Consider the following 1,084,830-nt stretch of genomic DNA (forward strand, 5'->3'; position numbering starts at 1 on the left):
TGATATCTAAGAAACTGCTGCCTAATCCAAGGTTATAGAGACTTACATCTATGTTTTCTTCCAGGTGCTTTATGGTTTTTTGTTTGTTTGTTTTTACCTCTTATATTTAACTCTTTGATTTATTTTGAGTGAATTTTTGTATAAGGTGTAAAGTAAGAATCCAAATTCATTCTTTTGCATATGGTTACCTAGTTGTCCCAGGACCATTTCTAGAAAAGGTTATTATTGTCTGTATTGAGTAGTCTCGGCATTCTCGGCAAAAATCAGTTGATTGTAGACATATAGGTTTCTGGACTCTCCGTTCTATGCCTTTGATCTATAAGTCAATCCTTCTGCCAGTACCACAGTAATTTTATTTACTACAGTTTTGCAGTAAGTTTTGAAATCTGAAATTCTGATTCTTTCAACTTTAGTTTTCTTTTTAAAGATTATTATGCTATTCAGAGTTAATAAGTTTTTAAAACATCGAGTTAAAAATAGAGCTACAACTCCCTAAAGGAAGATAATTTCAGAAAGCCACTGTGACTGTGCTTGGTATGTAGTATGTACTTTTGAAAATGTTCATTACATAGAATGGATTGATTTCATCTCTGTTGTAAGTCTTTGTCATCCTGGCTTACACTTCGTCACTTCTTTGGATCCTTTTATCAACCCCTTTTTTTTTCTAAGAAAACAAATAACTTTTTCACTAATACACTGTACATTTATCTGTCAGAGGGCTTGGAATACTCCATTATAGGATTTACTTGTGTATATGGCTTTTTTCCCCATTAGACTATAACCCCACAAAGGACTAGAATAACATCTAATTTATCCCAGGGTTCCCAAAGCTATGTCCTGAGCAGATAGCCAATACATATTTGTTGAAAGGAGAGAAGACAATAATGAAGAAAAGGAGGATAGCTAAGAAGAAAAAGGGAAGGTAAAGTAAAAGGGAAGGTAAAGTAAAAGGGAAGGAGAAAAGAGCTAATATTTACTTAATGCTTAAAATATTCCAGGCATTATTTTAAGAGGCATTATCTCATGTATTCTCGCAGCAACCTTATGAGATAAGTACTCTTATAATCCCCATGTTTACAGATGAAGACAGTGAGATACAGAGTTAAATAATTTGTCCAGAGTCATACAACTAGCAAGTAGCCTGAGCAGTCCGGCTCCTTGGTCATGTTATTAAATACTACACCACACTGTTTTTCAAAAAAAAGACTAAAACGAAGATCTCTTGGCTCTACCCTTAGAGAGTGGTTCAGTAGGTTTGAGGTGGTACCCAGGTATCTATATTTTAAACCAATTTCCAAATGATTTGATGGACAGCTCAGTTGGAAAGACACACTATAAGGGCTGGACAAACAAAACATTATGGTGGAGGAGGAAGTCAAAGCAGGGAAAAGCTTGGTAAGATTTCATACTTGGGAGGAAAAGCTAGGAAAAGTAAGAGAGAATTGGTACTAATAAAGATGAGGGGAAAGGAAAACCAAGCTCTTCAAACTTGGTAGTCTAACCAAGAAGAACTAACCAAACAATGAACACCACTTCAGCTGGCCCTTGCTGTGACTGTTGCATACCCTGCAATAACATGTGCCTTCTACCAAGTCCACGTCATACCTGAAGTCTACTTCAGAGTACCCTATGAGCAAGTGAATGAATCATAAGAGCAAATAAAAATAAATAATAAGAAAAACCACTAACGTTTATTTATTGCTTATACATGCCAGGCTATGTTCTACATGCTTTATACATAAGAATTCCACTTAATTCTTATAACAGTACTAAGGGACAGGTACTGTTGTCCTCCCTCATTTTTCAGGTAAAGAATCTGAGGCACATAGAGGTTAAAAAGCATACCAAAGTCGCCCAGGTAACAAGTGGCAGAGCCAGATTCAAACCCAGGCAGGTTTGCCCCAGAGCTCAAATACTCTCAACCATTATGCTGCTTCTAGAAGAGAGTTTCGGGGGTAGGGGACAGAGAAGTAGGAATGAAAGATGAGACCCATTAACATTGCAGAAAAGCTACATGGAGCAAAGTCTCATTTGAGAAAAATGAGCACGCAAACTCTCCTGAGCCCCTCTGCTGTTGGCCGAGCCCCGGCAGGAGTGTTGGCAAGACCATGAGAATCCAAGGGCACTCATGCCCCCAGTGACTGCAGGAGCAGACCTTGGACGGCCAGTCATTTGTATCCCCGTGGCACTGGAGACAAGCCAAGACAATTGCGAGTTTCTGTGCTCTTCAAAAAGAGACTCCCTAATTAGGGCTAATTGAGTCTCTTTTAGGTGAATATCATTAAAAACACTATCTAAAAAGGATGTCTGTCTTGAGTTATTCATGGAAGGGAAAATGATTTCTTATTTTAATTCCACTACTTTGGTAGCAAGAAAAATTTGAATGATGCTACCAGGGACTCTAAAGGACCTTTGTTTTCAGAGGAGATGTTAAAATGTAAAGTGGGCAAAGGATACACTTTTGCAGCAGAACTTGGGATCTTTAGGAGCATTGCTCTACGGTGTTTCCTGGTGATTATTGAAAGCAAGCACTGTGTGGGTTACATCTAGGGCAAGGTTTGTCAACCTCGGCACTGCTGACATTTTGGGTTGGGTAATTCTTTGTTGTGGGAGGCTGTCCTGTGCATTGTAGGGGGGCGAGCACCATTCCTGGCCTCTACCCACTGGATGCCAACAGACTCCTCACTTTCATCTATGACAGCTGAAAATGTTTCCAGGTATTTCCAAATGTCACCTGGGGCAAAAATCACCCCCCAGTTGAGAACTACTAATCTAGGGGAGACTATTATAATTAATGGCATCTCGATGATCTCGTCCAGGTATTTTATAGAATGCCCATTTTATTTTATCATAAAATACTTTAAATACTTGGGTGTTATCATTAAAATATTTATAAACCTAATATATTTAATAGAAGGCTATGAATATACTATGTTCTTGGAAGAGAGAGAGGAGACAAAGGAACAGGTATAATAACATATTGTTGGTGATAGTAAATTGGAACTGCTACTACTATTATTACTAGTAACTACTACTGCTACTATTTGTGTCAATTATAATGCTAAAATTATCCTACATAATCTCACTGAATCTTCACAACAGCCCTAAGAGGGAAGCCAATCATTATTCCTATTAATAGACAAGGAAACTGAGGTACCTAGGTCAAGAACACACATTAGAGCCTGTGTTCTTTGTGATTCTTCCCTAGCCTAGACCAGTTCTGTCAACACTGTTCTTCCTTTCGGCTCGATCATCCCTCAGGCCTCAGACTGTATCTGCCCATCCCCACCAACCCTTGCTCATCCTTGAAGCCTCGACCTGGCTCCTCCAGAACTTTCCAGATCCACGCCTTCACCCCTGACCTCCTGTGCTCCTGTCATGCCCCATGCACCACTTTTTTTTTTTTTATTGCACTTACTGTATCACGTCATCTGTGTTCTTATCCCCGTTCACTGGGAGAGCCTTAAGGGCAAGAGCCTACCTAATTTATCTCTGTCTCCAGTGCCTTTTGTATAGGCATACAGTAGAAGCCCAATAAATATGGGCTGTCTAATAAAAGCTCTGCAGGGAGAGGTAATGAGAGGAACATAATTACTTCTGCATGGGTTAAAGGGAGATGAGGAGTGAAAGTCCAGAGACCTAGGCAGAGAAAGAAAGTCAAAAAGAGGAAATCGAAATTACTCAAGATCTCTTAGTTGGGGGTGGGGTGGGGAGGAAAGGGTCCTAAAGCCAAAGCTAAAAACCCGTCTCCTGTCTCCTCACTCAGTGCTTTATCACTGTGTTGTACAAACTTTGTTGGTGAAGTGAAAGGGTTTTTGATGGCAGTGATATAAGTAAACAAATGAATTTGTGGGTTAACACGTGGCCAGCAATAAATTCATAAAAGGTAAATATTGACGTCTGAAGATTATATATGACTCTATTTAGTGTGTGAGGAGAGCTCGTATGTTCATTTTGATTTCCTTGGCAAATAAGTGAGACGCCAAACGAATCATTCCATTTCTCTTGGCTTTTATTTCTTTGGGGTATAGAATTTTGCTGTTTAGAGAGCAAGCGATCAATTTGCATGTTTTTAAATATCTTTATTTGAGCACACTTAGCTGGATGTTGAAAATATATGGTTCTCTTAGGTTTCACAAGGATCAAATCCCACAATGGTATGTAACTTGTGTGGTTTATAGAATTATAGGACCCCAAAGCTTTGAGGAGCCTGCTATATCATATAGTGAAAATTCCTGGCTAGCAGCTCAGTTTCTTTTACAGTATTTCTAGCAGGTGTTCACTGAACCTCACTTCACAATCCATGATAAAAGGAGGAAAGTGGTTTAGTTTAAAGGAAGCTAGTATAATGTTTGGGGTGGGGGGATGGTAAAGAAAGGGGAGGAAGGAGGGCGGGGAGGCAGGCGAGTAAGAAGGAAAGAGAAAAAAAGAGACAGACCTTTCTGACTGGGGTGTGACTACATGTCCATCTCACTTTCCGCGGGGATAATGATCATTTGTTAATTTGTTTACATTGCCGGTCCCTAGCACAGGACTTAGTGACAACAATAACCATGTATCATAATAGCACTAATGAATTGTCAGAGACTGTGCTAAAGCCTTTTTATAGAATAGGTTATTTAATCTTTATAAAAATCTTATGAAGCAAACACCATTATTACATTTATTTTTCCATTAAGTAAATTAAGAATCAGAGAGGTTAAGTAACTTGCCTAAAGACACGTGTCTACTAGAAGTAGAATCTCAAGTCTATTTCAGGGTGAGCTGGACCGAACTATTAATAACTAAATACATGTTTACTGAATCCAACTAATGATATCCCTAACTCCCACCACATCTTATTCCCCTGCTACAAATGAGAGAAAAGTATAAAGTATACATATGTAAAACAGTAACAATATTTGTATAAGAACTATGAATTTAGTTCAGCTGATTGGTTTTTCACATTGAAGTTTTCCCTTCAGCTATCAGGTTTGGGTTTCAAAAACACAAATAATAAAATATTAAAATATTTTAATACTTCACTAAGCACTGTTTTTCAGTTAATATATTATCAAGCCTACTATAAAATATAAGGTTGGATCGATAAGGAAAGCAGAGTAATAATTTAGGCTGCCCTAAAGAGAAACTAGGTAAGATATTTCTTTGGAAGGATAACCAGAGTCTTGGGGTTTTTTTGTTTTTGTTTTGTTTTGTTTTTCTTTTACAGCATGCCATAAAATATAGATGCAATTTCTATATTAACAAAGATGAAAATCTGAGGCAGATGTAGCTGGAATAAATGAACTAACTAAAGGTAGATATTCTCATTTATGTAGGTGTATTTTAAATAGAGGAGTTTGACCATCTCACCTACTTAATCATTAACAGGAAACTTTAGCCAAACTCATAAAGCAGGTAAAGTTTATTTTTTAGGCATTCAACCGGCTTCTCTTTCTGCCTTACCCTTTTCTTTTGGGGTCACCCTAGATGCCTAGTAATCTTAGCCAGCCTCTCTCTCCTAGAAGGAGCAGCACCCCATGTTTTAGGCCATTACTTATGTCAGGGTCTTTTCAGATGCAAGTGTTAAAGAGCTCACTCAAACTGACTGAAAACAAAGTTTATTGGAATGTGTAATAATAGTCAAATCTAGGGGTGGCCCTAGCCCCAAGAGGTAGACATTCATGTTATAAATTGGGAATCTATCTCCAGATCTATTCTCTTTCTTAATTTTTTTGTCAGTCTCATTCTCATGGAGGCCCTAAATGGTAGAATACAGCTGCTCCAAACTTGCATCTTATCAGTTTAGCTGCTCCTGCAGAAAACGGCAAGTTTCTGATAGTCCCAGAAATCCTAGAATGAAGTGAGATGTGACCATCTCTGAACTAAGACTCTACTAGGCCAGGCCTGGCACGTCCATAGATTTCAGGAAAGGGTTAATCCCACCACCACACATGGACTGAAGCTGGGGAAAGGATATTTTTCCAAAGAAAGATTGAGGTCTTAGTACCATATGTGGAGAGTAGATGCATGACAGACAAAAACAGTATCTCTCATTCATATGGTTATGATCAAGGATATACCTGGTACCCTCATAGAATGGAGGTTGGTCATCAAAAGCATTGTGGTATCCCTAAATAATCCCTTGCAGGCGACACTTCCCAGTTCACATGTAAACCAATCCTCTTAAATTTATAATATAGTGAACATAAAGATGGATTCAGCGAAACTGGGTCCATAAGCAAGGCACAGCGATCTTCAGGTAGTAGCCTGTTCTGCAGAGCTGTCCATGACTCCTTCTCTAATTAAACTTTTCTAGACTGCCTAAAGGAAGATGGAAGTGGAAAATGAGCTGGTAATGGAAAAGCATTTTTTAATAAGCCCATTAATGTGGCAAATCTGGTACTTAACGATTGTTATGAATTACATTTGCCTGAGTATTTCTATACCACAGAAATACTTTCACAATGGTATAAAGATATACATACAAGAATATTCATTGCAGCATAGCTATTCCTGTTGAATAGTGAAAAATTAGAAACAAATATTTATCAACAAAAGAAAAGTTAAATAAATTAAAATATAGTTAAACAATAGAAATACTGTGCTGGTATTACCTGAAAATATTGGCATGAAAAGATGTCAAAAAACATGTAAAGAATAAAGTTGAACAATATGCATAGTAAAATCCCATTTTTCAAAAAACTTTAAGTATGCGTATGCATGCCTGCACATATGGATTCATAGACAAAAAGAGTCTAGAAGAACACATACTAACTCTTAAAAATAGTGACATCTGCAAAATGGGATTGTGTGAGGGAGTTTTTACTTTTTACTTTTTGTATTTCTGCCTTCTATATGTTTGGATTTTTTAAAAATAAGTATGCATTTTTTATCATGTATTATTTAAAAGAATTTTTAAGACAGAGGTGATATCAAAAATTATGTTTTGTTCTGCTAAGGCCATCCACACAAAGATAACCATTTTTCTTGGGAGCCTCCAATCTTCCTTCTGTAAAATCTTTTCCCATTTGTCATATTTATAACTCATACCCTCCCTCCCTCCTCACTGCTCTCCATTTGCTCTATAGAGTGACCAAGTCAGGACTCACAGCCTTATTAAGCATTATTTCTAATAAAAAAGATTGACTCGTAAAGCATATGTGGAATGTAAGAACAGAATAGCCATTCGATAACCCATTTCTTTTCTCTTTTTTCCCCCGCAATTTATCCTTTCACTAATTCCCGACAAGTCCCGAACTATTCATAATAAAAATAAATTTAGGAAGAGATAGATAGATAGATAGATAGATAGATAGATAGATAGATAGATAGATAGATATAGGTATCACATAGGTGGAATAAAATTGAGCAGTTAGAAACTGATCAAAGAGGCTCTGGTAGTTGATGAACAGAAACATATGTGATGATATCACTGAGAGATAAAATAGAAAATGAAAATCAAGAACAAGAAAGAGAAATAAAAATATGCTGGACATCATTCAATAACTATTTGCTGATGGTAATTATAGGAATGGAAAACCCATCAGGCCTATGGAGCTAAAATTAATCAGCAAATATTCATGGAGTGCCTCCTGCTTCTATTACTGGTTCTGGCTTCTTGCCTGCCCAGTGCCCAGGCTGGAGACATTTGCATGACATTCAGCTAGTCAAGACAGAAGGAGCAGAATAAGCAAGCGAGACAAATTCCTCGTGTGAAAGACTATAGAACTGGCCTATACATTGTAAACATCGCTACATCACCTGAAAAGTAGAAGTACTAATTCTGCAAAGCAGCAGTCAATTCATTTGTGTACTATTTGAGAATTTTTAAGTACAAATCCACACTCTTATTATTAAAGTAAGGAAAAGAATCATTAGGACTTGGGACAACTATACTTAATTTCCAGGATTCTTTTTCTTTCTGACAAACATTTTAGGTCATGACTAATTTCATTAAAATGCAAAATATGATGTTTATGTCACTGTTAATATTTTGATAAATAGCTATTATAGTGGACATCTGTTGTTTTTGGCATGGCCAGAATCCTTTTTCTCCTACTTTAGTTTAAAAGCCTAATTATTTGTGGGAGCATCTTCTCTCTCTCTTACTCTCTCTCTCCCTCTCCCTTTCCATCTCCATCTTCCTCCCCCTTTCCTTTCTCCCTTTCTCCTTTTCTCCCTCCCTCCCTCCTTCCCTTCCTCCCTCTTTCTTTTTTTCTCTGAATTGTATCCCACTCTTAGTTGTCAGTGGTGGGCACTTGACCTAGGCTTTGCCAACCAGAGTACAAATTCCTTAGATCCCTTGTTCATGAGATGAGTATGTGGCCCAACTAGATCAATGAAGTCCCTCCTAGGGACACCCATCAAAATTACTGGGAAATAAAAACTCTCTTTCACTGAAGTTACTAAGCTGGTAGGATGTTTTAAATCCAAGTGCTGCAGGCCACCAAGTGGATGTAGCCTTCCCAGGAATAAAGCAAAAACAGGAAAATAAAGCTGAGAGATAGAGTCCAAGCCCTTTGGATACCCTTTGAGCCCCTGGATCGAGCCTGCCTAAGACTAAACTTCTCTGGACATTTCAGTAATTCAAAGTATTTTCTCTTTGTTTTAATAACTGTATTTCTTTTAAATGCTCAAAAAAAAAAGTTTTGATAGAATACTAATTACAAGCTTTCTTTATGAGCATTATTTCCATGAAAAATAAATAAATAACCTGAAGGGAGACCCTTCATAATTCAAATCAGTCGTGCTCACCTAGGAACCCTCCCCGACCACCATGCCCGCACCTGCACCTGCCTCCCTGTCTTTCAACAACTCAGTGATGTCGTGAGGCATATGTAGTGCCCTGTGCATCTACTACCATATTTCCACAAGCCTGGGTGGTTCAGTAATGACTTGCTATTGTATCTGCCTCCATTTCCTCAACAGTAGAGATTGTATATGACCATTTTATATCCCTGCAGCCTTACAGTGGGGCCTAACATGTAATACTTGCTATTTTGTTGAAGAAATTACATTTTGCTGAAGGAATAAATAAATGGGAGAGGAAATTAGTTGGGAAAGTCCTTTCTATTAATAAAGATTGCATGGTTAATTAAAAGCATCAGTAAAATAACTAATTATCAGAAGGCCAAAGGGAACCAAATTGGTATATCCATACTGAGTCCTGAAAGTGTCTGTCATTGGTAGCTATTTAGTTGAGAACTTGTCTTTTCTCTGGTTATTGGAGTTGAAGGGGCAGGGGGTGTAAATGGAGAGCGGTAATTCTTTCTTTTATAAAACATTAACTACTTTTAAAGTTCCATGAAATTTAATAATCTCTCTTGCAAAGTGTTAAAACCCAAACATAGAACCTGCAATGTGGAGTATAGGTTGTAGATTGTAAGGGAGGAAGTAGGGAGAGCACTGGTAGCCAGAGCTTTCTGATAACCAGTAGGGTGGCTTATGGTAGGGTCTTCTTTATGACTTAGCAAAGAAAACTGGGAACGAGGTCATGGGAAATGTAAAAAGAGGCAGCACTATTGAGGGAGAGAGTTTCACAATTAACATGAGTGATGCTAGAAAAAAGAATCTCTAATTTGGGATAGGATCAAGGCATTGCGATGAACGAATAATCCTTCTATATGGGCAAAAATCTTAGTAAGATTTTTAGATGAGTAAGAAAACTTCTGGGTATGTGAGTTCCAGTTATGACATGTTGCCGGTATTTGGAGTTTCCCCTCCCCACCACCACAGCCAGGCAATGAAGCCTAACTTTCTCCATGTACTTCAAAGATATTTACTTAAACTCTAGAACAGCTTATATTTTCTGGCCTCCTCCTTACATGCTGCTCCTGACTCCTTTTCTCAGGTGCAGCTTCTGTGCACTCACTTCCTTCAATCGTTGAGCCCTCTTAGTATTTGTGAGGCTTAGCGTAGGCAGTTCCGGAAAGTCCACCTCTCCTGTAGAACTGCCGAATGACTGGTTTGCTTTCCTTCAGCCTCCAAAATGCTTCCGCTGTTCAACCATAGCTTCCCACCTCTGCTGCCACCACCCCAGGACAAATCTCAGTCTTTCCCAGGATAAAAGCACCTGCCACCTCAATGCTCTCTGCTTCCTCTCTTGGCCTCTACAACAGACTCCACGTTATTAAGGGCAACGATCTTTTCAAACAGCAAATTAGATTATGTCCATGAGTGTGCCAGTAAATGTTTAACAACTCCTGGGAGGGGCACTATCTATTTTTCTATTATAAATGTTACTGATATAAAGGCCATATAACATACAATTTATTTTTAAAAATAAAACGCAACATCCTTTACAGTAAATTCTATATAGATCATTGATTTTCACAGAATGGTCTCTGATTTTTGCCGAACTCTTGTATCTATAGTAAACCTGCAGTTGCGATTCATCCAAGTTTGGCAGATAAGTATTTGATTAATATTCATTTCAGCAAAGGAGTCGCTCATGCCACTGAAGTTCAAACATGAATGTTGGCTGATTTTTTTCTTTACATTCACAAGCAAGATAAAAGTGAAACAACAAAGAGTATGATGGACTACACTCATTCGTCAATGACAGGAGTGGCTTCTCTGCTGATCAGATAATAGTTTCCAAGTACTGGAAAAATATTTCCTCACTTCTTTTGTGTTATTCATAAACTAACACTTTTAAATTTAATCTTCATTACTAAGTATTCTTCCGTCACTTTCTTAAGTTTGGGAAATCAACAAAATAAATCAAGCCTGGTTTGTAGGGTTTTCCAATTTCTGTAGTGTAAATTCTCCACCAGGGTTGATTTCAAACTACCAAAATAACATTTCTAAATGCAGAGTTAGAAAGAGATATGCTGTATCGCACATTTATATGGTAAGTCCAATATACAGAACAGAAATAACTTTATAAAGCATAGGTAGTAGTAAAATAGTAAAAAATAGTAAAATAATTAAGAAGCGAAGTTCTGAGCATTTATTACCTTTGTTTTTAAAAATATTTAATTGTAAGTTTATAAATGATTTAGTTTTTTAAGTTTTTTGATTAATAGCTGACTTAAAAAATTCCTGAAAATATAACAATCAGCTCTCAAAAGCTGGTACAGCTGGCTCCAACACGCTACTAAATCACTCCTCTGCTTAAACTTTTAGGCTCCCCATTGCACTGATTACCTGGGGAATGAGAGAAGAAAGGCAGTGACTATTTTCAATAAAATTAGTTGTTGTGAATTGAGGATGCAAAAATTCGACAAGTCTCTTCCTGTTTTCCAAACCAGGCTAGATGTTTAAAAACTCCTTTAAAATCACCTCCCCACCCGATTTGAGCCTTCAAGATTTCCTGCGAGATAGGTGGGGTAGATGTAATTATCTTTCTTTTACACATAGAACAACAAGGCTGAGAAGAAGTAAATGATGAGCCCCAGCACATTCAGTAAAGTAAATGGCAAAATAGGATTTCGAACCCAGGTCTTATATTGAAAATGAAACGTGAGGCTAGAGAAAATTTAATTGACTAATACATCAAAATTTTTAAATTATAACAAATGTCCTTTGTAACTTTTCAGAGTCTGGTATAAAGTACATTCATATCTTGTTGAGGAATCCCTATTCCAAGGATGTTTTGATCTTTTAAACTCCAGTATTTCTAACTTAGCTTTTAAAAAAACCAAACGACAACGACAAAATATTGTGACCTAATAAATAAGTAGGGTATAAGCTCAAAAATGAAAATGTAGGTGCTTGAAAATGAAAATGTACATTCTCAAAAATGAGCTAAGAGTTTCCACCTAGAAATTGAGCAGATTGAAACAATCTCTACCAAAGAACATGGGACAAAAAAGGAGATTAAATCAGAAAAGGAAGAAAGCTAATGACATAATGGCCAGCCACAAATGCCACAAATGAAAAACAAAGTACATAATTCTAGTTGCAATTATTCAGTGTGCTTGCTCTAATGTTTCCAGACACTAAAAACATTAGGTTCCTTCTTATTGCAAAACTTATCTCTTTTATCTGCTGATATTTACCTCATCCTTGAATCAAACATTGCTTAAACTAAGTTCTGCCAACATAAAGAATATAAACTTCACAAGACACCCATAGAGCATTTCATACATATGAGCACAAATATCATATGTGCATACGATATTTTAGGTTGTTATGATGAAATCAGTGAACATATCATGAGAAGCAGCAAGACACCAGAGATGCTGGTAACAATTTAGCATTTCTCAGTTCATGTGGGAATGATAATTCTAATTACAAAGAGAAATACCAAAGTAGAATTCATTATGATTAAGAACTTGCTGTACTACATCTGTATTGTTTATAATGGGCATGTCTAGTATAAAATACACATATCAAAGCAGAGAGAGATGAGGCATTCAAAGCTCAGCTGGGTTCCCTTGAACCGTTATCTTACAAAGTCAAACAAGAATAGAAGTGTTTCCCAAAGTCAAGATATTATTTTAAAAAGGCATCTAATAGCTATGACAGCTACAGGAATAATTCTTTTAAAATGAGTTCTGACAACCAGCAAAAGCTTCTTCTGTTGGTTTAATACAAAGTTAACATAGTCAATGAACTATCATATTCAAAATTATTAATATGTACAAATGATAAAAATTTATTTGATTCTAACATCCATTTAACACCATAGATTTGAAGTGTGTGTGTGTGTGGGAGTTAGATAAATTAAATGACACTAGAGCAGTGATAAGGAATTATGAGCTATAGGAAAATAAGTCACAAGGGGATGTCTTTATGTAAAAAGAAATAAATGTATGTGATAAACAACAGTAGAAGTGGAATGGATGTGGTATAAGCTTTGATCTCTCTTCACCAGCATTACTCAATCCATTTATCTCAACTAAACTAAGTTCTCCATTCTCCCTGGAAAACATACTGGTTGATTGATGCCCAGGGCATGCTGAGCACTGGAGCCAAAGTTAGTTCCTCTACTCCATACATTTCTTCTCCCACTTATTAAGCTGTATGCTTACCAATAGTTCTTTGTGTTTTTTTCCCCAAACATGTTTATTTGGTTTGTGCTTGTTATTGTAACTACTTAATTAAATATTAAGTACAATAATAAAATATGAGTAAAAAATAGTTCTATAAAATCTAAATAGAAAGATGTCATATAAACAATTGCTGTCAAATTAAGTGGCTACAAGAAAACTAAAAGATCACGGTGATGGCAGGGGGGGAGAATCATAAAAATTTAGAAATCTATATCATGTTATTTTGTAAGTACTTTTAACTTCTTGTTCTACTTTCTTAAATTGGGGAAAATAGTAATACTAAATATTAGTAATAATTGCTAATGATAATTAAACACTTAATGCTCCAGGAATTAGTCTAAGCATTTCACATATATCGAACTTGTTTAATCTTTATAATAACTAGAGTTAATACTACTATAATCTCCATTTTACAGGTGATGGAAACTGAAGCACAGATGGTTAGGTTGCCCAACATTACATTCCTCATAGTGGTGGAGACAACCCAGCCAGTCTGGCCCTTACCTGCAATGCTGTAGTGATGCATTGTAGGTCTATTTTATATGTGAACAAAAAGACATGCAACTCCAGTCAGTAGCTCACAAAAGTTTTAGACCTTCATCAAAGGTTAGGAAATAAATGTTCAATTCCAAGTTTTAGCTTTTAAAGCTGAAATTTGCAAGTATAATTTTTTTAAATGATTCCCTTGCTTTAACTTACTTTTAATTTAATTAAATACTAATCAAATTGCATCAGCTAGGCTCGCTTGCCCTAGAAAGGGGCAGGTAAAAGATTATGACCTTAAATACCAGAATGGGAGTTGAGGATCTATATATACTGGAACAGGGCATTACTGTAGATACTTGAGCAGGAGCATGGCATGATTTCATTGATGTTTTGGAGGAGTAATCTGACAATGAGACTTGGACTGTTTTAATGGGGATGGAAATGATAAAACAGATGAACAGAATGAGAGAACTTGGAAAATATTACTGTATAAATGTAAAAGGTGGTTTGGTTATTATTTAGATTTTAAAGTTTTTTGGCCTTAGGATATAGTCTCAGACCTTTCCATTCATTCATTCATTCATTTACCAAACATGCACTGAGCACCAACTAACTGTGCACTAGTGGTACAGTGGTGAAAAAGAACTACAGGCCCTGCCTTTACAGAACTTATGTTCTAGGGGAGGAGACAGAAGTTTAACAAATGAGCCCACAAATAAGAATTATCATTGTAATGTGCTACCAAGGTACAGGACACTATGAGAACACATAATAATGGGTCTTAGCTGTTTTTGTTTTGTTTTGTTGTAGAAGGGAAACACTCTGGTGTTTAAACACCAGACAATAAAAATGAGGATCTCAAGTAACACTTATACACTTTTCATTAACTCATTTGACCTCCACTACAACCCAGTAAAAGTGATTGCTTTATTGTTTTATTTTAATTCTGTTGATTCATTGTTTTATTTTAACTTTGTAAAACATTTGTTGAGTGTCCACTATTCACTGAGCTGTTCTAGGAGTAGTACTTACAGCAGTAAACGAGACATATCCTTGATGGACTTTGGATACATCACCTTCATTCTCACCTCCACTTCTCAGACAATCAATTATATTCTCTTTCAGATGAAGATTAATCCTATTCTCTTGCAGTAATTGTAACTTTCCAGAGTTAAGATTAGAAATTGTCATAGCTCAAGTGTTAAGATAGTATGTATAAAACACTTTCAGTAGTGCCCAGCAGACACTAGAAGCTCAGTAAATGTTAACTGTTGTTAGAATTGCTGATACTATTACAATGCTTAACTCACATCCTTTCTAGTACACTGGGCTTCATTTCTTGAACTAAATTCCATACACACTTATTGTGGGCATATCATGGGATTTACATACTCTTTCATGGGAATTATGAGATCAGTGAAGAAAAACCTCTTTAATAGGTCTATTTCTACTTTCCGCACATAGTTGCTGTGTGACCTTGGATAAGCATCCACCTCTGTAAGCCTCGGATTCCTCATGTTGAAAAATTAGAATAATACCTATCTATTCAGTTGTTGTTAGCAAAAGTGGGTAGCATAGTTGAGGTGGGGTGTTTATAAATATTAGCAATACAGCATAACAATTCTAACTCTGAAAAACAGAGTCTCTAAAGTTTATGCTTTCAAATGAAAATGAAAGACTGAAGAATAAGAATTTTTTTTCTACCAAAATCAAAAATTAATATTTAGACTACTGAAAAGAAAACTTCGGAAGATTTCACACTTTCATTCAATTGAAAATGTTTTCAACAGCAATTTTTAAAATGATGTGACTCTCCTTCCATTTTAAGATGGTCTGCTTGGCCCTGCAGAAAAAAATGAGTAGGGAAAGTTAATTGGCAACTTTTGTAAAATTGGGTATTATTTAAAAGTAGAGTACCCACCACCTAGGATTTGAACAGGTAAGAGATGATGAGTATTTTTTTAGAGCAGAGATTCAACTATGAAGTGGGTTTATGGTAGAGGGAGAAGTACTCTATTAATAGATAACTGTGGTCCCTTCACATGTATAATACATAACTTATGGTCCCTTCACATATCTAATATGTATACAAATTATTACATATTTATATATGAAGTATTTATATATAATTCATAGTATAACTATTTACAAGGAAAATCATATTACTTAAGTCACAAGTTTAACATTAAGTTTGGATCTTGATTTTTTCCCCCCATGATATTATTGGTCGTTTTGGGACCTAATTCGCAGAAGACATCTGATTCTAGGAGACTTGGAAGGTGGCAAAACTGGCAAATAGGCAAAGTAGTGTTCTTGGAGTGACTTCTCACTTGAACTAAATTCCATACACACTTATTGCAAGTCTATCATGGGATTTACATACTCTTTCATGGGTAATTATGAGATCAGTGAAGAAAAACCGCTTTAATATGTCTACTTCTACTTTTCACACATAGTAGCACTTAGTTGTCCTCTATGAGCACCCAAAGCAAAGGCCTCTCTCTAGTAGATTTGCACCAAGTGAAAAGAGGAGTCATCTCCTCTGTATTCAGAAAGGGGTTCTCTTAACAACTAGACTGTTCAGCACCTTTAATAAAATTCTGGTTGAAGGTTCTACGTTGGCAAAGGTTTTGGTTCCCTTTTCTAGGGCAGCGAACGTCTCTTCCTTTGCCAATATGGCGGCCCTAGAATCGTCTGGAGGCGGCCGTTGCAGATCGTCTCCGGACAGCAGCTTGCTAGAAGCCTAGTTCTCTCCTTTGTTTTTCGACAACACGTAGAGCGGCGACTACCCTCAGAACCGAGGAAGGGCTACTTTAGGTGCCCAGATCGAGAACCTTTGCAAAGATGGTGGCCGCGCGTCCGGCCGCCGTCACGTCCTTTACCAAGATGGCGGCGGGCGGCTTCCGGCACGCGCTTCCTCCAATCCTCTTCAAGATGTCAGAGCAGAGGCGGCCGCCGCGGGAGTCGGAGTGCGGCCTGATGAGAGAGTGGCTACAGCTGAGCGCCCAGGCAGGGGCTAGGTGGAGCTGCGACAGCCTCCGCCTCCGTCTGGAGCTGGCAAGCACTGCCACCTGTGGGGGCGCAAAAGTTACCTCCTGAAACCCCAAAGCAACACAGCACCACCTTTCCCCGAGTCACAAAAATTATGTGTGCCGCGCAAGGTAGGAGGAGGCTCGGTCCCGGCGTCGTCCAAGCCCCCTGGACGCGGTGCGCCAGAGCTGGGGGCCTGGGCTGGGGCCTCCCGCGCGGACACCCCTCGCCCCACGCCCCTCTCCTTAGGGATTAGCCACGTGTTTCCCTCGGACTGAGGGAGAGGCGCGTAACGGGAACAGCTGAAGGGAGCTATATGCTGATATTTTAAAGCTGCGTGTATTTTGTTTTATTTGGAGGGGCTGGGGTCCCATGAACACGAAAGGGTGGGCGTTGCATTGAGTCGAGTACAGCAAAAGTCAAGAATCGGGAAGGGGCCTCCACGGGACGCTTGGACGCGGGCCCTGGAGGGGGTGGAAAGAGAGGTCAGGAGTTTTTTTTTTCCTGAGGGGGGAGGAATACTTTGTAGGCAACTTACTATTATGCCTGCAACTTGCTTTTAGGCCTGCCACCCCCTGCTTTCCTTAAAAATATGATTTTTAAAAAGTGCAAAGAAATCCAGCTCGCCGGAGGTTTTGCATTTGGCGTGCAACTTCCTTCAAGTGTGAGCGCGCTGGGAGGGAGGGAGCGGTGGGGGTTGAACTTGGCAGGCGGCGCCTCCTTCTGCCGCCGCCGCCGCCGCCGCCTCACAGACTCGGGGAAGAGGGTGGGGGACCGCCGAGGCGCGGGGGAGGGTGGGTTCTGCTTTGCAACTTCTCCCGGTGCAGAGCGCGGCGGCGGCAGCGGCTGCAGATAGGGCCACCCAGACGATGCGGGGGTGGGGGACCTGCTGGCACGCGACTGCCCCCCAGCCCAGAGTACGTATGCACTGACCCCTCTGCCCTGTTCCCCCTGAAGCCTCCCCGGAGGGCGTGTCTGGACGGTGGACCCCAAGTGCAGCCGCGACGCTGCGGCCCCGTTTCCGTGCAACCCTGTAGCCTCGTGCGAAGTGACACTTCGCGCAACTCGGCCCGCGAGGTTGGGAGGTGGGGGGCGGGGAAGGGGGATGGGGTGGCGGCGCAGATCACCCCCGCCGTTCTGCTGCGGGCCGCGCCCGCGCTTCCCTAGCCAGCCCGCTGTCACCCGCAGGGGCGCTGGGGGCGATTGCAGCCGAGGGACTGGGCGAGCTCCCGAGTGGGTCGGGAGTTGCGGAGCTGGGCGGGGGCGGGAAGGAGGCAGAAGAGAAACTAGGAAAACTCGGTTTTTTTCTTAATCTCGCTCGAGAGATACCAGGTCGCCCCCCGCCGACGCCGCCTCCCCTTAAGGCCTGGGGGTGGGGGTGTGCGGGCGAACAGAAGCCCAGCGCACCCCGGGGGTGGCGGCGGGCTGCCTGGGCCACGTCCTGGCCGCGGGTGTGCAGGCGCCGTCGGGGCCAGGGTGGCGGGGCCCGTGCGGAGGGCTTGGGGGCAGGGGCTGCGGTCGCCCGTGCAGTTGCGGAGCGTCGCCAACAGGTTGCACCGTTCGCCGCCGCCGCCGCCGCGGCGCGGCCCCTCGGGCGGGGAGCGGCCGGGGGTGGAGTGGGAGCGCGTGTGTGCGAGAGTGTGCGCGCAGTGGCGCCGCCTCCGCCCGCCCCCCTCTCGGTCCCGCTCGCTCGCCGCGGCCGGGCGGCCCTTCGCGTGTCCGCACTCCCTCCCCTCCTCCTCCTCCTCCACCACCATTTTGCGAGCTCGAGTCTGTGACGGGAGCAGGAGTCGCCGCCCGCCCGTCGGGGACGGATTCTAGTGGGTGGGAGAAGACGCCGCCGCTGGAGAGCGGCCGAAGCGGCGGAGCGCCTGGACGGAGGACGCGCGCCCGGGAGCCCGGCCCGCGGAGACGGGCGCGGGGTTGGGGGGCTGGCTTGTCAGCCGGGAAATGGGAGACTCTCTTAAATAGGGGCTCTCCCCTCCCCCCACGGAGAAGGGGGCGGCTGTTTACTTCCTTTTTTTAGAAAAAAAAATCTCTCTCTCCTGCTCCTCCTGCTTTCACACGCTAAGTTGTTTATCTCGGCTGCGGTGGGAGCCGCGGTCGGTGGCGCGTGAGCGGCACCGCGACCAGAGGTAAGAGGCTGCGGGCCGCGACCCGCGCAGGCGCTCGGTCCCCCGCGGTGCGGTTCGGGGGCCGCCACGGGAGCCCGCAAACTTTTATTAGCCTCCAGGAGTGGGGGCGGGGGCTGGCGAGGGCTGGGTGACGGTGACGAAAGGGCAGTGCGCGGGTGACAGCGCTGGCCTCTTCCTCTCCCGCGGCCGCCGTCCCCCGGCCTGGCCGAGGGGGAGGAACCCGAGCTCTGACTCTGCTCGTGGAGCCTCGTCGAGCCGCCCCAGGTCTCCAGCCTCTTGTTCCCTGGCGTGGAATTCTGGCCTCTTTCGTTTTCTTTCAAGTCCCCTTCCTTTTCCCTCCCAGGGGGCCGCCCTGACACCCATTTTTATGGTGAACGCTGAGCCGTGTCTCAATTCTGCTCGCCCGAATATTTCCACTCCGCCCTGGTGCGCCGAGCGCGATCAGGGTTTCTGTCAAGGCTCCAGCGCGTCTCAGTTCTGGCGGGCGCGCAGGGTGTGAGTGCGTGTGCGTGCGTGCAGTGTGAGTGTCATCGCACACGCAGGGGGCTGACAGCCTGCAACTTGGAGACTTCGGTCAGGGCTGGCGTTATCGGGTAGGAGTGGGCGTGTCGGAGGGAGAACTCAACAGGTCTGTACACATTTCTCTCTTAACCTCGCACTTTTTTCTCCCCTCACCCTCAGGAGGGTTTGTTATTTGGCGCTTGGCAGCTTTGCGCGCCTGACGTTTTTTAAGTGGCTCCTTTTCGAAAAAGACCCTGACCGTAATCCTTTTTCTGGTGCGGTTTTTGACAAGCGCGCGTTTGAGGATTGAGGTTGCGGACTTGATCGGGGCAGCCTTGCCATACCACGTAAGACCCCTTGGCGTGGTGCATTAAGGCCGATTAACGTGCCAGCGTTATTTGCTGTTTAAACTGGAGGATAAAGTCATCGGAAGGATCGTTTCGTTTTATAAGGTATTGTTTTGGTTTCGAGTTTGAAGGCAGCTGTCAAAGCGGTGTAGAAATTCATTAGGTTCCATTTGATACCTTGTGTTTAGAGGTCTTTATCAGATAAACACGGCGGAGAGGCGGGGAGGTAAGCAGTCTACCCTCAAGATTTGTAGGGGCAGATCCCCCACCCCTCAATCTACCTTCATCATACTCCATTTTCAGTGAAGGCCAGTGAAGTTTATGTTTTCTGAAAGTCTCCATACAGGAAGTTTTCTTTCATTGGATGGGACTTGACTAAAATATCGCAAATGTGTTTATCTCTCTTCTTAAAACATCCCAGTGATTAACAATATATTAGCAACCTAATCCTTGTGAGAATAAGCCCAGAATTGGGATAGGTGAAGATTGAGAATGCAGAGAAAATTTTTCTGAGCATTTTATTGGATTTTTTAAAACCTGGTGGATTGATATGAATGTGATTTTACAGTTCTGGGTTTTTCTGTTTTTCAGTACTTCAATATTTAGAAAGGAAAAATCTTAATTTAGAGATGTAATATTTCGTACTGAGAATCTCAAGCAGTTCTAAAAAACAAATGTAGCTTTGTATATATATTATTGGGTTGTAAGGTTTGAGTGGCACTGAATTTGCTATAATTAAACTAAAATTGTAATGAAAATCTGCTACACTATTCTCCTTTAAAAAAATCTAAATTTTACTTGGCCTATATACAATGTATTTCATTTTGTATGCCCAAAATTTGAAGGCAGGCACTATTCAACAGGTATGCTTAGAAAGTAATGTGGGTTAAAAATAAGAGCCTTTTTCTATCGGAAGATGATCAGATTATTATTGTTTATTTTTCAAATAAAATGTGCATAGTTCACCAGTAGTTTGTACTAAAAGGTTTAAATATGTGACAAGCTGGTAGGGGAATTTGGGAATAATTAGAGAATTTGAGCGTAGTATTTATCAAATCTTATGTGTTTTGATCCTCAAAAGCAAACAGCCTTGATTTAAAAGAGAGAGGGAATTTTAATGATCATACTTTAAAAACAATAAGTACTTTGACATCAACTTGAACCTTTAGAATAATCAAATGTAATGAATTATGTCTATGATTAACAAAGTTACAGTTCTGTGAATGGCAGGATGAATAGGCTACCTTAATTTGATGCAATTTTGTCCTAAGCTGTGCAAATGGACTGCATTGTACTTTTAAATGTGGCACACTGACTGGGAGCAGAGGACATGGCATTTTTATTCTGGATGACAGAATCTGCTCTTGTGATAACAAGGAATTAGATTCGGAGTTAACTAAAAGGTTCATTTAACAGGCTCTTACTAATCGGATCACAGAGATAATGTGACTTTATAGCTTATTATGTTTTCCCCCACTCTCTCTTTTTTTGTAGCAGATATTCATTGATGGACCCCAAGGAATCATTAAACCCCCCCAGTAGAGAAGAAATCCCCAGCAGCGTGCTTGGTCGGGAAAGGGGAAATGTGATGGACTTCTATAAAACCCTAAGGGGAGGAGCTACTGTGAAGGTTTCTGCATCTTCATCCTCACTGGCTGCTGCTTCTCAATCAGACTCTAAGCAGCAACAACTTTTGGTTGATTTTCCAAAAGGCTCAGGAAGCAATGCGCAGCAGCAGCCAGATCTGTCCAAGGCAGTTTCACTCTCAATGGGACTGTATATGGGGGAGACAGAAACAAAAGTAATGGGAAATGACCTGGGATTCCCACAGCAGGGCCAAATCAGCCTTTCCTCTGGGGAAACAGACTTTCGGCTTCTGGAAGAAAGTATCGCAAACCTCAATAAGTCGACCAGTGTTCCAGAGAACCCCAGGAGTTCAGCATCAGCTGCTGTTTCTGCTGCCCCCACAGAGGAGTTTCCAAAAACACACTCCGATGTGTCTTCAGTACAGCAGAATTTGAAGAGCCAGACTGGCACCAACGGGGGCAATGTGAAGCTGTATAACACAGACCAAAGAACCTTTGACATTTTGCAAGATTTGGAGTTTTCTTCTGGGTCCCCAGGAAAAGAGACGATTGAGAGTCCTTGGAGATCAGACCTCTTCATAGATGAAAATTGTTTGCTTTCTCCTTTGACAGGAGAGGATGATCCATTCCTTTTGGAAGGAAACTCGAATGAAGACTGTAAGCCTCCTGTTTTACCGGACACTACACCTAAAATTAAGGATGATGGAGATCGGATCTTATCAAGCCCCAGCAGTGTAACACTGCCCCAAGTGAAAATGGAAAAAGAAGATTTCATTGAACTCTGCACCCCTGGAGTAATTAAGCAAGAGAAACTGGGCTCAGGTTACTGTCAGGCAGGCTTTCCTGGGGCAAATATAATTGGTAATAAAATATCTGCCATTTCTGTTCACGGCGTGAGTACCTCTGGGGGACAGATGTACCACTATGACATGAATACAGCATCCCTTTCTCAGCAGCAGGATCAGAAGCCTGTTTTTAATGTCATTCCACCTATCCCTGCTGGTTCAGAAAATTGGAATCGGTGCCAAGGATCTGGAGATGACAACTTGACTTCCTTGGGGACTTTGAACTTCCCGGGTCGATCTGTCTTTTCTAATGGCTATTCAAGGTAAGATTAATGTTTTTCTATTTCTTATATTTAAGGCAGATTGAAAGATTTAAATATTTATATATTTCCATGTGTTCTTCAGTGATTCATGTGCTTCTCCATGTGAATAAGTTTAAGTGGTCTTTAGAAAGTAGGCATGGTGGACAACCTAAGTGATTTATTTATACAAGCAAACCACTTCCAAGTTTCTTTCTGGAACTTGGTAATCGGTATCCCATTGGCCCGTGGTTGAATATTTTATTTAAAAATTTAAAATCATATTGCTTATTAACAGGTATCTTAAGTAAAAATTGTGTAAGTTTAAGGACATGTAATGTCTAATAATATATTTATTGTACAAGTTTATTTAAGCTTCATAATCAAAAGTCGTGCTGCTGTATTTATATTCGAGAAGTGTTAGCTTGAGGAGGTTAAAGAGTTAAAAATTAGAAGTGTCAACAATAAAGCAATGCAGTGAACAGTGTATCTGACCATAGAACAAGAGATGGGCTTGCCAACAGGGTTCCTGACCTAAAGTTGACAAGTTGTGCCTGCTGATCAATCTCTTTAAGAAAGTATTGGTGGCAACATGGCGTAAAACAGAATTTTATGTTCAGATGTTCGCACAAGTTCTTAAATAGATAACTGATGGCCAACATTGTTAAGCTTTAACTCTCAGCTATCGTTTGATGTGTTTCCCTGTCTTCTTTTCTCAGTCATATATACGTATACTCACATTCCTGTTTGACCTCAAAAAGGTCTGTTAAAATGGAATTACCAGGAAAAAAGTTCCAAATTTAGATGTATCTCTTGGTTAAGTTCTCTTCCATACCCTCATCTCCAATTCAGATAAATCTGGGTTGTGTATCACACTTTAGGTGTGAAAGAAAATATAAAAATGTGATTGTAGAGACACAAGATCGATTAATCAATGGTTTTTTTTTTTTTAAGGTCTATAGACATGGCGGTTTATTTATATATATGCATTTCAAGTTTTTTCTTAAATGTTGCTCATTGTTCCTATTAACTAGTCACTGAAAATTTTATTCAAAAATCTTTAAAATACTCTTTATTAAAGGGCTATCCTAACACAGAGATATCTCATTCGTTTCCTCTTTAAATAGGAAGTTTTTTTTTTGTTGGAGAAAAAGTTTTACACTTAGATTTAGACTGTGTTCTATTCCTTTAAAAGGCTTAGTTGTTTCTCATCGAAAGAAAAAACATTGGTTCTTGTGTGTCTTAAACAACCTACTAATCTAATATTTAAATAATTACCTTTATTTAGATGAGCACTACTTCAGCTTTTTATTGCTATCATTCTGAACTGAAAGTTTAAAATATTTTCAGTAAGGAGATTTGAGATGTCTCTTATTCATTAACTGTTGTATTTAAATGTTACAAGACATGCCATGTTTTAAATTTTTCAATCTCAAATTTTTGGCAGTGGATTTCATGATAGAATATGCTTGGTTGATTAAGCTGTCCACAGGAAACTATTACATTGATTTATATAAAACATGTAATTATACAAAGAAAAATAATATATCTTAGGAAACTCCAGGAGATTGTTAATGCATTTTGTTTTGATAATCACTGTAATATTGTTTTCATTTTCCTTACTATAACAAAGGTGTGGAACAGGAGTTATTTTCTATTCCAAATGAACTTTTATTAAGCCCCATAAAATCTGGGATCTGGAACCATAAGTCTTAGATGTACATAGTTGCCCATAGATCATTAAAGATAATTTTAATACCTCTGATCGTAACTTATGACATATGATGTGTCCTAACATTATATTTTTAGTTTGAGCCTCATGGCAACCTTAACGGCAATAGGAAAGCCGTGATGATGTGGCTCTGTTCTTTAAGATCCAGTGAAATGATTTTTTCTGTGCTGATGTGTGATTTGGAATTCTAATCGGTAGTTTGTGTCCTAATAAAAGTGCAATGTCTTATACAGGATCTTTTGGTAATGTTTGAAATTTTTATACCTTTTGGCATTAACTTAACATTGGGAACTATAATTACCCAGAACAAAGCCTCTTCGAAATAAATCGAAACAATGTTTCCTTTCTAACCACCATTGAATTAGTCTATTGTTTTCAAACAACAGCCCTGATAGAACTAAAACTGGTTGCTTTCTCTTCTCTGTATGTTACATGGTTCTAGCCAAACATTAGGTATGACCAGTAACCCTGAGCGATAAGCAGATAAATCAACAGGTTGAGACCACAACTGTATTGAATACTGACTTTTGATATAAAATTATGAAATGCCACTAATAACTTCACTTGTATTCCTTTTAAGTTAAAAAAAGCATAAATCGTAATTTGACTTTTTAAGAGGATATCTAAAATTGCTTTTTTTCAGGACACTTAAAAAAAACAAAAAACTTTCCACTCTGTTTTGAAGGGAAGGTAGTTTTTTCTGATGAGTCAACGTAGCACAACATATGCAGTTATCACATAAAATTGTGAAATTATGAGTGTCCTGATTGAGCATAGTATTTTCTTTTTAAGGTTTAAGTTCATCAATATTGATGGTAAAACAAGAGAAACCTTACTGATGCTGAATACATTTTTAAGTAAAACTAAGTAGCCATTCTAACTTCGTATGCTTTTTAAAAACTGAAATTTGATAAATTTAGCATAAATTTGTGACGCCGATGAAGGCACATTTCTGCATAATTAGATTTTCAACATTGCTTCATTTCAGCATTAGTGGTAAAACTGCTGAAAAGAGGCAGAGAAATAAATGGCTTCAAGTGGAATTAGAGCCTTTATTGGGGTTACATTGAGACTTCAGTGTTAAAAAGTTGACTATTCTAAAGGGTAAGATTGGAGAGAGAGGATGATGCAAGATGAATTTGTAAACTCAGTTTTAGGTGGAGTTTAGGGCTCTGATGATTGGCAGTTAATGAAGCTACAACAATTTATATAGATTTTAACTTCTCATTATTTATTGTATCTGTGTCTAATTTTATTAATGAAATTGAAGACCTGTACAAACACAGGGAGTGGAGCAAATTCTGTCCTTGTTAGCATTGTGTTGAATGTTTTCTTAGAAAGAGAGGAACTAATAGAAGATTTTGTTTTGATTTGATTTACCTGTGCCTTTTTAATGGCTACTTCTTACCTTTTGTCTTTCCTCCCAAAGGTTCTGGCAGTGTTTCAGTGTCTTTTTAAAACTTACTCTTTCTGATATTCACTCATATGAAATGATTTCTCAATGTTCAAGGAGATTTGGTTTTGGTTATTTATTTCAGTTTTATGATAATCTTTAAACCCTGTACTTTATTAAACCCTGTACTTTTGTTATGGCTGTATTATTTGTAAAAGATAGAACTCTCTCTCTCTCTCTCTCTCTCTCTCTCTCTCTCTCTCTCTCTCTCTCTCTCTCTCTCTCTCTTCCCCCCCCCTCCCTCCCTCTCCTGTAATCAGGTGCGTCCATTTAGTGGAATGACTCTGATACAGAAATATGTGAATAGTGTGTGGTCGGATTTTATTGAAATTACCTCTTGTGATCTTTCTTTGGCTATTCCATTGTATTTTTGTAATTGATAACATGTTTTGTGTCACAATGGTGTTTTGGTTTTGTCTACTGGTGTTATAGATATTTTAGTCGTGACACTTTCAATGTATTATGGAATGTCTATACATTTTATAAAAGACTTATTCTGGAATACTTGCATAAATGTAGGTTAAATGCAAATTGCATTAATGGTGAAATTCATAATGTGAGTAGAGATCGCTTTAGAGGCATTTGGTGAAGGAGAGATGGGATCCAAAAGGGTTTATTATAGTATGAGTGCTGAATGTGAAAGAGCATCTGTATTAATTGGTTGATTATATAAGTCTTATCCACTCTGGCCTGCAGGTGATTGAAATAGCCTAAAATAGCCTAGTTGTTAGGAAATCTTAATTTACATTATGTTTAAAATGAGTCTGGGGCATATTTCTTAAAACATTTTTTTCTTAAAGATCACATCTAATTTTAATTAGCAGTGAGTTCTCATTATGTAGTACTACTTATGTGAGCAAATTAAATAGGCAAAATAGGCTTGTGTCGAATAGCATTTACCCTTCTAAGGACATTCTGATAATTGTGTAATGCAGTATTTACAGGTATTTGTCAAATTAATGGGCACTTGCTTTCATATTTCTGAATCATAGCAAATATGTACGTTGGTGAATTGTGTTGCAAAAGAATTTTCAAGAAATATTTTGTTGAATTAAGCTATAAGTGGGAAAAAAAAAACTTGATTACTTACTGACCTTTACAGAAAGGTTTTGAAAGCCCATGCTCCCCTTATTTCTGTAGTTTCGGATTGCCAAGTACTCTCATTTTCTTCTGGCTTATTCTACTTGGGTTTTGTATTTTTTCAAGTAAATAAAAATGTTCCTATGGAGCACTTCCATTTTAAAAAAGAAAAGATCCATTAAGTGTTCTTTTTCCTTTGAATTTTGTCATCATTTCTATGCTGAGCTGGATTAGACTGTGACTCTAATGGTGATTTTTGTATTTATTTTACACATTCAGGTATATTTTAGAAAAATGTACAATTTTATAACAGTTCAAAATTAGTTGTAGAGAGTGATCTCAACCCCCAAACACCTAATCTCGACAGGTTGTCTTCTTTGTTTCTCACTACCATCACAAATGTCCCTGAAGTGCAGGATGCCCAGTGGAGTGTGTGGATTGATGGGTGTTGTGAGGAAGGGGGTGCGGGAGAGGAAAGGAGCGTTAGAGGTTTGGAATAGTGGAAGATAAGTTTAGAAATATCAAGAACCATTTTGAAAACGATTTGAATCAACTGCCATGAATTCAGAGGACTAAAGAGAGAAATTTGGGGCTATAATTATGTACAAGGGAGTGCACTAACCAGGATTACAATTTAGTTTCATTTAAGATAGAAATCTAAAGGTAATTGTGGCAATATAGTCCTGTTTATAGAGTTATGTTGTTGGCTTTTGCTATACTTTATACCAAAAAGATGGAATGAACATTTTAATTTCTTTTAGATTATTTCAGCTATGACCAAGTTCATGTTTGTCACATTTTTGTTTAGGATGCTATTTAATCAATGCAGTTCTACTTACTGGAGTGTAGTTGAAGTTATGATGGTGTCGTATGTTGATCGAACCACCTTATATTTTGTAGTACGTTTTTATATACATTGTCACCTGACTGTGGATGCAGCCCTTTTCTTATATATTTCTATGGGTTGTGTGTTTTTCTGCTGGAATATTGAGGAAATTAAATTCTTATTTAATGATACATTTATAGAATAAATTACAGGGTTCTGCAATTGCTAGACAGTCATTTAAACTAATTATATTGCAATATAGTCCTTAAAGCCCATTATTTTAGATGGAAGCATGTCACCACCTAATTTTATTTCTTGGTGAGTATAAGTATTAATAACTTGGTAGAGCTGCATGCTTAAAAATAATTTTATATAGTAACTCATATTAATTTTGAGTGCTTTAAACTATTTTTTCTTTTGATTATGTTTCAACAAGATTAATAATGTCTACAAAACTGTTAGATACAAAAATAAGATACTGTGATAAATTTCTAAAACTAATCATATCATTAAATTTTTCCCTCCCTTTATATATATATGTATTTGGTGCCCTATAAGATGGACGAAAAAAATTCTAAAATAAGTATGCTTTACTTTTCTTGTAGTTTAGTGAACATCTCTTATTTTAGAATTTTTTTCATCCTACAGTGCACCAGACATACATATATATATATATATATATATATATATATATATATAAATAAAGGGATGGAAAGGTTTAATGATATGATTAGTTGTAGAAATTTATCACAGTATCTTATTTTTGTATCTAACAATTTGACAGATCAACCCAAGTATGCAGTGTTTAAGACATATAGTTTGTTGCCATAAATGTTAACTTTCATTTCTTTTTATATTAAAATTAGCCTTTATTTTAGTCGATTTCATAATTTTTCATAATATTTAACTGCGGCTGTTATGAAAGTATATTTGATAGCCAGCTGTTGTGAAATTACAAATAATTTAGTACATGATTTTATTCTTGCTGGTTGAGGCAATGCTGTGACTTATGACCTTATGATTAGCACATGTCGAACATTAAAACTCTACTGGTTTGTTATGAACATTATTTTACTTTGTTGTTGTTTTAATGTTTTGCTGTTTTGTTTTGTAATTATGGGGGATAAAGGCTTTCTTAATTTAACGATGATTTAAATCGCAAATTTGATGCATTTTTTTTTAAACCCTAAAATCTTTGCCAAACAATTCGATTTCATTATTCAGTAATAGGAATAGTAGAAAGGAACTAGACTAAAAATTAGAAAACTTGAGTTCTAAGACTGAGCTGAGCCAATCTATGACCTCGAGTAATTGGTGTTTTGGAGTCAAAATACTTTCTTTACAATTACATATGAATTATTTCCAAAACGTGTGTGAAGGAGGCAGTTGTGGTAGGGAATGGTATTAAAGTTGATTCGTTGACATATTTTTTTTGTACGTTATAAAGTACAAGAGAGGAAATGAACCTAGATTTTGTATTTTTATGAGATAATTTAAAATAATATAGTTGGTGGTACATTGAAAATAATTTGTAAACACCGTTGTTGGTGGACCGAAAGAGGTGAGGGGCCCTTGAGTTCTCAGAGCTTGCTTTATATGCTGGGTACAATGATTTTAGATGAGAGCTAAAAGGGACTTGAGAACTCATCTACCCCCCACCTCTTATTCTTTCAGATGAGGAAATGAGACCCAAGGAGAGTGTCTAGAGAAAGATCACAGATTAGTTAGTGGTGTTGCTGGGTTGAATATTCTAATTTCAGTTGTCCAAGCTCTACATTTGGTCTCTAGTTCTAGGGACCTGAAAAACATATTAGCCAGGTATTTTATAAAAGTTACATGAAATCAACCAGTTTAGATTTTAAAAAATACACAGTATCCACATTCTTATATACTGTTGAATTGTTTGGGTTTTTTTTTTTTTTTTTTCCTAACAATGTTGAACACTATGTGGCAATACTATGCTAATGATTCTGTATCCATACAGCCTTATGAAGGTTTTAAATTGTAGTTTGTATATTAAGTTATTGATTCTGTCAATATTTATATAGTACAGAGGCAGCTGTTATTTACCTTAATTTACAGGTGGAAAAACTCAAGACATTTAAAGAGAAAAAGGAGTCAGGAAAACTTAATACTAGTCTGTAGGGAAATAATTTAATATTTTGTTAGAAATTCCTAGTAGGTCTTTAAAATTTTTTATTCGTCATTCGTGAATCTTTAAACAATATATAAAGGAGAAATGGGATCAAGCCTTTGTTCTCCTGGATGTATTTGTGTAGCCACTTAAGTGATTTCTGTCAAGTTTCTGTAAAATAGTAAGAACACCCAGCATTTTTGCCTGACAGCATGGGTGTTTACTTTGAAAATTAAAGTGTACTATAAAAATTCAAGGTGGAATTTTTAAAGCTCTGCCAAGTCTACTGAGCACAAACCAGCCTCACTCTCACTGCTGAGCACGTTAGGGCAGCTGTGCCTGTGTAGGTATTTTCTATTCCCTCAGGCACTTAGGCTTTTTTAGTGTCTACTGTGGGCGACCCATGGACCCTAGTTTCATAAGGACCAGTATACTTAAAGCCTTCAGGGGCCAGTATCATTATACTTACATTAATTTTTTTTCAATGTTTTTGTTAGCTTTTCAGTAGCTTTAGTTAAATATTAGGTAAGCCATCTAAATTTCAGTCATATTGATAACTTGGACCACATTATCTTTTTATTAAGTGCTAGAATATCATCCCCTTTCTGTTTTGTCTGGTATTCCTATAAAATCAAGTCTGCAGAGAAAATTTAGTTTGCCTGAGAATGAAGTTATCAGCTTTAAAATTTTTGTATGTTTATTATATTTAGCAAAGCTGTGTGAAAAAGAGCTTCTGACTATATTGAACACCCAGATTATCCTAAATGCATAAATTTGGAAGGATTATAAAACTTGCTTGGCTACATTTACTGGCTTTTTTCTCTATTGATCAGGTAGTTGAACTTGAGTAGGACAAATATGATGGATTAAACCAAAGTTATAAATCTTTTTTCTATATAACATACAATCAAGTACAGAAATACTTTAAATTGGTAAACAGACCAATGGAAAATATAACTTATTAACTTTGTAGGCACCTTTCTTAAAGGGAGACTTTAAAAATTTTAATTAGAACTCTATGTGAAATTTGTCATCTGGAATCCAGCTGAGTTTATTAAGGACAAAGTGTGACCGTAAAATAGATTTTTTTTTTTTTAAACAGAAAACCTCAAATGAAAGTTCTATTTCTCAGCCTCCACCTTGGGAGGCTATATCTATATTATTCCTCTCTTAAAATTGCCTTCACAACCACCTTGTAATCTAGAAAAGAAAACTGGACTCATTACACTATAGTAACACCTAAATATTCCTGCTTGATCAGAAAATGTATTTATTCCTTAGCTCACCTTATTTATCTTATTTATGTAATTCATATGATGTGAGTACTTCCAGAAATTTAGAAATTTAGTCCTCTCCCAAATTATAACATTTGTTTTCACTGAGGTTATCTAAAGAACCCAAGCAGGCATTTCTATAGATGTCTAAAACTGTGTTGACTGTCCCTGCAGTAAGGGCCTAGCTTCCAAGGTGGCTATCTGAAGTGGATGATGCTCAAGCGGTTGAGTTCTGACCTGTTTCCTTGAGCTATCAAGGAGCCTCATGCTAACAGCATATATATTCCCTTTTCTTGATATAGTACAGAAAAATAGAGATCGTCCACCCCTTAGCCTGATTTTTTTCATAAGTATTCATTTTATGTTCAAGAAACGTAGGCCTGTCTTCGACTTGGCCTTGAAGTGAATGTGATGATAGTAGATGCAAAGTAAACAAATTCCTGCGACGATCTCCAAAACAGTCTAATTTCTCATTCCTGTTTTCTGTGTGTCAGGGATTTAACTATCTGACCATAACTGTGACAAGTACAACTGAAGTACACTAAAATTATTAACACTATAAAAGTTATATAAAATTCACATATTTTTCTACTTTTATTCTTCATAATCTGAGAAGATATTTTCTGCTCTTCTTGAAAGTACTTTAAAAAATTAACTGAATTTTGGTTGTCATTACTGTTTTTTTTTTTTAAATTTACCCTTGTTTATTATTTATAAAATGCTAGGATTGGGATGGACCCTAGCCTTTGAAATCATGAAGATACATGCAGTGGCACTAAAAATAGGATATATCTTTTGTAACCATTCTTTTAGTGCTGAAATTCATTGCGAGGCTCAAGAACTTTAGGCTGCTTGTGTTTGTACTGAAAATAACCTGTTTTCTCAAATATTTATTTATTTTTTCTCCCCCAAAATGACTTAAGTTTTCAGTGGATAAGGAAAGGGAATAAAGAGCCATCACAACATAGCAGATTTGCTATTGCTAACTGTGGCTTCTTTTTTATTCATATATTAGCTTTGAATCTCCTACTTTGTTCTGTTAGCTTGGAGGATGGTAGTTTTCTTTTTTCTCTAATTAGGTAGAAAATGCCTCTTTCTGATAACTAAGCAATCAGTGGGTGACATACTTTAAATACAATCGAAGAAGAAATATTCTTAAAGGGAAGGTAAGAGAAAGTTCAAGGTAAGTAGGTATTAGCTAAAGCAAGAAAATATGATGAGGTTATTTAAGAATGAACTGCTCTAGTGTTCAGGGAAAAAAAAAGAGGGGAGGACCAAGGACAGGGTTCTGGAAAGCATCCAAAGAGAGCAGCTACAAAAGACACTGGATGACCAGCTGGAGAATTAGGAGACAATAATATTAAATTGGGGTGGGCAGAGAATAGTTTGTGCTGTCATGTCTACTAGGGTAGAAAGAGAACAGAATATCATACTTATGAGATATTGTTGTTGAACTCATTCCTCAAAATATGTAAACATTCTTAAAAGTCAAAGCCAGAGAAATCGGTGAAATCTGAAATAAAACAACAACATAACTAGTGATTAGTGTATAATTTTTTAAAAAGGGGAACCCTAAGTTCGAGAGCTTAAACAGTTTTTGAAATTTAGATTAAAATATTAAAGTGGATAATAAGAAACATGCTTCTGAGGCCACAAAGACCCCGATACTAGGTTAGGAGTAAGAGGCAAAAGCTAGAAACCAGAAGGACATTAAGTTTCTGTTCCCCGAATAGCTAGCATAACAGGAAAAAAACTAGCCATACCCTAGTTCAAACTCTGACACTTAGTAGTTTCTCAAATGCCTTCTTTCTTTTTTTCTCTCTCTCTCAATCCATTCTGCACTCAACTGACTGTCACATTACTCTTCCTACAATACTGCTTTCAGTATTATTCCCCTAATCAAAAAATGTCTGCGGTTCTGTTGCTCGTAGCATAGTGGTTCTCCATCTTTTTTCTACCACAACCCATATATCAAATGGCACATGGCAAAGAGCCACACGAATACCCCAGAACCCTTGAAGGATTTGAGTTGTACGCAGTTTCATGCAACTCCATCTGGTCTATCTTATCCAAGAAAGCACATCTGAATATAAGCAAGATTATAGGGATAATCTGTGAATTGGCTCTTTTCGTAATTGTTTTTATTCCTTATTTTTACAAACACGTTTTCAGAATTTACAAAAATAATGTGTTCATTCACGTCAGTGAAATTATACCAAGAAAAGTTAATAAACCAATTCCCATCACCTCTCATTTCCTCTTCCTTCCCTTCCTGCCTCCCCGTACCCTCCACATTTCTTTGTAATCCTGCGAGTCCAAATATGCACGTATAAGGCATCCAAGTCACTTGTTTTTAAATAAGAATAGAATCATCATATGCCTGTTTCTCTGCAGCTTGATTTTCTCACCTAACAGTACACACTGAACATCCTTTCAGATCAACAGATGTGGATTCCATTCTAACACTTGTGCAATATATTTCATTCAGTGTTTACAATGACAATAACATTGTTATTACTAACAGATTTTTTGCCACAAATATTAAAATTGATCAGAGCATACTGTTGTGCCATATAATGTAGCTGAGGACTTTTGCAGTCCAAACTCAAGCTCTCTGCTTTTAACATCGTGTAACCTTCTAGACCAGTTTAATGCCCACTGTGTACGCTCTTCTTTACGTAGCCCAGCCCGTGGCACCATCTCCTTTATCTGATGGCATCCAGTGGCAGGTTTTTATACCCAACCCAGTGATTAGCACGAGGTAGGTCCCCAACAAATAGTCATTGAATTAATACTGTTTTCTGATTTATCTCTTCAGCTATTTTTTAAAAGACAAGGAATGTTTTCACTGTAGCACCTAGTACTTAAGATACTGCAATTTAAGTTGCCTATTTGAACCAAAAAACATGGAGAAGAGGAAGCAAATAGCATGGCCTTGCCTTTAATCATATATTTTACCCGCTTTGAGGCAAATCGAAACTGTAAGAATCCAGTAACTGCAATAAGACCAGCACGTGTGTTGAGCAGTTACTGTATGTGAGGCACTATTCAAGTTGCAAAGGCTGCAGCAGGGAGCGATGCCGGTGTTTTCTGTCTTTGTGCAGCTAACGGTCTATGGAAGTTACATTTAAAAGATTCGTAGGAAACATTAAAATAACTTCAGGCTCTTTCCACCAGAGGCTGTGGAATATTTATCCATTTATTCAACATTTACTTGATGCCTACTCTGCCAGCCACTGAAGAAAAAGCCCAAGGCAGCCACACCTTTACTGGAAGGTGGCAAACTGACCAGGGTGACTGCTTTGCGGGTAGTAGACTTGTTTCCCAAACTGGCGTAACCACTGTGCGTAAAAGCAAAGGACTTGATGGAGTGGTTAACATTAGCATAGACTCCCAGGGTATTCCTTTTAAGGGAAAGGTGCCAATCCCCATCACTACCCAAAACACAAACCACTAAGGAGTGTGCACCCGTTATTGTCATAGAACCACAGAAATCTAACTGGAGCCAATCTTGATATTTGGTCCTTTTCATATGAGGAAACGAAGGCCTTTTGTACAATTCATGCAGTAGTGTGGGTAAGAATTAGGACTCTGCAGTCAGATTCTCTGGGTATGAATCTGTTCTAACAGTCATGTGACCTTGAGCAAGTTCATAACCCTATAAACCCTCCGTTCCCTCACCTTTCAAATGGGCACACTGAGATAATGCGTGCAAATCTCATAGCACAGTGTCTGGCTGTTATAAATCACTCATTAAATACTAGCCGTGTTAGTGACATGGCTAAGATTAGACAGCTCCCTCATGCCAGAGGGTACCACTTGATGACTCTGTCAACCGTGCCATTCTACCCTGTTCATAAGCCTTTTCCATTAATTGAATGTTCTTTAACCAGCTTCATTATGATCTTAACTCAAACTGAGTACAGGCATACCTCATTTCATTGTGCTTCACAGATGCTATGTTTTTTACAAATTGAAGGCAAGACCCTCCACCAGCAAAAAGATTGCATCTCACGTTATTGTCGTGGCCAGGAACGGAACTAGCAACATCTTGGAGGTGTGCCTGTAGTTGCAGTTATGTAATGGAGACTTTAACCTCTGGTACCATTACCAGATTTTTTTTGGCCCTAAGTTGGTAGAGGAACTGAAAAATGCATATGTGACAGATATTTTGTTAAAATGAGTGCTGAGTGCTTCCCATCTGGCTGTCTTCCACTCCCCCCACCCCGCCACGTTCCTCTGCTCCATGACATTCTTCCACTACTTGAACCTCTTAGAACTTGATTAAGGTAAATTAGAATAAGTCTAAAGAAGAGCAGTCCTTTTATGTCTTCACAGATTCTTGGGGCTTTATAAATAAGTTCATTGCTTCTGTTATCTGATCTCTTTATATATCTTTGGCTTTCTCTTAAAGAGAATATTAATTCCCTGAAAGTCATATTATAATCCAGAAGTTCTATCTGTTCAAAGAAGGACTTTAAAAATAGATTTTTATGATTCAGTATGTATTAAATCTCACAATTAAAAGGACTTATTTCTGGGTGTAGATTATCAAATATGTAATTCTTCATACCTAAACTTACTGCATACTCTGAAGCACCTTGCAAATTATTGAGTGGATCAAGTCACATGTTTCAGCCTTATTTTGCAAGTTCGAGTCAAGTAATTAAAGATTCGTTCAATAACTCTTGTTATACATTTTTCCATGTTGGGGCCTGGGGCCCACCGTTTAGATGCAACATTTTGTTTTACTTTCTCTGCTTGCTCAGAGTGGATTTGGCTGATAGTTGTATCAGGTAGTATTTGCTCTATAACAAACCACCCCCAAATTTAGTAACTTTAAAATAACCGTTTATTAATCCTCATGAGTCTGTAGGTCAGCTGGGCAGTTCTCCTGATCCGGACAGGCTCAACAGATTTCCACTGAGCTCCCTCAGTGTGTCTGGCACCTGACTGGTTGACTGTGGCAGTGAAGGCTGACAGCCTCGTCTCATTACCTACCAGGCTCTCTAGAGCTTGCTCACGGGACAGCAGCAGACTCTAAAGAACCAGGAGATGCTGCAATAGCTTCTTAAGGTCTAGGCTTGAACAGCTCTTGTTTCTGCCACGTTCTATTTATTGGTTAAAGCTAATTACAAGGCCAGTCGATTTGGGAGGAGGAAGAGTTGCAGTTAAACTGCAAAAGTCATAACCATAGGGAGGGGCCTTATTTATTTATTTATTTATTTATTTATTTATTTTCAATCTGTCACAATAGTAATAAGAATTGGGTGCATTTGAAATTCCGATCCCTCAGTTGGTGATATTCTGATTCCTTATGAAACTTGCCCAGTGTGCAAAGGCAGTCATTGTAATCAAAAGGATAAAAGCTTGGACTTTAGAGACTGAGGTTCAAATTCTAGCTGTCACTTATTTCTGCTTTCTTGGTGGGTACTCGGTAATGGTTAATTCAGCTGAACTTCCAATTCTTCATGGGTAATCTATTATTTAAAAAGGGCTAGGTATCTGCTACATACTTAAATAATTGCTTTTATGCATATAAAATTAAAAAATGCTTTCATTCCTGTCTCCCATACTTCAGTTGAGGGAACAGGAACCAGTCTTTTTTTTTTTTTTTTTTTTTTTGGAATAAAAAGGAAGGGGGAAAGTGTGTTAGGGAAGGGGGACTGTTTGACTAATTGTGGCCTCAGAATGAAGTGACCACTCCTGTAAGAAAAAAAATGGCTGAGGCCCATAGTTAAGAGAGAAAAATCCATAGGTCTCCTTGGGTAGGACTGAGTGTGATGCATGGGGAAGGGTTATGACATTAGACACAACCCCAATCTAGATTTTTTTAAAAAGAATTCTTGCCACTCTTAGACAAAATGGATGCCTTCATGCTGGATTTAGGGATTGTCACACGTATAAATCAGGTATTACACAAAATAAGAGAAAAACACTATCATCTCACACGAACAGTTGTAAGTTGCCTGCTTTTAAAAAATTATAAGGGACCACCTAGAATAAAATCACATGAATTTCTTTTTCTTGTGTTGAAAACAGTTGTCATATTGACACTTACATCTCTTCATTCTACCAGTAGGAAACAGAAAAGGGCACATGCGCGCGCGTGCGCGCACACACACCCACACACAATGTAAAACTTAAATCACACACAGAGCTACATATTTCAGAATCCAGAAAATTAGAAGCGTTAACTGGAGTTTTTATTGCCTGGGAGAGGCATCAGGTAAGAATTCTCAAAGAAGTGAAAACAGATTGAACCACCTCCAGCATTAGCTGATCATGTGAACACAAGCAAGTCAATTGGCTTGTCTGCATCTTAGCTACCTTTCATAAGTAAAAATTACACACCGTTCTAAGAAAAAAATTAGAGAATAGTTTTTTGATTAATGATAAAATAGTGTGGACAATAAAAGTGTTTGGCTTAGAAATGTTTAGTTTTTTTTTTTAAGGCAAAACTGGTATTTATGGATTTCAGTCTTTGCTCGTTTTTTTTTTTTTTTTTTTGATCAACATTTCCCAATTTTATTCTTTATAAAGACCACTTTCAGCCATAAACTGAGAGAAGCTTCAGCTTCCCCAAACATATTTGGGATCTAGGAATATTTTCCCAAAACATTTAAAACTAATTTCATGCCAGCACATGTTTGCAGAACAAACAAAAATAGACTGTGCTGATGAAAGAATCTTAGTTTGGAAGGACAGTTAATTGGAAAGAAGAAAATTTTGACAGGCAAGTGAAGTTCAGTGCTCAGAAGTGGAGAGTCATAAAGTGATGGTAATAGAAGAGAGTTTCTCCCCACTATTACCTGCTGGTCAGGTGGGTCAATAACTGTATTTCCGAGGACCCTCCACCTGTTTAGTACTGCAGTTTGCACTCGGAGGGGATGAGGGTCAGAGTTCAGTCATATATTCTTGCTGATCTCAAAGCGTCTTGGATCTGGCTGGGTAGACGTGCAGGTACATGAAATAATTAGGAAGCAATTAACTGGAGCAGATACTGAAGAGTATTCCAGGAGGACAGAGAATGATGAAGCGAGTGTGGGAGAAGAGACAGCCCAGTGCATCATCAGATGGTTCTTCCTTACCCAGATGAACACTTCCTGTGGGTTTGGTCTGTCCTGGGCACACAGCAACACTGTAGATACTGCCCTAAGGCTAACCAGTTGCAAAATACACCATACCGAGTCATGGCCTTTTGGGGATACCTCATCCTTCTCCTCCAGGACTAAGAATACAGTGCCTTCTGTTAACTTCTGTTAGTGGCCTATGAAAAAGGAGCAAATGAATTTTAGCTGCATCAGTGAAAGACAACAGTTGAATGCGGAGGAGTATTTCTATTTTAAAAAGTGACACAAGTTTAAGGAAGGAATGAAATCATAATAGTGGAATTTCAGGCATTTTACTTTTTTTAGTAAAAAGTTATTGAGCTAATTTGAGGCAAAAGAGCCTTCCAAGTACACTTCCCTCAGTAACAGCACCTGCCTCATGTGCACACGAAGCCAGTGCTGCATCCCTTTCTCGGAGCAGTATCTGCCTTGTTTTCTCCCTCTCCCATCATTCTTCATCTCTAGTCCTCCCACTGTACCTTTTCTAAAGCCCTGTATCCTTTTTTTTTTTTTTCATGCCTTTTTTCATGCCTACAGCACCTGGTCTTCCTAGGTGGCCTCCCATCCAAGTACTAACCAGGCCCGATCCTGCTTAGCTTCTGAGATCAGACATTGGGTTTGTTCAGGGTGGCATGGCTGTAGACCGTAAACCATGGGTCCATAGGGGCGTGAAGCCAGGACCTTCTGCGTGTAAAGCAGACGTGCTAACCGCTACACTATGGAACCACGTCCTAAACCCTCGTATCCTTAAAAGTCACAGACAGCAGATCAGTGAAGACCATTGTTAAGAGCTAGTGGTACCAAGCTCTTCCTGGGATGCTTTAAGAATTCTTTTCATTGCCTCTCCTTCCCACCCTCACCGCTATTTGAGTTCTACGAGTAGAGTCCAAGAGTCTAAATATTTTCAAAAACTCTAGAAAATGTGGATGATCATCCATGTTTGGAACCACTACTCTAAGGAGGACAATAAAGATGCCAATAAACCTTGTTGCCAGTAAGGAAGCGATCATGGGACTTGGGACCCTGCTAATATGAGGAGACACCCACGGTAGTCAAATCGTCCCTGTCCTCAGTTTATGTAAAAATCCTAAAGCACCTGGGCAGCTGAGTTCTGGCTGTTCATGCCCACTGTGTCTGGCCTGACTGTCTCCTGAGAGGTCCTTGGGGGAATATGGGCAGAGAGAGAGGTAGCTCTGGATGGAGAGAGCCAAGAGGTGTGATGGAAAGACCTCTGTGCAAAAAATAAAGAGGCCCCTTTAATGTCCTTGGGCCTCCATGAACTTTCCTAAGGGTCCTTCCTATGCCTAACAATATAGTTTTTGCTGTATTTGTAAGACAGAAAAAGGCTGTGCTCTTACCCTCTTCTATTTAAAATTTTTAAAATTTATTTCTTCCACTGCCTTTGTGTGGCAAATGTGAGAACTTTCCCAGCACTCTGTAATCCTCCAAGTTTGCTCTATTTTGCCTTAGAAAAATTCTAATTGGCACAGACCTAATTTTAGGGAGCTGCACCTCCCTTAAAAGCTAACTAACATTGAGGATTTATGAAAGTACAGTAGAGCATTCATTGTGCCCACTTTAACAGAGGAGAAATAGCGAAAGTTGCAAAATACCAAACCCAGCCTTGTGTTTTGCATTCTCTCTAATATTTATACAAAGACTTAAGAAATTGACTATTTTGAAATGAGGATTTTTTTCTTAGTTTTCAAAAGAAGCACTTTATATTTAAATCTTTCCTCCCTCTTTCATTAATCAGTTTAGCAAATGATGCAAACTGATACAGTCAGTTCTCAGAGAAGTAGAGTCTCAACAGAAAATTTTAAGTGGCAGTGTGTCATATAAGTGCGAATCTTTTGATTACTTTTGATATATTTTAAACTTTCTAGAAGTTGACAATTTATAGTTGACCCTTGAACAATGTGAGGGTTTAGGGATATCTAACCCCAGTGCAGTAGAAATCTGCATATAGCTTTTGATTCCCAAAAACTTAACTACTAATAACCTACTGTTGACCAGAAGCCTTACCTGTATTACATACTTTATTCTTACAATAAAGTAAACCAAAGAAAATAAAATGTTAAGAAAATCATAAGAAAGAGAAGATACATTTACAGTACTGTATATATTTATTGAAAAAAAAAAAACCCTGCATATATGTGGATTTGTCAAGGGTCCGCAGTGCTTGTAAATAAGTAATCTTTAATTCTTTAAGTCTTTAAAATGTTTGAGTAACATCCTAATTTGTAAGTGTGTGTGTGTGTGTGTGTGTGTGTGTGTGAGAGAGAGAGAATTATATCACTTAAAAATGGGTCACGGACATCCTTCCACTGCTTCATTGTGACAGCTACATCCGTGTGCCATAATGTGTCTAACAAGACCTCCCATGAGGAATGGAGATAAACTCCTTTTTGGCTACTCTTGTGTTGCAGTGTACATCAGTTTGTGTGTATACATATATTTTCTCCCTTTTTCAAGTATTTCTGTAGGTTTAAGTCTTAAGAAAACTTTTTGAAATTGCCTTAGGTAGCATCAGAAGCATTAAATAGATTCCTTGTATTTTCCTTTAAAATTTATGTTATCTATATGACTGTCAGTAATTTGTTCTGTATAAAACGCCTGAAAAAATCTTCAATTTAAGAATAAGTAAGATGACTAGACTTCCTTTGCTGAAAGTGAAGGCCTGTGAAGGATTTTGGAGAGGTGTCTTCAAATGCAGCTGCTGAGCTAACATCAGCCTGGAGCCTGGCAAGGTGATATGTCGAATCTAGCATCTGCCTGCATGCCAACAGCCCATTACTGAAATTTGTGGTTTTCATCACTTCAAGGTAACCATCCCAGGTTCATGAGATGGAGCCTCTGAAAATAGGTAGAATATGAAGGCCTAAGAAGCTTGGGGAAAGCATAATCCAGATATGAAATAAAATATGACCTAAGAATTCAAGTCTCAGGCTCTACATTCAGCTCCCTTCTCCTGTCCTTTCTGATTCACCATACGTTTTTAATCTTTTGGTTTTATTTACTCCTCTGTAATATACTCCCTATGCTGATATGAGGCTGAGGCAAATTATTAATGATTTAGAATATAGGAAAGTTAAACAATAAAAATATTGAATAGCAAACATCCTGAAAAGGCAAAAAGACAGCAGCATATTTTATATATTAATAGAGTGGCAAAATAAGACAGTTGTGGAAGCTGAAAAACAGGAAAGAGAAACTGAATTTATAAACTATCTTGAGAATATATTTTTCTGTTTTAGCACAGGCACCATTTTTTATTAATTACTTCATACATAAAGAAAAAAGTATATGTAACTTATACCTATGACTTACAGAATAAAACAAGCACATCTTCGTATTCTCTGCCTAATTTAAAAAAAAAGATCATTAATATTACCTTTGAAACTCACTGTATGTCTGTCTCCTCCCTCCTGATCTGTGGTAGCTATAGCTCTGAATTTTGTGTTTTTGCATTCTTTTGCTTTGTTTTATGATTTTACTACCAATTTGTGTATCCCCAAACAATACAGGTATACCTTAGAGATAGTATGGGTTGAGTTCCAGACCACCACGATAAAGTGAATATTGCAATAGAGCGAGTCACATCAGTTTTTTGGTTTCCCAGTGCATTTAAACATTACGTTTATACTGTCCTGTAGTCTATTAAGTGTGCAATAGCATTATGTCTAACAAAAAATACTTTATCCCTAAAAATGCTAACCAGTATCTCAGCCTTCAGTGAGTGATAATCTTTTTTGCTAGTGGAGAGTCTTGCCTTCAATTTATTAAAAATGCAATGTCTGCAAAGCATAAGGCAAAGTGCACTAAAATGAGGTATGCATTTAGTTTTATGTGTTTTTTAATTTCATATAATGGGCTTATGTCGACTATAGTCTCTTATAACTTTTTTTTTTTAACATTTTAAGATTTTTCCATGTAAACTGAAGTTTATTCATACAGATATGTGTTATGCCTTCCAATGAATATAGTACATACATTTATTGGTTCTCCTGTTAATGGACATTTGCTATTTTGAACAACGCTGCTGTAAAAATGTCACTTGGCCCATATTGTAAGAGGATTTTCTTAAGGAGTTATATCTGGAAGCGGAATAACTACGTCACCTGCAACTTCTAGATAGTGCCTAATTGTTTCCAAGCAACGTTTAAGCGTTCCCTTTGCCCCACATCCTCACCAGCGTGTGGTAATGCTAGTCTTTTACTTTTGTGCCAATATGGTGGGTGTGAAATATTTTGCTTTTCCATGGGACCATTTAAGTAAATGAAATAATATTTAGAAATCAAGGCAGTGTTTTTTTGGTTTGTGTTAATGCAGAAATTGAGATTAGGCTTTGGAATAAACATTGGTTACAAAAGTGACTAAAAGGAAATCTTTGTTATTCTGGAGCTGCTTTGTCTCATTGAAAAAAACTAGTATGTTAAACTATGCAGGTGTGGTTTGGAAGTCAGAGAAGTAATCCTGCTTGTTGAACAGAATGATAGTAAGCTGTTTCTGAATGATTGTACAAGGGACTCCTGTTGTTGGTCAGTTTCAGTTGCCCAACCTTTTTATATGCTAAAAGTTGCATCAGGGTTTAAAGACTCATATTAGCTGAGCAAGATGGTGACTTGCTGTGAAAACATGCAAGAAATTTTGAAATTTACTATTAAGTGTTACATGAAGGCTGAGGATCAGGTGGGAAAAAGGTTGGAGAGGATCAGTTCAGCAGTCTGAGGGGTAGGCCAGAACCCTTACTGGGGAGAGAAGAAAATGCAACTAGTAAAACACATTTAGCAACAGTGGCTTAGATAATGGTCAGTTATAGTTACACAGAACTCTGACCATTTACAAAACATTAACATTTGTGATGTCATTTAATGATAATGCTGATGGAAAAGTATCACTTACCACTACTTTATTGATAAAGAGTCAGAAGGTAAGAGAGATGGAACAAGTGGACCCAAGACGCCCATCCGTGACAGGGGGGCGTGTCCTCAGGGCTCTTCTTGCCACGCCCACGGTTCTTTTGCGTCATTCTCTTCTCTTTCCCCAGCACCACATCTGCAGATTCTCCTGTGGGTAAGGTCTGTCCATAAGCATTGACCCTCTGCCTTCTGAGCACTTCCCTGTCCTGGTAAAGACAAACGAAAAAGCCAGATTCCTACCCGGGAGCTTACAGTCCTACAAAACAACAAAAAGAAAAACTCAAGAAACAAGAAGAGATCAAAATCGTTTCTAATGAAATGCTAGACTGTGTAGGAAAAACCTGATTTAGTTATAGATCAAAAGCAAGGGCACTTTTCAGAATTGAATAAAAATGTGAGAACTGAAATTAAAAGTAATTTTCAAAATTTGAAATGAAGTTTTTCCCTAAGAAAAACACATTTCATTCTGGTATTTAAGGTATTACTAAGTTGTCTGGTAAATTCAGGTAGCCACCTATTGTAATGGAGGATGTATATATAATGAAAGAAAAACATTTATTTTTAAAGACTACTGAAGCTAAAATAAAGTTTTTCCCTCCAGTGGTCTTTGGTCAATTAAGAACTCAGTTATCAGAGTAAGAGTCACAGAAAAAATTTAGTTCCCTATATTTATTAATAGCCCTCTATGCCTTATACCTGATTTTTCATTTGACTGTGGTCTAAAGTATCCATAGACATTCAAAGGAAAAATTTTTACCAGCTTTCATCTGAATTGATGCATCTCCAGCATCTGATTATCTCCTTTACTATCAGATATTAAGTTTCATACCATTTTTATAGAGGTTCCTGATAATTTGCTTTTATGTAGACCTAATTTCACTGTTTAAACTTTAGCTTTTCTTTTCTTCAATTGCTATTTTATTAAATTCTTGAACGTCAGTAAAAACATAACAAGTGGGAATTTTTCGGCTTTTGCATCTATCACAAAGCTGCTCAGATGAGTAGGTGTTTGAGTCGGGGCAGAACCAGTAATGGCCTAAAGCCAGCCTAGCACAACCTCAGCTAAATGCCAGTCATTGCTAAAGCCAGGGAAGACTAGCATGTTGTAATACACAGATCTGTAGCCAGTGTCCTTAATATATTGGCTACATGTCTCATTCCCTAAAAATAACTCTTAAGAAATTCAAGTTACCATTCTGCACTAGAAGAGAGACTCTCAAAATTAATTTATCCCCTCATCTTAAGTTGGTTAAATAATAATGAAATATTTATAATTAGCAGAATTTTGAGAAGGATGATAATAATGCACATTACTCCTCAGAAATAATATGTTGCAGATCTTTAAATGCAAATCTTTAAAAAACAAAAAGTCAGTAGGCTCCCTCTGCCTGGAGGCTGTACAAGGGGCCCCATCTTGTCAGTGGCTCCCAACTGTCAGGCCAAAAGGATATAAAGAGAGTAAGCTTAGTGAATTGATAACATTCTCAACATTTCCGAACTCTTTGGGAATCTTATTGTTGAGTAGATTCCAGAAACCATCTTTTTTGAGGGGGTTAAGTGAGGAGAATTTGGAGGGACTATTATGATGAAGACCCATTGAGTTGCTTTAGTATTGTTACATCTTAAATCAGAGAGCCGATTTCCATTTTAACTGCCTCTTCCATGAATCTTTAACTTTGTTCATTAAAAAAATTTAAAAAAACCTCCATTGAAATGCATTTTTTATTAGGCAAGTGATTACTTACAAATATTGTTGCAAAATTGTATTATTGTTTGATCCTTATAATCTGGTGAGATACTTAGGACAAACTTAAATTGTGTCCCTATTGTTTCAAATGAGGAAACAGGTTCAGAGAGATTAAGTGATTTGGATGTTGATTCAGTGGAGTCAGGATTGGAAACTAGGTCATAACTTAACAATTCTGTGGCTTTTCCCACTGTACATACTTAGGTGCTTTCTGTTTCACAGAACTATACATATGAATGTTTATTTCCCATATTTTCAGAAGTCCATGTAGTTTGTAAATTAAGCTATTTCTTCTGCCTGTGTTCCTGGTTTTAAACACCTTCATCCATGAGGAACTCTCTTTGAAAGGTTTCATGAACACCTTTTTTATTCTAATCTTTCAAAGAAACATAAAAAGACTATGGGTGGTCAGCTTCCAGCTTTAGGGGAAAGATTAGAAAATCGTTCAGGTACTAGTGTGCTCACAGCTTTTGTACAGTTACACACAGTATTGTGTAGAGCTTCTATCAGCAGACTGCACACATGACCTTGTATTGTCAGTTTTGAAGTCCCGAATCTGAATCTCAAAAGCCATAATCTCACCTTCTCCAGTGACTGGAGGTAAGTGTAAAATAGGTAGGCAATGTCTATTAAAAAAAAAAAAAAAATCCTTGAAGTTGTAAAAACACCATGATGGCATTCAGATTTCCTGAAATTCTTATACCCAATATGGTCAAACTTGTCTCAGAAAAAGAAATTTATTTGAATTGTAAGATCTTAAAGATGTCTTAAGATAGGCAACCTTTAAGATACATTCTAAACTTGAGATGGATACTTAAATACTGCTTTTGCCATTTGATTTGATATTGTCAAAATGAAGTTTTCGAGCACTAAGAGTACTTTGTCCCCAAATGATACTAATATATTACATAATTGGTTATTTTTTCCTACTTAATGGATTAAATTTAGAGCAGGATTTTTCAGCCTTAGTACTGCTGATATTTTGAACTGAGTCGTTTTTTGTTGTAGGGATGTACTGTTCAGTATAGGATGGTTAGTAACATCCTTGGCAATCATCACCGTTACTTTGTCTCTATGGATCTGCCCATTCTGGACATTTCATATAAATGGCGTCCAATATGTGTCCTTTTGTGTCTGGCTTTTTTCAATTAGTGTGTTTTCAGGGTTCACCAGTGTTGTCTCATTTAACAGGATTTCATTCCTTTTTATGACTGACTATATCATATTCTGTTTATCCACCCATCAGCTGATGGACATTTAGGTTGTTTCCATTCTCTGGCTAATCTGAATAATGCTGTTATGAACACTCATGTACAGCAGTTCCCCCTTATCCACAGGGGATATATTCCAAGACCCCCAGTGGATGCCTAAAACTGCAGATAGTACCAAACCGTTTATACATACTGCCTTTCCTATACATACATACCTATGCTAAAGTTTAATTTATAAATTAGGCACAGTAGGAGATTGATGATAACATAATAAAATAGAATAATTATAGCAAAGTCATGCACATATGATGTCTTTCTCACTCACTCAAAATATCTTATTGTGCTGTATTCACCTTTTCATTTAAAGAAAGCACTTTATGGCTTCTCGTTGGCATATCCAAATTGCCAGCAGCTCTACTCTTGTTTTTTGGGTCATTATGAAGTAAAATAAAGGTTACTTGAACACAAGCCTGTGATATCATGATAGTTGATCTGATACCTAAGACAGCTACTAATGACTAATGGACAAGCAGCATGTACAGCATGGACAGACTGGTAAAGGGGTGACTCACGTCCTCGGTAGGACAGAGTGGGACAGTACATGATTTCATCACACTACTCAGAACCGTGTGCAGTGTAAAACTTATGAATGGCTTATTTCTGGGATTTTCCTTTTAATATTTTTGCAGTGTCGACTGCAGGTAACCAAAACTGTGGAAAGCAAAACCAAATAAGGTTGCAATTACAATACAAGTTTTTGTGTAGGCATGTTTTTTATTTTTTTTGTAGATATCTAGGAGAGTAATTACTGGCTTATATGGTAACCCTATTGTTTAACCTTTTGAGGAACTGCCAAACCGTTTTTGCAAAGTGCCTCTACCATTTTCCAGTCCTCCCAGCAATGTATGAGAATTCCAGTTTCTCCACATGCTTGCAAATACTTGTTATTGTCTGTCACTTTCATAATAGCCATCTGAATGGGTGTATCTCATTGTAGTTTTGAATTGTATTTCCCAGAGGACTAATAATGATATTGAGCATCTTTGTATTTCTTAGCCACCTGTATATGTTTGGAGAAATGTCTATTCAAATACTTTACTTCTTTTTAAATTAGGTTGTCTTTATCTTGTCGTTTGCAAGAGTTCTTTATATACTCCGGATACTAGACTCATCAGATATATGATTTGCAGATATTTTCTTCCTTTCTGAAGGTTGTGTTTTCACTTTTGTGATAGTGTCATTTGACTTACAAAAGTGTTTAACTTTAATGAACTCCAATTTATTTGTTTTTTTGGACTGCTAATCCCTTCGTTGTCATAGCTTTAAAAAGGTTGCCTCATCCGAGGTCAAAGATGTTCACCTACATTTCCTTCCAAGAATTTTATAGTGTTAGCTCTTACATTTCAGTCTTTGATCCATTTTGAGTTAATTTTTGTATTTGTGTGAGGTAGGAGTCATACTTTTTATTCTTTTGTATGTGGACCCCTACTTGTCCCAGCACCATTTGTTGAGGGGAAAAAAAAAGTTGATCCTTGAACAATGGAGGAGTTAGGAGTGCTGGCCCCCTGTGCAGTCAAAAATCCACATATAACTTTGACTCCTCCAAAACTTAATTTCTAACAGCTTACTGTTGACCAGGAGCCTTACCGATAACATAATTGATTAACATATTTTGTATGTTATATATATATACACTGTGTTCTTACAATATAATAAGCTAGACAAAAGAAAATGTTAAGAAAATCATAAGGAAGAGAAAATACATTTACAGTACTATACGTATTTACTGAAAAACTCCACATATAAGTGGACACTCGCAGTTCAAACCATATTGTTCAAGGGTCAACCGTATTTCAAATGTAAGCACAAAATAGTATTGTAGACACAAATCTATATATTTAGTCTTCATTATACATGTAAATGAACTAACTCCATTTAAGAGATAAAAACTGTCAGGCTCTACAAAAAGATAAAACTTCTCTTTGTCAGAAGGACACCCGAATGTAAGGATATAGGAAAGTGGAAAGACTAGAAGAAGATCCACAGTCAAACGATAAAGCAGTGAAGCAAGTTGGCGATGTGCAGGGACCGTCACTCAGGCTCGGCCCCTCAGTGGCACTCAGGTCAGACTTGCGCTCTGCAGCTAGCGACAGAAGGCTGCAGGGCCGTGGTGTTGGTGACGGAAGTGGCTGCAGGGCCACCAGGTTCAGGAGCAGCACGTGTGCTGCTTTTTGGTCACAGCAGTAACTTCCTCATCAGACCACTTCTTCAGTGTGATTCCGGATGATTTTCCTGGAGGATTACCCGGAGACAGGGAGGGCCGACTGCTTATTTGTTGGAAAAGATCTACTATCAGTGGACCTGCAGAGTTCAAAATCATGTGTTCAAAAGTCAGCTGTATTCTCCTTTCAGTGAATGATTTCAGTACCCTTGCTGAAATCAATTGACCATATGTGTATGGGTTTATTTCTGGATTCTCAGTTCTGTTCCATTGGTCTGCATGTCTCATCTTATGCCCGCAGCATCCTGATTTGATTACTGTATCTTTATACTAAATTTTGAAAATGAGAAATTTAAGTCCTCCAAGTTTGTTCTTTTTTTCAAGATTATTTTGTTTCTTCTTGTAAATCTTATTAATTTTAGCATCAGCCTATCCATTTCTGAAAAATAGCAGTAGGAATTTTGATGGGGGTTGCTTTGAACCTCTAGGTACCTTTGGGGAGTACTGCCATCTTAACACTATTAAGTCTGCCAGTCCATGAACACAGCGTGTCTTTGTGTTTGTGTAGATCTTTTAATTTCTCTCAACAGTGTTTTGTAGTTTTCAGTATACAAGTCTTGTACTTTTTTGGTTAAATTTATTCCTATGAATTTTAATCGTCCTGAAGCTATTGCAAATTTGTTTCCTTAAATTTCATTTTCAGATTGTTTCTTGCTACTGTATAGTAATTCAACTGATCTTTATGTGTTGATTTTGTATCCTGCAACTGCTAAACTCATTCATTAGCTCTAGTGGGTTTTTTAGTTAGGTTCTTCATGATTTTCTATATCTAAGCTCTTATCATCTGTAAATAGTTTTACTTCTTCTTTTCCAATCTGTATGATTTTTCACTTCTGTTTCCTTCCTAATTTTCCTAGCTAGAACCTCTGTATTGCTGAATAGCAGTGGTTAGAGTAGGCATGTTTGTACTGGTCCTGATCTTAGGGGAAAACGTACACTTTACGTGTGTTGTTAGCCGTGGGTTTTTCCTAGGTGTCTTTTATCAGATTGAAAAAGTTCTCCTTTTTCCTAGTTTGTTTTTATCATGAAAGGGTGTTAGATTTTTGTCAGATGTTTTTTCCTGCACCTACTGAGATGATCATTTGCTTTTGTCTTTTTTTTTTTTCATGTAGTTTATTACATTAATGGATTTTCATATATTGAACTGCCTTGTGTTCCTGGGATTACACTCACTTTGTCATGGCTTATAATTGTTTTTGTATGCTTCTAGATTCACTTCGCCAGTATGTTGCTGAAGATTTTTACATTTACCTTCATAAGGGATATTGGTCTGTAGTTTTATTCTGGTATCTTTATCTGGCTTAGATATCAGAGTCATACTGACCTCAGACTGAGTTATGAAGTTATCCCCTTCTATTTTTTGGAAGAGTTTGAGAATGATTATTGTTAGTCTTTACACATTTGGTCGGAGAACATACTTACTATGATTTCAGCTTTTGAAATGTATTTGGCTTGTTTTATGGTCTAATGTAATGCCTATCCTAGAAAATCTCTCATGTGCACTTGAAAAAAATGAGGATTCTTTGATTGGGTGAAGCATTTAATATCTGTCTCCTAGATTTAGTTGATATATGTAATATTCAAGTCTTCTATTTCTTTGCTGATTTTGTCAAATTGTTCTATTACTGAAAGTGGGGTATTAAAGTCTCCAGCTAATATTATTGAATTGTTTATTTCTCTCTTTAATTCTGTTAGTTTTTTCTTCATGTATTTTGGGGCTCTGTTGCTGGGTGCATATATGTTTATATCTGTTATTCCCTCTTTTATCATTATACAGTGTCTCTGGGAACAGTTTTTGTGGTGCCTATTTTGTGTGATATTAGTATACCACTAATACTCTTATATATTCTGTGTGTGGAATCTTTTTCTGTGTTTTTACTTTCAATCTATGTGTGTCTTTAAATCTAAGGTGAGTCTATTAGTGTATAGTTGGGTCATGTTTTTTAATCCATTCTGCAAATCTCTGTTTTTTAATTAGAGTTTAATCTATTGATATTTAACGTAATCGATAAGCAGGACTTGTGACATTTCATGCTTTGTTTTCTTTGTCATGTCCTTTTTGTTCCTTACTTCCTCCATTACTATCTTCTTTTGTCCTAGATTTTTTCTAGTATCACAATTTTAATTCCACTGTCATTTCTTTTACTTTTTTTTTTTTTTTTTGAGAATTTTCATACTGGTTGCCCTGGAGATTACATTAACATCTTAATTTGTAGTGATGCTCTAGTTGGGTTAATATCAGCTTGATTTTATTAGTATACACAAATGTCCTCCCTATATATCTCTCCTCCCTCCCTTTAATGCTATTATTGTTACAGATTTCCTCTTTATACATTGTGTGCCTATCCACCTTGATTTATAATTATTGCTAATACAGTTGTTTCAAATCAGATAGGAAAAGGAAGCTATAGAAAAAGATACTTTTATATTGTCTTGTGTGTTTACTTGCAGTTACTTATGCAGTTACCTTTCCCTGTGTTCTTTATTTCTTCATGTAGAGTTACTGTCTAGTGTCCTTTCATTTCAGCCTGAAGGACTATCAGCAGCATTTATTGGAGGGCAGGTCTACTAGTGATGAACTGCCTCAGTTTTTGTTATCTGAAAAAATCTGGTCATTTCTCCTTCATTACTGAAGGATTGTTGCTAGATACAGACTTCTTAGTTGACATTTAATTCTTACAGCACTCTGAATATGTCATCTTAATGTCTTTTGGTCTGCCCCTGCATGGTTTCTGATGAGGAATCAACTGTTAACCTTATTAAGAATCACTTGTTCACAATGAGTTGCTTCTTTCTTTCAAGATACTCTTTATAGCTTTTGATAGCTTATGATGTGTCTAGGTGTAGATCTTTTTGAATCTATCCTGTCGATTGTTAGGCTTCTTGGATGTTTTCCATCAAATTTGGTGTTTTTTTTTTTTTTTTTTTTTTTTTTTTTTTGCTGTTACTCGTTTAAGTATTCTTGCCGCTCCCACTCGCTCTCCTCCTCTGTGACTCCCATCATGCAGATGTTTGCACATTTGATGCTGTCCCACAGGTCTCTGAGACTCAGTTTGGCTTTTTCTTTTCTTTTCTATTTTTTTTGATTCTGCAGACTGGATAATCTCAATTGACCTATCAAGTTTACTGATTCTTCTGCCTAATCGTATCTGCTGTCAAGCCCCTCTAGTGAATTTTTCATTTACGTTATTTTACTTTCCCACGCTAAAATTTTTATTTGGTTCAGTTTCACAATTTCTCTCGTTAGTAAAAAAAAATCTCAATTTAATGACTTTTTTTCTTTTACTTTCTTTAGACATAGTTTATGTCACTGAACACATTAAAAATAGCAGATTTTAAGTCTTCATCCAGAAAGTTCAACACCTGGGCTCTCTTGGGCAGTTTTTATTCTTTTTTTTTCCTGTGGATGTACCATACTTTCTTATTTCTTTGCACACTTTGTAATTTTTTTATGAAAACATACCTTTTTGACTATTATAGTGTGGTCTTCTGGAAATCATATTCCATCCTCCTTCTGCGGTGGTGTTGCTGCTGTGTGCTGTAGATGTTTGATTGTTCAGTAACTTTCATGAACTAATTCTGTAAAGTTTGTGTTCTTTGTCCATTGTGGACCCCGAAAGTCTCTTTTCTGTTAGCTTACTGGTCAGCTAGTGATTGAATAGAGATTTTATTAAATGTCTGAAAGCAAAAAATATCTTCCAATCTTTGCCTAAGGGCTGTGTGTGTGTGTTTTAGAGTAGGCCTTTAACTCTCACCCCTAGAGCTGACAATTCTGCCTTAACCGTTACTTCCAGCTTCCATAGAGCATCAAATCAACAGGAGAAGAAAGCCAAGGGCCTTCTTAAGTCCTTTCTGAGTATATGCACAGCCCTACTCATCCTTGATAGTATAAGAAGTTGCAGAGAAAGAACTTAAATATCCTTAAAAATTGAATCATATATAAGCCACTAGAAGTAGTTTTACTAAGTCTACAAATAGTGGTAGATATTAGAATTCATGCTGCATTTAACATATTTCAAAATTTGATCAAATATTGTGCTATGAAAAACTCTTTGAATTATTCTTTAATCATGTGTGTGAAAATGTGGCTTTTCTTTTGCAACCTAGTAGCTTCTTTGTGTGCCAAACTGTGGCTTTAAGTATTTTATTCACTCCACAGGGTAAGTTGAAACCATAAATACCACTTAAGTCAAACTGTATGCATTCATATAAGCGTTTTCTATAACATACATGAGACTCAAATCTTCATTTCTGAAATTCAGATATGGTTTTTATTTTCTCCAACAGAAATAAAAGCTTGATTTTTAAAAATCCAGACCAAAGAAACAATTGTGTACATTTTTCTATTAGTGATCTTGACTATGTACCATGTAGCTCATCCATTACTCCTGGATTCATGAATGGTGGAAATAATTGAATATTTGAGGAAATAAGAGGAAAAGCTTTGTCGATGATAGTTGGGGAAGATTCTAAGGAATAATGGGCAGAATAAGCAAAAATCTTATAGGCACTCAACGTATTTGTTAAATAAACAAACAAGCAAACAAATTTGGCTTGCCGAGGGACACTGAGAAAACATACTGACTGGAAGACAGTTCTCGCGAGAAAACTGGGGGGAGAGATTATTCCAGTGTTTTGTGGGCCTCGTTAAAGTTTGGGCTTCATATTTACAAGGAGATTTGAATCAGGTTTGGAAATGAGAGTTGGAGCCCAGAATAGGGACAAAGTGAGGTTTTAAGACAGTGGTTTCCGAATTCTCTTTAAATACGAAGTTTGATGGTAAACCTGACATTCCAATTTCAGTTTTACTGGTTTTAAAACAGCCTCACCAGTCTCACTGATTGCTTCTTGTACAGATTAATGTTATAAATATGAATGTACAAAATATGTTTTATCAGTGTAACAAACATCACTTTTACCTGTTTCATGTATTGGGGGTTCTACATGAAGTTTAATTTTTTTTAAAGAGAAGGATTTTTCTGCTAGGGTTGTGAAAACTTGTTTGAGGAGAAATGGATCAGAGCAAGTTCAAACTACAGGCCTGGAGAACAGACACGAGACTTGTGTGTTTAGAATTCTTTGCTGACATTTACACGATAGAATTCCATATTTAGTAGTATCAGATATTAGATGATCGTAATGGCTGAAGTGTTCAAAGGATGCTGTCATATTCATGACTTATGATCAAAGTGACATTAAGGCCATCCCTGTCCAGCACTGACGGACTTGTGGCATACTTGCTGTTAATGTGGATGTCCGAGGGCCTTTCTTCCTCTGGTGTCCTCTTGTGACCTGTTCACTGCTGAGCTGACGTAGGCCTCACTGAATGTGATTAAGAAAAACATCTTCGGTGGGGCATCCTCTACATACTCAGTGTTAAATAATGTCTTCTGGAAAATGACAGCACAACATTTTAAACGATGAATGAAAGACAAAATTAAGAGTTATACAAATGTTTTGTTTATTGGGGTGGGGAACGAGAAAGGCTCCAAATAAGAAAGGATGTAGAGAAGCTATATCTGCCTTCATTTCCTTGTAGCCTATTCAGCCAAATCCTAATAGACTTTACTGAAAATAAGTTTCCTATTTAGTGGCACTAAGTGACCTAAAGATTGAGACATCTTAGCTTAGCTGTTTTCAGATGAAAGAACTGTTCATTTGGCTTGAAGAGATGTTTGTTTGTTCAAGAAAATATCTGCTTACGTTTTTTCTTGTTTACCTCAGGTTTTTCAGCTGTTAACCAAAATTTTAGAATTCGTTTTAGTTCTGGAAGTCTAACAACTTGTAAGGGAAGGTTAGGAGTGGGGGGAAGTGTAGGAATAGATGTAGATGGACTACATTAAAATAGACAAGTCCATTACAATGAACTAAAAGAGATATGTGTTTTTCGCTGAGGACAGCTAGCATATTACCACAGGATTTTCTTTTTTATTGAGTGTTAGAAATGTTATTTTGTAGGTATTTCTCTAAAAAACATTTTATTTATTTTTGTGGGATATGAAAAACTTTTTAAAACTAGTGAGGAAGGCGAAGGAGAAAAAAGGCATCATCGCATCCCCCAGTTTGTAGTTAATGGTATCAGCCTAAATTGTCCTTCCTTAATTCAGCTACAAGCTGAAAATTATAAAATTCTTTAAAAATTTTTTAATGAGAATGGTTTTTCACTTAATAGGTAACATGTGCATCTTTTGATTTTCTTCAATGTCTTGGTTTCTCATGCTATGATGCTCAATTTTGCATAGAATAAAATAGGGAGAGTTGTTTTGTTAAACTAGTATTTTTGTTTGCTTTTCCATTGGTTGAAATTGAAAGGGAAAGTGAACGTTAGAAATTTATCTTAGAAATGTAGCTATTCCTATAATAATTATATTTATCAACCTATTAAATATGAATGTGCTTTGTCAGTACTGTGTATAACCTAAACATCAAGCTGTTTATCACTGTGTTGACAAACCGTTTTGATCTCCTGTAGCAAATACACTAGGAATACATTACATATATGAAATATAACTTGCAACCTATTTAATGAATGGTTGCTAATTTTTAGCCCTTTGGATTTAGAAATGACTGAGGAAGTATCATTGCTGCCTCAGCATTATTTTGAAATCCTGTTTATAAACGATGTAATTTCCAAGGCCAAGAATCTGGCATCTTTCCAGGTATTAACTATAAGAACAAAGATTTAATATGATTTTATTTACCTACCTACTGATTGAAGTCTAATTTATTTTTGTTGTTGTATTATACAAATTTGGAGGGTAATTTCTTAAGTAGCATTAGATAATTGGATAAAAATGTAGGTGCAAAGATGAAGATTAGAAATCTAATAAAACAACATATAGACAAATTATGGCCGGGATATTAAATGTAAATGGAAAATTTTTCTTTAAATTGTTTTCATAGATGAGTGACACTTTAGAGGGTGTGTGGTGGCTCGCAGGAGCAGGACCAACGTGCATGACTGGATGGTCCTGAGGTCACAAAGGGGTCCGAGTCAGGAAATAAGCAAATGCGTGACTTGCATTTATGTCGCCTTCTTGTTCTGTAATTCTTTGGATGTGAGTGATATTTTCTAGGCCAGGTCATAAACACTTCAATTCATGCATCTCACATCTATGAAGATAAATTCTAAGAATAAATATTATATGATTATGAGACTGATGAGCTGCCTGTTGTGCTAAGAGGGCAGCTTTATTACATGGTTAAATAAACTAGATAAAAACAATAATATCAAGTTTCATCATCTTTTCTATGAAAGTAATACATGGCAGGATTGATATTTCACTTGAAAATTAAAACTATTGCTTTTTTTTTTTTTCTGGTCATGATTAAAGTCTAATTTAAACCTCACATCCTAGTGGGATCTCAGAAGTAACATATGCACTCCGATCTATAACTGGTCTCAGTCCTCCATCTATTCCTTCTTGCTTGTACTCCTCACAAAGTACCTAAGTGTGGTATCATTAACACTAAATCTCCCACCCACTGCTGGAAAAAAAAAAAAAAGGGTTTTTTTTTTTTTAGTATAGGAAAATTTAGTAAGCTATTTGATAGAATTTGCATATTTTTGAAGAAATGGAAATTATGAGAAACACAAAAATGTAGAAGAAATAGGACCAAAGGTTGCAGTAACTAAAACTCCAAAAATATTGACATAAAGGACTTAAAACCAAACCAAATAAAACAACCCAGGCTAGTTCTGAGGGTGTAAATAACCCTATATTGTTAATAAAATGACTTGGGAATTATGTAAAATTGCTGATACTAGAAAATGGCTGTCATAAAATGATTTATTTAAGGTACCGTGATATCGAAAACATAGGTAGGCCTCTAGAACCTACTGAAAAAGTGGCTAAAGAAGTATGTAAGGAAGAAGCCTAAGAAGCCAAGACCCACACAATAGTGCTTTCTGCCTGTTTTATAGTAGCTAGCTTTGGGTATTTCTACGGTGTTATAAGCCGCTTCCTCTTTCCACAGAGGATGTTGAAAGCATCTATAATTTCTGTGGTTGGTCATCTTTTTGCCATAGATGTGCGGCTTAAAAAGTACTTCTGATTCCTAGTGCCCTTTGAGCTGGGGTTTGTTCAAAATGCTTGTTGACATGATCCGACAGAGATGGCCTGAGACATTTCCTTCTTATGTCTGTCACTCATTTTAACATTCATTGAGCACACTGAGCAGAAGATAAATTATGAACTTGTCAGTGGCAACTGATACCAGTGATAGCATGTAACTTTGGGAAGACATTTAGAGAAAACCGTTCTTATTACCCAGTTCTCCCTGAACTTCCTGGTAGGGGTGGGAAGAGGCTCTCCAAGGGCCCAGCAGCCAACATGACTTCTGAAGGCAGACCAGGAATCACTTATTTTTCTTATCCACTTCTCTCACAAAAATCAGAGTTCATTTTTTCTGTTTCTACTCCCATTTCTTTTGTTATTCTCAGTCTTTAAATATTGCTTATTTGAAAGTTTCAGTCTAATGGATTAAGTTCAAATCCATTTTAAGTTGTATATTATGTCCTTTAAAAGTTACATTAAAGGGTCTTAAAATGATTAAAGGAGACCACCCATTCCACTGATAAGCTATTATGACATTGTCTCTTGAGGGGCATTTATTTGACTTAAAAATACTGAGATTATGGAAACTGGATTGAAACATTTTAGAACAGCATTAAAAATAATACCTCTAAGAATTTAATCAAGCTTATATGCCCCTCCCTCTGTTGCTCTTTCTCAAAGTCTGACTATGTCTGTAGGCAATCCTTCTCTGGCGGGATTGGTGGACAGGGAGTAAACAACTTACTGTAAACGGGCACCCTGCCAGCTGGCCTCAGGCCGCATCAAGCTTGTGATTTGCAGTAGGGTTAGGAAAATGCCTTTTAACTTGTTCATTTCCGCTTCTTTTAAACGTGGGGAAAAGGCACAATCATACTAATTTATTAAGCATCTCATAAGATCTTTTAGGGCTTACAAAATCTTTTAGGAATCACCCGGAAATTATTAGTACTGTTCCACTGGATCTGAATATACCTCTCATGTAATAATGACAAGTTTTTAAAAGGCAATTTTAATTATTAAAAGAAAGTTTTTCAAGTCCGTTTGCTCTCACCTTGCCTGATTTACTTGGGATTATATTTGGGAGCTTCTCTGACCTACTTTCAAAGTATTTAATTTAGTGTCCAACACTATTTTGGGGAAGAAAAGTCATATGATATAAAAAACTGAGTTTATTTTAATTTTTTTATTTAGATAAGACAACCCCCCACACACACACACACAAAAAAAATAATCTTGGAAAAGAAGAAAAGACCTTAGCTTTTTTTCTAAAGATGTATTATGCCCAAAGCATTTGTTCAGAGCCCGTAAATCATTTAACCTCCTAAGCCAGCTGGGTATCATCCCTGGATGAAAAGTAAAGGCTGCTGAATTCGACAATTATTTTAACTGGAAAACTAGTTAAGATCTAATGGTACTATTGAATATTCTGTTATATTGTATCCACAACTCAAGAAATGCTTGTGCTAAGTTTTTTTAGTTAAGATTAGAACAGTTTTATTAAATCAAATTACTAATTTAAATTAGAATTTACTAATTTACTAAATTATCAACTTAAATTAGAATTTACTAATTTAAAATTATTAACTTACTAAATTACTAATTTAAAAATTAGAATAGTTGATGATGTGAACAATACTAAGGCTTCTAAAAGATTTTTTGTAGATTTTTATTTATTTATAAATTTTATGAAGGACGAGATTCTGTCCAAATGAAAATTTATTTTAAAAATTAAAACATTAAAATCTATGAAGAACGTTTTTAACAATAAAACCTTATAACAAAACTATCACTTAAGAATAAGGTAATATAGTAGTTTATATCATTCACCTTTAAACATATCTGAAAGTTTTTCAGAATAGAATTTAACTGCATGATATAAAATCGTATTATTAAAACATATTAGTAAGTTTTCTTTGGGTGAAAAAGACATTTATTGAGTTCGCATGTTTCCCTTTATAAGATTTCTTAAAACCCTGCCTTTTCAATGAATTTAAAACTAATATAACTGCAAGCTGGAAACAGGACATTTGATTTTAGATAGCCTGTCTTTGTTTCATTGTTAAAATATGAAAGTAATTTTTTTGCATATAAAGTGTATTTCAGTGAACTTGAATCAGTATTTTTAAGTTTTCTTAAAAGGCGCATAAACCCCTTTGAGAATATGATGAAAACAGTTGAACTTCTCCCCAAGAAAAAATGCGTGAAACACACCTACTTAGAGTATTTAAATATTCTAATTAAGGAACATCTTGGACCTAGCTAAAACTTATTCATGAAACTCAATTTAATAAGTCCTCTGGCTCTGTCTACATTGCAGACAGAATAAAACCTAGGAAGTTTAGGTTTGATGTTACCAGTGTTACAGGAACTCAAATAATGTAAGCTTCTTTCTCCTGGAAAACTAGAAAAGCAAGTCAAAACTGGGATTAGTAGTTTCCGTTTTGTACAATGATGCTTTATTTTAAATTACAGCGATGAGCTTAAAAATTTGAATAGCTGATGATGTAAACATTACTAAGAAATTGGCTGTTAGCTCTGAAAAGTATCCATGGCAGTTTACCACAGAAACAATTAAGTCAAAACATTCATCTTGATTTGAATTAACTAAACAATCAGCAAAAACAGAGGCACCAAATAGGAATTATTTTGGTTGTGTGCCCCAAGTATGTCCTGTTACCTCTCATTTCTACAAAGACCATGATGAGTAAAAAGTGGATCCTTTAGCTACTCACCAAATCATAATCATAATGATCTGGGAAATTCTCAGGCTGCATACCAGATTTACCAAATCAGAATTTGGGGGTTTGGGACTGGTTCCTTAATTTGACGAAGCCCTCCAAATGCTTCTGATATTTCTTTTGAGAGCCACTGGTAACATAATAGCTGTGGCCATTATATGAGTACTCGATCATATTTAGATATTAATAATAATTTGTGGCTTTAAAATAAACCTAGCATGCAAAAAAGATAAGTACATATTATAGAAGATGTTGAGATTTTAGTAATATGAAATAAAATGTTCTTTTCTAATTGAAAATATAGTAAATTATAATTACAGAAGGAGAACAGACTTCATGGCATTCCTCTATAAACCATGATGTCCAGGATAATCAATTTATGAAATTAATCAAAATTTTTAAGTTCACAATGATAAATTTTCACTGTACCAATCTTAGTAAGATTTTTTATAACTATTTGGAATATAGGGTTTATAAAGTAATATTCTGGTGACTGATCCCAGGACCATTTCATTTACATATCATCTTTATATATAAACATATATTTGTGTACGAATATTTCATTCACCATGTATTATTACATATTACCAAGGCAAGCAGAGTGACTTATAAGGGGGAAACATCTTTGTTAAGCATGTTTTAGTATCACTGCACTTTATTAAGTGTGCGTGTGTCCACGTGTGTGATTGTACAAAACCTTAAAAAGCCTCAAAGAAAAAGCTAAGAGAATGGGATTATTGCGAGGGATTCAGCTATGCCTAACATTACAGAACAAAACCCTCTTGATCTGTTAGGTCATCTAACACATCTCTTAGATGTGTCACAGGCCACTCTGATCTGTTTGGATTAAAACTGGTCTGAAAGTCTTCAGTGGCTTGTGACCCACATAATTGTTTCCTAATAAGCTTGTGGTATGACTGGAAAGTGACAACACTTGCTTGTTTAGTGCAGTATGTACAAACTACCATTTTTCCAACTGGAAACTATTGGATAGCTTCTGCCGAAATTGGTAGGCGGGAACCTTTTAAAAGAAAGCCATTATCTTTTTTCTCTCCTTGTCATTTTACTCAGCTAGGAATGTGGTAGAATGAACAAGCTGGTAATATGGTGGAAATATTTTCTATAACAGATTAATATTTAAATGCATTATTAATATTTATAAAATGCTAGAAACACAAATTTTGCCCCTTAAGCCATGTGTTTCATGACATAACACATCTGTGTGATATGACGATTCTCTCAGATGTTGTTTGTTCATTGTGGTGGAATAAATAGAGCCCTGGACGCATCCTTTTTTTTTTTTAATAAAAGAAAAATTGTTGTCATCTACAAGCCTATAGTAAAATCTTGACTTTTTAAACGTTAAAATTTTTTTTAATGTCAACATTTTTTCAGAGTCAGGTGTGTGGACTGTGGGCAAAATGGCTAGACACATATATTGAGACCAGATAATGGAAGTCTTTGCATGTCATGCTAAAGAGTTTAGATTTTTATTCTGAAAGCAGTCAAGAACCGTTCTGTGTTTGAGCCAGGATTGATTTGCTCTAAACTGTACCTTAGAAAAGTTGCTCCGGCAGTCATATATCGGTTACCTTATAGATCGCTTTGCTTTAGTTGAAAAAGGAGTTGTAGCAGAGAGACTACATGGGAAGGTAGTTACACGAGCCATTCACAAAGGTCAAGCAAGTAAAGGCGTGAACTGGAGCAAGTGGTGGCAGTGGGAAAGGATGGATGGATGCCGAGGGCCACTTGGAAGCCATGAGGAGGCAACTGACCTTGGAGAATCAGTGGTTTTTCTGTCTGCACTCCACTGACATCTTTCCAAGGTTACCAGTTACTTTCATGTTAAATTCAGTGGACACTTTTCAGTGACCGACTGTGCAGCAGCCCTGTGCTAGATGATACCAGGATCCTGTTTATAAAGTTTTCTTCCTATGGTTTTTGTAGCAGCACTCTTCAGCTTCCCTCCTTCTACCTCTCTGGCTTCTTTACAAGTTAACGCTTCTTTTCATTGTGTCTCAGAGCTCTCCCCTAGGCCCTCTTCTCACTTTCTTCCTCTCCCTGAGTAATCTTATGCTGCTGTTGCCTCAGTTACCGTCTGTCCGTATGCAGGGGGCACCTATGTATTCTGTACCTCCAGCTCCAACACATTCTCTTGATCTGACCCTTACCGCAGTCCCTCTTATCTTCAGTTTCGCTTTCTGGGGTTTCAGTTACCTGTGGTCAACCATGGTTCAAAAATATGAAATAGAAAATTCCTGAAATAAACAAAAGTTGTTAACTTGTGTGCCGTTCTGAGTAGCGTGATGTAATCTGTGCCATCCACCTGGGACCTGAATCATGCCTTTTTCCAGTGAATCCATGTTGTATAAACTCCGTGCCCGTTAGTCACTTCACATCCATCTCAGGGAACGGATGGACTGTCTCGGCACCACAGTGATGTGTTTACTGCATAATGGCCCCGAAACACGTGAGTAGTGATGCTGGCAGTTTGGATATGCCAAAGACAAGCCATAGTGCTTCTTTTAAGTGAAAAGGTGTGCATGTATAGTGGAAAACATAATATATACAGGGTTTGGAACTACATGATTTCAGGCATCCAGTGGAGGTCTTGGAATGTATCCCCTGAGGATAAGGGAACTACTGTATTCCCAGCTGCCTGCTGAGTATCTTCTCTTGGTTGAGTTACAGACCTCTCAGACTCAACTTGTCCAACATAATTCATCAACTTATTCCGAGCCATATTGCTTCTTGCTTCTGTATTCCCCATCTCAGCAGATGTACAGTACTTTGTTAATCCCATTCCCCAATGTAGAAATATGGACATAATCCTCAATTACCTTTTTTCCTTCTCTTGCCATGTTTCAGTCATCAAGCCTCACAGATTTGACAAACTGAATACCTCACAAAACCAACTACTTATTAACTGCACTTAAATTAAATGACTAATTTAAATTTAAGCTGGATTACTGCCACATCATCTTGGCCGGCTCTCTTGTCATCTTCAGTCTATATACTGCAACTAGAGCTTTCAAACATTCAGATAATGATCACATCATTTCCCCATTTATAACACCTTAGGGTCCTCACTGCCTCTGGACAGTTGACCGGTTTACCATGGCTTATAAGGACTTTTATGATCCAATAAGCCTTTTATGATGTAACTTTTCCAAACTGCTTTTATTTCCCCTTGTCTTGCCTCATAATGCAAAGGCTGTTCCCTTTGCTTCACCCCACCTCTGACCCCCGTATCCTTTCTACTTGGGTAGCCAACTCCTCCCAGGTAGCCAAAACCCAACTAAAACACTGCATCCTCAAGTGAGCCCTTGTCCCCCACATGTGGGTTAGCAACCCTCCTCAGTACCATGACAACACCAAGCCTTTCCCCATCCTAGCCCTTCATAGAAAAAAATTTGCTGACCTTGATTTATGGCATCCTGTTGAATGGATATATAATATTCAACATATATAGAGTCAGCTCTCATTATTCACTCTAGTTGTGTTCTAAAATAGTCTCAATGAACACCAAATTAGTAAATACAGAGCCGTTGCTCTTAGGGGAAATACAGGGTTAGGTTCCTACAAGCCTCTGGTCATATTTTTGCCAACCTATCAATATATAACCTTGTTTTATGTGTGTTTCTGTTTAAAGACACCTCATTTAATAAATATTGATTCATTAGTATTGAATTCATGGCCTCCTTGTGCTTGGGAACACTAAGAACTTTAGCACTATGCTCAGGGACTATTTTAAACATGAAAATGACCAAAAAGACACAAAAAATGCAAAAACCTGGTACTAAATAGCCTATGAAAAGTACACGTGTTTACAGTTTGAGAGCTGAAACAAGAAAGCAGTGTCCCTCTGATTGATCTCAGCTGAGAATGTGCATATCAAGCAACTCAAATTTTTCACCACTCGGCCATATCTGCAAATGGCCAGGAAAGCACTGCAAGTATTGATTTTGGAGTTCCAAATAAATTTCAGCAAGTAGGTGAACTTGCAAATATGCAGTATGCCAACACTGAGGATCAAATAAGCTGTTTATTTGATCAGTTTATTTGATCATTAAATTATTATTTTTTAAATAGTATTGCAGTACCTTATAACCTGCCGTGATTTCCAGTCACTCACTGAATGTACTAGTTGGGAGTTTCAGTGGGCATTTTCAGTAGTTTTATCAGAAGTGGCACTGCAAATCTTATAATTGAAACTCCCGAGTATGCTGCCAGAAAGGTGGGTTGACGCTGTGTAGCAAAACCAACAGATAATCCGCCATCATATCTTTGTGCTGAACAAATTTTAAACGTTCATGGAAGCCCTGAGATGTGGGCTGAATACTGAAGAATTGTGTGCAGGGTAACTCTGTCAGACTGGCTGCCTGTTATTTTGAGGGTCTAGACCCTGATCAGACCAAAAAGACATAAGTGAACTGAAATTTCAGAAAAACTGGTTGGAGGACGGAGATTGAAAGCGGACACCGAGTGGGTACTTACAGGAGCAAGAGCTCAACCTGGAAAGGCCAACTGGGCATAGACTGTGGAGAACTATTTGCTAACTGAAGAAATTTGGACTTTATCCTCTACAAAATAAAACTATTGGTTTTTGAGGGGGTGCATAAAAGCTGCATTTTAGTAGCATAGATTTGATAGAACTATTACCTGCCTGAAAGTGTCAATGTCATTTCACCCAACGATATTTCTGTATCTAGTTTGGCCTAAGTTTCTAGGTGGGAATGTGACTCCATATTCTTGATTAAGGTGGGGAATATGGCCTTTTAAGGCTGAACTTCCTAGGTAGCAAAAGTTCATACCTAATTAAGCTCTTGGCAATCTCCAGCTCTGTGTGTGGTGAAGTGGGTTTCCCAAAAAGCCCGTGTCCACGCCTTCTGATGTCTATAGCAGATGTTCTAAATGCCTTGTAATCTAAGCGGGATTTACCAGTGAAGAGAAGAAGGCCTTTAATTCTTTAATGAGACCGATCCTGTAAAAATAATTAGCATAAGAGTTGGAAGTAGTGACTCTGGCTTAAAGGTTAAGTTTTCAGGTGCAGGCTTTTTCTCTTGTTTGTTTTAATAGACGTAAGGGGGAAATGCCAGTATTAGTTCTAGTTTCAGTTCTTACAAATGGTAATAATAGCAGTTTATTAAATCAGAAAAATTTGAACTTTAGCCTTTATTTTCTTACCACTTTAATAAAAGATTAGAATAAATTGCAATAAAGATAATTGCAAAAGATTTTTGTGTATTTATGGATGCTTGGATATTTGGCATTTTCTCTCAAGTATACATTTTATATAGTTACATTTAAGCATCAGAAAAAGAAAGATGGGAGAACTTGTCATTAATAAGAGCACGTCCTTCTCTCTAAAGGGACCTCCTTTCCAGTCCTGCTTCTTAAAGCCTCTGTTGTAAATCATAAGTCACTGGGCACACATAAGGTCCCCTCTTGTGGCCACTTTGGTAGTATCAGAAATCAGTTTTCAATAACACTGTAGCATTTATTGTTTCTGCCAGGCAGTCCTTAATTATGAAAGACTCTTATTTGATTTTCTCATTCTCCTAATTTTTGTTTTCTGCCCAAATTGAAAAACTGCTTACTACATTTAAATAAAATTTTACTAATCATCCTTTTATAAATTGACCTCAAAAAGTCAAGGGAAAACATTTGCAATTTCTCTCTCTCTGGCATTGGCTTTTTATATCTATGTAATTAGCTGTGTTTGGAGGGGCACAGAAGTGGAGAGCGTGAAACGTGGATTCTGGCCCCCACGCTTCCCCAAATCCCTACCAGACCTTCAAGCATTTCAGTTACCGCCTCTCTAAGTGGAGACAATAACACTCTGTCTACCTTCCAAGAATATTAGGAAGCTAAGATAAATCACAAATGTGAAAATTCTCTGAAAAGGCTAAGTACTATCAGTGCACACAGGCCAACAGCACGTGGACTGTTGCTACTAACGGTGTGTAAGGGGCGCCATAGAGTGCTCGCTGCTGCCCAGGGGCGGGACTCTGGAGCTGGGATGCCCGGAAGAGAAATCTGGTTCCACTGGTAGCTAATTATACCACCTTGAGCAGGTGTAAACTTGTAATTTGCATTTTCCTTGTCTGTTTGGGGATAATAACAGTACCTACCTCATATGCTTGTGGTGAAAGTTGAGTAAGGTAAGGAATGTCAAGTGCTAGCACACTGCTTGGTCCTTAGTACACAATATTAGCTACTGTTACTGGTTGTCATTAAAATAGTGTTGTTGTTCTCCTCTGATAGTTCACCATCATGGGTCTGAGTTAGACAGTCACAGATGTTAGAGCTGGAAGAATACTGAGAAAATTATAAGGACCAGCATAACCGCCCCCTGCGAGATAAGTGGCTATATTTGTGAGTCACAGAAGGAGGAACTTAGGAAGCTTAGAGTTTTTTAAGGTCACTTAGTGAGGTGGTGGTAGAACATCGGACATAGGACACTCTCTGGTTGCCCACTTCCGGTGGGACCGTCTGCCTTGCTCTAGAATGCTGTGCCATTCTGAATATGAAAACGCACCGTGACCATTGTGTTAAGATTTCTATCTTACCACCTTCCTTAGTTGCTGTTGTACATTTACACTTTATGAAATTTACAGATCACTTCGGATCATTGGTTGAATAGTATTTTAAAATGTTCTTAGTATTTTTGTTGGAACTGTTCTGTTGCCTTTGAGTTTTCCAAAAGAGCTGTACTCCGTACCAAGAGGCCTCTGCACGTCTTCTCTCCCTTGACGTTCCCCTCCTACTTACCTTTCTAGCTCTTAGCTTTGATTCCATGTCCTCCAGGAGGGTGTCCCTGACACCTCTCCCTACCCAAAGGCCCTTCCATACTCTCCCATGGAAGCACAAATCACAGTGTATTATAATTGTGCATTTCCTTATGTATCTCCTACAATGTGCTGTAGAAGCTTCATGGAAATGGGATCTGTGTCTGTCTTTTTATAATCTCAAGTACACAGTATATTTTCTAGCTCCCGGTTAAGAGCCCAGCCATCCTTCCATCCTTCCTTGCTAAGGATTTTGCGATTCCATCTCAAAATATTTGGGGGCATCTCATTCCCTTGGTTTTGCTGATAACATTTGCTCTTACTGCCATGAAGCCTTTTTATAACTTTTCTAACTTCTAAAGTTGATTCTTCAAATGTGTATCCATAGCAGATACTATCCATATGTCATCGAAATGAGAGAAGCAAGAGAATGCAGTGAAGAAACTTCAGCAATAGGTATGAGAACCTAGATTTTAGTTATCTCACCTTGGTGGCCTCACAGACTTGACCCCAAGTTTGTGTCCGTATCCTTAATGTGGGGATACTAATAGAACCAATTCTCAAAGATGTCGCCAAGGTGAAAATAACTAAGTAATTCCTGTACAACCTTTGGCATAATGCCTGATACAGACTAAGTGCAATTATTTGGTAGATTAAATTCGGTAAATTAAAAAATTAAGTGAGACAACCAAAAGGAAAGAAATTCTGTTATTCTTGAAACATAGTATGTCCAGAACTTTTTTTTTTTCTGTGAAACACCTGCATGGCACCTTGTTATTTATACCAGTTTGACTATGGCTGTCCTGGCGAAGGTCTGAGAGACCAGTTCGTCATTCTGAACATGGCGTCAGTGGAACAGTTTGTGACTCAACAATCACATCACCTTGAACAAGCATCATATAGGGGTGAGCCATGACATAATACGAAGAAAAACATTTTTCTTCTTTCTTTTGTTTGTTTGTTTGTTTTTTAAGCACAAAACTCTGCACGTCAAGCCTGTAGTAGTAACATTTAAGTCAAATTCTTAATAAAAATGGAGGGCATTTTGTGTATATTATGTGTTATAAATGCAATAATTCTATATTCAGTCACAATTTATTTGAAATAGGTTTTTCTCCTTCCCAATGGGTCTACTTTAATAATAAAAGAATAGTAATTCTCTAAGAATATTTAATATCAGTTTTATATTATTTAATGTCATTTCACTTTCTCCTCTCTGGTTGTAAAACAAAATATAGTAATACTAAAGGATACGATGCCCGTGCTCCATTAAGAGTTTGGCAGGTGGTAGAGTTGTCTCCTGTGTAAGAAAGGCACGCTCTTTAGGGCAGTCGTGAGCAGCGTGTACAGATGTCTCTGGACAGACCAATGGTGGGTGTAGTTCTTTCTACTTCAGGCATTTTTTATTAGGATTCTGGTTGCTGAGTGATTGACTTCTGTTTTTAACTCTTCTTCTCAAACTCACTGTTGTTCTAATGACTTCGCTTAAGTAGAGCATCTTCTTGTGCTGTAAGCCATCAGAGCATTTAATTTTTAAAAGTACTCAAATGAGAACCTCATAAATTAAAGAATACCTGCAATTCTCAGTTAACACATCCAGCCAAACCTTTGGCAAAAAGAAAGCTTCTTTAAGTTGATTTGCTGTTCCTTTAACATTCCATTACCCGATGGCTGATCCTTCGGAGCAGTGACTTGTTTAATATAGCTCAGGCTTTTGACTAAACCAAATGATATAGCTTATTGCTATTTTGAAACTACAACAGCGTATAAAACATCTAAAAGATGGGTTTTGTACATGCTCACAGACTGAAGAGTTGTTTCAGTCTCAGTGCAGGGGCTGCCTTCATCATACATATTTAAGGCATGGTACTCAAAAGTATTCATTAGATGAAAGCTGCCATCTTCGAAGAAGTTTAGTCTTACCCAAAAGACAAGGTATAAGGTCTTCTGGGTCTTTGCATTTCCATGTAAATTATAGAGTCAGCTTGTTAGTCTCTACACACACACACACACACACACACACACACACACACACACAGAGGGATGACGATTGATATTGCATTGAATTTATAGATCAATTTAGGGAGACCAGACATAACTAACATTGTTCAGTGAGGTCTTCTTTAGTCTCTTTAAGCAATGTTTCCTAGTTTTCCCTTAGAGTTCTCCCACACCTTTTTACCTCCATCTACTCCTCTGTTTTATATGTGTAATGTTTTGCTGCAATTATAAATAACATTAATTTTAAATTTTATTTTTTGTTGCAATATGTAGAAAGAGGGTTGATTTTTTTATGAATGGTGCCATGACCATGATAAATTCAGCGATTTTAATTTCTTTTATAAGCCATTATTTCTTCGAATATCTTTCTGCTCCATTCTGTCTTCTTCTGGAATCTCATTTACATTAGGCCAAAGGTTACAATATTGTCTCTTAGGTCCAAGAGGCATTGTTAACTTTTCTTCAGTGTTTTTTTTCCTCTCTGTTCTTCCTGTATGAACGCCATCAATATTGGATACGTAACAGCTCACTTAATCCTCCTGTTTTTTTGGTAACGTACCTCTACACTCAAACATGACTAGAATCCTCCAGTCTAGAGCCCTTCTGCTTTGCTCTTCACAGTAGTGGTCCCCATTCTTTTTGACACCAGGGACCAGTGCTCCTATGAGAATCTAATGCCTGAAGATCTGAGGTGGAGCTGAGCTGGTGATGCTAGAGCTGGGGAGTGGCTGCAAATACAGATGAAGCTTTGCTCACTCACCTCCTGCTGTGTGGCCCAGTTCCTAACAGGCCATAGACCAGTACTGGTCTGTGGCCCGGGGGGTTGCGGACTTCTGCTTTACAGAGAAAGGCCTCCAATCTTCTCCCTTGATGGTTAGGGAGAAAGAAAGGATAGCTTCTAGTTTCAACAACAGAGATCAAAACAATAGAAATAGAAAATATATCAAAGGAAGGAACTTCCTAAAACCTATCATTTATATGCTCAGAGAAAAAGGAAAATGCTGCATTCATCAGATAAGAGTAAAAGAGGGAACACTCAGAATAAAACTGAACTCCGAGAAATTAAAACGATTACAGCATAAATGAAAAGCTCAGAAGGACTGGGAGATAAAGGTTAAGGAAATAACTCAGAAATAAGAGCAAAAAGACAAAAAGATGGAAAATAGGAAAGAAGATAAGCACACTAGAGGACCAGTCTGAGAATTCCAGAAAGAGGAAATATAGACAAAAGGAAAGAAATCATCCATGATTGGAGGAAGGGAGGTAATATAGGGATTAAGTTATCTGCTGTTTTTCCTACTTATTTTGTTTAAAATGTTTTTTAAAAATTTAACTGAAACAAAGCATGCATAAGAATAAACAAAACACATGTATCTACAATTTAATGAACAATTTTAAAGCTAGCATTTGTGTCACTACCAACCAGGGTAAGAAAAGGGACATTGCCAGCACCTGGAGGCCTCCAGCGTGACCTTCCGAGATTATAGTCCCATTTTGCTCCCCGTCCCCAGAGGTAACCACTGTCCTGACACCACCATAATTATTTTCTTGTTTTTCTAACTCCCTGTACATACATCCTTAGATAATAAATATAGCTTAGTATGCATGCTTTCCAACTTTAATGAGCAGAATATTGTTTCTTTCACTCTACATTGTACAATTCATTTGTTATAAATAACTGTAGTTCCTTGCTATATAGAATTATCCCACTGTTTATATATCCATTCCATTACCAGGAACATTTGAGTAGTTTCTATTCTATTTTAAGTTTACTACAAAAAAATGCTGTTCTCAGCATTCTTATACATTTTACTACACACACTAATTTCTTTGAGTATATATTGAATGGTGGAATTGCTGGATCATAGGATATTCTTGTATTCAAGTTTACCAGATAATGCCAGACTGTCTTCCATAATGATGTACCATTTAAACTCAGAACCTTATTATCAAATGTTTAATTTTTGGATCTGATGGGTAGATAATGGTATTTCATAGTGGTTTTAATTTGCATTTCCCTGATTACTAATGAGACTGAATAACTTTTCATATACTTATTGGCCATTTAGCAATCCTATTTTGTAAACTATCTGTATAAGTTTTTTGTCTCTGTCTAGTGCATCTTCTGACCCTTTATAGAAACCCCAAGTTGTCTGAAGTTGTAAATATTCTCAAAGTATGAGTCACTAGGTTTGCTTTCCCTTAGATTTTAGTCTAAGTCCTTATCATTTTGTCAGTTCACTGGTGTTTTTAAGGAGCTGTTTTCAAAAATATTTTTTATGCAACATTTTTTTACAGGCAAGTTGGCCCCTATAACCCAGCCTGCCATTTCTATGTAGAGAACCCTGAAAATGTTCTTAAACAGACTTTCAGCTAATTTTGACCCTTACCTTTATTGTCCCCAGTTTCTGAACCTTTTGGAAGTTGTCACATTAAGTAGGTTGCTTCTTAGCTTTCCCTACTGGGTGACCCAACACCCCAGAATGCCCAGTCCAATATTAAATGTTGCTGATATTACTTTGTGATATAATCAACAAAATATCACTTGTCTTCATTCTTAGAGGTTTATGCCTTTGAAAACAAATGTCATTACTCTCACTTTACTGGGTTCCGGAAGGACCTGAAATAAAAGCATGTGTTAACAATTATCATCTTCAACCAGAACTACATTTGGCTGGCCATTTTATTTCAAGCTCACATACACTTCAGACAGTAATATGACTGAAAAAACTATCATGTGAGCAATAATAATGGCTCTGAACAGCGTGGGCTGTCCCATCAGACTTGAAATGTTTTAAAATTTGACTTAAAATTAAGGCTTTACAGGTATGTCCTCAGTAGACTTAAGTGTTTAAATATTTTATACCTAAACATTACAAACTGAGAAGACAAACACCCCAATAGAGAAATAATGCTATGTTCATCATATCTGTTTTCTGTTAGGAGTGAATGTGGGGAAATGCATGGGCCTGCTTTCCTGGACCAAGGGAGGGGAGGCAGTTTAATAGCATGTGTGAAAAGCCCTAAAACTGTTGACTTTCCTTGAGCTTCTAGGAATTTAAGTTGAGTATGTAATCAAAGATGCTTGCAAAGGTTTATGCAGTTCTATTATAATAGTGAAAAAAAAAAGAATGAACAATAATGAGAGCTAAGTTACAGCCAAATATTTTGCAACCTTCAAAGAATGATGTAATAAAAGATGATCTATTAACATAGGAATTTTTCTCAATGTTAAGTAATGAAGAACAAATGAACAGTGCCTCTCATATGAAAGGCTGGATACAAAGCAGTCATCTACAGTGTTATTCCCAAAATAAATATATACAAAAAAATTTTTTTGGAAGATTGAGGATATGTATAGAAAAGTGTTTGCTGGTTTTCTCTAACAAAAGTATGATGGCTTTATTTTCCAGTTTAAACTTTTTGGTGTTTTTCAAATTTTATATCTAAATATTATTTTTAGAATTCAAAAAGTATCTTCCACCTTAGCTTTATTTGGAAATCACTTTAAATTTAGTGGTATATATTTCTAAATGAATGTAAAACAATAACCTTGGAGTAGATTATGGATTAGATATGAAGAAATGAACTATGAAAAAACAGTTTGGGCTTTATGGACATAGTAACAAGTTTTCCTTAGTATGGGGATCATGGTTATATTGCATTTTCAGTTTAACTTTCCCACAAGAGTAAAAAATGGGGCAAGCCCACACGTAGACCTGCCTTAGCATGTTAACACTCTACCGTCTGTGATGTTTATTTGTTGATGCTAGCCTAGAGGGAAGCAAATCGCTTCCTATTCCAAATGAAACACTCAGGGCCACAAACGGGTCAACCAGTTATTTCACCTCCCCACTAAAGTGGCAAGAGAGTGTGAGCCTCTTTTGTGTGTTCCCCTTAGTTGCTGTTTCTCATTCTTTTCAGGTTTAGGGTTTATGATACATTTCCGAAATCACAGAAAATTCTCCTTTGTTATTTTATTCTTTTGGGGCACTGTAAGAAAAAAAATTTTTTTTTTTCGTATTCTTGTATGATCCTTTGTAGTATGGTGGTATCTGTTGTAACTTCTCTTTCATTTCTGATTTTATCTGTCTTTTCTCTTTTTTCCTTAGTCTAGTTAGGGATTTGTCAATTTTATTGATCTTTTTAAAGAATCAGCTCTTTGTTGCATTATTTTTTTCTCACAGGAATATTCTCAGATACTATTGTACACCCTTTTTGGGGAGGGTGAAAATTTCCTCCTCAGGCTAAACTAGGCAGACTTTTGCTAACCACCTCCATTGTAATTTGGAAAGATTCTCTCTTCTTGCTACTCTTAATTCTTACGGCTCAGGTTTTAAGGTCCAGTCTATGGTTCTTATAGAAAGTGATGGATAAGTAAAAAACCAAATGAACACTCAGGGTATCCAAACTGTCTTAAAATAAGCCTGGAATAGGTAACCTAGCATGTAACAGTCTACATTTTGATGTATTGTTTTACTGTTCTAAAACTTGACAGCTTTCAGTATTAATGTGGGAGAATCATTTATCAACAATGAAACATTTAGTCCAGAGTTGTCATTTAGTCTAGATATTTATGCTACAAATTAATGACTTATCCTTAAAACATCAATTTTGTGATTCATGTTTTGGCAGATGGTAGATATTTGTGTTCTGTTTTAAACAATGGATGAAAATTTTATCAGTTACAATTTCGTTTTATTGGTTCCCTTTCTCCCCGCCCCTCCCACCAAAACCCTGCATTTCTTTGTTGCTGTATTTAACTATGTTGAATGGTGAAGTTTTTTGAAGTGATAGGTTTATTGACAATAACAAGTTTAAAAAAAGTTTTCATATTTTAAATTGAGGATTTTATTTTCACAAGTTTCATTTCTCTCAGACTTTGGAGCTGTGGTTTGCCGGGAATATCAGCTCTGCACCGGTAGTCAGCTGGTTCTGTTTCCTACATGCAGAACTTACTGCTTACATAAGAACTCAATTTTAAAATGCTTTCTAATGGCTGATTATTCACATTCTTATTCTTTTAAGGAAATTTGGTATAGTTCAGTAACAATTTTTGTAATACTTTTGTGAAGATAAACTTTGACAGAGCTTTTAAAACAAATTTGAGAGATACATATTGGATTTATTTGTAAATCTACAAATTACTTTAGAAATAGAATTACTATTGATCGTAAATGAATTACTATTGATCGTAAATGCTTATCAATTTCAAAGTTACCAGATTTCCCACTGCAACAGCAGTCACTATTCTCAAAAAAAGTGCTGCCTGTGCCCTTGAAATTTTGACATTCTGAAGAATATCCCCAAAACTTTAAAACAAAAATCACATCATCACTTGCTTTTAAAGTTTATTTTCCTCTCCCCTATGATTTCTAAAATGTTAGCAGATAACAAATAGAAGAAACAGAAGTTACTTTTTTAATGAATGTTCTAAAATGAACTGCAGTAATCAACACTTATATGGACTATGAAAAATAAACCAAAGATTTTTTTTATTGCTAAATTTAGCAAAAGTGAAACTACATGATAGTTTATGTTGCTTATCACTGTTATTTATGAAATTTTTTGAGAAAATAGTTATGTTACTGTTGTAGTTGAGATAGGAGTGTTTTTGTTTTTGTTTTTATCATATTCAAGTATTTCACAGCAGTTATATTAAAAATTATAGTAAATATTCAAAACTGCAGGATTCAAAACTTTTACTTCAAGCGAAAGTAAAATGAAGTCAATTACAAACCATCAATCTTACACAATTCTAAAACTACAAACCAAAACTAGACCATAGGTGATGAAGTCTACTTAATCTATAAAGTAGACATATGTGACTTAAACCAAAGAGGACTCCAAAAGTCTTAACTGAATGTAAAACATAGAAAAGAGGCAGCTACAAGCCCAGTTTCAAGCTTATAATGTGATTACAAAGAATTATGACAACGGCATTGAACTCGGGTATTGCCATTGACACTGCAGTTCCTATGGAAGAGCATCATAACTGAACCCAAAGGGAAGATAACATAGTCTCACCCCACTCCCTAAAAATAAAATCCAGTAAAACTACAGATACATTAGAATATTAGCAAAATCAAGTCATGAAAGGACATTTTAAAAAAGTTAATCACATATGAGATTCAGGCTTTAAAACACAACTCCATAGCCACCAGTTTCAACCCTAGAGATAGATAGATAGATAGATAGATAGATAGATAGATAGATAGATAGATAGATAGATAGATAGATATATAGTGAGATACATATCTTACAAGAAGCACTACATGTGCCATTGTCTCAAACCCGTTCTTGCCTTCTTTGAAGAAGTCACGTTCATAATTCTGTATGTGCCAAACCGTAATTATCCTTGTGTGTTCTTAAGCAGTGAGGAAGCATCAGGGAGACCGAGTTCAAGTCTTCATTCTAGAAGTAACCGTATAATGAAAAAGGTTCTCCTCATTGTTCTTGCTGCTGACTCTTGGTCTTAGTCTTCACATCATTGTTACGTTACTCGTCAAAACTCATGTCCCCTAACATAGGCCTGAGCAATTAGAACAGAAACCACAGTAGCCTGAGAAAATGGTGCTATAAGAGTCATCTGTCAGAAACTAAGTAACCTAACATAAACACCAGACTGAGGACAGATCCTTCCAAAGAGAAAGACATTGTTTCTTCTGTGAAACATGTTAGATTAGACATGAAGCATAGGTAAGGTGCTCATGTCCTCTCTTCATATAAATAAACAGACTGGTTCAAAGAAGCTTTTTACAGATCCAAATGCATTCTTCCCTACCTCCTACCCCTACTTCCACTCCCAGCCCACACTTTGGAAATATGGACAGCTTCTTAGAATTTATCGATTCAAGAACTTAATTTTACAAGTTGAGAAATTAAGCAGAGATGTTAAGTGGCAGGCGTTGGGGTCTCAGATCTGAAAAAGACCTTTCCTTCACTTATCCTTTACTGAAAATGCCCCTTACCTATCACAGTACGGATTTTGTTGCTCTAACCTCCACCTTAAGATGAGTGAGTATGAATGATGCGTAGTTTGGGAGAAATGTGATATTCACCTAAAATTAAAACCAATAGAAACCTCTCTCAGCAAATGCAAAGCAAAAAGAATAATCAATCTTTCTTTGGTTCGCTAAATAAGATCGAATGTGTTCTGCTAAAACCATTCAATGGAAATACTGTAAAAGCCTTCCCCCAGAGTATTTTTCTGTTTGCTTTGGAAACTATTCCGTAGCTTATTATCAAACACATTAGTAATCCTTTAGCTAATTCAGGGATAAATGGGCAGTCAGAAGATATCAGCTGGTGTATGCAGCTGAGTATTTACATTTTTCCTAATGAACAAAGATAAGAGAAGTGCAGGTGACTTTAATTTGTAAAAACCACCTTTTAGGGCTAGCACTAGAGGGGAAAATAAAAGTTACTAACAGGCTAATTACCAGTCCTGTATAAGCAGTCCCTGGTATTAGCCCTGTTTTGAATCTCTTTTAGGACTTATCTTGAATCAGAAAATACATAGGGCTGCATCAGTAGGGTGGTTTTAAAATGTTTCTGGTCCTTGTTGAATTTTTTTTCTCTATTTTGTTGCTTTTTTCCTCTACTTTGTTGCAAAGGTTTCTTGACCTCAGCACTACTAACAATAAAGCTGGGTAAGTCTTTGTCGAGGGGGACTGTCCTGTGCATTGTGGGGTGTTTAGCAGCACCCTAGACTCTTCTCACAAAGTGCCAGTAGTGTTTCCCCAGTCGTGACAACCACAAATGTCTCCAGTCAATGCCAGTTGTCCCCTGAGGAGCAAAACTGCTCCCAGTTGAGAATCGTCGTTCTATGGTATTAGAACAAAAACTGGAAGCCAATGAGAATATACCTAATTACATTTGTAGTTGGTAAAAATTAATCCAATTGTAGCAACTTTATTTCCAGAATTTCCCCCCATGTTAATTAATCCTTGCTCTCTGAGGTGATAATATCCTTTTTGTTTTTGGGTTTTTTTTTTTTTTTTTTCCAAATAGATTTCTTATATTTCATCGAAAAAGTGTTGATTTAAATTCACTTAAATTGAAGGCTAAGCCAGCCACGCCAATGGGGTTTGTAATCGTTTATCATCTCTGTTCCTTTCTCTTGGGGGAAAGCCTCTACTTTAGTAAGCAATACTGTATATTTACCATTGCAGGTACATTACAGTCCCCATTTAGCAATAGGGCAGTTGAGATTTAGAGAGATTAAAAGGTCACTAGGCTACTGCGTTGCAGTTAGGTAATAAATTCTAGCCTGTCTTGGACTCCTTACTATTCTCTGCAACAGCATTTGCCATTATCAAAATGTGGTCTCTGGACCCCAGAGTCCCCAGGGTCCTTTCAGAACTATTTTCATGATAATACATAGTAGTCTTTATTTGCCTTTTTCACTGCGTTGATATTAACACTGATTGTACAAAAACAATGATGAGTAAAATTGCTGGCACCTTAGGATACAGTAGTCACTGTATTGACTGTCATGCACTCATGGTTAAAAAAGAAAGTCAGTTCCTCTTAAAAATATCCTTCAGGAAGCAAAATATTATTAATTCTGTTAAATCTCTGCCCTCAAATATATGTGACTTTTTAATATCTATCCATGTAACAGAATGGGGAGATGCATAAAGCACTTAGTGCTGCGGACAGCATTTGATGGCTGTCCGAAAGAAAAGCATGTGGAAGTTGTGTGCTGAACAAGCCCCTTTTTTCATGAAATACCATGAATAAACTATGATTTTCAGCCATGGGTATTAGACCTGTTCTCAAAAATGAGTGAAATGAGTTTATCATCTCAAGGAAGACAACTGACACAGTTCTTTTTGCCACTTGATGAAAACTGGAGATTTCAAACAAAATGTAGACCCTGGCGAAACATAACTGCTACTGTGAGCTTAACTAATATGACTCCTTTATATTGTATAATGAAGTGTGTCAACACGTGGAAAGTCTGCATAACTCAGGCAACCAATATTTTCCAAGTGACTAATGCATAAGAGTACAGAATCATGTTTTACAAAACTGAATTGTTGAATTTTGGCATATCAAAAAAGAGTAGCTACAGTTACCTGGAGGTGAGCTTCTGGGGGGCCATCACCCTTCCCCTGGCTCACAGGCAAGGCTATTTACAGCACTTTTCTTCCCCTGAGATATTCCAAAAAGGAAAGAGGAATTGAGGGAAGGAGAAAAAAGTTTTGTGGGCGTGGGGATGGGGAAAAAAGTACTGTTTGATGATCACCATGTGTGTCAATACTTTATATAAACCTGATATCATCCACACAGAAATTCCTAAAATGGTACTAGTAAGGAAACAGACTCGGGCTAAGTCAGCTGGCCACTCAGTTGTTAGAGCTCAGGAGCAGGGATTTGAAACCAGATTTGTATGTGTATATAGAGTTGATTCTCCTCCTAGTAGTACTATGTCATAACAGGCAGCTAAAAACTACTCTGCTACTCCTACTTAGATCAAAGTTTCCAGGCTCATTACCATTTCAGTCATGCACTTCATGCATGACATGACTTCCTTATAAGATATGACCTGCATCCTCACAGCGCCTGGCAGTATGTGCTGAATTAAAGGGTGTAATCTGCCTGCACGTTTTACATGCTTCTCAAGGCATGCGATTAAATTTTATAATCCATGACTGTCCATCTACGAGCCGTCTTTCATCAGTTGCTTTTTTTGCAAGAGAATTCAACAGAAAAACTTAACTTTATACATGTTTCTTTTCTCTCATAAATTCAGTAGCCTCAGGAATAACTTGGTGTCCCGCACTCTCCATTCTCAGTGGGAAACAATGTTCAGGTATTCACCTGGAACAAGGCATTTTGTTCCATGACTCTTCACTTAAAGCGCCCTGGAGTAGTCGTTTCATAACAGAACCTCAGCATCTTCAGAATGTTTGGCACAGCCACAAACACACTGAACAGAGACTAGGACATTTTAGCTTTTTCATGTAAAGGGGGTGTAACACACACTCATCTCATGGTGTGCTTTCTAGTTCTTTCTGCCATGTATCCTTGTTAAAAGATGGTGATTGCATATGGTTTTCCTTTGCATTCTAACCATTTTTGTTGTAGCCCAGCCCTTTGAGCAATATCATAGTGTCACATTTGCAATTGAATACCATTTTGCATTCATCTATTTCTCCCAATGGTGTTCATTATAGACCATCATAGTCCTCATATTTGTGTGACAAAAACTGATTTTTTCCACTGATGTCTGTGGTACACTTGGCAGCTTTCCATGTACTCAGTTCTTATCTGATGTAGCCCAGAATGACTGCCTGAAGGGATGCCAAGGTCCTGGCCTAAGCTCCAGATTCTTAGCTGCAGTTCTATCAGTCCATTTGTTCATTTAGTTTTTTTTCAATTAATTTATTTTTTATGGTGACGTTAGTTACTGAAATCCAATAAGTTTCAGCTGTACACTTTAACAGTAAGGCATATATATATTTACACTGTGTTTTTACCTCCCATAGTTAGATTTCTGTCACCACATATTTGACCCCCTTCACCCCGTCTACTTTCCTCTTCCTTCCTCTTCCCTTCCCTCTGGTAACCACTCGTCTATTGTCCATGTCCATGAGTCTCTGCCCTGTTTATTTGTTGCTTTTAGGTTTAAACAGCACATATAAGTGACATCATGTGATTTTCAACTTTTTCTTTTCTGGCTTATTTTGCTTAGCATGACTATCTCAGGGTCCATCTATGTTGTCACAAATGGCAGTATTTCATCTCTTCTTATGATTAAGTAATATTCCATTCTTCACAGGAACACTACTAGAAGGAAAGAAGCAAATACAGTAAAGTTTCTGGATACAAAATCAATGTTCAAAAATCCATAGCGTTCCTATACTCTAATAATGAAGTATCAGAAAAAGTGGAAAAAATAATTCCTTTTGCAATTGCAACAAGAAGAATAAAATACCTAGGAATAAATCTAACGAAACATGTGAAGAACCTATATAATGAAAACTATGAGACTCTGTTGAAAGAAATTGTTCAGTTAGCTTTAACTTTCCTTTTTATCATCTTCAGCTCATGGCTGAGTGGCCTGAGCATGTTTTACAGCTACTCCATAAGTTTGAATTTGGGAATACTCTTCTAGATATTAGACTTAATACTACTTTCTACTTCTATAATGCTTTTTAAAAATAAAATCTTTACTTTTCCTGACAGAGAAGAGAATGAACATTTATCAAGTACGAGCTAGATGCAGGAACTATGTGCTTGACTTCCTTTGTGTTCGTTTTCACAAAACACACAGAGATGATGTCCTTCCCGGTTTACTCATGAGGAAACTGAGGCTCAAAGTAGTGGATACCCACCCAAGTCACACAGCCTTTAAGTGGTAGAGCTGAGATCTGAAACACATCAGTTTGACCACACTCCTATTACTGTGTGACCTCATCCAGAGGAGATGACATCCTTTTCACAGGGTTGTTGAAGATGGATGAGATTCTGTTCATGAAAGTGTTTTAAAACTATCAAGTAATACAAAGTACTTTTTAGTTTTTTAAATACATGTATGTATATATAATGACGTGTATATAATTTTATTTTTATCTAAAATGGTTGCGAATTAATATCTCAAATCTTTAAATACTGCGCTTATTTTCCACAAACTAAATACCCAAACAACTGGTTGGTCCCTAAAAATAGATGTCAGATGACAGAGGTTGGCTGAGCAGGAATAGGAGCATCTTCAGAACAGAAGCCAAGGAAGTGTTTGCTTCCCTAACACACTGCTCTGTTCACTCACTCCAAGACCTTCCTACTTCTCTGTAAAACTCTGGCCCAGAGCAGCTTCTCTACATTCGTCACAAGTTTCCATTAATCAAGGGTGGCTTGTGCCAGACCGACAGCAAAGTCATTTCAGGTCATCCTCTTTCATTGTAGGCTTTCCATAAGTGCTTGGTCCACTCTGCCAAATCTAGCAGAGAATCAATGCCTTGTGATAGGGAAGCTTCCAGAAATTCTTGACAGCATTCAGAGAACAATGTGAAACCCCGGGGCCTATTCCCAGAATTGGGGTGGTGGGGACACTGTCCTGGTTGACTAGGTCTCTTAGACAAACAAGGGTTGGCCACGTGCAGTCAGCCTCATTTGAGGATAGAATTTAGGGGGAGCTTTTGGATTAATTGGCCTAATTACCTAAAGTGACTTTTATAAAACAAATTGTCATTCTTCAATTACCTTTTAACTTTTATTTCTAAAAGAGAACAACAACAAAGATATTAATTTCTAACCATGTTGCTAACTAAAACGATTTTTTAAGTTAGTTCGCTCTGTGAATTAGTTTGAGCATTCTCGTGATTGAGATTTAGGACAGTAAGTTTTAATATTATCGATGGGTTCTCGATGGGTTTCGCAACTAAGTGAAATGATGTATAACATTGAACAAAACAGTATTTGAGCTGCTGGACTGTTGTTATTGGCCGTAAATATAAAGGACAAGGACAACTAAAACCCTATCTAAGTTTATTCCTAAACGCCATCACTTTTAGAGAATAGGCAAATTAAGAAAATTTTAGAGAAAAGTAATGGTATGTTTATGAGCTTTCTTACCATCCATATTTTTGAAGAACATATAACAAGAGAAGGAATGGGTAGTCTCTAGAAACTCTTTATAGGGACTTTTTAGTTACTCAGAAATTCTTTGGAGTTATACAGTGCAGTTTTGGTTCTAAAGTTAACATGTAAGATGAAAATTCCTTAAGAAGATAAAACATTGGAGAACACTGTCTCACCTCTAATGAAGTATTTCATAGTTAATTTTTCCTCATGCATTAAAAGGATCACTATTTTGTTAGTTTACAAAAATATATCTATTTATAAGCAAATGTGGTAAAATGTTAAGAACTGGTTGAGTATAGGTAAAGGTTATCTATATATCCATTGTTCAATTTTTTCAACTTTTCTGAGAATTTGAAAATTTTCAAAACAAATTAGGAAAAGAATGTTTACCTTTAAACACTAGAAAACACTATACCTGTGCTCCTAGTGGTGAAAAGTCTGCAAAACAAAAAACAAGGCCTAGTAAGAGAAGCTGTTCCTATTTTCCATTATTTTCTCCAGGGCATATTTCTTCATTGAGTGCGTGAGGAAAGCAGAAGGAGCCTTACCATTAAAAAACCTAGTGCTTTTTTCTAGTCTTACCACAAGCCAAACAAGGTTATAGAAAGGAATGTTTCTGCATCAGTCTTTTCTAAGTCATAAGAAACGGTGGTTTCAGTTGACAACACTGGGAATGAGAGATCTAGACCAAACTAATATTGTAAAAGTTGACTGTAGTAGAGGACATGAGAATTAAGACTGAACTTGAAAGATGCCTGTGCAGGATCTTAAAATTAGGGGAAAATATTGGTATCTTAAGTTTAAAGGGGTAGGAAGGATCTTTTGGGGGTGATAGGGATATACTATCTCTCGATCATGGTGATAGGTATACAACTATTAATAAAACTCATCAGTTGTACACTTATAAATGGTGAATGTTATTATATGTAAATGATACCTTAATAAAGGTGATTATAACTATGAACAAATCCTAAGCAACTAAAATTTTTAATTTCTGAGTGAAACACAATTTCACCATTCATTTTAGGGGATGATTAGAAATAACCTCACTCCTATTTTTTTTTTTTTTTTAAAAAAAGAAGAAAACATCATTCGAACATATCTGGGTAGATAGGATATTTTAATGCTTGCTAATGCTTGAAGCCAGAGCATGGGAACGTGCTCACTGTGGAGTGAGAAGGTGAGAGAACTGTATTTTGATGTTCCTTTGATGGTAGAGACAGTCAAGTCATAACACTGCTTTCTTCCTCCTCTAGCCCCGGAATGAGACCAGATGTAAGCTCTCCTCCATCCAGCTCCTCAGCAGCAGTGGGACCACCTCCCAAACTCTGCCTTGTGTGCTCTGATGAAGCTTCAGGATGTCATTATGGGGTCTTGACTTGTGGAAGCTGTAAAGTCTTCTTCAAAAGAGCAGTGGAAGGTAGTGTGTGTTTTGAAGAGTTTTATTTTTTCTCTATTCAGTTCTTATTTCTCAAAGTGGGCTTTGAAATTTCTATTATAGACAAAACCCAATAGGCTAGAAGTAGTAACGTGGGGGGGAGGAGGGTGGCTCCTAGGTCCTCCAGGGGGAAAGATACTTTTAAAAGCCACATAAGCAGAACTAGAATAAAATATGAGAAGTATAAACTGAAGGGAGGGAGCTTGGTCGAAGAACAGAAGGTAATTGTAAAAAAGTTGTATCGTGTGACATGATGGTGTTAGACTTAGGCAGTAAAATAAACATAATGCTCATTGTATTAGCATCATAGGCTTTAATTCCCATAAATTAGTTCATTTTAAAACCACCAACTATTCCAGTCTGTCAAAAGTGTGTGACAGTGAGAACTGGGGGTGGGGGAAGGGGCTCATATTGTATTTTCTTCCTGCTGAGCCAGGGCACTGTGCTAAGTGATATAAATACAGCATAAGACCTGATCCCTGCCCTGTGGGAGGTCACAGGCTACTTGAAGTAAAAAGTGAGTTAATTATAAGGTACAGAGATTATAATACAGAGGAGCACGTGATTAACTGCCTGAGGTCAGGAAAGTAGGTATTTTAGAAAGGGTGATTTCACTGTATGACTATTATATTAATATAAATTTTACCCTTGTTATGGATTCAGCTGGCTGACAAGGACAAATAGCATCAACTCTTTAAAAAAGGAGATTCCTAACATAGCAAATTATTATTAGAAGTCACTAAAATTTTCTAATATTACCAGTTAATCCTCTTGGTAAAGCTGTTTGAAGGCAGTGTGGCCTGACTAGATTACCTAAAAATTACTCTAATTATATTAATTTTAAAAGAAATATAGTCATTTACTCAGTCATAGTATGATATTGTTATTTGGCTAGAGTTGTATTTACATATCCTTAAGAGTTAGATGAGTCACCTTCTTTTGTTTGGATTACTGCTTTAACACATTAGCAAACTGTAAGATTACTCATGTCACCCCACATAGAGCACAGGGATGTAGGTTTTGACCAGTTCAGGAACTCCCAACTATGGAGTCCACTTATGAGTAAGCCCACCCCTGCTTAGTGCAGTGCCTCTGTTATTATCGCAGACCCAAGAGAAGGAAACCTTTTCAGTCTACTTCACTTTCTTAACTCGTCATTTCTATGATATAAATGCAGTGGTAAAAGTAATACAATATTGCTGTACCTAACAAATAATATTGACAAATTGACTTCTTGCAAGTGAAATTCAGAATGACAGTGGAGCCTTAAAAGAAATGAGTATTTAAAAATATTTTTTCATTCTTCCTCCATTTTAACTAAAATTATTCTTTAAAACAGGGTTACAAATTCAAATGCTACAGAGACCAAGTATATCGTTCTAGCCACATATAATACAGCTGGGGGAGGGAGGGCAAGTATTGATGTCAGGGAATGCAAGCATGCTCTATCTAAAAGCATCCAAATACAACTTGCTAAGTGAAACATACTTCCCGAATAAAAAACCAGTGCGGGCTATATGACCTCTGATCTTAATCTCTGCTTTAGAATTAAATTCTATTATTGTTTTTAGGTAAAATTTCACTGAATATTAGCTAGGCTATTTCAAAATATTTGTCATTTAAGTATTTTCTTAAGTATGATGGCTAAATAACAGGATTAACAAGGAAAGCTTGATATGTGGACCATGTTAAGTAAATCCTTTACTTGGATTTTAATGTTCTCCAAGGTCCCTTCTAGCTTTAAAATTCCGTAATCCTTTGATAACCAATCTAGACATGATGGAAATATGTTTTAAAGCCCAGATACATATTTTGGAACACTTTTAAAACAATAACAAAGATGTAATTTATATAATTTACGTTACTCTTAGCAGCCATTTTTAACACTTGCTTGAAATTATAGGTTATCTCAAACTTGGCTTAGTATAATAAATACCCAAACATTTTTTTAGGAAATTTGCACAAGTTTTATTTATTATCCATTCAACCTAGAACAAGGATAGATATTTTGGATTTTTTCATTTGCTGTTCTAGGAGTCGCTTTTCTGAGTACAGAAAAAATAGCTCCATTTCTTTCAATGTATAGTAAGTGGTTCAGTGATTCCCCCCCCCCCCCCGAGTCCCTTTTACTTCTGTTCCCTTTGCACAAAAGTACATCTCACCTTTGTTGGTGGGTCATGGTGGAGACAGGCATTAGCTACCCTTAATTTACCATGTACCAAGTACTGTGTTTTGTATATGTCACACCATTTAACAGCTCTGTGAGCCCTGGGATGCTATTATGATCCTTATTTGATAGACTAGGAAACTGAGGCTCAGAGAAATTAAGAAGGAGAACTAGCATTGAAACACACCTGTCTCCAAACAGGCTGTTAACCCCATTGTCACACTGACTGTGAGAGGTGTATGAAAAAATTCTGTCACCCGGCAATTTATAATCTAGTTAGATACAGAGGAAAGTTATCGCAAGGGAATTGTTTAATACCTAGCATTTATTGAGTGCTTACAATGTGCTAGGCACTATGGTAAGAATCTTCTACACAATCACCTTTAACCCCTGCGGAAGTCCAGACAGATAGATGCTAACTTTCCAGCTTTACAAATGGGGAAGCAGAGGCTCAGAAAAAAGTTAATAAACATTACTGAGATCATACAGCTAGGAAATAAAGCTGTGATTCAGATCAAGGGCTTCCTGGCACCTGACCAGTGCACTTTCCACTACCCCACACAGTTTCTGAGAGCAGATAAGCTCAAGCTGACAGCCACCGTTCACATTTAAAAGTTGGATACATCAAATAGAGTTACAAACTGCACAAAAGTCTAGAACATGCCCTTTGCTGTGTCACTCGTTTCCTGTACCACTTTCATGATCAAGTAGGTCTGGATCACTGTCCTCTTGCTTAATTAATATTTTTCTTTGATCATTCTCTTTTAAAGCTTAATTTAAAAAAAAAAAACTTTATTGCCTTACTGTATTAATTATCTATTGAATGGATTAAATGAATAGATTAAACCAAGAGGCAATTATTAAGTCATGCATTTTCTGAGAGTCAGGAATTTGGGAGCAGCTTCTTAGCTGCGTGGTCCCAGGACTCCCATGAGGTTACCCTCGGACTGTCAGTGGAGACTGCAGTCATCTCAAAGTTCACTCCCACCCTATTCACACTGCTTTCAGCAGGAAGCTTCATTTCCTCACTACATGGGCCTCTAGGGCTGCTGTCAGTTGGCATCCCCCAAAACAAATGATCCACAAGCGAGAGTGTGTCCAATATGCAAACTTTATAACTTAATCTCAGACGTGACAGACGGTCACTTTTGTTATTTCACAGTCCACACAGACCAGTCCTGGTATAGTATGGGAGGGACTATACAGAGACCCTTGGGGGCCATCGTGGAGTCTGGCTACCACATCTACCATAAATAGAAACCAAAATCATTTGCCAAAAATGGATTTTTAACCACAAAAATAAATACAATGCAAACAAAATAATGATAAATTCCAGCTAGCTTGAAGGCTTTTCTTTTGATATCTACTCTCTATGAGTTAGGGAATTTACCAAGTGATTTGAGACAGAAACTCTAATCAAAAAGTTTGACAGGGAATGACTATTAGTGGTTCGTGTCCATGCCTTGTAAAATAGTGACTAGTTGAAACTCCTCGTTTTGTAGACAAGACACAGACAGACTTGCGCAACTTCATACTAATAACCAGATAGGAATAATTTTAACTTAAAGATACAATGCTCCCTGATCCTATAGTTCACATTCTTAGATGTGCTTGAGACATATCTGGGATAAAGAAATCATTATTAACATAATATGCACATTCTGATTTTGGTTGGATGTAATTAAACATTTTCTTCTGTTTTTACCCAGTGAGTAATTTTTTCAGTTGTCTCTTCCAGTAACTGCAGGACAGTGGTTTGGCAATATTGTTATGAAGTAGAACTTCTTTATAACTGCTTCAACTATTGATACAGCTATTGTTGCTTTAAAAGCGGATAGAATTATTGATTTGGTGCTTGCATTTCATGTTCAAGTACAGCAGCTAGGAAACCTATACAACACAGAAAGGAACTGAAACAGCTGGTACAAACATTTGAACTGGAGAGCAGCTCTGGAACAAAGCTGAAGTATAGGCCCCTAGTCAACTCTGTGGCCTATTTCTCACAAAGAATCAAACCTGATACAGTTAATTACCTACCCGAAACTAACGCTTAAAGAATGTTGTCATTTATCATATTAGGACAAAGTAAATACAGTATGTTTTCATCCAAGGCAAGTCTTAGCTTGTCCTAAGTATAAAGGATCTGGCCCCCAAAATCAGAACTAGGTATATTCAACCTAGGGAATTTTTTTCTTTCGAGTATGATTTATTTTTGAGAAGAGAAATAGCTTGCTGTCTGATGAAGACTGTCCCCTGCAGTGTAAGGTGCATGGGCTCTTAGTTATAGTTATCTAGAGAAGCGGTGCCCAATCTTTTTGGCACCAGGGACCGGTGCTCCTATGAGAATCTAATGCCTGATGATCTAAAGAGGCTGTGATGCTAAGTGCTGGGGAACGGAGCGGATGTAAATACATATAAAGCTTTGCTCACTCACCTGCCACTCACCTCCTGCTGTACTACGCTGTCCCTAACAGGTTAGGGACCACTAATCTAGTGTATTTAGGTGTGCTGGTCTCACGTAGGAGAGTCCTTTCAGTTTTTGCCAGACCAGCATATCCTCCAGTAGTTTCCTTCAACACTCAATAACATTAAAAGAAAACGACAAAAACATGCATATGGGAGTGGTGGGAGACTTTTAGTCTTGTCCTTTTAAATTCTCTTTGAAATTTTTTGCTAGGTGAAAAACTGTACTTCTGCCTCTAACACATTATTTAATAACTGCGTACCAGAAGACTTCAGACAGTAGTGTTCTTTAGTATTTGGGGGTCAATGGTGAATTCAAACATTCTTACATTCTAAAAGTATATGAAATAATTAACAAACTTCTGTAAGGTCTATATACAGTACTTTAGTGTGCCGTATCTATGGTTCACCTACGTTGATGGTAACTTTAACTTTCAAGAATAAGTGTTTACCTATCACTTCATTTAAAATTGGGAAGGGAGCATATTTTATTGCATGTGGTGGCATAACGTTGAATGAAAGTCATTTTCCCTTTGGGACTTTCAGTATTTTTAAGCCAGTTTCCTTAGTCCTCCTTAGCATTAGGTCAGAAGTCATAATAAAATGGTGATTACAGACATCTTCTGTAACTGTTAAAAGAAACTTTTAAAGCACAGTTTGCCAAGGAAGAGGTTACTCTCCGTGGGTAGTAAGTGGAAAGGAGCAAAAAGAGGGCTTTTAAGGTCCTGTTCTGCTTCTTGATCTGAGAGCTGTTACGTAGAAGTGCTCGTGAAAATTTATTAGGTGGTACACTTATGATTTCTGCACTTTTCTATATGCTTCCATAAAGATTTTTTTAAATGAATTATGTTTTAATTTGTTGAACAGAGTAAGAGACTTTGATTAGTTGACCTTTCAACTTTGTAATGGCAATGTTAGCATGTACACTGTACCTTCCTCAATCAATGCTTTGGCTATGTTCCACCTAAAACAAAAACAAAGAATCGTGCCAGAAAAATATCCTTTAAAAGACAGGTGAAATTTTAACAGTGCCTTTATTTTCCGTACAGGACAGCACAATTATCTTTGTGCTGGAAGAAATGATTGTATCATTGACAAAATTAGAAGAAAAAACTGCCCAGCATGCCGTTATCGAAAATGTCTTCAAGCTGGAATGAACCTGGAAGGTAATGTAACCACTTGAATTGTCTCTGCATCGTATAAGAATTTATCATTTTATTTTTGAAATAGGTGATATAATACTTTATTATAGTATATACATGCTTGAGTACCATAACTTTTATTGAGCAATATAAAGTAGGAATTTTTAATAAATATTTCATTATTCACCAGCTCTTATTACAGAATTCAGTACAGCCAGACTGTATACTAAAAAGGAAATTATATAATAATGAAACTTACAGAACTTGAAGCAGTGTTACTTTTATAGATCTGCGGGGCGGGCAGGGGAACTCTTCAGGGTGGCACTGGATGGGTTTTATGTTTTTCAAGTAAAAAAGAAACCTGAAACTAGCAAGGAGGCTATGACATTATCAGATTTCATACCTAATATTTTAAAGCTGACTTTTATAAGATCTTTACTTATTATTAAGAAAGAAGTGGAGCTGCCGCAGACTCCTGAACACTTCTATAGAGATCACATATTGACCGCTCGTACTATATGTGCCAAGGAGTAAGGAACTATATAGAGTAAAGATCTCATTAACTAAATTGTTTAAAACAGAGATTGCTTAACTAATTCAGTTAAAAATCCTTGCCAAAGTTATGTAAAAAAACATTAGTACACTTTCTTGCTTTAGTTAGCGTGACACAATTAGGCATTCTTTTTGAGCTTTATTCGAAAGCATCAGTTCTCTCATTTAGGATTATGGATAGTTTTAAGAAATTAATTACTGAGTCACAGAAGATTTTTTAAAGTCCTTTACCTTGTTATTATCCTTCTCTGTTCTAATGTGGAATATAGGAACACATTTTATACAATCTAAAGTTACAGTTATTTGAGATTTTTACAGTACTCCTTCAGTATACTGATTTGGGCCATGCATGTTCTTTTACTGTGTTAATAAGCACATTCCATGATTTTGAGACTTGGGTGTCAGTGAGACACCTTTGTTGACTGAAGGGTTTATGGGAGTTCTTCCTTTTTTAAAAATGTATTGCTCCTTATAGACTGAGGCTGTCTAAACTGAAAATATTCTAAAACTCTGTCCACTACCAGTGAGGTACTGACAGCTCTTATAATAGCACTTAATGTGTGCCAGAAACTTTTCTAAGCATTTTACATATTTTACCAGATTCAGTTCTCAACTTCCCTGGGAGGTAGGTACTAATATTATCCTCATTTTACAGAAGAAGAAACTAAGGCCCAGGGAATAACTTGCACAGATAGATACCTGAAATCCAGCCATGTTGGTTTCATATTCACGTTCTTTACACCATACCTTGTCTCCAGCTGACCATGGTGAAATAAATTAGATCTATCATGACCCTGTTTCTGTTTTGAAATGTTAACTAAAAATTCTTAAAACTTCTTAGGACCACATTCAGCACAGTAAGAAATGGGACCATTCTACTTAATGTAAACAATAGGCTTTTTTCCCCCCTTTCTAACACGATACAGTTCCTGCCCATAATACCTATCATCCACAAACTATTTATTTTGTCATTTTAGGAACAGAGAATCTAATAATTATTTTAAAATATGATCACCTTTCCCTTTAGCAAAATGGCTTTTATCTTTGATAACTGAGCCAGGCGCATTTCTTGCCCTTCCTTGGAGCTCTGAGTACATTCTCTTTAAGAATACTGTGCAGCACACATACTAAAAAAGTATAATTCTTATTTGTCACTAAAACAGATAGAGTATGTCTACGTTTACTAAAAGTCTACAGCATCCATTTTGTAATTTGATTACATTGTTCCACACTAAGTCAAAGAATGGCTTTAGTTTATTATTGATACAGATATATAGGAAAATGGATTTATAAAATTTAGGTTTATAGAATCATCAATGTAAATTACTTATAAAAGGGAAATTACTCACAGATAATTCATGTGGATAAATGTAAAGTTTTTTTATTTTTCCAAGTGTTTTTAGTCCCAAGTAATACCCATCGTTACAGGTTTAAAAAAAAAAAAAAAAGGTGGTAAAAAAAAGGCGGATTTTTCTGTGGTTAGAACTATCTTTAGCATGTGATCTGCTATATCATCTTCCTATCTGGATGTGAAGGGCAGGCACTTGGTGCAGTGTATAAATAGTATAGCTCTATTTCACTATATATATTACTGTACTTTTAGATTAACCCTGAGCCACAGTTTCTAGTCTGGTATCACAAGCTTAGATTCTTTCTTTCAATTGATAGTAAAAGTAATTTGCCTTATATAACCAATGAAAATTTTGACTTTGGAGTAAAAGATTAATTTATGGAAAACGCTACAGAAGTGATTTATTTATATTGCTTTACCATAATGTAATAAGACATTCAATTTTTTACAAAGAATAACTAAAGAAAAAGTAGCATATTTTTAGAGGAAATTCATATATGCACGGGTTTCTCTTTGTCCTTTGCCTTCAGGGGAAAAAAATGCTTTTCTTACTCCATGTCACTTTATCATAAATAAAACATTTCTCTTTTAATCTAAATAGTTTTAGAAACTAAGATACCTGTTGAATAAACTGTTCCACCTAACCTTCTGATCGCAACTCATTTCTGTGTATTTTTTTCATACCCATAGCTCGAAAAACAAAGAAAAAGATAAAAGGAATTCAGCAGGCCGCTACAGGACTCTCACAAGAAACCTCAGAAAATCCCGCCAACAAAACAATAGTTCCTACAACATTGCCGCAACTCACCCCCACCCTGGTGTCACTGTTGGAGGTCATCGAACCTGAGGTGTTATATGCAGGCTACGACAACTCTACTCCAGATTCGACATGGCGGCTCATGAGCACACTTAACATGTTAGGTGGGCGGCAAGTTATTGCAGCAGTGAAATGGGCCAAGGCGATACCAGGTAAGATGCAAAAAATGACACCGCTAAGGTACAAACCTACGTATTTTCCTTTTTAAAACTTAGTTTTGTCTATGGCCCATGCCACCCTGAACAAGCCCAATCCCATCTGATCTTGGAAGCTAAGCAGGATTAGGCCTGGTTAGTACTAGGTTGGGAGACCACCTAGGAAGACCTGGTGCTGTAGGCATGAAAAATGAAAATAGTAAGGGATTCTAAGCTGACAAGGTCCTTGCAATCTGTGAGGTCAACTAAGGGTTGCCTTGTCTTAAAAAAAAGAAAAGAAAAGAAACTTGGTTTCAGGTGTACAACATGGTGATTCTACATTTGTACCTTATGATGTGATAGCTACAATATTATCTAATAACCATCTGTCACCATACAAAGGTGTTACTGACTTTATTCCCCGTGCTGAACCAGTACAAAGTTTGTACCTCTTACTCACCTTTGGCATCCATCCTTCTCCCATCTGGCAACCTCCAGTTTGCTCTTTTAGCTATAAGTCTGTTTCTTAAAAACACTCTAGCTCTTTGTCACCCTGGTCCCCTTGTTAGTTCTGGGGACTAACAAGGGGAAAGCCAGGTAAATATGGGAGAATGGAGAGTCTAAAATAAAAGTGTTACACTGCTCCTACTTTCCAGATAATTATTCAGAGGATAGTAACAAACATAGGACAACATAAGTGTTGAACTAGAGTTAAAGGACTTAATCAGACTGCTTTTTACACTTAAGTAGGGGAAGAAAATGTATGGTATTTTTAACAATTGAAGCTTGTTTTCCTTCAATGTATCATTTTTAAAAATCAAGCATGGTGACATTATGTGCTAAAGCAGAACGATTTTAACTCTACTACATAAAATGGTACACATTGAATGTAAATTCTAGTTAATCTAATTTGTAATAAGATAGTTCGAAATGAAAGTTCTCCTATTAGAACTTGATGTGGAATAGCAGAGGTCATCATTAGTGTCCACCCTGACTTTACATTTAGAGGGGACTTATCACACACGGTTAGGACAAGAACAAAGTGGCCTGATCTCCTGTTATTCCTACTCTGTCAAGGGGGGAAGAGTAATGTCTCAAGTCAGGACTCTTGGCTTTCTGTTTAGTTCATGTTTACTTAAATAGGCAAAAGATGCCAAAAACTGGCTACTCAAGTTTTCATACATGGAATGGTATTAAAAAGTCTTGAGGTCTTGTCACATGATAAAACATGATAAAGAAAGACTGAGCCCACTTTGTTGGAGGTCCTGCAAAACAAGACTAATTTGTATCTGGACTTTGGCACCTAGTTTTTCTCACACCTTTCTTTCAATTTAGGATTCAGGAATTTACACCTCGATGACCAAATGATCCTACTACAATATTCATGGATGTTCCTCATGTCATTTGCCCTGGGATGGAGATCATACAAACAGTCAAGTGGAAACATGCTGTGTTTTGCTCCTGACTTGATTCTTAATGAGTAAGTCATTTGTGAGTCATTTTCCTTATGTTCATAGGGTAGCTTTAACCAGCTATTTTCCTGATGGACTTGTGATCATTCAGGACTGACTCAATGCTACCAAGGATCTTGGAACTGGGCAAATTTGAAATAGAGTAGCTTATCAATGTTTTAGGTAAGCCAAATATAATATGGAGCAAATGTACATGTGGCATTTTTACTGCTCCAGGACGTATTAATGATACTATTTAAATCATGAGCATCTCCGGAGTCAGTACTAAGTCTATAGCAAATTTACGGTGGCATTGTTTTAATTACATAACCTTATTCCAGAAAGGAAAAGGAACATGATATAATTCTTGTTCATCTCACTTTCAGTAGGGAAAGTTATAGATGAGGGAGTAGTGGGTATGGACCTAGAGACAAGAGGTATCTCTTTGCTCACTCAATGTTGATGACTTCGAAAGAATTGGGAATGAGAATTTTTAATTAGTTTTAAGATTTCATAAGTCAGCTGTCCTCTGGCCATCTAGGCCCATGCTTTTATCTGAAATGTTTCAGATGTCCATTCCCACTTACCTCATATTACAGTGGTTTCTGAACTCATTTTCTGCCTCCAGTGTATCCTATCATACTGACCAACTGTTTCTTCCTAAAGCACCTTTGCTCACGTATCTCCCCAACACACAGATGTCTTCAGTGTCCCCTCGCTAAACACCCAGTACACTCGGCATGGTTTCTGGCCTCCCAGAACCTGGCCTCCCTTTCTCTCTTTGTTCTTTTTCACCTGTTCATCATTCCCACTCAGATGATCCACTCCTTCAACATACCCTCACAGTTTGTGATGTGCATATCACCATAAAAGACCTCTCTGCTATATATCCCAAGCTCATATCACTTTCTACCTTCTATTGCTACTTTCTGTGCCCATGGCTAATCTCCTTTATTAGAATACATACAGGGATACACACTATCACATACCTACCCGTGACCTGAGCAGAGTGAAAAATGAAGGGGATTTTTGTTGGTGGGTGGGGGGACAGATACATATTTATTTTTGATTTCTGGGTACTTACTGCTGGCAGGGGTTCAAATAGTTAATGAAATCTTGAACCACATTATTAGAATAGTCCCATTGTCCTCCACCTGAGTCAAGCATCATTAGTAGTTTGTGTTCATAACTGGATGCCATATTAAAAGTACCAGTGACAACTTTAAATTGATGAACAGGGGACATTTGGAAGGAATCGAAAAGGACACTTGCATGTAATGAAGACAGCCGAAACATTCTGTGAAGATCAGGCAAACACTGTTTTATCTCTTGGGTATGCCTGGCACAAAAACAATGGGCAGAAGTTATAGAATAGCATCTATTTGAGCCGAACGTTAATGGGGAGGGCCTGCCTTATGATGTAGTAAGCTCGCATTTTCAGTGCTTTAGTAGACTGGATGATATACTAGCTCCAAAAGTATTAAAGGAAATTCCTAGGTATTATGTAAGAAGCTTTAAGTAGTGGGGCACATCTTTATTCTACCTGGCAATTCCAAGACCATATATGTGGCATGACAAATGGGAACTACCTAAAGCAGAGATTTCAGGTGTTCTGTTAGGTTGGCTGCATAAAAAACTAGTCTAAAAATCCTGGCTGAGCTACTGAGTTAAAGACGCTTACTTTTCAGCACGGTATGCACTCAGGGTTATGTGAGTACTCACCCACGTGCCTGACACTGTGGCAGGAGCTTCAGCTGGAACAGTTCTGTTGGGGAAATTCAAATAAATGACCAAATTATTTCAGGTATAATAGGGACTGAGGGGAGAGGGCTCTGTTAGATTTGGGGACCATGGAAAGGCCTTTCTAAACAGAACAAGCTGTGTGGAAGGTAGGGCATCCTGGGCAGAAGAAACGAGTGTACAAAGACTGGAAACAACCTTAGCATGCGTGAGGAACTGAAAGACAGCGTGGAGGATACAGTATGAGTTTAGAGAAATGGACAGCGGCCACTTCAAGCAGAATCTTGTAGGCCATGATACAGAGTTTAGATTTTATCCTGGAAGAAACCAGTGGAAGGTTTTAAAAAAGAGAATAACATGATGGAGAATGGATCAGAGGGGAACAACTACCATTAATCATACCCCTAATATGTTACCTGGTACATATTAGCAAAGGACTATAACAGAACGAGACAAACAAGGTTCCTTATCTTCACTGCTTACATTCTAGCTAGAGAAACAGATAACCCACCAAAAAAAAATCATCTCAGATTGTGACAGTTTTTACCAGAGAGCAGCCTATTTCAGATAGGGTGGTTATGGCTTTCTTAGAGGAGGTGTCATTTGAACTGAGTAAGACCTAGAGAAGGACCAAGATGACAAGAGACATGGGAAATATATGTGCTGCAATCTTCATATTCCAAGAAAGTGCAGTGTCTCTGCTCTTAGCTAATAGGCACTGTGTGTGCTTGGCCAGACCAGACCTCCACACAGACACACTCTTAAGGCATCTGTGTCAGAAAGTCACTTTGTTGCCAAAAAGAGGACTGTTCGAACCACCCATCACAATTGAACAAGATTTAAGTTCTTTGATAAATATGTGTAGCTTATATGGTAAACTCAAAGACATTTAAAATTTCTAAGTACTTGTTGACTCCAACCATGCGTAGTCCCTTTCTCAAAGGCAATTTGAAGTCACTTCATGTCGATTATATGAAACAACAATTTATCCTTTTATAAAATTAACTCAGGGTTTTTATTTTGGCAACACTCAAATTTAAACAGTTACAGCAAAACCACATACATTCCTTAAACATAGTAGGAATTACAGAAAAATTTTCTGTGTTCAGCTCTTTTAGAAGATAAAGGGTTTATATGAACAGCAGTCTTGAAGAGGCTGTTCTGACTTCACATTCTTTTTTGTGTATGAGACGGGCAGGCCTTCTGCTCTTTTAGGTCACTGTGCTTTCCACAGTGCCCTGGTGTCTACAACAGGCCGATTCTGGATGTCAGAAAGAATACATTCGAGTTCTGACTATCCAGGTAGGTAGCTGTAAAATGGTCTTTCATCATCGTCCTTAGGTCGGGATATTGGAAAAATACTTTTTTACTCTACTACATTATAACTTTGTTGAAATTACTGTGTATTAGAAACCAAAGGAAAAAAAGATACCTCTCAGAAAAGGAGTGCATAATTCCTGTTAAGAGATTGGGAAGGTACCTCTGTAAAAAAACAATCTTTTAGTTTTTAAATGGGTAGGACCTAATACTGTTATCTAATTGGCCATGTTCAAATGCTACCATAAAAACCTTGAGTTAAATGAGCAAGCAGTAATAAATTCTAAACATGTAAGTAAACAATACATGGCATCATGATAGAAAAATAATTTCTCCAATGTAAAATTATGTTACTGAGTAGTATCTTAGATGCTCTAAACCCAAGTTTAAGGGAAGTTTTCAAAATTCTCATCTATGGGGAATTAGCATTAATAGTAACAGATTTTCCTTTATGTGCTCAGTTTTGCGAAATAAAACACACATTTTTGGAAGAAGCACTGTTTTTCTAATTCGAACACTGATATTTGTCTTTCTCAGGCAGATGATGGGTCTACCCTGCATGTATGACCAATGCAAACACATGCTGTTTGTTTCCTCTGAGTTACGAAGGCTTCAGGTATCTTATGAAGAGTATCTCTGTATGAAAACCTTACTGCTTCTCTCTTCAGGTTTGTAGACCACCTTCCACTTCTAAATATGTCAAACACATGAAATGTTGATGTTTTATTTGTATGCATAGCACTATTATTATTTCCTGTTAGCCAGATAGGTTTTCCTAAATGTTAAAATTTTAGAAACGCACAGCCAATGATACCAAGATTAATAAGACAAATAGGTGTCATGGAGAAACAGAGGTATATGAGCTGCCCAGGAGTCTCTGTTGAATGTGTATAGACGTCCTCCACCCTGCCTGTGAGCAGTGATAACACACCTCTATAGGAGACATGGAGAAAGAAAACTAACGAGTGATATTTGTTTCTACTACATTAATCAAAAATTTTGCTTAGTGTTACTAGGTATAAGACATTACAGCACTGAAAGTTGAGATAAACTTTCAAGATTGTTTTATAAAGTTACTGATATATATAATAGTGAGACTACTGACAGCTAGCCAAAGGCATTACTTAGTTAAGACTAGACAGCTTTTGGAAAATACAAAGTATCTTGTCTATAGTAGTACAGATATAAATATAAAAGAATGTTGGCTGTTCCAGTAAAAATTATGTGTGGAGTTAGTGTTTATAAAAGACTGAGTTGATGGCTGAATACCTTTTTTCCACATATTTGCAATTTTTCTTAAAGCCTTCATTCCATAGTAACTGGTTTCAAAGTTGTCAAATAACTTTGAGCTGTCGATATTGCACATGACTATTTAAGCTTTTATAATGCTTTCATATTACCTTTGTTCTACAAAATTGTTTTATGTTCATGCATTTAAAACATACTAATGATACTTAATCAAGGCAAGGGCGTTTTCCACAACCCATTAAAAAACCTAAAGGTAAAGACCATTGCTAGAGACTTTTAACATTACCCACAGCAGTAGACTTGTTAAAGGAGTGAGCTTGGTGTCATTTGAGTAAACAAAAGCTCTCTTGTGATTGATAACATGCAATTATAAGTCAGGGCCAAGATATTAACCAATCTTATTTGTTTTAAAAAAAAGTTATTAAAGGTTTATATATGCTGGACTGAGCTATATGTATTTTTTAAATTGTAGATAAGAAAAAATTGAACTAGTATGTATGTATCACTGGTATTTTTTTTTAAATGGCATGACAAGGTAATTAGACTTCTACTCTGATAGATTACTGAAATAGTATCCTACCTAACCTCTCACTAAAAATGCTAGACTAAAACTACGTGTAGGCAGGAACCCAAAGAGGTAAGCTAGCTATCTCTTAGTATTTTCAGAGCCTGGAAGTTGGTATATTCAGTAAGTTTAAAGATAGGGTTGGAAGTATAATAAATAAAAACAATGGATGGATCTAAAAGTATATTAAACACATACAAAGAGACATTTAAATTAAGTAGTTTAAAAAATCTGAAGAAATAAGCCATAATTTTTAAATGCATGTGTGTGTGATGTATGTAAACAAATAAGAGAATAAGAGATATGATTGAAGGAGGTCTAAAACAATGCTTTACAACTCAAAATTTCCATGTCGTAATGAATGTAAAAAATAGCATTTGTACAGCATAGCAAATTATCTTAACAAACACTTTGGTAACTCATTTACAGTATACCAGCTGAAAAAAGCTCTGGTATAACAATCATGAGATCCAAAATGACAAGTGACTGAGAATAGGAAAAGGCATATGAAGAGATAATGGCTGAAAACTTTCCAGAGCTTTTAAAAAACCCAAAACCCTATATCCAGGCAGTATAGTGAATTCCACCTAACATGTTAGTAAAATCTGGCTGAATGAACAGCAAGGTTAACAAGAAAATCACTGAACAGGCAGAGGAAAAAAGCTCTTCAAAGGAGGCACTTTAACAGAACGGCAGCAACTGAAGAAAACGGAATGATGGTTTTCAAAATGCTAAGGAAAAATTGAAAAATGAAGGTGGACTTCCAGTTTCAGCTCTGGCAGATAAACAGCTTGGATGTTTTCACACTCATCCTCACAACAAAGAAAAGCTGAGCAAACTGAAAAGCAGTGACTTTTCTTAGCTCAGTCAGCAAACTGAGATCACAAGGCAAACCCCACCTCAATCTGGAGAAATGGGCAGGTAGAGAGAAGCACGGCCAGATCAGCGTACTGGGAACAGAAGCTGCTGGAGCAAGGAACTGGCAGGAACACTGGAGGAAATTTTGTTGAACTCTGGAGACTGAATGAGGAGCTGGAGAGTTCGAAATTCCTGGGGACCCAGTCTCGGGGAGGGGGAACGGTTGTCTCCCCTTACTGTCTTGAGGTTTACCTCCAAAACTCCTACCAGATTCTCACTGTGACAGTAAGAAAAAGAGCCCCTCATGTTTCTGTCCCTACGGAAACCTGCTGTAACAAAGTTTGATCTGGGGAAAAGGAAGAAAGAAAAAAAAGGATTCAGAAACACTTCTGAAGGACACAGCCCAGGGACCAACCCTCCTAAAAAAACTGAGGTTTAATCGAAGGTATAAAACACTACACATACCAACAGGGCTCCAGCATGATAACTGGATTACAATAGAGAGAACAAAAGAACACAGCTATTTAAGAAGGGGTTATGAGGAACACAAAGACAAACTAAAGGAAAGTGGAACCTCTTCCCACCTACAGCGAACATTTAACAGTCTTGGCCCTAGCGCCAGCCTGACATCAATTCTCACACTGAAAACCTAAATACTTTCAGCTCTGACACATCGTTTCCAGTTTTCAGCAAAATACTACAAGGTATGCTAAAAGAAAACAAACAGTCTGAAGAAAACAAGCGTTAAAGCAAAACAGATATGGCATGGATGTAATTATCAGAGAGGGAATTTGAAATAGCTGATTAATATGTTAAGGACTATAATGGAAAAAGTAAATAGCATGCAGGAACACATGGGTAATGTAACCAGAGAGGTGGAAATTTTAAGAAATAATCAAAAGGAAATAATATGTAATGGAATTGAAGAATGCTGTTGTTGGGCTTGTCAGTAAACTGGACATGATGGAGGAAACAATCAGTGAGCTTGAAGACAGTCAATAAAAACTTACCAAACTCAAATGCAAAAAGAAAAATGAAAAACAAAATGGAACAATATTTAAATATAGGCGGGACCATTACAAAAGATGTAACACATAAGTAATGGGAAAATCAGAGTAAAAAAAGAACAGAAGAAATATTTGAAGTAATAATGGCTGAATCTTCCAAAATTAGTGACAGACTCCAAAAGATAGCTCCAGGAAGCTCAGAAAACATGAAAAAAAAGATAAATACCAAAAAACCTAAACCTAGGCTATTTTATTCAAGCTGCAGAAAAGCAAAGATGAAGAAAACTTGAAAGAAGCCAGAAGGGGTGGGGAAAGCAGCACAGCTTTGAAAGAACAACGATAAGAATTACATCAGAATTCTCTCATCAGAAACCATGCAAACAAGAGACTGGTGTGAAATAGTTAATGCTAAAGGGGGAAAAAAAATGCCAATTTAGAATTCTGTGTTCAATGAAACTATCCCGCAAAATTGAAGGCAAAATAAAGACTTTGCAGACAAAACCTGAAAGAATTAGTCACTAATAGACCTGTCTTTCATAAAATGTTAAAAGTTCTTCAGAGAAAAGAAAAATGATATAGGTAAGAGACATGAATCTAAATTTAAAAAGGAAGAATGTCAAAGAAAGAATAGTTGAAGATACAATTTCATTTTTTTTAACTGATCTATTAAAAGTAACGCATCAATGTATTGGATTATAACATATGGGTAAGTGAAATGAATGACAGCAGTGTAAACAGGATGGGAGGGAGGAGCTGAGAATACTGTTTTAAGGTACCTGTACCACCTGAAGTAGAACAGTGAAAGATGTAGATTACAGTTGACCCTTGAACACAGATTTGAACTGCCGAGGTCCACCTATATGCAGATTTTTTAAATAAATACAGTTGGCCCTTTGTATCTATACATTTCATGTCATTAGATTCCTACCGTCAAATTCAACCACTTCAGATCAAAAACATTATTTTCATATTTCCAACTGCAGTTGGTTGAATCCAGATACAAAAAGCTGACTGTGGAGTCCAAAGTTACATGGATTTTTGACTGTGCAGGAGGGTCAGCACCCCAATCCCCATGTTGTAAAGGGTTAATTTTGTTGTAAATGTATATTGCATACTCTATGGCAACCACTAAAAACAATTTTAAAAAGAAATAATTGGTATACTGAAAAGAGAGAAAATATAATCATGAAATGCTCAATGAAAACTAGGAAAGGTAGAAAAAGGGGAAGATTAAAAAGAACAAGTGCAACAAGCAGGAAAATTACCAACATGCTAGATATTAATCCAGATGTATCACACAATTGCTTTAAATTTGAGTGGTCTAAATAGATCGTCTTTTTTTTTTTTTTTTTTAGTGAAGGTGAAAAGAAAGTTAGCCATCACAAATCCTTAATAAAATAATATTAAAAGGTATTAGGCTAAGGGAAAGTAATCCCATCTTTAAGAAGGAAAAAAGAACAAAGAAAGGGGTCAATATGTAGATACATGTTTCAGCTAACATTTACTGTATAAAACTGTAATGATGTCTGGTGATTTAAAAAAGTAGAACTTAAAAGGCCACAATAATTACATGTAAGCAAAAGTGAGAGATTAGTAAATTAAGAATGAGTGTTAAAATTTTTAAGGATGACAACTAGAAATAGAGAGTACAACACACCAAACCATTGTTGGGTGGGCACGGGGGTGAAGGTGCAGGGAGTAGGAAATAAGATTAAGAAAAAAAACAATCCAAAAGAATGAAAGAAATGAGAGGAGGGTAAAAAAAAGAAAGAAAACAAAAAGCATAAGAGCAAGTAACATAGGTAGTACAAGTAAATTAAATTAAAATAAAATATATCAGCACTTTCTCAAGAGATGTATCTAAATAAATGGATGCATGGTACAACCCAGTAAGTACAAACTTTTTCTGTAAAAGGCCAGATGGTAAATGTTTTCGGCTTACCGTGGTGTTAAAGCTACTTTTCCCCTTGTGGCATGAACACGGTAGTCAACAATACTTACAGAGAACAGGCATGGCTCTCTTCCAGTAAAACATTTACACACAGGTAGGATTAGGCCATGAACCACAGTTTGCTGGCCGCTACTTTAAGGCCAAAAAAAGTTTTATATTTAAAGATATTCATTACATAAAGCATTCTGCTTATAAGGAAAATAATTTTAAATATATGGCCTTCAACTACATAAAGCAAAAACCCATAGAACTACAAGGATAATTTGGGATGGATGAAATTCTTTTAAAAATAAGTATTGAATAGGGCTGCTCACAATTATTTTTAGTTAGGATAACAAACAAGAAAAAATTATAAATAAGCAATCACTATTTTTAAAATATGCAATAATTAGAATATCTATAATATAAGTAACACATGAAATCGATTCATCGCTAACATAGTAGGCTTCATTATACGCTCTTATTACTCCTTATCAGGGGCCTTCATTTACACATTGATACTGACATCTAAGAAGTGCCAAGTATAGCTTTTTGGAATCAAAACATTTTTGAATGTGTCCCTCAGTCCTATCCTAATCAAAGTCCACTGTGATACACCACATTTAAAAAATGAAAGATAAAAATCTGACAAAAACTCTCAACCAAGTGGAGTATAGAGGGAATGTACCTCAACAGGCCCTATATGACAAGCCTACAGCCAAAATTAAACTCATGGTGAAAAGCTGAAAGCTTTTCCTCTAGATCAGGACCAAGACAAGGATGCCCACCTTTGCCACTTTTACTCAGCACAGTATTGGAAGTCCTAACCAAAGCAACTAAGAAATTAAAGGCATCTAAGTCGAAGAGGAGGAAGTAAAACTCTCACAATCCTAAAATTTGTATTGAACCATAAAAGACCATGAATAGCTAAAACAATCTTGAAAAGGAACAAAGCTGAAGGCAGCATGCTTCCTGGTTTCAAAGTTATAGTAATCAAAACAGTATGGTTTCAGCATAAAAACAGGCACAGATTAATAGAATGGAATAGAGAGTCCAGAAATAAACCCACATATTTATGGTCAGGTAATTTATGATGGAGGAGCCAAGAATATAAAATGGGGCAAGGGGACAGTTGCTACTACATACAAATATTAACTTAAAATGGATCAAAGACTTGAATGTAACACCTGAAATGATAAAACTCCTAGAAAACACAGATAAGCTCCTTGACATTGATCTCGGCAATGAATTTTTTGAACCCGACACCAAAAGCAAAATCAAGTCAGACTATAGCAAACTAAGGAAACCACTTGCAAGATAAAAGACAGCCTACCAAATGGGAGATATTACAAATCGTCTATCTGATAAAGGGTTAATTTCCAAAATGTATAAAGAACTCATACAACTCAATAACCAAAAAACAAACAATCCAATTAAAAAATGGGAAGATCCAAAAGGACATTTTTCCAAAGACTACATACAAATGGCCAAAAAGTACACAAAAAGGTGTTCAACATCACTGATCATCAGGGAAATACAAATTAAAATCACAATGAGATACTACCTCACACACCTCTTAGAATTGCTATCATCAAAAAGACAAGAAATAAGTGTTGGCAAGGATGTGGAGAAAATGGAACCCATATACTATTGGTGGGAATGTACACTGGTGCAGCCACCATGGAAACTGGTCTGGAGGTTCCTCAGCAAATAATTAAAAATAGAACTACCATATATGATTCAGCAATTCCACTTTTGGGTATGCTAACTTGAAAAGATGTATGTACTCTCATGTTCATTGAAAAATTATTTACCAAAGCGAAGATACGGAAACAACCTAATGGTTAAAAATATGAGCTACACACACATATGTACATGTGTTGTAATGAAATATAATTCAGCCATAAAAAAAGAATTAAATCTTGCCATTTGTGACAATGTGGATGGACCTAGAGGGCATTATGCTAAATGAAATGTAAGTCAGAGAAAGACAAATACCATATGATCTCACTTACATGTGGAATCTAAAAACAAACAAAAAAATATTCTCATGGATCTAGACTTATGATGTAAGGGGTGGGAGAAATAGATGAAGTGGGTCAAAAAGTACAAACTTCTAGCTATAAAGTAAATAAATCATGGGGATATGATATACAGCATGGTGACTGTATGGTGTACCTGAAAGTTGTGAATACAGTAAATCTTCAGTTTTCATCACAAGAAAAAAAATTTTGGGTAACAATGCAAGGTTACAAAATGCACTAGACATTGTGGTGGTCATTCTGCAGTATATACTAATATTTAATCATGTGCACACCTGAAACTAATGTCGTGTGTCTAAATATCTAAATTAAAAAATAAAAGTTTAATGAGATAGAACAGGAAACAAATCCACAGGGCAAGTACAAATTAAGACCATGCTCCTACACCACTGCTTCTCCTAGATGCCAGCATTTCCTAAGATGCCAACAGAGGTGATGTTAAAGTTGGGAAACAATGTCTCCCCCTCTGGAGACTGCGTAATTATAGCTCACAAAGCCCTAAGGCCAGAAACCCCCACCTCACTTTGTAGGAAACGCTTAACTGTGCTTAAATTTTGACCATCAAACCCTTTTTTCCCTAACCATTAACGCAGAACCAGAGTTCCTAGGAATACACTTTAAGAAATGTAACACAGAGATTATGACTTCCGCAGAGTAAGATTAAGTGAAATTGTAATTATCAGTTCGCAATTCTTACTACTATCATTTTTGAAGAGTAATATTTAAAAATTGATTTTATACCAATTTTATGATCCAGAATCCATGAGGTATTTTATTTCTAAGTACACAAGGGAAGGCAGATATTTGCTCCCCAGTAAGGCATGTATATAGGCCACATAAAAAAGTCAAGTTTCTTTTTAGATTGGCATAATTCACTATGTTAATACATTAATAAAATGTATTACATGTTGATTTTAAGGTTCTAATGGACTGTGATATCACAGATATTCCAAACTGGAATAAGTACTGTTGTTGAAGCTTTCTCTACATCCGCACTAGAATTAAACTGAAAGGCAAAATGACAGTCACTATCATTTATTTGGTCTTCAAACCACTTTTGTGAACTAGAATGGAAGGTGTCATCACCAGCTTCATTTTACAAATGATAAAGTGATTTACCCAAGGTTAAGTCCTCCAGTTTCCTATTATTCCGTATTCTCTTAGCTTTAGTTTCATGATCCTTTGAAAATGCTTATATTGTAACCGAGTGCATTATGGGCATTTAGACAATAAAGTCATGAAGTGTGTTATTAATAATACTTGCATATGTGAAAACTTATTACAAGAAAACTCTTTAACTGACTACATCTTAATCTTTTAGTTCCTAAGGAAGGTTTGAAGAGCCAAGAACTATTTGATGAAATCAGAATGACATACATCAAAGAGCTAGGGAAAGCCATTGTAAAGAGGGAAGGAAACTCCAGTCAGAACTGGCAGCGGTTTTATCAGCTGACTAAACTCTTGGACTCCATGCATGAGGTAAGCATCAAACACAAATCCAAATACCAGAATTTCCTGGGATATAAAGTATGTTCTAATTAGTGTATATAATTATATACCAAGAGGTCCCCCACCCCGCCCCGTTTGTGGATGTTGATGATGGTTTGTGTTCAAGCTGTGAACTGCAGTTGGGCACACATTTTTCCTGAGGCCAGTTATGAAATTTCATTTCATCTAGTCACATGCATGTAACATCATGATGCTAGTACAGAATTTAACAGCATTATTTAAAAAAATGTGTAGTTCCCTGTTTTTGCATGAATAACCCATTAAATTAAAATGTTCTTCATATATTATGGTACTGAAGTTCATCATAAAACACTTATTTTAATTCCACAGAATTCTATATATAATTCGAGATGTCTTTGGTACCTGAGTGCTCATTTAAATAAACTTTTTTATCTTTACTTGGGGAATTCCAGCAGAGATCAGTGTATCTAGGTCAGATGTTTAAAAAAAAAAAAATGAGGCCAGCAAGCATGAGATATCCCTACTGAGAAGTTTTTAAGACTAATTATCACTGTATCTTCTCTTTCAGGTGGTCGAAAATCTCCTTCACTATTGCTTCCAAACATTTTTGGATAAGTCTATGAGTATTGAATTCCCAGAGATGTTAGCCGAAATCATCACCAATCAGTTACCAAGATATTCAAGTGGAAATATCAAAAAACTTCTGTTTCATCAAAAGTGACTGCCTTAATAAGAAAGGTTGCCTTAAAGAAAGTTGACTTTATAGCTTTTATTGTACAAACTATCAATTTGTCCTATAGCAGTTTTGTTGGAGTTTGTTTATGTCTGGTTTTTGTTTTGTTTTGTTTTAAATACGCACTACATGTGGTTTAAAGAGGGCCAAGACTTGGCAACAAAAGCAGTTGAGCCATCACTTTTCAGTGATGGGAAAAGTAGGAATTGATAGTTGGTGGATCCCAGAAATTAGAAACAATGACGTGGGGATAATCTCCACTGTTGGAGAAGGACGGCACCCAAACCACCAGTGCCCCGGTCTGCGTAATGAACTTTCTGCTCATACTTTTTCACAGTTGGCTGGACAAAATTTTCTTGACTTTTTGTTGGTGTATTTTCCCCTGTATAGTTAGGATAGCATTTTTTTGATTTATGCATGGAAACCTGAAAAAAGTTTACAAGTGTATATCAGAAAAGGGAAGTTGTGCCTTTTATAGTTATTACTGTCTGGTTTTAACAATTTCCTTTATATTCAGTGAACTACACTTGCTCATTTTTTCTTACATAATTTTTGTATTCAAGTTATTGTACAGCTGTTTAAGATGGGCAGCTAGTTCCTAGCTTTCCTTAATAAACTCTAACCATTAATCTTCGGTGTGAAAATGGGTTGGTGCTTCTAACCTGATAGCACTTAGCTATCAGAAGACCACAAAAATTGACTCAAATCTCCAGTATTCTTGTCAAAAAAGCTCATATTTTGTATATATCTGCTTCAGTGGAGAATTATATAGGTTGTACAAATTAACTGTCCTAACTGATGTAGAGCACCTAGTCCAGTGACCTGCTGGGTAAACTGTGGATGAAGGTTGCAAAAGACTAAATTTAAAATAAACAAAAAACTACCAAGAGGCCCTGTTTATAGCTGGCAAACTATCTTTCAGGACCTTTTGTTGTAGTCTGTATAACTTTTTAAAAGTTATGATTCCAGATAACCAGCTGAAACACAGCTAAGAGATTTTAATCTGATCAATTCCTCTCACTAAACTTCCCCCGGAGAACTCTCTAATATGGCGAAAGTGGCTAGACACCCATTTTCACATTCCCACCTGTCACCAATTGGTCTATCTTTCCTGGTGTTACAGGAAAGCTCAGCTACTGATTTCTGTGATTTAGAACTGTATGTCAGACTTTCATGTTTGTAAAACTACACATCCCTCACATCCCTATGTGTGCCATAGAGTTTAACAAGTCTTGTGAATTTCTCCTGTCGAGAATTATCATTTTAAACAAAATAGAAGCTGTAGTAGCCCTTTCTGTGTGCACCTTACCAACTTTCTGTAAACTCGAAACTTATATTTACTAAGCCACAAGAAATCTGATTTCTGTTCAAGGTGGCCAAATTATTTGTGTAATAGAAAACTGAAAATTAATATTAAAAGTATGAAACTTCTAATATATTTTTATATTTAGTTATAGTTTCAGATATATATCATATTGGTATTCACTAATCTGGGAAGGGAAGGGCTACTGCAGCTTTACATGCAATTTATTAAAATGATTGTAAAATAGCTTGTATAGTGTAAAATAAGAATGATTTTTAGATGAGATTGTTTTATCACGACATGTTATATTTTTTGTAGGGGTCAAAGAAATGTCGATGGATAACCTATATGATTTATAGTGTGTGCAAGCATTCATACAGGCAGCAATGATCTCAAAAACCAAACAGTTTTGCTCTAGGGAAAGAGGGAGATGGAGACTGGCCCTGTGTACAGTGACGGTTGCTGAGGCTCCATCCCACTCAGATCACAGAGGAAGTAATCCTCTGCCTCCCAGAATGACCATCTTTCTTATTCCAACAGTGAGACTGTCCGCATGGGTTTAGTTTACTAAAGTGTGTGAACAGGAGACAGAAAGGTGGTACTTACAACACTTACAGGCACCGTTTAACAGCAGGGTTACTTTCACATACAGCCTCTCCAACAGTCTAATAAAAACAGAGGCTTTAGAAGTTGGGCAATAATACGCATAGAGGTACCAGCAATATGTAAATAGTGCAGAATCTCATAGGTTGCCAATAATACACTAATTCCTTTCTATCCTACAAGAGTTCATTTCCATACAAAATGAGGACATGTTTATGTTTTCTTTGAATGCTTTTTGAATGTTATTTGTTATACTTCAGTATTGTGGAGAAATTATTTAATAAAAATGTAATAATTTGCTTTTTGAATGTTCTCTAAAAGGGAATGTTCCTTTTGTAATGGTTTAAATTACTCTCAAAGTATTTTAAGATGGTTTGTAACCCAGCTGGATGTGAACTTTTTGGTGCCTAGGAAATACGGCTCGAATATGATTATCAATGACAGTGTTAAGTTTCAAAATGAAGTCCTGAAAGGTAAATTACTGTTCACTAGAAAGCACGTCACACGTTAATCTTTTAATCCCAACAACCTTGGCTCTTAAAAAGTATAGCTCATTGAAAAAAGATATGTGCACTTTGTTGTTAAAAAGAAATCAACTGACATAAAACTAGGGGAGGCTGCACATCAAATGGAAAGGAAAAAGAAGCTGTGCCCTTTTTGAATGTGTGGAAAAGGAGGTTATCTTAATTACATTGTTCTTTGGAGAATAATTATGGATTTAAGTGAAAAAGGACGGTGCTATTTGAAAGCAGCTTCATTTTCTATGTATGTGGTATCCTACTATCCCATACTATTTAAATTTGTAGTAACTTTAGTGAGAACTGGTGACATGCCTAAGTGACTCACAACAGATCCTGAAAAGTATTTTTAAGCACTGATGGAAAAAAGTGACCTTCTCGGTGTTTTTAGGCCTTGCTGTGGGATACTATACAAGCACTTTTGGGGTATATGTACCCAATTATCTAAAACTACAGGAGGGGAACCTAAAAGAGCACCTGCCTTCTGCCTTCTCCTGAAAAAAAAAATAGCACCCCAAAAGGAAAACTAAGATAACTCTATAAAGAGCTGATAATTAGCCTAGGATTAGATTAGCTCTGGATATGCATAGAAAGGAAAGCCAACCTCTCTTCAGAGTGGGCAGTGGGGGGAGATAAGCAATTCCATTTTACTTATCTATACAACCTGTTATCAAGTTATATCATTTTAGTTCTCTGTTAAATACCCTAAAACTACATCATACAGTGATCAATATTATACTTTGATCTGTCGAAATTCAAGAACCATAGCATCTTTCAGTGAGATTTCATGATCGTGGTTGGTCATTCAAAAGACTGTAGCTATAGATGAATGTGTTTTTATGTGCCTGGTTTGAGAGTGGGAAGGGGAAATCAGTGTAAGGAGGACACTTTAACCACTCTAGTGGAAGTTTGCATCATTTTCCAGACTATTATCAGCCTGGTCCACCAAGGATGTGACCAGGTTTTTGGGAAAGGATTAGCTTCGCTCTAGAAAATGCCTGAAAGAAGGATTTTATTTTCTGATGAAAAGCTGTATGAAAATACCCTCCTCAAATAACTTGCTTAACTACATATAGATTCAAGTGTGTCAATATTCTATTTTGTATATTAAACAAATGCTATATAATGGGGACAAATCTATATTATACTGTGTATGGCATTATTAAGAAGCTTTTTCATTATTTTTTATCACAGTAATTTTAAAATGTGTAAAAATTAAAACCAGTGACTCCTGTTTAAAAATAAAAGTTGTAGTTTTTTATTCATGCTGAATAATAATCTCTAGTAAAAAAACGAAATGTCTTTTTACCTACGCAGTGAAATGTCGGACTGTAAAATCTTGTGTGGAAATGTTTAACTTTTATTTTTCATTTAAATTTGCTGTTCTGGTATTACCAAACCACACATTTGTACTGAATTGGCAGTAAATGTTAGTTAGCCATTTACAGCAATGCCAAATATGGAGAAACATCATAATAAAAAATCTGCTTTTTCATTATGTGACTCCAACATGCTTTTGTAGAACTTGTGCAGTTCCAATTCTCCTAGTTTTTTTTACCTTTTTCTACTGAAGGTAGAGTCATCATTTCAGATACCTTAAGATGATAAAGTGGACATTTAAATGCCAGTGTCAAGAAAGAACTCACTCTAGAGGCTTCTCCCAATGTAACACTCTATCATGAAAAATGACATTTTACGTAAACTAATGTTATCTAGTCAATATTCTTATTTTAAATTCAACTTTTTCTCCCAGAAAAGGGCATATTTAGTAAATATAGCAATGCTGCACAATATAGACCATGAAGACAGAAAGAGGGAAAATGGTAAACCAGCTATTCTATCAATCTATTCGGTATTTTTCAAAACATTATGTTCAGGTCATATCCATGAATTGGATGATCTAACAAACTTTCCTATAAATACTCTTTTCTCCACAAGTGACCTCCTCACCAAGAAAAAAAAAACATCATGATTTAAAAACCAAGTTTGCCTTATTCATTATATATGCACCAAGTACATATTTGCTATACACCTACTATATGATAAATATTGAAAATAGAACATGAATAAGAAAAATACTGTCATTACCCTCAGACACTTACCGTGTGTGACTGGAAAAGTGTGTATAACAACCTTCCTTTCCCAACGTCTTGAGGTACAATGCAGAATTAACAGATATGGAACCAGTATGCGTATACATTATTACTTTACTATTCACCTCAAGTATTAACCTTATTTGTAGAACACCTTCACATATGTTATAGCAGTTAATCCTTACCCAGAAAATGAATGAAACAAAAACAAATGCTGAGAAAGACACTAACTCCCTTTTTATAAAAAAGAAAGAAAGAAATAGGTTCAAGGGTTTAAGCAACTGGTTCCTAAATGCTAACTCCCATTTAAAGTTTGATTGGAAAGTAATGAGGCCATTTACCACGTATCAGAGAACAGGTCTCTGGTCTACAGGTCTCCCAGGGCACCTAACCGGTTTTGTTTTTAAATGTAATGTTTCACATTTGCTGAGCACTTACTATGTGCCAGGCATTTTTCAATGTACTATCTTAGTTAAGCCTAGCGACCCTTTAAACTGCAACTGTAGCAGCATTAACCTCTTCATGCAGCTACATGAAGAAAACTGGCTTAAAAAACTGAGTAATTTGCCAGGGTCACAAAGTTTGGAAGTGGTTAAATCGAACTTTTTCTTTTTAAACACTAGGCATCTGATTCTAAAGTCAATCCTATTAAGCACTATTAACAAATTATTAATATGAAACTCCTTCTAGATTAAATGAACCGATACTGGGCATAATGTGCCAGGCCTTTCTGGATTATCTCATTTAATCTAATCCCTTTTGCTACCATTTTAGTTTTGATTTAGACCCTTAGCAATGACATTCCCTTCTCTTAAAAACCTGTGTCCTACCCCCTGGATGTTGATGGTGAAAAACAACAGCTGCCCACAGATGACAATATCTTTTGGTTTGTCAAACAACAAGGAACAGGTCCCACCAACACCCACAGGAAAATCAATTAACGTTTCAAGTGATGCGGGGCATAATAGGCTACATTCAAACTGAGGAAGAAAGTTGTTTACGAATGCAAACTGATACAAGGCAAAATTTATTTTTAGTTTGGCAGGTAAGGTAAGAACTAGACTTTGGGTATAGAAAAGAAGCTAAAAATATAGAGGCATTTATACTAATTGAGTATTTTTTAAACTCTAGTCAACTAATCTCGCTTACTTAGCAGTTAGTGGCTCTTAACAGCATTAATAACTTTATAGCATTCTTTGGTGAAAGAACCCAATTCCTCTTCTTATATCAGGCTCTGTCTCCTAGTTAAAATGAAATATTACCTTTTGGTAGGGAGACTTTTTCACTTTATTGAGGTACAAACATGTTAATCTCAGGACATAAGAGTTCATATAGGTCACATCAGACACCCAAAAGCTTCCTTCACTCTATCCAGTCCACTTTTATGAGATAATTTATACTCTGTTCATTCTCCATACCTCACCAGAAACAGTCAATAGAGTAATAATATGTATGCGATGTAAAAAAGCCATAAACTTTTCTTTTATCAGTAGTGTGGCATTGTATAAAGTACTATCTTTGAATATACATGAGGCTATGCTGGAAAGAAGAATCTAGGTCATGCAAAACCATTAGGATTGCAAAGAATTGAGATGATAAAACTTCTTCCAACTGGAGGAAATGGAGGAGTGTGTACATAAAAATCAAAGGTTCACAGAACATGAGACTATCTCATAAATAAGTCCTGATCAGTTTTGCTACCCACTGTGTGGCAGGCATGCTAGATGAGCCACTTCGAAGAACACTAAGGCAATACTAAAACTTCAAGGCGCGGCTCCTGCGCTCAAGGAATCAAAGATGAGAGACGCATGGCTCTAATGTAGTCATTCAAATGGAATAAAAACATGTACACACACGGTGTACTTGCAACAAATGTTCACAGTAGCCAAGAAGTGGGAACAACCCAAATGTCCATCAACTGATAAATACATAAACAGTATACAATAGAATACCACACAGCAATAAAAAAGTGAGAAAATAATGCATGGTATAATATGGATGAACCTCAAAAACAATGCTAAGTAAAAGAGGTCAGACACAAGAGACTATTTATTATTTGATTTCACTTAGATGAGATATCCAGAAAAGGCAAATCTATAGAGACAGAAAGCAGATCAATGGTTGCCTGTGTTCTGGGATGATATCAAGGCTTAAGTGTAAATAGACATGAGGGAACTTCATGAGGAGACAAATGTCCTAAAGCTGGATATTTATGATGGTTGCACAACTTAGTAAACTTAATAAAAATCATTAAATTCTATACTTAGAGTGAATAAACTTCATGGTCTAAATTACATCAATAAATATACATTTAAAATATTTATTTTAAAAATATACATAAAAGGCTGACAACTAAATGTGCCATTGCTTTTCACTTGTATCAGAGACCAGTATGAAGTATTTTAAGTACATAAAGGCAACTTAATAAAACAAACAAACAAATAAATAAAATACATAAAGGCAGGTACAGCTGTTTTTCAGGAAAGCTTATATGAAGATGTTTTCATTGTGCTGGGTGTTAAAGGATGAGCTGAAGTTTAGCAGCTTAAAGGTTTACTCACTTAATATTAAGATTCCCCCCAAAGCTTAATTAGATACACGTTGTACTTGCTGAGATAGCAACCATGTGCAAAGAGGCTGCCAATATGACAAGTAAAATTCATATCACACACGACTGCTCATTTTAAATATACAAGAACGTGTGGCACAAATATTTTTTTAATAACTGTTAAAACCTTAGTAGTTACAACCTTATAATGAGGCAATTCTAGGTTCAAGTCTTGCTTCTGTCATTAACTAAGTCTGATTTCAGGCAAGTTCTATAGCCACTTTAGGACTGTTTCAACATCTGAAAAAATGGAATACCAACGACTTGAATGAGAGAATAAGATACAATATGTTTAAACTGTTTAGCTCACTCCCTACCACCAGCAAGTGCTCAAAACATGTTAGCTGTTTTTTAAATCCTCAATGAAGCTGAAGAGAAAAGGGGAATTTTTTAATGTTCTTCCCAAAAATGCACAGAAAAAGTCAAGGTAAATGATTAAGACTGATGAGAACACAAGGACTGTATACAAATCTCCAACCTCACATATCCTAATTAATGAAGGTCATGCATAGGGCTGGGGAGGCAGTTATGTTACTGGCCTACATTTTCATTGCATTGCAAATTATCAGACCTCGGTAGGGATCACCCAGATGCACTGAACATCCATTCAGAAAGGGTCTTCCATTTCCATCTAGTATCTCAAAGCATGAGAACAGCCAAGGCAAATCAGGTCAAAGAAGAAGAGGGAAAGTTATGGATTTGATCTAGTCTTTTACACAGAATTTTTCCTGGTCAATAAGAACACTAACAAAGAAACAGAACCAGCCTGTTAATCTTTTACACCACATTGAGAGTGCTCCCAGGCCACCACTATAACCGATGCATATATAAACACGAACAAAATTTCGTTAACTGGCATTAATGAGAGGGAGAACAATCTGAGCTGAAAGTCAAAATGATAAATATCTTTTTGTGTATATACCAAAAGAACTGAAAACATGTTCATACAAAAACTTAGGCACAAATAATCATATTAGTATTTATAATACCCCAAAAGTGAAAACAATATAAATGTCCATCAACTAATTAATGAATAAAATGTGGTGTATCCACATAATGAAATGTTATTTGGCAATTAAAAAAAAATGAAGTACTGACACATGCTACAACATGGATAAAATTTGAAAACATTACACTAAATGAAAGAAGCTAGTCACAAAAGACCACGAATTTTATAAACCTATTTATATTAAATGTCCAGAAGGGGCAAATCTATAGAAATAGAAAGTAGATTTGTGGTTTCCGGAGGCTAGGAGAGGAGGAAGGATGAAAATATTCTAAAATTAAACTGTACTGATGGTTGCACAACTCAATGAGTATATGAAAAAACTTTGTATATTTTAAATGGGTAAATTTTACAGTATTTGAATTATAGCTCAAAAAGGATGTTCAAAAAATAAGAAACAGATCACAAAAATAACTATATATCTATTTGTTTAACAAAATTTGTAGTTGAAAACCATTTCATAAAGAAAACGCCAGGCCCAGATCGTTTCACTGATGAATTCCGCCAAACATTTAAGGAAGAAATAATACCAATTCAACAGAAATTCTTCCCCCCCAAAACTGAAGAGGACGGAAGACTTCTCAATTCATTTGATGAGGCCATCATTACCCTGATATCAAAATTAGACAAAAATTACAAGAAAACTAGACCAATATCTCTCATGATCATACATGTAAAAATTCTAAACAAAACTTTAGCAAATTGAATATAACAATATATTAAAAGGATGACATACCATGACCAAGGCATTACCCGAGGAATACAGGGTTGGGTTCACATTTCAAAACCAACCAGTGAATTCACAATAATGAAAATTTAAAAAGGTTACCAGACTTTAAAAAGTTAAACATAATTGCCATATGACCCTGCAATTCCACTTCTAGGTATAAAACCAAAACTGAAACAGGTACTCAAGCGAATGTAGCAGCACTATCCACAACAGCCAAAAGATGGGAAAAGCCCACATGTCCATTAATGAATGGGTAAATTGTGACATATATAAAGAAATATTATTCAGCCACAAGAATGAAATACTAATTCATGTCATGTTACAACATGGAGGAAACTCCAACACATCATGCTATGTGAAAGCCAGACATAAAGAGTAACATAATATATGATTCTATTTACATAAAATACCTAGAATAGATAAATCTATAGATACAGACAGCAGACTGATGGAAGAGTTCCTGTAAAGATGGCGGCCTAGGTAAAAGCAGGGTTTGCCTCCTCCCAGGACTGCATTAAAATTACTACCAAATTATAAAACAAACAATTTGGAGAACCACCTGAAGTCTAGCTGATCATAACATCTGAAGATATAAAGAAAGGGCTACATCAAGATCGGTAGGAGGAGCAGAGACACGAAGTGGGCTTGTACCACACCTGCATGTAGTAGCAGAGGAGCAGGAAGGAGAGAGCAGCTGCAGAGGCGCCCCTGAGGGAACAAGGAGTCCTAGCCCCATACGGCATCTCCCAGATTAGGGTTCCAATCCCGGGAAAAGGAGTTCTCACAAAATCTGACCATAAAAACCAGGAGAGACTCTGGCTGACTGGGTGAAAGGGAAGGATCCTGAAAACCCAGATGTCCTCTTTAAAGGGCCCGCACACAGACTCACACTCAACCTGGGCTTCGGCAGATGGACAGCAGCTAAGAAGGTGCAAGAGACAGATGGGGAGGAACTGAGTTATGAGATGCCGTAGCAAAGGCTAGAGGGACAGCCGCCATTGTTCCTTTATTGGACCCCCACTCAGGAGCAGCCTACAGACTGGCAACATCTTGCCTGGGTTGAATCACCAGACCCCGCCCCACCACCCCCCCTCCACGCGGCCAATTCTGAAGCTGCACTGGCCCAGTGAGATCTGCCTGTTCCACCTCCCATCTTCCTGGTGCCCAGACCCACTTAACCCATTGCCAGGCAGCCAGCCACACCCTGAGTCATCCTGGGAGGTGCATTCCTAGGCAGGCAGCAGCTCTTAGCTTGCACTGTCTGCGTGCAGCTCTTACACTGCAGGGGAGACTTCTGATGGCAAGCCACTAGTGCCAACCTGAACTGTAGTGTCTCTTGGGTGGATCACTGTGGTCTGTGGGCCCAAGGCAAGTATCAGCTGCCCTCACTGTGATCTGTGACTTTTGTGGGAACCTGAAGGCTCAGCTCTGGCAGCAATCTACATTGGCTTGACAGAATTAGCTTATTCTCCCCTTTGTCACCCTGAGACCCACTTCAGATCAAATGACACACAAAGCCTGAAAGTAAAGAGATAGAAAAAGATAGTTCATGCAAATGAAAATGAAAAACAACCTGGAGTAACAATACTTGATCGGACAAAATAAACTTTAAAACAAAGGCTATAATCAGAGATAAAGACATTACGTAATGATAAAGAGATCAATACAATAGGACATAACCCTAGTAAACATATAATGCGCCCAACAAAGGAGCACCTACATATATAAAGCAATTATTGACCTACAAAAAATAAGAGATTGACAGTAATACTCATAGTAGAAGACTTTAACACCCCATTGACACCAAAGGACAAATCACCCAGACAGAAAATCAACAAGGAAACAGCAGCCTTAAATGATACACTAGACCAGGTGGATTTAATTGATATATTTTCAGAGTATTTCAACCCAAAGCAGCAGAATATACATTCTTCTCAAGTGTACATGAAACATTTTTCAGGACAGATGACATGTGAGGCCACAAAACAAGTCACAATTAATTGAAGAAGACTGAAATCACATCAAGTGTCTTCCCTGACCACAATAGTATAAAACTAGAAATCAACCGCAAGAAAAAAAACTGGAAAATATACGAACACGTGAAGGCTAAACAACGTGCTACTAAACAATGAATGGTTTAACAATGAGCTCAAGGAAGAAATCAAAAGATACCTAGAAACGAATGAAAATGAAAACATGACTCAAAATCTATGAGACACAGAGGAAGCAGTACTAAGAAGGAAATTCACAGCATTATAGGCCTACCTCGGAAACAAAATCTCGAATTAACAATCTAACCTCAAAAGAACTAGAAAAAGAACAGCAAACAAAATTCAACAAGAGTAGAAGGAAATAATAAAGATCAGAACAGAAATAAATGAAATAGTCTATCAAAACAATACAAAAGATAAATGAAACTAAGAGTTGGTTCTTTGAAAGGATAAAGAAAATTGATAAACATTTAATCACTCAGAGAGAGACAGAGAAAGAGGGGAATGAATATCCAAATAAATAAAATCAGAAATGAAAGAGTGACATCAGAAACATGGCAGAGTGAGAGATAGCCCCAGATCTCTCTCCTGGAAACAACAATAAGCTGAACAACTAAAACTCAACAAAAAACAGCCAACTTGCACAAAAGTACGTCTGAGTGTGGGATCTGCGCATAAGAGCTACCATAGGAATAACTGGAGCTTGGAATTCAAGAAGTCAACAGAACTCCCAATTACCTCAACCCAAAAAAGGCCTCTCAACACAAACCCTACAATCAAGAAAGGAGTGGAATCAAATATTTACACTATTAAATGAAAGGAACTATCAGTTAAGAATAATGTATCCAGCAAAGCTCTCCTTTAGATATGAAAGAGAAATAAAGACCTTTCCAGACATACAAAAATTGAGGAAATTCTCCACTATGAGGCTTGCATTACAGGAAATACTGAAAGAGGTCAGCTCGCCTAAAACGAAATGACAAAAACAAAAACATAACTATGAGTGAGGTGACTAGCAGGCAGAAGCAGAGGAGTGCAACCCTTATTAATAACAGGGCATCATAAGCTTAAACAATAAGAAGAGATTGGCTAGTGCAAGATACTAATGAATGTTCAGCATACATAGGGACAAATTGAGACAATAATAACAGAAAAAGAGAGGATTCAAAGATCCATATTTGCAAAGGGGAATATTTCTTCCATATTCACAGAAGAAAACGGATATATATATATATCCATTATGAATATGTAGAAGATAGTTATATATATATATATAATGGTAACCACCTGCCAAAGATTCAAAACTGAAGTATGTAACATAAAACAAGAAGAACCAGGGGAAAAACCAACCAAAAAACAAACAAACAAACCAGACACACAAGGAAAAGGAAGAAATGAAGAAATGGAAACATCAAGCTACCAGAAAGCAAAATATAAAATGGCTACAGGAAAATCTCATATTTCATTAATCACCCTAAATGCAAATGGACTGAACTCACCAATAAAAAGGCACAGAGCTGCAGATTGGATCAAAAAACAAAACCCAACCAGATGCTACCACCAGGAGACACATCTCAGTTCCAAAAACGGACTCAAAGTGAAAAGGTGGAAAATGCTATTTCAAGCAAATGGCATTCAGAGAAACTAGGGAGTAGTGGTACTAATATCAGATGAAACAGACTTCAAAATAAAAAAAAAGTAAAGAAAGATACTGTGGGACACTTCATGATAAAGAGAATCATGCACCAAGAAGACATATCACACTTATTAATATCTATGCTCCCAATCTGGAAGCCCCAAAATATATAAAGCAATTACTAGCAACTAAAGGGAGAAACAGACCAAAACACTATCGTAGTAGGGAACCTAAATACCATACTATCAGATATGGACAGATTGTCCAAACAGAAAATCAATAAATATCATCTTTAAATGACACATCGGATCAAATGGACATAACTGAAATTTACAGAGCCTTTCATCCCAAAACAGCTGCACATGAAACATTCTCTAGGATTGACCACATACTGAGACAAAGAGATAGACTCAACAAATATAAGAGGGTTGAAATCAGATCAACGATATTCCCTGATAATACTTTGAAGCTGGAGATCTACTGTAAAAAGAGGAAAGAACCACAAATACATGGAGATTAAACAACATGCTACTGAGAGAAGAAATAAAAAGTGAGATAAAGAGATACATAGAAATAAATGATAATGATAGTACAATATATCAAAACTTTTGGGACATGGAAAAAGCAGTAATAAGAAGAAAAGTCATATCATTACAGGCCTATCTCAAAAAACAAGAATGAGTCCAAATAAACAACCTAACCCTTTATCTTAAAAAACTAGAAAAGGAAGAACAAATGAAGCCTCAAATCTGAAGGGAAGAACAAAATTAGAGTAGATTAAATAAAATTCAAAACAACAAAAAAAAACAATAGGAAAAATAAAGAGCTGGTTCTTTGAGAAAGTTAATAAAATTGACAAATCGCTGGCTAGACTCACTAAAGAAAAAAGAGGGCACAAATAAACAAAATCACGCATAAAAGAGGAGAAATTATGACACACAATGGAAATACAAGAATATGATGAAAAATTTAATAACCTAGAAAAAATGTGCAAGTACTTAAAAAGATAAAACCTTTCTAGACTGAATCAAGAAGAACTAGAAAATCTAAAGAGACCGATCGGCAGTATGGAAGTTGAAACGATCATCAAAAACTTACCAAAAAGTAAAAGCCCAGGACTTGACGGTTTTACCAGTAAATTCTAACAAACATTCAAAGAAGATTTAATACTTATTCTCCTCAAACTCTTTCAAGTTCATACTTTATAGTTCATTTTATAAGGACAATATTACCCTGATACCAAAAACTGGTAAAGATAACACAAAAAAAGAAAACTATAGACCAATCAATCTCTCTCATGAACACATGCGAACAAAAATCCTAAATAAGATACTAGTGAACCAAATATAGCAACATATTAAAAAGATTATACACCATGACAAGTGGGCTTCATCCTAGGGGCACAGGGATGGTTCAATATATGCAAATTGGTTAATGTGATACACCACATAAATTAAAAAATAAGAATCATATGATCGTATCAATAGATGCAGAAAAATCCTTTGACAAGATACATCATCCCTTTATAATCAAAACACTTAACAAAATTGGTATAGAAGGAAAGTACTTTGACATGATAAAGGCCATATATGACAAACCCTCAGCCAACACTATCCTTGATGGTGAAAAATTAGAAACTTTCCCTTTAAGATCAGGAACAAGGCGAGGCTGTCCACTATTGCCACTGTTATTCAATGTAATATTGAGGTCCTAGCGAGTGCAATCAGACAAGAGAAAGATATAAAAGGCATCCAAATAGGAAACAAAGAAGTCAAACTGTCACTATTTGCAGATGACATGATTCTCTATACAGACAACCCTAAAGACTCCACAAGAACACTACTAGAAACAATAAGCAAATAAAGTTTTTGGATACAAAATCAATGTTCAAAAATCCATAGCATTCCTATACTCTAATCATGAATTGTCAGAAAAAGTGGAAAAAATAATTCCTTTTGCAAGTGCAACAAAAAGAATAAAATACACAGAAATAAATTTAATGAAACATGTGAAGGACCTATATAATGAAAACCATAAGATCCTATTAAAAGAAATCGAAGAAGATACAAAGAAATGGAAAGATATTCCATGTTCTTGGATTGGAAGAATCAACATAGTTAAAACATTATACATATTTAATGAAATCCCCATCAAAATTCCATTGGCTCTTTTTTTAAAGCAGGAAAAAAAATCATCAGATTTGACTGAAAGTACAAAAGACCCCGAATCACCAAAGCCATTCTGAGAAAAAAGAACAAGGCTGGAGGCATTACTCTGCCTGACTTCAAATTATAATACCAAGCGACAATAACCAAAACGGCATGGTATTGGCAGAAAAACAGACACACAGACAAGTAGAACGGAATCAAGGGTCCAGAAGTATATATGGGAAATAATTTTCGACAAAAAAAGCCAAAAATATATAGTAGAGAAAAGAAAGCCTCTTCAATAAATGGTACTCGGAAAACTGGAAAGCCATCTGCAAAAGAATGAAACTAGACTATTTATCACCATACACCAAAATTAACTGAAAATGGATTTGAGGACCTAAATATAAGACCTAAAAAAATAAATTGCATAGAAGAACTAAACTCATGGACCTTGGACTTAAAGAAGATTTTATGAATTTGACCTCGAAAGCAAGGGAAGTAAAAGCAAAAGTAAATGACGGGGACTACATCAAACTAAAAAGCTTCTGCACAGCAAAAGAAAGCATCAATAAGGTACAGACACAACCTTCTGAATGGGAGAAGATATTCGCAAGCAAATATCTGATAAGTGCCTAATATCCAAAATACACAAAGAATTCGTACAACTCAGTAACAACAAAAAAATAAACAATCCAATTAAAAAATGGGCAGAGGACCTGAACACTTCTCCCAAGAAGACATAGAAATGGCCAACAAACTTATGAAAAGATGCTCAATCTCAATAGTTATTAGGGTAGTGCAAATCAAAACCACAATGATATACCATCTCACACCTGTTAGAATAGCTGTTATCAACAGGACAAGTAATAACAAATGTTGGAGAGGATGTGGAGGATATACACAGTGTATAAGGGTTCCTATTTCTCCACATTCAAATTGGTACCGCCGCTATGGAAAACAGTATGGAGGCTCCTCAAAAAACTAAGAATTCATCTACCACATGATCCAGCAATCCCTCTACCGGGTATCTATCCCAAAGACCTGAAAACCCATGTCTGAAAAAACATTTGCACACCGATGTTCATAGCGGCCTTATCCACGGTAGCCAGGACATGGAAGCAACTGAAGTGTCCTATGATAGATGACTGGCTAAAGAATCTGTGGTACATATATACAATAGAATATTACTCAGCCGTAAGAAGAGATGAAATACTGCCCTTTGTGACAACATGAATGGACCGCGAGATAATCATGCTAAGCGAAATAAGCCAGACAGAAAAAGTTGAAAATCACATGATATCATGTATACGTGGGATATAAACCTAAAAGCAACAAACAAACATGACAAACAGAGACTCATGGACATGAACAATTGACTAGTGGTTACCAGAGAGTAGGGGAGCAGAAGAGATGTAGATGGGGTAAAAGGAGTCAAATATGTGTTGACAGAAAGAAATCTATGTGTGGTGAACACATAATGCAATATACATATGCCTTATTGCTAAATCGTACACCTGAAACTATTGGATTTCATTAACCAACATCGCCATAATGAAAAATTTTTTTAATTTAAATAAACAAATAAAAGAACTACAGACCCCAGGAAATACAAAGGATGAGAAAGTACTATAAGCAATTATATGCCAACAAATTGAACAATCTGGATGAAGTGGATACATTCCTAGAAACATACAATCTCCCAAGACTGAGTCAAGAAGAAACAAACAATTGGAAACGTTAAATTATCACCAATGAAATCAAATCAGTAATTGGAAAACTTCTAGAAAACAAAAGTCTTGGACCAGACAGCTTCAGAGAATTTTACCAAAAAGTCAAAAAATTAACACCTATTTTTCTCAAACTATTCAAAAAAAATTCAAGAGTAAAAAAGACTCCCAACTCTTCACAAGGCCACCATTACACTGATTCCAAAATCAAACACAGTACAATAAAAGAAAACTATAGGCTGATATTCCCCAATGAACAGTGATGCAAAAATCCTCAACAAAATATTAGCAAATCAAATTCAGCAATATATTAAAAATATCATACACCATGATCAAGTTGGATTTCTCCCTGGGATGCAAGGTAGGTTTAATAGCCGCAAAACAATTAATGTGATCCACCACATCACAAATTGAAAGATAAAAATCATATGACTATATCAACAGATACAGAAAAAGCATTCAACAAAATCCAGTATTCATTTATGTTTTAAAAACGCTCAGCAAAGTGATAATAGAAGGAATATATCTCAACATAATAAAGGCCATATATGACAAACCTACAGCTAACATCATACTCAATGAGGAAAAGCTAAAAGCATTTTCCTAAGATCAGGAACAAGACAGGAATGCCCACTTTCACCACTTATCTTCAACACAGTATTGAAAGTACTAGCTGCAACAATCAGACAAGTAAGAGAAACAAAAGCCATCCAAATTAGAAAGGAAGAAATAAAACTTATTATTTGCAGATGATATTACACATGAGAATCCTAAAGATTACACACACACACACACACACACACACACCCGTTAGAACTGATCAATTAATTCAGTAACGTAGGATACAAAATTAATACTCAGAAGTCGGTTGCATTTTTATACACCAATGATGTACTACAAGAAAGAGAAAACAATCTCATTTACAATTGCATAAAAAAACAATAAAAAACCAAGGAATCAAAGTAACCAAGAAGGTAAAAGACCTGTTCTCAGAAAATTGTCATTCACAAAAGAAATTGAAGAAGATACAAATAAATGGGAAAATATACAGTGCTCATGGGTAGAAAGAATCAACACATTAAAATGGCCATACTCAAAGCAATTTTTGGATTCAATACAATCTCTATCAAAATACCAATGGCATTTTTTGGAGAACTGGGGCAAATAATCCTAAAATTTATATGGAAACATAAAGGTTCCAAATAGCAATCTTGAGAAAAAGAATAAAGTTGAAGGAATCACAATACCTGATATCAAACTGTACTACAAGGCTACAGTAATAAAAACTGCATGGTACTGGCATAAAAACAGACACATAGATCAATGGAACAGAACAGAGTCCAAACATAAATCCTTACCCATATGGTTATTTAATCTACGACAACGGAGAATTTATAACATGAAAGAATATACAATGTGGTAAAGACAGTCTTTTCAATAAATGGTGTTGGAAAAACTGGATACATGCAAAAAAAAAAAAAAATGAAACGGCACCACCTTCTTATACCATATACAAGAATAAACTCAAAATGGATTGAAGACTTAAATGTAAGACCCCAACCCATAAAACTTCCAAAAGAAAACACAGGCAGTAAACTCTGATATTGCTATTAGTAATTTTTCTGATATATCTCCTAGTACAAGTGAAACAAAAGAGAAAAACACATGGGAGTACAGCATAGTAAAAAGCTTTTGCACAGCAAAGGAAACCAACAAAATGAAAGACATCCCACTGAATGGGAGAAGATATTTACCTATGATACATCTGACAAGGAGTTAATATACAAAATTTAATAGAACTCTTACAACTCAATAACGATGACAACAAACAATCCAATAGAAACAAGGGCAGAAGACCTGAATAGGTATTTTTCCAAAGAGGACATACAGATGGCCAGCAGACATGAAAAGATGCCAAGGTCACTAATCATAAGAGAAATGAATATTAATACCACAGTGAGATATCTCCTCACACCTGTCAGAAGGGCTATCATCAAGAAATCAAAAAACGACATGTATCGGTAAGGATGTGGAGTAAAGGGAACCCTCATAACTATTGGTGGGATTGCAAATTGGTACAGTCACTGTGGAAAAGAGTTTGGGGGTTCCTCAAAAAATTAAAAACAAAACTACCTTTCGACTCAGCAACTGCACTTCTGGGTATTTATCCAAAGAAAACCAAAACACTAGTTCATAAAGATCTATGCACCCCTACGTTCATGGCAGTGCTATTCACTATAGCCAAGATATGGAAGCAACCTAAGAGCCCATCAATAGATGACTGGATTAAAAAGTTACGGTATATATACACACACACACACACACATACATACATACACAATGGAGTATTACTCAGCCATTAAAAAAATAAAAGAAATCTTACCATTTGCAACAACATGGTATTATACTGAGTGAAATAAGTCAGATAAAGATAAATTCATAATTTCTCTTTTATGTGGACTCTAAGGAACAAAAGAAATGAATAAACTGAAGGAAAACAAACTCACGGATACAGAGGACAATCTAGTGATTGCCAAAGGGAAGAGGGGTTGGGAGCCTGGGTGAAAAGGAAAAGGGATAAAGAAGTACAAATCAGGAGCTAAAAAGCAGTCATGGGGATGTAGGGTATACAGCATAGGGAATATAGTCAGCATTAGTGTAATGGTTGCCTATAGTGCCAGATGGATACTAAAGTAGTTGGGGGAACCACTTTATAAATTATATAAATGTCTAAGCATTGTACTGTATACCTGAAACTAATATAAAATAATTTTAAAAAATAGATTTTAAAAAAAAGGATTTAAAAAAATCCCATCAATACAATCACGATACTGCACTCTTAAAGTTTCCTGGTGCCCCTTCCTAATTTCTTCCTCCTGCTCCTCCTTCCCCTTTCTCCATCCTAGGAAACAATTGATTTGTTTTCAGTCACTATAAATTAGTAAAAGAAGTCATGCAGTTTGTACTCTTTTTGTCTGTTTTCTTTCGCTAAGCATAATTATGTTGAAATTTATCTACTTCGGTTCATGCAGCAATGGTTAATTTTCTTTTAATTGATATACCACAATTTATTTATTTTTTGGTGAATATCTGGTTTGCTTTTAGTTCGTGGCTGTTACAAATAAATCTGTTATGAACGTTTATGTACAAAAAAAAGGGAAAGTAAATTGGTGGTTGTCAGGGACTGGGAGAAAGGGATAATGGGAGAAATTACTTTACGGGTAAAGGTTTTTCTTTGGATTTATGAAATGTTTTAGAACTAGACAGAGATGGTGATTGCGCAACATTGTGAATATACTAAATGCCACTGAGTTACTTTTAAATGGTTAATTTTATGTTATATTCATTTCATATCAATAAATTACCATTTTTTCAAAGCTACTGAATCTAATAAATGACTTTAGCAAGACTGCATAATACATCGGGAGTCAGAAAACTATTACTTATGGCCAAATCTAGCCCACTGCCTGTTTTTGTAAATAAAATGTTTTAGAAACACATTCATTTTACATGTTGTCTAAATTGCTTCCATACTGCAATGGCAATACTGAGCCGTTCTGATATGGCCTGCAATGCCTAAAATATTGACTATCTGGCCTTTTACCAAAAAAGTTTGCTTCTGCCTGGGATACCAGATCAATATACAAAAATTAATTTTATTTCTATGCACTAGCAACAATTAGAAATTGATATATTTTTTAAAATACCATTTACAATAGCTTCAAAAGTTTGAAATTCTTAGAGACAAACCTAACAAAATATGTGAATAACCTGTGCACTGAAAACTACAAAATATTGCTGAGAAAAGTTAAAGGCGGCTTAAATACATAGGGATATCTGTTCATGTGAAAAAAGACTTAATATCATTAAAGTGCCAATTCTTCTCAAGTTGATCTATAGCTTCAATGTAATCACAATCAGCATCCTAGCAGGTTTTGGCAGAAATTTACAATCACGTTCTAAAATTCATATGTAAATGAAAAGGACCTTAAATAACCAGAACATCTATAAAAGAATAAAGTTAGTGGGCTAATTTAAACTGATTTCAAAAATCATAAAACTATGGTAATTATGCATGGTATTGGCACAAAAATGTCCATGTTTATAAGGACAGATTTTTTTACAAAAGGACAAAGGCAATGCAGGGGAGAAAGAGCCTTTGAGACAAATGTGCTAGCACAACTGGCTGTGCATGTTTTAAAAAATGAACCTGGATCCATACCTTGCAATATATACATTAACTCAAAACGGAACACAGACATAAACGTAAAGTCTAAAACTACAAAATTTACAGAATAAAACAAAGGAGAACATTTTTGCAACCTTGGGATTGTCAAAGATTTCTTAGATGTACAGTAAAAACACAATCCATAAAAACAATTGATAAATTGAACTCCATTAAAATTTAAAACATCAGCTCTTCAAAAGACACTTTTAAGAAAATGAAAATACAAAATACAAATTGGGAGAAACCTCTTTGTAAAGCATAAATCTAACAAAGAACTTGTGCCAGGAACATGTAAAGAACTCTCCAGGCTCAACAGGAAGAAACCAAAAGGTGTATGTGGTAGGAGGAAGGGGGGCAAATATTTGAAAAGATGCTTCGTCGAAGAAGAAACACATAAAAAAATGATCATCATTAGAGGTCAGGGAAATGCAAAATAAAACCACAATAACACTACACACCGATTAGAATGCTAAAAATTAAACCACTGACTGTCCCGATGGCTGGGCATGTGAAGGAACTGGAACTCTGATCATCTCACTGCTGATGGGAATATATAATAGCACAACCACTATGGAAAGGAGTATGGCGGTTTCTTAAAAAGTTAAATACAAACCTACCATTTGATCTAAACATTGAACTTCTAGGTATTTACCCCAAAGAAAAGGAAGTATATGTTATACAAAGATTTGTCCATATGTAGCTTTTATAGCGGTTTTACTTATAAAAGTCAAAAACTGGACACAATAAAAAATGTCTGTCAATGAATAGAGAGATAAACTGTGGTATATTCACACAATTGAATACTACTCAGCAATAAAAATGAACTGATACACGCACTAACATGGATGAATCTCGAAAGTACTGTGCTAAGTGAAAGAAGTCAGACACAAAAGGCTTTATATTGAATGAATCTATTTATATGACATTCTGTAAAGGCAACTCCACAGGAACAGAAATCAGATCACTGGTTGCCAGGAATGTGGATAAGGAAGGAATGAAATGACCACAAAGGCTGAGGGAAATTTATAGGGTGATACCCTGATTGTGACGGTGGCTATAGACATTTACGTGACTGAATATGTCTGCCAAAACTGAGCTGTATAGTAAATAAAGTAAATATTACTGTATATAAAATATGTCTCAATAAATTGAAGTTGTAAAACAAAAAAACCTTCAAATTACAGAATCAGGTATAACTGCTCTTAGAAATAACAAGACATAAACTTAAATGTCCCTATTTCTTAAAGAACATTAGGCACTAGAAGAGTCCAAATAAAGGTTCTCTGATTAGAAATTATAACCATAACACATGAAAATTTATTTTCCAACAACAACGAAAACTGGTTTAAAGTCTCTTTTAAAAAGTACTTTTTTAAAGTCCTACTGACCCTGCTATAAGGCTCTCATGCTTCACTTGAACTACAGCAAAAATATGCTAATAGATATCCCTGACTTGTCTCACTACACCGCAAACCATCCTCCACACTGCTTTCCACATATTCTTTCTAAACCAAATGTGACCATGTAGGCTCCGCATTCAAAAGCCTTCCCACGGAAAAAAATGAAAAACCCAAAGCAGGCAAGGCAACTTCTCAAATTAGTCTTAACTTACTTCTTTAGGCCTCCTTTCTCTTCTGCCTTCCCTGACACAAACTTTAATTTAATCTACACAAGTACACTCTAAGAGGGCATCATCCAGACCACTTGAAATTTCCACTTCATATCTCCTCTGGTCCTCTGTATCATCTGGCTCATAAAATTTCCTCTACCTGAACTGCCCTCCTCTGCTTGGGTTTTTCTATACACGTGCCATCCTGGGGAGACTTTCCTGGGCCTGTCCCCTCCCCTATGTAACAGAGGACACACCTCCTTTACAGTATTCAGCATCGGCACACAATGTTAAACTGTTGACTTGTCTGTACTACCTAAAATGAGATCTCCTCAAGGACAGGTACCATGTCTTGAGTTAGCTCTGCTTCTCTAGGGTCCAGCTCTATTCTAAGTGAATGAGTGCTTTGGTGGGCTAGAGATTTGTAAATGAAGCTGTTTCTGAGAATTGCTTACTTGATAAAATGGTTTGGGTTTTTTTTCATATTACTAAAGCAGTATGGAAAGAACAACTGTTTAGAACTTTATAAGTATTTTTTGTTTGTTAAAACAGCATTCTACATTTAGAAGAGAGTTCTGTGAAAAAAAAAAATCTAGAAGTATAATCAGAAAGCCCACATGAGCTACTTAGCTGTGTGACCTTGGGCAATTGTTAATCTTTTTGTGATACATCCCAGATATATAAAATGAGAATATCAACATTTCTGTCTTCATAGTGAGACAAGACATTATGAAAGTGCTTTTGTGAACTGTAAGGGCTACATAAATCTTAGTAGTAATAAAAAATTGCTATTTTTTAGTAGTATTTTAGGAAGAAATATTTTTTTTAGCAAATTACAGAAGAGAAAAAGCCCTGGACCCTCCTTCCTCACTCCAATGAACACACTAATTCAACACCATGGACAAATTCCCTAGTGATAAATCCAGAAACTAGTTTTTAAAAGATAAATTAAACCGACAAACCTTTATTTAGACTAAATGAATTTGGAATGAAAAAGAGAAGAATCAAATGTAATAAAATCAGATATGAAAGAGGAGACATCACTGATGCCACAGAATTTAAAAAGATAAAAGAGCAATATGAACAATTATATGCCAACGAATTGAACAAGCTACAATAAATGGATAAATTCCTAGAAACACAGGCTACCAAAACTAAATCATGAATAGTCTGACCAGCCCTTTAGTATGGAGATTGAATCAGAAAGCAAAAATCCCCCAATAAAGAAAAACCTAGGAGCAGATGGTGTCAAAGGTGAATTCTATCAAACATTTAAGGGAGAATTAATGCCAATCCTTTTCAAGGCATCGCACGCACAAAAAATACAGCCCAGTATCCTTGATGAATACAGATGCAAAAATCCTCAACAAATATTAGCAAACCACATTCAACAGCACACTACAAGGATAATACAGCATGACCAAGTGAATGTATCCCTGGGATGCAAGTATGGTTCAACATATGAAAACCAATTAATGTGATATTAACAGAATAAAGGATAAAAATCACATAGATCACATAAAAATCAACAGATCCAGAAAAAGCACTTGACAAAAATCAATACCTTTTCATGATAAAAATTCTTAACACACTAGAAATAGAAAAAAAATTACTTCAGCATAATAAAGGCCATATATCAAAAGTCCACAGCTAACATCATACTCAATTATTAAAAATTGAAAGCTTTTTCTCTAAGACCAGGAACGAGGCAAGGATGTCCACTCTAGACACTTTCAGTCAACATAGTACTGGAAGTCCTGGCCAGAGCAATTATGCAAAAACGGAAAAAAGAAAAAGAAGAAACAAAAGGCATCCAAATTGAACAAGAAGTAAAACTATTTGCAAATGACATGATCTTATAGAAAACCCTAAAGACTCCACCAAAATACTGTTTAAACTAATAAATTCAATGAAGCTGCAGGATATAAAATCAACATAAAAACCAGCTGTATTCTACACACTAACAAACTATCTAAGAAGGAAATTATAAGAACAATCTTATTTACAATAGTACCAAAAAGAATTAAAATACTTAAGAACAAACTAAACTAAGGAGATGAAAAACCTGTACACTGAAAACTACAAAATACAGATGAAAGAAATTAAAGACAAACAAATGGAAAGGTATCTATGCATATATGATCAACTGACTCTCAACAAGGATGCCAAGAAAACACACTGGGTAAAGCAGTTTCTTCGGCAAATACAGTTGGAAAAAACAGATAGCCATGAGCAAAAGAATAAAATTGGATCCTTATCTCACAACATATACAAAAATCAACTCAAAATGGGTTAAAGACAAACATAAACCTGACACTATACAACTCCCAGAAGAAAACACGGGGAGAAATCTTCACCATGTTCATCTTGGCAATGATTTCACGGATCCGACATCAAAAGCATAGGCGACAAAAGCAAAAATAGACAAGTGAGACTACATCGAACTAAAGTTTCTGCACAGCAAAGGAAAAAACAGTTTCCACAGAAAAGGCAACTTAAAGAATAACAGAAAATATTTATAAATCATATACCTGATGAGTTAATTTCTAAAATATATAAAGACCTATAACTCAGTACAAAAAAAAAATAATAACCTGAATATATAATAGGCTGAAGACTTAAATAAACACTTCTCCAAAGATATACAAATGACCAATAAGATTATAAAAAGATGCTCAGCTTCACTGATCATTGGGGAAATACAAATAAAAGCCATAAATTATTACTTTACAACTGTTAGAATAACTACTATTAAAAAAAAAAAGACAAGTGTTGACAAGGATGTGGAGAAATTGTTAACTCTTGTATACTATTAGTAAGAATGCAAAATGGTGCAACTGGTATGCAAAATAGTATGAGGATTCCTCAAAAAATTAGAAATATAAGTACAATATGATCCGGCCATCTCAGTCCTGGGTACATATCCAAAAGAACCGGAATCGGGATCTTAAAGAGATATGTGCATTCTCAAGTTTGCTGCAGCACTGTTTGCATTCATCAAGATGCGAAAACAACCTAAATGTCCATCGGGGGATGAATGGATGAAGAAAATGTGATATACACATACAACAGAATATCATTCAGGCTTAAAAAAGAAGGGACATTCTGCAATATACAACAATATAGGTGAACCTGGAGGACATAATACTAAGAGAAATAAGCCAATCACAGGATAATACAGCATGATTCCAGTTATGTGAGATACCTAAAATGGTCACACTCACAGAATCAGAGAGAGTGGAATGGTGGTTGCCAGGGGCTGGGAGAAGGGGGAAATGGAGAATTTCACTATCAGTGAGCATAAAGTATCCGTTACACAAGACCAGTAAGCTCTAGAGATCTGAACAGCATTGTCTTGTTAACAGCACTCTTCTATACACTTAAAAAATGGTTGAGATAGTAGAAAACAATCACTATTTTTCTGGCATAATGTCAATAATTTAGAAATACCTTCGAAGTGAGTGACAGGGTGACATAAAACAAAGAGTTTTGCTACTTCATGTGTTTAGTAATGCCTTTGAAAATCTGTGTTTAGCAGTTGTTTCAATAACACTATTAACAGTCTGGGACATTAAAAACAGCGTCGGGCAGGGGAATATATTCATGGGATTAAAAATAATTTCAAAAATTTTATCTAACACTAATGAGTTTTTTTTAGACATAGCTGAAACTTTCAATAAAATCCACCTGAGAACTGGCAAAAGCTCAAGCTATAATTAAGAATTTTCAAAAATCAACCTATAAATTTAAGTAAATAACACAAAATAGAATTATTTTAATTATTGCCTTCAGGAAGTCAAAGATAAAACAAGAGTAAAATGTTATTCTGTATTGAAATGGGCTCCTAATTCTGAATACGTGAAAATACAATGTCTATCCTTATCTACCAGAGAAACAGTGTGTCAGCATCCATTAGCATTGTTATATTTTAAAAACCAGACAATAAAGAATGATAGCAATGATGTGGAGAAACTGGTACCCCCATGCACTGCTGTTGGGAATGTAAAACAGTGCAGCCACTGTATAAAAAGTTTGGCAGTTCCTCACAAACTTAGAATTACTTATGTCCCAGCAATTTCGCTTTTGGCTATATATCCAAGAGAATTGAAAAAATATGGTTACACAAAAATTTGTACACAAATGCTCATAGCAGCATTATTCACAATAGGTAAAAGGTGAAAACAACCCAAATGTCCATCAACTGATGAATAAAAGGTGGTATATCTATACAGTAGAATATTATTCAGCCATAAAAAGGAATAAAGTACTATTACATACTACAGCATGGATGAACCTTGAAAACATATGCTGGGTGAAAGAAACCAGTCACAAAAGACCACATATGGTACGATTCCATTTAAAAGAGATGTCTAGAGCAGGCAAACCGAGAGACAGCAAGAAATTAGTGGTTACTAAGAGAAGGACGCAGAGGGGAGTGACTGACTGTTAATGGGTACAAAGATTCTTTTTCAGGTGATGAAAATGTTCTGGAATTAGTGGTAACGGTTGCACAACTTTGTGAATATATTGAAAACTACTGAATTGTACACACTGAAAAGGTAAATTATATCTCAATTAAAAAAATAAACTGTGTCAGAGTAGGGTGATGCATATGATTAAATAAGGCATAATCTTTGTGACCTGGTGGCCATGAACAGTTTAGCTGTTTCCTACTTGAATATATTAGACCACAAATCACACAACTGCTTATGGCCAAGAGTCAAAGATAGGCAGTCAAATCACAAACTGGAAAGCTGATATGACACCATCTCTCACATATAAAGTTGCCACGGATTCAGATGAAAGATTGGATCTGCTGAAATCTTATGGTTGATGTGTCTCAAGAATTCATCAAAAAATATATTTATGTACGGAGCTAAGAAAACTTTTTTCTCAAGCACTCCTTGCTCTAGCCAGATGCACCTTTTGGTTTTCATTACCACAGAAAGTCTCAGCATTACTGTCACCTTGAACACAAATGTTTCCAGAATATAATAAATTTCCTAACAAAGTGAGGAATTTTGTAAGTTTTTGTTCTATGTCTACAACATGGGAATAAGGCACTGCGATAAATGTGATCCTAAAGGGACTCCTGCCAGTTATGGGTAGTTGAGAAGAAATCTGTCCCAAGGATAGTAATTAATATCACCAATGATTTATACCAATTAATATCATCAATGATGTCTGGGAAAGAGCTGTTGACCTCAGCGGAGAGGTTAAAAATCTCAATTATGAGGGCCAATAAAGGGCCAACTAACCAGAACACTAAAATTCACTGAGAATAGTTTTCAGCACTCCATCTTTAAAGAAAAAATATGCCTTTACTGTTTACATTCCAAATCTCAAATTTTAAGATGCTAGCAGGGGCTCTAACAGTCAGCACACACTCAAACCAAGCTTGTAGCGCCATAGATGACTCATACTTTAGAGCCAAGGCCTCATTGGTGTTAATTGCCTAGCCCCAGGGCTTAGCGCAGTGATTAATTAGCATTTTATCAGTAATATTTCTCACACTGTTTGATGGAAACCACAATCTAAAATATGGTGCTAAGCTACCGTAAAATGGGAATTCAAGAAAATGCTACCTGCCTACCTTATATGTACACTTAATAAAAGGAAAGAACTTTTAGAGAAAATTTTAAAGCTCTATTCTTAAACATTCCCTGACTACAGTCACTTTCAAAAGCAAATTAAATATGTATGAAGAAACATAGTAGAAGTCTACCATCATTTTGGATGAGCTAGGATAAATTAAATACTTATTAGCCAGGCTGCCCACTGGAAGGGACTGATTATTCTCCTGAACCCATGATAAAGAGGAAAAGAAAAAAAGATAAAGTCGTTTGTCCTCCGGTTCTACAGACGAGATGGCCAAATGTGTTTTCAGTGTACCATCCGTGAGAACAAAACACAGTACCGTACAAAAACAAAAAGAGAGAGCAGAGGACAAATTCTAATGGTTCAGTTAACAGAGTATATACCTCCAGTGGAAAGGTATTCCTCTGGTTTGGGGCCACTACCCAGTTCCTGATCATGAAAGCACCCTTCAGGCAGCACTGTAGGACCCAGTAATAATTGTGCAGTGTCAACGGCGTGTGCTTCCAGCTCCAACACTTAGAAGTTGCGTAAGCTTAGATAATTCGCCTAGGATTCGGGCTTTGTATCCCTAAAACACGGAATAGTCATTGTGGCCGGCTTTGGGGATTGGTGCAAGGAAATAACTTATGTATGTGTAAAACGCCTAGCAGAGAGAGCAAATGCTCGAAAATGTAAATCCCCTTCCCGAACCCGTCACGGCAATCCGAGGAACACGCACACACATACACCCCACTCCATCAAAGTTCCCTTCATCTATTGCAGTTTTCCTGCACGTGTGTACTGCAAGGCTGGCCGAAAGGGTCTCAGAACTAATTAGAGAGTGCCCCTGCCTTTGGAGAGCCTACAGTCAAGCATAGGAGATGAGCAGTGAGTGGCTGTTAAGAGCTACAACTGGGCAGGCCCAGGTGCTGCTGAACACCTGCCTTCGCCGGCGTGAGACACGCCCTAGGATGCAAGGGCTAACAACTCGACTCAAACCAGCTTAAGCAACACATAAAAGAAAAGCTGTACCTTGGAGAGTTAGGTGTTGAGGCTCGAAAACAGGTTCCCGCGGGGCTGTCTCCTGCAAACGCCAAGGTGGGCGCTCCCTCGGGCTCCAACATGGCACAACCCACGAGCTTAGCAACGGCGGAGAGGCGCGGCCACTACCCAGAAGGCCCTAAGAGCTCTGTACTCGCCTCTTATTGGCCCAAACTGGCTTGGACCTTCCCACCCCTCAGCCAGTCAGTGCCGGGAAAGAGCCGACTAATCATGATTGACTGAACGCCTCATTTACAGGTGAAAGGGATCTTTGCTAGTTAGCCATAGTGTCTACTACAAAGCACCCAAGTAAATATTTGCTGAGGGAATGGATGGAGTAACGAATGATGGAATCTACGGTATAATGGAATATGTGCTCTTTTTGAATGATTTTATTTTCTTTGGGGGCTGCTACTGATTTTGGTTCAATATAATTAAATAAAGATAGAGTCATCAGAGTATACCCTAAATGACTATTAGAAACCTATCGGCAATTAAGCATAAACTACCATTGATATTACTAAGCAAGTAGTATAAGTCAGGCACTATGTGGAGTGTAACTGGGGTTTAAGAACATAGGATTTGGAGTGAAACAGGCCTTGGTTTAACTCCTGACTCTACCATTTACTATGCATATAAACTTGGACAAGTTGCTTAGCCTCCGTTGGCCTCAGTTTCCTTATCTGCCAAATGGAGAAACGATGGTTCCTACCTCACAATGTTGTGAGGATTCAATAATAAAACGTATGTGAAATGGTCAGCATATTGAATTTTTAATAAATGCTAGCCATTATTATTATTAATACATCGCGAATCAGCTTCAGTCTCGTGTAAACTGTACATGAAACAAGAAAAGACACCTATTCTTTGGCTGATAGTGTACAGTTCAACAGATAGAATGACAACCATTAAATAATCCTCTTATTAGCTAGTAGGACTGGGGTGGGCAGGCTGCTCACATCTAAGGTAGAGGCTGCCCACTTTGGGACCCAGTCCTTTTCTGGGACAATACCACACTGGATGCCCTGAACTTCCCCCTTAAATGAAAATATATGTCCCTGCAAAGGCTTGTACATGAATGTTCATAGTAGCTTTATTCAGAGTAGTCAAAAAGTGGAAGCAATCAAATGAAGAAATAATAACAATTATTTTTCAAAAAGTTTATACACTCTATTTGAAAATAATAAAATTGCATGGAAGGACTTGTTCTCCCAGATGTTTATCCTTATTAGAAAAGCTGTAATTGTTAAGACAACATGGTACTGACAGGATGAATTGGCCAATAGAGATTCCAGAAATAGACACAGACAATAAGAAAATTTACTTGATTAATGTTAAAGGTGGCAACTACAGGTGTGGAAAGGATGGTCCTTTGAATAAACATCTCACTGGAACAATTGTATATTCTTGTGATGGTCAATTTTATGTGTCCACTTGGCTACACTTTAGTCCCCAGTCAATCAAAAAATAATCTATGTGTTGCTATGAAAGCATTTTGTACATGTGATTAAAGTCTGTAATCAGTTAGCTTTAACTAGAGAAAATTAGCCTCGATAATCTTAGTGGGCCTGATTCAATCATTTGAAAAACCTGAAGAGCAGAACGAAAGTTTCTTCAAATTTTTGAGGACTGCAGTTTAAGCTCCTGCCTGAGATTTCTAACCTGCCTTTCCTGATGGCCTGCTCTGCAGATTTCAGATTTGGGGAGTCAGCAGGAAAAGCTTGGTCCACAGAATATTACTTTGCAGCAAGAGGGGAATGATTAAGTAAACTACAGTATCTCCTTGATACAGGATTACACAGCTATTGAAAGTATGTTTACAAAATGCTAAACGAAATAGAAATGCGTATGCTATAATTTTAAATAACAACGATCACACTATGTGTTTTAAAAGTACCTATGATTTATAGAAAGTTCAAAAACAGGTAAAACTAATATATGATGTTAGAAATCAAATGGTTACCCTTGAGGAGGAGCAGTAATTGGGACGAGCAAAGTGGAGCTTTCTGGAATGTTGATAATGTTCTATTTCTTAACTCTTGGTGCAATGGGTGTGTTTAATTTGTGAAAATTTATTGAGTGATTTGTGTATCTACGTATGTGTGTACATATATATTATATAAAAATGTTATACTTTAATTACAAAATTATGGATAGAAGAAAATATAATTGGTGGTTGTTATTACCTGGTGGGACCATGGATGATATTTTTGTTTCTTCTTTTTACTTCTCTATTTTTCTAAATTAAATATGTATTACCTTTACAATGGACAACAAATATTAGTTGATCTTAGCTAATTATCAGAATGACAGGCATGCGCAATAATTCTTTGGATTTGATTGGAAGAAGTACTCAAGATGGGCTGCTGTGATCTGGAAGACTTCTTGGGAGTAGGAGGTGAAATCTTCACCTGCAGTAGGAAGAAAGGAAGGAAAGTGGGTGGGGTGGGGTGGGGTGGGGTGGGGGTGAGCCCATCTTTGGAGGCAGGGATATGATGGACAGTTATTGCTTTGGTGGCTGAGCATCCAATCCCCCTTCTTCTAGGAATATCCCTTCAATATTCCTTGGGAGAAAGGAATTCTCAGTACAAATGCTGCTATTGCCCCTGAGCTCTGAGTAGGCAAGATGGTTAGTCAGCATATTCCTCCCCCTCCCCCAGTAGATCAGAGGTCGTTATGTAACCCAAGTTGGTCCATGGTAAAAAAAAAAAAAAAAAAAAAAAAAAAAACAGGAGTTTTCTGAAAATTTTGGGACAGAGACTCTCTGAGGTACTTTAGCTGATATAATGTCTGCCTGGAGCTACTGGTGGCCATGTTATTACAGTGAGGGGAAAGCAGTCTTGAAAAGGAAACAAAGGCAGGTAAGAGATGGAGGGGGCAGTGCTCATAGAGCATCACAGAGCACCTGGGTACAACGATTCTGAACACGATTGCATTTCCTGGTCTTTTTATTCATGTGGGCCAATAAAATCCCTTTTTTATTTAGGCCATTCTGAGCTGGGTTTCTATCACTAGCAACCAAGAGTCTTAGATCAGGGTGGCATGAACAGAACACTCCTGAGGGAGTATTTTGTCATGATCTTGTTTAGAATTACCACCTCATAATAACAAGCACAGCAAATTTTAGTTGTTTTATTCTTGCTTAAATTCTCTATGGACAAGGCCAGTCCTTATTGCTGGCCCACAGCACACTGCTCCCACTATCTCCTCTCCAGTTCTGCCTTGGTCTGACAAACACAGTAGATGAAGAACCGTAGATTTTGAACTGCACATGACCTCAGAGAGACTCCATCTATCAATAAGGAACTGAGACTGAAAGAAGGGAATAAATTTGGCGGAGGTCTGACTTGCATTGGCCCAGAGAAACAATAAGAAAGAGAAGCAGAGTGCCTGGTGACCCATGAAACAGATGATCAACACAAAATAAAACTCTCAGTGATCCTGGGGCATTTCTGCTCCCATGTCCTCTGCAATCCAATGGATGTGGGTAGAGGTGGGGAATTTTTTTTCAGTCTATTGCTTTCAAGTTCAGGATTCAGCCACATTAATCAGTCTCGAAGAACCGGTCTATTTTTATACAGACAGATACCGGCATTTGGACGGGGTCCTTCTCTCAAATGACTGATCAGCTGGGCTGGGAAAGCAGAAACCTCACCGAATATCTAGTGCCTCCTCACACTGGCACACACCATCTTAAGATCAGGGTTTCCCAGAAGGGCTTTGTGGTTGAAAAGCGACAAGGCAGTTTACAAACTTCTCTGGGTTAGGGGCCCAGCGGCAGTTATGGTTTCACATATGTGAATGAGGGATAAGATCTAGACTAGACTCGCCCCTCCCTGGTCACAAAGTTAGCTGCCTGTTTTGGAAACAAAATCCCCACTGCATTTCCCATCCCCCCAAAACATCTTTCCCCTTAGTCACTCTTGTCCTTGGTTAATTGTAAAACAAACAGAAGGGCTGCTCTCTCCACTTCTGCCCACACCCACGATTCGTCTTGCTGGGGTAACGAACAAGTTACTTTGAACAAGAGAAGGAAGGAGCAGAGAGGAAAGGAAGTTCTAGATCTATTTTCTGTTGGGCCATTTGGCCCTGGATGGGTGTTTATAAGCAAGGTCCAGTGCCTGAAAGATCTGGGTTCGAATCCCAGCTTCATCAATCATGCTTCGTGAGCTTGGGCAAATAACTCTCTGGGCCTCGGTTTTCTCTCTGTGAAGTGGAAATCATATCAACCTCATATGGTGCTGAAGTGAAGACAGCTTCTCTCCTTAGTGCTTGTGGACTACAGTTGTCGAAAGGTCGGATTATTCTTCACAAAGTTCCTTTCTCACCTTTCCACACTCACGCGATCCAGCAATGGAGGTCTGACAGGCGCTTGCCAAATCACTGATCTGGTGAGCAGCCATGCTCCCCCGCAACTCCAGACATCCTAGGCCCCAGACCTGCACTAATGTCTTTCATGGCTCCGAGCTACTCTCAAATTTACCAGAAATACATAAATTAAGTAATTACAGCTGGCACAAAACAGGGCCTGAGAAAGGTCAGGCTGAAGAGCTCAATAGGCAAGCTCCCCTCCAAAGCTGCTCTGCCCTGCCCGAGGCAGAGGCCGGGCAGGCCGCTCATCTGCCAGGTTGGAAGCCTTAATTAGGCCTGAAGAGTTAGCAGTGGGTTTGCTGGGCTGTTGCTCACGCCCCCGCCCCCACCCGCAAAGAAACCTAGTTGCTTTCTTCTTTAACAATGAATTAGAGGCCAGGTATTTTATTCTCTCTCCCCAGACAGAGAAGAGGCAGGAGAGCCAGATCCTGCGGCAAAAAATCCTTTCTTCACCTTGAATGAATTTTCCAAACTATTCCTGGCCCAGCAAATTCCCTACATTATTAGGCTTCTGCAGCGGGAGGCAGCCAACTACTTGTCTTCAGAGGAAATTTTCTCCTTCATGGTTTAAGTGTGGAGTGGCCAGTGAGAGGAACAGTTTCTGTCCTACTTTGCTGGTCCCAACAGGATGACCAAGGACAAGGCCACCTCAGCAGCTCTGTTCTTCACAGGTGGAGCTTGGGGTTTCGGCTTAAATGTTAGCTCTTCCCTGGAGCCGTCTCTGAACCCTCACACCCTCCCAGCACTGTGAATGTCTCCTTCACAGCTCTCATGGCTTTCAGTGTTGTTAATTTCTTCATTCGCGCACATTTTACTAATGCAAATTATTCATTTCACGTCTGTCTTCTCTACAGGATTGTGAGGTTTAGGAGAGCAGGGATAGGGTCTGTCCGAATCACAACTTTAAGCCCAGGATTTTGCATAGCGCCTGCTGGGTGTGCATCAGTGCCGAATGAGTTGTGTGCGTGCACAGCTGGATGGATACGTGAATAACCCAGGCTCTCCTGCTCCTGGTTAGAGAAGCTTGGGTGGGTCACTTCACTTCTTTGGGCTTCAGCTTCTTCAGTGACAAAGGACATGTTTCTAGATCCCCTTACAAAGCTAAAACCCTGAATCCGGAAGCAGAGGGCTAGAAAAGGCCTGGAGCAAGCTAACCTTCACAAGTCAGCCTCCTCTACATAACCAAAACCTGAGGGAGGGCTTCCAAGTTTCCAGCAAGCAGTTGTTACAAAGCTGTGTCATGCCTTCGTCTGAGTGACTTCAGGTGCTCTCACGCCCTCAGCAAGGTTACAGTCCTTCACCTGGGATGTGGTTCCTGGCCGAAGCCCAGCTGTAGGCTTAGCATTCCATTACAGCTGGACAGATATTCCCCAGGAAGGGGACAATGGAGAATAATGGCAATTGCGTCCACACTAGGCCTGGTCTCCAGCCAAAGCATCTCGTTTTGTGTTTGGGGTCCCACCTTCTACCCTTTCCTCTCCCACTACTCTCTTCTCCCCCCAAAGCTGGTGCTGCTCTGAACCCTGTGCTCAAGGTTCAGGCAGGTCAGAAATCCTTGGACCTAGCCCCCAGTCCATGGGCTTGGAGTGAGGAGATAGTCTTACAGCAGACTCAGACAAGTGCCTTTTTTTTTTTTTTTTTTTTTAGCACAGGCTAAAGGTGTCATTTCAAATTAGGGGTTCATAAGTGCCAGTTTTAGGAAGGTTCTCCTCCTTCCTTCTGTGGGCTCTTTCTAGTCCTGTATTTTAACCTGAAAGGGACCCAGGGTGGTAATTAGCTAATCTGATAAGCCTGTCTCCTCTGCCCTTTCTCCCAGCAATTAAGTGCAGTTTACATGGGTACCAAGATCAACATGTGCCTCCCCTATTAATAAGCAATTCCATGTTTAAGAATCTATACTACAGCTATGCTTGCACTTAAAGTGCAAAACGGTATGCTCAAGGTCAGTGAAAATTTGCTATAATAGCAAAAGATTGAGAGGAGCTTCAATGTCCACCACCAGAGGACAAGTTAAATGAATAACTGTGGTCCCATATGATGTAGCTTTATGTAGCCATTAAAAAGACCGAGACAGGCCAACCTCTATGGACCAATATAGGAAAATCCCCAAGAATATGAGTTGAGAAAGCAAGATGCAAAATTGTGTTTAGAGCATGCTACCATTTGTTTAAAAATTAGCAGTTGGTTAAATGTCTGTGTTACATGGGTTGAATTGTGTTGTCCCAAATTTTGTATGTTGAAGTCCTAAGCCGAAGTACCTCAGAATATGACCTTACTTTCTGATAAGGTCTTTACAGAGGTGATCAAGTTAAAATAAGGTTATTAGGCTGAGCCCTAATTAAATATGACTGGTGTCTTTGCCAACAGGGGAAATTTAGACGTAGACATGCACACTGGGAAAATGTCACAAAGGCAATAATTGGAGTGAAGATTCTAAAAGCCAAGCAATGCCAAAGATTGCCAACAAACCATCAGAAGCTAGGAGCAAGGCATAGAATAGATTCTCCCTCACAGCTTTCAGAAGAAACCTACCTTGCCAATACCTTGATTTCAGACTTGTAGCCTTCAATAGCCCTAGTAAACTAATACAGGCTGTGCGTGTGTAAAATTACACACACACACCTGAAAATAAATAAATAAAAACTGATGGCACGGGTTGTCCCTGGAGGGGGAAACTAGGGAACTGAGGAGGAAAAAAAAATTTCCACTTTTCTTTTATACTTATGAATTTTGTACTCAATGTGGGTATTACCTTCCCACTTCCTCCATACTTCCCCAAAATAAATAACTACATATACAAGCAAATAAAAGTAGACTTCTGGAAACTATACTTCTCACCCAGAACACAGCCACATCTTCCCAGTCTATTCTTAGGATATCAGTATGCTTTAACCTCTGGCGCCAAGTCTGACCAGTTGTTGCCGGGAGACCATCTTCGCAATGATGCTGAGAGGCTTCTACTGGGCTCAAGGAGGACAGTTCATCAACCAGTGATTGCAAGGTGCTGGAGGGAATCCAGGGGATCCTGACCGACTCCACTATCGGCACAGGGTGGGAACTTCAGGTCAGTTTGGGGGTATAGATGGTAAGTATGTAAGTAATATTCCTCTTCATGTAATAGGGAGCCCCATTATTATGGAACTCTGCTATAGTTTATGGTTCAGGCAGGTGGCTTTCGAATCATGTGACATGGTGACTCAGCTCATGACTGAATCTGGGCCAACTGTCTGTGAAGAAATCCTTTTTCCTTTCTGGAGTAAATGGGCAGATGGATAGTCACTGTGTGAGCCACGAAGCCTGAGGCCCCAAATGGCTATGCAGATGGAAGAAAATGAGATTCCTGTGCAGGAGGCTCCCATCTCCTTAGACTGTGGGGTCTGACCCCTGCATGTCCTGCACCTGTCAGAATGCACACATTCCCAGAGGCGGTCTAAGCCCCCACAGCAGAGGGGGCACAAGGGCTTGGTGTGACCATGGTTACTGCCAGGACCTTGGCCACCTTCCAAAGTAGAAATGATCAGAAACTTGGAATGAAACTCAACGTGGAAGAAATTAGAACAAAAGCTGTTGAGTGCAGGTCAGTCTAAGCCTGCTTCTAAATATCACATGAAAACATGACCACGTGTGGAAACAGACACCTTTTATGCTGTTTACCGTATTTTCCTACCCAGTAGATCCTCTGTCTGAGGGATAATAGCTAAAACCTTTTAACAAGATCAGCTCTTTCTCTGATCCCATAGGAAAGTCAATTCCCTAAGCCAGCAAATCCAGAATATAATTTTTTTCTTTTCTTTTCTTTTCTTTTCTTTTTTTTTTTATGGCAGAGAGACATCCCCTCAGAGATCTGCTGAGAAGATAGCAGATCAGAAAGACAGGTAAAGAAAGAATACAAGTTCAATTGAAAGGAGTTTGAGATGCAGGTGAATTTGGAGACTTGAACTCCACCTGTCATAGAATGAACATTCTAGTACTTAGGCAAGATTATGAAGCTATAGCAAAGAGCAATGTGTCTTGTGCACGATGATGATCCATGGTACACAGGTGCATTATAAATGTCCTTTGCTGAAGACGGCCATGTCCACTGCTGAGGGTACGGAAGTCAACCGTGCAAAATCCTTATCTTGAAGAGTATATAGCATATACCTAGAAACGACAGACTTGTAAGTTATAACAACAAAGGTATGGCAAATATGCTCCAAGACCATCGAAGAGAAAGAGAGACTTCCTTTCCAGAGACGGTGACTTTCAAGCTGAGTCTGAAGGGTAAATAGGAATCTTTCAGGTAGGAAAAGAAGAAAAGAGAGTCTGGTTGGAAGGATGGCCTTGTTCCAAGGCCCAGGAGTGAAGGAGCAAGGAGCAGTCAGGGCCCCGGGGAGCAGTTTGGCGTGCTAGAGGGCAGGGTGGTCAGGGCAAGAGGAAGCTGGAGAGCTGGGCTGGGCCTTGCATGGCAACTCAAGAGTCCACCCTCCATCCCTGAGTCACTGGGGCGGGGGAAGCCAACACGTGCTTCAGCATGGTGGGAAGATAATCACATTTCCTGATTTGGAGGTAACTTTGCCCTTAATGTGAAGACTGAACCAGAGAGGAGGGAGGTGGTGAGAGACTACTTAGGAAGCTGTTGAAACAGTCAGGGTGAGAGATCATAAAGCCCCAACTGTCAACGTGTGAAGGCATGAAGAGGAAGAATCAGATCTGAGCAATTTCGGATCTGGAATGGATAGGACTTCCTAAAGGCAGGGCTGGAGAGAGGATGATTTTGAGGTTTCTGACTTGGCTCGTGATATCATCCAAAATAGGACATTGGAGGAAGAGGAGGTCGGGTATTGTTTTGGACATGCAGAGCCTGAGGTGCCTGTGGGTCATCTGGCTGGAGATGTCCAACAGGCAGGCAGAAATATGGGTGTGGAGCTTGGGAGAGAGTTCTCCGATGGAATAGTTTTCTTATGACACATTCCGGTTAAGTTTCCATTCTCGGGTTTGGCTAAGGCCACTGTGGACAGATTGGTGGGGGAAGTGCTGTTCTGAGATCCTGGGTGTAGTCTCACAGTCCTAACAGCAAGACGGCTTTCTTCCCCTACCTCTGTGTGGGGACCAGAATTGGCAGAGGCTCGTGTGCCTGGCAGAAGGTGAAAGTGAAAACATATTCCACAGTTCCGAGCCTAGCATCGGAGTTGCGTCTCCAGCCGCATGTTTTCCAGGTGCGTTTCTCATGCAGGATGAATCCCTGCAGAATCACAGGAGTGTCAAGAGCCCCAGGGTTCAGCTAGCAAACCGGAACCCTAGGGGAGGGGAGATGAGGCAGTTCCACTCCTGGAAGACCAGAAGAAACTGGCATCAGGAGAAAATCAACATTAAAAGCAATGGCTGATGTTATCAGAAGATACGCTGGCCAGGACAGGTAAAGGAGAATGAGAGAATTTCCAGCATATTTAAATAGAATTGTTCTGATTACACATAATTTCGGGATCACAGCATAACATTATTTTACAACTAAAGACATTTTAGGATGCTTGAGCATAAACCCTCTGTTGCTTACATTATTCGATTTACTGAACACTACCCCTATGAGTTGGGTCCCATATTACAGTTATTATCCCCATTTTGTAGATGAGGAAAATTAGAGCAGAGAGATTAAATGACCTGCCCTAGATCACTTATCTGGTAAGTGGTTTATTTGGGATTTTGAAGCAGTCTGTCTGACTCCAAAGGCTGCCTCTTAACCACAAAGCCACAGCTCCCCAGCACATGTATACAATTAATGAATTTCGTGGTGCTTGTACTGCTAAAAGCACTCTCTTGTATTTATGTCCTCCAAATTGACAGTGACAGGACCAAAACTAAACCTTTAACCTGAAATGGCTTTCCACGGAGTTCTCTGGGGCTGGAAGGTAGACATAGTATTTGGTACACTGCAGTCCGTTGCAGGCGTATGAGCCTAAGAAACAGTGTCAGACTGAACCCAACTGTCTCCATCTTATGCAGGATGCACTTCATAAAGCCTATATTTCCTATAACACCACACATGGACCCCAATCCTTGCACTACAGCTCCCAAGAGGGACTGAGAGGAAGTGAGTCACAGAAGGCAGGTGGAGAGTTACATTTTGTACAGCAAATCTAAAATGTGCAAATCCTCATGTTGGTTTTGTATTTTTTCTTTTTCTTTCTTTTTTTTTTTGGCTTTAAACTCTTTATAATGGACTCATAGTTCTATTATTATTGTTAATTTATATAACCACAGTAACAGCTATCAGTTACTTAGTATGTGCTGTATACTTTTTAAAAAACATGATTTCAGACTTATAGAAAAGTTGCTGAAATAGCGAAGCATTCCTGGACCCCCTTTCCTCCACATCTCAAATGTTCATATTGACTATATTTACTCTACCTATCAATTTTTTTCTTTTACCATTTAAGACGTTATAGATCTGACACCCTTTTCCTAAATACTTGTATGTATTTCCTAAAAGCCTGCCTAAAAATCCTGCCTCTCAAAACCACAATGTGATGATCTAAATCATATTACCATTGATGTGACACAGTTATCTAATCTATTAACCTTAATTGGATTTTATCAATTGTCCCTATAATGTCCTTTCCAGCCAAAGAAAATCCATGATTATGTGTTGCATTCACTTGCTGTGTCTCTGCACATCTGGACCGGTTCCTGAATCTTTCTGTTTCATGGCACTGACACTTTTAAAACAAACAGCTCAGTTTATTTCGTAGAACACCCTTTGGCTTGGTTTGTCTTTCTCATGGTGAGATTCAGGTTATATACTTTTTAGGAACAGCACAGAAGACATGCTGAGTTCTTCTCAATGCCTCATAGAAGAAACATGCTGGGAAGGACTAATATGGTTAAAATGGCCATACTACCAAAGAGATATACAGATTCAATGCAATTCCCATCAAAATACCAACGACATCCTTCTCAGAACTAGAAATAATAATCCTAAAATTTATATGGAACCACAAAAGACCACAAATAGCCAAAGCAATCTTGAGAAAGAAAAACAATGTTGGAGGTATCAGGCTCCCTGATTTCAAACTTTACTATAAAGTTATAAAAATCAAAACAAAATGGTACTGGCATAAAAACAGACACATAAATCAATGGAACAGAATAGAGAGCACAGAAGTAAACCCTTGCCTATGTTGTCAACTAATCTGTGACAAAGGAAGCCAGAATATACAATGGAGAAACAACGGTCCTTTCAACAAGTGGTGCTGGGAAAATGGGATGGACAGAAACATACAAAAAAAAAAAAGAAAGAAACTGGAACTGAATCTCTCTCTTACACCGTATACAAAATTAAATTCCAAATAAATTAAAGACTTAAATATAAGGCCTGAAACTATAAAAATCCTAGGGAAATAAAACATAGGTAGTAGATCATTTGACATCTGAGTAATATCTTTTTGGGTATGTCCCCTCGAGCAAGGGGGAAAAGAAAAAAGCAAAAATAAACTAATCGGACTTCATCAAACTAAAAAGCTTCTGCACAGAGAAGGAAAACATCAACAAAACAAAAAGACAACCTACTGAATGGGATAAAATATTTGCAAATGATATATCCAATAATGGGTTGATATCCAAAACATAAGGAACTCATACAACTCGATAACAAAAATTAACATTGCAATCAAAAAATGGGCAGATGATATGAAAAGACATTTCTCCAAAGAAGACATACAGATGGCCAACAGGTATATGCAAAGATGCTCAACATCACTAATTATCAGAGAAATGCAAATCAAAACCACAGTGAGATACTATCCCAAACTGGTCAGAAGAGCTATGATCAAAATGTCAACAAGTAACATGTGTTGGCGAGGCTGTGGAGAAAAGGAAACCATTGTGTACTGTTGGTGGGACTGAAAATTGGTGCAGCCGCTGTGAAAAACAGTATGGAGTTTCCTCAAAACACTAACGATAAATCTCCTATATGACCCAGTAATTCCACTTCTGGGTATCTGAAGAAATCCAAAAAACTAATTCAAAAAGACATATGTGCCCCTATGTTCATTGCAGTACTACTTACAATTGCCAAGATATGGAAGCAACCTAGGGGTCCATCAGTAGATGAAAGGATAAAGAAGACGTGGTATATATACAATAAAATATTGTGGAGAAAGAAAAAATAACATCTTGCCATTTGCAACAACATGGATGGGCCTAGAGTGTATTATGCTAAACGAATTAAGTCAGAGAAATACAAATACCATATGATCTCGCTCACATGTGAAATCTAAGAAAGCAAAACAAGTGAACAACAAACAAAACAAAAACAAACTCCTAGAAACAGACCAAAGGGATGGTTGCTAGAGAGGAGGATGGTGGGAGGGGGGTGAGAAAGGTGAAGGAGAGTACAGCAACATTGTGGAGGTAAGTTCGCACGGCGATACGACGATGAGAATTAGTGGGGAGATCACATTTTAAGGCACAAAAATGCCAAATCACTATATTGTCACCTGAAATCAATATGTCATATACTATTGTATACCAACTATATTATATAAAAGATTGCTAAGTGCCTAATAAGCACAAAATAAAAATCTTTAAAAAAATTTTTTTAAAAAGACACTACCAGTAAAAGGAAGTGTCTGCTGGGTTTCTCCATTGTACAGCTACCCTTTTATCCTTTGTGATTAATAAGTGTTTTGTGAGGAGATACTCTGAGACTATGCGAGCATTCTATGATGAAGCGTCTATCGATGGTTCTCGACTGACTCAAATATTATTATTACAGTTGCCAAATGGTAATATGCTTATTCAGTCATTCCTTCTACAATTACAAGCTGGCTTCCAATTATAAGGAAGAACTTCCTTGTCTGTCTTACTTATTTATATCGATATGGACTCATGAATTCTTACTTTATTCAGTTTGTTAAAAGTCTTTACTATCATTATCTTGATAATCAAATTGTCCCAGGTGGTTGCCAGGTACTTTACATAAATTATTTCACTTAAATCTCCAAACGACTCTGTTCAGTGGACACTATGATTACCCCTATGTTGCAGACAAAGAAGCTGGAGCTCAGGGATTAACTCTCACAATATTTAATTGGTGGAGTCTCCAAAATGCTTAACATGTATGTGTATATACATGTATGTGTACATTCCATCCCCCAATCCTCCTGATATCCCTGCCATATAGAAATTATCCCTTCCCCTCCTATTCCAAGAGGAGGAAATAGGCTCAGAGAGGTTAAATAACCTATCACAAAAGCTGTACTGAGAATTCAAAGGTCTTTTTGAAATTCCATGTTGTTTTCAGCAAACCGCATTCCCCCTTTAAGGTGTTTTTCCTCAGGCAGGTGGGATACTTTTCACTATTTATTCAATTCAATTCTATTTAGGACAGAGGAGGTGAAAAGAGAAAGCTTTTTTTTTTTTTTTTTTTTTTTTTTTAACTGACAGCCTGTATTCGTAATGGTTTTTGCTCCTGATTCTAATCAGCACCAAAGCTAGGAAGTGGTAGCAATATGATCTTGCTAGAATCCCTGGTGTTCTTGGAATAGTTTATAGCAATTGAGTTACTAAAAATTTAAACTCTTAAAGTGAATGCATTCGTTTCAGTATTTAAATGAAAACTTTGGTGAGGTCTTTCATTTACAGTCACTCTCTAATGTATCATCTATGTAAATATGGATTTCTCTATTACTATGCCTGTGTTAATCACGGTAGTGAAGAAGCTTCTCATTCCTAAGTTTGTGAGCCAAAAAACGTTGCAAATAACTGAATAAAAAGAACCCAGAAATTATCAATGTTTAATTAAAAAAGGAATGTGTGTATTAAAGCACTAATCTTGTCCAGCTTTGACCCAGGTGACCTCAAAATAAGATTTGAGGACCACTGGCCCTATGATCACCCAAGGTGATCATGGTAAAACACAGAGTCTGGGGCCTTGTCCCAGACCCACCAAACCCGAATCCTTTGGTTTTAATAAACTTCCCAGAGGCTCCCGATGCCCACTAAGGTGGAATGGATGCACTAGGGCCTCTGACCAAGCTTAGTTCTTGTGGGCGCACAACAATGTTGGCTTTATGCCAGTAGCATCAGCCTCTGGACCACTTGCCTCTTGCCCACAGCAATCTTCAAGGGCAGGGAAGGTCATTTGCCAGTTCCACTGCCCCTGGGGAATGAGCCTGGGGCAGACTCTCATCTTCTCCCTCTGGCAGGAAGTGAGCAGCTGGGGGAATGCCTCATCCCCCAAGTATTTGGATGCACAAAATCGATACATAGTTTTCGGAAGTCCTGAGCAGAGTTCTGAGACGCTTCTTTGAAGGGGTGTGTGTAGAGCTAAACCCCTTCTAAGGCTCTGGTTAAAACTAGTGCAAATAAACAAAACCCAGGTGTTGATTCACAAAGCTTAGCGAAGATTCCTTCACCCCCAAACCAAGATCACTGCGAAGTGACTAACCAAATTGGGTGTTTGTAGTTTCTCTCTAGCTCTATGCCTCCCAGGCCTCACTTGGGCTGAAACCAGCCTAGGCTGTAAATGGAGCCAAGTGCAGATGTCACCTATCTTGTTAGCTCCCAAGTAGACTAAGCAGTGGTGTGCTGGTAAAGGTTAACAACCAGCTCTTTGGGGGTAAGGCTGATTTGTAGCATTTGTTGATTTCAGTGGTGTAAATACTCCCACCACAGCTAATTCCAAGCTACCAGCAGTTTAACAACCAATTAAAAATTCCACTATATTTAACAATTGGCTCTTGTGAGCTGAGATGAGCCGGCTCCAGCACATAACAATCTTAAAAATGAGATTCACCAGCTTTAGCTGGGGATTGAGTAGGGAGGAGTAGGAGAGGGACCCAATTTACTTCGTAGTACCATGCACCACCAGACGTACCAGGCACTGCTGCGTGGGCACCTCCGGATGGTCCAGCCAGGCCTCCAAGGAGAGGAAATCCCAGTCTCTGCCTCTCAAGATTTCTACCTTTCTCCCTAGCATCTGAGCACAGCATCATGGTGGAAGGCTTGAGAATTCTCATAGACCTCAGGCCGCTCAAGTTTGCCTCTAGAGAAAACCATCCCAGGTAACAACAATGGGAAGAACTTCAAGTGGGCAGAGGAAGTAGAAAGTAATCATTTCTCCCTGCAGCACTACTGCTATGGTCTTGTTTCGAGAGCAACAGGTTAACAATAAAACAAGTTAAAAAAAAAGAAAACAGAAACAAATCCATAGATATAGGGAACATTCTGAGGGTTACCAGATGGGAGGGGGATTAAAGGGGTTGGTGAAAAGGGGAGAAGGGATTAAGAAGTACAGACTGGTACTTATAAAACAGTCATGGAGCTATAAAGATAGCCAATAATATTGTAATAACTATGTACAGTGTCAGACAGGCACTAGATTTATTGGGGAGATCACTTTGTAAATTATATAGTCGTCTATATAATTCCAACCATATATGCCAACCATAACTGAAAAAAAAAAATAGAGGGAAAATTTTTTAAAAAACAACAAAGAAAACAAGATTAAGTTAGTCCGTGGAATCAGTGGCCAGCCCAAATCATGCCAGTTTCTAAAACAATCCTTCCTAACTTTGGTTGGAAAAGGAGGTAGGTATGAAATGCACACACTGCCCTCTTTACTGGTATAAAAAACCTTGAGCGTGGGTTCCCTAGTCCAAGAACTGAAGACTGAGTAAAAGCCCAGAGGCTGCAAACTCTATATCACTATGTGATCTTGGGCCACTCAGCTGCCAGAATCTCTGGGTTTTCCCATTTCTAGTGGAGACCCATCATGGTTCTAAGGAGGGGTCTTCTGGTTGCAAGGAACAGAAGCTATTCAAACTGGCCCAACTACAGTGGGGTGTTAATTGTTAGGACGTAGGAATCATTTGGGATTCTAGAACAGGGGATAAAGTACATCCAGGTGCTCCACGAAAATAAGCGGCTGTTCAGGATCGAGGTAGCTTTCTTCCTTTTCTCTGTTTCCATTTGTTCTTTTCTTTTTGCATCAATCTTCTTCTGAAGACAGGCTTCCTTTTGTCTTTAGACTTGTACCCAGCACAATATGGCCACCAGTCATAGCTCGATACGAAGAGCTATCATCTCGTGCATTTATCTCTAAGGCAAACTTTCCTTGGAGGTCACATTTATAGTAGTAAACATCTGATTGGTCTACATCAAGTGTTTGAGCCAAACCACGTGAGTCTCAGGACACTGCATTCTGACCTGTGTTCTGCCTAGGTGTAGTCCTTTTGGCCATGACCAGAGAAGCCAGTAGAGAGAAATGTGATATAGGGTTGTCCTTTACAGGATGATGAGTAGAGCCCAACCAGCCCCAGATACCTCCCAGGACTGGCAGGCCGAACACAGTAATGACTATAAAACAATGTAGCAAACACCTAGGGATTGCCAAGCCTTTGCAAGGTGTTGAAGAAATCCGTATTGTAATACTATATCATTAATTTTTGAGGAGAGCAAATTGTATAAAGTCTTATCATTTCATTTAATCAAAACAACCTTCACAGGTAACCATCCTTAGCTCGAGGGTCTGTTCCATCCATGAGGAAACTGATACTCTGAGAAGATAAGTGATGATTGCCTCAAGGCCCCACAGTTGGGAAAAGGCAGAACCAGACTTAATGTTAGGTTTTCTGACTTCAAGTCCTGTGGTCTTTTATCCTGGCAAAGGATAAAACATTCAAGTTGGGGAGAGGACTGTGCAGAAATCACTCTGAGGTTTTATCTAGAGCTCAAGACTTCCACTGCACATGAAGGAATTCAGCTCAAACTGTTTTGAGCAAAATGAGAATTTATTGACTTATTTAACAGAAAAGCTCAGGTGACGGGCCATGGCACGCTGCTACTCTTTGTCTCTCTCAGCACCACTGTTAGGTTTTCCAGGTCTGAGGCAGGCTTCCCCTTCAAGGAGACAAGAGAGCCACCAGCAGTCTTCATGGCTTAAAACCCAGAAAGCCTCTCTTCTCAACAGTCCAAGAAATCCAGAAATTGGTTCTCCTTGTGCTTAATCAGGTGCTGGACCCATTCCTGAATGAACCGATTATGGGCTGGGTGGACTTAATGACCTTGTAGGCCCAGCCAGTGTCACAGGTTCACCACTGGATCCAGGGTTGGTGTCAGTCCACCTAAACCCATGGAACCTGAGAGTAGGGGAGGGGTGGCTCCCCAGAGAAAAGGTGGAAGAAGGGGTAATGGCTGCCAGACAGGTAAAAACAACAGCTACTCCCCTGGGGGTGGGAAAAGTGAAGGACATTTGAGCCTGAGTTAACATCAGGGTCCCAAGAGGTAGGCAGTTCCTAGCACTCGGGTGTGAATATCATAGGTGCCCAATACATACTGATGAATGGAGGAATGACTGCTGGTTCATACTGCTGTAGAATGATGAAGAGTTGGTACTTCTGGGGCATGGGATGCATAAAGGAACATAGGAAAAAAGGTGTTGGGGCCACACTGGAAAGCAACCAGAATGCTGTGGTGCTTTTTTTGGAGGCCATGGGAGCTTCTGAAGGCTTTTTTTGATCAGGGTTGTTCCATCCACGGTCAAATCTGGAAGGGGAAAAACTCGAAAGTTTTAAAGTGCTAAACTTAAAATGAAAAGATTATCTTTTGTGGGCCAGGAGTGCCTCCTTGCCTGTGAAGTTTTTCTTGTAATATTTGGAATCCTTTTATCTGGAAGTCCTTGAGACAAGAAAACTGTGAACGCATCATGAGGAAGAACGGCAGCAGAGTCTCTGAGTCTGATTAGAATCACCCATCCCTTTCAGGGCCTCCAACTATGTAGCCCCACCCAAACGAAGGCGAAGGTCTGAACTTGGTGACACTGGAGTTTCTCAGACTCACATTCGTGGGATGGTTGAACAGGTCTGGGTGTGGCCCCCAGGGTGTGTGAACATCTTTCTGAACTGAGGATCGCTTTATGCTATCCAATTCCACATCATGATTAAGTATGATTTATTGCCATTCTTTATTACAACTGACTGGGGGGTCCTTCATGAGAATTCCAGGCTGAAATGTCTTAACACTAATGCAACATTGGGATGGGCCAAATCATCAAGTGATGACTTGAAATCACCTGGGGTAGGAAAATATTCACAGAGGGCTATGAATGACACAGTTCCTCCCTCTTATGAGATCCAGTTGCGGCTTCTTCTGACCCCAAATGGAGAACAAATGTCGGAATTTTAGAAATAAGCTGTGCTTGCTAAGTAGGCATCAAGGCTTCTCTCTGGTGAACTCATTCTAGGATTGATCAAGCTGGAGTGGTGTTTGTCCATTTCACGCCGCAATTAATAGTTTAAATCTTCTGCTTGCTCTCTGAAGCGACTTGTCCAAGAGGTGTACTGTTAAAATCTCAATAAACAAATATTCAACATAGGCATGAGAGCCCTCAGATAAATTCAGGTGGCAGACAGAGTTCATGCTAATAAGTCCTCTAAGGGCAGGGTGGCGGCGGGGAGGATGGTACCTAACATGCTTCCCTTGTACTCTGAATTCCCCTGCTGTGCCCTGTACACTTTGCCCCAGGACAAAGCCCTGGTACTGTGGATTTAACTAGGTCCTGTGCCCGTTCCTAAACCAGCCAATCACTTTGGCTGGGTGCGTTTGATGATCTCACAGGCCAGAGCAAGGCCACAGGTTCATCGCTGGCTCAAGGGTTGATGTCAGCCTACCCAAACCCATGGAATATGAGGGTACGGAAGTGGGGATCTCCCCAAAGAAGACCAAGTTGCTGTTACCAGATGACAAGGTACTGGGTGCTAAAAAGGCAAAAACAACAAATATTCCCTTGAGGTGACGGAAGTGATAGGCCTTTGAGGGCTGGAGCTTCTGAGACCTTTCCCCAGTGGGGACAGGATGGGAGTTAAGAGTGTAAGCTCTGAGGGCAGCCTGCTGGGGTTGAATTTCTCTGCTCTGCTACTTAATAGCTCACTGGCTTTGAACAAGCCTAATACTTGGTTTCCTCATCTGCAGAATAGGCTAACCACAGTACCTATTGCATAGGGTTGATTTGAGGATTAAATGAGACAATGCATATAAAGCAATTAGTACAATGCAAGTGCTCCATAAAGGAGGCTTAATTCATCACCGTCATCTTGACATGCAACAGTTCAGTCTATCTCACTGTAGGCTGCCTGGCGAGTCTCACTCTGTAAGCAGACCTGAGTGGAAGTCAGATGCTTTCTGTCTCCTACAAATACTCACCCATCGTCTGCTGTTAGTTCTCATGCTTTCTCCTCTTGTTCCAACTTTTTAAAATCTCATTAAGCTCAAGAGGGGGTTAATATGCCAAGAAATTCTCTATTTTTGAGTATTAGCAGATTAGGTTTAAAACACTGACTCTCCCATAAGAAGACACATGCTCATGGGATTACCCTGGCATTCCCGTAAAGAGCCTTCAGGTCTGTTGTCGGCAGCTGGATTAGGGTGGGGAGAGGGACCATTTTCAAATTGTTAAATTTTTAAAAATTTGCGCATTACATATTTCCTGCCAGCAAAAGATGGCTGGGCCCTCTGCAGGGGCTGCTTCTTTGCCGTGTCCTCAAAGATAATGTTACTGGCCAAAGATTGCAGCTGGAGTCCCTGGGGCTGCCTGGAGAACCAGGAGTGTCTGCACAGAGCTCCAGAAATGGGTTAACTATCCACCCAAAATGAGTGAGCAAAGGGCTCTTAGGAGGAAACAAAGTTTTTAATCAAAACATATCCTGCCCCTACTCTAGCCACTGCAAAATTAAAGCTGAGTGTCTGCCAGAGATTGTGCTTTCTGAAGGGCTCGCTGCTGAAAAGTGCATAATAAGGCTGTTGACATGGGTTACGAGGAGGGAGGAGGCTGATGTGGGAGACGGAAGAACCTAGTCAAAAACGGAAGGAAAAACGACCCAATTAAAACATGTTTATGCATTCATGTAAAATCATGTGTGTATATCTATAAATAATTTTTTTTTTTAAATTTATGAGCATATGGGATCTAGAAGACAGACCTAGGCTGGAATTTTAGTCTCGCCACTTCCTAGCTTGTGTGACTTCCCTGTTTCTTAGTTTCCTCATCTATAAGATGGGAGTAATTATAGTACTTCATTCATATGTTGAGAATTTAGTGAGTTAATGCATGTGTAGTAGTGTCTGGTACCTAGTAAGGCAGCAATGGTAGCTGATATTATTGGTCACAGAGAAAACAGAAGCCTAAAGGCTCAGGTGGGGGGTGGGTGAGGGTGAATAGTTTGCAATTCTCCAAGAGCCCTTATCTCCTCTTGCCCCAACCATACTGAACTCACCTCTCTCTCCTCTTCATGCCTTGGTTCTTGCTCTCCTTGTGCTTGGGACCCTTTTCCATTTGCCTAAGTGGCGAAATCCTCTCCATCTTTCAAGAACCGTCTCAGATGTCACTTCTGTGAAGCTTTCTCTGGTACCTCTCTTCCAATAGAAAGGACCACTCCTCCTCGGAGTCTGAGGCTACCTGCTACGCACTGTAAGTGCAGCCGTACCACCTGGCACTGCTTCTTGATACTTGCCTATCACCAAAGCCAACTGTGAGTTCCTTGAGGACAGAGATCATGTTTGACACTACTTGGTTAGCAGCTCCCAGCCCACAAAAGGTGGTCAGGAAGTGCTGGCTGAATAGAAGCATAAAAATGGAGAGTGATTGCTCTAAAAAGATGGCTAGTTATTCTCCACTCTAGGGAGAAACAGAAAGGAAATGGACTTAGACTGTGTCATGGGAAACTTTGGTTAGACACCAAGAATTCCCTCAGCGAAGTGTTAGACACCGCACCAAGTTCCCAGGGGAGAGCGCAGAATTTCCTTTAAGGGTCTTTCAATAAAGGGTTACTTTTATTTGGGCAGGGGGTGGTTCTGATGTGGGTTTGCTTGGATGCATGCCCCCAGCCTGGTATGAAGTCCATAAAATAACCCGTAAGTAATGACAGCAAAGGGTCTTTTGGCTCCTCGACAGCCAACTGTACAGATGGTTTCTTGCGCCAGGCACCAGCGAGGAGGCTGGGAAAGAATGTGGCTGTGAGTGCCTGAATGGAGGACAGGAAGTCTGTCCAACAAGCCCAAAGCCCAGGATGTGAGTGAGTGGAAAAGCTTGCCAAGGGTAACGAACTCACCTTACAGTCAAGTACCTAAGTCTAATGACACCCAATTTCTTTCTTTCAACCAGAATTTTGAGTAAAACAGGAAGGAGGGACTCTAGTCTGCAGCAGCCCTTTACCCCATTTCTCCCACTTGGTCAGCTGACCCAGGTGTTATTTACTGGGCATGAGCCGTGTGCCAGGCCCTGGGCTGGGTGCTGGGCACTGGGCAGAGACTGGTCAATAAGAATTGGTCTCTGTCCTGGCTGAGCTGTTTGTTAAGAGAAAAACAGGCCCCAAACATTTTATGACAAAGAATGAATTAATTATAGGTAGGAAGTACTACAAAGGGGCAAAATGATATGACGAGGAGAAAAGGCGGGAAAAGCAAGAGCTGCGCTTCACTGGCGTTCCTTCATCTCAGCGAGCACAGGAGAGGCTAGTTTTACTATCCCGTTTCTTTTTCACAGATAAAAAGGATCAGAAAAGGCAAAAAAGCAGTAAATAATCTTTAAAATGTCTTTGTAATCATCCACCAAAAAAAAAAAAATGCAAAAAGGACACAACTAGTGACAAAACAAAACAAAGATTTTAATTTTAGGCTGAGCACAAGGTCTGGAGGGTGAAATGCGCTTTGGTATCTAGAGAAAGGACCCGTAAATTCAAGTCTAGACTAATTTGCTGGTTGGCCTTGGGAAAGTATATCAGCTACCTGGGTGTTAGCAAAGAAAGGCTGGGGCTGGCCTTGTGGGGTCAGTTATACAAGAGACTTTCTGTAAAGTCTCTGACAGAAAGTCTCTTATATACACTGTGAAGGAGTTGCTAAGCACTGTGGGATACAGTAGGTTGTTTTGATCATTTCAACCTAAAACCTTGCTGGTTTGGTCCCCACTGCCCAGCGCTGGCTGGGGAATGCAGGTGGCATTCTGAAGGGTATAGGCCTGGTTGGGCACCCTCCTCCGTCTCCCATGCCACGAGCCTTACCCACCCTGAGCAGTTACTGCATGGGTTAGAGGCTCCCTTGGCAGCTGTGCAGGCTGAACTCAGGCGATCTTAACTAACCCAGCAAAGTTCATCAGTTGCCGCTTAGCTCAGCGCTATTACAAGCAAGGCAAGCTGATGATGTTGACACGTTTGGGGAGGAGAGACATGTATCTGAGTAGAGGTTGAGAAAGAATGGAGAAAAGAAGGAATTAACATCCCTGATTTCATTCCCAAGAGAGCAAATGTGTTTGAGGTCTGAGAACATCTTTCATTTACCTAATTTCAAGTGTCAATCAAGTCCATTTCTAACCGAGGTGCTCTTATGACCAGTCATAAAGCCAGAACAAACAAGTAAAGACAAGCAAACCACAAGATGTGGCATAAATCGAACTCTGCTCTGAGTGGCTGCTGAAAGCAAAATGAAAATAAAAACCCTTTCTATTAAAAAGACATAAACATTGAAGTGATTGGAAAGTCTGTTGGAAAGGCTAAGACATAAAAAACATACATACCATGTGTTTCATTCTCCCTCATGATGGACATCAAATATATGGGCCATGCAGAAGGTCTCACCTAGGTACCTTGTGACCTCAGATATGTGTGAGGCTTCAGATGCGAGAATTTTCCAGGGCAGGGTGTAAGCTCGGTGAAGGCAGCAGGTGCTGAATCAGTGCTGTTCATAGGGGTAAACCAATGCCTTATTAAGTGACATATGAGGACAGTTTAAACAGCTCACGCATGACCCACACATTCAAATAGCCATCCGCTCAGAACCAGGCACCAGGGAAGACTCACTCTTGCTCCCCTAGGACAAGATTCTGGAACCGGAAGCCTCACCCTCAATCCTGGGAGCCCTGGCTCCCCGTCTTCTCCTTCTGGGTCCTCTGCTCTCACTGCAGGAGCCAGGAGCTAACTGTAAACCTGGGTTCCAGGCTGAATCAGAATGTACCTGGAAGGGATATGATGAATGGAAGAAGACTCAATCATATGAATCGGCCTGGAACAACGTTGTAAGTAACTGATTTACAAACCTGCAGGACATGCCTAGCTGTGTGGTGAGACTGCCTGTGGTCTGGCTCTTGGATTATTCCATACCATGTTAATGAAGTTCCAGAAAATGATCAATTAGGAAATCAAGTTTAGGAAGAATAAAACAATATGTATCCATTTTAGGACATAAAGTCAGAAATATTAACTGGGCTTAATTGTTTAACATGCCTGATGCTAGCTAGCTTCACCTCAAGTTCATGAGCATTCGACCTCTTCCTAAAGGAAACCAAAGCTGCTCAGAATGCATCAGAAATCGGTGATGTAGTCGCCCCCGTAACCACAGGAGCCCAAACCTGTGACCTTTGCTAATGGTCTTTGCAGATTTGAAGATATGTTAAATTATGTGTCATGTCAAAACTTTATCAGAAACCTTAAGAAACAAACATACCACCAATGGAAAAGTCATTTAATTCAAAAATCATACTTCCACTCGTTTTATGGGGATTGTCACGTACACCAACCAAACGTAAGAAAGCCAAGTTTCAGAGGCCACTCAACAGAAATTATATTTTCCTTATAGATATGCTAGTGACGCAAAAGCACATTTTTTTAAAGCTCGAACACGTCAAAACTATTTCACTAATCACAGGGAGTTCTGTTCTAGTCACAAATTGCTTTTTAATTACAGAATTGGATCTACACACTAGTCAATATTCAATACCGAACTGAAGTTTAAAACAGTGCATTATGATTTAAAAAAACATGAAAGTGCCATTTTTAAGTACTTTATTGATATTATATCACACAGCACTTTATAATATACTCGAAGTTAGCCTAAATTATGAATTAAACATGCAAATATTTTCTTCTCCAAAATATGAACAAAATGTCTTTTAGAGTGCTTTTGAACACTTAGCCTAGTATTTATATTAGCTACTAAGTAAACACTTATGAGTTTGATCTTTTTTCAACATGACTTTTAATAAGTTAATATGGAATACAGCTGTAGATAGTAACCATTTGATAAATATGAACAAAGTTTTAAAATGGCACTTAATTTACATCTTTGATCACTTTGATGGTCAATCAACAGCCTCTCTTGTTTCTCAAATTTTCAATCTTCAAATCTTAAAGGCTGTGAAGGCTCAGCTACTGCCAGCTTATGTGGGTTTCTATACAAGTCTGTCTCTTCACATACGAAAATGTGCGCTGCACACACACACACAAACACATACTAGGACATGTACAGTTTAGAATCATCGGAAGAACCTCTTTTCACAGGTACAAGGTTGACCCTGACACTTGGATACCCAAGAAAGCTGCTCATAGGTGTCTATTTGGACAACTTTGTAGAAATGGTTGATGATGAATAGTGTAGAATGTCTTGGCCTCCCCAGGACTGCTCCAGGTAATTTTGACATTTTGATTATCAATACTCTGCTTCTCAGTGACTAGAGAGAATTCTGACATACTAGTCACTGCTCCCGTTACCTGGGTCTAGTCCTGTGCCAAGCCTTTGCTCTCTAAAGCATTCCATTTTTAAAAAATGTTTCCATCTCGTAGTATCCTATAAAACTTTTATAAAAACATTAGTTGTCGACTTTTTTGTGATAAATTTCCCACCCCTCCCATTAAGAACTATATTTATTCCTTTAAAAAAATCCAAAGTTCTTCAGTATAGGTCACCATTTTCTTTCTGTTTCTAGTATTACTTTATATCCTTTTTCTGCCCAAGAATGCAATTGCTTCACAGGGGTCCCCAACCCCTGGGACATGGACCGGTACTGGTCTGTGGCCTGTTAGGAACTGGGCCACATAGCAGGTGAGCATGGGGTAGGTGAGCAAGTGAAGCTTCATCTGTATTCACGGCTGCTCCCTGGCATTTGCATCACTGCCTCAGCTCCACCTCAGATCATCAGGCATTAGATGCTCATGGAAGCACTGGTCCCTGGTGCCAAAAAGGTTGGGGACTGCTGCATTGGAATGCCACATTTCAGCAAGGGCTGGCTCTGAATGACATCTGGATTCGCTATGCAGTTTCTCCCTCTGCTTTGGGAAGCTCTTTAGTTAGACAAGCACTGTAGGCGGCGAAAGGAAAAAAGCTAATTATTACTTGTTGGAGTGTTGTCTTGGGCATGCTGGAGAATTGTGCAAGGTTCACTGCTCTGCCGCTGTTGTCATTCTGATGCTACAATTACAGAGAAGTGGTTCAGCACCGGCAGATCGGCACGGCTGCCAAGCACAATTGAGCGTGACAAGATGCATTTTTTAAACACCAGCACAGGGTGTGTGAGAGGACATCCAGTTTGGCTTAAAAGAGGTGTGGGGTAGGGTGGTCTAGGTAATTGAATACTGTCAAGTTTGCCAGAGATGATGGATAACTCCCGAGATGAAATACCTAGGACACTCCTTTTAAAGTCGGGTAGCTAAGAGGCTGTTTGGTTTCTTCAGTGTTAGCTCCTTACTTGGGTAAGATGGTTGCTCGTAAAACATTCAATACGAGGGCAAACTGTGGGTACCATGGTGGCCACTGTTGTACCTGGGAGTCCTGTGTCCATAAGTCTGAGTAGTCCAGACTTGCTTTTGGAAACAGAAGCCAGAGGATAAAAGGTGCCAACAGACTATCAGAAACAGGTGATCAAGTGACTGTTAAGTATTTCTGTCTCTGTATCCCTCAGTCATGGATGCTTTGGGAGTCACTGCAGTCAAGTCAGAACTTTTGGTGTGACAGGTGGCTGTTAACAGGAGACACAAATGCACTTAGTGGAAGGACTTTCAAGCTAGACATAGTACACACAACTGTGGAGTCCTGGCAGATGCCTGAAAATGACCTCGTCACGAGCATGGCTCTGTTCTGCTAAAGAGCCAGTCTATCAATACTTGATTGCTCATCTTCCCTCTTTCTCTTTGCCTCTGTCCAAAAAGCACTCAGCAAGGGGGACAAACAGGAATTACGTTGAAGAAGAGTTTGGTCTGACAGAAGAAAACACACATTGGCTGTTAAAATACTAAAATACTAAGCTAAAAACTGGCTCCAATTATAGGATACTGAGGAATGCGGTGCTATACAAGGTGCCCTATATGTTCATTTTTGAAAACAGAAGAGAATATCATTCATCTTGAGAAAATCAGGAATTTACTTGCCTGGGGGCAGGGATTTGAAACTAGTTATCTTCCTATGATTTGGCATTCTGTAGCTATAGAATTCTGCGAGTGCCTGAAGGAAGAGTAAAAGGCTAACATTAATACCCAAAAAAGATTCAGGATGCCGAACGGATCCCAGGGCCTTACAAAAGAAACAAGGCTCCTGGGACGGCTCAGCGATACCGGTCAATAACTTTCCACTCTAATACCTGGTTCGCTCCCCTAATCTGTCCTAAAGTTCCCTGTTCAAGCAGAGGGAGTAAGGGATGGGGGGCATAGATGGTGGAGAGGATGAAATCTATTTACGTCTCCAAATTTGTTTGTTTGTTGGCTCGTATTCTAAACAGTTTCTGCAGTTCTGCAGCAAATGGGGAGGAAGTAAGCCTGGCTGGGGAAAGGAAACAGAGCAGCCATCTGTCACAGGCCCAGCATGGCCACGGGGAAGCTGGGAAGGGGTCTACCTAAAAATTCCCATTGGCAGCAGTTCCATTTCCCGCTGGCTTCAAATCAGGGCCAACTGAGGGAGGGAGGAACATGCTTCCAAGTGGTCAAGCTGAAGCCAGGTGTCAACAGGCATCTTCGGCAGGGGACTCCCCAGACCAGGGCCTGCGCCGTCTGCTCGTCCATGCTAGCTTTATAGAAGGTTCCAATGGAGCCAATGGCCATTTAAAACGTCAAACGTGTTTAAAGTATTATGTTGCACTCTTCTTATTTGTGCTTGTCACCTCACACCCCTTGGAACAGGTCTCCAAGATGTTCAAAGTCCATGGGGAGTAGGTGTAGCCCGCCCGTATATTCCGTTTCTTCTTGGATTGTCAATGTTAGCATTCCTGAGTCCTTTCTTGGTCTTGTCCAGTCTTAATCCTTGTTCCCTGATTCAGTGGCAGTGTCTGATTGCTGCTGGATAAAAGCCGTGTAATCCTCGAGCTGATGAACTGAGTCACAATGACAAACTCCTACTAACTTTAAAACCATCTATAAAGCTATCGCAGGGTAATCTCCATTCCACTTTGGGGTTATAGAAAAACTGACATAAACGGGAAGGGCAAAAACATGTTTAGGGAAAAGAGAAGCAGTAGCATATTAAGAACTAAAGATCTTAAGGAGCCAGCTTTTCTCAGAACTGACACAGATTTGCAAACTAGCTTGGCCTCATTTATAAAGTCTTAGAAGATGTGCAGAAGACTTAGATATAAAGAGCACAGAATTATCCTATCTCCTTCTGTCCTGATATCTTGGGGTACCAAGAAATACACCTGAGAAGAAAAAAAAAATCTAAGCCCTGTCCCTACCTATTTAAATCCTGAGCTTCATCTCCCTACTGAGTAGGAGTTCTTTGAAAAATTCTTTGCCTGAAGATGCTCTTTCCATCTCCAAATCCAAAACCCACGGAATGCTCAAAACACATATATCGGATAAGGAAGACTGAACACCGCCAGTGTGCCACGCTCCCCAACCAGAGCCGGCAGAGAGTGCAGAGGTATCTTCTTCCTCAAGGCCAGGGAGAGATGACCCGGACTCTCGTCAGCCTCGCCTCCTCTCTCTCCCTCTTGTACACAATTGTTCAGCAATCAAAGCTTAAATGTGTGGAGCACTAGCTTTAAGGATATCAAATATAAAACTTTGCCATATAGTATTATTTCAAATCACTCTATTTACAAGTTTATCTTTTCAAAAAAAAAAAAAAAATGTAAAAGATACAGTAATTCAACACAATTCAAGTTTTTCTTTTCTTGTTTAAACTTCCCTAAAGAGGAATTCCAGAAGCGCACTCTGGAGCAAGGCTACTGTCCCAAGGGGCTCCTGGGGAGCTCAACGGTCCATCAGTTTGGAGTTGGTCTGTCCAGAGTCACTCTTGCAAGGACATTCAAATGTAGAAGATCCTGGGGACTTTGTTCTTTGGAGGCCAAATGAATTTGAAATGTCCGGGCCGAACTTCCCCACCTAAGGCAGTCTTCCACAAGACCCAGTCCCTTCCGGACCAGGAAATTGTCTTCCTCAGAAGTTACCCATCCCACCTTCCATGCCCCAAGCGTTTGCTGTCCTCCTGAATGATAATGGCTTATCATATTAGTCTCATGCCTCAAAAGCCTCAGAAATAATTCCCTTTTTCTAAGTGGCAGTGAACATAGACATATACGTCCTTTTAAAGCACAGGACATAGAGCTAGCCTAGGAATCAGCCCTGAAAACTGTCAGGGCTCCAGTGCTCAACTGCCCAGGGGGTGGTCAGTGATGGGCTAGAGGCAGGCAAGGGCAGGGGAAGAGACAGGTAAAGGGGTGAACATTAGGGAACGAGTCATAAAAAGGGAGGTGTCACCCATTTGGAGGCAGCATACTGGCCTCTAGAAAGCAAACACTGTTTGCATGGAAGGACAGAAATATTAAGCCTGTACGTAACTTAATCTCAAGAGGTTACTAGAGTTTGCTCCAAATATATCCCGATGCTGCTGAAATAAATCAGAAAAGAAACAGTTCCCAGCTGCTGTTTTGTCTGCCCCAAGCAGACCACTCTAATTTCTTGAGCTTCTGCTTCAGGTTGTTGGAAAACCATTCAAAAAACTGCCCAAAAGGGGTAGAAAAAAATGTCACAGAAAGAAAGGGTGTTATTTTTTGGTTTGGTTTAAGAGTAGGTTGGGTTGCTGTGGTTACGAGGTGATGGCAGCCCTCAGTGGCAGAGAAGTTCTTAGCTTGGGAGGGGGGAATGTGGGGTGTGTATGTTCCCTTGCATGAGAGGACTGGACTGAATTCTGCTGATGTTGGGCCAACGGCTGCTTTAGAGATGGTGAGAGATTGGATCTTATGTAAACAGTGCTATAACCCCTCTCCATCCTGCATGCAAATAGCCCCAGCTGCCTGGAGCACTGTGGGTCTCAAGCATCGTGAGGTGGGTTAGAGAGTGTCTACTGCAAACGCAAGCAAGGGACCAGCCTGGATCTGAGCTGTTACCCAGCCCTGTCAACCTTAGCTACCTGCATGTTCCTGGGGACTACTCAGATCTTACTCACTTCCTTTTTCAGAAGGTTAGGAGTTTGGCTGACTAATGAAACAAAATGAGTACTCCCCATTTAGACTGCTGAGTGAGACGAATGGCTTTACAAGCCTTTCCCTTGGTTATCGAAATCAAATGGCCCCAGCTGCTGATTTACTTCTGTTTCCTGCAGTATCACCACATGTCAGCTGAGATGATCATGGGGATGGGTGACACCAAAGTTCACAGAAACATTTGTGTTGACAGGTAGCAGCAGAGTCAGTCACCCTGCATTTCTCAGTGGCAAAGAGAAATGATCTACACCACTGGACTCAGCGGTTGTCATGGATACCATGGAAAGCTCAGCAGTTCTGCTGGGGCCCACGGTTAGAGGAACTCCACGTAGTTCTCAGGGATGAGGCCGGTCTTTCCGTTCAGAGTCCCTTCCAACCAGCCAGGCTCCTGAGACGGGTGAACTGTACAGGAAGAGGAGAGAGAGTGAGAAGAGAAGACATTATCGATAGGGTAGGAGGTGGACATATGCTGTGTGTGCGCAAATGCGTACGTGTGAAGTGCGCTCATTAAGTTACATAACTCTAGGACTTGTTTAAACTGGAGCTTCTTAACCTTTTGTGGGACATAGAGAAACCTTCTAATAAAGGCTATTCTGAACTTTCTCCACAAGTGGAAACAGACACAGGCATTTAAAATTCTGCATACAATTTTAGGAGTTTCACAGACTTTCTGAAGTTCCTGGTTTAAACTATAAAGAAGTGACAGATTTCTACTTTTTAGGTTAGAGATGAGTTATGGTGCGCCATCTGTATATTTATCTATGTATCCATCCAACCATCCGTCTGTCTGTCCATCCATCCATCCATCCATCCATCCATCCATCCATCCATCCATGCATCCACCTACCTACCCAGTACTGACTTATATACTAAGGGGAATACCAATGGTAGACTGCTAAGAACTAGTCTTTAAAGAAATTTAGCTCTTAATCATGCATTTTACTTGCCTTCAAAAGCTTACCCTCTGCTTCTACTTTCCTTGCAAATTCCCTCTATGGGTTTTTTCTTTTGTTTTTGTACTTTATAGTCTTTGAATAGTCCTCTCCTGTTCTATCCACATCCATTCATAGCTTTCTTTCCTGTTCTCTAGAATTTTCCTCCCTCCTGTATAAAAGTCTGAAAGCTGTTCTCTTCCTCTCTCTATTGCAACTTTCAAAATTTCTGCCCCTTTCATTTTCCAATGTCAAAAGAATATATACCCATTTCTGTGATACCACAATCCATCACCATGGAAACTACTGTGATATTGCAAAGATCACATAAAAATCCAGCTGAGCCTGCAAAGCAGTCAAAAAGCAAGAATGGAGAGAGGGAAACGTGGGACTTGGGGATGGGCAGTGTTTATGTTTGTGAGTTGGAATACAAATCATTCTTGGGTGAGGCAGGGCATTGCTCTTAATGGATTAGGGAAACTCCAATTTTTTAAATTGTTTGGAGAGAATGAATTTTCCACTAGTCTTTCCTAGGCTAATTAAGTGACTTCCTGAGCTTGTTTTAGAAAAGCATTTCCGTCCCCAAAACTACTGTATGAATCTAGTTTCCATTTGTAGAGAAAGAAGCAAGAATGGGAGCAAATGAGAAAGCAGCAGGAGGATACACACTGAGACTTACAGAAGATCACCGGCGACCTTGACCAGACTGTGAACGCTTCTGTAGGGAAAGGCGAGGCGAGGTCGAACATCTGTTAGTTTGCCTCCAAAATGCATGTATAATTTCATATCACTAGGGTTCAGGAATAAGCCAAAAGCAGCAAGGGTACTTTGCATTCATGACACTCACAAAAGGAGGAGTCCAGAATTTGAATCCAGCTCGTTTGACTCCAGAGCCCACACTCTTTTCCACTACATTATGCCTCTTATCCAGCCAGAGAACATGATCCGTGAGGATAAATATGATACATATACCGAGCACAAACTAAGTGAGTCTTTTGCTAAGTGCTTTGCCTGCATCACCACCTTTCATTTTCAGAATGACTATAGAGTTGGTCCTATTATTTTCATTTTACTGATGAGCAAACTGAGGCTCAGAGACGTTAAGCATCTGTCTCCAAATTACACAGCTGGTAGATGACAGACAGAGATGGATCTAAGCTCAGAATGCCTGACCCCAGAGTCTCTGGTCTTAACCATGACCACTATTGCCTAGCCCAATGCTTTGGACCTCGAAATGCTTATAAGTATTTGTTGGTCTGAATTGCACCAATGTCCAACCTTCTGAATTGTACCAGTGTCCAATGTGCCACATAAACACAGAAGGTGCTGCAGTGAGCCGGCTGGGCAGCGCTCCAGCCCAGAAAGTATATAATAAATATAAGCTGCTGCTGACACGGGTGTGTTTGCTGCCAACCACTTTCTCTCGGTTCTATCCATGTATATAGCACACACGCCCGCGTGCACAACTCATGCCCTCTCCCCTCCTTTGCTCAATGTGGACAAGGAGCAAGTGTGTGACTAAGATCCCTAATGGCTGGCTGCTCCAAAAGGAAGAAGCACTGGCTGGAAGAGACATAGACTCCTGTGTAGTTTGAATGCACTTGTTTAATGTTTAAGCACCTACCATGTGCCAGACACTGTACTAGGTCCTTGCGCATAGTACAGAGCAAGCAGACAAAATTTCACTCTCAGGGAGGAACAATCTATAATAGATACGCATATAATTTTAGGTAAAGATGTGGGGGAGTGAAAGAGACTGGGATAGGGATGTGGGTGGGTGGGGAGGAGCTCAACAAGTGAAAAGCTAAATGATCCAAAGGAGCCGGCCAGGCAGGGGTAATGTAAGTGTAAAGGCTTTAAAATGAAGAAAATCTTGGTGTGATTTTATACTGGTAGTCTGCAATTTTTTCTTAAAGAGCCAGATAGTAAATGTGTATCTCTACTCAACTCTGTCACTGTTGAGCCATAGGTAATATGTAAACAAAAAGGTGTGGGTGGGTGTGTTCTGGTAAAGCTTTATTTACAAAAACGGGCAGGGGCTGCATTTGCCTGGCAGGTCACTGTTTGCCCACCCCGTTTGAAGACATAAAGAAGGCCTGTGAGGCTACAGTGTATGGAGGGAGGGTGAGAAGGCACCAGAGGGGCCGGAGCCAGACCGTGGGGGTCCTCATCAATAATTCCAAAAGCAACGAGAGGCCACTAGAGAGGCCACTAGGATATCTTACGTAGGAGAATAACATGATGTGATCTCCATTTTTTGAAGGTCACTCTGGCTGCGCTGTAGAGAACAGATTATGGAAGCGAGGGATACATAGCAAGGCCAGTTAGGCAGCTGGTGGAAATGTCCAGGTGAGAGGCAGAAGCTTGGGTTTGGAAGCAGAGCGGGCTGGGAAGGCAGAAAGACTCCACTGAGACACTCTCCGTAACCCCACTGCCTAAGCAGCTTGGTGGCCCCCTGGTGAGGACGCTCTCTACCAATCAAGGAAACCTGGGGCAGCCCTGCCCTGAATGCATGCTGCACCCTGTACTTGGGGGATGAATGGATCCAGCCCATCTCAAATCTTAATAAAAGTATCCCAAGAACTCAATTTTAGTAAATGCCATGTGAATTTTCCAGGTATCACTAATCATGTAGCTTTAAGATGACTAATGTTCCTGAGAATAAGAGTTATTTCCCTTTCCAGTTACTATCTGAGGTGTTCACTCTTGGTGAAGTGAACTGCTTCCTAGAAGATTGGAAAAGACTGACACTAGATTTATTTCTGAGTATTGCGGGTCCATTCCTCACTGCACAAAGTCCAAAAGCTGACTGAGCAGCCACTCTAGATTTGCAGCGCGGGCCCCTGGGATCCAAGGGCCTGGAGGTTAATCATTATGAAGCAACAGACTTTCACCTCGCGGTGCCCCTCCCTCTTCTTCCTCATTATTCATTCTTCCTGATCCTGAAAAGAGGATACGCGGTAAACATACTGAACTCACTCTAATTCCATCATTAGGAAACCTTCTTCTGGTTGGTCTGATGATTTAATCTGACAGCTAAAGAGCATTCAATTTAAACAGCTCTTACCTAATATATCTATCAATAAACTAACGAGAGATAGAACAAGGAAAAAGATCTCCCTGCCTAATACGCTAATAATTTTTCTCCTCTAATGCCTGATTTCTCCTAGAGGTGAAGAGAAGGGGAAATAGGAGATATGTAGCATTTTCTAACAATTGAACATAATAAAATATTACCAGCCAAACCTTTCTATATAGTGGATTAACATTTTGTCAGATGCTTCTTCGACTGCAGCTCAGTCAATATTGAGAGGTGTTTTTGTTTTTTTTTTTCTAGGCTTAATTTGGCCCTTAGCTCTTTAGGGAATTTGAAAGGTCATTGACATTGCTAATTAAAAACAAACTAGTGTCAATGAACTCTGCCATGACTCCCAGAGACCAAAGGAAGGCTTGAGTGATGCCTCTGACTCATCAAACCAAGCCTCTCTCCTGCTCTCATTTGCCAGCATAGGACCTGTGGTCCACAGAAGCTGTGGGTGGGAGCTGTCACAGAGCCTGCCAAACAGAGCACCCCACTGGGAAGGAAAGGACTTGGCAGTTAAAAATTACGTAGGTGCCTTTTCTTTTTGTGGTCAGCTACTTAAACTATTTCAAAAAGGAGACAAAAACAGAAGATGGGATGTAAAATGGTCCAACCCCTTTGTAAGACACTTTGGTGGTTCCTTTAACGGTTAAACAGAGTCATCGTATGATCCAGCTATCCCATACCTAGGTATATCACCAAAACTGAAAATATATGTCCTCACAGAAATCTTGTGCATGAATGTTTATAGCAGTGCTACTCATAACAGCCCCAAAATGAAAATACTCAAAATGTCTGTTCATGATGAAGGAATAAATAAAATGTGGTATAGTCATAAAATGGTATATTATTCAGCAGTGAAAAGGGATGGAATTCTGATACATGATATAACATGGACAAACCTTGAAAAGATGCTATGTGAAAGAAGCCAATTAAAAAGACCACATAACTATATAGTTTCATTTATATGCATTATCCAGAACAGGTAATTTCCTAGTGAGAGAAGTGCCTTAGCTGGATGGGGTAGAGCTGGGGGGTAAATGAGGCATGACTGCTAAAGTGTACAGGGTTTCTGTTGGGGGTGATAAAGATATTCTGAAATTAGACAGCGGTCATGTTTGCACTACTGTGAATATATTAAAAACCACTGAGTTGTACATTTTAAATAGGTAAATCGTATGGTATGTGGATATTTCAACAAAGCAGTTTTAAAAAATGGGAGAAGGCTATACTCAAGAAAAGAGGTCACAAACAAGACACACATCCATACACAGACCTTGTGAGAGCTTAAACTAATTCTGTCCCTGGGATCAGAGGTCCTTTGTGCTGTCAGATGAATAGCTGATAGGGAGAGGGCAGTCCCTTGCTCATGGGAGCAGTGAATCGGAGTTTAGAGAACAGACCTTTAAACAGGACCCACCTATAAAGGTGGCGCTCTCTCAAATCCTGCTCATCTATTGGCAGCAGCCCCTCCTCTGCTGACAGAGCAGGACACAGAAGTTCGTGCATGCAGTCCACACTGGTTTGCCTGCCGCAGAAGCTCTATCATGTTGTGGCTGAGCTGTGACTCCCCACATGGGCTTATCTGGGGTACACTCACCAATGACATGGCTTTGGGCAGCCGTCAGTGGGCCCACTTCACCTGCAGGTCTGTTGGGGTCTGAAAGCTCCAGATGCTCACAGGAGAGGCAGCTGGGCTTGGCTGTTGTGTGCTTTGACTTGTAAAAGGCCCAAACCCAAGTTAATGGAGCAAAGGTTTAAGGACAGTGCTTTTGGGGCTTTGAGAACCATAAAAGAGGACACAGACCTGGCAGGCCACATGTAGTTATGAACTCTGCCTCACCTCTGCTGGCTCAGGAGGTCCAGGGCTGAGTGTGACCTGGGGATCCCCCGGGTGTTCGGTGACCAGTTTCCCATTCTGTCTCCCTGATTAGCATTTCTCCCACGCTGAATGCAGGAGCTGGCCACACCAGGGACAGACCCTTGGTACGTGGATGCAGTCAAGGTCCCCAGAAGGCCACATCTGCTTTGGCTTAGACCTTGAGGCCCTTACAGATAGACAGGGCCCAGGGGGTCAAGATGCAGCACATACTGTGCAGGTGAGAGCCAGGCCTGGGTCCTATTAGCTGAAAAGGAAAGACTGTCACTGTGAACCAGGACAGCAACAGGGTCTTTGTGAGCATGGACATAACAATGATGATGATAACAACATTAACATATGGAAGGAATGTCTAAAATGTGCTGAGAACTATTTAAACACGTGATGTATACTACCTTAATTTTTTCTCACAACCCTGTTATCTGTACATGACAGAGGAAAGAACTGAGGCACAGAGAGGTTAAGTTACTGCTTTAGAGCACACAGGAGCAAATGACTAATTCAGGACTTGTGCTTTGGCTGCCCGGGTTTCTGGGTCTCAGGCAGATGGCGAGTGGCTGCCTGGCCATGATGGGGAGTGCGTGAGCAATGCGCATGCACCCCCACCTGGGAACTTTGCCCCCATCCCACCTGAGGTCAAGAAGAAAGCCCCAGAAAACGTCCAGTTCTTGAAACCAGGCACCTGCTTTTGCTTCCTCTTTTGAGCAAAGCAAACAGATGCTGTCACCCAGAGATCTGGAAAGATTAACCCCAAAAGAGAACTTCATCTGGGGGAAAAAAATCTCAGCTTTAATAGAAACTTGGGCTTTTCCCTAAAGTCCTGACTTTCCTGTTAGGTAAATGGTAAGTTATAACAAATTATGATATCAATTCTCACTTTAAAAATATTTTTTTTAAGGGAGGAAAACAAAAGTAAAAAAGAAAATGGTGTATCAAATAAGTACTAGTTCTCAGCGCTTCGGGGCAGATGCCACAAATCATTCTACAGTTAGGATGACGAGCAGGGACGAGCGAGGCTCACTGCCTAGAGCTCGCCCAATGCTCTGCCGTCTCGGAAACTGGCTTCTCCTGCTGTGGACAGTGAATGCCGCTGAACCCCAAAGGAAAGGGGCTCAGAAGCTGAGCTTCTGACCACTTGCAAGACCCTCGTTCTCCACTCCTTGGTCTCCCACCCGCTCTTCAGCCCCCAGACTCTCAAAGCCACTGCCAGGTGCTGGGCTAGTCCTATACAGGCACGATGGCAGTTAGTGTCCACATCGCCCCAGAGAGAGTGCCACCGTCAGTACGAAGAGCTAACGGCATCTGTCCACTCTTGCCAGCACCTCCCAACGGCCTGCTGCTGCTCTCTCATTTAGGGAAAAGACACAAGCAAACATTCTTTTTCAGTCTTACTCATTCTACTGAGGTTTTTCTTAGGTAGGAACGTTGAAAACTCCAGTTATTTATTTGCTTCCCCACCCTGTCTTTGCCAGGGGTTGAGAAAACTCACCATTTTCGAAGACTGTGCCTGCGGTGAATGAGAGTTCTGAGTCGTGCTCAGCTTTGCAGGCGTACAAAGCTTTTGCCTTCCGGAATGGCGTGCTGTGTGAAAACAGGAGTTTGTTTAGTAGTTTTTAAAAACCCTCTGCAAGCCCCAGATAGTCAGTCTCTCTTTTCCCTTTTCCTGCAAGCTACCTAGCCCTCTGTTGTGAGAAGAAACTGACAAGGTGGCCAGATGGCAAAGTATGAGGTGGAAAAGTTGCAAAGGTCATTAGAGAAAAATGAGAAATATTCAGAGAAAAGCCATAAGCCCTGAGAATCCACACTTTGGGTGGGGTTGCCTTGTGCCATGTTAAAATCTGACCTAGGAGATATAACAGCTAAACAGTGGGAGGGCAGGCTGGCCCCATTTTTGGAGCAAGAGTAGCTTGGGAGGAGGGAGGTAGGTCAGGAAAGAACTTCCAAGTTGCTCTGGAGAATGCTTTCGACAGACCCTGTCGAAAGTTGGCAACGCTCAGTGAGTCAAAAAGGAGAAATTCTAGCAAAGCCAGGTTCCGGCTCTAGGCCACGGGCTGACGTCAGCTCTCCCAGATGTTGCTTATTTCTCATTAGGCTGGTGGAGCAGGATTCCAGAGCTACAACTCCCAGAACCCCAGGGTTGGGCAGGGAATAGACAAGGTGTGTGTGAGCAGTTATACATGTATGTGCATAAGCACACATGTAAACATGTATGAGAGTGTGGGGAGAAAGATAGGAGAGGAGACATGATGCATTTTTTTCCTTCTTGTGTCCAATGGATACTGACAACCACCCTTACTGCATCAGAATCACTTGAAAGCTTTTAAAAAATTCAGATATCAGATGTGGTTCCATAGTGTAGCTGTTAGCATGTCTGCTTTACATGCAGAAGTTCCTGGGTTTGTGCCCCAGTGTACCATGGTCCATGGTCTCTGGCCATGCCACCCTGAACAAGCCCGATGTCTGATCTCGGAAACTAAGCAGGATTGGGCCTCGTTAGTATTTGGATGGGAGATCACCTAGGAAGACCAGGTGCTGTAGGCATAAATAATAATAAATAATAAAAAAGTTGCAGATATCTGGGCTCTACATTATCTTACAGATATAAATAAAGGCATGAGGATTTTTAAAAAGCTCTTCCAAGTGACTCTAGTGTGCAACCAGGGCAGAGAACCATTGTTCTAGAGCAGGGGTTGGCAAACTCTTTCTGTAAAAGGACAGGCAGTAAATCTTTCAGGCTTTGTGGGCCAATACGGTCTTTGCAATTACTCATCTTTGCATTGTAGCATAAAAGCAGCAATAGACAATATGTAAACAAATTAGTGTGTCTGTGTTCCATTAAAACTCTACTACAAAAAGCAGGTAGGTAGTGGGCTGGATTTGACCCAAGGGCCACAGACAGCAAACCCATGTTCTAGAGAGTTAATTTTAAGAACCGGTAAATCCTATTATCTTCTATTAGTTTTTGCTTTGATATGCAACTAATTCCAAATGATCTATGAGCTTTTCAAGGATCATAAGAAAAATAACATTTAATAGTTGAAAGTGGGCTCTTATGTCCTCTACTTCCAAGCCATCTGAGGAAGCATATGTAGGGGCTCCAGGAAAGGGTAAACAAAAGAGCAAGTAGGTCTCCTGGGCCGGACAATTGTTCAAGGGATGTATAATGTTATTTTGTTTTCATGTGGCTAACAGACAGCCTCAACGAGCCAGTGGTGCTATACCACCCAGGGCGCCCTGATTTCTATTGGCCAAATGAGATTTTGCTGAGGAATGACTGGTCTCAGGGAAATCCAGACAGAATCAGAAGGGCCAGGGTATTGTGGGTCATGCTGGAACTGTTATTACTTGGAGTAACCAAGTCCGGCTTCCCTTGGGGCAAGAGGAGCCCATGGATGGAGGGCAACCTATACCAGGGCCAAGCATCTAGAACTTCTAGTCTTGGATCCATGAAAACTGAAGAGAAGAAGGCTTAAATGGTCTACCACACAGAGTGATCAGAGTACATAATTATCCAGAATTTGTTGCCAGGGTGCAGTTTAAATGACATTCTCTGTTCTTCTAGTAGCCAAGAGATGATGGCCGGGTGGGAGAAAACTGGGAAAATGGGAGAAAATGAAGTGGGTCTGCTGGGAATAAAAGAAAGAAGAGCCTTTAGAACTCATCAGCTCCAACAGAAAACAGCTCTTCCTGTGTATTTATCCTCAAAGTCAGAATAAAGCTCAGAACAAGGAACACATTTTGTGATCTGGCTAAGCCAAGTCTGTGTATTGGTCAGCAAAGGTCAAATACCCAACATGCAACTTTCTGAGGAGGAAAGTAAAACAAAAAATTTTTACTTATTTATTTTTTTAAAACAGCCCAAACCCCACACTGACAGGTAAACAGAACCTGCCATAACATGGAAGGTAAAAGGAGAATCCAGTTGACATTAGCCAGGGTCATTGTCCCTTGAGGACAGGGCAGAGCAGGTGAGGAGAGAGCAGAGAGATTGAGGATTGCGAAAAATAAGGTGAGGGTAAGATCATCTTAGGCAAGGATCCTGTAGCTGGATTTTCATAAAGGTTATTTATTAACCTCATTAAATAAAAGGAATGAGATAAAATAGGGGCAAGCCAGAAAAACCAAACGGGGCCTCTGGAAGGAAGAAAGCAGAGGGAATGGTCTCAGGTACCCAAGATTATTATTTAAGGGGAGTAATTTTACACTAACACCAGGCTTTTAGAAGTGAATAATGAAGTGACAATAAAACAGTATATCAATAATGATGATGATAATAATAATAATAACTAAGGTCAGGAAAGGGCCTTGCTTTTCTCTCAAATTAACACAGGTGACTGACAGCCTCTGAGAGGGTCTTTTCTCTTGAGACCTCCTTCTACACCCTTAGGATGTGCACAAAAAATGGAAGGGATGACAGAAGGGGGGCCTTTTTAAAGGGATCATTTCTGTTCCCCAGGACTGGGACTGCCAACTAAAATACAAGATACCTAGTTAAATTTGAATTTCAGATCAACAAGGAATACTTTTTTTTTTTTTAGTATAAGTATGTCCCAAATACTACACGGGACATATTTAAACTAAAAAAAATAAAATAAAATATAATAAAATAAATCACTTGTTTACCTACAATTCGAATATACTGGGTACTTTGTATTTTAATTTTATTTGCTAAATCTGGCACCCTACCCAGGAGAAAATCTTATATTTTAAAAAGTCCGTCAGCCCAAAAAGTTCAGTGTCCCATGCCATACTCCTTCTCAAAAGCCTTGAGCAGTTTGCTTTAGGTAAGGTTCCTACCTAAACAGCTCCTCTTGGCACAGAGGCTGTGTTTGTAGGCTTTGGCTCTGACTAAAAATAAAAAAAATCTCCATCAAGCATCTTTGGTTCTTAGGCTCCCTAGCTGCCTTTTCTCCACAGTGCCTCTCAACACTGGGCACAGAGAGCCTCAGGTGCCTTCGGCTGCTCCTGTGACAGGCCCGTTCAGACCTCAGCTGGGCCTTCAAGGGCAAGAACAAGTTTGGAACCTTTTGCTAGTTCATTTTTAATTTTCGCCTCTGAGCATGGCATGAGGCCAGGAAAGTACTCAGAAGAGTTTCCCTCAAATGTCCTTGCCAGCCTTGCAAAATGACAACCCACTCTTCATTGCATGACACTACAAGAAAGTGGGGCCAGCTAGACTGGCAGACTGCAGTGACTTGATCATTTAAGCACAACTTCTAGGGGTTTCTGTGCAAATGCAAGTTATAGGTTTGGACTGGGAGCTATAGCGAAAGGGAAGTGTGAAGGGAATGTTCACCTAGTACCCTTTATCTGCTGTGCTGTGAAAGGCATCTTCATTCCTGAGCTTGAACTAACAAGCACTGAAGATGCTTTGAAGAGGGAACGTTATATAGAAGAGGAGACATTATGTGAAAATTCATGAGACCATTCATTAGGTCTAATTAAGTACTTATATTAAACTTCTCTGGCCACCGAAGGAAATCTGAAGTTCATGTTCCAGAAGCGGATTTGGGAGAAGGCCCTACTGGACTTGAATAATAATGGGTATATGCCCTCACCTCTTGGCTGTATACTACAACAGGAGTTTGGGGATTTTAGCCCTGTTGGCTAGCTCTGATGGGCTACCTCCCCAGTACTGTCCCTACCCTTTCTCACCTTCGCATATGTATTTAGCTCAGTGAAAGCCAACTGCAAGCTCTACTTGGCCTTTCCTATTTCAAAATGGCAGCTTCTCGAAGGCTGTCGAACAGCATTGTTCAAATGGTATTATTCCACTAATGGCCAAAGTGGGCAGTACTGAGTAGCCATGACTCCAAACATACCAGGTGAGCAGATTCTATTGCCATTGCCCTCTGCCAACCTGGAAATTTAAGGGAGATGGAAAAAAGTAGCTAGAGAGAGAAAAAAAAAAAAAAAAGAACCTGGATATATCTTGGGAGGTGGAAAGGAGTGGAGAAGTAGAGATACTGGACAGGCAACAGGGCCTCAAACCTCAGAGAGGCAAAAAAGCAAATATACTTAAAGCAGAGTACATTTCAGGTTTGTAGTTGAATGACTCTACTATCCTGAGTCCCCTAACGCATTCTGTCCAAGGGGCCAATGTTTTGAAGATTTTACTCCCTTTTGATCAAAATGAAGGAGCCACATTCTTCTAATGACCAAATCTCTGTTATGAGGAAGTGAGGCATTTTGGAAGGTGACACTCTCTCATAACTATAGTTTGCTCAGGTTCAGGTACTCATGGGACAATCAGTGATCTAACCAGAACAACCCATGCCATAAAGTTCTAGAAAGTTAATGTCTCCCAAAGCACACAAAATATGTCTGAGAAAAATTGGGAAATAATTTGAGTGTCACTCCCAGGGTGAAGGTAAAAGAATACAGCGAAAAACCCTCTTTCTCATATTCCAGGACAAAGATAGAAAGAAAACCTAGAAGAGCAAGGCCAGGCTTTGGGGCTAAGAGTTGCATGGAAACTCGAATTTGAGGCCACCCATATGTTTGGAGGAAAGAGTGCTGGGTTGAGGAAAAGAAGTCCTGAATTCTGACTTGGCTCTCATTTAGTCATGTGACTGTGTTCAAGTCACATCTCTGTGCCTTAGTTTTCTCTCTATAATAAGGGTCAGGCCATTTCTCCTCTCACTCTCATATGAGGATAGAATGAAATAATAGATATAAAAGTGCCTGGAGCAGACTAAAGTTATGTATGTGTATGTGTGTGTGTGTGTGTGTGTGTGTGTGCGCGCGTGCGCACGCACACACACACACACACGCACACATATATATAAGTGGCATAGGGTTTTCTTTTTTTAAAAGTGAGACTCAGCTTCATAAATTATTTAAGTCTCTCTGCTGGATCCACCCCTTAGGAAAAAACCAGTTATGAGAAAAAGATGGACAGGAAAATACTTCCAAGACCCAAAATGCTAATGATGTTTACAATTGGGCTCTACATTTCGATTTTCTGAAAGCAGAGACTAAGTTCGAGAAATACACATGCTCAGGACCTAACAGCAGAGGGATTCTGCAGGGTCTTTATTAATTCTTTCCCTGGATTTAAACAGCTTCTTTTCTCAAAGAACTCAAGTGCAAAGAATTAAGTCTGCACTTCATCAAAGCAGGGAAAACTATAGCATAGCCCTTAGGGAGTGGAGATAGGTCAACCCTCAGAAAGAGGTGCTGCCTGTTCCCATGAGAGCTAGGGAGACATGGAGACAGAAGCAGCACTGAGGGTTCCTGGGAGTACATGAGTTGCTATGAACTATTTCAAGAGAAAGCGCTTCGTATCTTGATCCCTTATTCTGTGTTATATTTGCCTTTCTCTCAGTGGTCTGGTGTCAGCAACTAGGTGTCAGTGCTCATGGCCGATAGCCCAATCCCACAAGTAAACGTTGCCTGATGCTACCTGATAAAAACAAGGGAAGAAAAGGCCAGTATGTGTCTCGGCACTGTTCCTCTGATATTATCTTATACCAAAGCACAGGGAGCTCCATGATTCAGAGAGTGAGCCAAATAGGAGCCTGCTCAGGAACTGCTCTTTCCCCAAACTCTTGGCATCACAGATTATTAATTCAGAAACTGAAGCAAGGGTTCAGAAGGCCGTGGAAAATGCCATGGTTCATGCAGATGGCCCCTCCCAGCTTTGACTCTTATTCTGGAGTGACAGGAGGGCAGGGGCTTGTCCCCCATTGTCCCTGAACAGCTTTGGATAAACAGGACCAGATTGGTCATTATCCGTGATTTTACCTGGTGTCTTCACGAACCGCTTCTTCTTGCCTGTCAAAAAGCAAGTGCAGGTTTGGATGGCAAGGAATAAAGTTGACGAGGAGGCTGAACACTGCATGAAGAGAGGACCAAGCCAATGAGAGAACAAAGGCAGCAACATAAAACCAAACAAACCCTGCAACAGACCTGATGGGGGATGAGTCGCTGGACGTGGATGAGGTGGGCATAGGGCTGGATGGCGCCGAGAACATGGGCCAAGATGGCGAGAGGGGTGAAGTTGGGCTTGGATTCGGGGGGCTGCAAGACATAACAATCAGAAAACTCATCAGCACACAGGGAAACCACAACGGGAGCACAGGAGGTTCATGGAAGGCCACATGATGGAGAGCTGGAGCAGACTAGAGCAGCACTGAAACCCAGGGTGTGTCGTCAGCGCCAAGTCACATTTCTCCAGGTCAAACCTCCGTGTCCTCCAAGTAACGCCTGTTCTGTAATTCGTCGGAGCATTAATGTGTCTCTTTGCCCTGCAAAACAACTGCTTTCTAGGTAAAAGGAGCTTCTTCAGTTGTGTCCATTGTTCTTTGGCCGTTGGTGAAAATGCCCATTCCTCATGTATATGAGTTCCCACACCAACAGCCTATCACCGGCCTCTGTTTGGGGCAGGGCTAGTTTATAGCCAGCCTTCAGCTTCCAGTGCTGTGTGAGGGTTTTAAAGTTGTGTCTCAGCAAAAATGACCATTTTTCTGGGCCGCACAGGCCATTCAGCCAGAAAACAATTTCCTGTTTACATTTTTAACTAAATGGGCTGTGTGCCCATTGGAGACTTGGAGAAGTACTACATTAGAAAAATGACAATGGGTGGAGGATGGGTCTGGACACACACCTCTTGGGAGAGGGCTTGCAATTATGGGGAGTGTGCAATTCCTCTGAGGTTTGCTTTCCAGGCCCGCTCTCTCGTTTCTCATGGATTCTGGGCATTTTGATGCTCAAGGAAAAACCCCCAAATGGGAGGCAGTAGAAAAAAGGAGAAATGGGAACCTTAAATCTGTCATTTTGTTTTTTTGATCAGTGGCTGATCAAAAGTTTGGAGAGGAAAAGTTGAAATTACTCATGAAAATACGATTTGATTTTAATTGCTCATGCTAGCTCTTTGACTAACTTTCAAAAATTACACAAACATCTTAACAGCTCTGTAAAATTCTATCAAGTCACAGAGAGCGCAAACACAAATGACTGAGAAAACCATGTGGGAACAACCTGGCCACATACCACCTGCAGGCCCTGAACCTCAGCCTATGGCTGGATCGTTTGGTCTAAGGACATTACAGAAGTGAAATGACAGCAATCCAATCCAGGGGACAGATTTTCTAAATATAGCAGGATTTAGCAAGAATGAGTAAATGTTCTACTTAATGGACATTCTCCATTCAGACATGAGACCCAACTATGGCCTCAATTACCTATGATTATAACACAAATTCCTATGGCAATATACAGTAAAAACCCATTCTGAGTTCATCAGATATCCTCAGACTAACTGAATGAAACATTTATTAAATGCCATTAAATGTATTATATTTCTATAATATAAATTCCATGAGGCAGGGAGTTTTGTCTGTTTTGTTTATGACTGTATCTCTAATGCCTAAAATAACGCCTATAGGTTATTCAGTGAATAATTACAAGTAAGCGATTAATAAATTTCATTTAGCCCACCCAATTCCCATTTCAGAGATATGAGGCTTGCCTGTAGGTATCCAGCCTGTAAGTGACAGGGCCAAGGTTCAGGCTCCTAACCCCCTGGCTCTAAGCCCAAGGCTCTTGCTGCTGCAGTGCACTGCCCCTGGGGTAGCAGGACTCGCTCTGTTCCTCAGTGCTGTGCCAAGCTTCTTCTCAGACCCAGCCATAGCACTAGAAGCCCTCTTAACCACTGATTTATGATTTCCCTTTAGATGCCCACCACATTTGCAAGGGAAGACGGGAATGCAGCATTAGACAGAGCCAATAAGACTCAACGCATTATAAATTGCAATAAAATCCCCAATCCTGTCTCCAGTCTTCTGTCTGGCAGATTCATCCCACGGATGGAATCCATATAATAGAAGAGATTAAATTAAAAGAGCATGACTGTCTTTTTTTTTTCCCATTAGGCCAGCAAAGACTAGTTATAGAGCATCTAGTATGATCAAGACGATAAGTGGAATACAACTTAGCATTTGCCAGTTCCTAACATTAAGAGCTTACAATGTATTTGGTAAGATAGGACAGATTAAAAAACAACTGTAACATAAGCTAGTAAGAGTCATCAGCTGAGGGATAAGTTACTCTTATTGGTTTAGAATCTGCTCCTACTTGACTTTGTCCCTGAGTAGTTGCTGCCTCATTACTACCATGCAGTTCTCCGTTTCTTCCATAGTTGCAGCTGGTAAGAAAGGCCCCACTTTGTCAGTCTTCCCACCACAATGCACCCCACTATGTAATGACCTAGCAGGCGGATGACTTCCCAACTGTAGCCCAGGCCAGGAACCTGAGTTCTGACCAGGGACAACTTGGAGGTTCAAAAGAGCAGCCCAGGCCCAGGGTCCTGGAATAATGTTTCTCTGGTCCGTGGTTAGCACAGGACAATTCACAAGTCCTTAAAACTTTTTTTTTTTTTTGAGCATTTTTTTTTTTTGGTCTTTTTAGTGGTTTTATAAGTAGAGACCACCTCAAGTTTCCTATTTCATCTGTACCAAGAATTATGCCTTTGGCTCAAGGCATAGCTGGGAACATAGTCTATGAACACAGTGTAGGTTCTGAATGTTTTCTCATGCCCTTGGATGGCTAAGTGGTTTCTGGCCACTAGTACAAGGCTGAAATGATCTGGGGGTGCGGTTAGAATGCAGGGCAGTCATAACGGTGATAGGAATTTATCCTTCAACCCCCACGTTAACTGCCACAGTGTTAACTGTAATTTTTAACTAATAGAATTTCATTTGTTTCCTTATATTATAGCCATAGCAATAACATATATTTGCTATAAAATGAATACAATTTAAAATTCATGGTATAATAAAAAAATACTCCAGGGTACTTTTATGATTTTTTAAAAACTACTGATGAAATTATACCTTTTATTTTTGCTTCAGAGTCATATCAAGAAAACTCAATATCAACAATGCCAGTGGATATTTTTATATACCATAATGACTGAGGCCTGCAGCAGCAGAATGACTAAACATAAATATGTTCCTCCAAGGAACAGAGAGCACGTTTTAAATTTTGATGCAACTCAGAGAATACACAGGTGAGAAATAAGGTGTACAGGGATGATAATGACCCAAGACTTTATATAATCTTATATGATCCTTTCCCTCCAGAAGTGTCTGATTAGAGGTTACTTAAAAATAACAGCAGTACCCCTAAAAAATCCAAAACAAAACAGACAGACAAAAAAAAAAATGGCCAGCTTTCCTATTGGCTCTGAAACCTCCAATATTGAATTCTGAAACTCTTTTCCCACTAATGAGGCCAAAGACAACAGGATAGGAGAAAATAATTTTATAACTACGATCTTAGCAGATGACCCCTGAAGGTCTCTCTGCAGCCTTCAGAGTCCAGCTGGGAGTTTCTGAGCTGAACATTCCAACACATTTTTTACCCTAAATATTCATGGGGTCCTACCAGGCCCCCACATCAATGCCCAACTATAGCAGCAGCTTAAACTTTAGCATGGAAGGAACATCTACTTGTCTGAATCGGATTCGAGTGGAAGGCTTACATCAGCTTTAGTTTGCTGGTCCATAGTGTCCTCAAAAGGAGTCGAATAGTCCCACTTAGTCTCTCTGACATTCACTGGACAGTGAAGAAATAACGGTTTAGGAAGATAAGGCTCGAAGGCCTGGAAGCATGCTGGGTTGTGGCTGACAGTTCAAGTACAGTATGTCGCAATATCGTAAGTCTGACACCCTTCTGCGGTGACTCACTTGAATGATGGAACATCTGCTGTACCAGCCAGGGCAAGCCTGCTTTACTGTGGACGGGGCTGCCCCACGGGCTCTCAGTTTGATCATGGATGTGGCAGACACTCTCTGGTCTGCACACCACAGTAGTTAAAACCTGAGCTGCTACAAGATGAGCAGCAAGCTGACTTTTAAGAATTAATCTAATTTTTTAAAAATTCTGGTACTCAAAATTTCAGATGGCCTTGTAGAAAACTGGAAAATACCAAAAAGCAAGAAAAGTAATAAAATCACACATGATTTATACCACTGATAATCACTTAATATCATGGCATATTTCCTCACTGTTTTGGGGGGGGGGGATAATACTACATACATAGCTAGTAGCCTTTTTTACTTAATAAAGCATTTTATGTCATAATAGCCTTTGACATCATATTTTTAAAGTAGCTACAGGGCGTTCTATTGTAGGGTATACCCAGATTTATGTGACGATTCTCTTATTATGTACGCATACATTATTATCCCCCTTTAGCAATTATAAATAGTGCTATAACTCATATCCTCGCTAAGGATCATTGCCTGTGTCTCCAATTGTTTCCTTAGCACAAATTCCTGGAAGTTAAATTAGTGGGTCAAAGGCTAGGAGTTTTTTTTTTTTTTTTTTTAAAGGGTCTTGATCTATCCCAGCAAATAGCTTTCAGAAAGGTTCTACTGAACTTGGTTCCCAATCACAGTGTAATGGTTGTCCCTCATCACTCACCGTGGCCCCACCAGATTGGACCATTATCACTAAAAAATCAGATGGACTCCCCCCTCCCCCCAGTTTACAAAGGTTACCTCAGATTCTTCTCTTTCCTAGCGTTTCCAACAATATAAAAAAAATGAATATAATTCCCTTCCCGTGTTCTGTTTCCATCTGGAAGCAATGTTAATTTTCCAAAGGGCATTCTGCCAAGAAGTTAGTGTGGGGAAGGAGACAAGCAGATGGATAGAGAGACAAACACATCCTGGGGATGTGAGACCCCTGGTCAAATGATGTGGCTGCTCTGAGAGAACCTGGGAGTGTCAGAAGGTTAGCTTAGTCTAGGGCTCTCAGAGATTGGCCTCAGTAAGAGGCATGAGGTGTATAAGTGAAGCCAAAGAGTCCTGAGCCAACAGTAAACTGTGGAGAAGTCACAAAACTGGTGTTTCCTCCTCTCTGCCCGGCAGTGGACTGTGACCTGCAGCCCAGGTTCCCTGTCGCAGATCTCAGGCCTGGGCTGGGTTGACTTTAATAATTCTCCCTTAGTTCCCCCACCTCCCTTCCTGATCAGACCTGGAACAGGGATGCTGCTATAAAATCTGAGGGGGGCTGCCTGCATATTTTTTTCTTTCCCTCTATAATGAGAGAGAAGAATCCATGAAAACCTGTAAAATTCAATCTAATCTAATCTCAAATTAGTGAATCCTTCTTCCTTGGAAAATATCCTTAAAGTACCACAAAAAGAGAAGGGACATCAAATTTCAGCTAGGAAAACAGGGCCAAAAGAAATACTGGTAAACTGGATAGTGGTGTGACATAAAAACTGATTTTTATTTGTTGAAAATGTGAACACATTTTCTTTACATGTGGCCTTTGAAGTTTTACAACATAAATCATATACAGGTTCCAACCTCCTGAGTTTTCGGTTTGTGTCCCACAACTTTAAACAGGAAAACCCCACATGCCCCCAAGTTGTACTGTTCTGTGTTCTTTTTGGACCCTTACTGTTGTACATTAGTATTTACAGATTCTTTCCCCTCATCTAATGTAATTTAATATGCATTTATATTTAGCCAATGACAGAGTCCTGATTCTTATTTTAAAGAGAGTAGCTGGTGAAACCCCCTGATGCTCTAATAATCATACATAGTTGCTTTTAAAATAACTTTTAAATAATTTGCGTTTAAAATAGTTCAACTAATCTAAGTACAATGACACTGTTTTCCAGCTTTAAAAATTTTCCTGAAGTATAAGTTACAAATAAATTTTAAATTCAGATGAACTTGGGTAAAAATGGCAAATAATTCCATGATTTAAATAAAATCCAAAATCTTAGAATAGTGCACGCACCTGTCATTGTTAAGTCTCCCCCAGTCAATCATCTGGCCATTCGCATGTAGAATAAAACAGAAATATGAGGTAGAGGGGAAACCTCTGGATTGGAAATAAAGATGCCTGGACATGAGTTACATTTCAACTGCTCACTGTACAGGGAAAAACCTCAAGGGAAAGGACTGCTAAGGTTAAATTGGGACAAATGCCTTTATGGTGCTTCACGGCACACAACGGTTACCGAGTGTAGTATTCTTTTTCTGTTAAACCTGAGTGTAGCCCTTGATCTTTTTCAATACCACGTATCAGGCACATCAGACCTGGTTCTTAAAATAAAATGTGTTTACTCTTCTTCAATTAAAAACATCCACCATATATTTGTAAGGAAACGCTGAGGCATTTTGAGGGCACCACAACGAGTCTACGTGGTAAAACTTGCTATTTCAAAAGATTCGAATGACTGCTGAGAAATCCCAGTACATCCTTACTATCTTAAACTGAGTGCAGTACAACTGTCATTTTCTATATAATGAAGATATCACGAAAACAAATTAATTCATCATAATTTAAAAAGAAAAGGAAAATAATAGTCTTACTAGATTCAATTTTCTACTGTCCTGAGGCATAACAGCCACTCTGACGCTAGGATATTTAAAAACTATTCTTAAAATAAAATCTGCAAGCAGGGAACTGTAACTGCCTCATGGGATTGAGAATGGGGAACTGGGTGCACAAGCATGGATTGGTCATTCGCTTTTTAATTTTATATTTGTTTATACTGTTTTAATTTTTTACATCATGAGCCAATATTATTTTATAACAGTGGAAAACTCTCCTATAAATGGTGCTAGGATAATCGGATACCTGCATGGAAAAAGTGACACTTGATCCCTTTTATCTGATATCATACCTAACAAATGATTTCCAGGTGGATTATAGATTTAAATGCGAAAGGCAAACAATAAAGGTTTTAGAAGAGAATAACTCTGGGAACTTGGGGTTAGGATTTACCCAACAGGGCATAAAAAGCAGTAATCATAAAAGAAAACACTGATATCCCTGTCTACATTAAAATTAAGAACTTTTATTCATCAAAAGACAAAATTAAAAGAGAATAAAAGACAGCCTACAACATATAAATAAACAAAGGGCTACACAAAGAACTCTCCTCCAGATAAGTAACAAAAAGATCAATGACCAAGTGGGAAATGGGCAAGAACTTGAACGGGGACTTTAGAAGAGAAAATGCCAAAGAAAAGGTGCTCAACCTTTCTCTAAGTCAGAAAACGTAGATTAAAACCACAGTGAGATGATCCTGCACACCTACCAGAATGACTAAATAGCTAACATCATAATGCTGAAAATACCAACTGTTTACAAGTGTTTACATCTGGAACTCGTATAGTTTGCTGGAGGAGGGATATAAATTGCTACTTCCACTGTGGACAATGGCTTGGCATTATCTAGCAAAGGTGAACATGTTATTCATTCTCTATGACTCAGCAATCCTATTTCTAGACATATACCCTAGAGCATAGTGTGTATGTGCATCATAAGACCTGTATGAGAATAAGTAAATTATCTGTAAAAGCAAAAACTGGAAACGACCCAGAAGTTCGGCAAAAGTAGAATGGAATTAGAATTTTAGTACTTTAACACAATGGTACACTCTACTATAGTGAAAATAAAGGCACTACAGCTACATTAATGGCTCCTGAAACCACTGGGCAAAGGAAGACAGACTTGAAATAACAGAACAAAATCATGTCTTTTGAGGATGCATACAGTTGATCCTTATTATTTGAATATTCCATGTTTGTGAATTCGCCTACTTGTTAAAATTTATTTGTAACTCTGGAATCAATACTCATGGTGTTTTCATAGTCATTTGCAGACACATGCAGAGGGATGAAAAATCTGAGTCACTCCGAGTCACCTGATACGCACATTCCCATCTGAGGGCAAATAAAGAGATGCTCTGCCTTCCTGTTTCAGCCCTCTAGCGTTCCCATGTGCAAGAAGGCTCTGAGGTGCCTTATGGAGAAAACACGTGTTTAATGAGCTTCATTCAGGCACGGACTATAGTGCTGTTGGTCATGAGTTCAATGTTAAGAAGTTGACAATGGTATTAAATAAGATGTCTTTAAACAGAAACACACATAAAAAAAGGTTATGTATTGACCAGTGGACAAAAATGTTGTGACTAGAGGCTCACAGGAACCTAACCCTATATTTCCCCTAGAAGCAATGATTTGGTATTCACTAATTCAGTGTTTGTGGTGACTTCACTGAACATAACTACTGCACCCAACAAATACCTGTATTTAAGGAGTAAAAATATATATAAGAAATTGATTACTGTAAATGTCAGATTAGTGGTTACCTTTGTGGGTGGAAGAAGATTATGAGAGGGAAAGAGATGGAGACACTTCTGGGTCCTGACAAGGTTGCACTTCTTAACTTTGCAGTGGTTACGTGGGTGCTTGCTAAATAACAATTTGTTAAGCTGTATATTTACATTACCTTTTATATAACAAAAAATATCTGCAGACCTATCTTAAAACATACTTATGGACAGTAAGTATATTAACATATTAACAGCATCCTCTGATGAGATTAAAGGTACTTTTTATTCTTTGTGATTTAAAGACATTTTCCACATTTTCTCGGTAATATATTACATTTATAACAAAAAATTAATAAATATTAATAGAAAAAATAACCTTTTTAATCACAAAAATGGCTACTTTTATTCTCTAGAGGCAGGATGTTTAATGGGGGCAAAATGACAGTTCAGTCTTTGTTGCACTAATCTGTGGTTTAGGTTGCATAATACAGTTGGCAGCTCTTAACTGTTTGGACTGTTTCTCTTCTTTTTCAGTCAAACAATCAACAAATATTTATTGAGCACCTTCCATGTGCAAGAAGTAAATTTTCCATCTTGCTCTCCTCGCTGAGAAATTAGGTTGGCTCTTTTTAGAGACTTTTTAATTTTGGTAAACTTATTACAGAAATCAACAGCATCTTCCTTTCACCTGGGCATGGGGAAGTTGAGGGATACATCTCCAATATCACACTCTTGAGTAAGCTGGACAACATGCTAACAACACTGGTTCAAAGTCATTGGCCATCTGGCAAACTTTTCTATATGGTCTGCTTTCAGGGACTATTTCCCATTCGGACTAGGAGGAGGAAAAAGAGAGAAAAGGATTTAATAAGAATCTAAATGTCCACTGCTAAAAACAAAGGAGTATCTAAAATTAGCAGTGGTGGCCCAAGGCATTTCAGCTTAAAAGTAACCCTGGGGAAAGGAGATTCCTTGAATAAGAACCCTAAAATATTTCGGTATGTTCAGAGCTTTCGACAACAGAAAAAGTGCTTCTGATAAAGATAATATCCAGGATGAAGATGTTTAAACTCTCACAATCGTACAAATCTTGGTCCGGATACCATGAAAGGCTATGAAGCAGAGAGGTAAGGAGAGGTGAACTTTGATGAAAAGGCCAACAGTTTCTGATTCTCTTTCCCTCCCTTGGACTAAGCAAATAGCTGACTTCCCTTTAATTCTAGTGTTTATTGGATAGTATAAATATATAGAAGATTGTTTCCGATCTGATTTCAACCAACTCAAAAATCTTCTCTACTCCATTTGTATCTTCCATGGCCAGGCTTGCTTCATCATGTCGCCATGGACAAAATCCACATTCACCCTATGACCATGCTACCTTCTACAATGGCTGGCTCAGCCTGCAGCAAAGAAATGCAATCTCACTAGACTTCATGGTGATTTTCTCCCCTTGTTCATTTGATTCTGAGGAGCTTATTGACTATTGGAAAAAACTCTAAATGATTTTCCAGCAAAGTCACCCTTTCCAGTGGGAAAAAAAGAGATTTTACATCTATGAATAGAAAATACACTGAAGAAAAATGATTTTTATATTCACCTCTAGTTCTTGTACTCTAAAAACAAACGCCCACTGAGAAGTCAATGAAAACAGACATGGGCAAATACCATTAGTTTTGATTCCACAAAATTAAAATTTCTGTTGTTTTCCAAATATGAGGTAGATACAAATTACTCTGGAAATCCTCACATTACTAGGCAAATTTACAGTGTAAATATGGTTTTCTACATAGATGCCTAACTAAAGAGGACCATTCTTCATGATCACTTCAAATGAGCATGCATTTCAAATGCGAATCTGTTCCTGTCATTTCACTGCTTTAAGCACTTTACTATCCCACCTTTGGTGCTAGGATGAAGACCAAGGCCTTCTTACTAATATAAGAACCTTCAGCCTGGCTTCTTTGCCTTTTACTGTTCTAATCCATCCCATTGCACATGGCTACATGAACCTTCTAAACACATAGCTTAATAAATACCTGTTGAATGAACAGCAATTCCCTGCTCATAAATTCCCTATTACCTACTGCATGTAGAATAAATTTCCTACTGTGGTACAGCGGTTCATTACCGCCACCTGTTTCCCCACTCTCCTACTTCTGGTTCATTTGCAGTAGTTTTTCTCCATCCCAAGTGATAAAGGTGGGTCCAAAGTCCTACCAATTTCATTGCAGGGACAGACATGTGATCCAGGCTGGCTACTCAAGTACGCCTTTCCCCTGGCCACAGTGATTGGATCAAGGATGAACATTTAACTGATCACAATTCATCCACTGAGCCTAGTACGTGAATGCTCTTCTTTTTGGATTCAAAACCTAAATGTACTGGCTTCAGGAGACAAGAGCTCCTTTTCCCATTATATGGCAAACATCTGTTTGCAAGTGAAGTTTTAAAAAATAAATAAAGAAGGGAAGAAGAGCCAAGTAAAATAATAATTTGGGCTCCTGGATCCAATTGCGTTGGAGGTTAGATCCACCCTGAGATTTCCCAAAATTATAAGTTTATAACTTCCACTTTTTCCTCAAGCTAGTTGGGTTTCTGTCATTTGAAAGTCTTTCACAATATGGTCCCAATGCTCTTCTTGTTCACATTATTTGTCTTCATGTCCTCGGTGCCCTCCAAGTCAGCAACATTTTTCTTAAAGGGCCGATATTAAATATTTTAAACTTTGTGAACCAAGAGAAAAAACTGAGGCTGTTTATGAGCAAAGTTCCTAAAAAAGCTTCAGAAGCTGGTCCACTTGTGCCATCTGTTATAAGGGAAACTAGAAACCACCTGTCTGTCTGCCTGAGCTCTGCTCTTATCAAGGAAGTTGTAATTACCTCTTTGGTGCAGGATTTGAATCATTACAGTAAATCCCTTATTCAGCACATACTGTTTTAGGAAGGCGTTCTGACCCCGAAAACCCAGGTTTTTCTCCCCTTGCTCCATAAAGATGCAGTAAAACCTCAGCTATTCAGAGCCTGGCAGAGTGAGTTGTGCTTTAAGCCTTGTTTGTGACTCAATAATAAATATTTACTGAACGAATATTTGCTGCGCACCTACTACGTGGCAGGTGCTGCTGCAGACACTGCGAACAGAACAGGAAAAAGCGAAACGAAGCTTCTGCTCTCGTGCAGGTTATTCAAGTATAGTGAACTGCAAGGGAAGATGTGAGAACACAGACTGTGTAGAGGAAAAAATATCGGAGCTTTTATTCGCATATTTTATTTGATCCTTGCAAGATTTGTATTTTATATATGTTTTCTGATGTGCATAATATAACCATTAGTAAGGTACCTATTTATACTTTATAAAAAAGTAAATAAAAACAACAAATACATTAAAAATTAAAAAGGGATATATCTTTTGACCCAGTAATTGCATTTCTGGGTATTGATCCAAAGAAAATCGAAACAATAATTTGTAAAGATCTATGCACCCTTATGTTCATGGCAGCACAATTTATAATAGCCAAGATATGGAAGCAACCTAAATGCGCATCAACAGATGACTGGATCAAGAAGTTATGGTTCATATATACAATGGAATATTACTCAGCCATTAAAAAAAATGAAATCCTACCATTCACAACGACATGGATGGACCTAGAGGTTATTATGCTGCGTGAAATAGTCAGATAGAGAAAGATAAATACCATATGATTTCACTTATACGTGGAATCTAAGGAACAAAAAGAACGAACTAATCAAAAACAGACTTACAAATACAGAGGGGAATCTGGTGATGACTAGAGGGGAGGGAGGCTGAGGGCTGGGAGAATGGGGTGAAGGGTTAAAGAAGTACAAATTAGTAGTTGATAGATGGGCACGGGGATGGGGAGCGCGGCATAGGGAACGCAGTTAGCGTTAATGTAAAGGCTACGTGGAGAGCCAGAGGAGAGAAAGAGCAATCAGGGGGATAGTTTATAAACTATATAAATGTCTAACAAATCTACTGTATACTTGAAACTAATAATGAAATAAAATTTAAAATGAAAAATAAATTTATCTTTTAAATCAATTGTCTCCAAAGTAGAGGTACACACATCTCGAGAGAGAATGCAAGATGATCCCCTGGGATCGGGAAAGAAATAATAGTGTATTTTATAGGTGAAAAGAAAAAAAAAAATTTTTTTTTTTTTACATAGAAACAATAAAAAAGTAATTAAGCTTGGAAAAAACAAACAAACAAACACATATTAGAGGTACATGCTCCAAATATTTTTCTGATAATACTTTAGTGATCAAAAACTGTTCTCCTTCTCTCTCATGCTCTCTGCCCCTCTGTGTGTGTGTAACAGACAAATGACAAGTAAATAACCAAATAAGATCACTGTAGGTGGTATTAAGAGCTGTGGAACAGGGTGATGTGAAAGCAAATGCCTGAGTGGGAAAGGGAGGGTGGGGGTGGTCTAGGGTCTGTGGATGGGCTCGCTTTTTTCAGGAGTAATATCTGAGGTGAGCCCTCAACAAAGTAGAGTGCTCAGAGCTCATTTTCTTAAATGCCAGTGCATCTTTTTATTTTTATTTTAAATATCTGGGACTAAAACAAAAATTAAGGCCCATTTCCTCCTAAGCTCCCTCACAGTCTTTTTACTTAATCATAGTGCTTTTTCCCAGAATGGAGTGTGGACTTAATGGAAAGGGTTCTATTTTGAAGGGAAAAAATGATTGGAAGATCAGTAATAAATGCTGTCCTGGTTGTAGCACAATTCCCAGTAGTGGCTGGTGACGGCAAAACGTACTTTTCTTACAAGAAATTGTTTCCTGGTAAAGCTAAAAAGTCATCCTGCTCGGAGAAACAGATGTTCGCCTTTTTGGTGACAACTCTATGAGCCCTTAAAAAAGTGTCTTGCTTGTTCCTTTCAGAAGAAAGGAATTAGATAAGCCACAAACAAACAAACAAACAAACAACATGGAGGCTGCTCTTCTTCGTGCCGGCTGCCACATCTCCAGGTCTCTACAGACCAAATCTGGGGTCAAATAACCCCGTTATCACACTTTCATTTTCTAGGTCACTCTGACTTTCACTATCCGAAGTATAACATCTCTGAAGTTTTACGCACTCTTTGTCAGTATATTTGTGTCAATTCACTTACAAAGACATTCAGTATTATAAGCCCATTCAGTTCCATTCAGAAATTACCAGTCTATATTTTCAAATACACCCATCTAAAATGTGAGGACAAGCCTTCTACAATGTCATCCCCCGATGCCCACACCATGTCTCTGTCAGCTTTTCCTTCTTATTGTCACCCAAGTTCTGCATCTACTTAACCTTCTGTCATTCTCCCAGGAAACTATGGAAAGGAAAATCCTCCTGAGGGAAGAATACTGCAAATTACAATTTAGCAAATTACAAAAAGCGAAAGGAAATAAAATCTGGTGTACAGCTGGGCTGAGGCCTAAAAAACTATTTTTAAAATGCTGTCCCCACACCCCTCCTCCCCCAATCCTGGTAACCCTAAAAAGCAAGCAGAAATGGGAACCCCTGAGCCCGGTTTCTGGAGGGCTCCAAATCAGCTCTAGAAATTACTGGATAATGTGAACACACCAAGTGCTTAGCAGCAAAACACCTTTGTGATTATTCTGTTCCTTTAAAGTTTTGGATTTATTTGCATGGATTTTCTTATTATTTTTGGCTCAGCAAATACATGTAAACTTATCCACTGAATTAACAAACTCTCAGTGCTAATCTGTGATTTGGTCAAAAGAACTGAAGGAGTTCTGAGAAGGATCAGTTTAAGCTGGAACACTCTGAAGAAGTTTCCCTTGAGTTGGAGTGTTCCCATTTCCCATTTCAGGTTTAAAATTAAGGGTGCTGTGGTCATCCTTGCAGCTGGGACAGGAGAGTCAATGTCAAGGGCAAAATGATCCCCCAATCTGCTGAGATAATATGTAGCAATGGCACAAAACCGCGCCTCTAAAAGAACAGCTTCCACTGGTAGAGAGTGATTATGACATGTCAGGCTCTGGGCCGAGCATTTTTTGCCACTGACTCGTCCCAATAACCCTGTGAGGGCTGGCTGCTGATTCTGGAGAGGAGTAAGCAGAAAGTTGGAAAAGGTGAGTAATTTTCTAAGAGTCAGAAAGTGGTGGTGCCGGGACTGAGCGGAGGCAGCTGATTCCGTAACTTGGGACTCTCGTGAACGCCTGCGCCCAGTGCTGTTCTCTGGCCTTGCCTCCGAGGCTCCCTAACGAGTGTCTAGCATGCATACATCAGAGGCCTGGTGGACAGGCCGGGCAAACAAAGCGAGCCAACTTAAAGGGGATTTGCCTGAAGTGCCCTAGAACTTTGTGAAATAGGTAAAAATCCAGTTCCAAGATCTCATAAATACACTTTAAGAGAAAACTTAAAAAATGGTTTGGAAGCTTCTCATTACTTTCATGGGCTGTCTATTTTCAGAGAATACCTGTCATAGTAAATAAACTGACTTCTAAATTAAAACAATATCCTTAAGGATAGTGACTTAACAGTTAATTGCAGGAGTCTGGGGTCAGACAGCCTTCCAATACTGGTTGGAATAGCGGTTCTGCCACTTACTGGCTAGCTGTATGACCTTGGGCAACTTCTGTGTCCTTTATTGTCCTCCCCTGCTTAAAATGGGGATGATTAATAATACTTGTGAGAATTAAAGATCATACATGTAATATACTAAGTATATTAAAGCTAATAGACAGTAAGTGTTCACTAAGTGGTAGCTGTTATGAGTAGTATATGCTTGATTTGTCTTTAAAAAACGGTTCTTCTATTTTAAAATGAAAAGTGGCCTTAAGGACATGGTACTTACACCATCTTTAAGTCCTAAGGCACTGATCGAAACAGAAGTGAAAATGAAGAGAAAAGAGCACCATCACCTTACCAAAAAAAGAAAGAGAAAAAGTAATAGGCCTCGAGGGCTTTCGTCCAGGATAATTCCCCCCGCTTAGCACGGCCCTGTTACTTGTGTCTGCACAGCAAAGCCCCCAATGGAAAACACAAAGAGGCAAGTTCATAGGTGCTCAGGTTGTATTACCAGTGGCAGATAGGTACTCAGGTATCAAATAACCTGTTCCTGCAGCCCAGAATTTCATGTTCAAGTGGAGGTGTCAATACTGAGCTCTGGATCTTAATTAAGCCCCGGTCTCTTTTTTCAGGGCAGGCCATGAGGAGTTGTCTGATTTTCCATTGGCTGTCAGAGAAAACTGGTGGTGTCACGGGAATGCTGGATGTTGCAGAAAATGGGCCTGGGAAGATGGGAGAACAGGCACTGCCTAGGAGCCCACGCTCATTCTGGGTGTGTCAGTGGAGGGGCTCTGAATTCCAGGGTGCTCCTGTGGACAGCTTCCTGAGAAGCCCACCTGGAGAGGGCAGGTTGGGGGACAGAGTCGCGGGGTAATACTTCTTCCTTGGGGTGGGTCTTCTTCCAAGGAAGACTCCACGCTCTTAAAAGCAGCACTGCACAGGTTTTATACAGATGCTACAGGAATGACGTTGCTCATTCTTAAAATATCCTGTAAGGTGAGCAGCAAAGACCTGCCAGAACTAAGTGGACTAGGAAGGCTGGGCTGGATCCTTGGACATTAGGATTCAATAAGTTGCTGAATTTCTTGGGGTGACAGGTGGGCTATTGCAACAGCTTCCTTCCTGTCTTTTGCTTCTAAGCCATGGGCCTGTCAACATCTAACTTCCCCTCTCCCTGTCCTCACTTCTGCCAATAGACTACGTACTGGTTCTTTAAACAGTGGGGGCTCTTTTAGGAAGGCAGGCCTAGAGAAGACATTGAGAAACTTCCCACAGGAAATGCAAAGTCAGGTGGGAAGAGCAAGGGCCATAGCAGGTAAAATGACGGTGGGAATCCTTATGATTCCACCTCACTTTCCTCATCTGAAAACCAGAGAAAATATTACCCCAAAGGGCCTTTGTGAGGACAGTATGAGTTGGCATATCTGAAGGGCTGGACACCATTTCTGGCAGGCACACAGAAAGTGTGCCAGATAGCAAGTGTTGATACTTATTGAATTTGATAAACTAGTAAAGGAAAGGAATCAATAACAATGCAAAACTAATCAGGAAGAAAAATGCCAGGCACCTGTTTAATTCAAATATTCAAAGCCAGCTTACTTTTTCTCCCCCTCTCCCCCACCTCATTTTTGATATAAAATAAAACAAGAACAACAAAAAAACAAAGGGAGGGATGTCCCATAATATATATTTTATGCATATTTATTTTCTAAAATATATAAATAAAATTTATTGTTTCTCTTTGTAGCCATTTGTTCCAATTTGTATTAATGTAGAAAACAAACAATAATAGGCAAAAATGCAAACTAAACAACCCTCCTTCCCAAAATTAAAAACAGAACTACCATATGATCCAGCAACTCTACTTCCGGGTATTTTTCCACAGAAAACGAAAACATTATTTCAAAAAGACAGTTAGCTGCACCTCCATGTTCATTGCAGCATTATTTATAATAACCAAGACATGGAAACAACCTAAGTGTCCATCAACAGATGGATGGATAAAGGAGAGATGGTATATTTATACATTGGAATATTAATTGGCCATAAAAAAGAATGAAACCTTGCCATTTATAACAACATGGATGGACCTTGAGGGCTTTATGCTAAATGAAAGAAGTCAGACAGAGAAAGACAAATATTCTATGCTCTCACTTATATGTGAAATAGTAAAAGAAAAGAAAAGAAAAGGAAAGAAAAGAAAAGAAAAGAAAAGAAAAGAAAAGAAAAGAAAAGAAAAGAAAAAAAAAAAGCTGAGTTCATAAATACAGAGAACGATTGGTGGTTGCCAGAGGTGGGAGCTGGGGGGTGGGTTGGCGAAATGGGTGAAGGGAGTCAAAAGGTACAAACTTCCAGCTATAAAATAAAGAAGTTACAGAGATGTAATATACACCATGGTGACTGTAGTTAATATTACCGTATGCGTATTTAAAAATTACTAAGAGAATAGATCTCCCAAAAAATATTCTCACAAGAAAAAAAAATTGTAACTATGTATAGTGACAGATGTTAACTAGAGTTATTGTGATCATTTCACAATATATACAAAATTGAACCATTATGTTGTATGCCTGAAACTAACATGCGTCCAATTATACCTCAATTAAAAAAAAAAAAAACTAAACAAACCATCGATATTCCCACCTTAAACTACCACTGTTAACATGTTGATGATTGTTTCAAGGATACATATACATGTCCTATGTGTACATATACATCCATATGCATTTTGTTTGGTGCATTAAAATGGCACTATAATTAATATAATTTTTATTCTGCTTTTTTCAACAAAGTAGTTAATTATGAATATATTCCTATGCCAATAAAATTTATCAACAACATAATTTTTAATAGTTGCATTGCAGTTTGTGGCTGTGTGATAATTACCAAATCATCACCAATGGTGGACATTTCTTTCTTTCTTTTTTTTTTTTTTGCTATTATGAATAATACTGGGATAAAAGTCCATCTACCTTTGCATATATCTGTAATTATTTCCTCATGATGAATACTAGAAATGCAATTGTTGAGTCAAAGGGTAAGCCCATTTTAAGGCTTCTGACCCAAATTTCCACACTGCTCCCAAGAAAGGTCACGCTGTTTTATAACCCCAACCACTGTGGGGCAATTTGGCCTCACACATGTTCCTTCTACCCCGCCCTCTTCAGTCCCTTGGGTATATGGACTTTTTTGCTTCTGTTGAATTGGCCAACCCAGACTGCTAAGACAAAAGTGGGGCTGACTTAATCCAGGTTCAAACCACTCCCCCAAAATAAATGGGAGCTCCCAGGGGAGGCTGCTCTGAACCACTGCAGTGTCTCGGAACAAGGGGCTTGGTGAGAGAAAGGAGGGTGAGGTTTGTTCTTCCTCAACCTCTTCCCTTGATTTGAGAATCACTGGCTTCCTCTAGTCCATCAATCAGCAAGCCAACTCTGCACCCTGAATTACAGCAAGAGGATGAATGAGCTTAAAGTAGGGACACACATACCGAGCACAAACACACGCACAGACACCGCCTTCACACCTCCAGCTACGACGCTGAAGACACTCGTGGCAGGTAGAATGTCCTTCCATAACCCTCATGGAATCAAGGGGGGAATGTTCCTTACCCGTTCCTCTTTTAGAAGAGAGAAAAGAGTATGCGATAATAAATTAATGTGGATTGGAGACTCGAATATTTGTAATGACTTTTTCCATTTCGGCTAAATAAAGAAAGGCATTCTTTACCCCACAGTGAGCAGGAAGGGACAGCTGGCATTTTGGAGGTGGCAAATTCCTCCTGAAAGATCAATGTTGGCTCTGTATTTGATAGGCTGATCTGGTCTAAGGTTTACTTGTTGAAACAGATAATGTAATATTCAGACCATGAGCATGTACACACATGCACCTTTTCCCTTAACCCTTTTCCTCTGTGAAACTTTCAGAATATGAATGCCTTATGCCTTTATTCCAGAATTGGAGTTTCTGACCAGGGCAAAGGGACTTCAAACAATGTGGCTACCATAGGGAAAGGAAGAGAAGCAGAACAATCGTTAAGAATTATAGATTATCCATAATTCTACTGAAACTAAGAAAATGGAATCCTCCCTAAGTCCCTTCTACCATTCCCCCATCGGGATCTATGGCTGCTTAAAAGGACAACAGGGAGAAGTTCGTTTTGACATCTGCAGGGAGCAGGGTCACTCTGGGAAGCCTCGAGGCTTGCCCTGGCATCTGCAGACCTCTGAGGGAAACCTGGGAGTGGGTGAAGGAAGCCGTCTCCCTGGTTTGCCTTGGCCCATAGCCAGAGGTGGTGAGCAGCGGGGGAGTTTCCACTGTGGATGCTGCTGCTGCTTTCTGGGTAACGCACAGAATGTGTGGGCAGGGAAGAGCTCGAGAAATGAGTTGTCTGGGGCCTACTCATTCTGCAAGTTGCTCCCCAGCGGATGACAGATGGAGGTGAGTTTTGCAACTGCTCAGGATGGGGTAAACTCCCGGTGTGTTAGCACCAAAGCCCAGGGCCTTGTGCCCGAGAATAGTAGCTGAGATGAATTAACAGTAGTAATAGTTAACGCTGACTGTGGGCTCATTAAAAAAGCAGACCCCAGAGTGCTTTGCTCTCATCATCTCCTCAGCCCCCACAACAAGCCCAGCAGATGAGACCTTATATATCTGGTGTTCTGGAAAAACAGAAACCCTGGGCCTACACCAACCGACCTGCTGGCCCTCATCTCCGCAAGTCCTCGGCCAAGCACTATGTTTACACAAGTTCTGCGAGGTTATGTTGCCGCCAGGAATAGTCCAAATCCCCCTACAGGCCTTATCTGGGAAAAGGAATTGGCTTATTTGCCACTTTAAAATGACATGAGGCATAAGGAGAATAACTTTAAAATCAAAGTAGCCAACCTGCTGCCAAGGCGTGGAGTTTAGGTGGAGTCAACAAAACTAGATGACCATGGGCCTCCTGTCAGGGTGCTTAGCAACTGGTAGCATCAGTTTACCACAGAACCTGTGTTATAAAGGATCAGATGGACTATGATTAAGCGAGGACTATATCTTTAAAAAAAATAGTTTTCTTGACATGATTTATGGAAATTACTATTAACCTAGGCTCCGTTTGAGAATGAAGTGGCTAAAGATAGAGGGAATATTTACCTAAGAACTGGCACAGCCAGGCCACCATACAGAGAGTGCAAATGATTTGTCTCTATTTCCAGGAAACTTTGGGACATTGTGGCCTGATACATTTGGTGATGAGTATATAAAATTCAAATGTGAATTATATCCTAGGCCAATCACCTAAGGTGGATGAGAACTTATCTTGTACATCTTCTGTGTTAATGACAGGTTTTAGATAAAAGAATTCTTAGCTCATTAATGAACCAAGTTTAATTTAATTTAATTTTTAAAAAATTGAAATGGATTCATTCAATGAACATTTATGAAGCATCTACTCTGAGCCAGGCCTTGTCCTAGGTGCTGGGGACCCTGTGATAGGCAAGACAGGACAGGCCTTACTCGCATGGGGCTTGCCGTGTTTTGAGGAGAGACAGGAAACAAGCTGGCGAGACAAGATTTCAGAGAGAAAGTGCTATGGGGAAAAAAAAACAGGGTGATGTGGTAGACAGTGAGGAGCGGGGTCAGAAGGATCAGAGCAGGGTGGGGCTTTGAGGATCAGGGCAGAATCTTCTCATGCAGCAGGAACAGGCCCTGTGGCAAGAATGAACTTGGTTTGTATAAGGAACAGAATAAGCACAGGAGCATGGCAAGCATGCGGGACGCCTCTGTGATGTGAGATCGGGGAGGTGAGGTAAGGAAGGCCCAGACCATGGACCCAGGATAAACAGGTTAGATTTTATTCTATGTGCAACGCACTGGAGAGTTTAAACAATTTCCTGAATCTGAGGGACTACTAAATGTGTGATATGCTTATAGAATTAAAAAAACGAAACTAAAACTAAAAACGAAACCCCCTGAAAATCTTAAAGATAGCATCATATCCTAAATGGGGGCTCAAATTCCACTTTTTCTAAAACTGAATGTCCAGAAATCCTTTTCAATGTATTCTGTGTGCTTACTTCACTCATGTAAAAACTGTGCTGGGTGCTGAGGAGATGCAATTGAGAGAACATCATTGACCCACAGAGAATGAGACAGACAAACACAGCTTACAATGAGTAAGTGCTTCCCCAACGTGCTGGGGTTACCCCACCCAGTCTAGGATGAAGAATCAGTAAAGACACTGTGAAAGAAGTGATGTTTAATAATAGCACATCATCTCCCTGGAGGTAAGAAGACATAGGGCAAGGTTAGGAAGTGAAACAGGTTTAGTAGGGCCCAAGTGGAGAGTTTCAACACAGTCTGCGGTATCAAACCCAGTGGACTGTCCATGGCCTTTAGAAGAACTCTGCAGTTTACGGTATCCATGGGGCCCATCAGAGACTTTGGAGTGGGCAGGGGGAGTGTGGTGTTCAAGTATGCACATTAGAACAACCCCAAGGGTTGTAGTATAGAGAGTGAGCTGGAGGGACCAATCAAGGGTCAAGAGGACCAGATGGGCAAGGCTTGGGTGAGGGTGGGGGCAGCAGCAATTGAGACAAGTGGTTGATGTAAGAGAGAATTGACAGATCTTGATCACTGAAGAGAAGTCAGTGATTAAAAAAACAAACAAAGGAGAGTAAAGGAAGCTAGCCAGGTTTCCAGGCACCAGCCAGGAAGTGGTGGAATTCATGGAAACAGAAAGTACAGGGTAAGGAACAGGTGTGGGGGCCGGGCAGGGAGAGGAAGCATGCCTGTTACCTGGCGTTGGGGCGTGGCAGACAGTGGATACGAAGAGGCAGAAGATGATCAGGGATGTGGACAGTCTTTGGCACGTTGCTGGTGATTGGAACCATAGGAAGGAATGCGATCAAATTTAAAGAGTTAAGAAAGATTTAAAAACAGACTCTGAGAGAAAACAACTTTTAAGGGGAATGAAGCCTTTGAAAGAGACAGAGAAAACAAAATCAGAGTGTGGCGTCTCCAAAAAATGAGCAAAGAGAGGGCTTTAAACAAAGGGGGTCATAGACCTGATGTTGCCAGAAATCAGGTAAGATGAGGCTGAGCGGGGTCTGTGAGGGCTGACGGGGAGGTCACTGGTGACCTTGGTGAGAGCAGTGCCAGCAGTTGGGTGGGGATAAAAACCCAGGCCGAGTGGGAAGGGAGGAAGGATGGAGGCCTGTATTTAGTCTCAAGAGTAATGATGACAAAAATTAGTTTAGGATTTTCCCCATATTACAAATCAAATGTGATTTTCCCCCCAAACACTGGGTATAACCCTATATTTTAAAAATGGGAAATAAAAGGGCCATTTTGGAGAAAAGTACCTCAGGCAAGTAAGTGTCAAAGAAACCTTCCCAAGATTCATCTTGTCAAATGTCTTCTGAGGTAGGCTGGAGCTAAAGACTCTAACTCACTCACAGTGAGCCACGCTCCAGCTACAAGGAAGATGATTCTGGGGTGCCAGACTTCAACCACAGCTCACTATGTCTATCCTGAGCAGCAAGGGCAGCATTCAAGAGAGGCGATCACAGCCAGCAGGCCAGAAAGCCACAGTCATGTGGCTTTGCCTCATAGGCACTCATGGTCTGGTCCAAGAAGACAGTTAGTGTTTACACTCAGGGCCCCAGAGCTCTCTCCTCCTTGCCTCCCTTGCTCTTCTACCCAACAACTATTTGGTAAAAGCCACCTTGATGATAGGAAAGGTACCGGATAGTGAAGAGAAATAAAATCTAGTCCTAGCCCTTGAAGAGCTCGCAGTCTAGTGGGGAGACTTGGTATCTAAACAGAAGGGAATCCTGCCTTTAGTTCCGTGGGTGTGGTGGGCTTAGTAGCCTAGCCATGTGATAGATTTTTCAGTCTGTCACAAACCAGCTGTGACCTTGTGCAAGGCAGATTATCTTTCTGAGCCTCAGTTTCCCCACCTAAAAAATGAGGTCATTAACAACCTCTCTCCTGGGTAATTGTGAGTGAATGTGAAGCCCTTAGCTCAGTGTCTGGCACCAAGAGGGCCCTTGATGGGTGTCAACAGCTGTTGTTAAGCATAATGACAGAAATAAGCACTGGCTGTGGAGATAGCACTGAAAAGTGGCAGCTAGTGCAGTCAAGGGCGAGGGGGTCAGGGAAGGCTCCCTGGAGGAGCTCAAGCGCATCTTCAAAGGGACAACCGATGTCAGCAAGTGCAGAAAGGGGGAGGAAACACCGGGCAGAGGGAACTACAATCTCCCATTTTCTATGTTTCTTCCAAAGTTGTTAACCCTACACATTGAACGCCATGTTGTCTTTTCTGGGTTTTGATTCAATAGGAGGAACCCAGGACTTGCAATCGGAAGGTCCAGGCTTGACCAGCAGCCTCCCAGCAGCTTGAGACTGCCACACACCGAACAGGCTACTCAGTACCTCCCAGCCTGTTTCTCTCATTCACAAAATGTAGGCACTATCTGCCCTCACCCTTTATTCAGTCCGTCCATATTTATCAAATCCCTATAAATAGCACTGTAAGTGCCAAGGAAACAACAGTGAGCAGGAAATGGGCCTGGGTCTGAGGATAGTCACAGCTCAGTGCAGAAATCACAGAAGTTAATGAGCAAATGTAATACAGTATGCAAAATGCTGATTGGGGTTAATGCAAAAATCAAATAAAATATCTGTATGAAATGGCTCTGAAAACTGGGAAGTACTATTAACATATTTTGTAATATTACTCTTTTCGACAATAGTGCCAGCCAGATTCTAAACCTCTCAGGAATTTTTTCAAATTTCTGTTCTCGTGATGGCACCTTTTTTCCAAGGCAACTATGGGTCAGTGTGTATATTAAATACATGTATATGTCTGCTATATAGACCCTGTCACTGCCTGGTTCTCTGTGCTCTGGTAATCAACTATGACAGAGTGTCCACCTTGGTATTCTACAAGGTCTGCTCACACTGGGGAGCATTATGGTTGGTGACTTCACATACATTTCATAGATCCAAACCCTACAGGCTTGTGATGTGGCCTGAGATGCTGGTTCTTTTGTTCAACATGCACTTTGTGCCAAACAGCAGCCAAGCACTGTTCTAGGAAGCACGGGGTACAGAGAAAAATAAGATGGATCCTGGTCCAAAGATGATCAGTTTAGTGAAAAAGACACCTGGACACCGATATGCTGAGGTGTTGTGATGAACGCTATACTGTACATAATTAGAGTGATCGCCGAAACCAGGACAGAGAAGGAACGGAGATGCTATTAAATTTATACCTGGGCTACAGACATAACGGGCAAACTGAGATATATAGTCCCTAGATAGACTACAGAGGTCGGTTTTTTGTTCAAAATAGTTAACGGATGAGTGCCAGAACTAAAGCATATTACACTGTGGCTTAATTTGATATAAATCACATTTTGGTTTTCCATGAAACCAGTTATCTCCTTTTCATATAGAATTTTCCTTGCATATTAGACTCTAAAGGCATTTGTGGATTCTGAGATTATGAGTTGAAGATTGCATAAGGATGATAATCAAATATCTAAACCTTCTTTCATGGCAGAAATTTACATTATGCTATTGAAATTTAAGTTTCCACACCATCGCTACACTTCTGGCTAATGGTTTCCACTTAAGGTTTATGTTAAACAGCCAGTTCCTCAGGCTCCAAATGAACCATCTTTCCCAGTGCTTTTTAACATAAAGGCCTAAAAGCATTCTCCAAGATACCACAGGGCTAATCCAAATCAATTTCTCATTTTTAGACTGGCTCTTTATATCCAGTGGTAAAAGGACATCTACTCTAATGTGCACGAGCATGGAGGTAATTAATATTCCTGGTAAGATAAACTGGATGAAGGACGAAAAAAACCTTGGAGACATCCTTGTTAGTATTTGGAAGTCACTATCCTGCCTAAAGGGGTCCCCTGCCAAGCCTGTGGGCAATTCCTCACATTAAATTTACTTTCAGAGTACAGTCCCATTGGATGAACTCCCACCATCTACAGAGTAAGCATCTGTTCACAAATAAGAAACTAGACTTGGTGAGTCTCTTATCCATAGTCTCATTACCCAGATAACATGACTTTTCATCTTTCTTAAGAGACAAATGCTTGGCCAATCCTTGCCTTAGAGGAGAAGATATACATCTCATAAAGATGATTCCATCTCATTTCACATGCTACATTTCAGATGTAGAAACTTACAAAATGAAGGGAAAAGGTCAAAGTTGTTTTAAAAAAATGTCTCATGCTAGCTCTCTCCCAAACCTAAAATAATAATAATAATAATAAAGAATCAGAAAGAAACCCCAACCTATCTTTACAAACACACACACACACACACACACACACACACACACACACACACACACACAAATTCCTTCTTCCCCCTCCTAAGTATATTAAACAGTATAAAAATTTCTGAACATTTCTGAAAATAGATACTTGCAAAAGGAAAACATCATGCTCAGTTGAGCCATGCCAGACATCTTTGCCTTCACGATAAGATATCAAACATTTCCTTCAGTGTCACCAGAGTACCTCGGTCCTCCATCTTCAGGCACCCCCTAAGAAGTCTGCTTATTCTTCCTGAGTTACCTTTCATGGTGTTTACCAATCCTTTTGATCATTAACTGTAAGTCCTACCAGCTCCGAGCCTGACTCTAGAATCCTATGTTTTTACTGGTTTAAAATAACACTACCACTTAGTCACTTGTGAAGCACAAAAAGTAAGAGTTTGCCCTTATGTCACCTAAACAGCCTTAAACAGGTGACAGAACTTTTGGCTACCTTTAACACAGGAAAGGAAAACCTTTTAAAGAGTTAGCCCAACAGATATATTCTGAGCACATAGGTTCCCTGGCATCCTTCCTGGAGCTCCATATTATATTTAAAATATAGTTAAATCACAGGTTTACACTTAAGCTTGCTTATCTCTGATAATGGGCTTGCACACATATCAAAGAACCTGCCCAAAGTGTACTTATCAGCCTCTGACAGGTATGAGGCTTAGGAGTCCAACATAGGACTTTGTTGCTCACTTGGTTAGAAATTCTGATATAGGATATCAGCAAGTATTTGGATGAGGGCTCCAATTACTTATGATCCTAGGTAATCCTATATTGCTACAGAGTTGCCTGGTTATAAACTACAGTTTAAATTACTCCTATGGTGGATAATTCACAACTATGGGATAGAGGTATATGATTCTGTCTATAAATAAAATATGTGAAAATCCTTCAACTTGTTTGGAAAATAGGGAGTTTTTCTCTTTAAATTTTTTTATATTAATCTATTGCTTCGAATGGATATTACATTGGTAGATAAAATTTTCAAACATTATAAAAGGACATCAGTATAGAAGGGTAGATAGGAAAAAAATAATAAATCTCCCTTTTCACTGACCCCCTCTTCAGAAGTAACCATTTTTATGAGTTTTTTTTATTTTTTCTTCTAAAGATATTACATAAACATACAGGCTTGTGTTTGTGTCTGTGTGTATGTGTGTGTGTTGGGAGAGAGTGGGAGAGAGGGAGGGAGGGAGAGAGGGAGGGAAGGAAGGGGGGAGAGAGAGAGAGAGAGAGAGAGAGAGAGAGAGGGAGGGAGGGAGGGAGAGTGAGATTGATTCTCCTCTTTTTAAACACTAATAGTGAAAGTTATTCACATTATTCCAAACACTGCCTGTTTTCCTTAACACTGTATCCTGGAGCTTGCCCCCTCAGTACCTGTCTCCTTACTCCCTTTAATAGTTACGTAGCATCCCACTGCAGAGATGTGCAACAATGTACTCAGCCAGATTCTTACCAACCAACATGTAGGTTGTTTCCTACATTTTGCTTCTGAATAGCACAAAATCTCAGAACTGGAATAAGACAGAGAAGAAGTGTTATATAAATACAAGACCTTTGTCCTACCAACCGCCATCTTTCTTTAAAAAAAAATACAGATATCTAAACAACATGGAGAGCCTATTCAGAAGAAATGGATGTTAGCATTCCTGCTGCTGTACACACCAGAAGATGAAACCTCTCTCTCTCCTAGAGCTGAGGGGACTGGTTTCTGAACCAAATGAGGTTGAGGTGTGGCCCATACGCAGCTGCTGAATCCTGGGAAGAGGAGCTACTTAGCTTTGCCAAAACCCAATTCATCGTCTTGGCGGACTGGCCTCAGTATCCAGGCAGCCTCCGCCAAACAAAAATTCTCCGCAGTATAAATGTCTTAGGTTAGGGAAACCTAGTGTGGAATCTAGGTCAAGGTCATCCCTCTCTTCCATGCAGAACTCTAATTCTCTTGGGGCTCTAATTTAGGACTTACCGCCACAGCCTTGGACAAAAACATTCTCAAACAGTAAGGTGGTGAAAAATGTGTGGAGCTGAACTGCTAGGACTTTGGGCAAGTTTCTTAACCTTTCAATGCCTCAGTTTCCTCTCTGTAAAATGGGGAAAGTACTTCCTACCTCAGAGGGTGGTTGCGAGGTAACTAAAATAATGCACATATAAATTTCGAAGCAAAGTGCCTGAACTTAGAAAATGTTAACTATTATTAATAAAATGATCCAAAGCCACATTGCTTTTCTTTTGAGAAACATCTTGGCCCCACCTAAAAATATATCTGTTGTGAACTCTGGCCTTGAGTGAGCATCTGGTCCCCTGACTCTTTCCATGCCTGTCCCCCACCGCGCCGACCCTCCCCTGCACTGTTTCCAGCACACGCCGCAGAGCAGTTTGTCATTTCTTGAGCACACACTATTTGTTTCCTTGTTGTGCTTGTGCAGTTCCATTTATCTACAGTGCCCCCCATCTTCGCAAGGGTAACTTTTACTCACTTCCCAAGACGTAGCTCAGAGGGCAAGGCTAAGTGTTCTTCCTCTGGATCGCACTGTGCCCTGAGCCCGTCTCCCTGGCAGGACTGTCAAACCACTCGGAAGGGATCTGGGAGCAGCTTTTCATAGGTGCTGAACACAAAACTCCCAGCACCGTGTTAGCACACCATAGGCACTTGGTAAGTGCTTGCTGAATTCAAAAGAGCCCCCTGGAGACAAGGATTCTGGTCAGCGTATTTAATTTCATCAACAAAACAATCTATGCCTCCGATATCTTCTTTTACACACGAGTATCTGCACTTTAGGTGTCTATACTCAAAAAACCTCAGTTTAGAATTACCTGTCATGTAGCACCTGTCAAAAGTATGGCTGAGGCAATTGACGGGGATGCTGCCTTACACCCATCATCCCTGTAACCGGGCAGATCACCCAGAAAACCACATGCTTTGTCTATGTTTCTTTTACTCCTTGCACCATAGTAAAAAGAACCTTCCAATTCTTCAGCTTAGCATTATACTCTACATTTAATCAGAACCAATAGGAGAAACAGCTGCAGATAGAGAGCCCGATTTATTTTTTGGATAAAACTGTTATGGAAAATGTAGTCTATTGTGCTATTTGAAATCTTTAATACAGAACTCATATGACAAATTAATATTAAAATTTGCAACTCTTGAAGAATTGGTATGCTTCCCTTGAGTAAACAATTGAACTATACATTCCATCGTATTTTTTCTCTTCTTTGCCATGACTGCTAGGTAGCTCAGGGAAGTTTGATGCAGAATAGTTTCTATTCTCTGCCTTTGTTATGCTGCTGTTATCGTTTATTCCAATTTTACTCTGTGTGTATGTATTATGAAAAAGAGTAATGAGCCTCGCATGTTTGTTTGGTTATCAACAATGCTCAGAGAACAGTTGTCACCAGATACCTGGCACAGGTAACAGAATTGCTTGCCCGGTCACCTAACTGTGCTTTAAACACACACACACACACCCATATAGAACTTGTCAGCACATAAAGACTTGAAATAAAAAGCAAATGCCTGCACTTAGTAAAGGCTTGCAAGTCTTGAAAATGCTGGCCTAGTTTTAGCTGGCAACAAGTGTGTATGCGACAGTTGCCTGCACAGATTCTGAGATGGATACAATGCCCAAGTTGTAAAGCTACCCTTTAATAAGTACACTGAAATTGGTTCGGTCCTTAGGGGAGCAATATATCAGGATGCCAAGCAATAAAAGGAAGGAAAGGGAAAAAAATAAAAAGGAAGTTAAATTCCTAAATCGCAATCCTAATAGCAATCGGAACTGCTATGAGTCTATATTAGGATTTTGCCTATGCCAGAGATAAAGGCTGGACTTGCACACATCCTGCTGCCACATCTTCAATTTGAAGGGAAGTGTAGTGACGACCAGATGGTCAGCTCTGGAGGGACAATTTTTAGTTTTGTTTTTATGGCAAAAATGAGCAAATGTAAGGAAATCTCACAAGTGTGGAAAAACACTGTTTACCTGAGCGTAGAGGGTTATGGAATGCCTAAGAAGAGATTAGCACCTCTGCTAACATACTTGAATTCTGAAGAGCTGGCTCTATGAAGTCTGAAACTTTGGAAGAAAGGAGGAGTGCTAGAAAGCTGTCCTTCCCACACCCCCCCCCCCCGACTCCGCCCCGCTTTGACACAGGAGAAAACAGTAACTGCCTTCCAGCAAAGGAAGGGCTGTATCAATATTATCTCTTAAGAGCTGTCAAATCTCAAGATCTCAAGTGTGCCTCCCATCCAGAGCTGCAAGCCATGGCTAAGAGTGAAGGACTAACTAGTCCTCAAGACAATGACAAAAGACTCGATGGGGCTTAGATGGGCGTTGGTTCAAATTTAATTTCTGCCTCCCAGCTCTGTGATCTTGAGGAAGTCACTCCCCAGTTTCCCCATCTGTAAAATGGGAATATTGATAGTGGCGGTTTATCTCACTGGGTTGTAGGGAGACTGGATAATGTATCCCTACTGTTTGACTAGAGCCTGGCCACAGCAGGTGGTCGCCAAGCCGTCATCCAATTTTTCTCCCTCTCATTTTCGTCCTTGATATTCTCTGTCCTTTGCTATAGCTTATTCCAACTATTTCCTGCTCTCCTCTCTCCCATTTCTTCTCTTACACTCTGGACTCCCTGACCTCTTTTTTTCTGGGCACTCATTCACTGCTCCCTTTTTTCCCATGCTCTTCTGATCTCCTCAAATTCCTCCAGCATCGGAATTTGAGTGATACCAGACGACGGAGGTTTGGAAACAGAGAACGTGATGGGGCTGCTTCAGTCTCTTCCTTCTACACCCATCTTCAGTAGCTTGTCACTATACAACCAGTGCTGGAGGAGCAATGGAGCATGGCACTGGTGAGTCGGGGAGCAGCGAATTCCGATGGCCTGGGTTCGAGTGCCACCACTACCCTCAGGTAAGTTAGGTGACCTTTCCGTGCTGCTTCCCCATCTGTGAAATGGAGGTTATAACAGATTACCTCAGGCATTATGATGATTAAGTAAGTAAATACTTCCAAAGGGCTTGGCATGCCAGTGCTTAATGAATGTTAGCTACCATCATCACCGCTACCATTGTCCTATATTTTATGGAGACTTGGCGTGTCATGAATATCTTTTCAACCTTTGAGATCAAACTTTGTTCTCGGGAATATGAATCAGGCAGTGGAGGATCAAACTAAGGTGGAATTTTCCAGCAGCTTGATGTTTTTCTGGCAGAAGAATCCTTTCTATCCACACTCACAGCTTTTAGACAATGTCACCACCAGTTGGAGACTCGCACTTAGTTGGCTGTTGGCTGCCCCGCCGTTTCTGGCAGACCACCAGAAGATGCCACCACCCAGCAGGCTGCGCCTGGGGAGCTTCCAGAGCCGCTGAGCCAGAAGGTGCCACTGCACGCCTCCATGGCTCTCACAGAAGAAAAGAGGCCAGTCCTTTACGATTCCCTTTCCTCTGGTTAATCACATTCTAAGATGCCCTCCATACAACGTGTTATTAAAACTAATGGAGGCCAAGCCCTGGAGTACCACTGTTTACTATATGTCCTCTAATGATCTGTGATGGGCACTGATAATAAAAACCTTTTCCCAGAAATTTGTTTCTTAAAGGAATCAACTGTGTCCAGAAGTATGTAAGAAGATGACATTTTCTTCATGTTTTAAAACTATAAAACGTTATTCTTGAAGGAGTCAGTCAGTTAACTAGGAATAAAATGAGAAATACTCCAGTAACCATTTGGATTCAAAAGAGGCATTTTCAGAGAACATGTAAGGAACTAGTGAGAATAACGACGACAACAAGCACAGATTTGCCTCCTGGAGTTTAGTTAAAGCCACAGAATCCTTCACTAAATCCATGTAAGAAAGGCCCACTGCAGCAGACATCTGTGGTCTGGGGCTGTCTCTCCTCTGGGGACCCTCCTTCTCCATCCTCACAGTCTGTGTGCTCTGAATGCCGCGCCTCCCCCTTCCACCTGGCCGACTGGGAACAGGTAGCCCAGGCCTCGGTGGCAGAGCATCGCATACTCCTGGCCAGCATGGACCAAGAGGGATTAGGCCCAGACTTCTGTTCAAACTTTTGGGGAAGAGAGGAATTTTAAGAAAGTAAGTCCAGCTGTTAGCAACCACCTCTCAATCAAGAGGAAAGTGCTTGTCTGAGAGATGAATCAACATAGAGGAAAACAGCTGAGAGATGGCAAGAGCCAGCTCCCGACAGCAACATCTCAGTGCCTGGATCCATCCATGCCTGAAGCCAGGAGTCCCTGATTCTCAAGTACATAAGTGAACCAATAAGTTTTATTTTAGCCTAAATTAGTTGAGCTGAGTTTTCTGTTATCTGTAACCGAGAAACTTGATTGGTAAATTTGTTCAAACTGACAACATAGGGTCTCAAATATAACAACTGCCTGTATATTTAAAAGATGGCATGCTAGTGCCCAGTTTCCAGAAACATGTGAGAAGGACATTAATAGCCAGATCTTATTAGAGTCCAGAAAGGCCCTAGATTGGAGAAAGGCAAATATTCCAAAAGCAAACGTCCTACAGTAATTTCAACAGTGCGTGGTGCCTGGCGACAATGTGTCAGCTAAAGTCGAATGGATGGGATGCAGTTTCTATAATTCATTTATAATTTGAGAAAGAGAATGGATGTTACTGATCCAAATGAAAATAAATACCGGGCTCACTTTACCAGGTTTAGCACAGTAACTTAAGGCTAAACATAGCAACCCTGTCTAAGGAGTAAAAATAAGCAGGAATTTTCTGTAAGGCTATGTGATCACTATTTATACTCTCTCCTTACTAAGCCCACTATGAATCTGGCCTGTCCCAATTGTGTCTGAGCTGCTCTATCCATTCTTAGCTCAGAAGTAGTCTCCTAGAGGCACAGCCTGACTCCAAGGTAAACAGCCCTTCCTTGCTGAAAGCTGAAAGTGTCAGACTTATCGGATGTGCTAGGTCTTAAGTTGTAACATAGACGGGAGGAATACAGCTCCTTTTCACATCTATTCTGCTGACTCTTTACAGTATAAAACTCAAAGCAAAGAGGATGAAATAGAATGTTGCAGGGCCTTGTGTGATGCTTAGAAATAAAAACAGGCCCTTTGTGGAGGAAAATTTGAACTAAAACAATAGAGGAGTTCCAGATGGTGAGGCCTATTTGACTGTGAAGCAAAACTGCGATGAAAGTAGAGAACATCCCGGGCAAGTCAATTACACAAGATAAATTGATAGAAGATGTTCCATTGGGATCCAGCTAGCATGGAATTCTGGAATGGGAAGACAACATTGCTATGCTTTCCCAGCTTAAGCGCCTAAAGAAGTAAAAACCGTATCGACATAAGAAACAAAACAATTGTAATATTAAAGATTAAAAGCATATGTTCAAAAAAAGCCAATTACGAGCAGCTCCCTGTACATGCCCTGTACATTCCTGCCTCTGAGTCTCTCCTGACTGTTCCTCTTGCCCTAAATAACCCCTGATTCCTTCTGTCTAAATCCAACCCACTTTTCTAGACCAAAGTTCAAGTACCAATTTGATTACAACCCTTCCTTGACCATCCCAGCTCAAAGTCATCTCTCCTGTTGGAAATTCCAGCAGCACTTTATCCTGTAGCATCTAGACCTTTCAGTCTTGTTTTATGTTATATATTTTATATTTCTGTTATTGCTCATTATTAAGGGCATTCTCTCACTTAAATCATTAACGTGATGTGCTTATTTTTGAGGACATTCATTAATTCCTGTTGAATGAATGAGGAATACTTTGGTTGCAGAAGACTGAAACACCTTGAGTTCAATTAAGGAAAAGGGTACAGGATGCCACCTCCCTAGTGTTGCTCCTGCTATCTCCTGTCTGCTTCTCTTTGCTCGTTGTAATGACAGCAACTGGGCTTTCTCCTTGTAGTGGGAAATATGGCTGCTCACCGTTCTGGAAGGCAAGATAGATTAAACAAACAAACAAAACAAAACTTGAAAATGTTATGGTCAGCCTGGCTTGGTCTCATGCTCTCCTCATTTCCTCCTACTATTACCAGAACTGTGGTACAAAATCTACACTAGTCAAGGTTTTCTACCTGGTAACTCTACAAACAAATCACATTTAATTATTTAAGCACCTATGTTTTTCTTTTAGCTGATGGAAATCTTTTTTAAGATACAGCATACATTTTTTTCTACTTTCAAAAGTAGACCATGTCAAACAGAATTAACTTTACCGAGGGATGAGGGCTATAAACATGAATTACTATCTTGTGCCTTCATATAATTGTGACCCAAGGGGCTATTGGGTCTGAAGGGTGGCTTGCTCTTTATCCAGACTGTCTATTATTAGTCTTTACCTCTCTTTCTTTTTCTTTTTTGAAAGTACTTCTGTACCATGTCTCATTAGCAATTATAGTTGATACTTGAACAACATAGTAGTTAGGGATGTTGACCTCTGTGCAGTCAAAACCTTCTGACTCGCCTCAACACTTTACTACAGTCCCTCAGTATCTGCAAGGGATTGGTTCCAGGACTCCTTGCAGATGTCAAAATCAGTGGCGGATGCTCAAGTCCCTTACATAAAATGAGGTAGAACAATGCATACGGTTGGCCCTCAGCATCCACAGACTCCCAAACCAGGATCTAAAATATTGTTTTTGATGCGTGGTTGGTTGAATCTGTGGGTGCAAAATCCAAGAATATGGAGGGCTAACTGCATATTTATTAAAAAAAATTCACACGTAAGTGGACCAGCGCAGTTCGCACATGTGTTCTTCAAGGCTCACCTGTATTAACTTTCTGTTCTGTGAGTGAACAGAGTGTAGTGTTACTTCCAAAATACTGGCTGACAGGAAATCTAGGAACCAAGGTTGTTATAATTATGTGCAAAATAAGGTATACCTTGGGTATGGCAACCCTGGAACCTGTTCTTCCCTCAGTTTCTGCTGAAAAGCTTTGTAATCAGCCCCCTCTGACCATAGATGATTAAACTGTAGAAGCACCTGCCTCAGGGCCACTGGTCAACCACCAGTGAATGATGAGGCCCAGTAGAAAGCTAGCTCGGTCGGTCAGATTCTTGCTCTCTGGAAATAGGGCTGAGATGCTGAGAATTAGGCAGAAGCAAAAGATTAAATTCTGTGGAGAGGGAAGCCATGAGATAGCACTGGGGTCGCAAGGAGTCATGACAATCTAAAGCTATGAATACAAAAGCCTCGGTGGCGGGGAGATAAGGGGCAATGTGCCTGCATAGACTGTGAAAAAGAATAAGCCTGGGAAGGAGCATTGCACAGGAGTATCTGGATGCTGAGAAGGCCAACACACCAAGGAGCTGAGGGGTGGTGGTGTAGAGCAAAAACAGCTGCTCGACTTCATTTTTGTCCTGGCTTGCTCTCAGGTGGCCTCCACCTATCCACATCCAGCCCTTTCCAGACTTTCCTGGGCTCCTGGCATGCATTTCTGCTCAAGAGTCCCTCGATCTCCTGAGGTGATCTCTGGGTGTCCAGCCAGTCTAGAAACCAGAAGGAGTGGGCTCTTCCTGTTGCTCGGAGTGCTCTGGTGCTCACTGCCAGGTGTGTAACTGGAATTGTTCTAGACTACTGGGGGATGGGCTGTGTTATTCTGTAACTTGGATATAACTGGATCCCAGGAGGCAGCCTCCCCTTGCATCCTGTTCCCATTAGTAAGCAGGACTCGCACCTCAACAGAACCTCAAAACACCTTATGTCCTCAATTACTGTTAAAATAATTTTGACAATAATTATGGCAGGTAACTTTTATTAAGCATTTATTATGTGCTAGAAGCCATGCTAAGTGCTTTATATGAACTGCTTCATTTAATCCTTACAACCACCCCATGAAATAGATATTGCTATTATTCCTATTAAACAGATGAGGCTTACGTGCATCAAGTTACGCCATGGCAACATAGCTAATAAGCAGTGAAGTTGGATTATGAACTCAAATAAGCCTGTCCCAGAACCTAATCTCTTAACGTTGTGACAGATTGAATAACGAAAACCTGATTTTTACCAAAGACTTCATGAGGTGACATGGAGAGGATTCCTATCACACGCCACATAGAACAAACTCCATAAAACTCCTTTTAGATAGTTCTGTTGCCCCAAAGTTACCCCACAACCAACAACACCCTCTGTCTTCCTTACCCAGCTTTCGAAAATCTCGACCCGTATGCCCGCCTCAACGCAACCGAAGCATGGCCCTTCGGAGCCCTGATTCCACCCGCAGCTTTGCACGGACATGCCTTCCAGGCTCACAGCTGCCACATGGAGCAAAGGCAGCCCCATGGAGTACAGGAGAGCAGTCCTGAAAGGATCCTGCCCTCTCCAGAGAAAAGAGGACATCTTTATAGGTGGCAAAACACAAATCAGCTCATGGGAGCAGAGATGGTGTTTTCTTTCTCTTCTTTACTACAAATTCTTATATTTCTAGATGAATCTGGAGTAAAGGCTGTTGCAACACACAAATGGGGTTCTGCCTGAAATCACACTGCTCTCCAGTTTTGGAGACCCGATGCACTGATTATATATTCATACTCTAGTGATGGCATCAGGTTTCTGTTGAATATTTTATATAGAGAGACCGAATTCTTCCTGAAGTGTGCCACTTTTCCTGGCTACTCCGATTCAAGTTTAAAGGATGACTAAATCTCGAAAACGTTCCTTTTCTGTATAAGGCCAGAAAGCAATCCTTCAAGGTATGAATTACATTTCAATTTTACAGGATTTTTGGTGTAGGGCTTTATATAAAAAATTGTATAGACTTTTGCTGCAGTATTGTTCGGGAGGAAAAAAGTACTATCCTAATGGAGAACTGTCCTAACGAGAAATTCTGGTGGTGGTAGTGGCAGTGGTGGTGGTGATATGTTTTTTTTTGGGGGGGGGGGGGCTTTCAAAAATGCGACATATTAAAATAACCAAATTCCAACTTTTCATCCCTTTCAATATTTTTTCTCTTTACATCTGTCTTCTGGTCCAAATTTCATTTTATTTTACTCTTTTATTTTTTGGCATCGAAAATGTTAGATCCATAGAGACTTCTGTGGAAAAAACACAGTGATTGGGACACTGCACCATTTTCTCTTTTACTAGCCCAATGCTTGACAACAGGCAGAGTCTGAGACATAGGAAGTCTTCTGGCTAACAGGTTCTAAAAAGTTAGGTCATAAAACTGGAACTCCTCCTCCCCCACTCTCAGTAAACTGGACCAAGACAGACAAGGAAATTACAAACTTCAAAGCAGATCTAGAAGATGAAGTAGTTAGATTACTGGAAATCCTGCCCACATAATGTAAACTGCAGAGACAATTCATTCGGCCATAATATTTTGAGTGAATGACCAGGCCACTCACTTACTACTTAAAATGTGCCTCATGTCAGCAGCTATGCTCCCCCCGTGTATACAGATCCGATTCCCCCCACCTGGGCTATAAGAGATTTGATAGCGGAGTGGTTTTTAGTTCCTTTCCTAGTGCCTGGAACAGTGTCTTTAATAGGAGGATTTAGTGTTTGCTAACTGACTGGGAAGGGACTGTCTGTCAGGTCTGGCTGGTTCTGAATGCTGATATCCGTGACGGTTCCAGGATACAGGTAGGCTACAGCAGCACATATTCAACTGGTGGTGCCATATTCCGAAGAGACACATAAGATGAAGATAAATTCGCATTTAGTGCAATTTAAGAAAGGGTAGAGGGTCAAACAGGAGCAGCTGATGAGTGTTCTGCAAATAATTATTTAATCGAGGTTTTCATTTGGGACGTTTGCTGGTTCTAACTGGGATGCTCACAATGGCCACATTGGTCACTAACGTGGGCCTTGTCCCTACTGGATTGGCGAGTCCAGGATTCCCATGACTCCGCTTCTCGACTCTCGATCTCCTGCCCATTTATTTTCACTGTGACAATAGCACATTGTAGGTGCTGCCAAGGGATGACTAAGGACATATTTCCTCTAATTCCACTTTCATACAAAGGGTCAACAGAAGAATGGGAAAGAGGGTGTACATATGAGGGGGAATAGGGCAACTGTGGTTTTTTTTTTTTTTTTTTTTAAGATATGAAAGCTCTCTTATGCTTCGGCTTTGGATTTTCCAACTTTCAAGCAGTGGTCTTCAAGTCAAAGCACTGAAGTTAGGGAGCTTTAATCATCCCTGTCTGACATGGCATAAAAGTGGTCTTCCCAATTTCTTTCTCCCATTCCATTCCTGGTGCCACTATCCTTAAATTTTAATCTGTAAGTTTTACCTGCTGAAATCTTCTAAGGTTTTGAATATGGTGATGAACAAAATAAACTGAAGAGGGCTTTTAAACTTGCTCAATGCCTAAGATGATTTCTCTCATATGGCACTGCTTTACTTACTAAAAAAGAAAAACCAAAAACCTCTTTTTAGGGTATCTAATCACAAACAGTATCACTTCTCCTAGTCTTACAACAGAAGCTAAAAAAGATTATAAAATTACTAAATTGTTTCTTTTTTCATCAGCAGGAAGCACTTGATCTACTGTCTAGAAGGCAGGGGATAGTGGCAAATGAAGGTGATTTGAGCAGTATGTCTGAGGTTACCAAGGCAACTGCTAATTATTATTGAGTAACTCTAGTATATCTCCATAAAGGTCAGGAGTTAAGGTTTTTCCATTATATATCCTGCTTTAAAATGGGGCTTCTCAAGGAAATTGGGTAGATAGCAGATGGAGAGTGACAGATGAAGATCAGGTGAAAGAAATATACATATAGCTCAAGAAAAACTGAACTACTTAGATTTCACACTGTTAGTTGAGGGGGAGATAGGAGGAGTTCATTAGTAGCTAGCTGCTCAATGTAAAAAAAGTGATTTTCTGATTTTCTAAGTCAGGGCTTCTCCAATTAATAAGAAATCTGAAATCAGTCCAGATGCAGGGGTTGCACTGGATTCACTCTACTTAACTCCCTGAGATGAATTTCCTTTGCTGTTCCAAAAGCTACCAGGTACTAAACTGATCTGGAGCCTGGACAGACCAGCCTGGAGAGGAGGAGTCATCTGGCCATTAAATGAATGATTCAAATAGACTTAATTTTATGTTAAACATATCAAAAGCAACATCTTCTTGGTATAGGCCTATTCTTCAATTAAACAGCATCTTACTAAGATCTCTAGCTGTTGAGAATATAACAAATTTAAAAGGTTAAAAAATATTCCTGTGCTTACTTTGGCATGCTGCATGCCTTAAACATATACAGTGATGTAGGTCGATTAATTCTTAATAAAACCAAAAAAAATAAAAACACATTCATTTAAGAAATTTCTCCTTACAAAGATATATCCCACAACTTTCAGAAGAGAACAAAAGAATGGTGATTTTAAAAGTAAGGAAATCTATTTTTAAGTGAGTTTTCAAACCTGGATGATCCATGGACGCACAAGAGTAGTGTTGGAAGAAAAAATCAGTGTCCCTTCTACCACAAGTTAATATTTCTCTGCCTTCATCACAGATAATTGCACAGATTCATTCTCCTGTATTTTTCCAGAAACATTACAAATATGTACATACATCTGTATGTGTATATACCCTCGGATTCTTATATAAGTAGGATTGCACAATGCACACTAATGGCTTTCCAATCTAGCTGTATATCAAAATCACTTAGGAATTTTAAGAAACATACCCAAACTCAGATCCTGCCCTAGAACAATGAGCTCTGAGGCGCCAGGGAAGTGGCCTAGGTGTTGGTATTGCGTATTTTAGTTTTCCCAGGTAATGCTAAAGCACAGCCAGGGCTGAGAACCACAGTTGCATACTCTCCAGAACCTTGCTTTGCCTTAATGCATCTCTAAATGTTGGTCCACATCAGCAGATACAGAGCTACCTCATCTCTCTGCTGTGGTGAGTAGTATTCCACTCTATCATTCATTTAGGCAGTCATTTATTGATGATTATCCCTTCTGGTTCCACTCTTTGGCTTTAATAAATAGCATAGCAATATACATCTGTGCTAGACGGTACCCACTCTCCTTCTTTGGGAGCTAACCAGCATGGATTCCATCAACAAGGATTACTGCACCCTCTGGCTTCCTGTTGGGTTCATCAATGGGGAGCTCTGGCAGATTAGCAGGAGGAGAGAGCCAAGGTATTTATTCCCTTGTTTCCCTTTCTGAAAGGTCACCTCCATTTGGCTGAGTCCTTGGAATCCTTTCAAGGTACCATCTTTATAGAACTCTCTACCCTTCTGGGTTCTGGTAACCATTTTCTACTCAAGTCTCCCCAACTCCAGTATGGTAATTAGTTGGATGCTCCTAGCCCTGGTTCACTGTACTGTCTCTAGTGATTCTCCTGCCCTCGCTCCTTTGTAAATAAACCCTACTTGAACTATGTTATTTTCTTCATGTGATGTTTCTTCTTAGGATTCTACTATATTATCATTGCATGGACATATTCGCCCTTATTTGTGGACAATATCATCTCGGTTCCCTCTGAAGAGATGGCTTCTTCACATAGGGCAACAAGAATAAACGGGGTGGTCCTTATAGCAGCTATCTTGTTCCTTTTCTGAGCATTTTTGACCACAGCCAGGGGACAGCCCCATTACCTCTTCCATTTGTAAGGAATTCTAGAAGGAACACCACAATGTCTTAGGGACAAACCTACTGCTTCCTTAAGAAGGAAGCTGAAAGGTACTGGAAGGGAACCAGATAGAGCAAATGACTAAGATGCAGAATATCGGAGTAACTTCTTTTCAGAAACTATTTTTCTTTTTGCTATAATGACAGTCAAATCTATACAGAGTCATAGGTTGGAAAGGAATTCCTGAGGCTAAATTATCCCCCAGTGAAACTCAGGATTGCAATTAGGTTCTAGTCTAATTAGTATGGGACCAATTGACTCCACAAAATCGAGAAACAATAGGGCAGATGGCTTGACAAGGCTCCTGAGAGCAAACACCCAAGCCTGCTTACTTTATGCAAACAGCGTGAAGCCTGTCTTGTAAGAGGAGTGCTTCTATTGATTTTGGTGTATTTGTTATTTGTAGTTAATTTAGCTCTAGGTGCTTTAATTTATATTAAAATTTTATCTCGATGTTTTGAATCCAGGTTGCTTTCTGTCACATCAGAATCAAACAGACAAAAGTAACATTGAGTATCTATCTGCTGCCACCACTGAAATAAATCAACGCTAGGGGCCTGTTTATTGGTAGGGGGGCAGTCTAAGAACAAATAATGATAAGGCAATAAAAAATAATAGTAGCAATCAATTTTTATTGACCATTGGTAAACCAGGACATTAACTAACTGTTAAGCAGGCATTATTTCATCCGACCCCTGCAACAACCTTGAGAACAGGTCTTATTATTAGTAGTAGTATTTTTACTATTACTATTACCATTTCACAGAATAGGTTTAGCTCGAGAGGGCAAATAACTTGCCCAAGTTCACATAGCTGGAAAATAGCAGAGCCAAGACTTCATGACCAGGCCATGTGAACCTTTCCCTACCCAAGATCCTAAAACTTCTGTACATGATAGAACCCACTTCAGCTCTCAGATAGCTATCTGTAGCCAGAAATTTATACATAAACTAAATCTCTGTTCTCCTGAAGGATCTCTGCCATAGTAATGCCATCCATTATGAGAAACACATTTCTCCCATCAAAGTAGTGTTGATTTAGAATAGCATTTTCTACATTGTGGAATCCTGTTTTAACAGGCTAAAGAAAAGTGCTATAGAAAGCATGTTCTGTGGTCAAACAGGTTGAGGAAATGCAGCATAACACATGCCCTTTGAGAGATTCGCAATGGACATATAAAAGGCTCAGAGGTCCAGTAGCCAAGAATTTGCTGCGCTTTATCCAACTTAGCCCTTGCCTTTCCACCTGTCCCCACTTCCTACCTCAGTCTGAGGAAAGCTGATTTAGAAGTCTCAAATCTGTACATGGTGATGCTGATATGCCCCTTTCAGTATAACATACCCTGAGAGCTGTTGTCTTGTCAATGTAAGGGTTTGGATCTCCTCATGTTACAAACACAATAGGTATTCAGTAAAAATATCTATTGCTTGATTAACTGATGCACCAATCCTCTATTGATGTGTGACCTAAAGACATGCATTTACAAAGCAGCTGGCTGACTTCTTGGGGAGTTGGAAGGTACAGTACTGGTGAGCTAATGGGGTTCCCCTGAGAAGCAAACCCATCAGTCCTCAGTCTCATAAGTTGTGAGAGATCTCAAAAGCCAGGGGCAGGGTGCTCTTAGCCCCACTACCATCATAATTAGAGTGCCAGGCTTGGTCCTGGGAGCTTGACAGTGGGGTAAATCCTGATTGTATTTTTGTGGAAGTCCCCCAGCCTAATGCACTATGACTATAGTTCTCATACTTTAGCATGTGTCAGAATCACTCACAGGGCTTGTTAAAACAGAGTGCTGGGATCCTCCTCCATAGGTGATCCAGTAAGCCTGGGGAAGGGCCTGATAATGTATATATCTAACAAGCTAAAAGGTGATGCCAGTGATGCTGGTCCCAGGATCACACTCTGAGAAAACACTGCACTGGGCTGAGACGCTGCCCAGAAGACTCGACGAAGCCGCCAGTAGATTCTGCATGGTTTTCTAAATTCATGATGCAGAGGAGGGGTTAAACATGAGATTCTAAGGCCATTTCCAACAAGAAATGTGTTCCTAGATAAGTAAGCATCTGCGTTCCAGGTTGACTAAAAAGGTTTAAAAAGCAGTGCTTTAACTCTAATATGATTTTAATTTGTCAGTTTTAGAGTCTGAATCTATGAGTAGGATTGCCCCAAATTACATACATAGGGAGAGAAACAATTCTACATCTAACCCTAAGTGGGAAAAATGGCATTTTGGAGTTCTTTCGAAGTCCCCTTATAAGCATAACAGTGCTGAAAGCCATGCAAAATCTTAAGCCTCTTTCCTACCCTAAAGATTCTACCAAAAATTCAAGATTTAAAATGCTTAACACCTACTTACACATATACAATGCAGGGCTGTAAGGCATTTAAGGGCAGCTAAATTCAGAATGACGTTCATTCGTTCATTTGTTTAACCCCAAGGTTTTGGCTTCTACTGTATGTCATGGCAAAATTTTGGAACTGTTGTAGAATATTAACAAGATTGATTAGTTTATAGAAACATTAACAGAGCCTTTATGTAATTTTAGCTCACAAAGGGGGAAAGAAAACAATAATGCGTGTGAAGGAAAACATTTTTCCATTTGTGATTTTCACTACGCTGGAAAACAGGGATGCGGCTAAGCTCTGGAACTGTGTCCTGTCCCCGCCTCCTCCCATACCCCCTCTGCTGACAGGCTGTACAGATCCAAGTGCCACTGGCAGCCCTGGTGCTTGGGAATAAAATCTTGCTGGGTCATAAAGTATGAAGACTGCCTCAAGCGATTTTATGTGAAAAAAGGAACTGCTAATAACCAAACACATTTATCCAATAAAAGTCGGATGGGTCACTAGGCAGGAATCTCCACTCTCAAACAAGCGAAGCCAGCTGGGCTCCTGACTGGGCTCCTTGGCTGGGGAATGGGAAAAGCTGACAGGAAGCCACTCAGAAAACAGGACTACGGGCCACATCAGTGACCATCTCTGAGAAGTCAAGGGAACGCGGCTTAGTACTTGAGGAGCTGTGGCCATGGCAGCCCCAGGAGCCAGAAGTGACAAAGGAATTGTTTTGAACCTGTCTAAGAAACGACCATGAACAAGCAGGCTGAAACCATTGTGGGGGTTGTGAAGAACAAGACAGGGCCAATGATTCCTTGTGAAATGATTATGCATTTAACTTTTTTCCCAAGGTGAGGAAAGCCACCAAGTTTTCAGGGGAAATAGTCTGAAGAGACCTTCTCTGATTTGGGGTGGGTGAGAAACAGAATCTTCAATCTAACAGGAAAGATCCACCTCCACAGAAAACTGATTCGACCACAGAGAAAAACTTCCTCTTTCAAATCCCTGCATTCCAAAGGATGACAAATAAAGATCATTGTAGTAAAATCATAGCTGCCTGTTTGGGTGTAACTCTTTTGGCATAAAATAGCACTTAGATGGTAAAACTGCTTTAAAAAATATGCCATTAATTATCACTTGTCTGATGCATATTGTTCATTTTGTGATTCATTTGGTCTCAATAAATAACAGCTACGCATACAGCTTATCAAGTACCCAAGTACCTCCGTGAGAGCTGGAGGTTTCCAAATTTTTCAGGAACAGGAGTGCCTACTCAACACCCCGCCCCCCGGCCCCACCTGCACCCACTTTTTAAGGTGGGGCAGTATCTGCCTCTATAGAAGTTTCTTCTTGTCACCGATAACTCAAAGACTGGACTGAAAGACAGCTCTGGTCTGGGATTCAAGGTAGGAAGGTACTGGGGATAAGTGAGGACAACAGCCTGGGACATTTGTCTGCACACCAAAGATACATGATATATGAGTGATTTACCTCCTCTCTCCACTGGAACATAAAATCAACTGTTGTTGTTGTTATTATTATTTGTTTGTTTGTTTGTTTTAAATCATTGAAACTTCAGCACTCAAATGCCTGGCCAACAGTAGGTGTTCGAACAATATTTGTTCAATGAATGTTGACTGAATAAGTAAAACGTACGTAAAATTTTAGAAATATCTCTCAAGGCAAGTTTTCCCCAGGTTTCATCCGAGAGCATATGAATCAAAGTCAGAAGGAGCCATCAGTGCTTCAGAGGAAACAGCTCTGCCTGGAAGCAGGCCTTGTTTTCCCTCTAAATTCCAGGGACTGTTCTCTCGCTTCTCACTGGCCACTAAGATAGAACAGGACAATTGACTTGCAGAATTTGAAGGTGCTTGGTGTGCACACATCTCTTAGGCCACCAGAAATGACTTGGAAATGCATGTGTGTGTGTCAAGTGGAAAGGATGAGAAAAACTCATTTTCGGGGCTACCGGGCAGTGAGTTATTTCTTAGGGGTAGAGACTGCTTAGGCAGAGAGAAATCCAAGGTGGAAGGCTCCTCCATCGCGGTCACCTTGCCCTGCCCTCCTAGCCTTCTTTCAATCTTAGCGAGCCTCTCTACCCCCACACCAGCAGTCTGAAGGGGAAATTATTGCAGTATCTTATGTCCCTATTGGGATGTCCCCTGACTTCCTTCACAGCATTTGTTTACTTCCTCCTTAAAAATCTCTATCTTCCAGAAGGTGGTGGCAAGATGCTAACTCTATCGGTTATTGTGAGAGGAGAGAATGACTCTATGTCTGCAGTCCTTTGTAAGCACCCATTTAACAACCTCAGTTCTTAGAGACAGGTCGGTCCCCCTTCTTCCACCACAGGGAGAGAGGGAATGGACACATTCAGGGCCAAGGACTGGCACCAGCCAGTCGATGCTGATGCCAAGATTACAGTACGGGGTCTCCTGCTTTCCAAGCCAGTATTTAACTATTTTTCTCATTGCCTCAGCCATTAGTTATGAGTTTTGTTTTGTTTCTTAACTTATTAGAATCTCATTTATGAATCTTTTATTTTTTTCCAAAGAAGATTCTGAAAACTGAGAGGTTAGTCTTCATGCTGGCACTACTCTTCTACAATGAGAAGCTTCCATATCTTTCTGCTTTACCCAGCCCCATCCAAGTAGTCACCCATGACTCCAGTCACAGACTCATAGGCCTTGTGTCAGTTAATTATTGCTGAATAAACTGGTCCAAACTCAGGGGCTTAAAACAATCACAATGTATTATTTCTTATGAATCTGTGGACTGATTGGGCTGCTTTTTTGTTGGTCTTTCCTGGACACACTCATGTGGGTTCTTTCAACTAATTGAGGGCCTGGGCATTGGACTAGGCTGGGACAGCTGGGGTTTTCTCTCTAGGATGCTAGACAGGGTTGTTTTTTACATGGTGGTTGGGTTACAAGAGGATGAAATGGGAAGCTTCAAGACCTTCTGTCCTGGGCTCGAAAATCACATGATGTTACTTCTACCACATTCTATTGATCAAATCAAGTCAGAGAGTGAAGAACAGCCTAGATTCAAGGATTCCACCTCTTAATGGGAGGGGTTACAAAGATTCTTTGGTAATATTTAATTTATCACAGGCCTATAGGCAAGAGATATAAAAGAGTGAAGCAGGCCAGTTGTGAGAAGATAGGGGCTGGAGATCATCATCTGTTACTAAGCAACATATGAGTTGAGTATGGCCAAATTTTATAACTTTTGAAAAGAAGTGGGAAATCTAGATTTTAAAAATATATAGAAATAGTTATTTTGGAGCAGTTTTAGGTTTACAGAAAAATTGTTCGAAATAACAAAGTTCGTCTACGACCATGCTACCCTGAACAAGCCCAATCCTGTCTCATCTTGGAAGCTAACCAGGGTTCACCTAGGAAGACCAGGTGCTGTAGGCGTAAAAATTAAAAATAAAAACATAAATAAATAAGGGATTGTAAGCTGACAAGGTCCTTGCAATCTATGAGGTCAACCAAGGGTTGCCTTGCCTAAAATATAAATAAATAAACAAATAAACAAATGAATAAACAAACAAACAAACAAACAAATAAATAAATAAAAACAAAGTTCTCATATGTCTCCCCACTCCCTAAGTTTCCCCATTATTAACATGTTTCATTAGTGTGGTACATTTGTTACAACTAATGAACCAATATTGGCACTTTATTAATTAAAGTCCACAGTTTACGACATGAGGATTCGCTCTTTGTGTTCAATGGGTTTGGCAAATACATAATGTCTCGCACCTACTATTACAGTAGCATACAAAATAGTATCACTGCCCTAAAAATGATCTGTGTCCCACCTATTCATCCCTCCTGCCTACTAATCTTTTTATGAACTCTGTAGTTTTGCCTTTTTCAGAACGTCATACGGTTGGTATCATACATACCATGTTGCAATCTTTTTAGAGTGGCTAGTTTTACTTACTAGTGTGTATTTAAGGTTCATCTGTATCTTTTCATGACTTGATAGCTCACTTCTTTTTATCTCTGAATGATATTCTATTATCTGGATGTACCACAGTTTGTTTATCCATTTATCTACTGAAGGACATCTTAGTTGCTTCTAAGCTTTGTCAATTATAAATAAAGTTGCTATAAATATTTGTGGGCAGGTTTTTGTATGACCACAAGTTTTCAAATCATTTGGGTAAATGATTGCTAAATTGTGTCATATGATAAATCTCATGTTTAGTTTTATAAGGAACTGCCAAATTATCTTTCGAAGTGGCTGTCTCATTTTACATTCCCACCAACAATACATGAGAGTTCATGTCACTTCACATCCTCACCAGCACTTGGCGTCAGTATTTTGGATTTTAGCCATTCTAACAGGTTAGATATCTCATTGTTTTAATTTGTAATTCTCTAATGACATAAGATGTTGAGCATCTTTTCATATGCTTATTTGCATCTGTATGTCTTCTTTGGTGAGGTGTCTGTCCAGATCTTTTGCCCAATTTTTAATTGAGTTACTTACTTACTGTTGAATTTTAAGAGTGCTTTATATATTTTGGATACTGGTCCTTTACTGGTGGTGCCCAACCCCCAGGCCATGGACCAGTAAGAACCGAGCTGCACAGCAAGAGGTGAGTAGTTGGCGAGTGAGCCAAGCTTCATCTGTGTTTGCAGCCGCTCCCCAGCACTATAGTGCATTGCCACCTCAGCTCTACCTGAGATCGTCAGAGATTACATTCTCATAGGAACACTGGTCCCTGGTGCCAAAAATTTGGGGGGCTGCTGCTTTACAAGACAGTTTTTTTTTTCTTTGCCAAATACTTTCTCCTAGTCTGTGGCTTGGTCTCTTAAGACTGTCTTTTGTAGAGCAGAAGTTTTTAACCTACATGAAGTCCAACTTAACAATTTTTTCTTTCATGAATTATGCTTTTAGTGTTGTATCTAAATATTGCCAAACCCAAGGCCTCCTAGATTTTCTCCTATGTTGTCTTCTAGAAATTTTATAGTTCTACATTTTACATTTAGGTCTATGTTCCATTTTGAATTTATTTTTATGAAAGGTGAAAGGTATATGATATGTGTCTAAATTCATTTTTTGCCGCGTGGACGTTTAGTTGCTCCAGAATAAAATCTGGATTTTTGTGAGGACAGTCCTGATTTTAAAAGTTGGTTCAACATGCTTTTTTTGATAGTAGTGGTAGGGAAGGAACTAAGCTCCCCATCCTGCAACACAGATGTCTGTTGGCTGTTTTCTCCATCTTGGTTAGATCATCTCTGTCTCTCTCATCCCCCTGACCTGGAATGCTCTTTATCCACCCATACGATCTTATCTAATGTCCACCTCACATTTCATCTATTCCACCTCTCCCAATATTTTAACTGGTCCATATAGCAACAGACATTTAGTTAACAGTTGTTGAACTCTAAGCACACTTATGAACTGTAAGTCCCATTTAGCACTACCATAGCGCTGTCTTTCCTCCTTGGCCAGATTGTAAACTCTTGGGAGGCCAGGAATCCTTTTTCTCATTTACCCTCAGTAGTGTAGCATAGATCTGGGCCCAAAATACTTGCTGACCACCTTAGACGGGCTGGACTTTGGTCCCAGCTTACAAATTCCCTTTGATCTTCAGGAGAGATAACTGAGGACATGCGAAAGATTTAAACCCTGCAGCCTTGCCTTGGCATAGCTCGAATGAATGGTGGCAGTCTAACTTTGACCCTGAGTTAGCATTATCCCCAAACAAGACAGCCCTACCTCCTTGGAGAGTTAAAAAAGATTTACCAATGAAACAGCAAAATGTGGTCTCTGAAGTAGCAAAGGGTGTTGAGTCACAAATGTATTTCTTTCATTATGATTGTTACATGGTCATAGTGATCATTCTAGTCATTATGAAAACAGTGAAAAACAAATTAATGAAATAAAAAGAACAGACAGTTTTATGGTGACTGGATCCCAACCTTATGCCTAATTAATAAAAGAATTAATGGTAATCCCCCACCTCTGACTTTGTTTTTTGTGTTCATCTGCTTAACTAAGTGTTCTTATTCAAGGATCTACCTCTATGCACTATGAAGTGAACAGTGATGGAGCGAACGAAAAGGTCCAGAACTGAGGCTGGGACCCAAGTGGTCTCAGTCAGTTGCAACTAAGCCCAAACACTATGACATGGTGTCCTGACAGACTTTTCAGAATTAATTTACTCAGGAAAATTACTGTGGCTTCTGCTTATCAGGACTACCCAGCTTCTATCCATGGCTCATCCAGGCCAAATCTCAAACAAAAACAAACAAACAAACAAACAAACACTAGGGAGGCACAAAGTGGGGAACAACATCTCACTGCCCTGGGTGTCAGAAATGGCCAGCGAACCTACTGCAGAGCCTTCAGGACCTGTGCATGGCTCTCAGGCAGGGGGTGGCAAACCCTGGTGTTGGCTTTGGCACCAGCACTGCTTCTACCTTGAGAACATCCTTCCTCGAGCTCGACACTCACAGGTATCAGTCAGATATTCACTCATCTTGGAAGGACAACAGCCTCGTTAGAAACACACAGCTAGTCCTACCTTTAATCTTCCTCCCAAAGCAGACAAGTAAAACCATTCCTGACATCACTCTCCCTTCCCTGGGAAATCCCCGCTGCCCCCCTTCCCCGTCCAAATCTGCAGAAGGCAGGGAACAGTTCCCCTGGATGGTGAAAAGCTCATGGAGTGACTCCCAGTGTTTAATGGAAAACAAATCACATCTAGACAACTGAAAAATAAAAAGCCCAAGCCCCCTCTTCCAGGACATGTTTAAAAGACGTAACCCTCTTTCTACTCAGCTGCTGGAACAGCCTCTTTGGACATACTGTACTCATTGGTGACCCAGGGTGCTCCCAGCTCCCAGATGCTGCAAATAGAAGTTAAAGACCACTTGTGGGTACTACGATTAAAAGCAGGGGATGTTAAATTAAACAACCTGGGCTAGAATTTCAACCTTGCTCATGTTGAGCAACAAATAACTTCAGCAATTGGTAGGACAGAGAAGGTTTAAATAAAGTGTGTGTGGCGGGGAAGGTACTATAATCTCCTTAATGTCTAGGTAGGTGGGTTTAAGAGCCCCTGAGAAAACCATGCAGTGAGGGAAGGAGGTTCCGCAGGCAAGTCCGGCCACGGGGAACCAGAGAAACTCACTGCCCATAAGCTGAACAAGTTAAATGATTTTGGTCCACTTCTTGTTAAGAAAATACATCATCTACCAAGTAACGCGAGAGTCATTAAACTTCCTGAATATCAAGGTAGGATTTAAAGCCAACAACTGAAAAGAGACCTGATTTTTTCAATGTATGGTTTCATCTTAATGCTGTTGCGTTTTCAGGATAAGTACCTCAAGTCCATTTCAGAGTCATTTTTCCTCTCATATCTTAATATCCTTTACCTTTAATCTCTTCTAAGGCAAAACCTGTTGGACTCATTTTACAGACCTGTAAATATCTTAAAGAGATAATGGCAAGGTGTGATCATGCAACCACACGTGGGGAGGGGGAAGAAAAAGTTCTAACATCCTTGTGTCTTACCCTGTGAAACAATTGCCCTGAAAACAATCTGTGGCTGAACCGCAAGCTACTTTCACTAGAGACAGTCAAAGTCAACTGTTTTTCCTGAGTCTCATACAAACCTAGCCTGAGAGTCCAGCTGTTCTGGTCATGGCCTCACATTCTTTCTGCAAAGGCTGTAGTTGACACGATTTATGGGGTGGCCTGAGGAAGCATGCTAAGCAATGTGAGATGAAACCACAAGGGAAAACCTTCTGGCCTTAACAGAGGAGGTCTCATTTCCGTGGAGGACTGCACAAGCAGCCCTAAAACTGCCCGTCTCGGCGATGGGTGGCTCAATATCCGAGTATGAAACAGCAAACGTTCCTCTCTTTTACAATCTCTGGTATGTGATCATAGTCATGCTAAGGTTTGAGGATCTTAAGACTCAGAAGGGAACTGGGGGGCCCTTCTTTCTGGAAGTGGACACGGAGGTAGCACTGAACATTCTCAATGTAGTCAAGGAGAAGGGAAACCGAGATGACATGAATGAGTGAAACAGACTTGGCTACTGAGCTACTGAGCTACTACAGCGCCTGGATGTTAAAAAACTACATGAATTTGCTTTTCATGCCCAGCAGCCAGCACAGGCAATCGCCATCACCAAAGCCATCTCAGCAGGATGGTAAATCAAAGATCACCAAGGCCAAGAAGCAGTATGTTACAAATAATGGTTAATCCACAACCAACCAGCCAAGCTCCAAGTTTGGGGAGAAGGTTTAAATCATGTTCATAGGACAATGCTCAAAGTCATATGGGGCCAGAGAGCAAATTCTGGGCAGAATGGCTGACCAAGGGCCTACTATGACAGACAGCGGACATCATACTTACAGTGAGTTGGGCCGGGTGGGTTTGAGCACATCCAGGTCCGGGTCACTGGAGTTCATGTTGGGCTGTAAACTGCTGCTGGAATTAAGGATGCTGTTTGCATTTGATGAGACGACAGATTCCAAACTGGAGTTGATGATGCTGTTTCTTTGTTCCTCTGGGGGAGAAAAAAGGCCACAAGCCCCATATTAATTTCATTCCATAGGAATAGCCTATTCCTACACATACAAAAATTGATAAATAATGAGACTGAATTGAGGTCTCTGGTCCCAACTAAGCTAAACAAAGGACATAGTAAAGCATAAGAATTACAAGTGGGAAAGGAAGAGTCAGAGGGGAACAGGTAACTTGAAACTTTCGAGCAAAACCCCCTCTTCCACTTGAGAGGACATACCTGTCCTTTAACACAACTAGCCTTTTTCCCTAAAAGTGGCCCTATCGCTGCACCATAAATTGAGTCTTCTTTTGACTGAAAGATGGTCTGAACACAGAGCAGCCTTTCGGCCCCCTGCATTCAGCCAGGTCCTCTTGGTTATTGTGACAATTTACCTTTTATTCTAAAACTCTTGCCCCCAATGTTGTCTTAATTGCCCAGACCACATTCTATCTAGAATAGCACTTCACCATAAAATATATTCTATTTGGCCATCCACTTCTTCACGACTCTGCAGTTTAAATTCGTGACCACTCTCCAGATGTACCCTTCTGGGCTGCTTTAGTTCTATGTATTTGATGTTTAGATTCAAGTTAGTTCTTTGATAAAGAGACCTGTAAGGGCTTCAGGGTAGTTTGCATATAAAAAAACAAGTCCATAGTCCAAGCAGTCACATTAATGCTTGGAGATATTGCCAAGCCAGGAGGGAGAAAACCTGAATTTGCTTCAAGACCCCATCCCTGACTGGCTGTGTGGCCTCAGGCAATTTTCACTCACAGTCTCTGTTTCTTGGAGAAAGTATCTATACAACAGGGAGAATGAGAAGTGTGCTGCACAGTTCCAGGAGCTGTCATGAGGACAAGTGGGATCGTACGCAAAAATGCGTTTTGCAAACTTTAGAACATTGCTCAAAGAAAAGAACTTTCTGTCTCTTCCCATCTTTAAAAACTTGGAACCATCCACTGAAAAAAACATTCTGGGGATGATTTAGCTAAATGGCACAGGCACCGCTGCTGTAGCAAAATATTAAACTCTTAGAATGTCTTTCTTGTCCCACATTTATTAGAGATACACCATATCAAAATCAACTAACATTTTGAGCAATCAATTCACATATCAAAAAATATCATATCATAATAATCCTTGGTGGACCTTTTTGAAATGAGCCAGAGGTATACGATATCCCTGACATGGTAGTTTAGAGGTTAACATTTGAACTCTGATATCTTTAGGCAATATAAAAAGTGATGTCATGATAAAAAATATTTTTCCCCTTGCACATGACTAGTGCAAGGGGAAATATATAATGCTTATGAAAGGATGTTAGAATAATTTTCACATTAAACACACACACACACACACACACGCTAACTTCTAATATCTTGGCAAATTTTCAAAGCCATATTTAAAGCCCTGTAGAGAGTTAAAACCCCCATGAGACTATTGGAAGATTCCTGAACTCTAAGTAGATTTTGAAAAAAGGAGATTATTACATTGATTTCTGAGATTTAGAAATATTCATATTTCAAGAGCTTAAATTCCAAACAGAAACAACAACAAAGAAAGAGAAACCAAAAGAGTGACATTGAGCCAAGATGTAGGCAGACTAATAGGGCCTACAAATGGGAACTTGCTACTGGGAAGAAAAACAACTCTAAAATTACATAACTAGGGGATCATTGAGGGAATAGCTATGCCACTTATCAGTATGAATCAGTATAAGTAATATTTTCCTTTGCACAAAATATTCCTATTAAGATTCCTGCAAGACTATGAGAAGCCCAAGACCACCATATAAAAAAAGGAAACAAAGATGATACCTCTTTGGGGTTTAACTGAAACATTTTCAACTTTATATGGGAGGAGAGATGAATAGTTTTATTAACTCCAGTTCGAGGCCAAGTTTGCATGACATAATTCCCTGAATGGAGAAATAGAAGAGTAGCTCATATTTCTCTTGTGATTACATTTAGTTGTCCATGAGAGGGTTATGTGTCTATAAATTAAAAACAACATCTTGCTAAAAGTATTATTAGTTTTTCTAAAATATTATCAGGACTTATTTTCTCTGCCTTACTAGCCATTAAAAAAAGAGAGTATCTGAGATGAAACTTTCTTCAACTTCATTTATTCAATGAATATTTATTGAGCACCTACTGAATACCAAACACAGTTCCCAGACAGTTCCCAGACAGTTCTCAGACTTCTACCACTAATTCCTTGGTATTTTATTCAGATACAAAGTACTGTATTTATTAACTTGAATATATTTTTATTCATATGTTTACCTTCCTCAGTAGACTATGAGCAACTTAAGATTGGATACTTGACGGATAAAACTTTGAAATCACAACTGAAAAAATTGTATAACGATGCTTTGCTTTATAAAATATTTTATTGGAATCCTAATGCTCATAGAAAGATTTAATTCTAAAAACTGGACTTAGGTAAAAATTTTAAGAATATAACTACTATTATAATTTTATAGACTGGTATTCTCCATGAGCTAACTAACAAGAAGGCTATAGCATATGGAACATGATATTTGTTGGAAATAAACCTACAAAAGAATAAGGATGGGGTGGAAAATGAGAACTTGATACCCCTGGACTAGAAAAATCAATAGAATAAAACAGGTGTCTACACCCAAATTGAGCTTAAGGTTTCTAGTATTTCATTTACTGGTAGACATTAGAATTCCTTTTTCAAGAAGTAAATTCTTTTTGAGGTTCTGTTTTGACTCGTATTTAGGTATCTAGAACCTTTCACATATGGCACAATCTATAACAAAACAAGACAATAACAAAAGGAAAAGGTCAGGGAAAGGGAAAGGGGTTGATTGTGCAAGAAGATCAAAAAAAATTAATCATAAGATTTCGTAGTTTTATGGCCAAAATAACCAAATATGTGTCCTAAAATGCAGACTATTTACTGGTCTCCCTTGATGGGCCATATGACAAGGAAAACTAGAAACCTGGCACTCATTGACTGCACGATCATTACAGTTTTATTTGACATAAGACCTCAGATAATGAGACTGAGAACTTCTAGCTGTATAGACTTCTGAAATGCTAACAATCCTTACTAAGAGTAAGCAGGTAGGTGAGAATTATTCCAGAGAAGGGGAAAAGAATAAAATCAACAGAAAATCAAATGTTTTAGTGGCTGTGGCAGACTACAGAGATCGATTCTAAAGCATTTGGAATGAATTAAGAAATAAAGAGAAAATGATTCAGCAATGTCACTCAAAACAGGAGGAATTTTGTCAAGTGGGCAAATGAGCCCTTGCTCCCGAAAGAAAAACATAATAAGAACAGGCAGCTTAAGTGACTTTTTTAAAAAATAAAATAAAATAAAATAAATCATTCAAATTTGAGAGAGCTGGCCTTCTTTGAGACACTGATGATTCAAACCAGCTCTGACATCCTGATCAGAAGGTGTAAGAAGGACTGATGGCAATTACACCGCTGAAAAAAAAAATTATAGAGTAGTGGACTGAAAAAGAACTACAACTAGTTATGAGTCAAATCAACAAGATCATAGAGAACCATTTAAATGACCAAAAGAGAAGAATGCCCACAACTGAGTATTCCTAAATTGGTGGAAGTCAGTGAAAATGCTTGCCTTCCTCAAGCATGTTTGTCAACAAGAATCTCTCTTGATATTAGTCACAGAAAACAAGGGCCCAGAAACAAGAAAATGATAAAATCAATTCCTGAGCAATTGTAAACATGTGTGGGTAATGCATTGGATGCTTTCACGAACATATGTTCTACGAGGAGTGACAAACTGGATGTGGACGTGACCCTCAAGGGCTGGGTCATGTCTGCCCACACAGAATACATCAAGCATCCATTACAGCGACCTGTGAGGTCAGCATCAACTCATACATTCCCAGTGCCTTCTCCATGCATAGTGTCTACTAAAGCTCCATGCATGGTTATAAGGTAAATAATAAATATAAGGCAACAATAAACAATCAAAATGTGTTCAGCTAGCACAGAAAGAGGCAGTTTTGTACGACTGAATTTTTCAGGTACTTAAGACAGGGAATACTAATGTCCTTGAAATCAAAGTCTTGGTAACAGTGGGCAGTGTTTTTTGTACAAATCAGGAGCGGAAAAACATGAGCATGCAACCAAATCACTGCAACTAAAAAAAGAAAGCCACAGAATAATTTTGGTGATATTGTACTTGTTCTGGGGGTTGCCATGGAAATCCAGGAGCTAAGCTACTTCATTTTCCATATTTACCAAGTGACTCTCCTGCTCATTCTAGTGACAACCCCACCACATGCAAGAGGCAGGGTCTCTGTTTATCAAAGAACCCTGAGACGAGGCCAGGAATGCACATGCAGGGCCAAGCCAAATTCACACGTCTCGGCAGGCACGAACATGCCTGGCCCACTGAATACACAGAGCTAAAGAATAAATATGAAACCTAGACCTTCGATGTCACTTTGGCGGAGGTTTCCCACCACACTTGGACATCTGTCAGAATACAGGCTAATATTGTCATCTTTCCACAATGTCTGAGACTAGCTGTCAAAAAGAAGAGGGATGATGGCTTTTCTTTAACGGCAACTCATGATGCCTCATAGAGTCCAAAGGAGGGAACTCTCTCTCCACCTGATCGAACAGAGAGAAACGGGAGCTGCCAGACAGACAGAAGTTCTGTAAAGACCCAGAGCTTTATGCAAAAAAAATATTAAGGCAGAAGTAAAACACCCAGAGGCTTTCCTGTGCTGCGGTGGGGGGAGAGAGGTGTACTTTCTCCTGCTTGTTAAGAGTTTTGCAATGAAGTCTGTAATGTATCATCTTGACAAGATAGGATAATAATAGGGTGGCAGCTTAATGAATTTTGCAATAATAAATGATGAGTGCACAGAAATTTCTGAGTTTGCCATCTCTGGGAAACACCCAAATACACGGGAAGCTTGGAATCAGACTTTCTGAAACCATTTTTTCCCCTCTGTAGCTTTTGCTCCTGATAATAGTGGAGTGCCAAGGCACGCTAATTTCTGAGGTAGTCTGATTTCAGGCTGACGCTGACTCAGCCTCAGTCTCTATGATAAAAATAATCTTAAAAAGCAGTTTGGGCAATGTGTTGGAGCATATGAAAAGTTTGGGCAATGTTTTAAAAAATAATCTTAAAAAGCAGTTTGGGCTGTGATGAGCTAAACAGTGAGTTGATAAATGAAAAATCAGGTCAATCCATTGCTTTGACCACAGAACACAATACATGATATTACAACTTGTGGCAGGTTGTCTTCAGCAAAACTACCACTGATTTTGGTCCTGTGTGAACTGACTTATTCTCTTCCCAAGACATTCATAATAACCCTTTTCTTTGCAAAGGGAAAGAATGCCAATAAAACTGGATTTAATGAGAGAATGGGGAAGTTATTGTGGCTGGCCTAGAAATGAACCGATTCACAGGAATGAGACATTGAGGTACAATAGGGATGCCCAGCCTTGAAATAGCATTCTAAAAACCACAGCATACGAGTGAGCCTCGAATTAATGGCTGAACAGGGAGGGAGGTGAATGATGAAAGTTCAATGGACGCTCTACCACTGACAACAGCCCTCCTCTCTACCTGAGAACTTCTGAGTTAAAAACTCTCCCCTTTAATCTATGGTACCCTGATATCTGAGGGGATCCATATATAGACTGCTTATATTATTGTTCATTAGAAAGAAGAAAATTATGTATTTACTTATTTTTATCCCATGACTCATTGCAAAATGGGTTTGATAGAATAACTGAAATGTACAATTAAGGGGCTTTGTTTTTAATAATGTAAAAATTAGTCGATACATAATAAGTATGCATTCTTCTTCAAATTAGAAAGTACAGAAAAGTATACAAATATCATATGTATTTTGGTGTGTAAACATCTGGTCAGTTTTCTATACACAGAAATACATGTGTGTATGTATATTTTATATATACACATATATTTTTTTTTCCTTTTAACAAAGTGGGATAACATTATACCTAATGTTGTTCTATCTGCATTGTTCGTTAGTGATAATATCAGAGATATGAGCCTAAATATGCTTTTTTTTTTCATTTAATGATCTATCTTGAACTTTCTTCCTGCCATTAGCTTTCCACTGCATTGTTTTTTAATGGCCACATCAACTATGCAGTTTCAGTCACACACGGTAACCACACATAATTAAGGCAAGAGCCACGTTATCCCTTACAGTCCGTGTGACAATAGGAATCCATGTGGATAAACATGTCATCTGCCAAGACAAACAGGTGTGTCCAGAGCGCCCAGGATCTGCAGAGGCAACCTGAGAAAAGGCACAAACTGCAGCTCTGCACGCTCAGAGAGAGGCATTATGTAAGCCTTTGAATAGTATGAATTCCCAGTTATTTTTTAACAAGGAAGACACACGTGACAAGTATATGAGCTAAATTCTCAACTTCTCACTGGGCCTGTCTGGGAGAGGGTCCAGGATGAATTAACTGAACTAAAAGAATCAATCAGAGCTATAATCCCAGCAGCTAGTTAACATGATCCCTGTAAAACAAAGCCCAAGAATCCATTCCCACCCCCATCAACGCTGTACAACTTATCCCAGGCTGCTGATGTATTTGCACTCAAGCATCAAATGGGCTCTTGCTGAGGCCACGGAATTCTGCATTACCCTCGCATATGGGCCTCTCCTTGGGAATCTGCAGGCTCCAGAGGGGGAATACTTCCCCAGTCTGATGTAAGGTAAAGCTATAACCTGATGAGAATCATCACTATTGTAGCCAATGTTTATTAGGTGCTTACTATAGACTAGGCCCAGTGTCAAGTACTGTACATGCTCTGGGTCACATAATTATGGTAATTACCCTCCAGGAAAGTTTTTACTAGTGATTGATTTTACAGATGAGAAAAATGGAGGTTCAGAAAAGGAGAGTAATGTACTTCAGGTCTCAGAGCTGGTAGGTAACTGAGACGGTATCAAAACAATGCAGCCAAACTGCAGAGCTCCTGCTTTCAACCACCACGCCAGGCTGTCCCAAATCCCAGTCCTTCTGGCTCTGCCTTCCACAGTTGTCCAGAGAAAGTATAGCGGTGTGTTAGCACCTTTCACCTAGATGTATCAGTCCAGTTTCTGTTGTATGATGTATCTGTGTGGAAACTTAGAGATTAAACAGAAATCTCCTTTGCTGCCATTCATTTGGCAGCACAACTGAAAACCTGCATGGCTGGTGCTGGATCTGCAGGGACAGCTGTGGGGTGTCTGCTTGCCTTCCGTCCGCTACACATACTGAGGAACCCATTCAATAGGGTCCAACTGACCCATGGCAGTGCTGGAGGCTGGGAGCGATGGCGTCTATTGCTTCTGTAACAGCCTAGCAAGGTTTTCACTTTCGTGGCTCAAGAAGTGATAGAGGCACTCTTTTGGAGACAACATGGCATGGGGAAGGGAAACCACCTGGGTACACATTATTCCTCTGCTGTTTTTCAGTTATGTGACTGCCTACCTTCTATAGAGCCTCCATTTATCTTTAGATAAATGTCAACAATGAGAACCTATCTTATTCGGTGATTATCAATTGTGAGGATGAGCTCATAATGGGCATACCAGGCTTCTTGGCATGTTAGCTGAGCTATAATAATTTTACTTTTATTGTTTTTATTAAATGAAGTTCTAATCTAGCTTAGTCTCAAGGTTTTAATCAAACGCATCCATTTATCCTTCCACACCAGCGTTTACAAGCAGATCCCTAGCTTAATGAAATAAAGTTTAAACTTGACGTTTAGAAGTGGAACTGGAAACCGTTTCCCTCCAAAATTGGGTTGGGTTTGCAAGCTAGGTCACAAAGGCACACGGAACCATGGCTCCTCTAGAATAATCCCATAAGTTAAAATTGGAAGGGGAAAAAAATGACTGGTTAATAGTGCAGCTTTGAGGTCAGAATGACTGAGTTCAAATCTACTTCTCTGTTGCTATGTGACTCTGAGCACATTATTTAACATAAATGTTATTTTCCTCCCAGTGTAAAAGAGAGACAGTACCTGTGTCATCTCATTGTAAGGATTAAATGAGATGTTGCCATGCACAGAACCTAGCACAAGAAACTGCTTGATAAAACATGTAGCCATAAATATTAGATGCATATAAACAAACAAGTCAATTTTTAAGGGAAAATGGTTTCCAAGTTCATTTGGAAACATGTTTCCACAGTCCTCTCCTCAGTTCTGGAGATGAGGGCTACCCTCTGCTGCTTACAGAAAGACCTTTGCTATGCTCCTTCTGTTGAGCATCAGTCTACCCTTCTGTCCTTTGAATCAGACTATTACTTTCATTTCCTGTAGCATCATTCTCAAATTTCCCCCTTTCAGAAAATGTTCCTTGACCGGCTACAGACAACTGGGATATCTAGTCTTTTCCTCACTAGAATATTCACTGGTTTTCAAATGATTTGCAGTTGTTACTATGATGTTTCCTAAATCTTACATTTCCCTGTCGTTTCTTTTGTTCTTTTCCAAAAAGTTTTAATTTGAGAGAATACTCCCATTTCATTTCTAGCCCCACTTCTACCACATGCTGACTGTCTATGAGAAGGAGCCACATGCTGCCTTGTAACTAAAGTCTCAGCACAGAGCATGAGAAAGAATCCAGCACTTCATTCTGGGAAGAGACCACTGCCAGCACAAAGTCAGCTTTATTTTTACATAAAAAGCAAAAAGACACTTAGAGAAGACTCCACTGCTACTCATAGATTAAAGTGGAAGAGTCTTAGACAGATGCCTGGGCACATAACTGGTCTACATACACAGAAGGAAAAAAACCTGGAAAATAAGACACACATCTATGAACATCAAGTAACATGTCAGTTACTTCCATGAACCTAAAACGCAGATGCAAAGACAGAGGACCGAGCCCAGAAACTTGCAAGGTGACTCTCAGGAGATTCCTTTCCAGGAAGAGGGAGCTTCCTCTCCAGGCCAACTGGCAATCTGAGGCCAAGAGTATTGTCACAGACTCACCTCTAAGAGAAAAGAATGGGTTCCAACTTCTGTACAGAGCAGGGGCACTGCAGAGACGTGAGAGCAAAGCATGTGGTGACGATGAACAATGGGAACCTCTCAAATGGAAGCACCCAAGTGAGCTACTCTTGGAGTTTTAGGTCCATTAAGTATCTAAACTAGGTATGAAGAGAGCTGACCAATGAAATACAGAGAAAATTAAACTGCAAGTACATCAATGAATAGAAAAAGCACAATTAAACTTAAAAGAGATCAGGCATACAGACGTGAGAGAGAATGAAGTTCTGAAAAATATCATATGCCCCATTTGAAGGTAGAGGAGAGGAATGTGTGAACATACTTTGTGTGTGTGTGTGTGTGTGTGTGTGTGTGTGCGCGCGCGCGCGCACATGCACGTGTACATGCCCATGCAAGCACAATCCCTCTAACAAGATAGTTTCTCTGTGATAAGAACCTGAAGAAAGGTGAGGTCACATTAAACCTGGACAGGTGTCATGATGAGCCAAAAATGGAGAACATGAAATTGACTGATGAACAGTCAGTGTACTCAGCAATATAAACAACTGACAATATGTGAACCCAATTCTAGTCGAGTAGACAAAAGAAACTTGAGTTTGTATATTTATATTAAGAGGAAGAATCTGAGTCAGTCAAAAATTCAGAGCATGGTCTATGGACTTCAAAACTGTGGTACACACTCCATAGGCACGATGCAAGAAGATTCTAAGGTTGGATGTAGATGAATATTCTTTATCTTAATGGTTACATATTTATTTTAATGTATATTAAAGAATATTAGCATGAGACCATCAAACTCATGTTTTTAGAGGTTTTACCTAGTAGGAATAGGCCATGTATAAAAGTAAGTTGCTTTAAAATTGATTTAAAAAATGTATTAAACAAACAACAGTGCATAAGTTATATGGCTGTGGCCCGAAGAGTAAATGAAAGTTTATGCAGATGATTCAAGTTTGGGAAGTACTGAGCTAGGTATAGAAAAAGGCCTCAAACTGAAAAACTGAAAAATCGCTATTACAGAATATACAATTACTATTATACATTATGGAATACACATCATTATTATGGAAATACAATTCCAACTCTCCCCCGCCCCCCCCCCACACACAAATTACCTGCAGTGTCTTTACCTACACTTTAATTCTAAAGAATAAACTCAGCAAGTGCTTAATAATGTAGTCTTTTATCTTTGTCCACAGACTAGAAAAAGGGAAGGATTAGGTGTATGAAAACTTTGCCATGCGCTGTCACCTACTTATCTAACACTGATGGGTGGCTAGATTACAATCTACGGGGGTGGGGGGTGCGCAACCGCCAGCAGAACCTTCCGGCTCCTGACCCAGTCCTCCTCACAGCATCAACACACCCGCTCCTCCCATGCTGCTTTCCAAGGCAGCCCCAGTATTATTCCGGTTTCCCAGAAAAAAAAAGGGCTCCAAAACAGATCATAAAGTACATGTATATACACACATCTATATTCTTTTCAATGAGACTGTTTCTATTGAAATATTGTTCTTTGAGAAAGAGGGGGAAGTTAAGCATCCCACAAATATCTGAGCATGCGGAGGTTTCAGTCCTTTTTCCAGGGAGCCTTTACTAACATTCAGAGGAAAGAGATACTGCTTCTCTCTTCCAGTCTCCCACCCTTCCATCCAGACAGGGACACAGCAGCTTGTTCTGCATCTTAGGCAGGTCTGCTTTCACACATCCTTAACTTTCATCCTCTGCCTGAGTGATAAAATTAATCTCGGGCAAAGATCTAATTGATTTTCTCCTAATCTCCATCTTCTTTCTTACATGCTCCTAGAATATGCTTTTAGACCTGTTCCAAAGCTGCTTCTGCTACAGTCTAATCACAAACTCAGCACTATTTTAAGCTTACAAGAATTTACCAGTACTGTCTGATCTGTCCCCATCTGCACTGTACACACTTAGTACAAAACATTAGGTGACCATGGCTCTCCTGGAAACCTGAGAAGCATATCACCCCGCAGCTCGATGTCTTGTTCATGGCAGGTGTGGGGGAGGCCAGGCCTGTCCCAAGTGTTCCCTGGAACACGCAGAGGGGCCGAGGCCAGGTGGAGACTGTGGTGAGAGTGACTCAAGCCAGATGTTCAAGAGGAAGACAGGTTATCATTTGAAGGGAAGCCAATCCCGGTACAGAGTCAAACCCTAAAATTGTGCATATCCGTTATCTAGAAATCCTTCCAGGAATTTATTTTCAGGAAATGATTATGAATATAAACAGATTTAGCTACAAAGGTCATAACAGTAGCTTTACTCATAAATGCAAAATATCTAAAACACACTAATGGCACTAAAAACATCATTATGAAATACTGCAATATCTTTAAATGTGTAATATTCTGGGGGTGGGCAAGATTTCTTTTCAGGAGTTATGATAAGGAAGGCCATTACTTTTAAAATGCAAGGGGCTAAAAATTATTTTTCTGTAACAGAAAGAAAAAGATGTCAATCCTGATAACGAACTTCTCTTCAAGGCAGAGTGAGCCATTATTCTGCTTTGTGACTGTACATCATGGAGGTCAGCAGTGGTAGTAGTAATGGCAGTAGAAGCAGTAGTAGTAGTAATACTAGTAATAAGAATAATACTATCACCACCCCCAGCATTTACAGAGCACTTACTCAGCTCCAGGTTCCATTTGAAGTGCTTCAATTGCACAAAAACCCTGTGAGGTAATAACTGCTATCCCTGTTCTCCAGAAGAGGAAGCTGAAGCCCTGAGGTTTTTGAGAACCTGCCCCATCGCACAAAGCCAGTGAGCAGCAGAGGCAGAACTCTCACCCAGGACATCGGGTGCCAGTGTGCCTTTCCACCAGTGTGTTCTACCGCCTCTCTGAAGGTACACAGCTCCACTGATTTACCATTACCTGTCTATTCACTTGTCTGCCTCCCTTAATCAGTTGTGAGCTCCTTAAACACACAGTCATATTATGCTCCCATCCCTGGCAGGCATCATGTACATGTCAGCTGCCTAAATGGACCAATCTTGGTATTTGTGTGTGATTAAACAACTAATAATAATAGCAGCAGCTCTCAGCTGTCTGCCCTCGCCATGTCTAGGCTTTGTGCCTGAGGCTTAAGTGCATAACTTTATTTAATCATCACAACTTCCCTATGAGGTATTATCTCTACTTCATAGATGAGCAAATGAGGCCCATGTGCTGCTGCCAGCATAGGAACCCAGGTCTGAAGGACTTGAGGCCGAGCTGGAGTCCTCAACTCCTATCCTATGATACTCAACTCTCATTACAAATGTCAAACAAGACCGGATATTTTAGGATGCAGGAACCTGATCACTGCAAAGAACTCAGATATTCTGAGATGAAAAAAAGATTTAATTACGCTGCTATCTGGAACAAGGACAGTATTATTTTGTAATTAATTTCACATAGTTATGAAGTGTCCACTCCACACCAGACCCTGTGAGAAGGGGAGTAGTAGAAAGACAAGCAAAACAAGGTCCTGCCCTCATAGAGTCACATTCTAGTGGGACATGTGACTCGCATTAATAAGCATCTAATTACAGACTGAGAAAAGTCAAGGAAACTGGTTCTATGGAAGCTACTAACAAAAGAGGGCCGGAAGAAGCATGTCTGAGCTGTGCTCTTACTGTGTGGGAGGGAGAGCGCTCAGCTGTCTGCCCGCAGGAGATGTGGAGAGGGAATCCTGGACAGCGAGTGGCCCCGGCCTTTCATTCTCAGCAATACTGTTTCCTGTCCTATCAGGATTACACAGCCATGGTACCCGGGAGGGCACAATGCTACACTGTCCTTAAGGACACAAAAGGTGGCAACCCACAGAGAGGGGGGACATGTGCCCCCTGAATGACTGGAAGGCTGCACGGATGTCCCTTCAGGGACTGGCTGGCCTGAGCAGTGGGACTCACGTTTCTCTGTTGATTGCATGGCATGGAAGAGCGTCAGGGGCCTCTCACTGCAGGACGGGGGCTTGGAGTCACCACTCTTCTTTCGAGACAGGTGCAGCTGGGCATTGGTGAGAGGCACCTCAGGCACAGTGTTGAATATCTGTAAGAAAAATTCATAAAATGGGTACATGCTGCCATGAATTGGAGAGAAAACACAGGCCGAACCAGTACAACTGCAAGCTTCGTGGTATCTGAGAATCAGTAAGAAAAAGACCTGCAAAGATCATCAGCATTTTTGCTCAGGACTCTATTTTAAAAATCTCTAGGAAGTGGCATTAAACATTCTCCTTCGGAATTGTGTCCCAGAGCCTGCTAACCATTTGCTTCCCTTTCCAACCCTTCCACCATACTTCCCACTGGCTTCTTTTTGTTGCTTTCTCCAGGGGAAATGGAAAGCAGCTGTGCTAAGTATAAGCCATTGTCTGTTAATAGGACTTAAAGTTTTTTGACCACCTTAGTCCAGAACCAATTACTCAAAACCTCTTTTCTTTTTCTCATTGGTTTTATTTCTCAGTTTTTAATGATTGCTTCATAACTTTCTCAGAACGTGAAACACGAATTTTTTAAAAATATTTTTTAAATTTATTTATTTATGGTGACATTGGTTAACGAAATCTGATAAGTCTCAGCTGTACATTTTAACAGTAAGGTAAACATGAATTTAAATAACACACCAAAAAGAAGCCAGGAGTAGGACACCATTTCTTAGTCCTCAATCATCCTCAAAGAGAGCATCCTTTCTAGTTTAGCAGCTATGTGTTACCTTTGATGCCTTAGCCTTCCTTTCTCACTTAAAAGGGAGCTGGAGGGATTCCTTTGATGATAAATATAACATATAAATACTACATGCAATTTGAAAAACGCATCAAGAAGAAAACAGAAAAAGTTTCCCAATTCCAGTATTTAGAGATAACCACTGTTAGCATTTGAGTTTTATTTTCTTGTGAACATTTTTTTCTTTTCAGTTTTTATTTAAAAAAAAAAATTAAAAAACTCCATGGTAAAAAATGGGAAGAAAATGATAGACAAAAATCGGAACAACTGCCATTTTACTACAGCAGAATTGTTATAATAGCTACCGCTTATCTGGCGCTTACCATGATTACAGTAGCCACTGTTCAATGTTGGCTCCCTAGAGATCGGTCGCTGCATGCGTTTTACACATAGTTCACTTAGTTCTCAGCGACCTTGAGCAACAGGTACTGTCCTCACCATTTATGATGAAGCCCTGAGACAGCAAAGTTAAGCTGCCACAATCATAGATATAATTATAGCTGGTGACATAGAAACATATGTCCCTAGATTTTCTAGATTTCTTTTTATTTTTTTATTTTACTTTTTAATTTTTTATTTAGGCGAGGTAACCCTTGGTTGGCCTCACAGATTGCAAAGACTTTGTCAGCTTACAATCCCTTATTTTTTATTTTTTATGCCTACAGCACCTGGTCTTCCTAGGTGGTCTCCCATACAAGTACTAACCAGCCTCAACTCTGCTTAGCTTCTTAGATCAGATGGGATTGGGCTTGTTCAGGGTGGCATAGCTGTAGACCCTACATTTCTTTTTAAATGAATATAACAGCAACAATACTAATTCACTCAATCAAGAAAGATCTTTTGAGTATCACTTTACACCAGGCACTCTGAGCATAACAGAACATGAAGCAAACATGTTCCCTATAGTTTGAGAGTTTGCATTTAATAGCTGTGATTTACTAAGTACTTACCACTCCAGGCACTGCGTTAAGTTCTTTGTATGAGTTATCTCACTTAACGTTAAAACACACTTTTCCATAATTATGATTATATTTTTATACAGTTCTCTATCTATACATTTCATTTAACATGATATTGTAACATTTCTCCCCTTTCATTAAGAAATCTTCAATCATGTATGGGAACCCTCATACATGATTCTTAATGGTTGCAAAACACCCCCACTATATTAAGATATCAACATTTATTGATCCACTCATTATCATCTCTTACTCTTTCCCAACAATCATGAATAACAAGAGCATGGTGGTAGCAGCCCACTCTCTTCAACTATGGGTGGCCCCAGACACAGTTGAGTCTTTCCCATGGCCCTCTCTCCTTTGTATATACATTTAAAAGCAAAACTCAAAACTGATAATGTAGGAAGCAAAGTCATAAAAATGATAAGAATTTTCGCCAGAACAGCTGCTCTCCATGGGTTGGCAGGTCCTTGGGCTCCAATGATGCCAGGCAGCTGGTTAAGTTTGTCTCGCTCCTAAACACAGCTGTCTAAAAACAGCATTATCATATTTTCCCTAGGGGACTGAATTTTCAACAAAACAAACTGAATCACTACATAGCTGAGTTCAATTGGGGCAAGGGGCTAAGGGGAGAAGGGGACTTAAAGCAAAAACAACAAAAACCTCCTGGCATCCAGAGGAGTTGGCACCACTAAAAATAAGTACCATTGCTACACATGCCTCCAGTCTCCTTGTGAGTATCTGCAAGGGAAGAAATGAGAAACTACAGTTGCCATTGTACTCAAGGACCACAGCCTATAAGAAGCTTTCTCCCCACTTACTTTGCTCCCCAAACAACGCTGAGCCATGGCTGCCCATATGATATGGCCTAACTGTGCTCATTATCACTGGCATTTAAGCATTGCTTCTACAGGTGAGTGTGTGCACCTGCCAGGCACTGTGATAGGACTTTACATGACTTATTTCTAAGCCAGTGGTCAACTTAACACACTAAGTAGAGTGACCATTCTACAATCAGAGATTTCCTGACGCCATATAGCTACACATGAGAGAGGCTAGGACAGGAACCCTAGGGCCGAAGTTCCTAATATCTGCAGTTTCCACTTCCTCAACAGTCATCACTCGTTCAGCTCATCTCTTCCAGCCAATCTTCACTATAGAGGCCAGTGCCTCCAAACTCACAAGTGTGGATTTCAATAAATAATAGTGTCTCTTAGCACCCTTCTGCTTCTGGCCTCAAGTACAGCATGTTCAGCAATCCCTACCTTGAAAAAACACTTGAAAATGAATTCAAACTTAGTACCCTCCAGGTTTTGTCTCTCTTTCCCTAATGAGTTACTGAGAATGACATTCTTACCCAGCTACCATAAAAACAAAGATAATGTTTAATTTCAACTGTTACCAAAATATGTTTGCATTTGGGAACCCTCATACATTGTTGGGGGGATTGCAAATTGATACAGTCGCTATGGAAAACCATATAGAGGCTTCTCAAAAAATTAAAAATGGGGAATCCTTTTGACCCAGCAATTGCATTTCTGTGAATTTATCCAAAGAAAACTAAAATAATAATTTGCAAAGATCTATGTATCCTAATATTCATGGCAGCACAATTTATAATAGCCAAGATATGGAAGCAACCTAAATGTCCATAAACAGATGATTAGATAAAGAAATTATGGTTCATATATACAAGGGAATATTACTCAGCCAGTAAAAAAAAAAATGAAATCCTACCATTTGCAATGACATGGATGGGCCTAGAGGTTATTATGCTAAATGAAATAAGTCAAAGAAAGATAAATAGCATATGTTTCACTTATATGCAGAATCTAAGGAACAAAAAGAACTAATCAAAAAAAATTCACAAACATAGTGGACAATTTGATGACGAACAGAGGGGAGGGGAGTTGGGAGGATGGGAGAGTGGGGTGAAGGGTGAAAGAAGTACAAATTAATAGTTAATAGACAGTCACGGGGATGAGGAATGCAGTCAGCATTAATATGTTGGCTAGGTGGAGGGCCAGGGGAGGGAGGGAGCAATTGGGGGGAACTACATAAATGTCTAACCAATGTACAACTTGAAACTAATTAAAATAAGTAAATTAATTTTAAAAAAATGTGAGCATTTACTCTTTCTTAAAAACTGTAGCAAATGCTGGAGAAACAAAGAAAAGTTGTGAGGAAGGACCATGGGTTTACAGATGTGTGAAAAATTGCTTCCAAAACAATGTTTACACATAGCTGAACAGGAAGAGACATAACGCATGACAATTTTATTTCATTGGCTGTTTCCTCTAAAACGAAAGGTATTCAAGCATACTAGAATCAGTTTTAGAAGGAGATTTTTGACACAGGTGAGTGTCACAGTCCCAAAGGCCAGTATTCTGGGTCTCACTGTGAGCCAGCCCCAGGCTTCTGAAGAGCTTTGATAGGGCTGTTCAAGATCAAATGCATTAATGTACAAACAAGTGAGTGTGTTGAAAATTTAAAGTGCCAGACACAGCACAATCATCCCTATTATGACATATTTTTCTGAGGTGCAAAGGCACCTTTGTAAATCAGACCAAACCAGCAGATGACACAAACTTTCATCAAGGACTGTTGTTCATTCAACTCCGAAACTGAGCACATGCAAGTTGTTTAAATGCTGCTGATTTTCTGACCACCTTCTAGTCAGGATGAGAGTCTTGCGCCTGCACTAAAAGTTCCAGTTGGAATTCTGGTGAGAATCTGAATTATTCACAATTTTTTGTTATTCCAATCCTGTGTTATTTGGAAGAGATAGTTTCAATAGAATCAAATGAAGTTTCCTTCATTCTGTTGGGAAGAAGCACTGTACAAATGACCCTGCTGAATGATGGAAGGGAGAGCTCATATAATCTAAGAGAAATGGATTTATGGAGCTCTACCATGTGGCTGGAACAATCTACTCATTTCACAGAGACTTTCCACATTAACACAAAAGGAGGGGAGGATTTGTTCTATGCCCCACGTGTCCTGTTAATTCTGCCCAAACTTACAAACTAGTTCTTAGTCAGGAATGCCCTAGAAATAAAATTTATTAGGAAGACTATAAGCCTTCTAGAAGCTACTGGGGAATAAAACTGTAAAGTAAAAATATAACTCTGAATAACTCTTTCAAGTAGCCCCAATTTCAAGCTTCCTATTCACGGAATTAGGAGACCCATAAATACCAAGCCGCTGTTTCCCAGGAAGCCACGAAGCAGGGTGGTCTTGGCGCTGGGCCTCTGCACCCAGACAGACCTGGGCTGGGCCCTGGTGCTGCTCACTCAGTGGGCAACTACTACAACTACACGGACCCAGCATCACTGCCTCTGGCATCACTGTCATGTCACCACAAAAAATATATATAAGAAATTTAGAGTCATATGAGTCGAAAGCATACAGGCTTTAGAGCTAGACAGACTTGGGTTCAACTGGGGCAAAAGCCTTAACCCCTCTGAGTCTGTTTCCCTTGTGCAAATGGAGATCTAACATCTGCCTTGCAGAGCTACTGAAAAGATAATGCACATAAAATGCTTAGCACAGACCCTGGCAAAGAGCAAGCAGGAGGTAGTGGTGGTATAAATGACAATAAAAACAACCAAAATTTGGTTGAGTGCTTACCATGTTATTTACATAGATTATCTCATAACTTTACTCACATCAACCCTACAAGGGAGGTACTATTACTTTTGTCATCCTGAATCCAGAGTGAGGAAACTAAGACTCATTGAGAGTAACTGAATAGTCCAAGGTCACAAAAATGAATTGACTCTATTATTAATTTGCAAGACAGAGGAAAAGATCATAAACATTAGAATCTGCTGGGTCTGATTTTATCACTTAATAGTTCTTTGAGCAAGTTGCATAACTGACCTTCAGATGCCTCATCTGTAAAAACCCCTAGGACTGTGGTGAGGACTGAAGCACCTAACAGAGTTTGACACTCAGTGTTCAAGAGACATTATTGCATTGAATAAAAAAGTATAAGAAGAGAAATAACTGGAGACTCAACAATGAATTATTTGCAGTCAGGACATGAGGATTTAATTTATAAGTGCAAATTTAATTACTACTCTTTGCAAAACATCAATCCTACTGCTTACAGCAATGTTAAAATTTGCTGTTCTTTTTCCCTTGCATTGTCTAAAAAATTCAAATTTTCATTGCCCCTCCGCTCAGCCCATCTTGACATTGCAGACCACTGACACTTATGGAATTTGTTCTTAGCTATGTCACATACATATTTTTACACCTCTTCCAATCCCATCCATCACATGCGCCTACAATTTACAAGGATTAGGAGCCTCCCTGTAATGTGTGTGGCGTACTCTTTATTATGTGCTGTGATTTTTATGGGAGGAAAATTAGGTCATGATGAAGAGTTCCTGGTCTATAACTGCAAAGTAGCTCTGAGGCAATAAATCAACGACAGAGGCCTGGGGATTCAAAAGCAAAAAAGAAAGACTTCTATGAGAGAAGAGACTGGGCATTTTCTTGCAACACTAATTCATCGGAGTCCCAAGTAATAATGGGTAATAACAAGTATGGGCTTCTTTAACTCGCGGAGTATCAGATTTGGGAGTGGAGGGCTAGAACTACTGAGAAGGGCTCACATGCTTCTCACCCTTTCTGGTGACAGACTGTGGAAGAGGATTGTTCAGGGCTTGAGACGCCACAAACCCTGTGCCTTTCCACTGGAAAGCCAGCAAGTTTTAGCAGGGCTCATTTACTGCAACAGTTAAGAATCCAAATTCAGAGGCTGCAGCTACACAGAGGGTTTTTAAGGACAGTTGGAAGTCCAATGTCCTGTTGATATCAGCATTTTGGCAGAAGGATCAACAATTTGGAAAGTCGTTTGGGGAGTTTTATTAAAAATCCCTCAAAAGGAACCAGTGCCATTTGGTTAATGGCCTGGATAATGTTTAGGATGCTGTGATTGTCCCTATCTCCAGAAAGATTCTATTTCCTGATACCTTTCTTGACAGAAAAGAGTATAAAATATAACAAAACTCTACCCTCATTTGGGGAGCTTCATAATTAAAACAATGATTGGTTTACCTAGGGCTTATTGAGGGGAATATACATGTACAGATGCACAACCTTATCAAATTAATGAAGAGTAACTTGCAAAGACTTGGCACGAACAAAAGAAAATAAGCCTATGACAGAAGCATTCCAACCCAGCATACAAGTAAGTCTAGCTTACTTCTAAACCTAGCATGGATAGGACCAAAAAGAGTATACTCAGGAACCAATGGAAGGAAAAGTAACAAAAAGTAAAAATCAGTGAATGAATGAAAGTAGCCATGGCCATAAGATACAAGATTAGTTTTCCAAGCAGGCAACAGTACCAGGGATTATTTCAAAGTAGTAGCATCCAGGCATTCCTCATTATCATCATCATTGTCATCATCGTCATCATCATCATCATTATATTCATTATTAATATTACTATTGTTAATTTTGCCTATCGATAGCTGCTTGAAATATCAAGGAAATGAAATATAACTGCCAAATACTTATCATTGCCAGAAATTGTTCAACTTAATTGTATTTTATTAATTGATGTACATTTTGTGTACAAACTCCAATACTAGTGCAATGGATTTCAATGTCACCAACATTTTTGTAATAGCAGATCCAGGCAGTTCGGTGAGCCCAAATCAACTGTAATCATGACAACTGGATTGAAAGACACTATCATTTTATTGAGAATGCAAGAACTTGGTGCCTATCCTAGGTGTTAAGTGGGGTCATCCATGATTACTAGCTCTTCCCTTTGACATATAAGATTAAAAGTTAGCATACATTAAAAAGGAGGGGGGCATTGATCTTGGGCATTTCTAAGAATTAACAGCTCAAAGATCAACACTCCTATCTCTTCCAAACAAACTGATGAACTGGGAAAAGAATCATGACAATTTATTTTATAAATATCAATAGACATTTAAAGGGGCAACGCTAATAAAAGCATGTGATACAAAGGCACCCATGGACGCCCAATCCTGCTTCACGTGCAGAAGCCTTTTCAAGGGTCAGAGCCAAAGAAGTATCATGGACTAGTACAGAACAAGTGCATCCAAGCCTACTATTATATATTAGAACTTAACAGGAAGATGTAAGACAGACAGACAGACACACACACACACACACACACACACACACACACACACACATTATTAACCTGAGATTTCATGTTTAACCAAAACTATGAAAAGAAGGAAGTCTTGTTCCTCTCCTAACAAGTTGTTTCTTAAACTCTGCGCTTCAGCCTCACAATTTGTAAAATAGAGACAAAAATATTGACCTTATAGTATTGTTATAAAAATGAAGTGATACGATGGATATAAAACTACTTAGCACAATATCTTGAGAACAATAATCTATAAGCAAAAGTTAGCTATTATATAATTAATATTATTACTTCTAGATTATGTATATTAAAAAGACCTATTACCTTCATCGGAGTAAATAAATCGGTATGTATTATCAACACAGGAAAAGAAAAATCACCATGAGCCCCCAAACATAATGCCATATCTTCTGGCTTTGTCTCTCTGCCACCACTTACTATGTCACTACCACTAATCTGATGCTCCCTGGTTGTGTAAAAAAATAGCAATGCTGAGGAGAAAGAGAGGAGTACTTTCTATAAGAAATACTGAGGAGTTGCTCGTGTTCAGCACAAGTCACTAATAAGGAAGCAAAGCCTTCTCCAACGGGAACTACACGCAAACCTGCCAGCGCCGGGGAGTGAGGGCGGCATGATGGTAGTTCCCCTGCAAAGGCGGCAGTCCACAGTTCTTTCCATCCAGAGATGGGGTCTATTTCTGGCCCCTTCTATCTGGCTGGACTTATAACTTGCTTTGACTGACAGAATGTAGCTGAAGTGATATTTGTCTGTGCTAGGCCTAGGTCTTAAGAGGCCTTGCAGCTTCTTTGCTTTCTTGGAAGTTTGGCCTAGTCTACGGTATGACGAGCGACACAGGGAGGGAGAGAGAGGGAGAAAGAGTAGGAGAGAGGAGGGGAGAGAGGGTGGGGGAGGCATGTAGAGACGTATGGAGTAAAGTCAGTTTGGATGCTCCAGTCATAGTCAAACCACCCCCAGGTGATACCATCTGGGACACATATGAGCCCACCCCAGAACTGTAAACAAAAAAATCACCATGTTTTAAGTCCCTAGACTTGGAGATGATTTGTTATGCAGCAATAGACAACTGAAATAGGCATTTTGATATAGTCTTGCTGCCCCCTGCCCACCCCACCTCCGAAAGCTAGTTGCCTGGGGTTTCTACACCATCTTTCAGTACTTACACCTGGGTCTCTCCCAATTTTATTCCAAAGCACAAAGTAAGTACCTTATATAAAATGTTCTTACCAACGTGAGAGAACATTATGTCAGTCACTGCGGGACATATATTTAAGACCTGTATTAGGACTTGTTTCTATTCTAGCAAGAGGGCATATGCTATCAGATGCCTCTTGTTGGGGGAAAGGATGAAAAGATACTGTCGGGAAGCATTTTTTCAAGGGTGGTTTCAGGATTTTGTCCAACTTCTAACACTAAAATTGGAAAAATAGTTACTCCAAGACATTTGTGTGAGTGTTTCTAGAGAATTATGGCCAAGGCCCAGGGATTGCTCATTAATTATTATTACCTAGGATCTTAATATTACAAATACTAAAGAACGAGTCTCTGACAACATTCATCTGAGGATGTAAAAATGCTCTGGATTTGGTGGCTGAAGTTAAGTTTGATTGATTGGCAGGAAATCCAAAGCATTGTCTCCAGAAAGTCAGAAGCCAGAATATGGCCATGGATGCTTAGGATTCCTGTGAGGTGATCATAGGCTTCCAAAGGCGGCTTAGGTGGCACCTGCTCACTTGATGTCATACCAGGTCTGAAACTACACTTTAAAAAGAGTCAAGCTGCCTTATTTTAATTTGTTTTTACCAATAAGGTAAACCTGATGAATATTAAGGACTTTCTCCCCAGAATAATGTACATATACAGGTCTCGAGTATAATGTTGGGTCATCATGAACTTCAGATTGAAAACCTCTATCTAGGTGGCATTCTAGCTCCCTGAGAACTGGAAACCTACACTCTGGCATGGCCTTCAACCCGGGAATGTTTTCACTCACATTCCTTCACTGGCTCCCACAAGTACATAAATCTCACTGTGATTCATCCCACTCTCTGGCATAGATTAGTGAAGAAACATATAACGAAGCACTGTACAATGTGCATCTCACCAAACACACTGCAGAGAGTAACATAATATACAATTCACCCAACCGGATGAGTATTCTCACCAGTTCTTGCCCATATACTTACAGGCCTGGCCGTGCATTTCATATTTTATTTCTATTTCCATGTGTTGTGCCTAAGGCAGGATGGCTGCTAGTTTACAAAAGGTTCAATGTTATTAGCAACATTTAGTCCTTTTTTTCTGTCATGCTACTTTCAAATATGTTTTCTGGCTTTGAAAGTCGAAAGACACCAAAACCAGTTACAGTTCAAAAGCCATCAGATGCTGCCTGCGATAATCTTAAAAACGCCCTTTAGAGACATGAAACATAATCAAATTGCTTACTCCTCATAAATCTGTCTCAACATTTAATATTACTTTATTTAGGAATAGATTAAGTTATAAAATATACTATTTTGGGAGAGGGCACATGTGACATTCTGTAGAGACTGCTAAAAACAACGGTTGACACTTGTTGAACCTTACTACGTGCCAGATTCTTGGCTAAGTCCTTTACATAAGTCACTTTATTTAATCTTCACAACGAACCAACTGAAGGGATGTGGCAGGCACAGTGGCTTGGTCACCAAACTTGCTTCCCTTTCCTCTGAAGACAGAGCTATGTTGCTTTTTCAGTCTCCCTTGCAGTTAGGTGTGGCCATGTGACTGAGTTTTGGACAACAGAATATGGAAAGAACAAAGAAAGCATCTTCTAGGCTTGGCCCATACAGTCTTACCCAATTCTCATTTCCTCCACCAACTGTCTGACTGCAGAGGTCTGCAGAGCAGAAGGCAGAGCTACAAGATGGGAGGAACCTGAACCACTGTACAAGACGCTGCTCTCAGAACACTCGCAGTGAACTGTTATGTGAGCAAGAGATAAACTTTTATTATCTCGAGTCACTGACATTTTGGGGTTGTTTGTTACAGCAGTTAGATGACACTGAAAGTACTTTTATGAGTATAGAGAACTTAAGCAATCTGCTCAAGGTCACACAGCTAGTAAGTAAGAAGTAGCAGATTTGAGTCCAAGTAGTTTTTAGAAATCATGTTATTAATTGCTACTCCATTATATTCTCTTAAGTTTATTTTTATCATACATAACAAACTTCTATACCTGATTTACTATATTTGAGGGAGGTGGTTAGAAGTTCGAAATTTAAGATAAAAGGAATTTCTTCCAATAATTTGACTTCTATATCTCTTTATTAACCATGTAAGAAGGAGGCTATGCTGCTTATACAACTTTGCAGGATACTTCCGTTACTTTGTGAAAGTTTACATTCTGAGATTCTTCAGGAGTTATTAATGTTCCATGACAAAATATCCCCAAAACTTAGTAGCTTAAAACATATAATTCAAGAGAGGCTTAGCTTGGTGGTTCTGACTCAGTGACTCTTATGAGGCTATACTAAGGATGTCAGTTAGGCCTGCATCATCTGAAGGCTTGACCAGGGCTGGCAAGTTGGTCTGGTTGCTGGCAGAAAGCCTCATTTTCTGCCCCACGGGGCTGTGGGATGGCTCTCACGACATGATAGCTTGTTTCCCCCAGAGTGAGCAAGTCCAGAAACCAAGACAAATGCTACAAGGTCTTTTGACTAGTCTCTTTTGCAATATCTTATTGATTACACTGGGATCAGAATTCCTACTGAGGAATTCCTACTGATCATACTGGGGATCCCTTATTCACAACTGGAATGAATACCAGGAGACAAGGATCACTGAGAGTCATTTTGGAGGCTAGCTACCACAAGAGCCCATTCACTCATCCAGCACCTATCCACTGGGTCCCTACTGAGGATTGGGAATAAAGCAATGAACAAAACAGACAGAAGCACACATTCTTGTGGTGGTCAGAAAGGCGATAGGTCTAATCAGTAAGTAAATTATATAGTATTCTAGAAAGTGGTAAGTGCTACGGAGAGAGGGGCCTCACTTAGAAGGCTTGAAAGAGGTGAGTTGAAACATGCAGTGTAGTTATATGGAGGGAGAGTGTTCCAGGCACAGGGAACAGCAAATACAAAAGCCTTGAGGTGGGAGTGGGTGCCATGTGTGAAAAATAGCAAGGCGGTGAAGGTGGCTGCAGGAGAGGGCCATAGGAAATGAGATGAGGTAAGTCACAGATGGGAGAGCAGGGCCATGAAGGACCTCCTAGGCTCCTGTAAGGGCGCTAACTTTTACTCAGTGAAATGGGAAACTGTTGCATGGTTCTTAGCAAACAGCTGATGCAATTTGACTTAACATTTAAAAAAATCTCACTCTGGTGGCTGATAGAATAGACAGGCCAAGGGTAGGAGCAGGGAAACAAATCAGAAGGCTCTTATAAAAATCCAGACAAGAGATGATGGTAACTCACATTAGTGTTTTCAATGCAGGTGGTGAGATGTAGTTAAGATTTATTTTGCAGGTTATTTAGCACAATTAGTTCACCATTCTAGGTAAAGTTTCATTCAGGAGGAGCGGCCTTTTTAATTGGAACCCAGACCTGTAGCTGCCAAATGGTGCCCTGGAGGACCTGTAGCTTTTGAGAAGCATCATAGAGATTTGCTACTAGGAGCTGTGATGGAACAGATGGGTCAAGCTTCATATCCTCTACCTCAGTTTTGTGAGGTCAGTTCAATGTTGACCTATTTCATTAAGTGTGGTGAGGGGCATTTTCTTAAGAAAGACCAGAAACTCCAATGCCCTAAAGGAAAAGACAGACCACACATACGCACACAGAAAAAAATACACCGTTTATATAAAACTAAAAGACAAACTACAGATTAGGAAAAATATTTGCAACAGAAATGAAAATAGTTTAATATCCCTTACACACACACACACACACACACACACATATGTATATATATCTATATAAACTCTTATGAAGTCATAAGTGGATAGACAAAAAAATGGGCAAAGGGCATTAGGCTTATAACAGTACTTTCTCCACTGAATATTTGTGAGGATAAAAAGACAACATATATTAAGTGCTGAGCATGGTTCCTGGCAAATGCTTGGGAAATGCTGCCCACCACTGTTGCCGCCATAACCATCATTGTTGCCACTGCTGTCTTCATGAAATGATAATCATCACCGCCATCGCTACCATCCGCAACTTCACCCTCATCAGTGTTGGCATTACCAGTGCAAATCTGGCCAATTCCCCCAAGACATAGTTTTAACTCACGGTGACCAATTCTACATATATTACCTTTTCATGATTTTCTATCAGGATCTCAATGACAATGTTCTGAAATTTGATATCCATGATGGCTGCTACTGTTTCTTCCTGAGGCCGCAGTAGAGTAGGTCCAAACACCACGCCAAGATTTGCCACCGTCATCAAATTCTGCTTGTGGTTGTTAGCAACACTGGGAGAAAGGAAAACAAAAGGCACGAATAAGAGCAATCGTGTACAAACAGACAGCTGTCTTCCCTCGACCTTCCCTGTCTTTGAACTCCTCATCTAGTAGGAGCCAGACCTTGGGACACCTTCCTATGGATGCCCTTAGAGTTCAAAGAGAGACTTTTCTTTTCATATTTTTGTCTATCAAAGCTTCAGAAACCATCAGTGTTCAGACTATTTAGCTATTGACACTCCTTATCATTTCCATTTGGCCTAAAATGACCAAACGACCAAAGCAACCGCCTTCCAAAATATGAACCTTTGCACGTCTCAATCTCTATTCTGCAAATCCAGATAACTACTAAACCCGTTCAGTTAGTTACAACTTCTAGGCTACTGCTCAAACCACTGTGATCATTAGCATTTTCTCTAGCTCGAACATAAAAACTCTTGAAGGCTTTAATTCATTTGTAAACAAAAGCACAAAATAGACCTAATTTTTGAAATGGGTATTTCTGGATATTCAAAATGAAGTCAGGAAATTCAGCACTTTAGGCTCAAAGTATTAAAGCCTCATCATATTAAACATGTGGTTCACATTAAGGGAAACATGTGGCATAAATAGAAATAAAAGTGCAGTACTGCAGATCTAGGTATACGGCTGTGTTTATATTGTCATTCAAACTTAAAGTCTAAGGAACATACAGGGTCAGCAGTAGCTGGGTCTGAGTACTCTGCTAAACACGTACGCATATTTTTGGATAAACAGCTACTCAAAACATGTATCTAAACTCCACATCCAGACCACCATAACCTAGCCATAAAACTCAATCATTCATTTGCTGGCTCCGCATATAAAAATATACAAATTATCTACTGATGACAAATAAATTAAAGTTAAGTCCATTCAGTATTGTTAAGAAAATATCAGGGGCTTCCCTAAATCACCTGTTAGAAGAAGGAAATTACTCATTACAAGAAACTAGAAGGAACTTGGGCAGAGATATCAGTTTGTACAGACATAGCTCCCTAGCATTTACTGCTATTTATACTGAATATTTTTTTTCCACGCAATTCTTTAAATGCCTACACTGTTTCCTTGTATACTTCTATTTTGTGGGAGGGAAAGAGCTTCTACTGACTTAAGTGTTGGTTTTGAAACTAACCTTTACTGACATACTATATCAACCAATTTTATCAGCAGATGTGTACTCTACTATAGTTTTGAGGGCCAGAAGTAATTTTACAAAAACTTCCTCCTGTGAAAGGGGCATGTGGTTGTGCCAATGAAACTTGAACTGTGGAACAGTCCAGTTAGGAAGACAATTTGCTTTTTGATTGCTAAGCAACACCTGCAGCAAAGACAGTTGCCACCCCTATCTTGGCCTCTTTCTGGTCCACATAAGAATATTTTACAAACATTTTTTGTGTTCCTTCAGTTTTCCATTCCACCCAAAACACTGTCACATTTCTCGTCTGGAAGCCTTAATGCAGGCAGTGAAGTTCTTACCTGGCAAGGAGGAAACACTTCAGTTCTGTGCCTCAGTCAATCAGCAAGTACACATATTTACAAGCTGCTTGTACCACCACTACTTTCAACATCAATCAGCTCCTGTGTGCAGGAAATGAATTCCATGCCCTTATATTTCCCCTCCCATGAGCTAAGTCAGTAGATTTACCCTGCTTGTCACAAAAGTCCCTTGTGCAAATGAATCAACAAGCTATATAGATATAAAAGCATTTCTAAATTATAGACCAATATTAAAATGCATAGTTTGGATGATTTTTTTTTTTTAATCATCATGCTTCTCAACACTACCTCTGACTCAAGCAATCGCCTCCTGACTAGGCTCCATGACTAGAATCTCTAGATTCAGATTTATCCTTCCTGCCACCACCAGTTACTGTCAAAAACTCAGCTCTGATCACGTTATTCCTCTGCTGAAAGCCACAATGGACTCACTGCTCATTGGGTTGTTGAGAGAGAACACAATGGCACAGTGTATGTAATGTATAAATTGTTTAGCAATGCTTCTATTGTTTGAGTGTTAATGATGATTATAAACCCTTAGTGGGCTCCATTGTTTTAATATAAAGTCCAAACGTAATGAAGTAGTACACCTTTTTCCAACTCACTCCTGCCACCTCCCAGCTCTAGACGTCTGGGCAAGTGACTCAGTATGTCTAAGCTTTGAGTTCCTCATTTTATAAAATGTGGGAGTGGTTGGGTGAATAATATATCTATTTCATGAGGTTGTGTAGATTAAATGGGACAATGCATGGGGAAATAATTATTATAATAATTTACTATCCATTCTCTTTCTACTTTCACAACTATCTGCCTTTGTCATTCCTCTGCCTAGAATGTTCTTACTCTTCTTTCTTGGCTTGGCAAACTGTTGATTTGTAAGGCTCGGCTCTAATGGCTCCCTTCCTTTTGGTAATCTCTGTCTAGTCTCTTCTCAACCCTCCACTCCTCAACGAAGGTAGAAATGTTGGCTTGCCCTGGGATTTATTATATGTTATTATGTCTCTACTGCTGCCTTAGAATATAGACTGTGCTTATTTTAGGTGGTACCACCAGTGCTAAGCATAGTGTCTGGTCCAGGAGAAGCACAACTATGTCCACTGAGGTGTTAAAAGATGATGGAATTTTCTCAGTAGACAGTAAAAAATTATTTTCAATGCAGTTACTAACTCATAAACCTCAAATTATTATTAATGATTTTGGGAGAATGTATTTCAACTATCTCAACTTCCCTTTTCAAAGTCTGGAGCTGTGTTCCATTTCTCAAATTTAATTAATGAATAATAATTATTCAGATTTGCAGGCCCAAGTACCCAAAGGCATTTGGAAAAAAAGGTACAGTAATTCTGGATAAGCAACTCTGAATATAAATAGGCTTGAGGCTACCCGAGATAACTCATTTCCTTTTTAATGATCCATTTTATTTTAGAACTTAAAAAACACATTGATCTCAGTCTTACGAAACTTTTTGGGGAAAAAGCTGCACCTTTCATTACTAACTATCATTATCTTTTGGTACAGTGAAGTAATAAATTGATCTGTCACTTGATTATTACTGCTCACAACTCAGTACAGCTATGTTCATTACTCCAGAATGAATTATTAATGGCTTGAGATCTCTATGTATCCCGGAGAGAAAGGCCTAGACCTCAGCCTCTGCTAGCACCAGCCATCCATTATAGCTTGACGAATGTACAGATGTGTGGGAGGCAAGCTGGCAGAGCACTGAGAAGCCCGGTCCAGCAGAGGCCACGGGACTCATTCATTAGCAAGGTCTATAAAACACTAAGAGCCTGACTTCTGGTTTGGTAATTGAGCTGCCTAAGTACTTTGTCACACAGCCCAGAATATCATGTTGAGTCTTGACTTAAAATCCATACACAAACGTTTCTTGTGCCTTGCACATTCCATTGAAAGAGTCTCTAACATGCCTTTCAGGTTCCTAGGTCCACATGGACTCTCTTGTGGTGCCTTCTGAGAGAAATGCCAATTCTATACACTTCCTTTGCAGGTTGCAGAGAAACAGTTCCCCATGTGATTTTAACCTGGGGGAGACTCAGTTCCCTTTGTGACCGTTTATAGTTTGCTGTATCAGCTGAGAAGCAGTACATCCCCTGAAGGGCATGCCTTCAGGACAGTTGTTGGGGGAATTTGCATCCTATGTTCCCTGCAGTTCCCTCATGAACTGCGATTAAAGAGGAAAGAGTAGGTTCCAAAGAAAACGGCCTTCGCAGAAAGGGCCTCTTGCTACCTTTGTTTCAAGGGAAAATTGATGGCTATTCTGGATGGGTCTGACTTCCTTTGAGAGGCAGAAGGAGGTAAATCACTTCCAGATGAGGATGGTGGTACAGGAGTGTGATGGGGGGAATTGACAGTAGCCGACCCTTTTGGGGCCTGTAATATAGAGACTCCCATGGATGGCATCTGTTTTCCTAGTACTCAAATGAGAGCCAGAGCTCTGTAAGTGCTAAGGACAACTTTATAGCCACAGCCTGGTCCTGATGTACTCCAACAATGCATAAGCCTACTGCTGGGTTTACAGATACAATTCATCCTGAGGCCTGGAGTTCCATGTCGAGGAGTGTCAAAGCTGAGTTCTGGTTCCACTGGACACGACGTGTTGACAGATCAGCACTATCTGAGATGGATGGCATGGGTGGAGGAACAGCATAACAACACTTATCTGCTATCCTTGATCTGTTTGCTTCAGCTTCCAGTGTGAAATAATGATAACTTAGATTTGTAGGGTGTTTTAGAGTTTACAAGGAGCTCTGCAACAATTTTATATGTTTCTTTGACCTTCACAGTAACTCTGGAAGAGCAGCTCTCAAACTTTCTGACAATGACCCATGGTAGGAAATATATTTTCCTATGTAATGTATTTTCCCATATATTTTTCTTCATAAATTATATTTTCCCATATAACATTTCCAATGTAACAAGCATGCATGCACGCACACACGCACACACACACACACCAGAAAAAAAATTTCAGGAAGAGAGTCATGAATTCTGATATTTTCTAGCCTGTTCTTTAAACGTACTAAATTGATTTCACAACCCACTAATGTGCTATAATTTGAAAAGTGCTATTCTAGGTGCATAGAGTACAAATATTATCTCTAACTTATAAATATGGAGGCGGAAAGACCAAGGGAGAGAACAGCACAGTGGTTAAAGTGAGACAGATATTCCTAGATAGGCGACAACAGTAGGCAAATCACTAGGCATCTATAAAACCTATTTCTTTGTCTTTAAACCAGGAGCAATAATAGCTACTTCATAAAGTTTTAAGGCTGATTAAGTAAGATTAGGTGAGTAAATCTCTTGGCATGAGACAATGGCTTAATAAATGACACCTGTTATTGTTCATGGTGGTCGTCAAGGTAGTGGCGATGACAGTGGTAGAAGCAGCAGCAAGTGTCAATTTAAAGCCACACTGTTAGCTGGTGATGTCACTGGTATCCTGTCCAGGAACCTCTAGTGACCTGCTTCTGCCTGGGGCAAGGAGCCCTTCTTCCTCTAACTATATTTCAAGGGCTTCTGTTACCCTATCTGTACTTATTATTCTTTCTTCCTTTTTCAAAATTATGAAATACTCCAAATCTACAAAAAAGTTCAAAACATAATATTACTTATTTTCCATCATTTCCTTATAAGCACCTCTTGCACAACAGGCTGAGAGCCTGACAGGAAGCTACAGCAAACCTACCACACCCACTCTGCTTTCAGGTGCACTGGCTCGCCCCCGCCTGCCTGCAAGTCCTCTTCTAACTTCCAAAGCCCATCTCCCTGAAAAGCCCAGCTCCGAACCCAAGTTTACTGGCAGCCACACAGTGCTCTCTCCTTGTCTAAGTGATTATGCTCACAATCAGTTGCATGGGACATTTCTACCCCGACTGCTCCCCTTCTCATGATCATGGTCCTGTAGAGCATCCCTTTGAGCACATAGGGAGGTACCAGGTAGGCCCCAGGTTACCAATTCTGAAAGTAGCTGAGTGGGTGGGCACCTAACCTCCAGTAAGTATCACCCTGCTCTCTATTACCTTCTTGAAGGTAGAGAAGCTCCAGGCTCTGAGGCTGAGAAGGATTAGCTGGAAATGATGCTGTTGGAACTATACATTTTTGGTGGCTAACCAGGCTGTTAATGTGGTTCCTTTCATCGAATTCAAAATCAACCTCAGTATATCTAGTGGGGATTGGTGAGGGCCTCCTACCCCAATGCTGCGTGTTTTTTACTAAGGCAGACTGTGTGTGTTGCCTGGACACCATCTGGAGTTGGTGACGCGAGAGCAGTCTGGATGGTGCCGAGGAGGCCTCTGCCAAGGAAACCCATCAGAGTCATAAATATAGCTTTGCTGGGCTGCCCCAAGGGCTGGCACCAGAAAGAGAGTTTAAAATAAATTGTTCTGTGTACTGCCTGGGGTCACACTCATCAACCATATTCAAGGACCTTCTGGGAATGGTTATCCACTGAGAAGCCAGACTTGAAGCTCTGAATAATTAAGTGAGTGTTTATGAAGGATATTTCCACAGAGTGGAATCTTTAAGAGAACACTCCAAGGCGGGTAGGTGAGACTATCACTACCATTTTACAGATGAGGAAACTGAAGGGCTGAGAAGTTAAGTAATTTGCCTGAGGTCACACAGCTACTGAAGGAAAGGAACTGAGCGTGGCTATAGATCCTGCACTCACTACCATGGCTCTTTGCTGCTCTCACAACACTATGGGTCATTTCAGCCTAGGCTGAGACAGGCATTCTTTTTCTTCAAAAAAACCCAACCAAAAATGAATATACAAAAACAGTTACATGCTTGAGAATGTGGGTTAAAAACAGTATGTGTGTGTGTGTGTATGTATGTGTGTGTGTGTGTGTGTGTGTGTATATATATATATATATATATATATATATATATATATATATATATAAAAGCTCCCTCATTCACCACCCAAATTGCTAAATTGGAAGAGAAAGCTTTTATGCCTATGAGAGTGACACTGGACTAAACACCATGTCTTCTCCCTTCCTGCTTGTAGCTTGACAAAATCATAAAAATTATGGACTGCCCCTCGAGTATGACAGCATCCCATTTGTAGTTGGCTGGCACAGCCAGAGAGCTGCTTCCTAATAATGAAAGAGTGAACACTACAACTTCAATAGAGAAGAGTGAATTAAAAGAAAAAAAAGGAGGAGGGGCCAAATAGAAACCATGACAAAATGGTTTCTGTAGACCAAGAAAGGACAATCATGGCCATACATGCATGCATCCATCCAGCCTGCGCTGCTTTTACCCAAGGATCTCAGAGCTCTGTGATTAACTACCAAAGTGTTCTCTGTCCCTGGTGAAATGTATCAAATAGATTTCAAATGTGTAAACATCATTACTAAGAAGTATTCACCAGTATCATATATGTCAACTTTAATACCCACTTAGGAAGGCCCATTCGGTGCTGCAAATTCTTCAAAAAAAAAAAGGAAAAAGGATTTGTGTGAATGTAGTAAAGTCGAGGTACCTTTCTACATAAAGTCTGCAGTCTAAAGTGGAGATTGTTCTAAAATCTGAGTGTGCAACCAGCTATATCTCCACCCTGGTCTCCTACAATCCAATACCACTACCTGTTTAAAACTCACCAAAAGCTTCTGATTTTAATTTCAAGTTAAAAACCCTTGGCATGCCCTACGAGATCCTGCATGATCCAGTTGAGCTTTTTCTAGGTCCTTCTTCAGCATGCCCCACTTTGCTCACTGATCTCTGGGTTAAAAGTCTCTTTAAGCCTGGATGCCTGACACTAGGTCAGGTCCCTTGCTGTAGATCTAATTCCTCAATTCTCCTTCCTCGCACTTGGAGAATTATGTTGTTATTTGTGGGATCGTCATTGTCTGTCTCCCTCACTTACTGGAAGTTCCGAGAGGCCAGGGGTGGTGTTGGCCTCCTTCACTGCCACATCTCCAGTGTCTAGCACAGAGTTTATCCATATCAGAACACATGCTTTGTGACATCAGTTTGGGAGGCCACCTTCCTGTAAGGGTATCAAGGCTCAGCTGCACTAAATGCCTGGTTTAAACTTCCACATAACTTACTGGTGTCTTAGATTAGACCCTTGCCAAGCTGGGGACACTGGTTGGGGAGTGGCCAGAGCAGATCATCCTGCCATTGATGGCATATAGCATATAACAAACCAGGCAGCTCTCCTTGGCCACACTGATAATCTGGAAGGCATGAGAGCCACAAAATATTCGCAGGGTATAATTACCATTATTACATGCATTACCTAATATACATTATATAATATAGCCTAAGCTCACAATATTCTGTCTTCTACCAGTACCATTAAACCTTCTAGGATAGTGCCTTCCGTGTCTTTTTCTTTTCTTATCTCTTTTTGAAACCCCTTTATTTCCTGCCTGGCTTTGATTATTATTAAGATTGTCATTGATTAATAACAGCAATTGACATTCACCAAGCATTTACTGTGAGTCAAGCATTAAGCACTCCATTGAATACCTCATTTGATCTTTATAATAACCCTATGATGTAAGTTCCATTACTATGCCACATGAAGAAACTAAGGCTCAGAAAACTCAGAAATTTGTCCAGGGTCACATATTGAATAAGTGGTAGAGCTAGAATATGAAGCCACACAATCTGCAGTCTGATTCCACAGCTGTTGCTCTTAAATGCTCTGGTACAACGCAGTGTGTCTGCACATGCACACGTACTCACACGCACGTCAGATATAAAATATACAGTGTATACCCCACCATTTAATCTCACTTGCCTCTCTTCTTATCTGCATAGCCTAACCTTAAAGAGATCATGAGTAAAAGGAAACCTGATTATTTTTAAAAGGATGTTTTGAAAATAAAACAAGCATATTAGATTCATTTCTGCCCACCAACGGTATGAAGTCCCTAAGTTTCTCTGTTGGTAGAAAACTAATCTGGGTCATGGGAATTATTGGAATCCCTTTGGAATAGGCCAGGTTTTATTAACAAAAAGAATTATACTTTTGCTGCTAAGCCGCCTAGTTTTCCTAAATTAGTCACAGCCATTTAGAGACTAACACCTGGCCAACTGAAATTCTATTTGTCCTACACTGTCTCAGTTACTTGGTATTTGCACATTGCAGGTGCATATCTTCAGTCTAATGGGTTAACTGATTAGCTTTCCCTTCTCTGGTCCTGATCAGTTCAGGCTTTAGTCTGTACTTATATTATTGGACCCAGTCCATAGGCCCAGATGGGGAAGAACAGAACTCACATATAAAAAGACATGCAGAGAGTTTGGCCCGGAGAACCCTTCTTCCTAGAAAACTGCAAACAGTGAAATTCATAGAATGATAGAGAAAGAGAAACACACATGCATGCACATACATGTATACCACTGGTAACCTGTCTCCTTTCAAGGAGATTTTTCAAATAAGAGAAATAATCCATCCAACTGGCATATTTTCGAAAAGTTGTGTACTTTTACCCTAGAAAGGGTACAGAGAGAAAATTGCATTCCTTGCCATGAGTCTGAAACAAATTGAGAGGCTGAGATTGAAAACGCTGGCTTTATTACAAGGGCCAATGTACCAAAATGACTGGAATTTATAAACCTACATGTGCTGTCACAGAAATTCTGAATTATATGTGGACAATTAATAGAGAAAAACAATGGTCTCAAGATGTCCTGAAAAGTTCATGGCTCTTCATATACAAGAGCTGATACTCCATGGAGAAAACTTTTGTAGATCAACCAGTACTTAGAGTATACAATGAAATCCCAGATCTCTAATGTCCATGAAGAATTATTTGAATAGGACATCAACATTCTATGTTTATATGTTTGATGCTAAGGAAAAGAATTCTTTAAAAAAGAATACACATGTCACAGTCCATAAAAATTAGAAAAAACTATGAGTGGATTACATCTTAATACATCTCTCTGCTCCTGAAACTCTGTGCTAATATCTCCTAGTTCCTTGCAGCACTAAATTATCTCCTAAAATTTCAATGTCAGTTCAAGTCCAAGTGAAACAACAGCTCGTTTTATTTGTTTGTACATGTAATGGTACTTATTGCCTTAATCACAAAAATAGATTTATCAGGGAATTATGCCAATAGAGTTCTTACTTTAATGCATGCAAGGCAAAACCTGATTTATCCTCATAGATAGCACAAAACTATAAACTCACTGAATTCTGCTACCTTGGAAGCAAATTATAAAACAAAGCACTGTGTCAACTAATAGGAACTAGAGATCCAATATGAGAAAACCAACATATCACTAGGCAGAGAACAGCAGGTAGTGTCTGGTAAGAGAGACACCAGATGATTCTAAAGTGGAGTTAAGGTCTGAGCCCCTGAACCACTCACCATTCAGGCTCTCAGCGAGGGTCATTTACAAAGCCCAGATTCAATACTTTTCAATGGGGGAAATCAAAGTGTTTCATGATAAATTTCTGGAATGCTTTCAATTGTGTGGTCATCTTGCTTTGCCGGGCTCACCAGGCATGGCAGGTAAAGAATGCCAAACTGATGGCAGTGGAGAAGGGGAAGAGAAATGCACTGCAGGCTAAAGAAGCCCTTTGAGGACACAGCGGTGCCTGGTTCCCAGTAGAAAGCCATCAGTAACCAATGTTAGCAAACCAATCTGGGTAATGTATGAATCTGCAGAGATGAAACAGCTTAATAAAACATCAGATCCTTAAGTAACTCCAAACTCCTCGCGTGGCCCACAGGACTTGACCCTGCCTACCTTCCTACCCTCCTGCCACTCCATCTGCCCTCAACTCATAGCTACAACATCCCTGGCCTTGTGCACATTCCTACCGTGTCTGCTCGTAGCCAACACTGACTGAACACCTACAAGATGCCATGCCCCCTTCTAGATACTAGCGTGCAGCAGTGAAGCAGACTGACAAAATCCCTGCTTTCAATATATTGGCATTATATTCCAACTGGGAAGATACGTAATGCACAAATGTACATCAGTAAGAATGTCAGACTGTGAAAGTGGCAAGAAAAAATAAAACAGAAGCATGTGATAAAAACTGGTTAAGGAGGACCAACTTAGGTAGGCCAGGGAAGACCTCCCTGAGGGGGAGACATGTGAGTTGTGCCTATTCATCCAAGAGTACAAAGAGTAACAATCCACAGATCAGGAGAAGCTTGCAATTCACACATGCAAACATGTAGGCAATAAGAGGTTGTATCTTCAACCAGAAAAATAAGTGACGCCTGCCTGAGACCTCTTTAAAAGTTATATTCCAGAGGAGTTCACTTCCTTTTCCACAGGAATTCTGAAGTCTGTGTCAACAGCTGTTTAGTACAATTGGAAGCACTGAATCCTTGCCACCCCTCTGGTTTCCCACACAATGAGGAGAACGCCCTGTGGCTTCTGGCTGTTTCCCTCATCTCTTCCATCTCTGTGGCCTCGATCCAGTTAGGAAGTGGCTCCTCCGGAAAATGTGTCACCAATAGATCTACTGTTCAGTCTTGCAAACAGGCCACCTTCCAGAAATGTATATAGAAGGAGATAACCATGCCACGATCCTGTTGACATGTGCCAGCATTTGGTTGGGTTATGTAAAAAGCTAAGTAATTATTAAACAAGGGAGGGAAACAAACAAAAGAGTAACTCTTTAAAAGATTTCTTGTGTTTGGAAAACTTGGCAGGAGAAAGAAGCAAGGTTCAGAGAGTCTTGCTACTCTATGAAAGGTCAGATTCAAAAAGTTCACTATAAACATGTCAGAAAAATCACTTATACTTGCATTTCCCAAATGAGTCTTCTCCATGAATTGGGACTGAAAGATAAAAATTGATGCTTAAAAAAAACAAATAAGTGGTTTAAAGAAATAGTTAGTGCACCAATTCTATACTTTACTGTCTCACAAAAGCCCCAGTGCAGCTGAAAGTTCTTCAGATTCCTGACCCACTGAAGACAGGTTGCGTGCAGTCGTACTTAGGGCATCAGATGAGAGAGCATGAGGCCATGAGTCTTGGGAAAGAACCAAACTAGTCAGCCAGGCATGAGCAGCATCTTTGGACATGCAGATCTATGCAGCTCCCACACGGATCAAGACACTGCAAGGGTATGATACTTGGCTGCACACGTACACACACCTGAGTGCACATTCCCTTAAATATATATACACCCACATACAACTCCTCCTCAGCATACACAGAGAGGCACATGCTGAAATAAAATAAAACGCTCTACCCTTCTTAAGACAGAATTAGTAAATGTCATTCGAGTTCAGTTTGGTCCTTAGGATAGTGACAATTTCTAAATAGTTATCCTTTATTTTTCTTTTGGTGCTATCATTAGGAGAAAAAACTATGATATGTGTTTTCTCTCTTTTTGTTTTGTATAAGTGAAGTGCCCACTGTGGAATAATTTAAAAAGATAGAAAAGTATGTAGAAAGTAAAAATCCACCAATGCATTATTCCACCAATCAGAAATAACTAAAATTTATCCAATGTTTTAAGGCATACATGTTATGTCCTATGTTTTCCCAGGCATATACACACATCGACGGACATATTTTAAAATCTGAAATCATAGTGCATGCATGTCGTTTTATAGACTTTTTACTGCTTTACTACGAATTTTTCAAATATCCATTGTCTTGTTGAACATATTTATGGTTATATAGTATTCCATTGTATGAATATACTATAATTTATTTAAGAAATCCTCTATTATTGAACATTTAGGTTATTTTCAATATTTTGTTTCCAATAATATTGCAGCAAAACTGTATGTACAATAAATGCTTTTGTAAATTTTTCTTTCTCTAGAATAACTTCACAGAAATGAAATTTCTGAATGAAAAGGTATAAATACTTTTAATATACACTATCAAACTGTCACCCAGGATACTTGTATCAATTTACACAAATTTAGCAGGACTGTTTCTCTTAGCCCTAAGGCATTATTATTTTAAAAATTTTAATAAGTAGTAAACAATATTGTGCCTCTCTTATTTAAAGTTACATTTCTTTGATTAGTAATGATATTGACATTTTTCCAACAATTTATTGATCCAGTGACTTTATTAAAGGACCAAACATAACAATTAGTCTTCAGCAAAGCAGATCAAAAGTAACAGGTAAATAATGAAACATGCCAGACAAGGATGACATCTCACTTCTATGTTTTTTAAAATAAATACATCTCTACATCTATTTAAGTATATCCATATTTATAATCCATATATTTTTCATAAAATTTAATGAGGAAGAAAAATATGACTGAGATATCAAATCCCTCTCTATAAAGCCAGGCAAGGGTGAATTTCCTTGACTCAGTATTTGCTGCAGCAATATGCTGGTGTCTACTTAGAACCACAAATAAAGACCACTGGGAAGGAAATGATGCTAATCTCCCCCTCACCTAGTCTGTAAGCTCCACAAAGGTAAAGACCACATCTGATTTATTCATCAGGATATGCCTAGTCGCCAGCAGAATAGGTGCTTAATAAATATTTGCTCGGGATATTTTCAGGTGGATGGCCAGGGGACTTGAAGGAATCTGAGCTTCAGAATATCAGCCCACTGATTTCAATATAGCCCACCATTCCAATGCCTGTGGCACCTGGGAGGCATCACATAAATGTTTATAGCCGCCAGAGGCCCAAAAAGGATTGTAGTGGCTTCCTAATCTACTTTACAGGGAGGTTACAAGGACAAAGTGAGGAAGAGAAGTGAAAAAAAACTCTGAAAACTCTTTAGTGCTGTGCAGAGTAGGATGAGGAGGAGGAGGAGGAGGAGCAGGAGGGGGAGGAGGAAACTGAACATAAATCTCAGAGGCAGGACTGGCACATACATGCAGAGAATGGCATCAGGGAAGCAGGCCTTGGTAAGAAACCGAACTTTCTGCTCCGGCGCTCCATGAGCTGTGCACTGAGTCTGTTTCCCTGGAGCCCAAGTAGGTGACACCAGCGGCACAGAGTATAACAGAGCCACCAAGTCCTAAAGACCAACTTCTTCTTGTGGGTCATGGCTGTTGAGCTCTTATTTACAGTTCGAGAGTTCCTCTTTATAGGTATTTCTCTGTCTAGAGTGTTCTTCTCTATGATATGTACTTAGTTTTTACTTTTGAAAGCTGCTGTGATTACTGAATCTGACATTTCAGATCTTCCCATTTAAGGTCCAGCAGGAAGTCGGTGGTGTGCAGAACTAAGTGCTGCTATGCAAGGTTTATTAGGATCAGCATTCTGGGTTGGGAGAGGGGAAAAAAAAATCCTATGATAGAACATATCCTAGAAAATAGTTAAAATAATTTTTTAAACAAATATACATTTTCTGCGTGCTTGGGGCCAATGTTGAGGTCTTCGGTGAAGGTGACCTCTGAAAGTGACTGAGGTGGCATTTCTGAGAAGATCTAACAGGAGAGATTAATACTCTGGCAATTCCCAATGAAGCGGACTGGAGTTTACACCTGGGATGGGGAAGGGGAGAGGAGAGGGTAGACAAAGGCTGGCAAAGGCCGGAAGGGACCGCGCCTGCACCAGCCACAGGGCAGGCTCCCCACCCAGGCGTCTACTAGATGGGTTCTTGGGACAGAGGAACTTAGAGGCCTGTGCCCTTGGCTCCTGGTTCTGCTGTCTCACAGCTCTCTATGCCACTCCGAAGCAAAGCCATCACTGACCAACTCATCTGTATGTGACATCTAGTCTCAATTATGAAAAATGGCAGTGATCACTAAAAGGAAGCCTGCTGGAGACTACTGCTGCTCCTGGTTATTCCAAATACTTTCCAGACTCCAGTACTACCAGTGCTACTGGAGATCCCCCCCACTGCCCAGAAACTAGAACCTGTTGCCATGGTAGCTGCTTTTCCCTCCTCTAAGGAAGGGCACACTCCAAGCCATTCTGAAAATAAAAAAGCTTTCATGTTTCATGACCACCGCCCCTCCAGCTTCTCTTTGTTTTGTCCAGTTAAATTCTAGGTAACGCACACAGAAGAAATTGAAATGTGGGCATTTCAAATTACAGTAGTGAGAAAACATTAATAATCTAGTCTCCAGACAGAGCGGGGGTAGGAAACAAATGTTCAAAGCAACAATGTGTGTGTTCGGGTTAGGGAAAGGAAAAAAAAAAGTAATTAAAGAAAGACATTTTCTGAAGAACATTAGGTCTGACAAACACCAAAGCACTGTCTAGTCAGACGCCGAGAAAAGGAGGAGGAGGAAAATCCGTAATGGTGACAGCTGATGAGAAAGGGACCCCCAAGTAGCTGAGAAAACATCCTCTTTTGTTAACAGAAACCAAAGGAAGCAGTGAGAACAGTCTGAAGGCCCAGCCAAAGACACATTTAAGGACTATTCCCCTGGAGAGAAATCGAGGGTTGTACAGAGGTATAGAAGTCACAACCCTATATCATGGTACTTGCTGATACCCAGCGTGGAACACGAAATGAAAAATCATGAGAAAGAAATGAAGACTGTTATACCAAGATTGGAACAATTTTCTGTATTGTCCTTATCTCTAAAAATGCTTCCCTCCTGCCAGCACTCATTCTCATTTTCCACAACTCTGCTGTGATTGTCCATGAGTGAGGTATCCGGGCATGTGAATCACTCCCAGGGCTGCTTCCAAAGTGAGGCATAGCTTCAGACCTCTATGTAAGTCCAGAAGACGGAGATATATAACATTGATTCACAAGCAGAAAGGAGAAGCAATGGAGCAGCTTAGGAAAGTCAAACCACACCAAAGATGAAGAAAGCTCATCTTCTACCCAAAGAGCCAGTGGAGTCATTAAGGTGACTGCCTATTCTGGTTCTATGCCCAAAACCTAAAACTGGGAAGAAAAAGGCTGACCACTCAAACTCACACCACTGGAGGTGACTGAGCCTAAAATTAGAGGTGATAATAAGTGGAACAAATGATGTTTATATGTTCAGCTAGAAAAAGCCACACCTAATGGATATCAGTCTAAAACTGTGTTTGCGACACAGAAATTTAAAAAAGAAAGAAAGAAAGAAAGAAAGAAAGAAAGAAAGAAAGAAAGAAAGAAAGAAAGAAAGAAAGAAAGAAAGAAAGAGAAAGAAAGTCTGCATCATTCAACTTGCTAGTGTCATATCAGAACTTATAGTGCCAAGGGCAAAGCCAGTAACGAGAAGTTCATTCACTATTGATTAATGCAATGTGGGCCATGGCTGTTTGGTTCTTATTTGCTATTCAAGAGTTCTTCTTTATAGAGTTTCTCTTTGTCTAGAGCGTTCTGCAGCTTCTCTAGGATGTGTATTTGTGTAGACTTAGTTTATTTCTCCCTCCATCTGATGTTTCATATCTCTCAATTTGAAAAAATCCTCGGCTGTTATCTCTTCAAATATTACCTCTTCCCATTCTCTTTAGTCTCACCTAGAACCCCTACAGACATATTTTAGGCCTTCTCATTCTGTCTTCCATATCTCTTTAAATATTTCCCATTTCATTATTTCTCTGCACTGCATTTTGGCAATTTCTAAGGTCTGTCTTCCTGTTCATTAAGTCTCTCATCAGCTTTTAGTCTGATTTATTTCATCAAGTGAGTTTTTCATTTAATGATTATTTTTTATTTCTATAAATTTTATTCGGTTCCTTTGGTTTTAATCCCTTCTTTATGTTTATTATTTAAAACATGTCTTTTATGGTCTCTGTGGGATCTTTCCATTACTGTTTTAATTGAAGTTCATGGGTTTTGATATTCTTGTACATTACTTCTAACGACTCTAGCTGACAGCAGATTGTTTCCTTGTGTTTATAATTTTGAATTTATCTGCCAAGGAGCTTTATTTATTAAAATCCAGGAACCATTGGTTGCGTATATATTCTGAGTGATGTAGGTAGCATATACTTTGATTACAGATTTCCTTACAGGTTCAAAGCTATATCAATAAATTCCCTATTGCATTCCTGTTGTAGAAAGTAGTTTTTTTTTTTTTTTTTTAAGAACATGTTTTAAATGAAGCCTTTTGAGGATCCTGATTAAGGTAAGGGTCCCAGTTCTCACTCCTTCCACCCTCAATGGTCCCCAGAGCTCAACTCCATTCCCACATGATATTAAACCCAAGTTAACTGACACTCATGACTTTCCATTCCTCTACTGCTCCCCCCGATCCCTAGGACAGCTACATTGTCAGCAGGCCCTTGTTATTTAATACTCTATGGAAATGTATTTTCATCTGGTAGAGATGCAAATACTTTCTGTCCAACAGAAAAAATAACTGAAAACTTAATGTTTTATTGCCCTGTAGAACATTAACCAGTTTTGAACATAACTTAGTGACCTTATTTTCAGTGTTCTTTCTTTCATTGATTATATAAATGAGTCTCTCCTATCCTCTTTTGAACAGCTTTATATTTCTGCTGGTAGCCTCACAGATCTTTGTTATGAGCTTACTCTATACTTTTATGAAGGTCATACTTTAAAATTTTTTTGAAAATTATATATTAATTCTATTGAGGGAGAGACTATCAAATTTGAGGCAATGCACGAACTTCTTTATATATGTTATACTATTAAATGCAGTTTCCATGAAGGAGGGGTTATTATTTCAAGTTGATAGATGAGGAAACTAAGACACAGAGAAATTGAGTAATTTGTTCAAGTTACCTAGCTAAGAAGGAACAGAGCCATGAATCAAATCCAATCCTCATGCTCTTTTCATGATATAATGTGCTGAATATTCTTTACCTATAATATCAGCCCATGGGTGTTAATACTGCAAGGATCTGTTACTCTTTCCAGACAAAATGGTCTAACTAATGTAGATTAAAATCACAAGCTTTTGAAGGTATATAATTTTAAAATGTTGTTCTTCACTGACCTTATAGTCAACTAAACCCCCATTGATTATTCCCTTGAACTGCTTTTAAGTAAACTTAAATATACCATTAAAGCAAAATAATTAGTTAACAAATGTAACAATTTAAAAAATAAAAAAATCATTTAATTATATCAGATTAAAATCAGATTGAAAATTGTATGCTTGGAAGAAATCAACATTAAGAAAGTTACAACAGGTATACTATTCAATGCAAAGATCAAGGAAGTCTATATGGTTTGAATGTTAACAATATAAGCTATGGTCAAATATACCAACCACATTTCTAGAAGGAGAGTTTAAAGAGAACTTAAAATAAGAATTCTAAGCTTTAACTCCAAATTATTTAGTTAGTCAAGTCCTCAAATTTAAAAAATTTAAAAAATTTGAGCAAGGGCTATGAAGGAACAGCTCTTTTGAACAGTTTTAAAAAATGTACACAATTCTAAGAAGTTAGAAACACAATTTTGAATTACAATTTTTTAAGAATTGGAATTCTACAAAAATCAGTTTTCAAAAATCTCCAGATATTTATAATCTATAAAATAATATGTCTAAGTGAAGGTGTCACCGAATGAAATATGTTGGATATATCTGAATAGAAAAATCATAGATGTTAATAGGGAACGTAGGGGCAATTTTCAAGTTAGTTCTGCTTTGGTAGAATTTGTTAAATTTTCAGGTACTCCACTTCTATAAAATCAGGTAAATTCGCTTTAATATACCTACAATGAAATTTCTTTGAATTCTTACACTGTAATCAGAGATAGTCCTCTTAAGAGAGGTGGGATGAACACATTTATTAAAAAGCTATTTTGTGATTTTTATTTCAGCTAGGATAGTAGTTCTCAAAGCAAGGTGCATGGACTCTTAGGAGGTCTCCAGGACCTTTTCAGGGTTTCCATGAAATGCAAAAACAAGGGTTGGTAAAATTGCCGATACCTTAGCATTAACCAAGGTGGTGGAACCAAGCTGTACCAATAGTCATTGTATTCTTTATCACCACAGACTCGCAGGTAAAATAACTAACTAACTAACTAAATAATCAATCACAGTTTTACTGTAAAGTAAATAAATACATAATCCCAGTTTTATTTAAAAATGCCCTCGATGAAACAGTAAAAATTATTTATTTAGTTAAATCTTAACCTTTCAGTCCTTTTTAAATATTGTAATGAAGTGGGAAATATGCATAAAGTACTTCCACTGTATACCCGAATTGACTTGTGCAAAAGCAGTTAAACAATTGTTTGAGACACAATTAAATTAACCACTTTTTTCATGGAGAACCATTTTAACTTGAAAAAACAAGTGACAAACTGTGGTTATCCAAATTTTGGTATTTGGCAGCCATTTCTCGAAAATGAACCAAGTGAGTCTGTCACTTCGAAAAATAAAATAAAAAACAGACAGTATTTGTTGCAACAATAAAATCCACTCTTTCAAGCAGAAAAGTATAATTTTAGAAAACTTGAATTTGACTCCGTGAGCTTGACAGCTTTGCAATTCTTAATGACTTTTTAAAATGAGATTAGTAGTGATAACAAAAAATATGATTTTTAAAAACATTGTATGATGAATTATCCACATTGAAAGATCTGTATAATTCCCTAAACCAATATTTTCCAAATGACCAAAGTACATTTTAAACAAATCATGCGTGGGTAAAAGATCCATTTAAAGTGCAAGATAGGCCAATAGGTTTTAACGCAACCGTGCATGAAAAGTTCACTGGTACGATTTCATTTTCCACATGGGAACAAATCTTTAAGAGATTACCACTTGTTGAGTTTTGGTGTATTAACAAAAAAAGAATATCTAAAATTACCTGAAAAGGTTATTAAAAATAGTCTACCTTTTCCATTTACATATATATGTGGCCTGATTTTTTTTTTCATATTCTTCAACGATAAAATATATGGCAATAGATTGAATGAAGATGATATTATCTGATTACTTTCTATTAAGTCAGATATTAAAGCGATTTATAAAAATGTAAAATAATGCCATTTAAATCTCAAAAATTTTTGTTCTGTTTTAATTTCTAATATTGTTGATAGATAGATATAATCCATATTTTTTAAAAAGCTGATAGAGTCCTCAATAATTTTTATGAGGGTAAAGTGGTGCTGAGACCACAGTTTTAGAAATGCTGAGCTAAGAAGATAGTACTTTGGACAGGGTTCCCATTGGGGATGATGAAAACGCTTTGGAAATAGAGTTGATGATCAATGTAGTAAACGCCATGAATTATATGCTTTAAAATTGCTAATTAAGGTTATGTAAATCTTACCTCAATAAAAAAAATGTTTAAAAAAAAGAATTTAGTATTTTGGAAACACAAGTCAAGAAGAGTCCAGCTGATCTGGCATAGTCCCATTTCACAAAATGAAGACCAAGAGCTATGTACTACTATCCACCATGAGATTACTTCAGTCTAAAATTACCTTAGGTTCTTTCTGTTTGACATGAAACTCGAAACATTTCAGGAGGCCCTTTCATTGAAAATAATGATGACCATAACCAGGATTTTATAATTGATCCAAACCTCTGGGTTTTATAATCTCCATGTCTTCTCAGAGCAATAAATTTAACCACTCGGCCAACAGCCAATAAAACTACTGATCTTCCCATCCTAAATATATGCTATCCTATGACAGGGCCTGGGAACAAAAGGATGAGCAAAAATCACAGGTGGTCCCCGCACTCATAGGGCTCACAGTTTACTGGAAAGATAAACATTGATCAGAAAATGGTACATGTTACAGAAACTATACCATTGTGAAGAGGTCTATGAAGGAAAGGCACAATGTCAGAAGCATGTAAACGTGACTCTGACTAATCGAAGCCCAGAGAATCAGTAGCACCAGCTGCACTTGGGAGCTTGTGAGAAATGCCTAATCCCAGACCCCTTCCAGCTCTATTGAAGAATCTCCATTTTAAGCTTCCCAGGTGATTCCTATCTAAGGACTCACTTTTAAAGAATGAGTAGGGGTTAATTAGATGGAAAAGCGTTAATTAGAGGAAGAGATAACAATGGACTAAGGGCCTAATGTCAGAGAGTGAAGGGCATGTTTGAACTCAAAGAAAACTACTGTGGCTGGAGTGGAGAGAGTATGGGGAGCGCAAGGCAGGAGACGTTAGAGACTGGCACATTCCATATCTGGTCATGAGTAAACAGAGGGGTTAGAAGGGGCTGTAGTTTCCAAAACTCTATCAGGCACGCCTTTCTGGCACTAAACTGCCTTCAAAACAAACACAACAGTTAGATACTCATCCTTTTACAGTTGCTGAAGGCAAATTCCTTTAATTCCAATGAAAGAACCAAGTTCTTAAGGCACAAGTGGCAACAGCTCTGGTTCCCCACAGTGAAACAGCCTTACAACAACTTAATTTGAATGTGTGTAAGAAATCATATTAACATTTTGATGCCTCTGAGGGCCCTCATTACGAGGAATTTCTGAACTCTAAAAAGGTAGCACTGCACCCTGGATTCTGCACAATCTTAAGGCACAGTGTATTGGAGCCCCCTGATAACAAATGTGGGTCACAATGCCACTGACCCTGGTGAACGGTTTATCTAGTGCTTCAGGAACTTAATGAAACATGACCCAGCAAGTCTGTAAAGCTCAGCAGACTGCATCATTGGAGCTGAACCAACAAGATGATATCAATAAATATTTGGGGGGCGGGGGTGGGAGAGCGAGAGAAAGGATCCAAAACATTACTCTGGCTCTAGGCACTGATGGATGTTGGGGCATGGGAGGAAACGGTCATGCCCAGCAGCCCCCTCTCTATTCACTAAATGAGGTCTGTGGTAGGAAGACCCCAGTGAGGAAAAGAATCACAATGTGGACTTGGTCTGGAGAAGAGAATCCACACTGGAAGCATCTCAACAGCAGCCTACAGCTCTAGGAGGTGCAGGTAATACTTTGATTAATATAAGGAAGATTGGCTCAACTCCAGCTAATGAACCTGAGGGCAATGTCCAAGGTAAAGAAAGTCCAGGGTTAGGACTTATGGCTGTTTGAAGTAACTTCTTCTTTCTCATCACTTTAGGAATTGGGTGTATTGGCAAAAGTTGCCTGTATGATAAACAAAACATAAAGATGGAGGCCCAAATTCATTTCCTCCACAGTCGAAACTCTACATAAATGACATCGGTTTGTGTCATTTTAGCAATGCCAGAGGAGACTGGAAGTTTTCTGGTTCTTTGAACGCTATATCCAGATTTACAATTCTTCTTCCAGATACTCTAGAGAGAATAACATTCTTCCAACAATGATCAACTACCTGATCTTTTACAGTCAGTAGAAGCTGCTTAGCAGCCACTATATGGAAATGCAAATGGCCAAATCTGACAATCAAAGGCTAGGATAAAAGCAAGAGCTTTGTCTTGTTTCTTTGTGAAAATCACCGATGAGCAACCCATCAGCCTTAAGAGGTTGAAGGCTTCCTTACATAATAAGGACAAGTGCAGCCAAAATTACTTAAATAGTACAAAAAAAACCATTAAAAAAAAAAAAAGTAAAAGACAATCTCAGCAACCAAGATGGTGTCCAGTGAGTATGGATTGCAAGGCTTTTTTTTGGTGAAGGAAGTCTGCTTCTTTTCTTGTACCCATAAGCCGCTTCGGGGCTGCAACTCCTCAACTAACTTTGGGCACTCACTCAAATTCAGCTACAAGGGATAAACACTTCATTTAGCTGAACAATTGCTTTGAAGTACTCTGCGTCTGTCACCACCAACCTCAAAGTCTGAGACCAGGACAGCCTGAACAGGATTTGGCTTTCAGTGTTGCCTGTCTAGTTATGAATCTCAGACTAATTATGTCACTTAGAAATTATTTATTGTATGTAATTATATTATTGCCCCTACAATTTCTCCAAAGCTCATCTTCACCTCTTCCTCTCTGTACTCCAGCTACACTACTCACCTTCATGCATGCCATTTTCTGGGGGCCTTTTCCCTTGTGTCCTTTTTCTTTATCCAACTAACTTCTACTAATCCTTTAGCTCTTAGCTCACACCAACCCCTGTAGTCTGCGGCAGTTTATAAGTACATGTGTACATGGGACTATCTGGTGAAGGCTTCCCCCACTTTCTCCCACCAAAAGATGCTCTGTGAAGCACCTACAGCAGGCCAGGAAGAGTGGGACCAATGATGAGGCAGACACTGGGCCTGTCATCAAGGAGCTTGTCCTAAAACAGAGAGGAAGAAAAACAGGTGAATCAAGCTTTTCGAAGGCTGTGACCACTCGTGTGCACAATGCACAGGGTGGGAACAGAGGACAGCAAATTCCATCTGAAAGCATTTCAGATGGAGATATGGGCATGAGCAAAGATAGGGACATGCACAAGTCTGTGGGTACTGAAAGCAGCTGGTTATTGGTATGGAGTAAAGAGAGGCGAGGCCAGAGGGAAGGCAGTCTCCAGACTGAGCATGCCTTAGTATGCCACGCTGGAAAGTGCAGACTCGGCTTTAAGTAGGGCAGTGAAAGGGCAGGGCTGGCTCCCTTTTGCTTACAAACACGCCACCCTCCAAATAAATCTAGGGAAATTCAGGCCACCATCCTTCCCTTGCTTGACTGCCAAGTTTCCCATAAGCACTCCATGCATTCTGCTCAAGGGAACAAAAAGCAGTGAGCAACTTTTCCATACATTCCAAATTCATCTCTATGAGCCATCACAAATCAATCAGCACAGGGAACTGAGAATCCAGAGCCGACGGCTGGGCGCAGACAGCCAAATCAGTCTCATTCTCATTTTCTTTTCTTTGTTTAAATTTTAATGGTATGTGATGAAGAAATTTATTTTTTAATTTTTAAAAGTGGGATTAAGTGATGGGGAATACTGTGACCATGGTTGTAATCTTGAATCTACTTGGAAGTTAATATATCCCCTAATCAGGTCATTAAAAGTATTGCTTTTTTCAGGCTGTTAAATTTCCATTTAATTTTAGATTTTACTATACTTTGAATGCATTTAGATGGACAGGGTTGGTGGCATGATATAAATGACATGGATAGCTGGATCCTGCCTAGATATCTTCATTAAAACGGACCTGGAAAGAGCTGGAGAGTCTCATCTTGGAGAACATTATTTGCTCTAAAATCATGCTATAATTTTACCACATGTAATGATTTAAAATTGGTCCTCTGCAAATAAAGAATCCAAAGGCCTTCTAGAGAGATAAGTCCCAAGATACAAGACAGGAGAAAAATATACTAAATCTGAGTTAAGAAGTAGGAGAATATAAAGGGGGAGATTCTTCTCCATTCAAAAAATATTTACTGAGTCCCTGCGATACGGCTGACCAACTAGATGCTGGGGATATTCAAAGAAGACTTGATCTCCCACTCCACAAACAACATCAGTAGGGAAAGAGAGAAAGAGAGACAAAGATAAATTTGGCTACAGTAAAACTGATCACCAAAGTGGTTACTGAAGTGTGCACCTGAGGCGAAAATGAAGCAGAATTTTAGAAGTTTTTCTAAATGGTAAACCAACTCTTAGTAAGGTGGCTATTGCCTGAGGATTAGATTACTAATAATGTAAACTAGATCTCATCTAGGAAACAAAGTAGCCTGTGACTAAGGGGAAAAAGAAAAAAGAGAAAAAGGAAAAACACTCTAGCTCTTGTTTCCCCACCATGCATTAAGGTGAATATACTCTATTGAGATTCTTAGTAACTATAACTTATTGGTGTGGTCCAGAAAATTGTATACTCAACTGTAACGACCATTTATTACAAGGAAAGCAAAAAAGTATTTAGCTATGAATAACCAAATAAAAGTAAGCAATTCCAACCTCTTCCCTACATTTTAAAAAAACTAATCAAAACTTGTGAAGTTCTGTAGAAAAAGAAAAATCATTTAAATGGCAACCCTGGGGAAAATAAAATCACTTAGGCTTTTTGAAATTGAAAAGGAATCATCTTGTTTTATGAAATTCAAAAGGAAATGAAGTATATTAAGTAGTAGGAGGGGTTCTGCTTAAAGTGAACTATATACCAACTCCCATCATTTTGGTTTCAGATCTATAATGAAAACTTACGTGGAGGTGGAGTGCGGTGAGAAAAAATAAAAACAGGCTCTGGACTCAGATAGGAACATGAGTACAAGTACCGACTTCGAAACTAGGTGGTAGTGAGATTTGGGGCAAGTCATGTGATCCTTTGAATCTCAGCGTTCTCTGTAACTAAAAATCCCAATATCTGCTTTTTGGGATTTTTGCAATAATAATAGATACGAGATATCGAAAGCATCGGACACATGCAAAGTAACAGTATTATTTAATTCTTTAAGTTCATAAATCCTTGAGCATACATTCTTATTCCCCTAGACTGTTGGGCAGGGACAAATAGCGATGAGAACTTTTCTCCTTGGATGGAAAGAGTTGACAAAGCTCCACAGTCTTGTGACAGTCCAGAGAGGATACTCAGTTCATTCACCCTGAAGGAATTTCTCCAAACACTTCCAGGGTGACATAATTATTGTCTTGGGAGATTGAGACAAGTGTCAAGGCCGAAGCAACTGGGGCATTATCACCAAGCTGAGAGCCAGCAACAGATACCAAATGGCAGTTATAAATAGCAAATGAAAACCAAAAAATAGAAGTAGAAAATGCAGTATTCCACAAAGTATTGAACATTCCCAGCAAAACCCCTAAGGATTAATGAGGTCAAAACGGCCATTCTGAGCCCTTGACTACATGCCCAAAACTGTGACATATACTTTGCATGGACCAACTCCTTTCATCTTCACAACATGACTCTGAAGTAGGTCGCACTGTTCTCCCATTTTATTAATGAGGACACAGAGGCCCAGATGTCAGGTTATTACAAGAGGTCCCCCAGCTGTAAGTGACATAACTGGAATTTGAACTTGAGTCTTTCCAGCTCTATGGCTTCTACTCGTAAACAATGTGCCATTTCCAAACATATCAATGGAAAACAAATCAAATGGTCATTACCTTAACTAAGCCAAGTAATTTATTCTCCAAAAGGCAAGCTTAGTCTTCCAGAGTCTGATTTTGGTTCACTCTCTAGGCCGTGAGTCCTAACTAGGACATACCCAGCGCCTAAATGCTGCAATGCCCAGGACTTAGTGGTAGGACCTCTCCTCCAACCACAGACCTGTCCTCAGTGATTCTCATCAATCCCATGTTGATATACATGAAAGAAAAACCGTCTCTACGCTGAAAGATCTCAATGGAACCCTTGACACACTCAGCCCTGACACCTGCCCATCCCATCACACCAATACAACAAAACTAGACTTGCTTTTCTTCCCTGTAGAAAGCCAAAACCCAGGAGCCATCCTTGATTCTTCTCACATGTCACATGCAGCCCATTAGTTAACCCTTTGGGCCCTATCTTCAAAGTATATCCCAAATTTGACTACTTCTCACCACTTCTACCACTACCACCTTAGTTCAGGCCTCCAGTGTTTTTCGTCTGGGCTACTGGAATAGCCTTCCAGTTGGTCTTCCTGACTTCACTCCTGCCCCCATTCAACTCTTTCTCCAGAGAGCAACAGAGCCAACTTGGAGAAAATAACAAAAACAGATCATGTCACTCAACTCCTCAGAATGGTCCAGTGGCTTCCTATAACAATTGGAAAGAAATTCGAACTTCTTCCCATGGGCCCCCCAAACCACACCTGGTCTGGCCCCTGCTTAGCTCTCCAAATTCAGCCTGTGCCGTACTGCCCACTGTCCCTTGAATAAGCCATGTGTTTACGCCAAGCAGGTTGCTTTCTCAGGGCTTTTGCACTTACTATTCCCTCTGCCTAGAAGAATCTTCCTCTAACTCTTCACATGGCTTTGCTCTCACATTTCAGTCAGGTAGGGACTAAATATGTCACCTTCCTTTACTACCTGCTCTAATAGTTCCCTGTCTACTTCCATCATTCTAACTGCATATCCTTCCCTGAGAGCACTTAACAATTCCCGAAATTATCTTTATGATAGATCAAGTCTGTATTTTACACCATTTTTTTAAAAAAATTCACTACTGTATTCACAAGACATAATAATACTGAGTAGGTGTTCAATGAATATTTGTGAATATCTGCTTCTCTCCTTAATTAAAATGTAAGTTCCAGGAAAGCAGGGACTTTGTTGTGGTCACTGCTATATTCCCATACCTAGAATAGCATTTGGCATATAATAGGCACCACAATATTTAAGGACTGAATAAGCAAAAGGATCCTAGGAGTCCTAAATAGACCAACTCCCATCTTATAAGCACACCCTTACAGGAATGGCTATCTGAATTTATGTTAGAGTAGTTCAAAGTGCCCATTATCAAGAGTTAGGTCACATTCCTAGGGTTCCATCCAGATGTCCTAAAGTTAGGTAACAGCAGGCGTGGTCATTCAAAAGGGAAGAAGGTAACATGAGGCAATATGAGCCTAGGTTTGGAGAAAGAAGAGAATTCTGTATCCCACCTCCCATTTCTAGAGTCCACCCAAGCCCTGCATAGCCTGCATCGAACAAGTTCACTTATCCCATTGTATCAATTTCTATAAACACTATCATGCTAAGGCTATAGCAACATGAGTCCAAAAGCAAAACAGGTCCCTGTGCATCCTAGTTCTACCCCAAAGAGTCACCTAAACGATGTAAGTACTTACTCCGAGGCCTGAAGAAGGCACACATATTTAAAAACACTTTCACTTAATCCAGACTGACAGTGAGCAGGGTTTGTATGGGGCCCACACTACCAGGCTGGCTATACTCTGTCGGGCAGACCCTACAGGTGTTTTCAGTTAAATGTGATAATCAAATTAGCCACACAGCATGGTTAGCCCTGAAACGAGCTTCCTGGGTGATCTCCCCATCTGCCTTTCTCCCACACTAAGTGCGAAGACAGAACAGCCTTAGCCCGGTATCAAAGGCTCAAGTGAAGGCCAGCAAGCAGAGATGCTTACAGGCATGCAGGGATAAACACAGAGATGGGTAAAGTGCGGGTGGGAGGTGGGATTCCGCTCCAGCAGTCTCCAAAGAAGTGAGACTGACCCCAGCTAACTTGTGTTGTCTAACCACTTAGATCCCGTGTGTCCTCTTATCCCTTTACTCCTCCCAAATTGCCTCTGCACGTGAACATGGCTAAGCTTCTTAGTACTCCTAATGGAGCACAAGTTACAGGAGGAAGGGAAAGGTCTTCTACGGAACTGGTTATGAGAAAACAAAGGAAAAGTTCAACTGCGATAAGATAGTTTAATAATTGCAGGACCTTTTCCATGATTAATATTATTCTTGCCCAGTTTGGCTGGAAATAACCTTTGGGGTCCAAATTTGCAGAGCATGGTGAGGAAATAATGTGCATGATTAGAAGGCTGGTTCTTTGAAATAAAATATGCCATGTAAGTTTCATTTATTCTATTACTACTGATTCACTTACATGGCTCCACCACAACCACCTGTTTCACCAGCCAGCCATGGAAAAAGTTCTTAAGCCAAACGCTCACATGCTGCAAAAGCCTCTAAAGTTGCTTTACAAGTTCCTAAGCAAATCAAACCCACCTGTTCCTATTTCGCCACAGTAGTGCAGAGAGCCAACTTTCAATTACTGATGTTAATGGGAGAGGGCCAATTTTCAATTATCCAGGCTATGCTGCAACAGACACATTCCTGAAAAGTTCTTTCTAAACCAAAATTCTGTATCTGAAACCTTTTCCCATTGACTGCCACAAAATTCCATTTGTAGTGAGGTGACAAACTGAAGATGGGCTGAACCAAATTCTGTTCTCTAGCTGTTAATCACTGTCTGTAGCCGAGGGAAACAAGGGGCAGGCCTCAGGTCTGGGCACTGACCAAAAGCTCAGAACAGAAACTTAATCCCAGCCAGGGCCAGGACTACAGGAAAGCAGGAGAGACACCTGAGGTGCAAAGTTTAAGGAGGCTTGTTGCAGCTTGCTGCCCCCTTAGATTCTGTGCCCCAAGTGACTCTCTTAGTTCCAGCCCTGTTAGACAAATCAAACTGCTGTCCTGGCTTACTCACCTACAGGTAAACATTTTTAATTGGGTTACCATAATGTTATTGGCCGGGTAATGCAGGAACCTAGTCTTTGTTATGACTTTTCTGGCTTCATTAGGCTTCCTTACTCCCTTTCCTTCCCCTGCCCTCCCCTCCCCTTCCACTTCCGGTCCATTCACAAGAGGTAGGAAACATAATAGTTATGTGCTGGCTCACTTCATGTGAGAGGGCATACAGACACTAACCGGCCTTTAGAGCCTGGCAGTACAGGTGAAAGGCAATCAGGCGCTTAAGGATATTCCTGGCAACCAGGGTTAGGGAAAGCTATGGTCGGTTTGTACCGCAGAAGGCAAGAGCCCAGGCCCCAACTGCTAGAGTTCCCTCCTCCATTACTAGAAGCTGTAGAGTAGTGAGTATTCCTGTCCCTAGACCCCTCTGAGTGGTCCAGATGACTATGCTGATCCAAAATTGGAAAGACAGACTTCTCTCTGCACGGATTGTTTTTAGAAATTCTTCATACCAGTTAGAACCTTCAGACACATCCTCCAAAGAGACTCCATAAAGAGGTTGGCAGGCAGGGCCTTATTGTCTTTGCAAGCCAGAAAAGCTGGCTCCCCACAGCCATAGCAACCTGTTTAAGCCAGGAGCCCCTGAGGCCCTTCATCTGAGTTGTCTCTGCGGCTGCCTGGCCTCTGAGGTGCTAGGGCTATTTTATGGAGACTGTGGCACAGGTCAGAAGTCTTAATGTTTTAGAATAAACAGGACCTGCCAAGGCCCCACTGACGACAATGAGAAAAAACAGGTGCTGGGGTTTTCTATGTCAGACCTCTCTGGGTGTTTCAACATCAGCAAGTCAGTAAACCATTCTTTTTACTTCCCTGATATTCTGGGCCTCTATTCCACCACCTCCACTCCAACCTCTGCAGCCTAGTTCTGCTTAAATCGTTTACAGTTCACATTAGATGGTACTGTACCAGCTCCCACACACCTAATGCATTGAAAGAACTTAGAGCACTGCCTGGGACACGAGACATGCCACATGAAGTACTCTGTATCTATATCCAAATGAGAAGTGTATCAGGCACGTAGCTGATTCAGTCACTGTGAATAATTTGGCAATATTTACAAAAAAAAAATGAAGCTGCATATATTCCTGCAATTCCACTGAGGTATACATCTCGCCAAAACTCACGCATTTGCAAAAGAATATCCACAAGGATGTTCACTGCAGCATTGTTTATAATGGTAAAAAATCAGAAAGAACTCTGTCTATCAATAGGGGAAAGGGATAAATGATACACGACATGTTTGCACAGCATTTACAGGGGGTAAACTAGCATTTATCTCAAAAAGATAAACAGTGAAAAAATGAGCTGAATAGTAAAAGGATATTTTGATATCATTTGTGGAAATTAGGACACAAGCACACAAATACCAGCCTTCTATATTTGGACACAAAGAATCAATTTTAAAGTGTCAAAATATAGTTCAAAAGGACTAACACTAAAATTCATGTTAACTCTCCGGTGCAGGGCAAAGGGAATGGGACTGGGGAGGAGCCAAAAGAGGATTTCAATGTTGAAGAGAGAGAGAGAATGAACAAACAGGACAAATGTTAACTGTCATATATATACACAGATATATGTAAATATATACATGAAAAGTTGAAACAAAACATAAATATATTACATAATAAATATATAGTTCAAATGACTTTTATAGCTTTTGTGCTAATTTTTTTTTTCAAAAAAAGAGGAGGAGAAGGGGGAGGAGGAAGAAAGAAAGAGGAGAGGAGAGGAGAGGGAGAGGGGAGGGGAGGGGAGGGGAGGGGAGGGGAGGGGAGGGGAGGGGAGAGGAGAGGAGAGGAGAGGAGAGGAGAGGAGAGGAGAGGAGAGGAGAGGAGAGGAGAGGAGAGGAGAGGAGAGGAGAGGAGAGGAGAGAGTGTGTTTGGAGAAATCAGATGGATTCCGTCCCATTGTCCTGTGGGACGTTGAAAAACTCTGTATACTTCAGGGGCTAATAACAGAAGATAGGAAAGAGAAAACAGTTTTAAAATAAAGTTAATGACAACTTTTAGAAATGCATCTTTAATCAATATTATCCTTAGTAGTAGTTTCCAGACTTCAGCATAGATGGAAATCAGTTGAGAGCTTATTAAAACTAGAAGTCCATGCTTTTCACAAAGATGGCACTAAAGGCAAGGAAGGAAGCCCTTGCCTGCTCCAAAGCCCAAGCCAAAGTGAAGTCTTTCAAGGCTAAAAAAAAAAATAGTGTCGAAAGGCGTCTACAGCCACAAAAAAAGAGAAGATATGCACATCTCCTACCTTCTCAAGGCCCAAGACACCGAGGCTCCAAAGGCACCCCCAGGAGAAACGGGCTGGACCACTATGCCATCATGAAGTTCCCCCCAAGCCATGAAGAAGATAGACTACAACAACACACTTGTGTTTATGTGGATGTCAAGGCCAACAAGCACCAGATCGGTCTGTAAAGAAGCTCTGTGACATTGACGAGGCCAAAGACAACACCCTGATCAGGCCTGATGGAGAGAAGACGTATGTTTGACTGGCTCCTGACGCTTTGGATGTTGCCAACAAAATTGGGATCATCGACTCTGAATCCAGCTAATTCTAAATATAAAAATTATTCACTTAAAAAACCAAACAAACAAACAAAGCAAAACTAGAAGTCCCTGTTCTCCTTACCCCAGCCCCTACCAACATTATGATTCAAGAGTTCTTGAATAGAGCCCAGTGACCTCCTTTTTATACAAAACAAACAAACGTCCCCAGTAGAATTAAGCCTTTTTAAATGTACTGAGAAATATTTAGAAAAATAAAATTTACAGCAAATGAAATTTTAATGTAAAAGTCTATTCCCCTTTGCCTAGAAGTAAGTGGATAGCTAATAGTGACTCTTAAAAGATAAATTTATATTCTGATGATGATACACTCAAGTTATACTATACAATGCTTATTTACATAGCTCTGTAGAATATTGATCCTGTAGGCGCGTTCTCTCTCTCTCTCTCTCTCTCTCAGTTTATGTATGTATGTATGTATGTATGTATGCATGCATGCATGTGTGTGTGTGTGTGTATAATGAATTAGCATATCTGAACAAGTCTAAGCTTAAAGATAGCCAATGAAAAAGGAGTCTCTAGCATAGAGTTGGCAAACCTGTTCTCTAAAGAACCAGACAGTAAATATTTCAGGCTTTGAGAGCCAAATGGTTTTGCTTGTAATTTCTCAACCAGCCAACGTAACTCGAAGGCTGCCATAAATAACACATAAGTAAATACATGTGGCTCTGTTCCAGTAAAACTTTTATAAACACTAAAATTTGAATTTCATATAATTTTCGTATGTTGTGAAATATTATTCTCCTTTTGATTCTTTTCCAATTATTTAAAAATGGTAACAACCATTCTGAGCTCGAGGGCCATACAAAAACCAATGGCAAGGTTTTCCAAATCCTGCTCTGAACAGATCTGGGCAGGTAGGTGGAAAAAGCTCAGGATACTAGACAGGCAGAAATAGGCCAAGTAGAAGAGAAGAAAGGGGTCTAAAATGTTGAAAAATCAGTGGATTCTCATAGTACCTGAAAATAGGACAAAGACAACATAGAAACGAAAAACAATGCAGTTTGTTTTATTATTTTTCTTTTATGTTAACCAGTTCTACCATAATAATAAAGCTCACATTTGATTAACTAATGGCTAAGGAAGTGAGAAAAAAAATGGTATCAACTCATTAATAATACTAGTTGGAAAAAAACCCCAAAACCTTTTCCAGTTAAAAGTTTTACCACCATCCCCAGCATTACTGAAATATATTCTCTTTTCTCTCTGCTGCCTATTCTCGAGTAGAAAAGCAAATGAGCAGAGAAGCAGACGAAAGATGGGGAGCAAAAGCAGACAAAAAGGATTCTGCCTCAGAATACCCAAGGACTGAGTATCCTGTCTTGTCCTACCCAGTCCGTGCATAAACTCACAGACGTCTTCAAAGTTAAACGGGGCTCAGAGTCACATATCTGCTCCACTCATTAAAAATAATTACAATTTTTAGATAGTGCACATGGTCACTTTATAAAAAATCAAATATAAAAAACCCAAGCATCTTGAGATAACAACAGTTAAGATATCGGTGTCTATCCTTCTAGACTCTGTTTTCCTTAACTGTATTGTATTGCCCTTATTCTGCAGATGAAGAAACAATAAGTCCTGGTAAACTTGCTCTATATTGTGCATAAAATGAGTTTGTAAAAATTCAGGATTACAACTTCGTTCCTATTGGGCCAATGCTCTCTCCTACCACCTCCTAAGAGAAATAAATAAATAGCATCTTGGATAAGTTAGTGCCTTGGCCACAGCAGGCACTCAATAAACTAACGTGTATCGGCATGAATGATGCCAACTGGGCTGTCATGTTTCTTTATCTCGGTCCAGCTCTGTCCAAGCCAGCTTCATCAGAGATGTTCCTCATTATCAATAACACCAGACTGCATAGTTTTTAACAGGCTGCCAAATCCCAAAGAGCACAGGGATACAGGGACATAACCTCCTTTAATAGTAACTGGTATTTAACTTAGAACTTTGCTACTGAAAGTGCTTTACTTTGGAATGTTTTCTTCTGGTTTATTTTAAAACGAGGCACTATTCTGGGTTCTTTACAGATTAGTTTATTAGGAATTCATTTTTGGAGTCTCCCCATCGCCTAAGGGGAGGATTACAAGGAGCTGAAAGCATCGAGACATTTGTATAAGGTATGCTTAATTTTCAATTAAGACCAAACTTAACAATGACTAAAACAATTTCTGATGAAGCTATTCATGTCAAGAGTCACAATACATTAATAATAGGACAAGGAAAGGATAATTTACGGTTTTGCCAGTGTTCTCTGCTTCATTAACCAGTTGGCTAGGGCCATGGAGAACAACCCTGTGAGACAAGCAACAATTTTGGAAGGGAAATTCATATCTAGGTGGCATGCAAAGTAGTTTAAGTGGCAGTTCTAGTAAGAAGGGAAGTGTAGTTCTTAAAGAAGCAAATGTCAAGGTTATCTTTCAAAAGAGAGACAAGAAAATCCAACTAGCCAGCTAGACTGAGAGACATGCCAGACATGGGAAACCCCCATTTGCCTACTGACTTAAAGAAACATGTCTAACTGTGTCCAGTTCTAGGGGTTGGTGAATCAAGATGACACCTTTGCTCCATCGAACACCACTAGAGATGATTCAGGGCCCAGGGCATACCTGAAGACATGTTCTGAAGGGAGGCCTTGAGTTTTTGTTAAGTGCTAGCTCAAGAAAAAAACAGAATCAAGCATTCAGGGGAATTGAGCTATATAACTAAGTATTACAGAAATATCTAAATGCTATGTTTGTCATTTTGTATTTAGCATTATGATGGTCCCATCTTCTATATAATGATGCATGATAGGGTTATCTAGGCATTTGTAAGATCCACCAGAGAGTTAATATTTATGCTGAGGCATGAGGCTTTCAATATAAAACAGGGAATCTCTAAGGCAAAGAATTGTGTTTCGGCAAACACAACTCTAGTGAATACCTGATAGTTTTACCTGCTTAGCATCCTTTGAATAATGTCATCCAATTTTTCCTTGGACTGCCCCGTCCCATGACATGTGGTCCTTCCAAGAATGTCAGTTGGGTACCCCTCTATTGCCTTACCACAGAAGTGGGTGCACTACCCAAGAAGGGCCATTATAACTCTCTTTACTAGGGATGTTAACCTGCAGTGGAATCACAAGGAGAAAAAGATGGTCAGAGGTGAGACATTCCAAAGGTAGAGCTCCAAAGAGGCTAGTAGGTTCCCTGGATACTATCCGCCCTTTATTTCATTTATTACCTTATTAATATTTACGAAGTGCCTTCTACTATGTGCAAAGCACTGTGCGTAAGGATATAGCAATGTAGACACAGACAGAAACTTCTGACCTTACGGAGCTTATATTCCAGTAAGAAAAAAAACAATACACAAATAAGTCAAATATATAGTAGATGTGCGCTATGGGGAAAAAAACTAAGCAATGCTAGTGGGTAAGGGAGCACAGGGGCTGGAGGATGCAATCTTAGAGCAAGACCTCACTGGGAAGGGAAGAGGGAGGGTAGATCATGTCTAAGGACAAAAGGACTGAGTCCTGGGGCACAGCAAATGAGACTGAAAATGACGGAGAAGAGGAAAACCAGTGTCCTGGAAGCCAAGTGAAGACAGCATTTCAAGGAGAATGGAGTGAGACACTGCATTAAATCCTTCAGAATGATCGGGGAAGGGAAGTCTGAAAATGATTTAGCAACACCAACATGAGGCCTTTCAGTACTTCGGCGGCACAGAGGGTACAAAAGCCTGAATGCAGCAGGTTCGACAGAGGCTTTGGGAACGGCAACACAGGTGACTATTTGAGACATTCTGCTGAGAAGAGCTCAAGGAAATGAGATGGTATCCAGAAGGGGATTCAAGATTGAGAAAAAAAAAAAAAATTGTTGGTTCTATTCTTTATTTGTAAAGGACCACAGATATTACAACCCATGTTGATGGGAAAGATTCGGCAGAGACTGAAAAGTTAGTGATAGAGGAGAGAGGGGGAAAGCGCTGGAGCAGAGTCTGCACAGATGCCGTCGGAGACTGGCTCGAGTGCCCCAGTGAGGGGATTGCCTTGAGGTCAGAGCGCTGACTCTTCCGCGATTACACGTGGAAGGAAGGCAGAAATATGGGCACAGGTGTGGATGTGATGGTGGAATGGATACTGCTTGTGGAAGTTCTCCTGATTGCATGTATTTTCTCAGTGAAATAGGAAGCAAGATCTGAGACAATCATCTAGAAGAGTGAATAGTATAGGGACATGTAGTAGATATCAGGCACAAAAGGGCCCTTGAAGTTGCATTCCAGTGGTTCAAATCTACTTTCAATTATGTGATTGACGCAGAAGATTTCTAATAAATTCCCTTCCTCTTTTTTTTTTAATAGCATGGTTGACTTCTGTTGTTTACAACCAAAGATCTAATGTACCAACTCTTTCTTGAGGGCTAGGGTTACTTCATTTCCTCACTGGAAGTCTGACTTTAATATAATAGTGATCCTATTCTATCAAACCCTATGCACCTCCAAGTGCAGAGGAAGACCTGCCTGTAATATACCAACAAGCCTAACACTTTGGGTTTCTCCACCACCTACTGCACAGAACCAAGAAATAAGGATTTATACTTAGAATACCAAATTGAAAACACTAAATAAGTATGTTAAACTGCTTAAAGAAAAATACTTCTACACATGTGAGAAAGCAGAAAGGACTGATAGCAAAATTCAAATTGTCTGAATATTTCTTCAAACTCTCTTTTGGGTTAAACTACAAAAGTATCTAGTGAGACGGAATAAAGATGAATACACATACAACTCTCCTTAGAGTGTACACTAATACTTCAATACAGATTTCAGTAACTCAGTGAAGTCCCTGTGGAGATCGCTCTGAGGGGGAAACTGAGGGATAGAGGACCATTTTCACAGTGGATGCAAATGTTGTATCTGGGAATGGCATCTGCGAGGGCGGTCAAAACTGAGTAAGAAAAAAGGAAAGCCAGACTCTCCCACGAAGAGAAACATTTTAAACATCACAGAGATGAGTGGAAATTTCCAGACTGTGCAGACTAAGATGAGTCTTCACGATATAACGTGTCGTTCCCCCTCCAGGAAATTAAGAGTTATTAAATTGCAGCAAAGACAGCTGCTTCTGAGATGAAATCAGCTTTGTGACACCAAGAAGCAGGAGGATGAGGGTGAGAAGCTGCTAACTTCCCATGGAGACCAGCCCCACACAGCTTGTGCTTTCAAAAGATGTTCTATACAGGGCATCTGAATCATGAAGAGCCCTGAATACTCACAGGGAAGTGTGAGGCTTGGTGCAAGGTATGACCTGAAAGCCAACACCAGTGCATCTTTCTCCCAGCTGACCCTGTGCTGGCTCATCTTTTGCTAGGAAGGGTGAGAGAGATGCTCAGCTCTTTGGGCCAAACACTCATAAACTGCCAAGAAAAGGAAAGTAAAGTAAAATTAAACACACACACACACGCGCGCGCACATACTCTCTCTCTCTCTCTCTCTCTCTGTCTGTTTCTCTCTCTCTCTCTCATTCTCTCCCTCCCCTCCTCTCTCTTCCCCTCCCCTCCCCTCTCCTCTTCTCTCCTTCTCTATTCCTCTCTCTCCCCCTCCCTTTCTTCCAGAGCTACCTGTGCTATGTTTTCAGCATCCAGCCCTAAGGGTTTTGCTTGCCAATAACAAAACTGTAAAGAAAGCCCCATGGCATCAGTAAGAATGATTGTTTTGGTTTAATCGTTTGAACAACATTCCCATCTTCCCTCACCTTGAGGCACAGCTCCACAATTCTCCCCTCCCCATCTCCTGATTTCTCAAACAGACTGCAGAAGCTTGCATTTATGGAGGGTGCACTACATGCTAGATAAAATTCTAAGATCTTTATGTGGATTAACTAATTTAATCCTCACAACAACTCTAAGAGGGTAGGTGTTGTTTTTGTCTCTAGGTTTTTTAGAAAGAAGAGACTGACGTAAAGATTTCTACGATACTGCTTTACTAGGGGGGTTTCAAGGGAATGAGGCAGAGAAGCTAGCCACTGCCTGGTTCAAGGACTGATACTTTCTCAGTCTCTTGGGACCATCTTCCAACAGACTGTCGAATGACTGCTATTTAAGATGCCTGGCCCCCACCTCCCACTGGTCAAAGGTTTCCCCTTGTTTTTTTTTTTTTTTTAATACCCCCTTGCTTCCAAGTTGTACATGTGTAGACACTACTTTGTGTCTTGAGGGAGGTAGAGGCAGGATGCACATAGTATGGGCACGAGGCTACAAGCTATCAGGATGCACCTACATGAAGGTGTTGGAGGTTACACAAATGGTCACCGAAGTGATGGCTGAAATCCACAGAGGAGAAGGTCGGAAAATCTGAGGTGCTAAATTAAAAGTTCTGGGCACAATTATGGTATCTCCTTTTTTCAAATGAGGAAACTCAGGCAAAGAGAAGTAAAGTAACTCATGCAAGGTTTCAGAAGAGACCAGAACAAAACCAGGTAGTCTGGCTCCAGAATGTTGTCTTTTAACCACTGTGCTCTCAGCCCCTACAGATGAACTGCAACTACCTCGAAGTCTGCCAGCTGCCTCACTGCAGCTGCCACATTTGCGTCACAATAGTTGCGAAGAACTGGTTGGGAAACCAGGCAGTGTAAGAAAATTAGCCTCATAGATAATGTTCACCATGCAATGAAAGGAGGATGCAGCAAGAGAGTGCACAAAACAGTGTGGGTGTTAGAATGAGTTAGAAACTGCTGCTCAGCCAAAAAGAGACATTTAATGAAATCACTTCTGGGTAAAATGCATAAGAAATCTGGCTCATCTGAGCAGAAATTAATGAAATAGAGACTAAAAAGACAGTTAAAAAGATCAATGAAACTGAGAGTTGGTTTTTTGAAAAGATAAAATAGACAAACCTTTAGCTAGACTCACCAAAAACAAAAGAGCTAGAGGACTCAAATAAAATCAGAAATTAAAGAGACTAAAAAAGACAGACAGAGAGACAGAGACAGAGAGAGAGAGAGAGAGAGAGAGAGAGAAATCTTGCCTTGCTAAGGCTCGGCATAGAAGAAACTAAGTCGTGATCACATTTGTTAATACTTTCACTTTTATAATACCCTGAAATAAATGAGAGCATCCACAAAGATGGGAAAAGATAGCGTCCTACTCTTCATTCCTTCTCGAATTTGAGAGGGAATTCTATGGGTGATTCTGTTGGGAAAACAAACAAATGCATACAAAAACAGAGAAGTCATTGAAAAAATTAACCCAAACAGAAGTGGACCCATTAAAAACAAGGGGATCTACGACTGTTGAGCATTAACAGCTTGAAGCCAAGCATTTCCCCTTTCAGAATGGGCGTTTCTTATGGTATAGAACATTTAGTTTCTTGAATTCAGAAATTTTGTTGATTTTTCTTTAAGCAAAAACTTTCAACCAAACTTGTATCTTTCCTTCCCCTAACCCTGAAGATCAGAAGGCCACAGAACAAAGAAATTCCTGGGCTGCAAGTAAGTGAAGATCTGGCAGTTAGGCTAAATAAGGGTCGAGCTGATTTCTTCTGCATTTCCATTAATTTAAAGTGCTAAGTTGCCTGTTTGCTCTGAAATATGTGGCTGTCCTCTTTGCAGTGTCCCTTTAAATAGATTTTCCTTTGGTTCCGCCAAAAATAGCTAGAGAAGATCCTCTGAGGATCCAATTCTTAGTCTTAAGAAAAAAAATACACTCCTCCCCACCCTCTACACATAAAACAGGCCTGGTAGCAGTTTCTCCCACTTCTTTCCGGGACCTCCAATCTATCAGAAATAATAAATCTTTCAGGAGTAAAAGGAGCTGCTCAGAGAAGTAATCTCCCAAGCCTGTTTCTTCTTATTCATTTAGGTAATCATCAAATATCAAGCTCATCTTTTGGAATTGGCAGATAGTCAGGCCAGGGACTGAAAAGCCAAATGTCTAAACAATGGCCTGGCAGGTAGGGGGTATGAAAGAAGTGGGCCAGGCAGGAGAGAAAAAGGGACTGTTTAGGAGCTAGGCAAACTGAAGAAGACATGCCGGTGGCAGGAGGGAGGGGGGTAGGGTGTGGCTTTTATTCCGTTTCAATTGTTAGCAAGGAGATCTGAATTGTTTCAAGTAAAATTACCCTCATTACAAATGTTGGAAACCTGTCCACATTTTTAAAAACCAATGTGTGGGACAACTACCAAATAGAACACGTGTGTGGGCTTTTCTGGCTAGAAGCCCTTGTTGGCAACCTCGATAAAATACAAAGATAAAAGGCAGACTGACTACCTGTGTCATGGGAGCTTATGACCTAGTAGGAGTGAGAGGGTACACATCCAGTAAACTGTCCCATAAGGTGGAATGTGATACGTGCTAAAAGAGAGGAGCAAGCAAAGGCTATGGGAGTTCAGGAAAGTAAGAGGGCACTCGAAGCAGTAAGAATTCTTGTATGCCAGTGGCATTTGAGCTCAGGCTAAAGTATGAGGTCAACTTTGGCAACAGAGGCTGGAGAGGGACCATTCCAGATTGAGGAAAATGAGCTGCAAAGGTAAAAAAAAAAAAAAAAAAAAGAGGAGCAGGGAAAAGGATATTTGAGAAATGGTCAGGAAACTATCATACTTCTACCCAATAAATATCCCTGAGTGCCTACTGTGTGCCGCACAATAGGGATGCAACAGTGATCATGAGGGACACGACATGAGTCTACAAAGTCTGAAGGGGCCCAGTCCAGACCAGGCCTTGGAGGCCACATCCAAAGTTTTAGGTTAAGAGCAATAGGAAAGCTACCTCTGAAGTTTTTTCAAGCAGGGGAATCACATGTTGAGATCTGCACTGTTCCAAGGTCCCTGGCTGCAGAGTATGTATTCCATGGACTGGAAGGGAACCAGAACTCCACCAGCCAGAGCAAGCTGGGAGGGGGCCTTTGTAAGCAGTCTGGGAAAGAGACAATGATGAGCTTGGACTAGGCAGGTAGTGACAGAGATGGAGAAGCAGGTAGATTCAAGAGATAGTTAGGGGTTAAAATCACCAGAACTATCTGTTCAGGGTAGGAACTGGTGAGGCAGAAGCCAAATGGAGCTGAAGAATGTGGTCAGCGTGGCTCCATGGGGGTATGAGGCGACACCACCAGTGGCCCAACAGCCAAGCAATTCTGTACCAGCAGCAGTGGGCGTCCAGTGGTTACTAGAGAGAAGATAGGTTCAGAAGCCAGGGTGTATGGCTGAAGGAAGGCTGCCAGGGAAGCTCACAGAAGCTTTCCATCTTCAGAAGCCATTATCTCAAAAGTACTATTTTCTCTTAAATGTTTTTTTGTAAAATTCCACAGCTATTTAGTTTGGACTAGGCTTGACGGCAAGGAAATAACTAGCTCCTCTCATGTGTTCAACAGCTCTTCACTAAGCTAAATCTTATCCTCTAGACTTGGGATGGAGGAAGAAGAAATATTAGAGTATCTATATGTTAATGCCAAGTATTTGTGCCAACTTCCTTTACTTCGACCCTTTCTTCAGAACTTCAGGGAAGGCTAGTTAATGACCAGGGCCCATCCTCCTTGGTGCCAAGGCCTAGCAATGACTTTCTTTATAACCACAGGCATTTGCACATGAACCTTATTCACTCTGAAGATATATTCATATTTCTTCATTTTCATTAAGGAAATATGAAGACACCCTGCTTTATTTGCCAGAATACCTAGATGTCTTCAGACTCTAGTCACAGGAAAAAGAAAATAGCCAAGCCACTAGATGCTCAACCCTTGATTACTTGTGACAATGGAGTCTACATATTTTGATAAGGCCTCACATGCATGCCAAGCATTTGCCCCACAATATTCTTTCCTAATCCCTATAACCTACAGAAGTCACAACATGTACCACACCATTCAAATAAACATTAGACAATTGGGTAATGAAAAGAATAAGGAATCAGCAAGAGGCAATGAGACTAAAGTTGATTTTGCCCTTTTTATTTCTCTCTCACCCTCTATTCCCCAAGTCTTGGAATTTTAGTGTATGTGTGCCCACCCTGCGGATGTATTCATCTCCCTTTCCAAACTGGCCTTTTGGTCCCATATGTCTTGACTGAATTAGCATGCCGTGCAAAGATCATTCAATAGACTTAACGCTCTCTGTTAAATGTTATTTACCAAGACATGCAGTAGATACTATGGATTGTCTACTCACAGCTCTGTCTTTATATTGGTATCCATGCCTTCCACAAGTGGCCCAGTTAAATCATGTTTGGTGTAAAAAAAATCACTGTGGCCCCATTCCAATTGCTGGCAATTGCTTCAAACAATGCGATGTTGAAAAGAAGTCTGTTGGAGAACTTCTGGGAAAAGCAGCATCACAGGTGTCAGAGAAGAAATAATGCCTTTTCTGCCTCTGAGCAACCACTAATGTGCAAGGATGCAGTGCAACATCTTATGACCCTGTGAGGAGCTAGTCAATGCAGTGAGGCTGGCTGTGAGCAAAACCATGGAATAACCTGAGTAATTCACGAACTGAGACATTAACCTGCCCTCAGGGCTGATTTTATGTAATGTGACAATAGATTTCCTTATTGTTTAAGCCATTTTGAATTGCATTTTCTGTTTCTTGCAGCCCAAAGCATCCTAAATGATACAATACCTCTTCAGAGAAGCAAGAAGAAGGCTCTGCCTCTCCAACAACACCCTAGCAACAAAGGAATAGTTGCTTCAAAAGAGAAAAGAGACTAAGATTTATTTCTCAATACCTGTTTTGGGAAAACCAGCTGTGAAAAAGTACTTTTAATAGCCACTCCTGATGTACAGAGAGTCTTTTGAAATCCTCCTGAGCAGCATAAACACTGTAATAAAGTTACAGTGAGCTACTATGAATGGTATGTGTGTGAATATACAATACACTTAGAGTCATCGTAATACTTGGAGTCATCATAATATACAAACATTAGGGAACTACCATGAAATTAGTTTTTATTACTCATCTACTCCTATTTCCTTCTATAATTTTAAGATCAGGAAGTGTCCCCGCCCCCTCCCCACCTTCCTTCTACCTGATAAAAACACAGAATCACAGGATTGGAAGATAACTAAAAAAACTGAAGCTCAAAAGGTTGAATGATTTCCACACGGTCCCACAACTAGCTGGGGACAATTTTCTCTACTAATAAAAATGCTTTATGCATGATTTTAAAAGAGTCATTTGCTGAACATCCAATTTAAAGCAGTCGAATTATAAAGACACGGGAAATCAAAACCAAGGTTTTTTTAAAGTAATTTAATTGTGAAAATAAAATCTCCTTTTTGAACTCACTGCATTGAGCTTCTTCTTCCTATTTCTAATACTCTCCTAAATCCCAACCCATTTCTCTCTCCTAGAAAATCCCTGTATATGGCCTATTCTCAAAAGACTGCCTGTATCCTAATAACCTGAGAAATAAACCAGAAGTGCAGATTCCCAGGCAGAGTCTGATTTAGTGCACCAGGGGTGGAGCCCAGCAATGTCAATGCAAATGAGCACCCCAGGTGAGTCTAACTGTGCTCTTCTGAGGCACGTGATTCCAGAAAGTATACTAGATTCCAGGATCCAAGTAGAAAACGTCTAATTATCACAGTAGATTTGAGCTGGAACAACAAAAATATATGCATAGTTGCCTATAATTTTCATGTTCCCTCTGAGGTCTGAAACAAATCCAAGAGCTCTGTGATTTGGATGTACCCTGGTAATCACATCTGCTTGGAGGTTTGAAGTTTTTAGGCCTTTCCCTTAATACTTTCTTTCCCTCTGAATACATTTCTACTTGAGATTAAGTTTAAGATGTCTAAACTCTCCTTCCACAGCTAAAGGAAATCAATTTTGGAAAGTGTTTCAAAAGAGTACTTTAAAAAATACACAATACGAAATTTTCTCTTTGAACCAGATGACTGTGATGCATAGGGCAAACGAGGTAGGTAATGAGAGAAGTAAATAAATACTGGGTTTTCCAGAAGTTCTAGCCCTGAAACCAAAACCTAGAAAGGAAGCTGACCATTAAGTAAGTGGACCAGAGGAACAATAGCTTAGGCATATCCTGGGGTAAGTCTGTGCCTGAGAAAACTGGAATGAAACAGACAAACCCCTTGTCCCAGGCTAACTTTCCCTTCCTGCTTGATTTTAAAATAGGACAGTGGTAAAAATGAGAATATAGAGTTTAAGTAAAAATTTTTTTTTTTGGGGGGGGGCAGTGATCTTTTTCTTCTTTAAATATTCCTAATAATCCTCAGGGCATTTTAAAAATAGAAAAATGCAGTAATGGTTCTGCTGGATCACCATTCACTCTGGGTCTCTATCAGTGCAATTAAGTTTTTATCACGACTGCGCAGTGGCAATGCCTGGCTGGAGTATGTATCTGAAACATCCTCTGTTTTGGTGCAGGCCCTTCAAGTGTGCAAAGGTTTGCAAGTAAGATCTAAACCAGTTTTTCTGTTTAACAAATACCTGATTGGGTTGTATGGAACAGGCACCAAACCATCATCTGAGTACCTAGGGTTACTATTTAAATCCAGTTCCCATTATTTTAAACATACTTCGTCAGGATTTTTTGACATTCGGAGGGCACTCTCCTTGTAAATTTCCATGTTCTCTGCTATGCTTTGTTTCTGAATATGCATAAGTTGGGTTCCCAGACATAATACCATGATGAGGGGCAGGGTCCACCACACCACCAAACAATAATCAGGAGACCAGCAGGGTGTTCGAGAATTCTACTCAATTCTGACACTATCTTCTGGGAGACAGCATTAAATTTCACAGGTTAAATGTTTAGTCCTATAAAACTGCCAACACACACACCAGACACCAGATGCAAACCCAGATTACCTGTGCTTTTGACTGACTGGCCACAACCACCAACTCAGAATCCCAATCCCAAATCCAGGCTATCACCTCTACTTCTACATACATATTGGAAGTTCCCAAAATAGCCTTCTCGGGTTCTATTAATTTGCTAGAACAGCTCACAGAATTCAGGGAACCATTTACTTACTGGATCACTGGTTTACTGTAAAAGGATAACGCAGAACAGCCAAATGGAAGAGACACATCTGGGCAAAGTACATGGGAAGGGGTGCTGAGCTTCCATGGTCTTTCCAGGAAGGCCACTCTCCCATCACCTCGACATGTTCACCAACCTGGAAACTCTCTGAAACCCAGCCTCTTGGATTTGTATGAAGGCTTTGTTACATAGCCATGATTGATTAAATCGTTGGCCATTAGCCATTAATTCAACCTCCGGCCTTTCTTCCTTCCCCAGAGGTTATGGGGAACGCATGACTAAAAGTTCCAACCCTCTAATCACATGGTTGCTTCCACTGACCCCCATCCTTAGGGGCTTTAACATAACAAAAGACTCCCCGCCAATATTTAGGAAATTCCAAGAGTTCAGGAAGCTCTGAGCCAGGAATTGTGGATGATGACCAAATAAATATGAGAAATACATTTTGGTCACTTGAATGACCAAATACATATTTCTTATAAATCACAGCATTGCAGTGCAGTTCTGGTATGTCATGGCAGGAAAACAAAAACAAAAACAAAAACTGACCAATGAAGAAGCAACCCTTGACACTGCCTAATTGCAAATCACTCTTGTTTCTTCATAATTAGACCTATGGAAATATTTATGGCAACATATATACTTTCTCTCCAAAAGGTAATATCAAGTGCTTGGTAGAAATATGAAAAGAAGCCATCATAAATGTCCTTAGCAGAGCATCAACTTATCCCAAAGAAAAGACTTAATGGAATGAACAAAGTGTGGGGAAGGGCCAAATTACAACACATCAGTTCAGTAGAATGTAGGACTCGACTATTTAGGTTAATTGTTGTACTTTGTCTTTTTTAATGCTCTAGTCTCCAATCAAAAACATTCATCGAAGTTGACGGAAAGTTAGAACATACACACATGTAGTAACTGATACAGCTAGGGAAGTGGGTAAGGCCATTCCGAAAAGAGCCAAGCAGCAGTAAACACACAAAAATTCAAAACCACTGCAAGGTTATAAACATTCCTAGCAGGAAAATCAGACACCCACTGAATGCTTTGATTTTCTCAGAGGACAAGTGGGCATTTGCCAAAGGTAATTCCTTCTTCTCTATACATCTTCAAAGGCTTTAAGACATGTAACTTTAAAAATCAATGGTACTGTAGATAAAGGGGAGCCTACTATCCATATTTGACAGATGAAGAAACGAAGAAATTGAGGTTGGTGGCTTGTCCAGAGCAGGTTAAGTGGCTTGTTAAGAACTCTAGAATCCAGGCCTCTTTGCTACAAATCCAAGCTCTGTATATCTACAACATACTCCTGTTTGCCCTTGACTGTCACAAGAACATATAACTCCTGAAAACTCTGCTTAGTGACCTGGTATCATGGATGATATATTCCTATTTGCCCTTGATCACCACATGTGCAAAAATCCCCTGAAAACTCTGCCTGGTGGCCTAGTCACATGGCCACTTCCCCAGACTACTGGCATTTGCCACTGTTACCCACTGCAGTTAACATTTCACACATTTCTTTCCTAAGCCTCCAGCATACCAGAGGCAAGAGTGGGAGAGGCAAATATAAGCAAAACAGATCAGCTTTAGTGCTAAGATAAGAACTTTCCAGCGGTGAGAAAAGAGCCAGCAATCAGTTTTAAACCTACTTTGCCAAGTGGTTCATGAGCAGCTGTAACATCTGCCTATTTTTCTCTGGGAGCCGATGAACAAGGCTATGGATTTCAGAGACCCGAGACTCCTGGTTCTCCAGTTCTGCAAAGGTAGAAGGGGGGTTATATTTGGTCAGTATCACAGCCAACTCAGTTTACAAGACAAAAATCAAAGGAAACCAAATGTTGGACACTAACAGACGGAGGATTTCTCAGAGGTTTAAGCTCCTGTTCTGTGTACTCATGACTAGAATGTCTAGACCTAGAAGTGTTTTTTAATGCTGCTTTCTGTAACAGAGGTCATTTTTTAAAAAGAGACTGTCAAAAACTGAAGCCAAAATGATGACATGGTGAAATGGAGCCAGTCGACTGCATGCTCAAAACAGGAACAAACTTGGGAGCAGCTGACTCCCTAGAGTGACAGCTTCATTTCAAGGAAAGAAGGAACTTCATGCACTCATCGAGTGATAAACAAATCGTATGTGAACAACACTGCAAGGGTCTCAAGTATCAAAACAACACCTCAAGACAGTATCAAAGAAATCAAAGGCAATGCCCAGTTATGCTCACACTATGTGTGACAGCCAACCTGGTATAGAAGAAAAGAATGGCACATAAATATGTAAATCTTTCTGCCAACCTGTAACCTAAATCATGGCCTGTCATGTTCTCTTGGGTGAACTTGGGTGAGTGACTACGTTTGTCTGGGAAATAGAATGATGGTACTCACCACACCTATTTATAGGACTGATGTGAGGGTTTAATTAGAGAATGGTTGCTATGGGTTTGGAATTTCTCTGAGAAAGGAATCACATAAACATTTTGCCCCTAGGTTTCTTCCATGTCTTTCTCCTTGTTTTAAGAGGACAACTATAAGTAGAAAAGGCCATCAGAACATTAGTTGTGACTAAATTAGGCTAGTAGTAACTACCAGAGTAAACAAACTCTGAAGGCTTAAAGGGAGCAGGTTGAGGCACAGGCTATTGGCATAATAGCACTGTGAGGTTTCATGCCAGATTTAAATGTGATAAAGAATCTACTGCACCTACAGGAGGCCTGCCCCACGTAGACAGATACTAGTGTACTTAGGGTAGCTTGCACCTAATCCCTATGTATTTTAATACCAGTAATATGATGCTAAGGACCTGTATAGTCAAAGAATGATCGGAGACTGTAAATGAAAGCCATGATAGAAAGCAGACTGGCAAGTTATATAAATGGTGTTGCTTTCAGGAAAACACTTCCAATGCTCAATTTAGGTAATGTGTAAAATTTGATTCATTCCACAAAATGCTACTTAAGGGTGGGGGAAAGCGCAAGGAATTAGAACTGCAATAATCAAATTAAGAAAGGCAAACTTGCTTTTCTCTCCTTTTCCCACCTGCAGAAACACACTTCTGAAGTGTGTCTCCTCTACTGTAAATTCAGCGTAGCAAGGCCCTTAGCAGTCCTGACTTGGTTTCGTTTTTATTCTGTCAGTCTCATGAGCGTGCATATGTAGATAGTTTATATACAGAACATGAAGGATTAAATAATATTTACTTTTATATACTGACTGTTCTTTGAAATAGAAAAATCTATTCTCTCCCCTTAAAACTGTGACAAAAAGAAAATTTACTTGCTGCTTTGATGAAACTTCTTTGAAACTGGTACATCATGAGTGGTCCTGGAAGCATTCTGGAATAAAAGGATGTACACTAGTCAGCTTAATAAAAACAATCATATTCTATCTAAACAGTAGCAGCCTAGAGACTGCCAAACTGTATTACATTTCTCAAAGGCAAAGAGCAGAGGGAAACAATGCAACTCGACTTAGTCCAACTTAGTTTCCCTTTTGAAAGGCCCTGAGATTTCACCTGAAATTTTCGTTCTCCCTCCATTTTAAGAGAATGCATACAAATGTTTCATAGTCACAACTAGAAAAACACTAATACAACAGTCTGGCACAAACCAAGAGGTTCCCTTCTCAGTCAGTGACTCACCCATCAATAAGAGCATTGTAAGATATGTCTGAAAAACAAGCAACTACCTAAGCATTTGCAAACTCTTGTCTTCCCAGCACCTTATTATTAGAATCGGTTCATCTGTAAGTACTATGAGAGACTTTTGTAGGTGTTTTTCTGGCAAATTCACTATGGAGTGCTGCTCAAGAATGCCAAGGGACTAGAACCCCTAACATTAAGCATGATACAACCAAATTTTACCTGCTATTTTTTAAAAATAGGTTTTACAAATTTACATACACAGACAACGGAAGGATGATTATCAGAGGGCAAGGGGACTGGGAGGAGGATGAAAAGGGTAAGGGGACCAAATACACGGTGATGGAGGGAGATCAGACTTGGTCTGATAAGCACACAGTGCAATATGCAGATGATGTACTATGGAACTGTACATTCGAAACTTATGTAATGTTATTAACCAATGTCACCCCAATAAATTTCATAAAAAATGTTTTATACTTGCTATTTATTAGGAAATCCGTATTGACATGTGAAAAGAAGTGCTAAATGCAAACCTCTACAATGTGGTTTTAAAGTTCAATGACAGTATTTGAGTTACAAATATTTAATGAATATGTTAAACTGTAAACTTGAGGTTTTTCTGATAGTCCAAATAATAGGCTTCTCAACAGACTATACATTATTCCTGGCTTAGATTTTATTTTGTTCTCAGGATTCCTTAAGTCAACTCTTAGTCATCCCTTGCATTACATCTTATCCTTGACTTCAAGACTCTTCCATCCCCAACAGCCAATGAAACCATCATCACCAATTCTTTTTCCTCCTTTGCTTTTGAGCCAAGAGAACCTTCACAGAACCTGTACAAAGCTAATTTTCTCATGATGATAGTTCTCCACTTTGTGTAAGACTAGACCTCTCCCACTTTCCTGTGCAAAAACCACAGTGAAGAGCTGTAATGTTCCTACCCTTCAAGTCCAGCATAAATTTCAATCTATTCATGAAACTGAGAGGTGGGCAGTTAGTCAATTGCTACTCCCTTAATGACAGAGGGAGGGGTAGGGAGGCAGCAGTAATATTGCATACATTATTAGAGGAAAATAGTCTCTTTTCCAGTAAAGTGATATTTTCTAATCTAAGCAGAGTCAAAAAGGAGTTCCATTAAGTTCTCATTGTTAAGGACAAATGTCAGCAATGTATGCTATCTGCAATGCATAAAGCTATCCAAATACATAGGGTATGTAATCATGCATTCGTGACAGAATGGGATATCTGATTCCTTGTTTTCTTAATAGAGTATTCAGGGATTTCGGGGAACACTATATTTTAGGTTTTGTTAAAGGCTAATTGTCATAATAGTTTCTTCTAAAGAACAAAGTTGCCTAAATCACTCATGGCACCACCGCACAATGGCAACCCATCAACTATGGATGATTTACAATCTGATTGACCAGCTGAGCTAAGTGCACCCACACATAGCTGTTTCCATATTTCAAACGCCCACCCAACAGCTCTCTGGAGGCTGAAAAGAAAACTGCTTTCTTCCTGACTGCCTGATTATGAGCTGGCACTCCGCCATGCAAATGGAAAGTCCCTACCTTAGGTAGGTCTTCAAAGCACTAGTGATGGTCTTGATCTCCCATTCTGCACAGATATCCGTTTCTGTTTCAGAAGCTGTTTTGGGGTCTAAAAGAAAAGACAATGTGTAAAGCAGAGCAGAAAATATAGATAAAAAACAAGCATACATAAAAGCATTCAGCCTCACTACTAAGCCAAGAAATTTAAATTAAAACAAAAATGACACCTATCTTTTGCCTATTAAATTAGAAAAACGTTTTAAAAATCCACATATCTATTACTGGCAAAAAAAAAATAAAATGCAGTGAAACTGATCCTTCTGTAATCTGCTGGAGGCAAAAGAGATAAACGCAGCAGTTTTGAAAAGCGATTTGGCAGTATGTATCAAGAGTCATAAAGATGTTTATACCCTTTGAACTGATAATCCCACTTCACATAATCTAGCCTCATGAAATAAGATAAAGCATGAGAAAAGCTACATATCCCCAAAATGTTCAACGCATACTATTTTTTTATAACAGTAGGAAAAAAAATTTAAAGAGACAATCTAAATGTCCAATGATAGAAAAATGACTAATTATGGTACATCTACTTGATAAAATATTATGTTGCCTTTACATGATAATGATGGCTATATAGCAATATGTGAAATGCCTGGATTATCATGTAATAAAAAAACCATGTAACAAAAAATAGCCCACAAGATTTAAATGTTTGTGAGAAACTCATATGAACAAAGGCTTAAAAGAAATACTCTAAAATTAATAAAATGGTGGTTATATTAGAATGATAGAATTATGGTTTCCATATTTTCTAAATTATGACTTCATTCCATTACTTTTATATATAATATATATTTTAATTGCCTTAAGCCAAGAAGCACAATGAGAACTACCATACTTATATCAGCTCCTGACCATTTCTTCTTTTGTCTCCTCTTGCACAGATTTTTAAAAAATGTGTGTATTTTAAATAAGTGTGTATTATAAGAAATGAGAAAATTCTTATAGTCTTCCTGAGCATCACACAAACAGGTGAGAATAAGAGGCAGAGTCTGGGGAGTATGACCTGCTTCACAAGCCAGCAGAACCCCATCCTACTGCTGGCAAGACAGTTGAAAATGTAGTCTTTCAGTAAATTGAAGGGAGAATCCAGCTTCCTCATAGTAAATACTAGTTCCCATTCCCTTTTGTTTCTGCTCAGAGACTCATTTTCAGTTGGACTGCTATCTTTTTCTTACACCTACTCCAAGTGCTCAGGTGAGGCTTCCCCCTTTCAGTGGTAGGGAATGAGATTCAAGACAGACCAAAGTGCAGCATCTCTCTGGACCCTGTGGCTAGTTCAGAAATGGCCCAAGAACTAAGCCAGTTAAATCAAAGAGAACTTCATTACTTTTCTAGAAGATAAAGGAAAGGCTACTTGCTATTTCCTGGTTGGTTTGCACCTGGAAGGTTATACAACTGTGCAAGGTGCCATCACATAGAGCCTGAGACTGAGTCCAACAAACAAAGCCAGAGATGGTAGAAGCAGAAAAGTGGGTCTTGATGACATGGTTTGAGCCTTTCTATCTCTCCATGCCTTTTTAATCATGTGAGCCAAAAAATGCCCCTTTTCCATAAACCAGTTGAAATCAGAATTTGTTTTCTATAATCCAAAGAGACCTAAATGATATAGCAGGTAAACAGAGATAGCCACCAGACTGTCTCTTTCTGTATAGTCTCTATGAAGAGTTCTTCCTGCAGAGCTAAAAGTCTTACATTTGGAAAGGAGAATGAGTCACAGGTGCGCACAATACATTTTCAGTACTCTGAGAAAGAACCTACTTTCATTATAGGAGGCCAAAGAGTCATGAGTGGCTTAAGGATTTAGGCTCTATGTGTTTGCAAGTAACTATGGGCAATAATGAAGTCTGTCATGTCACATGAAACCAACAAGGAAGAACCTAAAAAGCATGATTTTATTTCTAGGCCCACACAACAGTAAACTCCACAGAGTTCTATCACAGCAAATTTCTGAAAAGTGAACAAAGTGTGATTTTTCCAAATATCTAAAACTGCTGTAGCTTTACTTCTTTTCTTGCTTTGTCATCTTACACTGTTACTGGTTTTTTCCTGCAGAAGTATATGTACTAAAAAACTTCGCTTAACCTGACCTTTTCCCCTCCCATGACCAAGACACATGGAGCGCTGCCATCTTGCGTGGTTCCTAGATACAAGACAAACGTTACTGTACATTTTTCTGAGGAACAAACCAACTTCTACCCAAGAAGAGTGAACATGACACTAAACAAGCAGCAGTTGGCAGGTCTGGGAGTTATGAACTGTTCCATGAATCACATTTAGCAAACTAATGATTAGCTTCCACTTATTCAGGCTCTGTTACCATAGGAATATTGTGTAACATTACAGAGAGGAGAGTCAAATTACAGCCAGGTTAAAGGGCTTTTTATAGCACTGATGAGGCAAGGCTCATAACTTGAGCATGTCCATTTTAATTCATTTAATATCCAAACTAAATTGAAGACAGCCTCACAGGCTACCTCATTCTCAGAAAGTGCCGCCGATGTCCACACCTCCCTTCTGTTAATGCTCCCCTCACTAATAGAAGCCTCCTGGTAGCATCTGAACAAGATGTGAAGATGTAATGTAAAATTTTCGTCAGAACTCGGTACTTTTCTTCCTACCATGTCATTTGATCATTGCAGTGCTTAGTAAAACTGACATAAACTAGAGGAGCAATCCAACAAACAAAAAAGCATCCTGTGGGTAGAATGAAATGAGTGTATTTCCTCCTCTACCTACTCCAACACAAATTTGGAAAAACAGGAGACAGACTAGAAGCAGTGGTGACAAGGTGAGGTGGTCTTAGAGCTCTCACACTGGGTCAGTCCAAAGATCCATCTAGTACACTGTTGTGCTGCTGACAAAAATACGAAGGACCTTCGGGAGGAAATGATTAGGAAAGTCACTTGCGTATTCTAAATTTCCTCATTATAATTTTTTCTTTAACTGAGAAGGTAATATAAGCACAAAATAAAAAAAAAAAATTCAAGCAAAACAAATAGATATACATTAAAAAGGTTCACCTTTCCTCTGCTAGGGGCAACTGCTGATATTAGTTGTATACCATCTCCAACAGTATATGCATGAACAAGTAAGATACGATTACACACATCTTTGTAAAAACACAAACAGAAGCACTCTATACATGTCATTCTGTGCACTGTTATTTTCATTTAACAATAGCTTAAGAAATTGTTCCATATCAGTACACAAATATATCTACTTCACAGTACTTTACTGTACCATAGTTAAATGTCTCATTTATGGAAATTAAGATTGTTCCCTGCTTTTGCTATAATAAACAATAATATTTTTACATGTCTTACCTGTAGAAAAAATTCCTTGAAGTGGAACTTCTGGGTCAAAAGTATGTGCGTTTTTGATTTTGAAATACATTGCTCAACTGCCCTTCAGAGGTTGTACCCACTATATTTAAGTATGAGAGTGACTCCTTCACTAGATCCTTGACGTCATATGATTGAACACTGATCCTAGCCAATCTGATAGGTTTAAGAAAAGGTTATCTGACTGTTTTAATTTGTACTTCAATAAGAAGGAAGACTGAGAATCACTTCCTATGTTTAGATTCAAGTCTACTGAGGTATAGTCACACTTTAAGTATATATTTCCATAATTTTAAAAAATATTTTTATTTTTCAATTACAGTTGGCATACATTATACAGTTTAAGGTGTACACAGTTCCATAATTGTTGACAAATATAATCATGTAACTAACACCACAATCAAGATATAAATAATTTCCATCAGCTTCAAAAATTAGACTGTGCCCTTTATAGTCAATCCCCCTCCCTTCACCTCCAGCCCCCTGGAATCGCTTTCACATATAGAATACTTTTGAAATCCATTCAAGTTGTTTATGTACCAGTAGTTCAATCTTTTTATTACTGAGTAGTATTCAATTTTATGGATATGCCACAATTTATTTATCCCTTCACTAGCTGATGGGCATTTATGTTGTTTCCAATTTCGAGCTGTTATGAATAAAGTTGCTATAAATATCTGAATACAGGTCTTTATATATGGACTACATTTTCATCTCTTCGGTATATACCTAGCAGTGGAACTGGGTAAAAATAAGTAAGAGTGGGTCATATATTGAGTACAATTAACTTTAGCAGAGACTGCCAAATTATTTTCTAAAACAGCTGAGCCATTTTGCATTCCCACTGGCAACGTGAGAACTGCTTCACATCTTCATCAACACATGATATAGTCATATGTTTAAAATGGAAATTTTAGCTATTCTAGTAGGCATGTAGTGATAATGCATTTTTTAAATTTGCTTTCCCTTAATGACTAATGATGTTGGTCATCATTGCATGTGCTTTTTGGCCATTTGTATATTTTCTCTGGTGAGCTGTTTGTTCAAATCTCTTGTCCATTTTAAAAACTGGGCTGTTGTTTTATTATTACTAAGTTGCGGGAGTTTTTTTTAATATATTCTGGATACAAATCATTTATAAGACATATTTTGCAAATACTTTCTTCTGATCTGTAGTTTTTTTCTTTTCTCGCTATCTTTTAAAGAGAAGAAGTTTTTTATTTGAATAATGTTCAGTTTATCAGATTTTTCTATTATGGTTCCTGCTTTTGTGTTTCATCCAAGAAATCTTTTCTAAACCAAGGTCACAGAGATTTTCTCCTGTTTTCTTCACGAAGTTTTATAGTTTAAGCTCTTAGGTTTAAAACTATAATCCATTCCCAGTTAATCTGTATGGGTCCTATTTCTGGTTTCTCTTGTCTGTTCCAGAGACCTACATGCCATTCCTTATGTCTTGCTTAAAATACTGTATGGTCTTGCTTTCCTGCATTTAAACAGTTGTATTTTGTTTTCTGTCTTTTTCTAAAATCTTCTTGAACCTTTTATATCTCCATTACGTCTTTGAGGAAGAGGTTTATATAAGTATGCTATGCTCTACATAAACAAGACCTCTTTTCACTTATCCTACAGGTAAGGCTTTCGAGATTAGATTTAAAATTTAGCAATCTGAGAAGCAAATTTGTTTACTCTAGCAAATTATTTTCTCATTATGAAAGTCACACATCTTTTAAAAACTTTAATCACTTATTATATCTAGTATCCACAAATCCAGAGTACCTCTAGCCACTCCTGTTCTGACATCTAAAACCTCTTATTCTCTCAAGTCCCTGTCTGAGGAGAACCTACTTGAAACCTCCCAATAAGCAAAAGTGATGGTGGGAATAGCAGAGAGGAAGGTGAGTTTCTGAGGTCTCCATCCTCTGGGAACTCAAGATTGTGGTTAGAAGTGACCTTACTAGCTTCCAGAAGGATCAATCCCCATCCTAACAATCTACTATTTCAAAGTTGTCATCATTTGTCTGCTCCCCTTTACAGATGAATAAAATTAGAAATTCACTTTTTGCATAGCTCTGCTGCTTCTACAAGGCTATGGTCTTCAAAGTCTGGGGCTGTGTCTACCCTTTACTAAATAAACCTTCAAGTCTTGAGAGTTGTCATGAAGAATGTCTATCACTTTAGGATTTCTTCTGAAGGAAGTCCTCACTTGCTTTTATTTATGCTATTTTGTGACAAGGTGTAGGAATGAAGGGCACAGAAAAAGGGAATACAGACATTCAAGGTCCAGGATTTGTAAGGAAGAATAGTTCATGACTAGATCGGAGATCAGTGGGTGAGGCATGTTACTATAATTTGGTGCTTTAAAACACTGCAATTTAATATCTTCCATGTCTTCTCTGTAGCACCAACCTGGCTTTAAACATTAGTTTAAAAAAAGGAAAAAGTTATAGAATAAGATGAGAAAAATAACACCGAATTTGCATTCCTTTACCATCAAGGTAAAATACTAATAAAGACATGCAAAAAAAAAAGGAACACGAAGTTTCAACAGCACGGAAAAATGGGTTCACTGTTAACGTTCTGCCTGTCACCAAAGGAATACCAACTAGGCAAAGCTCAGACGAAGGAATGAGGAAAATCCAATTAGGGGAACAATGATATAGGCCACAGCCCTTCACCCACCCTACAGTATAGCCAAAGCCATGCCAGGAAGGGATGCCACATGTATGGCCTCCATCCCAGCACACTCACTGGGGGAAGCTGCTTTCTGGAGTGGACAGAATCATCCTAAGATTACAATATGGACAGTGAAATTAGACTGGGGACAGAGGTGGAGAGACATCCTCTATGGTAAGGGAAATGAATTCCGATGAGGGAAAGTCTTAGAGGAAACATGAGGGTGACAAGGGAAGAACCTCAGCACACCTCATATTAACCAAGAAAAAACTCCACTTCTCCCAGAATCATAACCAAACAACAGAATCAGGAGAAATCAATTCAGGCATATAGGTCTACACTAAATGAAAGATTAAAGAAAATGTCAGAAAGGTGGATGGAATCACGTATAATAGTCTTCCAATTTCAAATGAGAGGATGATTCCAACAGCTTTCAGGAAAACTGCAGCAGAATAAGATCTATCCACAGTGAATTTAATTGCAAAGATTTATAAACTTCTCTTTGTTCAAGTTTGATTAAACAGAAGATTTTTTAAGCTGATAAAATACTTGTTGGCAGAAAATATGGAGATAAAAGCCTCTACAAAATTTTCAGGAAGTGCCTGTTCAGTATTCTAAATAAAATTTAAAAAAAAAAAATGGATGCTGTGAAATAAGACACCAAATAAAAAGAGAAATAGACTGAAATAATAAAGATGATAGCTGAAAGGTAGGAAACAGCTAAGTAAGTAAAGACATCAAAAATTCAAATCTGCATTATAAACAACAACAAAAAATCAACCCAAATGAAATTTAAATAAATGGCATGGATATGGGTCACAAGTTTGAGAATTTTTACTAAAATGCAAAAAATCAGGAGAAAATAAACATGAAAATAGTGAAGAATGATGATAATGTATTTTTTAAATTGAGGATTGAATAATAATGAAAAAAAGTTTTTTCCCCCCAAAAAAACATATGTTAAAAACTCGTTCATCAGACCTCAATATGTACAAAAGAGTGACTTCTATGGAGATATTTAAAAGTAATGGAAAGGTGGCAATTTTCTCATTATATAGTTATTGGTTAATTGGATAACTACTTGAGGAAAAGAGTAGTTCTCATATTGCATGAATAAGTTACATTTGGATTTTAAGGAAAACAAAAAGGTTTTATAATCCTGGAATGGGGAAGGTCTTTTAAGGCATAATCCATATAGGAAAAAGACTGATTTCATAAAAGATTAGGCTTCATAAAAATTTTAAACATTCATAAGACAAAACAAAAATAAAAGTGCCATAAATTAAGTTCAAGATAAATGATAATCTGGAAAAAAATATTGGTAACATAGCCTCCATATCTAAAAAGGTCTTACAACCCAAAGATTACTACACCAATAGAAAAACAGGCTAAGAATACAAATAGGTACTTCATGAAAAGAGAAACATAAATCAGCAAGAAAACCACGAAAAACATTGAAAACTCACCCGATTTACAGAAATGCAAAGTTAAATAAAAATGAGATACATTTTAAAATATATTTATAATTTATATGCAAAAAAGTAATAGAGATGGCAAGGATGTGATGTATAGGACACTCTCCTAAGACTTTGTTGATAGCAAATTTAGGAATATCAATTAAGGGCCTTGAAAACATGTACATACCTTGACCCAGCAATTCGACATATTAAAATAAAGCTCAAGGAAATAATATAAAAATAAAAAATAACAACAGCTAACATTTATTGACTACCACGTGGAGGCTCTGGACTCAGTAACCCACTCTTTTGATTTAATCCTCACATTGTTATAGTGGCAGGGACATATGAGATAGAAGGCTAGACAGGTTTAAACAACTCGCGCAGAGTCAAACAGATAAGCGATAAGAACTGCAACTTGTCTAACCCTAAAAAATGCATGCTGTTAACCTGCACTTCCTATCCCTAGGGGATGTTCACCCAAGTATTTTCTAGAATTGCAGTCAGTCTTCATATCTGAGCATAGAGGACTGATTAAAGTTATAGTATATCTACCAAATACATGGCCAAAAGAAATCACATTCAAAAAGAACTTGAAAAACATCAGAAAATAGGCACTCTATACTGTTACAAGAAAGAAGTTTTTAAAAAGCAGTATACATGCACAGTGTAATTCCAATTTTATAAACTTTTTATTATATTATAGAATATTATATTTAAAAGGTGAGAGTGATATGATAAAGTGGTCAATTAAGGTTATTTCTTGTCTACTAGATTTATTTTCTCTTTTCTAATTTTTGTATTTCTCAAAATTTGCCATGACCACTTATAACTTCAAATCAGAAAAAAAAAACACGTTATTTAAAATATATACAGGAAGAGAGACAAATGTACTGAACAAGCATATAGCTGATTTATATTTTTAAAATGTTGAGCTAAAACTTGGAAAAGTTTATCTTCACTTAACATTCAGAGGGAGAAAAACACCTAACAGAACATGAAAGACACTCTATTTCCAGGAATCTGCATGTCTTCCTGAGTCCTTTTTCACCTTTCAAAGACTAATGATACCTGTTGCTAGGAAGAAAGGGTCAAGTGTAGCTCTTGATATGACACCAGCACAAGGCTCTACCACATTTGCTATGAGAAATTCTGGCAAGCTTTCATAAGGAATCCTAATCAATAAAAAGAAGATGTTCTCAAAGTACTGGCTCTTATCCTCCTCTTCCCACCTAAAGCCTCCCAATACTTTAGGCATACACGTGGTAAACTCAAAGTGATCAAAAGTGTCTGGTTGAGGCACCTAAAAATGGCGTAGATGACAGAGGCTTTGTTCATCCCTCTTGCAACCACATCAAAGTTGAGACAAACACGGAGCAAACAGCAAGCAGAGTTGCCTGGGATCTCGAAGAACAGAAGCACTACAACTAGGGAGAGAAATAAGAAATCAACCTGCAATGGTAGAAGGCAGGAGGGGGAGAAGACAGGAGGCTGCCCAGTCCCGGGCGCCTGAGTGGGGCATAGGCTCCGGCAGCGGCAGATGTCTCTTAAAGGGGCCATGACTGTGATCGGGCTTTGACGGCGATGGGCTCGCTTGCTCTGAGCACCAGCACCAAGTTGGCTGCTCAGGGGTCACTAGAAACTTACAGGGGGACACTGAGTTGTCAGAGGAAGGGTGGGAGGTGAGGCTTTCTCCCTGGTAGAAGAGCTGATGGTATCCACTGTTCCTCTGTTGAGCCCTTCCTTCTCCCAGTGTGCAGACTCAGCACTACCACAGCTGAGACATCATCAGACTGGATAACAGAAGTTGCTTCGCACAGAAGATTCCTTGAAACTCTGCCACCCCCAACTCGCAGCCCCACCCAAGTCACATCCAGTTGTGTCCTCCATAAGTCTGGTGCTCCTTACTGAGCCAACTCCAACCCGCACTGGTGGCAGCTGGCCTCGGTTTCTGGTGTGGCCTTTTGAGATAACTATAAGCATAGCATCTGTGGATTGCTTACTGAATCTTAACAAGTGGCCCTGGAGAGGAACAAGGCTGGGGCTAAACTTGTCCTGTAGCTGAACCCCTCTCAGGACTGTGCCACTGGACACCTAATACACAAAGCCATACTAATAAGACCGGGAAACACAGGAGCTTTGCTTAATACATAAAAACAGACACAGAAAGGCAGCCAAAATGGGAAGACAAAGAAGCAGAAACCATTTGAGAGAACGGAACAAAGATCCGGGTATAATGGAGTCGAGCCATCTAACAGATGCAGAGCTCAAAACACTGGTTACAAAGATGCTCAATGAACTTAGGAGAAGTGTAGTTGAACTCAGTGACAACTTTAACAAAGAGATAAGAAAACATAAAAATGGAAATGGAAATTATAAAAGGGAACCAGTCAGAAATGAAGAACACATTATCTGAGATGAAGAGTATATTAGAAGGAATCAACATAGTGGATAAAGAAGAGGATCGAATCACTGGTGTAGAGGATGGGGAAGCCAAGGACATTCAATCAAAATGGCAAGAAAAAAAGCCAAAACTATAAGAAAAATTTTAAGGACAAAATTGAATGTAAAAACATCTGCATCACAGGGGTACCTGAAGGAGAACAAGAAGTTGAAGAGCTATTTGAAGAAATAATGATGAAAATTTCCCTCACCTGGTAAAGGAAACAGACATAGAACCCCAGAAGTTCAGAGAGTCCCAAAAAGATGAACCTAAAGAGGCCCACATCAAGACACATCATAATTAAAATGCCAAAGGTTAAATACAAAGAGAGAATCTTAACAGCAGCAAGAGAAAAGCAGTTAGTTACCTACAAGGGAGCACCCATAAGATCAGCAGCTGATTTCTTAAAAGAAATTGCACAGGACAAAGGAGGTTGTGATAAAATGTGATAAAAATCCAGGTTGTGATAAAATGTGATAAAAATCCAGGATCTACAACCAAGAATACTTTATCCAGCAAAGGTATCATTTAGAGTTGAAGGAGAGATAAAGAGATTTCCAGACAAAAATAAACTAAAGGAATTTATCAACACCAAGCCAGGAAATATTGCAGGGACTTTTTCAAGAAGAAAAAACATGTATCAAAAACATAAACAAAGAATGGTAATAACTACATTTCTATCAACAAGTACCTCAAATGGAAAAGAAGTAAATGCTCTAACCAAAAGATAGGGTGGTTGAATAGGTAAGAAAACAAGACTCCTACATATGCTGCCTACAGGAGACTCACTTCAGATTAAAAGACACACAGACTAAAAGGAAAGGGATGGAAAAAGATATTGCCTTGATGGACCTAGAGGGTATTGCACTGAGTTAGATAAGTCAGATAAAGACAAATATTGCATGATTTCACGTACATGTGGCATCTAAAGAACAAAATAAATAACAAAAGTGGCAACAAACTCATAGATACAGAGAATATTTTGAGGGCTACTAGATGAAAAGGGGTTTGGGGGAACAGTGAAAAAGGGCAAAGAGATTAAGAAATACAAATGGATAGTTACAAAATAGATATGGAGACATAAAGTGTAGCATAAAGAAAATAGTTAACAATGTTATAATAAATATATAAGGGGAAGAGGGGGTACTAGATTTAGTGGGGTGATCACCTGGTTGAGTTATATAGATCTCTAATCACTATGCTGTACAACTGAAACTAATATATTATGGTATGCCAATTATAATCGGGGGGAAAAAACTCATTGAATTGTTAAAAAAAAAAGTATCTGGTTTTACTTAATTCTAACCCATAATAAAAACCCACTATTCCACTTTTGAGAGACTGACAAATAATCCACAGTGTCTGGCACATAACAGGGCATCCAATGAGTATAGGAAAAAGAAATAGTGAATGAATGGTTGGTTGACAATCAGCCCACCATGGCAGGGAGGGGTTTAGGGGTATAGGAGCCATGTTAATTTTATACTTTTGGCTAACTCAGTCTAGTACCAGTACCAAGAACTGATGAAGGTAAAGCATGTTCACAAAACAGAAGTGAGGCAGGGCTTTCTGCCTTCAGGTCTGGAGTCCCAGGACTAATGGGTGATTCTTCAATTCCAAGATCTACACTGTTGAACTTAAATGGTAGTGAGAATCACAGATACCATTCTCTACTTTTGATTAGATCTTTCTCTGTGGTCATTTCTCAGCTCTGGTTGAATCTCAGTTTGGATCCTAGTCTATCTGTAATATCTCCATGGCAAAGGCAGTTAGCCTTGTGACTTTCGGCTGCTACTTATTAGTTTTTCATGACATTTCTCAGATGTTCATCATTATTTTGTCTAACCTTAGTAAAAGTGAGGAAGAAAACAGGACAAATATCTTATTTGAGGGCCACTAAGAGAAGCAATAAAAACAAGATCTTTCATACCACTTTGCTTAGCACAACTGAACTAAGGTGCTTCTCTTTCAGATTAGCAAACCCTTGTAAAATGTCATATGCCTTTTCATTAGTGTCATCTTACATAAAAATCTGTCATCTTTGAAATCTCTCTGACCCTTCTACTCCCCCACATCCAACTGGTTACAAAGTCCTGTTGATTCTCTCTCCAATCATTTTGAGCCTGTTCTTTTTTCCTGACCTCAGAGCAGCTATTTGGTTCAACCTTCGATAGGATAATCTGCCTAATCTGTTGCAACTGTCTTCTTCCTCCATGTATTTCCATGATCAAAAGCATGCTCCACATTGCTGCCAGCGTTATCTTCTCAGACTAGCACTTGATTTAGTTACACCTGTGTTGGACATACTTTTGTTATTATTCAGCAGCCATTATTTCAGAAAAACATTCCTCCATCATTCTTTTAATAATCCTATTTAGTCCACAGGGTTCTACGGACTAACCCCTGCCCCCAACCCTATCTCTCCACCACGCTCACAGAGGTGGTACAGGATCACTAGAGACAGGCAGGCACAGGATCCAGGCTGTCTGGATCCATCTGCTGTAGGTCATGTGACTAGCCTGAGATTATGCAATAAACCATACGAATGGCCCTATACAATCAAAGTCCACCCTGAGACTTTCTGCCAAAACTGTCAAGAAAGGTACTCTCTTCTCAGTGATGCATGCTCCAAGGACCACTGAGGCTGGACTATCTGGGACATTCCCACTAAGAATACAGCCAATGCAGAGAAAAGCAGAGGTCACAAATATTGAGGAACCAGAGAAAGGAGTGTGAAAGCCTCCAACGAATGTAAAGATGTTAATGGAGCAACCAGATTCTTCTGCCACCTTGAACTGAACAGTTACATAAACAATGAAATGGCTTTCTTTTTCTTTTAAACTATTTTAAATTGTCTTCTTGACACTTCTGTGTGCAAAGAGTCTTAACACACAACTCCACTACATTGAAACTTTTAACCCAAATTCCTTAGCATGACATTCAAGTTCCTCAAAAAAAGGGGCCATCTCAGCTTTTCAGCTTTAATTCTCCTATCTCAGTCTCAAGTATTTTCAAATATTAAAATAAATAATAATAATATCAATACTCTCTGCTATTGCCACCACAGATCCCAATTTCTTTCCCCATGCTGTTGTTCATAATTCTTCCTGAATCAGAATTATTCTTCTATTCTCTCCTTCACTACTCAATCTTCTAGATTCAACTTATATTATGTAGTAGTATATTTTATATTACAGCTTTCATATGTATGCATATATCTCCACTACTGAACACTCTGCAGACAAGGAATAACTCTTCCTGAAGTTTCATTTCTAGCACCTAACAATCTGTTTCAGAGAGCATATGCTCCACAAATATTTGCTGCTCTCATTGGAAATAAAAGACAGGATGATACCTGTTGGACTCTTAACTGTTACCTACATTAGAATTTTCAAAAAAGTAACCATATCAACATACGACCCAGCAATTGTCTTCTTGGACTTTTATCCCACAGAAACAAATCAATGTTCAGATAAAAAACTTGTGCACAAATGTTTATAAAAGCTTTATTTGTCATTTCCCCAAACTGGAAACAACCCAGATGTCCTTCATCAGGCGAATGGCTAAACTGTGGTGCATTTGTATAATGTGATACTACTCAGCAATAAAACAACAAACTATTGACACACACAACTAGTTGAATAAATCTCAAGAGAATTATGCTAACTGAAAAAAAGCCAATCCAAAAATTGTATAATTCTATTTATATAATACCTTTGAAATTACACAGTTACAGAAATGGAGAACAGATTAGTGGTTGCCAGGGGTTAAGCATGGGGATGAGGTGAGGGGTGAGGAAGATGGGCGTAGCCACGAAACACCATCGCAAGGGATTCTTGCAGTAATGGAACTGTTCTGCATCTTGATTGTATCAATACCTTGTTGCAATATAGTTCTATAGTCTAGCAAGATGTTACTATTGGAGAAAAGCGAGTAAAAGTGCACAGGATTTCTCTATATTATTTCTTATAACTGCATGTGCATCTATAATTATCTCAAAATAAAAAGTTTAATTTTTTAAAGAACTATATCTGAATCTGAATCAAGTCTGAATCAAAGAACAGATACTCAGTGCAAGTGTACCTTATAAATAATCATAGTTTCAAACTAAATATCTCATCATGACTAGCAATACAATAGAATTTTGCCTACAAGAGGCAAGGAGTGCTCTCAAAAAGAGGTAGAGAGTTATTCTCATCAACATGAGAAAGGAGATTTCTTTCCATATGAAAACTATTATAAGAAAGTGGGATGGCAAAATAAATGACAAATACTAACAAGATAAATGTCCCTGCACAGAAAACTAACCAGGGACCCTGAGTAATAGTCCTTCTCTACAAGTACGTGTCTGGGCTTCCATGGGGATGAATAACAGCCACTGATCGGTGAAATCTGATCTGTTTGCCATTTAGATCCATGTGACTCATTGAGACTGGCTGCATTCGTATCTGAAAATACAGGAAATCTGCAGCCTAGGCAAATTTGGCTTATTGGCTCATGGGTTTTTAATTCGAATGCTGCACATTTAGAGATAGTAGTTTTATATTTATATCAGCCAACTGCAAAGATGTTCTGCTGCTCAAATGACAGAAATAAAGAGAATCAGAAGAATTATCTGCTTATATATATTTTGTCTGAGAGTCACGTGACATCTTCTCTGTAATAGGGAACATGAGATCTGAGGTTCCACAGATATCGGGTGTGCCTCACTAAGAAGACAGAGGGAGTCATGAGCTATTAAAGACAGAGTAGGGTGTGGTGGTCACATGAGCAACCAACACCACTGGGATTGGCAGTGGCCGAGTTTACAAACACAGAGGGTGTGGTGACTTGGACCTGTCATTTTTTGTTTTGTCCAGTCTCACTTAGTATCTCTTCCAGTAATTCCTGCAGCCATGACAACGGGTGAGTGAGGCAGCTGATTTCTGGGAGTTACCTCTTGGAATACCCTGATTCCTTCCCAAGGAGCTGTCCATATTTATAGACTTGGTGACTTCAGAGGTGCCCTCCCCATGCCCCCGGGGCCTGCCTCTCAGAGTCACTGCTGCACTCACCCATCAGGACACTCAGCAACTTCTGCACTCTGGAATTGACCCCCACGATTCGGTAGAGCCCTTGCTCATTGATCCCTGAGAAGAGAAACGGTGATGATTTAATTAGAGGCACGTCAAAACACAAGTCAAGCCAACCCAGCCAAAGGCACTATTTTCATTTTCTTGGTCCTTCTAAAAGCTGCTCTAATTAAAGTCCCCTGTCACTCAACTCTGCTCTTAGCGAAGCAGTGGGATTCGGTACAGCTGTCTAGGATTTCACGGATGTGCTGCACACTGCAGCCCTCATGTTAGTTCAGTCATTAGAAGGGAAAGAAATCTTCCTCTTCTCTTGTCAAAGGCAGCATCTGAAGAGTTTTGAAAGAGGCAAAATATATACTTTTAAATAGGTCATATTTAACTAGTTTATTAACTTAAAAAGCCAAAAATGACATGCCAAAAAATTCATACTACAGAAAAGGAAAAATACCTCACAACCTATTTTTACATACAAAATGAAAATAATGAGTGTAAGGACATTTTTAATTTTGGAGAATGTTAGCCAAGACTGAGAAATTAGAAAATCTATTTATTTGTAAGGTAAATATTCATTACAACAAAAAAGAGGGACCATATTCATTCAACCCAAGGAAATGTGCAACTGGACTAGAAGGGGTTTACCTTCAAAAACCCAAAGAACCAAAAACTAATTGGCCTCAGTACTTTGTTTAAGTACAAGAATTAGATCACCACTGTATGATTTACAAAAAGGGATATTTAGACCAAATGACAAGAAATGACTTTTCTCCTTTTAGTCCTAGGCTCATATCTGATACCTCTCAACTAACTGATCTCTTGCTTCCTATCTTATTCTCCTGATGCCCATTCTCTAACCAATAGCCAAAGTGAACTTTTCAAAGAGTAAATCTATTCAAACCATCTCTTTTCTTAATACCTTCCAGTGGTTCCCCAATGCATTTAGATCACATTCAAAACTTACTGTACCGACAAGGCCCTACACAGTTGAGCACCAACCTACCTTTAACCACATCATCAACCACCCTCACTCTGCGCTGCCACACTGGCCTTCCTGCGTCTCCCCCATATCACGCTCAGGCTCCCCAATCACAGCCTCTGCACAAGATTTCCTCCACCTGGAACATATCTCTCCCAGATCTCTTCATGTTCAGGTCTCACCTTAAATGCAGTCTCTTCAGTATAATGCATCGCATGACCAACACTATTGGCTAGTATTCTTTTCTTTATAACAGTTAATAATACCTAAAATTTTCTTATTCGGTTTCCTGTCTTTCTCTCCACAAGTACAATGTAAACTCTAAGTACAGTGATTCTATCTTCCTCACCATTATATCCCTAGCACCAAGTTCAGTATATGATACATGATAGAATGAATAAAACAGGAGTTACCTCCATCAGAACTACTACTTTGGGGTCAAAATAAAATTTCCTGGAAGAAATTTGGGAAAAGGCAGATTCTGCAAAGTCTTTATGCTATATAAAAATGGAACTAATGAATAAAAAGGAAGTGGTTTGGAATGATGGAATTTTATAGCTAGAACTGATCTGTAAAAGCATGTACATCATCCTTCATGGTTCATGAGCTAGGAGACCTTGGTCAAAAACTAAGGGATAGGCCCCAAGTTACTCAGTAGCAGAACCACTATTCAGTAACATGGTGGATTCTAGAGCTCGTCTTTTCTAAAGTGTATCTCATTCTTTTGTCTTTGTGCTTTCCTGGAACTTGACACAATTCCAGTTCCCATTTGACAATGATTAATGAACCCCATAAAGTATGGGAGGTCTGTTCACCTCTGGTCACCACTAATAGGTGTGTACATACATGCACTGCAGTAGAGAAATAGCTACTTCCTTCGTGTAGTTATGTTAAAATGGCATTTAACTCACACTGCCCTTATCTCTTCTTTGTGCTACATGAAAACTTTCCTAGAAGTTAAAACATCATTTTCGGAGGCAGAAGCTAAGAGACCAAACCAGCTGGAGACCCTGTTTTTCCTCACTACTTATCATGTATATTTTCACCTTCACATCAGAAAAAGTTGTGTCCAGAGCTACTGGTTTGCAGTTACCATACAGACTCAAAGAAGGGTTTTAAATGATTGTTTCTCTCCCAGTTTTGGCTGCTGAAAACTGAACAACAATCAGGGGGCCCCCTTCAGGCAAGTGTGTGAACTTCACAGTGGAGGGGAGGGGAGGAGAGTTTTGTTTTGAACTCACTTATGGCTCCATTTTTATTGCCTCTACTCTTGTTAACCCTGTATCTCTTATATCTCTCATGCTTTTCTTTTAAAATGAAAAGCATTTCAAAACGCCTGTGAAAAATTACCTTTGTTACGCCTACTTTAAAAACTTTAGAAATGGTAGTTATAAAAAATAGATAAATTAAAGGAAGACAATAAAAACAGCAGGGAGACCCACTGACAATACAAGGATACCTGTGCAGGTACACATCTCCCCTCTCTCTGCCATCCCCAAAATGGGTTCCTACTCAGCGGGCTGTTTTATAACTTCTGTTTTTCACTTACTGTATATAATAAAAATCTTTAATGTCAATAAATGTATTTCCATTACATTTTTAGTAATTCTGAGTTTTTTGCTGCATGAATATACCACTGCTGATTTAATCAATTTCTGAGACTTTTGGCCAATTTCTGATTTTTTTCACTTTAACACCACCTTTAGGTAAACAACCTTATGACTAAACCTGATCCATGCCCTTATTTCCTCAAGATCAATTCCAGAAACTTCATTTACTTCTACTTTATGTTTTGATTATATTTTACATATCTTTGTAAGCTGTCTTAACTCCTTATTGAAAGAAGACACAGCAGAATAAGCAGACATTTACAAAGAGTTAGCACACATTAAATAACCATCTTAGAAAGAATATTTTTTGACTGAAAACATAGGAATAGAGGCTTATAAGGTTAGGTTTTTTTCCTTCTCTACTTGATGTTTTATAGACTTTAGAAAGATGCTTATATTTCTCAACTAGCAAGAGCTATGGATCTTGCTTTAAAAGACAGAACTTCTTTCAAACAAATCAAAAGACCAGGTGGGTTGAGAGGCTATACAATAAATAAGATTCACATTTTCAACAATGGTTCAAATCAAATCTAGTGGAGAGACAGTTATCAGTGTTTCTCAGGGATACAGACCAGTGTACTCAAAGTTTCAAATTGTCAGAGCTGAGAAATTGCCTTTGTGGCAAACCTGGAGGAGGAGGCAAAACCATCGAGATGAACCAACTTCCCTTTCCTCAAAGTCCTGTTCCTATGGACCATGGAGAAAGGTCAATGTGTGACAGTCAGAGCCTGACTTCAGTGCCACTGCAGAAACTAGGAGCCTAGCCTATTCTTCCTACCAGGATAGGCCTCAGAGACAACCTCCCAGAGCAGGGTCCTTAAACTGGGGCAACAGACACTAAGAGGTCCACCAGAGAACTCAGGATGTCTATGAACTTAGACAGGAAAACAATTACACCTTTATTTTTACTAACCTATAATTGAAAATTAATCATTTCCTTCCATTATGATATAAGCAACAAATCACAGTAGTATTAGCAGTACCTGCAACTTGGTCAGAAGTCACAGGTATTTTCATAAGGTATTATAACTGTTACAGACACTTCAGAATATCACTATTTCCAAACTATGCTAGTTATCAACCCACCACTATAAGTTGTTATTTAAAGTGTCAACAAAGAAACACATATTATTATATTACAACTATGTTTCTTAATATTTTACTAACTGAACTTCAGTAATTGGTTTCCTTATAATCCCTCATATTTGATGTGCATGCATTTGAATACATAAAAGAGGCTGACGACACCAAATGGGTTGAGAGCTCCAACTTCAGAGCAACGTGACTCGTGGAAACACACCAACAATGGCACTTGGAGAGTGAATGAGTCACTTAAAATCGGAAAATAGCAGGTAGCAGGTCTGCCTCCTCCCCAGATGTGTGACCTTCACTGAGAATGATGCCATCTGTTGAACTACTTTACCTCTGGTTTCCACAGCATGGATGCATTTCCTGATTATGCTGAAGCCAACGCTGTCCAACTGTGCAGCTGAAAGAGGAAGAGAAGGAGAGTCAAGTTGCTGGCCACGCAAATCAACCTCGGGACAAGACTTGACCAACCCAGTATGATTCAGTTCCATGGTGTATTCTTTAAATTTTCCCACTAAAGGTATAGGAATGACAAAACAAAATTAGCTGGTATTCACTGAGACCTTACCATATGCCAGGAATAGTTCTAAGTGCTTTGTGTATATTATCTCATTTAATTCTTTCAGTAACTCTGAAAGGTTATCCTCAATTTATAGCTAAAGGAACTACAGCATAAAATGATGAGCACCTACCAGAGTAACTAGGCATCCTTTACATTATTTTGTTATTATCAGGAGTTGTAGGACTAATTGCTTACTGGTTGCCTTCAAAAAGCATAAATCAAGTGCTCAATAAATGTTGGGTAAGTGGTTGACATAGACCATCTTGTTTTATCCTAGCAAGTCTTCTAGGCTTATACTATCATTAGCCCTGTATTACAGATGAATAAACTGAGATTTCACAAAGCCTGATAGATACCTTAGCTAAAGTTGCAGGGCTAATATGTGGGAGGCTGACACCAGAATCTACACCACCTAACTGCTTTAAATGTGACCTGAGTTAAAGAAAGAAGTAAAATCCTGCTTAGGTGGCTAGAAAAAAGGAAACGTGACCTAGAGGAAAATTAAAGCAGCCAGGAACAGAAACGCTACAAGAAGAAGAAGAAAGAACTAAGACAGCATAGTCATCTTCTATGTGGTAATCAGCAGGTGGTGACTGAGTTTTTCATCTGCTCCAAAACCCATTAATGTCACTTGGACAATAAATTATCAACAGCAGCAACCTTTTCCACAGCACTGAACCAATTTCCACCCTAGTGACAATGCTGGAAACCTACCAACATTCATGCCCACACCTCTTTAACCAAAGATAATGATCTGTGTGGCAACGTTTAGGAATGGGTTCATCTTTGATCTCTTTTAGACATCAGGAGGAAACATTCTGCAAACTCAGGTTCAGAATGGACAAGAGAATGGTAGAAAGTAGGAAGGTGAGTATTTATAAGTGATTTGTCTTCATCCCAGGGAAAGCGATAAACTGAGCAGAACGTGAATTCATCTTGGATCTAACCCAAATGGAATCTTTCTCCAATACTTATTTTATATGGGTAAATTTAGATCCAATGAAGATAAAAATCCTTTGGGGCGGGGGGCAGAAACCACTGACAATTCCCCAAATCAATCTAAAAAGGAATGATAATTTCCCAAAACTTCTCTTCCCAAAAGGAAACAGCTCTTGATCTTATATGCACATTTAGTGCTTAGTGGTAATTATTATAAACACACTTGGCCTCTGGGATAGTAAGTAAAGTACTGGAAAAGGAAGAAAACCATCTTTTTCTCCCTGGAGACCAACTGCTATACAAATCATTGTTCTTATTACTTAAAAGCTGTAAGGAGCCCAATAATGCAATCCTTCGTTTTTTCTACTATGAACCAAGTATTTACTTTGCAAATTTTGTTGTATTGAGCTTTCTGAATGAAAGTATAAGCCAGATTAAAACTATTTTTCCAAATGAAACTCAATTAACTCATACCATAGACATTTCTCAACCAATAACAAATTATAATATACAGGTCAAAATCCTATCGAAATCTAAGGGAAAAAATTTGGGGGGGAATCTAAGGGAAGGTTTTTTTAAATAACAGCTTTATTGAGATATAATTCATACATCACAGAGTTCATCCATTTAAAGCTTATAAGCCATTAGTTTATTAACAAAGTTATGAATTGATCACCACTATCTAACTCTATAACATTTTCATTACCCCCCACGAAAAAACCTCATACACATTAGTAGTCATCCTCTATTTCTCCCCATATTCCAGGCCTCAGAAACTACTAATCTACTTTCTGTTCTATAGATTTGACTATTCTCGACATTCTATATAATTGGAATCACACTATCTGCAGTCTTTTGTGTCTAGCTTATTTCATTTAATATGTTTTCAAGATTCATCTCTGTTGTGATGTCAATACTTCATTCTTTTCTATGACAAAATAATATTGCATTATCTGGATATGTCACATTTCACTTATCCATTCGTCAGCTGTTACTTCCACTTTCGGCTATTAGAATAAATGCTGCTAGGAATATCTGTGTACAAGTCTTTGGAAATATATTTTTATTTCTCTTCAGTATATGGTAACTCCACGCTTAACTCTTCAAGGATCTGCCAAACTGCATCGTAAAGTAGTGCCCATTTTACATTCCCACCAACAACAGAGGTGGGTTCCAATTTCTCCACATCCCTGCCAACATTTGTTACTATCTTTTTTATTATAGTCATTCTAGTGGGTGTGATGTGGTATCTCACTGTGGTTTTGATTTGCATTTCCCTGATGATTAAGGATCTTGTGCATCTTTTCGTGTGCCAGGAGGGTTTTCTTTCCTTTATACAGTAGTTAGAATGGAGCCTACTGGAATGTATTTGTCAGAGGGGAAATTACTTATTATAATTAAGGAGATTCCCAAAAATGGTCATAACTGGTTCGCAGTCATTTGAAGCCTTGTAGTTCTTCTTTTGAGAAGTGCTTAAGAGAATCTTTGCATAGGGCTGATAGTCAAAGAAGACTGGGAGAGAAAGAACTGCCATTTTGCACAGTGCTCTTGAAAGCAATTGAAGCTGATTCTGAACTTGAACGTTTTAAGAGGAAGTTTGTGAACATGGCTTTCTTCTGTCCTGAACAAAGACTCTTTTGCTTCCTTACCCCCATGAAGTTTGAGAAGTTTTAGAAATTTAAAGTTTTGGAAAATTGGAAAAAACCTGGCAACTAACAGTTGCAGGAAGATACATGCTTATAAAGCTGTCAGCACAACTAGCAGAAGTAAGGACACAGCTAGACATAACTCTGCAGAGGCAAATCAGTTCTTGAAACTTTTCCTGTGAAACTGTGAAAAGTCAGATCCTTTTCTAGGTAAGTAATGAGTAACGGAAAAGAATATAATAGAATTTGTAAATATATCCAGAAAAACTTAAATTCTATTAACCTACATGAACTATAATTACTTTTTTTGGAAAATGGCAAACAACACTCTTAAGGAAGAAAAAAATCTGAGTAAATGTTCCTCCTTTGATTTCCTCAACATTAGAAGTCCTCTAATTTGTTTTAAACCAGCAAACCCCTTTTCTTTAAATAAATCTTACACGGATTTTATACATAAAGGTCTTACACATGTAACACAGTATGTATTAGTATACATTAGTTGTCTAAGTTTAAATATATATAACACATATTTCAAAATCAAACATTAAGAGGTCAAGATAACTGTTAGCCTCTAATGCGTCCAACTTGCATAGTGATGATAATTATTAGTTTTACAAACAGATGAAACTATTTTAAGGAATGGAATATATATTAAACTACAATGCCCAACAAGAAACTCATGAAATATAATTTAACTATCATTCCTTTAAATCTCTAAGCTGGAACTGGTATAAGTTATATCACTGCCCACTGCCCCAGTCCCTCCCTGTATCTCTTTGTCTCTCTCTCTCTCCATCTCTGTGTTTGTTACACACACACACACACACACACACACACACACACACACGTCTGACTTCTACTCTCATCAACTTGAGTTTCCTGCTGACGTCATAATTAGGTTACTAATGATTAACAACTGCTTTATTATTTAACAAGCACCAAGTACCACTAATGTGATAGGGACTATAATGCATACACAAGCAGATCATTAGTCCTGCTCTCTGCCCGGCAGGTATATAATCTAAGTTAATTGAGATCTCCTACTCTGAAAATCAAGTTCCCACTAAAAGGTTTAGAACACCATCACCACCGAGCAGTTGCTAATGACAGAAAAAGTCTGAGTGGCCTGCCAGATGGAAGTGGCTGTCCTTAATCCTCTCAAGCAGGTGATTCAGCTCTTTCACTGAGCCAAGGCTCAGAAAAGGTCAGGGATTTATTTGCAATTTCTGTATCCTTATAATCTCCAGAAATAATCTCTCATTAAATATCTACTAGGCTTGCATTATTCCCTTAATTTGACTTGCGATGAGTGGTTGCATGACCAGTGGCTCTAGGCCTGACATCCTCTGTCTGGAAGCTATGGCTTATCTTTCTTCCCCAGTCTCAAGTTCAGCTCTGCCCAGGTATACACACAGGGCGGCCTAAACAGTTGTCATATAATGAATATTCACAGAGCTTGCACCAAATACCCAGGTTGACCCGCCAAGGTAGAAATGTGTCATCCTCTTAACTTTCATTTCAACTTCTGAAACCTTGTTTCTCTGTCTCCTTTCAGAGAAAGGAAAGGGCCAAGGTCACACAAACCTATTTTCTCAAAGTTCTGTGGAGAACATGAGAACACTGGCGAGTAGGCAGACACTCAGTCAACTTGGATAGTCTTAGGGCAGAGGCAGGAGGGCCTGGCAGACCAATGGGGTTTGTGCTATCAGGCCCAGGATGTGAATGAACTCTGAGACTAGGGAGGCAGGTTAAATCCAGAAACTGACTGTTTTACTGTTTAAGAAACAAAATACTATAAGGTTCGATTGAATTATTTTATTATGTAGAAGAAGGAGGTTGGTGGGCCAGGTAGACAGACATGGATGTTAGCATAATAGTCACTGCCATGCTCTGCAGCTTCTAGTAGCTCATAGTGCCCTACTTGAGATGCTTTTCCTGGCTTTTTGCGCCTTAAAAAAATAAGGTGTATAGGTGGTGGTAGAGGGTGAGAACTATAATAAAACCATAACACTTAGCACTCCCTCTCTATCTCACCCCCCATATTCAAATTATTACCAAGTCCCTCAATTTTATCTCCTAATATCTCTCAATTTTGTCTGGCTCTCTCCATCTTCACCACTGCCATCCTGATCCTGGCTTCGATCATCTGTTACCTGGACTGCTGCAATGATCTCCTAGCTGGTCTTCTCATACCTACTCTGGCTCCCCTCAGTCTTTCTTCCACATTGTAGCCCTATGATCTTGACAAAATCAAACTATGCCACTTTCCTGTTTAAAATCTCTCAGTAGCACCCCACTGCTCTCAGGAAGGTAACCTGAATCCTTAGCATGCCTGGACCAGACCCTGTGTGGTCTGGTCCCAGCCTACCTCTCCAGCCTCATCTCATGCTACTCCTCTAGATCTCAGCATCCCAACCACACTGGCTTTTTTTCAGAGCACTCAATTGACCACACTTTCTTCCTCAGTCTTTACAGAGGCTGTGGATTTCACCTGGAAGCCCCTTGGCCAAAGCAACTCCGAATCCTCAGGTCTCCCTTCAAGTATTGATTCCTCAAAAAAGCCTTCCTGACCTCTCTGCCTAAGTCAATGCCCCACCCTGCACTAGGATATAGCACCACCAACCTCTCCTTCAAAGTGTGCAGCACATCTGCAAGCTGACACTTGTTTGTGTGATCCTATAAAAAATGTGTCTACCGAACTAGATATGTATCCATGAAGGCAATGGTCTGTGCATATCTTTATTTATTTTGTTCAGTATTATATAACTGTCTTTCACTGTCTATACAGTGTTCGATAGAAAGTAGAAGCACGCAATTTTCCAATTTGTGTAGCTTTTCATTTTGGATGCATGGGTAGCAAATTGGTGCCTGAATGGTGGGAAGAACTGAGGCACAGTGTGGTATAGTCAAAATGACCTTTCAAGTTCCAACTGATAAAAATCCTATGACAGTAGGTGAGTTATTTAAGCTTATGGCCCTCAGCTTTTTCATCTTTTGTGAGGAAACAATGGTTAAATAAAGAAATGAATGGCCTGATCTAACCACTTCCTTCCTTCCTGTATCAATACAAAGAGATATTACCACCTAGCAGTACAGTGCCAAGAATGAGTCCAAGAGAAAGGAAAAACAAAAACTGTACATGCCAATGCATGAAGCAGAGAAGACAAAATCAAGTTTAGGTTTCCATGGACACTTTTAGAAATCCTCTACTTGTTCATTGAGGCATTGTCATCACCTAGCATATGTGGCATGAACCTAGGACTGGCGATGGGAGGGTTGGTTCCTGCACATCATACTAACTGGGTTATCTAAACAGATAAAGGTTGAGGAAGGCCCTAGAAAACAAGCACATTCTCCCCTAGAGCTTAGTGCCTACCCACCAGACCTCACTGTTCTGGCCCAGGAGCCCCCTTTCTGAAAAGCACTGGCTTGCTGTTGTTGTCCTACTCCAATCCTCAGAACACCAAGAAATTGGGCAAGTGGCCAAATCACCAATGTTGAACAGAGGGGACCTTTCCATACCATAGGTTGACTGGCAGACGTTCGTCTGTGAAAACAATGCTATGGGACACACTCTAAAGTTACCCCCCATACACATCCTAGGAATTCTACCAGACCTCCAGGAGACAAATCCTTTTTCAAAGGAGAGGTGCTGATCTACTGGATTAGTCTCAAACACACCGCAGAATGGATTACCACTTTCCTAAAGCTGGTATTCTACAGGTGTTTCCTAGCCTGAAATTCTTTCCCCTCAGAAACTCCATTTCCCTTTGATCAAAAAAACAAAACACGAAAAACAAAAAAACAACTTTCGAATATCTTATGGAAGAAACAGAATTTGCTGGGCGTGCTGGATAAAAACAAAAGAACTGAGGAGTAAAGGAAGTTGCTGCCCCGCTTTTAACATGGATAGATACAGGCGATTGTCTAGAGTTATTGTGAGCAGGCCACCATTTTATGGACGTTTTATGGACAGCTCCAGGGGCATGTTCTCACCACAGAAATTTGCTCAATTTCCCAATGTGATTTGCTCTTTAGAGTCTGGCAAGCCTCGCTCCTTCTGAATTTAATCAATTTCAGCACCATTAAAAGCCATGAAGAAAAACACCCACATTGAATTGAATATGAAATCCACCTGGACAATAGATTTACAATTGACTCACGCACTCGGAGGGGCTCACATCTTTTCTCCTAATTATATGAAGCCCCAGAAGTGCCAAGGCTCTCTGGCCGTGGCCCCTGGGAAACTGTACTCATGGTAGCAGCTCTCACAAGTTGCCAGTGGAGCTCAGGAAAGTTGAACAACTGGTTCTTAATTGTCCAAGTATGAATTTTCTACTTTGGGGATTACCCACAGACAATTTCTAATCCCCGAACAGCTCCCCAAGACCCTGTGCTCCATCCCACACCACTGCCTACTCTGCCCTATACTCTGCTCCCTAGCTGGTATTATTCAGGAGATATGAACTAACTTTAATATTAACTGAAATCACATAGACAGAAGTGGTATGTACCGGAAAGAGAACAATGAGCTTTAAAGGTAGACAGACCTGGATTAGAATCCTGTGTCTGCCATCTCTGGCTGGATACGATCTTAGGCAAGGTTCTTCACTGCTCTGAGACTCACCTGTCTTACCTGTATAGTGGTGATAACCCATTTAGGTGTTGCAAGGATCAAATAAAATATACAGTAACTGTGACTTATTTGGTATTCAATAAATGGTCATTACCAGTATTACCAGTATTAGGATGTAATAACATCTAATATTTGAATAAAAACTTCCAGTTGATGAAATACTTTTTAGACCCAAATTCATGTTATCCTTACAGTAATCCCATGGGGTAAATATTGTTACTGTTCTAATGACTTCTTGCTGTATTTCCACACTAATGTGTATAATAAAGGATAATACATTACTGTTTATAGACTAAATTAATAAATTATACCTTATTTGATTTTCCCAATATATCTGTTAGGTACTGATGATGAGAAAAGCCAGGCCCATGAGGTTAAGTGGTAAAAACAATGATAATAACAGTAGCTAACAGTCACTGCACAGACTGTTGCTCTGGGCTAAGCACTTAAAAGCATCCTATCATCGTCATCATCGTCCTTATTTTGTAGGCAGGAAACCTTGGCTCAGCCCAGGTTAAGGAACTTCTGGAAGACGATGGTGTTAGTGAGCAATGGAACCAGGATTCGAGCTCTTACTCTTCTCCTCCCTACTCTTCTGCTGAAGTTTACGACTAGTCAGTAATGGACCAGGGGCTGGAAATCACATTTTCTGAATTCTGCCCCTTCCACTCCACTAGCAGTCCTCAAATCTAGTGAACCAGAGCAGTCGGAGGCATGCAGATTCTCAGTGCCCTCCCAGATGTTATGCCTCAGGAGGCATGAGAATCACACTTGAAATATGGGATGACATTTTATCACGATCAATTAAAATTATTATCACTAAAGACCAACAGAAATGATTGTTGACTATTAATTACTTATCAATATCTATACCACATTACCCAACTGGTAACGATTCACCAGTGCTTTATGTCCTAATAAGTACTGTTGTCTTGTGCCACTGGTGGTATATGAAATAAATAATTCTAAGTGGTTCACAAAAAAATATTTGTAATAGTTGTATACTTATTTTAATGAATATTGGAAGTTCACTGGTTTATCACACATACCACATCTTTTTAAAATAAATTTAGGTTAAAAAGAGTGAATGGATTTTTTTAAAAGTAAGTAATAATACAAGTGGTATATGTACATGTAAAAAAAAAAATCATAGAGATGATACACAAATAATACGCTTGGGAAATACTGTCCTAACTTGTTCCAGACCAGGCACTACAATCAACCTGGATGAAAAGACAAGATGGAAGGGTATCATATTCTACCAGCAAGATGTCCTATTTTAAAGTCATCCTCGATTCCTTGCTTTCTCAACAGCCCATATCCAACTCATTAACCAATCCCATCAATAACAACTTAAAAATATATCTAGAATCCACTACTTCTCAGCATCTCTATTGCTAATACCTTGATCTAAGCCACAGTCATCTTTTGCATGGACTGCTATAATAGACTTCTACTTTCTACTTTTGGCTCCTACAGTTTATTCTCCACCTAGTAGTAGCCAGAAGCATCTTTTACAAATATACATTGGCTCATGTCACTCGCCTAATCGCCACTCTTTAGGGACTTCTCATGACACGCAGAACATAATCTTACCTCCTGACCGTGGCCTCACGTAGTGTGGTCCCCAGCCAACCTGACCACTTTCTCTTTGGCCTCCTCCAATCCAGTCACATGGCCCTTCCTGATATCCCCAGAACACAGCTAGTTCATTCCCACCACCTCAGGGCTGTTGCAAGGGCTGGTCCCTCTGCCAGCAATGTTCATCTCTGAGCTCTTGACATGTCTTACCCCCAACCCCTTTGTTTGGTATTCTCAAATATTACCTCTTCAGAGAGGCATTCTCTGCTCCAGGCATCTAAAATAAGCTACCCCTCCCTTGTTACTCTCTATCCCTTTGCTCTTATTTCTTCATAGCACTTCTTTCCACCTGAAAGTATGCCTATGTCTACTTACTTACTGTTTGTTGTCAGTTTCGCTCAATAGTATAACTCCACGAGAATAGGGACTTTATCTGACTTATTCATTATTGTAGCTTCAATAAATATTTCCTAAATAAAGAAACAAGTATAATCTACATTTTTGCTAAGAAACAGAAACCAATAGGTAAGGAAGTCTCCACACTCCAGGAGCCTCAAATGGTGAGCAGCTGGCTGGACACAGTGGTACCTTCTAGAGCTCAGGGGCTCTGCGGTGGAAAGCGCAAGACAAACAGGACTGATAGGGATCTCATTCATCCCCTGACCTCTAAGCATGGATACTGCCAATCGGAATTTTCCTCCCTAGCCTACCACAAACACAGGCATCTATCTTCTTTTTCATGGTTTCCAAGGATACACACAGAGACAAATAAGCTGAGAGGGACAAAAAGAAAGTAAAATAGGTAGCAGGAAAAGAGATGAAATCCTTTCCTGGCTAGAAATAAACCTACCAGCTCTCAGCCTGAGTCACGGGAGTCTCTAAGACAGCTGTAAAGTATTCCGATTCTTGGCAAGTCACAGGCAGCCAGAGTGGCAGTGTCTGGGTTCTTGCTCAGTACAGGCTGAGGGCTAAAAATCAGCTTGTGGGGGATTGAGTGTTTTCTTGTGGGTTTTTACATCTGCAGTCTCCCAGTCCACCTTAAAATTCCAAATCAAGACAGCCATGAAAGAGCAATGCTTAATGCACACTACATTAATCAGGACCATTTGTCTCCTACACAGGGATCTGGACATCCTGAGAATGAATTACAGTCCAGTGGCCTCAATTCCTTTCTGCCTTGAGGCCTAGGTGGTTGTGTACTGATTTCTCAACCAAAAGAGATCATCTCTAGCTTTCTGAAAGTGGGAGAGTTTAATGCAGAAAACCAATTGCCTCTGCCCATCTAGATCCCTTTCCTGCTTTTACCTACCTGTCCTCTTACTTTGATCTGCCCTAGGAATGGTTTAGATATTTTTTGGTCACAACAAACTCTGAGGCAGCAAAGAGCAGGAAAAGAGAGGACATTCAGAATCAGAGGCCTATGATCTGCACCGAGCCACTATTAAGTGGTTGTGTACATGGGCACACTTCACCTCTCTGAGCCTTCTCCTCATCTGTAAAATCAGGCCTTGTGAAAATCAAATAAGGCAATATCTGTGAGGCACTCTGAGGAACTCCAAAGAGACTGTCCAGTTCATGTTTTTATATAAATAGCCTCTGGTTTTGGATAAGTTATTGATAATAACAATAGCAGAGAGCAGTATTTAATGATTGCCTAGAATACCAGGCACAATTTAACGAAGGAATTCTATCCTAATCCCATTTAATCCAACAAACAAATAATATAGGTACTAAAGCTTTCCTCATCTTAAGATAAAGAAACTAAGGCCTGGAGAAATGAATTTCCCAAGATCACACAGTAAGTTGTGAGTCTGGGATTCTGGTCCATGTGTGTAATAAGACTCTAGAGCCCATGCTCCCAACCACTGCTCAATACTATCCCCACTGTGGGCAGCAGTGCATGATAGCTCCTGCTAAATCTTACATGCTGAATGCAAGTTGCATGCTCTGAACACTCTGATTAGGGTGGGAAGGAATGATTTTAATTAACTACAAGTTTGCACTGAGAATGAAGCCTCAGTTTTCTCATCTGTAAGTAGGTCAACAACACTATCTACCTTATAGGGTTCTTATAAGGATGAGATGACAAATGCATGTCAAACACCGAGCACACTGCTCTATATAGAGTCTACGCCTGGTAAACATTACCAAGAGCCTTCACTTGGTGGCAGAACGGGAACTCTCAGTCTCTGCCTCAACAACCCCTTGCATTGGGTTTTAGGAGTTAAAGATGCAGCCAAGGATCTTCTCACTGTTGCTGGCCTGATGCCCAAACTGGGATGCCAAGGGGTGGGTCACACCTGCCAGACCATGGCTTGCTGTCACTATAGAGCCCACATTGCCAAGGAAAAGGAGAATATTAGGCCACAGCAAAGTTGCACACTGCATCTGTCAGTCTAAAGTTGGCTGAGAAAGGGAATGGATTTGTTAAGTGTGATTTAGGAGAAGCAAAAAGGCTTCTGATTGTCTAGGTGAGTCTGAGGAGCATCACTGTCCGTCATATTTCTGAGGCGTGGGGTCTCACCAAACAAAATGGCTGGGAACCCCAATAATAAAATCTGTGAACAAACGACTTATTCCTTCTTCTCTTACTGGCCCTAACCACCACCCCAGCCAGGAATATTCTCAAGGTGGGGGTGTTACTGTTCAACTAAATATAATTTGAGCAATTGTACTGCGCACAAATCACAATGAAAAGAGGTACAGAAAGTCAGCACTTAAGTGAGCTAGTATTACACTATCTTGCCTGATTGCAGCTCAAGAAATGAAAGTGGTGGCCACAGAAACCTGCCATGGCACAGGAGATAGGAGGAAGGGGAAAGAAAAAGGGCCAAAGGAGGAGCAGGGGCAGCTGGAAGGGAACACCGGCAAAGGAGCGCACGAGCGAGCGAGCACCTGTCTTCTATCAGCCCAGGCCTGGCAGGCGTGGACGGAAAGCTGGAGGGGAAGGTGTACTCAGCTGACTGCCTCGTGGGCCAGCACATAGGAGGCCAGGTCGCCACACCCATTATTGCCATCCATCCTTCTCAAGTTTAAAAGGGGAAATGTTCTATTTATAAGATACCGACCAGTGGAGACCTGGCAGCCACTGGATGGCTCTGACCCCATAGGGATCCTGGTTATGAGTGGCTGCCTTCTCCTGCCTCTCAACTGTAGGCATTCTAACAGCAAAAGACTGAAGGTGACTAGAAACAAAAGGAAAAGAAATCTCTTTTCTGTTCTCTGGTGCTTTCATGAGACTGTTAGAGTCTTAGTAATGGTTCAAGGCTATAAAACCTTAAAAAAATAAACAAACAACAACAACAATAAAAACAGTGATCCATGCCATTCCATCAAGCCTTTTCCTATAATTTTCAAGACTAAATCTCTTTTATTGTTTTACAGATCAAGGAAAGCTGAGGCACAGAGATAAAGGGAATGTACCAATCGGAGCGAGGGCAATAGGCATACAGAACAAAGGTAATGATGCCCTCCCCATCTCCTCTCCCAGTCCTCGATCCCATCCTCATGAGACAAGAAAAGCCCTGGTGAAATGCTGTCAGGAGGTCTGAGCTGAAAGATGGCCTTAAGAGTGATGCGCACATGCAACAGAACAACATAAAAAGCAGCTTTGCTTGTGCTGCCAAATGCCTGCAGGAGGGTAGCGGGCTGTGTTACGGTTCTGCACCTGGGAAGCTCCAAAGTCACTGAAACGTATTACTCTGGCTCTCCCAGCGTTATACGCAGTATGTGAGGGGCCACTCATTAGAGGAGGCTCCCTAAGAAGAAATATGTAATGGCCCCTCAGCCACAAAGAGCTGGGTGGGTTAGGTGCTGGAAGTTGATAAAACCCCTTTCAGCTCCAGTGAGTTGGCCACATAATGACAGGATGGCAGAACAGAGCAAAGATTTCAAGAATATCAAGAAGAGGTGGTAAGGGCATGACTCTGGCAATCAGGCAGACTCTAGTTTGAATGTTGGCTCCACTACTTCTCAGCTGTGCTACCTGGACCTCTTTAAGCCTGTCTGCTCAACTGTCAATTTGGCCATGAACAGCATTTCTCCAAACGCAACCATTCACATACCACTGTCACGCTCCCTGTCATGATTTCCTGCCATCTTAGACTAATTTTTAAAAATTTATCCTTTTATTAAGCTAAGGGTTAACAAACTATAGTCCATAGGCCAAATTCACCATTGCCTGTTTTGTGAATAAAGTCTTACCAGTTAACACCCACACCCATCCATTTCTCTAACGTCTATGGCTGCTTTCACACTACAACAGTACAATTCAGTGGTACCACAAAACCAAAAACATTTACTATCTGGCCCTTTACTAAAAAAGCCAACCTCTGTGCTAAGCAATAACATTTAGAAAACCAGGAGGTTTATGTGTACTTATGCCCCTCCCCATTTTAAACGGTAATTTAAAATGTTTGTTGAGTACATCTAAAATGATCTTAGATACCACCAGTCATGTCCATACCCCACTCTGAGAAATACACTCATAAGGATTAAATGAACTGACTCTCATGAGGCGCCAAGCCTGAAATCAGCAGGAGTATTGGCTGTCGCTCTTCCTCCTCCTCCCTGCTCCCCTCAGGAGCAGTCCTGCCAATACCATGAGCTCTTCCTTCTCATCTGAGAGAGTAACAGGCATGACCAGATAATGAGAAGGATAAGAACAAACAGTAATTAAGCATTTACAAGCTAATATGCCAGATACTGTGCTGAATCTTAATCCTCCCGGCAACTTTCTGAGGTAGGCGCTATTATTCCTATTTTACAGAAAAAAAAAAATAAAAAAGAAAGGAAGCACAGAGAGGTCCGTCCAGCTCTAATCCACAGTTCCACAGCCAATGTGTCAGCATGCTAATCTATACCATTCCCTTAGTACCCTCCATGGAAATAGCTCTCTCCAATCCACATGGCAGGACCTACCCACAGGAAATATCTGAGGTATGTATAAAAACTGAGGTACAAGGATGCTCAGGCTGATGTTACTCATAATAGCAAAAATCTGGAAACAACATGGAAGTCCAATGTTAGGAAATGGTTCAACAAATTAGGATATAATCCTACGACAGAATATTAAATCACCAATACAAATGGTATTTACAAACAATTTTCATGACATGGGATAATGCTCGTGAATTTTTAAAACAGATTTAACAATTTATTCAGTATAATGTCAATAGAGTCAAAATACATATTGACATTGACAAATACACATAAGAAATCATTAAAAAAAGGCAGTAAGAAAATATCTCTGAGGGTGGTATTATAGGTAATTTTCATTAAATTTTTGAAAATCATTGTTTTATTGCCTTCATATTCTAACAACGAGTTCATATTATTTTTATAATAAGTGAAAATACATATTTTCAACCTGCTTAGAAGTGAAACTCTGAGATTCAATGCTGACACCCTACAGACAACTAAATCCCACTTCCAACTCTGCATTCTTCCTCCGATCACTGCTCTTCCCCCCACATTCCAGCATGAATGACAAGATGGCAAACTACAGCGGGTTCTTGAACATTTCACAAAGGCTTCTTGCAAAAGTACTAGATTAAAAACAAACTGGAAAGAATAAAGGAATTAAGACTTGGAAGCAAAAAAGAAGTGTTACATTTCCTTCTTCTCGGAGGAGGGAAAGTAGGAAGTTTCCATTTTTTAAGTCTTTCTAGCTGAGATGGAAGCCCATTGCTAAGCTTACTCTCAAATGGCTTTGGGCATTCTGTCTTCACACCGGGTACCTCTGTAGATAGCATAAATATTACTCATACACACAGATACACACAAGTGTCCATTGAAAGTCCCCCAGTTGCCTGAATCTCAACAGCAGACCATATACTCCTTAAAGGCAGAGGCACATATTCTACGTGTGGATGTCCTTACCCTTCAGTACTCAGGTCGCCCAGGGCCACAGGCCCTTAAGAACTCTGAGAGTTTTTGATCAAATGAAGAGCTACAGGAAGAACTCTTGTAGTCAAATCTATTAAAGGCTCAGGCAGGAGCAAACAAAGGCATATTAAACAGAAGTGGGAAGAAGAGTAAGTGACTGCAATGTTCTCTTGAAAAGCCACATGGTCAGTGTCAAGCTAGGTTCTGAGGTGCATGAGAAGGTAAGTCTGCAGCAACTCAGCCATATTCTTTTGAATATAATCTGATTAACCCATGGAATTCAAGGGAATACAAACAGTAAGGAAAGTGGTACTAGGAAATCACGATTGGGAGATTGAGCCCTCTCTGTCTCATCTGTCAGCCTTCAGACAGCTGAAGAAGCAATGGGAGAGCAGCGTGTCTATAAACAAGCTAATCTTTTTAGAGCTAACAGGCAGTAACATTATTTAAAATGTCAAACTTGAAAACTACCCACTCACACTAGAAAAGTCTGCCTTTCCCTTAGATTTGCACTAGACTGGTGTATCGATACCTTTCTGACAAGTTCTTGGCATTCTAACTTTCCCTCAGGTGAGACTACAGGACAACAGCAGCTGAGAACAGGCCATTTTCTGACTTCTCCTCCTGCTTCTGATCCAGGCTCATTTCAGAGGAGAATAACAAATTCTCATGGAGCCTTTGGGGAGTAATTCTCACAACTGTAGCCAAAGGTAGGGCAAGCAATAGGACATGGAGACCCGAGAGATATGCATTAAGATGGCGAAGAGGACCAAAGAGGCTGGAATGGGAGGAAGGATCCTTGCCCATGGCAGAGTCCTGTACTTTGTAATAATAAAGTGGGCAAATCAGTGACAGGTGTCAGCTTTCTAGGTTATTGACACTGATGAGATCACCCCCTCAGTAAAGAAGCTCAGGGAGCAACAAACCATACTTCCTTTCTCTCTATTATCCTGACTCCCACATTTTCCCTTCTCTTCTCTACCAGGTAAGAATTTGACCAAGAGAAAACTAGATGTCACTGATGTATATTCCTGACATTCCAGGAACAAACCCAGGGAAGGATCCTGATGGCAGTAGGATCCCAGGGTGAGAAGCCCATAGAATTAGGAAAAAAAAAAAAAAGCAGATTGGTTTTTAAATATAGTATTTAGGAATTAACAACCAAGAATACACAAGCTCTATAGCTAGAAAACTAAAGTTCTATTAAAGGACATAGACAGTTTGAATAAATGGAAAGACATTCAAAGCTCTTAGAGGAGATAGTTTAATGTTATAAAAGTGTTGATTTTCCCTAAACTAATCAATACCATCCGAAGTAATCCCAAATGAAAACTTAAGTTTTAAGGAACTTATCAAAAATATTCTAGAATTTATATAGAAGGATAAAGGTCCATAGCAGCTGACTCAACCTTATACAAGGAAGGTAAAGAAAGGAGACTTAAAGTACCAGGTATTAAGACTTGCCTCAAAGTCATCATATTAAAACCAGAAAGGAGTGAGCACAAGAACAGACCAAGGAGATAAACAGCTGAGAGACAGAGCGCAGATATACAAACCTAATGTACAATAAAGCTGGCACCAGAAGTCAAAGGAAGAGAGAATGGACAGTACAGTAGATGTTGGTAGGAAAACTGACTCTTCCTATTGATAAAAATAAAAATGGATCTTCATGAAACACCATATACAATGGTAGATATTTGCTAGACAAATCACGAAGCCAATAAAAGAAAATGTAGGTGCACATCTCCGTGACATGCGTCAGAAAGGCATTCTTTACAACATTACTTGAAAATCATAAACCAGAATGCAAAAAAGAGAAGATGAATTTAAATATATAAAAAGTAAGGCTTTATAGTCAAAGGAAGGATATCATACATAATATTAACACAGAGATGACAAGATGGAAAGATACATTTTAAAAGTCTACAACTAACAAGGGATTAATATCTAGACTACAAAAGGGACTTTACAAATAAACAAAGAAAATATGGCAACTGCAAGATAAAAATGAGCAAAGGACATGAACTGGCAAAAAAAAAAAAAAAAAAAAAACAAACCAGAAGATAAAACCTAATAAACAGGCATATAAAAATATGCTCGAACTCATTATTACAGAAATATAAATTAAAACAAGAAGCTATCATTTTATAAGACTTACAAAAAAATTAGAAAGCTTGATAACAGCAAGAGCTGGCAGGAATAGAGAGATCTTCACATAGGGCTGGTGGGACTGTGGACAGAACATTCAGGAGAAGGACATGGAGCCCTCCCTCAAACTCAGTACACGCACACCCTATGGTTGACCAGCAAGTTTCCTCGTGGGTAGAACCTTAAGAACTGCTCATTCAGGGGCATGTACAGAGATACTCATTGTGGTGTCGTTAGCAGTGATGAGGAGTTGGAGGACATGAGGCAGTGGAGCGCATCTTTACAAAAACTGAGACACATTGTTCAATACCATGGAGTATGTGGCAGACAGAAACCACAGTCTAGAAGCAGACAGAAGAAAATACATGGCTCCTAACACAATACTGAGGGAGCAAAGTAAGAAACAAAATGAGATAAAAGATTCACATTGTCCAAGAATATAGTTTAAAAGTGCACATTAAAATGGTGGCCTATAGAGGAGGAAAAGGAGTCAGGAAAGAATGAAAATGAATGAATGGAGAGGCCTGAGATGATAACATGCCACCAATGGGGGAGTATGATTAATTCCATCTCTCTATAGCTGAGATCAAAATAGAGAATAGAGGAGGAGAGGAGAAAGTCTCTGCAATGAAATGCGCATGTATTAATCTGCTGCCATCCTCTCCCTGGCAACAGAGCCATTTGGAAAATACCAGCAACTGACAGACCTGAATTATGACCCTGTCTTATACCCCACAGACACTGTGTGCCCTGAGAGAAATTTCAAGATGGAAACAACAAATTCAGAAATGCCTCCAGAGGAACTTCCTTCTGCTACCTGTTCATTCTGGCTCTGATAAAATGCTGGCATTCAGATTCCCACCAAAACATTTTCCAGAAAAAGAATGCTAGACATTTGGTATTTAGATATTAAATGTGAAGAGAGCAGTACCCCATTCTTAAATTCATATCGGATTGATTACTTAACTTTAAAAGAGTTTTGATTGTGGTATAAATAGAGTTGCAGAACAATTCAGAGCCTGGGCAAGAGTGCCACCTGTGGCAGTTAAGCCCTGTAGATGGGTGTGGGGTGAGACTGCAAATTACTGCGACCAAGAGATACTAAAAATACCACCAATTTGGAAGGGAGGGGCAGCTCGGGCACTGTATACAGCATGAAAAATGGTCCTGATGCCAGAGGAGGTAAGGAAGCACCAACCTAGGACACCACCCTGGGTTTGCCAGCTTGGAAATCAATGATCAGGCTATCTTAAAAACCTGGAAACATAATTTCTACCTAAACTCCTCCTGGATCCATGGCCTGTATGCTTTAACCCATCTTTTACTCTCCTGCTTGCTAAACGAAAGTGTAAGCAATTGAAGAATCATTACAGACTCAAGGCAGCCAACTCTCTGTGCTCTGAATAACAGGATGCCAAAGCAGAATGATATAAATGTCTGTTTTCCAAAATGGAACTTTTTGTATTGTTCTTTTCCTAGGGAGGTAGAATATCCTTGTGGTTAACAGTAGAGGCTTTAGAGTTAGAACTCAGATTAAATTGTGTCCCCTGAGTCTACTATTCTCAAATTCCTAGTCTACAAAATAGGTCAAAAACACTTATCTCACAGTGTTGCAAGCATTAAATGAACTAATATGCATAAAACATTCCAAAACAGAGTTAAGTAGTCAATAAATTCCATGTATTTATAACTATTATTGTACAATATATCTTCACTGTGGGCAATGCAAAGGAGAGAGAAGTATTTAAAGTATAAGGTCAGTTCATCCCAATAATCCACGTTCCACCCTGATAAACAGTTTGATAAAAAATGTATTTCCAGACTTTTTTTCTATCAATATATCAAGATGAATTAAGTTATTTTATTAAATGCACTATTCTCTAACCTGATTTTTTAAAACCTCAACAATATACTGTGGGCATCATTTCTAAAAACATATCTAGATCTCTTTTATTCTTTTTAAAGGCTACATAGTATTCTACGACATTTTTAAATCAATTTCCAATTGGGCATTTACATTGTCTCCAATTCTTTACCATTATTATCAATGCTTCAGTGAACTTTGTTGCACAAATATCTTTGTGTTCTAGTCTATTTCTTTAGAACAAATTGTTGGGTTAAATGATATTCACTTTTCACATATTCCCAAAAGGTCTTACAGAATGGTAGAACTAGTTGGCATGCCCAACAATAGAATCAGAGTCCTCTTTCAAATTTATTGGCACTTATCTCAAGCAGAGAGAAGCCGGTTCATAAGATCACAGTTATAAGAAAACTTCAGGTCAGGTCTCCATTCATATGCCTCTCACCCCCCATAGGTCTTGGGTCCTCAGAAGTAGTGTGTCCCAGGTTGGGGCATAGTATGGGCATCTGTTACCTTAGCCTGCTTGGCATCTACCCTCTCTTATCCTGGTGAGTTCTCTGATTTCCCTCTGGCAAACTACTGTGCTCCCATTTTATGCAGTACGCTTAAAACTGTCAATTGAGGTGTCTTGTTTTCCCCTTGGTGGGCCCAAGTTATACCAACTTGATGCTCTTTTCTGGAAATCGGAATTTTCAGAAGACTGAAACAAGGACTAAAAACAGTTTAGAGTTTTATCATCCTGCAAATATCAAGAATACCCTTTCTTATTGGTTCCTGGGTCTCCAGGGCTGGTCTATTTTTGGGCCTGGTTCTTCAGTTCTTCCTGCCTTACTGTGAGTTACCCTGCCGCCTTCCATATTCCTTTGTAATTATTCTTATTGTTTTTGCTATTGTTATTTTAGCCCAAGTTAGCTGGAGTTGATTTCAGATATTCTAAAACTGTACCACTGATACGCAGTGGGAGGAAAATGATTTCTTTGCTTCTTTGAATATTTACTTTAAAAAATTTTCCCTGTTCAATTCTTGAGAAAGGGAAAAAAACCAAAGAAACATTTATTCCCTCTCCTAAAGGACTCTTAACTTATGAAAAGCAACCATTCCAAATTATTCAATATCTCATGTAAAACTCCTGATAAATTTCTATTTCTGAAAGAATGCAAGAAGAAAAATCTATGTCTTATAATAGATTTCACAGACACACAGGCACACACACACACACACACACACACACACACACACACACACACACACGAAATAGCTTATCCTTTTGTCCACACAGAGAAGCACTGTTTAACTAATTTTTCTGACATGACTGGAACTCACAGTAGGGCTATCTTTGCATTTTTTTCCAACCAGATTTTACAAAGCAAATCTAAGTTAAGGGGACAGAATTTCCTTTGTACTCTTGTAGCAACCTAGAAGGAATTTGTTTTTTCTCCTATGCACCAAGGAGATAATCAGCCCAAACGCTCTAGCAGTAGCAGTTTTATTTTAATCCCCTCATCTCTACAAGGGTGAAGGTGCCCTTGGAAATCATGATTAACCAGAGTGCTCAGAGCCAGCAGCAGGGAAAAGGCCCTATATATTCTACAGCGACTGTCCAGGGTCGCTGCCCTCAAAGATTATTACAGAGTTCACCATCTTTACTCAGTGCTCTCTAAAGAGGCAACAGCACACAGAGTTACTAAGTGATCGCTACGATAGTTACTGCCTCTCCAGTCCTTTGAGCAAGACTGTGTAGGAAGCGAAGTCAGTTCTGGCTTTATCATGGAACAGGGCTCTTGGGGAGCTGGGTATTATTGGATTAAGTGACTTTTAAGTGATGATTGGAGCTACATTCTTAAGATGACCTAGGATTAACTGAGATAATGTACATGAAAATGTTTCTTAAAGTGTTAAGAGTTACATAATGCTAAGTGTCATTACAGCCTTGCAGTCAGGCTCACTGAATGTCCTGGAGTCACTGATGTGGTAAGTCAGGGTGGAAGCGTCTCAGGCTGCTGGGGAAAATGGGGGCAGACCCAACATGCCCACAGCACCTCCTGGTGGCTCTTCCCCTGAGTAGCAACTTCTCAAAACCCAATCCCAACAACCCCAGCAGTAGAAAATTATACAAGCACCATACTTACTCCCTTCACTTTGATTGTCTTTGTTCGAGTTGTAGACCTAGAAAACAGAAATAAACATTTACTTGTGTGTACTTTATACCGCCCTACAGGTTCAGTGAAGAAAATTATTATCTTCCCATTTCCCCTAGTTTGCACTATAAGATGAAAGCCAATTTCTAGTCTCCAAATATGAATCCCTTCTGCAATCCCCTACTTCTCAGCTATTCTTAAGTGTATGTACATTAGAATCATATATGGAATTTTATTATAAAAATATCATATTCCTTCTTTTAATAAAAACAAACTATGTGTGTATGTAAAGCTAAAAAGGAGAAAATATTTTAAATTAGTTATAAATCATTAAGTTTAACTGTGTACCAGGCAATGTGCTAAGCAATTCATATGAATTATCTCAAATTATCCACACAACAATTCTGGTGGGTAGGAACTGTTATTATCATTGTTCGACAAATGGAAAGTTTGAGATTTAGAAACGTTAACTAAGGCCTTATAGCTAGTAAGAGGCAAATTCAGAACAAAGATATATTACAAATTGTTAAATGTTAACACTGGGGAATGGGACCAGTCATTCTTTATCTTTCAGACTTTTGAAAATTTTAATTTTATAAGAATATATTACTTTTACAATAGAAACTCCTTAAATGACTTACAGAAATCATAAAAGAAAAAGTGCCCCCATCCAGAAAAAGGGGAAGTGTCCTATATTCAAACAGACAATGACATATTGCAAGAATTGGCAAGCTTTTCCAATAAAGGGCCAGACAATAAATATTTTAAGGATTTGTGGGCCAGGAGGCAAAACCCAATGATATTATGTAGGTACTTGTATAATAAGAGTAAAGAAAACTTTCTACAAATTATTTGTTGATAAAATTCAAAATGCAATAACTTCTCAAAATACAGGTATAATATTCCTAGCAGGAGCAAATCCCTTTTAGGGTTTCATGGCTCTCTTTTCAGAGATGCTTGACTCAGTTTCCCTAGAGGTTAAATAAGTAGTTCTCAACCAAGAGTGGTCATCAGAATCATGTGAAATATCTTTTTTTTTTAAAGCTATAATGATCTGCTTCACCCTATGCCTTTTCATACCTATAGAATCATAATCACCAAAGGAAGATTTAGGCACTAATTTTTTTCTAAAGTAAAGGCTTTATTTTAATAGTGTCAGCATATCAGGAATTGGCAAAGTATGGCCCACAGGCCAAATCCACCTCACTACTTGCTTTTGTATAGCCTTTGAACTAAACCCAGTAATTGTAGATGAATATCTGCAATTGATTTGATGATAGGAAATACAAGCTTTGTACTGTAATTAAGCGAAATGTTACCCTCCCTCTAAAAAAAAATCTATTTCCTCATTAGTAGATCTGTATTTCAAAATCTTATATTCCTTGGAAAAGATATTCTTTCTGTACCAGAGGGAACATAAGTTGCCCATTCTCTCTTGGCAGTACCTCCAACATGGATATAAGTGGAGAATTTTAAGTAGACCATGATTCTCAAATTGAGCCTTATAGCACTAGCACAAGGATGCCAAAGAGGTTGGGAGAGAAGCTAAGATTCTGGGTATCTAAACGTCCTCCTTCCTTTTGCTTGTACCGGCTTTATCCATCTGACAATCAAATAAGGGCATACTAGCTTTGAAAGTTTAAAGACCTCTTGAATGGGTAATTTATGAAGTTACTTGCAATTCATTCATTCATTCATTCATGCATGCATTTAACAAGTATTTATTGTGTGCTTATAATGACCAGGCAATGTTCTAGGTGCTGGGAATAGGGATGAACACAATGGCTATGATCTCTGCTTTCCTGAACCTGCCTAGTATGGAAGAAAACAGAAATAAACAGATACATAAATACGATATCCAAATATTGATAAGTATAGTAGAGAAAATAAAATAGGCTACTGTGGACATAACGTGGGGAAAAGCGTCCCTGAAGAGGTGACATTTGCATGAGACCTGAATGATCTAAGAGGACCTCCTCGGGAAGACTTGGGACCAATGCCGACCACAAGTGCAGGTTTTTGAGATGAAAAAGCCATGGCCTTTCGGAAGGAGGAAGGCCAGTGTGGTTGGCATCAGTGCAAGGCAGGAGATGAGGACGGGGCAGAGGGGCAGTGATGCCATCCTTGTGACCTGTGAGAGAAATGAGTAGCCTCAAATATAATAGCTAAAACCAGTGATCCATGGTGACTAGTACTCACTAACCTTGGAAAGCTGGGTAAGGGAAGTGCAGGGGAAGAGACTGCATTTTGGCAAGTATTTTTTTCAGCCTTCCCTGATCACTTCATTCCTTCCATTAAATTCAAAATCCTAACCCAGAGAAACTTGCTCCTATTTATAAATGGCAAAATCTGGAAGGAACTTTAAAATGCAGGGCTTTCAGCCCTTCTTAATTAGAAAGTGAGTTTGCACCAAATTATTTTCCTTCTAGGCTTCCTGGGTCTCAGGAGGTCCCTGCCTGGAACACCCAAGCATTCTCCAAATTGGAAAGGTGTGATCAATGAGCCAAAGGCACCAGACATATGTGCCGCCCGATCCTCTGAGGCCAGGCCATTAATCTCTGCCTGGTTTGGGTAAATGAGCCAAAGAGAATGAGTTTTGAAATGAAGCTAATAAACCATGCCCAACAGCAGTGTGTGACTACAAGGCCCAAATGGGAAGGCCCAGGGTCTGGGTGCAGCTTCACAAAGACCAGATGGTACATGGGAAGAAGGTGGAATCCTCTTATCATGAATTAGGCGAGGACTAACAGCACTAAGAGGGAATGGCTTTCTTTACTGAACATTTACCAGTACCATGCACGGTATCATCTAATCCTTGGTTTAGATACTAGTGTTATTCTCATTCTACAGATGTGCAACCTGAAGCCCAAAGACATTACACAGAGAACTGGTAGAACTATTCAATCTTGCCTTTACAAGAATGTTACAATCCTCTTTTACATTCCCAGGCAGTGGCAAATGCACACAATACCAAGCCACCCCAGTCATCTGTGGTTCATAAATACCTTCCATACTGGCAGAGGCAAAGAGTAGGCAATACGCCCTTTGGAAATGGTCAGTTTTTCTGGGGAAACCTTCTTCCCCAGAAATCATGGTTTCCTACTTGTGTCAGACTGAAGTTCAGAGGTAAGGGCAACTTCCTGAAATGAAAGGTCTCTGGCCGTGACTTCTGTCTTATGATCAGCAGAGTTATCTCACCTTTACATGGTTTCAAATAAGTGCCTCCAGAGCATTTGTCTTGGAAGGACGGAACACAGCTCTCCAGGATCAATTCAAGGGGACATGAGTCACTAAACAATGCCTGAATAATGGCTCCCAGAAAGACTGAATCAGTTAACATACCTTCTCAATAACCCAACTTAAGCCATAGTTCATCCTGCTTAGCCACTAAAGTTTCTTAGTCCTCTGGCTTTATAAACTAGGTATAATCTAGGTTCTGTTGAACACTATATGTGAAGACTTATTAAATATCCATACCAATAAATGTCTGTTTTCAAGTGTATGCTTCTAGAGATAGGAACTACATGTGTTTATCTTATCAGGGTCTATCTGAGAATCATTACGGAATAATTACAACAGCAATAATAATAAAAACGATGATGACAAAAGCCTAGTTATGCGTCAGAGACCATGCCAAGCACTCCATATGCACCATCTTTTTAGTCTTCACACAAACCTAATTATTCCATCATATAGATGAGAAAACTGAAGCCTTAAGGAAGTCAGGTCACTTGCCCAAGGTCAGGTAACTAGAATTGGTCAGAATCCAGACATGAACTCCTTCCCACAGTCTGTCTCCGGAGCCTAAGCTCTTAACCGCTAACCACATAATAAATAAGACATGATGATGATAAAGGTAATGAGCTATCCTGGGCAGCTAGGGTAGGTCACTGGATTAAAGAATTTGTCATGAGTCAGAGAGAAAATAAAACTGGGAGCAGCCTTCTGATTCCAACCTGAAGCGTTTATCACTAACCTATGCAACAAAATGGCATCTAACAAGTAACATTCTATATTCTCTCTGAATCATAGGGCTTGAACCTGAAGATAAACACCGGGCAGGAAAGTGTGTCTTTGATACAAATCATAGAGCACCGCAAGTCTATGAGTCCTCACCCAGAAGCTACAGTAAGAGTGCAATTTAATAAATCAAAGGAGGGTAAGGAAAGCCTTCATATCCTTCCTCTGCACTAAAATGTGATTTTGCAATAAATTCTGTTCACTGCTGAGCCAACTCAATTTATATGTCCCTAGAGAATTAACAGAGACTACAGAATCATTTAAATTCCTAGAATTTTTCTAACAGTAACCTTTATTACCATTATCCAGGCCTTACTAAGTACAGAGAGGGATTTCTCTTAACTTATAAATTAAAAGCATAAGTAAAGCAATAATTAGACAAAGCAATCTCACTTTCTCTCAGCTGCATTAGTACTTGGCCACACCACACTTTGGATCCAAATATGCACAAAATAAAGGTGTTGGAGAAATAAATTCATAGGCAAATTTATTTAGAACTACTGCTCCTATTTAAACTGCACTTAAACTCACACCTAAGCTCTATATCTCTGAGGTCTTTTCCAAGTAGCCCGGAATATCTAAACCCCTTGCACTTGGCTGCTCTCCTAACATGCCAATGTGGAGACATACAAAACAGAACTACATACCCACGACTTAAATTTCTCTATTTATACTAATCTGTTGCTTACGTTCAAAGTTCAGCTCTACCAGTCCAATCACTTAACATCTCTAAACCTCAGTCTTGCCACCTGTAAAATAGAAATACTAATATTCCCTATCTCTTGGGGCTGTTGTAGAAATTACATGAAAAAGAAAGCATAATAGATAAAATAGATAAAAAAAATTTAACACAAAGCAAAGTCTATGGCCCACAGAGCACTCATAAAGATTAACTCGCGGCACCTCACCCTCACCCTCACCATCACCCTCACCCTCACCCTCACCATCACCCTCACCATCACCCTCACCCTCACCCTCCTCCTTCCTTCTCGTCACGCTTATTCCCTATGGGATAAATGGTTAAGCATGGGAAAGTACCTTGAGGGATTCGGTGACACTAGTCTCATTAGCACTGTAATTTAACCAACTGAAACTAATTAAGGACTAAAGGCAAGGAGAGCGTCTAAAATCAAGTTTTAGAACAGTAGATTCTCAATTTTGTTTTGTTCTCAAACAGAAATCAAACATAAAAGTAACTACCCACCACCAGGCACCATGTTAATCATTTACATGAATTATTTTATTTCATCTGCAAGACTATAGGGCACTACCACTGCTTGTACGTCATAGCATCATGTAGGTGAAATAACTTTCCAAAGGTTACAAATCTAGCAAGTGGCAGAGCCCTTTAGACTAGCGTCTATACTCAATCACTTCATATAACTTTCCTACCCAGCCCTGCTCCCCAGGGAAAAAAACGGCCTTGGTGATTAACAAAGAACTCAAACAAAGCTAAGCAGTAATTAAAATGGCAACAATGCAGTCATTATGTAAGAATAAAATTTCCACCTAATTTCAAAAAAGTTATTCTTCAAACTTTTAATTAATAAATTTAGTAGTTTAAAAATCACCACAACCAGCTTGAGAGACTTTGGGGTGCCTAAAAAACATCATTCCTGAAAACTAAGTACATACAGGGCAAGCTGGCCAATGTTGTCAGGGATTGTATGACAGACAGATTTCTAGGTAGAGCACCACATTCAACTACTCAGCAAACTGAACTCAGGAACTTTTAGTAACGCCCCTGAGAAGTCACTAATGAGACATTCTTGGTCTGTGGAACATCGCCCAGCAATGCACATGAATTTTTAGATCCCAGATATCCTCTCTTCTCATGGTGGGCCACTAGCCACACTTGGAAAAGATTTCAAGAAGGAACTTTTGAATCTTAAGCATGAGGGGCCGGGCCAGCGCTTGGGAACTAGGTATTGGTCCTCCTCCTCCCAAGAGAGACGTGCCTCTCATCACCAAGTGAGTGACAAAACATGCTCGAGAGAATGGAAATGAAATGGCTGCTGCTGCTTTTCCATTTCTCACCTAGCGACACTCCCTTTGGCTGGCCCTTGCTACTGCTACTCGTACTGCATTTGGTGTCTGAGGGAGGAGCTCTGGAAAGAGAAGCCAGTAAAAATATATCTGATGGCTCTTCCCAATGACCTATTGTTTTTGAGTAGAGAAATAAAAGAGAGACTGAAATTTAAAACAAAACAAAACCCATGTTGAAGTTGATGGGGAACAGTGCATTGGTACATTGACCAGACAGAAAAGATAAGCCAGATCTATTATTTCCTAGTGATTATATCTCATTCTTCCAAGCATCAAGCAAATTTTCTTGGAATCTGTACCTTAGAGAAGAATGGAAATATATATTTCAAGCTTAATTATGAGACAATATAAAGCAGATTTATCTTCTTTGGCTTAACTCAAGGCTATCGAAATCCCTCACATAGCCATTTATTTTCTACGGTACGTTGCTGAAAGTTAGCTCTACACCCAACAGGTGACAACAAAAGCTAACAGTTTCAGAGTCCAGATGTCACCAGGGAGTTCTGAAATGAAAGCTAAGGAAGGAGTTATTGGACCTCAAGGTACTGAGTTTCCTCTCTCCTATGTACTATAGGCATCTTAGGGCTCAGAGACTCTCTTGGAAAATGGCCCAGCAAAAAGTGACCAAATGGCTGTTTTACTGAAGCCAACTGGATAGAGTGTCTTTGAGGGCCCCTAACGCCTGACCTCTTGCATATCAACGCACCAACATGCAGGTAAATGACTGCTTGCTGTTCAATATGTTTATGATGATGAGCATGGACAGAAAAGTAAACTTTCTTTTTCATGAGTTCAGGCATTGCCTGCTGCTTTGTACCTAAGGATATAAAGGGCTTACCTCTGGTATAATTCCTCAGGGGTGGGGAGACACAGTGTTCTGGACATGTGCTGCTACTCTGCTCAGCATCCATGTCTCTCCTTTCCTAAGGATACCACCTTCATTTTCCTTGGGGAGCCCTTCTTGCCAAGTCCATGCTGGCTTTTCTTTGTGTGTGTGTGGGGGGGAGGGGGTGGGGGAGTGAAGGGGTAATCGCAATTCCATCTTCAGGTTTGGCCATGTGATTCAGACCTTGTTGCCCCGGGTCAAAAACAGTCAACACTACTTGTTTCTAATACTTTTTATAACAACTACTGGAAATGAGACCTTACTGTGCTGCTGGGAGAATAGGATACACACCTAAAACTTTTGTGGCCAACTCTGCTACCATGTAGGCAAAGCCTGAGTAAAACAGGTCAAAGGAAAGTAGAGCCAGGATAATGGAGACTAGATTTCAATGGCATTGTTTGAGTCCTTTTATCTAAATGTATCTGAAGGTCATCCTTGTTCTTTCCAAGAGTGAACCAACAACATCCTTTTTTTAGGATGTTGCCACACCAAATACAAAAAACCTCATGAGTGAAAAGCCTAGTTAAGCTTCACAGGGAACTCTAAAATGAAAAACAAATAAAAATATGCAACAAAGTAGAATGGGAAAGAAAACAGTATATTCACGTTATCCTTGAGTTCTCCCTTCCGTCTCACATAGCCAGTTGGCTCCAAGATTGATCGATTTTATTATTAAATATCTTGAATTTATTCCTCATCCCCATTTCTTTTTCTACTAAGCTAGGTCGGGTTTTGTCTTCTCATCTGGACCTTGACATTGGTCTTTTCGCTGGTCTTATTGACTCCACTTTCTCTCTCTCTGCTCCAATCTGTCATACACGTGGCTTCTACGGGATGTATTTTCCTAAACCACAGCTCTAGCTAGAGAAGAGACGCCTTCCAGACATCACAATACCAATCTTCAAATGCTCATAGGGCTGTCATGTGAAAGAAAGGGAAGACACTATTCTGAATGGAGATGAAAGTGAAGGTGGAGTCCAAGGAAGGCAATTTCCACTGGATATAAATAACAATTAAGAGCTCTTCACAGCCCACTAAAGCAGGGAGGATGGCTGAAGGTCGTTCTGACACACGGGACTAAGCTCCATTTCATCTAGAAGGCAGCCCTGAGCATTGCTGGGCTGATAAATTCAACTTCATCTGAGGTTTAATTATTATTAGCCCATCCTTTCACTGGCACTAGTAGATTCCAGAAGAGGGGATAATGGATTTGGGTGAGGTGAAGCAGGGTGGCGAACAGATTTGTGCAGTGGCCTCTGAAGACCTGGCAGTCAGGCCTTGGTTCAACCGCCTTTTAGCTATGTGCCTTCACATGGTTATTTAACATTTCTGAATGTATTTTCTCATTGCAAAGTAGAGCTAAGTAACAATATTTTGTAAGGGTATTAGGAGAATTAGAAATAGTCTCACAGTGCCTTAAAGTGCTCAAAAATGTTACTTTCATTCCTTCTACCTCCACAAAAATTTCCTACGTACTTGATGGCTGTAGGCTACCCTAATACTTCCCTTGTTTGACTGCTCAAACCTCTAAAGTCTAACCTATAAAATTTAATACTTCCAAACACAATTTTTCATTTTCTATTATTTCTAATCTCTAAATAAATCCCTGGTGGCTAGTTCTGTCTTATACTTCTATGGGGCACTTAACAGTGCTGGGCATATAGTCAGTGTCCAAGAAATTGTTCCCATTGAGGGACAAGAAGCTTAAGACAAAAGCTACACATTCTTTTGTCTCGGTCTTTCTCAGTGGGTCAGAAACGAGTCATAATGACCCTGATGAGTAAATTATCCTTACAGTGATATGTTCACATTTTGAGTGCTACTGGCATTTACTGTACTTTTCTGTGACAAATCTCAAATTAAGCTGATATAATGTCAAAGGAAAAGGTGAAAACAGCTCTTCCTGGAGCATGCAGGAGGTAGGTCACACACACATCCAGTGACAGGGTAAGGCCATGTATTTTAACTTGTTTTTGGTCCTGTTGAATTTAGCATGAGCATAATGTTTCTGGGGTTGCTAACACTGATAGTGGTGGGTGCTCCTCCTCCCCCATGGGACTTTGATTTGCGTTATATAAACACTGTTGCCATAGCTATAATTCAGGAAGCTTTGTTGTTTGACCTCAAGAAAAATTCAACCTCAAATCAGGATAACATTGACTCTCTAGACCACAATAGACCATCAGAGGGTAGGATCTGCCAAATTCCTGCAAGCTTCTAGAAGGAACTACTGTATTTTGGGTAACAAGCAAGCAACAAGAAGAGGAAATGCTGCAACATTATGCAATTTCCTTGCATTTCATAGTCAGAAATCCTGAAAACCCCTATAAGCAACTTCCCTAGCTTTCAACCCAAGATCAGAATCACAGCCAATGTAAACAAACATTGGATGCAAAAGAGGAGAAAATATCTCTAAGTAATATCCAAGTCAGGAAAGTATTTCAGAAAACTTTTAAAGGCAACAGAAAGGACACAAGCTGGTTTTTTATCAAATGCATGACAGTTAAATAGCATCTGAGCTGATATGTATGTAGGATGTGGCCAGCTCACATTGTGAGCAGCCTGCTGGCTTTCACATTTCCGGCTTCAGACTGATGTAATATTAAAAAGTGGGTGTGAACCCAATAGCACATCAGCATGTGGTTTCCATGGGGAAAAGAGGGACCACCTCCCCATCCCTAGACAAAAACTGAAGTCTTAAATAAACTCACTTTCTCTCTCTCTCTCTCTCTCTCTCTCTCTCTCTCTCTCTCTCTCTCTCTCTCCCCTTCTCTCTCCATCCCTCCCTCCTTCTCTCTCTCTTTCCCTCCCTCCCGCTCTTCCTTCTTCCCTTCCTTCCTCTCTCTCTCTGTCCCTATGTCTTTGGAAATAGTGACCCAGCTCCATTGGCACAAGAGAACGTTGTTCTTTCGTGCTCTAGAAACTGAAAATAAGAAATTCCTCTGTATAGTATACATGACCCCAAAATAGGAGTTGGCAAGGTTCTGCTGCCCAAGCAGGGTCCTGCCTAGGAGAGGACAGCCAGAGGTGAGTCACTGCACAAAACCTATTCCTTTCAACTTCCAGTCCGCACTTCCTCCAGAGGACTCAAAGCGAGTGGCATTTATACAGATCTCATGAATCCCCAAAATGCCCCTTTGAGAGGCAGGAGGTGAATTTAACTAACACAAGTGAGGTCAGAGCACTGCACTTTTAGAGAGATGACACAAAGCTGAGTTTCCTCAGATACGGGTCCTGCCTAAATCTAGGAATAGCCCAATGTCAACCCATGCATATGCAGCAAGGGGTCTGGGAATAGTCCCTCTGACTTCCTTGCTCTGAGCTGGTGGGGAGGGATTCTCCAAGTCTGCAACCTGAGGAACCTCTATTTTCCTACAACCTCCAATGAACAGAATAGGTACAAGTAGAACTACCATACTTCGCTCTCATTCTGCCACCACCTCCCAACCCCCTATAAAGGTATCACATGGAATTGATCTATATAACCTTTAGGGGTCCTCACAATATTAACAAAACTGATATCTGCTCCCTACCCACTCAGCGGACAGGACAAGGGGCTGAGCATGCTGAGCTTTGTAAAGACATATATATGCATGTATAACATATACATGCTCAGGGCTAATTTTCAGGGTACACAGCTAACTACATGGCTACCGATAAGCTACTACCTGCATGAGCGGGAGGCCTGGAAGCTGACATGTATAGTGGTCTTAACCAAACACTGACTTCTTCTGTTACCCTGATCAAGCCTCTCCCTCTCTGGATCTTAATTTCCTAATCCATCTAAAAAGAGGGGCCACCAACTCTGGCGCTAGCAGGAACCAGGCTGTTTGTGGTTTGGCCTTTTGAGGCAGCTCCAAGCCCAGCATGGATGGCAGCCATCAGCAGATGGCTTGATGGCTCATTCTGGGTGGCTCCGGGCAGGGCACGGGCTGCAGCTGAAATTGGTCTGTCTCAGGAGGCCCCGGGGCCAGCTGGCTTCATAATACCACCCAAGGCTGCACATGAGGACAACACACCCAAGGGGCAGATTAGGCAGGCACCAGAGCCCTGATAAAGTGAATCCTGCTCCATAGAGTCAGCCACAACAGCTCCTCCACTCTTGTCACTGGCCAGTCCTCACAACCAAAAGGCCCAAGGGTCAATCCCTCCCATTGATATGCAAACAGCAACCAAGGGTCAACTATACTAGGAGAATACACAACGCATACAAAGGACACACCTGGAGCAGGAGGCTCAGGTGACCAGTGAGACTGTGCCAGTGGGCCCTGTAAGACTCCTACTACATAAGGCCACTCTACTAAGCCTGAGAGATGTAGCTGTCCTACCTAGTACAGAAAAACAAAAACAGGGAGGCAGCCAAAATAGGGAGACAAATAAACATGTCCCAAATGAAAGAACAGCACAGAACTCCAGACAGAGAATTAAACAAAACAGAGACAAGCAATCTACCAGATAGAGTTCAAAACACTGGTTATAAGGATTCTCAGTGAACTCAAGGGAAGAGTAGATGAATGCAGTGAGAACTTTAATGAAGAAAGAGAAAACAAAAATGGAGACAAAACTCATAAAAATTAACCAGTCAGAAATGAAGAATACAATAACTGAAATGAATAATTAGAGGGAATCAACAGTTGATTAGGTAAAGCAGAGGATTTAAAAGATAGGGTAGCAGAAAACACCAATCATAACAGCAACGAGAAAAAAGAATCCACAAAAAATATGGATACTTTAAGGGGCCTCTGGGACATCGAGCATAAGAATATTAATACTATAGTAGTACCAGAAAGAGAAGAGAGAAAGGAATTGAAAACCTATTTGAAAAAATAATAACTGAGAACTTCCCTAACCTGGTGTGGGAAACAGAGACACAAGCCCAAGAGGCATAGTAACTCCCACACAAGATGAACCCAAAGAGGCCCACACCAAGACACATCATAATTAAAATGCCAAAGATTAAAGACAAAGAGAAAACCTTAAAAGCAGCAAGAGAAAAGCAATTACTTATCTACAAGAGAGCTCCCATAAGACTGTCAGCTTATATTTCAATAGAAACTTTGCAAGAAAAAGAGATTAGCATGAGACATTCGAAGTGATGAAAAGCAAGGACCTACAACTAAGAATACTCTACCCAGCAAAACTAGCATTTAGAGTCGAAGGGCAGAACTTCCCAGACAAGAAAAAGCTAAAGAAGTTCATCAACACCAAACTAGTATTACAAGAAATGTTAGAGGGAGGAGGGGGTGGAAAGGGGAAAGAAGGGGGAAGGAAAAAAGAAGAAAAAGAAGATGAAAATGATTAAAAATATAGATCATAAAATGGCATTATTTACTATAGCCAAAATATGGAGACAACCTGGGTGTCTATCAATGGATGAATGGATAATGAAGAGGTGGCGCATAAATATAATGGAATATTACTTAGCCACAAAAAAATAAAGAAATTTTGCATTCTGCAAACATGGATGAACCTAGAGGGTACTGTGCTAAGTGGAGTAAGTCAGAGAAAGACAAATGCAATATGATTTCACTTATATGTGGAATTCAAAGAACAAAACAAACAACACAAACAGATTCATAGAAACATAGAACATTTTGATGGTTGCCAGATGGGAGGAGAGTTAGGTGAGTAGGTGAACAAGGGGAAGGGATTAAGTAGGAGAAATTGGTAGTTACAAAATAGTCATGGGGATGTAAGGTATAGCATAAGAAATATGGCCAATAACACTGTGATAAGTGTGTATGGTGTCAGATGGGTACTAGACTTATCAAGGTGATCATTTTGGAAATTACATAAATGTCTAATCACTATGTTGTACACCTGAAATTAATATAATATTGTATGCCAACTGTAATTTAAAAATTAAAAAAATTACTTTAAAAAAAGAAGGGCCAATATTTTACTTTATTATTTTTGGTTTCTTTGTAAAATTATCTATCTTTAAAAAAAAAAAAAAAAAAAGAGGGGCCCAAAAAAGATCAGCTTTAAAATTCTGGACTCTCTTATTGTCTAACATTTTTAATATTCCACCATCAAAAATTAACTCCGTCAGGTACTAACAGGGTTCTCATATCAAGATTCCATTCACTATAAGGATTTTACATTACATTGGAAGGGTAGTACCTTATATCTTATCAGCAAGCTGTTAAATTAAGATTATCTGACAAGTGGTTAAGAATGACATCCTGTAAATTTAGAACAGGCAGTAAGGGATGGAAAGGAAAGAAAGAAAGAGTTGGAAGGCTACTGACCAGCTCCACTGACTGAACAATGTGGTTTAAAGCTAACCTAAAAGAAAGGGGTTGTTATTCGTATTCTTATCAGCAGCACAAAGCGCCCAACCCAAACTTCTCTTGCTTCTCTAGAGAGAGCCAAAGCACACTGCACATCAAGGTCAGTTATGACAAGAGCCAGCAGCCAAAGGTAATGAGGAGGACTAAGCCTGCTGGGTGGAGGATGGGAGAGATCAGGACATGACTTACTTCTGACCTGAACTTGAGAGCAAGCAGATAAACACACAAATCCAACGGCTGCCTCTAGGCCCCTTTTTACAGCATTTGATATGGTTGATTACCCTGTGTCCTTTAAATGTTCACCTCTCCTGAACCCTACCCAGCCCTGCTTCACAGGCAACTGTGAAGGTTCTTTTGCCCTGCACTAATCTTTATTAACTTTGAAAATATATACATGTGTATATTTATTACATGAATTATATATTAATATAATATTCATTATGTAATATATTAATATAAAGTAATCATAAACATAAAATAATTATAAATATAAAATATACATACATATTCACATCCACAGTTGATTCTCATTATTCACAGTAGTTATGTCCTTTAAAATCACCATGAACACTGAAAGAGCCAATAGTGAACCATTGCTCCCAGGCAAAATACAGAGTTAGATTCCCACAAGCTCCCAGTCACATCGTTCCATCTACTGATGAATACATAACCTTGTTTCACGTGTGCTTCTGTTTAAACACTGTTGATTCATCAACATTGAACTCATGGCCAACAGCCCTGGAACTGACTGATGCCTGAAGGGAGCTTTCTTAGCATGTGTTTTCTCCGAAAGCACATCATCGCCTTCTTGTGCTTAGAAACACTAGACAGATAGAGCACATCAGCACTAAGCTTGGAGATATTTTAAACAGTGAAATGACCAACATAAAGCACAAAAATGGAAAACATGTAGCACTAAGTAACAAAAAGGACACTTATTTACAGTACAAGAGCTGAAACGAAAAGGTGAAGTGTCACCTCATGTGCCTGCTGCTGGGAATATGTATGTTAAACGACTAAAATATTCTCTGCTCCGTGCATATCAGTGAATAACTGCAAAAGTACCACAAGGATAGATCTTGGGGGTTTACAGATAAATTTCATCAAGTAGGTGGATTCACATATATGAAATCCACACAATATATGTACATGTATGTATGTGTCCACACACACACACACAAAATATTTTGAGCATAAATAAAAGTATAAAAATAATTTCACAATCACCCAGGGACTCATGATAAATAATTAATGTATTAGTAGTTTTCTAAATTTGTTTCCAATTGAGATCTCTCCCTAAGGAATTGAACATCATAGTCCCTTAGCTCTATCCCTGTTCCTTTCTTCTCCTTCCCCAAAGATGGTGTGTATCTTTCCCATGCATGTTTTAATACTCCTACTACGTGTGCACACATCCATAAAGAACATATTGTTTTTGTTTTTAAAATGTACATTCATGGTATTATACCATATATGTATCTGATCTTGCAACCTGATTTTTCATTTATAATTATGTTCTTGAGATTTACTCATATTGATAAATGCAGAGCAAGTTTGTTCATTTTATCCACTGTAAAATATTCCATTAAATGAATAAGCCAGAGTTTATCCATTTCTGTTCAGATTATTCCCAATGTTTCACTATTTTAAGCCAATCCGCGGTGAACATTTCATGCGTCTCCTTTTGTACATGTGTGAGTTTCTCTGAGGACACGTGAGCCAACTACCACTCACGGGCCACATGCAGTCTGCCTGTATTTTGTAAGTATTTTTGAAAAAGTTATGCTCAATCATTCACATATTGTCCATAGTTGCTTCTGTGCCTCCACAGCGGAGCTGAGTAGTTTTAATAGAGACCGTTGTAGGATACGTGCATGTTCAACTTTACCAGTGTGGGTGGATTTGCCAATTTACATTCCCACCAGCACTATACTTTGATAGTTCCATAGCTTACTCTTTAAAAATTCCCAAAGCTTCTCCTTGGCTCTTTATTTATTGCACTCTCATTTTCTACACACAAGACTGGGAAATTTTATCCATGCCAACGGCTTCAACAAATGCCTCGATGCAGATGGCACGCCAGCTCTAAACCTGCAACCCCAACGTCCCACCCACGTTCTTAGGAGCACCCCTCCATTTCTAACTACTGGCTGGTGATCTCACTCTGGGAATTCCCCTGAACCTCAAACCCAGTGTCTCTTCTTCCCATCACCACCAAGAAGGGTTTCTTGAAACAATGGGAGGGGTAACACCTTAAAACTTGTGAATAAGCAGCCAAATTAGGAGTTGTTTTTAATAAGTTGATATGAGGCCATTTAACAGGAAAAAAAAAATACTCAAACCCATTGTCACATAGTAACTCTGCTCTCTTCTTGTTGTGACACCTCTCTGTGCCTCACTGCCCCTATCTATAAAATGGTGATTATTCTATCTAAACTAAAGAATGAGACAGCATCAACAAAGGAGCTGGCTCATCGAATGGCACACAGTAAGTGCTCAGTAAATAGTAGTTAATAAACACTATCTTGGTTGATGGCATCACTTTTTCTCAGCAACTTGGGTCTAAAATCTTAAGGTCCTGTCTTTTTACTCCCACATCTAATCAGGTGACAATAACTATATTTTGTTTTCCAAATGATCAGTTCCTTCTTTTTCAGTCCCAAGACTCCTGCGGGCAAGTTCAGCACCTCTTCTTGGAATGCTTTCAAATTGCTTTAACTTCTGCCCTCCCCTTGCTGACACATCCTTTACCTAGCCACAGCTCTGGAATTATGTCGGTTCTAAAATCCTTTATGGTCACATCATCCTTTACAGTATAATGTCCAAAAGTCTATGTTAGGCCTCTGACAAGCTGGCCCCAACATTTCCTATCTCATTTCCCATTTTCTCCTTTCAAACCTCAAGCTACATACAACGACTGGCTGTTTTCTACACCTATCCTATGCTTTCCTGTCTAAGAATTACTGTCTCCATATTTTTTGCCAAGAAAGGCCTTCTACCCACCTCTGTCTATGCATATCCTTCAAAGACCTACTTATATATGCCTCCTCTATGAAGCTGTCTTCAATAGCCTCAGTCTAAAATCATCTCTTATTTCAAAGCACTACGTTTACACCCCACATTCATTGCTTCATAACAGCAAGGTGACAGATTTGTCCCTGCCTACCCCAGAGGGCTTTGTGCACAGACAGGATTCAATAAATACTTGATGAATGACATTATGAACCAAGAAACTTTAAAGTGCTGTCAATGCACATCCTACACTCAGTTTATGTTAACTTTAAAAGTGCCAATCCAATCCCTCAAAGAGATTATGTAATGAAAAATGAATTTAAGACTACGAGAGTCCTTCAAAACTGAGAAGAGCAAATTGCATTCTACTAGCATTTTAAGTATTAAATTGCTCACTTACAGTTCTTCTCACACCAAGAAGGTTAAGCAGATAGCAACAGGGCAAAGCACAGAACTCAAATTTCCTTACTCCCAGAAGTTTATCAGCCATAAAAAAAGAGGATCTCTTAAACCATGGCGCTTATGCAATTTATTCTATGACAACTAATTTTTACATACTCTATGTACTTAAATATAGTTCTTAAATCATCTTGGAGAAATAATAGTGTTAAAATAACAATAATCATTTAGAGGAGAAAAAACCATGGTAGAGCTCCCAACCTTACACAGTTTTGGTGCCAAAACAAATTTCAGATAAATATTTATCATAAAATAGGGTGCAATCAAAGATAAAATACATAAAGTAACTTATAGCCTTAATGTATAAAGAGTTCTTACAATCAATAAAAGAAAGGTAAATATATCAATGGAAAAACAAATGGGCAAAGGATAACTATTTGCAAAAGGAGGACAAATATTCAATAAACATTACTGAATATTATTGAATATTTAAAGTTAAAAGAAAATAAAGAAATTCAAACTATAGCAATTATTACAATATTATTTTTTACCCTTTGAAAAATTAAGGATTTAAAAAAATGGTGACAGTATAGATGTGGGCTCAGGGAAATGGACACTCTCATATATGACTTATAGAAGTATAAGCTGGCAGCATCTGTGGAGTGTAAGCTTCAAAAATGACTGTGTGTCCATCAAGCATAGTACTTCTATGAATTTAAGCTAAGAAAGAATCATAGATAGCGGCCCACAGAGGGATTTCCGCGAATACATAAATCTCCTTAATATTATATATAAAGTGTTATGTATTTATACATTTTCCTGAGAAAACACACAATTTTCTCAATATCATCAAAGAAGTTATTAAGTCACCCAAGCTTCTGGTTGTAGAATAATATTTAGAAACAAGGTGTGACAGACACTGCCCGAAGACTTCACAGCGCTGCCTCATCTGCCCCAGATGGCCTAGCCCATGTTCTGATGCCTAAATAGATCCCATGTCATTTAAGCTACTTATTGTTGGTTTTCCAGTTGTTAACAGCAAACTCATAGCTAAACTAATACATATGAGAAAAATATAATAAAGTAAATGAAAATGCTACTGATAGTACAATATGTATAAAGTGATGCATTGTGGGGGGGGCGGGGAGGAAGGGGGGTGGGCTGAAAATACAAATATCAAAAATTAGCCACTATTCTCTGTGAGTGAGATAAGTGATATTCATTTTCCTCCTTATGCTTTTGGTCATTTTCCATATTTGACCATTTTAAAAACAACAAAACAAAGGATTAGTACCTCTGAGCCTAATTCACCATGGAGTGGCAAGGGGGGGGATCAACTTCAGATAGCAAGGACATACACAATTGTCTCCATGTCAGATGAACTCAAGTAGCAGTTAGTCAGGTAACCTGTCCCTGTTCTACCCCACCAGAAAGGTGCAGCCCTATGGTGGGCAGCGGGGGGAAGGTGGCCCTGCGCAAGCTCTTTGGGGCTGACCTGGGGGTGCATAGCAGTCATAGGCAGCTCTCAGGCCACCTGGACAAAACAGTCAGAAATCCCCTGACATAAGGCCTGTATGTGGTGCCACAGATGGACCGGCACCTTGGGCAACTGCATCCAAGTCACATCAATGCAGTGCACAGGAGGTCAGACCCAGAGATGGCCTCCCTGTGAGCCCACACCTGTACAACCTGGATAGTAGGTCCTAGGGCCTCTTCCAAATTTCTGGTCTATTATCTTCCTAAAAATGGCAGGATCAACAAACTAAGCTTGCAATTTGGAGTCAGTTTAGTTAACTGTCGCCACATTGTGTCTCAAAGCTAAGGAAACCATGTTCTTTCAAAACCTTGCAAGAAGAAAGGTATATAACAAAAGAGTAGGGTCGGAAACTGGGCGCACACTAGCAAGGCTGGGACAGGCACACGCTAGTGATGAGATCCTTTCCTTCCTTTTCAGATTCATTCTGTCCACTCCTCAGCTGACTCCTTGGGGCTGCCAGCCTGTCTCACAGTGTAACTCCTGTCCTGCCATCCTGCTCACTCTTCCTTGTTTAGTAAAGTTTAAACTGTACAGACAGATAGATACCCCTCCTGCCAAAGACCCCTCTCCTGCCCCAGAACAAAGCCAGCAGCCACGTTTAGGGGTCACAGCCCTGATTTTGATCTACTATTCTAATTCATACAGCTGAACAAAATGACTGTTCTCATTAAAAATGAGCCCACATTTCATTGCCAGTGCAGGCATTCCTAAGTGCTCCAATGCTGATTTGCCTGGGCCAGCGGCCAGCCATCTGGACTGCTCCAACAACTTATGTAACTTGCTGGGTTTCCACCTTTGGCTTGGAGGATGGGGAGGCGTGTATAAGGCAGGAAATAGAATTAGATGGAGCTGTCAATCCATCATGTCTGAACAGCCTGCTAAACATTTGGTCACAGGGCTTTTTTAGCCTTCGAAAGCTACATAAGGTGGACCAGACCAGGCTAGCTTACATGCAGCAACAGCAAAAAAGCAGCTTGCGGTCAAATGGATTGGAAAAAAAGACTTGTGATTAGGCTAATGCAGTGAAAGCCTCCAAGAGTCCCTTTTCTATGTCAACAGGGTAGAGTAAAATGCAGACAGGTGCATTATCATGACAGGTTAAAAATGAAGGGGGATGGAGGAAGGTGCTGAATTAGCTTTGAGCCAGGTAGGAGTGTGATGGCACCACAGTGAGTGAAGTGCCTTCTCCCCAAACACTGACAAAACAAGTCTAGTTTGACTTTGGCCGGTAGTTCTGGAGGAGGAAAGTGGGAGGTGAGAAGGAGGAAGCGATTTGTTCTTTTAAGTAGAAAAAATACAAAAAGATCACTGGATTGAAGATAATTCTATGCTATAGAAAAGTAGCCAACCTGCTCCTTGTAATAATAATGATTATCAGGAGCACATTCAGCCCTTCAAAGAGTTTCCACACATTAATGTGTGCCCTACCTAATAAAGCTGGCTTCATAGGTTTAGGAAATCTAATCTCAAGGGTAGCTCACAGCTTCACCAATTCTGGGAGTGTGGAGGAAGGAAAGGTGCATGTATGTCTAGGGAAAGGTGACTAGAACATTTAGACTGTATTTTGGGCTTGGGGGTTGTTAATGCTTTGTTACTTTGGTCCAAGTTGCTTCATGGAGAGATGTTTTAGGAAAGACATAATTGCAATTACAGTGACTATAAAGAGTAACTTTCCTATAGGACCATCTTCTGGGATCGGGCTCACAATGGCAGTTTCCCTTAATCTTCACACAAATGCCCAAACTGCCCTGGACAGTAATAATGTAGTCTGAATACAAATTTGGAGACTCTGCCCTGGATATTTCTTTTCTTTTGGTTGTGTATGGAAGAAATATTAACGTATTTCAAAAGCTGTCGGTCTGCTCCTGCTGTTTTCCTCCACAGGGTTTGATAAGGCAGCCCATTGGTGACATTTCTAGTCCTCAGCAGATACATCTATGTTGGTCAGATCTTAAGTGAAAACAGTAAGTCAACAGGAACACGCCCAGAAGCCTCCGGATCCACCGTGGCTCCCTGAAGGGAAAAATCTGCTTCCTGAGCAGACTCACTCCAGCCAGAGACACAGATCAAGCTCAGGTGGAGCAAAAAACCCAGACACCTGCTGGGACCTCAGAATTTAGCAGACTTGAGAGAGGAGGAGAAAAGAAGAGAAACAACATCTAGTTGAAATTGAGAAGGCAACTAATTTATTAAGGGGGATGCGGGGAGAGGAAACATCAAGAAGAAACATTTCTTATAAATTCCCATCTTTTTTAAAGAAATGTTTTTTCCCCTCCAGAAATACCCACTATGCTATAATGAAAACTAACAAAATAGATGATAATTCCTTAATATCATCTGATAGGCAATCCACACTGAAATTTCCACAACTGCCTCAAAAGGTCCTTGGTAACTGGTTTGTTCAAATAAAGGTCTGGCCTAGGTCCACATATGGCATTTGGATAGGCGTCTGAAGTTATTTTTGCTTTCAACAGTCTCCCCTCCTTTTTCCTTTACCATAGCATGCTTTACTGGAGGACTTTAATCCTCAATGTTTTAATTCTTTTTTAAAAACCCAAAAGAACTGTATAAAGAGTTGAGATGTGATAAAGCTGACTGGTAAGACAAAGTTGGTCATTAGACCATGTATATATGTCTCTTTGTATTTTCTCCCCAATTTCTACCCTTACAAAAGCAGCAAGCTCTCTTCTTGACAAAAGCTCCAGGAATAAAGTACTAATAATATGATAGGGTATTCACTACATGGCAAGCATTGTGCCAGGTGATTTGGATGGATTATCTCATTTAGCTATACCAAAAACTCTATGAAGTCAGTCAGTGTTAAAATTATCTCTATTTAACAGATAAGAATCTGGGGTACAAAATTATTCAAATAATAAGCGATGAAGCCTGGTTGCCTGAAACCATCATTCTAAAAATTTTTCAATTTTTAGTTTAAATAGCTTATATAAACATTGGGAGCGAGGACTGGCTAACCCTGGCCAGTAGACAGGGATACAAGTAATGGACAGTGAGCCTTTCTCCAAAGGGAACCAAGGGTTTCTCAGACATTATCTCATACCTCCTCATCGCTGGAGAGAAAGAGAGGTGGAGAAATGGGAAAACAAATTTAGGGCAGCACAGTTGAGGGAAGAGGCGTCCGCCGATGTACTGTGATGACACGGAGGCCTCAGGTGTGTTGTACAGTGCCTCTGAATACAGCTTAGCCCCCAGAAGACAAAATCTGACCCAACTCCAACTAATGCAGAAAAGAAAAAATTAAGACTAAAAGCCTGCAAGAACCCGGTAATGAACTGGAAAACACTTTCGGATATGTCAGAGTCACTGAAAATAAAGTCAGAGTGGCCAAGAGGAACTGGATGACCTTCCCATGTCTCTGTGGGTGATCTAGAAACCACACCGGCCACGGGCCTGAGGAAACTGTTCGTACTACTACCCATGTTTCTTTGTACTGGCAAATTTACCCTGGAAGGAAAGCAGTACTGGTTAGAATAGAAAAATACAAGATACCAGAGACTCGCTGAACTGTGCTGACGATGGCCACCCTGGTGCATCTCTGACTCACTGAATTCCTCAGTGAATTTTTGTGGTTAAGGGAGGATAACAGATCTGTCTTTGGGGAGACAAAGCGTGAAATGTTTTTGTTTCCTTTCCCTACCACCTTCCACTTTCTTTCCTAACCAGGAGATAGCTAGGGACTCTGGAAGATGGCTGCAACTGACTCTGCCAAGTGGAGAAAGTCCAGCACACAAAAGTGGACTCCTTACCCAGGAAACTGCAGGGTTCAGCACAAAGACCCGAAGCAAATGTCCAAATATCAGCATCATGAGGAGGAGGAGGAGGAGGAGGAGGAGGAGAAATCACACCTGGGCTGACCTGCAGTAGTTCCATGATCTTCAACAAAAATTTGCCAACTTTCTATATGCTTTTGAAACAAATCAAAAAATCACAACAGAAATCAGGTTAATGATTATCTATATACCAATAATAAAGTGTTGAATATCTGTTTGAAGTTCTCTTTATTGGCCTAGCAATGTCACAAAATAAAAGTCACAGATCATGAATCAAGCAAAACCATAATCTCCAGGAAGAACCCAGGGCTGAGGTGTTAATTCTATACAACTCTCTCCACCCATTGCCACCAACAGCCCCCTCTGAAGCTCACTTATATGGCCCCTTTCAATTGCTCATTAGGAGAACATCTATTGCTTTTGCCTTCCCAGAATCCATTCTCTTTTCTTCTCAATTTTCCTCTGTGGAACTATTCCTTAGGCCCTCATCTATCTGTGGTTGGATAGAGCCAATCCCAGGGCTAGCATACGATTTAGGTCTGACCAATCACAATGACCACTTCAGGGATTGACATTAAGACCTGGTCCATCCGATGAAAAAGTCTGCCCCAGGACTTTGCTGGAACTCTTTGGAAAGAGGCATACTCTTCTGTGCTGAGCTTACTAAGAGGATAGGGTATAAACCAAGAGCCACTGGTTTATAGGGACCTATCTGTGACACAAGAAGAAGCATATACCTGAGAACGATGCCAAACAGAGAAGAACAGGAGTAAACAGGTTCACAAAGTAAATTCCCCTTGTTCACATACTATTTAAGTTGGTATGCTTGTTTTAAGAGCTGAAATTCCACCTACAGGAAACCAGATGTCTATAGAGAACTCTCTCTCCAATCTAGTTTAGTAAGGTCTCGATTTATATTTTTGGCATGTAAAAAATATCTTTTCCTGGCAGGATATTTTATGACCCCTGCATTCTTCAATACACAGTCTTACTGGATGCACAGTTATTCCCTGGCTGAATTTATGCTGATCAGATGTATTTATTACACATGGATATTAAAGACTTCATGGAGACAACACATTATTACATGTAGTAATAATGACCAGGTCAAATGTTCTGGCATCACAGAGATCTTATCCTTGGGCTACGCTGAGGTCAATAAAAGCACAGACCAAGAGGATTTATCCTTTCATCAGGCAAAAGCCCCTGCTGCTCTACACGGCCTGCTAGCATGATATCAGTTCACTTATGTACTTTATAACTTCACAATTTCCTTAAAGGAGATGTTTTTAAATGCTTTCCCATTTTTATTTCAAGAGGATTTTCAACTTGCCTTTTAAGGAGTAAAGTAGTATTATAAAATCATCATCAGTAATACAAATCTGCAGAATCCGCCATGGGAAAAGACTTCCAATGAAGTGAAATAGAATATGGTGCTATCACATCTTACTTGGGTGTAAGACTCTAAAGCTATCATTTAAGGGAAAACCCAGGGAGAGTGAGAATTTCTCTTGAAAAGCCATTAAGCCATGCGTACAGCATAATATTCTTTGCTTTGTTTAAACTGTACTGTATTGCTTGCCAGTAACTTCCATGGAAAGATCTTCCTCAATATGGTGGTTCCTTCATCTAAGTACCAAAGCAGTTGCTTGTGTTCAGAGATATATTGTATTTGTGTTGCTTGCAGGATGCTCATAGTTGAATTTATTTAAGATAAATGCACATAACTCAACTAACTTTATTGTGCTTCCTTAATACTGTCCAGGTGACCCATGACACAAAGACTTGAGTTTCCTTTATTTTTTTTAGAATCCTTTTTATAATCCTAAGCAATCTAAATAAATTAATAAAATAAAATTTACATTTTATTAAGCAACCCAGGATGATGAAGTTTATGTGTATACCACAGATACGGAGACTATGCACATAGAAAATATCTAAAGAGCAAAGCCAAGTCAAATCAAAAATATTTCTTGAATAACCACTTGTAAGAGACAGTGATCATATTAGAATCATCTAACCCGATGGTTTACAAACTATTAGTAGAAAATCCTTTTTATCAATAATCAATCAAAATTATCAACCAGTCAAATGCGCAACCTTAGTACATCAAAAAGATGAAAGTAAGGCAGCTCTGGGTGACACGAGGAGAGAGCCTTCTTTTCACCTCAACAACAACAGTATCCCAAAGGTTCCTGAAACATAATTTGAAAACCACTGATCTAGAGGTTATTTTGGTCTCACTCCTTTCATTTTACAACTACATGTTCGCTGGCCTAGGGAGGGTAGGAAACTTCTCCAAGGCCATGTAGTTTAGTGGCATCACTGGACAAGACATCAAATTTCCTGACTCAGTTTGCCACCATTTCCATCACAAAACTACCACCCCGTTCAGAGATGTGATCTTCCAAAACTGTGTGCAAACGGCTAATGGAGGTTATGAATGATTGATGCTGGATGTACTAGGTCAGGCAAGATCTGTGGGAAGAGGGAAGATTGGCTCTGGATGTTAGAGGAAAAGTGTCAGGACTGAATTAATGGAAAAAGCCATTCAGGTGAAATGAAGGGCATGAGAACGGAAACATGTCTAAGGGGAAAGGGTGGCAACCAAAACTGAATGGGAGGTCTTAAAAAAGGACAGGGCCCCAAAGCAGGGAGGGAATGAGGAAGAAAGGAACAAGAGGGAAACACTTTAGGGATGCTCAATAGCTGAGGAAAATCTGTTTCCGAAAAGATGAACTGCCTTCCTGAAGACAAGCCTGCCGAATACTTTCAACAGTACTAATGTGGAGCTGGTGTGAGAACAGAAGAAAAGCACAGGCCTGGGACCCCACAGTCAGAGAGCCCGAATCCCCCGGAGAGGTTCTGCTTCTTCATCCACAACAGATGACTGACTGCTGTCGTAACTATTAACACATTAAATGAGCTAATGTTTAGGAAAAAAATACTTTGTAAAGGTTAAATCAGCAATACAAAGCAATGTAAAAAGGGCTCTTGCTTTGAATTCTCAAACATTAAAAAGGAATTTGTAGGCATCTTCCTGCCAAGATTTAGGCATCTTGGTCACGAGACCAAGACAACATGGAGAACCAGAGCCCTTCCTGTCTGGTTATACAAGTTCAGATATCATAATTAGAGAAGTCAAGAAAAGTTCCATGGCTATTTGGGTCAAAGTCACTTAATTGTACAGATATATTCAAAAAGGCAGTCACTAAAATACAGAGATAAGAGAAGGATGGAATGGGAGAGCCAGGGAATGACCCACACACTACTAAAACCAGAAGCAACCAGGGTGGGAATAACACACTAAATATAAGATTTAATGTAACATCAAATAAATATAAGACAATAAATGGACTCTAAAAACGTACTGTAACCATACAGAAGGTAAAAGCTAAAAAAATTAGAGAATTGCCTCAGCTAAAATAATCTCTTCAAAATGCATACAGAAAAGGGAAGGAAACTATTAGAAACCAACAACACACACACAAAAGCAAAGAAAGATCAAAGAAGCCAGCTTCATATCCTCTGGTAGCGACACCCCCATCGCCACCCCCCCAAAAAACAAATAAGAATCTTTTGTGGTTATGCTGCTTACTTACTTTTGAACATCCATGGAATAAAAAGTATAGTTTCAAAAAGCGTGGAAGAAGGGAGAGAAAAGAAAGGAAATATCCTGTCTTGGTGTATGCAACAGACCCAGCTCCTTAGAAACGCATTAATGGTTTTCATCAAGGAGATCAAAGGGGCTTATTTTATTATTTAAATCTCACTTTTATTCGTTCATAACGAATAGGTGTTACTTTCAGTATTGTTATTTTTAAAATAAAAGTAATACAGGTACATAGGATAAAATCAAACTATACAGAAAAATTAAATGAAAAGTTAAAAGTCCATTAGTCTGTCTCCCAAAAAGTTAAACTTTAAATTTTTGAATATCACCTCTAAAAAAGAAACTATTTATATATTAGAAAGAGCACATGCACATATCTCATAAATATCCTTTTATCTAGTTAAATGAGATCACATTACTCAAAAAGTTTTGGTTGTCACTACTGTCACAATGCCTTCCTCATCGTACATGCAGGGCTGCATCACGTGAAAAAGAGCTGCACAGTATTCCACTGTACGAACACCCCATAGCAGAATGAAGCGGTCCTGCACCAGTAAGGCAGTTTGTGCAATTCCTCTCTCTCTCTCTCTCTTTCTCCCTCTCTCTCCCTCTCTCTCCCTCTCTTTCTCTCCCTCTCTCCCTCCCTCCCTCTTTCTTAGCTTTTCAACTATGCTGCAATGAACATCCTTATCTTCAAGCCTGACTTTCATTCTAATCCCCTCTGAGCTATAAGGTCTGTTTTCATCCTGCAGTTAGCTCTCAGTTAATTGCACTAAAAGGGTTGGGGAAGACTGCTCTAAAAGAACCCCAAGACAATCCTTAACAACAATGAAAATTTACTAAAATATGGTTAAAAATTGAATAAAAATTTACTTGTGGATAACCTTACATCTAATATAAAGAAGCACTACCATTTTTAAAATATCGTAGAAAAAATAAATGTAATACAAAAATTATATATTTGGGATCAAGACAGGAAGGCAGGCAGGCAGGCAGGCCTTTAAAGCAGACCCTTAATGTTTTAAGTATTAAGATGAGTTTTCTTTTCCTCAAATGTTAGAAGGAAGCCTATGGACAGTAGCTTGTCTCTGAGAAACTACTCTCTTAAAATGGTCTGACAACAAAGGTTGAGAGGGAACAAGCCTTCTGATGACCAAGGGTTAGCCAGCCAATCCTCACAGCCTTTGACTTTCTCTCTTATCCATCAAGTGACCTCCCAGCCATTTATCATTACTTAGTATCTTAAACCTCAAGTATCACACAGGAAATGAAATTAACCTCCTTCTTAATGCTAACTCCAGCAAATGCCTACCTTTTTTTTTTTTTTTTTTTTTTTTGGTCTGTCTCAACTGTCACTCATCAAAGGCTGTCAAGCTCACACAGATTAGCTTGGTGTGCATTGAAAGATTTCAGGATATGGCTTCTCTAAGCTTCAGTTTTCTCAAATGCAAAACAGGGATAATAACTGTACTTACTTCATGGGACCATGAGATAATACATGTGACACTCTTAGCAGAAAGAAGGGTATACAGCAAATGCTCTAAAGATGTCAGCAACTATATCATCAAGAGCCTCAGTTAAAACTTGAGCAGGTACAAAAAAAGAGTGTTCTAGCTCTGGCTACCAGAAGAAATGGTAGATTTTTACTTAGAGATATGATTAAGCTTACTCAAGCTTCCTGAAATACAGTGAATTAATTAGTTATACTCCAGGGCCTCCCTAGCCTGGGCGGTAGCAGCTAGTTCAGGGCTGCAATGACTCAAGAACACATCCGATGAGAAAGAGTGCCACTTGTTTCTATACATATATGGTCAATTTTTCTTTCTTTTTTCTTCTGAATTTTCTTTCCAACGGAAAATTTAGCACCAAAAGAGCATTAAGAAGAACTTTTTAAAAATTCACTACCTTCAGAGCAGCTGTTTTATTTTCTTGTGTCTTCTCTGAGTTTTTGTACATGTGTGTAAATTTTCAGTTATCATCATAACACACATATACTCTCGTATATTACTTTTCTATTTATTGAGTAAGGATTTTTCTGCATTTAGTATTTATGGTTTTAATATCAGCATAAACATTCAAAGAGTTATACCGTAGTTTAGTTACTCACTGCCTTATTGGTGAAAACACAGATTATTTCTATTTTACAAGATAACTTACAAGATAAGATTAATAGATGATCATCCTGCATAGGTTCTTTTTCTTCTTTTAAATTATAGACTTGGAATAAATTTTTGCATCAATGAGATTATCAGACCAAAAGCTATGAAAAAACACAAGGCTTTTAATAGCTATATGATTTTTCTAAGGAGTTTTAACAATGAAATGTGTCTACAATCAATACTTATTTATCCGCCTTCATGGAAGGAAGCAGAATTCATAACCTGTTACTTCTGTTTGCAATTGAGAGGCTAAATATTTACACATACTTATACAGAGTATTTATCTTCTTAATTAAGCTTCACAGGCCAACAGAAGGCATGTAGATAAAATGAGATCAGGTGCGTGAAAGAACTCTGAAATATTATTAGACCAATCCAAATGTGAACCCTGCTGAGGAGCAGGAGGATGTCACTATGGAATTCCAAATAGGCCAAGAGTCTTCCACCGGCAGAGACCTGAGAGTTATCTGTGTAGGTGTGTGTGCCCTCGCCTGTGGTATGCTACGAATACAACTGAAACATTTTCCTGTTTGTAACTCCACTCTGTCTTAAGTCCTCGAAAAGAAAAAAGGAAGTGTATGTCAACATTTGACCCTCTCCAGTACGTTTTCCACTAACAAGACGTAGAAAATAATTGCCATTCTGCACACCGCAAAGCAAATCACCAAAAACAAAAACCAAAATGTTCAAAATGCAAGAGAGGCAGGGCTGGGAGAGAGAAAATAAAAGTCTTATACTGGAACTGTCTACCAAAGAGTAAACTAAACTACAAATTTTTACGAGCCTTTTAAATCACCATGCTCCATCTATGTAGCTTACCTCTACTCCCAGAGCACATAAGACCAATGAAATCACCATGGCTGAATCTTAGCAGACTCCTGCAGGGCCGGCATTCCCCAAGTGTGCTACTGTATAGGACCTGACTTCAGGTGACTCACAGATGCATTCTTGAAAAACACTGTGTCACAACGTAAGAAAGATATTCCCTTCCTAGTCTCTTCTAAATTTTGTGATAGCATCAAAAAAAAGATCTCTGCCTACACAGGGTATCTCTACTGGGCATTAGCATGGCTTCAACATTTAACAGTTGCTAACAGTCTTTTATTTTTATTTCTTTTTAACAGAGAGAAAAGCTGGACATAAGCTCAGAGGTTTTAGCACGAGCTTAGCATCATAGTTTATTTCCATTTTATTTATTTTTCCATTATACAGTAAGTAATGCTGGTTTACATAGTCAGAAATATAATTTTTAAGAGGAAATTCTGTAATTAAAGTGAAATGAATTAATGACAGATATTAAAAGAATAACTGTTATGAGACTATGACTAAATCAAGGAGGTTGTAGGGGAAAAGATGAAGTTTGGGAAACCATATTACGCCTCTTTACATTTCATATTTGTCATCTTTTGTATCCCTTGATCTCCTCAGCATAACTGTTATATCCATAAGGGTAAAGGGCTACATTTTAATATTATATGTCTTATTTAATTGCCAGGTATCCTACATAGAAGCAGATAGTTTAGCATTTCCAATTTCTGTCAGTCTAAACAAAAAAATTAAAACCAGACTAGTAAAAATATCAGAAATATAATTTTTGGTTTCATTTTGATTTCTCATTTATCCTAAGTCCATTAAAAAATAACATTTAATTGCTTTATCTTGACTTCTGATTGTTTTTGAATCATTAACAACTTAGAACACTTCAGCTTTCAGTATTCCCTTTTATTAATTACTTGATGATCTATAAAGAAGATTGCAGATATTCTAATAAAAGAGGCAAGAATCTCTTATAACACATGAATATGTGGAATCTTTTTGACATTTAAGGTATTTTGTCCCCTGAGCTATCAGTTTGTAAGTCACATATTCAGGTATTAAAAGGTAAGCATTCTTTGCAATTACATAAAAGTTGAACCCACTCTTTGTTCTACTCCTGGGTCATCTGGCTTGCTTGTTTGGGGGTTCATGTTGCTTTTCTTACCTTAACTCATGTAGAAGTTATTCTTTGCAGATAAATAAATTTATCAACCGAAGATTTGAGGAGGAGAAGAGAGGAGGGGACGGGAGGGGAGGGGAACGAAGGGGAAAGAAGGGGAGGGGAGGGGAGGGAAAAGAAGAGGAGAAGAATAAAGAGATGGAGGGAGGGAAAGGAGGTGAAGAGAGAGGGAGAGGAAGGAAGGAAGGAAGGAAGGAAGGAAGGAAGGAAGGAAGGAAGGAAGGAAGGAAGGAAGGAAGGAAGGAAGGAAGGAAGGGAAAAACTGTCACCTTTCAGTTCTGTTAAACAAGGAACACTCTTATAGATCTTCTGGCTGGCAGCGCATAAACTGGAAAAAGATTAAGACTATAAACATACCCAATGTCAGTCATTATATCTCTGTCCAACAACGCAGATGATCTGAAAACTTGGCATAAAGGGTCTTTCTTAGCTTTTACTCTTCTTTTTTTCCCCTATTCCCCTATTCTTTTAGGTAGGTCAGAGGCAAATACAACCCCACCCATACAGGAGGTTCAGTAGGCCTGCTGACTCAAGAAAATCCCAGAAGGGAGATGTGAGGGGTGTTAAAAGATGCAAAAAGGCAGAACAAAAATCTGAAAGCACAGTTTCACATTTGTCAGAGTAAAATTCACATGGAGCTGCCTAAATGAAAGACGTCTCAGTTAAATTTCAGTAGAGAATGAAGTGTCTGCAATAATCTGTAAAGATAAGCATTGAGAGTTTTATTTTGGAAATTTTTTATTTTGGAAATTTCCGTATACTTTTCCACCACTCGCATCTCTCCTGCTTTGCTTGAATCTTTGAAGTTTCTCATTAATTCAGTCTCAATAACAACCACACAAGTATCTCTGAGGGTAAATGCTATTTCTAATAAAGCCAGGAGTCTTAATGGTTAGGAACATTGGCCAGAGTTCAAAAGATGTGTAATTTCTACCAGGAGATAAATCTGTCATCATTTTTGTTTAATAGATATTAAAAATGAAAACAACAAATTTGGAAGAGAATTAATTTACAAGCAGAAAAAAATACGAAGGCAGTAAGCAGAATGAACTGAAAAATTTCAAATGGGACATCAGTAGATTATCATTTATTTAAATTTTTTTAAAGAAAAGCAAAAACTCTAATAATTTCAACACAGACCAGTCCCTTGTGGATGCTTCATAACTGAAACTATCAAGTGTTAGGGAGGGAAGCTTATCTCTAACTATGATTAACTGTGTGGCCTTGGGCTAGTCATTAAGCCATTCTTACCCTAACTGTCAAATTGGTAATCAGGAATACCAATAGGTCAAGTGACAGGCTGAAATTTCCTAAAATGGAGAGTGCTGTTTCCTGTTATGCTATGATTTCCCTCTGTGACAAGGGAACATTTAACCTCTCTGGATCTCTTTAACATCCAACAGATAGTGACTGAGTCTCTCTACATGATGGGCCCTGATCTAGACACCAGGGAAACAAAGAAGAGTTAGAGGAGGTCAATTCAAAAAGCGCCACTCTAAAGGCAGAAGACAACACATAAACAAACAGAATAGGCCGTACAGAAGATACACTGGATGATGTAGAAGGTACCAGAAGTTAGGAAGAGGCAAGATGGTAATGCTATAAATAGACCAAAATACAAAACTGAGAATATGCAATTTAAGCTGAGATCTGAAGGAAGACTGAGCTATGTAAAAGCAGAAAGAACATTGCTGATAGGCTCTGGGATGGCATGTATAAAGGTTCTGAGGTGGGGAAAAAGCTTGGTGTGCTAGAGAATAGAAAGATGGCCAATGAGGCTGGCCTTTCCAGCCACATCAGAGGTTTGGGTTTTATTTTAAGTGAATGAGAAGCCACTGACGCGGCACTCAAGTGGATTACTTTTCTTGCTAAGTTAAGCTTAGCCTTTTTAGGTGCTAAAATGTTAAACTATTTTTGATAGAAATTGCTTTCACATTATATCAGAGATTTTCTCTTCTTAAACTGAGCATATGGAACTTAACATTTTCTTGTTGACTTGGGCACAGTATTACTATTCAGTGCTGTCATCCATGAAGAGGGCAGAGGTTTAGAAACAAGATTACTGTTTTTATAATACAGTTTCTTCTTCCTCTGCTACCAAAAATCACTCTTGCTCCATCAGGTTGTCCCAGCTGCCTTATTTGGAAACAACTTCCGCTCTGACCATCAGGCCATGCATGACTCTGCCTTTTCTATGCAATCAAATACATGGATTTTGTAACAGCTATGGCTGCCTAGAGGCCATTTCCATCACTAGGCCCTTAAGATACAAAAATAAACCAGGCCTTTAGAATTGCCTTTATTTCAAGGTTCGCAAAAGTGTCACAGATAGTAGGGTCTGTCCACAGTTTGGCCACCAAATAAGTTGGAAGTGGTAGGCAGTATTCTAAAGATGGCTCCTCCAAGATTTCCATCCTGTGGCTTATTCAATCAAACATTAATCTACGGACTACTAGAAAGGGGGTTGGCAGAAATAATTCAAGTCCTAAGTCAGCTGATCTTAAGATACAGAGATTACATGGATGGGTTTAATCTAATTAGACGAATCCTTTAAAAACAGTTTTCTCAGGCTCGTAGCAAAATACAAAGTTAAAGATTTGAAGTATAGGAAAGATTCCACATCCTGCTGATGGCTTGAAAATGGAGCAGACCACATGATGAGGAACGCGGGGCTGCCTCTAGGTGCTGGCGCAGGCCATAACGAATAGCAAGCAAGGAATTATGGACTCAAGCCCAGCAAACACAAGAAACTGAATTCTGCTCATCACGGGAACAAGTTTCTGAGAGGACCATGAATCCAGATGAGAACACAGCCAGCCCACATTTTGATTTCAGCCTGAGCAGAGAACCCAGACACACCATGCTGGATTTCTGGGCTTCAGAACTAGAGCTAATAATGGGGGTTGTTTTAAGCCACTCAGTTTGTGGTGATTTGTTGCAAAGAAATAGAAAATTAATATATTGGGTGAAGTGGGTGTCCAGTTTGCCAAATAAATGACAAAAATAAATGAATAAATGAGCTCTTACTATGCCGTTCTTACAAATGTCTATATAATAGCATGGCATAATGAAAAGAACATACAATTATGAGTCAGCAGCCCTGGGTTCTAGTCTTGGCTCTGCCACTAATGACTTGTGGGATTCTGCAAAGAATTCGTTTTCCTTCTCTGGGCTTTTCTTCTTCTATAAATGAAGAATATGTTCAAGATGACTGTTAAGGTCTCTTCCAGCTCTGACAGTCTGAGATTAATTATTCCTTATTACGATGGAAAAATAAACTGGAAATGAACATGCGCATTTTTCTCTATATATTTAATTTTCAAATGATACTCATCTTTTCCTGCATATTACCACACCTGTACCTCAAGGTCACGATATTTAAGGAAGGTTGCAGAACAACAATCTGCTAATACCACTTATTTTAAATACATTCAATATATGATTGCTACATTTATTTTTAGCCCTGGTTATAATAGCCTCTCAGAAGCTTTTCAATCTTACAGTTAACTAAATATTTAGTTAGGCATTTTACAGAACTTATCTTTGCAAGAAAGCTGAGTCAACACAATCCTAAAAACTTAAAACATAATCTGGGTGCCACATCAGGCATAGAGGAAAAAAGGAGAAGGATATATATCTAAACACGACTTAAAGCCGGAAAAATGTTCCTTGAATAAAAAGTGACCATACATGCTTGGGAGTCTGCGTCCAAATTTTAAAATCTACCCTTTGATTTGTTTTACTACTGATTTTTATCTTCAACTAGAGAGAAGGGCCCTTGCACACGTTCTCCTTTGTCATTTCAAATGTGCTTGTGTTATGTTAAAGTTGCAAGTCATTCTTCCCTGAAACATTATGAAATAAAACTCTCTCTAGAAAAACTACAGGGAGCTTTGCTGCAGTTTAAGTACCTTTCCAGATTTAAAACCTGAGCATGTACAAATGATGTGTGAAACATGGAGGAACTGGGGGGAAATGGGAGGAAGGGAGGGTAGGGGGAGTGGAGAAAGGGAGTGTGGGGGGGAGAGAGAGAGAGAGAGATTGATTTGCAGTGTTTCAGTAAGTGCAAGTTTGCTAAATTCTCTGTACTTAAAAGTTGAATTCTCAGTTGTCGCATTAGAGTGCTAGAGCACTTTCTATAAAAAGCAGGACTCACTGCAATAAAAGAAGATATTTCCCAACACAGAGAAGCAGGGAAAAAGAACAGTGCACCATGGAAATCTAGATCAAACAAGAAAAGAGACTCTTCTTAGTGACGTTCTAGAAATCTGCACCAAAACCTACTGCCTACCACTGTATGCAGGTACTGGAAAGAGCTCTTTGTTATCATAGGATAATTGGTACAAAGACAAAGCCACAAAGTCAGTATTTTCAATAGGAGAAGCAACATTTTATGGGTAAATTGTGGTCTTAGGTATGTATGGAGGGGGTGCTAATTAAGACTTTATCTATAAAAATCAAATAATAATCAAAGTAAGGTTCCTTTAAATAAGACTTAAGTTCTTATTTCACCTGTGCACAAAATCTTAACAGACTATATAAGCATTGATGGGAAATAAAATTTTTCCTACAAGATTTTATGATAATGTATAAGATAATCTTTAAGTCTGACTATAACAGAACAAGAAAAAAGATGGTCATTTTTTGTATTTGAGGGCCTTGCCAATTTTCCAAAAGTCATCTTTAATCTTTTGATTTTAATTATTGTCTATCAAGTTGTCATCCTGAGTCGTGTTCTCTTCATCAACTACTAACTGGTCTAACACCCCTATGTCTAACTTTACCCATAACCATGCATGTGATTCAAGAAGGTCTCTAATACCATTTCCATGGATTTCATAAACTCCTGTAGCTTTTTTTCCCCACAATTTTTCTTTGCTCTGCTTTTGAAGGTTTATCTGTCATTCGCAGGACGATCAGGACACAGACAAGATGTCCTAAAATGAATGAAAGTATTGAGCAAGGAGGAAAACTGGTTAAGCTGTGACTAATTTTATTAGTGGTCTATCATCAGTTAATGTTTTTAATTAATAACAACTTCTGCTTCCCTTAGTAAGCTCATACTTCACGGACTCAGATCATGAAAACACAGATAAACATGGACCCTTCCTCCCAGATTTATGTTTAAAACTATCCATGGCTTCATTATTTAGTATGGGTTTAAGCATTCTCAACTAATCTTCTGTTGTCTTCAAAAGCCCTAAGTGAAAAGAGCCCTCCAGAGATTGTTCTAAAGACATAACTGGGCTAGATGGACTCCACTCACTGCCGCAGCCAGGATTCTGGCATTCCGAGAGAGCAAAGCCAAGTCAGCAGCAAGCTTTAGGTGGATTCACTCTAAGGATGCGGCATGTGACATGGAGGGAGTATGAAACAAGCTCTGGCCAAAGAGAGAGGCTGCAAGATGAACATCTAGAACTGGTCAATATCTGCTTCCATTTTTTCTACTAGTGGCCTACAGAGTCTTTTAGTGTTAATAACCTAAACAAGGTTCCTGATAAAAAAAAAAACGCCACAAGATGTCTTCTTCAGTCATTTCCTAGAAAGCTTTCCTAACCGTGTCAAACAAGGGCACGGCTATCCTGCAATGCTTAATGTCAGAGATTTGTAACCTGGGTGGATTCAAAGGATCTCTAAGTCCTCATAAATGTTACACCAAAATTTATTTTGAGTAAATTCATTTTTTTGGATAATCTATAGTAGTTATTGGATTTTTAGCAAAGTCTCTGATCTCCCTTCCCCCAAAAGCCTCCTGTCTATATAATTCCCTCCAGGCCAATCATAGTACATCACTAGGGATTCTCCCTTGAGCATTTGGAGGATGCACAGCACTGCTGAAACCTTGATATAAAACTTCTGGCTCCAGAACTGACAGAATAAATTTCTATTACTGTAAGTCACCTAATTTGTGCTAATTTGTTTCAGCAGCCCGAGGAAACTATACTTTCAATTCATGCATTCCTCTTGTAAAATGTAAACATCTCTAGTCCAACAGATGTGTGTGTATGTGTGTGTGTGTGTGTGTACATATATATATTTCCTTGATTCTAAAACACCTTTATCCTATTATTTTATAATCCTTATTTATATTTAATAAAATGTTTCTTTTTGCTCCTCAAAAGTGATCAGCAAATTATAAGTGTGCCTTTGAATTGACATTTAAACAATACCAGAATTTCCCTACGTCAAATATATTGGTAAACAGGCAACCTGCATGTTCCTAAACAAACAAGCAAACAAACGAAAAACCTAAGACAGAAATTTCAATGTCCCCAAGAGGACATAGAGTGAGTATCAAATACCTGAAACACATCTGAGTTGATGTTCTATCATCACTGGCTGCTAGTCAAGTTTCATGCACTTTCTCAATATGTCCTCAGTGGATGATGTGCCAGACCCTGTGCTACTGGAAAAAGTTACTAATATAGGCAGGAGGACCTGGCAAGTTCCCGAGAGAGGGTGTAGAGATACCAATGGGAAGCAGGTAGTCTGGACTAATAAGGAAGCTGAGTGTTTTTATGACAGAAAGAAAACAGAGAGTTGGAGAGAAAACTGGACCAACTGAATGACTCCAGAGGGTTGGGGTACAGTTGGGAGGTTAATGCATCAACTCATTAGGAAACATATTTGCAACACAGAGGAGAGGTAACCTTGGGAATTTTCAATTACGAGAACAAAGGGACTCTACCAGAAGCCAAGGGAGTGGATGTAAGCTCAGCCAAGACTCTGACCACAAGAGCAGAGAAAGAAAGCATAGCCTGATTTGGGCTCTAAATTTGGATGAATATTGTAATAAGCCCTCAGACCGAATTCATTTATGGAGCCTAAAATTCTTCTATTACATAGGCAGGATGGGATTAACAGATCTTGACTACAGTCAAGTGGTCTTTAACACATCCCCCACCTGGATGTCCTTTCCCAGAGATGGGCTGCAGGGTTAGAACAGGTAATGTTGACAAATCCCTTGTAAAAAAACAAACAAACAAACAAAAAAACCCTCTTTGCTTAGACAGCCTACATGCTTGCCTTGTACCATATATAAAAGAATAGGGGCCAGAGGGAACATGCCCCTCAGTGGACCAAAGGAGACAAGAGAGTTATTTTCAAATACCATCAGAGACCCAGATCTAAAGAAAGTGATTCTAGCATTGGTACAGCTCATCCTAAATGGACCATCCAACCAAGATGCTGCAGGAAATCATCGCTTGTACCAAACTGAGAGAGCTCTATGGCCCCATAACAAGTGGACAGTTGAAGCCCACCTTCAGGCAGAGGTAATATTTAGTCACTACATCATATAGAAAAAAAAAGGAACTGTAAAACTCTTTTGGCTGGTCTCTTGTCAATCATTATTCAGTAAGTTCCACCTCACTTTAAAAAATATATATATATATATAATAATAATAAAAGAACAGTGTTGTCCACACGAGACAGGCTGCCTTAATTTTGGCAAGTCCCAAAATAGTGAACTAGCATTACACACAGTGTCCTCCAGGGTCGAGACTTGAAGAGACAGCCAGTTAGCGTGGGAGGAGGTGGTGAAACATGCAGCTATTTGACATAGGCTGTTGAAAGCTCCAAACCTATAAGAAATGAGGCTCTGAAGCTATGAAACACCATTATGTATATACTTGGTGCACAGACTCTTGCACAGAGGTTTTAAAACCAAAAAAGTTGCTCAGTTTAAAACAACTAACCACTGCACAAGATTGGGAAAAGATACAAGAGAAAGAAAAAGGAAACTATTTATGCCACAAGGGCAGGTACCTAATCTGTTTGCTTGTTAACTTCTCACCACCCATATAGTGGCTGGTACATAGTTTATATTCAATAATGTTCAATGAATTGAATTCCAGAGGCTCAACATTTTGAGAGAAGCTTATATCCTCTCTTTTATCAATGAAGGAGAATGGCAGTGGGACTCCAGTGAAGGAAATCCTGGGTAGTGTGGGATGTTAACTTGCCAAGCTAGACAACCAAAATGCAGTGGCTAGATGAGGTATTAAAAGCTATATCCTCTCCATGCCATCTTAATAAAAACAAACAAGCAAGTACAGTAATAGCCAGTTGCCCATGAGATTGGGAGTCTAGTAATGACTGAGCTCCCTTAAAGCAAATAGCTGTTTCTGCCTTTGAATAACATGAATCATTTTTTTTTCAATGAACATTTCAAATCAGCCTTTATTTCATGCTATGAAGTGCTTCTATTTTAATTTCAATGTGTAAGGTGGCATACAGGCAATTAGAAATAGCAATACATGATAATGACATATTTATACTTAGAACTTATGCATTATATTTACAGACATACGAATATAGGACAATGGTTTACAAAATCTTTTACTAATTACGTTTACATTTTCAGAAAATAAAATATGCTGTAAACAATCTCACAGCAATACATACATAAAAAGGCTTCCAAATACCCATGTATTCCTTCATTTCTATAACCATTTAAATGCTTAGTTTCAAAAAATTCATCACACTCATCAGCAGAGTCACTCATCATTAAGCACCGCTGAGCTGTAGCAAGGAAGGGAAATCACAGACCGCCCATGAATCATTTTTTGTACATTTTACATATTTATATAGTATATATTTATATATTTTTAAAATATTTATACATTTTTATATATTTATATTTTTATAGATATACAAGTTTTCTCTATTCCCCCACCCCTAACCCCCTCCTCCACCAAAGAACTGAGGCTGGCCTCTGCTTACAGCCATCCTAAAATGTCTATAGGGAACATGAAATGAAAAGGTCACCTCCAGGCAAACACTAAGACAGATTTAAGTACATCTGATTTAGACAACAGAAAAAAGATACAAAATATAAACACACCCATGAGAGAAAGCTCCCCAATCAGAGGACTCTCTCACAGCCAAATGCAGGCAGCGAAGATGGGGTATGCCACCCTAAAACAAAAGAAATTAATCTGCTCTAGGAAGTTGAATAGTGGGCCCATAAAAAATACAGTAGGTCCCCACTTAAAATTGACAAGTTCTGTGACTTTAAGTGAAACAGTGTGTCATGAAACCGATTTTACCTTGGGTTAATTGATATAAACAAGAGTTAAGTCCTAACAGCATCACATCAATGTTCAAAAAACAATGTGGAACCAAAAGGAATTATTTGAGAACCTGCTACATGTTTACATCCTCAGAACCTGTGAATGTGACCTTCTTTGGAAAAAGGGTCTTTGGATATTTAATTAAGAAAACATCATCCTAGATTATACAGTGGATCTTAAATCCAATGGCAAATGTCCTTAAAAGAGACAAAAGAGAAGGCATGAAGGAGAAGGCCATATGAAATAGGCAGAAATTGGAATGCTGTAGCCATAAGCCAATGCCTGGAGCCACCAGAAGCTGCAAGAGGCAAGGAAGGATTCTCCTTCAAGCATTTGGAGGATGCATAGCACTGCTGATACCTTGATATAAAACTTCTGGTTCCAGAACTGTGACAGAATAAATTTCTATTACTGTAAGTCACCTAATTTGTGCTAATTTGTTTCAGCAGCCCGAGGAAACCATACTTTCAATTCATGCATTCCTCTTGTGAAATGTTCATCTCTATCCAACAGATGTAGAGCACCATGAGGACTCCCTAAGGTGGAACACTCAACTACTCCAAGTGGTAAGATCTTGACTGGTTGTTAAGTCAGAATATTTGAATTCACATCTTGCAGCTGGAAGAACCCTCCTAAGACTGATAAAATCCTAAAGAATGACACATCCACCACTCTGACAAGTCCCTTTATTTTTCAGATGAGGTAATCAAGCCCTGAAAGTTACCTAACTTGACCGAAGTCCACCGATTAGGTTAGATACTAGCTCAAACTCCAATTTGGTCCTCCTTCTGCTACTCCAAGTGATACACAGAAGTACTAGGGAGCAAATGTGGGGACAGAGTTGGTGTCTCCCCTATTCTCATTTTGCATTACTAGCCTTCTCCAAAGGTCTTCCAAAGACAATGGCCATTTGAGAGAAAGTCAAGTTTATACTTCCCAAATATCTACCACCCTAGGAATCACTTGGTCTTAGTGCAAGACAGGCTCTCCTAATGACACCATCCTTACACAGCACCCAACCCATATTCCTGAACCAATGTTTCTGATCTTCATGTAACTCATGTGGCCATCTCTATGGCCTATACTTATTTGAGAGAGGGTCTTCTCTAATCTAAATAGGTATCTGGGATGAAGTTAACCAAAACAAGTGCAGATTCATAAACTTTAGAACCATGAATTTACTTTCTTGGTCAATGATTCAGATTGGGTGTCAATGCTGGAAACATAGCATTTTGATAACAATAAGAGAGCCAAACAAAAAATAATATGAAGGGAAAAAAAGATAACATTAAGGATTTCTTGTGTATGCACTGGGAATAGAAACTGAAAAAAAAAGACTAAATTGTTTAGGAAATAAAATGCAATGTTGATTCTACTTTTCTTGCTAGCAAACCTTTTAAAGCTATCCAAAAAAAAAAAAAAAGGAATTAAAAAAAAAAAACACATGACTAGTCTGTATTTAATTGTTAATTGTGGCAGTCACAAAAAGGACAATACAAGCATCAACCAAAATGAAGTAAATATCATTGGTATCAATCCAACATGGAAGCTCAATGGTGAGACTGAACACAACTCCCAAATGCCTGTTCCCTCTCTCCCTTGCCTCTAGTTCTCCGCTTATCACTCACTACTCCCTTCCTCCTCTCCTTCCTTCTCCTCCCCTCCTCTCCTTTCTATATCCAAAGTCTATCTCATCTGTAAAAGAAATTAGGTTGTATTTACCTCCAGGCAAACTCAAAATGCAGGCAGACAGCAGACAAATACACTTAGCAGTGAAGGTTTCCATGGCCCTCTTCAACTCAAAAGTGGGCTCAGAAAAAAACAGTGTGCCAGGACTTCCCTGTGTATTAAGAACAGAGAGCCCTCCCCAAATATTTATTCTCATGAAACAACCAGGTCCACATAAAATGACAGTGGCAGTGAGCCACAGTGCCCTTTGACAAACTAATAAATGCTATGCGCTTTCCTCCTTAGCACAGCCAGATACAAACATCTTGTATGGCAGTTCAAAGGGTTCCGATATTACCACCATGCCCCTCCCCAAGTCCATCCTTGGATTGCAGAGTACGAAGCCCTTGTTCACCAAATCAGTGGAACTCATTCAAGCCCTCCCCCTGCTCCGTGCACCTCAGACTTGCTCTTTGTGTCTAACACCTTCCTCTGCTTGCATCAGTCTTCCTCTGACTGTGATGAGTACACAAACCAAGCCAACTGCATGGTGGTTGTAGTTAGAATAATCTACTGAACAGGGTTAACCCCACTAAGAATACTGATTGATATACCAACCTACTCAAAGAAATAGCCCACATTTCAGGTAAAATTGATCTTAACCTCTAAAAACTGATTCTGATGGGGTAGTTTTGGCTCCAACCACAGAATAGCAGAAGCACAATACAAATTAGTATTATATTTTAGGATAAAGAAATGATAGTGGCAATAATTAAGGCTTATTGGAACTCCTGACAGTGATACAACTCTGGTCCTGAGTCTATTTATAGAAAGGAACACATTAATCACTTGGCCTCTGATCTCTCTGCAACAAAGACTGGAAAGTCGTATACCCTAAAAAGCCCATAATCCTATCTGCCAAGATACTTCAGCTCTCTCTGGAAATTAAACTGTAGGTCATTTCTATGCTTGCTTAATGTAACTATATTGACATAAAGTTAACAAAATTGGCCTGACAATTTCAGAACCTCATTTCCCTCCAATTTTCAGTACTAAGTTTATCTATTTTTTTTTTTTAGTATTCCTATTTTTGCTTTCTTGCTTCCTATTCTCTTCTAAGCTCTGCTACCCCTCAAAATATATTATACTTAGGTTTTTCTGAATTGTTTTAGTTCCACTGACTATAACTAGCACAAAAGGCAGTCAGCATAGAGTCAGGATAGATTTTGCAAGTCTCTAGATAATGATGTAATATGCATGCAAGCATATATAAAATATAAAGTCTCTGGAATTCACTATCAATTGGATAGCTAATCTTTATAGAACTGATGTGAAACAATATGGTGTCTCTTCTAGTCTCCTAAGCACTATTAGTTTCCCCATTTTATAGCTGGGCAAACAGGCTCAGAAAAGGTAGATAAATTACTCAAAGCTGTACAGCAGACTCAGGATTCAAACTTGGATTGTCTGACTCCAAAGCCCTTTTACTATCACTAACAGAGTAAACTAAGACAAAAGGGATCCTCTTATATACACAGTAAAACCTATTTAAAAATATAACTAATGACTATTGCTGACTCCTCTATTGTCATTATGTGTGCACGTGCATACATGTGTGTATATACACACACTTTTTCTTAGGGTATATATTTGTTAATTCTAAAAAATAAAAATAAAATAGGCTAAAATAAAGAAATAGTCTCAGGAACTGAAAGTTTAAGATCAGTCCTTACCTATTAACTCTAGTTCCTTCGGCATGGCCACAAGGTTGCTGCTAGTCACAATTGCTCTCACAACATGGCAACGTGACCACCAGGAACCAGAGCTCTGAGCATAATTATGCATTTTTCATAATTTCAAGGAAGCCAGCAGATGGCAAGAAATTATTATATATATATAACATACACATACAAGTACATTTATATACTATTATATATACATAGACACGTATGCATCCTAAGTTTACTGTTGGCACTACATAGAGTATTCAACAATTGAAAGATGACAAAATTCTCAACCAATTCCAGATCCTTAGTCTCTAGTAAGTCTTCTAAGCTGAGAGTTTCTCTGATGTAGCATACTGGTTTCTGCCCTACACCAGCAATCACCAAGAAAAGAAAAAGGAATCCTGAGTAGCGTGGAACTAAATATAGTAAGTTCAAAGCCTGTAGCTAAAACGAGAAACACACCTCTGGGCATTCTTTTTTTTTTATTCATTCATTCATTCAAAAAATATTTACTGAACATGAATTCTCAATCAATACACTGGGGCTGTACTAGGTGCTAGGAAAGTAGTAAAGAACTGAAAGTCAAGGTCCTTGCCTTCATTAATTCCTATTTAGAGTGCCCCAATATTACTGAACACAAGACATTCAACAAATGAATTCAACTGTAGATTACAAAAAAGAACCCAACTCAAGTCACTGTCTCAAAGTTAATTCAATGAGAGATAAGTGCTTATTATGTTTCACAACACTCTACTAAGCACCTTAGGTAGATACTATTAAAGGTACAAAAGATATGATTAATCCCTGCCCTCAGTAAGTTGGTAAGTTGACATCTTTTTGGAATGACAACACACAGAGGTATGAATTAGGTGGAGAAATTGCCAGAGCAAAGAATCATTATCTATTCAGATGTCTGGCATAGCCAATGACTACCAAGAGAAAGATAGCATTCATTTCCACAAAGTAATTCCAAGGGAGAATGTTAAAAATCACTCCAATATATTTAAACACTATGTACACCTCCCCCCGAAATAAAAAAAAAATTCACGTTGGTCTATCCCAAGCATGCTGATGATTTCCTTTGTCTGGGTGAAGTAAAGCTCTTTTTATATTTATGGGATAAACAAAACGAATTAGTAACGACTTATTATAAGAAGGCATATTTCTATCCTGAGAAATCTTAGTCCAGTTTCTGGTTCCCCTCACCCATTCTCTTTTTCACTTTTAAAAATAAAGAGGTAAAAATGGGGGGAATCTTGCTTTTCTGGGCATTGGGACAAGACCACACAGCACGCAGGACCAATAGCAGCTGGCTAGGGGCTGGCCAGGGCCCCAGCTCCTTTTGCTCAGCCTTTGGCTGTAACTATTACAGTGCATGTCTGCGCTATTTTCCAGATGACCAAAAGGGAAGATTTTGAAAACCATACTAGAATATGGCTTTGCTTTTAGGATGTGTTTACTTGTTCTGTTGTTTTCTTCCAGGGTCATGGGGAGAGTTTTCAGGAACACACCTAAAAAGAATGAGGTCACATTGGCATCATGAGCCATGCTTGAGATCAATTCAGCAAACCCAGAGATAATTTTTCAAAAGTGCTTATCTTGTTCCACACCTCACCACAAAGCAAACAACCTAATTCATAGACTTCCTAATATTCAAAATGCTTCCAGTTCCTTCTGTCAACATATTTTTTTAAATGTCATCCTTGATTTGATCACTAACAAATATGACCACATTCTGGCTTTTATGGTGTAAGAGAAAGCTGCATAAATGAACATATAGGCCAGTTCAATAATTCCATCAAATGAACAAAGTCACTTTAAAAAGATCTTTCTTTTATTAGCTTCTTTCTCACAGGGGGGAAAAAAAAAACTTGAAACTAATCCAACCATAATCTCTGCTCCCATGAATCACTGCCATAATATCTGAGAGAGGGCCAACAGTAATTGGTGCTGCTGCTAGAGATGGAAGGTCATGCTACAGAATGCCTATTAAGATCATATATGGTGACAGAAGGAAATTTAACTTTGGGTGGTGAATACACAGTGCAATACACATATGACATATTACTGAAGTGTATACTTGACACTTATACATAATTTTATTAACTAATGTCATCTTAATTTAATTCAAAAAATCATATTAGGGGGCTTCAAATGTCATTAAGCCAACAACTATAATACCAATAACAAACATAGTAAATTGGGCAAGGAAGAATATATGATGTGCAGAGATAGGGTAGAAGACAAAATGTCCAAAAGAAATAGATGTATTATAAGAAAATCTATAAACATGACTTTGATATATATCAGAGAGCCTCTGAAAGAAGACAAACATATGTGCCGTGATTGTGGGAAGGTATGCATTATTACCCAGGTGGAGAGAGGATATTGACAACAGTCCCTAAATACATCCCAAGATGGGCACCGAGATAGGATGCTGTCCTGATGGCAAATTTGAACTGTCTGGATGTCTCCTGATAGTAATGTTCCTTTAATAAGCCAAGCCTCTAAATTGTACCAGGTTAAATTAAACTAAGGAGATGTGGCAACAAAATGCAATGTGTGATCCTGAATGAGATTCTGGAACAGAAAAAAATATATTGGTGGGACAACAAGCAAAATTTGAGATCTGTAAGGTGGATAACAATACTGTATCAATGTTAATTTCCTGGTTTGATAATTCCATTGTAGTTATACAAGATGTTGATATTTGGGGTATATGCATGAAGGGTATTCTGGAATTCTTATATTTTTACAACATTTTTAAAAGTCTTATATGATTTCAAAATGGAAAGTTAAAAAGTAATACACACACAACAGAGCATTTGATAAATTCTTAATTTATAAAGATGTAATCGTCCAGATGGAGAAAACAAAATAGGGAACTCATAATTTGGCCTTAATGAACAACTGTCTGTCAACAGAACAATCTTCAGAGTTACAGTCTCTCCCATGCCAATTTCTTCAGAGGTTTGGCAGTAGTTAACCTAGGCTACAAAACCAGAAAGAACTTCCAGAAAATATGAAGTTGTGTGCAGATTTAACAAAATAGGGCAGAGGCAGAATAATGACTGCCCTCTAGAATGAGTAGAAAGAGTGGCAGGCACCTTCTATCTCTGCTCTGAGACAGAACCACAGGTAGAAGGCTGAAAGGAGCACACATGTCAGTCAGGCGGAGGGGGATAACCGGCACAGGGGTAAGAGCTCTTGTAGTTGCTGAAACTATAGCTCCTGTGGCTCCATGAGAAGTGGGGGGATATTTTTTATGAGTGTTAGAAGGACCTTAGTAGTACCTAGGAATATCCAACAGGTTGCTGACTGTTGTTATGAGCAGAGAGGCACAGAGGATCCTCAGGTTCTCATTCAGATCATGCAGCCTAGTGAACCAGGATAGCAAGGGCTCAGCCAAGGGAGGAGGGAGGTCCTTTAATTAATCACCACTCTACACCTGAAAGCAGAAGTGGGTGGCTAGAAAATAAGATGCCAGCAAGGATTAAGTGAAAAAGTCATATAAGCTGAAAAAAGAACATTAGAAAATATTATTTCTACCTTGGGCATTAGAAAGCCGAACAGGTGGAATAGGGGTTGGGGGACTGGGTGAAGGGATTCAGAAGTACAGATGGGCAGTTACAAAATAGTCACGGAGATGTAAAGCACAGCATAGGGAATACAGTCAATAATACTGTAATAACTATGTATGGTACCAGGTGGGTACTAGATTTATCAGGGGGAATCACTTCATAAGTAATATAAATGTCTAACCACTATTTTGTACACCTGAAACTAATCTGATATTGAATGCTGTCACTGAAAAATATTTTTAAAAAGAAAGCAGAACTGAGAAAAATGGTGGTGTAATCCCAAGGAGAGAAATTTTAAAAAAGGTAATAATAATAATAATAATGTTATATATAGCATGAATCATATCTGACATTATTCTAAGTACGTACATTACTATATTAAAAGGAGAAATACAGATGGTTGAGAAACATGGGAAAAAATTTTCAGTCTCATTAGTAATTGGAGAAATGCAAATGAAAACAAGATAAAATTTTCCACCATCAGACTGAAACACACACATACACACGTACACAGAGACACACACACAAGCTCATAATATGCAATGTTGGCAAAGGTGTGATGAAAATTGGCACCCTCATAAGTAATTGGAGGAACTATAATTTGGTACCTTTTTGTGGAGAGAGAAATTTGTCAATATCTATTAAAATATTAAATTTGCATACCATTCAACATGCAATTCCAGTTGGTATGTATCCTAAACATATGCTCAAATAAGTAGGTAGTAAAGCCGATACAAAGATTTTCATTACACCACTGTTTGTAATGATATAATGAAGACCTGAAAACAATATAAAAGTCAAAGACTGAAAGTTTAGTAATCTATCGTAAGGCTACACTATGTCAAAAATTCTATAAAACAGAACTTATTTCTGGATATGCATGTATAGGAATAACTACACAGAGAAAATTCTGGAGGGATACAGACTACACATTCAACTCTAGAGAGAGACTTCTCTCTTCCATTATGGTCAGGAATCAAAGGTTCCACAACCAAAATATGACAATACTATTGTAACTAATATCCACGACAAAGAAAGAAGGAGAAATGTCTAAAAGAATAAACATGACTCACGGGAACTCCCTTATGATTTTTTTTAATAACAAAATTAACACACACTCACTGCAAAATACTCAAACAGTTCAAAAGTGAGAGGTTCAAAGTCCCTCTCAAGACCAAGCCTACTCTCAAAGATTAAGCTAAAATAATAAAGACAAAGTAATGATGGAGGATTAAAGGAGGGCAATGTAATCAAAATGAAAACACGAGAGGCTCAAGCCTGTAAGAGTGGTGTTAAGATGAAGTCAACAGTGGTCTGAGAATTGGAGAAAATGCTGAAGACAAACAAAAGGGCTTTTATGTCATAGTTAGACCAAAAAAGTGAACAAAATAGTAAGAATATTAAACATGGATCTGTGAAGACCGGTAAAGGTAGGTGGTGCCAGGAAACAGCCTAAGTAAAAAACAAGTCATGACAAACCAACCATACTTTAATTGTCCTTGGGTCATTTATCTGATTATTTGATAAGTATATATTGAACACCTACTCTATGCTAGACACTGTGCATAAAAGATACAAAAAAGGTGACAATGTTCTTGCCCTCCTGAAAATGATAATCCAGCAGGGGGACACATGTTAATCAAATAATCACACTAATCGATGTACAATTATAGGCTGAAACAAGAGCTTGAAAGTCAAGAAGAAATTCTCTCAAAACATCTTTGCGAAGAAATGGAGAAATGGAGTCCACAGACAGACTACAGGGGTCCATGAACTTGGATGGCAGTCAGAGAAAAACAAATAAAACCTTTCTTTACATTAGTCTCTAACTTAAATGTAGCATTTCCTTCAAATATAAACATGGGCACCAAATCACAGTAGTATCAAGAGTATCTGCGACTTGTCACCAATAGAAATCACAAATATTTCCATAGAACATCACCGCTGCTATAGGTCATGACATTCGCAGGAGTTATTAGATCTGCCTTTATATCATGTTATTGAATGTGATAATAAAGAAGCATATATTTATTATATTATGAAGGACTTTAATATTTTGATAACTGTATTTCTATATAATTTTTTCCCTTTGTAAACTATGTATTTTATTTTATGCATTATTCTGAGAAAGGGTTTAAAGGCTTTACCTGATTGCCTGGCACAAAATATTAAGGATCATTCAGTTAAATACTGGTACAAGTAGGTATATATGTATCTAAACGAACTAAAAAATCAAGAAATTCAAATATGTTCAAATCTACCCACACAGTCTCAGGTCATAGAAGCAACCCAATTCTCTAAGGAAAACAAATTGTTATCCTCCACTCTTCTCTTTAGTTTAGACTCCAGTCATTCAACAAATATTTACTGAGTGCTTACTCTGTGCCAGCTACTGTGCGAGGCAATGGGGAAACAGCAGCAAACAAATGAAATTTCTAGTCATGTGGCCCGTTCTCATCTTGGTATCCTTGATGTCCATCAAAGTGATTAAAAGACAACCTATAAATGTTTGCTAGATGCTGAAAGAACAATATCTAAACCTGTGTGACATCAGCATGTTATTAAATCATAACATTCAAGCAAATATCTTCTGGCTATCAAAATTTCCATTTCTTAGAAAAATTTCACCAACTCTCCAACATAAAACAACAATTTCACCTGACCTCCTTTTCCTTTCTCCCACCTTATAGCTCAGGTTGCTCAATTAAATAGTCTCTGATTTTCATAATAAATTGTTCTTCTGAAGGACATCTAACTAAAGGAAACAAGGACAGAAGTGATTATTATTAAATTTCTTTTAAGACTTGAACATATAGGTGTGATAGAATTTTTTTATGAATTCTACCTATACAAAAACACTCACATGTCTCAAAGATGAAGCTTGCAATAAGTTTTGGACCCAGTAAGAAAGAAAGAAATACAAAACAATAATAGAATTATAATCCAATTTCCAGGCAACTCGGGACAGACTAGGGTGGAATGGGAGTTGGGGAAATGGAAAGCAAATTGGGGGCCTCACTTTCAGACTTTTCATTAGTTCACACTATGTGATATTACAAAGAGAGCTTTCACAAAATGGGCAGAACTATCACTCCAAATCATCACTCCACTCATAAAGGAGGAAGGCCTGTGTTAACACACAAGAGCTTAGCAATTTCACCCTATACCTTCTTAACCATTCATATTCCTTTGATCACTTATTTTACCAAGAAAAGAAAATGAAAGAATGAATGGTAGAGCGCTGAGCTTATCATACAGCTGGGATTATGAATTGTCAGGCCTGGGCTGTGTAGCAGCAAAGGAGGCTGAAGATGATTTCCTGTTCCTCCATTCACAGCCTGGAAATTTGGACTGACTGCTAAATGAAGTTACATTTCCATACTCATGAAAGCAGTCCCTGCATTCTGGTGAGCCTGAGCAAAGTAACTTTAAATAAACTCTGTGTTCAAATGAGCCGAGTAATTTAGAAATTAAACTAAAAAATAAAATCCAAGTATCCCAACATCTGCCTCTCCTCTCGAAAAAAACAAAGAACTAACTTTTAATGATCATTTCCCTATATACAAGCCTTGTGCTAAACACAATACGTGTATGTTGATTCTTACCTAACAATCTTATATGAAGGTACTATTATTTCCATTTTGCAGGGAAATAAACATGCTCTAAGAGACGAGGTCATTCCCCAGTGTTTGAGAGCTATTAGTGTTAAGAAAAGATTTAAACTCAGACTGCCTGAGCCCACATTTTTAACTACCATGACATTCTTTTTCTGATCCCAGAAACTCAACTTAACAGCAACCAATCTCACTTTTTCCTTTAAATAAGAGTTTGCTCTTTCAGACATCAGGTGAAGGGCATAAAATGCAATGCAACTGCCCACTATTCTGAGTTCTTGAAGAACTTGGGGGTTAGAGCTCGGGCATCGTAAAGAAAGGTGAGCAAAGGGCACACTTTGTCCAGTCTCAAAGTCTACAAGGACTAAAATTGAAGATTTCTTTAAAATGGAAGTGGGAAGAGGTTACACTGTCTGTCCTCTTACTACGAGTGGTTTTTTCTTAGACCCCTCCTCTTTTCCCTTCTTCCACTGCAGTAACCACATCAGAGAATCTCCATTTAAAAGTAAGGGGAGGTACCATTCAACTGTGGCTTATTGATAATTCAGCAGTATGTATATTGTAGTAAAAATAGTACAGAGCTAGAAGATAGGAGACCTAGATTATCTACCCCAGATCAATCTGACTTTTTTATTTAGCATTCCCTTTTACATAAATAAGGGTATGTGCTTCTTTCTGCTCCACAGCTAAGAGGTTGAGCCATATGAAATCACCAGTGACTGCCCATTTTTGACCTACAAAGTTAGCATTTCATAGTTTCAAATTAATATATGGATTTTCACACAATCTGTGATGCTACACCACCTGTTTCTTATCTTCCTAATTTAATTCCACATCATTCTGGTATCTGCCAAACTTCTACCCTTCTCGCTGTCAAAAGAGTTTTCAAGAACTGGCCTAAAGTGGAGAATTATTTTACTAAAGAATCCTTGGGAAGTGAAGAAAGATTAATACCTCTAAAATAATGAAGTAATAGCAGCAGTTCTAGACAGATACTATTAAACACAGCTAAGAACTAACTATATGAGAACACAGTTTAAAGAGGCTGATCCAAGTTCTCAGGCTCTAGGTTTACCCTATTAGTATCACTGACTTGGTGAGTCATCTTTCCATAGTGGAGAGAGAATAATAAATACTCCAGGTTGGGTGTGTATGAGTTGGCAATGATGGTGGGTTGATAGCGATTCTAATCTGCTTGCTTTTAGCAAACATGCTGACTAGCAACATGCAAAGAGAAAAGGAAAGATAACTTTAGTTATTAGGAACTAACAAAAGAAAATTTGCTGTCTCTAAAATTCTCTCAGCTACAGTATTGATGCACCTTGAACTAAGATTTCCATGTCACCAGTTTAATATGGAAAGTTGTCTATTCACATGCCTTAGAAAATGGCCACAGAAGATTAAAACAAAAACTTACATGGCTGTGGTGGTGACTTAGCTTGTCAATCCAGATTTAACAGAATGTGAAGAAAATATAGCAGAATTATTTCAAAACTTTATCTGACTAGGTAGCTTGTTGAGTTTTTTGTAAATAGTTACAGACTCACATCTCTATGCCTTTATTTTCTTGCCCTATTGCATTGGCTAGGACTTCCAGAACTATGAGAAATAAAAGTCCTAAAAGCTTCCTTGTCTTGTTCTGAGGGGAAAGCATTCATCTTTCTCCATTAAGTATGACTTTCGTGGTAAACTTGCATAGTTTTCAATCTTGGCCAAGTAACAAAGATCAAGGTCTTTAAATATAAAATTTAATGGAATATCAATATCGGAGCTGAGAGAAACTCTATCATTTTTGCCCACCGAGTGTTTACCACCCCCTTCCTCATATGACAATTTTTGATTTTCCTTCAGGGGAAGACAACCCTTCCCTACCACATTTGCAGTTCTAGTGCAGTGGGTAAGTCAGGTCTGGTCAATTCATCTATCCCATCCTCTACTAGTTCAAGTATTTAATCCAATGGAATTCAAATATGAGATTTCTTTGGAATTATTACATATAGCTCTCTTTCCACTAGACTTATAAATCAGAGGTAACAAACTATAGCCCATGACTAAAATCTGGCTTTCTACCTGTTTTTGTAAATAAAATTTTACTGAACCACAAGCACACCCATTCATTTGCATATTGTCCATGGCTGCTTTTGAGTTACAACAGCAAAGCTAAGTAGCTACAAAAAGCCTAAAATATTTACCATCTGGCCCTTACAGAAAAACTTTCCTGATCCTGTTCTTGATAATAAGATGTAAGTCCTGGAACATTTAGGAAACATATCACCACTACACAAGAAAAAAAAAAAAAAAAAAAAAAAAAAACCTATTGGAAATGAAGCCAACACAAAAGAAGAAACTAATTCCAAATATTATGAAAGTTTGAAGATTTGGATGGGCCAGAACTGTTATACCCCAGTTATATAAGCCAATTAATCCAGCTTTTTTCCAGTCAAGTTTGAATTAGGTTCCATCATTTGAATTCAGAATCAAAACACAGATAAAATCCAGAATGCTTATTGTAGGAACACAGCTCTGATTTCTTTCTTCATTATCTGTCCATCAATACCATCAAGACATTCCACATTTCTTCAGACTAGAATGTCACTGAGTGCTAAAAACTATATTGTAGGTAACAAATAGCTAAAACATCATAAAATCAACTGATGTGGGTTGAAAAAACAAAAAGGATGAAAACCAAAATTACCCCCCATAAAAACCCAACATTGAGTAATCAATCACAGATCAATTGGGGTATAAGTATAAAAATGAAAATAGGTACCACCACTAACATCTCCCTGAAACAAGAGAAATACTCTAAAACCAGCAGAAAAAAGATGTCTTCTCCCTTACCAATGCCAAAACTCCCAAGGGGACAGATTTAACTAATTAGGGAGATGGTAATTAAAACTGGAGCTGCTAATTGTCTACTGGGTATATCTCACCAGTAATGTTCTCTACAGGCTCTCAGCAATGGGAGACAAAATTAAGCCCAATATTTCTGCCAATTACACAACCATCATTTGTCTGTATTTATCTCTCTCTTTAGGAAACTAGAAAGCCCATTGAGGTGTGGTTTTCAATGCAAGCCAGATGCTCCTATGAGAAAATAATTTTATATTATGTTTAGAAACAGAATTATTTGGTATGTAAACTTGTTTTAATATGTATATTCTGAAGCAAGGAGATGTTTCTTTCAACATATGTAGAGGCCAGATGTTAATCTATGGGAAAACTGAAGTGGTTAGTGAAACCAATTATATACAGACAGAGAATATCAAGTGGCGAAAAGGAGGAAGAAAGAGATGCTTAAAATGGAATTGGTGAAGCTATTTTATAACTTCAGTTTATTAGAAAAAAAAACAAAAACAAAAGAAAAAAAAAACAAAAAAAAACAAACAAAAAAAACCCTACCAATTGTAATGGGTTTTTTATCTATACCAAGGAGAGTATGACCAGAGAGAATTTTTCTTCCTGGGTATTTCCTCCATTATGAATTGAAGAATTACTCAACAGAATCAAATAAAGTATTGTAAAAATGAATTGAGGATTCTTAGAAGGGAATTTGACATTTTATCTCTATTAAAGTTGAAAACCAAATGTGTCTAGGGCTAGACATGGGTTCAAATTATATCTTTGCCACTGTGGTGGAGACTGTTAACCACCCCACAGTATTCTTTCTCTTCTTTCCTGAAGCAATAAGATGCTCTGGGTACTGGCTGGGCCAAAAGCTGTCTATACACAACCTAGATTTTCCATCCTCCTTTGCAGACAGATATGGCCATATAATTATGTTTGCACCAGTGGAAATGATGAGTGTATGTTCTAGGTCCTGGGTGTTTTTATCTCCATTATCTGGCTGGAAAATGGCAATGACTGGAACAACCTGGGAAGACACAGGCTGAGGATGGTACCAGGCATGAACTGCTTACTTCTGGGCTCTGAGGGTGAAATAAACTTCTATCTTATTTAAGCCACTATACTTTCAGGTCTCTTTGGTATAGCAATCCAGCCTGTACCTTACTAATATATGCTACTTACTATCTGTGCAACTTGGGGCAAGTTATTTAACCTAAGCCCTCAGTTTCCTCATCTGTGAAACAGAATCGTAACATTTATTTTATAAGGTAGTAAGAGGAATAAATGGTTTAAGAGGTGTAATGTGCCAAATCTGTGCCTTCTACACACAGAAAAAACTGCTCATCTAATGGTAGATAATAACGGCAAAGATGAAGGAGTACTTGGGAAGCTGCTTTCAAAGGCCTCTGACATCAAGCAGCTACTTATACCCACAAAGACCTAAAGGTAGAAATCTATATCTGCTTTTGAGAGAGTTTCTATCAGTAACAACACATTCAGGGAAAATCAAGGGTATCTTATATAGCCCAGGAGAGGAATTCAGATTAAACAGTGTTTAATTAGCGTTTAGGTGCCAAAATCTTTAACTAGTTCTTTAATTTGTCTTCTATATTATTAAATATCATACAAACACTGTTTATGCTTAGTTGAATGAAATGAGTTCCACGTTTGTAAACAAAATAGCTGAGTAGAAAAGTAAATTAATCAATAAGGATCACCTAAACAGGGTAGGCTGACAAAAAAGACACACAAATGAATTGGAATCATCTGCACTGGACACCCAGCTTGACGCAAAGAATTCTACAGTTAATGGAGGCCATGGCCTAATGTCCCTTGTACACATTTCCCCCTCTGATAGTCCCCTTTGCAAGTGATAATTATTGACCCTCTGCCACTGTGGATTCTTTTTATCTCTTACTGGTAAGACGTGGTTAGATTGTTCTCTTAGGATTTCTGTAACCTTGAGATTTGTTAAACACTGGAGTTGATACTCTTGGCACCAAGATAAAACAACTACTCTGACTCTTGGGTCTTCTGCAGGTCAAAGTGGGTTTTACGTGTCACAAGATACAAAACAATCACAAGACTACAGTGGAGCCCAGCATCTCTGAAATGGGAGCCTGGATCACTTTACCAGCTTAACCCCTTCCACTGACCCTGATAATCACACAGCATATAATGGGATGTGGGCTACTATGGCAAGGGGAGGCTGAACCAAAAGACAGTGAGAAAAGATACTACATAATTTGTATATACTTTCATGATCATTTATCCCATTAAAATGGGACTGAGATAATGCTTTGTATCTACTTCATGGACGCATCAATAAATATTCAGTAAACCAGACTGGACTCTGCCTTCTCTAAGAGACTTAGGGGAGCTAAAATTACCTCTGCAAAGGGGAAGTTCTGGTGTAGTATCCTGCAGAACCCATGCTTTAGACCAAGTCCTTGACCTAAAGCTCAAGGACTGCCCACACACAGAAGATCAACATCTACAAATATCAGCCCAGGAATAAAAAACAAAAACAAAAACAAAAACTCCGTCACTACACTGATCTCAAGACCCCAAGCTTTGGAGCACCAGCAACGATCACCGCACTAGGAAAGCAACAAACAACTCAGGCCTTTTATTCTTGCTCTACTTCCCAGAATTGTACTTACAGGTTCCCGGCCATCCATGGCTTCCATCCAGAGCCTCCGGTCCTCTTCTGACAGTGCCTGCATGGTGATAACCCCTGGCCTGCAGAGAAAGGAGGACATGCATATAAACCCAGTGACAAAGGTACAGAGATCCTGAATAAGGTGACCCTTAAAGAAACACTCACGTCATAAAATGAGCATCACTAAGGCTAATGGCATAAAGAGAAGCATAATACCTTTTGGTTTTCCTGAGCCACCTTCCAAGTTCAGAAAAGCCAGCACCCCAAATCCTTTTAAATAAGCCCATGTGCCCCAAGGAAGTAGGAAGAAACAGAATATATGACTCTACTTATAGGTAAAGGATACAGATGAGTAAAGTGATACTTTTAGACTTCGTTTGTTCCTTGAGATCTTATTCATTTCTGTTCTCCAAAATGCTTAACAGAGTGCTTTACTCATAGAAGGATGAGAGCAATAAATATGTGTTGAAGTGAATGAAATTCCCGAGAAGGTGATCATTCCTGTGGAGGCCACATCTGGCCCTGACATCGTAGCATAAACATGACACAGAAGACACAATAACTTCTCTCTACACCAGCACCTGCCTGGGCTCTCCCTCCTCTTCTCAGAAACTCTCAGTATCAGATCCAGGTGACCATTTCCCACCATCAGTTCATTCAGTGTGCCAGACACACTGGTGTCTGCAGAGTGCTGACAGCCACCACTGCATAAAGATGACCCTGTAGTTTAGGGATGTAGTGGATTGTTTCTATCCTTCCACCTTTCAAAGAGTTGAACACAAAGCATTAAGACTTTGAAATTAAAAGTCTACAAAGCTACTGTCCACTGCAGAACTCTGAAGTCTCTGGACATGATCTTTGAGTGTTGCTTAAAGTACTGCACCTGGACCACAGGCTTCAGAATCAGGCATTCCCTTAAAATGGAGATTCCCAGCCCAACCCCACCTTACTCTCTATACTGGGGTCAAGTAGTCAACGTGTTTCCAGGTCATTTCCTGCTAGGTGCTCATCATCAAACTGTGAGACCACACTAGTTGCCTAGCATACCGAGATCGCAGGGACCTCGCAGATGTAGCATCAACTTCATGGCATACAGTACGAAAGTTTTACGCAGGGCCACAGAGAGGAAGTTCACACAAACTCAGAGGTTGTGAAGGGTAAGCAACTTGGCCTTAGTAACCAGGAAAATCAACAGAATTTGTTTTCATTTCAAGAAGAAATATCAAAATGCAAGTTATGTTCCACATGTGGTTTTGTTCCCTTTTTGTTTGGGGAGGAGTAGTGGAGAAATGAACAAAGTGAATTTAACATACTCATTTCTAATCTGATCATCCCAAGTTCAGATAATTTTCTCTCGGACTTGTGTAGGTGTATCTGTATCATAGTGCTCCCTAGGCGGCTAGAAAACAGTCTTCAGGCTCCAAGTTTCTTTTCCTTCATTACAATTCAAATCACTACTATATAAATCTCTTATATATGGATTTCTTAGAACCAAGGAAAATGGGTCAACTTTCTTTATTTTGGAATAAAGTAACAATTTTCTTTCTACATTTACCTTCCCTATGCCCCTACTAGCCACCATCCCTCAAAACAAAATAAAAAGAGCAAAACTCTCAACGACACTACCCGTGACTACAATGATTCTACTACTGGGTAAGAGAGCTCACTTTCATATGGGGCATCGATTTAGTTCACATTTGAAATGGATCTGGCTTTTCATAACAAAAGTGGAAAGAGAGAGAAAGAAAGAGAACCCACAAGGTTGGGGGGTGGAATGAGGAAGGGAAAATACAACACAATGAAAGAGAAATGGAATCAGTGATCACAGCTCTGCGGAATTCTAAAACAAAAACTAGGATCCTTTCAAATACCATAATAAAATAAGAAGTACAGTAGTAACCCTGCACTGTGTGCCAGATGTGATGCTAAGCACTACATATAAATTAATTCACTTAATCTTCACAATGATATCACGAGGTTGATACATTCTCATGAGTCCATTTGGCAGATGAGAAAACTAAGGCTCAAACAGGTTGAGTACATAGTCCACAGGCACAGAGCCAGGATCTGAACCCAGCAATCTAATGCTTCACCCTTGCACATAAAGCCACAGTAAATGTGAAGGTGCCACAGTCCCCAGAGAGCTAATGTTGACTATCGAAGTCCTCTGCCATCAAAATGGACTGGGCCCTGCTGCAAGCACTTCAGTGAGCTGAACAGGGCAAACAAGATCAAATGATAGAGGACTCTATAAAATACGAAGTGCTTCATAAACATTAGGGCTCAGGACAACACTCTAGGTTAATCAAAAATGAGAATCCAATAGTGTCCAGTTTCACTGTGGCTTACTTTAAAAAAAAAAAAAAAAAAAAAAAAAAACAAGAAGCACTGTTCATAAAGAAAAAATATGGCTAAATAGGACTTTGCCAAAATGAAGAACTTCCATTCATCAAAAGATATCAATAAAAGAGTGAAAAGACAAACTACAGAATAAGGGAAAATATTTGCAATTTATATCACCAAAGAGATTTGTATCCAAAATGTGTAAAAGTGTCAACAAATAAGAAAAAAATGAACAGCCAAATTAATAAAATGGATAAAAGGCTTGAATAGGCACTTCATACAAAAGGACAAACAAATGGCCAACAAGCATAAAAAATAGGGCCTGATATTGCATCAGGAAAATGCAATGAAAACTAAAACAAAATATTAGAAACACCCTTCCTAATGGAGCACATTCAAGACCACCAAGGCCTGACAAGAATGTAGAGCCACTGGAACTCTCAGACATTCTGGTAGAAGAATAAATTGATAAAACCACTTAGCAATATCTACTAAAACTAAACCTAGCAATGCTAGGTCACCCTATGATGTAGCAATTCTACCTCTAGATATATACTCAAGAGAAACAAGTACATATGTCCACTAAAAGACACCTTCAAGAATGCTCACAGTTGTATGCATTATAGCCAAAATCTGCAGTAATAAAAACTCAAATATCCATCAATAAAAGAATAAATTATTAAACATTTAAACAATGGAACGTCACACAATGATAAAAAAGAACCAACATGCAACAACACAAATGAATCTCACAGACATAATAAGGGGGAAGAAGATAGACACAAAAGACTACAAATGGTATGTTCATTTATATGATGTTCTAACCCCAGTAAAAGTCATCTATAGAGACAGACATAAGAAGAGTGATTGTCTTGGGTGAGGGGTATGGTCAATGAACGGAGTATGGGCTGAAGGAAACCTTCTGGGTGACGGAAACTTGACCTAGGTTAATTTCACAGGTAGGGATGTGTGTGTGTGTGAAGTCATTAGGATATAGACTTAAGATGACTTGGGCATCTTACTGTGATTATTCCTCAATAAAAAATATATATATATTTTTTTAAATAACTTAGGCTCATTATCCTGATTCTAGGGCTTCTTTGCTGTGTAAGCTTAGTAGACAAGTAACTGAACTATATTATTCTCCTTGAAAATGCGGATAATAACCACCCTCCTGGGGTTATTATGAATGTTAAATAAGAGACATGTACAGCATTTCAAAGTATCAGACATACAGCTGATGTTCCCCAAATTATTTATCACAGAGGCGAATGAGGCAGAAAGAAGGGGGGAAGACAGGATGGCAACTGTGGGGTAGGGTCAAAATTATGGTGGAAAAGGGTGGTATGCATAGTTTACAAAGAAAAAGAAATGAGCACAGGTACTTCTGATGCATGTGACTGCACCCCTAAAAAGTTCACACGGAGCAATGAAAATCACACCCCTACCACAAAGCAAGCCAGGTTAAGGCTGAAGTGACACATAGGCTCTGACATCATAACCATTTCCTTTTACCTCCTGACTGAGCATCAAACTGGCCTACTTCCCCCTTTTGGAATTAATGCCTGATAATAACAAATAAAGGGTCTTCAGCAATTTCTAGAAAATCTAGCAAGGAGCTCCCTCTATCCACCGGATGAGAGATGGAACAAATGACTTACAATCCTTTCTAGAGCTTCATCCTAAGATTCTACTTAAAATAAGCACCTCTTTTTCACTCTGAATAAGTCCTTAGTTAGTGCTATATCTGGATCAGCTTGAGAATCATGAACAAGGATCTGCAATTTTCTCTAAGCTGGCACCCCGCCTCTCACACCAGAGGGTGATGCAAAAAATAGTTATTCATCTATCACAGGCAAACTGCTACCCACCACCACATCTCCTCCAACTCTGGCATCCAGGAAGAGTCCACAGAAAGCCATACATTGTTTAGCAACACATCCAGGATCTGGAGCCACTGATGTCAGCTCAGAGCCTTCTCACTAGCCAAGAGCGAGCAGAATCACAACCAGACCTGATTCTAGGGTTACTTGACAGCTTTCCTCCTCTAATCTTATTCCTGAATCTGAGTCAACAATAGTGATCTCAGTGGCTTGGCAATTTACCCACTTCCTACTGGACAGGGAAATGCTATTGCTAACTCCACCCCACTGAAACAAACACACTCAGAATCTAACAGCACTATTCTTTCTAAATCAACCTCCAAAGATCTAAGGTTTATTCATTCATAAGATTATAAATCTTCTGTTGGCAAGGGTACATTTCTGAGCTTCCATCCACACTACAGCACAGTGAAGGGTCAAGTTCAGAGTAAAAGGAGGACTGTGGCATCCACAGAGACACACGTTCTCACAGCTTGTGTTTGAAACCTGACTCACTATGTTTATATAGGAAGACAGAGGGAAATGATGAAAGCCTGGAGAATGAGCTGCCATCCACAGATGAAAAGAGCTGTGCAAGTGCCAGGGAGAGGAAGTGGTCCTTTGCTTCTAAAGTGCTCCTGGGAAGACTGACTCCTGCCAGGTTCTGGATGGTACAAGCGTTCAAGGTTCAATATATCTTTATATGCACAAAGATAGGGCCAAAGTCAGGCAGAATAACCTTGAAGAATACATCTCTCCTAAGTCCATCTAAGAGATCACATACTCAAATTTCTTTAGAGGCCAGGCAAGCAAGCAAAATGAATGAAAGTGGGTAAGAAGTTCTTCACTGTCCCCAGGAAAATAGGCTTGGTCTCATTTTCCTTAAAACATGCAGTCCCTTGACTTTTTTCATCTGTGCCTTGATTTTTTGATAGAGACATAGGAACAAAGGAATATTTCTCCTCTATGGAAGAAACAACATTCCAAGTGCAAGGCAAAGTGAAAGCTGTCACCTGTGATCATGATGGGGAACAACAGGGCATGGTGGCAACTGAGGCAAAGTGAAAAGGCCATGCCCCACCTAAAGGAGGCATCCACCATTCAGCTCTACAAATTGCTGGCACATGGGAAGGCAACATTAGCATTTATAAATTTTTCCAATTTTCAGATATTGCCTCAAACACTACTTAAGCCAAACCAATCGTGTCTGTGGACCACCCGTTTGCCACTTTTGGTGTTTATGTCTGTCTTCCTCTGCCTCTCTATCTGAGCTCCACTCCAGATTATCAGGGCATGTTATAAAGTCATCTCATATACTAAGACCAACAATGATGCATGTGTGTCTTATTAATTAACCTCAAAGTCAAACACAGCAGAGCACCTCCAGAGACCTGGGCTACTGTCCCATTTTTCTCAATACTCAGGATCCGGTGCCATCACTGGGAGACGACATTAATCTACTACTTGGAAATAGAAAGTTATGAATCTGTATAAACTATGCATGCTCTAAAATAATGAACCATTGAAGGTCTCTGTGCATTACAGATCTTCATGCATGAGGAGAATATAACATAGGCCATGAGAATCTGGGTTGGTTACAGGTAAGAGAGAAAGTGAGAAAGGAAACAGAAGTTGCAAACTCATGGCCCACAAACTGTGGCTAAGATTTACTGAGTGTTTATTATGAGTCAAGCACTTTGCTAAGGATTTTACTTGCATTATCATTTATTCCTCATAATAACTTTATTAAGTAGGTACTGTCATTATACCTCTTTAAAAAACTGATATTCAGAAATTATTTGAACAATGTCACACTGCTAGTCATTGGCAAAGCCTCAACCTGAACTTAGTCGGACTGACTGTAAAGGCAAAGCCCATACCTTAACCACAATGCTGTACTGCCCCCATGTGCATGCAGTATCAGTATATGTCCTGAGATCAGGGACATCAGCTCCTCAGGAGGAAGGAGAAAGGAAGGGGTGAGAGGAGGCACCTCTCCCCATCTCCCTCCTTGTCCTCCTTCTCCCTCCCTTCCCCCTTCCTCCCTGTCCCCCCCTCTTTTACACACACACACACACACACACACACACCCTTAGAATTTTTTAGACACAGGCTTCCAATCAATTATTTAGAAAGGATCTGACCCTAATGAATAAATACGTCATTATGACCTACAGAACTGACCTCTTAGAAGGAAAGGTACTAAAATAATTAGGACTACAGCAATAATAATGATCTATAGAGTAAATATTGTCAATCATATCAGATAATATCCCACATTTTTATTTTAAAGGAGATTGAAGTCACAAGACATCAAGAAGCCCAGACAAAGAAATCTTTGGCACATTAAGTTGCAAGCTTCTTAAATGTAACAGATAGTGAGTGCCTGTTACATGCCAATTATAATGCCACGGGGACACAGGAGTAAGCAAATTTTAACACACTCCACCAGGAGAAAACATTATTAATTGCTGGAATAAGTAAGACTCAGGAAGAATGCAAAACTTATTCCTATTGTTGAAAACACTTTGAAAAAATATTTTAAGTCAAGAAATCTTCTAGTTCATTGATGAAATTTTTTCCACTATTACTATTCTAGCACATGATGAATTGAAGTACGTAGATGGAATTTACTGGTTGAATTGTCTCCTCTCTTCAGATTTATATAATAAAAACATTTTGATTTAGGTTTTTTAAATAATATTTTATATTTAGAAACTGGCAAATAAACTGATATACTCAATCAACAAAACCCCAAATTTCACTATGTAGACTAAAAAAATAGAACGAATTTTGCCTTATCTCTCACAACAGTCCATTTACTACAACCCATTTTTCCTTAAACTAGAATCAAACAGCAAATACTTTCTAATTAAAAAAAAAAAAAACTCAGACATGGACTATAGACTAGTGGTTACCAGAGAATTATAGATTAGTGGTTACTAGTGGGGTGGGGGAGGAGGGGAGGGGTAGATGGGGTTAAGGGGGTCAAATATAGGGGTAAAGGAGATCAAATATATGGTAGCTGAAGGAAACAACTTTGGGTAGTGAACACACAATAGAATATACAGATGGCAAATGATAACGTACACCTGAAAATTATATAATTGTATTAACCGATGTTACCTCATTTGACATATAAAAAAAAAATCTCAATGACAAGTTCAAAATATATGAATTCTAAAGATTTCAAGAACTTCTCAACTAGCTTCTTTTACAGAAAGACCTAAAAGCAATCCAGAAAGTACGCTATTTCCCCCTGCTCTAGCCCCACCCAAGTTATGGAAGTCAGAGCAGTTATAACACCCTCTGAGGAAGGAAAAAGCCATTTCCTCCCCAAAATGTCAAAGGCATTGAGACAAGCGCCCTAATCCCACCAGCAGGAAGGCAAAATCAAATATTATTTCAAACAAGGGGTGAGAAGGGGAGGAAAGGGGAAGTTTGAAACCAGGAAAAATGGATTCATCTGTTGCAAAAGATAAAGGCACATCGTACCAAGAGGACAAGTAGGACAGCCCGGTTCTCAGCACAGAAGCAGGACAGTCAAAATGACCCAGCTGTTTCCTTCACCATCCTCAAATAAGCCATCCCCGAAGCAAAGAGCCTGACACTTCGATTCAGAAAGCAAGGTAAAATATAATGTTTACACGGAGGCTAGATTAACTGTGCATGCTTACTTTTGTAGGAAAGTAGGTATGAAATGATCCATCATAAAAGGGTGGGATGAAGGAATTTCTGAAGAATGGGTCATTTAAAATACTTTTCCCTTGAAGAGTAGTATTCATATGATTATTTCTTCTACAGAAATCTATACACACACACACTCATGCACACACCACTGACTCCTGTCAACATATAAAGGACAGCTTTCAATTAGACCTTCTCTAGTAGCTACCAACACATACACAAAACTGCCATCTAGAGGCTGAACACTGAAACAAAGTCTGTTATATAAGATGACTTTTTTAGAAAACCCACACCATCTTACACTCACACAATCTCACAAAGACACACAAATATGTGCATGCTCACACGCCACATACCAAACTAGAGGAGATAGTATTATTTTAACTTAAAATTAGTATAGTTTCATTTTGTTATCATAAATAGGAAGGAGGAGCATAAAATATTACTTTGTATCAGGTTATAACATACATAGATTTAAAATAGGATCTTCCCTTATCAGTCCTTTATAGGTAACTCGAAAATTCATGACAATATAGGAAAAGGAACATGATCAAGATAGAAAAAACCAGCCCCAAAAAACACCCACCAAAAGCTAAGGTTCCCCATAAGTACAATGAAGTCCCAGATAGAGAAAAGTGTTCAAAGGTACAACCTTTTCTGACAGAAGACTGTATCAAGGAGAAATATTAATGCATTCCATCTTAAAACAATCCTGCCAGGTAGGTATGACAAGTCCCACATTAGAGATCTGGTTAAACCACCTTCCGAGACTCACATAGTAAGGGGCAGATCCCAAATTCAAACTTAGGGCTGCTTCAATCTTTTATCTGTATCATGCAGCCTGCTATAAAAATGTAATTGAAATAAAAGTACTGACATATTGGAGGGTTTGGACAGATTTTTTCAGACCTTCCATTAATCTTTCTAGCTCTACTTTACTCAACCTTCAATTTTCCTGGGGGTAGGGGTATTGTCTTGCCCATACAGAAATGCAGATCATGTATGTACTCGCTGAAGTTTTAGTTTAAATAGAGACTAATATGATTACGCTGCTGTAGCCTCTTAAACAATAGTTCATTCAAGTCCCAAAGAAATAAACAAAATGTAACTCAAAAATTGCATTACCATAAAAAAAAACAAGAATGAACAACCGCACACATGCAATACTGTATTAAAAGCTGTATAAAATGATGTTATTCTATATCCTGAAGCAAATGACCTGAGACGGATATTTAGAATCGAATAGAGGTATATAAAGCATGCCTAATTAAACAATCAGCCAAACAACAAAGGAAAAGCTCATATGCTATACAAATACACAGTACACGGTGGGAACTGATAGTGGGTATGACATGCCAAGCTGGGACTGGTCTAGAGGAAAGCTGTCTCTCTTTACCTATTTGTGGAAAGTTTGCAAAAAGAGGATTTCAAATTTGGTTTGAAAGAGAAATCAGATGATGACTGTTAAGAAGGAAAGTCCAATAGACACATAGTGCTTCTTTGAACTTTATATCTCCACTCTCAATCTCACACAATCTCACAAAGACACACAAATAAATGCATGCTCACGCACCACATACCAAACTAGAGGAAATAGTATTATTTTAACTTAAAATTAGTAATGGTTTCATTTTATTATCATAAATGGAAGGAGGAGAATAATATGTTACCTTGGATAGAAAACATATATATAAACACACCCGTATGTATGCATATATATGTGAATATATACACATGTATATATACATAAAAGTATAGTCTCTGGCATGTAGTTATGCTTAATAAATGAAGGAGGGAGGGAAGAAGAGAGGGGATGAAGTCACGGTATTCCAGTCATACCATCATTCTCTGTAGGAATGGAAGGCTTAAGTCCTTCTATTTGTTACATCTTCCCCCACAGAATTCCAGTCTTCCAAGTTTGCTGGAACACACAACATTACAGTATTTACGCCTTTAACATGTGTTCATGTGTGCATTCTACACTCAAAGGGAAGCTCTGTGAAAGCACTTGTCTCGGTCCCCATTACACCTCTAGCACTAAATATCCTTGTCTTCTCTAATAAGTCGTCCTTTGCTGCCACCTCTGGAGAGTGCCCATCCTGGAGATGGGGCATTTTAACACTCCACAAAATGTCCTCGAATGTATGGACTGATGTTGGAGGCAGTTAGTCCTGGAAAAAAATAATTATAATTGTTTCATTTCTCCAAGTATAAACACTGCCCGTGAGAGGGGCTATATTGATTCAATGCATCAAAAAGAAACCTTTTGTTTCTATTATTTTCCATGTGGCTAAGTGGTCCCTCCTGGAAAACATTTGAGAGAAAATAACCACATGTCACATACACATGTGAGAAATTTCTTAAAAATAAACAAATCCAGGGATGCTGGGAGATGACTTCCATGATTCGTTAGCTTAAACAAATATTTGCCCTACATTTGCTCATTAATTTTCATAAGATGCTGCATGGCGGAGTTAATTATTCAAAGTGACTGAAGACAGACACTGGCAACTACTAGCAATTCACATGTCACTGCCACTAATTCACGTGCCGCTTTCAGATAAAGTCCTTTTACACTCAGGAATTTTACATTAAACTCTCCCAAAAATAGCTGATACACTTTGAAGAAAAAATGGTAAGTCTAGTTTTTATTCAATTAACCAATATAAAATATAAACCTTCAAATGCTCGGTGCTATGGCAATATAATACAAAGGCACCGAAGAACACAACTTTATTTAAGATACAAAAAAAGAATGATTTTTTAAAAAGCTAAGGAAAGCTTAGGCTGCCATAAGAGTATCTAGAACTAGAAAGATAATTTTTGTGAGCAGGCTGCTTTGTGAAGTGGACATCCTTGTCAATGGGATTATTCAAGGAGTGTGTCAGGCCCTCCATTTTAAAGGCTGCCAGGGGCACTTGCTGCTTCAGTGGGAGAAGTCCTCCCTATTCAATGCTGTATTAGTTGGCTAGGGCTGCTGTTGGGTGGCATAAACAACAGAAATTTATCATCTGACAGGTTACAGGCTAGAAGAAGTTCAAGAGCGAGGTGTCACCAAGATGGGTTCCTTCACAGGTATGTGAAAGATAATCTTTTCCATGCCTCTCTCATAGCTTCCAGTGATTTGCTAGCAATATTTGGCATTCTTTGGCTTAAAGATACACCAGTCTCCACCTTTATGTTCATATAGCATTCTCCTTGTATACATACATGTCTGTCTCTTGGTGTCCAAATTACCCCTTTTTATAAGGACACCAGTCACACTGGATTTAGGACCACCCGAATGACTTCATTTTAACTTGATTACCACTGTAAAGTCCTTATCTCCAAATAATTTTCATTTTCAGATACTGGCGATTAGAACTTTAGCACATGAATTTTGGAAGTATACAATTCAACCCATAACAAATATCTTCTAGGAATATAAAAAAAATTCTTCTTTGAAACATGTTGTGACAACAAGTCCATAACTAGTACAAGGTGCAAACATTCACTTACAGTGATATCATATTCTTAGTGCTAGAGTCCTGAAATGGAATTTAAAAACAAAACCAGAGGGAAATTCAAAGAAGTGTCGCATTGATTTGATAGACAAGATACTTTGATCTAAGCAATTTTTCAGTTCAGAATTGAAGAAAGACACAAAAACTTCTACTAATTTTAACTTTTCAATGCTGACAACAATAAAACCCTTTGGGAAAAAAGCCAAAGACATGAAGAGCATATATTATTAGCATGTAAAAAATTTGCAGTTTCTTGGGCGAGAATCACTCCCAAAACTGAATAAAAGGGGGAAAAAAGTCAGGCACTAGAGGAAAAGAGATAGATGAGACATAATTAAGAAATTTTAGGGAAGTCAATACAGAAGAGTATAGGATGCAGAGAAGGGAGTATGAGCCTAGTTTTGAAATATTAAAGGTAAAAGAACTTAGACATAAAAATTAAAAGTAGACTTCTGAAACATGTTCAATATTAAAGAGGATTTTTGATACACGAAGTTCAAGAACTATGGATCTGAATCTAGAGCTCTGAATTAACAATCTGATTTCCAGCTCACTCACTGCTCAAGCTCAGAGTCTACCTGGTCTTCACATACAATGGGAATGCCAGAGATTAACCCCTTTTTATCAGGACTTGAGGATTAACAAATGACAGCAATATGCTGGGATACAATAAAAACAATCAAAGGACAAACAGCACTACGACTCTGACTTCTTACTCATGCTAGTTTCCCTAGATAAATAGATATGAATGGCGTCTTAAAAGGTAGAAACAGAGGTATGGAAAAAACAAACATTGCCTTCATGGAACATCTACTGCGCCATGTACCTGGCCTGTGCGCTACCTGTATCACCTCTTTAAGTTGTTAGTCATAGGAGGGCTTTCTGAATGTCACAGAGTAGGCTATATAAGAAGAGAATAAAAAGAGAAACAAGTTCATGGCTTCAGTTCACCCACCATTGGTTTGTGATGCCAAATGTAAACAATTATAGCGAAAAAGCACTTCTCAGATTTCACCCCCTACAAGTTGAATGCTCAGTGGCATCTCTGAAATGCAAATACCAATAGCACTGGGCTCACCACTGGAAAATGTTTCAAAAATATTCTGAGTTTTCAGGGAGCAAGGTGCCCAGGAATGAGATACGTATGAATAGCATTCAGGTTCCAGCTCCTTCATCTTTAACTAAAAGGTGAGTTTTCTTGTGGCAGTGGTTGCTTTTTCCCTGGCAACTGGTATCAGAGACTGGAAATCACCTGTTCTACTGGCTATAGTCTTTTCCACATGGGTAAGAATTACTTATATTCTTTAGTGAAGGAGTTTGAGTTTTGGGGTTTTTTTTGTTTGTTTTGGTTTATTTGTTTGTTTTTGCTGTTGTTGCTTCTTATAATGTTTTTAATAAGAAAAACATTTTTATGTGCTCTGAGAAAACTGTATGGTGATATGCATTTATTATGAGGATAACTGAAAAGCCTGTTCAAAAAGTGGACGTCAGGGTCTCTCTCCCTAAAAGTTGGACTGTATAGGTCTGGGGCAGGAGAGACCAAGAAGTGGTAGTTCTAACAATCACCCTCGGTGCATGCTGAGTGCAGATGGTTCTCGCCACACAGTAAGAGACCCTGATGGAATCAGTTCACAACATGGGCTTCCTAGACTATCACTTCCTAAAGGCTATCGCTTCTGTTACAAAATAACATGAAATGTCAGCACTGTGCCTACAGGATAAAAGCATTTAGTCTTAAAAACCAATAGCATTGTATATTCTAAATCAAATAAATGAACTTTAGGATGAATTTACATCTTGACAGAATCAACATTAACAGTCACTACATAAACATTTATATACTCTACAGTTAACATACTCTGGGAGCATTTTGAAACCTTACACTGTTAAATATAACCATTCCCTCTTTTACTTCCACATTTCCTAGGTGCTAACTTTGCATTTTGCCCCTCTGTCTCTCTCACCCGGCAGGAAAAGCTGAGAAATCTGTGGAAGGCACAGGTTAGAAAGAGAACAGGACAGCGAGGAGCATTGCTACCTTGCTAAAGTACACTGGTGAAAAAGCAAGGTGTAGGAGTCTTCCAGAGAACAGGACTCTGGGTAGTTCCCAGGGATTCAGCCATTGAGCACATGGAACTAACTGCCTTTTCCTTCTCTCTTAATTCCTTTCTTGGATGTGTGAGGAAGATGCAGAAAGGCACTGGTGTCAAAACAGAAGAAAGATAAGGAAAATACTACCAAACTGTAACCTAATCTTTGCACCAAAGACGATGACCTATACAGAAAACTGGGAAAAGTTGCTTCCTTTATGTTGTGTTCTTTTAGGTTACAGTAAGTCAGGTGCAGACACAAGAAAAGACACGAAAGAGGCTCAGGCAAACAAGGCTTCTAATAGTTACAGGTGCTAAAAACAGGATGCACAGCATACACACAGGGCCATGTGGGAAAGAACCAGCATCAGCCAGGAGGCAGAAGGCGGGGCGGGGCTGGGGGGGCGGGAGTGCCCCACACTGCTTTTGTTAGAGTTTCCGCAGGAAAGGCAAGGCAGGGTGTGGTAAACATTTTTGGATTGGCTAGTTTGAATAATTTCAGGGGCCCTGAGCTATAGGAGTGGTCCCTAAGTGCCTGGTACCTGGCCATGGATGATTAAAGCAGAAGAATATTGCCCCCTGCAGTATTCGGGCCAGATGGAGGAGGTCTGGCTGTAGACTACACATCAATGGCACGCTCCAGGCTTAGCCCTTTGCTATCAATCAGAGCTGGCTAGCCTTGGAAGAGGTAGTCTTTCCCCAGTCAGAAAGGTTTTTAAGGTGTCAAAATACCAAACCATATAGAAAATAAAAAATACAAATAATACAACAGAACTTCTCCTGACCTGCTTATTAAGAGCAGATTTAGCAGCCTCATTCTGCACAGCTGAAATCCCTCTTGTCATGCCAAAGGAAGCAGAGAGAGCAACTTAGAAAAAATCGAATTTCCAAACCCACGTATTATGTTGAATGTGACACTTTTACTCTCAGCTTATAAATAGGCCATGCAAAGCTCTTATGGGCACAGTAAAGGTAGTAGGAAGTGTCAGCAAAGGTGGGAATGAGATGGAGGAACCATGATGAGTTTTAATTGCCTAAAAAGCAACTCTCTACAACTTCTGGGGAAACTTCTAAAGAAGAAAACATAGAAAACAATCCAGCTTCAGAAAGCACCACCGAACTTGCTTCCAGTCTAACGGAGAGCTGCAATGCAAGGCAGGCTCTCTTCCAAACAGCCATGCGAACAGATGATCATCTTTAAGAACTATACATTTGACCAACATTAAAAAACTGGCTCCACTTCCAACAAACACATCTTCTAAACCTCTTCAATGGAGGCCAACAATATGAATTCCCTTAAATTCCATGCCTAGAATAGAGAAGAGAGATGCCTACAAGTGCTTAAAGTGTCCTGATTTAGGATTTATTTAAAATCAAGAATAACTGATTTTAGTTTGAGGCATACACTTTGCAATTCCCATTGGCTAGCCAATTCAGCCCACTCCTCCATACAACCTTTATCCATTACCTTCTCTTCTCACATCCCAAACATGGTGAAAGATTGGAATACTTTCTTTTCTTTACAATTTATATTTATTTCTCTGCATTTAGAATCTAGTTTTATAAAATATCAAGTCTGATAAACATGTAGAACAAGATAATTAACAATACATAATAACAACTAACGCTTGCTGAGCATTTATTTGCCACCCTGTCAGCATTTCGTATGCATTACCTTCTTGAATCCTTACAATTCCAGGGCCTAGGTACTATTACCATCTTCATTTTCCAAGTAAGACAATCAAGGCCTTGAGAGATTAAGTAACTTGCCCAAAGTCACATGGCTATTAGGCAACAAAATCGAAATTTAGATCTAGGTTGCCAAAAGTATAATAACTAGACTGCTAGAGACATGATTGCTTTCCAGGAATTTCTCATTTAGACTAAGAGGGCATGCTTAGTCCATGGGAGCTCTAGCAGCCTCCAACGGCCACAGTGTGGATACATCATGGCCCAAGAAGGCATTCCTAACCTGCCAACACATGGAAGGGGACACCGTAGGTGGCTCTTAGCCTCTGGATCGTCTAGAACTGGGGCTAAGTGGCCATAAGTAAATGTCATAGCAAGGGGAGAAGTACTGGCTTGACAAAATGGTGTGGCTTTTTGTTTAATAAAGTGGAGAAATTAAATGGCATTATATGAGAATCATGCTGAGATTTAAGGATCTTCATGCTACTAGCATCGCTGATCTTGAACAGACAGCTCAAATAAGCTAAGCACGTGGCTTTCGTTGAAAGAATTAACCTGTTGCCAAGTAAACTGTCTCGAAGAATTGGAATGTTGTCAAACTAGCTTAACACCACGAAATGGTACAACTTAATGAGACTCTATAAATCTTGACAAATACAACACAGAGCTTTCTTTCCAAAGACTGTGATTTCGCAAGTGGTTTGCTGTCTTTCCTGGGCGCTCACACAAAATGGTAGGTAAAATGCTGTGACTAAAAGCTGTCTTTTTAAAATTGACTAGAACATCCTCCATCCTTCCCTTTATGCAATTCTTTTTCAATCTTTCTATTCCATTTTAAAAATTAAATTTTTTAAAGTAGAAAAATCTCAAATAGCTGATAACAGTCATGCTAACAAGTCAGTTTTCTTTAAACATCTATGCAACCTCCTGAGACATAACACGTTCCTGAGTAGTCCTCACACTGAAATAAAACCCACCAACCGGTGGCTCAGTGCTGGACCTAAAAGAGGAGGGAGGCTAGACCGATCTTTGCAAACCAGCAAGCCTGATGTCTATTAGCAACTGAATATTAGTAGAGTAATGAAGAAGCCAAAGAGAAGGGAAACCAGAAAGTTTTCACCGAATAGAAAAGATAAGAAATCCAAATTCAGTGAAATTTGTTCCTGAGAAAAGTGTGATAGCTACTTACCTGTCTACTGCTTCTACATCAAAGCAAAACCTCTTCTCGATAGAGTCTGTTTTCCGCCGTGTGCAGGATTTGAGGGTGACTGACTCATCTTCTCCCTGTTGCGGACACACACACTGTCAAGACAAAGCCAGAACAAGGGCTCTGCTCCTCTCCAGGACAAACATGCCACATAAACAGAAGTGATCATTTCATCTTCTCAAACCTGAGTTCACGGCCACGGGAGGTTAAAAGATCAACCATAAACCTTCTCAGGCAAGAGCCTCATGCAGCTAAAATTTGTTAACCATCTTCTACTTGGAGCCAAATGTCTTTAGTACTGATAGATCATGATGGTACAGCATCAACCCACACTAGATTAAACCCTTGATGATAGTGTTTGAAATAGGTTTAATTTATAGGTTTGATATGAGTTGAAACAATATGAAGTCTCCTCTCAAATCTGAGCTTCTATGAAATTGGTTCAGTCATCATGTCTCAGGAAAATCTTCTTGGCCAGATCAAATACCCACAAACATGTTCACATAGCACCATGGACCTCTCTCTCCCTCACAGACAAAATTTTCTGTTGGTATGAGAGATGATTTGAATGTCTCTCTCCTCATTATATCCTAAGCTCCCTGAGGGCAGAGACTGTGTCTGTTTTTGCTTACTCTTGTGTCCCCAGAGCCCAAACAGGCCCTGGAACTGAGTAGGTGCTAACAGATTTATTGAGATAAAACCAATTCCTTTTGTATAATAAACTGCATATGTTTAAAGTATAAAATTTATGAGTTTTCATAGCTATATACATCCATGAAATCATCACCACAATCAAGCTAATGAACACTTCCATCACCCCCAAAAGTTTCCTGCTGTCCTTTTGTAATCCATCCCTCTACCCAGCTCATCTCTAGGCAAACATCGAATCTGCTTTCTGTCACTATACACTAATTTGCATATTCTATAATGTTTTATAAATGGAATGCCCTTTTATATCTGACTTCTTTCACTCAGCATAATTCTTTTGAGATTCATCCATGTGGTTGTGCAAATCAAGAGTTTATTTCTTATCTTTTGTATTATTCCACTGCACAAATGGAATGCAACAGTATTAACACGTAGCACTAATTTACTTCCTAGAAACCTAGAGGTTTCTGTCCCTGATTTCTTCTCTTTCTGTCACGTAAAAATTGGTTAAGGTTCCTGTTTCTCCTGCCTCTCCCAACATTGTTTTTCTAAACTGGGAGGGAAATTAACAAACTTGCCTAGTTTGTTGAAATAGGAAATGTGACTGCGTATGGTAGAACTTAACCACGCGCTAATAAAAGACTAACACACAAAACACAGAAGACCTAGGAAGAGACAGTTTATATTCACAAGCCTTACATCTATTGTCTTTTACTGAATAGTTGAGATTAAGTTCCCAGATTGAGAACAGCTCCTTATGCAATGTGTAAATGATGTGTGTAAACGCCCAAACACACGGGATTCTGACCATGTAATGTCTAACTATATTCAGATTGAATGGCCATGGATCAGCTTCTGCTTTGAAAGTTTACAGGGAGGTGTCCCTGAGAAATGAGAAGAAACACGGAATCCATGTAAGATTGTCAAATATAAGCAGAAAAAGAAGATTCTGTTCCAAGGATGACTACACCATATTCGGAAAAAATCTATAATCTGTTCAATAACCAATGGTTTAAAAAAGTAGTAGGTGCAGATAATAATCAGTTAAACAAATAAATGAAAAGTCATAACTGTAACAAACACTACAGAAAAACAGGTAGGTTGTATTGCAAAAGCCTAAATTAAGGGGATTTGACCTGATTAGGAAGGTCAACAAAGTGTTCTTGGGCTAGAACTTGAAGAATTCACAAGAGTAAGACCAGGAGCACAGGATCGGAGATGGAGAACAGCAGGTGGAGAAGCCCTGTGGTCAGGGCCCATGGAGCCCTGAAGGAACTAAAGGGAAGCCGGCGTGGCTGGAATCTCAGTGGCTGGAATCTCAGAGCAATAGGAAAAGTGGAATGAGAAAGGGTTTGAGGGAGGCAGGGGCTAGATTCTGAAGACTGTGGTCTGTATCCTGAGGGCAGTGGGAAATTAATGAAAAGTTTCAAGCAAGGGCAGGGACAGGGTCAGCTTTGGGTTGCTTTAGACCTCCTGCAGAGACCTGCGTCCTCTCAGACAGTAGAATAAAGGAGAGTCTCTTTCACTACACACATGGTCTGGTCTCTAGGACGAGGAAGCAAATCTGCTCACATCTCCTGGCCGGAAGCGAAGAGAAAAGTGGGTACATTGAAAGGGGCATAATCCAAATGAAAAGAACAGTGAAGGGAGAGAAAGGTTGGAGCAAAAGCATGTTAGGAAGAATAAACACCCTATTATCCACGTTTAGCCTGCCTCTGGCTCCTAAGAGAGTTTTGTACAAATACATCTACAAAGACACTTGATTTTCCTTTATAAATTGAGAAAACATCACCTCTAGACAGTTAATCTTCGTATTTCCTTCACCCTAAAGCTGAGGAAACAGAGTCATCCCATGGAATGCTATTTATTTACATATGTGTCATATGCTATTTTTTTTTTCTTTTTCCCCTCTATAATTCCCCTGCCTCCCACTTTCACCCCTGACCTATGGATGTTGCCATCTCCTTTTTAAGAACTGGATCTCTGAAGGCGGGGCATCTTCTCCCATGCACTCACTGCGTGCACCCAGGGGGCCTGGTGCGCCTGGGTATGGTCCATGGCACACCTGGGGTGTGGTCCGTAGCTCCACCTGGGGCGTGAACCCAGGATCTTCTGCGTGTAAAGTAGACGTACTAACCACTACACTATGGAGCCACCCCCTTATCAATATAAAAATACATACAACTTACAATAAATTATTATATATTATATATTAGTATTTTTATAGGCTTCAGAATCAGGAGCTGCAGACTCCAGAATCAAGGTTTGAGTACTGGCTCTATAACTCATTAGTTGTATGGTCTTAGATATCATGTTCTCTGTCTGAATCTCAATTTCCTCTTTTGTAAAGGAGGATAACTCGATCTAACAAACAAGATAATATAGGACAATAAAAAGACTTAGAAAAATATAAAATGTCATATAAATATAAGGAATTATTATTAGGAAAATTGATTAATATAATATTAAGTGCTCAGGTTCTGTTTCAGGAAGTTTATATACACTAAACCATATAAACTTCTTAACTCGATGAGGTGTTTACTATTAGCTCAGTAAGGCCTAGGAAGCCTCAAACATCCCTCTAACTGGTCTCAATCCTTCACTTTTGATTGCGATAAGAAAGGAATAGAGAAAACACAAGAGAGTTCTTCCTGAAAGATTTAGGAAAGCTCAAGATAAAAAGCCCCAAAATAAAGACTGTGTGAGAGAATAAATCAGTGAAGCTGACTTCTAGGACTAAGGGTTGGAAAAGGACTATGACTCGACCCAAGGAAGACAGGCTGAACTCTATTTTCATTTCATGAATACCAGAGGATACCTATTAACACAGATTTTTAATATTCTTTCTAAATCTGTAATTCCTCTGTTTTGATGTTTTCACATCTGTTTTCCTGGGATTTATGAGTCAACCCCACCCCTAACAAGAAACACTAAAAAGGCTTTGGCTTTTTTTGCTTGATACAGGGAAGGAATAGAGATGCTGATAAACTCCTGTGTTGTGGTATAAGTAAAAGAAACCGATGCAGGAAAATTAAAAGTGGTAGAGTGCAAGGGGGCAGCATGGCGGAGGAGCTAATAGCAATGACAACAGCATTGAACATTACTGACTCGGGCAGTCCAATTTCAAAGCCAGTGTTCCTAGCCTCTACACTGTAATGCACACACATGTGTAAATTCAACAGGTTGCACAAAAATGAGCCACAGAGAAGACCAAGGTTGGAATAGTTATAAAGGACTAATTTGTCAACAGATTAGACACAGCTGAAAAAATTACTTAAACAAAAGCTAGAACTAAAGCTAGAATGGAGTCCATAGATTCAAAGAGATGAAAAATATAAATATTTTCACTGAAAATATTTAAATATCTCCAGCAGGAGATAATAGAGAAAAATGTAGAGGGGCAAAATTCAAAGTGATAATCACTGGGAATTTTCCACAGTTACTGAAAGACACCAACCCTCAAGCCCAGAAAGACTAAAAATTCCCAAGATTGGGAAAAAAAAAAAAAAATCCGCACATAGTACCATCATAATGTAGAACACCAAAAGAAAAACTAAGAAGATATTAAGAGCTGCCAGAGAGAAAATACAGACCACCTAGAAAGGAATGCATTCTGACTGCAGTAAGCACAACCAGAGGAGAACCCCTGGAGCACAGCAAGGAGCTCCCAGCACCAGAGACCCCAGAACCTGATACAGTCTAACTGACTCCTCCAGAGATGGCCGCAAGAATATCTCTATCCCACACACTCTTCATACAATAAGACCCTGATACTACTCCTACCAAGAGACAGGGTCTGCACCATTTCCCATTTAAACTGGGTCGGCTTGGGTGGGCTTTTGTGACTGTTTCAATGAATAGATAGGGCAAAAAATAAGGTAACAAGACTTAAGGCTAGGTCATTTAAAAGGCAATGCAGTGTCTACTTTTGTTGCTGGAATACTCACTCTGGAAACCCAGAGCTGCCCCGAGGCCATCATGCTGTGAGGAAGCCCAAGCTAGCCCGCAGAGGGAGACCAGACAGATGGGCCCTGAGACTAGACAGAGAAAGATGGAAAAGGGAAGAGAAGGGGAGAGGAGGCTATCAGGAAAAAGAGAGCTATGTCTGACCAGTCTTGAGCTGCTGCAGACCCTCACTGTTCCAGCTTTGGTCATCATCTGATTGGAGCCACATGAGAAACCCTGAGCCCAAACTACTCATCCAGATGCTCACCAAATTCCTAACCCACTAAAACTGTGAGAAACACTACAATGACTGGTATTGTTTTACAAATTGCTAAGTTTTTGAGTGATCCATTCCACAGAAATAAATAACTGGAGCACTTACTGTCAACTGGCATCCCGGTAGGTGATAAGTGAGAGTGACTTGAATCAGTTTCACAAGATGAGGACATTCAAGAATTTCTAGCATCTAATCACATTCAACACACTTAATATTGCATATATGTTAAATACAAGAATCTTTCTTAGTTGCAATTCCTAATATAACTTAGAACTAAGAATAATCATCTTGTTTTAGTTACTTTTTAGGGTACTATGCCTCCTGGAACTATTATATAAAAATTAAGACAATTACAGTGAAACACTGAAGGTGTTTTTTTATACATGCATTAGCCAAGCAAATCGAGCATGAAATTTAAAAAATGAACTCACCCCCTTTCCTCCTGACTTTTGGTCAAATGGTACCATGGTGATTTGTTTGGAATCCCGCTGATATGTACAGTAGTGCTTCACCCAAGAAGTTCCAAAGTGACCTGCAAGGTAATATTTCCCATAAAACATCTATACATGTTCACTGCATGCCAGAAAAACACACAACCCATTAACCCACAATGCTCATCTACCCTTAAACTGTTTCTAGGGTCAATATATTCTCCACGCCAGCTAGACCAGAATAGACAGAAATCTGATCCCACAGGCTGGAAATGCAATGGAACCAAAGCTTTCCCCAGGGACCAAGGACTGTTTCCCACTAAATTCTACATCTAACGGGTCTTAAAATATAAGGGAAGTAGAGGTTCCCTGGGGAAATTAATTCACTTTCCCATCATCAATCTCCATCTGAAGTTTTCTTTCTCTCCCCTGACAGGAGTAAGATGATTGAGGAAAGAACACAGAAAGGCTCCTCAAAATGCTTGTCACCATTTCCATCTGGCGCGATGACTTCATGCTTCCAACAGAGCTGCTCTGTGACTATGTGCACAGACATACAGGGACTCTGACCTACTTCTAAGCCCCTGATTTTTATTTTAGCATAACTCAAGAAAATCTGGAAAGCAGACAAGAAAAACTCAGAGACACCAGAGACATAGAATGGAAGTAACTGTAAATGCTCAAATGTAATCTAAGGAGTTTGTGACTCAAAATTATCCCTTAGGAAATAGGGAGATGCCCTATGGTCAAATTCTGATAAAGTCTCTGTTTTTACCCAGCAATTGGCCAATTACTTTATTTCAAACAACAAAGTACTATTAGAGGAAGAAGGTATCATTGGCATTATTAGCCTGCAAGGACCTCGGTCAATATTAGTCTTAGATGCTTACAAAGATCGCATAGCAGAAATGGTAAAAAAAATAATAATAATAACATGAAAAGAGATTTAGCAGACATTTAATAATCATTTTTCAGGGTATGACTGCCCATTGGAAGTGTTGGATGTCAGTTAGTAAACTTAAAGCAATACAGTAAGTGTCTACATTGGAACATCAAAGACAAATGAAAATACCAACCATTCTAATGATGTTTGTGGCTTAGAGAAAAAATTCCAGTGGTAGCACAACTCAAAAATTCCAAAAGTGCTGGATCTTGGACAATTTGAGCATCAAAACAAATAAGGACAGTAATGAATTTACCCTATGAATAAAATGGAATCAGTAAGTCCATACTGATGACAGAAAGATGGTTGGATGGATGGATGGATAGAAAATGAGACAAGAAGGGAGGGTGGAAGGGAGAGAAGAAGAGGAGAAGGGAGGTGGCTTCCTTACATTACACTAAATGGCAACTTGCAAACGTGAAGAGAGTGGCGGAGTTGAGAAATCACCATCTTGCAACCATCATAGTAAAGATCAGTTTAGGCAGGATTGTCAATGAATGTTAAGTCTATGGGTGGCAAAGTTTGATGGGAAGAAGGATATTTATGTGGTCATAATGTGTCTCTGATTACTAATTAGTTATGAGGGGGAAATAGTAACTATACAAGGGAGAAACTAGATAGTACCTTGACTGGGTGATCAAAATTAACATCACCATTGAAGGGCAAATAGCCATCCTATGCCTCCAGATGTGGTAACCAGAGGATAAGACGATGTTACTTACATAGGATTTGACTAAGGATGTATAACTGGAATCTAATCTTGAGGAAATACTAGATGAACCCACACTGAGGAGAATTATATAAAAGAACTGGCATTTAATCTTCAAAAATGTCAAAGTCATGAAAGACAAAAGCTGAGGACATGTTCCATATAAGAGAAACTAAAGTCATGACAACTCAACGCAGCATGAGATCCTGCACCGAAGGAAAACAAAATGCTCTGTAAGGATATTATTGGGACAACTGATACAATTTGGATATGGAATGCCATTTAGACTAAATATTTTATCAATGCTAAATTTCCTGGATATGGTAACTACTGTTACATTTTTTTTTATATCCTCATTTTTTGAAAATATACTTTCACCAGAGAACAATTTTAAGCCCAAGCAAATTTTTGAGTAATCACTAAAAAAAATAAACACTGAAACCAAGTGTTCTAATTCCTTTCCTTTGGGAAGCTTCCAGGAGTGAAGACATCTGCCTAACCAAAATCAATAGAAGGACATGAAAGAGCACAAAACCAGCAAAAATCAGGGAGGAGTAATGTGTGCAGTCAAGAAGCAGGAATGGGAGGCTTGGAGAAGAGCTATTTGCTGTAGAAAAAAAAAAAAAATTCACTTCCTTTTCTCCCTGGCACTGCATGCATGGATTAAGCCTGGAAGTGCTACCCTCATAGCACAGTCCAATACAAAGCCTCTCCCAGACCTAGTGCATGAATTTGAGAACCATCACTGAAAACTCCGGGTAACCAGCACAGGGAATTTCTTTCTTTGACATCATATCAGCAGAGCAATGAATCTTCTTCCTGGCTCTGAGAGTGAGCTTTTGTTTCTACTTTTCATAAAATTTAAGTGTTGGAATGACAGGAATTGAAAAGAAAAAAGAAAGGGCCTAAGTCACGAATGTTTGGGCCTTGCTAAAACAAGTCTCAAATAAAAACGAAATCATTAAATATTAAGTCCACCAAAGGATGTAACTGTTGGTAGACATTAGGTCTAGTAAGTAAGATCTTTCTGAGGCCACTATACCAAGAATATGGTATTTAAAGCTAAACTAAAGGTACAGGTGCCTCCAGAGTAGAGTGACATGAGGAAGAAAAGAACCACCACAGAGGTCAATGCATTCCAGATTCCCAAGGAAATTCCTAGTTACAAAGAAAACAATATGTCCCTCGGTGGTAAATGAGACTTGTGGACATCACCTTTCCTTAGGAAACTGTACTATAAAATTACTCTATTCACCAAAGCCTATATTTACACAACGCAGCTCTGGGCCAGGCACTACTGGCCTAGAAGGTGGTGGATACGCCCTCTACCTTCTGGGTAGAAGGCATGAGCGCAGCCCAAGCTGCTGGTGGTCCTGGCACTCACGTTTCTCCTGAACGTAGAGGTAACCTTCCATGGTGTAGGGACTGATAGTCTTGTGCTCAAGGGGATTCTCCTTCATCTTTTTCATCAGTGATTCCACTTCTGACCTGGTGCCTTCAAAGCGATTTCTTGTCTAGGATGAAAAGAATTTTATTCAAATCAAAGAAATAAAACCCTATTCCCACCTCTAACAATTCAGAACCTCAACCAATAGAATCGTTACATCTAAAATCAGATAATTTAGTTCTACAATCAGCCATCTAAGAATTAGGCAAATATTCAAGAGGTATACTTTGCCCTAATGTCTTATACAAGAGACCATGAAAATCACCTGAGGAACTTGGAGAAAATGCAAATGCCCAGGCCTCATCCCTAAAGATGGACTGAGTACCTTTGGACACAGAAATGTGCATTGAAACAAACATCCCAAGGGATTCTGAGTCAGATGGTCTACAGGAAGGTACATGACCCTGCCCTCCCTCCAGACAGATGGGCTCATTTCTCCAGCAACAGGGAGTATTGCCTGTGACGGCTCAGATGGTGCCCTCCTCCAAAGGCAGCTGCTTCACTGAGAATTACTCCTTCCCTAGGGCAGCCTGTACCCACCCAATAACTAGTCTAGGGACAAAAGTCGAAGGAGTCAAAGCCTGCCCCCCTCGCTTCTATTCTGGCCACTCTGAAGGACATCTATACTTCAGGGAGCCCATGGCAATGACCGAGGCCTCTGTTAAAACTGTATCACAGCTCAACTTCTGCATGGGCCTTATTCTCTCACAGGTGTTTCTTCCAACACTGCTCCCTGTAAACCCGCTATGTTTAAATCTCCACTTCAGAGCTGGCCTTCTAAGGAAGCCGGCAAAACGGGAACATGTTTTGAGAAACATTTTCTGAAACTCTTCAACTTCCTGTTCTCTCAGAAGACATAGAGAACCACGTCAGGGCAAATTGCAGGCTTCTAAAAGCTATGCAAGATCACCTACATGGATGCACTTGGTTTCTTTTCTACACAGGATCATCTAGAGACGAAGACAAGATGTGGACTAACATGGTCCAGTCATACAACGAAGAAGGGGGCTCAAGCCCTACTAACCACTAATCAAAGAGCCCTAGGCAAGATTCTGAGCACCGAAAGGTCATGCTGTTTAAAATTTGGGAAAGGAGATTAGGAGTAAACCACACTGACCTGGATTTCCTGTCAACCTTACTAACAGCTGAACAAGAGCACATCCTTTGAGCTGGAGGCCAGCATGTGTGCCCCACCCCCATCCCCTGAACACATACTCTAAGGTCTCATGTGGCTAGGCAGCTAAGATGCACAGAAGGAGGGCTGGGCGGGGCGGGGCTGGGCTGGGTGGGACTTCCACTGCCAAAGGAAATCCTGACCCTGGTGCTACAGATTTAAAACAAAATCAGCAGCAGCACTTCCGAAAACATAAATAAGTGTTTTAAAATAATGGAGGAGAGGACCTGGGACTACCAGGCATCCTAGAAATGTCTGCCCCCAACTACCCTTCGAACTCAGGCAAGACCCATTCTCCTCACCTGCATTCCGACCCAGATACGTGAGCTCTGCTCGACCAGATCCATATTTTGTTTTTTCCTTTCCTTAACCAGTGAAAGGAAGTCTGTCCTTTTGCCTACTCACGTTCTGTATGCTAATGGTCAGCTGCGTCTTGAAGTCGCCGAAATCCTTGGCCAGTTCATAACCATGGTGATAGAAAGTGAAGAGTCCTTGCAAGAATGCCAGTAGCTATAATGAAGGTAGAAAGGCAGAGTTCACATAAGCAGGTGAAACAGGTAATTTGTAGCTGTACATGAGCACCCAAGTATAGTCTGAAAGTCTACAATAAAGTAATGATAATGGCTATCACTCACTAAGCACTATTTGTATGCCAGGCACTGGAACTTTATATGCCCTATCTCACTGAACACTCATAACGACCTGAGGTAAATAATACTGTTATCATCACTTTGATAATGAGGAAGCAGATTCAGAGTGGTCAAGTAACTTGCTCCAAAACACACAGTAACTAGCAATCACGTTTTGAAACCAGATTTCCTTAACGCCAACACCTAAGCTCTGATCCTGTGAACTTCACTGCCTCCTAAGAAAATCATTTAATCAGAAATTAAAGTCAAGACTCCAACTTAGTCTCCTTCTAGAATTTGTAATATCAGATTGTCATCTAGAATGGTGTGGTTATATTAATAACCAACAAGGAAGAGAGAAAAGGAAGCTGGTGTGTCCTGAGTCTGCAGTCTAACAAGCAAAGTGAAACCAGAGAAAATCATCCAGGTCCGGCTTCAGCTCAAGTGTGTTTCTGTGCTTTCCCTATACTGCAAAAGAAAACGCTACAGATTCCTTTATTAAAATATTCCCATGTTCCCACATTTTCAGTTATGATGGTTTCCCTAAATTCTCATTTAAATTGCCTCAGGCTAAAGGTAAGCCTGTTCATTGTTTAGTCTTGTCTTTAGTGAAGAGTGAAAACATCTGTTCATCAAAATTCTTACAACATGCCTTCATATACTTAAAAACTATTAATGTTCCTGTCCTGGGCCCCTGCCAGCCTTCCATTCTCCAAGCTAAATAAACGTTCCTGCAGTCTTTCCTCTCAGAACCTATATGCAAACCTCACTATTGTTATGCTGCCCTGGCCCCATCCCCAGCTCTACATATCTTGCCTTAGTTCCAAATCTCAATCTGAAAAAGGGCACAGAGAAACACACAGAGGGAGGACAGCCATGTGAAGACGAGGGACAGCTGTGATGCATCTACAAGGCAATGAATGCCAATACTGCCAGCAAACCACCAGAAGCTGGGAAAAAGAAAAGAAGGATAACTTCCCTACAGGTTTCAGAGGGAGCATGGCCCTGCTGACACATTGATCTTGGACTTCCGGCCTCTAAAACTATGAGACAAGAAATTGCTGTTGCTCTAAGATTTTTATGGTACTTTGTTATAACAGCCCTAGCAAACTAACGTAGCTATCAAGAAGTATTCATTCATGCAACAAAAGGAAGGACAAACAGTAGTGATGGAAAGCTGGGCTTGATAAGCCATGTTACTGCCTTTAACTCATCTTTTGCAGGAGGATAATAATGCTACCCACTGCTGTACTGGGTTCTGGTAAAGACTGAGATCATCTATGAAATGGGCCTAGCACAGGAGTGTCAGCAGGAGCTGCTCAGCAACAGAGATATAAGCAGACTAATGTGTTAGAAGTTACACTGTGGTGGCAGAGTCCAGGCCAGGCTGGAGAAGGGGGTGGTGCCCAGCACAGAATGCAGCAGGCCAAAGGGAAAGAACGAAGACCTGCAATGGGGCAGAAGCAATGAGAAAGGACAGGAAGGAACGGCACCAGAGAACACTCAGCAGGTGAAACTCAGAGGATGCAATGCCTGACAAATGTGAGAATGTGTTCTCTGTAGCATTAGGTAACCTTCAATTATGAAAACTCAGAGAACAGACAGAACAGGGCCTCACCTTCATGAAGTCAGTATGTCATTATCTGCAATCCAAATCTCCAGAACATTTAGTACCTCAACAAGAAAATAAAGGTTTCCGGGGCTCAAAAATTATATGGGTTGGACCCAAGAAGTCTGATTTTTCTTCCTTACAACACTAAAATTTTACTTCTTTTTCTGAAGGTCAATAGCATCCTGGTACATGAAGTTATTTTCTATGAAACAACTGAACGTAGTCAGGGGGCATGGAGGTTCCTTGAGTGGCTGGAAGATTTCCTTGACTGCAATCAACTTAATATATGAATACCCACCAATACCCACCCCAGGTAACTCAGCAACTCAGTTCAATATATTTCTTGCTGGTTTCCTTTATATCTGTAAAAATCAAATGCTGTTTGACAGAGGTTAAGAGCCAGACCATTCGAGTTTTGCTATTTACTAGATGTGACCTTGGAGAAGTAAATAAATGTGCTTCCATTTTCTTTAGCTGAAAATAGACATAAAAACAGTACCTTCCTTCTGAGATATAAGGATCGGATGATGTACTATAGGTAAAGTACTTATTAGTAGTACTCTACATACAGGACACACTTTCAGCTAATATTGTTAAGGGTGGAAAATTTTCAAATGGTCAACTTCTGCTTCCCTTGTTTAATGTTAAACAGGGTGTAGTTCTAGGAGATATTCTGTGCAAAAATATGCTAATGTTAAGGGTGTAGTTATCCTGTGTAAAGATATGTTAATGACCACCCTCTGCTTCTGTAAACCTGCTTGCTTGCTAGAGGGGGTTTTGAGGCTTTTTAAGCTATTCCTTCTAGAGGCTAGAGGACGATTCTCTAGTGGGGAGAGTCAGTTGCTGGCTGGCTAATAAAGGCTCATAATTAATCTCAATTGGCTCCGTGGGTCTTAAATTTGAACGCAACCTCAACAATACCAATGATTACTTCACAGTCTTTTTTTGTACAATCTAGGGGCTTACTAAAGTGCAGACTATTGAGCCCCACCCCCAGATTCTGGGTCTGAGATAGAGCCTGAGTATTTGTATTTCTAAGACTTTGACCATTGAGAACCACTGAACCATTGATTCATTCATTGATGAACCTCTTCTCTGTATCCACAGCGCCTGGAGCCACTGACTTGCCTATAGGCTGGTGTGTTAGGAAACAAAAACTTCTGCAGAAAAGGTTAAACATCTAAATCCTACATCCAGCCTCTCAATCAATTCACTTAACTTTGGAAAAGTTCTTGTCACTTTCTCTTTATTCTAAGAAGAGACTAGAAATTTTTTTCATTAGCTTTCTGGTTGCCTTACTTTATGACCTCAAAAACATCTGCAAACCACAATGGTTTTACACTCTTTAAATCCCTCTGGCCCTTGTATACCATCCATCCTGTCCAACCTGGCACCGAACTGCTCGCTACCTTGACTACCTCTCTACTATATACCCCATGCTTCCCCAATGAAGCTGTGAGCTCCTCAGACACAGCAGCTGGATCTTCAGCATTTTCTATGGTATTCAGTAAATAAAAGCTTTTAGATGTACCAAGACTGTTTATATTAAAACAGATGGGCCCTGTTAATATTGGCACTTGACTCCTCTTTAAGGAGACCCTTGGCAGCCAAAGTTATTATATTCCTCCATCTCAGAATAAAAAAATAACTGAGTGCTAATTAGCAGTTGTATAATAAATATATAATAATTGGAAGCTAATTAGGTTAGCTCTGTTCTAAGCATCTTACATGAATAAACTCAGTTAATCTTCATAACATTTATATGGTAGGTAGTATTATTTACCCATTTTGCAGATGAAGAAACTAAGGCTCAGAGAAATAATCAGTTTTCCCAAAAACACACAGCTAGAAAATGGCTGAGCTGCAATTTAAAACTAGGCAGTCTGGCTCTAGAGCCTTAGCAATGATGCTGTACTTCCTCTCAAAAAACTCAAAATACCAATACATTACGATACAATGCCAGGAAATAGGATAAATCCTTATAGATTTCCTTTTTTTTTTTTCAAGAAAGGGGAAGGACAAAAAAGGAAAAGGAGGAGAAAAGCCCACTTAGATCACCAGATTCATCCAGCTGAGCCCAGCCTAGATTGTCTAAACCCCAAAGATGTGTAAGAAATAAATGTCTATTGTTCATATGAGGTTTTTGTGGTTACTTGTTACACAGAAGCAATTAACAGATACAATACCTGATTCATTAGGAACACCTGAGAGAGCAAAACGGTTAACAAAAAAACTCAGCTCAAAAATATAGGGATGGGCTTATTAGAATCACATTGTTCTTTTCCCTAGAAATTCTAGTAGAAACAAGTAAAAATGCTAAAGGCATTATCAGAAACTGAAGGCTGGCTTTTAACACCTCTGTGCCCTAAGCTTGCCTCCTCTGACAGATGGCTTCTCTCACCTTGCAGACCCTACTGTGTCAGAGACTCCTGGCAGACAGAAAGTTGGCTCTAAAGTTTCTAATTTCAGATTAAAAGACTGAGGTGATTAAGAGCTTTTAAAAATTTGCCAGTTAAGGTAGCTGAGAGTAGAATTCTAAGATCATAATTCCAATAGAGTAAAAGATGTAAGTGTCAAATTTCGAAGCCAACTAGACTCTTGATAAAACTACTAGCAAGTCTGCATGCCTAAAAAGCATCCCAAAAATTATAAATTAGAAATAAGGTATAAAACCCACTCTTTACTAAAAAAGGGTGGCCATATTCTTTCAGTTTCTTATAGTTTTATTCTTATTTGCTTAAGAAAATCACTTTCTTAAATCTAGGTAGATAAGAATCTTATTTGTACAGAGACCCTCATCTTGGATCTAAATCAGATGCTGCATTTGGCTGAAAATGCAAGGTCTGTAAGAGTTTTAAACTGAGGCCCGTATGCTCTCTGGTGTTTCCATGAAGTCTTCCTGCTTCAGATTCTGAATCTAGTGCCACAGCAAGGTGGGGTAGTACCACGTCTGCATGAAACCACAACTACCTGGAGGTGGCCTAAGCTTAAGCCAAACTTACTCCCATACTCCAAGCTTTCACACCCCCAGAACACCTCTGCCTATCATGGTCCACTCAGCAAACTCTCCATGCTGCTTTGTTACAACAAACCTATACTGAGAAATCGCTTTATATAGCATCTTTTAAAGCATGAATGGTGTGAGGAAGGGCTTTGAACTCTGGAGGCAAAAAAAGAAAGGTATCATGTCCATCCCCCTATTTCCTTGGGTTACCACTGCATTATTTAAAGGAAGGAAAAAGCTGGAGGAGGAGAGGTAAGTTAGTATAATCACTACTGATTGGCAAGATGAAAAGTCCGCTCCACTTTTACTTCTACCTGCAAGACAAACAGGACAATACAGGATGGCTAAAGGAAGCAACTACTGCTGAATGTACCTGAATGTACCATCTCCCTCACTACAGTCATACAGGAATGGCTACAGAAAAAGATCTAAGGTAGCCAGACTGACAAAGCCCTGTTACTGAGCAGAAGGCACACCATCAGGGCTAGTCAACCTTGTCATTAACAACTCAGAGCATTCTGTCATCTAGGTAGTAGGAAGGAGGGGTGGGGATGAAAGTAAAGACATCATTAAAACATAAATAATAAAAGACAGAGCATCTACTTACAGGTTCCACGAACTCAAACATCTTTCTCTCTTGGACTTCCTGCACCTTGAAGACATACTCCAGGGACACTTCATAGAAATGCTGCCGGACCAGGTCCACTTGGCTGTCTGCCTACAAATAAGACAGAATTTCAGAGAAAAATCAAGTCACTACCCAAAGAGAGCTTTCAGCAAGCAGGCCAGAAAAATCTCTGGAGATGGCTTTTAAAAGCAAATCAAACAACATGAAATAGAAATAAGAGTAATGATAATGGTTGGCCAAACACTTAACTTTGAGCTAGGCACCATGCCCATAGCTATATATACATTACCCTATTCAAACTTCATTAATTTTAAATATTTAGTCCTCATTAAATTCCTAAAAAAAAAGATATTATTATCTTTACCTCTAATTTATAGGAGGAAAATGAAATCTGCTAACATTAAGGAACACGAGGCAGCTGGTACAGGACAGAGCTACAACTTCTATCCTGGTCGCTCGGCCTCCAAGGCCCTTGATCATCCTTAAACCATTAGGCAGTACTGCCTCCATTATAGAAAGTGGGAGGATCTGAGCTCCAGTTAAAAAGAAAACCTGCAGGGCCATCTCCAACCTATCCTCCCTAATGAACAAAACAACTGTTAGAAGACAGGAGACCTCAGAAAAGGACATTTTTATGAGTCCCAAATACTTTCTTTGTGTCATGGACGAACTGTCAGTTTACCACAAGCAGAGTAATTACATTGTTCCTTGTGAACCTCACTTCCTCTGTGCAGGTGTGTGTCCTGGAAAGAACCAACATGGATACAATTAAAACACTGACCTAAGTTCCAGAACCCAGGGGAGAAAATGCGTATGTGCTTGTGTGTGCTCTCAACCTTTCCATAACATAGCCGTGCCAACTCATTCTTTCAAAGCATATTATTACATTGAAAGCATGTTTCAATGACAAAAGTGAATTCTTAATAAAAATTAATATCCCACTGATAGAAAACAAAACACTTTTTTCTTTAGAAATGAAGGGGTGATTCTATAACATACTTTACAAAGACAAACCAAACCCCCAGAGGACTACGTCTTCCAGCGTTCCTTTGTCAAGGTTCCTGCCAAAAACTTGGGACAAATCTTCCCTTCCATCACACCAACCACGGTATTGCTACCAGGGCATCTTGAGGACTTGGCAAATCATTCACTTATTCAAGCATTGTGAGCAAAAAGAAACTTCCTTCATGGAACTCACGGCATAGTCAAGAAAAAAGGATATTAATCAAATAATCATTTAAATAAACAGAAAATCATGCACTGTGGTAAAGCACATGATGCTATGAACACAGCCCAAAAGAATTCATTCAAATCTACTAGCAAGCTCTTCCCAGGGAAACTTACACGTTAATACACAGAAGCTAATGTGCTGAATAACTGCTGAATAAAAGAAAAATGCAGGGCTAAGCCTGGGGATGTACACTAAGCCCGGAGCAGGGGCAGTTGATACCAGCACTGATGGCTGTTTACTGGGAGGCAGGATTTCAGAAAGTGCTGCACTCCCTACGCCCGCCCCTAGGTATGGCTGTTTAGACAACTGGGTGGACACACCTTTTACCTGGGCTCCTGCCAGCTAAGGCCCATGTAGCCTTTCATTGTCTCGTAGTGCAAATCTAGTACACTTACCCTGAGGGATGCATCTACCTCCCTGATCGCCCTCATAGCCTCATATATCTTCCCTGATTGGGTTTGCCCACTGAAACTGAAACTGAAAAAAAGGATCTTTCTGAAAATCTGCAAAGTGCACCTCCTGCAGTCAGGAAGGATGAAGTAGCCAGAAGAAAAGTCCTCTGAGAAAAACAGCAGAACCCTGTCAGTCAGAGAGCTAGCAGAGCAAATGCCTAGGCCGGAGTTACAATTCTATCATTTTCTAACTGGTGAGACTGGTTCAAGTCATTTACCCTCTCTGGGTCTCTTTCCCATACCTGGAGGATGGAGATGATAATATCTGCCCTTGCCCTGAGTAGAGTTGTTTCAAAGAGAAAATGAGCTAAAGGATGAAAGCAATTTCAAAACCACTAAGTATTCCATGCACATTGGTTGCTATTATCATCACCAGGGACATCAGAGCAGATGGGCTTCAACCCCTGCTCCTACCCTAAGCCAACCACGTCATCTCCTGTGGTTGCACTCCTCTCCTAACCAGCCTCCTGCTTTCATTCTCTACCCATCTCCTTCCAATCCAGCGTCCACCCAGCAACCAGAACGCCTTTCCTAAAATCTAAGTCATATGTTCTTACACCCACTTCAACACCTTCCCCGGCCTCTATCACGGTCTGCAAGACCTGGTGTGACCTGCCTACCTGTCCCACCTCACCTCCTCTCACCTCAACCCATTCTCACTGTGCTCCAGCCACCCTGAGCTCCTTGTTGTCCTCAACACTCCAAATCTTCCTTGTAGCCTTTGCACTTCATGTTCATTCTACCTGAAAAACTCTTCCTCTAGATAAACATTCATTTTTTTTTATGTTCAATGCACAGTAAATCTTTTGCATTATGACCTAATAAAATTACATTTATAATTAAGTGCAATACACTTTCATATTTTCCATTCTGTTCTAGTCTACTCTACTCCATTTCATGACCCAGTAATTCAGGTTGTTATGACATACTGACAAGCATGGAACGCTACTCCAGCTTTTCACTTAGCTTCCTCCTCATGCTTGTGGTCTCAGTTCAAATGTTACTACCTTTTCAGAGCAGCCTTCATTAACCACATCATTTAAGACAGGTTACCCCAGGGAGTCTCTACTTATCTCCCTGTTTTTTCCTTACGATTATGTGAAATTCTTACTTGTTCCTCTCTTTTCTGGTGTATTGACTACTGGAATATAAAGTTGATAAGAGCAAAGACTTTGCCAAATATTTTCACTTTTCTACCTCAGTTCCCCAAATGGTACCTGACCCATAGTAAACATTCGCTAGATACTTGTGAAATGAATGCACTGATTTCTACATGGCCATCAGGACTCAGTACCCAGAAAAACATGTAACAGAATGCATTCTGAAGGAAAAGGAAGATGAAATCCCAAAGGGTGTGTGTGTCCTACCAATACCCCTGCCCATTGGGCCATGGAATGCCCCACATCCTTAGCTTCCCCTGAAATGGAATTGTAAGCCAGGATTCCAACCTATCTGGCAAGGCATTCAAGACGGTTTCTCTGCCTGTAACTTGAGAAACTAAATCTACCAGCTCATCTGAGAACTACTAACCATTCTGCGCTTCTCAGAAAAGAAACATTTTCCTAGGCTGCAAGTTCCATGAAGGCAGATTATTCGCTTCGCTCCCCACAATACACTCAAAGCCGGACTCGGCTTTCACATAACTCAACCACTAGATGGCAGTGTCATTCCACATCGCTGCCGTGTCATTGTGCCCTCCAGGATCTAGGGATGGGCTAGAATTTAAGAGTATTCAGTTCAGAACACCGCAATCAGGAAACAATTCTGGATAATCAAAGGAAGTAGATTTCATTAAATGAGTACTAGGTGTTTAATAATGTTCCTAAAAGTTGATTTTTTAAATAAATGTGAAGCAAATCATCACTAAATAGCTGGAAAAACTTTAGCAAATCATTTGACCTCTACAAAGAACTCAGTTTCTTCAAAGGTAATTCCAGGAGGTAAAATCAGAGGATCACCAAGGTCCCTCGATTTAGGTCAGTTCTATTTGCAGGATACTCAAGCTGAATAATAACGGCAAGTAGGCAGCAGAGGACCGTCCCTCCCTCCCAAGAGGGAGGAGAAGTTGAAGAACACGGTGTTAAAAGCAACCCAGAGGCAGGAGCCAGTGTTCAAATTTTCGCTCACCAGCTATGGGCAGACTATTAAACAGCTCTGAGGATCAGTTTCCTTATAAGTAAAATAGAGGGAATATATTTGTACCTCAAAAGGTAGCTATGAGGATTTAATAAGACTCCATGTAAAGTGCCCAACATAGTACCTGGTATATAAGTATGCATTAAATAAATATTTGCTGCTATTATTGTTGTTAGTAAAAGTACTGTCATTATTGTTGTTATCATTAAATATTTATTTTATTTAATTCCATTCGAGTATAACCAAAAACCAATGCTTGTGAGCATACCAGCCCTTGCAAGAAAGACCTTCAGTCTACTCCTTGCCCTTGAAGTACTTAGACAGTTTGAATGAGTAAAAGACAAGAACACAAATGACTGTAACAAAAGAGGATAATGAAAAATGTCCACTAAGATATATACTGTCAGAGTCCATGCTACAGACTGTTTGTGCCCTCATGAATGTTTGTGGCCCTTCCCCTCAATTCATAGGTTGAAACCTAATCACCAATGTGATGACATGTGAAGGTGGGGCCTTCGGGGTGACTAAGTCACGAGGGTGGAGCCCTCATGAATGAGATTAGTATAGTATCTTTGTAAAAGAGACCTGGAGAGCTCCCTCACCCCTTCTGCCATGGGAGGACACAGTAAGAAAATGGCCATCTATGACCCAGGGACCGGGCCTCACCGGATGCCAAAAGTCCCAGCACGTATTTAGGACTTTCCAACCTCCAGAACTGTGAGAAATATATTTGTTGTTTATAAGCCACCCTATATATGTTATTCTAATACAGCAGCCTGAAAAGACGATGCAGTCAGGAAGAGTATCATCAAATTTGGAAACGAAATGGAGAACAGGCCAGTCACAGGGATAATACTCTGTATTTGTGTAGCAGCTATAATTTGTTTCCTCGTACATGAAAAAGGCAGGACAGGTATGAGTATTTTACAAAAGTCCTAAAAGCTCAGAGAGATGAGTACTTGTTCCAGGTCACACAAGAATACATCAGAGCAGGCCTTGAAATAAGGTATCTCTTTGCTACCCAGTGTTCTAGTTCCTACACTGTGCTCCGGGGCACATGACATTGGCATGGCCCTAAAAGAACTAGTTGAACTCACCCCAGACCAAGTCAGCAATATGGACATGGAGAGAACGGACTAGAGAACACTCTCACTCTGGGGAATGCCATGCCTGTAGGATAAGTGTACTGTTGGCCCCTCCCAATATCAGCAGGTGCTAGAACAATCTTACGCTTGCTCAGCTCTTGAATACTTCAACTCATTAAACTGCTTAGAAATTGTAGGGCTGACCAGATCTGGCCATTGTGTTCTGCAGCCAAAAAGACTTTCCTTAAACATAGTTTCGAAACCCTAGAAGAATGATAACTTAAAAAGTGAGGGCATCAGGACAGATCCTAAATGAAATATTTACCATGAACAATTACATAGCCTTGGGTATCTTCTAGTGTCTATATCCTCATATAGAGCTGGGAACAGCCCTTTATATACCACCCAATGAAAATAAGCATTTCTTTTAGCTTCTCAATCACATTTGGCTAGATTTACCTGAGTAGTTCTGCTATTTCAGGAGTCATTTCCTCATGCATCCTACTTCTTTTCCCTACTCAGGCACAAGATCCTCAAGGAAAGGTTAGTGTCCTCTATGTTTTACAGTACACACCAGTTCTCAATTGCTGTTGGTTGGTTGGCCAAGAACTGATCTGCAAAGTCCACTATAAACACTAGCTGCCAGGGTTGTTGATGAATTCTCATCGTCAAACAATTGGTTTGGTCTGAGGACCACACATTCCTAACCAAGGATGTGTAATAAATCCTGACTGGGAGGGGACTGGACTCCATTATCTTCTGACCTGTATTCACCTTTCAACCTTTGACTCTACGATCTTCATATGAGTTTTCATTTGACAGAAATACTGGTCTGGTATTTGCTCAAAAAAAAAGGACATTTAAGAACAAGGGCTGCCTTGGAAGCAACAGCTGTTCTTTAAGTATGCCTGAGAAAAGTCAAGCAAATTGTTGAGTTAAATAAAATGTGTAGCCAAATTTGTAGTTTGACTAGAAAACTGTCCTGTCTCTCAGAAATGTAAACTCCCTTGCCACGCAAATTTCCATGAACTAAAGAAAAATGGTCACCACTCCATGGCTGCAAAGCTGACTTTTCTATTCAAGTGAACTACTCTTAAAAAGACCACACACAAATCCAAAAAGACCAGTGACAGATCAGAGAATTTACTTGTACTTTGTTTATTTTTTAAAAAAAAAAAAAAAAAAAAAAAAAGGTTACCAAAGCATCGACCAATAAAATACTGCTTTAAAAAACAAAAAGACTAATGTCAAGTACTGGTTGAACTAATTCTTTTAAATTAACATGAAGGAAGGATGACCAAAGATTTTCTGGTGCTAACATTTCAAATCACTGACAGAAGGCAGAAAGTCAAAAGGTAAAGTAATAGAGTACAGAATAAATGCCAAGGGTGAGAGAAACAGGAAAACAGATCTCAGTGGCAAAGGAAGAAGCATATTCTAGTAATTAATTCTGCCCAAGAAGGAGGTGGGTGATCTTGACCAGCAGTATGTTCCTTCGCCACTGACAGGCTGGGCACCCACAAAGGATGTGGTTTGGGTGGGGAAATATAAAGGCAACCCGGGCTTCAGGCATCAGATCAAACTTCTGGTTTCCAACATCTCTTTCAAACCTAGGATTTTCTGGCAAAGAGTAACTCGCACATATCCACAGCACCACATAAAAATTAAACCTTTTATTCTGGATACTAGTAGTTTCTTACCTCCTGTAGCTGAGATTCTTTCTTTTTGGAAGACAAATTCAAGTGTTTTTCTAAGATGCCGCAATACTTCTCTGTCTCCTTGTCATACTTCTTTTTGGCTTCCTGGCAAAGAAGAAAGGAGAAGAGAAACTGAGTAAAATGTTGCAGGAATAAAAGCAATTCTGGTCGAGATCTTTCTACTCATCTTCACAGCTTCATCATTCCCTCAGACCACTGAACGACAGCAGGCAACCCAGCTCCTACCCTTCGAGTAATGCCCATTAAATCAAGTAACCATCCATCAACAGCCCGATGGCTTCGAGTGTCCTTCTATCATGGAGGCACCATTACAATGTCAAAAATTAGGTAAACACAAGTATTTCATAGTGGCAAAGCCAGGACTCCACCTTGTGAGAACTGCAATTCCAAAACAGAAATTTCTAGCTTGTAATTCACAAGGATGTTCAAAGCCATACAAGCATTGGCTTGATAATCTCAAAGTAGGAAGATCTACTTACAGCTTAAATGGGACAAGTCCAGCTTTAATAGTGTACAAAAAGTACTTCTTAATACAAAGACCTAAATATCCCTTGAAGCAATAATATCACATACAGGTCAAAACAAAGAAGACATTATCATCACAAATAGCAAAGAAGGGAAGAAAGAAAGCCATCAGCAACATCACAGCCCAAGGATAGGGTTTGGGATAATTAAGTGTGAGATATCCAACAAATAAAACTGGGAAGGCTATGCGGAAGAATGCTCCTGATACAATATAAAGTAATAATAGCATGCTAAAAACTCGGTGTGTCTCACACAGCACGTGTCTACCTACAGACAAGGATTAGATGGGAAAATGCCATTTGGGAAATTTTTATTAGCCCTTATTAATTGCCTTCAAAATGAAAAGTAATATAAATATCATAATACATGTAGTAGTCCCTGTTCTCTCACATCGTGGAGTCATTGAGGTTCTATTTTTATCTCCCACTTATAGATAAGAAAAACTTAGGACTAGGGAGGGTTGACTTGTAAAAAGTCGCAGAGAGTGACAGAGCTGGGATTCGAATCCAGGACAAGCTGCCCCCAAAGCTCACATCTTAGCTAACTTGAGACAGATGGTCACAGGCAACTCTTCCTTCCACATTCCAATAGGGATGGATAAGCATTGGCCATGATAAACAAGAACACATTTACTGAGTTCATCACTCCTGCTTTTAAGGACTCATGTGGAGCTGACGGGATATTTTTCTGCAATTACAAACCCTATACGAGGAGAAAAACATTCATGGCTCGACTAAGGAAGCTTGGAGACATATCTATTCATTTAACAAACATAACGTGCAACCACTATATCCCTACCCTCATGGTGGGGATGTTCCAGTAGAATAAATACAATTAACCACTGTGCAAGTGAGCAGCATAATTAAAGACTGACTCAAATGCTGTGAAGGAAATAAACAGGGTGCAGTCACAGAGATTCTGCAGATAGGGTGCTCAGGAGAGGCCTCGCTGAGAAGAGGTGTGAGCCAAGACCTGCTAATCGTGCAAGGTTCAGAGTTTAGTCTTCTAGAGCAGAGGAGTGGTAACTGCAAATGCTCTGGACAGAACACTCAGAGCAAAAGTAGCACAGGAATCACCAAGAATCTGTCATCTGAAGCCCCAACAAGCTCCATTTATCTGGTGAACAACAGATGAGCCTCACAAAGTGGGCAGAATCATTACCCAATATTGGCTGACATGTATTCATTTCTACAAATCCGAATTTTGCTTAAAAGACTACTTACATACAATAACAATTAAATATGCAGAAGCAAGTGAAGAAAAAGACTGAGGAGGCATTCCTCCTTCAAATTTGAGAGGTACAGGCAAGACAATTGATTCAAGCAACTCTTTTCCTTTATAAAAACCAGCAGCCTATGGCTGAGGCTCCAACTTCCAATTAACGCTCACTTAGCCACTCCACCAGCCCTGCCAGCAACCCCCAAAAAGGAGAACCTTGCACTGGGATAGTCCAGCTGGCCGAAGGTGAGAAAAGGCCAAGGAACATGAGTCACTGACATTCTGTGATTTTCTGGCAACTCGAGCCTCCACATTCCATGTTCAAGAGGACAGCCAAAGCAAGAGAAAGGGAAGCAGTTCTGTCCTGAGAAACAGCAGCGAGACCTCTATGGGAATAACTCATTTACACCATGCTCTTAGGATGGGAGGCTGGTGTCACCCGGTTACTCAGAGACAGGGTGGTGTGCACTCTCCAGGTAGTCACTGGAGGTGGCTAAGTGGAAAAAGAACAGAATCAGGGTGCTGCAAATTATTCTCAACTCTAAACAAATTACTGCACCTCTCCAGGATTTGGTTCCCTCATCTATAAACTGATGACCAGATAATAGCTCAGGTTTCTTCTTTTAGCTCAAAGACTGCCTAATAAAATAAAGATAAAGACACCTACCTCCTCACAGGATTGTTAGGACTAAACGAGATAAACCATATTCAATGCTAAACAGAATGCCCAGCACCTGCTCAGTAAATCTCAGTGAATGATGATGGTGGTGGTGGCAGCGATGGTGCTGAAGATGATGAGGTCCATCATCCCTATCGCCTTATTAAAAATTCTTGCTTTCCATGTCTCATGTCCCAGGAAAGTAACCCTTCACAGCACTACCACAATTTGAGATTGTATGTTTACTTAAACCTTTGTGTCTAATGTTTTTCTCCCCAATCACACCACAAGCACGGCGACCACATCTGCACTTATTCTCCACCATGCACCAGTGTGCGGCAAAGAGCATGCTCTCCTGTATCTTTTTAATGAATGAACTGTGTGTACTGGATAGAACAACTAACATCAAAGGACAATGTGACAAACACTGTTCTCTAGGCATTATATATGAGCCCGCTCATTTCTTCCTCATAGTGACTCTCTGAGGTAAGTACTATCATTATCCCTATTTAATAGCTCAGGAAACAGGCATGGAGAGGTTCAGGAACCTCCCTCAAGTTTACGTGCAAATAGCAGAAGTAAGATTTGGATTCAAGCAGTCTAGCTCAAGCGCCCACTCTTAACCACTGCTCACCAATGTCTATTCTACTTGTAGAGCTTAGGCTGCAGGAAAAATAATCTCCCCCTCAACTCAGAACTCTAAATGTAAGACTATGGTTATGCCACGCTCCAGGGTACTACCCTACTCTTCAGAAGCCATATTAGCACAAGAATGCCAAGAAGTAGGCCTCCTTGGCAGCCTTCACACACCAAACTCTAACTTCTGCTTCCTGCAAGTAGCAACAGGTTGTTATAGCAACGGAAGCAGCACAGAGGGGTGAGGAGGAGGAAGGGTAATTTTAGCATCACACAAGCTGAGTTCAGAAACTAACTTAGCCACTAAGAGCCCTTGCTGCCTCTTAAGTATTCTTGAGTCTGCTCCCTACAATGCCTAGTAGACGGTTTGTTGTAACTTTGTTTTCTCTTAAATGCATGTAATACTATGACATAAATGTATGAGTGTGGGGGGTTGATGGAAAGTAACAGGTATACTGAAAAAGAAAAAAAAAAACACCAACAACAAAAGGGAAGGGATGAACAATCATTCCCAATGTCATCACATCATTCTTCAAGAGGAACGAGAGAACAGAATAAATATGAGAGGAAACATGTTTTGGTGAGCAACCATTTTCCTTAATTTTTTTTATTTTCATGTTTCTCACTGTCCATAGCCCCCTAAAGAGAGCCTGACTCAGACTTCTCCTCCTCCTCTGTGATAACCTCCAAAACAGTACTGAGGGAACAGGCCAGAGTGAGAGGCATGTGGGCTCAGCCGAATAAGTGACTACTAAAAAGACGACTCAAACAGGTCCATTCTCAAAGCTCTGCCTCAAAGCTCTCCAGAACCCCCAGTGCTGTTGCTGTGTGTTTTCAGGAGTAGTAGGCACCGACTCAAGGCCACTAAAGACAAGTTACTCATAGGGGCTGTGTAGGCAAGAATTCAGGGAGAGGCGCTCATGACATTTTCTCACCATTACTGTGTGCTCAGTCTTGGACAAACTCTTAATGGAACAAGGCATCCTTTAAATTATACATTCCTTAATCTTTGATACGAAGCCGGTGAGCTCCAATTTTTTCATAAATATAAACTGTAAAATTGGTAGAAAAGTGCTATAGAACTAGAAGAAAAATCTTTGCCGTGGTCTTTCCTTCAAAGTATGGCCAATCGCCCCCTCTGAACAACCCCAACTATACTCAATATTATCTGTTTCATTTTCAGAAAGCAGATGTGCTTAGTTGGGAGAGGATGGAAGACACCACTTCTTACTTTTTGGCTATCTTTTCCCCACCTATAGGCACCTCTCCAGACCATTTCACAAGAGTAAAATCCATATTATCTAAGTGGGTAAAAGGGTGACATTACCCAAAACCCCTGCAGGTGGCGCAAGGGACTGAAGCTGAAGGACTCACAGTTCCAGAAAAAGAAAATCTTGAAAATCCTTTTGCTTTCATTATTCCAATGAAAACACCTTCCTTGCACGTGGCCTCTAACACTCTAACGAAGGTCAAACTGGCTAAGGCTTCCTAGTGACTTATCACAGGGCAGGGGAACCCCAGAGAAAAATGAATCTCTGCAGTCTTTCAGGAACACATTAGAATCGGCCAAATTTGGGCTACAGTCTCTCCAGGTCATTGATAACAAATGGTGATCTCTGGGCTGAAGTAGTCCTGCTTTTTGACCTGCATAACGTGTAATATATATTTTCAATTATTTGTCAACATTTTTCTAAAACCGGGAGATTTCACATAAAACTCTGACTTTTCAGTTTCCCTTGAAAATTTTAAAGCTCTAGCAAGAGAGGGTTCATTTTCACACACAACAAAAATAGGCTAAGAACAGAGTCCTTATGCCAAGAGGGAACAATTTGCGATCTGTGTTCTAGGCTCCAAGTCCTGGATTTCAAAGTAAATACAATCCTACATTGCCCAAGCACATAGGTACCTACCTAACAACACAAAGGAGGCATAAGTTTCTAACTTCGGATGATTTATGAACTAGCACAAAATGATTAAATAACAAAATACTACAATGACTGCTCTGGGATTGACCACTCAGTCTTACTTCAGACACTTGTGAAGAACAGATACAATAGGTGTGCTCCAGATTCATCCATTTAAGATTTTCTAAAGATATGTTTGTTTTCCATACCTCTCACCCTAAAATCCAAGAACAACGGTTGCAAAATTCTCACCTTGGCAGCCCCGATCTGCTCCTTTCGAAATTTCTCCAAGGGTGTGATGAGCACCTCACTGGCATTCTCAATCTGGTGAGGAAAAACAAAGAAAGGGATGGGGGTGAAAGGGCACAAAAGCAGCATCAGTAGAGAATCATAGCAGTTCTGGCACAGAACGCCTGCCAGTGTCTCAGTATAAAATTTGAGTAAGCAATATTGTACATGTGGCGACCGTTCACAAAACTTGACCTGACAGCATGTCAAATCAAAATCTAGGCCTCAGTTGAAAACAATATTCTTCTTGTGCATAATGAAGATTAATTCTTTAAAAATAAAAATTAAGAACTCTAAAAATGTAAGCGACCATCTTAAAAGCAGAGGGAAACTGGTAACAGGGTAGAGTCTAAATTTCAAGCTTCGGATGACATCTTATAAATGCTCGGTCACCCAAGTTATATTTAAGTAGATATATTTAAAGCAGATCAACACTGAGTCTAGATCACAAATAAACAGAAAGCATTTTTGGACATCTGGTAGCATAAAAACCTTCCGACCGGATTTTGTGTAGACCAATCAGTACTGAACTCGGGTCAGGAGACTTGGCTGCCTCTCGACTTCATCTCACAGCCTCACCCCCTCAAGGTGCTGCACTCCAACTACACCGTCCCCCGAATGCACCTCAAATGTACCAAACCCGCTCCACTTCCAGGTCTTTGAATTTTGCTGTTCCCTTCAGATGCTATGTCCCCAAATCCTTATGTGGACAATTCATTACCCACTGCAGCTCGGGTTTCAGCTTAAAGGTCACCTCTTTAGGGAGGCTTTCCCAATGTAATCCACAGAAACTTCCCACCGGCCCACCAGCTGTTTTCCTCAGAAGACATAAGCCTGCTGAAGTTTCCAGGTTCACCAGTACACACGACGCATACAACACTATCTTGTAAATGCTCACTTGTCCACCACTATCCCCAAAATACAGAAGAGTGCTGAAACAAAGGAGCACTCAAATATTTTTCAAAGACTAAATGAACGACTGAATTATTTCTTGATTGGCTGCCAATGGTGCGACCATGGGCAAAACATTTAACCTCTCTGGGATCCAATTTCCTCATCTAAAAAATGAGTGGGCTGGATTGTTCCAACTCTAACATTCCATGGTCTTTTCTAAAGGAGTACAATATTTTACAATCATTCCTTTTAAGTCATTCACTGCTCATTCGTTGCTTAACTGATTATTTCAGGAATCTCATCGCAACAAAGCATTATTTTTCTAAACCACATGCATATCCATCACAATGAAACAAACAGAGTAAATGCCAGAAGCCAGAGATGGACACAGCAAAGAATTAACTGCACAAAGTGGGGGATAAAAGGTGGCAAATTTCCAAATTTACTGCCATTTGCCTTTTGCTCAATTTTGAGAGCATTTATTTTAGTAGAGAGCAACGCCAGAGTGTTGCAATGTTGTTTCATTTCTTTGATTTTTATTGGTATTTGATGTGGCTTAACTGGCTCCCTTGTTTAAGTCTTTTCCACAAATTAAATATAAGTCTCTGAAGCTCGCGATGGTAAGCTAAGCCCCTAAGTCAGCGTTTCTCAGCTTTAGCTTCATGTTAACCCCACCTGAGGAGCTTTTAAACATCCCTATGACCAGGCCACACGCTAGACCAATGATATCAGAATCTCTGTACTTCATCTCAGGCATCGCTATTTTTAAACTCCCCAAGTTGTTCTAATAGACATCTATTATTGAGAATCCAGTCCTAAGTACATGCTAAATATATAAAAGCACTAACGGCTCACCTTGGAATCAGGATTCCCAATTCCTTGTCCCAGTCCTTCTACTGCTTGATATCAGCCTGAATTCATAAGAACTCAGCTCTCTCATCTATCAAATGAGGAACTGCAGAAGTGAGAATCGGGTCTTTCTGTCTGTCTGGGTCTAAGAGTTTATGACTAAATTTTCCACTCAGTTCTAAGCACTGTGCTAACATTGAAGATACATTGGCTCATTCCCTGCCCTCAAGAACTCATATTTACTGTAGGATACGTGCACTGATTATCAGGACACAATGTAGTAAAATGCAGAATCAGAGGCATGAACTGGATATTAAAAAATTACAAGAATGGCCAAATATTCCAGGGTGTCAGGAAAGGCTTCCCAAAGAAGATGCAGCTTTGCTAAGCTGAGCTGAATTGAGGATAAAAGTATCACAGGTCAAGGAGCTAGGGAAGGGGCTTGTGATAGCCAGATACTCAGATATAGACAGGAGAAACTCGATTCACTGACGTCAAAAATAAAATTGCAAAGGCAAGCCGAAAAGTATAATCCAATCATTGTTCCCTTACCATAGGCCAAAGCAATCTGCAGGGTATTCATTGTTATTTGCTCATCACACCTCTCACCTCCAAATACTGACTTGGCCAAGAATCAGACTCAAAAGAATCATTTTCTTTTCTCAAGCGCTAGGCACATGCACAAACACACAAGCTTTCCCCTGCCTCCTCCACCCACCAGCAACCCTGCTGCTACTGCTGCTACTACCACCTTCTCTATTCTGGTTCACAAACCCAGCAATGAGCAATCATGGAAAACAGTGCAGTGTCTTTCTCTATCTCTCTCTGTCTCTCTCTCGGTCTCTCTCTGTCTCTCTCTGTCTCTCTGTCTCTCTCTGTCTCTCTCTCTCTCTCTCTCTGTCTCTCTCTGTCTGTCTCTCTCTGTCTCTCTGTCTCTCTCTGTCTCTCTCTGTCTGTCTCTCTCTGTCTCTCTCTCTCTCTCTCTGTCTCTCTGTCTCTGTCTCTCTCTCTCTCTGAAGGGCAGAAGGTGAGCGGTTTCTGCTCCGTCTGGAGTTTTAAAAATATTCCCACATTCTCTGGTATAATATACACTTGGGGGGGGGGGTGTGGTTTGAAACCAGGCCATTCCACTTATTAATTGTGTGATCTTGGGCATGTTACCTAACCTCTATAAACCTCAGCACCTTCATCTGGACAATGGGATGATACAGGTACCATCTCACAGAGAAACCGTGAGTGTTAAAATAGAAAATGTGTGGCTAAATAATGTCTTGGTAAATGCTATGGACTTAACTGTGTCCCCCACAAATTCATATGTTGAAGCCTTAAATGGTTAAGTTAATTAAACAAGGAGGCCATTAGACAGAGGTAGCTCTAATGCATTAGTAGCCTACATCAGTAAACCAACACCTAAGCCTGTGAACGCTTCAAGTTTAAAAAATCTAAACCTAAGGACAATCAATCATACATACAACCAGCCTTTCTCAAATAAGGCAACCACTTAAGTGATAGTCAATTAAATAATTTCCTTGCTTGGCTTCCATATTCTCTGTATAAAAGTCTTTCCCCTAACTCCTATCAGTGGAGCACCCCTAACCACTTCCAGGTTGGTACCGCTCAATTCAAATTGATTTTTTACTCAAAAACTCTTAAAAATTTAATATGTCTCCATTTATATTGTAATACGCCCAGTGTAATAGTATTTGGGAATGGGGCCTTTTGGAAGGTGATTGGATCACGAGGGTGAAGTCACATAATAGGATAGCACTCTCATAAGAAGGGACGGGATAGTTTCCCCACCCTTTCCCTGCCATGGGAGGAAATGGTGAGGCGGTGCCATACACCAGCAGGGAAGAGGGCTCTCCCCAAGAAACACCTCAGTAAGACCCTTGATACTGGATACCTCAGTCTCCAGGACTGACAGAAATCAGTGTTTGTTGTTTAAGCCACCCAGTCTATGGTATTTTGGCAGCCCAAGCTAAGACAGAAAACTTAGTCTCAAACCTTAGAAAATAATAAGATGAAAAACGTTCATGAATGGACGAAGCACTACTTAGAGAGAAGGCCTTCTTGGGGCAAATCATGTGTAGCTAGCGGGGGGCTTCAAATCAGGCCTCAATCCTGGTATCTTAGGGATATGGGGGAAGATGCAAAAGAACTTGTGGATGTGGAATCGCTCATCCGTTAATGCTGAACCACATCAGAATAAAATCTAATTCAAAAGATATCTCTTAAGAACTCAAAGATCAGCACTTGATTCCTGAATTTGCTTCTCTTTGAATATCTTCTTAGAGCTACCACTGCTTACTAAGTACCCATTTACTGGGTGCCTCCTACGTGGCAGGTGCTGTGTTAGGTGCTTTGGAATTAAAAATGAAGGAGTGACCTTGCCGTCTAAAAGTTCTGGGATGAGTTTAATAAGGCGAGGGAGGGAGGGTTGTGGAGCGGGCCATTTTCATTCCCATTCTGCCGGTAGAGATTCTAAGGCCCCAAAGAGTTATAGTCCTAAAGATCCACCCAGAAGTACTATATCTTATGTATACATCTTACAGTGAATCTTTAGGAGGACAATGAAGTCATTCTCAAGTTATCCCAGTCTTATATCCTTTATCATTTACAAAAGGCTTTGAACCCTGCAAAGATGAGAAGGCTTGCTTAAGAGCCCGAAGCACTCAAGTGGCTGAGCCTGTTCTTCTGACAACAAATCCCGTGCTTCTTTAATATGATCACACTGTCTGGGATCAAGAGCAGCCCAGCTGTACTCACCATCCGTATCCGCTCATCTTCAAGATTCCTGAGAACAGTGGCAAACTCCTGCAAAGATTTTGCTGGAAAAGAGAAAGAGGCTATGAGATAGAAGCTGAGTAATGAACCTTCAGGAGCCTTTCCAGATACAACTTTCGGGTTATAGATTGAAATCCCTTGGCACACGCAGAAGCCTAAAGTCAATTGCTTCCCAAGGCTCCCCTTATCTTTTAATTATTAACCATTAAGGATGACCCAGAAATGCATGTTAATTCCACCTGGCACTCTAGCTAGGGTAGGATTTCCTTCAAGGAAAAGACCGGCCTGTTCCTGAGAGTACCCAGGACTGATGAGATGCTGGCTGGCTCCCAGGCCCCGGGCTGGAAGGGGCAGAGTTCCGCTTAAGAGTTAAAGGATTTCCTGCCCAGGATTTGACCTCTTCAACCTTTGTTGTGGGGTTGCGTCAGAACCCAACCTTTCTTTGGCACTAGAACTAAACAAACAGTGCTGCTGGCACTGGAAGCCACACCTCTGGCTTCTCCTCAGGTTCTCCTGAGTCCCCACACTACTTATTAATGCAATACAAATTGCAGCATGGCAGTCAGACAGGAATAGTCTCCTTCGCTAGAATTATTCCCAAAAGCACTAGGCATTAAGTGTAATAGTCCTTAGGATATTCGGAATATTTGTGTAACATCAGGAAAAGCATCCATATATTCAGGATGACAGAAATGACATGTTTTCACTGCTCTCAGTGCCTTTCACTGTTCTCCCAACTGCCTTTGCTCATGCCTGGATCCTTGCACTCTGCATGGCAACAGGGACTCATTCAATATAACTTTAATTATTTCAACATAACTTTCTCAATTGCTTGCTCACTTCATGGAGTCAGCCAAGATGCCTAATGTAAGAAGAATAAAGTGCAAGGAGTAGGCCCTGACAAAAAAAAAGGTGTCTTGACATTGCAAATCCTCTGTGCTCAGCAACTGCCCACAAAAGACAAACAGGCGATGGAAAAGAGTGAAGCAGCACAGCGAAGTGGTTAAATGGTAACCCCGCCCCCAGCCTCTTGATAAGGAAATTACGAAGAGCAGTGGGGGCCACCGCGAGCTAGACACTGAGCGCCTCTCCCCATCTGTAAGCAGCTACGGAGCTCAAGCCAACTGTTGCCAGGCCAGAATAATCATATTCTCCAATTTTCAAAGAAGCTGGAAAACTGGAACTTCATATAAATTCAATTTATATGGTAATTCAATTTTAAAAAATGAATGCCAAAGAAAACATGGCGGCATTCTGATCTCATTCCATGAGCAAGCACTTGCAATCTCTTATCTAATTCTGTCCTCATCTACCTGTGTTCTGCTTGTGCTCTAAGTTTTTAGTACTGTGGCTGGAGCACGAAGGGCACAAAAACAGCCAGAAGCAGAACACTGAAGGAAAATGGAGAGGAGAGCCCCACTGCAAACCTCAAGCTTCCTCCTGCAGGTGAGAGGCTGAAAGACAATGCCAGAAACCTGAGACGCCTAGAACAGCCCTGGGCACCTGACCCTCACCTAACTCTGCCCCCTCAACCCTTACTACACACTTCTTAATTTATGACAGATCCTTCCTATCTCTGGAAAAAAGGCACTGAAAATTGTGATAAACAGCACAGTTATGACTTACCTATACACATTTCATCATCTGTTTCTGCATCTCCTATGCATTGAAATTTAAATTCATTTAAGGAATCTGCAAATTTTCTCTTCGCTGAAGATAAATCTAGCAAGAAAAAGAGTAAAAAAAAAAAGTGAATTACTGAAAGAAACTGGCTTTTATATCTGCTGCACTTCTTGGTCCTTCTACTACTAAAGCAGCTAGTAGATTTGTTCTTGAGTCCATTTCAAAGCCCAAAAGAATATAAACTCAAAATAGTAAATTCTTATTTATAACATGAAATACTGATTTGCTTTAGAAGTTAATATGTTTGTTACATCTGCTTTAACAATTCTGGTTCTATCTCTAATTCCTCAAGCTACACAGTGAGGTCTGTCATTGCCGTTTGACACAGGTGGGAATCCACTTGCCTAATGAGGTCAGGGGGAAGGATGGGTCAGAGATAACATTAGCATCTACAGCCCTGAGGGTCAGCTCTGTAACTGACCTTCCATACTACAGTCAGTGAAGCTGCCCCCACAACAAACTCAACAATACCTTCCTCGAGTCCAACTCACCCCACAAACTGGTGTTAGGTAGAGAGCTGGAAGAAAGGAACTGCCCCAACCCCCTGGCACAGGAATACCTGGACTTCCTCTTCCAACTCAAGTTACGGGAGGCCTGAGTTCTCAGAACCTTCCCAGCTACCTCCGCAAACAGATGAGCCGGCCAGCTTGACAAATTTCTACCTGGCCTATTTCCCTGGGTCACCACGTTCTGCCACCGCCACGAAACAAAGCCTTGGCAATGCTTTGGGTTGGGGTAAAAACACACCCCACACATGGTGTCTATAAAGAAAGGTCTCAGAGGCCCTTGTCAAATTTAAAAAATAAGCTTTCATTTAAGACAGTAATAAAAGTCAATGATCTTTCCATGAACCTTCAGCTTCTGTTAAGGGTATAAAACCACCAAGGTACCTTTCAGTGGCCTGACAGTCATGGCTGCTCGGTACAAACGTGCTTAACTTAATTCCACGTGCAGCCTTCCTGCAGATTAGGCTAATCACTCAAATTACCCTCAACCATGTTTCCCTCATTGAAGGGGAAATGGAATTATGTTCGAATTCCCAGCGGAGGGAAATATGAGGCATAACTGGCAACAAAGCCTGGCTTTAATAAGATATTGGGAGGAGGAGTGAATGGGGGATTCTGGCTTCACAGATCAACATAACCTACTGGAATAAAAGCATCCATGATCCTTAGCACTTCTCTTTTTTTAGTTCCCAGATTTGTCCCTTGAGGTAAGGTTATGGTTTTTTCCATCTCTTGGCTTTGTTCGTTTTTCCTCCACATACCTGGCAGTACATCCTGCTCACTGTGCTGTTTAATACATGCGTGTGAAAGGAGGGTACTGACACATATCTGACCCCCAGGGTTCAGCTCACCCATCTGAGTGGTCATTCCAAACAATAGCTGCCAATGAAAGAGCTAGGCTGGCCATTCTCGGGTCTGGGGCTCAAGCTACCATGGATACCAGTGGCTCCTGCTCCAGGACCACCCTCACAGTGGCTCTGATGACACATCCTGAGCTAACTGTTGGCTTGTAAGAAGGCCTCTGCTCTACACTCCTCCACTCTAATAGGAAGGCACCCGTAGTAGAGAAGGAGGAGAACATGGGAGCCAACAGCCAATAGTATCCAGTCTCTCCCTGGTTCAGTCTCTTTAACGGAATGGCCCGTGGCAAAAAGTCCAAAGATGCTGGCAGGGGAATCAGGCATCTCTTAAAATTGGGCAACACAAGCTGAGGATATCCCTGAGAACACAGATCACTCCCCGGCAAGTCGAGAAAGAAACATATGCATCTGAAACTTAGAACTCTGCGAAGGAAGGACAGAAGAGGCCACAGGCAGGCAGGATGAAAAAAAGGAAGAATAATCTTTCAGAGTAGCAGACAATGCCCTCCAAGAAGCCCGAAGTGCAGTGCTTGGAATGTGGGCGTGGTTGTACTCCCTCTCATTTTAGTCAGAATGTTCCCTTGATCACAATTCACAGAGAAAGGCCTGAACGAAGAACAAGAACAGGTTGCTTCTCTATCTACCTAAAAATCCTCCCATGCCTCACCAGTAGAGCAAGAAAGCCTCAAGCTGGACAATCTCCTCAACAAGTGGAAAAAAAGTGAAACATAAGCTCGGCTTGGGAAGGCTCCCAGCACGCACCTGAAAAGCTGCACTGCCAGGGGTGGCTGCCAATGAGGATCAAGGAGTGGCTCGTACTGCACAACGGGGCCTTTGTGGGGCCTTTTCAAGGGAGGACCCACTTAGCCAGGGGCAGGGCCTGTTAACTTATGACCAGAAGGTAACCTGATTTCATCGTCCAGCGGCACACAGCACACCCCACCACAGCACAAACGTGAGAGGCGATGTGGGCCCCACAAAGCTGATAAAGAGGCTGGTCCCCCTGATGGAAGATTAGGTAATGAGAACTTGTATGGAGTCAATACTGGGCTGTAGGCCAGTGAGGACAGCTGGGTAGAGTGAGAATCCCAGTTATTGGAATCTGAAAAGGAACTCACCATGGGCTTGAATGAGTCACGCTTAAGAGAGAAATCTTTCATTAAAAGTACAGTGGACACCTGTTGTTTTGCTTGTTCAACATCCACTCCCCAGTCTTTGAGACAGCATCTCAAACTGCTTTGGAGAACCTTCCTTCATTTAAACTGCATGGAGTTCTGATTATATCCTCATCAGCCCCTTCCCCAGCCCCTGGCCCTCACCCCAACCTACACTGGTTCCTGGGTTCAAGTTCCAACTCCATCATTTGTATGTAACTAACCCTAGATTAGTCATAAAATCTTAATTATTTCATCTGACAGCTATCAGCCCTACCTAACCTATCAGGCTGTCAGGAGAAATAGTGAGACATACTATTTAACCACTGTACTGTAAGCATCAGTTCTAGGCAATGTTGGGCTATTCTTCCCTAATATACAAATCTTCCAATAACAGGACCCAGGAAGAGTAATCATGACTACCTGTAATGACAGCTCAGAGAAATTAAAGGACAGACATAAAAGTGCACAGCCTCTAAGGAAGGGATTTGTGACTTGATCAAGTCCCCTTATTATATATGAGCACACCATACTGCCTCACTCCATTAAGATAAACCCCTCTCTGTCATATGAGACAATTAAGAAGATATCAAAAAAGAATGTCCAAAAGTCATTGCTTCTTCTTTATTTCAACCAAATAGATTGGTGGCATCTTAGGTAGATGATCGCCTTGGATATACAGCTGCACAGAGACATTTCTGGAGCCTTCACTCTGATGTAGACAGGAATCTATCATGCACATTCCAGTAAGAGGAGAGGGGAAGGAGAGGCTGGTATTGGTGCTGGGAGCATGCCAAACTTCATAGCACCCTGCTCACGTAACCCCACTGTTTCATGTTTAGGCAGTGCAAGACACTGCTGAGAGCCAAGCAGAGTCAATAATATTTACTTTGCAGAAACATCTGTTGCTAGAAAGGCAGAATGCTGGCCAGAGCAGAAAGAAGTCATTAACTGGCAGCCTCTGGGGAGGACAAGTATCTGCTTTACAGAATAAGTAGGCTCTGCCTCTGTGTGAGGCAACCAGGTAGGGAAGGGATGTGGAAGCGGCTAGAAGTGTGGCCTTGAGAGACTGCTTCCAAAGCTGTCTGCTCACTAGGGGACGAGAGGAAAGTGTCCTTCTTTTCCTGGAGATGTCCCGCTCTGCCACGGCAGATACTTGTCTGCACTGAGATTGAGAGAATTTAAGTCAAGTATAATCCTTTTTTCAGTACAACAGAAAGTTTATCAAAATTTTTTAAGTTAGAATCTACTTTAATTTACACAAATTTTCCCAGTAAAACCACAAGTCAAGCCATTTCCTTTTCTCGTGCAATATACATATGCACACAGAAAAACACGTGTGTGGACACCCACATAATGACAGACTCAAGGTAGCCTTACTATTATATTCCCAGTACATCGTTTGCCTTTCTCCGACCTCCAACGTTACCAAAATTGAATATAACTACCCTTAAAAGTTTTTGCTACTCTGTCACAGCTCCCTGGACTTAGAAACTGATTACAGTTAATAAAGACCAACTGCCAAGGTAAGTACTTGCAACAGGATTGGTTTATTGGCTACTTATTGCACAAAAATACCCAAATCTCCAAGTCTTACTAATCTCTCCCTCCTCTGAAGGCCAATTACACTTACTCTCTGTGCCTCATCACCTTGAGTGATTCCAGAACTATCCATGAGTGGTTTCATGTCATGATGCCTGGGTGCAGAGGACAGGGCTGGGCAAGAGGACCCTCAGAACCTGCTGTGCTGATATGATCCAGCACGGCAGTACAGGCTGGCTTACGGGGGCAGCGTCCGAGGTTCCCCAGGCCGTGGGACCCATACTGAGAGCGGAGAAGTGGGCACCGGCTCCTGAGGGACTACTGCGTTTCCCCATTCCCAGGTAAAAACCACATGCACAATACCAAATTCTCCTCTTCTACCCTCTCCCATTGGAGCCAACTGAGGGCCTCTTTCAGTGTCCCCAGTTCAGTAAAGGGTACCACCATTCATCCTGCCACACAAGTCAGAGTCGGACACCCACATGTCATCCTTGACAGTGCGGTCCTTCCCAAGTCTGTCCATTTTGCCACCTAAGCATCTCGATTTTGCTCATTCCTCCTCAACACTATCGTTAACCCCTAAACCAAATACCCCACCTGTCTGGATAACTGCGGCTGCCTCCTCTCTGGTCTCCCCACATCCCCTTTTGTCCCTCTAGTCGCTCTCTACCCAGTCATGTCAGCTCCAGCAGTGAATCCTGTGATAGGTTCCCAGAACTCTAAGAACAAGGACCAAAGTCTCTCCCAAGGCCGGAGAGGCCCTTCATGGTCTGGGCCCCCATAGCCCCCTCTATTGGCTCCAGATGCTCTGGTTTCTGCCAGTTCCTGAAATACGCCATGCTCCTACTGGCAGCCCTCAGCCCAAAAGTTCATTCCTCCCTGACTTTTCGAACTAGGCCAAATCTTATCCCATTTTCACTCCCTGAGTCCTATGCACCTCTTCTTCATAGCAATTTTATATCGTTCAGGTAATTCTTCGATTAATATCTCCCTAACTAGTAAGGCCCGTAAGGCTGGGAGTCATGTCCCTTTATGCTCACCACTGGATCCTCAGAACCTAGCACAGTGCCTGGCTGAGAGCAGGTGTCACAGGAAGAATAAAGGGAGAGAGGAAATTGGGCACTCCACTAGTCCATTACATTCATCAAAGATGAAATTCCCAATTCTGTGCTTGAAAGTGAAAATAAATCAGATTAGGTATGTCAGGAGAAATTTTCCAACTTACGGAAGTCTAGTTGGAGGCTGTATATGTAGGAATGTGCTTACTGTTAACATGAAACCACCTCTCCTGATGCTATCTATTGAGGAAGATTCTACAGAGCTTCAGAGAGAGCCACCATCAAGAGCAGAAAGCAAAACCTTCTCTACATTAATGGACCAGGAGAAATGAGTGACAAACATGCCATCTGTTGGCCACAGTCACGTGTCCCCTTTCAGCGCCAGGATGTCCCCAGGCCTAAAGCTAAAACACATGAAAGAAGAGTTCCTAGAGATCCTTCTTTTCTTTTCCCCTATATCTGAAAGCTGAGAACACATCCTATCAGAAACTACAGTTAGAGAGAGGCATTCCCCCTATTCACCATTTCCCCAAGTCTGCACGTGGCAATTTAAACCTAGGTCCACTGATTAACTGTAAGAAAAGCAAGTGAAGTTCCTTTATTTAATGTCATTCTACAGCATGAACCCCTACATCATACAAGCAAAAAGAAACAGACCCTGTTCAAATCTTACAATAGGACAAAATTCTCCCAATAGCATTCATCTAGTTTCTGAGACACACAGTCTTATCTGTGACCACTAGGTGGCGATTAACTATATTGAGAAGGTATGCTAAGCCTTAAAAGAGAAATGACAGGATAGGCAGCCTCAAATGCAGTGCTGGGGACAGATCCTGTTCTCGGGATGAGACACCCACCCAAGAAGAGAAATGTCCAGTAGGCGCTCAATCAGCAATGGAGGGACGGGCCCTGGCCTCCATGGAGGTAGAATTGCGCTAACACATTCAGATGTGTTCATTTTATCCATTCAAGCCTGAGACATGGAGGGGAAGGGCAGGAGGGATGAAGTAACCCTCCAACGTGTCTCTCGCATTCTTTTAAATCTGGCTGGAGCAGACTCAGAAAACCTCTCCTCTAACCAGAGGACAATATGCCCACCGCCCACATCAACCATGGCAATGCTACATAATGTGTGTTCTGATTATACATGTGGCCTTTTCCTGAAGCCATTTCCCTAAAACCATATTTCCTAAATGAGGCCACAACCAGCACTGACTCTGGAGAATTTGTTTTTCCAAGCAGAGCAATAAGGCTAATGAAATTTTCAGAATCGATTTTAAAAATGAAATCAAATAGAACAAAGAAAGGTGTATCACCCTTTTCCATATGAGGCTTCCAAGTCTATTTAGATAGAAGCGCCCTTTAAGAATAATATGAGAGACTCAAACTCACTTTAATATAAATCAAAGTAAACATAAATATATTATGCATTAATTTATTGGGTACCTACTATGTAACATATGCCTACTAAGTATTTTAAAGCATTTCATCCTCATGACCATCCTAAGTACACATTATTATTCCCATTTTGTGGATAGGTAAACAGACTCAGACGTGAAATAACCTGTCATGGTCACATAACTAATGAGTGGTAGTATAAGAAACCTGGTCCCTCTGACTCTGAACACTTAACTACTACATTACATTACCTAAGTTACTCACCTGTTTAGGAACCTGGTAATCAATGTATTCAAAGAAATGAAAAGATTATATACAAACATTGCATATCCTTGAGAAGAATACAATTTCGAGGGGCCTAATCTGTGTATGAGAACTTAAAAATTAAGGTAGAACATGCTACGGCAATTAGAGAGTAGAAAAAAATAGCTACGAAGTGCAAGCTGGATATTATTCCAGCTGGGATCAGTGGAGGAGGCCTCCCGGAAAAACAAAAACAAAAACAAAAACAAAGGAAGAGGAGGAGGAGGAGGAAGAGGAGAAGGAGTGGCATTTGAAAAGTTCAGAACTACTTAGACATGTGTAAATGGGAGGAGGGGCAAGGCAGGGGAGACAGGCGTGGGAAGGTATTCTCGAAGAAAGAACAGGAAGCAAAGACATGTCAAAGCAGAGGACCTATGCAGAAATAGGAGGAAGTTAAGCTTGATGGACAGGAGGAAAAACTGGGAAGAGAGGTTAGAATCAAATCATGATAGGACCTGAATGCCAAGCAAAGGAATTTGGACTTCGTCCCTAAGGAAATGGGAACCAGACTTTTATACAGAAGAGAGACAAGATCAACTTAAGCACTGATTAAGCCTTTCACTAAGAAGCTAGCCCAGGACTCAATTTGGGGACTTCTACCCTGACTTTCCGTCCTGCTTCACTGAAAGAACATGCAACCCACACAGTCAAGGGCTTTCTACCTGTGGGGTGACCAGATGACACCTTTTAACCTAGACACTGGTACACAGAACTAGGTCAGCCAGGAGATAAGGAAAGTATGAGGGATTCAAAGAAACTCTCCTCCCTACTAAAAACTCCAAGTTCAGGTCCGATTATGAGTGATTAGTAGCATCATCATTGTATCTATACATGATTATATACAAATAACATATACAAAGACATTTGTATTTCCAAAGTACAAATGGGAGCTTAAGTGACAGCACTTGATCTTTTATAGATATAGAAAATAAGGACTAGCTTAGTAACAGTGCATAGATGTTTAATAATAAACATTTGCCAATCAATAGCCAATCAATTAAGTGATTTAGGCAGCATCAGATCTACAACAAAAACCCAAGCCCTAAAGAACTCTATCTCAAACTTAAATCACTTAGCCCTGACAGAATGCAGAAGAGAGACACAGAGAATTGAGGTACTGTACTCAGAACATCTACATTCCAATGATACCCCAAGACCTTGTAAGATAGCAGGTCAGTGCAGGAGAAATTCCCCAAGGGAAAACTGTGGTGATTTGCTTAGTTAAAACAAAGAAACCCATTATGAGAGGCCTAATCATGTAAAGGAGCAAAAAGAAAGGGTATTTCCAGGCCAGTTAAGTACAAAGGTACCACATACACACACATACACATACACACTCATGCACACACACACAGGCAGTCAAGAGCAATTCAGAGAAGTATGAAGTGCATGAACTCTGCACACCTGGGTTCCAATCCCAGATATGCTAATTACTAACTGTATACTTTGGGCAAATTATTCAAACTTTCCAAGCATTTATGTAACTATGAGGATAATACTTACCTCATAGGGTTGTCATAGGAATTTAAAATGGGGGAAAAACCCTGTTATGGAAGAGCAGAGCATAGGGTGGCCCTTAGATGCTGATTTTCGTTCCTTCCCACAAGCACAGACAGAGTGGAAGTTTACTTGCAGGTTGGAGAGAAGAGAATCAACCAAAGGAAAATCTTAATTAGCATAAAAATAAGAATTTTTGCCTCATTGATTCACCAAACTACTCAAATAACCCTTTTCTAGTAAACTACTAAAACCACTTTTGAGTCCTTAAGGGTTTTCCTCAGATGCTTAGACATATCTACACATTTAAAATTTCCTTTCGCCCCCTGAAGATAAAAGGAAAGGCAAAAACCCTGAACTAAATAACACCATTTTTTAACTTAATTATAATTCAAAGCAATAGTAGTTTCTTCTTGAGAAGCATATTAAACTCAAGTGGTGTCTTTGCACTGGGGAAAAAGAGTATCATCAAATCCTTTCTGTCAATTGCCTGGACAAGGCAGCCAGCCTCAGATAAAACATAAAAGAATGCGCATGCTAACATGACATCCAAGATAAATGAGATTTACAGGGTTCACAGGCCTAAAGTGCCTAGCTTCCTTAGAAGGTGGTGTTTGTGCTTTGCCCCCAAAAGGGGCACGTTTTAGAAAAAAAGGAGTGGGGGAACATTAAGAGAAGATCACAGAGGTCAGACCAAAGGGTCTTTAGGGAGAGTCTGTGAGACAAGACTGTGAAGACCAGAAGAGGCCATAGTGGGCGGAGCTAGAGAAAGGCGAGTGAGTGCAGGCTGAGAAAGGTAAACATTGCTCTTGGCCAAACCACACAGAATTACTATAATGCCCAACACCAGGCAGACAGGGGCAGGTAGCAGGGTGAGTAGTTGTGGCTGGTGCCTCGAGACTTGGCTTTTGCTTCTAGAATGCCTACCTTCTTAGAGCAGAGCTTCTCAAACTTTACTGTGTGTACTCAATCACCCACAGACCTTGTCAAAATACTGATTCTAATTCAGAAGGCCTGGAAGCCAGGGCTTCTGCATTTCTCTAATAAGGTTTCAAGTGATACCAATGCTGTTGGTTCTGGCGCCACAATCTCTGAGGCAAGGGTTGGGATTCCTATCCAAGATCCTAAGAGCAAAGCCCACGGTGTTTTTCTCCTTCCAGCACAGTGCCTCAAGCATGCAGGACCTGTGTGTATATTCGAAGAATGGATTCCTTGAGAGAATGTCTACTGCTGCAGAAAGAATAGAATAGAACCTAGAATGAGAACCAGAAATGGGCTATGTCCTTGCTCACCTACCAACTATGCATGTGAACCTAAAGTAAGTTACTTAACATTTTTTTTTAACAAGTTCTTAACAAATTTCACAAAGTTCAGCCTTAGAGAACGCATGTAAAAACCAAGAAGCTGAACCACTTGATTTTTCAGGGCTCTTCTAGCTCTAAAATTCCACCCAAAATATCTTTCCTATGCATTTTTTTTTTTTTTAATGGCAAGGGTATATACTAGATATTCCTACAGGGAGACACACCTCTGTCATTCTCAGAGCAGTATCCAAAAATCTAATTGAGAAAACACAGACTCTTAGTCTCAGCAAATAACCATAGCAACTAATACCCCCAAATAAAATGTCTTCACGATGATGTGCTGGCTCAATTGGATTAAGAGGGTGACGTGTACCATCTCAAAATTTATGGTCATAAACTTAGAGCAAAAGCCAGACCTTGTTGGAAGAGGTTTATAAGTAAACGAAAGGCCTTGCCAATAAAGAAGCGACAGGGAGCCAGAAAAACCAAGTAGATGGGGAACAAAAGCAGGATTGCCCTGCCGGTCCCAGGCCCACACAAACGGGGCCCATGCACCAGACAGAAATCCAGAACCTGTTTCAACAGTTACAGATCTGAGGGTCACTACTTCTTCCATGGAGTTATCAAGCAACTGACATTTCTTCCTCTTTCTGTGTCTTCCTTCATTAATAAAATGAATGGAAAGCAAACACTGCTGCTTCAGAAAAGATGTCAGGAAGATTTACCAAAAGAATTGTAAAAATTTTAAATGAAAAAGAGGATAATTGCAAAACAGTATACTTGGGTTGACAATGTTTTTTCGAACCACATTAATTTCTCCACAGGTCACCCTGGGGGCAGATCTTTCTGTTCCAAGGTCTTTAGATGAGAGTTGAAATTGTGAAGAAAAAACACAGCACCCCAAAATTCTCTAACTTATCCTCTTTCTCTACCCTCAGGCCTGCCTCCTCCAGCCTAACAATCATGTTTGCTCTAAAACAACTTTGAGCAAGCAAGGACCTCACCTGAAAAGCAGGAAAAAGGAAGCTAAGGCTTGCCACCTCCCTGTAACCCTGAACTTTTTCTAGCAAAGGTCGAAAAGAAAAAAGCAGCAAACAAACCAAAAACTCAGATCAAAGAACTAGGGCTTAATCTTCATTGAACTGTAATTAACTCAGAAAGTCACGGGCAGCAGAGGTAATACATGAGGCAATACATGAAATCAGATACACCTCTGGTTGCTCTCGTTAACAGCTAAGATGAATGTGAGAGTGTCAGGCAAGACAAGGCAGAGTAAGTAAATCGAGGCCTTCAACCACCCAAACAAGCCTGGAATAATAGGTAAGTGCTAGGGCTCTGGGAACGAACTCACAGGGTTCAAAAATTCCACCTCAGCCACCAACAAGGTCTTTATACTCATCTCCATCTGTATGAAATGGGAAAAAAAAAAAAAAAAAAAAAGGACACCTGCCTTCAGAGATTTCTGACAAAAAGAGCTGATGCTTGGAAACACTTAGCACAGGGCCTGGCCGCGGCAAGCCCTCAATAAACAATAGGTATCAACAATACAAAGTTTTATCCAATAACATAATAAATAAAATGGCATGCTGATTTATTTCTGTGTAAAGATGAGCAGACGACCAAGCCACTCGGCCTCCTCCCACCCACTTTTACACCCCACTACCCTGCTGACCTTCCATCAGCGTTACAATCTAAATAGGAAGCAGCCCAGTCCCTGGGCACAGCTCAGACACTGCTCCTCACTGACACCACGGGCAGCGAGGTGGCCGCTCCTCAGCCCTGGTGTGTGGTGTGCCCTTTGCCCACAGCATTCCCCCAACCTTTCCACCTTTGCTCTTCACATTCTGCTTAAAGCGTCACTCACTTTTCAGGAAAGCGACCTCCCTTTCATCCCCGACCCACTTTCAGTGGTAAGCTCTTGCTGCTCTCTAGAATTTCCCTTCCCCCCCACCCCCTTTACAGTATAGGTAATTTCCTTTGATTTGATTTTGGTAACTGTCTAATGTGTCCTCCCCTGATGACATTATAAATGCCAGGCAGGCAGTAGCCATATATGTTCTGTTCATAAATGGATAGCCATCATAGTTCTGACATTTAGTCGGCCCCCAACAATGTTTTTAAATACATAAGTACATGAATAAGAATGTGACTCATTAAGAGTTGTCAGGAGAGTGACAAACTCTACAATCCTCATTTTACAGAAAGGGAAAGCTGTGTCACAGAAATGAAGATAAAACAGCCATCCCATTATTCATCCCATTACACACACAAAACAATGGGAACCCCATTTCCTGGGCTTATTGAAAGTCATAAAACACACATTCCCCATTCACTTTCTCCCTTACCCAACAGTATGCCTATGTTTTCAAGGTACCACTAATTCTATTTTATCACTTTGCCTACAGGCAAATGATACGAGAAGAATTTGCATTTGTGTTACCTAGACAGCATATCTGTGCCAGAATTTGAAATACATAATCTGGTGCCAAATTATGTCAACTGGCATCATGTAAATGCAGAAGCTAGCGACCCTGTCTAATACATCAGGTATCACTTGAGAGAAAACACACACACATGCATGCACACACTCACACATGCACACCTGTTCATGCACAGATGCATGCTAAAATATACCCTGTAGGGAAGGGTTTCTCGATTTGGCTTTTGAAGTTGACCGGAGCCAGGTCACCACAGACTTACTGAATCAGAAATTCTGGGACTCAAATCTGGAAATCAGATTTGGAAATCAAATTTTCATATTGGAAAGCAAATCTGGAAATCTCAGTAAGTTTAAAAACCACTGCTATAGGAAGACACTGTTGAGTAATTTATATAAAAACAGAGAACTGGAAGAAGCTACTAAATACTGAACCTGAGAAAGTAGAGAAACAAGAAAGAAAAGGAAAGTGATGATGTCCTGTAGACCCGGAAAGTCCCTGGCAACATGCCGCCAAGAAAGCAGCAGGAAACTGTTCCCAGAGAAGAGAAGAACCATGGAAAAACCCGAGGCCATTGTTGGCTAGGGTCATTAATTATTCTGACCATTTTACTCTCATGGACACTTCCTCCTGTCTCAAGGTGCTCCAAGGACGGTCAGCAAGAAACCCTGCAGTCTCCCCTCACCGCGGGAAGAAGAGGTGGACGTAAGCCGGGGATTGCATGAGCAGGGCCGCCTCTTGCAGTCGCACAGCTTCCTTCAGCATCTGAGAAGAATCCTGTTCCCAGAAGTCCTCACCAAGACTGGAATCCCAGCCACCAGTGGCCCACCCTCCCCATGACCAAGTCTCCCTGCTTCCTGTCAACCCAAAACTCAGGAATGAGAAGACCCGGAGGAAGCGTCCCAGCACTGTTCCACCAGCTCCAACATCCCATCCTGCAACGGGCTGAATAATTTTTCCCAAAATTCGCGTTCACCTGGAACCTCAGAATATGACCCTATTTGGAAATAGGGTCTTTGCAGATGGAATTAGTTATCACAAGGTTATATTGGATTAGAATGGCCCTAAATCCAATGACTAGTGTGCATGTGAGAAGAGGAGAGGACACAGACCCACAGAGAAAAAGGAGGCAGAGATTAGAGTGATTTGGCTACAAGCCAAGGAATATCAAAAACTGCCAGGAGCCACAGAAGCTGAGAAGAAGCAAGGAATGATCCCTCCCTAGAGCCCTCGGAGGAAGCATGGCCTTGCTGAAACCCTGATTTCAGATTTCTGGCCTCAAAACTGTGAGAATAAATTTCTGGTTTAAGCCACCCAGTCCATGGTAATTCGTTAAGGCAGCCACAGGAAGCTAATACAGTTCCTTTCTTAGGAAGCCTGAGCCTTTAAGTCACATCGTTACCAAAATCTAGGGGTTCTACAACACGGAAAGGTATGCCTGCTCTTCAGATACTGCAGATGGCCTAGCCCTGGCCTCACAGAAAGCATCTCTCCACACCGAGGCCATGCGGGCTTCCTTACCAGACCAGCGCCTTCACAGGCCCTATTTCACCCTACCCAACACTACTGGCACCTGGCTCCCTCCAGGCAACTCTTCAAGGAGCAACTTCAACATACACTACTGGCCCAGGATGGCCCCCGCTATGTGCCTTATACCTGGATTTCTCCCTCCGAGCACTTTCCACACTTGCTCAGTGTAGGCAGCTCCCACAGGACAGAGATCATGCCAATCCTACGCTGCATCATAGCCTACTGCTCACCACAGCCTTGTACATGGGAGCAGCTCACGAATATCACCGAGTACATGAGTGAATGGACAAAGAGTTAAAAGCATGCACAAACATTCTTCATTCTTCATCACTTGGCCAAGATATGAGATTTGTGTTAGTAATTCTGTCTTCTGTGCAATTTCTCACAGCTGTGATTACACTCCTATCAAAGTGTGACCTACACTATACAGATCACTCATTTATTCTGTTATATACTCAAAATACTACTTATTGATAGGTGCTCAATATGCTAGTCACTAGAGAGGTAAGCGAAAAGCAAGTACAAGTTGTGCTTTCATAGCATTACAAATGGGGGTACGGGAAGGTATAAGTCAGCCATTAACAACCTCACATCAAAGGTGGAAAATCACAAAACAATATTTTATATGAGCCTGTCTCCTCTGCCAAATTATTTCCCACTCTGGATTCCTAGAGCCTAGAACACTGCCTGGCACCTAGGAGGCAATCAATACTCGGGGCTGGAGGATGAACAAATTGTGGATGGGTAGGTGGGTAAAAGGAAAGAAGGGAAGGAGGGAGGGAAGGAAGAAAAAGTGCCTGGTACAAACAGGCAGTCAATAACAATGGACATGGAAGGATGGATGGATATCTGGGGAGCAAAGCACTGGGATGAAACATGCACAAAATACAACTTAAAAGTGCAAAAGCTACCATAGCCCTCTAAGTGGTACCTCTAAAAACACCTCAGTTCATCTCAGACCAACCAACTGCCTCCTAGCATCTGAAAAAATGACTCTAAATGAATCTGCTATTCACCTCTTCTGCAAACATTTAGTAGAAAATTAGCTTCAACACAAATATGCTCTTATTTCCCATCCCTCCCCTTTCCTTCTGGAATGGGGATTTTAAAAGCCTGTTTTGCCTGTTCTTCCCCCACCATGGAGAGTATTTACTGTTCTAAAATGCTGACGCTTGCCAAAATGCACACCACACACTACTACCTGGCTGTGTCATTCTTAATTGCTATTTTGTGATTCTTCCTTTAGTGCTTAAGAGAGACTTTTCTCTGAGGGAATCAACGCTGTCTCTGAAAATTTCACTGTCATTTATGACTGGTGGCGGGGAGGAGGGTAATATCACAAGCTGGAGAAAAACAAAGGGATCGATCTGGGGGTCCTTCTAACAGCATACTCTATTAAAGCCCTATTCTATGGCAGCCTGTATTAGAGAATCAATTTGCAATAATTAAAAAAAAAAAAGAAAAAAGAAAAACCTCAAAGCACCCCAACATAAATGTTTAACCTTCCATAGAACAGCTGGGGCTCAAAACAACAGAGTAAGTCCCCACATACCTCAACTTTGAGTCTGGCTTGTGTTATGTTAGATTGTCTGCGTTTCCAGGGTCTCCTTGGTCTCATCTCAGTAACTCAAACCCCTAGGAGGCCTTTTCCCTTTGATTTCCCTCTGCTGAAGTAAAAATAACTCTGAATGTCTGAGAACAGCTTTCTTTGCTCCCAATTCAGCGGCTTATATCTATTCTGGCAATAGGTTCATTCATTCACCCCTTAACTCTCCACTTAGCACCTTCTATGTATTGGACACTGTGGGAGGCAATGAGAATAAAACACTGAACAAAACCAATATGGTTCTTACTCTCCTCACCTGCAACCTAGTAAAGACAGACGCTTGACAAGACAAACGCTATAATCATCTATAAGTTCAGTGGCAAGAATGTAAAAATGCTAGAAAGGAATGGTGTGAAGAGGAGGAAAGCAGACTCTCCCTCCCACCCTTCCTGATAAGGCCAAGAGAAAAGTGGCTTTTGAGATGTGCATCAAGAATCCCACTAATATTGTGCTGATGGCTTCATGGGTATATACAGATGTCAGAAATGATAAAATTTTACAACTTAATATGTGTAGTCTTTGTATGCCAATTAAGCTGTTTAAAAAATAATTATTTCCCCAATAATTTGCTTCCTACCTATTCTCATGATCCCCAGGATAATGAAGGTTCCTATAGCTACAAACTAACAAAAATGGCAACCTACACCAAACATACCACACTCTGCTATATTCCTGTTCTTGGTCTGGTGACTTTATTCATTCATTCATCAGGGATTTATTAAACACCTACTATGGACCAGCACTGTCTGCTTGTTTTCCCCTCTATACTAAGAACAAAAACAAGTACAACCCAGCCCTCCTGGAGCTTATAGCTTCCTACAGATGCATGCCCAAGTAAAAAGGATAGGTGCAATCTACACACTGAGAAGGACCTGCGGCATTCTCCGAACAAAGTAATGGCTACTCCGAGGATTTTCAACAGCGTGATAGAAAACAATTTATTGAAAGCCTACTATCTATGTGTCCAGTGCTTTAAAGTTACAAGTTTCCCTTGCTATCTGAAAGTAGGGCGTTCCTATGAACCCTTTTGTAAGCCAAAATGGGGTAAAGCGAAGAAACAATTACCTTAGGACGCATTTTGCTAATGGATGCACAAAATAAATCAAGACAAAGCACAGACACTCTCATCAGACACAGCTCAAAGCTCTGATGCTGAGACGCTGAGTGTGTGGTTCCCGGGAAAGAGCCTGGCGGGGCCGCTCTCGCGGCTCAGGGCGCGCACCGCCTCTACGCTAGCTCGCTGCAAAACGAGCACTGAATGCTGTTTTCTCTTTTTCCTTTTTTTCTGTAAAAGTGAAAATCCTCTTCAGATTTCTTTCCATTAGCGAAAACAGGTACTGATGTAGGTCTTGTGTACAAGTGAAGTGGCATAAAGTGAACTTCCACAAAGTGGGGGATACCTGTATTACGTCATTTAATTCTCACAAAATCCCTCTGAAGTAGGTACTACTGTCGTAAAACCATTTTACAAAATGATGAAATTGCCAGTAAGTGATGAAACTAAGATATAAACCCAAAAGACTCGGCAGACCCCACAATTTTAAAATCTAAGTTACACCGCAATAAGGATAAGTTGCCCATCAATCGCCCCAGAAAGCCACAGTTAAGTGATTCCTCCAGTCTAAACTTTGCTGAGCAGATTCTTTAACGATCCCCCTTCAGTACTTCTACCACCTCTGGGGCTTGGCAAAGGCAAGTTTAGGAAATGAGGGAGGTCAAAGGTGTCAGAGCAGCAAACCTCTGCAGAGGAGACTGACTCTTACATCTCTCTATGCTGAAGGAAGGGCTCAATGTCATGGTACTTCGATGAGACAAGGAAAGACAACAGCTAGACTTTCCGACTGCAGGCTTCTGGCTGGTATGTTTTTCTGTTTTGTTGGTTTTTTAAGACACAATTTACTGGGTGAGATCACAGTTGTAATGATGACAGCGTGTCCAGGGTGACACAGAGAACTCCTCTGGATCAAAGAACTTTTCCACCACCCTCCATCCAGGAGACTCAACCAAATCATATAAAATCAGTTCAACTGCTGGCAGTCCACAGGCAAGGAGCCAAAATGCATCAATATGTGAGAATGCATGTGAGAAGCAGATAAAAGCCCTGCAGCTACAAGCCATAGGCATCAGAATTAATAGCACAAATCCTACAGAGTCACTTAAAGAAAAATAAAATAAAATAAATCTGCTCCAAAAAAGCCTCCATAAAGAAACCAAAATCTCTCAATTTTATGAGAGATATAAGAATGGCTTTAAGATTCCGGATTCTGCCACACTGACTTTCTTGCCCAAGGAAAACCTTTTACCGTGGCCAGTAGATACATTGCTAGAGAGAAGTCTAGTGATGCCTGCACAGAGGGCCAGTCTCATTTCCCCAGAGGACAATGGGGTCCCCTCAACAATGCCCACTGACACCTGTAAACACTCCACAATGCCTCAAAGGCTAGATGACTCCCATCTGAGACCCACCTCCTCTAAACTACCCCTGGCTGCTCAGAGCCCCTACCTGGTGGTAAACCAGCCCCTCTCACTTTACCCTACTGCTTTCCTCACTCACAAGGCCCCTTCTTTTCTCATAAACACTTCTCTGTACAGCATTACCTGCCTCGGCATGAAGAAGGACAACTACTGCTAGAGCAGTTTAATTTCTATCTTCTGGCCAAAGTGAACCATCTGTCCAAGGTTGGAAACAGGGCATGCGCCTATGTAGAATGGACACTAGAAATATACGGACTCTAGGAAGAGTCTTCTGTGACTCAATCAAGTCTCCTCACCTCTCTGGACCTCAGTATGATGAAGAACAGGAGAGGGGCTGGAGCTGCTAGAGAGAAGGCTGGCAATCATGTCCATGTGGTAATGGCGGAAGCCAGAGACTGGAGAGATTAGCAGCGGAGGCAGACTCTCTGGTCTGGGAAGTGAAGAGGGGTAGGAACCTCAGGAAAACCCACAGAACAAAAATGAGCCAGAAAGGGATGCTCAGAAGGGCTGACGGAAGCATGGAGAACACACTGTCAAGGAAGGCAAAGGAGCATAGTCTGGAGATAGAAGAGGGCTGCTAAGACCAATCACTGGTTTGATGAACCAAGTGGTCCCAGGGACATTTGAGAAGGCAGGTTCAGAAGACGTCAGGGCTTTTGGTGGTAAAGCAATAGAGATAGTAAATACGGAATACTCTTTCGAGCAGTCCAGATGCGAAGGCAGCAGCAGCACAAGATGGTACATAAGCAAAGGAAGCACAAAGGGAAATTTTGTTGGGATTGGCACTTCCCCCTACCCCTCGCTTTAAAGATAATAAAGACGGAAGCATGTTTGCAGACAGAAAAAATCTGCCGAAAAAGGGAGGAGAGTCTAATGATGCACTGTGGGGCATGCTCTGGAGCAAGTCCAGAGAGGCAGGAGGATTATGATGAAGAGGGCAAGGTTCAAAGTAGGGGACTGCTCTGACACTGATGAGCCCATTCAGGGGAGAGTTCCTTTTTCTCTCCAACCATACAGCCCGTGCTATTCAAATACCATATGGTAGGTAGTATTTGCAAACCAACACACACATCTTCCCAAGAGCTCTTCACCTTTTTAAAAGACAAGTCGAATACAAATATGAGGTCTTTGGGAGGGAACAGACAAAAGGAGCGGCTGCAGTTGCTTGCCTGCTCTGAAATCTTGTGGCTTGTTTGTTCTTATGTATATGTGGGTGGTGTTTTTTTTTTGTTTTTTTTTTTTTGGCGGGGGGGGGGGGGGGGGGGGGGGGGATTGGGGGAGGGGAAGTTGCATGAGACTCTGTCACACCCAACAGTGAGGAAACTAGAAAGAGAACAGAGTCCACACCTACCTCAAGAAAATCTACTGATTAACCTTGGCTAAGATGAAAATTAACCTCTCAGTCTTTCAAAATATTTTGCAGAACTGTAGACCTTCATTCTCATCCCTTTGCCCACTCTGTGGCTCAGAGAAGATAGTGATAAAACCATTTTTTTTAGATCAAGTTGGAATTAGGGATGGAATCACCATGAAACTGAAAAATAGCACGGGAAAGACTCGGTAAATGATGATCTGAATCATTACTTCCAGCGTAAAACTAATTTTACAAAGATAATTACTCCTGGGATCTATAACACTCTGACATTCATCCTCTGGCACCTGTTACTTTGTTGGGTCAAGAAACTAAATGGGAGGGAAGGAAAGACAGTCTGGCCCATAAATCAGAAGCCCATTGGTTAATTCCCACAAGACTCGGCTAGACTACAGATGGTGAGGGTGCAGGTCCCTATTTTAAGAAGTTTCCAATCTTGTAGCCTGTTCTAGGAAAATCTAATGTATGAAAACCGCACAAAGAATCATAAGTTAGCGCATGAGTGTTCAAAACCGAAGTAATTCTTTGCCTTTCAAAGGGCTCACTGTAGGCAGGATTGTTTCACATGTGCTCACCGTGGCAGCACCCACACCATCTACATAACAGCTCTGCACATGACTTTTCTCTAATACAGACGTTAGATGAAGTGAGAGGCTTGAGAACCACCTACAGTGAGACTTTGACCACAGAAAACAAGGTAAAACAGGAGGAGGATAAAGGAGAAAACCTGACTGGTGAAAACCAAAAGGCCACATACAATATTTACTTCAAATAAGCTTTTGCTTAGTTTGAAGTTCTCTGGTCTCAAATTTAAATGACCCCGGGAAGATAGATGTCCTCCTTGTCCTATAATCTCCTATTACCATCAGAATGCTGACCAATAGCTCAGGGAGTATCTGATTCACAGTCTAAGACAAACCCAAATTAGTGTCTAGAGTGACTTACAGTTTAAGTAAGGCAGCTAAGAGTGCTGGCATTTTATAGCAAAAATAGACAATCTCAAGCCTCACTATGGGTAAAAAGCAATTTCTCCGAGTGAAATTCAAAATTCCTTTGTCCCAAGTCACTCCTCTTCACCATCTAAAGCTTTACCACCTCTGGGACACTGTCATTCAGTTGGACTGAACAACTATGTACAGAGCCCCTCCCAGGTAGCAGCATCATTCTAGGTCAGAACAAACCCTGCCCGGGCCTCACCCTCATGGGGCTTACATCGCCCAGCTTCTGCTCTGAATCGGAGAGTTCTTGAGCTCACACTCCACCTGATTCTCATCGCTGAGCATGTGCCATTGCCGTTCCCTCCACTCATGTTCAGCTTCCCCATCTCTCATTCAAATGGGCTGATCCTTCAAATGCCGTCTGCTCCATGCAGTCCTCTCCAATCCCATACCGGCTTGCCTACAACATCTCCCTCCACCCACACGAAGCGGGTGCCACTTTCCTCCTTTGAACCTCTTCCTGACACCCTGTGCCATTTAATGGCAGTTAAATATGTTACTGTCCTGTCCTTAACTGTATTCACTGTGTGAGCTGCACTGGGGCGGCCTTCCCAAGGCTCTGTTTCTATATCTTTAAAACAAGGAGATAAGAAATCCTGTGAAATTTACAAACGTTGTCTCATTTGATCCTCAAAATCTTAGGAGGAAGACACAGTTATACTTTCACAGATGAGAAAACAGAAGATCAGAGAAACTGAGTTAATTTGCCCAACGGCAACAGAGAGCAAGCAACAGAACTAAGATTCTTGCTAGGGCAGTCCTACCCCCCGGGCACTCTCTTAATCACTACTCTCTACTGCTCCCCTTTCTTTAGTTTCCCATTTCCTCACAAAGTTGTCCTGAAATTATACGTGAAAAATCCTTAGCACATTGGCTGGTTCTGGGTCTTTCTGTTTCCATGGCAAACTCCTTTAAGGGAAAGCTACTGATGTATGTCTATGCTTTAATCATATTAATCAATAGATAATGAATGAATGCCTGAATACCTGAATGCACGAAAGCAGGAAGGAAGAAAGGAAGGAAGGAAGGAAGGAAGGAAGGAAGGAAGGAAGGAAGGAAGGAACACCTGTTAAACTAGTAAAATAAGATAAGGAAACATCTTACAAGCGATTACTTAACATCATATATATAGATCCTCACAGGAGAGCATAAAAGTAGTCTCTATTTCTACCCAACGTCTTTCCAATAGATACGGTTCTCGCTCCTGGTATAAAGGCACAGAGGTGGGAGAGGTAATAGCAGTGGAGTGAGCAGGAATGACACAGCACATCCCAGAAGCAGCAGGCCCAGTTCTGCAGCCCTAACTAAGACAAAATCCTCAGTGCAAAGAAATCCCATCCAAATCCTCTTTGCCAGAGCGGAGAAGGTCAAAGAGACTAATCCTCAAGAGGACCTGAAATTCTGGCTCACCTGTGCCACACACCAAAGGACAGCCTCCTGGGAACAAGGCGGGCATCGAGGTGGCACGCCCCACCCTCTCTCCTGCCCTGTGCTGACTCTTCCTCGCCTCACGCATGTACCCCAGCTCCCATGTGAGCACAGGCACTATCCCAGCCACGTGACCTTGGGCAGATCATGGCCCTACCCAAGCCTCAGTCTTCCCATCTGGGAAATCCAGATAATTCCAGAGCCACCCTCACTGTGCCGGTAGGAGGAGTGGACCAATAATCTGCAGAGCCAGTGACTGGCACATAAGGAGCACTTGGTTGTGTTAGGTATAAATGTGAGCAGGTGATGGGGACACAGAGGGACCTAAATTCTGCAGTGTACTGCTCTGGCCTTTCATGTGCAGCTGTTTGGCCCTGTGAACGGTTTCATACATGGATATCTTAGGTAGTCGATTTCAGTGTGGCACAATCTATGCCCCTTTGACAATAACAAGAACTCAAAATGCATACAAATTGCCAGCTATAAAAACAGTCATGGAGATGTAAAGTACAGCATAGGGAATACAGTCAATAATTATTATTATGTATGGTGTTAAGTGGGCACTGGACTTATGGGGGTAATCACTTCGTAAGTTTTATATAAACGTCTAATCACTATGTTATAGATCTGAACCAATATAATACCATGTGTTGACTATAACTGAAAAATAAAAAAAATAAAGAACTCAAAATACACTTGGCTTTAGAGAAGATGAAAGGTGTGGGGACGGTGTGGAGACAAAAATGGGGAAAATGCAACCAGGAAAATGAACTAAAGAAAGAGATGTCCCCTGACCAACTGCAGATAAGCCAAGAGCTATGCTGGTAGCAAGCGTAAAAGATCCCAGTGAGGACTCGGCACTACATCTATCAAGCAAAGAGACCCAAGGATCAGTCCTATCCCTTAAGCCATCGCGACAAATAACCAGTCAGAATACTGGGCCACCAGCAGGTAACATCCACCAGGGCTGACACACAGTTGCATTAGCTGGTTTTAGTCTCTGTACACAATGAACAGTAGACAGAGAAGTCTCTTCCTTTTCTAAAAATACACATGTCTGCAGTTCAGCACTGAGAAGGCCATCTAAAACACATAACAAAGCCAGCATTCGCGGATGTCAGACCACCAAGAGGAAAAGCACTTCCTTTTTCAACAGCAAAGGGCGTGAAGTTATTACCCTTTACCCGGAGGCTGACTCGTCTGGGAAACAGCACAGCATAGAAGAGCTCCATGACTGAGACAGTCTAAACCTGACCCCTACCTCTGTCACTTGCTATCTTACTTAGTTACCTCATCTGCAAAGTGGGAGGGAGAAGAGTATCCACCTGGTAGGGTTCATGTAAGGATTAGAAATGACTGGAAAGCACCGAGGACAGTTCCCGGCCTGGAGCAGGCCATCAATACACAGTAGCTTTGTTATTTCTGGGATCCCAGACTCTCTACTGCTCCCTTCCCTTTCAACCCTGAAATAAACCAGTCGAGGAAGACAGACTGATTTTCCCTGCTCCCCTAGCAGCTCCCTCGAGAGCTGCAGCTCCTGCAGCACATTCCTGGTGCTTGTTCTAGGCAGCAACGCCTTGGCCAAGAAATCAGGAGGCTACTTATTAGTGAATGGTGCAGAGGAAGAAAAGGAAGCGCCAGCCCTCCGGTCCTCAAGGACGGCTCCTCTGCCCGCCCTGCCCTCAGCCATGGGTCAGGAGAGGTCAGAGGGAAAACAAGAAAGGGCATTGGGAAAAGGAGGCTACAATCATCAAAAAGGGTCTCCTTCTGGAGTTCACAGACAAGGAGCTTTAGAAGGTCCTGAACCCTCTGCAATTGATTACGATTTGGGGTGAACATGCATTTTCTTGGGAGAGAGTCCAGAACATACATCAGATTCTCAACAAAGTCTGTGACACTCTTCTCAAAAAAAAGGGGGGGGGGGGGAGGTTTTAAAATCAGCAACTCATTTAGGGAAAACAAGAATGTCTGAGAAAGAAAGAGTAACAAAAGGGTCTCTGATTTTTAGCTTACATGTAATGACACTTACCAGGTGTGTTACCATGTGTTATCTCACTTAGTCTCCACAATAGTGGAAAGGGACAGTTATCATCCCCAGATAAGGAAACTGAGGATCACGGGAGGTCGCCACTTCCCAAGGTCCCTTAAGTGGCAAATGGCAGAAGCAGGACTCAACGTCTGAAGCCGAAGCTCAGGATCCTAATCACCACATCATAGTGTCACCTTCTCCAGGCCAATCCCCAGATCTTATAAATTAGAAGGAAGGGAGGAAGGAAGGGCGACAGGAAAGATGTGAGACAGACTGGTTATAACCTGACTTACATACAGTTCAACACTCTTTCCACTATACCCATCCTGTGCACATTTTTGCACACTGATGAGAAATTTTTTGAAGTCAGAAAAAATACAAGAAGTCACAGGAAATATGTATGTATGTATGTATGTATGTATGTATGTATGTATGTATGTATGTATCAGCACCAAAAGCCTCTATTTCCTTGCTGGAAAAATGGGGATTATAAATTAGTACTCCATGCATATCTGGCATGTAGTAAGCACTTAATGAATGGTAAGCATAATTATTACAATCTGTTGAAACAGCATGTCCTAGGGATCAAAGGTTCCATCTTTATGTTGATGAACCCCACATTATTTGCTCAAAGAGCCCATCTCCCTACATGCCTAAACTCTACTCGGATGCCAGTGAGAGAGAGGCCTCAATTTGGCTCCCAGGAGTGATCACACTCTTCCTCCAGCTGCATGCTCAGGAAGCCAGCAGCAGCCAGCAAGACTTGGGAGCAAGCCTAAGTCCCAGAGCCAACTCTCCAACATCATCCAAGGTACTGCAAGGTCTTGGAAACCTCCAGGCTGATTACAGGAGGTAGGGAATAGTCATGGCCAATCTTCTCCAAACGCAGAAAGAAACCCAGAAAATAAGTGCAGAGGTTATCAAAGGTGGGGAAGGTCCCCCTCTGACCCAGACATGCCAACAGATGAAAAAGCCAGGATTTTGGTGAACTAGAGATTTTGGAGAAAAATGGTTTGAGGAGACTTTTGATTCATAGCCCCTTCGTCTCTACAAGAAATTCATCTAACTGATAATGATTCTTGAAGTGAGATAATTTTCATTGGTTTGTTCCATTCTTCATGGCCAGAATCTAGCACAATCTATGAAATCTATGCGTGCAAAAAAAATATTAACAATAATAGTTTCCATTTACCAAACAGTGATACTATGTGCTAAGCCCTTTACATTTGTTATCTCATCTAATCCTCAAAACAAAATTACGAGGAAATTGTCATCCCCATTTTATAGATGGGAAATTGGCCTCACAAAGGTTAAGTAGCTGATCCAAAGTCACAAGGCTGGTGAATATAACAGATACAGGTTTCTAAACCCCATGCGCTTAGCTACTATGTGTTTTCAGATTAAATATTGGTTTCTACCCATGGGGCCCCTAGACATCATTTTCTCCCAGTCCTTCCAGAAACATAGGAACTAATTTATTCCACTCTATCCTAATCCAAAGCATTTCTTATGGTGGGTGTTAAACCCAGAAAAAACTACAGTAACCCAAGGATCTGTTATGCTCAGAAGCACACAGGACAGCCGCATAAATGACACAAAGTATGTGTGGGGGGGGGGATATTAACAGGTAAGGAAAAGGGGGATGTGACCACAAACTTTCTGCCCCTCAGACTGACACACCCAAACACTGAGCACTCATTCTGTTCAAGAACAATTTCAAGAAAAGATCTCTTCTCTGAAGATGACAAAATTCTTGAAATGATAGTGGCGTATGTGTAGAATAAGGAAAGGTGACCACAGAAGAATGCAGGGGAAATATCCCTTGAAAAAAAAAGCAAACACATAACACCCTGCAAATGTTCTCCATTAGATTTCCCAGAGCAAGTCATTACTTTGGAAGCAACCCATTAACACAAATCAAAATAATCTGAACCAAATGTTCCCATTTAAAAGCGCTTTCCCCCTTGAAGAGCTGTACAATGTTCTACAAGGGTAAATGCACTCTCACACACCAGGCCACCTTGCTCCAATAATTACTACCAGATCTCAAGGTTTGCATGTTTCTGACCAAGTCAGCAAAAGTCTATGAACCCCAAAAACAAGAGCAGAGATCACAGAGAAGTGGGGAGAGGTAGACACAACGAATGTGGGAAATTTTGCAACAAGACCTCCCTCTGGAAATAAAACTCTCTCTCTGAATTTTTGTTCCTAGAAGTCATCCTTCAATAGGATTCAGACACTACTCTACTTTACTTGCCTCCACCCTTTCCAATTGGCCATCTCCTTTGCTCTAGCCAGAGGTATCTGTCACTTAGCAACTACTCTCTAACAAGAAGAGAAAGCCAAGATGAAGTCAGGCTTTTGACATCTCTTGCTCCCTAGCACTCATGAGACAAGCTTCAAGAAAAGCCAAGAAATCTAGTTTCCATCAGACCGGAGCTCAGAGTAGGAGGAGCTCTGTGCCTTCACTCAGTGACACCGAGCAGTCACCCTGGACCACTCCAGCCAGGGCGAAAGTTTCAAGGCTACAAAGACAGACTACAATGCAGAAACCACAGCATTCCCCCAGCTCTCATTCAATCTTTCCTCGATTACAGTGTTAAGCATATCAGGAGTGACAGTCTGGACTTGGCCCAATACCTCTTCCAGTCTAGGCTGCTAGCTTAGCATCACAATAACTGACACCTGTGGTCACCTCCTGAGACCTTCCTCACCTAAAGTCATTCCCTCCCTATCATCCATGATTTGCATTTTTTTCCTGGCTATTTTTATATGACTTGCAGTGATTTTGTATGGTTGTTTGCTTTTTTTTTTTTTTTTTTTGTCTGCCTCCATGAATGCATGCAGGGACTCTGATTACCGTTTTATCCTCAGGCCCAGAGACTGACACAGAGAAGGCATACATTTAATATTTACTGTATGGATGGGATAAGATGATGGAAGGAAAACTACACAGAGACTTTAACAGGTCCTTAAGTGGTGAATGACATATCCTAACATTATTAGCTTCCCTAAATAATGGATTACAGATCCAGTTTTCATAAATTTATAAAATCTCTTCTTGCGTCCTTTCATACTTTCAGTCTCAGAAAAAACATGAATTACATGTGTTTACTAGATGAAACTAATTTTTTTTGTTACTAAATTTCCTCTATTGTATTTTTCTTTGGAGCGAGGAGGGGAGAAATAAAACTGCAGAGTAGATCTTGAAGGTGTGGCTAATCCAAATATTATTCTAAGATTTTGTGAACAAGTCCATGCTTACCCTAGCCATTACTTGATGATTTCGTCTCAGCTTATGAATGGAGTACATACACAGGGACCCCAATAAGACGGCTAAGTGAAACTCCTCAGATATCTTTTCTGAAGACTCTGGTAGCCAACTAACTGAGCTCAAACAACATCATGGCAACTGTCACTTATCCTGGGCTCTCCCCATCTGTTTACCTAGAAATCGTATAACGATCTGAAATTCTTATCCATTTACTCATTTATTATTTGTCTTTTTTGTGTAAATCTAAGTTTCATAAGACTAGAACCTGTCTGTCTTGTTCACAGACCCATGAACATTTCAGGCCCAAATAAACAATTGTCAAAAGAACTTAAGAGTAACTGTGTACTTTGTAAGGTTGCCTAGGCTTCTGGACAAAGCCTGTGGGTTGGTTCTCTGCTAAAAGAAAAAAATAATCTATGGATTATTCCTCCATGATGAGGTAAGGATCTGCCAGCCACTTTCCATCATATATTCACATGGCTCCAAGTAAACTCAGTTCGGGTTTTGTAGCCTATTTAACACTGCAAATTCATAAATCACACTAACTACGAGGATAAAGGGACTCAATAGACTGACTACAGAGGCCCTGAATGAGCCTATTTAGAGTAAACATGTATGTGGCATATTATTTCTTCCATAGATGGCCACACCAATACAGCCCACCTCACATGTTATTCTTACAGTAAATGAGACATAGACACCCTTCCACCAAGCAGTGGGGCCTATGTTCCCTCCCCTTGAACATGGTGTACCCTTGCAATGATCTCAACCAAAAGAACATGACAGAAATGATACCGCACGACTTCTGAGGCTAGGTCATAAGAGGCAACATGATATCTGCCTAGTGTTTGCAAACTCACACTGTCTGTCTGTCTGTCTCTGTCTGTCTCTGTCTCCATCTGTCTCCATCTCTCTCTCCCCTCTCTCTCTCTCTCTCTCTCTCTCTCTCTCTCTCTCTCTCTCTCTCTCACACACACACACACACACACACACACACACACACACACACATAATGGACAAATGACTTTGGAGCCCAGAGCCACCTAGCAAAGGTGAAGCCATCATGCTAGAGACCTTTTGGAGAGACCACATAAAGAGATGACCAGTTGCTCCCACCCCTGGCTGTTCTAGTCCTCCCAGCCCAGACACCAGACACATGAGGATTCAGATGAATCCAGCCCCCAGCCCTCAAGTCACTCTAGCCGATGCCAAGTGGAGCAGAAATAAGCTGTTCCTGATGAGCCCTGTCCACACTGTTTTATGACCACCAAGTTTGAGGGTGGTTTTTCAGTCACAGTAGCTGGAACAACATATAACATCAGTAATAAAAGTCCCTCATCTGTAGGTGTAACCTCCATGTCCTGTGGAAGGGTGGGGATGGGGCGGGGAGTAGAGGGGACTTCAGTCCATGTGCAGCTGGAAAGGCTCTATATACAAAGTTTCCGGGCCAAGGAACGTCATAAAACAAGCAGCAGAAAAAAACACAACATTGCACCGCACACACAGGTTTTCCTCCAGTCTGTACGTCCTTTGGACTTTAAGAAGCTGAGTCTGGCTCTTCAGCTAGCTGCCAGTTCTCCTTCACTGTCCGTTTCACGTGCACAGACTCTAAAGAGGGAGAACATTTCCCTTTGGAACAAATTCTCCTTACCGGCCTGTTCATTCTCAGGAAAGCCTCACTCCAGAGTTTTTTTGTTGTTGTTGTTTTGAATAAGTCAGAATAGAGATTATTTACTTGTGTGAAGTCTCTTTTAAGTCTGTCTCAGCAGACTACATCAACCAAACCTGGAGAAATAGTCTTCTAATGAGACAATCCTTTGAATTTCAATATTTACTGAAAGGATATTTCACATGCATATGGATTTCATAGATTGCAACATCAGGCACAGAGTTCAAATACCAGTTCTGCCACTTGCTAGCTATGTGGCCTTGGACAAGTTATTTGACTTCTCTGTACATCAGTTTATTGTATCTTTAAAAGAGACAATAATAACCTTCAAAGGGGTGTTTTGAGAATTAAGCAAGTTTATTATACTTAACACTTATAAAGTGCTTACCATATACCAGGCACTGTTCTAAGTGCCCAAAGGTGCTCAGACCCTACTGGCACACATTGGGTACTCCATGAGCAATGGCTGCCATGAACATCATGATTTCTAACATCACTACATTAGGATTTGTTCCTATGACTAAGCCAAAATGCTTTGGGGATTAACTCTGTCCATATCAACTCATAACAGCACAAGGTCGATGAGGCTCAAATTCAAGTCAACTCATCTCCAACTCATATAAATTCATAAGATGCATAAGAATCACCTGAAATGTCTGTTAAAATTAAGATCTCTGGCTACATCTCCAGAGATTTTGATTTAATAGAGTGAGATGGAATCCAAGAATTTGCTTTCTTAACACCCTACCCCTCCACAGATGATTCTGTCAAACCCTGCACTAGAGATGCCGGTATAACTGAATTAAATCAATCATGATGCCACAGAAAGAGCTCAGGCTAAGAGTTGGAGGCTCTGGGTTCTAGTCTCAGCTTTGCCCCTAACTACTTCTACAGCTATGAAAGGGTTATTTAACTTCTCTGGGTCTCAGTTTCCTGGTCTGTAAAATAAAGGTTTCAGACTGGATACTCCCAAAGGTGCCCCTTTTTCCAAAATTGATCCTGTAACATAACAACTAGACACGAGCCCCTCAGATCACTTAGTTTTGTGTATTTGTAGCAACTAAACTAACAACAATCATCTAACAAGCCCCCACTATGAGCAAGACACTGTTTAGGATCCTTAATTCATTTAATTATTTCTAATGTCCCTAGCCATTTTGAAGCATATACAGGATGAGAAAAACAACTCAGAAAGGTTCCATCACCTGCCTGAGGTGACCTAGCCATTAAGTGGCAGAGCTTTGATTTTATCCCAGATTTGCCCGACTCAACACCTGTGTTCTTATACTATTAAGTCTCTGGCCATCTCACTACATAATTCATTTTCTTTGCATGTCCTTGTTTTTGTTCAATTGAGAGTCAGAGGTAATGAAAGCTCGTGTCTAAACGCCCAAGCTCCACAAAGTATCAAAACATAAGACCTGAGCAAAAGGGGAGAGGAGTGGGCATGGCGAGGCACTGCAACCTAAAACATTAGTCTTCTCATCAACCCAAATGTGAAGGTCAGGTGACAACTGAAAGGAACAAGATGCCATGTGAGAAAGATGCCTTTAGTAGGAGGAACAGCAAGGTAGGTGGTAGAAGAAGAAAGCAGAGAAATGATTGCAACGCAATGAGGTTGGTCAGCAGGAGAGGGTAAAAAAACAGAATTTCGCCAAGATCTTTTCTCCATTTTTTAATTCCTCTCGTGGGAAGAACAGAACTTTCCGACAGAGTATCCTGTGAGCTGAGAGATATGGGAAAGTTTCTCATGACATCTACTCTTTTATTTTCTCTTGCCAAGTAACTTAAAGGGAGCCTAACCCCAGGCCTTCTCGCCTCCAAACTTCATTACTTCATCTCGGAAACTCAGAGGGAAAATGAAAAGAGGACAAGGAGGAGGAGAAAGAGCATTAACTACAGCAAGATCCAGATAATGGATTTTATACAAAACTGTTTGGGTTTCCAAATTTGTTCTATGAGAGATTTGAAGGGTATCCGAAGAACATGTAGCATGGTATAGTCACACAGGAAAAAAAGCACGGGATTTGAAATGAGAAAATGCCGAGCTCTGAGCCCAGCACCACGTGGGATACTAACTACCTGACCTGGAGCGAGCACTGTCATCTTCCTCCAGTTTCCACATCTGTAAAATGGAGACAGTGACAGAACCATACGCTTGTCTAAAGAATAAATAATGTATAGATGTTTAACATGGTATGCAACCTGTAGATTTTCTTAAGTGGGAAAGAAGCAAAACATGAGTCATAAAGTCTTGTCTTTAAGATGTGTCAAAATACCCACTAATAATTAAGTTATCCAAAAGCTTTAAAGTAAGATAGCATAGGTCAAAAACAAAAATTCTTATGAGTGAGAGAGGCAGAAGGATTAGAGTTAGAAAAAATATAATACCCACCAACACCAAGAAAAACCATGGCAATTACACATTTCATGCCTAAGAGACTCAGTATCATCTGAAGCCCAAAACACATAAAAGAGAAAAGGTGGCCTAATAAACATACCTGGGCCAGGGCATTTAGCTCAGGCCTTACAGATTATATAGAATACCAACACTGAAAGGAAATTTTCTTTAAAGTTGTAAATGATTTATAGGACTGGGTCATCACAAGGAAAAAAGCTATTAGGCTTTAAGGAAGCCAACTCCTCTGTTCAAAGAGGAAGAATAAACCCTAGCTTCAGTGAGAAGCCAAAACCCCAGAGAGATCATTTCACTGAGTGAGGCAGAAAATTGGCACTGCCAATTCAGAGCTCCTATGACTTCACCACTTCAGAGGGTGCCTGACCCTGGACTTAAACAATAGAGGAGGGTGGAGTCTATGGAAGAGGGTCAGATATCCTGCCTTTGCTCTCTAATAATCCAGACATTGTGTCAACAAACACGAAGAGTCCATTGCTGAGGGAAGCAAGAAAGGGTACCAAGGCTCTGGACTCAGACAGCACAGGTTTAAATCCTGGCTCTGCCATTTACTAGCTCTGTGAATTATTTAACTCTCTGTGCCTGATTTCCTGATCTGCAAAATGGGTTTAATAACCGAGCCAAACTGATCGGGTTTTGTGAGGATTATATGAGTTAATACAACTAAAGAACCCTGATCACAGCAAGTACTCAATTAAATGCAAGCTGTTATTACCTGCCTCATAGTGTTTATTGGCTATCCATTTCTGAGCTTTTCTTATGTACCATCTGCTAACCATAGGTTGCCTAATTTAGTCCCCCAAAGCCCTGTGAGTGAATGAATGTAAAGCACTAAGCTCGATGCCCTCCCCAAACAGAAAATGTTCAATAAAGGGAGCCCACTCCTTGCTATTATTATTATTACCAAATCTAAAACATCTTTTCACTCTGTTTGGAAAAAAAAAAAAATTCAAAGAAAATCACCCATTACGCATCTATCTGGTAATATCTAAATTGGGTATTTTTGGTAAGTCAGAGGCTCTTCTTATACCAAACAGTCTTGATATCACCCTGAGTATTCATTTTGACACAGATTCCAGGACCTGATTGCTACATGAACTAGGCCTCCTGAATACTCTCTTCCACTGGGAGTCTACGACCAGAAGAAAAAAAGGAATCTCTATTCCATAAATCTTACCTCTTATGATTCAAGATACAATGTGCTTTGAAGAACACCCCATTAAACTTCAGAGAAAGTTTCATGTTGGTAAAGCATTTTCTTTATATCAATTCATGAAATAAGCATGGGTCACTTCAAAAAATTTATTAAGAAGAAACCAAAGAGAATTTAGAATCTGGTCAAGATCAAACTTGTTTAAAAAAAAAAAAGGCAATCTCTAAAAATACTTCCATTTCTGATCCAATCCTCTTATATCAGATGAAGATAAAATCGATCGCCACCCACCCCAGGCCACTTTGTTCTAACGAACAGTGTTCACAGGTGAAACAGAAGCTACATAGTAGTAATAGCACTCTTCAGATGACCTGGCACATTGTTTAATGGCTACAAATCTTTAATGCAAACTCCTCTGCAATGTGACTTTGCCACTCCTCCTATCCAGAGGTGGAGTCTACCTCTCCACTCCTTTGATCTGGGCTGGCCCTGTGGCTTGCTTCAGCAGAATGTGGCCAAACTGATGCTGTACAAACTCCAAAGCCTAGGCCACAAGAGGGCCTGAAGCTTCTACCTGTGTCCCGGTACGAATGCAGCTTTGCGAGCGAGCCCAGGAGAGGCCAAGGGAAGCACCCGGCCACTCTGCTGAGTTGCAAGAAATAAACACTTATGTCATCTCCAGTCTCAAAGGTTTGAGGTGATTTGTTATACAGCAAAAGATAAGGGATATGGGTAGATTTGCTGGGGTTTATTTAAGGAATGATTTTCCAAACAATTTAAAACTTCTCATACTTAACAATAGGCAAAGTCAAGGTTGCTGGAACTCAGAAATGGTGGTTACTTTGACAGGGATGAAGTGGATATAAGAAGGAAACTTTATGACATGCTGATCATTTTTATTTCTTGGCCTGAGAACACACAATGGTATGTTCACTTTCTGATAATTTATCAAGCTGTGCATTTCTAAGCTGTACATTTTTCTGGATATATGCTAAGCTTACATTTTAAATTGTTTAAAAGAAGCCTCTTGGGGCAAAATCTCTTTGAGAAACAGGAGTATGTGGCTAAAAGGAAATAAATTATCATGCTCACAATTTTTTGTCCATTGATTGAAATTTCCTCAGAGAAGTCTATAACACACACAAGTCCAGTTTTACAAACGGAACATCACTTGTTACCCATGAGCATGTTTCTTCCTTGCCAAAAAGATGACCCATTTGAGCCTACAGATGGCCCCAGAATCCCCCACAAAAAACTCTGTAATGCCTAGGTTATGCTATTTTCAAGCACTGGTTTATAATTTTTATGTCATTTCAGAAAGACGTAAACCACTTACAAAATAAAAGCCCCTCAGCACTTCTGTGGTCACAGGTATGTCTCCCTTGGTAGAACACACAAACTCAATAAGGCCACACCTCATTCTCATCTCACTGTCCCCTGACCCTAGCAACCAAATGCCAAAGCCAAGCAGAGTCACTTGTTCACAGAGAAAACACTCCAGAAATGTCTGTGGTTGGTAGGATATCTCCAAAGCCCTGAGCAATGTTTCTGTCCTATCACTAAGTAATACTTCTTCAAAGAGTCTGTTCAAAGGCAATGGTTTTAAATGGAGAAAAAAGATTTGTATATGGAGTTGTCCAACAATACAGCAGAAAAAAAAATAAGAATGGAAATACTCTAAATGTTTAAAGCTAGAAGATTACATAAGGAAATTATATTATATCCATAAAATAGAAATCATATACATTTAAGATGACATAAACAATAACATTTAAAAAAAAGAATTGAAGTTCTCTCTTTGTGGTGGGATTATGAGTGTCTTTCTTCCTACTTTACAATTTTCTGTACTTCTCAAACTTCTACAAGGTGCAGGTATTTTTCACTTTTTATACTTTTATAAAAATCACAAGAATAAAAGACAAAGTAAAAAAACTGGAAAAATGTGTTGAACAGAAGATGATTAACATTGTAATCTATTTGTCTTTTAGTATGTTCATGACGTTATCCATTACTTATATTCTTTGCCTGAAATCATTACTTCAGCTATTTACATATCTTGAACATTTTACTAGACTTGACTCCCAATGAATCACAATAATCTATCTTTCTTTTCTCTAGGCTATGAGCTCTTCATTATCTTTGTAAATCCAATGCTCGACATAGCATCTTGCTCTTAATGGGTGCTCCATACATTCTGACTAAAAGTTGCTAAATGTCAGGGTAAGGACAAGAAGATTTACCTAATTGCATGGGAGCAGAGGCCATATTTCCCTATATGTCCCATGCATGGCACACAAAAGACCTAAAATAAGTATTTGTTATTTGTGTTAGTCAGCTCGGGCTGTCATAACAAAATACCACAGACTGGGTAGCTTAAACAACAGATATTTATTTCTCATAGTTTCGCAGACTAGAAGTCTGAGATCAGGGTGACAGTATGGTTGGGTTCCAGGGAGGACCTTCTTCTTGGCTTGGAGGCGGCCACCTTCCTGCTGTGTGCTCACATGCAAGGACTGCATATGATATGGCCTCTTTGTGCATACGCGAAGGGAGAGAGGGAGAGATCTCTGGTGTCCCTTCTTATAAGGACACTAATCTAATCCCACACATATAATCTAATTTAACCTTAATTGCCTTTGCTCCTTATAGGCCCCATCATATCTAGTTGCATTGGGAAATAAAGCTTCAACATATAAATGGGAAGAGGGGAGCACATAATTTATTATAATTAAATTATAAACTGACAAAATTTCACCTCTCCAGTGGACCACTGAGGTGATATTAATAATGAACTATTACCTGTGACCATTAGAACAATGGCCTAAAAAATTTCACCCCTTGTGTCAATGGATGGCGTCCACCAAAGGACAGGTGTAAGCTTTTGGTACGTCTTCATAACTGGGTGCATACCAGGGAGTCAAGGAAGAATTTGGGCATGGATGTGATTTGTCCAGACCTACGCCTTAGGAGGATTAATCAGGAAGCAATAAGTCTGGATCCAGATGTAGAAACATAGGAGGTGAGAGCTATTGTTAGAAGCCACTGCTAAAGCCAGCTGGGTGCTATGGGTGCTGACGGTAGGAACGGCTAGTAGTAGAAAGAGAGAGAAAGAGCAGATGCGAGGGCCATTAAGAGGGTCAGACCTAAGGGAAATTGTTACCGAATGGATGAGAGACACTTAGAAGGAAAAAGCAGCAAAGATCATATTCGTGGACAGGTAAAGGGAGGGGGTGGTGAGAGGGGAGCTGCACCATCCAAATACACAGGGATGGGAGGAGGAGGATACGCTTTGCAGAAGGAAGTGGAGAGTGGCTTGTATTGGAGATATGTTGAATTTCAGCTGCCAGGAGATATCCAGACAGAGATGCTAGTCAAGCAGTTGGAAATAGGTATATGGAACCCCAAGAGAGAAGTCAGGCCAGACAGAGGTGGATACCTGAACATCATCCATGTAAGTAAATAAGATAGCTAAGATAACTTAGCACATAAACTCAGAGACTGTCTTCTTTGGACAACATGGAAAGAGGCCAAAGAACAAAGGAAAAGAAATGAGGAGAGGCCAGAGAGGTAGGAGAAGAATCAGAACAACACAGTGCCACAAAAGCCAAAAAGCAAAGTTTCCGGGTCGGATGAAGTGTTCGGTGGCAGCCGGAGCACAAAGACATCAACCGGCTGAGAAAGAGCATTTGGATTCGGTTCCTACATGATCAGAGGGACCCTTGAACGAGTTGTTTCAACAGGGTGGGGAGAGCAAAGCAGGGAGCCACGGAAAGCCACTGAGAGAGAAGCTAACAGGCTGAACACCTATGTGTGTGCTAGACATTGCGATAGGAATGTTGTATAGGTTATAATCTTTACTCCTCACAAATACCCCCTATCAGCTAGGTGTTATAACTTATTTTCAAAGCAATTTGTGTACAACTTAATATTGAAAGGAACACATCCGCAAGGTCACATTCGCCTGTCTGAAAAAACAAACCTCTCATACATATTTTGATGTAGCTATGGAAATTTGAGAGCAGGCATGTAGGTGGAAACAGATATCAACGAAAATGATACAAACCAGGAGGGGTAAAGTATGGAGTGGCCTGGCTGGGTGACTAATCATATGGTCAAAATGTTTGTGATGGCCAACGGATTTAATTGACTCCCAGTGGCTCGTGTGTGTGTGTGTGTGTGTGTGTGTGTGTGTGTGTGTGTGGCTCCCATAGGAACTGCTGCTTGGGAGAAAAACCATACAAACCATGCTGTTCTGGTCAATTAGCCTCAGTGCAAATAGTACAGTACTATTATTAACACTTTTGAAGTGTTTAAAAGTCTGAGTTCACCAGATCATTACAGTAATAGAAAAAAAATCAGGTCTTGACTCACAGGTCATCACAATTACGAAAAAAAAAAAATAGAGTGATTGCTTTAACACTCTCAGAAACGTATCAAACCTGTGGAAATTTAACACAAATAGGAAAATTTGGAGTTTTGGAAATCTTTCACTTCCCCCTTCCTACCCTCTATCACAACTCATCATCACCATAAATAATTTTTCAAAATTGCCATAGCAGCTCTGAATGGCACTAATTAAAAGATACATAAATCATCTTGCTTTTCTCAAACACTTAAACCATACTTGATAGTCATGAACTGTTTTATTAGAATTGTTTTTTAAAAATGCTAGCAATCCTGGGCTTGCAGGAAACCCTAATAATAGCACTTTCTTTGGATTTACAAACCCATAAGTCTGTGGATGCTGTTTGACATTTATTGAGCATGAATAACATCTACACATGCTCTGATCCTGAGGGTTGGCAAGCATTCTAGGGAAATGACTAAACTCACACAGATAGGCTTTAAAAAGTTCACCCTGCGCCGATATACCTTACTACCAATTGCCCCTTCCTCCTATTCACTCAGGCTGAAAACATCCATCATTTATCCTTCTCCAGGGTAACGATGGCATACAGCCCTGAGCTTGAATGTTGCCTCTGTCACTTCCTACCTGCGGATACTGGGGAAAATGGCTCACACTCTCAATCAGTTTCATCCCTGCACGATGGGAATACAACCATATCAGAACCGTGAAATGAACGCCAAGCCAGCAAGGGGCAGTGCAGAAAGCTAGACACATCTGGGCACCCGATCTGGATTCACCATTACCTGCTCGGCTGGGTGACACTGGGTAAGTTTATCACTCTTTTCCTTTAGGTTTTATACTCTCCCTGATTATCACATCCGCTTTTAGCCAAACGGCCTTGAAGTTCTGCTTTTTTAATCTAATGTGGCAAGGAGCCAAAGAAATAGACACTAATTATATCATGTCACACCTCACTCTCTCCCAAAATGGTGATCTAAAGTGCCCTCTCCTCTGCAGATTTGTAGCTTTTTCACGTTAACAAGAGTGTAAATTGTAACAACCATTTACAGAATCATTCTTGCTGATTTGGGTGGAAAAGGAGGTGGCCTTACTGTTACTATGCTCCATTGGGAAAAAACATCACTGGGAGCTGATGTTTATTCCTATAGGCAAAGGTTTCAGAGAAACCTGATGTGATCCATACATAGGGTGACCATAACCAAACTGGAGCAGTTCTGAGAAAAGGGGCATTATTACTAATCATACTGAGATAGCAGATGTGAAGCAGGATACACGGTCATCCTGGTCAGCTCCTTTGCCAGGAAGAAGATGATATACAGCCTTCTCTCTCCCTCCTACCAAGTTGAACCCAGGAAATCTAGAGGACAGAAAGGCTATAGCAATCTCAAAACCTCCTCCCCTCATCATAACCAGCCTTTCCCTTACTCAACAAGAAGCACATCTAACCAGCACTTACTAACCTGTATAATCGAATTGGGCCCTTCTTTTAACACAGTGGCCGACTTCCAATAACACCCCGAAAGTGGGAATCATTAGCATAGAAGCATGTAGGTAAGTGAGGGAGAAATGCAGTCATACTAGCTGGTTTGGGTAGAGGACAAGTCAGGCTGGGAGAGAAATGAGGGGCGCCTGCTGTCTGTTACAATCATAAAGCACAGCAGTCCAAGACTTGGTGGGCAAGGCAGACTAGATTTGGGCAACTGCACCCAAGAGCCAGGTGGCAGCTCTGTCCCTGAGAGTGCCAGAGTGTTGCCAACCCAGGGGATTACAGAAGTTATCCCCCACAAAAGATGGTCTTTTGAATATCAGACCTTCCCCAATCTTAGAGCAACTGTCTATCACCAGCTGCCGACATATGACGGCAAAACTTTTCTTCATAAATTATCCCAAAGACACAGTATTTTAGTTACAACTAATAATCAAGAAAAAGAAAGCAAACTCATGTCAAGACAAAAGGCTTTGGGGAAAAGAAAAATATAAATTTGTAAATTTCCTTCTCATTGCTTTTCCTTTTTATTTTTATTTATACAACCATTTTAGAATTGGCCAGGAAGGACCCTAGTTTACCACCTATGTTTGGGCTTAAAAGAAATAAAAAAGAATAAAATAATATTAATTCACAGTCACTCATTTTATGATGCATGAGCTACAAATCCACTAAGAAAAGATTGTGACAGAAAAGAAAAAATCAAATGGGTAAAAGTAGAATAGTGCATAATGTAGGAATTATCTTTCCCCTAAAATGCACTCAAAATTTCCATAAGAAAAGGTGGAGATGTCGAAGAGGACAAGACTTTCTATTTTTAACAGGTACTTGTCTGCTGAGTATCTTCAGCGTTTCATACAACCTGTCAGGTGCTCCCAGGGAGTTCCAGGCTGAGGACCCTGTAAGGAGTCAATTCTTAACCTGTGAAAAAACTTCCCAAAGTAAAAGGTATCTATTCCCTCAAAACAAGATGTTTAACTATTCCTAGAATAAACCACCTACTAATTCTACTTCAATCCTTGGTAGCCTGGGAAAAGCCAGGGGAACAAAGACCAGGAAGAGTGATCTTGGAATTAATTAAAGTGCTGGGAAAGAGGCTATAGAATAAACTACAACATTTAAGAAATAAAATCAGTATCAGCACTTCTTGGATGCCAGGGAGAGTCAGGAGCTGGCAACAGCTGACATTTACTGAGCACTTACACTTGTTAGGCACTGTTTGAAGCATTTACATATGCATTAAGCTAATCCTCCCAACAATCCTGAGAGGTAGGTCCTACTACCACCTTCATTTTGGAAATGAGAAATATGAAACAGGTTCTAGACTTGGGTAACCCAGAAAGTAAGTGGCAGACCCCCACACACATATTAACTCAGGAGCCCACTCTATTGACCTCTACATAATCCTTCTATTATTGGTCTCCCGGCTGATAAATAGGAAGAAGGACTGAATCCCAGGTCTTTCTGGCTCTAAAGCCCATGCCCTTAACCCACACTCTCCACAGTTACCTGAACACTATCACTGGTCATAATGTCCCCATCTCCACCACCAACACCACCAACTCTACCAATGCCATTAATAATAAAAGGCATCATTTATGGAGGGCTTGCTGTGCCAGGATAAGAAAACTTTGGCTTAGAGATGTTAAGTTGACTCAGATCCCAATATGTGATGGAGCCAGGATTTGAACCAGATCCACTGAACCACAGAGCCCGAGCTCTCAATCCTTCCACCAGAGGCCAGGTTTGTAGCAAAACCACAGGACCATACTGCAACCAACCACAGAGATCAGCTCCAGAGGTGGCTGTCACAAAGCCAGTGACTCCTATTCTTCAGGTCTCACCCACCACCAACTTCCTGCTTTTACAAAAAAAAAAAAAGAATTAAAAACCAAGAAGCTCAAATTAGGAAAAAAAAAAAACCCAAAGAGAGTAAGAGGCAGTTAGTGACAATCTCAGTGACAGCAGATGAGGTGACAACTGACACAGAGGGTAAGAAAATGAAAACCTGAAAGTGTAGACTCAAAATTACATGGCACATCACTGAAGAAGATGACAAGCCCGAGTCATCAAGAAAAAAATGGGCTTCTGCTTAAGCATCCTCTGTTTTTTAGAACAGGGGAATGCCTAACATTTAAGACAGGTTTTTAATCAAGTATTTAAAGTTTTTCTAGTCTTGGCATTTGGAATAGTAAGTGCCAGAGGGGCTGGTTGGAAACAGGCACGGAGGATGATGAACTGCCCTGGGCTTCATGCCGAGGGCTACAGAACACCTAGCTGTGAGGCCAGGTTCCCAGGGAAATCGTCACACCTCAGGGGCCACAGCAAGGGGGTAGGCCTCCCTGTCACTTCCACCACTAGAATTCTGTGAGAAAGAACATGGTGTGGGGACAAGTCATGTGCCTTGGAGCAAGGCAGTCCTGGGGTGAACCCTGACTATCCCACTGACAAGCTCTATTGGGGCCCACTGTGATAACCCTGGGGCCTGGAGTGCAGCAAACACCAATAAATGATTATTCAATGAATGAAGGAAACCACAAGCCTCTGAGTAAATTATTTCACTCTTTTTAACTTTAATTGTCTGCTCTACAAAATGGGTATGACAATTCCTACATTATGGGATTGTGGTGAGAATTAAGTGAGTTAATCATGTAAGGTGCTTCATCCAGGGCTTGGATGAGCCTTACTGTACTGTGATAACTGTATAGCTAACCTTCAGCTACTTGGAAATCTGACCTCCGAAGCAGGCCCCATTCCCCTGTGAAAAAGGACAGAGGAAGCATAAATTCCTCAGCCTGTCTCATACATGGACTGCAATTTGAGCAAATAGCTACCCTCTTCCTCTACAAATAATCCCCAAATTCGATATTGTCTCACTGGTCATTAATAACCTTGTGAGCTAGAAAGGTACTCTAATTTACAAATGAAGATATGGAAAACAGTCATAAATTTCCCTGGTTAACTAGCAAATCAATACCAAAATCTAGGTCTTCTGACTCTGCTTTCCTCCCCCTCGTCACCTCTGCTCGGTCACTGGAAACTGAATATGCACAGGCATCCTGTAGTGTACATAATTCCATATACCCCGGGCCAGCCAACTGCAGGAGGAAAAGCAACACTGTCTGAAGCAGATTTTAAACCTGTGTTCTGAGCACTGATTCCATCAAGGACACCTCTAAGTGATACTTTCTGGCTCAAGAAGTTTCTTCCTGTCTGCTCTGGAATCTCTGCTGGACAGAATGGTTGTTTTTGAATATTGGCTTCTAACTACTTCTTGCTTTATCCTTCAAATAGTGTTGCCAATTTAGCTTTTCAAAAAGAAAAAAAAAATGAAAGAAAAAATTGTCCTGAATGTCCCAGAAGGAATTTATCATCCTTCTAAGAAATTAAAATAGAAAAATAAGAACCTTTGAACTTTTGGTGGCCTATGGGCAGGGGAGAGATTAAGTGAAAGAGGCCTACTCCAGGCTGTCTTCAGGAAGACATTGCTGACCTAGGTCCCCTCCTAGGCTGGGCGATGGAGAAGCAACAACTTTCAGGGTCCTTCCTCTTAGTCTCCATATCCCCATCTCCATGTCCACTTCCAGCAGAAGCTGTGCATGAGGACCCAAGCCCCTCCCACAATGAATGGATTAGTCCCACTTGGCCACCTCTTGAGAGAGCTCTCAGCCATCTTCTTCCTCCAGAATGACCCCTTCTTGCTCAATAATGATGATGGTAGTAGAGGAACAATAAAAACAGTTTACTATTACAAGGTATGCATTATGTGCTAAATATTGTTATAAGCACTTTACTTTCTGCCTGGAGTAGCAGAGGACAGAAGACTCTCAAGGAATATTTGTTTAACTTATGCCAGATTTCCCCCCCACTCCAACTCCTAAAAAATAGTTCCTGTACATTTTGCTGAAAGCCTAGTCCCTACTATGGCGCTCTTGATGCCCTCTTCCATTAATAAGGCCTTCTTATCCTACTGCAGTCGACCCTTGAACAACATGGGTTTGAACTACCTGGATCCATTTATATGTAGATATTTTTCAATAAATACCTGTACTGTTTTCAATCCATGATTGGACATTCGCATATGAAGAAAGCTAACTATATGCATTGATCTACACCATTTTATACAAGGAATTTGAGCACCCTGGATTTTGGTATCCACAGGGGGTCCTGGAAGCAATCCCCCAAGGATATTAAAGAACTAAGGTTTAGGGGAGTCAAAAGATATGTGCAGATTTTTGACTACATGGAGGGGGCGGGGTCAGCACCCCTAACCTCACATTGTTCAAGAATTAACTGTACAGTAAATAAATTGTGCTTGGCTCTCTCATTTCTTATCTGCTCTAAAGTCCCACAGAGACACAGCTGTTGTGACCACCTTCTGTAGGCGTCTGGATAGTTAAGCACAGTGGCAGCCAGCAGTCTCACCTCCCATCTTTGCTGGCTACATAATCAGCCTCCTTTTAATCCTGCTGAGCTCCACTCTGCCTGGCACCAGAGGCCAGAAGCTGCACATGGGTAATAATTTAACAAATCACCTGTCTGATTCTCCTGCCAGGACACCCACCCTGGAGCTTATACAGCAGCTGATGCTAGGGCTGTGGGATGTCAGCTAAACAGCAGGTAACAGAGCATCAGGGCCCACACATTTTTTAGCTCTGTTATGCCAAAGAACCAAGGTGAGGTGTTTGATAAGGGGCGACCCTCAGAAACTGGGCCTCCTACACCATACCTAGCTTCCTGGGGACTTTCAAATATCCTCATTTTGCCAAATCCAAGACCAACAAACAGACAGACCTATGCTGAAGAAGCAATAACACCTATTCTCAGGAATCCGGATCACAGGAACATCCCAGGAGACACTCATAAGACACCTGGAGAGGGGAGCAAAGTGTAGCAAATGTATACCAAAACACTCTGAAATATATATCAAAAAAAAAAAAAAAACCATCAAAAAGTGATGTGAAACTAATTGTAGAGCTTGTCCCAAAATGGTCTGAGTCATACCCAGCCCGAGACCACACGGAAGTAAGTAAAATGGTCTGCAAACGATTTACAATACCCATTCATCATTTTGCTATTTATCTGGAAATCACTGAAAGTAAAGATCTTTTCAGAGTTACAAATAAGATGCCCACTTTTAAAAAATGAAAATTCTGCTGTGACAGGCCTTATAAAAAATAATAATAATAAATCATTTTGCCCAAAGCAGTGGAAGGGAAGTAACCTAAGGAGAGACTATAATCAGAAGTTAAATAACCATCTGCAAGCTATAAGCTGTCACAAGCAATTATCACTGTCAGATACTTGTTAACACGCACACTATGACATCTGCATTAAAGACAGAAGAGCAGGGACTTTTAGGATAATCTAAAAAAAAATGTTTCAAACCAGACTCTCAGTCCCAGGTCATGAGAAGGGAAACAGGATTTATTTTTTTAATCATAATACTTGCTTATCACCAGTGCAACACTAAATAACAGCAGGGTAATACAGTTTAAGGCAAAAACAAAGCAGTGTCTAAGGTCACAGAGCTGTACCACCAGGCTTTATGATAAACAATGGGAGAACTAAGGGAAGACATGCTCAGCAGTCTGCGGCTCTCCTCTTACAGGGAGGAAGAGGAAACGCACGGGGAAGGAGAGCAGCACGCCAAGTGATGACTCCCACCAACCATCAGGGCAGCCAACATTTTAGATCTGCATCTGCTTATCCTTTTAAAGGAAACAAACAGAAGGTATGGCTCCGTATATCCCATCACTTTCTGCAGGTTGATGCCCTTACCTGAAAAGAGTTAAATGCTCATGTGTTTGGCAAAAGCGTCAAAGTCAGGTGACCTGGGGTCCATTCTCTGCTCTATCCTCAGCTGTGAGACAAGAATAGTGATCTCCCTCCTGCCTCATAAGGTTGTAGAGAGAATTAAATGCCAAGGTATTTAAAGGGTTTAGCACAGTGCCTGTCACAGAGAAAACACTCAATGAATGGCAGCTGCTATTATCAACATCATCAGCATTTCAATAAATGAGGACTCTGCTGTGAACCAGAATAGTCAAGGTGGTTAATTCACTCATTCAGCAAATATTTCCTGACTGTTCTCCAATGTGCCAGGCACTGTGCTAGAAGTTAGAGATACAACAATGAACAATGTGGGGCTCAAACTTCAACAGCTACGGTCACATAACCAATACAGCGTAAAGGTTCCAGATGGGGACCAAACACACACACACACACACACACACTTATCATAATTATCATAATTTAGGGTGACTTTTAATTGTGACATGGGTAAAAAATATATATAAAGTAAATATATTATGTTTGTTCCCCACATAGGAATTATACTAAGATTCACCCCCACACTCTTTTCAACAACACAACCACTAAGAGTTACTGTTCGACAGTGGGCTAGAATTCGGCACACACTGGAGGAGCTGCCAAATCGACACACACCGAAATGAGGACAGCCCTCAGAGAAGAGGAGAGTCCAGTGCAGATGTCACCAGAAAACATACACTCACAAAACTGAAGACGCATGGACATCCAGCTGGCTGCATTTATTAGCTGTGAGTATGAGTCATCAGGCAACTCTGAGCAAATATAAAACTAAACTGGCCTATTGTTGACAATTCATCAAGTAAGTGCAACAGAAAGATGAAGAGTGAGACACGTGGGACAAAAGGACCAGCAAAGACCTCTCCAAGACCAGCACGACAAGCTGAGAAGTCAATGCACTCATTTCTTTACAGCCCAGCATATTCTTAAAAGGAATTCCTTTTTAGCAGATCGATCGTTTATCTCCTCCAACTTTTTATTTCCCTCGAACAGCTGAATCATATGCTACTTTATGGCCATCCTAAAAGTTTATGTGAATTAACAAATGTAGGTCAAAAATCCATCTATCTAGATCTGACTCAATTTATAATCAGTTGAGCACCTAATAAGCAAAGTACAAAGATAAGAAAGAAACATTACTCTTTGAGGCACCTTATATCCTAAACAAGGTTATAAGAAAATATGGCTTTTCTTAATAAAAATTCATCCTACCACAGACCTGTTATTAGAAATTGACTTACGAGATGAAGAGGGTTACCCAGTGCTTCCCAAATTTTAATGTTCATAGAAATCATCTGGTTATCTTTTGAAAATGTCACTTCCAATTCTGTAGGTACCAGGTAGGGGCCAAGATTTTGCATTTCTAACAAATTCCCCCACAACGCTGATGCTGCTGGTCTAAGAACCACACTTTGAGAAGCGAGGACCTAGACTAACCAGCCACAGGCCAGACATGAACATGGTTCCTTGAAGTGAGGCATCTGTTCAGGGTTATAGATGGCTCAGAGGGTACAGTGGAAGCCAAGGACTCCACTACCCAGAAAAATGCATGGGTGTCCCCATAGTCATGGGCATATACACGCAGAATTTCAAAGTTCTACTACAGGCCATTGAAGGAGCCTGCCCACCTCTGGGAGACGGTCCATGGGTCTTAAAATTAGAACTTCCGTCTTAGAAGCCTGCCGGTTACTGTTGTCAACACGAAATTAGTTGGGGGTGGGGTGGAAGGTTGTGTCCTCTTGACCACTGAGGTCCACACGTTAGCACTTCATTCTCTCCTCCCTTCATCCAAGGTAATGTAGTTAAGACACCTTAAACATGTGAGATAATAAATAAGACATTTTAAAAGACTATCAGGAAACTCTGTAATCTGGCTCCAAGCTCCTCCACCTTAAGGAGCTCACCTTCCTGGCATCCTGTCCTAAAGAACAGAGGCTGTCTGAATCCCACCACTCTGTGACACTGCCTTCCCAGATTGTTTGACTCCTAGTATAAACTCAGGGGCGGAAGGCTAGCCCTCTCTCCCAGCTTTCCTACCGAGTTTCTTGAAGTCTAGTTTACTGCACCTGCAATTAAAAATAGACGCCACTTCATTGTGTTTTAAGAGAGTGCACACAAGATATGTCTGGTACACTGCACATGCTTTAAAAATGTTTATTATTATGGCCATTAATAACATACAGAGATCAAGATCCATTCAAAAGAGAAGGTTTCTCCCTTTTCTAAATAGGAGAAGATAACTGATATGCTGCATCTCTGGGCAAAGGCCACTCCGACCGTCCCACTGCTGCACTGAGCACCACCCCGAGAACCATGCTGGTGGCTGCCACTGCCACTCACAAACCCTCGTGGTTATCTTTTTTCCCCCCTTTTCTTTTTTTATTTTGATAAAATACATTGTGATTATCTTTCAACAACCACTGTGGCCAGGCATGCCTCTCTCTGCCACTAGGATTTAAGATCATCCAAGTCTTTAGCTCCAGGCTGGCATCGTTCAATATGAGGCTTAGTCTTAATCAGAATCTTGAACGAAGACGGCCGAGACCAAACACAGGATGGCTGTTCAGAGAAAAGAGAGCCACGTTGCTAAGAAACTCTTAATAATTTGTGATACAAATTTACCCAGCAATCTTTTGTCCGCAGACCTCAAAAACTCTTGACAAGTAAGTTTTATCAGTTTGCACAATAGTCCTAAGGATGCTGGGATGGGTCCACCTCTTGAAGCAGCAGTCCTCAATGCACGGTCCATTAGTCACCTTAATGCTTATGAAATGCACATTTTCCAGTATGAAATAAGTTCCATTCCAACTGCTACATTAGAATTTCTGAAAAAGGAAACTGCATTTTTTAATAAAGAACCCCCAGGAAGTTCCAATGTACGCTAAGATTTTAAACCAAGCAAAGACCTATCCCCCTAGGGAAAAAGTCAAAGTAAATACATTTAAAATTTTGCCTGCAACTTCAAGGGATTCACAGTTTTCCCGGAGACTTCCCTGGGCTCTCAGGTAAAAATCCCTGGTCCACCAGTCACTGTATCCCAGCTTCATTCCACATATCCCCTTTATTCTTTTTTTCCCCAAATCCATAATGTTTAAAATTTTTACATAAACTCATTTTTACTTACAGGTAATATAAAAAGAAATTTTATATGTAATAGGTGTGAAATTGTGGGTTTGATCTATAGTTATAAGTTTTCCAAGTGAAATGTATAATTATCAATACAAAAAATTGTTACTGGATCACCTAAAACCATTTCCCATGTCACCCGTTTATAAGAACGACCTCTCTTCAGGAAACACTGATTCATGTAACACAGAGATCTGGAATCAATGGAGGATTTTATGAAGGGCTCATGGCCTGTGATGTGGGGGGTGGCCTATTCTAGCAAACTCCAGATGACCTAAGAGCCTCAACTTGCATACACCTGGCAGAGTTGGCTATGGGAGAAAGAGAGAGGGCTTTCCTTCCTATCAGAAGGCCAGGAGCTATAACATGCTTGGAGGTGACTGACTCTGTCCATACGCTGTTTCTGTGACCTGGCTGCTCCCGTCAGTGAAGTGAACCGTGCCCATCCCACCCCCAGTCCTACCTCCTCACTGCATGGACCAGAGGTGCGCATCTGTGCTAGCTGGGCCAACCTGGTTCTCTCAGGAAATGTGCAGTTAGTGCACAGAGGAGCTTATCCACTGGTGCTGAATATTCAAACTGAGGAGTTTTTCAGAATTAGGCAAGGGTGGCCTCTTTCTCCTGGGTGCACACTGAGGCCGAAAGCTGGTCTGTGGAGGAAAGTGAGAGGAGACCCCAGCAGCCGCAGAAAGTGCATACTACCCAGACCCAGTTCCTGACACCTTGATTCCTAGTTCCGGAACTGCTGTATTTCCTGCCCTTGGGGTCCATGGGACATCACTGCATCCCAGCAATAAATTTCTCCTCTTGGCTTCAGCTAGTTAGAACAGGCAGCTGCTCCTCCCAACCAAATCACCACTAAACTGGGGCTCCTTGTGTTGTACATCTCGGGCTCAGATGACCAGGTAGAGAGTTGAAGAAAGGCCAGGAGTCAGGGGGAGCACCCTTCCAGACACACCCTGCGAGAGGGGGAGGCTGGAACCTTCTCAGAGGAACAGGGAAGAGGGATTCTAATGAGGGTCCATGCCACATCACCCCAGTGAGAGATCCCACAAGGATGAGCAGTCACAAGATTATAAGCGGCTCTTCCCTCCTGCTGATAGTGGGGAAAGGATAAGAATGGCAAACACAGCTCACATTGATTGTGTTTGTGTATGAGCTATGCTCTTTACAACGATGATCTTATTTATCCTTCCTGGGGGCTCAATGAAGGTGGTAATGTCATTATTCCAACTTCGTACAAGAGGAAACGAAGATTCAGAAAAATTAAGTGACTTCCAAAGCTAATAATGAGAGGATACAAACTCCAGCATCTGAGCTCTTACCCATCATGCTACATTGCTTTATGAAATGATATTAAAGGACAGCACAGAGACCCCAAGTACAGCTAGTGTCTGAGTGCAGGTACAGCCACCAAAGGATCCTACCTCTAGCAGTCCTACTTCCTGTGCCAGTCTCTGACCCTAGCAATACCATACCTATGCGCACAGCACCAAGAAAATAAGGGTGTACGAAGGTAAGAAGCTGAGAGAAGGTGTGTCACCTGGCTGGGGCGTGGCTTGGGATGAACAGGGCACAGTGGAGCCTGGCTTTGGCTCAGATCACAAACAGAGAGTTAAAGGAGAGTGATTTAAAACAGTAATTGGTACCTGGCATTCTCCTTTGTAGTCAGTCCCACATGAGATGGAAGGGAAGATACAATCCCAGGCCAGGCAAATTTAAGGAAACCTGATAAGATCCAGGCTATCAGAACTCCTAAAAAATACTGGAAGCAAACCCACATCCCCAGGCTTGGGACAGGATGACAAGCTAAAGGAGAAAAAGAAGACCCCCTAATTACAACCCTAGAGCCCAATCTGATGCCCCTATTATTCATATCTCATTTCTAAAACCTAAAGCCCAAAGCCGACAATTAACTTGAATCAATTACAACTAAAACATTTCCACAAAGCCTAAGTAAACCCAAGTCTGGTCAGGAATTTTAAATAAGGCACCTGAACTTTTCAATGTTCATGAAGCTGATTTTCTTATAAAAAATAATGCTGATGCATCCACTTTCCACCATCTTTGCAGGAGTGGTGAACAGTGCAATTCAATAAGTGTGGGTGAAATGACCATTCTGGGAGAGGCACTGAGCCAAGCACTTGAAGTTGTGATCTATCCACACTATGACAGCGAGGCTCTTATTAGACAGCTGCCAGGGGTGAGGGGTGTGGTCTATGGTCAGGGAACTGGAGCAACAAAGATGGCTGGTGGCCAACCCAAGAGATCAAGCCCCACACACGGGCCACCGAAGGACCTCTTAGCCTTCATCCTGCCTACAGCAGGAAAACCTATCTTACTGAACCAAGGTTTTCCAGGTGCCGTCCTCTCGGTGTCCCTCCCTATGTATCTCTGTTCTTCACTTGGCTCCCTGCTTTCTACTCTCACCCTCAAAGGAAGATGGTCCCCCAAGTTCTACCCAAACCCCTTGCTATAAATGGAATGTCTGTGTTCCCCAAAATTCACCTATTAAAACCCTCCTCCCCAATATGATATTAGAAGGTGGGGCCTTTGGAAGATAGTATCAGCTGTGGTCATGAGGGTGAGGTCCCCATGATGGGATTAGTGCCCTTGTAAGAGTCAGGAGAGAGTTTCTCTGCCATGGAAGGATATAATGAAAAGTTTGCAACCGGAAGAGGGTTCTCACCAGAACTTGATGCCACCCTGGTCGCAGGCTTTCAGCCTCCAGAAGTATGAGAAATAAATGTCTGTTCTTTATAAGACACCCAGTCTGTGGTACTTTGTTACAGCAGCTGGAACAGACTAAGACTCCGCTTCTCTCTCCCATGGCTTCAACAATAATTCTGGGAAGGTGACATTACTTTTCTCCTTTGCCAACTCCACTCCCACTTTTCCAGCCACCTGCTAAGCTTTGCCAACTGAATGCTGTGCTGGCAACTCCATCTTGGCACCTCCCCTCCCACACATTTCTCCACCTGAGTTCCATATTTCTGGCACAGGGAAGAAAACTAACATTTACTGAACTTGCAACACTTGCCAGGGTGCTTCCCATGTTCCTGTATTTAAAAGAATCATTAAAGTCTTGGGTGTCCAAGATGCAAAATCCCATTGTTATCTCTGTCTCCTGCCTCTAGCCAATGATCAGGCCCTGCCAATGTTCTCTCTCTTTTCACTATGTGACCCCCACTTAAGCCCTTTTCCTCCCACTCTGAGTGTCTCCTCTCCTACCTGGCCTCCCTACCCGTCTTTCCTCCATGCACACTGCCCTAGATACTATCTTCTTGGAGCAGAGTGCTGATCAAGTCACCCTCTGCTCAGGGCTTTCTACGGCACATCCACTTTTCCTCCACACCACCCCTCAGCCCCTTGCCCGGCACTGGAGGCCTGCCACAGCCCGGCTCTCACAGATCTTCCAACTTATTGCTCACTGCTTCCCCTCAAGCCTGCTGGTCTCCAGCCAAACCACCTGATTCCCTTCCCTGAAGCCAGGCTATACTTTCCAAGCCTTTACTTACATAGTTCTCTATCCAAGACACCTTTTTCTCTCATTTTGTCAGATCTGACCCCTCTTCCTCCAAGCCCACTGCAGACATGACATCTCCTACAAGATGCCTTAGCTTATTCCCTCAATGGAATATTGCCTCCTCTTGTGAACCCTGGCTTCACTTGCGTACCCTACCTATGACACTATTTAACAGTGTTCTCTATGAGACTTCGGAGCAGAGACTAAATAGGCTTTATCTCTGCAGCCCCCACAGTGCCTAACACAGCTCTTTTCACCAAAACAAAATCCATTCATTCATTCAACACAGAGTTAGCCCAGTGTCTACTATGCACCACAGTGTTACAGCAGCATACTCGGTATACAGTGATGAACAACAACTAAAAGACATAGCTTCTAACCTCATGGGCTTCCCATCTAGTGAAAATAAATAAATAAATAAATAAATAAATAAATAAATAAATAAATAAATAAATAAATAAAGTGACTTCTCCTAGACATGGAAAAGTATACAAGGTTGGAACCTGATAAAAACCATGTAATTCCTTAAGTAGTACAATGCTGTTTTAATCTTAATAAAAGCTGGACGCTGAACAGAAAAACTAGCCTGTCAATCCTCATGCATTGATAATAACAGCAGAGGCTAACAACTGGCTAATAATTGTTGAGCATTAACTATGGGTGTTGCATGCATTATCTCATCTAATCTTTACAACATGAGGCAGATGCTGTTATTCCCATTTTACAAATAAGAAAACTGAAGCTCAGAGAGATTAATAATTGGCCCAAGGTCACACACGTGATGAAAAATAGAGCCATGACCTGAACCAGGACTGTGGGACTCCAGAGCCTGTATCTTTAACAACCATACTATACTGCCTCACAAACTAGTTATACTGTCAGCACTTCTGGAAGCAGATTTATTTTTTTACTTCCCTTTAGTGCACTGCATATTGAAGCTGCTAAACACAGACAATGTAAAAAAGATAAGATAATCTCTGAAGGAATGCGGTGTAACTTCTGGTGTCAGCTCCCTTCCTGTTCTAGGTCTCCCTCAAAATACTCCAACTCTTCCTCCAATTTTAATAAAGAAAAGTTTTCCAGTTCACTGCAATACTTAATATCCTGAGAGAACAGGAATTGGAAACTGATGAATCTTCTCAGGCTACAACTCAGCCAAAGTCAACAGACTCCAAACCCCTCTTGCAGGCAGACGCTGTTTACAGAACATCGAACCGGAAGAAGAGGGGGGGTTTCAGATTACTGGAAAACTCTAGCCGTGGTTTTCCCAACTCCTGACAAAGTTCTAAGTCTTGTCTGAAGGACGATATCACACTTTCCCAGTCAACAAATCCTTCCCCAGACTATTTCTACTGCTCTATTTCAAATTCTGCCTGGAAGTATCCAGGACACAGAGTAAATGATCCAAGTTTGCCCTACATGCTGCAGACAAAACTGTGCACCTACTTGAGGCCTGGCTGACCCTCCTGAGGATCAGCCAACTTGTCTAGGTCACCGCTAAGATCTCATTAAACTAAAAATGGGGGCCAACGCAGAGTCAGCACCCAAGCCTGAAGCTGGCTCACTTTCTAGTCCTCCTACTACCCTCAAAGACCCATCTAAGCAACTCAAGGCCTAAGTGATATGAGTGTATTTTAGAACTGCATTCCTGAACCACACTGGTAGGAGCTGAACTGTGTCTCCCTAAAATGTATATGTTGAAGTCCTAACCCACAGTATGTGGGAATGTGACTGTATCTGGAAATAGGGCCTTTAAAGAATTATGGTACAAGGAGGTCATATGGGTGGGCCCTAATCCAGTATGCCTGGTGTCCTCATGAGAAGAGATTAGGATTCAGAGAACTACAAAGGGAAGACCATGTGAAGACACAGGGAGAAGACAGCCGTCTACAAGCCAAAGAAAGAGGCATCAGAAGAAATCAACCCTGCCGACCCCTTGATCTCAGATGTCTAGATGCTAAAATTGTGAGAAAATAAATGTCTGTTGTTTAAACCACCTAATCTGTGGTACTTTGTACCTAGCAAACAAAAATGCACACTTCTCAAGTTGTTCTAAACTCTAAGTAACTGCCCTGCTACTCCTTGCTGAGCACAGGCAGACTGGTGTCCTTTCTGAAGCAGTCGGCCCGTACAGCATGGCCACTGGGCACAAAAGTCACTATTAGACAAGCTACTGAGTACTTGAGTCAATGGAGATGTTTGCCTGGGGACCCAAGATAAAACTTCATGTTTGTATTGTTAATTACAGAAGTGATAAACAGAATTTTCTTTTTAGAAATGAACAGAATAAAATGCAGTCAAACCTTTCCAAAAACAAATGTCAAGGCCCAGCACCAGTACCTCTGTTTTAGATCAACCAAGACGTCATTGGCTTTTCATATTCACAATAATATAAAATTTGTTAAACAGATCCTTCCAGCACACTGCAGGGCCAGGATTTCTGCCCAAACAACTCTCATACTACAGGAAGAGAGGAGGTGGCACTTGGGGACGGGGGTGGGGTGAGGGGGAGCAAGAGAGAGGGGAGACTTTCTCAGGAGAACAAAAACTTCCTTCCGCAAAGCATCATCTAGGCCATGAGAATGTCAATGCATCATGCAGCTAGGTGATGAGTAAGCTCATTTCAGAGGGTGACCAGGAGTTTTGAGAGTCCTGTGATTAGGGGAGGAGGCTCTAAGCCATGCACGTTTCCTACAGGCTGTGGGGCCTCAAGAATGACTTACAGGCTAAGAAGGAAAGAAAGAATATTTCAATTGGGTGCTGCTGAAACTAAAATAAAAGGGGGCTCAAAGGGCTCAAAGCCTGGTACAAGGCCAGACACCTAAGTATCATAATTAAACAGCTAGCATTTATTAAGCAATCACTGAGCCAGGCACTGTGCTAAGCACTCTTCATCTATGCCAGCTCACTAAAAACTCACAACAACTACAAGAGGTAGGCCTATTAATACTCCCATTTAACAGATGAATAAGGCCAGAATATGAGCTTGGTGAAGGCATGACTTTTCTCCTGTTTTGTTCTCTAATATATATCCCCTGAGCCTAGGGCAGTGACTGGCACATCGTAGGCACACAATGTTTATCTGCTGATTAAATAAAGAGGTTACTTGTCAATGACACAGAAGAAACAGGCCTGGGATTTGAACCCATGCTGTTGGCCTCCAGATCCCACACTTTCAGACTCTGCTCTGCCACATGGGGTGGGAAAAAGTTACTAAAGAGATGGGAAATAAGCTGGCATGTAGACAGTTTGGTCCATGGCACATTTCTGTGTCTGCACCTTCTGCTCCTCAGCACTAGCAATGTTACTCTGCACCCAGAGTACTGAGAAGTTACTCAAGGGATCAGTACCTACAGATGATGAGAAAGGGGCAGCCAAGAATGTTCCCTTCCCTTATACCTGTGACACCCCCTGAGACCTCACACACACCAACTTGTGTTGTATCCAGTAATTCACTTTCATGTGGGAGGGAAAAATGAAGGAAAAGTTAGTGGAAGGTGAGATATTTATTCATCTGACCCTCCAGGAATCTGTTGGGTAGATCTGGCACAATCTACAACAGAACTTCCCAAGTGTGGTAAGTGCACCACTTTGCGGTGTACAAAATCATTTTAGATGGTACATAAGTAAACATTAGAGTTGATAAATTGATTTTTATGGTTACTTTCTTTGCAGGGCAAATTATACTGGTGTTTTATTTATGGCCAAGTTATAAAATACCCCTTTAAAACAAAGAGTGTCCTTTCGAAAAGAACTAGTATTACCATTTTAAAAAAATATTAGGTAAACAACAGAAGAGGTGTTACATCAATGTGACAATTATGATGGAAGTACGTGAGTGACTAAGGTTTTGAAAACACGGTTTCCTGGAACTTTCTAAGTTTTCTGTGTCAAATGTCCCCATCTCCGCAATTCACGCATCCACCCAGATATGCCATAGCTTGAAAGAAAGAGAATTTACAGAGACTAAGTTTTAAATTTTTCATCAAAATCTCTTAATAAATGACTATACCTGAGAGAGAGAAGGAGACAGGCAGAGAGACAGAGATTGACAGAGACAGAGCAGACACACAGACTTAAAAGGCATGTTCATTAAGATGTTATGAAGTTAACAACAGGCCTTGACCTGGGGCTGAAGTCCTGCCCTCTGCCTGGAGAGGACTGTAACACAGAGCTCCCTTTGATACTATCCTAAATTCCACACTGATTCTTTCAGCTATTATTTTACGGCATGGTAGCTTAGCTCAGCCCTGTCCAAAGAACTGCACTGAGGTCTCTGGGACCTGTTCCAACAACAACACACAATGAAGCCTTCTCTCTCTGATAAAGCCAGGAACCCCTCCCTCTGTGATCTGTTCCTCTACTACTCCCAGACAAAAGTAAAGTCCAACTTTGAAAAGAGTTCAGCCAGCCAAATGCTGCCTTCTCCACCTCACCTTCCCCATTGGGGATGATCACGTTTCAGGCTGGCTGTCAGTCTGAGGGTGGGTTGAGCTCCAGGACCGAACCTAGGATCTGGTCAGCTCCATGGGAGAGAATGCCTTCATGGCTATAGATGGAAAAACTGAAGGGGAAGCAATGGTATACAACCTGCACCGATCCAAGGTAAGCTCCATGAGAGCAGGGACTTGTCTTATTCATGCCGTAGTCCCAGAGCCAAATGCAAACAATGGCTGGTGATCAGCAGTTGCACGATAAACGGGAATTGACTAGATGAATGAATGAATGAATGAGTAGCTGGATGGATGGTTGGATGGATGGATGGATGGGTGGATGGATGGATAGGTGAATGGATGGATGGCTCCCAGGGCTAGAAGGAGTAAGTGAAGAAGAGGAATGTTTAAGATTACTTTCTTCCTTTTTGCTTGAAAAATAGCTACCATATAAACAGGCAACCTTAAAGGACTAATTTTCCCTTTTCACAGCCACCCTTAGCAGGTGAGGTGATGCATTAACAGCAGGACTTTTGACCCCTGAACCATCTCGGCACCTAGCAGACTGCGACAAAAGAAATGCTACCTTGCCTTTCTCCAGAGCATGCTTGTTCCCGTACCCCAAACTTGTACCTGTACCTCTAGCAACTGAAACAAGAAAGAGAAGAGCCATTCTGGGAATGATAGTAACTTGCACAGACTGACTCAACCCCTCCTTCTGAGAAGTTTAAAGTCCATCACATCCTGATTTCTCGAGGTACTTTACTTAGAATATTTTTTTCTTTTCTTCTTTTTTTTTTTTAACATTCTTCATTACAAAATTTAACAGTGCCCCTTTATGCAATTGCACTCAACTATGTTTTTTGAAAAGCAAGTTGTAAATTTCTGATAAAAGTCAAAGTTCATGACTTACAATCAGAATACCCAAACATATAGGCACTTATAAAAGGGGCAACTGACTGATAGGCAAGGTGCCAGAGAATTAGACAAGTAAAAAAACACAAGTTTAACAAGTAATGTGCCATATTTGGATAAAACATATGTTCTGAGTTCACCCACGGTAAGAAAAGCTGCTCTACATCTTTCCTCCAGTGGCAGAAACTTCCAGAGCAGCTGATAGGGGCCAGAGTCCCTTCTGCAGTGAAAGAAGAGCTTTCTTTCTCTGTGGGATTGGTTGGTCCATCTTGGTCCCAAACAGATGAACCATGCTCTGAGCAGCTTAACCAGCAGCTTAGTTTGGCCTCCATTTCTGCCCAGTCCTTGGATCTCACTGTCAGTGGCACAACGTGATAACAAAGAAAGCAGCTGGGTTAGCAATCGGAAGACCTGATATCTGGATCCAGTTCTAGCCAAACCTTGCATAAATCAATCACTTCATACCTTGAAGGCTCCATTTTACCAAAAGTTAGTAATACTAGCTGTATTTCACAGGTTGCTGAGGATAAAAACTAAGGCAAACTGCGTAGGGAGGAGGGAAAAAGTATTTAAGTACCACCAAGCAAAATCTGACACTAGTTAGATGAATGGGATTTCACCACCTCTACTATAGCTGAAGTTTAACAAGCAGAAAAGAGATTCAACTGTTTTTCAGCCCAACATTCTCCTAAAATACAATACTCTTAAAAGTAAAAGAGAAACAGAGAGAACCCTCCAACTTCTAATTTTTCCATCCACCTTCCTCACTAGGAAATGGCAAAGCATTTAAAGTACGGCCTATGAGAACTGCATGAAGATAGCAAATAAAAAGCCCCCAGTTCCCATGGACAGACAGCGGGAAGCCACCTGCACATGGCCCAGCAGAACCCTCTGTCCTGGCTGGTGCTCTCAATCCTGTCCTCAGCCCCAGGAGCTGGGGTTGGAACACAGGTGTGAATTTGAACATTCTGGGACTGTATCAACAAAAGGGGTGAGGAGGGCAGCCAGGGCAAAGACTTCCCAAGGCTGAATCAACAGAGCTGTCTATAGACAGAGGGGCAGCAAATAAAGCGTGTTAGACGCACCAGTGCTGTGCAGACTGCCCCAGGGAGAACTTGCTGAACACGGCTCAAGGACTCCATCCCCAGCTCGCTTTTCGCACACAAGGACTCCACAGTAAAGCTGAACAAAAATGCTGGGTCTCTGTGAATGAGATCTGAGGTAGAAACTGCTGAACTGAGAGGCCTGGGTTTTTAAGAGGACAGGTTGGGTTTGAATCCTGGCTTGGCCGCTTACTGACTGCATCCCTCATCCAGTGGCAAGTTAAGAGAACAAGTTACTAAACATTCCTGACCCTAAATTGCTTCACACAACATGAACTAACCATAACTCTCTAATACAATTGTTGCTAGGGTCAAATTACATCATGCCTGAAAGCACTTAGGACAGTATTCAGCTCAATGCATTTCACTCTTACGAATTTCACGCATAGCATCATCACTATTGAAAAAATGGTTATGTGTACTTCAGGATCATGTTACAGAAAAATTCCACTCTCTCCCCGCAAGCTATAGAATAGGCACTCGAGAACAACACTGAGGGCTCCCTTCATCCTTAGGACCAGTGCTGCTGTTCTGTCCTGCTGATCTCACCACAATACTGTTTCTGCAGCTTCCAGTCTCAGCTGACGATCCAAAGGAAACAAGCACTTACCCTAAATAGAGTCAACTGCTGGCTAGCCCCAAACATGCGCAAGAAATCCAACCTGTGCCTGGTTCTGGCTTCCTTACACTAACGAAGCAACTGAAGATGGCATATGCCCATCGACTGTATGCATTTACAGAGTTAAGTATCTAAGTAACAGAGTTACATGCTTGGGATAGTCCTTTCTTAGTTTCACTAATCTTTTGCTCCACAATTATATAAAAAAATTAGAAAAGAGGCAAAACACGAGCTACCAAGGATATCAATAGTCTCCTTTCCAAAAACTTCTCTGGAGCAGTGGTTCCAGATTTGGGGATTTCAACAACCAAGTTAAACTAAATACATACACACACACACACACACACACACACACACACACACACACACGGTTGCTAATATTTTATTATGCCAAGCACATTTAAAATACATATATCATCACTTAATACAAAAATAAATCTTAACAATTCCAAAATAGTAAGAAAGATACACTTGCAGAATAAAACACAAATCTCTGGATTATGTAAATTTAGCTTTATAAAAACTCACCAGATTATATTGTCTACATTTTTCTCAGCAAAAACTATGGGACCTGGCATTTAAGAACTGATGGTCTAGAAAGCGGTATCTTTACTTTCCTGTTAAATACTATCAACGCTGGAAGATTATAAAATATATTTCAATTTCTGTGTCCAGAAACAGCAAAGGAAAGAGAAGACTTCTACCCACACTGCCGAATATGAAAATAAAAGCAGCATTAGCCTTCATGGACATCAGGATCTCTCTGGCTAAGTCCATCTGCCCTTCTTAACTTTCTCAATTTAAAGTCTGTCCGGCCCACCTTTCTGGGTTCTGGTACTTTACTCCAGGTCATTGTTGTCTTTACTGGCTAATCCAAAGCTCATTCCCACTTTTGAGTCATATAACACAATTTTTACACTCTTTCTTCAAAAATATGCTCATGTTAAACATAAATTTACCACATGACCCACCAATTTCACTTTTAGTTACGTATCTAAAGAAATGAAAACACACATCCACACAAGAAACTTGTATAACATGTTCATAGTTGCAATATACATATAAGCCAAAAAGTAGTAATGATCCAAATATCTATGAACTGGTGAATGGAAAAACAAAGTGTAGTACATCTATCTATACAGGGAATACCATTTGGCAATGAAAAAGGATGAACTAGCGATACATGCTACAACATGGGCAAACCTGAAAAATATTATGCTAAGTGAAAGAAGCCAAACACAAAAGATTACATATTATATTTCATTTCTATATAATGTCCAGAAAAGGCCAGCATACAGATCAGTGGTTTCCTAAGGGTGAGAGCAGGATTGACTACAAATGGGCAGGAGTAAAATTTTCATAATAAAAAGCTTTAAAAAATGCTCAGATCTATGCTTACTATGATGCTTGGCAGAATTCAGATAGTTTCTATTCAGTGAGTGAGCCACCAAGTGACTGAGTGAAAGAGTGAATGAATGAAAACTAATTTCCCAGAAGCCTCTCTGGTAAGCCTTATATAGGTCCCCACATCTCATTCACTCCAGTCAGCCTCAGAAGGTTATGTGCAATAGTTATGTAACAATATTACAACTCACTGTTATATAACTATTACACATAACACACACAGACACACACACACACACACAATTCTTTGGGTTAGGCTGAACTATATGCAATTGTCATTTTTGTAGGTCAACACTGGTTGGTAAAATATTGGTGGTAATCTCATGCAATTCAACCTATATATCAACTTTTGATGCAGGAGACAAGACAGAACAAAGGCTTTTAAGTCAGACCAACCTATGTGTGTAGCTCTGGGTTTCAATCCATATTTTAAGTTTTAATTTCCTCATGTGGAAATGGGAATAATCACAGAATCTTGCTCATAGGGTTGCTGTGAGGATTACTGTGACAATGCATAGAAAGCACCTATCAGTGCTGTGGCAAAGTCACAAGGGAAGTACTCAATAAATTATAGCAATTACTGATACCTGCTGATCTTCTCTCTCTATGAAACTACATATTCCTCAGTTATCCAGGACCAAGATTTTTATTTCTTTTGTATTCTTTTGTATTCCTAGACCCGAAGACATGGGATGCTCACTGCTGGAGTCCTGCACAGGTAAGGCTTCCAAATGGCTCCTGAAACCTGAGAACATGGTTCCCCAGATGCCACAGTAGTCCCTGCCTGTGGACCCAACTCCTCCAAGGTGAACTAGGAACATCACTGTAGGACTCTTGTGATTCCATTCCCAACATCCTCCTAACCACAAGCTCAGCAATACCATAAAGTAGAGGAAGTGTCATCAGATTTCTTTCTGCCTTATTTCTCAACAAAGATTTTTGGCTGCTATGCAACCAGTGTTTAGTGGATGATAGGGCTATCTGCGAAAGGCCAGGTTTCTACTAGCAACAACAAAGGATGGAGGCTACCCTGGGAGCTGCAAATAACATCATATCACTATATCCTATTCAGAATTCCTCAACTCATTTGTAGTGACCATAAAGGCAACCAAAGATTCCAAATAGAAAACAATGGGATTAGAGTCATCAGATTTCACTAATAAAAATACATGACAACTAGTTAAAGTAAACAACAAATATTTGGAGACTGACTTACATGTCAAAATTTTCATTGCTTCTCTGAAATTCAAATTTAACTGGGTATCCTATATTTCTTGCTTTTCAGGAAAGAAAGACAAGGTTCTCAAATCTAGTGAGAGTCTGTGTATGAAGATGGATTAATTGGTCTAACCTATTACTAAGGCTATGACAGGACTTGCTAAGCACTTTATATGCATTATTAACTCAATGAATCCTCAAAGGAGCCCTATGAGATTGGCCCCATGTACTATTATTTCTCTCCTACAGGTGAGAAAACTGAGGCTTAGAGAAGGTAGACTGAAACTTGAGTGTGGATCTTACAATCTGAACCAAAACTTAACTCTAGGGCCTGCTTGCTGCAGTCCCAGACTCAGTCTATTGTCTTATCCAGGTATCCCAGAGCTAATTCCAAATTTCCAGTGCCATGGTATATGAATTATACTTCAATAAAGCTGTTTAAAAAACATTTTTCCAATGCCTACTTCTCTGTCAATAAAACTGAGAACCTTCAATCCACAAAATCTCTAGATCCTCTTTAATTGGTGCTTATAATTGCTCTTTGTATCTTCCATTCTACTTACAGACCTCAGCAATTTTACCTCTCCTAAGCCTCTCTACTAAAATTAAAAACAAAAAAGCAAAAGGTCACTGAACTTTAAATCAGTTAAACCCTGATAATGGTATGGCTCATTTAAAAGATGTTTGAAATAAGATTAAAATCAAAATAAAATTTGAAAAATTTCAACTTCAACACAGCTATTTATATCCTTCAACACCAATGGTAATGGAGCTGGGCTACAACTGAGAAAACTGTAGCCAGTACTGTAAAAAATAATATTCCCTAGGCATAAGTTGTAAATAAATGCCTCATTCATATAGAAGGTACCACAGAACAGAGGTTCTCATCTCAATGCTCACAGCCTCAGAAGCTGCCAGGGATTTAAGAGGGAACAGATCCTCTTTGATGTTCTTCTTTGCAGTCCAGTTTTTACCCACTTTCCACAAGGTTACTGAATTTGACCCACACCCACTCTAGTCTCCTCAGACAGAAGGCAACTGTTTATATGGATACTCTAACCAATGGCTGGCATTACAGATAAGCATGAATGGCACGAATTTAATTCATTTTTAAACAATGCAATGTTTCCCTGAGAAGTGTGGGCTACTCTAACCACAAGAGTTCAGGACAAGGCATTTTTATCTTTATTTCTCACAATGAAAACAGTTGGGTATGGTGACTTCTTCAGAAACAAAAGTATCCAAACACGGGAAGAATTCTTTAGCGTATTTGCCTTTGGAAGGCAATATATCTCCTTGGTAACCATTCTAAAAAAAAAAAGGGAGGGAGAGAAGAAAAGATCTCTACTAAATCTCACACATTATCAGGCAGCCTAGAAAATATGTCTGTTATTCACACAGGTACCACCCTTTTTCTCAAAAGGATGCTTAGGTTTTTTTTGTTTTGTTTTGTGTTTATCAAAAAAGGGGCATCTTTCCAAATGGATCTCATGGCTTTCCTCGTCTATAAAACAGAGATGGTGGCAATAGTGATAGTATCACACTACCTTATAAGGTTGTTTTGAGGTTTCAATGGGAGCGTGTACGGGATTTGCAGAAGATCTGACATATAGGGCATCATCAACAGATATTAGCTATGATTGTCACTATTCCCCAGTGCAGCACTAGACACAGATTAACTTGGAAATGGAAGGGAGAGAACTAGATGATGTGTACAACCCAATTCAAAGGCTCCTTCAGTAATTCTACAACTCAAGGCCAAAGAAAAAAAATTAAAGCTATGCCCAGAAAACAATTTTTAAAAGAAAGAAAAATCAGTCAGCCATGTCCCAACCAACCAGACTACACAGCCATCCATCGATCAATTAACAATGGCTCAAGAACAGGAAACAGCACTTGCAGGCTGCTGACTAAATCATACACACAACCACACACTCTGCGCAGAGGCCCAGCAGTGACCTGAGAGGTGTGGGCTACTCTAACCACAAGAGTTCAGGACAAGGTATTGGGAGGTCCAGGACCCATACGATATGGAGTTCTGGACACTTGCCTAGGCTGGAACAAAAAAGTACCTGGCATTATTTCCATCTCTCTTTACCATAGCCCCTGCTTTCCTTTCACCCTGATGCTAAGACCTTCCAGCTCATAGACAGCAGATACATAGCTAGGATGTTCCAAGCACATGTGAGCACGTGAGAACACACTGCTGGGTTTCCAAAGAGTAGTAATAAGTCAAGAAATCACTGAATTAACACCACAAGAAGAACAACTAATGGAACTAGACAAGAAAAAGAGCTCAGCCTTCTGATGGTAGTTTGATGTATGAGGAGCTCAAAATAATGGGGGAGAGGGTCAGGGAGGGAGGAAACTCCAATGAGTCATACAGAGCAGAAGTAAGTTGTTTCCCTATGGTCTGCCCTGCTTAGCACCCCGACATTTAAATTAAGATAAATGTATTCATCTACTTACTCTGAATTTTTTATAGCTATTTATTCTGCAGGCAATGCTTTCTGCATCATGCCAGATAATAAAAAGATAAGCATGGCTCCTCTCACAGCTCACATTCAAGGATAATAGGAAGATAGTAAGGTGCCACCTTTAAATTTGCCCTAATGGAATAAGCCATTTCATTTAACAATGTGAGTCCCACTCCATCAGTCCAATGCATCAAACAGGTGAATAAGCAGCTGTGAAGCCAATTACAACAGTGCTCCTGTGGCTCATGTCACTCTCTAGAGCTCACAGAACAAATCCTGCTGAGGACTATTTGCAGGTACAAATACCCTCATCAGCCCTAGAGCATCGCCGCCAGGACTGCCGAAAGACTGGTGCGCATGCGCAGGGGAGACACTTCCCACCACGTTACAAATTACAAAGTGTCTCCTGACAACCATTTGTGGAGGTGGCTGTTACGTGCCAGTAAGTGCAGATGACAGAAGAAAGCCACAGACCCTGGAGTCATGGAGCTCAGAATCTAAGTGAACCTCACAGTCTAAGTTGTAGTAAGTTATGAGAAGGATCCAAAACGCAGATGACAAAGTTCCAAAGGGGGAGCAAAAAAAGCATTAAGATATGCCTCTATAGAAAACCAACCATTGTTACTCCTGATCATATTCACTGCTGTCAGAACTGTGATCACAGCAGGAAAGCTGACCAAATTTATGAGATTTGTTAGGTTTGCTGCAGAATATATTTAGAGCATCTCTTCAAGGCAGTCCAATTTGGGAAGTAATAGTGTCACCTAAGCAAGACTATCTGCCGCAGACCCAGGAAGTTGCCCAAAGGCTGCTGGGCTTCAGGGAGACTACTCAAATGCAGACCAGCATGGTGTGATGAGTGAAGAGACCCAGGTTGCAATCAGACCTGGATTCTTTCTCAGCTCAGCCATATGTCCTACAGCCCTGAACTAGTCAATTCCTTCCTTTGGGGTATAGTTTCTGCATTTATAAAATTGTAAGACCAACAGAAAAAGGAGAAGTATTGAGATATGGGGAGGGACGGATGACCATTTACCAAAAGTGTACACATAAACAAACAGCAGCCCCAGAAGCCAGCTTTAGATGACATGATTCCGTTTCTAGTGGAAACTCTTTGTTCTTCCTCTTCCTCCTACGCACCATGAAGTACACTTTCGCCATCACCACCCTTCCAGGCAGAGTAGCTTTTGAAAGGCACCTCTTGTGCAATCTAGAGCTTCCTAAAATGACACACAATGCTCCACTTGAGGAGACACTTTCAAGTGCAACATCCAGCAGTGCCCCCCCAAACCCCTGTCTTCCTGCTGCTGACCCCAGCTACATACAAGAGAGCCCTGGCAATGGCAGAAGATCACTAGATGGGGAAGCGTGGGGCAGCTTCCAGAGGAAGCTGAGATGTGAAAGAAGAATGCTTACAGGAAGGGAGGCTGACTGTTACATAGAGGGAACTAAATGAGCCAAAGCCTTGGGAGAGGAGACACATGAGCATCAAAGGGAGCAGAAAAGGAGCCCCCCAGCTGGAAATGCAAAGATGGTGCAAGATAAAACTGCAGAAACAAGTGGGCCAGACCATATTTTGGGGGTGTGATTGCATCAACATCAACTGCGAGCCTGTAAGAAATGCAGAATCTCAAGCCCCACTTGTAATCTGCATTTTAACAAGGTCCCCAGGTGATTTGGATGCACATTCAAATGAGAAGCACAGCTCCAGCATGGAGTGGGTACCAGCCTTTGGAGATCATCAATTAAACTACTGAAGTCATGCATTTTCAAACCTTGCTTTAAACAGTCTGCAATGAAGCTCTAAAACCCAAACATCTGCCTTCAAGCTTAAGTAAAATGGAATCACAGACAAGGCTGGTTATGAAAGAATTCTCCTCCTACACCAGCCAGGAGGAAAATCAGCATCTACCTGCTTCTTGATCTTGCTAAATCTAAATACATAGCAACCACACACAATGACCACAGCTATGATACTAAAAAACATCCTGTATCCATGCCCCAGAACATCTGGTTATATCTGGCAGAATCCAAGTCTCTGCCAAAGCTTCCAGAAGCATCCATGAGACAGGGACAGCCTGTCAACACTCAACACAACTATTCATTTTGCTACCCACTTGAAAAAATGAATAAAGCCACTTGCAGCATTCATCAGTCTTGCAGATGACACTTCTATCTAGTTATAAAAACACTTGTTGGCTTAATCACTGCTTCTCTGTGACGCCTAAACTAAGTCCTTCAATCATTACAAGTCCCAGCTTTTCTCCACATACAAAATAGGAACCCTAGCATTTATGGCCACCAGTATTATTTAGGGATTTGAGAAATAATGTTTTCAATGCTCTTTAAGGCTTATCTATGCTTTTTAGCTTCATTAAGCTTTGATTATGTCACTATGCTACTCAAAAATCTTACAGTGGCTTCCCAGTACCCATTAAATGAAGACCGACTCTTCGTTGTGGTACCCAAGCCTTCTACAATCTAATCCCCAAAATCCTGGCATTCATATCACATAGATGCTCCAACCAACCTAGATTAACCACAGTTCCTGAGCAAAGTCAGCCTTTTTCTGTCTCCACACTTTAGCTAGTGAGATTCCCAGGGAAACTGAAATTGCCAACCCCTCCCTAAGTCCACATGCCCTGTGTGTTGAGACCTAAAGTATGAGTAGGTATAAGCCAAGCAAAGCGAGACGAGGAAGGCACCAAGGACACCAGGTAGAAGGAACAGAAGTATCCAACGGACTGAAGCTGAGATATCCATTGTCCATTGGAGAAACTGAAACAAAATCAGAAGGACTGGAGCACAGATATGCAGGCAACGTGGGGCTGAGCAGGCAGGGGCCAGAGTATGCAGGGCTCCAAAGGCTCTATCGAGACACCTGGACTTTACTATAAAAGAACTAGTGAAAAAGTTCTTGAAGGCTACCATACTATAATACTTGAGAAATGCTTTAGTGAAGGCAGAAGTGCCTCCAGAAACTTTTTCTGAAACTCTCTTTCAATCTACTCCACTCGACCCACCAATGAAATTCAAACTGTGTTCAGGAAATATCTGTGGCAGTTTTAATAGTGGTACATAGTCCCTTTTAACGAGAGATTATAATCACAGAACTATGGACCTAGTAGAAACTTTAGTAATCATTTACTCTAAGCCCTTATTTTAAACATAAGAAAAGTACAGTCCTGAAAGATTAAGTGATTTGCTCAAAGACAGAGACAATTTGTGGCAGAGTCAATATTCAAACCCAAGTCCCATGACTTCTAGACCTGAGATAATAGGATGTAGTAAACATTCTGATATAGAAGTGAAAGCATTCATTCATTCGACAAATATTTTTTTATGCATCAGACGACATTGTAAGCAATGGAAATACAGAAGTGAACGCAGACAAATATTCTCACCCTTGCAGTTTTCGTTCTAGTAGACAAAAAGGAAACCAAAATAAATAAGTTATACAATATGTTAGAATGAGAAAAGTACTACAGAAAAAAGCAGAATGGAGAAGTGGGATGGGAGAGGCTGAGTAGAGCTCACTGAGAAGTGACAACTGAGCAAAGACTTAAAGAAGGTGAGTGCTTGCAGGATACTGAGGAGTTGAAAGGTCATGTGATTTCTATGCATTCCATCATAACATCATAACTGTACAAAGTGTAGGTAATAGGGCTGAGACTCAGGGGAGAAAATCAGCCCTTTTCCTAACTGCTGACATCCATCTACCAAGTCCAACAAATAGAAATTCTCAATTCTGACAATCTCTCTGATAAAACAGGAAAAAAAAAAAAATTCTTCTGGCTTTAATAAGAGGCCTTGATAGGCTGATAAATTGGAATGTAGTGAAAATGTGGATAAGGAGGGAATTTCAGGCTGGAAGCAAAACAAGCACATATTCTACATTTTGATAATAAACCAAGCCAATTTATTTCAGTTACTGCCAAATATGGATTAAAATGTGGGTCACTTCCTGAACACACCAGAAATGAAACTCAGATTGGCACAAGTTCCCAAAACCTGATGAAGAGGTTGCCCAGAACAGAAGAAAAGAAGGCATCGTGAAGAAGAACAACAGAAATTACAAAGACTCTTAGAACTTGGTCCCCTCTCCCTCCCACCACCTCTCCCTCAACATGCTATGCAATAATAAAGGGTCAACACCTTGGTTCCAAAGGGCTGATACTTTCTGAGCAATCCTCACAATAACCCCATGAGATGGGTACATTTACCAAACTCACTTCACAAATGAGAAAAATGGAAGTGAGAATCTGAGAGGTTAAAATGCCCACACAGTTCACAAGCAACACAGACAGGACTGGAACTCAGGTCTACCTGACCCCACACTCATACTGAGGCTCAGCAAACTGTGGCCCTTGGCCTGTTTTTGTATGACCTACAAGCTAAGAATGATTTTTACATTATTAAGGAGTTGTAAAAACAAAGGCAAAAAAGAATATGCAGCAGAAGTCATATGTGGCCCACAGAGTCTAAAGCATTTACGTTTTGGCCATTTACAGAAAGTTTGCTGAGCCTTGTAGTTGAATCCAGTACATTAGCCATCAGCAGATTCTAAACAAGTTCTACTGGATATATTTTGTTTCCCATACCATAACTATCATTAGAAGGGGAAACAATCAGACTCTGGAAAATGGAGAGAACAAGTTCTCATACTGGCCAGGCTATAAGACAGTCAGTCATTGGCTGAGGGTTATGGAACTCTGCATTACTTGATAGTTCTCATATAACATTTTGCTTATTTATTAAATTTGTATCAGCAGGAGCAGTCCCCTCTCTCCCTCCTACCCACTGTGACACCCTACTCCCTACTCACTAGACACTTGGCTCTCAAACACAGTTCTCAGGTTGCCCCCAGTCTACCCAATCCAGGTGGTCCCCAACAGTTCAAAATTGTGTCGTTTCTCCCCCTCCAAATTTGAATTTCCATGGTTACTTTATTAAAATAGAACCTGATAGCTGAAATAAACTTATCCAAGTGTGGAGAAAAACCATGAGATGTTCGAGAGGCACAATCATTTCCCTTCCCTGGATGGCCTTGTTCAATTTACTCAGGCCAGCGTGGAGGAATTTTGTTGCCTTGGCCGCCTGGCAGCTATCCCCCCTTCTTCTGTATTTATAGCACCCTAATATTCCTCTGGGAAACCATCCCTCACTGACTTTCAGAACATTTATTTCATATGCTGTTGACTCCATTCTGGGATCCTGCCAGGCAAACTTCAAGGATTATCTCAAAGATGAGCACATGATTCAACAAAAAGCCAATGAGAACCATGCTCAGAGCTTTGGTTCAAACTCTTGGCCACAAGTCATTTTGCCAATGCAAAGAAAGAGGCCATTTGAGAATGGTGCCAGCCTAAAGAAAAGCAGAGTTGAGAGATGTTAAAGACCAGGTCTGCAGACAGTGTGTGAGCCATGGGACCCAGGCTGGTACAAACTCAGGATGTCCCTGGGCTTTCCAGCTCCAGACCACAACAAATTCCCTTTCTGCTTGAGCATCTTGGACTTGGTCTTCCCTCCTTCGTGAGAGAAAGTGGCCTGTATGGCACAGTCAGAGTAGTAGCACCATGTCTGCAACTGTGCCATATCAAAACCAACTGAAAGGATGCTGATAAAAGCTGCCTTTACTGTCATCAAAGTTCCTCACCTATACTCCATGCTCATGCTGCGAGCAAAGGTAGCTCACTTCTCTTCTCAACTATCCAGGAAGACGGGGCTCTCTGAGAGATGTCATAACACCAAGTTATCTGATTAGAGCTGGGACCAGTGAGACTAAAACAGTAAGATTCTTACAATCAATATTTCATATTAGTACACTTTATCTTCTCCCACCCAAAAGCAGTATCCTTCCATTCTCTAAGGGAAGAGAAAAAAGGCAAAGGGAATATAACAGTCATTGGACAAGTTCTCTTGCTTCTATTATGTCCAGGGTTGCTTGGCAACTGGCCTTAGCCTGGTCATTCCAGTGGACAAGCAGAGGAATGAATGTCAGACCTCCAGGTCATGCATCATGTCCTGTTTATGGCCCCACGACTCAAGGGCAGAGATGGGTTCATACTGTTCCACAAAGCTGGCAGAAGACAGCCGAGACAGCACCTGCTGTCTTTAGGGGCTCTCTCATGGGTTTCTGTCTCTCCCACACTGGCCAAAGTTCCTCTAATTTTTGCCTTCAATGAACATAAGCTGTGGATGTTCCCCCAAAAGAGATTAAAAGTACTTTCAAAAACAGCTTGCTAGAAAAACAGAGGAGAAATTCTGACACAGAGAAAACTTTAATTTTATTATTTATTAAGATAGTAGAAATAAGCAGAGAGTGAAAGCCTAGATGCACAGTCTGGAAAACACAAGCCAGATTGTGTTTTAGGTTCAGGATTTTCTCAAATACTCCATGACCCTGATCACTCCACTGCCACCTCCAAGGATTCCAGCACTGAAAACATAGCGCTCTGTCCCAAGGTCATGAGCTAATTTCCAACAACTAAAACATCAGTGGGGACAGAGATTTCTGCATTTAGCAACACATTTTACAAGAAACTGTGGTAGTAGATCCCTGCACGGTCAGTACATTACAGGAGGAGAAAACGAATGTGGGTCAATGAGTCTCTAGTGCTTAGACGTCACCAAATAGGACATCTCTGTGTGCAAAGATAGAGATATGATGCTGTTCCTTCTCTCTCCCTGCCTGCTCCTAAATTAAATACCTGAGAATGACTGACTTTCCATAGAAAAACAGAGACCACAGCCCGAGAGGGACAGACAAGAGACTGGCTCTCATACTTAAATCCTAGATAGTAAGAATCCAGCCCTAAAAATTAAGAGGTTATATGGGAAACACTGTCTTTCATTGGTTGAAATGCTGCTAAGAACCATTTGTTCACAAGGCACTATCCAAATGAACTGATACTAAATCTTGTAAAGAGTCACTACAGGGTTTCGGAAAAAGTTTGTACAGAAACTGTGCCTTGGTGGTAGCCACTGATAGAACAAGTAACGTGGTTCCAGCATGAAAACACTGTCATGAACAATATATCGAGCCTCCAATATGAACAAAACTGGGAGAAATATTTTTAATCTTTTCAGAGGAAAATAAAAATCAGTCTTTTCTAATTGATTATGAGGCTTACAAAGGATGCCTTCCCATTTCTGCTATAATAATTAAAATGATCGATCATATTTAACACCTTTTGAATGGGAGGGTATGGAGAATATATACTCTAATGTTCAAAATCGCTCTTTTGAAAGAAAAAAGAAATATGAGAGAACAGCCTTGTTGATTTAAGAGTCAGCTGTAAGTCCATTTATTCTCGATGTGAAGATTATTAAAGGAATCAATTCATAGAAAGTTAACTGGCCCAGCCAAGGAGGTCTGGGCCTATTTCTTGGTGCTACTTATGACACAGACTTAGAAATGTTGGATTTCTCTTTCCTTTCCTCAGCCTGCTAAAGAAATGGAGATCTAAGAGAGAAGAGTGAGGAAAGACAAAGGGGTAGAAACCAAGGAGGAGGCTGGTGACAGCATTTCACAACTCTTAGTTCTGATTCTTGCTTTTTTTAACTTAACATTTCTTGTACTATTCCAAAGACAAACTGGATTACCGTCCAATCACAGCAGTCGCAGCTGATCTGTCCAAGGTGGAATCTATAACACAAAGTAAAATCTAAAGAGAGCCAAGGGATGCTTGAGGCCAGGAACATTGAGAGTTGTTTTTAGAACATACAGTCAAGTGGTCAAGTTGGGCTCCTTAAAAGGACATGTAACATCATTCAACATGCACTTGGGAGTTTAGAGGGTGAGAAGTACTATGAAGACTATAAAGCAGACTAATGGTATGGGGGAAGGGAAGTGCAGGGACTTTACTTAGGACTTTAGGTCGGGTGGTCAGGTAGTCAAGGGAAGACTCTTTGAGGGACTTTTGGCTTAGACCTGAACGATGAGAAGAAGTACCCAACCACGTGAAGATCTACAGCAAAAGCATTCCAAAAAAACACAACAACATAAAGTCCTATGGCTAGAAAGTGCTCAGTGTGCTAGAGGAGTTGAGACCAGTGAAACTTAAGCACAGAGGGAAAAGCAGAACAGTCAGGAGACTGAGAGTAGGCAGAGAGAGCCTGGTCACACACAAGGCACGGTAGGGAGTTAAAATTGTTTTCTGAGTAACATGGGAAGCCACTGGGTAATTTTGGATGAAGGGTAAAGTCTATGTTTTTAAAACATCAGTCTGCCTGCATGTGAGGCATGGATTCTATCTCACCAAGATCACTAATAGTTCTGGCTGGTCATAATTATACTGAGTATAAAATGGTTCTGCCTATGAAAACAGAAGGGTAAATACAAAGGGAAAAAATATGACCCAACACACAATCTATCTATCAAGCAATAGCTTATGATTTCCAACAGCCATGGTCACCAAGTGCAGCAGGCCCAGAACACAAGGTCATTCAGCTCCTCAGAGAAGTATTCTCTGACCACAGGCTCAAGCTGCCTCCAACCTTTCACTGTCCATCACTCTCGGTCTTATTTTATTTCCATTATGGTACTTCTCACTATCCAAAAGTATCCTGTTTATTTGTTTATTTGCCTACTTTGTCTGCCCACTAAAATATAAGCTCCATGAGAGTCGGAACCTGTTCTTGTTCAGAGCTATACCCCCAATACCTAGAATAGTGCCTAGTACATATCTGGAGCCCACTAAATATTTGCTGAGTGGACTAATGAAGTAAAGACCTACCTTTACTTTTACACAAAAGAAACAAAATATCCTACAAGTCCCCAAATCTGGATTCTTTTCTGAGGCAATCAGCTTCTCACATGGTTGTTAAGACTAAAATGACTTCAGAAATTTAGCAGATATAAAGAAAAGAGTTCCCTTGTCCTGAATCCCACAAAAACCCAGCCTAGATATGTTTTCAAATTCCTTTTGCTGTTGTTTTTCTCAGAACCACCCAAGTGTTCAAGTCTGCTGAGAGGCAGAAGTGATGGGTTGATATGGGGGCAATAAAACAACCAGAGTTGAGGATGGGGACAGTTTATGACCAGAGGATGGAGATCATCATCCTCCACTTAACACCAACACTTATGTAAAGGACAAATTTTTGGTCAGTACTGCTCTGATACTTATGTTAGACTCAAAGAAGAACTCCCTGTTAGTAGTCAGACGCATGGTGTTCACCTCAGGGTCGTGAGACTGTGGCTGGGATGGAAGGGGCACTCCTGTGATGTGTTAATTTTATCATGGTTTTTGAGAAGTCAGTATCCCAAACAGCTCTGAAGAGGCTGCAGAATCTCGTGACTGGATGTGTTTAAGACCAAGATGTCTGGATTATGTTCAGTATAGTACTGGTCAAAGTATGAGGTCCAGCCTAATTTCTACAGACAATTCCTAATGTAAGGATGCATCTCTAATGAGGAAGCCAGAGACAACACAAAGACAATTTAAAATTTTTTCTCTATTATTTCTAACTGACATAAGGTGAAAATCTGTCATTAGACTGGCACTATCTACTGTGATTTTGTGCCAGGTACTTTTCATAGACTACTCCGTTTAACCCTTCTAGTACTCTCAAGTGAGCACTACTATTCCTGTTTTACAAAAGAGGAAACAATACTTAAGGGACAGGGCTGAGGTTATATAGCCAGCAGCAGAGCACTGGTTAAGAGCAAAAGAGCTGGCAAGTGACCAAGGTTCAAATACTGCCTGCGGCATTTTTTAGTTGTATGAGTTACTTTCACTTTCTATGCCTCGGTTTTCCGGTCCATAAGTGAGTAGTATATGCTACATAGGACTTTGTGAAGTTTCAATAAAATAAAGTTTGTAAAACACTTTAACGAACGGGTCTGACACACAAACAGTTAAATGGTGGTAGATGTTCAATTAACTATTATTATGTTTCAAATAAATTTACCATCATGCTCTTGACATATGGGATTCTGCATTCTATGGCACTCTGAAAAGACATCTACTCTATGTCCCCAAGGTTCTGTCCAACCAGCAGGGAACAAGCAGAGAGGTGGAGGCTGAATCTTAAAGATATGGAAAGAAATTTAAGAGCGGCCAATATAAATTTATCATAAGGAGAGAATAATGGCATGTCTATAAGGTATTCATTATAAGTTAGTTAATGATCATGAAAAGAGAAACAACCTAAATGTCAAAAGTAGGTCATTAAAACAAAAGGTCTCGACCCAGTATGACTGGAATATTATGTAGCCATTAAAAATAATATTAGAGAGCAGTTAATGACATGAAAGATGATCATGACCTTTTGAGTAGAAAATGTTATAAAACCAAAATGAATACAGTAGTCCCCTCCTCCCTTATCTATGGTTTTGCTTTCTATAGTTTCAGTAACCTGCGATCAACCGTGGTTCGAATATACTAACTGGCAAATTCCAGAGATAGACAATTTGTAAGTTTTAAATTGTGCACCATTCTGAATAGCATGGACATGAATTATCCCTTTGTCAAGAGGCTCCCAGCCCATTAGTCACACAGTAGCTTTTTCAGTTATCAGACTGGTTATCAAAGAGACACCACGTTCGTATAACTTTTATTACAGTATATTGTTATAATCATTCTATTTTATTATTGTCGTTGTTCGTCTCTTACTTTGCCTAATCGATAAAACTTTATCACAGGTATGTACATATAGGAAAAACACTATATACAGGATTTAGTACTATCCTTGATTTCAGGCATCACTGGGGGTCTTGGTAATAACCCCCTGAGGATAAGGAAAGACTACTGTATCTCTAATCACTACTATTGATATAATTTGCTTTTTCTTCTTTTATTCATCTATAATTTCTAAATTTTCTCTAATGGACATGGATTACCTGCAAAATCAGAAAAAAAATACAAGTTTGTTTTTTGGTTGCTTCACTTTTTCATAGTGACTAACCAATGTGATGAGAAAGACTGGGGAATACATGCCTCAGATGAAGGTAGGGGGCATCCTGCTATTTTGCTGTTAATGGTTTTAGGACACACAGGGTTGGCAGCTCGGGGAAGGGAAATGTAAGCCATCTTATCCAGGCCTCATTTAAATTTGTCCAAAATATATTATTTCTGGAGATTCTAGATGAACTACCTGCAAAGGCTCAGGTTTCATACCCAGTTCTCTGCCCCATCTCAAATAAGGTTTCTAGGTCCCTAATTGGAATTAAATACATAATTATAACCGGAGATGTTCAACTAACCCAAATAACATGCTCTCATTCCGTGTCCTCGAATTTATCTTCTTGAAAAATAAATCACTGACCTACTTTCTTAAAGACAATTTTGCTAGCACCCCTCACCCCAATGATAAAAATGGGAAACTTAAGGCTTGCATCAGGTTCCAATAGAGAAGCAGAAAATAAGCATCTAAACGTTCTCGCATCAAAACAGCTACCAGTGAGCAGGACATTCTGTACCCGCCTGACTCTGAGCATGTTCTTTTGACTTCTGAAACATAACACAGGATGTGTAACAGGAAAGGGGACCCCATACGGTGTTTTCTTACAAGATGGGACCACTCACAGCCCAGACTTGTTCTTGGTTCAACAGATCCACAATCACCTCAAATCTGAGAGTCTTTTTAGCTATCATTAGACAACTACAGAAATCAGTTTCAGGTCATTCCCATTTACAAAAGGCTTTGTTTTTCCCATAATCAAGAGGTCAGAGATCAGTCACTTCTTTGGCCCTCTGGCAAGGCACGATGGTGGTAGAGGAAGGGCAGATAAGTGAAAGAACAAGAGGGGAAAAAGAGAAAAGAAAGAAAAAAAAGGGAAGGAAGCAAACGAAAGAGAAAACATACAGATGGTAGAGAACATGTTATCTACATTAGTGCTGGAATATTATAGAACACAAGGCCTTCGGTAAGAAAGGAGGAACTTTCATGTTAAGACCTTAGACACTCCCAAACCATCACCATTTCAGCCAGGAGAAATTTACTTCTTTATTAATATTTCCAAGAATGGTTAAAGCTGAAACTCTCCAAATGCAACTACCCAAATTAGAATATTCCTGAAATCTTTTCCTCTGTAAAAACAAAAATTCCTCTCTGTCTGCCTACTGGAAGTGGAGTTCTTCCCACTGTCACCAGGAAACTACTCTCCAAAGGAAGATCAGAACGAAGAGAGAGACATGATAATAGAGGTCCTAAATCACAGAATTAGTCCTGTTGCACTAGCAAATCTGTCAAAAGGTGGCAGAGGAGAGAAAAATTGAGTGCCAAATTCACACATCACGGCATTGAAATTGCAGTTTTCTAGGGAGCTGCAAGTTGTTTGAATCCAGTGAAGGAAAATGATATGTAGCTTAACAAGATCAAGGTACAAAGCAGGCACTTTGGGCCATGAGTTAAAAATCCTGAGGAAGTAGCTGCCTAGAGTTGAGAGGATGGGAAAGATGGGGGATGATGGCTAAAAAGTGCAGGGTTTCTTTTGAGGATGATGAAAATGTTCTAAAATTAATTATAGAGATGGAAGAAAAATTATGTGAAAATACTAAAGTCACGAATTATACGACTATAAATGAGTAAATTATGTGGCATATGAATTCTCTCAGTAAGCTATTTTAAAAGAATCCTAAGGAAGGACCTTCAAACTCTCTGCCCACCATTGCCTAACCCCCTGTTAGCACATTTGGGGAGCTCAGTAATATGACTGCTTGGGGTGTCACACTAAGAGACATGAGTCATTTTTTTCCTGCATGACATTTCACAAGTTTCTCACTGAAGATTGCCATCAAAACACATTTCAATCATTTTTCTTAAAAGACTCAGTTCTCCAAACTGGAGTGAAGGGGGATGATGAGACCCCAGAATTCAGAACCCAGAATTGTGAAAACAAGTACATTTTAAATTATCTTCAGCTGGTGATCATCTTCATGCTTGAACTCTGTGCTGCTCCCTGCACAAAACTCTATGCCCTACTGTGTAGTCTTTTCATTGCAATATGGTGTGAAGTTATGCTGGCCAGAAGAGACAGGAGAGATGAGAAGCAAGCCAAAGTCATATCCCAAAAGAAAAGGAGGCCAAAAGCTCTCAGTTCCACTCCAATTTTCTATGCAACTGAGCAGAGCTTCCCTGCTGGGAAACTGATTAGAAGCCTGCTGGCTACATAAAGAGGAAACAAGATTTCTCTCCAGAAAGAGAACCATCCTGTTGCTCTATACAGAGCTGGCAACATGGTAGCTTACTGACCTTACACACTGGGCTCAGGGAGGCTTCAGGTCAGAGGGCCAGGAGACAGCAACAAGCAAAGCTGTCTGGAGTATTCAAGGCCTGGCCAGCAGACAAGAGGCAGTGGCAGGACATGGCCAGGGCCGGGTGAGGTGCAAATGCACAGGCACCCATCCCCAGGGACTGCCTGGCCTTCCTATTGCCCACAGTAGGAGTCCTGAGGCTGATGATCTGCTGGCTAAGGATTTGTACCACACATCTCAATGCACTGGTCAGATACAAATGCAAGAAACCTCTGTCTTTGAAAAAGCGGCCCACAGAATTTCTAAAGAAGCAAACTGACAGAAGGAAAGCAGTACTCATCTCTGGTAGCCAAACCCCAGGGTCTCAAGTGGCTGTGGTCTGCATTGCCACCCTGCCCCTCCTCAGACAGCTGAGAACCAGCTGAGATCAAAACAGAGATAAGGAGGAGCTGTTGTGAGAAATGAATCGCTCCAGGGCACCTCCAGAGTCTGAGCAGGAGATCGACTCTCTCTGGGTTGGGGCACCTCTCCCTCTAGAGCCCTCAGCCAGTCTCTCTCCTGCTCTCCCCCAGACACCAAGTCCCCTCTAGCTGTGCAACAGCTCAGTCAGCTCATATGCTTCCTGAATGTTTTTAAAGAAAAAAAAATGTACAACATAATTACAGGCTCTGACCCCAAATGACTTTAACCCTGACAAGAGCACCCAAGACTTACTGTGGGAAAACGTTTATCCTGTGATGATTGCCCATGAGCATAAAGTTTCCTTTTAGAAGCTTCCTCCCAACCACCCCCATCCCCTTCCCCCCACTCCCAGTGCTACATAAGGGTCCTAACTCACTGGCTAAGCTTATGGAACAACTGGATCCCACATGTGAAGCCACAGGCTAAGATGTTCGGAAGTAGGTAGAACTTGTACCCTTTGAATCATTCCCCCACCACTCCCTGACCTGCCATAATGGTTCCTTCTAGATACCTGAGATGTCCCAACATAAGGCTAGCTAGCACAGCTGTGCAGGTTAAGGGGGAACAATGGATCTGAGACAAGGTTTATGTATTAGGACTTACTGTGTGGTCTGAGGACCCCTCTATGGAAATCACCTGGGATCCTACAAAGAACTCAAATTTCTAGACCTCATCCCAGAGTGCATGCACCAGAATCTCCTTGGGGGAGCCCATAAATCCAGAGTTAGGGAAATTCTTATGCACATTTACATTTAAAAACCACTTCTTACAACAAGGACAATCTAGAAATGACAATAGTGGTACATTCCAATTATAGGGCACTTAAACATGCACCTGTTTGCCCTGCTAAGCACAATACCTACAATTGTTTATTCCTCACAATAACATCATATGGTAGATATGTATCACTCTTGTACTTAAAGTTGCTTTCTCCAGTTTCACCTGCAAAGGTCAAATCCAAAGGCCTTTGGGCAAGTGCTCATTCATATTGGTCAGAATGAAACACCTCGTCATCAGAGCGAAAGTCTCTCCAACCTTCTTCTTTTTACTGAATGTTATTCCCCAGGATTTCGGCCTCCACTCTCTTCTCTCCATGCCCGTGGTTCTCCACCGTTGCTGTACGTTGGAATCACCTGAGGAGCTTTTAAAATTCTCCATGCCCAGGTTGCAACCCAAATTACATCAGAATCTCTGGGGACAAATCCCAGACTCCACAGGTGATTTCAGTGGGCAGTATGGCTAAGAACCACAGCCTAGACCACTAATAACACCTCTTGAGACCCAAACCTACATTTCTCTCCAGAGTGCCAGAACTGCGTGTATCATGGGAACAACTCAGTAAGGTCAACTTGACTTAGCTCCACAGCCTCCACACACACCGCAGTTCTCATGCGGTACAGTTTAGCAATTTGCCCCAAGACCTAAGGCAAATACTTTGGAGATGCCCCAGACTCCTGCCTTCTCTGTCAGCTATTGACTACGTGTTCCCCTTCTCACCTACACCAGTAGGTCACCTCAAAAATGCCTTGGAAATCTGCATTCTCCTCCATAATTTCTCAACATCTGTTTCAATATTCAAATAATGGTTCCATTGAGTAAGGCGATTTTCAGAAAAGTGTACTCTCTGCCACTCGCTTTACTCCCCAGCACACTGGCACCTACTCCAACACCTATACCCTAAGCTGAGAAGCAGATCCTTCCCCCTGCCACCTCCTGCCCCCAGGCACCATGGCCAGATGGTCCATTCTCTCCCGCACCCTCTACCTTGGGACAGTGTTAGCACAGTGAAGCTCAAATCACTGGGTGAAATACAGGGTTATTTTAGGTGATGCAATGACAACTACTTTTCAACTTAATGATTATAATTTTATGATTATTTGAAGATATTTTAGAAAAAAATATTGCTAACTGCATCACACAAAATTTCAGAATGTTATAAAGTTCCCTTTTGAAATAAATGTAATTTTTAATAAATACACTTTTTCAAAATAAACAAACAGTGGTAACAGGGGGGCAAAAATCACAGAGGAAGTTTTCGGTGACTGATTTCTGGAACGCTGCCTTTCACAAAGTTCTCCGCTCTCTGCCCTTTTAAACTGCTAACAATCATCCCGTTCTACTTATTGCGGACTGTCTGTGCTTCCCCTGCCTGCCAGGACACTGAGCGCCTAGTAGACAGGAACTGCCCCATCTCATAAACCCACCGTCAGGTGTCTTCCACCCCAACATGAGCTGTCACAGGCACTAGAATAGAGACCACACAAGACAAGTGACAGAATCCTGTCCTCCACCGGGGAAGCGCTAAGCTCTGCAGGACAGGCAGCCAGCAGAGAGATGTCAGAGAAAATGCTCTGTTCCCTGGCCACTCCCCAGACATTCTGATGTCCAGAGAAGCTTTATTGACAGAGAAGTTGTGCCTACTGGCCCAGTCATGATCTCCAGTCACTAAAGGTAGGAGACTGCCCTCCTTTACCACCTGCCAAACCTCCTGAATAATGCACAGGTTTCACAAAGATAAAAACTCAACAGCACCTTCACTAGGACCACAAACAAGTCCTCTGGGGCCGTAAGTCAAGCAATTCCTAGCACACTGTGTCTCATTTTAGGGAATGATTTTGTTGTGGCTTTTAATTCTAGAATCAACAGTACATATAGACTGAAGGTAGGAAATGGAGAAAACTCTAAGCATTGTTTTATTAAAGGCCACTCTTTAACTAGTGAGTTTCCTTCCTACTCTGAAATCATGATTTACAAAATTCAGTTCACACAGAACTTTTTCAGAAACACTCCTATGAGATAGTGATCGAAATAAAAAACAAGTACACGCCCAGCAGTTCCATTTCTAGACATTCATCCTACAGACCTACTCACTCATATGCCCATGACAAGTGCCACAAAGATATTCAAAGCCGTATTGCTTGTAATGGTAAAAGGCTGGAAATCAGCTATTGTCTGTTTTTAGGAGACTGGTTAAATAAACTGTTATATCCATATAGTAGAATATAATGCAATGCTAAAACTGAGTTAGCTCCACATGTACTAATGTAGAATATCTAAAATATATTAAAATAGTGCATTATTGTAAATATATGCAAAACAGTACAGATGGCATACTACCAAAAAACATACATAAATACATTTGCTCTCAGATGCATAAATTATATCTGAAAAATACACAGGAACTAGTAAAATGCTGCCTCTAGTATAAGAATTAGGTATCAGGAGACCGAAGGAATTAAAAGAATACTCACTTTCCTTTTTATCCTTTTTGAATTGTCTACCATTTACCTACTTAGATAAAATTTTTAAAAAGAAATATAAGTATGAATTAAAGTAAAAATGTCTTTTTAATTTTATTTGCTCAACTGATAATCATTGTCAACACCTGCCCCACAAGTGTAATAACGAGATATGCAATCAGGAATCTGTCAAGGTTTCAATCTGCTTGACAGTCTCCCTGCCACAGAAACTGCCTCAAATTTAACTCAATCTGCCTGGAAATCCACTTAAAGTCTCTCAATAGGAGGCAGTTGTATTTTCAAAGTGTTCAAATTAGCCTGGAGTAAACTTAAAAGAACAGCTGATAGCAAGATCAGATGAGCTTCGAAATGTACCTGTGGTGTCTTTACAAACTATATAAAAAGGGATTTATTTTGGCTTTTCCTTTGTGGCAGCAAGAGAGACAAAGCATAGCTACTGGCATGACCCAGAGGAGCCAGCTAGTTAACAAAGTTTGGTCCAGAATTCCCAAGACCCTCAGACCTTTATTCATCTGGCAAAGAAAACGCAGACATACACAGACATACACAGACACACAGCCACACACGCGCGCGCGTGTGCAGAGGCACACAGACCTAACCCCAGGAATCTCCTCTTTCTAAATATAGTAGGTGACTGCCCAGTCTCCAAGCTCACCCTCTGCAGCATTCTGTGCCTTCCAACCAAGGTGAAATGAGCCAGATGTAAACACGCCACGACGGCTTCTGGCCCACAGTGCCAAGCTGTTTTCCTTGCTATTTCCTCCTCATTTCTCCACTCTGGGTTTCTACAAAAATGTGTAAACCCCAGTGACTCTAATTTATAAACATTCCTCTGGCCACTAATGTTGTTTCCTTACCCTAACAAACATAATTTCCTTCTTGGTCCCTGAAATTTGTGGTTAGAATAGCCCATGAGATATGGGCAAAGCCCCATCTCATCTCCCATTTTATCTGTAAGCACCAGTAGTTCAAAAAGGTATTGGACAGGTCCAAGGACACAGCTAATTAGGACACAGCCAATAAATTGTTCTCTCTCTCACTCTTTCTCTCTCTCTCTCTCTCTCTCTCTCTCTCTCTCTCTCTCTCTCATACACACACACACACACACACACACACACACACACACAATTTTTTTCTTCTATCCCCTGGTTCTTTTAGAATCCATATCAGTGCCTAACAGAAGGACCTGTTCTGTCAAAGATGCTTCTAATTGAAACAAAAGGTAAATCTTATGAAACATACTCTAACATACTCAAAAGAATACCAGACAAATATCAATTGGCTCTGGGATGCAAAGGACCTAAACAATAGATATCAAAGAGCTTGTAAAAATTGGAGGTTGCCAACAATTCTACTTTGAGAAATCTTTAAGGAATCTTCAAGGATTCTGGGAATCTTCTATCCCATGGGAATACTGGGACCCGCACACAAAGGTGGATTTGCAAGTGATCGCTGTAGCACTTCTAACAGTGAAAAACTGACAATCCAAAAATCTTCCAATAGCAGATTGAGTAAATAAGCTATGGCATATCCACACAATAGAACTCTCTACAGTCATTAAAAAGAATGCACTATGTACGTGTATTGGCAGGGAATATCTCTAAGATACAGAATTAACCAGAAAAGCAAAAAAATGCTCAGGAAAAAAAGAAAAAAAATACAGAACTATTGACTGCAGTTAACGCATAAAAGTAAGGGCTTTACTCTGTACCTTTCCATATTCTTGGATTCTTTTATGAGAATGTATTCAGAAACTGAAATTTTTTTCTTTGTACTAGAATATTAGGTCATTCATTCACACTGCTAATTTTCCCCCTAAAACCTAACCCTCCCCAAGCCTTCTTTTTTCAGAAAATAGCACCATCATTCACATAATTGCTCCAGCCAAAAACATTTGAATCATTCGTGACTTTCTTTTCTCTCATAGCCCAAATCCAACTGAACAGCAAATCCTGTGGGCTCTCCTTCCAGAAATACCCAGATTCTGACCACCACCTCCAATGCTGCCCCTCTATCCCAAGGTGCCACTACTTCCTACTTGACCTTTTATAACAGCCTCCTAACTGGTCTCCTTGCCTCCATTCTTGCCCCACTACACCTATTCTCCACACAGCGGCCTCACGATCTCTTAAAAACACAAGTATGATCATATCACCACTTCCTATGGCTGCCCACTACACTCAGAATGAAACTCAGAGTCCTTTCTGGGACTCGAGAACCCCATGACCTGGTTCCTAGGCTCTTTCCCTGTTCACTTGCCATCACTCTGCTCTAACCAGCCTGGCCTGTCCAAACATCTAGTCCTCAAACATTTCATGCACTCTCCTGCCTCGTGATGTCTGTACCTGTTCCTGCCATCCTAAAAGCCCTTACTCTAGTCTAGGGCTTGGAGAGTACAGTAGGAGCAGAGTGGGCTCCATATTTGTAAATGAAAGCTTTCTTCCAACTGCAAAAAAATATACATAATTGAAAACATAGTGGATTATGATTTTCAAAATTAAAACTAGGGTCAGTCAGAAATTTAAATCTAGAAAAACCACTTTGGCTGTTAGCATTATATTGGCATTCCTCCTTTGGCTAACTTTTAAAAATGCAATGGCCTTGACAGGATAATAAAGCATCTGCATGGGTTTCTTTCTCCAATAGTTCAGTGGTGGTAACAGTTCCTCCCTGACCCATTCTCATTTTATCAGTACATGGGGTTTGTGATCGATCATTAATTAACTCGCATTGGCCAGAACTGAGAAGCCCAGCTCAGGGCCTCTGCCCAGAGGGATGCTGACTGGCCTAACCAGACCAGAAACCTGAACCTCAGCCTGCTAAGAACCACCATTCCGAAGGCCGGGGATCCTGAAGCTGACCAGTCAAATGAATCTGAGGTTGAAGCAAATGGAAGCAAAAAGTCCCCAAATGAGTGCAAGTGGAGAAAATATACTGAGCGCTGCTCAACTTGGCCCACAAAAGTTTTATGGGATAAACTAAAGGGAAAAGAATCCAAGATATTAAATACTGCACAACAAAAAGATCTGAATAGCCATGTCAGCAAAGAAAATGCACCAATGGCCAATAAGCATATGAAAAGATGTTCAATATCATTAGTCATCAGGGAAATGAATATTAAAACCACAATGAGATACCCCTTCACACCCACTAGGATGACTACAATCAAAAAAGGCAGACAAGTGTTAGCAGTGACATGAAGAAATAGGAACTCTAGTACATTACTAGTGGGAGTTTAAAATTATGTCTCTACTGAGGAAAACAGTTTGGCAGGTTTCTTAAAAATTAACTAAACATATGTTAACTATACAACCTAGCAATTCCACTCCTAGGTAAGAAATGAAATGAACAAAAACACACGTCCACACAAAGATATGTATGCAACTGTTCACTGTAGTATTATTCATATGAGCCAAAAACTAGAAACCCAAATGTCCATCAGCTGGTGAATGAATAAACAAAGTAGGAACAATATTAAAAAAGAACAAACCACTGATACATGCTACAACATGGATGAATCTAAAAACATTATGCTAAGTGAAAGCAGCCAGGTGTAAAAGACCACATATAATATGATTCCATATAGCTTAAATTTTCAGAACAGACAAATCTATAAAGTTAGGCTGTCTAACTTTTTGAAATATTTCCTGAGATTAGACTTAATTCACTCTCCCATTCATTCATTCATTCAAACAGTATTTATTGAGCACCAAGTGCCAGGGCCTCTGCCAGGCCTGGGGAGGCTGTGATAGGCAAGACACTCAGAGAAAGAGTCTCATATGGCATACATCAAGGGGAGTGATCAACTACATCAATTACATGCTAGGGGAGGCAGACAAAAATAAGGCAACAAATAAGTCAGCAAAATAACCTGAGCTGTCAGTATGTGCCATGAAGAAAATATGACTGGAGGATATAGCAGACACTGACCAGCAGGGTGGGGTAGGGATTCAGCCAGGCGATCACCGAAGACCTTTCTGAGCACACCTTTGATGGATGCTGAAATGACAAGCAGCAGCCAACTGTGCAAAGGAAGGTCTGGAGCTGAATCTTTCAAGGGGAGGAAAGAGCAAGTGCAAATGGCCTGGGGTAAGGAGTTTGCCCTGCCTGAGGAATAAAAAAGTGACAGTGTTGCTAGAAGTGGTGTGGGGGAACCTGTGAATGTGAAGGGCTATCACGCCTGTGGTTCTGTTACCTTACACAGCAAAAGGAATTTTTCAATTGACTTTAGGTTCCTCAAAAGGGAAATTAACCTGGTGGGCCTATTCTAATCACATGAGTGCTTTAAAACTGGGGAGTTTTCTATGGCTGGTGGCAAAAGAAAAAATCAGAGACTCAAGGGAGCACTCCAAAGGACTCCGTGTGCTGTTGCTGGCTTTGATGAAAGATGAAAGAGCCACAAGAAAAGGAATGTGGCAGTCTCTTAAGAACAGAGAGTAACCCCCGCTGAGGGCCAGCAAGAGAATGGGGACCTCAGACAACGGCTGCAAGGAAATGAACTCTACAACTGAAATGAGCTGGAAGGAAGATGCTTCCCCAGAGTCTCCAGATAAAAGCTGACACCCTAATTTCAGCACCAAGAGACCCAGAGCAGAGAACCCAGTCCCTCCATGCCTGGATTTCTAACCTGTAGAACTGGGAGTAATAAATGCATGTTGTTTCATGCTTCAAAAACGGGAGCGGGGGCAGGGGGGAAAGCTAATTAGTGCTTGTCTGAAACTTGAGGTGAGAATGGATACTTTTTGGGGTGACAAAAATGTTCAAAAGTGGATTGGGGTAATGTTTGCATAACTGTAAAACTACTGAACTCTACACATAAAATGGTGAATGTATAATTAAACGTTGTTAAAAGTCCCTGAAAACGACCTAAAACAAATGGCTACTTTTGAAGGAATAAGTATAAACATAATATTCTTGAGACACCCATGATAAATTGATATGTCAATTCCAAGTATAGTAATCATTCTGAGGAGGAAAAAAATAGATGGAGAGGGAGAAAATGCCTTCGTATAATTTAAAGGAGAAAAAACAGTCTTTCTTAATGACAGTTGTTGGTAATTAAAACTTAACCATAAAAGGAAACGAAATTTTGACACATGCTACAACATGAGTGAACCTTGAAAACATTATGGCTAAAATAAACCAGGCACAAAAGAGCAAATATTAGATTCTTCCATTAATATGAGGTACTTAGAGTAGTCAAATTCATGGAGATAGAAAGTAAAATAGAGGGTACTAGGGGAAGAGAATAATGGGGAGTTACTGTTTAATGGGTACCAAGTTTCAGTTAGGGATGATGAAAAAGTTCTGGAAAGAGATAGCATTATGAATTGTACACTTAAAAATGGTTTTCGTAGTAAATTTTGTTTCATGTATATTTTACCATGGGGGGAAAAACATTCAACAATAAGAAAACAACCCAATTTAAAACATGGGCAAAAGATCTGAACAAACACCTCACCAAAGAAAATATACAGATGGCAAATAAGCATATAAAAATATGTTCAACATCATGTTATCAGGAAATTACAAATTTAAAAAGCGATGAGATGCCACTACATACCTATTAGTATGGCCAAGTCTAAAATACAGACAATACCAAGTTCTGCTGAGGATGAGCAACAATGCAAACTCTCATCTACTGCTGCTGATAATGTAAAATGGTACAGCCACTTTGGAAAACAGTTTGGGAGCCTCTTACAAAACTAAACATACTCTTTACCATACGATCCAGCAATTGGGCTCCTTGGTATCTACCCAAATGAGCTGAAAACTTATGTCCACACATAAACCTGCACACAAGTATTTATATCAGCTTTATTCATAACTGCCAACACTTGGAAGCAACCAAGATGCCTTTCAATAGTTGAATGGATACATCATGTGGTAGATCCAGATAATGGACTATTATTAGTCAGTGATTTTTTAAAAATGAGCTATCAAGTCACAAAAAGAATGGAGGAACCTTAAACACAAATGAAAGTAGCCAATCTGAAAAGCTACATACCATATTATACAATTCCAACTATATGACATCCTAGAAAAGGCAAAACTAGGGAAATAGTAAAAAGATCAGTGGTTGCCAAAGATGGAGCACAGGGATTTTTAGGGCAGTAAAACTATTCTGTATGATATTGTAATGGCCAATACATAATCGTTATACATTTGTCAGAACCCATAGAATGTACTACAACACAAAGAGTGAGCCCTAATGCAATCTATGGACTTTAGTTAATAATGTTATATCACTACCCTAACAAATGTACCACATTAATGCAAGATGTTAATGAGGAATAGGTATAAGGGGCTATATGAGCACTCTCTACACTTTCCATGCAATTGTTACATAAACCTTAAACTACTTTAAAAAATAAAGCCTGTTAATTATTTTAAAAAGAGGGGAGCTTAAGCCTCAGTCAGTGGGTTGAGAACTACAGATGAGATGCAATTTATTCAATCCAAACAAGAGCAGAATAAAGTGAAAAGACTTTTTTTTAAAGCCAATGTTATATAAAAACTACAAAATCTTGTTTGGATTTAATTTGCTGTTGTTTATATTTGTATGAGTAATACTCCAAATGTCAGTATTGCAAATTATCACCATCTACAAATAATTAGAAAATGCCTTTTTTCTTTTATTTGCAAGGTGCTAAAGCAACGCAAAGGAACTGGGGTAAATGTTCTGTAACTCTTTACTTATTTGTTCCATTAGGGTTCTGTGAGTGATGTAATTACTCCTAAACAAAGCAGGTCGGCACTGAACATCTTCTGGGAGCTTATACCATTCAAGAAGGGCTCATCTCACCACTGCAGAAGTCTATATCAAAAGTACAAAAGAATGAGATGCTTTAAAGCATGCAACACTTGATATCCATCTTTTTACTCTTATTTTAATGAGCAAAGAGGATGAACCACTGCTCTTACCAAATCAGACCCAGGAACAGGTTTTTGGCCTTCCTGTTCAATGCTTCATAACCCAGTTAATAATCACTTCCACTTATAAAATAAATAAGGCATAGGGATATAATATACAGCATATGGACTAAAGTTCATAATACTATAGTGTATATTTGAAAGTGGCTAAGAGAGTAAATCTTGAAAGTTCTCCTCAAAACAAAAAGTAAAATTGAAACTGTGTGGTGACAGATATTAACCATACTTACTAGAGTAGCATACAAATACTGAATCATTATATTATACACCTGAAACTAATACATCACTTATATCTCAATAAAAATTTTTCATTAAAAAAAGAAATTAATGCTAGAAAAGTACACAGTTTTTACAAATATAAAAAAGAGAAAGGATCACTGGTAATCACACAGTGCTACCCCAAAGAGAAACTCTATTGCTTTACAAAGCCAAGAGATAATCAGACACCCTCATTTGCCCCCCTAGTCTACAATGGTTCTTTAATCCTATCATAGAAAGAGAAACACAAAACTTCAGAGCACAATACAAAATCTCTGCTATTCTTTGCTACCTGGGACTCAGAGTCGGAAAAACAACTGGAATAGGACAATATTCTTATTCTAGCACCTGCTAACATCTTCCTCCTTTCTAAGGTCTAGATCTATGGATAATTTGCATCTTTACTGCCATCATGTTTAATGAAGGGTAATGTTCAAGAGAAAGCCCTGCAGTCCATTGCCAAGTCCAAAACTTGGTTGCACAACGTGCTTAGCTGTGTGACCTTAGACAAGTTACCGCAACTACTAAATGAAGAAAAATAAGAGTATCCATCTCAGGATGGTGGTAAGGCTAATGACACACTTAGCATAGAGCTGGGCACTTGGTAAGTCCACAATAAACAAGAGCTGTTGGCATTCTTATTAAACTACCTCTTTCTGTTAAAATTCACAATGGTTGCCTTGGGGATGTGATGCAGGTCAGAAACCTCAGAATTAATAACTGTCAAGAATGAAATGAACAAGGTGTGTATTCTCCCAAAAAAGCATCACTCCGAAGAACACCTACCCCAGAGTAAGACTTGATTGAGTACCACAAGCCCCACCCCAACTTGACTATAAGCATATAGTAAGAGAAGGGGCAGAACTCTTAGTCTTGTTTTGGTAATCTCCTCTGCATCCATCAAAGTACCATGAACTAGAATGAAGCCATTCCTCCCTTGTGGGTTGGAAACACAAAGGCACCTGGGTTTCTCTGGGCCCTGCGACACAGTTCAGTCTTTGGGACCTCATGAAGGAGAACAACTTATGGAATTCCAATCAAGAACTCTGTGCCTAAAGTTGATCACCACTATCTAGGAGAAAACTATTTAAATTGCATATCTGATGTCCAGAACAGGCAAATCTAGAAAGACAGAAAATACGTTAGTGGTTGATTGGGGCTTTGGGCCGGGGGGTGGGGAGGTAATTGAGAGAAAATGTGGAATGACTGCTAATGGGAATGGGGTTTCTTTTAGGGGTGATGAAAATGTTCTAAGATTGATTGTGGTGATGGTTGTACAATACTGTGAATGTACTAAAAAACAATGAATTAGATCCTTTAAATGGGGGAACTGTATGGTAAGGTGATTTATATCTCAATAAAGTTGATATTTTAAAATTTGCATTTCTGCCCCACCCCTCCCACCTTAGACTATCAGAAAAAAGGATCCTCACTCTGTCTCAGAAATCAGAAGTCAAATTTAAAGGGGCATATCTCAGACAACAAGTCCATAAACGAAGTATCAAAATGGAAAAAAAGGTCCTGAAAACCCTCACCACTCCACAAAACCAATGGCCTAATTCACTTCCATTTCCATAAAATCATATTTATTTTACCACTGAGTCCATGAGATAGCCAGACATGAAGACCAATGCATTCTGCAAGCTTTTCCTACAAGGTAGAGAGAGGCAGCCAGCCCAGCCACTGAGACAGGAAGTTAATCTAGCAAGAAGATAGAAAATGTAAGTTTCCAGAATGTTATTAGGAACAGCAAAGATGTTAGGAGACTTACTTTTTAACCAGTGGTGTTTTTTTGTTGTTTTTGTTTTTTTGTTTGTTTTTTGGCATAGCATGACTTTATACAAACAGGTTACCAGGATTTTTCTCACCAATTGTTAATATATACACAACTGTGCAAATTACCACCAACCTAAGGGGGCCTAGGCCTAAGTCCTGATGTCCAAACCAAAAATGTCCTTCTGCTTTTAAGTGACCTTTGCTCCAAATCTTGACAACCATGAATGCTGAAAGATGGTAATAACTACCATTAATTGAGCAGCACTATGTGCCAGACTCAAAGCTTAAGTATTTTCTTCATACTACTGTTTAATTTAGTCCTCACAACCACCCTGTGAAGTCAATGTGGCTATTCCTATATTATACAGGAGGACCTCAGGCTTAGTGACTGGCCCAGAGTCAACCAGTATGTGATGTCTTCAAGATTCAAATCCAGGAAATCCTAAAACTCTTAATTCTATAAGTCTGAACTTCATCTCCACTCTCTACTGTTTCTACAAAAAGAAAAAGAGACTTAAACATATAGAATTCTCTTTGATGAAACATTGATTAATCGGGTCAAAGAAAGAGTCACAGGCAAATAAGTACCCACAGAAAATGCCTGGACAAATCGGCACAGAGAAAAAGTGACTGGAAGTTCAAAGGCACTACTTCACATCAAATGAGAACTATCTCTAAAACCAAAATTTTGAAAATGTAGGTCCCACATATTTTATTGCTTATCATCTATGTGTCCAGACCAGAGGTTTAGACTCCAGGAAAAGACTTTAAGGGCTGCATTTTTATGAAGTCCATGGTGTTTATCAGATTTTCAAGGGGATTCAAGAGACAACTGACCTAGGTGACAGTTTTGCTTCAGGATTAAGAGCACAGGCTTTGGAATCAGACCACTTGGGTTCTAAATACACTTAACTGCTGTGTTGTCTTGGACAGGTTACTGACCTCTCTGATCCTGTTTCCTCACTCATAAAGTAGAAGTAACAATGCATAGCTGAACATTGGTAATCCCTAGAGGCCAATTTTATTTCCTCAGATTAACACACAAATGAAACCTAAACCCAAAGATCTGTAAATACTAATTATAAAATAAAGTCATAAAGTTCTGGAGTTGGAAAAGACTATGAATCATATAAAGCAGTGTTACTTATATAATTATGTACTTATTTTTAAAAACACTGGCTTTACATTTATGGTAGTGATAAGTGTCATCTGAAGAAAAATATGCACATAGTGATATAGTAGTATACAATGTAGCATGTACCTAAAGATAATGGAATGCCTGAAGTCTGGGTCATAGTACTTGATCGATTTTGTCCTCTTTATTTTAAGAGGTTACATAACCTATTCAAGTAGCAGTTAATATTAATAGAGTATAATTAGTAGTAGAGATGGATATATAGAGATTAGAAACCTAGTTCTACATAGTCTTTCCCTCAAGTCATAAGGCTGGTCCATTCCATTAGACAACTTCAGTAACTCTTAAACCCTATCACTGCATCGTTTCCTCCAATGCAAAGAATTCTTGCTCAAGCCCCCCGCCACCCAAAAATACAAAAACAGTCACAGGCAAGTAAATTGCCAGTCACACACATGCACTCTCTTCAGATTCAAGGCCGAGATATGAAATGGAAGTACAAATTGCAACAGGCGTGGTCCAGGGGTCCACTCTGGGAAACTGTGATGGGGCAGGATTAAGAGCTCTGCATCAACAGGTACCCCATCGCCAACTCAGACTACATGGGGGTTCAAAACCAAGCCCCACTGCTAGAACTGAATGACTGTAGGTTAGTAATTCCCCCCATGCCTGTTTTGTCATTTGTAAAATGAAAAATAGCACATGAGATAATTCGTGGGTGAAGCAATGACTGGCATGGACTAAGTCTCTGTAGCCACATGGCAGCAGAATATTCACGACTTCATTCTCAGTGCCCAGCACACACCAGGCACTCCAAGCATTCCCTGAATAAAGCAGAGGCCCAATTAAAACTGGCTTGATAGTCAATCAAAATTTGTGGGCCCAATCTATAAATGGGCTTCTAACTTACTCAAAACCAGAGATCAAGTATTTCCTGAACCAAGGATGGCCCTGGTCACTGACAAGGAAAGTCTGTTCGCATGTTTCAGGTCAGTTTCCAGCATCCCAGGAGCCTCATCACACCACATAGTTTATTTCACCCCAAAAGATTGGCACCTGCTGCCCTGTGGTTCCATTGTCTCCTTCATTTTTAGAAACAATAGGCTCACAAAATGACACCTCAGGTACCTGACTTATATAAGTCTCCTTTAAAGAGGCCTGGGTACAATTCTCATAGCTAAGTCCCTACTCTGCCAATACAATCTTTCCTAGCTAAAAGGTATCACCTACTAAAAATTCCATCACAAAGACAGAAAAAATAAAGTCAAAGACGATTCCACACTCTGCCTTTTCAAAACTAAAAGTTGGGCTGAACAATCTTGAAATGGGTATGCTGAAAAGGCACCAAAAAATGATCTTAACAATCCAAGGCACTCATCCCTAGAACACTGGTTTGGCCAGAAGGAGAAACTCTCTGGCTCTGCAAAAGTCAAGGGAAAATCATACGCAGAATGCAAATTTCATTTCTCCCTTACCAAAAGGAAATAAAAATGGTTTTACAAAAGGTTCCAGAATCTTGAAGGATGTATTTAAACTTATCTTTCCTGAGCAAGGACTAAGGACATTCCTTCTCAGACCTTTTCGTTTTCAAAGATAACAGGAGAGGTAAAAAGGAGGGCAAGGAAGCAGAAGAGAGTCAGGATATATTCGTTCTATTTTTAAACCCTAGGCCAGAGTTAGAGTAAAGGAACATTCTGATTCTGTAGTCCCACCCCTATCACATCTGCTAAGCACAAGAATCAGAACCCGCATAAGTACATGGCCCTGATTCTAGATTTAGGGGTTACTGACTGTCAATACTCCAAAGAATTCCTAGCTAGCCAACCTTTCCACGCAACCCTTCTTTGGGTGGCGCCTGTGCCTTTCGGAGAACCTGGTGGCCCTGAGCAGGCTGGAGCTTCGTGCAGGGAGCAAGCAATCACAAGCCGCCTTTCCCCCCAGGGGAGTTAGCGCCCCCTTGGCGGGGCACGCTCCATTCACATGGCTGGGCACCTAGGGGTGAGCAACTCTTTCCCAAGGGAGCCAGAGTCGTGGAAGCGATAGGATTTCCCAACAGGCTGCGGCGCGCCAGAAACTACAGTCCTTACTCCCTGGACACCTGTGTGCCGCGCACATTCATCTGTGGTGGCCCAGATCACCACTTGCCTTGTTCACCTCCCGACCATCTCAGAAAGCAAACAGCAGGGGGACCGATCTCTTTCTTTATCGGATTGTGGCTGGCTCACCCATTTTACGTATCCTTTCCGCCTCATTAAAAGCACCTACGCCCGTCCCTCAGCACCCCGGGGACAGAAAACCAGCCCGGTGTACGGACGCCCAGGGCTGAGCAACGCCCGACAGCCCCTCCCACCCTGGGGCCCCTACCCCGCCGGGCTCGGGGGCACTCACTCTTGAGTGCACTGATGAGGGACTTTCCGTCCTTGATGAGCTCCTTGATGAATTTGTTGGTCTTGTCCAGCTCCGCTTCGTGCGACTTGAGCGTCTCTCGGAAGTGCGGGCTGTCCAGACAGCAGTCGCTGAATTCCAGTGCGGGGAGCCCCATAGTGCCCAAGGCGCCCAGCCGGGGTACACACCTCCCCCGGGGACCGGGCGGCCCGCTGCCCCCAGCACACACGCAGTGGGACCCGGGCTGGCACCCACTACGGCCGTCGGCTCCACAGGTGTGGCGCCGGCTTGCCCCTCGCGCAGCGTCCCCCTGCACTCACGACTCCCAAACCGAACCGGGACCTGGCTGCTGGGCGGCTGCTCCTGCGACGCGCCACGGAGCGGCCGGCGAGCAGGAAGCACAGCGGCGCACTTACAGGGGCGCCGGGAAGCCAGCGAGCTGGAGAGCGAGTGCGGCCGCCGCCTCCCCGCCTCTTTTCGCCTGTTCGCTCTCCAGCAGCCTCGAGCGCCCTCTCACAGCAGCCTCGGCCACCCCGCGGGCGTCTGGGCCGCTCGAACCTGCTAGCGATGACCTAATCCCAGCCGGACCAATCAGTGCGCCCACCTCAAGCCGACCCCCCTCGGCCTCCCTGGGACGCCCGACCCTTCCGCGGCCTTGACCCAATCAGCGGGATCTGGAGGCGGGGCCTCAGGCAGGGGGCGGGGCCCACACCACCGCCTAGGTCCGCAGCACAAGCTCCGCCCCCTCCCGCCTGCGAGGTGTTGCCGATCCTGATCCTTGCCGGTATTGCTGCGGTGCATGGACCCCCGCCACCCCCAATATTCCCTGCCTGCTGCGGCCCGGTTCAGAGCCCAGTACGGGGCGTCTGCAGGTTTGGGGAGCGGAGGAGCCTAGATGTGCTGAACACAAAAATACCAGGAATTAGGGCTACAGTTCCCCTCTGCCCGCCCTGCATTGCTGGGCAGTTTGCATTCAAAATGCAGCCCCTGCCCCAGGAGAACCCCGACTGCACCAAGCAGCCATGTCGACCCTAGGCACACGTTTTTTCTTGCAGTCAGGCAGAAAATATTTGTATCTTAAAATTACCAGCTCTTCTTGACTGCAGTCTTCCCGCCCCCTACAGTCCGCCCGCGTCACAACCACCCCTGCCCAAAACCCGCCCACAGCTGCCCTCCGCCGAAGGATCTAACATCCTTAGAATTTCAACCGCCTCTTGTTTTCCTACTGGGCATCTAACACTATTTTACATATTTTCGTCCACTGCCTGTCGTCCTTCGCTACACGGTGAGCTTCGCAAGGAAAAGGCCACCTCAGTTTTCTTGTGCACTGAGACATCCTCAACACCTAGAACAGAGGCTGGCATTTAATAACATTGAGCGCTTACCATGTGCTAAGTGCGCTACACAGAGACTAATAAGTATTTGTGGAATAAATGAATGGATCCTTTGAGGTTCCCCTCTCCATCTCCCACGCTCAATGTGTTGTTGCCCTGTTGTCCCTGTGTTCCACCAGAGGAATCAATTCAGGCAGCTCACTCACCACCATACTTGTCAGGCTGGATCTCACTCACCACGAGTGAACTGTGGACTCCTAGAGGAAAGGAGCTGTCCTTGAATAAATTATTTGTCCAGGAACTAGCAGCCTTTCTTCAATTATGTGGTTTTTCTGTTTGTTGTTTTGTTTTCTTTCCTTTTTTAAATAACTCTGCTATGTGTAGGCACCAGACTAAATACTATGGATACAAGCAATATAACAGAATGAACTTGACTGATGCTGGTCAGTGAGAGAGAAAGAAGCAACAAGCAATAACAATGCTGTGTGATAAGTTAGAAGAGCAGAAGGCCTGGGCGCTTGGGAAAATGAAGGGGTCAATAACTCAGGGGGCCAGAGAAGGCCTCTGAGAAATTGATTAAATGTAGGCGTGCATGCATGAATTAATGAATGAATGTGATCTATTTGCTGGTTGTATCTACACATTTAGACTTGAGAGCAGGCATGGGTTATAAACTCAGCTCTGCCATGTGGGACCTGTGCGAACTTGAACAGTTAATCTCTCTAAGGCTCAGGGGTTTTTTTAGTGTAAAATGGAGATGATAATATTACCCACCTCACAGGGCTGTTGTGAAGATTAAAATGTTGGGATGCACACAAAATGATTACTTAAACCAGTGTCTGCACTGTAATAACTATTCTCTTCCCTCCCCACCCCCCCAAAAAATGTTACCTATATTAGGTGGTTACTAACCATGTTGTTGGAAGATGAACTTTGATAAATTTCATTTTTTATAATCTTTTGTTTCCTCTGACAGATGTTAGATAAAATTGTTAAAGAACTGATTTTTATAGTAATACTATGAATCAGTAAAGGTAGGTGCTCACATGGAGATAGAATAGGAGGTAGGTTTCCTCTTTTGTTCTTGTAAATAAGAAAGAAATCAAGAGCCTGTGGGGGCAGGGGCTGGAGGGTAGATTTTACAAACTGGAATGCAGGCTCAATTCAGGACTCTAAAAAGAAAAAAAATTGAGGGTTACTTTGGAACCATCAGGATCTAACTTTTCAGAGAAGATTCCCTGCCCTCCCAATTTAAGTAGTTTCCACTCTTAGTCTCCATTGTTATTCAATATCTTAGACTCCTGGTGGTTTTCTTCAGTGCAGGCATAACAATTTGAAGTTATTCTGTTTGTCTGTTGACCCCACACACACATTGTCCCCCTCTCCCCAAACCCTACTTAACTAGATGTAAACTCCCTGCTGGCAAAGACAGTGCTGAGACTATGTGGTTCATGCTGTATCCTCAGTGCCTAGAACAGTGCCTAAACACTGTAAATTCCCAGTAACTATCTCATGGATGGATGGATGGATGGATGGATGGTTGGATGGATGGATGGATGGATAGAAAGCCCTAGAAGACGCTCAGTGCTTCAGGCTTTCCCTAGAAGTGTAAAAAGGAAAGTGAACTGACCTTGCAGCTGCCACAGGAAGAGAAGAGAGCTAGTGAAATTTGTGACCACACAGATCCAGAACTGAAGCCTTCGGACCACATGGACTAAGAATTTCTAAGGGGAGGAACAAAAGGAAGACATGGCAGCTGGGTGACCTCAGACTAAAAAAAAAATGTCCAGAGAGAGAGAAATATACTATTGACTGAAACTTGGGGCAAATTACAATTTGGTAGGTTTTTTTTTCCCTCAGGCACAATAATCTTCCTTTACCTACCCACACACTGCCTCCTAGGTCTCCTTTCTCGTCGTGTCCTCCTTCTCAGTTTCCTTTGCTGATTCTTCCTCATTTTCCCAATCTCTGAACATTGGACCATCCCAGGCTGATTCTCATATCTCTATTCACACACATTTCCTAGATGACCCCAACCTGCCTCATGGCCACCTGCACACAAACAACCTACAAAAATCTATCCTTGTTTTGACCTCTCCTCTAAACTCCAGATAGGTATACACAACTTTACTCCTGAACACTCTGCCTATATATCTAAATAGGCATCTCACCCTTAAAAAGGAACCAGACACGTGACGCAATCAGAGGCAATGAGACAGAATTCTTATACTTGCTAAAGCAACTAGGCCAAAGGTACTCTTTGTTGAACTTGAATCTGGATAGATATACATCGGGAGCTAAAGCAAGTCACTATATCGCTGGGCCTATCTGAGAATGAAGCTAATTCAGAGGAAACAAGAGCTGAGAGATGAAAGAGAGACCAAGCATTGAAGACATTGTTGAGATCCTTGATTTGTCCATACCTGAAGCTAGCACATTGCTACACTTCTCAATTACATAAGTCAATAAATTTCTTTTTTAAGCTTTGGCCACATAACCTTTGACCAAAATATCCAAAGAGGGGAAATAATTCCATCTCTATTTTTTCTACTTTATCCACCAACAGGAAATCAACTGTCTAAAATCACAATCACTTCCTTAGCCCAGCTAGCCTATAATGCAATCTACACTATGCTCAGCATCTTCAGGTCAGCCTCTTGTCACCTTTCATATCAGCTTCACGCTCTGTTTCTACTTCGTATTCTCTTTGTCACAGAGCTCCAGTCCTCACTCGAACTCACCAAACTCACAAACTTTTAACTTCCAAGGTCCACTAGGCTATATCCCTCACTGTTTCCCATGAACATTTCCTGTTCATTATATTTACCTACAGTGGGCTCTTCCTACCCTGCCAATCTGTTTGTTTTAATAACTAGAGGCGGGACTGGATAGAAGCCACTTCTGTCCCTAGGCTTAGAAAGCCCCATGCCAAATTGTTGTGCTCTGGCCACCACCCAACACCACCAGTACACTCTGTCCAAGCTCAAGCCTTCTTGATCCAACTGTTGTACCTGCTGCTGCTTTTGCCTCCCTCCCTTCTAATGACAAGCTCAGCTTGATGTTACTTCTAATTCTGTCATCTCTGTCATTATGGTTCCACCCAGGACCTTTGCCATTTCCCCTCAGAGATCTTGGGAAATTCTGTGAAATCATACCTTAGTGCTCTAGAGTAATCTAGCTTCCAAACACTATTGTACAACCGTCATGAGGATGCTCTCCCTCCTCAACAAAGCTGTTTCCCCTTTCCTGCCTCCAAACAGGCAAGGTAAATTATTTATATCTGCCAAGAGAAGAAAATATCGTCATAGTTATACAAGAAGACTTTTTCCTTCAGCTTTTGCTTGAAACACATGGAAATAATAGAGGGAAGAATGCTCCTCTGAGTGCAGATGATGACTCAATCTCCTCCTCTGCTTTTATTATCTTTCTCTAATTCAAAAACTATAAATTGAGTAGCCTTCTATGTTCTTATCAAGCCCTGAAAAACTGAGTTGTAGCCATTCAACTCAAATTCAACAAATATTTAATTGAGCATCTATCATCTGCCAGGCACTGTGCTAGGTAAGGGCGTACAGAAGAGAATAAGACAGGCAAGATTCCCGATTCATTTAGATTCTATTCTAGTGAGAGTAGAAATGAGGCACCAAATGAACATGTAAACAAATAAGTGGACAGAATTTCAGACAATGAGAGGTGTTATAAAAAAAAAGTAAGGGGATAATGTATTTCAAAGTAGGGGGTACTATTTTGGGTACAGTGATCAGAGAAGGTTGTTCTAAGGAGGTAATATCTGAGTTCAAACCCAATTGAAAAGAAGGTACAAACCATGTGAAAATCTTAGAAAGGAGTATTCCAAGACAGAAGGTCAGCACATGCAAAGGCCTAAGCTTGGAAAACGACTGATGTATTAGAATAAGGATCAGTAAAATATGAACCATGAACCAAAGCCAGTCTGCCTCCTTTTTTGTACAGCCCAAAAGCTAAGAATGGCTTTTGCATATTTCAATGGTTGGAAAAAAAAGAAGAATATTTTGTGATGCATGAAAATTATATGAAATTTAAATTTCAATGACTATAAATAAAGTTTTCATTGGAATACAGACATGCTCATTCATTTATATATTTTCCATGGCTGGTTTTATGCCTCATTGGCAAGGAGTTCAGTAGTTGCAACAGAGACTGTATGGCCTGTAAAACCAAAAATATTTATGACCTGGCCCTTTGGAGAAAAGGTTTACAGACCTTTGTGTTAGCAGAACAAGAAGAAATATCTTCCTAGGTTTGAGATACTTTTGAAGTTCTTTAATTAATTTGGATCCCTTTGCCTACAAATAACAGAAGAGCTGTTTCTAGTTAACTTAAGCAATGTGGAAGATTAAAGATAGCTATAAACTCTTTGGCACTTTTCCTATCGAGAGACAGAATCTGTGTTACCTCCTCTTGAGTATGGGTGGGCTTCGTGCCTGCTTTGACCTATAGAATATGGCGGAAGTGATTCTGTGCCAACACAGACTTAAGCCTGAAGAGAATAGTAGCTTCCACTTCTTGCCGCTTGGAGCACTCTCTCTGGGAGCCCTTTGCTCCCTATGTAAGAAATCTGACTACCTTGAGATAACTATGCTGGAGAGGCCACATGGACATGCTCTCACTGAAGGTCCCAGCTGAGCCTAGACTTCTAGCCATCACCACTAAGATGCCAAATATGTGAAGGAAGTCATCTTGGGGTTTTCAGAATTACCTATGGAACTTGTTAAAAATGGAGGAGCTGGATTTGGCATGGGGTAGGTGCATCTGTATTTTTAATTAGCTTTCATCTGATTCTGTTTACAACCAACTTGGAAGCCTATTATACCAAATTCTCATAGGATAAAGAAAAATAACATTGCGGAACTAAAAATGGATAAAGTGATTTATCCATTAGTCTGCAAAATACCACTGAGTGACCTCAGTTGATGTAACAGAAGAATCACCTCTCTGAGCCCAGCTTAGCTTCCTGGACCACAAAATTGTGAAATATAATAAAATAGATACTGTTTTAAGCCACTCCATTTTGGGGTAATTGTTTAATAGCGATAGACAATCAGAACAAACAACACAGAAATTTTATCTCACATAACATGAAGTTCAGAGGTAGATCAGGGTTCACCCACAATATATCCTGGTGCTGCTTTTCTGCGGTTCCTTTGGCTCTGCTCTTTGGGTTGGTTTCATCATCAAGCTGGCAGCAAGATGGCTGCAGTAGTTCCAGAAGTCTCGTTCAAAACTGACAATATCCAGAGGAAGAAGAGAAGTTATTCCTAGGAGAAAGAATACATAGGTTGATCAGAATCTATTCTGGGATTAGGGATGGGTTCTCCTCAGAGTCACTAGAAAGTGATGAACAACTGATCAAAATTGGTGGAAGGAACATAAGAAGGAAGTAGGGAGGAAGTAAGTGGATATTGGTTCAGCAGTCCACTGTATTCAAGGGATCTTTCTTTCCTCCATCATTCATTTATTCTTCCATTCACCCAGAGTATTTCATGTTAACCCCCTATAAATCTGCTTTTGAAATTAAGTCAAACATTGTCAATAAGAATAATTTCAAATGGTTATACTTAATATTTATCAAGCCTTTACTCTAGTGGCAGGTATGGGGCTAGATGTTAGGGCTATTGCAATTAAACAGTGTTTAAAAGTTTAAGGGAGGAAAACAGGCCCAGCTGTATAATCTGCAAAACTCAGCACAAAATGAAAATGGAGAGTTCCTTGTTCAAAAATTAATAATTTCAAGATGTCAACAGCCTAGCATTAAACCAAGCATGGAGTCCTTCCAAGTACAGGGCCCTGTGTGATTGCATAGGCTGCATGCTCAAGAAACTGGCCCTAAGAAAGAGCAAGTGTTTACAAGAGAACAGCGGGAAACCTAGTTTAGGTTGGGGGGCAAAGGGAATGAGGAAGGCCTCTCTAAAGAGGTGATAATTAAGCAAGGACCTGAAGGATGGATGAGAGTAATCAGGAGAAAAGTGGTGGAATGTGCTTTCCCAACAGAATAGTATTCTTCCTTTTCCCCAATGTTCCAAGTTAATTAAGAGACTTAGGATGGCCTGACACCAGCTGTAATGAGATAAAAAGATAAAGGTAACAGATCTCTTTGCTGTTCGTGCCAGCTCAGGCCTGTTTTCCAGCCCCTTGCCGTGTTCCAGATCTTAGCGCCTGGGTAATCTAACCCTATAATCTGACCCTTCCCCTTTAGTACCATAGACCCCTAGAGAAGCCCCAGCCCTGTTCCTGCAGTTGAGCAGGAAGTTTAGGCTGTTGTCCTAGGAAGCACAGTTGAGCAGTCAACTGCAAGTGCTTCCTAGGACAACAGCCTAAACTTCCTGATCCACTTGGCCCAGGCCTGTCATTAACAGGGAAGATGGTCAACACTAATTGGACCACAAAAGTTTTTATCACCAAACCCAAGTCTTTTCCCTAAAATCTCTTTATCCCATTTTTAGTTCTACAATGTTCTTTTTCTTTATTGGATCCTATGGAAATTATGGAAATTTGGTATAGAGGGCTTCCAAGTTGGCTGTAAAAAGAATCAGATGAAAATTTTATTAAAAATTCAGATATGCCTACCTTGTGCCAAACCCAGCTCCTCCATTTTTAACAAGTTCCACAGGTAATTCTGATGCACTGCCAGTTCTCTAAACCATTGCTTTAGCAAACTAGACAGAATAAAGAGTAAAAATTCCCACTTGGCTGGTACAAGTCAGAAAGTTTTATTTCTATTGTTAAATGTGACCCTTCGGGCAAACTACTTTTATTCAGTGCCTCACTTTTCCCATTAAGTAGTGTGGTGATGATTCTTTCATTATATCTCTCTACACCAGGGCTCTCAGTAGTATAAAACTCTTGTTGCCTTCCCCTTATCTAGTTCCCCTTCTGGTGGCAGCACCTTGATTTCCTCTGGGAACTAACTACCCCTCTCCCATTGCAGGTAGGCTTGGAAGGAATGTCTATCAAGGTTCTGCCTGACTAATGGACCAAGACCCAAGTTTAGGCAACCAGATTTTCTCTCTCTGGAAATTAAATCTTGAGATGAGTGAAGCAGAGACTGAAAAGAAGTAAAGTTGATTCATCTGGTATGGATTACTCAAAAGGTCTTAGTTTCTGCTCCTTTTTCGAGTTCCTATGTTTTCTGAAACCTAGTTTTCAGCTTTTCCTTGGGATCTGTGAGCAAACCTATCACCTTCTAATAAAGTCTTTGTTTTACTTAAGTGAGCTAGAGTTGGTTCTGTTGCTTGTCCCCAAAGAATACTGAATGTTGGAATCTCAGTCTTTGATAGTGTTCTATAGGATAACAATGTTATGATTTCCATTCTTGTAAAAGCCATCATGAGTGATGGTTTTATAATTAAAGTGACCATTCCATGGGAAGTCAAAAGTTTATTTTAATAATGACATCTTGATTCCAGTAGCAACGGTGAAAATGCCTCGATTGGAGATTATTCATTCTCTTGTTGAAATATCTTAAATAGAAACAGACTTTGGGTAAATACTTTTTTCTAAATGAGGTTCATTGTTCAGGACCAGGACAGAAAAAATCAAGAGACAAAGGAAAAGGGAAAAAGAGTTTGAGTTCAGTTTAAACCATCTCCCCTTCAGCTGCATCCCACCCTGTACACACAAATTTCAGAAAAGGCCTATTCTTTAAGAGTTTAAAAGAGCTGAAAATTACATTCAAATATGTATTTTAAGGGGTGACAATCGCAGAGGAAATAGCTGTAGTAACTGAATCCTTTCCTCTCAGCAGTTTCTACTTTATTTCTATTCCCATTTCGTTGTTACAGTTATTACCATCTCTTGTCTTTTATTGATATCGTCATTATTAGGATTCTAGCTAACAGTTACTGAGCACTTCCTGTGACCCCGACATGATGCTTTACAAACATTGCCTCATTTAATCTTTACAATGGCCCTTCAAAGTCAGTATTATTATCCTCACTTTACAGAGGGGAAAACTGGATTCAGTGAAGTTAAGTAATAGGGTCAATGAGCAATGGAATCACTTAATCACTTATTAGCTGTGTGTCCTATCTGTCCCTAAGCCTTCCTTCCACTACGCCTTATTGCCTTAAATGAAAACCACCTGCTTAATCCAAGGCCTCATTGAAAAGAGTATTAAATATGGTGTTGCAATTCAAATAAAATGCCAACTGAACTCACCGCCCAGGTTCTGTTTCCCTAGCTAGACTATAAGCTCCTTGAGGGCAGGAAGTGTGTGTTGTCAACCGCAGTATCACCATGCATGTCTGGCACAGAGAAGGTGCTCAAAAAAATACTTATGGAATCAATGATTACCTTAAAGGATCCTCAGACTTAAGGACCATCACAGAATTAGGTGAAAGAAGTATTAATGTCAAGAAGTTCCCTCCTAGGAAATAAAACTTTCAGGTTACCCCTAGAGAATCCAGCCAACTTTGACATTTGGCCAAGCCTTTAAAAAGCATTGGATTGATTCTGAACTTGGGGTCCTGGGCAACTCTTTCTCTTCCTGAAAAGCTATTTCATTTTTTAAGCACGGTCATGCTTTCATTTGAGTTTATGAGGCGAGGAAGTTTCTAAAACTCTGGTAGGGAATATAAGCTAAAGGCTGAGTACCAATCATACTTTCCCCAGGGCAAGGTAGCTCACAAAATGCTCAAATCCAGCCAGCATGCTCTCCACTGAGGACTGAAAGTGCAATGTTATTTTATTACTTTCAGAACTGGAACTAATCTTTGGTTGATATAAGACCCACTCTATATATTTAGGTGAATTTTTTTTTTTTGTGCCTCAGTTCCTCAAATGAGGAAAACAGCCAAATAAGGATATGCACAACCAATCAAAGTTTCCTGCCAAGTCTATAGGCTTCCCTCAGTGGAGTCTCATTCATTCGCTGCTATTAGTTCAGAGTCTGGCCTTTGGATTCAGGCAAACCTGAAATCAGGCTTTGGCTGTGCCATGTACCAGCCAGATGACCATGGGCACAACACTGTGAGTTCTCAAAGCCTCAGTAGTCTTGCCTGTTGTTGGGAGAATGGCAAAATATAATTATGTGCATAGAAAGCTTATCTCAGTGCCAGTCATGTGATAGGCAGGCAGTAAGTCATGGCTTAGTTATAATGATATCTCTGCTGGCTTCACTTACACATTTAATTCAAAACAGTCAAAAAGTCAAGTGTGTTTTTGGTGTTGTAAGTGGCAAGTGTGACCTGAAGTCATTCTGCAACCGCATAGATTACTTTCTCGACTTCTAAATTATAAACAGAATTAATTGGAAATAAGCCAATAATACTATATAGACTTATTTATCACAACACTTCTGTCCTGAGTTCTCCTTTGGAAAAGGGTCAATAAACTTAATCTACAATTCTTACAAAGATTATCTTGACCATTTGTCAAGGGAAATCACCATTGCTACTGGCACAAACTTTCTATCTCCATGTAAAGGCTCAAATGTAAGGCATGGACCATGTTTCATTTTGAACATCGTGAGCAGATGAAACATGACTGCTTTCTCAAAAGTGACACTTAGCAGGCATTTCAAAATTCCCATCCTGCCTCATTTTAATGAGATCATTGATCAGTCCTCTACAGTTTCAAGTCAGAAGATTTCAAAGGTTCACAACACCCAGCAGATCATACTGACTACAAGTAGGCTCATTTGAATGAGAAGAATCCTGATAGAGTGAAAAGAGAACTCTGCTAAAGTTAAGTGTAGCTATAGGAACTGCATGAGCTACTTGCATAAAGGAAGTAGTCTATAAGAATCAAAATATGATTTAATGATTTAAGGGCAGCAATCTGAATGTGTAGTGTGAACAAAATAAACATTTATTGTTTTAAGCCACTGAGATTTTAGGGCTATCAGTTTCTACAGCATAACCTAGCCTATCCTGACTGATACAGCAAAAATATAAATGCAGATGACATGTAAACAGACCCAATTATGGTGCCATGCCTAAATCCTCTCATTTTGGTTAATAATTAATTTCCAGAAACTTGTGGTTTAGTAGGATAGGGAAATGAAGCTCTGAATTATAGTCAATGTCAGAAGAGTTTTAACAGACTGGTGGGAAGATTCGGATATTCCTTTGTACCATAATTAGAGTGAGAAATATGATTCTTAAATCTGTGTTCCCAGTTGGAATTCTCCTCATCTATTGATAAGCTGATCCACTGACATCTTAGAGAGAACCCAAAGCAAGCTGTCTCTCCCTCATCCTCAGGTACTTCTTAGGTAAGCTGGATAGCTAGGGCTTATCTCAAACTGCAAACGCTTTGGGATATATCATCCATCCCAAGTATCCTTCACTCTAAGGAGCTAATGATCTGTGTCCCTCAAGTCTCCACTGAAGAAGGGCTTAGGGTTGACACCAATCTCCTATATGTCATCTATTGCCAAGCCTGCCTCCCGGAGAAGGAATCAGTGATCTTCCATCTTTTTTCCCCTCAAAGCTGGAATGGAGACTAACATGCGTTATTTTGATTAAAAAAACATACATGATCCAAATCCCACTAGTAGTAAAGATGATCATTTCCTTCGTGCTTTCTATGCGGCGCTATAACAAGCACTTGCCAGCTATCATTTTATTTAATCCTCACGATAACTCAATTAGGTGGGAACTATTACCTCCTTTCCTACCAATGAAAAAAACAAAGCTTAGAGCAGTCGATAACTGGGTGCAGGTCTAGCCTAGAAGTGGGAGAGCTTATGCAAACCGAGAAGCTGTTCTCATGGAGACATCTTTTACTCCCCCTCCAGGGCATCTTGTTATATCTCAATCCCCACACCCAAGATGAAAATCCTGAAGTTTTCCTTTCCTTCGTTTTGTTGCTAGTGACCTGATTACATCATTTCTGGTCTCGAATCAACGTTGCTCCAGTATATTTCCCAGGAGAACCAGGCCCTCAACACCTGCTTAGTTTCTTCCTGCCTTTGCAGAGAAGAGTCTGGGAAATTAACCTAAAGAAAAAACAAAACAAACTGATCCAAGAGAAAAAAAAATCTCACATAGGGAGGAAAGTTATTTTCCACTCTGATAAGTGTGTATGACTAACTTGTAACTGTGGAAGAGAAAAGTGATCTATGGGCTTGTTAGAGAGTCTGAGGCGGAAATAGACACTGTGAGACCAAGAAGTGGGTGGAACCAGAGGCTGCAGCCAGGAAACAAAGGACAGGAAACAGGATTTTTTTTCAAAGTCCAGAACAAAGGTGATCAGGAGTTTGGCAGGAAGGACCACCATTTCATACTTTCAGTGGGAAAAGTACTAAGAGCTCAAACCTGAAAATATTTGGGAAGGGATGAGTCATGGTGGGATGGTGATACAGAATATTCTCTTTCTCAGAACAGTCATTTAATATTCCTGCTCAGCATTCTTTCACTATTTGATTAGTCCTCATGCCTTTCAACGGGAACCCAGGAAAGGGTGGATTACTCTCACCTTGCTCATCAAGGGACGCACATGAAAAAGTTAAGTTCTTTTGTACATCCTCTTCTTTCCCTCTTTCATAGATTGCTGGTCTCTCTTCTGGGAATGCCTCTCCACTGCTGTTAAGCATAGGTAATTCTGTCATTTTTAGGTCTTTGCATAGATGTCATTTCCTCAAAGAAGTGTTGCAGGGCTATCGCCCAAAGACCCTAATATTTCTCAAGGCCTAAACCACATCATGAATTAACTCTTTCTTAAAGGAACTGAAAAGGATTCCAGACTGCCGAGCCCAAGGTGCAGAGTACGAAGACCAAGCTGGTGATGGGGCATTGTGTGCAAAAAGAAGCATGCCCAAAGGGCCAACTGCAACAGAATAACTTCATATGCCTAAGAATTTAATCACTCCGCCACCACAATTTATTAACAAAGAAGACTTCTCCCCAGTCAGGAAGAAGGTGACTTAGAGCATGGGCTCACCCATCTCCATTCCTTGGTTCAAGAGTAAACTTTCTGCCCCGCTTTACTGAACTCAGTCTTGTTCTATTGGCACAAACAGCACTTCACAAAAGGATCTTGGTTTGGGTCCCTGATCCAGAAGGATCAGGAAGAGAAGATTTTTCCTATCTTTATTGTGTGGCAGAGATTTCTAGTTGCCTATCCAGGATCCATTCTCCCTTTTCTTTATTAACAGTATTCTTATTTTGTTGAAGTTCCCAGTAAAACAGTATATTTCCCGGCCTCCCTTACAACTGGGGTGTGAACAGAAGCTTTAGATGAGACTTCTGGAAATTTTCCCTAAAATAAAGGACGATTCAAGCAAGCTAGTCCTGTTTGTTTTTGGCCCTCCTTCCTTGCCTGTGTCTGGACCTCTGCCATGATGAATGGTACTCTAGCAGACTGCTATTAGGCATGAGTCAAGGACCATACTCTAATGATGGCAGATCAGAAAGTTAGAAGGAACCTAAGGCCCTGATGACACTGAAGAGCGGCAATACCAACCCTGGTCTGCTTATTTCTAGACTTCTTATTCCCCTAGGAGAAGAAACAAGTCCTGAATTGTTTAAGCTACTATTCATCAGGTTTCTGTTACCCTACACTTAATACAACCTCCAATTGATAATCCTCATACAAAGAAGTAAGTACTTCCTTGATTTCTCCCTCAAAACATACCATCCTCTTCCTTCAGAGCACTTACACTTTATAATTATCTGTTTGTGTGATTAATGGCTTAACCTTCTCGCTAGACTTTAAGCTCCATGAAGTCTGAAACTTGTTCTCTTTTGCTCACTGCTATATTCCCAGCACCTAGACATATGGACAACTAGATTTCTGTGGTGATCAGTGAATTCCATGGGTAAGCAGCACCACCAATGGCTGAAAAAACAGTCTGAATGTCAGGAAAGCAAGTAGGAGTCTTTCAAAGGAACTATGCTAATGTTGGAATTTCTGAAGTGACAAAATATAAAATAAGTAAGAATCTAGATCAATAAAGCAGAATAAATTAGTCCTTTTAATCCAAGTAGTTTTTTTGTTTTTTGTTTTTTCATTTCCTAAACTGGGTTTTTACCAGAGATAGTGTCATAGCTTTTATAGAGAAGGCTCAATTAAATGAGAGTATGTGTGACAAAATTGTGAGGATTTTGGATTTATTAACCATGGTCACTAATGTGATGATAGTACTACTCGGTGAACATCTACTATTCTCTCAAAGTATTATTTGCATTTATAACCAATTTTTCAGCTTAATAAACCCCAGGCTTTAAGCATATTGACTCTCTTCCACTGGAGGACATACTCAAATAAAATCTTCGTCTCATGTTTACTTGTGTATGTTGGAAAGAACCACTATTATGAACTGTTTAGACTTAGTTTAAAAAAATTTTTTTTTGAGTAAATATTTTCAAATTCTTATTTTGGTAGGAAAATATGATCTGGATAAAATATTTGTCAAGTATGGTTGTACTTGATAAATATTATTTGATCAAATAATTAAAATGCTCATCATTTGATAAATTTGCACAGACAGTGCACAGTTGAGTAGAGCACACATAAAGCAAACCTCAACTGGTAAGTGTCAAAATGACCATCATCTCCTGATTTGCAGGCAGTCCCTGACTTAGTACAGGCTCCCCCAGAAGCAGACCTAGAAACAAGGAATTAAGAGCAATTAGTTCATGTGGGAGGTACAAACCACTGGTAAAGGGTTGGGGAGGTAATAGAGGAAAAGAAGGCAGCCAACAGGGGTGTGTCAGTAAACCAGCAACTACAGCAAGTAACTGGAACTTAACCCAACAGAGAAACTCTGGGAGATCGTATAAAAACATACCTCAGAAGTATCCCACCGTTGGTCATGGCTACTCTCAGGGATGTGAATTACCTGGAAGCCTGTAAAGCAGGGCAGAGGGTCTTTCTATGATCTAGAAAGAGCGCTCCAGTATAGGAGTGCAGCTCTCGGCAGTTAAATGCGTCAAGATCACAAGGAAACAGTAAGGTTTAAAGGGCACCGACAGCCTCTGTTACAGCCCCTTTCAAGTAAAGCTCCAAGATCAATGTCCTATTTCATAGATGATATAGGATGTGTCTTTAGATGGCACATGGAAAATCTTTTAAGAAAATAGTTATAATTACGTTTACAGTTCCTTTCGACTTGATGCATAAGGTGTTGGTTTTCCATTTTTGAAAATGATATAATAAATAGATTATAAAAGAAATCAAGTAAAACAAAGGCGATTAATCGATTTAAAGAATACTGAAAAAAATAATTATACAGACTGTGCACCAATATGCAAAGGTAATGGGGAAATGGCAGAAGTTTGGGAAACACTAACAGGTGTTTTACATATGGTGAAACTGAAACATAAAGTTAGACCACTGAGTATTTAATAAATAACTACTGTGTGCCCAGCACTCTTCAAGAATATGAGAGACCTAGAAGGTGTGAATGCTGCATCAAAAATGTAACCAGTAGTACCAGTAGTAGTAGTAGTAGTAGTAGTAGTAGTAGTAGTAGTAGTAGTAGTAGTATAGTAGTAACAGCTGCAGCAATAGAGGCGACAGTAGTACTAATAGTAGTAGTAATTATTAGTATTAAGTTACAGCTTATGCTTACCATCTCTTTACCCGTCTTGCTCAGGGAAGCTGTACCAGCCTTCATTAAATACATGAAAAATTAAAGGGCTGTGTATGCAGAGAATTAGGGTCTGACTATACTAGAAGAGGTTTTGTTGAGACATCAAAAAATAGAAAAGATATCTTCATGACAGCATGAGCAAAGACAGAGAAGGGTCAGGGCCCGTAGCAGCCATGATCAGAGAAGAAGGCAGATGTAGCCTTAGATTCTTTATCCACTGACCCATCTCCTACTCCACTCAAGCTACAGAGCTAGACTCAGCACCTGGGAGCAGGAAGGATGGAGAGGAAGCAAGCTGCAGGTGACACTGCTAGGTTGTCCCCAAAATATGCCATCTTGAAAGACTATCTTATTGTATAATAAGACAGCAAATATCCAGATGGCAATTTTGGATTTTCAGCTTCCTATACCGAAGCCACATTTTCCAGTACATCCTAATTCTATTGTGTGTGTGTGTAAGAGAGAGAGTGACTGCCAAATGTCATTAACGATGGCCAGGCATGGAAATGAAGAGTCATTAGACTAGGACAGGCTCAGCAGCTGCACCAGCGCTGTATTCTTGGAGTGGAGGCACCGTGGGCAGGAGCCACTGCTGGGCTACATCCAAGTGTCTGCAGCCTCTGGGGATCATCACACATCTGTAAGCATGAATCTGGACTGACAGCAATGTCACATCCAATCAAGGCCTAGTCTTACCCTCAGAACCACAGGCTTGCTGCAGAAAATGCCTGGATGGTTGACTCAGAAAATAAATAGGTGGTTATTTGCATTAGAACTGGAATTTGCATGTTGCTTACTTCACTTAAGAGTAGAGAACAGCACTATCGTCTATGCTCATATAGTTCCACATCGTTCTGATGTCAAGCCAGCCTTAAAAAACCAACTCTGCCACTCACTCTAGCGTGAGACCTGAGGAAATTTGCTTAGTTTTCCAGTGTCTCTTTTTCTATACAATGGGAACAATAGAAATACTCATTTTGTAGGATTGTCGTAAAAATTAAATGAGGCAAATTTTTAGCTATGTGCCTGGCACAGTGAGTTTTTTAAAAATGTATGATTATGACTAAATATGGCAGATTTTTATTGTAGCAATCTTTATTTAGCCTTTGTTATCCTTCCTTGTTGCAAAATAGCAAAGGGTATTGTTAAATTAATTAAACAAGGAGGCCATTAGACCGAAGTGGCTCTGGTGCCGTGGTAGCTTATCTAAGCAAACCAAAATCTAAGCCTGTAAACGCTTCAAAGGTACCAAATTGAAACCTAAGGACAACCAATCACAAAGAGCCAACTAGGTTTTAAGCTATGGCTTATTAAACAACTTCCTTTCTTTTCTTCTGCACTTGCCCTTCACTTCTTCCGGTTTGGTGCTACCTGATTCAAATTAATTTCTGCTCAAATAAACTCTTGAAATTTTTAATATGCTCCAGTTTATCTTTTAAAAGTATGAAGAGGAATTGACACAAAATAATGGGGATGGGATTTAACCAAATCTAAGCCTTATAAGAAGATAAAAGGAGAGAGAGGAGGGGGAAGGATGAGTAAGGTTCTAAAACACCAACCAAGAACAGAAGATGGGACAAGACAAAGAACCTATTATAAGAATATGCTTCTACCAAAATACAAAGTAAATAAAATAAAGGAATGGAAGGAGTAAAGCAGCCAATATGCCTGAGGCTCCTAGCCACAAATCATCTGGGCCTTGAGGTACTTGTACAAACTCCTACGCTGAACAAGAATATTATTTGTGAGACACTAAAATAGATAATTGTTAAAGTCTCTTCTAGTTCTAGCACTTTAAGGAGAATTATTAGATATTTATTTGTCATTTTTATGCTTATTCTAAAGTGAGTATTATATTTTGTATTGTTTAAAGTTGTGGCTCAAAATACGTTTAGCAAAATGCATCATATCAGCAAATCTTAGAGGTATATATTCACTTAACCACCTCTAAGATCCAGATATAAAACATGTACTTTACCGCCCCCCCCCAAAACTTTCCTAATGTGCCTTACCAGTCATAACTACTTGAAAGGTATCTGTTAGTTTTGCCTACTCTTGAAATTTATGTCATAAAATCATATAGTATATACTATTTTGTGTGAGGCATTTGCCTAACATTTTGACTGTGAAATTCATCCATGCAAAGTCATGTATAAGTAATATATTTTTTGATGCTTGATAGTGTACCTTTATAAAAATAAACCACAATTAATTTGTCCATATTCCATTTAAAAATGGGTTATTTCCACATTTGGGTTATTATTAATAAAGCTGGTATGAACATGCTTGTGCATGTTTTGGTAATATATGCACTAATTTCTCTTGGACATATATCTGAAGAGAGAATTGTTAGATCATAGGTAAGGCATATGTTTAACTTTGGTAAATATTGTCAAATAGTTTTTGAAAATGGTTGGATCAATTTACCCCCTCATCAACTGTTTAGAAGTGTTCCCGTTGCTCCACAAATTTGCTATCATTAGATATCGTCTGTCTTATTAACTATAGCCAATTTGGCGGGTATGTTAGTGATATCTCATTATAGTTATAATTTACATTTCTTGGAAGTATAATAATATTGACCATTTATTCAAACATTTTTGTCCAGTTGGATTAAAGTGCCTGTTGAAGTCAAAAAAAAAAAAAAAAAAGAACATGCTTCTACTGATAAACACAAAATAATTTGACTGTGATACATCATAACATTTAAAATAACTTAGTGGGAAACCAAATGTGTTTAATCCTGAATAAAAAGGGACGTAAGAAAGAATATAATTGGAAGGGAGAAGGAGGCCATGCTGCTTTGGTAGTAGAAGTCAGAACACTGGCACTGGCGCTGACGCCGCCTGCTGTGGCGGGACAGGCATGGCTCCCGCTGCCGCTGCCGCGCAGGAGGCATGGTCTCTCCCCTGTGCCGTGGAGACACCCGCTCCGTAGTTTCCTGCTTCCACTGCTGCCCCACACAAACCATTCTCTGCCCAGCAGCCAAAGTTGAATTTTAAAAATATAAATCACACTGTGACTGCTCTGCTTCACATCCTTTCTGTGGGACCTTGCCGTGGCCTGCAAGGTCATGATCTGGCCTCAAACTACTTCTCCGGACCCCTTCTGCACCATCACCTTACTTATGATTCCAGAACAGGTCAGGCTCGTTCCCAGTGCAAGACTGTTCCATCTGCCTGGACCAGTTCTGTCCCCATCTTTCACGGTGGGAGTCTCAATTCAGACATCCCCTCCTCGACTGAGGCCTCCCTCGACCACACAAGCAAATGTGAACTCTCCGTCCCATTCTCTATATCAGGACTTTCTTTTATGCTCTTTCTAGTACTTTAACACCAGGCAAAATCTCCTTCAATGTTTGCTATGCACTTATCTGACACGTCCCACTAGGACATGAGCCTCTGGAAAGAGGGAACTTGTTCACTAATGACTCTCAGGGACTAGAGTGGTACCTGACAAAGATATTTCTTGAATAAGTAAGTAAATAAATGTGCCATTGGCTTGCTTACAGCCCTCCCCTACCCACCCCCCTTCCTGCCAAAGGAAATTCGTAATGTGGAGCTAAAGGCAGAAGCTGACTGAAACCAGCCTGTCCTTCTCCTTTTATGAAGATCTTACCAAGGTGAAGAGCAGAGGGTAGGGGGCTCAGAGGGCCAGGAGAGTGAGGGGCCTGCTTTTGGGAGAGGAGGAGCAGGATTTCCTACAGAAGAGGGAGGTCCACAGGTTGGGGAATGATGAGGTCCTGGAGACACTCCCTTGCAGACTGCCCTGCAGACATGGGAAGCTACTGGATGGAGGAGGGGAGAGGGAGGCAGGCTCCAGGTATGGGAGCCTGGCCTGGGTCTCCTGAGCCCTGGGAGGCATGGAACTACAGAGTCTGAAGGCTTTAGGTGCTCACTCGAGCCTGGACAGGGCCCATGCATTAGTCCCCTTTGTAAACTGTTGGGGTCAGTCTCTTTACTATCTGGGCTCCTTGTGAAACCTGGGTATGGGTGGCCTAGCATAATAACTGAGATTGAGTTTCCTGAAAGCTTGATAGAATTGGGGCCTTAGACTTGAGTTTCACTTGATTTTTTTTTAAGTAATTAAGTAACGGGACATTTCAGGCACATCTGAGTTTGGAAAGCAGAATACACTTGCCATTCCAATGTCTACTGTGGAAACACTCACACTTACAGCAGCTTTCATTTATTAAGATCTTAGAATGCCAGGCATGGCCTAGGTACATTTCATACATTACTCCTCTTAAACTCTAAAATGGGGCTATGAGGGCAGTGCTATTGTTATCTATCTATCTATCTATCTATCTATCTATCTATCTATCTATCTATCCATCCATCCATCCATCCATCCATCCATCCTATCTATCTATCTATCATCTATCATTATCATTATCTGTTATTATCTATTAATCACCTAGTGTTATCATTTATCTATCATTCTGATCTATCACCTACCTATCATCTATCATCATATATCATTAACTCTATCATCTATTTATCATCTACCATTATTAGTTATCTAGCATTATGTATCTATCATTATCTATCTACCTACCTACCTACCTATATGGAAGCAGAGGCTCAGAGATGGACAGATGGCTCCAGGCCCCTCAGAGCAGCTGTAGAGCTTGGGACAGGCATGCTCCTCCAGAGGCAGCTCCACTTTGAGGTCAGTCCCCTTGAGACCCGCATCCCTGCCCTTACCCCTCTGCCTGTGGGCGCGTGAAGAGCTCCTAATCAAAAGTCAGTCCCCAGACTAGGTCTTTCTGCATCAGCAGTTTGACCTACTACTGGATGTGTGCAAGGGCGGCCAGCCTGCCCATGGATGAGAACAACCACAGTTGCCTGTTCTGCAGGAGGAACAAGGTGTTCTGTCCTGTGAGGTTGCAGGGTGACGGAAGGGGGTATCGCTTTCCTCCAGGGGTTTGGGCTGGGATAATTTTCACCCTGGTCTGAGCAGGTTACAACTTGAAGTGCTCACATAGAGTATCTGATGTCCTCCTCTCTCTCCAACACCTGCAGGAGGCACCCGAGGAGACAGAAATATTGCCTGATTCTGTCCTTTCCCCAACCCGCCCATTGCATGACATTATAGGGGGTTTTCTTGCCTCAAAGACATAAAAATCTCTCCCTAGAATACCTGGCAGCAGGTGAAGTGGCGAAATGCCACATAGAAAAGAATGTAACTACTTGCACCTTCCTGGAAAAAAAACAGCAATCTATTATGTAATACTTTTTTTTTTTCTCCTGGATGGGGCTTCCCTTCTGTCCCTGCCCCCCACAACGACCACTTCCCCACACTGGGTCAGCCCTTTCCTGGGCGCCTCCAGTGCAGTCCTACTGCCCAGAGCTATTCCTGGGATTGAGGGAAGGCCCAGGAAAATGAGTTCATAGAGGAGCATTTGAGATGGAATCATTTCATTCTTGGGAAGTGAGGGCAGGGTGAGGATGGGGATGAGGAATATAGTTTAAAAAGAGGAGCCCGGAGAAGAGTATGCTCTACACAAAGGAATGGCTGTAACAGGGGAAGTCCAGCCCAGAGAGGCAGGACGGGAACACGGCTGGGACCCCTTCACATCGCCAGACAAGGCTCTGGCTGGGGCCTCAACCCTGAGCAATGGGTCTGACTATCAAGGGAGCTTCTGCGTTCTAGGTTTTATAAGCCTGACCAGTTAATCCTAGATGAGACTCTCCAAGGATGCCCCGCCTTGTTTCTGCCTGCCTCTCCACAATTCCATGTCCTACCCCTTTTCATTCCTGAGACCAGGCCTGCATCCTGTGAGAGGAGTAGAGGGCAGCCCAGGAGGGGCATCTGGCTGAGGTCCTAGGGCAGAGGGACCTCAAATTCAGACACTTGATGGTTGGTGGCATTTATACGTTCTCAGCAGGCTCAGGGAACTGGAATTCTCAGGAGTCGGGGCACTTGTAGACTGGGGCCCATGAAAAGGCTGCTCAGCAATCCTGAAGCTGCAAGGAGCTGGGGGGTGGTCGGTGGGGGGTGGGTAGAAGGAGATATACAATTGGCTTTCCAGAGCTACTCCCAGCAATGACTGAGAATGGCGGGTCCCCAGTATACGATTTCTCTAACATTGGTTTAAGGACACTCCATTAGCCTGGCTGAAACTTTCTTAAAACCATGTGATAGTCTGAGACTTCCCAACTTCCTTCTTTCTGTCTCCTTTAAAAAAATATCACGCCTGCAGAACAGTCTGTAGACCCCCTGCCTCGTCCTGCTCCCTCCCTTATTCACAAATCTCTTACACTTTATCAATACTTGGCATCTGTTTCTCAGAGAACCTAAACTAAGACAGGAATGATTCCAGAAAGCAGGCAGGAAGATGAGGCTTGGAGACTGCTTTGCTCATCACCAGCAAGGCAAAGAGGACCCCAATCTGAGTAGACTGTGGGGCACAGAGAGTCCCTGGCGCAAGGTGACAGACAAATTGCTGACGTTTCACTGCTAGTGGCCTGGGAAAGTATCCTTATGGAGGGAACAGCTTGACAGGTGAGAGGAATCACATTGGGGTGGGGGGAGGTGCAAGTATCTACAAGGACAGCAGTTTAGCTAAGTTGACTCAAGCCCTGCCAGGGAGGAGAAACTGAGGGTCATAAGCAAACAGTTAAACAGTTAAAGGGTAAGTGTGAGAGCCAGAGGGCTTTTGGGGTAGTTTTAAAAGAGGCCTTTATTTTCTGCAGTAGAAAAGCTAACATAGCTGAGACACAGAAGCAGGACTTAAGTTTCAGAGGTCCGGAGACACTTAAAAGCTTGGCCTAGACTGGCTGCTATGCTAAGGTCAGAGTCCCAGTCGAAACGTGAGACGGGGGTATATCTGGATAGATGCTCTGGGTTTGTTCCTATCCGCGCCCCCATGAGGTGGCTCTGCAGAGGCAACCCACCTCTTTCTGGTAAGAGTTAAAGTTTCCCCATGCTGGATGATACTGTAGGGGCCTCTCCCCTACAAGGCCTCTCAGGAACTGCCCTCACCTTCTGATAACTAGGATTAAATTCCAGGACATGCTGGCCTGATAAGGGAGGAAAGACACTGTACGATAAGAGCTGTAAGAATTAGTTAGCATGTATCAGCAGCAGCCAGAGGACCTCAGGGATTAAATTTGAGGGTTCTTGATCAAGAGGCGAGAACATAAGACTCAGATACTTTGACTTGGAGGCACTTTCTTGGGACAAGGGATTTAACACCCTGTCAAGGACTCCAGGGGTTGAGGCAAACTTGCTGCTGGGGAAGCCATGGGAGGTGGTTCTCCAAAATGGCTCCCAGCAACCCCTGCCTTCTGATAGTCATTCCCTTGTGTACTCCCTTCCCCCTGAGTATGGCTGAACTTGTGGATTTACTTCTATAAAGAAGGATATGGCAGAAGTGATGGGATGTCACTTCCGTGATTAGAAGGCTTCAGTCGTAGGCTCTCTCTTTCTTTCAGGTATGGTCTTTCTCTCTTTCTCTCATAGAGCCCAGCCACCATGTAAAGAAATCCAGACTGTCTTGCTGGAAAAGCCACATGGAGAAGAGAAGTCCTGGAGGATGAGAGGCCACGTGGAGGAGAACGGAGGCATCCCAGCCGGCACCAACTGCCAGCGGGGTGAGCCTTCTTAGAAGCAGACCCTCCGGCCCTAGGCAAGGCTTCAGACAATGCATCCCTGGCTGACACCTTGACTGTAATGAGAGTCCCTCAGCTAAGCTACTTTCGACCTGACCCACAGAAACTGTGAGATAACGTATGTTGTTTTAAGCCACCAGGTTTTCGGGAATTTATTGCACAGCAATTGACAGCAAATCCCATAGCTCTTAGGAGAAGCCTGGAGAAAGTGATGGCCCAGGCTCAACAAAGTGGAAATGGCTGATTTGCTCTGAAAGACAGTAGAGGGAGGAAAAAAGAAGCTGAAGGAAGCGAGAACGCTGGCGTGGATGTGCTATACGAGGCCAGGGGACCGTAGGATCCTGCTCCATGAGAGGGCCTATAAGGCACATCATTAACTAAAGTCATCAGACCTTATCAACAGCATCCATCAGAAGTTCAGTGGTGGGTCTTCTCAACAACAACAACAACAATAACAAAAATTTAAAAACAAAGGCACGAGTGCAAGAGCAGGAAACTGAGGGCAATTGGCCCAGGATAAAGTCATGGTCCAAGCTCAGTTCCTGGATGAAGTCAATGTTTCAGATCCAGAAACTATTAACTGAAGAGGTAGATGGGCCCTTAAAAGAAAGAACCCATTTTAAAAGAAAGGTCCTTGGCCTTTGGCATAAGAACTATCATAGTGAAGAAGGTCACAGGGAAACCTCTGAAGCTGCCCCCTCCTTCTTGGCCAAGATTGTAAATGAAAAATCTTACATCCTGGAGGGATAGAAAAGTATCACCATTAAAAATCTAAATGATTCATGAGTGGCGGTCCTTCTTGTATCTTTGTGTTCCTACAGAGACCAGATGTGTTCAGAGGATGACTGCAGACATCCTCTGATGTCTACAACCAAAGTACTAGCCCTGATCACAGCTGCTGTACCTGATGTGGCATTTTTGCTATAGAAGATTAATAAAGCCTAAGGTACACGGTAGGTGGCTCTTCAGTAAATGTGTTTTCTATTTTTATTAGAAAGAGGATCAGAATCAGTTTACATGATCATGAAACCAATGACATTTATTTTGCTTTCAAGCTCTTTTAACTCTTTCACCTTCTGTCACAACAGTACAAAAAGATCTGGACCACCTGGACATCCCACAGAACATACCGAGCCATTATCATAATGACATCAAGCCAGTCAGACAGGATGAGCAAGAGGTGGCCAAATGCTGGAAGCCTTCATGAGACAAGTGCACCCCACAGAGTGGTACATGAATGTCATGAAAATTTAGGAAACAGCAACTGTGAAGTTTTTAGGAGTCCAGGGGTCAGAAGTGTACCAGAACATCTCCTCTAAAGTAAAAGACAAATTGCTGAGAGACCCAATAGGAGAATGCTTGATGCCGTCCCGGGATCCAGGCCATGCAGTGTGCGGCAGGCCTTTAGAGAAACATCTGATGTGTTACTGGGCCCTGGTAGGAACAGAACACTTGACCTTTAGATAGAAGTGGGCATGTGTCTGCAACTGCCTATTGTGAGCAAGGTTCTGCCGGATGCACTAAGTCACAGTTTGGTGGGCCCAGTAGCAAAACATTGTAAGTTGAAAATGGTATATTTGGGATCTATCCACATGATAGTCCAGACTCCCAGGTCACCTATCACCGTTGCATAAGCATCCCTCCCCAGCTTGCATCTAGGCCATGCTGGGTGTCCTTAAGACCACGTGAAGAAGGAAGAGGAAGCCCTAGCTTCATTTATTGATAGGTTGGCCTAGTTGCCGGGTGCAAGGTAAAAATAATTGGTGGCTGCATTACAGCCACATACGTGGGTGCTCTTAAATGGATGAATGAAGACGGAAAATCTTTCCAACAGGTGGAGCTGCAAGTAATGCATGTGGTCATGCATTTTGTGTGAAAGAGAAAGTAGTCTGAGGTGACACTATCTAGAAAAAAAAATATATGTGTGTGTGTGTGTGTGTGTGTGTGTGTATTTATATATATATATTTATGAGCAGGGACTATCAGGTCACCTGGTTAGGGGCCCACAAGAAAAAGGACTCCTCATTGAAATGGGCAAGGCCCCTGGAGTCTGCATGGCCTTGGAGAGAATTGACACAGAGGACGAGAACTGCATTGCCTAAAAAGAGAGAGAATTTTGAATGTTCTGTTGCCACCGGAATGGGTTGAACACTCTAAAACTAAGGGAAGAGAGAAAGTGGGAGTGGGGTCCTTCTTAGTCTCCTTTGCCGGTATCTTCTCGTGTTTTGGACCTATGAATGATGGGCAACCTTGGGTTCAGGCCTTAGACACTTCCATTCCTTATTAAACTAACTACCTAGTGGAGCTAATGGAGTCTCATGGCTTAAAATATTATCTACACACTGATGGACCTCAAATTTATATGTCAGTTCATCCAAATTAAAAACTTTTGTTCTTCAAAAAACATCATCAAGAAAGGAAAAGACAACCTACAGAATAAAGAAAAATACCTGTGAGCCATATATCATAGAGTAAGTTGTACCCAGAACTTAGAACCCAGCAATAAAAAGTCAAGCGACCCAATTAAAAATAGGCAAATAATTCGAATAAACATTTTTCTAAAAATAACACACAAGTGGCCAATAAGCACATGAAAAGAAAATGCTCAATATAGTTTTCCAAGAAATGCAAGTCAAAACCACAGTGAGATAGACTTCATGCCCATTATGATGGTTATAATTAAAAAGACAATAGCAAGTGTTATTGAGTATCTGGAAAAATTAGACTCCTCATACACTGCTGGTGGGAATGTAAAATGATAGTTACTTTAGAAAACAGTTTTAAAGTTCCTAAAAATGTTAAACATAGAGTTACCCTGTGACTTAGTATTCTACACCTAAGTATGTACTCAAAAGAACTGAAAACATGTTCACGCAAAACTTGTACATGAATGTTCATAGCAGCATCATTCGTAACAACCAAAAAGCAGAAACAACTCAAATACCTATCAATGATGAATAAACAAACAAAATATAGTATATTTGGAATATTGTTCGGCCATTAAAAGGAATAAAGTATTGATACTCATGGATGGACCTCGAAAACATAAGGCTCAGTGAAAGAAGCCAGACGCGAAAGGCCACACATATTGTATGATTCTATTTTTATAAAATGTCCAGAACAGGCGAATCCACAGAGAGAGAAAGATTAGTCATTACAAAGGGTTTGAGGCGAGAAAGGAATGAGAAGTGGCTGCTAATGAGTGTGTGATTTCTTTTTGGGGCGACGAAGATTTCTGAAATTCGATGGTGGTGATGGTTGCACAACCATGTGAATATACCAAACCTCACCAAACTCTACACTTCAGAAGAAACCATAGAACTGAGAAGGGATAACCCTGACCTCTCCCCTATACTCCAGACTGGTATAGCCTGCTGGCCACTTGGATGCCTAATGGGCATCTCAAACTTAACATGTCCTAAACCGAACTCGATTTCGCCACCTCCTCAGCTTTGCTCCTCCCATAGCTTCCCCATTTCAGTAACACCATCCCCATGCTTCTAGCTCCTCAGGCCAAAAAAAATTTGGAGCCATCCTTATCCTTGGCTCCTCTTTTTCACATGCTCCATCCAATCCATCAGTGAATCCTATTCTACCTTGAAGATATTTGAGGAATCTGACCATTTCTCATACTTTCACATCTATCACTCTGGTCCCAGCCCATCATCTCGTGCTAGCCCCTTAAGTGGTCTCCCTGTTTTCCATGGCCCCATTATAGGCTGAACTGTGTTCCCTGCAAATGTTGAAGTTCTAAACCTCAGGACCTCAGAATATGACTGTATTTGGAGACAGGGCCTTGAAAGGAGTGACTAAGTTAAAATGAGGGCATTAGGGAGGGCCCTACTCCAATCTGACTGGTATCCTTACAAGAGGAGGAAATTTGGACACAGAGAGACACAAGGGATTCACGTGCAGAAAGAAAAGACCACTTGTGGACACACGGAGAAGGCAGCCATCTATCCGCAAGCCGAGGAGAGAGGCCTCAGAAGAAACTAAGCCTGCCGACATCATGACTTACAGCCTCCAAGACGGTGAGGAAGTAAACTCCTGCTGTTTAAGCCCCATCTGTGGTATGTCATGGTGGCTTCCCTAGCAAACTAGCACCCCACCCTGCTGCACACAGCCTATTTTCCACGCCGTTGCCAGAGTGACCTTTTGAAAGCATATCGCCTCTCTGCTCAACACTCTCGCATGCTGCCCATTGCACTTAGGGTGTAAGCGTCGAAGTCCTCACTTGGCCCGTAAGGTCCCATTTCCCCCCGACCTCATCTCTTTCCCAGGGCTGCTGCACAACTCCCGAGGGCATCCGCCCGCTTCCCCACTTCCCTCCTCACTCTGCACTGACCCCTTGGACGTTCCTCGGACACGCCAATCACCTTCGGGTTTCGGGGCCTTTGTGTGCGCTGCCCTCTGTGCCTAAAACCCTTCCCCCAACACCCACAGGGCTCACTTCCTCTTTCTTCAGGTTGCTGCTCACACATCACTCCCTAAGAGGACCCTCCCCAATGTCTGTCTATAATAGACAGATCCCTGCACGCTGTTTCATCTTTCTTTTAGCACTTAGCATTACCTGCCGTATCATCATATCTTTCACCATTTACTTGCATACTGATTATCTCCCTCAACTGGACAGTAAGCTCCATGAAACTAGGGACTTCATCCTCAGTGCCTAGGCCAGGGCCTGCCACATAGTAGAAGCTCAACAAATGGTAGACTTTTTTTTTTTAATAAAGGGCGAAGAAATTGATGATATTTGGGTCATCGTTAAGACCGATCACTTCTTTCCTTGGTAAAAAGCTGAGAACCAAGTCTGTGTAGTATCTTTAATAAGTACGCCAAGGAATTTAGGTGAAGACTTCTACCTGCCGTTGTCTGTTTCCTTCCTTTTACTTTCCCTTTGTTTCTAGTCCCCAGATTGACACACCCTGAGTGCGTTTTGGTGAGCTGTCTTACTTTTTGCGATGACATGGAATAAAATGAAAGGAGCTTAACAAAAATTTTTCAAGGCCTACAGTTTCTGGCCTTCTAGGATGGCTGATCTCTGGCTGTTGTGGGGGTGGAGAAGGACATTTCAAGTGTCTACGTCAGTGAGTGGACATAGTTGCCCTTGTCCCAGGAGTTTCTGGGGGAAATTCTTCAGAAAACCTATAAACTCTCCCAGGGAGCATCAGCTGTAGTCAAAGAAAAGAGACTCCCTTGAAGCCCTTGCGGCCAAGAGAATGGACAACTGCTTTGGGGAGGAAAGCGCATCTTCTCAGCTTGTAAGATGTGGGGTCGAAGTTGAAAAAAGAGCTTTTTAGTTTCGCCTGCCCCCAAAGGGCACAAGGGTGGTTTCTGGGTTAACTGCATGGGTGCCTGCGAACACAGGAACACAGCAGCCATTGTCTCGGTTCCTAGAGAACTGGCTCTGCACTGGCTCCCCAGGGACTCACACTGCTCAGGCAGACTGCCAGAGAGGGGACACGGGAGGACGAAGGCTCGGTGGGGCTGGCAGCAGAGCCTGCCCTGAAACACCGCACAGACACGTGGGCTGCTCCCCTCTGCTCCCTGAAGTCCCGCCTTGCAGGCTGAGGCCAGGGCCGGGCGTCAGACCTCTGGGGTCCACGTTACCAACGCCAGGAGGAGTGAAAGAGCCATGGAAGTTTAGAAGCAGCAGCAGCAGCTTCTCCTCCGGAAGGAAGGAGGTTGCGAACTGCAACCAGCCCCCTCACCAAGGAACTACTGAGTGTCAACAGTAAGATTTTCGCGCACTCCCCTGCACCCTCCGAAGTTGTGTCACTGTCAAGGTGAGGAGCCCTGGTATTTTTCCACCAAATTTCTTGGCCTCAGACTCAACGTGGCCTCAGATTACATCCCTTCTTTCTTCGCTTCTTTGTCTTTTGTTGGCCAACACTTTGCTTGGTTGCTGAGGGAAGTCCAGTTGAGTCAGGAGAAAAAATGAGGTTCTGAGAGATGGAAATTCAAGTTTAACTGTTGTAGATCAGAGGCTTTCCAAGTGTCGTGGTGTATGGGAATCACCGACGCAACCGTTCTCAATCATAAATGTGTTCGAGAATCGCCAGGAACCTGTGGTTAAAGCCTCCTGTTAAAGTGAAGTCATCCGCACCCAAAGCTGTCCATTTAGTGAGTCTGGGGTGGGGCAGAGGAACCTGTGTTTTTAAACAAGCACCTCAGGTGACTGGATTGCAGGCAGCCTGCAGGCCACACTGTGAGAAAGAAGTTTTACGGAGCTGGTTAATGATACAGGTATCTAAGTCTGGCCGCACACCTACTGACTCAAACTTGCTGCCTTGTGTGTGTCATAAGCCACAGAGGAATCTGACACGCAGCTAAGTTTGGGACCCACTGCTGCAGAAATTCTCTCATTCAAAAAAATAAACAAGCCAGACACTCATGTTTGAGGTCTCTTCCTCCAGAGGGTCTCGTCACTGCCTGAAAATCAAGGCACAGAACCCTGGAGAAAACCTGCATGTACCCCAGCGGCTGAGATCCTTAAACAAAAATGACTACAGAAATGGAAAGCATGAGTGCAATCATTTTACAGAGCTTTTCTCTCTTTTCCCCGAGGTCACCTGGAACTTACCCACCTGGCTGGGAGACGGTCCTACCCCATGTAATTTTGGAGCAAGGGTGGTAACCGTAAACGCCAACCACCGGGAGCCAGCATGGCTGGCGCACATCCTGAATGCCTGCATCTCGCCACCAGATGGGCTCCTCTTGCCAGGTGCCAGGCTGCTGCAGCTGCCAGAGAGAGCGCGTTCCATGGCAGGGCTGTCTGCACCTGCAGGGAGTGCTATAACCTGCGGGAATGCTAGATGCGCCTGAGTGCAGACAAACCCTCTGGGGAAAATTAGCAGCCTAGCACCAAATTACAGCTGATTTAACTACAGGCTCTGTGATCAGACTTGCCTATCAGTTAGGCTGCTTCTTGGGGGGCCCAGAAGGCTTTGTTTGGAGTTGATGATAAAGCTGAAGTCTCATTCTAGCGAATGGAACCCTTATTTCCCAGTCCTCAAAAGGCAAGTGGAATCATGGGCAAGTCTCTGTAAAATGATTTCACTCATGCTTTCCATTTCTGTAGTCATTTTCGTTTATGGGGTACATGCAGGTTTTCTCCAGTTTCTGCTCACCTCTGGTGGGTCTCACTGGGGTCATTTATGCCATTGTTCTTTCATCTATTTAACAAACATTTACCAAGTGTCCACGATGATGATAACAACTCGATGATAATAACAACTCGCATTGCCACAGTAAACTGAGGATCGAAGAAGCAAAGCAACCTGCCTAAGCTCCTACAGCCAAGGAAAGGTAGAGCCGCCTGCTAGACATCGACCGTTTCCACGTGCCAGCTGAGGCGATGCCCTCTTCCTGCCCTTCAGTTGGTTCATCTCATCCATTTACTCTACATACAAACCTTTGTTGTCCCCATGGGAACTGCTCCTCAGCCCATCAACCCTGCCACCTCTGGGGCTGGCCATTCTTCCTGTCTACTAGGTGTCTTGGGTGGATTCAACTTCGCTGTCCTGGCTCTTCTTAGTACCTGTCACCACGTTCTTAGACCCCGTGGCTCTTCCAGGGGCTGGCCTCTTGAACCTTGATGTTCTCCAGAGTTCTCTGACACTCAGCCCACACGATGCCACTCCCAGAAGTCACCCCTGACCCACCCTTCCCCCTGCTCACAACCTGCTGTGTGATTCCACTGCACACTGAAGATGCCTTTACCCAACATGATACCCCACAGGAGGTTGACATTCTGCATTTTGGTTTGTCAGAATCCCCTATTAAATATTTTGTAAAGCTGGACATCTAGTGCCAAGCACAGTGCCTGGCATATTGTGGATGCTCACTATTTGTCAAACCAGCCAGAACAGACTCACATGCCTTCAGTACTGAGGCACGGGCAGTAAAAGAAAAAGCGAACCTGTTATGTTAAACAAGGTGAACGCAACCTCACAAATGCTGCTTGTGCTTAGAGCAGAGAACGACATGCCTGCGACGTGCGTGACTCGGGAATCTAACCGCCTGGCTTTGAGCGCCGGCTCCTCCACTTCCCGTGTGACCTGTAGCCAGTCATTTTACCTCTCTGAGCCTTAGTTCTCTCATCTGGAAAACAAGAATGACGAATCTTACAGTGTCGTGTGAGAAGTAATGAGATAATCCATGGGAAGTGTTTAAAAGAGTACGTTATCAATGTTGAGGGAATGTTATATTTATTTTTTTTGTTCACAATAAATGGATTTTTCAGTCTACGGCCATGCCACCCTGAACAACCCCGATCTTGTCTGATCTTAGAAGCTAAGTAGGGTCAAGCCTGGTTAGTACTTGGATGGGAGACCACCTAGAAATACCGGGTGCTGTAAGCACTAAAAAATAATAAATACATAAATAAATAAATAAATAAATAAATAAATAAATAAATAAATAAATAAATGGATTTATTAGAAAAGAGTGAGGGAAGAAACTAAGAAGAAACAACAGCAATAGTATATTTTTTTATGGTGACGTTGGTTAATGAAATTCGCTAAGTTTCAGCTGTACGTTCTAACAGTAAGGCATACATATATATTTACACTATGTGTTCACCTCCCATAGTTAGTTTCTTCTTGTCACCATGTATTTGACCCCCTTTACCCCGTCTACCTTCCCCCTCCTCCCCCACCCACTTCCTTCTGGTAACCACTAGTCTGTTGTCCATGTCCATGAGTCTCTGTTTGTTTGCCCTATTTGTTTGTTGCTTTTAGGTTTATAGCCCACATATAAGTGATATCATGTGATTTTCTACTTTTTCAGTTTGGCTTATTTCACTTAGCACGATTATCTCGAGGTCCATCCAGGTCGTCGCAAATGGCAGTATTTCATCTCTTATGGCTGAGTAATATTTCATTGTATATATGTGCCACAGCTTCTTTAGCCAGTCATCTATTGTAGGACACTTCAGTTGCTTCCATGTCCTGGCTACCGTGAATAATGCTGCTGTGAACATTGGTGTGCAAATATCTTTTCGGATATGGGTTTTCAAGTCTTTGAGGTAAATACCCAGTAAAGAGATTGCTGGATCATATGGTAGATGATTTCTTAGTTTTTTGCAGAACCTCCATACCGTTTTCCACAGTGGCTGTACCAATTTTCAGTCCCACCAGCAGTGCATGAGGGTTCCTATTTCTCTGCATCCTTTCTAATACTTGTTATTACTTGTCAGCAACAGTATTTTGAGAGTATGGTACAAACCCCCAGGTCAGAAAAAAAAATGCAGATCAGAATGACCTACCAGAGACCCAGAGTTTAAAGATTTTAATTAGCTGTTATATTTAAAAGTGAAAAAAACTTCACGTTAAGAAAAAGAAATCTAGAGTTCTGACTTCTTTTGAGAAACTGGAAGAGCTGGTGGCTCTGGGGTTCTATGTGCCCATGGAGGCAATGACCTGGACTTGTGTAGTCACCGCCCACCTAAGAGCGGACACACACCCTCCAGCTTGCCCCGGCCACTCCACCCTACTCCCTCTTACCTGGTCCGCCTCACATTGCAGGCGTTTGAGTTTGTGACTCCCGTCATAGATGATGCCTTCTCAATACTAATATAATTTATTCCTACATGCAGTTTTCCTCTGCTCAAGAACCCAGTATATCTCCTTTAGTACTTCCATTATTGAACTCAAACTTTAACTGTCACTTCCTCAATCTGGGGACCCATCCAGTCTCACTTCCTATGACTCCCCTCATACCCTCCATCCCCAACTCCCTCACACCCCAGCTCCTCCCTGCCATGGGGCTGGGATGGCCTCTCCCTCTCCCTCTCTTCTGCTCACTGGAAGGCCCCTCACTGGTCAAGGCTTAGCTCACGAACAATCACCCTCCAGAGCTTCTCCCGCCCTCTGCAGCCCACAGAGTAGTAGTCTGCGTCCCCAGGCTCGCACCACACCGGAGACAGGAGCAACAACTTATTCAAGTGTGGTTTGGTGTTCGGTGTTTCCGCTGAACGCTGAACGGAAATCTGTCCTTTTCCACTGAGTGTCTCCTTTCCTTCTGCTCTCTGGGGTCCCTGTTTTTGCTGCATCTATCCCTGGACTTATGTGATTTAAAACAAAACCAGAATGGGGTGGGGGTTGGGGAGTAGGGGTGGGGAATAGGACAAGAGATGTGGGAGGCTAGGGGAAAAGGAGGGGAAACCTCGGGCAGACCTGGGGAGGAGGAGGTTGAGCAGGAGGGAGAAAGGGAGCGGCTACAGCAGCAGCTGGGTGTGAGAGAAGGACGAGAAAGGACAGGAGGGGAATGAATGTCTCAGTATGGGTGCCTCCATTCTGCTTCCGCATGCCGTCGGGCTTCCGCCGTCTTGGGATCCTGGTGGCAATCCCACCTTCTACAGGAGATTGGAGGCTCGCCAGGGCTGACACCTTAATATTTAGCACTCCTTTATACTCCTCATGGCTCAGGGACTGCACAGGTTCATGTAGAGTGACTGTCCTCAGTGTCCTCAGGTGTCTTCAGGTAAGTGACCTGGAGAAGATGTTGGGCTCGAGATGTAGGCTCTTAGATTTCACCTGTTGGCAGAAGCGTGAGGAGACCAGATAGCAATGTGGCTCTGCGTCTTGGCCAATAACCAGGAAGATGCGCTGGACCAGAAAGCAATGGTTCTCAAGCTTGAGCCTGCAACGTCGCCATTACGTAGAGTGGAGGAGGAAGGAGGAGACGCTTGTTAAAACAGAGGCCGCTGGGCTCCGCCCCCTGGACTTCTGATTCCTATAGTCAAGGATGGGGTCTAAGAATCTGCTTTTCTAACAACTTCCCAAGAGATGGATGAGAGTCACACTTTCAGAAACCCGGGTCTAGAGTCCAGGGCTGAGGTCTAATCCTGAAGCCACATCACTCAGCACTTTACAGAAAAAAAAAAAAAAAAAAAAAGAGTAACAGTCCTCTCCCCTGCCCTTCATTGACAGGTCACTTTACAGAAACCATAGAGGTCCATAGTGGAGGGTGCCCCCTGGTGGCGCAGATGGAAAATTACCTGAACTGTAAAGCAATTGCTCATGTGCTTAACAAGGTTTACAGAACTAATTTAATTTTATCTGCCTGACAAAAGGTCCAGGGAAACCAGAGATGTTCATCATTCACCATATCTGATCCACGTGTAGAGGAGGGGTCAAGAATTCAGTCAGGTGTGTGATGAGTCAAACGCTTCGCTCAAAGCTGCCAGGGACCGCAGAAATGATCTATTCTCGTGGCTCTGGGATCAGAAGTGTTTTAGGAGGATAGTCCAAATCAGATTACTCACTAAATTCTCTGTTAAAGACTATGCCTTTGTAACATAAATTAGAACTGAACAATTTCAAAATGCTGGAAGCGCTATGTGACTAAGAAGGAACCTTGAATAACTTTGAACCATGTCCCCCCCCAACTTTCCTGATATTAGAAAGCTGACGTTAACTGCAGTCCAGTGCACAAACGCTCTAGCACCCAGTTTTGTCACCAGTTGATTTATTTAGCTCAAGGGCGCAACTTCTCTGCTTTTAGCAGACGTCACAGTAATGTTATAGGATTTGCTGCCACCTACTGGTCAGTTCTGGAATGTGCAGGAGTTGGTCGCTAGGAAACACTGTCAGCTAAGCCGGCTTCTCGGATTCGAATTCATTAGAATCTCCTGCGGAACTTGTAAAAGTATAGATTTCTGAGCTCCGCCCCCAGAAGTTCCTATTCACCTGGACTGGGGTGGGGCCTAAGAATTTGCTTTTCTAATGACTTCTTGGGTGATGCTGATGCTGCTGGTTGTGTGTGTGCCACTTGGAATAACACTGTGCTGTCCAAGACACATGGATGGCATTCGTAGGTCTGCTAGTGCCACACATTCCTAGAGCTTGATTATTAATCAGCCAAAGTCCATAAATAACCAAGAGTTTCTAATTCAGGGTTTCTCAGCCTGGGCAGTATCGCTAATCTGACCTGGCAATTCTTGGTGGTGTGGGACGGAGGGGAGGCTGTCCTGTACGCAGCAGGATGTTTGGCAACATCCCTGGTCTCTGCCCACTTAGATGCCCGCAGTAGCCCTCTCCTCTCAGATATGGACAATCAAACATGTCTCAGACACCGGCAGCTGGCCCCGGGAGGCAAAACTGCCCCCAGCTGAGAACCGCAGCTCTGAAAGGTGGGCAGATTTTCCTCTCCTGCTGGGTAGACTGTCAGGGCCACCTCGAGCATTGCCTTAAATACGTATTAATACTGACATATAGTACACTCTTGGCTCTTTGGATTTAAATAATAACAGAAAAAAAATACATTTGCTAGATACCTATTATGTACAAGGTACTCTGCTAACAATTTTTAATTACTTTAATTCTCACAACCATGCTTTTAGTGATGTGGAACTGAAGCTCCAACAGGTTAAATGTGATGATGTTCAAGGTCATGGTTAATATCAGTTGGATCGGGGTGGGGCTGTGGGGCTCTCTAGACCAGTGCAGTCCAATAAAAATAGAAAGCAACTCACAAATATGAGCCATATGTATAATTTTACATTTCCTAGAAGCCACATTAAGAACATTAAAATTAATTTTAGTATTTAACCCAATATTTGTATGCAAACTTTAATTACTTTAACGTGAAATCAGTATATTTTTAAATGTTAATATATTTCACATTCTTTTTTTATGCTTTTCTGAAATCTGTGTGTGTTTTACACTTACAGCGTATCTTAACTTCCACTAGCCACATTTCGAGTCCTCAAGAGCCACACACGCTATAGCCTGAGCCTCTGGATAGCACAGGTCCAGACACTTCGCCTCCACCCAGCCGCCCTCCAGATGTTCTATGCGGAACAGCGTGTACCCATTTTATTTCGATGTCCTTCCATTTCTGCCTGTATTTCGGTCATTTTATTAGACTCACCTACCTTTTCAGGCTCTATGCAATCTGTTCTTGGAATACATCTGGTTATTTGAAAATGAGATCTATAGTTTCATACAATTTATCAAAACAGTAGATACCTCATCTGGTTGTCAGAGTGATGGCTATTATCTCATTTCAGTTCTAATCGTTTTTCCAGTGGCTGTTTTCCCACAGTCCGTACTTGCGGAGATCATTCATTTTATCTGCTGCTAATCATTAGAGGCAAACGATCATACTCTTGGGTCTTTTGGTTTATCTCTAATATTCAGGAGTGTTCATCCTCACTTGAGGATTCTGCCTTTTCACCAGCCCCATACAACGTTCCTCCCCATAATTCCTCACACGGTCCTTATGAAACATTTCTAATCTCTTAGGAAACCAATTGCTCTCTAAAAAATTTTGACATAACCCCCCCCCCCACCACCACCACCAAGTCCTACCACATTTGTTCATACAAGTTTTACAGGTATGAAAATCAAGAAAGACTTAAACACTAAAGTCAAATTATCCCAATAAAAATGTAGAACTGAGAGCTGTTCCTTATGAAATGCCTCCTATGAGCCATGTACTGTGCTCAGCACTTGACATTCATGATCTTATTTATTTCTCTTAATAGTCCTATGGGGTGGGTGCTATTATGTCTGCCATTTTTAGAGATCAGGTGAGGTGAGGTGAAATAACTTTCAACTTGCCCAAGGTCTCCCAGCTAGCAACTGGCAGAGCTAGGAGTGACGTCAACGTCTGATGATAGAGCTGACCAGACCTCTGTGCTCCACTGTCTGGAAGATGATTTGCAAATGTTCTTGTTTCTGAGTTTGTAAGGATGTAGTTCCATAAATCACACACCTTCCCCAGGATACCATATGCCTTCTCTTGATGTGGAAGAAAAATAAATTATATTCTTGGTATTTTAGGGACTGTCTCCGAAGCACGTTGCCTGAGCTTCTCAGGAAGTCGGGCTCTAGCCTTGAACAGGGGGCTGAGATTAGGTCCATTAGGAGCTCCAACCAGGAGGCCAGCAAGGTCACCTCAGAATCCAGAGCCAGGAGAGTATAGGGGTGGAAGCCAGGGCATTGGGTTTAGGAGTGAATGGGAGTGGGGATGTGGAACTGTGGAGTGAAGACAGACTTCCATGGGGAGGAGAGAGAGAGAGAGAGAGAGAGAGAGAGAGAGAGAGAGAGAGAGAGAGAGAGAGAGAGAGAGAGAGAGAGAGAGAGGATGGGAGACAGGGCTCAGGAGAAGCTTTGCTTTTGCTTTGCAATTTTTCTTTTGTTAAAGACTTGAGCATGTTGCAATGCTGCTGGGGGAAAAGTTAAGAGAGCTGAAGATACAGGAGAGCTTGGGGAGGGGATAGATGCGAATCAGCAAGGACCCTAAAGAGTCAGGACAGGAAGGTGTTTGAAGCCCATGCCCAGGAAACACGTTTGCCAGGTTTGATGCCAAAGCCTTGTACCCGCATCACCCTGTCACCTCCTGTCAATGCCTGATAGTCCACCACTGTCAAGTCCCCATGGCCAAGCGAAAGTGATGAGGTTAAGTATTTACAGTTGGAAACATTTTCTCCCCACTGGGCACAACTTCGCACCCCTTCCAGTAAGAAATATAAAACACACGATACCAGAATATGCATCCTGGGGCAGTCCCATATGCACAGGACATGGTTTGATGTGAGGGACTCTAAGTCTGTCTCCACCTAAAACAGCTCCCACAGCCTGCCTCAGTTTCCTGAAATATTGAATCATGTGGATTGCCTTCCTGAAGAGTCCTGTTAAAATATAAACAGGTCGAAACCATCCTGAAAAGACCACCCACCTTCATAGCAGCCTATTCCCACTGGCTAAAGGTGGAAGCGACTCAAGGGCCCACTGAGGATGAATGGATAAACAGAAGGTGGCGTAGTCATACAATGGAACGTTATCAGCCTTAAAAGGGAAAGAGGTTCTGACACATGCCACAACGCAGATGAACCCTGAAGACATGCGCTAAGTGAAATAAGACGGTCGCGAGAACACAAATGCTGTATGATTCCACCCCTGTGAGATACGTAGTCAAATACACAGAGGCACAGAAAACAGAATGGTGGAGGGGGAAATGGGGAGTTACCGTCTGATGGGCACAGGATTTCGGTTTTGCAAAATGAGAAGAGCTCTGGAGATGGGTGGTGATGGTTGCACGACAGTGTGAATGTACGTAAGTCCACTGAACTGGACGCTTAAATGGTTAAGATGGTGAATTTTATGGTATGTGTATCTTACCACAACTTAAAAAACAACAACAACAACAACAAAAAACCCAGGTCATTTAAAAGAAGTTCCCTTAGTCACTTGTTCTCTTTTATTATTAATTTGGCTCAGCTTTGCTTTTCGGCAAAGGAAGCTCGGCAGAGAGTAGGACGTCTGGAAGCTGAGATCTGGGCGAGTGGGCGAGAGAGACAAGAGTCACCAGCACAGTAATTCGCTGGGCTCTGAGACGCGCTTTGAGAAAGGCCAGATATCGGGTTCCCATCTGGCCTGAGGGAGACACCCCGACGGGGTCCTCAGCAGCCGCAGGAAAATGTGAAGGAAGGAAATTCTTCCCAGACATTGGGGAGCAGTTTGAGGGAGGTGGGCAGATGTCAGCCTCTATAGACTCTGCATTTTTACTGAGAGCTGCTCGATTAGAGGCCTCCCTCTGTGCTGTAATGATACTGCACGGTTATTATTACTAATTAGACCCCTGTGACTCAGAGCCACTGGCTTGTTTGGAAAACCTTCTTTCCCCCCAGATCTCCCCTCTCATGAGCTGGTGTAAGAGGGGCCCTACAGCTTGTCTCAAAGTCAAGGGTGAGCGCGAGGATGGCGGAGCCACAACCAGCTATGACCAGCAGGCGGGAAGGGGGTCAGGGTGGTGGGGTTCTCGGCCTTGTGCTGGCACCTCCTCCACTATGAGACCTTGGGAAAGACATCCATTTTGGTCAGAGAAAGCAGCATTTTAAATCTCTCTCCTTAATGAGACAGAATTGTTGTACTAGTATGGAAACACTCAAGGAAGAAATACATTTCATTTCATGAATCCCCAACTTGAGTCCCAAGGCTTAACGGATGCTATTTTTGTCAAATACTTTCTATTCTGTGACATGCTTTTCCAGCTTTCTATTATTAGACAAGTCAGGAAAAGCCCACGTTTGATTTCTCTTCCTTCTGGCTTCTCTCTCCCCATTCGTGAGAGGTGGGAGTGGTTTTGGCGGAAGCGGGGCACCCTGTCCTTTCAATAGAATGTAAGCGGCAGCCATCTGAAAACTCACCTCGGTGCCAAGGCATCGGAAATGGGCCCTGCCTCCTCTGCAAATGACATCTCGTCCTGGCTTCCCTCCATCCCAGATGGCATTAACTGATGGGACAGGAAAAATACAAATTTTAGAGTATTTTTAGCATTATTTCTCCCCATCCCCACTTCCCGTGAAGAAGGATTTGGGTTTGGCCAGCTACGTTCTGGAGCCTTTCTTGTGCAGAACATAGGAAAATGTGGGACGGGATTCTGAATGTGCAGAGTCGTTGGTGGAATGGCTTAGTGAGAAAAAGGGAGGGGATTACCTACTAGAGAAAGCAGAATAGATCGGCAGGTGAGAGGGGGGATAAGAGAGATAAGAGCCAGGGATGGGTTGAACTTGGAGGGAATGCAAGAGATAAATTAAGGGGGATTGGAGTAGCTGCTGAGCTGTCATGAGGAAAATTTGAAAGAAAAATGGAGATTTTCAGAAACGCTGTTGGTGTTATGAATGGAATCCACCCCCCTTGGCATGTTTAAGAGATTTCAATAAAGACATAAATTGGTTTCAATGCTATTTTTTTGTATGAGGATTGGGTTTGTTCAAGACAGTCTGGGCTACTAGAGGCTAAGGATCATGGTGACGGAGAACCACTTCTCACCCTTCTTCTCGCATTGACACAGGCTATAGTCTAGATATTTCAAACTTGTGTTGTAGGGGCTGGGTTTGGACTGAAGATGTGTCTTCTGTGGTTTGTTGAGAGCTAATTTTTTTTTTAAGACACCACTGAAAATCAAGATTTCACATTTTAAAAGCCTGCATTTCCCAATTCTCTTTTAAATATTAGAAAAAATCTGACAACGTTAGATTCTCATTTTCATAAGGCAAAAAACAGGCTCACATTGTCTAGTTAACCCTGCGCTTACCACTCACATGGGATGAGCACGTGCACAGGCACCTGGCCTACTTACTTCCTGCGTTTGTGGGAATAGATCATTGGGGCCAGTTCTCCTGCTAAAGACAATAATAAGAGCTAGACTGGGGGTGGGGGGAACTAAACTAAAATCAACCGAAGCCATCAAAATGTTAAAAAGGTGATGAAGAATTGCTAAACCAAGGTCTGGGAAAAGAGGGCATTCAGAGAGGCCACCCGAACAACTGGGATCTCTTTTCCCTTTGGGACATTTGCTGCTTCTTGAAGGGACAACTAAGAAACTGAGAGGCTAAGCAGCACTTAGATTGCTTTGCATGCCTAGGGGGACAAAAGTTGGAAACTAGTACCCACCAAAAGAGAGGGGGCACTACCACTCCCAATTTTAGGCTAGGACCCTAAAGGACTGCACTTTAAGACTATGTGAATTGGAAATAGGCTAGATTTTGCAGGGCCCCCACCAAGCTTCCAATGAACTAAATTCTTCAAATTGGATTAAGTGATCCCAGATTGTTAGTTTCCCCTGGTGCCCAGCAGAAGCAAATGTTACATCTCACATTACTTCTACCAGCAATTTTTCACATATAAGTTTAGCACACATGAAAACAACCAGATGCATAAGGAAATAAGACATGAATGAGATCCAGCAGAAACAATTACAATAAAAACGATCCCAGAGAACTCTAGTTACTGAAGTTATCAGACACACACTTAAAACTATTTATATTGACTGTGCAAAGAAGATAAAAGACAAGATTGAAAAATCTGGCAGAGAACTGGAAGCTCAAAAGGAAAAAGACAACTGAAAAATAATCAAAAAGAGATTTGGAATTAAAGATATAATAATGAAAGTAAAGAGCTCAATGAATGGGTTTAACAGACGATTAGACATAGTTGAAGAGAGAACTGATGAAGTGGGAAGCAGGTGAGAAGAAAGCATTGGAATGAAAGACTGAAAGACAAAAGGCTGGAAACAACTGCAGAGAGAATGAGAGCGATATGGTAGACAGAGTGAAGAATGAAGTTCTAGGAGGAGAAGAGAGAGACAGCATAGGGTAGAAACAATATTCGAAGAGAAAATAGTTGAGAAATTGCCAAAATTGACTAAAAACAACAAGCTCCGAGAGGTCCAAGCAGGATAAACAAAAAGCCACATCTAAGTCCATCATAATTAAAATAGATGAAAACAAAAGACAAAGAGAAAAAAATGTCAAAAGTGGCTACCATCGTTTGAAAAAAAAAAAAAGTAGCTTACTTCTTGACAGAAACCATGAAAGCTAGAAATTAGTGGAAATTAAATATTTTTTAAGTCTGAAAGGAAATAACCGCCAACCTAGAATCATTTGCCCAGAGAAAACAGCCTCCAATAACAAAGGTGACATTAAGACATATCCAGGGTTCTTTACCAGAAGAAAATACAACAGGGTGTTCTTTAAACAGAAGGAAAATGATTTAACATGAAAGGTTATAAATATAGGAAGAAATGAAGAACAATACAAAGGTTAATCTGTGCAAAACAACATAACAATGTCCACTGGGGGTTAAAAAATTAAAATATACAACAAGTACATATCAGTCAAGAGGGAGGGATATATGGAATTAAAATATTCTAAGGTGTTTGTATTATTATGGAAGAAGATAAAAAAACCAATTAACATTAGACCTTGATAAGCTGAAGATACATATTATGATCTCTAAGATAACCTCTAAAAGAATAATAAAAAAGGATATAACTGTCAAGATTGTAGAGGAAAAAACAGAATATTCAACCACTCCAAAAGCAGGCAAGAAAGCAGAATAAAAAGAACATAGATTGAATGTCTACTTCATTCCAGAAAAATATTTAAAAGTAAAAAATAAAAAGAATGTAAAACATGTGAGATAAATGAAAATACTTAATAAGATGGTAGATTTAAATCCAAATATGTGAATAATTACAATAAATGCAAATCAACAAAATACTCCAATTAAAAGTCAAAGAGAATTGAACTGGATAAAAGAATCGATATACTGTTTGTAAGAAACACTTCTAAAACAGTTTTTTAAATACTGAAAATAAATGGTGGAAAAATTATATTAACATTGATAGTATACATTAATATCAAAGTAGATTTTAAGCATTACTATAGCTAAAAAATATATTATAATGATAAAAAGTTCAATTGTGCACGTCTTGAACACATCTTAAAATGTAGTTTTAGAAATATGAAGCTATGATGGACCAAAAAATAAAAAATAAAAACCCCACAAGCAGAAGTGACCAGTTAAATAAGTAAGGATATGGATTATTTGAACAAGATTAGCAAACTCGACTTAGTAGACTTATATAGAATATTGCAGCCAACAATTATAGAATTCATGTTCCCTAAATATTTATTACTCTCCACTTTCCAAGCAAATAACAGGGCTGAAATTCTCTACCTCATTTAATGTTAGGTGTGGCCACAAAACTTATTTTGGCCAATGAAATGTGAGTAGAAGTAACTTCTAGGTGCTGATGTATTAGTAAAAATATCAATAAAGATATTCCTTTTCTCTCCTGAAAGCAGAAGGCTGCATGCAGCTCCCTCAATCTGGGGGCTTGCTTGAGGATGAGAAGGAGCAGAGGGAGCTCGCCAGCCAACCTGTTAATGGATATGTTGATGTCAGTGAGTGGGAAATACACCTCTGTTATTTTAAGTCACTGTACTTGGGGGATTATTTATAACCATAGTATAACCTAGTCAATTCTGACTAATATAGGCAGAAAAAGAGAAGGGCTTTTTTTTCTAGCCACAGAGGTAAGCCTCTCTGGAAAGAGTAATTAAGTCTTCATGAGTTCGCGGTGGCTTAAGCTCCAGGGAGGTGAGTGAAACAGGGCTGGGGCAGGAAAATAAGCTTCCAGAAGGAGCTTGTAAAGACTGGCTGGAGGCAAGTTTGAAAGAGTCACGGACTTAACGTGCATATTGCCCTGGAAGTTGAAGGATCTCTAGTAGTCAGTGACAGCTGAATATTGGTAGAAATAGAGAAAATGAACAGGGGAGAATCAAATTGGGTGAAAGGAGGAAACAAAGTAGAGAACTATTCTCAATGAACATGTTACAGATTTTTTTTCCCTGCTCTCTAGAGGTAGCCATTATTAAGAATTTGGTAAAAATTTCTGTAGCAATTGCATGTACATGTAAATACACACAATAAACCGATTTTAAAAACACAAATCAGATCAATTATGTTTTATCGACTATTCTGAAATTTTTTCCCAATTAATAATATCTTCATGGTTACTTTCAGTGTCGTCTCAAAGAGATTTGCCTCTTTCCTTTTTATTGGCTGCTTAGTGTGTCACTGTATAGCTATACCATGATCAAGTAACCGTTTCCCTGTTGATAGACCTTCAGGCTGTTTTCACTATTATGAACAATGCTTCAGTGATTATCTTGCAAATAATATTAACATATTTTAATGTCTTCTTTCTACAGACAATAAGACCAGTTTTTCCACCATTTGAATGGTGAAACTTTTAGGCTAGGTAGCAGAAACACAACCAGGTAGGCTATTTGAGGTGACAACTTTAGTTAGAGGGTGCCTACTCTGCCTGGATTATGACCAGAATAGCATCTTGAATATAGTGGGCATTGAGTGAGGATTTGCTAAATAAATGGATGGATGAACAAATGAATGAATCCACATCCACTGTAGATACTTGTTGGGCCTGCCCTGCCCTCAGCTATAATAGGAGTTCTCAGCCTCAGCACTACTGACTTTTAGGGCTGGACACATCTTTGTTGTGGGAGACTGTCCCATACATTGTAGATGGTTTAGCAGCATCCCTAGCCCCTGTCCACTAGAAGCTACCAGTACGATCCCAGTTGCAGTAATCAAAAAACATCTCCTGAAATTGCCAAATGTCCCCTGAGGAAAAATACCTCTGGGTTGAGAACCACTGATTTATAATATGAGTTTTATTTGTATAAGGGCAAAGGCTCTTTCTAAAAACAACTGATTCTGCAAAGGTAGGTCCTATTTTTACCCAATCCTTCCATATGAAAATGGCCCTTTTCCTGGTTTTTCACAGTCCCTTCACTGAGCTTCCTAAATACATTATTCTCGGTCCAGATTTCATTTCTCTAGCATCACCTGATACCTCCTCCCATGAATTAGGTCAATCCCCATCACGCGCCGTCGATCCCCATTAATACATTCTCTCATCACCAAATAGTCCTACTTGGAGGTACTTATCAAAGTTAAATTCTTACATTTATTTGAGTAGTTATTAAATTAATCTGTTTCCCTCACTCAACTTACTGGAGTTAGCCACAAGAATCTAGCATAAACCATGTCAGTTTTTGTTCACCATTTTAAAAGCTAGTGCCCAAAACAATGTCTGACACATACTAAGTGCTCAATAGATGTTGGATAGATGGATGGATGAGTGACAGCCTGTTATGAGCCAACAGCAGCCAGCCCTAGGATACAGTGCTCCTGTGCTTTTCAAAACAATTTTTAAAAAACAATGTTCCTGTACCCACATTTGAAAATAGAAAAGTTAAATTTTCATCATTAAATGCATATGGAATCAAGAATAACTTCCACCATATTGTAAATACTAGAATTTAAAAATTAAGCTATGACATCACTCTTTAAATGTAACTATTGATCTGTAATTATTATTTCCAATATTCTCTATGATTTGCTTTCACAGTACTCTCCCTCAAAATCAAGGGATAAAAAAGATAAAGTTGTTAATGACAAAATTTCTTAATTAATTATTAAGGGAAGCTGAACTGAATTACTAAAGGAAGCTTCCTGTTTGGGGACCTAGAGCTGGAGATTTTTACATTTGGTGCAATGGCACCTCAGTAAGATTTATGAAGAATAAAGGGTATGCTTTCCAGTGCGGGAAGGATTATTATGAACCCAGACATGCTCTCAGGCAGGCTAGTAGTGTGAGGAAAGAGCACCACCAGGAGGAGCTGAGAACCTGGAAACGGATTCTCTAAAACGAAATCTATGGTACGCCTCTTGGAAAAGTCTTGAAGACCACCACCCTGGCGGTAATGCAGCCTAGTGGCCTGCAGAGGGCAGTGTTGGCCAAGCCACTAAACTCCATCTCTGGAGCTGTCTGTCTCTGGGTAGCAGAGAGAAAATGCGATTTACCTCCGACTGGGTGGGTAGCCCAGGCTGGGCAGTGTGTGTATTCCAGTGTGTGTGCTTGCACAGTGAATAATTCATAGCAAACTGGCTCCAAGGGGAAGGTAGGCCAGAGATTCTCCATCCTGTACCTAGAATCACCACCTGGGACTGTAAACAGATGAAAACTTCACTCATTCATTCTCCCCTTCGAGAACTGAGTTTGGGGAAAGAAATTGAAGATTGAAGTCATGGGCCTAAATCAACCAAGAGGTTTTGGGTTTTCCTCTTATGAAACGAAAACGACAGTAAAATCTCAATGTTTATAGCTTCAGGAAGCAGTGAGCAAAGTGGCCAAATACCGCTGCCCTGAAGTCAGTCAGATGGGAGTAAAGATACCTCTCCTTGGCAGGCTCACCTTTCCCAGCCTCTGCCTCCCTGGCTTTTGGACGGAACAAGACTTCCTTCCTCCGTGGGCTGTTGTGAGGATGAGCGAGACAACGCAGGAAAAGTGCTCAGCACATTAACGCATTTAGCAAGAGCTCCATAAGTAACAGTCACGATGGTGAAGACGATGGCCCCGAATTGGCATTTGGTCAGGACGAGTGTCTCAAAACTTTCCATTCAGATCTGAAGAGGAAGAATCAGAGGTGAAAAAAAAAAAATCAAGCTGTTTAAATGTTTTAAGTTCTGCGAGCCCGGGAGTTAGAAGCAGAGACAGCCGGAGGAGGAAAGCAGACTCTGCGTCATCCAACATCAGAGCTGAGCTCCTTGACATTGTGCCTCCCAGGGCTGGGGGCTCCACCCGTGTTGACAAGAGGGTCTGTGTGTCTGAAACAGTGTGTGCGTGATGGGCATCTGTATGTGAACTATACGACGTGTCTACCAGCCTCAGACATAAAAGCGACGACTTTGTGCGTCAGGTTTATCTCTGTGAACCCTTGAAGAGTGGGGATGAACTAGTTGAAATAAAGTTATTAATTTGGACTAATTGTTTGGATATATTAAAGGCCCCAGAGCAAGACCCACACCCTTCTGCCTTACACAAGGAAAGGTAACGGGGACTCGTGCAGAGAGGCATGGAGACAACTTGGTCGAGATAACTGTCCTTTCACCGGGCAGCTCTCCAGCCTCCAAACAGCTTTTGTGTCCAGTCCAATAATAAGATCACATGGGAGGGGGAGAAATAAATACGTGAGTGTTCGTCCTTAGGCCTTCTGCGGGTACACCAGCATCGGCCTCGCCGGCAGGCGCCCCAAGAGCGTGGCCTCCTGACCACTCCGCGGCCTCTTCCCCAGGCTCCCCAAGGACCAAGGTCCAGAAAACAACCTGTATCGTGTGGGTGTGGTGCGTGTTTGGCGCTCAGCCCTTCTCTTGGGGCTCCCTGGGGCTCCATTCACACCAGAGAGAGAGCAGGAGAGAGGGGACAGTCAGACAGACAGCCTGACTCCAGGGGGACAAGGGCATCGCCTCCTCTTGTTGAAGGACACTCCCTCCTGATGGAGAATGGACACTCCCCTCTTGCAGCGGCCTGCCCTCAGCAGTCCTGGTAGGGCAGTGTGGAGGCTGTAGGCTGCTGGAGCTCCCGTCACCCCAGAGAGAAAGTAACCCAGAGCCAAAGCGAAGAGGTGAGTGGGTGCGTCCATTCCTCCAAGGGGCTCAGACTGTGTTGGCCGTTCTGCCTGGCTTCAGAGTTGCGCTCAGCATGAATGCTTCCCCACCCCCACCCCCTTCTTCTCCTTCTCCTCCCGTATTCGAGTCTGTGGCAGGCTTGAGTCTCTGTGATGGATGCTAGAGTAAGATATTCCTGACTTTCTTCTCTCATTTGGAGGCCCATTTGCTCTCAGAAAAAAAAAAAAAATGGGGTAGGTCTAGTTCTTAGCTGGGAGGGGTGGGGGGAGGGGAAGCAGGAAGTGATTTCTACCAAGTGAATTATCTTTGCTGAGATCCAAGAAGACATTTCTCGCAGGAAATCATTAGACAAATCCCATTACAATAGAGTTAGTGCTTAGTTTTTAAAAGCCCTGCATGAAAGAGGAAATAAAAGGATGCCAGCTGATTCTTTGTAATTGGGCAAAAGGGAAAAAACAGAAATGGGATATGCAGAGCTGCTTTTCCCCTCAGCCCCTTCCCTAGCTCTTCCCGACTTCTTACAGCCCTGAAAAATATACTTAACAGACCCAAGAACTCTTTTCTTTGATTGAAAACAAACAAAATCAAGGATTTGGGGAGAATTGTGCTGTATGGAAGCAGAGTCCAGGCACAGAGGACAGAAGCGTGTTTTGCAGAGTCCTGGTTTCTTCTGCTCTCCCAAGCACACGATACACCTGTGCTTATTTGGGGACACGTATAGAGGTGTCCGTTGCTTGTGCCTGCGCACCATTATTCCTTGACAAGAACTTGAATATGTCAGGATTCTTTTAGTAAGAATGGACTGAAACCGAGTTTGAAAAGACTCAGGCAAAAAATAAAAGGAAATTTTTTCCCTCACGTAACCGAAAAGGCCGGGGCTTTGCTGTGGTGGGATCCAGCTGCCCAGATGACGGCGTTTTGAATGTGTCTTTCTCCCATTTCTTGGCTTTGCATCCCGGTGTCATTCCCTTCCCAGGAAGGCTCATCCGTCATGGTGGTGTGATGGCTGCCGGCCGCTCCAGAGTGACCTCCTGCCGGCACAGCCACCTCTCCACAGTCCTCGCTGGAGTCTCAGGGTCATGTCTCCCTGGACCAGTGTGCACACGGTGCCCATCCCTGCCACAGGGTATAGTCTTCCCCGTCCAAAAACCACGTGGACTAAAGGCAACGAAAGGCTGGGTTACCAAAGGGGATCCAGGTGACAGTCCTAGGAGAAGGGGACAGGACAGCCAAGGTCGACAGCCGCCATCGTGCTGTTCTGTCTGCGATGAACGCTCTAGATTGAGTCAAAGCTCCTCCGACATAATTCCTTCTCAGTCCACACAAATTAGTGACGGAAGGTCGCATAGTAGGATAATTATTAGCAGAACAGGTGACGAAAACATCCCATGGTATGTCATTCCTGGAGATCCCTGATACTGGGGAAGACATAGAATGCTTGTCTCCGGCTGTCCCCAGACTACCTACCATGCCCAGGCCCACTGGGCCCCCACCTGCCTGTGCTCACATGGGTGTGCCCTTCCTTCTGCTCTGCCAATGTGAACCCATCTTGCCTTCAAGGGTCATCTTTGAGGCTTTATCTGGCCTGTCCAGGCTTTTCTGCTGCTGGGCCCCTCTCTGAACCTTGGTGACATTAACTCTCAGTGTTGAACTCACTGTTCCCCATTCTTTAAGAACTTCTCATCTCGAATATTACATTCCTGGAGGAAAATCAAGTTTTATCCTTAGCCCTCTCCATGGTGTCTAACGCCAGGTACAGGATGAAGTGCTTCCAATTAATTGAGCCATAGAAAACTACGCTCCCTAAATAGCTTAGAGAGGATGGTGAGATGAAAGTCCTTAATTCTGATTTTAAAAGTAGTATAATAACTATAGCAAACATTGATTGAGCGTTGAATGTATGCCGAAGCGCCTACAGGTACCATCTCAGGTAACGCTCACAATGACCCTACAAGGCTATTATCCCCATTTACCAGATGGGGAAACTAAGTCTCAGAGAACCAACTTTTCCTAGATCACACAGCTAGTAAGTGGCGACATGGGCGTTAGAACCCAGCCACGCCTGCCGTCACACTTTCTATTCCGTTTACCATTTACGTGCGTACCAGTGAAGTGTCTTGCTGCCTGATTTAAAGAGCAAGAGGCGCAGGCGATTGGTGAGGAAGAACAAGAAAGCCCAGATATTTTGGACCTCTCTTCTGCCACCTGGGCTCACGGTGCCTCTGTGGGGGTTCCTTATTAGATTATACACAGGGGTGAGGAGTCACACCCTTACCCCAACAAGAAGGTTAGAGGCACAGGGATTTCACAAAAAGAGATGCCTCAGGGCCTCTGTAGAGAGCAAGGTGCTTTTTAATTACTTGAGGGTAGAGTGTCTTCCAGGAAACCAGGAAACCGTAGCTGGAGGGTGGGCTTTAGAATTTAAGCTTGCCCCCTACCCTCCGCTGCCCATCATTGCCCATGGCCCTGAGCTTTTTCCTATCTTGTGACCAGGGTGACCAAGCAGAGGACCTCCCTCAGAAGGTGGTTTGCAGGATTTAAAAAACAACCAAATTCTGATCTCCAAGGAAGCCAAACTCTTGATAAGATGGTCAATATATTTTATATCACCTGTGCTTCTCCATCCAGCCACTGGCCTCTTGGCCGATATAGTTACCTGTGTGCTGGGGAAGCACTTGGTCTGAGAGGGTCTGGTTTCTGTGATGCACGCAACCCATTCAAATGGCTGAGCATCTTCTCAAGAGCAGATCGTCTTTGATTTATGTCACGCATCCTCACAACACCCCGTGAGAGGGGCAGAGCACTGGTGTTCCCACAGCCGAGGCGCAGCGTGAGCACGTCCCAGGTCACACAGTAGCAGAGAACAGCCCGGACTGGGGAGGGAGAAGCTCCGAGGTCTTTAGGATCCAAGTCTGCTCACTTCTCCATGAGTTGATGATAGGAAAAAAATAAAATAAAATAAAACAAAACAAAAAAAATTAGGCTAGGTGAAATTCTTTGGGTAAATCTTTAAGAAAAAAACAACCACAACTAGACCCAAGAGAAATGACAACATGTCCACATTTGTATGCAAACGTCTATAGCAGTATTATCCATGATAGCCAAACAGAGGAAGCAAACCAAACATCCATTAACTGATGAGCGGAGAAATAAAATGTGGCATACCCATGCAACGAAATATTTTTCAGCAATAACAAGGAATGACATTCAAATGAACTTAAAGGACATTATGTTTTTTAAGGGAAAGAAACCCATACTATATGATTCTGCTTATATTAAAGGGTCAGAACAAACAAATCCATAAAGACAGAAAGCAAATTCGTGGTTGCACAGGACTGAGTCGGGGAGGCGGGGGAGTGGGAAATGATTGATCAGATGTATGTTTCTTTTGGGGACGACAATAATGTTCTAAAAGTAGGCGGTGGTGGTGATTGTACAACATTGTGAATATACTAAAACCACTTAATCGTATACTTTAAATGGGTCAGCTGCATGGTATATGAATTACATCTCAATAAAGTTGTTAAAAAAGGCAAAACAAAACATAGCTAATGAAATAATTAACCCAGTGACAGAACGTCCCTGAAAGATGTGATCTTGCCCTGTCTGCTCTGATGAGCTTATGTCTTGTCTCACTGAGCTTGGCCACAGGCCACCCAGACAATTCAAGTGGAAAGGATAGAGATAGAAAAGACAGGATCCATAGATTTATCCCTAGAATCTAAAGTAGGAGGATTTTTTCTGTCTTTTTTGTACAGATGATTTAAAATTTTATGGGGTTAATCTCACTATTCTATTTTCATTTCTGGGTTTCCAATCATGCTTCCTAAAGCATTCCCCATTCCAGGATTATAAATCTTATTAAACTAATGATTTCCTGTTATGTTTTTCTCTAATGTTTTCCTCTAAGGTTTGTCTTATTATATTTAAAGCTCTGATTCCTCATGAATTTAAGTAACAAACTGGGGATCCAGGTTCTTTTTTGTTTGTTTTGCCAAATAGCTTGTCACTGATTAGATTGGGAGTTTCTAATTTGTGATTGAAATGGACTTGATGTATCTTAAAACTTCTCGAAATTAAATGTAAAAAAAGTGTGTGTGTGTGTGCGCATGTGTGTGTGCATGCGTGTGTGTGTGTGTGCGTGCATGCTCAGGGAACAGAGTTAAACGGCTTGTCAGATTCTTAAGGGTTTTTGTGACTCGCAGAATAACCATTGGGCCCTCTCTACAGTCCATAACCTGGGGTCCAGGTAGGCAGTTGTGTGCATTCTAACACTGAGGCAGAATCTGAGCCAAAGGGCAGTTGGTAAAGAATTACAAGGGAGGCCTGAGTGACGACTCTTGGCGAAAGTCCTCTGTCACATGTCAAGTGAGAGTCACATCATCTTTCAGTTTGACATTTTACTGACACAGAGAACAAGATATGACTCTCACTGGCTCCCCCTGGGACTATAAAACTAGGGTTTTAATTATCTGACAAAACAGTGGAGCTGACAAAATTGGGACCCTCTTCTCACAGAATTTGAGGAAACTTACAGTCCAATAAGTATAAATAAATATAAAAGTGGATATAAAACTGCCATTACAAAGGAGGTTGTAGATCCTTACATGCAGACTTAAGCATTTATGTTATATATATATATGCAATATCCACTGTGTGCCAGGCATTGCCTAGACTGGTTCTCATAGTGTGGGCCCTGGATTAGCAGCCTCAACATCACCTGGGAACGTGTTAGACATGCAGATACCCAAGCTCATCCAAGACCTATTGAATTAGGTGCTCTGGAGTTAGGGCCCAGCAATTTGCATTTTAATAAACCCTCCAGGTAGTTCTGATGTACATTCAAGTTTAAGAAGCACCGGTCTAGTTACTGGGGATATAATGGTGAAAAGGCAGATAAAATCCTGTCTTCTCATAGAGTTTACATTCCCGTGCGTGCGGTAGGGGAGAAAGAAAACGAATAAGCAGATAAATAACTGAATACAATACTGTGCAGATTTTCCCATGGATTGCCCATGAATGTCTGCTTCATTTCCCTTTGCCCTGTTTATCAAATCGCTTCCCCCGCCACACCACCCATCATCTTGGCAGCTGGTTCACCATGAGGCCAGCATGCCCTTCATCTAATTGCATGATTGGGCATAAACAGAAGGAAATTCTTTGCTGGAGGGAGAGAATGGCATGCAGCATCTGATTTCTCCTGTCAGCTGATTAGGATTTGTTGTGTCCGATCAAGGTCAAATGAGATTGGAAAGAAAATGCAGAGTGTCTGGTGTGCGTTTCACATAACTGTGTCATTTATGTAAACAGGGTGAACGAAGGAGAGATTTTAACACGAATACTGAACATCAGTCTTGAAATTCAAGGATACAAAGTTAGGGCTTATGTGTTATACTTGGAAAAAGAGAAAATTTATTTGTTGGGAGCATTTTGAACCCTGCTAATTCTATCAGGCTCTGATTCTTTCATGCTGGTGCAGTTTAAAAAAGTGACAGTTTTATGTCTTGGTTTTCAGAGGCACTAAGCACAGGATAAGTCAAACCATGAAAATGTCACATTTTACCTTTACTGCCCTTCTAAAGCTCTTATAAGACATTTAGAGCCACTTTCTATAGCAGCAACCACCCAAGTGCTGGGGAGTGAGTCAATGTCTTAGGACATGGAAGAAAAAAATCTCACCTCCAGCACCAGCCACAGCGTTTTAGATGTGAATGACTGTGGCCAAGGCCACACCTCTGTGGATAAACCTACCAAGCTTCTACTAGGATTTCTTTCGGTCCTCCATATCTGTCATTTTCTTCCTTTCTCAGACCCACCTCCGGCAGTACCAGTAGGCTCACATATGTTTTCATCACTGCAGAAATAGATTAAAAGTGGTCTAAGAACTTTGAGAGAAGCTATGGTTTGTGTTACAAACTCTGTATAAGAGCTAGCAAACCGTTGATGCTTCAAATGTGGCTTTGACAGTTATTATTTCCACAAACTAGTTCCTGGCCCAGACCTAGAGCTACTGGGAGGCCAGACTTTTTGAATAGGTAGCCAGCCTCCAAGTCGCTTCCCGCACAAAGTCACAGTGAGGCCCCAAAGCAGTAACATTTTCATATTTCATGGCTTAGTACATCTGAATGTGTATCATTTAAAAGACAAATCTAGATACTTGGCATGGGGGGTTTAAATATAGAGCTTGAGAGATGTTAAAGTGAAACAATTTTTAAAATTTCAATATTGAGGTGAACGCCTCATGCAAATTTTATTACAGTAGGTAGTTTAAGGACCTGAGGAGTCATTATGCCCCAGTATTTGGACAGTAACATTTCCAAACATCCAATATGTAGTAAAGAAATTCTTTATATCTGTAGCGAGGGGTTATAATTTGCCTAAAAGCTGGGTGATTTGTTTTTCTGACTGCATTTGACAACTGAATGCGATGGAAAAATAAAACTAAAATAATGGCTCACACTTATATTACCAGGTTTCAAGGTGCTTTCACACACTGTAGTACTTTTGATCGGCACAGTAATCCTGTCACCCGCCTTGCAGGGAGGGTGTGGTTAGGAGCATCTCATCAGTCTCCACCAGGAGGGAAAAAACTGGGAGGCCTGAAGAGCTGCGTCACCCAGGAATGGTCAGCATCACAGTGTGGGCGGGTTCAAAGGTGTTAACCTGAGGCGGGAGACCAGATTGTAGTCACCTGGGTGAGACTGAGCTGCATCTCTGTCCTCAGATCTTTAGGGTGTATTCCAACTTTAATATCTAACACTCCACGTGGTTAAAAAGGGTTAACGTGCACACTGGATGTAGCAGAATAACTTTCCACTATTGAGATGATTGAACTACTTTTATCTTCCTGTGACTTGGAAGGCCCTTTTGAATTGTGCATTTACTCAGGAAGATTACTATTTTTTTTTAAGTAAATTACCAGTACCTGACTATGTGGAAGTAGCACTTCATGGAGCTTCCAGTAAATGAAGTTTGGAGAAACAACTTTTTTCTTTATCTTCAAGGCTCTTTTAGGAGAGCTGCTGCTCATTCGTTATCAGAGCTGTGTGATGGTGTGCCTCGAGTTCATTTACAGGCCGTGAGCTTCTCTCTGGCTTGCGCCTGCAGGAAGCACATGGGTGCTCCGTGCAGAGCGTGGAGATCGGGCCTCCCCCTCCAGCTTCCCAGAGAGCATGTTTCTAGTTCCAACAGGTCAATCTGTACCTGTCTCTGAATCACCAGGTGGGCAGGCTTGTGTGTGCACACACACACACACATTGACACTCACACCTCCCAGGCTCAAATGCCTGCATAGTATATGAGGACGGGACTCTTCATCGGAGCTATTAATCCGGTTTCCATCTGGTCTCTTCAGAGACACCTCCTGATCTGTATCTAACCTTTCAGTCCAGCTTCAGTATCCACTTTCTGGCAAAGAGTTATTTGCACAGGCAGCTTCCTTCCTTCTCTCCCTTGCTCCCTCCCTGTCCTGGCAGTGGCATAAAAATACTGTCCTCTAAAGAAATCCACACCTCTGAAGCTGGGCTCACCTGAGGATCGGTTAGTGTACCAGGGACAGACTTGGCCACTGGCGAGGGATGGCAGAAATATTCTGCCTGTAGCCTCTCCCCAGCCCTAATCTGAATGGTCGCTGCCTTGAGTGACTCTGCAAAACACCCTCTGCAAGGCTTGGCTCTGGGAATGACAGACACACACTCACACACACTCTGCCACACACAGACACCTACACCCTGTGCAGAGATGCCGGATGACAGAACAGAAAAGGACTCCCTTTCGCCTGGCAGCCTTCTGATTCTAGAGCAGTGTTTCTGAGCTGTGACCTGCTGTTTCCCTAGCAACTGGGGCCTCAAAATAAACAGGATTCTGCTCAGACGGGCCGGTAGTCCCTTCAGTCCAGCCATTTGCCCCAAGACCAACCACGCTAAAATAACACCCAGGATACTTGCTGCCACTGTCTGCTGTCTGTCTTCTGTCTCTGCCTCCCTTCCCTGCTGGCCAATAGCTTTGCGTTCCTGGGCTCGCTCCTAACTGTCCAGAGCGGGGGGCACCTTGAGCTCTGTGCATGCCTCTGTGGGTGGGGTAGGTATGGGTAGTTGCCTAAAGGCAGGTCCCCTCTGCTGATAAACGAGGTCAGAGAGAGACCTAGCGGCTGGCATTCTCAGCCCCCACGCCTGCCTCCTCGTCTCCCACACAGCCCTGTGGAACTGGTAGCCGGGCTCTGTGGCACGGTGTCTGGAGGCGGGCCAGCAACCTGATGTGCGTGCCACGGCCCGTCCCCTCTCCCCACACAGAGTCGCAGTCACGGAGAGAGAGCCGGCTCGAGGCTGCCAGGGAAGCAGCTGCAGTGCGGTGACAGTGACAAGCACGGAGCAGACAGACGACACCAAGCGAATTCCCTCTCCTCTCCGGGGGAGAGAGGCACAGCCCTCAGCCTACAAGTTCTTCAGGTAAGAGTCAGGTTTCTGTTCTGGGGAACGAGAGCAGGTTCTATATCCAGATCTGGGGTTGTGCATTTGTGTGTGTGTGTGTGTGTGTGTGTGTGTGTGTGTGTGTGTGTGTCCATGTGCAACTATAACGTCGTATAGAAAGGGAAGAAAAAAGGGAAAAGTTAAAGCAGTAAGATGTTTTAAGCAGCTACCACTGGAATGAGCATTCCTGCAAGTAAACACCCAGAAGCTCCCCTCTGGCTGGGTTTAAATCGTCGTGCAGACTGCTCTGGGAGCCCAGGCACACAAAAATAGCCCTTGGAGCTCAGAGGCAGTGAAAACGATCCTGTACCATGTTGCCCCATTGTCTTCATTCCCCCTGCTGCCAGGCGGGTGAGGACCGGAGGGGGCAGAGCGTCCTCATTTACTTCAAGTGCTGGATATGTCCCTTGCGGTTGGCAGAAGCCAAAGCTTTGGCCTGAGTGAGTCTGGCTGGCGTTATTCTGCTGTGTCACACTCAGCCTTTTGGGGAGCCTGGAAAGTCAGCTGCCTTGCAAAGCCTGTCTACTGGGTGGCCACCTTAGATTTTATCAACCTTTTGATATAAAAGTTGGACTGAAATATAGGATTATCTGCACGTGTTTTGATAGGGTGGTATTCTGATGGCCCCACTGGTCACCTGGATTACTTCTTCCCTGACCTTCCGATTGTCTTTGAAAATCACAGCCTCGTTTCCATGACCCTCCAGATAGGCACTGGTAGAGAAGGAGCAGGAGTGGCTAGCCGCTGGGCACATTCTCCAGCACTTATGCCAAGCCACACCCACGTCACTACTACATGACAAAAGTATGCAAGGCTTCCAGACAGGAGCGCTTGAAAAATTCGGACCTCTGGGTGCTGGGGTGGGAATTTCAGACATTTAACCAAGTGCCCATTTTCCAGAGACCCATGAGGGGAGGCACCCACCTTATTTCACCTCTCAGGCCCAACAGCTCCCTCTGTGCCTCAGCGGAATGCAAACGCTGTGCTTTCTCCAGCTGTGTAAACCTGCCCCCACCTCTCCGCCTTCCTTTCTGCTTTGGAGACCAGCACTCTCTCTTTCATTTGCTACAGGGATTCAACTGTTCATGACTTAGCTCTGCAAGCACCAGTGGGAGGATGTTGAGCATCCGAGCAGAAAGCGAGCCAGGCTCTATGTGGGAACACATCAGCTCAAGGGTGGCAAAGGGGTGAAAAGAAATGGGCCTGGCTTTGCAGAGTGGTGTCCAGCAAAGGGCTGGCCAGCTGCTTACTGGGGCCATTTGTGTGAATGAGTATGGATTTTGGTGGAGACTGTGATTCACAGTCACAAATTCCCTTTCCCTTTGTTTTCTTTGTGTTGGTCACTGAGGGCTTCCGAGGAAAGTCCCTTTTGAGATCGTATATCTGAAGGCGAGAGCGCCAAGCCAAATCGGCTGCTAGGAGCAGCAGGCAGCCACAGAGAGACTTCCTTCTGTCGACCCTGCCTTTCCTAGGAGGAGCAAATAGATTTGCAAATGAAGTACTTCATCAAAGGTGAAGTTAATACGCAAAAACCTAAGGGAAGAAACACTGAGTTTCTTGTAAACTGCCTCCCAAATCTGCTGCGCCCATAAACATGCATGGCTTGCCTGGTTCCAGAAAGGATTTAAGGAATGAATATTCAGTTGATTAAGTGGTTTGACTTTACAGTAGTGTCAACCCATGATGATAATATTTTCAATGGTGACAGTGGATGGACATCTATGTGTTCCATCTACCCCTAATGAAAGGGTCTTATCCCAGGTAAGACTATGTACTTGCTTACTTTGCTGACATGCATTCTGTGGACCCTGGATAAACTATTAAGGATCATGGAGCTGGCAGTCCCGCTGTGCTAGCTTCCAGGAGTGAGGGATGCTGCAAAGTGGAAGACACACCCCATCCCTCTCATCTGGTAGGTGATGCTTGGCTAATACGATACTCCTTGATTTAGGCTACTGGAAAAATAATCTGCTCATTTGGGCCACAGACATACCCTATTTTAAGTAAATCTAATGCCTATACGTGCCATATAAATTGTATGTGAATATTTTTCTTTAAGAAAAGAAAAGTACTTTAAGAAAGGATTTGTTAATCAACGAATGTTCGCTGAGTATTGACAAGGTGTCCCATCTCAAGATGTGACTGAGCTTGGCTTGTACAGATCTCAACCACTGAGGCGGGAGGGGCCCTACCTGAGAGGGCAGGTAACAGATTGTGAACCTGGGCTAGCAGGATGTCCAACTCAGCTGGAAGATAAAAGGAGTCCAAGGTATAGGAGCAAGGATGAGCACCTGGGCCAGTGGCCTACAGGAGGAGGAGGAGGAAAGGAATTGTAATTATTTTGAACCTAAATTTCACTACTTAAAAGAGGCAGCCTAACATAGTGGCTAAGTACATAGACTCTGCAACCAGACTCCCCAGGGCTCAAATTCAGATTCTGCCACTTAGTCCTGTGACCTTGTGCCTCCACTTCCTCATCTGCAAAATGGGGTCATAAAGTACTAGCCTTGCTGTTGAAAGGATCAAATGAGTAATGCTTGTAGCAGCATGCCTCGTTTATAATGACTGCTATATATTTGCTAGAATAAGTTCTGGAAAATCTGCCCACAAGTCCATCTGTGCCAATGTCCAAAGTGACGCTTTATGAGTGACCACTAGTGCTCCCCTTTGGGCGCATGGAGGTGCTTTGGCTTTGCATGGAGTTTTACTTGCACCTCTGAGCATTCAGAGATACAAGAGCTTCTGTGAGGGTCGCCAGTGTTTCTTGAGCTTGGCTCGTATAAATCTCATGCTCGGCTTTGTGTGAATGACCTTGCAGAATTCTCATGACATCTCTATGAAGCAGCGGATGTTATAGTGGCAGGAATTGAGGAATTGAGGCTTGACCATTTGCCTGAGGCCACACAATTACCAAGTGGCAGAGCCAAACTTCACACCCTTAGGCTGTGCTCCTAACCAGGTGGAGTTTGGTGACAGGAATTCAAAAGCAGATAATATCTGAAAATCTAGAAGGTAGGCTAGGGTTTGGAACATCTGCCAAGAGATGTAGGACCCCAACTTGGCCGACAGGCAGAATCTCTACCTTGAGGACCCATGACCTTTGGGATTGGGGTCTCTAGGAACAAGACATGAAGGCAGGTGTGTGGGACAAGGTAGGTCTCAGGTGTTCCTGAACCAGGCAGGAAATTGTGTCTAATAACAGAGACAGAGGCACAGCAAGGGTGCCAGCCTCACGTCCCTCAGGCCTAAGGTCAGAGGTCTCCTTGAGCTAAGCTGAGGTCAGGACTGGGGGACTCCAGTTGTGGAGAGAGGAGGAACACAGACAGTGCACAGCTTGGCGTCTGGGTGTCATGAAGTTTACAGTGATGTAACAGACTCGGCTTGCCAATGCGACCTCTAAATAGAACATTTAACATGTGACTTACAGAGATTTGTTTTATTTGCATTAAGTGCTCAAGACCACCTCTCTGACTTCATCCAAGGAAGACTGGCGATGGGAACAGGTGTGAGGCACAGGCCCACCTTGCACCAGGGCTGTGTGGATGTAGAGCTTACCAATGAACAAACCTCACCTCTGCCCCTCCATGGCCTGTGGTCTGGTTCAGGGTTTTTCAAATCACAAGAGAGCTTGTTAAAAAATCAGGTTTCTGGGTCCTACCCGCAGAACTCCTGATTTAACCTGGTTCCTGAGGGACCCTGGATTCTGCATATCCCAGGTAGGCCTAGCTGATTCTGATGCCTTCGCTCCACAGGCCACCTTTATGGACACCCAGGTCTTACAGTTGCTCTGGTCCTCTTGTCTTCATTACTCTTAGTGAGAATACAGAGTGTGTGGCCTGACTCAGAGGCAATTTGCGTCTTCTTTGTCATCCCCTTCTTCCTGCATTGCCATTTTCCTTGGACTGGGCCTCTGCCTGTGACCATAGCCGTGACAGCATACCTACTGCCTACTGAGTTACTGTGTGCCTGGCACGGACGGCACTAAACCCTTCACGGACGCTCTTCCCTCATTCAGTCTGCACAAGCATTCCATGAGTCAGGCACTATTATTATCCACATGTCACAAATGAGGGAAACAGGCCCACTGCTAGTCTGCCGTATGAGCTCGGGACGAGCAGATTACCAGACACAGACGCACAACCTCCAGGCTAGTCCATGAGAGTAGTTTTGGTTCTCGTCACTTCAGCCCTCCTTCCTCTCTTTGGGGTCTCTTTCTCCAGTTAACATCCCTAACCTGTCGACTCCATTCCCAGACTCCTAAATAATTTCTTCAGAAGATGATGTGTTCCTGAGCTTCCCTACTTTTATCTCACTCGAGAAGTCAAAAAGGGTTGGGGAAACATGCAGGTAGAAGGCAGGTGCTACGGGTTGAATCGTGTTGCCCCTCAAATCCCAACCCCTAGGATTTCAGAATGTGACCTTATTTGCAACAGGGTCTCTGCAGAGGTGATCCAGTCTAAATGAGGTCATTGGGGTAAGCCCTGATCCGGGAGGACTGGTGTCCTTATAGAAGGGGAAATTGGGACACAGAGATTCAGATAGCAGATGATGACGTCAAGAGACATAGGGGGAAGATGGACCTACCAGTCACGGAGAGAGATCTGTAACGGGTCCTTCCCTCGCAGCCCTCAGAAGGGACTAACATAGTCGATATCTTGATTTTGGACTTCTGGCCTCCAGAGCTGTGAGAGAATAAATTTCTGTTGTTTAAGCCACCCAGTCTGTGGTCCTTGTTATGGTAGTCCTGGCAAACTACTCGAGTGGGAACCAGATTCTTGGGTGCCCCCTTTAGGTCCTGACTTTGGGATGATCGAGTTGAAGGCCAACACATTATGCCAAGTTGCAGCAACTTTTCTTTAACTCTGAGTGCTTTTCTGTGTGCTTCAACAGCGTTCTGGGGAGCCACGGGTAGGCCCAAGGCCCAGGATGGAAGAAGGAATGAATAGGAAGGATGAAGAGGGAGGAGGGAAAGGAAAGGAGAGTAAAAAGGGGGCAGGAGGAGAAAGAGGAGAGAGAGTGGGGACCGGGATGGGGCACGCTCGAGGGCCACGAGTGACACTTCAGGCTCGTTCATCTCATTCGTAGGGCACTTCCCGGGTGCCGGGGAGCAAAACGCTGGCTGCAACAGAGCCTGGAACGGCCGGGCCCGACCTTCGCGAAAGGTAGAGGTTAGATGCGGACACCGCATCTAACAGGGGTTCCGTGAAAGCACATGCAGGGGACTGGGCCCAGTCAGGGGACCTGGAAAAACTCTGGAGAGAGGGGTGCCCTTGAGTTGAAATCTGGAGAACCAGGGTGGAGTGCTTCAGGTAGAGAGAAGAGCATGGGAGAAGGTCACATGGTGTGAGGAAGTATGACATCACCAGAGAGCCCAGGGAAGTGGGTGGGGTAAGGTGAAGCTTAAGGGGTTGGGGGCGGGGGCAGACCATGGCAATAGCATTGAGGATTTGGGTTCTTAAGCTGAGAGCCACAGAAAGCCTGGGATGGAAGCGATCCTACAGAGGGCAAGCTCTCATTTCAAGAAAGGAAATGTCGAGATAGAGATGCCAATGGTGTCGGCCAGCGATGGGTCAGGCCTGAACCTGGGGCTGGTTGCCTTTAGGGAGTGAAGTTCTAGGCCACTTTCCAACTCGTGTTCTAGCCGTGGTCCCCCCTCAACAGGGCGTGTTCTAGGTGTTTGTCATGGACCCGCTGGGAAGGATCTAAATAGGGCCAGTTCTCTCCCATCAGCGAGGTTAATCAGCTTGGTGCCAGACCAGGCTCAGGCTGGGGATGGCCAGGCAGCCCCTTCTTTGGCGTCATTTGAAGGACACGGAGAGGCCTCGTGAACGGAAACCTCCCCTTTGCCTGGAGCTGCAGGAGTGGGCATGCGTTCAGGAGGATCATTACGCAGAAGGGCAGTGGAGAAGAGCAGAGGGTCGAGTCATGAAGGGCAAACAGGTGGCCCAGGCAGACCCCTCGAAGGTGCCAGGGGTGGCAGTGGGCAGAGACAGGTCCGAAGCGGGGCAGAGAGTGCCGGAAGGAGGAGAGCAGAGGACCTGAAGTCAATTTTTGCCTTATTTATGATTACACGCAAAACGTCGCAAGATGGCCCTGTGGCTGAGGGGTGGGAGGAGCAGGCCCAGTGTGTCATTAGCAGCTCCCCCCGGTACCTCCGCTCCCAGACACATGCACCATCCCCGCCACTGGGAAACTTCCCATCGACACCAGCCGGCTCTTGTTGGCTTAATCCATCAGCGAGTTCCAAGGTAGAACCGAACACCTTTGCGCTATGCCCTGCCTGGCACAAAAAGAATTCCCTTCCTTTGCCTTCGAACAGAGAGATTGGATTCGGCTAAGCAAGGATGAGTTCTTGGGGCAAGCGCAGCACACTCTGGAGAAAAGAGGTGTCTTTTGGGAAGGTGAGACAGCAGCCCGGAAGCCTCTTGGGGAGCAAGACCTCCCAACCCCCACTCCTCTCGCATCTCCCCACACACTCAAGCCCTGCCGGCCTCTTTTCTATTCCTCTGCCGTTCCATGTCCTCACCTGCCTCTCAGACTCAGCAATGCCCGTTCCATCTGCCTGGAATGCTTTCCCTGGTTCTCTTCATTCTTTAGGCCTCACCTCTCTCATCGACTCCTCGCTGAGGCTTTTCTGTCTGGTTGCTCCCTACCTTACCTGTTTCCTTGGCACCCACCCCAATCTGTACTTGTCAATTTTTTAAAAACATGCTATTGCTCAATTTCTCCACTACGACATGAGCCTCATGAGGGCAGGACCTCATCTGTATTGTTCCTCACTGGATCCCTGGTACCTAAGACAGAGCCCAGCCACATAGTAAGCGGTCAATAAATATTGATCCACTTAATGAATAAGTGAATAATTCAGTCTTGGAGTGAGGAAGCCAAGACCAAGGACCCCAGTGGCACCTTCCTCCCTCTGCTGCTGCTCATGGCTTTGAAAAGGGGTGCGAAGCATCCCAAAGCAAAGCTGACGAGTCTGCTTCAAGGGCCTCTGCCGCCGACCGGGGGCGCTGGGTGGGGAGGCAGGCCCCTGACAGTCCCCAGGACCCCGTGCTACATGTCAGCAGCCCTGGCGTAATCGATTTAGTCTCATTTCTTCAAAAATCCACTCTGGAAGCCTGGAAAACCTCCGACAGATGAATAGCTTGTTCCCTGAGAGACCACCTAGCTGCTTTCTCGCCTTCTCGAAAGCCACCTCTCTCCACCACAGTGGGGCTGGTGGGCATCAGAAGCAAACTGGCGACGTTCGGCACCCGGAAGGGAAACGCTGACCCAGCGTGTTCCAGCCATCGCACCCACGGAGGTGGATGGGACCGCCCGCGCCCCCGCCATCAGTCCGGTGGGGATGGCAGTGGCAGTTGGCGTTGATTAATCCACGTATGCAGAGTGGTGTGCCGATACCTGTGGGGACATAAAGAGCTTCTAGAAAATGAGGCTGTTCTTGTCTCCTCTTAGAATCTTCATCAGAATTTAGAAATGACAACCTAGGAAAAGCTGAAAATGCATGCTCCAGAGTCGCTCCCTGGAGTCCACATGGCAAGCCCCAGCCCAGAGGAGAACGAATGTCCCCCTGGTTCAGAGCCACAGGCTGGGTCAGCCGCGCTTCTCAGCTTTTAGTGACAGGGGCGGCGTATAAGTTAGAGGAGCGAAATGTTCCACCTGAAAGCCTCTGTGGGTTTGATTTTCGTGTTTGAGGTGACGATGCAGATGTTTGAAGTGATAGGGGCTTCAGAATATTCGCTGCCCACCGTTAAAATCTACACTCGGCTGGTCACACAAAACTTGTTGCTGGGCTCCCAGGTCGGTCCTGGATGTCTCTTCTCTGGGCTCAGGAAGCAGAATCGTAAATTCCCTAGAAGGACAGCTGACGTGGAAGACCAAGAATTCTTCTGACGTTTCCAGTTCCGGCCCATCTTTCTCATGGCCTTTTCACAATTTCAGAGTGACAGCCTGTGCTGTGTAATGGTAGGACAGAATAACAGTCGAGAGCGTGGACTCTGGCCTGACTATTTGGGTTTAAATTCTGGCTCTGACATTTAACAGCTGCAGAGCCCTGGTCATGTTACATAATCGCTCCATTTCTGTAAAACAGAGATGCTGTGGCACCTGTGTCCTGGGATATGACAGGAATGTGTGAGATTATATGGGTGAAGCACCCAAAATGTTTTAGTGCACAACACATAGTACATGGTATTCACTCAATAAAATATTCATCATTATCATTACTGACAAGCTCTGCAGTCTGGCTAAGGCTTTTTGGAAGCCTCCATAAGAATGTATTTGAACTAAAAACAAACAAACAAACCAGTTTGGGACATGAAGGTCACCTGCCCCCTGCTGTTCCAGTCAGTATTTTTTGTTCCAAGTGACAATAATCAGCCTGTGCTTTTTCAGCACTTAACATCCTCACGTCAGGAACCTAGAACTAGCCACCAGAGCAAAAGCCCCTTTAAAAAGTCTAAGCCTGGAGCAGGCATGGGTTCCTTGTGCAGCAGTTTTAAATTGCAGGCGTATCCAGGGGACAATTAAAGACGAGTAGACATCAGCAGGCTCCTTTGGCTCAATTCACAAAAAGGTTTTGGGATTCCTGCCCACGCAGGAACACGCAGTTCCTCAGGGCAAGGACGCCTCAGAAAGTCGGTCCCATGGCCCTGGCCCTGGGTTTTGAGTTTAAATCATTTGAAAATTGACTGCGGGGATGAATGGGATAGCCTGCTGTAGGGCCATTTTTGCATTCAGGCCGCCCGTGCTGTGCTCCGCTCCTGTCTCCCTGAGCGACCTTGGGTACGGAACTGGTCCTCTTATGCTCTGCTTTCCTTCTCTAGGAGAGCTCCTCTCTGGAGGCCAGTTGTGGAGGTTCATGCAGGGTGGTGTGGACAGCTCTGGCTGTCCCTGGAGATACTTGCTGATTTCCTTTCCTTTTTCATGCCCCCCCCCCCCACTGACCATCACATAGCTGTGGTTATGGGAGAGACCGGTGGTGACCACTGTCTAAGAGGTTTGTGAGCATTTCCCTAGCACCAGGTGACCATGAGCACAGCCCTTGGCTCCTGGAGCAGCACAGAGAGCTGCATGGGAAGGGGTCCAGGTCATAGTCTCAAAGAGGGGCGCTGGCAGCCCAACACTCAGCTCCGCCCCTCCTTGCACCACTGAGGTCAGGTCCGGAGCATGGATTGCCAGCCTGCTGCTCTTCTGGTTCAAAGGACTTCTCAGTAAGGCCTGAAGATTGATGGTCTCCCATCAAGGAGGTGGACCCCTTCCTGACCCACCCTGACCCTCCACAGATGCCTCCACACCTCCCACTGAGGTCTGAGGGTTTAATAACAGCTGGTTCTGGGTGGATCCAAATGCAGACAGAGCAAGTTGGGGGTGGGGAAGCGTTTCCAAGGCAATGTCCAAGCTGTTTCTCGTGACCCGCCGACCCGGCCCTCCCTGCCTTGCACTGCCCCAGGACTGAGCCAAGCCTTCGGAGGGCGTCTACACCTTGGGATGTCTGGCTGGGGCCCTACCGTGGTGGGAGGTTTGGATCCCACGCTGGGATGGGCCTTGGGGAAGGTCAAGGGCAGGCTGAGCCAACGCAGGCTTTACCGCCTCTGTGTTACCTCCCAACCTTTCCCTCTCCTCTGACAGCATGGCAGGCAGATGTGGGCGGGAGGCCCCTGTTTTAAGAATTGTAAAGAATAGTACCTCTTAAAAAAAAAAAATCTCTAAACACATCTTGCTGTAGGATGGAAGCATATCCTGATTGGTTACTTTAAAGTCTTCTCGTATACCGCAGATCAAGAGAAGGAGCTCTGGTGACTAACTAATAGTCTGGGTCAGACTATTGCAGCCCCAAAGTCGGTATTTTCCCGGAGTCGGGTCCCTTTCCCTTCCTGACCAGTCCCACATCCTGCTGGGCCTGCGTTGGCTGCTCATGTTTCTCATTATCTCTCCCCCATCCTCCTTAAAGGCTTCTCACTCCACCCCAGGGTTTTATTTTTAAACTTGCGCAGTAATGCTAGGGCTGAGCAGGACACACTGCCCACACTCATGGGAAACCGGGCAGCCTGGAAAAGTCTCCCCCTTTTCAGAGACGTCCTTCCTCCCTCCCTCTCTTCCTTTCACATTTATTGGGCACCTTCTCCGTGAGGAGCCCTACCTAGAGGTTATGGCAACGACGGAGCAGATACGGTCCCTTACATTCTAATGGGGCAAGGGAGTGGGGACAGAGAGAGCGTGCATGCACGAACACACACGCACACACACACACACACACACAGTAAGCCAACGAATCAATAAAATAGCAGAAACTGTGATGCGATCTAGTCTGTGAAAGAAACAAGGCCCTGGAACAAGACGGGCGGTTACAAATCCGGTAAAGAGGGAAAGCCTCTCCAAGGTGACATGGAAGCAAAGACCGGAAGGATGAGGGGAACGATGCACACAAAGAGGAGGCCAAAGACTGTTCTTCGTGGGGGGACGAACACGTGACAAGGCCCTGAGGCGGGCGAGCGCTCACGTGTTCTGGAATCCAGCGGAAGGCCAGGATACCTCACGCAGCACGGACAAGAGGGGGAAGTGCCAAGCTGAGGCTGGAGAGGGGCGCGAAGAACAGACGGTGCACAGCCCCAGAGCCACGCGAGAAGTTTGGGCTTCACTCCGAGTGCGGTAGAAAGCCAGTGGGGGATTAGAATCGGGAGGAGACGTGCAGTGATCGACATCGTAAGGCCCTCGTTTAGTCCCGAGAGGAGAACTGGCTCCAAGAGGGGCAGGAAGAAGGCGGCGACAGGAGTTAGCAGGCTTTAAGAAGAGATGTGGTGGCAGAGGCTAGAGGGAGGCGGTGCCACAACTAGAAACACCTGGCTCTCCCAGGCGTTAACCTGCTACTGGACGTCTCCTGCCAAAGAGCTCCAGGACACTATCCCACACTCATGCGATGACACAGAACACCAAGGCCCAAAGTCATAGAGTCGGTCAGTATAAGCAACAGAGTGTAGATGGCCTACTGCCTACAACTAGCCATGTTTACTAGGTTTCCAAACACAATTAAGCGAGATCTTTGTCCAACGCCAGCTCCCAAGACTTTCTGAAAGGCGTGTAAATACTCTCTTTAAACCATGGCGGCTTGCTCTGTCCTTTACAGCAATGCAGCCATTCTCCATCAAGTAATAATAATAACAGGTACGATTTGTCGCGTACTTCAAGGCACTTTACTTGAAGTAACTCATTTAATCCTCCAAAAGGCCGATGAGGTAGGTAGCTCTTAATCCTTTTTACTGAGGATAGAGCTGAGGCCGAGAGGACCGCGGAGTGGTGACCAGTGGTAGAAGTGGCAGAGTCAGGACCCGGGGGCCGGCGGGCCTGTTAGTGGAACACCCACGTCCCAGGGCTTGACCGCTGCTATTCTGGTCACCACGGCGTTTTTAAAACTGCATAGAAAAAGACCTGAAGGAGATTATCTAAAATGTTAGCAGAGCGGGAATCTAAGTACCTTTGTTTTTGAGGGTTTTTTTAAGTTTTATTTTTTTTTAATGTTTTGAATACACAGTGCCTGGTACATAGTAGATATTGAAAAACTATTTGTTTAATGAAATTATTGATTTAATGAGTACAAATTATTTAAAAATTATTTTTATGTAATTAACATATTTCATTATAGAAAAAGTAATAACAACATAAAATCTAAGAACTTTAAAGAAAATAGAAATTTAGCCATCATCTGGAGATAACCACTGTTAAAATAGTGGTCATATTTATTGATGCCTTTCCAGTTTTTTTTTTCTGCATTTATGTCTATCTGTCCATCTATCTACGCATATATGTATATTTCAAACAAAAAAATTGTATTTATAGACTTTTAACTTACATTTCACTTGGCAATATATCATGAGCAGTCTCTATTTTTCTAAAAATTCTTCTATAATAGAAATTTTAATGGGGGCAGTACATCCTTCTATTATTTATTTAATGAGTCTTCCATTAAATAAATATTCAGTTTGTGATCATTATTATTAATGCTGCTGTATCGAACATCCTTCTACAAAAAAATTTATACATAGCTGTATTACTATCAAAGAGGAAAGAGCATCATACGGTGTACTGAAACATAAAAGCAAGAAAGACGCTCACTGTTAGGGCTCTTCGGGATGGGCCAGCTAGCGCATCTCTTGCGTCTGTTCTTCAGAATCACTTAAAGCTGAAGAGATGTCATTTAGAACACTTCCCATCTTCCCATGTTTTGGTCATTACTCACCTCTCAAGGATACTTTTGGCACAATTCTGCCACAATGGAGGTAACTTAAGAAAAATCCTGATTGTGGCTAAAATGTGGGTCCGAAATTAGGTAATTGAGTTTAAATTCCAATCTTCCCCCTAAGCAACTGCATGATCCCAGGTGAGTTCATTTTATCAGCCTCAGTTTCCCTAAGTGTAAATGGCTCATGCCTCAAAGGATGTAACGAAGTAAAACAGTAAAGCCCTGTGAGCCTCCACCTGGCATGAAGCAGATGCTCAGAAAATGGTGATTACTATTATTATGAAGATGAAGGAGGAGTTTCTACACAAGTTCAACACTTTGGAAAACTTCCTCCCCACCTACATACACTCCAGGGTCTGAGAAAAATGAATTTAAAAATCACTCAGCAGAACTTCTGGCTATATCACCCTTTTACCTTTTGTGTATGTGCGTCAAGGCTAATGCGTGAAAAAACAATCAAGTCTTTTTTCCTTTCTTGCCAAGAACCAGGTTTGCTGGAGTAGAGATACTATATTTAAATCCTGTTGTTCACAGCCGCATAAGAAATGTAGCCTTTCTTTCCATTTAGACAGCTGTGTTTCGTAACTGTCTATCCTAAAATAAAAACAAAGCAAGCAAAAAAAGCAGGGCTGTCTACATCGATCCTAAATTGCTCTCAGTTTTATGTAACAAAATAGTAAATATCTTACCACTAAAACACAGACCGCGGAAGGAACTCGGCTGACTCTCGCATCCTACGCCATTTGCTAACACAGACTCGCCATGGGTGCACAGTAGGTGCTCATCGAACCATGTGGACTAGCTTTCTCGAATATACGTTTCCTCACAAGCAGCAAGCTGTTGAGAAATAAATCAGTAAACTCATTTAATCTAAATACTGTCGGAGCCTGTTCAGAGAGTCAGAAGAAGATGAGAGATGATTAAATGAACAGATGCTTTTCGAGTTTGTAAATTGAGTGCTGGGAAACTTTTTCTTCCTAATTTATGGCTCTTAAAATATGTTTATGATCGTGGAGGAATTGCGTAGGGATTTCTCTAAACCTCTGTCTTGGGGAGCACATGTGATAGAATACTTCTGATGAACAAGCCAAGTTTTTCCATTCTTGTCTAACTATGGGAAATGTTCAGGAAAAAAATCTTAATGTATGTGTAATAGTGTATCCAAATGGCTCTAGAAATCACAGGTACACATCTGATTGTAAGGCAACACAACACAGGGCCAAGATATTAATTGCAGGGCAAATGCCCGAAGTCAAATAACCATAAGACACCCCATAATTTCCAAATAAATCACTAGAAGTGACAGAACCACTAGCATCTACTGCTCTCAGGTGTTTTTTATCTTCACATACTTTCTGGTGTTGGTTGAGTGCCTTCTACGTGTAAGAGATCATGCAACAGGAGATTCGATGACAAAATGTGTTCTCTGCTCTCATGTTGTCGTAAGCTAGTGGAGGGGAGAGGCAAGACAACCACTCAATAGACTCTTACAAGGAATGAAATGATTGGTAGGTAGAGCACTGCACTGTGGGTCCCTAGAGGAAGGAAGTACGCTTCTTACTGGAGAGATCAGGGAAGGCTTTGCAGTGCAGGTAGACTTGGGTGCAGGCCTTGAAGGATAAAAGGAGTTTTGATCAGTAAAAATTGGAAGGGAAGGTATCTCGCAGGCTGAGGGAACAGAATGAACAGACTTGTGAGGGCCTGGAGACCTTGGTGTGTAACAGGGAGGGGAGTGCTCCAGGTGGCTGAGAGTGTGAGGTGAGGCTTTTCAGACCAGATTTAGGGTCACTAAAATGATTTGCCAAGGACTTTAGGCCTTAATGTCTGGTGAGTGGGAAGCAATGGAGAAGGTTTCTGGTAATGGAAGGGCTGGCATGTGCAGATCCCCCTTGAATGCTTTGACCCTGCACCTTTAGGGCTCCAGTCTTCTGGGGGTTCTCCTCTGAGATAACTAGCTGTACTGGGGATCTCTGGAACTGGGAGGTGACCCCCAGGGTGGCTGCTTCTGTCTGCCTCTCTCTTCAGATCTCTCCCTTAAAGATCCTACCTCTCCCACATCTGCCTCCAGCCCGGGCTTCTCCCCAGAGTCCGTTTTCACTGCCTGCACAAGTCAGGTCCACGTGGATGGGTGACCCTCAGCTCAGACGCGGCACACTCCACCGTAAGCTCAGCGTTTGCTCTGCCGAATGGGCCTCCCCCGGCTGCATTCATTCTCTCAGTAAACAGCCGCTCCATCCATTCCTCTGTCTTCGCCACCCACACCCCAAGTTATTTCTGATTATCCCTTCGCTGAGTTCCTGTCGTTTGCCAAATCCTTTTTATTCTCTTCCCCAAGTGACTTTAGATCCATCCTTTCCCCTCTACTCTCACGGCTCTAGTTGAGGATTTCTTGTCTATGTCAACCTAACAACTACTTACCGAACACGAGGGACTGTGCAAGGATACGGCAGTGTGGAGGAAGCAGAAGGCCCCGGCCCCAGGCTAACTTGCAGTCTAGTGAAGAAAACAAATGTTAATGAAAGACTTAAGACTGATGACTTTTTCAGAGATGGAAACCAGAGCACCATGCCCCTTGGCCTCTGCTCTTCTTCTGTCCCAAACCCCACCCCCCAAAAAGATTTCCCTATAAAATGTTACCAGAAGCATCTTCCAAATTCCTTTCTCAAAAGTCGCCACTGGCTCCCCACTGCTTGCAGGTAAAGGTCTAAACTCTTTGGAATGGCATTACTCTAGGTCCTCCGTGATCTGACTTCAAACTGGCAAGCATTGACCCTGTACCTCCCCCCGCCCCCCGCCCACCAGTCACGCGTGCTGGGAGAAGACCACCCCCACCTGCCCGTGCCCAGGTCTTGGTTCTCGTTATCTCTTTATTCCATGTGCACATGTGTAAAGCCTGTTTGCCCTTGTGGTTGAGCTGCCACAATTTCCACCTAATCCTCCGGGACCCCTTTTTCCCTAGCCTTTGTCGCCTCCATCACAGCATTTATCACAATGTATCTTATTTACAGTTTCCTCCTCATCCTCGTCAAGGACTGGGAGCTTGTCTTATTCTTCCTGAATAAGCATAACAACAAAAATAATGGCTAAAACCACCGGATGCTTTACGTGTGCCAGGCACCATGCTAAGCGCTTTACCCACGTTCCCCATCGCATCCTTATGACGAACACGTGGGGTAGGCACTGCCACTGGCCTCGCTTTACAGGTGAAGGCGTTGCAGCTTAGAGAGGTGAACCGATTTCTGGACCCAAGTCCAGGAAGACTGACGTCAGAGCCCATGCCTTTGACCGCAACTCCCTCTTTATTCCCTTGTTATGTCTTGTCAGGTCTCTTGTTCTTCAGGGTCTTGACAGGGGTGGTTTATGATGTCGCAGGCAGATCACCCACACATCCATACAGGGGTGACTCAATTAAGTGAATAGGGACAGTGAAGCCCAGAGCAGTCTCCTCAAGGTCATACCGTAATCTCAGTTGCTGCGAGATGGAAAATGCAAGAAGTTTAGTGGCCACATCTCTTACGCATACTAACAAATGGAAGCAGTTTTCAAAGAGAAGCGAACATTTTAGACTGTATCAGTGGCAAAGGGTCAGACAGAGGCTTGTTGAACCCAGATTGATTTAATCTGATTTAATCTGGGCAGTAACGGGCCCCATTCGCACAGCCCTATCGGACCAGGCGTCCAAACAGAAAACCTTCCGTTCACACAGAGCTGCTGCCTCTCTGCCTGAGCCTGCGAGGAGACATTTAAGTCCGCCTCACTGGACTGGACCTGTTCGCTTCCTTAAGGAAGGGGAGTGGTGTGGAGCCCGGGCCCTCCCCGTGGGCCTGTCCTGCTCAGTTGCAGACAGACCTGCTTTTGTGAGCGCGGGCGAGCAGGCAGGCAGGACCTCTGCGACAGGTAGGAGAGGAGCCGGAGGGGAGAGCTGGGATGGGAAGGCTGGCACAGAAAGGGAGCTGGTTTCCCGGAGGGCTGTCCCCAGGCAGCCACCACCACCAGGCTGGCTAGGGCGCCGCCTCCATTCATTTCTGGGCATGAATGAGGCAGGAGATAGCCCCTAGAGAACATGGAGGAGAGGTGCCCCACGTTCCAAAGCCTAATAGCATCTTTGGCTTTTCAGAGCCCCCAAAAGAAAACCTCAGAACCGTAGGACACTGGTAGTGGGAGAACGCCTACTCCTGCCCTCCTGTTGCCTCTCCCTGTGGGCCCGGAATTGACTACAAGGTGGGTGGCCTTTCTTTGCTCTACTTCTTCTCTTGGCTGGAGTTTGGCTCGTCTTGCTGTCATGTAGACGTCTTTATATGCCACTTTGTCCTCCAGATCCTGGCTTAAATGCCACATATAATTCTCTAAACGTGTCAAAGGATATCCAGACAGATGGACAGACTGATAATTAAGTAAATGTGAAGGATCTTATCTAACACACCAGGCTTTCTACCACGTGATTAGACGATGCCACACTGTCGCTGCTTTCCGTGAAAGCTTACACCCATCCTGTCCAGCACATCGCACCATGTCCTTAAGATTTTTAAGTGAGCAGAAACAAGTTTTGAGAAGCTGAGACTTTTTTTGACATGCTTCTTACGCCGTGAGAGTCATTCTGCTCTGTTACAAACTCAGCGACAAGTCCTAATGCCACAGCTTCCCCGAGAGGCAGGGCCCAGACACTGCTCCACATCCAACCCTGTGATAACCAGACCTTGAGGACGAGCCAGTGGCTGTTTCACCGACAAAATCAGATTTTTATCAGATGCCATATTGGAGTGGCTCATGTTACAGCAGAATTCCACCAGCAAAGTTACAGATAAAAGTCTGGGTTTTCCTGACCTGGGTTTGATATGGCAAAGCAGGATAGTTATAAAAGGCAGAACGAGGCTGATCGAAAGAGGGCATCTCACCTCAAAAAAGAAAAGTTTGCTAGAGAGCCAACCTGGAGAAGAGTCAGGAGCTCTCTCTTTAGTGCTCATGAAATTATGAGAACAATTAGGGCTCAAGAAAGAGCTTGGCAAAGCCTATCTACCCATGAGCCTCTGCAGCCTCCCCTGAAGAAAAGCTTGTCTGCCGTGCTTGCAGGGGAAGGCTGGGAGATGCTCTCAGGACCACGGAGAGCTTTGGGTGGGAAAGACCAAGGGGGATCTGATGATATGGAGAGGCTATGGGTGTTTGAGTCATTAATGTGATACGAATAAAGCTTGATTGATTTTGATATGCAGGCTTATTAGACAGAGGTAAGAGTCTGTGAGAAAAAACATCCCATTTGCATTTAGGTCCCTCACTGTGTGTTCAGGGGACCCCAGCAAGGATGGGGCGGAGAGCTGGGTGAAGCAAGCAAGGATGCAAGAGGAATAGGAAGATGAAGGGACAGAGGAGAGCCTTGTTGGAGGAGGTCTTGGGTCATTAACTGCTGTGAAAACCCCAGCCAGGATTGGTGGCGGCTTTTTCCAGGGGGAGCGAGGTAGCCCTCCTTCCAAGGTAAATAGTTCCTGAAGTAATGTGTCTAGAGTCCTGAGATGGGCAGACGGAAAGCTGGCTCGGAAAGGAGGATGGAGGGACAGGGGTGGGGAGGAGGGTGGGGAGGGGACAGGAGGAGGGGTTACAGGCGAGGCAGTGGGAGGCTGCAGCCCTCGGACACCATCGTACCGTATGAGGGCTGTTTGGGTTCTGAGATCTCTTCCCACTGAGAATCCCAGGTGGATATTTTATGGTGGGGCTCCTGAGGTATCTCGAGAATAATAATAACAACAACACACTTTAGAAAATGTTATCTTGTATAAAAGGTACTCTTACTTATTACTTGCATCATCATCATTATTTAATGCTTATACGATGCAGCATTGTGCTGAGTAAGCACTTTATATAAACTTATCTCATTTAATCCTCACAATGACCCTATGAGAATAGGCAGTATTGTTAGTCTCCTTGTAGCGGAGAGGAAACTGAGGGTCAGAGCGGCGGTGTTGCCTCGCCCGGGTCCACGGCAAGGAGGAGCTGAGCCAAGACTTGCCCTCAGCGAGGCTGACTCTGGGGCCTGGGCTTCTGCCTCTCGGGGAAAAGGCTTGACCAGCCTAGAGAGAAGGAGGGAGACCGTGGGTGCGGACGCGGCCACAGACCTAGCTCAGGAAGCACAGCCGCGCAGCACCCTGACTGCCGCTTACTGGATGCCTACTTCCAAATTTTATCAAATCTAAGACACCGTACATTGCAAGATACGCCATCATTATATGCACCATTAAGAAAAAATGCTGCTTATCCTGGTTTTAGAGATGTTAAAATACCGGAAGAAAACTGCCTCCGAGGCTTGGCGAAGTATTTTAAGTGCCGCACTGTGCTAGGAGCTCTGCCTCCGCTATCTCATTTCATCCCAACAATAGCCCTTTTCTTATCGCTCCCACCCTCAGAGAGGAGGACACGGCTTAGGGCAGCAGAGCCTGTGCCCGCGGTCAGTGACACAGAGCCAGGCAGCTGCAGAGCCTGGATCTGTCTTTGGCAACTTCCTGTGCCCAAATCCCTGTCCGTAACCACATTGCCTTTGAAGGAGATGGGACATCTTTGTCATTTGTCCCTTTTGGGAGGCAGCCAGCGGGGCAAACCAAAACACAACGGAAGCACCTGACTTGAAGAAAAAAGAAAACCTCGCCTTGCTGCTCTTCACAGATTCTTCTGTGCCCGGGGTCACTGAGTCCCAAACTCCCTCTAAACTCCAGAGATGCCAGATTTTGTATCATCCTTGACACTGAACTTTATACGCTTCCCACATCTTCCTTGCCCCCTCCCAACTTTCTAAGTGTCTTAACTCTTTGGCCTCACTCTGCCTTGCTTGAGAGCCTTTTTTGTGTCTTAATCACTGAGCCTCCTCGTTAAGGTTTTTCTAAAACTCTTTTGTGTTAAAAGGAATAAACGAGGTGGAACAAGAGGTTGGATGTGTGGGAAAAGTCAGCTGGACAAGTTTTCTCTTGCTTGTATTTTTGCCCCCGAGATCTCCACCGTGGGCTGTGTATCGACACGCCGGCCTCTTGGTTTCCAAGTTATGTCATCATCGTATATCTCCTTGCCCTCCGTCTTGACCTCTTGGCTATCCTTCCCAGAATTTTCCATAGTGAAGAAGGAAGCTGTGTTTTAACAAAATCTTCCTCATCTCTTCGAAACACCCTTGTTCCCTCCGCTCCCAGCCAATGAGTCACTCCTTCCCTTCACATCTATTCTCAAAGACTTCCTGATACAGGAGATGGATGGTGTTTGGTGCTTTCGCCCTTCCTGATACTACTTCTCACTTCAACGAGAAATTAAAATCACAACTTGGAAGTGCCTCCTAACTGGAAAAATCATTCTATTGGAATAGACTCATTTTTTTCCTGATTACCCTTCTTCTCGCTTGTCCTCTAGCCTTCAGAATCTCTTTCTTTTCTTTGCATGACTGTCTCAGTCTAACTTCCCAGACAGCCATGCTAAGGGGAATTTTAACAAAATTCTCACTTTCAGTATACGTAAACCTTTATTGAATGTCAGTTTCTTTTCAGTTTTTGATCAAAGTGCTAAACTTGCTCAGTGCACGTTTCGTTTGCTCTGAGTTCTCCTGAGGAAGAGACATGTTTGCTTCATTCATTTACTCCATGTAATGTGAGGCTACAGTAAATATGTGATCAGTGAATGAACGACTAGCAAGCCTTGCTGGGCTTTTGTGTTCATTTGGGATGTGAGCTCCACGAAGGCATCCATCACTCTCAGTACTTCATTTCTTTTCATAGCTATGTAATATTCCAGTGTATGGATATACCACATTTTGTTTATCCATTTATCCATTGATGGCATTTGAGTTTACCCATTTATCCATTGATAGGCATTTGTTTCTACCTTTTGACTATTATGAATATTGCTGCTATGAAATTTAGTGCACTTTTTTGTGTATGTTTTCATTTCTCTTAGGTATGTCCTTAGGAGTGGGATTGTGGGTCGTAGGGTGACTCTATGGATAACCATGTAAGGAACTCCCAAACTGTTTTCCAAAGTGGCTGCAGCAATTTTACATTACCATCTGCAATGTCCCAGCCCAGGACTCCAATTTCCCCACATCCTTCCCAGCACTTATTATCCATCTTTTGAGTATAGCCATCCTAGTGGATGTGAAATGTTATCTCTCTGCGGTTTTGACCTGCATCTTCCTGATGGCTAATGATGCTGAGCATCTTTTCATGTGCAGACAAGAATATCTGTATTATATTTGTGAGGCAACTATTGACGTGGTTCCCAGCATAGTGCCTGCATGTCACAGGTGCTCAATAACAGATGTTGGATAAACACAACTAAAAATGAAGCAAAGAAAAATGCCTTGAAAGATGTTGGTTCCATTATCTGTTACAGGCCTGGAAGAGGAATGGTTGTATGCAGGAGAATATTTTGCAAATATGAAGCAATGTATTTGGATCCTTCCCACCCCACCCTGTTGCCTGTAAACCATGTTCCATTTGGAGCCTCCCTTCCTAGAGGCTGGATCAGGAGGCCTGTCACTCAGAGCCAGAGAAGAAAAAGGGAACACAGAATAAAGAGAAAGAACAGCTGGCTCAACTGCCAAGATTTGTGGAGAGGTTTGCGAAATTGCTTGAGCTCTCCTTTAACATAGTGAGGGCTAGTCTGGCAGACAGACTGGAGCTTCTGCCACTGTGGAGGGACCTGCAGTGACAGGACAACTGGCCCTGCAGCATGGGGAGGCCCGGGAGTGGAGAGGGTGGACAAGCATGATCCAATGGCAAGTGGGTGTTGTTTGTACCCAGAATCTCCTGTTGTTCCTGCATGGTACAGATGCTGAGAGAGAGCCAGAGGCCATTGTGGGTGACCCTGCAGCATGGTCAGGGGCTGCAGGGTCACCCACAATGGCCTCTAGCTCTCTCTCAGCATCTGTACCATGCAGGGGTGGGGAGGCAGAACCCCAGAGGGGCCTACAGCCAGCAAGAGCTGGTCAGCCAAGGAGCCACTCTGGGCCCTGACTGAGCTAAGGGACCGAGACCTCTACTTGAGCCATAAAGGCTGCAGGTTGGCAGATGTGTGGGTGGGTGGATGCGTAGATGGGCAGGCGAAGGGCTCCATGCCAAGATCGCAGACCCCAGAGGCCCCAGTGAGAGGCTGAGTGACCCTGCTCCTCTTAGAGCAATATGATATTCGTGAGAGGAGCAGGGAGGGCAGCTGGAGACAGAGGGACCTCAGGGACGGAGCAGTACCTAAAAGGACTGTTTGAATTCTTGTACCAGATGAGGCTGCAGCTTTTTTCTCAGCTTCCTAACAAGCGAGGTCTTGTGAGGAAGCCTAGGTTACAGACAAGCGAAGAGAAAGCATAGTCACGCCATGTGAGAAATCGGGTGCCCTGCCACCAGGGCGGGTTGGCTCAGCAGTGAAGTAGCCCAATACAAGGCAGCAGGAACGCGGTCGAGATCTGATAGTGTTGCTGTGTCTGTGGCCCCTTCCATGGGCCCGCAAAGGGGTCGCGGAGCATCTGGGCCAGAGAATTTCTCCCCTTCGACCAGCAAAACGGCTCAGAGTGCATGTCCTTTATCATCTTTGGCTATTATTTTTAAATAAGGCTTTGGAGGTATTTGGGTGGGTCGAGCTAAAGAAACATCACTGCTCTAACAGGGGCACCTCCCAGGATTTGAGCCCTTACTTTGTTTTAGGCACTATAAGAAGCTGTATATGTGTCATTGAATTCTCTCAATGACCCTCCATTATTAGCCATATTTTATAGATAAAAAAAAAAAAAAACAAGTGAGGTTTCCCAGGATCTATTATGGGTAAGCGATTAGACCAATTTTTGAACTCAATGACCTAAGCTGCAGAGGCTGGGCACTTAAGCATTGTTCTGCCCCAAAATTCCTATTTATTGAAGAAAAATTTTAAAATGCTATTGTTTTTAATTTATATAAAAAAAATACTTGCCCATTTCACAATAATGTGGATGGTTAAATAGAAAAATGGCATGTAATCAAAGTGGTAGGGAGCCCGAATGAGAACTTGTTTCAGCTGCTCTTTCCCAAGCACAAGCCAACTCCAGCAAACCTGAGGCCTCAGTTTTGTTGGTTATGTAATTACCCCCAAAGACATCACACCCAGCCCAGCTCAAAGCATACGTGCTTCCATCCACCCACACATCCACCAACCCACCCATCTACCCATCCATCCATCCACCCGTCCAGCCACCCAGCCAGTCACCTATCCATCTCCGTATCCATCCACCCACTTGCCCGTCCATCCATCCATTCAGTTTTTCATCTCACAGTTATCGAGCTTACTGTGTGCTAGGTACTGGACCCAAATGAACAAGGTGCTTCCTCCCTTTGAGAAGTTCACAGTTGGGGCAGAAGCGCCCCCAGAGTACAATGTACACAAAGTGCCGGATGGTGGTTAGACATGCGTGGAGTGCAGAGTAGATAGGGAAAGGGGGTGAAGAAAGACTGGCATGAGGAGATATTTTTGCCTAAAATGAACTACCCCCAGATCTCTGCACCTTTTTTTCCTTAGGTCTCAGCTTGAATATTGTCTCCTCAAGGAGTCTTATCTGACCATGTATTCTAAAATTGGCTTTACTCTTTATTCTCTGTCTTGGTTCCTTGACACTGAGTTTTTCTCCCCTTGTCCTTTAACTCACATGTGTGTGATCTGTAAAGTCCCAGGTACAATGTGGTTCCATAAGGGTAGGGACCACGACTTACTTTTTTCACAAGGCCTGACATAGAGTGGTAGCTTAGTTGGTTGTCTGAATAAATGAAAGTTGGAACCAGATTGTAAGGAGCCTTGAATGCCAAGCTAAGAAGTATGTACTTAGGCCTGCAAGCGGTAGAGAAAAACAGAGGACGTCTGAGCAAGGGTGAAGCAAGACCAGATTTGTGGTTCGGTAGGACAAGGCTGGAGATATGGGGATGGGATAAGAGGAATAAGCTACAGAGAGAAAAATTCAAAGCAACTGCCTTGGATAGGGGTCAAGATTTTGTTGGCCTAACCTAAACCTTGATGGTAGAAAGAAAAAGAATGTAAATGTAAGGAATACTGAGGTCTAATCATTAGGAGATGCCCATGGGTAGCAAGGGAAAGGAAATATGACTAAGGCTGTAGTTTGGGTTCCTGTGTAACCACTGTGCTGTCATTAATAAAGGCACAGGCGGTTTGGGATTTTGGAGAGGTGGGCGGAACCTGAGGCAGACGGGAGCACCCAGTGAGACAAGGAGAGCACATACATTGTAGCGAACACATAGGACAGGTTCCCGATGGATGCTAGATTTCAAAAGGTGGCTGAAGAAGAAGAAGAAGCCGTGACAGGACTCCAAGCAACGACGGTTAAAGAAAAAGAAGACAACTCAGAAGCCAGAGCTACTGTTGAAACCAGACAGAGGAAAAGGGTCCAGAATGGGATTAAAAGCTCTATTGCCCATAGGGCAGGAGAGTCCACAAGAGAGATAGTGGAGACTAGTCCAGGCTGCCCCTCAACTCCAGCCATGAGGAAAGGTGCGTACAATGGGCCAGATCTTCTAGTAGTTGAAGAGAAGCCAGACAGCAGGAGTTCTAGGTGAAATCTCTCAGTTGGTAAATGTCAAAATCAATTGAGAACCACAAGTAACGTGCAGCTCCAGCAAACCATATAGCCTCGGGCTGCATCTGGCTCAGGGATCACAAGTTTGCAACACTAGTTTTGGAAGAGATCATGCACTCGCTTTTCCAAAGGCAGTTTTGGTGGGAGGAGGATACAGAAGGATGACTGACTTCCTTTGGGATGCTGGGCCATTCAGGAAGCTGAGAGTAGGGCAGAAACAAGAGATTCCTAGGGGATAGGGAGATGGGGGAAAGGCTTCTTTGAGTGGAAGGGATTTAGCAAGTTTGGGGCTGAAGGGAAAAACTGAGTGGACTGAATGAACAGCAATCTTGTCCTCTTTTCAGAGGGCTTTAAATGTGTAATTTTTTTCCCTTTAAATTAGAAAAATTCCTGCAATGTATTTTTACCCCTTCCATCCCACTCTCCAGAGGCTATCATTTTTCAGGTTTCTATCTCTGGATACACATGTAATTTTAAAATCATTTGTGGGATAATTCCACATGATTATTCTAAGGCTTCCTTTTTTCCCCACTTATCTACATCGATATGTGCCTAGCTCTTTTTTTTTTTTTAATTTTATCATTCCATTTTTGATACGATGTGATTTCCATATTCTTGCTATTGCAAACAGTGCTGCTGTGACCCTCATACATTGATCTCTGGGCATTGGTGTGAGTGAGTTCTTCCGCTGGACAAATTCTTACCCCTAGACCCACCAGTCACATACCTGCACATAGTGTGATGCGTTTGCGAAGACCTCGTTCAATTTGTCTGCTCTTCCCTTGGGGCCTGGGAAAGAAAAATGATAGGAAGGAGCTGTATTGCCGAGGGAGCTTTAAAGTGTCCCCACGAATATACAGCTTTCTTTTTAATCGAGATGTTGTGGGTAGGACCATGTTTATGAATAGATAACTGGTATTCAACCTGGTGAACGTGGAACAAATCCAAATAATTCTCAGAGAGAAAAAAGTTTCATCTCTGCCCTTCCTGATTTGGTCACCCATCTTCTGGGCTTAGGACCAATATTTGGAGAAGTTACTGATTCTGGAGGGCCTACTAAAACGTATTGAGTCACGATGCAGGAAATTGGTTCACGGATTTCAGGAAGACCAAAGGTTGAAAGCCATTAATTTTTTTTTTTAACATGATTATATTCCTGGGAGTTGGTATTTAATCTGTGAAGTCATCAATTTAATTATATTTTCAAAAGGTCATTCTTTGGCACAGAGTGGGGAAAACTCTTTCTCATTACCATGAAGAACACAAAAACATGCAGGAGAAACAAAGACTGGGTGTTAAACAGCCTCCTTGCAGGGGCGTGGATGTCATCCGTGTGGCTGGCACGCTTGGCTCAGAGCGCCCTCTTCTGGACCCAGGCTCCGCTGCACCAGCCTGGGCCCAGCCCATCAACAGCAGGACAAGCCTGATTTTTTTTTTAATTAATTAAATTTATTAGGGTGACATTGGTTAATAAAATTATATAGGTTTCAAATATTCAGTTCTATAATACATGATCTGTATATTGCATTGTGTGTTCACCACCAAAGTCAAATCTGATTTTTAGAAATCTGTATAGAAAGCTGCTCCAATTCTAACTTCAACACATCTTTGAGTTTCTTCTACTTCAGCCACCGTAATATTTGTGCTACAGTTTCAGGTTACACAGGACCCTGTCTCCTCTTTAAAAATGACCCCTTGGTTACTATTTCTTTAAAAATACCCTCCTTAGATCTGAGTTAAGCCATTGGGACTCCACTTAGGTTTTGTTAACTGTTGGGAATACGTTTATGATTTTGGATAAGTGAGAACAAGATCTAGAAGCCAAAGAAGAATGGCAAACAATTCCAGGTGTCATCACCCATTACATTAGAGCAAAATACATTTAAGATTGAAGTTTTCTGTCCCACTACAGAAAGCTGTCAGAACCTTAATTCTGCCTCATATTTTCTCTACTTATTTAACAAATACTTGCCGAGTACCCATTACGTGCTAGAAAGTATGCTAGGAGCAGGTTCACAGTGAGGGACAAAATGAAGAGAGCGTCATTTTAATTCATCAAGTGTGGTAACAAAGTGGTATTTTTACTGCTAAATGCTTGGAAATCTAAGAGTATCCTAATGGGTTACTGGAGCCTCAGTAATGTTCTTTCGAATTACTTGTTAACCTATCATGTGCTATTACTATTAAATTTAACTAGATTAATCCTCTCAGCTCAGAAATGTTTTCTTTCTAACTTCTTAAAAGGGGCTATTCAATCCTCTAAGAAACACGCTCATAATCTGTTATGATCGGAAGAAGGAGGCAGGATGAAAGAAAACAGCTTTTCCAAATAACTGCCTGTTTTGCTTGGAGCTGGAGTGGGCAGTGCTGAGGCCGGGCCCTGTTTGGATGTGGGAGCCTGCGGTTATCTGGAACTGTCTTCATAAACCTTGCTGGGTGGGCACCAGGCCTATAGCCCATGGCTCGCCCTTTGCCATGCTCATGCTCCAGACAAAAGAGAAGTCTTCTCTCTCTTTCTCTCATCCAGGTGTGAGAACCATTTGCTAGACAGAGGGGCATCAGGTCCCAGAAAGGGCCATTCCCGAAGTAGGGGTGCTCTCTGCAACCAGGACACATTTACAGCATTGAAGACAGCAATGACAGCACCAGGGAATGACCCAGTCAAGGTCATCCAAGAGATAAGGGAATGACGCAAGGCCAAGGGCTGTGAGAAGTCAAACCCCAACACAGCTTCCAATGAGATGCCACTAATTATTTACACTCTGACTTTTCCTAAACTTCAGATGAACCACAGAGAGGCAGACATCCTTTCTTCTTCACCTCTCTTGGATTTATAACTGTAATACAACGCTTCTTTGGGAAAGTCATGGATCCTTCTATTCTGCTATCCAAATTATAAGTGAATTTGGCTTTTTTAAAAAGCTAAACTTCTCTCTAAAATCACTCCAGATTCCAAAGGGATAGTTTTGAACGCTTGTATGTTATGGGTTAGCTCCATCGAAAGTTCTGAACTTTCAGATGCTCTTTCCCCAGTTACACTGTTCAATTAAATTCAGTTCATTCCATTCAACTCAGCAAATATTTATTGAGCTGAGCACTGTGTTAGAAAAAGACCTGGACACTGCCCTCAGGAAATGCACAGACCAAAGGATGAGACAGATGAATAAACAAATCATTTCAGTCCAGCATGGTGAGTGCAATGATAGATTCGTGTACAAGGCAGCACTTCAAGCCTCTGCTCTCATGGAGTTATGGTCTGGAAAAAGAACCAGACGTTAATTGGAAAATTGCACAAACGAAAGGACAAGTTAAGCTCTGTCCAGTGCCATGGAGAAGAGGCAGGGAGCACCATCAGAGCTTTAATGGGGCATCTGGCCAGGGGCTCTGGTTGGGTGTCCTTGAAGAAATCTCAGCTGAGATCTGAAAGATGGGTCAGGGTGAATTCACTGTTGAGTGCAGGGAAGAGTGGTCCAGGCAGGGGAAAGAAAGTGTGCAAAGGAACTACGGCAAAAGGGCACAGACTGTACTCAAGGAACCAAAGCAAAGCTGGGGCCAGAGCACAGGACTGGAGGCGGAGAGTGAGGTGGCTGGGCCGGAGAAGTCAGCAGGGCCAGATCCCACAGAGGGCCTGGTCAGCCACGGCCTTTACTTCTGTGTGGTCATTTCCTGTCTGTGTAAAGGGGATCAGAGCACTGTCTACCTTGTAGGAATAAGTGAATCTTTTTGAGCACTTGGAGGAGTGTGCTGTATGTATCAGCTGCTATTACTGCTGTAATTGTCATCCTCATCATCTCACCATGATGAGCCTCACTGGAGGACTCACTGGCCTAGGTCAGATGTTTCTTTTTAACACTTCACGCTCCCTGTGTGGACACAGTTCCACAGAGGTCTCAGAGGCCACATGAATTAGCATAAAATCCTGTAAGAGTAACCAGTGGGTTTCTGGAGACATTCCGAAATGAATGTCCGGCTGGCCTGTTGACCACAGAGCTCAAAAACAACCACCAAGAGTTTATCCCCAAATACCCAGAAAAAAACCGAGACAGAGGAAAGAGGACAGTGCCTCCCAAGAGAAGGCTGTCTATAAATGGAAAATTACACTGGAAGAAAACAAATCTTATTTGATGCGAACCCATTTTTGACTCTGTCTGGAAATCCAGGGCAGAAGGAAGTGGAGAGGACAGGGAGTGAGCAGATGTGCCCAGGCTGAGGCCGCCTGCCTGGGCACCGGTGTGTTACCACCACCAAGATGACGAGGAAGGGCTGCAGCCTGCTGCCAAGGCACCCACACCTCAGACCGGACACTGGACAGACCCAGCTGCTCCTGGGCTGCTTTCCATGTGGTGTGACGCGTGTCCAGGCTGCAAATGCTAGCCCATGGCTGAGATGAGGAGCGACGAGCTGAAGTGGGGACAGGCAACACGGGAGAAGCTTTAGGGGGGTACGGAGAGCAGGGCTGGTGCTCCTGGGGGCACTTCTGTTTCCTAAAATGGGTTGTCATCGCATTGAATGGATAACCTATCTAGTAAGTGTTCAATGAATGCTAGCTTAAAAAATCAAGCAGTACTCCCTTCCAAGGAGCTTAGAGCCTCCATTACCCATGGCTTTAGTTCCAGTTCTACAACTCATTTGCTGTGTGGCACTAGGTAATTTCTGAACATCTCAGTGCCTAATATTTCTCATTTGAAAAGAATTGTGACCTTGCAATTTAAATGGCTCTACTTCAAAAATATTAACAATAAAAAGAGGTAATATTTGGTGACATATTTTCACTATGAGACAAACACTCTTAAGAACCTTCCTGGGAGGTTATAATCCCGATACTAAGACATAGCTCCTAAGAGACAGAGCTAGGACTCAGATCTTGCTGTGTGTGAACTCGGAGCCAGGGATCTCCTCAGCTATAGTGACAGATTCAGGCTCCTGTGGGCTGAAGCAAATCACAGACAGAAGCAGGCACCTCTGGGTTACCTTTATGTGTTCCTTGGTCTACAGGCAGTCCTTACCCCTTGCAGCAACCTCTCTTCTGCCTCCAGCTCCCCTGCCTCTCTAAGCCATCGGCTCTGCCCGAATGAAAGGTATTCATGGGAAGGAGGTGTGGACCCTGCCGCGCCACCTCCATTAACACACACTCAGCTCCACGGCAGGGATAATTTGGGCTGTGTGCCCACTAGGAATGAGTGCGTGTATGTTAAGCTCTACATTAACACTTGTAGTTTAAAATGTTGGTCCTTCTGACTCAGACCTCCACCCCCAACAACATAGTAAAACCCCGTATGTACCAGCAATTCCACTTCTGGGTATTAATCCAAAGAAATCCAAAACACCAACTCAAAAAGATATATGGACCCCTATATTTGTTGAAGCATTATTTACAATAGCCAAGATATGGAAGCAACCTAAGTGCCCATCAATAGACAACTGAATAAAGAAGATGTGGTACACACACACACACACACACACACACACACACACACACACAATGGAATATTATTCAGCCACTAAAAAGAATAAACTCTTACCATTTGTGAAAACATGGATAGGCCTAGAGGGTATTATGCTAAGTGAAATAAATCAGAAAGAGAAAGAAAAATAACACATGATTTCACTTAGAATGTGAAATCTAAAGAACAAAATAAGTGAACAAACAAAACAGTAACAAACTCATAGATAGAACAAACTGATGGTTGCCGGATGGGAGGGAATTGAGGGGCGGAGTGAAAAACGTGAAGGGGTTCCTCATCACTGACTCAAGCCTTTCCTCCCTCTCTTCGTCCCCCTGCTCACCCACCTCTGGGGACAGAACTCAGCCGGTCACTTCTTGGTCTTTACGTTTCTTGACTTTTCTGCAGAATCTGATACTTTTAATCACGACTTTCTTGACCTTTCTCCTGCTCTGACTTTCATAAGCATCCTTTGTCTGTCTCCTTCTTTTCCTACATTTTCATCTCAGCTCCCCTTCTCTCACACCCATACTGGGCTCCCTCGGGCCTACCACTTCTGTCTTCTTTTCTGCTTTCCATTGATGACTTCACCCAGCCCCCAGATTCCAACCCCAATGAGCATTTCCATGAGGATGCTTCTTTCCTCTTGAGGTCTCTCTCTCTCTGTAGCTTCAGAAACGGACATGCCCACCTCAGTGTCCTACAGACACAGCAAACTCAACCTGCCCATTTCAAAACATTTGGCCCTCAGGAAGTCTGTGTTTCTGCCAGGTCAGTGCTTCTCACGTTTAATATGCATGTGAGTTCTCTGGGGCGCCTTGTTAAGCTGCACGTTCTGCTTCTCTAAGTCTGGGGTGGGGGCCGAGATTCCACGTTTCTAAGTACCTGAGTGATGCCCATGCTGCTGGTCCAAGGTCCCCAATTTAGGCAGCAACACTCTAGAGAGATTTCCATTCTCTAGGTCAGGGGTTCTTAATTTTGTCTACAAATTAGAACCACCTGGGGATCGTACTAGTTATAACATGGTTTAAAAATGTGCATACGGTAAAAACGTCAAATATATTAACTCCTTTTTTGCCTAGTCCCAACCCAGACAAATGAATCAGAATTTCTGAGTGTGTGGTCCAGGTACCTGCATTTTATAAATAATTATTGCTTTCCTTTTAGGCTAGGACTGTACTGAGGACTGATAAGATGGTATTAAATAAATCAAAATCTTATGGAGCTTACATATTAGTGGAAGTAGTGGTGATAAAACAGAAAAATAAACAAATACTGGAGAGCATGTCTGATAAGTGCTATAAAAGGAAAATTGTAGTTCAATTGAGATAGAGAACAACTGAGGCAGATCAATTTTAATTAGAATGGTCAGAGAGCATCCTTTTGCAGAGGTGACATCTGAGCTATGAGTCACGAGGAGGTGGACACACAAAGATCTAAGGAAAGAGGAGCATTTCAGGCTGAATGAACACTGTTTCAGGCAGAGGGAATAAAAATGCAAAGACGCTACGGCAGGTACACGCTTAGTGAGTCCAAGGAAGAGCAGGAAAGCGATAGCATAGAAGGAGTACAATGAGCAAGGAAGGAGAGGCATGGGATGAGGCCAGGGGAAGACTAAAGCCCAATCATAAACCTGTAGGACATAGTTTTTCTGTGGATAGAACAGCAGGAAGTATTTTAAGCAAGCAAGAGGTGTGATCTAACGTAAGCAATCTGCTGTAGGAGGGCAAGAATTGAAACGAGGAGGAATGTAAGAAATGATGGTGGTTTGGAACATAGTGGTAGCAGTGAAGAAGATAGAAGAAGTCAGACTCTGGATATATTTTGGAAATAGAATAGAACTTGCTGGTAAATTGAATGGCGCTAGGTAAAGTAGAGAGAAAGAAAGACTTCTCTGTTTAGGGGCTGGGGCACTGGGAACATTTACTAAGATCTGAAATACTTGAGGGGAAAAAGCTAAGGAATTGGATAGAAGGGATCAAAAGTTCCATCTGGGCCACCTTAAATTTAAGGTAATTATTGGACATCCATGTGGAGATGTTGAACAAGAAGTATGATACAAGATCTGGCCATAAATTATCTTTCCAGCCTTCCCTCCCTCCCCCATGAACTCGTTACATACGAGCCAGTCTTAATTTAAAGTATACTGTTTCCTATTCTGACCTTGTATTTTCCCAACTCTGTTCCTTGCCTATGCCGTGTGCCCTGTCCATTGTACCTGCCAATCCTGCACTTTCAAGACACTAATCTTGCATACAAAGCATGTCAAGTAACCCAAGGTCTCTATCATCATTGATTTGTGCCTCCTGGGAACTCTTATTTGTAACAGTGTCACATCCCTATGCCACCCCCCAGGAGATATTTATGTGTATTTACCTGCCCTGTGGGCTGCAAGTTCCTGGAGGGCAGGGCTTTCATCCTCTCCTTTCACCTTATCTTCCATAATATCTAGAAATGTCCCTAGCACTTAAAAAGCTATTCATTAAATGTGCTAAATAAATAAATGACTAGAACTGGTCCTGAGATGATAGCCTGAGGTTATTCTAGTCATCAGTGATCAAAGGTGGGAGGTTTCCTCAACCCTGGATATACTAACTATTGCTGAGTCTGTGGGTCACTGGTATAGAACTATTCAGTGCAAAGCTGAGAGTCTTGACACATGTATGTCACTGTTTATCTCTAAATAGTAATGCATGTAACCTTCTTTAGCCAAGAGTAAATTCCTTTAAAAAAAAATCTGAATCTAATTTATGAGCTCACTAAAGAAGCCTATTATTAGAAAAGCTGATAGAACGTTCTTTCCTACAAAAAAAAAAAAAAAAAAACCTTACATTTGTAGTCACCACCACTACTGCTCCATGCTCAGCTTTGGTAAGATGACTTTGCTTTCTGTCAGGGCACGTATGTCATGCTGGAGCACTGAAAACTGGTGGGGACCCTGAAAAATGGTGTTGAGCCCTGACCATTTTATGACCTTATGCCAAATCTCTCCTTGAGGCTTCATTAAAACCTGATTCATTTATTCTAGTGCATTTTGCTTTACTGTGTGCCAGGTTATGGATTCTGAAATAGAGAAGAGTCAAGACGAGTCAGATATTGGGGTCTTGGGAAACAAGCTAGCAGACACCTAGAAACTGAGAGAAAGACGAGATGGAAATAGAGAGTAGGGACCTTGGAGGGAGGCTGAGGTGTAGCCTTAGCTCATAAGAGTATGAGAGGTAAGGGATGACTCCTGGAAGAAGGAAGGGTACAGAGGCTGAGTGAGATTAACAGAATAATACAGAAGGTCGCAACCTAATGATGGTTCCACTTACAGCTTTTTGACTATAAGATAGTGCAAAAGCAATACACATTCAGTAGAAACCATACTTCCAATTTTGAATTTTGATTTTTTTCCCAGGCTAGCTATATGCTGTGGTGCTGGGCAGCAGCAGTGAGCCCCAGCTCCCCTCAGCCACGCATTCACGCAGGTAAACAACTGATACTCGACAGTATTAGACGATTTCGCCCAACTATAGGCAAATGTTAAGTGTTCTGAGCACGTTTATAGTAGGTGAGGCTAAGCTAGGATGCTCAGTGGGTCAGGTATATTAAATGAATTTTCAACTTAGGATAATTTTAACTTACAATGTGTTTATTGGAACATAACCTCATCGAGTAATTTGAAGAGCACTCATACAAAATAGATGGTAGAGAAGTAATGGAGGCTATTGGAGAAAGATGGCAAAAGAACATTATCAGTAGCAGTACCCATCATCTATTGAGTGTTGGTTACATGACAGACATTGTGGCAAGATGTTTGCACAGATTATCTGATTCCCTTTTCCCATGACCTGACAGTAGGTACTATTATTTAATGCATTTACATATGAGAAACTTGAGGATCAGAGAGGTTAAGTAACTCACTCGGGGTGATGGAGCTCGAGTGTATAAGAGCTAGGATGCAGATCAAGGTCCATCGGATGTCAAGGCCTATGTTCATAACCACCATTTTATGCTACCTTCTGATATTGATTCAGGACATCTCCTACCACCATGCTTGCTGGAGGGTGAAAAACTCAATGCCTTTCAACACTCCCAAAGAACGAGGCTCTGGGTGATGAGCTAATTCAGAGGTGTAGTTCAAAAGCCCTGCGATGACTGAGCTGTCTGCCAGGGCTGCGAGCACTCAGAGCAGAGATGCTCTCATCATCATTGGGGAATACTCACTCCATTGTGTTGGGCCCCACCTAAATGTTTTTTTTTATTGTCTGCTCTTCACCATGAGTAATGCCACTTTCCATTTTAATCTGGGAGCTTTCAGAAGATGACCTTGTTATAAGCCAGCGCTTAAAGCTAACTGCTGCCTAGGGGATTACTCACCTACTTCAAGACCAACATCACACCCTCCCACTCAAGATGCTGCTGGAATATCCTGTTCTTTGCCAAAGCCTAAAGGAAATCTGGTTTCCCCTGGAATCAGAGTAGGAAGGTGCCAGGTTATCAGAAAGCTGGCAAGTTAACTAGTTCTCCAAGCAGTACTGTGGTGGTTCTGGTCCCCTCTTGTGTAGTAAGATTTTATGGCTTTGTTCATTCGCTTAGCATTTGCAGAGGGCCTACTATGTGCCAGGCTCTTGGCTCCATGATAGACATACTTCAGTTATCTAGATGGCTTTAGGGAACTAACAATCTAGGGAAAGATGAGCAGACAATTATAATAAAATGTTATAACCAATAGAGTGTAATAGATGACATGCCATGGGAAGCTCAGGGAGTCTGAAGGATTTAAATGAAAGTAGGTATGAAGGACACGTAGCAGCTGGCTAGGTTTCTTAATTATAAACGACCAAAATTGACTGTGACTGATACAAGTGGAAAGAGAAGTTAGAGAAGCTGGGGTTGCCCACTGACTCACTGGAAAGGCATAGTGGCTCAGCATCACATTGCAGGAATGATGCAACCAGACCAAGACCTATGTGTGTGGTGGGGAGGTGGAGGGAGTACCCCTCAAATATGGGATGGGGCTTCAGATGCAGCGCAGTCAGAGGGATGACAAATGTCGAGGACAGCAGGTAGAAGTGGGGAAGGTGGGGAAGATTGTCTCAGAATGACCTAAGATATTCTGAGTCAGAGAAACCAAAAGGAACAGCTTAAAGAGAGCAGTTACTGAGGCAAGCAGTGCTGGGGCCAGACAGCCAGGCTCTTGGGGGTGTCCTTAGTGAGTGAGGCTGCTGTTCAACCAAAGACTTCAAGGCCTCTGTGAGGAAACCAGCTGTGTGCCAGCAGGTGAGTAGAAACGATGTTTTAAGCCTTTTCTTTCATTTCAGTGTTCCCAAGGCCTTTCTAGAAGGCTGCAGTTCTCAGTCTGTGCCCTGAGGTTACAGAGCCCAGCTACATCAGAAAAATCTTCTCTGCATAATAGTCGGAAAATGATTGGGATAAGTCAATGGGATAATGATAATAGCCAACCTTTATTGCTGTGCTAACATGTGCTTACATGCATTATTTCATTTAATGCTCATAATGAGCCTGTTAGTTTACAGATGAACAGACAGAGGCACAAGGATTATAAATAACTCGGCCAAGATCCTACGGTTAGCAAATTATGGAGCTGGGATGCGAATGTAGATCTGCTTTACTGTAATTAAGAGCCTGATGGCAAGATATGAGGAGTAAGGGTCAGATGAAAAAACAGTCGTATAGAGAAAACATTTTTTCTGTGCTAAGTACAAAATAAGGGATTGGAAGCCTAACCCCTTTGCTATTATCACTCTCATGGGTACCATTTTGAATCTTAAGGTCAGCTATTGCTCCCTACTGAGAAATTTTTAAATTCTACCTAAGGGAGAAAAGGCCTGTTTTTCTAGATGGAGCCTTAAGTGAGAAGCTTTTAGCATTAACTCAGAGTATTGACCCCTAGACTGCAGCAAGAGGTATATTTAGTATTTTTTAATGGATTTTTAAAATAAAAACTTCTCTGACTATACAAATAATATATGTAAAAAAATATTAGGTAAATATAGAAAAATAAAAATAAGAAAACGAAAATCACCATAACCTTATCACCCAATGATGGCTATTGTTACATTTTGGGGTGTGCGTGTATAATTTGTAGTCTCTTTTTCCAATGCATATGTATAAGTATTGTCTTTTAATCACAGTTCTTAATAGCTTAAATCTTAAATATCTTGATATCTTAAATAATTGTTATTGTCTTGATTTCATCACCCTTCCCAAGGGAGTATTTTATCATAGTATTCAATTTTGCAAAACTACTGAATGAATATTAGTAGTAGAGCATGACATAGAATGCAAAGTGATTTGTTCAAATGAATGGGCAGAAGACATGGGCGCTCACTGCGGCGTACTGAATATAGTGTATGCACCTGGTTCTTAAAGGTGGACCTGGTTTTTTATTACTCATTTATATTTCTAGCTGGTAAGCATCTGAAAAATTCTTAACATCATGATTAACCTAGTCAGGTAACCATTTACTTATTAGGAGAGATTTTTTCCACAATCCACGATATAGATGTTACACAGATAAAAAGTAGAAGAGCAGTTTCTACGACTGAGCGCCAAGTGGAATTCTGGTTCTGATCCCACTCCCCCTGCTTTGGCCGAGGGGACTCCATCCCTTTCCATGTCCCGGTCAAAGGCAGTTCAAAACCACACACAGCGATTTGGCTTTCTTGGGCAGGCATGCAGTTTGGCTCTTCCTTATAGTCCCCTCTAAGCATTTTCTCTCAGAGCCCACGTGGCTCAAGCCAGCACAAAGCTAGGTCTATTGGGTCACTGCTGTTGTCAACTCTTGGCACATCCAGTGCCACCCATCTCCTGTTGTTTTCCCAGCTCGTCAAGACAAAGTCCTACCAGTTCAGGAGCCCTTTGTATTCTTTGTGTTGTCCAGACATCTGTTTTGTGTTGGGAGTCAGGAGCCAGGGGCCGGTCAAGTGCTTGCACAATGCAGCTGGATTTGCTGATGTAAACAAAGTTGCTTATATGTGAGTTATCTGACCCTGAAAAGGCTCCAAAGAACTATCCCCTCAGGCCTCCAGCAGGACTTTTACCCTCAGTCCAAGGGGACAAGGAAAATGAATTGAATTTAGTTAATAAGTTACAGCCAAGAGAAAAGCAAAGCACCTGGTTCCTCTCTTTCCTTCCATGTCTCCACTAACCCTTTTCTTACTGGTCCGTTCCTCATCCTGAACTGAGGGGATGTCACTGTCAGGTACATCCATGTGGTGATCCAGGAAGCCAAGGGGTTAACAGTAGACACTCTCCTTCACCCTGTAGTACAGAGCTCCTTTCTTCCCTTACTTTTTTGCTTTGTTTTTCCACACTTCTTTAGATTTTATCTTTACTTACAAAAGTAAACAGTTAATACATAATTATGCATTTAATTTTTTAATTTTTTTAAGTTTATTGAGGTAACATTGGTTAATACAATTGTATAATTTTCAGGTGTACATTATAATTTGATGTCTATATATTCTATTGTGTGATTGCCATCCAGAGTCCAGTTTCCTTCTGCTACCATATGTTTGCTCCCCTTTACCCAGTTCACCCTCCTCCAACCCCCCTACATTTGACCCCATTTACCTCATCTACTTCCCCCCTCCTCCCCCACCTCCTACCCTCTGGTAACCACTAGTCCATTGTCCATGTCCCTGAGTCTCTGTTTGTTCTCTTCATTTGTTGCTTTTAGATTTATATCCCAATATAAGTGATATCATGTGATTTTCAGCTTTTTCAGTCTGGCTTATTTCGCTTAGCATGATTATCTTGAGATCCATCCAGGTTGTCACAAATGGCAGTATTTCATCTCTTCTTATGGCTGAGTAATATTCCATAGTATATGCATACCAAAGCTTCTTTAGCCAATCACCTATCATAGGACACTTAGGTTGCTTCCATGTCCTGGCCACTGTAAATAGTGCTGCTATGAACATCTTTCGGATATGGGTTTTCAAGTCTTTGGGGTAAGTACCCAGTAGAGGGATTGCTGGAACACATGGTAGATGAATTCTTGGTTTTTTGAGGAACCTATATACTGTTTTCCATAGTGGCTGTACCAATTTGCAGTCCCACCAGCAGTGTATGAGGGATCCTTTTTCTCCATATCCTCTCCAACATTTGTTATTACTTGTTCTATTGATTATAGCTATTCTAACAGAAGTGAGATGGTATCTCATTATGGTTTTGATTTGCATTTCCCTAATAGCTAGCGATGTTGAGCATCTTTTCACATATTTGTTGGCCATTTGTATGTCCTCTAGGGAGAAGTGTCTGTTCAGGTCCTCTGCCCATTTTTGACTATATAGTATGTTTTTTTGTTGTTGTTATTAAGTTGTGTGAGTTCTTTGTGTATTTTGGATATTAGGCTCTTATTAGAGGTGTTGCTTACAAATGTATTTTCCCATTCGGATGATTCTCTCTTTACCTTGTTGATGGGTTCTTTTGCTGAGCAGAAGCTTTTTAGTTTGAAGTAGCCTTATTTATTTATTTTTGCTTTTACTTCCCTTGCCTTTAAGGTCAAATTCATAAAATCCTCTTTAAGTCCAAGGTTCTTGAGTTTTGATCCTATGTTTTCTTCTATGCGTTTTATTGATTCCAGTCTTATATTCAGGTCCTTAATCCATTTTTAGTTAATTTTTGTGTGTAGCGATAGACAATAGTTAATTTCATTCCTTTGCACATGGCCTTCCAATTTTCCCAGCACCATTTATTGAAGAGGCTTTTCTTTCTCCACTATATGTTTTTGGCTTTTTTGTCAAAAATTATTTGCCCATATAAATATGAGTTTATTTCTGGACTCTCAATTCTGTCCCACTAGTCCGTGTGTCTGTTTTGCTGCCAGTATCATGCCGTTTCGATTACTGTCAATTTGTAGTATAATTTGAAGTTGGGCAGAATGATGCCTCCAGCCTCACCCTTTTCTCTCAGGATGGCTTTGGCAATTCAGGGTCTTTCGTGCTTACATACAAATCTGATGTTTTTTTGTTCTATTTCTTTAAAAAATGCTGATGGGATTTTGATGGGGATTGCATTAAATCTGTAGAATGCTTTAAGTAATATGGTCATTTTAACTATGTTGATTCTTCCAATCCAAGAACATGGAATCTCTTTCCATTTCTTTGTGTCCTTTTGATTTCTTTTAATAAGGTCTTATAGTTTTCATTATATAGGTCCTTCAAATGTTTTGTTAAATTTATTCCTAGGTATTTTATTCTTTTTGTTGCAATTGCAAAGGGAATTATTTTTTTCCACTTTTTCTGATGCTTCATTACTAGAGTATAGGAATGCTATGGATTTTCGAATGTTGATTTTGTGTCCAGAGACTTTACTGTATTTACTTATTGTTTCTAGTAGTGTTCTTGTGGAGTCTTTAGGGTTTTCTATATAGAGAATTATGTCACCTGCAAATAGTGACAGTTTGACTTCTTCATTTCCTATTTGGATGCCTTTTATATTTTTCTCTTGGTAATTGTACAGTATAAAGGCTAATAACCTCCGGCTCCACTTTTTAGATCCAAAATCTCATCTGCGAACAAAAAACTAAACAATCGTTCAGATTAAAACATCTAATTCTGGGAGTTACTTAATTTCTCAAAATCTGTTTTCTCTTCCATGAAAATGAGAGTAACAATATTTATGTTGAAGTGCTGCTATAAGAAATCATAAGATGATATCTAAGAAGTACTTAATAAGACAGATAAATTAGAATTAATTAGTTACATACTTTTTGTTTTTAAATTTTCATAACATGGTTTATTTTGATCCTATTTACTTTTACAATTTCCTTCTGCGGCAAATGATATTGGTTTTACATTTTTAGTAGTGATACTCAGCTTTCGTTTGATATGAATTCCAGACTAAAGTTTAATTCAACTTTAAAAATACTAATTAAATAATAACCAAAAAAAGACATTTTACCAGCACACATCTAGATTATTCAGGACAAAACATTCTGTATGTATAAAAAATAAACCCCCTCAAAAAAAGAAATGACAAGAGAAAACACAAGAAAACAAGAAACCCCAACCAAACCCCAAATCAAGCCACTAACAAACCAGATAGCAGAAATCTCAGCGCAAACAGGGACACCCGTGGCATAGTGTTTTAGGGACCGCACACGATGATTTTCAATGGGTTTTAACCACCACTAAGACTGAAATAGCCCAATAGCCAGTTAGTTAGTCCTCTTTGCCCTGTCTCCTTTTTGCACCCCCACAACTTTCTTCTCTTATCCTGTCACTCAACACTGGAAACCCTAGAGGCATTCAATGTTCTCTACTAGAACCATTCAGGTATGGATCTCCTGCAAGGGATCTATGCTCTAAAATTATTATTCCTGTTCCTAAAATCAACACCCTTTTAAACAGATATGTTTCCAAAGTATTAACCATAAATCTTAGTTATTCAATTCAGCAAATATTCATAAGCACCTACTAAGTGCAATGCAAGAATGTGTGTGTCTATGGGGGAAAGGGAGTGTCTAAAATCAAATCCCTGCCCTCAAGATGTTGAAAATCCACTAGGGAAGCCAACCAGAGGATGCAAATAACTGTAATTGCAGGGTAGAATGTAGTAACTGCCACAGACAGCTCCAGCCAATGCGACACAGGAGGAAATAACAAATTCTGGCTTGGTAAGAACAGGACAGGTTCAGGACGGAGGCAACACTGGCTCTCCGAGAAGCCTCTGTCCTTTAATAAATTATATTAATTTTTGTGGCCCCTCAACTGGTGGATTATTTTGAGTCCCTTGCCTATTCTGGGCTAACAACTAGAAGAACATTTAGCATCCTGATGTTTCTTCCCCAAAATGTGCCAGCTTCTCGCTCATTCATGAGGACCATGAAGTTTCTTCCAGTTGGTGAAAAACACCTGATGCACGTGGCCCTGCACACACCCCTGACTCCACCCGCTGCATCCCTGCTCATCCTCAAAAGTCTTGGCTCGATGACACTTCCTCAGAGACATCCCCTGGCCACTCCTCATCTACTGGGTACTTCTCCCTCCAGATACCCACTATCTGATTTCGACAGAGAGATATAGGAATTGGCACTATTTCAGATTTTCTTATTCAACTGTTCACTTTTTAAAAACTTACTATCTCTCTCTATAGGAATAAAAATAGATAGTGAAAGCAGGGACTTTCCTTTTTTGTTTGCCTGTGTGTCCTTGGTGCCTGATAAAGCATGGTATTTAATAAATATTTGTTGAATTAATTAATGGATAATAATAGACTAATTCAATCTCATCTATTCCCCAGTCTCTTTATCCCTCTGATCTGTTTGTTAGTTTTGGGGGGAGGGATATATAGCTTTATAAAATATATAAGATTAATGTCAGATTGATTTAATCAATTGAAAATAGTCATACTTGAGCTCAGTATGGCAATTGGCAAATTAGTATAGTTTCTCAGGCTTTGGTTCATGAGGGGATTTTTAAGTGCAGAGCATGTCTTTTCAGCAAAACCAATACACTACACAGTGTGACACAGATTGTCACCCCCCCACCCCTTTCTTTCTCTCAACAAATAATTATTAAGCACATATTATGTATCAGGCCTGTGCAAGACACTGGAGATAAAAAACACAGGCAAGGGCTCTGTCCTAATGAAGCAAAGTCAAGGGGAAGAAACGGTCCAGTGATAGCTCCAGAGGGGTAAGGGGCACCCGGCTGGGGCACTGGCCTGGAACTGGAGCAGGTGGACAAGGAAGGCTTGTCTGAGTAAATCTGAGATGCAGTCTGAAAGAAAAGTAGGACTATCCTGAGGGTTGGTGGGGGGTAGGTGGCAATATTGTCAAAGAGAGTCCAGGCCAAGGGAAAAACAAGTTCAGAGGCCTGGAGGTGAGAGCAGACTTGGCACATTTGTGGAAATTCAAACCTGCTAGGGAACTCTTGGGCATTCTTACTCAATAGTAAGACCAGGAGAGCTCAGAGGCAGTGCACGTAACTGGCTGCACCTCAGGAAATGGCTGGAATGCAAGCTCCATGGTGGGAGGGCTGTGCAGGCTTTGATCACTGCCATGCTTTGTGCATCTGAGAGTAGGGCCAAGACCATAGTAGATTCTTAATAACATTTGTTGAATGAATGAATGAAGTGCCTTGAACATGGCCCCAGCTATCTCTTCTGCGGTCACCAAGCCCCACAGAATCACAAAACCAAGATGTATCTTGTGAGCCGGCCGGTCCCCTCCCTCTCCTCCAGGATGTCTGACCAGCCCTCAGACCTCCCAGAGATGACACTGTCCTGTAGATATTATAAAGTATAGTCGCATGACTCGAAAATTCAGTTTTAAGGTCAGACACATGCAGCTGAGGGACAGACGATTTGTCCAGTCACCTGATGAGTCAGGGCAGGATGGAGGAGAGCAGGACAACAATCCTAAATGTCCAGCCCAGCAGGTCAGGCAGAGAGGAACTCTGACTCCACAGCATCATTGGTCACCTATTAAGATGCATGATGTCTCATTTCCAAATCTGCTATTAAAAAACAATGAGCCCCACATTCCCAAAGCAGCACTATCTCACCTGGAAATTATATTTCCTGGCATGTTTGGTGGTGGGATTTTTAAATACAAGTTTAGCTCATCTCCTGGTACTGCACACTGACTAAATGCTGTTGTCTCTCTCAGAGAAGGCTACTGGGCCAGTGTGTGCAAGATACCCTGTCCAGAAGCCGCGAAGAGCAGACAAAACATTTGGCCTATACACACATCTACCATTCTATCTAAGGGCCTGCTACCTCTCCACTCAGCAGCCAGACTGACATTTTAAAAATGCACATCCGACCATGTGGCATCCCCAGCCCGCACTGCTCGATGGTTTTTCACAGTTCTTTAGATACAGATGTACAGGGCTCTGTACGGTCTGGCCCTGCCAGCTGCCCCAGGCACAGCCCCCTCCACGCATCCATGGTAGACGATTTTTAGTTTGCCAAATGAAACATGCTCTTTCTGGACTCAGGACCTTTGTATATGCTCTTCCTATCTTCTTCTCCCCTTTTACTAGGAATATAAATGTCCCTTCCTCCTGGAAGTCTTCCTAGTTCCCAGGCTCTGTAGGTCACATTATCTGGTTCCCATGGTGCACTGGACTTCACTAGTATAACACTCAGTTCTCCTTTTATGGTGAGTCCGCCCCATTAGAATGTGAACTTTGAGAGGACCTCATTGAGCCTGCTTTGTTCTCTACTATATTCGTCCTGCCTGGCACATCATAAGTGCTCATTAAATATGTGTCAAGTGAATGAATGAGTGCTCATGTCTTTGAAGAGCTGAGAAGAACTTTACCGATAAGAGACAGAAACAAAAACATAACAGAACGTCACTGAAACCCTGAACCACATGACCTTCCTCACTCTGGAGGCCTGATTTCATCTTGTTATGAGCTTGTATGTTGTGATCAAACATCAGTTAATTCTTTAAAACTAGTTTCTAGCTCCGTTTAGAGAAATTTCGGCCTGTTCACCAGGCGCCACCATAAGTAGCAAACCAGAGCCCTGGAACCATTCAAATTAAGTCGAGCTGTGTTGGTGCACCTGCTGGTGGCCTGTGCCTCTTGGCGCAGAGACAGGAGGCCCTCCCATCCTGGCCTTGCACAGCAGAACAGGGCGAGAAGGACCTGGAGCCTTCACTAGTTTCACCTCAACTTCTGTTTTATTTTCTCTGCACCCCTAGTAGGGACAAACAATAATTCAGTAAAGGAAATATGAGTAATGGAAAGAAAGAGAAAAAAATAAACATATTAAAATGGGCAGTGTCCCCTGGGCCACTGCTTTTAAAGAAAACAAAGAGAGTAGATTTGGAGATATTTTGGTGACTTTGCTAAGAAGAGAAAAATAATCAAGCTGGCCCCTCCCTTCTAGGCTGAATGCCTTTCCTCTATCTTGATGTAGAAAAAAAGGTTACCCCAGACCAAGGGTTCTCACATTCTGATGTGCATCAGAATCTCCCAGGAGGCTCGCTGAGCCTACAGTGCCAGGCCCAACTTAGGCCCAGTGAGACAGAACCCTGGGGGACGGAACCTCACAGGATTCCCACAGAGGCGGGCCTCCCACTTTGAGGAAGAAAGTTCAGGATGAGAGAGCGGTTTTATGCCCCGTGCCTAGTCACATAAGGTATAGTTCAGGTAAGGTCTGCTACTGGGAACTCCAAGGTCAGGTAGAGAGACCGCGTTCAGAGTAAAACCCCACAAACAACAAAGATTGTTGCTGTCACCTTCTGGTGGAAGTGGGGGAGGGAGGAGCATAGAGTCTATTCATCTTATTCGCTTAACTTGACAGTGACTGAGCTGACCCCTTAGGCAAGGACCTGTGCTGGGTATAGTGGAAAAGTGATGCAGTGATGGAATTAAGCAAGATGATGATGGTGGTGGTAGTTATTCACGTTTATTGACACCTTAGTATGTGCTCAGTATTTTATATGCATTGTCGTATTTACTCCTCCCAATCACCTAACAAGGTATTATCCGATGAACAGGAAAACCAAGGCACAGGGAAGTGGAGTAACTTGCCCAAAGCCACCCAGCAAGTAAGGGCAGACCCAGCTAGAGCCCAGGTCTTTCTGACTGCAGGCTCTGGTCTGAACTGTGACAGTACAAGCCACCACGAAGGCACCCAGGCCCTGTCTTCTGATGCTTACAATTAATGGAAAAGGCATAATAAAATCAAAAAAATAGATGTAAATTACATAGATTTATGTACCAATGAGCAATCCACTGGGGACATCTGATGAATCTTATCTTGGTCTGGTTAAGCACTTGGTTGAGACAGTTTGTCCCCTGGATCTCAGCAGTTGGGAAAGGAAAGGTCTATAACCAAAACAACCACTTTTCTCCTCCTGGGAAGGGTGAAGTCGGTGCAGGTTTCAGAGCAAAGCCAAGTAGCCTGATAGCCCATTCCCTGCGGCATGCAGAGAAAGGTGGGAGGCTTTGTTATTTTGCAAATTCCCCAAATATGAAAGACATTAATAACACCATTTGTGGTGAGCTCATCACACACTGGATATTGGACTACTTGCTTTACATGTTCTTATCCAATCTGATATTTACAACAACCCCACAAGCAAATTCCATTCCAGTAAAGAAACAGACTCAGAGAGGCTGAGGAGTGATTTTATAAGAGGCCTAGGAATTGCTGGATTAAACAGAGTCATCTACACATGGAGACTTGTGGAGAAGGTGAGCTTAGAACAGGGTCAGGAGTGGCTTGTCAGAGCTGAGAGATAAGGGTGAGGCAGCGAAGGAGTAAAGGGGCCAAGTGTCAGAGGCAAAAGACAGCTCCAAGGCTGCCATTATCTAATGCTGCCTCGGATATTCTGCTACCCTGTAGCCCAGCCACCCTGGGTCTAGCAAGGATCTGAACCCACCTGGATAGAAAAGCATCCCTGGGGTTGGTCACATGCCCAGAAATGAATGCAATGAAGTCCCACAATGGGCCTGTGCACCCTCAGGGTGGGTTTAAGCAGAGGGAGCAAGGCTTCTGTTTTACAAGGGACTTCTAAGACAAAGTCAGCAGACCTGAAACTTTCGAATTAAATTGTTTTCAACCTGAAAGAGCAGACATACAAATCAAACAGAAGTACAGATATGTCAAGAAGTGAAAATGGAACTTAAGCCCATAACACGTACAAACTTGATGAAAATTTTGAGTTAAAACCTTAACAAAATGCATGTCTATTCCCCCCAGCAATTCCATTTCCATCAATCCTCCCTAAGAAATAATGAGATGGTGTACAAGGATAGCTATAGTAGTTCTGTTTATAATACTGACAAACAACAGTACATAACCTAGAGGTCCAATGATAGGGGATTAGTTAATACCGTTTTGCATGTCCTATAATGGAATCCTATGCAGCCATTACAAATAGAGATGTAGATTTATGTTTGTCTATTAATGAGGAAAATATCCTGATGTATCAAGTAAAGTCAGGTTATAAATAAGCAGATTATCAAACTATATATATATATATATAAATTTTACATATATAAATTTTATTTATATACATAAATTTTACAAAGTAGAAAGATATATATGATTCCACTTTGTAAAATGCTTACATCTTTATAAATAGAAATGTTCACAGTAGTTGTCTAGTTGATAGGATTATAGGCAATCTTTAAAAACTTTTTATTGTCAAACAATAAAAGTTTGTATTTTCTAATTTTTCTTTCACTCTCTTATATTCAAGGGTTTCTAAGGAGAATGGAATTCTCTGTCTATTTGTCGAATTGATATGACAGTAAAGCAACAGACCCAAAATATTAACCCTCTGTTTCACAAAGTGCGGGGCATGTGCCCCTCTTGATTCACGAGCAGTTCCAAGTGGTGCTAAGACATCTCGCCCCCTTCGAAGTCTCCCTCGATCATTTTGATTATTTAAGGAGAAAGCTCTGGTTTGGTACAGTTATGTGTTCAACTCCCCTAAGATAACTGCTGAGCAGGCAGGAAGCAGCCCCTAAGCAGAAGTCAGGGGCTACTGTCCTTTTATTGCCTTTCTCTTCATGACTGCCTTCTACTTATGGGATGTTTCTGAAATTATACTAGGGAGATAAGGCTTCCTTTAAATAAGGAAATTTGGTTTAAGTAAAACCGCTTGTCAATTACTTAAATAAATTTTAAAAGCAAGGCGTTGGGTAAGGAGAATAATTATCAAAATGATGAAGGCAGCACATCTGTACTGAAGTCTGAGGCAAGTGGCGTGAACCTCTGGTGAGAGTAAAACTACCCCTCGTGGAATATCGGTGTGCACTAGGATACCCCCCAGGCTTGATTTCTGTCCATCTCATCATTTTAATGCAAAACAATAATACGGAAAGTGCGTAATCTGTTCAGGTGATGACCCCAGGCAGTGGGGGGGACAATCTCAGAACAAGAGTCCAAGCACAACCAGATAAGTCCTGCTGGGAGGATGACTGAAGAAGGAGGTGCCTAAGAGCAGATAAAATTTCTTTGTGACGTTTGCCCAGAGGAAAGAGGCCCTTCCACAGGAAAAAGGTCAAGTCTGGTCTATTTTTGCAAGTGCATTTCAAGTGGTTAGTGGACTTATTTCCTGTGGTTCCCAAGAATTCTGCAGCAGGCTCTCGGGAGGATGTTGGTGATAGGGAGCAGGGACTTGATGACTGAGAATCAATAATTATCTCTATATTTGCTTCACTTTTTTTCTATAAAAATAATCTAGGGGAAAAACACTTGCTTTAGAAGAGCAAAGTTCATTATGACAGAGAGCAGAATGGGACATGAAAATAAGTCCCTTAGTGTGTGACAGAGACCTTAGGTCACAATTTTACAAGCTGAAGACTGATTTATTCACTCCTTTCCCTCCTTCTCTCATTCACTCAACAGATATGTGGGCAGCTCCTCTGCCAGACATCAGTTAGAGGCTAGGAGAAGATGGTGGGAAAATGGCTTCTGTCCTCCATTAGCTTACAGTTCAGTGAAGAAAAAAAGACATCAAACGAGTAAACACGTGGATGAATTTGTAATTAATCACAAATGATAGGAAGCGCTGAAAAGGAAAAGAGCAGGAGGCAACAAAAGAGAATAATAAATACAGAGTGGTGACAGAACTGAGATCCGTATGCCAGGGCAGAACTCTAGGGAGGTGGGGCTCCTGCTGCCAGCTGAAGGTAAGCAGGAGGGATCCAGTAGAAAGTGTTAGGGAAGGGCGTTGCTGGGAAGTGAACGGTTTGTGTGAACCGCAGTGGGCCAAGGATCCAAGAGAAGACAGGAGTGTCTGGAATGCAGTGGGCAAAGGAGGGAGTGAGAGGAGCTAAGGCCAGGCCATATGGGGTCTTACAGGACACGGTAAAGGTTTATGGACATGAAAAGCCACAGAAGGTTTCATGCAAGGGAGTGACCGATCTCACATAGGTTCTAAAAAATCCCTCTGGCTTCATATATAGAAATGATTGGAGAGGGCTGATGGTCAAGAACAAAGAGGGGGCATTTCAGGAGTTAAGACAGGAGCTGATGGCAGACTGCACTGAGTATTACAGTAGATAATAAGGACATAAATTTGATAACTCTTAACAGGAGTAAAGGGCTCGATTATGAGAAGTTAGAGAAGCAGACTAGTTAAAAGGGCTGGGGCTAAGGTGAGATGAGGGAGGCACTTGTTTTGTGCACAAAATTTACTCAGAAATTAAGATAAAGAATATTTTAGTGCAATGTTTTTTAAATATCAAACCTAATTTTAAAAATTCATGATGAACAAAATATCAAATTTGTCCAAAGACAGGATCAGTACAGGCTAGACCAATCCATTCAAGGAGCATGAGGCAAAAGGAAAAAATCAGTAATACTGATCCTGTGTTTATCTGAAATTTTTATATTTTGTTCATTTTCTTACTCTCGTCCTGGCAAGCTGAATTTCCCCTTCCTCAGCTGTAAAACAAAGAGGCCACCAAATAACCCTCTGCTATGAAAACAGAAATTATGGAAAGAAAGTTGCTGACCTAAATCATCGCAAGCTTTCTGGTGGTTTAGATGGTAGCCTTTCTCTTTATTGTAGAGACCCAGAGAAAGAAGGTGCATAATAGTTGCTCCAAAAATATTTCTGATGATAATGTTAATGATCAGCATCTATCAGGCTGTTAATATATCAGTACTTTTTCCAAGAACTGTTAGATATAACTATCTCATTGAATCCTCACAACAACCCTGTGAGGTAGGCAGGTATTATATTACCCCTAGTTACCATGCCTGACATATACGTGATTAGCATGTAGTAAATATAGGAAGAAAGAAAGGATGGATCAATAGAAGGGGAAATGAGAGGGGGAAAAGTGGCAGGCTTTGCACTATTCCTGAGAAGTCCCACATGGATAGCTAGTGATTCCAACTTCCTTCCGTGGTAGGCACTAATCTCAGACAAACACTACTCACCACACTTAAAAGGATCGGCAGAGAAAAGAAAATTACCTTAAATATCTTTTTTGTAAGTTAGGTTTTTAAAAAACTGAACATCTTTTTTGAGAACAGACTTCTTTAATTCATTCATGCCCACTTATTGAGCAATTACCATGTGCCAGGCACAGATCTAGGTGGTGAAATATAATGTGAGCAAAACAAACCTGATCTGGGTCTTCATGAGGCTTTTACATGTGCGCGTGCATGAGTGTGTGTGGGTGTGTTGGAGTGAGACAGTAACAGATAAATAAACACATATATGAAGTCGTAAATTATCCTAAGTGTTATACAAGAAACACATTTGGGTTGGAGAGAGAGGACAGGGAAGTGATAAGAGCTACCCTAGATAGGGTGGGTCCAACATAATTGAACTCAGGGAGGCTCAGAATAGTCCTGTTGCTAACAATGCTGTGCTAAGAAGAATTTTCAAAATTCAGATCAGTCCAACTCTCTATAGAGTATGAAACTTAATGGCTTACTTAATGCTTTTGAAAAACACCACCCATTCATTTTATTATTTTATATATTTATGAATGAATGGACGTATAGAAAAGTTATTCACACCATTGGGGTTGTCTGCCCCATCTAAATGTCTAGATTTATCAAATTCCAGAGGATCCCCTAGAACCTGACAATGCCAAAGGGGATCTTTGAAAGTTGAGAGGAATTATGTGCAAAAACATGGCAATAAGAAGTAAAGAGAAGTCACTTTGACGACTCTCTCTATTTCTGGTTGCCTAATCTGCTTTCAAAGGCCAATAATGTAGAAATTCTCCATTTTTCAAACAACCTCATCCAGCATAGTGGTGCTTTGATCTCTGAAACATGAGAGAGGAGCAGCAGACAGCGGAGGATATAAACGGCTTTGAAAGGTCAGCAAGAAAAAAGAAATCAACAAGGAGGAAATTTGCGAGGCGTTAAAGGGATAAAAGTGCACCATGCTTTGAGCTACCTGTCAAAATTAAAGGAAACGCCTGTGAGAGGCCATGTTTGACAGATGAGTACCCAGTCATGGTTATCAGGACCTACCTATCCTCGTGATTTTTCTGATAAATGGCAACTTGGCTGCAATGTGCACTGTCCTGGAGATGCTAAATGCCAGGGATAGATTTATTTTTTGTTTAGCTTCTTGGATACAAAATTTCAACTCATTTCCAAGCTCTTTCATCCCTTATCAAACACCAGTCATTTCCCAGGGCCTTCAGCGATATTCTCTTGCTCCATCTCCTTCCCACGAAACCCACCTGATTCCTGCCAGCAGCTGGGCTGTGTGTGGACCTGTGTGTGGAGCACCAGTGACATAGTCACAGGGCCATGCGAGCCACCGGGCATGCTGAAACGGGGCAAACAGTGTGAATGGGAGAATGGGCCCTTTTGGTCTTTTCATGTGGGATCAAAGAGAGTTGGCAAGTGAAAGGAAGCTCTAAAAATAGCCCAAGTCCTTAAAAAGAAATAATGCAAAAGGAAACAAGGTTTATACTGTTCTAATAATGTAAGTCCTGTAAAAACTCGTCACTGGAAGGCTGGCACTGGGGCAGGTGATTATTTTCTTCCTGCCCTTTGGCTGCTACGCCCACTGGGTCCCTTTGCAAATCCTGGGCCCTGCTCCCCCCGCCTGCTTCCTACATAGTGCTGGATGCCTTTGCAGGAATGTAACTCTTGGGGCATAGCTGGGGCCTCTGGGGCCCACTTTCAAGATCCAGAACAGACTCAGACATGTGAAACGAGCTCCGTGGGGCTTACATTTCTTCCTCGTGTCCAAGCATCTTAAAACATAAAGCCACATGCTGAGATTGTTTCCTGTCCTTCCAGAGATGCCTGGATGTCATCCGTCTGGCAGAAAGGTGAGTTTTGTCCTTTTTATGTTGTAATGTTGTAATGTTTTGAGTGAGGATGGGGCCCTTGGACATGAAGCTGCCCAACAGAGGAGCAGCACAATAACCTGATGTCTGGGACTGAGGACCTTATTCTTGGCTAAAACACAGATTTGCTTTGATAAGTCATTCAGCCTCTCTGCATCACAGTTCTCTCAGCTAGAGAAAAAGGGGAAGTGTTCATCTATCTCATATAATAGAAAATACAGCTAATACAAAATGATTATAAGGTATTTTATGCAGTGTCTACACAACTGGGCACAGAGATGCTTGTTTACTCACATAAAATGCTTTGTAAAACCCAAGTGCTAGAAAAATGTAAATAATCAACACACAAAAACATAGGCTCTTATTAACAACAATACCTTCTATTTCCTAGGCACTTACCGCATGCAAGTCCTTTCCCAGGCCTTGCACTATTCCTTCCTCATGGCACCATGATGAGATCGGAACTCTTAACAGCTTCATTTTACAGATGAGGCAGCTGAGGGTCAGAAAGATTAAATGATTTGCCTGGTCACACAAGCAGTTAATGAAACGACATAAACCAAAACGCAGGTCTATGACTTTCAGGTTGTGAGAACCTCCCTTTTTCATGGTGCTTCCAACATAGTCTGAAGTAGGATCATTCACTTAGTTTCCCCGCGGTCTCTGACCTGGCCCCAGCTTTTTCATAAGCAATGGCAAATGACTCTACTGTGACAAAGGCCAAGACAGACTCACGTGATGCTGGGTCATTTTGGGGAAGCATTGGATTGACACTCCGGAAAGCGCTGGTAGCGGTCATTGTCCGGCCGTGGAAGACGACAGTGCTGTGTCGGGAGGAACTTGCGAAGACTCCATTCAGTGCAAACACTGTCAACAGGGCTACATGAGTCATAGAGGCTGGTGGGATAAAAAGAATAGAGATGCTAAGGCTCACTCAGCCCAGAGGGCATTTTCTTCTTTTCCCCACATTTCTTAGGCAATTAAAACCATTGGCAATTACAGTTAGAAAACCCTTCCTTCAGATCTTGGCTCTAACATTTATTTAGCTGTGTGAACTTAGACAACTTATTATATATATAATATATATCTTAGTATTATATATATATACACACATATGTATAAAAGCAATGCCTTTATCAGGGCAGTTTATCAGGGCAGATTCCCTGTCCTGTTAATTAGACTTTGGGACATTGAACCAGCTAAGGTAGATGATTGCCTAGAAAATATTACTCTATTCATTTACCTCTCAGCTTACAAAAATGAAGAAAGAGGATGAAAGATAGCAATGCATATCTAACACAATTTCTTTGAAGATTAACTAAAATGATGTATGTAAAGCACTTAAGACTGTACCTGGTACATAATAAATGTTCACAAAAAGGTCACTATTTTATTATTTACGGACATATTTTATTATTTATGGGCAAGCCCAGAGCAGGCTTTTGGAAAACATCTAATAGGATAAGCCCTCGGCATTTCCAAAGAGATAGCAAACACATACTTCAAAATATTGAGGTTAAATAAGCCAAATATTCTGGATCAGAAAAGAAGGGGGGGGGGGCAAACCCAGCAAATAGATCATCCTCCAATGAGCTGGATGGTCTGCTGACTTCAAGAAAGAAATGTCTCTGCTGGGCTGGTTCTAGAGATTATAACTTGCACAACAGATTCAAAAGATTTTTGAAGACACATCAGTAAGATAAGATTAGTGAGGGGGTAAGGGCTGCCAGAGCCCCTGCAGAATCACTTTGCATTGGGCTGAAAGCCCCAGGGCTTTAAAGCAGCAGTCTGCAGGAAAGATATTTCCATTTAAGATGTGTGTAGGTCTTCGGGATTGCTGAGGGCCTGCAGGATGCTCTGGACTGGGATGTAGCATTAAAGTTCACACAGAACAGAGCACATCACTGCATCAGGGGTTATGCAGTTCTCCCTCTCAGAATGGAAGCTGTTTCCTCCAAGCACTTAAAAGAATTCCTGACCTCCAACTGAATAATGCTCCAGGGGGTCAGGGGGAGTGTTTTGTGGGTAGAGAAGCCAGACTGCAGAGGATTAAAGATCCAGAATCAAGGGAAGAAATAAAGGATATTGGAGGAGATCCTTGGGGATGTATATCTGCTCATATTTTCTACTCTTCATTAAAGAGTGTGAGAGGTAAGGCTGGCATTGAGCTATTGGGTGATCCAGCTGGATTATAACCACCCCCACTTCCTGCCCCTCTTATCAAGCATGGCTTGATGGGTCTAGTATGACCACAGTGTAAGTTTCTTAAAGACAGACACTGTGATTTCTACTACAAGTCCAGAATCCCTTATATGAAAAGATTTGGGGCTCAGTATGTTTCAGAATCCAGAATTCGGGGAATTTATAGAAAGGCAGTGTGATAAATATATTGTATATTATGCAAAACTCCAGTGGGATCTGGAGCAGTACTCTATAATCAAACACGTTACTAATTCTGAACTGATTATATAAATATTAACACAAAGTAGCATAAACAAAGACTTCAGTCTCAGGATAAGTTTGGGTCAGGTTTTGCCACGATTTGGGTTATGAAAGAACGTCTAGTGCTCAGAGTCTTTTGCATTTTAGAATTATGGATTAAGGATTCTAGACTTTCTTTTCCCTTTCCTTTTATTTTTCTTTCTTTCCTTTTCTAAATTACCAGGACATCTGTAGGATTCTACTCATGACAGAGGCTAAACAGAAGCTGTTGGCATTCTGGAGTATGAATCTTGATTTTCTGGGAGCCGCAGGACAGTTTATTCTTAGTGACTTCAGGATTTTTTAGAATTGGAAGGATTCTAAATTAAAGAACAGTAGAGAAAAACTATTGAACCTTAGGTTCTCTATCATTCTGGACAGTAACACACACAAACCCATGAACTATACTGAGAACTGGTCGCTAGTATATCATAGTCAGCACCCAAGGAAATGAGAAAAGAGTACTGCTATGTATCAGTGAAAATGAAAAATTCTAAATTGTATTTTAAAAATGACATTTTTCAAATATTGATAAATATTACTACATATTAAAAATCAAGTTTTTCAATCCCAAAGCAATAGTACAGATGACTGGCAAAACTAAACAATAAGACAAATAGAGGATGATAACCAAGCTAACATCTACTGAATGCTTACAAGTTTTCAGGTGCTGGGCTCAGTACTTTATATGCATTATCATTTAACACTTATAGCAACTCCGTGCAGTAGCTACTGTTATGGAACCCAATTCTGCAAATAAGGAAACAGGTGCTGTGAAACTGAGTAATTTGCTAATGGGTATCCAACTGGGACTCAAACTCAAGTTTAAAAGCATGCGAGTAAACCAACTATCAGAGAGAAAGGGAGAAAGCGAGAAAGGAAGGAAGGAAGGAAGGAAGGAAGGAAGGAAGGAAGGAAGGAAGGAAGGAAGGAAGGAAGGAAGGAAGAGGAAAGGAAGAATATTGGAGGCAAAAGGAAGGATAAATAGAGAAAAAAGCCCTGATTTATAGCACTTGCCAATTTCTGTAGTGTAAATACTCTCACTGATCTCAAGCTACTAATGTTTAAACAACTGGCTCGCAAAATTTTCAGTATTTAAAAACTGGCTTTTACAAACTTGTAGGAGACATCTCCTGCACACCACTGTCAAGGTTATCCCATGGCCACGTCCAGTTTACTGCCAGTGTTGGAAGATGAGATTTCAGCTCACAGGACAGAACTGGCTTGGGAGCAGCACGCCAACATGCTAGCCCAGGCCAGTCAGCCATGGCTACTTTCCTACCTCAGACCCGGTACAGATCACCGAGGGTGGAGCAGGGGAAAAAGAGAAAGAACACACTGTCTCCCTTTCTCAGACAAACTTTTCTTCACCAGAGGGTGTGAAGTGGGTCCTCGCCAACCTGACACTCCCTGGCAGAAATAACAAACTCTGGAATTTTTTTCCAGACCCCACAAACTTTCTCTTCGTCAGATAGGGAGGACAGACTTGAGACCAAAGGGTCTGACACCTTCCTTTAGATCCTTAATTTCCATAATATTTCTTGTGAAGAAGTAAGAAATTATCTTCTACAAGTTAGGAATCAGGTTTGGGCCTGCTTTTAACCAAGGGTAGGAGATTCTAGCCTAATTTTAACCCAATTAAAATACATTTAGGCTCTTGGCTTAGCTTCTCTGTTAATACCTGAGGATTAGGTCTCTTGATAACATGTTTCCACCAGAGGATCCTGAGGAGGGACTGGCCTGGTATTTAATTAAAGAATACCCGCAGGGCACTGATTATGTGCGGGCATTTGCCAACTCCTGGGTCTAGAAAGAAAAGGCATAGTTTCTGTTCCAGGGTCTCAGAGACTAATGAAGGAGGCAGTCAAGTAAACATAGTCAAATTATATTCATTCACTCATTCAACAAATATTTATCAAGTGCTTGTTAAGTGCTAGGCATTTTGCCAGATGCTGGGATACCATGGTGAGCAAGGCAGATTGGTTTGTGCTATCACGGAGCTGACAGTCCAGTCATGAAGAGAGACATTAATTAAATAATCACAAAAATGAATGTGTAATTAAAAACCGGAGTAAGAGTTCTGAGGAAATGTTAAATGGTCCTGTGAGAACTGGAGGAACCTGACCTACTTAAGGGAAATCAGGAAAGGCTTCCTTGAGGACTTGACAATTAAACTAAGACCTGAAGATAAGTAGGAGTTAACCAGGTGATATGGGTAGAGAAAGGACGGAGGGGAATAGCGCTCTAGAGAGAGGGAACAGCCGTGAAGTTGGGTGGGATGAGGGTGGGGGTGGGGGAACCAGTGGTGTCAAGGAAATGAAAGGCCAGTTTGGAGAGAGTGTGGTAGGAGCTCAGGCAGGAGAGGAAGCCAGGGCTGAACCTTGCAGAGCCCTGCAGGCCTTGCTGGGGCCTTAGTCCGTCTCCCAAAGCAATGGGAAACCACTCAAGGCTTTAAACAGGGTACATACACAGCAATTACATCCAGTGCTGCAGCAGAGTAAAGACAGTGCTGCCATGGGAGCATTAGGGAATCGACTAATCTAAACTGGTTAGTGTGGTGTGGGGGAAGAGTAGGGAGGTTAGTGCTGGGGGATGCGTCCAAGCTGGCTTTGTGGAGGAAAAAATACCTGAGATGAATTTTTGAAGGGTGAGTATAACGGGCCATGGTAAAAGGGTGGAGGAAGGAGAGAGAAAGAATGCTGCTGCTGGGCGAGTGAGAGTGTGGGGGGCGGGGGGGGGGGTGGCTGACCACAAGGAGAACAGGCCAATAAGGGAAAGGACGGCAGGGTTGGGCAGGGGCCAGATGATAAAAGCCTCACAGGTCATGGCGGAGTCTGGGTTTCATTTATTCCGATGGCAGCGGGGAACCCACTGACACAGTCAGAGATCTTCAGCAGGAGAGCGATGCTCAGATTCATGTATCAGAAAGGTCACTAGCAGCAGGGTCAAAAGAAGATTAAAAAAGAGCAGTGCTAGAGGAGAGAGACCACCGTTGCCTGCCTCGGCAGCCCAGGTGAGTGAAGGTGTCGCATCTGCACTAAAGCAGCCGCAGTGAAAATGGGGAAGAGAGGATGGTTTTAGGAGGCATTGAAAAGGTACAACTGAAAGGGCTTTGTCACCAGTGGGATAGATGGGATTTGTTTCTACTCTACCCAAAGGATAGTCTGAACAAAATCAGTTCTACTATTTATGTGAAGTCTTGCCTTATGACCTGAAACATGGTCAACTTTTATAAATGCTCCAGATGTCAAGAAGAATGGTGTTCATTAGCTATTGGGTGCAGGGTTCTTTTATATGTTCATTCAATTAAGCCGATTAATTGTGTATTTCAATCTTCTGTATCCTTAATATTTTTGTCTGTTTGCGCCATCATTTATGACAGAAACGTGTTAAAATTTCCCACCACCACTGTGGATTTGTCATCTTCTTCTTATATATGTCAATTTTTGTTTTATATATTTTGAGACCATGTCATGAAGTATTATACAAGTTTAGAATTTTTATACCTTCCTGTTGAATTGTTCCGTCTATCATTATGCAGTAATCTCTTTTAATCTTTGATCATTCTTTTTGCCTTCAATCTATTTTATATGATATTAAAATAGCCATACTAACTTTTAATTTGTTGTTAATATTTGACATCTATTTTTTGTCCTTTTGCTTTAAACCTATGCCCTTATGTTTTAAATGTGTATTTTATAATCAGAGTGTAGAATAATTTTTTTTAAATCCAGTAGCTAGTAAATTTAGCCCATTTACATTTATTGTGATTATAAATATATTTGGATTTATTTCTGCCACCTAATTTTGAGCAATTTCTTTGATTTTATATTTTTTCTCTTTTTTTCTGGATTCTTTTGGGTAAATAGTTTTATTTATTTTTCACCTCATTTCCCTGATCCAACCACTTGCTGACTGGAATTAATGCATTCTATCTTTCTTTCAGTAGTCGCCCCAAATATTTAACATGGATTTTGACTTAATGAGATCTAGGTTTATTAATACCTCTAAGGAAGAGTTATGCTTTTAGGTGATGCCATTCAAAGGGACAGGGAGCAAGGACTTAAGGCACATTTGGAACCAAAAGTGAGGCCTGTTTTACATATGCTTGATTTGAGGACACATATCCAATTATCACCTTAATGGATGCTTATACTTCTACCTTTGGTGGCTTTATACACTTTGCAAAACATCTTTCTTCATAGGAATTCTGGATTGCACAAGCAGTGAGAGGGGTTAAAAACAAACAAACAAAAATAAACACAGATTTGTCTTCCCTTGATTCTTGAACCTTCAAAATTTCTAAGTTTGTGTAATATGTAATGACATAGCCTCAAAATATATAAAACAAAAATTGACATATGTAAGAAGAAGTTGACAAACCCACAGTGATGGTTCAAGATTCTTAAGTCTTGCCTTCGAGCTTAGTCTCCAGGGCCAAAGTGAGCACAAATGTCTCCTACATATAGCAAGCAGGCTTCACAAATGTCTCTTCGATACCCGTGGATAAGCTTAGAATTGAGTCCAAAACAGTGACCTGGATGCTTTCATACATAACCATTACTTACCTTTGCCTCCTTCATGTCTCTGCTACCTTGGTGGCTTAAATGATGAGAGGGAAGGGGCTTAGCTCTGCCAAATGCGAGAGGGAATAAAAAATTCTATTTTCATACCAATTGAAACATTATTTTACATTAAGCATTCAATCGCAGCTGACCGCATCAGGCTTTGACTAGTTCTACATAACCAGTTATTCATGTCTCCCACAAGTCAGGTTACATTTTTATTCTTTCCAAGCGCTATTATAAATATTGTGTCCACTCACCTCTCCAGACAACTCTGAGGTAGGCAGGGTGGGGGTTATTAGAGGAAACATCTTGGAGGGAGTAAATGACTCGCCCGGGTTCCCAGAGCCAGTCTGTGCACAGTGGGGGCTGTATAGTGTTGCTCATTATCTCACATTGAAAGTGACTGTTAAGTTCCTGGGCAAACGTGTACACTTAACATCCCGTTCATGTGTCAGAGTTCACATTCTCTTCCAGAAGCTACAGCTGACAAAATATGTCAGCCTTGACAAGGATGTTCCAAAAGGTGTGCTGTTCCCTTCACTTTGGCGTCACCGATAAGTCAGGAAAATCTTCAGGTTTTCCCCCAAATCTCAGAGGGCTGGGCTTAGCACACAACGATGACATGAAGTCCATTGGTCTTGATCTTTTCCATCTCCAACACACACATGCACGCACACACACACACACCCTCTCGATAGCCAACGAAAAGATAATAGTGACCAGAAGCAGAGCTTATAAATTTCCATTATGCTTAATGCCTGATTACACATAGTAAAGGAATTCACTTATTAGAGTAATTTGTGTAAATCCCCAAAGGCCCGCTAAGGCTGCTGCCTAAGTTTTATCAGGTCACAGGCTTCCTTTATTCTATCCTTTAACAAATACTGGATCAGCAAGGAACTTTGGACCAATCTCTGCTTAAAATATCAGTAAATTATAATAAAGCAAAATAGGGGGGCTTTCATGCCTCTGGGGTTTCCTTTAGCAGCAAAAAAAAAAAAAGGGACTTTTATTTTTTTAAGCTTTATTTGATCCATCAATGCTGCTTCCACAGTCTATCAACTTCACATTGACTCAAGACTTATTTTCAGGAGTCGACATGTCCCCTTCAGGTTTCCAAATATGGATCTGCACTGATGGATGAGAACCATCGGAAGTCAGTACATTCACCCTATCAGTGATGCTCTTACTGGGCGGGGCGGGGCAGCAGGCAGAGAGCAGAGGTGGCACTGTAAGCAGGAGGGAGGGGGTGCCTGCTGGCCTCTCGCAGAGGCTGTTTACTTGGGGAGAGCTCTGCAGTGACAAAGTCCAGCCTGCGTGGCTCATCCTCACAGGCGACTGTGCACATTAGTACAATCCTTGGCCAGAGCTGGTGCCTCCAACTTCGGCTGGCCTTCTGGTGCATCTCTTCCCCTGCGTCCCAATGGGATGGAAGCAAGAATGCAAATGGAAAGAGCCAAATCCATACCTAACACTTAGAAAACGTCGTCATGGAGACTCTCCGCCTGTGCTGGATCTAGAAGGTAGGCCATCCTTAACATGCACAGTCAAGGGCACAGGGGGACCTCCATTTGAGAAAACCCAGAGACAATGAGAAACAAAATTCTCCCCACCTCAGACTGACAATACAAGTGGATAGTTATGCAGTTAAATGGCAGCTACCGGTATATAATTATTATTAACCCCTGTACCAAAAAATTAAGTCCATAACTTAGTAAATGCCTGCAAAAAAATCGATAAAACAAAAAAATACTGATTATCTCTTAGTTGTATCTTAAGGAAGGGGGATCTAGTCATTGTTGTATGCTGATGGACAGTTGACTGGCAAAGAGGTCCATGGTTGGAGAACTCAACTGCTTTATACCTGAAGGGATCCAGAAGTGAGTGGAGTGAGAGGCGGAATAGGGGGCTGGGCAGGAAAAGGGCTGAGTAAAGAGATAGAAGGAGAGAGGAAAACGGAGGTGGGCACAGAGACTTAAAGCCTTGTGGATGAACTGAGAAGCGTTTGGAAGGAGGAGTGAGGTTTCTGGGAAGGAAATGCAACGTGCCGTGCAAGGGAAACTCTGTAGCCTTCCCTGAGAAATAGATGTAAATAAAATCAATTTTCTATCTGTTATGTTACGTGAAAAGAGCTGGACAGAGTTTTACCATACGAGAAAGGAGTGTTTGGGATGGTCTGTCTTTAAATACATTTTACACAGTGTATGCAATATTCTCTTTGAGGGTCCTTGGAGGGACTTCAAACTATAGCAAAATCTGGGGACAGTGACTGGCCCGTGTGGCTGCAGACTAGAGAAATATACCAGAAACATTAAAATGCCTGGAGGCTTCCAACATGAACCCTAATCCCAAAGTCACCAAGACAAATTATCCAAACCGTCGCCTTTATTTGTGGTGGAATTAATTTCTATGGAGCAGCTACATCAGGCTGCTCCAGGAATGGGTGCGTGGGTGGGTGGGTGGTTGGTGTGGGGAGGCAGGAGGCTGGATGGCCTTCGCCGACATTCGCAGGGCTCCTATACACCTGGTGACGTGCGTTCTCTGGAGGAATGAGGAGATGCCTGGAGTCCCACTACCCAGTGGGCGTGGGGGCAGAAGCTGAGGCTGGTGGTGGTAATATCCAATGCGTGGGTTACAAATGACTAACTTAATGAATGACAAGCTCATGGAGGCAGAGGCACGTTCTACGCAATGGGTAAAAACCCCACCTCTGATAATCGAGGACTCCCCCTTATCTGAGGGCGCTGTGTTCCAAGACGCACAGTGGACACCTAAAACCCCCGATAGCACTGAACCGTATGTATACTATGTTTTGCCTATACATACATACCTATGATAAAGTTTAATTTATAAATTAGGCACAGTAAGAGATTAACAATAACTAATAATAAAATAAACCGATTATAATAATATGCTGTAATAAAAGTTTTGTCAATGGCTTTGGGTCTATTATTAAGGAAAACAAGAGTTCCTTGAAGACAAGCACTGTGATACTGTGAGAGTCAATCTGATAACCGAGACGGCTACTAAGTGACTACAGGGTGGGGAGCGAAAATGGCCTAAATACACTGGACAAAGGGATGATTCAGGTCCCAGGCAGGACAGAGTGGGACGGCTCGAGATTTCACCTCACAACTCAGAACGGCACACAACTGATAACTTATTAATTGTTTTTTGGAATTTTCCGTTTAATATATTTGAACTGCAGTTGTCCCCGGGTCACAAGCCAGGCATAACGAGGGACCCCCGTAGCACTGCAGTGTCAGTGGGGTCACTTAACTGCTTCCTGGTGATTAAGGGCAAGTTAGGGCTTTGTTTCAAGAGACCTCTCTTGAGGCTCAGCTCCACCACTCATTAGCTGTTGACCTTGGACAGGCCATGGACTATCTCTAAGATCTGGTTTCATTTTATAAAAAATGGGGAAAATACTGGTGTCTGTCTCAAGGAGTTAATGATAGTGATGCTCATTATTATTATAAGGCCACTTGATAACCGATGTGTGCAGTCAGCACGTACTCACACTTGGGAAGGTCTCCTGTTAGGGTCCTGGTCTCTTCGCCTCTGTCATGTACAGTCCTTGTCATCACCAGCACGCCGTTCTCCTAAACTGTGGGGACAAGCGGGTGTTTTAAAATCCTAAAGTTTACTGGTTTTGTTTTTTATCTTTAGAGATATAATTAACACATTTTTACATTAATATATTATTAATTTGCATATAGTGGGTATATACAACATTAGAGGATTATAATGCACAATATGGTGGTTTCGATGTCATAATAAGTATGTCTCGTTAGAAAATAATTACGACGAATCCGGCTTTTGTACTAGGGACACGTTCTCTGTATAATACGAGGATGTGTGGAGAGCTGTGGAAGCAGGCAATAACTGGCACATCCTTCGTGATGATCTTTCTCAAAAAACTTCTCTTGGTACAGCGCTTGCCCTTTAAAAACCCCACGTAACACCCCCGTGCACCTGGCTTCCCAGCTCTGGTTCTGTTCCCTCTAGCAAGCCCAGAATTTTCCTTTACACATTAACCCTTGGCTGTCTCTATTCATGCCTTTTCCTCCAGGTCTCGAATGCCCGGGCTCTGTGCGCTATCTCTGCACCTGGGCCTGGCAGTACCCCGTCAAAACAGAGGGAGGGCGGAGGGCGAAACCTCAGTGCCGGCCTCTCGGCTTTTGTGGGTTTCAGCCAGACCTGGGGTGTTATTTTAGTGCAACTTCGGTGTTTAATTTGAGGATGTGTGTGGATCAGAAGGAGGGACCGATCCATTTTTTTTTCCTCCCCTTGGCCAAATGATTAAATTTAAAGTTCTAAAAAACTCACAGCTTGATCCAAAGCTGTGTCCAATTGGGAAGTGAGGAGTGCCCTAACAATCCCTCCCAGGCTAGGGCCCATGACTGTGGGCATCACCTGGATAGTCTGTGGTTCCCAGCCGACCAGAGCCCTGTGCCTCAAGGCTGTCCTTCCCTCCCTGAGACGGTGTGTTGCCCCTTTGCTGGAAGAACATTCTACAGATTTGTTTAACCTCTTACAGCCTTGAAAGCACCATAACCAGCCGCTGCTAAGCCATGGCCGAGGGGGAAGTCACAACATTCACGGCCCTGACCGAGAGGTTTAACCTCCCTCCAGGGAATTACAAGAAGCCCAAACTTCTCTACTGCAGCAACGGGGGCCACTTCCTGAGGATCCTCCCAGATGGCACAGTGGATGGGACAAGGGACAAGAGCGACCAGCACAGTAAGCACCATGTCTCTGTAGCCCCTGGTCTTTCTGGTGTCTTCCTTAGTCAAGGAGGGGAGAAGGGATGTTATCTAGGCACTGAGACCCTCTTCTCCAGGGTTCTGTTCAGGCATGACACTCACGGGCAGGACAACATAAACGTGGAACGGGTCTGAGTGTGGAAAATAGGGAGTTGTGAGGGCTAAGCCCTGCCTAAAAGGGTCTCTCAACTTACACAGCTGATTTGAGATCAGATGTGGCTGCCAGTGTTCAGTTGTTCCGGATTTCTGCAGCTCGTGGAAAGTCTGGTCAGGGCCCTGTTTGTTCCACAATGGCAGGGCCATTGGCAGGGACAGTAAACCTTGCACAAAGATGAGGGCTCAGGTTCAAGGTAAATGCCACTTTGGGTTACGTTTCCACTGGGCTTGATTTGTGAAATCCTAGTTCACAATCATAGTCCTACACATCATAAACTATGCAGCTTTCACTCTGCATATCAGGCAGACATGGTCGTGGTAATCTGAGGGGTCAAGTCATTCTCCAGACCCTAGAGAAACTGGAGAGCAGGAACAATTTGAGCCAGAAGCTGAGCATCTCTTCCCGGCTTTCCTGCCAACCCAGCTCTCAGATGGTGTTGATAAATGGAGGTATAACTTTGGAAAAAATAATCTTCTTGGCTATCCAGGAATGAAAACGTCTTCTTTCTGCTTTAGTACTTCCGGTGTTGGTGTATGTTGATATTAGGTGCCTGGGTCCTACCATGGTGTTATCAGGAAACCCTTGAGTTACCATCGAGACATTAGATGTAGAGGAGGCGAGGTCAGATCTGGTCCATACTAAGAGGGTCTAAAGGGTCAAACGTCACAAATCAAGAGAAGGAAAATGTAAGTGAAATCAGGAGATGCAAAAAGCACTGGTAGAAAGTAAAGTTCTGTAAGATGACTTTAAAATGGAATGCAAACCACTGGCCTTGATAAGACGTTTTCTGTATCAGATAGCCTTATATATTCATGGACTGTGGACCACAAGTAGCAGGCTCTCAGTACAAATGGCCACCGCTTGGTGCTCACCTTCTACCCTCAGATGCACAGCTAGTGGCGATAGAAGCCAGTGTTTATGAACCAGGTAGCATTGCCCCTCCTCGCCACCCACCTCACAGACCTTTGAAGTGAGGAGCAGAAAGGCTGAGATTGGGGCTTGCAGGGTTAGATTTTGGGGGCCTTGTTTTGATGGCTTGTGATCAAATAGGATTTCTGGATAACTTATACTGGCAGAAACACAGGCACCAGAGTGAGGCAAAAAGACTCTAGTACGTCCAAAGTACAAAAGCAAAGTTTATTGCACATAAATGGACTTAGATTTCAGTCTGCTGTGTCAGGCAAGCTGTACAATTTGTGCAATCTGCCCCACAAAACACAAGGGGAACATGCTTTAATTTCTCTAAGGTTTTAAATGTTTCTAATAAGTTTTACCAGTTTTCTGAACCAAAGGGAATGCTCTCTGTTCCTCAGAGTCTCAGAGGAAAGGCAACCTCGGTGAGGTGTTCCTTAGGGTTACGCTAGCTCTTGAATTCTGGGATAACAAGAGTCTACAATTACAATTTCCCAGTACCTGAATTTCTTATCAAATGATATATGGCTTCACTGTTGTCATTCCATCATCAATATATAGACTACACTCTGAGTAGGTAACATCGGGACAACTCTTGAGCAGCACTTCTGATTCAGCCACCTAAGAGGCCAGGAACCCTTGGGATATAGCATAAGGTAGCCTTGGGAGGGTGGAGGATGAGAAGGTCTGTGTCCAAGTAATATTGGATTAATTATTAGCCATGTGGACTTCGGCAAGTTACTCAACCTTTCTGGCCTCACTTTTAAAATACTCCTACTTGCCTCACATGTTTCTTGAGAGGATTAAACGAGATAATGTCATGAAACTTCTTAGCATAGTCCCTCGGCCCAGAGTAACATATCAGCACATGCTGGTTAATATTGCTATTGTCATTGTCATCATCAAGATTTCCATATATTCAAACCGGCATGTGGAAATATAGCATAACACTTAAGGACTTTCCCTAGTCTTTTCTCTTCAAAAATACTGCTTTCCAGGAAGGTCAGGGGTCTAGCTTTAGGTTTTGATTCAATGCCTCTCTGACAACATTTAGAGTTGTTGTAATAGTCTATTTACTTACTCTGGAACTAAGAACAAGGGTCAAAGAAGACAGAACCCAGAGTAAGTGGGGCGAGTAAGCGGAAATCCATCTCTGTACCTTCTGGTGCCAGAACTGGATCATCCACAGAACCTCTGCAGAGCCGGGGGCCCGAGATTTAGAAACAAAAAGCTTGAGTTTATATTCCTGCCTGCCACTTTCTAACTGAAACGGCACTAGACAACTGCCATTCTCTCCATTTTGAATAAAAGTATTCTGCAGAAGCAGCCGCAGGCCCCCTCCTATCTTCCTCTTCTATCTGGAACTTTAGATGTCTCCAGTGTCCCCAGATGTCTTGTCTTGGGGAAAATACTGAGCCTCCGTTTCCTCACCTGTAGAATGGGAATCGTAACACTGCCTTGTAGGCTTTTACAAGGCTGAAAACGCATCAGATCCTGCGGCAGAGAGGACTCCCTGGATCAAATGTGCTCACTGAGTGTGGTTCTGTCGCCCTCTTCTGCCCAGTGGCAGTACTGCTACAACCCCTCTGAATTTTAATGATTATTCTACAGAATCAACTTGGATAGGCATGGAGTGGATGATCCTGGCTAGCTGATAGAACAGTCTGACAAGGGGATGGTTGCTATTCCATGATCATTAGTTTGAGCGTGACTTGAGGCTGTGGTCACAGGTAGAGAGCCATACTCTAAGACTTCCTTCAGGAATAATTATGTCTAAAAGCCAATCAAATATTTAAATAAATCTACATAAAGCACATAAGAACTGCATGACTTCTGGCTCTACAAGGTGAAAAAACAAAAAACAAAACAAAACAAAAAAACTCCTTTCACAGTCAGTCTGCCCTAGGCAAAACTGAGAAGTTTTCAAATTTGTCTTCTTCCCACCTCCAGGAGAAAAGTTCCCAAGCATCTAACACAAGGCCTCTCTTGGAGCAGTATAAACCTATGATGAATGCTTGTACATAGGCCACTATAATGCAGGCCTGAGTGACACGTCTCCACTGGTGGGAATTTCTAGTCTGTAGAGAAGATGTTTTGGTTTGCCCCTTTACAATTCCTCATATTATAGTGGCAGGCAGTTCCCGCTACGGGCTGTGAGCATTTGAGCATCGCCATATTACAAATGCCAGGCAAAAGCAGAGAGCAATAGCTGCAGATTATGAGAAGGGGCATGGGCTCTGGTTGTGGGGAGATTCATGTCGACTCCCACAGCTCTACTTTGGGAGACAGGTAAATGGAGGTGTCGTCATGAGAGGGCGGATTCCGGAAGAACAGGCACAGGGAAAGATGGCCAGTTCCATTTCAGACACAACATGTGAGGAGTGTACCAGGCAACTCTCTTTGGGGTTGAAATTCCACATTTATTTGTATGATTATTTAATAGTTTTCTCCCTCATAGGCTCCTTGAGGATGGGGACTTTGTCTCCAGCAATACAATTTTTATAGCTACCATATTGCCTAGCACTTGGTATAATGTCTAATAAACATTAATTTGATAAATGAATAAATTAATTATATTAATAGCAGATAAATCCAAATTCAACAATATATTCAATAAATACCAGCTGAGCACCTGGATGTGCCAGGCATTGCACTACACTCTTTCATTTCTACCTAGCCACAACCCCGTTACAAATTATCACTCTGCGAACGCTGAGCTAATAGGGCCTGTGACCAGCTGGTAACTAGGAAAGCTTGGCACAGACCCCCAGCTTCTTCTTCCAAGACTAAGGCTCTTTCCATATCCCACTACCACCCCCGATATCAGGACTTTGACAGTAGTTTTGCCCCCCCCCAACTGATTAAATAAACGTACTGGATTCACACAGCCTGTCATGTGATGGATGTAGACACAGGTCCCATCACCACTGTTTACTAGTTCCATGTCACCTTGGGAAAGTTACTTCTCCATGTACCTCAGTTTCCTCATTTTAAAAACAAGGATGAAAAACCACAAACAAAATTAAACGACAACCCACTGAAAAGGAAAATATATTCGCCAATGATATATCTGATAGAGAGTTGATAGTCAAAATTTATAAGAAACTCATATAACTCAATAACAACAACAAAAAAATAATAAACGATCTGATCAAAAAATGGGCAGAGGCCATGAAAAGACATTTCTCCAAAGAAGACATATAGATGGCCAACAGACATATGAAAAGATGCTCGACATCACTAATCATCAGGCAAATGCAAATCAAAACCATGAGATACCACCTCACACCAGTCAGAACGGCTATTATCAAAAAGTCAACAAATATCATGTGTTGGCGAGGATGTATAGAAAAGAGAAGCCTTGTACACTGTTGGTGGGGCTGCAATGTAGAGCAGCCACTATGAAAAACAGTATGGAGATTCCTCAAAAAACTGAAAATAGATCTACCATATGACCCAGCAATTCCATTTCTGGGTCTTTATCTGAAGAAAACAAAAACACCAATCCGAACAGACATATACATACGTATAGTCACTGCAGCATTATTTACAACAGCCAAGATATAGCAGGAACTCAGATATCCATCAACAGATGAAAGGATAAAGGAGATGTAGTGTATGTATGTGTGTGTGCACACACAATGGAATATTAGACAGCACTAAAACAATGAAATCTTACCATTTGCAACAACATGGATGAATCTAGAGGGTATCATGCTAAGTGAAATAGGTCAGGCAGGGAGACGAATATTGTATGGTTTCACTTATTTGTGGAATCTAAAAAAATAAAATAAAACAGGACAAAAACAGACTCGTAGAAACAGAGACCAAAAGGGTGGGTACCAGAGGGAAGGGGGTTGGGGGTCTGGGTGAACAGGCGAAGGGGAATACAGCCGATAACTTTGTGATAAGTTTGCATGGTGACAGACGATTACTAGAATTAGTGGAGCGATTACATTGTAAGGTATAAAAATGTCAAATTACTATATTGTACACCTGAAACTAATATAACTAATATCGTATACTAACTATCCTTAAATAGAAAAATTTAAATGAGAAAAAAGCAAGGATGACAATGGTACCCGGCTCATAAGAAAGCAGAAATTTTAAGTGTGATCATGTTTATAAAAGTGTCAACACACTTCTAGGCATATGAAGAGTGGTTAAAAAATGGTTTGCGTCACCTTCATCATCATCCCTAGGCTCCTTGGCCTTCCTCCTCTAACCATCTGATCTTTGGAATCTGTTAGGTGAACTGAGGGTGACTTTTCATCTCAGCATCTTGGGAACTGTCTAGGGTTGGCACTCTCAAGGCCTGGCCTGTCAGTCTGACGTGCCTGGGCACTGGCCAGGCAAGCTCCGCTCCGTCTAACCTCTCCAGCAGAGCGAGCTGTCTCAGGCAGAGCGAGAAGGAGCTTCATGCTGGATTCCGCTCCTGCTGGAGTTTCCTCTCCAGCGACGGAAACCATGACTTATTCCTCGATGGGACTCATAACAGGAACAATAACTGGAGAATAATAATAAGCTCATGAGCGTCTCAAACCTGCAGCCTCCTCCTGCGGCCTCGTACCCCTTGCCTCCCCAGCACATGAGAGGCTGTGTGGGGAGCAGGATTACCGGCACCGCTCACCACACAAATGGAAATGTTCTGAGCAAAGTGTGCCAATCAAATATTTATAAATCCAACCACATCCTAAAGGCACTAGGAGAGTTGGCTGGTCAAAAGAATGCTACTTTGCAGCCCTTTCTAAAGGGCAGGCTGCTTATCTTCGGTGAAATCCCTCCCGCCCCTCGACTTCCAGGCAGTCCCGGCTTCTGTTCTCTGGTTTGCTATGACTCGGCACCTAACGGTCAAGGAACTTTGCTCCCCGCCAGCTTGGGCTGAAAGTCAAAACAGCTCTTCACATGACTGAAGTGGCCAAAGCTGGGCCCTGCTGCTGAAGTTGGAGAGCAGGGCAGGTCTTCAGGCAGGAAAGCCCTCCCCAGTGGGGTGTTCTCACCTGGGTCAGAGGCGATGCCAGAGGACTGCCCTTCCTCCCACACACCCCTTATCTGGTATACAGAAGGGATTTTTCTGGTTAAAGTTACTTTTTTTTTTTTTTTAAATATCGCACAGTCCACGGACTGTATCAAAATTTTCCAGGCACCTTTTTCAGATCTTAAAGGAGAAGCAGACGCCTTTACACATTCTAAGAAAAGTCTTTTTCAGATATATATGTATTCCAAACCACTGGAATTTTTTTTCCCCACAAACTCCTTTTTTTTCTTTGCCGTCTTTCTCTAATGTTTTACGGAGCCTCGCTTGTGGCTACATTTTAATTATAAATGCCACTGACATAAAACAACCTCAGGGAGTTCTGACTGAGGCTGACCTCACTTTAGGTAAACACGGCAAAGGACGGGAAGTCTCAGCCCAGAATAAGCCAGGCACGTAATCTCTTTGGGCCTCTCTTTGGAGAGCAGAGGTGGAAAGCGGGCTTAAAGGCCACCGGCCGCTGCAGAAGCAAAACTTCCCTCTGCGCATTCATCTCACGAAAGGTACCAGTTGTAATCTTATCTTCAAAAGTTCCTAGGGTGGGACAAGAAGATACCAGCGAGGGTGGCTTAGGGCTCAGAAACAGGGAGCAGTGCCCCAAGCTCACTTCTCTTGGCACTGACGGGCTCATAACACGTTTTTCTTCTTTCTCTCCTTGGAAAGTAGGAATCACATATCTTACCGCAAATAAGCTACTGCTAGGAGCTAATGGAGAGCTCCGGGGGACAGAAGAGAAAACCGGAGAACAGACTTACAGTTGCTCAGAAAAAGAGGTGGAACAGCTAGTTGGGGGCCAGCACAGCCACTCAGATATGCTGGGTTCCCCTTTACATAGGTTCCTCTGAGTGAAGACCCATAATGCGTCCAAAGGGTGAGCGGGGGGCAGGGAGGAGCACCATCCACAACGTGACCTTGTACATTTCAGTAATTCGACATTTACTTTTGACCTCTAGGCCCTTCCCAAACCAGCACACTCGAATGCCTTCCTAGTAGAGGAGCACGACTCAGGGTCCCGCCAGGGACACTCAGGGACACAAACCCACCGAGCAAACACTTCCAACCCTCTTGCAGCACGTTTTTACGATGCTTTACAAATTTGATTTCTGTAAGAAATGTATGCCTATCACTAGAGTACCTTTTTAAAAACTGCTTTCTATTTCTTCTCCTAAGTCAAAAGTTGCTGTCTGCAGTTCAGAACTGGGGAACAATAAGGACCCCATGAACCGAATGTCTCATCTCACTTTTCTAAATGTACTCGTCCCTTCAGGCTTGGGGTGCCACTGACCTCCTTGCTCACAAATAGTAAGTCCTCACTTCCCAGCATGGGACAAACAGGAGGTTTTCCTTTGCCCCTTGCTCTGGCGCTAACTGAGTAGAAGATGCTGGAAGAGGAAGCTGAACACAGAGGTGTGACTTTAGTGGCCCCTCACCGCTGTCCTGCCTCATCAGCTTTCCTGGTCCCCTGTCTTCCCCAAGAAGACACCTTTATGGACACCTATGTTGAGGACTACATGGTCCCTGGGGTTGAGCCTGAGCTGGGTCATAGAGCATCACAGGGGGCACCAGGAGCAAGAAACGGAAGTTTTGGCCGGCTCCAAGTGTCTGCCCATTGACTAAGAACCAGGCTTTCCATGTCAGCCGTCCCCTGGAAAGTGAGGAAGGGAATTCCGCCAACACCAGCAGGCCCATCACCCAGGATTAACCAGGGTTACCAGCTGGCCGTTCTCGCCTTAGAATCGTGTTTTTAAAGAAACGAAAAGTGAGAAGAGAAGAGAAGAGAAGAGAAGAGAAGAGAAGAGAAGAGAAGAGAAGAGAAGAGAAGAGAAGAGAAGAGAAGAGAAGAGAAGAGAAGAGAAAGACGAAACTGAGAAGGACAGGCCCTACAAGGAACTTCACCTCAAATTACCTCCCCTGCCCGGCAAAGGAACATTGAACACTGAAAATTACAGAAAATAATAGTTCGTTTGTGCAGAGGAAGTTCCCTCCACTCCCCTCCCCAGTCTTAGTCCTTCATCATCCTCCCCAGAGCGGCCATGGGTATGAATTTGGTCTGTACGTAGAACATATTCTTATATTTTACTCCCTATATATTTATGAACTATGCACATTGTTTTATGTTGTTTTTAAATAAAATTTCCATCGAGGATGTTCTATAAATATTCTTTTGTAATTTTCTCTTTCCACTGTACATTTTCTGCTTTTCTTTGAAAGAATATCTGTATATCTCCATATCTATCGTTGTAGTTGTTGCACACTTTTGGTTGCCTTTAGCTCAAAAACAACTGATTTTTTAATTTTTTAATTTTTTGCTATTGTGTTGCTTTTTCATTCATGGGGTGTTCTGTATCCCTAACTGGGCGTAAGCCCTGAATGCAGGGCCCTTGTCTTGGCGCTCAGTTCCCAGCACACAATAGACAGAAAATGAATCCTTGCCGGCTGCCTGGCGTGCCCCAGGGCTCCAAGAGGGAAGAGCTTCTGCTTCAGCCGGGCTGTGTGGCCAGCTCCTCCCTCTCTTTCTGAGCCCCTTTCTCCTGCTCTCTCCTCCCCACTCTTCCTCCCCACTCTTCCTCCCCACTCTTCCTCAGGAGCAGCTGCAGGAGGATGTAGGTTTGGAAAACTGGAATGAAGTCACACTAGGGAGTTGGACACCTCGCTGGTTACACGAGCAGCTCGGGCTGGGTGTTACTCCTTCCTGCCAGCTCTGCTTGCAGAAGGATATATGTTAGGAAACTTAGCCAGAAAGAAATCCAGTGAAAATGAGCTATGAAACTTGGACATCCTGGAGAAATAATATTTACAGAGGAAACTCTTGAGACGAACTCTCACCAGGGTAACAACCCTGGTGTTGGGGCTCACGGCCGGCCGAGCACCGGATCAGGTGCCAAGCAGCGCTGGCTCGTGTTTACCTCTGCGAGGCCTGTACATGGCCAAGAGGGGACTCCACAGACGGCAAAGTAAACTCTCCTTCTCCCTGCAGCGAGATGAATGGGAACTATTTAAGACATAGAAAAGAAATGAGCTAGGGAGTAAAAAGCTTTATAAAAATCTTCCTTGGTAATAATGATATGTCACTGTAGTTTTATCAGTTATAACAAATGCACCCACTCTGGTGGGGAATGTCGGTGATGGGGGAAGCTAAGCATTTGTGGGGACGAGGAGGGTACACAGGAAATCTCTGTACCTTCCCCCCTATTTTCCTGTGAACCTAAAACTGCTCTAAAAAATACAGTCTATTTTAAGAAAAAATCTTCGATCACCTAAAAGGATTTTCAGTTTGGGATTTCTGCTGCACCTATAATGTCTCTGACTAAATACCTACATCTATGGATGGTAGATGGGAAGAAGTCTCAGGGGACTAACACCACTCCATTCGATGGCTACAAAAGGAGACCTGAACGACCATCCACCATCTTGGACATGTCTGACCTTGGACACAAGGGAGTCGAAGAAGATGAGAGGGTAGGGCTTGATCTGGACCACTGTTTCCCGTCACTGGAGCCCAAGGTGTTCTATGAAAGAGAGGAAAGAGCAGGATGCTTGGAATCTCAAGCCTAGGTTCTGGTCATAGTTTTGCCCCAGATGACAAGTGTAATGATGGGGAAGACGTGCTCTTGCCGAGCTGCAGCCCTCGCTCCTGTAGGACAGAGCTGCTGCCACATTCCTCTAGGGAGTGTCGGGAGGAGTGCTGAGGTCACCTGAGCACGGGGGAAATGACAGTGCTGGGCACTGTCCACGCATGAGATCACTTAATCCTCATTACAACTCCATGAAGCAGGTACCGTCATTACAGATAAGGAAACAGAGGTAAATAACTCACTCAGTGATCGCCCAGCTAACGCGTGGCCAAGCCAGGATTTAAATTCATGCGCTTTGATTCTGGATCCTACGTTCTAATTTTATACAATTCATACCAGGGTAGAAACTAGCATGCTGCCCGGAACATTGAAGTTGATCAGTAAATTATTATGCTTTTCCTTTGGTCTGTCTTAAACAAGCAAGATTATGCCGAAAATTGATAAATGGAAAAAATATATGTGAAAGTTCTCCGAAAACCATAAATGAAGGCACAGAGCCTTCGAAAAAACAGCTTTACTGAGATAAGTTCACATACCATACAATTCACTGATTTAAAGTATACCATTCAGTGGTTTTTCTTACATTCAGTCAAGCATCTCCACAATCAATTTTAGAACGTTTTCATTCCCCCAAAAAGAAATCCTAACCGTAAGTCTCCTCCTCTGCCCCATCTTCCTCCCCCACCCCTGGCGGCCACTCATCTGCTTTCTGTCTCTACGGGTTGGCCTCATCTGGACACATCATGCAAATGAACTCATGAAATATATGTACTTCTGCGACTGGCATGTTTTCAGAGTTCATCCATGCTGTGGCATAGGTCAGAACTTTGTTCCTTGTTATTGCTGAATACTATTCTGTCATACAGCATTGTTATTAAACGTACTTACTTGCTTTATAGATCTATAGAGCTGGAAAAAAACTTTAGAGACTGAATCCAAACCTCTCTCATTTTACCGGGGAGACTGTGGCTTAGAGGTTAAATAGCCTGGCCAAGGTCATGCAGAGGGTTGGTGGCAGGGCCCATCCTTGAGCCTTACAATTCTCTCCAATGGAAACATAACTCAAGGTGCGCAGCTTATTGATGATGGACCAGCAGAATCATCTCTGCAACAACTGGTCATACAACACATATATATGAGTTGTCCCTGGAGGGCAGGGCACTATGAGAGGTGTGGGAGGCCTAAGGCAGAACAGGACAGACAATATCCCTGTCCCTTCTTCCCAGTGCACATTCTCCCAGGGAGGCGGAAGTAAATGAATAAAGCCCTGAATGGAAAAATAATTGCACTTGGTACAATTTGCTATGAAGGAACAGACAAGGAGCCGAGAGAGACGACGCTGTGGTGACCGAAGAGGCACCGGCAGGGGTGGTGAGGAGAGTGGTGGTAAAAGGACCTCAGTACAGAGCATCACACTGGAGGTGCTGGGGTGGAAAAGGCCTCTCGGAGGAGGGGCTGTTTAGGCTGAAGAGAGGAGGAGGAGAAGGACCGGCTTTGTGAGTCTTGGGGAAAGAGGGTGCCAGAGAGGGTAAAGCTTGTGTAAAGACCCCGAGGTGAGAAAGAGCGTGGTGTGTTTGTCAGAGTCGAATGGGCGAAGTAGCGACCGAGTGAGCAATGGTGTGATTTGAGGCTAGAACAGAGGGGTCCCAGACCACAAGCGAGGGCCTTTGTCCTGTTCTCTCAGAGCGAACAGAATTTAGGAGGACCTGTGTCTAAAGGAGATCAGTGACTTCCAATTTCCTTCCGATGGATTAGATAAACTCCATTACACAGGAAGCTAGAGGAGGCCCTGAGCGAGGCAGAGACTTCCAAGGATGAGGGAACTGTATCCTCAGCAAGAGCGATGTAACTATGCACCTCACCTGGGATGAATCCGAAGACAAAGAAAACAGAGGGAAATGAGAAAATATGAGTATATTAATAGGGAAGTGGTTAAGTGATTATGGTATAGCCACGTGATGGTACACAATTCAACTGGCAAAAAGAACAAAGTTAATTCTTTCAGTAAAAAAGTGGAAAGATCTCCAATTAGTTGTTAGGAAAACAAAACAAAACAAAATAAAACAAGGTACAGAACTATACAGATAGTGTCTTACCGTTTGTGTAAAAACAGCCGGGAGGAATAACATGCATTTGCTCATATGTGCATAAAATCTCTCTAGAAGGATACAGCTAAAATATATCTAGGAGGGGCTTGTCTCTGTCTCCCAGGGGAAAGTGCTCTGGGAGGAAGGGCAAGGATCTTGTCTAGCTTGTTTACTGCTGTATCCCCATTGGTTGCAAGTGGGAGGTAGAAAGGATAGAAGGGAGAATGTTCACTGTTTCCTCTTGTATTGTTTCCAAATTTGGAACATGGGAATAGATTTCCTATTCAAAGAAATTAAATAAAAAATGAAAATGGAGAAAAAGCAGTGAGGGGTCCAGATATGTCAACCAACACCAACCAAAGCCCTGTGTTTCTTGCAGCCTCCCTGCCCCTGGGCCCCCGAAAAAGCTGACCCTTACAGAGGTCAGCTCATCCTCCTGTGGAACTACTGAGTGCTCACTAGTCCTGGTCTAGATTTCACTCCTAGTCATAATGATGGTTGTGACAGCCTAGTGGCCAAAGAAACTGTCCAGAAGAGTCCAAAATTAAGTTCAACTCCCAAATGTGAACCATCAAAGCACCTCCCTCCAGAGCATCCCTGGGGAGAATGAGTAAATGAATAATTACAAAATGGGCATCGGACTCTAATTAGGTATCCAGCCATGGGCAAGGCAGCTTGGGAGTACCTGTCAGCATAAATGAGGAGAGTGTAACTCATGGTAACTCATGCTCTTGACCTCGACCTTGAAGTCTTGGCACTAGTGACGTTTGGGCCTGGATAATTCCTTGTTGTGAAGGGCTGCCCTGTGCATTGCAGGATGTGTAGCAGCATCCCTGACCTCCAGCCACTAGGTGCCAATAGTACCATCCCACTACGGCTAGGCCAACAAAAAAGTCTCCATATATGGCTAAACATCTCCTGAAGAACAAAACTGCCCCCAGGTGAGAACAACTGTTCCCATCCCTGCATGTCCAGGTAAGTGCTTCATTTTCCCCATCAGAAGCCAGGGTTTCCCTCTGTCTCTACCCAGTTGGGTTGCCACAGAAGTTGGGGGATGACTGACCTTCCCCGTGAATGAGTTTGCTGAGTTTTAGATGTGCCAAACAATCCAACTTCCTGTGAACCTCTTCTGTCCAGGAAAATAACACTGTCAGGTTTGGGGAAATTAGTCTGTTGACGAGAAGCTCCCAGGTCTAGAAAGTCCAGGCTGTAAAAAGGTGCCCCCCACAAGGCAGGTTGACGACTGAGGCAGAACACACTCAGGCTGCTCAGGTGCCCACTCCACAGCACCCCAGGATCACTGGGACCACGGAGCCACAGGAAGTGAACTCCACTTCCTCCCATGGTTATTTCCCACCAAGTGACAGAGAAAGAGAAAGGAGCGAGGTGCTGTGAAAGTGCACAGGGTCGCTTTATGACAAACGGACGGGGAAGGGTAGGCATGCCTGCTTCATCTCTCCTCTCAAGACCACGATTCCCAATGGACAGCTTTCTTTGGAGGGCAAAGAAAAAGGAACTATATTTCTATGTTTTGATTAATCTGAGGCTCATCCTTGAGGGCTCTGTGAAATGAATGAGCAGAATTTTCCATGGCTAACTGTCCTGGCTGCCAGGCCCTATTGGCAAAAGCCTAGTGTTTATTTACTTTTGCTCATGTTATTTTTATTTCAGTTCAGCTGCAGCTCAGTGCGGAAAGTGTGGGGGAGGTGTATATAAAGAGCACCGAGAGTGGCCAGTACTTGGCCATGGACTCCGACGGGCTTTTGTACGGCTCAGTAAGTATGAGGCTGACAAGCTTCCAGACTCGGCCAAGGTTTGAGGTTTCCAGAAATCTTGTTATGTTGAGTGATACAAACTATAAAGCAACAATTAGTCTCTGTTTGTTATTGTTTCCAGTAGGATTCCCGCCCTCTACCTTATCTTATTTTAGGTACAAACATAAAAGAGTTTCTTGCGGTATTCTCTCAAAATACTCAAACATATTATCACATAGACAAAGAGGAGACCTTGATTGAAATTTTGGTAACTCATCTGTCAGTCATTCCAGAATACCTAGTCCCACTTCATTCAGTCCAAAAACGTTTCTTGAGCATCTACCACATGCTATAGGTTTGTCCTCTGTGCTTTTTACAAAACTTCAGAGCCCAGATTCTAGTAATTGATATGTCATGCGTAAAACTTTTATTCTAGAAGGGTCACATAAAAGGATAAAAAGTTTAATAACTCATTTTAACCAACATTTTGTCAAATGCCTCCTGTATCTCAGTACTTAAGGTACTGACAAGGATGTAAGGACAAATTAGCCACATCCCTGCCCTTGAGAAGCACAAAGAATTTATTCAGTATCTAAAATCCTCCACATCTCCTGCTCCATCCCTCTCATAATTAATTTAGATAGGTTTGACTCTGTACGTGCTAGTCTTTGTGAGAAAGAATAGAAATAGAAGCAATCTGATTTTGTCCCTTCTGGTATCTCTGGTAAAAGATTTGACTAGAAAGAGAGCTGAAGCTGTTGGTCCCAGGTTTTGAAATTATTTCTGGTTTCAATGATCCTTTTGTTGTATCCTAAGGACAAGATAATTAAGGCTTAGCTGTAATTCACAGCCAAATCCAACCCCCTTTTCTTCTCTTTTATGAAGATGTAAGTCTACAAAAAGGCAGCCAGGAGAGTGATTTTAGTCTGGGGATCGCTTTAACCTATATCAAATTGCCAAGTGACAGTGAGCACAGGAAACGCTCTCTTGAAGCCATAGTTCAGGATGTAGGCGCAGTCCAGTGTTTTTCATGCTCCCACTAAGGGTTAAGGAGATGGGATCAGCAGAGTAATAGGTAGCCTCTAGTAGGCTGTTGGCTGAAATATGGATCAAATGGTATAATTTGAAGGGTTTGGAGGTAGACAAGACAGTGGCTGCTTCATAGGGAGCAGAATTTTTTTTAAGGAGGTTCTTCCGGTTGGTAATCAATTGACCAATGGATCATTCAATCTCAGGCTCATAACTGAATTTCATGCCTCTGACACTTTGGCAAGTTACTCACCCACTCTGAGCCTTGTCTAAAATGTGGATAGTAACAGATAGAAACTTTCAGCATAAGGGGCTTAAGGGGAGACAATGAACAGAACCTGCCTGCCAGCATTCCATCAATGGTAGCTATGAAACAGTTTATATCCTGACCCTCATCATTTCTTAGGTTATATGTTACAGTTTTATGGCTTTTCTTTCTTTAAATCATTTTTGATGTTTATTATAACCTTCTTTTACTTGTATAAAAATATTGGGGGAGAACTCCCCCAAATCCAATTTCCTCTAGGCTCCAAACACCCCCTTCTCCCATTATAGTCCTAGCCATCATTGTAATTCACCTGAAATATTCAGAGGGTGATCTTAATACGTTAGGCCTCATAATTTTATATTTACCCATTGACAAAGAGAAGTTCTAAATATCTCAGAGCTCTGCCTTTTGCTCTTCACCGATTTTAGGTATCAATCCATCATGATACGGATTTGTGTGTATGTGTGTGTGGAAAGGACATGTTTATTTTTTTAAAAAAAAGTTTGGAAGTCTATATACAAAAACATTAATCTGTTTGTCTCTGGAGTTGGTAAATGGCTGATTTTATAATATCTGAATGCCTTGCTATATTTTCCAAATTTTCCTCAGTGGGTTTATATCATCTATGTAATTGGGGACAAAACATGCTAAATATAAAAAAAAAAATAATGAAAACAATAGGCATGAATCAGCTGTTAAACCCCAAACCTTTGGCACTGCTCTAAGTACATGACAAGAGCTGACAAATCCTGGTTGGGGGGTGAACGCAAGCACCTCCAAACTGGCCTGCTGACTCGGCCTCTGACTCAGTCACTCACTGTGTGAGTGTCTACTGCTGTAGTGTAATAGAGACATCATTGGGAGGGGAGTGTGGCCATCCTCAGCTCTGTCACAGAACACAGGCCTGATGCCCATTGAGGGGCATCATGGCGTAAGCCCTCCTTACAGGGAGGGGGGCGGGCCACCCACGCAGGTCCAAAACTGCTGACCTCCTCCCACCCCTGACAATGTGCATCAAACACTGATGTCTGGATAAGTTCCTGTAGAGGCAGCAGAGTCACCCAATTAAACATTACATCTATGTCCCATCTTGTTCTAAAATGACCCAGTGTCTCACCAAGTTGTCACCACACTAGACTACACATGAGTAAGTAAGGATACAGAGTTCCTTACTAATCAAAGATAACTTTGTTGCATGCTTTACAGAATATCAAGAATCAAATTCACCACCTCGCTGGCAAGCACCTATTATTTGCATGGTTCTATGTCTGGGGGTAGACAGAAGGCTACCAAGATCTCATTTCTTCCCAGAGCAGAGCTTACAGTCTAACAGACAAACATGTCTACAAATAGAGAACAATGAACTGTAGGATTGGAAATCACCAGAAAGAAACTCACCAACCACTAAGTGTGAAGAGATAATATAGAGACCACATGACTTGGAATTGGAGCAAAGTCAATAAGCAGTATAATATTATATTTGGATATATGTTATATATCCACGTAAATATGTTCTAAGATCTTAACAAATAGAAAGTTCAAATAACTGAGGTTCCTCCTGCTCTCTAACAGAAGAATTCCAAGTAAAAAAAAAAAGGAATTGTTGGTAGATCTTTAAAAATAACTGCCCCATTTAATATGTTGTAGCTATCATTCCAGCTTAATAAACTGACTGCTGCATTGGATCCCACTGTATGGATGTGCCACTATCCACTTAACCATCGTTTCTCTATGGATATTTACGTTGCTTCCAACTAGTAACCAATACGTCCAAAGACCATCCGTGAAAACACAGTTTTACATTTACCCAGCTATCTCCTAAGGGTCAGTTCCTAGAAGCAAAATTGCTTAGTCAAAGGTAATACATACTTAAAATTTTGATATATATTGCCAAACTACCCTCAGAAAGATTCCACCAATTTGTCTGACCAACAGAGTTCATCAAGAGAGCCAATTACCTACACTCTCACTAATACTAAGACCTGTACATCTCTTTGCTCTTTGCAAATAGTATCACCAACATGTTAAATCATGTTTCATTTGCATTTTCTTGCTAGTGAAATTGTATGTTTTCATAGGCTTAGTGCCCATTTTTAAAACAGCAGATATAGCATGCCATTTTGATAGCATCCTAAGTCTATATCCATACGGGCTCATCCACGTCTCTCTGTGTGGACGTACATAAAGACATAAGGAAAGTGAACATCACCCGTCCATGTCTTGGTGGGTGGGCTTTGGGGTGACTTTTTCTTTTTTCTTTCTTTTTTTAATAAGTCCTTATTTTTAAAAAGTAGCATTCTTTCTATAAGTGGCAAAAAGAGCTATTTTCATTTTTTTTTTAAAAAAAACTAAGTTTCAGGATATGTTCTACACTTAAGACACATTTTGTGCAAGCATGTATGTTCATTACAACGCAAAAGTAAAATCCTGATTCTGTGAGTGAAAATCATTAGGATGAAAAGTGATATTAGTGGGTTTTCAGTTATTTTTCTAGTCAAAACTTAAAAGCCCCATAGCCTGCTTTTACCTGTTTTGGACATCTGTCGTGGTCATGCCTGTATGCCAGGCTTTCACAGAGACAAAAGGCCCAGCCCTGCTCTTAGAGGTGCTTGTAGTCATCCAGGATCTTCCCAGTGGGAGACTACGGAGTCCTGGGGACAGCAAATGGAAGGAGAGCTTACGAAAACAGCAAATGTAAACCGAAGGCTCATTATGCACTGGGACCTGTTCTAAGTCCTCATTAACACCCTCAGAGATGGGCTCATTACCTTGTTTTTACTGAAGAAGAAACTAAGGCACAGAGAACCTAGGTAACTTGTCCAAGGTCACCCAGCTAGTAAGCAGAGGAACCCTTTTTAAAACCACTCACTAATAGACCTACTCTCTTTTATCTTTTAGCAGACACCAGATGAGGACTGCTTGTTCTTAGAAAGGCTGGAGGAAAACCATTACAACACCTACACATCCAAGAAGCACGCAGAAAAGAATTGGTTTGTTGGGCTCAAGAAGAATGGGAGCTGCAAGCGGGGTCCTCGGACTCACTACGGCCAGAAAGCAATCCTGTTTCTCCCCCTGCCAGTGTCCTCTGACTAAAGAAATCTGCTCTGGGCACTGACTGCTCCAGAGGAGCCTGAGGGGCCCTCACTGGTTGACCCCAGATTGTTCCCTTGACCATCGGCTATGTTTACCCCTGGCCCCAAGAGCCTGAATCTGTAAGCAATGCGCTTCTAAATACCCAGTTCACTTTCTTGCAGAGCCCTTTTCCCCAACACAGTTTGGAACAGAGGGACCAAATTGCTCCCAGGGGCCAACTGGCTGGCCAGTCTGGGTCTGGTTTAGAGGTCTATTTGCCTGCAGGCACCTGCTGTGGACTGGGCCTCTCAATGCCAAGGTGGGGCCAAAAGAAGTGTGTTCAGGGGGATGCGGAATGAGTTATTAGTAACTGCATATAATTCTTGAGTAAACCCTGTCAGTGATTCTCCCAGACATCCGGCATGACTCCCTTTCGTCCTTTCGATGTCCCATAAATATTAACAGAGAAGCTTATGGCTGGCTAGGTTAGAGGAAGGCAACATTCCATGAGTAGAAACAGGGATTAAGAAATCCTCTCTCAAGAACAGAAGGGATTAAAACAGCAAGGGGAGATTGGGTTCTGGCTTAGAAGGATGCAATCTCAACATGGAATAAATGAAGGATGGGCAGCTCAGCCACAGCAAAGCAATGCTTTGGACTTTCCCAAAGTTACTGGGCAGCAGGAAGCCCCTGGATGGTGTCAGGTGGAAAGCACGAGCCGTGGGGTCTTGATAAAAGCAAGGACATCAGAGGTTGGTAAATTCACTCGGGTCCAGGAGTGATGAGAAAGAAAGGGGAACATGGGCTTGAGTGGTCGTTGTCCTCTAAAGAGGATGATTCTAGTGACGAGAAGGAAAGAGAAAGGGACGCCATGACATGTGCTTGGCCATCAGAAACCAGAGGCTTTGGGGTCCTAGGGAGGAGCTTGCCTGAATGTACACTCTGGTTCAGTGGGTCTGGGGTACAATTTTTACATTTCTAACAAGTTCCCAGGTGCTGTAGATGCTGCTGCCCACACCCCATGCTTTAAGTAGAGGTCCTGAAGAATGTTAGTCAAATGAAGGTGGCTCAGCCCCTACCCCACCCTCTCTCCTCACCCTTAAGATGCCTGTGTTACGAAGCATGGATTTAAGGCGCTTTGGTCCATTGCCTATAAAATACCCATTTAGAAGATAAACAAAAGCATACTTCAAAAACATTAAACCCTCACAAACAGCTTTTCCCAAGAGACCATTTGTGTTACGATTACTTGTATAAATATGCTTCCTGCTTAACGTAAACTTGACCCAAGTGGCTAGCAAATTAGAAACACCATTTATCTTTGACATATGATACTGTTGCCATGTAAGGGCCTTAAATAAGCCATTTAAATTTACTGTGAGACTATGTTTTAATCACATTTAAAAATATATAGCTTAAAGGCAGTTAAACTGATCAGCAGTCAGCCACTGAGAATGATAATAGGATATGATATATAAGCTATTCAGTTATCTACTATTTATACTACATTTACCTGTAAAATGAGATATTGCTTTGTTTTCCACTGTGCTATTAGAAATGTTTCTTTGAAAAAATGGGGACACTTAAACAATGATATGATAATTGTGGATAAAAATTGATGTGTATTTGTCAGCTCATGTTTTATAAGGAATAGAAGTAATTATTAACTGAAAACAATCCCTTAGTAATTGAACCATTATATTGAAAATGGAAGAAAAATGACAATTTGTGAAATTTCAAAATGATAGTGCAGTTGAGGAAATGAACTTAGTTAACACTATGGTGAATAATACCATCCTGCATTTCTACAGCAAAACAATTTGTAACTTTGTTTTGGTTTTTGTAACTTGGATAAGATGGTTCTATTTTATATTAGTAAATTTTTGCAGGCAAGTTGGGGATAGCGCAGTGTGGCTGAACATCTCTTTATTAAGAAGATTTGGCCAGAAAAAGGTACCCAGAGAGGAAATCCAAGATATTTATAATGGTCCATAATTTTTAGTGTATGAAGTAAATTCAAGTATAACATAACTGGCCAAGAAAACAAACACTGTTGCTAACAGATGGGATAGACGTCTGTGGTTTCAGAGACCCAAAGCATTGTAGAAGAAACACTACTGTGACCTCAACACCCTCAGCCCATTAATCATTCGTAATTTGTTCAATGAATATTTATTAAGTGCCTACTGTGTATCAGGCACTCTACTGGGTACTGGGGCCCTTGAGAACCTTGTCTGTCTGATTTGCTGCTGTATTCTCTCCCAGGGCATTAGATTTGTGACAAAAGATACTGTGGATTCATTTCTTTCAGTCAAGTAAAAACAGACTTTGTAGGTTCCTGCTGAATAGACAGTAAGTCCCAGAAACCCAGGTTTTGGAAGAATTAGCAACCCCAACACAAGATAAACCCCTATCAAAGTGTTAGAGTACATGGCAAGGTACACTTAACATTTTCAACCACGTCAGGTCAGAGGGGACCAGTTTCAAATCAGAAAGAGCCTGTCAGGTCTGGTAGGAAGGGGGCGGTTGGCAGTTCCCCACTTCGTTTTGAACATGATCTAGTTTCTTAAACATAGAGCATTCCTGTTGCTCTCTCTCTTCCTTGAGGAAGTCTTGTAGCCATCTGCCTGTCATATGCCTCTCGTGTGGGTTGATTTTCAGGCCAACTATAATGAGTTGCCTGACATTCTGTAAAAGCATCAGGAACATATATGCTTTGAGTTGTTTTCAATGTGCTGGTGGAGGTGGTGGTGATCTGTTTCCTTGGAAGGGATTATAATAAAGCCTCCTACGGCCAACAGTGTGTACTTACAAAAGTTGACTGGGGCGTCATGTGCTACACAAGATCAGGGGTCCTTGCTATGTGTCAGAGGTGATGGAGCCCAAGTCCCCAGCCTGTAGCATATGATGCCTGAACTGAATGAGCTCACGGGCTGCAAAGCAGACCTCTGATGAAGAAGACGCCTGTCATTTTACATCACTGTCTCATTTTTTTTTTTTTGCACCTTAAGAGTATTAATAAACGTTCCACTAATAGGTGATAATGGCTCTGAGTTTCTGAGTATCGTGGTGTTTCACCTTCCTATGGAAGGGCCTCTCCTGGCATCTCTGTGTTGGCAACCTGCTACACTCGTCACCAGATATCAGACTTTAAAGACTGACAGGAAAAGGTGATGTAGCAACATTTTTCATTTTGCTTTGAAACCTCAGTCAATATTGGTGCATTTCTAGGGATTAATTAGGGAAGTACATTCAGGAAATTTGTCCCCTAAAGAGCCAAGCACCATAACTAGCTCAAGTGACACTTTTTCTTTATAGTATAAATCCTGCAAAATTATGATACTGTAGTAGAGCTAACCAGTGTGGGCTTAGACAAAGAAACTGTGACTGAAAAAAAAAAAATTCAAGGACTTATTTACAGTTTCGAGTCAATGTGAAGAGGTGCATCTCTTGCATTTCAAGAGCCTTGACATGGGGCTATAGGTTGCCTCATCAAATTTTCTGAAATTATTATACTAAGCAACAACTCCTTAAATAAACTTCTGGATCTTATGACTTATTATTCTTAGGATAAAGTACACTGTTTCTTAGACATCACAGCGGAATCAGATCACACAAATGCACAAGCACACATGTACTCACATGCACACACATACCCATATTCATGTCAACATCTGAACCAATAGAAAACAGTTGAGCAGTGTTTGCTCACTCTGCTAATTACATACCACAACCAGTCCTGCCATTTTCTTTTAAAGTTGCCTAAAGAAGTATTTTTCTACCTTTTGGAGCTTGATCAGCACTAAGAATGACATATTCCATCACAACCCAGCACATACATACTCTTGTACTACGTACATATAACTGAAACTGAAAATGTTATATATGAAAAAATCATATATATATCAGATGCACTCAGGTTTTTCTATTGTATATCACTAAAAAAAGCTGGTCAAAATCAATTAAATTGGGTTACGACACTAAAGAGTCACAACTAAAGTTTGAAAACACATTCTTCTTGAAGACAACAAGACTCAGTTGGAATCTTGCAGTATGATGTCAGTGTTTTCAAAGACATGGATTGTTCGTGAAGGCGCAGGCGAGGGGGCATTTAGTTACCCAGAAACCATCTGTTCTGAGGGCTTGGTGAATTCTTTTAGTTGGTTTGCTACTAATCATGCAAAATAAATGCAATGATGCAGATCCCACAGGAACCCACTGCTGCTCCCAGTGCTGGTCTTAGCAGATTTCTGCTCTCAGAGCCCTGGGGACTTGGACCCCTGCCCCTCCTTTGAAATTCTCATCGCTTTGAGTCATTCCCTCACTAACTCACACAGCATCCACTTCGTTCCTCTCTCTTGACCCCCAAATTCCTAGTTCACAACCATTTATAAACAAGGCATAAAAAGTAGATTGAGCCAGGAAAAGGCTAGAAACCCAGCCCTCATCACATTCTGGGAATTAGCCTCTCATCTACCTAAAAAAAGAGTTGACCATCCATGACTCGGTCATAAGATAAACACCATTGCTACTAGAATGCATCTTATACAGGAATTTAAAAGTTTTCATCTTTGCAACATCAACTAAAGAAGTAACGATGTGCCCTAAATGTTGGTGGGGGGTGGGGTGGGAAGGGCAGCTGAGAATTGGCATCTTTGGGTTAATTAGACCACAAACAGAAAAGAAAACTATAAATGAAGTCGTCACTTTTCATATTTATCTGAGTGATGTCCTGGCTGCCATGAAGCAGGTAGGAGAGGCGAATGCTAAACCCTTAGCACTTTTGGGTTGCAGTTATACTAACAACTATGGTAATAATGACACGTCAGAGATGTGCCTTCAACTGCAAATTAGCAAAATTTATTTTCAGGAGCAGTAGCACAATGTAAGAATACTTAAGCTCAGCCAAGCAGTGGGGCTCATATGCTCTCTATGTCATAAATTACTAGGGATTTGACAACCGTTAAAATTGAAATGATGACTCATAGAAAGTGGCACACCCCCTCCTTCTTACTTCATACCCTAAACCTGTCCTCCACCCCCAGAAAAAACTTCCTTTGCCATTGTACATAAAATTTACTCTAGAATCCAGAGATCTCAGACTCTGAGAAGTGGAGATCTGACATCCAGCACTCAGGATCCCAGTGATTCATCTAACATTCTCTCAAGTTACAAGGGAAATGTACTAAAAGACTACTAGGATCTTTCTGTAACATTGTACCCACTTTATGGTTGATACACTGACCATGATAAACTATACTGTTAGCTTTCCATCCTAGTTATAAAATTCTTCTCTTTTAGCTTCCCACTGTCACACAGGTTAAATTTACACATTCAGCAGCTAAACATTGGTGTCTGTTTTATTACATCAGCAAGCAAATCTCCCCATGTCCTTGATGTGTGTTTCTATCAGCCTTACTGAACGATTGGACATTCTGTTTTCGGAACTGTGTTCAATCTCAGGATATTTTCTTGGTTGCTGTGCTTGGGGATATAAATGTAGGCAAGCAATTTGTGCAAATTATCATCACAGAAGCACACCTCATTGTGATTTTCCCATTTCATGTTTTCTTGCCTTAGGAAAAATTTTTAGTCTGACCCAAAGTTACATAAGAGCAAGATGTTAGATTATTTCACTGATATGCCTTAGCATATCTTCAAAATAAGTTTTAGGAATGTTGTTATATACCAACTCGTTTTGCGTGGATTGCAAAAATAGGACTATTCATAGCCTGGGAATGTCAGCTCTGTTAAGAGTTCAGTAATTTCCTGTAAAAGTGAACAATAAAATCTCTGGTATGTTCAAAATAGAACACCTGCATTAGAAATTGATTTTGAGCTGGGAAATGGTACAGATTTTAAAACTGGCTGCATTATTTCTAGTAATATAAAATCACAAATCCAGGGTGGTTGTACAGAGAGGACAAATGAGAGAAAAACTTGTTTCTATATTCTTGGTGCTACCAGAATCTATCATATAATATTTAGTGGAAGTGAAGAGGAGTGATGCGTTTTATAGATTGCTTGAAAATGTGTAACTCTCAAGCAATTCGAACATCTGGGAAGAGTCCAATAGGACAGAGGGTACCCTGAATGGTCTCCTCCTCAAGAATCAACAGCAGCAATAAGGTGAAAATGAAGCTTCTTTCCTCACCTATCTAACTCTTCCATTCATTGATCCCTTATTGAGTGTCTACCATTATGTCAGTCAGGGTCCAATCAGGAGATAGAAATGACGCCAAAAATTTGAATGGGGCAACTTTATTAAAAAGAATTATTAACTAGTGAAAGGGGACTAATCACTAAGAGGAGTAAAAGATCTCTAAAGAATATCGGAACAGCAGACATAGGGAGCAGGTCCTATCCCCAGGACTGAGGAAAGCATTCGCGGAAGGAGCAAACTCGAGAGCAGGTCTCCTCTCAAGGATGAGACGCAGACTTCACTGGAAAAGGTGCGGCTGTGGCCCACAGGACATCAGAGGCTCTCACTGCAGTGCCTCAGGGAGCTTCTCACCGGAGTCCCAGCAAAACCCTTTGGAAGCAACTTGCTGGGCTTGGACACTACCAGGTCTCTGGCAGGAAGCTGCCCACTGGCCTCTGTGTCACAGGGGCAAGAAGAAGACACAGGATCTCCAAGGAAAAGTCCCTTCCTCTTGCAGTGCCCCTCCAGTGCCCTCTGCTGATAAATCTTAAGTTACATCGACTGGCAAAGGAGAACTGTTTATAGGGTCCAGATCCTGTATCACAAAACAAGGCAAAGAAAAGTGAATTTGGAGCACAGGCAACAAATTGGTAACTGTCACAACCGTGATTTAGATACTCTGCTAGACACAGTATTAAAAGATGACATACATTATTGGTAGGGTTGCAAATTGGTACAGCCACTATGGAAAACAGTCTGGAGGTTTCTCAAAAAATTAAAAAATGGATAAATCTTTTGATCCAGCAATTGCCCTTCTCAGTATTTATCCAAAGAAAACCAAAATAATAATTCGTAAAGATCTATGCACCCCAATATTCATGGCAACACAATTTACAAGAGCCAAGAAACGGAAGCAACCTAAATGTCCATAACAGACAACTGGATAAAGAAGTTATGATTCATATATACAATGGAATATTACTCAACCATTAAAAAAATTAAATTCTACCATTTGCAACAACATGGATGGACTTAGAGGTTCTTATACTGAGTGAAATAGTCAGACAGAGAAAGATAAATACCATATGATTTCACTTATATGCAGAATCTAAGGAACAAAAAGAATAAACTAATCAAAAACAGACTCACAAATATAGAGGACAATTTGGTGATGGACAGAGGGGACAGGGTGTTGCAGGACTGAGAGAATGAGGTGAAGGGTTAAAGAAGTACAAGTTAGTACTTCTTTGATAGATGGGCACAGGGATGGGGAGCGCGGCATAGGGAACGCAGTTAGCGTTAATGTAAAGGCTATGTGGAGAGCCAGAGGAGAGAAAGAGCAATCAGGCGGATCGTTTTATCAACTGTATAAATGCCTAACCAATGTACTGTATACTTGAAACTAATAAAATAAAATTTTTTTAAAAAGATGAATAAATGTGGCCCTTTTCTTTAAAAAGCTTATTATAGTAGTGGAGAAAGTCCTTACATAAAAGGACCAATTATTTTGGCTTTGTTCCCTTTATTAAAAAAAGCTGCTGTCTTTCTAATCCTCCAAGCTTCCCTGAAAACTACCATGTATGTTCAAGGTGCTTTCTAGAGATACTGTTGAGTCATTCCCTGATTTAAATCAATGTAATATACATATACAGAAGAAGACAGCTTTGTAGACGAACTGGCAGAGTTGGAATCCTGGCTCCTCCCTTACTGACTTTGTAACCTTGGGCAAGTTACTTAGTCTATCTGTCCTCCACTTCCTCCTCTATAAAATGAGAATATAAACAACCTCACATGGTTGTTGTGAGCATCAAACAAAATGGAGACATGCAAGCATTTTTAACACAATATCTGGTACATGATAAGGATTAAATAAATATTTGCTATTATTTTTATAATAAATATAATTATATGTATTATATAATAAGATAGAGCTAAAAATGATCTTTTAGATTTCCCATTTAGGTTCCCAATGATCAATTTCAGAAATCCATATTTGGAGAGCTCTTACTTCACAGCAAATCCTTTAGAAAAGACATAAGAATCTTGGTTGACTCTAAGTTTACCCCTGTAAGGCACTGATTACGGGGTGTAAGTGCCCTATTGTAGTTTGAGTTAATCAGTCCGCATCTGGGCTACTGTATCTCATTCTGGATGCTGCATATTAAAGGAAGTTTTATGAATTAAAAAAAATGTTTTGTAGAGGGTAAAAAATAAATAGTAAAGGGCAAGAAAAAGATACCCCCCCCCAAAAAAAGAAGAAGAAACTAGATATGTTTAGTCAAGAAAAGCTTTAAAATTAGATATTAGAGCTCTCTTCCCATAATTCAAAGATCATTTTGTTTTTCATGTTCTGGTAGTCAAAATGGGTATAGGTATCTGGAACTTGACAAGGCAATAATTATTGTTCAATATAAAAAATTTTTTCTAACAACTATAACCATTCCAACCATGATTGAAGCACATGTACAGGTAAGCACTGATATTTGCCAGTTCTAGAAATTTTCATACACAGCCTTGATGGACATCTGCAGTAGACTCTGTGATTTGTCACCAGCTACCCCTTCAGAAATGACCCCCGCCACCCAGCTGCTGAGAGTACTACATGCAACAGGCCTTAGTCATCAGTATCCTTCATGGATGGCCTTGGTAAGCAGAGCTGCTTTGCCCAAGGGCACATTCCTCTGAGGTGGTCTGCATAGGTGCCTTATTGCCTGGCCCCTTCAACTAAACTTTGGACAGCTCTAAAGGACCTTTCCAGCTTCAGAACTTCTCATAAAGTCAGCTGAGGCCTCTACTGAAATTGCCTCAACTTCTTGTCTGCCTTATCCTGCTCCTTCCATTCCATTGGTGTTAATCTTAAGATTTCTAAAAAACTTCCTGCATGCCAAGCTTCCTCTCAGAGTCTGCTTCCCAGGGAACCTAGCCTATGCCTGTGACAATACCTTCCAGGATGCTAGAGGCAATTCTCTGAGCAGGATAACAGTAAAGGTCACCTACAGCCTTGGGACTCTATAGTCTTTGGGTATCTGAAGCTGAATATTCTAAATCTACAAAGTACCAACCTGTCTCCAATGTGTGTAATCCATAAGGATGATCCTCAAAATAAATCTCAACCTTATTTCTAATCATTTGATCTATGGCTGGCCTGATGTCACTTGGAAGGGGCACTTGTTGAGTCATTAGGTTGTTTATTCAATCACTTGTCCAGTCTTTCAATAAATATTTATTAAGGCCAAATTATGCACCAGGCCTGGTGGGTACATGGTGCATAAAAAAGCTCTTTCCTGGTGCTTATAGTCTAATGAGGAAAAATATATCAACATGTTATTTCCAAAATTTCAGTCATTTGCATGCTGCTTCCAAAATTTTTGCCTTCCAAAAATATGCCCATCACCTGATCATGATACTTCTAAATCATATGTCTTTTGGAAGGTGGAGTCAAAATTTTATCTAATTTAGGCCCACTGTAAGCAAAAATCTTTACAAAAGGATATGTTACTATCTAGACATTTTTTTCTAATACACATTAAAATAAACATAACTTTAAACGTTTTTAAAAGAACACCATCATATTACTTGTGCCATATACATATACTACACTTTAAGGAACAATTTACACAAAAGATCACATAGAAAAACGTGAGTGTGACGAGTACTTAAAAAGAAATATCCATTGCCTTCGAAATATATAATAGTGGTATTAACTCACTCAAGGGCTTCCCTGAGGAAGTAAGCTGATACCTAAAGGAAGAGTAAAAGTTGAGTAGGTAAAGTGTGTGGGTTGTGAAGAACATTCTGGACAGCGGCAGCAGCATGTGCTAAGGCCCGGTGGCAGGAGGGAACACAATGCCAGTGAGGCTCAAGGGTGGACAGCAAGGGGTGGGGGGCAGCGAGTGAACCGAGGCCAGATGGCAAAGTCGAGGCCGGTGATGGGTGGACTCCAGTCTCCAATGTCCGAGATAACCAGGTGGAAATGATACACACATAATCATTCTCATCTTTCCTCTCGCTACGCAACGGAATTATAACATTTTTCTAGACCCGCTGCCAAAGGACACAAATAATCTGTATCAGCACACATGTTTCTGGCTCAGATTCAAATCTGAGACTGTGAAATGTATTCCAGACTTAAAACTTTGGCGGCTGAGGTTATATTTGCTAAATACTTAGATCTTTCACTGGGGGTTTTATTCATTCTATCCAGCAGGTGGAGTACAGGAAAATGCTTTTTCGTTCCCCACAAATCTCATATCTAAAAGGAAAAGCAAAGGGTTGCCAGCACAGTCAAGGGTCAGAGAGCAAGGAAGCAGTGAATGTGTATTTGCATCTCATTCACATGGAAAACATGAACTCATTAGCTTCTTATGTTGGTGCTTCCAGAAATTCTGAATCTTGACATTTCTGTCCAAGTTTGGGTAGCTGTGCTATTAATCAGTCCCCCCAAAAATGTGTGTGTGTGTGTGTGTGTGTATACATACACACACATATATATATAAAAAATGGGTATATACATATATGTGTGTGTATATATGTATACATATATACATATATGTATGTATATATATAAAATGTGTATATACATATATGTATGTGTATATATGTATATATGTGTGTATATATACACACACACACATCTTTAAGAAAACCACATAACCAAAACACACATCCCTCACAAGACAGAAAATCATAAAGGCAACTTGGAAACCTTTAGAGATGGTGCCAGTTTCAGGGTTTTGGAGGTTGGATTTGGCTGGCTGGAGATGTCTTAATCTGGGTATGAAATAGATAACATAAACATGTTTACATAGATCTAATGAGAAAAACTCAATAGCCCATATTACCCTGCAGAAACTGGCTTCTTAAAGACCCATGATCAAAAAATGACCTCCCAGAAAACAAAAACAAAAACAAAAACAAAAAACAAAGAAACCAAAGAGACAAAAAGTGAATAGAGATAGTATGGATTAGTTTCAGTGTTTCATATTCTATAAGTAATATGACTGATGCCATATGATAACCACTCTGAATTGATCTCATTCCTTTTCCTAGAAAACAGGGGGACCTGCCTTCCTGACAACCGAAGGAAGATAGTTCCTGAATCCCTGCTGTGGAGGAGGGATTGTAACCCAACTCCTGGAAATAAAGCAAGGAAAGGGCCCTACTGAAGAGTCCACAATTTAGCTGGAGAAAGTGCTACATAAACGAATCGTTCGAATGCAACATAGGAGAGCACTAAAAGCAATGTGTGCACGTGCTGTTGGAGCTCAGATGGGAGGAATAACATTCCTCCCAGGAGAGTTAGGGAACGCTTCCCCCAGGTGATGTTTGACCTGTGTCAAAAGAGATAAGCAGTTTTCTACAAGGTGAGCAAGTAGGAGAGAAAACAACCACAGGACAGTGGGAGGAATGAAGCAGGACCGTGGAGTCTCACCTTACTCAAGGATTAATCACTGGGGAGTTAGCTTGTGATGGGGAGTTAGTTACATGGTTACATGGTTAAAGTCAGCCTTGAAAAGCCTACGGGGAGAGGGTTAACCATCTCTCAGTAAGTCACTTGCATGCGTTGTGGTGGTGGTGGGGGGGGGATGTCTATGTAGTATGAACATTTTGAATAATTAAGCACTGTAATCACACTCAACCAGGGAGGTGCTCCTGGTACAGCCGGCCCAGAACAAAGAAATAACAGCAGACTTCTGCATCCCCTTCACTTCCTGGGTACACATATGCATGGTGTAGAATCCAGGCAGATTACCCACACTATTTACTGTTCTCTTTCCCCTCGCTCTCTCTCTCTGTCTCTCTCCCTCCCTCTCTCTCCTGAGTAAAGTTGATTCCTTTTAAGTTGGTTATGTGAGTGTGATGTCACTTTTCTGACAAGAATAGGGCATAAGCTTGGAGTTATCCAACTTTCCTATTAAAAATGTGACTTCCTTTAGCCTTGGTTTCCATACCCCTAACACAGGGAGATTATAAAATCTTAAGGTTACTGTGAGCATTTAACGAACTAATCTGTACAGATTGCTTAGGATACTGCTTGGTACAGGGTAAATAGTCAATGAACATTAACTATTACTGCTAGTATTACTCCAGTCAGAGGAAACAGCATGTGTTAAGACACAGAAGTACAAAGAAGAATGGTGTGTTTTAAGGATGGTGAGCCGCATAACTAGATAAGACTGAGGCTGGTAAATAAGCTCTGGGGAATTTGTGAAAGTTCTTTATTGAAGAACTAAGCTTAAAACTCTGCCTTTGGGCGAGAAGAAACCTTTGGAGACTCTAAGCAGGTAAGTCATAACTCCACTTTTATGTTAAACTGAGATAACTCTAGCTGCTGAGGAAAAGATGGAAAAATCAGTCAGGAGGGTACTGTAAGAGCTTCATTCTGAGATACGGAGAACCTGAACTGATTATGGTGGTGGTAGTGGTGGTGGTAGTAATGACAATAATTTTCTTCGTGTGGTTTCTTCCAAAACAGACCCTGAGAGCATAATGGGGGTGCAGGTTGGGAGGAGATCCCAAGAAGCATAAGTGAGAAAGGAAAAATAAAACAGGGATGGGAGAAGGGCCAACGAAGTGTGCATCACTGAGCAGATCATTGCTGTGGACAAGTGCGGCTCTGAGAGGTTACGAAGAACAGTTTACACCTCGGAATCGCCCCAACAAGGGAAGTAGGGTACTTATCCATTGGTGCCATCCTTCTCTGCTTGAGAGCTTCCACTGGAGGAGTAAATCCCAGCACCTCTGGGCTGCTCTACCTCCAAACTGAGCAAACTCCTGTAACACCAAGGAAACCTCAGGCAGAGAAGAAGAGAGAGGAGGCCCTCAAGGTGGAAACTGTCGGTTTATATGGGGACTATCCATTAGAGCTGTATGTGAGCTCAGAAGTAGCCGGAGGAATATACGGGGGAGCATGAGGACAAGGACGATGATAATGCTAGTTGTGGTAGGTAACCTTTACTGCGTGCTTACCAAGAGCCAGGCACGTGCTAAGCATTTCTTTTGAACACATTATCAAGGTCTTTCCTTACAACCCCTAAGGTGATGGTACTATTAATATCCTCTTTTTATAGATGAAGAAACTGAAGCAACAAGAGGTTATGTGATGTCTCCAAAGTCACACATCTAGTGAGTAATGAAGTCCACACTTGAGCTCTGTAGTCTGCCTCAAGCCCACACCATCAATCACTACTGTGTATCGTCTCTGAGAGAATGGTATGAGCTGGGAAGGACTATATCTAGAATGACTTAGGACAGTGCAGTCCAATAAATTGTCCAAAATGATAGAAGTAACACCTGTGCTGTCCAATGTGGTAGCCACTAACCATGTGTGGCTATGGAACACTTCAAAATATAACTAGTGTGGCTAAAAATTAAAGTTTGAATTTTATTTAATTTACATTACCTTAAATTTAAATTTATGTGTAGCTAGTGGCTACTGCATTGGACAGTACAAATTTAGGAGGCAGAATACCCTGCCCTTGAAGAAAGAGAGGATAACTTAGAACTTTAACAACATGGTGATATTATGATGCATCGTGACATGTGTCATAGTTAATTAATTACAAAGAGTATTTAAAGTTCTGAAATTAATTTTTATATTTAATTTAAAACGTTTTTATATCAAGGTAACGCAGGTACATAGTTTAAAAGTCATACAGTACTACAAGGTTTATAACAACGACCAGCAGTCTCCCTTCCCATTGCTTCCCTGTATTGCTCTCCAGAGGCGATTACTTTCATTTCTTCTAGATATTTCTTCTAGATATTCCTCCCTATGCTTAATGTCGTATTTCTAAACAACATGCTGATATTTCATTTATTGACTTTTCTTCAATATTAAACGGTATCTATTGGCTTCATACTGTGGAAGATAAGGATTTAGCTTTTCACGCTAACTACCAGCCTCTACCCCATCCTAGTGCCCTTCTCACTCTCCCTATAAAGTCGTATCAGTGACTCATATCACTGGTTAGTTCAAGATTCAATGTTTACATCAGTAAAATTATGTAACTATTAGTTGATAGAAGCCATGTGGATGATTGCATGTTTTTTTCTCATACAAATATCTGGTTTTCATTTCCTCCATTTTCAACTTACTCACCACTAATTCAGTCTCAAACAACTCTAAAAAGCCTCTCAGTTCAATCAACCACACTATTTATCAGGTTCAATTTTTCATTGAGTTGTCCCTCCTGGTGCCCTCCAATCTGTGAGGCTGCATTCAAGGTCTCCTGCAGAGTTATCACCCTGTGGCTTCCCTCCACTATTTTCCTAAGACTCCTTGTACATGTTTCCTGTTTTAGATCACTGTTCCATGAGCCCATGCAATCCTATTTCTCGATTTAGCCCTCCATTTTTAATATTTCCTACAGTAGCATTTTTACAAATGGTAAATGGAAAGTTAATTTTTAGACAGTCTCTGTGCCTGAAAATGTCTCCATTCTAACCTTATACTTGGTTGACAGTCTAGCTGGGTATAGAAGTCTCCATTGGAAATTGTTCTCCCTCAGAAACATGAAGGTATTGCTCTTTTGTCCCCTAAGCTTACAGTGCTGATGTGAAGATATGTGATGCCATTCTGATTCCTGATTAATTGACTGTTACCTCTTTTCCTCTCTAGAAGCTTTCAATATCTTCTTTGGCTCCAGTATTTAAAATATCAAAATAATGTACTTTGGTGTTGATCATTTTATTCATTGTGTTAGATTTGTGGTTGTCTCTTTTAATCTAGAAATGTATGACCTTTGCTTCTAGGCAATTTTCTAATAAAATTTCTTGGATAATGCTCTCCTTTCCATTTACTTAGTTCTTTTTTTCTCTTCTCCCCCTGAGTGCATGAGTACACACACGCACACATTCTATTGGTTCTATCTCTCTGGAGAACTCTGATTAATACAATTTATTAAGTATGAAAATAGTAATACAACTTTGTAGAGAAAACCCAAAATTTTTTGAAGATGCATGATAAAATATTTAGGGTAAAATGTCATAATGTATATAATTTACTTTATAGTGGTTCAGTAAACAAACATACACAGAAAAAAATATGATAGAATGTTAACAACTAATAAATGTATGTTATGGGTGTATGGGTATGTATTATACTTTTCTTTTTACTTTTATGTTCAGAATTTCCCAGAGTAAAAAATCAAAAAAGAAAATAAAAAATCAGAGCAGTAAGTAGGATTTGGCAGTATTGAAGTTTATCTCATTTCTTATGATAATAAGGTAGATGAGGTCTAAAAATCTCCTGGAGAGAGTAGGGCATACGGGAGACTAGGTTTTGAGTTGGAACTATAATGAAGATGACTATAACTAAGATGACTGCTAACCAGGAGTTTCAGAGAGGCATATTGTCAGTGAAGGGATGGCTCAGGGGAAAAAAATCTACCCACTGGCTATCCTCATGAAAAATCTGTATCATGAAAAAGAAAGGTTTCCCTCTAAGAATTTATAATCATGAGCCTGTCTTCAAGTAGAATTGGACTGCTAATTTATACTACTAGCCTGGGCTAGGAACTCCTATCCTTAGAAATTAATAAAAGACAATGGTCTATGATATTCTTTGGACACCAGGCAAAAGCAAACCAAAAGAACCTCTCTGCAGATTTAAACCCCTAAACTAGGATGTATATTTTTTCCATGTTTAATGCACTCCTGATCAGTGACTCATAATCCAAAAGTTACTTATAAAAATTTGGAAAAAAAAAAAAAAAAAGAGGCAGCAGATACAACAAATGGCACCACTGAACTCCAGATACTGGAATTATTGGATATTTAAAGTAATCAAGTACATTTTTCAAAAAGAGACTTGTAATGTGAGAAATAAAAAGACTATCATGAACACAAGGTAGATTTAATTAAAAAGGAAAGAGCTAGAACTTCAAATGAAAAATAGAGATATTTAAATTAACAATCTAATGGTAGACCACTTCCAGAAATGTCAGAGGAGTAAAGTGATCGTGAAAACCTCCCATAAAAAATAATGACAAAAATAAGGATTTTAAAAAGTTTTTATTTTTTTATTTTATTTTATTTTATTTTATTTTTTAGAACACCTATTTAAAGACCCTGGAGAGAGTCCAAAAGTAGACAGAAGCAGAAGGAAAGTTTACTCTCAAAAAAACTGCCGCAGGAAGGGATAAGAATTAAGTTTATGTCTTCCTGGTCTAAGGGTGATGCCCAACTCTTACAGTTATAGCTATTTTAAAAATTGCAGTGGAAAACCACAGCCTTACCAGCTAAGGTGCCAAATATCAGAGTTCAAGGCTGAAAATGTAACTAGACATCTACAGGAAAAGTACTGGCAGCAGAAAACCCACAGAAGGAGTATAAAACTCTGAGTATGAACTCTACTCAAATCCTTGGCCGAGAGCTAAACTACGCATGTGTGGGAGGAGGCCCTAAGGGACCTGGTGAAAAAGTGGGCAGAAACCAGAAAGAAATATGCCTTTGAATCACAGAGCTTTGTGTGGGCCTATCTGTGAAGTCACTACTTTTTTTTTTTAACTGAGTAAACTTCTCAACCATGTATAAGTCAGGTACCAGAAAGCTGAATCTTATAGGCTTAAAATGTAAGAAACAGAGCCCCCAAATAGCCAAAAAGATAGAAATTAGGGAAAGGGAAACCTCTAGAAGCAATAAAATAAAAAAGAGTAACCTCTATATCTATTGAAATTCTTGAATAACCACCAAATTACAGAGACAGGGAAAAATCCCAGAGGGCCAGGTAAAAAAACTAGCCATGGAAAATCATAATGATAGAGATATTAGTTGCTGCATGTCGTAAGGGTGACAAAGTTTGCAGTTAGAGTCCAGTTTGCAGTTAATTGCCTATTAGAACGAAAAATAACAAACCTCAAAAGAATATAGCAGAATCTAGAATTGCCATATGTATTATCTACATGGCCCAATTTTCAACCAGAAATTACTAGACTTGCAAAGAAACATTAAAGTATGCTCTATACACAGGCAAAAAGGTAGCCAATAGAAACTGACTCTGAGTGGCTCCAGATGTTGAATTTAGCAAAGACTTTAAAGCAGTTATTATAAATATGGTTAAAGAATTAAAGGAAAATATGGTATGTTGAATGAACAGCTAGGAACTCTCAAGAGAGTTAATACACACACAAATGGAAATTCTAGAGCTGAAAAGTACAAAAACTGAAATCTAAAAAGTTCACTAGATGGGCTCAACCACTTTTTGAGTACGGCAAAAGAAAGAATCAGTGAACTTTAGATGGAGCAATTAGAATTGTCCAAGCCAAACAATAGAAAGAATAAAGATTGAGCAAAAACGAGGAGAATCTTGGAGACCTGAGGAAACAGTATCCAAATATTCAACACACACATAATTGGAATGCCAGAGTGAGAGGGGAAAGAGAAGGGACCAGGAAAAATATTTGAAGAAATAATTACTGAAACTTCCCAAAGAGGCACAAGGAAATTCTTAGGGGTAATGGAAATTACCCCTAATTTTTCTGTATTTTGACTGTGGTGGTAGTTTTAAAGGAGTATACATTCATCAAAATTCACCTAATTGTACAATTTAAATAAGTGCGTCTTATTGTATGTAAATTATATCTCAATAAGTTGTCCAAAATGTAAATGATGCAGTTCACTCCTCCTTTCCATTAAAAATGTTTAATAGATGGATTATTATATTGGACATATCTGAAGAGAGAATATGGGTAAACATAAAAATTAATCAACATAAATTAGTCAGAATGTAATATAGTGAGATCAAGGAGACATCAAGAGACACATATAATAGAATGGAAGGAGGAGTTGTAGTATAAGTGGAAATGTGGATAGATGGTAACTGGAAAGATTTTCACTGAGAGTTTTTCAGTTTTGATGAAAGACATAAATCCTAAGGTTCAGGAAGCACATGGAGTCCTTTACAGTATAAATGACATTTCATCCACATCTAGACACACAGTTGTGAGGATGGTGAATGCCATAGAAAAATTTTTTTTAAAACAGCTGGAGGAAAGAGGGAAAAAAACACTAGTTCAAAAAGATATATGTACCCCTATGTTCACTGCAGCATTACAATTATAGCCAAGACATAGAAGCGACTTAGTTGTCCATCAACAGATTGATGGATAAAGAAGATACAACACACACAATGGAATATTATTCAGCAATAAAATAGTATGAAATATTGCCACTTAATGCAACATTGAACCTAGAGGGCATTATGCTAAGTCAGACAGAGAAAGACAAAGGCCATATGATTTTACTTCTATGTAGAATCTAAAAAAACAAAAATAAAAACAAAAACAAATGAATAAGCTAAACAAAATGAAACAAACTCATAGATACAGAGAACAAGTTGATGGTTGCCAAAGGTGAGGGGATGGGAGGTGAGAATTAAAAAAGAAAGAAGAAAGAAAGAAAAGAAAGAAAAGAAAGAAAGAAAGAAGAAGGAAAGGAAAGGAAAGGAAAGGAAAGGAAAGGAAAGGAAAGGAAAGGAAAGAAGGACAGAAGTAAGGAACTAAAGGTCGAATGCACTGCCTTCCCTTCCCGACCTTCCCTTCCCCTTCCCTTCCCTTCCCTTCCCGTCCTTCCCAGTCCCTTCCGTCCCCCTCCCCCCTTCCCTTCCCTCCCCCCCCCCCCCCCAAGAAAAGAAAAGAAAAGAAAAGAAAAGAGCTATGACCTGTAAAATGGCATTTATTTCTGGCAGCAAACTTTTCAACCCAACAATAGCGGCTAAGAAAGAGTAGAATCTGGTCTTCAAAGTGTTGATAGAAAATAAATGTCAACCCCTCTGGGTTGGTATCTCGTAACCAGCTGCAGAGCTTTTTCTGAACAGCACCTTCTATTTTGAGCCTTCTCATTACCTCGTCACTCCTAGTCCATCAAAATATGTCCAGTCTCTTAAACTATTAAGGGATTTTATTTAAAGTAAATAGTGTTAATGTGTTGAAGGTGTTAATGACTTAATACTGTGGGCTGCCAGTGTTGACCTAAGCCATTTTTTATTATATTACGTAAATATGCACAAATATATAAAACTAGATTTAAACTCTTATGCTTATAGTTCTTATACAACTATTAAACCAAATTTATAAACATGATTTAAAAAATTAAAAACAAAATTACAATGCCAATAAAATAAAAAATATTGATATGTGACACACGACGCTATTTTGCTGATATTAAATGATTGAAATTGTATTTAATAGCTGAAAGATATTTTTGTGTCTTCTCTTTGAAGGGAGACTCAAAGCAATGGGTCTGGAGTCAAACTGTCTGGGTTGAAATCCCACTGTGTGATTTGAGCAAGCGACAACCTCTTTAAGTCTCTATCCCCCTCCAGTGTGAAATGAACACAGTAAGTACCTAGTCATAGGGATACTGCAAGGATTAAATTCAACAATGCAAGGAAAGTACTTAGCCTAGTGCTCAACAAACACAAAAAAGGGCTTTATAAATTATTTTTGTTGTTGTAATTCGTCCTTTTTGACAATAAACCTATTTTAACTTCTGTTACATTATTTGAAAGACTGATCAATTTAATGAGGCACTCAGAAATATAATACCAAAAAAAATCCTAGTGAACACAGGGCCTACAAAGCTGGCTCTTTGCTATATCTTTGAGTGCAGTGAACAAGGTACCACTCACACCACGCTTTAAGTCTGAAATGCCTCTGTTAGTGTGAGACCTCTGATGACTCAATTTGCACACCACATTTTATCTTCCATTTACCCTGTGATGGGATGTCACTCCCTTGGTCCCAGTGTGAGCACAGTCTCCCATGCAAACCTGGGAACTGAAAGAATGTGGTCAGACTAAGTCATGGGGTTATCCATAATAGGTTCACAGTCCTTTTTAAAGATCCTTCCTGAAACACACACACACACACACACACACACACACACACATACACACACACACACGCACGCACGCACACCACTCTTAATTTAACAGCTTCCTAGAAATGAAGGGTTTTAAGCCAAAGGAGTTAATCCAGGGGTGAGAATATTAACCTTGATGACAGACTATGGTAGGAGGTTGGAAAAGGGGAGGGTTTTATCATATTTTAGAGGGGAAAAGAATGCTTATAAAAGTAAAAAAATAAACCAAACCTCATTAGATATTTAGATTACAAAAGGGACAAGCCTCTCTGTACAGAAAAAAAAAAACCTTATAAGTTTAGTTTTTATGGGATGGCAATTTATGTTAAGAAAGGATGGGCTGAACTATCTCTACAAGGAAAATTTATCAAGGAAAATTTAATAACCAAACTAGTAACATTAGAGGAGAAACTTTTAACTGTTTAAAAATAAGACAATTTGTTAAATGACTTTAGCCACTTACTGTATACAAATGAAGCTACTTACAAATAAATTAGAGATATCTCTTAATTAAGGAGAGGCTATTAAGCTCTTGGTCTCATAGGTATATCCTTGAAGGTAATCATAATCTATTCCCTAAATGTCTTATAGCTCAGTCTGGCCCTATTGCCAATTACTCTAAATGGGTGAGCAATTAGGTAGGTTATCTGAGTCTGGGTAGGTTCAGATATATTCTACAAATAAAAGCAGATGCACAGAGTGAGGAAGTTTCTTCTCACTCGGTACTTTTTGCCCTTATTCTTTAGTCCTCTCCTGATGGCAAAACAAACTCTGTGGTGAAATGTAGCAAAGGTCAGGTAAAGAAAACCATGTGAAATACTTATCAAAGACCACTTTGACCCAAGCAAGCTATTACAACACAACCTGAGAAAGTTACACATACACAAAGGCTAGCTCCATGAATGGGCTCCAGCTCATGAGGCCACCTTCCCCATATCCAAACTTTCTCCTTCTGCCAGAATACTGAGAAAACTAATGAACAAAAAATTGGTGGAATTCCTCAAATCCTTTAAGAATACCAAATGCAAAGAACAATGACTAGATTGAGACAAAATACCAGATTCTTAGAAAATGCAATTCCCATACATGTGTGCCCCCTCATCAATTTAAATTAAAAAGTAGAGGTATCAAAAGAATCGAAAGCAAGGACTCACACACTTGTACACCCATGTTCCCAGCAATATTATTCACATTAGCCAAAAGGTAGAAACAACCCAAGTGTCCATCAACAGGTGAGTGGATAAACACAATGCAGTACATACATACAATGAGCACTTGTTATTCAAGAACAAAGTGCTAACACATGGTACCACATAGATGAACCTTGAATATATACTAAATGAAATAATCCGGACACAAAAGGATAACCATTGCATAATTCCATTTGCAGGAGATATCAGAGATGGAAAGTAGATCAGAGGTCACCAGGGCTGGAGGGAGTGGAGTTACTGTTTAATAGTTACATGGCTTCCATGTGCAGTGACGAAAATGTTTTGGAAACAGACAGTAGTGATGGTTGCACAACACTGTGAATGTAATTAATACCCTAGAATTTTATACTTAAAGTGGTTAAAATGGCCAACTTTATATTTTTTTAAACCATTTTTTTTTTTTAACGAGGGACTCAAATCACTGGAAACAACCCAAATATCCTGCAACAGGTATATGGATAAACAGATTGTGGTACATCCGTGTGTTGTAATGAAATGGAACACACTATTGATACATATAGCAGCTTGGATCAATCCCAAAGGCATTACGCTAAGTGAAAAAAGCCACCCTCCAAAGGGAAATTTAATTGTACTGTATGATTGCATTTATACGATATTCTCAAAAAGACAAAACTGCATAGATAGAGAACAGACCAGTAGTTGCCAGGTGGTTGGGGGTACAGGTAAGCATGTGCTCATAAAGAAGAAGCATAAGAGAGTTGGGGTGGGGGTGGGGGTGGGGAATGGAACTGTTCTGTATCTCACCTGTGGTAGTGGTTACATTAATTTATAAATAAGTTAAAATTCCGAATTATTCATCAAAAAATTTTTGAATCAAGTTTTGTTTCTTTTTTTTTTAAGTGGGGTAGAAGGAGAAATGGCATTGATGACTATCACTGCTCGTATGTCCACTGGTCACTACTTCCTCTCTCAAGGCCCCTGTATTTCCCATGAATTTCTATATCTCTCAAAATTACCGAAGATCATAGTCTGGAAAATCATGTTTTGTAAAATGATAATGAAGGGTCCATATTTCTATTCCTAGAAGAAATTCTTTTCCCTGACCTCATCCACCCACGTGTAATCACATTGTCTTTAGCCTTGATTCCTTTCCTGGACAAAACTTTCTTCACTTGGGAAAAAGAAATGCGGCCGTGTCCCAGTGATAATGACCACAGGGTCCTGGAAATCATTAGAACACACATCTATCACGATACAATGAAGGGAACACTCACAGTGCTTCCTCTGAGGAACAACCTTGGCAAAATTCGTGTTCTCCCAGGGCAAGTCTCCTAGGCTGTTTAATAGTAATGGCCCCAGAAAACCTTCTGGTTTCATGACTATGTGTACCTGGAAGTAGCCAGTCCCACAAGCGTCCAAATCTAAGGCTTCATCTAATAAACACACGAAAACACTGTGGGAAACTCTGGATCCAAACCAATGGTCTGCGGGAGAAAAATAATAAAAGAAAGTTCCCACCTATCTCATGTTTCCATGGTAATTCACGTCACACTGGCAGCTGTGGCCTTTGGAAGCCTCTGGAAGCCCCCGGGACATTATTTATAGCAGCTTCAGGCCCTGGATGTGAGCTGGACAAACTTGGGAGAAAGCAGAGATGGACGGCCCTGCTTTATCTCATCATGTACTTCCTCACCTCTCACTGCTGGGCGGGGTGTCACCTAGTGAAAGAATATTTTACAAGCAAACCATTCATCAGGACTGCTAATTAAAAAGTTGGAAGGCGTAACACTGGAGCTAGTTTTGCCGTCTTCTGACACCTCGTTAACCTCGTTGCTGTTCTGTCGAGAGCAGGAGTCTCAGGAACGACTACGCAGGTTCTCTCCTGAACCCTCAAGAAGAAAAAGATACAGCAACACTTGGCCTGAAAAATAACCCCCTCATCTAACCACAAGAATTGTGCCAGATCACGAACCAAACAGGAAGGACATGACAAGGAGAGGAAGAGCTAATTAGAGTTTACAAAATTTAGGAATTAGAGTTTACAAAATTTTGTAAATTCACCTTTACCCAGAGGAAAATACAGTAGAAATAATAAGTAACCTATTTTTCATAGGCCTTTCTAGCAAAGGGAAAGATGTTACATAATTTTCCTCTGAAAGGACAGCTAGGGATTTGAACCATACTGTGTACCAAAAGCTGCACATTTTGTGAATTTTGAACTGAGCCCAAGTATTCCTTTTTTTTTTTTTCCACTCAACAGCATGACTAACTTATGTTAAATACATAAAGAAACCCTAGGATGCAGTTCAAACTGCAACCATGTCTACTTATTTTTTGTGACTGGTGAACTGAAATATGAAAATATTCACCCAACCAAACCAGTGTTTCTATGTGTTTGAGTCTGTCTCTGGTATCACGGAAATGGGAGAAAGATACTAGGCTTTATCGGACCAAGGCATCCAACTCGATCTCATTCCTGGTGAGGCTTTAGGAGATGGGCCCAAGTGGTCTCACAAAGCCCAAAGGCAGAATCTAAAACTCTAGGTCTTATCTGAATCTATGACATTCTCACTTGCTCACAAGAACCAGAATACTTTTCCCTTGTTGGTTCCCTGCAAGAAGAAAGTTATAGAGCCCTTTTTTTTTTACCTCAATTGAAATAAAAAATCAAGAGTCCAAAAGATGGATTCTAATGCTTTCCTATTTTATTTTCCCTAGAGCAAGTCACCAGGGCTGAGGCATTGCTGTTCAGACAGTTGGATACCTTCAAAAAGGTTTAGTGGGTATTTTTGTTGATCTGAACAGAACGGAAGGGATGCTAATTATGGCCAACACAGCAAGGCCGGATATTTATCTCATCTAATTAGCAATTAATGGTGCGTGTGGACAGATTGCTAGACAAGCCAGGACACTAATATATCCTGGAAATATTGACAAACTAGACACAAAATTTCAAAAACTGGCGATCGTAGAACAGATAGAGGGCATGTGAGTGAGCCAGAGGCTCACTCGTCTGAGAGTAAAGGACAGTGACACAGGCCTGGCCCACAGCCTTGACCATCTTTCGTAATCTCTGTTGGTTGTTTTTTTCTCCTCTTCTCTTGTATAAATGTCTACTCTTGGCCTCTTCTATTCTCCCTGGGTGACTACAGCTGCTCCCATGCTTTAAAGGATGGCCTGTTCCCTGATGACTCTTAAGCTGCGTCTGTCCTTCTGCGGGGGGTGTGGGTCAGTATGTTCAACTACTCACTGGACACTGCCAGGGGAATTATCGGCAAACACCCTGAAAGTTATCAGCTCTCCCTTCCTTAGTCTCAAATACATTCCTCTTCCTATAGTTATTCATGAAAATTCTGAGCTCTAAATAAAAATTACTACAAAATGATTCCTGTGATGTTTTCTCAGTCTCAAAACGAAGAGATTTTCAGAAAGAAGAAGGTGGTCAGAGGATGAACATGTTGTACAGATATGCCTACTCTCCCTGAGGCTAGATGGATGGGTGTGGGGATGTAAGGGGTAAGGGGGTTAGGGAGCCGTTCCCAGGAGACAGACGTGGTTCCTTGAACGTCAGAGAGGCTGATGAAACAATCTGCTGCAAACTCTAAGAGCTGTCAATATTTATGCTCAGTATAAGTGCTTCTAGGACCTGTCTTACTGGTTATAAGGAAAGTCACAAAATTTATGTGGAGTTTACTTAAGACTTGGGATATCAGGGCTTTTCTGGCTTCCTTCCACAAAGTCACCATATGCTTAAATAAAATATAAAGTCATCTAAAAAAAAGTTAGGAAAATCTTCCAGAAGGAATAAATGCTGAGAAGTTTCTGATTCTTGGCCCCCTCTTTGAGGGTCTTCTGCTGTGTCTGACTCCTGCCTCTAGCTGAAACATAAATAAAATTCCCTTTCTATGTCTCCACTTGTAACATCTCAGACCAGCTAACGAGTTTAAAAAGAGCATTATAAAATAAACAAGCAAACAATAATAAAGAACATATGTCCTCACATGCAGTTTTAGGATTTGAGATCTAGATATAATCTAATCACCAACCTCTTTAACTTTTGTTTTATAAATGAAGAAAGTAAGGCCCAGAGAGGGTAAGTGAAGGGCCCAAGTCCACAAGGCAAAAACGGACCCCGAACTTGGTGACTTACCTTCCTATCTTGTGTGCTTTTCATTTTCTCAAGCTTCTACTCTTAAAAACAAGGTTTGATACCTGCCCTCCATCCTGGGCTCTCTACTACATGGCCTCCCGATACAATCTCGGTTCCCTGGCTGTTGGGAACTGGTTTATCTGAATATCTTGTTATACTCAAGGCCAAATTCCAGCTCCCCTAACAAAGCAACCGATTTTTCTTGTAAACCTTCCACTTAGTTCTGGTTTCTCACTTAAACAATATGCCTGGTTTACAATGGCATTACCTGGTAATGGGGACTGACGATCTTGAGTCTCTCAATGGCCATGGTTCAAATAACTTGTTACAGAGAAACAGACACTCAAAATTCTCAATATGCTAATGCCTTAGTCATATAATAATAACTGCACAAGTGTGTGTGTTCATACACACACAAACTCACACAAGAATATGAACCTGTATATTGAGGATGATTATTCTTGCTATAATATTTAGGCAAAAAAATCAACAAAAATGGTGCTCGAAGATCATGGGATTTTATAGAACCTGATGCAGTAAACTTCATCCTGGGCTGGAAATCATCATAATGTGTTCTTTGTCCTGATTTTCTAGCCAGAACGCTGAGAGCCTGATCTGCATGCCAACTCAGGATATCTGGGGAATCAGCGTAGGTCAGTAAGAATTTTATTTGCCTGGGGCCCTCAAAACCTCATAAAATCATAGTTTTCAAATATCTTTGGCTATCTCTGAGGGATGGAGATGAGGAACAGCCTCAACATTCGTAAAAGATAAGTGGTTGAGGAGGAACATTATATGATGTGTAAGATTCCTTTTCTGGAAGTTTATGTATGGATCTAAATTTTCCTTGGTTTGCCTTACAGAGAGTGTTTAAAGGGAACACCAACATTTTTCTTGCATTTTTGCTTCTGGGTACTTACAATGGAACGTAAATGTCTCCTTTCCCAATTCCACTCTCAGGTAAGGTCTGAATTTGTTTTTCAAAGGCGTGAGCATCCCGCCCCCCTCACCATCCCTTCTCCACCCCTCCTTCGTCCCTTCTCCCTTACCCCTCCTCTTAGAAGTAAACTGCATTTTTTATTCAGAAAGATTATAGTAGGTCACCCTGGAGGAAAGAATGGAGGCCTCTTCTTCGTACCAGAAAAGTTGAAGCAGCCATACTCAAGAGGGTGGGTGAAATTCTTTGGAAAGTCAGGGTTTTGGAGTTTCTGTGTATAGTGCTTGAACACCTGTGCCCTATTGACAAGCCATACTCGAAACAGGAATGAAAAATTGCTGCTAAGCCACAATTTCAGTGCCAGGGGCCTCTGTGCCCTTTCTGGACCTGTAAAAAAGCTCGTTGGAGGACATCTCTGGGCCTCTTGGGGAAGCAGTGCCCAACAGATGGCCAAGAAAAACCACCTAAAAATAGCAATAAATGTCCCACATACTTCCCACCTCAATTTATGAGACCAGTATTACTCTGATATCTAAACAGAGAAGGACATTATAAGAAAACTACAGACCAACGTTTCTCATTAACATAAAGACAAAAATGCATAAGAAATATTAGCAAATTTAATCTAGTGATACAGAAAAAAAGGATAATCCTGGTATATCCATACAATAGAAAACTACTCAGCAATAAAGAGGAATAAACTACTGATATACCTGATAACATGAATGAGTCTCAAAAACATTACACAAAGTTAAAGAAGCCAGAAAAAGTATGTGTGTGTGTGTGTGTGTAGATATAGACACATAGACAGATGTGATTCTACGTATATTAAACCCCAGGAAAAACAATCAATTATAGGTGAAACAAAGCAGATCAATGGTTGTCTGTGGTTGGGAGGCTGAGGGGTAAGGATTGACTGGCATGGGCCCCGAGGAAACTTTTAGAGGTGATGAAAATGTTGTATGCCTTAATTGTGGTGATTGTTACATGGATGTATAACTCTCTTGAAACTTATGAAAATGTACACTTAATATGGGTGCTTTTTATTATATGTAAACTGTAACTCAATAAATTTGATTTTTTAAAAATCTACAAAAGCAAGCTTGTCTAATGGAGGCCCTAATCTTTAAAAGGCCACAATATTTGGTGGAATTGGCCAAAAGAACTATAACTATCAGGGTGAAAACTCACAACACCAAGAATTCCCTGGAAGAAGCGGTAGGATATTTTTGGGAAACATGGTGACAGTAGGAACAGCATAAAACAATCAATCCAAACCCTGAGAATCCTTGAATAATCAATAAATAAGCAAAGACATCATGTCTTAAAGCCCTAGATGCGATGTGCCTTGACAATCCCTGAGAGCTCAGACTTCAAGGCTTATGAGGATTAAGTCTTCTCATTCAAGTCCTAAAAGCCTTTGGTTGTTGTTTTTGTTGTTATTCTTAGCAATAGCATGAGAGGTCTCTAGAAGCCCAGGGCAATGCCCAGAAGACAGCTAGCAAGGAAATGGGGACCTCAGCCCTTCAACCACAAGGAACTGAATTCTGCCAACAACCTGAATGAGCATAGACGGGGATTCTTCCCTTGAGTCTCCAGAAAGTAACTCAGCCCTGCCCACAACTTGATTTCAGTCTGTGAGACCAAGATCAGAGGACTAAGCCCACCCAGATTTCTGACCTACAAAACTGAGGTAATAAATTTGTATTGTTTTGTGGTAATTTGTTACAGCACCAAGAGAAAACTTAATGCATGTTATAACAATAGCAACAGTATATAGGAATTCTATAGAGTTTATTAGCCTAAAAAAAAAAAAAAAAAAAAACAAAGAAAAGAATCAATGTCACTATTCTTTCTTTTCATTCACATTTCATGATGAAAATAATTAAAAATATGCATATCTGTTGGTCAGTGTCATGAACATTAAACTGTCAATTTGCCTATGGTTTTGCCTAAATAATTCTAAGAATTAAAAATTCATATGGAAGAGATGATATCTTTATAGTAGATCTGCTTGAGTAAAAAACTTGAGATTTGCTTGGTTATAGTATGGAATTGAACTTTACTAAGGGACTTCCTTTGATTTCTGAAATAAAATATGTTTAACATTTTATTCTACATATAGCATTCGCTTTGATTTCTAAACTATTTTTTACTTAAAATTCAGACACAGGACTTTCAATACATCAAACCTATACAGAAAAATCCTTAGGTTAAATAAAGTTTTCATTTTTAAAGACAGGATTTTCCAGGTTTAATCAAAACACTTTCTAGTAATTCGTAAAATATTCTCCTTTGACTCTTCACTATAGGATAGCAGCTTATTAAATACCCCCTTTTTCTTTTGTTAAAATTTTCTGAATAAAATATTTTGCTTAGAAATCTGACATTAGAGTAGCATAATATTCAGGCAGAGGTGGGACATGACGCCTTGGGAATCAATGAAGTTTAAAGCAATCTAAAAGCTGCCTTTAAAACTATTTGAACAACACACCAAGATCTAATGAATTACATGATTTTATAATACAATAATCTAAAACATTTTTTTGTTTTTTGTTTTTGTTTTTGTTTTTGAGAAATGATGGATGTGGTGGCAGGATGACCCACTGTTCACTGTGACAGGGGCTTGATAATTCTGGAATTATATTTCCAGATCTTCATCCATTCCTCTGCACCTAGAATTTTCAAAACTCCAAGGTGTTTTTTTTTTTGTTTTTTTTTTTTTTGTTTTTTACGGATTCTTGCACTAGATTATTCATAAGCTAATTATCTATAGAAATTCCGGGCTTTAGTTTTGCTTTTTCCCTCTCTCATTGCCATGTCTAATTGCAATTGTCAACCATGGTTTATTAAAAAGACAGGCTGCTTCTTATAAAACTCTCCTAAGTCCACTATTAAGGAAGCCAGTCTTAGCTACTGGATAATGAGATGATCCTGGAGGATAAAGGAAACACCCAGCCCAAGAGCTTTTACCAACTACGAGACAGGTGGGTAAGGCCCTCTTGGATCTTCCAGCCTAGGTACGAGCAGCCAAGCAGCCACGTGAGTTAACCTACATGAAACTAACAGAGGACCTGCCCAACCAGCACAAAGAATGGTGATAAATAATAAATCATTATTATGTTCAGCCACTGCATTTTGGAGTGGTTTGTCCCAGCAAAGGCTAACTGAAATACTAGTAAAATATTGAAAGCTTTCTGCCTGAAAGATGGAATAAGAACAAGATATCTGCTTTTGACATTGTACTGGAGGTCCTATTCAGAACGATAAGGCATCAAATGTAAATAAAAGAGCTAAGGATTGGAAAGAAAAAAAACTCAATATTTAGAGATGACATGATTGTATATATAGATAATATAGAAGAACCTATTAGGTTTAATAAGCAAGTTTAGCAAGGTCACTGGTTTAAGAATGATATTTTTTTTCTATATACAAGCAACAAACACACAGGAAAATAAACATTATGCCATTTACGATAGGATCAAAAAACATGAAAGAAATAGCTGGCAACAAATTAAATGAAAGATGTGTAAGACCTCTACACTGAAAACTACAAAATATTAACTGAGAAAAACAAGACCTAAATAAATGAACTGATACAGTATATTTACAGACAGGAAAGTTCAATATACAAAGATGTCAAGTCTCCCCACACTGATCTACAGATGCAATGGCAATGCTAACAAAACCTTGGCATGGTTGTTATCTCTTTTTCCTGGAAATTGACTGGCTGACTCTAAAATTCATATAAAAATTCAAAGAACTAGAATAAAATAGATAATGTTTAATTAATAACAAAATCAAGGGACTGAAACTATCAAATATCAAGCCTTATTATTAAACTACATTGGTTAAGGCATTAATTGGCTATACTTATTCATATAAGGATAGAGGAACTGATCACTGAACAGACTAGAGGGTTCAGAAGTAGATCCACGCGTAGGATCACACTGCCATGGGGAAAGATATTCATTTGGAAAAAATTAATCTTGACCCCTACTTCAAACCATACCCCTGAATAAATGTCAGACAGACTGAAAATCTAAATGCGATAAAACAATAAAGCTTTTAGAAGAAAACATTAATATCTTCACCATCTTGGGGAAGGCAACGATTTATTATGCAGGACACAGGCGCTCTACCACAGAAGGGAATATTCACCGACTGGACTATACTGATCTACAAAATTAATACTTCTATTATTAATGCAAAATTCCTTCTGCTCATCCAAAGACGTTATTAGTAATGGGAAAGGGCAATTTTGATATTTTGTTCATCATGGATTTAAATTTATTTTTATTATGGCAAAATATACATAACATAACATTTTCCTTTTTAACCATTTTTAAAGGTGCAATTTGGTGGCCTTAAGTACATTAACACTGTTGTGCGCAAGTTAAAATTCTACACTCCTTAAACAATGATGACATAGGAGGCTCCTGACTTTCCCTCCTCCCATGGATACACTGATACAAAGCTACGCATGGGTCAATTCCTTCTGAGAGAAATCCAGAAACTAGTTGAGTGACTCCTATACATTAGGAAACTGAGAAAATACATTGAAATGGGTAAGAAAAGCTGAGAAGCACTCTCACCATAAACCCCACCCTAGCACAGCACTTTACAATTTGGAAGGAACTCAGCTTCTCTCTAAGGAGCAAAGGATTTGGATTACACATCTAGTGCCTCAGCTCTTAAGACTGACACTCAAGAGATGGGTCCCCAAATCACCTAGCTCTGAAAGCCAATGGGGATTGCATTCACAAGTTCCATAGGACTAAAACAAATAAAGGAGCAGTTGATAAATGAGCACGTGAACACTCCCCACAGCTATTAATCCCCTCAACACCATCTCTCAGCTCAGCACAGAGGGATCAGACAAAAATAACCATCTCCCCATTTATCCCTAGAAGAGATCTGACTGCAGACTTGTCCAACTGCTGTCTGGGGTTCTGGATTCTAATTAGCCTGCATTTGGGAGCTGACTGGCATCCCCCTGGAAACCTGAAAGAGCTAGTGGGCACATCCCCATCTGTCTTCCCATGGCTCCCTCCGACAGTAAAACCAAGTCTCCAGCTTCTCCCTGTAAAGTGCCAAACATCTAGCATGCCAACTGTTATGGCTGTCACACAAGAGACTGGCTCCCAAATCACGTAGCGCTTGGAACCAATGTGGCTCCATATTCACAAGTTCCCCAAGACCACACAAAATAAAGAGATGGTTCTATTTGGGCATGCAAGCACTCCCAGCAACTATTCTCTCTGGTTCAACATAGAATGAATAAACTAGAACACTCAGCTCCGAGTTTCCTTCTGATAGGAGCTGGACTGTGTATTGAACCTCCTGTCTTTCCAAGTTGCTGCCTGAAGGTCAGGGTTTCATTTAGCCTCCACTGGGGAGTTAGGAAGCAATTAGTAGTTCTCTGGGAGCTTGAACAGGCATGTAGGTATTTACCCTGCTTTTGGGAAACTGACAAGTTTTGGCACACCCTCATCTATTAGGAGCCACTAAGGATGAAGATGGTGTCTTGTACAATCACAATGGTTTGAGAGGCAACAGGAAGCCCAGTCTGGACTCATTGACGAGGTTCATCTACACAAGGCTAATCTGTCCAGACTCAGGGATGTGGCTGTTTTATCTAATGTGCACAGAGAGTCAAGGAAAATTAAGAAACAAAGGAATGTATTTCAAACAAAAGAACAAAATAAATCTCTAGAAACCAACCTTAGTGAAATGAAGATAAGTGATTTATCTAACAGTTCAAAACAATGGTCATAAAGATGCTCACTAAGGTCAGGAGAGCAATGCATAAACAAAGTGAATTTCAACAAAGACATAAAAAATTTAAAAATATCAAACAGAAATCATAGAGCTAAAGAATATCATAACTGAATGGAAAAATTTGATAAAGGGGTTCAATAGATAAAGAAGATCAGAGAACCTAAAGATAAAGCTGTGTAAATCATCCAATCATAGAAGAAAAAAGAATGAAAGAAAAGCGAAGATAGCTTAAAGGACTTACGACACCTTCGAGTGGACAAATATATGTAATACAGATATCTCATAAAGAGAAGAGGCAAGAAAACTTACTCAAAGAAACAGTGGCTATTTCTTTTCCCCTAACCTGGGGAAAGAAACGGACAGCTATGTCCACGAAACTCAAAGCTTATCTAAAAAAGAATCCAAAGAGACCCAAAATGAGACACATTATAATTAAATTGTCAAAAGTTAAAGACAGAGAGTCTTCTTAAAAAGCATGGGAAAAGGAAAGTGTCATGTTCAAGAGAATCCTTATAAGATTATCAACATTTTTTCTGAGAAACATTGCAGGCCAAAAGGGAGTGAGATCATATATATTCAAAATGCTGAAAGACTAAAACGGGCAACCAAGAATATTCTACCCAGCAAAGTTATTCTTCAGCATTGAAATTGAGAGAGTTCCCCAAACAAAAGCTGAAGGAATTCACCACTGCTAGATTGGCCTTATAAGAAATGTTAAAGAGAGTTCTCTGAGTTGAACCAAAAGGATGGTAATTTGCAACATAACAACATGTGAAAGTGTAAAACTAACTGGTAAAAGTAAATATATAATTAAATTCAAAATATCCTAAATTGTAATGGTGGTAAGTAAATCACTTATAACTCGGTATAAAAGTTAAAAGACTAAAATATGTAAAATAACTATAACTACAGTAATTTGTTAATGGATACACAATACAAAAAATATTGATTGTGACATCAAAAAAATGTGATGGGGAGTGTAAAAATGTAGAGTTTTTTTTTTATATGAATTTAATGTTATCAGCTTAAAATAGACTGTTATAGCTATATTTTATGTAAACCTCATGGCAACTACAAAATAAAAAACTATAGTAGATACATAAAAGATAAAAAAAGGAAGAACTCAAAGCACACCATGACAGAAAATCATCAAATCACAAAGAGCAAGAGAGGAAGAAAGGAACAAAGGGACTATAAAACAGCCGGAATGTAATAAACTAAATCGTAATAATAAATCCATGCCTAGCAATAATTACTTTAAATGTTAATTGTCCAAATTCTCCAATCAAAAGACAAAAAGCAGCTGAATGGATTTATTTATTATTTGATAACATGTTCAGCAGATCTCCAAGTCTACCTCGATTCACATTCTCTAAGCATAGTCTTCTAGGTTGTCCTTTGAGCTACACCTTATCCTTCTGATAAATTACTTTAGTATGTGTCATTTAATTATCATGATGTAGATGATACTATTGTTGTCACCATTTTTCAGATGAGAAAACAGGCTTAGCAAGGTTAAGTGACATGTCCATGGTCACACAGGTGGGAATCGGACTCAAGCTTGGCTGACTTTAAAGTCCCTGCTCTTAATCATCTTGCTAGTCTGTCTCCTGAAAAGGATTCAAGGGCTCCACATATGTGATCCTGTTTAATTCTCACTGTTGTGCACTTTAGAGTTGGCGAAATACAAGTTCAGAGAGGTTAAATAACTTGTTCAAGGCCACACAGGATATGAGTGGCAGAGCCAGGGCTTGAACTCAGGTTTGCCTGAGTCAAGTCCAGATTCTTACCCACTTCACCACATGAAGACTCTTGATTAATTACCTAAAAATAAGCAGGTTCCTCATCTGAAAAGAAAGTGAGAATAATAATAAGCAGGAAAATTTGGAGCTTGAAGAGGTATATTAGCTCTTTCTGCCTATGGCCATGCTACGCTGAACAAGCCCGATCCTGTCTGATCTTGGAAACTAAGTAGGGCCGGGCCTGGTTAGTAGTTGGATGGGAGACCACCTAGAAAAACCAGGTATTGTAGGTATAAAAAATTAAAAAATAAGGGATTGTAAGCTGACAAGGTCCTTGCAATCTGTGAGGTCAACCAAGGGTTGCCTCGCCTAAAAAAATTTTTTTTTAATTAAAAAATTTTTTAAAAAGAAGTGTATTAGCCCTTTCAAGAGAATTTCAAAAGAACTCCATATTCTCTAAAGTGGAGAAAATGATGACATTGATTATTTGACAATGTTCTTCACTCCTTCAAACTTTCTTGACACTTAAAGACTTGACTAGTCATTAAGAGAGACATAAGAGCACGTATTTAAGGACTGATCAATAGATTACATTTTAAAATAATAATAATTGTTATTGTTTCATTGTTGTTGTTTGTTGTTGTTGTAATTGCATTCACTTGGAAGTCAATGGCTCCAAGACTTAATGTGCCTCCTTCGGGGTTTAGTTTCTTAACTGGCAGTGCCTTAGGCGCTGAGGAAAGAGGAGTGTAAAGTACTGTAAATTTTGTACTATGAATTATCACTGCATGAAAACATTCCCAGGCCTTTTGGTGTAAGTTTGTTCTAATGTGCTACAACCTGAGAAGAAACAGCCAGCCCATGTTCCATGATTTTAAAAAGAGACTGCCCATAAAAACAGTACAAAGTAGACAAGTTTTCATTTATTTTCTTTGGAACATTCCTGTTGGCAGCTGCACGCGTTTGGTTAATGGAATATTCTTGACTCATTAAACAGATTCATTCAGGGAAAGGAGCCACTGGGACCGGGGAGACATGAGGAGCCACCCTTGCTCTCCCTTGGCATATCCTCTAAAAGTGGTGCTTTTTTGATGACTCTCAACAATAGTATGTTGACACGATGGGTATTAGAATCATGATAAAAGACATTAGAGAAAGCAGATTGAAAACAAGGCTGTGAGTCTCAAACAGGAACGAAGTTAAAGGGTGGGGCCTCTTTTCCGTGCTCGCCTGGCACCTTGGGGTGGGGAATGTGGGCAGTGAGGCCCAGCTCCAAGCTGACCATTTTTACACTAGGACTTGGCCTTACCTCCACACACCTCACCTGCCCCAGACTTTATTCCAATAATATCCATGGCTAATCTCTAGGACCCCTGGGTCCTCAGTCCCATGCCTAGTGCTATTTATGAAATGCAGCAGGCTCCAGAGTAGGAAAGAAGCTCAGAACACTGGTTCCCAGAGCTCTGTTAAAGAGGCTGTGGCCTGGAATTGTGCCCATCAACAATTTGCTACATGACTTCATGTCAAGCTAAGCAAAATGTGTCTACCACCTCCAAAATGAGAACTAGACAATTCTTCATAATATTCCAAAAAATAACTTTAAGTGGCAGTTAAAACTTTGATAGATGAGTGAATTTTAACATTGATGTGTTGGCAGGAACTTTTGGTTCCAGGTAGACCAAATCCCATTACAGTAATACAACTGCAACAAATGTAATATCCAGCTCTTCCCAGGACCGACTTATTTCTAGTAATATTTAATACCACAAAACTCTACTACCACCTGAGTCTGATAATTCTTTGGAATTTTTTCATGTTAAATTTGACCTATTAATACTGAGGAAAAAAATTCTCTAGTCAAATATTGACTAATTTTTCCGATAAAGTACTCCCATCAATGACAAATAATTGTATAGTGCTTTGAGATGTTTACTATCAAGACCTGTTTCTCTTTTAAATGCCATTGTGATCATTTGTTGTTTACATGTCATCTCTCTGCTCCTCCAACTCCAATCTCCCCACCTCTCCTAGATCCAGACTTCTAACTTGATGCCTGATCTACCCCAAAGTGGCATCTCTTGGCTCAAAAACTCTTTTAAAAATTTCTGGGTGACAGAGCTTAACTAGACTTATTGTGGTGATCATTTTACAATATATACAAGTATCCAATCTTTACATCATATACCTGAAACTAATATGTCATATGTCAATTGTACCTCAACTTTAAAAAGTTAATTTATTGTATATAAATTATACCTCAACAAAGCTGTTAAAATAAAATAAAAATATCTGAAATTCACTTTGGGAAGGATTGTCTGACTCCAGGGAATATCTCCTTACTTTGGGTTCTTGGTTTGGTTAATTTAAAGGCTCTGCTGGAACCAATCAACCCTGCAGACTATGAAAGAACCCTAAAGAGAAGGGCAATTCAGGCACATGTGCATGCATGCACATGCGTGCACACACACTTGCACAAGAAACAGTTTCAGATAATTCAATTCCATCACTTCTAAGGTCCATCCCAAGACTTTACACATGCATGGGCTATAAATTATGCAAGTTGGAATAGAAAGAATCAAGGTAACTTGAAAAGTGATAAGGAAGGAGTTAGGTTTTCCATAAGTAATCAACTTCCATAAATATGAACACAAACAACTCTGCTCAAGAGAAAACAATCTTTCTTTTTCCTTTCTACATAGGAGTTTCACCCCACAGTATTATAAACTAGCCATTCACCCAGAGAGAGAAAAAAACCTATAGACTTTGCCATTTCCTTGTTTTGTTTATTGTATCCCAGAAAGAGGGGCACTGAAGTCACATAAACTCCTATACTCTAGAAGCAAAAACTTTTTTTAAAGTGTACTTTATGTTAAATAAACTTTCTGAAGCATTGCCATTCGTTGGAGAAGAATGTAAATCTGGACTTAATGGGCCTCAGATGTCCTTCGGGGCTGTCTGAACATGGCCATGAATGGAAAAGTACTAAGCCCCAGAAGGTATTAGTGTTCACAGCTGTGGATCTGCTCAAATGGAGACTTTCTCCTTCTTTTAGAGATGAATTTTGTCTCCTTGAAGGGGCAGCTGTAGGGCTATGCAACATGGGCCACGGAGGAGAGTTCAGGGTGAGTGTTGATAGAATTTCTGATGTCACCCAGGACTCAACAGACATGAGAATCAAGAGTTACCAGTTACCAAGCCTATCACAAATACATCCACGTTTTTCCACCAGGAGACTCCACCCTGCCCTCCTTCGATATATAGAACCCATTTGCAAGTGTAGTCTTCTAAAAGGATCTCCTCCAAAGGCAGACATACACCCTCAGAGGGAAAAAACATGGTTCACTTCCTTTAATCAATGTTTTCTACTTTTGTCCATGGGCTCAGAAGACTCTGAAACAGAAAAATTTGGTCTGGGAAAAGTGGCATGGATTTTTCCACTTCTATATAAAAGTCCAGAACTCGCTCCTGAAGACTGTTGAGATCATGAAAAACAAGGAAAGATTGAGCAACTCTCAGACTGGAGGAGCCTGGGCAGACATGACAACCGAATGTCATGTGGTGCCCAGGATTGGATTCTGGAGTTTTGTTAAGAGTAATGTACCAGCGTCTCCTAGTTTCTTAGTTTTGTCAAAGGTACCATGGTAATGTAAGATGTTAAAAATGGGGGAAACTGGGTAAGGGACATATAAAAACTATCTATACTTCTTTTCAACTTTAAACCTAAAATTACACCAAAACAAAAAGTTAAAAATATATATAAGTCTGAAAAAATAAAATCCATGATAACAGCACAGCATAAAAATCTTAATAGCAACAGGAATGGCGGGCATTTAGTGTTGAAGATATGCTAGCCACTGAGCCGACAAGCCCTTGACTGACAGTAGATAGTGAATCCTCTCAACAACTCTATGCCATGAATCATAATTTCATCCCCATTTCTTAGATGATGAAACTGAAGCTTAGGGAAGTTTGGTAACTTACCCAAGGGCACAAAATTGATAGGGGCAGAGGTAGAATTCAGACCTAGACAGAATACCTCCAAAGACTGTTTCTTACGTGCCATCTCATGGCATCTACCATTCCAGCATTTCTTCCCTTCACAAGATGAGGGAACATTTCCTTGAACAGTAACTTGAAGAGATAAAATTGTATCTAATAATGGAGTAAAAATATAAGGGCTCTCATTTAGAAAGATGGGGAGATAGGTTCTGTTCCCCTCTTTCTAAGTTATCACAATTTGTATTCATGTTTTCATTTATAAAAGTAGTAACTGACCATGGTAAAACTGTAAAGAAGGATCTAAAATGAAAATTAAAATGCTCCCTGAACACCCACCCTCGAGTTCTAATGATCATAGTAAGAAGGGCTATGTTTCAGGTTCATAATAATCAGAGTTCGTGCACAGAGAAAATATAGATTTGTTCATCCAATCCTGGCATATGAGAACCCCAATAAGCCCTCAGAACTTTGTGGGAGTAATTTTTAGAAATAAACAAAAGCAATACTCAACTGAGCAGAAAATGAACTCCTAAAACTCTCTCTCTGGGGAGTTGGCATGAACGGGAAAGGTAAAAGGGCTCAGGAAGTTTAAGATGAATTCTTGGCTGATGAGCCCTAGCTGGCTGCTAAGGGAAGCTGGAGAGATTTAAGCAGCATCCCAATGTTTTAAAATTAACATGAGACAGGACAGCTATGCTTTCCCTGGGAGTCAGTATAGCCCAGTGAAGAAATAATTAAAATTCTATATTAGTTAGGAATGTTTTCTGCAAATAACAGAAAACCTAATAAACAACGGTAGAAGTTGCATAAGGACGATCTCAGGCTTCATTTAGCAACTCAGCAATTTTGTGAAGGTAGCAGGTCTTTCCATCCTTCTGCTTAATCAAACCCAGCATAGAGGATTTTTGTGCATATATTTTTCATTTGCTGATCCCAAGATAGCTGCCACAGCTCAAGGCATCAGCGTTGGAAACTGGAGGCAAGTAGGGGGTTAAAAGACTTTCTCTTCACAAGGGCCTATTGATCTTGGAAAAAAATCCGTCCTAGTAGCACCCAGTTTAAATTTCTCCTCAGGTCTTGATGGCCTGACTAGGTTTGGTTCCAGTTATGAACTGCATGGTGTCGCCAAAATGCATATGTTGAAGCCCTAAACCTCCGTGCCTTAGAATGTGGTTATATTGTGAGACATGGTCTTTAGATAGCTATGATTAAGTTAAAACAAGGCCACTAGGGTGGCCCTGATTCCTCCTGACTGGTGTTCTTTAAGGGGAAATTTGTGCATGTAGAGAGCCATCAGGGATGCACGCACGCAGAGGACATGGTAAGAAGGCAGCCATCTGCAAACCAAGGGAAAGGCGTCTAATGCAGCCAGTCCTGCTCACACCTTGATCTTAGACTTCTAGCCTCTAGACTGTAAGAATTAAATTTGTTGGTTAAGCTACCCAGTCTGTGGTATTTTGTTATGGCAGCCTTAGCAAACTAATACAGTCCTCTAGCTGCAAAAGAGTCTATAAAAAAGGATATTTACAAAAGGAAATGAGATGGCCTATGTTACAGTAATCCGAGTGGCAAACATGATTTCTTGTGTGTGTGTGTGTGTGTGTGTGTGTGTGTGATATAAGAATTTAAAAGTTGTATTTCTCCCTGTTGCTACTGTTGCAGTGGTCTGTGTGTGTGACCCAGATAATGCAACCCTCCCCCCCCGCCGCCCCAAAAATGTCTTAGCTACCCGAAGTGTGTAAGATAAGCAGACACCCGTGCGGCTGGTTGATAAGACACCAAAGACGTCATCATAGAGTATAGAGCAAAAGGGACTCTAATGCAGATTTAGAGAGCGTGGTCCCTATCCTCCTGGGACTATATTCCTCCGTCTCTTGGTTCCTGACTGCTCTGCTTTGAAGAAGAGGCCTCTGCTGATCGACCATTGCAGATCGACAGCATCCGAGCCAGTATCGACCGGTCACTGCTTAATATGTGTCTTGTCTCCACCAGCACCTCTGGGTGGTCTGCTAGGACTGAAATCCATCAGGATCTGGTATGATTAAACTTGTGTGATGCTCTGGCAACTATTCGTGTGTGTGTCGTCCTTGCTTAGTTGGTTTCTTGCTGGGCTCATTATATATACGTATCTTAGACAAAGGGCTCTCCGACCTCGTACTGGCTTGGCCTTGGTGAGTAAGTTGAGCCACCTGTGCACACGTCCACAGAGAAGTTGGACAGCCTGATTGTCTGGGGCTGGGCATTCTAACCCCATACAAACCAATGTTCAGAGCACATAACAGTTTGGGTGAGTAGCTATTGGGTAGCTACTCACCCAATATCACAACTCTTGAGTAGATAGAGCTGGATTGCAGTTCTACCTCTGCTATTTAGTAGTGAGCATGGATAAGACACAGAGCTTTAGTTCAGTAAAATGGGGATAATAATGAATAGTTATTCTCCTTTCTACCCCCCCAACTCTGAAATTCTAAACCTGAGGGGGCATTCTTCTCAGGAAGGACTTTGTTTCTAAGACAAATGAAACCACACAGGAATACAAACAACATACATTTTCCTAAAATGGAGGTACCTTACAATGTTTCCTGATGTCCTTTTCCAACTTTCAATTATGCAATAGCTTATTTCCCAAAAGAATCAATTCAACAAATTTGAATTTCCTTTCCTTACATTTTCAAGGAACCCAGGGCACATTAATGAATTGTTTACGTACATATGCCTACATAAAAGGAAAGACCTGACACCTCTCTATTATATTATAAACTTCCCAAGGGCAAGGATTGTTTATAATCATTGTGAGATCCCATAGGCCACTATACCTATAGGCAATAAGGGCTTCTTGACTAAATGAATGGAAAACACGCCTCTGGTAATCCATCTTATGATTAATTTATTTCCCAAAGTCTTATCAAATACTAGCAATTAACATGCTACTTTTTGGAAGATGGGTCTCAGCATCTTTAAAGTCAGTCAAGATTCAAATTACTTCCTTCTCTGAAGAGCTTCACAGAGTGAGAAAGCCATCATGAAAAAATACGTGTTTTTCTTATATTAAGAAGTTTTTTTTGAAAGCTCCAAGAAAAGATGCATTAGTTAATAAACAGTATGAAAACAACTGATTAGGTGAATGAGAAATAAAATCAATCTTTTTGAATAATTTTTTCTTCCCCCAAATTTTAGTTAAAGATTTAAATGTAAAAAAAATAGAAAAAGTGGGCGATTTAAAAAAAAAAAAATCTTAGTTTGTGGAAGAGTTCCTAAGCATATCCTGAAGCAAAAAAAAAGAATTGATAAATTTGCCATTAAAATAAATTTTCAAAATTTATATGGAAAAAATATCATAAACAAAACCAAATGACAATTGAGAAAGTGGGGAACTACTGAAAATACCTATGGCAGAAAAGGATTGTTTTCCTTTATACATAAAGAGATCTTCAAATCAATAAGACCCAGGTAAATAGTTCAATAGGAAATTTTACATGAGCAGAAAATTCTCAGGAAAAAAGTGGTCATTGTTTAGGAATAAGGTTGGAAGCTTAAGGAAATAGTAATATAAATAATAACGGAAAACACTTATTTTAAGATTGGCGAAATTAACAAGTTTGATGGTACACATATGTGTGATGGTGTGCACAACCACGCATTCTCATACATTCATTCTGGAGTTTAAAATGGCATAAACTTTTTGAAGGACAATTTGATAACATCTGTCAAAATTTTAACTTTCCAGACCCTTTAATCAAAAAAAAAAAAAATGTGACTCTAAGTAAGTTATTTTAAAAATATAAGAGATAGATGTAAATTTAGGATATTTATTGTAACACTGCTTGAAATAAAGCAAAACAACCTATTCATTAATAGGGGGCAGGTAAATACATTAGTATGTTCACACAATTGAATACTACATAGCAATTTTTTAAATGAGTTTATCTAGATTCTTTAACTAGATAACATCCAAAATGTACTAAGTGAAAATAGCAAGTTGTAGAACAAGATGTCCAATATACTTTTATTTGGGTAAAAAAAAAATAATAAGAATAATAATAAGATATATGTTTGTATGTGCCTAGAAGATTTCTGGAAGGATATACAAAATGCTGTTAACTGTGGTTACGTCTGGAAATAATTCTGTTTGAAATTTTTATGATGATTGTGTATTGCTTTAGTAATAAAGAAAAATAGTTAAAATACAAAAAGCCCCACGCTGCTTCCTCTGAAATCTCTCAAATGGGGAAAATTAAGCTAAAAATGTTAGGGCTTTTCACTTCCTCCTAAGATTGGGCTTTTAGAAAAAGGGGGGAAAAGCCTTAAGGAGAGGAATGCCTTGCGCGAATCTTACAGAGCTCAGTTCGGAAGGGAATCTCCTGATTTGGGGTCTGAGTGTGGGAGGGACTAAAGGGCTGAGGCAGTGAGGCGGAACTCCTGCTGTCCGCTTTGGGCCTTGCTGCCACCCTGGATAGGAAAGCAGCAGGACTCAATTCCCTAATTCCTTCCTGACTTTAGAATTAAAGCCAGCTCAGGAGGAAAGGAGAAGGGGGTGGGTGAGGAAAGGCCCCCTGGGAAAGACATCAAACAGAATGGAAGCATCTCTGACCTCTGGGTCACAAGCCACTTAGAACAAACGCTGCCCTCTCCTCCAGCCCACCCTGGGCGCCAGTGCTGGAAGCCAATTCTGAGTGATTTAGGAAATCACCCCAGCCCTGGGGCTAGGGCAGGCAGGAAAGGAGCGATTAAGAGCGAGAGGGAGAAGTGAGGCTTCCTCGGGAATGAGCACATTTGGAAGCAAGTCAGGAAGGGGGCAGGAAGCTTCTCTCATAAAACAATCTGACAATTATGTGTCAGTCTAGGAGAAGGGCTCTGGAAATTATGGGGCTGCCGCCGCACTCCCAGGTCCTGCCCCTGGCGATTTCCTCATGCCTGCAATGAGCTGCAAGAGGAAATTATATTTAGGGCCAGGTGTTTGTTCCTCTATGTTTGGGTTCAATTTGGGACTGAGGATTTTGCACTCGCATGCAGAGGACACAATTCGCAGCTGTGTTGTAAAGCACAGAGGCTACACTGATTCCAGCTGGACGGGCACACTGGCATTACTACTACCATACCTGGCATTTACCAAATGCTCACTCCAGCCAGGTGCTTGACCTGCATAAACTCACAGCACCCCACAGTGGATACTGAGAGCTAGAGAGGTCCAGCGACTTGCTGCAAATAAAGAGCTGGGAGTGGCAGAACAAGAATCTGAACCCAGACATTCTGTCTCCAGATCCCCGAACTCGAAATCCAGCTGAAACAATATTTTATGGATATTTTTCATAAGAGCAACTAGGACTATTATTTTATATACGTATCTGGAAGAAATAAATTCCTAAGCAGACTCCTACCCAACCAAACACGAACTGCCTTTGCCTTGTCTGCCATTCATTCACTCATTTGTTCATTCATTCCTTCATATCTATTAAGTCCCGATGGTACAACCAGCAGAGTTAGAAACTACAAAATCACAAGACCCACTCCTGCTTCTGAAGATGAGAGGTCAAATTGTATAGACTGAGTCCAAATATATTTGCAGTCTTCTCCTAGGCCTTGACATGATTCTTCTGGGCCCATTCTGGGTTTCGCCTGGAGCAGACACATGCCTTCCAACCCTCAGGTCCAGGAAGAGCCTTCCCAGCACCCACGTTTGACAGAATCCTGGCAGATTCCAGCCCTCCTCTTGCCCCCCCCCACCCCCTCTCCATTCAAAGAGGGAACTTCTCAGAGGTGGTGAGACATTTGTTCAGGTGCTCACAGGACACAGTCTGACTTTTCCCACTTGGCCCCAGAGAGTATGGCTCTTAGAAGCCCCCCTGTGGCATCTGAGAGGAGTCCAGGGGAGCAGCAGTAGAGGGCCTTGACTGCCCGCATCCCTAGCTGGGTCACCCTGGGCAAGTCACTTCATCTCTCAGAGCCTCTTCTGTAAGGTGAGGCTGTCGTGAGGATGAAATGAAACAGCAAGGTTTCATTTTGAGCGAGCGCAGTTCTTGGAACACAGTAAGCATTCATTAAGTCTTGGCCATGACCCCGAAGGTCTGTGCCGTGTGCTTTGCTGGAGTAAGCCAATCGTGCTCTCACAGCCTCTTCTATTAACAAAATACTCCCAAGATACCAGAAACACTTTACTTCCTCCCTAGCTCAATTTTGTGATGCCTAAATCACATTAATCTTTTTGAAATAAACTACACTTGATAACATGATCACTTCCTTAGTCGCACATTTATTAATTACTTGCAAATGCTAAGGCAGACAATATGCACAGTGGAGAGGAACAACGTCTCTAAAGCTAGACATCCACGTTCAGATCCCACCTGAGCTACTTGGCAAGTTACTGAACATCTTTGAACCTTAATTTCCTCATCTGTAAAAATAGGGATAATAAAGATAGTTCTTATCCCATCAGGTAATTGTAAGCATCAGATGAAGTAATATAAAATTATTATGTGCCTGGCTTGAGGCTATTATCATTTTTTGTTATTGTTGCACTGAAAATTAAACAAGCAAAACAGACATAATCCTTGACTTATGAGGTAAATGAACAACGCCCATAGTCTTTAGCATGTAGCCAGAGTTAAATATAGCAGAACATATATGCCAATTAAAATAAGAATTTGGATGAAATAGAAACTAGAACACTGAGTATTACTGAGAAGGAACCATTAAAATTTCTCAGTTTTCTGCAATTTTCATTGAGAAACAAGTGACTGGTGAAGACATGAGAAGCCCGTAGAAGTTTGTGGTAGAAGTGTCCTAAAGCCTTCAGATTTGCAGTTTTATGTTAAGTGGTTCTATAAAAGAACACTTCAATACATCTATTTCCAGAGGTTACTTCTTAGAGGTGAGCCGCTACCCCCTCCTCTGGGCAACTCCTGCCCTCGTGTCTGCCATTGCATGAAGAGACTGGCAGGTAACAAACGTCACCTCTCCGCTCTAGGATTTCTGCCATATGGAGAGTCCCTTTAGCGCTTCGATTGTCTTGCAATTGTTTTAAATAGTGGTGCATTTAGTTATTCATTCTTCCTTCACATTCCTTCTCTATACTGACTACAAGTTTTTTTTTTCTTTTCACTCCCACCCCTGCCCTGGTGTCCTGCACCCAGTAGTACTCAAGTAAGTTCTTACTCCCTCGCAAATCTCTTACTTGGAATCTCCAATTTTACTCCTTCGCCTTGGCAAACGGATCAGTGCAGCATTCAAAGGAAAAACAGAAGAGTCCAGGAGGGGGCAGTGGTGGGGCAGAGCTTGCCAGAGAAAGGGAAATGCCAGTTATCATCCCAGATGACTTCAGGACACAGAAAACATTTGGATTTAGCCCAGGAGAGGGTGCTACCTACTTCCAAGACAGCCTCGTCAAGAAGGCTGGGCAGGGCCGGTCCCCTGAAATGAGGCTAAGGTTCAGGCTTCCGAGTAGCCCTTTCATCAGTGCAGAGAAAATGCTCTAACTCCCCATGTCTTCCTTTGATAAGAACTCTTCTAAATTAAACGGATAATAGGCACGAGTCTAGGGAGCATGAACATAGCAGAACAGATACAAAGCTTCTTTTGTTCTAAGCATTTATCCAAGTAGCTCATTGGACACCAGAGGCAATGTGAAAAAATCCTCCATCACCACCCTACTACCGATGCACACTCTAAGGCTGTTTTTTTTTTTTCAAAGATTCTGAGAAAAGAGGGGAAGTGTTAAATATAGGGATGGGGGGTTAGAGATCACAAGATACTGAATAAGCTCTAAATTGGGACCTTTTCCCAGACCTTACATGAGGTATCTCTCCATTTCCAATGATATTCAAAGTCCTTTCTGTCTGTGTGGTGGAATAACTTCTCTGGAGCCTGGGATCTGGAAGACTGGCCTTGATATTCCTAGCTGCATTCCCGATCCTTTCTCCCCAACGCTCTCCAGCCACTTCCTTCATTTCCTGAGCATTTGAAATGCCCACACCTTAAATAGGAACGAGCACTAGCATCCTTTCAGCCATAAGATGTAACTTTTGCTCAGAACGCACTTTAAACAATACGTACTATTATATTGGAGCAGATCACTCACCTGTTTCTCATTTATCTTTTGAAAAGTCAGATACCATGCTTTCTCTGACCAGAAACCCAAATAACCAAAGTCATAAATGAGTAGGAAATGAAGTGGATGTCAAAGTGTGGCTTCTGACGGGAACCTGAGTTTAAAAAGCAGCCTCGAGACAGCGTTGGTGGGAGTGCATTTGCAGAGGACACGACTATGCCCATATTTAACAGCCAGTTTCACCCAGCAAGTCCCATGCTCTGTATCGCCCCCTACAGACCTACTGGTGCATACGCACAAACATACACACGGATGCAAACCTGTCGCAGAGACATTCATAATCGCAAAAATCTGGAAACGAGTACCTATTAACAGAAAACCAGTTAAATTGATTATGGTACCGCAACTGTACGATGGGATACTATGCTGGTTTGGAAAGATGTTGAGAATTATCACTATATTTTTAAAGAAGTATATTACGGTGCAGCATTTATGTTACATATGTACACATTTATATAGTTATGCTTTTTTTTTTTTTTTAAAAAAAAAAAGAGGGTTCTATGCACCTGGAAAAGTTCTAGAAGGACATCACAAAAGCTTTTGACATAGTGACTTTTAGGGAGCGAGACTGGGGATGTGGGACACATTTCCCCCGACATAGTTTAGTACTGTTTGAATGATTTACATGTACAACTTCCGTAATAACAAAACCAGCATCAAGGAGGAGTAGGCGCTCCTCTCATCTGCCTTTACAGACGTTTTTGGATTTAGAGTCCAGGTTCTAGAAATACAGAAGTGGGGGACAATGGCGTGCGCCGGAACCAGCCCCTGCGGCTGAGCTCGAATCACATTAGATGTGAAACCATTATTCTCACTTTGATGCTCAGGTAACAGGTGATGCTCACTACATTAGGCTTTTATGAAGGACCTCGATGACAGAGTGCAATGTCTCGGAGTGACTAAAGACGCCATGACTAGCTGACGGGGACAGGCACATTGTTCTTGGCAGCTGAGACTGATGCTGTGAGACACATCCCTGAGCACTCGAATTAGAGGAAATTTTTGCTAGATGTATTGGTTGGGATTAGCTTCAGCTGTGATGACAAGCGAACTTCGAATAACAGCGCCCTGGATAAAAGTTATCATTTCTCTCAGGGTATGGTATGCTGCACCATCTCTGTAGTTGCTCCCTCAAGCGTGGCTTCAACCTCATGCTCCAGGGTGGTGGTTTCTACATTTTAGGGAGCAGGATAGAGAAAGACATGAAGAAGAACAGACCAAGTGCATACGCATTATGCATCTTAAGGGGAGTTTCTAGGAGTTGCCACTAGACACTTTTACGAAACTACTTGCATTGGTCACAACTCAGTCTGTTGCCTGCCTAGCTGCAAGGAAAGCTAGGAAACGCAGTCTTAATGCCGAGTGGCTGTAGGCACGGCTTAAATTTGGGGTTCTAAGCTATTACCATAGAAGGGAAGGGTGGATACTGGGAGATGACGAGTGATTTCTGCAACACCAATCTAACCTACTTCTCCTCCCCCTGAAACTACTGTCCAAAAATAAGTTGGTTTATCAGCTCAGCAAATAGTAGAGGTAAGGAAAAGTATTGTGCTTGGCGACATATCCACCTTTATGAGCTTAGGGAAACAAATGAAGGAAAGTTTTGCTAATATTTTAACATTGATAAGATGGCGAGATGTCCTAGAACTTCAGTCACCTATGTTTCTCCCATCTCTGCCCCCAGCTTTAGAATCGTGAACATGGATGGCACATACTAGCTACTGGGGACAGGAATCATGTCATTCCTATAATAGTTCCATAATAAACATCAACAGAATATAGTAGAACTGGCCTATGATGTAATTTAGGGACTATTTCCTGTGAATGAAACAATATGCACCGGAATAGAATTCTATTTATGCTATGGGAAAGACCCATGGGTCTTCGGATTTAGGTTCAAGGAAAAAGGAATTCATCAGCTAATTACATTGGATCCCTGAGGACTAAAGATAGTAGCGTTATAAAAGAATTGGAATTTCAGAGACTCTCAAGATTAGGAAGAACTAAATCCTGTTTTGGAGTAGACAGTGGCAGGCTCTCTCATCATTCCTACTGGCTACCTGTCTTTGGAGCCACCAAAGATGGCTGTTCATAAGTCTCTGCAAAGAGGGGACCTGAAGCCCCCCTGTCCCTGCCATAGCTATCACTTACTGAATGTTCCCAGACACAGGATGGCTCTTCACTGGGAGTCACGACAAGGTGACAAGGTGCTTTTATGTGTTCTAGCCTGCGGGCCACCAGGTAGCAGTACAAAGCCAAATGTGTAATCCATGAAGTTAACCTCCACACTGTGGTCTTCTGTCTTGCGAAAAGCAAGTCACTTTACGGTTCTTTGATCAATAAATAGCACGAGGGTATAGAGATAAAGGAACAGAATATTAACATGAAGGTGGCAGACTAAACGAGGCCCCTGCAGATGCCTCAGAGAGGTGGGAGCTCGGAGGCTCCTTAACAGTGGCCCTTGGTAACTACGGAGGAGCACTGCTCCAGGAGTAAGGATTTGTGACCACTCTGTCTCAGCACCGATGGATAGCTTGACACTGAACCCACCTTTAGCCCCATCCTCCTGAACTCTTGGCTAGTGGGGACTCAGTGGTCATCATGTCATTGAAGGTCTCAAGCTAGGAATCTCCCCTGATATGCAACTGCCCACCTGGCCTCTCCCCTACAGGTTCTACCAAGCTGCTTAAATTATGCTACAACCCCAAATTGACTTGAGTTCTCCCCAAACCTGTGTCTCCCAGTCTCCTTCATCTTACTAAATGGCCAGGACATTCTGCCAAGTGTTCTCGAAAGCCTCGGAGCCTTCCCTGTCTCCCTCTCTCACATTCCATCTCCAAAGCATCGGCAACTCCTACTGGTCCTGCCTTCAATGCATATCCAGCATTGACCATTTCTCATCACTTCCACTGGGCCAGGTGACCATCCCCTCCTCTGGGTTTCTACAAAGTCTCCTAAATGCTCTTGCCACTTCCCTCTCACCAACCCATTCTTTCCACCTTTGAAAACCTAAGCCAAGTCTAGGCACTCCTTGGTTCCAGAACTTCTGTGGGCCTCTCCATTCCATGTGGTCACATCCCAAATCCATAGCAAGCCTCCAAGCCCTCTGTGACATGCCCTGCTTCTCCTACCTCACCTTCTGCACCCTCCCCCCGTGCTCTGCTCCAGCCTGCCTGCCACGTCACAAGTGAGGCAAGAGCTTAGTACTTCCCATATTGCCCACATTCTCTTCCTCCAGCTATCTGCTAGGTCTGCTCCTTCACTTCATGCAAGTCACTCTCTAATGCCCCCTGATAAGAAACACTTCCTGACCACCCCGTTGTCCTACTTTAATTTTCTTCATAATACTTAGCCCCACTTGACAGAGTATGTATTTGTTTTTTACTGTATCTGTCCCCACTAAAATGGAACTTCCATGGATGCAGGGTATTTTCTCCTGAGAACAGTGCCTGACACAGAGCAGACAAATATTTTAAAAACTAATGATGTTGCACATTGCCTAGTTAATATACAGCATAAGACAAAACAAATGACCACAAGGATAAGAGAAAACCCAGTCACCTATATAAATATTCATGTCTTTTTTCATAACTAACATATTATTTGTTTTTTTCATAACTAACCTATTAGGAAGCAAAAGAGAGGGAACATTTTTATTTGTTGGATGGATGAGGGGGAAAAGTCATTTACTAAGCACATATTATGTCTCAGACACTATTTTAACTCTAAAGGTAAAGAATGAGAATAGGTAAACTCCCTGTTTCATGGAGCTTATGTTACATAGGGAACATGGGGGTAGAGATGAAAGTGGAAGAAGATGGAAAGAATAAAATAAACACAAAAATAAATGGACAAGAGTTTCAAATAGTTATCAATAACACACATTTTTAAGAAATCTTACTGAGAATTACCAACAAAAATTTACCTGATTTATACATGGTGATTTACTTACGAGTCTCTTTCCTCACCCCTCACCAAAAAAAATCTTGCACTTTAAATAAAATATGTATATTTCACATCTATTAAGTTAATACAAGCTACTTTATAGCTTCTTTTAAATGATGAACTAAACTATGTCAAAGACAGTATCTCTTGTATATGAAGTTAGTGATTGATATTGTGCCTAGAAGGTACCCATTGAAAATTAGTTGGTGACTTCTCACAGGTCCACGAAAGTGAATGTATGCAAATCTCTCTGTCCTGCCCTTAAATCTTTGTGGATATTTCAGTGCACTGCTGAGAAGTTGCATGCTTTTTATTTTAGTAGAGTTGGTGAAAATTCCACATGGGTTCCTCCTTTCACAAAACTGATTGAAAACCCAGAACACCTTAAAATAAAAATAGATGTGTTTGGGAATCACAGGGGAAATGTTACTAACTCTCTGAGCGTTCAGCTCCTGCCATCCCTAGTGGTGGGAATCTACACTGTCATTCCAACTTCCTACAAACTTGGCAGGACTCTGTGTCCATTTGGGATTGTAATACCTGGGATTTCAGTTTGGGGAGGAAGGAAGGAGTCATTGCATTCCACTGAAGAGTCCTCCAGCTGAATCTCAAGAAGCCAACGCTTAAATGTCAGTGTTCTCCCAAAGGAAAGCGACGGCCCCATCTAATGAGTTTACCTGGTTAACGCTCCATAACCGTTACTGGCAGGCTCTTGTACTCATCTTTCTTGGGTAATGTTGCTTGCTGCAGCACATTCTTGTCCCTTTATTAGGAGCTTTTGGGGTTTTTTTTTGCAATTATACACAGATTTTTCATACTAAATACCCTAGACATTTCAGACCAAATGCTTCCCCAGTCCTGCATGCTTCTAGATTTAGAATGTGGGAACTGAGAAGAAGGCCAGCCAAATTGCCCTCCCCACCACCTCCACCTCTAATCTAGTGTCACGGTCAGACAAAGGAGTTGAAACCTATTACGGTGAGGGAAACCCTCAGACAGGGTGGGAGGCAGGACATGCCTGTAATGGGCTTTGAAGTGACCCAAGTTCGTTGTGGGGAGTGGGAAACGCAGAGGCTGGCCAGACACGGATCAAGCCCAGTGTCTGTGGCTCCAACTTCCCTTTCCTCCACTGTGGGTTTCAAATAAGCGATCTGCTTGCAGTTACATTCCACAAACAAGCCATTTCCTCCTCCTTGGGGGAAGGCAACTGAGAGGAGAGGGAGGAAGAAACATGCACCTCTTTAGAAAACTAGAATTGTGATAAAGCCTTCATAGGCTCTTGAGGTCTTCATTTCAGGGCACCTCTCTCTCCCTCCTTGATGTAAAAATCACAAAACACTCATATCCCATGGTGAAGACGCATGTTGCTTTCCCTGGTAAAATTATGAAAGGATTTTTAAATTTTGCTTTTAAAATTATTTGGCTCCAAAGAACTGATATCTAAACAATGCTTGGGAAATGAGAAAATCTAATTTCCAAATTGTTTTCAATAAAAATTTTAATTAACACTAAACTTATGATTGGGTTGACATGCTGTTAGCTACTGCCAGCATTTAACCAGACGTTCACTAATTTAAATTTTGTGGATTTATTTTCATATGTTAAAAAATATATTTTGCTATCTATATTTCACATACATGATTACAAATATACTACATAATTTTTTTTCAGTGTTAAATATTACCTTAAAACCCTGTGAGCTCTGAGTGCCAGGCCTATGGAGACTAACAGATACTGCAAACTGGGAGGTAAAGAGTCCTCTCTAACAGCGAAGAAAAAAATATTAATATAAAAAGGTTAGTGAATGAATTAACATGACCATAAGTTGGTTTTGCTGAAGCTCCTTGCCATCCCAAATGCTCTGCTAGAAGCCCTGAAGTTTTACACCCACTCCCCTCCAGCCTTGCCATAGGAAGCAGTAATCCCACAACAGAGGTTTCTATTTCAGACCTACTCTCTGTCCCTTGGGACTCTCCGTCAGGCTGTCCTTCCTAAACCACTTGAATCTCATTTCTCTTGCAGTTGATTTTTTTTTTCAAGATGTTAATTTCTGTGGAACCATCTGGATGTTATTAAGAAAATGTCCCAGGTCCTCTGAGGCAGCTGGCTACGGCCTCTTGCCTTATTTCCTGTGTCCTGGATGTCTAAGTTGACTTTCATAAGAAATTTGGAATATTAGCTTAAAAAAAGAAACAGTCAATATTTTTTAGGCGTTGAGCTCTTGCAGCTTAATTTCCCCAGCTGGGACTTTGCATTTTGAGTTCCCATCCTTGGCCCCTGTTCTGGGAAGGATGAAGCACGTCTGCTTTAAAAACAGAAGGTACTAGTGGTCAGGGGTGAACCAGAAATCCAGTTTTCCCCATCCTTCCCAGTTAGCCTCACAAGACCTTCCTTATGGTGGGGCTGCTGCTCAGCCATTCCTATGGCCCCAACCCCTGCTCCAAACTGAGACCCCTGATCTTGGTCCAAAATTAGACACTTTAATTCAGCTCTACCAGACTCTCTCCTTGAGGGAAAAACAATGGAACTAAGACCAAAATAAAATAAACAAAACAAAATAAAATAAAATAGGCTGGGCAACGATTCTTTGCTTGAGAGGAATAATGTGAGTAGGTGAGACATCAGAGGACACTAAATAGCCCTTTTCTAACAACAAGCAGGAGCAGCTAGTGCCAGAACAAGAAAGCTCCCAAGGATCAATTTTACTATTCAGAGTCTGCACGTGGGGCTGGGGCATGGGTTCACCCTGTTTGCTCTTTGTTACTCAAATTCAGCAACCACGTTTGGTTGCTGGCCTTAACCATTTGCCTTTTCCACTGAAGGTGTCCATGCCCACCTGCTTCTTCCTTCTTGTTCCTAGGCCTTCTCCCCCAACTGACTTCACCCTTTGGGATTTCACCAATCAAGTTAACACAAACTCTCTGGAATTTTTTTAAGACCTCCCCCCCCGCCCACCACCACCACCACTGCAGCCAAAGCTATCAAGTCAGAAAACACAGCAGGGCACCCACCCTACCGATAAAGCCAAAGTACAGAATGACTTTCCTGGAAGACAGGTGGCCTGATCATCTGTGTCTGATGCTGGTGGGACCAAGAGAAGTTGCGAAGGGAAACATACAATTCACTCTCCAGGGAGGATTCGGGTGGAAAGGTGTTCTTGTCACAATCTGCAGGAATCTATCACCCCCTATCTGGTAAAAGACACTCACTAAACGCAGCCCCTATCATTTTTTTTTTTTTAAATCGAACTACACAAAAAGTTAAAAGAATAATACAATGAACTCCCGTACTTTCTTGACTTAGATAACCAATTGCTACAATATTACATTTGCTTTCTTTCAATACTTTTTTCTCATTCATTTGAAAATAAAGTGCAAGTATAGTGACATTTTATCCCTAAATACTTCATACTTAAATACATCCCTAAATATTTCCTATGAGGCAGAACATACTCCCATCTAGTCTCTAGACCATTATCACATCCAAGAAATTTAACATTGAAAAAATACTATCTGAAAGCTCATATTCAGATTTCCCCACTGTCCCAATGTCTTTATACCTTTTTAAAATTGAGATACAACCTACCTATCATAAATTTCCTCTTTTAAAGTATACAACTCAGATTTTTAACACATTCACAGACTGGTACAATAACCGCTACTAGCTAATTCCAGAGCATCTTCCATCAGCCCAGAAAGAAGCCCAGGAACTAATCGGCAGTCCCTCCCCACTCACGCTTCCCCTGACTCTGGCAACCAGTCGTCTCCTTTCTGTCTCCGTGAACTTGCCTAGTCTGAAAATTTCATAGAAATGAAATTATAAAATATGTGGCCTTTTGCATCTTGCTTCTTTTCCTTAGCATAATGTTTTCAAGGTTCACTTATGTTGTAGGATGTATTCCTTCTTCTGGCTGAATTCTATGGTATGATATGGAAATACCACATTTTGTTTGTACGTCTGTCAGCTGATGGACAGTTGGGTTGTTTTATAGCTTTTTTTTTTAAGCCAGTATCCAAAGACCATACATTGTATTTAATTGTCATGTCTTTAGCTTCCTTTAAGCTAAATTTTACAATTTTAGAACTTTAATCTAGATTCTAGAACATTCTTGCTTTTTTCTTTTTTTCTTTTATAACAGTCAAGTTTTTGAAGAGTACATGTTGGTTGTGTTGGAGAATGTTCTTGTAGATTTATCTGTTTCCTATAATTTGATTCAGGTTAGACAATTTTGGCAATAATACCACATGGATGAGGCTGTATACTTCCTGTTGTAACACATCAGAAGGATATAATGTCAGTTTGTCTCATAATTGGTGATGTTAAATTTGGTCATTTGATTAGATGGTATTTACCAGATCTCCCCCATAGGAAAAACACAACTTTCCATTTCTATAATTTAAAATATGTAATATTAATACAAGTACTCTTTAAGACTGTGTGAATATCTTGTTTCCCAACCACCTCTTTAAAGAAAGGTTTTAGCCTCCAATGATGACTCTTGCCTAAATCTATTATTATAATCATGTTACAAAACAGTAATTTGCTGACTTTTCCAACTCTATAATTCCTTCCACATACAGTTGCTGGCATTTTGTTTAAAAAAAAAAAAAAAAAAAAAGTTCCCTGCTCTATCCTACCTTTCAATTGCAATTGTGACCTCATAGTTTTGGTTTTGTTTTTTTTTTTAACTTGATTTGTTGTCAACATCACTGTCATTATACTTATGCTCAGACTGTCCCAAATTTGATAAGTGGAAGCCAGTTTGGGCCAGCTCATTTGTCTTTTTGACATGTCCCCATCAGTCTCTAAGCACTTCATTGCCTTGTGACACAATAAAATGTTCCAGATTCGCCTCATATTCTCCCTTCTCTGGGTCTTAAATCAGAATTTATCTAGGAAGACCTGGTTTTTCTCAGTGAGAAATGGTATTTAGAAACCAAGATTTGGGTGCTAGATGTGCTCATTAATACTGGGTTGTTTCCATTGTTTTTTTGTTTTGTTTTGTTTTGCCTGAATGACTCATAGCATTTATTTAAACCTTCCACGTGCAACATTTCTTGTGATTTTTATCTGGGGTTCAGTTAGTTGGCAACACTATTGTATATTCAGTGTCCTAAATATTATAGATATAAGAGCTGCCACTTTTTTCTGAAGCTCTGTACTTGGTGTTTTATAGCAGTATTGCACTTAATCTTTATAACAACTCAATGATACAGATGTTACCATTTATCTCCATTTAACAAATGAGATAACTGAGGTACAGAGTGGTTAGATAACCTGTTCAAGGTCACACGGCTAGTACAGTAGCTTCTCTTATTCAAGACATTCCAAGACATCCAGTGGATGCACAAGTATTACTGAACCCTGTATGTACTATGTTTTTGCCTATACATACATACCTACAGTAAAGTTTAATTTACGAATTAAAAGATTAACAACAACAATAATAAAATAGAACAATTATAACAATATACTATAATAAACTTTAGGCAAATGTGCTCTCTCTTTCAAAATATCTAAGCAGTTATGCACTGTGGCCATAACTTTTTTAGTTTAAGGTATGACAAAATAAAAATCTAGCATGAATTTCTTTTTCCTTCTTCACAATTTCAGATAAAAGATTCATTCTTAACATAGATCTTAGCAACCTCAGCATATGATTTTTTTTTTTTTATTATAGTGGACAACTTCTGCCTTTTCACTTAAAGGAAGCACTTTATGGCTTCTCTTTGGCATATCCCAATTGCCAGCATCAATACTCTTGTGCTTTGGAGCTATTATGAGGTAAAGTGAGGGTTACTTGAACACAAGCACTGCGATACTGCAACAGTCGACCTGATGACAGACAAGGCTACTAAGTGACTAACAGGCGGGGTCGGGTATAGAGGCTAGAGAAAGGGAACAAGTGAGATGGAGCAAAATGGGACAAAATTTCACATGCTACTCAGAACAGTGCACAATTTAGAACTGCTGGATTGTTTATTTCTGGAATTTTCTATTTAATATTTTCAGACCATGGTTGACCCTGGGTAATTGAAACCACAAAAAGCAAACCCAAGGATGAGAAAAGACTATACCGTAAGTAGCAGAGCTGGGACTAGACTCCAGGTCTGTCTGACTGCAGACCTGCTGAATTATTAGGTGACATTATGCCAACGATCACTGTGAGGGAAATATAAGTATGCCTTCAAGCCTGCAGTCCACTTCTGGGTATTTTACATCACATTTGTAAAGTAGGTATGGTCATTGTAATTTACTTCTGAGACACAGTGATGAGTGAGTAAATCCCTCACCTTTCTAGGTCTCAGTTATAGAATCTGTAAAAGTGGAATAATGATTCTTAGCTTGTGAACCACATAAGGTTGCAATAGAGATCAAAAGGTATCATAAGCTGAAGCCTTTGAAAGACTTGTAAAGCTCCCTCTACAACAAGAAGTAGGTGTCAAGTCAGACTAGTATGTGTGAGAATCACCTGGCAGGCAGTGCAGAATTTAAAGTGCAGATTGTTGGGTCCTGCTCCTAGAGAGTCCAATTTAGTGGCTTGGTGTGGGACCCAGGAATGTGAATTTTTAACCTGCTTGCAAGTGATTCTGATGCAGGTGGTTCACAGATAACACTTAGAAAAATTCTCATGTAGTTAATGTAAAGCTGATGAGAAAAGAGGTGATAAACCCATGTTTAGAAACCACTTGTACATCTTTCCAGACCCATTACTCTCATCTGATTGTTTTTTCTTCTTCTTTTCTCTCTCTTGTCCCTTTACCTATTCATCCTTAGTTCCAGCTCAAATGTCGCTTCCCCAGGTAAGACTTTCCTAACCCTCTAGACACAGTCTAGCCCTCCTGTTACCTACTCTCATTTCGTTAGAGTACATATCAACCTGACAACTATATAGCTTCAGTTTGTAATTAGCTGTTTAATGTCTGCCTCTCTCGATAGAGTGTATCAAAGAGTAGTAACCAGGGCCGCCTAGGCATGCCCAGTGTCCCAAAATAGGGGGCAATCAATAAACATTTTGGACGGATAAAGGAATAAAAAGTAATACTAACTTTATTACTAAACAAAGATTGGCCAGAATGCAGAATTTGTAAATTATGAACACGAAATAAAGTTCATTACCAATACAAATAATTGGATACCCTACTTCCTATTCTCATCATCTTTCCTGTAGTCCTCAGAAAGACAGTTTTCATAAAGGAAATTACACTTTTAATGACAAATTTGGGGACAATCTGCTCAGAATAGGCAGGAATTCATAATGAAATTATGGCCCTCTGCTCAGGCCTTTCCTCCCACTTCTTTCCCCTCCTGGCTTCATGCACTGAGTTGTATCTTGCACTGAGGTAGCAACAGCCCCTCCTTCCTGCCTCCTGCTAGTTCTCCCGGACCAGGACCTGTGCAAAAGAGCTGTGGGCCTAGGGAAGGAGGGTGTTTCCCCTGGGCCATCATTAATTGTGTGTGTTCCCCAAGTTATGTGTATTTTCATTTGTGCATTTATCTCCATCCTGAATGAGGCCCATGAAACTCTTTTATGATTTAGCCTCAGGCCAAATAAGCATTGAATTTAACAACCAGAGTTTATGCTCATGTATTTATGGCAAGGTGGGAGGCGGGGTTGTTTTGTTTTAAATATTTGTTTCTCCAAAGTGGCTGTTTACTCTGTCTGGAAAGCTGTAGGAATACATGTGAAAGGAACAGGAACTGTTTCTATCAAGTGACAGGACATACTACCCCAAAATATGGTGCCTTGGCATATTGGATATATTAAGCTGAAAGAGTTTGAAAGAACAGCAGGAACCAGGAGACCCCTCTGACCTTCCTCCACCCTTCTCCTCTAAAGCAGGTTACAGGACCTTCATGTGAGAGATGCCCTTTCTATATCTAGAGGAAAGGAGCATCTTCATCTTTGAGACTGAGGGATGTTGGAAGAATCTAAACAGGCCTCGCCAAGCTTTTCCCAGTTTACTACACTTACTTCATACTCTTCGTTCTAGCCTATTTCTACATGACTGTCCAGTCTTCATCCAACCTAGCATAAAACCACTCAGGGTGGGTTGGGTATTCATTTCTTTAAGAAGGTCCCTATGTCAGTCACCTAAAACTTATATTAAATAAATTTGTATGTTTTTCTTTTGTTAATTTGTCTTCGTCAGTTTAATTTTCAGACAGAGCCAGAGAGCCTTTGATTTGCAAGATTAACAAGCAGAATCCATTTCGTGGTAAGGACAGTGGCCTGAGCATCTGGTACTTGGGAGCAGCCATGGCAGAGGCTTAGGCATCCGGGGCCCAGTATCATGGTGTGAGCTGCTGTTTCTGCCTGGCTGTGGTAACCCCAGAGCTTTTCTAAGACAGTTTGTCAGTATGGCTTGGGTCTTGTCCCTGGCCTCGGTTTGACATTCCTTAGCCCTCTGGAGAACCTGTGAACCACCTAATATTCCTTAATAAATTTTCGTTTCTGCTTGAGCTAGCCAGACTGGGTTTTGGGGCTGGCAACTAAGAACCTGCTCTAGGTCCCTGTCACCTGGGCTGGCCAACCGCCAAGACAACAAACTCCAAGAAACCACCAAGGCTCTTTAATTCAAGGGCAATTTCAATGTAATGGTTAGTATTTGGAGGGAAATGGAGTACTAACTGGAACTTGGAAATTTTTTACTAAGATTTTCATCTTTACAGTATTTGTTATAACTTTGTCTTTTACTTTTAATAGAATAAGAGTAGCGAAGCCAGACGGGACTTTAGAAATAGTTCAGGTTGCCCCATCAGCTTCAAATGAGGAAGAAGAGTATCAGAGAGAAATGGTTACTTGTTAAAGGTCACACAGAAACTGCTGGAATAAAGATCACTAGCTCAGAAGTGAGATCCTGACTCTGCTACTAATTGTGTGATCTCAATCTAGCCATGTAGACTGTCTCAGTTTTCTTGGTCTCCTCATTTGCTAAGTGAAGAAAATAAGTTCATATCCTACAGGGTTACTGTGAAGAGTAATGAGATAATGCAGTGTTTAGCCTGTGCTTAAAAAATAGTAACTATTCAATAATTAGCTGATATTACTAACTTATCCTTCAACAAATATTTATCATGATCCATAGGTTCCAGGTACTTGCCTAAAGGTTGTTATTTTAAAGAATGAGGCATTCTTGCCTCTCATCAAATGAAAGTACAGGACCGGACAGATACACTATTGAATTCTACCAAATATTTAAAGAATTATTCCTTCTCAAACTCTTCCAAAAAGTAGACGCAGAGGGAAGATTTCCAAATTCATTTTATGAGGCTAGCATTACCCTGATACCAAAACCAGACAAGGACAAAACAAGAAAAAAAAATTAAAGGCCAATATCCCCGATGAAAATAGGTGCAAAACTCCTCCACAAAAATGTTAGCAAACTGAGTTCAACAATGCATTAAAAAGATCATACACAATGATCAAGTGGTATTTAACTCAGGGATACAAGGATGGTTCAACATCTGCAAATCAATGTGCATACTACATTAAAAAAATGAAGAATAAAAATTATATGATCATCTTAATAGATGCAGAAAAAGCATCTGGCAAAATTTAACATCCAATTATGATTTTTAAAGAACTTTCAAAAATCATATATAGGGGAAATGTACCTCAACCTAATAAAGGCCATATATGACAAGCCCACAGCTAAAATATTCAATGGTGAAAAGCTGAAAGTTCTTCCTCCAAGATCAGGAACAAGACAAGGATGCCCTCTCTCATCACTGTCATTCAACATAGTATTGGAAGTCTTAGCCACAGCAATTAGAAAAAGGAATAAAAGGCATCCAAATCAGAAAGGAGGAAGTAAAACTGTCACTATTTGCAGATGACATGATACTATGTTTCAAAAGTCCTAAGACATCACCAAAAAAAACTGTTAGAACTAATGAATAAATTCAGTAAAGCTGCAGAACACAAAATCATAACATAAAAGTCTGTTTGTTGTATTTTAATACACTAATAGCAAACTATCAGGAAGAAAAATTTTCTTTTAAAAATCTCATTTACAATTGCATCAAAAAGAACAAAATACCTAGGAATAAATTTAAGCAAGAAAGTGAAAGATCTGTATACTAAAAACTATTAGATGTTAATGAAAGAAACTGAAGGTGGCTCAGATATACAGAAGGATATTCTATGTTCATTAATTGGATGAATTATTGTGAAAATGTCCATACTACCCAAAGCCGACTACAGATTGAATACAATCTCTATCAAAATTTCAATGGCATTCTTCACAGAAACAGAACAGTCTTAACATTTCTATGCAACCACGAAAGAACCCAAATATACAAAGTGTTCTTGAGAAAGAAGAAAAGAGCTGGAGGCATCATGTTCTCTAATTTCAAAGAGTATTACTATATCACGAAACTATAGTGATTGAAAGAGTATGATAGTAGTATGAAAACAGACATCTAGATCAATACGACAGAATAGACAGACCCCAAATAAACACACACATACATGGTCAATTAATTTATGACAACAGAGCTAAGAACACACAATGCGGAAAGGACACTCTTCGATAAATTGTGTTGGGAAAACTGGACTGCCACATGCAAAAGAATGAAACTGGACCAAATACCAGAATTACTCAAAATGTAATAAAGACTTCAATGTAATACCTAAAATTATAAAACTACTAGAAAAAAACAAGTGGCCTTCTCTTTGACATTGATCTTGGTGATGATTTTTTTTTTGTATTTGACACCAAAAGCAAAGGCAACAAAACGAAAAATAAACGAATCAAATTAAGCTACATCAAATTAAAAAGCTTTTGCACAATAAAGGAAATTGTAAGCAAAAGAAAAGGCAACACCCCAAATGGAAAATAAATAATTGCAAATTGTATATCTGATAAGGGACTATATCCAAACTATATAAAGAACTCATAGAACTCAATCATAACAAAAATCCGATCAAAAAATGGGCAATCTGAGTAGAATTTTTTCCGAAGGCATATAGATGGCCAATTGGGATATGAAGAGATGCCCAGCATAACTAATTATCAGAAAAATGCAAATCAAAACCGCAATGAGATATCATCTTATATCTGTTAGAATAGCTACTATCAAAAAGAAAAGAAATAACAAGTGTTGGCAAAACTGTGAAGAGAAGGGAACCCTTGTGCGCTGTCAATGGGAATGTAAATTGGTACAGCCACTATGAAAACAGTTTGAATTTTCCTCAAAAAATTAAATAAAGAACTACCATATGATCCAGCAATTCCACTACTGGGTATTTATCCAAAGAAAATGAAACCAGTAACTCAAAAAGATATCTGCACCTCCACGTTCACTGCAGCATTATTTACAACAGTCAAGATACAGAAGCAACCTAGGTGTCCACAGACGAATGAATAAAGAACGTGTGTGTGCATATATACACGCAATGAAATATTATTCAGTCATAAGAAAGATGAAAATCTTTCCATTTGTGATAACATGGATGGATCTTGAGGGCATTAAGTGAAATAAGTCAGAGAAAGACAAATACTAGATTATCTCATTTATCTGTGGAACCTAAAACAAGAAATCCAAGCTCATAGATACAGAGAACAGATTGGTGGTTGTCAGAGGTAGGGATTAGGGGGTTGGCAAAATGGGCGAAGGGGGTCAAAAGGTAACAAACTTCCCGTTATAAAATAAATAAGACATGGAGGTGCAATGTACAGCCTTGTGACAACAGTTAATAATACTGTATTGCATATTTGCTAAGAGTAGATCTTAAAAGTTCTCATCACAGAGTCTAATTCAACAAAGAAACCAAGTAAAAAGAAAGAAAGAAAGAAAGAAAGAAAGAAAGAAAGAAAGAAAGAAAGAAAGAAAGAAAGAAATGAAATGAAATGAAATGAAATTTTCCCTGAATATAGCAATTCAGATGTCACTGGTGATGTGAGAACTTGGTTTTACTGAAGTCAGGACAGTGGAGGTAGTAGAGATGGAGGGAACAGCACTCTGAAGCAGAGCTCACCGATGGATAGCACAAAGCAACATGGCAGTCAGAGGAAACAGAGGGTCTCGAGAGTCTTCTGCTGCTGTGCTCTGACAGGTGAGACACGAACATGTCTCCAGATAGAGGGGAAGAAGCCAGCAGATGGGAGAGGCTAAACCAATACAAGAGACCAGAACTACCTCGGAGGAAGTAGGAGGAAGATAATGAGAGCACCAGGATAATACATTAAAATGTATTAAAAAGTTATAATTAATCAAGATATTATGATGTTTTAATTAATTGTCATCTAGGAGCTGACATACAAATCAAGAGAATAAAGATGAAAGCTCAGAGACACACCCAAAGATGTGTATGCGTTTGTGTGTGTGTGTGTGTGTGTGTGTGTGTGTGTGTGTATCTAAGAATTAAATAAAGGGGGATGCTATTTCAAATCAGTGGGGGGAAGACAGTTTATTCAAGATAGACTAATTATATCTGGTTAATTAAACTGAGATTCTTACTTCATAATGTACAAAATCATATTACAGATAGATTAAAGGTTTAAATCTATGAGACGAAGCCACGCACAAAGATATCAGAAAAATATATAACGAAATAGTAAAATAATCTTGGCTGGGGGTGGTCTTTCTAAATGTATTAGTAGGTCTCAGAACTGGATTCAGAGTTCAGCTCTGTTTGGTAAATGGGTGGGCTAGTGCAGCTAGTGTGGATTGGGAGGCAAGGGCAAACATGCATTTTGTGACTTAATTTGCCTGGGGTCAAAGGACCCCCAAGGAAGAGCTGCTTACACATCACTTGGAGAGGGAGGTGAGGTGTTAGGAAGGACTGGGTAGATATTGACTAAAACAAACAGGGTGTATGGCCTGGTGTCCTGGACCAGATCTGAGCCCCTCATGAAGGTAGGGACACTTCTGTCAGGGACATAGTGTGGCCCTAGCACAGTGAGCCTTGATGGGACTATCTGGGACCAACAAGGCATTCTGGGCCTGAGAATACAAGGATTCATGGCTTTCATGGAAGCCTCCAAGGAAAGGGTAGCAGTGAAGTGACAAAGCCTACCACTCCTGAAGAATATGCATCAGTAGAACTGATGGCCGCCCCACCTGCTTAATGTTTCCTCGTTCGTGTAAGCCTGGTTCATTCCAGCCAAATAATAAGTCGATTAAGAAATGAGTCAGAGGGAAAATAATCTGACAAGACAGTGATGGTAGCATAGTCTTTGAATCTCTCTGAATCCCCACATAAAAAAGACAGAGCCACTAGATAGCAATACCAAAAAAAGCATAGAAGACATTTACAGCTAAACTAGGTGAAACAGATTAAATATGGTAATCAATCCTATGAAGAGTTAGAATCTCTCCTCTACCCTGTGCATCTGGACTGGCCTTGGGACTTGCTTGCAACAATGTGTCAGAAGTGACAGTGTGTAACTCTTGACCCTCAGCCTTGAAGTATTGGAACTCTGCTGCCTGGTGAAAAACCTGGCTCACCTCCGTAAGGATGAGACACCTCCAGGAGTCTATAATTTTTTTAAAGTTACCTTTTCATGATAATAGGGGACCAATTTATTACCTTACAAACTTGATAATGTGAAAGTATTTATTCTGCCTTTCCTATAAGAACTCTGTCATTATGTGAACAAATAATAGATGAGGTAAGCTCCTTGTAATAAAAGTATTCCAGTGAATAAAAAAAAAAAAGCAACTAGAATATCACCAATCTATAACCCCAGTGAATTAAGATCTAGGCAACGAGCGTCAACAACTACTAACTTAACAAGAAAAAGAGACCATAGACATGTGTCTCCTGATGAAAGAACACAGTACTTGCCAAAAGGATCGAACATAAGTCTGATCAAGCTTCTAAACTAGTTGCCAATTTGCAAAAAATACAGAGGACAGGGGAACATCCTGAAATGCACCATGGGATTGCAATCAACCGAATCCAGATTGTGGAAAACTGCACAGGTCATGTACTGTGAATGGCAGGAAATCTGTAAAGAGTCTTAGAAGATACACACACACATGTATATATACATACATATATATACATGTATGTATATATATATATGTAAATTTTTTTTAAATAGGAAGTATTAAGCCATAATATCTAGGGATGCACATTGGCTGGTAAAACTATTTTAAAAATATGAAGAGGTGATCACCATAAAGTCAGGATAGCGGATGCTTTGGGGGGAAAGAGGCATATGATTGAGGTGGAGCACAGGGGGTTTTGTGGAGTGGGCAGCACTGTTTTATGTTTACCTGGGTCATATTTGCCTTAAAATAAATTCATTAAACTATACACTTATTTTGTAAGATTTTCTATTTCTGGTTGTTTGTTTATAACAACAAGGTTTAAAAAAAAAGAATTCAGAAAAATGAGGGGTGAGAGAGTAAAAGAGTTACAGCTAGAGAGATATGCTCTTTTTACGTCTTTTATGGGTGGAGAGAATGAAATATTAAGTTTGAATTTGCCAGACAGACGAACAACATGGGCTGTTTATCTAGTGATTTTGCATAACGGCAATAATATTTTGGGGGTGTTCTAGAAAGCAATTAGGGTCACGAAGCAGGTGAAGCAGAAGCAGGTATGCAGAGAAAACGTCTTGAGATCTACAAGACATCTGCAATGGTGTATTTGGAAAGTATGGGGAATTATTATTTCATGTATGTGTGTATGTAAGTATTTTCCTTAACGAGTTGTTCAACATATATATATATTTTTTAAAACAAATAATTATTTTTTTCATTTTTAAAAGAACACCACCAATAAGTAGAGTGTTCTCTGGGTCTAGGATCTTTCAAGGAAGGAGGGAGGCCTGATGGATACATCCTCTGTAGCAGCTCTGGAAACTAAGCCGATTACACTCCTCCATGCCGAGCCATTAAGATCATCCATGTCACACTCTTTGCTTAAGGAGGAAACCTTTAGGTTATCATTTGGCTTCCCATGTTACTTTCTTTCAGGGAGAGCATTCCTGTGTGCTTGACAGTAATATTTCTTATTATAAATTAATATATCTTGAAATCCTTATGGAGGGATTAGGTTAAATCAAAAAGATGGATACCACTTTCTCTGAAATCCACAAAAATATAAGGAAGAATGCGTTTATCACTTTATAGTTTAAAACCCCCTGGTCTCTTTTTCCTCTGGACAATGGGAGACGAGTCATATGCTGAGGCAGAGGAAGGCTGGAGCAGCCACAAAAGGCAATGAGAAAAGACTGAACCAAAACAGGGTGAAGGGATTCTTTCCCAACCTTCCAGATCTTATGCTGCACCATCTGTGCCAGCCCACAAGGTCACTAACAGGCACCAAGTCCGAATTCCAGTTCAGGTTCTACTAAAACATAGTAAGAAAGGTCACCCCCATCCAAGCTTAAATATTCACTCACATTTTCTCCTAATATCTTTATGTATGGTTTCATGTTTTAATTTTCAATCTTTAATTCCTTTAGAACTTGCTTAGATTTATTATATAAAGTAGGAATTAAATTTTAGTTTATGTTTCCAAATATTAGTCATTAGTGTCAACATAGTTTTTTTGACTAACCTAACCTTTGTCCCTGGTTTAAAATGCTGCCATTATCAGGACTGGCACATGGAAACATGAAACTGGCTTTAACATTGAAAAGATTCTTCTACATTTTAGTTTAAAGTAGGTTGTGGTTTCAAAGCGGAGGACCAGCACCTAGATTCTAAGACTTGACAGAGCGTATGCTGGCTTTCACACAAATGTGCTTGCACAACCACCCGCCTTCCTCTCCCATCGTGAACTGACGAGTGGTTGCTCAGAACAAGTACTCTGGAATCAGAAAACATGGGTTTTTCTGGCTCATTCTTCCCTAGCCAAGTGACATTGCTTACAATACTCAACTTCTTTTTTATCTTAGTCTCTCCCTCTATAAAATGGGGGTAAGAGAAGTACTTATTGCACAGGCAGTTGTGGGGATTAAATGAGAAAAGGCATTTAAAGTGCCTGAGCAATAACAGTAGAATGTTGCTTTTATCACTGTTCTCATCAATCTCATCATCTGGGTGGGCATATGATGGATTGTGGAGGGCTCACACGTACTCTTCTCTCATTCAGCAATTCCTACTGAGCATTTGTGTTTCACCACCGTCCTAACAGCAAACGATAACACAAGACCCACTTAGAATTCACTTTGTAGTGGGGGGAAACAGTTAAACCAATGACTAAACAAAAAAAAATGTGTGGGAATGTGAATAGTGCTATGATGTAAGTAAACCAAAGCCATGTAGTAGGGCTTCTTTGGAGAATTTATTTTAATTTGGAAGTCTCAATGAGGAGATCAATTTATAGGTGAGACCTGAATAATAAGGAGCCAATCAGATGTGTGCTGCTTTTTAAATATTTGGGGTTTTTCTAGATATCTTCCTGTTTTTAATTTCTAATTCAACTCCATTGTAGTCAGAAAATATGCTCCATAAAATTTTAATCCTTGTAAATTTATTGACTTGTTTTATGGCCCCAGATATGGTCTATCTTGATGAATGAACCATATGCATGCAAAAAGAACATGTATTCTACAGCTGTTTCATAATATTGTATAACTATCAATTACATCAAAATGGTTGATACTGCTAATTACAGAGTCTATTATTGTACTTATGTTTTTGTCTAGTTCTATTACTTGCAGAGAGAGTAGTGTTAAATTTATAATCATGATTGTGGATATACCTATTTCTCCTGTGAATGCTGTCGATTTATGTTCATGTATTTTGAAATTGTTATTAGAAGTGTGCATGCTTATGATTGCTCAGTTATGAATTGGCCACTTTATCATTACATGTCTCTTCTGATTTCTTTATCTTAAAGTCTGCTTTATCTGATATCGATATAGTCAGTCCAGCCATTTTATACTACTATTTGCATGTTATATCTTAACCTATACATTTACTTTTAACCTATTTGTATTTTTATACTTAAAATAGGTCACTTATAGATAGCACAGAGTTGGAGTTTATATTTTTGTCCAGTTTGTCGGTCTCTGCTTTTAACTGGAGGGTTTGTTCTATTTACACCTAATGTGATTATTTGTACTTCTGGATTTAGGTCTGACATTTCACCATTTTATTTTCTGCCTGTCCTGTTTTTGTTCCTCTTTGCCTGCCTTTTTTTTTTTTTTTTGGAGGGGGGTTAATCAAACATTTCTTATAATTCTATTTTACCTATTAGCTTTTCAGGTATACCTCTTTGCATTTTTGCCCTGTTTTGTTTTAGTAGTTGTTCTTAGAGATTACAATATACATCCTTAACATTTCACAGTCCACTGGGAGTTAATATTATACCATTTCACATAAATATAAGAACATTGCAACTGTATATATAGATCCTTTTTCTCCATTCCCATTCTTTATACTACAGGTTTTTATAGATGTTAGATATTAATAAACCCCAGAATACAATGCTATTATTTTTCTTTTAAACACTAACATGTGTTTCAAAGAAATTAGAAGGGAAATGATCTTTCCTATTTACATATCCAGTTATCCAGTACTCTTCATCCCTTCCTGGAGATCTAGATTTCCCTCTGGTAACATTTCCTTTTGGCCTGAAGAACATCCTCTAGCATTGCTGTGGTATAGTCACCGGCAATGAATTCTTAGTTTTTGCTTATTTTGAAAATGTCCCCTCCCTGTCTCCATTTCTCAATGGTATTTTTGCTGTATATACAGTTCTGGGTAGATTTTTTTGGGGGGGGGGTGGTTCTTTCAACACTTGAAGTTATCGTTCCACTGTTTTCAGGCTTCTGAAGATTAGTCATTCATATCACATCCCTCTGGCTGCTTTCCAGATTTACTCTTCATCTTTGATTTTCTGCTGATTTATTATACTCTGCCTGGGTGTAGTTTTCTTTATATTTATTCCACTTTGGGCTCACTGGGTTTCATAAATTATTAATTGTATGACTTTAAATATGGCATATTTTCAGCCATTATTTCTTCAAATATTTTTCTGTTCCATTTTCTTTCCTCTACTTCCAGGACTCAAATTAAACCTGTTAGACCTTTAATATTGTTCACAGATCCGCATGACACTGTTCATTTTAAAATACCTTTTTTCCAATCTGTTCTTCAGCTTGGATGATTTCTAGTGATCTTCAAGCGTATTAACTTTTTTGTTGTTATTGTTGTTATCTCCAATCTTCTATTAAGCTTATCTGGTGAATTTTTCTAGATTCTGTATTTTTCAGAATGTCCATTTGGTTCTTTTCATAGTTTCTGTTTTTCTGCTGAGATATCCATTTGTTCATTCATTGGGAGACTATCTTCCTTTGTGTACTTATAAAGTACGTGATGGGTATGCAAAGATTGCATTTGTTTGACTATAAGTCATACTATCCTGTTTTTCATATGTCTGGTAATTTTGTATTATGTCCTGGACAATGAGAAGAAATGTTACAGAGCCTCTGGACTGTAATATTTTTACAAGAAGTTTTTACTATTATTATGCTGTTGTAGTTTTAGCAGGCTAATTGACTTGACTGATTTGAAACTCCAAGTTCTGCAATGATGGCAGCTGATGGCTCTGCCGAGTTTGGTAAGCCTTACTCTGGACTGCTTGGAGTCTATCCTGTGCAAGCACAATTCAGAGATTTGCCAGAACTATGGACACCTCTTCTTTCCTTTATCCCATTTTTCAAGCATAGACCTTCTCCCAGCTGTGTCTGCTTTTGACCACTTGCCAGTCCTTCCAGTAGTTATTTGTCTATTTTTTTCCAGAGTTTACAGTTGTTGTGAGAGGGTTGGTCTGATAGGGGGTAGTTAGATATCACTGAAAGTAGTCCATTAATTTTTTTTTTTTAATGGGGGAATGACAAAAACATATTTAATTCTTAAAGAGATCATTTTGGCTGCTATGTTGAGGAATGAATGGTAGCAAGAATCAATAGTGGAAGCAAGGAAAACAGCTTCGAGGCCACTTTAATGGTCCAGGAAAGAGCTGGGTAGCTTGTACTAGGGTGGGAGCAGAAGAAATGAAGAGAAGCAGACAGATTCATGTGTAAAGGTAAAGTCAATAGGATTTGCTAAAGGATAATATGTGGTGGACGAAAGAAAGAGACAATACTAGGATGTCTCCAAGATTTGTAGCCTTAGCACCTGAGTAGATAATGGCATCTTTTAAAGAGATGGAGAAGATCCAAAAAGAAGCAGGTTGGGGGTGGGATATATTAAGACATATTAAGTTTGAGGTGCCTATTAGATATCGAAGAAGAATCAAGTAGGTGACTGGATATATGGAATGAAGTTCAAGGCATAGGTATAGATTTGGAGTCTTCAGTTTATACAAGGCACGTAACACAATGGGATTAGATAAACTTACTTGAATAAAGTGAGGATGAAGAGAGGTAGTCAGAGAAACATGCCCCACAACTTGCCAAAATTTAGAAGTTGAGCAGAGGAGAAGGGGCCAGAAAAAAGAGAAAGCAAAGAGGTATCCAGTCAGCTAGCAGAAAACTCCTGGAGGGAAAAAAGTGCTTTAAGAAGGAATGATGACACACCTGTTAGAATAGCTATTATCAAAAAGATAAGAAATAAGTGCTGGCGAGGATGTGGAGAAAAAGGAACCCTCATGAACTGTTGGTGGGAATATAAATTGGTAAAGCCACAACGGAAAACAGTAAGGAGGTTGCTCAAAAAGTTAGAAGCAGAACTATCATATGATCTTGCAATTCCACTTCTGGGTATTTATCTGAAAAAAGAAGAAAAAAAACATTAATTCAAAAAGATATCTGCACCCTCTTGGTCACTGCAGCATTATTTACGATAGCCAAATTATGGAAACAACCTAAGTGTCCATCAATGGATGAATAAATAACAAAAATGTGGTGTGTACACACACAATGGAATATTATTTGGGAATAAAAAGAATGAAATGTTACCATTTGTGACAACACAGATGGACCTCAAGAACATTATGCTAAGTGAAATAAGTAAGAAAAGACAAATACTGTAAGATATCATTTATATGTGGAATCTATAAAAAAATATATGAGCTCATAGATACAGAAAATAGATTGGCGTTTGCCAGAAGTTGGCACTGAAGGGTGGGCAAAATGGGTGAAAGGAGTCAAATGGTATAAACTCCCATTTACATAATAAATCACGGAGATGTAATGTACAGCATGGTGACTATAGTTAGTATTATAATACTGCATATTTGAAAGTTACTAAGAGAGCAGATCTTAAAAGTTCCCATCACAAGAAAAGATTTTTGTAGCTATGTATGGTGGCGGATGTTAACTAGACCTATTGTGGTGATCATTTTGCAATATATACAAATATCGAATCATTATGTTGTACACCTAAAGCTAACATAATGTGATATGTCAATTAAACCTCAATTTAAAAAAAAAGATGGAATAATGAGCTTAATGCTACCATGAATTTGAGGAAAATGAAGACAGAGAACATACTTTAGATTTAGCAGTGTGAGAGGGTATCAATAAAAAAAAAAAAAAAATGCCTGAAGCCCACGTGGAGAGGGATGAAGAGAAAACTGAAGGAAAGTGGGATCAAAATGGTGATTATGGAGAATATTAGTATAAGTCACACTGTGAATGGAAAAGAAATAGGGCTGAAGGAGAATGTGGGTCATGGAAAGTTTTTATTTTAATGTAATATTTGAGTTATAAGAATATGTTTGTCTACAGATAAGGAAAATCCACCTGTCTTTATTATGGGAGCATAGCTGTATTCAAATGTAGCCTGCTTATTCTTGGCTTCCCTTTTCCTCCTTTACATGTTCCCAAAGAGAAGGGGAAGACACATTTCACTGTCTTTAATTCACATAAGAACTGGTTAACTATGTAGTATATCAATGGGAACAAAATCCCACTGTTATTTGATTATCAATAGGTATGTTATGGTCATTGATTTAAACAGTTCTACACTGAACAGCCTGTTTAAAATTTTAACCCTTTATATATGTACAAAAACTCCTGTATGATAAGATTATTTTTTCTGAGTGAGATGGTCAGTCAATCCTTTTAATGAGTTGTATATGCCTTCCCTATCATCTCAAGAGGAACAATACAGTACAATGATAAGAGTAGAGACTTTGGCATCACTCAGACTTTGGTATCATTTAAGTTCTGGTTCCTAATGCTGTATCTACTTTTAAAATAATAAATTCGATCACTAGTCAAATATTTGTGTGTCTTCTAGACGTCATTAATTTATCTGGCTTTCCATTCTTGTACTCAGTGATTGCTCTGTACATATAACTGTAAGTAATATATACTGGAACCACTTTAAAATCTACCTCAGCATTGGAAATTGTGCAGGGGATTTGAGCCCTGCATACAACATTTGCATTGCAGATATGAATACAGTCCATACTTCCAAGGGTTTCCTGCCACAAGGGATCACTAAATTGCATAAGCAGGTGTCCGTGCAAAGTCTAAGAGGTTAATAATGAACAACTCTATTTTATCTGTGGCTAGGGAGGTGGACTCAGCGTTGTCAACACCAGGCAAGCACACAGCAAATCATTTCCGAAGAGAGATCCAGAGAGATAAATAAGTCAGAGAGAAATGCACCTGTTAGAAAGATTACCCTTTTCCTGGGATTTCCTACTGATTTCCCAACAATCGATCATATTTGTCTACGTGAGTCACTCTTTTCCTCTCTGTCTTACTTATCTAAGCCAATAACACTCAGGACAAACACAAAAGTTATATTTCCCCATGAAATCTATAAAAAGATAAGGCACCCTTAGTATGAATAGAAAAGATCAGATTTTCCATCTAAAGTCAAAGGAAAAGCTCTGAGTATGATAACGTTGGGTGTCTAGAAATTATATTAAGTCATGTATTCAAAGATTAGATTTTCCATTGTTCTCATTTTGAGGTCTGGAAGTTGCCTGAAAATGAAGCAATGTAGATAATAGATATTACCTAGTGGTTCGCATACATTTGGCATCCTATCCTGACAATCAAAATCATCATAGTATCAAACTAATACTACACTTCAGAGTAAAAAAGAGAAAATAGTGCCTCTCTTACAAGTACAAAATAAACAATGCAGGTAAGGCTTTGAGTGTTCATCTGGTTTTACACTCCGTCCCAGGAAATGGAGCTCCTGTAGTCTGGTATTAAGAAACGTTCCTTTTCTCGCTTCTTTAACATTTGAAACGAGCAGACAAGGCTTTGTTACCACCAGCAACTCATCCACATTACCCTTCACACACATACATGCCAGTATGAGAAACTCAATCTTCCTGCTTCTAAAACATGAAAGGCTGCCTTGGCCCGATGGTGCCGAGGAGTCTAGGTATCCCAAGAAAGGGCTTAGATCATAGGCCACCCAGCCCCTCCCCTGGGAAGGGCCTGCTGACAGCAGCAATGGAAACCACCACCAAGGGTAGATACTTGTGGGTGAATTATTATTTTAAATTGTCTCCCAGATTGTAAAACACCTCCCAGGTCTCTAATGAGAGTGAACAGCATAGATTCTGCAAGAAACAGCAAAATTGCAAAGAGAGGAGTTAATAGCATGAAAAATATGCATGATGGTCAAATTGAGCAGAAAATCAGCATGTGTTATGGATCTCTACCCTCTCTGCCTCTCTGACTCTGAGTCCTAGCAGTTCTCTCTCTCTCTCTCTCTCTCTCTCTCTCTCTCTCTTTCTCCCACCCCCCGCCTCCTCTTTCTTTCTTTCTCTTTCTTTCTTTCTTTCTTTCCTTAACCAGCCTAACAAATATTATCTGGCTACCACAGGAGAATTAAAGTTACTACAACAATTACAGAAGATTGAGGTTTGGAGAGAGTTAGAGCCCTTTAATAGATGACTGTAAGAATGTGTGTACATAAAAGAGAGAAAAGGTAATATTTGACCCCTGGAAAATGTGAAGCATGGAGAAGAGAAAACTAAACTTCCTGGTATTAATGGCAGTTTAATACCTGCATTAAACTCACCTGGGGCATTTGTTTAAAATATAGATTTCTCGACTCCCGCTCTCATAGATTCTAACTTAGTAATCTGAAGTGGGTCCTAGAAATCTACATTTTCCATACATACCCTAATGATTTTTAGTACACTAGAGTTTGAGAGTCACTAGCACAGAATATGGGAAGACCTATGATAGGGCTAAGCCTTCTGCAATAAAACTTCATCCTCACTTTCAAATAGGCAAGGTTATTGCACAGCGCATATTAAGGATACATACATAATATAGGTGAGATTATTCAAAACGTGGGGCCAAGACAACTGACCATCCATATGAAAAAATAAAAACTCAATTCCTACCTCACACCATACACAAAATTAATTCTGGGTGAATGAAAAATCTAAATGTGAAAAATCAGCTATCCTTTATTTTATGGTAGGAAAAGATTTTTTTGAACAAGCTACAAAAAGTACAAACTATAAAAGAATGACATCAATTTGGCTACATAAAAATTTTAAATTCTTTATATAAAAGACCTGAAATATAATTTGCTGCAGAATCTATGCTGTTCACTCTGGCTGAAGATCTGGAAGATGTTTTACAATCCAGAAGATAATTAAAAATAATAATAAAAAATAGGAGAAGATATTTGGAACACTCAGATCTGAAAGAAGATTGTTACCCATTCTTAAGGAAAAACTCCTACAAATTAGTAGGAAATAGATAACCTAATATAGAAATGTACAAAGGATATAGACAGGCAATTTCACTGGAAAGAAAACCAAAATGGCCAATAAACAAATGAAAAGATGCTCAGTGTCACTAACAATCCAGCAAATGCAAGCATTCAGAAAATTAGATATCATTTTCATATATGGCATATTGGAAAAAAATTTAAACTGCGATATATTAAATGTTTATGAGAAAATTAAGAAAGGACAGCTCTTATACCTTGCTAATGGTAATATAAATTCACTTAATCAGTTTGGAAAGCAAATTCTTAATCTCTAGTTAATTTAAAAATATATATAACCTTATGATTCATTGATTCTACTTCTAGACACATAACAAAGAATATATCACCTATGCACAAGGAAATGTATATAAGGATGACCATTTGGGCACTGTTTATAATTACATGTAAAAACTGGAACATAAAGAAAGAAAATATTTCCTTAAAGGCCAAAATATCCATCAAAAGAGTATTGAATAAACAAACTATGTTATATTGATATAGATTATAAGCAGCAGTTAAACTGAAGTGGGTCTTTTGAATTAACAGAGATAAATCTGCATAACATAATGACACAATGAAAGTATATTTCCAAAGGCTATGTACAGAATAATGCCAGTTAAGTAAATTATTAACATACAAAGATTATTACACATTAATACCTGAACGATTAGATATAATGAACAGCATAGAGCATGCACGCGAATGATGCCCATCAACTTTCAGTTAACGGTTTCTTCTGGGCAAAGAGAGGAAGCACTTTAGCTGTAATGTTTCGTGTCTTAAAAAAATAATGATCTGAAGTGAATACAACAAAATGTTAACACGTGTTAATCTGAGTGGCGAGTAAATGGATGTCTGTTATATTCTTTGTGTAGGCTGAAATAGTTCATAATTACAAGAAAAAATAAAAAACAAAACCCAAATCAACCACAATGACGTTACTAGGTTAGGTAAGACCGGCACAGTCCATTACAGTCCTGTGATGCATGGAAAGAGGCCAAGGTCACGGGTCTTGTCAAAGATACATGGTGGGAAACAGAAATAAAAAATATTTTTCACAAGGTCTAATTTCTATAGAATTCGGTTTAAGCAAAATAAGAGAAGTAGTATTTATTCATGGATGGAGGAAAGGAGATGCTCATAACGATACATGTGAAATGCTGTCATGAAACCAAGTGTTTTTAGCAGATAGGAGATAATGTGATCATACTTTCTCTTACTAAGTATCTGTTATGAAAATAGCACCAAAGAAACCAAAGATATCTGGATACCTAGTTAGTGTGAAATCCAGAAAACTATGGGAAACTTTGTGATACCCTGAAAAAAAAACACCACATTTGGTCAGGCCATATACTGTCAGAGATTGGTCTGAGACCAGAGGGCTTCATCTTTTCCTAGGCAGGAAGAGCTGCTAAGTTAATGAGCATGTCTCCTTTTCTGGACATTTTTGAGAATGAGCAATGATCATGATCTAGTGAAACGCTGCTTGGGAAAAAGGAATTCTGGATCAGAACCTAGTATATGGTAGATGCTGGGTGAGCAGTTATTGACCTTACAAAACTACCTTGATGAATAGAGGACAGGCGAGGCACCTGGATGAAGTTATGTGACACAATTCTGGTGAAATTCTATCACGACAGACCATATATAGTTTTACTTTCTCTTTCCTGTTTTACTTCTATTTTTATCCCCAATTTCCTCCACTTTCCTATTACCCTCTACCTTTGTTTTTGTTACCCTGGCCCCAAGAGTTACTGTCTAAGGATGTCCCCAAGTCTGTCACTTGCTGATGGAGGGATTTGTGCTTTGAAAAGCACTGTAGTCAGAAAGGTCTTTCACTTTGTAAACAAACTTGTCAGTATCATCCCAACAGTCCCACTCTGATGCAGGTATCTGGAGGCCGACTCCATCAGGGGAAGCTTATCTCCCACCCCTTGTCCCCAGGAATGAATATTTATTAGTCAAAGCCAAATACGGTAGGATCCCTCTTGCCGGTGACTATTTTAGGAATGAGCATTGTTGCAATTCTGGACAATGAGGCAGGAGGGGAAGTCTGCTGAGAAACTCATTTTGTCCCTAAAAATGAAAAAAGAGACAGCAGTGTTCCTGTTTTTCAAACTGATTACATGAGATGATACCCTTAGCCACTGTAGCCATCCTATGACATGAGGCCAAACGAAGACTGGCAGAATGGAAAGAGACAGAAGGAACTCGAATCTTCGATACTATCATTAACCAATCCTGACACAGCCCTACCCTAGGATTTCCTATTAAATGAGCTACTAAAATGTCCTAGACATTTAAGCTACTTTTAACTGGGTTTTCAGTCTCTTACAGAAGAAACTTTCCTAACAGCTACCTCTAACCCAAAACAATGATTACCAGATTCCATTAGATGAGCTCTTAGCCCAAAACGTCTTCATGGAAACAGTCCATATCTTTTCAAATTGGGGCCACTGAGCCAAGAGAAATTTGTTACTTGAGGATTTCCTCCTCTCCGGGGCAGTATTTTAGAAAGCCCACAATTTTGGTAAGCATTCATTCCCTCAGCAAATATTTGAGTACCAGCTGTAAGTCAGGAACTGTCTTAGAAGGTGGAGATTAGAGTGGGGAACGGGATCGATACAGTCACTGTTCTCATTGTGTTTACCATTGAGGGTGAGGGGGCAACAATGATAAATAAGTAAACAAATAAGAGGACTTCAGATAGTGATAAGTGTCATGTAGGAAAGGATCACAGAAGGCTGGGATCAAGAGTGACTGCTGGGGTGCAGGACCATTTCCGGACAAAGTAGTGGTACAGATCTTTCTGAGAAAGTGACATTTCAGTGCAAATCAGAGAAGGGGCCAGCACGTAGGGATCTGGTGAAAGAATTTCCCAAGCAGAGAGAAGGATCATGTGCAAAGACCCTGGGGAGGAAATGAGCTCTTTAGGAACAGAAAGAGCGTGTGAATGGCTGGAAAGGCATGAAAGATGCAGAGATAGACAAGGTCAGAGAAATCCACAGCAACCAGGTCAGGAAGGGCCTGGAAGACGGGTGGCAAGGAGTCTGAATGTTACTTACTCAAAGTGCACAGAAAAGCCATTGGTGCATTTGCAGGGAGGGCATGACAACCTGTGATCCAACTGCAGTCTGCCTTCTGGTTCAAAAACTCAAAGAGACCATTTGCTCTCTTTCTCAGCAGGGCAGAGCCTTAAACAGGGACTCACAATGCACTGGGATACAGCCTGAACCCCGGGAGCCATAGAAGGGAGCTGGCTACACTGAGACTCTTGCTTTGGTCCTGTCCCCACTCTGCCCATTTGGGAGGCTGGCATGAAGGAGATGTGGAACCTGACATATTAAATAGTTATCCTCCCCCTCCCAAAAATTGCCTGTTCTTCAAGTTCTCTGCCCTGTTGGAAGCCTCATAACAAACAGCAAAACTTTCTTAAAAGGAGAAAAAAAAAAAGTAGGTCAGGACTCTTCTGCCTGGTAGCGCACTGAGCACTGGGCAAACTCCAAAAGCACCCGCTCCACTTGGAGGTCTCTTTTGGGCTACTTGAGTGATGTCAGTACTAAGAGCTTCTGAAAGCAGTATGGTTTCTGAACCTGACCTCACCCGTGGTTTTCCTGGTAACTTTTTAAAACCATTACTTCCTGCCCTGTGCTTTATTTATCCCACATGTTTATTTTCTATACAGTCTATTCCGAAACAGAGCTCTGTGTGAGTTTCCAGGTCACCATGTCCCATCGGGGCAAACTCAACAGATGTGGGATAAGCTGGAAGATAAAACAGGCCAGCGCCACTGCTGCTGAGCACAGGCTGCCACTGCTGTGCCGGGTTCCCGTGCTGGGGCCAGCCAGGGAAAGTCAGCGTCTGTGATGTGTGCAAATCAGTCTTCCTTCTCCGAAGGACATCCTGTGGGTGAGGCCGGTTCCCCTAACCCCCACCCCCAAGAGTGTCCTTGCTAACATGTTCAACATGAGCATGGAGGTCAAAGAGACGTCCACGGATTCCTGAGAAGCCTGCTTTAATTTCTTTTTTCTTCTGAGGGCACCAGCAATTTCCTTCCATTTAATTCGTTCTTTGGGTCTCCTGGCACGGTCCGCTGTTGTCACGGCAACGGGGACCAGCAATGCTGCTCTCTGAGGTTAATACACCCTGTGGCCCACTGCCCACGGCTGAGGCCTCGTCTCCAACAGCCATGCCTGCACCGGGCCAGGACGCTGCCCGCGCCCTGCCCCCAGCAGCCTGGCACCACCGCAAGACCAAGAGCCGACCAGAGTTTCAGACAAGATTGATGCCCCTTGCTTCTCTACCAGATCCCAACAGACTAAAAAAAAAACAAGAACAACAACAAAAAAAAGCTCCCTAGAAAACCAAACCCCAAACCTTTGAACTCAGTTTTGCTAAAACTAAAATTGATCTTTCATGCTTCTGAAACCGCAAGCAGACATTTGGTTTTGGCTGTGGGCTGTTTTCTGTGGTGTTTCCTTTTCTGCCTGGGAAGTTCATTCTTCAGCATCTTGCTCGGGTGGCTCAGTATGAGAAGGCTTGCATCTATGATGGTGGTGGTGATGGAAATCCTATTCATAAAAACTACTGGGATGTCAGCGCAATCAAGGGAAAGGTCTTTCCTGTGCTCTTTATCCTTCAATATTATTTATTACTGCATTCCTGTACCTAGAACAGGGCAGCTGGCACAGCAGGCCATCAACACAGGTTTGTTAAATTAATAAGCAACTGACATTCACTGAGTTCTTACTGTGTGCCAGACACTGTAGCACCTTATATACGCTTGTCTCGACTTTTATCATAGAATTGTTGTGAGGTGAAAAAAAGCACATACTTCATTCTGAGTACATGCAAGGCACTGCTCCAAGCACTTTCCAAATTTGTTGACTCAGTTGACCCTCATGATAATGCTGAAGTGGGTTGAATGGTGGCCCTTAAAAAGACATGGCCATGGCCTAACCCCCAGAACATATGAATGTGACCTTACTTGGAAAAGGGGTCTTTGCAGATTTAAGTGAAGGGTCTTGAGATGAAATCATCTTGAATTATCCAAACAGGTCCTAAATCCAGTGATAAGTGTCTTCACAGAAATCAGAAGGAGAGAAGACACAGAGAAGGGAAGCCATGTGAAGACAAAGGGAGAGCCTGGAATGATGCAGCCACAAACCAAGAAAGGCCTGGAGCCACCAGAAGTTTTAAGAGGCCAGGAAGGATTCTCTCCTGGAGCCTTGGGAAGGGCCACAGACCTCCAACAGCTTGATTTTGGACTTCTGGCCTCCAGAACTGTGAGAGAAGAAATTTCTGTCTTTTTAAGCCACCAAGGTTGTGGTAATTTGTCATGGCAGCCCTAGGAAATGAATACAATGCCTATTTATTTTCTCAGATATAAAAATTTAGCACAGATGATGAAGTGGCTTGCCCAAGTTCACATGGTGAGTAAGCAACAGAACTGGAATTTGACAGTCTGCCATGAAGTGCTTGCTCTTAACCATTACATTCATCTCTGAAATATATTTATTGACTATCTACTATTTCATGTGTGTTAAATGCTGGGGATACAGCTATAAACAAAAGAGACACCATTCCTTATGAAGATTATATAGGAAATGAGATTCAGAGAGGATGAGCAAAGTCCCTAGTCAGTAGGGGTTCCTTCAGGCTGGCCTGTGACTGGGGAGCCAGCTGGTCTACCATGAAGCAGAGGCAGAGACCCTTTTCTCTCTCTGCCATCAGGCTGGTGCAGCCTCTGGGGAAGACACCTTGGGGAGCTGGTTTCCATCAGCATTGCCCCTCCAGATTGCAAGCAGGCTAAGAAATTTTGACTTAACTCTTTCAGCACCAAGGTCAGGTCTGTTCCTAGGTTTGCAACAGAATAATCGGAATTCCACCTGGAGAACAAAATTACTTATTAAGTGAAACCAGACGTCATTCCCCAGGTCCAAGGGTAGAAGCTTTGAGTGGTGCATCTGCACTTTCAATGAAGCAGAGATGTTGTGTCCTGGGGCTTCCGACACCTAAAGACAAACATATTTGAGAGGATAAAGGTGCCAGAAAGGTCGGAAATGTGTTTTTAAAATTTTTTCCTCATTGGAGAAAAAAAAAATGAAAAAAGGAAAGAAAAAGGTAGGCTAGCTTAAATAAAATGTGGTTAAATTTTCTTTTTTGAATTGAATTTAACTAGATCAATTACAAAAGCTAAGAAAACGAAGGAAACAGAATGAGGGGAATAAAAGAAAGAAAAAGGGTAAAATAGAAAAAGCAGAAAGAGATACGAAATGGGAAAATCCATTCATAAAGGAGAAAGAAAAAATATGAAGATGACGTGGCAAGGGGGATGGCAATAGAAGACAAGAGGGAAAATCAAAGAGAGAGACTAAAATCAAGACGGGTAACCAGAGAAAAAGTAGGGAAGAAAAATGATTATTTTCTGTGTCCGTTTTGCAAATGACCCTCCACCTGGGGCTCTGCCCATCCCCTCCCTTACCATTGCTCAGGAGACTCTCTATCAGTCTATTGAAGAGGCAGGAGGCTATCAGTTTACAAGAAGAGAGGAAGCAGAGGAAGAGGAAAGAAAGCAGACAAATTAGTAAATGAGGAAGCCAATTATCCAGTGCACCATACTTCAAGCTGTCAGTAGGCTGCTATTCCTCAGGCACCTTTGAGCAAAGTGGGACTTAGAACTCTAGAGTTTGCTGCCATCTGGCCTTTCCAATAAGATAATCTACAGAGACTTCCCCCAACCACATCCACTTGCCAGCATCCTGAATGATATCGTTCCAAATCAGAGACCACTATTACAGCACCACTGGATCACAGGATCACAAAAGCAGAAGAGGCCTCCAGATAAACCAGCTCAGGAGCCATTTCAGGTTCCTATTTGGACAATCGGCAGGGCTGAATAGGAGCCTTCTGCTGACTTCTCCGATGGTAACAGACATAAATAACCCAAAGCAACAGACTTTCACTTGGGTCAAGAAGTCAAGGACGGTGCAGGGAAAAAAGTTCTTTTGTGACTGCCAAAGGCTAGTAGTACATGGAAGGCAGTTCAGCACACAGCTACCTTAATTGTCAGAGAATTTTTTATTTTCACAGAAAACCCTTACGAATGTCAATGTAGAACAAGGTAAATACCACCTCATCTAGCCTCATCTAGAGGCCCCCATACAATTTGATGTGGGGAAGGGAGAGCAGAGAAATATCAGACAAGGGGATCAAGATGTCTGGACAAGAATCCTGTAAGTCACCCACAGGTTTCACTTTGCAAGAAAGACAAGTTTCGGAGAAGAGCTGGGGCACAGGGCAAACAGCAGCAGACGGTTATATAACATCTCCATCTTAAGCAAGCAGCCAGACATGCTCCAGCAGTGGAGACTTCCACAAAGTGTAAATTTATGATACATTATATTGTCTCGTTCCCTTAATAAAGTTGAGCAACATGGTTAGGATGAAGGAAAGCAAAGAACCTCAAGGGGGAAAAAAAAGTCAGGTGCTCAGTGATAAGGCTGTCAGCGGGATAGAAGATGCTGACCTCTCAGTGATTACTACGCCCTTAAGCTCCTCAGAAAGCAGAAACGGGACATCAGCTCGCCATCGGGCTGCATAATTCTATAAACGACTCTCCTTCTCCACAGAGCGTGATGACTATAACTCTGGAAAACATTTATAGAGACTGATACACCCACTCTCATGCTCTACAAGGTAAGACTATGAGTCACATTCACAGTTTCTATAACAACGTTTCTCAGCGTGAGGCCTGTGGACAACCTGAGTCAAAATCACCAGGGGGACTTGCTGAGTTTATAGATTGCTGAATCAAAATTTCTTGGGGGTGGGGCTCAGGAATCTATATTTTTAAACTAGTCCTGCTGGGGAGTCTTAAGCACTCTCAAGTTTGAAAACCATTGTTCTATCACATGCTATCTATGGAACCCTTCCTTCTTTCCTTCTCTCCCTCCATTTCATTGATCCTTTCCTTCTTTCTTCTCCACCTCCTTCCATCTGCCCATCACAACCTTCACAGGAGACACTGTGTTTAATGCTAAAGGGATATAAAACACAGCTCACACTGGAAATGGCTCCATTAAGGATGCATTCGCAAGGTAAAGGTGTTCCTGGAGCTCTGCTCTAAAAGCTCGTATCGATCCATGGGAAGATCAGTTGGGCTCCCTTGTTTGAAATGTAAGACTTCCAAAATATAAATATTTTTGAGAAAATTAACACACTGACAATCACAAGGAAAATCTAGTCACTTTCATAGGCAATCTATTTAGGGAAGACATATGTTAACACACTTTTATCAGATTTACCAATTTGCTCCATACATTAACTGCTGACAGGAGAGACCTACCATGGAGACCAGGGACTTCTTAAACATGAGCAGGAGTTTCTCCCGTGCCTGCCGTTATTCACTCAAAGACGATGACAAGAAGAGTGTGGCAGAAATGGCTGTAGGGAACCGATTCTGGAGATGGTCGTGAGTCACTTTTGTGCATCCTCAATTCTCACCACCACAGCATATTCCCTGTGAAGAGAAATACAATGGCTCTGAGTTACATTATAGCCCAATCCCTTGCTTCAGGCAATACAGACCAGGTATTCTGCTGCACTTGGAATAGGCCCTGATACACTTTACCAGTGCCTCAGTTAGCTGAGAAGCAATTTCCCTCTGAAGGGGGCTCATTCCTGAGATTTCCCAGTTGATCTCCACCTCTCTATATCATATCAGTCAGCCTCCAGCTGCCCTTTCCCGTTTTCCTCTGACTTTGCATGAGTTCAGGAGTCCACCACTGTCCCTTCCAAGTTCACGGTCTCTGTCTCTCTTTTGTACAACCGTGTCCTTGATCCTTCTCCACCCTCCTTCCCTGTATCTTTTCAACCACCAGAAGCTTTCAAATGGGAATAAAACAAACTCCTTGTCCAAGGTTTGCACATATTTTAATTCTACAAATAAACAGGGAAAAAGATCTCCAAGAATTCCATGCCAACCATAAAACCTGCTTGTGAGGAAAACCAGTTTCCTCTTAGACAAAGAAAAGGAAAAGCCAAGCACATGTGCGCACTGCGGAAGGTTCAGGAGATGGCGGCAGTGTGGTGGGAGCTCCGCCGATCCAACTTAAACAAGGAGGGAATGGACCAGAAGGAAACCCTGTCCGATAACTATTAAAAAATTCCATTGCTTGGTAATAAAAAACAACTTGTTTCCTGTGAGTTAGGAAGCTGTGCTTGCCATCCGTTGAGGTGTATAGCAAATCCACCTTGGGAAAGAATCTGCTGGCTCTACAGTCAAATGCTATCGTGTTTCTGCCCGTTTGGATTTTGGATAAAGCTACCTATCACGCTGGTTTTTGAAGCGTGTTCTATTCTGTGGGCCTGTTCTACTACCTCCTGGCTCTGCCTATAGATTGGGAAGTCAGATCAAGAAAAATCAAAACAAAAATCTCAAAAAGCTTGAAAACCACTAACATAACACAATGGTTTCCATGAGTTTCTTCAGGTGCTAGGGCCAAGACAGAAGACAAAAAATGGAAAAAAGGAAATCATTCAGCCTCAATACTGCTGTCGACCACATCAGGTTGGCTTGAAATCTAGCTACAGATTATGTTGGCTCTGGCAGTCACCAAACATTTGGGCCAGAGAAATGCTTTTTTCAGGGAGACACTTTCACCCTCTTTCCATTCTCTTAATTCATACAAAGTGATTTCTCAGAAAATTCTCAGCAGCGGATACACATAATAAGGAAACCCTCCGAAGAATGAGGCTCTGCATTTTTAACAACTCAGGCTAAATAGAGACCTCACAGGTCTTGAGTTCTGCGATCATTTTTAACTGCCTTCACTTGTCTCTGGTACCTACTGCCAATATAACATCAGCCTTCAGTAAACAGCCACTGTGAGGGTGGATTCTTGAATCGGTTTTATTGCACTGGACCCAGGAAGTTCCCTTAAAACCAGGATGTGCAGTTTTTCAGCAAGAACAAGGAGTCAGGGAGGGGTTTGATGAGTATTCTGCCCAATTTATAAAGGGACTTCTGAGTTTTTAGGAAATCTTGACTGTTATAGGTCTTGGCCTTGAAGCTTTTCAGGAAACAATCTAAAAGCATCAGCAGAAAGACGTGTTTGGGCTCATCACACGCAGGCATGTAAGCAGAGCCTGGCCGTGCATAACTGGCGGAGGAGAAAGTAGCAACTGTTTCACACCCGTACAGCTCCCAGCTCCCAACCTCTTCTTTCGGCTTCCTGTCTGGCCATTTCTCCAAAATTCCTAATATTGTTATCTTCATCATCCTTGTCCTTGTTTTTAAGCTTTTACTGTGTGCCTGGCACTAGGTTTTAATATACTTACAAGACAGATATGCTCACTATCAGCATTTAATAAACCTAGTGCTCAAAATTTTTACATGACAACCCAGGTGATAGCTGGTAAGTGATGTAGCCAGGACTCAAAGTCATGCTTTTAACTCCAAAGCCTGTGCACTTAACCAGCATATAGATAAAGTAGGTGTTAGCTCAATTTACCATGTATAGGTAGTACTGAGAAAAACATATGGAAAGGCTTGAAAACTCAACTTTCATATAAAGCCAAGCCAAACCAGATTCATTGGTTCAGAAATTTTTATTATAATTTTAGGGGATTTCAGTATATAAGGTGAGAAATTTGAGTATATAGAGTCATTGAATTAAAAAGAAAAAAAAAAGGAACCATTGATTTCTTTACGAAATAATACTGGGAAGCCTTCTCTTTGAAAGTTTCCAGGCCTGGAAAGGAATATGAAAGGCAAATTGATTAAAATATAAAAAGAATATTAAAGGAGAGCACTGAAACCCAAAGTTTTGTTCCAGTAAAATGAGTTATCTAAGAGATGTCTATCAAAGACAACTGAAGATGGGGAAACCCATCATAACATGACCTTTTGTGTCATCTTGAGGATTTTAAGAATCTGTAAGCAGTATTGCCAGATGTGATCATAGAAGAGTTTTCATTAATAGTAAAAAAAAAAAAAAAGTAAAATCTGCATTGATCCCACTCTTTCAAAATGCCAGTGAAAGGAAAATATCCTCATTGCCAATAACTGCTCTCCTCTGTCTCTTCAGCACCAAGCCCCCAGATCAGGAGTACAGAGTCTGCTGTACACAGAAATGAGGAGAAATGGCAACACACTCATTTGTTATCTACAGAGCTAAATTACAGAACGCTCTGAAGAATGAGGATGTCAGTGATGGGATTATTAGCTTGGTACACGAATAATTTGCAGACCTAATGCTGGGCAGCAGAGGACACCCAAGAAGTTAAGGCAGTCAGGTGGATGGTAGAAAATGTTGACGGGAGGTCACAATTTATATAGTCGTGTGTGTGTGCATGCGCGTGTGTACATACACATGCCTGTAAAGGCATATCAAGATCTATAAGGCTGCATACCAAATTGAAAACCTCAGGGCCCAGGATTTGGGCTAGCAGTTAAAGGAGACTTCAGTTTTACCTGAAATCTTCTTTGTTTATAAGAACAATGTATTTAAACATCATTTATGTAATTAGAAATAATTTTAAGATGTTTCAATAAATCAGATAGGTGTTTCCTAGCACCGGGATCCCTCCCCTTGAACACACATAAAAGAAACAAAATAGAGTAACTCTCCTCCTCCCCAGGAGCCAGGGGACGCAATGGCATCATGTCTCCAAACACTCACTCAACAAATATTTTCCAAGGGCCTACTATGTGCAAGGCCCAAAGCCTTGTTCTGTAAACTAGTCTCTTCTCTCAACACAGAGCCTCCTACTCTAGAGTTTTCTCATTTCCTAATACTTCTCATAACTTATCTCCTAACTGCAAGTTCTTTTCCACTGGGGTCTCCCAGACTCACGAGTTCTGGTTTCCAAACTCTCACCCTGAGCTTCAGCCCTCTCAGGGAGCCATGTTTCCAGGCATACAGCATTTTCTCAATAAATATTAACATAACCATTAGCCTCTGTCTACTTAATTAAATTTACTCCAACCCTGATCAGACAGGGAACATTCCCAGGTGTACGAAGGTGAGGAATGGAGAGTGGTATTCCCCACACACAGCCCCCAGGTCTCATGATAGAAAAATGCATAGTGAAACACAGGTCCGCATCTGAAAACGGCTTCCCACCACCTGCTATACACAGAAATGGTAGATTATTATTTTGAAGTTCGGGGTCTGCTGACCTCCCACCCAGTCCTCCATAGGTTCTGCCCTGGCTGCAGCTGGAGAGAAAGTAGACATCTGACACTAATAAGATTTAGTTCTCATCTCAGCTCTCTATCATTTCTGCCAATGAACACACTCCCCAGGCCAGGGCTCAGCTTCATTCTTCCTTGATTTTTTTAAAAAAGGCCTATGGACCTTGCACCTGGAGGTCAGTTGCTATTAACTTTTCTTTCTCCCGTCTACTGCCCAAACCAAAAACTGTTAAAAAAAAAAAAAAATCCCAAATGTTGTGGTGGTTTGGCAAGTTGCCGGTTTCTCTGGGAGAGAGAGAGAATTGTGGGTAAAGGGTTAAACATTAACACACTCCCCTGGAAGGTCTCTTCTACTCTGTTAATGGAACCCAAGTGCAAACCTTGGCAGGAACTGCACATTAGCTCATGACAGGTGTAGGTTTCATGCTGGTTGCTGCTGCATTTCCAGCAAAAAACAGAACATGGGGACCACTCCACGACACAGTAGGCTGGAACAGATTGCTTTGCAGAGATCTCTTCTGGCTGAAATAATTCCCTGTAACAACTTCCTTGACATGCTGTCAGGATGGCCTGTTTCCAAGGTAATGGCTGATGCATGGGGATATAATAGACATCATCTGTGGTCTTCCAGAGACCAAGTTGCCAGAACAACCCTGCTGCATTCTTCTAATAGAGTCATTCATCCATTCAGCAATGTTTACTAAATTGGGTTCCCTGTTACACGCTCCCTGCAGCCTCCAGCTCTTTACTCATCATATTGTTCACTTTTTACTATAAATCTGGAGTTGCAAACTCAAACATCTATGGGAGCCAGCTAGATAATATGAAATGACCAAAGCAGGCTAGTGGCAACCAGAGAGTCCCTTCCTGTCTAAAGGGAGAGACCACTTCTCAGTTCCGGTCAATGGTTTTAACTTCAGAATGCTTTTTCTGGAAGAGTTCTTTGCAGCTCTCTCCTGATGAAAAATAAGTTCATAAACAATATCCTTACATACTGTCAGTATGGTTGGTGTCGTGGGCCAAAGAATGTCCCTAAAATTCATGCCTACTTGGAATCTCAGAATGTGATTTTATTAGGAAATAGGCTTTGCAAATGTAACTAGTTAAATAAGGATGAAGTCATACTGGATTAGTGTGGGCCCTAAATCCAATGACTGGTGTCCTTAAAAAGGAGACGTACAACACAGCCATAAGAAGAGATGAAATACTGCCATTCGCAACAACATGGAGGGACCTCGAGACAATCATGCTAAGCGAAATAAGCCAGACAGACAAAGTTGAAAATCACGTGCCATCACTTATATGTGGGATAGAAACCTAAAAGCAACAAATGAACAGGACAGAGACTCATGGACATGGACTATAGACTAGAGGTTTCCATAGAGTAGGGGATGGGGGAAGCGGGGAGGTAAATGGGGTAAAGGGGGTCAAATATGTGGTGACGGAAAGAGATCTAACTATGGGAGGTGAACACACAGTGTAAACATATATATGCCTTACCATTAAAGTGTATAGCTGAAACTTACTAGATTTTGTCAACCAATGCCACCATAAAAAATTAATTAATTAAAATAAATTTTAAAAAAAGAGGAGACAGAGAGAAGAATGCTATGTGTAGATGGAGGCAGAGATTTGAGTAGTAATATATCTGTAGGTCAAGGGATGCCAAGAAATACCAAAGATTGTCGGCAACCACCAAAGGCTAGGAGAAAGGCATGGGACCGCCTGGCTGAAGATGGAAACCTATTAGATTTTTTTTCCCTTTTGCTTATAAAATAGCAAAATCTTTCAATGAAAGAAAACAAAAGCAAACATCTTTGTGGCCCTCTGTGCTACATGATCTCTCATCCTAACTACCATGACTCCAAACCTATCCTGACTCCTTTTAATCTGCTCTTCACATTGTAGCCAGAGGGATCTTTGGAAAATTCAGATTGGATGATAGCACCCATCTCTCCCTGAAATCCCTTAATTATATCCCATTGTTCTTCCAATGATCTAAAGACTAAATCCTTCCCTGCCAGGCTCTGCAGGCTCTGGCCCCTGCTCCCTCTTGCTCTCTGCCTTACAGTTTCACTGGCTTCTAGTGCCTTCTGCTCCCTTTGTCCTCTTTGACCTCAGGACCTTTGCACACACTGGTCTCTCTGCCACAAACATCTTCATCTCCCCACAACATACACAGACAGACGTGTACACACACAGACTCACACAAAGACATACTCCTTTCACCTAAGTAATGCTTACACTTCCTTCGGCTGTCAGGTGGGTCATTACCTCCTCAGGAAAACTTTTCCTGACCCCTCCCCACCATCCAAAGTCAGTAGAATCTCTTCTTCAGATACTCTCCTGATACTATGTCCCTTTCAAATTTAGCATCTCCTACTAAATGTGTGTAATCATCCAATTCATTCTGTCGCCCCCAGTAAACAGTAAGTGCCACCCCTTGTACCTACCACAGTGCCTGCCATACAGTGCAGCCTCACAGGAGGCAGTATACAGTGTTATACTCCCAGGGAATTTAAATGCTTGCTTTCCTCCTACTCCAAGTTAAACACTCTCTACAGCCTCTTTATTCTAGTAGCCCTTGGTTTGTACTCAGTTCTAGGTGTTTTAGACCAGTTAATTCACCTCATTGTATTTTCATTCCTCACTAGGAAAATGAGAATAAGGGTAGTACCCACCACAGAGTGACACTGTAAAGATGAAAAAGATGAAAAAGTTATTAGAGCGAACAGGGCACAGACATGCTCAGTCACATCATCTACAATTAGTATTAGATTTTGTTAACAAAGTACATGAATGTCCTTCTCTACACTAAAAAGTATAATATAATGAGAGCAGCTAATTCTTCCTAAGATGGAGATACTTAAACATGTTTGAAGGTTGAGGGAAAGCTTCACTGAAGAAGCGACAATTCAAGAGGTAAAAAAGAAAAAAATAAATTAAGTATAATTGATGAATCTAGTCCCCAAAAGCCACGGAAGGGAGAGAGAATAAAAGGCACAAGGGAGGTACCGTAGCTTGGGAGAGGAGAACTACTTCTTTGCAATGCCGACTCTGTTTACTAGGAAGCCTTCATTAAAAATGCCAGGTTGTCCACTGCATGGATTCACCTCTCATGTAAATGCCTTGCTCAGATGGGGCCAGACTCAAAAGTTTTACCTGTTGTTCTCAAATGGGGGCTATTCCCCGCCCCCCAAGACATTTGACCATGTCTGGAGACACTTCTGATCGTTATGATTTGGGTGGATGGCGGGGACTGGGAGGGGTGGGAAGCTGCTCGCATAATGAGTAGAGGCCCGAGACACTGCTACACATTCTGCGATGCACAGGACAGCCCCCTGCCCCCAACAAAGAAGTATCCACCCAAAACGTCAACAGTTCTAAGGCTAAGAAACATTTCAACATCCTGGGGTCCTGGACATATATTCACAGACATCATGTTACAGGCTTGGATAATTTAGTTTCTGTGACATTTCAGTTAGCTCTTCTTTCCAAAGAGGAGCCTTCGACAATAATCAATGTGCTTTAAAACTCTCTGTAGACCATAAAGCAGTCTGCCTTGATCCAAACTAAATTTTTCATCTCTTCCATCCTGGCCCTGAAATTCCCCGTTGTGGCCATTGTCCTTCAGAAGGGACCACAGAGCCTCAAGGAACTTTAAGCTATTCAGTGTATGCAGGAAATTTGTGGTTAATCACTTCAACCTGCTTTATTTTAACAGAGATTGTCTGAGACCTGTTTATTGTTCTGCTGCTTGGCTACTCTGGAGTTATCTATGACCAAAGTCTTACATTTATTTGTAGAGTAGAAGAAGGTATATTTTTACTCTCACATCCCTTCCAAGTCCCTGGATCAAATTAGTGTGAACTTTCCAAAATAAATTCACCCTTGAGCCGAAACTAAGCATGGAAAGTTTCAGCCTAAAAGGATACCTTATTGGAAAGTTAGAAGCAAAGGAAAATGAGGATAATAATGGATATTTTAGTGTAACTTCAGCACTCAAAGTTACAAAGGATAGGGTAATTATTATATAAAAGATTCTCTAACTGATTGATGCATGCAATCCAGGATTGATGTTCAGTTCCCTTTTCTTCAGTCTCTAAGAAAAACAACTGGAAATAAATAGAATGGAAAAATCAGCACATGTGGATCTAATTCTGCACCATGTCACTGGTTAAAACCCAAGGAAAGAATATTTTATCAAAATGAGCAAAGAGGAACAATCAGCAATAGGAAGAAACACCTCTGATTCCTTGACTCCACAAATATAATTTGTTGGACCATGATGTGGTCTAGTAGTATTTGTCAACAACTCAGAGTTAACATTTTATATGGGTGGCTACCACAGTTTTTCCTACAGAAAACTATTGTCACAGCTCTGAGCATCTTTTAATATAGATAGGTGTTAGAGAATTTGAAGCTTGTTTTTTCTCTTGGTTCTCAACATGAAAAAATATTTCCCAATCACCTCAAACCCTTGAAAGATTCAAACTCTGAATGATTCTGAGGCATGTACTTTTTCAGAAATCCATTCATAGCCATATCTGTGACTTAGCCCACTTATATAAGGCCTAAATGAAATACAATAGTCAATGAAGAATTAAAACTAGTGCATTTAAAAAATGGCAGAAAAATTAGCTACACTTTAGATAAAACTATTACTTTAAAGTATTTTTCAGCAGTAACAGAATGCTTCCCTTCCACTCACCACCCCCCCGCCCACCAACATAACACAATCTTGGACAGAATATAAAATATATAAAATGAATACAAGAGGAATTACTCTCATAAAGCATAGGTCCTCGAAGCTCAGCCGTATCCCCCTCTCCCTTCCCAGTACTCTTTTTTGTTCCCTACTGTCTGGATAAATAAATACAGTAAATGGAAAAAATAGTTTCAGAATGATTTTTTTCATTTTTCAACAGATTGAGTTGGCATCATTTAGCGCTAGCCCTTATTTAGGCCACAGGAACATGAACTAATGTCTCCTAAATTAATTTTAACAGCTCACATAAATAGTAGTTACTGGGGAGTATAATTTGGGAAAGTTGACTTTTGTTTTTACTTTCTTTGATTCTGTGTTATCTGCATTTTTACTGTTTGCCCCTCAAAATCAGTTTTTACTTTTAAAAAATATATATCATGAAAAAAATTAATATCTTACCAAGTTTCATTTTTGTCTTTTTGGTTAATATTTCTTTTAGATCGTTTGTATATCAGCAAACCGAAAAGAGTGAAGGGGACAAATTCCTTGTTCCTTTTTCTTTACCTATAATTTGATCTAACTATAACATGTTTATGGAGATAGTCAAATTGATAGACACTATAGTTTTAAAAGGGTCCTATGTATTATCTCCTGTGTATTTTCATTTATGTAGTCTTTATGAATGTAAGATGCTTGTACTGTGATGTTTGTCACCCACTAATGGTCGGGGTTCGTTCTGTTTCTCTGGATGGCTAGACAGGATCCTTACCCACCATCACGGCCTTGTGGGCACATCTCCCTCCACCTCTCATCAAGGAAACTACATTCCCAGATGAAAGAAGACAGTTCTTTCTTTATCCAAGGCATATCCTTCTTCCAAGGGCATGTCCTTGACATAAGCTAATAAAATCATAACCTAAAAGATATGTGTAATTCTGTTTTTTTTTTAAATAAAAGCATTTATTAAAATTCAGAAGACCTTTAATTTATAGTTGGAATAGGAAGACATCTTAAAATGTTTTCATCAGAAAATTATCCTACAAAATGCATGTTATCACCAAAACGATAATCACCACCTCAAATCTGTAATCCTGCCAAAGAAGCCTGTACAACAGAAACAGTTATATGACAGGGACTTGCAGCAGCTCATGTTCCCTAAAATATCCTTAGCATGCCTCTCTAAAAAAACATAGGGGAAATCAAAGCAGCTGGAATTGTAGCTTTCTTCTAACCAGTTCTGAAAAACAACATTTCAGAAGCTGCACGTCTTACCTTATGGTCCACGTTGCCAGTGAGGCCGAACACAGAAAGCATTTGGATTGGCACACAGTTTGAATGATTTTACTTTAGAGAAAGAAAAATTGAGCAATCCTGGAAGAACTCCATATTCTTCCTTAAAAAAATTTTTAAGTTCCTCTTGAAAACTAGTTACTACTTTGAGCAGGAAGGAAGGGTTTGGAACAGCTGTCTCTGAGTGAGTTGCGAGAGTGTTAATCACTATCCCTTCTCCTCTTTACTTAAAGATTAGCTCACAGCCCCAGACCCCTGCAGAAGGAAACTGCATATATTTAACTTTTGAGACTATCATGAGGAATATTTCTGTAACAGTAGCGGCATGTCAGCCGGATCTAGAAGACGCTTAAGTCCGGAAATGTATCCCAAGGCAATGAGAGCCCAAAGGGGAAGCAGTGGGCTGACTAGACATTTGAGAAATTCATTTGTGTCTTGACTAATTCTCCCCAAGAAAAAAGTCAAACTTAACACAAAGAGTAAAGATGAAATTGCCATATACCAGGGCACCTGCAACGTTAGAGTCTTTTTAGGCAAAGTAAACCCGTATGGACCATCCTAGGTTAAAAATACTATGATAAATGCAATTTCCTCTGCATATTGTTAAGTAAGGAAAGCAGGGTGTAGGGAAATGGATAATATATAATAGCATTGTAATAAAATAAAAAATCCCCTAATCCAGGATAAAAAAATTTTTCCTTATGATTTTTGGAGCACAGAGCTAGAGTGGAAGGATATACAAGTTGCTAATATTCATAGCAGTGAGAAAAGTAAGAGAAGAATGGAAAAAGGAGTTAAAGAGAGAGAAACTATCAGGTAAGACAATATGCATGGCACAATATGGAAAATCAAGACTAAAATGCTATGGTTTTAGTATATGTGTGCAAAAATTGAACCTGTACATAATGATGAGAAGTTAACACAAACTTATTTGCTTTCAGAATAAAACCATGGATAATTTTCTTAAAGTCATTGCAATGAGGCATTTTAGCAACATGGAATATGATAGATTCTCTATCTACAGCTAATACCTTTTCTAATACACTGCTTAGATACATACATAACATTAGTACAAAACGAGTTGCATTTGAAAAGCGGGTCTGAGACACTGTGAAGACAGGCGGTGGTCTATCAATCAGATATAGCCAAAAGAATTCCGATGGTTTGCACAAATGGGACAAGAAGTGAAACCAGTTGCCTCAATTGATTTCCTTAGGCACCTTATGGTCTGGAGGTCTGTGACCTCACAGAAAGCTGGAGACCACCACACCAGAGCACTGAGGTGAAAGCTATAATTATATTAAAATCGGTCCCTAAGTCTGTGAATATGGCAGCAAGATGCTCGCTTTAGATGGTGGATAGGAAACTGATCAGAAAAAAAAAAATTAAGGAAATAAAATATTAAAAAATGTAAATGTGACGGAAATTATAAACAGCCTAAAGCTCCTCTCCCTTTGGGAACAGCTGTGTCTGCTAATCCCTGGAGGAGTCCTCCCTGTGATCGCCCTTCCTTCCTTCCTCCGTCTCTCTAATAGCTCCCTTGTTCCTGCTGGACAAAACTAGCCCTTTGTGGCTGCTCTCAGAACAACATTAAAAACAGGAATAGGGAAATTGTAAACAGGAGGCTTCTGGTCTACAGGCGAAGACACACACACAGGCCTCTGAGGCCTACTTCATGCTAAGCAAAGAAACAGATCTTTGTTGCTAAAGGGATTAGGGCTGCGGGATTTCGGAGGCACTGCTGAGGCATTCAGCTGGCCTGAAGTAGGGGCTTTGTAAAGAGATACCTCCATTAGAGGTCTGTGAGCGGAAATCATTCATACTCTTTATACAATCTGGGTAATGTGATAGTGTTGGACTGTTAAACGCCTCTGGTGAGGCAGGGTCCTATCTCCTTGAATGGTAAATTCTTCAGCAGCTAAATAGATGGTGGTATAATTACCTTCACTGACTTTTTTTTTTTTTTTGGTGTGGAGGTAGAGTGTGTGTGCGCGGCAGCAGTGGGGGGGTCTTCTACCTTTAACCCTTAGTGGGGTAACATTAAAGGATCACCCGGAGCCAGGGAGGCAAAGTCTTCCCAATTCAGCTCAGAGACAGTCTTTGGTTTTCTGAGGCTGGCATACTACATTAGCAAAAACTGCACTCTCTGTGCATGTAGAGTCAATGAGCACTTTGTCCTCGCATTCTCCATGATGATGAAAATCTCCATAATCGCCTCATTCCATGCCCTTGGCCTTAGATGCCCCCAACCCCCAACCTACCTACCTAATAATGCCTATCTATCCTATGCCCGCTTTCACCAGCCAGCCCTTCCTTGCCATCACCTCCCCAGGCCGGACTGCTGTCCTTCCTCTGAGGTCTGTAGCATCCTACACCCATCTCCCTCGTTGCATTCCCTATGAACTTGGAGTTCCATGTGTGTCTGCTACACCAGCAGACAATGAGCTCCTTGAGGGCAGTGGCTCATTTACCTTTGTATCCTCACTGGCTCTTTCTCTGTGCCCAGATACGTGTCCAGCAGGACAGCGAAGGGCCTGGGCCGCCTTGCCTTTAGAACAGTCCTTATGGTAGCTGGGAAGACTGTGTCCACCTGTATGTTTTCATGACTTATGAAAAATTTTTTTTAATTAATGAATGAACCCTCCTCGTGAATTCAGGGGTCTCAATAGACCAAGCAAAGAAACACTGTGGCTAGTTAGGAGAGAAAAATCCAAGATAGCAAGTAGTTACTTCCCCGCAAATGGTCAGCAGCTTCCTGTGTGACCTGGCTGGTCCTGATCTTACTGCCACGCTCTTTCTGCTTAAGAGTCACCAGCAGGGAAATGTTCTTTGGGTTCATATTTAAGGTCTCTGTATCTAAATACTAATTATGGTATTAGTTGAAAACTGATCAGTTAGAAAACTCCTCAGAGCTAATTTCATAAATAAAATTAGAACTAAGGGAAGAAATGCTGTGTCAGAGCTAAGGTACACCCCACCTCCCACACCCACGCCGGCCTGATCAGACCCATCCTGGATGGCCAACAAATTGGTTCTGGGAGAAAGAATGGCACCCGGTAGATGTGGGGTTCTGCAGTAATTTTACTTAGAAGAAGCCCTGGCTTCTGTTTTCTAAGACAGGCAAACAAATGCAGTGGGGGCTTTGCAACAACTGGTGGAAGGCTGGTGTTTTCCTCCACTGAATTGCTTGGTTCTCTGGGATGTGCTTCTGTATGAGCGTGGCCTCGGACATCAGGAATTGTTGGCTTTTCCCATTGTTCACAATTTTCTCCCTGGATCACGTCTCTCTTCTTCTCTCCCTTTGGCAGGTAAGACTTTCTACTCTTACATTATTAACATCACTGTCTGCAGAAGCAGTTACACATGGAAGAAAGAAAACAGCAATGAGACTGTGGGCTTTGTCTCCAGTTCTGCCATTCAACCAACAAAGGCCACGTACCTACTATGTGCCACACACTGTGCTGGCGCTGAGAAGATGAGCATGACATGGGACTTTATCTAAAGAGGGGTAAGCACACAGGAACAGAGTGGTTGCCACCATGACGGCCATCTGCACCGGGCTTTCTGAGAGCACTGAGGAGCAGAAGGACATCAAAGAAGGCCTCCTAAAGGAGGTGAGAACTTAGCCTAGAAGATCCTGGATGAAATAAACAAAAAGCCATAAATGTTTGGAACCACTGAGAAAATATGCATATGGATTACATCTTAAATTATATTATTGTGTTGAGATTAAATTTCTTTGGTGTGAGAATGACCTTGTGGTTATGTAAAAGAGTGTCCTTCTGTTTGGAGACAAATGCTGAACTATTTCTGGGTGAGGAGTCATGATATTTATAAATATAAATATACTTTCAAATGAGAGGTTCAGAGAAGATACATCAATGCATATGTATATTTCATACGTACATAAAAGGGGATGAGGGAGGGGATTAAGAGGTATGCATTAGTAGTTACAAAATAATCATGAGAATGTAGAGTACAGCATAGGGAATATAGTCATAGTATTGTAATAACTTTGGTATCAGATGGGTACTGGATTTATCAGTACTGGATTATATAACTTCATAAGTTATATAAATGTCTAATCACTGTGTTGTATTCCTAAAACGAATGTAATTTTGTATGTCAAGTATAATGAAAAACATAAAAATTTAAAAAAAAAGAAAAATATAGCAATTACACTTATATATGGCACCTAAAAAACAAAATAAACAAACAAATAGAAACAAACTCACAGATATGGAGAACACTTTGATGGTTGCCAGATGGGAGAGGGGTTGAGGGGATGGGTGAAAAAGGGGAGGGAATTAGGACAAACAGTTATAAAAATAGTTATGGGGAAGTAGGGTTCAGCATAGGGAATATGGTCAATAATATTGCACTAACTATGTATGGTATTGGACTTAGTGGGCTGATCACTTTGTAAGTTATAGAGTCTAATCACTATGTTACACACCTGAAACTAAAATAATATTGCATGTAAACTGTAATAGGGAGGATGAGAGGAAAAGAGTAAATATGGCAAAATACTTATTAGTGAATCTAGGTATATGAACCTTCATTGCCCTAGTCTTAATTTATTGTATAGGTGAATATTTCCAAAATAAAACACTGGACAAAATATTTTAAAAACATGAAGATATTACAAGGGCTAAATTTTGGACTGGAAAAAGAAAGAGTAAATGGGCATTAGTGAGATACAGACAGCGGAGAGCTGCTCCAGGGAGAGGAGACAGCTAAGGCAGAGGACTTGTGGCAGTCGCTTGTATGCATCCAATGACTCCTGGCCCAGAGTTGGCACTTGAATTTGTCAAATGAATGAAAGAGTTAAACAGCATTGTTTATGCAAGGAACTACATACAAGTAGTTCAGACTAAAGTGGGCATAAGGTTTGTGTTAAGGAGTGAGAGCTGATTTGGCTGTGGAGCAGGGGGGCTGTCATGGAGGCCTTTGTGTGCTCTGCCAAGGTCCTAGGACTTTACCCTGTGGGCAATGGGAGCCATGAGCAGGAGGTGATGTGGTCAGATTAGCATCTACAGGGACCACCCTGGCAGTCAGGTGTACGTGGTGAGAAGGAGCACAGAACTGGAGGCAGGAAACAAGGTACCAGACAGGATGCCTTTGGCTTCCTTAAGCACAAAGGCCTGACTCTAAGAGGCTGAATTTATCAAGGGACGTATTATCCAACATAGCTGCAAGCTCTGAGATTAGAGGTAGCAGAGGTGGTTGATTCAGTGGCTCAACAACGTCACCACAGACCCAGGTTTCATCCTCTCTCCACTCCGCCGTTCTCTGTGGTTGGCTTTGCCTGCAGGCTGTTTTTCCTCGTCTTCAGCAGTTCCCAGAGTGACATACAACACAGGGAAGACACTAACAGAAGGGAGCCGTCTCTTCTTTGCTATCTTTCCTAGCAAGGAAAACTTTTCCAGAAGCTTCCCAGCAAACTTTGCCTCCCATCCCACTAGCCCAGGTTGGGTCATAAGCCCATTGTAAAATCAATCACTGTCAAGGCAATAAAATTACATGTTTGCTTAGAAGAATAATTTACACACAGGGGAACTGACTACTATGCATCATCACTTGAAACACGCAGGAGGCTACTTACTAGTCCAGGTAAAAGATGCTAGAAACCTAAACCATGACAATGGTGGCAAGGAATGGAGAGATGAAAATTGATTCAAGATTTATTTAGGAAGTTGTGTTGGTAGAATTGGGTGGTGAACTGAAAGTGGAGGAAGAGGGAAAGAAAGGAAGAAAGGATGCCCTCCTCCACATTCCCAGTTTAAGAGAATGGGTAGAAGGAAGTGCCGCTAATTGAGAAAAGTATACAACAGGAGGAGAGGAGTATTTGGGGAAAAGATGGTTTGGGGCACGTTCGATCTGAAGTGCCCGTGGCATTCAGAGCTTCAGAATAAAGGTGCTGGCAGTCAGTACGAGTCAAACCGTTATCCCAGACAGAAGGTCCATATTCAGACATGGTTCTCAGATGGGCTTTGGTCCATACAGACATTTTGGAACCAACATTTAATCATTGAGAGATTCCAAATAAGATTATATAATTTTGGCTTCTCTGGCAAAATTGAAAAATCTGGCAACACTGGTCCTGAATTCTGACGCATCAACTATTGGCCAGAGCCTAGTTGCAGCCACCACCTTTAGCTAAAACAAGAGGTTGTCTGGCCCGCCACACTCTCTCACAATCTGTTTCATTCATCGACTTTACCTGCCTGGCCCCTGAAGGCATTTCCATCTGATGCCACTGCTCAGAATCTTGGGGAGAGAGGTCTGAGCAGCAGATACACATCTGATAGTCATTGGTATTCAGGTGATGGCCAAAGCCCTGACCGTGGATGCCATCGCCCAAAGAGAAAGTGGAATGAGAAGTGCGTCAAGGAGGTAACCCTAGAGCCATCAATGTTTTAGCAATGGAAGAGAAATTCGGGCAGAAGAGAAAACAGTCAGAGAAACAGAAATGAAAAAAGTGAGCCTGAAGTCTCGAGAGCTAATAAAGGAGAGTTTAAGAGTTGAAGGCAGTGCTCACCTGTGCCAAATGAAGCAGAGGGTCCAGGGAGAGAAGGGCCTGAAGGAGACAAGGCACTGGGGAGGTGAGACATGGGTGCCCCTGGAGCCTCCCTCTATGTCAAGGTGAGGGAAGAGGCAGATGGCGATAGGTTGAGCAGAGAATGAGAAGTAAGTGGACGCTGAGCATAGACTGCTTGGGTGAGAAACGGAGGAGTAAGGTTGGACGGAAGCTAGAGAGGCTGTAAGCTGTCAAGGCAGTGTCCCTTTGTCGGATCAGAGAGACCTGAACATCCTAAAGGAAAAAAGAGCCAGTAATGAGTGGGAGGCTATCAAATTATAACAGAGGGATGAACAGAACCAAATCCAATAGGAGGTGGTGGGCAGGGGACAAAGGGTCAGGCACAGGTGACTGGATGCACCGCCAAAAGAAGAGGCCTCCAAGCGGATAAGGGGTGATAATAAACCTGTAGGCAGACGAGTGTGTTCGGAAATGTAAGAGCTACTAATTGGCTTTTACAAGTTAGGGCTTAGTAATCCTTCAGAGGGATGCTCCAAGGTGCCCATTCTTTTCCATTTGGTATGAAGGCTGGGATGCGGTGAGGAGAACAGAGAGGGCTATCTCCCGACTTACGAGCAGCCATGGCGAAGGGCAGAGCTGGTTTTCAAGCCCTTGAAAGCTGAGTTCCTACCAGTAGAGGAGAAGAAGTACACACTAGATGATAATTCTCCCAGGGAAGAAAGGAGGCACCAGGTCTTCATGGAAAGGGGACGCGTCATGGCGTCACACCACCACCCTTGCCTTGAGAGATGACCACGGCTGGAGACGACCACAGCCTCTGGTGTGAGCCCTGGTTTGGACGAATGTCTGGCCCTCTCCCCTATACTTAACTCACCCCAGAAGTGCCTGCCATGACCAAGACTGCAGTAAACTCCACTCATGCCAGAGGTCCACCAAGGCTACAGCATGCCACCCAAGACTATCATGCCAACCCATCTCAAGAAAACAGGCACGTTTCCACTAGCCTGATGTTACATGCAATTCTGAAGCTCCGGTGCCACCTTTACCCAAGACCTTCAGGCTTTCTTCAGAAAAGATGCCTGCCAAAGCCATTTTGGTGATTAGAAAGCATTTCGTGGCATTTTTCTGAGGAGGTTTTCTATCCTGGGCTGTTAGGAAGATGCCAAGGGGTCAGGCTTTCATTATGACAAACAAAACCCTTACTAGTTTGGGGTTGCAGCCCCTACAGGGCTGCCTGAGGCCCCAGGCTTGGCCAGGCCTTACTGGCCCATGTTCCGTGATCACTGGTAGAAGCTCTGAGGAGCGGGGAGCATTTTCCACAATGGCAGAGTCCAGGCCCTTGACATCCAAATCCAGACGTGATCTCCAGATTCACAGTAATGTCTACCCTAAACCGCGTGTTAATAGAGGACAGAGGTGAGGGGTGACGCATAGTGCCATCGATGAGTAACCTTCAAGCACTCTAGCAGGTGATGGTCTCCCCTCTCCCTTTCCCCACCACATTTTAATAAAATTTCCTAAATATAATTATTTAGATCATCTCTTGTCTTATTTATTTTACCCTAGAGTTGCTATGAGATAAAAGCTAACCAAACAGCAAGCACTTAAAAAAAAAAAAAAAGCATGAGAATTATGCCTAAAAAGGTCACTCTCTTGATGTTAGGCATCCCTAGAATAATTCAGATGTAGCTGATAAAAAATCTTCATGCCTTAAAAACTCTCTCTTATCATAAAAATAATATTCTGGTTATAGCCCTTGCATTGGAAAAATCAATATTCTCTAATTCCTTCTAAAACCCGGGGGCAATAAAATAGAACCAGGACTATAGCGGTAGGCATGCCAACATTATTTTACGTGTTCTGCATCATGTGGTTAAACCAGCACGCATTTCCCCCAGAAGGGACGTGAAATCTTCTTTCAAGAACACATTAAACACCCATCTGTCAGAAACACTCTTGAGGCACTGAGGTGTAGAGATGGAGAACAGGCCATCCCTTGAAGTTCCTGCCTGTGCAGAACCATTCAGCCTCTGCTAGATGCATGTACTTATTATCCTTGATCAACTGGCCCTGCACGACAGGCACGGTACCATTCATGCTAGGGACACAGCAGTCGGGGCCTCAAGAAGCTTCCCTTCTCTTGGCCAGTAGCCCAAGACAGACAATTACAAGACAAGAGCACATGATGAGAGTAGAATCTTTATGGGAACCCAAACCAAACACTACTATCGATTATATGTTAGTGGAAAGTGGAGGCCATTGAGAGCTGACTTCCTGTACTGCAGGGAAACTTGGGGCTTGTTTCTCATTTAACACAACAGCCCCCTGAGGTAGGCGTCCTTATCTTTGTGTTCTGAGTGATGCCCAAAATCACTCATCAAGGTAGTGATGGGCAGAGTAGGGATTTGAACCCAGGTTGCTCCAATTCCAGGCTACTCTGATACCAAACAACATCTCATGCGCCATTTTTTAAACATAGCCTTTCCTGACTCCCTTAACAAAATGTTATTTATTTATATGTCTTTTAAAGCAACTACCTTAAGCTGGAGGGACTCTCATTGTGAAATTCTCAATATTACAAGACTATAAACTTCAAACACAGGAATGGCGTCTCTTTATGCATTCTGTGAGTATGTATAATTTTTTGGTAAAACCTCTCTGATGAGGTGATGTTTGGGGAGACGCCTGACAGAAATGACAGCGATCCTTGAGGATGTGTGTGTGTATGGAAAAGGCAGGGAAGAGGCACATTCTAGGCAGAGGGCACAGTAAATTCAAAAGTCCTACGTCAACCAATGTTACCCCAATAAACTTAATTTTAAAAATTAGGAAATAAAATTTTTTTTAAAAGTCCTACATCAAGGCGCAAGTCTGACGAACAAAACCTCCATCCCATCTAACCCCTGTCATTCTGTTCCCTTTCCATGCTTGGTCTTCAGGGCCCTTTTCACTAACAGACACCACATGTATTAGGTTATTGGCTTTATTTACACCTCAACTAGACTTCAGTCTCAGTGAGGACATGAACTTTGTTTTCAACACTGCCGATCCTCAGAGCCCAGAGCAGGTCTGGTATCTAGAGGTAACTCCATCCACAGTTGTTTAAATACATGTAAACAAATGTTTAGGGGATTGTTCGTACATTTTATTTTACTAAGCACTTATCGTGCACAACCACTGAGCTAAACTTGTTGTATACATTACTTCATTTAATCCTCACGCAGACTCTACTTTTATAGGGGGTGAAACTGAGATTAGGTAACTTGTCTAAGGTGACTCAACCAATAAGTGATGGAGTTGGGATGTGAACCCAGGTCTGATCCAAAAGCCTGTGACTTTTAACCAAAATATTATTCTAATCTTGCTACAGTGGCCTATAGTGGCCACCACAGTGCCATGCACAGGGGAGGGCCTCAACAAATATTCATTGGATTGAATTAAACGTATTCAGTGCAGAAGAGACAGCAGTTCAAAGAGAATGTGACGTGGAATTTGGAGAGCAGGTTAAGAGGTACCCTGTTCTGGTACGGAAGCTAAGAAAAACCAACATAGAAAATATGATTTTCGCTGACTGTGCACATTGTCACCCAGAAATTTGCCCACATAAGAAATGACGTCTAAGTGTGTGGCTCATGTGACATGGGCACTTCTTAAAGGTGCCCAAGCTGCCTAACTCAAAACGAAGACATTGATTTCAATTCAGCTGATGGCACAAAAGCTCTGACCTCAGAAATGGTCACATGATAGTGAGGAGGAGGGAGAGCTGTGATGACAGAAGTTTTTGGTGACTCAAAGGGAAGTGGCAAAGACCCCACCAGAGTTCACCCAGGAAGCCTAGCGTATGGTGGGCTGGAGAATTTTTCTCTGTTGCAAGGTAAATGACAAAGACAAAGTTCAAAATGTCTTGTCCAGAAGAGGTTAAAAAAAAAAAAAATACTCCACAAAGATTCACTAACTCCCTTGCTTTTATTCCAATCTTGGCACAACCAGTCCAGTTCCTTGATACTGAGTATGTGATTCCCAGAATAATCATTACAGGTTTTCTCATTGGTTCCTCCATGCTCCTGGCTACACCACTAAGTGAGCACACAGATTCAGGAGTCAGCCCCTGCTGCTGAAAGGTGAGCTCCAAGCCTGGCCAGTCCTGGATGAATTGGTGAGGGGGCCCCTACACAGGTTAGTGAGAGGGGTCCCTGGGGACGTAAGTGAGAGTGACGCCTTGGCTCAGATGCTGCTGGCAGCAGGGCCAGCTCTGCCTTCACCGTCACCATCAGACGGGATCATGACAACTCCTCTGTGTCCCACTTAGGTGACAGAATGGCTAGACAAACAAATTCATTGATCCAAGAGTTTTGGTTATCAATAAATAACACATCAGTCAGTCATCGTGAAGAGATTAAAGCTTTTCCCCACTTCTCTTATTTATACTTACGTACGGGTATTTTTTTTTTTCTTCTACCATAAATACAACTAGGGTTTCCAAACATCAGACTACCTTTCTCTACTCACAAATGTTAAGTATGGCTGAAACTAAAGGCATCTGAGTCCTCATGCCTGTATTCTGGTCACTGCTTAGAGATCACAGAGAGGCCTCGCGTTGCTGTGGTTTGCTGACTCCACGTGCCTTCATGGGTGCCAGCTCATGGAATTCTCACAACAATACCGAAAGGCAGGTACGAAAATGGTTACTCCCTATTTTAAGGAAGAAGCAACAGACTCCAGGAAGCTACACAAATGACCTGAGGCGTGGGGTCCCAGAGCTAGTGAAGTGGAAGCTGGCCTCAAAACTTCATGGTGGAGTCCCTTCCTTCAACTGCACCACCATTAGCTAGCCTGCCTGGCCCAGTTGACACTTAACCCTCGAGACATGCGAAAAAACCAGTATGTGAACTGGACACTGGAGGATGCATGAGCAAGGGCTGAAACCCCGCCTTTCCTTACCTACCACACTACTTTGGACTAGTTACTTAACCTCGACTCCCTCAGTCAATATTATAGAACGGTTAAAAAAAATTACATGGCACAATATCAAATAGTTTGTAAATTAATAATAAGCAAATGTTTTTTTTTTTTAAATAGCTAAACTTTATAACAACTGACAATGCCCTGGGCATATCCCATAGATGTCAGCACCAGCTGGGCTCATCTTGGGCTGAGCAGCTTGCCCCCAGACTCAGAGTGAAGAACTTGGCTTTGTTGTTGGTTCAGAATTGATCAGATTCAAGGTGTATCAGACCTCTGAGCCTTGCACTCCACCCCATCCCCTACAATCCACACTGCCTCTCAAAATGTCCATAGCAGGCCTCATAACTGCCCACCTGTGTGAGTTATTCATCTTCCAGACCCTTAGCCTCTGGACTACTCTAATTGCAAACACATTTCCTTATACTATGCTCCAAGTCAGGCAAACAGGAGACAACAAAACACTTAAGAGTCCTAGATGACAAGGGGCACCAAGGTGCTGGGAGCATGACCTCTCCTGGCCCAGCTGCTGAAAAGTAAGAGCCTCTGTCTAGCCCCTCCCTTCCCCCCAAAACAAAGGCAGTTCTCCAGACCTAACTGTGGCTGCACCCATATGCAGTTTGGATTCTAGGACTCCTGGCTTTTTTAAATCAGCTTCAAACCAGCACCTTGCCCAGCACCTTGGCCTATCAATGTACCAAGGATAAGCTGCCCTCTTCCTTCCTTTGAAGCATTTTAAGATAAAATGCATTTGATCGATCTGGCAAACTGCCCCTCAGACTCTTCCTCTGAGCTATTCCATCCTCCCATGGTTACTTCCACTGTGACACAAGATGGGTCCCTTCAGAGAGGTCTTACACACTGGCCCACAGATGCCCACCGCAGAGACAGGTATTTCCAATGACTGCTTTCTCAGCTCAGAAAATGGGAGTACCCTGCCTCTCAAGACAGAAGTATCCGAAAGTCATCCTTGATTCCTTTTCCTCAGACCCTGTACCCACCCCATTCTGCCTCTGAAATATATCTCAAGTCTATCCAACTCTCTCCATCCCCGATGCCTCTTCTCTAGGTCAAGCTATTGTCAACACTCACCTAAGCTCCTGAGTGGCTTCCTAAGTGGTCTACCCACTTCCCCTCTTGGACTCTGGCACACTGCTAGTAATCCTCCAAATTCATTTTCCTCTGTAAGGAGTTGGGAATATGGCAACCTGTTGAGAAACTATATTTGCTAAACCCTCCTGCAGCTAGGTTGTCCATGTGACCATTTATTTGCCAGTGAAGTGTGAGTGGAAAAGATGCATAAACACTTTGTGGCATTTGTTGAAAAGGAAATCGTTTGCCAAGATTCCCTCTCTTCCTCCCTGTCTATGGGCTAGAATGCAGACCTGCTGCTGAACCAACACTAACCATACAGGTAAACACAGAAACCTAGGGAAATGCAAACAACAGGAGGGAAGGAACCTCAGTTCCAGAATGGTCCTGTGGAGTGCAGCTGCCTACCAGGACTAGATCACTCTGGCTGGTATGATGAGAATGAATGGGGCGGTGAGGGGACGAGGGGAAGCAAGGCTATAAGCAGAGCGATCAGTGTCAGGTTATTATAGAATAGAATAGAGATGGCTTTGACAAAGGTGGTAAGGTAGCATTGGAAACAGTGAGAGTATGGATATTTTAAAGACATAATTAACTGAATTTCCTGGTAAATTCTACCTGGGGTACGAAGGAAAGAAGTCAAAACTGACTGCCAGGTTTGCCATGAACTGAGACGGAGGAAAATCAAAGGCAGAGATTTTATGTAGAGGATGATCAGGAATTAAATTTTGAACATGCTTAAGAATAGAGGTTATCAGAGCCTGAACCTGAAGTCAAGACTACCTGGATTCAAGTCCTAACTCTGACACTTACCCATGTGACCTCAATCAATTTACTTAAAACCTCTGTGCTTCAGCATTCTCATCTACGAAATGAGGACTATTAATGGCCCCTAAATCAAAAAGTTGTTGTAAGGAGGAAATGCAAGCATTCCAGACTTTCTCTTACGCTGTTTGATTCTTCAAAAAAGCTCAGAACTTTTGAGATCAGGAAGAAATCTTCCCTCATCTCTAAGCCTGCTGTTCTATCTCAAATAACACTAAGCCCCCAAGATTTGAAAGTGGAGATGTGGCTGTCTGCTGTGGCTTGGGGACAGCTGTAAGGACGCTTTCAAAGCAGCTGGTATAGGCATACCACTAGAACATTTTCTTCACCTCAGATCCCTGGCAAAACAAGGCCCGCAGTTAGAAGAGAAAGGTTTTAATTACCAGGCCACCTGTCTAGCCATCTGAAGCCAACCCAGCCTTCAGCTGGTTCCCTGTGGGCAATGGGGCATTTAGGGGAACCATGCTCAGAGATCCTGATGTCTTTCATATTTCGCACCACTGTATAATCAGGGAGAAAATTAACAGTTCTCAAAAACAGGCCCCCATTATTGCTCCTCTTCCCCATTGGTTATTAAGGATGGAGAGACACAGTGAGAGTTTGGGTCATGAAGAGCCTAAATTGCATCCATTCCTGTCATGTGTTCAGGATAAGGTAGCCTTGAAACCAAACGATCTTATGCTCTCCAAAGCTAACTATAGCCTACTAATTACCCCTCCAAATGGAGACTAAGTCATTTCTAAATTATTAACTGTTGACATTTTTAGATTGACAAGTATACAAAAGGTGAGCTGGCTATATTCAAGTTTATAAAACAGAAATCAAAATTAATGGAAATTCCTCTCAACATAAAGAAATAAAATGAAAAAAAAAAGAGAAAAGAAAGTAAAAGTAATAAACCATTTTTAGGAGTGTCATTATTTAAACCATATACCAACACACAAAAAATTCAAATATTTTCCAACATCAGCCTTTTTTTGAAAAAAGAAATAGCCACAGGCCACAGAAGAATATGAACCCAAGTACCAAAGGTGCCAGGATCAATTCAATTGCAGATGGTGGTAGAGACTGGTTTATTATCCATTAAAACAGTTTCCATTTCTTCCTGGACCCATACCTAGACTACCTTGCAGTAAGGTATGGCCATGTGACTAAGTTCTGGCCAGTAGAATATGGGCAGAAGTGACAGGTACTACCTCACCTGGCCCACTGAAACCCTCCTAAGTGGAATTTGCCATATTCTTTCTGTGTGATTGTAGAAGCAACCTGATGAAGAGAGTGGAGCCACAGGATGAAAGGAACCTGGGAGCCTGAAGCACTGCTTAGAGGAGAACCACCTACTGGCCATGGACAACCCATGATAAATAAACTTGTATATACAAGCCACTGAAGTACTGATATTTATCTGATAACATCAGTTAGTGATCCACTAATACACAGCTCCAATCTTACCCATCGCCTCCAGAGAGCCTTACTCTGACATTTGCAAATGCTGAGTCCTAAGACCATGTCAAAGGCTATAAGTCAATCAACAGACTAATCGCAAGCAGCAAATTATAGTTGTGTTGGCCCTTTCTATCTCAACTTCATAACTTATTAAACTAAAAAGTAATGGTCTCATCAGGAATACATGATTCCATAAAATAGCATACACCAAGAACATGAGGTCATTTTTCTTAAAGGAAAAAAAGTTATATTTAGCGAGATAAGAGTTCCTAAATAGACAAGCTGAAATGAATCCATTCACTTGCCATCACAGCGTAAAGGGCATCTCTCTACCTACATGCCATGAGCTCCATGAGGGCAGAGACACGTCCACCTTGCTCACCACTGCACCTCAGTTTGTGCCCGGCACATAATGAATATTCAACAAATAGCTGCCAAATGGATGAGAAGATGAAAGGATGAACTTGCCCCTACTCACCTTCTCCCTCATCTCCATACACCCCTCATTCTCTATATGCCAAGTACACACATGATGCTTCTCCCTGCCAAAGGGCCACTGCATGTGCTATGCCCTCTGCCTGAAATGCTCTGCCTCTTCTCGCCCTCACCTTCACTGTCTCCTTTGCCTGGTTACTCCTACCCCTTTTTCGGATTTCGGCACAAGCATCCTCCCCAGGTCTCTCCATGTACCTTACTTACCTTCTGTGTAATTGTACGTTTACATGTCTGATTGTCTCCGTAGCACCTGTCTGTATTTGAAGTTATCCCATTCGAGCATGTGTTCATTATCTGTCTCCTCACAATCCCACTAGTGGCCTTGAATATCTCATCCGCAGATATTGCCCAGTACTTCCAGAGTAATGAATGTTAGGCCAACAGAAAGTCCTCAATCAATAGGCTGAATGAAATGTGACTGTGTCAGATATCGTTATTCTCATTAATTTAGTTGATTTTATCCACTAGGTTGATTTTTCTTCTTGTCTTATTTAAATATCATGTGTAGATAGATATCTGTTAATATCAGTGAGATGAAAAAACATCAATAGGACACTAAAAATACAGGATTGAAAAAAGTAATCTATCATTTATTCCCCTGCTTAACAAATGTATATTTAGTGCCTTCTCTGTGCAAGACACTATTTCAGTTACTGTAGGGACATCTAAGGATGAATTAGAGCTCCCTGTCCTCAAGTAGTTTATGAATCATGTAGCAGGATAATATTTTATAATATCGATGATGAATTTTTCTCCAAGTTTCCTTGTATTCATGGCCCTTGCCCTGACCAGTCTGCCTGACCGATCTTTGTTTCTTGCCTCAAAGACGGGAAGAAAATACAAGGAAAAAAAATTTTTTTGCCTTCAAATTCTACAACCTGTTGGTAATGGAGCAGACTCTGGTAATTAACACTTTGCGGGGAAATACATGATAACATAAGAGCAAGATTTCCTGACTCCATATGAGGTAAAAAGTCTCCCTATTGGACCTTTCAAACTGGATGAGCTCCAACGGTGAAGAATACAGCCAAACTTCCAGATAGGTTTGGAAGCTCTGAGCGCAGGGCTGACCCACGCCTGGGGGAGCATCCAGACCTCAGACAGGTGGCAGGGCTATGTGATATCTTAAAATGTCAGCAGCCATACAGAATCCCATTGCACCAGCATAGCATGAAACAGAAGAAGGGTCTTGTAGGTCCAAGAGAGACACCAATGAAGTAAAAAAGAGCAGAGCTGCAGGACCTAAAGGGGCTTTACAGAGGGAAAGAAGGGATAAGGTACAGTCACCCACCTACCTATCTCAGTGACTGGGGACTGAACAGAATGAACATTCTAGCAGATGCCAGATGTACGGATGACATCTGAGAACCGAACATACCATCTTGCAGACTCCTTGGCCCCTTACTTAAATGCAAGTAAGTATTAAAAGTTTATTTGAATTTACAGTGCTGCCTGGGGACAAAAGAAGAGTAGTGGGGAATGGGATGGTATATTTGCAAGATGACCATCCTAAAGGCAGAGGTCATCACAGGGCTGTGGAAAGCAAGGAGAGCTGTACAGCTGGGGAGTTGTGGAGGCTTCAGGAAGGAGGTAACATGTGAGCAGCATTCTTGGACTGGGTAGAGTTTTAAGAGGTAAAGATATGAAATAGTGAGGTTGGAGAAAATGGAGAAAATGCATTTCAGAAGTGGGAAAGCATAGGCAAAGACGCAGAGGTGGGAAAACTTTGCGTAAACAATGACAAGTCCCACCAGTCGATAGCTCAGGTATGTGTAGGTGAGAGCTCAGGATTAGTGACATAATGGAGAATCTCAAAGGGCAGACCAAGAAATCTGCAATGTGGTAGGTAATGGAACCACTAAAGGTGACTGAGCAGTGGAATGACATGATCAAAACTGGGCCTCAAAAACACTGAGCTGGCAAAGTGAGCTAGAGGAAAGAGAATGAGGGAGAGGGCAACAGCCAGCGCTAAACCATGAGGGCCCTGCAGTACAGTGGGAGCTATGGGAATAGAGAGAAAGAGTCGGGCATGCTTGACAGATACTGTGGTGGGGGGAGGGGAAGGAAGGCATTAAAGATGGTTACACGGTCTCTCTGTAGAGCTTAAGAGAGGTCAGAGGCAGGGTCTAGGCAGTGTAGAATATCTACGTTGGAAATACGGACTTGGATCTTAGAAAAGGAGAGAGAAATATCAAAATTTGACATTAGTTGTCAGAGCTGGTAAACATTAAAGATCCCCTAGACCATTGTTACTCACCTTAAAAGTATGTATGTGAATTTCACCTCAATAAAAATAAATAAACCTTCCACCAAAGTATATCAATCACTGGAGAGCTCTTAAAATGCAGATTCTGACTCAGAAGGGCTCAGATGAGGCCTGAGATCCTCCATTTCTAACGAGGTCTCAGGGGTGGCTGATGCTGCTGGTCCAGGAGCCACACTTTGAATAGCAAAGAAATAGACCAATATCTCCCCAAATATATGTGTATGTCTGATAGTGCATACGAAGATTTTAAGTGAATCATAAAGTCTATTTTAATATCTATACAGATTCTCACCTATAATAATGATGTGAAATTTCCTTTAAGTGAATGTAAATATTAAAAGTTGATTTGAAGAAAACATTAAATAAGTAATGGAGACAGCAGGCATAAGTGGCAGAAATTGGACAGATGGCCTGCAGTTATTAAAATCTAGGGAATGCTCATAGGAAGCAACCGAGGCTATTTGATGGAAGAGAAATGAATCCCAGTTTGGAGTAAATATTGATGATGCAAGAGGGAAAAGTGTTGCTTGATGGAGTGAGGTGACTAACAAAGAAGGTGACTAACATTCAGAAGCCCAATACTATACTGGAATGTGTCATTTACTCCTCACAACCGCCCTATGAGGTTGGTGAGTTACTGTGGCTCACAGAGGTTGCCCAAGGTCAAATGTTTAGTAAGCCCTGGAGCCAGGACTTGAATGCAGGTCTTGGTTATTTAGCCTTTCACTTAGTTACACTGTTCTCTAATTCAGCAGGCTGGATGCTTCTACAAAATTCTACTTCTTCCAATGCTGCTGTTGCTATTTTTCTACTAAAGCAGCTTGGTGTAACTTCACTGCATTTATGCCAGCAAGAAAGGTGTGAATTCAAATTCATTGAATTCTATCTTTTTATAAATCGGGTATTATCATTCCCATTTTTGAGATGACAAACTGAGACTTACCAGGGTCACACAGTTAAGACTCAAAACTTATGCCTCTCTGATGTCAGAATCAAGGCTTTTTCAGCAAACCTATCCTAACCCCACTTCTCTTTGCGTGTGACTGTTGTTAATAAGACTTTCTCCTCCTACCATTTGTCAAACACATGCCCCCCACCCTCACCCTCTGCCCTGGTGGACATATGACACCATTTAAACCAATTCAGAGTTTAACCTATAATCTCTATGCCATTTGGCAGCTAATAGCTGCCTTGTATCTTTAATAGGTACACCAGATCTCCAGCAGGTGCAGACAAGCCACAAAGAAGCTCACTTTAAATCTTTGCATGCTGGAACCGTCCCTAGATTATAAACCAAACAACATGCAGTATCAGGCAGGCAAGGCCTTTAGTTTTTTCAGGAATGCTACAAAGATTTTTTGAAGCCAACTTTTGTTTTAGATGTTAAAAAAAAAGAAAAGGTACTATAAAGTGTTCTTATATAGGACTAGTCCATTATTCTCCTGAACCAAGATCTATTAATATGGCATTATGGCCCAAACCTGAAATATTGTTATTTTGTGAGGAGAAAGCATTCTAGAAACAAGAATCTAGGCATCAGACAAATAACAATTACTCCAGATTTTTTTTTTTTTTTACTTTATTATTTTTTTTTATTTATTTTTTCTTTTAGGTGAGGCAACCCTTGGTTGACCTCACAGATTGCAAGGACTTTGTCATCTTACAATCTCTTATTTTTTTTTTTTATTTTTTTATGCCTACAGCACCTGGTCTTCCTAGCTGGTCTCTCATCCAAGTACTAACCAGGCCCGACCTTGATTAGCTTCCAAGATCAAACAGAATCGGGCTTGTTCAGAGTAGCATGGCCATAGACCATTTACTCCAGATTCTAAACTTAATCCCCTTTAATTTATGTTAAATATGACATTTTAAATTATCGCTACTTTTCTCTTCCAAGAGGACTTCCATTTAGAAGCCAGACTTCCTGACTTCCCTTTCTTGTCAATTCCTGTAGTGGCCCCCTCCGTCTCCCTGTCACTGGGGTTCTATGCTACTTTACACAATTGATTCCATCTCTGGAATTCTGGTCAATGCATCATGACGCTAGCACAAATTCTTCCTGTCTCCTTCAATCTAAGTCCATTCACCCAGATCGACCCATCTTACTTGGCCAACAAAGTCTGCTCAAGGCCCACAGGCAAGTACTGGGTGCATATACACAGAGTGTAAACGAGTAAGAGGAATATGGAATCAGGATGAGATTGACCAGGACACAGAGAAATCCGGTCCTGTCATAAATCAGCCACTCTCCCCATGAGGCCCCTGGGGAAAGGAGTGCACAGAAAACAAAGCAAGGCAAAGCCACACTTTATTATTAGCTAGGGTTGGCCTCAGGCTCTGAGCACAACTTCAGCAACACTGTCTGGGCTGTGAGCTCCCTACTAGACCAGGCTAGGCATAATGACTATCCTTGAATGGTCACTCCGAGGCTCAAAACTGAACCTCCAACAGGAGTCAGCCACCATGACACATTAAGAAGAACAAGGGAGAAAAACAAGGTGACAGACCCAATGCCTCGAATGGAGTAAAATCTAAGCCACCTCCCATCCTCTCTCCAAACAAGGAGTGGTTCTCGTGCAAGGACATTGCCCCAAAGTTCCTTTCTCGAGGGTAAGAATGGAAATGAACGCATGCATGCATGCATGAACAAAAGACAAAAGAACGAGAAGAAGACAAAAAGAATAAAAACGTCAGGCCCGTTCTCAGTGGGTGCAGGCCTCAGTCCAAATCACTTCTCAGCACAAGCATCTCTTCAAAGACTTCCATCCGGAAGGACAAATGGGGCAACAGTAGGCCCCATCTCTTACCCCTCGAGCAGCAGACTAAGGAGATCATAGAGAGAGAAGGTCCCTTGGAGGAAACAGTACTTAGACCCTAAGGGTTCTGACCATGTGAAGGGAAAGAGAGAGACCCATCCAAGGTCGTGTATGAATGCTCCCTCCACACATCACCCCCTAAACTCCCACACATGCACCTTCACCCCTTCTCTGGGAGTAGTCCTGGTGGGATGTCACACTTCTCCCTACTTCCACACGTAGGTGTTGGCTGGAACGGGAGCTGAACAGGACCTCAGACTCTTTCTCCCAGAGTTCCATGTTGCATAGCCACCTGCGTTTCTAAACCTCAAGTGTTGACTACAGGTTTACTCAAAAGGCTAAGAAAATAAAAAGAACTTGGAAAGCGTTCAGCCATCTGCCATCTACCTTCCTTCTTCCATGAAACAGTCTTCAAATAAGACCAAGGCACTCAGTGATGCTCGGGAATAGAGAGCAAGCATGACAGTTAAGAGCCTACACTCTTGGAGTCAGCGTGTGGGATTCAAACCCTGGCTCTGCCACTTACTAGCTAGTCGCCTAGAGCAAGTTAGTCAAGTCATCGGAGTCTTACATTCTTCACCTATAAAGGGGGAGGGTGGAGGGGAGGCACAATAGTAGCAACCTTACAGATCAGTGTGGAGATCAGATGAACGATCAATTCATGCGAAACACCAAGCACAGTGCCAGGCACATAGTGAGCGTACGGGAAATGCTGGCTGCGTGGTGATAAGATCATCGTTATTACTACTATTACCATAACTCTTATCATTATTATTATTACTCCAGCTTCCAGAGGGCCATGAGATCTCTGCCTCCCTGCTTCTTCCCTTTGCTTCCCCACAACTGATGACTCACCTACCAAGGTAAACTCAAAGTCCTTTCCCACATAGAGACAGACTCTCATATAGTGCTTTCAGGGCAATGCTAAAGGACTTTGGTGCTACTCACTTCAAAGACCACAGACTGCCAATAGGCTGATTTTCCTGATGGTGGTTCTCATGCAAAGATGTCACCCCAAGTTTCTGAGCAGCCAAACCAAATACTCAGCTCACTTCTTCCCTTCCCCATTCCCACTGCATTTTACGAATTTCCCTGAAGGGCAAAACATTTGCTAAACCTTGTACATTTACTTACACTCTTATCTCCAGTGAATACTGTGGTAGTTGTTACATGGTTTGAAGAAATGCTATAAGCAGAATCATTAAAAATAGTAACAGAACAGAAATTTATACCTTAAACAAATCATTCCAACAGATGGGACTTAAAGCGTTTATTATCCCTCTCTGGTCTGGGACTTTTCAAACACTGCATTTCCAGCCAGCCAGCCTGGGAGCTATTTGATAGTACCTCTCTGACCAATTACATACTAATTAAAAGACCTCGGTGTGGGCTGGAGGTAGCAGCTTTGCATATGGACTTTAATTACTGAGCCCTAGTTTTGCCAAGAAAACACAAAAGGCTTTTCTGGCTGGATGCTGAGGCTTAGAATGAACATATGGCCTGCGTGGGAGGGGAGGGTTAAGAGTGTAATCCTAAACAGGAAGTGGAGTGTTCCCCCCGCACCCCCCACACCCGTAATCTCCTGAAAGTAACTATGAACCAGGGTTATACAAAATCTCTTGTTAGCCCACGGAACAAAGGGCATGCTGAGTGGGCAGGGAGCTGCCTCCATAAACACGTCATTCAATCCCAGAGCCATCTCTAGATTGGAATTCTTTTTTTGCCCCTCTGGCCTTTTTTTCATTGTTTTTTGATCAGGTCTCTTCCCAGGTCTCACTGAGCCCAGGGGAGCCCGGTATTAACTTTTGGCTGACCAAATCCATTCCCATGTCTCCTGGTTATGCAGTCCCAACTCCCCAGTCCGCAAGGCTCTGTCAGGGAGGAGCATCTGGCCCAGTTCCAACCAATCAGCACAACTTAATCTCTCTGGCCATGGCCTTTGGTTCGAGGATGAGTATCTGACCCAAACCAGTACAATCAGCATGACTTCCAGGATGTGTGTGGGATCTCATGCTTGGGTAGGCCTAATAGTCTCTGTTCAAGCTGGGGATTGAAACATGACGAGTCTGAAGCCGTGGCAGTCATCTCGCTGCCACAGGGAGGAGCAGTCTGAAAATGGAGACAATCCAGGGGAAGAAAACAAAGAGAAAGAGGGAAATTGGAACACTGTGCTAGCATTTGAGGTCCTGGATCAAGCCATTCCTGAACAAATATACTCCTGACTTTTTGGTACTGTGAGCCAATAAATTACTTTTATGCATAAGCTGGCTTCGGTTAGGCTTTCTGTCAATTTGCAACCAAAATAATCCTATCTGGTTGAAATAAGATTGGGAGGCAGAAAGTTAAAACAACAACAGTCAAACCCTTTAGGGATCCAGCCTGCAAAGAATACACACTTGCTCCAGCATCTGTGAAAGCCCTAGTGAACTTGCCCCGCCCCGCCCTCCACCCCCTCAAAAAATTCTAGAGCTAGGAGAGACCTTGTGGACAAAGCAACCTGTTCAACCTTCTTTGCTGACTTTCTTTTTCTAAACAGGTATGTATGTGAAGATCTAGGGAGGGAATATGTCACACAGAAGCAAGAGACAAACTCTTTTTCTATTATCATCTCAATGTCTTGTATGTAGTTGTTGCTTATAAAAACAAACAAAAACAAAAACAAAAACAAAACCCTTTTTACTAAACATTATAGATCCAGTCACCAATAACCAATCTCTCTGAAACATGCAGTTGCTGAAATAGTCCTTTTTTCTCTATATGGCAAATATCTCTTGCAATGGATTCCTTAATGGATTATCTTCACTTCCTACAACAATCTCTCTTTTTCTCCTTCTTTCTCTCTTTGCTTGACACTAGTCTCTCCTTTCTTCCTATTCCGCCATTTGACCCTTTCAGTTTTGCTCAAAACATTTTCCTGACTTCTTAATTTGAGTCTATATTGCCCACATATTAACGCATAATAATCTATGCATTATTTCTCCATCCTTTAACTTCTATCTCAAACCATGAGTTATCTACCAATTTTCACCCATCCTTTACCTCCCCTCACAAGTATGTTGACTGCATTAAAAACAGCTGAAAATTTTTACACTCTGCCCCAAGAAAACACACACACACACACTCAAATCAACTTCTCACAGCTGAGTTATCAACATCTTTATGACTGTCAAGAGATAGTTCTTCCTAGGATCAGATCTCACAGCCATCTGAAATATTTTTAAATGGTTCAGGATGATAGATGGAAAATAAGTCTAATCAGCTACTTGTTATATGACATGATCAGTTACTTAAATGTCCTGTGACTGAATTCCCCCTATTTCTATGACAGATTGATGCCATTTGCCAGGATATAATGTTAGCCAAGTTCTGGTAACACACAGATGGAAAGCTTCATGTAAACGTTAAGCAAGGTTATCACTCTCTGGAACCCAGTATGCCATTGGCAGCCCTTAAGAATTACAATTATTTTCATGTTCCTTTTAAAGCATCTTAGGAACTTACAGGTCTTCAGAGAAAACGCTGTGGGATTTTGGATGAGAAATACACTCATTTGCTCTCTAGTCTGAGTGAAACCTCTTATTAGAACTTCGGAATGGGAAGGTGGAAAGTTAATTCGGGATATAAAATAAACAGGTGATACCTTGAATTTACACAGCTTCCCTTTTGCAAAAACCTGCTAGTGCTCACACGTGTCATTTGATCACCAGTGTCTTCTTTTACAGGAAGTTTTTCTGGGGCAAGAAGGAAAAATTTAAAGACATTTACTGTGGATACAAATTCTAGGCTTCCTTTCTCATTACCATTGTTAACATAACTCTATTTAGATAATATCCCTAGAAATCTTTCTTCTTAATATCCAGCTTCGAAATTATAATTCATTGTGGGAACTGGAACTGGAACTACCTTTCCCCAGTCTGACTTCTTTAGTGTATTGGGAGACAAACCTGTGCGCCTTCTCACAGCCCTCAGCTGCTCACACCTTCCTTTCTCCCTACGCCAGCGCCCCACCAGCCGTGGTTGCCCCTCTACTGCCAAGAGTGTGGAGGCTGGCTTCCTAAGAGGCCACCAAGGGGACAGATGACACTGTTCTGAAAGGTATGGGAATGAGTGCCCAGTGGGGTGAATTTTACCAATGGGAAACATGAATCAGGGCAGGGTAGGGAGAGAACCAGATGCCTGTACTTCCTTCTCTTTCCAACTATGCTGAGGTGCAGTTCCTGCTTGTAAATGTCCGGGGTGGCTCCACATGCTAAGTGACCTGCTTGATTTTTCATGCCTTATTTTGACATGAAATACCAGTGTATCCTAGGGCATCTTCCTCACACACACGCCTCACCCCAGCGTGGGATTTCACCTCCCTGAGAAAGTCTTAGCACCTTAGCCCTTAACCCTGCTTTCTGGAGAGCCGAACTAAGATATTTATTTTCTCAATTCTAGCATTTCTCAAGGTATGGTTTGCAGACCATCTATATCAGAATCTACTGATAAACAGGCAGATTCTGAGCGCACCCCAGAAATTAAGACTCAGTAGGTCCAGGACTCTGTGTTAAATTCCACAGGTGACTCTGAAACACCCTAAAATGTGAGGGCCACAGGTCCAAATTCCTTCAGTGTCCTCCAGCCCATAACCCTGAGGTTCTTCCCCTTTCTCCCATATTTTTGCTGACTCCTACTGATATTTACCAATGCAATCTCTTGCATCTATATCTGTCCTCTTTTCCAATACCACTGTTCCCCCCAAATTTGGGCTCATCTCCTTTCACCAGGAATTTCATCAAAGCTTCCTGAATGTTCTCCCCACTTACCTTCTTCCAAAATAGGACTAAAATCAGAGATAAGTGGCGTATCTCACAGAGCATCCGAAACAGTACAGTATAAGCAGAGATGCATAGAGTCCCTGAGGTAGGATCAACCCCACGCTGGGTTTATGAGCCTGCTCATTTGCTGTTTAATTTTTCCATCATTGCTATACTCACTTTGTTGATCATGACAATGTGTACTGTAAAGTCCACGTGAGCAGGGGCCAATCTATCTACTTCCATGGGATCCCACATCGAATGGGGCACACTACACCCAGGCTGGTGGCAGCTGGGGTAACAGGAATATAAAACTAGCTCCTTTTTTTTCTTTTTCTCTCTTTTAACCCACCCATACTCATGCTACTCAATTCCCTCTCCTAACTTGATAAACACTTCTACCACAGCTTGAGTACTCTCCTCTGCTCCCTTTGGCATGACTTTGGCCAAACTCCATTTGATTGCACTTGCGTTCTATTTATTTCCTTCTCCACATGTCTATTCTTTATGACTTGAGAAACTGAAGTAAAAATGTGCTTCCTTATCATGAGGATACAAAGTGTATTATTTAACTGTGATAATTACAGCTAACATTTATTAAGCATTTACCATGAACTGAGCCCCCTTCCAGGCATTTCCATGTTTAGTCCTTTAGGTAGGTACTATTTTTATCCACCTTTACAAATGAGGAAACTGAGGGTTGGAGAGATTATAACTTGCCTATGGAAAGTGCTGGAGCTTGTCTGATCACAAGGTCTAGGGTCTTAAGCATTCTAGCACCTTCTTTCCACACTGCTTGATGATGCACAGTGATTTTCCCCACTGCTACATTCCAATATGAACCTCTCGTGCTGAACAACTGTCCCCAGGTCCATGTTCACGGCTGATAGAAGACCATGACAGCAGGTTACCAGCCTCACAGTCCTGGTCCTCAATCAACTCTTTGGCTTTTGCAAATCTTACTTTTCAGTCCCATCTGTCACATGGTTCTGCCACATCAAGCGGACATTTCATTTCTGGATAATACACAGTCTTCATGTCTGGCTTGCCTTACAAGCATTCTTGCCACATCAAGCCAGGAGCTTATTTCTCCCCAATATTTCTTCCACAAACGTCATCCACTCCATCCCCCCTAAAACCCTGCATCGTACTCTTTCATCCCGGCATCTGACCCAGTACAGAAACATGTCTCCCAGCCATCCCCAGTGACTCACAGTCCCCAAGACAGAACCCCTGTGGGCACTTGACAATTTCTCCTTTGAAATTGTCTTCTGAAGACTAATTAGCCCTCAATCTCCCACTGAACTATTCTCTCTTCTCAGTAACTGTCTTCAGTAACTCAGTAACTCTTGCTTCTGTCTTTGTCCTTCTAAGTCCTAAAAAACGACCAAGATCTGAGCCGTGGGATGGGGCTAATTACTTGGCTTTAGCACACCACTTGTTTCATCAAGGCACAGGTCTAGCTCCCACCCCCCATCCCATTTGTAACAGGCCCGAGGCACCTCATGACAGTACTGCTTCCCTTCTTGGATCCTTAGGTGATGATGGTAGCTGTCCCCCAACCTAAGCATAATTTAAATTTAACTTCGAGCTTAGCTTTCCAGCTATCTTGCTCTCCTCAAGCCTGCACATCTGGAACCATTCAAAAAGTGGTGGTTGAAATTTCCACTAATTCAAATGGAATGCTAGGGATGGAGGCCACTGGGAGGCCCTTAGCTTCCCCCCATCCCAGGACAAGAAGCTCTACTTAAAGAAACTCATGCATCAACGAATGTCTTAGAGCTCCCCACTGGTGGTGGAGCACTGAACCAGGGTCCCTCGGGTATGTACAGACACCATAGATAATGCTACAGACTGAATTGTGCCCCCGCCCCCCCCCCCGGCCAATCCATATGTTAAAACCCTAACCCCCAATGTGACTGTATTTGGACATAGGGTTTTTGGGAGATGATGAAGGTTAAATGAGACCATAAGAGTAGAGCCCTAATCCAATACAACTGTAGCTTTATATGATGAGGAAGAGAGTCCCTTCCCTTCCCCCCTCCCACCTCCTCTCCTCCATATGAGGGCACAGCCAGAAGGTAGCTGTCTGCAAGCAAGGAAGAGAGCTCTAACCAGAGACCAACCATGCTGGCATCCTGATCTTGGACTTCCCAGCCTTCAGACCAGTAAGAAATAAATTTCTATTGTTTAAGCCACCTGGCCTGTGGGATTTTGTTATGGCAGCCCAGACTAATTAACGCAGGCGACAATCTCTTAGGTAAACAACGAGTAGATGTGGTTCACAGGGGAAACCAGGAATCCAGAGCTTTTACTCTCCTCACTTCCCTGACCGCTCTGCAGGGAAGGGTACACACATCAGGGGGCAGCAAAGAAACTGAGAGAAACACGTATGGAAACTGATTCATCCATCCATTTATCCACCAATAAACATTTATGGAATAACTACTGTGTGCAAATGTAAATACTTTTCAAACACAATATATTCATACTTGTTTATAAACGCATGGAAGAAAGATCTGGAAAGATATGTACTAAATTGATAAGGATCACCTTTGAGGGTAGAAAGTAAGAATGGGGAGGGGAGAAAAGGGCCAAGGAGGATGATGAAGAGGGGCTTTTAATGACCTAAAATTGTTTCAATGTGTTCACCTATAAAAAGGGAAACACACATACTTGCATATACCTGCTGAATAAGGAAGAAAGGCAGCATGCAAAGCATAGTGGAATCTGGCTTTCCGGTTGACAGACAATCCTACTCCCCAGGTCTTTTCTCTGGGACTTGAAAATGTAGTGATTATGACGGCATTGAAAGCTGGTATCCCCAGTACCCAGCAGGGTTCCCGGCATATAGCGTATGCTCACACGTTGGTTTCTTGGATGCAAGACTGGATGAAGGAGTGAATGGGAGAGAGGACCCAGAGCCCAATGGGGAAGTTCTCTGGAAAGGTCTCACCCTGGCCAGGAGATTTAGTTGAAGTGTCAGGAACAAATCTTGGAGAGTGTCTGTGGAATAAGTCCTGAATGTGGGGCAGATGGGCAATCTGTATGACTCAGAAGTTCAGATGTCTCAAGGTACTCTAGGAAGCATATGCCTCAGGAGAAGGGCCAGAGGAACCAGAGCTCTGGTAGTAGCATCTAAGATTCTAGCACTTATAAGGGACACTAATGTCCCCGACAAGAGAGTATGACCCCTCTGCTACCAGACAACCATGGCCCAAAAGATTCCAACTGGTCCTTATACAGACCCTGCTCTCCCAAAATATGTAGGAATCTGGAATAGAAATTACTTGTCCAGTGTCATCCTGTGACTTGGCATAGTAATGAAGGTTTAAGAGCAGAAGCTCTGGCTTCAGGCTGCCCAGGTTTCAATCCTGGCTCCATCACTTAATTGAGTTAGTTAACTTCTCTGTGCTCCAGTGTCCCCCCCACCTGTAACATAAGGAAGGTCAGAATACCTTCTCTAGAGAAGGCACTTAGAATGGTGCCTGGTCCCAGGAGTTGAATAAAACTTGGATTGATTTGAAGATTGTCAAGTGATCATGTGACCTCACTCACACAGAACTCATCATTCCAATTCCTAGAAAGAAAATAAGTTGCACTGATAAGGCCATCATAGTGGTGGTGTTTAGATATGACAACCTGGCTACACTGAATGACAAGGACAGAGAGGGCAGAAGCCATTTAGCAGCACATACACCTTCTCTCAGTTATTCAATCAAACACGAATGTAGGTAGTGCTGTGAAGGGATTTTACAAATGTGATCAAAGGCTCTAATCAGTTGACATCAAGGTAGGAAGATTATCCTCCATGGGTCCAAGCTAATCAGGTCCTTAAAAGGGACTGAGCTTTTCTTCACAAAAGAGACTCCACCAGCAGCAGGATATACAACTGCTCCCTTCCTCGGATTCTCCCTTTCTGGCTGTGGACAACGTCATCGGCCACGTCCGTGAGGGTCCAGCTGGTGCGTGATCATCCCTTCCTGATAGATCTGGGGCTCACTTAGCCAACCTCCACAATTATGTAAGTCAATTCCTTGTAATATAGCTACTAAACATGATATTTATTACCATTTTTACTTCTCAGGTTGAATCCTGACTGATATAATCAGTTCTCTGAAGAGATGCAATGAAGCCACTTCCCCTTTTCCATATCAACCACTATTAAGGACACAGAACTAGCAAATACTGAACCATTGCTCCTGGGGGAAATACAAGGTTGGGTTCCAGCAAACCTCGAGTCACATTTTCATCAAATGACCAATATGTAACCTTGTTTTATGTTTGTTTCTGCTTAAAGACACCTTATTTAATATATACTGTTGATTTACGTTGAACTCACAGTCAACAGCATTATAACTCATACCTGAAGGAAGCTTACTGACTTAAGGATATTTTTCCATAAGGCACACAAAAACACTAGGCCATACTTCTACACTATGCTTGGGAGCCATTTTAAACAACAAAATCACCCAAAAAGAAAAGGCACAAAAAATGTGACAAATGTGGCACAAAACAGACTCAAAAGATACTTGTTTACAATACGAAAGCTAAAAAAAAGAAGTAGGCAAAACATGGCCTTGTACCACCTCAGCCGGGAATGTGCACATCAGGGGACCCAAATTTTTTGCCACTCTGAACATGTCCACAAATGACCACAAAAGCATCACCAGCATTGGTTTGGGGATTACAAATAAATTTTAGCAAGTAGGTGAAATCGCTATTACAGAACCTTTGAATAAAGAGGATCAACGACATTTTTAACTCTTTCGCCTTTCAAATCCTTAAAGAACATTTTTCCCCCGCTCCTATCCCAGGTGTGAATTTCTCAGGTTTGAATCCGCCCTCGCTTACCTCTCCTTTCTCTCCTGTTTTGTCCTCACCCTCAGCCTTTGCAAGCCATGCTGGACGTTCTCTGCTTGCTGCCCTCAGAGTGACAAAGACCAGATCCAAGGCTGTGCCATGATCAAGGCCAGAGGAGATGGGACCTGGGTGAAGAAAGTGGCAGGGAAGACAGGAAAACCTTCCTTGGTAAACACCAGAGGGCTGGGGGTTTAGGAAAAAGGAGTTGAAAGTGACTCTGTAGTTTCCAAAGTCATAAATCCAGGAATTTTCTTGAGATTCAGAGTAAGATGATGTAGGTCTCTGAGAGAAGGTAATGAGTTCTGTTTGGGACCCATTAAGTTTGAAGTGCCCAGAACATCCAGATGACATATCGATCAGCATTCTCAGTTGCAGAGGAAAGAAAGCAACACTGGCAAATTCAAGTAGATAAGGAAATTATAAAGGATATCTGTCAATTCGCAAAATTTCCATAACGGCCAGAGAACCGTGGCTCTGTACCCAGTACCTCTGCACCCAGGAGCAAGCACCAAATTCGTTCCAGACTTAGTCCAGCAAGGAACTCCTTCTCGATACCACTGGAAACGGACTCTGTGGTTCACGGCTCTGACTCAGGTCTGTGCTTCCAGAACGCTGCTGCAGCCCTGAGAGCCTGGACGCGGCCACCACTGCCATGCTCACGAGGATGAATTCGACATGGGCCGTGCTTCTGATCAGAGTTGGGCCACATACCTGTGCTCCAGCTCCCACACTGGGGACAGAGGGTGGGGACGAGTCTCTGCCACTGGCTGTGTCTGGAGTGGAAAGTGGGTGCTGTCTCATAAGGCAGGAGATTCCCTACACAGAGGAACGATGCCCAGATGTTGAAGAGACAAACGGAATAACAGATGTATGCTACGATACATCCAGAAGGGCTAGAGAGGGACCGGTAATAATAGAATCTACTTTTAAGCACTTACTATGTGTTAGGTCCCATATAAAATGGTTAACATCCATTTACAGAGTTTATACTACACACAAAAAGTTAAGTGCATACAGAGAAGAGATCTAGGGAGAGCAGAGCAATTTACAATGCTGATTCACCCAAGACTGAGGGGTTTTCTAGTAAGCAGGACTTTCGGTGCTAACACCAGCAAAATCTCAGGGAAACCAGGGCAGTCTAGTCTGGTCAAACACACCTGGGTCCAAATTCTGGCTTGGCTACTTGAGAACAATGACTTAACTTCTTGGCATCTCAATTCCCCCATTTATAAAATGGGTATGACAAAAAGTATCTCCCTCATAGAATTGACGTAAAGGGTTAGAGATGATATGTATAAAGTACTTAGCACATCACCAGGTATATATGAGGAACACACACAAAAAAATTTAGAAATTATTCTTAACTCCCAGAAAACTTGAGTTTGGCCTCATCACTACAAACATTAGACCTGAAATTTCAATCCAGGATTGAAAAACTCCACTCTGTATTTTAAATCCCTAAGCGTTTATTGTATTTGAAAGATGGCTGAAATTAAAGGAGGCTGGAGAAAAGGGAACAAACCAGTATTAGTACTATCATCTACCCTGACACTTAAGACAGGCAAAGAGGCAGAGCTAACAAAGAAGACAGAAGAAAGAGATCACACGTGGGAGAGGGATAATTCTAAAAAATCAGGAGTGGCCAATCAGATCCAATGTTGCGGAGAAACCAGTAGGTTAGAAACACATTACTTCTGCAATCAGGAAAAAAAAATATGTAAAAAGTTGAGGGATGTTGGCTTCCAGCCATAATGGAACAACAGAGACTAACTTACTCCCCTATCTTAAACAACTAGAAAAAGCATACAAAACTCAAGTGACAGCAGTTTTTAGACGACGGACAACAGAAAGCACAGGATGATGACACCCTGAGAGAAGGGAAGTGAGTGAGGTAAGCCCTAAGAGAGCCCCAGCTCACTGCCGGGAGAGGTTTCCAGGCCACGGGGCAGGGGGGATAACGAAGTGAGTGGAACAATCCCCAGGAGCTCGTGCAGGGCCAAGAATTGTTCCTGTTCCAACTAACGAGCATGGAAAGAGCTCCTAACACATGGAGCATCAGGTAGGTCCTCGGGAGACTACTGCTTCGATGCTGCGCCCAGATTAGCTTAAACCAGATGTTGGCAAACTTTTACTTAAAGGACCAGATATTAAATATTTCAGGCATGTAGGCCATACAGCCTCTGGTGCAACAGCAGGCACAGACAAATATTAGCCAATGAATGGATACAGCTGTGTTCCAATAAAACTTTATTTCCCAAAGCAAGCAGCTGGCCTCTGGGCCATGGTTGGCCAACCCCTGGCTTACACTAAAGGTTGTTCTGGACTAACCCTTACAAAACTGAAAAAGCAATCCTCAAAAGTGTCAAATTAATTCCAAGAACAACTGTATCCCAGAACAACAAAGCCCAACAAGAGTATAGGAATGTAAAACACTCCAATACTCAACAATATAAAATTCACAATATCTGGAATCCGATCAAAAATTACTAGTCACGCAGAGAAGTGAAAATATACCAAATAATGAGGAGGGAGGAAAATCAAAAGGAACAAACCCAGAACTGTCGCAGGTGATAGAAACAGCATATAAAACATTAAAACTGTACTATATATAAGTTCAAGAAAGTTAAAAAGTTAAAGTTCAAGAATGTTAAGAAGAGACATGAAAGATAGAAAAAAATTGTAAGTCTAACTTCTAGAGATGAAAAATACAATGTCTGAGATGTAAAATAAATTGGAGGGATGGGATTAAAAGCAGGTTAGACATTACAGGGAGAAAAAAGCTGAATGAATGTAAAGACACAATGATAGAAACTGCCCAAAATGAAACACTGATGGGAAAAAAGAAAAACTGGAAAAAGAAATGAACAAAGCAGTTGAACAACATAAAGCATGTTAATGTCACTGTAGTTAAAAAAAAAAAAAAGAACAGAAATGGGGGGCGTACATATATATCTAAAGAAACAACTGTTGAAAAATTTCCAACTTTGTTGAAATCTATAAAACCACAATGCAATAAGCTCAACAAACTCAAACAGAAGAGACATAAAGATGACTACATCAAGGCATATCAGAATCGTATCACTTATAACAGTGATAAAGAGAAATTTTTAAATGTGGTTAAAGGAAAAAGACAAAGAGGAATAGAGGTTGACAGCAGACCATGTCAGAAACAATGCAATCCAGAAGATAGTAATATCTTTAAAGTGCTGAAAGAAAACAGAACTGTTAACCTCGACTTGCATGCCAGGCAAAAAGTATTTTCCAAATACGAAGGTGAAATGAATACATTTTCAAACACAAAATCAAAATGAGCTGACCACCGCTATGAGAAATGTTAAAGGAAGTCTTTCGGGCAGAAGGTTAGAGACAGCAAGTGGATATCTGGGTCTACACAAAGGAATGAGGATCATCAGAAATGGAAAATATGTACATAAATACAAAATACTTTTTTTCTCACTTTTAAAAATCTCCTTAGATGAGAAGCAACTGTTTAAATGAAAAATAACAACAATAATTTGAGAGATTCATAGAAACAAAATGACAACAATAACACAAAGAGAGGAAGGGGATCGGGGGAAGGGGCAGAAATACAGTGTTGTAAGGTTCTTAACGCTAAACGTTGAAGTGGTATGATATTACTTGAAGACAGACTGTGCTAAGTTAAAGACATATACTGTAAACCCTATAGGCATTTCTAAAAAATAAAAATAGATACAGCATCAGAGAAATGCAAATTAAAACCACAAGGAGACGTTATCTCACACCTGTCAGAATGGCTATCATCAATAAATCAACAAACAAGTGTTGGTAAAGATGTAGAAAAAAGGGAACCCTCATGCACTATTAGTAGGATTACAAATTGGTACGGCCACTGTGGAAAACAGTTTGGAGTTTCCTCAAAAAAATTAAAAATATGAGCTTATGACCCAGAAATTCCACTTATAGGTATTTATCCGAAGAAAATCAAAACATAAATTCAGAAAGATCTATGCACCTCTACGTTCACTGCAGCACTCTTTACAATAGCCAAGATATGAAAGCAACCCAAGTGTCCATCAATAGATAGTTGGATAAAGAAGTTGTGGTACATATAAACAAGGGAATATTACTCAGCCACACACACACACAAAAAGAAATCTTACCATTTGTAACAACATGGATGGACCTAGAGGGTATTATGCTAAGTGAAATAAGTCAGAGAAAGACAAATACCATATGATTTCATTTATATGTGGAATCTAAATAACAAAATAAACAAATAAAACAAAAACAGATTTATAGTCACAGAGAACAAACTGGTGATTGCCAGGTAAGAGGGAGGGTTGTGGGGTTGCGTAAAAAAGGTGAAGGGATTAAGAAGTACACATTGGTAGTTACGAAATAGTCATGGGAGGTATGGTACAGCATGGAGAATAAGGTCAATGGTACTGTGGTGACTGTGTGGTACCGGGTCGGTGCTAGACTGGTCGGGGGCATCACTTCATAAATTGTATGGATGTCTGGCCACTATGCTGTACACCTGAAACTAATACAAAATAATATTGGATATCAACTCTAATTGAAAAATAAAAATCAAAAAATTAAAAATTAACTATTCACAAAAAAAGAGGTATAGCTAATTAAATCAATAAAGGAGATAAAACTGAATCATACTGACTGCAAATGGGTAAAAAAGATATTTTGAGGTGTTAGAAATATTCTAAGGCTAGATTTTGGTAGTTGCACAATTCTGTAAATTCACTAAAAAATCACTGGGTTGTATACCCAAAGAGGATAATTTTATACTATATAAATCATACCTCAATAGGATTGCTGAGAAATGAAATCATAAGAAAAACACTTAATCCAAAAGAATGCAAAAGATGAAAAACAGCAACAACAACAAAACACATATGGGACAAATAAAAAACAAATGGCAAGACAGCAGATTTAAACATTTATATTTATAAACAATCTTGATTAATAAAAAGTTAAAGGATTACACTACCTGATTTCAAACCTTATTATAAAGCTATAGTAACCATGACAGTGTGGTATGGTCATAAGACAGCCACACAAATGAATATAACAGAATAGAATCCAGAAATAGATACATGTATTTATGGTCTGCTGATTTTCAACTAAATTGCAAAGCAATTCAATGGGAAAAGGACCATCTCTTCACCAAATGATGCTAAAGCCATTGGGTACTCATATATGCAAAAACAAATAAACAAAAAACATTGCTTCATACCACACACACACACACACACACACAAATAACTCAGAATTAATCAAAGGATTCAATGTAAAAGCTAAAATTATTAAACTTCTAGAGGAAAATATAGGATAAAACATAAGAGAACTTAGGTTAAATAGGACATAAACCATTTAAGACAAAAATTTTACACATTGTATTTCATCAAAATTAAACACTTTCACTCTTCAAAGGACACTGTTAAAACAAAAAGAGCGAGCTACATATCGTGGGAAAAAAATTGATAAAGAACTCTTACAACTCAAGAAGAAGAAAAAACCTAATAAAAATAAAATAAGACATTTCATCAAAGGGAAGATATTAAAGGCAAATAAGCACAATGGATACTACTATATATCCACTTTGAATAACTAAAATTTAAAAGACTGACAGTATCAAGTGTTGACAAGGATATGGGAGCGGTTGGAAGTCTCATATATTGCTGATGGGAATGCAAAATGGTACAGCCACTTTATAAAATAGTTTGACAGTTTCTTATAAAATTAAGCTTATACTTAGCACATTACCTAGAAATCCCACTCCTATGTATTTTACCCAAAATAAATCAAAACATATATATACAAAAACTTACATGTCAATTTCATAGCAGCTTTAGTCAAAATAACCCAACACTAGAGGCCACTTAAATGCTCATCAATGGGTAAATGAATAAACACATGGCATATGTCCATAGAGTGGATACTACCTAGCCGTGAAAATGAATGAACTGCCAATGCACGCAGTAGCGTGAGGGAATCTCAAAAGCACCATAGTGCGGGAAAGAAGCCAGACACACAAAAAAACTATATTCTATATAGTTCTATATGGTTCTATGAAATTCTAGAAAAGGCAAAATTATAGTGATAAAAAGTAGGTCATTCGTTGCAAAGGGTAGAAGTAAAGGATTAAGTAAGAAGGTCAATCTTTCTGGGATGATAGAAATATTTTATATTATGACCAGTGTAGTGGTTGTAAGATTTTATGTGCTTGTCTAAACTCAATGAATTGATGAATTGTACACTTAATATTGATTTTATTGAATTAAATTATATCCCAATAAAGCTGACAAAATAAAAAACAGTTGACCCTTGAATATGGGTTTGAACTGCATGGGTCCATTTATGTGAAGATTATTTAAAATAAATACTGTAAATGTATTTTCTCTTCCTATAATTTTCTTCACAACAGTTTTCTCTAGCTTACTTTACTGTAAGGATACAATATATAGTACATAGAACATACAAAATATATGTTAATCAACTGTTTAAATTATATGTTAACCAACTGTAAGGCTCTGGTCAACAGTAGGCTATTAATAGTTAAGTTTGGGAGCAGTCAAAAGTTATACACAAAATTTCAACTCACAGGGGGTCAGTGCCCCTAATCCCTGCATTGTTCAAGAGTCACCTGTATACTGGATTCAGTAATCAGACAAAAGCATGCAAGAGACGACCCACTTAGAAAAAATGTTTGAACTTCTATATTTAAATCATCTTTTAAACTATTTATTTTGGTTTTTATTTTATAGTATGTATATTCGTGTACATTCGCATTTGTATATATATCATTTATAAATAAATATTTATATATTGAGACACATGCTCAATTTTTTTTCAGTGATAGGGATGAAATAGTTCAGAGACCTCTGCGTTGCTTGTTGTAAGCCTAGGTGGGCAGTTTCAGTGATGTGGTAGAAGGAGAAATCAGATGGTAATCATTGCTGAGAAGTAGAGATGATAAGCAAACTTCTCTTTCAAGACATTTAGTAGAGACAGGATATAGCTACAAGCATAGTGGAGAGTTAAGGAAAGGTGATAATTTGCAGGATGAACCATTTTAATGCAGGCTTAAAAGGAGTTAGAAAAAATATATTAATAATAGGGGGAGAAGAGAGAGAAGGAAATATTGTGAATAAAACACCCAGAGTTTGCAAGAGGAGACAGTTCTAGGGCCTCAGTGAAGAACAGAGAGAGACAGAGAGTGTTAGTTGTAAAGTTGACTTTCTCACTCTTTAATGCATTAAGTAGGGACATCAGTGCAAGGAAGAAGACAAGGTAGGATAGAAGCGTTTGGAATAACCAGCATGGGCAATAACATGCAGAACTGACTCAACTACATATAAATAAGCAGTTGTGAGAAAGCAGCTGAGCTTCTATCAAGTTATTTTTATGGCGACGGTACCCAAGGCACACTCACATCTCCAGCCTAACCGTGAGATGGTTGACAAAAGCAGGCGGTCTGGACTTGTCCTCTGAAGGAAATGTCTCTTTCTGCCTATTCTAGCAATAGATGGCCCAGTACATGGAAGGGAGTAGGGGCTCATGTGGAAACTGGTGAGCAGATATGTGCACCTCTGGACCCCTTCGTAATTCATCTACCACCCACAGGACCTTGGACCAACATTCACATTTTGCCTCAGACACTAATTTTGGTCCCATTGGTCAGTACTACCCTGGGTGTGGTGGTTGCGTGGGTGAGGGCCACCAGGAAATGGAGGAAGTGGGACTGGTGATTCAGGCAGAGCCCCACTTCAGCACAGCCTGACTCATCCAGGACCGTGGGGATGGGCACTTCGGGGTTGGTGGTGCCATCTCTGAGCAGCACCAGGGACGTAAGGGGCATCATTAGTGGTTTCGAATGCTTGCCCAGCACTTCTCACAAGGTGGCCTTGGGGCCTGCCCACATGCCATCTGGATAATTATATCCTATTTACCTTCCTGTAGATTCAGATGAGCTAGCACTTGACTTCCTGACTTAACCTCTCTGGGTGCTGCCCTTAGTGATCCAGCGAGTTGACCTTAAAGATGGTAACTCTTTCCAAACCTATTCAACCCTCTTCTCTCACTATTCATGCTGAAGAATTCAGCAGGACTAAAGGGAGGGCCTCTGACCACCTTTTCATTGCATTCACCAGCAGGTACTCTTCTCCCAAAGAAATCCAGACAGTCTCAATCGCCAGTGTGAACACTTGATGTAGGAGGGCTTCTCTTGTTTCTCTATCTACTTCTAACTCTACTGTTTTGCTCTAATGAAACAACCCTCCTTTATTTTTCAATTGATGTAGTTCAAGTAGTGCTAATTCTATCTCCAGCCCCAAGGTGGGCATATAAACCAGCTGACTCACTGGAACACCACAGTCTCTTGGCCATAATGCATGTGTGATCCAACACGTATGGGATATGTGGCCCGACAAGAGTCAGCAAGACCCAGTTCTGAGACTTTTGAGGAACTCTAAGAAGAAAGGATCTTTCTCTGCTGAGGTTCCTGAAGACGCAGAATATAAGCCAAAATTACTGGCAGCCTGTTTTCTTTTTTGAGATGAAATTAAATGAATCTTATCTGCCAAGAACTGCTTTAACTATCTTTGTATATATTATCTCATTTAATTCCCACATTAATCCCATGGGTTGTCAGTTCTATTTCCTGAGATGGCAGAGTTTGGAGGTCAGTGGTATTGACTCTGAACCCAGACTACCCATGTTCAAATTCTGGCTCTCTCATTTACTAGTAGTATAACAGGCAAGTTACTTAAACTTTCTGTACTTCAGTACCCTCATCTACAAAATGGGGCTACTAATAGCACCTGGCTCGTAGTTATTGTGAAGATTAGTGAATTTACATGTGTACAGTACTTAGAAGAAAACCAGGCACACAGCAAGTTCTCAATACATTTTAGCTATGACTATCACCATCACCATCTCCAAATTTGAAGACATGAAAACAGGCACAGAGATGTTCAGAAACATGTCTAAGATTGTACAATTCGTAAGTGATGGACTGGGCATTTGAATCAAGGTTGCTTCTGGCTCCAGAGACTGTTCTTAACCATGAAATAATACTTTCTATGCCCTAGCACCCTAAGGGAGAGTCTGAAGAAAACACAGTAATACACACAGAGAAAAGCTGAGGAGTGGAGAGGGTAAAACAGACTCCTGGGACATTCCTGAATCCCCTTGAACCAGTTATCATAGTCCACTTGGGCTGCTATAACAAAAATACCATAAACTGGGTGGTGTATAGACAGTAGAAATTGATTTCTCACAGCTCTGGAGGCTGCTAAGTCCAAGATCAAGGCACTGGCAGATTCAATATCTGGTGATGGCTGTCTTCTCGATGTATAGCCTCACATAGTATAAGGGACTAGAAAGTTCTCTAGGGTCTTTTTTCGTATAACAGCACTAAGACCATTCATGAGGGCTCCACCCTCATAACCCAATCACCTCCCAAAGGCCCCATCTCCAAATGTCATCACAATGGGCCTTAGGAAGGTTGTAGTATGTAACTTTTGCAGGGACACAAACATTCAGTCTATTGCACAGTCGAGACAGAAATGAAATCCACAGAGTTTTCAATAATATTAATCAACAAAATTGTTTCTACTTCAATCCACTTTGAGTCAGGATGTCTATCCTTTGCAGTTGAAATTTCATGCAGACTTGAATAATAAAGCAATTCAAGACTTGATTAGTCTGTCCTTGTATTCTGAGCCTGAACGGCCCCGAAAGAATAGGAAATATACCCATAAAAGTATCTACTTGAGGGTTACCAAAACAAAGCTGTTGATTTGTTCAGTCACTTACTCGTTTCATTCAAGCATCTTTTATGTGCCAGGCACTATGTTAGTTGCCAAAGCATTCTGGGTGGATTGGGCAGAAGGCATTTCTGCATCAAACTATCAGTGGCGTGCCCACGAGTTAGGGCCAGCTCAAGCCTCGAGTGGACTCTCAGTTCTCCTCCTGTGTGTCAGAACAGAAGTCTCTGGTATCTATGATCAATGCCAGATTTTTTCTGAGCTCTGCATAGCCATTGCTACAGCAGGACTCTGGCTCGTCTTTAAATGGAAAAGGTAATGGGGAATTTTTGCACAGACTAAATTATTCATCTCCATCAAACCACATAAGCAGCATTCAATTCCATCTCTGGACACAGTCTTCCTAGATCAAAATATTCGATCAAGGTCCAAACAGGAAATGCAGATGTAAATGGGTGACTTTGAATGCCAGGGTAAAGCCCCCCACCAGCAAGGTGAGTTGTTTCTGTCTTGCATCAAATGCACACACAGAGAACCCTTGAGGGCTGGAATTACTTTTGATTTTTACATCACAAGCGTCATAGAAAATACACAATGAAAACCCAATGATTCCTTGGAGAGTTCATTGCTCTCCCCATCTTCTTTGATTCCCCTGCCTTCTCTCCACATCCTTTGAACTTCTAAAAAGACACTTTGAAGGCATGTCATAAAGCAGTTTTTCATTCATGCTCCTCTCTTTGATGATCTTGCTGTTTGTCTGAACTGCAGCGTCCACAGGATGTCGGGCTGGGCGAGCTGAAAGCCAATACTGATGAGGAAGGGCAAGTGAGGAAGAGCCTGAGGTGCATTTGTCAGTAAGAAAAAAGGGATAAGGAGGAAAGAGCAAGACCAGAGGGGCCCAAGCAGAATTTCTGGTCTCTCTGGTATGTCTGATCCTTCAGCATGGCCACTTGTGAGAGAGGTCAAGGGCACCGGAGCCCAGCGAGAGTTCACAGCCTGCAAAATGTTTTGTTCAGAGGCTTCTGCTTCCTCCTGCTCTGGCCTCAAACACAAGAGCTCTCTGCTTACCCTTAGACTGCAATAACCCAGCTCCCACTTGAAAAGGATTATTGGTTTTGATTTTTCCCAACCTCTCCCATTTTCCCTAGTGAAAGATTCAGTCATTTTAATGCTAATGAGACACCTTGAGGCAGGGAAAAAAGGAGAAGGGGAGAGAGAAGGGGAGAGGGGAGAAGGGGAGAGGGGAGAAGGGGAGAGGGAGATAGGTAATAAGCAGGTCTGTAGACATACACTTTTTCACTTTGCCCAATGAATAAATGGTGGAGAACTAAGACTATATATGACTCTCAAGAATTCTAAAATATTCGGGAAATAGCCGGTGGTTGTCAAAGCAGCAGCCCTGGCTCCTCTGGCTTGGGGACGAGTAACTACAGTGAGGATAGGCGAGAGCCTCCGTGAACCCAAGGGTTCTCAGATCCAAAGGGAAAATAAACCGTTTCCATGATGCAGTGAGTCTGGTTCATGCTAATGAAGTGATCGTGGGGGCCAGGGGTGGGGAGGAAAGCCTTTATCCAGGTATAAATATTAAATACATTGGCATTTACTACTCTGGAGGAGTCTGGTGTCAATAGGAAGAATGAAGAACTCATTCATTCATAAATGTTTAGTGAGTGCCTAGCGAGCCCTGGAAGGACAACAGTGAGCAAAAGAGACAGGGTCTCTGCCCTGGTAGAGCTAAGAGTTTAGGGAGAGGACAGATGTTAAACATTTTTCACTCCTTTATGCGTAATTATAAATTGAGACACTGCCTCGAAAGAAAAGAATAGGGTTTTATGAGAGCATTTAGCACAGAGACACCATTTGGACATGGAGACGGGCTACATGGAGATCTGGAAAGGCTTATGTAAAGAGGTGACATGTAAGCTGAGACCTAAGGAAGAGAGGGCGCTAGGCGGACAAAGAGTAGAGAACAGTATGTTATGCAATGGGAACAGCATTTTATGCAAAAAGAATAGCATGAGAGAAGGTCTGGCAGAAAGAGAGACAGATAAGAAGGGTCAACAGGGGACGCAGGGGGCCAGTTAGGAGTAAATACTCAGCAAATGTGTATGAAGCCCCACAGCATGCCAGATGCTGTTCTGAGTACCAGGACACAGCAGTGAACACAGTTCACAAAGTCCCTGTCCTCCCGGAGTTTACTTCCCAGATATTACCTCAGCACAACTGTCAATAATTCAGGCTGCTTGGCCCTGATGAGGGAAAGGACAGTGTCGCTTCGTACACTCAAGAGTTTTTTCGTCTGAAGAGCTCACAGAGCGTGCCTCCAAACTTAATGTGGCCAGCTACTCTCATTCCTCACCTGCTTGTATGACGCCAAACTAAGATCGCCCACAGGAACGCAGCAGGTGACAGGGTGACCAAATCACACAAGATCATCCAGCCTCTGGGCTGTCAAGTCTGACCTCCCATGACAAGGGCTCGGGAACGCTCTCCAGCTCCTCCACCAACCAGTTCTAAGTTCCAAAGCTCCTTCTGACACAGAGCATGATGGTTTATGGCATGCGATTTTGGGGTCAAATGGCACTGGCTTCTTATCCCAACTCTGCCGTTTGCCAACTGGGCCCAGAACTTAACCTCCCTGATCCTGTTTCCTCATCTATAAAAGAGGGTTAATTGGACCTTGACTTCGGGGTAGTTGTGAGGATTAAAAGAGTCGGGGTACATAAAGTCCTTAGTACTCTGCATGGCACACGGCGAATGCTCACTCAGCATCAGCTCCAGTGACTTTTGATGATAGTGATATATACCACTTCTCTGACTGGAGGAGCCTGGCTTAATGTAATTTTCATTAATCACAGAATTACAGCTCAAGCAATTAAGTGCAATGCACAACCCTGTCCCTTCTCTTCATGCATTGCCAGGGAAACCAAGGCAGAGTTCAGCATCTCGCCTGGCGTAACCCCAGGACTTCAAAGTCAGGAATGTTCATTTCTGAGAACAGTGAAGCAACCACAGGAAGCATGCTGCAGAAGGAACAACTGGCGGAATTAGTCCTGTGGGAATTACTCGGAAATATCTTCCGTTCAGAAAGACTTTGTGAATTTTCCATTGCAAATATTTAATATTGAATTGGGTTTTCTCTTCCGCCTTTGTCAGTGGAGTGCTCAAAATAATTTTAATATTAGCCTAAGCCAAGTAAAATTAGGAAGATAAATCTGTAACATTTCCTTCCCTTTCTCCCTCTCACTCCCTGACCACAACATATCCCAACGCTAAACTTCAAGGATTTGAAGTTGTCCACAGCTAAGCAGTGAAGCAGTTGCTTGCAAAACAGATGACATGGTTCAAACTCTGGCCCTGTTACTTATAAATGTTATGATTTTTAGGCTAATAATTTATGTTCTCTAAGACTCGGTTTCCTCCTCCACAAATGAGGATGGTAAGAGTACTCAGCTCATCGAGTGACTAACCACAGAGGAAAAGGTCCACGGATGCAAGGGAGTTGCTATTATTTCTACTACTTATTCTATTCACACCCAATAATCTAAGTCATCCAGAGATGACCCAGGTACAGCTGGGCCTGTAGGCTCTAAGCGGGCACTAACTGACCCAGAAAAGAGAAAAACACCATCCTCTGGAATGGGGTGAGAAGGATGTGTCCTCCTTAGAGATCAACAGGCCACACTGAGTGAAAGACCTGTGTGAGGTTAAGGGCATCCACCAACAACCAAGCAAAACTGCACTGACATGGAGAGAGCTGCCCCTGCCCGTCTCTGACGGTTCCAGTCCTCAAATCAGACCTGACACCGATTTAAGTCCTAGACTTTTAAAATATACCCGAGGTCCTCCACAGGGTTCTCTTGTCCCATCTCCTTCCCTTTGTCTTCCCCAGACTTTGCGAACTATGCCAAGTCTCTGACCTCATGAAACGGTCCAGTCTAGGAAGGAAGGAAGAAGACAGACTGTAATGTCATGAATTTGAAAAAAATCCTATGAAGGAACTAAATTGGGTGATGAGGTGGAAAGGAACTGGGGGACAGAACCTCAGATGGATGGTCAAGGGAAGGCTGCCCCAAGGAAGCCATACAGGGCTCGAGGCTATACCAGTGACGGGGGCGGGGGGGGGGGGGGGCGGTTATCTTGCTAATACTTATTTTCAAGGCAAAAAACAGGCCCAAGGCATCAGTGCTTGAGCTAGGAGAAAGAAGAGGCATTTGATTGAGGGTCTTTCCATTTGATCCTCTCTCCCCCTACTCCAACTAAACCATGAAAAGGTTAGTGCAAGATGGACCCCAGGAGGCTCTAATTCGCCTCCCACAGATGGCCCTAAAGCATTACCAGAAACACAGGTCTCTGTAATTTGTGCCAGAACCACCACTAGACTAATAACAAGCAGAACAGCAATTATCATTTATTGAGCAGTGCTCCGCGCCAGGCATCGGGCTGGGCACTTCCTGTGCGTTCTCTCATTCCATCCTCCCAACAACGGTAATGATAACACTATCATCACCATCCGCATCTTACTGACAGGGAAACCCCAGCTCAGGGAGGTTAAGCAGCCCAGGGAAACACAGCCGATTCGAGTAGGACATAGATACTGTGAGGTAGATAACTATTATCAGCCCCATTTTACATTTGAAGAAATTAAGACACAAATAAGTGATCTGTCCAATGCAGTACAGCCTATAATGGGTACACGGATTTCACCCAAGGCAAACAATGCCAGAGACCATGCATTGAAAGCATGCACCAGGCACAGCAAGTCATTCCATTTCTCTGCAGCACTAGGTGTAGGAAGAGATTTGAAGGAGAGTACATGCATTCAGTGGACATGAAAGAGATACAAAAGGCCTGGAACCGCCTTCTCAGAGACTCAGTCTAGTAAGAAAGCCAGAGACAGGCAAGTATATACACAAATACTTCATAACTACTGGGATCTGAGCAGAGGAGGAATTTAGGGTATGATGAGCACAGGGAAGGGGTGGGAGGCTGGGGGAGGAGACTAAAGAAATCTTATCTGAGGCAGAAACATTGAAGGGTTAGCTAAGTGAAGAGGGGAGGCCAACGTGCCAAGTATTGGGGCTCTGGAAAGAACATGGCAATTTGAGGAACTTTAAGAAAGTGGAGGTACCAGGGTGAGAAGGTGAGTTAAGGGAGGAATAGCAGAAAATGGGTCTGGAGAGGTTGCAGGAGAAGACGGAGAAAGTGATGAGAGGCCAGGTTGTGGGGAGCTCAGAAGGCCAGGAGAGGGAACCTCCACGCACAAGTCTGGGGGAACCAAGCATTGCCATGAGCATTGCGGCTCAGGAAGGTGATCTGGAGGAAACGGGGCTGGTGGTATGGAAATAATTAACATGATCCCGTCAAAGGTAATGAGTCCTGAAGGAGATGGTGGCAAAAGTGGGAGGAAAGGAATTTAAGGCAGAAAACTGGAGACTGGTGGGACAGAACCCCAACAATGCCTAGGGGTCAAGGGAGGAAGCTGAGCCACTCCTGGGGACTGGAAGTATGGGGGTTTTTCAACCAGCAGGAAGACCTGGAGGCCACGACAAGTTTGGTTTAAGCATGTTGAAGGTGAGACCTCCTGGAGTGACAGCTACTGAACACTGTGCAGGGCACTTGGATATGCTCAAAGAAGCAAATGCCATTCATCCTTCCCATTTCATACGGTGGAAAACAGGTTCAGTGAGCTGCAATGATCAGGCCCTTTCCACACTCCATGCAAGGGCCTCTCTGGGCCAAAGCCCATCTCCCCCTACGGCCCCATGCAGCTTCCCTGCAGCAAGTCTCTGCGTTTAAATCCTTCTCTCATTCACACCCATTCACTTGTGTTCTGCCATCTGAAGAAACAGAGCTTTCAGATGACCCACCCGGCACTGGCCCAGGACTGCTAACTCTTAGGCAAAATGTAACTCACAGATAACTTTTGTTAGATGCGTACAGATTTTTGTCTAAACAGGGGTTTGTTGTTGACAGTTGAAAATTTTACATATGATGTCTGGCTTCCAGATATCTAGCTTCTCTTGAAAACCCAGATTATCTAGTGACATTGGGTCCACATTCTCACATGGCAACAATTGTCTAGAGTTGAGAAGCAGCTGCCCTCCTAGGTGGCCACAAGCTTTCTAACTCACCGTAGTTCCCACCCCAAACATCTAACAACCAAAACAGAAATTAAGATGGGTGACCACCTAAGAATCCTGCTCCTTTAAAACCCACAGTCATTTTTATCTTGGGGATAAAAGGGAGTGATGGGGACTAGGGCTTACTGGAGAGTAGTCTCAATTACAGGAGCTCTACCTTCCTAGTCTTTGCAGACTTTTGAGCCTCTGACCTCTGACTGCACATTGTTGACATTTTCTTCTTATTCGAAGGTAAAAGTACAGCACTAGTTGAGTACTAATGCTTGGATCTCAGTTTGGGGCCACCCAAGAATAGTCCCTTCCTCCATGTTGCAACCTCCATATCTCCACCCAGCTCCCGAGTTATTCACCCACTGCTACACAGATTCTAAGTTTTAATTCAAAAGGCTGTTCAGTAGCACATCCCAGGGATGTGGAGACACAGAAGTGTATTTTCCCAGTACCATTTGGGAATAAATACTGAAAGTGAAATAGTGGCTCATGCTGAGGCTGGCTCAGGTCTTCAATGAAACGGGACATTCTTTCAGAGCGGTGTCCTCACAAAGGAGCCAAGGAGAGAAAACACTTCTGATTACAGAGCTTCCTCTCCCTAGCTGAGATTTGGCATAGAACAAAAAAATGAAACACACCCCTTGCTCCTCTCAAGACAATCCCAACATGAGGAATGGGAGCCAAGATGTAAAAGGTGAAGGGTAGGGGGAGTGAGGTCAGTGAAACTAAGTGCCTTGTGGCCTGCTCTGAAGGTACAGGGTGGATATTATTCCAGCTGCCCTGGGTTCTTGCTGTTTAGAACAGGAAATGCCCAGTATCTCCAAACCCTTTCTACTGCTCGGCATTCCAGCTCCCTCTCACTTCCATCTCATTGGATTCTCTGAAGTCCACTGAGGACATGTCAGTAACAGACCAGCTCCTGCCCGCAGAAGAAAGGGCCTTGCCTTCCTCCCAGCCTTCAGGAGCTGCCCGCCAAGCATTTGCTCCCCAAGCTCCCAAGTGTAACTGGCAGTTCTCTGAAGAACACAGCCACTAACAGCCACTAAAGAGTTAAGCACTGGATACATTGGGGTAAACCCTCACAGAGTTTACAGTCCAGTAAAAGGGCAAACGATAATCAAATAGTCATACACATACATGCACACATTATTCAAAACAAAACCATGTACTCTGAAGGAAAGAGAAAGTCCTGGGCATGCATGTAAGAAGGTTAGCAGGCATACGAGGGCTGTCTAGTCAGGAAAGAATGGCTTCCCAGGGGAGGAGTTTTCTGATTAAGGGAGTAGGCCAGGAAAAGCATTCTCCCAGAGGGAACAGCAGGTGCCAAGATCCTAAAGAAGAAGGGAGCGGGGCGTGTTCCAGAACATGAACGTGGCCCCTGCAGCTGAGCAGAGAGAGACTGCAGGGACCAGCCCCTGCATCCGACAGGCATCTTCCTGCCTGCAGGGTTCAAACCACCCCAGACTCTGTGCTGGGCTAGTCCTTAAGTGACCCTCCCAGAGCTCCCAATAGTTCTCAACACAGAGGAAGCACAGACTGAATGAGTGGAGGAGGAGAAGAACAATGAGAACAGACCTCGTGGAGGTCCCACAAGTGGAGGAACTAACGCAAGTCTGTGAGTTAAATACACGACCACCACCAGAAATCTAGAGCAGGCCGGTAACAGTAGCTTTAACTTCAGTGTAGCTAAACCCTGCAAAGCAGGATCCTCTCCTCTCTGTCTCTGGCTCTGAAGCTTTGAGCGCATTCCCAGTGTTTCTGTGGCTCTTCCACACCCAGAGGACAGGCTCCCTGGCATGTGACAGCAGTGACAGTGCCTCCAGCTGCACAGGTCCTGCCGGGAACAAGTGAGTGTCTTTCTGTGCTGCTGTTCTGTTTCTTGTAAGCTGTTGTTTGGTGCTAATGTAGTCAACTTGAAGGACCTGAAGCAAAGGTGGGTGGGCTCTGGGGAGGGATGAGAGCTGTGGGAGGTAGAAGCCCCACGGCCAAGGGTGCCAGGATTTGCCAGCCACACTAGGCTATGACCAAATTAGAAGCTTCCTGGGAGACAACAGGACCCCCGTGCTGTGTCTAGGGTGTAACAATGCAGTACCAATCACTGACAAACCAAAGACAAGACAAAGACACAATTACACTTGTCCTCATCAACCTCTCCAGAAAGCCAAGTCTATGCCTCAGACACTACTCAGGTATAATTTCAAATACAACGATAAATCAGAATTTTAAAATTGTCTTTTCTGATCCCTCTACTTTCTTACAAACAACACCTTGAATTTATAACACTCTCTTTAATTTGTGGGAGAGATTCCATTCCAACATGGCAACCACCCTCAGAGGTGCTTCAAACAGCAGCTGGTGATATTTTTCAAGTATAGTACATGCCTCAGTTCATGATGCTCCCGGTATAAACTCTCCAGGGATACCCAGTGCATCTAAAATTAGATGGAAAAGCCACACCATGATCTGGCCCCTACCCAAGGTATCAACCTCATGTCCCACCTCCTGCCCCCTGCTCGCCAGTCCGCAGTCAAATGCTCTCTCAGTTCCTCAGCCAGGCCGAACACTTCCCAGCCTCAGGCCTTTGCACATGCTGTTCCCTCCGCTGGGAATGCTATCCCCACCGCTCCACGCCTGCCTCCTCCCTGGCACCTTCTCATCCTGTGAGTCTCGGCTTAGTATCATTGCCTCAGGGAGCGGCCTTTCTCAGTCACCCCATCAAAAGTAACACTCTTCCCACTGTCTTATCTCAGATCTAGTTTATTTCATTTTTTAGAGCATATACATGTCCAGCCAGGACCCCTCTTCAGACATTCAGAGCATTTTTTTTTTTTTACTCTTCTGTAATTTGCTTATTCATCATCATTCCCTGTGAGCTCTAAAAGGAGAATGACCACTCTTGCTTCGATGACAACATTTTCCTATAACCAGCACAGTGCACGGCACACAGGAGGTATTCAACTACTGCTAACTGTTGAATAAAGAATCTGCAAAATGACTATCCTGGACTCCTCAAAAAAGTCAACTGGTGAAAGAAAAAAGAAATAAGGCTGGGGAACCATTCCTGATTAGAGGACACCAAAGAGACATGACAACTTAAGGCAATATGCACCCTTAATTGGACTGGATCGGAAATAAAAACTAAAGTAGTAGACGTAATCGAGACTTACATGGAAGAGGCAGCACATCAAAAAGGGAAATTCTGATATGAACGTACATTTCCTGAGTTTGATAATTCCATCTTTGATAGGTAGAATACAAAGATGCACGCTGCAGTAGTACTTTAGAAGGGAAACGTCATGGTGTCTGCAACTTACTTTCAAATAGTTCAGCAAAATAAATATATTCATATACGTCTATGTCTGTGAGCATCCACATAATTGCACTGTTCTACTCTTGCAGTTTTCTTATAGCTTTTATATATATTTTTTTCCCCAAAGTAAAAAGTTGGAGGTAAATAGTTCTATTTCTCATTTTTGGTGAAAGTGATGTGATTTACCTAAGATCGTATGGATAATCTCTGACAGAGTCAAGATTTTGACTGAAATATCCAAATTCCCAGACTTTTTGAATTTCCACTGCATAAAACAGCTCACTTGGACTCCTGACAGTCTCAAACAGGTATCTTTCAGAGACCTGAATTGAATTACTGGTTGGCTATACATTAGTTTTAAAAAATCAACAACGTCGGGTGATATTAATCTGGGACTCTTGCTCTCAGGCATTTTACAAGATAAAAGCCACCTCATTTGCATACATCCAGCCCAGAGACAACCAGATATCAATCCTGTCCACCTGCCCACCCCCCCATGCTATGTGAATGATACCACCAAGAAGAGTGAGCTAGAGAATTAGAGAGAAGTGGAAGACGAAACTAGCACTAAAGTTTTAATTTTCTATTTTTATTAAAATTCTTAAGCTCAAGCTTTCTTTTTCCATCCAGACCTTTGAAGCCTTGTAGTCGTGCATGGTCTAAGTCCTTACTCATCCTTCGAGCCCCCGCCCAGACTCTTCTTTCTCTGGGAAGTCTGCCCTGACCTTTTCAGGATAGTTTAGGAGCCTGTCATCTGAGCTCCCACAATCCCTCTTCTTTCTCTATTGAAAATTAAACCTCACCATACCCATTTTTCACTTGATTGCATGTCAGTCCCCATCACCGGAGCTGGAATGTGAGTGCCCAGCCTGTGTCCAGCCCGTAGGGGACACGCGGTAAGCCACTGGGCTGACCTTCACTGAAACAGCTGAGCCAGTCCCTCTCCTCACCAGATCTTAGATGCCTTGTGGAGAACAGGCCGAGGGCAGCTCTCCTGAAGCAGCTCGAGTAAAGCTTTTCTTCTGCCTGTTGTTTCAGGTGTCCTGTATCACATCCCTTTGGGACAGGAAGTGTCCTGTGTCACTGTTTTCTCCTCTTGTTCTGATATCAAAGGCTGGACCAGGGAGTTCCTGAGTGACGATTGGGGGGCTTGGGTCCAGTTACCCACCACCTGCTTGGCCACATTGCCAAGCGGGAAACAACACACACTTTATTAAATAATAACAACATAACGCACACTGCTCGCTCCATCTGGTCATTTCAGCTCATGGCTCAGCTTTAAAGTGTCACCACAGTGGGACAAGCAGAATGGCCTTCATGGTGGGGGGTGAGGGGGGAGAGTGGGGGGAGGGCAGGAGATTCGCAAAATGCAAATTCTTTGGATTTGACTGTGGAGTTTTTCACTCATTCTATCCCTTCCCAAGAAGACACCAAACAGAAACTGTTCCCTACTTGTCTCCATGACAGGAAGTGCAACCCAGTGCAGTAGAAGAACGTTGGTGTAATGGTCAGACAACACAGGTTTGATTCCCAGCTCCCTCCTCCAGGAGCCTGAGCAGTTCAGTTAACCTCTTAGGGCCACAGTTTCACTCTCTGCCATGGTAGTTAGACACCTTCTTTGTGGGATAATAGAACTAAAGAAGATCATCTAGATAACCAAGCACGTTTTAAACAACATATTATACCTGACACTGAGTACTATAAAACTTTGATAGGGTTCAGGAAAACCACTTCCCCAAATGGATCATCTGGGGGAACTGGGAGGGCGTGGTAGAGCAGGCTTGCCCAGGGGTTACAGACTTAAAGGGAAGAGGCAGCACACAAACACCTGCAAGATGTTCACAATGTACTCAGCCTAGGATATAAAAAAATTGGGGGCGGTTGGTGGGGGGAGGGGCACGTGGCTACCCGGAGAAGGGGCAGATGCTGCATACCTTTTTCTCATCCAGCCCCACACTCCTGGACCTCAGGTTTCCACAAGGAAACAGTTGATATGGTGACTGACACTCTTTCTCCAAGGGTCCCGCCAGAGTTGAGAAGACTGAATTTTTGTACTTCACTATCTTTTTAAAATATATATACAAGCATAGATCAGCAACCCAAAAGAACTTACCTTGAAATTGCATGTGTTTCTGTTTAAGGAAGTGTTTGCCAACTTGGGGATATCCCGGTCCTTGAACTAAATTCAGCACTCAGGACACATCGTCACCTTGCGGGGGCCGGCGCAGACAGTGCCCAGGTCCCTGAACCATATCTTTGTCCCTAATAACCCTACATCCCTGAAAGCCCACCTCCCATGGGACCTGTGCCACATGGAGCCTTCCTCCAACAAGGCCTACCTACATCACCTTCTAGTTTTTCTCTAATCCCCACACCAACTACTATAGCCTTACTTTTGCCCTCATTATCTTTCACTTGGACTAAAGCCCCAGCCTCCCAACAGCCTTTCTTGCTGTGGCATGCTACTGCTCCTCCCATCCCCAAATCTATTCTCCACTCTGCTCATCAGGCCATAGAACTCTGTTCCTAGGATCTTTCAGCAGCGCATGGCTGATGCGCTCCATCCCAGACTCCCTGGGAAGACAGACAAGCCCTGTCTCATTCTGCAGCTGCAGCCTCCACACTATACTTTCCTCCCTTGTCTTCGGCTTGTAGTTCTCCCTCACTCCCCACACTATTTCCTCCTCTTCAAGCCTTTGCTAGCTCTTCCCTCCTCCTAGAAAGCCCCTCCCATCTTTGAGTCATCCTTATTATTCTTCATGACTCACTCAGGCATCACTTTCTCTAGGACAGTCTCTCTGAAGCCATGGTTTTGGGCATAGACCCTTTCTCTGATCCCGCAGTCTTCAGTTTGACCAGTTTATACTGGAATTATGTTTATGACTTCCCAACTAGATGGTACCTTCCTCTAGATAATGAGTGGGCTTGATCCGTTACCGTTCCCCAGCACCTGACACAGTGCCTGGACATTGTAGATGACCAATAACAGTTTGCTGGATTGAAATGGACTTGCAATGTCCAATCAATCACAATGAGCAATTCAACCAAAAGCCTTCTACATCTGAGGAAACAAGGAAACAGAAGGCTTCCAGGTTAATGGAGCCCACACTTGGCCCTGAGAGACCCTGGATCTAGATGCTCAGAGGGGAGGACATCCAACGATTGCCCAAGGAGAGAAACAGGCATTACTCCCAAAGTTGCCTGAGGCAGGTCAGCTGTCCCAGCCAAGCCAGTCTTGGGACTATCCATCGAAATGAGATTTGAACATCTCTGAGGACATATGCTTATGCTAAGGAATGCACAAAGCCACAGGCTAAAAAGGAACACCCTCCTGTAGATCAATTTAATACTTTAAAACTTCTTTTAAAACAGCTAATATTTATTGAGTACTATGTCCCGGGGATGTGTGTCAGCTCATTTAATGTTCAAAATGGCCCCATGAAGTGAGTACTATTAGTTGTCCCTATTTTCAGACACAGAAACTGAGGCCCAGAAAGGTTAAATAAGTTTCCTAAGGTAATAGAGAAGTGAGTGGTTGCAGTGGAGTTCAGACTCAGGCGCCTCGTACCAGAGTCTGCTGTTAACCATTTCTCTGCACTGCCTTTCTTAAAACCACTTTACGAAAAATAAAAATAAAAAAAAATAATAAAAAATAAAGAGCGATGTTATGGAGTTGCACATTTCATATGCTTTTTTGAAAATACAAGACTTCCACACTTGGGCCTTGCCCTACAAGCTCGTTTCTCCACCTCCCTCTCTCCATTCTAGCCTCTTCTCAGTTTCTGGAAGATGCCATGCTCATTTCTACCAAGAATCTTCATACATTCTGACCCTTTGCTAGGGACACTCCACAGACCCTGCCAGCTCTCCATCAGGCCAGCTTCTTATTCTTCGTATGTGAACTGAAATATCACCATCTCCGGTCCACGTGGCCTGATGACCATCTTCAGGTCTCCCCTTGCTTCTCCACCATAGTACCCCACCAGCTCCTCCATGGCAGGGTTCTTAGTAGGTGGGCACATGGGCACTTTCTACATCTGTCCTCCCCACTGTACATCATGAGGGTAGGGCCCTTTCTGTTTTGTTTACCCAGCACCGGGCAATGAAGTGCTCAACAAATGCATACTAAATGCATGATGAATCAATGAATCAATTGATGGATCAATCAACCAAAGAAAGGAAGGGCTGAAGGAAGGGAGGAATTGCCTTAGGCTTTTCAACTCTGGGAGATACTTATTCACTAAAAGTAGTGGTATTTTATGGGAAATTTTGAGAATGGACTTCCGGATTATGAATCTATGTTTTTGGAGAAAGTGACATACAGAGAACTCTAAGCAATTCATCTGTTCTGGTGGTTTGAACAGACGTGAACTTTGCCTTTCAAAGAGGCAGTCCTTGGAAAGATCATGGAACTGCCCAGGTCTCCAAGGGTGACCTTGTGTGGCCCCAAGCAAGGCTGGACAGGCAAGCACCCCCATCACGACTTGAAACCTTTAACCCAACTTCACAGGATTGGAATCCCTCGAGTAAATCCTAGGGACATGAGTTCACATAATTCTTATTCCCCTCAAATGCAAGAGCCAAATCTCTGAGTCGATACTATACAAACTCAAGGCTGCACATGATTCGCTGTGCAAAAGGGAGGTCATGGTGCAGAAATCTGGATGCTGCAGTCCCCTGGAGAGGGGGGAGATCAAATCACACACACAGCTCACCTTTGCAGGACATCATGTGCACACCGGAAACTTTTCCAACCAGCCTTAGGAAGATGTTTAGGAAGAGTGCAGAGGGGAAGAGGGTGGAGTGGGGATGGTTATTAAAAAGACAACCAGAGCCACAGGAGAGGAAATGTCTCTGCTATTACTCCCAGCAGGTCACTATTGTGGGCGAGAAGTAATACCATTTTAAAAGTGCAAACAGGAAGGAAGGGAATGGGGGAGGGGCACGAGAGAGAAAGGAGATCAGAGTGGGGTCAAAAATTTTTTAAACAACAAACATCCTTGTGTAGCCAAAACTGTTCTGTGGGGAGACAGCTCAGGGAAAGTTCCTCTCCCTCTGAGAATTTTTTTCCTGGTATACTTTTCTTTTTGGGGGTGGGAAGAGCACAGAGGGTCGGGTCTTCTTTTTCCCTTTCTTCCTCCTGTTTTCTTTTTGGCTTCCTTACTAGGCCTCCTACACCTTTTGGGTTCGAAGAGCATCCTGAGGATATTTACTAACAGGAAGCCAGGCAAGGAGGGAATTGACACAGTCATTAGGTGACATAAGCCTGCTGACAAGTTGCCAACTCAGCCTATTGAAGATATAACTGAAAAGCCAACACTTCACTCAAAGTAGGTCACCATCCAAGTGCTATGGATATTAACTAGGAATTCACCACGGACAGAGAACTGAGGAACCAAGAGATGACTGGTTTCTCTGGGGACAAGCAGAGGTCAAGGGGATTAGGGGAAGATGAAGACTAAGAAGGATATTTGTGAAAATGGGTCTAGTGGAAGAATGGGAGGGAGACGTCCACAGGCAAGCTATAGAGATTTGGTTGTCATGGTCTGAGCAGTCCACTTGTGTGGCATTTGGGATTCTATTTTCATGCATTTGCTTCTATTTGCTTGGTAAGCATTTTCTTTATTAAACTATAAAAGCTCCCACAAATAAAGTGTCAGTCCCTTAAGGGCAAGGACTGTGTCTATTTAGTCAGTGTCTTTAATTTCACCGAATACTACGCCATACTCAAAGCTGACATTTAATAAATGCCTGCTGACTATGTAAGAAAAACAATACAGTGAATTTGTTGAGTGCATGGGCTATGGAGTTGAACATGAGTTTGATATACAATTCCATTTCTTGCTAGTGGTGTCCCCTTGAGTAACTTTTCCAAGCTTTGATGCTTCAGACTCCTCATTTGTAAAATAAGGACAATAGTATTGGCCAACTCACATGGTTCCTGTGAGATTTCAGTGAGGTATTATGTAGGAAGCACTGAGTGATGTGCCTGGCACAAAGTAAATATTCAGTACCTATGGAGTTACTATTATTATAATATTTCAATTGCTATCACTATTGTGAATGATGACAGGCTACACCCTGACTTTGCATTTCCCTGAGAGCCTCCAAATATGTCCGGGGTCAGCTCTTGACAGGACAACTGAAAGACACCTGTCCCAGGCACCCAATCTTCACCTGGCAGATTTAGAATGGGAGCAGCAGCCTTGACAGAATACTAAGGTTTCCAAATGAGAGTGTCCAGTTGAAATGGTCTCCCTACTGAATGGGTGACAGACTGGCGAGATACACTGGTTTCCAGCAAGGCATTTTACAGCATCTCTCATTTTACCCTGTGGTCGATGATGGATGAATTCAGGCCAGATGATAAGACAATCAAATGACTGATAACTGGTTGAACATGTACAGGAGCATTTCTCCAATTGTGCGCTCTAGAATATCTGTTTATAGATTATTATGAGGTGGTATATAGCAGGGCATGGGAGAAGAATTTAATAGTCAAATGTATTTGGAAAACTATGCCTAACAATTTCTCTTATCAAATTGTTCACTACATTCTTAAGTACTGTGAGTCTTTGAGAAAGGGTTATTACAGTGTATAGCACTATTCAAACATATTTGATTATAGGGTTCCATTTTTGAGTACTATCCTATAGACTGGCGTCCTTCAGAATGCACTTTAAGAAAATCTCATCCATATTTTCAAAAGGTATGTGATATCAGCTCTGGCGAGAGTGTCCGGGGGGCATGCTGTGACTCTGTCCTTGACCCTGTCTGGTTCAATATCATTAACTTGCTGGCCAGCTGAACATATCTGAAGATGATCCTAAGCTGGACAGGGAGGCTGGTAGGATAGATGGTACAATCAGGAGTATGGTCTACAAGGAACTTCATAGGGATAAATATTAGGTCCTGCATACATGGTCCAATAACCAATCCAAAGCATCTAAGATGGTGGAAGATATTGCTCTATGTAGTGCTTTTGAAAAAGACTTGGGACCTCGGCGACTGTGAAGAGCATGAACAAGAAACTGGATCCTTAGTGAAAGTGTCTGAGCCTCTGGATCAAGCCTCACCTGAAGGCAATATCATGCCCCAACCCTGGGCCTGTTACATATACCAACAAATTCCCTTTAAATGTCAAATTTTCTTCTTTTTTAAAAATCTGAAACATAAATATTCCAAATTCATAGTACTGTCAAGTATACTAAAGTTTCCAAAGAAGATATTGCACTTTTAGAAGAACTGAAAGAAGTCTCAGGTCAAATCAAGGAGACATGTCTCATACCTCCTAGTCAGATGACTCCTGGAGTTTTGCCTGTACATGGTTCTGGGGGCAAACCTTAGAAGGACGCAGACAAACAAGGGAAAACTGGCAAGATAAATATGGTGCCTGAAACCATGTTACATGAAGAACTATGAAAAAGAAATTTTAAAAGGTCCAGATAGACAAGAGATATAGAGACTAGGGAGGGTATAGATTTCCAAATAGATTTTTGAGGAACACAACATTCCATGAAGAAGAATCCAATGTTTCCTAATCTTCTAGAAGATTGAAAGCTATGGAAACTTTCCCCAGAAAAATGTACATGCGACCAAAATTCTGCAAACATTTTCAGGGGATTGCTGCCATTCCCACTCCCCCATTACCACTATGGAATCCCATCCATGGACTTCCCCCCCACAGAAGACCATAGCCAGGCTAAAAGCCTCATCAGGATTAGTCATTACCTGTGTGACTCCCGAATCCCACTGCTGCCAAAGTAATGAACTACGATCAATGAATGACTATTAGGAGGAGGCAAGCATCAACTCAGTGAAAGACAGTCCTATCACGCCTGCCATCTGGAAACTAAGGCCGCCCAACAAGTAGGAAGCTTGAATACATCACTGGAAGTATTCAAGCAAATGTGATGAGCATTTTCAAGGAAATTGTAGAGAGGTTTCAACCGCGCCCCTGGACTCGATGACCCCAGGCCTTTCAGGACTTAGCTAAGTAAATGTGGTCTGAGAACCAGTAGCATCATCTGGGAGCTTGTTAGAAATGCAGAATCTCAGGTGACTCGTATGCATGTCCGTGTTTAAGAAACACTGCTCTAAGATATCTAAAGTCCTCCAAGGGAAGAGAAATAAAAATATTCTGGTCCCTCGGCAGCATGAGTTACTCCTTTATCTTCTCAAAAGCTGTAGATGGAGAACTAAGGGGGAGAAAAATAGAATCATTCCCGCTTTGTCTCTAATCTAGGTCCAGAACTTATAGAAGAAAAAAGCCATTTAAATATTTATCTTCATGATCATTTCCTTTAATAATAAATAATGGATTTGACTTACCATGAACTCATATATGAATACTGCTAAGTGCTTATTTATTTCCTATCTTATTTAATCTTCACAATAACCCTGTAGGGTAGGTACTATCGTTTTACAGATGATGATTTCTGAGGCTCAGAAAGGGTAAGTGACTTGTTCAGGGCCACACAGCTAGTAAATGGGGAGCTGGATCTTAAGGCCAAAGTTCCAGTTCTTAACCACTAAGCCACACACCTACCTCCTTTAGAGGCAATCTCTTGCCTTCTCTTTTCAGTAAGCGGTAAAGGTAGTCTGAGGCTGTCAAGTTCCCACTGAGCTCATCCAAGTTATCCAGGGAGACAGCCAAGCTGCTGGCTGGGTAACTACAGACACAGGTGCACCAGGGTCTCAGATCTCAGCCTTCCATTATATTCTGTTCATTACACAGGAAGACTTAGAGGTCACGCTTTCAAATCCTGGCCCCTTCCTCATTATCTGCTCCAGCATCAGAGTTCTCCCAGTCCTGTATTGACTTGCTTTATCTCCTGGCTCCTGTCCCATCTCCATTAGATCCCAGGCATTTGAGCAAAGTACACAGCTATCCAGTTCTGGCTGAACGGAATTGACTCACCATTTCTTCTCTATAATTTTGGCCATAGTCTGAGAGGATTTGGAAGGTGTCATTGACTTGGAATTACAGTTCTTTGTTACAGAATGAATTTCCGGACTACACTGAAGAGGCCAGCATTCCCCCTCGCATTTACACAAGCAGCTTTGTTCCCCTTCAAAGTATCCCTCTAATTGCACTGTGCACATTCATTCTGGACATTGCTGCTTCTCAAGGAGGAACCTTATCAAAGAGAACTCAGACTTTTCCTAGTATGTTAACATCTGCAGTCTTCATTTGGAAATTAATCATATCATGGCTATTATACTTTTTAATGCTTTGTCTTATATGTCAGGATGAGATTCTTTAAGGCAGAAACCACATTCTAGTTTTACCTGTTTCACAGTAGTCTAGCGCACTGCCTTGCCTGTATTAGATGGTCAATGACTACGTAATTGATGATAACTAACCAATTGTATTTTACATAGTACCATGCACATATGTTGCTATGTCCAAATTGAATTCACTCTTCTAGAACTTATTTAGAAGGAGGAACTCAGGGAAAAACTCTAACTAAGCATGTTGAGATCCTGAAGCACATGGTGCTGTATTTAAAAAAAAAAGAAAAAAAAATGAATCATTATGGTTCGTAACAGTAAAACCTGCTCCGTTGAGGTAGGACTAAGCCACTAATCCCCCTGGTACAGCTGGAAACACAAAAGCATTTTAAAGTTCAAGGATCCCAACCCACCTGGTTGGACAATAACCAGGCTAAAACCTCATGCCTCAGTCGTTCTTGTTATCACTTGCTCCAACTCAAACCACTTAAAGAGAATTCTGGGAATTTTAAAATAAACTTGCCTAAGAAATGGACCAGAATTGAACTATTTTCTTCTATTAAAAAAAAAAAAAATCCTAGGTCATACTGGCTAGAAAAAGGGGGCCATTTCCTCCGGAAATAAAGAGGGGAAAAGGTTCAGTAAATTAAAGATTTTTGAAACTTATACTAGGTGCTGGTTCAATTTTTTTCTTTTTTTTTCTTTTCTTTTTTATGGTGAGCAGAAGCAATTAGCAAGATGCAGAGATGTTTGGGGTTTGGGGTGGGGGAGGTAAGAGAGGAGTAAGAAGAGTGGACTGGCATTTAGAATGAAGGCCTGCCTGGCTAAAGATGCCAGGGATTGTATGGGTTAGGGAAGGGTAGCTACCTGGAAAACATCATTGTGTAGTTGTGGGGAGGGAAGGCGGGAGGGAGTGGGGAGGGGGAGAGGAGAGTAGAGAGGAAGAAAAAGACTGGTTCACTTTTTGAAATGTCAGATTTTTCTCCACTTCAAGAATAACTCATTCTTGTCTATTTTTCTTCAATATACAGTTCTAGAGATCTGACTGTGTGCTATAGTGTGCAGACAGAAACAGACATGGGCTGTCAGGTTGCCTTTTTGAAACTTGTTTGCTTCGGTACCCCAATTTCTTCCAATTATCAACTTTATCATAGACTCTCTAACAGGGAGAGAGGAACCCCAGACCCTAAGGGGAGGAAGGGTAATATAGTAATCAAAGTATAAACCCTAGGGTGAGGCAAAGTTCAAAACTCCACGCGGGATACCGGCCCTCTCCATGCTGCAATGACCTCACACAGAAAACGGGGTAGAAAATACTTCGATCTCGAAGGAAAAGTGCCGACACTTTTTAAATATTCCTATCTATAAATATTATAGGACCTGAGGCCAGGGGTTGAAAATGGAAATGTCTGTAGGTACAAACAGGTATGGGAACTGGGTCAAGTGAGCTGTGAGCCTCAGAGTCAGAAAAGAGATAGATGGTGGGAACAGGGGTGGGGGGTGACACAGAGGCCACTAAGGGGGCTGGCCTGACTGGGCACCAGCCAACTGTTATTACAAGGGGAGGCAGCCACGTCCCCAGTTCTTCTGATCTGTCAAAACAAGCCAGCTCTCTGGATTTTGATATGAAATTTCTCTGTTTTTATATATTGGCTCAAACGAATTGAGATGCAATACCATGTAACCATTAGGAGCTTAGGCCCCAGACCCAGATCAACTGGGTTTTTTGAATCCCAGTCCTATCATTTACCTGCATGTGTCCCTCGACCAGTTTACTAAACCTCCTTATGTCTTTTTCTCATCTGAAAAGCCATTACCCGTAGAGGTAATATTACTGCCTGTTTCATAGGGTTAATGTGAAGAATAAAAGATACATTATAAATTTTAATATATAACTTGAAATATAAATATTTATATAACAAATTGCATGTATAAATATATAATATAAATATAAGTGATTAGTACGTGGTACATAGTAAACACTACGTAAGTTTTAGCTATTACCATTACTTTTGCAAACAAAACTTCTCTTAAGAGGGTCCTGTATAACCCAACATTAATGAGACCCTAGTTCTGACACATTGACCTCTCTAAGACATTCATGAGGCCACACACCTCGGCCCCCTACAGTTGTGAACGTTGAATGAGGAAGTCTGCTCTGCTTCCACCTGCCAGCCTTCCCCAGAGACCCAGGGACACCATGCCATTAGACCCAAGGAGTATTCTGGGTATTGCCACATAAACGGCACATCAGTCACCCCTCCTTATTTGTCTGCTCTCTCCTCATGGGTGAGAATGGGCTGGTATGGCTCTAGCAGGCAGACAGACAGAGCCGCTCAGGATGCCTTCTCGCAAGCACTTTTAGTCACAGAGATGTTCTGTGCACAAGGAGAAAGTCTGACCCTGCTTGGCAATTCATGGAGCTTTCAGTTCCGGGGCTAAAGCACTAGTCCTACAACCATATTTTCCTGATGGTCGCCCCACTGGGGGCTACCCAGTGCATATGAGAGGGCCTGGATTTCTGGATCGCTGCGGTATTACAAAGAGGTTTTCCAAGCCCCTTGTTCGGTAAGTATTTTTCATCAGTCCATGCAATTCTCTCGTCCCTTCACACTGCAAATATTTTCTTCGGTCCTTCCCACAATTTCTACTGAGCTAGCAGTGCTGTTATCTGCCAGCACTTAGCAACAGATGGCTTAATTTTTTTAAAAAGGGAGCAGAGGGAAGATAGTAACAGGAAACAAAGTTGGATCTACAACCGGTACTAAGAAGCATCCTTTATCTCATCTGATTTCCTTTAATCTGGCCTCCTTTCTTTCAGGTACTGGGCTTTCCTTCACAATAGTAGGAAGAACAAACACAAAAGTTAACATTTGATAAGCACCACACCCAAGCCTCCCAACAACCCAAGAACGCAGATAATACAATGACCCTAATGTTACATACAGATGAGAAAACCTAACTCACAGCCGTTTAAAAAAATGGCCAAAGTCACACTACTAGTAGGTGGTAAAGCTGGAGGCCGGGCTGAGGACTTTGCAGGCTGTGACTGCAAAGCCCATGTGCTTACTCATCTGAGGGAATCAGGTCAGGTTGTAGCTGAGCTCTCCTAATGGGAACATGTGGCTAGGAACAGAAAAATGAAACTGCGGCCCCCACTCGCACAGTGACTTGAACACAGCGTCCACCCTTCCCAGACTTGAGTCTCCTCTCCACTGCACCACCCCCAGAAAGGTATCTGAAGGTGAAAATAAGATCATATGGTAAATGCAGCTTGATTTTAGAAAGATGTTATATAAATCTAAAGTGTTAAAATTAACCCAAGAATTAATTTTTGGAAGTATCTGAAATTATTTCATAACAACAATAAGTCTTTCAGATCAGGCACATATTTTTTAATCTGTGTGGGTTTTTAATTACTAAAGCAAAACATACTCATAATGAATTCAAATAATACTCAAGCATATAAAGTAAAAGAGAAAAACAAAGAATATTTCCCCATCATGTTCCAACTCCCTAAGTAAATCATCCTTCCTGATTTTTCTGAGAATATTAACATGGTGTGCATAAAGATCTATATGCCTATATAGTTTTCTTTCTCAAAATTGGGATCATATTCTGTAGGTTTAAAACTTCTCTCTTTACGCAGTATTGTATTTATTTACATATCTCCACATTCATATGTATAGAACTCAGTCTTTTTAACCAACACAAAGAACTCCATTCTATGCATAAATGGAGATTTATTTAATCAGTTCCCTATTGAAGAACATTTAGGTTATTGCTATTTTGGTGCTGCAATAGTCATGTATGTTATAAGACTCTCTAGTTGACATGTGTCCCAGTGACTCATCAGATGATTAAGGTTTCGGCTTTTGGTATCGTTGCTGAAATGAAACATATCTTCAGGTGAATAAAAGATCCAACTCACATATAAAACCATCCCAGCAACTAAATAGATTTTCAATCCTATAAACAAATTCTTTCTTTCACTCATTCATTCATTTATTCATTCAAAGACCTGTGGTCTACCAACCTCTATGCTAAACCCAAAGGATTCAACAACATAAACAAAACACCAAGGCCCACATTTCCCGCCCTTGAGGAACTGGCAGTTCAGCGGGCAGACATACTCACAGGAATTCTGTATCACGTTTAAGAGCTCTGCTAGGTTAAGGTGAATGGGGCATCTAACTCTAGAGGAAATGGAGATGTCTGAGAAGAAACATATAGGCAGTGCCTTCAGTGGGAATTTGATAGGATAATAAAGCCGAAATAAGAGACAGGGCAGCTGAGGCATAATAACTACACCTGCAAAGATTCATCCTTTAAAACACCCAGAGTTCAGGAAACTTAGAGTGCTCAATATAGAGAGCATGTAGAAGGGAAATGTTAATATGATGAGCTATTAGGGAAATGCAAATCAAAACCACAATGAGATACCATCTCACTCCTATTAGAATAGCTATTACCAATAGAACAAGTAATAACAAATGTTGGAGAGGATATGGAGAAAAAGGAACCCTCACGCACTGCTGGTGGGACTGCAAATTGTTAAAGCCACTATGGATAACAGTATGAAGGTTCCTCAAAACACTAAGAATTGATCTACCATATGATCTACTGGGTATTTGCCCCAAAGACTTGAAAACCCATATCCAAAAAGATATTTGCACACCAATGTTCACAGCAGCATTATTCACAGTGGCCAGGACATAGAAGCGACCGAAGTGTCCTATGACAGATGATTAGCTAAAGAAGCTGTGGAATATTACTCAGCCATAAGAAGAGATGAAATACTGCCATTTGCAACAACATGGATGGACCTTAAGATGATCACGCTAAGCTAAATAAGCCAGACAGAAAAAGTCGAAAATCACATATCATTTATGTGTGGGATATAAACCTAAAAGCAACAAATGAACAGGACAAACAGAGACTTATGGACATGGACAATAGACTAGTGGTTACCAGAGGGTAGAGGGTGGGGGAGGAGGGGGGAAGTAGATGGGGTAAAGGGGGTCAAATATGTGGCGACAGAAATAAATCTAAGTATGGGAGGTGAACACACAGTATAAATTTATATATGCCTTACTGTTAAAGTGTACAGATGAAATTTGTTGGATTTCGCTAACCAATGTCACCATAAAAATAAATAAATGAATGAATGATGAAAAGATAAATTGAAGTTGATATTGAAAGGCCATGAACATTCAGTTCATAAACTTGGACTTCAGGTTGTCAGAGGGGAAATACCATTCCAGGAGCAGCTGGATGTACAGCAATTTGTTTATCCATTCATCTGTAAATGGGCATGTGTGTTGTTTCTGGGTTCTGATTCTTACAGAGAACACTGCTATGAATGTTCGTGTATGAGTCGGCTTGCTTGCGTTTCTCTTGGGTAAATACCTAGTTCACATAGAAGGGGTATGCTAGGAGGTATATGCTTGACTTTTTAAGAAACTGCCAAACTGTTTTCTAAAGTGGCTGTTCTATTTTACATTCTCACTAGCAATGTATCAGAGTTTCAATACGCACATCTTCGTCAACACAAATTTTCACCATTCTAACAGGTACTAGTGGTATCTCATTGTGCTTTTAATTTGCATTTCCCTATGACTAATTATTTTGAATATCTTTTCATGTTTGCTATCCATATATCTTCTTTGATAAAGTATCTTTTCATACAATTTTCTCATTTTTTAAAATTGAATTGCTTTCTTATTATTCAGTTTTATGAGTTCTTTATTCTAGATACAAGTCTTTTATCAGAAATAAGTCTTGCAAATATCTTCACCTGGTCTATGATTTGTCTTTTCATTCTCTTAACAGTGTCTTTTGAAGAGCGAAAGTTTTTAGAGTTAAAGTCCAATTTATCCATTTTTTGTTTTATGAGTCATGCTTTTAGTGTTGTATCTAAGGACTCTTTGCCTAAGCAAAGGTCACAAAGATTTTTCTCCTATGTTTTCTCCTAGAAGTGCCATGGTTTTCGGTTTTATATTTAGGTCTATGATCCATCTATCTCCAGGAGACATTCTAGACATTCGTGGTAGCATTTTTGCTCGTCACAGTGGCTGGGGGAAGAGGTTCAACCCACCGCTGGTGGGCAGGAGCAGGACCCTGGGGAGGCCCTGCAGTGCGTGGGGACACACACACCTTGCCCCACAGGATTTTCAAATGTCCTGCCAAACATTCACATGGGCAAATCGTTTATAATCACATAGGTGTCCATTTAGCTCTTATTTCAAAATACCAAAAACTTTGAGGAGTGTTTTAACAATAGTAGTTGAATTTTTCCTTATAGCTCTTAAATCTAGAGTTTTTCCTTACAAGCATCTGTTTCATTACATTTTCTAGTATTTTCAGGCCTATGCATTTACCTAATGAATTACATATTTTATTATAAACTAATTTCCTTCCATTTTGCCTTTTTAATTCAACTACGAAATTAATTTTTTATCTTGTATGTGTAGCATCAGCAATTTGACAAGATTAAAAACATTGAGGTGAATGAAAAAAAGAATCAGAATGGCATCTATAACAATACCATTTTATATTAAAATATTAGTTATATAATTTAAAATGTTAAACTCACACACAAATTAACTATGCACATTTTCGAAAAATGCATACATAGAAAGGGACACACATAACACACATTAGAATGAAGAGGAATGAGAAATAATAGCTAATATCGCAGGAGTGGCACCTTGTACAGAGCCATGAGGATGATACGCCACACACTGAGGGATATACTCAATGCCCTGCCCCTGAGGACCAGCGAGAAAAATTAAATACTTTAAAGAATTAAGTAGCAAAAGGCCCTGCCTACTCTAAGGCTCATTTGACATTGCACACCTCAGGAGGAGGAAGATGCAGGTGGCCTCATAGCACAGGAGCTCCAGGCGTTGCTCCTGCAACATCCCCATTATCACCAAAGGGCAGGGTCCCAAAACACTCAAATGAGACTTGATCCTGGAATGAGGGTCCTCAGAGGCAGTGCACGGGTGGCTGTAAAACTGTTAAGAGAAACAGATACATGGTGGGGGGCGGTGGGGTAGGGCACGGAAAGGAGAGACAGAGAGATGAAGAGAGAAAATTTGCCAATATACAAGAATGAGACAAAAATCTCCACCCACCGATTCCATTCAACACTGTACTAGAGTGTTGGCCAAGGCAAAAAGCCAGGGGGGAAAAAATTAAAAGCATAAATATTGGAAAAGAATAAGTAAAACTCTCTTCATTTGCAGGCAACATGGTTGTACATGTAGGAAATCCTAAGGAATCTATACAAAAATTACTAGGAAGTAAATTTAGCCAAGTTGCAGGATAGTACGTCAAAACAGTTAATATACAGTCATCTAGTGTATTTCTGTATACGAGCAATAAGCAATTGAGGTATCAAATTTAAAATAATACCATTAACAACAGCATTTTTAAAAACTTAAAACACGGATATATTTAATAAAAGATAAGCACGGCCTGTACACTGAAAACTACAAACCACTGCTGGGAGAAATAAATGAAGACCTAACTAAATAGAAAGGTGTGTCATGTTCACAGATTTGAAGATTCACTATTTTTAAGTTGAATCTATAAATGACTCATCTGTATGAATCTACTAATTCATTTGAGTGTATGTGTCCGCATCTCCTACATAACAAACGCTGTTCTAAATGCCAAGGATATAGCAGTGAGTAAGATTAAAACGCAAGCCCTGCAGGCACAGGGATGTTTATCAGGAAAGACAAAACAAGACAAACAAGCAAAATCTGTATGTGGTTAGATGATAAGTACCGGGGAGGAAAACAATGCAGGAGAGGCAGGAGAGGTCCGGGATCTGGAAGGACCCAGGAAAAGGAATGAAAATTCAACTGGGGTGGAGACACTTTAACAAAGACCTGTTAGAGGTTTATACAGTAAGTCTTTACTTATCATCTGTAGATTCCCGCTACCATAGGCTTAATTGATGTAAACTAGAGCTAAGTCCCTTGCACCTCATCAACATCATAACTAAAGGATGTTATTCAATGACCTGTGGGGAAAGTACTCCAGGCAGAGGGAGTAACGAAAATTCCTTGAGGTGGGAGCTTGAATGTTCTAGGAATAAGGAGGGCCCTTTAGATGAGGCAGAGTGAGCAAGGGGAGGGTAACGGTAAATGAAGTCAGAGGGGCAACAGATGGTCATTTCTGGTGGGGCTTTATAGGCCACTGTAAAGACTTTGGCTTTTATTCTGTGTGACATGTACAGCCATTAAAAGATTCTGGATAGAGAGTGACATGGCATGACCTAATTATGCTTTAGAAGGATCATTCTGGCTGCCATGTTGAAAACAGCAGAATCAGTAGCAAAGACTCAGTTAAAAATTGATCACGATAATCTATGCAAGAGACAATGGTGGCTTAGACCGAGGGTAGCAATGGAGGTGGTGAAGAGTCAAGCCTCCAAATATACTCTAAGGTAGATTAAACAGGATTTGTTGATGCATCGAATGTTGAGTAGACTGGGGATGGGTGGGGTTCAAGGATGACTCCAAGATCTGTGGCTTGAAGACAATGTGGAACAATTACTTACTGGAGTGCAGGAAGACTGTGGAAAGAACAGATTTGGGGGGGCGGGGTACACAGATTTGATTTGGGCCTTGTTAATTTTAAGATGCCTACTGGATATTCAAATGGGGATGTTCAGTAGATAGTAAGATATATGAGTTGGACACTTAGGTCATAGCTAGAGATGATAAATTGAGAGATGGCATTTAAAGCTAGAGTTGGAGGTCACCAAGGGAGTGGGGGTAGAAGAAGTGATCCCCAAGGGAAAAACCCTGGGACACCAGGGCCAGAAGGAAGAAGAGGAACAAGAAAAGGGTATGAAAAGGAGTCGTTAGGGAGACAGAAGGAACAGCAGGAGAGTGTAATGTCCTGGGAGCCAAGCAACAAAACCGTTTCAAGAAGGGAATAATCAGTTGTACAAATGCTGCTGACAGGTCAAATACATGAGGTTGTTGGATTTGACAAAAGAGGCTGGAAAGGTGGGCAGTAGCCGGTCTATCTGGGGAGCTGTCAGGCAGAGAGACGAGGTACAAGCATATTCCTGCTCCCAGGCAGCTTTTGCCCCTCTCTCCCCAGGTCCTCTCACCACCGTGCCTTTGCACATGCTGCTCCCTCTGCCCCTCTTTACTGAGTGAGGTCTACTCAGCATCTTCCTGCCCTTGAGTTCCTCCATGAAGCCCTCCCAAGCAGGCCAGATCTTCTCACTGTAAACTCTCGAGGTACCAGGTACCTGTCTCTTTCTCAGCACGGGTCCCGGAGGAGTTGTCATTTGATGTGTGTGATGGTGTCTTAGTCTACTTGTCTGCACTCCAGGGACTTCTCCCTGCACCAGCGCAGGGCCAGGCACAGACCAAGCACCGAACAAACAGTAAGCAGTCAGGAAAGGGGGACACTTACAGGCACCAGTATGATCAGGTACAGTGGTAAAGATGGTGAGGTGAGACTCACCTCCAGCTCCGAAGGGAGAACGAGACCTGGAGTCCAAGGGAAGACAGGGAAAGGAACAAAAGTCCTTCCTCCAAGGCACAGAGCTGGATCAAGTCAGGCATCAAATGCCGTGCTAAGACAGCTGATTAAGGGGACTGGAGGAGCCGGTAGAGAGCTCTGAAATCAGATCTGCCCAGTTTAGACTTGTTTTAGGTAGGAAGACAGCACAGTTGGACTTTGCTATCAGAGGCTGGGAAGCCCACTTGACCATCACTGCAGTAAAACAAATGTGAGGCTATCCAAACATATCAAGGAGAGAGAGGTTTTGTTTGGGGGCGGAAATCCATTATCTACCTTTGCAAATTAAAAACCAGGGGAGAGTTAGCAGATAAAAGGTTCCGCCCTTAAAAGAATAACCTTATCAAATGCATATCACGTGCTGTTTATGATCTCATTTGATCCTCAACTCCCTGACCGCCCTGGCAGGGATCACTCTCGCCTATCACCCCAGTTATTCCCTTCAGAGCACTTTGTCACCATCAGTAGTTATCTTGTTTGTATGTTTCTTTACTGCTTATCATTTAGGTTCCTCAGGGAGGAAAGCTTGTCTGACCTTATGCTACACTCCTCTGCTAACACAAGGCCCCAGGCACACAGTATGCAGCAAATATTTACCAAGAGAATGAAGAAACGTCACAGAAGTCCTACCTATCTGTTCTACAGATGAGGATCCTTGCTCGTCTTTAATTTTTCTCCCTTAGTGTTTAGAGCGTTTATGTGTTCATACTGAGGCAGTGCTACACAGTATCACTGGTTTGCTGGTAGTAGAAAGGCTGGTCTCGGCCTCAGCTCCTCTCCAAAAGCTGGATCTATTTTCCCTGTTGAAAATCCAAGTACCTACCACCTGACTATTTGAACAAGCCCATGCTCTCTCCCCAACCTGCCTCTGCACGTGCTCATGTTTCTGCAGATATGACTGCCCCTTGGCGGTGCCCAGCAAACCCACTTGACTGCTCTTCTTTGTCAAGACTTCCATGATCCCCATATTACTATCCTCAGGCTGCCATAACAAAGTGTCACAAACCAGATGGCCTAAAACAACAGAAATGTGTCTTTCATGGTTCTGGATCCTAGAAGTCCAAACCAAGGTGCCAGCAAAACCACATTCTCACTGAAGGATCCAGGGAAAAATCCGTTCCATGCCTTTCTCTTAGCTTCTGGTGTTTGCCAACAATCCTTGTGACTTGCTGGCTCGCAGCTACGTGACTCTAATCTCTGTTTCCATCTTCACATGGTGTTCTTCCTGCGCCTCCCCATCTCCTCTTCCTCTAAGGACACCAGTCACCTCGCATTAGGGGCTCCCCTACTCCAGTGTGACCTCACCTTAACTAATTGCATCTGCAGTGGCACTACTGCCAAATAAGATCAGATTCTGAGGTACTGGGGGTCAGGGCTTATCTTTTGGGGGAACACATTCAACACATAACAACTCTCCACGGACAGGGCTATTCTTCCTCTAGCTGCCCATAGCCTACATCTCACTTAGCACACTTATCACACTGCATTGTAATTACTTCTTATTGAATTCTCTCCTACTCCAACAGGGATGACCAAGAGATTTCATCGCATGTGCCAACTCAAATATATAGTTAGTAAAAAAAAATTCTTTAATGGAGTGAGGTCTCTCACAGGTAGAGGAACAAGGAAGGCAGAACACATGGACTAGCTCAGTGCTTCACAAACTCTAAGGTACATGTGAAGCACTGAGAGATCTTAGAACAATATATAAGCTTGTGACAAAGCAAATTCTAATTCAGCAAGTTGGGATGAGACCTGGGATTCTGCCTTTTCAACAAGTCCCCAGAGGCTGCTGATGCTGCTGGGCCATGGATCATCCCTGAAGGCAGAGACTGAGTCTTAATCACATTTGTATTATCCATTGCATGGTACAAGGCTGGAAGAATGAGTAAAAATTTAAATGCTGGAATCTACTTTAAAAATTAAGGCAACTAAACTACTGATACTTCCCTCACTTTGTTGCCCTTTGGGAAGACCCTCTCTGGTAGGCACCTGTCACTTGTTGACCTGAAATGTTCTCTCTGTAGACTACACCTAAGTTTAAGGAGGGTAGCTGTTCACCCTGCATACCAGAGGTCTCCACTGTGGACCGAGCTTTGTGGAGCTAAGGAAGGACAAGTCCAAGACCGAAACAAGTTAATCCCCCTTCCTTTCCCTCCTCTGAGGCTGAGGGGCTTCCAGTGTGGAAAGGTACTTTTTCCAGGTGCCTCAGAGGATGGCAGGAGACAGGCCCTAGCAGGTAGTGAAGTTAGGGTGGTGATGCCATTGAGCAACCTCTGCTTAACTGGCAGACCAGCTCTCGCAGACGTTTCAAACAGTGCTCCTGTAAATGGGTCACCTTCTACCCCGGCCCCTGGTCTAGCACCGCCACTCCACCAAAAGTGGCCAGAAGCTTCGGGAAGCAAGAACTTGATCCCAACCGTTCAGGTGGTCCATGCAGGCCACCAAATGCTTTCTCACACCTAAACAGGTGGATACACACCCAACTGCCAGGTCAACTAAGACTGGAAGTCACATGTGGGATTTCTGAAGAGGGGTGTGTGGGGGTCTAGAAGAATCCTGCTTTACAATCGCATGTCTCCATGCACAAAATCCAATAAAAATTTGGGCAGAGCTACTTCAGAGGTCAACCAGATGAGACCCTGATTTCTTAAAGAAACAAGTGTGTTAAATTCCACACATCAGCTTTGGTTGAGCTAACAAGCTGTAGCTGGATAACCAACGAGGTGGACTCTGCTTTTTTCAGTTACGAAAGTGAATTGAGCTGGTAGCTAAGGTTTTAAATGAAGGTAGGAAAGAAGGTGGTAAGATAGAAACTGACTGAGGTAAGTGTAAAAATATCTTTTCCTGTGGACAGGGTTTTAGAGAAATTTTATTTCCTGGATCTTCCCTACACATACACGGTTTTGTCTTTTTCTCTTTGCCGGAGTCCCAGACACTGGCTGAGAGGCATGGGGCAGGCAGATGGGAGAAGCAACAGGAGGGTGAAGTCCAGGAGGTTCAGCTTAGCCTACCCCTGCCCAGGCTCCCAGGATCCTCCTGGAGGGAGCCGAGCAAATGGAGAGCCAGGAGGCTGGAAGTCAGCAAAGGTGGGAACCGGCAACTAGAGGAGAGTAGCAAAAGGTAACCAAGAAAATGAGAGGTTTTACGGAAGAATCCAGCCTATAGCCATGGGGGCTGGGCCAACACAGGACACAGCAGATAGACACCTAGGCTGGCCTGAATGCTCTCTATTAAATGAAGAGTTGGGCTAAATGCCCAACTCAAGGTCATCTCTAGCTCAAGCATTTTCCAGTCTAGGAAAAGAGACTCTGGAGAGTGGGGAAGTGTCTACATGAGTGCATGCGCATGCATGCACGCATATACACGTGTGTGCACATGGATGCATATAAACACATGACTATTTATATTCAGAGCCTCACCCTGAACTGCAACAAATCAGGACAGATGCTGAGGAATGTGGGGCTCAAAGAGTGAATCTTAGAATCAGAGACATTAAGTCGCAGCTCTGAAGCTCACTATAGCTGCGTGACTTCGTGCAAGTGACTTAACCTCTCTGATCTCCATCCTTTACCTGTTAAATGGACCTAGGTGTTCATCTCTTTGAGGCAGGAGAGGTCCAAGCCATCTCCACTTAGAGATTCCTATATATTTAACAACTGAGAAACTACCAAACTAGATGGTCAAGTATGATGATGTATATTAAGTGTTTATTTAAAAAATTTTTTTAACATTAATAACATAGAACCTGAGCAAATGGAAAATACTAACATCAATTTCCTGGTTTTGACACTAGACTATGGTTACGTAAAATGTTATCGTTGGGGAAAGTGGGGTGAAGGATACACAGGATTTCTCTGTATTATTTTTGCGACTTTCTCTGAATCAAACTATTTCAAAATAACAAGTTGTTTTAAAAATTAAGAAACGAAAATGTTATGATTGCACGTATAATCTTATCTGAAGATAAAGTCAAAAATCTAAACTTGAGGTTTTATGTGAATGAGATATCCTGGAAAATCTACCCCTGCTCCTCCCTAATCTGTTCCCTGCAAGAAGCCCCAGTTGTTATGAGGATTAAATTAGATGATATGCATACAGCAGTTAGCACAGCACCAGGCACAGAACCTCAATGTGTGCTATTTTGTAATATAACAATAACAATTATTACCCAAAAACAGCCACATAGGAAAATGCCATGTTTGGGAAATATGTATTACAACATACCCAGTTTGAATGATGCTCTAGATATAAGGTTATTGACAATGAAAGGGGTTCATAATATATTAAGTGATAAAAAGCAGGTTACAAATCAGTATGGATAGTTTTGTTCTAGTCTTTTGCAAGTTAGCATAGTGAGCAGCTAAGAGCATTTTGTTCTAGAATCAAACTGCCTGGGTTCAAATCTTGGCTTGGCTACTTATATGATCTTAAGCAAAGTACCTAATCATTCTCGGCCTCGACCTTCTCATCTGTGCAATGGGCTTAATAATAAAACCCTTCATTGGATTCTTGAGGATTAAACAAGTACACATATGTATAGTGCTGGCAAATGGTAATGTTCAAATGATAGCTATGAATTATTAGATTTTATTCTATATTAATATATACTCATTAGGAAAGAGTCTTGAAGAGTGTACAAACAGCAACATAGCAACAGTGATTATCCTAAATGATAGGATTACAGAGGACTTTTATATTCTTACTTTTGATAATATTTTCTAATTTTTCCACAATAAATATGGATAAAAAACAAACCTGAAACTTTCAGGATAAAAAGTATTTAAAACAAAACTTTAATACATAAATTGTTTCCATATAATACCAGAGAGAAAACACAGAGAGATTATAACAAAAACGTAAAACAGCAGATTGTACCCTCACCAAAATGAAGTTTTCCAGTTTTGCTAGTATCTCAGAGTAGCTAGCTGGACATTTCCCCCTGCCCAAGGCCCTCAAAAAATGTTGCATAACGTGCCCATGCCAGTCACCAACGTAATGGATACATATTTTTAACTACGCACGTAATCCCATGTCCAAATATACCTCACACACATGTGTACATATTACCAAAGAGAAGAGATTATAAATTTACATTAAATCTAGTCATGGAAAGTGCTTTGGCAAGCGGCAACCAAAGGCACAAAGAATGTTCTGTGGGTTTCCCATGCTATGGTTCCCATGCAGTTCCCAACCAGCAGCACTTAAGACAGCATGGACCATTGCCTTCCTTCCCAGAGTGGCTGCCTTCCCACACCGCCTGCCACCTCTCTCCCTGGCACCGGCCAAAAAAGACCTTACGCAGAAGGGCCGTGACGAGCCAAACGAGCATGCAGTGGAGTCCGGGAACCCTGCTCCCACCTTCCACAAGGACATTCATGTTGCCCTGGACCCAGGCACTGCAGCCTCATTCCACGGGCAGAGCCCCAGGCCAGCCACTGCTGGAGAGCTGCCCCTGGTCCACTCGGCTTCGCTACATGAAAATAAAACACCAGCCTGTTCAAGGTCTGCTGGGCGCATTATTGGGAGGAAGCTATAAAAGCTGCCAACATGGGTTACCTCAAGCATTTTCCTTCTCCAGTATGCCGGGAGTGAGGCGCTGCCTTTCCTTTGCTCCCCCGCCTTCCATCTTTTCCGTAAAGGCTTTCTGTGTCCCGACTGTGTTTATTGACATCTCAGCCTCTTGGCCGTTCCAGCTGTGCAAGAGCGAGTCTCCCTCCTCACCATTCAAAGTGGCCCCTGTTCCGTCCCACTGCCCATAACGTGCACTTCCAGACCACACGGCCCACTGGCTTCTCAAAGTCTGGCTCCGAAACCAAATAAAAAGCTTTTCACTTACACTCCAGTTTATGTGCAGCAGCTCAAAAGCCTTATTTTCATGTCTTACACGACTCCCACCTGAATAAATTTGTTTTAAGTGCCACTTTTCCATTTGTGGATTATGAAGCAGTAAGAAGGTCTGAGAGACAGCCCCAAAGGCCCTGTGGGGTGCTACAGGCAGGCAAGAATGTAAAGTGACCCCTTAGGGACCAAGAAGACCAAGGGATGTCAGGACCTTGGCCACCACTGCCCTGGAAAGGGCAGTCACAAACCTAAGCCACTGAATGCTACCAACCTCCTGGCTTTGTCATGGTTGAAAGCATGGCCCTTCAAATCCTAGCTCAGCAGGTTCTTGGGTGTGTACCCTTGGGGCATGGGACAGCGTTCGAGCTTACTTCCTCATTTTTAAAAGCGTGAAGCCCATACTCCATGCTACGTGCTGGGTATAAGGCCCCTGGCCTAAAGAGCTTACAGTGTAGGGGCAAAACGAAGAGTCCCAACCCGGTGTGATCACTGCGACAGTGGCTATGTGCTTGCATGATACAGACTGGGAAAGGAGCAGCTAGTCTCGCCTGGGGAAATCTGGAAATAATGGTCGTTTTAAAATGATGGTAAGGCCACATGTCATCTGGCGACTTCCACCTTGGCCTCATTTCCTACCCATCCCCACCTTCACTCCTCCGGGCCTTCCTTCTCTACTAGGTTCAGTCTCACCCTTGAGCCCTCCACCTGGAATGCCCCCCAACCCCCAACATCCTCGTCCGCCCCCTCCCTTCATTAGGGTCTTTGTTCACATGTCATCTTCCTGGTCACCCCAAGACATCTCTGTCCCTTTCAGCTGCTTTATTGTTCTTCATTCCCCAACACTGTGTTCAGATCTATTTGCTTACATGTTTATTGTCCATCCTCCGTACTAGAATGTGACCTCCGTGAGAGTGGGGACTTGATTTGTTCATCGCTGTAACCTTTGAACCTAAAACTGTGCCAAAGCAACAAATTAATGAGCCACAGTTAGAAGGTAGCATTCCTCACATGTGAAACATGATTCTAAGAACATCATGTCCATCAATATTTAATCCTCGCTACGCCCTTCCCAGGCAGGTGCTGACATTATTTCAGCTGATGGTTTACAGGGAGGCAGGCAAATGTCTCTGGAGGGCCAGGTCTAAGAAAACAGGCCCTACTCTAGAGCAACCTGATGTGAAAGGTTCGATTGGACAGTGGGGGGACACTGCAGTCCCTCCTTCCCCCACCCCCCAGTATCTCTGGAGATCACCCAGGTCTGCTGGGTTGGGTACCTTCAGGCGGCCTCCCTAGTCCTGGCTGAGACTCTATTCTAGCCTCTCCCATTGGACCATCACTAGGAAGAGTGGATTTGGCCCACTCTGTGGATGCCGAACAAAGCCCTGGTCTCCCTCTCATCACTCCACCCTTCAGTGGCCATATTTCTGATAAACAGCTCCCAGGAATATATCCCAGGACGAATGAATACAGCCAAAGGTCTCTCCTATATCTGAGAGATTTGCCCTTCAGAGTCTGCCCTCCCTAAGGATCAACAAGGAGACCAACTAGACAAGGGAGGTGTTAGCGAGTCCCATGTAACCACAGCACATCACAACCCGGGGCCTGTTCCAAGGCTTCATGAACTTTCTTTCATGTCATCCTCACACTCTCCCCTCAGAGTAGTTATGATGACATCATTTTACAGGGAAAGGGGGCGGGCAAGGATCAGAGAGGATAAGTCATTTCCCATGCTCGCACAGCCGTCTGGCACATTTTCCCAAGTCTTTACCAAATTTTCAATTCTTCCTGTTTTCGATTCTCTCCCAGCCTCCTGCCGTGGCTTCACAGAGAACTACAACTTAACTGCCCAGTTCCTTATCGGAACTCCGGGTCTGACCTTCCCCACCAAGATCTAAAGAAGTCCTGAAAGCTGACACTGGACAACTTGATAAAAACTTCAAAGGACTCTTGACCACAGCAGATACAAATCCCCCTCAGTTAAATGCCTGATAGTTCGCACTATCCAGCAAGCATTCTCTCCCACCAAATCCAACAGACGGTTCAGCTAGTTCAGAGGACAGAAGATAGTCTTCTCTGTCCCTGAACAAGAAGAGGGACTGACAAAGATTCTCTCCTTGGCCAGACTGTAGTTAGTTAGTGAGCCCTGTGCCTTCTTCTCAACTAGGCCTTGACTTTGGCCTTCCTAACCAGGTCTACACAGCCGAGTCTTAGCAAGAATTCTGTTAGGTCAGTTTAGCGAGATTCCCTCTACCTTTGATGTCTCCTCTCTGTAATTTTCCATCCACTGAGCCCCTCACCCTGTTCCTTGGCGATAAATCCCCACTGGTCCTTGTATTCTGAGATGAGCCCCATTTCTCTCTCCTGTTGCAATACCCCTATTGTAATGGCCCTAAATAAAAATTTTCCTATCATCTTAACAGGTATCGGAATAACTTTTTCTTTAACAATACTAAGGCTTGCTTCAAGTAGGAGGGCCTCCCCTTCCTGAAATTTCTCATTCATGTCCAAGTCAAATACCACCCCCAAATCTCCTCCGAGAGCCACCTCTTTCTCCTGCTCGGCACAAGTAAACCTATGACAATGACGGCATTGGTTTCCCCTGCCACCACCCTGTGAATCTTTGCCTCTCAGAGGCTGGCTGCCAGCATCCATACCCGCCCTGCCGGCTGCTGGGCCCCAGCCTCCCCACAGTCCATTCATGCAAAGAACACGACTATGAAAATTCAGAAACACATTTCCCATCTGGAAACACCTCAGAACTAAATATTATGTAGGATGTGACGGTGTTCATCTACCAGCAAAAAAGCGAGGCTAAGAGAAACACTGAGACACGAAGAGACTGCTAGCAAGAGGGCCAGTGCGTCAGCAAGAGCTAAATTTAGCAACCAAAGCCTCTAACTTCATTCTTTCAGGAAAAGGAGCAGTAGGAGAAAAATGTATGACTCTATTTAAATGAAAGAACTTTTGAGAAAGAGAAAGAATCCATATCCTAACTGATTTGCTGCTACTTCAGAGCATGGAAAATGTGCTCTCTTGGGCAGACTGGCCCCAAGGTCAGCAAAAGGGCTCCACCCACCCCAACCCATACCCAAGGAACCCAATCCCCTGGCAGAAAGTCCCTTGGGCCCCAGCGTCTGCATGGTACAAAGGGAGCTGCAGATGGGGAAATTCAAATGGTAATTGCTGGGGGCAAAAGGAACAGGTGGATTCTGAAAAACTGGAAATTCTGGTAAAACCTGTAATGCAGCTTTCCAACAGATTTTGCTTTCTAATAGAGTGGCTGGTATAAAACCACTCATCATCCAGGCACCAAATGTCTACAGGAGGGTTTAGAAGCCTTGAAGAAGAAACAGAGCCATCCCAGGCAGTGCAAAGTGATGCCTCTGAGCACATGTGTTAAGCCCAGCTTGGGCCAGTCACCTTTCTCTGGACTAAAGATGACAATATTTTAACCTACTAAGATACTAAATACTTCTGGATGTATGTGTAGGGAAGAGGGAGGGCAACATCAGATGTACCCCCTTTCCAATCAAGCCTTCTGCCTTAACCTCAACAAAAAATCCATTATTAAAGCATTTCATCACACTTGTGAAAATGTGTTGGTCCTCACAAAGGGCTAATTTTTTTTTTTTACTATAAATAGAGTCCTTATAAATCAGTTAAAAAAAATACAAGCACTCCAACAGGAAAGTGAATAAAGGATGTAAAGAACAATTCACAAAAACACAAATAACTATTAATTTTACGGGAAAAAAGTACTCGGCCTCACTGTAACCAGAAAATGTGCATATAAAAATAAAAATGAGGTAGCTTTTCCCATATATCAACTGGCGATTTCCTAAAAATGCATTATACCTACCAAGGAGAAGATTCAGAGACTCCTCATGTACCACCGGTAGATAGCAAATTGGCCTGACTTATCAGGGGCAACTCAGCCAGATGAAGAAAAAAATTCTTAAGTGGACTTCCCATTTGACCTGATAATTCCACTTCTAAAGCTCTGTCCTACAAAATTATTCAAGGATATCCACACACACAAAAATATGTCTGTTATGATTTAACCACAATATTATCTTATAATCCTAAAAAAAATGGAAACAGTCTTCTACACAATAAAAGGGATATGTCTATATGGTGGAATATAACAGAAATCAGGCTAAAAAAAATGTGAAGATTTTAAGAAAAAAAGAAAGCGTCTTTCCCTCTTTCCAGTTCGTAAAAGGCACAGAACTAACAACTGCAGCCAGATACCTGCCCCAGGCCCCTTGCCTAGCCCACCCTTCAGAAAACTCCTTCCACATCCACATCCCTGTCCCCTAAGGACCTTTAAGTCCCTGGGCCCTGCTTTTATGCTTCCTTTCACCCTCCGTTTACCCAAGATCTGTCATGTGCAATTCATACACAGAATGTCAGATCACAGCCCAAGACCCACAACAGACATTGAGGGTCTTGTCTTTCCCGTCGTGTCTAGTTCAGCCTTTTCCCTTTAAGCAAAGGAAGCTGTAGAGTGCTGATGGTTTTCATGAGCGTTTCCGAGACTGTCAGCTCCTTTGAGCCTCTCTCACAAACCCTGAGGAGGGCAGGCAGTCAGCGCTCCTGTTTTATGAAAAGGAAAGTGAGGCTCAGGAATTGAGGGCAGGAGCCCAGAGCTGGCTTACAGTCCTGGACTCTCTCCAATCCTGCAGATTCCAGGCCTCCTCAGCCAGCCAGGGACCCTCAGCTGGGAGGAGATGCCGTCCTGGCACCCCTGGCCCAATTTGGCCAGGAGCATGTTTGTTGGTTCATCCTTCAGTCTCCCTCATTCACCCTCATCTCAATTCTCTGTCCCTGCTCCTACTTCCATAATAAAAGGGTTCAGAGAAATTAGGAGAACTTCCTCTCACAACTCATTAATTTAGTTAACTGTCTCATCTTTACTATCCTATCACCTCATAGATCAAGAACTTCTCATTTGCAATGTATGAGTCAGAACTTGCTCAGCTGTGATTGATAGAAGCCACCGAAGTCGACATAGCTTAAGTGGGAAAAAATGGAATTCATTAGCTCATGTCACTGGGGAGTCCAGAGTGCACATAACATCGGGCATGGCTGGATCTAGGGGTTCAAACATCAGGGCTCTGTGTATCTGTCCTTTCTCCATTTAATGAGCAAAATATTCACCAACAGGCTCACATTTACATCCTACCAATTCCAGCAAAAACAGATCATCTTCCCTAGGAGTCCTAGCAGACAAGTCCCAGGAAGGACTCAACTAGCTAGAATCACCTGCCTACTCCTAGGGACATGGGTTAAAGGTCAGCCCTATCCAACCACACAGGAAAAGGTGTTCTCGTTCTAGAAGGGAGTGGGAAGTGCTGGAAAGGAAATCAATAACAGATTTCCACCTAAACAAATCTCTCCCACTTTAAGAACAAATCAGTTTCTTGGCACAGGCATTCATTGGCAGCAGTGAGCAGGAATGTCACCATAGAGCTGGGGTTAAGTTAACTTTGCCACCCAGGCTAAGTGAATTATTAGCTAACATTCACAGGAAATGCCCAAATACTACAACAAAAATCTATGTCAGAATGTAATTTTTTTTTTTAGTCAAGTTCATTAAGGTACAATTTACATACAGTAAAATTCACCCTTTTTAGTAAAGAGGTCTATGAATTTTCATAAGTGCATGCAATTATGTAACCACCATTACAATCAAGATATAGAACATTTCTGGCACCCAAAAAAATTCCTAGTGCCAACCCTCTCCCCAACACACACACTCCCAGCCCCTGGAAACCACTGGTCTGCTTTACAGCCTTATAACTGAATATCATGAAGTTATTCAGTGCGTAGCCCAGTGAGTCTGGCTTCGTACGCTTAACGATGCATTCGAGAGTCATCTGTATCAGTGCAGGCATCAGCAGTTCGCACCTTTCTTTGCTGAGCATCACTGATTATACATATACTGGTTTGTTTGTTTTTTTTTAATTCTCCTATAAAAGTTGGATCTAAGATATCCATGAGGCACCCTATAGGTATCATTATTTCTATATCAGTTCAGCAAATATTTAGTTTCCTCTGTGTGATGCAGTTACATCAGTGAGCAAGACAGAGTCTACTCTCATGGTGCTTTCATTTTAATGGGAATAAACAGAAAATGAATCAATATATGTCATATGGCAGGAGGTGAGAAATGACATGAAGCAAAACAGAGGAGGCCAGAGGATGGAGGGGTGGGGGGCAGGTGCAACACAGTGGTCAGGGAAAGCCCCAGAGGGACCCAGACAGCAAGGGCCATAGGCCTCGTGATTACCTAGAAGAAGAACATTCCAGCAGAAGGAACAGCCAGAGTAGAGGCCCAAGGCCTAAGGGAGCTTGGAGTGTCTGAGGAACAGCTAGCTGACCAGAGGTGGCAGTGAGCACAGCATGGGTAGGAGCAGGTGGGAGGGAAGACAGGGCCTCACAAACCAAGCTGAGGCCTTTGGGTTTCACATCAGAGAGATGGGAAATTAATCCAGACATCCCACACCAGCCGCCTCTCCACACAGACTGTCAGGAGGCCGGGTCCTGCTGCAGCCCATTTCACAGCCTCATAAGTTAGAGCAACAACAAACCCAGCCTCTGCCCCATCCCACTCCCCACTCTCAGATGCTTCACAGAAGAAAAACCTCCTCCTCCTCGGGACTTGCAATGTCACCTTGCTATGTCTCCCCAGGAGGGACGGTTACATACTTTGCTAGTTCCAGTTAGGGTTGTCAGTTAAAAATAAAATATTTGAGTTTCAGATACAAAATAAATAATTTTTAATATCATATGTCCCAAATATCGCTTGGGACCTACCACCTCCTCTCTTCTAGCTTCCTTAAAGAGGAAAGCAAACCATCCGACCAGCAGCTCAGCTTCTCGGGCCCACACACTCCACCTCATTGCATCCTCCTTGACTCTTCCCCACCATTCCAATAGAAGCCACATCCCACCCTCTGACAGAGTCCCCTCTCCAGGTGAGCTCCGGATCCCACCCTCTCCTGCCCCTCAGGTCTTTGCACTATTTATTACCCATCTCCCCTCTGTATCTTAACCGCTCATCTGCCAGATGTCTACTTCTCACTAGCAATTAAATATGCTCCAGTAGTCCCCATTTTTTTCCCAGCCTTCCCTGGATCCTCATATACTGGTACCCTTCTCTTCATATCCACTGTGTCCACAGGGCCTCACAAAGAGCGGGTGCTCAATTAATATTTGGAATTTTGCTACAGAGTTAAATGCTCTTACATTTGCATTTGGGTTCTGTGGGAGTGGGACCTGTATGTTATTCACTGCCGTGTCCTCTGAAGTCCTAACTGCAGTGCCCTGCAGGTAATGGTAATCAGGCAATGTTTGTTGCTCTTTTAGCTTCCTTTCCAATGGCCAAAAAAATGTCTGTGGGGATTTTAACAACAGAGGAAAAGGGGGAACCTAGTGCGCCTTTTCACTGTATAGAGTTAAAACATCCTTTTCTAGAAGTCCGGGGTGAAGAATCAAGATGGGCAGTCCCATTCTAGCTAAGCACATGGGCCATATTTCTCTCCTGTCAAGTGATTTTTTAAATTTGTGCTTCTTGCAGAAGCACACATGTATCTCACGGACTGAGGAGAGTCTGATTCCCCACAGCTCTCCACATCAACTGAGACCTGAGCATACAGCTATTAATTAGCACCTTTTCCCTCCTCTTTCTGCAGGTCAGCTTGCTGCTATTGCCTCAATAAACCAACTCTCCAGAACACCCTTCAGAAACAGCATGGCAGAGTCAGGCAACAGGACCACAATGGACCAGAGATTCTGGTAATCTGTCTCTTGGGCCAGACCTGGGAGCACACAATAAATACCCTCCTGAGAAGGAAGAGACCATTCTAACACAGGCTCTATCGGCCAGAAAGGAAAGACAGAAGGAAAACGGGCTGCCCTCTCTTCTTCCTGTCCTCTCCTTCCCACATGCAATCGACCCATCATTCCCTCTGCAGAACAGGTAAAACATCAGCGGACAGTTCAGATGGCCCACCCTGTCTAATTACTGCCATCCAACTTCCCTGGCAGGGCCCCCTTCTGGGTTCGGGGCAAGGAGAAACGAGCTCTGGACATTCCTCAGCAAAGGGCACTGGCTGTGGTCTGGGGGCTGACACCACACCAGCTGTCCAGCTGCCCATAGCAGTGCCCAGGGCAAGACTCTACCAGGGACCCGCCAATCAACTGTATCACAGCCGACTTCACATCAGCACTCATGGTCTCTCTAATCAAACCAATCTGACAGAATGGACATAGGGGGTAAAGATCATGCAAATGATTGAACTGCTCCCAGGAGGCAGTTTTGTTTTTCTTATATTGTGTACCCAGGATTTCAGAAACACACCTTACCTTTTGCTAACCAGAGGGCCTCCTTCTCTATCTGTTAAGGGATCCTTTTTCTTTCTTCCTTCATTAATGCAGATGTCATTGGAGCAGTGATTAAACCTAAAATGCAATTTTGAGCTGATTAGCTATCTTTGGACTTAGAAGGAGACTTTGTCATAAACAGTGGATTCTTTCTGGAACGTTGTGGATTTCTCTCCCTGACCCTTGATATCTTACTTTCCAATTCTACGAGACTGTTTTAACTTTTTTTTTTTTTTTTTTAACTAACTTCACTAGGAAAAAAATGAAACATTTCTGGTTTGGGAAGGGGGAGGGGGAAACAAGCAAATACAGTGAGGCCCCCTTGGCCCCCATCTGTTCCAAATCTTCCCCTCACAGGATGTAATGTCTAAAAAGCAAGAAAAACATGCCTTCCTCTTCCCATCCAGCAGGATCTTGCATGCAAAGAGAAGAATGTCTGGTTACTCTGTGGGTTTTCATCTGCTTTTTAACTCACATGTTGTGGAATTACACTGGCCCCTCAATCCCATTTCCCCCTCTCCCCTCCCCAAAACCCCAGCAGAGCAACCAGGGAGGCAACAGGGTTCACCACTAGCAAAGAACATCCTGATTTTGGCAAGGAGCTCCTTCCCCTCCACACCATCAACCACTTTGGCACAAAGGATCAGCTCTAAGCGTGACCAATGACTTTTGCAGATTTCTTAGCATGAGACATGCCAGAGGGATGCCTGGGCCCCCCAGAGGAAGTGGTGCAGCCCCTGAGAGTAAAAGGAGTGGGCTCAGAATCCCGAACCTCTTACTCTACCCTCTCACGCCCTGCTTCCAGGCACTTTGCATGCGGATGTACACAAGCAGCCAACTCCTGGACATCTGAACAGGAAGGATGTTCCCCAGTAGCTCACAACTGATACCTTTCCAGGACCGGGAGGGCGATATTTATAGGAAGGGCAGTGGGCCAAGCTAGACCAGCTCCAACTTTATTTCAGCCAGCCCTTCTTTCCTGTCTTCTGTAGTTCAAGTTAAAGGAAGAAGCATTCCTCCCTTTATTGCTTGATTTTTACGCAAGGACTGAGGCTCTCGTTAAAAATGATTGAGAAACCCCGACTGCAAAGATGGGAAAGGGCCTGCATGACCTGTTCTTCCTCACTCGGCTCTTAATCTTCCTCTCTTCTGCCCCCCAGCCACCTTCACTTCCTCCTTGTTGCCCTGCCCCCAACCCCAGGCTTGATACCTGGTGCATGCTCCTTCTTTATGCTCCCACACACAGATTCCCCTATGGTCCTCCAGATGAACAAAGCTCTCTCTTACCCTGGGTCCAAATTATCCTTTCCTCCATCCTTCTCACTCCGTAACACACCCTTATAATGCCCTGTATGGCCTACCCTCACCAACACCCTCCCCTGACCTTGCTTCCTACCACTCTTCCCCTAAAAACCATCACCTCCCTGCTGCTGCTCAAACTCACCAAACACCCCCACCCCCACCCCAAGGCCTTTGCACCTGCTGTTCCCTCTACATGGAACCCCTTCTCCTGCACTGGAAAGTCTGGCTCCCTCACGTGATCTAGATTTCTGTCTAAAACTATGTCCCTAGAGAGGCCTTACTAACACTGTAATAAAAAGCACCCTCAACATTCTCAAGCTGTTTTATTCCATAGCTTGCTTTATTTTAACTCACAGCATCTTTCACCACCACCAAAAACTCTCTCCTTGACCAATCTTTAGTCAGACTCCTCCGCGCCCTCTTTTCATCTAGGCCTCAAGCTTGGCTTACCTTCAGCAAAGAATCCTGCTAAGTCATCCCCTACCCTTGACATCTGATCAAGTTCCTCATCCCTTGTTTTCCATGGGTAAGTCCTTGGCCTACCTTCTGCAAGAATCCTGTCCTGTTGGTTCAGCACAAATACCCTTTCACTGGACGTCTCCATCCTCTGACCGCCTCACTCATTGGTTATAAATCTCCAACCATCTTTGCTGTATTGAGAATTGAGCTCAATCTTTTTTCCCTATTGCAATCATCTTAAATAAAGTCTGCCTTACCATTTTAAAAAGTGTCAGAATCATTTTTCTTTAACACCATCTGACATCGCATGATCTTTTTGTTTATCTGTCTCCCTTCGCTGGACTATAAACTCCACAAGAGCAGGTCTCTATGTGCTCTTCTCCCTTCTAGCTCCCTAGCTTCTAGAACAGTATCTCAAACACAGCAGATATTCAACAGGTATCTGTTGAATGAAAAAATCTAGCTACCCTCACTTCTCTCTTGGTCTCAGTTTACCTGCCACCCCTTCTGGGAAGTCATTCCTGAATCCTCTATCTTGGACCTTGTACTTCACCCAGCAGTGATCATACTGATCACAAGGGATAATACTCTGGTTTGTTAAATATGTGCTTTTAACGTGCTAATTCTAGAAACTAACACACAGAAAAAAGCACAGAAGTCTATCTTGACCACACCTCCGCAACACCCACCGCCTCCAGGCTGTTTTCTCTGTGTAGACACCCTTGCGTGCATCTGTTTGCATGTCTCTCCACTCCCTCCCTCCCCTGCACACACGTACATTTCCCTGACACCTAACAGGAGCTTAATTAAAAAGGGAGGAAGAGGAGCCCTGATGGGGCTGAGAGCCAGCTCTCTGCTCCCCAGAACCGAGCCCAGCTTCGTGCCCATCTTCCTAGCTTTCGCCACCCACAGAAAGAAACACTTCTGTTGGCTGCCCTGTAAGACAGAGATGGATCCCATGGGACCGGCCACTCTCAACTCACTTCTCCACTCCAGGCAAACTTACAAGGCCAGTATGGGTCAGAGTGAGCACCCTGAGCCCTACTGCTCAAAGCTGTGACCCTAGAGGGCATGAGGTTTCATTAGATCCGAAAGCCACAGTGAGCCAGGGCCCCCTCCTTGGTGGTTGGCAAATTGGGGTGGAGAGGACCTCAGTGGGGAGGGGAAGCTGGGTGTAGAAACAGCCCAAGTAGGTTTTCACATAAAGGAAAAGTAAACAGATGAAGACTTTTCCTCAGCCCTTTGAGCCTGTCAGAGGAGAGCAAACCTTCGAGTGTTTGTTGAAAAGCTAATCCGATTTAAAAATGCTTGGAAAGGGCTGGAAAAGGAAGTACTGACTACTGACCACCCCCTCCACCGGCCTGCAGCCTAAGCATGGTCACATTCCTCTCCCTCAGCCTCTGTCCCTATTATACATATGCACAGAGACCCAGAGAATCAGAAGGGTACCTGGGGCAGCAGCGTGAACCAACCCTTGTCCACCGAAGGCTGCTGACAAGGCTGCTGACGACTCTTCCTATCAAAGAAAAAAGGCTTCTTGAAAGCAGGAGTCAAAGGAAGAGACTGCATGGCAAGGCAAGCTCACCCCACTCATACCCTAGGCATCTGCGGGACATTAAAGTGTCCTGCCCGCATCCTGGGAGGCACGTAATTGTATACTATACCTTGTTTGATTTAATCCTATGAGGTAGGCTCCATTTTCCAGATTGGGAAACTGAGGCCCAGCATCACAGGTAATAAATGGTAGGGCTGGGATCCCAATCTAGGCGATGAATGATGCCAGGGCTCACAGATTTCTTTATCATCTTATTCCGTGATCCCTAAAGATAAAGAGTCCTTGTCCTTTTGATCACATGGGAAAGAAACAACTTAAGCTAGATTGAAAAGGCATAAATTTATATATGTGGAGCAACTCATGAAGAAAACAGGACTGTGAGACTGTGACCACAGGTTCTTCTACAGATGGGACCCCCTAGTTGCCATGGGGACAGGGCTAGGTTCATGGACAGTTATAGCACCACTGCCCTAGGGCAGAACCTCACCATGGTAATCTCTTAACATTGACCCTGCCCACATCCACCCTCTCAATGGCTGCCAAATGAATCCATTAAATCCCAGATTTGACTGTGTTCCTCCAACCCTGACACCCACAACAGCTGCACTGCATGATAAAACTCAGGTCCCTCAGCCTGTCTCATCCATTGCCTTGAAAATAGAAGTGGAGGCCAACTTTATAGGAACCAGCTTGGCAGGATAGGTCACAAACCTTGATAAATGTCCATGCTCTTTGACTTCATAATTTCTCTTATAAGAATTTTCCCCAAGGAAATGGTTCTAACTGGCAGTGACCAGAAGAAGGAGGGTAACATTTTATACATAAAATTGTGCATACATAGGTTTATCTGGAACAACAAACCTGGAATAATCTCTATGACTAACAATAAGGAAGGGTTAACTAAATTCTGATGCACATGATATAGCCATTCAATTGACTATTATGCAACCATTAAAATGTATGTTTATGAGGAATTGAAAATAGCACGGAAAATGCTTGGCTACCAATGTTAAGCGAAACAAACAGGAAATAAAATTATATAGACAGTGTGATCACAACTCTGTGAAAACAAAAACATAACTTACAGTGAAAGGACTGAAAGGAAATGAACAAGACGAAAAAGAACTAACACTAAGCATCCTGCTAACTGCTTCACATTCTTATGGCGTTTAATCTTCAAAGCCTGCTAAATTAGGAGCTGTTTTTATCCTCACTTTACCAATGAGAAAAGTGAAGCTCTAAGAGGATAATTAAGCTGCCCACTGGTTGCCTACAGCCAACAAGGGGCAAAGAAGGGATCTGAACCCAGATTTGTCTGTTTCGGGGCTATGCCCTGATTATCTTCCACACTATACCACATCCACACTACTGGCAACTTTGCCCCCTCTACTCCCCACTTTTTTATTTTCTAAATTGTCTATATTAACCATTATTACATTTTTAAACCTTTTTTTTTTTTCATTTCAAAGGAAATACAGGCTTATAATACTTGGTGTGTCTTGGTATTACTTTTTTAAAATAGAAAAAAATAAAGTTAGCAAACAACATTTAAAAATGATGGCAACAATAACAGACATTCCTTCATCTTAAATTCAAATTTCTTCACAGTTTGGCTCTTTACTGTCCTTTAGGCCACAATTCCCATCACTCCTTCTTCATAGTTGTTAAGCTACTAAGCTATTAGATCTACATTTTGGAAACACCTCTAGGGGCAGAGAGAAAGGTGGACTGCAGAGGTGGCGGGTGGAGATGGTGACGGAAGGTGAAGGCTTGCACCACGGTGGTCCCCACACTGACGACCTGGCCAATAGCCAGTGTGTAACACACACGTGGAAAGGCTGTGCCCACAGCGTCCAGGGGAAACAAACCGTCCGTGGAAAATCATCAGCATTCAACAACAAAAAAAACAGCAGACAGAGCTGGAGCCAAGATCTGAGCAAGATTTCTCCCCACTTCAGGGCCTCCAGGTTGCTCCTCCAAGGAAGCCAGGATACAGGGAGGCCTCGAGTCACCGTTCCCTGGAACCTCCAGGACAGAAGTGAGAAGGACCACCACCACCCACGCCAACATTCTGGACCCAGCCTCCCTTAGAGCGGTCTTTTCTAGTGTGAGGGCAAGAGCAGGCTTTTGAGAAAACAAATTACCAAGAGCTTGGCTGCAGCAGAGTAGTAGCAGTACAAAGTGTGAAAAGTTACAACAAAGATGCTCAGATTTCACTCACTTTTCCCAACCTTTGCACGTTGGAGGGATTTCCAAGTAGGAAGCCACAACATTACTGAAGGAGATAAAATAAAAAGAACATTTCCACAGTGCTTCTTAGCCCTTCTGGGGCCTCAGAAGCACCTCATGGGAGAGACTGTTTAAATGCAGATTTTCAGGTGCGCCCCCAAACCTTCTGATCTCATAGATCCTCCTCAGGCCTACGAGTCTGCATTTTATTTATTTATTTATTTTTACACCCCACCCCCCAGAGTCTGCATTTTAATGAGCATTTCTCTAAGTTACTGCTGAACACTAAGCATACTTGTTAAGAAACCCTGACTTATAATGTCTTGCTGATGTGAGGATTGACATTTGTGGGATATTTCTAACTACTTCATCTTTAAAAAAAAAAAAATGAAAGCCTGTAATGTATAGGGAATTTTATTATTTTCACAACTTTTCTACAAAACAAATTATTTCAAAATAAAAAGTTACAAATACATACACAGAAGTAACATGTGCCTATAATAAAATATTTTTAATAGCACCACATTAGATAAAGCAGAAAATGGACATCCCCCTTCACCGTCCCCTGCCACCACCGGCCCCAGCCCACTCTCCAAACTTAACCACTGTGAACAGTTTGGTATATATTAGCAAACAAACTGGACTTTTTGTTTGTGTTTTCATCTTTTAGCAATACCTAATGCCTGCAAGAGTGTGATGAAAATGGCACTCAAAATTGTTGAAGTGCAAATTAATATAGCTCTTCTTAAAAGCAATTTAGCAATGTGTTTCAAAAACCATAGAAAGATTTATATTCTTGGACCTACCAATTCCATGTCTAGGAATCTCTCCCGAGGACATCACTCTCTTGGAATAGTATAAAATTTTGTAAATCATTTTATCATGGTTAGAACACTTTAACATAAAATCTACCCTCTTAATTTTTTAAGTGTATAATAATACATTATTATTGACTGCAGGTACAATGCTGTACAGATCTCTAGAGCTTATCCTTCTTGCTTGACTAAAACTTTATGCCCTTTAATTAGTAACTCCCCATTTCCCTTTTCCCCCAGCTCCTAACAACCACCATTCCACTTTTTAATTCTATGAATCTGACTACTTTAGATACCTCATAGAAGTAGAATCATGCAGTATTTGTCTTTCTGTGATTGCTTATTTTATTTGGTACATGTCCTCAAGGTTCATCCATGTTGTAGCATATTGCAAAATTTCCTTCTTTTCTAAAGCTAAATAGTATTCCATGATACGTGTATACCACAGTTTCTTTAGCCATTCATCTGTCAGTGAACATTTAGGTTTGTTTCTACATCATAGCTATTGTGAATGGTGCTTCATTGAACATAGGAGTGCTAGTATCTCTTCAAGATTCTGATTTTAATTCTTTGGAAGTGGAGTTGCTGGGTCATATGGTAGTTTTATTTATTTATTTTTTGAAAAATCTCTGTTCTGTTTTCAATAGCAGCTGCAACATTTTGCATTCCCACCAATAGTCTACAAGTGTTCCAATTTCTCCACATCCTCACCAACATTTGTCTTTCTTTTTTCTTTTTTTTTCTTTTTTTCTTTTTTTTTTTTTGCAATAGTCATCCTGAAAGGTGTGAGGTAATATTTTATTATGCTTTGGTTTGCATTTCCCTGATGATTAATGACATTGATCATTTTTTTCATATATCTGTTGGCCTCTCCTATTTGGAGAAATGTCTATTCAAGCCCTAGCCCATTTTTAATCAGGTTATTAGGCTCTGTGTGTGTGTGTGTGTGTGTGTGTGTGTGTGTGTGTGTGTGTTTACTACTGAGTTGGAGGAAGTATGCGATTTAAAATGAGGTCACAAAGCAACGGGAAAGATAGTTATGCTAATGTTAGTGAAAAAGAAAAACAGGGTAAAAACATGTTATATAGCCTTCGATTACCAAGCTGTTTTTTAAATTTAGTTTTGTTTAGATAGACAAAACAAAAGAAATAAACCTAAATTGCTAAAAGTATGTTAAGTAGGTGGTATTTGAGTTAAACTTTTATTTTCCTCACAGCTACTTTTTCCCTTTAATTATTTCCTCTGTTGAGTGCTCAGCACTCAGCTTTTGCAGACAGAGAGACCTGAGTGAGAAATCCATCTCCCATTTTCCATGTATATAAATTTGAGGACTTGATGTAACTTCCCTGAGCCTCAGCTCCCTTATGGAGATAACGGTAGATAAAAATTATCCTCTAAACTTGCTTCAAGAATTAAAATAAGAAAACATGTAGAAACACTGGATGCTTTTTGACCTGACACAATAAGTAAAGCTGTATGGCTTTTTCAATATTCTCAGAGATGGGTCACATTTCACAAATGAATACTTAAACACTGGGATTTAAAAATGGGGATTAAAACTTTGATAGCCCTCATTTTCCTCATCAAACCCTCTCTTAAGTCCCTGCTCGGTTCAACTCTAAGAGATTTTGTACAAAGTAAATTACAGAGACAAGACACCATCCCCAGTTACCAGAAATAATGAAATGGGAATAAGATCTGCAAATTATAAAGTACCTAAAAATGCAAAACACCATGAGTCCATTTTCATTAGATTATTTTGAAGGGACAGTGATTAAACAAAGGTCCAAGTACCTGGAGTATTTGCTTGAAGGGCAATAATGCATTAAGTGAACACAAGAAATGCAGGAGGGCGGGGGAGTAAAGATGGAATGTGAAGGGGCTGTGTGTCAAGAACGTCGCCATTACTCTTCCAAGGTCTTGGCCCAGGCTCCCAGGAGGAGGCAAGACGTTCCGGGAGTAATGAGAATATGAATAATTATCTCAGAATGCCTTTCAGCCAGCCAGAAGAACAATTCCTTGGGCCACCTTCATCTAATTTGTGGCAAGACTTGTTTGTTTGGCTTGGCTCCACATCTATTACTTTGGAATTGGTCAGGAGGGTTACTCTGAGCCCATGATTATAGCATGTCTCTTCTTTCTAAGGACTACTTAGAAATAGAAAGTAAATTTTTATTATTTTATTGTTGTCACTTTGATAGTGTGCTCGAACTTACTGTTTCTAAAATGCCAAAAGCACTCTTGTTCAAGAAAATATACAATCATATCTAGTTAAAAATTTTTTAAAAAAAAAAATCCTCTCTACATACCCCTGTCTTGCATCCCTCCCTGGAGAAAACTGCTGAATAGATAGGTACTCTTCCAGATCTTCACTTTTATGAATGTATGTGATGCGTTCGCATGCGCACATACACAATTTTTTACATAAATATGATCACACTCTGTTTCTCTGCAACTTGAGTGTTTCACTTCATAACAAGTAAAGGGCATCTTTTCATATCTTGGACATACAGACTTTTGTGTGGTGCTTATAGACCCTGGAGCCAGCAGGCTTGAAGCCCAGCTCCCCTACTTACCAGCTGTGTGACCACAGGCAAATCACTTAAACATCTCTTTTCTAATCTATAAAAATATTCTGATAATAGTAACTAAAAAACTGTTGTGAAGATTAAATGAGTTAATGTTGTAAATATTATAAAATGTAAAAATCACTTAGAATAGTGTGTAGAGTAAGTAGTATATGTGTGGTGTTGGCCATTGCCATTATTTACCTTGTTGTTTTATTTAATAACCATCTAATATTGCATCATTTGGTGAGCCATAATTTTTTGAGCCAGTCCCCTGCTGAGAGACGCAGAGGTGATGTCCTCCTTTTTCTGCAGTGAGCATTTTTGAGCTTAGGTCTCTGCATACACAGGTGAGCATCACTCTAGGATAGTATCCAAGACATGGAATTGTTGCATCACACACGGGTCATGCTCATTTTTTATGAAAGATGTTGCCAAATTTCCCTCCAAAAGCCTTGCCAAAGGTGTATGCCCTCCCGTCTCCAAGTGGGCAGGGTCCTTGGCATCCTCATTTTTGCAATCACCTTCACTAAATGAAACCTCAGTCAAAACCACCAGCATTGCATTTATTCAAGTCCCTGGGACACCTAATCTCTTTGCCTTTTCTAAAAGGAAGGAGACATTTTCAGCTCCGACAGGCCTTCAGTCACCTGGACGCAGCCCTGGGACGACTTTGAAAACCACAAATACAACACACTCACTATTCCCTAACATCCTCCAGAGCAGCTCAGGGGGGCCCACGTGAGGCCCAGCCACTTTCCTCTCTCTCTCACATGCAAAAAAAATTTTAATAGAAGCTGTTTTGTTCCTGGGTGGAAATCAGAGCCAGTATTTGAATATAAATATTATCCTGGGGCTGGAGGGAGAATGGGCTGGAAGCAAAGGCTGCAATATCCCAGTTGTCTTAATGGGGAGCAAGGGAGGAAAAGTGAGCACCCTCATCCTTTCCCCCTGCTGTAAAAAGGGGAAACACCCTGGGCACAGGCTTATGGTAAAACGAAGGTGGAAGATGCTACCGAGGTTCGCAGGAAATCTCCACCAGGCAGAGGAGAAACAAGGCAAAGAGGAGCACTCCATCGTGAGGTCCAGTCTGGAATTTTGTCACTTGCTCTGCATGTCTGGTGGAGTGATCACCAGCGGCCACCTGGCTCTTTAGACTACAGCTCTTGTCACATGATGGCGAGATGACCACTGACCAAGGTGGCCCTCTGGCCTCATCTCCAAAGTTCTGTGGCACAGGGTAACTCCTGGCTTTGCTCAAGAACCTGTGGGAATTGAGGGGAGCTGTGCAAGCTAGGTGGGGGAGGGAGGGTGTTCCAGCCCATGAGGGGCCTCCCAGAGTTCTTAGGCAGGAATGTCAATAATTCCGAGGGTTGCTCCTGCTGGGCTCTGGGAGCCCCAAAGCCATTCATCTTTCAAACTTGTTTTTCAAGCTCACTATTTTATGGCTCAAAACCATTCACCTTTGTTCTTCTAATTGTCTCCTTGCCTCCCACTATTCCCAGGGACCCAGGTCAGGTCAGAAAGGGGAAGAAGCTAGGGAGTCTCTGGAACAGTGGATTCCATGAATCAGAGAGAATTCCAGAGATGAGACCCAGGGACCCTGGCTCATGACCGCAAAGGAGGGAATAATTCAGATGATTATCTCAGGCACTTGGAAGTGAGTTAAGCGTCACCTTCCTAGTTGGCTCACATGGGAAGATCAGCGGGAAGGAAAGGAGGTCCAATGACCCAGGGTCTCAGCTGGCTCTGAGCAGAGGCAGTGTAGAGTACAGAAGAGGGAAGAATTTAAGCTCGCTGTGCCTCAGTTTCCTTTTTTCTTTTTTTAAATAAATTCTTTAATTTTTAAATTACAATTGGCATATAATATTATATTAGTTTCAAGTGTACAATGCAATGATGAGACATTTACATATCTTACGAAGTGATTACCCCAATAAATCTAGTACCCATCTGACACCATACATAGTTTTTCTAGTTTCCCCTTTTTCTGAGAGCCTGGGGCTAAACACTCAACACCCTGCATTTCATTAAATCTGCATAACAAGTATTTGTTGAGTGGAGCTATGTGTTCTGGACACCATGGACAGACACAGCAAGAAACAATCAGACCATGCCTGCCTTCATGGACTTCACATTTCCAGGGAAGTGGTCCTAATAATAGTGTCATGCTTACTCCTGAGGAACCCAGGTTAATGGAGGGAACTAACACGCCAACAAAGTCACACGGCTCCTAAGTGAGCTGCATGTCTCTCTCTCAAATGACACTGCTCTTCACCACAAACACTAACAATAGCTAGCAAGGTACACCATGACTCTCATCGAGCTGTGGCTTCAGAATGCTTGCTTGCAGTAAGTAGTTCCTTCCAAGGAGCTACAAAGAAACGTGGTCTTGGGTTTCTCTAAAATCAAGACCAAAATCAAGTCTTAACCACTACTGGAACGAGCATCGTCCCTCCCCACTGGAGCTCCCCTCTGTCGCTCCTGCCCTCCTGTGTATGATGTTAGGGTGGCCTCCGGCATTCAAGGAATGGCGGGAGTCAAGTTGATGGGACAGTGAGTGTGCGTCTAGCAGGATGTATTTATGTGGTTCACAATCGCCTGCCTACATGCTGAGTGCCTGCTAACCCTCCAGGGCAGGCGTGCTCCCAATGCCTACCACCCAGTTCCTGACACCAGATCGGCAGTTGAATTGCTACATGAAATGTCCTACAGTGCCCAATACAAAAGTGTATGGTAAGGGAGGAGAAAGGCTTAAAATGTACAGAGTCAGACGCCAGCCCGTTGGAAGTGGTTCTAATTACTAGACTTGTAAAATTTTAAGTAAAAGATCAGTTCCTCTAATCAAAATGGAAGTTCTCTCCTGGCAGAAATATACTCAATGCATATAATTATATTGGACCACAGCTTCTTTATTAATTTTTGATAGGAATAGTACGAAATAGAATTTACTGAAATTTCTGTTTACAGAACATGTAATAATATGTGTATGTGAATTTGCTCATTTTCTGTACCAAAGCTGTCAATAATATAAAACAAATGTTGACAACTATGCTAGAGAAAAATGCTGCATTTCTTTTATTCTCTTTATAGAAAGTTATTTTAGAAAACCGTTATCATATGAAGTGATCAAAGTGTATGAGGCCAGAAAATGTAGACATAAAAAGTATGGTAGAGGCAATTATTTAATAAAAATGTTCTGTTATTTTTCTGGAATTTATAGCATTTGAGTTATTTGTTGGCTTTTAAAATGTATAAGTTAATGGAGTTCTTTTCTCCCTCCAAATAAATATTCACTTATATTCCTAATATTGGATTCATAATTTTATAGTATTTCTCTTAAAGATAGCCCTCAAATTGTACAAGCTTCAGGGCCTCATAAAAACCCTGATTTTCCCCTGCAGCCTCCATCTCCTGAGCAGTTATGACGTGCCAGGAACTCTGAAAATCCCTCTCCATGGATTATCTAATTTAATCCTCAATCAACCCACTGAGGTAAACTAAGGCTTGGAGCATTTGTTCTACATAATACATGCAGCTCATTCTGCAGAGTTGTAGCAAGGCTTCGAAATCACACGGGGCCCGGAGCAATGCCATCCACATAGAATAAGAACTATTATTAAAATTTGCTGTGTTTCCTCCCATTTAAAGCCCAAGTTTCCTCCTATTTAAAGCTGAAGGGATTAAAAAAGAGACCGAAATATCTGTACATGCACAGAGGACATTGGGAAAGATACGCAGTGCTGGCGATAGAGGCTGCCTCTATGGAAGGGACCTGGGGATAGGAGGGAGACACATCCCTCTTATATCATCCCATTTCTAAACAAGTTAATATATGAAGACTATTCGGCACAGGGTAAGTGCTCAATGAATATTATTTTGTTATTGTTATTGTCAGTCATTTAAATAAATTTGTTAAAAAAAATAAGGAGGTGGGCACTGATGTCTCAAGTCCCTTCCAGCTGAATTTGGTGTTTGCTTTAGATAACAGTTTCCAACACTTTGTGGGGGAGACAGTGTTACCCTGATCCCACTTCCCAGCTGAGCAGACTTTCCTTGGCGTGTACAGCCTAAAGCATATATTCCCCTACAGCACAGCTCAAGCCAGCAGGCCCTCAGCGGCCTCTGTCCTACCGGAAATTCTTTGGGGATGAAAGGTCTCCTGAGTCTACTTGCCAAAGCAGGGACGCTTCCCTGCGGTAAGAGATGGGTGAGCCCATGAGTTCTGCTACATGGAAGGCCACAGACCCAGAAGCCTAAAGTCATCATTTAGGGATAAATCTGATTTGAAAAATCCACTCAGTCCAGGAGCACTGAGCACAGACCTTTGGGGTACTTGGCATCTCGGCCTCAGTGTGACCTTTAAGGGTACAGCCCTGACCTTCACCTGCCTGGCATATAGGAATGAAGTGGTCCACATAAGTGTCTCATACTGCTGAGGGCTTCCAGCAATAGCGACCTAATAAAAGTCTTATCACATCAGAGCTGTGTGACTTGACCTCTTTAATCGCAGTTGTCTCATCTGTAAAATGAGGATTACAAATTAACACGTTTATGTACAATAAAAGATGACCGCCCAACCCGCCTTGGATTGCAGGTATCTTGAGGGGAGGGAACAGTCTGATCCACCTTGGCATTCCCATCAAGGTGCCTACCCTAGAGAAGAGACTTGCGAATTCAAGGCAAAACAGTATGGGGTCATCCAGACCTGGATTCAAATCCTGCCTTTGCCACTAAGTTCCCATTAGGAAACCTTTCAGAGTTTGGTTATCACTCATAACTACACCTCTAGGGTCCCCATATTGCAAAACTTTAGGGGAGCTGTTCTCACAGTGTGTTCATACAGTGAGGCACGCAGGAGCCCTGACTGCTTCAAGAGGCGGGGGGTTGAGGGGGGATTATAAGGATTCAAGGCCACAGTGAATGCAAGGTAGGAACACAAGCTTGGCTCAGAGTGAGTGAAGAGAAACAGAGTCCAGAAAAAGCATAAATCAAAAGAAGATGCTAAACTAATTAACAGCAGACTTGGTCCAAAACACAGTATTTGAAAGCTTAAAGAATTTGCTAATATGCAAAGATAATACCTCAAATTTGTATTTTCAGGGATTCACTCATTTTCTGGTTGCTCCAGAAAAAAAGGTTTTATGGGCTTTGTTTGTGTGTGTGTGTCGTATGTGTATCTGTGTGTCTGTGTTTCGATTGTGAAGGTGGAAATGGTTCCATTAGCAAAAATGTTTTTATAACACCCACCTCAAAAAAACAGTCTATTCACATAAACAAATCTTAATCTTTGCTTTACATCAATAAGCTACAGAGCTGACATAAACAATGTCTTCTTCTTGTATATTTTTTTTCTTCTTTTAAAACTGTCATCATTCTAAGAATTTGATGCCGTTTGCAAACGCCCTTTTAAGGGACTCAAGGTCTTTCTACTGTGAAAGAAAACTGCAGTGACCACTACTTGGACTCAAAAAAAGTGTTTCTAGCAGCACAGCACTTCTCCAGGCAGAAATCTTAGTGCCTTCTTTAAATCTTAAGGATTTAAAGGAGGAACTTTAGCTACCATCTTCCTTGTGGGAGGGGCAATAACAAAACAAAACAAAAAAAACTCACTTTCTACTGGGAAATTTTTAGGAAACAAGTTCTGGTTTTCTTTGCCAACTACCCTGCCCTTCTACAGAAAGAACTCATCTGCATGGGTCCAGCCTGCTGTAACATCTGTATCTAATATAAGCATTCACACACATAGGTTTACTTGGGGAGCATCCCCCATGTATCAGGAAGACAGTCTGGATGAGATGAACCAGAGGGGGAGAAACAAATGATAGGTTGATGGAAGAGAAAGGCACCAGGAGGCAAAAGGCCAAAACTCTGTTCTCCATCTTGCCATTTCAGAGCTGGGCTCTGGCAAGTCTTTTGACCGACCCCAAGACTCGGTTTCCTTATGTGTAAAGTAGGGATAAAAACTCCTCTTCTGTCTACTTCGAGAGGATTGATCTTTCCCTGCCACCCTTGCCCACACCAGTTCACACAGCTGAAATAATGGCCAAGCACTGCAGGGCTGCAAACTCAAGTCTAATGTAAAAATGAGTAAGGGGGCTGGGAGTAGCAGCTGTGTTCTCTCAGCTGTGGCACGCTTCTGCTTCCAACAGCCCAAACTTTCGATCCTCCCATGCTGTGTCCCTTTACTACCTCCACCGCTCAGAAGCCATTAGCCAATGACCTTGCCCACAAATGCCCCAAAAGAGAAAATGACTGCATAATCATGGTTCAGGGAATCTTATGTCTCCATTTAAAATAATAATTAGGAGGACTACATAGGAACACAGGGAAACTTCTGTAATATCGTGCTGAGTGAAAAAACACAGTCACAAAAATCATGTCTATTACAAGTTTGCAGAGTTTGGATGGAATCAGACCCGGGTTTGAATCCCAGTTCTGTCGACTATGGCCACACGACCTCTTGGACCCGCAGTCTCTTCATCAAAGTCATGGGGATAAGAATACCTCCCTTTTAGAGTCACTGCAAGAATTTGGTGAAAAATATGAAAAAGGTTTAGCACAACCCAAGCCCCTAGTGAGAGAGTTCACATAATGTGTGCGTGTGCATATGCTCAAGGACAAAGATGAGAACAGAGCCCAGCGAAGGGGCAGGGTCCTTTTGGAGATAAAAAGACATGGATTTGTTTGGATTTTTTTTCTTTTATGATTGTTATCATATCTTAACAAAATATACAAACACAATCATTCATTGGACTAGAAAAATACAATTATATGAGGTTCCTCTAGTTGACAACCCTGCCCTTCCTGCTCATGCTGGGAGGTGCTGTTCCTATGAGGTCTGCTTTTGGGACGATTTATATAAAAATCAGAAAAACATGGAGCCTCTGTAACTCCCCTCACCCCAAGCCTGTATAACTTTTCATCCCCATCTGTTATCTGTTTTCTTAATGAGATCTTCTACAACCAATAGGGGCATGGAGCGATGAAGAAGTAAGGCCAGAGGATAAAGGGCAAATCCATAATTAGAGAACATAATAATTAACATTTTGGATAAATGTGTAGAAGTGGGTTTTTTTGGGTTTTTTTGTTGTTGTTTGTTTGTTTGTTTATTTGTTTTTTGTATCTCAGAACCCTTAGACATCCTTCAGCAAACCACAAGGCTGTCCAGTAGGGTGCCAGCCAGCTTCGAAAGTACATGTAGCCTGTGGGTTCCTGCTGCCTGGGTTTAGGAACCAGTCTCCTGCAGGACACTCTGCAGTAGGTGTGGTGTGTTCACTCAGAGGCAGATGACTGGGGTGTTACTTGAGTTGTTCTCAGATAGTTATCAGTAGAGAAAGGCTCAATTATTTTCATTATATGGAGTCAACAGAGACAAGCTGAATTGGGTCTGAGCCACAGAAGCCAAGGTTAAGGTGAGGAGGAGAGAGAGAACTGAGGGGGACCCTCCCAGGTGCCATGCCCGCTGAACCTGATGCCTGGGCGGAAGAGCAAGGATGGGAATACATTGCATGTCTGTCTGGTCTGGCTCTGCTGGTCCCAGTATAAACTCCTAGAGAGCTAAGATCACGTTGACTGTGTGACTGACTAAATGTCTCAGGCGGAAAGAGCTTCATCAAAACCTCATCTAAATGCTCCAGCATGGAAAGACATGCAGTAACCTGGGGGCCCTCTCACCCCCTCTCCTTCACCCAGCACAGCCCCCTTTTGCTCTCCAATAATAACAACTCACATTACTGAGGGCCTCCTATTGCCAGACCCTGTCCTAAACAGTTGGCAATTGACATCTTATTCTACTTTCCCAACAACCTGTGAGTTAGGTACTGTTACTATTCAATTTAATTGTAGGGGTTCAGAAAGAGTCACCCCAAGACGTGCCTCTATGATTTGCAGATTGTTTTGAGCTAAAGCAACTGAGACTCTGCAGGTTCAATAGAAAATTCTATCTCTCCTTAATTACCTAGAAGAATTTGACTAAGGGGCCTTACCCTATAATAGGGAGACTATCAGAAATAACTTTTTTTTTTTTTTGACCTACCTATATATAGAGATATAGAGCAGGGCAAACTTCTGATTACTGAATATCTGTTCTTCTTACTGTCTTGCAGTGACCTTCAGCCCCTGTGATGCCCCAAGATGATCTTTGGCCTAGAATGTCGTGTATGCTTCATTTTTCCCTTTCTGTCTTTGAATCTCTCATATACGTGGGGTCTCTGACTCTACAGGGTCCCTATTATTAGACCATCCAAAAGAATCTTGAGGATAGAGGAAAGTTTCTTCCTCCCCTACATTACAAATGAGGAAACTGAGGCTCAGAGAAGTTTACTGTAACTTACCCAAGCTAATAAGTGGCAGATCCGCCAAACTCAGATCTGTCTGACCTTGGAGCCCAAGCTTTCAACCACTATACACTTTCTCTCTTATCTTCTTTCTGTCTCCTCTGTTTTTGCCAAAGGCTTTCTAATACCCTCTCCCTCACCCCAAATCAGACCCTAAATCTTCCGGGGACTGGTGGCTATTCTGGAGGCTGACCTTGGAAGAATAAGGCCCATTAGGTAGGAGAGTTACTGTTTCTGAGACTTCTCAAGAACAGGAAACTTCCCTGGCTGCCTGCAATAAATCCAAGCCTTCCTTCCTTTGTGATTTCACCCCGGGAGCAACACTCCAGGATGACTCATCTCTAGACAAGCAGGAGATCTCCTCTGGAGACTGGAGGTGACCTTGGCCAGGCACTCACATCCTGTGCCTGGTTTCCCGTTTGTCAAGTGGGCAGCCCAGTCTCCCTGCCAGGCTTGTTGTAGAAAACAACAAAAGGATGAACACAAAGCATGTGGAAAATAATTTTTAAAAGAGAATGCAAAATACTGACAATCCTCTAACTCCCACCTACGTCCCACACACCAAACCATTATCTAAATCCTCTCTGATCTTAATTCTGGCTTCGAGAGTTCACCTGCACTCCTGCCTGTCCTTGGTGTATGGGCAAACAGTGATTACTGGAAAAGGAAAGGTGACATGGATAACAACCCTTTTTTCCATCTGTAATTAGACAACCTTTTAGTTCCATATTACCCTATTATAAGCATGTAATACTAATAACAGTTGGCATTCACAGAGCCCTAATGAGACATATAGTTTATATTTTTATTTCTCATTTAATGCTTTTATAAGTGTCTAAGATTGGCCCCACTTGAAGGATGAGAAAAATAAGGTTAAGACCAATTGACAACAGAGACTTAAAGGTATCAAAGCCCAGATTCCAAATCAGATCTGTCAGTCCCCACCACACTACAATGCCTTCACGGACTTCACTCCGAAATGACAAGCCCCAGCACTCTCTTGCCACCTTCCCCGCATAACTTTCCTCCTTAGTTCTTAGGCATTTTGGCAATGAATTTACTGCCCTGCCCCTCCCCCATCCAGGTAGACCATAAATCCATGTGGGCAGAGATTTGGTAGTGTCTTGTCACTGCTGTGTTCCTCTCTGTGCCTATACTGCCTGACACAAAGTAGATACTCACTAAATATTTATGAAACAAATGAGTAGACTGTAAAATTTGGCAGGATTTTGCTTATCCCAGTCCACCTTACCCTCTCATCCCCCTCAGAGTCTGATACTTACAGAATACAGTAAAATATTCCATAAATATTAGGGGATAGGATTTTACTCTTTCTCTGTGATTTTGGAATGTCCATTGGGGGGTGGTCAGCTGTTTGGGGAATTTAGTCTCTCTGCTCCCCACAACGAAGAGGGTGCTTAGTGGAAAAGCGAAAAGAGCTGAAAAACGTGTGGAACTTCTTCTGGGTTCAGCCCTCCTGGTCCTGCTCCAGGATGCTGATGGACAGGCAGGCTCCACAGGATGATGCAAAGGTTTTTGCATTTTGTTTGCCAGGTTTCTGACTCATCTTCCCTGGGCTGTGGGAAAGGGCTCGGTATGCGGCTCCACAGACTCTGCTGAGCAGCGGGGCTGAGCAGGCACTGGAAATGATGTTGGGGGGGAAGGGGATCTAATTAAGCAGAGTAGGTGATAGTGTCAGGAAGAAAAAGCAAACAAGTGGCAATTTGGAAATCTGCCTGCAAGTAAAAGAGATGACTGTCCTTCTCTCCTCTGGCTCCTGTTTGCCCTATAAATCTCAGTTCACTAGTCCAAGTGTTTTAATTATCGCTATATAATACAACATGCTGTGCTGGGTCCATCACGGTGAAATTAAAACAAAGGAGGGGAGCAAAGGGATTCAGTCTACCCCATTCTCCCAGCTCTCTTGTTTATACTAATCTGAAGGTGTTTTCCCCCTTCTGCCATAAACACAACATGAGGTTTTCCAACATCAAACATATTACCTTCTTACTCACAAAAGGAACTCCAGGCCCTGAGCTCTCTCCCCAAAACTATGCAGCTCAGGGGCCAAGAGTCACCTTGGCCACTGCTGATACCGAATCCCCAAGAAATCAAAAGAACGAAGTCATGAATTTAATACCACCTCCAAAAGGAGAGTCCCTCAGTGGGAGGCAGTATGATGGTTAAAACTAGCATTTGAATTTCACCTCCACAACCTGCGTGCTATTTGGTCTTGAGCTATTTACTTAAGCTCTCTGAGCCTCGGCTTCTTCAAACAAAATACAGCAATAACAACAGAGTTAAACATATAACATAAAGCATTTTGCACAGTGTTTGACACACTGTTAAGTGCTCTGTAACACACTCCCATCTCCTGGCCTTCATCTTTGCCATTCCAACCGTCTATAGGAAACTTCCAGAAATCTGTGTCTCACTCCTTCCCTTCCTTCTCAAATGCCACCTTATCTGTGAGCCTTCCCTTACCACCTTAAATAAAATACTAGCAATCCTCCTCTCACATACACACACTGCGTCTCTCCCTTTAAGTTCTTCATTGTTGTCCATAGCGGGAAGTGCTACCTGACATTTTACATATATACATGTTTAAATTTTTTTTTTTGTCTCCTTAGCCTAACAGGTAAACTCCAAGAAGTTTGTTTTCTTGACTGCTGTATCTCCAGTGCCTATATAGAAGTGCCTGACATATAGGAGATATTTAAAAAAATATTAACCGAGTGAATAAACAGCAGCTATTCTCCTGATGATGATGACTGAAATGGCTATCAAAGACCACATAGGACAAAGTTCTTCACAGGCTAGGAAACTGAGTCTGAGAGACATGCAGGACCTGCTTTTCCAGAACTGTGTGGTGGCTAAGGCTGGGGGCCCTGATTCTTGCCGTCTTGCTCTGCCTCCGGCCCGCTTGCCCAGACCAACACTGAGCTCGTTGGTACCCTGCACTCATCTGGGGGATGGAAGCAATTAAGCAGATGGCTTTCCCGCCCAAGTGCATAGAACCCGGATGCCGCAGTGATTGGCAATCTATAAAAGCAAAACGGACAGGTGGAGATACCGCAGCCGCTCTGGAAATCCATCAACAAATGTGCTCAGAGTTGAGGAACTACAGACAGCTGCAGCACAAAGGAGCCAAAATCCACCAGCACCAAGGAACCTCTTGGCTTTGCACTAACGGAAGGCGAGCACTGCAGTTTCTCGGGCGCCTGGATAACTTCCTCTTGCACAGACACAGGGAACCCTGTTGGGAGAGATGCAAATCCCAGCTCCATCATTCCTAGGTGCACAACCTCTCTGGGAACCAACTTTTTATCTCTTAGGATCCTTCTTCTTAGGATCAAATGAGAAAGCACATACACGGCACCTGGCACAATGCATGGCACACAGCAGGCACACAACAACATCAGCAGTTCTATAAGCCACTGATGATATCCAGAGGCAAACGCAACCTTCCCTCCCCCTCCCCCCTCCCCAGCAATTAGAGGTTAGAATTAAGGTTCTTGCGAAAGAAAGGGGCTAGTCAGCCTTAGGAATCCAGCTCCAGATAATTTTTTAAAGGATCTCATTTTCCCATGAGAGTGGAAACAACTCAAGAGTCTACATCAGGTACCCCTCTCCCTTTAAGCCACTCAGAACCTCATAGGGCTCCAAAAGGTAATATTCCAGCCTGAGAGTGTCAGCCATTTAGGTAATCTTCCCCTAGAAAGTGTGATCTGGATCAAAGCTCCTAGAGGTGAAGCTGACGGAAGACTCAACAAAAATATCCTGTAATCCCTTCACTACTAGTCCCCCTAACCGAATAATCAGATCTAAATAAAGTACTAAAGAGGGACACCACCAGTAATCAGAATGCAGAGATTAAATGAGGCCTGTTGCTTTCACTTGCACTGTCAGCTGGTCCAGTTGCCCATCCCTTCTGAACCTGTTTCCTCGTTGCCCATCCCTTCTGAACCTGTTTCCTCATCTGTATATAGGTAATAGCAATGCCTATCTGGTGGTGCTATGGTAAGGATTAAATGAGTGAAGGCAGCTAAACACGGTGCCTTGTACATTAGCTGCTGCTTTGAATATTCAAGCCAAGAAGCCCAGTGCAGCCAAGCCAGAATCACAAGCATTAATTGTTCCAAAAGAACACTCTGTGCAGCAAAGCCAACCCTTCCTTAGACCACAGACCAGACTCAACCAAATCGCCATGAGCCGCAGGTTGGGAGTGAACACCAACTCCACCAGGGCCTTCCAGAAATCTTACAAAGCAATGGGCTCAGGTGGAGAGGGCGGTATGGATATAGAAAGGCACAGGTGTAGCTGAGACCCAAACAGCTCTTGAAAGAGGAGTACCCGGGGCTGGAAATGGTGGGAGACTCTCCTCACGAAGTAAGTGTGGCTTTGGACTTCCCAATGGAAACTGCTACCCTTGATGACTGGGGATTCCGAGAGGGTTCTAGGGGCAGTACGGCCCCGTGGTTACAAACGTAAGCTCTGGGGTGAACCAAACCTAGGTAGGGTATTTCAAGAGCCCCTGAGGTGGGGGGTGGGGGTCCAGGAGTTGGTGACTTTCGGCAACTCACAGAACTTCCCTGGGCCTCAGTTCCCCGCCCCTCTTAACACTAGAACTAATGATTATAGCCTCTTGCAAGGAGGTTATGAGGCTAAAGGGGGCGGGCGCGCGCTCTGCTGCTTCCTGGGCATGGCTAGGACGCCCGCGCCCAGGTCCCATTCGTTCCAGGAGGAAAAGGCTGAGCAGGGGAGGGCAGCGCTCGGGTCCACAAGAGCTGAAACCCGTTCTCCGCTGCAGCTGTTGAAAAAATAATCAAAGAAAGCAACTGGAACGCTAGCGGTGGGCGCGCCGAGGGCGAGGGGCGGGGGAGGAGGGGTCTCTCTCCGCAGGAGCCCCGGAGCCAGCCGGGGCCTGCGGCCTGGCCCGGGAGGCCCGGGAGGCCGGGGAGGCCCGAGAGGCCGGGAGCGGGCGCCCAGCAGGAGCGCGGAGGCCCCGCTGCGCGGGGCCGGGCGGGGGCGGCGGAGGCGGAAGCGGGGGCGGCCGGAGCGCGGTGGGGATGTTTAAAGGAAATTTACAATCATTTCCTCTCTGTGGTTTGGTGACAAATCAACAACATCCTGTTCTTTTGTGAGGCTCCGGGCGCCTGCGAGGCGGGGGCAGCGCTCCGGCTCTTAAAGGGACACACACAGGCACCCTTCCCCCACCACTCCCCTAAGGCTCAAAAAAAACAAAACAAAAAAACCCACGGCCTCCCCAGGGCGCCACCTCCGGGGGCGCGCGCGGCCAGAATGCGGGGGTGGCCTCCCGGGCAACCCTTTGGCCGCGACCCAAATCACATCGGGTCCCCTTCCCCGCGGCATCCCCCAATGACCCCGCCTGGGGACGGGAGGCGGGGTGGGGGGCGGCGGCGCACCCCTCTGATAGATGTCGCGCAGCCCGGGGCCATCTCCCGCCGAGGGGGCTGGCAGGGGCGGGAGGGGTGACAGGCGGACGGTGCCGCTTCCAACCCCCAACCCCCAACCCCAGTGCAGCGCTGCCCGCCTCTGGACCTCCGTGTAGTTTTTATCCCTTTCCCCGATTCCCCTCACATCAAATTTTCCAGCCCCCAAATTCTGGATTTATGGTTAAAATGTCGACGTACGCACACGAGGTTTATAAAACGCCAAAGCAGAGGCTTCCCGAGCTGTAGGAATAATGAGAATCAGATGGCTAGGACCAGAAAAATAAAAAATACTCAACTGCCCTCCTGAGATTTCGTTCATTCAGTCATTTAATGAGCATTTTTTACTAAGCGTTGGTCACCATTCTAGGCCTGGTGCAGAAGGAACAAGACAGAAATGGTCCCTATCCCAGGGGGCTTAGACTCTCAAAATGAATGAATGAATGAATGAATGAACAGGATTACTTCACACGCTGTAAGCTATGGTAAAAGGATCATATTCTAGAACAGTGGCTTTCCACAGGGAGACCTCTCTGAGCAGGTGACCATCTGACCTGGGACCTGAAGGGTGAAAAGGTGCCAGCTCTGGAAAGAATTAGTTGATAAGTCCACAGAATAATACCAGAGAAGAGACTGGATCACTTGAAGGGCATTGCGGGGGGGGGGGGGGGGGGGGGGGAGCAGATTTCCTTCATGATAGACAAGCCTTGGAAATTGGCATCCAGGGTAAGAGAGGCATGGGGCTTTCTGCTATGTCTGTATAACTGAAACGAGTCCCTTCCCCGCCCTAGGCCTCATCTGGATAATAAGAACACTGAGCTAGATTGAGTGGTTCTCAACACCGGGTGCAAATCAATTCCCCAGGGAGATTTTCTAAAATACTGACCCCCTGATCCCACCTTACACCAACAGAATCTCTGGTAATGGAGCCTGGCACTGGCATTTTTAAGGCTCCTGGGGTGAGTTTAGGGTGCAGCCAGGGCTGAGAGCCAGTAACCTAGATGACCACTAAAGTGTGGGTTTAAAGCTCAGTGAGAGCTATTTTCGAATTCAGAGTACAATCAGTCACATTGAGTGCATAGCTTCTACTATTACATGAGATACGCTGTGTATATATTTTTAATTACAAAGAAAAACTCTACCAAATTTGATAGGTACTATTACTATCCCCATTTTATGAATGAAGAAACTAAGGTACAAAGAGGCTACAAAATTTGGTCAATAGGATACAGCTAATAAGTGATCTTGCCTGAATCCTCGAAGTTGAAATGCCCCTTGAGTTGACAAGCATCAAATTTCTACCTAATGGAGTTGTTAATCACAAGAGTAGCTACCAAGGGAAGAGCGTGGGCTGCCTTAAGTCTGGGCTGCTCATACATCTTGGATAGAGGCAGAAGATTAGCCTGGGTGACCTCTAGTCATTCTGACAGCCCCAAGGTATGCATGCCCAGAGTTCAGGTGCCAAATGGGGAAGTGTAACTCGAAGAAAACAGCCTTTCATATATCTCCACATTGATCCTCTTGGTCATTTTAATAGTTTATCCCCATAAAATGTGCAGTTTTGCCTTAACCAGAGGGAAGAACCATTTGGCAGAGTGGAGAGAACTTTCTTTGTCCCCCAGCATGGCCAGGACACTCACCCATCACCACACTCTCCTATATGGAGCCCACCACTGCCCTTTGCACCTTTGATCACCTCATGTGAAGAGTTTCATGAGGCAGGACCTAAAGGAGGGCATGATAAGTGGGAGCTAAGACAGGTTCCCCAGGGAAGTAAAGCACCTGCTAAAGCAGAGATTAGAAAAAAGGAGAGATGGTCCGTTCTCACAGTGGAATACTATGCTGCTGTTAAAAAGGAAAAGAGAGCTATACGGGCAGACTAGGAAGATGCAGATAATATAAACAAGGCACACAATAGGATCTTCACACTGATATTTATGTGAACACCACACACACACTCACACATGAAGCCAGCAGAACCACCTGGAAGGACGACTCCAAACTACTACTATCGATGACTGGGCATATGGATGGGGTCAGGGGTTAAGGGGCAGAGTGGGGGAGTGTGTTGCATTAATGGTATACTTTTACTTTCTCTGTATTAATGACAACAATCAGGTGTTAATTTTTAAGGATAAAGTTACTTCTATTTATGAGTAACAAAAATAAATATTAAACAAGAGAACATAGAGGTCCATCCTGAGCCCTGGGAACTCTGTGGGGTAGACCCCTGGCAATGCCATCTTTGCAGATTTTTCTAACTGGTACTATGGTCCCATTGCTCTTCTACAGTTGCTTTCTCTTCAGCTTGCCATTCCAATGACAGTCTCTTACTTGGTCAACTGGCTATCTTCCAGTAAGGGAGTGTCCCATAGAAGATGGATTTGGGAGCTGCCAGCTCCAACTGATGCAGGAGATGACAAAGCTCATTTGAGAGGGGAAAACTGCCAAAGGTACTCCTTGGAGGTAGGGGTGGGGAAGGGAGTGGCACTGCTGTTCAAAGGCTCTGACTTTCCTGTGTGTCTATGTGTTGTTCCGGAAGCTGAGAAATGGAATCTGACAGACCAAGACCTGAAGAGAAACAATAGTGCTTTGTGGTCAGAACCTTATTCCAGGAATCCCAAAAGCTAGGGGTAAGGGTCCACTTGTAGCATTATATGCAGAACTGTCCCTTCCAGTGAGGACCTGATAATAGCAAGTTAATAGCCTGCATGATGGGCACAAGGTGACCTGTCATGCTCCAGGGAGGAACTGTTGAGCCACTCTATGCTTCCTCTTATTTATGTTTTCTTAGATCTTTATAGTTTATAAACAGCATAATGTCCCAAAAAAAGAACATGAGCTAAGAGGACAGAGAATGCAAGTGGATTCTCAGCTCCACCACCCTTGCTAAGCCTGTTTCCTCTGCTCTAAAATGGGAATAATAGTATTTACCTCACAGAGTTTTTTGGTGAGAATTAAATCAGATAATACAGAAAAGTCTTGAACCCTGTACCTGGCACATGTAGTCAATGGTTATTATTGGTTTTATAAATAATAATGAGATCCAAGATGTGAATAGGGTAGGTGACTGAGCTTTTTGGCTCGCCGACGTCACACATTCACTAGCTTACACATCTCAAACATCTGAATCTCAGCCTCCAGAATTAGAGGTCTTCCAGAAGACCTGTGTCCACCCAAATCCTGCATGGTTGAGCTATTACTACATTCGAAAATGATTACCTGCATCTAAAGTAATTTAGTAAGGCCCTATGTGCATATGCCCTTGTGTTGCCTACTGTACACAGAGATCGAGACGAATGAAATTCCTTCTCTTCACCCAGGCCTGGCTATCTTGAATCTTTCTAAAGCCTTTAGATTCAGGGATCCTTTTATTCATTTTTTTTTAACTTCTGCTCCTGTTTTCCTCAGTCTCGTTAAGAGAAAGTGAGTTTCTGGGGGTAGGAAGTTTGAACTGAATGGGCCATTAGCAGCATAACAAAGCAAAAGGAATTTTCCAGGTCACCAGCCAGCAACTTTAGAGTAGTATTTAAAATTCACTGGCTTAGTGGGAGAGAAAAAGGTTGGTCAGGAGAGGGTGGGGAAGGATTTCTCCTAGCTAATGGGGAAGTGGGAAACACCCTTTTTTTATGGCTAGCAAAACCAGTAAACACTATAACACACTGTGTGGTTTCTAGGCTGATCTTTTATCATTGTACTTGGAAGATATTGAAAAAAAAAGTCTATCTGCTGAATCCATAAATAAAAGTTTCTCCCTTGGCTTCATATCTAGGGAACATGTGGATCCCTACTCTGGCTTCAACCATGATTTGCTAAAATATAACATACCCATAAATTTCTTCTGAGCCCACTGAACACACATACACACACACACACACACACACACGCACACACACACACACTCATACACAACCTTCCAGCTGTTGCAGAGTTGAGAAAAGGAGCTATGGTCATGTTATGTTTCCCTCACCCCATGCTTGCATTTTTAAAATTTATTTCTTGGCAGTCTGGAAGTCATTGGGGAAGGCAGTTTCAACATTTAATTGGTAAGCAGATCCGTTTTAGTGGAAATGTTCTTCTAGGGATCACCTTTGCTGCTGAAGGAAGAACGACCAGCAAAAAGTCCTACTGAAATTTGGTAGCTGGGCCTTATCACCTCCCTATACCACTCTTTCCTCTCCTACCATGCATTGCTCCAGAAACTTTCATAGCCTTATGCCCACCTACATAGGCCTTAAAATTCCTACAACCTCTTTTGACACTGAGGGCCCAACCAAATTGCACAAGGCTGTTTAAATAGTAGTTATACACATTTTCAGGATTTTCCAAACTCTTTAAAATTCAGCAGAATCCTTTTAAAGGAATATAAAATATGAAAAACGTTAAAACTATTGTTTCAGATTGAAGCCAATCTCGATGTTGCTCAAAAGTGTTCCTAGGATTTAAAGTTTGAAAAAATATCACTGTTTTAGAAAATCATTCTATGACTACTGTAAGTCTATTTTGGCAGTATAATGAAGTCCAACTGCTCACTATGCCTATAGAACTCTTTTGGACCCAGCCCCACCTACCTGAGCTCCGTGCAGTTATTCCCATCGCGTCTACTCTCTGGATTTCATCCTCCGTTTTGTTGGTGCAGCTCCTCCACTAACTTCCTGGGAAGAGATACATGGGAGGTATATTTTTTGAGACCTTACATATCCAAACACATCTTTCCTTTTATTCTTTTTTTTCCACATTTTGATTGGTAGTTTTGTTAGGTATAAAATTCTAGGTTGTAAATTATTCTCCAACAAGCCTAGGCCTCTCCAGTGTCCAGGTCTTTGAACTAGAAGCACCCTTTTGCATGGAACACTTGCCCTGCAACCCACGCTTATATAGCTAATACCTCATTATTCTTGTCGGGGAAATTTTTCTGCCCAGCCACCTATCCCTCCCTCCTAGTTGGGTAGATATCCCTTCTAGTCACTCCCGCAACACCTGGGGCTTAGCCCCTCGCTACACTTATTACACCCTATTATTATTATCTGCTTATTTGTGTCTTCCACAAGACTATGAGTGTGAGAGCTAAAAATACAGAGCCACAGTGTCACTCAATAAATATTTGTAGAACAAAGGAATAAATGAAAAGTTATGATGTTTGTTGTTGTTGTTGTTGTTGTTTTTCCAGATACAATCACCTATAAAACGTTTGACAAATGCCTTTCCCAGTTGGTGTGTGCTCTGGATTTGGGGGCTAGAGAACAGGATTGGTCTGGGGAAAGAAATGCCACCTTGATACTAGGAACATAGAAAGAACCCTTATAATTTCTTGTCCAATATCTGCTTTCCACGAGGAAAGCAATCAGGTCTGCCTGCTCACTGCTATGTTCCCAACAACCAGACCATACTGAAAGCTTAACAAACAGCTATTGAATGAATTAACTGGTCCAGACAAAGGGAATCCTATGCATTGTATCACCACGAAAACTAAGTGAGAAAAAGTCCATAAACTGTCTTACCATCTTGGGCAAAAGGAGAGTTTGGGATGAAAACTCAGTTCATCATCTCATCCCACCCCACCTCAATAGCAAACCAGAACCCTCTCCTAATTCCTTGTTCCAGATATAGTCATTCCCTTCTTTGGACACCTGGACTTGAAGCTCTGGAATTATGTGGCTTAAACCCTCTGTTTCTTTTCAATCATCAAGTCCCGATGCTTCCTCTCCCTTTACAGAATCTTTCACTTAGCCTCCTTACTGGCATATTCCTCTTGCCAGTACCCCCACCGAGGCCCCCATCACCCAGACCTAGGTTTTTACATGGCTCCCTACTTCACTCTAAGTCATTTGAACTCCTTGGTCAGATTAATCTCTCTGAAGTATTACTTTTCATAATGTCTTTAAACTACCCAAACACTTTCAGAGTTACTTCGTTTCCTTTCACATTAAGTCCTAACTCCTCTGCCAGTTTTCAACCTTCAGAATTACTCCTAATGCTCTGTTTTTTCCTCGCTACACACATCAGCTCGCTTATCACAATACATAACTCACTCTGATTTGACAAGATGTTTCACTGTCCCGGAGCAGACTTCTACACAACTTGTACATACTTTTCTCTGGATTGTTCTCCCTATCCCTCTCTTAGTTCAAGCCATCCTTCCAGACCTGGTTTAAATCTTTCCTCCTCCAAGATGCCTTCGTTAACAACTTCAAGCCTTGCTGATCCCCTCAACTTTAAAATCCAAATAGTTCTTATCATTTTTGTAGCCCAATTAAATCTGGATGGGTGCCTTATATAAGACACTATACAGTCTACATAGGTTAGTGTGGTTTTCCTCAACTACCCAGGCTGCTCCTTGATGGCAGAGATGTAAGGATGTCCTGTTCTTGCACCTGAAAGCCCCTTAAGAGGTCAGCACATACTAGTATTCAGGAGGGAATAAGAACGCTGCATTCAGAAACAGACAGACCTGGGTGAATCCCAGTCCTAGCAATTGCTGTGTGGGTCTGGGCAAGTCATTTAGACCCCCTCAAGGCTCAATATCCTCATCTGTAAAACTGGAATAATAACAGTGATACCTCGTATGGTTGTTGTTAAGATTAAATGAGATAATGCTAAGCAAAGCAATTAGCACAGTGCTTTGATACACAATATATGTTAGCTAATGTTATAGGGGACGCTAATCCCGGTTCCTAGAGTTGAACTTTGGCCTTGATTTTGTTTCAGACTTTCCGTCACTGAGTCAGCCTTGCAAACAGTGATTTCCTTCTACTCCCTACCTCTGTGTCCACCCTTAGCTGATCAAAGTATACCTCTGTAGGCAGTGGCTAGGGGCAAGTTCCTTCATGCAAGGTCATCTCAGGCTCCACTTTGTCACCCCTCCTGCCCTCAGCACTCCTGGGTTCAGTGCTAAATTGTTTGGGTGGGGGCTTTTGGTTTGTGAACCTTCTTTCTTTCATGTTTTCTTTATCATCATCATTGTAATATAAAAGGATTACATGCTCTTTTTTAAAAAAAAAAAAAAAAGTACAGGAGAGTGTAAAGCAAAGAGCAAAAGTCTCACTCCCACCCAAACCTCCATTCCTACTCTTCGAAAGTAATCAGCAGTTTCTCATGTGTATTTCCAGACAGCAATCATGGCTATAGAAACATATATACACATGTACACTGTTCTGCTTGCTTTAGTCACTTAACGATCAATCTTGAATACTTTTCTATATCCACCCTGAGAGATCAACCACACACTGGTTAATGGCAGCTTAGATATCTTTTGTAGAGAGCAACCATCATTGATTTCATCAGTCTCCTACAGATGGGCATGTAGGTTGCTACTACTAAAACACTGTGATGAACATAAAACACTGTGATGAACACTATCTATCTATCTATAAATATACATTGATAGATAGATAGATAGATGATAGATAGATAGATAGATAGATAGATAGATAGATAAATAGATAATCTGTGGACCCCTTAAGTCTTTAAGGTTTCTGACTGCCAGAGTATACCAGACTGGGAATGATTCTTCATATTTGGTTCTACCTTCTGAGTTCGCCACCTACACATAGCATTCAGTCCTTGGACCCACTGACTAACTGGTCAGCAGCATGACCACCTTCCTCCTCACCTTAAAATAGAAGAAAGAGGTCACTAGACTATTTCCTCATGGTCCCACCCAAAGGGAGTTCACAGAACCCACGTTTCTCCTTTACTCTGGAAACACAGAGGAAATCCCAAGCATTGGGAAATAGGATTACAGAATCCAGCTGTGTTCTCAGGTAGCCCTGAGGAAGGCCCAGAGAAGGAAGGAAACACGTTTTTGGTTCATGAGACACAATCCCAGCTGTTTTCAGTGGGGCTGGGAGGGATGGATGTGAGTGTGACAATAAGGACAGTAGCTGAGGCAGCTTCAGGTGGTGGCTGGGAGGAGGTGAACACACAAGGCTTTCATCAGCAGTGACTTGGCATTATTATCCTAGCCCACATCCGTCCCTTTACGCTGAGTCTTTTCTCAGGCCAAGGACAGGATGGAATGGCAGGAACTGGGACTGCTTATCTGCAGCTCAGCCTGACTCATGCAGGACCCCAAGCCAGCCATTTACTGTACCCTGGGAGAAGCCTCAGGGGTCTAGAGGAAGCCAGGCTGGAAAAAGGTGCTCTTGGGCTATAACCAAGTTGCTTGCTTATAGCTCTGGGATCCACAGTGAGTTATCAAACCATCCTAAGCTTCAGTTAGTCCATTCCTCGCTGTAAAAAAGCAAAAGCAACACCAGCAGTCCCTGTCTTCTGCTGTCCTTGGGAGCAGGAGGCATACCAAGGGCTTAACACAGGGCACAGCATTCTATAAGCAGCCGATGAATCTTTGATGTTTGTTTCCCTGATATCTCCCCCCTGCCTAGCACTGTGTCCAATTCAGATAGGTGCTTAATTTAAACTTTTTTTTTCAATGAATGAAATAACCTCTTCATTTCTAGAGGGCAGATAAGAAAATTGCAAAACGACCCCCAAGTTCTCTCCAACCTCCTGCCACTTCATTCTTTTCTTTAAAACTGTGGCAGCTTAGTGATAATATGGTTTGGTTTGTTTTACACTTGAGTTTTTATTTTGTTTTTGTCTTCTCTGTCTCTGGCTTCCTAAGAGAAAAGATATTCTATTCCCCCTGGCTTGTCCTCAAGAGCTAGCCACAGAAAACGAATAAGCTCAGGGCCACGATCCCAGAATGCAGCCTCACCTCAGAGTTTCTAAAGAGAAACTGAGCCGCAGGACCATGAAATATCAGAGGAGAGAGGAAAGAAAATTCATGTATGTATTCAATAAATATATATATGGAGTATCTACTGTTTCTGGAAGTGAAACCAAAAGCTTGCTACTTGGCCCCTCCATTCTCTTACCATGCTGGCATATGCCTCACCCCCTCAGAGCCTAGCCTCCACCTCTCTATTGAATAAACAGCTTCCCTGTATGTATGTGGTCCCCAGGAGTTCCCACTGTTCATCTAGGTGCCCTTTCCTCCACTCTTGTTCCTCACTGCCTCCCTCGGCACCTTTCCTCTCCTTTGTTTCTCTGGATGGCTACACTCTTCTGTCCTCCGCCCACCTACCGTCTCAGTTCCCAATGCTTACCTTCTGTTATGGGCTGAATGGCATCCCCCTAAAATCCATATGTGGAAGTCCTAACCCCTCGTACCTCAGAAAGTGACTGTATTCGGAGATAGGGTCTTTCAAAAATAATTAATGAGATCATTAGGGTGGGCCCTAGTCCAATAGGACTGACGTCCTTATAAGAGGAAATTAGGACATAGGCAGAAGGCAGATCATGTGAAGACAGGGAGAGGAAGGCCAACTACGAGCCAAGGAGAGAGGCCTCCAAAGAAACCAACCCTGCTGACATTTTGATCTCAGACGATTAGCTTCTAGAATTGTGAGAAAATAAATTTCTGTTGTTTAGGCCATCTAGTCTGAGGTACTTTGTTATGCCAGCACTAGCAAACTAATACACTGTGTATTCTATGACATAATCATTACCCCCAAACATCCCATTCTCCTCTATAAATCCACCTCCATGGCTTAAACTATCATCCCTGCCATCCCCAATTTCCCACTTAGGTCAGCATATCCACACACTGAGACCTGGACACTCACCCACTTTCCAGCTCTGAATTCCAACTACCTGCTGGCCAATTCCTCTTGAATTATATGGCCAATTCTTAAACCTCAAGAGGTTTAGAACCACAGAATCCTTGAAGGTCAGTCCAACCACCTTGCTTTACAGATGAGGAAACTGAGGCACTAAACAAACAAACAAAAAACAGAAAAACTTGGCTCTCTTTCTGATTTCCCCATTCCTAAAAGCACCATGCATCACTCAAAAATGTGGAGTCATCTTTTATTCTGCCCTTTCTTTCACCGCTCATAGCCAATCAAAGAACTTCCACTGCATTCTAAAATCACTGTGTCTATTGTCCGGTATTTTAGTTCCATTTTGTTTCCTCCTCCCCAATACAGATTAAGTATTTCAGTATATTTATATTCAGATAAGTACTGAATTTTTAGGCCTCAGTAACCTGTTCTCTTAGAAAGGTGGGATAGCATTGAAGGTAAGGGCATAAACTCCATCTCTCACATAAATTTGGTTCTTGGTTCCACCCTGTAGCCTTAAGCAGCTTTCCTGAACTATAAAATGGAGATAAAAATGGTATCTACATCATAGGGCTTTTGCAAAAAATAAATGTAGATTTGAACCCAGTGTGGTCTGGCCTAAAAACCTTTTTAAACTATAACATGCTAACTCTTCCTCTGGGAACAGAAAGGAATTGGTTCGGTTTCTGACAGTATGATGGCCAAAATACCCTGGATAACCTTCCTAATGAGAACAATTCCAAAAATTGAATGAAGTATGTAATTTTTTTCATAAATGCTTGCTAAATAGGCAAAAAAGTACGGAATATACAGAAGCCAAAAAAGAAATAAAAAGGAAACTCTGGAACATAAGTTAGTGCATAAGACAGCTTAGACTGAGGATATCTGCCAACACTCGGTGCTTTGAAGCTTTCATTTTAATGAATACAAGGAATGAGTAGGACAGAAAATGAAGCTTAAACCCACACAAGGTAGGAAGACTAACAGAGCCTTCCCGAGGGCCCACAAAGAGTTATAACCTCTGTGTAAGGATGAATGAGAAATAAATCCATGGCACAGGAGTGGCACCAAGCAAATCTGTTTGGCCAACCTTGATACTGGACGTGGGAATAGAAATAAAATCTCCCCCTGAAAATCTGTACCTACAAACCAGGCTTTACATGAGTTTATAGAATGACTTCATTCTACCTGTACCCTAAGTAATCTGAAAAACCTCAAGCAGAAAATATAACATAAAGAGCTCCTGGTAGGAATAAACCCTACTAACTGGTAAAAGCAAATACAAATCCTTTCTGAAGGACTGCAATTTCAATCCATACCTTAAGGAATGCCAACAAAGTTCTAAGAAATTGAGCCTAAAGTTAAAAATCAAAAACCCACAAGGAAACAAGGCACCATAAGTGAGAACCAGCAGAAACAGACAGCATAGTCAAACCCATAAAAGTATGATATAGAAACTATCAAGTATACAATATGATTTGGTATATTTAATATATTTCAAGAAATGTGAACTTTAAACATTTGAGACAGGAGCAAAAGACTATAAAACACAACCATGCCGATTTGAAAAAAATAAAAACCAGGATGGATTTAATAGCAGGTTAGATACAATTAAAGGCAAAATTTATTTACTTGAAGATGGATAAGAAGAAATTTAGAAAGTAACCCAGAAATACAAAAAGATAAAGAATATAAAGAATTACATATGTGACATTGGAAGATAGAATAAGATGGTCTAATATATATTTAATCGTATTTACAGAAGAAAACAAAGAAAAGAATAAGGAAGAGGGGGTATTTATAGAGTCAGGACCAAGACTACAGTGAGGTGAGTGAGGTGCCTTAAGCATAAAATTTATTTTAGACCCTCGCTCACAGGGCCAATCCAGCATTTACACAAATTCAAGAATGAGCGCCTCTTTAAATTTAGTATCTTAGGCACCTCACTGGCTTCCTATTAATAGACTCCTACTCAAGGAAATTCTTTAGGATTAATTTCAGACAGAAGGAAAACAATCTCAGATGGATGCTCTTATAAAAAAGGAAGCCACCAGTGAACAACATTTGACTATATAAAGAAACAAGAATGATGTCTCATCTGTCCTGAAAAAAATAAAAGACAGAATGAAAACATGGGACTACAATAGAATATAGAGGGCAAGGGACTGTTCAGGTTAAGGGAGGTGAGACTTAAGAGTTTAAGTTAGAATAATTTAAGGTCCTTGTACTGCATTGCTTAAGAGGGTAAAACTGTGATTAATTTTTAAATATCTAGGAGATCCACTAAAAGAATAAATAGGCTGTAACTTCCAAGGGAATCAATGGGGGAAAAAATTAGATGGTTAAAAAAAAAAACAAAAAAAAAACTCAATCTATATAAACACAAGAAAGTAGAAGTAAAAACAGAAAGAAAAATCAGGAAGTAGGGGAGGGTATGCACGTGTAAGGGGAGGGGTTTATGGGAAATCTCTGTACCTTACTCCGTATTGATCTAAAACTGCTCTTTAAAAAAGTCTTAAAACACACACATACTCACACCCAGGACAAACAGCACAAAATAAAATAGAAAGAAATCCAATCAGTAATTTTCAGTTCTTATATAAATACATGCAAACTGAAATGTACTGCTCTGCACTGAAAAGACAAAGCTTGTCAGACTAGCTAGAAAACAAGATTCAGCGATATGTACCTGTTGCATGTAAAACAAAGGACTTAGGTGAAGTAGCTGCTAAAGTATGCCCCTGCTTTATCCAGCCAATGGGATTTCTCCATGAAGTCAAAAGAAACAAATTCGGTCATTTGAAGAGAGTTTGATAAAAGAACTATTAGTAAACATGTGCAGAGACTGTATGGAAACCACTGGGATACGCAACACACTGCACTGGGAAAAGAGTGCTCCATTATCACCTCTAGGACTAAAGGGCCAAGGAAGGCTGGACAGTCACTAGAACCCATTCTGGCTCCTTTCAGTCCATTTTCCACACTGTAGCCAGAATGACACACTCTCTAACACCCACACTCATACACACATCCAAAGCTTCAAGCCTCTTAATAGCATCCCACAGTCCTTGAAAAGGATAAAAATGAATATCCTAACATAGCCCATAAAGCCTTTTGTGATCTGTCCCCTCTGCCATATCACTAGCTTTTTCTGGGACCACAGTCCACCTCGTTGTCAGACCTTTGGTCACAGTGGCCTTCTCTTATATCCTTGGATTCACCATGCATGCGTCCTCCCACCTAAGAACCTTTGTATAATGCTGTTCTCTGCCTGAAATACTTCTCATCCCACCCTCCAAACCCACTTATACACTACTTGTCTTTGGGGGCTGAGCTTAAGTGTCGCTTACTAGTGAAATTTTCCCAAAGCCTTGACCTTCATTATATATCTTCAGAGTACTAATACCTCTCCTGCAGAGAGTACTTATCACTGTTGTTACTTTCTATTTATATTTGTGCAATTATTTGATGACTGTATGTCCCACTAGACTGGAAGCTCCATGAGGGCAAGAATGGCACCCTTTTCCTCACTGTTGTACAGTGCCTAGCACCTAGCAGAAGTACAATAAATATTGAATGAAGGAATGAAAACATCCTTACTAAAAAAAGGGCACTTTGCCCAGAAACAAATGTTATATACCCTAAGAAGCTTTACTCAGTTTCATTACGTAATTTGCATTCATTCATTCACAAGTTAACTTGACATTTATCTATATCAGACAAGAGTTAAGGGCAGTTTCCTTCAAAGGCCTTTCCTGAATATAAAAACACTCTCTGAGCTGTTTATGCAACAAGAAAATGGCGGGGGAGCCTCCAAGCCTGGGCAGCGTAAGGCATCTCAGCAAATCAGGTGGGCACTCAAGGTGGAGGACCGGAACTGTCTCCTCATGCTTGGTCCATCAGACCCCGAGCAAAACTAGATGTATTGGACAGTCAATCATGAGCTTTTACAAGGGCCCTAAAAAAGGTGGCAGGGGGCTGTAGCCAATGGCACCCAAGTGACCAAGCTCTGGCCATTTTGGCAAAGAAGGCTGAGGGAGCTGAATTTGGCTCCAGATAATTGCTAACCAGAGAGAAAAAACTCTTCCTTAAAATTCCTATTTGGGAAAGAAACCAAAAGCATTTCCTTTGATTAATAAAATCTACATCCTGTTCTCTGATTTGATTGACTGTACACGTGGATGGTGATGGCTCTATGCCTTGACTTCCTCATCCTCATCAAGGGTAAAAGGTTTTAGATTCTTTAAGAGCATCAATAATAATAATACTAGCAGTAGCAGCAATAACATTTATTGAATATCACTCTATGACAGACTCTCTGCTAAGTTCATATACATATACATATATATGTATATTCTTTTAATTGTCATGTAAATTAGCCCATGTTGGTACCTGCTTAAAACTCTCCAATGACTTTTGTAGACATTAAAATAAAATGCAAACTCTTTACCATAGCCTTCAGGGCCCTACATGACCTGGCCCCTGCCTATTTCTGCTGCCTTGTCTCATATAGCCCACTCCCTCAGTCAGTTAGTTCCAGCAGCCTCAACCTTCTTTCTGTGACTCACATAGCACCAAGCTTGTTCCTGCTATATGGCCTTTGCACCAGCTAGCGTTTCTGCCTGGAATGCTCTTCCCTCAAATCCACCTATGGCTGCCTCCTTCTGGTCATTCAGGTCACAATGACCTGAATGAGCTCAGTCGTTACCTCCCTAACTCCCCTACTACCCTAATTCCATTGCTTGATCACACTACCTTATTTTATTGCCTCCATAGCATGTGTTGCTATTTGAAATTATCTTAATGACTTGTTTGCTCTATTATTATCTGTCTCTCCTAACTGGAAGTCTAGGGCAAAGACTTATCTTTGTCTTGTTCACCCCTGAATTCTTAGTACTTAGAACATAGCCTAGCACATAGTAGGCATTTCATAAATATTTCTTAAGTAAAGGAATGGGTGAAAGACCCTGTGAGATAAGAACTACTATACTTATACCATTTTATAGATGAAGGACCTGAGGTTTAGTGACATTGGGTGATTTGCCCAAGGTCATGTAGGTAGTAGGTAAATAGAAGATCTGAGTAACAATCAAACCAGGCTTACCTGGCTTCAGAACTTGTCCTCTTGATCACTACACAGACTGAGATTCTTCGTATGCATCATATCAAATACCCTACCCAGTACTACCTCCACATTCATCCTTTGCATGGAATCTGGCCCAAGAGCTAGACAGCAAAGGGGCATTGAATAAAGTAGTGCAGAATGTGAATTAGTGCAACCACTCTGAATAACTGTTTGGGAATACCTACTAGAGCCAACCCAGTCCTCAGTATATATCCACAGATACACAAATGTGTTCAACAAAAGCCAGGTTCACAGAAGCAATATTCTTAAAAGCAAACATGGGAATCAATCTAAGTCCCCATCAATAATAGTATAAAGAAATAAAATGCAGTGTAGTCATAGAAATATACAGCAACAACAACAAAAAACTACAACATGGATGAATCTTGCCAAAAAAAAAAGGTATCTACTATATAATTCCATTTATAGAAAAAAAAAATAGGCTAGGCCACATTAACCTATAGTGCTAAAAGTCAAAACAGTGATCACCCTTGTGGGTGGAGGTGGGGTACGGTCGGTGTTAGGGATGGGAGTGGCATGAGTGGCATCTGCAAATGCTGGTGATATTTTCTTGACTTGAATGCTAGTTATACAGTTGTGTTCACTTTGTGAAAATTCATTGAGTCATATACTTTTAATTTGTGTATTTTCCTTAATATATTTATGTTGAATCACATGAAATTGCCATCTTTGCACAACCAATAAAAACCGGTTGAATATTGGCAATTTCATATGGTTCAACTAATGTTTTATATTTCCACAGAAAGATCTCTTAAGAGAAAAAAAAAGAAATCCTGCCCAATTGAAGTGCTTTGCACATAGCTCTGCAAAAACTAGTTTTGAGTTAGAGCCTATGCCTTCCAAGGGCTCCTCGCAGGTGGTAAACAGGCTCAGCATGGTTGTAAATTTTTCCCCCAGGGCCTGAGGCTGATGCACTTGGCTTCCGAGCCTGGGCCAGCCCCAGCATGGTGCAAGTCAGCTGGAGGAGGCCAGAATGTCCTTGAGCAGAGATGATGAACCCTAGCTTCAGGCCTAAGGTGTCAGTGTTCCTGGAACACACCAGTTTGCATCTGCCCTAGTCTTTGCACTCGCCATGACTTCCCTCTTGGGCAGTGGCATGGCTCTTGTTCCTCAGCATTCAGACTGCTTAGAGAGGCTTTCCCTGACCTCCCTACAGAGGCCAGAACCTTCCTAAATCACGGTCACGTCCCTTTATTATTCTCTTCGTGGATTTGAGTAACACCTGAAATTATGTTGTTATTATTATGGTACTTATTTATTTTTATTATCTGCTCCCCTCATTAAACTAAGTTGTATGAGAGCAGGAAATTTCTATAACTTATTTTCTGTTTTACCGTCAGGGCCTGGTATGGCACTTGGTACCTAGAAGGTGCTTAAATGTTGGTTGAATGAATGAATGGCTGAATGACTGACCAAATGAAGTGGCATGAATAGAGGCCAGGGGAGAAAAGGCGCACACCTGCCAAGTCATGTGAAGGATGCAGTCCCCATCCCTCTAATAGGTACACAAAAGGCAGGAATGGGCCTCCGGAAAGTCAATGGCCCCTCCAGAGTCCACACGTCCATACCTCATCCCTGTGCTTCTCCCAGAGTCCCCATTCTGGCTACCAGGGGATTTCTGTGATTTGCAAGCAAAGACCAGCAATGGGGCTACTCTTGGCCACTTTTTTCTTCTCTTCCTGTTCAGTGGTCACACTGGTTGCTTTGGATTTAGCTCCCACATCTGAAATGGACAGTGTGCTTGAATTTCATGTGTATTTCAACTAATACATTTGAACTGTGCCATATAAATATACTCATAAAAAACTTTGATTCTGTTGCCAAAGCTGTTACTATGCAAATTAGACTTTACACTTACTTTGAGGAGAAAATTACTCTTGAATTATATGAGGTCTTCAGGAATGCTTCTTTTGTATAAACATCCCATTGCCCTTTTCGGCAAAGAGTAAAAACCAAGGGACTTGGAGAAAGGATGGAGAAGAGGAAGCTAGTGAACTGTATTATCATAATCAAATTTTAAAATCTTTTAAATTTCCCTGTTACACAAAGCAATGAGGATCACAAAAATAGCTGTGCACCTGGTTCTGAGCTAAGTTACTTAAAAAAAAAATCATGCATTTAGCACTCACAACAATCCTCTGAAGCAGATACTATGGCTATCCTTTTAAAATAGAAGCTTGAAGAAAGTCACCACAGGTTTCACAACCCCTCCCCAGACTGATACAAAAGAACCATCATTCAGCACATAGTCAGCATTATATTATACTCTCTGCTACCACTGAAATTCAAGCAGCTATATTAGCCAGAGTTAAAATCGACTCTTTGGTGAATCGAAGATACCCAGCCACGCAGTTGAAAATGCCACAACGTTTGTCCTGCAAATATTGCACTAGTTAAAGCAGCAATGACAGCCACAGTATTATTTTTACTATTCATTAATAAAATTTTGTTTGCACTTTAGATTGTTTTCTCTTTCTGAGGTTTTGAGCACCCAGATAAAAGGGATCCTCTTAAAAATCTCGTTCCATGCGTCAAAATGGCTGGGTATGTTGAATAATCATCTAAATGTTTATTCAGCACTTAACATTGTGCCAGAACCTATTCTAAGTGCTTTGTATGCATTATTCCACTCAAGTTCCACTCAGCCCTTGGGGGTAAGTATTACTATCAGTTTTCATATTACAAAGGAGGAAACTGAGGCATGTAAAGAGTGAATAACTTGTCCAAAGCTACAGAACTTAAAAAGGTAGGACTGAACCCCGGCAGTCTGTGGTCAGTGTCTGCACATCTATCTTTCAAGCCTTCCAGCTTCCGAAGCTGAAACCACTGAACACACTGAGCCAGAAAGCCTAGGGGCTAGTGGCAGAACAGAGTTCTAACCTGGGGTCTGACACAGCCTTCCTTCCTCAAAGGATGAGGGTCCCCCTGGCTATCTTCACTTGCTTTACCACAGCTCCTGCCTGCTTCTAGGCCTTCCACTCCTGGGTCCAGCCTGGCCGAGTCTGCATTCTGCAGATCTGAGCAGGGCTCTCCCAGGCTGTGCCCCTCTTCTGCTCTCTGTACTCTCTAATGTTCCACAGCTGTTAACTGTAATTAAATCATTCTTTGATCAATTATTTGTTTAATGTCTATCTCTCTGCTTAACTACAAACAGTGGCAGCTCCAGAATTTCTATATAGGTGGGGACAAGTAATCTGTTTGGGTTGGGGGGCTGGGCTTTCAGGGCTTAGTGCTTGACAAAGACTGAGGAATGTCAATTGAATATAGAAATGAATGAGGGTCCTGATCAAGATGATAGGGGCAAAGCACACCCCACCCCACACCCATCATGATGTCACCATTGACTTACAAGCTCCGTGAGGGCAACAATAGTATTTATCATTTATCACTATCCCAATACCTGGCACTGTGCCTGACACACAGGAAGTACATAATACTTTTTTGTGGAATTAACAAATAATTAAAACAGCATCTCTGACTTCTTATCTGAAAAAGAGCAGTGATAAGACCAGAACACAGATTTTTAAAGAAATATTACACAGGAAAGCATGCTGAGCTCAGGTCTGGCACACAGTAAGTGCTCTATAAATGTCTGTTATTGAATTGGAATTTCTGCCTCTCCTCACTCCCACTAACTCAACTGCCAGGTCCTGGCCAGGCCAGGAGCTTAATAAGAATGCAAAGCCCAGAACTGAACTCACTCTCCTCCCTGGCCACGATGTGGTGGGGGTGAAGATGTTTACAATGAAGTTGGGGTGAAAAGACTGTAATTAGCCTGGGCAGGAATGCAAAGTTGTTCCTATTTGCCTCTCACAGGAAAATTATACCTAGGGAAGAGAATAAGCAGCTTTGTAATGAACAAAGTCAGATGAAGTAGAAAAAAAAATCCAGCACAGGCCTACTGGCTGCCCAGCCCAAAAGAATGCAGTCTTCAACCTGTTAAGAAAAAATGTTTTGCATTCTCCCGCCATCTTTCACTCTGCCACTGGGTTCTGGTGGGCTGAAAAGTTTTAAAATACAAATCGGAGTGTGTCACAACCTTGCTTAAAACTCTTCTGAGGATATTATCTTAACTCCTCACTGGACCAACTTCGATCTTGCTCATCATGCTGTGACTACTTCTAGAAGCCTCTGGTCAGCATGTCAGGCATGTGCCCGCACAGGGCCTCAACCCAGGTTCCTTTGCCTGACATGTCGCCTCCACCTCCCTCAGGTTCACTCCTTCTTAGTCTTCAAGACTCAACTCACAACCACAAGCCCTTTCTCAGATAGATCTCCTTGATGCCCAAATTAAAATCAGGTCCTTCCCCCCATTCCTCAGCCCCTCAGATCTGGCCAATTTTTGCCTCCTAGTACTTATCCTGCCTCAAATCTCATAGCAGTCTGTCTGTCTCTCCAAAAGACAGAGCTCTACAAGGGCAGGGAGGCCTATCTGTCTCTCACCACTGAGTCCCCAGAGTCAGAGCAGGCCCTAGCACAGAATATACGAAGAGAATGGATGAATTTCTCATAACAGATGCCCCAAACCTCTCCTCCCTTTAGGTTCCAAGTAGGAACAGAATATGGTCCCCAGTGCTCTCCCAGAACTGAAAAACATTCTGCGGGGAAGTGGCGGGGGCGGGGGGGCGGGGGGGGGGGCTGCCCTTCCATCTTCTCACCATCTCACCAGAACTAGGGTCTCTCTACCCTCTTCTTCAGAAAAGCTGAGAAAAGCCCACTGTCACTTGGCTAATTCCTCTAATAAACAGGACAGTGAACCCCACCCACCCCCCAACATCCTTATTTTTTTACATAGTTTAGAAAGGATTTTTTCCCCCATCCTTTTAATTGTTTGAGCAAGGCCCACAAGTGAGCACTGGCTGGAAAATTACTGCTTCAACTTTCCTTGGTTAACGTGCTTAAATGACTTACAAGAAACAGGTTTTTAGAGGGGCGAAGGCAAAATAGATATAAACCTGTTGTAAAAATCTAGAAAATCAGCACTACAACTTAACTAGATCTCCCAATTACGAGGTGCCGAACCCTTTATCTTAATTTCTATATCTGACAAATGGGAATAATGATATTGATCTTTAATACCTGTAAACGGAAATCCTGAACAACTATAAAATATTCTATTGTCCTGGTAAAAAGTTTTTTTCTGGGGCTTAAAAGAGAAACCGAGGTCCACTAGGGAGGGACTGCTCTATCCTTAGGAGCTGAGTAAGTCAATCACACTGTCAAGGTGCGTCTAGAGTAGGGGGAAGGCATTTTAGACTGCGACTCAGGTTCTGGTCTAGGTTTGCAAAATGTCCCTCCGGTACCTGCCTCGGAGCCCCGACCCCAACTCCAGCCCAGCGCCGGACCTCTAGCCTAGGCTGGGAGCCTGTCATAGGCTTTTCTGACAACAGCCAAGCACAGTCCTACAGTGGCGTAGTTAGAAAAAGTCAGCCTCACAACATCCTGGTGAAGCCAGGACACCAGCAAGACAAACCTTACAGAGGATTCTGGCCCTGGCCCAGCTCTTATCCGCGCATCAAAGCCACCCCCTACCCCAACTTCCCCGAGGCTACAGCCTCTTCGGTTCCTGGGCGGAGCTGGGCCTGCTGCGAGGGCTCCCCACCTTCCCACCAGAGTCAGGCCTAACGGCGAGGCCTTTCTTTTCAACCGCCAGAGTTGATCCGCTCCCCCCACCCCCCATCATTAACTGCAAAGAAAGGATCCCCAGCCATTTCCATTTCCTCTGCGGCTCTAGAGCCCAGTTATTTAATCCTGCGGCCACCCCGGCAGCATCCTCTGAGTGGCCGGCTCCACCCATCCACCTGGCTAATTCTTTGCCGCTCCCGCTTTCCAGAGGGGAGCTGCAAAGGGTGGTTGGAGAAAGGCCCCTACAGCAGCAAAGGCCCGTGGCCTTCGGTGGACAGGGGCTCTCAGGCTAGCATCCCGTGAGGGCTGGGAAACGCACGGGGGTGCACAGAGGAGCAGCTAATTAGGGCAGCAAAGGGCGGACGGACGCCAGGGCACTGCGGACAATACACTGGGGCAGGGGGTGAGGGGGTTGCTGCGAGGCGAGAGCCAGGTCTTCTCTACGGAGTAGCCAGCAAGGGGCGGAGGGAGGGCGGGAGGGGGGTACCGGAGCCGGAAGAGGCCTCGGCCCTGTCGCTGTCCACACCCAAGAAATGGGGGGAGGGGTGGTCTGCACTCACTCAAGGGAGACTCAGCCTCAGGAAAGGAACCAGATTTACTCGGCAACCCCCATTCCGCCCTTCTTTGATACGGACGTTTGAACATTTTAATTATTGGTAAACGCAGCTTCAAGCCTCCCCTCCCGCCCCGCCCCGACGTCTCTAGTCTAGAGAAAGAGAAGGCCCCCAGCAGGGGTCTTCCCGTCCCCCGCCCCCACGACTGCCTGCGGTGGATAGAAATCCCTAGATTTAGGTGTGTCCTCTCCCCTGTGCTCTCGGCCTAGGATCCAGAGGTTGCAGAGCCCCCCGCCCCCCAGCAACACTGACGGTTCCTGCCCTGGCCCGCAGTGGCGTGAAGGTGGCCTTTACCTCCTCTTGCAGGCTGGGAGGGGGTAACAGCCCGCGCGCAGCTGAGCCAGCTGCAGCAGTCGCCGCCGCCCTCCATTCATTAAAAAAAAAAAAAAAAAAAAGCCAACAACAACCTCCACCCCTCTTTGTAAAAGAACGACATCCCCTGGAGGAGCGAGAGCCAACCCCAGCAATCACGGGTTAAGTTCTTTTCCGGCCCCCCATTCATAAAAAAAAAATAATAATAAGGAACGCGGCGCATGCGTGCGCGGGGTCTCTTGTGCCCACCCATTCATAGAATCGCGAACTGCGCGCGTGCGCACTAAAGCTCCCTTCCCTCCCATTCATAAAAAAGCCATTTTCCCAGGCAGTGGTTGCTACATCGCCGCGGAGGTAGGGAGAGAAGCTGACAGCGCGGAGCTGGCGCTGCGAAGCGCAGGAAGCAGTATCGGTTCCTCCGGCCGGCGTCTGCGAGGACAGCGGCGTCTGACTCGCTGGGGTTCGGGGGTTTGCACGGACGTGGAGCAATGCTGGTGACTCTGCGGCTTCTCAAAGTAAGTCCTTGACTGGTTTCGGGACCCGAAACTGCCCTCTCTGAGCTGGGACGCGACTCCCCCTCCGGCTGGGGCAAATGGTGCTCTATTTCTAGGAGTGCCTCAGTGTTCCTTCCCTCTCCCTGCGCCTCCTTGAGCAGCTGCGGTGCGCCGCAACTCTCGGACGCCCTGGACAGGGTAGGCACGGCGCCGGGGGTGTTCACAGCCCGGCACCAGCGTTTCTGATCCCCGGGCATTGCCAAGCCCGGCTTCCCGGCTCTCTGCGACTCGGGAAGCCCCGTGCGTGTCCCGGGAGTTTGCCTCTGGCCTGGCCTTTCCTTCTGCTGCCACCCGCCTCGGTCATTGGAACGGCGCCTCTGGGCTCCATCAGGAGCCACCTCTTAGGTCCGGCGAGCCCCCTCGCCCACCCTGGACTCGGTGCCCACGGTGCCAGCTCTGCCGTAGATCTCCCTAGCCCGCCGCAGCGGCCTATGCTCGACGTAGGTTTTTCTTTCCCCTTCGGAGCGGTGACGGACTGGCTTTTTCACCCCTTTTGCCTCCACACTCTATGGTCGGTGCGGGGCTGGCCTGGGACTGGGCATTTCTGCTCCCTCTCTTTGGCAAGGCGGTTCCTTGCCGTCTGACCTTTGGTCTGCTGCCGCATTTTGTGCTGTGCAACTGCTTTTCCTTTCCTCGGCCTCTGCAGGACCCGAGGCTCCTTGGCCTCCTCGTGTCTCCCTATCACCAGGCACTGAGCTGTGCCAGGCGCCGGGGCCCCCCGGCCGCGCTGGGGCTGTGGTGGGGGCTGAAGGTGCGTTTACATAACGCCGGGCGTGTGGGAGCTAGAGGAAGAGGTTGCGTACGTAGCAGAGATAAGGCTCCCGCCTTCCCTCCTTCCTTCTTGGTGGTACCAGGCTTGACAGCATCGAGGAGAGAGGATAGAGACGGTACGGTACGTTCGGAAAAATCTGAATCGCCAAGGCCATGGGGGCCATGAAGCTGGGCGAGGGCGGATTTGGCCAGCCAGGTCAGCTGGAGCGTGGCTCCGTCACTGTGGCCAGAGCTGTGCCTATTTCCTCTTCTATGCAGACGATCAAAAAGCATTTAGACAGTAGCTGGTCTTGTGCAAGAAAACGCTTTCTCACTTCTCTTTGATTGGGGCTGGGGGTTGTGGGCAGAGGAGGCAAGAGAGGCAGAAAATGGTAGCATGACTTGATAGGCTAAGCAATGGACGGGAGAAGCGTACTGGGCTGGAGGGTATGGATAGTGGGGAGAGGGAAGAGCTGCTGGCTGCCTCATTCACCAGCTGCTGGATGGGCATCCATATTGCCAGGCCCGGGTAAGGGCAGGAGGCTGCCTTCTGGCGCATGGCGGCTTTGGGAGCCCTGACATGGTTAGTGCTAAAAGGAAAGGTGTGGGTTCAGTGGGGTGGCCAAACCCAGTGGGGTCCACCTCCTTGTCTCCAACAGCGGCATGATTTTCTCCACTTTAGAGAAGGGTGGGAGCAAGTGCTTGTCTGTCTGGTTAGCTGACCGAGGCTGTCCAATCTTTCTGACCAGCCTCAGTCAGATTCAAAGCTGGAAGGTGAAGGCCCAGAACATTTAGGAAATGTGGCCTTATCGATCGCTTAATAAGCTCAGTCTGGCCTGAGGCCCTACTCAATATTGCGCTGGTGATTTCACAACGTTCAGAGTTCTCTGGATCTTCACACGAGTGGAGCATATACATGAGAAATTTTCAGCTTTTTTTCTTTTTTCCTTCGTGTGTGGGTGTGGGGTAGACTAGGTGGGAAAGGAAGCGCTGCAGTTGCCCCTACCATCCCCTTTCTCTCTCTCTCTGTCTCAGCAGAAGGGTGGGAACAAAGTTGTAGACATGTCCAGTGTGAAATTGGATTTCCTCTTTCCCAGCCCTTGGGAGGGTCCTCGTTTTCCAGCAGGCTCCAGGAGAATCCTATTGTGAGCAGTGCGCACACTGACCAGCTGAGCTGCGTGGCCAGTAATGGGTCGGGGGCATTTTGATGGCAGATTTCTGAAATCTTGATGGACAAATGTTGGTCAGCTCAAGTGAGGAGGACTTTGAAGACATCTCTTGGTTATCTTCAATTTTAGATGCTGAACTCAGGAGTCCTTCCCCTTTTTGTGGAGTGAGAATGCTCTCCTCATTCCCACGACCTTTTCTAGATTACCCTCTGAAATGGCAATGTCTCCTTAAAGCTCTGGTTGGGCTTGGTGGGAGGAGAGAGGACACATAGAACGAAGGATTCCTGGCTAAAGCAGGGCAGACACTGGGGGCTTAGTGAGCATTTGGGGCTCGCAGATGCCATTTTGTTTTCATCTTTCCAGAATAGGTGGAGAGATGAGGTTCTTTGGAATCCCACCCTCCGTCCAATGCATACTCTTTATGCCCACTTTGGTAAACCTGACGTTGCCACTGCCTAGAGCTTTGGCTTACTTGAATAACACACAAAGGCAGCCCTTTCAGTGCAAAATTTGAAAGTCAGTGATTTAAAAATTAAGGGTAGGAAAAAAACACTCATTAACCCTCCAGAAATGGCCCTCGAGGGGTGCTGCTCTGGCACTTAAAACTTTGGGACCACCTGTGGGGACTTCTCTTCTAATTCCTGATACTAAAAGTCCCTTGGTGTGACATCTTCCAGCCCTCAGTTTCTGGACCCCACACACATTTTTCTTTACTCAGGCCATCTTCTTAGGTAGGACCCAGGTGTTGTACCAAGGAGGAATAGAAAGGTGCCTCCTCCCTTTCTTCAGGGAGGTTTAGTGGTCTTAGAGAGTTATGGCATTTAATGTGATTCTGATTCCAGAGTGCCTGTCATCTGGATCCTGTTGAGATGGGAGTTCTCTTGTGAGGAAAACTCGGGAAAGGATTCCTGTACAAACCTCTACATCTAGTTGAAATTTTGGATTTGGGATATAGACAATGTTTTTAAGGAAGGAGAATGGCAAGAGTGGAGAAGGTTCCATCTCATGACCAACCTGGATCTCCCTGACATAAGAAAAAGCAATGACTCATTATTTTTGCTCTTTTCATAAGAGCCAGAGAAAGATGATGATGAAGAGCAACATAATGAAAACTGTTTTACTCCTTGCAGACCAAGCTAGGGGCTGGGTAAGAGCAGATAGTAGCTAGGAAACCTAAGCTCAGGCCTTGGTATCCCCATCCACAGAATGGGGAGAAGGAACTCCTGAGGGGCCGGGGCCAGCTGAGCAGTGAGCAAGTGTGCAGGGCTAGGGCTGTGCACCTAGTCGGACGTCCTCATTGTTAGGGATCCCCTTCCTCAACAGGAGGTGTGGGGTGTTGCATGATGTAAGAGGCGGCACATTCTTGGCTGTCGGGTCTGGGGCCACCCTGCAGATCCGGACAGCTGACAAGGCTGGGGATGTATCCGGGACATGTGGCCGGGCTTAAGAAGCTTCACCTTTCAGCTGTGATCACGATTGTTCTTTCCAAGGACAGTCAGTGGAGGAAGCAAGGGCACTGGGGAGGGAACACAGATGTGCTGGATCTAGTGGAGGAGGGAAGGGGCCCTTCTGGGGCAGGTGGCCACTTGCAGAAGAGTAGTTTCCCTTGTTGGTTAGTCTTTCTGGTGGGGCAGGGAGAGAATCATTTCCTGCCCCCTCCCAGAAGTAAGCTAAAATCTATTATAAGTTTATTTGTTCATGGGGAGCGGTGAGATAAATAAAATAATCTTGGTGTCAGTGAGAAGGGGTCTCTCCCCTGGGGTCTTGGTTTCTGGTCCCCTACCCTCATCCCAGACTTTGATGTGGGCTGATCGTTCCAGTGTTAACAGGCTTCTTCTAGCCCCACTCTCTCATTCTTGACTTCTAATCCCTCTTTAAGGGCATCTGAGCAGACAACAATTATAGGGGTAATACATTGAAGCCGAAATTTGAAGCCAGTTAGAATAGCTTAGAGCCAAAGTAAAAAGACGTCTCCCACTCCTCCTGGCACTGGGGCTTTGAAGCTCAGCTGATACAGGTTGTGGAAGAGGAAGAGGAGAAGGCTGGGGAACTGATAACTGGTGATGGGACAAAGTGATGAAAAGCAGCTGTTTTCTTTTGTGATCGCTAACAGATTACGACCAGAGGTGAGCTCCCTAGTGCTGGTGCTGGAATGGGAGGGAGGAGCAGGATTCTCAGACAAATCCAGCTGCCTGCATGCTTCATTCTCCCACCAGGGCCATTCTCAGCAGAGATTCAGAGACTGCCTCCCTCAGTAGGGTGTAGGCAAGTCTCTCTGACTTCCCTCCCGTTCCTCTTTGGTCTTTTTGAAGTAATAAGTCATTATTTGGTTGGAGCTTAATTAACTAAACTGGAATGTTGCCACAAAGAACCAAGAGGTGGATGGATAGTGATGGGTGGGCTCTCTGGCAGCCTAGAGACCTTTTCTTCTGCGCTGTGAAAGGGTTAAACAACATTCACTGAAAACCTGCTGAGACTGAATGGAGCAGTGCTGAAACTGCCCATTCATTCAGAGCCTCTTGCCAGTTTGTCATTAGCTGACCTGTAGTTTTCAGAGTACAACTGTCAGGTTTTCCTAATATTTCCCACATCTTCTCCCCAGGGTAAGTCAAGGGGAGGGGTGGGTGGCCTAGACATTTAACATGCCTTTTGATTCTCTGCAGCCAGCCTGTACTGAGGGTCCCAATGGCCATCCCCTCCCCACAGGTACAGACACACTGTCAGGCTCACAAATGGCCAAGCTGCAAGGCAGGGCTGCGTGTTCTGGGCTTTCCATTTCTCTCCTGCTAATTCATTAGTTTAGGACTTTTTTCTTCTGGCTTCCTTCGATCCTGGGTCCTCCTTCTCTTTGCCATAGACCTAGGCCGGGAAGCCCAATCTAAGAAGCCCTAGCGGCCCTTAAGTTCATCTTTACAGGTAGGAGAAGAGGAGGGCCTCTCCCACTCCAGGGTTTCCTTTTAGGGACTGCTTTGTAGTGAGGTGTCCTACAGGGGAGACCCACGCCAACTTTCAGAAAACTAAAAATGAAAATTCTTAGTAAACAGGGAGTGGGGGGTGAAGTGACAGAAGGGATAGCAAAGAAAACGGAATTGGAAGTGAAGAAAACTTGAGCTTGAGCCTTCCTTTAATGACAGATTTCAAACCTCCAGTCTCCATTCTCTACACTGAAAATTCCCCTAACTGGGGGTCAGTCTCATGTCAGCCCTGCCAGGCTTCATTTCCCTGCTGGTTTGGTTAAGAGCCTGAAAATAGCCTGATGCAGTTCCCGATGGCTAGTGACAGACTGGGGAGACTGGTAGAGTTCATGGCTGTGAAAGTGATTGATGCTTTCATGCCCTTCCATGAATAACCAGAGTTATTGTAGGTCAGGGCACCAGGGCTGAGGTAGCAACCTCTGGGGCTTCTGCTTTCTGGGTTCGAACCCCTCCCCTCATCACTTTCCAGCTCTGTGACCCTTTGTTCTTCCATTTCTTCCTCTGCAAATGGGTGTTTATCCTCTAAGGTGATGGTGAGGATTAAATGAGAAAATTGTTGAGGGCTTAGCACAGAGCCTGACACCAAAAAATGCTTCATAAATATTAGCTGCTTCCATAATTATTATTTATTATTATTAGAAGATTGGAGTAGAGTGAAAGTTTTCTTTCCTCGTGCTTATCTGTAAGACCGCCACCTAAAACTCAATAGAGGTTCTTCTTTGGCTAAGTGGAGTGCTGGCTTTGTTTCTCTGTCCAGCAGTCTTCCAAATTGGCCATCAGTCTTCCAAACAGCATAAATGAGGCAAAGCCTGCTCTCTCCTATTTATATTATAAATCTCTTCCTTCCTTGCAGGGGAAGCAGAGAGTACATATTAAACTGCACTTAAGTTCGTCAGCAATTGCTTAGACTGGAGGGTGGGTGTGTCCCAGGGAGTAGAGATTGATCTTCTAAACCAATTGAGGATTGGGTTTTTCTGAGACTTCATTTAGCTGAGCTGAGGGGTTATCAAACAGGCTGCTCGGAAGTTGTTTTTCTTTGTCAGCCAAATGAATTCAGCCCTCCTGTGGAGGGTCCTTGCTAATGGGGAGATGAGGCCATGAGTCTTGGAGGTTTGAGTAATGCAGTTCTGAGCCAGCTGCTAGTTTTTGCTGAGCTGGTGGCCGGAAGGAATCCTACATCTGGGTTATGATAGGGAAGATGCCTTTTTTTTTTTTTTAATAAAAAATTTTGCTCTAATTTTTATTTTAGTTTTATTTTTCAAGTACAGTTGACACAATATTATATTAATTTCAGGCATACAACATAATGGTTAGATATTTAACATACCTTACAAAGTAAACACCCTGGTAAGTCTAGTACTTACCTCATGCCATACAGTTATTACAGTATTATCTACCATATTCCCTATTCTGTACTTTACATCCCCGTGACTACTTTGTAACTGCCAATTTTTACTTATTAATCCCTTTCACCTTTTTCACCCATTCCCCAACCCCCACCCATCTGGCAACCATCAGTTTGTCCTCTGAATCTAAGTTTGTTTCCGGATTTGTTCATTTATTTTTTGTTTCGTTTTTGTTTTTTAGATTCCACATATGAGTGAAATCATATGGTACTAGTCTTTCTCTGACTTAGTTCACCTAGCATAATACCCTCTAGGTCCATCCATGGTGTTCCCAAAAGGCAGATTTCATTCTTTTTTATGGCTTAATAATAATCCCTTGTACAAATGTACTACACCTTTATCCATTCGTCTATCAATGGACACAGGCTGCTTCTGTATCTTGGCTATTGTAAATAATGCTGCAATGAACATTAGGGTGCACGTATCATTTCGAATTAGTGTTTCAGATTTCAGGCAAGATGCGTTTTAGAATATGACTGCTGGAGCCATCGTCCATGCGGCCTGTCCCAAGAGAGCTGAGTCATCGTGGAGCAAGCTCCCACCCCCATGTCTGGCCCCAGCTACAGTCCCAGATGTTGATAGCTGCCCCTGCAGGGTGATGGGAGCCTTCTAATGCCCATTTCCCCATTGCCTGGTGTCTTGGGGGGGACTCTTTTCCTTGAACCTGCCTTCTAATTCCAGGACCAGGTAAAATCCCAGAGCATTGCGCATGCCTTTTTGCTTTATCCACAGAAAATGTGGCTGTTTTTTTTTAAAGTACTCAAGGAATACATAGGGGAAAAGAGAGTGGATCACCTCTTGGGGGAGGAAAAGAATACCCTCGACTTCGTCTCACAGCATGACAAGTCCCAATCCTGGTCCTAAGAGACAAAAAAAACCAATGATATGCGGCGATATAGCCTTCAAACCGCTGCTGACATTATGTTGGCAGTGCCCTGAATATTCGTGACCCAAGCTTCTGGAATAAGAGAATTGTGTTGTCTTTGTCAGGGGTTCTGGCTGAGGAACCTCTTGGCTGGCGCCTGAGAGTCTTATCCCGTGCCCCAGTCAGCATTTTCCATTCTTATTCCTGGTCACACCTTTTCCTCCAGGCAAAGGACCTGGGGCTCCTAACCCTCTTCTGTTAACCCCAAAACCATGTATTCTGGAAGCTAGGCTGTGGAACCCCTGCAAAGAGAAAATGGGCTCAGGTAGCACTCCCTGAGTTCCTCCCCCAAAGACAGCCTAATCCTTGGAAAACTCCTCTTCATATAGGTGCTTTTCTGACATTCTTCCATCTACTCCTGACCACAGGAGGCCATCTTGGCAAATGACTACTTCTTGGTGGCAGACCTGCCAGACACTTAAGGCTAACTGCCACAGGGAAGTCTCTTGTTTGAAGATGATGTTCTTGTTCATCTGGAGGGAATGTGAAGACAGGAAGCTGGCACTGCCCTGAGACAGACTTTGTCCAAGATGGGAAAAAACCATGCACAGAAATAACCAGCATCTTTTAAGTACATAGGGCCGTGGGAGCAAAACCAATAGTTCATGCCCTATGCAAATGGGAAATATCAGTTGACTGAGCACCAAACCTTGTAGAAAAGACTTAATACTTTTTTGCATTTGGCAGTATAGATAATATACAGATGAGAATCCTGTGGATAAGCTCCCTTTTATCCCCTTCATGAACTTTGTATTCCAGAGTGAGCTCTTTATTTCAAACAGGCTGGAAAGCATCTAACGATTTAACCATTTCTGATCAAACTGTTATTTCCAAGTAGGAGAAATATAATACTGTAATGCCTTTTTGTTTCTTCTCTTCACTCCTTACTATAGACATTGATAAGTGTGGATGAGTCACGAGGTGAGGTATCATTCTGCTGTGATTGGAATATTGGGATAGATCAACTGTGTCTTAAGACTGGAGTGGTATGGAGTTAACTGCAAATGGAAACCTATTCGCATCACCTTTGAGAAAAGATGAACCTCACAGCAAGCTACAGGGTCACTCTCCTTAGAACATCTTTGACATCTTGAAAAACCATTTACTGAAACCCCGTCCCATAGCACATTTAATACAATGGTTTTTTTTTTTTTTAAACGAAGGTTATCTTCCCCTTCTGTCCACACACCCCATTCTTCCCCCGACCCCCATCCCCTGGTGGAATCTTCCCAAAGTCTAATCTTTCTCTTGAATTTCGAATCATGTCCCCTTGGGCAGAGGTCTTGGCCTTCTGCTGCTATTTCTTTAAATTGATCTCCAGCCGAATTCCGAATGTAAAGGTCAGCAGGCGAGGAAATGGCACTTCTAATAGAAAACAATGTGCACTTTCTAAATTTGAACCAAGCCGTTTCCGCTCTTTGATTTAAGTGACTTCCTGGGGTTCCGTGTCAGGCACTGCAGTTGAATCTCTGGCTGTATTCCAACTTAAAATTGCACTCTCTCGGTGAAATTAGAAACTGATCCAGGGTTGGCTTAGCTATTCTAGTAAATAGCATTTAGGCTGAATGTTCAGCTCAGCACTTGGAAATGGGTGATGTGAGTGCCCCTCAAGAGGATTTCCCATCCAAGTTGTCAGAAGCACACCTACCCAGGGGTTATTAGCTGCTGGAGGTTCCTGCTCTTAGAAGTGCCGGTAATAAGTTAATATCTTGGACGTGCAGGCATCAGATACAGCCCTTCCTTCTCTTGTGACTGTCTGAAATAAAGGCTTGTGTTTATCCAGCTGATAAACTCCATGGGAGCATATTGGGGCTGGCTCTCCTGGTCACCACATCCTCAGCCCTCAGCACAATGCTTCTTGGCATGTAGTGCTTATTAGTGCTCAAGAAATCTCAACTGTTTGCTCTCTGGGATAGTCAAATTACTGAGCACTTGCTGTATGCCAAGCAAGATATTAGGTACTAGATAAGCATTTTCTCATTTAATCTCACAGGAACCCATTTTACAGTTGATAAAACTAAAGCACAGAGGTTAAAAAACCTCATTCACAGCAGCACTGAAAGACAAAAGGGAGAATTTGAACTTGGATCTGATTCCAGAGCCTGAGCTTATCACTATTGAGCTATCTATCTTGAATAAGGAGCATGATCCACAGGGATTACAAGAAAGAACTTGGATGGTTCGGGTTGGAGTCCTGGTTCTGCTGCTGATAGTTTTGTGTGACTTTGGACTGGAAAAGGGGTAATAATAGTAGGTATGATTTAGGGTTATTGTGAAGAGTCAGAGACTTAATATTTATGGTGCTTAAGAGACTACCTAGCACATATTAAGTGCTAAATAAGTGTTATTTCTACCACTTACTATTATTATTGTCATTATTAATCATCTAAGCCTTAATGCTGAAGAGTCCACTGAGGGAAATCAGTTCCCGTTTCATCTGGGCTCCCATAATCTGATGGGGGTGGGGGTGTTAAAAGGCCAAATACTGACGCCTGGAATCCATTCTCTCTTCCTTTTCCCCACCCCCAGGGCCCCTAGAAGCCTGTTTCTCAGCACAGTCCAAGACCTCCAGCCCCATGGAGCCCCCAATCCCACAGAGCGTGCCCTTGACTCCCAGCTCAGTCATGGTCCAGCCCCTTCTTGACAGCCGTATGCCCCACAGCCGGCTCCAACACCCACTCACCATCCTTCCCATCGACCAGATGAAGACCAGCCATGTGGAGAACGACTACATAGACAACCCTGGCCTGGCAGCTCCCACCGGCTCTAAGCGGACCCGGGGTGGGGCCCCAGAGCTGGCTCCGACACCTGCCCGCTGTGACCAGGACGTCACCCACCACTGGATCTCCTTCAGTGGGCGCCCCAGCTCTGTGAGCAGCAGCAGCAGCACATCCTCTGACCAGCGGCTCTTAGATCACATGGCACCACCACCCGTGGCTGACCAGGCCTCCCCAAGGGCTGTGCGCATCCAGCCCAAGGCAGTCCACTGCAAGCCGCTGGACCTCAAGGGCCCAGGAGTCCCTCCAGAGCTGGACAAGCACTTCCTGCTGTGCGAGGCCTGTGGAAAGTGTAAGTGCAAGGACTGTGCGTCCCCCCGGACGTTGCCCTCCTGCTGGGTCTGCAACCAGGAGTGCCTGTGCTCAGCCCAGACCCTGGTCAACTACAGCACCTGTATGTGCCTGGTGCAGGGCGTCTTCTACCACTGCACCAACGAGGACGATGAGGGCTCCTGCGCCGACCACCCCTGCTCCTGTTCCCACTCAAACTGCTGTGCCCGCTGGTCCTTCATGAGTGCCCTCTCGCTGGTGCTGCCCTGCCTGCTCTGCTACCTGCCCGCCACAGGCTGCGTGAAGCTGGCACAGCATGGCTACGACCGCCTGCGCCGTCCCGGATGCCGCTGCAAGCACACGAACAGCGTCGTCTGCAAGGCCGCTGCCAGTGAAGCCAAGGCCTGCAGACCCGACAAGCCTTTCTGACACTTTGGGTCGAAGCCCCCCGTTCTCTCCCCCCCCCCCCCCACCCTCTGGAAACTTGGTTCCCTTATGACACCTGAGAAGACCACAGGTGTTCGTGTCCTGAGGCTGATCTTGCCAGTGTGCCCACTCCCTACTCCAGCTGCTGAAGAAACAGAGACCCCATCACCCACCCTCTTCCCCAAAAGGATGAAGAAGCACTTTGGGGTTTTTTCAGGGTCCTGGAACTTTGTGTCAGACAGCGGCAGAGGTGTGGTGTGGTTTGGGGGGGTGGGGATTTTTTTTTTTTCCTCCAGAAGACGGAACACAGATGTGGCCACATATCCGGAAGTTGCAGCTGCTTGAATGCCTTCCCAGTTCTCTCTCCTCCCTTCCTTTTTGCCAACCCCCCCCCCCCTCACCCCCACTCTTTTTCCATTCTCCTTGGCTGTCTGGGAGGAACTGCTGAGTGGCCAGAAGACCTTTGAAGGAGACCCTTGGAGTCTTGACTTGATGTCTATACCTTTTTCTCCTCCCAGTCCTTCCCCGCAGTTTGGTATCTTGGGGAAGGTGTAGACCCTGGCAGGCTCTGTTTTATATACTTGTTAGCCCCTGAGAACAGAGGATGGCCAGTGAATACAGGCCTCGTTACCTTGCTCTGCCTTTGCAGCCACGGATGGATTTAGGAGCCACTACACAGAGATGTCCCTTCCAGCTCTATCACTAACTCTTGGGGGTGTTCCACTTATAACACCGTCCTCCGGTTCTCATTGAGTCACAGGCTCACCTGCCCGCTATGTGTCCTGAGTTCTCTCTGCCCAGATCCTTTCCAGAAACTTTATGGGTCGAGAAGCACAGGGCGGCAAGTGCGAGACCAAATATCATTTTGCCAATGAGTCTGAGGCTGTGGTCTCTGGATCCAGTCATTATGTTTTTATAGAATAATTAAACCAGATACTAACGGTGTTTTAGAAAATAATAATAAGACACTTGCTTCCTTTTGGGCCACCCCCAGGAAGGGCTGATTTCAAAATCTGGGGGGGCAAGCAACCTCAAGGAACACAATCCCCCTCCCCACCAAGAAGAGGATTTTTAACAGCAAAGAAGAGAGGCAGCCACCTCCCATTGCAGAGCAACAGTGGAGCTGAGATGGGTGTGGGTTTCTTCTCTTCTGATTCTGCTGCTTGCTGTCATAGCCTTTTATGTACAGTCAATATGTCTGTATCTTTAATGTAAATAGACAGATGATGAATAAAAGAGTCTATTTTAGTGTTAGGAAGCCCTGGCGGGGGGAGTCAGAAGAAGGTGGCTAAGGAAAAGATTCTCCAGGGACTTCTTGGGGTTGAGCCCTGCTTCTGTGCATGGCCATACCACCCCCTCCTGACAGCCCCCAAAGACGTAGAAACTCTCTCTCAAGGTGCTAAAGGACTCAGAAAGTGCAGCACGTCCAGTGGGTAGGTACTTGTTGCATGCAAACGTTGTAGTGTGTCTGGTCCTTCTCCCCAGCTGTCGTGCGGGGCTTTTGCTTCATGTGGTATTTTGTGTTAACCCTGCTCCTCCCCACCATGTAAGAGGAAGTGGCCTGGGTCTGAAAAGTTAACCCAGGTGAAATTGGAAGTGCATGAGGTAGAGCGCTTGTCGCATTTCCGGTGTGTTCTGTGGGAACATAATTGGCTCCAGGAAGGAGGCAAAGAGGCAGGTAGCTATGATTGGCATGCTCCCAATGCTTCTCAAGGACTTTCTTTTCCCCCTTCTCTAAGATTAGTAGTAACAACTTATGATTTAGACTAAGTTAATTGTAACCATAGGTATTTATTGACTGGAGGAAAGGAGGGGAGGGTCTTATTATTTTAGGCTTTATTTATATAACGTTTGCTAGCTTGTAAAAGGCAGACATGAAATATTGCATCTGTGTTTTCTAAGACTGATCCATGTAGCTACCCTTGCCACAGTCGTGACAGATGTATGGATGTTCTTGCACAAACGGAAAGAATGGTAGGAAAAAACACATTCAGCCAACCACTCATACTAATTGAATGTATCAGATGTGTGCTGAGGGGACTGGAGATGTCTTCCTCAGAGTAGGTGTGCGGAGGCTGACCCCCAAAATGAGAGGGCACATATCTGCCCTTGGCCGGGCCTCGGGACTTTTCCCAGAGCCCCTCCCTCAGATGTCTCCATGGGAAACTTGACCCAGTGGCAAGTTGCACTTTGGTGATGGTGTTCTACACATCCATGCTGTGGAGAATCGATTTACATAAGCTGTGTATACATAGACACACACACCTACCCCACAGACCCTCTAGCAACACGGACCCTATTTCTGGCAAACAGCCTCCTGAAACCTGACTTTGTGTACATAGTTGTAAACACGGATTTTTCTGGGTTTTGGTTTTCTTTTTCCCTTTATTTTTTTTCTCCCCTGTTTTGGCTTGTCCTTTTTAGTTTGCATTTAACCTGCTAGATGGATGTCTGCAGAACTCTTCGTGTCCCACGTGCTCGGTGGTGAAGGGAAGGAGTGGAGCAGGTCGGGCTCTCTCCGCTCTGTTGCATAGCAGTCCTTCGGCATGTTTTTCTCGGCTTCTTGGCAAAGAAAAAAAAAAATGGCTTGCCTGTGGACCCTGGGGGCCAGTCGAGGGCCACTGAGGGACCAAGCTTTCAGAAACACGACACATTTCCGTGGCTACTTCTGGCTGATCGTATTTCCTGTCACCAACAGCTTGCTTGGCTGAAGTAGGCCTCGTCTTGACCTTTTTTGAAAAGCGCCAGCTGGTTCCCACTTCTATGCAACCTGGAGTGAGTGGTGGTTCTGCCTGGAACCTGGGGTGGGGCCCACAAGCCTGGGTCCAGGACATGTGTCCTAGGGCACCTTGGTTGCTCCACACTGGGAGGCAGGTTTGTGAAGGCCCAACACCCCACAACGTACCCTGGGAACTGGGTCTAGGGTAGCAGCACCCTCCCAGTTAGACAACGGGGCACAACCCAGGTTTCTCAAAGTCCCTGGCTAGGAGATAGGGGCCAGGCCCTGCTGTTGATAAAGGCCCTTCACAGCTGACAGAGATGGAAGATCTTCATGTGACATGTCTGGTTCTTTCAATGTTCTGGAGTCTATGTTGGGTCCCCACTGTACATCAAGTGAGACCCAGTTAGACAATGACTTGTCCAAGGTTACACAACATGGAAAACGTTGGTTGGACCAGCACCCGGAATCCGTCACCTCGAAGCTTCGTGTTGACCCCATGCTGCCCCAGAGATGTCTGACGGGCTGTGGGCAGCACGACTTTGCACTGTACAATTCAGTTCACTAGGGCATCCCATGAGCTTCACCGGCCTTCTGGTTCATGCCTTCGGTAAGCATTTTCATGCCCTCTGCTTACTGTGACAGTTGATGACAATTCTTGCGCTGCCATTTTCCACTGTGGGTAACTGTGGTGTCTTATCTTGCTTTCTCTTCTCACTGCCCCACAGTTTGGTTTTGTGTTACAAACAGAAAAGTTGTTCCAGGTTCCCATCACATTTCTTCATTTTCCCCTCTTCACTGTAGTCCCTTCTCACCCCACAACAAAAGTTACCACAGAAGGTTCCCTTTGTATAGAATATTTATTTTGAAGCTCTATTTTAATAGTATTTATTTTAGAAAGTCTACTATTGTAAGAGTTCTTCTGTTTGTGAAGAAAAAAAAAACAGGCTAAAACTGAATGTACTGATCTAGAAAATATATATAAATATATATTGTTAAATATACGCAGGACTGCCGTTTCTTGTGTTTGTGTCGTTCACGACCCTGACATCCTCACCCAGCAGGCCCCACATTTCTCAAGGAATGCTTACTGGATGGAAATGTGTACCAAGGCTGGCGGGACAAAGGAGCAGGGAGAGAGGGCTTGCCTTGTCCTGCCTCTAGGGTGAACTGAGAACCGCTGAAGGAAAGCTTCACTTATAAAGCTGAATCTTGCCACGTGCCACTAGATCGTCCTCTGGCGAGCTCTCCCCTACATGAACGTGTACTTGTAACCAATGGACAACAAAAATTCAAACTTGAGAAGTGGTGGAGGTGGGAAGGGTCATCTGACCTACCCAGTTTACAAAAATTCTGCGGCTTTTATACTTGGTGCCCCCCAAACAGGTTTTCATGCACATACATGCTTTAAGAAGGCAAACAAAGATTTGGCAGTTTTCCTGTTTTCAGTAGATTGGCAGATGTTGCACAAAGCCAGTTCCTTTGACCTCTAAAGCCTTCCATCCATGAATGACTTGCCTTTACCCTTCTAATGTACCTTCCATCTGCTTCCCAAAACCTACCCCCATCCCAAATACACTCAAACTTGCTAGAGACCCAGCCATGTCTCAGTTTATGCAGCTGAGGGAACTTTTGTAATTCACATGCCAATCACAGTGAAAGCTGGACTTTTATTTTGAACATGTGAATACATGCCTTTTGTTTTTTGAAAGAAAAGGAGTTGAGCAATAATTAAAGATTTTTTTCTATTACCATTAAGTGGGGCAGACAACTAACAATGGTGGGGGTCAGGGGGATAGAGGGAGAGAGATTGGGAGCCCTGGGTCCAGGTCTTGGTTTCTCTAGGGTCACCAATTACGGTGTCTCCTAATTCTTTGCAAAAACCTCAGGGTCCTCTTTGAGACAACCAAGCCCATTCCAAGGACCCCAAGAAAGCACAGAGGATGTTCCTCAGTGTGGTCTTGTCTGCTATACAACTTTAAGAATAAAGATAGATAGGCTCCAGCTTCCCTCTTGGCTAGACCATGTGGCCTGTCCCATTCCCACAGGTTGGACAAAGGGTACCTAGTGCTCCAATGTCTTCCTTCACTGACAAGGTAAGTAAGTGACACTTAGAGATGCTTTTCTTTTTAATTGCCTCAGTCCCAATTGCAGGTGTCTCCTGATTTTTGAAAGTTTGCTTATGCCACTTTGTAAAACCGTGCCCATTTTTGCTTTAAGGAAAAAAGGCGAAAGCGAAAATAGCGTTTGTTTTGCAGTGAGTGAGCTGACAGAGGCAGCACACATCCAGAGCGGCGAGGGTGGTACCGCCAAGCTCCTTCCCTGGAAACCACTCAGCATCTCAGCATCAAGCCACCTTAGCTTTGAACTGTGTCTGAGCATCTTTGCTTCGTCTCAGTTTGTTTTGTGCACCCTTTAGTAAAATGTGTCCAAAGGTATCAGAAAAGCCTAAGAGAACTCATAAGAGTGTTACACTTGGTGTAAAACTGGACATAATTAAGCATGCTTAGTATGATTTGGTAAGTCATTTTTTGGGTCTGAGAATGCTCAAAAAGTTTTCCATATAAATTAATGGTAACTGCTTCATTTCAGCTAACAGAAGGATTCATAGGAATGTTCTATTTTCAGATAGTGGGGGAAGTCTGTGCTATACACCAGGCATTGATTCGGTCTTGTGTTTCCTGATGGGTAGGTGCTCCTGGTTTTACTTTGTGTCTAGTATTTGGAGACTAAAAATAAAATCCTATACAGTGTGTTGGGTTCTTAGTTTCCCTCATTCAGATGCTCTTGGGGAAACAGAGCTGAATGAACGTGTGCTTGTGTTCAAATAAAACAGTATCCAGAGTTTTTAAAAAGTTCCACATGTGCCTTCCTGTCTTTCCCTGACTGTCTCTATTACCCCTCTAGCTTCCCTGTTCTGAAATGGCTTTGGGGTAATAATAATGGTTAGCCTTTGTTGAATGGTTTTGTTTTGTTTTGTTTTTAGGACAGGTACTGAACGTACATGGCAGATACCACTGTTTGTTCCCCGTTAAAGGTGCAGAAACTGAGGTTCAGATAAGTTGTGTCATGTCAAATATTCGGTTGAGGGATAGACCAGAAAAACGAAAAGTTGATGGTTTAGCATCTCAATTTGGGGAACAAGCACAGGGTGGACTAAAAAGATTCCCCAGTGACTGAATTTAAATGTGGGGGAAAAGCAGAACTTTGAACCTCTCACTACACCCATAACCACACAGCCCCCGGTGAGGGCAAAAGCCCAGGTGCTCATCCCACAAAGAATGGTCTGAGGTGGGGGTGGGGGTTCCCCAGCTCTGACCGCAGACAACTAGAACCCCCTGGCCACTTTGTCATCTGGCCAGGAGGCCCCAAACCACTCCTGCAGCTCCCCAGCCAGCCCCTCCAGCCTGCTGAACCTGCAACTTGAAATGAGCTCAACTTTCCAAAGAACATTTGTGAACTAATCAAAAGAACCCAGGCAGACAGCTCTGTGCTAGAGGTGTGTGCCAGATGAAAGCTGAGAAGAAGTTTTTAAGAGCCTTAAGTTTATTCATCGGAACTTTAATAAAACAATATGTCCATGGCCTAGGGCAGGTATAATTTTCATAATTTATGGGTCTCTGAGACAGGAAGAGAGCTCAAGGTTTTATTGTGTTTTGCACGATAAATGGCATTCCAATTGTCTACATGATGTTCTTTAAGGACTCTTGTCTGGCAGGAACACAGGCCTTCTGGAGCCCACCTGGGCCTCGAGGCCCGAGGCAAGGGATAATTATGAATACATCTGTATCTGTTAAGCAGGAGATGATTGAAAAACTCCCTCGCTTCCTTCTGTCATTAGAAGACACTTCCTATGCCGACACCTATTTTAACATTTAACTGTTGCAAGATTTGGAACACTCCCTATTCCCTTCCTCTCTCACCTTCTCCCTGAAGTCTGGCTTCTTTTTTTTTCCTATACCTAAAAAAGACTCAGGTAAACTTCTGCCTGGCCAACTTCCCATTGAGCATGGTGTAGGAGGGAGTGGCTTTGGACCCTGAACAAAAAAGAAATCCGCAAAGCAAGAGAATGGAGCTCCAGGTGATGCTCTACTTGAAGTCAGTATTGGAATACTTGCCATCTTCACAGGGTAACAGGTCAAGTGGCCTTATTAAAATCACTAAAAAGCTCTTGCTTCCAAGTTAAGATGCTGCATTATCATTTATGATCTTGAAAACAATCAAATTCCATTGATATAATCAGTCTCATTTTACAGATGAGGAAACAAGCTCACAGAGGTTAAGTCGTTTGCCTGAGGCCACACAGCTGATGAGGGAGATGAGTAATGGACCTTCCCCCAAAGCCTGTGCACTGCAGGCTAAGGTCCTAACCTAACTTCAGACCTAATCCAAATTCCATCTCCCCTGTGACACTTTCCTTTGTCCCCAGTAAGAGGTTTCCTTTCTACCTTTGTTTCTGTAGAAGTCAGTAGAATAGGTGATCTTTAAGCCAAGATTACACAGACAGATTGAGATGGGGCTTGAAGCCAGGGATAACCATCGCACCACAACACCTTATATAAAATATTGGGGCCCCATCTCAAACTGATCTCAGGAAAGAGTCCTCCAGTACCACATGACATTGCTCTTGACCAGCCTTCCTGATTTCCTCTGCAATCGAAAGAATTGTTTCCGAGACCTACAGAATTTATGGGCTGTGGTGTCCTGGAGCAAGAATCTTACAAAGAGAGGGGGCCAGAGGGTGCCCCAGGTAATTCAGAAGTGTGGTCTCCATAGGTGGGTGGAAGAGAGAAACACATGAAGAATGAAAGTTGTTGGCCACCCCTCTAATTCCGAGGTAAAACCACATTCATCTTTGTGCCAACTTTGGAGTAGATGGATGGAGCACGGATCAGGGAGCCAAAGCATCCAGGGTGGAAGTGAAAGGCAGCAGAGGCAGGGATCTGGGGACCCCCAAGCAGTGTTCCTCCCAACTCCCCAAGCTACTGCTTGACCGGTTTCCAGGCAATGCTCCAGCCAGCCCTGTATTACTAAAGCTCTGAGATGCCGGGATCTAATTGGATTAGAGAACTAGTGTCCATCCAGGTGGGACCGTTCCCAGAGTGTGCACAGCAAGGGCCTTGGGGCTCCCTGAGAAGTCACTGACATTCCTCTTAGGGCAACATGGTTGGAGAAGCATGGGGCCTGCTCTGCTGCCTTCACTAGTGTGAGACCTCAGGAGATTCACTGCTGTTCTAATAACAGTGGGAGAATTAGACAGTGGCTGTACACAGTGGCTCTATTACTATCATAGAGATGAAAACCTGACTCATATGAGAGAGCAGAGAATCAAAGAACTCGGGTCTCCTCTCCTCTTAGCCCCAGTTTCTCCATCTTCAGCCTGGTAGTCTGGACCACGTAGGCAAGCCACAAACTGTTGGCCCACGGTGTTTTCAAAAGCTGTTGATTGTCATCGTTTGAAAAGAAGTTTCTAAACCCAGAGCTAAAACTTCTATTGAAAAACAGAGAGCTGGCCCCCCTGGCCCCCTGCTCCCCATGGCAGCCACTGACTACCACTGATTAAAGCTGAAAGGTACCACGCCTTCCACACTGGCACTTCCCACAGCATTCTCTCCCCTCCATTGCCCAAGTCCCCTGGGCCGAGTGCCAGTTTACAATGACCATCGCACTTGCACCTTGATGTCCCTTAGCCCTGCCAGGGTTTCTGCTCCTGATGCTGACTGGTGTCAAGTCTGACTGTCATATCATGTGACAAGAAGAGCATATCACCTTTCCTATTCTTTCCCAAAATTCATAGCCTTAGTCAAATCATAAAAAAAGTAGATAAACCCAAATTAAAGGACATTCAACAAAATATTGGACCAGTACTCTTCAAAAATGCCAAGGCCATAGAAAACAAGGGAAGACTGAGAAATTGTCACGTACTAGGAAAAACTGAGATGTGATGACTAAATGCAAATGGTGGCAAAACTGATGAAATCAGAATTAGATAAATGTAGTTTTGATAAATGTAGTATGGTTATGTAAAATGTTAACATTAGGGGGAGCTGAGTGAAGAATATAGGGAATCCCTGTACTATTTCTGCAACTCTTCTGTAAACCTAAAATTATTTCAAAATGAAAAAGGGTTTTAAATAAAATTTTAAGAATCTTCAGTTTCTTCCCATTCAACTTAGAATGAAAATCAAATTCCTTACCAAAGTCTGGCCCTGCCTACCTCTCCCACCCTTGTCTTATTGCCCCACACTCCCAGCTAAGAAGTCTTTTCCTGCTTCTGAGCCCTTGCACAGACAGCCTCTTGCTCCTGCCAGAATACTCTTGCACTACCTTAAGATTGGGTCTCTCCTCTCAGCTGAAATGCCACTTCCCCAGAGAAGCCCTCCTGGGCTTGTTTCTGCTGTCCTCCGGGTCTTTTCCTTCACTGCACTTATTTTAATTTGCAGCAAAATACACATGTATTCATTTACTTATTTACTGTCTTTCTCCCACATAGGGCAATTTTATTCACTGCTATCTCAGCAGGGTCTAGACAATGCCTGGCACATAGATTATCAATTTTTTTTTCTTTTTTAAATAAATTAACCCATCCTTATTGGACATTTAAGTTGCTTCCAAATTTTTCCTCTCATAGCTAGTGTGGCAGACACCTTGATTGATACCCATTCTCCCTTTTTGTTTGCTGCGTCAAGTTCCTTCCAGAATTTACCCCTTTGCCATGTGATTCAGAAAAAAGTAACTACCAACAGCTCCAGGGATAAACCCTAAGTGTAATCAAATTGGGTTGGCCCTAGTCCCCTTGCTGGTGATTGGGTCATGCGCTGACATGTGATATAGTGATGACCAATAAGATGTGAGGGGAAATCTGCTGCGCATTCTGGGAAAAGTTTATTCATTCTTAAAATGAGAAACAAGGAAGAAAGGAACACACTATAGTGTCTTGTGATACTTGAACTACAGCCTTTTTAGTAATGTAAAGGAAGCTGGTCTGAGAATAAGCAGAAGCTGGACGGCAAAGCTGGATGAGAAAATGAGGAAAGAATCTGGGTCCTTTTAACATCATTGAGCTGCCTGATTAGCCAATTCTGAAGTCATATACTGGGACACCTCTTTTATATAAGTGAAAAAATCTTTTATCATTTAAGCCAGTTTGAGCTGGGTAAGTTTTGTGACTTGTATTCAAAGGCATTCTCACTGATAGAGCTGGTACATTTTCTACTTTTATAAGGCTGATGTTGGATTTATGAGGAACATGGCGGAGTGAGAAATATCCCCAGATCTCTCCCCTCAAAACAACTATAAGCTGAAGATCTAAAACTCAACAAAAAAACACCCAAACAAAAAACACCAGCACATCTGAGTACGTGATCTGCACATAAGAGCTAACACAGGTCAGAACCCCAGGTGTCGGGCGGTAGACTGGGAGAAATAAAGAAGCTGCTTCTCGCAGCCCCAGAGCTCCCTGCAGGAGGAGGGGGAGGGGTGAAGGTGCAAGAACGTCCCTGAACAGCCCTGCTTGGGACTGCTGCAAGCTCCCCACGCTGGGCAGCAGGGTCCAGTCATCAGGGCAGAAGACAGAGAAGCAGGACAAGACTGCAAAGAAACAACAGTTGATTTTTACCAGCCCAAGTTGCAAAACTGAGGCTGAGCCACAGCCCCCAACTCCCAACCCAGAGGGCCCCTCCCTCCATACCCTCCGAGATCAATCACCGCGGAGCCCCAGGGGAATCTAAGCAAATGCTGCCTAGACTGTCACTGACACTGACAGGGACTGAAACTGAGGGTAGTGAGCGTGATGAAATAACTACAAGAAAAAAAATTTTAAGGCATTTTAAGGCTTTATATAAAGCAGGATCCAAGAGGCTTAGATGCCACCCAATGGAAACCAAAAGAAAAGCACCTTCTTCGCAACAGGCTAAAGACAGACCTTTATACAATACACCTTCTTTCTGGAAAAACAGCAGAATACACTTCCATTAACGCCCAGGTGGAAAAATAGTCCATTAAACACTATGAACAACCAACATGACAAGACATCTCAGAAAGAAAGAGAAAAATCTCCAGAAAATAAGCTTACAGACATAGAAATATACAACTTAAATGACAGAGACTTCAGGATGGTAGTTCTGAAAAAACTCAGTGAGTTCCGAAATGAGTCATATCAACAATTTCAGGAATAAAAAAAAATTAGATAAGCAGAGCAATGTGATTGCAAACATCAAAAAGAACAGAATAGATTTTCTGGAGATAATAAAACACACTGCGAAAGTTGAAAAATGAAACAGCAAGCTTGGGAAGTAGTCAACCAAATGGAGGAAAGAATCAGTGATATCAAAGACAGAAATCTAGAAATAAATCAGAAGGAAGGAGAGAAACTGAAGAATGAAAAAAATGAAAGAGAAATTCAAGAACTAGCAATACCATCAGGAGAGGAAACATAAGAATAATGGTCATTATCGAAGGTGAGGAAAAGGCACAGGGACTAGAAAGCATTTTCAGACAAATAATGGATGAGAATTTCCCAAATATAAGGAATGAGCTGGAGCTTGGAATTCAAGAAGTTAACAGAACACCCAATTATGTCAACCCAAAAAGGCCTTCACCAAGACCCATTGTATTAAAGTTATCAAAAAGCAACAACAAAGATAGAATTCTCAAGACAGCCAAGGAGAAAAAAATGATATCTTATAAAGGTAAACCCATTAGATTATCCTCGGACTTCTCAGCGCAGACCTTACAAGCCAGAAAAAAATGGAATCAAATATTTAAACTATTAAGTGAAAGGAACTACCAGCCTAGAATAATGTATCCAGCTAAGCTCTCCTTTAGACATGTAGGAGAAATTAAGACTTTTCTAGACATACAAAAACTGAGAGAATTCTCTACTATGAAGCCTGCACTATAGGAAAGGGGTTAGTTCACCTAAAACAAAATGATCAAAAACAAACAAACAAACAAACAAACAAAAAAACCGTAATTAGGAATAAAGTGACTATCAGGCAAATTGAAGCAGAGGAATGCAACCCTTACTAAGAACAGGGCATTATAAGCTTAAATAATAAGAAGAGAATTGTTATAACAAGATAGTAATGAACATTCAGCATACATAGGGACAAATTGAGACAACAATGACTGAAAGAGGTGGGGGATTCAAAGATCCGTATTCACAAAGCAGAATGGGGATAAGGCACGTGCAGAAGAAAATGGACGACTGTGTGTGTGTGTGTGTGTGTGTGTGTGTGTGTGTGTGTACAACCTTTTCATATTCATAATGGTAACCACACACCAAAGATTCAAAACCAACGTATATAACATAAAACAAGAAAAATCAGAGGCAAAACCCACAAAGGCAACCAAAATAAAGAAAACAGAAACACAAAAACAAGGAAGCAGTGGGAAACACTGAGCTCCTGGAAAGCAAAAGATAAAATGGCTATAAGGAGACCTCATATTTCAATAATCATCCTAAATGTAAATGGACTAAACTCACCAATAAAAAGGCACGGAGTTGCAGAATGGATCAAAAAACAAAACCCAACTATATGCTGCCTCCAGGAGATACATCTCAGCTCCAAAGACAAATATAGACTCAGAGTGAAAGGGTGGAAAATAATATTTCAAGCAAATGGCATTCAGAGAAAAGCGGGAGTAGCAGTACTAAAATCAGATAAAATAGACTTCAAAACAAAAAAAGTAAAGAAAGATACTGAGGGATACTTCATAATGATAAAGGGAATCATGCACCAAGAAGACATAATACTTATTAATATCTATACTTCCAACCAGGGAGCCCCAAAATATGTAAAGCAATTACTAACAGAGCTAAAGGGAGAAACGGACCAAAACACTATTGTAGTAGGGGACCTAAATACCCCACTATTGCGTATGGACAGATCATGCAAACAGAAAATCAATAAGGAAATAACATCCTTAAATAACACATTAGTCCAACTGGACATAATTGATATTTACAGAGCCTTCCATCCCAAAACAGCTGCTTATACACTCTTCTCTAGTGCACATGGAACATTCTCAAAAATCGACCACATACTAAGACATAGAGATAGCCTTAACAAATATAAGAGGTTTGAAATCATACCAACCATATTCTCTGATCATAATGCTTTGAAACTAGAGATCAACTGCAAAAAGAAAGCAGGAAGAACCACAAATACATGAAGATTAAACAACATGCTAGTGAAGAATAATTGGGTCACAGAAGAAATAAAAAGAGAGATCAAGAGATACAAAGAAACAAATGATAATGATAGTGCAACATATCAAAAGTTTTGGGACACAGTAAAAGCGTCATAAGAGGAAAGTTCATATCTTTACAGGCCTAGCTCCAAAAACAAGAACGAGCCCAAATAAATAACCTAATGCTTCATCTTAAAAAACTAGAAAAGAAAGAACAAATGAAACCTAAAGTCAGCAGAAGGAAAGAAATCATCAAAATTAGAGCAGAAATAAATGAAATTGAAAACAAAAATAAATAGAAAAAATAAATGCAACGAAGAGCTGGTTCTTTGAGAAGGTTAATAAAAATACGATCCCCTGGCTAGACTCACTAAAGAAAAAAGAGAAAGGACAAAAATAACAAACTCAAGGATGAAAGAGGGGAAATTATGACTGACATCGCAGAAATACAAAGGATCATACAAGAATACTATGAAAAAGTATATAACACCAAATTTAATAACCTAGAAGAAATGGACCAGTACTTAGAACAATACAACCTTCCCAGACTGAATCAAGAAGAACTGGAAAATCTGGAAAATGTCAGACCAATCAGCAGCATGGAAATTGAAACAATCATAAAAAACCTACCAAAAAATAAAAGTCTATGACCAGATAGCTTCACCAGTAAATGCTACCAAACATTCGAAGAAGATTTAATACTTACGCTCCTCAAACTCTTCCAAAAATTTGAAGAGGAGGCAATACTTCCCAACTCATTTTATGAGGCCGATATTACTCTGATACCAAAACCTGGTAAAGATAATACAAAAAAGAAGATTACAGACCAATATCTCTCATGAGCACAGATGCAAAAATCCTAAATAAGATACTAGTGAACCAAATACAGCAAAATATTCAAGAGATTATACACCATGATCAACTGGGCTTCATCCCAGGGGCACAGGGATGGTTCAACATACACAAATATATTGTGATATACCACATAAATTAAAAAATAAGAATTATATGATCATATCAATAGATATAGAAAAAGCCTTTGACAAAATACAGCACCTATTTATGATCAAAACATTCAACAAAATTGGTATACATGGAAAGTAGTTTAACATAATAAAGGCCATCTGTGACAAATCCTCAGCCAACGTTATACTTAATGGTGAAAAACTAAAAACCCTTCCTCTAAGATCAGGAACAAGACAAGGCTGTCCACTATCGCCGCCATTATTCAATATAACATTGGAGATACTAGCAAGTACACTCATGGAAGAGAAAGATACAAAAGGCATCCAAATAGGAAACGAAGAAGTCAAACTGTCACTATTTGTGGATAACATGATTCTCTATATAGAAAACCCTAAAGACTCCACAAGAACACTACTAAAAACAATAAGCAAATACAGTAAAGTCTCTGGATACAAAATCAACGTTCAAAAACCCATAGCTTTCCTATACTCTAATAATGAATTGTCAGAAAAAGAAGTGAAAAAAATAATTCCTTTTGCAATTGCAACAAAAAGAATAAAATACCTAGGAATAAATTTAATGAAACATATAAAGGACCTGTATAATGAAAACTATAAGACCCTATTAAAAGAAATTGAAGAAGATATAAAGAAATGGAAAGATAATCTGTGTTCTTGGATTGGAAGAATTAACAGAGTTAAAATGACCTTATTACCTAAAGCATTATACAGATTTAATGCAATCCCCATCAAAACCTCATCAGCATTTTTTAAAAGAAATAGAACAAAAAAAAAATCATCAGATTCATATGGAAGCATAAAAGACCTCCAATTGACAAAGCCATACTGAGAAAAAAGAACGAGGCAGGAGGCATCACTCTACCCGACTTCAAATTATACTACAAAGCGACAGTAATCAAAATGGCATGGTATTTGGCAGCAAAACAGACACCAGCGGAACAGAATCGAGAGTCCAAAAGTAAACCTATTTTTATATGGACAAATAATTTTTGACCAAGAAGCCAAAAACATACAGAAGAGAAAGGAAAGCCTCTTCAATAAATGGTGGTGGCAAAACTGGAAAGCCACCTGTAAATGAATGAAACTAGACTCTTGTCTATCATCACACACCAAAATTCACTCAAAATGGATTAAGGACCTGAACATAAGACCTGAAATAATAAAATGCATAGAAGAAAACATAGGAACTAAACTCAAGGACCTTGGACTTAAAGAGAATTTTATGAATTTGACCTCAAAAGCAAGGGAAGTAAAAGCTAAAATAAATTAATGGGACCACATCAAACTAAAAAGCTTCTGCTCAGCAAAAGAAATCGTCAACAAGGTAAAGCAAGAACTATCTGAATGGGAAATATATTTGCAAGCAAAGCCTCTGATAAGGGCCTAATATCCAAAATATACAAAGAACTCATACAACTCATTAACAACAAAAGAACAAATAATCTAAACAAAAAATGGGCAGAGGACCTGAAAAGACACTTCTCCCTAGAGGACATACAAATGACCAACAAATATATGAAAACATGCTCAACATCGCTAGCTATTAAAGAAATGCAAATCAAAACCACAATGAGATACCATATCACACCTGTTAGAATAGCTATTATCAATAAGACAAGTAATAAATACTGGAGAGGATGAGGAGAAAAAGGAACCCTCATACGCTGCTGGTGAGACTGCAAATTGGTACAGCCACTATGGATAACAGTATGGATGTTCCTCAAAAAACTAAGAATTGATCTACCATACAATCCAGCAATCCCTCTACTGAGTATTTGCCCCAAAGACTTGAAAACCCATATCCAAAAAGATATCTGCATACCAATGTTCATAGCAGCATTATTCACAGTAGCCAGGACATGGAAGCAACCGAAGTGTCCTATAATAGATGACTGGCTAAAGAAGCTGTGGAATATTACTCAGCCATAAGAAGAGATGAAATACTGCCATTTGCGACAACACGGATGGACCTTGAGATAATCACACTAAGCAAAATAAGCCAGACTGAAAAAGTTGAAAATCACATGATATCATTTATATGTGGGATATAAACCTAAAAGCAACAAATGAACAGAACAAACGAACAGAGACTTATGGACGTTGGACAACAGACTAGTGGTTATCAGAGGGGAGGAGGGAGACAGTGTGTCAAATATGTGGTGACAGAAGGAAACCTAACTATGGGAGGTGAACACACAGTGTAAATTTATATATACCGTCCTGTGAAAGTGTACAGCTGAAATTTGTTGGATTTCGTGGTTACTTTCAAAGTTTATCTTGTTAATTTATTTAACATTCCTCCCATTTCTTCGAGGTGGGGATACAACTCCTACAATCTTCTCAAGGAGATTACATGGAAAGTGTCTCCAAAATCAAAATCATGTTTTCTTTGTAATTCCAGGAAGGAGGGGGGAAGTCAGATCTTAAATAAGTCCTGAATTAGAAACAGCTCCCCCGCCCCACACCCCAGCTAAAGCTACACAGCCGGACAAGTCTCTCTTTCGGACTTTCAGACTGGAGCACTGCCAAAAATGTGAGCAAGAATTTGGCCCATTGTTACTTTAAATATCCTGTGTCGCAGGCCATCTAGGAATGTCTAAGTATGGGAATTTTCCTTCTGAGGTCTGGGATGCAGATATAAATAACTCGTTTGTTAGAGTCTGTCTCCATCCTGCCTCTCCTAGTTTCAGTGGCCGTGAGTGAATAAGCCAGCCTTGTCAATAACGGTCACTAGCCCACTCGTGGGTGAGGCCAAAAGCATTAGGCGTTCGGTGCATTTTTCCCCCCTGCTCTAACGAGAATGTCCTATGCCAGGCAAACTGGAGAGAAGCTATCCCCAAGACCACCCCAGAGCCCTCTGGGAGATTATGGTTGCTGTTGACCCATCCTAGCCTTCCCAACCCCATGATGAAGTTCAAAGAGCTCATATTTCTGTTAACTTGAATAAGCAGAGTGTTTTATTCCTGTCCTTCTCACCACTTCTTTGCAAAAAGGGATCTGCTGGAGTTAGCCTTCCACTTGCATCTGTCACAAATGAACTGGTAGAGACAGTTTGTAGGTGCCGCTTTTCTTCCAGCTCTAACTTCCCCAAGTATCTCTGGCCTTGGGGTTACAAATAAAACAAGCAGGCCTGCAGGTAGCACCTGGACTAGGACCAAAGAGGCTCGCCATGTCTCATATCAGGCAGGACTCAATGAGCAGGGTGTGCATGGAGGGTAACTACAGGTGTGACTTCACAAGCCCACCCATTCTGACATACTCTCAGCCTGCCCAGCCTTGTTTCTACCTCACTCCTGCTTTGTGCTGCTCAGAAAAAGCCTGTTGGAGTGATAGACCTGAGGTCACTGTGTCCTCGATAGACAGCATTTGTTTTCTGTCAGAACCATGGCCTAGCTTAGAGCATAAGCATCAGATGACCTGGGTTCAAATCCCAGCTGGACCATGCACTGGCTGTGTAAACAGTCTCTAAGCATTCATCCCCCACCTGAAAAATGGGAACGGTAATGACCTATCTCATGTGAACTCTTGTCAGGAGTCAGTGGGAGTCCGTGTGTATAGCATTTCCTAAGGGAAAGCCTCAGTCAATGAAAAAAGACAGAACAAAAGGGGAGGGAGAGATAGACAAAAGTAGAGAGAAATGGAAACAGAGAAACAGAGGGACAGATGGGAGAGAGATTGACAGTGATATGGGGGTGGGGAGTGAGACAAACGGAGCTCAGATCCAGAGAGAGACACAGGAGGTGGGGTCTGGGGTGGTCTGAGATGTCCTAAGAGAAAAAAGAGGGATAGAATGGCTTCCTCTCCTGGTGGAGAGGTCTGTAAATCTTCACTGCTCAGGTCTTGTGCTGGGAGTTGAACAGAAGGTTCACCTCAGAGCTCTCCTTGCCTGATAAAGATAACAAAGGTTCCACTGTACAAAAAGGAAAAATTATAATTTGGGGTCCTCTCACAGCAAGCAGAGATCCAAAAAAGGAGCAGGTGGTACCCGCTGACCGGCCCCCCTGCAGCACTCTGCTGCTCAGTAGCCTTGACCAAGGGCCTCACATGTGCTAGGCCTGGGCCTGGGCACCAGGGCTAGTAATGACGAGGCCATCGTGGCACTTACATTCCAGAGTGAAGGACAAGCACTACGTAAGAAACATATGTTCAGGATAATTTTAGAGAGTGAAGAGTGCTGCAAGGAAAATAAATCTCTACCAAGTGACCTGGAGGAGAACAATACAGGTAGTGGTCAGGGAAGGCCTCTCTAAGGAAATGATGTCTGAGATAAAACTCAGTGAAAAATCTATAGGAACTGATGAAGCCAAACATGAGTGAGATGAATTGGATCATTAGTTTTTAAAAACTCAGTAGGCCCCTCACATGGCAAGAGCTGGAAGTGGCTGCCAGCCCCAGGGAGGCCAGCCTCTCCATGGGGGCAGGAGGTAGCAGACAAATGGCCCAGGCTGAGATCACCCCACTGCCTGCCATTTCCCTCCCCAAAGATAGTGTTTCAACTTACTGAATCATCCAGGCTTCCTTGGACAGCAAGGAGGGTTGGGGAACAGACTTTACGCCTCCCAGCCCTGTAGGCCCCCAACCCACCTCCACCTCCCCCTGGGCCACTACATACAAAAATTGCTAGGGGTTAGGGGCCAGGGAGAGTCAGGGAGAGAGTTCAAGGCAGGATGCCTCCCCTTGACCCCAGTACAAGTTGAGCTGAAATTGCTCCCTTCAGGTCAAAGCTGCCAAAACAAAGTCAAAGGTGTAAAAACAAAGTGAGAAGGTCACACAGGAAGGGCCTCTCTCTCTTTCTGGAACCCTGGGGTGGGGCAGAGTGTGAAAAGAACTTGACTGAAAAGCTCTTTTCAACCATTTAAGGACAGATGCCCCTTCACTGTAATCAAAGAGTGTGGGTAGGGCTGATACGGCGCATCAGTAGCCAGTTTCATCCATCCATAAACATGTATTTTTACATGTTTTAAACAAGCCAAAGTCTCGACCTTCTCTCCCAACCTGCTCTTCCTGCAGCTTTCTCCACCTCAGTAAATATTTAATTTACCCAGTAGTTCAGGCCAAAAATCTTGGGTTCATTCTTGGTTTCTCTTCATTTCCCACTCTATGTCTGATCCAGCTGCAAATAGTATTGATTTACTTTCAAAGATATCCAGAATCTGACCTATTGTCACCACCTCCACCGCCACCACCGCCATCCAAGCGACCCACCACCTTCTCTCTCATCTGGATGATTGCACCCGCTTCCTCACAGGTCTCCCTACTGTCTCCTGTAGCCCCGACAGTTAGTTGATCCTTTGCAAAGTGGCCAGAGGGAATTTACTAAGCATATTGACCAACTGAATAAAGGGCCTTGGGCAGGTTATTTCACTCCCCTGCACTTTAGTCACTGCATCCAAACAAGAGAGAAAATAATAGTCGCTGCCTCATGAGACTGTTGTGAAAATTAAATAAGTTAAGAGTGCCTGGTATATAGTAAGCCCTGGTATCATTATTGTCTGTCATTTCACTTACCATGCTGTGTTGTAACTAGTTTTTTAAGAGTCATCTCTTCTCACTAATTGGGTGTTGCTGGAAGGCATGGACCATATATAATAACACTTAGCACAACATCAGAAGTCGGTCCTCTGTTCAAACCCTCCCTGGTGTCTTCTCATTTCATTTAAAACTATATCTAAAGGCCCCACTATAGCCCAAAAAGCTCCATATAATCTGTCCCTCACTGTATCTCCTCCAACTCTCCTTCTTCTTACTCACTTCCTTCTTGCCACATGGCCTTCCTTGAGGTTCTTCCATCACCCCACACATCTTCTGTCTCAGGGCCTTTGCATTTGCTGGTCTCTTAGTCTGGACAGTTCTTTGCCTGGATATTTGCATGGCTTATTTCCTCCCTTCATTTAGGTCTTGGCTTAATTGTTACCTCTTCAGAAAGGCCTTATTTGTCCCCTCTTCAACCTCTGGAAGGCATCTTCTCTTGGCCTATTTTGTATTTTGCCACCACCTGCTCTTATATATATATATATATTTTTTACCTGTTTATTGTCTGTATTGTCCACTAAGATGTAAGCTCTATGAAGGCATGGAGGTTGTCTTTTTACCACTATATTTCTAATGCCTGCAAGGGTACCTGGCTTATGGTAGGTGCTTCATAAAAATATATTGGATGGATGAATGAATGAATGAATGAATGAATGAATAAGTGTACTGAGCACTCTGCACCTTGGCATATGGAAAGCTCTTGACATACAACACATGCTTTTGTTCAGTCCTCATAGTCATCACACTACTAAGTGAGACTCCCATTTTAAAGACACAGGAAACTAGGTCAGATCCTCAGCCTTCTGCAGCAGGGCAAACCCCAAGCAGAGAGGCCCCACAAGCTCTTCCTTCTGCTCCCCGCCCCCTCCTGCTTTGCTTTCTTGGCCCACTGGACCTTCAAAGTCAACTCAGACACCCTTTCTTGTTTCTATGCAGCTTCTCCTGCCCCAGACTGACCAGGCACTCCTCTGGCACCCAGTATAGTCCGCCTGGCTTCCCATCCCACCTCCAACAGCTGGGTGGCCTTGTGCAGATTACTGCACTCTAAAATATCCTGCATCTGAAAATGGAAAAATAATAGGACCTGCTTCATAAGACTTGCCTCATGAGACTGTTGTTAAGATTAAATGGAATAAATAGCAACCTTTGAAAATTGCCTGGCATATAGTAATTCCTAATATTATGTTTCATTTGTCATTTCACTTGCATGCTGTGTTGTAACTGGGCCAGGCCCTCCTACTAGTGGGGTGTTACTGGAAGGCATGGACCATACCTAACACCTAGCACAAAGCACAGTACACAGTAGGTTAGCAATCACTGTTTGCTCAGTCAACAACAGTAACAGAGAAAGCTTACATTTAGTATGTCTTTTTTTGTGTGTGCTGGGCCAAGTGTTAAACCCTTTAAATGGATTCACTCATCTAAGCCTCACAACAAACTCATGAGGTACTATAATTTTTGTCACTTAACTGATAAGGAAACTGAGGCTTTCAAAGTTTAAGCAAACTGCCATCCAAATAGTAAGTAAGTACTGAAGCCAGCATTCAAAGAAGGTGGGAGGGTCAATTTGACCTCAATATTGGCTTAGCCAACTCAGGGCTCAAGGGGATTAGAGTACACTTATGTGTAAAAGGGAAGAAGAGAGCTAATAAACTTGCAAATCTCCCACCCAGAGAGTCCCTAACCTCCCTCTGGCTCCAGCCTAAATAATACAATAGAAGCTAATTGTTTCTTCCTGCCCAGATGCTGTCTCTTTGGCAATCAAGCACCCAGCTTGGGGTAGGGGGTGATCTGGAGAATTGTCATTGTTCACTTCTGGGTGAGGGTTAAGGGGTGGAGGGGACAAGAGCTCCATGGGTTTCCTTGTATCTTCACTTCCTTCTACAACAGATTTCTGTGGAGGAATGTATGAACCACGATGAATAAATCATCAAGCTTGGAGGAGCCCAGCCCAGACTGCAGCCCTGATCTTTCTGTTTCAAAACTGGGAGAGAGAAAAAATTCCGTCCCTGAACACCACATCAGGGGAAGTTTCCACTTGCCCTGAGTTTCAACCCCCTTCGGGGACTGTCGGAAGCACATTGCTGAGCACTGCCAGCACCCAGCACACAGAGCGGTTTGGGCTTGTCCAAGGCTGGAAACAAACTCTGATGAGTTGGTCTTGTCTTTCAAGAGTGGTCCTGCTAGCTGGTGAAATGGGTGCCAAGAAAAGAATGACAGATGTACAGTTTGAAAGCCATAGCGGACGGGCTAGCCTGGCCGGTGCAGGAAGTACTGGGAAGTCCAAAGAGCACGGGTTCCAAGCCAGCCTTGGGTTTGGATTTCAACTCCACCACCCATTGTCTTTTCTTTGCCTCACTTTCCTCATTTGTAAAATGAGGGTCATAATTTTCACCCTACACTGTTACTGATATAAGAGGGATGACAGCTGTAAAATGCCAAGGATAGAAGGCAAGGTAGGTACACGGTAATACGTTAGTTCATTCCCCAAGAGGGTGAGAAACCCCTGAGCCAGGAGCACCAGAGCAGAGCTGAGGAGGGCTGCTTACAGAAGGGAACTCCTTCCTTACTACACATGTGCTCTTTAATCACTGCTGTCCAGGTCCCAGGCCTTTGACTTATCTGCTAATTCTAAGTCACCATTGTACGCTTAGGAGCATAAATTTACTTGCAGATGCCTTTGAGATTCATGGCACATGTTGTAACATGTCTCCTGGACACTGAGCACAGCTTTCAAGCTTCTCTTTAATAATTAATTCAACCAATGAATTTTATTACTCACTGTCTAGTTGTCAGACTAGGATTTGGGGTGAGCAGGACAGACATGGAGTCCATCCTCAGGAAGCCATCTGGGTAGCAGACATGACACAGACATAGTGGCGAAGCTGAGTGCAAGGCCATCGTTGTGTAAACTCTGCTAGAGAGCCCCTTGATGATGGGTTTTTAGCAGAACTGCTTTTATATAGGTGCTATAAAATGAATGTACTATTCGTTGAAATAAAGTAAAAGAAGCACATTGAAGAAGCACTCACTCATGTCGTGAGACCAGCCTCTTAGAGCAGCCAGCAGAGGAGAGAGACCCCTCCTACAGGTAAGGTTGCTGAGATCACACACAGACCACTGGAAGATCCAGGATTTGAACACTGGCTCTCTTGACTCCCAAGCTGGTATCCTTTCCACTGTGTCACAGGGAATTTATACAATATGCCTCTCTCCTTTGAAGATTTCAGACCACTTTAAGTTCTGGCTATAGGAGTTTAGGAATAGACCTTAGGGGGCCTTGAGTACCAAAGTTACATGTTCAGTCTAGGTTTTTCGAGCAGGGCAAAAAAAAAAGTTAGAAGCTGTACTTGAGAAAGAGAAGCACCGACTGGGAGCAACAATCACGGAAAGAATAGCACATCAGCTATTATTGTTGAGCCCTGTGCTCACCTTAGTCCTACTGTTACCAAGCTCACGTTAGAGATGAGTAAAAGGAGGATCAGTAAGCGTAAGCCATCAGGCCAAAGTCCCATGGCTAGTAAGAAGGATTCGAACCCATGGCTCATGCTCCTGGCCACTGCCTTGCCTGTCTAGGTAAAAGGTTAGGAACTAGAGAAAAGGCTGTGGGAAAGGAGAGGCTGGTGGTCAATGGAAGAGACCTGCAAAGATATGGGAAGGCTTGCGCCTCCCCCAACACTGGTCCAGCCCAATGTCATTGTCCCTTGACAGTCTTAGCCTTATCTTATGCTGTATCCCCTCCTAGGATGCCCTTCCTTTTTTTGTAGTCTCTTAAAAACTGATCCACCTATCCCAAAGGCCCCTCCCTTTCCTGACCTCTCCTTGTTCTTGGTGCCTCTGAGCCCCAACCCAGCATTTGAAGCCAGAATCTAGACCTGTCACCTCTTGGCTGTGCAACTTGGGCTAGACTCTACCTCATAGTTTTCTTGTCTGTCATAAGGATGCCATGAGAACCACTTCACTGGAGTTCTGTAAGGAATATGCATGTGCTCTAAAAATGAAAAGTGCCATTTTTATGTGGTGAGTGGCTTCTTATTAATTTTACCACATTGCCCCACTAGATTGTGAGATTATGAACCAATGTCATTTTTGCCTCTTGTCTATCCCTCTGTGGCATACCCCACAGTGGACCTGTCAAGCTGAGGCCTCCATTCTGGGTGTCTTCCTGGGGAACAGCCCTGGGGACCTCCCCACTGCCTGCCAGCCCTTTCCTGAGTCTGTCCTGGCCTCTGGTTTCCGAGGCAGCTGCAGCCCCACACAATTCAACTCCTTCCTGTGTAACCCACTTCAGGATTAGCTAGCCAGGAGGTCGTAAAATGCAAAGAGGAAGTGGGAGCATCCCACAATTGTAGGAACCTGGACTCCAAGGGAAGTAACCTGTCTGTTCGTCTATCAGCCTCTGGGGAAGTGGGTCATAAATCCCCAACTTAAGGGCTGGTGAAAGGATACAAGCTATTTATAAAAAGTCTGGGGCTTTTGAACTCTTTAAAAAGTCACTAGCCTTCTCTCAAGTAATTGGAGTTTGGTATCAAGGGCTCAGATGCTTCAGCAAACAAAGCCTCCAGCACCCAGCTAGAAGAGTGAGGTGGAGAATGTGCTGGAAAGCACAGAAGCCCAAAGACAGGCCTGGCCAGTCCCTCTGTTCTCTCCTGAGTCCCTGAACACAGGCTAATCACAGAGCACACGTAGGTTAACTCATGCCTAAGGACCATTTGCTTCCTTCAGACAGTAAGAGAGGCAGCCATGGGTGTAATAAGTGTTCCTCCAGATTTGCACAAAATTCTGTGACTTTGCACTTGCTGTTTCTTTCACTTTGAATACTCTTCCCACTCTCCCACCCCTGTCTCTTCTTAAATGTCACCTCCTTCAAGAGCCCTTCCCTGACAGTGGTTTTATTTTCTTCAGGAACTTTTGAACATTAGACCCTTAGCATCAGCACCCTGCTTGGCATGTGGAAGATATTCCCTAAGTATCTGTTGCATGGAGGATTAAATTAACGTGAGAACCACAAAGAAGAGGGGAACTTGACTCTGCTGGCGGAGTAGACCGGACTGTGTAAGGCTCAGAGAGGTGACTTCTAAGTATACTCTGCAGGAGGAGCAGCCCTGAAATGCAGGCCAGGTGTGGAGTGCCTGTGATGTTTCAGACAGCAGGGGCAACGTGGTGTGGCCAGAGTACAGGGGGCAGGAGGCAAGGCAATAAAGGAAGGTTGCGAGTGGGTTATAAAGGCTCTGAAAGCTGAATTACAAATAACTTTGATTAGAAAAAATTACATTTTGCCAGGGGTTTTCAGGGAGGGAAAGAGAGGTGAAGAGGTAGCATGTAGAGGATTTGCAGGGCAGTGAAACTATTCTGTACGATAATGTGATAATAGACATATGTCATTATACATTTGTCAAAACCTATAGAATGTACAACATAGTGAGCTCTAATGTAAAATAGAGACTTTAATTAATAACATATCAATATTGGCTCATCAATGGTAACCAATGTATTACACTAATGCAAGATGTCAATAATAGGGGAAATTGGGGGAGGAAGGTATAATACGGGAACTCTACTTTCTGTTCATTTTTCTGTAAATCTAAAACTGCTTTAAATATAAAGTCTATTAATTGAAAAGAAGAAAACAACATGTCTACCAAAAAGATACTGGTTAAACAAATTGCGATAGTATCACGCAGTGGAGAACTATGCAGCCATAAAAATTATTCACCAAAATAGAACAATCTCTAAGAAAAAAGCGATGCTGCTCAGAAAGGATGGCATGACGCCACTTAGGTAACTAAACTACTCGTGCATGAGTGCACTTAACCACACACTCGAGGCAGTACAGTATTGCTCACCTCTGGGAGGGATTCATGGAGACTTTTCCCTTTCATGTTTTTAAAATTTTGTACCACTGGCAAGAAATACCTATGCAAAAATGACAGAGTTTAAAATTTATCTGTAAATTTAAAAACTTTTATTCTTCAGATCTAATTTATAAGTACAGCAGAAAAGAAAAATTCAGTGCAGTTCCTCTCTGCCTAGCATTTATCACACTCAGAATGATTAGTTATTCATAAGTATTTGCTATTATTTGTCTTCCCAGTTAAAGTGTAGACTTCTTGAATGTATGGGTAGTATCTGTCATATATACTGCTATATTTCTAGTGACTGCTGAACAGATCTTTTCACAACTATGTTGACCTACTGACAGCTTAAATTCAGCTTAAATTCAGCCCCTTCCAGGAAGACCTGCCTGATTGCCCCATGGAGATATCTCCTAAATGTTAATGTCTGTCTAGTTTTCTTTTTTTAATTCGTTCAACAAATACTTTCTAAATACCTAGTGTGTCAGACACTTCATAATTCTTTCTTCAGTACAATCTTTTGCTCATATTTCTTTCTTCCTCAGGTCAGGTGCAGGGGTTGTACATTATCTTTGTATTTCCTCATAAAACCTTGAAAATTACCTTGAACATACAAATTGTTCCATATTGGTTCATAATTTTTATGGCTGCATAGTACTCCACTGTGTGGTTCTGGCACAATTCATTTAACCAATATCTTATTGGTAGATACATTCTTTTCTTTTTTTCAATTAATATACTTTATTTTTCAAGTTACCTATATGAAAGTTACCTTGCACGTAGTACATGCCCAGTATGTTATCTGTTGCATGAGTGAATGAATTCAATTGATGTTCTAATCAAATGAGTTAATGTAACTAACATAGGTGTGAGCATTAATTTCCCATTCAATCATTATAGCAAGCCATTGAGATCAGCATCATTTTGCATATGAGGAAACTGAGACTAGGGACATTCAGTGACTTGCTCAGAGTTACACAACCAGTTAGAAGTGGAGCCCAGATCCTTGCCCAGGCAGGCCTACCTTTGGGAACCGGGGAGGTATCATGTTTCTTTCCTATCAAGGCTCCAGGCCACATTTCTGAGACAGCCTTGAGGGTCACACAATGAGTGGGAAATGGCTCTTCTGGTTTCATAGACAAAACTCTAGAACCTACCAAGACCCCATGTGGGCAGTGGCAAGGATGGATTTTTAAAGGGGTCCCTTTAATGACAATGGTCATTTAATAACAGTGGTTCAGTCTAAGCACCAGTGAAGAGTCCTTTCAACTATACCAAACAGACAGGTGCCACTAGTAATCAGACTGGGCTGCCAGCACCCAGGAGGCAGTGCTCCCACTGGAGGGGCAAGTGGGAAGCAGAGAGCAAAGGAAGAGCGAGAGCCAGGAATGGCCAGACCGAGGCCCCTGTCATTCAAGTGATGATGTCATCAAATAATCCATTCTACACCCATCCCAACCTGGTCAGAGAAGGGGCAAGGGTGACAGGGCTGCTGACAGAGTGTCCAGGATTTTGTGAATCTCCATAGGGGGCTGTAGAAGCAAATGCCACAGAAGAATACAAGATATGAGGATCATGGAATAAAGCTAAATCCTTCACCCTAATGTCTAATGAAATTTTTAAAAAGTAGTTTTGTTTTGCTTTTTTAAAAAGCCAACAAATATAATAATTTGTCAGAAACAACCAGAAAACCTCTCGTGTATAGGTATGCTTGTTGGCTATCACAGCTACTGCTAAAACCACAAAGTGACTATGTGCCAGTACTACCCGAAACACTTTGCATCTTTCATCCTAGGCTGCCTAACAGCCCGATGAGCAAGCTAAGGTACTCTCACCATTCATAGATGGGGAAACAGGCTCATGCCCAGATCTTATATCTGGGAAGTGGCAGAGCAGGTGTTCAAACAGCTCCATCTCACCTCAACCACAGGCCTTGGACTCCTAGACTTTATGATGTACTCCCTTGCCAGATGCTCTGCCAAATGCTCACTATGGATTAACTTATTCGATTCTCGCAGCCACTGGAAATCTAGCATTATCAGGGCCAGGACCAGGGTGAACTGAGCGCCTTTATCTTAATTAAAATCAGTATTACTGATTTTTCCTTTTGCCTTAGGCCCTGATACAGCTCACTATGGCCCTTCTTTATCTAAATTCTTAATATTTTGTTCATCATGGATTTTTTTGCATTGATTTTGACTCAAAATAATAATTGAATGCAGTATTTTAAATCTTGATCACTGAGTTTTTTAGGGGTACCCCTAAAATTTTGTACTCAAGGCAAGCACCTTGCTCACCTCACCTTGGTCTTGGCTCTGAATTATGCCCACTTTTCAGATGAGGAAACTGATACATGGGGGATGGGTTATGTTATTTGTCTTGATTTTAGCACTGGAAATGCTAAAGCAGAAATTAGAACCCAGGCAGTCCAGAGCCCATTGTCTAAAACTACCATGTTCCGTTCTCGGGGATGTATCTTGTGGTCAGGGTTTGGTTTCTGGTCTGATTCTCTTACCCTTCAATCTGCAGTTTTCAGGCATCAGACCCATCTTTTTTTTTGCTCCAATCTAATCTTTCATCACTCCCAGGACCCGGCCACAAACCCTATCTGTCCTTCCAAACCATTCCCACCCAACTGCCTCCATGGAACTCTTCCTGACTTCCTGAGTCTCCCAAACTGGATGTGGCTTCTCAATCCTCTGTATGAAAGGCCTTCTGTGTGTATCTTCTCTGTAGCACGTACTCTGCCCTCTCCTGCAGCTGGTCATGTATGGACTTGTCTTACCCATCTTCCCAGACAACCTTTCCTATCTATTATCAATTTCCTGAGGTAGGAACTGCAGGAGGAAGCAGGTTTCATCCTACTCATGTTTAAATGCCCTTGGTGTCTAGGCTAGGGCTTTCTTCATAATAACCACTCAGCAAAAATATTTTAAAATTCCACGTTAATGATGGCCAGGAGTGCAGACTTTGCATCCAGGCTGACTGCATTCAAATTCTAGCTCTGCCGTTTATTAGCTCTGTGACTGGGCAAATTATTCAACCTGTTTCCTCAACTGCAAACAGAGGTAATACTGACAGCTTGATGAAAGCTTCTAGTAGACTTCTAGACTCACAGGACATTGTCACTAAATGTTAGCCATAATTATTAAATATTCAATATAGGTAGCAATTTTTATTAGGGAAATGATTATGGTCGCCATTCACAGGAGGGATTCAAGAGGCAGGAGACAGGTCATGGATTAGCCAAGTGGACACTTAGCAAAGAGGACAGAAAAAAGATAGAAAGATTCAAGGTACACGGTAGGGGTTAAATGAAGTCAAAGAAGGCAGGGGGATCAGGGTAAACTAAAGGCATTGTTGGGAGGGGGGTTTGGTGGTGGTGGTGGTGGTGGTGGTGGTGGTGGTGGGTGGGTGGGTGTGGGTGTGTGTGTGTGTAGGGCTCAGTGGCTCATGGAGCCTTTTGATACCATTTCTACATTATGGAAACCGAGGTCAACCTGTAATGACAAAATGATAGTGGAGCTTACAACACACAACATGGGGAAGCCGTGAATGGATGTGAACATACAGTAACCACATAACAAAGAGAAAGGCTCGGAGAGCACCTCCTCAGGGCTAGGGAGTCAGGGAGCCTTCTTGTCCTTTCAGACAAAAGAGCCAGTGGGAATGAAGGCACATCCTCCCCTTCCAGCCCAGAGGTGCTAGTTTCTTCATGGCTGAGGCTGCAGGGAGGGGTCCTTCAGCAATCCAGTGGGAGAACTATGGGGCTGCTCCCTCCCTGGCAAGCAGGGGCATTTGGTCAAGTGGCAGGAAGGAAGGTCCATTAGAAGGCCATAAAGGGGGCCAGCCTCCTGACCCAAGGGCCTCTGGTCATGTTGTGGCCGAAGGGCCAGGCTCAGGGTGAACAAAGGGACCCTCCTTGTCAGGAAGCTGACAAGAGGCTTGATTGCCTCATTTTCTTCCCACCTCTCACTGGTCTGATGGCCCCTCTACCTCACTGAGCTGCAAGCTCCTTCCTCTCCACAAAACAAGAGATTTTAATGACAGATGAAAAGAAATCTCCCTACTACGGAAGACTCTGGAAATAAAAGGAATTATCTCCCTGGGGTGACAGGGTGACTTGAGGGGGCCAAAAGGCCACCTCCATTTGGTGCCTGAAATTCCTACCCTTAACTACCGCCAGGGTCCCAGGCCCTGAGAGGTGTCATTATCACCTATTAACATCTTAAGTATGTCTTAATGTTCCGGGAGGGGCCTTGGAGGCTGGCCTGGGAACACCTAGGCCTGGGGAAGCCTGAGGAAGGGGCTCCTGAGCAAATCTCCCTGCAGGCGGTGAGAAAGGAAGGCAGTCTTAGACTGGAGGGCACTCGGAGGAGTTGAGAAGACAAACGCAGCCTATTTCACAGATTCCCAAGTACATCCTGTCTCCACGAGACTTCCTCAAGCCCCTTTGTGCCTTGGCTGCTTTGCCAAGACCAGTCCAGCTAAATTGAAGATTGCCATCACTCGCCATAAACCACCACCTGCTTTTCTTGGTACCAGGGCCCCAGACTTTTGAGGAGAACAAAATAAAATGCAGAGATTTCTCTTTAGCTCTGCAGAGCCTAGGAAGACCATAAGATCTAGCACTTTGCGGCCTAAACCCCCAGATATGTCATCAGAATTGCTGAAGTCTTTACTCCCCCAAAATGGTTTCGTGCTTCCTGGTGGGCCTTACACTAGCCCTCGACAGAGAAAAGCCCCAATTAGAGGGCCCTTCCCAAATAGCTTCTTGAAAGGATGGGGCCGGAGGGTGCTACAGTGGTCAGTGCTGCCCTCAATCACTCCGCAGGGAGCTGCTGAAGGCCTGAGGGGTCCTGGTCAGGATGGGGACACTGGCATTCTGGCTGTGCTGCTGGCAAGCTGCATGACCCTGAGCAAGTAATTTAATCGCTCTGGACCTCCATTTCCTCCAATAAAAAATGGGGCTGGTAATAGTAGCCACCTCATAAGATTTCTGAGAGGATGAAATATTTCCCACTCTTAGAATAGAGACTAAAATATCCAATCTGGCCTAGGAAGCCCAGCAGGCCCTGGGCTATCTGCTTGCCCGTCATTGCAGGCTGCTCTGTCCCTCCTCCTGGGCTCTCTAACTGCTTGATCTCAGGTCTTCAGCACTCTAAGCCATTCCACTCAGCACCAGTGCACCTACCAACTTCCTGGAAAAATCTCTCCCTCTGAGTAACTCGTTTCAGTTTTAACTTACATGTCTCTGCCTTTACCCCCACCCCTATCCACATCAGGCCTCTGTTCTAATCTCCTGTCACCTCTTCTTTCCCTTGATAGCGTTTGGCATCGTGCATCACTGGACACTGCTTTGGGTGTTCGTGTGTTTAAGGCCAGCCCCTCTCCTGCACGTGGAAGACAGAGGCTCTTGTCCTATTCATTGCATATCCCCCCTGCCTAGCACATAGCTGGTACTCAAATAAATCTTGGTTGGGTGAAAAAAAAAAATAAAATGACATGTTGCAGGTAAAATGCCAGACACAGTTCTGGGCTGTTAACAGCATCAGCCACTTTGGCTGCTGCTCTGAGGTTGCTGATCCAAGACCCTTCAGGGGAGAAAATGAAGGAGAGAGGCCGCTCCCTGCAAGCCACTTAGAGAGGAGGCAGGAAGACACAGTTGATATCAATAGGGAACAGTAACGGACAGTGTTGAATTAAATGTTCCATGGAGGGTGTAATTGTCTCAGAAGCTCAGAGAGAAAAGGAGCTAATGAGTACAGACCAAAAGCAAATCAGAAAAAAACAGAAGCAAAGCTGACAAAAAAAGTCACATTGGAACAGCAAAGGAAAGCAGGGTAGAATTTCAGGTGAGAGAATAAAAATAATTTTTTAAAAATTTAAAAAATAACAAAAGAATTTCAGGTGGGAGGAAAATCGTCCTTCCACCAGCTGCCATTGACCATTAGCAGTAGCAGTCACCACCATTGTCATCATCATAGAACCAATATTTAGTTCAGCATTTATAATGGGCCAGGTACTATATTGAGGCTTTTATAAAATTATTTAATTTCTGAAACAATCCGAGGAAAGTTCTTTTATTGTCAGCACTCTAGAGGTAAGGAAGGTAAGTTTTGGAGAGCATTCTATGATTTGCCCTAGAGCTTATAAGTAGAAGATCTGAGACTCACACCAGGTCACTAACAGACTGAAGCAGCCAGGTGACAGCTGGGACAGCAAGGCAGCAGCATTTACAGCAGACATAACAGTAAAATTGGAGGCATATGACAGTAAACCTTGAGCAGAGCTAACACACTGGAAGCTGGGTTAGCAATGGCACAACTGATTTAGTCTAGCACAAAATGAAGGGCATTATGTTTTGCAGCTGACAAGCTGAGCCCATGGGCTGTGGTGGCCACGGTGAACATGGAAAGGAAGGATAGATGGATGCAGGAGAGATTTGAAAGAAGGAAAGACACGGCCTGGAAGAGGAACGGCTGTAAGTGTGGGGTGTTAAAGGTATAATTTAAAAAGTAATCTCAAGTTTTAAGCCAAAGCATAACATAGCTCCATCCTCCATCCTGTCTACAGTACTTATGAGTTTCTTGACAATCTGCCCAGAGCTTAGGAATCACCTATTTCCCCCTATTCCCCAGCATTTTCAAGATATCCTGAGTCCAGTGGTGAGCTGACACTGGTTCACAAGAGGTGACCAACCACATCTCTTTCCACCATCATGTTTAGTAACAGCAGGTTGGTTGCTTGAACTCAGCCACAGAGGGAGTATTTACACCATGGAAATCGGTAAATGTTACAAATCAGTGCTTTTATTTCCCTGGAGAGTTGGTTGTTACATATTTAGAAGCACACAACTGCCTGGATCCAAGTTAAATTTCTTCCACTGCACATCAGGAATATTTTCTCCCTTCTGCTATGAATGAAGAGTAAAGAGGAAAGACGAGTAGACCAAAAAAAGGGTAACATGGAGTCCCCCTGTAAGCGAGGTCACCTCTTGAGCTACAGGGAATTACAATCGCTACCATCCGTAAAGACCAGAGCTGTGCCAGAATCTGAACTAAGAATGCTACTTGTATTATCTCATTTAATCATCCTGCTAGAACTGTAAGTAAGGTAGGTCCACTGTCATACACTGAGGGTTGAGAGGTTAGGTCACTTGTGCACAGTCACTCATGCAGCAAATGACGGAGCCTGATTCAATCCTAATACGTCTGTCCCCTTATCCCTTACACTTGGCATAGAGGCTTGCTTCTCTCTGAGAGACCTTCCCAACCTTCTCTCCTGAACAGTTCTGACAAGTCCTCCTTTTCCTGACCTCCACCTTAGCCACTCAGTTGGGGTCCTCACCTTACAAATACCAGAAGCCAATTCTGATTGTTTGGGCAGAAATGGATTTATTTCGAGGTTACTAGGTTGCCCACAAAATTGCCAGAAAAGTAAAGAATCAAGCTTGGGAAACAAGCCAGAACCAAGGTAAACCAGGTGTCCATTGGGTGAGGACACCAATGCTGTCCACTACACAAGTGGACACTGGCACCAGCTTTGCTGCCATTGGAAACTAGATGTAGTTGCCACAGTCAGAGACGGACTCTTTTCTTGCTTCTCTGTATCACCTATCTGGATTCTGAGCCCCAGTGGGAGCATGTGATTGGCTGAGCATCAGACACTAGGCTCCACCCTAACCTTTAGGAGTTGGAGTAGGAGGTAGATATCTCCATCAGGATCCTTACAGTGGGGGATCTCCAAGCATAGGAGAGGGTTCCGATGCTGGGTAGCCTAAGGGAGCTCTATCACTTTCACACACTGGTTTTCCCTAATTCTTTGGCCACCTATGTGCAGTCAACTTCTTTGTGTTTCTTGGAGACATACTAAACACCAGCCATCACTTTTCTTACCCTGTTCCCTATATTTATTTCTTTATCATAACTTAGGACACATTCAGTTACAAATGGTGGGAAAACCCAGCTTGAACAATAAAGAGAATTTATGGGCTGATGAAGCTAAAAAAGTCATAAGTATTTGCCTTCAGGTGAGGTTTGAGCTAACATTTTAAGTGATATCGTAAAGGACTTCATTTCTTTCTGTCTCTCTGCTCTGCCTCCTACAGTTTCAGCTTCATCCTCCATAGCAACCAAATAGTCACTACAGTTTCAAATTATATGCCTTTACACGTCCCATTCTAGGAGAAGGAATGGGGTTTTTCTAGTGGTTCCCACACAGGTTGAGATTCCTTCTCTGCTTTTGGCTTGAATTGGGGACATATGCCCCAATGGATGGAACACATTGATTGATTCAGGAATCAGGATCCAACCCTGGAGCTATGCTTGGAAGCCAATTCCAACCAAACCTAAGGATAGTCAGGCAGGACTAACCCAAAGGAATATCAGGGCCTGTTAGCAGAATGGATGTGGCAGACATCAGAAAATGCCCACCATATTTGGCATTGAGTTCTATACTGTTCCTATGCCAGGGCCATGGCCCTATTCATTTCTCCGTAAGTACAGCAAAAAGTTATCAGCACTTGGTGACAATGACTATTCCTTATTAATCCCTACATTCCAACGTCTAGCACAATACCTAATACAAGGAAGTGTTCAGCAAGGAAGAACAAAAATTGTGAGAGCATTCTCTAAGAGATTCATAAACCACTGACCACCACGTCTAGGGAGGGAGATTGGTGCTGGTGTTGCCGTAAGGCGCAGTTCTTCCCTGACATTTACGTGTGGCAGTGCCAACGGTCAGTGGCTGGTTGAGTTTTTTGAAGTGTTGTCAACCTCCCAGGAATCTCTGCGGGCTCAATGCCCTCGGCTGCATTACCAATCTAAAGGTGATGGTGTGAGTCACCAAGGTGGGTGTGGGGGCTTGGGGGTATCAGTACTGGCTTTGTCGAACAATGCCCCTCTGTGAAAATCTCTATTCATTGAGCATGACTCACTCTGTCTTTTTAGAACAGGTTTCCGGTCTCCTTTGGGTCTCTGGGGCTTCATGGCACAAGCTTTGAAGCAAAATATTGCAATGATAATAAGAGAGAGAGAACAGGAGAGAAAACATATGAACACAAATAGCTTCTCTTTCTTCCTCTGGCTCAAATGTATTAAAAATATAGATCTCTAAACAATCTCAAAGTTACCCAAATCAGGCTCTCATTTCAGGAAGGGGCAGATATTATCTCAAATACATCATTATCCTGAAAGCATTTTTACCTCCAGATTGATTTGTTCAAAGAATATGCAGCACAAAACTCACAGGGACATCTGGGCTATGTTTCCTAGAAAGGTTTTATCTTGTAATCAGCCCACTCAGTGCCCCATCCTTTTTTTTTTTTTCTTTTTAATAGAAATTTTTTAGAGCAGTTTAGGTTTACAGAAAAACTGAGCAGAAAGTACAGAGAATTTCCATATGCCCTATTTCCCCTCTCCCACATTATTTCCCTATTATCAACATCTTGCATTAGTATTAGGTATTTGCGTTGCAATCAATAAACTAATATTGATACATTATTACTAACTAATGTCCATAGCTTATATTACGGTTCATTCTTTGTGTTGTACATTCTGTCGGTTTTGACAAATGTATAATGTCCTGCATCCACCATTACAATACATACAGAATAGTTTCACTGCCCTAAAAATCCCCTGTGCTCTACCTACTTATCCCTCTCTCCCCTAAAACCCTGACAACCACAGACTCATTTTGTACTTTCTCTATAGTTCTGCCTTTTCCAGAGTGCCATATAATTGGAATCATACAGTATGTGTAGTCTTTTCAGATTGGCTTTTTTTTCACTGAGTAATATGCATTTACATTTCCTCCTTGTCTTTTCATGGCTTGATAACTCATTTCTTTTTATCAGTGAATAGTATTCCATTGTCTGGATGCACTATAATTTGTCTATTCACCTACTGAAGAATCTCTTTGTTTGCTTCCAAGTTTTGATAATTATGAATAAAGCTGCTACAAACATTCATGTGCAGGTTTTTATGTAGACATAGTTTCAACTCATTCGTATAAAAACCAAGGAGCACAATTACTGGATCAAATGGTAAGAGTATATTTAATTTTATAAGAAACTGCCAACTGCATTTCAAAGGAGCTGTCTCATTTTGCATTTCCACCTGCAATGAATGACAGTTGTTCCTGTTGCTCCAAATCCTTGCCATCTATGCTGTTTTCTAGGCAGATTTTATCTTGCAACCAACCCACTGTATGCTCCCACTTTTTTTTTATTATTAAAAAAGAAAAAGAAAAGAACCAAGATAAGTGATTTTAATGTCTAAATTTAGGGGTAATTTGTTATGCAGCATTAGGTAACTTATACAAGAGCCATATGTCAGCCCTAAACCATCAGCCAGCACCAACTTGCCAGGCATGTGAGTCAACCTCAGTCAGGCCTTCCTTCAGATGGCTGCAGTCCTAACAGCCATGTGACTGCAGTCACATAAGAGACCCCAAGTACATACTGCCCAGACAAGACCTCCTTGAATCCTGACTTATAGAAGCCATTTATTTCCTAGACTTCATTATGACTACTCAGTGGAAGTTCGGGACTCAATTTCTTCTCATTTAGTAGACTTGGAGAGAAAAAAAAAAAAAAGAAACAATCTTGTTTTCTAATCTCGGCTTGTTCCTTATAGGCTACACATCAGTAGACAAGGCCCATCACTTTTTGGTGCCTCAGTTTCCTAAGTTATAAAATGGAATAGTACCACCAGCTCTTCCCACTTGTCAGCGTTGACATGAAAATAATTGTAGCAGTACTTTGTAAAGTGTCACTTGCTGAACAAATTCAAATGTCATGTTAATGGAGGGCACCAATACTGAAAATTTCAGAGTAACGTTTATTTGACTTTGGACCATTATGTAGGTTTTCCTCTCTTAGCAGAGACACCATCCAAACTGCATGTGGGCTCTCCTTAAGCTGAGACTATATCCTCTGGGCATGTTTATAATGGTCTGGTAGGAAAGGTCAGCCAAAAACTTAAAATCTGCAACATAATCCACAATGTACATAATCTACTTGAACATAACTAACTGCCCTCAACAAATAAAATATCTATATAATTCTTAACCATCCAGATTGGATCTACCTTATCCCAGTAAAAACTAAAATAATAACCACCATGCTAACAATTTATTTCGCACGTAAGTCCCAGGCCTTGTGCTAGGTACTCTAGGTAACTATTATTACTCTTCCTCTTTAACTGATTGAGAGAGAGAGACAGAGAGAAAGAAATTTTAACTTTCAGGTAAAGATGGAGAACTGAATATACATTAACGTGTTTGCTCTCATCCAAAACTCCATTATAAGAATACATTGATTTTTCAAAAAGCCAAACGTCTGGCACATAGTACGGGCTCATAAATATTTGTAGAATAAAGTAATGAAAAAAAATTAATAAACCTACAAGGTAAATAAAATAAAATAGACATTGAACTCACACCAACAAAAATTTGGAAGCTGAAATGAATATTAATGAGCTTTGCAGACCTGAGAAAGTTGAATCTTAAATCAGCAGTCAAGAAAGCCAAGGAGCGGCTGGATTATAGTTCAGACATCCCCCAAGGGCTTGGGATAGGGAGCACTAGTTATATCCTAAAGTAGGGGGTGGACAGAGCTAAAAATAAGGGACTCTTTCGAAGTTGGTTTGAGAACCAGTAGACCCCACATCTCCTTCTCCACTCCAGTCAGCCACATGACTCTCTCTTCCCCACCTTAGCAACTGAGCTTTCTTCTCAGGAGAGAGCAGGATGGGTGGGTTCTGGATTAGAGAAAATCCTACAACTGAGGGTGAGGGTATCATGAGAAAAGAGGGGTCAAGCAACATTGACATTCTGAATGTGGAGACCCCCAGCCTTCTTTCTTACCTTTGTTCCCAGAAAGCTAGCATCCAGTCAAACTCTCTTGGCAGGAGACTGGAAACTCCTTCTCTGGGGTACGTCTGACTAGCCCAAGAGGAAAGATAAAGAATACTAAAATCAAGAGTTTCCAAAAGAAGGTGCTTGCCAGATCAACATAAAGCAAAAATTAGTAAGCCCCATACTCTTAGAGCTTCCAATAAGTACCTCGTTCGTAAATGCAAACAAGCGAGGGTCATTAGACATTTGAGAAAAGCCAAATAAAATGTAGAGACCAAAACAAACATAACAAAGCATTTTGACAAACAGAGAAATAGTGCATAAAGAAGAAATCTTTTTTAAAAAACTAATATTACTATGTTTAGAATGTTAAAATATTTTTGTCCATGAAAAAAGAACAGCATACTACAAAAAAAGAATAGGCTAAAGAATTCCAGGAAATTATAAATAGAATTCATTAAAAACTCAATTGTTGAAAAATAAAACTGAATAACTCTAGAAAGTAGAATAACAAGACAAAGAGGTATAAAATAAGAAAGAAACTATGAGAAAAGTGGAAGACCTATCCAGGAAGTCAATCTTCAGGTAATAGGGTTTCCAGAAAAAAAGAATAGAGAAAATAAAGGAGAATAAATCATTAAAGAAATTAATCATTCTGGGTTTGAAGAGAGAAGCAGAATCACTGTAAGTGATATAGGATCAGAAATTTGTTACAGGGGTTAGGCTTCACACAATTATGGAGCTGGTGGAGCTGGTGGAGCAGTGTATGCAGACCATTGCCTTTGCAACTAGTGTTGAGCCTAAAGTCTACCCTGGCAGTTAGGAAGGAAGGCTGTATACGGTAAGAGCAAAGACAAGGTGGAACCCAAGAGAGCAAATCAGAAACCGTGTCTGTCTCTGAATGCCATGTGTGACCTACAGGACAATCTGGCACCCTTTTACTACCACAGAGCTACAAACACACTGGCCGAAGGTGGGAAAGCTGAAGGAACAGATATGGTGGGAGCTAATGGAGCAGCATGTTCAGTGCTGCCCCAAACCAAATAGAGGAGCTAACAAATGCTTTGGTACCTGGCACTGGATACCAACCTTCAGAGCATACAAATATGACTGCTGCTTCATTTCCACCTTTCAGATATGGCACAAAATGTCCTCTGTGGCCAACGCTAGCCTAATACCATCCAGAGAAGGGAATTTTTGGAGCTGAAGTTCCAGCTTGGCTAAGATGACATAGTTTAAAGGAACCATAAGAAATAATTAAATAACATTTATCGGAATAGAAAGACATTTTTAATTTAAAGAGTTCAAAGAGTGACCAGAACAACAAATGAAAACAGGCTCACATCAAGGCACACCATTGTGCAGTTTCAGAAAACTGGGGTCAAAGAGAAAATAAGTTTCCAGAGAGAAGAAAAACAAGTTTCAGACGAAGAATTGTAATGACATCAGACCACTGAACAGCAACTCTGACACTTAGAAAAAAGGAAGCCATGCCTTCAGAATTCTGAAGAGAAACTATTTCCAACCTAGAATTCTTCACCCAAATGATCACTTAATGCAAAGGGTAGAATTAGACATTTTCAAGACATGTGAGGTCTGAGGAGGCTGAAGAATGATGTGATTTACAAGTTAGATATGAGATTCTGGGAATGGTGGATCCAACAGCAGAGGGAAGTGACAGGAGCCCTGGGTGACAGTATAGGGAGACCCCAAGACAATAGCTATGCCTGAGGTCTGGAGAAAAACTAGGCGGGGCCCAATGGCCAGAGGATCTGCAGGGGACTCTGAGGTGAAGCTGACAGAATGTTTCACGTATTTTAATTTATTGAGAGGACACTCATAATTAGTGATTCTTTGGGTTGGGGTGAATTTATGATAATCATATCGAATATTTAGCAAACAAACAAACAAATCAAGACAAGTATTACCTTCAGGGACGACAACAATTATAGAGGGAAGGAAAAACATTCATATCATACTACATAGCTCAGCTATGAACAGCATTCCACAATAATATAAATGCTGAGTAGCGATCTAATGAATATTAGATGTAACTATATTAGGAGATAGGAAGAGGGTCAGGGAGCATGTACACAATGGGAAGGGATAAAGATGCTAAAGAAGCAATCCTCATGTTCCAATCTGGAATTCTAAGATAACGATTCGACCTTCTGATTTTACTCCATGTGATAGTATTGCCTAATAGAAAAAAATACATGCAATTTATATTATGATACATATGGTTTTGTTCCATAGTGGCAGGCCAAAGATAATACTTAAAATTGAAAAATCAAGAAGTAGCAATTTAATTAAGTCATTTAGATATGCGAAGGTAATTACCAAAATAAATAGTCAAAGGATTTCAAAGTACTTGCCTCTGGGGAGGAGAAATTAGAAATAGGGAGATGTGCCATTTTAAAATAAGTTTTGAAAAAGTTCTTGACTCTAAACCATGTACATGTTGCACTTTGACAAGAAAAAAAATGACCAAAACTTAAAAATATAGTCACTGCTTTTGTCTGAATATTTGTGTCCCCCCCCCCCCATATGCATATGTTGAAATCCTAGTGCTCAATGTGATGGTATTATGAGGTGGGGCCTTTGGGAGGTGCTTAGGTCATGAAGGTGGAGTCCTCATGAATGGGATTAGTGCCCTTATAAAAGAGATCTCAGAGAGCTGCCTAGTCCCTTCTGCCATGTGAGGGCACAGCGAGAAGTTGTTGGTTTGCAGTCCCGGAGAGGGTCTTCCCCAGAGCCCAATCATACTGGCACCCTGGTCTCACGCAGACTTCCAGCCTCCAGACTTGTGAGAAGTAATTTTCTGTTGTTTAGAAGCCACCCTGTCTGTGCCTTTTTGGTATAGCAGCCCAAACAGAGTAAGACAGCCATCAACTCTTAAGGAAAAAGAAAGAAAGAAAGGGAAAAATGAAAAGTGGGGAGAGGAAAGAAAAAAGGAAGGAAGATGAGAAAGAAAATGAAGCTTTTAAATGATTAACTTGCCTGCACCAAGTTCACAGCACTGGTAAATGACAGAGCTGAGTTTTGGGCCTAGGTTCATCTGATTCCCCAACACTTGCTATAAATGGCTACATAACACCACATGGGTCCCTCAAGGTTTTCATTTGGTCTGCAGTGGACTTAAATGTCTAGTGCGCGATACCGCATCTTAGGCAGATAGAGGGGCCAAGGGCACAGTTAATGAAAGGTTGTGGAGACATAGGTGATCTGGTAAAGCAATACTCAGACAAATGAGAGTGTCCCCTGAAGTGAGCTGGGCACTGGGGGAGTCATTAGGGATGGCCTTTGTGGGTGAGGGTTTGGAGCAAAGAAAAAGAGGCGCCTACAGAGACAGAAGTTTGGACTCCCTGTAGAGATGCTGGTGGGAGGAGAGGAAGGAAGGGCGGGCCGAGGAGGGAAAAGGACTCTCCCTGGACAGGAATGGGCACACGGCCCAGGACAAAGCCCATTCAACAGGGCAGTGGCAGGTTTTCATTCTTGAATAAGTGCTTCCAGAGAGAGCAAACAGCAGGAGCTCAATAATATCTCCTGAATGCACGAATGCATGAGCAAAAGTTAGGGCTTTTCCGTGGTTTGGATCTGCCTTCCTGAATCTTAAGCAGTTGTAAGCTGGATGTTGTCAAGCCTCTCATTAGACAAAGAAGGCTCGAATCTCGGGTCTCTCACCAAGACCTGTGAGGTGTGGTGTGCTGGACACCCTCCTACTGGCTTTCAAGAGCAGAATGCTACACCTTCAGGAAATTTTTAAGCCAGCCATCATCATGTTGGTAGCTTGAATTGGCCATGTGGGAGTGGTGACACCATGGAAATCAGTAAAACCTAGGAAATAGGGCTCTTTGTTTTAATTTCGGAAAGCTAGTTGTTGAACATTAACCAGCACACACCATCGCCTACATGTGTTAAAAGAGGGAAAAATAGATACACTGAGTGAACAGGAAAGGTATAGTGATCATGCTAATTATAAGAACTAACATTTATGGAGAAGTAGTACCCCATGCCACAGACTATATTAGATGCTTTCATATATTGTCTCATTTAATCTTACAAAATCTCTATGAGGTATAAATTTATTTTTACCCATTTTATATATGTTGGGACTGAGGTCCAAAGAAGAGTGTAGGTAGTTTGCTCAAGGATACCAACTGGTAAGTAGGAGTCAAATAACCTGCCTCAGACACCCCCACCCCACATACACACAGGGGAGGCAATACTGTAAATCGGTTAAGTGTGAAGCTGCTGAAACCAGTGTGTCTAGATTCAAACACAGGTTCTGACATTCACTGTGACCTGGAGTGAGAGAGTTAATCACTTTGCCTCAGTTTTCTCATCTGTAAGATGGGGTGAATAATAATATCTTCCACATGAAGTAGTACTTCACACAGAGCCTAATACTAAAAGTTGGTTATTTTGATGGTTTTTATCTTATTCCATATTTGATTAGACTGTTTGATTTAAAAAATGCATTTGATCTCTGGAGAATAACAAGATACTGGTTTGTCGGTAGCCTCTAGGGAGAAGAAGGACAGATGTGGGAAGGAAGCTGAATCAGCCACGGTCTACCACAGCAGTCATTTCATCAGAGAGAATTTAACATAAAGAATGTTAATATGATGCAAAATTGTTAACCAGGTATTTTGAAAGGGTAAACATTCCACAAAGCGAAAGGCTTCAATGAAATTAATCATTAAAACTTAGAGGTCAGGGAGGGGAATGCCTACCATGTACGAGGACAGGGATCCCTGGGGCAGGGGACATCCATGACTGGTTCTGGGTCCTCGAGGGGGGTGCACTGAAGCTGGTGTTAGAAGTACAAATTGGATTCAGTTGCTGCTTCAGGAAGGCACGATGAAGTGATGCTGGAGTGATGTTCACAGTGCTCGGGGCAGACAGGAAGCCCACAGAAGGAGCAAGTTTCTTCTTCCTCCTCTGACTTCACAATCCCTCTGACACAGTCATTGAGAGAGTTTCACATGAGGCAGTTGACAAAGCAGAAACATACTGGGCAGAGCCCCAGGCTCAGCATCCAAAAGCTGAGTATAAAAGGGTAGGTTGGACCTGCCAGACAATAACTTAATAACTGGCACAGAGTCTTCAACTGAATAGCTGGGTTACCTTTGGAATTTTATTCTATTGAAAGTATTACCTAATTCTAAAAATAAATAAAATTTAAGTTTAAAAGAAAACCTGACATTTATCACTGACCTTGGCTGTGATATATGCTTGGCACAAACTAAGTGCTTAATATATGTTTATTGAGTGAATGAATGAATGGAGAGTAAGTAATACAAGTGTGTACTTACAATCATCTGTCAAAAGAGGATACAGTGGGAAACAAAATAAGCCCAGTCCCTCCTTTCATGGTGAGGACAGGGAACAGATTTAATAAGGAAATGAATACGTTAATTTCAAATAGTGACAGAGAAAATAAAGAGGACAAGCACAGTGAGAGTATGGTTAGTACAAGGGTAAGGTTGGAGAGCATTTTAGATTGGGCAGGGAGGTCCTTTCTGTGATGGTAACATTTAAACTGAAACTTGAACGATGACAAAAAACCAACCCCAAAAGCTGGGGGGAGAGTACCATAGGAGAGGAAAGAGAGTAACAAAGATCCTGAGGCAGGAAAGAGCTTGGTAGGCTTCAGACGATGGCTGATGGCCTGGTGACAGGAGTGTGCCCAGTGAGGAGCATAGTGTGAGAGCTGTCAGAGCCAAGAGATAGCCAGAACTAGGTCCAGTTGGACTGTATAGGCTATGGGAAGGGGTTTGTAGTTTATTCTGTGTGTTATTTTATATTGTATTTCAGTGGAAGTTATCATCGGGTTTGTATTGCTCCAAGACCACTCTGACTTCAGGGAAGAGAATGAATCGCAGTGGTCAAGAGTTTCCTGGGACTGCCATATAAATTACCATAAACCTGGCTTAAAAAAACAGACACTTAGGGTTAGGCTTGGTTAGTACTTGGATGGGAGACCACCCAGGAAGACTAGGTGCTATAGGAGAAAATAAATAAATAGATAAAAATAAAAATAAAAAAATAAACTTATTCTCCTGCAGTTCTTCAGGGCAGAAGTGCAAAGTCAAGGTGTCAGCAGGACCATATTTCCTCTGGAGGCTCTGGTGGTGCCCCTCACCCACCAACCTCTGCTCTGTTTTCACGTGGTCTTCTCTCTGTCTTCTCCCCACTGTGTTTGTGTTTCTCCTTTTTCCTAATGGCAGTTGTCGTCAGATTTAGAACCCATCCAGTGACTCCAGGATGATCTCATCTTGAGATCCTTAACTTCACTGTATCTACAAAGACCTGCTTTTCAAATAAGGTGACATTCATAGGTATTAGGGATTAGAAGATGTTCATATCTTTTGAGGGGAGCCACAATTCAACCCACTACGGAGATCAATCGGGAGATCAATGAGGTTATTCAGCTGAGAAGTAATGGTGGATTAGGGTAGAAAGATGGCCAAGGAGATGGAGAAAAGTAGATGGGTTGGATGGGTGGTATACTTGTCGGGGTTCTCCAGGGAAACAGAGCCAATGGGATGTATATATACATATAGAAAGAGATTATAAGGAACTGGCTCATATGAGAAGTCCCAGGATCTGCAGTTGCCGAGCTGGAGACCAGAAAAGTCAACCTGTAGTTCTAGTACAAGTTCAAAGGCCTGAGAACCAGAACTGATGTTGTAGATTCCAGTCCCAAAGCTGGCAGACTTGAGACTCAAGAAGAGTCAATGTTTTGTTCAAATCTGAAGGTTGGAAAAGAGCAATGTCAGCAGTTCCTTCTCACCCAGCCTTTTTAGTTCAACACCGGTTTTCACTTGATTGGATGAGGCTGGCCCACCTTAGGGAAGGCAATCCTCTTCACTCTGTCAGCCCAAATGTTAATGTCATTCAGAAATACCCTCACAGACACATCCTGAATAATGTTTGGCCAATGTCTGGGCACCCTGTGGCCCAGTCAAGATGACACATAAATTTGACCATCACACATGGGGAGGAAGGGAGGGAGGAAGGGAATGAGAGGTCTCGTGTTCCAAGAGGAGCTATATACTGAATTGTTTAATTCAGGGCCAAATAAATGGCAGAGGTGGAAAGGTGAGGACTTAAAGAAGCCAGAGGCTGCTGGATGCTACCCTGTTAGAGAAGAAAGCTGAGTCACTGCCTCAGTACCAATCACTCTACTGTAGCTTCTATCTTTCCCCAACCTTAGAAAAGTGTTTTCCTGCCAACTGCTGAGGCAAATTGCTCCCTTTATGAATAAGGAGTCCCTTGGCTATAATGGCATTATCACCAACCAATGGATTACTGCAAAGCTGGATTATACTGGGCACCATCTTCTCATATGGAAAATGAATCTTTGAAAACTTTTTCTCTATATTTCCAGCTCATGCAAGACTGCTCAAAATATATAATTAATATCAGTCTATTGTGCTGCACAAATTTGGTAGCATTCTGATTTCAATCTGGGTGAGAGATTTTCACACCAGTGAAATTGTGAGACCTGTGGCTATACTCAAGATCTTTTAGCTTCCCATACCTTACTGTTTTCTCCTTATATTAAAATAGAAATCCACTGAGGTTGTGATACATAAATAATTCTACGGACTTCCACCTCAATATTTAGGAAAAAAATCTTCCTCCAAGATCTGTTCTAGGTAAAGGCATTGTACTAGCTTTCTATTTCTGCATAACAAATTATCTCAAAATTTGTGGCTTAAACAACAAACATGCATTCTCCTGCAGTTTCTGTGGGTCAGGAATCCACAAACGGCTGAAATTGTATGGTTCTGACTCAAGGTTTCTCATGAGGTTTCAGTCAAGATGGAGCTGAAATCATCTGACGGCGTGACTGGGGGTGGAGGTTTCTCTCCCAAGATGGCTCACTCCCATGGCTGTCAGGAGACCTCAGTTCCTGGCTGGCTGTTGGAAAGAGGTCTAAGTTTCTTACCACATGAGCCTCTCCCTAAGGCTGCTTGAGGGTTCTCACAACATGGCAGCTGGCTTCCCCCAGAACAAGTGATTCCAGAGAGAAGGAGAGAGTGCAACACCTTCTATGATCTGCCCTGAGATGTCACATACCCTATTGTTTTGACCACATTCTGTTGGTTTGAAAGTGAGTGCTAAATACAACTCACACTCAAGAGGAGAGGGATCCAGCTCTATTTCTTGAAGGGAGGAGCATCAAGTAATTTGTGAGCATATTTTAATTGTCCAGGTACTCTGGAAGCTTGTCTCTGACACCGAGCTGATTCTGAGAAATGGTTATCATATGATGAAGGATGGGTCTTTCAGACTATGCTTACTCAGAATAACTAATGAGCCACAAAGTGGAATTATATCTCTCTCGCTCCCCATGAGCTCGGTGGCAAGAACAGCAAAAGCAACAGCATTAACGAAACATCAACAATAATAATGCCATCTAATATTTGCTGAGCACACTTGAGAATGTTAGCATCTCAAGAGCAGGAGCATTGTCTCTTTGCTTCTCTAGAATATTTCCAGCACCTAGAAGCAGGTGCTCAATAAATATTTGGATCAAATAAAAGCATTTCTCATTTTAATGTCACAAGAACTTTATGAGGTAGACACTGTTATTGTTCCCATTCTACAAGTGGGAAAACGGGGCCACGGGAAGATTAAGTAATTTGTCAAAGTGACATGACAAATCATGGTAGAGTTAGGATTAGAACCCAGACTAGGTGACTCCAAACACTACCACTACCTGCACTGGTCATGGAGAAAGAGATTGACACTTTGTAATTACTGAACCAATACAGATAGTCCTCAACTGAACAATGGTTCGACTTACAATGGTGTGAAAGCTATATGCATTCAGTAGAAATTATACTTCAGATTTTGAATTTTGATCTTTTCCCAGGCTAGTGATATGTGGTACGACACTCTTGTGATTCTGGGCAGTAGCAGGGAGCACAGCTCTCAGTCCGCCACATGATCATGAGGGTTAAACAACCGACACTCTAGAGCAGCAGTCCCAACCTTTTTGGCACCACGGACCAGTGCTCCTATGAGAACCTAATGCCTGATGATCTGTGGTGGAGCTGAGGCGGTGATGCTAGCACTGGGGAGCGGCTGCAAAAATCTATGAAGTTTAGCTCGCTGGCCTGCCGCTCAGCTTCTGCTGTGTGGCCCAGTTCCTAACGGGCCACTGATCAGGGATTAGAGACCCAGCTCTAAAGTATATTCATTGTATGAATTGATTTTTGCCCAACTATAGGCTAATATAAGTGTTCTGAGTACACTAAAGGTAGGGTTGGCTAAGATATAATGTTGGAAAGGTTAGGCATATCAAATGCATTTTTTATTTATATATTTTTTTAATTTATAAGGGGTTTATAGAGATATAACTCTTTTGTAGGTCAAGAAGCATTTGTACTGTAACAGAGGTTTGGCTTGGACTAATAGAAGGAAGAGGAGGTCTGAATTAAAACAAAACACTGGATAATCCAGAACCCGTTTTCATTTAGTTCAGGAATACAGCCAGAGACATACTCTCAGAGGAACAGTGACATTCAAACCATCTGGATTTGATTCCACTCTGTACCCGGGGTGGACCTTCTCTGGAAAGGATTCTCTAAGGACCCAGACCCCGCCCTTCAGGCTGCCCCAAGCTAGTGCATCTCTAAGAATCTCTAGAACAAGAATGTCTACACTCTCTTCTAAAAGCTATGTCCCTCTTCTTCAGTCTCTTTTCTTCTCGAAGTCTCACTTATAACTCTTGTTTCGCAAACAGTATATTTCCTCCTGTTGTTCCCTTAGGGGGAAAAAAAAACATATTCCTGAATTTGAAAAAACCACCTCTTATTCTCCCTGGGGTGACCCTGTGTGAATACCAGGGAAAGGTTCATTCCTCAACACGTGTTTGAAGGTCAAGCTGAGGACAACATCCCAGGTCATATGGTTTCTCAGAGCCCCTCCTGCCAGCTGCAGCAACCACAGGAACATACCAAGGTGCACATAACCCAGATGAGGAAGCGTGAGTGAGTGGAAAGAAATGCTTGCAAGGCCAGCTTCAGGGTGAGACACGGGGCAGGTTTCTAGTGGAAACCTGGAGGTTGTGTGGTTTCACCTTAGCTCTGGTCCTGAATCAGTGAATAATAAGCAAGTTATCTGCTCTTTCTGGACTCAAGTTTCCTTTTCAAGAGCTCAGAGATAAATGAAGGACTTTCCTTCTCCAAACGGTGAGGTGAACATGCCAAAGGGAGATCATTCTGATGTGGGCACAGGTGAGAATGCAAACTGGCCCTGAGAATCCCATAAGTTGAATCTCACTTGTGGACATTATTTACAAAGAACAATTTTTTCCCCCAAATTTAAATTAGTTGCTAACAATAAAAAAACAGGAGGTTCTACATTCTAAAAACTGAATTGAATAAATGCATTTCTCATTTTAATGTCACAAGAAACTTGTTCAGTAGACCCTGTTATTGTTCCCAAGATACCCAAGAAATGGAAACTCTAAGGACATCAGCTGGATTGCATTTCCAAAGGGAACAATGAACTGAGCTGGGTACTGGCTGTCGCTGACTTTAGACAGGGCAGTATCTCTTTGGACTGTTTTGCCAGTCTCCACTACTCCCTATTGTTTAAGTCTGTTTTATGTTAATAATTATGAAAATGTGATTTAAGTATTTTTTTAATTTTTCAGAATATTACAATGCTCAGATGTACGTTGAAATGACAAGCTTTCCTTCTAGATTTCCTTTCTGTAAAGTTTTACATAGTTCATCAAAGCTGAGTTTAGGATGTGTCCTTGCCACGCAGATACGTTGGTCTGATGACTGCGTAATCCTGGCTCCTATAAAACTCTGGGGTTGGGGCTCCTACCATGACTCAGGGTGTAGCTGGCCAGCCTGGGGGAAGTGGCAGAACACTGAGAAAAGAGGATACAGAGGGAATGTGGGTCCCGTATCTCACCCGCTCTTAATCTAAATGACACCTGGGCTGAACTCAAGGGGATGGGGGAGAAGTCTTGAGTCTTCCTAAAAAGTCAGAGTTCTTCATACCAGGTCTATGCAACACTGAAGTTTTCATCTAGCACAGGAGTTGGCAAATCTTAGCCAGTGAGCTGGTCACCTGTTGTTTGAAAATAACGTTTTATTAGAACACAGCTAAGCCCATTTTTTTCCCCATTGTGTATGACTGCTTTCCCCCTAGGAAGGCAGCATCGGGTAATTTCAACAGAGACTATGTGTGACAAGCCTCAAATTAGGCTGGCAAGCCTAAAATATTTACTATCTGCTCTTTATGTAAAAAGTTGCCAATTCCTGATCTAGTACCTTGGGTTGCAAGAAACGGAGGCCCGCTCAGTTTAGCTCAAGCAAAGGATGTTTGTGGTCAAGACAGTACAGGGGATATGCTGGACGTCAGCGATATAAGCCACAGAGAGATCAGGCCTCGAGGAGGAACTAAAACTATAACTGCAAAACTTTCTTGTAGAGTTTCTGCTTCTCTCTGTTTCCTCTGCGTTCACTGTCCACTACCTGCTTCCCTCAGCTTACTTTGCCTTCTCCCAACTAGCACGTGGTTCCTCAGGGCTACCTGGATCCCTTCTATTCCATGCAATATCATTTGATCCCAAATACGCTTTCCTCTTTGGTTTCTATTGCTACAGCTCAGCCTCTGGGTTTCCCAATTCTGAACTCCCAGGGAATGGATTTGATTGGTTAGACCATCATTTAAGCCTATAGATTTTTGAGATTCCTAGCAAGCCTGGGGCTCGTCCTATCCCCTCCTCGGTCAGGAGCCTACCCCTGGATCCATATCAGTGACCATGGAGCATTGTCACATGGGACAGAATATGTTGTCCACTCAGTAGGGGCTATAGGCACAGAGCCCTCCTTTAGAGAAGAATACAACAGGGCAAGAGCCAGACTTAAGTTAACTCAACAGCTTGTGGGGAGCCATCTTAATGGGAAAGAGAATTCTTCTGTTATTCACAACACTGATCAAAAAGCCAAAATCTGAATGATCAATATGCCCCCTAGGAGAGAGGGAGTATAGCCCCACTAGAGTTTGCAAATACTATAAGGTCAGCTGATCAAGCCCACCCAAGGGAGAGATGAGAAGATCAACTGTGGCAATTGGTGGGATTTCAGAAATCACAGCCTTGACCAATCTGGATCAGTAGGAGAAGAAGGGGCAGAAAGAATTCTAGAACTTGTCCTGCTTCTGCCACAAACAAACAGAGTGGCAATGAGCATGTTACTTTCCTCGTTCCTATCCTACTCTAGGCCTCAGTTTATCCATTGATCAAATGATAGGGCTGAATTAGAACAGTGGTTCTCAAACTGCATCAGAATTACCTGGAGCACTTGTTGGAACACAGGTGACTGGGTTCCACTCCTAGAGTTTCTGAGTCAGCAAGTCTGGGATGAGGTCCGAGAACTTGCATTTCTAACAAGTTCTCAGGCGATTCTGCAGCTGCTGACCTAGGTCCATGTTAAGAGAATGACTGGTCCAGCTCATCACGAAGAGTCCTTCAGTCCTAACACACATGAGTCTAGTCTACTCCTAGGTCAGGTTGGATGGAGAACTTGAACGGTGGACCAGGGAAGCTTCTTGCTTAGGGGAGGAGGTCTTTCCTAAGCCTAGCTGTGATTATACTGCGCCCCACCGCCCACCACCTTTTCTGTGTCTTGCCACCACAAGGACCATTTTACCAGAGAGTTCTGGGCTCCAGAATACTCAGCTGCTTCCAGCCTGCTGGAAAATGTTGACTTTCTGTTTCTTTCTTGGCCGAATTCTATGGATAGCATGGCTCCCCAACACGTAGGCCACACAATCTGCTCTCACAACCCACTTCCTCAAGGTGATCCCATGTCTTTCTGCTGTCCATTATAAACAGCTCCAGACTGGGCAGCCCAAACCCAGGGGAAGTCAGCCTGCTGTGGATCTGGAAAGTTCCCCACAGGCAGATAGATGACAGCTGCTTCTCTGGCCTAGGTTGAGGCCCAACCACAAGCTGGGGGGACAACTTGAGCCCAGGCCTCCAACCGGTGATGCAAATTGCTCCTGCAGGGCCTGGCCAGGTTAGAGGGGGCCAGAGTAGCTGGAACGCTGAGTGACAGCTGAGCAGGGAGACACCCTTCAATATCCAGCTAAGTCAGTAAGAGGTTTTTGAAACAGGTGGCTCAAATTTCCTTGAAAACCCAGAATAATCCCCCATTTGAAGTGTGCACGAATCTTGTTGTCACCACCTAGTATTAATGGGCAGGCAACGCAGAAGGAAAAAGGGGTTTTCGGCTGCATTTTTGCACACTGACTTGCCTGACAAGCTCAATAAAAGCTTAAACAAATATTAAAAAACACACAGAGAGTCAGGCTGGTTTAAATTAACTTCCCAAGCACTTCACCTACTGTAGGAAGAAATTATAATAAAATGTCAGAGCAAAAATAAACCGTGCATGGAAATAAAAATAAAACATAAAATGCCCTCTTACAACTAACTGCTCAGTACGATTTAGTTCATAACAACATATCATTGTACATGAAGTTTTCATAATCCTAAAGTGTATTTGGGCATTAGGAATGTTGACTCTGAAAAATTCATATTCTACATGTTGGGAAACTGTCCCTTTCCCAGAAGTCTTATGGATGTAAACTATCAAAAAAAAAAAAAAATCTTCTGTTAACTCTGAAATAATAATTCCCACAAATAGAATATGCTGCTTGACATATGACCACAAATTCCATTTCTCTTAGGCATCCTCATCCTTACACTGCTGCCTGGTACACTTCTGGAGAGGGAGGGGAGAGTTGCAGGTTGTGAGATATGACAGGTTCAACTCTGGGGATCCTGAAGCCTCACTCAGAGGTGAAGTTTGTGAAAGGGAAAAAGATACTTTGTAATCCTTGAGTCCAAGGGCTGAGGATCCTCACATCCTCCCACCTGGTGCTTACACTGAGCCAGATGTACTGAGATTAAAGGGGAGGAGTGCTTGGCGCTTTCTTTCCCGGATGGAATCAAAGAAAGAAAGAAAGTTGGAGAGGGAGAGAGAAAGGAAAGAGGGACGAGAGAGAGAGGAAGGAGGAAGAGAGCAAGGGAGGGAAGAAGAAAGGCTGGCAAGTGAGCACCTCCTGCTCAGTTAGTTCATCTTGTAAAAGTGCTTTCACAGGCCGGTCACTCCCACTCGGGGTGTTCAGCCAAGCTGATATACCCTCACTTTCCAACCAGAGAGAGTGCAGGGGCTGAGAAAGACCTCATGGGCCCAGTACCCCTCCTTCCCCGCCAGGTTTCTGTCACACCTCAGAGGTGATTTTCTGGGAAAAGGTTTTCCTGGCAGGGCCTGGTGGAGTGGCCTGGTACAGCCCTCGGTGTCTGGCTCCCAGCAAGACTTTCCAGGGGGAACCCATGCTAGCCTCCCCTTCCTCCAGGGTCCTGTCCAGGACTCCCACAGAGTGCTTCTACATCAGAGAGTGGAGCCAGAGGAAGCACAGGACAGCTCTGGAAAGGAAACAAGTAGCCATCTGACAGGCTTAAGCATACACACATGTATATCTCCATATGTAGACAAGTGTAGAGATAGATACATGTCTGTGTTTCCTGACGAGTTCATTGTGATCTTCCCAAGAGACTGGAGGCTGACTTACCAGCTGGCAGAGTTTGGAAAGCCATGCCACAGACGGCAGGCCTAGCCATCCTTCTAGAGCGCACTGGAGGCCGTGGAGGGCCACATAGACAGGGCGTGATAAGGTCCAGTACAGAGGGCGAATACAGACTCAAAAAAAAAAATGCAACTTATTTCTCTAATCTTCTTGTGCTGATTGTGCCAGAAACAAATACCAGCAGGCCTGGAAAATATGTTTCTGTTCGTTTGCCTCGGCTCTGAGCCATCCACCCCAAAGTGGAAGGAAAAAGAGGCAGAACAGATTCTGGGGCTGTTTTGTCTGGCTCGCTGGATCCTCTGTCCCTTTACCTCTGGCAGGGAGTGATGGGGGGGTCACTTGGAGCCCCCCACCCTGAGGACCTGAAACAGCCCCTTCGGTTTTCCACAAACAAGGTTCAGAAGCGGAAACTGGCCCTGGCTCCCTAGGGCAGAAATTGAGAGCTCAACTCTAAAACACTTCCTTTGCCTGGTAACAATGTGTGGAGGAATTTCCACAAATCCCCTTAGCTGTCATGGCTTCCGCCCGCAACTTGGGAAAAGACAGCCCGGGACATTCCAGTCCCCTACCCCCACCCTCACCTCATTTGATCTATTTGGCTCCTAGACGGAGGTTGGGAAAACAACGACATACATTTCCCTTTCTTATTTTTCCTCCTGGAAATGAGAGACATCCAAGTCTGACCAGGCTGTGAGAAGAGGCCTAACCAGCCAGGCAGCATCACCAGAAGGCTGTTCTTGGGCTTCAGAGAAAAAAGGAGCTTAACAGGAGGGATCAGGAGGACAGGAGCACAGGATTAGAGAGTGAACTTGGGAGCCAAATCACCTCAACCCATGTCAACTCCTCCACTTCCCAGCTGTGTCACACTGGGAGCTGACGTGAGCTCCTATCTCCAAAGTGGTCATAGGGGTCCTGCGATGTAGATTTATAAAGCTCTTAGCACAGCCAGCACAGGGCAAGAACTTGATAAATGTGAGCTCCTACGACCAAACCAAAGGTCTACTACTTTGGGGCTTCTATCTTGCAATAGCAGATCCTCAGTGCGCCTCTGCCCCTTGCCCCCAAGTCTAATGCCATGTGCACAGACTGCAGCCACCACACGGAGTCTGCTCTGCTCTTAAGCTACAGCTCACAAAGCCACTTGGAAACAAATGCTCAACATCTATGCCAGCAGGGCTTCCCACAGGTGCTCCAACACATCTCAGGACAGAGGTGGAGTGCAAGGCTGTAAGCAGAGGCCAGGTGGGCCCTACCAAGCTCTGGACCTCACTTGGCTATTGGGTCACCAGAGCAGCTGCGTTTGAGCCCAGAACTGCACAGAGACTCCGGTTTAACCTCAGCTCCTAATTTTCAAAGTGCACTGGGAAGAATCATTCAACTTTGAGCAGCCTCAGTTTCTCTATTTGAAAAATAGGTGGGTGTTATGAACTGAATGGTATTCCCCCCAAAATTCATATGTTGAAGCCCTAACCCCCAATGTGACTGTATTTGGAGATAGGGCCTATATGGAGGTGATAAAGGATAAATGAGGTCATAAAGATGGGTCCTTACTCCAACACCAAAGCTTGACTTCTCTCCTCACGCGCATGGAGAGCACATGAGAACACAGCATGAATGCAGTCATCTACAAGCCAGGAAGAGAACACTCTCCAGAACCAACCCTGCTGGCACCCAGATCTTGAACTTGCAACCTCTAGAACTATAATAATATAAATTTCTGTTGTTTAAGCCATCCATTCTGTGGTACTTTGTAATGGCAGCCTGAGACTAATACAGAGGTGGTGGACAGAATCAGTGCTCTGTGGAGTAAAGGGGTACGTTGAGATACCTCAGAGGCTGGGACCCGTGGGAGGCAGGGCAGAGGGAGGCTAGGCAAAGAGAGACTGGGGAATGGGGTCCCCGATCTTTCACTGGAATCTGCACCTATTTTAGCTGTTTTTTTTTGTTGTTGTTGTTTTTTTTTTTTTGAGATTTAAGCGTCTTTTAAATAGAAAAAAAGGAGAGAGAAAAAGAGAGGAAGGAAGGCAAGGCAAGGCAAGGGCAAAGGCAAAGGCCAAAGGCAAAGGGCAAAGGCAAAGGCCAAAGGCAAAGGGCAAAGGTAAAGCAAAGGCAAGGCAGGGCAGGGCAGGGTAGGAAGAAAGAGAGAAAGAGAGAGAGAGAGAGAGAGAGAGAGAGAGAGAGAGAGAGAGAGAGAAGAGAGAAGAGAGAAGTAAGAGAGAGAGAGAGATGAGAGAAACAGAAAGAAGAAGAAATAAGAAAAAATGAACGAAGAAGAAAGAAGAAAGAAAAGAAAGAAAGACAAGAAATAAAGAAAGAAGCGAAAGATAAAGAAAGAACAAGACCAACAGACCTCCCTACCTCCTCCCCCCTCCCCCTCCCCTCCCCTTCCCTTTTTTCTTCTTCCTTGCACAGAAGGAAGGAAGGAAGGAAGGAAGGAAGGAAGGAAGGAAAGTTAGTTTTCTTGACAGTTTTGAAACCCCAGGAATGAGAGATTTCTGGAAGCCCATACTCGCCATCCTAATAGTATTCTATTACCTGTGCTAAAGGATTATGAAGTCACGGGTCTCAAGAACCTGCCCGGTTTAAAGGGTCCATGGTTTGGTTGCCAACATTAATGGTGCATTTACCAGGTACTAGGCTATCTTTCATGCTTCACATTATTAACCCATCCAATCCTCCCCTCAAGCCCTGTGAGAAATTTTTACCATCGCCAGTTTATGAGTGAGAAAACTATGGCTCAGACAGATTAATCTACTCTCTCAGGGCCATACAGCATCATCTGTTTGATTCAAAAGCCCATGCTCATCTTCTGCCAATCTAGAAGGAGAGGAATTCTTGAGGCAGTCATTCTGTCAGCAAGTACCGCCCCTAACCTCACCACAGTGGAGACTTGCCGTATATAATGAAGATCAGCTCCTTCCATCTCAGGACCTAGGCCAATGAGCTGTTTACTAATTCTCTTCAACATCCTATGGACCTCATGAAAAGGTAGTCAGATCCGCTCTTCCAACTGATTTTTGCATTTTATGCTACATATTCTGATTAGGGTCTGTTAAACATTAAGGTGAATTTATATAAAATGAGCAAATAATCATTTTGAATTCAGTGTTAGTGTTTTCTTACTGGACCTACAGGACTAATGATATCTCATTAAACATTCCAGACATTCAAGAAAGGATGAATGGAATAAAATTGTCATTATTTGCAGATGAACGATTGGCTACACAGAAATCCCAAAATAATATGCAGCTACAGTATTTGAACTAAGAAGAGAGGTCTACAAGATTGCTAGACACAAAAGCCATTTGCATTTCTATACATCAGCAGTAATCAGTTAGATTAGAACATGTAATTTTATTAAAATATACGCATTTCTGAAGGCCACCAAAAAATTTTAAAGTACGTAGGAAGAAATCTAGATATGTAAACCTTTGTGGAAAATGATCAAGCTTTAAATGACATTTTAAAAGATCTAAATAAATAGAGAGAAATATAATGTTCTTAGATAAGAAAATTCAACATTCTAATTATATCAATTCTTGCCAAATTTATCTATACTTTTAATGCAACACCTATAAAAATCTCAACAGGTATTTTCAAGGGACTTAAAAAGCTGTTTCAAAAATGTTTCTGGTAGAGCAACTGTCCAAGAAAGCCCAAACACTTGCGAAAACGGAATTGTTTGGGAGACTTACTCAACCAGATACTATGACTTACTGTTAGAACTGGAATAACAGAGATAGTGTTCACTGGAAAAAGGGAAGACAAATGGACCAATGGAACAGAACAGAGAACCTAGAACAATATTCATATATATGTGGAAGCTTATTTATTACCAAGTGGACCTTTCAGATAGTGGGTAACACCTGAACTATTTAAAAAATGGTTCTGAAGACATTAAATACAAATAAGTGAACTGCATCCCTGCCTCACACTATATACCAAGAAATTTATTCTTAGACTTGAATATGAAAGATCAAACTGTAAAATCTTTTAAAAGCAACATAGAGAAATATTTTAATATGCTTAATGATAAGGAAGATTTCTTAAGAACAAAAAACCCACATGATAAAGGAAACAACTGATAAATTCAACTACATTTTAAAAGGTGAGAGTAAAAAGACAACTTACTGGGAAAAGATATTTGAAAAGCACTTAACTAACAAAGAATTAATATAGAGAGAATATGTAAAGTACTCCTATAAATCAAAAAGAAAAACAAAAATAAATTAAAAACATGAGCAAAAGCCTTAAGAAAGCATTTCACAGAAGAGGAAACATCAGCATGGGAAAATATGCTCAACTTTATGAGTCATCAGAGAAATGCACCTGAAAACCTTGACTAGAAACTCCTTTACATAGTCTTACCGCACCTACTTCCTTCACACCTATCAGGCTGACTGCATTTAGTAAGCCAGTCTACCCAGGTCCCGGAGAGGATGTGGTACAACAGGAATTGCCATCCACTGCTGGTGGTAACAGAAATTTGTACAAACACTTTGAAAAAAGTTTTTCCTTATCTAATAAAGAGTAATAGGTACATTTTCTACCACTCAGCAGTTTTACTCCTGTTATGTCCCTTAGCAAATTCCTGTCCAAGGAGTGCAAGCAACATGCACAGATGTTTGGAGCAGGGTTATTTAGCAGAGCCAAGGGAGGATGAAAGGTTCCCAGGGCACAAAAGGTAAGGTGGCATTCACTCTAAAGCTGTTGTAGATTGTTGCCTCTAATATTGCACTCTTGGTGTTCGCAATAGGTGCAATGATGGGCCCCCAGAAGATACATGGATGTCCCAAAACCTGTGAATGTGACCTTATTTGGAAAAAGGGTCTTTGAAAGATGTATTGAGAATCTGGAAATTAGATGATTTGGGATAATCTAGGCAGACCCTAAATTCAATAACAAGTGTCCTTAAAGGGACATACAGAGGAAAACAAAAGGAAAAGTGGAAAAGGTCTTTTGAAGATGGAAGCAGAGATGAAAGTTATGCTGCCACAAGCCATAAACCAAGCAACACCTGGAGCTGCCAGAAACTAGAAGAGGCAAAGGATTCTCTCCTAGATCCTTTAAAGCAAGAGTCCCCAACCACTGGGACACGGATGGGTACCACCAGTTCATGGCCTATTAGGAACCAGGCCACACAGCAAGAGGTGAGCAGCAGGCCAGCAAGCTAAGCTTCATAGATATTTGCAGCTGCTCCTCAGCGCTAGCATCACTGCCTCAACTCCACCTCAGATCATCAGGCATTAGATTCTCATAGGAGCACTGGTCCCTGGAGCCAGAAAGGTTGAGGAATGTTGCTTTAAAGGGAGCGTGGCCCTGCTGACCCATCGATTATAGACTTCTGGTCTCTAGAACTGCGAGAAAATAAATTTCTGTTGTTTTAAGCCACCACCTTTGCGGTCATTTGTTCCAGCAGCCAGAAGGTCTCTCTTGCCTCCCCGTAGTCCCAACTCTGTTATTTAGAAGGATAAAAAAAAGAAACACTCTTAATGTCCATCTCTAGCAGAATACAGGAATAAATTGTGGTATCATGTCACAATGGAACATTAGAGCCAAATGAATGAACTGCAACTACCTATGTCAATCTGAATGAATCTCAAAAATATATTAAGTGAAAGAAACAAATCAGAGAAAACTATAAACATATGAATCTGTTCATATAAATTTCAAAAACAAGTAAAAAGAAACAATGTATTATTTAATAAGGCTATAAAGAAAAGCTAGTGACTGATTAACACAAAATAGTGATTACTTCTGGGAGGGAGGGGCGTGTGATGGGGAAGAGGCACTCAAGGCTTGGAAAGCTGGGGTTTAAGCTGGGTGATGCATACAATAGTATTTCTTGTATTATTCCTCTTCATACTCTACATGTACCTTTAATGGACTTTGATCACTTCAATATCATTTATAATAAAAATTAACAAAGAAAGTATAGGCTTATGGATATTATTCTGCTAGTGTGCTAGTGTCTCTTCTCAGATGTGAGCTGGCCAGGGCATCTCATTCAGTCACATGTGCACCAAACTGAGGAGGACTGGTACTGTGCTAGGCCCTGGGGTCCAAAATGAGGGAACGAATTTGAAGGGAAAGATGATGGGAGCTGAGAGAAGAGAAAGACACACACTGACTTATTGGCAAAATTAATGTGTAAATTGAAATGTGTTTAAGGGCCATGACATATGTTTTTTCATACCTGAAGTCTGAAAGTTTTAGATGATCAATAAAGGGATAAATTGACCGACTGGATAAATTCCATCCAGTTCAAGAGAGAAGACTGAACAATGCATTTAACATTCCAAAGATCGCTAAAATAAGATGAAGGGATTTTTTTTTTCCTGAAAGAAATATACCCAAAAGGACAATGTGAACAGAAGGAAGAGACAGCACCAAAACCCAAAACAAACAAAACACGGCAACAAGAAAAAGAGAGCTGGAGAGCAAATGGACAAGCGGTCATCCACTTAGCAGGCCTCACAAAGCTCACTCCTAAGCCAGCAGCTGAGCGACAGCCAGGTGATTTGCTCGTGATCCCTGCAAAGGGATGACAGCCCCAGGTATCTCTAGACGTGAGGACAAAGGTGGGGCCTAAGAGCCGAGAATGGGTTGCCAGTCTATTTAAGATGCAGCCAGACTCCATTCACTGCTCCTCTCCATGTAATCCCAGGTCTGCCCCTCCCTGAGGCTGGTGGTCGTTGGAGTTTTATTCTCTAAAGAAGAAAACACACAGGATCTCTTTCCTGTGGAGAGTAGCTCAGTTGACAAGTGGGGTTAAGCGAATGTTTATATACTCTGTGCTGAGACACCCCCGGCCCTCTGCCCTCACCCGCCATGATTCCACAGAAATTGGCAGCAGGCAGCTATGTATGGAAAATAGTTCCCAGAAGAGCTCAGTACTCGTCAGCTCTCAACGCTGTGTCAGTAGCATATCTCTTTCCCCTGGTTCTATGGCTGATTAGCCAGACTGGAACCTAGATACCTAGGTCAGGTCTCCCAAGCCCATGCTCTTGCACATTTTCCCACTGGCTTCCCCAACTTAGGCAGACACTCTCCTCTGACTCCCTACCTCTACCCCAATGCCCACACCACTGTCCCCAATTCCAACAATATACTGGTTGAAAGAATTGGCTGTTATCCCCTCTGACATGTGGAGAGCCCAGCCACTCTTCCCTGTCCTTGAAAGCTTATCCCTCAGATTCCCAAACTCAGACTACTCTGAGCCACAGTGGATTCCTTCTTCTTCTAGCCTTAGAGGTCACTAGGGGGAGGTTTTCTGAAAATCTGGAGACCTGAAGAGTCCCTAAAGATCTGAAGCCCAGAAATGAGAGATGGTATCAAAGGGCAGACTCTGGTCCTCACACAGGCCATTCTTGAGAGCTTCCTGGTCATATCCACAGGTTGTGGGCAAATAGGGACCCTTTCTCAGGCAAGGTGAATGTTTCATCACATGTGGGAAAGAGGAGAAGGAGCACCTTCTGTATCTTCCAAACCTGAAATGAAAATCCTGGCCTCCCCCACTTTGCCATAGCATTGCTGCTGATATTGGCAGTGATTAGGGGTAAATCATGTCTAAGGGGCTTCTGAGAGGCGTGGCAACCAAGCAGTTACTACACCATATGCAGTAGCTTCTGGACTATTGGGAGGCCAGGAAAAAAGAGTTCAGATGATTTGCGGCCGTGCCCAGGATGGGGGGACAATAGGCACATCTAACCTGTCTCAAAGGGCTTCTCTTGGGCTGTTGGCCCTGTCCCTCTGATTCACAGATCTGCCTGAGTGGTCTGCTCCATGAGTCAGTCAAGGCCCCTAGCGACCTAGTACCTCACAACAGAGGCCCCATAATGAGTCAGGAAAAAAAAAAAAAAAAAACACAGAAATACTTGCTAGAAACCCAAGAATAATTTGAAAAGATCCTCCCTGTTCCAACCCCAATTGTCATCAATTTAAGTCACAGAACCTTCCATCCCTGGGGAGCCCCCAACGCCATTCTTCCCTGCGGGTACCACAGGGCCAAGACAAGAAAGCATTCCTTTCCGTGAAGCAGTGTGGCAGTGGGGCTAGGAGGAAGTGGGCCCATCCCAACCAGGCAGAAGGGGAAGAAAGATCCCATTCCCATTGTTCTCACTCAGAGGGCCCAGACAATGGGAGAAGGAGCAGGAGGAAGGAGGCGCCTTAGAGTTTGTCTCAACCTCCTGGAGCAGCAATAACTGGGGTCTTCCTACCTACTCTTGTGTTTTTTCCTTCCCTCCCTCCCCTAGATTTCCCACATCCCTTCTTCTTCTTCCTCTCCATCCTCCCATACTTCAGTCTACTGGAAGCTCAGGACAAAGGGGTCCAGCCCTGACAGGTGTCACCTATTGCCAGCCCCCACTTGTCTTGCAGAGTTCCCTGTGGTATTCTTTCTCACATATCTGTAGCCGCCCTTCACAGAGTTAAAATCCAACATGTCCCCAATCCTATAGACCCCACCTCTCAATTCCCAAGGCCACCGCCACTAGGTAGAGTTTGGTAATCAAAATCTATTTCTTCCATTGTAATTATCACCCAAACACTCACAAGCAGGGAATGTGATGGCTAAAGTTAGGTGACAAATGACTAATAATAATTTGTTCTTTCACTGCTTTTAACAAGCATGTGCCAGGCACTGTTCTAAGAACTAGGGTTACAGCAATGAACTAAAGAGAGAGTCCTGTCCTTATAAAGCTTACATCATTATAGGTGCATCTTTTCTTGTTTTCTGCTCTCAACCTGTGTGCCAGGACTATATGGCAAGAAAATGCCTCCTTGGCCACATGGCCAAGAGGGTGACAGTGTGGCACAATGGTTAGGAGTAAGGTTTTTAAAGCTAACTAGACTTGGGTTCAAGGCCTGCTTCTACCTATTTGCAAATTATATAACCTTAGGATAATTTTTCTTAGGCTTCTAAGTCAGCGTCCTCATCTGTATTGTGGGGTTTTATTACTGAGATAAGCATTATTGTTAAAGGTAGCAGTTAATTATCACAGGGGTAGTTGTGAAGGTCCAATAAGGAAGATGCATGTCAAGGACTTGGGCCAGTGTCAGGTATGTGACAGATAAATGCTCAATAAACATTAGGTATCGCCATTCCTCCTGGGGGATGCTATCTACAGGAAGGCATCTTTACTGTGCACTTGGAAAAGTTCCACTTGCCCTGACTGCTACCTTTTCTATAACATCTTATCATGAACCAGCTCCCAAGGTAGATATTCCTTGGGCTATTTGTTTTCCATCTGTCCACATACTCACCACAACCTTGGAAAAGCCTCTGGGTGAGGCTTATACTTAGGAGCTATAATCACGACCTTGCAGCTAACGCATGGGGTGGGATCTAAGTGCAAACAAACTCTAACTCTCGATATGGTTCAGCTTTCTGGGGTCCTTGAGAAGCACAACCCAGGATGTTGTTTAATTGTGTCATTGGGCTATGTGATAGCAAACTGTGCCCTCGAAGGGGACCCTTTCTGAGTTATCAAACCAGAAGATGACTCAAGTCTCATCTCCTTGGTGTTAAGACAAAAAGATAGGTCCCATTGTGAAGACCTTCCCAACATGAAGAACACAGGATGTCTGAAATCATTTACTGAACACAGTAGGGACATGACCAGGGTAGGGCCTGTTTACCATATTGCTGCAAAAAAATCTTGCCTGCAAGTGATGTCTACCTCTTCATGTTTCCAGTAAGAGTAGGAAAACCATTCTCAGAGAAGATAGAAAACAAGACTCTGAGTTCACATACCCCAACTTCCCCAAAGATGTTCAATCCTGGTCTCATTTGAGGTCATTTATACTGATATTGAAAGACTTACGGAAGGAAACATCTGAAGAGAACATGTTCTAATCCTATTGTCTTAGACAAATGTATTTTATGAGTTCTTCTCACCTTGAACTTGACTGACTGAAGCCTCACGCTGCCCACAGCATCCTGCTAAGTGGTACCGCATTTGTTTGCCTGTTGCCTGTTGTGCCTCAGACATTTAATGTTTCATTGAGCTCTTAGGCTCCCAGACACACAGAGTAGAGAGAAAGGGGGTGCAACCAACATTTCTCCCTGTTGGTTGATTTGAAGATTTGGGATGGGCCAAAATATCTCAAGATCCACGTCAGATAACTATCTGTGTGTTGGGGGTGGAGGCAAGAAAAGGGTACTGGCTTGTCCCTTTGTGTACACTAGTCCATTAGAATAGGGAACTCAGTTTCGGCTCGAAAATCCCCAAGGGGACAGGCCTGATGTGAAGACAGGTAAGCTCCAGAAGGAATAGGACTATGTTTATTTACTAATTGTGATATCCCTCAGAGCCTGGCAAAATGGTTAGCACATAGTAGACCCTGTGTCAGTCAGAGTTCTGGTAGGAAATAGAAAAAAAAAAAAAAAACTGGATTAATGAACAGTAATAAAGTTTCTAGTTACAAACTTTAAGGAAAGCAAAGGACAGTGCGGTGTCCCATGGGGAACCACAGTGTATGTGTTGGGGTGGGGTGGGTGGGTGGGGAGGGCTTCACAATGCTAGACCCGAAGGGAAAGAGGAGAAAATGCTGTCCACCCAAGGCAACCCACCTCACCCTCCTTCCTCCCTCCAGTCTCCTGCTGGCGCTTGCCATTGGCCAAACCCAACCAGAAACCCAAGAGAAGGGAGCCCACTGTACAACCCACACCAGTCAGCTACTCAGGTCACAGAGAGAACAGGGGCAAACAGAAGACACTCAGCCTTCATAAGGATTTGCTGGTTGACTGAGAAGCCAACCTCTGACCAAGGAAGAAGCCTATAGGGAAAGAAGCCACATTGTATTCCTCTGTGTTATTGCTGTTTGTGGATAAAGCCAACTCACTAAAGCACTTATGAATCAAGCACTGTATTAAAGGTATTAAATAAATGATCTTACTTCATCTTTGCAACATCCATATCAGGTAAGCGCTATTATTATCCCCATTTAATAGAGAAGAAAATAGAGTCTCAAAAGGCTTATGTCATTGGCTCAAGGCCCACACATAGTAAATGGAAGAATCAGGATTCATGTCCAATCTTACTCCTTTATTTTCATTTCCCAACTTTTCATTATGTAAAATTTTAAATATAAGCAAAATTGAAAGATAAAATAATAAGCATCCTTATATCAATCACCTGGATCCAACCATCATAAATATTTTGTCATATTCACTTTATCTATAGGTATATCTAGATATGTAGATTTTTATTTGGAAAAAATTGTAGAATAAGGTGAAAATATTCTCTCATGCAACTTCCAAAATAATGATATCATCCTCGTAATCATCCTACTACTATCACACCTAAGAACATTAACACCAATTTCCTAATATCGAGCAAACCAGTTTGGAGTTAAATTTCTCTAGTATTTCCTATAGCATCACCTTATTTATTTGAACCAGGAGTCAATTAAAGTTTGAACACTGCATATGTTTATTATGTATTTTTAGCCTCTTTTAATCTAGAACTATATTCTCAATTTTCTTATTAAATAATAGTGGCTTTGTGAAGGGTCCTGCTAACCTATTGAACACTCCATATTCTCAATTTGTCTGATTATTGCTTCGTAGTGCCATTTAAATTGTTTCTGCATTCCTCTTATTTCTGCATACTGGAAGTAGAGGCTGGACGAATCCAGGTTATGCATTTTTGGTAAGAATGCTTTACAGATGGTGATGGTCCCTCCTGCTTCATCTCCTCAGGAAGTCTTTGATGCCAAGAGGCCCTCAGAGTCTACACTCTCACAGGCCAATCATTGACCCAGTCCCCAGTCAGGGAGGAGGGAATCCTTGCTGACCCTTAGAAAAGGGTCAATCTTGCTGACCCTTAGAAAAATACAGACTGGGAAATTCCTTACTAAGAGTCATCTGGGTGGGAGAATGGAAAATCCATGGGAAAGAATAGGACAGAAGGGAAGAGGGACAGATGACCCTGCCTTTGGTCTTCTCCATACAGTTATAACACATCTCATTCTATAACCACTCTGAGAACAACTCCCCACTGTGAAGCACCAACATGTAGACTTGTGCCTCACTCAGAGGGGAACTGTCTTCCCAACCCCAATGCCACCCCCCGAACGCCAACAAACCCCTATTCACAACCAAGGATATTAGCCTTTTTTATATGGCCACTTTTGCCTCTCAAATTATGTGGGGTTTTTTTGATTAAGGATTGCCCTGTTGTAAGAAATAAAAATCCATTCTAGGTCACTTAAGCGAAAAAGTATATATCATAAAGAAATGGGTATATAAAAAAACAGACTCATGGGGATCCCAAACCAAGAACTGTCCAGCTCCTCTCAAACTACACCCAGGTGAATACAACAGACATTTTTGGGGGTATCTGGCGAGCACACAATCCCTGACAGCCCTAAAAGCCCTAGTTTTCAGGATGTCCTCCTTGGGCCACTAGATTAGCATTAGTGACCTGATCCACTTAGAATCTGCCTCCCAGGAATTTGGAATAGAAACTAAAAGAGGCAGTCAGTCTCTGCTAGTTTATGGAATTGAGGACATATCACTTTAGTAAAGCTGAGAAAGCCAGAGAGGGAACAGAGAGGCCAACACACAGAGGAGACAGAGGGTCCTAGAGAAAGGAGAGACCCCAGTTCCTTACAATACATTTGCTTTTTGTCTTAAGCCATTTTTTAATGATTTAATGTCACCTGCCATTAAGTCGGCATGACCAAACAGCAGCATACCAGGGCAGGGTAGAAGAACAGTCTGCCCCGGCAGGGAGGAATATTTGATCACTGACATTGTTTAGAATTGCTGGTGTATGGCAAGCAGTGCTTTAGGTTGGTTTAATTCTTGACTTTTCATTCTCTGCAAACAATGTGCTCCCTTATTGCCTGCACCAGGGGTGGGGGTCTCCCAGCCCCCCTGCTCTTTAATGAAGACCAACCTGGAAAGGTTCTGGAAATGTTTTTTAAAGCCTTTAATTCCCTCTGCCTTTCCAATCCTCATTCGAATGTGCTTCTAGAAGGAGCCCCCAGGAAGAATTCCCAAGGGCCCTGAAGTTTTCCCACTTGCCTGAGGAGGAGCAGAGGACAGTGTTTGCCCATGGGAAACAGCCCAGACTTCAGCAAGGCCAGAGCCTGAGTCTTTGCTTTGTCTCCAGCTCCAATTAACGCACCTCTCCAGAAGCCACATTAGTCACCAAGGATGTTAGCCTTCCTCATGTAAGGAAGATGCTGGTGTCATCTTCCTCCTCACTTACTCCTCTGTTAACTCAATGATATCCCACTCTTAACAGGAAGTGAGGGTCAAAGATGGGAGCCCAGGAGACTTTCTGGTGGAGAAGGCAAACTTGTACACAGGACCTCAAGACATCACCCAAGTGTTGCCTCCTTTTCCAGAAACATTCCAAGAACGCCTGCCTCCTCCCAAGCCTATGTGAACTTCCCCCTGCTTGGCTGAGATAAATGTTATCTTAGGAAAGCAACATTGCCTAACCTTAACCTTTAAAAATGCGAGGCCTGCCTGGGTTTGAATTCCAGCTTTATCATTTAATGGCCATTCACTTCAGTCAGGTTGTGTAATCTTAGCCTCAATTTTTTTGAAAACAACTTTATTGAAGTATGATTTACATGTCATAAAATTCACCCATTTGAAGCGTATAATTTAATACTTTTTAGAAAATTTACAATCCAGTTTTGGAACATTTCTATGACCCCATATGATCCTTTGTACCCATTTACAATTAATCCTCATTCCTGCCCTTAATCCTAGCCAACCACTAATCTACCTTCTATCTCCATAGATTTGCCTTTTCTGGACATTTCATATATATAGAACCACATATACACACTTCATATACATAGAGCCTTTTGTGTCTGGCTTCTTTCACTTCTTTCATATATATATATATATATATATAATCCCTCATCAATTGATAGACATTTTAATTGCTTTTAGTTTGGAGCTATTATAAATAGTACTGGTATGAACATTTGTCTCTACGTTTTTGTGTGGACACATTTTCAAGTCTCTTGGGTATACATATACCTGAAAGTGGAATGGAAAATTGATGTCTAACTCGTTAAGATACTGCCACACTGTTTTCCAAAGTGGCTCAGGCTTGATTATATCATTTGCAAACTTAATATATGTACTGAGTCTCTACCTTGCCTGGGTGTAGTGAAGTCTGAATGAGTCAATGCATGTAAAGCACAGTGCCTGCCTCCTGGTAAATGCTCAAGAAATGCCATTTCTCATAGCTAGTGTTTTTAGCTCCTGATTACTTTACTAGCTTTTCTACTACACCATGAACTCCTTGAAGGCAGAGACTGTGTCTGACTTGAGTCTTTATCCCAGACCTAGCAGTCACAGAAACTCAAAAACTGGATCGACTACGAGGCAGAAGGGGCACAGGGCTGTCCCAGAGGCATGCAGTGCCATGGAGATCAAAAGAGGATTCCAGCTGAGTGCATCAGGCAGGACTTCATGGAGGCAGTGGCACTTGAGCTGGACTTTGAAGTCTACCTTTCTCTTCAGGGGCACAAGATTGATCCATAAAGAGATGCTCTCTACACCTCAAGGTAAAGCATCCAAAATACCTCACCTTGGACTGAATCTTGGGGCCCTTTATCTTCCTTTTGGCACTGAGGAAGAATGATGGGGACACTTTTGTCCTGTTTTCTCAGTTGCCTGGCAAAAGTTAGGAGGACTGCCAAGGATGTCCAACCTGACAGTTGTGTCTAGCATCAGATACCTCCTCCCCACCCTTTGCCCCTGACCACCAAGACTTGGAGCAGGCACTGAGGTGCCCTTGCATGGGGCTGGGCCATAGGCCTTAGAACTCACCGCTCCCCCTTTCTTATGATACCCTCCTCAGCTCCTTCCCGCCCATCCTCCATGCCCCACTCCACAGGCTCTGCCTGCTGGTGAACTCCCCTTACGCCACCTCTGTTCTCAGAATTCCCATTCTAGCCAGGTTTATGTGCAGGGTGGAGAGATGGTAGTGGGGGGGGCACAGGGTAGTCAGGAGAATCAGGGTTCACTAGCGTGCCTCCTGTAGATAGAATGTAGATAGAGCAGAAGACGGATGAATGGAAGCCTGTGGCCCTGGAGGAGTTCTCCACCAGTCAGGGGCAGTGGCAGCAGTCACATCTACTGCTCACCTCCATCCCTCACATCTGCTCAAAGCCTCCCCCCACCTGTCAGAAGGCTGCTCTGGCTGGGGGGAGGGAGGCAAAGAGAGGGAACACTTCCCATCCCAGAGGGCAATTTCAAAATCAATGCATTGCAGGCCCAACAGCAAGCCAACTACACAGTTAAGGAAATCAGTGGAATGTATGTCATTAATTAAAGAACAAGTCTCGGAGCAGACTAAATACTAAAAATTAGGAACTGGAGTCCATGTCCCTTCATGATCAGAAGGGGGAACTTCTCGATTTGATTGCACAAAGCAACTTACTTCAATAACAGGGTGATTACTTAATAGGAGGACTGAATCGCTAAAAAATAAACAGCCTGAATTGAATCCCTTACCATTATATTAGCAGAATGGGATTGCTTTTCCCAAAAAAGGTTTGATTAACTCTGTAGGAGCCACCCCACTTTCAGCAGAGAGCTTCAAACCTCCTGCACGTCCTTTACATGGTGGCCCTAATATTAGTTGTGCATTTAATACTGCTAATCAATTTGGTTGTTGCTTTCGTGTCTTTAACTTTCCGTCAAAAATCCTGTGACATGTAATATTATGCCTCTTTTAACAGATGAGGAAAATGAAGCTCAGAAAGCTCAAAGGTTCAAGGGGGTGATCTTTTCAAATACAAATCCAATCATGTCATCCCCCTGCTTAACTTAAAATCCTCCCAAGGCTTCCGAACTCTTTATCAAGGCCGCAGGCTCAAGAGCCCTAAAAGGCACCTCTTACTTCCTTTCAAACCACTCTCCTACTTGCTCACTACATTTACATTTTCTAGCCACAAATATATCATCATTCCCACCCCAAAGCCTTTGCATTTGCTGTCTCTTCTGCCTAGAATGCTATCCCCCCATGTTCAGGTAGAACTGACTTCTTGCCTCCAGATCTCAGGTCAGACATTGCCTCCTCAGAAAAGGCCTGCTCTGTCTGCCCCGTTTTCCTGCTCCCATTTGGCTTTTGACATGACACTTAGAATTACCCACAATTATCTTGTTTATTGGTGATGTAAGTTTTGTTCCTCCCCACACTCCCCTCCCTACCCCCAGCAGAGAGATCCTGTCTGTCTTGGCTTCTGTCTGTCTTGTTCATTGCACAGGGTCAAGCACACAGTAGGCAGATGGAAAATATGTGCTTAGAAGCATTATCACTCCTTTTATACAGATGAGAAAATTGAAGTTCAGAGAAGTTAAGCCACTTCACAAGGCCAAACAGCTGGTAAGTGGCAGAGCAGGGATTCAGAGAGCTTCCTCCTGTGTAGCTACTCTACACAGCCCTTTTCACATTTTTGTGAGAAGCCTCCTTTACCCCATCACCCCTCCTACCCCTTCTCACCATACCCTTCCCAGCAGGCACCCATCCAACCAGTTGGGAGGGCATTAAAACCACAGCCCCAGAGCAAAATCTCTTCTTGCTGATACTCCTTCTGTAGCTGGTATCATTGGTATTCTTGTGTCTCAACTGGGCAGGGTTCTCATTCCAAGAATGCAAATTCTGAAAGTTAAAGACTTTAAGGCCTTCTCCCTCTGGCTCCCCACCTGGAGGAAGGATTTAGGCACTGAACTGAGCTCTCAGGAAATTCATCCCCAGCCTTGGGAATGCAGTGGAGGCTGTGGAATTGCTGTCTGAAGGAGCGCAAGCTGCCCTGTGACTCCCACTCCACCCATTGCCAAATCCCACCCTTGGCTTCCCACACTACCTGGTGGGTGGGGGCCACTGAGGCCCCATCCCCAGCTAGCTGTAAACTGGAAAGGGATGGGCAGGGAAGCCATGATCAGTGGTGGGAGTGGCTGGAGGAAAATCAGATAGAGGGTGAAAGCTGAGAAAAAGCGGGGCTGGAGAACCCCAGCTTTGGGCTGCAGGGGAGTTAGACTCTCTGTGTATTTCCCTGGTCTGTGCAGCCAGGTGAGGGCTGACCTGAAAGCGGAGCTCTTCACTGCTCCTGCCCCCTAGTGTGGGCTGGCTGTGGGCCTCAGCGTCTTCATCTGGTCCCTCCACATTTTCACCCTCAGGAGAAGGTCAAGTGCAGCTGTCATCGTAGTCCCACTTTCCCTGTCTATCTTCTGTGTGACCCTGAGCAGGGCTTCACCTCTTTGAGGCTGCTTCCTGGTTGATAAAGACATCACAACACTCACCCTGCCTAGTGGTGGGATTTCAACAGGATTTCATAAGGTAATGAATGCCCTTCATAAGGGAAAATGCCCTGTAAAGTGTAAAGTATAAAGTACATGAAGGGATATACTGTTTCAGCCTAAGTAGGAAGGAGACTTTAGCATTTATTAAATACCTACTGTCAAAGGTGTGGTTTTCTATGCCCCACATTTAGAGGAAACTGAGGTTCACAGAGCACCTTGCCTCCCACTTCTAAGCACTGAAGCCTGGATGGCAGTCATTGTCTCTGCTGCCTGCATCCAGGTGGGTGGGACATGACACCAGAGCTCGGACCTGATCCAATCAGACAAAATCCTGGGGGGAGGGGAGTAGCCTAGGCACAGACCCTGAATGTGGGTGGAGAGCAGGAGAGGGGGCGCAGGGTATAAGATGAAAATGAAGAGGAGACACAGTCAGTGAGATCACTGGGCCTCCCAGACCTTGGAAAGGGGTTTTTGTTATTTGGTTCCAAATTTCAATAAGAAAGCACTGAAAGGTCAACAAGTTTAAAAGCACCCTGGACAGGACAGCGGACAGCGAGTAGAGGTGGCCTGGTTGAAAACAGGGACCTAGAAGGAATGCGAGTGGTAGAGTTACAGGGAAAGAAATGGATCTGAATTCGAGAGCTACTTTGGAAGTGGAACCAACAAAACCTGTTGGATATGGGTGAGGATGACCAAGAGTGAGTATTAGAGGTTGAAAATGCTTTGCAAAAGAGGAAAGCAAAAATCTAGAGTTTTCTACTACTTGTTGGGGACACTTAAAAAATTTAAGAAGAGCCCACACTTAGTGGATAAACATGGAAAACCTCTTGAAGACAAGTCTCACATACACCCTCAGGGAACGGGGATGTATGGACCTCCAACCTGATTGGCTAGAGACATCCACTTCTTTCTTTAATTAAACACCTCTCTAAACCCCTTCACTGTTAGTTATTCCCAGCTCCCTGGGTAGGACAGGACCTTTACTCTTGAGATTCTTGCCCTGCACCATCTTCGGAAATGCCTTAGCATGGCTTTACTTAGGCTTTGGCACCAGATTTGGGCCTCAGAGCCTCAAATTCCCTCATGACCATGGGGAGAGAAGACCAACTCCCATTTGAGGCCTTACACTGTTTTCCAAAAAACTCAAATGTTTCCTCCTTCATGCAGCCTGCCCTGACTACTCAAAAATGAGAATTTTGCCTCTCTGTTATTCTGTATTTCTGTACCCAGGATTTTTTCATTCGCAGGGATTATTATAATTTATAATTAGTAATGACTCATTTGATTACACTTTTCCATCCTTTCCGCACCAAGCTGGGTCCTCACAGGGGGCATGGAACATCTCTCCCTTCAGGCTTTGTCTGAAGCCCCCAAGCACACTGCGGGCACTTAGTAGGTGGTTTATAAATATTTGCCCTCTAAATTCAAGGCACTTGACCAGGGCTTTGAAAGCTCCCATCAAGCTTTCCCTCTTGTGGTCTCTCTCAGGCCCTAGCGCTTTGACTGCTACTGCCATTCTCTGTCCCCATTCTCTGTCCTCCTTTTTCTTCACCTGCCCCAAGCATTTTGTTCCCAGGGGACTTCTCAGCCCAGCAGCTGCCACACTGCATCATGTTGAAGAGGACTTTTTCCACTCAAATGGCTAACCTTGTAATATGCATAGGCCAAAAGGAAGAGTGATCTCAAAATCATCTAAAGACTCACCCTCCCCTCTGATTGTTCTGTCTAGATAACAGATGTATTGTATTGTCTTTGCTTATTAAGAACAGATGTATTGCCTTTGCTTGTTAAGCCCTATAAAAGTAAGGTTACCCCTGAGCTTGGGGCCCAGATCTTCAGAGCGCTAGCTCTTCTGGGACCGCTGGCATAATAAACCTGAGTTCTCCAACTCTCTGAGTACTGCTTGGTTTCTCACTGGTCTTGTTTCTGCTGCAATGTCACTGAGGTCAAAGAGGTTACTGACAACAGAAAGAGAAGCCAGTCTCCACTTGTTAAAATGATGGCACCCAAAGGATCACTGCAAGTGTAAATTGTCCAAACAAGGACTCTGAGTGTTGGCCATATGCCAGACACAGTGCTCACAGTTGGGACATGGTAGACAGACCAACATGGTCTCTGAGCCCTCTTGGAGCTCACAATCCGGTGTGGTCCTCAAAGTCTTTTCCAAAAACCATTCATCCCCAGCGCAGACCACCATGGCCAGGGAATCCAGCTCTGCCCCTTCCCAGACCTGCCTTTGCTGTTTTTAGGTTCCTCAAGGAAGAAATCGATGTAGTAAGCCCCAGGCTCTAGGCCCAGGGGACACCAGAAATGATGCTTTCATATTCCAGCCCCGTGGCTCATTAAACATGACCTTGAGCACATGATCTCTTTAAGCCTTATTTCTTCCCCCAGAAAACAATATTGAGAGTCCTCACGCCACAGGGTTGTTATGCAGATTGGATTGATGGTAATGATGATAATTGCTAACATTTTTTGAGCTCTTTAATAATGCCTGACACTATGCTAAGAGCTTTGTCCTCATTATCACATTTAATCTCCCCAAGAATCCCATAAGGAGGGCTGCTATCACTCCTGTTTTTAGAGATGAGGACAGATAGGTTTCATCATTGCCCAGTGTCACCTAGTCAACAAGTGGTAGAGCCAGGATGTACTCTACCCTCTGACCCATTCCCTTACAAGCAAAGTGCTTAGCTTGGTGCCTGGTATGCAGTAGGTACCTCTAATTCAACAGCTGGAGGCTCCCAATACAAGGCTGTTCCAGCTCTGACAGTTCTTCAGTATTGGCCTGTGATCTCCCAGCAGTCAGACCCTCCCAGCCCAGTTCCTGTTCTAATTCCCCAATTCCCTTCCTTATAAAAGCTCAGATTTGGAATAGATGGTAGCTGGAAGGCTGGCTTTCCCCATCATCTCCCCTGCAGCCCAATCACTGTGGGCCACCCAGAGCCTCAGCTCTGGCTGAAGACTCAGATTTGAACCTCCTTGAGTGACCAAGTTGCCTCGAGGGACTAATTTTTGCTTTCCCTGTCCCCTTCGCCCTACCCACAGGTACCAGCCTAAATCAAAACAGCAAGGGCCTGGGAGGTAGCTCCGGGTACCACTGGGACAAGCATGACTTGGTTCCAAAGAAAATGATAGTATGAGATCATTCATTATAATATTTAGCTCCCAGAAGAAACCACTGCAAGCGCCATCCAAGCCACAGACAGCTTTGGCAGCCCCAGTATCCTCTTACGGTTACATAAGCTTTGCAAAGAAATAAATACCAACTCATCTCAGAGGAATTTTAAGGGCTAATAAACCTTAACCAATCTGTGCAGAGAGGGCTCCCCTTCCGAGGGAGGGACTGTGGTTTTAGAGAGGAAGGATTGAGAGGGCTCCAAGGCAGGACTGAGAGGGAGACCTCATACGCCTGGCTTCGGGAACATTCCTGAGAGAGGCTCAATCCTGAAGCCTCACTCATGGAGCTGGCAGTGCCCCTGGCCATCCCCTCCTTGTATACTATCAGAGTATACTCTCTAGTTGACTCATAGGAAGAGAGTTCCCCATCACTGGTGGTGTTCAATCATATTCAAACATAAAGTGCATGGTTCTAAAGGATCTTCTAGTTCCAGGACTTTATTATTATAGTGTGGTTTTCAGGTATAGGAAATTATCCTTGGCCTCAACAAAAGGCAGGATAATATAGGAGCAATAATTTGTGTCCAGAAACTGCAAACCTATAATTTGGTGCTAACTGGGTGACTCTAGGCAAGTTGCTTCGCTTCTTTGAGACTCAGTAAAATAGAAATAACAATTACTCTTCTGCCTGCCCCACCTGATTGCTGGAAGGGGCAGATAAAATGCAGGTGTGTGAATAATGCCTGGCAAATCACAAAATGTCTTGCAACAGTGAGATGCTACAGACACAACAGGCATTAAACTGAGATGGTGGGTTCTGGCTTATGGTGACAGGAAAAACACTAAAAGCCCAACCTGACCCCATGACCCCATGCATATAAGAGACACACTCCTGCACTGCCCTGGGTTTTCTGGCAGAAGCAAATCAAGAGTGTCAAGATTAAGACTAGATTCTGGAGCTAGACTCCCTGGGTCTGAATCCTGGATCTGCCATTCACTAGCTGTGTACTCTCCACCAAATCACTTGACCTCTCTGTGCCTCACTTTCCTCATTTTAAATGGGTATAATAACAGTACCTATCCTAGAGCGATGTTAGGAAGATTAAGTAATGTTTATCAAGTGCTTAGCACAGTGCCTGGTACGAAGAAAGTGCTATAGAGGAATTTACGTTGTTGTTAATATCTTAACCAGCTAATTAAGTAATTCTCTACTAGCCATTGTCTCTGAGCAGGAAGATCAATCCTAAGGAATAGAACCCAAGATGGATAAATATTGAAAGGGATGACAAAAACGATAACTAACATTTAATGAGTACTTACTGTATACCACGTACTGTGCCAAGTATTTTACATATATTATCCTATCTAATCTCCATAATAGTCCATTGAGGTGGTAATGTGTTACTGTTCTCATTACATACAAGAGAAGACTATAAGCCCCAGCTAGGCCATGTGACTTGCCCAGGACCACAGAACAAGTAGCATCAGGGTTTGAACCCGGCAGTCAGGTGCTAAGGCCAATTCTCTTTAGCTTATATGAGGCTCTGGGAGGTACACCTATGCAGGAACCTAGCCGTCAGAGTCCCTTTAGAGAGGGGTTAAAATGAAATGAGTAAATGATGTGTCATGAACACAATGGGTGACCTGCAGGCCACATTCCAGTCCCTAGCCATTCTCAGGAACTCTGGTGTCTCTAGTTTTCGAGGAGGAAGAGAAGGGCCTGCCTTCAGGGACAGACAAGACAACAAGGCGCTATGGAATAAACGTTAAGTCTGAGGGAAGTGTCAAGTGCAAAAAGAGACTGAGTCCCATCCCAGACTGAGAGGCCTCCCCCACCCCCGCCGCCCCATCAACTATGAACAGAAATGAGAGGATACATCCCCAAAGCAGTGAGTCTAGGTGGACAGACCAAATATCAGGAGGTGAACCTGCCTGTTCATGTCAGGCCAAACCCAGAGAGAGGTAACGAGTAACTGGGTTCACTGAGATTTAGCCCATATAACCAAGGCAACCACAAGGTTAAGTCATCCGGAGACCAAGGGGGTGAAACAGGACACCCCCAGCCCCAGAGCTGGCAGGTCACATCCCCAGAGTGCCAGGACCAAGGCACTTGGACTCCACTGTTCACTCCCCACCAGCAATGGGAGGCCCTGCCAGGTCCTCCAGCAAAGATCAAATGGCCCCGGATATTAAAAGTCACAACTTTTTTCTTTGCCTAAAAGTTCTCGCTGGCTGACAATGCCCACATTTCTGCACCTCCCAAAACTCATGTATGCCGAGAACGCCCTGGAAAGGCAGAGGCTCACCGCTCTGTGCCAGGCATGTGCCAAGTGCCACCAGGCTTCTGGAGATCTGGGTGCTGAAGGGCAGGCCTAAAGAAGGCTACAGCCAAAAGGAGACAGAGTGAAGGATGGAAAACTTGGAGGCCCTTTGAGAACCCCAATAAGATGTGTTGTGGAATCTTGCCTATCTACTCCTCAGTCACCAGCAGGCCCTGAGTTGGTAGTTTGGGTCTCCCTCTCTGTCCTGGGGAAGTGCTCCAGGTAGCCAGCCAGTCAGGCGTCTGTGCTGGGCCCTGTCAGCCCACTCAGCTCCCAGCAAGGCACTCATTTTGCAAAGCCTGACCCACGTGGCAGGCGGGCAGCTGGCAGCTTGTTTTATGAACATCCAAAATCCAAGGGGAACCACAAAACCACACTGGGCTGTAGATGCTAGGGACACCCCTGTATCTACCTCCTAGGCAGGGCTCCTGCTAGGCTCTGACTGGTCTACCAGGCACTACTGTCCGCCTCCCAGTTTAGCCATCCAGCTCTGCACACAGGGAACACTTGCTTTCTCCCCAAGTAGACTTGAGAATAGGGAATGAGGGAGGTGTGCAGAGTGGGAGGTAGATGATATAATTCATAGGGTCAGTAACCAATGGAGACAACTTGGAACCTTCTCAAATATCTAAAGCCTTGTCACTGCCCATTATAACTTCTAACCAAGGGGAAGAAATCAGGGATTTGGGGAACTCTGGTGGCCCAAGGATGGTATGGGGGAAGACAGGGGAAAAGGTGACTTTTTTTTACTAAACAATATTTTGAGGATATTTTTATGTGTTAGGAGATATATTATACTGTATTCATCTTTTATTTTATAATATAAAATGATAAATATTTTCAAGTGCCTTTTTCAGCTCTGAGAGTTGGAAGGTATAGAGATGGACAGATGGCTGGACCAATAAAGAGTTAGGGCTTCTCCTCACCCCTCTTGCTCTATCACAGTCACATCTTGATATGATATCACATCTTAAGATCTTAAGGTATTAGTTTAGGCATAATCTTCTTCTGGATCCACCTAACCACGTGGGTGGTCATCTTGTCCCCTAGGTCTTTATCTCTGTAAGATTCTCTTTTCCTTCTGAGTATTCCATCACAATGTTAATTAGATTTTTTTTTTACTTTTTATTGTCTTTCTCTTTTACTAGGTTATAAGCTCCACAAGAACAGATGTATTCAAAGTATCTAGCATAATTCTAGCACATAATGAGTATTCAATTAGTATTTGTTAAATGAATGAATGAATACTAAGTTCGGATGGAGATGCCAAAAGACATAAGATATGGTCCCTACCTTCAGTCTTACTATTTAGGCAGTGAAAAAGGTGGTTGTAAAAAAAGTAATCAATAAATGAGAGCATTCAACAAATGGTTGTTGAATAATTGTTTAAGGCATTCATAAGCAAAAAAGAAACAAGCTAAATCTCATGCCTTATACAAAAGTTCCAAACATCATCAATCTAAACATAAAATATAAAACTTTTAGAAGGAAACATGGAAGAAAAATCTTTATAAACTATAGGTATAGGTGAAGAGTTCTTAGACCTGATATCAAAATTGCAATCCATAAAAGAAAACAAGTGAGAAATTGGACTTCATCAAAATGTAAAATTATTGCTCTGTCAAAGACTGTTACAAGGAAGAAAAGGACAAGCCACAGATTGGGAGAAAATATTTGCAAATCATATTGTAATAAAGGGCTTGCATAATATAAAAAGAACTCTTAAAACTCAACAGTAAGAAGATAGAAAATAGACAAAGTCTTCAAAAGACACTTCACCGAAGAGAATATGGAGATGGAAATAAGCGCATGAAAAGATGTCCAACATCATAGCCAGTTGGGAAATGCAAATTAAAAACCACAATGACAATCATTATACACCAGTTAGAACAGCTAAAAAACAAATACTGACACTACCAAGTGCTGATGAGGACGTATGGGGGTGGTGGAAATATAAAATGTAGAACGTAAAATGGTCCAGCTACTCTAGAAAACAGTTCAGCAGTTCACACTTACTATGTGACCCAGCAACCACACTCCTGGGCATTTATCCTAGAAAAGTGAAAACTTATGTTCATATAAACTTCTGTCCATGAATGTTCAAAGCAGCTTTATTTGTAATTGCCATAAAGTAGTGACAACCCAAATGTCTTTCAACAGGTGACAAGATAAACAGCCTGTAGCACATCATATAATAGACTACTACTCAGCAACAAAAAGGAACAGATGTAATGCCTTGGGTACATCACGTAATAACTTGTAATAAGTTGGGTGCATCATGCCAGTCAGTGAGAGGAATTCAGACACTGGTCCTATTCTCAAGAAATCTCAAATTAAGAGGGAGGTGGGGTGGGGATGAGGGGGTAAGGCCCATTGGTAGTGGTAGGACCCAGGAGACCCACTGTAAGCTGGATCTTAGTCAGGAATCCATTTACCCATGGTCCCCTGGGCCCCCATCTATCAGGAGAACTACAATGACACTCAGGTCTTTGGGTACCAAAGTCAATTCAGACCTTGTCTCCAATAGTCCTTAAATATCTACATATTCCCAGTTCCTACTGCAGAGTGACCTGAATAAATGGCCATAAGCCCCTTTGAGCAAAGGATGGGGATATTACGTACCATAGTAATACAGAGTTCTTCTTTCTAGAGACTCAGCCACCTCTGCAGTCTGTAGCTTCCAGATCTAAAAACTGGATTAGGATTAGTCCTCAATATTCTATTTATTTCTCCTGCTTATACAAGATGAATAATACCCTTATCAGCTATCAATAATACCCTTTCAACTATCCAGCTATTTGCCCCTAGAGACACTGTGATAGATTAACCATCTCTATAACTTTCTCTCAAGCACCCTTGGCTACCACTTCAATTTTGCCAGCCACTATGATCACCATGGTCCCCTGGCTTCTGGAGGTTAAAGCCCTGCCCCAATTTCTATTATTTGGAGATCCAATCATCACTATCATTATCAGGGAGACAAAGTCTATAGCAGCTCTACCCTTGGCCTCAGCCTACAAAGGAGAGCCACTGAACTTTATAGTGATGCTTGGCTCCTCTCACCAACATGTCCTAATTCCACTGGTGATCGGAGTGTCTTTGAGCCCTCCCATGGAACATGAGTGGGCATGCATTCTGGCTATCCTTACTCTACCCATTTCAGTACTCCCCTCTCCCTGAACTTTTTCATCCCTTTCTCTACCTTCTGCCATGGCATTTCTTGCATTTCAACTTTGCTCAGAATGAGGTAGTCACTTCCTCCATGCCTGTGGGAGTATCCTGGAAGTGTGCGAGTACCATCTCCCAGGGTAATTCTTCTCAGCAGAGCACATCAAAGGAAAACCCTTTCCTCTCCCATGTTATGTTATGGTCCTTTAAGCAATACCCTCAGATCCAGGCCCATGCACACTCCCTTGACCCCTGCAGGCACTGTCTGGCTCAGTCCTGCAGCCCCTGTGGGATGGTCCCTTTCCTCCCATATCAGGCCCTTACCTCCCCAACTGGGTTATGCTGCGATTTAACCTTAACATCGGACCTAGGGCCAGGAGAAGATGCGGGCATATCCTGGAGGTCAGTGTTGCCTTAGGGGAGAGGCACTTACTTTGCTGTCCAGCACAGGGAGAGCACTAGATCTTAGGAGGAGGACTGAGCCCTTCTGCATGTTCTGAAGGTTCAGCAGAGCCTGGGAACTCACGATCTGCTAGGACGTCCCCATAAAGGTCTCCACCCCATATGTCAGGGCCCCAGGGTCTTGACCTTGTCATAGTAGAATGGCTTAGTTGAGCATTTCACTTCTTTGAAGTTCAGTCACTTGGATTATTAAATCCTGGGTTTGGGTCTCTGCCCTCTGCTGAAGGAGATTAGAAATTCCTTGTATGCAAAAAAGAGGCCCTCTGGCTTTCACACTTGCCTTTCAGTTGCCTGTTACTGGCCTTCAACTGTCCATTACACCTCTGCAGAGCATCAACGAGACTTAGTAATAGCCATCCAATCCCTTTATCCATACAGCTCTAGGAACTGCATATCTCTCAGACCTCCACGCCTGCTCCCGTGTTCCCCACTTCGCCACCACAGGAATTAACTGGCAGTCCACCACTTCATCCCAGGGCTGCCTGTGCTCCACCTGAATCATGGTAGCCCCTGGAATAAGTGATCCAGCTCCAAACCCCACCTGACCACCTGCTTTCCTGGACTATTCCCTGTACCAGCTATTACAGGCTGGGGTCTCCAGGAGCAGACATTGATACAGAGTGGGGGATTGTGTGTATCAGGGATTAACATCTGCGAAAGGGAGGAGGCAGCAGAACTGTGCCAAGAGAAGAGTCAAGCTGCAGTGCAGGCCCGTCAAATGCCTGGCCCGCCCGGGATGGAGCTCTAGAGCAAACGCTGCACCAGAGTCCTCCTGGCTGAGCTGAAGGAGCTGGGCCCTTATGCCTTGCCTCACAGGGCCACCAGATGTGAGCTGCCCTGAGGAGGGCATGACCTCGGGTGGGGCAGCTCCTGGCAGCCAAGGCAAACCCTAAGGGAGTTGACAGTTGGAAGCTGCCTGCTGACAGCCCACAGCTGGGAAGCAAATCCTGCCTCGAAGGAAGATCAGGGTGATGAAGGAAAATCAAATCCATTTTGGTTGAGAAACTTTTTCCTGAAAGATCTGAAGTATGGTTGGGATTCCAACAGAAAAAAGATGGGAGAGAACACCCGGAAGCTCCCCAGAGGACAGGAGAATGAGAGGCTCAGCTGGGGGCAGCCCCACAGCGAAGGCCCACCTCTGGCCTGTGGACATGGTGCGGGAGGCCCCCACTCGGAGTCACTTTTAGTGGACTAGACACTCTTAACACTCATCGTCTACTTGTTCCATTCCTCTGACAACTAGCTGAGACTGTTCTTGAGTGAGCCCCACAGAGGTCTGTGGGCATTGTCCTCAGAGACAGAGAGTGTCCAGCAGTTCCAAGGAAAGTTTTGGGGAGGAACATCTTTTCAAAAATGGTGCCAAGCTTGCTATTTAACACCAGTATCAAACAAATGGGGAGGGATCTGCCTCTCCACCCCTGAAAGAAGTCCGCTATTACGACTAGACGGCATCACTGTGAATGACCTCTGACCAGGAAAGTTTACAAGAGGAGGTGCCTGTACCCTCCCTGCAGCCCAGACTGGCTGCCAGCAGAAACCCAAGGTATCCCCCCACCTCTCAAGAGCAAAGGGCCTGATCAGCATGGTGAAGCCTCCCAGTGCTGTTACTTACATAAAATAGAAAATGAAGAGACACTAGAATAACCCTTTGCCCATCTACATATACCTTGGCGTGTCCTGAAATATCTTCGTTGCTTATTTTGAAAGGAGAGACTAATACAGAAGGGGGTTTGCATCTTCTTTTTATATTTGCTTTCAATTGTACTTGAACCCAGATGAACTTAAATCCTCTTGACATCTCTTCCCCAGTTCTGATCCCCTCCCGGAGGTGGACATGATCAGTGTTTATCTTTCAAATCTGTCTCTATGCATGCACATACCTATGTGTGTACAGATGAAAATAATTTTTGCGGAAGTATATTTTGGGACCTATGTCCATAATGCCCTGAAACTTGCATTGTTCACACATCAGTGTGTCTTGGAAATCTTTCCCCAGCAGCAGCGTGGTGGCTTTATAACGCGGTAATTTGGCAAAGCTGAAGCATGGTTCCTGGATTTTCCTTCCCTGCATGTTTCCAGTTAGGGTGGGCCACGCAGCATTTTTGCTGATGCTTGGAGGGCAGATGTGATGCAGCTATCTTGTTCCTTTTTACTCTCAAAAGGTCACCAGGTGTTCTTTTGGGCTCTGCATATTGCCCCTTATCTGCTGGCCTACAGCTGCTCCACCTTACCCGTGTCTGCTTTCAGCTCATCCATCTCCTGAGCCTGGTAGCTTCTGCTAAAGGACCCTCATGTCAACAACTTGAAGGCAGTGAGACTGACATGGGTTTCCTGGAGTTCACAGTGTGGCTGGTACTGGCATGCACCCCAGATGGGAATTCCCAGACCACAATGTGTGCCTAGAAAAGGGTTAAGGCACATAGTAAGTACGCTAGGTTGGATTATTGGTCTCAATTCTTTACTGGCCTCCAGTAGCACACATCTGTACCTCTGCCATGGTTTTCTGGAGGGCAGAATGTGCCTTTCTACCCTGGATGATGGGCTTGGCCTTGTGACTTGCATTAGCCAATTAGACATTTCAGATGTGACGTGAGCAGAAACTTGAAATATGATTGTGCAGTTGGGCTTGACTTACTTTTTTGGCCATGAAAAGAATGTGCCTCGGGTACCTGCTTATTCAAGGAGGATGAGAGAACATGTGGTACAGACCTGGACTCAGCCCAAAGCCTGGAGCCAAGACCAACAGAGCCTAACTTCGATCAGCTGAATCCCTGTGGCCCAGACATAGTTCAGAATCACATATGGCACCATGTCTTTTTATTTTCCTTCCATTTGGAATAGGTGCTCAGCCTTCACAACCTTGACATTTTTGAAGATTACAGGTCAGTTATTTCATAGAAAGTCTTTCAATTTGGTTGTAATTAGATTCTGGTTATGCATCTTTGGCAAGAATATCAAAGAAGTGAGGCTCTGTTCTTATTGCATCTTATCAGTGGTACATGATTTAAATTTGTCCCCTTGATTATTGTAATGTCTTCCAGAATTCAATGTAAGTTTACTGTGTTCCTCTTTGAAACTGAAAATCATCCAGAGATAATTCGAAACCATGTACATATTCACTAATTTATATTAGTATGAAGTAATGGTTTCCTAATTTAGTCAGTAGATTATAATCCATCACTATCATTATTTATTTTGATGTTCAAGTTGTCCCAGATTTGGCCAGTAAAAGCCCCTCCTTCAAGCTGGTTTCTGTGTCCTTTTGATATTTCCCCATCATTTTTTGAGCACATCTTTGCTTTCTGGGATAAGATATTTCAGGCTTTTCTTGTATTTTCCAAGCCATAATGTTGAAATCAGCCATTTCTCCAAGGAGCCCTAATTCTTACTTGTGAAAAATAATATTTAGAAACCAAGATCTGGGTACCAGGCATATCCATCACTATGGAGGTGTCACTATTCCTGGGTCCTCAGTGGTCAGAGATAGTGGACATTTATATCTATCTATCTATCTATCTATCTATCTAATGTTAAAAGTCATGAGTTCTGATAGATGCCTCCAATTCCAGTCCAACACTACAGGGTTCATTCAAGCTTTATTCTCCACAATTATAATTCCTGTCTCTGGCAGTGAGAAATTTGGCTCTCATTAGTCCTAATATATTTGCCTATTTGATCACTCTTTCTGATGTCACCAATCAGCTATCACCATCCTTTCTCATGGACATCCTTCTTACCCTCTGATTCTGTGCCAAGACAAACCCTACTCACATGGTTATGTTCCTCACTCTGCTTGTACGCTGACCCTTCATGCCAGGCACCTTCTCTGTGTGGGTACCATCCTCACTCTATTTGGACTCTGATACCCCATAAAATACCTCTCCTCTCAATGACCATTCTCCTCTCCCACCCAGATTTTGTCTTCCCATCTCTCCACAGGAGGGTGTCCACCACAGCACTGGACACCTTACTCACAAAACTAATGTCTGGTCCAAAAGGTTAGTCTAAACCAATTAGTATCTCGTTCAAAAGACTAGTGGAAATCAACCAGTGTCTAGTTCCCAGTCTCAAATTTTCAGGAGTCAGAATCTGAGTGGTCTAGCATGAACACTCATCACATCTTCTAGCCAGGGGAGCAAGGTTACATCATACAAACTTGGCTCCTGAGCCCATTCTTGATGGTGGAGGGGGCATTCCTTAGGGACTAGGAAGGGGTCCCCACAAGTGTCACCTATTCATCTATTAAATGCAAAAGATTGTGTAGCCGCTGTGAAGTACACAGAAACAGACAAGAGACAACCCTTATCTTCAGGTCAATAATCTCTGAAGGGAACTAAGATATGAAACAGTAAAAAAATGATTCAGTGGTGCCTGGCATATAGTCAGTACTCAATAAATATTAGCCATTATTATACCACCATCACCCCCACCTGAAAATGATTCAAGACAAGTGTTATGTGGCAGGAACTCTGAGAAGCACTGGTGGCCTTCAGAAATGGACAAACCCCACCTACTGCCAGGTTCTAATCAGTAACATCTCAGTTCCCAGGACAGAGGCTGGTAGGAGGAAGGGAAAGAAGAAAATTCAGGGTTATATTATAGTGGAAATGACAGGCCGAGCAGAGGCCCCATGAGCCGTGTTGTCCTCTATTTCTGCAGGCGGTGGGCCTTCACAGGGCCCTGGACCCCTCGACACTGATTTATGGCTTGTGCAGTCAGAAAATTTATACCCTCTGTGGCTTTGTTTTTATAGTATTGCTTCTCCGAGAGCTAGCTTCATACCTCAGACATATAAATCTGTTAAAGGGTGGTATACAGTCCAAGAGGTCTTTCCCAGGTGGGCAAGATTTTGTTCTCATCTATAGATTCTTTCAGAGTACTCCTAACCTGATCCCCTCCCCCTCCAAACACATACTTTCACTCAGGCTGTCTTTATTCATCGGAAAAGCCAATCCAATCTACAGTTCCAATGTAGTTGAAAGATGAGGCCTAGCTCCCTCCTGAAGCCCTTAAATGTTCCCTGAGCCATCCAATTGTTGCTAGCCCACGGGATTGGAGAGCCAACTCAATTTGCTAATACCCACATGCTCTAGTTAATTCTCTCATCTCTAAGACCTTGGTCAAAGGGGCTACAGGACAACAAAATAGAGGTGGAATCCTGTTACGGCTAATTGTCATTTAAATTTTACATGGCTAGAAATACATTTGCAGTCTAAAGCAATAAGGTGCTGGGGCAAAGAAGGAAGCATAATGTAAATTCTTGAAATTCCTGTTCATTTCCCCCACCTCTTCCTTTTGTAGTGGTGTTTGGTTGGGGTAGATCTGTAGCGTTTGATGTAGGGATGGGTGAGAGAGGGTTGAAGGATATTTACTTCTTGGGGCTCAACAGACCCTCCTCTACTTCCAAGCCAAGCTGCACAACCTCATCCCTTCCTCAGGAAGGATTTGTTTCTGTCAGAGGCAGAAGCTTGTGCTGGTTCCTTTGTGGAAGAGGACTTGTTGGACCAGAGCAAAAAAGCACTGCGACCCTGGGCTCTTCGCCAACTATGAAAATTGTTCTCCTGCAGGCTCCCTATTTGACTCAGGGACCACAGATTTTATGCACAAGGAAGGACTGAGATAATATGAGTTCCTTGTTTTTCTCTACGTGGTTCAGCCTAGACCAGCACTTTCCAGAGAGGGTTCCACACAACATTAGTCCCATGACGTGCTCATCAAAAAATAAGTTTGGGTAATACTATCTACAATAGTTCCATCCTGGGATTAGTACAGTGTTGGGTACGGTGAAAGGGGTGAGAAGTCAGTAGTTAAGAAGCCTGATTGACTGTTCAGCCTGTTTCCCAAACCTTTTGACCATGGGACACACACCTCCTGCCATTGTTCCTTCTTTAGCAATATGGGCTCTAAGGACATTTCAGGAAATGGCATTCCTGGCCAACTTGTCCAGGTGGTGTTGAGTTTGGGAGTCATCACATGTGGCATCATAAAATATTGACATCTTTAGTTCCATTCCTGAACCAGGAACATGTTGCACCTGAAAAATATGGCTCTCTCATGAATGTGGCCTCTGCAGCCCCAAAAAGATGAACACATAAATATTTGAAAAATTAAATGATTTAAAAAACATTTTAAATCAATATAAGCCTACCTATCTAAAGTGAAAGTTGAACTTGAAAAGCTAAACATCAAACATGGGATAAATCATGGAAGAAAAAAAATCTGAAATTGGAAAAATTACCTCAAATTCAACAATGTCTACCATGACCTTTTTCTTAGCCCAGCTCATTTTGATTTACCCTGTAACTTAAGCTCTTTAAGCTTCAGTTTACCTGTCTGCGCTACAGGCCTGTTGAGAGGCTCAGAATGCAGTGTCTATACAGAAACTTACAATGACTGTAATGCTCGAGACCCCAGATGTTACAAATGACTCTAATGTCTTGGTTTTCTCTGAGGTTCCCATGGCTTCAAACGAAACCAGTAATGCCAAGCATTCCTACGCACCAAAACGGGACACCAGTTGTCAACAATGACTTCATAACCCTTGGCAAACATCGACTTTAAGGGCATCAAAGGAAAAGACTGAAGAAAGTTAGATATGATCATTTCTCTGGAGAAAATTATCGGTGTGCTGAGGCATCTCTCATTGCTGTTGGCCATTAAGACTTCGCTATGAGATTGGAGTTGGGAAAACAAATAGAATGTAGAGGAAGAAAAAGAGAAGCCTACTCTTCTTTCTCAAAGAATTGTGGGGAAAAGATGGCAAGCAAAAAGAGGTAGACACGTAGGTGTGTTATTCCCAGTTTTCTCTCAGACAGATGTGAGGGGCTAGGACATGTAAGAACACAGTGAGTAGAGGAGGTTCTTGCCCTGCTTCTGATGTGGCCTCTGGAAGGGTTACCTCGTGCTGAGTAGAACAGTGGGCCAAGGTTATGGCCAGTAGAAGATGTGCATAAATCTCTGGAATCAATGAGCATTCATCAGAGGTCAACAAGTTAGCTGACTGGAGGTAAGGTCTGATTTGTTTCTTTAAATTTGTAGCCTTAATTCAAGGGCTTTAAAATCACTGTGGTGGAAAATTCTAATTATTTTAAAGAACGAAAGAATAAGTCATCATTCTATAATGTGTATGTGGTGCATTTCTTTATGAAAAAAGAATAGTATATGCACTCTTTCAGGCAGAATGAAACGGAAACTGGTCATAGAGATGGCCTCTGGGGTGGAGTGGGGTGGTGAGCAGCGTAGGGGGAGCAGACATTCCAGGGGCAATAGACTTTTCCAATAGAGCATTTTGTATCTTTTAGTTATACTATTTGCATGCTACTGCCTATTGAACAACTAACAGCAACGAAGCAGGAGAAGCGGAAGGAAGCAGGAGTATTCCTTTTCTCTACCATAAATATTTAATCTGAGTTTTCTCTAAAAACAAAAACAAAAACAAAAAATAAACCATAAAAGGATTAACAGGAGGCAAATGATCCCATGGTAACTGTTAGCTCATTCCAAGGTTGCCGCCCAGCCAGGCAAAAAAGGACATTTCACTTCAAACTATTTAAGTTTGTGGCTGAAGAAAATATATACCCCTGACCTAAGGCTGCACAGATAATTTGCAATAAAGATAATCAGTTTTATAAATATTAATCCTGTCATTGGCTTTTGAAAGGAAACACGTGATCTCCACCAGCTCCTGCCCTCCCTTCCTTCTTGGTGTTTTCTCCACTTAGATGCCTTCCCTTAGGGCAAGAGAGCTGAGAAAGGGGATCACATTTAGTCTCTTCCTCACCCACTCAGTGAAGGCAGATACATCGAGCAAAATTGGTGACTAAAGCCAGGCTTTGGGATCATTGCTAGTTGTTCTTGGACTATCCTGCAGTTTTTTGCTTGCTGATGCTTCTGGTACTGGGATGAAATGAATTAGCTTTACCTGAGAAGCAAATTCTCAGGAATCAGTTCCCAGGGCTCCTCTGTGGTCAAGGAAAGGTTCCAAAACATAGGCCTCTGGGAGGAACACAAGACACCAGATTCCCAGGGCCACAAGGTTTGCATCAGGGATAGGAAAGTGGTCCTGGGGAGCCAGAGCCCATGGGCCACAGAGGCCTATGCTAGGAACATAAAGACAGACCCTCTCTCAGGCTGGACTTGAACCCCTGGGGATAAGGGGCCATAGGTCACCACCATCCTGCCCTGCCCCTGGGCTCAGAGTTCAGAGCTGGTCTCACAATTCCAGTGAGGTGCAGAACATTCTCTTACTGGGAATTACAGGGTCCTCTGAAAACCTTTCCAAATAAATAATGAGCCTGAAGATAGTACAAAGTTAATCATTTGCTCACCAACACTGTGAAACCCTCTCTCTCAAGGGCAGGTGGCAGGCAGCAGAGCAGTGTGAGGAGGCCCTGAGCCAGTCCTCATATGACACATTTGCTGCCCCCAACCCCTCAAACCACCTCCCTGTTTCTTTGATGGTGCCAGAGGTATAGGAAATTCATGGGCTTATCCCCAGATAGAACTTTCAAGTATAAAGAAGAACGAAACCTTATAAAGGAGCTCAATACCCCTAATAGTGAAAACGAGATACAGTCTTTCACCCATTAGACAACTGATGATGTCCAACACTGGTGATGGTGTGGAGAAACGAGAATGTGTGTTGGTACAGCTTCTTTGAAGGCAATTCTGCAGTAGCTATCTAGATCAGAAACATGCGTATCTTTTTTAAAAAATATTAATTTATTTTTCAATTACAGTTGACATACAATATTATATTAGTTTCAGGTGTACAACATAGTGATTAGACATTTATATATACCTTACAAAATGATCAATTCAATAAGTCTAGTACTATCTGTAGTTATTCCAATATTATTATATTCCCTATGCTGTATTTCAAATCCCCATGACTATTTTTATAACTGATAATTTGTACTTCTTAACCCCTTTCTCTTTTTCACCTTACTCCACCTCCGCTCCCCGCCCACCTCCTCCCATCTGGAAATGTACATACTTTTTGAACCTACAATTCCCCTCTAGGATTTAACCTACAAAAACACTTTCATCTATTTACAAAGATATATGAAGAATAAGGATAGACATACACATATATTTATATTTATATATTTATGGGAGCCAGTCTCTAAAAATGGTCCCCAGCAATCCCCACATCCCTACATGGGGACACATACTGTTCCCACATCAAGAAGTAGAGCTTGTCTCTTACTCCCTTGAATCTGGTCTTGCCCTGTGACAGGAATTGAACAACAGTCTATGGCAGAAGTGACATTCTGGAATGCAGCCTTGAGAAACCCAAGCCACAGGTAGAAAGACAAGTTAGAGGGGAGCCAAGGTGCTCCTGGTGACAGGCCCAGCTCAGCTCCCAGCCACTAGCCAGCACCAGCTGCCAGCAGTGTCAGTTCAATTTGGCCCCTCCATCTTTGCCACCACTCACTCAATCCACAGAAACATAACAAATTGTTGTTTTAAGCCACTAAGTTTTGAGGGCTTTGTTCCTCAGCAATAAAAAACAAAAACAATATTCATTGCCATCTCATATGAAAGAATCTAGAAACAACTTAAAAGCCTATCAATAGGAAAATGGTCACCTAAGCTATGGTCCAGCCATACTAGAAATGCTATGCAGCCATTAAGACTGAAGTAAATCTAAATGCAGTGGCAGGGAAAAGCCCCCAAGTCAGGTTAAAGAAAGCAAATTTCAGAGCAATACACCTAGTATAGTTTTACGTAAACTACATATTATTTAGATAAATGCATACATACCAAACCATTAATAGTAGTTACTCCCAGGAGAAAGATGGGTTTGGGAGCAAAGAAAGCAGAAACTTCTAGGTTTTATTTATTTCTGCATTGTCTGAAGTTTTTTGTTTTTGTTTTTGTTTTTGTTTTTTGCAATGAATATGTACTCATGTATTAGTTTTACAGTCCAAGAAAAGATGACGAATAGATTTCTAAGCCTCTTCAACTCAGTCCACTGACTTCCTAAGAAATTAGAATGAGCCCAGTTCCATGCTAGCTGACATTTCACTGTGTACCTACAATAAACCAGAAACCCACATAGTATTTCTAATTTTCATAACAACCCAGGCAGGTGTGCATGATTTTTACTATTTCAAATTATGGACACTCAGGTTCAGAAGAGATAGGTAGTTTTCCACCTGAATGGCAGGGCCAGTGTTTGAACCCAGGTGGGTCCCACTCCAAAGCCTATGTGTCCCTTCAGGTGAGACTGGGCCTCGCACAAAGAGCTGAAGGTCTGCTTGGGGGGAAAACTTCACACATACAAGAAGCACTGCTAGATACAAAAACTACACTCATAGACTCCAGTTCAAATCCCAGCTTCACCACTGACCAGCTGTGAGGCCATAGACAAGTGACAGCCTCCTGTGTCTCGGTCAACCACAGAATGGCATTTACTGAGTACCTCCCAGGTGCTAGGCACTGCTCATGCCAGGTGCCCGGTACCTCAGGAGGGAAATCTCTGCCCTGCTGGAGCTCACGATATAATTATGGCAGTCAAATTGTGAAACAAGTGACCAAATAAATACATACTGTGACCACAAAGAGTAATAAAAGTTAAGAAAATGAAATACAGAAAGGGCTTAATTTCCATGTATATCAAGTGGGATGTCAATGGTGCCTACTTCACAGGACTCTTGTGCTGAGCCAATAAAACATTTAATGTAAAATGCTTAGTGCCAAACTGAGCACATAGTAAATTCCGATAAATGGGAATTTTTATTATTATTAGCCAAATTACGTGCATATAGGCTGTGATAAAAGATTTTTTTAAAGGATGAGTGACAAATATGTGTTAAATGAATGCAGCAAAGAAACAACCTACCCGAGCTAGAGCAGTCATGGAAGACTTCCCAGAGGAGGTGCCATGGAAGCCTGTGCTCAAAGCAGGACCAAGCTTTATTTGCAGGACAGGCCTCTGCCCTGCCCAGGCGACTTTGGAGTGGCCAAAGAAAAGACAGAGACAAGGTAAACCTGCCCATCACTCTGCTAATGTGCTTAGTTAGAGCCTTATTGCAGAAAGGAGCCGAGCCTAACACTTTGTTGGAACTGAGAAACCAGATTCAGAACAGGCCTGCTGCTGTCACCACTGAGAGGGCAGTGGGGGTGGGGGTGCAGGAAGGCCTGGGGGAGCACTGGGTTATTTGTTATGGGGTGAAGAGGAAGCTATAAGTGGTCCTCTGTCCTCCATTAACAGCAGGATGGAGTCAGGCTGGAGCCACCGGCTGCGGAATCAGCCTTGTTTTTTAAACACATGGCTGGCCCAGGCCTTTTAACCCCCAAACACCCCAGGGTTCCTGCAGGAAGAAAACAGTAGCCTTTGGTCTACAAACTCTACAGCTGGGGTGTAGCTTAGGGCATTTCTGTTCAGCTCAGAAACAAACAGAAGATAAGAATATTGTGATAAAAGGAACTGTACTCCTATAATGGATTATTCTAAGTCAGGGCGTCTGGGCTGGTTATAATTTATACTTGAGACTCACTATATATCCTCAAGGCTAAGAGCAAATAATAAAAATGGATTACTCTTGTCTGCGAAGAAATATGAACTATTTACTTCTACCTCATCCACCCTTCTAAAGGTGTCCCCCTCCCATCACCGAAAATTACTTAAAAGTATGAGATCTAGAAGTACTTAGACCCACCCATATCCCCTCTGCGCCCTCTGAACCTCACCCAACATATTCTGCTGGGACTTTTTCTACAGCCCTCTTTGGTGCAGTGAGGAAGTAATTAGAGCAGTGATTCTCAGCTTTTTAGAGAAGTCTCAGACTACTTGGGAATTTCATGAAGGCCATGGACACTCTCCATAGAAAAAATGCATGTGTGCGTACCATAGAACAGGGGGTCCAAGACTCCCCCATCTGTTCCACAAGCACATTCAAAGGCTCCAAGGACCCCAGGTTCTGTCCCTCCCAGATTAGATAGACTGGTAAGCTTCCTTTTCCAGCTCTCATTCTACAACTGCTTTGACTCATTCTGTATATGAGATAATCCTTAGCAACAGTGGCTCAGGATTACCCAGGAGAGTGCTGGAGTGCAAGTTAGCAGGATAAGAGCTTAACCAGGGTGCTCATCCAGCAGGCCCTTGGACAGCAGCTCCAAACCCCAACTCTTACACATGATGCAGGAAAGGGTACCTAGGATCCTTAAGGCTCAACAGGATTTCCATCTGCCTTCTCAGACTCCCTACCAGGCTGAGGACAAACCAATGAGAAGGCAGAGTGTCTCTAGTCCCCTGGGCCATCATACTCTTATGAGACCTCAGCCCCACACTCCATGATGGAGGTCTGTAAGGCCATGCCGCTGAGCAGAGGCAGCACTGCCTGAGACCCCAGTCCAGATCGGTTTGGGGCCCAGACTTTAGAGGAAGGTCAGAAAGTGAACATATGATATTCACTGTGACTCTCTCCAGCCTTGATGAAGAACAAAGGCCTAGGGCCCAGCTGACCACTGTTGGGGGTTATTCTTACCAGAGTCTTCGGTCTTTATATTAACTCCAAGCTTGGGTTCCATGCTACCCATCTTTGCTACACAAGAACCATCTCAGACCTACTGGAAAGCAATGCACAAGGCAAAACCAAGGTAATCAGGACAAAGTAACTTATGTGGGGCAGAGAGATTAGGATCCACAAGCCTTTGGTCAGGCTCAGTGGGAACAAGCCAACCCCCAAATGCAAGAATGATTACTACCAGACCATGTCCCAACTTTACACGTGTTCCACATTCACAAACTGGAAAAAATGCCGAATTAAATATGAAACAGGAAATGGATATAATGAGTTATGTGAGTGCGCGTTTGTGCGCGAGCACGCGCGCGCGTGCACGCACACACACACACATACACACTCTTCTAGTTAGCATGGGATGAAAGCCAGTGGCGGCAATTTTTAATTAGAAAGGAGGACTAATGGCTGCCTCCCAAGGCCAAGACATCCATCTCTGAAGCACAAGGCCAGAGTTAACCCCTGTATCTCCAAGGTGGGTGCCTTGCTACAAATGGCCTCACTGCTAGAGAAAGCTCATAAAGTTTTCTAAGCCTGGCTTGGTTAACTGAAGAATCAATAAAAAAGAGAAGGAGGGAGGTAAGTTAGGGAAGAGGGAGGGAGAGGAGGAGAATCAGAAGGTCAAAGAGAGGAGAAGGTCTACCCCTCTAGAAGGATAGTGTATGGGTAAAGGTACCTAAAGCCTGAGAGAAATGGGTTCAACTCCTAGCTATTCTATTTACCAGCTCTGTGACCAAGGCCTGTTACTTATCCATTCTCTTGGTCTTCACTGTTTTTGCCTGTGAAATGGGGACGATAGCACAAATTTGGCAGGGCTGTTGTGAGGATTAAATAAATGATATACGAAAAGCACTTGTTTGCCTATATAAGTACTTAAACATGATGGCCACACTACTGTTAGTTTCTTTATTACTCTTTAGTTTCCTCCTCAACATGTCCAAGGCACCCATTTCCTCCAATGAAGTACAAGGGGATAAACTCCCTTCTGCAGAGAATGATTTCAGGTGTGCTGGGGATGAGGGGAGAGTATGCAGTTATTCCTTCCATAAACACAATGAAACACTCCCCCCACAACTGACACTGAAATGTGACATCCTGGATGGGAAAGTCCAGTAGGCTGTCCTTAGGGAAATATGCTACCCCCAACAGAAAGGGAGCTATAAATGGGAGCCGAGGCCCCTCCTCCCCCCAGCTTTTCCCCACCCATTACTCCCCTGAGTAGCATTTGATTCCAGCAGGGACGACAATACAGATCCATGGGTTTTCCACTTTTCTCTTTCCAAGTCTGTTTGACAAGGAAAGAGCTCTTCATATCTCAAAGACCATTTACACAGCTGGTGCACAAGAGAGTGTCAGGCCCATAGTAGTTGCTTAACAAATACCTGTCAGGCAACCAAATGGACCCATGTGACCTGGTTCCCACAGTGGTTCCTCTTGAGGCACTCATATCCTATGAAAAAGACACAGAGAAGGAAATCTTTTTCCCCCATCACCAAGTTTCCAGGTACAGGGTAACAAGAAGCAGCTAAATTATGGCCTCCAAATACATTGCTGATTACAAAGTTAGTTAGGGAAAGAATTGACTTTTTTTTCCTCTGTATCTTCCCCTCATCTTTACCCATATTTTCTTATTAATTCACTGGACCCAGGACCTGACACATAGCAGGTTCACAATAAATATTCATGAAATAAAAAAAAAAAATTTATAAATTTACTGATGTCAAGAGCTACAGTGCTGGCCTGATGCAATTGTCAGAGAAAGATGGCAGCAGAGCCCCCAGCCAGCCAGCCACACGCATTTTCTTCCATCCGCGTCTCGTACCAGATAGCATCTTCCTAAACAAAATCACAAGGCCAGACTTGCTTTAGAAGTGGAGCATTGCCAGCTCACTCAGTGACTCAAGCCATATGTTTTGGAAAAGAACAGCCCACCTTTATTAGCAGTAGTAGAAACAGTGCCAATAATTTACATTTCGTGAGCATTTGTATGCCAGACAGCATGCTGATTGATTTACCTCCAATACATCCTTTCTCACAACAACCCTATGTAGTTAGTTATATTACCCCCATTATGCAGATAGATAAACTATGGCTGAGAGAAGTGACATAACTTGCCCAAGGCTGCTCAGCCAGCCTGTGAGACTCCAGAAAACTTTCTTATCCCCCATCTCATCACTGACTCTCCAGCTGGCACCAGCGTCCAATCCCACCCAACTGCATCCATTCCTCAAACACCTCAGCACTCTCCTTGGCCTGGAAGGCTCTTGCTGTGCTGCCTACTACGGAAAGGCTTCCTCATCCCCCAAGACTATGCTCACATGCTGCTGCTCTCTGTGGCCTCCCCAGACCAGCCCCCCACAGCCAAGGCAGAACAACCACTCCTTCTCTGGGTCCTCAGTTCAGGGCACTGTACCACAAATCCAGTGTATTAACAGGGAGGGTCAGTGCCCAATGTCACTGTACCTCCAGCTTCTAGCACAGTCGCCTGCCTGCCACACAGCAGGAACACAAGACATGTCCTATAATTAATTAAGCACATCCTTCTTTGAATAACAAAATACGCCGGCATGGTGATGTGCCACATGACGTTTCGGTCAATGACAGTCCGCATATGCCATATATGACAGAGGTCCCATAAAATTACAATGAAGCTCAAAAATTCCTATCGCTTAGTGATGTCATAGGCATCAAGGTCTTAGCACAACGCATTGCTCATATTTGTTGCGATGCCGCTGTGAACAAGCCTTCTGTGCTGCCAGTCATGTCAAAGTACAGCACATATAATTATGTATAGTACGTAACACTTGATAATGATAATAAATGACTATGGTACTGGTTCACGTATTTACTATACTTGACTTCTTATCATTACTATTTGCACCTATAAAAACATGTTTTTGCTGTAACACTGTTACACCCAGGGCAGCCTCATACATCTCATGTTTACTGTGTCTCTTAATTGCATCATTTTCTCTTGTTCTTGATTCAATCTTGTGTTGTTTTATAAATTTAGTGTAGCCCAGGTGTACAGTGTCTACAAAGTCTGCAGTCGTGTACAGTAGTGTCCTAGGCCTTCACATGCACTTATCACACACTCCCTGACTCACCCAGCGCAACTTCCAGTCCTGCAAGTTCCATTCATCGCAAGTGCCCTGTGTAAGTGAACCAATTTTTATCTTTCATACTGTATTTTTACTATACCTTTTCTATGTTTAGATATGTTTAAATACACAAATATCTACCATAGTGTTACAACTGCCTACAGTATTCGGTAGAGAACATGCTATACAGGTTTGTGGCTTGGGAACAATAGGATATATATATATATACATATATATACATATATATACATATATACATATATATATATATATATATATATATATATATACACCTTACAGTCTAGGTGTGCAGTAGGCTGTACCGTCTAGGTGTGGGTAAATACACTCTATGATGTTCGCACAATGCATTGCTCAGAACATATTCCCATTTTAAGCAGCACATGACTGTAAACCCCCAATCCATTCTGGGACATACCAATTCTGGTCCTCTCTGTTCCCCTGGAAGTGGCTGACCAATGGGGTGGAGGCAGAAAGAAGATAAGAATTAGGCTGGAACTCCCCAAATAGCCCTGGACAGGAGTCCAGGCTCAGAAAGAGCCAGCGGTTGCCTCTCCACCCTAACTCAGCAGGCATTGCAGTGGGCAAGGTACTGGTCCAGCTCAGATGGTTAAAGGTCATCTGAGCTTTAGGTAGTCAAAACCCTGACCCTATAGACAGGGCCTGCAGCACCTGCCGTTTCCCATGGGACCTCACACTCTCTGGCCTCCTTCTCTCTGTGGATTCCTCACGATCTCATTACCTTTGTCACAAGGGAGCAAGGAGAACAAGCTACCTCCTTGACTTATCTTCAATCTCGAGGGCTTTCTCTTGCCAGAAAAGGAGGCCATACTTCTAGAAGTCCTAGCTTTTCTTATCTTTCTTATTTCTTATGAGAGAATTCTGAGCAGAGGGGAGAAGAGGTGAGAGGGAAAGGAAAATCTTCCCATTGAGACACCCAGATCACTGAAAGAGGCTAGGGGAACTTTTTCCTGGATGGAAGAGTGTTGGGTGGGCGTAAGCTCTGCCTGCTGCCGTCCAGAAACAGAATGAACTAAAAGACCTCTGGAAACCCCTTCTAGCTCCCAAATTCTACTTTCTTTCTGGAGACTGGTCACCCATCCTTACAGTTAGGGTGGCCATAATTTATTGTTCAAATCAAGATACTTGTTTAAGTGAAAGGGGTCATGCTACAACATGGATGGACCTGGAAGGTATTATGCTAAGTGAAATAAGTCAGACAGAGAAAGACAAATACTATATGATATCACTTATATGTGGGATCTAAAGAACAAAATAAACAAACAAAACAGAAACAGACTCATAATGCTGGGAATAAGCCAGACTTGGAGGGGAGTTGGGAGTCTGGGTAAAAGAGGTGAAGGAATTAAGAAGTACAAATAGGTAGTTACAAAATAAAGCATAGGGAACATAGTCAATAATATGGTAACAACTATGTCTAGTGTCAGGTGGGTACTAGACTAGTCAGGGGGATCATTTTGTAAATTATATAAATGTCTAACCACTATGCTGTACACCTGAAACTAATATAAAACAATACTGAATATCATCTATAATTGAAAATCAAAAAAGAGGGGGAAAGGTGAAGGTGAATAAGAAGTTCAGACTTCCAGGTATAAAATGAACAAGTCATGGGGAAGTGGTGTACAGTATAGGGAATATAGGCAATATCGTGATAGCATTGTATGGTGTCAGACTGTTGCTGGATTTATCACGGTGATCACTTTCAGCGGTATATAAATGTTGAATAATTATAATGCATACCTAAAACTAATACAATATTTTATGTTGGCTATATTTTAATTAAAAACTTAAAAAAATGAAAGGCGTCGGACAGGCATAAACTTGGCCTGCCCCAGGCTAACCAGGATGTCCAGTCTTTCTGCCTAAGGGGATGAAGACGAAGAAACTTTCCCAAAGTTCAAGTTTACGAACTCCAAGCCTGCAACCAGTTCAAACTTTCCAAAAGAGATAGCCACTTCTCAAAGAGATTTTGGCAAACCATTTTTCTAAGTAATATAATAAGACACATAATAATCATAATGTGATCTATCCTTTGGCTAGCATCCTCTCTGTTTTCTCCTGTAGATGCTCTGCACAGAGGTGCACACCCAGGACCTTCTCTAAGTGGAGCAGATGCTCCCAGGGGAGAGGAGATAGGACACTAAGTGGCCTGTTCTACTGGATAGTTCCCATGAGAGCCACTCCTTCCGAGGGGTGGGTTCAGGAGAGTTGATGGGTTGGAGGCCAGGCAGGGTCTTTAACCAACTTTCCCAGGTGGAAAAGGGGAGGGAATCTAGCCACTGATCACCGGGTAGAGCCCCTTTGGGGTGCCCCTGTGAGCCCCAAAGTGGTGGGAGATGGAGTAAAGGGATGGTACTTCTTGTCCTTCCTCCAGACCCAAATGTGGGCCCAGCCTGGCTCCCCTTTCTTCCTTTCCTCTGGCTCTGCTGTGGAAGGACCCTTTAGCGCAGGAGTCTCTTTGGGCTAACATTGTTCTCTGCTCCACTTCCTATGTGTATATGTCTTTCCTCCCAAAATAAACAGTGAACTCCTTCGGGGTGCTTCCTCTGGAATTAGCCTGAGGACAAAGCCCACAGATGATGCTCCATAAATATCAGGTTTATGATGAACTGATGATACCCATTTGTCTCATTATTAGTCATATGAAGAAGGGCAAAAACAAAGACTAGAAACATTTGGCCACTCAGGAAAAGGCTGGTGAAATCTATAACCTCCTGTAAGCAGAGAGCCAGGATGGAAAAGTGAGGAAAAATGATATTACCTGCCTCCAAAAGCCCTGCCAACTCATTCCAAAACTGGAACTAACACAGGATCTGGAAGCGAACCTTACTGTTCTCTCCACCTTTCTGCCCTGACCCACTTTGCCCAGGTTACACAACGGTGTGAATGTACTTAATACCACTGAACTTAAAAATGGTTAAAATGTTAAGTTTTTCATGTATAATTTACCACAATTAAAAAACTTAGGTGACGGGAGTTCATTGTACTATTACTATTCTACTTTTCTGTTCATTTGAAACTTTCATAATAATTTTTTTGAAAGACTGATAAACACCCTCTGGTCATCTGGTCTTTTCTCTTCTTCTAGTTACACCCTAAGTCTTTCAAAAAGCCAATAGAAGGCTAAAGGACCTTTCTGCATCTCCACAGAGTCATTGTGCTCAGAGCACAATGGAGAAGGCAGGTTCTAGAAAGAGCCAATGCCTGACGAAAAAAGATAGAGACTCAGATCCTGCAGTCCTGAGAAGCCACACCTGTTGTGAGTGCTTACTACAGCCAGTCACAATTCTAAGGCAGATGCTGTGAGGTCAGCACTGCCATCCACTCTTACAGCTAGGGCGACAGCCTCGGAGAGGTGAAGTCACTTGCCCAAAGCAGCTCATGATGTGTGATAGATTTCAAACAGGCATTTCAGAAAGCAGAGCCTGAATTAACTGGCCCAGGAAGCTTTCTTGTCTCCTCCTCTAAAAAGACTGTAATCCCAAACATATCAGTCCCACCCCCATTCCTGCCACAGGGTTCAAGGCCGGTTGGTCAATTTAAAAGCACTGACCACCACTTACTCTGAACTGGATGAGGCTCCTGCAGGAGCTAGAGGAAGAAACTGCTTTCTGGCCTAAAGTCACCTGTAATCCGTTTGTGAAGATAACATGACATAACTAGAAGGAACAGCATACTAAACTGTATAGCACCTACACCACCTTTTCGCACCTGGCTCCTCCTGCTTCTGTGTTCATCACATTACATTGTGAGGACATATATAAAGAGGGTTCTCTACCTCTGCAGTTGAGTGACTATGGGCTCCTGAAATTATAATGCTGCCAGCACAGAGAAGGCGTGGGCCATACTGAATGCAGGTGGGAAAGAAAGTAACTAGGTGTGCAGTGATCATCCAATTCCCCACCTTATCTGCCTGGTTGGGTCCTGAGAACCAGTTACACTATTGTCCTACTCCCCTCACTATCCTCCCCACAACCCAACCATTCAGGAATCCTATGGATGGCCTGGGTTCTCTTGACTTCTTCCCCAGCTGGGAGGGGGAGAGCAGAGTAGGGGTTGGGGGGGGACATTCTTCTGACAGAGCCTCTCACACAAGTGCTAAGGACCCCTGCTGGAAACAAAGGCTTCCTCCAGGTCCTGAGCCCCATCTGGCTATTCCATTCTTAGGCAGGTGGGTACCTTGTCAGTGCTGGTTCCTATTTTCCCCAGGCCCTGGCTTCTAGGCCATCCAGTTTTCTCTGTGTATGATGAGGACTCACTAAGCAGATGGGATCTGCTACTTACGATCCAGCCCTGAGACTGGGCAAGGGGACAGAGAGAGAATAGGAGGTCTCTGTTTGTGTGCACGGAGGTACTGCTAAGACTGCTTCCTGGGTCAAGCCTGCTCCCTTAGCAAGTATTCTGGGCTCTGGCAGGACAAGGGCATGACAAACAGCTGGGCTATAGTTTCTTGGCACTTGAGCCCCAAGGACATAGGTTTCCCCAAATGTCCCTTTTTCTTTTTTGAAAAAAAAGTATAATTTTATTTGTACACTTAAAGAATTGTACATAGAAACTTATAACACAGTTCTGTCAAACTGGAAGAAGTGTCAGGGAAAATAACCTCACGCAAACCTGGTACAACTGTCTTTCTGACTGAGGGACCGGGTGGCCAAATTGGAATCATATTAACAGCAGCTACTCTGAAGGAAACATCCCTTCCCCAGGGTCCATGCCCCTATGGGAGGAGTTTCATACTCAGTGTGGGAAGATGGCTCCGAGCCCTGTTTCGCTCCTTCCTTCCCAGGGATGGCACTGGAGATGCGTGATTTCCAGGCTCCCACGTGGCTGCGATGTCGCCACAGTTTTCTTCACTGTATGATATTCACTGACACAGTTTTTAGATCTTACGACATGCACACACCGCTGAACACATTCTTGACTTTCAAGGCCTTTTTTCATTTTGGTCAATCAAGTCAAAAATTATTAGTATTACAGGCAAAATCTGAAGGCCGGAAACAACTCTGAAAAGCACAAAACTAGAATTCTGCTCCTGTTTGTTTTTAAAGCTATACTCCAACTTTTGGAATGCATACTCAAATTCGAGATTGAACAAATCGGAGGTTACGTATTTATAGTCATTTAAGATATTCAAACTAAGAAATTCAGTTCAAAAGAGTAAATATTTGAAGTTGTATCCTACCCCAAGATACAAACACTCAATGTAACCCATTAGTCCTACTTCCTGTTGTGACAAATTCCTAGGAAACCATTCCGACAGAATGCTTCCAGGACCTGCCCTCTCCCTCCAACCCGACCCCAGCTTTTTGCAAAGCTCGTTGTCTAAATAACCACTGAACAATGGCATTTTTTTCACTATGACCTTAGCTTGTCCTGTTAACTATAATTAAGTTATGTATATAAACCTGCCTGCATAAAGTTTTTGCAAACGCTTCATAATGAGGCAATGTGGCACCATTGTCTGAGAGCAGGTTCTGGAGTCAAACCTGGGATGAAATCCCAGCTCCACCTTCCTAGCTGAAGGGCCTTAGGCAGGCGACTCAACATTTCTACACACATGGTTCCTCTCCTGAAACAGGACGATGGTAACAGGCACCAGCCTGACACATAGTAGGTGCTCCCTACATGCTCACTGCTGTTTTATTCTATTTCTCTTGACATTGCAGTTTTCCCTAATTGCAATCCCGTTGCAAATGTCACAGTAGAGAACACATGTGTGTGTGGAGGGGGACACAGAGGTAAGCAGTCTGCATAACCTTGGGGGCCAAGTTCACGTAACTAGATTTTTAGCATCGCGACCCTCCATCTGGCATGGACCCACCACTTGAGTTCAGGGACCAAAGACACCCAAGAAAGGAGTGAAGACTTCCTTTTCTTTAAAGCTCCACGCAGTTCTATATTTCATTGCCCTCAGAAAACCGCCCCACCCCCACCCCAAGCTATGTTATCCTGGAGTAACCTCCTTGCTTCTGCAGCCCACATCCCCTCAGCACCAGGGAGGGGCATGCCTGGCCCTCCCAGAGTTGTTCTCTGGTTGTCCTCAAGGTACATGGGGCACAGGCTCACCCAGGGAGAAGCCCAAAGTCTCCTTCCCTCCAAAAGGAGGTAAGTGCTGCTGAGCTCGCCTGGGCAGGCTCAAACCAGCTGACACCCACCCTTTCAGCCAAAAGCCCAGTCACTAGTCAGGATGTTTCCACAACATAGCTTAATGGAGGGAGAGGAGGGACAGGAATTGAACACAACCTAAAAATTCAATAACAAGAGGTTATGAAAGTAAATTATGATACAGTCAGGCTACAGAATACGATTCGGCCACTTAAAATGATATGAGGCGAGGCTATGACAAAAGATGCTCAGGACAAATTGAGACAAAAAGCAGGCTAAAAATACTTTGCACAGTGTGATGATACGGTTTGATACTTTTTTAAAAAACCTTTCCCACGCATGTGTGTTGATATGTTTTACACCCGTGTACACAAGCATGCATCAAAAACAGATCGGAAGACGCACCAAAATGTTTGCAGAACAATCACTGTGTGGTGGAATTAAGGGCAATCATTCCATTCTTTGTTTTGCTTATCAAATAGCATTTTCAATAATGGCCATGCATTATTTTTGGAAAGGGGGAAAATTCATTTTAAAAGAACATTAAGAATGGTCTCACCTCGTTATTCTGGCTGAGCCACTTCTTACAGAGAAGAGACGAAGGCTCAGAACACCAACAAGCTCCCAAACTTGGTTCCACCAATGCTCCTTCTCGGTGGGGGAGAATGAGCCTCTCCACAGCAGAGTGGGCCCATCTCAGGGCCAGGATGGTCCTGGCAGGAGTCACTTTCTAACACGTCCCGACATGTGTTTCCAGTAACGCTGTTTGTGGCCGCTTTCTTCTCTTATCGCTCCTCCATGACCTTTCTGGTTACAGACTCACTGGCTGGAGCCAGGTGGATTTGTTTGATTTCAGTTGAGGGTGATTAGGAAGAGGAAGTGCCAGAAGGGATTACCTCAAGTTTAAACCTATTTCCAGTAGAGTCCCGGGGCTTTTAATTACACATCTTGGGTCTGTTTGGTAAAGAAGTGGTCAAAGATGTGCTTTTTATCTCCCTCGCAACCTCCTGTGACTGGCAGCATTCCATCTGTGCCTGGTGTTCTCATAAACTTGACCCACAGGATCCCGGTGGGAGGAGGGGTGGCTCTGGAGAATGGAATATGAAGCTGAAAGCTGGCAACGGCCATTTTTAAGAGCACTGTATCTTTGAGTCCTTGGTCAAGCCAAGCTATTTTGGAGGATAGACAGTCGAGAAAGACTAGGAACCACACTCCCAAGTGTTCCGTGTCCGGAACACCGCAGTTCCCAGAGGAGTCTCCGGGTGAGCTAATACTGACCCACGAGGATGAAGATGGTCAGAATGCGAAACACTGAGCCAAATCCAAGAGCAGACTTTTCTTTCTTTTTTTACAGGGTTCCCCTACTGCACTTCTTCATACTAGCATTCCTCAGAGATATTGCAGGTTGGGCTCCAAACCAGTAACGGCAGCTTTACCGTAAAGCAAGTCTTACCGTAAAGTGAGACTTGCGGTAAAGCGAGTCTTGCCGTAAGGTGAGTCTTGCAGTAAAGCGAGTTTTGCAGTAAAGCAGTCATAACCTTTTAGCTGGTAGAGGGTCTTGCTTTTAATTTATAGAACACTCAACCTCTGTCAGATGCAGTAAAGCTAAGCACAATGAACAGAAAGCAATCCTGTACTGAAATAGTAACAGCCGGAATCACCATGGACAGGTAAGTAATCACTGGGATGACCAAGATATCAGATCAGGTGTGAGACAGACAAATAATCACTTTCTGCTACAGGTGGGCCTAGTCAGAGATATGAGGACCAGCTGGGCCTCAAAAACAAACAAACAAACAAACAAAACACCTTTCCTACTTTCAGATTTCTCCAGACCCCTGTGAGAAGACAGACACGAGGACCTCCCTTCTCCGCATCCTGGCACAAGTATGCTGCCATCTTCTCCCACTTGGCAGTTAGCAAGATTGCCAAATTAACAGAGTTGCTACAGGCCCAAGACTGGGGAGTTTAACATGTAAAACGCAACTTTATTGGGGGGAGAAGAAGAAGGGCGTTCAGTTATGGAGGTTGTTAGCACATATTGGGTGTAAAAGTGAAGTCAGGAAATTAGGAATTATTCTTTAGCTGCTTATATTAAAGACACGGTGATGTAAGTCAGATGCACACACAATTTCAGGCCGTAGGACTTCAAATTTCCCTTTAATTTATGTCCCAGGGAGGATGGAATTTAGGGGAGGAACATTTGGTTAGGATAGAAATGGGAACAAATGGAGTTTAGTTAGAGGCCTCTTTCAGCCTAGGCTGAGACCCTTACCACCTAAATTCTGCCTCTGGCGAGGCTATTTCTCCCATTGCCCCAGTACCCCAGCAATTCTCTTTAGCAGGAGCACACAGCAACTTGAGTACAGATTCTTGCTCCAGTCCCCAGAATCTTTCAACTGCCTCAAGGCAAGCTAAATAATATTCTTTTTCTTGGCACCACTGTCTTATTGGAGCAGTGAAAACAGGCCTTGAAAGATAGAGTGTGGTCTTCCCCAGGAACAGCTTTCCTGGAGACAACCCAGCCACCCCTCAGGCTCCCAGAACCACACCCTGTGAGGCGTCCCAGGCCTGGGCAGGAGAGGCTGCCCGAGGTCAGGTCGAGGTGTAAAGGCTATTGTAATTCGCCCACAGTTTGGCTGCAATACAGACATGCAGCCTTTCCATCTTACATCAGAATTGCTCGAAATGCAGGACCCAGATGCTGATGGTACCTTAAATGATGGTAGGTGGGACATAATGTTTTTCATTTGAATGGTTTTGTTATAATTATTTCAGGGTGAATTCAAAACAACAATGAAACAGCACATCAATGGTTATTTTACAATATTGGTTAAGATGAAGCTAAGTAATAACACATTTAATAATATTTAATAATAAAAATTAAATAGTAATTTAATAATATGGGTGGTATATAAGTAGGGCAAAATTCATAAAGTTGATTTGGGACAATTCTGTGCCGGTTAAACAAATTAACCAATGTATATGAAAAACTCAAACAAGCATGTTAAAACATTAGAGACAGCCTTCCACGGTGCTAAGATCTATATAATCAGAAAACTCAGGTTCAGATGCTAGCTCTATCGTTTACTTAGCTCTGTGACCTTGGACAAATCACAACCCTTTAAGCCTGTTTCTTCATCTGTAAAATAGAAATAAAATTTTCTATCTTATAAAATTGTTCTAATAATTAAATGAGGCTATACTCATAAAGTGCTTAGTATAGTACTTGGCATAGAACAAGTGCTTAGACAGTAAGAGTGAGCTTTATAAATGGAAAGCGCTCCTTCTAAAGTAGGCTACTCATCTATCTGTCCTGAAAATTTCCTTCCAAGAAGATGTAGCCCGAATAGCACAGGAGCATTTAGTCCTGTGGGTCATGGATCCACTCCCAGAAAAATAACCATGCAGACACATTGCAAACCCCAAACAGCATACAATTTTAAGGTGTTTACAGTTGATACCTCCTTTAACCACTTCCTGAGCTGACTATAGACCTGTTCAACTAGATAGAGAGCCGGGGTACCAACAGATATTTCCACCTACTTCTGCCCCAGAAAGGTCTAGAGTCAGCCCACATTCTGGATGCCTTCCTAAACTAGACTTTGGTTCTCTCTTGGGTGCCTTTTAATACACAGGCTACCACAGCTTTATTCTCCACATGGGCAAAATGCAAATAAGGTCTCAAGGACCCCCACACACCCTTACCCTCAGTAACTAGCTTGTTTTCCTTGCCCTATCTCAGCACAGTACAGCCTGGCCTCGCAATTTTTAACTCAGTGCTGATGGAGCTGGGTAAATTCAAGGGACTAGCAATGTACCTGGAAAACCATGGGTCCCGATAAGCTGCTGATATAGTGTGCCTGAGCTTCCGCTGGTTCTATTTAAACACTGATAGACCCTTGGGCAAACAAGAAACCTTTTGTGCCCTGATCATCCACAATTGCCATCCGGAGTCCATTCTAGACAAGGCCAAGGCTCAGAGTAGGCGGAATCAGGGTGGAGAGAGGCAAACTTTTCCTGTACTTTATCAGATAAATGCACACAGGCAGGACAAAGTTGATCTTCAGTTCTGGGGCTCTGAATCTTTGTCCCTGGCTCCTACCCCACCTCACAGAGATCTTGTAACAACAGAGATTGAGAAAATGTTTTCAGGGAAACTCACTGTGGGTCCTTGAAACAGGACATATGCACTAGTTGAAGCCATGACCCACCCACATCACACTAGAAGTAAGAGATGAATGACTCAGCTCACAAAGAAGCACAGAGAGGAAGCTGGTGAGTTTACCCACATGCACTAATGTAAACAAAAAAGAGTCAAGGTTAAGTCCAAAGAAAATCAGACTGCTATGAAGCAGAGGACAGAGTTATTTCTTTTAACCATTTGAGTTTAGGGTTATTTAGTAAACAGCTTTTGTAAAGTAAGAGTTTTGAATGTGAATTTCTTTCTTGAATACTAAGTGGATTAGAGCAGGCTAAGTGTCATCTGGGAGCTTTGCTACAAATGCAGAATCTCCAGTCCCAGCCTAGACCTCCTAAACCAGAATCTGCATTTCAACAAGATTCCTAGGTAATTCATATGCATGCTATGGTTTGAGAAGCACTGGTTATAGTATTTATAAAGCTCCAGGAAAGGTGTATGAAAGGATAATAAAATATTATTTACTGTTTCCTTCAAGTTTGCAACCTAAATAGTAAATATAAAACAATAAAGTTCCATTTAAAAGGATGAGACTAATAATAGTGGACCTGTTAATATAATAAATTTTGTTTTCAGTAATCAGTTCTCAGACCTAAATAAATATTTCTCATGAATAGCTCAATATTTTTGGCATTAATTGGGCAACTTCAAACACCCTTCTTTAACATGAAAACAGGCTTATTCGTAGAAGTCTAAAGACTCCATGCTTTCCCCATGAAGGGTCACAACCATACACGTTAGAATTAGTGGCGTTTTAAGAGGTTAAAAAAGGACTCCATATTTAGCATTATTGACAGAAGGCAGATTTTACAAAATCAGAGTTGAAATGTTCCCATAATCAACATGGATTACCTTTGGGGGAAAAGAGGTGGGAAGGAGAAAGAAGTATCGATTTGTGGTCAGAATATCCCTGTGTGACCTTACCCAAGTTATCGGACTTCTTTAAGCCAGCTCCCTCAGTGTAAAATGGGGATAATAGCCTTTGCTGTTGAATTATTATAAGATTAAAAAACACTATAACAGCATTTGGACACAGTAAATGCCGAATAAATGTAAGCTATTAAGAATTTGTATCAACATACTGTCTCAAGATGTCATTCTGCATAATTCGAGAGTGAAGACACCAACCAGTCCTGTCTCTGTCCAGTGCTAACTCTAAGAGCCTGCAGAAATGACTTCATTTAAGCAGTAGCAAGAAAGATTCCTATCTTCAGCGAGTCCTCTCATTGGCTTCGAGAGGAAATGAAAAACCCTGTAGTACAAGCTGGGGAGGCTAAAGCCAAGCTCAAGGTCCAGGCCAGATGGGGGTGACACAGTGATGAGAGGCAGGTCTGAGCCCACTCCACAGAGAATATGCAAGGACCAGAGACCACCTCGGGTGGCTGTGTTAGCATGGATCTTCTGTGCCTCTAGGCTAGAACCCCCTATTCCCACTTCCAATAAAGGGGAGTTGGCAGATTGGAAGCCCTGGGGAAAGAGAAAGGAATAAGTATTACAGATGGATCAAGAAGGGGCAGGAGAATAAAAAGAAGCAGACATGCACATAGGAGGGGCAGGTGCTGCATCACTGCTAAGAGTTCCTCTTCCGATAACACAGACCAAATTACTCTCAGCCTCAAGAGCTATAAAGGGCAACTCAGTTAACCACTCTGAGCCTCCCTTTTATAAAGTGAGGATAATACTACTACCTACCCCAAAGGTTTGGGATGATGATTAAATGAGGTACGTGTATAAAGAACGAAGCAGGGTACTTAGCACATGATAAATAAATACTCCATCAATGGTACCCATTACTGTCAATCTAAGGGAGGCATCTGCAACACAACAATAACACATGTATTCACTGTCGGTTTAATCCCTGGGGTCAAGGAATTTGATGTGAATTTCAGATCACCAGAAAAACTGGGTCTCTTCTGGACACCTATTAATGAAAGACGAAGATTATAGGAGCCTTTGTTTTAACTGTTACAAAAGCCTAGTCATACTCCTCAGCAATGAAAGTGAAAAGCAGCATTGGAAGTTGACTTAAAAAACACTACTATTTTAAGATTCATTTAAACTAGTTGAAAAGCAGGAAAAGGCAAGATAGTCTTCAGTGTAGCAAAAAGACTTAAAAAAACGTAATGTTTGACAAAAGGCAGAATGGCTTAATAAGAGACCCCATCTCATCAGACTGCGCTGGTAGGCGAGTACCACGTAATATAAACAGGATAAATTAATAAAAACAAGGCTGAAAAAGAGCAAACAGTTGATTTTGGTAGGTAGTGAGATTAGAGGTAACTTTTAGATTTGTTGGTTATTTTGGCAAAATCAGGGTATTTTTAGAAACTCCTAGAGACCCAAGGGGTAAAAAAAAAAAAAAAATGTATGATGATCTAACAGCTTCAGGCACAGTGAAGAGATGAGTTTGGGTGTGCCCCTAAGGCAGTAGTTTTCAAACTTTAACTGAAAAACTTTTTTTGTTTGTAAATAAAATCTTATTGAGACCCAAATGTGAGCAGATAAAATGCTTTTATGAAGCAAATTCATTTACATGTTCAATTTTAATCTCTGCTCCACTTAGGTCTGTAAATCACTGCACAAATAACTACACAGGTTGAATACATATTCAAATAAAGATATTTTATTGTTTTTAATGATTAAAGGTATTTTTAGAAGATAAAATTCCAATTAAAAGCTGACAGAATCCTAGTGTTTCTTGAAAGGTAGTTCAGAAACATTTAGAGGATTATGGGGGCTAGTCGATAGCCAGGTTTTCTATATGGGACACCATTTAAACCAAGGCTTGCCATGGGTTCACACACAAGTCTTTTGTGTTCATGTAAAGTGGGGAAAGACAGTGAGCAGAAGACACCCCAACATCTTCTGTTCAATGACCAAACCAAACTAACACAAGGGACATGGAGAAGAGGCAAGTCTGGGGACACTGTGACAAAGGCCAAATCTGTGAAAAGCTCCCAGATCCCAAATAAAAGGAGAAAACAAGCAAGTTGTTCCTGGGCAGGCTTGGATTTGTAGGGCAAAGGCACAGACACACAGACTAGGAACATCTACCTGAGAGCATTCAGGAACTCAAACTGGAGGGCTTCGGGAAGGAATATAAAGCCTGTGCTTTACTTGTTGGGTGGGGCTAAGTGGGATGGTGAAGGAAGGCAGAAAGTACCTAGGGTTGACATGGCCCAGGCAAGATGAGAAGGGGAAAGGAGAGGTGGCCACTGAGAAAATGACCTTCTCTGCACTTGCAGAAAAGAAATGTGTAGGAATTCATGACAGGAAAAGGCAGAGAAGTAGAGTGATCTAAGAAGCACTGGAAAGCTTGTTAGGGGGAGGTGCAGAGAGGCTGGCAAAGAAGGTATATGAAGAAGCAGAAAAGAATTTAAAGCAAGTGCAGAAAGAAACAAGGCAATGGATGAGAAGTTCAAGGGACACTTAGAAGACCTAAATCCACACAAAGATATAGTTTATGGCAAGTTTTGTAATATAATACAAGTGGCCCAAGAAAAAAGGAGGCCAGAATTTCAGTCTATAGAACTCAGGAAAGGAAACAAGAATCAGAGCTGATTGGATTTATAGAGTTTTGATGTGATGAGTGTTGAAAAATGATTTGCCAGGGGGAAGCAGGCTTTGGTTGCTTGGTGGTAAAGAATGCATAATAATTCCTTTTATAGTAATCTTTGAGGATCAAACATGTATATAAATATAAGGTCCTCTATAAACACATGGTGGTATTACCAGAAAAGCAAGAGGAAGTCATAGTCTCATCTGGACTGCAGGAATTTAGAAGAGTGGTGTGATTTATTAGGGATGGTCTAATGACAGCCTCTAGGAAAGAAAGGAAAGGAAGAACTTAGGAAAGCTACGTGGTCCTGAGAAGGAAATAAATGCCCTTGGTTTGAGTTACATGTTTGTACTTTTCATGTCCTGCCCTTGGATCCAATTCTGAAGCTGGGTGGAGAGCTGCAAAGAGCTGTCTTCTATGTGCCAGGCATCTTACCTAAGATATTCTATTTAGAACTAAAGACAGTCCTGAGAGGAAACTTGGAGAGGGCACATGAAGGACCCAAGATTACACAGCTAAGAGGGGAGTGAGTGTTCAAGCTGTGGCCTAGTAAATGCATGCTCACCTCTCCCCTGAGCATCTGGTATTCCAGGTCGCAGACTCGCAGCACCCCGAGGTGCTGCCCGCCCGCTCCATTCCTCTAGGCTCCTCGGGGGAGGCTTCGCCAGGTGGCAGTAATCTTCCTCACTTGGAGGGTATTTGGTTTTATAAAGATCTTTAGTGCCTTTCTGGTGAAAATTAGAAGCAGGTAATCAAAACTTAAAAAGTATAAAAAGCTTCTTCCACCGCTATACAAATAAGGCAGAGAAAATAACGTATTAAGATTCCTTATACAAGAAAGCACTGTCTTCTGTCCTGCCCAACCCCATCCCTAGACCAGAACCTCCTTGTGGCCAGGGGCTATCTTGTACAATCTTGTGTACGCTATAGCCAAGGTCATACACATCATAATCAGCTAATGAAAATAAATATTTATTAAATAAAGGCCTAAACACATGATGGTATTACCAGAAAAGCAAGAGGAAGGCCTAAAACAACTATATGCAAGCCAGAGTATTTCAGTTATTATGCAAGATGATAAGTCCTAGCAATCTACTGTGCAGCATGGTACCCACTGTTAACAGTATTGTACTGTACACGTAAAATTCTACCAAGAGGGTAGGTCTCATGTGGTGTTCTTATCACCCCTCCCCCAAAAAAGATAATAAAAAATAAAGAGGGTAGGAAAAAACTTTTGAAAGTCATAAATATGTTGATGGCATAAAATAGTGGCGATAGTTTCACAGATGTACATGTATCTCCAAACTCATCAAATTGTATACATTAAACAGGTACAGCTTTTTATATGTCAATCATATCATTAAAAAAAAAACATGGTTTAAAATAAAAAGAAAAAAAGCAAGAGCACAAGTATTTCCAACACATAGAAATTCTTTTTCAAAAGCAGAACTTTATCACTCCTAACACAGGTGATTTTCCAAATTTCATCTGTCTTTCCAAGGGGAATAAGATACTGTAGATGGAGGTGAAGCCAAGGCCACTTGGAATCTGGAGATGCAGGGAAGCTGTCTTGGCTTCTCTTCAACTATCTGATGTCACCCAAGTAGTGCTCTTCAGGGCCAGCTTGGATAAACTTATGACCTCTGCTTGTCCCTATGTTCCTAAAAATTTTATGAGAAGGTCACTAATAAACTAAGTGTGTAAATGCTGCACCATCTAGTTAAAAAATAATAACCTGCTACCGGAGCTGACTTACACTACATATTTTCTGAAAAACACATTTATTTACCTTTCCTTCTAATAAAATACAGCCAGTAATAAATAAAAGGCAGTAAAAGTATCCATGGCTTGCTATTAAAACTTGATATGTTTTTAACGACAAGTTTTAGTATAGTTTTTGGATGGATCGGGTATTACTTGAAAATAAGCACCCAATGTGGACATGATTGAGATTGGCACTAAGGTACAAACAAAATAATTTGTCCTAAGTACAGTGTCTGTACTCAGAGAATTTAAACGTCTCCCCCTGAAAGATCAGATTGCACTTTAAAATGGTCCATATACTTCTACCAATGAGTCACTTGTATAAAAATGCCACCATAAAACACATTAGTCTTGTTTTTTTTTTTTTTTTTAAGCTTAAACTACAGTCTAGTTAGTTCATCACACTCTTATATAAATGCTACAGTGGAGGGTAAAAGTCTTTGGAATTTCGGGGATTTTTTTTTCTTTTTTGTAAAGAAAACCTCTCGAGGGGTATCCAACCAGTTCCTGGAGACATAACCACATGTAAAGAAAAGTGACCCGAATAAAGGAGAATTTAAAAAAAAAAAATCCTTAGTCACTCTTTAAATTCATTCTTCAATTTAGGCCAATCCTCTTTTATAGGGGGCTCCTAGCAATTAGCTGGCAATCTTACCCTGTGAGTCTAAAGGATTAAAGCAGGAGCAAAGAACAAAAGGAACAGATTTGCCACACTCTTCCATCAGTCCTCTTTTCTGAACGAGTCAGACTTCATTTCCTCCACTGCCCTCCTCACCTATCTAATCTTCCTTCGTTCCACCCATGGCCTCTTAGGGGAAGGACGTTAAAAAAGAATATTAGGAAATGCTGCCTAAATAAAATTCCTTCGGAATATACAAAGGCTTGAAAATGGTTTCAGAGACTAGAGAGGGGTTTTTTGTTTTATTTTGGAATTCTGAGCAAAGTGCAACTTTTTTTCATCATTGGATCTCTAAAAGAGTGTCAACAGTAGGTAATAAACCAACTGAATTCAGTTTACTATAGTCTAGATGCACTCCCTTCTCTTTCGCAAAGCTCCAGGAAGGTCACCGCATTAAAGGAGGCACAGCCTGGGAACAGATGTGACATCTGTGGAACTTGGCTGTTCCATCTCTCACTGACACGGGCCACATATAAACCTCTAAAACTCTTGGGGACTTGAAGGGCCTGATAATTCCATTCCTCTTCCTTTACCCTTAAACCATTCCAATCAAGGAGGTTCTACCCCATTTTAAAGGACCTCCAAGGAAGAGTCCACGATCACATTTAGCCAGATATTTAGAAATTAATGTCCCTATGGCCTTTCTCCACTGCTTTGCATACACATTCCTTGTCATAGTTCTGGCATGAAGAAGAGGAAAATATTATAGCTATGAGCTTTGAGAAGACCTAAACAACTACAAAAGCATTTTCAATTTTACCCAACAATCAATGCCATGCAAATATTCTAATAAAAAGCTAACTCACAATTTTAAGTGTAGGTCTACATGCTCTGCAGCTTTCTTCTATTCAACCTTCTTTTTGGGGGTGAGGATTTGAAATGAGTACTTACTTATTATCCTTATTTGGAAGCTCTGTGAAACTCTTGGCAGGAACCAAGTCTGACCATTTATAACTCCACCGGATGGGTGTTAGAAAAACATAAAAGTTTGATTTTAATACCTAAATCTAGGGAACTGCTAAATCACAGGAAGGCTTAAGGCCAAACACAGGTGGGAGACCTAGTACAGATTACACCCCATTTCACACATACAGGCTCAGGAACAACATATGTAACTATCCCAAATAAGGCTCTCCTCATACACATGCCCATGGGTACACAGATCTAAGGCTTGGGAGTCACTGAGTCAGACTGGAAAAAAAAAAAGTAGACCACTTATTTTGCTTCTTTTGGTCATCAGTGCCCACTTTCTTTTTTTAAACAACTATACGATACAAAATGATGCTAGCAATAAAAGGGTTGGTTAAAATATTGATCCATCTGGTGGCTCACTTACTAATTTATCTGCAATCCCAAAAAAAGTAAAATATAAACTGGAAATAAACCATGGATGTGAAAATCTTCAATGTTGATAATCAGAGAAAAAGAAACATTAAACTGACCACAATGACATCTAAACTCAAATAAAACCTGTGAAATGTTGTCAAGATAAAGATGTGGAATCAGGAAGCAGATGGCAAAATTCTAAAACCTCATTTAAGGGAACAATTTAGGCATTTGACTGTTGTGCAAACGAAAAGGATGTGTCAAGTGAAACTCCAGCAGAGATATGTCGATAGGTTGCTCCGGTGCTCTCTACTTGGCTCAGGAAGTAACTGGCTTAAATGGGGGAAGCAGCTCTCAGTAGGGGACGTGAATGCAAACCCTACCATGCAAGGGAAAAAGTCACTGCAGCTCAGGATGAATTCCAGGAGAGCCAAGCTGGGTTTCATAGTCAGAAGGCAGCCCTTCCTTACTATAGTTTAGCTGATAATTGCTTTGTCAAAAAATCACCTTCTCTATTTGAGATTTAAGTTTTTGACCTATTTTCTTCTTTCCCATGCTGCTATGCCACTTGTGAACCTTCCAGACAACTAATGCATAACAATGCTACTGCTTCCAAGTGTTCACAGTACAACTGAATACTGTATTTTTCTCAGAGCTCCGCGCTAATCTTTGTAAGACTTAAAGGAAACTACTTTTCTCAGTTTTGGTGTCTGTAAACCTGCAATCACATATGCATCGGGGAAAGTTTGTTAAACATTTTATTTCCAACATAAATGGTAAAAACAAATACTTTTAGAACAGGATGAACAACATAATAAAGCAGGACTGGGAGATGTCTATTTCATATGATTACATCTTAGTTTTTGACCTGGATGGAATACTGCACAAATGCAAACGAGTTTCCTATATTTCATACATTCTCTATTTAGGTTTAAGAGCTTTGCATTTAGGTTTACATCTTACTAATACGCCAACTGATGAACTTAAGAATTAAAACTCAAAATCAGAAAACACGCCCTCTGGTAAAAGAAAAAAAAACATGTTTAAGTAAAAACATATCAAAACAAAACTTGAATAGTATCTCTATTCTTTAAGTGACAAATTCTGAGAATAACGAGAGTTGAGGGGATCAAAATGCCGGCTGTAGATGGAACATTTAAAAATCTTGTAGACAGGGAAACTGTCCTCAGGACAGGTCTCCATTCACAGATTTTCCATAAGAGCAAGTCTTTCTATAGGCCATCCAGTAGTAGGTGATACAATAAACTGGGTTATAAACGGGCCTCTTTTTAGAATAGGGATGATATAAAAATGAGTTTGTCACTATCTTTTCCTCTTGAAAACCTTTTAGTCAAGCTAAACTTATTCTCCCCTTTAGGAATTCCTGGTTTATTTCTTTGACATGTCCTCCACGTTATTAGTAGCAGAGTCTATGAGGCTACCTGCCAAAGAGCACTTTTTGAGGGATGATAGGGCTGAATTCAAAGCTGAGGCCAGTGTTCCATTCTACACACTCCTGAGGGGTATATATTTGCTCATTCCCACCCCAGAACCTTGCCACCTCAGGCAACCACTTAAATTGAATTATCATTTCTAATGGCCTTGAAACTCCCTTTCAGTAGTTATTTCTTCCTTTAAATAAAAACTTTATAGCTAAGAGGAGTATATCCTAGTCCAAGAATATAGTAAAGGTCAAAAGAAATTTGATCTGTGCTACAAATGACTCATGCTGGGCCACAGCTCAAGTCAGATAACTTATACCTAACAAGAAGAAAAAAAAAAAATCAGAATATTATTTACTTCACTAAAACTATTGTTTCTTTAAAACTCTACACAAAATTGATCTTATTAGTAAAGAGACTCATTCTTAGTATTTTTTAACAAGTAAATTTTGATAACACCTTTTATTCTCATAATAAGCAATATAACTTCCTGAAGAAAAAAAAAAAAGCTATGCAGGATCCTTTAAACATAGTTTGTAAATATTTCACGTAAGAGACATGAGGGACCTCTGTGGCCATGGGTGAGCCCTGGTTGTCCCTCAGCCCAAGGTCAAAGCCAGTTTATTTCATAAACTTAGGCAAAAAGTGGTGGTTCTTCAATATCCCCTTTCAAAATTATTTTAAAGACCTACCCATTTTCTAAAAGAGTTATTCTTAATAATGAACCTACCAAAGAGAGACTGAAAATCAGAGAAAAATGAAAATGGTGCAGTACAAACACTTCCATCCTGAAGAGTAAGGGATGTAGGATCTAGGCGAGATATGGTACCAACTTTATGCATCTGAAAAGACTTTTAGAACATTTAAAAGAAATCATCATCCTAAGTTTTTTTGGTTTTTTTTTTTTTTGAAGACACTAGGAAAAATTTTTATTGGGAATAAAACTGACAGGCGATACCTATTGGGTCTGAGATGATATAAATGATAGACAATTCCATGTCATACACAAATAATTAACTCTTTGAACCAAAGAACTGATTTCAGAAAATCTATTGGGAAAATGATAGTGTAAATATGAGGTCAAATTCTATTGTGTAAAGAACTGGAAAGAAAATAATAGTTATTTAACTTAAATAAAATTAAAACAAACACAAAATCCTCCTACAGGACTGGAAATAAACCTTTAAAATGCTGTTCTTATTTTTATGTTAGTCATTCAGACTAAGTACTCTTAAAGCATATCAAACTGTAGGTTCACATTTGACCAAGTCGTACAGACCACCTAATATGTACAAACAGGAACTTCAAATATTTCAGTTCCCTGAATATACAGGACCAAATAAGGCACAAGGACCTAAAGAATAAATACAAAGTGAGTCCACAATGTTTGAATGATTTAGGTAAAGATTCTGTCCTGTAAGATAATTTAAATTCTGTTGCATGTGTCCACATTTATTCGGTTAGAGATATATTCATTCTGAAATTTAGAACATTACAGGCTACATACTCTTTCAAACTCTACTGTTGGTATAATCTAATTCAAGATTTAAAAATTTTCAGAGGCTTTCATGAAACCCCTTGCTTATATTATCCTGTTACCTATAATAATCAATAAACTAGTTAAATGATCATTGACATGAATCCAGGAAGCTCTCAATTTCCCTGTTTAAGCTTTCAAACCACCTACACTTCTGTGCATCACACAGACACTCCTAAACAGATTTCCTATGCTGAACCCAGATGCTCACCTGTAGCAGATAAATGAACAATTGCAGCTATCACACCATGCTAGTGCTGCTTTGTGTGGTTATTTGACCGTTTTGTTGCATTTCTTCTTCATATTTTGAATAACTGGAAGAGGGGGAAAATATCAAATGGCTGATATTATAAGAACCACAGGTCTCTAAATTTAACACAACTGAGAAAAGAATAAAAATCAGAAGGAATGAGGAATCTTTCGCCTCAACTGACGTTTGCTCAAAGGACTTAAACCAGCTGGCTGTGTTCAACTGAGAGAAAGGGCAAATGTATAAAATATTAGAAATAAATTATCTAAGATTATGTCTATTAAATGAAGCACAATTCAGAATTCCAGGATGCTTTAAAATCTCTACATCTCCTCTCTATTTTATTCCACTATCTTTTGTAGAACCAATTTTCAATACGGTTTTAGGAATGTATTGATTATGATGTGAAAGAAGGAAACTTCCTGTGCTAAAAAAAAAAAAAAAAAGTTGGCCTAAGACAAATTTCTTTATATTAACTGAATGATTTTGCAACCTGTATAAATGAAGATTAGAAAAAAATCGTCTTAGCAATCAACAAATGCAAACCAACAAATTAAACACTAAGCTACACCAAAAGTTGCTACACAAGAGACGTTTATTAATGTTCTGTTGTATTTACAGTTTTAACATAGCAAACCAAGGTGAATTACCACTTGGCAGAAAGCACATCATTCTACATTTATAAAGCATTGGTTTCTGCTAACACATTGTAAGAGCAAGTAGTACAGTATGTTAGGGATCATCTCAAAAGTTCCAAGCTAATTCTTTCTTTGCTCCTGTACCTAATCCCTCCCTAACTCCTAGCCTCTGGCCTAATCATTAGGAGATAAAAGAAAAAAAAGGGGGTGGGGGGAGGGACGCTGATCATACAGAAAAGTGTCAAGAATTGCATTTTAATAATTAAGCTGCATTTGTCCTTGTCCTTTCTATTTTATACAGTGACAACGCCTCTACAGTCAGTCCCTTAGGTACACAACAAAGAACAATAAGTACTATAAAATTTAGAGTACAGACAATTAAAAAAATTAATGCTTTTTACTTACCAATTGAGAACATATTCTTGACCACACCTTAAATGTATTTTGCACTATGGTTTTGCTTCCAGGTGTTCACAGTACAATTGAATAGATGTCTAGATTAATTTTAACCGCAAATATGAATTACGGGCAGAAATCATAATAAAAGTTTTAACTTTTGAGAAAACCCCTTGAAAATGGCCATACATCTTACACTAAAATATTTAATTCCAAATTCATTTTGAGATGGAGGATGACTAAAGCAAGATTGCCCCCTACTGACTACAGGGACAAGGCTCATGCTATTTAAAATGACTACAAACAATAGATAAGGCATTATTAATACATCACAGACTTGATTGCGAGAGCTTTTTCAAACATTAACCACTAATGATTCCATGATTACAGAATTCTGCATTAACTATTAAAATTTTACACCTAGGAACAAATAGAGAGAAATGATCTTTTTCAACAGTACTTTATTTTTTTAAAGCAGGTGATTATTCCTCTGTGTTCTATATCTTGATTCACTTCCTGCAGGTGTTCTCTTGCTTCTTGAGAGAGAATTCATAAACGCAGGAAGGCCTTTGCCAGAAAACATCTGCCAGAGAAGGATATTGAATATTGAAACTCTAGTTAGCTTGTTATTTTGGCTGAGAGAAGGATGTGGTCACAAAAGAAGGCAGGATGTTTAGAGACAGAGAAGTACATTTTAACATAGCTTTAAGATTACTATACACTGACATCATAGCATTCAATAAACATTAAAATTTCTTAAAACTATCAAAGGCTCTAGAACTAGAAAGAACCTGAACACTTTCTTTAAGACCCATCCAGTCAGGGGTCTGTCTTTCTCCAAACTTCCTAATAAAAGAACAGAATGCAGATAGCACTTCCATCATCACACCCTTAACCTCAACAGAAATGATTGAAACTTGGGGACAGGGAGACAGTAGGATCCAAGTACATAGGTCATTTTCCCAATACGCCTGAGCTGCTGTTTACCCCTGCCAATTCTGTCAGATCTCACGCAAGAAAGAGTTCTCTTAAGGATGCCTATGAAGTCATGCTGTACTTAGAGCATGGCAAAGTTAAAAACTCATAGCCATCACAAATACTTTTAAAAAAATCAATTAGGAAAAAAGTCAATGTTTTTGGGCATTTATCTCTGGAAAAAAACAATATTTATAGCCCAAAACTAATTTTTAAAAAGAAATGTACATGACTGAAGTAAATGTTCTCAAAAATAATGTCTGTATATTTTGTTAAACGTAGTTTTCATCCACTATTTCGAGGCTTTTCTGTATTGGCATAATATATTTTTTGGTTCTCATGGAAGTAACAGGAAAAAGTACAAGTGACTCCCTATATTAATGCTAAAAGAAATGCTAAAGAGATATAGTACTTAAATATTTCTGAAGAAGCTACTTTGTGCCCCAAGTGAGGTTTGTGCATCAAGGTGAGAGTTGGATGGGCTCGTATAGGCCCTTATCTTACTTTTCCATCTTTCCAAATTACTGTAAAAGCCACGACCAGCCTTTTTATATCTTTTGTGATTAGACAACTGTGTAAATCTTTAAAAGGCTGACAAAATGCAGAGAAGCTACAACACTGTAGGAAATCAACATATTCTTTTAAAACTGTTAATACTGTCCCAAACTCCAAATTCAGTTAGTATTTTGATTTGAAGTAAACCAATGATACTGACACAAGTGCAACTTTTCTTTAGACTGAGACCTCAAAATGTGCAGGGACAAAGGCAAGAATACAAGGAACTCAAAAAGAAAATTGATGGGCTGTTATCAAATGGAGGTTTTTGCAATGAGCCTAGACTCAATACAAACCTTAGTAACTTCAGTTTTATCAGTTTCCATTAACAGATGAAAACTAATGGAGTTTGCAAGAATACATGATACAATCTAGATAACTATCTGGCCACTCTGCTTAGCTCATGCTGCTTCCACAGAAGTTAATTATCTCTCTAAGATCTAGAGGCCTGTTTAGATCAACTTAACTTACAAGCTGTTAACAAAAACAACGATGGAACACAAACTGGAGGACAGACAGGTTTTAGGGACTGTGGACATCTTTACTAAACTGCAGATCGTATCGCTTCAAAAAAAAAAATCCAACAATTTACATATCATTTTATTTCAAGAAGACAACTATTTCTTCTTGGATGCTATGTGATTTTCTTTTTTAAGCAAAAATTCCACTGGAAACACTTCTACTGTATGACCACCTTATAACACAGTCCAATAAACCAAACTTTAACTTGAGGTGAATTTTCTTTAATAAGAGAGGTATTAAAGAGGAAGAAGATTATAGAAAGGGAGAAATGAAAGCATGTATCACCATATGGAAGAAGTTAAAATATCTGATGCCTAATAGGTATAGCTCACTAGGTCATAGCAATCACTACCTAATTATGAAGGACTTTAATACCAGGGCTTACAAGCTCTCTTTCCTATTTCAGATGTGGTTAAAAGAAAAAAAAAAATTAAAATTTATTAAGCTTCATATGTACAAGTGCTCTTGGAAGAGTGTTAGATACCAGTTAATTGTGTTTACCACCTTATGGCTATTGTGGCTAACCCCTCAACTCCCTGGCAACCGCAGAGGAAATAGTAACCCATAAATTTATTTTCTAATTAACTGGTAAATAAGAAAAAGTATGAACACCTTACATTTTTTACCATTTCAGATAAAGATGTTTCTAAAAAGTATCTGTTTCTTTTTAAAGAACACAGAAGAAATATCTTGTTTTTACTGCTTCCTCATGGTCATACTTCTTGGTGCCACTGTGCCCACCTTTAGCAGTTCCTTCTGGTTTTTCTTACTGTGGGGTAGGAAGCCAGATTTCCTTTTTTAAGCCAAATGGGAAGCTAAGAGCTGCCTCTATGATTAGAAAGCAGCCTTTTGGGGTCATTTCAAGGTCTGTTTGTATATACTATGTTTTGGATAGCCTGAATAGGAAAGTCACTATTCTCGTGCCTTTTTCCAGTAAAATGCTAGGTCTTAGCACAGCACGGGCATTAAGTTATTATTCTGTTAGAGCAAAGTTATTTTAAAATTCCCTGTGTCTTACTGGCAAAAAGTAATCCTATGGCTAGCATTTAACTAGTGACATCTTCATTAAAGAAAGCAAGAAGTCTCAATGAGAGAAAAAATATTTATACTTTACATGATGGTTTTCTAGCACATCTTTAAACTTAATTAAACTAAATTTCCTCTGAACTACGGAAAGAAAATATTCTATATTTGGATCTGGATGGATGGTTCTTACCCCTGTCAATGGACAAATGAAATTCAGTCTCATGGGATACTATGATTTATCCCCTCTGGGGATAGTGAAAATTAGTAAGGAAGTCATTAGAATTCTAAATGCTGCTCTAAGTCCCCAAACCCTTAATTTAGAGCTCTGAATACTCTGGGCATGTCAGGAATGATTTCAAATCAACTAGACTAGCAAAGTCAGACAGAAAAGCAAAAAAGCCCTCCTCTGCCCTCCTATGGAGGAAGCTCACAGACCTCTGATTTTCTGAGAACTCCTAAAATACTTTAAGGCTCCTGACTCCAAAATACAGAGACAAGCCGGTCTATAATCTCCCTTCACACCTCTAACAGCATTATTACTAAGGATTGCCTAGTACAAATCATAACCCTAGAGATGCTTTGTTTTACATTTAGGATACTCCCAGAACACAAAATAAAAACAAATTTTATAAACAAAAAACCATCAATAAAGTCTTTAACGATTCAGGAAAACTGAGAAGTTCAGGTTTTCTCTCTGCCTGGTTATTTCTTATGTATTAGAAGCAAGATGAACAAGGTGTGCAATCCCCTACTGAAGATGCAAATTTCTCTCTAAGAGAAGAATGAAGAGAACAGGCAAAGTTATGACCTCAGTCCATTTAGAAATTCAGAGCTACCTTTTGACTAGACTTATAAAAAGTACTATTTTAAAAAAATAAGAAATCTGTTTCCTTACTACATTTTAGGAATCAATGAATTTGGAGAAATCTGTTGGTGATTTCAGTGCCCTTTGTAAGAAGGCAAACTGTAGCAATCTCAAAGAATTAACTTTTGGATCTCTGGTAGGTAAGAGTTAAACCAAAGGCTTGGAAGTAACTGTAAGTTATTATCAGACATGGAGAGGAAAGAAAAAAGATGACAATGGTACTTGCATAAAACTGCACAGAACATCTGATAAGCCTCTTAAAGTTGGGATGTCCTAGACACAAAGAAAGCTCCATCATAGGCATTAGGGCCTCAGTCAGTATTGTCAATGTCCATGTGTGTCCAGGCTTTGTAACCTAACTAAAATTCAGGACATGCCACCCACTTCTTAAACATATAATACATTACCTTTCTTTAAAAAATCATAAACACAGATGGTACACTTAATGATTAAAATTTTCTTTCCAATAAAAGTATTTCCTTGAATAAACCAACTTTAACCAATATAAGACTACGTTCTTTGTAAGCTTTAACTTTTATAAGAAATGCCTAAGATTACACTCCACCATGCACGAATCTGAGCTTATCTATCACTAAAGCCCTCTGTTACTTGTATAAGTACATTTAATTATACATGTAAAGTGCTTAATGCAGTATGTGATAATATAGAAAAGTTTATAAATGTTATTATTAATATACCATGCTTGAAAAAAATTTTGTTACATTCAAGAAGTTCTCATATTACTGTTACTTAAAAAATTTCAATGCTGTTCCACCAGGTGGCAGATTAAATATGGTATACTTTCTTTTCTAGAAACATACATTCTGAGACCTATATGAATCTTCATAATTGAGAACTCCACTCTTAGCATACAATTAACTATATAAACTATAACAAACCAACAGCTCACACAGAATACACAATTAACCTTGCACTGAGCCAATACATCACCGAGTTTAAAGGGCTACTCCATGAATTCTATTGACTCTGTTGCAAATGGCCTTAGTACTCAAGATATTTGAGAACACTGTCTCAACTTGGCTTTCCAGCCTTGACCCTCGACTCTTTTATGCTACAATCAAACTGCTGTCCCTTGAGCAAGTGCCATACTTCCCTGCCTGTATTTCTGTTCTCCACTCTGCCTCAGGTGGTTATAAAATTCTTCCCCTGACTGTCCAATTTCCATTAGTAGAAATTCTACCTATCATTTAAGGTTTATCTCAACTGCTACACCCTTGGCAAGGCCTTTCCTGAAGCTTTTGACTGGCTTAGCCCCTAGGTGTTGCTCAAGACTCCCAGGGACCAGGACTGATCCACCCATCCTCAACAGTCTTAAGGAACAAAGGGTGAAGTCCAAGAAGGTCTATTAGATCTTATTATGAGAGGCCTCCCTCTGGTGTACTCTTTCCAAGACTCCCTAGCTCTTCTTTTTTGCAGCTGAAATAAGACGCCATCAGCCTCTGGGGAAAAACAAATACATGACTCAAAGAAGAGCTGGGCTTAGTGCTCCTATTCTAGGCAGGGGATCAAGCCCTTTCTCCCTTTCTTTTCCTTGGGTTTGACCTTCCTTACTCCCAGAGTGGTACATCATTGCTGTGACCCTGAAGCAAAGGAAAGCCTCCTTGACTAATTTTAAGAAATGCAAACCTTTGTGGGCTTGTTAGCAGCCCATGCAAAAGGAGTCCCTAAAGGACCCCATGGTCTCTTCAGACTCAGGGTTCAGGGCCCTACATAATTAGAGCTGAGTGATTAGGCCTGAAAGGCTCCTTCTTGATACTGTCTTCTGGGACTGGTATAACAGTAAGCAGTAATTTTGGGATCCAAGATCGAAGATCTAGAACCCCGAGTACCAGCCAAATATCCTAACTCCCTGATGACTACTAAGACCCCTGTCTTTTTGCCAATGTCAGAACATAAGATAATGTTTTTTCCTATGGCAGTTTTTCTAACTTGCTTTTTTCTACAGTTTTTGTAGAAACATCCACCACTAACCCAGAAACTGCTAAAAATCAATGACTATGGCTCCCTTACCTTCTCTATATCCTCAACCAGAGGGGGTATGCTCTAATCTAAATCTGAATAGAAATATTTAACATATTACATGATTATAGGGACTATAAAAGTTTTGCTTTTCTTTAATACCTTTAATAAATAAAGAGAACTCTGGTCCTGGGGAGATTTGAGAAAGTTTCTGGCATCTTCCGAACTTTCGCATAATTGATAAATCCTCTGAGAAACAGGAGAAAGCCTAATTTAAAAAAAAAAAAAAAAAGTCAAGAATGAATTTACAAGTTCCACATTGAGTCCCCTCCCCAAAAATATCTCTCTTGATAGCACTACTTCATTGTTTTTCTGCTAAAAGCTATCAAAACATGAGCAGTTTCCTTCAAACTTTCTGAAGGATTTCAACACCAAAATTTCCACTTCTCAATGAGAAAATATAACAACCAAATAAGTCTCTTCTGCATATTCAGAATCTAATTGGTAAAAAAAAAAAAAAAAAAAAAAAATGGGGCATACATTTATATTTGGAAGCCTTATTGAGAAGTATTATCAAAACCTATCTTCAAAATAAAACAGCTCTAAAATTTTTTAAAAAGTAAACCTATCTTCTGAGTTCCAAAAATCTATTCCAAGATAACTACAAAAAGAGAGATTATAAACTTTTTTTCAAGTAAAAAAGTTTCATCCTTTCTTGACATGCAATTTTCCCTGTAGACAGTACATAATGTTGTCCACTAGATGTCAGGATTCCCTTACCTATTACAGTAATGCTTACAGTCTCTAATTTCCTTATTCTTAAGAGAGAAAAAAAAAATAGAGTACTTTGCCATTTATTTACCAGGCAGGTAAAGGAATAAGGCTGATTTTGTATGGCAACACCAGAATTTATACATTCACAGAAGTTTTCACCTCTTGGAAGAGTCTGCGGGAAGGTGATGTGCCCCTCCCATGGTAGCTTACACATTCCTTCAAAGATGGTTGGAGTCTTAGACACATTTTTAAAACACTTTTATGGAGATATAATTTACGTACTATAAAGTTCACCCATTTAATGTGTTCAATTCACTGGCTTTTAGTATAGTTATGGAGTTGTACAACCAAAACCATATCTAATTTTAGGACATTTTTATCACTCCTAAAAAAATCGGTACCTGTTAGAAGTAACTTCTTGTGGATACATTTCAAAATATACTCAGTGGTGGGAAAAGCTTTGTACTCAGAACTGATTTTTGGCAGTAACCAAGTGTCATCAGCAGTGAGCTCAATAAACACCATTCTGTTTGGCACCAAAACAAGATTGTAGCACAGGGCTCACCCTTTCAAATGCTGGGTTGGGGGGATCCTAGTGAACTAGAAGATGTACAGCACTACAACTCAGATCCAGTCAAAGGGCAGGTGCCATGTATATAGTCCAGTTTTGCTAGACACTCCCATTTTTAAGAAAAGTAAAAATAAGTCAGATGTTTTAGGTGAAAACTTTTGATTTTTAAATGATAGCAACTAATAAAAAAAAAAACTTCTCAAAATAACTGTAGAACAAACCAACAGCTACGGGCTAGATGTAGCTCATGAGCTGCCAGCTTAAGAACTCTGTGCAGACCTGGTCCTTACAAGGAAAACTCCAAAAAAATTTTGTTCTCTTGGCAAGAGAAGTTCCAAAAATGACCCAAACATTGGGTCCAAATGCATTAAGTACATATCCAAAATCTCACTTTTTTGCCTACTAGTAAGCAGCAAGATAGCAAGAATGATCAATTATAAAACATTATAAATTTATTTCCCATGAAACTTTAATATATTTAAGAAACTGGTCTATTAAATTTCTTTAATCTCTGTTGTTAACAATCAACCTGAAAATATACTTTAATGATTTTTCTTTGCTCCATTTAGGGTTTGCTTGAACTTTAGGATCCGAGGAAGAGGCAAGTCAGCCATTCTCTCAAAGACAGAGTTTAGCACTGTGGTCCCCAACCTATTTTGGCACCGGGGACCGGTGTTCCATGAGAATCTAAGGCCTGATGATCTGAGGTGGAGCTGAGGTGGTGATGCTAGCGCTGGGGAGCAGCTGCAAATACAGATGAAGCTTTGCTCACTGGCACATTGCTCGCACCCTGCTGTGCGGCCCGGTTCCTAACAGGCCACAGAAGTCCACGGCTTGGGGATAGGGGACCCCTGATTTAGAGAATAAGCAAGCCAAGAAACTATTCCTCCAAAGTAACTCTCCCGTAGGTTGTTTTTATTATTAATATAATAAGCTTCTCAGTAATCAAGGGAGGGAGAAAAATCACTATTTTTCTTTCCTTTGAATTCTAATGACTAATAATAGAGTAGATGATGCTATTGGGTAGGTAAGGGATGGCGAGATAGATGACTTGCACTTTTTAGGGTCAGGAATGCATGGCTCTGTCACCCTAGGCAAAGAAGATAGGTCCTGGCTATATTAAGTACCTGTTGGACATGTGCTATGCTGTGCTAGCCAGACCATGTAACAGCACTGCCATTAAGTAAGAAGGCCCAAAACAAAAGAGAGAGAAAAAAGTGATGTCAGAGAAGCAGAGCAAGGCGATTAGAACATCTTTAATAGCTACAGGATAGCCCTGCTATTATTATTTTATAGAAATGATGTTGCTCTGTTACTGTTATCAAAAAATTTTCTTCACAAAGAATGAAAAAGCCAACAATATTCACCTCATTGTTCATTTCTTTGCTTTAAAATGTCTTGGAAGACTTTTAAATAAATATTTAAAGTAAAAAATATGATCTTGAGACCAACAAGCTAAAATGCCTGGCATTAAAAAAGCCTCCTCCTTATCACAAAATAATTCTTATTCTCATTAACAATGAACTAAAGAATTCTGGAAACCCAACAGTGGTTCTTCCAGAACTCATGTTTATAGCCAGGCTATATATTTCCTATTTCCTACTGACCAATCCAGCTGATGATGGGACACATTCATTTGTGAGTAGTTTAATTGATTACAACATGTCTATAAGCAATTTGGGGTTCAGTTTGTGAACTCTTTATGGCAGTAACTCACAAGGAAAAAAATCCAGACTATAAAGTCATCTTATCAGTGTGCCCCACTGGTCACATGGGGAACCAGACAAGTGTGTATGAATGGGTCAGGAAAAACCTAAACCACTAAGAGACATTTTATTAACATGTAAGTTATTTTGATGGTGACAATCGCCTAATCGTTAAGAGAAATACTTTTAAAATTATACTTACTATTGCTGACTAATGTATTACTGTATATAGTAAGTGAGATGAGGGTTTACTAAAAGTAATTTTACTTGTAAATTTAAGATAATCTTTTTTCTCCTTTGTCTTTGTTAAAAGCACTTACCTAAAACCAGGAACACCCACCAAAGCCAATACTGACCATCAAAATATCCAGGGAAATAGGTTGAAAACTAAAAATAAAGCAAAACATTTCATAGTAGCTTAGTAGATAATTTCACATTTTAACTTAAAGGCACACAAAACACAAGACTATTTTGCATACAAATGCTGTCATTTACCTCTTATGATAATTTTTTTAAATAAATCAAAGTATTTTATATATTACTGATTTGAAATGCTTACACCATATGCAACTATCCTTTCTCTCATGGAAAAGCAATCTTGAAATATGATACCATTGAGCTTTATAGACTCCTTGTTTTGAAAGTGTTTGAATGTGGGGGTTTTTTGTGTGTTTTTGGCCCACATAACATTGGCCCTTCTCAAAATATGTTTTGGGAGGATACTTTTACTTTGCTTACTCAGTGCCACACCCAACAACTCGGCCTCCTTTCTAAAGAGCCCTGATTTTGTTTCTACTCCTCCAGCCAAGGCTTGAGGAGCTTTCTCCTATACATCCTGAAACTCACATTCTTTTGCAGGGACCAGCATATGATGTTATTCTAGCCAAAGGGAATTCAGGGCTACTGAGGCCTCTTTGCTCTTAAAGAGAAAGGTTAAAGAACTTTCTACCGTTGAGCACTGTTGTGTTTCTGATGTGATGCCTTAACTCTCAAGGAGGAGCAGCTATACCAACAGGTGGAGCAGAGTCAATGAAACAGTGATTTAACTAACTTCCGGGACAGGACTTAATTTGCAGAAAATAAATTTTCCCATTTTCTAAACCATTTTGAGCTGTTTCCTGTTACTCACAGTCAAAGCCATCCTAACTAATGTAAATTGATTAAATTCAGTTTTAAAATTTAGGCAATTTAAATATTTAGTAAAATAAAAAAATTGGTAACTAATTGTATCTGTTTTCTATTGGGGACTTTGGTGTCCAAGAGTTTAACACAGTTTGAGCAATAAAATATAGTATTTTATTTCTTAATAACAATTAATATTTAGAGAAGAGCTTGGCTCTTATCCCAAAGTCCATGTTTTAGATGAGTATATATTAGCTGTTTGGGGGAAAAAGCCCATAACTTTTATTAGATTCTCAAAAAGACTTAGAATCTTAAAATATTAACAACTTCTTTAGAATAAATAAGTTTTAAACAACTCCAGTGGTTGGTCAGTTAACATTTATTAATTAGTTTAATGAAAATTTATGATAAATATATTGGTTTTACCTATAAAGTTGACAATAGTAATAAACTTATCTGAAATCAGAGGACACTTTAAGAGACTAAATCTTTTATAACTAAATTACTTCATGCAATTCTAACTGGTAACTTACAAATCACTGAAGAGATCTTTAATTTACTTTAGACATTAAGGTTCCCTAATGGAGTAGCTACTTGTTAAACAGTTTTGGCTCTCTAAACATTCTGGCATAGCCAGTGAAGCTACTGATAACCAGTCCTGGAAGGGAGGGAGGAAAAGAAAGGGAGAAAGCAGGGAAAAGAGAGGAGGAGGAAAGAAGAAAGATACACTAAAACTTCAGTAGAAGTAATAAGAAGAATGCCAGTTTTTGACAAGAAACCAGAGAGATGATATCCTTCCTTTTATTATAAAAACTACTTTTAGAACAAACATGCATTATCATACTATAAAGATTAAAAACAGAGAAAACAAGTGGTAAACAACCTATAGTATAGATGCCCCTGGACCACCAATATTTACTTGTATGCGTAAATCAATTGCAACTGATTTAGCTTCAATTTCTTGAAATCAGCACAAAGGTAAACCAAAAATAATTTTAAATGTGACATGATGCAAAAACAGCAAATGAAAAAATCAAATATTCAAAGTAATTCTTATTGTTTCTCTACAGAGAATGTCTTCTCTGATGTATAACTTACCCTGACAATCAGGATCCACTTAATTAGAGAGAGACCAAATCCTGAAATGGCCCCATACCTTCCCGCAGCTGAAGTAGTCAGGCAAAATGACAGGAAAAACCCAATCCAGTTAAAGAGGAATGCCACTGTAAAAGAAGCAGACAAAAAAAGATGTCAGACAATGTCGTTACCCAGAGCAACAAGGCCTTCTCCACTTGCTTCTGCTTAAATGGCCTTCCCAAGGACAAAAGGCAGTCTACCCATCCTCCACAATTCTTAACCCACTTCCCCAAAGCAAACGAGAAAATATCTTTTCTGAAAATCAGATGTTATACAACTATGTCTTCTGCTGCTCACTTTTGAAAATGCCTTAACATTCACCAAACTGTTTACTTATGACTTTACTGTATGTTATACTTCAGTAAATGTCTTGAACATTAAATTAGAGCTCCCAAATAATCTGATTCAAGTCGTTTATCCTCCTGCTTCTATGAATTTTGATAGCTTACATAATGTCACCTCTAAAAGCACTGCTTTTCCTTTATATCTGTTCAGTACAACAAATAAAAGGAATGGCTGCTCATTTCTAAGGCAGGCATATGGAAAGATAAATGCATAATAAAATAACATCAAGGGGGGGGGGAAATCATGTTTACTTTGATCTATTAGGAAATAGAAGCTTACAAAACAAAATTCATCAGACAAAAACATTTAATTCCTATTTTACGGGCCAGGTATGAGTAGGAACAAGGCCTCAGGGACCCGGCAGACCTGAAAGACGAGGCTTAGCTCATGTAAAAATGCAGCATCCCCGTAACTGTTTTAATTACATATTCCATAGATATTCATAGACGTAGACAAGGAAGAACAGGGATATTAAGATAAAAGTGTACTAAATTCTGACATTTCAGTATAAGGCACCAAATATAATGTATTAAAATGTTAGTTCAACTAGTTATTTTAATTCAGTCAGATTCACCTGTAATCCAAAGCACTCTAGTTTTTGGAAAGTGACTCTGCTATGTGTATATACTTACTGAAAAAAGTTAACATAAAAATCCCATCATTTCCTATCCTCAGCTGGTCAGCATCATCAAAATCATCCCGACCCACAAAATCTTCATCCTAAACAAAAAGAAAAAGAAGGTAAATTCACAGTGAATTCTTTCTAGGCAAAGGAAAGACATCAAGAAAAATAGAGAAAGAAACGAAAGTGGCACCAAAGAGAAAATGTATTGCTTTGGCTCAATTTAAAACTATGAGTATTAAAGCTCAATGTGTTAAAAAAAATTTCACTTTGCACCTGAAACTTACATAATGTTATAAACCAATGTTACCTCAATAAGAATTATTTTTAAAAGACCTAAAAAACTTTAATTTCATTGTCTAAAAATTACAAGATATAACTAGAGAAAAAAACAAATCTCCTTAATTTTCTAAATGAAAAGGATTTTTCATTTTATAACCCAAGTTCTTTAACAATACACCTCAAAAATTGTAAAGTTCACAAAGTTCTTTTATATAAATATGTATATATGTATATGTTTGTGTGTAAATATATATACACATGTATAAAAGAAAAAGAAAACATATATTTACATATTTAGCTTAAATTCTAGAACATCAGTAATCCAAGCCCTATGTCGGGCCCAGAATATTATTAAGGAATACAATTGACTAGCACAAGTGTTTTTATGAGACTGACATAGGGGAAAGAAAAAAGGATAGTGTGATCATACGTGAAGAATCAACAGGCCTGTCCACTGCTCAACTCCATAATCATTGGTATATGTTGGTACACAGGTCTGAAACAACCTCACTTCCAGTTTTACTGGTAAAGAGGATCCCTTCCATTATAACTTGAAAATGTATTTCAAGTCTAAAAGTAATATGATCTTGACCAACACTGGCACCAACATATGGTAGCCTACCTTTTCAACTGATATAGGTATGTGTTGAGATGTTGAAAAATAAATGAAAATACACTTAAAAGTGGTAGGCCTGTACAAAGTCCAATGAGAGTTACTCAAGCTCAAACAAACAAACAAACAAACAAAACTTAAAAGGCAACCAAAATTTGCCAACACAGAAAATGAGCTTGGAGACCCACAACCATTTGTTGACAGTGCTTCCCTTGGGAAGTGGAAACTAGAGAAGAGGGAAGGGCCAGAAGCAGCTTCCGTTTCTAGCTTAACACACTTGTTTGAAATTTTTACAAGAATGCTTTTATATTTTTAAAAATACTAAATACCTAGTATTATGACTTCCTATTAGTAGGATATATAAAGGCTTTGCCAGATTAGAAACTAATTCCTTTTTGCATAATTACTCAGATATGTTACAAAAATACATGGAAGTAATTTCTAATACACATGGTCCTCAACTCAATGATGGTTTGACTTAGGATTTTACAATTTTACAGTGGTGCGAAAGTGATACACATCAACAGAAACTGGCTAGGCCAGGCTAAACTATGCTGTTCGTAGGTCAAGTGCGTTAAATGTATTTTCGACTTACAACATTTTCAACCTTCAGTGGGTTTATCAGGATGTAACTCCAACGAAAGTCGAGGAGTTATCTATAATATTGCAAATGCCTTCCAACTTTTCTTCCTGTCCTTGGTATCTCTACTACCAGAATTCCTCCAATGAATTGCTGCCAAGCTAATGTTTCCAAAACACCATACTTGCCTTATTATAACCCCTGCTCAAAAACTGAAGATTCTATGTGACCTACATATAAGTCTAAATGCCTCAGCCTAGCATTCAAGAGATTCTATAATCTACAGTTGTGGTCACAAACTCTTTGCTCAAGCAAAACCAATTACTACATGCACATAACCGACCCTGCACCTAGGTGAAGTCATACCTCCTGCCTGGGATTTTCCCTCTGGAATGTTCTTATCCATTAACACTTGGTGCCCATTTCAAATCCCATCTTCCCCATGACCACATAATAAAAAGTCACGGTTCTTACTGCTCACTGCTCCTGTGCTGCTGCTTAGATATGGGTATTTGTGGGCCCTTTCCCTCCACCCAGCTGGATTTTAAGCTCCTGCATGGCAGGAGCATTGCCTTATACCTATCCACTACAAAATAGAGAACATGCATACTATATAAAAAAAGTGTTCTGTACAATTACTCAATAATAGAACCCTTTAACATGTTTCTACATACATACATTTGTCAAATAAAAGTATTCCAAAGAGTTTTGTGCTTAGTCAAAGCTAATCTACTGATCTATTTTCATGGATAGTTGCCACATATTCTAACACGTCTATAGAGTACATACAGAACTCTGGAGTCTAGAATATCTGGATTTGGCTCTCAAGCATGCTACTTATTTATTAGCTAAATGACTGGGCAAATTACTTAATCTCTCTAGAACTCAGTTTTTACTCTGTAAAATGGGGATAATATAATCCCTACCCTGTGAGGTTACTGTGAGGACTGAAACAATATACAAAATACTATATAAAAGCACCAAACATGGGACACCAAGCATGTTGTCTGCTTCCATTACATAGTAGTTATATTAACAATTTTGCCCTCAGGCAATAAGCTCCATGAGGGTTCTTAGTTTCTCTTGGCACATATAAAAACTGAATGCATGTCACCATGTAAAATCAGTCTAGACTGGGCTTATAAACTATTATTTCTGCCATGAAGTGGGTTTTAGGAGCCCCATCCCTGAAAGTGTGGTCTGAAAACAGTTCCCTAATCTAAGGCCTGAAATTCTGCAGTGCCACTATACTGCCCAGACTGAGCTTGTTTTTCTTATCTTTCACTTTCTAGTTTCCTGCTGGGACTAGAGACTAGAGCTCTGATCGCCCCACATCTCTGGGGACTGGATTCTGCTCCTCATTCTCCCAATATCTGGCCCAAGGCCCTACCTGCATCAGCTTCAACCTGGATGAATATTTAAACCATATCTACATCACTTACAGGCCTGACATCAAGAACCAAGAGTACTCAAAACTCTCCAAGCTCACTTTCATCATAATCCCTTCCTACTCTCATGAGTTAACATCAGTGCAGATGAAATCTGAATTCACTATGCCCTGACAGATGGCATAATCTGGACTGCTGGTGGCATGGGGGTCCATCTAGAAGGTGTTAGGAACCCTTTATGAGTTTAATTATATAAAGTTGCACTTACTTATTCTCTTCATAGATCTCCCTAACAGCTATCTACCTAACACTGAAATATTAAGTATGCAGAATCAAGGTGAAGTCAGCGTATTTCCTAAATCAGTTCCTGCTCCAAGAAATTTCAGCCATGCCAGGAGACTTGAGAGATGAACAACCTTGACCGGTGATTTTCTGCTCATTTGTACCTTTTACCTAAATATTTTCAGGAAGAGGTAAAAGTTTATTATCGCAAAAGAAAATGTGCTTGTTTTTTTAAAACCAGTTGTACTTTTACTAATCAATATGATCATAAATAATAAATCAAAAGTGAAAATGAAAATAACTTAATTCCTATAAAGCAGCCACCAAGTAACATGGTAAATTGGACTTACTCTGCCAGGAACCAAAGGGATAGTAGCTTCAGCCTTGGTCCTCTCAGCTTCATCATAAGTGGGCAGTGTTGTGGCCACATTGTAAGATGGGGGCTTTGGAAACCCAGACTCATCTTTGTAGTCAAAATATGCTGCAGGATAAGAAGGAAGTCACAATTATCTGATGATTAGCTGTATTTCCACTAATTCCGGCAAACAAAAACCAGGTATTCATCTAAAGGTACATGTAGAATAATTGAATCAAAAGATTTTTATAGATGAGTAAGGGCAGGAATGATTTTTAAATCTATCCATACTTCAATTATTTAAATTCCAGACTCACTTTGCCCTCTCAAGTGCGTTCAAACACTTTTTTTCAATTGTTATGTAGTGTCTTCACGAAATTATTTAATATCAATAGTGGTATAAGGAAAACATTTAAATTAAAAATACTTCACCTGTGTGTGTTTGTAAACCTGTACTATTGTTTCCTCCCATTTATAAACATAAAAATCAACTTTAAATCATTACTTATCTGCATTAAATCTTTCATTTCCTCTTTTTAAGGTATCTTCAGTCTCATTGGATTATATTATAAAAGATTCAATATCTATTAGAAAAGATCTATTTACAAATGAATTACTACATGTCTATATAATTTTTGAAAAAATTTCTATAGTTCATGATTAACATTTTTCTTTTTTTCCTCTTTGGTTAATTATAATTAACTTCTAATTTTACTGTAATTTGATATCAAAATATCAATAATTTGATAATTATTGAAATTATCAATCAATACAATTCACCTAATTAACAGAAAAAAGGAAAAAAATCTATTGTCTTCACGTAGATGAAAAAATTTTATAAAATTCAACATCTAATAATAAAACACTTAACAAGTTAGGAATAAAAGAAAACTTCCTTAATTTTATCACAAATCTCCATGAAAAACCTACAGTAAATATCATAATTAATGGGAATTAAAAGTTCTCTCACTTAAAATTAGAGAATTGACAAAAATGCCCACTAGCACCACTTTAATCAAATATTATCTTAGAGGTCCTACTAGTAGATGCAATATGGAAAGAAAAGGAAATATAAGATATATAAGAATTGGAAAGGAAGATATAACTGTCCTTAATCACAGGTGACATAATTATATATGTATAAGTCCATGAGTATCTACAGACAAGCTATTATAATTCATATATGAATTCTCTGGATACACTGTTAATATAAACATTGATTATATTTCTATATACCAATAACGAATAGAAAATAAATTATATACGAAGCATTATAATAGCACCAAAATATGCTGAATATCTAGGAATATATTTTTAAACCTAATAAAAATGTGCAAAACCTCTATATTGGAACTTACAAAATCTTATTGAGAGAAATTAAAGATCTTAATAGAGGGATATAGAAAGTTTATAGACTGGAAGATGCAGTATTATAAAGACATTATTTCTCTTCAAACTTATCCATAGATTCAATACAATCTCAACTAAATTTCCAATAAATATTTATGTTTGTTTTATAAAAATTGACAAATTGATTCTAAAATATATATGGAAATGTAAAAGGTTAAGAACCAAAGCAATCTTGAAGAACAAAAAGGCCAACGGACCTACATTACCAGAGATAAGAATATAAAGCTCCACAATTAAGACACTAGGGCACAGACACAAAGATAGACCATACACCTGAAATTTACTGGACATTGTTAAAAAAAAAAAAAAAAAAAAAAGGAGAAAAATTAGTAAATAAAAGGACTTTCCCCTTTAAGTTAAAGTTCTCATAAAAAAAAATTAAAAAAAAAAAAAGATAAACAGACCAAAGAGCAGAATACTGAGTCCAGAAACATATAGGTGGTCACCTATTTTATGGCAAAGGTAGCACTACACTACAAAGGAGAAAAAAATGATTTTTTTCAATGAATGGTGCTGGACCTTAATCTTAATTGTTACCTCACATTATATAGAATAAACAATTCCAGATGGAATGCAGATCTAGAGGGGGAAAATAAAATATCAAATTTCTTAGAATACAGAAAAATGTATTATTGAAACTAAAGTTGCCACCTATTATAATTTAAGGAACCTATTTTTTTGTGTCAAAATAACTATTAACATACATACATATATATATACATACACATATATATAAACATAAAACATTCCACATACAATTTCTGAAAAAATGTCTTTACTTTTAATCAAATCACACCACCAAAGCCATATCACAAACTGAAATGCACAATTTGAATTAGCCTACTGACATAGTAATTCTGAATACATTAATAATACTTTAAGTTGAGAGAAAACAACATTCTTATTTCCCTATTTCGAAAGATTTTTTAAAAATGGGATTCATCAATACAGATACCTCCTAAAATTTTAATTTTCACAAAAAGTTTAATGACAATCTTCGAGTTTATTTAGTTAGTACATTCGAAACCAAAAAATTCAATTTGTTAGATAGTTCAAATGTATAATCACAAAATCGGTAGTGAGTATACAAAATAATGATTTTTACTCCTCCCCACAATCAACACAGTGTACCATTCTGTTTCTGTTTTTCTCATAAATGGAATAACAGGTATACACAAGTCAACATTTATCTAAAAAACATAAGCCATGTTAATTTAACAACAAAGGAGGAAAAGGCCATTTAAGGCATTTTAGAGGTTTCCTTAAAAAAAAAAAAAAAAGTAAAATCAGACAACTCCAGTTTATAAATAACAAAAAACTAATGGTCTTAAGTAACCTACAATCCATAAAAATGGATTTCCCTGACACTTCACTTACTTGTTACTCAAGAGCTCAGTAGAAAGCCAGGAAATTAAGTCTGGGTTTTGTTAGTTTGTTTGTTTAAGGACTCTGTGTAGTCAGACTGTTACCAAACCCAAGTTTGTGTGCCTTACACTTCGAAAGGCCAAAACTCTAAACATCAGAATTTGAAGTAAGAAAAGGTTTATTGATTAAGAAAGCACCGACCAAGAAGATAGGAGACTACAGGGTACCTCAAATCTATCTTGCTCATTGGTCAAGGTTAAGGGAAGCGCTAGTGGGGCAAGTTTTAATTGGAGGATCTCGAAATTTAGCCATTTATGGTGAAGGGTGTCAGCACTGGATCTTCCTGGACAATAGACCCGTCACTTCTGAAAGGGTTCCGATGTCCAAGTTCCCCTTATGTCCCAGTCCCTTGGTTCTGTGTGTGGGTGGATAGGGTGGGTGAGACTTTGATTTTGGGGTGCAGCTGGAAGTCAAAGTTCTCTCCTCTGTGTATGCTTCAGCTACATGACATGTGATTTTGGTCTGTTGTCTCTGAGGAGCAACTCAGCATCTTATTAAACAGAACAGGACCATTCTGAGCTGGGTCTACAGTTACAAGATGAAATGCCACAAAACCCAAAGACTTTATTCAAGAGAGAGTTCTTCAGGCCTTATACTAAAAAGTATAACCAATCTCAAGATTAACAAAAACAAAAGAGAAAGAGGTTAAGGACCTCATATGCTGACAGCAATAGGAGATGCCATCTGACAGCAAGAAGGAAATTTAATTCTTGAGTCAAAAAGTTCCATAAGTTTGAATAAAGGAATCACTATAGTATAATATAGAACAGAATACCTACAAGAGAATGTTTGATAGTAATTGTAAATCAAAAAAAAAAAAAATTAAACAAAGAATATGAGATGTAAGTAAGAGAGATCAGTGTTTGACAAAGATTTCTATCTAAAATGGTTATAATTTTTTACAATTACAGAAAGTAGAAACTCAGATATTCATGAAAAATTACCACCTATAAATATAAAGGATTTTTATCATTAATAAAACAGGAATTCAATTTCTTATTAATCAGTTGGAGTTGGAATTTTCACTGGAAGTATCTAACAGAAGACCAGTTCTTAGAGTCTGGGCAGAGATCAGTGGATAGGGCATGGCATTGCGATTCTTTCCTAAGTCTTGGTGTTCCTACCTTAATTTAATTCCATAAGACATCCTTGAATTATTCCAAAACCTGAAGTTAGCATTGTTAGTTTCAGATGCTTATAAATAAAAAAAAATCTTAATACAAGGAGACAGAGTTCAGAATTTTGAAGCAAGAGTAGAGGTGGAAAACTTTCTGACCTATGTTCCTCTTAATTATCACAGCAGCCTCGGGCCACAGAGACTACCACCAGTAGGGTTAACTCACATCAACTGACAGCAGCTGCCTGAAGTGGTCTACCGAAAAGGATTCTGAGACTGTGTTTGGGATGAATGCAGTCTTCAACCTGCATATCTACCATGGGAGTAGGTTGGGTTCAATTGTGGCACTACGGGCTATGTACTTGCCAGTCTGCCAGCTGTTTTACAGAATATGGAAGAGGTTTAATCAAAACTGGTCAACTTTCAGCAATTAAAGTAGAATTGGTTATCTGGAAGCTCTAGTTATCAAAATCCTCAATTACTGAGATTTTCTTTCTTATCTCCCATACCTTCTACACATACATAGGAAAATTAAAAAGATAATCTGGCATAAAATGGAAAGACTTAAGGTTAATTGAGGGTTTAAACTAATGAGGAACATGTAAGCATTAGGAACAGAATGAAAGAGCTGGGATACTTCTAGTTTTCTTCTTCTTCTTCTTCTTCTTCTTCTTCTTCTTCTTCTTCTTCTTCTTCTATTATTATTATTATTATTATTAAGAATTTACTATCATAAAAGAAATCTAACATACTATATTCCAGGTCATAAGTACTAGAATAACAAAGAGCAAAAGAGCCAATGAGGAAAATACAAAAAGAACAAAACTCAGATGATTACCTAGTCCCTGGATTTCTACTTCCTTTATATTAAGAGTTTGTTGGAATGAAATTGAGCTCCATAAAAAAACCCACACTGAAATGAGGTTTTACCTGTTTTTCAGGATAGTAACTGAGTTTTTTTTTCACCTCAGGCTACAAACTAAAAATACTCTCAGAGACTACTTAAGGAAAGGTGAAGCAAGGTAAACACCAATAAACACATACTAGTTAAAAGTCTATGGCTAAGTGCATTTCAGGAGTTCCACAGTCACCTCGCCCATCACCTACCTGCACTCTCCGCAGAGATGCTGCTGTAAGGTGGAGGAGCATCACCTATAGCCTGCTCCGGCTCCCCAGGCTCTTCCTCATTCTGCAACTAAATAAAAATTTCACATTTTAATGCAAGCATAAAGCTAGTAAGACAGAGGACAACCTGAAAACTGGAATAGCCTTTCTGGAAGGCTACTTGGAAATGTGTTTTTATCTCCAGATGATGCAGTCATAGGGGATATTTTTTCTTTTTGTTATTTATACATATGTTCTAATTTTTTGTAATAAACATTTATCATTTATATAATTTTTAAGTTAGAAAAATAACCTGCTAAAACAAAGATGAATCATAGCAAACGATGATTTAACATTATATTATTTGTACATAGAAATTAGATCTTAAATTGAGACATTTACGGAAACATAAAATTCTATGTAATTCTACACATGACCTCTGTCAATACATCCCTATCTCGGCAACTTTCTCACTGGTCAAACCTACAGCTCCAGTTACTTTAACTCACACTGAAAAGTCTTCCTGCCATTGTCAGTTTGGATAGTCTATCCAACTCATCTTCGTAGAACAAAGACATTCGATTCAATTTTTCCAATGTGACAATAGACTACAGTTCATTTAGAAGATGAACTGGCTGAGAATGGGAGTCAATCTGTAAAGTAATAACAGAGTATTTATCAGTTTAACTGACTTAGGGGTCTGGGCCTACTGTACACCATCATGATATAAAGAGCCAATTAAGCCAACTAGTGCAAACAACTCTCTTGAACTGAGAGAGAAAAAGAGAGCTTGCTCTGCCATAACATGAAATCAAACTCCCTAATTCATTAAATTTTAATCAACCATCTCAGTCTCCAATCCCTTTTATTCAAAATTCGAAGCCAACAAAATTTTTCTGATTAATACTTCAAAGCAGTTTCAAATGAATTCTTGTGCCATATCTTCATCTACATCTACCATCCAGTCAATTTTTTTTAAACCCTCGTAATCGAATGGTAAACTTAAGGTACTTCCAAAATAACTGTACTGTAACTTAAGGTGAATTGTTCTTTTAAAGGAAGGCATACGAGCAAAACGGTCATAGTAAAGCCAATGTTCCCGGGACGCCAAATCAGTAACCTCTTTGAATAAGAGGACCTGGAGCCATGGTTCACCTGGAATACTTTAACATTATCTGAAGCTCTAGAGAGGGTACCCTCAGTCTACTCTTGGCCCATTCCCACCTAACCCTGTGCACCCTGGGAAGGTTACAAAAAGAAGCAAGAGTCTGTTGCAAAAACAGGCAAATACAGACTTTTCGAGAATGTTGCCTTAATACACTGTAGCCAGTAATGTTCTTTAAATCTAGTGATGTTCTTTAAACCTAGCTTGAGCTTGGTCAAACAATCATGTTGCCTCTGCATAATTTAGGTTTTAGAAAGGAAGCATGGTAATTCTAAGAAGTACAGAGGTCCAAAGAATAAAGAGGTCTTACATGCCAGTATTTGCAAGATAGGTTGCCTGTTTCCTAGCAACCTAGAAATGAGAAATTTGATCATCCCACACCAGGGTAACATAACAGAGCAAATAAATTCCAACCGTCTCAGAAATCCCCATTTTCTCTTTGATGAGCAAACAAGAAACATTTCCAGGTGACGCTTTATGCTCCACTAAAATTCACTACTTCAGAATCATGTAGATATACCACATGTATTATTTCCATTTGAAGATAAAAACAACAAAAAGCACCCACTCTGGCTACAGATGCTCCACATACTGAGAAGACTGCAGGACCTCACTGCACAGGCTTCCTGGCTCTGACTTTTTTCTCTAATGCTGGTAATAAAGTTTAGGTTACATCAAGAAAGGTGTTTAAAATAAAACAGCACAATGTGGAGAAAAAGAGGCAATCACCTTCGAAAAGGATTTAGTGATCACCATCTGCATGAAAAATAACTGGCTAAACAACTGAATCCCTAAGTATACATCATTTTATGCTTTGGGGGCATCCACAGCCATTAATTTGGCTCTGCCAGCCAATCAAGTCAGGCACACAAACAAGCGGGGGGGGGGGGGCGGGCATGTATACTAGAACTGGAGTGGGGCTTACCTATAATGCACTTGGTTCCAAAATGTCTTTTTAAGGTTCCCCCCCTTCCTGTCCCTGGAAACTCCTCCTGTGCAGTCCTCCCTGCCACAGTGCCCTGAGGCTCAGGGATCTTCAGACCCTCAGAAAATAAGAGTCATTGTCACTTAGGGGCTGGAGTTGGAAAGATGACCAGTCTCTTCTATCAACTGGGTCAGTGGGAGCCTGAGTACAACCAACCTTTCACAGAATCCTGGTATAAGGAGATACTGTGAGAGGCAGGTTTGAAAAGTCCCGGTGGGATATCTGTTTTCTCCCTGCACTGAGCTATTGGGTGAGTGGGGAATCCCTTGATTGTGTAACTGTAAACAGATAATAAATACCTGTTGGCAGCTGGATTATTTTCTGTCATGTAATTTTTTAAAACAATGACCAAATTTATCTGTAAATAAGTAAAAATGGCATTTTTTCGCAAAAAAAAAAATCATACAATTACCTATGCATGTCATATAAAGTACTGAGTTGATTATAAAACTACCTACATCTCCATCGTTGAGATAGGAATAATTCAACCATCTGAAAATTCAGATGGCTTTTCTCTTTAACACACACCAGACCACGCCTCACTCCCACCTTCCTGATGCTCCTCTCTATACTCTGAGCAAACTCTGTGATAGCTCCCCAGAAACACCCTAAAACCCATCCATGTTCCCACTTTAGATGTTTTGTCCTCTAGATTTACCTTGTGAAATACAGCACATCTAAAATAATATATTCCTCTGTATCCTATCTGTACTGTTGCTTTGGAAAGAAATACATGACAGTTTATCTAAACAACAGTTTAAAGAATCTCCCATATAGAAATCATTCATAGCTCTAGTTCTAATAGAAGCAAACTTGAATTTAAAAAGTTTAAACATGTTTATACCCTACAGCAGCGGTCTTCAATCTTTTTCGCACCAGGGATGGGTGCTCCTATGAGAATCTAGTGCCTGATAATCTGGGGTGGAGCTTTGCTCGCTAGCCCACCACTCACCTCCTGCTGTGTGGCCGGGTTTCTAACAGGCCATGGACTAGCACTGGTCCACTGCTAGGGGGTTGGGGATCCCTGCCCTACAGGATTAAATTTTTATTTGAGTTTGCACCCGAGCAAGAAAACTTCATCACTGCCCTCCCCTAAGTAGTTCTAAAGATGATCTTTAATTAAGAAATGAGCTGTTTTAAGCAATAGCAAAGCCAGGGCTAGGATTAGGCCTAATTACACAAGGAGCAGTATTTATAATTTTACTGATAACAGTTAACTAAAGGCACTTGAAAGTCATTCTTGGATTATCTCTATTTACTAAGAACGGAAAACAACAAACCCTACAAACCAACAAAGAGAAAAAAAACATAAATCCTTATCCACAAGAAGAGGCATCAAAATATCCCACATAATTCGCGTGAACACAACAAGCATATAGAAAATAATGTTGAACTACCAATAAGTCCATAAAGTTACAAGTATTTGTATACCACTCATTTTTTCCTTGGTTGAGTCCTATTTAAACAGCAAGGTTTTAAATCCCTTCCTTCAGTTACTTTCAATAAGTCTGAGAAAATCATGGATCAATGCCTAAACTCTAGCTTTAAATGTTATTTACCACTTCTAATTTTAGAGTTAATTTCTAAAAAGTTTACCTTAAATGCAATTTTTAAACCTCTCATTACCAACCCACTATTTCTACATACTCTTTAAATCCTACCAAATGAGACAGTGTAATTACCAGAAAGTAAACAAGCACATTTCTTTAGATAAACAACTGAGTATGCTATTTTACTCTGTTGCTCAGAAACAGTCAAAGTTTGTAAGGACTGCAAATTTTATTTTATACAGGCTGTAGATGTTGTACACTGATTATAAATTGTGTTAATTCTAACATTGCCAAATTTCTTTACGTTCAAGAACAGTTCTCTATTAAATTGTTATTAATTAGAGGATAACATTTAAAATAAGGTAGATAATTCTGACAAAGAAATTGAACTATAAAGATGATCTAATTTTTAAAAGGGCAAAAATGTTAATAGAAGACAGACAAATGGCCAATGTACACAAGATACTCAACATCGTTAGTCATTAGATTTAGCCTATGAAATATGGCACATCTAAAATATGCAAATCAAAACCATGAAACACCACTTCACACCCACTAATATGGCCATAAAAAATTAAAAAGGAAAATAACGAGTGTTGTTGAGTATGTGGAGAAACTGGAACCCTGACACATTACTGGTGGGAATGTAAAGTGGTGAAGCCACTCTAAGAAAGTTTGACAGTTCTCCAAAAAAAGTTAAACATAGAGTTAGAAAAAGATCCTGCACTTCCACTCCTAATTATATACCCAAGAGAAATGAAAATATAATTTTACAGGAAAACACATACAAAAATGTTCACAGCAGCATTATTTATAATAGCTAAAAGGTTCGTCAACTTATGAATGCATAAACAAAAAATGGCATATCCATAACAAAGGATGGATAGGAATAATCCATCCTATTAAAAAAGGATAAAGTACTTACTGACACATGCTACAACAAAGATAAAATTTGAAAACATCATGCCAAGCAAAAGCCTGTCACAAAAGACCACATATTTATATAAATGTCCATAAAAGGCATCCAATGGAGACACAAAGTAGGTTAGCAGTTGCCAAATGCTGAAGAACAGAAGGGAGAATGAGTGACTGCTCTATCAAATGTAAATATATTGTGACTCAAGCTTCCTCTTCTCACCACTGCCTTTTCTTCTGCCATAACTCACAACCACCTTCCTCCTGAATAGTCAGAAATTTGAATATTTCATTCAATGAAATTTTACCAGGTACATGCCAGAATCACACCTATTTTCTTACTATTTTTCCCATAACATTCCTGAAAGAACGCTTCCATTTTTTCATTAGTTTACTAGAAAGACTGTTATTTTAAGCCTTAGTACTATTTAGGCTGATAACTTTTGAGACTAAAAATGTAATTTGACGAAATTTGTTAAATGGTGCTTTATGTACAATTAGGATCAACATTTATCAACAAGGAAAAATAATTTTTTCATCAAATCTATTAACAGAAGCACTATTTCTATATACATTATACTAAAATACCAAAGGAAGTAGTTTCTTAGGTACATATGATTATATTTATATAAAGATCAACCAAGCAAACCTAGTACACCAGTGAGTGGTTACCCTGGGGAGTGGGCAACTTGAAGGGCACTTAGAGAGAGCTTTGAGTCCTGGTAATGCTGTTTCTTGATCTGAGTACTAGGTAAATGTGTTTTCAGCTTGTGATCATTTACTGAGCTGTTCATTTATAATCTACAAACGTTTCTGTATGTAAATCATAGTTCACTGACAATTGGGGAAGGGGAGAAAAAGGAGCCTGTCCGAGGATTCATGATGTACTCTGTGAGCTCTCCATAGACCTTTGCATGGTTTATCACTGTATTCACCCCAACACTTAACAGTGAGTGGCACCTTATTAGCGCATGCTGACTGGCAGGCATGGATGTGGAGCTCTAACAGAAACCTACCTGAAGAAATGGCTGCTACCTTAATGCCATCTTAACCTACCAGATAAACTCACATTTATGCCAAGTATTCAAATGACTTTATAAACCGCTGAATAAACATACAAAAGCTAGATATGTAGCCACATGCAGATGACTACCGTATCTGTAAAAGCGACAGTGACGATGGCTCCACGAGTGATCAGCAGCAGGTGGCATCCCCATCACTACTCAGCAAAAGGAGCACATAAAACATGGAGAGAATGGAAGAGACACAGGGCTTTAAAAAGTAAAAATGAAAAAAGCAGCTCTCTCTTACTGACTGATCTAAAAGCAAGGAGATATGAAAGATCAAAAAAACTTACAAAAAAGACTAAAAGACTGCTATGGCATGGGCTGTAAACCTGTAAGTGTTTGATTTCTTTTCATGCTTCATAAGGTTCTTTCATATGTAGCGATGTTTCACAATAAAAATGAATATTATGGTTCTATAATTATCAAATTTAAAAAAACTGTAACAACAGTACAAGAAAAACAAACGATATCCAACTTTTATCTCTTTAGAAATAAGATATGTTTAACATAACCTATAACATTTAGTATGATATACTGGGTACAAATAGGTGTTTAATAAATGTTTGTGGTACATATGGGGGAAAAAAATGGTATTGTGATCATTCTGTAATTTCCAGAATATCTTTTTCTTCTAAAGTCAACTGGCATATCCAAAAAATGGAATATTCCACACTAAAAAGTCAGTGAAGTCAAATGTGCAGACACTGAAAGTGACAGAAACATGCCTACAACCCAGGGACGCATGCTGTCAGCAGCCTGCTTGGCTCTACTAGCCCAGGCTGAGAAGTTCCAAAGCTGTGCTTGCTTATGATGATGAGAATCAAGAAGCCTGGAGCAGGGCACACTAGGGCAGGGATCATCCTATTCATAGAGCCTGCTTTAATTTAGGTCTCATCATGAGGGCCTCCTCTCCTGCAAGAACAATGAGAGCCAAGAGGAAAATATATTAAGCATTTCCTATCTTCCCTCCATCCCATTATCAGAATGTTCCATTATGCAAATGTTTAACTACTAGTTTAATTTAACACCACTCAATGAATATGTCAGGCCATGATAGGTGCTGAGTCTGAGGACACAATGTTGAACATGACTGGTGCTTTGACCTCACTAAGTCTGTAGTATAGCAAAAAGAAAAAGAAAAAGAAAAGAAAAACAAAAAGACAATCAAAAGAAGTAATTATAATTATAATGTTCAAGTTGAAGATTAAACATACACATCTGCCTCTTAAATGCCTCTTCCAAAACCCTCTTAAATGTAAATGTTAGTAAAATTGTTAATTTTAAGAGAAAAAAAACTACAAAGACAAGTGACAGGAGAGGAAGCAGCAACAAAATTCTAAAAGCTAGAAGCAGAATGACAGGTGGCAGAATCCTAAACCAGAAAGCAGAAGAGCAACCTGTCTCACACTATATCCCCAAAATGTTCAAGAATTTGTAGTACCAGATACTGGTGGAAGGAGGAGTGAAAATGAGATTTAAAAGCAGAAAGAAAAGTTAGAGATGCAGTTAAATACAAACAGCTCCCAGAATCCCCATTAGAAGACTGCAAATTTATTCTCTAAACAGGGTAAAGCAAAGAGTTTGGGCTGGAGACACCAGTTTAGGAGAAAGGGTAGCATGTCAGAAAAAGTGACTGATATATTTATGTGCTAAATGTTGAGATCTCCCAGCCTTCTTCCCCCAGTAGCTCCCATCAGAATAGCAACAAGACCTATTCTCTAGGGAAACTGACCAGCCAGAGAGAAAAGACCTAAAGACACTGTAACTTAAAAAAAGAGCCAAGTCAGGTCATGCTGTGGTACAGGAAAATCTACATCAAGCATTTTGAGCAGCTTCTGAACTGCTTTACAGACCATGTACTCTTAACCAAGCAGGCAAGATCGCCATGCACCTCCCCCCCTCCAAAAAAAAAGCTTCTACCATAAAAGATCACCAAAAAAAAAAAGACCAAAGCAAAGCAAAGCGAGTATATGCAACGCAAAGGAAACAATTATGAAGGAAGATGAAAACTTTAAAAGAAAAAGCTTTTAATACTCTCAGAGAAACAAGAAAAAAATTAGAACCATAAAACAAAAACAAGGTGCTATTTTAAAAAGGCGGGATTAAAGAAGAGTTTTTAAAATTAGGAATGTTAATAGAAATTAACTCTATCAAAGAATTAGAAAATAAAACTGAAAAAAATCTCATAGAAAGCAGAGAAAAAAAAAACATGAAAAATATGATTAAAAAAATTAAAGAATGAGTACATTAAGTCCAAGATCCAATGAGAAAAGGGGGGGAAAAAATCAAAGCAGAGAAAAATCACGTATGTGCTTTAAAAAATTTCCCAGAGCTCAGAGACATGAGCTTCCAGAACAAAAAGGCCCACTGAGCCCCTGACCAAATTGATGAAAATAAGTCCAAGTCAGGGGAAAACAGTGAAATTTAAGAACACTGGGGACAAAAGGAGCCTCCTAAAAGCAGAGAGGGGGAGAGAGGCGGGACAGAAGGAGAGATGTGGGGAGAGGGAGAAGAAGAGAGGGAGCAGGGAAGAGAGACTGCATGCCCATGCATGCGCATGCCACATTTAAGAATCAGACGTCTAACTATCACTGGCTTCAGGATTCCTAATAGCAACAGTGGAACTTTAGGAAGGCAATGAGGCAAATGCCTTCAAAATTCTAAAGAAAAATGTTTCCGATGCACAAGTCTAAATAATTTCAAAGATTTTTTTTTTTTAAGATTCCTGGGTGTCCAAAGTTTAAAAAAAAAAAAAAAAAAAAAAGTTAACATCCCATGTATTCTTTCTCAGAAAAACACTAGAGGTGTGTTCCATAAAAATGGGGCAGCAAACCAAGGTGTGACTCAAGGAAAGGTACCCCAAATAAAATGATTGGAGAAGGACATCCCCAGGATGACAACTAAACAGCAGGCCTTGAAAGTAACCTTCTAGAATGGGTCAAAAGGCCAGGAAAGATCTCTACCCTCCCCCTCCTTCCAAATGAAATCAAGAAAATACCTGATCTGTTTGAACATATCAAAAACTATTAAGATTATTAGGTGAGAGTCTAGGGATGAATTAGTGCTATTGGCAAATTTATGATAGGTACAGAGAAAATTAAGCAAATCAAAAAATTAACTTTAGAGAAAATAAAATACTGTTCAGGCAAAGCAAAGCAACCATAATAAACTATGTATCTCAGCTGTGAACAGTGTTTATTATTTTAAATTATTGTAAATGCCGAATATTGATCTAGCCACATTATAGATATAACGGTATGAGAAAAATGGAGAGACAGGAAGTGTGAGTATATGAAGTTGTGGGAGGGTAGTAAAAGAGAGCTAAATCATGATATTCATATTCCATACTGTTAAGTCAATTTTAAAAAATGCTGAAAACTGAAAAATTAAGAAGTAGCACACTATAAATGTTACTTATCTACAGGGATAATAGCAAAACAGTAAAAGAAACAGCTAAAAGAGCTAAGGAGCAGGTAGGTAAGCAAAAGATTATCATTGGTAAGAAGCCTAATAGATCTATCTGACTTTAACCTTTATATGTATACAGTTTTGATTTAAAAAAAAATGAAATAAGTAAAAAATGTATGTATATGTGTGTGTGTGTATAAATGTGATTATAAAATGTGTCACAAAAGTAGGCTCTCGTGCTCAGGGAAAACTAACCTAAATTGGGGAAGGTGGAGGTACACGAACTCCTCTTAATCTAAGATGGGAAGGGCTAAGAGACAAGGGGCATCCCAGGTAGAGAAAATAGAGGCGAGGCCTCCAGGCCAGGGAGGATGATGCATTCTAGAAACAACAAATCACAAGAGTCCACCCTGTCCCCCAAGTCCTTGTCTCCCTCATGTATATCTTACCCATCCTTTAAAGCTGGACTCAAGTTTTATCTTCTCAGAAGCTTCCCAGAAGTGTGTGGAACCAGGTGGTCTCTTCCATTTCAAAATAATGTCTTTTATCTACTATCCCATTCTCTAAATTACCTACTATCTCATTCTCTGCATTAATATTATATCAGTACCATAATACATTCTTACTGATTAGAGTCACTCAACAGTTATTTAGTGAGTACTTACTATATACATAAAATTGTGCAAGGTACTATTAAGTAACAAGGAAGAAGCAAAGACTGAAGAGAAAGAGAACAAAGCAGTAGTCCACAGGTGCTCAGTAAACTTTTAACCAGGAAGGCCTGTGGCACATCCTTTTGCATTTCATAATGGTATTTAAACATGTAAGTTGCCACTTCATCAGTGCCACTTGTTAATTACAAACAGCTGGTAAAATAAATCTTCAGTGAATGGTAGCTTGACATTTTTAGAACCAAGTTACAAATTGGGGAGGGGGAGGGGTATATTGTACTCTATACATATCCTAAGACAAGCATGAAAGTAACATTTTTTATAATAATAAAAACAGCATAGAGGGATTTTTTTAATACCTTTTTTCTTCATCCCAGGATGTATAAATTCACAAGGATAAAATTTAATAAAAATATACAGGAGAAAATAAAACCACCAAAAATCCCATCTTTCAGATACCTTTCCAGCCTTTGCGGGGGGGTGGGGGTGGGGAGGGGGTAATACGTATAATCTTACAACTGCTTTTAATCACTACATGGTAGAATTTTCCTTCATCATCAAATATTCTTTTGTGATATCACTGTAGTATTTGAAAGTCAGTCTATACTGTTTAAAGGGAAAAAGTTTCTTTCTCAGAAATAAGTCCAGCTTTTAGTAGGAACAGCTAAATAATTTAAGCAACCTTCTTAGAGAAATACAAAATCAGTGTGAGAAGGTATATCTTGGTAACTGCTGAGATCTTTTTAAACACAATTACAGATTCTTGCTTAAATATTTTCACTGAAATGTGAAGTCTTAAACTTAAAATGGCATTTGGATTACATTAAACCAATGTGATCCATAGAAAATAAAAGATACTTTAACCTTCCCAATAATAGATGCCAATACAAGCCAATAATTACCTTTCGTGCCTAACACTTTATTTTCTCCGTCTATACTCAATCATTTTGGCCAGAGCTGAATTGTGACCAAATGGCCATAAAGCTCACAAGATCTCATAACTGTGATCATCTCAATTAATGCAGTCACCTAAAATGAAATTGGACCAATGTGTTTTAAGAGCATTAATGCTGCCTACTCTAATATGCCATGACTGAGTAGAACTGACTGTAAGCACTTTAAAATACTATATCTGAAAATGCAATTCAGTAACACAAGGACAAAAGTATTGAAAACAATCTCCAATCGCCTTTCAATCATGTAAGATCTCCAAGGCTGCAAGTTACTCTCAAATCATACTTATGCTGTTTCTATTGTACCATAAGATTTTCTAAACTTCTGAAAATGCAACTACTAAAAGCAATAAACAAGAATACTAGAAATCAAAGGGCCAGCTTTTTATTTTTTTTATTTTTTTGTCAGCTTCTTTTTAAAAGCTTAACTTCCGAAATTAATATTCTTGCATTTGCATTATTAATTTTTTACCATGATATACAATGTTTGTTTGAAGCTAGCTGACCAGAAGGTTAAGACTTACAATGTTTTTACTACAGCAAAATTACGAAACAGTATTCAGTACTTATCAGTGACTCATTCTTTTAAAATATACTATTAAGATATTTTCTGTATTTTTAAACCATGCATAATTTTTTTCTTTTGGCGTAAGCTTACCCATCTATATTTGACGTTGCTTTTAAAATTATTCATCATGAGAGAAATTCGCTAAATCCTCAACAGAACACTATCTCACTGGATCAAAGCCACGAGCTTCCACACACACACACACACACTATAAAACTGCAAGAAGTCAAAATTATCTAGTCCAACTACTTCATTTTATGAAAGAAAATGAAGGCTAGAAGGTTAAAGCTCTTGCCCACAGTCACACAACTACTTTAAATGACAGCAGCTGGACTATATGAGTGATTAAATGTTTTAATAAAGACCTTCTACCTTCTCCTGCATCAGTCTCTACTAAGACAGGGCCCAAGGTAAACCCGAGGTAAACCTTCCAGACACTGAAGCCTACATTACAAGCTTTAAAACTGCTTATTAACACAAGTTGTATGGAAAGTTTGGACACAATAAAGCTCCTAAAATGCCAAGTTTCAAAATACTAACAACATTATATTCTTGATTCTCTGGTCTACAAAATTTCATCTAAATTTAATAAGGACAAAGTAAATAAAAAATAAGTGAATAACAAAGTAAATAGCAAAGTAAGCACTGAATTCTAAAGAGAAAGGATTGTGATGGCTAAAGGGACTTGAATTTTTACTTGTCATTGCAATTTTCGTATTATTCAGAAAAAATGAGTCAGTCTTAGAGTAACAGCAGGATGTGCTAAGTGATGTCTGATAACACTCTCCTGGTAAAGGCAAAAACACATACTGTACTTCTATCTAGACAGCCATTAGAAGCAATAATAAGTGGAGTATGTCAAGAAAAAAAATTACAACTGGAGAATGTAAATTCGATACATATTTACTAATTGCCTAGCATACTGGCAAAAATAACTGAGACTAAAGATAAGACCATCAAGCTGATTTACAGCATTAATCTCTAATTAAACTGTTAAAAGCTGCTTTATCTAAGTGGGCATCATCCACTATTACTAAGAATATGGTGCCACTAAGCAGCTGTATTTGTTCAAAGATAACAATACTGTCGCTAAGAAAACAAAATAATTATTTTAAAGCCCTAAGAACAAATAAATCAGAGGGTGTCACTTGAATCTCTTCAAGCCTTCCTCTTTTTATTAATAAAAATATAATTTAATATAAAGTCATGTAATGTCTAGGATAAAGTAATTTGAAGTTTTGTGCAAGCAAACTAATGGGTGGCACCAGTTTAGATGCCAGAATTTCCTAGAGCACCTCAAATGGGCCTTGGTTTCTACCCAAACCAGGGAGTGCTGTCATGTTTCCAGGGCAAAGACAGAATGATTAAACCAATTAAATCCCCACTAAGAAAATACTCACCAGTAGAACCAGGTAAGAAAATAAGAATAGATCAAAAGTAATCTTTCCTATCATTGCTACAAAAACACAAAGTACACATAGCTTAAGAGAGAATAACCTCTGTAAGTTGCAGATCTGCAGCTCCTGATACTCACAAATCCTGTTTCCCTATTTCTAACAGATTATAAAAGTGCTCTCCTGATATATTTCTCCAGTGATAATATCTCCTTAAAACATACCATTATTATTAGAGTTACACGCAAAAATATTTATGGATGAAATGTTATCATTTCCAGAATTTGCTTCCAAATGTTGGGGAGTATAAAGGAAACAAGATTAGCCATTTGTTGATAATTGTTGAAGATGAGTAATAGATGCATAAAGTGTATACTATATTTTTGTATATATTTGCAACTTACATAGTAAAAGTTGAAAATGCAAATAAATATTAACAATGAAAAGCAAATAACCCAATTCAAAAATGGGCAGAGGAGCTAAATAAACAGTTCTCTAAAGAAGATACACAAATGACTAGTAAGTACATTAAAAATGCTCAATATTACTAATCATTAGGGAAATGCAAACCAAAACTACAATGAGATACCACTTCATATCTATTAGGATGGCTTTATCAAAAAGAAAAACAGAAAATAACAAGTGTTGATGAGTATGTGAAAAAACTGGAGCCCTTAAGCATTGCTGGTGGGAATGTAAAATGGTGCACTGCTATGGAAAACAGTATGGCAGGTTCTCAAAGAATTAAGAATAGCATTACCATATAAACCAGCAATTCCACTTCTGAGTATTTATCCAAAAGAATTTAAAGCAGGGACAAGAGATATTTGTATGCCCATGTTCACAGCAGCATTATTCACAATGATCAAAAGATGAAAGCACTCTTTTAAGTGTAAATTTACAGATGATTGGATAAACAAAATATGGTATATACATAAAATTAAATAGCATTCAGCCTCAAAACAGAAGGAAATTCTGTTTTGCTACAATATGGATCAATCAGAACATTATGTTAAATGAAACAAGCCAGTCACAAAAGGACAAATACTATATGATTCCACTTAGAGTAATCAAATTCATAGACAGAAAGTAGAATTGCGGCTGTCAGGGGCTAGGGTAGGGGGAAATGAATTAATATCTAATGAGCATGGAGTTTCAGTCAGGGAAGATGAAAAATTTCTGGAAATGGATGGTAGTAATTGTTGCCTAATAACGTGTGTATTTAATGCCACTGAAATGACTATACACTTAAAAATGGTTAAAATGGTAAATTATACATATATAGAGACATATATACAATTTTTTTTTAATTTAAAGAAATAATTCTACTCATCTCAATATCTATCTAAAAGTTTTCTCTGATCATTGGCCATATAGGCCATAAATACAGCAAAATAACCTTAAAATTTTGATATAACACTCCAAGGGACGTTTCATGATACAACTACAATGACCTTTGAAACTAAAAAAATTAAACCACATGGGCATTATTTGCCCCTTCCTCCAGGATCCTGACTATCTGAACATAAATGCAGTTTGGCCTACCAGAGATGAAATTCTTTCTCTTCTTCCACAATCCTAAGAAAACTTATCCATAAAGGTATCATTCCCAAAGCTGCTTCGCAATATCATCAAACCACAATACAAACTTGTTAGTGATGCTCACAAGCAGGCAACTTCTTTGGCAGGTAATGAGTTAAGCCTAAAACTAAACATTTTGTTTAAGCCTGTATTGCAATGTCATAATTGCCCACTTAGACTGGATCCAAATCCAAATATCTTAAACCATTTCAAGAAGTATTTTGCAAAATTAATGATACAGGCAAAGGTTTATCCCAGTGAGGCAGAGCGGGCTTGCAATGGATGAACAGAAATGTCCTCAAAAAGAGCAATATAGAAGTCTGGGCCTACACAGACCTTTCTTAAACAGTGCTTCCGAATATTTGGACACACAATCTCAATTTCGAAATGCAAAAAGGGGGTAAAAACTATAAAGCTGCAAGAAATCTATGAGCCCAGCCTTTCTGTGTGGTCTGTCATGATGTAAATTCAAGTCAAGCACTTACAGCACTACCAATAAAAAGACCTTAAGGGCAAAAACATTCGCATTTATGAATGAATCATAGTTTTCATTACACTTACTTCAATAGAAGACCAGCTCAGTTTGATTAACCAGATCAGATAGAAGTCAGAATGCCCTTTTGTGACAACCAGAGTACCATACTCCTATCAAGTAGCCTTGATAATGTACCAACATTCTGTAATTCAAAAGCCTTTTACATATGTATATTCTCTGATCAAACATTTCCACATCTAGGAATTTATACTAAAGAAATAGATAAAGATACATGTAAAAGAAACTTCAGTGAATGAAAAAAAAATTATAAACATCCTTAGTGCCTAAAAAGGAACAATTGGTTAAACTACAATTTGGCCATAAAACTGCATGCTATGCAAATATAAAAATGTGAATCCATCTTATTATACAGTTATATTGTGTTTCTTTCTACAAACATGTGCATGAATACACATGTGAATTTGTGAATGTACATGTCTGTGAACATGCTACACATGGACACACATGAGTATGTAAACATACACATATGCACGTAAGTAGTGTGTGTTTAAGTATAATCAGGGGCACATGGAATTGCATGTGTGTGTATAAAGATGTGCCATATATGTATGTGTACCTATATATCTGCTAATGCATACACCTATATTTGGACCATGGGCCTGTGTGTTAAGTAGGTATTTATCCTTGTAATCACTACTTAGAAGATGCGACCTTGAGCAAGTTGCTGAGCCTCTTGGAGTCTTGACTTTGTCATCTACACAATAATACTAAACCCTGCCTCACAGGGGTTTTGTGAGGATTAATTGAAATAATGGATGTAAAGCACTTAGTACCATGATTGGTGCTCAATCAATATTAGCCTTCCTTATCTGTCTGTACACATGTATATTGATCTATACTTATGTATATTTACATAGCTATAAGCCCACAAAGATACACATTAAAATATTAACATTGGTTATCTTTGGGTTATAGGTTTTTGTTTAGGATTCTTTTTTTGGCTTTCATATTTTCCAATTTTTCTAGGAAGGTTATTTCTTGTTTCACTCTTTTTTGAAGCTTATTTCTTCAAAATAATGATTTTAAAATAAAGATGACCTGTCTCTAACATACCTTAATTCTGCATATTTAAAGCTCTTAAATACTATGCCAAGGAATGCATAATTTTGATATTCCACCAAATTTTTTGTATTTTAGCAGTACGTGAACATTACCTAATAGCTCAAGAAGATGGCAGTATAAAGAAAAGCCACAGCTCTGCTTGTTTGCCTTATCCAAGGCAGGATGAAAGGAATAAATTAAAGCACACTATGGGAAAGAGCTGATTTTAAAACACCTTGGTGGCAGTTAAATGGAACCTGTCATTCGTATTTTATTAAAGCAGGAAGGAACCCTGAGCCTTACCCAAGGTCATACAAAAAAAGCATGTGCCAGACCCCCAGGCTGTAAGAAATCTAAGGACTAGACAGCATTGCCACAATTTGGGCGTGTATATGAAGCCAAGAAGCGAAATTCTTAACCAGTCATTTCAGGAGTCCAGCTGGAGGAGGGAGGAAATTATAACACAGAGCTGATGACAGCAAAACAAAACAATAACTGGCTGCACGCACCAGGATTAATTCAGATGTGTTAATCGTATTGTTTTTCCTTATTTCTAAAATATAAAACTGCAGATCGCCTATGATAGAAGATTTCACAGAAGCAAGATTGACATTTTATGCAAATTATACTCAAAGCATCTGAAACACAACAAAACGCACGCAGTTATTTGCGGTCCGAATCAACATCAGCTACTACCTGGCTCGGTTCCCACAGTTACGACGTGTTAAATACCTCTAAAACCCCTGCAAAAGGTCTCTAAATTTCATAGGGAAAACCGGGCCGCAGACTGTGGCAAGTGAATCAAGCAGCTCTTTTCCCTAGGGCCTCAATTTATAAATCATACCCTAGCTAATAATCCAATCATCCCCTATATATTTCCTCCCCAGCTACGCCATTAAATCTCTTTAAACGTCATTTCCAAGCTATTAAAACACACACTCTGCAGCCCTCATCGTAGCTCGACATTTTGGGGCTTCACCACGATTGAACACCGCCTTTTCCAAATTAACTGCAAAATGCGGCCTTGTCTCTCGCCTCATTTCTTGACTTTTGTCTTAAAACGGAGGCGAGGGGGATGGGTTTCGACACACAGACGAGGCTCTGAAACCCTGAGTAATCGCATCTCGCCGCGGGAAGCTGTCGGAGGCAGTAGCAGCGATTTTAATCTTTTCGCACCACCTAGTTTCCTTTTCCATTTCATGCTTGCTTTTTTTTTTTTTTTTTTTTTCCTTTCCACTGACTTCAAACCAAAGGTGGAAAAGGAAAACCGAATGTCCCCAGGTCAATGCCTCCCGAGGGTCGCAGGTTGACTCGGGGACCCGCCTGCCGTGGGAAAAGCAGGAAACGCGGCGGGGGAGAGTTTGTTCCACCGCCCGAGTCCAGCCCGAGGTCGCGGAGGGCCGGGCCCCGCCCGCGGCGGCCTCGAATCCGAGCCCGGGGCCCGCCCCGCCCGCCCGGGCCCGGTGCGGCCTGCCAAGCCGCGGCTTCGACGTGGCCACAGGCCGGGCAGGAGAGGCCTGAAGCGGCCGGCGGGGGGGGCAGGGCCGGGGTCTGGCGGGGCTCGGCGCTGCTCACCTGCTGGTACCGGCTGCCGCAGGCCGGCTCGACCGCAGCCAGCGCTGCCAACGCCAACGCCATGGCGCAGCCGGGCGCAAGAACAGGAGGGCGAGCGGGCGAGCTGAAGGGGCGCGGGCGCCGCGGCCGGGAGCTGGGAGGCCGAGGGGGACGCGCCTCAGGTGGGTGTCGATGGCCGCCGCCGCTTCCAGGCAAGCCGCTCTCCTCCGGCTGCGAGTGCCGCGGCCGCTGAGGCTCCGACGCGGCCCCTGGGGAGGAGGCGGGGACCACGACGACGCTGCGCCGCCGCCCCGCCCCCGACTCGCGCCGCCCGGCCCGGCCCGGCCCGGCCGCGCCCCGCGCCGCCGCCGCCGCCGCCGCCGCCGCCGCCCCCGGGGTGGGGTCCGCCCCTCCTCCCGCGCCTCCTGGGCTGAAGCGTGAGATCTGAGTCCGCTAAAAACAAATTCATCACCAGCCACGGCGGAGAGGGCGCCGCTGGTGAGAGCACATCGTACGAAACGCTGAGCTTCTCCTATGTGTTCTCACTAACCCTCATCGCACACCCCTGACACTGGGGTCACACTGCCCCTTTTTAGAGGTCATTGGCACCCAGGAAGGTCAACACAGCAGAGACCTGATCCCTGGTATCTGGCTACAGAATTTCGGTTCTTATCCACTCCCTTCCTGTCTGCCATCCTCTTAGATCAAGGGTCAGTCATTACGGGGCAGAGGCCAAATCCCGTCCAGTGACCGTCGAAAGTATATGAAATTCAAATTTTAATGTCTATAAATTCAATTTTATTGGAACACAGCCACTCCGTTTGTTTAGTATGACCTGCAAACCCTAAATTACTTGCTGGCCCTTTACAGAAAAAGTTTGCGACCGTATATCCTCGGAAACGTCTTAGACCTAAAAGACTATTTAGGGTGAGTGATTATTATAGCATGTTCGTTTTTATCCAGTCCTTTAGTGTTTTAACAGTCTCATCCGTGGATATAGACACAATCTTTCCTGAACCAAAGCTCCCTGAGGAGCTGATATGACAGGCAAAACTTGAGAGTTAGCCATGCTAAGAGCTTTCCAGGTAGCAGGAACACGTGCAAAGGTGAGAGGGGAGTGAGAGATTGCCTGTGGAAGAACGGAAAGGAGGCAGGCGTAACTGCCATATAGGAGACAATTATGCTTGAAGAGGTTAAATATTTGACCCAAGAACACAGCTAGTAAGTGCTCAAGCTAGAATGTAAACCCTTTAAGCTGGCTTTTCAAACTATTATTGTGTAACTAAATCATAAACTTTGTGGACAAGAGTATTTGTCTTTTAAATATTTTGTTATCTCCCACAGCATCTTTCACAGTATTGCTTATCTAGCAGACATTTGAGGTGTCTCGTTTCTTTGTCACATCCAGCCATCTGGAATTGCTTCTACCCACAGGTCCAATACAGGAGAAAACTTGATCTTTGAGGTTTGTTGCAAATTCTTCTTGATTGCCTTTCCAAGCTGGCAGTCTAGGGTTGGCATTAATATGATTATTGGTTTAGCTTCTAATTTTCTAGTTTAGTTAACTACATATTTTAAAGCACAGCTGTGTTTTGAAACTATCCAAGGCTTCTGGATGTAGGAACCAATATAATCAATAAAAACTCTATCTTCCTCATTTTGAATTCTCTACCAGTATCCAAACTCCAACCTGTCTTTCCCTATTTCCAAGCCCTAGCCTCATGCATTTACAACAAATCCAATAATATGCCAGTCTGAGAGTCTCCGTACACTCTTTACTCTGTCCCTCAATGGTTTTTAACACAGGGAAAAAAAATTTTAATGCAATAAGGTACAGTGAATCATCCCAAACATAAAGCCCTACCTTGTGGTCTTATATAAGGGGGAAAAATGTCTAACTTGAAAATTTTAAAAATCTTTATCAATAGAGAGTAGAAATCTAGACTCTGCCCAGATTTTCTAAACTTACATGTAAGTATAAAAAATGATGTCACATAGGCTATTGGAACTACAGCTGCCATCTTTATGCATGTCTGCAGCACTATGCTTTTGTGAAAAAGAATTTGCTATCCTCATCTATTTCTTTCCTAAGTTACTTTCTCCCTCAATAGCTATATACTCCCTGCATGTAGTGATAAATATTTATCACAATAAAATTACTGGGGTTTCTCACAGGAAAATTTCCTCCTGAAAAAAGAAAAGTTGATCTCCAGTTTCCAATCTCCCTTTCCTACTCCTCTTCTAATGCCTGAAACCAAAATATTTTATTAACAGTAAAGCCTTGGTCTTTTTATTCTCTGAGTTCTCCTAAAGCCTTTAGTAAGTAAATTGAGATTATTTGCATTGATTCTTGGGTAGATAAATTGGAGAACTGAGAAACTGAGTCTCTGCTGTATAAGGTCTCTAGTTGGCAAGCAAATTGTACAGGGAAAACGGAAACTCTGATATTCTCATTCATGGATTCATGCCTGCTTCAAACCAAGCAGAGAAGATAATCCAAGGCCATAAAAATTTCACTTTGGCTTCATTTTGAGATGTTGTCAAGAGTTTCCACAAAGTTATTAATTTCAGGTTGCTGCACTTAGAAACTTATTTCCCCACAGAATAACAGTAATACTTTCCATGTGCAACACTTTTTATGTGAATTGCTGACTCTGAATCATCCATCCTGAGAGAGAAGAAAAATATATTAGGGACAAGTAAGAGCATAGCTCATGTGTTTTCCTTTATTTCCCCAGTTTCGATAAAAAAAATCTCCTCTGGATTGATGTGGACTTCTGTCTTTCACATCTACTTGAGGCCTGTCCTAGGCAGCACTGAGCTCAATGAGCAACCTAGAAGGGTTTGTTAAATTTTAAACAAAGTCTCATTGGTCTAATATCTCATTTCAGGCCTTAAATGTCTCTAGCTAATCTTTTCTTTTTCTTTTCCCCCAGTTAATCTTTACAGGGCTCCAAGTAAACCATGCAGTTCCATTTCTACTGGCTTACTACCTCTTTTCATTCTCACTACATTACCATGCATTTCATTAATGGCAAAAGGTAATATCTTCCTTTTACAAATAAAGAAATTGCCCGCTGATAATTACCACTGTTTGTGGAAAACCTCCTAGGTCCTGGACCCTTTCATATGCCATCTCATTAATCCTCATGACAAACCCAGGCTGCCGATGAAGAAATTAAGGAAATGTTCATCTCTTGTTCAGCTAGTGAGTGGTGGAACCACAAGTCAAACTCAGATCTGTCTGACTACAAAATTTGAGCACTGCTCTGGGCATGGAGGGAAATACAGGACACAGGATGATCAGGTCCACCCTCAGGGATCTTCGCAATGAAAAAGAGAAGATAGTAAACACATGTTCAAGACATTTTTTAAATATAAAAATTGTAAGTTAATTACAACTGCGAGGAGCTGTATTATCTAAAGCTGAAAGATGAAGAAAGTTGTGTGACCAGGTAAGATAATCAGGCGAGAATTGAGGAGGAAGGGCTTTGAATGAGAAAAATGCTGTTTTGTGAAGGCAAGAGGAGAAGGCGTACCAAGTCATGAGTACCCTCGTACAAAACTTCCGAACAGGGGTCAGCAAAGTTGTTTGTAAAGGGATAAACGGTAAATATTTTGTACTCTGTGAGCCACAACTACTCTACCTGCCATGGTATCATAAATGCAGCTATAGACAATATGGAACAAATTGGCATGGCTGTGTTCCAATAAAACTTTATTTATGGCCACTAAAATTTGAATTTCCTGTCATGTTCATATGTCATAAATATTTCTTCCTTTTGATTTTTTCCAACTATTTAAAAATGTAAAAATTATTCTTAACTCTCAGATCATATAAAAACAGGCAGTGGGCTAGATTTGGCTCCCAGGGAGTAGTCTGCCAACTCCTTAGAAGGACAAAAGTTTATGTGCTAATTGCTTAAGAAGTTTAAACCACAAGAGTAATGCAGAAGGCCTAATGGAGAAGGAGGGAAAAGAGAGAGGAGGATGGGAATTTATAAAAGATCTTAAGACATAAGTGGCTTGTGCAGAAATGCAAGTCAGAGGAAAGGGTTACCTGAGTAGGAATTCAACAGAGACCCTTAATTCTTTGGTTTATCTTCTTGCCATAGGAACACCATTCATCGTTCATTCATTCATTCAACAAATATTAATTTAGTACCAATATAGGAAAGCACTGTGACCTTCTGCCTAGAACCTGAAACTATAAAATAGTTTCTCATTTATTCTCCAAAATGAAATTAAGAAATGCTATTTTAGTTACATAAGTTTTGTATTATATCGTTATTTTCATTCATCTCTAAGTATTTCCTAACTTCCTTTGTGATTTCTTCTTTGATTATTTAGCAGTATGTGGTTTAATTTCCACATATCTTTGCATTTCCCAAATTTCTTTGATATTGATTTTTCATTTCATTCCATTATGGTTAGAGAACATACTTGTATAATTTAATCCTTTTAAGTTTATTGAGGTTTGCTTTATGCCTTAGGATGTGGTCTATCCTGGAGAATCTTCAATGTCCACTATAGAAGAATGTATATTCTATTGTTGTTAAAGTATAATTCAAGTCTTCTATTTCCATGTTAAGATTTTGCCTAGTTGTTCTAGCCATTATCAAAAGTGGACCGTTGAGGTCTCCAGCTATTATTGTTGAATTATCTATTTGTGTCTCTTTTGCTTCATATATTTTAGTGCTCTATTGTTAGGTAGATATACGTTTATATTATTTACTTATTTTATATACTGTCTTGATCCCAAAGGGATTTAGTGGTTATAGGATTGCAAGAAATCATAGATTAGAAGAAGATGAAAAGTAAAGCAAAACAAGAGTAGCACATGAAATAGACTTTGTTCTCTGTTGTCTCCATATGAACAGAGCCTGGCACACAGTAGGCCCTTACAGGTTTGAAATAACATCAAGAATGAGGTTAACACAAAGATAAAGTTATACATGTAACAAGTACACCATAAATTTAGTGTGCAATTAAAGTGGAGGCCTGATTGGTCATACAATTGATAGAGCCTCCGAGCTAAATAAAACAAGAGAAGATACCGAAACCAATAAAGAAATTTCTTCCAAGGGTCGTCACTAACATTTAATTACAGAGATGCTACACCGAACCCTCTGTCTCAAACAGAAGATATACTTTAACTTTTGGGAATCCCCCCATGCCAGGATGCTGCAGCTGATCCATGTACTGACTGCCACATTTAACTGTGCAATCATGCATCGCCACACTCCAAGGATAGTCCTATTATAGTCTGTGCCAGCGACACCCCCACCCTGCATGTTAGCAGTATACAACCTGTGCAACCCATAAGAGAAGACCCCATCAAATCTTTGAGTGAGTCCTCTCCTGACAAATGGCTCACCATATATTTAGGGGTGTGTGGGCAGCAAAGGAATAAGGAACAGCTAAGTGTCCACAAGGAAATCAAGTATCTGATCCAAATCTTTGGATGCAATGTACCAACTGATTAGGATAACTAAGTGCCTTGAAAAAAAGAACAAGGTGAGTAAGGAAAGCACTTGACTCTCCCATCCTCAAGCTGATTTGTGAGATAAGAAAAAGGTTTCTCACATTTCCCAGGATAGTAGTTTTCTTACTGTGTTTAGGGAGTGTCATAAGAAACACAATTGCGCAAGGGAAATACTGAAGCTGGGAGCTCTGCACTGCCGGTGCTGTGTCAGGGGAGAAACAGCAAGTGCTAATTATGACACAGAAAAGGAGCTGAGGTTGGCTTCAACTCAGCAGCAGCTCGAGGGCACACAGGCTGCTTCCTGCAGGTCTTCAGGGAACGCTGCCCAGGTGACTGAGAGCAGGCCTCAGGCAAAGGAGAGAGAATGTCCAGTTCTAAGTGAGATTCTATGAGAACCAGGAAGTAAATACCTTTGTTTTTAAGCAGTGCTGAAATCCTGGCCAAATCCTTGAGGATCTCCTCTCTAACATTATCCTGTGTGGTGTGGGGCTCCCTCACCTCACAACATCTTCAGCAACGAAAGCCCACGGATGGGAAGACAAGCCCCCTTCTCTGCCAGATCCCCCTCTTCGAGTCAACAATGCTATAATAGGGTAGTGTTACAAGTGGGATGGCATGCTAGGAATAATGCCTTTCCAGAGTTGAGTGACAAAACAGGTCACAAAACTTCAGATTTCAGTTTTAAATGGTATAATGCAGCAGTCCCCCACCTTTTTGGCACCAGGGACTGGTGTTCCTATGGGAATCGAATGCCTGATGATCTAAGGTGGAGCTGGGGAGCAGTTGCAAATACAGATAAAGAAGATTCACTAGCTTTCTGGCTACTCACTTCTGTGTGGCCCAGTTCCCAACAAGCACAAACTGGTCCAGGTCTGTGGCCTGAGGGGCTGGGAACCTTGGTATAACAGGCCTCCTGCTAAGTGTATGAAGCTGTTCCGGGCTCTAGAAATACCAACTATCCTCTTGCCTTGTCTTTCCTCTACCAGTTAAGCCAGTGTCACTCCATGAGCAAACACGATCAGTATACTAGTCATCCAGGACACCAGCTTAGATTCCCATTCATGTTTTCCACCAGAAAGTTTTAAGGCACATCTTTTATTGCTCACTGCCCTAACAAAGGTGCTCTGATGTCACCAGCCTCCAAAACACTACTTGAATAACTCAAATATATTGAGCACTTACTTTATGCCACAGACTGTGCCAAATAATTTACATTTATTATCTTTTTTTATCATTCGCAATAAACATGTGAGATAGAGTCAATTTCTGTCTCTATTCTATGGAGCAAGTCACATGGAGGCAAATTATTTTGTCTGTGTCTGTGTGTCACAGAAAATTAGAGCTAAAAGGGCTTTAGAAATTTGATCTGATTCTTTACTGATGAGGAAACTGAACTCAGAGAGGTTAAGTCATATACCCATGATCACACAGCCAGAAGAGGCAGAGCTGATACTAACACAGGGTTCCCTTTATCCTTGAACTATACAATTTACTACTTTGGATTAACACACATTACCATGACCTCCTGTTCTCTGTGAACATGTGGCCCAACCTTTTATGACTTGAGGATTTGTGCCATCTCCACGTGTTGTCATCATGCAATCAAACTATGATTCAAAAAGATGGTGGGCCTCATGCTCTCTCTGCATCAGATTGATGATATCAAACTTCGTGACTCAGAACATGCAGAAGCTCTCTGGCCCTTGCAACTTTCCCCACAGGAAACCCTCCAGGTGCTCGGTTACCTTTTGAGTTTTTCGTGGGTGGCAGAGAACACATCTAAAAACAGATCTGTCCCTAGCTCTCCCAGAAGAGGCTTGCAACCTAAAAATGTCACTTCCTTCTCCCTTCCAAAACACAGACATCACTTTCTGGAGTGAAGCTCTTCCTTCCCAAACTGGCAGCTGCATAAGGAGAAGCCTTCCTCCCTTCTTCTTTCTTGGGGAAGGGAGAGGAGGGTCTCTTGTCAGCAAGAAGGAAAGACCTTCTTAAATTGCTTTGGCAAAAATTGGTCTTCTAAAGCCAATTGACTTCAGGGAAGAAGGTGTGGGTGTCTGGCCTAGCGTTTTACCCCCATGAAGATCAACTAAATGAGACAATGTATGTAAAAGTGCTTTGTAAACTGCAAATACCAGGAGCTATTATGTGCCTCTGCATGTAGTCTCTGTTTCTTCGAAATAGCAGCAAGCAGAAGGGATGGCTTTTCTTGTGATACTTCTGGTGACACAGATTTTCCAGCCACAGAGACCCAGGGAGTTTTCCTGGCTTGGGATTTTTTCGTGGGTAACTCCTTGTGTGCTGGGATAAGGTTAAGGCCACTGCAAAAAGCAGTTCTGAGGCAGGGCTCATGCCGGCTAATATGGGTGCAGGTGCTCGAATGAGTCAGAATGAGTTTCAATCAGCCAATGTTGTAGCCGCCAGCCCCCAAAAGACACACGGACCACCAGAACTCAGTGAGTGAGTTATAGGAAACACTCTTTATTCAGCCAGCTGGGTCTGCCAGGGGTACGCAGACCCCAAATTAAGCATCCCCGAAATGTGGAGGTACAGGGTTTTTAAGCCCAAAATTCCATTCTTCATTCTGTCTGAACACAAAAGGCTATCCTTCCTCTATTCATTACCTGTCAACTCACAGGTCAGGTGCTTAAGCGGGGTTACAGAAGCAGAAAGCTTGTTTAGAATGTTATGTTCCTATAATCAAAGGCGGACATGCCCATAGCGATAGTCAAACAGTAATTTGCAGAAAGAGTCAATTTTTCAGCCACCACACCAACAGAATTGAGGAGACAAGGAGAGAGCCTTGTTCAGCTGTAGGAAGACCTCCCAACTGAGTTTCTGCCACTGTTTTAACCTGGAGTTATTCTTAAGACAGAGACATGTTTGCTAGCTTCTCACCAAGGATCATGTGATGCTTGTGCTCCATGGAACGCCTTGGCATGTTAAAGGTGTTTCCAGTTCCTTTACCAATTCATGCATTCGCTCATCGGTAGCTATTTAATTCCTACTCCAGGGGCAGCTTTCTCTGTTTAAAAAATTCCTCCATTTTCTGCCCACATACAAAGCCTGCATAGCACGAGTATAGCTTGTTTAACTACAAAAAGTAAAGATGTACCTTTTTCCATTGTATCCACTTCCTGCCATCCTTCTTGCCCTTCACCGTAAACTAGGGCTATTTTGGGATGTTTTCTGTTCCTGGGAACCATTGTGCTTCTGGAAAGTACTATTTGCAGAATGCCATCATACTCTTTTTATAGTAATTTTTAACAGTATTCTTACAATATTTATTGGGCACTCTTGTGCCTAGCTCCACAAGAGATCTTGAGGGAATATAAAAGCAATAATAATAATAATAACAACACAAACACACATATCATTAAGAAGAACAAGAAGTGTGAGATGTGCCTGGGTTTTGGGTACTTACAATAGCATTGTCAAGTGAAAGTAAATATATGAAATAGTGAATGCCCAAAGGCAGGGGACATGCCTATGATTCATACTACCTATCCCATGCCCAGGACAGTCAGCAATAATCGATCACAATATTCCCACTGAGAGCAGAAAACACCGAGAATCCTTCTCAACAGAATGCTGAGTTGTCTAGAGTTAACAGGTAAAATACAATCCATCTATCTCCTCTTTCCATCCACGAATTTTTGACCAAGTTCAACAGAAGTTCAGGAAAGGAAGAAATGGCCGTATGTACTGGAATGGATGGGAAAGATGCCATCCATTGGAGGGTAATTTTAGTGGCATCTTGGAAGACTGATCGAATTTTGGTAGAGTAGGTAAAAAGAGAAGACGAGGAAAGAATAGTAGTTACTGTATTTTTACATTTTTAAAATATGTAGTCAAATCTATGTCCCTCTTTTTGTTTAATGACTTTTGGCTTTAATTTAGGGAGGTCTTCCTCACTCCCCAAATCATGAGAAAACATTCACCTATATTTTCTCCTAATACTTTTCTTTTCTTTTTTATATGAATATATTTGATCAAGATGCCATTTATCTGGGGGTAAAGAATATGGTAGGAATCCAGCTTTAAAAAAAATGCCTAGCTATGTCTCATACATTGAATCATTTAAAAGTCTCCTTTATCATATATAAAATCTCCGTATATGCTTGTGCTTATTTCTTGATCCCTGATTCTTTTTCACTCCTCTGTTCATATGTGATATTGGGAGTCCTGCTTTTTGGAAAAGTCAATTCACAAAAACCTCAACATACAAATTAGATAAACCAAAGAGAGGATTCTTTAGGCTGCAGTTAGCAAGCTACCCTAATTGCCCCTGAAATGGGTCAATTTTTTTAAAAGTTTAAAATTATATATATATTTTTTAAAAACAGCTTTATTGACATATAATTCTTATGCCACACAACTGCTTGATTTAAAATGTACAATTCAGTGGTTTTCAGTATATCTGCAATGTGCATGCAATTGTTACCACAATCAATTTTAGAACATTTGCATCACCCCTCGAAAAACTCAGTTTTAATTAGCAGTCACTCCCCATTTCCTCCCAACACCCTCCAGCTCTAGGCAACCACTAATCTACTTTTTGTCTATATAGATTTGCCTATACTGGACATTTCACATAAATGAAATCATACAACACACGCCCTTTGTTATCTGGCTTCTTTCACTTAGCATAATGTTTCCGAAGTTCACACATAATTTAACATATATCTGTACCTTCTCTCTCTCTCTCTCTCTCTCTCTCTCTCTCTCTCTCTCTCTCTCTCTCTCTCTCTTTTAAATCGAGATAAGAGTCATATAAAATCAACTATTTAAAAGTGTACGGTTCAGTGGAATTTAGTGCCTTCGTTATGTGGTGCAACTGTCACCCAGAAAGGAAACCCTGCTCTCATGAAACAGTCCTCCCCGCTCTCCCACCCCGGCAACCACTAATCAACTTGCCGTCTCTACGGATTTGCCTAGTCCAGACATTTCATAGAAACAGAATCATATGTGACCTTTTGTGTCTGGCTTCTTTCACTGAGCATGCTGTGTTGTCAAAGTTCATCCATATTAGAGCGTGTGTATCCATACTTTATTTCTTTTTATTGTTGAATAATCCATGGTATGAACATGCCACACTTCATTTATCCATTCATCAGCTGATGGACATTTTGGTCATTTCAACTTTCTGACTACAAGGGGTAATGCTGCTATGAATATTCATGTACATGTTTTGTGTGAACTTTACACTTTTTCAAAAGGAACATTATCTTTTGCATGAAGTCATATACTTTGCAATACCAGTCTGCAAGCCATCTTTTCAGGACTATTACAAAGTTTATTTGCTCAGAGCCTGGTTTCTTCAAAGCCAAATGTAATTTCATTTACAGAGGCCCTAATCTTGTCAGTCTATGCTAATTTGAACCACTCTTAAGTAAAATCGATTATGAAATTAATTGAGAAAACTGCAGTCTGGTGAAGGTCATGACTAGGTGGGTGCTCTAAAGGATCTAGTGATAGCGATGGAGATGGTGCTGAAGCACAATGAAATACAAAGTCACTCATTCCACTTTTTAAAGTTCCCTTCTTTGCAAGAATTGGATCCAGGTAATTTCATCCATTCGTTTATAGGCTAAACGTTCAAGTTTTAAACTAGCTTAAACATTTAATAGGTTTTGCCTATTAATCCTGCCATTAACGGGATTACCATAGACCAGGTTCAGTGAAAGAAATCAAAGAAGCAAAACAAAGGCATAGTTTTTTAATAGACTCGATTCCCCCAGTAGACTCTTAAGCTCTTGAGAACAAGGACTGCTTCTTTATGGTAGGCAGACAATACACGTATTTGTTAAATTTAAAATTTTCCAGCCTTTGCCCCACTCACCTCCTCTCACTATATTGTTTTGCTTCTCCACAGCCTCACCCAGTTCTAAGGCAGATTCTCAAATGATGATTTATCTAAGGCATTTATCTATTCTTAACATTTGGAGGAAGGACCGGGAAGCATCAACAGTAGAGAACCAAATGATCCCATTCGGTCATGTCCTTAATCTGCCAATTATGAAAGAAAAGTAATTTCTTCATATTTTGAAGGCTGTACTGAGAAACAAACAAAGCAAGAGTTTAAATGCTAAATGAAATTGACTTGCCCAAACTCTAAAGGTGGCTGTGGAGGTGAACAGACCCGTCACTGTAAGATTCTAACCCTCCTCCCATTAGTGCCATCTCATTGCAGCTCTGGGAGAAAGAGAATAAGCCAACCGTTCAATGCGGCTATTTTAAGCATCGAGTCCGATTAGCGGATGCTGGCAGCCGTCATCAGGCTTTGTGCTAGAAGCACCTTCATGGACTAGGCAGGCATGCACTCCCCCAGATCCACCGAAGACAAACAGCAGGGAGGTCCAAAAACCCCTTTCAGGAAAAGGCCTCTTTGCCCCTGGCAGACGTGCCAGGCCAGAGGTTACATGTTCCATCTGCAAGTGCCTCAAAAATCCCACAGAAGACTCAGTCCTGCTAGAAAGTGGTGGTTGCGCATATGCGAGAGGCCAGCTCCTTTTGTATTATGTATCTGGTAATCAGTTCAGACATCACCTCTTCAGAGGGGGCTGCCCTAGAGACGATTCACAAAGCCCTTGAGACCCTAGAGATGACGTTGCTGTTGGTCTCACCCAGCACAGCACCCTAGTCCTGCCTCCCTCTTAGCCACAGAAGCTCACTAAGGGTAAGGGGTGGCGAGGCCACCAGCTGCAAGGGTGGTGGTCCTTTTGAATAGCAGACCCTCAGTTTTTCACTGGTTTTACCTCCAATTCTGATGAAATTATTGTGATTTTCACCCTGTCCCAAAACAAAGAGCTGTGACTTGTTTCCCAGTGTTCGTTGCTAATTTCATGCACCATCAGGTTTCACGTTTTCTCGTATTTCCATTAGACCTTGTTTCTCCTCTGGGATGTTGAAACATTGTGGGGGGCACATTGTGGAATGCTGGGGGGCTGCAGAACTAACCTGGGGAGAACTCGTCCCCTAGCAACCGACACCCACCCACACGAAGCTTGCTCCCCAGACTCCCCGCCTGCACACCCAGTGCAGTCGTCACTCACCAGGCACAGCCAAGCCTGGAAATGGCTTCTGGGTTCTTCTCAACAGCGCTGCAGGCAGCCACCGCTGAACCTAATTGGCACTAGTTGGCAGTCCTGCTTGCTGTAGTACGATTGAAAAAAAATGTATATAAATCTGTGTCTCCCAAACTGGATTCAGTTACACTGTTGCTCAGATCATGTTCCCTGTACATTTAGTGGTGTTGCATTAATTTTCCCAACCCCAAAAGTCTATAAGACGAGAGGGGCTTTATTCCTTAAGAAGGAAGGAAATCTCTGTGAAAGCATCTTTTAAAAATAAGTCTTAATGTTTTTAAGCATGGAGAAGTACAGAGAAGAAAACATTTAATGGCCCATGTTCTCATTGTCCAGATCACTCCTGTTGATCAGATCATAAATACGAAGTTTCAAATTTCCAGTTATAAATGTTTAAAAAAGATAATAATTATAATATCAATTCTAGTATTCACTACAGCTGCTGAGTCCACTGAAGCAGTCATGCTTTCCTCTCACCAAAATGCCTTGAGGAGTATCTTTATATATATATTTAATATATGTATAAGTTTTTTGAAATTTTAAACATTAAAGTATATAATATCAAGTGACGACTTCTGTTCCTGACCCTTCTAATGATAACAATTATTAATTAACAGTAATTTGTTATGGATACTTTCATAACAAATGTATGTATATGTATATACATATACTTATATATGCTTTTTTAAATTACCAAAAGAGGAGAAGAATTGTGTTTTATTACATCGTATTCTATATCTTGATGTCTTTTTTTTTTTTTTTTACTAAATAATATCTCTTGGCATTCTTTCTTGATTCACCTTCTTCCCCTAATCAACGCATGGTTTTCCAACACATGGACTTGCCACAATCTACTTAATCGTTACCCCATTAATGGCAAAATAGATATTTTAAAGACTTCAGTGGGGCCCTTGACAGTTGACACACTTGCTATTCATTCATAAGAGAGGAGGGGTCTCTATTTCATTCATATGTTCAGAATCCTGCAGCTCCAAAGATTATTTAGCTTGGCCCACGACATCTGGCAAATATAAGTAAAAAGCAAAGCATCCACAGAGCTGGGGTGGAGGTGTGGTATGAAAAAAAGCCATTTGAGATGCACCCGAATGAAGATCACACAGTGATCATAAGCCGTAAACACTGACAGTCCGAGAAGAAGCGGTCAGTCACATGATGGGGCCAGGTGGCATCACCCTGGGTGACGTCAATGCAGCACTGCTTCACATAGGGACTTCAGATTGACAATGTGTCAGAAGCCTTACAGCACTGAAAAGGCTTTATTTTATTCATAATGGTATATTCACTACAGCTGCCTAGCCCACTAAATCAGCCATGTTTTCCTATCACCAAGGTGCCTAGAGAGCAGAACCATCTTAAATATGTATATATTTTTTAATGTTTCCAGGGAAAGAGACCTTTGCTTTGTCTAATTCTAATTCTGCCAGAGAACTGAGGTGATCGATTCAGGTAAAACAGAAACTAGCCTCATTTGACCACTTAACTGCGTGTCCTAGACCTGTCACCTAACCACATAAGCCTATAAAATGGAGGTAACGATGCCTACCCCATAGAATTGTTGGGATGATTAGCTGGGACAATTTATGTCTACAGGAAAACATATGGTATAGTCCCACTTGTGTATTTAAACACATATCAAACCTGTTAATTTGCAAAGAGGGGTGTCTAGAAAGATGTTTACCAGAAGGTTCACCTTGGTTTTCTCAGGAAGCTGGATTTCTGGAGATTTTTTTCTTAGTTTTTTTCCCAGCCTGCTTGGGTTTTGGGGGGTGGGATTTAAATGTTTATTTATGTATTTATATTTATATTTATATTTATATTTATATAATGATTAGGAATGATTTATACAAAAAACATAAAGCCATTTTGAAAATCAGATACTGCATATAAAGAAAATCACACACATTAAGCGGTCAATCAATGGTAGATGTTATTACTGTGAAAACTGTCGTGAAAAAGATGGCTTGTTCAATCCCAGAAAATCACCAGTTAACTATATTTAAGCCCCACAAAGCCCAATCCTTAAGAATATAGCTTTTGGAATCAGAGAGTCCTTGACTAAAATCCCAGTTCTATATCTTTTTTTCTCTCTCTCAACTTCTTTAGATGCTACATCTTGAGCAAAACACTTCACCAGTTATAGTCTTGGTTCTTCTAACTATAAAATAAAATGCTTTTCCTTTCACTCAATCCCCCAAATCCTACACAGCCTTCAGATCTTTAGGTGTTTCCAGCTACCCTGACCACAACGAATTCCCAGAGTATTTGTGACTTTGTCACTCTTTAGAGCTCAGGATACCGTGATAGATTTTAATCATGCCAACATAGCTAATTCTCTATATAATATCTATGCTTCCCATTCTCTTTACCAACAGAACTGGAACTTTATGCAGGGCAGCAACGTGCCCCATTAAAAATACCTCCCAGATTTCCTTGTAGTTAGGGGTGGCCATGTGATCCAGTTTTACCAATGAGGCATAAGTAATATTCTTATACAATTCGAGGGGCTTCCAAGAAAATTGTATCCTTCATCAGAAGGGAGAGATGCAGCTGACATACGCTCTTTGCCCTTAACTCTTTCTTATTCCTCCCTGAAGCAAGAAGATGGCATTTAAAGGGGCAGCAGCCGCCTTTGCAAGGATGAGTATAAGAGCCACTCGCTAAGAATGACAAAGCACAAAAGCAGAAAAAAACAGGTCCTTGGTGACTTCATGGAGATGCTGTAAAAATCCTGGACCACAAACTTTAGACTTAATGTTACATGGGGAACACAAACCTTTACTAAGTCAAGCCACAGTTGTCAGGATTCTATTACATGGAGCCAAACACACTCCCAAGAGAATAGGGTTGCTGTGCGGATACAAATAAGATAATGTTTGTCAAGCACTTAGCCCAGTGCCTGGAACATAGGCATAACTTAATAAATATTTGTTGATGAGTTCCAATTTTCTTCCTAGTAAGAGGGAATTAGGAATTGAAAATCTGTCACAGAGGACGGACTATAATAGAAAGTTGGGAACTTTATTTATTCCTTCATTTGTAAAGTTCTTCAAATTATGTCTGGCACACAAGAAGCACTTTATAAGTATTTGATGAATAGATATAACCCTAACAAATGTTTATCAAATGTCTACAGTGTGCCAGGCACTGTTCTAGATGCCGGAAATACAGCAATGAACAAGACAGCGTTCCTGCTCTTGTGGTACTTTCATTTTAGAAGGAGCAGCAGCAGATGAATAAGCAAATAGATGAATAATTAAGAAATTGTCATGAAAATAAAAGAGGATGGTCTGAGAGAGACACCAGAGCTCCTTGGGTAGGGTATTCAGTGAAGGCCTCTTGGAGGAGGTGACACTGAAGGCAAGACACGATCCATGAGGAGCCAGCCCTGCCAAGGTCTGAGGGAAGAACACTGCAGGCCGAGGGAAGCTTGTCTCAGGCCTGTGGCCGTTGGCGAGTTTGGCGATGTAGAGGAATAGTCTTCCCGAAGTCACCAAAGGCTCTAATTTGTAATCACAGTGCATGAAACTTATACAATTGAGGGACCTCTTTAAGAAAAATAATACTAAAGTACAAATATGAAATGGGGCTTTGGAAGGGGCCTTTGCAAGTGAGTGGCTCTGAAGCCTAAGTTTCATGAACTCCATGGGAAACTTATTCCTATTTAGACCTGAGGTGATAAAGAAAAGTAGTTTTGAAGTATGAATTATTTAGATCCTTTTGGTAGTCAGAAACCCATTTCAGATAGATAAAGTGAAAAAAGTTGACATTTATGGTAAAGTTCTAAGACATCTCACAGGACCCAAGGATGAGATTCTAGCTGGGTCAAATACATGTCGCAACCAGAAATTCAGACACTAGCAGGACTCCCCATGTTCCATCTCTTCCTCTAAACCTACACATGTGCTTCGTTCTTTTCTTTCTCCTTGAACATCATCAGATCCATCTGCTTTTCTGACCCATGACACAGAACACCCTGCGCACTCCAGTTAACGAGTTACAGCCCCAACCATCGGTTCCCAGTCCAACTTCCACTCTGATTGAAAGACTTGAGTCAGGTGTCCATTCTGGGTCAAAAAACAGCACCATGGCAACTAGGAGGCCACTCAACCCTCAGATCAAGACAAAAGCAGTCACCAGAAAAAGGAATCATTGTAAGCCATAGAGCAAACCCAAGAGATGTCTGCTTACCTGTTAGTTTCTGACTATAGGCAGCACTGTCCAATAGAAATATAACATGAGACACAAATATGAGCCACATATGTCACTTAAGTTTTTCAAGCAGACACATTAAGGAAGACAAAGAAACAGATGAGATTAATTTTAATAACATATTTTGCCCAATATATCAAAAATATTACTTTAACATGTACTCAATACAAAAATATTTTATGCTCTTTTTTCTATAAGTCTTTGAAATCCAGCGTGTGTTTCACACTGAACACACATTTCAAGTCAGACGAGCCACACTGCAAGTGCTCAAAAGCCATGTACGCCTAGTGGCCCCCACGGAGGACATGCAGGTCTAGATTTCTCAGCCGAGATCTGGTTGATGCTGCTACTCATGTACGTCACAGCAGGCCCAAGTCGGTGGTGATCAAACACAGTGTTCTCTTTCCTGACACAGTCGTCATTACTGCACGTCCACTCTTGGGCTCAGGATTAATAAATCCTGATAAATGTTCAGGATTACTCATCACTGGCTTTCAGAGTACATACAGCCCAAGCGCATTTGCTGCCAAATTGCAATTACAGAGTTCTTTCTTTGATGGATTCAGAGTTAATGTCTTTGCACTTCCTTTATTCCAGAAATGAAATTAAAGCCACTCACTCACATGCACACAAAAGGCCCACAGAAACCTGCAGCTCTATCAGCAAATCGTTCAGCCTTGGTAGGAAGGTCATTAGACTGGTTTTATATAGAGCCCATAAAGCATCAGGAAAACAGATAAATGTCAAAATCCTGGTTGCTCTACTGCACTTCAGCTTAGCCTCCCAAAGGTAATAAATGCGTCTCTCCAAAGTGGTCTGCTTTCTCTTCAATTTGCTGCATCCAGGTAAATAAGCTCTACAAGACACATTCCTTCTTCATTACATATATATTTCCCCCCAAGTTTTAGCCAACACAGATGTATACAGGTCAGATCTGCTCCATCTCACTTTCAAAGAGAGATGGAGCGCATCTGATTTCTATTCTGTCTATAGATTTTTTTCAGGTGAGTTTTTTTTGGAAAGATCAGATAACTGGTTTAAGAAAGTCTCTTGTTTTTCTGTGTGGAGGCCATGGGTAACAGTTGTCCAATAATGTGATAGCTACTGTACATCAGGTACTTATTATGGGCCAAGTGATATGCTAAGTGCTTACAGAAAATATGTCATTTGATTTTGTTTCAACAGTGCCATAGGTGAGTACTATTAACACTCCCATTTTATAGAGAAGGAAACTGAGATTTGAGAAAGGTTAAGTGACTTGCCTAAAGTCACATGGCCACTAAGCAACAAAACCAAGATTTGAACCCAGGTGGCCTGACTCCAAAGCTTTAGTAACTGATGTCTGCACAGCAATTTGACATAATTTCTAAAATAGAAGGCCTCAGGTCTCACTTCTGGAGGCTAGCACTTTCACCAGAGGGCTTCTTGGGGCAGGGTGTCTGAGAAGAGAGGATTACCAGAACAAGGTCACAAGTGGACAGGGCTAAGTGGCAGCAAGATGGAGCTCCTCTTATGTGAGAAAAATAAAGACAGGTATGCAAATGCCTGGGGAGGAGGCAGTTGACTAATCCTGGCAAAGATAATCTGGACCCTACCTAGTCTGCCACCATTGTGAACCAGCTCTGACCTTATTCGGAGGTCCTGAACAAGCCACCTGGCGTTCAGTGATATAAAGATAATGTCTCTGCAGGGCCTCCCTGAGGACCTATTTGGTAGATTAATTTGTCAATGGTTATATAGTAGTTTGAATAGGCAAAGGGCCCAATAAAATCTCTACCCGGGCCTTTTTAGCACAGTACTGAGTCCCTGTTAATGATAAATGTTAAAGGAAGATCAAGCCCTCTTCGGTTTTATTGCTTTAATTGAGCAGTGTGGCAGTACTAGGCCAGACAGGAAAATAATAGCAAGCCTACGTTAATTAGCTAACTTGACTCTGATGGATGCCACCAGTAATGTCCTTAGAACCTGAATTTAGTGTTGGTAACCTCAAGTGGAGGTTGGGTATTGGATAAATATTTGTTGAATGACTAAATGCAAGAATTTGGCGTCTACTCAAGTGCCTACTATGTGCCAGGCAGTGGACTACTAATATCAGGTTTTAAAAAGACACCTCTCTGATGTCAATATTTTCTCTGGAGATTGGGAATGTTACCATACCACTCTCAATATGATTTCTCCATCAATGAGTGCACAACCAGCAGTAAAACAAACTTTGAACAATCCTGCTCTATAGCAAACCATCCAACAATTTCTCATAGCAAGGAGAAATTGGAAATATGACAGTAACTCTTTTGGCAAGATAGCCCAGTAAGACAGGAATCTCCATTTGCCAAGCACAGCATAAATAACAGAATTTTCAGGAGATATTCTGATAAAGAATACAAATTTTAAAATGTGCAGAATATTTTCATTCTTTAAGAACCACTACTCAGACTTCTACAAGGCAAAAGTAAATTCTTAGAGGTAAAAGTCACATCTCAATTGCATAACCACGCTCTCCGCACCCCCTCCCCCACACACACACCCACACCACACTCTTAACTCTTTGGAAAAATGCAAAATGTGCATGTTTCCAGAGAAATAATCAAGCAATTGTGCAGCTGCTTTCAAAAGTGGCTAGACCTAGTCAATCATTTAATGCCCCACCTCCATGAGATCAGCACAAGAGAAGTCATTGCCAGGCTACGGTATTTTCTCAAACTATAATTTATTCACTCATTCTTTGATTTATTCAACTAAAAAAAATGCAGGGTCTATTGCATACCAGACACTTTTCTAGGCACCAGTGAAGCATGGATAAAACAAAGATCACCTACTGTCCTAGAATGTACATTTATTAACTACTGTTTTCAATTCACAATAGAGCCCAAGTATGCTTCAGATTGTAGTTTAACAAAATAAAACAGCCTTTGGGCTAGTACTCAGACTTTCTTGAGTTGATTCATTCTCTCAGCAAATATTTACTGAGTAACTACTCTGGAACAATACAAATGTGATGAAGATAGGGATCACGTTCTCACAGAGCTCACTGTTTAGCTGGAAACAAAGCATTTATGGAAAAAATGACACTACGAGGCATTAACTGCCATAACCAAAGCAAACAGAATGCTGTAAAAATTCAAAGAACATTCAGCTTCATGGAGATAACTAGGTGACATTAGAATTAGGATTCAAAGGATTGAGTATGAGTTGTATATGCAAAATGAGAGGAGAACAGGGTATACTAGGATGACAGTCTGTAACTGATCAAAAGCAACTGATCTTATTTTCTAATGTACATGGTGATAAAACAAGGTTATGAAAGCTGCTGTGGACTGAATGGGTCTCCTCGAAATTCATAAATTGAGGCTCTAATCCCCAGTGACATGGTGTTTGGAGGTGGGGCCTTTGGGAAGTAATAGATCATGAGGGTGGAGCCTTTGTGATGGGATTAGTGCTCTTAAAGGGGTCACAAAAGATTTCTCTCTCCACCACGTGAGGACACAGCAAGAAGGCACCATCTATAAACCAAAAAGAGGGCTCTCATCAGAAACCTACCATGCCGCCACCCTGACCTTGGACTTGCAGCCTTCAGAACTATGAGAAATAAATGTTTGTTGTTGAAGCCACCCCATCTGTGGTATCTTATTGTACAGCCCAAACGGCATAAGACAAAGGAAAGACTTCAACTTGCTTTAAAACTCCTTTATTCAAATGAAGTTTTAGAGCAGCTATTGTCTACAATTCAACTGAACACTCAAGGTCAACCTACAATGAAAAATCAAAAGTATAAAGTTGGTTTCATCTCACATGTCCGCTGTGAAACTAGCTGCTCGCAGTGTAACGTTGCAAATAATCTTGAGACTGTATTAAGGTTTGGCAGGAAAGGGCTGTGATCAATTCGTGATGTCTGCCACAGGCAAGGGTTCAGATGTGGTGGTTGATTTATCTGCCATTCCTGCATTCAGGTCAGATATCTGAATTGCCCAGTGAGGAATGCTCCACCATTGAGGTTTTTAAACTGTTTTAGCCCCGGAACCCTTTGGGCCAAGGAAATCTTACTCAGCATTCCAAACATTTAAAGAGTGTAACTGTACTTGTCGAAACAGGGAAGTGAGAGGTCTAGAGTCCCACTCACCCTCTTCCTCACTAATCATGCGGCACCCAGAGCACGGCCTGAAATATCACTGCTTTATGAGACTGTTGCTTTCTGTGTTACAAGAAGAACAGCATTTCATATTTGTTCATATTAAATTCCACGAGAGAGATGATAATCACCGTTTTACAGATGCAGAAGCTGAGGTCCAAAGAGGCTGAATGGTAAGCCCGGGGCTCAGGACAGATGGTTAGTGAAGAAGTCACGAACCAGACCCGGGCCTCCTCCCTCTTACTTGGGAGTCACACTCTAACTCTGCAGCTCCATCAGAGTTTGCCACGAGCTGAACACTGGGGGCTTCTGAAGAAGAGAGGTGAGGTGGGTTGAAATAAACTTACAGATATAGGGGTGGAGTCCTGCCCCTCTGTCGGAAACTCTGCCTCACTCTGCCTTCACCTACATATCATTTCCACCAGCCCCACTGTCGGTGACACGTTAGAGGCCTGCAATCCTGAGCAGCTCTGGGCTCCCCACACAGACTTAAGTTTCCTCCTCACCTCATGAGCTGTGGCAACCTGAGCATGCCCCCTGCTCCTCTTTCCTCAGCTGCGTCTCAGGAGAGCCTGTCATCTCTGCCTGGACTGGAGCATGGGGTGTTGCTGCAAAGGGCTGAAGCAGAGTGGTCACACTGAGACCCCCCTATAAGGCATTTACAAATTACATAGCACCAAGCCCACCCCTCTCACCTTCACCAAGGTCACTTCTAGCTTAGACCACAACAGCTACCACCTCCCCTCATCCACTCTGGCCTCACTACAATCCCTTTCATTTTCCACATTACAGGCAGAGATCTTTTAATAATGCAAATCTGATTGGGTCACTCCTCTGCTTAAAACCTTTTAACAGCTCCCCATTGTCCTTAGTATCCTTGGAAAGAGCGCCTACTTGTGAGAAAGTGTGTGTGTGTGTGTGTGTGTGTGTGTGTGTGTGTGTGTGTGTAGGCACACCTGCATGTATGCACGTATCGTCTCGCAAAGGAGGGTTTACAATATTGAAACCGGCGCATGACATCAGTATTGGCTCCATCTGGTACACAAAGAGCATGTATATTTATTTAGGTCCTGCCTCATTCCAGAAAAGAATTGGAGTGCCTTTGTATATATATAATATGTTTCCTGGGCAGGCAACAACAGGAAGCTTTCTCAGCTATATTTTGGGAACTTTAATCCTGTGGAATGAATAAACTATAGTGTAAAATAATAATAAATGAGCATTTTATTATCCTCGAACCCCTGAAAGGAAACTAGGGGACCAGATGCCTGCAGAGGTGCTCTGTCACAGCACTAACATGATCCCTGGATCACTGAAGGAGCATTTCCAGGTGTATTAGGAGAACCCAAGTCATTATCTAAGACAGGAGCCTGTGTTTCAATATCATTATAGCAATAGTGCCCAGGTCCCCAAGTCAAAGGAACTCCCCCCAATCATGTCCTCAGAATTCAGAAAAAGGCCCTTTCTGATAGCTGTTCCTCAGTGGCCCAATTTTATTTTCATTTTAAAAAGTACTTAATTAAAATTAGGTAACACACAGCATTTCAAAATTCCAAAGGTAGAAGAGAAGAAGAGTGCCTGTAATAAGAGCTCCTTCCCATCCCTTTTCTCAGCCATCCCGTCGCGCTCCCCAGAAGCAGTCATTGCTCCTCGTTTCTAGAAAGTCTATGCACGCATAAGTCTGCACGTTCACAGTTTTTATTTTCATTCACGTAGTAGAATTCTATCACAATGTCCTGTGCCTTGCCTTTTTTCCGCGCCTTGCTTTTTCAGTCAATCATTTATCTTGAGGCCCAGTTTCATTACAAGTGACCGTGAGGAACTGCGACGGGGCTGTATGCTTGTGATTCTTTGTGGAAATGAGGGATTTGGTTGCAGCTGAACTGAAACCGTCTGACTTGGGGCTGGGGAGCTGGGCCCACATTTCCTCAGCTGACCCTGGAGCTCGTGATCTGGAGAAGGGCAGCCCTGGGGCCAAAGTGGCCGTACAGGCGATCTGGGGTCAGACTACCAGCACCAGCTGCCCTCGGCACGTTACTCAGGGACATTTATGTATTTTTAGAGGTTTTTATTCATTTTTAATGACACTGGAAATATACGAACATATTCCTGCTGGGAAAAAAAGGTCAAACAATACAGTTGAAGTATAAGCTTATTTGACTCCACAAACCCACATCCACTCTACCCAGAAGTATCCACTACAGCCAATTTGGTATTTTGTGCCTTTTGAGCCTTTTGTTTTGTAGGGGAGGAGCTTTTTGTTGTTTTCCTACACAGGATCATACTCTATGTACCCAACTGGCTTTCTTCATTTAGCATTTTGTCTGTAAGGGTATCACCTCTCAAGCTGGGAAATGACATATCAAGGTGTTTATCTCCCGGAGGAGTAGTTATTGCCCTGAATCTGCCACCACCATAGGACATTTAGCTTTTAAAATAATTATTTTCTTCTCTTTGAGTGTGTTGTAAAGAAGCTTCCTTTACACTTAACTCCTCGGAAATGTTGCTTATGAAATGCTTTGGTTCTCAGGAGTTTCATGGCGAACATGACAAGAGTCTCTGGGACAACATAAATACGCTCCATCTAGGACACGGAGCTGAGTATTCAGCACGATTGCTCCCCTTCACACTCTGCTGTCACCCTACCCTTCACAGACGGTACCGCCACCCACTCAGATCTTCAAATTCAACACTTGAGAGTCAACACGTGGGTATCCCCCACCCTCAGTTCCCAGCAGGTTCTCTATCTCCACGACCACCTCCCCAGGGCAGGCCTCCATCAGCTCCCACCTGGACCACTGCAACAATCTCTCTGCTAGTTCCCCTGCTGTCACTCTTGCCTTTCTACAGTCAGTCATCCAACAGGCTAGCAGTCACTTAAAAACATAAATCACACCACTTTCCTCTCCTGCTTAAAACCCATCAGTGATTCCTGTTGCCTTCAGAGTAACACCCAGGATCTGTGGTGAGGCCGACAGGGCTCAGCCTGCCCTGCCCACTGCTTCTCCAGCTCCATTTTCTGCTGCTCTCAGAACTCACCTTCTCTCTCCTCCACTCAACGCCACACCCCACCCACCTGAGCCTTGGCACTAGCTCTTCTCTGGAACGCTCCTCACACCTTTGCAACTCCAGTGGCTCCATCTCAGCTTGCCAATTCCAGTGCAGGAAGGCCACCCACTTCAATCGGCCCGCCCCCTCCAATTTCTCTGGATCCTACCACCCTGTTTATTAGCTCCCCCCCGCCCCCATTCATGATTACTATCCACTCCCCACAAACCAGTGCGCTCCATGTGGGCAGGCGCTTGGCCTGTCTTGTTCACTGTTCTGCCCCCGGCCCCCAGCAGACGCACAGTATATACTTGTTGAGTGAATGAACAAACAGACGCACAGTATATACTTGTTGCGTGAATGAACAAACAGATGAATACGTCGAGGAAAATAAAGAGGAAACCTCCAGAAGAACATGAGATTGAAGGAGAGATTTCAAGGGAGGGGTCCCAAGGGAGCTACCTCTCAACAGAGGAGCCTGGCTCATCATGGTGAGACAGATGTAGATCAGAGCTGGAGTAATGGCCCTGAAGTCCCAGGGCCTCCCTGTGGCATCCTGAGATGGCAGAAGGAACATCTCCTCATCATTCGGAAATGCCTTGACCACAGCAGCAAAAGGGCAGAGCCGCTGCCTCCAATACTGATTTCCACGCAGCTGCTGCCTCCTTGCTCCCACCAGAAAACCCACCGAGTTGTCATAGCAACAGAGGACTGCGCCAGAGTCCAAACAGGGGTGTCTGCGTCTCCTAGCACTTCTGTGGAGGGCGAGGGGCGGGGGCAGGGGGAGTCAGTCGCCCACAGTTGTGCCCTTGCTCTGTCTGCCTCTGGCCTGTTCTGGTCTTTGAGCAGAGCATCCTCCTCTGCCCCTTTCCCCTACCTCAGTGAACATCACTCCCTTCAGTCTTTGCCTCCGTTTTCTCTCTCCTGCTGTGGAAGGAAAGGGGACAAATTGCTTCATCTCTGTATCCTGTCCAGGCCCACAGATTGGCCAGAAGAACAAAGATTCTCTGATGGCTCACAGCTCTCAAGACTGCCTTAATAATGTTTTCTTTTTAAATACCACTTTGTTAGTCTAACTGGTCACCTCCTGGAGTTTTTGAGTCTCTGCTGGCTGTCTTTTTGGTCTCTCAAAGTTTAGCAAAACCTGGTTTGTACTCCCCAGAAGCTAAGAGCCCTTTGAAGAAGCTGCTGTGAAACAGTTTTTATCATTTGTCAAAACAATGACCACAGTATCTAGCACTAAGTGAATGTGTGGTAAGTATCACTTCTCTCAATCCTTACAACCCCCTGGAAAGAAGGTATTCCTAGTTCCTCATTACAGGTGGGGAAACAGGCTCCATTACTATTCCTGGGGTCACGGAGCTGCTAAGAATCCAAGCTGCCATCTGAACACTGCACTCTCAGACTTGAAAACCCAAGTCATGGCCACTGTCCTACAACGGGAGGCACAAAAAGCTCCAGGGAATGACATGTTTAGCTCCCCCAGCCCCAGCCAGCCCCTTGGGTCCTCACGTGGCCCCTTCCAGGCCACAGGAGCCAGCAGTTGTTGGCTCTGGCCCCGTGCTGCGTCACCCCCACAGGGATCTGACAGCAACACGCTCAGACAGAGAACAAAGGCAGCTCTTTTAGCCCCTTCTTTAGAAACCTCGACTCTTCGCTGCATAAGCAGCCCCTCGGATTGGCTGCTACCATGGCAACTGGCTACCCATCTCTGTCTATTATGTCAGCAGCCCAGACCCGAGTGTCTCCCTGTCCATTTCCTGCCCAAGCACCCAAGCCCGCCAGCGGCCCCTCTGACCTCCAGGCAGCTTTGAATGCCTATGCTTTCTAATTACAGCAGCTTTTCAAGTCCCTGGTCCTGCCTGAAACCTTTGTAATCTGCATTGAACTATTCCCAACAGCCCATTTGTCACACCAGGGCCCCTGGCTCTTTATCTGTGGTTTATGAAGCACTGGTTGTAAATCTCAGTCCGCCTCCAGTATACTGGCGCACCCCAAAGGGCAGATAGCTTGGACAAATTTCCAACATCCTGGACTTAGTATCTTGCATGGAGATTTTTCTGCTGCAATTGTGATCTTGAAATGGGGCCTATAGTGCCCTGATTTCAAGCCTGACTTCTTTGTTCATTTATTTGTTCCATGATTCATGAGCACCTACAACGTTCCAGGCTCTAGAAATATCACATTGAACAAGACAGAATGGCACTCTACATTTTCCTAGGGAAGAGGGGATATAAAACTAAACAGGTCAATACACAAATACATGTAATTTCCAATAGTGGTAAGCATGAAGATAAAGGAGCTGAGCAGCTCCAATTCTCAGGATAGACTTTTCCTCTGTCCTCGTCTAAGCTCCCTACTTCCAGAGGGAGTGGTAGACAGACTATGGAGATGAGGAGATGGTGTGTGGTTGTCCAGGGGGCACTCTCGGATGCCAGTGGTAAAGACCAAACTTAGGGAACAGGGTATTTTTAGGCAATGATGCAGCCTGAGGCACGAAAGTCATCAGGACTCCATCACCATTTTATCCATATCTCAAGCCGTCAGCTTCCTTTCTTCCCTTGCTATGGCTTTTCCCACAAGACAGGAAGTGTGGCTGCTGACAGAGCCTATGAGTTTTACTTTCCACAGCCTCAGTCATGGAAGACAGCCTGACCGCAAGCATTCCTCCA

The 1,084,830-nt window shown here is 41.1% G+C and overlaps 5 protein-coding genes, 2 long non-coding RNA genes, 1 other non-coding gene and 5 pseudogenes across 28 annotated transcripts; 6 read left to right on the forward strand and 7 right to left on the reverse strand.

Annotated features, from left to right (window-relative positions):
- Positions 1-16,416: 16,416 nt before the first annotated feature.
- On the forward strand, positions 16,417-108,449 carry NR3C1 (nuclear receptor subfamily 3 group C member 1). Of its 10 annotated transcripts, XM_036223971.1 has the most exons (10): positions 18,170-18,631; positions 19,313-19,584; positions 20,974-22,173; positions 81,359-81,525; positions 87,220-87,336; positions 89,906-90,184; positions 91,502-91,646; positions 95,212-95,342; positions 103,646-103,803; positions 104,363-108,449. In XM_036223971.1, exons 3-10 carry the CDS (start codon positions 20,987-20,989, stop codon positions 104,513-104,515), a joined length of 2,337 nt encoding a protein of 778 aa, XP_036079864.1. In that variant the 5' UTR covers positions 18,170-18,631; positions 19,313-19,584; positions 20,974-20,986; the 3' UTR covers positions 104,516-108,449. The 10 variants fall into 10 exon arrangements, with proteins under 10 accessions (XP_036079866.1, XP_036079869.1, XP_036079872.1 ...); XM_036223973.1 differs by lacking the exons at positions 18,170-18,631; positions 19,313-19,584 and adding an exon at positions 16,417-16,627; XM_036223976.1 differs by lacking the exons at positions 18,170-18,631; positions 19,313-19,584 and adding an exon at positions 16,417-16,627 and having other exon boundaries at positions 20,977-22,173.
- LOC118605645 lies at positions 38,289-38,404 on the reverse strand (annotated as a pseudogene).
- Positions 90,252-90,371, forward strand: LOC118605897 (annotated as a pseudogene).
- A 47,008-nt stretch (positions 108,450-155,457) lies between the features above and the next one.
- ARHGAP26 (Rho GTPase activating protein 26) lies at positions 155,458-540,124 on the reverse strand. Of its 3 annotated transcripts, XR_001594606.2 has the most exons (24): positions 539,536-540,124; positions 447,553-447,648; positions 445,909-445,970; positions 441,364-441,435; positions 436,153-436,254; positions 429,528-429,638; positions 424,081-424,185; positions 422,439-422,568; positions 419,403-419,503; positions 414,084-414,178; positions 397,722-397,800; positions 342,787-342,823; positions 321,730-321,795; positions 317,706-317,780; positions 302,693-302,780; positions 300,752-300,810; positions 299,131-299,236; positions 253,415-253,574; positions 240,187-240,325; positions 227,105-227,258; positions 176,733-176,843; positions 170,311-170,402; positions 156,588-163,330; positions 155,458-156,423 (listed from the first exon to the last, which is right to left on the reverse strand). XR_001594606.2 is itself a non-coding variant. In XM_016126539.2 (23 exons), exons 1-23 carry the CDS (start codon positions 539,687-539,689, stop codon positions 163,242-163,244), a joined length of 2,283 nt encoding a protein of 760 aa, XP_015982025.1. In that variant the 5' UTR covers positions 539,690-540,124; the 3' UTR covers positions 155,458-163,241. The 3 variants fall into 3 exon arrangements, 2 of the variants coding, with proteins under 2 accessions (XP_015982025.1, XP_015982028.1); XM_016126539.2 differs by having other exon boundaries at positions 155,458-163,330; XM_016126542.2 differs by lacking the exon at positions 176,733-176,843 and having other exon boundaries at positions 155,458-163,330; positions 539,536-540,122.
- On the reverse strand, positions 241,656-241,774 carry LOC118606322 (annotated as a pseudogene).
- A 38,994-nt stretch (positions 540,125-579,118) lies between the features above and the next one.
- Positions 579,119-610,322, reverse strand: LOC107500887. Its single transcript, XR_001594618.2, has 6 exons — positions 609,980-610,322; positions 608,251-608,398; positions 599,905-600,002; positions 589,509-589,771; positions 585,639-585,850; positions 579,119-579,302 (listed from the first exon to the last, which is right to left on the reverse strand). It is a non-coding gene; the product is annotated as an uncharacterized LOC107500887 (long non-coding RNA).
- FGF1 (fibroblast growth factor 1) lies at positions 586,699-675,553 on the forward strand. 8 transcript variants are annotated; one of them, XM_036224714.1, is made up of 5 exons: positions 586,699-586,848; positions 595,144-595,299; positions 656,926-657,128; positions 670,589-670,692; positions 674,867-675,553. In XM_036224714.1, the coding sequence occupies exons 3-5, from the start codon at positions 656,960-656,962 to the stop codon at positions 675,059-675,061; spliced, it is 468 nt and encodes a 155-aa protein (XP_036080607.1). In that variant the 5' UTR covers positions 586,699-586,848; positions 595,144-595,299; positions 656,926-656,959; the 3' UTR covers positions 675,062-675,553. The 8 variants fall into 8 exon arrangements, with proteins under 8 accessions (XP_036080607.1, XP_036080608.1, XP_036080609.1 ...); XM_036224715.1 differs by lacking the exon at positions 586,699-586,848 and adding an exon at positions 611,679-611,782 and having other exon boundaries at positions 594,962-595,299; XM_036224716.1 differs by lacking the exon at positions 586,699-586,848 and adding an exon at positions 645,287-645,318 and having other exon boundaries at positions 594,962-595,299.
- On the reverse strand, positions 619,599-893,232 carry LOC107500882. 3 transcript variants are annotated; one of them, XR_004952059.1, is made up of 9 exons: positions 893,047-893,232; positions 876,316-876,399; positions 852,236-852,302; positions 849,008-849,103; positions 756,842-757,015; positions 655,906-655,992; positions 646,072-646,233; positions 645,736-645,832; positions 619,599-619,919 (listed from the first exon to the last, which is right to left on the reverse strand). It is a non-coding gene; the product is annotated as an uncharacterized LOC107500882 (long non-coding RNA). The 3 variants fall into 3 exon arrangements; XR_004952061.1 differs by lacking the exon at positions 893,047-893,232 and adding an exon at positions 881,371-882,389; XR_004952060.1 differs by lacking the exon at positions 852,236-852,302.
- Positions 646,471-646,595, forward strand: LOC118605873. The gene has a single exon (XR_004952271.1). It is a non-coding gene; the product is annotated as a small nucleolar RNA SNORA36 family (small nucleolar RNA).
- LOC118605646 lies at positions 709,002-709,120 on the forward strand (annotated as a pseudogene).
- LOC118605690 lies at positions 786,013-786,131 on the reverse strand (annotated as a pseudogene).
- Positions 893,233-893,385: 153 nt separating the features above from the next.
- Positions 893,386-908,039, forward strand: SPRY4 (sprouty RTK signaling antagonist 4). Its single transcript, XM_016124139.2, has 2 exons — positions 893,386-893,579; positions 903,373-908,039. The coding sequence occupies exon 2, from the start codon at positions 903,420-903,422 to the stop codon at positions 904,317-904,319; it is 900 nt and encodes a 299-aa protein (XP_015979625.1). The 5' UTR covers positions 893,386-893,579; positions 903,373-903,419; the 3' UTR covers positions 904,320-908,039.
- Positions 908,040-1,019,563: 111,524 nt separating this feature from the next.
- On the reverse strand, positions 1,019,564-1,058,455 carry NDFIP1 (Nedd4 family interacting protein 1). Its single transcript, XM_016124140.2, has 8 exons — positions 1,058,206-1,058,455; positions 1,040,780-1,040,867; positions 1,035,716-1,035,846; positions 1,032,231-1,032,318; positions 1,031,215-1,031,339; positions 1,029,315-1,029,381; positions 1,026,106-1,026,211; positions 1,019,564-1,020,603 (listed from the first exon to the last, which is right to left on the reverse strand). The coding sequence occupies exons 1-7, from the start codon at positions 1,058,266-1,058,268 to the stop codon at positions 1,026,108-1,026,110; spliced, it is 666 nt and encodes a 221-aa protein (XP_015979626.1). The 5' UTR covers positions 1,058,269-1,058,455; the 3' UTR covers positions 1,019,564-1,020,603; positions 1,026,106-1,026,107.
- Positions 1,058,456-1,084,830: the final 26,375 nt, after the last annotated feature.

Source organism: Rousettus aegyptiacus, unplaced genomic scaffold (assembly GCF_014176215.1).
Source record: "Rousettus aegyptiacus isolate mRouAeg1 unplaced genomic scaffold, mRouAeg1.p scaffold_m13_p_7, whole genome shotgun sequence".
NCBI classification, from domain to species: domain Eukaryota; kingdom Metazoa; phylum Chordata; class Mammalia; order Chiroptera; family Pteropodidae; genus Rousettus; species Rousettus aegyptiacus.

Excerpts from the sequence above, each read along its gene's own strand:
- ARHGAP26 (XM_016126539.2), bottom strand. The coding sequence starts at position 539,689 with ATGGGGCTCCCCGCACTGGAATTCAGCGACTGCTGTCTGGACAGCCCG. Across the intron at positions 302,781-317,705 it reads GTTGCTGAGTGTCCTGATGG|ACCCCAAAACAGCTTCTGAA; the intron begins GTGAGTGCAGCA and ends CTTTTCTTTTAG. Across the intron at positions 300,811-302,692 it reads GCTTTGAAGACCTACCTAAG|AATGCTTCCAGGACCACTCA; the intron begins GTAGGGACTTTC and ends CTTTTATTCCAG.
- FGF1 (XM_036224714.1), top strand. The coding sequence starts at position 656,960 with ATGGCCGAGGGGGAAGTCACAACATTCACGGCCCTGACCGAGAGGTTT. Across the intron at positions 657,129-670,588 it reads GGACAAGAGCGACCAGCACA|TTCAGCTGCAGCTCAGTGCG; the intron begins GTAAGCACCATG and ends TTTTTATTTCAG. Across the intron at positions 670,693-674,866 it reads ACGGGCTTTTGTACGGCTCA|CAGACACCAGATGAGGACTG; the intron begins GTAAGTATGAGG and ends TTTATCTTTTAG.
- NDFIP1 (XM_016124140.2), bottom strand. The coding sequence starts at position 1,058,268 with ATGGCGTTGGCGTTGGCAGCGCTGGCTGCGGTCGAGCCGGCCTGCGGC. Across the intron at positions 1,040,868-1,058,205 it reads GCGGCAGCCGGTACCAGCAG|TTGCAGAATGAGGAAGAGCC; the intron begins GTGAGCAGCGCC and ends ATTTTTATTTAG. Across the intron at positions 1,026,212-1,029,314 it reads GTGGGTGTTCCTGGTTTTAG|GCTTTCTCCTGTTTCTCAGA; the intron begins GTAAGTGCTTTT and ends TTTTTAAATTAG.
- NR3C1 (XM_036223973.1), top strand. The coding sequence starts at position 20,987 with ATGGACCCCAAGGAATCATTAAACCCCCCCAGTAGAGAAGAAATCCCC. Across the intron at positions 81,526-87,219 it reads CAAAAGAGCAGTGGAAGGTA|GACAGCACAATTATCTTTGT; the intron begins GTGTGTGTTTTG and ends TTTTCCGTACAG. Across the intron at positions 87,337-89,905 it reads AGCTGGAATGAACCTGGAAG|CTCGAAAAACAAAGAAAAAG; the intron begins GTAATGTAACCA and ends TCATACCCATAG.
- SPRY4 (XM_016124139.2), top strand. The coding sequence starts at position 903,420 with ATGGAGCCCCCAATCCCACAGAGCGTGCCCTTGACTCCCAGCTCAGTC.